Here is a 1,153,433-nt window from a genome sequence, read left to right on the forward strand (position 1 = left end):
AGCTCCTTACTTCCTTACCATCAGACAGTGAATGCTTTTAGATATAGATCTGGGCCCGGTTCCCCGATAACGTTCACTCTTAGCGCGCTGAGAAGACTCAAAAAGATATAACTTACCAAAGTTGTTGATGTTCCTAAGTGTGTTCCCCGAAGTGTCTCTTAGGAAGTTTCTTAACACGCAGCCTCTAAGTTCGACGTACAATGGCGCTGTCCCAAGTTAAGGTGCTGAATTATTTGCGATCGATCACTCAGGTATCGATTTTCCACTTCACTCGAAGGTGCATTACGATGTTAAGAAAGACAACACGCTCTATACAAATGGAACATTACTCAAATTATTACAGTGACATTTATTTTAACATAGTTTAAGTTATCTGTAAAATATAGACTATTAATTAAATGATCAAATTGTCAGTACGGGTAGACAAACCGGGTATCCCTCGCTATTTATCCACCCTCCTTATCCCGTTGTGCCAGTTGTGCCGCTTCTTTGTATGGGTTTTGACTTTAAAAAAATATGTAATACACTTTTATACGAATGTTAAGGTACTTAACAATCAGAATTGATTGGCAAGCAGCTGCAGTATTTCTGTTAAATGCGGTATTACTTACCATTAATGTTTTCAATAAAAAGCAACCTAGTTAGATAGAGAATATGGTCTGAGAAGATCTAGCAGCTCCATATTTAGTTGTCTTGGAAGGCGATTTATTTTATTTAGCCACGTCAGGCAAAATGTCAAAAGGTTTAAGGGTTGACGAATAAAAATTTGGCATGGACTAAACAGTTACGCGGTCTGTGTTGTGTGGAAGTCTGTTCCCCCTATGTTTCCCTTTAGTGTTTTTATAGCATTTTTATCACATTATACGTTTATTCTTTGTATACATTGAAAGTTTTAATGGCTACTGAGAAGTATATGTGTGCATTTATGTAATGTATCTTGACTGTTCTTGATTGTAAGTCAATTATTTTTACAGTATGAATCATATTATATGTATAATATATATTTATTATGTTTGGAAACTAACAGTAGAGAAACTAACAGTAGAGAAAAAAAGAAAAGAAAAAGACAGGCTATATGTTAAAAGACATAAAACTGTCAAATATGAAATATTTAATAAATTGTATAATAGAATACATGATATTATTGCTTTTTAGTATAACCAATTGAAATCTTTAATCTTTCTAAATAAATTATAAATGTAACGTGATGAAAACACTATAAACATATAGGGAACAGACTTCAATGAGGAACAAACACCGGCGCCGTCTTTGATTCATTAGTTCTGATACCAAATAAAGTCAACAGCATAAATAGTCCTGTATCCATTGCAAACATATTTTATTATAAGTCTTAAAAATGTCCATAACATAAAATCATTGTCAGCATACCATAGTTTGACTTGTACTGCGCTGCACTGATTTCTAAAGACTGCGGCGATAGCGTTTTGCGCTCAAACCACGCTAAGAGAGAGCTTACGAATGGTCCAGACCAACCTTACGAAAGTGTGACTTACAGAAGATATACTTAGCGTACGAACGTTTTGGGAATCGTGCCATAGAGTTAAGAGAGAGGTTAAGGAATAGGTTAAGAACTACTTAGCGATAAGAACGTTTTGGGGAACCGGGCCCTGATTCCTAGACAATAGTATATTTAGCTGCACTTAGCGCTACAACGTGCTAACATACACATTTAAAAAAGCTTTTGGGTAAAATAATCCGTCAGTCAGTGGCTGTGGGCGGGGTTTATCAGCGTGATGTCACATTAACAAGAGAATCAAATCAGCATGTCTAATGAGGCTCTAATGGGGATTAAAAAAGGAGAGGGTGTTCTCACACACAAACATTTATGTCCAAACAAAATGGATTTTGCATAATATGTGCACTCTAAAAACAATATTGGACAAAACGTTGGGTTCTAAATAAACCTATGCTGGGTTGTTGTTATCCATCCATGGGTAGCTCAGTAGTAGCGCAACAGGCCATGGGTTTGAACCCTGGGAACACACATACTGATAAAAATGTATACCTTGTAATATCACTTTGAATAAAAGTGTCTGCCAAATTCATAAATGCATATTTACTATAGACTGTAAAAACTTTGGACGTAGTGTCCGTGACGTCACCCATACGTTTGTGAAGAGCTTTTTTGAAGCCAATAGTTGATGATGGCTGGTTGCTGAAACCACGCCCGCCTAGCTCAACTCTAGTGACAGCTGCGGCAGTTACCCGTCACTCAAGTGGCCACGCCCTTAATTATGCAGAACTTTAAGGCTTAATATAATTTAAAAATAAATTAACCCCTTCACAGTTGTCATGAAGGGCAAGATAAGCTATAAAGACCAAAAACAATTTTTGTACCAGGCTGTAAACATATTTTCTGCTGTAAAGTTGGGCATTTTTACATGGTGGTTTATGGGAATTTACTCCCTATTGGAGCCAGCCTCTAACATCTCGTCCATGAATTGCAGTTTAAGTCACTTTTGTGTGAGATCAGAAGATCATTTACCAATACATGGGATTAAAACAACCCAAAGTACACAAAACATCAAAGAATCACAGTTACGACATATCTGATGTGCAGTCAAGAGTTTATTTTTTTGTGAGTTTTGTCAAATGACACACAGGAGGTTAAATGCTTTAATATTTAGCACTACAGTCAAAGCAGCACTGAACAGAGTGATCGCTTTTAAGATCTGTACAATGTTGCCATTGGCTCTCTGTCCAGCTGTTGGTTTAAAATAAAACGAGTGAAACCAACAAGGATAAACGCTGGTGTAATCTAGCCGCCATTTCAAAGAAACAACTGAAAGAACTTTGTTAATGGCGAGGCATCGGGACGCCAAGGGTCGAATTTAGTCATTTTCATCTGCAGCGCCTGAAATGGTGATGGTGCGTTCCTGCGTGTCTTTTTGAATCGTGTCTTCGTCTGTCTTAACTGTTCTGAAACCAAAGAGAATTGGGCATTAGCTTAAAGTGCAACACACATTCAGATGCGATTTGGTTCTGATAGATAATCCGCCTGTACCTGATGAAGACGGTTTTCCTCTCCGTCATCTCCTCGGCCTGTTCCTCTGTGAACTCTCCAACTGACTCCTGATGATCGTGGTTGACAGTTTTACTCTCAGAGCTGCTCGAGGAGGACACGACCTTCTCCGAAACAGCTGAGCTTACGGATCCATTGACCACCCGGCTACCTGCAGCCACTCCAGTAGAGCCGAACCCAGCGCTGAGCGTTCCTGTTTTAAAGGTGCTGCTCACGAGAGACAGAGTGGCTACCATGGTGGACAGTCGACTGTCCTCTCCCTCTATCAACTTCCTGCAAGACCACAACCAGATAGGGTGGTCACCATAACAGCTTTTGCAGATTAGATTACTATAAATGATGTACGGTAGTACCTGTAGGTGGTGATTTCGATCTCAAGCGCCATCTTAGCATTGAGCAGTTCCTGATATTCTCTTAGCAGCAATCCAATCTTTCCCTTAAAAGACTTCAGTTCTTCCTTGAGTTCCTCTATGCGAGCCTGAAACATGGTTTAGTGGACATTAAAATAATTTGGAAATGTGAATGGTGCCTGAAAAACAAGTCCGGTGTTAAGAAACATGCCAAGAACTATGAGATGAATAGGTCTTAACAGGACTTTATTTATTTAAAAATGTCATTACATCTAAGGGAGCGTGTCCTCACCTTCAGTGCCTCCTCTTCTTTCTTGTACTTCTCTTGAGCTTCCTGGATTTGGAGCATCAGAGCTTCATTTCTGGTTTGAAGAGCATCCAACTCTCTCTGCTTATTCTGCATCTGTAATCACATGGACACATATGTAAGGCTGTGCAGGACGTTTACGATTATATGAGAAATGCTAAGAGGCCAAGGTACCTCTTTCTTGTATCCGGTGATTTCCTCTCTGACGCTCCTGGCTGTTTCCACGTGCCTTGATGTTGTTTTGTTTAGATCTTGAAATTTGGTTTTATACCAGGCGTCCATGTCCTAGCGAACACCGTTTAAAAGCACAGGTGAAGGTTGGTGCATGTTAAGATGATGTGGTATATTTGTTGTCTGTGCCAATTACCTGCAGGTTTTGGGCGGCGATGCTGTCATATTGAGCCTGTATCTGTTTAAGAGCGCTGGACAGGTCCGGCAAAGAGAAAGCCACGTCTACCTTGGCAACAGATCCGTAAATCTGAGCCATCAACTCCTCGATTTCCTGACAAAAAGGAATGTGACATGACATTTAGGAACAATTTGCCAACCTGGACAAATTAATGAATGATTTGATCCATTTATAGGAAGAATGGTTGATAAATGACAACAAAATACATGGCTGCTAGCTTTCGTCAATGTTTGCTATTTCCAATGATGTGTATTTATTATACATTGTGTATACACTCACCTAAAAGATTATTAGGAACACCTGTTCAATTTTTTATTAATGCAATGGTGTAATGGTGTGGGGGATGTTTTCTTGGCACACTTAAGGCCACTTAGTGCCAATTGGGCATCGTTTAAATGCCACGGCCTACCTGAGCATTGTTTCTGACCATGTCCATCCCTTTATGACCACCATGTACCCATCCTCTGATGGCTACTTTCAGCAGGATAATGCAACATGTCACAAAACTTTGAATCATTTCAAATTGGTTTCTTGAACATGAGAATGAGTTCACTGTTCTAAAATGGCCCCCACAGTTACCAGATCTCAGCGCAATAGAGCATCTTTGGGATGTTGTGGAAAGGGGAGCTTCGTGCCCTGAATCTGCATCCCACAAATCTCCATCATGCAAGATGCTATCCTATCAATATGGGCCAACATTTCTAAAGAATGCTTTCAGCACCTTGTTGAATCAATGCCATGTAAAATTAAGGCAGTTCTGAAGGCGAAAGGGGGTCAACCACAGTATTAGTATGGTGTTCCTAATAATCCTTTAGGTGAGTGTATTATGTACATTGTTTACCTCAGTCTTTCTTGTTTTAGTAGTTACTACATTTAATATATTGTTTCATATACAGGGCTGCACCTTTTTGTGAATTCTCTGCAGGAACTCAAGCTCCACCTCCAGGTTTTCCAGTCGCTTTTCCAAAGCAATTCGGGCAGACGTTGCTGCATCCACATCCTGGAAATCAGAAATTTTGGTTTCCTTCATTTCTACAAATCAAAATTAAATAAATGATCAACATTTAAGACTCCTCCCACTTACTGGCCTAAATGCCTCTATGTCAAGCTCCGCCTTCTTCCTGGCCTCCACAGCTTCTTCATATTTCACCTTCAGCATTTCCAGCTGACCCGCCATGGCGTCCCGTGCTGCAAGTGCCAGGTCCTACAGGAATACAGATGAGTGTACACTACAACCCTTGTAAGTGTCATTTATTATCTTGAACTGCCTATATGGCTGTCTGTTGAAAGAGTGGATGGTGTAGATGTGGGTGTGTTACTCTCTCTCTCACCCGCTGAACTTTCATTTGGTCAGCGATTCTCCTCAGCTCCCTCAGCTGGTCCTCATAAAGCATTCGTAGGCCAGACGGTTTCACATAGTGGCCCTTGATGGCATCGATCTCAGTTTCCAGAAGTTTGTTGTTTTGCTCCAGAGATCGTACCTGCAATGAGCACAAACCCAAAGTCACAGGGTGGTCTTCACAAGAGGAAGATTAGAAAAAATTGAGAGATATAAGTGTGTATCGTACCTTCTCGATGTAGACCGCCAGACGGTCGTTGAGGGCAATCATCTCCTTCTTCTCGCTGGTACGAGTGCTGAGGAAAACCTGGTTCTCGGCAGCTGCAGCGTCCAGGTCCACACCACGTCCAGCTACCCCCAATCCCAGACACAGCGTTCCCATACTCACACTGCTGTATATGGGAACCGCAAGGTTTACATAAAAAATATTATATAGACCAAATGAATCCGGCTTATCGGTCTTGCAAAATAATTTGTAAATCTAAATTTGGTGGCATACAAGCTTAAAAAGCAATGCCATAGAAGTTTTACTGACTTTTGGAAGTCACTTTGGGTAAAAATGTCTGCTACATGCCTAATGTAAATGTAGAAAACCCATCTTTGGTACCTACAATGTACACAGGAATTTCACTACTTTAAGAATTATATAATTTTACTATGCAAAAACCCAAATATATAGGATCTGTCAAACTATTAAAGAAAACTACTGCTGCTCATGCGAGATCTGCGGGTGGCAGACTGCGCCCCGCGCCCCAGTGTTGCGCTGCGGTTGTAACTCGCGGAGCGGTGACGCGCTGTCTTTCGGGTAGGTGAAGGGCTGGACACGCGCACCTGGAGCGTGGAACAGGAGGTGATGGCATCTTCAAAGTGACGGCGGTATGATGACACCCTTTCTGGACTGCGACTCATGATGAATGCGGCGGATCCGTGCAGCTCTTACTGAAGTCAGGAGAATAACTTTCTGTGCGCACTCAATCACGGTGAAGCTTTTATACCTGCTCGTGTGATGCGGTCCTCTCGAGCAGGAATGTCGAACCTCAGTCGAACCCTGAGCTCAGTCATCTGGCGGGACAACGCGAAGAGCAAAAAATAGAGGCGCGCGCTCTCCTGATCTAGATGACAAACCCGAGTCTCTTATTAAATGAATTCTCTGCACTTAAACTGTCTAAAACTATCGAGATTAAAATTGCTGTTGATTATTGGTGTTATATATTATAACATCTGGCTGTCTGCTTTTCTAAGTGCAGGTGATAAAATAAATAATTAGTTAAAATTCAATTATTACTACTACTAATAATGTCTATCCAAAATGCAGGTAATTCTTTTTTTTTTGCAGATGATGTTCAAATAATATTGTAAATCCAAAGCTGTAGTTCTTTGTTACAATAATTATTAAATAAAACCTACAAAAGTATTGTAAAATAAAGTATTGGTGATTAGAAATAAAGTGCAACAAATATTCTTTGTAACAATAAAATTATTACATATATTATAGGTGTTATATATAATATTGCAAGATTTTAAATTTATATAATATATGAATTTTTAGAATGTATTTTATTTAATTAATGTTTAATATACAAAAATATTATATAATTATATAATATTATTTAATTATTTATAAAATACTTTAAGCCCTTACGATGAAATTCTCTGAAATTCAAATATTTTATGTAAACCTGTAATATCGTAATACATGCCTTAACAAAAGTTTTAACGATTCAAAATTCTTCTGAAATAACCGAGACAGCAACTATTTATAAATTAAAATGTTTACACATTTAATTAGAAATTTATACATGTAACGTAAATATCCAGAACTAACGCGTTGGTGCTTTTGTTGCCGCCCGGACTTCTTTCATCAGCACACTTAAACTCTACGGAGTGTTTTTTGTGTCGCGCTGCTCGTCCGATCTAATCAGAGCTTATCTTCATTTCAGCATAAAACAACATTAAATTAATTATCATTTCTACCTCAAAAGCCTCAAGATGGCAGGGAACTTCTGGCAGAGTTCACATTAGTAAGTAAAGCGCTATTTACGATCTAAAATGCGCACACACTTTCTCTTGAGGATTTGTTTGTTACCAACGGAGCGGGTAGAGAAAGAGCAAACTTCATTTAGCAGAAATATTCACTAAATCTATGTTAATGATGTGATACAGATTAGAAATTAGTTTCCGAGCGTTTTATTGTCTGAATAAAGTAATCCGTATGTTATTATTAGCTTTAGCCGACTTGCTAATGGTTCTAGACTGGATAAACGTCAGATGAATTTAATGTTTGTACGTTAGATTTATTTATTTATTGGTTTATTTAACAGGGACAATGCAGTAAACATTGCTACACTTTCAAGCAGCCGATGCTCTACATAAAGGCTTCTAGCCAAAGGCTAATTTGCAGCCCCAGTCCCTGGTTAGGCTTTTTTAAGAACAATAAAACAATAAATCACACAAAAAAGCTAAGTGAAAGTTAAAAACAAAAACAAAAACAAACAAAAAAAAAAAAAAAAAAACCAAAGCTGAGACTGTGCAAGACTATCAATGTTCACAAACCTGTTTTTGTTTGAACCACTTTTTCAAATTTATTTGAAAAATGTTCAACTTTGTTTGCATTTTCAGTTCAGTTGGCAGGCTGTTCCAAAGCAGTGTACCTTGAACTGAAAATGTGGATTGTGCAAATTTTGTTTTTCTCTTTGGTACTATGCAATTCTGGTTAGTTGTAGCTCTTGTAGTCATCCCCTTACTACTCTGTTTCAATATTAATTTGCATATAATGTCTGGAGCAAGATTATGTACACATTTAAAAACCAATTTAATAAGAGACAAACTAATAAAATTTTCATAACTAAGCAGACTATGTTTTTGTATAATTTTGCAATGATGCCATTTATTTGGTTTCTTGTCCAGAATTTTTAGTGTTTGTTTATATAAAGATCTAACAGGTTTAATAGTCAGTTGAGAAACCTGACTCCAGACAGTCACACAATAAGATAAATGCGAAAAGATCATTGCATGCATATACAACTTAGCTGTTTTTAGAGATACATACGGTCTAATCATGTAAAAACAATTCAAATTTGATCTGATTGTTTTACACAGCCTCTTTACATGCACATCAAATTTTAAATGAGAATCTAAAATAACACCTAAATATTTAAAATTGTTAACTGTCTCTATTGCCTTTTGATTAATCTTAATTATAAATCCACCCATTTCCTTCCGTCTTATTGAAAAACACATTGAGACAGTTTTTGAGCAGTTCAAAGTCAAACAGTTGTTTTTCAGCCACTGCGACACATCAGTCATTTCATTTGTTAATATATCTGCAGCTAAGCGTGGAGTCTGTGCCGATACATAAATGACTGTGTCGTCTGCATATAACTGACATTTAGTTTGCTTACAACAATTTGGTAAATCATTGACATATAAGGAAAACAACAATGGACCCAGAATTGACCCTTGAGGAAGACCCACCTCATTGTTTCGTAATACTGATCTTGAGTTATTTATTTTAACACACTGATCTCGAGATTCTAAATATGATCTAAACCAATTCATAGCCTGGTGAGAGAAGCCAAACAAATTTAATTTATGTAGGAGAATCGCATGATTCACTGTATCAAATGCCTTTTTGAGATCTAAAAACACAGCGCCTACTACATTGCCATTATCTAAAGCTCCCTTAATAAATTCTGTGAGATAGCAATTTGCCATTTCTGTTGAATACGTAGGCCTAAAGCCAAACTGTTTAGAGTGAAGTAGATTGTGTTTTTCTAAGTAATTGATAAGTTGTTCAGATACCAACTTTTCCAAGATTTTAGAGATTACAGGAAGTATAGAAATTGGTCTATAATTTTGAACCTCATCAATTGATCCTGACTTAAAAATGGGGATTATAATAGAAGTTTTCCAGTTTGAGGGGAATTTACTTTCTCTAATAGATAAACTGTAACGTTAAATATAATAAGTGTTGTTCACATCAGTATCCAATTTCACCTCTTTAAAATTATATTAATAACTATTTCTGCTGTTACTGCTCATAATGCACCTGTGATGTTTTATGATATTAAAATACTTCTGTTTGTTGTAGTGTATGTAAGTGTATTTTGATGAAGATGTGTTGGTTGCTATCGTTTAATAATGTTTGTTTTTTATTATAATGTTAGTTTGATGGGTTTGTTCTCTCATAGTCTCCAGTGGGTTCTGGACAAACAGGATCTGATGAAGGAGAGACAGAAAGATCTGAAGTTCCTCACCGAAGAGGAGTACTGGAAACTACAGATATTTTTTGCCAATGGTATGGAGCTTATTTGTTTATCATCATCTTGTCAAAGTAAAATGTAAAGGAAATGAGGTCTGCCAAGCCATCAGCCTTATTGGATACATTTTAATGCATCAAATGGGACATTTCACAAGACTTGTCTGATAAGTTTTTGGTGTCCCCAAAGTATGTACGTGAAGGTTTAACTCAAAATACCATATAGATAAATTATTATAACAAGTTAAAATTGCCACTTTGTAGGTTTCTGTGTCCTTCAAAATGCAAATTATGTGATCTCTGCAATAAATGGCACTGGCCTGGTTGGATAGTGCAGATGAAAGGGCAGCATTATCCCCTTCTGACCTCACAGGGGGAGCCCAATTTCAATGACCTTTTTTTCATATGCTTGTAGAGAATGGTTTACCAAAACTAAGTTACTTGGTTGATTTTTTTGTTCACATTTTCTAGGTTGATAGAAGCACTGGGAACCCAATTATAGCATTACATGAAAAAGTCAGATTTTCGTGACATGTCCCCTTTAACAGCCTTATCAAATTTTAGATTGATTATTTTGATGGGAAAATGTGTATGTTCAGTTTATTATTAATATTATTATGAATGTATATAATATATTAAATACAAATAAAAAAGATATACTATAATATACTATAATAAAATACTGTATAAACATTAACAAGGCTCATTTACATGGACTTGAATTTAACTTGTCGTCTTGTTGCAGTGATTCAGGCCTTGGGGGAACACTTGAAACTCAGGCAGCAGGTCATCGCCACGGCAACTGTCTACTTCAAACGCTTCTATGCCAGGTGAGTGGACCATTGCCATGGTTACCGCCTCCGCTTTCAGGACAGGTTGATGTTCTGCTAGATTGATTATCCTCTTTTATTTTGTCATAAATATATCGTTCTTTCGATCAAGTACTTTTTTCTAATCAAACTTGTTGTTTAGATACTCTTTGAAGAGTATAGATCCTGTGCTGATGGCTCCCACATGTGTGTTTCTGGCCTCTAAAGTAGAGGTAAACACACACTGTATGATGTCCAGGATTTCTCTCATCCTTTAACCGATTAAAAGAGAGTAATGAAATCTTTTCTGTCCTCAACAGGAATTTGGTGTGGTTTCAAACACGCGCCTTATTTCAGCAGCAACGTCTGTGTGTAAGTAAAGTTATAGCTGGCAAACCTGTCAAGCAGTTGCATTTAAATGTTTTTTAGTATTTCACATATTTTTTATTCATGTCAACTAAATGCATTTTGGAAATGTTTTTTTACAGTGAAAACAAGGTTTTCCTATGCCTTTCCCAAGGAGTTCCCCTTCAGAATGAACCATGTGAGTCAAACCTCATTACTTGGCACACATGAGGAGTTATGACACACAGATTTGGCATGAACAGGACTGTGACATATACCAGAAGGCTTTAATATTAAAGTGTTTGTTCATCAGAAGAGTTCCTGTTAAATTAATCACAGCTTTGAGATTTTGGAAACCCTACAGATCCACTAAATAATAACTATAGAATAACTTTATGTAACTGTCTGATTCTTGTGATGGAAACACTGGTTTATGTGCCAAAATAGGATTAAGTTTGCGTTTGTGGTGAGTCAAAGGTCTTCAGTCACGTCCTGCATGTCACCAGGTTTTCTGACACTCAATCAGGAGTGACATTCCACGCCCCGCTGACACTTTCATAGGAAAGTCTCGTCACTGTGGTAAAAGACTTCGGTCATGTGGCGCTTTGGTGATAAGTGCAGTGTGATTACCAGCAGGCTTATTTGTATCGCACGCTGTCCGTCAGGCGTTGTAAAGGAAACATCTCGGCTGTCCAAAGCGCTGGAGGAACAATAATGGATCAGCATGGGTGGGAAGATGATAATTGACAGCGCACAGCCATTAGTTAGCACGCTAGTGTGACACATTTCACAATGATCTCATGTGCTCCTCCTGACTCATTTCTGTCTCTGTTATTCTAGATTTTGGAGTGTGAATTCTATTTACTGGAGCTTATGGTTTGTACTATATATTATATATTTATTGTATTTGTGTATATACTATGTGGTTGATGATTGTTTCGTGTTTTATTGTAGGACTGTTGCCTGATCGTGTATCACCCATACAGACCTTTACTGCAGTATGTACAGGACATGGGACAGGAAGACATGCTGTTGCCACTGGCGTGGTGAGGACTGTGTGTGTACATTTAGGCAAAAAAGCAAAACAAAAGCACGCACAAGTGGGTGCTCGACCAAAAAGGTCATATAATAAAAATGTATATAGTTGATACACCAAAGCTCCAAAAGTATCAAAAAACCTTAACATGTGACGTCAGCTTTGGTGTGCCGACTATTAATGTTTTTCTTGGGTACATTTAGACCAAATTTGTCCACGGAAGTGAGTTAAATCAGGCAAAACTTAAGGCACATTTAGTATGTAATCGTTTGTATACGTGATATAAAACTAACGTTAATGTAAGTGATATCTGACCATTTAGATGTGTGTGTTGCTTTAAAAGCTCACAAGTTATGTCATAGCTAGGGCTGGGTATCGATTCAGATGTTCCAGATTGATTCAATTCCGATTCGCAAGCTATCAAATCGATTCGATTCCAATTCACAAGCTATCAAATCGATTTGATTCCGATTCACAAGCTATCAAATCGATTCACAATGACTTAAAGTGTCAATGTGAATCGATTCCACAAGCTATCAAATCGATTCCGAGTCACAAGCTATCAAATCGATTCGGTTTCGGTTCACATGCTATCAAATTGATTTGATTTCGGTTCACAAACTGTCAAATCGATTCGATTTCGATTTACAAGCTATCAAATCGATTTGATTTCGATTCGCAAGCTATTAAATCGATTCGGTTTTGATTCACAAGCTATCAAGTCGATTCGGTTTCGATCCGCATGCTATCAAGTCGATTCGATTCACAAGCTATCAAATCGATTCGGTTTCGGTTCACAAGCTATCAAATTTATTTGATTTCGGTTCACAGACTGTCAAATCGATTCGATTTACAACCTATCAAATCGATTTGATTTCGATTCACAAGCTATCAAATCAATTCGGTTTTGATTCACAAGCTATCAAGTCGATTCAGTTTGGATCCACAGGCTATCGAGTCGATTCGATTCACAAGCTATTAAATCGATTCGGTTTCGGTCTACAGGCTATCAAATCGATTCGGTTCACAAGCTATTAAATCGATTCGGTTTCGGTCTACAGGCTATCAAATCGATTCGGTTTCGATTCACAAGCTATCAAATCGCTTTCGATTCACAAGCTATCAAATCGATTCGATTTCGATTCTTAAATAACAGAGAACAAACTGAACATATGTTTACAAGTGGGTAATTAATAAAAATAAATTAATAGCCACAAGCCTGTATATTAAACTCTTTTATATAAGGTACACTTGGGTACATTAAAAACAGAACCCATCTCTAATTTTCAAATGCATACATTTATGATTGATCCAAGATGAAAAATGTATGCTGAAAAAAGTCAGAACAGTCGCATTCCTTGATCAAACAGGATCAGGTTACTTCATAAAAAAAATCGATTCATGGCCTTCGAGAATCGATTTTGAATCGACCACGTAAAAAAAGATTAATCAGAAAATCAAGTTTTTTGCCCAGCCCTAGTCCTAGCCTACATCAACATCCTATTTCCGTAATTGAGCATTAGGAATTTCTATTATGTTAAAGTTTTTTCTGTGTATGTGCAGGAGGATTGTCAATGACACCTACAGGACGGATCTTTGTCTCCTTTATCCACCTTTTATGATTGCACTGGGTAAAAAAAAAACACACATTACTTTTCCACTTCAGCTGTAATCTTATTATGATTTCAGTTGCTCAGAGCTAGGCTGTTTTTGAAATGAATTACAAAATAAAATAGTGTTCATGTAGCGCAGAGGTTAAACATTGTGTTAGCACCTCTAAAGGTTGTGGGTTCGATCCCAAAAAAACACACATGCTGATTATTACATTGTAATGCATTGTAAGTCGCTTTGAATAAAAGCATCTGCCAAATGCATAAAAGTAATAAATGAAATAGTAGTATACTTGTATATTGCCATCTAGGTATTCCCTGCATACATACAGTCAGTATCCTGAACATTATGCATGCTCTATATTACAGGAAAAGCAGTGTAGTAGCATATATAATGCTGCGGTTATGTCACGTGGGGTTACATCTTTTATCTTTTGCAGCTTGCCTGCATGTTGCATGTGTGGTACAGCAGAAAGATGCCAGGCAGTGGTTTGCAGAGCTGTCCGTTGACATGGAAAAGGTGGGAATGCTTAATGTATTATCAACTGATATAAGGACTGGTAGAGCATTGTGCTAGCAACTAATGGCGCTTTTTCATTGCATAGTACCCCACGGTTTAGTTTAGTTTGGGTCGGGTCAGCTCACCTCACTTTGGCGTGGTTAGCTTTTCCATTGAGTTTAGTATCACTTCGCAGTGGGAGGGATTAAAGGCGTGCCGTTATATTTACGCTGCCTACTGCTGTTGTACATTCCCATACATTTATTTATTTCTCAGTCTGCCACAAAATTAAAATTGTCCACCCCAAATAGATGTTTGCACATCGCGTTTATAACTACCTCTCTCACATGACAGTTTCTGTTCAAACACCCGACCCGTGGCGTCAGTCGACGGAGCTCCGCTGAGCCTCATTCAAGTTGCATTTAAGCATATATAACGCGGACGTGCACGTCGCGAAAGTGCCGCCACAAACTGCAAGTCTGGAAAAAACTGTTATGGTGTCCCGGATTCTCAACCTGTGGATGTTTTTCATAGCTTAAAAGGTGTTTGGAAACTTATAGCAGAGCACAGACGACAACATGTTTGCTCGAGACAGGGCACGCTAGCAGTAAGCTAAAGCTAATATTTACATTATAGCAATGACGCTTCTCTCAGACCAATCAGTGACCTACAGTGTTTTCGCGTCACATTTGGTATCAGCTCGGGTCGCTTGGAACCCCAACAGAGGTGGTACGAAAAAAAAGTATTGGGTACTACGTACTGCACCCAATGAAAAAGCTCCCAAAAGTAAGCTGACCCGACCCAAACTAAACCAAACCGTGGGGTACTATGCAATGGAAAAGCGCCATAAAAGTCATGGGTTGGAATCTCAGGAACACACAAATTTGTAATTTATAGTCCTGAATTCACTGTAAGGAGCTTTAGGTTTAGTGTCTGGTATATTCTTTAATGTGACGTAAATTTAAACAGTACATGTTGTTATGCAGTATGTGACTCTTATTGCTGCTGTACATTCATTGTTCAAGTTTTTCATAACAGATTCTGGAGATCATCAGGGTAATACTGAAACTCTATGATCAGTGGAAGAACTTCGATGACAGAAAGGAAATGGCCACTGTGCTCAACAAGGTGCCCAAACCAAAACCCCCACCAAACAGGTATAATGGAGTACAGTGTATGTTGGTTTTAGTGAAATTTAGGCTATGTTTACTCAACACAGAATTAAGCCTGGAGTATAGTTTGTTTTTTACATGTATGTGAGCGTATGGTCCTTCGCACAGCCTTTGCAAAGCATAGTATATTTGACTCTAATTGCAGTGTCCTACATACTCCTGCAGCACATGCATGACTTATGTGTACAAAGTACAGTTACAAAAATCCACCAGTGCGCTCGTAGTATTTTGATGATGAAATTTGCGTCACATGCACCGTATACGCGTACCATACTTCAAGCTTAAAGGAACAGTATGTAAGAAATTTATATAAATTAATCATAAAATGGCCCAAATCATTTTCATTTGAAATACTTATATCACTGACAACAGTGGTCTGGCCAGGATATTGTCATTTTAAAAGTGGAGTTGAAGCCCTCAACTGATGTTTATGTTGTCATTTTGTGTATTGGCCACCAGTTGTGTGCTTGCAGTACCAGTTTTAGCCACAAGTTTTGTGATTGCAATACCAGTTTTGGACACAATCCTACATACTGTTCCTTTAAGTAAAAAGTTTCTTCTTTTGAAAAAGATTTTGTTTTTGAATAGTTTACATAGACATAACCATAGATATTTGAAAAAACTAGATGTGTTACGGCGGAGTCTCTAACTTATAAAGGCTAGATGTCTCGCCCGCGCTGCTGGCCAGTTGAGTGGAGCGTCCGCATTTGGCGGCCATCTTGCCACAGGGCGCTCGCTCACTCGTAGCATTGTGTTTTGATGGTGCATAATAACAAACCAAACCATTTGAAAATCTCTAGAAAATGAAGCAAGTTATGGTCATTTAAAAGTACCTGCACCATTAAAACTCAATGCTACGAGTGAGCGAGCGCCCTGTCGTAAGATGGCCGCCAAATGCGGACGTTCCACTCAATTGGCCAGCAGCACGGGCGAGACATCTAGCCTTTAAACATATCTATGGACATAACAATGATGTTAAACAATTTACGTTTACACGGATGTGCAAAAATGACTAAAAACGCTGTATTATGTGTGCCAGGCCAGTAGTTGGCGATGTTACTTTGTACTAGAGAAGCAATCAAGTCAGCGAAAGCAATGAGCAGCTTTTTTAAATGAATCATGAGGTAGATTTAGCTGGTTTTGGTGGCCAGTTAGCTGAGTTGGTTAAAGCGTGGTGATAAATTGAATGCCTCTTTCTCTCTTTAATACTTGTATAATATTTGTAAATTTTTTGGGGCGGACTGGCCATCTGGCAGACCGGGCAGTTTCCCGGTGGGCCGACGTACTTTTTGGGCCGATCCATCTCATACTATTTTTGTCTCAGCAGCCCAGTTAGCGTCTTTTATTTTCCTAGACAGCCCGGCCCACTGACATTGAAGCAGCAGCCCATTGGTTATTTTTTTTAAACGACATTAAGCTGGCCCAATGACGGACCAGCCCAGTCATCGTCCTTTTTTTTACCCTAAATAGACCGGCCCACTCACATTTAAGCAGCAGCCAATTGGTTATTTTTTTTAATGACATAAAGCTGGCCCAATCACCGCTTTGGTCTCTGTGCAAGCGAGCGTGCAACGTCGGTCAGTTCACGTGTCAAAATAGAGAGAGAGAGATGGAGAAAAAACTCAAGGGAGGTGCAGAAAAACTGCGCGACAAAAAGAAACAGACTCTTCAGGCAGACGCTGGAAAATAACACAACTGTTTTCTTCAACTCGCGTCGCTGGTGAGGATGATGATGGTGGCGCGTGGAACTGGCAGCACCAGCCCGCAAAATGTCAGTGAGGAGAGGGAGAGAGAGACGAGGGAGAAGTGAGTTGCGGTAAGCAGAACTGCTTTCAAAACACAAGTTTAGATAGATACCCCTTGATAAAACCAAGTCAAAAACACACAATTATGGTGATAAAGCTGCAATAAAATAATTGCACTCTTTGCTCTGTGACTACAACCCAGACGAACTGGGGACTTCAATACTATTACGTCCGTTGCATTCTCTTCTCCTATTTTCTTACCATTTTCGCGTCGGTTTAGGGTTAGATTTACATAATGACATCCCTACCCAAACCTAACTCTAACCCCAACGCCAGGTGACAACTGTTTCCCCAACGCCAGGTGACAACTGTTTAATTTCGCGTACACTGTTTAATTTCGCGTACACTGTTTAATTTTGCGTAATCTTACCCTAAACCGACGCGAAAATGGTAAGAAAATAGGAGAAGAGAATGCAACGGACGTAATAGTATTGAAGTCCCCAGTTCGTCAAAAAATGATGCGAAAGGTATACCCTCCGCGTCACATATTGACGAATGGTCAAGTGTCGTCAAGGGGTGAGACTGTGTTAGTGACTACGAGAGTGTATCTGATTCGTAGATTTTTCGTTGATTGTCTGTTTCAAAACGTGTCATTTCTCTTCAAGCAAAATCAAACAATCCAGGACATCTGCTTACAGACAAAATATATGTTTATTGTATATAACAACACAATTGACAGATAATGTTAAAAAGCTCTATTACTGTAAACACACAAGTTTAGTTCAGTGAATGTAGTAGTGAATACTTTCCTGTAAGTACTGCAAGTAATAATCAGGTTTTAATATTACTGTAAGCAGCACTTGTATTTTGTTAAAAGTCAGCAATTCAATGGCAAATATTGCCAATTGCACCATCTCTGGTGTCCTGTTCTTCATCATAGGGTACTCTTCATCTGCCTCTCAGACTGTTTACAATCCACACAATTGGTAAAGAATACCATTAGAAAAAAGCGTGTACAATTTTGAGTTGTTGTGTTTGCTTGATGACAACTGAGTTGTAGTTGTGTTCATCTTTAGCAGCCTGCCTGTGTTTAGCATTTATAAAACAAGTTCATTGCAGTGTAAAATGTGTGTTTTACTCAGAAGTTTGTTTAGAGTTTAGCCAAAAGAGTGCATGACGAATGTGTTTAGGCCGCTATGAATTTGGTTCAGAGATTGGGGTTTAGTGTTTTAGCAATTCAGAAAAACTGTAATCAACATATAATATGACAGTTAATCAGATAGGAATATTTTTGTTGTGTTCATTATTTATTATAGGCTGCAGTGTGTAGTGAATAGTGTTTTTAGGACCTAACAAAAATGTTTACAAATGTTTGAAGGATGAAGCTTGTTTAAGGATTCATGTGGATTATACAGTTTTACTGCATTAATAAATAACACGTTCTAGAAGTGTTTGTTGTATCAACTCTCACTCTTTTCTACCTGCTATTAATTGGGCTTAGTGCTTTTATGGAATTGGAGTTGCTATTGCTTAAAGGCGTGCAAAGATGGGTGGTATTTGTAAATATATGTAGTGTGGGCCGGTTTGGGCCAAAATGCCAGGGCCGAATTTTTGTCCCAGTCCAGCCCTGTAAGAGTTTGGTTCCAAACGCAATAAATCCATTTAGACTAATTTGGGTAAAAATGTGTTTTCTACACCAAGAAAGTGACAAAATGAAAACCACTATTTTTGTTAAAAACTTTCACATAGCATCTTTAGGTTATAAAAACATAAAAAATGTAATAATTTAATTTTCAAAATATTTTTATAAAAACTGATTATTTTCCCCTCAAAATGCAATAAATCTATGTCAAGTTTGTTTTTCAAAATGCTATAAATCTATTGAATCAATATATAAATGTGCATTCATCTTTGCCATGTTATATTCATTTAGTTGACTATACACTGATTAAAAAATAAACATTAATGGCATTAATCAAAACACTTTGTCATATTAAGAACACTGGCATTGCTGCTGTCATCCATGAAACTTCATTGCTGAACTTTTTTGACAGCGATCAGCTGTAAAATGTTTGAGTCCTGCTCGATTTTCGTTGACTGAGTAAAATAATGTAAGAACAGCAACAAGCGTCATTTTTCCTTCGCTCGAGTGCCCGTGCCTTACTTTTCTCCACGCCACAGAAAACTACCACAGGTTTATCAATGCCATCAAAAGTATTATTTTGTTTTTGTTTGTTTGTTGATCAAGATGTACAAAGTAGATGAGGAAAACCAGGATTCCTGTGTGTTCAACGCCATTGTTGTTTACAATGGAATGGTGCGCTATGATTTGTTGAATGAGCGGTTTATTGCATTCTGCAGAGAAGGAAGGATATCGAATTACAAAATAACACTGCAAATATCGGATTTTGCGTAAAATTAAGAAATGACTTATTAATACTGACCTGATACAATACTGATTTTGGTGTTAACTCATTTAAAAAAAAATGCATTTATTTAGTTTTGGAACCAACCTCTTCATATGTTTCCTTATTTATTGTATTGTATTGTACTTGTAACTATCATTGTAATGCAACAGCACATCAAGACAAATTCCTTGTACATGCAAACCAGGCAATTAAGTTGACTGTGATTTATTTCTAAATGTGAATGTTATTTAATGTTATTTTTATTACCATTCATGTTTTATTTATATAATTTCTATTGTTATTTCAGTGAGAATGACCAAAGCTCAAATGGAAGTCAAAACAGCTCATACAGTCAATCTTAGAGCGCCACCTGGTGAAGGACTGGAGGTAAAGTGACATCTAGACATAGAGGACAGTGGAAAACAGATTACTGGCACACACACAATCTCTCTTTACTCGCCTCTGGGTTCTTCCACCCATCAGAGCAGACGAAATGATGCCACCACGTTCTCTCAACCAGTCACAGCAACCCGCATCATTCTGGGGGTGGGAGGGAACCGATGGTTTTGGGCCTATAAGACATCTGCTTTGAATATGTTGCCAGGTTTAAGGCTGTGATGTTGTACACTTTGTACTAATGGAGACACAAATCCGCCACAGCTTTTTCTCCCAGATCTTTAAAAAGTCGATTGTCCTGACTTCCTTGAAAAGTCCCATGAAGCTTTCTTTTAGCGAACGCTCTATGGGGACAAAGAAAACTTGATAATTTTCTGTGTCTGAGAGCAACAAATAGAGTGTGTGTATATGTGTTTGTACGTATGTGTGTGTTTGATCGCAGATGTATGTGTGCCTCTCGCTGACCATATCACAGTTTGTATTCCTCAGGGAAACGGATCAGTCCTCCTACAAAGTGGCTTTCTGTAAACTGTTTGGCCACAGGGCTATGACTGCGATCTTTTTGAACCCTTGTACTGTGTTATCAAATCCTGATTGGATGTTTTATTTTAAGTAAGTGCGGATGGCACTGTGAGTTGAAATGCACAGGTGAACGAATTTGATCATCCTTCCAAACTACATTTGTAAATATGCTTTTCTCATTCATTTATCCCTTAACTTTAGTATTGTTTTCTTTTACTGTATGATTATTTTTGTGCTTGCTATTGATTTTATTTTCATTTGTTGTTTTTGAATTTAACAGTAGATGTATATTTAGCTTCAGTACACATGGTTTAGCTTTGTACTTATTAAATTTAATGGAAGGTAAGATGAAGAATCTTGGGGGCTTTGGGCAGATGACCAAATTTATTGAGGAAGTGGAAATCTCCCTCATGGGTGTGGCTATCATAATTCCCATCATCCATGTTGAGATCATCAGAGTGATGAACACGTATCATAAAATGATTTTTAATGGACAGGTCCTGTGTTCCTGAATGCCATTTGTTTTTTCCATTGTCGTTCACTGTGGTAAGTGCTTTAAAATGTTACCACATCTTTATTGAGTGTACTTGCATAAATGCAGCTCTTTCTGTGATGCCATGTTTGTATTGTTTACTTGTAAATAGATGGCGTAGCACTGGGAGGACTGGGTTTTGTTTGTATGTTAATGGAGCTCGAAAGCCTTATTGAATAAAAGCTGCTGTTAAAAAAAATCTGATTTTGAGTGTTTTTGTTATTAAAACAGTATCATTGCATTACCAAGTGGCATATGCAAACTAATGATGCTAGGGCGTTTTATCCAAAATATTTTTAGTAGATGTAAGAAGTAACTGAATAATATAATTCATGATTTTATAATAGTTCAAAAACGTGTAGGGAATGTGATAAACATTTTACTTGTTTTGTATTTTTTGTTCAAAGTGTTTATGCATAATTTATGTAAAGCCATTTATAAAATTGGACCAAGTTGGTTTGCAAAGTGCCCGCAACATGACATTCTTCTAAAAAACAAACAAACATGATATTCCACATGTAAGTCCATAATATATTGTGTAAGAAACCATTTATTTATTCATTTTTATTCTTTAACGCCACAAGAACACGATATTCACATCATTGGCTACATACAATTTAAGCTAATTAATTAAAGGTCAATATAAACACGTAATTTATGTATATATATATATATATATGGTATTTTCCTTTAAAAAATCTAAATATTGTGCGATTAACTATTATACATTTTTGCTGCCATAGTCTGTAGGCGTGTTTGACCTTGTGGCGCTGCGCACAGTGATCTGAATATGACATCACACTACCGCGAGAAAGCAACGCTTTCCAATCGCTCTCGCGATACCTGATGTCATAGGCTTGTCAGGTTTTCGCAGCGCCGCTAAAGTCGACACACGATAAAAGCGACCAATAAGAGTGTGGAATCTAATTACTAGTACCGCCCCCCGCAGCATCAGCATCCAAACCCCCGCTGACGTCACGCACTCCGCTGTGTGCGGTAAACAGCGGCGGTGAGCGGCTGCGGAAGGATGCCGACCCAACCGCGGGTCTGAGGCGACATGCCCGCCGTCCTCTTCTTTAAACCCTCGGCCACCATCATCATCACCCCCACCTACACCCCGCGGCACCGATGAAGCCTCCCCTGTCGAACCGAAACCGGGCCGAAGGGCGGACAGAGGAGAGAGAGGATGTTCTGGCGCATCGGGTTCGCTTGGACCCGCTCGTGCGTGCTTGAGCTGGGCCGGAACAAGAGCTTCTCTCTGAGCTTATGCGGGTTCGAGGAGCCTCTGTCGTTGTATGGGTACATCATCGCTTATCCGCTGCAGGAGTACGGAGGGATCATGTCTGCGTTTGTGTCCGACACCTGGTGGAGGAAGACGCTCTACATCACCGGGGGCGCGCTGCTCGCCGCCGCTGCATATTTACTACACGAGCTACTAGTCATCAGGTATTTATGATTTATCCCAAAAGAATATATATACATAGATTATAATGGGTATGCAACATATTGATTTAAATTGTAAAGTATCTATCTATCTATCTATCTATCTATCTATCTATCTATCTATCTATCTATCTATCTATCTATCTATCTATCTATCTATCTATCTATCTATCAGCTTGTATTATTGCTTGTAGATCAGTTAGGCTGTATGTCAGCTACATTGTGTACACAACAGACAGCATCCATCTTTCTATAAATGTCATTAAATATGCTAGTTATAAAATATCTTGATAATTTCTGACCACTTCATATGTCTTAATTGTCATTTATAAACTGTTTATAGACGGTTTATGTGGTCGTGTCATATTACTTAATCAGACACCTTCAGGTTGGGATAGAGGAGCATTTGGCTCTGTTAGATAAAGGAGTCTCATGTAACCCGCCGGCTGATGGACGTTTCCATCTAAGCTACATTAATGTCTCGGATGAGTGAAAACACAGTGCGGTCCATTTGTGGTCCATCACTTACGTTGATGGAGGAATACATGAACACCTGCCAACTGAATGAGATTTGGATCAGGATGCTAATGTAATAGTGAAAGTGCATGATACAAGGTCTAAACTATAAATGTTGACATGTTGATGATGTGTGCTATTTCAAGGACACCGTTTAGGCCTTCCATGTTTAATAGTGTTGTTGTGGCACAATGACCTTTTTTGACCCCTCGTGAGAGAGTGTAAATTGTGATCTGCCAATATAATTCTGGGTTTAATGCTGAGTTTAAATCCTGGGTTCATCTTTGACCTGTGCAGAAATGGCAATTGTTAGCTCCCAGCAAAACATCTTAAAAGACACAAGGCCCTGGAAACCTCTCACGTCACGTGCAATTTAAAGCTCCATTTATATATCCATTGGTTAGATTACAGAAATATCATAAAATGTGAGTACTTTTTAGGTTTAAGCATTATTAAATTTTACAAGAAAGAAATTAATTGAAAAAAGACAACGAGCACCTAGAAAGCGTTTTAATTTTACGATGATCCTAAATGTTTTTAATATGCTTCCGATACATTTTGAAACAGCCCATATGAAAAAATGCAGTACAGTTTTTCCTCAGTTGCTTTGAAGCATTTCTCACATCAGAAATTTATTTTTCAAAACACTTTGTTCAACATCCACGTCATCAAGTCAGTTGTGCACAACATATAAATTCTCATTGTTTTGGACGAATTGCAAATGCTTTCATACAGTCATGCAGTTGATTATTGCGTAAGTACTTTTCATCAAAATACATTATGTTGAATAATGTTTCACTTTAAAACAATAAGATATTAGGTTATCGCATAAGTCATGGTTGACCTTTTTGTCATAATCTGCTTTTGTAAAATTGAACTGAATTGATAAATTGCTGAAGGGGAAAATACACTCACCTAAAGGATTATTAGGAACACCACACTAATACTGTGTTTGACCCCCTTTCGCCTTCAAAACTGCCTTAATTCTATGTGGCATTGATTCAACAAGGTGCTGAAAGCATTATATAGAAATGTTGGCTCGTATTGATAGGATAGCATCTTGCAGTTGATGGAGATTTGTGAGGAGCACATAGAGACAGAGCGCAGTTATGCAAATTTGAAAACCACGCCCACCGGGGGGGAAAGCGATCCAACCGTCTCCATTGACTTTGTATTGCGAGAAGCCGCCTCCTTGTCATTTCTGGCTTATAACAAAAAACTGAATAATGCCTAAAAGCTGCTGTGTGACAATATGTACAGCTAACAAGCCAAAGAACCCAGAAATAACTTTTTATAAGCTGTCGAGCCGTAAAACCCAGTCTTTAAGGAGAATAAAGTGGATCGCCGACTACGTTTCCCCCTAGTGGACGCAGTTCTACTAATAGTATTACTATGAAAAGTTGCCTGTATCCATTTCTGTGTCTTTAAACGCTTGCTTTTTGGGGTCGACAGCTTATAAAAATTTATTTACAGATTAAACTTAAAAACAGATTAATACCTAAAAGCTGCTGTGTGACAAGGTGTACATCTAACAACCCAAAAAAAACAAATACGTTTTTATAAGCTTTCCACTTCAAAAAAACGAGCGTTTAAAGACACAGAAATGGAAACAGGCAACTTTTCATAGTACTCCGATTAGTAAAACTGCGTCCAGTAGGGGGAAACGTAGTCGGCGATCCACTTTATTCTCCTTAAAGACTGGGTTTTACGGCTCGACAGCTTATAAAAACTTATTTCTGGGTTCTTTGGCTTGTTGGCTGTGCGTGTTGTCGCGCGGCAGCTTTTGGGCATTGTTCAGTGTTTTGTTGTGAGCCGGAGATGACAGGGAGGCGGCTTCTCGCAATACAAAGTCAATGGAGATGGTTGGATTGCTTTCCCCCCCGGTATGCGTGGTTTTCAGGTTATGATGCGCTGCGCTCTGTCTCTATCCAGGGCACGAAGCTCCCGTTCCACCACATCCCAAAGATGCTCTATCGAGTTGAGATCTGGTGACTGTGGGGGCCATTTTAGTACAGTGAACTCATTGTCATGTTCAAGAAAACAATTTGAAATGATTCGAGCTTTCTGACATTGTGCATTATCCTGCTGGAAGTAGCCATCAGAGGATGGGTACATGGTGGTCATAAAGGGATGGACACGGTCAGAAACAATGCTCAGATAGGCCGTGGCATTTAAACGATGCCCAATTGGCACTAAGGGGCCTAAAGCTGGCCAAGAAAACATCCCCCACACCATTACACCACCACCAGCAGCCTGCACAGTGGTAACATGGCATGATGGATCCATGTTCTCATTCTGTTTATGCCAAATTCTGACTCTACCATCTGAATGTCTCAACAAAAATGGAGACTCATCAGACCAGGCAACATTTTTCCAGTCTTCAACTGTCCAATTTTGGTGAGCTTGTGCAAATTGTAGCCTCTTTTTCCTATTTGTAGTGTAGATGAGTGGTACCTGGTGGGGTCTTCTGCTGTTGTAGCCCATCCGCCTCAAGGTTGTGTGTGTTGTGGCTTCACAAATGCTTTGCTGCATACCTCGGTTGTAACGAGTGGTTATTTCAGTCAAAGTTGCTCTTCTATCAGCTTGAATCAGTCGGCCTATTCTCCTCTGACCTCTAGCATCAACAAGGCATTTTCGCCCACAGGACTGCCCCATACTGTATGTTTTTCCCTTTTCACACCATTCTTTGTAAACCCTGTGAGTGAAAATCCCAGTAACTGAGCAGATTGTGAAATACTCAGACCAGCCCGTCTGGCACCAACAACCATGCCAAGCTCAAAATTGCTTAAATCACTTTCCTTTCCCATTCTGACATTCAGTTTGGAGTTCAGGAGATTGTCTTGACCAGGACCACACCCCTAAATACATTGAAGCAACTGCCATGTGATTGGTTGATTAGATAATTACATGAATGAAAAATTAAACAGGTGTTCCTAATAATCCTTTAGGTGAGTGCATGTGTGAAGTATTAGCTCATTGTACAAGTGTTACGGTACGGGTGTGTAATTCAAAGAGGTCGACAACAAGGAATATAAAACAAACATAAACTTTATTAAATAAGAGAGCTGATAAATCCACATAAACACAACTAAATCAATGTATTCACAAATACGCATGAACGAGAACGGGCAAACAATGAATGAATATGACAGTCTTTTATAGGGATCAGGTGACATGATTTATGAAGATCATGTGAGGGAGAGTGGAGGATGATGGGAACTGAAGTCTAATATACAATTAAAGAGGAAATAATGGGGAAAACAGGGAAGCAGGACTGTGACAATAAGACATTCTGGGGTGTGTTTCCCAAAAGCATCGTTAGCTAACTATGGTCATTGTTACCATTGAAATCTATTGGTAAAGACAAAACTTGTCTCTTTTGGCAAACGCACCCATGAGTGATTATTTGCTACATTGTAGGTCTGCAAAATCATTAATGGGGACTAATCATTTGCAGAATAAAAGTTTTTCTATGCATTATATATGTGTGTGTACTGTGTATAATAATTATGTATATATAAATACACACATGCATGTATAATAAAAAAAATCTATTTATATATCAAGTATTTATAAATATATATATAATATAAATTATATATAAATATAAAAATGTATATACGCACGTAAATATTTCTTAATTATAAACTTGTATCTAAGTGTATTTATATACACAGTACACACACACATATATGTAAACAAAAACTTTTATTCTGCAAAGTTGCGATTAGTCACCATTAGTCGTTTTGCAACCCTACTTTATTGCAAGGACAGATATCTGTTGTGATGTGGATGAGAATCTGCCTGACACCCCTGGGACATCACAATGCAAACAAAATTTTAAATTGAGATTTCTTTTTTTTACATTATACAGTGAACCTTTCTAGTTTTGTTATTTTGTATTTGTACTTTAAAATATGATTTATTCAATACCACAATGTGTGAAATCAACATGTGACACACAAATGAGTAACTTCATACTGTTGAAATTGAAAAAGTGCAGCCATGATCATTTACAAAACTGTATCATCATCAAAACTGTAGCCATAAAGTTCACTCAAAAAAATAGTGACATTTATAATTGTTTACTCTTGTTATATTTTAAGCAAATTTTAAGAAAGATTCGAGAAATGCTCCAAAGCGACTGAAAAAAACTGTGGTAAATTGTAATATACTGTAGAATATTTAGTGATGACCACACTTTGTAAATGCATACAAAAGTACTCTGCAGTATTAACTATATTGACTTGATAAATCGTATTTAACTAACTTTATTATTTATTATGCCAAGGTTCAAAATCACTGTAGTGTCTAGGAAGATTTAGCAAAATTCCTGAAATATCTCAAATATGCAAAAATGTGAAACGTATGTTGGTTATACAGTTATACATTTTTTTAAAGGGACAGTAAGTAGGGTTTTAATTAATCAAATGTCGTTATTCATAAATATGTCCTCGTTGGTGTCAAATGACCTCTGCCAGTGATCTGACTTTTCTTTGTAAGCTTAAAATTTCCCCTCTTTACTTACATTGAACGGGTAAGTCCAAGGAAGCTTCCATGTCGTTCCGCCGTATTGATAAACTATAAAGCACTAGCCTAACAACGCATTTCCACAACGCGTTCATGTGAACTAGCTAAAACGGACAAGGAGATCAATGATTACAAAATGGCTAGCGTAGTTGCAACACGCATTTGGAAAAGCGAGGCGCTAGAGAGCACTATTCGTTTGAATGCAAAATACAATTTCACCACTAGATGAGGTTAAATCCTACTTATTGTCCCTTTTAAATATTATAATTTCATTTGATTTTACAAACTTAACGCATTATCATATTGCATGTTTAGTAAGTTATCACAGTTATGCATTTGGCAGACACTTTCATCCAAAGCGATTTACAGTGCATTACAATTTATACATTTTATCAGTATGTGTTCCCGGTGTTCGAACCCCTGCTGTTAACGCAATGATCTACCACAGCTCAGTATTTTGTCATGTGGGAAATGTATCATTTAAATTGTTTAATTTGGCTTTATAAATGCATGTTCTCCATTCGTTTCTGATAATCATCCATATTTGCTGATCTGTAGAAAGGACCAGGAGTTGGACTCTACAGACGCCATCATTCTACATCAATTTGCCCGACCCAACACTGGAGTCCCTAGCCTTTCCCCCTTCTGCCTCAAGATAGAAACATATCTACGGATGGCAGACCTGCCCTACCAGGTATCCAACCTGGGCAAAGTTTTTTCTGGAAATACAACGAGGATAAGAGAATCTGATCATAATAATCTTTGGCTTTTTTCTGCAGAACTATTTCGATGGGAAGTTGTCTCCTCAAGGGAAAATGCCATGGATCGCTTATAATCAGGAGCAGGTGTGTGGAACAGATTTCATCATTGACTTCCTGGAGGAGAAGCTCGGCGTGAATCTCAACTCCAACCTGAGTCCTCAGGAGAAAGCCATCTCGCGTGCCATTACCAAAATGGTGGAAGAACACTTTTACTGGTAAGACAGAGCTGGTTTTCTGTGCATTAACACAAAAACTTCAGTTTAAACTGTTTGTAGGTATTTACATTCACACAATTATCCAAAACAACTTACATACAACTTACAAATAGTACATACAAGTCAAGCTTTCGTATCAGTCAACAAACCACAACCTTTGTGCTGCTAATTCAATGCTTGACCAGTTATGCTAGAGGAACACAATTGATCGATAAACCAAATATACAAAACTGTTAACATTTGGTTCCAGAAGAACAGAAAATGTGAAGACTTTTTGTTAGAATGTGTTTGTAAGTGTGCCTGTTTGATGTAGGACGATCGCGTACTGTCAGTGGGTTGACAATGTGGAGGAGACGCAGAAGATGTTGGCGACGAACGGGCCGCTGAGTGACCTGCTGAAGTGGATCTTGAGTCAAGTGACCGGTGGGATCGTAAAACAGGAGATGTACGGCCACGGGATCGGACGTTTCTCTAAAGAGGAGGTTTACACCCAGATGGAGAAAGACATGCGCACACTTGCCACACTACTTGGTAGGTTGTGAATGTCCTTGTTGTGTTTGTGAGCATTGTTGAAAACGGTTGGTGCCGTTTTCATGCTGTTTTAGTACAATAAACTACTTTGATTTAAAGGTGCCATAGAATGTAAAACTGTAGATGAATAAGAGCTCTGCATGCAAAAGACTGCTGGAAAACAGGCCAATCTCAGCACAACACAGACTGTGACCTTACAGTCGAGATGTACTTCCAACATTAAATTACGACATTACAGTGTTGTAACAATGATAAAAACAAAGTTGTGACTGCTGCTGAGTTTGCACTATATGCTAGTTAATGCTATATGTATGTTACGTTTTGTAGGTACATACCGGAAAAAAAAACGTACCACTAAGAAACATCCATTTCCAATCTCCAAACAATTGATTATTCCTCAAAATCTGTATCTTTGTCTAATACAGGCTCAAAACATATGAGGTCTGTTTGCTTTAAGAGCTACCAGTTACTGACTGACATGAGTCATGCTGTGAACAGCCAATCAGAGCAGAGCTCAACATTATTATTCATGACCCTTTCAAATAAGGTAATAACAGCCCTTTTCAATATAAAGGGAAATCCTAGGGTTGTTAATGGACATGTAAAATTGTTTCTGGATATTTTTTTGCACTTAATAAAATGTGTTTATTTAACAGATTATTGCAATGCATTCTTTGGCACCTTTAATATTTCATGCTTGTAAACAAGGGTTACAAAATAATACTGCAGTGGATCTGTGCTGCCCTCTAGTGCTACGAGACCATAATGCAACTTAAGCCAAGCACAACTATTACTCCAGGTGTCTCCAACCCACCGTCCTGCAGACATTAGCTCCAACACACCTGTCTGTAATTATTAAACACCTTGATTTGGAGCTTCAGATGTGTTTGATTGGGGTTGGAGCTAAAATCTGCAGGACGATAGCTCACCTGAGACCCCTGGTTTAGTCTATAGACCGTTTCAGCAGTAACAACATAAACAAGCGGCTGCACGTAGCTTCCGGTAAACTTCGCTAAGAATAAATAACAACAAAGTTCTTTAAACGTAGTTTATTTATATAACAAGCAAAAAACAACACATAGATTACCTAGGAAACCAAAACATTTGTTATTTTCGACGAGGCATTTGTTCAAGAGATCAGTTTAGCAACTAGTCACCCCATTAAAAAAAACGAAACCGGAAGTAAGGTTCGGATCCAGACGTGTATCACGTGCTTCCAATGAAACCGTCTATACAGGTTGCCTGATTGTTCACATCATAGACACCAAGCTATTGTTTTTGGTGGATGATAAAATGTGCAAAATATCTCTAAAGACATTAAAGGAGACACACAACAAACATAGGGATGACATTTAATGGTGGTGTGCATTTTCTTAACTATATTTAAATATATGAACCAGTCTGTGATAACCCAGCTAGAGTCATATATACATAAAATCGTCCTACAGTACATAATGTAAAGAACATTTTGTGAAAATATAACATTGATATTTTTAAATGTCCTGTTTTTCCTGATGCCATTTTTCAAACTTTAGTTAGCGTGTAATGTTGCTATGATAGCATAAATAATACCTGCAAAATAGGGCTGCAACTAACGATTATTTTAATAATCGATTGATCTGTCGATTATTTTTCGATTAATCGGATAATAAAAAGCATTCCTTTCCAACCCCTTATACAGAACTGAAATCTTCAGAAAGTGCACAAACATGTTGTTCCTTGAACATCCCTGAGCTGTTAAAGTAATAATAATAAAATAAAATAAAAATGGACTTAACAAAAAAATACACATGTATGCTTTACATCTGCCAAATATATAGACTTTTTTTTAAATAAAGTGGACCTGAGCTGCCAGAATAATAAATAATTTATAAAAAATAAAGAACAATACAAATCAGAAGCAAAATGATCTGCCAATGGGGTAAGAAAAATAATCTTAATGAGATGAGATGAGAAACAAGATTATTTTTATTACCCCATTGGCAGATAATTTTGCTTGTTTTGAGCAAACAATCACTTTATTTTGAGGTGGGTTTTTTTTTCAGAATACACGACAAAATTTCTCATGCCATTTTTCTTGTTTAGTAAATGCATCTTGATCTGCATTGCAAACTTGTGTGACAGCTATCCAGCTGTTATTAGAAGCACTATTGCAGTGCCTGTGGATAATCTGTTTTTGTGTGTGTTTTTAGTTTAGTAATTGGTTTTGTGTGTTTGAGTACACCGCAAAAGTTCAGTGACACTTTTATTTGTGCATGGCAGAAAAGACTGGCATTGATCATGCTTTTAAACAAAATAAGCAAGCAACGTGCAATGCATTCTATGTCCGTCCATTTTACATCTTTTAGTTTGTATACCTAACTAAAGCGCTGTTTTAGAAAAGTGCGCATGCAAAAGCCTGGCCTTTAAGATCATGGGGAATCCCTGGCAGCGGTGGACTTGCACTTGAATGAAATATCCGGAAACAACAGAGAACAGAAACCGAGTGTGTTCACTCCACTCCACGTTAAACTCAACTTTTTTAATACTCAAAAATCTCTGTGTCGCGCGACACAACGAATTGATTATGAAATTTGTTGCCAACGCTTTCAGTCATCCATTTAATCGATTCGTTGTTGCAGCCCTAACTCAAGGTTTAATGCCAGGCTATATATTTTCTTTAACATAATTCCCCTTTCAAAGCCTTCAGCGAATGGCCGGTTTGGACTACAGTCCTCTACTTCCTGGTTTATTGACATCAGTAGAACGTTTTTTGACTAAACTCCGCCCACAGGACAATGTCAGTCGCCAGCTAAGCTCAAACGGCTCTGGCTAAGCTAAGCTGCTGTTGAATCACAACACACTAAACAAACTACACAATCAGAACTCGATACGTATTTCTGAAAGAGGGACTTCATAGAACAAGAAAAACATCAGCCTGTTTGAGGACAGTGAAAGCAGCGGTGTACAGATTGTGAAATTGTAAATTGTGAAAAAAATACCACGTTTTTTATGCGTGAAACATGTTTAATATTGATTAAGGACAGAAGATTTAGGACTTGTTTATAATCTTTGAATTTATTTTGCTATTTATTTCTGCTATAGGCAATAAAAAGTATCTAATGGGCCCTGAGATTTCCACAGTAGATGCTGCCGTGTTTGGTCATCTCGCTCAGGCCATGTGGACTCTTCCTGGAACACGTCCGGAACAGCTTATCAAAGGTAAATATATTTACATCAACAATTTTTATATTTCTATTTTTAAGCACCCTAAATGACTTTTCTCCCCTTCTGTAGGCGAGTTCATCAATCTGGCCATGTACTGCGAACGAATCCGCCGGAAATTCTGGCCGGAATGGTTCGTGGACGTCGACGACCTTTATTACGACGGGCTGAGCGAAGAACCGGCTTCTCCTTCCCAGCTTCCGGATTTGGGTCTCTACTCACACAGCGACAGCTTCCAGGAGCAGGAAAGCCGTCCCTCGCACCGCGAAACACAGACTCCAGACAGCGACAACACCGGACGCTCTCTGTTTGATTCAGACATGGACACTGACGCGTCGGAAATGGAGCAGCTGAAGGGTTAACCACACCCCTGATGGCCACAGCCCTTTTATTCTCCCACGAACCCATTAGCAGTGCAATGGGTGGTCAAATAAAGATGTCACCGTGGTGAAATAGCAGCGGTTTCTCCAGACTCTGACCAATAATGTGGACAGTGAAGGTATTATGAAAAATTACTGAGAGAAAGAAATTTTATGAAATAGACCCGGGAATACAAATCATAAGGATGCACAAATAGAAAAAAATCAAGAAATGAAAAGGAGTGAATGACGTTTCTACTGAATCACTCCTGCCGCAGTGTGACATCATCATTGTGCTCAATGACATCACCACCATTATGTGAGCGTCCGTTCTGACATTTATGATTATTATTATAATACGGGTAGTCAGTGCAAAAGAAGGATTTTAGGGTATGATTGATAAAATGTAGATAGATATTGTGTGGTTCCTAAAACACTTTTTGCCTTTACTGATCTGGACTGCATATCTGTGTGTAAAGTTTTATTTAAGGCAGATTTCCAAAGAGAAAAGACGTTGTTTAGAAAGACGGGGAGAAGTGATGTGATTTTAACGAGTAAAAACTAGCAACGAAGAGACATTATCAAATCTATGTTGACATCATTCTGGAAAACATTATGGACTGTTGTCAGCATGCTCAGCTCATTGTCTTAAGTTCACCTAAAAATTCAACCATTGTCTGTTATTCATCTTCGTGTCATTCCTAAACGGACTTTCTTCTTCCGTTGAACAGAAAGTGAAATATTTTGTGAAATGAAAGCAGTAAGCAGGAGGTGTCAAAATGAGCAATGTTGTCAGTATGATGTGTGTGTTAAAGGTGCAGTGTGTAATTTTTAGAAGGATCTCTTGACAGAAATGCAAAATAATATACAAAACTATATTATTAGTGGTGTATAAAGACCTTTTAAAATGAACCATTATGTGTTTATTGCCTTAGAATGAGACGTTTTTATCTACATACACCGAGGATCCCCTTACATGGAAGCCGCCATTTTGTGCCGCCATGTTTCTACAGAAGCCCTTAACGGACAAACTTCTTTACTAAGTCGTCTCCAACGATGACATGTTTGTCCTGTGGTGGCTACCGTAGCTTCTCTATGCGTTTCAAAAGCGAAGGGTAAGCAGTGAACTGAGCTGTTGGTTGCAATTCGCAATCTCATCACTAGATGCCGCTAAAATTTACACACTGCACCTTTAAGCCTTTGGAAGCCATATGATGTGTGCATGTGAGGAAAAAGATAAAATATACTCAAGCCCATACTCAAAATCATGCCAGGTTTGATGTCATTATGTCTCATGTGGAGTACTTTTCATTAGGAGGAGAGGACAGATATCAGCATTATTTTTTACCAATGTAAAACAGAAGATTTTAATGTTATTTTTGCCTGCTTAATGCAGCTCGACCCGTCACAGAAATCTTTATCATACATGACTTTTGTATGTGTAAACAGCTGTTATGTGTGTTGAATGTGTAGGTCAAAACATAGCTTGTGTTTGTCGAACAGCAGACACTTGGTTTCTGACAGATTGTGTTATGCAAAAGCGCCCCCTTGTGTACTACATCACCACCACAGCATTCTTATGACAGAATACAATGAATTTGCTTATAAAAATGCAGAGGACACAGAAGGGAGGTGCATAACAGAATACTGTGTGTGTGTGTGTGTGTGTGTGTGTGTGTGTGTGTGTGTGTGTGTGTGTGTGTGTGTGTGTGCTGCATGAGTGAGTCACCGAGTCATCGTCACACACGAGTAAATCTGTAGGATGTTTTTGTGTTGAGTGATCTCATAGGGGTTCAAACACAGCCAATCATATACAAGACCAGAGACTGCTGCTTATGTAGCGAGATGGAATCAGTACACACATATTTACTGATATATGAAATGCCCTTACATTTATTTTGAATATGTGTGTCGATATTTTCATGCCCTTCAAATGGAAACACAAAGGACCCTTGTAGGAAAAACCTTGTTAGGCAAACATCAGATTCATTGATTGATCATGTATTTTTACACTAAGGTGCTTGACTGTGGCTTTAAAAATGTCTGCATGTCATTTATTAATAAAAAGTGCCATGCAAATGCCAACATGGAAACTTCAAATAAATAATAATATTGCAGTTAGCTGAACAAACCTTTATCATCATCTCAGAAAACACAGTTTCACACATTTACTGTGTCATTTATTTGTTTGTTTATTAATTGTGTTTGATGCCAAAAGCAAACATTTTTTTTATTTATTTTTTATTTGATATTATTTTTATGTATATCTGCTATATGTTTGTGACCTCATATACCACTTCTTATGTTATGTACAACAAATAATTTATTTTTAAGTTGTATATTTTTTGTAAATATCCATAGTTTTAGGTTACAAAGATTTGCTGTTTGTTTTTTAATGAAATTTGGAAAACACCAGAACTGAGTACCTCAGTACATGCAACTGCTAATAAATTTCCAAGGGTTTCTTAGATTTCATTTCTAGTTTTATTATTCATGACAATCTAAGAACCCCACTCATATAATGAAAAATGTAACGGGAACGCAAAAAATGGGGGAAGATCCAAATGTCTCTGATCTCTCATGTCTGTTGTGTCACATGTGTGTGTTGAGCTGTATTCCAGAATCAATGTTGTGTGTATCATGACCTGGTGGCTTTATGGATTTATTATGTGCCGTACACAACAAGTCTTGTGGGAGGACTTGTATACATGATCCCTGTAACATAAGGAACTAAACTTGTCTGACAAAAGTATATTTCATCAAATATAGCTGTAATAATTTAACTCCTGTTTGTGTTTGTGATTTGTAATTACGGACATCAAATGCATCGTCCAAAATATAATACGAACACTAAAACATAATAGGTTTAAGCTTTGGTAAAATCTGGACAAAACCAATGGTTGGTTTAAATTAACCTGGAAAATTTACATATTTGACCAAATATAGGTTAAATTAAACCCATTATGCAACCCTGCATTTTTACATTGGCAGTTTTAAATGTAGATGCATATAAAATTAGCTTATTCTAATAAATGCATTACATAACATCTTAGTAATTTCATAATATATATTTTATGGGTTTATTAGAGAAATAGAAATTTATTAAAACTATATAAATTGTAAAGTTAATTAAACTTATCAGTGGTCTGTGGATTTGATTTCTAGCAGGTGATGTTAATTTACTTAAATTAAGAGGTTGAAATACACTCCACCATGTCATGGTTCAGTCATGATCTGAAGAATCTCTGTATTTTTAAATGGATATATAGTTTATCTTAAGCAATCTTGATCAAAGCCAGATATATGTGCTCCAATACTAAAACCTTAAAGGTGAGACTTTCTTTCAAACACTATTTACATCAAACAATATTTAGTGCAGTGACTTAAGCTTGCTCTGTGTTTAAGCAGGGGCGTCAGTTTGTGTTGAAAAGTGGTGGGGACAGATGAAAAAGATCAGATGAAAAAACATTACAGCAGGATGGGAAAAATATTGAATAACAGCGCATCAAAAATGGGCATAGCGTTAATTCATTACATATGTAAAAGAAAACACACCATAAGCACACAACGCAATATATGTGACCCTGGACCACAAAACCAGTCGTTAATTACTTTCTTGCTTAGTATTTTTGTCTTGTTTTCAGTAAATATCTAAAAATTCTTAAATCAAGATGTATTTTCTTGATGAGCAAAATGACGTGAGAAAATAAGTCTAGTTTTTAGACAAAAACTATACAATTTAAATGAATTTGTGCTTAAAACTTATATGCCAATGGGTTGAGAAATGTTTGATTAAATTAAGTGTTTAGGAAAAAAGAAATCGTATTTTTAGATTTTTTTCTCACCTCATTGGCAGATATTTTTGCTTGTTTTAACACATTTTCACAAATTCACTTAAATTGTATATTTTTTGTCTACATTTTTTTTTCTTAGGTTATTTTGCTCATCAAGAAAATACATCTTAATTTAAGAATTTTTAGATATTTGTACTGAAAACAAGACAAAAATCAGCCAATTTCAAAAAGTGGTGGGACATGTCCCCAGCGTCCCCAGTGTAAATGACACCTATGGGTTTAAGTACATTAGAATAAATAGCAATGCTATAGCACAAAAATACCGCTGTTAACTGGAAACATTTTTCCTAAATCTGCAGCATACGCCTTATGTATCATAAAATGAAATCCGTATTAAATAGACAACGTTATCTTTTGTGATATGGCGTGTAGGGCATTGCTCCTCTGCAGCTTATTGAGTGGCGCATGACCACTAGATGGCGCACACTGCCCATGCGCCACTGATACCCAAACACACACATTTACAGCTTCGGATGAGAATATTCCTTGGCATTACAAATCTACAAGGCCATGAGATGCAAAAATCATTATACACAAAGAACCAAAAAATATATTAAAGAAATCTAATCAGAATTTGGGTCCTACGATTCAGTAAAGATTAAATAATTTATTTTAAACGGAGTGGAGGATGATGTTTGACAGATTTGATAGACAAATGTATCTATCAAATTTATACAAATCTGTATTTTTTAAACTGTCTAAAATTATTTCTATATAATTGTATTAATTTTAAACTAATAAAAATATTATTATTACTAATTTTGTTAAAGCTGTTAATAATACACGGTACACTAACATTATGTACATTTTTTGACTGCATTTTAAAGCCTAAAAATATTTAAAATATTAACAAATTTATTGTGTAAAATTTAAATGATTAACAATGATGAACTATTGCAAATAGATCTATTATTTGATCCAGAACGCCATGTAAATCCACAAAAAATTCACCGTTTGTACCCATCTGCTTTCTGTACGTTTTTGAACCCTCTAATGTCATCATTATGGATAAATTTGTAAAACGGTTGTGCCTGAACAGGAGGCTTAGAAATTATAATGGGCTGCAAAGGACGTACAATTTCACGTCATCTGAGGCAATATTATCTTCCACTTGCCTTAATGGTCACATAATCTGTGAAATTTATCTTCAGGATCTTTCTCCTCGCTATAATTAAGCACGGGGCAGAGATTCACGAGATGCACTTCTTCATATAAAAATGTTTTCCTTTAATGACAAAAATCTTTTAAAAAACTGTGCAATATTTTCTGTCAAAACCAAAGACATTAAGGGTCTCAATAGGGCACACTGACAGGTTGTGCTTTGGCAGTACCAGGTTAGGTGCACAAATATACAAATATACAAGTATTCACAAAGCCATAAAAAATTAAAATAAAAACATTTACGCACAGTGTCCTTTTTTTCGATGCAGGTCATCAAATAATAGCAACACAGCTGGTGTTATATTTCCCGTAAAAGAAAATGCGCGCGACAGTTGACACCAACAAATGCAAGTTTTGGAAAGCCAGACGATTATTAAAATAGCTAAACCAAAATATCAAACAGTTACAAACATTTTGAGGCTTTTACACGTTTAGCTGACACACAAAATCAATGTGTTAATATAATAATAAAGATCCAGTGAGATGAAGACAGCAGAAAAAAGGAAAACTTGCCACTGTAGCTGATACATTTATTATTATTATTATTATTATTATTATGTTGTTGTTGTTTTTGTTGTTATTTCTATTAAAATTATCTTAATATTTGCTGCATTAGCTGTTTTTAGACAATTGTTTTTTTTCTGTAGGCCTACTGTAAAATAAAAGATGCTGTGTTTAGCTCCTTTTAGATTTTCCCTAAAATTAAATAAGTGGAAACTGAAAAGCCTTTCATTTTTAACAAAATCATTTTCAGTTTAAAGCTGCTTGCAAATCCTAAACGCAACGTAAATGCGTAATTATTAGGTCAAACATTTCTTTTTCAAATTAATTTATATAATCTAATTTTAAGGATAAACCCAATTGGATGGTTTGAATGTATAGACCTGGCCTGCTGTCCATTTATTTCTACAAATAATTCGCTGTGATGCACGGTGCAGTGCAGTACAGGAGATTTTAATGTTTCCTCAGGCCTCGTATTGGACGGACGCTCTGTTATGCACCAGCAGTGTGTATCCGTGATCTGCATGAAATTGAGTTGTTTTGGGTTGCACAACACACAGCAGCACTTGGCAGCCTTTGTTATAATCAACATTGGATGTACTACCTTTAAGAAAATGTCTCATGCTATTTACATTTATCTTTGTAACTGTATTTATGCAACTATAATAATAATAATAATAATAAATGTTGCCATTCATATTTGGAAGAGAATACTTTTCAGACATTGCACTAAATTAAATCAGTATTTAACCTTTTGTGGTCGTGAGGGGAAGATGGCGTTGGAGAATTTGCGCCCCTGACGCCTTTTCACAGCTTTCGGTTGGAAGTGATAAAATGCTTTCACAGATCCTCGGACTTCGAATAAAACCTTTTTTAAAAGAAGAATATTTACGTCTAAAAACGTTCGCACTTTAGGTTCACCCGCAGCGTAACGCCTTAGTTTACCGGAGCGCATTTCTCGCGCTCGCGCCCGTGTATTGTTTGGGCAACAATGCCCGCTGCGCTCCCTCTGAGGTGCGCATCACCACAGTCGGTCCACCGTGAACGGACTTGTGACCAGGACAAAGAGACAATCGATTCAGGTCGCCGTCTGAGTGCGCAGATGCCCCTTCTTTCACGGAACAGGTGTCTGAGCCCCGTGGTGAGGCGATGTTTCCCCGTACGAATCTTCGTTACCGGGCAGGGGTCCGTTCTGCGGCGTCATCCTCTTTTCTTTCTGCCTCCGATTACAAAACCAGACCCGCACCACCTCTTTCTCCAGCTGTAGGCTGTCCGCCAGCGAGGTGATTTCAGAAGCGCCGGGTTTGGGACACTTGAGGAAATGGCTCTCCAAGGCCCCCTTGACGCTCACCTCGATGGAGGTGCGCTTTTTCCTTTTCCTTCCCTGCGCGGCTATCTTATCCAGGCTGGTCGGGCTTCCCGAGGTGGAGTCTGCCTCCTCCAGCCATTTGTTAAGCAAAGGCTTGAGTTTGCACATGTTCTTAAAGCTCAACTGAAGCGCCTCGAACCTGCAGATGGTGGTCTGGGAGAACACGTTACCGTAGAGCGTGCCCAACGCCAACCCCACGTCCGCCTGCGTAAAACCCAACTTGATCCGGCGCTGTTTGAACTGCTTGGCAAACTGCTCCAAGTCGTCCGAGGTCGGCGTGTCCTCGTCCGAGTGCTCGTGGTGTCCCTGATGAAGGCTCTGCGGGTGGCCATGGTCGCTGAGGTGCGGGCTGTGGTGGTCCTCATGCGCGTCCCTGAGGGCGTGATGGTGCATGCCCGGCTCCCCGTAGCCGGGCTGAGAGTAAATCATGCTCTGCCCGTTTGACGTGGTCATGCTCGGCATATGAGCCGTGGTCGTCGCCCGCCAGGCGCTCGCGTCGTGAATCTGGCTAGGCTGCACCAGATGCGCTTGCCTGGGCGTCAGACTCGGCGAATGCCGCAACTCGTCCACGTCGCCCTGCAGGGTGGGCTTAATGTCCTGCTCGCCCAGCGGGCTGGCGGGCCACGGCGATCCCTCTCCCCCGTGAGACAGAGCCGCCGTCAACCACTGGTGCGCGTGGCTGAGCGTGCTCCCGCTGCTCTGCAGAGTGGTGTACTCGCTCTGCAGAAGACTCTGCGCGTCCCTATAGGCCGGCGGCGTCTGCTGCATGCTGCCGGGCTCCGAGTGCGCGACGACGGACGCACTGGACGTGAGGATGCTGTAGTGGTTGGACGCCGCAGTCGCCATAGTGCTCGCGAGCGCGCGTTTGACATCCACTCTGTGCCACAGGCGGCTCCCTGGCGCGCCAGAGCCGCGAGGATGCAGAGGCGCGCACCTGAGATCCGCCTCGCGCTGCTGTTTATTGGCCAGAAAAGCTTGACAGATGCGGTTGCCACTGACAGCGGCGCGTTCATTGGTCACAGTAGATTCAACACGGAACTCCCCATCCCATTGCGCTCATCTGAAAACACTCACAGGGGTATCAGAAGTGACAGGGCGCAGTGGGCCACTTTGCTCCAAAGGTACCCCAGCCTGCCTTTAATTTAACATTTCATTTAAATCACACTTTCATTTTGCTATTAATTTTTTATTTTTTTTATTGCTTTATATGTAAATCATACAGGGAATCTTAAGGTTGTTATATTAATTCTTCTGGATTAAATTAGATTCTGGTTGTTTCATACGTTTTTGTCCTTTATTTTTGTATTGCTTTGTTATTTTAATATATTGTTTTTCTTAAAAGAGAACAATACTTTATTGTACGATATTTTTTCTGTAAACTAGAATTAATATATAAACAAATCAACTAGATTTAATAAATAAATACACATACGGAAAGATGGCAAAAAATTTGATCGTTTGAAAATTGTGTTTCATATATGATGAGTAAAGGTATGTTTTAAATGCGTTATTCTGTGCTAAGTTAAGAGCAGCAGAGTTCAATAAAGTCTTATTTTAGTTTTTTAACCCGTATTTAAATATTAATCTGTACATTACTATAACATTTAGACACTAAATGGTAAACTACATGCCCAACATTAATATTTAACAATATTACGTTATATTTGATAGATTACTAGATTTAATAGATTACTTGCTAATGTTTCTGAAAACTCTGTTCTGATGGGAATTTTGGAGTCTTTCTCTGTCTTTTACTGGCCTCGAGGAGGGGGGAATATTTCTCGCGCCCCTGTCCGTTGCCATGGCGAGAGGTGAATGAAACAACGCCGCCCACGTCACAGCTGCTCGAGTCTTTTCTCTCTCTCTCCCTCCGCGCGCATAAAGCCCATTTCAAAGCCTGAAAAGCGCATGCAGGGCATCACAGGGCCGCAGGGGCAGTGAGAGGTGAATGCAGACTTTACCTCCACCCCAGCAAAGACGTTTTGTAAACATGCACCCACATGCGCTTTTTGCCGACCCTTGCACATTTTTTTGCATCACTTGAAATGCATTTCTGTTTTTATATACATTCTGCAATAATTTGGTTATATAGCCTAGGTTTAAAATTCACACATATTATAATTGTTATAATATCATTATGTAGGTATGATAATTATATCAGTTATATTTTTATTCAATAAGTAAAACCAAATATTTTAAGATTCATGTTAAAGTGTATTTTAATATGTAATGCAAATACTAAAGTGGCCAAGATGCAATTTAATACAATGCGTAATTGATTTTGCATGTAATTCAGCAACACATTGTTGCTGACTGCAACCCGTAAAAGCCCTTGACTTTAGGATATAATATTTGCATGATTTAGAGTTGATAGCAAGAAAAGTGAAAATGCATGAATGGATAGATTGCCAAGAGCGCTCGAGTTCTGGTGAAACAAAAAAGGCGCTCATGTTAATTGAGTTGTAATTTTAAGATTCAGAAGCTTTAACGTAGCCGTGCACCGCCAAGCAGAAAACACATTAGCTTAATAAAGTAATATGCAAACTATGGCTGTTCAATTATACGTCTTAATAGCGCATAAACGATGCTAGACCCGTTAAAGGGACGAACAGGCCCAGTTTATTTCTTCTGCAGTATTATTAAGCGGTTATGTCAATGCAATAGTTACACCAATCTGTGTTTGAGAGAATACGAATTAATGGGGAATAATCTAAGCAATAAATAAGCAGTAATTAGAGAGTCTGTGGCCTACTTCATTTCTCATGGTTCAGTTGGGTTCTGAGTAACAATTATGTCGACCTCTTTGGTCTTTGCATTGCACTCCTAAAAATAAAGGTTCCTTAAAGGTTCTGAATGGTTCCCTAAAGAACCTTTCACATCCATAAAACCTTTCTATTGGACAAAACATTCTCTGTTGTGAAAAAGTTCTGTAAAACGCTAAAAAAATAAGTCATTCTTTTACAAAATGGTTCTATTTCTTTCATTAAAAGGTCTTTTTGGAAACCAAAAATGTTTTTCTATGGCATCGCTGTTTAGAACCTTATAGCACTTTTATTTTTTTTAGAGTAAAACGTTATCTTAATCTTTGACGAAACACTTAACAGGTCACTATGTACAATTAGGGGCTACCCTGTCTCACGAGGTTTCGTGATATAGTCACATAAATTTTTGATTCTTTTTTCGTGATATTATCACGAATTTCCGAGTTTTCTCGTGACCATATAGCGAATTCCTGTTTTCGTGTGATTATCACGTATTGGTTACTGAACTGCTTTTTCCTATTTTCAAACCATTGTCACTTCGGTTTAGATTTTGTGCTTGCATAAAAATGTCACTTTATGTATTGGTTTATACTAATTTTTCTGATTTATTTTTATGTCGCCTGGCGTTAGGGTTAGATTTGGGATTGGGTATGTCATTTTATGTAAATCTAACCCTAAACCGAAGCGACAATGGTAAGAATACGTGATAATCACACGAAAACAGGAATTCGTTATACAGTCACGAAGATTTAAAAGATTTAAAGTTGCAAACGTTTTTATTGATTAGTCCAGTGTTGATACTTACATCAAGTTAATATTGTGTGTAACTTCAAATTAATTATGTGTTAGTTTGTTTAAAACATTATTTAAGTTGTAGTAACTCAATGCATTTAGCTTGATAACTTCAGGTTCCCAGCATACTTTGCATGGGACTTGATAGTGAGAGTAAATGTAGAAATATGTTATTTTATGCATTTCTAATCAAGATGAAAACATGAGAAGACTTTTAATGATTATTGTTCTGTACTTTTGGTACTTAAAAGATTTTCTGTTATGTTGTTGATTTTTAAGAGGTTACCATTGTGCTGAAGAATAGAGCATTTGCTCAAGTTTAGTTAAGTCTTGCTGTTTTAATCAGATGGCATTTTGATAAAAATGCTAAAACTGGTTGTCTTCTGCAACCTGACAAGTGTTGTTAAATTAAAAAAGTTCGAATCATTTTAGTTGTTTTGTGTAAATCAGTGGCCAAGATTGAATCAAATTTAAAATGCAAAAAAAAGTTAAAACAACTTAATTTTTATGAGTATTCAACACAATTTTTCTAAAGTACATCCAACTTCTTATAGTTTGTTGGCCGGAATTAATTTCAGAATTAGTTGTCTTAACTCAAAATAATTGATGCAAACTGTTGCAAGCAATATTTTTTATACAAAATATTTGTATAATTCATTTTATAATTTTATTTAATGTATTAATGTTATGTTATTATTAAATGTAAAAAAAGGGTTTTATGTAATTTATGAAAGTTATTAGAAAGTCTCTTTTGTGATATTTCTGGCAGAGTAAAGTGAAACAGAAGTGAAATTGTTCCCCAGTTACAAAAAAGCAAAATAAATAAATAAATAAATAAGAGCTGTTTATTTTATCATAAAGCTTCTTTAATGAAATATGTATACGGTTAAGAATTGTAAAATATACAAAACTTTGCCATAATGCATAAAACTTTGTAATTGTATTATGTTGTTTACAAGCTAACCACTGTTAAAAATATCTGTAGAAATTACAGTATTACTGCAGCTGTTTGCCAGTAACTTACTGTAGATTCAAATTTATGTTATTTACTGGCAACAGATTGATCAAATTTAAATGAACATTAAATATTAACAAATCTTTGTCTTTACAAAATAAAACAATAAAATAACAGCCTTATGCAAAGCATGGAAACCCACATTTGAAGAAAAAATAAAAAAAGGCTAATGAGGATTCTGGTTCCCAGAATGCTTTGCACGAGGCTGTTATTTTATAGTTTTATTCTATAAAGATAAAGATTTGTAAATGTTTAATTTTCAATTAAATTTGAACAAAATGTTGCTAGTAAATAACACATTTAAAACTACACTGGCAAACAGCTGCATAACTACAGCAAATGTTACAGTGTATTTTAACAGATCTTTTCTAGTAACCACAGCTGTCGTTTTTTTATGGTAAAAAGTACTTTTTTTTACACAGTACTTGTACATTTGTTTACTTGTGTATGTTGTGTTTAGATGTTTGACTTTGAATGTGTGTGGGTTCACCTGTGGTAGATATAAGGGGTGGATGAGCTCCTACAGACCCTCATTCACATGTAATTAGTCTGCACAAAGGGCTTGTTAAATCTGTAATCCCTCATGCCTCTTCTCCCTTTGATAGTGTTGGTCAGCTGTGAGCGGATGCCTATTATGCTCCATATAAAAGAGGGGCAGTTCAGCTCTCTCTATCAGAGCTCCCACCGCGCGCAGCAAAACTGGGGTCAACGCCACCCCAAACACACTTGCTGTGTCTCTCTCATACATACGCATGCACCAAAAGGACCGGTGCGATACATAGTATCACATATCTCATTAGATCAGACCTCTCGATACAGACGCCACCTGTTTTACATGGCTGTAAACATAAAACACTCTGGAGAAACAGCTAATCTTGTCATTTGAATAATGTTTTCATAAAAAACACAATCTGTGTGTGACAGATTGTCATGAAACATCTACAACGAGGATTTGGCAAATTTATGATTTACTGATATTGATAGAAGGGCAGAAAACCAAATATAATATTTTCACTGAACCAATAACAAACCGAATTTCGCATTTCTACTTGACTAATATAAAATGTGCTACCTTAAAAACTAATTTCAATATCAAGAAACATGTCAGCTGTAAACTAAATTGCAGTGCATGTCTCTATAGATGTGCAAATATATATTACATTTTATTGTAATTTTCTCTCGTTCTAGCTCTCTCACCTTTTGCCACTTGCTCACTCTTTTACAGATCTAACACTTCCTTTATTTTTGCTAGACAGATGTTTAAATATGTATCATTTTAAAGCCCACCAGGTATATCCATTATTACAACAAATGCGAATAACATACATATTTCATAGGGTTATGATTTCTGTGGTTTTATACCTGCAGACATTCCTCTAATTTTGGTGCATTTGTACGGATTACACATTTCTGCCCAAACATTTGGCACAAGTGTAACTGCGTGGGAAAATGACATTTCGTCTTCAGATTAAGTATGTAATCCAGAGGTGCCCGTGTCTCTTGCTTTGTGTGGGAGAATATAATGAACACAGTAATTATGGGCATTATTTAGATAATGGGTGTAAATCTTTGTCTGAGAGGCTTAGACAGTTATGATAATGGGGAAATCCGCAGTCATTAAGATATTTAGCTGATTGTCAGAGATCTTTGGAAGGCGGCTAAATCGCAGCCTGATAGCGTTAGATTGATTCCCTCGTACCCTGAACTTTTATGACATGATAGGAAAAGCAAGTTTAAGGCTTTCCCCCCCGCAGGAGTTTAATGGCTGATTTGATTTTACAGTATTTGCAACAGACCATTAAATAAGAAACATGGGAGTTTCTTCTCATCTTGCCAGCAGCCGATTTTGTTCTCGCACGCTGGAAAAGTGTAAATATGAGAGGTCATGTTTTGAGGGTCACTGTGCCTTTAAATTTTCTTCTTTAATTCTTATCTTTACATTTACATTCAAACTGCATTACTTCAACCTAATACTATTTAAAGTGCACCTATTTAATTGCTAAAAAACAATGTTATTTTGTGTATTTGGTGTAATGCAATGTGTTTGCGTGGTTTATGGTTAAAAACAAATTATTTTTCTCATACCATACATTTTTGTAGCTCCAGATTTCACTCTCTTCCATGGATTTGAAAAGCTCTGTGTCCCTGATTGGACAGGTAATCTGTACGTTGTGATTGGTCTGAATACCTCTGACGTCAGTCTGAAATGTGACGCTCCTTACCATGTTTGAAAAATTTGCTCACAACGCAATGCTAATAGCAGCCTGATCTAACAAGATACGTGGAATAGTCACGCATTATTTCGCTCGGTTTTTTGTGGCATTTCACGTATTTTCATCATTTTACGTGCCCATGCCACGCATTTCTTTTCCGTGTCAGTTTCACGTATTGGTTACTCAACTGTTTTCTTACAAGTTTCGCTTCGGTTTGGGGTTAGAATGACTTTCTGTTACATAAAATGACATCCTTACCCAAACCTTTTCAATGGTTTGAAAAGCATACAAAAAATTGTGTAAACCAATACTTAAAGTGACATCCTAACACAAACAGCAAATCTAACCCCAAACCGAAGCGTCAATTGTTTAAAAATAGGAAAAACAGTTGAGTAACCAATACGTGAAACTGACACGGAAAAGAAATGCGTGGCATGGGCACGTAAAATGGTGGAAATACGTGACAATGGCACGAAAAACCGAGCAAAAAATGTGTGACTATTTCACGGAAATTTGTGAGATCAGGTTGGAGTTAACTTACGGGCAGTGAGTCCGAAGCAGGGGGAATTATGATAACGTCGATCTTGTCTACATCACCAATCCCAGGAAGTAAACTGTTGCCTACAATCCGTGTGTTTGTTGTAGTCCAAGATAAGAGAATTACGTTGGAGACGATAACTAACTCGCGTCATCGTTTACTTTGGGATTTAATTAATTAATTAGCATTAACATGTACTTATACATGTACTAATACACACTTACGCACCAAAGGAAATGTAAAAACGAGAATCGGACCATAGGTGCCCTTTAATGATTGCATTTGTGTAATATAATTTAGTGACTGTATATAACATAATATTTTTGATTTGAATAAAGCTAATTTCCACATTGCAAAACATTTTTACAGTCGTATACGATCAGAAGAAATGATCAAAACATGGTCCCAAGCTGTCACTGGGACAGTACCCTTTAAAAATTCCAACAGGGTTGTTATGTCTGATGTCATGCGCCGCTTCCGGGTCCAACCGCTCACAGATGTCATAGAGAAATAACAAAAAATCATGCTATAATACACTGGTCTCAAAACAAAATCCGACATGACCAGACATGGATTTATGGACGTGGATTTTTTATGAATAATTAATATATTGCTGTCTTTGATTCTGGGAGCCTGAGACTGCAGTTTACATGTGAGTTTATAAAATTTTCGCTTAAATGTGTGATATGAATAAATAGTGCTCATAAATGGCTGTTTAAATGTGGTGACTTGGAGCTGGAAACGGTATTCCTTACGTCATGACTTAACAAGCGGATAACGTGAGCCTGAAGAATGCAGTGTACACTGTGAGTTTATAAAATTTCACTTAAATGTGTGCTATGAATAGTGCTCATAATCGGCATTAAATAATATTCTCTATTGAAATGAGTGGAGGTTTCACCCGGAAACAGTATTCGTAACGTCATCACTTAACAACCGGATATGCACTGAGTAGGTGCAGATATGTATACATTTGGTATCAATATGTACCTTTGAGGTATGCACTCTTTAGTATGACTACCCTTTGGTCAATTCAAACCACTATTTTAAGTTTTGACCTTTGATAAGTTGACATAACACTTAAAAAACAAGTTGAAATTGTTTAACTTAATTTGTTAAGTTAAAGTAACAAAATATATGTTGATTGACAGTATACACATTTTATGAGTTAGTTAAATGAACAGTGTGTAGATTGTGGCCAAAACTGGTACTGCAATCACACAACTGGTGGCCAATACACAACATGACAACATAAACATCAGTTGAGGGCTGTGCTTAAATGACAATATCCTGGCCGGACCACTGTTGTCAGTGATAAGTATTTAAAATAAAAATGATTTCTTAATGTCTAGTGACATATCAGGGCCATTTTATGATTAATTGATATTAATATTAATATTTCTTACATACTGTTGCTTTAAATTTTTTGAAATATTACCAAGTGAATCGTAGTAAAGCGTACCCCTAACCATCCCCCCAAACCCACTGTCACAGGTACGAAAGCAAATCATACATAAACATATGAATTTGGCCGTACGAATTTATACGTACAGACGCAAAATATGTATACGAATTGTTACGATGATAATTATGGTGTTTGTTCTAGAACACTGGTTCTCAAACTGGGTGCAATGGCCCCCTAAGGTGCCCTGAGATGGTGCCAGGGGGTGACAGTTCAATGACATTTTATAAAAAAACATAAATTTATCATAAATTCTGTGTAATTAAACTTCAGAAAAATAAGGCTGCCAAACAACACAACTACATTGTATAATTTTTTATTTTATTATTAAATTGTATTACAATTTTTTTTTAAATCTTTGGGATGTTTTATGTCATACATTTTCTTTAGGGGGGCCACAAAGGCATGCACCATACACAAAGGAGCCGCACACCGAAAAAGTTTGAGAATCACTGTTCTAGAACAAAAGTATCTCATAAGATGTTATGAATCAATAGAGACAGGCAAACCTCAGATTATACCCGGACTACATCGACCCGTTTAGTTACACTGGGGATTTCCACAAAAGTATATCAGTCCAGATCAATACTGTCTGAACTAGGGGTTAAAACGGCTCTTAATCTATCAAGTTCAACACCAATGGCCACCCTAACAGCTGAAGACAGAACCAAATCTGTGCATATAACGTCACCAGCTAACCGGTTAAGAGTAAAACTCAGGTCAGAAAAGAGAGCAGATGATATGCAGGCTGCTAAGCGGTAACCTGTGTAGAGATTTGTGTGTGTGTGCAAATCAGTCCAACTGCACATCAGAAAGGAATAATACCCCTTTGTTTGGGCAGCGGGGGCTCAGTGCTTTGTGTTTAGGAGAACTGGTGCGTCGGGGGTTTATACATGCCTACGTGTGGTTCTTATCTATACATATGCACATTAAATGCATATATTTATTTGACCAAGCCTGATTTACCAACTGTGAAACAAACATCAAATTGTCCCCCGTCTTAAATCCACTCCAGGCTCACTAAAGCGCTGACTACGTTTAGGTCACTTTCCCAAGAGTCTGGTCTCCCCCTTCCTGAACAGATAAAAACCAGTGAAAGAAAGAGAAAAGAATCGAGTGGTTTAGAGCAGGACACCATCTGTCCTCTACCATAAAGGACCAAGGACATCTCGTGGTGTTTGTCTGTGTGTGAGAGAGAAAGAGAAAGCAGGAGGGTGGGATTGTGAAGTGGTTCGCTGGCCCAACAGAGAGGCAAGAGGTGAGAGATTTGAGAATGAAGGGGTGAAAGAGAGAACGCCTGAGTGGCCGGTCTGTGGTGTGGCCGGTGTTGCGTTTGAGTTTGTGTATGTGTGCGTCTGTGTGAGATCTCCTAAATCCGCCTCTTGCAGCTGTGACCCTTGTGACCCTGTGGCACCATGGCAACCGCTTAGACCTCCGATCTCTACCCAAATTCCCTGTCTGGTGTGTTTCTCACTAAACTGTTTGAGAAATGGGTGCCGGGTTTAAAGCATCTGTGGCCTACTGTGGATTAACAATGAAAACATCCAAACATCCCCCTCAGTTTGTAATGAATTCACTGGATGTCTATTGGTCGAGTAATTTCTAGGGTTTAAAAGCAGACATGCTTTTTGAGCTTTAAAATTGTCAAAACAGTAGTTGTGCGACTACAATTAATATTCAAGTATTTTTGTATTTCATAATTCTGTTGTTTTCTATGATTTCTTTTTTCCTTCTAGATTACTGTTTTCGAAATAGAAACAAATAATTTTTTGTAAAGCTGCTCTGCAACAATGCAACACCATGGAAAGCTTTTAACATAAAAAATTTAAATTAAATTAAATTGATTATGCATTAATTAAGTATAATGTCCAAATTAACTCAAACTATTTTTTTCTTTTAGTATAATTACGTAATTATGTCCCTATGATGAACATTATTTTGTGTATTTGGTGTAATGCAATGTGTTTGCGTGGTTTATGGTTCAAAAAACATAACAAAGTAACACATTTCCACATACAGCACATTATTGTTGCTCCTCTATGCCCCACGTTTCTGAAACGCGTCAATTTTGTACAAAGCTCATCGTTCTGTAAAGCGCAGTGTCCTCCAATTGGCCAGGTATCCAGTGCGTTGGCCTATCCAGTGGCCGAATACCTTTGGCTCTCCTGATTTTGCCAATTGGTTGATGTCCTCAGGGCAACATTATGTTGACCCTGGGACAACATTTCAATCAACCAATCAGAAATAAGTTTACAGTTTGTTTTAAGTTTAAGCTTACAACAAGGATTAGCGGTTTCTAGACCATTGTTTTTCACTTATCATGTCCCTCTGATTTTAGGGTTTGGTTATGGTTAGGGTTGGGATTTGGGGTAGGTTTAGGTTTTATTTAGAAAAATGTTGTCCCTGGGTCAACACAATATGTTGCCCTGAGGACATCAACCACCCGGCAAAATCAGTTCGAGCGAATACCTTTACCGTCTGGCGGAAATGTTACCATATTTGGTAGATCCCAATGCAATTCTAATAAGCATTAATATTGTCTTTACTACCTTATCAATACGAGCCCAAATCTGATCCAGAAAATGCAGATGACCAAGCTGATCAATTAACTTTGAGCAGAATATAACAAATTGTTAAGGTAAGGATACTAAAACATTAAACCATGTCTGCAAGTGTAATGACAAACAACAAGCCCTAAGCCAGGCAAAGGCAGCCTTCAAATCATCTGTACTGATCCTACTAGATTGATCTTCTGCTTTTGACACTGTCAACCACCATATCCTCCTGTCGACCCTCAAGTCTATGGGTGTCTCTGGAACGCCGCTACTATGGTTCAGGTCTTTCCTCTCAAGTAGGTCATTTAGAGTATCCTAGAGAGGTGACATCTCCAAACCTCAACATCTCAGTAATGGGGTACCTCAAGGCTCCGTGCTTGGACCACTGCTCTTTTCTATATACATGACATCCCTGGGTTCTGTCTTGAGACAGATCTGCTTGTCATATCATCTGACCCTAAGATTCAACACAATCTTTCCATTCAACTAGATTCTTCAACCTTTACTCCTAAATAGTCCAGACTGGACTATTGTAATGCGTTACTGGCCGGACTTCCAGCTTGCACACCCAAACCCTACTACAGATGGTCCAGAATGCTGCAACAAGAGTGGTCTTCAATAAACCAAAAAGTGTGCAAGTCACTCCTCTATTTGTCAGGTTACACGGTCTTCCTATAGAAGCTCGCACCAAATTCAAAGCTCTGCTCCTGGCCTTTAAAACCACCACTGGATTAACGTCTCCACATACCTTCAATCACTTATACAGACTCACCGTCATGTTGTTTAAAACCTTTATGAGTGTTTATATAGCCATCGAACCTTTCTGCTGCTGAGTTATAGCAAAATCTTGACTTGTTAAAGTATTTGATTTATTAAAGTAAATGTTTAAAGTGTCTGTAATCGTCTGCTGTCTTGTGAAATGTTTGAAGAAATTTTTTTCATTTAAATTCTCGAAAAGGAACAAAATGACATCATTTCACTCTATTTTTTTAAATTACTGTAGTAACTATGGTATTTTGACAGGTATTTTGGTGCTTTGGTATAATGGTTGTTGGACGATACAGTTTGTCTTTGTCAAACAAAAAGAAATTAAATGAATTGAAGAAATGGCAATAATGGAAGCACATGCATGCTAGTAGCTCTTGGCTATGTTCTCATACACAAACCAGTTCATATAATCTCTCTCTCTCTTTCTCTCTCTCTCTCTCTCTCTCTCTCTCTATCTCTCTCAACACACACACATAATCTCGTCCCTCTCAGCAGTGGCTAATAAGATGGCTCTCTTGCCCAAAACAGTGTGTTTAATGAAAAGCTGTATGTGTGTGTGTGTGATGATGAAAGTGTAATTACTTTGTGTATTAACAGATGTGCTCGCTTCTCCATGGTTCAGTGCAAATGGACCGAGGGCTATTTCACGAGACTGCGTTTGTGTTTTAATGTGCGTGTCTACGACGGCCGTGAGAATACTTCATGAATTCATTTGCGTGCCTGTGGAGGTCAGCGTGTCTCATAATGACCCTCAGCGTTAGCAATAAATGCTAAGTCTTTTTATTGCTAAAATGTATCCCATAAAGCACCAAAGCACTGATCGCTTAAGCACGATTGAATTAAGTAACTCTCTCTCTGGGATAAATTAGAAGCTGTGGAGGTCAATGTCCTAACGACTAAGCGTTTGTTAACAGAAAACTGACGGATCGTCAGAGATCATTGAAGTTTTGTGTGTCCATGTCACAGTCAGTCGTGCAAACATCACGCACTGAACGTTCTGCTGCCGTCTCTGAGTGTTTGTTTGTGTGCTTGAATGTTAATGAAGTAGGCGCTCAGGCTCTGTTTACAAGATGCACGGGCCACGAGTTTGACCTCTTTAGAGGAATACACAACACTTCGAATGTGTGAATGAGAAACGTGAATGCACGTGTGTTTATGTGTAATTATTTGTATGTGTTTGTGTTAGTTGGTCTTACTCAAGTCACTCTCAGCTCCTATTGAATCTGACCTGCAGGCCTGATCAATGTAGCACAGCGTGTGATGGAATGAGAGATTCGACTTATTACCCTAGAGAGCGAGAGAGAGAGAGAGAGAGAGAGAGAGAGAGAGAGAGAGAAAATAGAAAACAAGACACTTTAGTTACAGGCTGAATCTTAATGGGGTAAAAGATGCAAATGTAGAAATAGTGTGTAGCATTTGTGATTGTTCTCTTGCTGAGGTTGTGTATTTGTCTGTGTATTATTCAGAGAAGAACATTGTGTTCTGAGATTCATTAACACATAAACAGATGCACTTTGATCCATATATGATGTACAAACTTGCTGAATTTGACCCAGATTAGCCCTCATCGTATTATATTGTAAAGAGACTGAACAGTAGTGCCGTCCCAACAAGCAATATGTGTCATTTTACAGTCTAGGTCAAAACTAGGGCCCGCGAGCCAAATGTGGCCCACCAGGCAGTTTAATCTGGCCTGCAAAGCAGTTTATCATTATATTAAACAGGGCAGGATTTTGGTCCAGAATGACTTTTTTAATGCAATACCATTGATGTCGCTAGCGCTGAAAAACTCGACTGGAAAATGAGAGCGCTAGAGGGTAGAGGTCTTCACAGGTCCACTTAGATCCAAAAACCCGAGGTCCGACCCGAGACCCGATCGGGTTCGGGTCTAAAAGTTTCACATGTGCCTCGGACACGGGTCGGGTACAATAATAGCGGCATCGGGTCTCGGGTAATTTAAAAATGAATGTGTTTTTTCTGAACGGACCCGAGAAGACCCGAACTCTCTCGCCTGCGTGCGTCAATGTCCTTTTCAAACCTCTCATCTGTTTGCCAAGAGCGCTTGCGACATTGTGTGGTTGTCGGAAGGTTAATTTTCGTTGAGACAAACATGTCAGTCAATTATAAATGTACATTTTAGCGGTTACGTTGGTGTCGTCATCAGATAACAAAGTAAAACGAATGGAGCAGCTCGCCAAATTGGTTGCAAGGCCACCGGGTTTCTTTCTGTCTCACTGCTGCCCGTGGGTCTGCAGAATGCACACACGTCAGTGCCGTTTACATTCGGTTCCAGTCGGGTTAAAAAATTTTTTTCACTAGTTCGGGTCGGACTCGGGTCTAATTTTCTCGGGTTTGTCTTGGGTCGGGTCTTTCTTTAAAAAATTTTTATTTATGCATGTCGGGTTCGGGTATGAAGTGATTCGGGTCATTTCGGGTCGGGTACATTTCTTTGGACCCGAGAAGACCTCTACTAGAGGGGCAACAAAATAGATAAACACTGAGGGCTCTATCATACACTCGGCACAATGCAGCGCAATGTGCGACACAAGTGTCTCTTGCTAGTTTCAACCCTGCGCAATTATCATTTTCACGTTTAGCATCACGTTGTTATAATAGCAAATGCATTTGCGCCTCCTTTTGCGCCCATGGGCGTTCTGGTCTGTTCATGGTCAGGGACTATTTTTTCTAGCGGAAGGAATGCTTTTTATTGATTTAACTTCATGAAAGTTGCACTAATTTTTTTTACTTTAATATTGCGTGGTAACCGTTTTATAAAAGCAATAAGGTACTTGAGGCAAGTGCTGTATCGTGAATAAGTAAAGGCTGAAGGGGTTGCAGGCACTCCCTTCAGCCGTTACTTATTCACGATACAGCACAGCCTCTCGTACCTTATTGCTTACTTAACAGGAATTAATACAAAAAAGAGTTCAGATCCAGCATGTAGTCAAGGCTGTGACAAGGACAGTCGATCTGGGATCAACTCTTCAAACTGAACCGCACGTCTACTGCAGCCCATCAGGTGTGTTAATGTGTGCGTGTGTACACCGAGCACTGATGCAGGATCAGCCTCATTATCCTGCACGGCAACAGTGACCTGATCGTCATGGTTACGGTCATGGTTAAGGTCACCGATACGCCTGTCTGGGGCATGGTGTAAATCAGAGGTCGTGGTTTTTATCGGGGGTCACCATCCAGGGTCGTGATCCCCTTTCGGCTTTTGACCTGTTGTCCCCGGTGTGTGATGGATTTATCTAGACGGTTTGATTGATTATTCTTCAAACATTTTTAAATAACATTTTGACTTTCTATGTCAAAGACGTCTCATAGTCAATGTAGGTTTGAGTCGGTGTGTGTGATATATACATTATTGTTATGTTTCTGTGTGTGTGTGTGTTTAAGACCAACCCCTATATGTCGCACGTCTGCATGCAGTGTGATTTTTAAATCAATTGCTCTGTCGCCAATAGTAATTGATGTGGCTTTGAATGGTAAGACGGAGTCCCGCCCATAAGATCCCTCAAATTCAATTTGGAATCAGAGGCCAGAGAAGAGGTGAGAGACTCAATATCACATTCATTTCAACCACACAGACACAGACGTCCCCCTCCCACTGCAACCACACATAAAACCCTCAGATCTCAAGCAGGACTTGAAGACCAGTAAATCCCCAATGCCCGACTCTCCACATATGGGGTGAAAGTAGCGCCGCAGCCCCAGTGGCTTGGGTTTTAATGTGCCCTCCCCCAGAAGACACAGTGCGCACATTACTTTCTGTTGTAACGCTCATGAAATAGCCTGGACCTTCATGAGGAACACTGAACGTTAAATACACACTAAATGTTTCCATCAGCCCTCTTCACCCATTCTGCCTGATAGAGAGACAGTGATAGAGAGAGAGAGAGAGAGAGAAAGAGAGAGAGAGAGAGAGAGAAAGCATGATGGAGGAGACGCTTGACTGCTCAGAGTCGCAGTGCCCCCAAACTCTAACCCATGATAGATTGGCTGCTCCTGCAGCGTGACAGACAAGCGATTGATGGGAGAAATGGAGGAGAGGTGAAGGGAGAGAGTGTATGAGAGAGAAAGAGAGAGAGAGAAACACAAAGATGTAGCCTGGGCTTTCATTAATTGTATTGCAATGTGAACCCAAAAGCTTTATTTGCATATTAACCTCATTCACTTTTCAAATTTCATATACATGGATAAAACATAAACAATATAATATAATACTAGATTTATATTTACATTTATTTACAGACACTTTTATCCAAAGCAAAATAGATTCATCCAAATAGATACATACATTTTCTGAAGAAAATATGAGGGATGCTTGCTCTGGCAAAACGCGGACTACAATATGATGTAATATGGTATGGTATTGTACTGCACCGTATCACTGTGCATTCACTGAAAAAAAATCATTCAATTTACTAAATTTTTTTAAAGTGATCGCAATCAATTTATTTAAGCTACATTAAAAAAAATCTGAAAAACAAAACAAAAAACATTTGTTTAAATGTAGCTTAAATAAATTGATTGCAATTTACCACTTACCTTAAAAATTTTTTGTATCATTTTTTAATATCATATCGCACCACATCAGAACATATCATCATCAACAACATATGTGTATGATGTAATATTGAAAATATTGCATATTTATAAAAATATATTCTTTTATCTTTAAAAAGAATCTATATTTTTTAATAAATACAATTTTCAATTTGTCCACTTCTTATGTTTGGACTTGATCTCTGTTGGATGAGATACAGTAGGTGTGTGTTGATAGTATAGGTTCATTCAATGTCTTTCATCGTTTCCTTACACAGTAATTTTTATCAATTGAAGCCCACAATCACTACAGTTAGCAAATATTGTACAGGGAAAGTTCATGTAAAATAGTAATTTTAGCATCGGGTTTTATATTATGTATTATAGTTAAATATTTCATGATAATACTCAAACGCTTTTGTAGTTAATCCCAATTGGGAGAGAAATTACTTCACAAAATATTAATGACTTCTTTGCCATTGGCCGATATGTTTTCAAAGCACTGAAATTGTTCTTCATTTATTTAATCTAAAATGCAATCATATCAAAGTTCTGGCACAAGCTCGACTTAAGGTTTGTTTGTTTCCATAATGGAATTTATTTCATTTAAGCACAGCTTGTAATTCAATGCAAAAGCTCTCTCTCTCTCTCTCTCTCTCTCTCTCTCTCTCTCTCTCTCTCTCTCTCTCTCTCTCTCTCTCTCTCTCTCTCGCCCTTCATGGCACAAGCATCATTTGTTGACAGGCAGGCAGCATGCCAACATCAGCATCAGCGACACGCAGCTGAATTAAACAGCCTTTACGGCTTGTGCTATAAAGCCGCCGCTTAAAAAAAGGCAATGCCATTTAAAGCAGAGACATAGTGTTGCTGTTTAAAGATTTTATTGGCCATAAAACAGACTCAGGGTGATTGCCAGGGAAGGATCCTAGACTAAGACAATGTGTGAGCTTCAAACGACTGTTAAACAGATGTTTATGTGTACATTTAAGTGCATGGCATTGGGTTTCAAATACAATGACACAATAAAACACATATGTACATAAACACACACACACACACGCACCACGCAAGACACATGTATATGGGGGTGTGTGTCAATCCAGCCTGATGTGTAGGTGACATGTTTGACGAGTTGGCTGATTTCTATACATTTGTATGAAGTGAATCGCACAAAAATGTACAATTATTGAAAAAAAAAACAATATTGAAATCCCATCCCGTCATGGGGTAAAAAGCAAATTGCACAAAAACATACAGACATGCGTAGGGCAGGATTATGAAATTTGGCTGACGGTTAATTGTCTAACAAATTGTGACGATTATGATGATTAATTGTCTGTTTTATGGCTTTGACATTTAATTCTTATACCTTTTTTTGTTTGTTTATAAAATAATTTTCACACATTGTTGTGATTACTTAAATTAAATCTTTTGCTTACCTGGCAGTAAATATTAATACACATAAACACATATTTAAAAAGTAATTATTTAATGAATATATGTGTTTATTTCTTCATAAGAAATAAACACAATAAAGTGTCTGAAAAATTAACTGAAAATAAAAATTCAATCAAAATAGAGGCTAATTCTACTAAGGTCATTTTAGTACTGGACCGAATGTCTGTAGAGGCTTCCCTAAATTTGGAATTGCTGTTATGAAAATTTATGTTTTACCTGGCAGTCCATACTGCTTATCAAAGTTTTGCAGCATTTCTTTAAATGCTGTTTTTCCACTGTATTGAATGGCTTTCACGTTACAATGTCAAGGAGCGCCATCTGATACGGTCTTGTTTATACAGGCGCTGCAGCTCCCCCTTGTGTTTTTTAAAGAAATGTACAATCATTGCGGTGATCTGGAGTGCGTTTCCAAACAACAACATAACTTGTTGCTGAACGACCATAGTACGATGCATCGTTGGAGAAACAAACTACCTTGTCACGACTGTTTCCCGAAAGCATAGTAACTTTGTCGCACATTCGTCGTTTGAACCATGTTGGTTTAAAAACATTGTTGATGATGTCACGTGGGAAGTGAAGTACTAATTAATCTGTGCAAATCGATTTACTGTCAGATTATTGCTGTAAATAACATATATTGCATCGGAAGACTGATTTTGTTATCGTGATTTAGATATCTGTTGTTTTTTTCAAGATATTTAATTCACGCGCAAGTTCCCTCTTACGCCACTCCTACCTGGGATTCCCCAGGGTCTTAAAGCTCGTAGTCTGCGCACATGCGCAGTTTTTAAATGCAGCGCTTTCATTCTGTTTACAAATTTAAAGACGTAAAATAAAATTGTAATATATTTAGAATGATGGATATAAACTGTACTACATGTTTTTTGCTTATTTTGTCAAAAAGCATGATCAACGTAAGTCTACATATGATAATAACAAGGAACGATGCTTCTAACTACAGGTGAAGAGCTGTCGTTTCAACGACACAAGTTAGCGGTGAAGTTTGCGAATATTCGTTTGAACGATAGTTTCGAGAAACGCCAAATTGTTGAACGATGTTAGTAACGATGGAACTTACGATGTTTGTTGACTAACGATGCTTTTGGGAAACGCACCCCTGAAATCATTGCGATGAGTTCAAACTATTGCGATGAGACGATTATTAAATCATTGTGACAGCCCTAGGTTGTACATATTAATATGATTTAGCTGGGTTGTGTTGGTAAATCTCATAAAATCTGTCAAGAATATATCAATGTCAAATTCAGCCTAAAATCAAAAACTATATTTTAATGAAATGCATCCTTGACTACTGTGATTTTTTTGGCATTGAACTATTTTCATGAAAGCCAGGCAACACACCTTCCAAGTCTTATTATATATAAAATCTTATTTGCATTACTCAACAAATATCAATATATAAAATATATATTTCTTTAAAAGCATTTATACACTTAAAATAAAGGCTGGGTTAGTTCAACCCAGTGTTGGGTCAAAAAGGAACGAACCCAACCTGCTGGGTTGTAATGTAGCCTATGCTGGTTTGTTTCAACCCAAAATGCTGGGTCAGATAATAACATTTTCAGTAGTGGTAAGCAACGGTTAATCACGATTAATCGCATATTTTTTTCTGCATAATATTTGAGTGTGTGCTGTGTGTAATTATTATGTATGTATAAATAAACACACATTCATGTATGTATAATGAAACATTTACATGTATATATATTTATTTATATTTTTTTATATTCTATATTTTATATATATATATATATATATATAAATAAATAAAAAATGATATATAAATAAAACATTTCTGAAATGTATACATGTGTGTGTTTCTGTTTAAATATACATATTAATTACACACAAAACACACACACAAATATTATGCAAAAACTCACTTTTATTTTGTATGTGATTTATCGCGATTAATCAATGCCCACCACTCATTTTCAGCTGGATTTGTCCCTTTTTGACTCAACCATGAGTTGATTATTAACCCAGAATTTTTAAAGTGTATTAAATATAAAAAACCTCAGCAGTGTTAATATTAATAGTATTTGTTGCACTGCCTTCACATTGATTTAAAAATTATATGTTCAGACACATCTATGATAGCTGTCATGACAATGTCTAAATGCAAAATCATCTTAAAGGTCCTAAAAATAAACTTCATTTCTGTAAGGAAAATATAATATATTTCTGGGGTGTAACATGACATCTTTTAGTGTGATTCACTCGTGTGTGTGCAGGTATGTGTTGTTTTGATGAATTGGTGGTCTATGTTTCACAGTCTATATGGCTGTTTAAGAATCCAGTCACATTCTACACCGGCAGTAACAGTGCGCTCTCTCTCTCTCTCTCTCTCTCTCTCTCTCTCTCTCTCTCTCTCTCTCTCCCCTCCCTTCATCATTTTCTCCTTCCATGTAGCTCTTTCACACTCCTTTCTCTGTTTGCCCTCCTCTACTCCCCCCACACCCCCTCCTCTCTCTGCGCCGCTGATAAACCCTCTGACTGAATTTCCAGGTTTGCCACCCTCACATCAGCTAGACACTGATCTCTGCCGAGCTGTCAATCAAACGCGCCGCAGACGCCTGAGACGCAGGTGAGAGACAGACAGACAGAGAGACAGGCCGTCGGGTCTCTCTTGAGTCCTCACTGCGTCTATGATACACCCTCTTGCCGCTTTATGCCCCTCACCCCCTTCATCTTTCTCTCCGGTTCTTGTTTGCTCCTTTTGGTTTTTGTTTAGTTTCGTGTGCCAGTATAAACATAGCTGCCTCGTCTTCGCAGGTCTGACATGTCAGTGATTGACAGCTGCACTGAGGGGCGAGCATCTTATAGTCTTAAAGAGAAAGAGAGAGAGAGAGCACTGACAAACAGTGCAACGCTTTAAATGTCATTCTTTACATCTGTCCACTTCAGAGTGTGTATTCAACCCGTATCACATTGCCACAGCCTACACACACACACGCACGCACACACACACAAGCCGAAGCAAATCTACTTATTGTGAGATCCTTTGTATTATTTCTTTCCCTGCTTGAAACACTGAAACTGAATAATCTGGCGCAAAAGATATGATAAGAAAGAGAACAAAAGAAAAATTCGGCAGCGTGCCATTCATAATATTCAGCTAATTTTAAACAGCTTCTGCTCTTATATTTACAATAAAGTATCCTAGCAATATTTGCAGTCACACATGTGTCACATAGTGACTTCCAGTGCATCCAAGCTATACATTTAGATCAGTATGTGTGATTCCTGGGAATCAAACCCACAACCTTTTGCACTGCTAGCGCAATGCTCAACCATTGAATACCACAAGAACACCATGTCACGCATTAGTAAGCCTACACCTACAAAAGGCTTTTTTCAACCCAGTGTTGGGCCATTGGGTTAAACTAAGTCAGAAAATGTTTATATTTGATCCAACAACGCGTTAAAACAAATGAGTTCAAACAACAACGCAAAGGTTAAAGGGACATTTAAAAGGCTTTTTTAAAGATGAAAAATAAATCTTTGGTGCCCCCAGAGTTCGTATGTGAACTTTTAGCTCAAAATATCATATAGATAATGCATACTTTTGCAGTTCCTCCGGAAATGCATTTTCTAGTTTATTATTGCATGTTAAAATTGCCACTTTGTAGGTGTGAGCATAAATGGGCAGTTTTTGAGTGTGTCCCTTTAAATGCAAATGAGCTGATGAAATGCAAATACTGATCGCCATTTTTTTTTAATTTTGTTGAAATTGAAACTCAATTGTGCCATCAAGTTCTCTCTCTCTGCACTAAATGGCAGTGCCGTGGTTGGATAGTGCAGATTAAGTATTATTATAATAAGATCCCTTTTTGACATCACAAGGGGAGCCAAATTTAAATGATCTATTTTTCCATATGCTTGCAGAGAATGGTTTACAAAACTAAGTTACTGGGTTGATCTTTTTCACATGTCCTAGGTTGATAGAAGTAAATTTGTAAGCGACAACCGAAGCGACAATGGTAAGAAAATAGGACAAAACAGTTGAGTAACTAATTCGTGACAGTGACACGTAAACAGAAATGCGTGACACGTTCACGCAAAAAGGTGGAAAAGTGTGTCAGTGTCACGGAAAAGACTTGTATTTCTGTACACAAAAATTTTGAGTAAAGTTGAACACTACAAATGTACAAAATAAAAGTTTAGTTCTACTTTAGTGTTTCAAAGTATACTAAATACCAGTAAAAAATTGATTATAAAGATCCTTATACACTATAAAAAAAATTCTGTAGAAATTACAGTATTACTGGGTATTACTGGCAACTAGCTGCCAGTAACTTACTGTAAATTTTACATTTGTGTTATTTACTGGCAACAGTTTGTTCAAAGTTAAATGATCATGGAACATTTTCAGTCTTTATCTTCTACAGTAAGTTACTGGCAACCAGCTGCATAATTACAGCTAATTTTTTACAGTGTATGTGCCATTTAGGTGCAGATCTGTATATATTTAGTACCAATATGTACCTCTGAGCTACTAATATAAACTTTAAAGTTTATGTTTATATAAATATACACTTGAAAGGGTACCGCACCTGTGACAGCTAGGGTCCATTTTTTTTATCATTTTTTAATGTATTCAAAAAAGTAGATCTGGGGCACAACTGACTTCCGTAGTGAGAAAAAAATTATACTATGGAAGTCAATGGTGACCCAGATCTGTTTGGTTATTAACATTTTCCAATATATCTTAATTTGTCTTAAAATAGTACGTTTAATGTACTATTTGTCTTAAAATAGTACATTTAATGTACTTAATAAAGTGTATTTTCATGCATTTTTACACCTGGGAAAGGATGATTTAAGGAATCTGACCTTGCATTCAACATCGCTGAGGGTTTGATAAAGAACTGAAGTAATATCGGCCACCATCTGAACAGCTTTTCATCACCTGGAAGCAGAAAACAGAATGCTCAGTGTGGAAAAAGCATCAAGTTCAAATCGCACGTATATAATTCACATAAGTGTAGCTGTTACCCGAAGAAGAAAACATTCAGTCTCTCTCATCGCAGTGGGGGCCTGAGGACCTCAACGCACCAAATGCAGCTTTATTCAACCATCCATTATGTAATTACAGCACATACACACACACAGACACAAAGAATTCAGCAAATGATCATCTAATTGCTGCGGTGGGTTAAGTATATGTGTTGCTGTCTTCTCTGATTAGATTTTGTTTCAGTCTTTGCGTCTGAATGTGATGTGTGAGGTGTTAGCGTGTTAGCGCATTAGCGAGGTGTCGGAACGAGGGGCCCATCAGCTCCTTAATGAGCAGAAACGCTAATCGTGTTTCACACTGACACAAACGCAATTAAAACATCTGTACCACAGCGACCTGATCCCGCGCAGCCTTCTGTTAATGCTCATGTTTTGCAAACAGAGAGCAAGAGATGTTACCCAAATACTGTTGTTGTGATGGCCGTCAATCATATAGGCATCGTGGTTTTTATTAAAAGTGTTTTTTTCTTAAAAGTTGAAAATGTGCAGTCACCTTTATGTTGCTAGAGAGTTGTGGGTGGTTGCCAGGGTGTTGCTATAAGTTTTTTTTAGGGTAATGCATTAGCAGTGCAATAGTCATGGGTTTGATTTAATACCTGTAAGTCACTTCGGATAAAAGCATCTCCGAAATGCAAATGCAAATGCATTGCTAGGTAGTTGTGTGCTTGCCCAAATCAAAAACGCCTGTCTCCATGATATCACAATCCTTGATGTCCCTCCTTTAATGTAAGTCAGTGATTCCCAACCTTTCTCTTTATAAAATTATTAGTGGATGGATCTTTATTTGAGCTTGAAGCATTTCGGAACCCCACTTCCCCCTAAGCCAGACCCCTGTTGGGAACATCTGGTCTATATGTTTTTCCTATATTTTATCATCGGTCCAAAATTCAAAACCATCCAACAGCTTTAGTCTACTCAACAAGCAACACAATTTGATATATAATCTCTAGGACAATTATACATTTTGTTCAAATTTCTAAACATACATACTGTCAGTGTTGGGTAAGTTACTCAAAAAAAGTAATCAATAACAAGTTACTAATTACTTCAATCATCTAATTAGATGTACAAACTCTCTCCAAAAAGTATTTCATTACTTATTACTAATTACTTTCTAAATTATATTTAGTAAATGATATACAAAGAGAGGCTTGAAACGGCTCGAATAAATCATATAAAAGTACATAAATTATTCTGGTCACACTTTTTAAGGTCCAATTCTCACTATTAACTAAGTATTAATTACATTTGCCACAATATACTCCCAATTACTGATTATTAATACTTAGTAAAGTAGTTGTTAAGTTTAAGTATTGGTAGGAATTGGGTAGGATTGATTAAGGATGTAGAATAAGGTCTGCAGAATCAGGCACTATGTGCTTTTTAAGTATTAATAAAGAGACAATATCTCAGTAATATTAAACCCTGAAGCTATTTTGGGGATTTTCGCCTGGATTTGGCCTACCCAATTTCAAAAGCTTCCCATACCCACATGCAGAGGTTTACATACAAATGTTTGGTATCATTTTACAGGAAACCCTTTGAAATTACATAAAACACTGTTGAAAGTGCTGTTGAAAGTGCTAAACATGGTTGTATGTGATGTCAGTCCTCTAATAAACACAAAAATAAATAGGCGCTTTTTGATGGTTTTTTTCTAAAGTTTTTACTTGAAAGTGTATAACTCTGGCCCTGAGTGCCTCAGCTCCCTGCAGACAGTTTTGTTTGATTCCAGCAATTGCCAGCTTACAGAGGAAAAAAGATTTTTTTCTCTATCATAATCTATGCAAAAGTTATTTTACTCCAACTGATGGGAGGAATAATACCCTTTTTGTATTTAATTTCCATCTAAAAATATTTGAAGTGCTCCCATAACCACATACACTGGAATAAATGCAATATCTTTATATCATTTTAAAGAAAACCCTTTGAAGTTACATAAAAAGCTGCTGTTTGTGACAAATAGTGTTATTTATGTTGTTTTTCATATGATGAAACACCAAATTTTCTTTTTATATGTTGTAAATACTGCCTCTGATAGTGTATAACTCTGGTTATGGGTGCTCTAGCAGACTGCAGACAGTTCTGGTTGTTACCAGCAGCAGACAGTAAACACCCAAAAACAGAATGATCTCTTTAGAATGTCGCATTCAAAAGTTATTCTTATTTTACTGAAGGGTGCGAAAATACATTTTTCATATAAATATAAATTTTTTGTTTTGCACATATTATAAATAGCAAGGGATTATTCATGCACACAACCTAAGAAAATGCTGTGAATGGACTCATTGTTTAGAGTAGGACCTAAGAGAAAAGGTGGTGCATCATTTGTGGCTATCTGTGCTATCTGAGGCAGTTCACGCTCAAGTTTCACATACGTTTACAAAAGACGATTTTTTACCTTATTATTCATTCAACTATTGTTGGATATGTGTTGATAATAGAACAAAAATAACGCTGTAGCCTTATTCCTGAGTGAGAGCTTTCATTTGATATATGACTTGCCCATGTTTGTCATATTTGAAAAATATGAAATATGTGAATATTAAATCATATAAAAAACTATGGGGGGGTGATAGTGTAAATTAAGTGTAAATAACTTTCTTACAGTAAAAGATTTCTCAAAGTGATGCATATCTGCAGAAAGTATAGACTCTAAGCTTTCAAACAGTATCTCATATGTGTTACTGGGGTCCATGATGAACCATTAAAGATTAAACGAATATTTTATATTGAGTCAAAATACGAAATTTTGTACCCGGGACAAGGTCCTCAGGGTTTAAGAGGTTAATGCTAATAACCAACCAGTTAATAATGAGAACTGTTACTGGTATTCTTATTAACTCACTAAAGTATTTAAAGTGAAAAGGTTACATAAAAGCATGCAATTTTGATGTTAAATCCACTATTGTGTTACAGTGTTCTGAATTGCTAAAACACTAAACCCCAATCTCTAAACCAAATGCATAGCCCATTTTTCAAATCATGCACTCTTTTTGCAAAACTCTAAACACAAACTTCTCACTAAAAACACACTAAAAAAATGAACTTTCACGTTTGCCAATTTTACTTAATTCTTTAATGTTGTGAATACTTAAAAATCTATTTAACAATGTGAACTTAATTTAATCTAGTTCATTCAACAAAAAAGTGTGTCTTGTCAGCTTTACTTAAAAATGATTTGTTCAGCCAACCTAACATTGTTGCATAAAAGTAACAGATTAATAAAACCAATACAGACTTGCATACCATTGGCTGAGGATTTTGCAGTATGGGTCAATGTTGTTCTGGCACCCTCTTGCAGAAGTATAGCACCATTAGGTAAAGGAGTAATAACTGGCCAAATATGAGTCAATGAACAAAACAAACAAACAAACAAACAAACAAACAAACGGTTTGGAATGTTAAATTGCATTTCAAATATGTTTGTGATATGTTTGATAAACTGCAATAAAAAAGAAATGGACTTAAATTCTAATTAAAAGGGTTGGCGTTTATAAAATGGCATTATTCACATTTTGTGTCATCTTTAATTACATTTTTCATGTACAGTTAACTCAATTTTTATTTGTTGACTCTACCAAGGTTTGTTAGGTTTACTTAAACCTCTTTTGTAAAAAGAACTAAATAATTGTTTGTTGATATTACTTAAACAAAATGTGTGGAACCTGTTTACATTATATTTTTAATTAAACCCAACATTTCATTTTTTGGAGTGCACACTGCAATGCACTTGTTTTATAAATGCTAAATACAGGCAGGCAAAAGTTGAACACCACACAGTTGTCATCAAGAAAACACAACAACTCAAATTAACAATAGCCTATTTGTCAGGTGTGTGGTTATATACAATAATCATGTATTTTTTGTAAGCAGATGTCCTGGATGTTATGTTTTCCATTTTTTAAAGGTATTGTCTAATGGATGCTGTCTAGTGTTTTATATTCTAGACTTATGTGTGTATGATTTGAAAGCTTTTTTTAAAATGGTTATGAAGGAGTTGTATGATTCTGCTAAAAGATTCAGGGGTTCTATGAATTTAGTTTGACAATTTGGATTTGTGTTTAAGGTTTTGAGAAAATGAGTGATGGTTTCAAAAAATGTGTTTTAGCAATTCAGAAAAACTGTTTAGCTATAATTGATCTACAGTCTATACACAATATTCAGTTTAATTACATCAAAAGTAACTGTAATTAAATTACTGAGTAATCCCTTACTTTACTTTTTCAAGGAAAAAGCTATTAAATTACAGTAAATAATTACTTAGTAGTTACACCCAACACTGTATACAGTACACTATTATGTACATTATTATACAAGTATTTATTAAGGGTGAATTTTACAAGCACCTCTAATAATAAAAATAATCATAGTCAATACTTATAGCTGTGCTATTGCTATTTGGGTACACTTTACAAAAAGGTTGTATTTGTAAATGCATTAGCTAACATGAACTAGCAATAGTTTTCAGCAGATATTAATCTTTATTAATTGTTCATGTTAGTTCATTGTAGGGCTGTCACGATTATAAAATTTGGCTGACGGTTAATTGTCTAAATTGTGGCAGTTATGAAGATTCATTAATTCTCATTCATTTTTTTGTTTGTTCATGAAGTGCCTACAGATCCTTAAGAATAGCATCCTTCACTTCCCTAAATTTGAAATAGCTGTTTTGGAAATGTATGTTTTACCTGGCAGTTAATACTGCTTATCAAAGTTTTGCAGCATTTCTTTAAATGCTGTTTTTTCAACTGTATTGAAATGCTTTACAATGTATTGCGTTACAATGTCAGTTAAGGAGCGCCCTCTATAGTAATACGGTCTCATTTTGTAGGCTCTGCAGCTCCCCCTTGTGTTTTTTAAAGAGAAGTGCAATCATTGGGGTGATCTGAAATCATCGCGATGAGGTCAAACAATTGCAATGAGACGATAATTTAATCATTGTGACAGCCCTATGTGCATTAGCTGATGTTAGCAGTAACATATTTTGATTTTAAAATGTATTAGTAAATGTTAAATGAACTAAGATTAATAAATGCTGTATAAGTCTTATTCATTGTTAGTTCATGTTAATGCTAATATGCATGAGCTAATGTTAACAAATACACCATTATTGTAAAGTATCACCCTTATCTGCATTGCTCAAAACACATGTAATATGTAGAATAGAGTGATATAGCCCAACAAAAGCTTCAGATCTCTGCAGGGAAGAGAGTGTTTTCATTTATTATGACAAATTAAAATCCGCGTTTAGATTATGATATCCTAAACCTCACATTTCCTGTACCCCCCTACTGACAAGATCAACCCACCCGCATTGCCTCTCGTCCCCTCCGATCCACCCCCAGCCTTCCTCCCTGCTCAAAAATGATATATGGATGGTTTGCCCACAGTTGTCCCTGTGATGGATTGGAGCACTTTGGGGAAAATTCCAGTTCGTGGCCACCCTAGAGTCAAAGCTTAAATAAGACTCTCTTTAATATTGAAATGGAAGCGAGAGAGAGAGATAGAGAGAGAGAGAGAGCGAGAGAGTGAGAGAGAGAGATAGATATTAGCTTTAAGAGGAAAATATGGGAATGCTTACATTGCCGTTTAAACCTTTCCAATGAATGTGGACAGAAAGATGCAGGTGTCTCTAGTAAACGTTGCTGTGAGTTAAGTCTTATGTGATTTCTGTGGACACAGGGAAGTAATTATACTGCTGGAGAGATGTTAGACCACCCGCAGGTGTGTAATACACTCACATGGCCTCAGAACCGACCTGTTTACAGCTCACAGACAATGATTTTATTAAACCATTTCATTCAGGAGACACAGTGACCAGCGGCCTGAACAGACAGATACAGAACAGACATACAGTGTCGCTCTGTTATACAAAATCTACCATCATTCTGACATTTTACGAGCAGTTATGTCCAAATATATTTTTACACAAAAACATAGAAACTGGAACATTGAAGGAAAGACAACAAGAAAGCGAAAGAGAGAGATAGAGAGAGATCCTATTTTACTAATGCTGATTTTGGTATGATAATGAGATGGAAATGATATGATAATTATATGGTAATTTGGCAAGGCTATTCAGCAGGGGAGGGATGTTCCTGACAGTGCAACTGTCAAAATGGCACATGTTATAAACATAAAAAAACATACACAAGATAAACTGGTAAACAAACACACACACCCTAAAATAACACAAACAAATACGTACAATAGCTGCTAAAAACAATTATTTTAAGTAGTTCTTGTGATAAATAAATTTTTGTTGTGATGATAAATTGTGCTGATACTGTACAATTATTCATAACAATTATTTCGGATTGTATTAAGCATACGCCTTGCTGCTAATATCAGAGACAGTTGACAACGATTATCATGCAGTTGACTAAAGAGGAATAATCATAAATTATCTATATCTAACATAAGGTCATACAATAAAAAAAATGGACTATATAAGACAGAAAGAAAGAAAACTATATATATATTTTGTGAAATGATAAATTGTAGCTCTTTACACAATCATAAAGATGTTGAATGGGGCCAAAAATATATAAGTGCATCGCTGCCATCTAGTGGTAACAACTAGTCATTGCGTGTTTGGTTGACTACCATCCATCCATCTATCTATCGGCGTGTCTATAATATATTATATTGATTTATGTAAATGTAAATACACAAGCATACACTTCCACTCCCACTGCAAACTAGTCAAATATTCAAACAATACAGAAAGGCAAACATGTACTACATAACCTTCAATCTTAAAAGCTCTATTCAAACTGCCTATAGGCCTATTAGATGATGTTTGAACACGTCTACATGAGTAACACTGCACAAACCTGCTGTTCATAATTTCATACAACGTCCTCTTCTGTAACATTCTGCCCGGATGCAAAAAGGAGCATAAAGTTTTACAGCGAACACTGCCAACACAGGAAGTTCACCTCGTGATGGGACTTGCAATGTTTATTAATATCTGCTTATTTACCTCATAACTTCTGTATTGCAGTGTTTATTAATATCTGCTTATTTTCCTCATAACTTCTGTATTGCAATTTGCAGATAAGCCACCTTTCTAAACGTCATATGCGCGTGTGAGCGGGCGCGCATGTTTGTGCGCATGCGCGAAGACGCTGGCTGTTCATTTAGCACTCGTGGCCGTTTGTTGACCGCGTTGATGAGAAGCTGTCACACTGACTGAAAACAATCAAAGCATGCGTAAAGACGGTCACCGCTGCGCGCTCCCGCAGCGCCGTCGCGCAATCAGCAGCTGATTAGGAAACCCGACGCCCTCCTGCAGCCGCCGGCGGGGGTTAATTTGGGCGTCAGATGGTGTCGCGGAGGGCAAAATGAAAACGTGAGCTGGATGATATTGCACGGATATAGGCGCCCTGTCAATCACTTTAGACTCACTGTAAAGGCTCAGAGATGCTCTTCATTTCCATCTCCCTGTAGGGCTCGCATAATCTGTTTAAAATAAATGCGAGGATGCGCCAATTAAATCAGACTGTTTGGAATTTTTGGCTATGCATTTACAACAACAGAAAGTATGTAATATTGCGCTGTATAAATAATAAACGTATCTGGAGGATAACCAATTTGTATTGCACTTGTACTGTTGGCCAATAACTTTTTAAATTTCTGCTGAAAATATATAGAAACCATCACAGAAATTATAATGGATGCATATATTGAGAATATTGTTTTTAATTGAATATATCTCTGTGGGTCTTTACTGGCCTTATGGAGGAATGTTGTGGCAATAAAACGCAATTAAATCTCATAGAATAAGACCGAAAATACACACATTAGAGACTTTTGTAATGATTTTAATGGTAAAAGCATTCTTAATGGTATTTCTAATAGAAACCAATTAAATTTGCATTTTTTTTTTCATTTTATATTTACTGTTTATGAATTTTATAGATATATTTTTCATGAAAAATGCACCGGTTAATAAAATGTTTGAGAAAAGTGTCATTTTTGTGTATCTATGTTAATGAGACACTGGGCGGAGTTCAGTGTTTCTGCGCATGTGCGGATGTAAGATTTTGTAAAGTAAAGTTTACTCCCCGTGGTTCGACACAGCTGACTGTCTGAGGAGACAAACAACAAGTAAAATCCACCCAGGTATGACTTTTCTTTATTTAACGTTACTCATATAAGTGCTCGCCATATAATGAAAGTTAAATGAAAGTTTGTAACTTTGACATATTTTTGTGTTATGGTCCCTGTCACAGGACATGCGTGTCGATACATGCCTGTCAGTTTCGACACATGTGTGTTTGTCTTGTGCGTTTATGAAAACCCAAAAAAGTGTGCTTGCGTTATAAGAAAGATAGCACAGGTTAGCAGATGTTAACCTTTTAGTAACACAGTTACTCAACAAAGTTCCCTTTATGGTCCCCAGCTGGCAGTTTGGCAATAGAAAAGCTTCACGTCGTGTATGTTTCCTAACATATTGCACGTCATACAAAATATATATGAGGATACTGCACATGGGTAGCAGAGCATAAAAAGTACAGTATAAAAACCTACAAAGAGAAGTTTCCATGTGAAAATGAAAGTAGAAAATTAATGAATTATGCCTTGTAAAGTTGTATAGTTGTTTCCTATCATACAAAACTGTATAATACTATTAATGTAGATTAGTAGTGTTGCAAAAGGGCTAAAGCCTGTAATGCATAACGTGAAAAAAACTGAAAGTTATGTTTATACTGAGAGAAGTCTCAATCACATGTCAGTTTAATCGAGTTTTCTTTCAATCTGTCACGAGTCACCTGACAGAAAAATTTTGGAGCATCTTAGGAGGGCGGGGCTGGGCGAAGATTATTAAATGAAACATTATTTCTTACCTTGACACATAATATATATTGTCTCAAAGGCACAATGAAATGAAAAACGCGATTGTCTTAAGATTGAAATGGCTTCAAAAATTTAAAAGGGGCGGGACGTGAATTTGTCCATCAAGTATTGATTGGATCGTTGGAAGTTGGGTCATGCTGTTATTTGCTAATCGCTGCAATCTTTTCCCGGGCGATTTTGATTATGAGGGAACATGAATTTATATTTAAAAAAACCACAAAAAAAAGACTTTTTAATTTCAATTTCATTATGACTTTAATACTGTCATATTACTGTTGTTGTGAGCTGTCCAAAGCTTTGGACAAAGTGCATTTTGATGCTTAGGCAAAAAGCATTGTTTTCTTAAAACCTATGTCAATAAAGCCTCTTTAAATTGGATACTCACTGAGTAATAAGTATAAAAAATGCCAAAATTGCCCTACAGTTTCATTAAACAAATAAACAAATAGGCTAACATTTACCAAAAGTGTTAACAAAAAAGACTTTCGCTGCAGCTGAAACAGCGTACTTTCATGCTAATAGTAGGCGAAAAGCAGTAGGCGAGGCAAGTAGTATATGCAAATTCGTAGGATTCGAAAAACAGTGTAGGCAAAAAGTATTCAGATGTACATAATTATTTTTAAAAACTGGGAGATTTGCCTTCGTTTGTGCCCCTCGTTTGCACGCGGGCGGAGAGCTCGCCTCTGGAACCGGTTGTTTCTAAAAACTCCCGCCAGAGAGCTTGAAAATCTTCGGTTGCTCTGTTGCATGTAAACTGAGACAAACGGATGTTTAAGCAGGCAAGCAACGTCACAGAGTATGCGCCAGAGCTCGCACCTACGTCAAAAGTGCGACCTATGTTTACATGTGACTCCTACTATGAACGCTTCCAAGATCACATTTATGTTCGTGCAAACTCGTTTCGTGTGTTTGTATTTGCAAATACAGCTGCTTCATTATGTCGAGGAGCAGAGACGAGTGCTCGGAGGTCAGCAATTTTACGCGGGTTTGACTTTATGCGGCGCTGCAAGAACCGACAGACGGATGATGTCAAAGTACCGCGAGAGCGATTCGAAATTAGACCTCTACGTGTGATTCCTTAACTCGCTCTCACGGTACTTTGACACTGGTACTTGTTTCATTGATCACCTACTGCAACAACTCCTCCCTCCAACATGAAGAACCAGTTCATGTCACCACCAGCGCTGCCGGTGATTGGCTTACGTGGGCTTGAGCTTCTCTTGACGGCATATATGCACGGGTACGTGTAAATAAACACTTTTCTGAAAACTGACATGTGTGCATGATATAATTTTTGAAACCGGAGAGGTTGAAATGTACGTTTATGAAAATAGCCGTCCACGTGTAAACATAGCCTAAATTCCCTTGAGCTCCCGGGAGAGGAGAGTTATCCAATGAAGAAAAAGAAGGAGAGGTGTTGTTTTAGTAAAAAATGTTCGAAATCGGTAACACGGCTCTATTCAAATGCAAATACATATATTGCGACAAGGCAAATATATGTCGCGACAAGGCAATCAAACCAAGCAAATGCCAAACCAAGACAACAACTAGTTAAGAATAAAATGCAACGACAAACTGTGTGTGCACCCCTTGATAGTCAATGCAGTTAAGTGCAATGACACTGTTATATAGGGTTGGGTATAGTAAGAAATTTTCCGGTTTCGATTCCGGTTCCAGTTCTGCCTAACGATTCCCGGTTCCATCTAATAAAAAATAATGCACAATATACATAAACAATTCTATTTGTGTTTATTAATCACTGTCAAAATATTTTAAATGTAAAGTGAATTAATATTTTCAGTCACTATATAATTTATTCCTCTTGAAGTAGTCCTTGTAAGATCCTACCTGGTGAAGTGGACATGTTTGGAGCAGTAGTTCTCAAACATATCATGATTTGAGATTTATATGCTGACGCAAATGTCATATATCCTGCAAAGGCTGCTGTACAAGTAATACTTTTTGTATGTGCATAGGCTTGTTTAATGCATAGGCCTACATATATTTTGAAATATAAAAATGTTTTTTAACAAACATGCATGTTCATATGCGCAAATTATTTTCCGCCGGTGGCTGCTCGTCACAATGTCTGTCAAGCAATGCTTAGGTCAGTGGTTCTCAAACTTTTTCAGCGTGCGGCCCCCTTTGTGTACGGCGCATTCCTTTGCGCCCCCCCCAAACAAAATTTATGACAAAAAACTGTTCTAAAACTCAACTTTTAATTAAACAAAACATATTGAATGATACAAGTACCTCTGTTGGTTAGTAGCCTTATTTTTTAGGTGTAATTCCACAGAATTCATGATAAATTAATTTATTTTATAAAATGTTATAAAGCTGGGGCCCCCCTGGCACCATCTCGCGGCCCCCAGTTTGAGAACCACTGGCTTAGGTTACTTAGCAATGACAGACGCTTTGGAGCGTCCATGCGCTTTAAAGAGGAGGAAAGTGGTGCGATCACGTTTTTTGCCTGGATTTAGACGCGAAATATGAAGCAATCGAGCATAGTGTGCTTGGCCATTTCGGGATCGGCGCCTATGTGCGTGTTTTTTGTATTACTTTCATCCGTGAATCAACACACGGTTCAAGTGAGGAACCTTTTGGGGTTATAATAATGTCTGCACAGCGCTGCAAAACGTGTTCAGATGCTGTACTGGTAGTGCAAATTAATACTTTTTCGCAACCTTGACCAAGAGAGAACATCTTACCTCATTGTTCTGCTCCCAAGCCAGTGGGTCATCACTGATATCAGTTTATAGCGCACCGACTCTTGAGTTTTATGGCTGTTTGCGTTCACGTGAACTTGAAGACATCTCGCTGGGTGAGACATGTTTAACAGCAAGTACACAAAGCTTACCTCAACAGCGCGAGTGTTTTTTTGTAAACAGTGGCTCAATGTAATTAATATTCAAGAGGTAAGACATTGCTATTTAAAGTGACTACTCCCAATGCCCATGCATCGCATCGGAACCGGTTTTAGAACCGAAACTTAAGAATTACGTGCGGTTCCCAACCCTACCCCTATAGCTCTACATGCAGCAGGTACCTGTGGGCTAGCAAAACTATGTTTATGTTAGCTACTGTTAACATAAGTTGTGTAATGTGTAAGTACTATAGATTAAATTGTTTAATATTTTATTACCTGTGGCCATCTACTTTAAAGGTGGAATACGTAGAATTTGCCACTAAATGGCGCCAAAACAATCAAAATAATAACAATGACGTAGATTAATGACGCTCTGAAGCAGCATGGAATTATGGGATTTGTAGTCTTTAACTCAACCGCTGATGGCCATCAATCAGACGCGAACGAGAAATCATGTTGACGGATAAGGTAATCAAGTGTTGCACATTTAATATATACTTATTAGACATGCTTCGATCAATCGGCCACCGATTGGTATCGGGCAATAACAGCAGTGCGGATGGCGCGTTCCGTGCGAATTGAGCATTGCTGAGTTGAAAAATCTGAACTTTGGCTGATTTCTGCGCCGTGTTAACCAATCAGGACCTTGCTGTAGTTGTGACATGATTACAGGAAGCAAGCGGAGTCGCAGAAACCCCTCCCATGATGCAAATTTTTTCTCGAATGACCAGAATTTCACTTACGGCTTTCACGCACGAATGAAGAGAGTAAACCAGGGCTAGTCAACTGGCGGCCCGCCGGCCAAGTGCGGCCCGCCAATCATCTTTATCCGGCCCGCCGGTCACCTTTGGCCGTTTCTCAATCGGAAGGCTGCAGCCTCCGGAGGTCGCATGTGCAGATTGCATACGTCATCAAGATTAAGTTAACTGAGCATTACATTCACAAATCATAAGCATATTACAACAATTTACGATTAACTAAGAATAATAGTCAACTTTATAATTGTTAAAATTCTGAAATAAGACTTAATGACGTATGCAGCCTGTAAATGCGACCTCCGGAGGCTGCAGCCTTATTGAGAAACGACCATAGTCTGATTTTAATTCAGCGTGGTTACTTTTACCTTACCACTGTACAAGACAACACAGAAAGGGGCTGTGTGTGGTGCCAACCATCTGCGGGTGCGTAATTATCTGATCCAATTCGAGCTTTGGATGCATTAAAGAAAATAAACTTATGCGACTACACAGCATGTGACGCGTGACCGGAAGTGATGTATTTCAATGTGTTCCAATCAAAACTGTGTGCAAAGTTAAAATTATTAATTATTTTTTGTTTTACTTTATCAGTAACACTTGAATACTTTAATTACTGGTAAGTAAATTATTAACTATATTCGTAGATTAAAGGTTCTCTCCCATGACAGATTTACGATTAAACTACATTTTCGTTACGGCTGCCACTAGGGGGCAAACTCCCGACAGTTATATCTGTATGTAATGTACAATGGAAAGGCTGTTTAGATATATATCTATAAAATATTAAAAAAGAAAACATGTTGTGCAATTTTAGTCATTAGGAGAAGACTGGCTATATGTTGTGAGTACTTAACATGTAACAATTAATGAAAGTAAACAGTTATAAACAAAATATGTTTAGGAGTGTTGATCTCTTACACTTTTACTATTAACATTTGGCTCTTACATGTTAAACTGCAATTGTTTTTAAATATTAATAAAGAAAATATGAGTTTTCAGTAATTAAAAGGCTTTGAAATTTCAAAATTTTTTGAAAATGCGTGTTTTTAATATGTTTTTTTGAAATATACTACAACAAAAGTAACAAAAACGACAACAACACACACACATATATGGTAAAAGTAAAAAATATATCAAAAGTAAAAATAGGGGTAAAAGTTTGGCCCGCGTCATATTTACAATTTTAAAATCTGGCCCCCGAAGAAAAGTAGTTGAAGACCCCTGGAGTAAACTAAAAATGTACAAGCGTCCAACTACCGTGAAGAGTGCATTTTTTGCCGCCCCTACCGCGGCTGGTGTGAACGCACCATAACAGCACGATGCGTCTTCACATACACATACCCATCAAACAGCATATACAACAAAAATGTATCGTGAATAATTGCATCCTCATGCCAAAAGTTTATTATTTGCATACGTTTTAAAGTGTGGACAGTTTAAACTTTATTTCTCCTCAACTGCTGTGTTTTACTGTGTTTGGTAGTTTAACAGGTAATATGAGTGATGTATGCTCAAAAATTATCTATATAATCATATTAACATTTAATGTGTACTATAAAAATAATTAAATATGAATTTAGTGTGTTTCTGTTTTGTTTCACTGTTGAGATTTGTACAAATAACCACGATCCAAGGCATTTTTTGTGATTTTAATATAGTAAAAGTGTAGGAATTATGTTTTTGATAGCCATTTATATAAACTGTGTTGCTGTAGTGGCTATCATGTAATGGGTCAGCATTAACTGTATAACTTTATTAACTGATTTATTGTATATCCATCAGTCCCCAGTAAAAAAGTTATAAACATAGTAAATAGTAATCAAATCACATTACAAGCTAATATTTACCTAAAATAGCTGAAAATATATGTTGTCTGCCTCGTTTAAACTTATGCAAACAGATTGACAGCCCGGCTTTGTTTGGAACTGTAGAACGTTACATTAATCACGTGACCTCGAGGTGCTCTCTCTTTATAAGACTTTGACGTAATGTATCAACATGGTGAATGCAGTACGTCCGAATTCATTCAAACTATCCATATTCATACTATATAGTCCCTACTGTTTTGTATGTGATTTTAAACATAGCGCCTCAAGATTGTTGTTCATCTTCTGTTATTGACATCGTAAAGCCATGCAGTCATTTTCAATCACGTCGGCAAGTGACACAGTCACAAAAAACTAGGGTTCTAATACCGCGGTCCTAAAACTGCAGTCTCTGCATGATCATGCTACTCTTTATATCAGCATCTAGCAGTGAGATTGCGAATTGCAACCATTGACTCCTAGTGTAATGTTAAAGGACACAATGAAACAAAGAAAGTCTTGTGTTGTTATCTGTTTGCCACTAGTATTTTTTTGTAATCCGTCACCTAGGACATTTGATAAAAAAAATTATGCAACTTTAAAGCACTGTAAGGCGCAATGACGACACACTTTGAAATCCTCTCTGAATATTTGTAAGGTATGGCTGAGCGGGGGATAAACTAACGCGGGGGTTAATTGTATCACGGCTGCTTTACATATTTTTACAAGGTGAGCAATCTGTGCTTTTGGTCTTTTTCTCTTACTGTCAGAAGATCTCCTGTGAATTTGTGAAAAGTTTTGATGTGTTTTGGTTAAGATATTGAAAAAAAGAGTGTTTTGGAGGCATGAAAGTAAATTTTTTTTTTTCTTTTTCTGAGTTGGGTGTGTAAGTCACCAAATCCAACCTTACAGCATTTTAATCACTGTTACCTAAAACATAACACCATTTTGAAACATGTCAGCAACTCATAGTAACTGCTAGCTGGGAATGAAAACATTTTTACACAGCGGGGTTAGTTGTCACACAATGTTACCATAAGCCTCAGGTATACAATGTTTTCATTTCATTATCAATGTAAATACTATTCATCAAAATAATACAATATCTAGGGAAATACTCACAATTATGTTTTTGTCTTAAATCTATTTATGCATTGATGCATAATACAAGGATGGTTAGATAAAGCATCATGGATGGATGAATGTGGGAATATCTATCTATTATAGGCAGATATATAAACAATATCCACCTTTAGTATATAGACAGAAGTTTATTAAATTATTTGTGTTTAAATATAATTTTGTACCAGGTGTGACAACAGACCCTCTGTTTGTTACAACTAACCCCACCTATGGGGTAACGTTTGCACTCCTGTCACTCTCTGTGTAATTGCACGATAACGGTAGGTCCGACAAACAAACTTTAAGTGTTCATTTGTAGCAGAGATGTGTGTGTTGATTGTGTAAAAAATAAATAATCTAAATTAAATATTTATTTTGAATGATAAAGCCAAAGCCAAAAAGCATTACTTTGTGCCTCGCCCTCCCCTACGATCATTGTTCAGCTCTGCAGTGAGATCTGCATCCCTTCGCGTCCCCCCAAAGAAAATCCATGACATAAAACAATCTCAAACTTAGAATTGGAATTAAACATAACATATTAAATGATACAATGCAGTGCTATTTGTTAGCCTAAATTTAAGGTTTATTACACAGAATTTATGATAAATTAATATATTTTATAAAATGTCATAAAACTGGGCCCCCCATCTTGCGCAGTTTGGGAACCACTGCTTTGAGGTGTTCTGCAAAGAGTATGTCATGACAGGTTATAGGAAAGCATTTGTGATACGTAGATAAAACTTGCTCTCATAATAATGCCTTTGATTTGTTAATGTCTGGTCAATGTTTAAGAACATGATTCAGTTTGTCTGGGTATTGTACTGTACAATCCTGTTAACTGTGTGTTTTTCTTCAGATGGCCTCCACATTGTGGGATCGTTTCCCAATGTTGGTGGCCAATGATACTACACATGCGAACGACAGCAACTGTTTCAGTTCCACACAGAGCACTGTACTGAAGGGTGTCAATTTCGGTGGAGTGCCCATAGTTCTACTTCTTGACTTCATAGTCTTCCTGGTAAGTTCCTCAATGCATGTTTTGAAAGCATGACGCAAGACTGAGAGATCTGGTTTGTTGAAACGTATTTCAAGAAATACTAGTTAGTTGAATTTGATTGGTTTATGTAAATTAGGAGGTGTGATGTAATTGGGTGGTGCTGTGTACCTCTGCGCAGGTGCTGCTGTTGATTTTCAATCTGATCCGAAGGAAACTCTGGGATTATGGGAGACTTGCGCTTGTTGCAGAGACTGAAGGGTATGCCACATGAAGACAGTAGTATTTCTGTCACCATGGAAACACTTGAACAATTTCATTTTGTTTTTTAAATATTTAGCTGTTCTTTATTATCCAAAAGTATGCACGTGCGGTTTTCACAAATAAAAATAAAGAAAAATTTAATGCATAAAAGCTTTGTCGTTGTTTACCGCAGACTCAGCACAGGCAGAAACCGACTCTACAGCAGAATGATGTCACAGATGAGCACAGATGAGCCGGAGTACGAGAGGGTGAGTTTAACATTCATCTTCCTCATTTAGGAATGACATCATCATTATCATCCTCATTATAATGATCTTCCTCATTTCTTGCAGGGTTGTTGTTCATGGCTCTCCTTCATCTTCAGAATGGAGTAAGTGATGTTACGGTGCTACATTGTATGTACACACACGTGTTACATGCCCTATGTTCAACCAATAAGCTTTTGTGTTTAATGATGTTGAAGGTGATGTCATACGCTCAATACAGCAACAAATAAGTGAAATAAAGGAAGTTTAATCTAAATAAGGGAAGTAAAGCTGATCTCTGTGTGTGTGTTTACAGTGAAACTATGATCAAGGAGAGATGTGGTGTGGATGCACTACATTATCTGTCATTTCAGAGGCACCTGATATTTCTGCTGTGTGTCATCTGTGTACTGTCTGTAGCCATCATCCTCCCTGTCAATCTGAGTGGTGAACTGCTGGGTATCTGTCACACACACAAACACATATACTGTATACACATACACTATAAAATGTAGTGCTGTCTGATAACAATGATTTAGCATGTTTCTTTAGGTGTCACTTACATGCACCAAAATAGCCTTCATTATGTCAATGAAAGTCAAAAACAAGACTTTAATACAGTGTGATGTTAGAGTTAAACATTTTGATAAGATTGAACTATATATATTTGAGGAGTTTGGTTCCAAAACGCAATAAATCAATTTTGACCAATTTCAGTAAAAATGTTTTTTCTATATCAAGAAAGTGACAGAATGAAAACCACTATTTTCCGTTACAAACTTTCACATAGCATCTTTAGGTTATAAAAACATAAACATTTCAAATCCATAATTTGATTTTCAAAGATTTATTATAAAAACTAATTATTTTTTCCACAAAATGCTATAAATCTATTGAATCAATATATAAATGTGCATTCACATCTTTGCCATGTTATATTAATTTAGTTGACTAGTAGTATCCACTGATTAAAAAAATAAACATTAATGTCATTAATCAAAACACTTACTTTGTCATATTAAGAACACTGTCATTGCTGCGGTTATACTTGGATGTCGTCGCTGAACTTTTTTGACAGCGATCAGCTGTAAAATGTTTGGTCCTGCTCGATTTTCATTGACTTTGCGTAAAATAAAAGTTTTCATAAGATCCCCTGGGGTTGATGCGAGAAGCTTGATGCTGTCAGGGGAACAAACAACCAGCATTTTCCGTCTCCCGAGTGCCTCTCACGTAAATAATTAGATTTTGATGGCTTACGTTTCTTTCCCATCACAGTCTCCAACACGGGTTTATCAATGCCATTAAAGTATTATTTTGTTTTTGTTTGTTTGTTGATCACGAAGGACAAGATGAGGAAAACTATGATCCCGTGTACTCAATGCGCCACCATTGTTTGTTTACAATGCGTGGAATGTAGCGCTGTGATTTGTTGAGCGGATTTATTGCATTCTGCAGAAAAGGTGGTGTTTATCGGGTTTTGGGAAAAAGGGAGAAAAGATGACAGAATAACACGGCGGATATTGGATTTTGCGTAAAATTACTTTTAAGTACTGACCTAAATATAGTACTGAACTCATTTTTTTTTAATGCCGTTTAATGCGTTTTGCAACCAAACTCTTCATATAAAGTATATAAATATATTTCACATTTTTTCTCTAAATTGAATCCTTCATCATGTCTTCTGGGATTGCCTTTGTTTTGATTTTCTTGTTAATGTGACATCACACTGATAAAGCCCCGCCCACAGCCACTGACTGACTGTTTAATTTTACCCAAACTTTTTTAATGTGTTTGTTAGCATGTTGTAGGGTGAATACAGCTTAATATTGTTTTAGACTGTATTCACAGTAATCAGATCTATTTTTAACCAAAAGCTCTCAGTGTGTGTTTGTAAGGAAGTGAGGAGCTGTACCTCATTTGCATTTAAAGGTACATGCATGAAAACAGCGTTTTTTCCCACCCAAATAGGGGCATTTTGGATATGCTATAATAAATAGTCTGTGGGAAATTTCAATATAACACATTGTAGGACCATCTGAGACTTATATTAAATCTTTTAAAAATGGGTATAACATGTGCCCTTTAATGTCATTCTACCATATATTCTGTTTTATATAGTATATATTTAATTTATTTCCCTTTATATCCTTGTAAAGCTGCTTTGAGGAAATGCATTATTGTTAAAAAGCACTATATTTACACCTGCCTTGATTTGCATAATTGAAATAAAATTAAAGACCGACCGATTTCTCTGTTCCAGGCAATAATCCGTACAGTTTTGGGAGAACCACCATTGCGAATCTTCAGAAGGGGTACAATATGCACTTTGTGTGATATTGTCTATCTATATATATATTTAACTGTGCATGTAAGAGACTTTAAACTGATTTTGTATTATGTATCCTTAGTGATAATCTGCTTTGGCTACACACAGTGTTTGCTGTTTTGTATCTCATACTCACTGTGGCAGTCCTGAAAAGCCATACATCTAAAATGAAAGGGAAAAAAAAAGAAATTGTGAGTTGCTTTCTAGTTTATCTATCTCACATATACACAGTTGGTTACTGTCAATCTTACGCAAGTTTATTTTTTTCTAGGCTAGAAATACTCTGTTTGTGAGATCTGTTCCCCCCGAAGCCAGTGATGAGAGTATAAAAACTCACTTTATGTAAGTGAACATTTTTAATCGATCTTTCATATATATATTTTCCCTCTCAGAATCATTTTACCACATTACATACCATATCACCTCAGTGTTTGTATTTCAAAGATTGTTACTGACAGATCAAAGCACCAATAAGAAAGCAGAATGTGTTCATATTGCATAAAAGGTTTTTAAAAATGCATAAAAGGTTTAAGTTAAAAATTAAATATCTGTGTGTCGGTAAAATATACTGTTTCATTCAGAAAATAAAATGTATTTGAATGCCATGTTAAGTAATGATATGTCTTATTTACTTGAATGTAGGGAGGCGTACCCTACCTGTCAAGTGACTAATGTTAACTTGTGCTATGATGTTGCCAAGCTGATCGAACTGGCCAGAAATAGGTAAGAACTCAGATTTGTTCCTGTAAATTTTCTTAGTGTTACTTTTAGTTTTTTATAGATGTACCTCTACGATTTGTTGAAAACAGAAAGCATGCAGAAAAAAACCTGCACCATTACAATAAGATCCTGGAGCGCTACGGGCGGCGTGAGGTCATCAACCCGCGACCCTGCAGCCACCTGTGCTGCTGTTGCCATTGTCAGGGTTGTGAAGATGTAAGTTGTGAGGAAAATTCGCTGAATATTTAATTTTCAAAGTGAACTTAATTTAAATTGGCATTGTACTGTATATTGTGTGTAGGTTGATGCTATAGATTACTACAGCTCACAGGAAGCGGCTCTGTTGGAGGAGATCAATAGACTCAAACAAAATGAACAGCTGTCTTCTCTGGGCATGGCCTTTGTTTCCCTACAGACTGAATATATGGCCTCTTAGTAAGTGCTTTACAATCAGACTTGACTAAAGGCAATCTAGTGCACTTCTTTCAACATTGTTGGCACCGTATATGTAGTCCCGGTACTAGGCTTGCTGGACTGGGGGGCAGTTAGGAATTTTGGGTGGGCAGCCATAACAGTTGTACAATATATATATGAAACAGATCTGAAGGTTTTACTTTATTTGTCTCCCTCAAACAGAAAATACGTAATTTATATTCTGTGTCTTGTCATTGTTGGCAAACGCAGAGGGAATAAAAGGCTATATGAGAATTTTTCCTGAAGATGTTTTGCAGAGTACCAGCTGCCCCCCCCCTGAATTATAAAAGTTTTTGTATAGAAATTATAACGTGGTAATGACTTTCAATATTTGTATGGCAGACGTTGGTGACGTCTGAGAACATTAAGGGAGCAAGTTGACAAATTGAAATTGGTGGGTGGGAGATAAAATAAATAGTGTTTGCCAACAAGGGAAGCTATTTGTGCGGCTGGACATTTTTGGGGGCAGAGGAAAGATCTGGGGGGGGGGCAATGCCCCCTAGCTAGCCTGACATTGTCATACTCAATTCTAGTCAGAATTTGAGTATGATACCGCTCCATTGGGCTGTGATTATGGAGCATGTTTCAACCCAACCAGGACAAAAAATGCCTCTGCACTTAATTGGATAAACCTACAACCAATCAGAGCAGCCGAGTGTGCGACATATGTTGAAATGGCGTCTGTCCTCTTTTGCAGCCAGACCTGAACTGCTAGTTATTTCGCTACAATGAGACTAACATTTTGATTGTTCTAAATCTAAGTTAGTGAACGTACATCGACACCTACCATGTTTACAACATTTCATTCATATCACGAAATTGTGAGTTATTTACTAAGTCATACAGTCAGACTATCTCTTACCATTCGTAAGTTGGATGAACTTCATCCACGGGTTACCAAAAAGGACCTGGCAACGACCGCTAGTTATATCCATATTGTCGTGCACGCCGAGTTGCCCATTTTCATTGTGGGATTCATTTTCAAGATGGGAATCTTCTTAGCGACCATTGGACCCGGCTGATAAATGAAACTTTTGCTGAATCCCGTAGGAAGGACGGATCAACAAATGCCTTGATCTCGTTTCTCTGTTCCTCTTTTAAAATCTATGTGCTGTCGATATCTTCTAGAACAGACTCGATAGCTGAATCGTCACATCTCAATTCTCCAGCAGCAGCGTCTTTGTTGAAAACGAATCAACACAAGCGCTATTTGGTGACGTGGTTGATTTACGTTACTGTTGATCATCTGTCCATCATCGTATAAAGCCCTCCCTGACAATTTGATTGGTTTGACCAGCTTTGGTTCAAGCATAGTTGCGCCACAACTGGCCTAAGTTCGGCTGGCACCCAGGCTACCCCCAGCCCCACGTAGACTGCTTTGCCTAGATGCATTTATGTTTACATTTATACCTTTGTCAGATGCTTTTATTCAAAATGACTTGCAATGCATTTAAGATATCATCACCTTCCTAAAATAATTGCCTAAAAAAGTAATTTTTTAGGTTTCTCAACAAAAAAAAAAACACAAATAAATGTAACTAACTTCAGAGGTTGAGTAGATTTGTGTTCTTCTTGATGCAGCTGCCATTTAGAAAAGCTTGTAAAATTGCCTAAGTCTCAATGACTTAGGCAAAATAAAACAGCCTAACTCATGCTCTTGACTTAGGCCATTATACTACAGGGGTAGAATAGCATGTTCTGTTCAAATGAGGATGTGGGCGATTTTACCAGACGTGGCCAGAATCATGAAGAGATGACTTATGCAAAAGGAAGGTGACGATATACAGTATATCAGTGATGAAATATGATCTAAGAAGGTGGGAGTTGAGAGTAAAACATTCTCACATGAAAAGCTTTAGTAGATACATCATAGTATTAACTATAGTAAACTTTTAGGGGTGGCACGGTTCACAAAACCCTCGGTTCGGTTCATATCACGGTTTTATGGTCAAGGTTCTCGGTTCAGTGCGGTTCTTGTTGTTATTTTTTCTTTTAATTTTTAACACTCCAGAAATGTATTATCTTATTAATGTATTAATTATCCATAATTTTGGATACAGTATTAAAAAAGATATATCATGTAATCATGCACAAACTGAATTTGACTTTTAAGCACATTAGTGGGACCATCCCTGAGGAAAGCTAGGTGAGATTTTGATACAGCAAGAGGGAAGAAATTGATGATTTCAACATGCTTTTCATTTATTTGGCAAAAAGAGAATGTGTAATGCCATCTAGATTAACTTTATGTGCATTTTTATCACACAAAGATAACTTGCATTTATCAAAATGCCAACTTCAGTGTAGATTTATTACTAAGAGGCTGCTTAAATACTGCAGAGAGTATATGTGGACGAGAGAGAAACATAACGTTTACACCTGTAGTATTTAAATACGTCTCTTTTGTCCACTTTTGACTACTTCTGTCCTGATTACTTTGAGGGGAAATTTATGAAATAAGATCGCGCAACTTTCACACGCTAGCAAAATGAAACTACGCGGAAATAAGCCGCTTTAGTTTTATCAATGAAAGGCTAAAAATAGCGCTGAATACGAAAAGACGTAAAACATTGTGTTCAGTACCTCAGATTAGATAAATGGTCGGAGAGAAGGCGGTCTCCTATGGCTTCGAACATTCAACCCATAGACTGCAGTTCTATCTGTTGTTTTATTTCCGCTGTCATCATAGGTAACGTGAAATAAAAAAATGTTTACACACACCAAACTTATATGACGCTGGCGCAACTCCGTGCAGACTTTTCCCACACTCTCTCCCACTTGCCATTTCTACACGTAACATAACCTGCAGTACTTATACTCCAAACCAGTCACCTCTTCTTTCGCGCGAAAGGGAAACACGCAATCTGAGGTCACATTCAGGGCATGAGGCTACATTGCGCATGCCATGAACCTTTGAACCGTGCGACGCACACGCGCTCCGAACCCAGACAAGTGAACCGAACGGTTCGGATTTTTTTCATGAACCGTGCCACCCCTATAAACTAAAGGAACTATTAAACATCATTGACCCAGAATGAACTATGCCCAAGACAATGGCGGCCTACACAGCTAAAAAAAAGAGTATTACATATTTGTATTTTTTTAAGTAAATCTTATGTGTTTCTATTAATGGATTTTAGTAGTAGAAAGCAAATATAAAATTTTCATAGTAGAGGTCCCCTTTAATATTATAGTTTTGAGTTGTTAACTTATGCATGTTGCTATGTCAGATTGCATCTTAGGTTGCTTGTGATTATTTTCTTAGTATTCTAAAAGATTTTAATGCGCTGGATTGTGGAGGTGGGACTGGGGGTGTGGTTGGAGAAGAAATGGGTGGAGTAACTACATGTGGGTGTGGCCGGGAGCCTCAGCCATCCTCTAAGAGCACAGAGCTGAGGGTGCGAAGATGGAAAGTGAGATACGCCCCTCATCTATACAACATCTACTGGTAAGTTCAACAGGATGAATGTGGTTATAAAATATATATATTTGCTTTATTAAAAATTAATTCTTTCTCAATTTCTCTCTCAGGGAGAATTTGTCCATACGAGGTTGGAAATGGTGGATGCGTTGCCTGCTGCTAAATAGCTTTCTCTTCCTCCTCCTCTTCTTCCTCACGACTCCCTCCATCATTATCAGCACCATGGACAAGTTTAACGTTACCAAGCCCATTGCCTCTCTGAATGTATGTGACTGAACTTTGACATTAATGTATGTACAGGCAGAGTAAGTGAAGTGAGGGTGAGACTGTGTGTTTTCAGAATGCCGTTATCAGCCAGTTCTTCCCAACCCTTCTTCTGTGGACCTTCTCTTCCCTGTTGCCTACGATAGTTTATTACTCTACTTTATGGGAAGCCCACTGGACCAGGTAAACCACTTAAACACACACACACAGAAATATGAACAAACATGCTAAATAATGCTTATGTGTGTGTGTGTAGATCCAGTGAGAACATGAGCATGATGTACAAACTTTACACCTTTTTGATCTTCATGGTGTTGATTTTGCCATCACTCGGTCTTACCAGGTAAGAGGTCTCTCTCAAATCTCTTTTGCTTTCTCTCTCGTCCTCTCTAGATGTCTCTCTCTCTATAATATTTGCTTTCCATATTCTGTCTCTTTCGCTCTGTCTGTGCAAAGAAAAAGATGTATTTAGTGCAAAATTAAAAGTCAAATAGTAAGACACAGATATATATTTATTGACATTTATGGAAATTTATTAAAAAGATTTCTGGTACAACATATACAATCCTCTATAGCCTCTTTCACACAATAATTCTGGTAAATTACCATGAATTTTCTAGAATTAATTTACCGGTAAATACAAAAATGTGCTGTTCACACATGCAGTGACGTTCCGTCTTTTTACCAGTAAGACATCATTCACACATCAGTATCAAAATACCGGTAAACTCTGAGAGAAAGCGGAAGTTACCTGTGGCGCGGCCGCGAGCTCCGTGTTGTATTTGTACACAATGGCGGGTTATGACTTAATATCGTCGGTCCATATTTTGTTGTTTTCACATCTGTGGCAAACGGTCGCGAAGTTGCTCGTGAACAAACAACATTGCGTCAGGCGATGCCAAACGGAACCTTCACCGAGGTTGTACTAAGGACGTCGGCAATTTGGCAAATAGATGGAAATGTGGATGTTAACTTCAGTTGTGCTCGACTTTTAAGCAGCATGGGTGTGGAAACGAACGTAAACAGTGCGGGGGTAAACGCGTCATCTGTTTAAAAACGTTCTGATTGGCCCGATCTGTCAGTGCGGTCTGACGTCGTCTGTTCTAAATGCCGGTAATCCTATATTTTTCGTTCACACATGGCGCTTACCGGTAAATTACTGGTAATCTTACAACCTGTCTTACTGGAAAATTGGGAGCACTGATTTACCGGAAAAGTTCTGTTCACACATGACATGTTAACTGCAATTTACCAGTAAATTACCAGGAAAGACTGCATGTTTGAAAGGGACTTATCTCAGACTCTAAAAAAAAGACTAACAAATATATGTACATATAAAATTCATATTTTAACATTAAAAAAAAAACATAAATTTTGTCATTTTGACAACAATCATAAATAAATTACACAAATTAATTACATTAATTAGTAACATGCTTTATAATTATACATAACATCTTTTGACATTGTGAAAACAAAAAATAGTAAGGGATAAATTTAAAGGGATAGTTCACCCAAAAATAAAAAATTCTGTCATAATTGTTTCATTCTCATGGTATTTTAAACCTGTATGAATTTATATTTTCTGATGGACACAAAAGAAGATGTTTTGATGATGTGGTGGGCAGGCAGCTGATTGTAGCCATTGACTTCCATAGTAGGATAAAATATGGTGGAATTCAGTGGCTGCCATCAACTGTGTGCTTGCCATCATTTATCAAAATATCTTTATCATTTATCACAATACTTCCATAATATTTGTTTATCCTACTATCAGGGTGTCCGCGTATCCTTAAAGTCTTAAAACGTCTTAAATTCTGTAGTATGAAAATAAGGCCTTATGCTTTTGCCCACTCAGGTCTATTTTATTACCAAAAAATATTAGATTACTTGATTATCTTACCAAAATAATTTTTAGTGAAGCCCCTAGATTGCTTAATTTATTCAAAATGTTGTGATTTTAGTTAAACGGCTATTTTTCTTTTTATATTTTATCATTGGGGATTTCTAAAAATTTTGTATGAAGTTTAAGGTGGAAAAACTTAAATACTCGTAATATCAGCAACGTGTAAAAATCTTGTCTGATCTTATTTTCTTGAACCCAATCTCATGTCTCGTTTCATCGTGCGTGGTAAGTGTCTTGTCACACCCCTAGAAAATACATCTTGTTTTTTGTCATGAAAGATAAAAGGTCTTCAAAAACACATGGATGCATGCACACAAAATTGGACTTCATTGTCGTGTTATATGTCTTACATTTCACTCATAATGGTCTTAAAAAGGTCTTAAAAAATCTTAAATTAGACTTGGTGAAACCTGCAGAAACCCTGTACTATGGAAGTCAATGGTTACAATCAGCTGTGTGCTTACTGCTTACCATAATTTATCAAAATAAAATAAAAAACTCATACAACATAAGGATGAGAAAACGGTGACAGAATATTCTTTTTTGGTAACTTATCCCTTTAAAAAACAAAATGAAGAAGTAATTTACATTTACCAAGTATATGAGGAGCTTTCTTGCAAATTTATTTCAGGCACTTATGTTTAGGTTCAGTAATGTCACTTTAGTCATTTTATTGGTATTAAAAGAATTTGTCAGCCTTTTGCTGCAAAACCCTCTATGTGTTTGCATTTGCAAGCTTTTTTGGCAAAAAACACTTCTTTTCTCAAAATCACTAAATATGCAAGTAGAAACATTGTAAATGATGAAAGTTAAAATGTGCATGTGGCTGCCAAATTTGGGTTGCATTGAAGTCCAGGTGCTCACAAGGGACACAAGTCCTTGCAACTCTCTCTGTCTCTCTTTCTCTTTGGCTTTCAGCTTTGATGCTGATCTGTCTTAACCAGTATTCACATTTGCTGTGTTTCCCCCTCAGTCTGGACGTGCTTTTTCGCTCGGTTTTTGACCCAAAGGGGAGTTTAAGGTTGGAGTAAGTGTCAGTCTTTGAGTTTTTTTTTATTCAATTTATTAGCTTAAAATGTATTTTGTTACACACACTTGAGTTGTATCAATTTAAAAATAAGTATTGCTGCCTCTTTCTCTCTCTCTTTCCATCTCAGGTGTGTGTTTTTACCCGATCAGGGGTCTTTCTTTGTAAATTACGTGATTGCCGCAGCGCTGGTGGGCTCTGGGATGGAGCTGCTGCGTTTGCCAGCATTACTGCTATACGTTGTGCGCCTGGCACTTGCGAATTCGGCTGCCGAGAGGAAATACGTTAAACAGGTTGGGCTGTGGATTTTAAATTGGATCAAAATGATGTCATTTTCTTTGTATTGCTTTAAACTGATGTACATCGAATTATAACATCTCTTCTTGCATTCTGTAGCATCAGGCTTACGAGTTTCAGTACGGAGCCGTGTACGGGTGGATGCTGTGTGTGTTCACTGTCATCATGGCCTACAGCATCACTTGTCCTGTCATCGTGCCCTTTGGTCTGATTTATTTACCTAGATCCCTGTACCCTACCTTACTGTAGATGACATTATATTAACATTCAGATTGTGTGTGCAGGTTTGCTGTATCTTTTACTCAAACACGCGGTGGACAAACACAACCTATACTTTGCTTACTTGCCGGCCTGCCTTGACCGGAAAGTTCATCTGGGAGCTGTCAATCAAGCGCTGGCTGCACCAATCATATGCTTGTTCTGGCTTTACTTCTTCTCTGTGCTCCGGCAAGGTAACGCCCACTATGCAATAACCGCATGATCAAATATATGCTATTTGTTTTATACTGTGATATGTACGGTATATTTTGTGTGTTTATATGCAGGGTTCATGGCAGTCACGTCTTTGTTTACATTAGTGGTTTTGAGCTTGACCATCTTTATATGTATAAGTTACACTTGCTTTGGACACTTCAAATATCTCAGTCCTCACAACTACAATGTAAGTTAACATTGTTTTTTGTGTGTTTGTCTGGTCTCGTATAATATGGTTATATGTTCACTGTGTTATTGTCACCGCAATGTATGTCTATTATTTATATTTAGGTTAAGGAGGAAGATGAAGATGCTACAGAGAGCTCATCTTCATCGGTATGCTTCACATTTGGCTGTAATTTCTGTATTAGGTCATGCACAAATGACACATTAGCAATGACTAAAATACACCTGTATCTCTTCGACTTCCCAAAGGTTTATCTACCCAAAGTCCTAAACCCAGACTCATCGTCACATGCTCCCGAAAGGTGCAGCACACACCAGTCATACGGGACGACGGATGTAAACCCGTCCATCCTCAGCACTGAGGAAGACTCTCCTAACTTGAATACCTAATGACATCACAAACACAACCAATCAGAGGCCATCAATCCACACCTTCCAACCTCCACAACTGCTCTCCTACCTCAAGAAAATGGCCAAAAAGTTGGAACGTGCCGTTTTTTGCTAGTTGTGGGAAATTAGGGTTTATATATATTTTATATTTAAGGTATATTATAAAACTCAGATGGGAAGTCTTGCGAAACAAATCAGACACAAAGTATTGTGGATGACATGAAGAACATGTCATCGAAACGTTTAGATTAGATTATTTTTGTTAATGATCCTAAATCATTTTTTTCTGTCACAGACGTTTTGCTATCGCAACACGCTGATGTTAATTTCTTTACAAAAGCGGCATTACCAATGAGTACAAGGTAGCTCTAGTGTATAAAAGTGCACATAAATCCCAGGTGCCTTGTTACAATTTTTGTGACTTTATATTTGTAGGTATAAGTGTAAAACTATGTGTGTGTTTCGCATATTGGTTATGCATAAAAATGTATTTGTTTTAAATCAAAGTTTTATACAAATATGTTAATATTGACTGAGAAATTTAAAACATTTCATAGTATTGTTGTGTGTCTACTTGTACAGTACAGCTTTCTGTATGGCCATCGAAGTGAGGACAAATAGAGTAAAGTGAGGACCAACCAATATGTCCTCCCTCCAATACTCTTACAGATAGCTGTACTGTCCCTTTAAAGGGCTGTTTTAGGGTTGGGTTAAGAATTAGGGTTAGGCGCTTATGAGAGAGAAGATTGAATAGAATGATAAGTTGCTGTTTAAAGCTCATCAGTAGGTGGCACTGTTGCTTTCTGAACTGCTGGAAAAAGCCTTTAATTCTGTCATATGGGATTAGTGAAATATATTTTTCTTTTCATTACTGAAATTCAACAGTTATGCAATGTAAAGTATTGTATGTGAAAATCTTGAAGTGAAAATGTCTAGTTTGTGTCTATGTAAAGAGAAGTAAGTGTTTTATGTAATTTTTTATATGTTCTTTATATGAAAGACCAAAAAAGGAATTGTAATATATGACTGGTTAGATGTTTCATAGACCATACAGTGAGTCTATTGTCTTTAACATCCTATTAATGGATGAATAAAATTCACAGATTTCTTGTGACCCATTATAAACTACAGTATCGAGGGTTTAAAGTCTCTTAAGAACAGAAACCGATCTGATGATGATACCATGGGACTAATTGGTACTCGTCAGCTGGTGTACTTAAATTTTTTATTTTTTAAAGATTTTTTGCTTTCGTTCATTAGCTTAATATGTGAAAGCAGATCTTGTGTCATATGCTCAATAAAGGGTGCATTTTTACTGTAACCTAAATGCCAAAAACCAAATGCTTACCATGTAAATGAATATAAAGCATACATACATTTTCATTCTGTGAAATTCAATGTTGGCACCTCTATAAACCTTGAGGTTTAATCATTTTTTAAATCTCTTTTCAATTTACTTTCAACTGCATTCAACTTGTGCATATGAGTTTTATAAAAGGTTTTTATATTTTCTGAAACAAATGAGAGTGGAACTTGTCAATGATAAACTTGAGATGTGTTGCAAAGCCATTTCCAGATTCTTTCGGGTATTTGATAAGATTGACAGCTGCACTGTCAGAAAAAAAGGTCAAAAATGGTCCCAAACTGTACCCTTTAAAAAAAGTCTTATTGTATTTCATTTAGATACAGATATGTACAGTGTTCGAAATGAGGGGGGCTGGGGTGGTCCTGGCCCCCTATAAAGCACAAAAATTTGTTTTTGAATTAAAAAATATTGTGTTGAGCTGCCACAAATCAATACTGTCCATTATTTGTCCAAATTTTACAATAAACGTATCCAAAAGGTTTCTGTCTGAAATAAAAAAACTATGTGCGCCTCGTGCTGTTTCCTGAGGAATTGACAGATTGACAGGAAGTATTGTTCCAGTGCACCTATACACACATTGTAGAGGTGGGAGGTGATACAACGAACACCCGAAAATTCTCGGGGCAGCATCATATGTCCAGATTTCAGTCAAAACCGTTCTATTTCATCATAAACAATCTGAAAACAGGGCTTTAAGTGTAAAATACCAGACTTGTACTTTAACTAGTGGCCCCCCATAATCTTGACATAATTCAAACACTGGATATGTATACATTTGGTACCAATATGTACTGTACCTCGGATGGACGAGTATAACCCTCTTTAGGTGCAAAGTTGTACTTTTTAAAAGGGTACCGCCCTGGTGCAGGGGCCCAATTTCTAAACATAAAATATTGATTGGTCTCTCTCTAAATAGAGCTTCCTCCTTTAGTGTAGCTTAATGCGATTCAAATTTGTTGTACGCCACCATTATAAATCGCACAATTTGAATAATTTATATCCATAGCACAAACTGCATGTGACAAGCAACGGGCCAAAGTTTAAAGCAACACCAAAGAGGTTTTTTTTTACCTTAAAATAACATTTCCAAAAAAGTTTCAGTCGTCCACTCGAAACAGGGTGAACGGCACTTTCACATTTTCCAACAGTCGGGTCGCGGTTCTGTAGTTCAAGTGAAAACTACAAAAACTTGCTTTACGGCAGACCTACAATCGAATCAGAGCCAGCTTTGCTGCAGTAGGCTAAATTATTTACGACAGTGGTAATGGACAATTCCATGTCCAACCTGTAGGGGGAGCAAAGAGCAAAAACTCTTTAGTGTTGCTTTAATAGCTATACATGAGTGTTTAGGACAAATACATAACCATATGTACAAACAATAGTACAGTTTGATCAGTCCTTCCAGAAAAACGTGACAATGCGATCGCATGATTCAACGCATAATCAGGCAAAGTCTGCATATTCACAGCATAAATTGCAGATTTCCTTGCGCAAAATAAGCGGGGCGTGCGTGATTACATACTTCCCGCATTTTCGTAGCAAAAATCACATATATCTTTGCAGAAAGTTGAAAAATTTTGCATTCACTTCACACAAGCGCACCCATGTCCACTGTTGCCATGGAAACGTAATGAAGTGACTTGATTATGTGACGTGAACATCATTGACAGTTTTTGCAAGTTCCCGCAATTTTTGCAATTTCACGCAATTTCATTGCATAAAAATGCATAAATATCCTGCATACCGGTATTCCATCGCATTTTTTAATGAAACTTGCCGCAAGATCAAGGATTTTTGCCTGCAACAATCACAAAAAAACTCTGCGTTTTTCTGGAAGGACTGTTTGATTCTTCAAAAACGTGCTGGTCCCAGGTCAGATTTTACTTGTTGGGGGCCCTAAAGTGGCAAAACTCCCAAAGTAGCGAAGCATTTTGGGTTATGAAGTGAGTCAAGTGTTGGCAGCTGTAACGAATCCAGAAATACCTTATTATTTCTGATTTTAGAAACAGCTGCTGAAGACTGGCCCATTAGGAGAGTTAAAAAACCTTTCTTTTTTTAGAGAAAGTGCATTATTCATCCTTGTAAAAAGGCCTTTTTGGACAAGATTTAAATTCTGTCATGTAACGGCACATCATATTGTGAATGGCTCGTCTCCAGCTGGGTTTGGTCTTTCAAACTACAGAAACAAATTATTGTTGCGCTTGTGCCTCAAAATCCCTCCAAAGATGATTCATCCCCCCATTTATACCAACGATCCTGTTTCCTTGTATCCTCCCTTCTTCTTTCAGATGATCCGTGCTCTTTTTCCATGCCATGATGAATGCCTCTGACCTCATGACCCCCGAGTACGTATGACTGATCTCTATGCCAGCCAACCACAAAGCCGGACGGCATTGATTTCCCCTCCTGATCCCTCCCTTTTGTCTGCAGGGATTATTCCCATGGCAACGCTGGTGGTCCGTAAGGTAACATTCTTGGAGGCGGTGTCGCGGTGAAAGTAATAGACCCTCGCCAAGCCCCGGGGGTAAACTTATTCCACTTCACCCAGACTGAACCTTTAAGGGAAAACTATTAGGAACGTTTTGTTTCCTTGCCAGGCATCTCGTAAGGTTTACTCTGTAAGGAGGAGACAGCCTGAGGACAGAAAGAAATGAGAATAAAATAATTCACAGATTGAGTCTCTTGTTGCAACATACCAAAAAATTATATAACATTGGTGTCCCTTGGTTAAGAGACTTAAATCTTTAAACATAACATGATATCTAACCACCATGGATAACTGTGTCCAACACATTTTTTCTTCCTGCCTCATCCTTGCGTTTCTTTCCTGTCCCAAATCTTCTCCCTATGCTCATAAGCTTCTCATAGAGGCCTATGCTTTGTGAGTTATAGCCAGAGGCGGGTGTGATCTTGTTGCTGCTAATCTCTTGTGAATGAGTGCATGTGTCTGTATACCACTGTGTGCATTGCACTTCTGCGTCGCTAACTCAACGGGGTCTTTGTGTCGAATCATTTTTTGACAGCGCTGAAGTACCGTCACTAATCACGATAATGCAGACACATGAGCCCGCTGACACTCGCAACCCCGGACCTGCTTCAAGAGCACTAGACTGTTAAGTACTTGACACCTGTAGCGGATGTTGCTCGTCAAGGTTTTTGGAAAAAGTTGGAAAGTGCAGGAGAAAGGTCATGCTATGGAGCTGACATACAGACCAAAAAGATGAAGTTGTATAAAAGTAAACCAACTCAGTGTGACTAAAATGAGTAAATTATTTGAAGGAAATGCAGTTTTTTTTAAAAACCAGTGTGTCAAAAAGCCCTAAGGTGACATTGTATTAAATAAAATCTAAAGTTTAGTTTCATGTGCTCACATGAAACTTTTGCGTGCTCACGTGAAACTTTCGCGTGCTCACGTGAAACTTTCGCGTGCTCACGTGAAGCTTTCGCGTGCTCACGTGAAACTTTCATGTGCTCACAAGAAACCAGAATTTGCAGAATTTTTAAGAAGTTTAGTTTCATGTGCTCACGTGAAACTTTTGCGTGCTCACGTGAAACTTTCATGTGCTCATGTGAAACTTTCATGTGCTCACGTGAAACTTTCATGTGCTCACGTGAAACTTTCATGTGCTCACGCGGAACCTTCATGTGCAAAATTTTTTTTAAAGTTTAGTTTCTTGTGCTCACGTAAAACTTTCACGTGCGCACGCAAAACTAAAAGCTGTAGTTTTACATGCGCACGCGATAGTTTCACGTGCGCACACCAAACTAAACTTTATTTTATTTTTGCTCCATGTCACCCTTAGGGGCTCTGTAGTTTTAATCCATTGTTGTGTCAAATATAAACATGTTCTGGTTTCATTTAACCCAATGGCTGGGTTTTTCCATTTTTTGACCCATTTATTTAACCTAGAAAATGTCAATTTTTGACCGAGTCATGGGTTAAAATAACCCATCATTGTTGTGGGGTGGGCTCATTCTCAACAGGCAGCTGACTTCTCCCATCACCTATAGTTGATGTAGTTTACGTGTCTCGTGTAAATCTGTTGGTATCACACAAGGGGCATTAGGTCAATTTAAACACACATCCTGCCAGCTGTGTCTCCACTTCCTGTTTTAATTTCTCTGTTGAGAAGCCATTAAAATCACATTGTAACGCTTCCGAAGTCTGCTTACATTTGGAAAAAAATGTTACAGTTATTTGGGTAACACTAAACAATAAGGTCTCTTTTATTAATATGTTATGTGTTACATGAACTAATCCAAATTATGCATGTATTCATCTTTGTTAGGTCCCCAGTGATTCTATCAACCTAGAAAATGTGAAAAAGATCAACCCAGTAACTTTGTTTTGGTAAACTATTCTCTACAAGCACATGAAAAAATAGGTTGTTGAAATGTGGCTCTCCTTATGATGTAATCAGGAGCTCTAATTATAATAATACCACCCCTTAATCTGCTCTATCCAACCACAGCACTGCCATTTGGTGCAGAGAAAAGCACAATTGAGTTTTAATTGCAACAAACCACCATCAGTGTGATCAGTGTTTGAATTTCATCGGCTCATTTGCATTTTAAAGGACACACCCAAAACGGCACATTTTTGCACAAACCTACAAAGTGGCAATTTTAACATGCTATAATAAATTATTGATATGGTATTTTGAGCTAAAACTTCACATGTGTGCTCTGGGGACACCAAAGATTTATTTGACATCTTGGGAAACTCTTGTGCCATGGCCCCTTTAAAAACTGCTGTAGAATTATTGCTCATTTTAGTAGATCTTAACTTATATTTTAATTCATTTCTGCAAATCACAGTAAATAGCATAGTAATAAAATATAAGAAAATACAAAAAATATTATTATTTCACAAAATATGTACTTTAATGATACTAAGTGAAAATAAATGTCTGTAGGTACTATTATTTATTAATTAGGTTATACATTTTTATACAATAGCCTATTTGCCATAGTAAACATACACAATACATGTATTATTTATTATTATCATTATGTATAATATATTATGTTATTGTTGTATTAAGGCACAAACAGATTCAGATGTTTGAGATCGCGCAGTTCTGTAGTTCGCTACACGTTGCTATGGCAACATCTGACTGTTTACGCTAGCAACCGCAGGCAGATGAGCTCGCTAGCTTAGTTAGCCTAACTCACGACATAAACACTGAGCTTCCCACAGTTTTATTATATATAGATTCAAATCGTATTTCTTTTGAAAATATAGATTCATAAGAGATGGATTCTGATGCTTTGCATTATTTTGTGGATTTAGCAGCTGGTAATGGTTTGACTTTAAGCAGTGAGCAGAGAGCTGCACTTCAAACCTCTCTCGTCATACTGAAGAGAAACTACAAATTCAGCCGTGTTTTATTCTGGGGGAGGATTTTGGGCATAAAATGTGATTATTTCATTGCCCAAGGTGTTGGAGAGGATGAAATGAACCATAAAAAGACTTTATACAGGTAAGAAATCACATTACCTGTTAACTTGTAATGTAATGGGCTTTACTGTAGTAGCTAAACATGTACATAAAAACAAAACACATACAGATCATGAAACATACAGAAAGAAAATTTAATTAAATAACCTATTATATATTATTTAAAAAAAATAATAGATCAAATCAAGCAATTGGCATTATTTATTGTTTTATTAAAAACATTTCCCTTAACACATTCCAATATTTGGTGATTTTATCAGAGTGATATAGTCATAAAAGCATGTGTTTTACTTTTAACATTAATTTTTATTTATTAGTTTGAACTGCATGGATTGGCACCTGCTACCCCCCGCCACTGACTCCATGATCGCAGATGTAGATTTTGCAGCACAGGGGCGATTTACAGGTGACCCGTCCCATGAGTATGAGCACACCGAGAGACAAACCCAGGGAGCGGGAGATGAAACTAAAGAGGAAGAGGTCACGGTGAGAGACCAGGGGTGGGTGCGTATATAGGATGCAGAGGGGGTGTAATAATCGTCTGTCATTTTTGGAAATAAAAGAAGAAAAATTAAACCTTTCACATTCTCAGAAAAAGGTACAAAACTTTTCACTGGGGCAGTACCTTTTCAAAAAGTCATTTTGTAACTCAAAGGTGCATAGTGGTACCTCTAAGGTAGACATTGGTACATTAGAGCAGGGGCTTTTAAACTTTTGGATGGCAGGGGCCCCCACATGATGAACCTTTAGAAAGGGACCCCTTTCCTTAATATATAGATTTTTTTAATTAAGAAACATTACATATCGATACCATAATGGTACAAATTAGGGCCTTATAGCGTCCCAGCAACAACTTTTGTACCTTTTTTCTGAGAGTGCATGATCTATCTGGCATATCTGCATTACAGGATTAGGGTGTGTCTGTTTTGCAATAACATGCAAAGACATAATAGATATTTTTGTCTTTACAAAGTCTAAACAGGTGGTAGACAGAGAGCTTGGAATAACTAAAAGTGATAAATGTCATGTTTATATTGGTTTTTGTCTTTCCCACGGTAAAAGTAAATGAGGAAAGCAGGTTGGCCACGACAGTGTTTAACATAGATAAGGATGCATCTGTAGTGCCACGAAGAGCATTTATTAAAACTCCCAGCGGCAAAGTGCAGACAAACCCAAGCTTTGGAGGTTTGCTTACAGCCAAACTCTTGGCAGTTCATTTGAGTGTGTATGTGTGTGTATACACTGGAAATCAATTGCAGCTGTGTGTATTTAAAACTATGTTCTCTATGTTTCCATCATATGGCATCATTTCAGATGTGTGTCCTGAAATCTTAGTCTCAATTACAACAGATCCCATCCTTCAAAACTGACGTTTAATCAGTCAGTTTGAAAGTAACTTTGATCTGGGATCAGCCGTTCTGTTCATGTTTTCTTTAATCTGGATGGTCAGTCCTGAGATCAGTTTTAACTGTTGCAAACATGATCGCAGGTCTACATCCCACAGAGGCCGGAAAACTGCGCAACTATCTGCACTTTCGCGAGCCGGTTAACCTAAAGACGAAATCCATCTTGGAAATGGCGGACCTAAACCCTGCGGTCGACTTCCTAGACCCTTTGAGTGAAGACATTCCCAAAGGTAATTCTAATCTTGTATAATTTTATTCCTTGCGCAATTTTAAAACCCAGACGTAGACTTTGTAATTGTAAGTGAACAACACCTGTTAACACCAGCAGCATACCCAAAATCAATGCTGACATGCAATTTGCATTGAAAGAGAGTCTCAGCAGTGTTGGGAAATATGAAGAGGGTGTAAAAAACCTTCTGTTTGCATGTAGCTGGATTTCCCTGGGCAAATGACAGATATGATTTGGCAGCTGCCCGAGGCCCAACCATAGCCAAGTTGACATCTGGGGTGTTCTTCTGCAAACTATGATTCCGTTGTTCGCCTTTTGTTTTCTTTTTGAGCAGAATCGGTTTCCACATCAACAATGGGTTTGGATTCTCATACATCTTTGCGCGCCGTCCTGCCATGTCGCTCAGTTGGGAGCAAGGAAGAAAAACGTTATTCAAAAACCATTCGTTGGTGTTCTTTGCGAAATCACAAGCTTGTTGAAAGGTATTCATCAAACATGCTTTATGAAGCTTGCCTGCTGCTTGCACAGGCTATAGTCAGCTATATTGATGCAGCTGTAAAGTTCCTAGTGGAATATCTGGTTCGACCCAGTCGGAATTTTATCCAGATGCAATCCAAGTTGTTTAACATATTGATTACTAGAGGTTTAACCCTACATTTATCAAAAATCAGAATTATGTGGAATATTCCTCATGGGAATATCGGCAAATGAAGCTTTGCTGTTTCTCAGTATAGTTCGATGACATGGTCACCATGCTGGAGAGATGCCCAGAATTCCAGTGCGTTAGAAACATCTCGGCTGTTTCATTAAAGGAGCTGATGTTATTTCTCTCTCCAAGGGATGGCGGCTCACCTCAGGCAGTACTCAAGTTGATGTGATTTGTCTTTAGAAGCTAAATGCTTTGATAAAGTAAAGCAGGTATTTTGGCTCAGACAGGGAGCATTTTCCTCTTTATCCCCTTGACCGATCAGGTGGACAAAACCTAATACCATCTCTGCAGAGGTGAGCGGGTTCATTTGGAAAGCTGGGAAAGGTATTTACCGCTCTCCCCCTTCGATTTCACTTGGGTTTCCATAAATTTGGCTTTAACGGGAAATAGTGGAGAGATCTCACAAGATCTTGGGAAGGAAGAACATATTGTACAACCACATGAATCTACAGCCAAACTGTAATGGATGCACGGGATGTTTCATTCAGTGCTGATGAAAGTCGTCCTTGTCCAATTTTTCAATCTCACCTTTAGTCAAATCTTGTGCTTAGGGAGTATACGTACATGTTTAAAATCTGCGCAATCCAGCATGCAATGATCTTTCTAAACTGTTTATGTGATACTTCTATAGAACCGCTGCTTGATAAATATTTTGACTGGATATAATGCAAAGGAGTCTTGACAATGGACATTATTGTTGACATTTGAATGTTTTATTTTGAACATTGTTAGTATTTCGTGTTCAGAACTTCAGAACTTTAGGCTTTCGCAGCACTGGTCGCCATCCAATAACAGCAGCTGGATGGATGGAGGGGCCACCCAGACAGACCGACTCCATAACGCCTCTTCTTTATACACTATTGTGATAATAGTCATCCATTGCAGAGCCAGCTGACTGTCACACAGTCTTCTTTTCCAGATTTTACTCAGCATCTGTCACACTATAAGAGTCTGCTTTCTGTCTGTGGTTATGTGTAACGGTTGATTATCCAGGTTTAGTTTATGCTAAATCCATTCTGTCCATTTTTCCCTTTGATCATACAGAATAGGATAATTCTAGTCTTTTTTTCAGGCACTGCACTTACTGTGTGTTCTCATCATAGGGTCATGGAGCCTGCAGTCGGAGCGGGGAGGCACTGTTTGTGTATTGCGCAGTTTATTGTGGCAGGGTCTCACATTCTTCCACGTTCCTCAGACCCCGCAGCATGGATACATCTACATGGGTGATGGACTTACGAACCTCGACCTGCCCTTTATGTTATAGAAGCCAAATGACTTGGCACTTTAATGTCCTTTTGGACTCTGACATTAACTATAATTTTCTTTCCTGATATTGTCTTTGAGGTAAACATAAACAAACTTGTCAATGTGTTTGGAAAGTCAAAGTAATGGTCTTTTACGCCCATGGCAGTCACAAAACAGTACCTTGCTCTTTCTCCGAAACAAACAGATGCAAACGCAGAAACAGCTGCTGCTGAAGTAAACACAGCTATTTTATTTAGACATCCATCTTTACAATAATATAAATGTCAGCTTTCTTCAAAATCACGCTCATTGTAACCACAATCAGAGAGCTCCACATACAGGCCTAGAGTTCATCTTAGGACATTACAGGAATCTCTCAATGTACATCTTCATCTATTATCAGTCATGTAACCATTAGCAACAATAAGAGTTCAGATCCTGTATCATAAATCCTCTCTGTCCCATCCATCAAACGTGTATGTCACCGTTTTGATTGAATAAACAGTTCTGTCCATTAATGCCTTATGTAAAGTGGCTTCGGACCGTATCTGATGTTGTTTTTTAAAGCAGGATGTCCTACAGGCATTCTTTTCTTGCACCACTTCAGCCCTTTTTTGTAGATGGGGTTTACAGACTTCACAGAGTAACGTGTCAGATACCTGCAACAGACCGTGAGATACTGTGATTAGTGGCATGCACGTAATCTAACACAATAAAGCAAACTACGGTAGATATCATACCGGTTAAGAGGTGGGTTGGGCTTGGGTTTTGGAACGTGGCCTTCGGGCAAGCGAGGTCTATGATCTGGTAGAAGACCTGGAAAGTAATTGATAAAGGAATTGGTTGTCATTGTTATATCCACTCATATGAATTTTTAAAACATATTGTCAATATGGTAAGTCAAGACTTAAATATCTGTGTATATGTGTAACATAGTTATTTAAAGAATAAACAAAATACTTGTCAGAGAAAGTCACATCATAATGCATTAGCTTGTAAAAAGGGGCAAAACTGCATTCTAAATTATGTTTACTTAACATGAAGTGGATAAGAAAAGCAATTTTAGGCAGAAACTCACCTGCACGGTGGGCCATCTGGACACATATTGCAATCTTGGTGTGTTCATGAGCACAGAGACCCGTAATGCGCCTCGGCAGCATCCCACCATCTGAACGAATGAACTGGCTGAGCAGCAGGACATCCTGTGTCACATATGAAAGTAAGATGAGCTTTTTACATGACTTTCAGAACTGCTTCACAATACACAATCACGTGATTCATGACACTTACTGTATAGTTGTACTTGTTTTGCAGGTTCCATCTATAAATGGGACATTTAGCAGTGGGATTTGGGGGCTGTGGTACCTCAGATGTAGGCTCTATAACACCCTCTATCTGTTAAAATAGTCATATAAGAGATGGAAAATATACTTGGAAGTTTACTTTTCATTCACTTTTTTTCCATTGGTTGCTCTAGGACTGTAGATGAATGCAGGGTATGGTATTGTATTAAAGACAACACTACAGTAAAGGTACTTACAATTGTTGTTTTGCCCTCCTTCTGCTCCACCACTGCAAAACATAACATACACGAATTTATGATATTCTCTAACGTAGAAGTTTTAAACAAAAGTGTCCACAAATCAGTAATAAATACAGTATATTAATATCTCACTACATAAGGACAGTTCCAGTAGACGATGCTGTGCAAAACGTTTATTGCTTACTTTACAAAACACCAACAAACTCACCGTGTCTGAGTCCACGTGTTTGAGCATTTCCCAAAACTGCTATCCTTTGAAATAAACCCTTTTGGATGAAATCGCTCTGAAAAGATCTCAGTGCTGTCCTTACGGACTGCAACACACTGCGCGTCGCCATGCTTTCTCTGACCTTCACTTCCTGCTTGATGACGTAGTAGAACTCGTATGCCAATGAATGCGCGCCATATTAGGGAGGGCAAGATTGCCTTTTAAACAAGCAAATGAACGTGCAGCTGTTTTTTGTTCTTTCAATTATATTACATCAGTGATGTTTATACATTTATTGACCAAAATTAAGCCAAATACTGCTTGGTAAGCTCGAGTTCACAATTCATTATAACAAGTGTAACTACAGACAAAAGTTTTTTTTTTTAATTCATGTAAATAAATAAATCATTTCAATTAATTAAGAAATGTAAAAGTTTTGTGCTTCTTATGAAAAATAAATAAATAAAACACACACAAAAACAAACAAACGCAAAACTGCACCCACCGTTTCTGTGTTACGGACTGTTTTGACCTTCCCAATATGGCGGCTCCATTGCCCTGTCGCAGTTACCGGCTAAGGCTGACGGTCGTGTAGTTTAAATAAATGCGCCATAGGGTGACTAATTTAATTTAATTTAATTTATTTTAAAATGCAGATAAACTCAAGTCTCACTTTAACGGTGTCTTGTTACAATAATATAACTTACATTGATTTATATTTTAGTGACAGTATGATCACATTTCCACAATATAACCTGAGATATTTGTCAAGCAACAGTTACGGCGCCTTATTAATTAATTACACCAAATTGAAAGGATTTGTAAACAGTTAGTCAAGTTTGTTAAAATGTTTAAGTACACAGAACATTGACTTCCGTTATGTTATCAATAGTGTTTTGGGTGATTCTGTGAATCAAGCTATAGGAACGTAACAATCTCGGCCGTCATCCCTGCTGAAAAAAACAATAAAACCATTACAGAAAATTCTAATGGTTTTCATTAAAATACAAATAGGAACCATTAGCTTTTACCATTAAAACCACTACACTGTAGTGTGTTTTGGGCCATATTCCATTAGAACCAATACATATTCCATTCAATACATAGAACCAATACATAGGCTACCATTAGAGACTAACAAAAAACAATACACTGTAGTGTGTTTTGGGCCATATTCCATTAGAACCAATAAAATTCCCAATAAAACCAATAAAACCATTAGAATTTTCTGTAATGTTTTATTGTTTTTTTCAGCAGGGATGGCTGACAATTTGGTTCCTCTCGACGAAACTTTGGATTACCTCAAGTGACGTGCGGAGTAAAAGCATTCTTGAAATTGTAACTTTGATTTAAATTGTAATTGCTAAACTACAGGTGAACGAAATTTTAATGAATTTGAACGACGCACAAGGGTTGTTTTAGGGTTGTTCCGCAAAATGGAAAACAATGGGACAAAATAAGGTGATGATTTTCGAGATTCAGATGGCCAGTATTTTGTTATTCTTGAACCCATAGACATGGTCTTGGTGTCATTGTAAAGTTTTTGTAAAGCTATTTCTATCTGAACAACTAGTTTGAGCATTTAACCATGTTTACATTTTTTGGTCACTGTATACCTACAAGCTAGGAGCCAAGGAATAAATTGCTGTCACTCTACAGTAATTTTTTACAAAAAGATGAGCCATATAAAAGATGAGTGTTTATGTGTGTGTTTAGTAACTTTTGTATTATCATTTACAAAGAGTATTTGAGTACGGTTTATATTTTTAATGTAAACATCATTTAGATTGGAGTATAACTCAAATATGAAAAGTCTGCATCATTTACTTCCCTGAGGTTATAAGGCTTCAGGGGCAAAACTAATCCATCAGTCAGTTTATTTAGCTTTACACTAACAGACATGTACTAAAATAACATAACTTATCAAGTAGGTATATGATGATCAATGAAAATGCCCTGCTAAAAAACAATAGACACCATCTATTGGTTTTATTGTGAATTTTATTGTTTCTAATGGAATATGGCCCAAAACACAATACAGTGTATTGGTCTTTGTTGGTCTCTATTGGTTCTATGTATTGGTTCTAATTGAATATGTATTGGTTGTAATGGAATATGGCCTAAAACACACTACAGTGTAGTGGTTTTAATGGTAAAAGCTAATGGTTCCTATTGGTATTTTAATGAATAACATTCTAATTTTCTGTAATGGTTTTAATGTGTTTTTCAGCAGGGCGAACAAATTATTAATTAATGAAGGCAAACTATATGACAAATGCTTTATCTGTGCAAAGTTGTCTTCCAGAACTATCTTAACATTGTGTGCTGGTTTATGTTTACTGTAATATGTTTGGAATACTCCGGCTCAATGATTCATTAGCAGAAGTCAGTCACAGGTATCAAATACTGTTGGAAATACCATATGGTTCATATAACAACACCTGCAAACCTAGTATGTAGCATGTCCCACATAGTGTAGGGGAAAGCATTGAAAGGCAGGCATTTATATAGTTTTATGACCCTGGTAGTATAAAAATGATTGTTAGCTTATACTATAATAAAACATCACCCATAGACTTACCTGAGACTTCAGGATTTTAAAACTGAAAACAAGTGCATGACTGTCATTTTATAGATTTGCATTAAATATAGATACTTTCATAAATCGTATTCATAAATCAAGCAGAGCAGAGAGGTAGGATTCAGGTTACATTTTTTTCCTGTAAACCAAGACTTCCTTCTGAATTTATGAGGGCTTGCATGGAAAAAAAAGTTCTGCCAGATGTTTCCAGATTTTCACAGTGTGTAAAATTCATTGATATGTTTACTTAAAGGGGGAAATAATATATCGACAGTTTCTTGATGGAGTATATCAATCAACACATTTTGGTATGAGATATTATTTAGATGTGAAGCCTAAAATGATGTTTAGTTATGCAGCAGAGTGATGCAGATACGCTGTAAATTTCTCCAGCTGCTTTGAGGAAAAAATCAACATAGAAACATGTCTTGACTTTTTCGTATAATGACTGACACGCAGGTGTTCTGCATTGTTTTATTGCCGTATTATATTCTCTTCTGACCCCATATTTCAACAAAACATAGATTAAATGCACATTGTGCTTATTATAAAAGAATAAATATCTAGAGGTTGTCCATTTCAACGTCTGAGCTCAATTGCATAGAGAAGCATGAGCTTTGTATCTCCAGAAGGAAAAGTCAGTCCTACCAACAGCAGGTGACAAAGTAGCACACAAATTGGTTTGTGTTTCACCTCATACCCTCACAAAGATAAACGATTTAGTAAAGTTACGTAAAAAGACTTCCAATTCTTGTCAGCTCATTTTTAAAGGAAATGAGAATACCCGACCACCTCTCGCACAGCCCTTGGCAGATATCTCAATAGCACGGATGTAAATTGAAGTTAACAAGGTCGTCTCTTTAGTGAACAAGCTCATAAATTCACACGGATGGTTATTAGCCTTGTAGACTGGCGCCCCTTGGATCTGGTAGGCCTTTTGAATTTCTGCCACCTTTGTTGAAATTATTAGTGTGTGAATAACAGCTCCTCTTGTACTTTCACACAAAACCGGTCATTCTGAACGCTCTTGTAGCCTGGTTGAAACCCTTTGATTGTTATTGTGCCATTCTTTTGTGATTTACTGATGAAAAAACGCCATTAGTTTCTGAAAGAGGTCAAGATATCCTAAAAGTAAAGGAGGGAGGGGTTTTATTAAAGCAATTTAGCTTTATGAAAAGTCATCATGCCGTGGGAACAAAATGCGTGTGGAATGGTGGGAAACCTTTTTCACTGAACCTCGAAATGTGGTTTCTACACGAGCAGCAGTTTCTAAATTGGACTTTTGTTAAGGAGATCCCGTAGGTGTATTATTTGAGCACTCGTGATGTCAGGCGTTCATCCGATGTGATGTTATGTGGAAAGAATTGTGTCAAGAACAGTGTGTTACAGCACATCTGATATGGATCTGTAAATACATGCCTCTTGGATTTGACCCAGAAGTTGGAAGCGATAGTTAAGGTTTAGCCTATTTTGGGATCAAGAATGCTGGAGCAGGCAGGGAGGTTCAAAGGAGGATTTCTCGTCATGGTTTGTAGTATTTTGTGAATGTGTGATGGTGGTTGAGCTCGACAAAGCAAGCATTGTTTCTCCTGACCCGTTTCTTTGCTCTGCATCCTCTAAGCCGTCACATTCCCTGACAAAAGTGCTATAGAAAATTAATAGCATTTAAAGTGACCAGACATCTTCTCCTGTGCTTTGATATTCAAATGAAACATGGAGTTTCCTGCACAGCCAGGCAAGCTCAAAGGCACTAAATCAATTCAATTTCAGATGATGAAAAGCGTGTTTCTGACATCTCCATAGACAGAGGTGCAGGACAATGGGTCCATGTTGATTCAGTGTCACCGTGAAAAGTTATGGGTGTGCACAGGAGGTTAGCATTACAGAAACATGGGGGTTGATGAAGATTACTGGAGGAAAAGCCATGTGGAGGTCATAGACAATATAAAAACGCTGATGCAGACAACAGTATGGCCTGTGGATTTAAAACACTGGTCATAAGGAAATCTCCCTTTTCCTGTACTGTGTTCACAGACAAATCACAGCTGGAAAAAGTAGCCATATGCATGATAATCCTAAATGTTTAAATATAATATCATGTACTAGATGGTTTGATTTTTTATCATTTTTTTAAAGGGACAATAAGTAGGATTTACCCCCATCTAGTGGTGAAATTGTATTTTGCATTCAAACGAATAGTGCTCTCTAGCGCCTCGCCTTTCCAAATGCATGTTGCAACTACGGTAGCCGTAAAGGAGATCAGTGATTACATGTCTGATTACATGTCTGATTACACGTGTTCTGAATGAAAATGTGTTGTGGAAACGCGTTGGTAGGCTAGTGCTTTTTGTCCCTCTCTGCTATTATAGTTTATAAATACGGCGTAACGACATGGAAACCTTCTTGGACTTACCCGTTCAATGTAAGTAAAGAGAAAAAAATTCTAAACTTACAAAGAAAAGTCAGATCAATGGCAGAGGTCATTTGACACCAACGAGGACATATTTATGAATAAAGATATTTATTTTGATTAATAAAACACTTAAAACCATACTTACTGTCCCTTTATCAGATCTAAGTGCTCTATAGACGGTTTCAGCAATAACAACATAAACACGCGGCTTTCGTGGACATCACGTAACTTCCGGTAAACTCCCCTAAGAATAAATAACAACAAAGTCCTTTAAAGTAGTTTATTTATATAACAAGCAAAATAAACAACACGTAGATTACATAGGAACGCAAAACATTTGTTATTTTCAACAAGGTATTTGTTTAAGAGTTCAGTTTACAGCAACTAGTCAGACCATTAAACAAACAGAAACCGGAAGTAAAGTTCGGACCAGACGCTTATCGCGTCACCGCATGTGCGCCCAATGAAACGGTCTATAGACGGTTTCAGCAGTAACAACATAAACAAGCAGCTTTCGTGGTCAACACGTAACTTCCAGTAAACTCCGCTTAAAATAAATAACAACAAATTCCTTTTTAAAGTAGTTTACTTATATAACAAGCACAATAAACAAAACATGGATTACCTAGTAAACCAAAACATTTGTTATTTTCGACGAGGTATTAGTGTAAGAGTTTCAGCAGTCAGACCATTAAACAAACAAAAAAATGGAAGTAAAGTTGGGACCGGACGCATATCGCTTCACTGCACGTGCGTCCAATGAAACTGTCTATAAACACACACTTTTACTACACTAGTACACGCACTTTAAATGCGGTTTTTCTGTAGGGATGGGATGATAAATGCTGATACACACTAATAACACCTGCCTGATAACGATTCTGAATCGCACAGCCGATATTATGCACAGCTTTTTCATGTATCAGTTTTTTTATAAGTAGGAAGTCCTTATCAGTCTGAAATCCTGTTTAAGTTGTTTATAACATGCATTTGAAAAAGTAACACTTTTACACTTACATATTCTTTATTATCATGAAACAACCTGAAAAGGTTTAAAGAAAAGCAATATAATATAGTACATGCTTAAGCCATTTCCTGGAGATGCGTGTGTAAATGGTTCTTCTTCTGTGGCCTATATTGAGTTTCTGCACGAGATCGCCCTCTGGCTTTTGGATGCTGCGCATTTCATCGTTATTCATTAACAAGCATAGCAAGCATCATCAGCCGATTTATCGACCCATCCCTAGTTTTCTTCAGCCAAAAATGGACATGAACATTTACAAGGACATTTTACATCGAATATTACTACACGCAATCCCACACGCACTCAAATGGTGTTGTATCACAGAGCTCATTCATCAAAACTGCCTTTTCAGACACTTCCTTGCTTGTCTGAATCCAGATGGGGCGATACATGAATGATAGCATTCATAATATCCACAATGTGTATTCACGGACCCCCGTCCGATCCGAAATCTGGGATATAGCGCACTGCCAACAACGTGAAATTTCACCCATCCGCACAGCAACAAATGTCTCTCTTTCATCCTTTCTCCCTTCCTCACACCCTCTCTACCCACCCTTGCTCTCCTTCTCTCGCTGTGTCTCATTCTCAATCCCTTTCTTCGCTGCTCCCACACTGAAGTCAGGCGACTGGAGAGGCTGTGGGTATACGTGCAAAGTTGCAGATACTCCATTTGAAGAATCAATGCGCTTTTGGAAAAGCCTCAGGAGATTCTGGCTTCTCAATGCAGCTCTCTCTTTCTCTCTGTCTCTCTCTCTTTCTTGCCTTCGCTGCGCAGACTCTTTACATCTGCCAGCATCTAGCCTCATGTACCCTTTCATTCTCTCACTACCTCTTTGTCTATATATCTCTACACCTTTCTCTCTTTGAGGCAAATATATGCATATGCTCAGCTGAAATCCAGCGGCCCCATTAGCGTTAATGTCATGCAAGGCACATCCCAGTCAACACAATGGCGGTTAGACTCCCGAGAGCTCATTGGGGAAGGAATGAAAGCATTCAGTCTTTTAGTCGATTGAGTTTGAACTTACTTTTTGTCAGCAAATGTTTTGAAATGGTAATTCATACTATTTCGGTGTGTTGTATGGGATATACAGCTGTTAGTGGAATTAGACAGCCATGGAACATAGGCACTACATAGATCTTCATATTATCAATTCTTTTGACCAGTGGAGGCCAATGACTTCAGAGGAGGCACGAAATTAAGGCTCGTCAAAACATGTATTTAGCCCGTCATGTATGTGGCTCGTCATTCGGCGCGTGACATGAAGCTATGTGCATCACGCGTTATGTCAAAAGACGTTTTCCAGTTTCTGACAACATCTGTAGTCCCATGTAGCAACTTGTTAGCATGTGCCTTTTTAAGACATGTAAGAATTTGTAAAAAATCAGAAGGTTTACTGCTGTGTTTTTTATGTTGTAGTATAAAGCGTGAAAATATCTTGAGCTTGTGTTAACCCAATACTGTATCTTATTTATCTCATTCGAAAAACCCATGGACCTCGGGTCAATAGAACCAGATGTGTCATGCTGCGTTTACACCAGCCGCGGTAGAGGCATCAAGCGCGAGTGATTTCAATGTTAAGTCAATGTGAAGACACGTTGAAGGTCTCGCGGCGCGAATTAGGTGTTTAGTGCGGCGCGGTAGACACGGTTTCGTCTCATTCGTGCGAATCGAGCATTGCTGCCGCAAACGCGCAAGTTGAAAATTTTAACTTTGGCGAAAAAACACGCCGTGTTAACCAATCAGGAGCTTGCTCTAGTAGTGCCATGATTTCAGAAAGCGAGCGAAGTCGCAGAAGCCCCTCCCATGACGCGAATTTCTGTGTGAATGTCCGGATGACTAGAATTTCATGTGCAAATAAAGCGAGTAAACTCAAACTGTTAAGCGGCAAACTAGGCGCGGTAGACGCGATTTTTGAGGCTTCAACGTGAGTAATTTCAATGTTTAGTGTTCAAATGCTTGCTTTTTCCACTTGTCTACTTCGCTCTAGACATGCGGATGCATTAAAAATATTCAAGCGGCAAACTAGACGCATTAGACACAAATTTGGCGCCTCAAACGAGGCTGGTGTAAACACAGCCTTAAAATGCTAGTTTTTTGCTTTTGCCTACAAAATACATCATCCCTGCAGCTCTCTAATACATCCAAAGTTTAAAATTTACACTAAATAGGTTTTTATTGGAGGGCTGCTCGTTGTGGCACCCCATAGGGCAAATGTGTCTTATAGGAAATGAACACCTGCCATACAGATGTCATCACGGATTGTGTCTTAATCAGCTCCCTAGCTCCCGAGGTCGTAAATCAGTATATCGTGTATGCAGGTTCGGGCACTGTTAGGACCCTAGCTCACTTCTCATTGGGACACTGTTCACTTATTTTCCAGTGACGTGGCTGCTTAACCGCGTCGTGATAATTCACAGCTGTTATTCATCAACAGCCAGCAAAACCAACATCTCTCTGACTTTATTTTTTAAACACTTGTTAAAGTATTTTATGAAAAACATTTAAATTTTTCTCTTACATATCTGTGCATAAATTTGGAGGAATATTACATTTAAATATTAAGTAGATTGTGGTCCCTTCCTGCCAAGCAATGTGTGTTTATATTAAAACTTTTGTCTTTATAAAAGTTCGCATTTCATGAAGTTTATTATGACATTCAATATATTGAAATATGTGGCTTCCAAATACTTTTTGGGGGTCACTGTTTGTATGACAAAGAAATTTGTCTCTACAGAACTACTGCAGAAACCTGTTTACCTGTTACTGTTGTGCTTAAAGTGTCCAACAGGGGGTAGTATAATTGTGTGATAATTTCTCACGTCTGCTAGATTTGTATAGACCAGGCTATGTGCCAGACAGGAGACTTGAAAAAAAGTTATTCCTCAATAATACTTAAAAATAAACCCAACAAACTCTTTTTCCTAAATCTACTTAAAGATCTTGTATTTAACTAACCATACATGCCATCAGTACCCGGGGAGTTGGTGATGCTTGCCTGGAAAGCATATGCTTAGATAAGAAATAGTCCTACTGACAGGCTCATACGTCAGGACACGATGTAAGCTATTAATGTGACATTGTTTTTGTTATCAGACTGACCTTCATTAGCCCCTAATTTATCATGCTTATGTCAACACAATGAAAAAGAAAAATGCTAGAAAGAGTCCACAGTTTGTAACTCTGAAGGACACTCCGTTCACATACTTGCAGCGCATTGTGTGTGTCTATGGTGGAATTCTGTGAATAAACCCTCTGCCTGTTCACCTCTCAGCTGGTGGTCATTCACTACCAAACTTGACATTGTCGTCTTCAACCTTGTGTAAATGTAGAGAGGAAAAAGCAGGTAGTCAAGAGCTTCTTTAGTCTGAAGTATATGCCTAATTAGAAGACATGCTGTTACAAAAAATAAAGAGAAAAACAAAGCTAAAAAGGTCAGAGTACAGATCCCAGGATTGGATGGCTTAATGTACATTATTACGTGGAAGGTCACACATTCCAGATTAGTCAAACATTACAGACTTAGAGCACTAATAGTTCAATATACACCTTTGAATGATGCAATGCATTCTTAGAAAAAAGCTACAAGAGTTGTCACTAGGGCGGTACCTTTTCAAAAAGTAAATTTTTTACAAAAATTTGCATTTTGGTACCTCAAAAGTACACATTGGAACTTATCTACCTAAATGGTACATATTAGGACCTTTTTAAAAGGTACCATTCCATTGACAACATTTTTACCTTTTTTCTGAGAGTGTGGGATCAGATTTCTGTAAAGAATATTATGCATGTTGTGTTTTATTTATTGATAACCAGTGGGGGCTCATGACTGCTCTTCGGAGGGGCGCAAACTCAAAATATGTGTTCGGAGTGTCATGTGTGTTGCTCGTGTTTTCAAAATATGTGTTTGTTGCGTCATGTAAACAATGTGCATCACGTGTTTTGTCTAAATAAGTGCCTGCTGCACACGCGTCAAAACGTTCAAATATACGCAAGACTCTTCCTTAAAGGCGGAGTCCACGATGTTTGAAAAACGCTTTGGAAAAGGAGACGGGCCGACTACCAAAACACACTTATAGCCAATCAGCAGTAAGGAGCGTGTCTACTAACCGACATCCTTGCCGGGTTGCGTATGTGTGGGGCGGGTCTATCAACAGAAGGTCCAGATTCTATTGGGGTAGGGGCGTGTTTGTTTAGGTGATTTCAAATATCAACATTGGCTTTGAAACATCGTGGACTCCGCCTTTAACAGTAAACTCTGATTACGCGTGAGATTATGTGAGTATCTGGCAAACACAGCGTCTATTTTTTATCATAAACCCTTTAGACGCGTATGCAGCAGGCACTTATTTTGACAAGAAATGTGATGCACATAGGTTCACTCGACGCGCAGAACACATATTTTGAAGTTACGAAGTTTTTTTATGTACACAGCATACTGTTGTTAAAATGATTCCCATTCAAAATGATTCTCGAAAATGACTTAAAACGATGTATTATGCATGCCAGGCCCGTAGTTGGCGATGTTGCTTTGTAAAGAAACACCACGCACATATTTAAGACGACGAAAGCATCAAGCAATTTTAGGTACAATGTAAGTTTATTAAAGCAATAACACTTAGTTTTTCGACTTTAAATTAATGTCTCTTAAATTGTTTTTCTTAAAGATACAATTTGTATTTATGTGCCGAAAGATGGCGCCAGATCAAACAAAAACAATGATGTTGTTTACTGACGCTCTGAAGCAGCGTGGAATTATGGGATTTGTAGTCTTTAACTTTAGCCATCAATCAGACGAGAACGAGAAATCACGTTGATGGATAAGGTAATCAAGTCTTATAAATGTTGCATTTGATGACATCGTTTATTTCATTATGTAAGTTTATATGTGATGTTCAAAACGAAATTGTTAGTCATATTGATATTACAGTATTAGTCAAATTCGATGGTAAACACAGCTCAGAATTAAGTTTTCAACTTACAATGATTTTTCACATAATGTATTGACAGTACAAATCTTATTGTGAAGTGTCTTAAAATGACCATTTATATTGCTGTACAATACCTTTTGATGTGCATATCGTCCGCGGGAAGACGCGCTGATTACAGTCTACACACTAATGTTGTGATCAATATAATAGCATACGTTTTTTGAAGGGTTACGAATCAAAACATCTCACCCATCGCGTAAAACACAAGCAGGATCAGAATCTCACAATACCTTTGATGTGCATATCGTCCGCGGGAAGACGCGCTGATTACAGTAAGTTGTCATCAATATAATAGCATACGTTTTTTGAAGGGTTACGAATCAAAACAACTCACCCATCGCGTAAAACACAAGCAGGATCAGAATCTTGGTCTAGTTAAATGTTGTGAAGCTCTCTCTATCCAGATAATGCAACACCAAATTGATCATCCCTCGTTTTGTTCCAAACTCTTCTTGGGTCGTTTGGTTGGCCCGTACGCTTACAGGAGCTGACACAACCAGCGGCAGACGGTACAGAGATATCCATAAGTCCATAAGCAAGCATATAGTTCCGCATTTGTCCACAACACTGGCTGCGTCCGAAAACTCAAGGCAGTGAGGACTGTGAGGACTTGTGGCCTCGCTGCCTCATGAGGACATGACTTCGGACTCGGAGGCCTGAAGGCCGCTCAGAGAAAGGCTTTCCGACGCACTTCAAAGGCAGCGTGTTTGAAATAAAAACAGAGAGCGCCTTTGTGATAACTAATCACATATTTGAAAACTACAATACTAATTTCTCGTTAGAAATGAAATTAAAATGCTTAAAAAGTGAAAATATACGTTTATTTTCACTAAATTTGTGCTCCAGCCGCTTCCTTGGCCGCCATTTTATTTTTTCGAGCTCGACCAGTGTTCTCATGTGGGTTACGTCAGTAAAGGCGGTGACAAAGGGTCACATGGATATTAACGTCATTGACAGGAGACTGCACTGCCCCGTGTCAATGTTTTGAATGGAAATTTTCTCACGATTTACAAGTAGTAGAAAACATTACAGATATTGATAGTAATCAGCTGGACAAAATATATAACACTGGCCTAGTGGTTTTTGGAGATTTTACTGCAAATATCTTACAAATTGCACCTTTAACTGGTCAAATCCTACTGTTGCTGCAACATGAGCAGTCTCCTAGCAGCTAAATCCACACTCTGTAAGCTTTGTGGTTGGGTAGGAAAACACAGCCGAGCCCACCCCCGGCCTGTGGAGAGCGCAACCTGCTTCATGGCAAACGTCACGTTTTTACTTGTAGTGGAGTTAGCCAACAGCAAACTATAGGACGAAACAAGTCTCAAAACCAACATCATGGCAGAGCCAGCAAAGAAATCAAAGAGGGCTCGGTCGGAAGTTGCAAAGAAAGAAGAGATAGTGATCGGACATGAGCCCAATCTCGAATCACTATCGAACGGGCTCACACTCGGTGGCGCGAGATGAAAGAGGCAACGGTTTGCAAAGCAGATGGAGACCTAGCCTTCCTGCTACTGGATTTGTAAGTCTCATATGTATATTTTTTCTTACAGTCTTGTACTTTTGAGCTTATTTGTTATTAGGCTGTGTTCCACAAAAAATTTGTTAGTTAGGTTTGTGGTCAAAAGTTGTGGTCAAAACTTCGGTGCGTCTTTCGGAAGTTGTATTTGTTGACCACATACATCATTCAGTTAAAAACATAAGACATACAATTGTAGTTTCATTCTTACCTTAAAATGTAACTGTTGCTTTTCTGTAATAATAATAATAATAATCCTCTATGACTTATCCGGTCGACAAATACAACGCACCCAAAATCCTGGACAGGACGCGTCTGGGAAGAATGGCACATATGGTCACCCTATTATTGAATGATATCTGTAGAACATAGTAGTACATGGGCTACGTTACCTGTCCGGTTGACATGATTTCCAAATAACGTTTCTGCATAAACCAGTTCTGTCAACAAATTCACGTGTATTGCCGACGAGGCTTATAGAACAACAGTATTTATGACACCCTGTTAACAGACAATCACGCTTATCAACCACATGGGGCAGCCTTGGGCCAATCTTTCATGGTGCCGGTTTAACGGTACATTCACACAGGGCGTAAGCATTAACGCTTCTCATTTACTTTGTATGGGTGACGTCATGCGTTGCAGAACTGAATTGTGGATCTGTTGGCTTTGCATCATTGCCATTGCTCACAGCACAAGTTGAACATTTCTTAACTTTTCAAAGGTCAACGTGTGCTTCAGCCAATCAGATCGCCTTATGCAAATACACCAGGGCAGAGGCAGCCAATAACGTTTACGCAAAACCATTTGGCCACTGTAACACTTCAGACACGCCTTCCGTCAAGCGTTAACGCTTATGCCCCATGTAAATGTTCCGCAATTTAAGTTACCTTGACTATAAAGTGTCAAAATTTTGTTAACTTTGTTGATGAAACTGTAGGCCGCCATTGATGTTATGGTTGTCGAGTACTACACATTCCTGTAGGGTTGAACGTGTAAAGCCCAGAATATATTGCAGGATGTTTGCCCTCCTATAAGATCATTACCCTATCACACTGTGCAACATGGATAGTTAAAACTCTGGTACGACAGGCGCGTGGACTGTACGATGATGACACCGAAGCTTCGGTGGCTGCGTCACATGTTAGCGCAACGTCACCAGCATGTGCTCATGGTAAACGAATACCAGTGCGCAGGTCATAGCAGCAAACACACTGTGCGTTGATCATGCTGAATTTCTGACATTGTCAGAAAACTATCATAGGCTATCTTTGGATGCAAGACCGGGAAAACAGCCGTCTTTGAACCTCTCTCTCTGTACGACATAGGACCACCGTTGAAGAGCCATGATCACAGAAATCCTGACGATTGTTTCATGATGGCAATCTTTCGTCTGGGACAGCCAATAATCGTGCAGTGTATCCTGTGCTTAATACGCACCCATTTCACAGATCTGTGTTTTTGTCATTTACACAGAAACAGTAATGTTGTTGTGTTCAAAAATGTGCACTTTGAAACCCGTTTTCAAATTTTTGTTTTTTCAAAACCCCAAAAATGCCATTGTTGTGTAAACGAACAGCCAAAATGCATAACAATTTAAACCAGTATTCTGTAAATTGCTCCTAAACCTGATGTTATGTTACTACGTGACATTGGTTGTTGTTGAGACTAACCTCAGCAGACCAAGAGAAATGTTTCAATGTTTCATTGATCCATTAGTTTATTTCCAGAACGGTGGGTTTTGTAGTTTTGGCCAGAGTTTAGGGTGCCAGCTGTTCAGTGTTTTCCTTTCATTCGACTCGGAATAGTATTTTTGTACCTATCTTTTGTACCATATGGGCTTTTGCCAGGGTTCTGTGGATTCTGCGGGAACATGCTCACCATTGTGTATTTTGAGAGTTAACCTCATGTTTCAAAGCTTTTTATTTTTTGCCGCCTCTGATGTTTTTGCTAATATTTAGTTTAAAGCACTGAGGGAAAACTGACACTGGGATGAACCCTACTGTGTTCGATCTGTGGGGTTTGTTTAGCTGCTTTTTTGGAAGAGACGCAAGTGTTTAGCTTTTTCTCTCTTGCGCGCTTCCTCCTAAGGATCGCTATCCATCCGAGTGAAGCCTAGTTGAAGCAGAACATTTTCAAAAAGGACTGCGTGCTGCCAAGCTGGTTGGTATCACGCTGCTTGAAGAATCTCCTTTGTTTTTTCTTATTCGCTTTGACAAGTGGAAACTAACACTCTCGATATTGCATCACTCCCTGGACAAATGGGCCATTCCTTATTCTATGCCGTTCTGCAACTATTGTCAAGTCAGCTGGAAGTCATAATTTTGTTTGTTTTGGACAAGGGTCAATAGCAAAGATCTAAGAATTTAGAATCTCATTTGAGCGGAAAAGGCAGACCTTTACTGAAATGCATGAAGAAATATGTCAATATTGTGATGAATAAACCATCAGAGTTTCCCATGAACTAGAGTGATGGATGATCATAGTTTAGGATTTTCTACTGTGAAATATGAATGTGTCAACTATTGCCAGTGGCTGGTTAAAGGGCAGATGTCAGGGTTGAACACATGTTCTGAGGTGCAGACCTGATTATTTAGCTTGTGAAGTAGCCAAATCTTATAAAAGCTTTGAATTAGATTCAGATATATCTTGATAAAGATTCTGGCCATCTGGTTATGTTTTGAGCACCCACCCTGTTTACTACCCTTCTGCATGTTTGTATAAAGTTCATGCTAAAATAAGTTGTTATATTAGTTGATTGAAGTTACCATGTGGAAGAGGAGATGATGGTAGTTAGGGATTCAGATCTTTTTTTAACCAATTACATTTGTAATAGGTTACAAATATTAAACAACAAGCCTACATGTGACCTGATTTGTTTTTGTGCCATTCAGTGGTTCTTGAAAGCCATTTCCAAAATTCTCAAGTGCAATTGTTCTTTAGCTCAGTGGTTCCCAATCCTGGTCCTTGAGGCCCCCCTCCTAGAAAGTTTTAGATGTCTCCTTATTTAACACACCTGATTTAACTCATCAGCTTGTTAGGGAGACATGTTTACCATTTCTGAAGTAGGCTGATAAGTTGAATCAGGTGTTTTAAATTAGGAGACATCTAAAACTTTCTGTCAGGGGGGCCTCAAGGACCAGAATTGGGAAGCACTGGTTTGCTAACCAGCAATTAGTAGAGAAGAAAGTTTGATCTTAGGCCCTGTTTACACCTGGTAATAAGAGGCTGTTTACACCTTTTATTAAGATGCGATCGGATCACAAGTAGATGACACAAAAGACAGGTATAAACGAGGTGTAAAACGTTTGGAGCTCATCCACTTTCGGCCACATTTAGAGGTAGTTGAAAACGCATTGGGCTGGATTGCTTTTGTGGTGCAGCCATAAAAGACCGCCTACTCTTTGCCTATTGATCTAAAGTAATGTAGTGAGCTCAAGTAAAAAATGTGCTATTTAAAATTAAAATAAATAGCACCTGTGCTTTTTGTACACTCTCACTGACCAAACTTAACGAAACATTTAAAACACTAAACAATCAACATTTTAAGTTTTCTGGGAGGAACACCGACATGTTACAGTGTTCCCCCATGCTAAAAACCTTTCTGATGGTGAACTTGTGACAGTGATACAGAGGCCGTTTCTCAATTCGAAGGCTGCGGCCTCCGGAGGTCACCTTTTTGGTCGCCGTGATTTCACCAAGTAAGTTGTGATCCAGGATCAATCAAAGATACCCAAACCTACCCTTAACTCAAACCCTAACCATTTTTGAACCCTCAAATTAGTGTGAAATAATAGTTTGAGGAGTATTTCTTAAAAGCCCCTAACCCAATTCTAAACCTAAATCTAACATACACACTAATCCTAATCCTGCAATCTGATATTGTTGCATCGTCACTATCCCTGTCGCAACCAGGATTTTCCGCAATGGCGCTTTTTTTCTCTCTGTTTTGTGTGAAAGTTGCCGTTCCAAATCCACCAAGTAAACTGTCTGTATTTAGGTCTGACGCCTTGTTTCACGTCACGCGATCGACAGCGGAACTCCGCAAATGAGAATGAGATAGAAGAGAAACGATCAGGTCTGATTGGTGAATGAATAGTTACTGAGCACGGTTCCAATGGACATGACGTTTAATGTGAACCCACTGTGTTCAGCACGATCTTTAGGCTTTTATTGATAAAACTGAAGCGGCTGCTCTTCGCATCTTTCATTTGTTTCATTTTGCAAGCATTTAAAAGTTGCATAAGCTTATTTTTGTCAATTGGTCTTAAATATCAGGGAAAGCTCTAACACATCGTCGCTGCCCGATGAAACTCATGTATGTCCAAAACGGTTACTTTTCAGGAAGTGAAAAAACACTGTATTTCAAAAGCAGTTGAATGTAGCGTTGTCATACTTGGTACGGCATATTTACATGTAACCATATTCTTGCCAGTGTAATGATATAATACACATTTGACCAAAATTGAGTTTAAATTGATATATGTGCATATTTTACAGTAACGGTGGTCGATACGCGTTCTTCCGATCATTAATTAGAATGGCCAAGTCTCGTTTCATATTGACAGATGAATACGCTCAGTTTATTAAATAGCCTACGTATTAGTTTATTAAATACGCTTAGTTTATTTAATATTAATTATAAATTTATTAAATTTCTCTTGCAAACTATGAAGGGACAATGAATCAATACACTGACATGGTAATGCTAAACAGATACTTTGCACAGTCCTACCCCTACTGTAATTTTGTCACTCCTAGACGTACGTCTGGCGTCAAGGGGAAAACATTTACCTCGATGAAGGAAAGTCATTGTCTCACCAGGCTATGTTTATTCGGCTATCCAGTGCTGAGCTTCGATGAAACTTCACGAGACCGGCGAGATGCTTCCACAGAGCGGGAGATATGCGGCGTTAATGAAAGCTTTGACACCAAATGGATATGAGTGAACATCAGATGACATGATTTCACAGCTTTTCATTGGCCATTTAGATATGTGAAGCATACTGTGGACATGAGAAGGATTAAAATACCAGGTGTAAATGTGAATCTGTCTGTCTTGTCCACTTGTGATCCGATTTACCAAAACATATTTTAATACCAGGTATAAACAGCCCCTAAGATGTGTTTTGGTCAATCAGATCACAAGTAAAGGTGTCCTTTCAACCACATTCAAAGGTATCCGAAAACATATTTGACCTGATTTCTTTCTACTCTCAGCCTATTAATCTAATGTGTGATGTACCGAGCACAAAACACATCTTAATACCAGGTGTGAATGCTCCTAGAAGCCGTTCCCATTCACATCCTCTCAACTCCCTTTTCCTTAGACATCAGCGTTATTACTCAATACTAGGGGAACATACATCAAAGATTCACCTCGCCCCCTAACCATGAGATTTGCACGACCTAAAGCTTTCAAGCTCCTGCCATCACATCTGCTCGAGAAAGTCCCAGGGCAGTGAATGGGGGTATTTTGATGGTGGGAAAGACCTTAAATCTAAGCTACATAATATATCGTTCCAGAAAATATAAAATACACGTGACATGTGTTTCTCCATAAGCTCTTGTTTGAGTTTGCAATTGGACCCTGACCCTAAAATGAGTCTGTTAAAGACAATCACTGTATATTTGACCTTTTAGGAGCAGATGAAACTAATGAATGCTTGACACAACATTGAGATGACATTGTGTCTAAAACAGGGATAGTACTTACTGTTGCATCTGTTTCTGATCAGCGTTCTGCCCATGGAGCATTAGCCTGACAGGAAGTACTTCACTGAAAAAGGAGACAGTTGTTTAAAACTGTAAGATGAGGCCTATGACTAAAACTTTGACATATTTAATCATCAGTTGTATAGTAGTATTTTAATTGTATTAAGCTATTGTCATTTAGAATTTCTCTAGTTTTAGAAATACTTAAGCAGACTCACCAAAAAAAGTAGATTTAGCACAATTAGAGTTCCCACAAAAAGGTTCTTCATCTTCATTTCATAAAGCAATAAGAATACTTTTTTGTGTGCAAAAAATCCCAACAGAGCGACTTTATCAGTCTTCGACGTGCATTCGCACATGTGTTGTGAATGCCAGCTCCTGTGTCAAGCACCACACGCACGCCACATAGACATAATTATTGCCTAGAGGGGTCACTGAGCCCTTTGGTCCATTGCTGCAGTCCGTGTTGTGCTGTTTGCAGTAAAATTGCAACTTTCTTATTCACTTGTATATTTTTATGGCTGTCAATTCACGTGCATAAGTCTATGTTACTAGAAGTAAACTATCGCTTTATGATTCAAGAGGTTGATTTTATTTTATTTTTTAACTTTTTGAGTTAGTAAAGAACATTTGGAATCTTCTTGTACCATATAAAGAATTGCAATTGTGTGCAAGAAAAAAATCAAAATTGAACATATGTGAGTAGAAGACTTGATGCAACTATCTAATCATAGCATTTTACAACGTGTTGGTTAAGCACAGTCTTACTGTGAGACCTGATTGACTTGTTACGTGATTTACTGTGTTCCCAAAGAAAAAAATGCCAAACTATCAGTTCACACAGCTGCTTGCACTGTCCAAACCAAGTTCAGGGGGGCATGAGGTCTTCCTCTCGCAAGACTTGACAGGCTGTTGATTAGTATATAGCGCTCATATGTTATCTGGCTCCACTACTGGGTGAGTATGGATCTTATTAGGAGTAAGTATGCTGAATAACCAAAAGCCTTACAAGGGGTGGTAATATAAAACAGGCCTCTCTCCAACACCAACAAGTTAGGAAAAGACCTGTTTTAGCCTCTGTGACAATCTTCGGTGAAAATTACCCCACTGATTTTTTTAAATGGAGCCAGTTTGACCTGCACTGTGGCTAAATACTCAGTTTTTTTCACCTGAAGTAATATCTATATTACTTGAGGCTATTGACTGAGAGGAGACAGGAGGGTTTACATGCTAATATTGGGAAGTGTGTGAACTGGGATAAGCATTATGTGCTTTAGGGTTTACCCAGTTATTTTATAGTCGCTTGTCTCTGAAGATATTCTTGGGAAGTTGCATTATTGAGAATACTTTGGGAACTTTTTATCGTTTTTAATATGCTCAGACAGTATAAAACCACTTGCTTGTTTCTCTTAGAGCTCTCACAGCCAGACAAAGAGAGTCCCCTAAACCCAAACTAAATGGCCAAGTTATCCTAAATAAATGAATACTGGGATGTAATGCAGATTAAGCTTTTGATATGTTTGGTATATAAAGTCTTTGTTATAGCTTATCCTACACATAAACTTAATAATAGTCTTCTTTGTAGCAACTTTAAAATATTTTTCCCATTTTAACTATTGCACTGATTTAAAACACGTGAAAAAACGCATTCAGATGCTCCAGTATATATTCTTCTTTTATGAACATAAAATAAAGCCATTAAACCACAAATAAGAAATTTGGCAATTTAATGCATTGGACAAGCTTGGATATTTCTCTTCAGATTTACTTTTTTTGTAATTTTTACATGTTTTTCTTGTACCAAATTCCAACCACCTGTTTTGGGGGTCTGTAGTCACTGTTCCCGGGACTCTTATTTCTCCTAATTAGACTGCTCTATTTTTCCAAAGTTAATCTTAGTGTGTCCACCTGGATGTTTTACAATAATTTGTGGTTAACCTGAAATAACCCTTGATGTACATTTACTTCAACTCTGAAGAGTGTCACTGAAGCATTAATCTGAGAAGACAAGTTCAAGCTTTGCAAAACCCTGAGAGTGCCACAGGTTCTGTAGTGTTTTTGATTAAGCCCAATTGGGTTTCATACCCAATTGATATGTCACAGATGTAATAAATTCCACAGAGTGGCTGGGAACCATGCCAGAATGGATTCAAATGACTTGCCAATCACAGACTGTCAACCCGATAGCCTTTATCACACACTGTATTTTCGCTTCAGTAATTCAAAAGATTTCTATCATTGACTGCAGTCTCCTTCTGGGCCTCCTCAAATTACAAGGTTATGCCCTTGTCTCAAATATATAACTCTTTAGATGTTCAACCACAATGGGACATTTTCAAACACGGACTCTGCATTCTCAACTTACCTCAAACATAGGTACAAGCTGCGCCATCTTATGTACGAATTGACCTTGGGTATGGTTATTTCATACAGTAAGGTTTAACATGCTTGTAATGTCTTGTTGGGGAAGTGGACCTGTTCTTTGTAGGATCATGTGCACCGCTGGGTCTGGAGAACGATGCTTCTGTTCTCTAAGGTCTTCCCTCTAGGAATGTCTGGCTAGAGGCTCTGTGAAGGCCTGTAATACTAGTATCTTGGCAGTGGAAGCACTGGAATCGCTCCAGATATTGCTAAGAGGCTTTAAAAACCTAGACTGGAAATTCAATTACCCTTTCTTCAGAGTATTCCTGTGGTCATGTGAAAACAAGTCACTTTGCTTAATATCTTATTCTGTTCCATAACTGGGCTTGATCCATGACTCTCCCTAGATTTCTATTTCCTGAAAATCCAGCATATAGCTGTTATAGACTGTATGGTGTACGTTACGCTTAATGCAAAGTGCCAAAGGCTATTTTCATGGGTGTTTTACTGTAAATAACTTTAAAGACCCTTTAAATTTAAACATTCATGTGTGAATAATAAATGTGTGTCTCTTTGTTTGAAAAAAAAGTTGCCTGATCCCTTAGTCTTGCTTGAACAGAAACCAGACATAGGGAATTGGGAGTGTCTGCGGTACTGTTCGAAAGAGTCCCTAAATTTGTAATAACCTATTTAAAAGTAGAACAGGGACTTTGTAAACATTTAGCTTTTCCTAATGTTCTAGTGATAATAATACTGTTGTTAAAATCCAACACTGAAACCAAAACATAGAAGACACTTACACTGTACACAAAACCAAAACAGCCACCATATGCTCAAGACAGCAAATCTATTGGGCATTATTTGACTGAAGACCAAACTTAAGAACATGCTGTTGTCATTTCTCTATGTAAAAGCAGTATGCAGCAGGACAACGCTCCATTATTCCTCCTTTGGCCAGGGCAAGACCAGAACGTTTATTCAGATTGTCTCGGCTATTGACTTGTGTCGCTTAGGGACCAGTGTTTGTTTTGTGAGGAGTGTTTAAGAGACATACAAAGCAAAGCAGGGTCAGTCGGTCTCTTCATTGTTATACTGTATGTCCCATAGCCCCACTCATTGTAGTAAGAAATGGACAAGAGATCATTCTCAGCCTTATCATCCTGGGAAGGACTGACACCATTTCGATTCAACTCCCCTTGAGCATATTATCACCTTAATGCTGGAGAGATCTGCCACATTACCTATAACAGTCAAATACAAGGCTTGTTATAACAACTGAATGATACTGTTATTGTGGATGTGCTTTCTGTATATGTGTTTCTAAAATGCAGCTGTTTGGTTATGTTATAAAAAGTAGTAGTTTGATATCTCTGTGGATAAGAATGAACTGTACTTTTATCTTTTTATCAAAAACCATTGTTTGAGTTAGTAGTTCTCAATAAAGATTTCCTCGTCTGTCCTGTCATGGTCCTCCTTCTCACCTTTAGTGTTTGTGTGTCGAACTACACATCTGGGTCTGGTTATGACTGGAGGTGTTTCCTTTGGGCTGTTCAGTTTCCTTTCACCTCTCGCCTTTTAGAATGAGAATTTTACTCTCTACATGGTGCAACATTGAAATATGACGCATCCATCGACATCTTAGAATGTATTTTTGGATAATGGCTCCACTGAGACTCTTATACTTCACTTATCAGATCATTTTTCTGTCTGTAGAGGCCTGACACTCCCATTATCATCCCTCATAGTACTCTTGTGATGATAAAGACTCAATGGAGTTTGTGATTTGGTGATTTGCTCACTTGAATTAAACTAGTGCTACCTATTAACTTCCTTAGAGTGATGCCAAATCTGGCCACAGGTGACTTGGGTACCAGGAACGAGATGTTACTTGAAGTCTCTGGGTGTGTTCAGTCAGCTCCCTTGTTCAGTAATTTTCAGAGATTTAAGTTCTAAGCGATCAACAGGCGGTCAGTGCTAGTGTTTCCCAGCCTAATTATGGCAACTCCTGAAATTTGCCACTTGCTGCTCTGATGTATCTTTGTCTGATGGTCAAACATGAGATATAATTCATTTTGAGTATATCTAACCAGTCTTTGGTCTCATGAATCTATTTTTTTTCATATTAAGTCTGTCCTTTGTTACATTGGTCTACAAGTTGAAAGCTTTGGAATTAAAAGTAGCTAAATGTGATCTGAACTGGTTCAGTAATAAACTAAAATTAAGCCCTGAGTGTTCATTGGCTCCAGTTTCCAAGATATAGCCTCAGGTCAATTATGCTCCATAACTTTTCCAATACTTTGTTGAGGTAACTTTGACAAAGCATCACAATCATCAGAGACCCCCTCCCTTTATTATAAATCAATTATAAATCTTTATCATGAAATTCCTTGAAAACTTTAACCAACCAGCACCTTTTCACCTGTTTCCTAATTTAGCAAATCAAAATATGTAAGAATTAACACATTTTATTTCGAAGGTCGATCATTTTCCAAAATTTGTAGATCAGTGTTATTATTGTTTTGACTTAAATTCGAAAACTCATACTAAATATAATATTATTCTTTTTTAATATTTTAATATTTTCTATGTAATCTTAAAATTTATTAGAGCACTGCCTTTGTAATGACTACAACTTGATAAAAAAATCATGTGTTTTTCATAGTGAACTTTAACCAGTATTTGAATTAGACATCAAGTATCCCAAATGTATAGTGATTCAGTGCCTGTGTATTCATGACCTAGGGAGTTAGGGAACTGATTAAAGGAGATTGCACACTGGGTGAGAAGCGCTGTGTCGCGACATGTATCTAAATATCGAACACATTATTTTCTATGAATGTACACAATGTGACTCTGGTTGCTGCTCGCCCGTTCTGTGACCTCCTTAAGACGCACCCTCTGTTCAATGTTACTACAATGTGACCACAGCTTGTCACTGATGAAAAAACTAGAGAGCAGGGTGGCTGCTGATGATAAAATATGAGAAGTGTAATCAAAAAAGCAAATAAGTAAGGAATAATTGACGATGGGCCGTTTAATTATTTGAAAATAATGCAAACCCAAGGTGGTAATGGGGCACAATGCGGGTGTGCAAATCACCGGAGTAAATTATTCTGCTTATACCACAGTTACCACTGCACTGATGTTTTTTAAAACATTTGACAGGTTAGCTGTGCATTTTACAGAAAAATTAGCAACACCCATAACATTTGTCAAGCAGTCAGAATAGGCCTAAAGCATTTCACAGGCCCGTGGTATTTTGGGTTGTTCAAATTCACTACCTTTTTGGGTTGCTCGTGGATGAAAACGGCCCCTTATTTGAACGGCTGTAAAGAGTTACCAGATGAATACATATATAATAATTTTTTTTGCATAAATCTGTTAATCAACCTCAGTACTGATCAAAACTACCAAGAATTCCATGATTTTAACTCTTTAATTGCCAAGATCATAAGTGATGTCACTGATTTGGGGGAAAAACATGAATCAAAGCCAATGTTTTTACTAAACTTCGACATGCCCAAGACTGTAAAAAAGGTAAAAAAAAGGTCCAAAATCACTTTTTATATTGAAAAAATTTTGTGTTTTTTTACAGCCGTTTAATTTAGTGACTGTATTCATCCACGAACAACAAAAAAGGGTAGTAATTTCAAAGCATTCGCCAAATATGTGTTAATATAAGATTTGTCACCAAAAATCATTCCATTTGCTGAAACACAGAGAAAGTTGTGGCCAAATTAACCCTCATATTATGTTCCGGGTCAATTTGACCCGTTTTGATTTTTAAGCTGTCGGATAAATTAGTTAACCTGTGATTTTATTTTTGAAATTTTGTGACTTTTTCTCATTTATGGCCATGAACATGCATGCAAAGTTTGGAGATGCTGATATGTTTTGAAGTGTACCAAAATAATTTTGTAACAATTTTGAGGTTCGCGGGTCAATTTAACCCGCATTTTGTTTTGTTCCAGAGCAACTGTATAGACCTAAATTAAATATATATTTTTAGTGTTTGTTGCTATATTGATGTTTTACTATCCTGAAATAGGGGTAAAATGCTTCTCCTCACTATTTTGAGTACTGAAAAAGACTTTTACAGACACAGATGGTAGGAGTGAGCTATCATTTCTATTTACAATGTATATGAAATACTACTTAAGTTACTGTTTTCCTCCAGACATTTTGTCACTTTTTCTCATTTAGGGCCATGAACATGCATGCAAAGTTAGGATACACTGATGTGTTTTGAAGTGGGTTTTTTTTAGCACAAATAATGATTTTTGTTACAAGGCAACTGCATAGACACAAATTAAATACATTTATTGCATATATGTTGGTGTTTTACTACCCTGAAGAGGGAAAAGTGAGCTTTTCCTCACTATTTCAGTATTGATAAAGACTTCCTCAGACACAGAAAGTAAATGTGAACTATCATTTCTATTTTCAATTTATAGGAAATACTATGTAAAGCAGATGAATTTAGACCCACAGAAAATCCAGAGGTGAATACAGGTGATGCCAGTTGTGCCCCACAAAACATGACACCAAAATAAGCATCATTTGTGTAAAATGCAAGAAGTCAGAAAACACATCTTTGATGTGTGCACATCATATAGTGATTTCTTGAATTTGTACAATGAGCCTCAAGAACAAAAGCTTCATTTCATTTCACAGCAATATTAAATTGTTTATTTAGGATGTTTTAAACTTAGGTATGTAAAAAAAGAAAAATGTTAAATGTTGCTGTTTTTGTGCAACATTTGTTAAAACAAACATCTTAAAAATTGTGGTTAAATGCATTTTTTAAAATCATACTTTTTAATTTTAAGTGTTTGTAATGTTTGATAAATAAATACTGATACTAAAATGGTCATGTTCATACCCAATTCCTTCTTGTTTTTCATAATGTGATATTTAAGGAATTGCATTGAATCCAATGCGGGTCAGTTTGACCCGCTCCATCAAAATCGTCACAAAAATCAAACACAATACTTAAAAAAACTTAAAAAAAGACTTAAAGACTTAAAAAGACTTTAAGACTTAAAAAAAAACACAGTTACTGAAAACATCCCCAACAACACATAAGGGTTAAAAAGAAAACATGGAATGTTTCTGGCTCTACTCTGTGATTTCCAACCAAAGACAAATGTGACTTTGGTCAAGTCGCTTTTGTGAACATGTGAGACTAATTAGACGGATAGTACACTTTATTAGGTGTTTGTAAGAGGCGTTAACATCCGGATGTTAAAGGAGTGCAATTTCGAAAAACCTGAAATATATTGTCTTGTGATGCATTACTTGCATTACTAAATGTAAGAAAGTGCTAAAATTCTAAGTTTTTTTGAGAAATTTTAGGTCCTAGTCCAGATGAGAATGAGTTCATATTGATTGTGTTACTGTGTATTTTTTGTTATATCATCAGCTTTGTTACTGCCATCTCTCTTTCTCTCACTCTCTCGCTTTTCTCTCGTTCTGATTTCCATAATAGGCCTTGGGGTCAAGGTCTGAAATAGGAACAGCTGTGTCCCTCTCAAGCCACCTGCACACACACCAACACACACATCCTTCACTTTCTCTGTTTCTCTGTGTCACTTATACATGCACACAAACAGTGACAGTGCTTTTGTGTAATAAAGCAGCAGAAAAAATTAGGTTGTAGTGCCAGACGCCTCTGGTGTTGGCCAGTTTGCCGAACACACATCCGCAAATAATAACCTTAGAGGCTTAAACAAACTTATAAACATAAACACATGTTTCAGTGCCAGACAGGCAAACTAATTTGTCCACAATTCTTTTGCCAGACCGGACTAGCTTTGCATTTTTAGTGGCCCAAATACACACGCTTGTATTTAAAGGTTAAGTAAAGGCCTTGATGCTTTCCCTCTTCAATGCTTTCACTCATTTATCTGACAAGCACAAGGCACCACTTAGAATCTTTTTATTGTTACACACACACATCAGTGATTTAAGGTGCACTGTAGGGTACCGTCCAGACCACCATGCTTAATGTGCCACAAACAGTTGAACAGATGCAAATTACTGGTTACTAATCCTCCTAAAGAGTTGAATCCAAATCAGCATTCTGCTTTGATCCACACACAGAGAGTTGAAAGCTTTATAGCAAGACAACCGCTCTACACTTGTTCACCCACTTTGCTTTATGTTCTCTGTCCTTTCACATGTTTATCATGTCTTTTTGTCACAATAACCTCACACGTCAGAGAAAAGAGAGACCGGATGGCCGTGAATACAAAGAACAGAACATCATTTGAATGCGTCTGCAGATACAAACTCTCGCTTGAATTCATTCAGGTCATCAGATTGTTACACTCTGAGGCTATTTTGGGGATTTTCGCCTGGATTTGGCCTACCCAATTTCAAAAGCTTCTCATACCCACATGCAGAGGTGTACATACAAAAGTTTGGTATCATTTTACAGGAAACCCTGTGAAATGACATAAAACACTGTTAAAAGTGCTCAACATGGTTGTATGTGTTGTCAGTCCTCTAATAAACACAAAAATAAATAGGCGCTTTTTGATGTTTTTTTTCTAAAGTCTGTATTTAAAAGTGTATAACTCTAGCCCTGAGTGGGAACGAAACCTGCAGACAGTTTTGTTTGATTCCAGCAATTGCCAGCTTACAGAGGAAAAAGGAATTTTTTCTTTATCATAATAAATGCAGAAGTTATTTTACTCCAACTGATGGGAGGAATAATACGCTTTTGGTATACAATTTCTGCCAAAAAACATTTGAAGTGCTCCCATAACCACATACAGTGGAATAAATGCAATATATTTATATCATTTTACAGAAAACACTTTGAAGTTACATAAAAAGCTGCTGTTTGTGACAAATATTGTTATTTATGTTGTGTTTCATATGATAAAACACCAAATTTTCTTTTTTACGTTGTAAACACTGTTTTGATAGTGTATAACTCTGGTTCTGTGTGCTCTAGCAGACTGCAAACAGTTCTGGTTGTTAACAGCAGCAGACAGTAAACACCCAAAAAAAGAATGAACTCTTTAACATGTCGCCTTCAAAAGTTATTCTTATTTTACTGAAGTGGGCGAAAATACATTTTTCATATAAATATTAATTTGTTTAGCACATATAATAAATAGCAAGGGATTATTCATGCACACAACCAAAGAAACTGCTGTGAATGGACTCATTTTTTAGAGTAGGACCTAAGAGAAAAGATGGTGTATCATTTGTGGCTATCTGAGGCAGTCCACACTCGCGTTTCCCATACGTTTACAAAAGACGATTTTTCATTATTCATTCAACGATTGTTGGATATGTTATAATAATAGGACAAAAATAACGCTGCACCCTTATTCCTGAGAGTGAGACCTTTCATTTGATATAAGACTTGCCCATGTTTGTCATACTTGAAAAATATGAAATATGTGAAATGATATTAAAAAATATGGGGGGGTGATAGTGTAAATTAAGTGTAACTAACTTTCTTACAGTAAAACATACCTCAAAGTGATGCATATCTGCAGAAAGTAGAGAGTCTAAGCTTTCAAACAGTATCTCATATGTGGTACTGGGTCCATGACAGACCATTCAAAATTAAAGGAATATTTTATATTAGGTCAAAATAAGATAATTCTGGACCCGGTACAGGGTCCACAGAGTCAAACAAGTCAGATTGTTCTGAATGTCACCTGTCTTATAAAACACAAACAAGACAACAGCTTAACACTAAAAAGATCTTCTCATTGATGGTTTTACAGTGGCAAGAAAAAGTATGTGAACCATTACAAATGAACTGTTTTTTTACAGTGATTTTCCATAAAATGTGATTTGATCGTCATCTACGTCACAACAATAGATAAACACAATGTGCATAAGCTGACTTCACAAATTACTCTAGTTTCTTGTGTCTTTTTTGAAAACGCCCATTAAACATTCACAGTGCTGGAGGAAAATGTACTCATATAGACTAAAGTGAACCCATAGATCAATTATTGTAATGAAAGCTAATTTGTGTCAGAAGCTGGACAACTGTGGTCCATTTAATAAAATTGGTTGTCTCTAAAAACCGCCAAACCGGAAGTGACTTAACCAGAGTGTGTGTGATTAATTTAATGAAAATTCAATTCAATTCAATTCAATTTTATTTATATAGCGCTTTTCACAATTTGGTAAATGTATCAAAGCAGCTTTACATAATAGAATACAAAAAAAAAACAGAATTTTGAGAACTGTCTTAGAAATGGTCACTTTTTACATGTGAACGGCCTCTACGCTAATAAGATTTTGTTTCTCTCTCACTGTCTCGTCCTCGATCCCGAGGACAATGAGACAAACAGATCCAGTTCCGGTAAATGTGAAAGTCGGCACACCTCTGATCTACTGGCTGTTCTTCAACGTGATGCCCAGCTGATGCCTGACCAATGACCGCAGGCAGAATCTCCTTATCCGTTTCAATGTATATATATTAGGGCTGTCAATAGATTAAAAAAATTAATCTAGATTAATCGCATGATTTCATGAGTTAACTGCGATTAATCGCAAATTAATCGCACATTTTTATCCATTCTAAATTTACCCTAATTTAACACTTTTCAGGTTTTTAATATTCTAATCATATATACATATATAGATGCTTTATGCAAATGTATGTTAACAACAGCCTGTTTACATTTTAACAGAATCACCAGCCATTGTTTTGTATATGAATTTTCCTTTCAGAAGATTTTTCTTTCTCCATTTTTGTTTGCTGCTGCATCATTTGTGACCTGTGCTGGCAAGTTGAGTCGGAATTAGCAAATTTTTAAAAAAAAGTTGTTCATATTTTGACATTCTCTATTTAAACATAGAACAATGCATGATTTGTTGAAATATAACAAAATATGACAGAACTACACGTGTTTGAAGTTGAAAGAGTCAAATTACCACAAAAATGTCCACATCCATACATTATATTACCACATCAATACCTTAAAATCACTGGTAAAACTAATAGATTTAGCACACACAAAGCAAAAACATCATCAATGTATGTTCAACTTTTTTTCCTTTTGTTTGATTGACATTGAGACAGACTGCTTAAAATCTAAGTGATCTAATATAATGTTACACATCAGATATTTTTAACCAACAGTTAACCAAACATTTACTTAAGACATAACAGATTATAGATCCTACCTGCGTGAATTCTTATCAAAACAGATATTTGGAAAACTGTAATTTTGTGTAGATGTCTATATATCCGGGTCGCGCACTTGCGCGTCTGTGTGCACGCGCTTCAGATATCAGTCAGTCAGCGTGAGGGGATCGCTTTTGAGTCTTGTCGCTCTTAATAACTCTTTAACATTAATCAGGTACCGAACTTTATCTCTCTTAATGACTATTTTAACATCAAGCAAGTCCTGCAGTCTATTTTATAAGTCATGCATAAAAGCGAAACCAAAATGAATTGAGACGCATTTTTGTATTAGATTAAGCATTAGGAGGACGGTAACGTTACACCTCTCAGACGTATAAATAAAGATCATATCAGATGTCCAACGAGCATTTAGAGCATTGGATTTGGTAGACGATTTGCTTAATGTTCTTGTTTCTATAAAAACCTTTTACTCATTAAGAGAGAGTCACATTTGCCTGCGTCTCTGCTCATTCAACTATGGGCTGGACCAAGGGTCAAACAGAAATTGCGCGTTGCGTTAATCTCCGTTAATAAAATTAGTGACGTTAAAATGAATTTGCGTTAACGCGTAATTAACGCGTTAATTTTGACAGCCCTAATATATATATATATATATATATACATATATATCTCCCAAGGGTTTTTCCCTCCTAGGACTTTTTTTACTTCCCCAGCTAAAAAGCCCGGGGGTTTTTCTCATATAGGGGTTTTTCAACCCGGGGAGGCAGCCTTCTTGGGCTTAACTTCTATACGTTACATTAGTAATACGTTCGCTTATAACATTGATTTATAGCCACAGCAAATTTAGCTGCTTGTGCTATCGTGTATTATGTTGTGCTATCTGTCGATGTTCTGTGCTTTTCACTGCTTCTATTAATGTAAAGCTGCTTTGATACAATTACCAAATTGTGAAAAGCGCTATATAAATAAAATTGAATTGATTTTTTTTTACAAAATTTATGCACTCAATATTTTGTAAAAAATGTTTACTTGTGCATTTAATTTTTGTATGGTATTTTTATACAAGGTTATATATTTATCTCACAAAAAATGTACTTAACAAATGCACTTTAAGAAGCATCAGCTCTTATGAACCATGCCCCTCTAAAGATATCCGATCAAGAGTTGAGGCACTCCATAAGCCTGAAAAGGGATACAAAATTGTTGCACTCCATAAGGCTGAAAAGGGATACAAAACAATCTCAAAAATGTTTGGACATCCATCAGTCTACAGTTAGACAAATTGTCTATTCCTAGAAGTTGGCCAATATGACTCCTAAGGCACAACGCAGAATACTCATTGAAGTAAAGAAGAACCCACAAGTATCAGCTAAAGGCTTGAAAATGAACTCACAAGTTTAACTCTTTCTCGCCATATTTAACTCTTTCTGATTCAGATCTACTGAAAGCGCTTGCTTGAAGTTATTGCTGCCAAAGGAGGTTCAACAAGCTATTAAATACAAGACTTCACTTACATTTTCCTCCAGTACTGTGAATGTTTAATAGGTGTTTTCAAAAAAGACACAAGAAATGAGAATTATTTGTGTGTTGTCAGTTTATGCACATTGTGTTTGTCTATTGTTGTGACCAAGATGAGGATGAGATCACATTTTATGGCAAATCACTGTAGAAAACCAATTTATTTTCTTGTCATGGTGTATATAATTTGCAAGATTGTGTAGTGCTTTCTTTCTGGACATCTTACCGAAGTATTAATTGATTACTTGTACACCCTCTTTTTTTTGAAGAAAGAACACCCAAATACAAGAGGTTAAGGAGTACAGCTGGTAGGAGCTTACTGGGTAATTTATCTTTCAGCATAGTAATTAACCTAGAAGGAAATTAAAGCACAACCACCTTTCCTTCCTTCTCTCATCCCTCTTACTCTACCAACCACCTCTCTTGTTCTCATTCTCTGTCTTCAGATGATCATAGGGTAGAACATTTTTCTGGGATAATTAATGTTATTATTTCTCATATATTATTTGTATGAGACTGTAATATTAAAGTACATGTTTCCACTGTGAATGATGTACTGATTTTAAATTGAATTATCGATTTAAGTTGAAAATAAGGCTGTTTCTCAATTCTAAGAACGCAAAGAACAGACTTGCGTTTTTGTGGAGATCAGTTTTGCCAGGCGACCTTGGAAGAACAGTCACAGAAGGTCGCGAGAATATAAAACGCACTTGTGAGAATTCAGATGTGTGCGATCTTCCTGTTGGTCACCAGACCTCCATCATTGTTTTGCCGCAATGACTTTGGGGCGTAAAACGATTTCAGTGTGCACTCGATGCATCCTCGATATCAAGAACACATCCGGGTATTTTTATGCGTCCTCTGTACTTGCGTTCTTGAGAATTGGAATTGAACTTCGACGGTTTATGATGACGTAGAGCGAGGACACAAGGAAGCAAGATCGCTGAAGAACGCATATTGAGAAACAGCCTATGACTTGTTTTAGTTATTTCTTCCTGACATCCAATGCCAAGTTGACACCACATGACTTTAAACATTTGCCGATCACTGTGCTGTTTAGACTGCATGACTTGCTCTCTGTAAAGTCTGGAGTCTTAGAAAGTCGTTGAGGTGTTCACACTACATGAATGATCCACAAGAGGAGGTCACACACTACACTAACTGAGAACAACTTTATCACTCAGTGACTCTAAATGGTTCCCAAACCCTATTTTGTGACATTTATGAAAAAAGGTGACAAGTGGACACCTAAAAATTTGTTGCTGCACTTGAATTTTTAAGTTTAATTAATTTGAAATTACAATTCATTTAAATTTTCTTGACTAGTGAGGAGTTGCTATTAATTATAAAAATAGATGAAACTACTTAAGCTAATAGCAAATAGCAACTCCTTACTAAAATTCAAGTTAATTAAACTTTAAAAAATGTAAGCAACAAGGAATAAAGTGAAACAGGACATAAAACGAAACAACACGTGAAACAAATTTTTTTATTTAAAAATAGGCGTCAGAAAGAAATTGGCACTGCAAGCTATTTGCATGATGATCTGCCCTGATAAACCCCCAAAAAGGAAAAAAACAAAGAAAGAATGGATCAGCATACGCTGGTACCACATTGCTCTCATTGGCTGTAGCTCATTGTGACATGTGACATCAAAGGATGTTAAGTCGGATGACAGCTCCAGATATTTATAATTCTAGATATTTGTCTGGCGTCGATGAGGCATGAGCTTCACGTCAGCGAGCCTCTTTTATGCTTTGTTGACTAGTTCACACATAAATCAATGCCTGCTGATTTGCCCCCGATCACAGCCCAACCTGTCGGTGAGCTCGATGACTTGCAAATCAGACTTAAATCTGGCTCAAAAATCCTGTAGTGTAAACTTGCCAAAAAACATTTCGATTTTACTCTCACTGTTGCTTTAAATCATAGGATTTCTGGACTTACCAAAAGTTTTTCATTTCAGAAACCAGAATCATTCATACATGAGCACACACATACAGAAACAAATGTGCATGACATGACACGTCTCCCTCTGGAACGGGGTCAATAACAGGATGCTCGAAGCTGCACGTCTTTGAAATGTTTTAGTTTCATCATTCAGGAAAAAAGCTAATGTTGCAAGCGTTACCACATTATTTTGGTTGTTACTGCTGATGAATGCAAATTCACTTGAATGTTATGCATAGTTTTTACTCACTGATAAGTATAGGACTTTCTATAGTCTTAGTAATAATAGTTAATAGCACATAAAATTTTACAGTAAAGGATGAGTGAACTGTGTGTGTAGAAAGAGACCTGTAATGTTGTTTGAATTTAACAGCATAAATCAATCACACATAAAATAACAGATTAAAAGTTATTATTCTAAGTCACAATTTAACCTAATTTGGCCCCTTTTATTAGTAATTTGATCTCATTGGATCCAAAAGCTGATACAGCCCAGCTTTTGCTTCATTAGATCTTAAGTCATCTTTCATTTGAGTTGGAAATTACCTCAACCATCATAAGTGTGATTATAGTCCAGATTAGTTGACTCTTGCAACCATTTGTCATTGATGTTTTTAATTAAAGAAATACTGTAGTACATATGAAGAATTTGGTTCCAAAACGCAATAAATCCATTTTGACAAATTTTGGTAAAAACCTGTTTTCTATACCAAAAAAGTGACAAGATGAAAACTTTTTTCTGTTACAAACTTTCACATAGCATCTTTAGGTTATAAAAACATAAAAAATTCAAATCCATAACTTAATTTTCAAAGATTTATTATAAAAATGGATTATTTTTTCCTCAAAATGCAATAAATCTATTCAATCAATATATAAATGTGCATTAATCTTTGCCATGTTATATTAATTTAGTTGACTAGTGGTATACACTGATTAAAAAAATAAACATTAATGCATTAATCAAAACACTTACTTTGTCATATTAAGATCATTGTCATTGCTGCGGTTAAGACATCCTCGCTTAACATTTTTCACAAAGATCAGCTGTAAAATGTTTTGGTCCTGCTCGATTTTCGTTGACTTTGAGTAAAATAATGTCAAGTTTTTCATAATATCCCCTGGGGTCAATGTGTTAGCATGAGAGCAAAACTTGATGTTCGAAGCTGCAAGCGGTCGTCTCCCGAGTGCCTCTCGCGTAAATGATTAGATGTTGATGGCTTACATTTCTTTCCCGTCACAGAAAACCATCACAGGTTTATCAATGCTATTAAAGTATTATTTTGTTTTGGTTTGTTTGTTGATCTTGAAGTACAAAGTAGATGAGGAAAACTAAGATTCTGTGTACTCAACGCGCCACCATTGTTTGTTTACATTGCGTGAAATGGTGCGCTGTAATCTGTGGAGCGGATTTAATGCATTCTGTAGAAAATGAGGAGTGGCGTTTATCGCGTTTTGGGCAAAAAGGGAGAAAAGATGACAGAATAGCACGGCTAATATTGGATTTTGTGTAAAATTAAGAATTTACATTTAAATACTGACCTGATATAATAATGATTTTGGCAGTAACTCTTTTTTTCAAAAATGGCGTTTATTGCGTTTTGGAACCAAACTCTTCATATTCTGTTAAAATGTGTTAATGTTTTGATAACAATTTTGTAGCATTTTGAATTGTTTCTTTGGTGTTACATCTATAGATATATTCATAAATCCATGCATACATACATGTGTACATACCAGGATTAGTGGAATATATTTCTCTGACTTTTGCACGATGTCGCTATTGAACGGCGCCATTTAAAGGATCTTTCTTTCCTCCAAGCATATGCCTGGGACCTCCTGCACAACAGCGTCACGACTTTGTACCTCTACAAACATTCCCTCTCATCCAAAGTCTGATCACGTCCCATCAAAGGTCCAATCCAGACAGAGATGAACAGAAGGAGAGAGAGTTTGGGTGGGATGAGTTGCACAGGCACTAAAGATTGGACAACGAAATGCAAGTAGAAAGAGGGAAAAACGAGGGACAGTACAAATACAAAAGACTCTTTCCAAACATATAGACTGGAAAAGTAAATGTTTGGAGAGGGAAGAAAGGAAAGAGAGGTCGTGACCCCTGCCCACTATTTACAGCTCCTCACGGTTGCTGGGATGCAGGATCTCTTAATATGCGCTGTGGGCGATAATGTGCCTGCGAGCTAGTGGCTAGTGAATGTCCCAAAAAGAGAGAGAGAGACACCTGACATGAAATAAGAGAGGTCACAATCTTAAGATCAGAGAGAAAGTGTCCCATAAGCCCCCTGCTATGGAGGAAATGAACATTTGGGGCGTGATGGACATGCAGTCAAGAGGGGTGATCACCTCTGAGTCTCTGTTGCGAGTTTGCACTACATGAGACGCTAGGTTAGATGAAGAAGGTGTTTAAGTGTGTATATGTATAATGTATACGTGTGTGTTTGTGGAAAATGAACTTTCCTCCTGGTAATCCTGATAATTGCCGTTAAATGTGCCATTGCAATGCAGTCTAATCTAAATAACCCTAGGCTCAGCAAAAACAATCCAGCATTAGTTTTAGGCACATTTGAACTGAAACTTCTTTTAATTTGTATATGCAGATGTAGGGCTTTTAAAGCTTTCTACATTATTTGTACTTTACTTAAAGGGACACAAGGCAGCATTTTTATGTTAATAAATCATCTTCGTAAGTCGGTATATGGTTAAATGACTCATTACCGGACGTATGAAATCTCTCGCCCGCCCCTACCGTCTGTAGGAAGAATACCCCACTTGCAACTTCGCTGTATCCGACCCGGTGTCCTTCAGTCTCGCAAAGTCTCAGATATCGCGAGAAGCAGTATCACTTTACAGCAAACAACACAGAGTCAGGCGAGCTAAACACGGCTAGCGATTGTTGCAAATGGCAGAGCCGGGGAAGAAGCATCGAAAACCCTTGACGGAAGAGAAACCTAACTGGATTGGAAATAAGCTGATAAACTTGGTTTCGAGGGGGGAGGGACAACAGTTTGTTTTTACGACAGTGTGTTTGAAAGCATTTACTTTCAGACACTAGGGGGAGCTCGTAGAGAAATATTACGCAGACTTGCCTGGTGTCCCTTTAAGTAGACTCTATAGTGCATACTTTTGACTTTTACTTCATTACATTTTGCAAAAATTATCTTGATTTAAGTGCTCATTAGTGAACACTAATGAGCACCAATTATAATAGGAGCTATGGTCCAACATCTACCCCTTTGCTACGCATCGGTTTTTATTAATACTTTTGGTTCATTCTTTGCGGCGACATGCACTACATATGCGTATCACTAGTAGGCAATGTCCACACCGGGCATGTCATGGTGTATACACAGTATCAAGGCAAAGCCAAAGAAGCAGTTGCTTGATATGTTGGAGAAGCATCAGCAGTAATGAAGGTAAAAAGACAGCAACTTGTTGCAGCTTGAGTTAAATATCACTCCTCAACTTGGCCCATCTTTGTTTTTACCATCGGAAATGTGTATGAGGAATTTTTTTTTGACGGGAGAGGTTCTAGCGGACCAATCACAGCGCTTGTGGCGTGTGTGGAATAGACACATACGGTGTAGCTACTGCATAGGTTGTATGCAGAACCATGAAAGGAACGTAGCACTTACTCTTCAACTAAACCTTATTTAGGATTAGTAGGCTGTCTGCTTACACTTTATTGTGATTGTTCTTCCAACTAACATTTAGCTTACTATAAAAAGTACATGTGAACTTTTTCTACTAACGCTATGCCCAACAGTCCACTAATACTCAACTAATACTCTAATGAGCGTTTGTTGACATGCAGTTCCATCATTACTTATGTATATTCATTTATTTAACAAAATAAAGTGGAACCAGATGTTGTAATGCTACATTTTTCATTATAAGGCTTAAAACTTAGGGCTCTATCAAACACCCGGCGCAATTATAATTTTCATGTTTAGCGCCACGTTGTTTAAATAGCAAATGCATTCGCGCTCAATTTTGCGCACATGGGCGTTCTGGTCTGAAAACAAGGTGTGTTCAGGCGCATTGTTGGGGCGTTGCTATTTTGAGGCAACTAAAATAGACTATGTCATTGACCAACAAAAACCTAGTCTAAAGTCAATGGCGCAATACTGTTTTTGTTATTTAATGAGCGCGTTTGTAATATGCGCCTATAAACGGGACGACAACGTGGGTTTGCTTATCACACACATGGATGCGCAGCAGCACAAAACGCTTTTAATGTGAAAAATCAAAGGATTCAAATGTAAAAGATTATTCATGAGTCTCTTGGACATAAACGAGGACCATTTATGAGACGATAGAAGGCGTAAAGAGCTGCTTCACCTGCAGCCTGGTAAGTAAATAAATGCTTTAAACAAATGCATCTATTTTTAAATGTTTTTTAAATGCTACCCCACAAATTTATTGTATATGATGACTCTGTACCTGTGGAAATGATGAGATGAGAACAGTTTTTAAGTAATGCTTTAAAAAAACATGGCGCTGTCCGAGTGCTGAAACGGGCTCCGTACGTTTGAAAATTCTTTATCTCTTACTGTAACAAATAAAGTATTTTTAGAGTACAAACCTTTTCTTGCATATTTGCAAATTATTTTATGAGATTACAATGATTATGTAGGATATCAATGCATTTACAGCAATTAAAAGCCTGCTATTTACTTCTATGACTGAAAGAAAACGTCTTTTAAAAGTTTTAATCCAAAAAATAACAATTTTAATAAAAATGAAAACAACACAATTTTTCAACATTATTCTTAAACTGGTGGTCTTTTTTCCTCTGCTTAGTTTTTCAGTTTAAAAAATCTGCTTTCTAAATAGGGATTAGGCATGGCGCCAGCGCAACTGGCTTATCTAGGATATCAATACATTTATAGCAATTAAAATGTCCGGGAAACCACTCCTACTGTATACGTTTCAGTAGAGTTTTCTTAAAAACTTGGTGAAGGAACCCAGGACACTGAAAAGATGGGTGGTCACTGTTGAGATCTCTTGTCCCCGGTACGGTCTTATTATCTGAAGTTGTTTGCTGAAAGCGGTCTTACGCTGTTTCCGCTTTAGCGTGTCAGTGATTGATTTATGAGTGCTAGTGATAATTACAATGCAGTCTAGCGAGCAAACCCACAACATTTCAGCTGTCTGCTCAGATCACGAAAGCATGCAAGGTTATGCTGTCTTTTCTTTATATGTCTCATCGCTGCACATTATGTCATTATGAGCCTTAAATATACAGTCTGAGCTGGCCGGCCACATCCAGATTGTCTCTTATTTGTTTGTACACTTGTTCGCTATTCTTGATACCTTTCTAATTGCTTGGCTATTTAAGCTTTATATTTAAAACTTGTGCAAACAAGCAAAACTCAAGCAGCAGGCCAAGAAAACCAGTGAGCTATATTTGAGAAACCAGGAATTTAATGAGGGGAGGAAAAGAAGAGACAAAAAAACGAAGGACAAAAAGAGAGGAATGGACTGGAAAACAGATGACATTGGGTGAGAGGGTTTATAGAAAAGAGTGGGAAGTTGCTGACATGCAATGAATTTACTGTAGAGCAAATAAAAAAACGAAGAAATTTAAATCAATTTTATATCTTTACTAACATTACATATACTCGTAGATCAACGCTCTAAAGCTCACATGCTGTCCTTCATCATTTTTATATCTGATTGTGACAGCCTGACACTATATGCTTATGTTAATATAATATTTATTGGCCCACTGCAAACTGTTACTTTTATATTTAACCCCCTCCTCAAAAAAACATGAAAATTATGAAATTGTCCCTGCTAAAAAACAATAGACACTATCAAAGAAATTCTATTGGTTTTATTGGTTTAATTGTGAATTTTATTGGTTCTGATGGAATATGGCCCAAAACACACTACAGTGTATTGGTCTTTGTTGGTCTCTAATGGTATGTATTGGTTCTATTGGTTCTATGTATTGGTTCTAATGGAATATGGCACAAACCACACTACAGTGTAGTGGTCTTTGTTGGTCTCTAAAGGTATGTATTGGTTCTATTGGTACTATGTATTGGTTCTAATGGAATATGGCCCAAAACACACTACAGTGTATTGGTCTTTTTTGGTCTCTAATGGTATGTATTGGTTCTATTGGTTCTATGTATTGGTTTTAATGGAATATGGCCCAAAACACACTACAGTGTATTTGTATTTGTTGGTCTCTTATGGTATGTATTTGTTCTATGTATTGGTTCTAATGGAATATGGCCCAAAACACACTACAGTGTATTGGTCTTTGTTTGTCTCTAATGGTATGTATTGGTTCTATGTATTGGTTCTAATGGAATATGGCCCAAAACACACTACAGTGTATTGGTCTTTGTTGGTCTCTTATGGTATGTATTGGTTCTATTGGTTCTATGTATTGGTTCTAATGGAATATGGCACAAACCACACTACAGTGTATTGGTCTTTGTTGGTCTCTTATGGTATGTATTGGTTCTATTGGTTCTATGTATTGGTTCTAATGGAATATGGCACAAACCACACTACAGTGTATTGGCCTTTGTTGGTCTCTAATGGTATGTATTGGTTTTATTGGTTCTATGTCATGGTTCTAATGGAATATTGCTCAAACCACACTACAGTGTAGTGGTTTTAATGGTAAAAGCTAATGTGTCAGAACTCTGCCTTGAAGTCTTGTGTTGTATTTGTATTATGTCATGGTGGCAGGGTTCTGGCAGTCCCAGGCTTTATGTGGAGGCTCATGCTCATGTTTATTGTGGCATGTGCCTCCGGTGTCTTGTCTTTTGACCCCGCCCGCTCGTTCTCCTGCTTATTAGTAATCATTGGTTTTCTCCCATCACCTGTTCCCGCTCGTTATCTCGTTTGGTTTTTTCTATGTAATGTTTTTGTGCCCTTAGTTCTGTGCAGAATCATTTTGTATTGTGCTCGTGTACGTTCAAGTCAAGTGATCTAGTCTAAGTCTTAGTGTTATTTGTCAGAGTTCTTGTTTCATGTTTTGTACCCCCTCGTGGGTTTTTGTTTTTCATCAAATCAAGTGTTTTCTGTTTTTTCCCCGACATTGTGTGCTTTTGGGTTTATCTCTCCAGCGATTCCTGACATAATGGTTCTTATTGGTATTTTAATGGAAACCATTAGAATTTTCCGAATGGTTTTATATTTTTTTCAGTAGGGGTTTTACCTAGTGTTTTGTTTAACTCAGTGGCTGTGTTTGTCATATTTTATCCTGCCATTTTGGGTAAAGTATCCTAGAAAATGTTCATATTTGACACAACCATGGGTTGAAACAACATAACATTTTTGGTTAACCAATTTAAAACCAATATCTAACCTTATGCAGTAGAGCAGTTTATTGTGAGATTGGGGACCTTTTGAAGACTTGACAAAGTGATGCACAAATCTTCATACTGTGAAGATTTGAGTGTTTCCATAGAAACGGTAAGAAACTTAAGGAAGGAAGAGAGAACGTGAGAGAGGGGAAATAAGAGTGATGAGGGTGTCTAAAGTTAATGAACTTTCTAAGTGCGTACATTAACTACAGATCAGCGGAGTTTGACGCCTCGAAGGGGGGGGGGGTATGAGGAGACCAGCAGAGCGTTGTGGGGGAGAAAAGGTCAGGTCCGCAACGGATGGAGAGGATGCCGAAGGTCAAATGCTTGGGAGGAAAAGACAAACAAGGAGAAAAATGGAGACAGAGAGGGATGGGTGAAAGATAGGCACTAAATCAGAAGCAATGCCAACAACATTCCCACACAGTGTATAGTGCTGTTTTTTTGTGTTTGTTTATGTGTATGTGTGTGTTATTTCGATTAACAGTTAACAGGCTGACAAACAGAGTGCAATAAGTAAAGGTGAGGAGGTGCTGGATGTCATTTCGTCTTTCCAAACACGCAGGATCTGACATGAATCACGTTCCATTTGTGTTTCACGTCAACTGTAAGCCGTCTTATCACAGATATATATTCCCAGCCATATTTGAGGATTATAGCATGAGGTCGTTTATCACAAAGGCAAGCCGATCTGTTTGCTTTGTCAGACCATATAGCTGGATATTATTCTAAAGTTCAACTCACGCAAGATTGGCTTCGCAGTAGTTAAGCAGATAGACACACTCGATCAAACATCAAGGCAAAATAAGGACATGCAGGAAACACGACCAGCAGGCTATGACAAACAATGATACGCCATTATAAAAACAAGTGAAGTATACAGAGATAAGGTGGGAAAATCCACGTTGTGTGTGTGTGTGTATATGAGTGGATTTGTGATGTTTGTGTGTGTGGAATTTAATTACATTAAATTACTGGAAGGGCCCATTTCCCTCCGTTTACTAAACCTGGTGATTTTGGCAGGGGTCACAACTGCTCACCCTCCGATACCCCCCCCCCCACACACACACACAACCTCTGTGCTAATTCTTAACCACAAACTCGCTCACTCATGCTAAAGTTATCTTAGCACTTTTCCATTGCCGTTTTATCTCCGATCACGTCCTGTTAAGTTTATCTTTATCCCAGCACGCTCGCACATGCTCTTAGTTTCAGTTTACAGTCGAGTTTGATGTGGCTGCTCTTTTGTTTCATGTGGCTTGAGTTTTTAATCTCTTTCCTTTAAGTTTGATCAACCGTGCGTTTTTTTGTGTTGTCTACCGTTAGGAATCTGCAACCACATATCGTGCGGACGACGCTGAAGCTTTTCTTTAGATTCATTCATGTTTTTCTGCATGCCCCTCGTGAGGTCTTTTATTACATTTTTTGGGTAATATGATAACGCTCGCTTTCAGCTGCCAAAAGCAGTGAACTTCCAGCTTCGTTGGACATGTTTTACCACAAATTTAAATCCAATTTAATTTAAACGGTCCATGAAGAAAATGTGAAAGACATGCAGATTTAATGTGAGTGTAGTTACGGCATGAAATCATATTGGGACGGTTTCCCGGGCAGGGCTTATTCTAGTCCCAGACTAAAATGCATGTTTGAGCTGCATTTAAAAAAACATCTTGCACTGACATATTCTTAACATATATCAGTGTCATTGTTTTGTACAAAGATGCACACCAGTATTGTTGTTTGTAAGGTATGTTTGTAAAACTACTTAAATGTCTAAATATAACTAAAACCTAGTCCTGGATTAATGTAAACCATGTCCAGGAAACTGCCCTATTATGTTTAAAGTCAACATAAAATAGTTTTATACCTCTATAATGTAAAGTTTACGTTTTGCAAGAAAAGTAAGCTGGAGTAGCATGTTGGGGTAGGATGTTTGGATCCTAAAATGTGGTCTCTATATGACAGGTGGAAAAATGACAGGCTTTAATAGTTGGACACTCCTTTAATACTGTTTAAAAATCATCTCAGGGTAAGACCTCTAGAACACTGGTTCCCATTCCTTAGCGCCAAAGTTTATTGGGAGGGGGTGGTTGGGGGTTGAGAATCTGCTTTATTTTATAAACATCATATGCTTACAATGCCAAGATAAGGTAGATAAATATTCTCTTGTGTAAAATAATTTTTTCCAATTTTGCCCGCTCCATCTCAATGTGTTTGCCATCGTCAAAATCCAACAAAAAGATAGATGTAGAGAGTTAGGGGGGCTCAGATTGTCGTATATGTACTTAGGGGGGGCCCCAAGAAGAAAAGGTTAAGAACCACTGCTTTATAAGACCACGTTGCTGCTCATTGTAGTCAAAAGGGTGACTACAACAAAGATGCTAAAATATAACAGCTTCGCAACTGTGATTCCCAAAAGGGTGATTCTTGTGAAATTAGACTTATGAGGTGTCATGACACATTTTGGCAAAAAAAGTAAATGCACAGTAAGAGTATCAAAGTAAGAAGCATACAGTAACAAACATCTTCATGTACTATTTTGTACATGATTTCAAAATATACATCATACAAACCAATTTTGTCGTTTTTTCCACATTTAAGGGGAAAATTGTCATTACCGCAACGTTTCCATGACTGGATTTGGGTTTTTTGACATGGAAATTAAAAAATCTAAAAAATAAAAAGCTTCAGTGCATGTTATACTATAAACATTTACAGTAAAAAAACATGTGGTATTTGGTGATCATTGGTAAATGTAGAGAAAATAATAAGGAACAATTTTCAATCATTGTTTAAGCCCTCAAGAAACTAACATTAAAAAAAAATTCTGGAAGGGACATAATTAACTGTGACACTCAAGATGGCTACCAGGTAAGCAGTTATTATTTTTTCTCTCCAGATAAAAGTAAAAATTTTGTTTGTCATAGTGCCTAGACAACTTTTTAGTTCTCATTACTGAAAATGAGTTTGTATGCATATATTTAATGTAATATCATGTTGCTGTAATGATCATTTTTGATAATGATAATCTAAAAAATTTAAATAATTTTATAGGAAATATGTTTTAAATCCTCTAAAAATAATGGTTAAAGTAAGACCTTAATCTTATATGTGCAAAAAATTGGCTTCAAGGGCTTTTTTTTCAAATCTGATGCTGGACACCTTTTAAGTCTGGATTTCGTGAGAATCACCCAATAGTGTTCACGGCTTTACTCTTATACTTAAACGTGTTTCTAAACTTTTCAATGGTACTGTATATTATAGTAACGTGTTTACTCGCCTCTGTCATCACCTTTGCAGTTTCAACTGCATTTGCTTTAATTAATGTTTTGCCTAAGGCAAACACACAAATCAGGGCAGTGGAGAGTGTCTGCATTGCTTACAGCAGCTTTCATTTGCAAATGTGCTCCTGACCCAGAACCAGGGTCCGCCGGTCGCCCCCAGCAACCAGACAGCAGACGCTATAGTCCTGTAGATGAACAGCACAGATGACCATTTCATTCATAGCACTGTGTACACATCCAAGGTCTGCTCTTTTTAAGGAGTTTGTATTATTGCACACATGAATGCAAATCTCTTTGTTGGGGTCACATTAAGGTCAATTTTTACTTTTAAGTCATACTTAGCCTTCAGCTTTGCAAAGGTCTAGAAGTTACAGTGTAGCCTGTCCCAAAACTTGATGTGCAACATCGCAATAGTTATGCTTTTTAGCTTTAACACTCGCTGGTCTGATTTCAGAGACCAATCGAATGGAATGGAATAGAAAACAATGAAAAACATTTAGCAGCTCTTCACAATAACAGCAAACAAAAAACAATGAAAGTAATAATAATAATAACTTGAACATGAACAAAATAAAGTAAGTATACAATATAAACAAAATACATAATTAAAAATAAGAGGGTAATGTAGCAAGGCTTTATAGGACTAGGTACAACTATTTGAAAACCTGGAATCTGAAGGTGCAAAAAATCTAAATATTGAGAAAATTGCCTTTAAAGTTGTCCAAATGAAGTCCTTAGCAACTGCATCCAATCACAAAATAAAGGTTTGATATATTAACACAATATCTTCATAGAACCTGATCTTTACATAATGTCCTAATGATTTTTTTTTGCATGAAAGTAAATTTGTAATAATTTGATCATTTTGACCCATGCAATGTATTGTTGGCCAATGGCCATTGCTACAAATACACCCATGCGACGTAAAGGATTAGTCCATTTTCCAGATAATTTACTCACCACCATGTCATCCAAAATGTTGACATCTTTCTTTGTTCAATCGAGCAGAAATTATGTTTTTTGAGGAAAACATTCCAGGATATTTCTCATTTTAATGGACTTTAATGGACCCCAACACTTAACAGTTTTATTGCAGTTTAAAATTGGCTCGTGCATTGGCTCGTGACACAGCTGGAAGAAGACAAGAAGTGGTGGTTTAAAAGTGCATATTTTTAATTTTTCTTATCAAAAATGACAATCGTTTCACTAGATAAGACACTTATGCCTCGTTTGGGATCGTTTAGAGTCCTTTGAAACTGCAATTTTAAAATGCATTAAAACTGTTTCGTGTTGGGGTCCATTAAAGTACATTAAAATGAGAAAAATTCTGCAATGTTTTCCTCAAAAAACATAATTTCTTCTTGACTGAACAAAGAAAGACATCAACATTTTGGATGACATGGTGGTGAGTAAATTATCTGGATTTTTTTAAGACCAGGGTCACATGTATCAGTTATACATCCATTATTTTGTCTCACAGTAAAACCAGTAATGTTATAAGGCAGGTTTATAAAAACTACTTAAATGTCCTAATTTAAGGCTTACTTCTGGCTTAATCTAAGCCCTGTCTGCCTGGAAAAACACAAATTATGTACAAAGTAGAAAACTTTAATTTGTTAAAATGTTTTAGTTAACACGATAAAGAAATAATGCTATTTCCTGAAAAACTTAACTAAATAACCATAACTAAGCAGCATAGCTTATATTGCATAATTGCACTCTTTCAACTTAGTCTGCTTCACAATAATCCTTCATTACTTTCAAAGGGGTCTTTGACCCTAACGCTGTCTTTCTCTTGTCTGTCTGCTTGTCTCTTTCTCTTCGTCTTATCTAAACTCAGTGAACCCTTTTATATTCTTTGGATTAGTGCAGTCAGCTGTGTTTGGATGAGAGAGTGAGAAAGTCGGGTTCAGTAGCGATTGACTTCCTCTCCCCCACGCTTTATCTCTTTCCACGTTTTCCCAAATTCTGGCATTCTGCCTGTTAACTGTCACTTTGTCTACTCTTTGCCATTCATAACTTTAGAAGTGCCTATGTGAACGGGAATGTGCCCATTCATAAGGGGCTCTTGTGTCTTGCTTTCATTCATGTAGTGCAGGAGTATAAGGCCTGTTTCACGCTTCCTGTGTCTGTTGCGCTGTACAGAAAGTAAAGTTTGGTTTTCTGCACTGAATATTTATTTTAATGACAGCCATAAATAATAAGGTTATGTGAGCCATTGAAAATTATCGCAATTAAAAAATTGCAATATAGCAATGTGCTTGATATATAGAATTATAGGTTTCAGTTGTGGTAAACTGTGGTCTTTTGGAAATGTTTCTGCTTACACTCTGAGGCTATTTTGGGGATTTCCGCCTGGATTTGGCCTACCCAATTTCAAAAGCTTCCCATACCCACATGCAGAGGTGTACATACAAAAGTTTGGTATCAGTTTACAGGAAACCCTTTGAAATTTCATAAAACACTGTTGAAAGTGCTAAACATGGTTGTATGTGTTGTCAGTCCTCTAATAAACACAAAAATAAATAGGCGCTTTTTGATGTTTTTTTTCTAAAGTCTGTATTTAAAAGTGTATAACTCTGGCCCTGGGTGTTAACAAAACCTGTAGACAGCTCTGTTTGATTCCAGCAATTGTCAGCTTACAGATGAAAAAGGATTTTTTTTCTCTATCATAATAAATGCAAAAGTTATTCTATTCCAACTGAAGGGAGGAATAATACCCTTTTTGTATTTAATTTCCGCCTAAAAATATTTGAAGTGCTCCCATAACCACATACAGTGGAATAAATGCAATATATTTATATCATTTTAAAGAAAACCCTTTGAAGTTACATAAAAAGCTGCTGTTTTGCAAATATTGTTATTTATGTTGTTTTTCATATGATGATACACCAAATTTTCTTTTTTTATGTTTTAAACACTGTCTTTGATAGTGTATAACTCTGGTTCTGGGTGCTCTAGCAGACTGCAGACAGTTCTGGTTGTTACCAGCAGCAGACAGTAAAGCTGGGCGTACACGGTGCGAATTCTGATGGTCGGAACGTCGTGAGCTCTCGCACACGACACGAGTGAGTTTATGCGAAAATAATTCGGACGCAGTCACACACGACAAGATTTTACTGTACGACTTGACGAATTCTGACGTAAGCATTTTCGCAGCTGTGAGTGGCAGAATGTACAAAAAAACCAAGAAGAATACGGCAAAGATATTGGCTTAAGTGCAGAAAACAGCCTGGAATTTCTGTTCTTTTGTATTTCTGTTTGCATTCCGAAATTGCAATATAGGTCTATAGCTGTTGCGGTGAAGGAATTTCTCTGGCAGTGGTTTTTCGTGCTAGCGCATATGCGGTTTTACCGTCTTAATATATCATGATTGTAAATATCTATATTGCTATTATTAATGTTATATATATATATATATATAGCTTTTTTATAAATATGACCGTTTAAAAAACTATTTATTTATTTGTAAATGCAGAATGAGGAGCAATGAGATAAAACGCAAGGTAAGCTAACACGTCTTTCCCTTTATGATTAAATTATTAAGACAATACATCTACAGCTAAATATTAATTTGTAAAACGAAAATCATTTAATTTAATATAAAGCACATTGTCTAGGCTTGTTTGCATTGTCTAGTGCAAATGTACACGGAACCTCGGTCAATGCGGTGTCTTGAAGTAAAAGTTAGCCCGCAACATTTGTGCTCCTGTAACTGTACAAAATAAATGCCATACAGAAGGCATTGCATATTAATATATGGCATTTTCTCAGTAGGTAAATTAATACATAGCAATACAAATATAGTATGAAAACAAATTAATCATTATTTAAATAAAGTTTCAGAGATAGCCTACATTTTTAGTCATTTAAATATTCTCATCATTTCAGAACAAGCTTAGGGTACCATAACAACTTACATTGGGCTATATCTCGTGTTCCTTTGGTCGAAAATATGTGAAAAAAAAAAAAATAATGAACAAAAACCTCAACTTGTTAAAGCAAAAGCTCTATAATAATGTGGAAAACGTCGTCTCCGCGTATGATCATCATTTTTAATTAATTATATTGTTCGTTGACAATTTATTTTGCATTTATTATACCTGTATAAAGTGTAAAACAATAAATGCATATCTTATAGCCTATTAAACATGGACATTCTGTTGTTATTTTATTCTCTGTCGCGACAGCCCTTTTAATATCCATTCATTTATGAAACTGTACTACAGCGACTTCGGCACAGCTTGGATTACACAAAAATTGCGACATTCATTGTCCATCCTGTACTATTTAAACCAGTGGTCTCTGCACGGAGTCTAATATTTTTTATGTTCATTTATTACATATTTTAGTTGGCTTATTTTATGTTTAGATTGTAAATAATGATAAAACATATTAACAAGTAAAGAAAAATCAACAGTATTTCAAAGTAAAACAAAAAAGTTTTAGTATCAAAAAGTAGCCCTCGTTTTATGCATTGTGCCTAATCTGCACTCTCTCTTTCCGCACACATCCAAAGCTGTGACCGGACATCACAATAACACGTATGACAGGTTTTTCGGTCAAAGAAGCTGATCAAGAGGTCGTCACTGAAAGGACCTGTCATATTTGTCATGATGTCCGGTCACCGGAGTGTGTGTGTGCGCGAAACATAGCCAGCTATAGAGTTGTCGTCCAGGTTTGAGGTAGCAATGCCGCATTTGTCTTTCTTCTTGTGTGTTTTGTACATTTTGATTGGTCAACTTCAAGTGCTTTGCCAGATCGTCTCGTTCACCCGCACCAACACTACGAATTTATACCGAGAGCTCCCGAAGTTTTTTGACATGTTTAAAAATTATCGGGAGGTCGTAAGGTGCTCGTAACCTGCTCGGCTCGGCTCGTAATTCCTCTCACACGGTGCGAGCCGCGACCATACGAGCATGAACGATTTGCTCCCGAGAAAAAAAATCGCATGCGAGCTCCTACGACAGCAAAAATCGCACCGTGTACGCCCGCCTTAAGCACCCAAAAAAAGAATGAACTCTTAAGCATGTCGTTATTCTCATTTTACTGAAGGGTGTGAAAATAAATTTTTCATATTTAAAGTACTTTGTTTTGTTTTGCACATATAATAAATAGCAAGGGATTATTCATGCACACAACCAAAGAAAGTGCTGTGAGTGGACTTATTTTTTAGAGTAGGACCTAATATTAAAGATGGTGTAACATTTGAGGCAGTTCACGCTCAAGTTTCACATAAATGTACTAAAGACCATTTTTTACCTCATTATTTATTCGACGATTGTTGGATATGTGATGACAATAGAACAAAAATGTAACCTTATTCCTGAGAGTGAGAGCTTTCATTTGATATAAGACTTGCCCATGTTTGTCATACTTGAAAAATATGAAATATGTGAATATTAAATTATATAAAAAATTGGGGGGGGTGATTGTGTAAATTAAGTGTAAATAACTTTCTTACAGTAAAATATATCTGATATATATATATATATATATATATATATATATATATATATATATATATATATATATATATATATATATATATATATATATATATATATATATATATATCAAAGTGATGCATATCTACAGAAATTAGAGATTCTAAGCTTTCAAACAGTATATGTGGTACTGGGTCTATGACAGATCATTAAAAATTCAAGGAATATTTTATATTAAGTCATAATATGTAATTTTGGACACGGGACAGGGTCCCAGAGTTTAAGAGGTTAGGAAACATGCTAAGTTCACATATATGTGTCTCAGAAAAAATGCCATAGTCAGTAATTCTCTTTTTGAATGGTACTTTCTGGTGGTAATGTCTGTTTTAGTTTTGATCTGTGTGATCCTGTCCATTTTAACCAACTGTGTATTTCGACAGCTTGGTTATGGAGCGATTTTAGTCTCATTAATTATTCATGTGTAAGACACGATGCACACATGGGTAGCCAGTTTCACATGCATAAAACCTTATTCACATGCACAAAGTATGTATATATATATATATATATATATATATATATATATATATATATATTTACATTCACAAAAAAACAATTCACATGCGTATAATAGAATTATATTCTCAAAAAAAAAAAAAAAACGTTTCACAGATGTACAACTATACAAATGTTGAAAGTTTAAAATGTACAAGTTTCTCTTGGGACATGAATGTGTAAATCGTAAATCACGTGTGAATCACCTCAGATATGTGTATGTGTGTACATTGAGACTCTCTTGACATTAGTAAGAAGGACAAATCTTACTTCTTGGACAAACTTTATCTAGGTTCTTGAGACTTGCCCACTGATATGTGCATGTGAATTAGGTTTTATACATGTGAAACTGGCTACACGTGTGCATCCTGTCTTATGCATGAATAATTAAAGAGACTAAAATCACTCTATACTTGGTTGGCAGTTATCTCAATTGCTTAAATTAGACGCAATGGCCCATTAATGCGACCTCCAGTGGACTCAACCTCCTAAATCAGCCGCAGATTGAGGTATAAATCTCCACACAAGCGGGTTTTAATTTGCAATCAACAAAAAAAAGTGTAAAATTTAGCAAATAAGCGTATGCTTCCCATCATCAGTTTCACTCCTGTATGTGTCTGGCAACCCAAGAGGCCGGCAGACAATAAACCGTCTGCAGTATTTTAAATTTAGACTGTGATATCAAGTTCAGCTGCTAGAGGTCAATGTTACATAAAGCTCCTTTAATCTGCAGACCATTTAAGAAGTTGTCTGGACCCATATGTCTTTCTGCATTTCGCACAACCATTACATTCAGTACTCTGAAGTCTCTGAGTCAATTACATAGAGAATTTGAAATGTAAGGAGTAACTGAATGTGTAAAGAAACCATATGTTCATTAGGACATTCATGTATGAGTAGTGGAGATGCTTCTGGAAGAAAAACACAACATGAGGAGAGCAAGAGGGAGTGAAACAGTGAGAGACGTCTTGACGCTCACCCAACTGCCTGAGGTCACCGCCACCCATTTACTCTCATTTGCTTTCACACAAATACACATACATGAACACATATCCTGTAAATGGCCATTTACATTAATAGCGACGTGATAGCTGTCGAATTACATGATCTGTGATGTTCCCCCATTAGCATATTAAATGTTTGCATAAAGTCTAACTCTGCTCTACTTTGTGGCATCAGTCATGCCGTCTCAAATCATTACCTTACTACATTAAAAATAAATGACTTCTGAATGTTGCCAGTGTGAACGCCCTGTTGAGACTGCTGTTTTTCACATTGCATTTTTTTTGTTTAGCCCATTATTGACTTTAAAACATTGAAATGCATGAAATGGTTTTAGCATTTTAAGACAGTGTTTTCAAGGGGTCAAGTTTGTGAAACACTTGTTTGTCTGGTACAACGCAGGTTTGGTGCAGTTGTGTCTCTGTGGTGTGTTAGTAATACTGACATGACGTGAGAACGGTGTCCATGTGGCCAGAGCCACTTCCCATTGTGGTTATGGGAGGATGAAATTTTCTCGTAAACCAACTGTAGTTAGTTTTGCTTTTGAAACAAATACAGTATAGCTGTGCCCACTGCTGAAATATATTTACCGCTCAGGGGATATGGTTAACAGTGGTTAACTGCTTTTAACAGTGTTTCAAAACACTTATACAGGCTCTTACACAGGTTTGAACACTTCTGTCACTAAGATCACAATTGAATGCACAACAGTATTAAAATATGTAAAATTTGTAAGAGACTTGACTATGTTTTCTAACGGTGGATGGAAATGGGCCAATGCAGAAAACATTAAATTGTGCATTGTTTTTTTTATAGTGTCACAAGATTTTACTGGTTGGCTTTGTGTCTGCAAACAAAGTGCTTTCAAGGTTATGGGACATCAAATCTATGAAGTTACTCCTAGTTTTGCCAGCAAGTAAAATAAATAACTACAAGCAAAATCAGTTTTCCACTTTGTTTTCTAAGAAAGGAATTCAATTCAATTCAATTTTATTTATATAGCGCTTTTCACAATTTGGTAATTGTATCAAAGCAGCTTTACATAATAGATGCAGTGAAAAGCACAGAAAATCGACAGATAGCACAACATAATAAACGATAGCACAAGCAGTTAAATTTGCTACGGCTATAAATCAACATTATAAACAAACGTATTACTAATGTAACGTATAGAAGTTAAGCCCAAAAAGGCTGCCTCCCCGGGTTGAAAAACCCCCTAGGAGAAAAAAACCCCGGAATTTTAGCCGGGGAAGTAAAAAAAGTCATAGGAGGAAAAAACCCTTGGGAGGTATATATATATATATATATATATACACATTGAAACGGAAGGAGATTGAGCGGAGATTAAGTGGAGATTAAGCGGGTTCTGCCGGTGGTCTTTGGTCAGGCATCAGCTGGACATCACGTTGAAGAACAGCTAGTAGATCAGTTGTGTGCCGACTTTCACATGTACCGGAACTGGATCTGTTTGTCTCGTCCTCGGGATCAAGGACGAGACAGGGAGAGAGACACAAAATCTTATTAGCGTAGGGGCCGTTCACATAGAAAACAAGTGTCACACAGTAATGTGGTTTTAGTCAGCTGGTTAAGTGTATTACATATAGTTAAAGGGATACTTCACCGATTTAGCATTCAGCTTTGTATCTGTAGAAACCCGGCAGTATTACTGAATGACCATGTTTCCCTCCCTCATTTCCCCCTGAGAGGAGAGATATCTGCATTTTGGTTCTGCAAAAAAGTCCTCCGATGATGTAATATGACGATTTTTGCATCATCGGAGGACTTTTTTGCAGAACCAAAATGCAGATATCTCTCCTCTCAGGGGGAAATGATGGAGGGAAACATGGTCATTCAGTAATACTGCCGGGTTTCTACAGATACAAAGCTGAATGCTAAATAGGTGAAGTATCCCTTTAATGATTTTAGAAACGGAAACAGAACTCGTTTGACTAAGGCCAGAGGCCCCACTGCCGTCGTTAATGCTAACGTACAGTGGCAAACGGTTCTGTATGACATACTATTTTAAGGTCATGGGAAAAGGCCAAAATTGCAAGCCGGCCATATTTGGCAGTTAAGACTCAGTCGAAAACCAATTCAAAGTTTCAGCATATTACTAAAGAGTATTAATGAGATTTACCATGATTTGAAGTGTTGACGAAAAAAAAGGTTTTAATTTATTCATTAATTTATTTATTTATTAGGTTGTACAAGCTAGCTATTAGGAGATAAGTACCATTGTTAAAACAACTATTTGAAAGCCTTGTTAAAGAGAAAAGTTTTAAGTCTAGATTTAAAGTTATCTACTGTCTCTGATTTTCGGACGTCGGTTGGTAAATCATTCCATAGCTTAGGGGCTAAGTAGGAAAAGGATCTGCCACCTTTAGACACTTTTGATATTTTAGGGATAATTAAGAGGCCAGAATTTTGTGACCGCAATGCACGTGATGGATTGTATTCTGATAATAATTCTCTAAGATATGAGGGTGCTAGGCCATTTAAGGCTTTGTAGGTGATTAGTAATATTTTAAATTGTATACGATATTTAACTGGTAGCCAGTGTAAAGATGCCAGAATTGGGCTTATGCGGTAACGAGTTACAATAGTCTATTCTAGAGGTCATAAAAGGGTGGAATAAACGTTTGTATGGGGAAAAAATGATTTTAAGCAAATTTCTGCTTATTTTAAAGAGATTTTTATACAGACTTTCAATGGTCAGACACAGTCATCAATAAGTACATTTCTCCTGATCTGTTATTGGATTGTGTTACAACAATGCAAGACTTGAATCTACGCAAGTAGATTCTACTTAAAAGGGAAGTTTGTTGGATTTCACACAGCCCTGTTATTACATGGAGAGATGATGTAAGAAGTAAGCCTTTTTTTGTGACTTTGTGCGCGTATGTTGGCTTGTTTCTGGTCATGGCTCAACTCACACTCGTAGAAAGGATTTACACATCTTTGTGCATTAAGTTGTGACAAAAGTAACACAAAATGTGTTGTTTCAATAATAACACACAGAGATGGGTGCATTCTGGGACAACACATTCAGTGTGTTTTCCCAGAATCAACACTAATGTGTTGTTTCTAAGCTTGCACTGGCTAACCGCCTAATGCGGCTTTCACATAGGACGCGGTGTGTGCTGCGCAGCACTATGAAACCCATTTATTTCAATGGCTTGCCCCGCGTGAGGGCTGTTTGATGTTGCGTCGAGCAAAGCGCGAGCACAGCGGAGCTTATCTTATAGGGCTTGTTAGAAAATCTCGCGAGACGTTATAGTGTGTTTACACCAACCGCGGTAGAGGCGTGAAGCGCGAGTGATTTTAATGTTAAGTCAATGTGAAGACGCGTTGAGGCGCGTCTGGAGGTCCCGTGGCGCGGAAGAGGCACTTGGCGCGGTGCCGAAGACGCTTTTCCGCCCTACAAAGCGTACCGCGCACAACGCTCAATTAGCACCTTTCGCGCGAGTTAGACGCGCAAAAGGCGCAAATTGAGCGTTGTGCGTGGTACGCGTGAATGGTGCTTTTTGTGCATTTTGCGGTTCACGCGAATTTGCAGCTAACACCCGAATTGAAAAATGTGAACTTTGGTGGAATCAGGAGCCTGCTTGCTGCTGTGGTGGCAGCCCCGCCCAGAGTCACTCATTCAACCAACGCATGATGTTCATAAGCAGTCACCTGGAGCTATACAACACAAGTTCTTATTTCTATAGAGACAGGAATATAAAGGACTTTGCTTGAAAGAGTGTCAGTGAGGACATTGGGCAACCTGGTAAGTTGTAATACACATTTCACTTTTGAGTCACGTGACATTTATCGACCCGAGTCATTTGTTTTCCCCCTATAGTAAGGTGACCAAATACAAACTGGTAACTCTCTCGATAAATGCACATTCAACATCAGTTATCTTGCAAACAAACAACCGCATAGCACTTGCTCCTCCCACAAGAAGCGGAGTTTGCCTCTGATGCACGTCAAATGCTTGCTTTTTCCACGCGTCTACTCCACTCTACACACGCGAATGCATCCAAATTGTTCAAGTGGCAAACCACACGCGGTAGACGCGATTTTAACGCGTTTGGTGTAAACTCAGCATTAGAGAAGCTGTGTGCGTTGCGAGAGGTGGCTACGCGGCTGCACATAGATGATAGGAGAAGCAGATGAGGGCATATGTGCATTGTGCGAGATATCTGAGGCAGATCACGGGTGGCTTCAAGTTCGGTATATGTTTTCACTCCAAGAGGTAAACATTTTTTTCATAATTGCTCACTAAACTACCTGACATCTCAACCTACCGGAATTTAAGATCCAAAGTGGTAAGTGTCACCGTAATGTCTATTTGAACAGTATAAATGGCCGTTTCACACACTGTCCGAGTGTTTTTGCCATATGCACTCTTGTGCAAGCGATGACAAATCCTAGTGTAAGTTAAACCTTACAAACAGCACGTTCACATCTGCACATTTCCATATCATTTTCCCCACAAAACTAAACAAAAATTGAACAGCATGAATCCAGACACCTCACTAATGTGTAGAAAATACATTCAAATTAAAACGGGTTTGTATTTTATTTAAATCCTTCCTAAACAAGGAATGAACAAAAATAAAAGAATAAAGTATTTTTTAAAGAAACATGTATCATATAATATAATAAATGTAAAGTTGATTTGCACAAACAGATAAGTTCTATATGTAATTCTAAAATGATCATTTTTATCAAGCTCCTGTTTATGTTCAGTAATTGCACTTTAATGGCAATTAAAATAATCTATTCATTTAAAAACATGATAACAAACAGACACACACATTCTTTCTTGTTTACTGTTTGCATGTTTAAAGGCAGATGCTGACAAGTTTGTGTTGTGAACATGAAAATAAATACAAAATTAACCGCCAGAAAAACATTTGTGTGCGTTTGAGATTTTTTCTCAAATGACACGTTATGTGATGTTAAGGTACCCATTGCAGGACTGAGATAGGCTGCTTTACTTTAACCTAGGTTTTACGTATATAAGCAGAACAATGAGACTTTCAGGGAGGTGGTTTGTGAAAACCCTCCAAGTAGTCTTGAGTAGTCTACTTGAGTAGTTTTTTCATCTAATTATCGTCTACTTGAGTAGTTTTTCATCTAAATTAAGTATTTTTACTTTAATAATTAATTTAGTAAATAATTGATACTTGTACTTTTACTCGAGGACAGATTTTGGGTACTCTACCCCAGTGGCGAAGCTACGGGTGGGCCTGGCCGGGCCTGGGCCCACCCACTTTGAGTTGTGGCCCATCCAATCAGAAGGCCATTTTCCAGACAAATGTGTAAATAATTTAACAAAAATAAATAATAGTACTACGAATAGACGTCTTATCACACTATAATTTCATATATGTAATTAAATTATAAATATAATTAAAATATAAAATATAAGTGCAAGTTTGCATGTTCAGGCAGTTTCGCAGTTTTCTTTTACCCTATTGGTGCACACGCTTGTCAACATGAAACGTTGAATATGATTCGTCAGTCATTGTTAGTTCCGCCTACGCGCGATTGAACTGGGCTGCGTTCAGCCCCGACTAAACGTTGCACAACGTTTATTAAACTGAAACGCTGATGCATTGAACACCCTGTTGTGATGACGCAAGAGTTGCGACATTCTTTGTGTTCTTTTTTAAATGTTCCTGAAGCCTGATGAAATCGTTATAAATGTGTGTTTAATACTGTAAAAGACCCTCGATGTTACAGTCACTGACCTTGCCGTCCAAAATGAAAGACAACATTCCAACTTGAACCCATTGAGCGAGCTGTCTCTTTACTACCGCGTGGTTTTTACATATTGCCGCTGATTGGGCCGACATTTCTGACACACCCACTAAACAAGAGAAAACGCTTCTAAAACCTGTTGCATTCCGTTGCACACCGTTTCCAGGAAACATGTCGTTCAACCCGGAAACCGTAGCAAAACGTTGTGCACCGGTGTGAGATTGAACGTGCCCCTGAATTTGAAAATAGCGAGTCGCAAATCATCGCGTTTAACAGCCTTTCCACGATGACATCTGCTGTTATCTGTTTACTTTTGGAGACAGAGACTATACATCACTCATGGAAATGTTGGATTACTGAGGACATCTTTTCAAACGTCGTCAAAATGAAACGAGCACTTATTACTTTGATAATGACGTCATGCTGTGTCAAAGACTGTTCTTCACCACATACTGTATAAAAAACATGTAACGTTACGCTCATCGATGATAAATGCGCGTCTGAGAAATGTATTTCTGCTTTTCTTTGCGCGAAGGGACATATTATGATCAAAGATATTGGACTTTGTTATTATGATCGAGACTTTCTCCATCTTTAACCAGAAGCCCCGTCTCAGACTAATACAGTAGGACATCTAAAGGTGAGTTCAGACATTTTCGTAATGTTTATAGGGGTGTCATTATTATTTACAGTTTATAGACAGGAGTATTAAGTTACTCCAGTCAACTATTTAAGGAGGCAGATTCTGACTCTATGTGTTGTGTCATAGGCTGTATGATTTACTGTTGCTGGAATAAAATGTACACTTAAATGACAACACATGCAATTTTGTATTGCGCCATGTTGTTTGATGGCCATTTTCTCATTAAATAACAATCTCTCAAACGAGTTCTTTAGTAAAATCAATTCACTAACGTTACCTGTTGAATCTGTCGTATCCTATGACGCTTTCATGTCATGCATTTTGCTGACGAGGAGTGACAAATCATTGTTCGGAACTATGTTCACGTAACGTAAATAGCGTACAAACTAATTCCTTTACTAATTCAGTTTATATTGAGTTTTCAAGTGAATTAATAATTTGGTGTGGCACTGCCCAAAGACTGTATAAAACAGGCACAGCCCCACCTGCCCATATACTGTAGACAAGCTACTGTTGGTTATTTATAAATTGTTTTATAATTTTGGCTTAGGTAGCGTGCACACCAACGTTTTTAAACGCGGCTGAAAACGCCTGGAGGACGCCAAATACCAGCTGTTTTTTCAGGAGCGCTTTGGTTGCTGTGATACTTGAGCTGTGAGCAGGTTGGTTGTTGTGATATTTGTCCCGCCCTTCGTCCTCTGTGATTAAACGGCCGTGTGAGAACTTACATCGACGAGCTGAGCTTTTTCAATAAATGGACAGCTGCTGGCTGTTTTGAAAAACGCCATGCTTCCATTGGGAAAAAACATACGCCCACCACCGGCGTAAAAACTTTGTTGTGCACGCCCCCAGTTTATGTACATTCTATGCTTTGCCCACCCTGTTTTATAAAGGCCCACCCACTTAAACATTTCTGGCTTCGCCACTGCTCTACCCACCTCTGGATACTTTATTATAACATGTTAAAATTTACACTTTGTAGGTGTGAGCAAAAATGTGCCATTTTTGTGTTTCCTTAAAAATGCAAATGAGCTGATCTTTGCACTAAATGGCAGTGTTGTGATTGTATAGTGCAGATTAAGGGGGTTATTATCCCCTTCTGACATTACAAGGGGAGCCAAATTTCAATGAGCTATTTTTTCACATGCTTGCAAAGAAGTTATTGGGTTGATCTTTTTCACATTTTCTAGGTTGATAAAAGCACTGGAGACCCAATTGTAGCGCTTTAACATGGAAAAAGTCTTTTTTTTAAGAAATTAAAAACTCTTCAAAAGTGTTCCTGTACAGTGGTAGAGCATTGTGTTAGCAGCACAAAATGACATGGGTTCGAACTTTGGGAACACATATACTGATAAATATATAGGGCTCTATCATACACCCGGCGCAATGCGCGACGCAAGTTTCTTTTGCTAGTTTCAACCCGGTGCAATGATCATTTTCACGTATTGCGCCATGTTGTTTAAATAGCAAATGCTTTTGCGCCCATGTTTGTGCCCATGGGCGTTCTGGTATGAAAATGAGATGTGTTCAGGCGCATTGTTGGCGCGTTGCTATTTAGAGGCAACTAAAATAGACTACGCCATTGACCAACTAAAACCTGCTCTAAAGTCTAAATTCAATGGCGCAATACGTTTTTTTTTTGTTATATAAAGAGCGCGTTAGTAATATATGGGCCTATAAATGGGACGACAACGCCGGTTTGAATGCTCACATCACATATGAATGCTCAGCAGCACAAAAACGCTTTTAAATATGAAAGATTAAAGCATTAAAATGTAAAAGATTATTATTGAGTCTCTTGGACATAAATGAGGACTAATTATGAGACGTTAGAAGAGCTGCTTCACCTGTAGCCTGGTAAGTAAATAAATGCTTTGCTTTAAACAAATGCATTTGTTTTTAAATGTTTTTTAAAGGCTATGGATTTATTTAATATGATGACTCTGTACCTGTGAATATAGTGAGATGAGAAACATTTTAAGTAATGCTTTTTAAGAATCCCATGGCGCTGTCCAAATGCTGAAACGCTTTGGCTCTCCGCACGTTGGTAAATTCTTTATCTCTTGTTTGTTACAAATAAAGTATTTTGAGAGTACAAACCTTTTCTTACATACTTGCAAATTATTTTATGAGATTACAATGATTATGTAGGATTCAATACATTTATAGGAATTGAAAGCCTGCTATTTGTACTTCTATGACTGAAAGAAAACTGATTTTCAAGGTTTTAATCCAAAAATAAAAATTTCAATAAAAATGAAAACAATACATTTTTGGGGGGGTCTTCTTCCTCTGCTCAGTTTTTCAGTTTACAAAGTCTAAATATAATCTAAAAATAATAAAAAATAATCTAAATAGGGATTAGACATAGCGCCAGCGCAACTGGCTTTTAAATGGGATGAGAGCTGAGACTCTCATTGGTTTATAATAACCTAACCCTAACCTAACCCTAACCCTAACCTAACCCTAACCCCATTACTCATTAGGAGAATATGAACAACCCTTTTCGACCGTGCGCTTGGCGCACAAACCATTTTTCTCAGTCGTTAAATTAGCAAAAATGGCATTGGACACGCCCATTTAGACCATGCGCCCAGGCACTTTAGACAATGCACTTAGATCATTAAAATAGGGCCCATAGGTTGTAATGCATTTTAAGTTGCTTTGGTTAAATGCATCAAATTATAAGTCAAAATCTTCAACAGCCTAATTTTTTATAAGATCCCATTTTAAATCAGCAGATGTTTTTATCTCTCTTCATGAATATTAATTGAGACTTAAAGCGATAGATTGCTTATACCATGATTTATCAAATTATCTTCTTTTGTGTTTAACAGAATACAGGTATAGAACAACATGAGGGCAAGTAAATGATGACAGAATTTTCATTTTGGGTAAACTATTCCTTTAACTAAGAATAAAACTTCAATTAAAGACAAGCAAACAACAACAAATAAACGATCAATATGAGATTTCTGTAGTTTCCTGTATTTATTTGTTTTTGAAAGCCAGTGCTACGACAAAGAAAGAGCAAAAGTCACATTACATCAGTAAGTAAAGTAGGAGAAAGAAGTAGCAGAAGAAAGTCAGAGTGGGTTAAATGAAAGCATTGATGCTGCATTCAGGCAGAACTGTGGTACAGTATATCTGACTTCAAATCCTGGACTCTCTCCAGCACTTTCTCTCTCTCTGATTACAAGCTCTCAGTGACAGCTTTCTTCTCATTTTCATCTGTCTTCTCATACACACACAGAGGATCCCACAGTATAAAGATTGTCTCCGGGCAAAGAGACTTGTCCATCATAGACTGTGAATCTCTGCAACATTTGATTGTCTTGTGGATGCATATTCTTATGTTTCCCATAAATTCCACAGTCAGTCCCTTGATCAGTCTGAGCTTTTTGCTTGTCTGTCAGATGTTGGTCGTCGAAATCTGATTCTTGATCAGTGACTCCAGAGGATTCTCTGATTTCAGTGTCAAAAGCTGGGATGAACTCTTTGCTCTTCGTGCCCGACTCGAACGGTTTCCATTGCAGATCTCTTTGGCTCCTTCTGTTGGTCATATACTATCACTGAGACAATCAACTGCTCTTCAGACAGACTGTTTACAACAGATCAGATTCATAATCAATTAGGATTCACTCTGAATACAGCTAGATTAGTAACTTATGTTGGTACTGTAGATGTTGTTGCTCTGTAACTGAACACAACTGGTTTGTATTGTAGTAAATTGTTTGAGGCCAATACCAATAATGTTGAGTGATGTTGATGATAGCTGCACAAACTTTCCAAAACAGCTTTCCAAATGTGGGACCTTTTGGTAACAAGTAAAAAAAACAATTCTGCTTTTGACTAAAAGTTAAAAATAATAATGTAAGCAAGATGTTTGTTGATATGAAAAGGTATCTGATTGGAAAAGTGCAGGATGGGTATCTAGATGTTATACACATTTATGAAGTAGTAGTGTTTTGTGCCTGATGAAGATATGAAGAGCTCAGATGCAACAGCCGTTAAACGCCACCTACGTAAAAAATGACATAATGCTATTGCTAATCCTAATGCTATCAAATACTTTTGCTTAAAATCTGTTTAATCCCAGCATCATGCCATTTAGAAATACCAGATTGTTGGCAGAATCCATTAAACACAGAATCCACATTTTTTTCAGCAAAGTCCTCTAAGTGCATGTAAGAAGAAATGAATGAACAGCTATGTGCATATGTCAAGGTGCAAGAGTTTTTCTGGTTAAAGGATGTTTACCGAATATATTAAGACTACGTTTACACGTGGGCGGCTATTTTCATAAACGTGTTACCGAAGATTTTCAAAATCTCCACTCTGACCAGAGTTTTTAGAAAGAATCAGATGCAGAGGCGAGATCTCCGTTTGCGTGTAAATGAAGGGCGCAAGCGAAGGAAAATGTCAATTTTTTTCAAAATAACCATGTACATGTAAACAGGGCCTAAGATATTGATTGTTTACCTTTATTTAGAAAGGACAGTGAAGAGTGACTTTTTTAGAAGTGAAGATTTTTGCTCATTTACAATAGACGTCAGATGCACTTAGAGGGTTTTGCATTTGAGCTTCTGTAATGAATGGGAATGTAAGCATTCATCCCACCAGCAGATGGCACCATTTCCACAACTGGACTATGGACACGCACTCTTCTTCTCCATTCACTTCCTTTTCAGTGTATATTTAAACCACTTCATTTCCTCATTCATATTGCAAAGTATTGGTTAATTTGCGTACCATGCGTATTCATAGCTATCGATCACTGTCATTGTTCCAAGTTCATGTTATGACCATTGTGGCTGTTTTTGGATTACCCTTTTGTCTTGTTTGCCTGTTTGTTTTCAATAAACTCCTGCAATTGGATTCTACTCAACGTCTTCCTCGTTACAGCTTTTCATATATTGAATATATGACAAAGGATTGCAAAGGAGAGTGTCTGCATGAAAGCGGCATGGATAGGTGGTTCAAGAACAAAGACTCAGATCTAAGACAGACTTCCAGAGAAAGAGTAAAATAAAATTCATACAAAGCCGAGGGGGATGGAAATTTTCCATTCACCTTACATTCCCGTTTAAGCTTACATATGCACGCCCCCTCCATCATCTCATTAGAGTTTCATACAATATCAAAGCCAAGTAGTTTCTGGAAGTCATAAGTCTTGTTTCTTGGCCTTTTTTAAACTGCTATAATTCACATGGTGTTAAGTTGGCAACTGAGAAAACAACTATTTTCTTTGGCCTTGATCCCAGCATACGCTAACACATGCGAAGCTGGTTTAGCCCTACGTAATAGCGTATCTGCCTTAAAAATATTTTGCTAGATCAAGGCCAAACCTTCGCCGTCCATATCCGTTCCAAACAGTCTTTGTCTGTGATCTTGTTCTATAAAAGTGTTTACTCAAAAGTGTTTGTCTGGAATGTCGCACTTCACAGCTTTTTATGTGTTTTTCCTCAAGTCTTGTATCATTAAACATCTAGGCCGCACTCTACAGAAGATTGAATCCTGCAATGATACGAGTAAACTTGTACGCGAGCTCTTGCTGTGAGAAAGCCGAGAAACCCATCAGCGTGATGACGGGCCACCTAGCACGAGGTTTCACCTCGTAAAGAGATCTGTCATTATAGCGGAGGATTTGCTTCAGGGGTCTTTGCTTTCACTACCACTCTGGTGCGGTGGGGACAGAAGCACTGTACGCACACACATGGGGCAAATTGGCCCCTGAAACGTGATATTCACTTTGCGGTAGGGGCCGTGATCTTTCCTTCTCACACACCCGTACGATGAAATACAAATATATGTCTGCAAAATAAAAATGCTTCACCTTTCCCATAAAACCAACAATGTTTTGTTGATCTTTATTCCTGCGGCTACGAAAATCTACACAAAATCTGCTAAATATTCATAACACAGAGGGATTTTAGTGCGAATGATTCTAGTCTCAAAAAAGCAAACTAGTCACACATTCACCACAAACAATAAATCCCTATAAAGACTTGGAAGCGCTTCGGTGATCACAGATGTTTTCTGCTACAGTTTGCCCATGTCATTGTAACGTTTTTATAAAAGTATGAGCTTTTTATGAGATTCATTATGATGTGTTTCTTGCCAAGTCTGAAAAAGACTTTCCTATGGTGCCAGGACAGAAACTTGTTTATAAGAAAGCACTTTTGTTTATTTGTTATATGGAGCTAATCATCTCATAATATCAAAATCAGATGCTAAAATCAACTTTGGCAAACTATCTCTTTAACCCATCTTCCCGGACTGCTTTGCTTAATAAGGCCAACAAAACTGAAAAAAGTGGGAATATTAGTGTGTCAAACACATGATGGACAAAGCAGATGTTGTATATTTTCCAGCGGCTAAATCTTAGTTATTGATGTCATTGTGGTCAGGGTGATACGAAGCTCTTTTTAATTCATGACTAAGCGTTATGAAGTTATGAGTTCAGCCATATATCATTTTTTATATAAGGTTTTATGCTTCTCTGTTAAAATCCATTAAAGCTAATTTAACATGGCGTTTCGACCCAGGGTTTTCACAATGGAGTGTAAAACATTGATTATCTTCTCTTGTATCAGAAATAAACCCCACAGGTTTTATCTTCATGTCTGCATTAATGCTTAAGGTACCTTTACAACCTTGTCGGAAGATAAAGGTCATAAGTGTAACACGCACATCTCCGGGTCAAGCAGACCAAAAATAAGGACTTTAGGAAGTGTCATGTTTAGCTGGTCAGTCAGGCATTTGACATTTCAGCCCAGGCTTGAATCCTATCCATTTTGCAGTGGACCAGTGATGAGGCCTAACGCTCTTGGTCAGCCATTAACCAGACTAATGAGGGCTTACTAGATTTACTGTCCAGAAAACAACAGCAATGAAACATAAGACTGAATTATGGTCCATTTTTACGCATACGCGAGGGTCTGTATACTGTACACGCACCGCCAGATTTTTGAAACCATGCGTACATTGCAGGACCGTAGGCGGGCGGCAATGTGTGGTTTGAACGGACCCCCAAAGGTCCAGAATTTAAGTCATTTTTTCATGTGATTATTGTCATCATTGTTTTAATCAAACCTTGTGACAAATATTCTGGGTTTCTGCTTCAAAGTTCGTGAATCTGGGGGGAAAAATTCAAGGGAAGTTTTTGAAAATATACATGCATAGATAGATACAGGTCATTGAAATTGCTTGAATCTATTTTATGCAAGAGGTTTTCTGGAAAAAATCCATATTATTCCCTGTGTAGTGTAGGATAATATCATAAAAATTCTAGACTTTTAAGCACACGTGCTAAACTGTTCACTTTAAACGCTTATATCTTCTGTATGCGAATGTTGATTCATACCAAAATGCTTTTTTGCATAGTTGTGTTTGACACATGAAAATGGCTCGGGTTATGTATGTAACTGTATGTAACGCTGCGTCTCCCTTGCCATACTTCCTGCATCCCTTTAACAGCGTCTTTGGCAATATTTCAGATACTCTGGAAATTTGAACTAAGACACTTACATCATTTCTCAAATGCTCGTGAGTTCCCACAAAATGCATTAGGGTGACCATGAAGACCTGCCAGTGGGCACGTAGCCTCTTTCAAACATGCCGTAACACAGACACACATATACACTTAGACTTTCACAACTAGGGCGACATTTTTCATTTGAATTCTGACATCTGCTACATGTCATCGAATACAAATTAGTGGTCATTTCCTTTGAAGGCGTTAATAGCTTGGCAAAAGTTATATATCGAAATCTTTTTTGTGTAAAGCCATCTGTAATGTAAAAGATGATCTGAACATGAAGGGTTTACAGTGCGCTGAGGTCCGGCTGTCACCCCCTGCCCGTTTTCTCCAAACATCTATATCCATAAAGATCCTTTCATGTAGCATATGGCCTGATGTGAACATGCTAGACCATACGGAGAGCTAAGATATATATCATTTATATATACACATAAATGATGTTACATGCAGAGAGAGTTTACATGTGTTTTAGCACGTCGTCTACCCTTTGCCAACCTCGTGAGCTTGAGGTGCACTGACCGAAAATACTGGGAGCCGATCTGTCATTTCTGTATTGGACTTAACCGGGTGTTTTTTTAATGATGGTACTAAGGAGGTGAGAGAGACTAATTGCTTATTCATCTCAAACTTTATTCACACAGCATATTAATCCCAGAAAAAATTATCCCTGGATAAATCCCAGACATGTTTTTTTTCTTTGTGAAAAGGGCTTTAGAGTGATAGATCTTAAGAATGAGGGGAGTGTTTATGATTGAGTATTTGCCTTCATTTTGAAGTGTTGATGCACATGCGCCCTGGGACTCCACTCCTTAATGCTGAGCGGGGTCACGTAGACGTGCGGTACGCGTCCGCTGCACACTTGCCACAGCTGGAGAGGTCAGGGGTCAGCCGCCCTTCCATCAAAATAAGGGTGATTTATCGACCGTTTAAGTTTAATGACTGAATTCATCTGCATTGTATCCTGTCCAAAAATCCGAGTGTCTCTGGATGTGCTGGTCAGTGCAGACAAACACAGAAGTTCAGATGAGAAACGACGTGTCACGGTTCTTCACCTCCGGCCTGTAATGCTCTTACAGGAACCTCAAGCGAGATCGGATCCTAATGACAGAGCAAAGTGTCAAATAGAGGTAAGTTATGGTGGGTTTGGGTTGAAGGTAGGGTTTACAGTAGGTTGACCCCTAACCCCTGACCCCTTCCAGCTGTGACAAGTCTCCTGCGGCCGTGTACAACACGGCTACGTGACCCTATTTCTTGTTGTTATGGGACTAAAGAAAGTGGTTGATCCAATCCTACTTAGCAAAAGTACAGTCACTGTGCATATGCTTTGACATGGATATTTTTTTCATATTTGTGACCCTGTCTGTAAAATCCAGGCTCATAAAATAATTTGATATTAGGAGCATCAAAGTTGAATTTCAGTAATTGATTTCAATCTTTGACTTGATCTTACTCAGTCAATATTAAAGATATCAAAGTTATATTTTTACAGAATGTTCTTTACTTTACAGTTGACATTTTGTTACTTTTCCAATCCTAACCATTTTAAATTAGATCATTAATCCCATATTGTCAAAGTTGTCTTAGCCTGTTGAACCCAATGGTCCATTATTGCCTGCAAAAATTGAAAGTGAAAGTGTGATCATACCTCTGTACACTTTGAGGTATCATTAGTATTTGTTTGTATGGTGTTTGTAGCCCACTGCGCAAAGTGACGTCAGAATGACGTCTTTTTCATGGAATTTTTGGACGTCCGAATTCGGTACATAAAAGGGGTTGTTTTGTAACGCCAAGCGACGTCTTTTTTGCGACGTCTTCTGCACGTCTAAATGTTTACATCCGTAGGACCTCCGTGTAAGGAAAAAAGACATGAAAAAAACGAAAAGAAATGATTGTCTCTGCACTTCACCCATCCATTGCAACACCAAACGCTTCAGTCATTTCCTGCCGGCCCAGGGTTCGAACTACCGATCTCTGGATTACAAGCCAATCTCGCTAACCACTCAGCCACAAGGCCATATGTTAGGCACACTTATTGCATTCATAACACGAACGCAACATTATGAAAACAGGTGAGAATATTTTCATGTTAAATTGTTAGTATGATCATATATTGTAATATAACGAACTACGCATTTAATTACAGATTTTTAATTGTACATTTACATGAATTTGTATATAAATAAAGAAAGCAGAAAACACAGTACTGTATAAAATAATATAGACTATTCGTAAGTATTAATCATGTTGGTACAATAATGCTGATATTTGTAAATAAAAAAATTTTTATAGGCCTAATCATGTAATATCGACATAGGCCTGTCATAGACGTCCAATTGACCTCCAAAGAATTACCCAGTTCAAACGTCAAATGTTGCCCGTAAATATGACGTCCAAATGACGTCCAAAAAATTACCCAGTTTAAACGTAAAATGTTGCCCGTAAATATGACGTCCAAATGACGTCCAAAAAATTACCCAGTTTAAACGTCAAATGTTGCCCGTAAATATGACGTCCAAGTAGGGTCATGGTTGGACGTACAAATAGTGGACCTAGTTTGGACGTCGAATAGATGTCCAGAATTGGTCATGGACCGACGGACCCAATATAGACACGATCTGCACGTCTATTCGACGTCCTGTGTTTAGTGGGAGGAGTTAGAACAAAGATCTCCCCTTAAGCATAAGCAGTAGTGACAAGTAGTCTGCTGTTCACAAGCACGAACACAAGCACATTCACATGCTTACAATCATTCTTGCCCAACAGGTGAAGAAATCAATGATATTTGATTTCACTAGAAAAATACATTGGTTTGGGCTTTCTGATACTATGATTTTTTCTGTAAAATAGGTATTAAATGTAAAATGATACCAGAAATTTACAATGAAAAATGAAAATTTACAGCAGTTAGGTTTAACCTCTATGTGTTGTTTGGATGTTTTCATCCACTCTGGGTTTTTTTTGTTTAAATTTGGCCACAACTTATTCTGTTTTTCAGCACATGGAATGATTTTTGGTGAAAGATGTGAAAATGCTTTGAAATTTTTCAAATACTCAACAATACACCATGGGCAAATTTACTACCCTTTCATGTTGTTCGTGGATGAAAACATCCACTAAATTAAATGGCTGTAAAAATGTATCAGTTTTTTTCCATAAATCTGTTAATCAACCTACTGATCAAAACTACCAAATGTTTACAAAAATTCCAGGATTTTAACTCTTTAATTGCAAAGTTCATAAGTGATGTCAATTATTTCAGATAAAAACACAAAATGACCAATTTTCAATATAAAAAGTAATTGTGGACTGGATTTTTTAAAACCCTTTTCACAGTCTTGGGCATGTCAAAGATAAGTAAAAACATTGGCTTTGATGCATTTTTTTGTTTTTGTGCAGCATCAGAGTTTATTTTTTTCTCCCTCGTTTACTGTTCTTGCCCAATTGACTTCAGTTATAACGAAATGTTTTGATTGCAAAGCCATGACACCATATAATCATTCTTGATTGTTGATGTTTTTTTTCCTTTTGCAAAGAGGTGAAATTTATTATTTTTACTGTTGATCACCATGTGGCACCATTAACCCTTTAGTAGGCCTGTGCAAAAATGGAGCTTAATTTCTGGCTTATACATACAGTATATGACCCCCACTGTTAAAAGAAATACTTAAATTGGTAAAAACTTTACATTTTCCAATAGAGTGAAACTAAAGTGAAATTTTAAGTTTAATAAACTTTTTAGGTGTTATCAATTAAAGTAACATTTAAAGTTGATCCAAATGTTCACTTTTTACAGTGCTGGACCACAAAACCAGTCAAAAGTAGGAGGGGTGTATTTGTAGCAATAGCCAACAATACATTGTATGGGTCAAAATTATTGATTTTTTAATGTCAAAAATCATTAGAATATTCAATGAAGATCATTTTCAGTTAAGGTATTTTGTAAATGTCCTACTGTAAATGTATAAAACTTTATTTTTTATATGTGGATGAAGTTGCTAAGGACTTATGCTGTGTTTACACCATCCGCGGTAGAGGCGTCAAGCGCGAGTGATTTCAATGTTAACTCTTTCACCGCCAGCATTTTTAAAAAAAGTTGCCAGCCAGCGCCAGCGTTTTTCATGATTTTCACCAAAGTTTAATGCCTTTCAGAAAATATTCTTCTTCAGATATATAAACATGCAATGTACCAAATGAAAGAACAGACCCTCTGCTTTCAAACAAATTTCATCCTACCTTGAGAAGTTCTTTTGTAATCAGCTTTTGAATATGGGTAGGTTTCTGCAAAAACACCACATTTTGGGCAAAAAGCAGAGATAATTCCATTTTTGTGACGGACTTTTCATAGAGATCCCATTCAGAGCGATCTTTAAAACATACACGGACATGCAGCAGCTTGCCAGAGGGCAATACTTCCGGGTTTAAAAAGTTGCGGAAGGGCGCCACCTAGTGGATAATAGCGGTATTGCGGAAAGACGGAAATACTCGTCATTGACGGGGAAGCGTTTTCTCTTGATTGACGAGATATACCAACGTGGTGATCCGACCCTAATTCACCGTGAGTGTGTGTGGCGTGCTGTGGGTGAGTCTTTTGACATGTGTACTCTTGGAGAATTGTAGTGTTGTGCTGTGCCAATGTTGTCAGCGATCATTCATTAGGCCGAAGAGGAGGGCCTGGACTGAGGGAAGTGAGCTGGCGTCGGTGGATGACCGACTCATCTATTATACAACCCGACTGTGACTCGTAATTCCTGCCCTCACCTGGTGGTGGCGTGCCAGCTATAAGAAGTAAGAGTATTGCTGTGAATAGTGTGTGGAGTATTCAGAAGGAGGGAGAGCTTAAATTGGCTGCTGTGTGGAAGAAAAGTGCGTGTGCTGTCTTGGTGTATGATTATACGACTGTTGAGTGTTTACAGATGCCCGCCCATGTCTAGATCTCTTGTCCCGCTGTTGGAAGAGAGGAGAGGGAAGCGACCGGCCCACTCGTACAGTGCATCATCTGGTGTGGTGTCTTATTCCATCTTACCCACCGTTCAGAATTTCATCTGCGGCCGTGTTAGGCCCAACATGCAGCAGCCTTGGCCTGTCCCTCCATCCGTACGTTTGTTTGAAGTTAAGAGGTGTCGTATCTTTCCCTACCTATTCACTGAGTAGTCTATTGTGAAGAGACTCTGTGTGTGTGTCTGTTACCAGTCTGCAGGTTCGAGCCAAGGGCTCTGTGTCGATGTGGCACTGTTCCACGACATATTGGAAGTCCACGTTCAAGTGTTGCACTGGAAGTCTGTCCTAGCGAGGAAGGCTAGAAGTTCGCCGTGTGTGCACACATCCTCTCCAGCCACCTACGCCCCCAAAGAGCTAAAGCTTGACGTCTGCCAACCTACGGGTCTGTGAGTTCCATTCATTTCAAGCCTGTATACTCCCCTGTACGCCCAAAGCCAAGTGCTCTGTGTACCTCTCTGTATACTTACCTGTACGCCCAAAGCCAAGTGCCCCGTGTAACTCTCTGTATACTCCCCTGTACGCCCAAAGCCAAGTGCCCCGTGTACCTCTCTGTATACTCACCTGTACGCCCAAAGCCAAGTGCCACTTGTACCTCTCTGTATACTCACCTGTATGCCCAAAGCCAAGTGCCCCGTGTACCTACCTGTATACTCCCTGTATACCTTCTAGACATTCCATCTCCAAGTCTAGGCACGCACTTGTAGACCCTCTAGACGTCTGCAAGCTCAGCGCCCCCCACCCTACACGACGAGGTGGCCTGCTATAGTATTTTCCAACTTTCCCCCAGTGTACTTACCTGTCTCTGCTTGATGTCCAGGAAGGGAAGTTGGAGCGTCCATCGGGATCCCATCTGAAAGACACAAGGAGCGGAAGTTGAGAATACCCCCCCTATAATTCACGCATGCTGTGGCATTGGGCAACCTGGTAAGTTGTAAATACACATTTTACTTTTGAGTCACGTGACGTTTATCGACCCGCAGCATCCCCCCGTTTTTTAAATTATTTTTTCCCAATAGTAAGGTGACCAAATACAAACCGGTAACTCTCTCGATTAATGCACGATCAACATCAGCCATCTTGCAAACAGACAACCACGTAGCACTTGCCCCTCCCACAAGAAGCGGATTTCGTCTCTGAAGAATGCATTCAAAATGTTCAAGCGGCAAACTAGACGTGGTAGACCCGATTTTGCTGCATCAAACGCGGCTGGTGTAAACGCAGCATTAGACTTTAAAGGCAATTTTCTCAATATGTTGATTTTTTGCACTTTTAGATTCCAGATTTTCAAATAGTTGTATTTTGTCCAAATATTTTTCTATCCTAATGGAAAGCTTATTTATTCAGCTTTCAGATGATGTATAAATCTTTATTTAAAAAATTGCTGCTTCTTGCTTTAAAAGAACCATTTTTTTCATAGGTATTTAATAAGAGCTATTTATTTATGTTTACATTTAGTCATTTAATAGAAGCTTTTATCCAAAGTGAGGTCAAGTCTAATTCAGTATACATAGCCAAGTTTTTTTTCCAAGTTTTATATATCAATATTTTATCTTTTCATCTCTTTCAAAGCATCAGGCTGCCTATTACTGAAGATACAGTCCTGTGTGTTGGATGGCCGGACATGTTCAGATCATGGCACATGCAGCATCATCGACTAACCACAGTGAATCATTTATTACAGACATGATTAATATGCCACCCTTAAGAACGATGCAAACACAAGACATGATTCATAAGGACTACTTTCACTAAAATGCTTTTATTTTCCTAACGATTTATTCTGAGTTTGAAACAACTTAAGCTCTTTTGGCAACATCTGTGACTGCTGTCATTTACTGTATCACTAAAACCGTTTTAGTAGTAGTAATGCCTCGGTTTGTAAAAACAACCGCTGTTGACAGTTATCCTAGTAGTAAGGCTGTTTATTGAGCAAGTGTAAAATGATTGTGTTGAAAAACACTTAACTTGTATTAATACTGTGTCAGAGAAATCATTTACCACATTTGTCATTCGATTCTATGCCTGACGACCTATCAACTTTAAATTTTCATTTATTATCCAAAATGATTTATGGTGCATTCCAGCTCTGGGTTTTTATCAGTTTGTGTGGAATCCAACCCACAACCTGTGCTTTGCTAATGCATACCTACCAACTATGCCCATAAACTTTAAAATAATAGTTTCCTCCTTTCACTTTTTTTTTTAAAGTAATGGTATATTTTCCGACCGAAATGGCAGAGGTTTCCCCTCTTTCCTCGCTGGATATTCGAGCCGTACTCTTACTGGAAGCTTGTGCATAGCGTTCAGATGGCGTCTAATCTTGGTTTGGCCATGATCCACTTCATTCCCCTCTTAAAACAGACCTGTGTGAGTGTGTGTGGCAGGGAGTGTTGTATGCACACAGGACCCACCTCATACCTGAATGTGTGATAGTGAAATCAAATAGACTCTCCTTGTGAAGCCAAGAATCTGAAGCAGCGGTGATGTAGACCCCTACAATTTGTCTAAGAACAAAATTAGCACCCTGGGAATAAAAATCCTAATAATTTTCTCTGTGGTCACACACCAAGCTTTCAGAACAGGCCAACAGTGACCTCAGAGTAATAATATATGCCTCTAATACAGTGTATGACTCACTGGGAGCTATACATCAGTGTAATTTGTTTATTTTAAGAAATTAGAAATGAAGAACTACACTACCCATAATCCCAAAGAAAGACACAGAAGATGCTGTTACTATAGAAACAGACAAATAAGCTCAGCTGTGGCTGCCCACTCTCCAAGAAATGTGGTTAATGATGAAATTCGGTAAATCCCTTTTTACAGATATCTGTAGTTTTAGAGTATATGTCTGAATATCTTACAAAGCTTAAACTGTACTATTATAAAACGACCTGTTCTGGTTCTTCATTCTGATTGGTTAAAACGCGTTCTAAGCCGTGATAAAATACCCCGATAACCCCACGGTTCAGACCTCATTACATAAGTATCACTGCGCCACTGTTGCTGCGTACTGATTTATGAAAATAAACACCACAGTCTTTAGTCATATTTTTTATTTTTCTACAATTGCACAATTAATAGCGATATCCAGATAAATGTTAATAAATATTGTTCAGTCATCTCAAATTCATATTTCCGCTATCCACTGGGTGGCAATCTTACACAACTTAAACACTGACGCATTCACTCAACACTGAAAACACTGTGTAAGTTTTGATGGCTTTGAATCTGATCTCTTACAAAAGTTCTTTACAAAAATTGAATTATCTCAGCGTTTAGCTGAAAATTTGAGAGGTGATAAGAGAACAAATGAAGGTAGGATAAAACTATTTTTTTTTTAAAGCGGAGCGTCTGTTCTTTCATTTGATATATTTTATTTTTATTTAAAGAAGATCATTTTTCTGGAAGCCAGTAAACTAAAACTGGGTGGCAACTTAAAAAAAAACAGGGAAAGAGTTAAAGTTAAGCATGCTTCCACACATATTTGATCATCACTTCAACAGTTGCACGATATAAATGTTAATGTATAAATAAGATGAATGTTGATTTATAAAATAAACATCACAGTCTTTAATCATATTTTCATTGTGTCTTTGCTGCATCTGTGTTGGTTGGAAACTGCGCTCTGTTTCAGCCACACTTGATTCTGAGGAACTACTTTGTTTGGCGAAAGACTAATATTTGTACTAATATAATTACAACTTATTTGTGTCTTATTTTATGAAATCCTGCTATGCATATGAAGTAACCGTTTTATAAACGCAATAAGCCCCGCAAAGCAGTGGGGTTACAGTGCATTTTATAACAGCTAAGGGAGTTTTAGGCACTCCGCTACGTGTCGTGCCTAACAACGCCCCTTAGCTGTTATAAAATGCACTGGTAACCCACTGCTTCTTGGGGCTTATTGCTTTATTTTATAATTAATAATGAACAATAAGCCAGTGTGATATTGCACCATTTTGATTTGATGGCATTATTCTGAGTACTTCACGGGATGAGTTTTGTCTGCCTTAGGCTTTAAAGTTTTAATTTTCCAGTTGATATCTGAGCTAGTTTATGTAAAAAGTTTAATCTCATGGAGACAATATAATTGGTAAACATGTGCAGATTAGTAATAATTGTACATTGATTTTTTTTGATGGTGTCTTTCCATCAGTGTGTGGGTCTATGTTTGTGGAGGTTTCTGGATCAGCAGTAGGAGTGTAAACTTCATTAGGTTTGTCCCGTCTTCATTTTTGCTGCATTTGCAGTTTTACCGAGGCGGCAGCGTACTTTATAACCGTCTGTTGTTTTTCAATTAAACTCTGACGTACCACACTAACAAACAACAAATGTCTCATTATCTCTTACATCAGCAAATCTCTTTTTAACTCATTCTGTCTTTTTAACTCATTCTCATCTATCCTAAATTCTGAATTTTATAAACAATCATTTCCTGTACTCTCTCCTCCCTCTTCACCCTGCACTCAAGGTTTCTTTTGTCACTCAGACTAAACAGCCTTTACGAAGGTGTGCATGAAAGTTTATCTGAGCGTTGAAAGAGCGCTGGTGACTTTCTGCAGGTGTGCTGAGCATTTAAAAGTGAGTGAGACATGCTTAATATTGATCTAATTCATAAAGATGCTTATACATACATACATAAATCCATATTGCAATCTTTATCCAACTGCATGTTTATCATCACTTACATTACTGTCATAAAGGTTTAGAGGCAATAACAATTTCATTTGTTTTCCACAAAAAGTAAACCCATCAATACTGTAGCACAATGTGGAAATTATGTTGTGATAATGAATCTGCAAAACTGTGTTATATTTTAGCATCTATGTTGCTTTGAATCTGTACTTTTAGCAACTTGCTTCTTGAGGTCTCAACCTGAGATGCTTTTAAGACAACATTGAAATGTTTTTAGTTCAAGTCAATGTTTTTAAAACATTTGCATTAAATATTTGTTTGTTTTGTAATGACAGAAACTGATATGTTTGCACAAGTTTCAGACATGTAAGCAAGCGCCTTCAGATCAAAAGGTTTGTAAGGTCAAGAAAAACCTTTCATTCACGTGACCCTGAACTTCAACAGTAGTGTATGAGGGAAGTCCTTCACACCCGGTTATTCATGTAGTGACAGGCAGATGGCGCCAATGCAACTTACAGTAAACCGAAAGAGAAAAACTTCTAAAAAAAAAGGTGAATATATATACTGTATTGTATGTATATATAAAACGTGATTAAATATATCTGTATGTATAAAGATGGCATATTAGTTTAGTTTACGGTGTTTCATCAAGTTTAGGGTTATTAATATTAGATAAAAGATGAAAATCTAAAGACTTTTTACTATTCTGTTGTCTGCGTGTTGAACTGCCACATGGAAAACTTTGCTCTCCTGAAAAACGTGTGCAAACAAACAATGCATACACTGAAAAGTATATATATATCCCAAATTATAACTCTTAATTTTAATATATAACCTGAAATATGAAAGCATAACCACATTTAATCTACCCATTATTCATCTATTTAATTACATCTTTTTACATCTCTTGCGAATCTGTATCTATGGAAACGGGATTGTCGGTGCTTAATGAACGTCTCGCGCGGAGTCTCGTGGCAGCTGACGGGACCAAGCGCGCGCTGTCACATGCCGGTCTTTTTCTACGCTCGCGCACGCACACAGGAGGCACCTGTACGTGCTGATGGATGCACACGCACACATGTGAATGTGACGACGCCCCGATTACCTAGCACTCTTTCAGCTTTCCCAGCAACCTTGCGGATGACCGAGAAGCCCTAAAAAAGGCGTGAGCCGTTGCGCGCTGCCTTCATATGATACGCGCATACTATATAGACCGCGTCTGCACGTACGCCACATCACGTTGCGGAGGGTATCTATTATTTATTCATATATGGTGGAGATTTTGAAATAAACGTCGGTGCGTTATGTCTATTGGTGATATTGAAAGAAATATTTGGGCTATTTATATCACACATCATTTCATTGTTTCGGTTTAGTTTTGGGATAACGTAGTACATTATTTGTTTTGCATACACTTCATGCCAGTTGGGGGTTTGCAAGCATTTTTTATATTTTAACTTCCAGTGTGATTTTAAATTGTTTCCATTAAAGACTTTGTATGTGTTTGTTTAATTTATCATGTATCTCTTTCTTCGAATTATTTTTGTGTATTAAAGGGATGAATCTTATTCATCCATATTTAAGCATAATTGTTTCTCTTAATGTTTGTGGTTAGGTTATCACAATGCAAGCAATACAGCCGAAAGATCCTCTCTCACATCTTCAAAATCAGCGTAGTGGCGGAGGCGCATGAATGGCCACGCCCACTGCCAGACTCGAAGCAGCAAAACCGGACGACTTCGTCTTTCTGTGACCATTCATAACGGCGGTGCGTTAGAGCCAGAAAGAGAACCGAAGCGACACATCCAACAGGAAGCGGAATTAAAGCGCACTTCATTTATCGGCGCTTGGATATCGAATTCTCTCTCTCACGCGCTTTCTTTCCAGTGCCTTTGTGTTGCAATTGAGCCACATACTGTATTGCCGGGGCATACAGGGATACCAAAGTTGCACCAAAGAGAGATTTTTCTTCTCCATTCTGTGTCCCTTTTCCCAATGAACCCAACGCACTTGGAGACGGGTGGCGAGACAAGCATGGGATTACTTTTGTGATGTGGATTGTAATAACCTTGGAGGAAAAAATTGCTTTCCTTCTCAACAATGTGAGAAGAACTGCGTCCTGGATTTTCATATTTCTGGATATCCTTAAAATAATAGGCAACAGTTGAGAGACGCAATCGCTTGGCTTTTCCACTCGGGTGTCTCGCCCGCATATGAATGTTGTGGGACCAACATGGTTTGTTGCCCCTATAGCTCGGACCCCGTTTGAAGAAGACTCCACTCATGTCTAACTTGCTTTCAGAGACCTTTACCAATGCGTTTGCTAAAGTCCGCCTATCGTCGGATAGGGTTTTAAAAAGATTCATTCGCCTTATGAATTCAATCATGAACTTTGCTGTCCGCGTGCTCCAGTTATTTATTGTGACACTTCTGTATTTTTCAGCTGTCAAGGTAAGTTTTGTATGTCTATTTATAGAGGCAGATAGAAGGGGCCATGTTGCATGGGTGACTTTTAAATAAGGTTGTTTGGCATGTCCGTGCGCCACTACATTGGACGTCCTTGTCTTTCCCCTTGCGAGGTCATTGACCATGTTTTTAGCCAAGCTGTCAAAATCACAGTGAGCACTTCACATTGGGCCATTTTAACGCTACAGACTGGCATCATCTTGGGTAATATACGCAAACAGATTGAGTCCATTCAGTCGTTTAGGAAGTTTGTTGTTTATTTTGGTGAAGGCCCCATCGTAGCCACATTGGTGATATTATTGCGCTTTATTAAAGGCGCAGCTGTGGTTTTAAAGCGCAAAAATATCCGACCTTTGAAGATCAGACTGCACAAAAATGATGTCATTGCCATATTTGAACCGAACTGACAATTTATGACTTTGAAAAGTTTTAGTGGCAAAATAAAACTTATCAATAAGTTGCAAGGTTTGCGCTCCAATTAGGCAGTGTAAATCTAAATGAATGTCAGTGATGTTAATTAATCTTTATGTTAAGTTCACAAATAAATGTGGTACGGATTTAAAGATACATAGAAAGCTCTAAAAATGACTAATAGGAGAAAAACGCTCAAAGTCCACATGGCGTCTCCATGGACCTTATTAGATGTTGCGTACTGCTTTTGGACTAGGATGGCGCACGTTTACCCAAAAATTTGTGCATCTAAGACCATGTGCACTGTGAGGGTTTGAGCATGCATATGGTAATAAGGGTACAAATGAAAGCATTATGCAAAAAAAAAAAAAAAAAAAACAGTGCACACAAAGCAAAATAATGATTTATTGGGATGGCTGACCTTAATACTGAACATCCACTTTAAGGATGAGCTTTGGCATTGGAATGTAATTTAGTTATTTGTTGCATCATCTTGAATCTGGGTGCGTGGTTAATAACTAGTCAAACTCGTTAGGCCTCATTTGATTGAATAAATATATTTAGGTGAACAGCTTTCAAGATGTAGATCTCTGATTGTAATGTCTTTTTTTTTACTACAGAGTGCATACATACCCAAGGAGGGAGGCAGAAGCACGTATGACGGTAAATTTGGGTCATCCCGTGATTTGACACACAAGGCCTGCAGTCACCAAACACAGCGCCATCTGGCGGACGGTTGCGCAAAGACGCTTTGTCACATACTGATGCTGTATAGATTAGATTTACATTAGATTAGCATTTGCGACCCTGTCTGTGTAATTCTAATTTTCTAATTATGAGACAAGGAGCAAAATTAGTTGTCATCTATTGATTTTACTTAAATTTTAATCTTTGACATGACCCCTACTCAGTAAGTGTTAAATATAGCAAGGTTATGTTTTCACAGAATGTTCTTTATGTAGGATGACTTAACAGTAAATCACTAATATGACTTTAGCTGGCATGGCCATATTTATTTGAAGTGTGGTGCTTAGTGGTTTTAAACACTTAAAACTAAATTTTTTAGTAGTTATTTGCCAAGTCCCCTGCCAAACTTATCATTGCTCAACATGTTTTTGACATTCATGTTCCTTCCCAACTGTTTTTCCACACAGATGTACCATATGCTCACACATGTTTATGCAATTTTGGGTCGTGGTCTGTTTTTATTATTTTGAGGTAGTCAGCATGGTTCAAAATGATACACCTGTCCATCTCCCAGTGATGTTATTTCGCCACTTTTTTGAAAAATGAATCGATTGTCTTGTTTTGCAGTGGTGCCATTTGAGGTGGTGTACAACAAGTCTTTTTGCCGTCCTCGAGAAATGTTGGTGGAGATTCAGCAGGAATACCCAGATGACACTGAACACATCTTTATCCCGTCCTGCGTGGTACTGACCCGCTGCGGTGGGTGCTGCAATGATGAAATGATGGAGTGCGCCCCCATCGTCACCTACAACATTACCCTGGAGGTCAGAGGGCACTGCCAAAAGAATACTTAAACCTTGAACTTACAGAAAATATAATGAAGTCTAACTCGCCTTTTAATTTTTAACATTGCTATTTTAATTTTGCATTATTTTGCAGATCAAAAGGGTCAAGCCACTCCGACATGAGGGCAACTTTTTCATGAGTTTTGCAGAACACAGTGAATGCCGGTGTCGGTAAGAATCGTCACTATTATGAATACACATGTACACATTTACCTGCTTATATCACCAAAGTAAACCCTCTTGTAAACCCACCCCCTTGTTTTCCCCATGACCTTTAATGTCTGCCATGACAAATGTGCTCTATATTTGTGTCTGTATATGGAAACTACACTGTACCAATGTAACCGAGGTCGACCCAACAGTGTGTTAGTGGATTTTTACTGTATTTTTTTATTTAGTTTTGTGCTTTTCCTTTATTGTTAGTGTGCGTGTACAGATCTGTTTATGTCCAAACAAACAAGTTCACTGAGGTAATGTCTTGCTTTGTTTTTGTTGTTCTTTCAGGCTAAAAAAAGACGTACCACAAATAGAAAAAAAGTGAGTGCCATCGTTTTAGTTTGTATGTTTGTGTCTGTATGTTTGTGTGGGTGCATGCATGCGTTTGCGTATGCTCTTTTTTGCTATCATTTCTCTTTTCATCATTCATTCATTCTTTTTGGTTTTTTAATCTTTCAGTCTTTATCTCAGTCACTCTTATCTCCAGGTGTATTCCTTCCTGTTTCCCTTTTTCTCTGACTCCTTTCATCTGCTTTTCATGTTACATAAAGGCAGAAAATCTGATTAAGAGAAAACAGACCTCCACACCACAGCTTTTACACATGAACCAAACAAACATGATTCGGTTCTTGGGAATCAATCCAAAATAGAAAATGCATTTTTGGTTCAGTAAAAGCATATCTTTTTATAAATTGTGCAACAGAAAGGTTCTTCGGATGTTAAAGGGTTTTTATGGAACCATTCAGCCAAAAATGACATCATAAAGCACCTTTAATATTGGAGGATGATTCCGGTGTTTGGCACTTTGGGTCTCATTTCTGGTTTGTTTTGGATGGGCTGCAGTGATGGACACGGAGGTTTTGACGGTGGGTCGTGTCTTGACTTTTCGGCTCGTTTGGAGGCGTCTCTTGGCTGCTTCGGAATGGAAGTCAATGGCCATGCACAAACATGTCATCAAAACAACACTCAACGTTCACCTCCAAAACTGTACCACTCACCGAGTGGTTCATGGTGTTCGTCTATGACTAAAAACAAATATATTGGCGCAATGTATGATTTCAATCCGTGTTATTTGCTATAGTGGAACTATTTTTTCAGATACCTCACAACCGCGTATATACTTCCGCTCTATATTTGAGTCTGAAGCATGAATGAACATAGTCCAACAAACTGTAATAAAACGGTAGCATACTTTCAAAATCAAGTTTATTTATAACACTTACACCATCCAATATGTTTTTTTCATCAGCATAACAATAAAGAAGATATTTTGCAGAAACCCCAGTGCTCCGTCATGCAAGTCAACCGATCCGCACACTTTAAGAGCTAAAGCATATATATCCAATACAACAGTAATCCCCCATAACTCCGTGTGACATGTTGACGTCTTGTGAAGCAAATCAATCAGTTTTTGCAAGAAACTGAATGTTATTTACAACATTATTAGCGTGAATGTCAAAGCAGGAAGCGCGTTTTCCGTTTGAGGCGATCTCTTCCACTGGTGCCGTTTGGTGGCTGTTGGCTATGGATGTTGGTCTCTCTGCGCCACCTATAGAGTGGGAGCGTGAAGTGCACTTCCTGCTTGGCCAAAGCTCTGCATTAACGCTGTAAAATATTTATATATATATTCGAATCCCAAAACTGAAATACGGAACGAATATTCGAATATTCTGGTCCAGCCTTACAAATATGGGAAAAATTTATTCTGAGAGAAACCGAGCGAAAAAACAACAACCACATGTAAACAGTCCCTTTTCCTTTTCCGGCGGCGGAGTGATATATCAGCGAGCAATGAGTCTTCCAGAGAAGTCAATGGAATTTTACAAAATGCCAAATAAAACACGACAGAAACTGTATTTCGCTACACAACTTGTTTTTGGTCATCGACGAACGCCGCGGACCACTCGGTGAGTGGCGCAGTTTTGGAGATGAGCGTTGGGTGTTGTTTTGGTGACATGTTTGTGCATGGCCATTGACTTCCATTCTGGAGCAGTCGGGAGACGCTTCTAAACGAGTCAAAAACTCAAGACACGACCCATTGTCAAAATTTCTGTGTCCATCACTGTAGTTCATCCAAAACAAACCAGAAATGAGACTCAAAGTGTTGAATACCGGAATTATCCTTTAAGAGCGTACTTGCAGTTTGATGGCACAACTATCAAATAGATCTGTGTGATGTATCTTACTTTTTATTATACATTTTGTATGATGATTTTGTATTAGCCCAGCTTTAACTAAACACATAAGCGTTGCTCTTGTAAACCTCAGTCGTCTGGAAGATGAGCCGAGATGACCCTTAAAGCGTTATTTGATCAACCTCCTTTTTGATCTCACCCTGTCATTGCTTGTCGTATCCTAGGTTGTAAATTCAGTGCATTAAAAGTCCTGCGAGAGCAGGTGTGCGATTTTCGCCTGCTAGTTCAATGCCCTCGTCCCGCATTCATACGAGCTATTCTCCTCTTATGATCAGAGGTTCATTGAGGTGAGATTTGTCATCTCTAAGGCGTTTTTATGTTCGCCGATAAGAGAGTTTTCTCCGTTTGTTCATGAACTCGTTTCCATTCCTCAGAGATACCGCGGCGGTCAGTCAACCCCATCTTCACTGACTCCCGCCAACCTAAGAATGTGGCTGAAGTGTACTAAATCTTTTGTCTGATGCGTCGCCGTTCTGAGGTTATCTCTCAGGGTTGAAAAAGTTCAAATGCTTTCTGGTTCTGGTAAACAAGTGTCCCTTTGACACAGAAGCTGTTTACAAACCATAACACAATCAAATCTGACCTCTGAAGTGATTAAATGGCATCAAAGATAACAAATTCCACTTTATATTGCTTAGACTTCATAACAGTGAATATGTGTTTAAAAACACGCACACAAGAAGGATTTGCACACAAAAGCTAGTTTGAGTTTATCGCCTATGTGGTCAAGGTCTTCCTACAATCCTGTCAGTGAATAATTCCCAAATGGTTGTTTTTTGTTCTTCAGTTATTGGTGTTGACATTAGTCAATGAAAAACTTAAATTGGTCGAGCACTAATGCAAATAACCAAGCCTGGCACACGCTTTATGGGTTAGTAGTAAGATTGCATGATAGAAGGGAAAGTTCACATTCCTGTTTTCCAGTTGGCTGAAGTGATATGACGGGGCATTTTATAACCCTTATTATAATAAACTTTTATAGAAACTGTAAGTGTTACCGACCCGTTAGACGCCACTCATATGTTCGCAAGAAGATTTGGCTCACCTATTCGTTCCTGTTTTGTAACTTGCATTATAGCACCAGCTGGGAATTCTGCTCACATCGGTAAAGCTTTGAAGATTTAATGTCTTGTTTATTTATCCAAAACTCCATGTGAGTGAAATTCCAGAGCACTGACAGACCCATCACCCATCATTTCCAATCCATGTCTCGCATCCTGGGAGTTTGCTGTTGTCTCAGGCACTCATACAACAATAAGAGACAGATGAGTTTTACTAGGATGTGCATTGGCATTTCCATCTGGATCATGTTTGATTGCAAACTGACTGTGTGGCTGATCTGTTGCAACAACCCGGATTCAGTGTCTGTTTGTCGATGTTTTTTTTTGTTTGTCATGTTCCCTTTCCAGAAAACCCCGGAAGGGCAAAGGCCTAAAGCGAAAGGGAAAGAAAACCCGCGAAAAAAAGCAGGATTTGTACGTCACCTCTGCGTTCGCCTCCTCTCACCTGCACCTGAGTGTGGCGCTCTTGGTCGTCAAATTAATATGGGAGGAGATGTGTTGCCTCCTTTAATCAGAAAATTCCTGTCAGATGTTAATTTGCCATTAATCCATAAGCTCCTCCCCCATTTAATTCAAACTGACCATCTCACCAAACCTTACACTAAGATCACCAATGCCTGAAAAACATGCTAAACAATTAACACCATCAGGTTTTGGCCAAATTGTTTCGGATCATTTTACATTAATTTTACCTAAGCACAAACCCATAAAGCGCAACAGTTTAAATTTTTTTTAAATTAAATATAAAACTGACTATTTTTCTTAAACTCACAAATAATTTGATTTATACAATTGATTTATGGATAAATGGGATTTTTTACTTCCGAAGCCCTACTGTTGCGATCTATCGGTTGTGCAACACGCCTCGATAAATCAAGCTCTGTGATTGGAGGAGAGGTAGCTGACACGCTTGCTGACCACACCCACTCAAGCATGGCTTTCAGTCAATGGTACTAATTTATCACAATATTTGTGTTGGAATCACTGCCAGAGTTTGTGCCGATTCCTGTTTTGTAAATGTCTTGTTTTTTCCCATTGTGTTAAGACTTACCGACATCCTCACACTGGTACTTTGCTTTCTGTCATATGAGAAGAATTGTGTGAGATGTTTTTTCATTGCTGTGGGTTTGTCCATGTCCCGCTGTGTGAGATCTGCTTCAGTGTTATGCAAGTCAAACAGCCTGTTTGCTTTGGTGAATCTCCCAAGAATTGAGAAATGTTAATGAAAGAATGAGGGAACGAGTGTTCCTTCAATCTTTCATTGACATTTCTCAATTCTAGAGATTGTGATATAATCTCAGATTTTTGAGGGCAGTGACATTTTAGTTTTACTTTAATTTTGAATAACCCAGAGTTGTTATTCTTATGTCATTTTTTTCCTTTTGCATTTAGCCCGAAGTATAGACCTTTTGCGAGTCGACGTCACAGTTAATGTCATGCGCGCATGTGGTGGCAGAAAAACAGTGGAAATGAATGAGACACGAGTGAAACGAACAATATAACTTACTAGAAAATGTCTTGTTGTGCTGTTGAGTGTCGGAATAGGAATGCCAAAATAGATGACCTTCATTTTTTAGTATACCGTCGTCGAAGACACCATTTGAAGATAAACGTAGGTGTTTGGTTGCAATAAGCCCTCAACCGGACAGACTGGAGTGATGAAATCATCTGAAAATCTTTTAATAATTTATATAGAAAATAATTGGAGAAGATATTCGAAGTTCTGTCGAAGTCTGATCCCTCTATGTGTCTCTTATATGCGTTTTCATCACATTACGTTTATAATTTATTATTTTAATTAAGTGTTAATAATATATAAACAGAACTATACAAATTAATTTGTATGTAAACATAATAGTTTTAGAACAAACACGTAGGCTAAAATAAGGAAGAAATTTAAAACAGGAGAATTATGAAATATTTAATAAATGATATTATACAGTATACATGATAGTATTGCTCTTATAAGTACAGCGATTTATACTGTAAAAATAATTGATTTACCAATAAAGAACAATACATATACATTACATACATGCACACATATCAGTAGCCAAGCCATTTAAACTTTTAATTTATTTAAAAAATAAACGTAACTTGGTGAAAACGTTATAAGAAACATTACACTTAAGAGAAATATAGGGGAAACAGACTCCTACAGAACACCGAATCCATAAAAATCACAGTTTAATGCTAAAACACTTCACACAGCTATTGAGAAGCATTCACTTTCTGCCACCAGTTGGGCTCCGCCCACAAAAAAAAATCATCTCTGTTTGCAAACACGCAAAAGGTCTATATCCAGTTTTTAATGTCTACATGCACGGTCAAAACGCACAGCCTTGCAAATAATCATTTGAGTCGTACGTTTACACAGATGTTCGACACATGCACGCTTCACGCGTTTACATGCGTACTTTTCTCCTGCGGATCGGATCACAGATCGGAGTACACCACCCCCTTCAATACGATCCAAATTTGCATCCGATCGTCCTCAATCGTATTGATTCAAGGGGCCATGGCATGAAAATCTGACTTTTTCCATGTTTAAGTGGTATGATTGTGTCCCCAGTGCTTCTATCAACCTAGAAAATGTGAAAAAGATCAACCCAGTAACTTAGTTTTGGTAAACCATTCTCTACAAGCACATGAAAAAATAGGTCGTTAAAATTCGCTCTCCTTATGATGTCATAAGGAGCTCTTATTATAATAATACCACCCCTTAATCTGCGCTATCCAACCACAGCACTGCCATTTAGTGCAGAGTAAAGCACAATTGAGTATTAATTGCAACAAACCACCATCATTGTGATCAGTGTTTGAATTTCATCAGCTCATTTGCATTTTAAAGGACACACCCAAAACGGCACATTTTTGCACGCACCTACAAAGTGGCAATTTTAAAATGCTATAATAAATTATTTATTTGGTATTTTGAACTAAAACTTCACATATGTGCTCTGGGGACACCAAAGATTTATTTGACATCTTAAAGTTTTGTGCCATGGCCCCTTTGTGCCAAGGTGTTAACATGAAGGCTGTTCAATACGATTGAGCCATCAATACGATTACAAACGGATTATTTGGTTGCATGTAAACGTTCCTATTGTGACAAAATACAATGCCCCTCACAGGTTATATACTACATTCTCCTGTACACACATGCGCAACTACAAAAATCTGGCGGTGCGTGTACATTTTGTGCATACTATACTTATGACAAAAATTAGCATTACGCGCACTGTGCGCGGACCCTTGTGTATGCATGAAAACGGACTATACTACTAGCTTCAAGGACAAAAGACAGTCAATTTCTTACGTGTACACAAGGGTGCATAACACCGGATTTATTGAAACCCACGTGCTTGTATGCGTTGGTCATGCATGCGCCTACAGGAGAATGCACTATGTAGCCCAGTTTATTGCAATGTACGTGTACCAAGCCATTCGATGCATGCACAAGTCAAATAAACTACACTTTGCAAGTCTGTGCATTCATCCGTGAGCATACGTGTGCTCGCATACACATAAAAAACAGACTTACTCCGAGCTTTACATGGCAGAAAGTAAAGTTGGCAATGACATGAGAATGAGTAAAAGCTGACAGATTTCAATAATGAAATCTGACAATATTTCAGTAATGTCTTTACAGCAAGACATTTTTTTTGCAACAAATCCATTCACACAGTCAGACTCAAAGACACATAAAGACATTTTCTGTCAAAACTGACAAATACAAATGATTGCAGTACGATTTAAAATCAAGTTGTTTCATGCCCAGACATTACATTTGGTGTCAACAGACCTTCAGATTAGGTTAACACTGTGTCCTAACCAGACGCGACGCATGACTGCGACGCATGTAAAGGGTATCTTTTCATGTTAATCAAAGTTTTTTTAACCAGCAGCCGTGAAGCGATGCCGCAACATTTCTGTTTTAGAAATTGTTTCTATTTCTGCGATGGCTGACGGCTCTTCCTATAAAAAGCTCTCATTCAATGAAAGTTCTGCCCATTATGAATAACAATCATCAAATATGGAACAAGATAGACTGTTACACGTTTAAACCCAGAAATGTATATTCTCTAATACCTCAAGTTGCACAAGGAAAGCCATATACATGTGTAGGATGCATCTCTTTATGTCTGTTCGCTCCTTGTCTGGAGTGCCAGAGGGGAATAAACAGTTCAGAACAGTTTTGCTCTGTGTTTTGTTGATTGCCCCTTTCTCTCTCGTTCAGTATAGACATCGCTGGAATTATATCGTGTTGGTCTAGTTAGGACACGGTGTAAGATGTAAAATCAGATTACAACTGCTTTTGATAAGACATCTAAAGAGCAATATCAAGTTGAAATCAGGTCAGCTGACATAAACCTCTGTGAACCTTAACAACTTTGTACTGTATGTTTAATTGTACCGATGACCCAACACAGCAAGATGCAATAAACAGATGCACTGTAATCTCATGCACTGTGCTTTCTCTGGCTTTTATTCCAGTTTGCCTTTACTGTTTTCCTATGACATTATGCCGTTAAGAATGAGTGTGAGCATATGAGAGAAAGTGAGTAGTGTCAATGTTTTGAGCTTGCAGCTGCATGGCCGCATCCCGCCTAACATCAGCTTATCCTTTTCTACAAACTCCTCCTCGGACCACCATAAAGGGTCAACCACGGGACCTCCAGGGTGGAATAAAAAAACGCACCGCTTACTGGTTGTCAGAAACTCACCAAGTGCCTGTGTTGGCATCGTGTGTGTGTGTTTAATGTAATAGTAATAGTTATGTGTTAGCAGTAATCTCCCTCGTCCCCCTTCTCTCTCTCTCTCTCTCTCTGTCGCCTTCTCTCTTTTTTTTCTCAGTACTCAATGTGAGCCCTGCTGTAGCACGTGTTCAGAAAGGAGAAAAGAGAGGTTTCGTCAAGACCCAGAGACGTGTTTGTGCTCCTGTAAGAACACAGAAGCCGACTGCAGGTCTCGACAGCTAGAACTCAACGAAAGAACCTGCAGGTTTGTGTTCGTCTTTAAATAGATTTAAACAGACACCGAAAGCCCTAATGCTGTTGTTCCCTTGCACCTGGAAATTTTGAAATGATTCAATTTTGGTCCAAGAATTGTTGGCACATATAAACAGTTGTTAATAAAATTTCTTAGTTTTACACCCTTTGTAGCATTTTTGATGTTTTTTGTTGTATTTTTATATTATATTTTTTTGGGAATCACCATTATTATGGTAATCAGTCTTTCTTTTGGCATGCATGCACCACATTCAACTCATTGTATTTCCAAAATAACACAGAAGGCTTACTAACCGCATTCAACTCATGACCCGGTTGGGACTTTTCAATGAAATCCAGCAAACACACACACGAAAAACTCGGCTGCTTCCCTGGATAAACAAACTATATCCATTGTTTCCATAAGGCTGGCTTTCTTCTCCTTACATCCAAAAATACACTTCTTCTTTTCGAGTCTTGATATAAAACTAGGGTGGCCATTCGTGCCAGTTCCGCCGGACACGTCCCGAACATGTTTTTGGGTTCGTTCTCCGGAAATCGCGTTGATCGACCGCATACGTCATCAAGGTTTAATATTTCGGGTTTAATTTCAGAAAAGCAACCGTTACATTTCAAGGTAAGAATGAAACTACAATGACTGTATGTCTTAAAAGAAATACATCTTAATTTTCTAATGTATTTTAACTGAAATGTGATGACGTATGCGCTCGAGCAACGCGACTTCCGGAGAACGAACCCGAAAACATGTTCGGGACGTGTCCGGCGGAACTGGCACGAATGGCCACCCTATATAAAACACAGCTGTCACATGAAGCAATGCCTGTGACTTAGCATCCTCGGTTCTCGCTCTTTTGCTGATTGACATGTGGGCGCGTTTTTCCGGGTGCCCCTAAAAAGAAGTGATACGGATGGCTTACCCTGAAACGTCAGCTGGACCCGTATTCGAAAATAACTTTGCAAAACTTGTATGAACCCTGGCGAAGTGCACAGAAATGCTCCGTAACACGTCCAACTGTTTTTTTGAAACTTTGCATTTGTTTAGCACAGTGGTCACCAATCCTGGTCCTGGAGGGCCGGTGTCTCTGCAGAGTTTAGCTCCAACCCTAATCAAACACACCTGAAGCAGCTAATTAAGGTGCTTCAGGTGTGTTTAATTAGGGTTGGAGCTAAACTCTGCAGAGACACCGGCCCTCCATGACCAGGATTGGTGACCACTGGTTTAACATGAGGAAACTACTCTTAAACTAAGTTAATAAGTCTGAATGCATGCATTGGCATATACCAATGGATTATAATGTTAGAGACTTTTGTGACAGACCTTCAAGTGAGAATTTCATACGCATACAGATGCCATCTCATTGCAAATGTTTTCTCTCTTTGTTAGATGTGACAAACCAAGGAGGTGAACCAAACAGAGGTCCTCTCAGGCTGAGAATGAACATTGGCATGAAGGAATATTTCACCAGTAATACACAGCACTTTGAATTTTGAGCTGTCGTCCCCTTATCATTGAGCCATCACAGGGAAAATGATGTTGAAGGAGAGGGGGGTTGAACACTTAATAAAATGTGGTCTGTATATTTTCATAATTAGTATGTGTACTAAGTGGACTGAGAGACTGCCACAGGATTTGAGTTGCTGCTAAAGGGTCTCAAGCAATGGCCTGCCAAAACGTTTCTGATCGTGACTGGCGTTCGAAAACTCATAAACAAACTCAACGAAACACATCACTGGATTTGGGTCTACTGTGTGGTTTTTTCATGTAAATCTCAACATCAGCAAGAGCAAACAAACCAGTCATTTTTTTAAAAGACTGACAAAACAGCGTTCACTGAGAGTGTAATCATTCCTTATATGTTTGAGCACAATGTTCACATTTTGGGAGATGGACACATGACTGTAAGATTCCCAAGATTTGGGAATTTGGAAGGCTGAACTGATTCTGCTATTGGAATGTCACACAGTAATGCCATGGGAACCTACGACTGTGGTAAATGTTTTCACCAAGCTGTAACCTTGAACAGGCAAATCCATGAAGAGGTTGGCCATATTCACTTATCAAAGGTATATTGATTTTTCAACAAGTTTGGAAACCACTTTGAACAGATCATGCAACCACACTACTAAGGATCTGAGCGGACAATTTTTCATCTGGATTTTCAGAAACTTTCTTTTGTTTCCCCCAAACAATTAAGTCATTTATAATTTTCCAGTATTCTATCTCTTTGTATTTAATTTGATCTATTTATGTTTAGTGTTAACATAAATCCTCTCACCCCTTCTGTCTGCAAATCTCCATGGCTCTCCATAAGACGAAAAGCTTTTTTCCCATTTCATTATTTGTAGATGAACAGAGAAACATTCCTAGATCTGATCAGTGCCAACTGCCTTGAATTTCCCAACATGCTGCAAATATATGTGTGTTTGTGTATGTGTGATGCGCGCTATTCAACAAAGAAACAGGCCACACATGTGCCATCTTTGGTTAGAATAGGATCTAATTTTATGCCCAACAGTGGTCTGATGTTATACGAAATGTCCTGTTTAAGCATTATTTATTCTCCCTGTAAATGTGTAGTAAAACATATATTTATTTTCACATTTTATTGCCCTTTTCTATAAAACTTGGTTTGAGAATCAAATTTTTTAATGTGTCGCTACAATTAGTTAAAAACAACTTGAATATCACAGAAACTACGAATATATATTTTTAGATATTTAGGTATTTATTATTATTATTATTAACAGCATAGTATTTAGTTTGTTGTGTGGACATTTTAAATCTAAATGCAAGCTTTAATATGCTATTTATAATGGATTTTGTATTATATGATAAATTGAACGATAATCTGAGTAACTGTACATGTTTCATTGTATCAGCAGCACTTATTGTACAGTATTGTATTGGTTTCTTCCAGTTTGTCAGTGTTTTGTGTTTTTGGGCTGAATATCAGGACATTTCAAGGCCACTGTTCTAGATCATTGACTCAGAGTTCATAATGAGCTGCAGGGGTCCCGCAAGGGTCCGTCCTCGGATTTCGACCGTTTGCCTTCTCTGTCTGCTTAAGTTCCAGCCTTCAAGCTATATTTAATGGAAAATCACCACTGTATTTTAATGAGTGCTATAACATTCGTTAAAATCATTCCAAAGCAGCAGAAACAAAATGGCTTGCGTTCCTGGAATATAACTTAATCTCATGATACCTGCTGTTGACAAGTTGTTAGTTCTTGATAAATTGCACATTTTCTAAGACAATTTGATAAGACTGTATATGTTCGTAACATGAATGTAATTTCAAATGCGTGCTAATACTAAAGACAATGGTGGTTTTATTTGTTGCTTTAGATGTTGCTGCAATATCAAAGAGATTTATTTGGCCGCACCAATACGGATTCCATTTAACTAGATTTTTTCTCTGTGTCCTCTACTTCAGTCTCCGAATGATTCGGTTTGTTAAACTTACAAATGTTCAACTGGCCATTACCATTCCAGAAATTTCTCACCCATCTTGCTAAACCCGAGCTGAAGCTTCATGTGATTCGCTGAGTGGCAGTCGTCAGCAGATCAGTTTTTAAGAGCTTTAAATTTAAGAGCTGTTTGTTTGCGGTGTTTAAAATAACTACGTTTAGAAACGCTCCGCTCGCTATAGATTAACTGCTATGTAACCACGTAAAGCAGCAGTTTTATCTACTTAAGAAATATATAAGATAATCCTCTTGCTACCCTCACTCCATCAGCACAGAACCATTAGCTGCTTAAATACCCAAAGAATGTGTGTTAAGTGAGTTAATCTGTGATTAAAGGAGGGATTTTGGTGAGACAACTCCCAGTCTCCTGTTTAAACCATAGGTGTTCAATCTACCAGTGGACTTTACTCAACAAGTTATATACCGTGAACCGAAAGGGTTAAATCTTTCACTGTCGGAAATAAAATGCTCCCATGCTGTCGCTGTAGCAGTACCCTTTAAAAAGGTCCTAATATGAACCATTTAGGTACAGATATGTATACATTTGGTAGCAGCATTTACCTTTGTGGTACTAACATGCACTCTTTAGGTACAAAAGTATACTTTATTTAAGGGTACCTTCACAGTGACAGCTACACTGTTAGAAAAATTGTCAAAATATGTCTTAGTGGGGCCTAGTTAGTTGTAGCCTAGTGGTTAGAGCTTGTAAACCGAGTGTTGCCATTTCAAGTCTCACTGTTGGCTTTCCTTAGATGCTCCCCGGGCGCTGGTGTAGCTGCCCAATGCTGTGTGTGTGTATGTATGTATGTGTGTGTGTTTACGACTTGCAGTGCGCGTGTTCACTACTCACTAGGATGGGTTAAATGCAGAGGTCACATTTGGAGTATGCGTTGCCTACTTGACAAGCTTGCACTTTCACTTTTTCACTTCATTTGTATACCAAAATGTACATTTGTGATACTAATGTGCATCTTTGGGGTACCATAAAGCTCACTTTGGTACCAATACAGTATGTACTTTTGAGGTACTAATATTAACTTTTTAGGTACACATGTGTACTTTTTTAAAAGGGTTTTGACCCAGGGACAGCTGAGGTACATATTTTGACCATTTTGTCTGACAGTGTGGCAAAAAGCGTTTAATGAATGTAGCACTGCTGAAAGTCATGCTTTAGCACCACTTATGGTTGTACATAGGGGCTATATAGGTGCTCTGTAGCGCTAAAATGGTTCCTGTATGATTATGAGCTTTTAGTACTATTTAGCACCATTTTTTTAGTGTATAGCAGGACCCCCCTGCCAAAAATAGTCAAAGATTCTTAAACTCTTGTTTATCTTTTTAAATTGTTTTGGGAAACCGAAAGGTTCATTATGGAACCATACAGCTCTTGAACTGTTGATGTGGTCTAGTTTCTATTCCCTGTATCACAATGAGACACGTTATGATTTTATTGTTTGGTGAGCAGTAATAAATTGGTGGCATGTTAAATTGTCATGTTGCTGAAAATAAACTGGAATTCACCTTCATTTCCAACAGTGTGGCGTGACCAAGGTCTGCTACTTTACAAATCAAAGTCAGTCCACACCCTGCAGCAGAGACGTGCTGTGTGTCAGGAACACACGATCTGCATCATTACTCATCAGACCGCGTCTTACACCTGTGCGTGTGTGTGTTTGTAAGGTGCGTGCTCACTTACACACACTGTATTTCCACACGCTGCCATTACCCCAGCAGCTCTGTAACCCAAATCTATATTTACCAGCGCTTCCATGGCATCATTTACACAGAAAGGAAACAACATATTCAGAGGGATCAAATAATAAAGAAAGTGAGAGTGAAAGGAATAAGGGGCGGGAGTGTTTTTACTGTAATCTTATTCAGTTACCATCAAGACAACATCTCTGAGTAAAAGGTTTAAAACATTTTTAAGGGAAAACACCTTTCACACTCTAGATTGAAATATACATGCCAGCCAGTGTTTAAAATTTTGCCATAAAATTTTGAGTTAATTCAACTTAAAGAGCCAGTAAGATGCCAATTTTAAGCATCCTATCACTGTTTATAAGTCCCGGCTAACAGGTTTAAACACATGCAAGGTCAAAAACAATGTAATTTTCTCAAATTATACATTTTAAATAACGCCATTTCTCAGAGATCCCCAAACGATTCGCATGAAGCCGTTCAACGACTCAGTCTGCCTAAACCCCACCTTTCAGTAACCTACTCTGCTCTGATTGGTCAACTGACAGAGTCTCCGCACAGACCTCAAATCAGTGGCACAGACCAACAATAGTGCAACATGTATTGACTTAGTGCTAACATGATTTACTGAGAAGACATTATCGACATCATTCATCATTAATCCAAGCAATAAAAACGACAATAGAAACTAACATTTTACACTCATTTAAGCATTTATGTAAGCTAACCGGGTCATAGCAAAAATGTAAACGCTTAAGTTCGTGCACATGCGTTAGCCGCTTGCTAACGTAACTCTCTGACAGTATATTAAGAGTTTAAAAAACAACATCAATACACATCATTCATCATTATTCCCGGTTATAAAAACGAAGACAGACATTGACATTTTTACACTCATTTAAGCAAGTATGTAGCTATAAGCATACTTACAGGTTGTGGTTAGGAGACGCATGTAGTTCCAAAATAAAGTGGGTACTGAACCATCTTTCATTGCCAAACGTCTAGTAAATCCCTCCTTGAAAAAGTAATTTTAACCACTGATTCTTCACAGCCAAACGTTTAGTAAATCCCTCCGTGTAAAAGTAATTTTAACCACTGATTCTTCGCAGCCAAACGTTTAGTATATCCCTCTTTGAAAAAGTAATTTTAACCACTGATTCTTCGCAGCCAAACGTTTAGTATATCCCTCCTTGAAAAAGTAATTTTAAGCACTGATTCTTCACAGCCAAACGTTTAGTATATCCCTCCTTGAAAAAGTAATTTTAACCACTGATTCTTCACAGCCACACGTTTAGTATATCCCTCCTTGAAAAAGTAATTTTAACCACTGATTCTTCGCAGCCAAACGTTTAGTATTTCCCTCCTTAAAAATGTTATTTTAACCACTGATTCTTCACAGTCAAACGTTTAGTATATCCCTCCTTGAAAAAGTAATTTTAACCACTGATTCTTCACAGCCAAACGTTTAGTATATCCCTCCTTGAAAAAGTAATTTTAACCACTGATTCTTCACAGCCAAACGTTTAGTATATCCCTCCTTGAAAAAGTAATTTTAACCACTGATTCTTCACAGCCAAATGTTTAGTATATCCCTCCTTGAAAAAGTAATTTTAACAACAGATTCTTCATATATCTTCATCCTTTGGTAGTGAAAACAACACAAACTGAAAACACAGCGTGATATGATGTTTACACACTAACTAGTTGTGGGCAGGTCATAGTTTTTGTTTCTCCCGCGGGCAAGGCTGTAGCCGGAGATTATTATGCAAAGTGTTGGCATTACGTGGATAAAGTCAGGCAGGAGATTCAATCCATATGACGACTCATTTCAGTGATTCAGAGACTCCCTACTTTAGAACCCAATAACTTTATTAATCATGTACTTTTTGGTTCAACTGCACATTGTTTACATTGATGGACAGCTACATGACACACTGCAATACAGGTCAGTTTCGATTTTGGACCTGTGTGGCTCTTTAAAGATATTATTACAACAACTTTTTTGAGTTCATTATATTTTTGAGTTGAATAAACTTGAATAATTATTTTACTTTAAACAACCAGGTTACTTACCTTATTAAGTTGAACCAACACAATTTTTTTGCGATGTGCAAGTAACATTTGCACTTCGGTGAGAACAGTAGATTCTAGGAACAAACTTTAAGCGAACATTTCTAACAGAGATGTGTGTTGCTCGTGTAGAAATGTGATTCATGCAATATTTTTTAAATGACTAAGCCAAAAGCAAAATGTGTTGTGGCCCGCTCTCACCAACTGATGGTATAAATCCTGTAAATTGTTGCAGATAGAGAAGCCAGTGCTGTTGATCTCTGTGCGTGTCAGTGTTAACTGCATTCATTTTATGCCACTTTTCTCCAAATCTTTTTCTCCGTCCTCATCTTTCTGGCACTTGAGATAAACACGCAATCACACGTTTCGCAAATTCATAAACAACCTTCGCACACTCGGACAAGACTAAACACACAGTCGACTGCACACACGAACACAAGACGACAAATCATTTGAATTGAAATAAACATTCTGCATTTCTGTTGGCTCGCTCAAGTCTGTATTTATCCTCTTCTGCTTCTTGTGTGACTCATCGTGTGAAATCATCGTGAGTCAGTTTTCTATATAGGCTACAGTGGAGACAAAAATTAAGAAAATAAAAAAATTTAATATAATCCTTGAGAGGAAATAATGAATGAAATAACGGGAAAAGACCACAGCCCTTATTAGATCACATATTTAATCACTGTTGATCCCAATGGTTCTCAATGTTTGTAACTTCAAGGTCCCATATTGTCTAGTCAATATCCCCAGTTTCCTTTTCCTCTATAATAAAAACAAAGCTGTTTTGTTTTAGACTTTATTACTAGTTCTGTACACCTGCATTAAAATAAATAAATAAATATCTCTATCTGTAAGTCGCTTTGAATAAAAGTGTCTGCTAAATGAATAAATGTAAATAGACCAACAAATAACTGTGAGCATTTAACAGATTATTAAAGAAATAGAACCTGCATGAGTTTATTTACTCTGTTTAATGCAAAAGAAGATAGATTTTGGTAATGATGATAAGCACACAGTTGATGATACCCATTGACCTCCATAGTAGAAAAAAACAATTATTATGGTACCCTCAACTGCGTGCTTACCATCATTTACCAAACATCTTCTTTTGCATTCAACAAAAGTTAGGACAACACCAGGGTGAGTAAATCATGACAGAAATTGTTTTTGTTTTGGGTATCTTTTTAATATATGACAGATGTTTTCTTTATGTGCATGTGTTTTCAATCTTTAATTCTTTTAACATCAATTTATTGATTGTAAATAAAAATGAATATATTTTATGATTTATTTTAAGGTTGCATATGATTCGGAGACTGGTTGTGAAAGGTCGCTTTGGATAAACGCATCTGCCAAACATATAAACTTAAAACATGCAGAGGGCCCACTGCCTTATGGTTTTTGAGGTTCCTACACTCTTGCAAATTAAGGTCTGGCTGTACGGAGAACCTTCAAGCTCGTTGCATGTTCTTCAGACTATATAAAGCAGGGTTCCTCAAATCTTATCCTGGAGGGTCGGAGCACTACATAGGCCCTGTCCCAAATGGCACACTCCAGACTTGTGGTCCTCCTCAGAGTTCACACTTTGATGACATCATGTAGTGCAGACCCTAGGGACCCTTGACGCGAGTCCAAGAGGGTGCACCGAAGTTGTATTGTGGGACAGACTCGAGCGTCACACTAGCCTGGGTTTCCCCATGCTGCTTTGCACGAAAATGTATTCACACTGCAAGTCTACCATGGAAACTATGGCCCTTTTGCCCCTGAAATAGGGAACCAATTACAGAACGGGGAGGGGACAGCAACATGATGATGACGTCTATGCGACACACCGTCACTGAAGCAGTTTTGTTATTTGTTATAACATGGCAACAGACGCGAAGTTACTTTTCAATGCAGCCTTAGACAGTGTTCTTCTAAGTAGTTTTGAACGCAAGTTTATTTTAAAAAGAGCAACTTTTGGCATTAATCAATTTCATATCCAAGAAGGATGTTTGGATATGGCAAGACGTGATAGCCAGTGAGTTTTATAGGACCAACCTGCTAGGTATCGTTGTTGCAAAGTACAATTAACTTATAAATGGTAAGTGGTATTTATTAATATCATATTGTCATTATGCTTGTACTGTGGTTGTCATAGTGCCACTAAATTGAGTTGCTTTTCAATACAATATACAGCTACCGGTTTAGTTGCATAGCTTTCAGCTGTGTGCACACGAAATGATAAAAGTCGTTTACGTTTGAATGCATTTCACTCTACGTCATTTGGTATAATTGAAACGATTGGCTATGAGCTACATACAGATGCATTTGATAGACATTCGTAGCGCCCAATAAACGGCTCTTGGCATTCGTAAACCACGCCTCAAATATGAGAAAATGAGCATATTGTTCCCAGACCGCGTCTCATTCTCTATGAGACTGGTCTGGTGTTAGCCAGGCTAGCGTCACACCGAAATAGGAAGGGAAGTTGCCCATCAGTGTGAACTCCTCCCTTCCGTCATCTGATTGGTCTGATTTATCTTTTCGCAATGACTTCTGGGTTGGTAGAGTGCGCGAAGCCTGCTGCACTGCATGGTTCGCCGAAGACCGCATCAAGGGTTCAAAGGGGGCGCTGATGATGAGCACACTTTAAAGCGTAAAAATGACAGATGGGACACCCTACGGACTCCTACATTAAGCAAGCATGCACAATTTAGGGCCATGCGACCAAAGGTCCACATGAAGTGCGCCATTTGAGACAGGGCCATAGTTTAGCTCCAACCCTAATCAAAGTAACCCACCTGTGATTTTCTAGTGATCATGAAGACCTTGATTAACTTACTCAAGTTGGAGCTAAACTCTGCAGTGCTCCGGCCCTCTTGGGTAAGATTTGAGGAACCCTAATATAAAGGGATGAAAGAAATGTTTTTGAATAACCATTCACTAAAATATTCTTCTACGACATCCCTTTAAAAGAAGCTTTTTTTAAAAAAAATGCATGCAAAGATTAACTTACTAAACGGCACATCATGAAAAGTTGTAATACAGCATGTAATCCTGTGTGTTTGGTGATATTAGCACATGCCGTATGGTTTTTATTTCCTCTTGTGTTCGTGTTTGTATGGTTACTAAGAGAGCAGTTTAAGGCATTCCTCACATAGTCAGTTTAATCCTTCATTCCAGACTCTTCAGATCATTGACATGTGATTGTCGTCTCTTCCACAGATTGCACCGATCTCACTGAGGGTTTTCTGCTGTTTCAAGGGACTGGAAGTGTTGTGATGCAGTGCAGGTGTGTTGTGCTTGTTTATGTCCACGTGCAACAATACAGAGAAAGATTTGCATTATTTCAATGAGTGTATGCACATTAGATTATGAGACTTCAACCTGGATTTCACAGACAAGATCACACATACTCATACTAAATACTTCTGTACATCATTCAAAATTTACATTTGTAATTCATCTGTCTGTTTTAGGATCAGTGTTTATGAGTTTCTGGGGTGACAATAACATGGAAAAATCTTGATGTGATTAGTGAACAGCTTGCTGGACTCACATGTTGAATGTTGTGTGTGTGCGCGTGCGTGTGTGTGTGTGTGTGTGTGTGTGTGTGTGTGATAAATCTAAGGTTGTAAAACTTAATGCTTAGGTATATGATCGCCTAAATTCATTCCTGGCCCCTATGCATTTTACTGAGCCCCTGGCAAAACACACACACATTGACTTTATGGCTGTTGAAACCTGGATTGTATTAAAAGATCAAGAGTACAATGAATTAAAGATTTAGCATGCTTTGCTGTAGTACCAGAAAAATTCTTTATTGTTTATTTGTGTCACCATATGTAAATAATAGTTACCAGTCTGCTATATTTATGAATAAATGAGTTTCAGGAGGAAAGATTTTAGCCCGAGAAGTGAAACTTTAATCCTGTAAACGATCAGTTCGACCAAAAATAAAAAAATTCTGTCATCACCCTGCCGCTTGAAACCTGATATACGTGAGAAGCAATAAAGTCTGAGTGCATGTTCTCATACTCTTTATTGCTGCTTTTATAGTACTTCCTTCGCGGTGCTTCGCGATCCACTTTTATTGTACGGATAATCCGCTGAATCCTTTTGTGTTCCATGGAAGAAGAACAGCATTTGTGTTGAATGAACTACCTCTAAAATGTTGCTTTGCCGGTTAGAAAGCATAGCTTTAAATATCAAACAAACAATGCTATGTGTGATGCATTGTGTTCATGGCTCCGGAGTCAAACCGCAAAAGCAAACAGATGCGGCGTTTGTGTCCTGATGGCTTTACGCTTGACGGACAGGCCTTAATCTTTGTATGTGTGAGTGTATGTTTGTTTATAAAGGTTATAAGGCATTTGGGGGGGGGGCTGTCAGGGTTCAGGTTGTCTCTGAACGCTTTGAAACAGGCTGGTATGAGATCAGCTGCATGCGCTGAGGGTGAAAAGTATCCTGTTTCTTCCAAGTGGAGTCACAGATTGATCTCATTAGCTTACCTTTGTTTCTTTACTATAAAAATAGATTCACAGGTATGATGAACCTCAACGAACCTGTCCAAAAACTTTGACATACAGTAAACTCGGTGACCTCAAAAATTATGACCCGTATAACATGTAAACAGCACACACAGTAATAATCTCCAAGCTATAAAGCACAATCACATTGTTAAAACATTTATTCGTTAAGTTTTAAAAGATAAAAGGGCCACATTATGTCCTACAGATGAGTCCGTAATGATACAAATACCTTTGGAATGTTTTATTATGGGTGTTGCCAAGTGGATTAGGGTTCAGCGTGTCAAAATACATCTTTTTCCATTGATGGATATTTTATATTATTCATGTATTATGAAATTGTTATTATTTTGCAAGTAATCACAACGTTTTCAATATAGTATAATTCATATTTTTTTCAAGCTCATATTTTAGGTGCCTTTTTTGGAAAATGTATAAAAAGTGGAAGTGAAAATCACAAGACGTCACATGTCTTGTCAGACCCAATACAATGTCAAGAATAAAGGTGCTACAAATGGAAGAACCATTTCTGTAAAACAATCTTTCTTTTAATAAAGTCTAAAAAAAATTTAAAAACAAAAACATTTTGTGAAACAGAAATGATCCACGGATGTTAAAGGTTCTTTATGGAACCATTTAGGCAAAAATGGTTCTTTTATGCATCGTGAAGCACCTTTATTTTCATAAGTTTAGTGGTGCATGAGAACCACTTTTGTCTCATTCGGCTAGTCATAACGTTTCTGACTAATTCTGGTTATGTTTTTTAAAGTCAAAACCCCTTGACTCAAATTTTGTTTTCGGCAAACAAAAGCGGTGATGTGTAATGATGTATTTAAAGCTTACTTTAATTATAGCATTGCAGGCAGATAATTTCACCTTTTCACTGTGTTTTGGTTGTATAAACTTAAGGTGCATTTACAACTACAACAAAACTCTGTTTAGACTTGTATTCAAGCCCGCATTGTGTCATTTATCACTGAACAAAACAAAAGTGCATTGCATCGAACTGCAACAAATATTCAGAAGTATATTCATTGCCTGTTGTCTTGTACAGCCAACCTGTGAGAGGACACGACATAAAAGAAACACATGCTCATGCTTCCCCGTTTTGTTCCCCTTTATTAAAGTCCTTTCTGCTCACCTTACAGACCTGTGACCCTTATTTTTTGTGCCACGCTTGGGGACGATGTCATCACCGTGGACCTCCGAAATGGAAAGATGACAGCACTATGCAGGGGGCTGAGAGATTTTGCCTGTAACGTGACCCTGCAGACGTTCCAACCATGCCTGCTATGAGAGGCCTCCGCTTGGGTCCCGACCGCCCCCGCCCCTCCGGCATCCGAGTGACCCGACCACCACTGCCTGAGATTTGGAGGCCTTAAGGAACCATTGGCTGGGGAGATGTGGAATGATTGGACTAAACAGAGGTGAGTTATAACCTCTGGAAGACCATCACAGTGTGTGTGTGTTTTCTGATCTCATATGTCGTACAAAATGCTTTGAACAAAAGAGCAGAAGAGGCTAAAAGTGCAACAGAGAGGGACAGAAATAGGTCTTTGGAGAGATCCTGCAAAATTGAGTTTTAGTCCCCTTTGCCTGAATATGTTTGTTTATATCTGGTGGATTAAAAGGTTGAAATGTGCTGTATCAGTGCAATGATTTTCGAAAACTAGTTAACAGTTGCATCACTGACATATTTACGGCATGAGACGCATGCCTTGTGGGTTGTACTTTGCTGTCAATCACAGATGTTACTGTCAGATAGGAATATAAAAAATGGCATCATAAATTGTGTTCAATGCAATATTACATTAACTTTTATCTAAAGCCAGTTACTGTGTATTCAGGCTATACATTTTTATTAGTGTGTGCGTTCCCAGTGATTGATGCCATGATCTCTGTGTTGTTAACGCAATGCTGTACCAATTGAGCTACTATACAGTACTAAACAACCAGTGCCTTCAACAATATTTCCATGTTTAAATGTGCTCTACAAAATTCTGCAAATTTTCCTGTAAAATCAGCACAGAAAATGTAAAAAACACTCAGATTTCACTTGGGTCATCTTTAAGTTCTGCTGAGGTCCTCGCTTATTCATTTTTACCCTCTCTCTCTTTCTCTTCATCATTCGCTCTTTCGTTCCACTCTGGCAAATACTGTATAGTTTTTTTTCTCCTACCCAAGCCAAATCTCCAGCAAGACAGACACACACCCACACTCTTTCTCATTCTCTCTCTCTCATATTTTCTTGGCCTTTGAGTTTGGATTTTCCATTTATAGCTGTGGCATCTCCACGTAGTGCCAGACTGATGTGTGTTTTTGTGGTGTGCTAGTTCGCAAATATGGGCTCTTAATTTTTTTCCTACCACAAGCCAAAACTCACTCCACTTTCTAAGCAATCACGCTTACTGTAAAATGTTCAGCCGTCCATTTTTGGTTTCATCCGAATTTAACTCAAGATTATATTTTAGTTATTGACCAAAAATCTGTACACTTCTCGCCAGCAAATGATGTTACATCATTTTTGGTTTTGGTATTTCACATCATTATGTAATAAGGTGTGTGTGAATGTGTATATAGAAGTGTGTGTGTGTGTGTGTGTGTGTGTGTGTGTGCGCGTGTGTGTGCGTGTGTGTATGTGAATAGTGTATAATGACTTATGCACAGGAAGTGTCCCCGTAAACTGAACGGCTTAAAAAACATACTAAATGGTACTTTTTTATAGACTGGCTCCGCCCTCCTACGTGCTTCTGCTTAATTTTCATTTCGCTTAAGTACAACGTCTGGGACTGCTGTGTAGAGTTTTGCTTTTTTCGTTTCGTTTTTTTCCTGAGGGGGGTGGCTTAGAATGATGACTTTGAGGTCGTGCATCAGTTTGAGTTGTAGTTCAGTAATGGCAGCGGAGAAAGACGTGAGAAAAGCTTTCAGTCCGTTGTTGCAAAACTGCAGAATATACAGAAGTTAAGGCCCAATCCCATTACTCTGTCTTACGCCTTACCCCTACCCCTTAGTTTTGCACGTTCGCGAGAGCGAAAGGGCTATCCCGATTGGTCCTGGCTCTCGCGTGAACGTGCGGGGCTGAGGGGTAGGGGTGGGGGGTAAGACAGAGAAATGGGATTGGGCCTTAAACCGGAGGAAGAACAATGTTTCCTAAGTTTTGTTGGTCTGATCCTTCGGACTTGTTGTTTCCTTCTGGTTTTGGCACATGATATACGTCACGACCACACGTTAGCGATTGCCTATGGCAAATCCTGAGTGACTCTGGGCAGATCCAATAGTTTTAAACTTCAACAGAGAACCCTCCTTAACGGAAGTAACACTTTTCAATGGAGCGTGGCCAGACTCTCTGTACAAATGAAATGAATGTACGAGAGTCTGGATGGACCAGGATAACTTTTTCATAGATTAAAGACTGCCAACAGGATTTGTGATGGTTGAAGTTAGGGACAGGAGTAGGTAAAGGGAATAAAACAGTTGTGTGTGTGCTCGCGCACGCGTGTGTTTGTGTGTGTCGAAGGTGACCAACATCAGCACTTTGGACACTGACAAGAGCAAATAGAAAAGTCATAGAGTCGATGTGGTTTGAATTTGTCAGCCTGGTTTGGATATTAAGAGCGTGTGTGTGCTTTACTCTTCCTGTGGAAAAGCTTCTCTCTGAATACAGTTATCCTCTTCTTGGCTTACGTGGAAATACGGTATATGTGCCTGAAACTGTCACAGAAATGAAACTTTCTCCTCTTATGTGATCCTGAAAGAGTTGCTCAACTTTAAGCTTTACAACTTTTAACAGACATGCTTTTAAATAGAAGATGGATGAGTTACTCAACATCAGTACACTGCTTTGACCCTTTCGTCATAAAATTAGTTTTTCTCTGAGGTTCTGGGAAAATGTGGTCGAAAAATAAATAAATAACTCAGCGAGCATGCATAATTTCTCTGGACATTAAACCGATAAACTTCTTCTTGAAGAAGTCATGTGACTTATAGTAAAATAGTTGTGCAAATGCTGAAATTATGATTTTGATAGTTTTGATAGAGCCATTTAGCTGAAAAGCCAGTTTAGATCTTACTGAAAGATGTTGGAGACTTAAAACAAATCATGCATTTTGTTTTTTCTGGGCAACATATCAAAAAATCACAGCGAAAGTGTGTTTCCAGAAAGCGTGGGCTCAGACGACTGAAAGATGAATGAGTTTGCATTCTGAGCCAATTCAAATGATTATCATCAACCAAATATTCATTAAGAGGAATCAGAGGTGATTGTTCACAATAGACTTTTAGTTTAAAAAAAGTCTGGATTGCTTATAGTTTCCCGTGTGACTCTCGAATGCCCCAAAGTGATTTGAGGCAGGTTGCAACACAATGACAGGCTAGGAAAGGAAACTAACAGGGAAACTATATATATGTTTCAGGATGTCCCTGATCGACCTGGAATTTTGCACATGACCGAGACGCTGAACTGTCAGTAAATGGGCTTCAAAGAGGATTCAAATTAGCCAAAGAAACTTTGGACTGTTATACAATGTGAACCATAGCTCACATACCAGCACTGACTTTGTGATTATATAAGGTTTTAAGATTCAACAGGACCAGCTGGGGCAACCCTGACAGTTTAAATTTGAGGTGCAGGGAAACAGATGGAGGCAGACAACTGATAGTGTGCTGATCTCACTGGTCGAACACATGCAGGCTGTGTGATCATGGTCATAATGGAGCTCAAACACATCTGTTAGATCAGCAATGGGCCATTAGAGCACAGCAAATATTTGGCCATGGACGAAGGAAATCGTGTGCTTGGTTTTACGACACTCGGTTTTTCCATATGTAGCAATGACTCTAGAGCAGAACGTCACGAGCACCTGTTTACCTGTATTTACTCTGAGATAAACACTCCAGAGAGCCATAAAAAAGCCAAACATTTGCCTCCAAAACCTTAAGATCATATCTAAACCTTGAGTGATTAACATCTACACAATACAAGTGCTTACATAAGTACCCTATGCAATTTGATAATGAACCCGCGTTGAATTTAAATGGCCACTATTGCACAACTAAACAAACATTACATAACCCAAAGCTGAACTCTCATCTGTTATTTGTTGTTTTGATGCTAACATATGCAACAGTGCCATACAAATCCTAATCCCCCCCCATATACTGCTTTGGTAGGTTATATACTTTTGGATAACATGACAAGTGAATAATCTTTTGGAGGCAGTGCTTACAGTATGTTCCAGCATGAGATGGTCATTTCCCAATCCTGAAAAACAACTAACCAACCAACCAACTAAACAAACAAACAAAAGATGTATAGATTTGAAATTTAGTTTTTACAAAACAAAATGTCTTTAATGCCAAGATCTAATGGCGCTTTTCCACTGCATAGTACGGCTTGGCAAGGCTCACTTTTGAAGGGGTTTAATATTGTGGAGAGCAGGGGTCCCCAACCTTTTTTTCCACCACGGACCGATTTCAGCTTTGAAAAAAATTTGCGGACCGGGCGGGGAGGTTGGGTGTTGGTTGCTGTTCAAACAAAGTGCTGTAAATCCTACTTTGCGAAATGCATAATGTTTAAAACTGAGGTAAAGATCAAAGAACCATGCTTTAGGAAAATTAATAACAGTTTTATTTTAATAGACGTGTAAAACCATATTTTTTGCATATTACTTTCATTGTTTAACGAGTTTGCCTGCCCATTTAGTCTTAATTATTAACGGTGAACGAACTTGACTTGATGTTCTCAAAGGTAAGTCAAACCTTAGGTCGGGCTCGAGCCCCAAGTTCAAGTAACAGAACAGAAGAAAAAATTAGCAGTGAAGAAGTTTAGAAGGAGAAGGGATGCCAGAAGAATTGCGGCTATGAAGCTTAAAGGACAAAAGATTAAACTATTACGTACATATTATACGCAGTTTTTCAGGACGACCTGGTGGCAACTTGTCCACGTTCCGGTACTAGGTCGCGACCCGGTGGTTGGTGACCTCTGGTGTAGAGTACTTTTTACTACCACCTTGGTTGAGGTTCCAAGCGAGCCGTAACAATACAAAGAAAATCATCACTAGTACCAGCATCATTGCTAAATGCAAGATTAGTTTACCCTTGTACGCTGGCAAGCAAACAAAGTGACTTGTAAGTGAAATTAATATCAAGGTTTGCCTTTACAGTAAACAATACAGTATACTATATTAATCCACAGATACAATGATAATTCATTTCAACTCAGTATAAATTAATTATATTTTTTATTTTTCTTTAGGTTCCATGCTCAAGTAATTCAGATTTTTACATACAAATCTCATCTGAACAAATCTTCCCCCATGGATGATGACCTACAGTAGTCTAGCAGGAACAGAAGCTGGTCTGATGCTTCTAGGAAATGTCTATTACTATCTAAAAATCAATACTGTAATGCGAGTGTGCTCACACACTGGCTGAATATTCTACTGAAATATCACAGCAACGTGGCTTTACAGTTAGCGTGACAAATGGGCCAATGTATCAGTGGTCATGTAATTCCCAATGGACCAGCAATCGGTTAGATGCTGTTAAACAGACTGTGGCTTTATTCTGTTCGCTTATAATCTGTAAAGCTGACTCATGTGCTTGCACTCGGTTGATCTTATGCCAAATCCTCTGACACAATTGCCAAGAAATGTATATCAGGCAACACTAAGACATGCCACTGTCATAATGAATGAATCTTGCTAAAGTAAGATCGCCCTCCGGTGGCAACATGCCAAAGACCCACTCAACTTTGCGCTCGATTCACATTGACAGGTCAGTGTTTGACTGGTTGGTTTGCTCCTTATAGGGCAAAAATCGTCTTCCTTCATTTATTGTCATGAAAAGTAGCTGTGTACTTTGAAGGCATGTAATTTTTCTGAGCAACATATACGTTTTTCAACACTTTATGCATCTGGCACATGCTTTAATCCGAATGGAATTACAGTGAATTTACACTGTCAGAAAAAAATGGTCCGAAGCTGTCACTGGGGCAGTACCTCTTAAACAGGTCCTAATATGTACCACTTAGGTACAAATATGTATACAATTTGGTACCAATGTGTGAATTTGAGGTACTAATATGCACGTTTTTGGTGGAAAGGTGTATTTTTTGAAAATGACAGTTAGGAACTATTTTTGTTACAATTTTTTCTGACACTGCAAGCTATACATTTTACCAGCATGTCTGTTCCCTGGGAATTGTACTAGAAACTTTTTAGCACATTTCAGTTGATAAACTGCTTTGTACATTGCAGATTATTCATTCCTGGGTCTGTCTGGTCCCAGGTGCACAAACCGAGCCAGTCTGCCAAAATCTCCCCATGCAGATGTCCTCTATAAAGCAGGAAGGATGCTTAAACTCAGAATGTGCAACTATTACCGCCTGCGAATGATTTAACTTTTCTAAAAATACATCAGCTGCTAAATCTGACTTAGTCACACAAACCCTCTGCACGTTTTTATGTTGAGTGAGACGTCTAACCATCTCTCTCACACACCTGGAGAGAAAAACCAGACGGTCTGGCTGTTGAACAGAGGTGAAGCGGGATGTGAGGGAAAACAGGTATCGCATTAACCTATGACAAACTTAGTGCGTGTAAACTCTTATGTAAAGCGTCTTTCTCATCTGGTTAATATTTACTCTGTTGTGCCACTGTTGTTGTCCCTCAGAGGCTGAAGGTTGATGCTGTTTGATCTTTGTTTGGCTCTGAGTCATTTCCCTTATCCAAGTGCTGCAGTAAAAGTGGGTCAAAGAGACCTGTATGCGCTGGCATGCAGGAAAAAGATTTTACTGTTTAATTACAGTCATAACGGTCCAGGAGTATAAGTTATATCAACTGTGCTTTACCAAAATGCGGTTTGGTGTTATTAATGTCAAACATGGCGCAACTTGTCTTGATGCGTGTGAAATTTTATGTGAATGAGATTGGAGAGCTCCGCCCGAGGGCACCATACAGTAAATAAAATTTCGGTTTGTTCCTTTGATCTGGAATAAAAGCATTATAACTCATATTGTGTAGATCAGTGTTTCTCAACCAGGGGGCCGCGGTCTACAGAGGTTCAACAAATTTCCAAGGGGGGCCTCAAGATGACTTAAAATTATTGAAAATAAGACAAAACAAGCATTAAAATAAGCTAAGACAACCAAATATTTGTGAGCTGGAGACCTTCAAATATTGTGGGCAGGCACTGAACACTGTTATAAAAATGGTCAAAACATCTGTCACTGGGTAAGTAACATTTCAAGAGGTTTTCAATTAGGTACAGATACAGTATGTATGCATTTGGTACCAATATGTACCCTTGAGATACTAATATGTATTTTTGAGTTATTAATCTGCACTTTTTGGTACTAATACACTGCAAAAAAAAGACTATTTATAGGGAAGAATGCAAATTTTTGGAACGACATTAGAGGGGCAAATGCATAAACACTGGCAATGTTTTTATTTTTGGGTGAACTGTTTCTTTAAATGACAGTGTTGAGGGTCAAGCGGGGCTTCTGGACGTTTATGGACTGCAGAATGTTAAACAGGTGTTGAAAAAGACTACGGATAATAAATGCAACCACAATGAAGACAATGTGAAGAAAGACAGATGCCAAGACAGATGGATTTGAGAAACATATTTTAGCAGAGACTTCAATAACAGTGTCCATGTGAAATGTTTTAAATATGAAATGTGTCTAACTTTTGAAACTTGTGAAGAATAGAGGTTTATAAACAATGCTGCATTGTATCATTATGTTTAATTGCACCTGCTCAGCATCGCAGTAACAATTACTGACCTTGACTTGTGTGTCCGTGAGCGCTGGATATCTCAGATAAAGCCCCAGCTGATGAATCATGTGAACTTGACTTTAACACCCGGGTTTGACAGGTGTGTGTGTGTGTGTGTATGTGTCATCTGTTGCAGTCACAGGGAGAGTTGTGTCGAGGTTTTAAAAAGACATTATTGTGTCCATGGTGAGCGAGACAGTGGACTATTTAAAGAGCGGGCAATTCAGTCACCAGATCCTGGCCTTTAAAGAGCATCCTTTCACCTTTACCACACACATACTATACAGGATCAGAATGAGCGCAGGCCGCTATGCTGTTTAAAACTTGATCAGATTTATAGGAGAAACAGATCCTCTTGTCATCTCCCAGACTATTCTGGCTTAGTATCTAAACAAATGTTTCTCTCTTGTTCTCACATAGCTACAATAGCCATCAATAGGCAGGTAATAATTATTTACAGTAGGGTTTTTTGCAAGACAGGACCTGAATGAGTTGAGTGTCAACATTTATGAGATTAATGCCTCCACCACTCCCTTCTCCTGCAGCTTGTCCTGACACTTGGAGATTCTGAATAGATTCCTTAATTTTCCAACACGAACGTTTCTATTATACAGCGTGGGCGGTGACATATGCCTGTTATGAAAAGACAAAGAAGGTTGTGTTTCCGTTTTCTAAATCCTCCAAACATACATAAGGAGAGGAGTGGCAGATGTACATTGTTCGCTCCCATTAGGCCTAATTCTGTGTGCTTTACAATAATCTACAGTAACACTGACTGTAAATCAAAAGACAACTGTCTGAGTCATAAACAGATACATTCAGGCTGTTAATATGTGTGCATTATACTAGCCCAGAAGAAAAACATCAAAAATGAGATCTCTTTAATACATCAATGAGTTCAAAGGGAGAGCAAATGCAATCTTGTGGTTTAGATGTTTCTCCTGAGAGAAATCTCACAAAAGTCTCAATGAGTTTCACATACTGTCTACCTTTTCAGCAGTTGGGTTGGTACTGTCGAAGGTTCATTTTTGTACCTTTATGGGTATACAACATACTCTAAAAACAAACAGTGCTTAATAGCACTAAAAGTGGTTCACTGGCTCGTAATCATAGGGGAACCATTTTAAGTGCCATGTAGCACCTGTGTAGAACCATATTGTGCTATATAGAACCATTTCTGGTGCTATAGTGGTGCTTTATCACCACTGGATGGGTCTTCATAGGTGCTTTATACTACCCAGTCTCATGTAGACATGTAAAAATCGTGCAATTCATACGCCAAATTCCACTTTGGTGTGCATATGATATGCCAGTCCTTTCCATGCACTTAAACGGCGCATCTTTTTTTGTCGTTTTATTTATCGGTTTCTCTTTTTTTCTGTTTTTAAACCATTTTCGCTTGGGTTTAGGGTTAGATTTGAGATTTGCTTAAGGAGGTTATTTAATATACAGGTTTCTCCATGTTTTTTCTATATTTAAGCAATGGTCGCTTGGAGTTGGGGTTAGAATTGGGGTTTGGGTTAGGATGTCATTTTTATATAACAAAAAGTTGTTCTAACCCTAAACCCAAGCGAAAATGGTAAAAAATAGCTACAAAAAAGATTCCTGTTTAAGTGAAGGACTGGCGTATCATATGCACGCCAAAGTGGAATTTGGCGTATGTATTGCGCGATTTTTACACTTTGTGCCATTTATATGCAACCCCGTGAGACTGGGTTCGCTTTATAGGTGCTATATAGCAGATAGCAGTAAAAATTGTTCCCCTATGATTAAGAGCTGTAACTCTTTTACCGCCATTAACGAGATATCTCGTCAATCAAGAGAAAACGCTTCCCCGCCAATGACGAGATTTTCCGTCTTTCCGCAATACCGCTTTTATCCACCAGGTGGCGCCCTTCCGCAACTTTTTAAACCCGGAAGTATTGCCCTCTGGCAAGCGGCTGCATGTCCGTGTCTGTTTTAAAGATTGCTCTGAATGGGATCTCTATGAAAAGTTCGTCACAAAAATGGAATTATCTCTGCTTTTTGCTTAAAATATGGTGTTTTTGCAGAAACCTACCCATATTCAAAAGCTGATTACAAAATAACTACTCAAGGTAGGATGAAACGTTTTTTTTTTTTTTGAAAGCAGAGGGTCTGTTCTTTCATTTGGTATATTGTATGTTTATATATTTAAAGAACATTTTCTGGAAGGCATCAAACTTTGGGGAAAATCATGAAAAACGCTGGTGCTGGCTGGCAACTTTTTTTAAAAAACGCTGGCGGTGAAAGAGTTAAGTGCTATTTGGCACTAATTTCTTTTACTGTTGTACCTTTTGGGATTCAATATTATAACCTAAGGACCTATTGTGTACCTTAAGGAACAATTTTGTACCAGTTAAATTTTAGGGGTACAAAACATGTATGCAATGCGTCTTTAAGGTAATGTACCCCAAAAGGTACAACATTTTATTATGTTTAGTATAACTGTAAAGGTAAAACAACTGACAGGGTGTCACCCCAGCGACAGAAAAGGTACAGTTTCAAACCTTTATTTCTGACAGTACCACTGAGCTATACAGGAACACATTAGTTATTGTTTTATTTGTCCTAAGCATTTTCATGAGAAAGTAAATTGATACTTAAATGAAACATACTGAGAATAGATATTGTGCTGTGAAATCATACTGTACTGGAGCTTCACACTGTATTCAGTAAACGCTGGAAAGAAATCCTGTCATTACAGGATTACGCGCAACTCTTCTTTTCTAAACCCTTTCAAAATCTCGCTCTCTTTTTTCAATTTCAATTCATCTCTAGTTTTGCTTTTTGGCTCAAACTACATAACACACGTCTTTACAAAGTCCCACATTCACTCTGTATTCACACTCTGCCCCTTTAGACCTTAGAACTTTATACTCATACTCTTTTATAGGTCTCTTTCTCTCTCTCTCACACACTCACTCTCTCTCTCTCTCTCTGTCTCTGGTCAGCTGACTGTCTGGCACACCGCCTTACTTGCCGTGGCAACGTGCAGCTTGCCATGTATCCAGTCGCTAGGGGAACCAGCTGCAGAAACACAGCACAAGCTCAGCGAACCTTATTCAGGAACCTTCTAGGAAAAATTTCAAAGTACAGTAAAGACACTGTGTGACTTACTGTAAACAGACAGATCAATGACTTCATTTTTTAGCTCAGTTACGAAATTTATACAAGCAATATATAAGCAATATGATAAAAGATTGGTGGTTGTCGTCAAAAAACTGTAACAAACGTAGGAGCAATAAATGTTTACGTTTTAAAGAAAGTGATTAAAGATAAATGATTCACTTTAAAGGACATTTGCCTTGAATATAAACTGCATAACATCTACTGTTATACATGAATTACCTTTTGCTATCATTGTATATAGAGACCTGAAACTATTCTAAGCTCTTTGTAAGGAATAATTGACGACGGGCTGTTGAATTATTCGAAGATAATACACAACCAAGGTGGCGATGCGGCACGACACCAAGCAATTCAATTCAATTTTATTTATATAGCGCTTTTCACAATACTCAATTGTTTCAAAGCAGCTTTACATTAATAGAATCAGTAAAAGCACAGAAAAACGAAAAAAGCAAAGTTACTATAATTACTATAGACAATAAGACATTGCTCTGGTGGTTATTTAAAGACATTTGGTACTTTTCGAAAAGTAAAGGGCTCGTTATAGTTGTGCGTAGGTCCTTTGGCGTAGCTGTGATGGCGTAGGTTTCGCGTCGGTTTTCATTTATACTTTTGGGTTGTCATCCGCGTCGACGTGCAAACATACGCGCAGACCGCTCGTAGGCAGTATCCACGCGTGTAACCACAATAGCAGCGCGACCGTCAAAATACAAGCTTGGCAAGTTAACCCACAAACGAAAAAGAAACAGCAACTTGCTGTGTATGATTTGAGAAGATCAGCAGTGATGGAAGTAAATAAACAGCGACTTTTGTTGCAGTTTGAGTTAAATCACTCCTCAACTTAGCTAATCTTTGTTTTCACCGTCGCAAATTATTATTATTTTTCTTATTTTTCTGAGGTTTAATTACACAAAATTTATAATAAGTTAATATATTTTATAAAATGTCATAATACTGGGGCCCCCCTGGCACCATCTGCATGATTTTTGAAAAACACTTGTAGCCAATCAGCAGTAAGGGGAATGTCTACTAACCGACATCGTTGTCTGGTTGCGTATGTGTGGGGTGGGTCTATCAAAAGATTCTATTGGGGTAAGGACGTGTTTGTTTAGGTGATTTCAAATGTCAAAATTGGCTTTCAAAGATCATGCACCCCGCCTTTAATTTAACCCAATGGCCAGGCTCGACCCTTTTTCACCCAGCGCTTAGATAAACACTGTGTTTCTTGCATGTTGGATATATTTGAAGCTTTTTATTATATTATATTTTATTTATATTATAAGATATTTTCCTTTATAATGTTAATTCATACTGAGTCAACAAACATCAACAAACTGCCATGAATTACCATACTGAACACATATTTGGGTGTTAAATATGATATCGAACCGTTTGTCAACTAAAGAACACACATTATAAAGAAGATTCATGAATGTATTGATATAAAGTCAGAATTCAACTGAATTTGAATCCATAAGGCATTTTACTTAGAGAAGTCAGTATTGTCAATACAGTACAACTTTCGAGAGATCTGTAATCAGATTCTTCTCTGTCGCAAGGGTTCATTAATGTCAGAATCACCAGCAACAGAAGCCAGTGAACCTCACAGCCTGCCAAGCTGAGTTTAGACATCTCTCCTTGGGAAACCTTGAAATTATGACCCAGGCTAAAAATGGTCTCCCCCGAGTCAGCACATGCTTTCAAATATCAGAAGTTAAAGCTCTGCCGCTAAAGGAGCTTTTGTTTACATCAATATTTAATGCTATAATGCATCTGAAATGATACATTGTTTTCTTGAATAGCTCAGTGGTAGAGCATTGCGTTTGCGGCGCAAAAGTACGTTTTACCAGCATGTTTGGTCTCTTGGGATCAAACCCATGACCCTGTGCGCTGCTAATGCAATGCTCTACCAACCGAGTTACAGAAACTGTCAATAATTAATGAATATTTAATTGTACTACACTGATTGCAACTCTTTTCAATCTATATATTACTGTCAGTTTCATTGTCTTAATACTTAAAACCAAAAGCAATCACAGCAAGCCAGTCACTGACAAATCAAAGCAGCAACCAATCACAACAATGCAGTAATGTGAGGAGCCATGCAGTAACCAATCAGAATGAGCGTGAATAAAATATGCAACTCAGCATGCAGATGTCCTGTCAGAGCCAAGGGCTGATGTCATCCAAGACACTATATGTACAGTATTTGTGTAATGTATATGCCACGTCTCTCAGCTGATGTATACTGTACACACGTCACACACACTTGCATATGCTGACTGCAAAGTTTGTGTGGTGTAGACAATCAGGTTATTTAATCAGCCTGATCTACAAATAGAAAGGCGCTTTCTCTCATTCAAACACGCACACCCCCACACATTTTAAGAACGTGGAGCATGACGAAGAGACTGAGGGAGGTACTGAGAGCAGAAAGACTCTGCAGCTGTAGGTCTACGTGAGTCCTGGCAGGGACGCATTTTCTCTCTCTTCCCTCTATCGCTCTCCCTCCCTCCTTTCTTCCCTCACTGGCATCTATTTCTTTATTCTACCCATTATTTTTCGGTTTCTCTCCTCTTTCAGTGTCGCACCACCCCCCAAATCTCCCATGAGACCTTGACAATGAGAGATGTTTCACTTTAAGCGCGATATCCGAGACGTGTGAAATAGCAAGCAGAGGCGTGGGAACCAGTTTCCAAATGTGCCTGTATAGCCTACTGTACCTGCAAGAACTAGGCTACTTTAATAATAACAATTAAAAACACAAATCACATATAATGACCTCTGATAAAGCTATCTGTGCATGTTAACTGCATAATTGTTATTTTATAGGCCTGCATCTGTGTGTGGGGCTCTCTGCTGATGTTCCTGTTTATAATGCGTCCGGTCACACCGACAGACGTTTTGTCTTAGCGATCCGGCGCGTGTATCAGCTTTGTTTCGGCCGGATATACACTGGCCGTGAACCGGACTCGTCTATTGCACGTTCCACCTGCTAAACATACATCACCACCATCTGCAGCATTCTGCAACCTGCTTCCTCAATCTGTTGCTTTTGTTAGTTTGTTTCTTAGCCCATGTGGCCTACAAGATAAATATTAAGTTCCACTCAAGGTCAGTTTAAAAGATTCAAAGCAAAGGGAGGAAAGACAGACAAAGAGATAGAAAATGAATGGGAAAGTAAAGCAAGGGACAGGGCAATGAGGACATGCAAAATTAAACAATGCCCATGAAAGGACTACAAAGAGAGTCTTTATTTCCAACAGGCTTTAGTAGTTTGGTCACTAGTTTTGAATGTGACTCATGTGGCTTACCAATGGAAAATAAAGCTATATTGCCACCTTGTGGTTGGGGGAAGAGTCATTTATTGGTTGAAACAAACTTTCAAAGACATTGCTTTCCAGATTATTAATAATTAAACGATTGGCTGATGTGTCTTTTTTGTCTGTTTTATTTTAAATTATTTTTTTCTTTGTTATTAAGCAAACATCTATCTATCTATCTATCTATCTATCTATCTATCTATCTATCTATCTATCTATCTATCTATCTATCTATCTATCTATCTATCTGTATATATATATATAACAGGCGGTCGATGGAAAGTGCCTTGTTTTTTTATAGCCTCTTCTACGTGTCATTTGTTTTTTTTTAAAGAAACAAATTATTTAAATCATAAACATTTGAATAACACTAAGGCAACGCATGCATGACGTGCTTTGGCTTACCACATGTCTTGCGCTCCTATTAGCTCTCAATGGCGTCACTACTCAAACATGCGCAGGTGTTTCCAAACTAAAGTTAGATAAGGGTGGCGCAACAAATATTTGTTTAATGTAATCACCTTTATTTCACAGTTAAACCCTACACTGGTATTTCTGAATGAAAGTATTTTGCAATTCCGACAATCATAAAGCAGGGAAAATGTAAACATTAGAGCAGTTCAGTCATGATGACGTCACTTTGTGGGCCAGCCGGGTTGGGCTACGAGTTTTTTTTTTACGTGAATTTCAACACTTTAACACTACATCAGTGGTGTAGTGCAGGGTATACGCAGGTATACGGAGTATACCCACTTCTTTATTAGATGGCATGGGGTATACCCACTTCTACTTTAAAAAAGTGGGCATGAATTAAGAGTATACCCACTTCTCCAGGCACCACTGCACAACTGCACTACATCATGGCTTATATGATGACAGAATTAAAAGTGATTTATTTTTAATAGGTAAGCCAGCCCAGTGGTTCTCAAACTTTTTCAGCGTGCGGCCCCCTGTGTGTACGGTGCATTCCTGCATGGCCCCCCCAAAGAAAATTTATGACAAAAACAGTTAAATTATACAAAGTAGTGCTGTTGGTTAGTAGCCTTATTTTTTAGGTTTCTCTGAGGCTATTTTGGGGATTTCCGCCTGGATTTTGCCTACTCAATTTCAAAAGCTTCCCATACCCACACGTAGAGGTGTACATACAAAAGTTTGGTATCATTTTACAGGAAACCCTTTGAAATTTCATAAAACACTGTTGAAAGTGCTAAACATGGTTGTGTGTGTTGTCAGCCCTCTAATAAACATAAAAATAAATAGGCGCTTTTTGATGTTTTTTTTCTAAAGTCTGTATTTAAAAGTGTATAACTCTGGCCCTGAGTGGTAATGAAACATGCAGACAGTTTTGTTTGATTCCAGCAAATCTCAGCTTACAGAAGAAAAAAGATTTTTTTCTCTGTCTTAATCTATGCAAAAGTTATTTTACTCCAATTGAAGGGAGGAATTATACCCTTTTTGTATTCAATTTCCACCTAAAAATATTTGAAGTGTCCCCATAACCACATACAGTGGAATAAATGCAATATCTTTATATCATTTTACAGAAAACCCTTTGAAGTTATATAAAAAGCTGCTGTTTGTGACAAAAATTGTTATTTTTGTTGATGAAACGTCTCAGGTTACATATGTAACCCTTGTTCCCTGAGAAGGGAATGAGATGCTGCGTCAGAGCTGATGCTATGGGGAACGCCTACAGCGTGACGGCGTCTGAGTATGTATATCAAATTCAACCAATGGTTGGGCATGACGTCATAGGCGAAAGCCAGAGAGCAGAAATATGGCAGAAGGAATGCCCACTTTATCTGGCATAAGCAGAAGCGGGTACACAGGCACTCCGGAAGTATGGCCAGGAAGACGCAGCATCTCGTTCCCTTCTCAGGGAATAAGGGTTACATACGTAACCTGAGACGTTGCCTTTCAAGCAACTTCAACGCTGCATCAGAGCTGACGCTATGGGGAACTTTATAACCTATCCGCCAGACTACAAATGCCTGTCTGTGTGTAGAAAGGACAACTGAGACCAAAGCACATGATCCTTAGGAGTAAAGTTGAGATCCAACTCAAAGGTGTACAAAAGTGAGCGGTGAGGACCTGCCTGCCGCATCACAGATATCCTGGATCGAGGCCCCTGCCCACAGGGTCTTATATGCTGCCATACCTCGAGTTGAATGCACTCTGACGGTTATAGGAAAGGGCCCTCAAGAGGCTTCATAAGCACATGGGATAGCCTCAGCTATCCATCTACTTAAAGTCTGCTTGGTGGCTGAGAACCCATTCCGGGCCGAACCCAAGCATACACCCTGCAAGTAAGCCTACGAAGGCCCTGTATGGGCATAGCCTAAAGACCCAGTGCAGGTTTGCTCACTGGCGAAATGTTGGCCCCTTAGCGCCCTCACTTAGCCTCCAGGAAGTCCTCATACAACAAAATCCCCAGAGTTAAATAAACACTGCTGGATGTATATATTGTCCCATCTTACAGAGTGTTAAAAAAGTAACACTGAAGCAAAATTAAAAGCTCTGTTCTCCTCTCTCTCACAATCTCTGTCTGAAACCTAAAATTGCATTTTACATCTTATTTGTAGAGTAATTTTCTTACTTTAGGTTTAGATTTTGTTTCATTTAAAGTCACCATTATTGTGATCAGTGTTTGTTTTAGTCGAACTTGACTCGTATCTTGTTCAGTTTTTTCACTGCTGTAGCTTTGTGGGTTAACAGCATGTTTCTTACGGCAGGGAAAGGGCTATAGAGCAATTCTTTGATGGTGGTTAACACTGTACATAAAGTCTTAACATCATCTAGAAAACGTATGTATTAATTTAATGTTTGCACACTTATCAGAAGAATCTTTCACTGACAATAATGTGATACTACAGTATGAGATCCAGCTCTCTCATAGCCGTTTGTCTTTCTGAAGAACTTTAAAACACTGACACTTAAAATTAACCACTGTATAATGTAGGCACGCACATATCGGGAATCCAGGTATGAATCACAACAGTGGTAATGACAATAAAATGAAAAGCGTTATGCTGCAATGCATGCTGGGTATCAACAAATTACAAATCTCATCCAGGACTCCCATCATGCACTGCAGCATTAATAAATAATGAAAATTTTTACTGTTTTCCTTGTCACCATTGTTGAGATTCATACCCTGATTCTTGATTTTTGTGTGTTTGAGTTTTTTTAAGTGCACAAGTTTTTCAAAATCCTTCAGATGGCCAAGAGTTCTGGACCTTCCACTGTAGTATTTTAGTATTAACAGAAAATAAATTTTCAGATAAGTATTTAATAAATAATCAAAACAAAATTAACAAACTATTTACAAAATATATATATATGATGATGTTTGATATTATGTACAAACAACCACCAAAGAGTTGCAATGTTGTCTTTACTCTGCCATAACAAACATGTTTTAAGCACACAAAGTTATAGCAATCAAAAAGACTGAACAAGATCAGAGTCAAGAGTCAAGTTCAACTAAAACAAACACTGATCACAATAGTGGTGACTTTAAATGAAAAAAAAACTTGAGTAAGAAAATGACTACAAGTAAGATGTAAAACTTTGAGCAAATCTGCGCGGGGCCCTTAGGCTGCCCTTAGTGGGCCCATAAAGGACCATCGTAGGCTTGCTTGCAGGGCATACATGTCCACTGCATGCACTGCACTGCAAACTAAGTGCCTATGGCTAAAAACCTTGAAAGGTGTGGGAATATTATTTTGAACCTTATACACGTAACCCAGCCTAGGGTGTAGAAAGCCTTCACCATGCCTGGAGCGAACTTGAAGGCAGGTGAATGAAACATTCATAATAGCTGGGAGATAATAGCTCGGAGAAATATAGTTTTCAGAGTAAGAAACTTTCCTTGGAAATATCCAATATCTCGAATGGTGCCCCTGACAAGTCCTCCAGGACCACAGACAGATCCCACGCAGGAATCCTAGAATGACTCGCAGGCCTCAGCCTCCGAGTGCCACACAGGAAACGCATGAATAGATGGTCTCTACTTAATGAGGGACCAACCACTAAGATATGAAAGGCAGATATAACTGCCACATAAGCCTTAATGGTCAAAGGAGACAGCCCTGCTGCACACTGCTCCTAAAAAACTCCAGAACTGTACCATGGTGCAGTTAACTAGTTCATATAAGTGCTTTTGGCACCATGTAATAAAAAGTCTTTCTTTAAATGCTTATCATTTCCTGGTGGAGGGAGCTCTGGAAGTAAAATAGTCTGCACAACCTCAGTTGAGAGACCCGTTTCTATGAGTCTGTCAGAGGCCAGTCCCAAAAACTCTAGGCAGGTGTAAAACACAGTGCCCCTCGCCTGAGACTACCAATCCCTCCAGATTGGCCCCTGAAATGGGGAGCCGTCTAGGAAGGAGGGACCAGGTCCAAAAACCATTCTCCGGTTAGCCAACACAAGGCTAGGAGCAACAGCTCTGCCTGTGCTGCCGGACCTTCTGCAGAACTCCCGGGAGCAGAGCAATTGAGGAAAAACACATCAGAGGCCCTCAGGCCCTTCCTGTGTCATGGCATCCAGCCCGTTGCTTGGCCGAACCTGAGCCAGACTTGCTCCCCCACGTGAGGGTGGAGTCTTCATTTCCCCGAGCTCAACGCCTGCCTCAGCAGAACGTCTGCTCCATGTGGACTTACATAGATTTTGATCTTATGGTCTTCCATAGCCACTTCCCAGCCTTAGAGGGATGCATCCGTCGTAAGCCTGATGCGACAACCTTGAGCCCCCAAACTGTCCTTCTTGGAAAAGGAACCATGGTTTCTTCCATAATACTAAGGCACAAAGCATTTGTCTGTGACTTTGATCATGAGAAACGGGCTGCCCCTCAAGCAACCCCATGGTTAAAGGATGGATTCTATATGAGCGGGAGACAACTGTGCCTGCAATCATTGAAATCCATACCACTCCCAGAAAAGAGGTCCTCTGTCCTGGAGAAGCATACTTTTCCTGGCGTTTAGCTGATTAGACATCTTTTCCTTTTGGCCTTCCATAGCCGATCCTCAGCTTTACAGAGATGCATCTGTCATTAATGTCATGCGACGACAGACCGCACCTAAACCCTGGCCTTTAGACAGAAACCCGGCATTTTTCCATATTCTTAGGGCACAAAGACATGCGTGCGTAACCTCGAAACATGGTGAAAAGGCCAACATTGGCCGAAAGGAACCATTGTTTCTTACATAATACTAAGGCACAAAGCATCTGCGTGTGACCTTGATCATGGGAAATGGGTTGCCCCTCAAGGAACCCCATGGTTAAAGGATGGATTTTATACGAGCAGGAGACAACCATGGCTGCAGTCGTTGAAATCCATACCACGCTCAGAAAAGAGGTCCTCTGTACTGGAGAAGCACACTTTTCCTGGCGTTTAGCTGATTGGACATTTTTGTCTTTTTGGCCTTCCATAGCCATTCCTCAGCTTAACAGAGATGCATTTGTCATTAATGTCATGCAGTGACAGACCACACCTAACTCCGGGCCTTTAGACAAAAACCCGAAATCTTTCCATATTCTAGATTACGAAGACATGTGCACGTAACCCTGAACATGCAAAAAGGGTTGCCCCTCAGGGAAAACCCATGTTTCTAAAACCACCACATGGTGTGCGATTAACCTAGCTTCATCTCATTCACTTCTGTGAAAATGGACGTGACACAAGCAGGAGACATCTGTGCCTGCATTGTCGTTGAGTTCCATATTATCACCAAAATGTGATCACGTGCGTTGGGACTAACATACTTTTCTTGGTGTTCAGTCTCAACCCTAGGTGTCTTAGATGTGCAAGCATAACATCTCAATGCTGTGATGCCATCTGTGCTGACTGGGCTAATATTAGCTAATCGTCAATATAAACAGTATGCAAATGCCCTAAAGATGCAATGGCCCCAGGGCAGCATTTACACATTTTGTGGCTAGGCCGAAGGGAAGGCAGATATTGTTATGCCATGCCCCCAAAGGCAAACCTGAGATTCTGTGAGCAGGAAAAATTCATTCACACAAACCAATCCTCGGATCTGATTTGTGACATAATGTAAGTGACCGTCAACATCATGAACCATAATTTTGTGACGGTTCTGTATAGCCTTTATATAAAAGGAATTTCAATTCCTGCTCTAAAATTAGGGATAGCCGAATTTTTTGTGCATAACACCCATATATATGTTTAATATGTTTGGAATATTTTCCATGCTATTATAATTTTTACCAAGGGAACCTCATGTACTGTGCTCTGGAATACGAGAGGCAGAGTGTTCACAGTTAATACAGGAGGCACTGAGAGGTATGGGAACCCGTAAATGGCAGATAAACCCCACACTCCCCAGGAGGGCATCCCCTGATAGGGCATACACAAATATATATATTTGACAATGTTGGAGGCTTTAGGGATGAAGCCACTCATGGCAACATAAAAACATTCTCTAAATATAGCCTATTATGTTTAAAAGCTAGCTGAAGTGCTTGTGGAAACATGGTCAGAGAATGGTCTTTTCCATGACTTGAATAATAATGGAGATCAGGAAAGAAAGGAAGCCTCTGGTGTTGAGATTGCACTCATTTCGTAAGAAATCTCTCATCTAACTTGCTGGATGATATAGTTTCTTTCTTATCTGCTGATTCATGCATATTAAAACTTGCAGTGTCACGAGAAACAACCTCGATCAACTTCTCATTTAATAGACTGGTTGAGGCGGGCCTCGAACCGGGAGGCACGTGAACATTGTCTGACACCGTCAAACAGTGAAGCACGGGCTACCAATCGGGGCGGGAGAAACCGGCATGCGGGCTCCCGAGTCCCTCCTGATCTTGAACCAGTCGGTGACGAGAAAGGCTGTGCTTACAACAATATCTCCTCAAAGGTAAAACACTGCATTGCCTCCCGAGGCAGAGCTTTCACGGTCAAAGTACACTACACCAACTCAGTGGACACAGGACTTCAGCCACGAGAGACGCTGTCATTGTTTTGGCTCGTCAAAACAACGACACACAGCCCGAGTGGTGTGTGGCTGAGTTTTAGCATGTAGGAAGGGCTCTGACAGCTTATTGTGTGGACACTCTTCCGGCCATTCAGATTAAACTTCGACACATGCAGCTCGTATACTGAGCTTGATTAAATCATTATATGGCGGTTGGAGGATAGCTGTGCGTCCTCACTATCCTGTACTCGAATATATCAACCCCCTCGTGAGCGTGCTCAGCTCCTAAACGTTCTGATTTCTTAGTTTTCTTCATTATCAGTCACACAGTTAAACTATTCAGTCACACAGTTTAAGCTATTCAAACACTCTTGATACACACACACACAAAGATAGCCGCTGAGGCGAGAAAGATAAAGTGGGCGTTCCTTTCTGCCGTATTTATGCTCTCTGGCTTCCGTCTATGACGTCACGCCCAACTATTGGTCAAATTTGATATACATACTCAGACGCCGTCACACTGTAGGTGTTCCCCATAGTGTCAGACTTGACACAGCGTTGAAGTTCCCTCGAAAGGGAACACCAAATTTTCTTTTTTTATGTTGTAAACAGTGTCTTTGAAAGTGGATAACTCTGGTTCTGTGTGCTCTAGCAGACTGCAGACAGTTCTGGTTGTTACCAGCAGCAGACAGTAAACACCCAAAAACAGAATGCTCTCTTTATTATTGTTATTTTACTGAAGTGTGTGAAAATACATTTTTCATATAAAAATACTTTTTTTACTTGAAAAATATGATATATGTGAATATTAAATGATATAAAAAATACGGGGTGATAGTGTAAATTAAGTGTAAATAACTTTCTTACAGTAAAATATATGTCAAAGTGATGCATATCTGCAGAAAGTAAAGATTCTAAGCTTTCAAACAGTATCTCATATGTGGTACTGGGTCCATGACAGACCAATATAAATTAAAGAAACATTTCATATTAAGTCATAATAATTAATTTTGGACCCGGTACAGGGTCCACAGAGGTAAATTGATTAATGTTACACATTTTATATCTAAAATCATTTGTGCCGTGGTGTTTCAATGGTTTGTGAGAATCACCCTCCTCAACAATGCACACAAAGTAAATGTGGCTTACTCATTTTTTATATTTTTTAACAATAGAACCGTCTTTTCATGTATCATCATTTTTTATTTGCTTGGGTAAACTTCACAAATTTGACCCCAAAAGCACCCCCACTCCACCCCTTTCCTTATAACTCTTTCCCCGCCATTGACGAGATATCTCGTCAATCAAGAGAAAACGCTTCCCCGCCAATGACGAGTATTTCCGTCTTTCCGCAATACCGCTATTATCCACTAGGTGGCGCCCTTCCGCAACCGGAAGTATTGCCCTATGGCAAGCTGCATGTCCGTGTCTGTTTTAAAGATCGCTCTGAATGGGATCTCTATGAAAAGTCCGTCATAAAAATGAAATTATCTCTGCTTTTTGCTCAAAATGTGGTGTTTTTGCAGAAACCTACCCATATTCAAAAGCTGATTACAAAAGAACTACTGAAGGTAGTTCTTTCATTTTGTATATTGTATGTTTATATATTTGAAGAAGAACATTTTCTGGAAGGCATTAAACTTTTGTGAAAATCATGAAAAACGCTGGCGCTGGCTGGCAACTTTTTTAAAAGACGCTGGCGGTGAAAGAGATATGGAACACATACAAAATTTTCAAAAAAGTATCAGATTGTTATTAAGGCAGTGCTGACATTGCTGTTTGGTTATGTGATATTAAAGGGGACATATCATGAAAATCTTTAAATGCTATCACTGGGTCCCCAGTGCTTTTATCAAACTAGAAAATGTAAAAAAAAAAAGATCAACCCAGTAACTTAGTTTTAGTAAACCATTCTCATTTGATGTCAAAAGAGGATAATACCACCCCATAATGTTCACTAATCAACCATGGTACTGCCATTTTGTGCAGAGATCAGTGGCACATTTTTGCTGACACCTACAAAGTGGCAATTTTAACATGCTATAATTATGATATTTTGAGCTTAAACTTTACATACGTACTCTGGGGACACCAAAGATTTATTTTACATCTTAAAAAGTCCCCTTTAATGCATTGATAAAATAAGAAAAAAATTATCTTTAATTGAAATGAATAGAAAATGGCCTGAATAATAAATCAATTTGTGAGTTGATTTTGTGAGAAGCCCTTTTCAACCGTTTTTTGCACAGTACTTGTATCTCCAACGACGATCTCTGAAAAAGTAAAATAAACATGATATTAGTAAGTAAAAAAATAAATTATAACTTAATTTAATTTTGTTTTTATTATAGAGGATACATGTTAGACATCTGGTTAGTAATATTTTAACCAGAAAAATGCAATTTCATCAGAACAAAAATTTAACAAGCCTGTCGCATAGATTTAGAAACTGTCAATCATTACCTATCAGTAATAAAACATAACTTTTTACTCACTCATGATGATTGTTATGATAGCTTTCAGCACCCACTAGATAATTAAATAGAGGCACATTCCAATGAAATCCCTCATCAAACCAATTGACATATGGAGTCCAATAACAGTTGGCATTACTGTAACCGCTACCATTACAGCAATGAAATCGCCATCTGTGTGAAAACATATTGTTATCACCTCAAATTAATCTACATTGCACTTTAAAATCAGTGTTATGTTCCCTTTATTTCAAAAAGTTAAAAACCAAGAAAAGCGTTTCTGTCAAAGACCTTCTTCAGGCAAGACGTTGCGGCTATTTAATTTTTTGAAATAAAAGGAACATAACAGTGTGCAGATCTTTTTTTTTCAATTTTTTGATTTCGTCCTTTGATTTTGCACCTGGTTAAGACTATTTTGGGTGTGCGTATTTTGATCCTTTTTTATACTTTAAAATCAGTAAAAATATATTCACTGACCGTCTGTCTTCATGTCGGTTGCTATGGTAACTCCCTATTCCTGTAAGAACATAGTTTGACGGACAGGTGTAGGTGAAAGGGTCATCAAAGTGGTTCACGTAAGGGGTCCAAAAACAGTCAGAGCTGAAGGTCTTTTTACAGCCAATGTCCCACAATCTGTCCTCATGATAATTATGATGTTTGCTTTTTGGTTTCATTAGGTACAGGAACAATAAGAGAGACATTTGAGAAAATAAATTATTTTGTCTAACTTAAAAAAAAACTTTTTTTTTTTAGGTTTTGTCTAACCTAAAAAAACAGAAAACAGGCAGTACATTGGGTGGCTTTCTACTTACCTTCTTATGTAGGACATTGACTCACCATGGGGACAAATGAAATTGAATTCAGCATCATATTTATTAATCCAGTATGATTCTGTGGATATCAAAAAAGTATTACATTAAGTTAAAAATTATAAAATATATTTTATAAATAACATTTCTATAGGTTATTTATATAAACCAAAAAAATTTTTTCTTAATTCCCCACCTCGTTTTTCGATGAAGGCAGCGATCAGCAGCAGAAACAGAGCAGCTCCTCTCATGATGACTACACTTATAAAAACATTTAGCTAATTTATTCAAATTTTATGCCACCCATACAAATACAGATATTATGCTATTAGAATGATGTTGTAATACAGTACCTTGATTGTGGTTTCACTCTCCTCTTGTAGCGTAAAGATTCAAATGGAGTTTCAAATTCTGATATATTCAGTGATATAGCAACGCTTTAAACTTTGGATTTGTATGTGCACAATAAGCAAATATTAGAAATAAACACAGCTGCACAGTTCTAGTTTTTCACTCTTTTGGTTTTAATTTTCAGTCCTTCTGTTTTCCTGCAATGATAATATAAATTTCACTTGAATAAGGTTCAGAGCATTTCTGATTTGGAAGGTTAATTTAGCAAAAAAACGAATAAGTGTATCTTTTCTCATATGTCTTGCCTACCCATTCTCACCAAGATGCGTACAAATGACACGCAGTGCTACCATCATGCAATAGACACGCCAAACTCCGCCCCCGCATGCACACGACACGCCAGTCCCTCCCGTTCACCCACACGGCAAATCGCTTCGCGTCATTCCACTTAATGGTCTCTCATTTGCCTTTAAAACCATTTTCGCTTGGGTTTAGGGCTAGATTTGGGTTTTGCTTTAGGATGTAATTTAATATATAGGTTTCTCCATTTTTGGTCTATTTTTAAATCATTGGTCGTTTGGAGTTGGGGTTATAATAGGGGTTTTGGTTAGGATGTCATTTTATATTACAAAAAGTTGTTCTAACCCAAAACCGAAGCGACAATGGTAAAAAAACAGAAAACAAATGAGAAACCAATAAACAAAACGACACAATACGATTCGCCACACAAGTAAACGGGAAGGACCGGCGTATCATATGCACGCAAAAGTGGAATTTGGCGTATCTATTGCACGATAATCACACTGCGTGTCATTTATACGCTTTTTGGTGAGAATGGGTTGGTCTTGCTGTATTTGATATCCCGCCTGTATTCCCTAAAATACCCCGCCTCACTATAATTCAGCAATTCATTGTCCACATCACCATATAAATGTACATTCAGATAAACCAAACCCACAGTGCAAAATGATTGACTCTTTCTCACCTCTAAATTGAATGCGTTGCTAGGTATTCAGTAACCTTGGGCGGTGTCCGTGCCGGGCTCAGTTGGAACCGGCTCTGGGGTGCTGGTCTAGGATTTGTTCAAAAGTAAACTATCTCCTTCTAATAAATGAACTCCCTCAGAGACTTATTTAATAGAAAGTTCACAAATCGTCATAGACAGATGGCTTCGGTTTAATTAACAAAGTTTTTCATTACAAACAATATCAGTTACAGAAATAAAATGCAAACAGTCTTCACCGTGAGTAATGGCCCAGATCTAACTGTGCCTTCCACATTTATAGCACTCAAGTCCACCTTGATGACACCAAGGGACTTTCAGCCTCTCCTTATTTGGACACAAATTCGTTTCATTCTTTCTTTAGTCATACACAGACCTCCTTTCTTAAGCAAGCGAAACGTTCATGACAGGAAGCAACCAAGAAACATATACTATCACATAAAAGAAGAATCAACTTAATTCCTACTAGAACAGATTTGTTACCTTTTCTCTCTAACAAGGAAAACATATATTAATATCTTTGAATACCCTATAGAATATGTGGTCTTCATTCAGTTGCTTAGGCACGGTATTGCAAAATCACCTTGTAGTATTGCAAAATCACCTTGTACATCTTTCTGCATGCACGCGAGACCTGCATATGTCACAGTTTTCTAACATAAATGATGACAAATAGGCAGGATTATAAAACTTACAGGACTTTAATCACGAAAGACAGCAAACACGATAACAAGGATACATACAGACGAGACCAGACAAAGGACAGGCACATTAGGGCAGACTATGAGGAGAGACCCAAAGCAAGGTCGCTGGTCCAACGGGCCAAGGTGACCTCTAGGTCTCTGGGAGCAGGGGAGGAGAACTGGAGAACCCCCCGAGACAGTGAGCAGAGAGGCACACCTTGGCTCCGACGAACCAGCGCCGGTGACGCGCTGAGGATGAGCAGGGGTGTGTTGCTGTGTCCACTGATGTAGCTTTGGATTGGCTGGTAAAAGAGAGCGGAAAGGGAGACCGGACGGGACCGGCAGTGCTATCCAACAGCGACTAATGAGGGGTGGGCTGGACGGAACCAGCGGTGACAACAAGGGGTGGTAAAAGTCCAAAGCACAATCCGAGCAGGTGTTGAAAACGCCAGGGACCGTTATTGGCTCACCCTCAGCGATGGGGAGATGGACGTCCTCCATGATGTAACTAGCAGATCCCGCGGCAAAACACCGGAAACTCTGTTCACGCAACCTGGTCAGGGGGAACATCCAGGGTTTTGGCGACCTGGGCTCTGAAGGTAGCTCTGGCTCTCAGGTAGCGCTGCCGGGTTCTCCACCTGTGGTGGGCAGGAGTTCTGGGTAGGGTGAGTACCGTCTGGTCTCTGGGGGTGATGAAGGTCCGTTGGATCGTCCGAAGTGATCGGACAGTCTCCCTGCTCCAAACCAAGTGATGGTTTACACGAGAAATCCATAATATTAACTAAAACGAAAATGATTTTTCGAAAAACAAAAAACTCTAGCTTGAAACACAGAGAACACTTACACGCCACAAACGTTTGGTCTGATTTTCTGTCACAGTTCTCTAACATAAATGATGACAAATAGGCAGGATTATAAAACTTACAGGACTTTAATCATGAAAGAAGGCAAACACGATGACAAGGATACATACAAACGAGATCAGATAAAGGACAGGCACATTAGGACAGACTATAAAGGGTAAATGATAATGACAAACAGCTGTATCTAATGATGAGTGATTAACTAAACACAGGTGTGACTAATAAAAGTTAACAGACACAAAGAGTATTGATGAACAATGATAAAAACAAATTAAATGAAACCAAAACCCTGACATTGTGACACAGGTTACAAAACACATAAATAATCACACATAGTTGGACGGCGCTGAATCCTTAAATTATTAAAGATTCAACCTTGTCCATCATATTTCTCAAATTTGTCCCCCTATCGGGTTCGGTTGCTGCCCTTTCCATTTCCCGTATAAATTTTATTAACATCTTATTTGTCCGTTCTTGATCCTTAATAATTTTAATCATTACTGTTGTAGTTCTGATGAACTCTTCTTGACTTATGTGAGCGATTTCTCCATTTTCTCTTTTGCTCCTCCTTCTTCTCTTTACCTTTTTCCTTCTGTAAACCTTCACCTGCATTTCATCTCTTTGGTCATATGGCACATCTGACACAACTTTTCTGACCCAATACTTGCATTTCCACTTCCTCTTTTTCTGCATTCAACCCCTCATTGCACTTCCCCTTTTTGAATATGTGGCACAACACTATCTCTTGCAAAACCGTAAAACTTCGGTTGACTAGTAGATTGCACTTAATCTCTTTCGCATATCTGACACAACACCTTCTCTTGCAATCGGCAGTGTTGGGAAAGTTCACTTTCTACATGAACTAGTTCAGTTCATAGTGTATTTGCTTGCACATACCTTGAAAGGTACATACATATACACTCACCCAAAGGATTATTAATTTCTCATTAATGCAATTATCTAATCAACCAATCACATGGCAGTTGCTTCTATGCATTTAGGGGCATGGTCCTGGTCAAGACAATCTCCTGAACTCCAAACTGAATGTCAGAATGGGAAAGAAAAGGGATTTAAAGAGCAACTTGAAAGTTAAACCACCCATTCACTCAAAGTACAGAAAAATACTGTAGGAAATAGATTAAAAAATATATTTTTCTAAATGCACTAATTAGGCTTCTGGGGTCATTTTTGTAAGAAAATTTTAGACCCGCCTCTAAAAACCGCCAAACCGGAAGTGACATCACGAGAGGCGCACGCTGGATCGCAATGACAGTTCTTCGGACGCTGAGGAACGAGTAAATGTTTATTCATACTTGTATGGCGAACTACAGCCATACAATTATGAGTTTGCTATGCAGCCAAGAGTGCAGGGACTGGTCAGGATTAAACAGAACGGTCAGAGGAGACAAATTGAAGTGTTATGTGAGGAGAAAAGGACAGATGTGTGGGTGTGATCAGTGATCTGGCGAGATGTAATACTGTGCTCAGATCACAAGATTGTACAGATTATTATCATATATCATGCAATAGCAAAGATAGTATTGATACTTTATGTCTTTTTAATGCTTATAAGTTATGTTAATGTCCATCCACACTTACGTTACGTGATACAGATGTTGCTCATCACCGCAGGAGAGGTGAGCTGTCTGAACCCATATGTACTACAGGGCACAGGCCAGGAGAAATGAGTATGTTTATGGCAGAGATTATTTATTACTAATTTATTTAATATCCATGTATAAATGAACAGTAAACTAAAGATTTGAATGTTAAAACAATCTTAATAAATTTGTTTTTAAACAATCTTAATGAATTTGTTTTAATTACAAGTTGCCTATAGGTCATGACTAAGTCACAATTTTTGCTGGCACTACTCAATATTCAAATTAACAATATTAATAGTTTTCCCATCTCCAGACAATACCACTAAATACAGCATAGGCAAGTTATCCGCTGGGAGTCTAAGGAACTCTGTGCAGGCGCCCTTACCTACATGTGCCAGCCATTCAAGAACAGGTTCCAGAGGAAGGAGGACTTTATAAATGGTTTGAATACCCCCATTTTGTGACAATCAATAAACAATAATCACAAATTGTCTTACCGTATAAAACTGGTTTATGAAGTTTAGATCAGATATATACCAAGTAGATCTGCATTTGTAATTCGATTTAGTTGTATTTATGTAGCACCGAAAAAAAGATATACAATCTGACCCATTTAAAAACATTTAACAATTTTTCAGTATCTTTCCCATCATATGTGCGGGTCTTATAATAATGTGTTGAAGTGTGTTAAATTGTGAATGATGTGATTAATAGATCCCAACAGCTTCATTCTTGTTGATCCTCTGGATGGATCTGTAGAGGGGAGCAGGTGTAGTGGAAGACAGGACAGTGCTGCATTCTCGTAGAGCCTGTGGTGACCTGGAGTATTCCAGAACAGAATATTTAAATAGATTACATTTATTTGTCCCTGTTAACAGTGTACACCAAAGTAATACAGTTCTGATAAAAAAAATGTATAGTCAAAGTGGTTTTGATGGTTTTGGTGATGAGTCAGCTTTATATTATTTTTTGAAAGCGATATACAATGCTATTGTTCAAACATTTACAATCTTTTAACAAAAAACAACCGCTTACTGCAAATATCTCATTCTGCCACGCCTTCACGATGGTAGAAATTGTGTACATGGTGGAAGAAGGTGCTGACAAGATGCTCTGAAGCCCAAACAGCTTTAACATCTTGATGATCTGGGTCAGTGTCGGCCGGTGACTTCTCTTTCGAGGGCGCACGTTGCGAAGCTGGTCACATGCATTGAGCTCGTCATGTGTGTGGCTCGTCATTTCAAAATATGTGTTCAGCGTGCCATGTAAACTTATGTGCATCACACGTGATGTCAAAATCTGCTGCACACGCATGTAAAGGGTTTATGATAAATGATATGCTCACGTTTGCCTGATACTCACTTAATTTCCTGTGTAATTACAGTTTAGTGTCAAGTTAGTGTCTTGCGAGTATTTTGTGAACATGAGTGCTTCTTTTATCATAAACCTTTTCAATGCGTGTGCAGCAGGCACGTATTGTGACAAGAGGCATGATGCACATGGTTCACACACGTCACAACAAACACACATTTGGAATTCACGTCCCTCAGAAGAGAAGTCACTGGTCACCAAAAATGCTGATACATGCATGCTGCACAGACCTAAGAGATTTATATAAAAAGCAGAAAATTACTATACAATAGCATATAAAACAAAAAATACAGGTTATGGTACAACAGACATCAGCTGGCTTTAGCAAACAATGAACTTGCCAACAGCCCTGAATAAAAAGAAAAACATTACTTTTGACTTTGACAGACATGAATAAGTCTTACTTGTGTGAACAGGATGAGATTCTTGCAGTGGTTTCTCATCAGATGAGTCTTTTTTGTTTTTTCCTCCTCCATAACACATCGCCAGGTTCGTCCATGACAACAGAGGATGATTCATCATACTAAGCATCTTCATCTGTAGCTGGACAACTAGAATTAAAACAGATTCACCTTTATATAATTGTATAACAGCATGTCACTTCTTAGGTACATACATGAACACACCACATGACAAAAAACGAATTACGAATTAGCTATGCAAACAAAGTAAATAAGATGTAACTCGATTTGATGGTTATACTATTTGCAATCTAAGCTTATCAGTTAGTTGATTTCCATATTTATAAGAAACTTGAATGAAATCATTATGTTAAATGATTTGGTAGTAGCAAATGTTTAAAAAACAAGACTTACTGTGCATAGTTCACATTATCTTCGAGCTGCATCTCAGACGGACCATGATCGATTCATGTTTTCTCGCGGCGGCAAAAACACAGGCCTCACGTGGTTCTTGCTTCGGCATCCAATGTTTAACTCCATCATATTGCCGGGATGATAATCCTCCGATCTAACGTGAACGCTATACACACCACCGCGTTTTTCTGAAGCACATGCTGAACTGAAGTCGCGTCTCTCGTCTCTTTCCTCGTGCTGCGCTAAACACACCCAGACACGGAAGATAGCGCGGTCTTTATTCTTCAAAAGAAACCTGTGGACTCATTGTCCTGACAGGCTGGAGTTTGAAAAACCTCCACTAACACAATTATTAACCATGACGATGCTAAATTGAAACTACGGAGAATCACATCAATTTGCGACTGCTTTTGCTGAATACAACCGCAGCACTGCCAATGTAGGGCTTGTCAGACGAGCGCCTCTGACTACGTAATATGACGCGTTGTTGAAAAAAACAGGGATTATGAGAGCGGTCTTAGAAATTTTCAGCTTTTTTACTAAATTTATGAGCTTAGAGTTTTGTAAATGTCTTTTGCTTTCGCATTTAATTTTCATATGGTACTTTCATACAAGGTTATATATTTATCTCACAAAAAAAATGTAACCTTAAAGTTGCACTTTAAGCATTTTTTGAGCGTGGCATGGTTGTTGGTGCCATACGGACCAGTCTGAGTATTTCACAATCTGCTCAGTCCAGTATGCAGAAGTCCTGTGGGCGAAAATGCCTTGTTGATGCTATAGGTCAGAGGAGAATGGGCCGACCCCACCAGCTACCACTCATCTCCACTACAAATACAAAAAAGAGGCTACAATTTGCACGAGCTCACCAAAATATGGACAGTTGAAGACTGGAAAAATGTGGCCTGGTCTGATGAGTCTCGGTTTTTGTTGAGACATTCATATGGTAGAGTCAGAATTTGGCATAAAAAACAGAACATGGATCCATCATGCCTTGTTACCAGTGTGCAGGCTGGTGGTGTAATGGTGTGGGAGATGTTTTCTTGGCACACTTTTGGCCCCTTAGTGCCAATTGGGCATTGTTTAAATGCCACGGCCGACCTGAGCATTGTTTCTGACCATGTCCATCCCTTTATGACCACCATGTACCCATCCTCTGATGGCTACTTCCAGCAGGATAATGCACCATGTCACAAAGCTCGAATCATTTCAAGTTTCTTGAACATGAAAATGAGTTCACTGTACTAAAATGGCCCCCACAGTTACCAGATCTCAACCCAATAAAGCATCTTTGGGATGTGATGGAATGGGAGCTTCGTGCCCTGGATGTGCATCCCACAATTCTCCATCAACTGCAATATGCTTGTCAAGCTATGTTTTGTTTTTGCATACTTTCCCTGCTTGAAAGGGAATAACCATCAAAGGAGATTTTTTATCTGGATTCCACTCTTTATTGAGGTGAAAAACCTTCAGAAAGACAAATACAAATACACAGTTCTCATAAATGACAAATACAAATAGACATGTTTCAATTTTCCACAAATCTTATCAAATGTTAAAGGCAGAATAGGCAGGAATTATCCAAAAAAACCTCCCCACAAATTTGTCCAAACTGACTTCACACATCAATACACAAGCAAAATGTAAGTACTCTGAAAAAGAGAGTACAAAAATCGAGTGTCTGTATACCTCCCAGCACTGTTCCAAACACAGCCAACTTTTCCATTCACTCCACCCCCTCCCGTCTGGGTTTCTTCTTAAGCCACGCCCCCAAAACACATGAACGCGCGAATTACCTCAGACAAGCGGAGAGGAAGGAGCGCGGTGCATGTAATAACATCAAGTCACAATCACATGTAATAATACACCTAACTTTATCACTAGGAATATAAACAGATGGCTTTTATAAACGGATGGCTTTTAGTACTCACTCAGCCAGTGTTTTGCATGGAAGAGTTTCTGTGATGAAAGCATTGTTGACTCTGACGAGGACTACACTCCGCAGACAATACCGCTACCGCATCATCGACTCGAGGAAAAGCCACGCGATATTTCCTCTCGTTTGATTGCTTCATTTATTCCTTTTTTGCCTTCGCTGACTGGATATGCAGGTACTGTAAGATGTGAATGCAGTTTCTGTGAGTTGTCTGTGGTGCTATTTCTCTGCTGTACTATTGCTCTTCCTATTGCCTCGTGCACGTTCAAATCAATCGGGTGTGCGCATGTCTGGGCAGATCCCATAGCAACGGGTGGAGCCATGATCGCGAGAGAGAGTGATATTTGAGCAAGCTAATCATATGTTTCGTCCCGGATGGAAATAATTAACTGTGTTTAACTGTGAGAGGTCTACAGACACTCGAGTTTTATACTCTCTTTTTTAGAGTACTTACATTTTAATTATGCATTTGTATATAAAGACAGTTTAGACAAACTTGTAAAAAAGTTTTTTAGATAATTCCTGCCTACCCTGCCTTTAACTGCTAGCATCACAAACAATACAACAGTCCTCATCTTTTTGAGCACACTACATAAATATGTTTTTCCACATTAAATTGATTAGCTGAAACATTACCTCATTCATTGAAGTAGCACATGAAATATATATTACACAAAAGATACCGGTCTTTATACTTCATCAAAACAGGATGAAATTTCATTAATTATCAAACAATCAATACATAAATACTAATCAATCAATTTAAGAAAAGTATTAAATGTTTACCGGCTGCCTCTCCACAATTTGATGGTATTTTCCAGGTCTTTTGACCTTAATCTGTGCACACCAAACTCACATTGGCCGTTTCTCAATGTCAAGGATACTTCCTTGGCAGGACTAGTCCTTACAAGTCACTTCCTTCAGAGGCTAGACGAGGCTCCTCTTAAGCATTCGGAGAACACGTTGAATGGAACAGGCTAGCAAGTGCAGGTCATTGTGTTAATGAAAGGTGTGCTTTCGGTGCTGCGTGCATAGGATTGTGGGTGATTTTAGCACGTGAAGAGCGCGAAGGATACGCATATGCATCCTTTCCTGTATATGGGATATTTCTCGAATGACATTGGAACAGTCCTTCGAAGGATGTCGATGACATAGCATCCTCGAAATTCTGGCTTCCGAGGATCCTTCCTTGACATTGAGAAACGGCCATTGATTCTTCCTTCAATTGACAAAGAAGCTTTGTTCTTCACCCATTATTTGCTCAACAGCAGTAACACAATGCTGCCCTCTAGTGGACTAGAATATTCAATCTTTCTTCCAGTTTGACTTAACACCTCCCAGTCGATTTTCTAGAATAAGAGGAGATCGTAAAATCATGAAGACAAACTGCTTCCTAGAATTTCCTGCTCAACTGGAAGGAGGACCACTAGACGTCGAACGTCTCTATGAAGAACTGTGCTTGGGATTTTCTCCATAGGTTTCTTAAATAAAGGATGGTTTGGTTTCACTCTTACTGGCTTTGTGATAGGAACAGGGTAACTGGGCAATCTTAAATTGCCCCCTAAGTGCATTTTGATCAGCAATCCAGACGATATCCCCAACAGCAACATTTCTGTGTATTGTTTGCCACTCTTTCCTTATAAATAAATTAGGACATGCAAGTTGGCTCCAGTATGTCCAAAATTTCTCTACTTCTACCTGCATTGCTTGGAGACGCTTGAAAGGGTAGGTACAAAGGTCAAATGTCTTCACATCACCAATAAGAGATGCTCTACCTAACAACAATGCGTTGGGAGTTACATATTGAATGCAGTCTTCTTGGACTTGTGCTCTGGCATCAATTGGTCGTTCAATTGGTTGTTCTTAGGTTAGGAGGAACCATTTGAAATTCACTATAAGTAAGGGAAAACTCTTTTCCACAGTTCTGAAGCGCCTTCATGCTTATGTGCACAGAAGCCTCTGCTGCTCCGTTCCTATGTGGAGAATCTGTGATGTGATGTTTCACATCCATTCAGCTCTATTCTTCGTGGCAGTCTCCTCTAGAGCTGCCCTATCAATGCTCTCCAGAAATTTATACAGCTCCTGCAAAACTGCCTTTGCATTAATAAAATTGGTGCCTGGATCTGAATACATTTTCTTGGGATAGCCCCTTACTGCTGCAAATCTCTGAAAAGCCATTAAGAAACTTTCAGTTGATTGAGTATTAGCCAGCTCCGTGTGGATTGCCCTACTTGACATGCAGCAAAAGACAACTCCTCAAAATTTCATGAACGTCCTACTTCACATCATCTTTCACATAATATGGACCGAAGAGATCCAGTGTTGCAAATTCAAAGGGTAATGAAGGTTGCAATCTCTCCAGTGGCAACCATGACTTGCTGTCATTTTTTGGCTCTAGCCTTCTTACACTGCATGCAACTGTACAACAACCTTTTGAGCTATTCTTCTCCCTCTGATGACCCATGCGTGCTTTCTCATCCTAAGTAGTGTTTCAGCTAATACACCATGGATTTCATTGTGAGATTCTCGTGCATAGACACCCATGAATCATAGGGAAGAATTGGAATGCTGATCTTATCTTCCTCAAAGATCTGCACTCTCCCACGACATACTAAAAGTCTAGAGCTTAGAACCTTGTAAACTACAAGTCTGTCCCTGGTAGTGCTTGGGATATTCATACCTTCTTGTGTGGCAAGTAAAATATCTCTCAAAGCATCCTCTCTCTCACAGAGATGGTTCCTGTCAAAGAAACTCACTCCCACTTTGGGTTGTTTAGGGTCTGAGTTTTACCAGGGAAACTTTTTGCTGCTCTCCAAATCCATGCAACAGTTTTAACTAGTCGAGTTAGCTTACTAAATTGCTCCATTTTGCACACTTTTTGTACAACTAACCTTCCTGGTCGTCTTCTTAACTTTACTTGGGTTTCATCAAAATCTTCTTTACGCCACAATCTTTTATCTGGTTCTTGTTGCTTAACTTTGGGCCTTGTTAAAGCAGCATGCCTTCTTTTGAAGCCTGTTGATATTCTCTTGTGCTGTAGCTGCTAAATCCTTGGCTGACTTAATCGGCCACTCCTCCACTGACAGACTCAGGAACTTTGGCCCATTTTGCCAATCTGAGCTCTCATCAAGATCTTGAGGGCATGCTCCTTTAGTGATCACATCAGCTACATTTTGTGCACCTGGTATCCACCACCACTCTTGTGCTTTTGTACTCCCTTGAATTTCTCCAATGCTGTTAGCAAAGAATGTTTTATATCCATAGCTCTCTTGCTGTATAGCTCCAAGAACAGTTTGGCTATCAACCAAGTGATACCATCCTTTAACTTGAATTGGACTGTGCTGCTCAAAGTACTTTCGTAGCCGTGAGGCAAATACAGCTGTACACATCTCTGCTTTAACAGCATCTCCCTTGTGATCTAATGGAGTTAGCTTAGCTTTGGACTCCTCCAGTCTAATGACTGCACCTTCTTTAGAGTTCCACCTAAGGTACATTACCGCACCATAAGCATTTTCACTTCCATCAATGAAGTTCTGAGGGGTTATGGCTCTGGTAAATTTAACTTTACTAAGCTGAACATACTCCTCAAAGAGCCTGATCGAATCTTTTCTAAGATCTTCTGAGAGTGCAGTATACCAAGTTTCACTTACTGGAACCTTTCTATCCTTTACCTCTTGGAAAGCTCTTCGAACTAGAATCGCCCCCTTCTGTTTGGCTGGAGTAACTAGACCAATTGGATCGTACATTCCCAATACTTGACTCAATAACTCTCTTCGTTAAGTGGATTTGGTGTTTGAGCTCTTATTTGTTTTTGTGAGAGATTTCAACCAAGTCTCATTTTCTTTTTCTTCTTTGAAAAATTGATTGCTGTCATTACATGAAGCTTTTTCTCCTCTACAACTTAACCCAATCCAAGAGCTTTATTGTTACTATCCTGCATTTGATTTTGTAATACCATAACCCTTCCTTTATCTTCAGTGAGTTTATCTTCAAACTCCTTCCTCCCACTATGACCTAAAAAAGGATGAATTTCAAAATCAACTCCACATTTGCTACAATGGCTTTCAATTTGTGTAGATAATTGTGAGATGTGAGAATGTCATCAACATACATGTCTTGCTGAAGCACTCTCCGTTCTTCTTCAAGGTGAACAAAAGATGGTAAGTTGGCAGTTTTACAATTGCAAGCTGTGCGATACAACCTGCTGGCTTGTCACCAATGTTGACTCTTGTAATTGCATATGTCTCCCACTCCTCGTCTTCAAAGTTTCACCAAAGACATCTATGGAGATGCATTTCACAATTCTCCAACCAAACTGAATTGTACATTTTCTTGATGTCTCCTAATGCAGCATAAACTCCACTTCTAAATTTTAACAAAACACCACATATCTGGTTTAGGAAATCTGGGCCTTTAATCCGCAAATCATTCATGCTTATGCCTCTGAATCTTTGACTCCTATTCCAAACAAGTCTCACTGGAGTTGTGACTGAATGAGGATTGGGAGCAATGAGATGACTAACGTACCACACAGGTCCGCTGCAGTTAGTAATTGTCTCTGTTGATAACTTAACTGCAGCCCCTCTCTCTAGCATGTCCTGTACTTGAGCACTATAGGCAGCTTTCCATTCAGGTTCTTTAGCCAGCTGTTTCTCCATCCTTAAGAATGTAGCTTCAACTGCAGCTTTGTTATTTGGCAAAGAAATTGGGTCCTCTATCAAGGATATTTAGAGTGCCAATGTGGATCCTTGCTGTGTTCATCTTTCAAATGCAATTTCCACACTGGCAACCTCCACATTTAATTCAATTCAATTCAATTTTATTTATATAGCGCTTTTCACAATACTTAATTGTTTCAAAGCAGCTTTACATTAATAGAAGCAGTAAGAACACAGAAAAATGACAGATAGCACAACATAATACATGACAGCATAAGCAGTCAAATTTGCTGCGGCTATGACTCGACATTATAAGTGAGCGTATTACTAATGTAACGTCTAGAAGAGGAAGCTAAGTTATGCCCAAGAAGGCTGCCTCCCCGGGGTAAAAAAACCCTAGGAGAAAAAAAAGCCCGGGCTGTTTAGCCGAGGAAATAAAAAAAAGTCCTAGGAGGGAAAAACCCTTGAGAGATATATATGTATTTACACATATAAACGGATAAGGAGATTAAGCGGGTTCTGCCGGTGATCGTTGGTCAGGCATCAGCTGGGCATCACGTTGAAGGACGACCAGTAGATCAGAGGTGTGCCGACTTTCACATCTACCGGAACTGGGTCTGTTTGTCCCATTGTCCTCGGGGTCGAGGACGAGACAGGGAGAGAAAAACTAAATCAAATTAGCGTAGGGGCCGTTCATATGTAATGCAAGTGTCACACAGTGATGTGGTTTAATCAGCTTATTTTCAGACAGACTAACTATTGGGGCATAATTATATTATTCACAGTTGAGGATTTTGCAAATTGGGGGCCCACTGCGACGGTATATATGGTAACTAAGGGTCACCTTCCGATCTTTAAGAGAAAATGAAACCTGTTGACCCGTTTGACTAAGGCCTGTAACTCCACTGTCATCGTTAATGCAGGTTCAGTGGCAAACGGGTCTATATTGCATACTATTTACAAGACCACGAGAAAACGCCAACATCGCAACCTGACCATACGTGTCAACCCGTTTGACTAAGGCTGGAGGCCCCACTGTCGTTGTTAATGCAGGTTCAGTGGCAAACGGGTCTGTATGGCATACTATTCACAAGACACATGAAAGCGCCAAAATCGCAACCCGACCATACGTGCCAACCCGTTTGACTAAGGCCGGGAGCCCCACTGTCATCGTTAATGCAGGTTCAGTGGCAAACGGGTCTGTATGGCATACTATTCACAAGACACACGAAAGCACCAAAATCGCAACCCGACCATACGTGCCAACCCGTTTGACTAAGGCCGGAAGCCCCACTGTCGTCATTAATGCAGGTTCAGTGGCAAACGGGTCTGTATGGCATACTATTCGCAAGACAAAGAAAGCGCCAAAATCACAACCCAACCATACGTGCCAACCCGTTTGACTAAGGCTGGAGGCCCCACTGTCGTTGTTAATGCAGGTTCAGTGGCAAACGGGTTTGTATGGCATACTATTCACAAGACACACGAAAACGCCAAAATCCCAACCCGACCATACGTGCCAACCCGTTTGACTAAGGCTGGAGGCCCCACTGTCGTCGTTAATGCAGGTTCAGTGGCAAACGGGTTTGTTTGGCACACTATTCACAAGACACACGAAAACGCCAAAATCGCAACCCGACCATACGATAAGATAAGGTTTTTGTTTATTTATTTGGTTGGTCTGTGTTATGACCGCGAGTGCTTTGTTCCGTACAAATAACTATTTCGAGTTAAGTACCTTTACTAGACAAATTATGCGAATGCTTTGTTGAAGAGAAAAGTTTTAAGTCTAGATTTAAAATGATCGACTGTGTCTGATTCTCGGACATCGGTTGGTAAATCATTCCAGAGCTTAGGGGCTAAGTAGGAAAAGGATCTTCCACTTTTAGACACTTTTGATAGTCTAGGGATAATCAAGAGACCAGAATTTTGCTACCGTTGTGTGCGTGATGGATTGTATTCTGATAGTAATTGTCTAAGATATGAGGGTGCTAGGCCATTTAAAGCTTTGTAGGTGATTAGTAATATTTTAAATTGTATGCAATATTTAACTGGTAGCCAGTGTAAAGATGCCAGAATTGGGCTTATGTGGTCATACTTTTTAGATTGAGTAATACCCTTGCAGAAGCATTTTTGAACTAGCGGAAGCTTGTTTACTTGATTTGCATGGCATCCCCCGAGTAGCGAGTTACAATAGTCTATTCTAGAGCTCATAAAAGCATGGATAAGCTTCTCTGCATCAGATGTAGACAGTATATGGCATATTTTCGAGATATTTCTAAGATGGAAGAATGCTGTGCGGCAGACGTTGGCGATATGACTATCGAAGGATAAGTTGCTGTCGAACATCACACCTAAGTTCCTACCTCTTCAAAGAGCTTAAGATGTGTTCCTCCAATTGTTTTCTCTAGAGGTCCATCCCACAAGACGAGATCTCCCACTATTCTGACTCTCTGTGGGGCAAGTTGGCCTTCTCGATTACTTATTAGAAGCTCAACTACTTTGGGTCTGGTAAGCTCTCCAAGAGGGACATCTGGAAAGAAGTTTGCTACCCTTCCTTTGAGTGCTACTACTAGCTAGGGCACAAATAGTAGTGATGCTCTGGAACACTTCCATCTTCATAGTTATGATTTTTGCACAGATAGTTGGGTTTACAGAAATTACCACTTTTGTGGACCTCAAGACATTTTTGGCAGCCAACCAACTTTTTTTACTGCAGCCTTCTTGTCTGCTAGCTTTAGTGATTGAAACTGTTTGCAAAAGTAAAGCTTTCTCTTATTTTTAGCATCCCCACAGACAACACACTCTACTTGATTTTGTAGATTTTGATCTTGCCCATCTTAGTTCTGTTCCTGATTCCTCGTCCCTTAGCAGCTCAAGCTGTTCATAGATGCTTTCCTGCTTCTTAAGGAATGTCAAAAGGTTATCAAACCGATTTTAATAATAATAATAATAATAATTCATTTTATTTATGGGCGCCTTTCACGACACTCAAGGACACCTTACAATAAAAACAATAGTCAAAATACATAATACAAATAAGTCATACATCAGTTACACAAATAAAAAGCCTGCCTAAAAAGATGAGTCTTAAGTCTAGTTTTAAAAAGAGTCAGATTTTCACTCGTCCGTATATCTAGTGGTAGCGTATTCCACAGGTAAGGGGCTGCATGGCTAAACGCTCGTGTCCCGAAGGATTTTGTATAAATCCGGGGAAGAGCTAGAGCTAAGGAATTAGCTGATCTTAGTGCGCGGGATGGAGTGTAGTGCCGTATAAGATCAGTTAAATAAGAAGGTGCTTGATTGTTAAGTGCTTTGTAGGTGAGAAGAAGTAGTTTAAAATCAATGCGGTATTTAATTGGAAGCCAATGTAACTCTACTAATACTGGTGTAACATGATCAGCCAAACAGGACCTACTAACGATACGTGCGGCTGCATTTTGGACCAATTGTAGTTTGTTCAGGACCCTTGCAGGTAGGCCATACAGTAGTGAATTACAAAAATCAATTCGCGAGGTGACTAAAGGGGTGAACCAAGATCACAGTACTTTCTCTTGATAGACCAGGCCGCAGACGGTTTATGTTGCGAAGGTGAAAGTATGCAGTACGTACCACGTTATTTATATGCGTTTCAAATGATAAAGTGCTATCGAAAAAGACACCCAAGGTTTTAACCTTTGTAGATACTGGGACTAGTGAACCATCAACAAACATTGCGGTACATTTAGATTTTGCTAAATTGGTTTTTGAGTCAATTAGCAAGATCTCAGTTTTCCCACTGTTTAATTTAAGAAAATTAAATGTAAACCATTGTTTGATCTCAACAAGACAGTCGGTAAGTTGTGATAATGGAAAATTTGAAGTTGTGTCTGAGGAAAGATAAAGCTGGGTGTCATCAGCGTAACAATGAAATTGAATACCGTGCTTTCTAAAAATACTACCAAGAGGCAATAGATAAATAATAAACAAAGAGGGCCGAGGACAGATCCCTGAGGGACTCCAGTGGCTACACAAGTGGGCTTTGATATATACTGTTTCAGCTGAACAAATTGGGAACGCCCAGTTAAGTAGGAATGGAACCATGACATAACAGTACCTGTGATCCCTATAGACCCTAGTCTGCTCAGTAAAATGGCATGAGAAACCGTATCGAACGCTGCGGTCAAATCAAGTAGAACAAGTAATGTCAGACTCCCTGCATCAGCAGCAATCAGTAAGTCATTGGAGATCTTAACTAAAGCTGTCTCAACACTATGTGAAGGACGAAAACCTGACTGAAACTGTTCGTATAGGTTATTTGTGGAGAGATGTTCCTGGAGTTGATTAGCAACAACCCGTTCAAGTATTTTTGAGAGAAACTGTAAATTTGAGATAGGACGGAAGTCATTGAAGTCGCTCAGGTCAGCCCCCGGTTTCTTTGGGATTGGAGAAATGACAGCTGTTTTAAAAGAGTCAGGGACTATACCAGACGTAAGTGAGGCATGAATAATATCAGTGATTAAAGGTGAAAGAGACAGTAGACAAGCTTTAACCAAATAGGTTGGGATGGGATCTAGATGACAGGTAGTAGATTTAGCTTTCTTTATCATCCGAAGTATATCCATAGTACTTGGAGCTTGAAAGTTAGATAGTAATGAAGGTACAGGTTGATCAGGATGCTCATTAAAAGTACTAGGTCTCAAATTTAGGGATGCAATCTGTTGGTGGATATTTTGTATTTTATCATTAAAAAAGGACATAAAAGCCTCACAAAGATCGACGGAGCACACATGAGAAGGAAATACATCCAACGGTTTTAAAATGTTATTCATCACAGAAAATAGATTTTTTGTATTCCCTTCGTTAGAACTAATAAGTCCTGCGTAGTGTTCAGTTTTAGCTGTATGCAAAGCAGTTTTATAAGTCTGCAAATGTTCAGCATATAGATCTTTATGTATCACAAGTCCAGTTTTAGAACACAGACGTTCCAGGCGACGGCCCTTGCGTTTTAGCTCACGTAGTTCCTGAGAAAACCACAGAGCGGAATTAACAAAGGTGACAGATCTAGTTTTCAAAGGAGCAAAACCATCCAAAATACTCTGGAGACCAGTGTTGTAATAATGTACTAGTTCATTAGCAGACAACTGAGATACAGTATCAGATAGAAGGGTTATTTCATGTGAAAATGACATTATGTCCATATTCTTTAAATTCCTGAAAGTAATAGTGCGAGGAAGATTTTGCTTAAAAACTGGTACCTGGGCTCTAAAAGATATCAACATATGATCTGATATTGACATATTAGTCACAGTACAAGTAGATGGTATTATGCCAGAACAGCATACAAGATCCAGTGTGTGCCCTTTTATATGGGTTGGAGCATTTATATATTGTTTTATCCCGAAACTGTCCAAACAATTTAAAAAGTCCTTCGTAAGTGTGCAAGTCGTACGATCAGCGTGAATATTAAAATCACCTAACAGAATAACATTGTTTGTCAGGGCACACAAATATGTTAGCAAGGCAGAAAATTCCTGTATGAATAAAGTATTTGCCTTAGGAGGACGATATAGAGTTGCAATAATCGTTGCCGTTGCCCCTTTAATTTGCATAGCGAGCACTTCGAAAGAGGTATAATCTGGCAGAGGTTAACAAAGGACTTTCCATTTCTCATTGTAGAGTACAGCTACACCTCCTCCGCGGCCAGTTGTTCGAGGCTTACAGTTATAAACATAGCCCGGGGGTGTAGAGTCATTGAGATTGGAAAAGTCATTATTTACTTGCCATGTCTCCGTCAAACAGAAAAAGTCAAATTTACGATCTGAAAGCAGGTCGTACACGAAAGGGCCTTTGTTTGAGAGCGAGCGAATATTCCATAGACCAAAATTTAAGTCAGTCTTACCATTAGATGTACCCGTAGATCCTGATAGCTTTCTCAGCACCGTGTGGTTGACAGCTCGTAAAGGTTTCCTTGGGGAACGATGAGCGGAGGACCAAAAGGATTTTAGTCCACTTGAGGGCTCAGACTTAAAGTTGCGGCGAGATCCCCGGTGAATATATTTACGTCGTGGCTAGTAAATATCCTGATGGAAATACAGGGCAGGAGGCGGTTCAGCATGACTAAACCTCAGCTGTAATAACTCCACTGCTGAGTATTGGTACGTTGAAGCCACGGTGTTCAAGACTATGCTGATAGTAATCCAGGAAAATACGAGCCATATTGGAAGTTTTTTAAACCCCATTATCCTCGCACAACAAGCACACAGGTGACAGCAACTCCAGGAAGACGCTACCGTAATTCGCAGTAACGTGGGTTTATTAAAACGCCAAGTATGTGCAATAACGGATAAAATCTATATTAAAACAGTTTAGAATTCAGTTAAATCCAGTTCAAAACATCTTAAAACACATCTTAAAACGCAACTTAAAACATCTTAAAAGTTAAATCCAACCGGAGCAGCGGCAGCCAACGTGCGCCAGCGTTCACTACCGGAAGGGATAGACCATTTTCTGATGTGATGGCATTTTGCTGGTCAGAGACATAAACTAACCACTCCTTCTTTAGGGTATCAGGAAGTTTCCCTTCTGTTGTTTTCGTTACCAGTGGATTTTAGTAGCACCTGTATTTCCAATGTCACTTAACTCTCCCAGTGCCTACTCTACAGCTTGAATTAAATCAACTATTTTCCGTGGCTGTTAGCTCTTAACAGCAGGAATCCTTTGCAAATCCTCCACTATTTCAATTTTGATGGCCGTTACATTCCCATATCGATTTTTCAAGACACGAAAAATATCTTCTGCTGTATTGTATGTCGTAAAGCAGAGATCTTGAACCATTTTTCAATCCATACTATCTATTACCTGCATCTTCTTAACTTCCTTTGAGCCGGTAGCTTCACCCTGTTTTTGCAAAGCTTCCCAGTCCATCCATCTATAAAATTCACGCTGACTTCCAGTGAACTTTGGGAGAGCTGTGGGCTTTAACTTAATTAGTGGTACATTTTGTGGAAATTTCTCTTATTTTGCCATAATGAAATCAGCTTTCCTTGACACTAAACTGGTGAGACTATATTCAAGTTTTCCCAGAGCTTGATGAAAATCACTTTGCTCACCTTTAGGAATACATCACTGCCACTGTCTATAGAGGTCCTTTGCGGTCTTCGTTACAGTCTGAAGGTTACCAAGCATTAAATCATATCTTCTTCTGGATCGCTTTCAACCATATGTGGCATGACACACAGAGGGCTGACAGAATGTATGTAGCGACTACGCCATCCTGGCACTTTGCCAGAGATAATAACTTGCACTTAGGCAACACAGGTTCATGTACATGAATTGGCGGAAGACGTGGGTAAAATAAGTATGAAATTTTATTAAAGATAAAGAGAGTATTTGATGCACACAATGAAATCACAAACAAGAATAAATTCAGTAAAATGTAATACGGGTAACCTCCATCCTCATCCTCTATAAGTGTAAATGCAGGAGCCGAGGCATAACAGCAGGGAACAAGGGCACTAATAGGCCTCCACTGCACCGCAATTTTGGTTACACCTGTGTGGAAACACTCACTCAAACACACCACTGCACACAGCACAGCACTCGTGAAGCAATACCACCACCAAAATCCACCCCACCTTCGGCACTCAGGTCCTGTAATAAAGCAATAAGAGGGTGTATAACACTTAAGAATGGTTACAAGGTCACTGATGGGATCACAACACACTGTATGTGTCAACCCAGGAGATGAGGAGGCACCTTTAACTTTTAACTGTGCCTTTCACCCATAAGCACATCAAGTAATTCAAAACAAAAACAAAAAGAAAGAGGGATGTTAATCCCTCTTCGGTAAACAAAATAACTCAATACATTAGAGTTAAGAGAATACAAAAATAAATCAAAGTAAACGTTTAACATTCAAATATAACAGTAAAAGGAAAAGCAACAAGACTAAAGAAACACAACCACTTCAAATAAGCTCCAATCGGACACACGCACACACACACACACATTTAATTGCTTTTATTTGGATCTAAAAGACATTACAAAGACAACAAGATCCAAATACTCTGGGAAGGGTCTTTAGCATGATGACAGATCCACATTACATGGCTTTATACATTTGTACAAGTCCTTCTATTTATGATAACCCATTAAGGATAAACAAAACATCTCCGTCTCCATATTTTCATACTCCCAATGGTGGCGGAAACAGAGCAAAATTTTGCAAGCCTCTTAGCCTCCTTTTTTCGTAGCCCTCCTAACTGCATCCCCCTGATCACATTCTTATGGACATGGCCTAAACTTCCAAATACCAAAATTATCAATTTACAATGGTATCCAAGTTGTTGAATGAGATCAACCAAAAGTTGATATTTCAATAATTTAGAGTAGTAACACGTGTCCATGTACAGGTCAAAACAGCAGCCCACCTCAAAAATAGATACACACACACACACACACACCCACACACACACACACACACACACACACACACACATATTAAATTACAGGCAAAGCAACAGCGCCTAGAAACACATCAAACAACAACAAAAACATACATGCAAAATGTTTATTACACTTTAAAACACGTACCATTTGAATGAGCAATCCGGAAACACCGGTTAATGCAAGGGTTAGCTAAAAAGCTGCAGGCTCGTTCTGTCAATCTGAGATAAATGTGCACATGGGAACAGGAACTGCCGATACGCAACAACACGATCTATAATAAAGTTAACAATATCATACAACCCACTATTTGGACTATAGCACGGTTACAACTTTAAAACTACATACTGTGCAATCTCCCCACCCATTGCGTACACAGGATTTCTGTGCACCCGTGGGCTCACACGATTTAATAGATCTCACAGCACACAACGGGCACAATGTGTAACGTCAGGCAACTGTCTGTACTATAAAAGTCTCCCTCCAGCTCACCTCAGACTATACACAAACACAGACCCCTACCAATTACAAGCACAGTCTTACATAAAAAATGCATTATAGTGGTTTCACTTACCCGCCGAGAGGGAACACGTCAACCAAGCACCAGCCACAAGGTTTGTCCAAATATACAACACTAGACAAGGAAAATACTGACATAAGACACAGTGCACTACTAACCCTCAACCCACATAACCAACACATACCTGGTCGGCAACTAGAGATGACCCAGGAAGGGGCTTGACCCATGACACCATACCTGCTTCACAGCCAAATTTATACGCCCCCCTGCCTAGTGATAGGACAATCAGTGACATGACAACCAACAAATCCAGAAGCAGGAAGGGCTTTGCCAATCATGTCACAGTCCCCCCGCTTCTGCATCGTCACCCTGGCGATGGACACCACTTAATCCCAGGGCCTAAACATTACTGAAATTGCCCTAGATGTTCCATTCTCAGTACCAACCACCCACACCGACCGCTGAAGGTGGTGGACATTTCAATGTTGACCAGCTGTAGTTCAACTACTTCGTCGCACAGTCTCATCATAAAAACCCTCTGGCCTTTGAATTGGCTTATTCCCAACCGGCTTATCCAAGTTAAGTGGGGCCGCCACAACCACTTCACCACTGGGAGGATCTACACAGCCCAAGTCTACTGGGACACTAACCTCCTCTATCACTGGGGTCTCGGATACTAAAACCCACAAATCTCCCAGTTCAAACTCCTTGGGTGCTTGCTCCTCCTGAGCCGATACAGCCTCAGTGACAGGGTCCTGAGCAGGTACGTTGCCAGAATCTTGCTGAATTCTAATTTTCAACAAGGAGCGATGTACTTACCTTACCTTATATAAATCATCTACAGGGGCAATAGAGTACACTGAGCCTCCTTTTGTAGGGGCTCTCACAACTTGGTACACCACTGGGCTCCACAGATCTTGGATTTTTGACCGACCTCTCATGCCAAAATCGCGGAGATAAATTAGTTGTCCCTCCCCCATTGGTGCATCTCGCACTTGTGAGTCATGCCGTGCCTTGTGGCGTTCCGCAACAACTCTCAAGTGTTCACGTGCCCCCTCGAAAGCCACCTGCAACCGAGTTTGATGCTCTACCACCCACTCATGCACCTTTCCCACAGCAGTCCCTTCTACCTTATCTAACAGAAAGTCAACGGGTTACCGAGGCTCTTGACCAAACATCAAATAGTATGGTGACTCACCAGCTGATTGATGGTGGGAAGTGTTATAACTAAACAGGACCTGCAGAAGACATGCATCCCAATCCCGCTTACTTAATGGAGGCAAGGTGTGCAAAAGTTTATGCAGAGTCCTGTTAAACCTTTCACACTGACCATCCCCTGCAGGATGGTAGGGTGTCATTCGTGACTTCTCCACTCCATACAAACCACAAAGCTGCTGAATAAGTGAAGATTCAAAATTGCAGCCCTGGTCAGAATGTATACAGCCAGGAACCCCAAACTTACAGAACCACTCCACCATGAACACTTGGGCCACTGTCTCTGCTCGCTGATCCCGTGTAGGAACCGCCAGGGTATATTTGGTGAACACATCTGTGATCACCAACACATTCTCCAAACCTGAACTGGTTGGCTCCAACACGGTAAAATCAACAGCCAAGGGCTCATTTGGCCTAGAGGCTAACAAGTGCCCCATAAAACTAGAGGCCACTGGCTGTACAGCCTTGGCGGACTGATAACGTTCACATTCTTTACACCATCGGGCCACCTCACCGGACATACCAGGCCAGTAGCAATGCTGCCGGAACAGCTTGGTTGTGCGTTCGATGCCCTGGTGTCCATGCTCCTGGTGAAACCCCCTCAAGACCTCAGCTCTTAACACACATGACAAAAGAACTTGAAGGATTTCCTCTGTCCCTTTGGGGCAGAAAACCATGCAATAAAGAACTCCTCCTCATTCCACCAGTCGATCCCACTGGCAGAGCAAAATGAGACTATTCTTGGACAGTACTTTCCGTTCGTCTCGACCTGGAAAGTTCTTACTGCGCCAGAGACACCCCACACCCCCAATGTCTGGGTCAGCGTCCTGTAGTGCCCTGAGATCAGCAGCAGAATAGCTCGGGAAAACCTTAAGGGCAGCTTGAGTTGCCTGATGCATATGCTCTATTCCTGCAGCTTGTTGTATCAATGCAGGAAGCACAGTAACTGACCCAAACTGCCCTACTTCCCCACTGTCGATTGAAAGGGCATCAGCGTTACCATTACTCTTACCAGGCCTGTACCAAATTTCAAAGTCAAAGACAGCAAGCTGGGCAGCCCAATGCTGTTCTGTGCCCCCCAGCTTTGCTGACACCAAATGGCTCAAGGGGTTGTTATCTGTAAAAAACAATGCATTTCTGCCCCAAAAAAATTCTCCCTGAATTTTTTCGTCATTGCCCACTTAAGCGCCAAAAACTCCAATTTCATAGAGCTATAATTTGTAGAATAGCGCTCAGTGGGTTGCAGGCTAAGAGTGGCAAAAGCAATAGGTCGAACTTTTCCCTCCTGTTCCTGAGACAGAACAGCACCCAACCCTTGAAACTTGCGTCTATCTCAAGAATGAAGGGCAAAGAAAAGTCAGCATATGCCAAAATAGGGGAAGTGGTAAGCTTCTCTTGTAAGGTGTCAAAACTCTTTTGACATTGTTCAGTCCAAGCACCGGCAAAGCCTTGACCCGCTACTCTTTTACACTTGCCCCCAGCAAACTCTGCCACCAGCTTATTTTAGGGGGCTGCCAACTTGGCGAACCCCTCTACAAAGTGGCGGTAATAGCTGGCAAACCCTAAAAAAGAATGGAGCTCTGTTACACTTGCTGGACAGGCCCAATTAGCCACTACCTCCATCTTACTTGGATCCATGGCCACTCCCTGAGAGTATACCACATGACCCAAATACTTTACCTGTTCCTGGAAAAACACACTTCTCCAGCTTGGCTTAAAGCCCTTCCCCCTTCAATCGACCCAAGACTACCTCCAACCGTTCCAGATGCCGTTGGTCTCAAACAATCTTTCCATCAAACGCTGGAAAGTGCTGGGAGCATTACAAAGCCCAAACGGCATCCTGTTCCACTCAAATAATCCAAATGGAGTACAGAAGGCTGTTTTAGACTTATCCCCCTCAGTGACTGGAACTTGGTTGTAACCGCTGGCCAAATCCAAAGTAGAGAACCAGCGGGCCCCGGTCAATGCGTCTAACGTTTCCTCGATGCAAGGCATCGGAAACGCGTCCTTCCTGGTCTTCGAATTCAACTGACGGTAGTCCACGCACATGCGTAGACTACCCTCTTTCTTTTTCACAAGGACGATAGGGGATGCATATGGGCTAGAGCTTTCTCTAATTACCTGGGCATCAAGCAGCTGGTTAATGTGCGTTTTCACTAAGTCATATTCTGAGGGTGGCAAGCGCCTGTACCGCTGCCGAACCAGAACGTCATCTGTAAGGGGAATGTCATGAGAAATCAGGCTCGTACAGCCCAAATCACTTTCATGAGCTGAAAACACAGACTGATATCTCTGCAACAGGGCCCTAACCCTATCCTGCTCCTTAATCTCCAGGGCTGATAAATCAACAGCTTCAATCCACTGCTGCAGCGAAGGTTCTAACACACACTCTTGAGCACCTACCATTGCAATGGTCTCCTTCACTTCAGGACACTGATGACGCCCTCGCACCTTTACACACCATACCTGTCCAAGTCCTGGCTGACATGTATCCTTGTGACACTGCTGCAAAGCCTGCATCACAAAATCAGGAACCTCTCTATGGGTGGAGAGCCAAACAAGGCTCGGCCATGTTGACCAAACATCCTGGTAACACCGGCTCAACACATTAATTCCCAGTATTCCTGGGACCTGAGCACACGTATCAACAGGAGGGTCCTTTACTACCAACATCCCACACCCTGGCACTATTTTACCACACAACTCAACATCCAATTCCATATGCCCGTAGTTGGAGCCATTGGCAAAGTTCCCAAGGTTCAAAATGGCTTAATAAGCAGCTCTCGGTTATAGTGGACACCATAAAGCCTGTGTCAATCAAACAAGGCACCCAAACTCCCCCAATCTTGACCAATTGTGGGCATCCAGACATTAAATGAGACATCGAGCCCCTAATTACCCCAGCCGAGCTGTGGCTCAAAAGCCCGATGGGCACTAGTTTGCCGACGGCTGGCTTGGATGACGTTGCCCCCTCCCTAATAATGCTGTGGTTTGGTCATAACGCAAAGGATTCGAAGATGACGAATCAGAAGCCGAATTGGCAGGCCATGACAAATTACACTCCCTGGCAAAATGGCCAGGTTGATGGCATCGCCTACAAACAGCCGGTCCATAACGTGGGGAATGACTACGCGAATGTGCGCCTTGAAATCTGTTTGTGCATCCAACATTACACAAAAGGAAGGTTTCCGCGCATTTGGATTCCGTGATTCCGTCCGCGTTGTCTGCATCGTGAAAATCATAGGGCTCTACTAATACATTAATATCTCGCCTCTTACTAATATAACTTTCATCTTACTCCACTCCTTCAGGTCTAACCTACACTGTGATTGTAAACCAAGAGCGTGTGCCGCATGCAGAAGTGTTTGCGCAACATTACGCAGAGTGCATAAACATTACAGATCACTTACTGAACTGCCATTATCGTTTTATCGAAAAAGTTTAAAGTCTCCCTCCAGCTCACCTCAGACTATACACAAACACAGACGCATACCAATTACAAGCCCAGTCTTACATGAAAAATGCATTATAGCGGGTTCACTTACCTGCCGAGAGGGAACACGTCAACCAAGCACCAGCCGCAAGGTTTGTCCAAATATACAACACTAGACATGGAAAATACTGACATAAAACACAGCACAGAAAGGGGCGTGACCCATGACCCATACCTGCTTCACAGCCAAATGTATACGTCCCCCCTGCCTAGTGATAGGACAATCAATGAGCATGACAACCAACAATTCCAGAAGCAGGAAGGACTTCACCAATCCTGTCACACATAGTTGTCCAACTCCTCGTTTGTATATGGTCAATTTCAGCCCCAGCGTCATCAAACACTCTTACTCAGGGATATCCCTGTCTGCTTCCAGAGTATATGAAGGGGGGTGCCCCTTCCTTCACAAGCAGACTCACAACTGGGGTGATCTTTTTTCTGATCCCTTCCCATGGCATATCTTTAAACCCACATCTGCCTCGCGTAAGGGTTTGCCATTCTAGTTTTCCCCCGTATTTTCCGGAACTGGTTCAATGGTAACCATCTGAGCAATCTTTTCTTTTGAACTGGTTTGCTATAAAAAAGAACTTACTCTTTGCCTCAAGAGTATTGAGCTTCCTCTTTGTTACAGGTCTGTGCAAGCCTGCACGCGCGTATGCTCAGAATTCTCAGTTTCTATACTGACTCTGTGGCTGTGGTGCGTGAAGCTTCGCTCGTTTTTACTATTTATTCTGCCTGAATTGTCTCATAAACCTCCACGCCCCACGTTGGGTGCCATGCTGTATTTGATATCCCGCCTGTATTCCCTAAAATACCCTGCCTCAATATAATTCCGTAATTCATTGTCCACATCACCATAAATGTACATTCAGATAAACAAAACTCACACTGCAAAATGATTGACTTTTTCTCACCTCTCAATTGAGTCCGTTGCTAGGTATTCAGTAACCTTGGGCGGTGTCCGTGCCGGGCTCAGTTGGAACCAGCTCTGGGGCGCTGGTCTATGATTTGTTCAAAAGTAAACTATCTCCTTCTAATAAATGAACTCATTCAAAGATTTGTTTAAAAGAAAGTTCACAAATCGTCATAGACAGATGGCTTCGGTTTAATGAACAAAGGTTTTGATAACAAACAATATCAGTTACAGAAATAAAATGTGAGCTGTCTTCACCATGAGGAACGGCCCAGATCTAACTGTGCCTTCCACATTTATAGCACTCAAGTCCCCCTTGATGACACCAAGGGACTTTCAGCCTCTTTCCTTATTTGGACACAAATCCGTTCCATTCTTCCTTTAGTCATAAACAGACTTCCTTCCTTAAGCAAGCGAAACATTCATGACAGGAAGCAACCAAGAAACATATACTATCACATAAAAGAAAAATCAACTTAATTCCTACTAGGAAAACATATACTAATATCTGTGGCTACCCTATAGAACAGGTGGCCTTCATTTCTCTATACATTGTCAAATAAAGAAAAATCACAAGTTTCTTATGCACAGTGTTGCAAAATCACCTAATACCTCTTTCTGCATGCACACGAGCCCTGCGTGACACAGGTTACAAAACACATAAAAAATCACACGTTGGACGGTGCTGAATCCATCATATTTCTCAAATTTGTCCCCCTATCGGGTTCGGTTGCTGCCCTTTCCATTTATTAATTTTAATAACATCTTTTTTGTCCGTTCTTGATCCTTAATCATTTCAATCATTACTGTTGTAGTTCTGATGAACTATTCTTTACTTATGTGAGCGTTTTTTCCGTCTTCTCTTTTGCTCCTCCTTCTTCCATTTGCCTTTTTCCTTCTGTAAACCTTGATTAATCAAATCATTGGGATTCAATTTAATTTGCTGAGGTGTGTATATTGCATTTCATCTCTTTGGTCATCTGGCACATCTGACACAACAGTCTGCGAATGCAATTGAAAGATCTGTTTATTGGATGAAATGCAAAACTATTTGTATATTGGCATTGGTGTGATCTCATTTCATCCTGCGGTTATTGAATATTCAAGAGAATGTGGAGTTTTAGTTAGAAATCTGTTATTAAAATGATACAATGTGACTTGAGATTGCAGAAGTGATGGGAGTGATTTAAATGTGTGCATACTTAATAATTTGTAACTTTTTTACTTTTCACTGTTTTATTATTAAGTTTGCATTGCTGTCATGTGACATTATGATTTTGCAGGAACTACCCATCAAGCAATATCAAACTAAGAAATGATAGCTAACTAAAGACCCAATATACAGCAGTCTGGCTGTGAGTAACCCATTTCTACCATAATAACCTGGTATTTGGTTATATGACATTTTTTCCAAAATAACTTGTAAGATGTATGATATTCCATCATGTAAGCAAAGTCAATAGGTATTAAAGGTGTTTGCTTCATTTATTTTTCATGTTGTAAGTGTATAAACATCCTCTATTCTTGGGCTACAGTTAGACGTCCATTAGACTTTCACTGATGGCCCAAATTTGTCCTTGTTTTAGCCAAAATTGCTTGCTGGGTCCAGTGGGGTTGTCCCACTACTAATTGTAGTACATCTCAGGCTTGGTTCATTTTGGGAAAAAGTTATTTTTTATATAAATGATTTACCTGTACAGGTTCATATACAGTCTCAGACCTAATGCAATTACAACAATTAATTCACATCACATCTTTTTTTCATTTTTATTTAACTATTGAAAGTTTGTGGAAATGTGTGACAATCTCAGCATTTTCTTTGTAAGCAGAACATGTACTTCCAGCGCCGGTCTCTGTAAAAAATAAAATGGGTATCATATTAGCCAGTATTGAAATATAAAGTTTAACTTAATAATGTAATAATAAAACTTAATTTTGTGTAGTGACTTTGAAGGAGCTTCTCAAAGTGATGGTAGAAATACATCAGAGAATAAAGCAAACATCCCAGGCACACACATATACTCGTAAAATGTAAAGCTTGAATAAACTGTTAGTCAATTTGGGAAAAAAAACATGTAAACATGCTGTAAAAATGTTTTTGTAAATCTTTATCAATACTAAGATTTATCAAGTATTAAAGACAGGATCACCGAATGGACTTAATTTTGTGATAATGACTGTCCCTTCCTTACAAAATGTCAATGAACAATGTTCATGTTAAAACTGTGATACTCACTCGTGTTTATTTTCGTGGTAGCTGTCAGTGCCTACCAGATAATTCATGTTGGGTACGGTCCAATGGAAGGCTTCATCAAACCAGTTCACATACGTAGTCCACTGACAGTCTGCATTACAATACCCATTACTTCTACAACAGTAAAACTGCCACCTGTGTAAAAACATGGCACTGACATTAGCTCACGTGAATTGAAGTTTTTAAAATGGGTCAAATATAAGAGCTTACCGCCTGTCCTCGTGTTTGTTGCTATGATAGCTGCTCATTCCCGCCATGACGTGGTTTGGTGGACATTCAAAGGTGAATTGCTGGTCAAAGTCATTCGCATAAGGTGACCAAAAACATTCAGTGCTGGCATCAAAGGTGGGTTTACAGCCAAACTCCCACATTCTGTCCTCATTGCTGTTGCTATGTTGGCTTCATTAAGCATAGGAACATTCAAACTAATTAAAAAGTGTTTTAAACACATGCTTGCAGATTAACTTTTTTGCTCAGCCTAGCAAAAATAAAATTTAGTTAATTTTACGAATTTTACTTCGTATTCACCTTTTGACGTAGGATAATGACTGTCCTGGAAGACAGGCGAAACTTAGATTCTCATCATAGCCGTTCTCCCAGCGTGCCTCTGTGGGTTTAATGTAGAAGACACTTATCAAGTTAATGTTAATCCAGCAACAAATATCACATGAATAAATCACTGCAAAATTCAACAAAACATCTTTAATTCTTTTTTTATTTAACAACATGTTATTTAGGAATAAAAGCATAATATAACTTTTTACATTTATGTTTATTGTAAAATGGTTTTAATTTGCTCACCTTTTCCATTGGCCAGCACTGCAGCCAGCAGCAGAAATAAAGCAGCTCTTCTCATTGTGTTGCTTCAGGAGCTCACAAAGTATCTTGAGGAGAGAAATGTGCCGCTTTATATATGAAGACGTCGGGGTCAAATATGTAACAAGTTGCTGCATAAGTGGGATGAAAGCATGTTTAAACAGGTGTGACTGATTATTTCAAGGTGATTCCTTAGAAATAGCCTTGCTCAATAAAAAAACAAGAAAAAAAAAACATTTACATTAGCAGTTCTAGATCCTCAACATCATAACGCACTATTAAAAATAAAGCTGCATAAAATGGAGCTTCATAGCGATGCCATATAGAAGAACCATGTCCTTCATATCTTTTTTATCTTAATAGCCATTTTTCACTATTAAAAAAATTTGTGCAACACAAATTTCAGATGTTAAAGGTTATTTAAGGAACTGCACTGTTAAAAAATTGGATCAACTTAAAAATATACTTCAGTTGGTAACAAAAAAAATTCTAAAATGAAATTTTAAGTTGAATAAACTTCAAAAATAATTGAAGTAATTTTTTACAGTGTACAGCTCTTCTGTCATTTAATTTTAAAGGTCACCTTCTTCCTGATCCCATTTTTCAAACTTTAGTTAGTGTGTAATGTTGCTGTTAGAGCATAAATAATACATGCAAAATGATAAAGCTCAAAGTTTACTGCCAGGTGATATATTTTCTTTAACAGAATTCCCCTTTTAAAGCCTACGGTTTGGACTCCAGCATTTACTTCCTGGTTGAATGACATCAATAAAACACTAAACTCCGCCCACAGGAATACGTTAGTCAGCTTAGGCCCTGTCCCAAATGGCACACTCCGGACTTTTGGACCTCCTCAGAGTCCACACTTTAATGACATCATGTAGTGCAGACCTTAGGGACTCTTGACGTGAGTCCAAGAGGGCGGACCGGAGTTATATTTTGGGACAGTGTCACGATGGAAATAGGTAGAGAAGTTGCCCATCAGTGTGAACTCCTCCTCAGTGGGTTGGTAGAGTGTGTGAAGCCTGCTGCAGTGCGAGCTTCGTTGAAGAGCGCATCAAGGGTGCAAAGGGGCACTGATGAGCACACTTCCGAGCGAAAAAATGACAGATGGGTCACCCTACAGACTCGTAGACTAAGCAAGCATGCGCAATTTAAGGCCACGAGACCGCAAGTCCACATGAAGTGAGCCATTTAGGACAGGGCCTTAAACAGCTCAGGTTAAGCTGCTGTCGAATCACAAAACACTAAACAAGCTACACAATCAGAACTCATTACGTATTTCTGAAGGAGGAACTTCATAGAACAAGGAAGACATCAGCCTGTTTTTAGGACAACGTGATACCCAGCTGATGCCTGATCAACGACCACCATCAGAACCCGCTTGATCACCTTACCCGTTTACGTGTGTGTATGTGTGTGTATATATATATATATATATATATATCCCAAGGGTTTTTTCCTCTTAGGAATTTTTCCCCCCGGCTAAAAAGTCCGGGGTTTTTTTCCACCCCGGGGAGGCAGCCGTCATTGGCTTAACTTAGCACCCTCTTCTATACGTTACATTAGTAATACGCTTGCTTAAAATGTTGATTCATAGCCGCATCAAATTTGACTATAAAAATTTTCTAGGTTAAATTAACCTATCTGGGTTATTTTTGACCCATATTGGGTAAATATTGGACAGAACACATGCTGGGTTAAAAATGATGTTGGGTAGTTGTTATGCAACCATGAGGTATAATAAGTTGGGTTAAAACAACCCAGCATTGGGTCATTTTTATGTTTTGTCCAATATTTACCTATTAAGGGTCAAAAATTACTCTAATAATTTTTAGAGTGTATGTGATTTTACTTTAAAATAATTATATGCGTCATCATAATGTTTAAAATTATTAGCATATATATATATATCAATTCAAATTTTATGGAGACAATTTGAGTGTTTTTCAGCAAAACATTTTCACTGTCAGAAAAAATGGTCCTAAGGTATCACTGGGGGTTAAAAAGATTCTAATATGAACCATTTAGGTACAGATATACATTTACCAATATGTACCTCTAAAATGTCATCTCTTTAGGTGCAAAGGTGTACTTTTTAAAAGAGTATCACCCCGTGGACAGCTTAAGACCATTTAAAAAAGAATTCTGACAGTGTATCTACATTAAATTTATAAAAGTGAAAAAATGTTAAGTGTTTAAAGCAGTTTTTTAAGCAGTTGGCTGTGTTTTATTAAATTTCATCTTAACGTTGCGTAGCTGTCAACATAGCCTGTCTGCTGAAAACTGCTGAAACATTTGCTCACATAATAAATAATTTACAAAAAACAAATATGAGAAACTCATTGTAATGATTTATTTATTTTATAAAACCATATCATCATTCACAATATATTTTATCAATAAACAGTAAATTAAATGATGATAATGGCACACTTAAATCACAGCTCACACTCTTGCAAAAGACTAATGCGAAAGAAGAAACATTTTTGTTTCCCTAAAGAACCTTTCATTCAATAAAAAACCATAAGTATCTTACTTTTTATTAACCTGTGCAACAAAAGTTTCTGTAAATGTTACATTTTCTTTATGCCTGACCAAGAACCCTTTAGTAAGCTTTATTTTTAAGTGTGTTGTGTACTCTGTATATTGTTTTGCATATTTACATCATTTAAACACTTTTTTTGAGCTTGTAACAATGTAGAGTCTTGTTACTGAGCAATATTGTATCAAAAAGTTTTAAAGCTTATATTTATTCAAAATTTTCTCTCACAGAGAAGCACATAGTGCTCAGTTAGTCTTTATCTTTGTGTCTGTGTGTGTGTGTGTGTGTGTGTGTGTGTGTGTGTGTGTGTGTGTGTGTGTGTGTGTGTGTGTGTGTATCCATTCATAGACATGTTTCTTTGGAGTCTCTGATCTCTGTGATGGGTGGTTGAAATGATAAGATCTCTGTAAATGTGTGACCTGTACAGAAAAAACGGATATTAGAGTGTGAAAATGCCAGCATGTAAAATCATTTGTGATTTTAATGACATTTTGCTTCAGATTCAGCCTTAGATATCTAGCGCCCCCTTGTGGAATATCACTATATCTTGCAGGAAACAGTTATTGGCTAACACGATTTGTGTTTAAAACATCAACCCTTCCCCGGACCCCTCTCATACGTTTCCATTGATCCAGAGGCAGCTCTGTGTTGTCCATGGAGTGATCGTATGGCAGTGCCTCCGTCTCCTCCTCGGGTTCTCTGAACTCGGTGAACAGTGAAAGCTCAAGAGCTTCTGCAGCACTGACGCGTTTTTCTGGATCCAGAACCAGCATTCGTTCTAGAGCGCTCACGGCTGACAAAGACATGAGACATGTTTTAAAACGTGCTCGAGTGTGCAGTGCTATCAATGGGCAGAGATCTATTATAATGTAACATGGCTTACCGTCTGAACTGGCTTTAAAGAAAATTGTGCTTAAGTCTTTCTTTGGCACTTTGGGTAAACCTCTGATGTAGTTTTTGGCCTGGATTAACACATTAAGGAATAGCACATGCATTATGTATGAAATCAATTTCTCTTTCTTTTTTTATTATTATAAGTGCAAAACATACAACAGAGAGTTAAGCAGAACACTAAACAACAAAACAAAACAAAACAAAACAGACAACAAAAACAAAACAACAAATGTGATGACGGTATTGTTCTGAAGCAATGATAATAAGCAAAATAATAATACTAATAAATAATATTAAATTAAACTGATAATAATACAGATGATGATATTGTTATGAAGCTATGATAATAAGCAAAATAATAAAAATAATAATAATAAAAATAATAATAATAAATTAAACAGATAATAATACATATTTGTATAATAATAATTATCATATGTATATTATGTAATAATAGTATGTACAATAATAGTAGTAATAGCAATAATAATTCTAGAGATTGTCATGATTACAGGAATATATATATATATATATATATATATATATATATATATATATATATATATATATATATATGCCCATAATAATAACTTAATAATAAAAAAAATAATGATAATTTTTAATAGTAATAATAGTAACATTACTGACATCGATTTCTCTTTTTAATCTCTTTCGTTATTTGTTACACACTTACGTCTTGGCTTTGTAGTTTCGCGATGAAGTCCTGCGCTGGCGTTCCTGTGATTTTCATGATTTCTCTCAGCTGGTCCAGATCTTTAAATCTTAAAGTCAAGGAATACAGTGGAAGACAGGAGAGACAGCACAGACCTTGTTTTGCATTTGTATTTTCTAATAATAGTCTAATTTCACTCAACTAGATGTGACGCTTGCAACACCAAGGTCATGGGTTCATTTCCTAGGGAGTGTATGTACTGATTAAATGTATTGTTTGAATGCAATTCAGATAAAAGCATCAGACAAATACATAAATGTGAATAAGGTGTCAGGCAGAGTCAGTAGCTTTTGTATTATTAAACTGGGTAAACAGAAGTGATAAATAGTGTGATGTAAACGTATGCTTGTTTTAAATGGCGCCAGCATATCAACCTACAGCAGACATTGTGTTTCTGTTATTATGAGAAAAAGATACGGTCATTTCCTTTAAAAAGTGGCCTCCCAAGTAACATCTCTGCCATGATGCAGCCCACCGACCAGATGTCAACTAAAAACAAGAGAAATAACAAGATATTATTCAGATCTATCAGCTATACATTTAGAAAAGGATTCTGTTGATTTTATTTTGATGTCTCACCAGTGACATCTACATTTGTTTATGTATTTGTGACTCTGGACCACAAAACCAGTCATAAGTTGCATGGGTATATTATTTGTATAGCCAACAATACATTGGATCAAAATTATAGATTTTTTTAATGCCATAAGTAAAGTTTATGTTCCATGAAGATATTTTGTGGGTTTCCTACCGTAAATATATAAAAAAAGATTCTCAACTATTTTCAAATAGTTGTATCTCAACCAAATATTGACATAATCCTAAGAAACCATACATCAATGGAAAGCTATTTGTCGTATGATATACATAAATTGACCCTTATGAGTGGTTTTGTGGTCCAGGGTCACATATGTCTAGTGTGTGTCAACTGTTTGTGAGTAGTGCATCCAGTTTAGGATAACCTCCGGTGCTCTGTACCAGCGAGTAACAACATAACCCGTCATTTCTGAATCTGCCTGTCGTGCAAGTCCAAAGTCCAGGATCTGCATCCAAAATATACAATCAATAAATCTGCGACAAGATTTCCAACATATGCTTTTATTGCATTACAGTTTTGTCCAAAAGTCTTAAGCCACCATCAGTTTTTTTAAGCAAAATTGTAATGATGCCCATATTAATTTTATGCTGTTTGTTAACATACAAACAGGAAATATATACACAACACAATATTCAAAACAAAAGGCTTCTTCTGGTTATAGTCGGTATTTATAGTCAGACATCTCTATATTGCGGTAAACACATCTTGAACTCTTTGAAAGGTGCAGTGTGTAATTTTTAGAAGGGTCTCTTGACAGAAATGCAAAATAATATACAAAACTATATTATAAGTGGTTTATAAAGACCTTTCATAACGAACCGTTATGTGTTTATTACCTTAGAATGAGACATTTTTATCTACATACACTGAGGGTCCCCTTACATGGAAGTCACCATTTTGTGCTGCCATGTTTCTACAGAATGGACACATTTTTTTTACCAAGTTGTCTACGATGACATGTTTGTCCAGTGCTGGCTACCGTAGATTCTCTATGTGATTAAAAACCGAGGGGTAAGCAGTGGACTGAGCCATTGGTTGCAATTCACCAGCATCTCACCACTAGATGCTGCAAAAATTTACACACTGCACCTTTAAGGAGACTGAAGAAACTAGGATGTCATTTCATTTAGGTTTAAGAGATCCTGCAGGTTCCTGCCATGGTTCAAGTGTAAAACGAGATCATACCAAATACTTGACACTTTAGCGTATAATGGTATTCAATTTTTTTAGTACTGCATACCAATGATCTAGTTGTATAAAGAGACATATGCTTATTTTATCATTGCAAAATCAATAAATCTAATTGCGGCCTAAGACTTTTGCACAGAGGTGTATATGTAATCTAATAACATACATAATAATACATCATAATACTTTGTATAACATAAGTACAGCACTGAAAGCAAAACGTAAACATTAATACCTTCAGCTCACAATCCTGGTTCACTGCAAGATTTCCTGGTTTGAGATCCTGAGTAATGACAACCCAAAGAAGACAATTACTATAAACACAAACTCTTCTAAAGAGGTGGTAAAAATAGTAAACAATTGCTCTTCTTCTTATATCGTATATATATATACACACTTAATGGCTTCAGATACTTAAAAGTTCTTAAAGAAACATGCCTCCATACATTTTTTCAGACATGTTTAAGAAAGTGAGAAACAGAAGAGATGGACAGAGGATGATTGAATGTTGGGGTTGAATGAAGTGGTCACCCAACCCCCTCCGTGCATTTTATTAAACTTTCAGAGGTCACATACCCTGTGAATGATCCCGGCTGAATGAATATACTGCGGAGAGAAAAAGAGAGATTTATAGATACCACAAAACTATAAACGAGGGCTTCACAAATGTGTGTGTCTGTGTCTAACCTTCAGTCCTCTCAATATCTGATAGACCAAAAACTGAACCCTGTCCTCTGATAGCCTCTCCATCTTCATCAGTTTTCCCAGATCTGTGCCCATATACGGCATCACCAGGTAACTGAGACAGACAAAGATTAAATGCATTGGGAATGAAAAATTGTGCTAAGAAAACTGCATTTAAACTGAAAGAAAGATTGACTCACAAGTCCTGAAATCTTTCCAACAAGATTTCTGATGTAAAGACATCCAGTAGCCCAATGACCTGTGCAATAGGATATTTGTTAGAAAGCACAATTTTGCATCCACCAACCCAACATGATGTGTATCATGTAAATGATAAATGTAGGTGCTGTTAACATACATTCTCATGTTTCATATGCTTGAGGAGTCGTAGTTCTCTGTAGGCACGTTTGGCAAACAGTCTGGACTGAAACGGTCTGTGAAGCTTCTTGATGGCCACACGCACTCCTGTCTTACGGTCATTGGCTGAACTTTGAAAATATTGGGAGGAGTGAAATGTCATTACAAGATCAATACCTAACACTTGTTCCTACAACTGGTTCCTTGCATTACCACTTGAGGTTATAAAATAAGAGGGAAATAGGCTACAAACATAAGAGGGTCATTTTTGTTATATAGATACGACATATCAAAGTTTATTGTATGTTTTCATGACAACCCCAAAATGCAAAATGTGGTCTGAACAAATAAAATAAAAATAAATAAATATACTTGTGCTTAGAGCGCACCAAGAGAAACCATTGTACTTAGTGGGAAACTTGGTGGATATTTGAGGAATATATCAGTCTGCTACTGACTTTAGACAGATAGGGTCTCGCTAATTCGGCAACTTCTGCTTGTTAAGCACAGACAATGAGGCTTTGTTATGCAATCCCTTGTTGTCTTACAAAGGGAGAAAAGTTTAAAGATCTCACAGTTGTTGAACTGGATAAGCCACGAGGATTTAATAGCCTATAGCAAGAAAATGTAGGAAACTATCGGTAGTTGTAGCAGACTTAAAAAATAACGCCAATCTGCGTATCAGTAAAGTTACAAAATCCACATTTTGCGCAACTTTATTTAGAAATGTTCTCCTTTCCTAATAGTATGTGGCGCATTTAACTAAATACTTATAGTTAAATCATTATTGTAACAATTTAGACCTAAATTAAAATGTCTTGTTCAAATAATAATATCAACTTTTCAAAGAATGTACTTACCAAACTGTCCCGTACGCTCCGGTTCCTATTTGGATGAGATCGCTGTATCTCTCCGGTACGTCCCAAACGGTCTTGTTTATATCCTGACGATAAAATCCTGCCCGGATTCGGAGTGACATCCTGAGAGTTTGTTTGAAAGAATATCTTTCAAATGTGAAATTAAAGTGTTACGTGCTCATGGTTTGTCTGGTGTTATGATGAAACGAAGTCTCAGACGAGCGGAAACGCAGAGCGCAACTTTGGAGAGAGCGGCAGGACGTTTGGGGGCGGTTCACTCTTTCGCACCGGAGACGCACAGGAGTGCGTGCATTTAACAAGAAACATCGAAACTCGTGTCTCTCATACTTGTATCGGGTTCAGCTTTGAGTCATTAATACTTGACTTAAAAGCAAAATAGAATATAATTTCAAAAGTCTAGCCTATATTACATATTGCGCAAATCCTTTGCAGTTGTTGCCTTTAGATCTTGGATAATGTGTATGTTTATTTGATTTACTTTAACTTAAAACACAGAAACTTGTTTGAGTAAAGCAGTTCGTTTTATTAAGAGAGCAGAGAATGAGGGTGGAGTGGCTACATGCTGGTGAGACTTGGGTCATATAGTGCTAAAAATACATCAAGTCCACTGAAACAGCAGAATGTATTTTTTCTCTTAGATAAAAAGGCATGCAGTAGACCAGGAGGAGAATATGATACACAGCGTAACACTGGGGTCAAAGTGCTAAGGCCACATATGCAGACTTTACCATATTTGTATATGATTTCTGTTTTATGCATCTAAAGTAGAAAGAGTTTTTGAAGCATATACTATAGGAATGTATTGTGATGAAGGCAGGACAGTCAATGGTTTCTGTCATTTACATAATAAAGTGTAAAAGAAGAAACCACACCAGTTTTACCCATTGAGCTTCAGATGATGGCAACTACAGTTTCATGACATCAGAGTTGCATCATTGTCCTTTAGGATGTTTCGAAATTTACCTAATAAACACACACACATTGTGAAACAAACCTTAACATCTGAATTGCAGTTTTTTTCACCTATAAGCATCTTCATTCAGTAAACATCTACTGATATTCACAAATCCTTTTCAAGTATTGTGTAAAACACTTTACATTACACATACGGAAGAACAGTCAGGAAATTATATTTTTTCATTAAAATTAAGAAATGTTTTCTCCTTAATTGTGATGCATCTGGATGTTTTTAAACGTTTTAAACATGGTTTATGAATCTTACTTGATCAATCTTAATGTAGCAGCATATCCAACATATTCGTGTTTCATTGATAAGATGTTTATGAGGGGAGGAGTCAGTTTTTGACTCTACTGTGTGTTTCCAAAATCACTGGAAGTACATCTTCTAAAATAACTGGTAAACACTTTTCACTTTATGCATTACTCGTTACAGTCAAAACATTTATGAGGTATGCAATATTCAACCCTGCAGATGGGTAAATGGGTAAATACAGATTATGTATCTGCCTACATTTATGCAGAGACTTTAATACATGAATGCATGTATGCAGGGCTGGAAATTGGGGGGACGCGAGGGGACAGAGTCCGGGGAGTGAATTTCGAGGGGGACGGAGTTCCAATTTAAACTGGATATATTTTTTGAAATAGTAGATTTTATTAATATATATCTTAATATTTAAAGCTACGCTATTAAAAATAAAGGTGATTCACGATGCCATAGAAGAATATTTTCTGTCTAAATAGTTCTTTGAGGAACAAAAAAAGTTTTATATGGCATCACTTTAAAGTTCCTTTTAAGCACCTTTATTTTTAAGAGTGTATTTAAAGGCATTTAAAATGACTCCCTATTATAATTTTTATTGCAACTATTATTTTATAATGCATCATCAAGCTTGTCACATGATGACACTTCACAGTCACAGTGGCACTGTATGACTGATGTATCGGTTTCATTTCAGTTTTTTCCTAAATTAACTGAATATCCAAATTTTTATACTCTACAAATTTTGCTTTAACATAAGGACAAATTGATTGTTAAAAGTATTTTAAAATACCCAAGAAAACAGCAAGGCTTTGAAACGGTTCACGAAACGAAAACCAGAAACTTTTGATGTTTTGCAAGGAATAGAAATGAAACCAGAAACTTTCAAAAAAAATATGTTCCGGAACAGAATTGTTTATTTAAAATAATGGGAACCGGTTAATACAGTTATTTTTTTCGTTCTTCGACAAGATTTCTGTGCAATACTCGGTGAAGTTCACTCCCGGTCGTCGTTGATTCATCAGAGAAATGAGAAGCTTGTCGCCAGCAAGTAGCCTACTCAAGCCCAAGTCTCTAATGCTCAATCATAAGAGGTAAATATTGTAGGCAAGTATCTCAAGATATTTGTTTTTTTAATACTAATCCGTACAGATCATGACCCACGGTTCGGCTCGCATGCGATTCACGGATTAATATGCAAATTTAAATAGGGTGAAAGTTGAATGTGTCCGGTCCAAATCGAACGTGATTATCCCTAAGTTCCTCAAAGATAAAAACTCTTGAAGTATAAACTTGAGGGAGAGTTGCGCTACTGTGTCTCATACTGTAGTCCATTTAAATACATTTATAAATAAATAAAGCACTGAAAAACAACGCAATTTTCACTTTTTGTGGAGTGACTGTTTATGCTGCATCTTCTTCCCGAAACGCTGTTTGGAATTCGTCCTCTGTCTGTGTGTGTACACGTGTTTATATGCACTCAAAAGTGCATACACGTAAGACGCGTTTCAAAAAGCAAGCAAACAATCTTTCTGTTCTTGACAGGGCACATACAAACAAAATGATCTCGAAATACCACACTATTATTTTTTTAATAAAAACATTTGTTTGCCCATAAACGACATGGCAGAAATTTTCCTTGTCTTAATTCATGTATATTGCTGAAACAAACGCATGTCAGAATTACAGTTATGTCGCTTCCATAATAGCCTTTTTTAATGTTTGATGACAAGATAGAGACTTAAGGAAAATTATGTAGACTAATAATTTAAGTTTAATGTTCTAATGATCAGCCTACTTATTTGTATGTCCCACAGCTGATGTATGAACGTAATTAAGCGGTTCGGGAACTTAATTTTTTTGTTCTAACCTGATCAGGAACGTCAGTTTTAGGGTTGAACCAAAAACCGGAAACGTTAAAATACTGTTTCTGTTCGGAACGAAACAATTGGGAAAAAATATGTCTCAGAGCTCTGGAAAACAGACTTGGGAAGAAATATAAAAACTGTAGAAAACTGTATAAGTCGTCATCCAAAATTACCCAACTATAGAGTCCCCCCAGTGGATTTCTGCCGTTTCCAGCCCTGCGTGCACTTTCAGAAAAAAGGTCACAAAGGTACAAAAGTTGTCATTGTGGTGGTACCTTTTCAAAAAGTACATGTTTGCACGCTGGTACCGTATAAAGCAGGGGTGGGGAACCCTGGTCCCGGAGCGCCTCCGTCCCGCAGAGTCTAGTTCCAACCCCAATCAAACACACCTGAAAAATCTAATTCAAGTCTTCAGGATTACTTGGAAATGAAATTCAGTTGTGTTTGGTTAAGGTTGGAAGTAAAATCTGCAGGACAGTGGCCCTCCAGGACCCAGGGCTCCCCACTCCTGCCATAAAGGGAACAAAGGTACATATAAATGGTACATATTAGGACCCTTTTAAAAAGTACCGTCCCAATGACAGACCCGTTTCTGAGAGTGTGTATGCCCTTTATAAGATGCTCCTTTCAACAATGTAAACATATTTTCTCCAACATAGCCTTTTTGTCTGCATGCCTAGTTTTTGGTCTTGTATGAGGTACATCATACCCTGCTTTACCTGACACCTGCCTCACACCAAATATAAAAAATACTCAAAACACACAATCTGCACACATACATACACACGCACGCACACACAACATGCACCTTATAATATTAATACATTGTGTCATCGGTACAATACCATTGCTCGTATTTAAATGTGCGTATGAATTCATACAGGAAGGGCATCATGCCTTGGAAATACTTTTGTCATTGTCTCAGGTTGGTCTGTAGTCTGTTTATACTGTTTGTCTGGCAATCCCGTGTCTTGAGAGTTTGATTGACAGGCAGTGATAGGGCGGTGACAATCATCCTGGATTGTTTTTAAGATCAGTCTCACTGTTCCACCTGAAGAGTTTCTGATTGATTGGCAGGGGCTTTGAGATTGTTTACTTCCTCATAAACCAGCTCTGAGAGAGAGAGAGAGAGAGAGAGAGAGAGAGAGAGAGAGAGAATCATAATCTAATGATGAGATAAGGAGCATCAAAGTTTGATTTCAATTTTTACAGACGGTTCTTTACATTATGTAGGATGATTTTTTTGTAGAAACAGTTGTGTGGTTTCTAAGATGATTTTGCCATAAAAATCATGTGTCTTAGATATAGCATTTATAATTTTGTGTGTCTACTGGGCTGAAGGTAAATAGAGATGATGTTTGCATTGATTTTCTGAACGAACAAATAGCTTCGGTGGGACGTTGGTTTACTATAAAGATGAGACAACATTCAGGACCAGTTTCCCGGACAGGGTTTAGATTAAGCCAAGACTAGGCCTTAGTTAAGTAGCTTTCACAAACATACCTTACAAAATACATTACTAATGTGCATATTGAGACAAAACAATTGCACTGATATATGTTTTGTCACTACAAGTTGTTTTCAAATTAAAGCAGCTCAAACATGCATTATAGTTTGGGAGTAAGATAAATCTTGCCCGGGAAACCGCTCCTCAATGTTCAATCAATAAGTGTATCTTGTAGTGTCTCTCACCCTTCCACTCCTCCAGTGTTCGGTCTTTGCTCTCAGGGGTCTGGTCATACGGAGAGGCTTCTGGTTCATCGTCGGGATCATGGTATTGAGAAAAATACGCATGGCACAGAGCTTCACTGGCAGAGATTCTCCCATCACAATCCAATACTAACATTTTCTTCAATAAGTCAACCGCTAGAAAGAGGGCATAATTACTATATCATAATAGATGTATTTAGAAGGAAAACATCAATTTCAATACATTTTGAAGTATAAAATATACAGCGGGGAAAATAAGTATTTGACACATCAGCATTTTTATCAGTAAGGGAATTTCTAAGTGACACAAAATTTCCACCAGATGTAGCCATCAAGCCAAATATTGAATTCATATAAAGAAATCAGAACATTTAAGTATACAAGTTGAGTCATAATAAATAAAGTGAAATGACACACGGAATAAGTATTGAACACACTTTATTTTAATACTTTGTAGAAAAGACTTTGTTGGTGATTACAGCTTCTAGAATCTATATGTATCCACTGTGTATATGTTTTTGACCTTGACCACAAAACCAATCAATAGCCAACAATGCATTGTATGGTTCAAAATTATTGATTTTTATTTTATGCTAAACATCATTTGAATAGTATGTAACATTCCATTAAGACATTTTGTAAATTTCCTACATGTAATTATATCAAAACTATTTTTTTGTTATTGGATGCGGTTAATAAGAACTTGGACAACTTTAAAGGGGATTTTCTCAATATTTAGATTTTTTGCACCATCATATTCCAGATTGTCAAATAGTTGTATTTTAGCCAAATTTGATCCTATCCTAACAAACCATAAATCTATGGAAGGCTTATTTATTCAACTTTCAGATGAAGAATAAATGTATTTTTTTGATTGACTCTCATGACTGGTTTAATGTTCCAGGGTCACATTGTTAAAAGGGCATTTTAATGCAGATGTCATGTGAAAACATTGTTTCATTCTTACCTAATGGATTCGCCCCCCTGAATATCTTGTCCAGGTCTTGCTGGGGCATGTATGGAAGTGACTGGATATACTTCTGAGCCTATAAATAATAAAAAAATCTAAACAAATGCTAATTCATTTCAGTTAAACTTTTCATTACATTGGCATTTAGGCATTCAGCATTCAACACTTTTATCCAAAGAGACTTACAAAAGTGAGAAAAAACAACAGTGTGGTTCATCTTAAATATAAATTTGTATTTGACCCTGCTTGTGAAACCCCAGCTAAATTAATTGTTTGGGATTTACTAATTTCTACACAAAATCCTCTTACATAATGTAAAAATAATTTTGTGAAACTATAACCTTGATATCTTTAATACTGAGTAAGATCATGTCAAACATTGAAATCAAAGTGAAATCAAACTTTGATATTCATAATCTCATCATTAGATTATTAGCCTGGATTTTACAGACAGGGTCACAAATATGAATATATTTATAATCAGTGCTCAGATTGAAGGGGGGCTGGGGGGACAGTAGGGGGGCAGTAGGTACCCCGTATATTCTAGTTAGGGGGTCCCTCAAACAATGGTGACAAATGAAAGATAATGCTGAAATGTTTCATCTTTAAACTAGTTTCCAGCCTTTAAACACAACTAATTTGGAATAAAATATTATAAATCATCCAGTTGTGTTTTAAGGTAGCGATGTTTTGCCATTTTGGGTCAGCTGCTTTGTCATTGTGGGGACCCCCCATAAGACTTGATTCAATTCGATCACTGTTTATAATTTCTCCATTTATTAAAAACTATAAATGAAACTGTATTGAACGACTATTTGGCTAATGTCATCTCACATGTTCAGAGGATATTTTCTTCAGAACTTCAGGTGTGGGTGTTCCTACCACCTCCATAATTCTCTTTAGCTGATCTATATCTGCAGAAATTGTGTTAAAGATCAACAACACAGCCTAACATGTATACAGATGAGAAACTTAGCTGCAGGTTAGCATAGAGATCAGAGCGTGAGATGCCCGGCTCATGTAATTGTGTCTCTGTTTGCAAACTGTTTCCTCAACTTACTTCTATAATTACATTTGGACCACTTAGGCTTTGCTTTTTCACCTGCCTAACAGGAAGCAAGAGTCACTCAAAAACCACACATAAAACTGCACTCAGTCGAGGTATACATGCCTTTCACCATTTAAAGGATATAATCATTACCCGGAAACAAAACTTTGCCCTTCAGAAGTTCACCCATGATGCATCCAACTGACCAGATGTCCACTGTAAAACACGCTCCGTCTTATTTAATGAATCACTTACAAAACACATAAGTGCATAAAAACAATTGTTTCAATATTTATTATTATTCCAAATCATTAAAGCGATAGTTTAAAAACGAAAACTCACCCTTATGTCATTTGAACCCCTAATGTTTTTCTTTGTTCTTTAGAACCCAAGCACAGCTGTTTTAGGTTTTCTGGTTACTAGTGGATGATGAGTGGTGACCGATATGGCATGAGTTGGGTTATTTGTTTAACACTTTAGGTCACTCTCCACTTTCGTAGTACCCAGAAAACCCAAAACAACACTTCTGCGTTTGGATTCTGAAGAATAAAGAAGACACACATGAAGTTTTCATTTTTGGGTGAACTATCCCTTTAAAGGGAAACTCCACTTTTTAAAAGACTATATACTCTTTTTCCAGCTCCATATAGTTAAAGCAACAGTATGTAAGAAATTTATATCAATTAATCATAAAATGGCCTTGATATGTCACTAGACATTAAGAAATCATGTTCATTTCAAATACTTTTATCACTGACAACAGTGGTCTGGCCAGGATATTGTCATTTGAAAAGTGGAGTTGCAGCCCTCAACTGATGTTTATGTTGTCATTTTGTGTATTGGCAACCAGTTGTGTGATTGCAGTACCAGTTTTAGCCACAAGTTTTGTGATTGCAATACCAGTTTTGACCACAATCCTACATAATGTTCCTTTAAACATTTGATTTTTGCCGTTTTGGAATCCATTCGGCTGGTCTCTGGGTCTGGCGCTGCCACTTTTGGCGTAGCTTAGCATAATCCATTCAATCTGATTATACCATTTAGCATAGCATTCAAAAACAACCAAAGACTTTCGAATATTTTTTCTATTTAAAACTTGACTCTTCAGTAGATACATTGTGTAGTTTCAATAGCAGGGGACTATTTTCGGGCAGTGCGTAATATCATTGTGCCTGCTGCAGTCATGTTACGGCCGCAAAATCATTGATTATTACGCCAGAATGAGAGTATAGTTTCTAGCTATATCTGCCTAGAAAATCACACCTTTTAATTTTCTGTCGGTCTTAGTACACAATGTAACTACAAAAGAGTCAAGTTTTAAACAGGAAAATATCAAAACACTTTGGTTATGATTTTGAGCGCAATGCTAATGGTCTAATCAGATTCAATGGATTATGCTAGGCTATGCTAAAAGTGGTAGCGCCAGACCCGGAGATCAACTGAATGGATTCCAAAACGGTACAAATCAAATGTTAACCTCTAGGGGAGCTGGAAAATGAGAATATTTTCAAAAAAAGTGGAGTGTCCCGTTAATAAACACTGGTGATGATCGATAGGATGCATATCAAGGTACAGCGAAAATACAATGCTTTACAGCACAGCGAGAATTTTTTTAGCTCAAGTTTACCTGTCTGGTTGTAGTGCATCCAGTTCAGCATGATCTCAGGTGCTCGGTACCAGCGAGTAGCCACATAACCGGTCATCTCATCATCTGTCTGCCTGGCTAATCCAAAATCCAGGATCTAGAATAAATAATATAAAAGTTTAAAGCATCTCAAAGTAGAGCAAACATTAAAAGTTATTAAAATGATATTTTTCCTACCCTGAGTTCACAATCTTCATTCACTGCTACATTGCTTGGCTTTAAGTCCTGAAAAAAGTTATAATACCAATATAAAACAGCTAAGAGGAACAGTTATATCAAATCGGAAATTATGAGGAGATAAAACGCCTAAAACAATCAAACCATTTCATGTCATTCAACTGTTTCTGTATAAGGATTACTAAAACTCCATCATAGCCTACTATATAAAGTGCACTTAAAAAAAGAAGAACAAATGTGCATCACTTACTCTGTGGATCAGTCCAGCTGAATGAATGTACTGCTTATGAGAAAAAGATTGAGCTGTTAGATGAGACAATTTAAAAATATAAACTGATTTTCTCGCTCTCTTAAAAACCAGGTAACATGTAATGTACTCGCCTTAAGGCCACGAAGAAGCTGATAGATGAGGAATTGTATGTGTTCATCTGAAAGTCTTTGAAACTTGACAATGTTGTTGAGATCTGCTCCCATCAGATTGGTTACAAGGTAGCTAAAGAGAAAGAGAGACAGTTTTGGCTTAGAGACGTACAGAAGGGCACACTTGTCTTTCTAATGCGTGTCCTGTTAATCTTTACAAACTTGCATAAGCCTAAACATAATGGTTGATGGTTGGTCAAAATGCTGTCCCTGCATGTCATGTAAAGTAGCCTTATAACCATCTAAGCATCTCTGAGTGACTCTCAAATGTAGATGTTGTCGTAGGGGAGACACTCACACCTCATTGAAATCTTCAAGAGAAGCTGCAGGAGTGAAAACATCCAGGAGTCCAATAACCTGAATAAAAATAACATATATAACATGAACCATGAGAGGTTTAAATGGCTCTTGGGTAACTAGCAATAGAAATGCTCAGTCCAGCACTTGTTTGAGATGTTGTGGAGCAAGAATGGATACTGGGGACTGTTATTATATATAGTACATATGTGTGTGTTTGTGGGACTCACATTCTCGTGCTTCATGTGCTTGAGAAGTCTCAGCTCTCTGTAGGTTCGTCTACTGTGGATGAGGGACTGAAACGGTCGAGAGAGCTTTTTAACAGCCACCTTTTGACGAAGACGCACGTCATATGCTGAGCTAGAAAGAGAGAGAGAGAGAGTAGATACTGGATATTAATATAATGTTTCTGATAATGACTGATGTGTGGTTTCCTACGCATTAGAGGCTCGCTAAAGAAGATCAACACTACTTATTTGACTGGACGTTGTCCAGGATCTGTGCTGACATTAAGCAGGTGTCTACCCTGTCAACATTTCTTAACACTGCCATAGACCATACATGGCACTGATGTCTTGTTTCAATGTGCATCATTTCCAGGATTACCCTAAACCCATCCCTATTTTAAGCATTGTTTATTACAGTCTGTGTACAGTATGTGTATGCTTGTTATTTTTAGTCACACAAGTCTGTCATTTGCTATGAATCATGTAAAGTAAAGCCCTCAGAACCTTCAGACACTCACATTTTTACTGGACCAAATGACCAGAGAGGCACGTCTAACATGAGTGTACTTCAAAGAAAGTATACAACTAAAGGAAGTGTAAATGCAAGTGTCATGCATTTAGTCAGTAGGATGAATGAACTTGAGTTAGTCCAAGCTTATGGAAATCAGAGACCTCTGGCAAGCTTTAAATAATTGAATGAATCAATTCTCACATACCCACTGCCAATAAAAATAAAAATAATATTTTACACAAATAAAAATATTAAAGCTTGAAGAGGGGTAAGTATAGTATAGTAAATTATAAGAGCAGCATTATGGGATTGACAGCATTTGCAGTCAAAACTCAAAAAAATACATTCACAGAGAATGCATTATTACAAATATAAGAACCATCTGTTTATATTTTCCTAAACCCCTGATGAGTCCAGACATAATAAGAAGAAACATATTTTCTCATTTTCTCTATTTTCAAGAGAAAACGTTTTCTATTTTAGATGAGGGAAATGTATGTGTTATGGATGTGGCAATAAAGGGTTTTTTTGAAGACAAAATACTTTGTAGGAATTCTGTGAATTAAAATGCACAAAACAGAAGCATTAATACCATCAAATGAAGATGGATGACTCTTTAAAGAACATTCAATATTTATTTTATTTGAATTTTGTATGAGAAAGAAATAACGTTATGCATGTGACATTTCCCTGTTATGGACGTGGCAATTCTTAAAAATTTACAATTGCTTAAAGGTGCAGTGTGTAATGTTTAGAAGGATCTCTTAACAGAAATGCAAAATAATATACAAAACTAAATTATCATGGGTGTATAAAGACTTTTTATAATGAACCGTTATGTGTTTATTGCCTTAGGGTAAGACGTTTTATCTACATACACAGAGGGTCCCCTTACATGTAAGCCACCATTTTGTGCAGCCATGTTTCTACAGAAGCCCTTAATGGACAAACTTTTTTACTAAGTTGTCTCCAACGATGACATGTTTGTCCGGTGGTGGCTACCGTAGCTTCTCTATGTGTTTCAAAAGCAAGAGGTGAACAGTGGACTGAGCCGTTCTTTGCAATTCGCAACCTCACCACTAGATGCTGCTAAAATTTACACACTGCACCTTTAAAAAAATACTTTAAAAACTTTAACAGAGATTATGCACAGGCATTTAAACCATAATAATAATAAGGTTGACATATGTATGGAATTGCCTGTTTAATATAATATAATATAATATTATATATTATAATATATATTATATTATTATAATATATATTATATTATTATAATATAATATAATATAATATATATTTTATATTATATTATATTAATATAATATAATATAATAAAAAATATTGGGTTGTTTTTAACCCAGGGCTGGGTAACTATAGGACAGAACACATTTCTTTTAACCCAGAAATGTGTTCTGTCCTATAGTTACCCAGCCCTGGGTTAAAAACAACCCAATCTTTTTTAGAGTGTAATATAATATAATATAATATAATATAATATAATATAATATAATTTAGCTCTGTCTGCTTTCTCTCCTTAAACAGTTTGTGTCTCTAAAGATTGGTGAATGTTTTACATATGTTCATTTTACTAGGTCTGTACTAAATAGGACTCTGACCAAAGCCCCCAACCCCCATTTGGGACTCTCTCATTCCCTGATTCAACCCTTTACACCCCAGGTCTTCCCAGCCCCCTTCCTTTAAAACAAACCGGCTCCGCCAGTATAGAAGTCAAATAATCAAACAATAGAAAGGGGCTTAACATGAACAATGCAAATTCACAGCTCATTTGAGTAAGAAAGTGTTTGAGGGAGATTCTTGACTGGGGGTCACTTACGAATAAAATGACATTAAATAAAGATATTAAAGGTATTTGAATTGTGCACCTTTCCGGTTTTTGCTCAGTTTATTTCTGACAGTCTAAATAGTATAAAAGACTGAATGTCTTGATTCAAATGTGATTTTAATATCTGATTTTAAATAAAGCCTCATATGACACAAAATCCCTGTTGCATTGAAGGTTTCACACAATTATTCAATGAATATTTTTATAAAAATGACAGCAGCTACATCTTTTATTCAAATATTTAACAAACGCTTGATAAAATGTCTGTCTTGTTTGATGGTATGCAGTGAAGTGCTCATACAGTATAATCACATCCTCAAGCTGTCAGAATTAGCTAAACCCATTCAAGTCAACATGGGATTGAATCAGCAACAATTAAATCCCTTGTGAGTTTCTGCTGTTAATGTTGTGAATCTTTTCATGCAGTTAATGAAGTCATTAGGTATGAGGTGGTCCCAGCGTGATGTTGGACATCTGTGTGTCCCTAACAATGAAATGAGCTGTGTCGCGTTATTTTTCAGAGCTGGAAATCTGCCAAACTCAAAGCTAGCGTAAGAAAGAACTGGTAATGCGATGCAAAATAAAAAACTGTAAAGCAATGTTTTTTACTTTCGGGTTTGGGATATTTGCTTGTTAGTTTCCATTTTGCATACTTTTAACACAATAAATTTGGTGTCAGCTGAGGTTTTGGTTGATATGGAAATATTAACTTCTGCTTTGTTTACCAGTCATTGTATCATGCGCCTTTTGGTTGGGTGTTTGTCCCACCTGTCCACCACTGTGTTTTGGTGGCTAGGTAAAAAGTAAACATTGAACATTTTTTAACTCTCAGCAACTGTTAAAAATTTCAGAATTGTATGCAACCCTTTCATAGCATACAATGCTTGATTTTAACGATGTTAAATGGACTCACGATTCACAACCGAAGTATCCTGCTCAAATACACAAAGCTGTTTTGGTAACAAATAATATGTTTGAATTTATCGAAAACTGTTTTCGTATAATTAAAAATCAGTCTGATAAGAGGTCCAGCAAGCTTATGACCAATGAAACCACCAATGAGGTACTAGATGATGTGCTGATGTTGTGATTTTCTGTCAGGTCATTTCTTGAGAGGGATCTTTAGAAAATCTGCAGACTGATTTTAGGAAGCTTGGTTCTTTTTGGTGACGCTGTTAAGTCAACATATGCAATGCTGAGAGGAAGCGCTGATGTCTGTTACACAATAATTGTGAAACTTTGTAAAAGTTCAAGGAAGCGGAAGAGAAATACATGCTTGGCAAATTACCCGAACGGTTGTGCAGCTGTTTTTGGTAGCCGACGATTTGCGCAAAAACAATGAAGAGATGAGTCACTCGATTATTAGAAAACATAAAAAAGATATATGGGCATATGGACGAGTTGAAGATGCTGAGGTCAAGAGAGAAGCTGTGTCACCATGGCAACCGTTTCAGTCACAGCATGAGGGAGGCTTGCTTCTAATGTTGTGGCTAAGATGCTACAATGTGCAGTGCAATGTAAATCTCTTAGTATGAGTGTGACATGCAAAACCGTGGCAGGATGATAAAGCTGGACTTATTCCCGTACAGATGGAGTGGATCAGATTGCTGATGGGGGTGTGGCATTACTAAAACAGGAAACAATCTTACTTTAAGGTTGAAAATTAATAGGTCTAAGCATGATGGCCACTAAATGACTATTGTTTAAATGTTATGTTTATACAACATGACAAACATACTTGCAGAATCTGATGCCTTAGTACACAGTCATTTTGTATAGCCTACAAACAACAACAACAACAGCTTTCTTTTAATATTATAAAAACTAGGCAATCTTTGTCTTTTAGATTGACTTTCAGCAACATAAATCTGCTTTTAGGTCAGAATATAAATTTTTAAACAGTAAAGAGTGTTTTTTTTTATTTCAGCAATGATTGTCTTTACTGCAGCAATGATTGTCACATATTATCACTGTCAATAACAAAAAACAGCTATCCTCATTACATTAAATACAACATAACCCTAAATAAAACAGTCCTACCACAAATATTATAATATATTATAGCCTAACATGTTAAAAACTATGAGTCATGCAGTGAAAGTAATTTCTTTCTTCATTTATTTATAACAGTTTATTATCAAAAAGTGAGATGTTTGTTAATTTTTTTCCCTTTATGCCGTTTTCTCTAAGATGCATGTCTGATGTTGTTTTTTTATGAAATTTTCTTACCTCACCCTCCTCTACTATTGGACCTTAAATCACTAACCCTACTATGACAATAATTTAGCTCATTAATATTGAATTGCTCATGCCGACGTTCTTCCTGGACCGTCCAGACGCGTCATCTTATAAATATTTATAAGCTCCGCCTACAACCCAGTAGGTTTCGCTAGCAGTCTAACGCCCACTTACGCCGGGTCTTCCTTGCCGCCAACCAGTACACTTTGTGGGATAAACGTAAGGCTACGTAATAAATATGCATAAGCCTAGCCTTCGTCATAGTAGTATGCGTAATATCGCCTGCTGGACTCACCAGACTGAGCCATAAGCCCCCGATCCAACCGGCGTAAGATTCTGGTATCGTTCGGGCACCTCCCAGACTGTCTTGTTCAGATCTTGCCGGTAGAATCCCGGTCTTGTCGACATATCAGCCGTTGAATCCCGATCTTTAATATGGCAAAATGTTAGAAATATTAACGCATACGCCGAAGTGATATTGCTATGTGTATAGTCACACCAGCTTTGGTGCCTCTTCTTCTACTTGCCAGAAATGGGAGGAACCATCGATGACTCGTGTGGGGGGATGGAGAAGATATTTTAAGATTATAATATTAACAACAATATTAATAATGATATTAAATGACAATAAAAATGAAAATAAATTATAACATAAATTATAACATTTTGTAATAAAATGTTTTTGTCATTGTTTATTAGGCATGTTATTATGAAATTAAAATATTTTGCAAAACATTTTTTACAATATGATATAAAATCAATAGACAATATAGAATAAAATTATGCTATTAAATAAAAAAGCCAACATTTACTTATAGTAATGGTTTATTAGCCATAAATTTCATATAAGCTGACAAAGGATAGGCCTATAAAAAAATTCATAAGATTTCAAGATTTTTAAACATGTATTAATAATAATTATACAGAGTTACATACCACCAATCAGAGCATTTTAACAAATTTAAAAACAAAGATGAAAAAATAATCACGACAGCCTAAATATCACTCAGCATCAGTCAAAGAATCCAAAAGTAGGATGTAGCGCCACCAAGTGTTTCATCCCTGATAAAACATAACAAAAAAGTATTTTATCCCAAGCTCTACAAAACACAAATTCTGTAAGGATTTGGAAAATGAATCCTTTATTGGGCATCTTATTAAAGTATCCGGTAAAAAACAACAACTGCATTCATTTATTATTACACTTGAAAAGTAAATGTGTACCTGACAAATGAAAGGAAGGCTCTGAAAGCAGCAATCATCCACCCATCTAAATGTGTTACTTGTTGAATTCTTAAGCAGTTTCCCACAAAACCTGCCCATTGGATTTAGTGGAAAACTGGGATGCCACAAAGTATAGTTTACAAGAGACCCATCGGTCCACAGCCAAGAGGATGATCGGGTCAGCATTTTTCTTTCAAGTCCTATCCACACGCCTTTGGTCATTTCTATACCCTGCAGCATCCGTGTGATGTGCGTCTGTGCTGTAGCATTTAATATGTGAGCAAGAGTCTGATGATGAGTTTGGCAATACTGCAGTGCATCAATCCAGCTTTTTGATTCATTGATATAAGTGAAGTTATCTAAGAATAGACATGAAAAGTACGTAAATACTTATTTCATTAGATCAGTGATGAATATTCCTATGTTTTAATAATTAAATAAATCATAATAAATAACAAGTAAATTATATACATTAGGACAAAAAGAAAATCTCTGGAAGATAATAGTATTTGCATCTGTGAAATTCTTTATAATCCTATACATTTAATATAATATCTAGTGTTATTTTGTACATTATAACATAACATCTTTGCTTTGTAACTTTATATTAGTTAATTTACAAACAGTAATAATATTTTAAAGAATATTGGTTTATTTTTATATGCTTAATGTGAAATGGAATTTTTTTTAACCTAAAATAAATTATTTCTATGAATCTTTTTTATTCGACTCACATTGACAGATGACTCCGGCATCTTCATGATGTTGACAGTTGTGTACTCCCCATGTATTTGATCTACAGCTTTTTAGGGTAGACTCGGTTCCAGTACAGTTTACTTCATCCAGCCATATTTGTCCTGAACCTTGTCCAAAATAAGCATTAGACTTTGCATCTTTAGCATCTCCACAGCCCAGTTCTCTACACACCACTGTAGCATCTGATGAATCCCAGCGATCATCACACACTGTTCCCCATTGACCATCATGATAAACCTCCACTCGTCCAGAACAAGAGTTACTGCCATTCACCAACCGTATATAACCTGATATCAATAGATTATAACACAGAGAAATATACAACGCTCAGACAAATGTGCTATGTTTACTCTATTTGTAGGCATTAGTTGATAACACCAGTGGCGTAGAAAGTCAGGCCCTTATGCAAAAAAATAACAGATTCCAAACAACCAGAGCAACGTATAGGGGCATTTATAGAGTGCTCGAGCATGGATGGATTTGCAAACACACAGGATGGAGTCTGAATGCACACACGCACAATTTTTTGAGCAAGGGGAAAGATTCGCGATTGCGTTGGAGACATGTTAAATGTGTGAAGGCTCTCTGGGCGAGAGCAGAGAGCGCATCCAGGTTTGTAATCCCTTCTCGACATTTGTCAGTATAATAGCGCCTTAAATAAAGTCTTAAATCACATTAAACAGAAACCATGATTTAGCTTGTGAAGTACAATCTGCATAAACAAGTTGAGAGTAAAATTCATGTGCATGTCTTGACTGAGCAGTTTTCAATAAAATGCAATTTGTTATGCATTTCCAAAAGTTTTATTTGTTGTTCATTATTTCGCCCCATCTGCCAATCAACTCCATTCACGCATGTACATATATAAGCAAACCAGCTCTCTTTTGTTGAACCTGTCTAGCCTACTGTTTGGAAGACGCATGTTCATTATATAAGCTTGTGAGTAACATTAATGCGAGACCCAAACTATTTTAAACCTAAAATGATGTGCATGACATCACAACTTTATGAATGTGGGCCCCAAACAGCCTGTGCCCATATGAACATGCATACCCAGACACAATGCCACTGGATAACACTTTGATGACTAATTTGAATTACAGAGGACATGTTACAATAATTTTTTAAGATGTCAAATAAATCTTTGGTGTCCCCAGAGCACATATGTTAAGTTTTAGCTTAAAATACCATATGGATAATTTATTATAGCATGTAAAAATGTCCACTTTATAGGTGTGAGCAAAAATGTGCTGTTTTGGATGTGTCCTTTAAAATGCAAATGAGTGCAAACACTGATCACGATGATGATTTGATGCAATTCAAACTCAATTGTGCTGTCAATTATTTTTCTCTCTCTCTCTTTCTCCCTGCACTAAATGGCAGTGCTGTGGTTGGATAGTGCAGATTAAGGGGTTATAATAAGACCTCTTTATGACATCTTAAGGAGATCCAAATTTCAATGACCTAATTTTTCACGTGCTTGCAGGGAATGGTTTACCAAAACTAAGTTACTGGGTTGATCTTTTTCACATTTTCTAGGTTGATGGAAGCACTGGGGACCCAATTATAGCACTTAAACATGGAAAAAGTCAGATTTTCATGCCATGGCCCCTTTAAGAATTCCATTCCTTATTGCAGTTGTGACATTCTGAGTTCTGTTATCCCGACAACAACTACTAAAAAAAGATAACACACCTCATCATCAATGCTCATCCAGGTACTGCTCGTCATCTATAACGATACTAATTATATATGTATAATGCATCAAGTATATTGAAACAAATTTTTTTGACTCACATTGACAGATGACTCCAGCATCTTCACCATGCACACAGTCGTGTTCTCCCCATTTATTTGATCTACAGCTTTTTAGATTAGACTCGGTTCCATCGCATTTAACATCATCCAGCCATATTTGTCCTGAACCTTGTCCAAAATAAGCATTAGACTTTGCGGCTGTAGCATCTCCATATCCCAGTTCTCTACACACCACTGCAGCATCTGATAGATCCCAGCCATCATCACACACTGTTCCCCATGTTCCATTATGAAGAACCTCCACTCGTCCAGAACAAATGTCACTGCCATTTACCAACCTAACAGAAGCTTAAGTTACAAACAAACAGTGTCAGGGTTTAGATATATTTAACATTTTGTGTTTGTCTTTTTGGTTTAATTCAGTACCCAATTTGTAGCTTACATTTACCTTGACAAATGACTCCAGCGTCTTGGCTATGTCCACAGTTGTTTGCTCCCCATGGCGGTCCTCCACAGGATGAAAATGTAGGCTCATTTCCATTACAAGCTAAATCATCCAGCCATATTTGTCCTGAACCTTCTCCAAAAAATGCATCAGTCTTTACCTCAATAGCATCTCCACAGCCCAGTACTCTGCATGCAACTGCAGCATCTGACAGATCCCAGTAATCTGAACACACTGTTCCCCATACACCATTATGAAGGACCTCCACTCGACCAGAACAAGAGCTGAAGCCGTTTACTAACCTAACAGAGGCTACAAACAGAGGCAGGGATTGAAAATTCTTAGCATTTTTTGTTCATCTATTTGGTTTAATTCAGTACGCAGTTTGTATTTAGCTCACATTTACCTTGACAAATGACTCCAGCGTCTTGACTATGTCCACAGTTGTTTGCTCCCCATGGCGGTCCTCCACAGGATGAAAATGTAGGCTCAGTTCCATTACAAGCTAAATCATCCAGCCATATTTGTCCTAAACCTTGTCCAAAAAATGCATCAGTCTTTACCTCAATAACATCTCCACAGCCCAGTACTCTGCATGCAACTGCAGCATCTGATAGATCCCAGTAATCTGAACACACTGTTCCCCATGTCCCATTATGAAGGACCTCCACTCGACCAGAACAAGAGCTGAAGCCATTTACTAACCTGACAGAGGCTACAAACAAAGGCAGGGATTGAAAATTCGTAGCATTTTGTGTTCGTCTATTTGGTTTAATTCAGTATGCAGTTTGTACTTAGCTCACATTTACCTTGACAAATGACTCCAGCATCTTGACTATGTCGACAGTTGTTTGCTCCCCATGGCGGTCCTCCACAGGATGAAAATGTAGGCTCATTTCCATTACAAACTAAATCATCCAGCCATATTTGTCCTGAACCTTGTCCAAAAAATGCATCAGTCTTTACCTCAATAACATCTCCACAGCCCAGTACTCTGCATGCAACTGCACCATCTGACAGATCCCAGTAATCTGAACACACTGTTCCCCATGTGCCATTATGAAGAACCTCCACTCGTCCAGAACAAGAGCTGAAGCCGTTTACTAACCTAACAGAGGCTACAAACAAAGGCAGGGATTGAAAATTCGTAGCATTTTGTGTTCATCTATTTGGTTTAATTCAGTACGCAGTTTGTATTTAGCTCACATTTACCTTGACAAATGACTCCAGCGTCTTGTCTATGTTGACAGTTGTTTGATCCCCATGTCGGTCCTCCACAGGATGAAAATGTAGGCTCAGTTCCATTACAAACTAAATCATCCAGCCATATCTGTCCTGAACCTTGTCCAAAAAATGCATCAGTCTTTACCTCAATAGCATCTCCACAGCCCAGTACTCTGCATGCAACTGCAGCATCTGACAGATCCCAGTAATCTGAACACACTGTTCCCCATACACCATTATGAAGGACCTCCACTCGACCAGAACAAGAGCTGAAGCCGTTTACTAACCTAACAGAGGCTACAAACAAAGGCAGGGATTGAAAATTCGTAGCATTTTGTGTTCGTCTATTTGGTTTACCTTGACAAATGACTCCAGCGTCTTGACTATGTCCACAGTTGTTTGCTCCCCATGGCGGTCCTCCACAGGATGAAAATGTAGGCTCAGTTCCATTACAAACTAAATCATCCAGCCATATTTGTCCTGAACCTTGTCCAAAAAAAGCATCAGTCTTTACCTCAATAACATCTCCACAGCCCAGTACTCTGCACGCAACTGCAGCATCTGACAGATCCCAGGAATCTGAACACACTGTTCCCCATACACCATTATGAAGAACCTCTACTCGACCAGAACAAGAGCTGAAGCCGTTTACTAACCTAACAGAGGCTACAAACAAAGGCAGGGATTCAAAATTCTTAGCTTTTGTGTTCATCTCTTTTGTTTAATTCAGTATGCAGTTTGTTTAAATCTTTCATTTACCTTGACAAATGACACCTGAGTCTCGGCTATGTCCGCAGTTGTTTGCTCCCCATGGCGGTCCTCCACAAGATGAAAATGTAGGCTCAGTTCCATTACATGCCAAATCATCCAACCATATTTGTCCTGAACCTTCTCCAAAAAATGCATCAGTCTTTACCTCAATAGCATCTCCACAGCCCAGTACTCTGCACGCAACTGCAGCATCTGACAGATCCCAGTAATCTGAACACACTGTTCCCCATACACCATTATGAAGGACCTCCACTCGTCCAGAACAAAAGCTGAAGCCGTTGACTAACCTAACAGAGGCTAATTTAACAAACAGGGTTTAATTTTTTTAGCATTTTGTGTTCATCTCTTTGGTTTAATTCAGTACACAGTTTGTTTACATCTTTCATTTACCTTGACAAATGACTCCAGCGTCTTGACTATGTCCACAGTTGCTTACTCCCCATGATGGTACTCCACAGGTTGAAAATGAGGCTTCATTACCAACACAAGCTAAATCATCCAGCCATATTTGTCCTGAACCTTCTCCAAAAGTTGCATTAAACTTTACATCTATAGCATTTCCACAGCCCAGATTTCTACACGCCACTGCAGCATCTAATAGATCCCAGTAATCTGAACACACTGTTCCCCATGTCCCATTATGAAGAACCTCCACTCGTCCAGAACAAGAGTTACTGCCATTCACCAACCTGATATCACCTCCACTAGTGACTGTTCTTCTGTCTGTACATGTTAAAGGAATAGTTTAACCAAAAATGAAAATCCTCTATTCATTTACTCATGTTTTCTGCACTTTATCATTTTCAGCAGCATTGGGTCAAAAAGGGACGAACCCAGTCTGTTGGGTTGTAATTCAACCTATGCTAGGCTAACCTACTGTTGGGTCAAATACAAAATTTCTGGCTTAATTTAACCCAGTGGGTTGGGTTTGTCTCTTTTCTGGGCTGGGTTCCAGCGCTGGGATAAAAATAACCCTGCTTTTGTTACAGTGTGTTAAACACACAAGATATTTTAATAAATGTTGATGGTATCTATTGACTTCCATAATATAGTGTGGTTCCCTTTCAGTCGGTCACTATGACGTCACGTCATGACTGACGAATTGGGAACTCGCTTAGAGAGACCAATCTGCTTCGGTACTACTAAAATGCCAATGAACTTGGCATTGAGGTATTTGCATAATGCCGGCACCGCCCCGCCAGGTGCGTATATAAGCCGCAGGTGCAAATAGGGAAATTAGCTTTTTCGCTTCGAAAGCCGGCAGTATCAGCTCTTCTGGGAACGTTTGCTGAAGTTGGTTTGACAAGCAGTACCACAGCAGACGCCGCAGTTCCACTGCTCTTCTTTATTTTAAGATTTCAGTGTGTGCATTGCCTCTCCCTGTGCGCATTATCAGCTGAGCACCTATAGAGTGATTTCCCTGAAAGAGTGATACGTGAGAGCTCTGTGTCTTTTTAAAGACAGCCACTCTCACGTATATTTCCGGAGATCAGCGTCCTTTTAAGGATAGCTTTTCCTCCATGCAATCTTGGATGCGAGAAGTACAGGGGTTCCAGAGATGGTCACGAGCGCTGTCTTCGTGCTTGGGCATCGAGCACTCTGAGGCAGCGTTCGTGGAGGGTTTTTGTTCTCTCTGTGAGAGCATAACCCCTTGGATTGCGGAGACGACTGGCGTTTCTACGGGAACGGCGCCCGCGCCTCTGCAGTGCTGAAGGCCGCCATGGTGCGGCTGCGAAGCGCTCGGAGGATGCTCTTTGCATCACTATGCTGAACCGGTCCTTCGCGGCCGAGCCTGTGGAGAGACGGCATCCGTTGCATGTGCAGGTCCAAGCGAAGGCCTTGAGAGAACTGCACAAGGGAGGCCACGACTTTCGGTCGTGCAATGCCCACCATGGTGGTCCAAGATCGCCACCACTGGCTGTGTCCGGCTGACACGACGAACGCAGACAAGAACAAGTTCCTGGATGCTCCATTCTCACAGACCGGCCTCTTCGGCGAGTCTGTGGAGTCGTTTGTCCAGTAATCCTCCGCCGCGAAACTGAGGCGATCTCCAAGGTGGGCCCAGGCGGAAGACAGCTGCCCTGGTCCACCAACGCCGGCTCCTTAGTCTGCCTCTCGCCGAGGGCGTACTGTGGCGGACACCTCTGTTTCCCCTCCTCGGACCTCATGTCGGTAGCGCAGGGGAACCGGTTGTCAGCAGCTCGCCCCGCCCGCTCAGCCCACTACCCATGGCAAACGGAGGTTCAAGTGGCCCCGAGACAGGCGACCTGATGAAGGCACCGCTCCCTCCCCCGGAAGAGGGCCGGGTGGAAAATCCTTGGTTTAATTTTGCTGTTCCATCGGCTGTCTAGCCGGTACCCACATAACCACACTAAGAGTGCATTCCTCTTCCCTCTCCGGGTCTCCTGAGGATCGAGAGAGCCATAAGCGGGCACACACCAGCTCACACCTCCCTGAAGGAAAGGAACGGAGATGTCATGTCCTGTCGCCACATGTGCTGCTCCCTGCTGTTGCGGCCGGTCACTGTTTCCCGGCTTTCTCAGCGAAATGAAGCTAATTTCCCTATTTGCACGTGGGGCTTATACGCACCTGGTGGGGCGGCGCCAGCATTATGCAAATACCTCAATGCCACGTTCATTGGCGTTTTAGTAGTAAACGAAGCAGATTGGTCTCTCTAAGCGAGTTCCCAATTCGTCGGTTACGACATGATGTCTCCGTTCCCTTCCTTCAGGGAACGAGAGTTACATCCGTAACCGAGACGTTTCCATCATTTATGAAAATATCATCTTTTGTGTTCAACAAAAACTCACACAAGATTAGAGCAACATTAGGGTGAGCAAATGATGAAAGAATTTTCTTTTTTTTTGGTGAACTATCCTTTTTAAGAGTCACAGATGAAGAATAATTTTTATTAAGGCTCTTAATTTTATAAATATAATTGAAAAAAAGAGAGAAAAATAGCATTTTTGTATATGTTTGTAATGTACAATAGATGTTCTCACCCAGAAGCCAAAAGAGAATCAGGAACTGCAGCATACTGGCTGGAAATATATTTGATATAAAAAGACATTACTTCACTGTTGACTTTGATCCTCACACTAAACATTTATAGTTTTGTCTTATTTTATCTTCTCATCAGTTTTTAGCAGGAGTCAAATTAGTCAACATAGCATATCATAATGTAATGTGTCTTAAAGTAGTTTTTAATGTGTAGGGGAGAGCTGGGCACAAACGTACGTTTTTTTGGCTTTGGTTCTATCTTTCAAAAAACATTTTTACAAAATCAACACAAACATTTTTGCTACAAGTGAACACTTAAAGTGTGTTTGTGGTACCTACCGAGGGTTTGTTGTCACACCTGCTAGAAAATTTGGTTTAAACACAAATAATTCAATCAAATTCTGTCTATTTACTAAAGGTGGATATGGTTAATATATCTGCCTATAATAGATAGATATCCACACATTCATCCACCCATGATCCTTCATCTAACCATTCATGTATTACGCATCCATGCATATACATAGATTTTTTTAAGGGCTGCACAATTAAAGGCGGAGTCCACGATGTTTGAAAAACGCTTTGGAAAAGGAGACGGGCCGACTACCAAAACACACTTATAGCCAATCAAATCAAATGCCAGGTTGCGTATGTGTGGGCAGGCCCGGATTAAGAGGACTTTGGGCCCTGGGGCTATAGTAACACCAATGGCCCCCTTTCATCTGATTGCCAAGCCAGTCTTCTACTGCAATACATATTTTTAAGTTATGAATCAATGAATTTAATTAATGTTTTCTTTATCATTAGTTATTATTATTATTTTTGCACACTAAATATTCCAGGCTATTTAATACAGTAACCCTCTGCACAGATTTTGGGAACATTTTATTGGTAAAAAATTTTGTACCCCATGTACATTTACTCCAGATATGAACTCAAAAACATAAAGGTTGCCAAAATCAGCAAAAACATTACTCATACTTTAGTCATACTTCCTCAATAAGCACTTAAAGGAATAGTCCATTTTCTTAAAAGAAAAACCAGATAATTTACTCATCACCATGTCATCCAAAATGTTGATGTCTTTCTTTGTTCAGTCGAGAAGAAATTATGTTTTTTAAGCGAAATATTGCAGGATTTTTCTCATTTTAATAAACTTTAATAGGGCCCAACACTTAATACTTAACTCAAAACTTAACAGTGTTTTTCAATGGAGTTTCAAAGGACTATAAACGATCCCAAACGAGGCATAAGGGTCTTATCTAGCGAAACGATTGTCCTTTTTGACAAGAAAAATAAAAAATATGCACTTTAAAACCACAACTTTTTGTCTAGGTCCGGTCCAGCGCGACCTCACGTAAATGCATAGTGACGTAGGGAGGTCACGTGTTACATATATGAAACGCACATTTGCGGACCATTTTAAACAATAAACTGACACAAAGACATTAATTAGTATCATTTGACATACAACTTTCCAGTGTTGAGTTAAGTATTAAGTGTTGGGCTCTATTAAAGTCCATTAAAATGAGAAAAATCCTGCAGTTTTCCTCAAAAAACACAACTTCCCCTCGACTGAACAGAGAAAGACACCAACATTTTGGGTGACGTGGTGGTGAGTGAATTGTCTGGATTTTTCTTTTGAGAAAATGGACTATTCCTTTAACCATGAATAATTTAGTGATGTTCAATAACATCACCCTCATTTACACTGCATTTTACAATTACATAATGCTATAATTGTTATTTAAGAAGAGTTTATTGAGTTTATTAAGAGCTGATATACGAGGTGATTTTGGCTACATTACCTGTGTGTCTCATGCAGTGCAGAGCTTTACTGATGCTCTTCTCATCTTGTTGTGTTTATGAGCGCTTTTCATTTTAAATGCAAGTGATAGTTGGATTTTAGATCGTGTATAGCGCAGACAATTTAGCGCAAATTCAAAAATATGAAAGAAGACACTGTTACACAGAACAACAGAACGCGCGCGCCCTAACCCGGAAGCTATATGCTCGCGCTTTGGTACGCAACGCAAGCCTCCGCGGATCGCGCGCGCGTCCCACCAAATGGACGCACCGCACCATATGAGGGAGAGAGCTCGCACACAGAGAGCCGATGTGTGTGTGGGAAAACACTGCTATAAACTCAGCCGTCTTATCTGTTAGTAACATCTGTTGACGTTTACGTGAAAATACAAGTACATGAAGGATCGCACATGGAAAACACCGCCAACTTTTAATTCTTTCACTCACATGTGAAAGCACTGTCGAGGTGCCGCACACAGCAGAGAGCGTGCGCGCACGAGAGAGGCGCCGCTGAGCCCTAACAACAGTGAATGAAGCCGTTTTAAATATTAAAATGTAAATGGTAATCATGAAAAATCTATTCGTGGCGGCCAGTGATGATTCTGTGGGGGCGCGCCACAAATAATATATGGGAAACACTAAAATTATCATCCAAATAGTGCTTAACTCATTAACTTCAGCTGCTTCGACGTATAAAACACGCAGATCGGGGAAGACGCAGGGGGTTAAGCTTGTTTTTCCTTTTTTTGTGAACCACTATCACTTTTTTTCATCATTTTTGAACTCCAGCGGAGATGGGTCTGTCTGCGGACTGCAAGAGAGCGGCGTAACTATTGCTCCAGCGAGCGTTGTATAGACCTACAATGTTCTGCATGAAAGCATAACGAAAAGAGGCGTTTCCCAACGTCGTGGCGCAAATTGTAGAGTTAATTTGATTGGGCGGTAAATTATATCATTCAAGTCACATTGTCCAATAACGTCTTGTTATTTTATTATACACAAATCAACCACCTATGACTTGACAATCTCATTTCCTCCAGCCAATCACGGGCCCCCTATTCCCGCGGGCCCTGGGGCTTCAGCCCCACCTAGCCCTTATGTTAATCCGGCCCTGTGTGTGGGGCGGGTCTATCAACAGAAGGTCCAGATTCTATTGGGGTAGGGGCGTGTTTGTTTAGGTGACTTCAAATACCAACATTGGCTTTCAAACATCATGGACTCCACCTTTAAGACAAAATAATCATAATTGTGAGCTACACTGTAAAAAAATTTGCTGTAATTTTGCAGCTGGTTGCCAGTAACTTACTGTAGAAGATAAAGTCTGAAAATGTTTCATGTAAATAACATAAATGTAAAATCTACAGTAAGTTACTGGCAGCTATCTGCCAGTAATACCCAGTAATACTGTAATTTCTACAGGAATTTTTTACAGTGTAGTTTCCCTGATATTATATTAACAATTATCATTTTGATTAATAATATTTACATTGTTTTCTTTTTATTATCATTGTATACCTAAGGGTTTATTGTGTAACTAACCCCGCTTTGTAAAAATGTTTTCAATCATTAATTTGCACAATATACAATAAAAAGTAAAAGTTGGATCAACTTTAAAACCATCTAAAAATTGGAATGGTTTTTCACTTAAATTTTTGCACTTTAAGTGGAACATTTTAGTTGAAAATGTTTAAATATTTTAGTTGTTGCCAATTACCCAGTTTTAAAAAAAGTTTTTAAGTCCTAATTAAAGAAAGTATTTTAAGAGTAGAACAGCTTTCACTTTTTCAGTTTTAAATATGGTATGTACTGTAATTAAAAAATATATATTTTTACAATTTTTCACATGTACTCCTTGAATCTAACTTGAAGTAATATTAAACAATTGAAATGCGTTTTGTGAATTGATACAATAGTTAGAAACAGATCATGCAAGAGAAGTCCAACTTTTGGACTGGAAGATTAAATATGAGTTTAAATATGATTTACAGCAATTAATCTTAAACTTTATAATTGAGTACATCAAAATATATTTAACAGTCATCAAAAACACAAATTACATTTCACGTAAGTGTGGACGGTTCAAAAACTTTTTTTAATAATGGCTCCTTTATGATATATTGTTTGAGCATATATAAACATATTAAAGTAGAAACAAATGCACTATATTATTATGTGTTGTGTGAGAAGATATTTATAAAAATAACTACAATAATAAAATTATAGACATTTCAAGTTTAAAAATCAACTAAATTATTATTTTGATGATATATATGTTATTAGAGTGATACCTGAGCAGATGAGTCTGTGTGTTCTCTCTTTTTCTGATGGATTTGGTCTGGTTAAACAGTGTTGTGATGTGGGCATGTGTCAGTTATATAATGTAATATGACCACACCTATAACAATATGCAACCTGAACACCTGCCGTAATCCAATGTATGAAGTCCAAAATCACTGTAAAAAATACTTTGCTGCTTTAAATGTTTTGTTGAATGAACTCCGATTTACAAGTCATTTCAACTTACTATTATTTATCTTGACTAGAGATGAGTTGTTATAACTACAGGTGAGTTGTTATAACTTATAAAATTAAGTTGACTTTGTTGACATGTAAATCTGAGTTGATTTAACAAAAAAAATGAAGGCAGCAAAGTATTTTTTACAGTGTGGGATTGACATGCATTTGTTTCTTTATTATTATTATTATTATTTATTCATCAGAGGCTATCAAAAGATCAGTGTTGAGAAACAAACAAACAAACAAACAAAAAATAGGTCAGTGTTTTGTGACAGTTATGAAAAAGTAGAGAAGTTCATATTTGGTTAACAAAACTTAATTATGCAAAACTGTTGCCTTAATTTCAAGTAACAAATTTCATAGGAAGAATGCACACAACCTTATACGCCGCTCATTTGAATCCTATACACCAAATTTGTTTATAAGGGGACAACATTGAGCTCACTGAGGGACAAACAACAAACCTTACAGTATACTGTATGCATGAGAGCTTGCTTTGTAAGTGGGTCAAAAAAGGCCTGTTGCTGTTGGTCCAACCATTTCTTTATTGATGTTTCTGCTATGGGATGCTATTAACAGGGCCGGATTATCCAATGGGCATTATGGGCACGTGCCCAGGGGCCCACGCGCAGTCAGGGCCCAAGCGACGGCAGAAAATAAAATGTAAAATCTAATTGTTAATTATTTAGATTAACTAGCCTATTTAAGCGCAAATAACCCCGCGCTGAATCGAGCGGACTGTGGGTGGCAGTAGTCTTCATAGTTTAAGTTCGGAATGAGTGAGAAAAGCAGCAGTGCACAGTTGATTTATCAGACAATCCATTACTTTTCTTCATTTATCCTGAATATGTGAATGTCCTGTAAATGACGCGAATCAGTGCTGCTCTGACAGCCTGGTAAAGTAATCATTTGTATAAGAAATCATTTGTACTGCGTATGTGTCGAACAGAGCCGTCCGCGCTTGTCCGTGGTTTGGAAGCTGCGCGGGAACGCGTGCGCGATAAAGACAGATAAATGACTGTCGTATTTGCCCAAATTGCCCTTCCTCCTCTGCATATTTGCGCAACAGTGAAACACACATCGCCAACAGACAGACAGGTAGGCAGGAGCTCTTCACACAGGTCATATTCCAGCTGTGTTTTTCTTGACTTGTGGGGAAGTCAGTGGAGATCAAATGACATAACTACCAGTACCTCAGTTTTACTGCTCATTATCCAAAAGACAATTGTTGTCTTGCTAACATGACTCATAATACGTTTTCTAAAGTGTAGATAAGCCAATAGTAACAGGTTTTAGTTTAAAGTTCAATACTTTTGGAAACAGTTTCAGTTGCTTTATTTTTTATTTTGTCAATCTATCTGTAGTTTTTTCCCCACTTTTTTGCAGCATTTTTTCTGTGAAATTAACAATATAGCAGCAACCCTCCTTTTTTAGTTTAGTGTAAAGATGTGTTATTTTAACACCAAAAGAATTAAAAAGATTTACTACCACGTGCAAAATAGACAAACACATTATTGGTGAAACTGTACCCTCTCCTTGTCGCAGTCATTTATTCTAAATATATTTGAAACTAGTAGAACAGAAAACATGAACATTGTTGGGAGTATCATTTGCTGTCTTCTGTTCTTGTGATAAACACTTTGTGTTTAAGTACACCCTCTGTTTTACATGTCAGGACATCAGGTCTTTAATAGATCTTACAATTAGCTTAATACAATCTCTTTATTATAATATATTTATTTTTATCACAAAATCTAGCCCATTATGGAGAAGACCTGTTGAAGAACAAAGTACATCCTTACTGCATCATTGAAATTAAGAGGGTACGTAGGAGCCAGGTGCATCCCTGCTCCCTATTGTCTTACCCAAAATCATGTGACCTTTTTTGATTCTCTCCAACTGAAATTGAGTGTGACAGAATTTTAAAAACAAAAAAACTTATTATATTTAATTATATTTTTACATATTAACACAGATTACTAGTCAGGTAGAACACAATCTAGTTAACATTTAAATTTAGCATTCGGCTAAACAGCATCACTGCATTGCACTGAGATGCAGATTGAGGGCAGGAAGTGACTTTTTGCACATAGGAAGCACTCAAAATGTCCGTGTTTTGCATAGTTGATAGTTGCTCAGACAAGGAGCTTTTATCATGTATCAAAAAAAGCTGTTTATAAGGGGGAAAATGCAAGAAATTTACTGGAAAACGCCTGAAAAAGTAGCTTACTTCAGTTTACCTTGCCATACAATCGCAATGAGCTGCAATGATTCTCTGTCTTGTTTAGCAATGACCGCGTTTACATGCACCCTAATAATGCGATTATAATGGATTTTGTCAATACTGCGATTATACTTTACCTCATGTAAACGCAATAATTAGATAAAAATAATGCGATTAAGCTCATAATCGCAGTAAGTATAATCGCATTAAAAGAGGTGCCGTACGCAGTTTATAATCGCAGTGTGCGTCCATGTAAACGCTTTAATCGCATTTATTCTGCACTAACTGAAGTGCGTGTGTGTTTTAGTCACGCACCTTAACCACAAATTTCGGCTTCAAGTTCAAATAGATTTGATTGGCTGTCAATGGTTTATCGTTCATCATGTGCCAAAATCGCTATCGCTATAGTTGTTGTGTGAGCTCTGCTATTATCTTTAATATAAAACAATTTTTAAAACTATATTTTATATCATGTGAACGCCCTTTACAGGCACTGTCATATTTATATCTTCATCACGGCACCGGATCATGAAATACATCTATAACAACGTGTTTGTCATTTAACGTAAGTAAATTAAAACAGTGGACCATATATGTAAGTTCATCATTTGTGCTCTGCATTGGGCTATGTGTGAATAATCCGAAAATAAAAACTGCATGTAAACCGGAGTGAAGAGGTTAGCTCCAGTCATGTAAACATCTTATTGCGATTAAGACCTTACTCGCATTATTGGAAATAATCGCATTATTGGTGTGCATGTAAACGTGGTCAATGATCCATGTCCTTTAGTAGTGTGTTTCAGCAGACCTTTGAGAGTGGTTAACCTAATAACCCAAACTACCCGGACAAAAAACAAACATTAATCATTGTGCAGGACCTTCTTATACTCTTAAAAATAAAGGTTCCTTACAGGGACGCCATGGACAACCATATTACTCCTCAAAGAACCACTCAGTCAAAGCTTCTTTAAAGAATCATTTCTATAATAAAATTCTATTTTTCTATAAAGATATTTTTATAATTTGAAGAACATAAACAACATTTTGTGACACAGAAAGGTTTTTCGGAAGGCTTTATATGGAATTATTTATCAAAAAATGGTTATTCTATGGCATTGTTGACCCATTCACTAACAAAAACTTTGTATGCCTCCATACTTTTGTATGCATTCATTTGTTTTCTGGAGTAGAAGGATGACTGGAGCACAAGGTAATTGCTTATCTAAAAACAATCACTCCTCTTCATTGCATAAAGATCACATCCAACATAAAGTATGTTGTGATTTGTTGTTTATACTGTGTAATTCAGACATGGGGACTTGTGACTTGGTGAGTCACTATTTTTGTGCTTGTGACTTGACTTGACAAAAAATAAAATACTTGAGACTTGACTCGGACTTGGAAGTTAAAGACTCAGGACTTGTCTTGACTTGAGACACGATGACTTGAATAACTTGAGTGTTAATCACATTATGTTTTCAATTTGAATATAAAATATCTAAATTATTAAAAAAAAATTTGACCCAGCTGGAGTGCAAGCTGAGAATGGCGTTGTCATGACTGAATCACGACACTATCATCAGTTGTCATGCCCTCTCGTACCTTACGCAGACCACGCCCACTTAGATCAGATATCAACATGTCAGCCGGAGAGGTACTGAGGGTCATCGCTTTCGGCTTCAACAAGATGGCAAAAGATAAACAGTGTCAGTGTGTGCAAGACATGCAACATTAAAATCACAGGCAGCCAGACGACAACCTCCAATTTCGTCCGTAATTTGAAGAGCCATTCTGCCCAGTAAGTGCTTGTCAATTTGTTAATATCTGGTTATTTGGTAGTTAGCTAATGTAATAGCTAAAGTAGCCATCAACCCTCATCATACCGTGTTAGGGACAAATGTGGGCAAAATAATTTTGATTTATTTTTAAAAATACTTCCCTTGATCTGGGCGGTACGAGACTTGGCTACTTTTTCTAAGTTTGCCACCTGAACACACACACACACACAGAAAAATGACTCGATTCTACAATGTTAGGGGTGGTTCACACGTCTTTTGCATGCTCAAGTTTGTATTTCAAATGTAGGCACGCAAACGGAAGAGACGCTCGGTTTTTCTGGGCGTGCGCGCGTGTGTGTGTGTGTGTGTGTGTGTGTGAGAGAGAGAGAGAGAGAGAGAGAGAGAGAGGAGTCTGTTGGATGTTAAGCTGTTGTTTGTTTTATGGACTCAATGTTGAAGATTTCAAACATTTCAAACACGGTTGGCATAAGTGAAAAATAAATAATTTATGAAGTTACAATTTTGTTTGATTCCATGATGTATTTTACTGAACATGAGTATTTACAATGCAAATCCAAATTATTGTAAGTTACTGATAGTTGCTTACTGTATGTCTTGTCTTTTTACTTTATTAAGATCAGATTCTGCAGGTAAAATTACAATAATAAGGTGACTTGACTTGGACTTGACTTGACCTACTACAGGACTTGACTTGACATAGCCTGTGACTTGACTTGACTTGCCCAAGAAAAAAAATACTTGGGACTTACTTGAGACTTGCACATGTGTGACTTGTTCCCATCTCTGGTGTAATTCTCCAATAATACTGTCTTCAGTTCAGTACAGTGTGGACTTTACTCTATCTTCATTTCAGTTAATGACATTGCCGAGCAACCCATCTATATTCTGCATATGCGTATATATGCCACATATAGGCAAAATTGAGGCTCATATATTTGCATACACTGTACAGACCATATAGGTCTTCTGTATTGCTTATATTTTTCCACATATAAGCCCTATACATACAAGATATGTCTCCTATATAGCTCATAGCAGGAGCTAGTCATTTTGTAGCTCATATTTCACTTTGGCAACTGTCATACATGATGCCTAACTCATATTTTCTATTATCAAGGCAATAACTAAGAACTTACTTAAAAAATATGTAAGAACTTATGTCACACAGTGACGATCTTTCCGGGGGCGGAACCAAAAATAGGAGAAGTGTTCCCGCCCAGACGGAAGAGTAGAAACACAGGAACTTCCGGTAAACGCTGTGGGACGAACTCAAGCCGATTAAATGCGGGTGTGTCTTATTAAACACAGCGGTTGGGGATTGGAGGATACGAAGGAAGAGAGGAGTATAAAGGATCGTCTAAAACACAGAGTGTTGTTGTTGCTGGTTGGATTCGTTCGCTGTTGTATTCAGGCTGAGCTGGCGTGGCTGTGTAGGGACAAACAAGCCGTAGCGGTGCTGAGGAGGATCGAACTGGACACAGTAGTAGCTGGGAAATGGCAGGAAATCGTTGGGACTGAAACGAAGCAGAAGGAGAAGCAGAGTTAAAGTGAGTGGACACCTTAGGTGAAGACTTTAAGAACTAACGGACCTATTGTGTAATACTGACAACAGGAAGGAACATCTCGTCATGTGTATTGCTGGAACTACTTACCTGTGTGTAGGAAGAGGAGAACAGCGGAAAGAATTGTACAGCGACTGTGAGTATGCAGTATTCGTTTTGCCATACTGTGTGTTTTCCCGTTTCAACCTGTGTTGTAAGACTCCAGTAAAAGGAGTGACGGCCCTGCCACGGAGCAGAGTGGTGGGAGAGCCGGAGGAAGACAATTGTGGGGCTGTTACAGCGACGTGGACGTCACTGGCCCACATTTGACAACGCCTAACGGGCTCCGGTGAAGTTGAGGAAGACAGGGGCGACCTAAGTGTTCACATCGAGTGCTGTGGGTGAGTCTGTTTGCCGTGGAAATACACTTTGAAGTGGTACAGTGTGGTGCTGTGTTTTTGTATTGTCAGTAACCCCCGCCTCTACCAACCTCGCCGTGGGAGAACGCAAGACTGCGGGTACCAGTTATATCAAACCTTGTATATGCTGTGGGCGAGCCCCAGGATCTGAACATTAAACGTAGTGTCCCTAGGCGGCCATCCTTTGGATCTGTTCTGTTTCGGTAGAGTGGTGGTGAAGAGCTCGACTGCTGAAGACTGTGTGAGTAAAACCCAAAAATCAATACGTGCTTGAGTGTATATAGAACATCTACTGCCAGAGAAGGGTGGCGTATATCGAATCTCACCTGTCCCAAAGTCTCTTCAAAGGTGCGCCCCTGTCCAGCACTCCATAGTCGAGGCAAAGGAGAGGAGAGGGCAGCGCTCGGCTCGTTGTAGATTTTTCCCCTTGCAGTGTCAGCAGCCGCTGGAAGGGCTGTTTCACGACGCCTCATCATCTTCCAGTCTCGAGGTACCTGTTGATGTATGAGATTGCAGTCACTGTAAGTCCACCATTCCCGACAGTAAACTGAAGATATATTTTGCCTGTCGATTGACCACGAGTGTTACCACTGAAGTAGAGTGGGGAAAAAGCTGTAGCCATACGTCCTTTATGTCTGATTGTGTGATGAGCTGCCAGTGAGAGTAACTGCCAGTGGTTTATTAACCGATCCTCTGTGTCTTAGCCAGCAGCCTGTGGAGAGAGAATCCCGAATACTGTACCTGAGAGTTCACAGCCTGTAAAGAGAGAGAGAGAACCTGAATACCTTACCTGAACAGTACTTACTGTGCGTCATTCAAAGCCGGAGAGGTGAGAGTAAATGCCAGTGGTTATTAACCGATTTTCTGTGTCCTAGCTAGCAGCCTGTGGAGAGAGAAATCCGAATACTGTACCTGAGAGTTCACAGCCTGTGGAGAGAGAAATCAGAATACCGTACCTGAGAGTTCACAGCCTGTAAAGAGAGAGAGAGAGAGAACCTGAATACCTTACCTGAACAGTACTTACTGTGCGTCATCCAAAGCTGGAGAGGTGAGAGTTGATGCCAGTGGTTATTAACCAATCCTCTGTGTTCTAGCCAGCAGCCTGTAAGGAGAGAAAATCTAAATACTTATTTGGAGAATACCCACTGGATACCACCCCAGCAAACGTACAGGAGAGCCCCGGTCATCATCTAAAAAGGGTACGTCAGTGGAGAAAGTATCTGACCAGCACTTACCCTAGTTGTTTTAATCTGCCTCCAGGAGGAAAAGGAGGGCGCCACGGGATCAACAAGACAAGGCGGAGGAGCCTTGCCCACGCATTCTCGCAGTGACCTGGACCCCAGACACTTGGCCCCGTTTCCCCCTCCCCCTTCCTGGACACGGCCCACCTGGAGGGCAGAACAAGAGGCCTTAGTTTTAACTCCCCCCCTTCCCATTTCCCTATTTCATTTTAACTAAATTAAATAAAATTCTATTTTTATATTTACGTGCACTTGTGTTGTCTGGTCATTGGGTTGGCTTTGGGACCTCCTCGAGGTGGAAACTAAGAAGGGGCGTGGTTTGTTTACATTAGTGGCCAGCCCCGACTTGTGACACTTATGTATGAGCGAACACGTGTAATTGGTATAACAAACTTGTTATTGTCAAATCCTCTCTTGTTCAATTTCCAAAGGACACAAGAACAACTCAAATTTCCAGCTTAATCACTTTTATTTTTCTTTTGGCTTTGTCAGTTGATTAATTTGTTCAGTGAATTAGTCAGTGAATTAGGTTGTAAACCTTTAAACATAGAACAAAAGTTTCAATTTTTAATTAAACATTTTAATCAAACATTTTACATTAATTATATAATAAATTAACTACTTAAGCCTTTTACATGGAATAAAACAGTACACTACAAAGTAAATAAACATTTCACCAACCATTGGCGTCTTTGGACTGAACCTATGAGTGAATTTGGAGTGTCTTCTTTCTGAAGTTTGTTTGTCTGAATGACTGAGGAACTTAATGTCTTAAAGGGGCCATGGCACAAGACTCTTTTAAGATGTCAAATAAATCTTTGGTGTCCCCAGAGCACATATATGAAGTTTTAGCTCAAAATACAATATAAACAGTAATGGGAATAACAGCGTTATAAGTAATCAGCGTTACTAACAGCGTTATTTTTTTCAGTAACGAGTAATCAAATCAATGACTGTTTCCCCCGTTATAACGCCGTTATCGTTCCTGACATTAAAATGCTGCTTGTTACTAAAATTTATCTCACTGAAGTGATTTTCAACCGTGTAGGCTCGCTCTCTAAGCCAGACACTGTTTTTCTCTTGTGTGTGTGTTGGGAGAAACATAACTGATGATGATTGGTGTGTGTGTGTCAGTGTTAATTTTAGCAGCAAATTCTGATTTAGTCTTTGTCTTAGTCTTTTGAATTACACACCATTTAGTTTTAGTCTTATTTTAGTCATCTGAAATCTTTTAGTCTTAGTCTAGTTTTAGTCGACGAAATATCATAAGAGTTTTAGTCTTAGTCTAGTCTTATGTTTTTTAGTCTGTTATGGAACGGTATTAAGGTTTGAATATGCAATACAGACACAGATTTAATGGTTGTTATAGAATACACTCATTTTATTTTATTCTTAATGTCAAAAAACCTGACCGTGGCTTTTTCACAAAAGATAATATCACATAAAATAAGCATAAGGCCCGCTCTACCTAAAAATATACATGGTCCCTGAAAAAGATATGCATTCTCCCTAAATGACATGCGCACACAGACACACACGCACGCAGACACACAGACAGAGACACACACACACGCAACTACGCACGCACTTTGTCCAGTCATGTAAAACCACAACATCTACTATAATAGTAACGTTACACATTTCATTCAATTTGAGGACACTGAATATTTATACTCAGTAATAATTCAGACAACCCAGTACAATCAATACAGTTCAGATGTGTATTCCTTTCGTTTCTATGTTATACCAAGTTTAGCGAAAACACGGTGGTTTAGCTGATAAAATAACCTTAGCGTGTATGCTTACCTTCGAATGTATTTCTGGATGAGTCGTCTTTACAGGCTGTCGTCTTGTCATATTTGAAGTGTGACCAGATTAGACGCTAGCTCTGACATTTGTGTTGTTAATGAGACATGTCTTCGGACCGGGTGCACCGCAAAACGTTAGCGTGTTGCTAACGAGCGAAGTCAACTGAAATCATCCAAAGCTGGGTGACGAGGACTGTACAACTAAATATAATGTAAACAACCTGTTGTGAAAACGAACTTTGCCGCGGGTTTTTGAAATGCCTCTACTGCCTGCAGCCTGCGTAGATCAACCTACCCTCAAAGATTTGCTCTGATTGGATTTCTTCCCAAATGTCCCACAAAATGAGAAGCTCTGATTGGATCTCTTCGCCATTCGTCCCTCCCTAACATTTTCGTTTTATTTTTATTCATTGACTAAAGTGTCAGTTATATTTCGTTACAGTCTTCGTCATCAAATATGATTTTATTTAGTTTTTATTTCGTTTTCGTCCGTGAAAAAGGTTCGTTGACGAATATTTTTCGTCATCGTCTTCGTTAACGAAATTAACACTGGTGTGTGTTAGAGGGGGTGGGACAACCACAAAGCTGATAATGATTGGCTTAATTTCCATCGTTAGTCCATCCAAGTTATTTGAAATATTTGATTTTTTTTAAGTAACGCAATAATTATTTCGGTAACACTTTATTTTACGGTGTCGTTGTTACACATGTTACATGTTATTATAGTAATAACAGTTAATTATGCATAATTACATGCAACTAACCCTAAACCAAACCCTATTCCTAACCCCAACCCTACAGTAAGTACATGTTGTTGATGATTATTATTACTTGGTACTTAAATATATAATTACAATGTAACAGTGACACTTAAAATAAAGTGTAACCATTATTTCCCCTGGTAATTAGTTACTTTTATAATAATGTAACGCAGTTACTAACTCAGTTACTATTTGTGAGAAGTAATTAGTAACTATAACTAATTACTTTTTTAAAGTAACGTTCCCAACACTGCATAAAAATAATTTATTATAGCATGTTAAAATTGCCACTTTGTAGGTATGTGCAAAAATGTGCCGTTTTGGGTGTGTCCTTTAAAATGCAAATTAACTGATGAAATTCAAACACTGATCACAATGATGGTGGTTTGTTGCAATTAAAACTCAATTGTGCTTTTCTCTGCACTAAATGGCAGTGCTGTGGTTGGATAGTGCAGATTAAGGAGTGGTAAGGGGTGGTATTATTGTAATATTATTATAACATTTTTCATGTGCTTGTAGAGCAGTGGTTCTCAACTCCAGTCCTCGGGACCCACTGCTCTGCACATTTTGGATGTCTCCCTTATTTAACAAACCTGATTCAGATCATCAGCTCGTTAGGATAGATTCCATGAACTGAACTGAGTGTGTCAGATATGAGAGACATCCAAAATGTGCAGAGCAGTGAGTCCCGAGGACTGGAGTTGAGAACCACTGTTGTAGAGAATGTTCTTCTTATCACATTTTCTAGGTTGATAGAAGCACTGGGGACCCAATCATAGCACTTAAACATGGAAAAAGTCAGGTGCTCCAAATCAGTGACAATGACTGATCAGATGACAAGCAGCTGATTTTCTGTGCTGAAAAATCAGCTCTGGGAAATGTGGTTATTTGAGTCTCATTCCTGAGATTCTACTCAACACTTCCCACTTGAGCTCCTGTTTTTTTTTCATAACGCGTTTTTTCAGACAAGTCATCTAATGAATATTCATAAGCTCCGCCTACAACCCAGTAGGATTCGTTAGCAGTCACACGCCCACTTACGCCGCGTCTTCCTTTCTGCCAATCAGTACACTTTGTGGGATAAGCGTAAAGGCTACATAATAAATATGCATGAGCATAGCCTTTATCATAGTAGTATGCGTAATATCGCCTGCTGGACTTACCAGACTGACCCATAAGCCCCCGATCCAACCGGCGTAAGATTCTGGTATCGTTCGGGCACCTCCCAGACTGTCTTGTTCAGATCTTGCCGGTAGAATCCCGGTCTTGTCGACATATCAGCCGTTGAATCCCAATCCTTAATACGGCAAAATGTTAGAAATATTAACGCATACGCCGAAGTGATATTGCTATGTGTATAGTCAACCAGCTTTGGTGCCTCTTCTTCTACTTGCCAGAAATGGGAGGAACCATCGATGATTCCTGTGGGGGGATGGAGAAGGCAATGAAATTAATTTGTTATTAAAAGAAAAAAGAAGCATATATATTATTATTATTATTATTATTGTTATTGTTATTATTATTATAAAACGAAACATACTACTAATACTAATACTACCACTAATCCTAATAATAATAATAATAATAATGACAACAGTAATTATTATTAATAATAATAGTTTTTTGTTATAATAATATATTTTAAGATTTTAATTTAAAAACAATAATAATAATAATATTAAATTAAAATAAATTATGAAATAAATTATAACATTTTGTAATACATTTTTTATTGTTTGCATGTTATTAAAATATTTTGCATTTTTTTACAATATGATATCAAATCAATAAAAATATATAGAATAGAATTATGCTATTAAATAAAAAAAGCTAACATTTACTTTGTAATGGTTTATTAACCAAACATTTCATATAAGCTGACAAAGGATATGAAAAATTTATAAGATTTTAGAACATGTATTAATAATAATTATACAGATTTGCATACCGCCAATCAGAGCATTTTATTGTAAAAATTTAAAAACAAAGAGCCTAAATATCTCTCAGCATCAGTCAAAGGCTCCAAAAGTAGGATGTAGCGCCACCAAGTGTTTCATCCCTGATAAAACATAACAAAAAAGTATTTTATCCCAAGCTCTACAAAACACAAATTCTGTGAGGATTTGAAAAATGAATCCTTTTTTGGGCATCTTATTAAAAACAACAATGCATTCATTTATTATTAAATATGAAAAGTAAATGCTTACCTGACAAATGAAAGGAAGGCTCTGAAAGCAGCAATCATCCACCCATCTAAATGTGTTACTTGTTGTATTCTTAAGCAGTTTTCCACAAAACCTGCCTTGTCGATTCATTGAAAAACTGGGATGCCACAAAGCATAGTTTACAAGAGACCCATCGGTCCACAGCCAAGGGGATGAATTGATGAGCATTTTTCTTTGAAGTCCTATCCACACGCCATTGGTAATTTCTATACCCTGCAGCATCCGTGTGATGTACATCTGTGCTGTTGAATTTAAAATGTGCGCAAGAGTCTGATGATGAGTTTGGCAATACTTCAGTGCATCAATCCAGCTTTTTGATTCATTGATATAGGTGAAGTTATCTGAGAGGACATGAAGATTAAGTAAATACTTATTTTGTTAGATCAGTGATGAATATTCATATTTTTAAATAATTATGAGATAAATACTATTTATTGGGACAAAAAATGTTTACTTCCCATTTGTGAAACACAAACAGTAAAAATGTCTTACATGATATTGTCCTATTATTATGCTTAATGTAGAAAATATTTTTTTTTTGCATTTTTAACAAACATTTAACAATACATGATTTTTGTGATTTTTTTAACTCACTTTGACAGATGACTCCAGCATCTTCACCATGCACACAGTTGTGTACTCCCCATGTATTTGATCTACAGCTTTTTAGAGTAGACTCGGTTCCAGTACAAGTAACATCATCCAGCCATATTTGTCCTGAACCTTGTCCAAAATAAGCATTAGACTTTGCATCTTTAGCATAGCCACAATCCAGTTCTCTACACACCACTGCAGCATCTGGTAGACCCCAGCCATCATCACACACTGTTCCCCATTGACCATCATGATAAACCTCCACTCGTCCAGAACAAATGTCACTGCCATTTACCAGCCTAACAGAAGCTTAAGTTATAAACAGTGTCAGGGATTAGACATTTTTAACATTTTGTGTTCATTTTTTTAGTTTAATTCAGGACCCAATTTGAATCTAGCTTACATTTACCTTGACAAATGACTCCAGCATCTTGGCTATGTCCACAGTTGTTTACTCCCCATGGTGGTCCTCCACAGGTTGAAAATGAGGACTCAGTACCAACACAAGCTAAATCATCCAGCCATATTTGTCCTGAACCTTCTCCAAAATATGCATTAAACGTTACATCTGTAGCATTTCCACAGCCCAGATTTCTGCACGCCACTGCAGCATCTAATAGATAATCTGAACACACTGTTCCCCATGTCCCATTATAGAGAACCTCCACTCGTCCAGAACAAGAGTTGAAACCATTCACCAACCTGATATCACCTTCACTAGTGACAGTTCTTCTGTCTGTACATGTTAAAGGAAAAATTTAACCAAAAATGAAAATCCTCTCATCATTTACTCACCGTCATGTTGTTCTGCACTCTTATTTTCAACCCAGCATTGGGTCAAAAAGGGATGAACCCGGCCTGTAGGGTTGTAATTCAACCTATGCTAGGCTGGGTTGTTTCAGACCAAACTGCTGGGCTGTTTTAACCTACTGTTGGGTCAAATACAAATTTTCTGGCTTAATTTAACCCAGCGGGTTGGGTTTGTCTCTTTTCTGGGATGGGTTCCAGCGCTGGGTTGAAAATAACCCTGCATTTTTTACAGTGTGTTAAACACAGAATATATTTTGATAAATGGTAAGCATACAGTTGATGGTACCTACTGACTTCTATAGTATAGTGTGGTTTCCATCATTTATTAAAATATCATCTTTTGTATTCAACAGACGAAAGAAACTCACACAAGAGTGTAGAGAATTGGGCTGTAAGCAAATTACAGAATTTTCTTTTTTTGGTGAACTATCCATTTTAAAAGTCACAGATGAAGAATATTTTTATTGAAGCCCTTCATTTTATGATTATAATTGAAAAAGAAAGAAAATTAGCATTTTTCGTGTATGTTTGTAATGTACAATAGATGTTCTCACCCAGAAGCAAAAAGAGAATCAGGAACTGCAGCATGTTGGCTGGAAATATATTATATATAAAAAGACATTACTTCACTGTTGACTTTGATCCTCACACTAAACATTAACAGTTTTGTCTTATTTTATCTTCTTATCAGTTATCAGCAGGAGTCAAATTAGCATATCATAATGTAATGTGTCTTAAAGTAGTTTTTAAAGTATATGGGAGAGCGAGGCACAAACTAACGCTTTTTGGCTTTGGCATTCAAAAAATATTTTTTACACAATCAACACAAACATCTCTGCTATAAGTGAACACTTAAAGTTTGTTTATGGGACATACCGTTATCGTTTAATTACACTGAAAGTGACAGAAGTGCAAACATTATAACTTACCCAATAGCTGGGGTTCACTATTATAGATGGTTTGTTGTCACACCTTCTGGAAAATTTGGTTTAAACACAAAATAATTCAATCAAATTCTGTCTATATACTAAAGATGGATATTGTTTATATATCTTCCTATAATAGATAGATATCCACACATTCATCCATCCATGATCCTTCATCTAACCATCCTTGTATTAAGCATTCATGCATATAAATAGATTTTTTTAAAGGGCTGCACAACTAAGACAAAATAATCATAATTGTAAGTTTTTTCCCATGATATTATATTAACAATTATAATTTTGATGAATAGTATTTACATTGTTTTCTTTTTATTATCATTGTATACCTGAGGCTTAATTGTGTGACAACTAACTCCGCTTTGTAAAAATGTTTTCAATCACTATTCTGATCAATATTTAAAAAATTAAGTTGAAAATGTTTAAATATTTTAGGTGTTACCCAATATCAAGTAATTTAAAAAAGTTTTTAAGAAAATTTCAGTTTTTAAGTTATCCCAATTAAACAAAGTATTTTAAGTAGAGCAGCTTTCACTTTTTACAGTTTTAAAGGTATGTACTAATTAAAAAATATATATTTTCAAATTTCTCACATGTAGTATTTCTTGAATCTAACTTGAAATAATATTAAACAATTGAAATGTGTTTTGTAAAATTGATACAATAGTTAGAAAGTCTTCATGCAAGAGAAGTCTAACTTTAGGACTGGAATATTAAATATGAGTTTAAATATGATTTACAGCAATTAATCTTAAACTTTATAATGAGTACATTAAAATATATTTACCAGTCATCAAAAACACAAATTGCATTTCACGTAAGTGTGGAATGTCCTAAAAGTTTTTTTATAATAGCTCCTTTATGATATATTGTTTGAGCATATATAAACATATTAAAGTATAGAAACAAATGCACTATATTATCATATGTTGAGTGAGAAGATATCTATAAAAATAACAATAAAAATAAAAATATAGACATTTCAAGTTTAAAAATCAACTAAATGAATGATTATACTGATGATATAGATGTTATTAGAGTGATACCTGTGCAGATGAGTCTGTGTGTTCTCTCTTTTTCTGATGGATTTGGTCTGGTTGAACAGTGTTGTGTTGTGGACATGTGTCAGTTATATAATGAAATATGACCACACCTGCCGTAATCCAATGTATGAAGTCCAAAATAAGTGTGTGATAGCTGTAAAAAATACTTTGCTGCCTTAAATGTTATTTTTTTAATCAACTCTGATTTACAAGTCAATTCAACTTACTATTAGAATAGTTGTTATAACTACAGGTGAGATGTTATAAAATTAAGTTGACTTTTCTCAACTATATTTTATAAGTTGTGACAACTTATCTCTGTTGACAAGACTTTTAATCTTAGTTGATTTAACAAAAAAATTTAAGGCAGCAAAGTATTTTTAACAGTGTGGGATTGACATGCATTTGTTTCTTTATTATTATTATTATTATTATTATTATTATTATTATTATTATTAATAAAGGCTATCAAAAGATCAGTGTTGAGAAACAAACAAAAAATAGGCCAGTGTTTTGTGACAGTTATGAAAAAGTAGAGAAGTTGGTATTTGGTTAACAAAATTTGATTATGCAAAACTGTTGACGTAATATCAAGTAACAAATTTTATAGGAAGAATGCACACAGCCTTATACGCCGTTCATTTGAATTCTATCTGCCAAATTTGTTTATCAGGGGACAACATTGAGCTTACTGAGGGACAAACATATACTGTAAGCACGAGAGCTTGCTTTTTTTAAGTGGGTCAAAAGGGCCTTCTGAAACCACTTCTTTGAAACCAAAGCAAATAAAATAATTTCATTGTAAAGAAAAAAAACATAAGCGGCAGCCAGTATCATTTTTTTTTATAAATGTGCTATACAACACTTTGTGTTACTTTTAATACAACATGTGTTATATTTTAACACAAAATCAACACAAAATGACACGGTAATGTGTTAAAATTACACATAATGGGTCTCATTCATGAAACATTCGCAAATATATGAGTAAATCTGTGAGTGATTTGAACGTAAACAGACCTTCCCGAAAACTCTCCTCCTGATTCACAAATACTTTGTAAACGTCAGATTTGATAGCTAAATGTGTGTGTGTTTTAAAAAAAATCCAATCAGTCGTAAATAGGATGCGCGTGCATTCTCAATTACCATAAATCCCGCCCATTAAATCAGACTGACAACTATATATGGGCATCATATTATGACACCAAACGAAGGATTTCAACATGTCTTCTCAAAAGCGAATGAAAAAGAAAAATTTCTCTGATGCAGAAATTGAGGTTTTATTGGCAGAAGTTCATTCAAAACGCCAAATTTTATTTTCAAGCGTACATAGTGGCGTATCAGGTCCTAAAAAAAAGGAAGCTTGGCAGCACATTACAGATGCTGTAAATGGGGTTTCGTCTGTTAATCGAACAGTCCCAGAAGTGAAAAGAAAATGGTTCGACATGAAGCTTGACTGCAAAAAACGAATTAGTTCACATCGAAAAAATCTAATTCAAACTGGAGGAGGACCACCATCATCATCAGCAGCATCGAGTATATCTATTTGTGATGAACGCATCATTAGCATAATTGGCGAAACCTCTCTGTCGGGTATAATTCCCGATGGTGACAGTGATGAAGCCCCTTTGCAGGAAAGCACTTCAGCACAATCAGATGGTAAGACTACAGTTCACAATTTTTTGGCCAGCTGACATGTGTATTTCCTCAAAAATTATATTTTTTATTTTACCAAGTAGTTTACATTTGAGAACATTTATTTTTTTGTAAAGACAGACAAATGCCAACTGTGTCTGCCCAGGAGACCACTGAAGCGGCAACCGGATCCGTTCATCTTACGGCCCCTGAACCGGTATATCCAGCAGCATCCCGCAGTGTTACCTCTGCACAGAAGACGGCTTTAAGTCAGGAAGTGCTGGATAAGCAAGACAAAATTTGTCAAGCTGTGCTGGCAATAAATGACACATTAAAAGAAATAAATGTAAGCCTACGAGAAATATGTGATGCAATTAAACATAAGAAATAAAGTTTACTGAAACTATCTTGTGCACTTGCTTTTTAATGCATACATACGCTCTTAGAAACGTAGAATCAGTTCCTGTCGCTTTGCAATTGCAGCAAGAGGTATGTCTATGTTTCGTATTGGAGGCACCATACCATGATCAGGTCTAATGATATCCTCTGGGTCTGGCAGACCATGTTCCATGGCAATGTTGTGTAGAACGGAGCAGGCCAATATTATTTTGCAAACCTTTTCTGGTCTGTATAACAGCGTACCACCTGATGTGTCCAAACACCGCCAGCGCCCCTTTAAGATGCTGTTTGTGCGTTCAATAACTGACCGAGATTTTGCGTGTGCCTCATTGTATGCCATCTCCTGCCGGCTTTGGGGATTTATCAATGGGGTCATAAGCCATGGTGTCAGGGGATAACCATTGTCACCTGAGTGTAAGGTAGGGGAGGGAAGGGGAAAGTGTCAAATATTTGTCAAATGTTGTGAATAAATAAAATTGTACATACCAATTAGCCATCCGTCTGTAACTGCACCACGGTCCAAACGTCTAGCAACTGAGCTGCTCCGAAGAATGAAACTGTCATGAGTACCCCCCGGCCAGCGGGCCACTACATTAAGTAATACACATTTAGCATCACAAATTAGTTGCGTATTGATGGAATGATAGTGTTTTCTATTCAGAAATGGAAATGCATCATGTGATGGCGCCTTGATGCGAATGTGTGTGCAATCAATTGCTCCTATTACGTTTGGCAGGTTTGCAATAGCAAAAAATCTTTGCTTCACATCCAACTGATGGGCAAGGTTATAGGGGAATTTTATATATTGGGGCATTAGCCCTATTATGCCATCAAGAACATCTGGGATGATGCGACTCATGGATGACTGAGATATCCCTGTCCTGGCTGCAATCTTCCGCTGGAATGTTCCTGTTGCCAAAAAAAACCAAGCACGGACAACACCTGCAAGTGTGCTGGAATGCTGTGGGATCTTCTAGTTTGCCTTCTAAGACTGGCTCCAATATATTGCATAAATGCAAAAGAACTGGTCTGAGTTGCCTGAAACGACTAATTAACCAGTCATCATTCTCTGCAAGTAAGTCTGCACAGTCTCTCAAAATACGCCTTTTGCGCAGCGCCCTTTCTGCCAAATCTACTGCTCACTTACATCGGAATCTGCATGAATCAAAGAGCATCAGAGTGATAAATATTATGAGAACATAAAGCAATGTTTAAAGGATCATAATGTTTATTTAAACAAGAGCATTACTGCTACCATAAGCTAAGGGGAGATGTGTTACATGGGATATGACATTATTATATATGCTTACATATTACAAATTATTAAACATAATATAGCTGTAAGCACCAGTTATCGATTCAAGCACGACAAAATGTCTAATAAACAATTCTGTATCCTTGGGACACGGTTCTTTTTAGTGTCCAATTACAAATAATTAGAAAGAAAAATCAAGCAAGTTAATACAAAAGCTTTCCAGCACCTTTGGAAAAAGATTTCTTCTCACCTGGCAAAGCCAAAGCTAGCTCCCTCTTTCTATCTGATGGTGGACTTAGTGGTAGAAACATAGTGAAGATGTAAGGTTATTGATTAAACCGACAATGAATGATTGAATGACTTTAAAGGGACACTTCACCCATTTGCATTAATCTTTGTATAGTTAGAACCCCAGTCATGTTTTTGAATGGTCATTGTCACGACTACTTGGCTCAGAGCAGCAATGACATAGAGGAGACCACAACAACTGTTCAGTTAACCCCCAGGGGTCCAAAAACGCGGGGACGCGTTTTGACGTGTTTTCTCCTTATCATAGCAGAATCAACTTAAAATACTCCATCATTAATAATCAAACACTTACGTGTTTGACATCATTTGAAACTCTGAAGGGTCCTCTTTAATTAGTTCACATTCACAATAACAAGAGATCTTTGTGTTTTTGTCAAATAAAGAAAATAAACAGGGTGCGCATTCAGACATTTCTGTCTCCGCCAGCTGTCTCTTAAAACACGTTACAAAAATCAGTTGAAACTCCGCGAATACTCGTCACACAAACATAATACACATATCCAAAGAAAGCCTGAAATGTCTACTTTCAAACAAGCTAATTATAATCAAAAACAAATATTTCCTGTTTATATAATCTGCATTGAAGTAAAGAGAGTACAGTTTTTCCTGGCTGAGCTCATTATCTCTAATGCGGCCACGCCCTCAGGCTGTTGACATGGTAATGAAGAGACAGCAGTTCCAACAATAATAAACAAAGCGTAAAGTTTTATCAGATTTAAAGACTTTACCGCATGTTTGGATTATAAACTTTATACACACACGTGAGGAATATCTTCATTTATGTCTGGACATTGAGGAAGAGAAGCGTTTATCTTTAACGTTACCTAAGAAGAGGAACGATGGAAGACGCATTGGAGAAGGATATAACTTATTCCTGAAGAAACTGTAAGTCAGTTGTCTTCATTTATATTTGCTATCATGTAATATGTTATGGCTTGTGCAGTTCAGCCTACATAAGCAACCTTAGCAGACTGCACGCTTCGGATTTAAAAAAGTTCGCATTGTTTACAAACGAGGGCGCGTGATTTCACGTAATGGCGGATTTCATTGATACATGCTGTAAGTTACAGTGTTAGACAGAGTTATTCACTTTCGTATCCTTCATGGCAACTTTGAGTAATGCTGCACTGCTGTATCTTTTAAGTGTGTGCTGTAATATGATTCCATGTTTACATGCTTATTTATAAACGAGTACGCGCGTGATCACGTAATGGCGGATTTCATTGTTACATGCTGTGTACAGTGTTAGACACAGTTATTCGCTTTCATATCCTTTATGGCAACTTTGAGTAATGCAGCTGCACTGCTGTATCTTTTAAGTGTGTGCTGTAATATGATTCCATGTTTACATGCTTGTTTACAAACGAGTAAGTTACGCGCGTGATCACGTAATGGCGGATTTCATTGTTACATGCTGTGTACAGTGTTAGACGCAGTTATTCACTTTCGTATCCTTCATGGCAACTTTGAGTAATACTGCATTGGGGGATCTGCTGTAATATGATATTGTTTACATGCAACGCATTCCATACATTGCGCTTTACACGCGACACCGTTTTATTATGAGCTCCGCGTTGTTTACACGGAGACGCGAGCTCGCGCACATCCATTTGCGATGTGTTTTTAAAGTTCATACTCGCTTACAGAAACGCGTTTAAAACAGAAGCTAAACGATAAGGGGATGGGCATCTGAAAACAGTCATCTGAAAACAGCTTTTTATATAACTAATCATTGCAGATGTTTATTTGAGATACTAATTTAGTTTATAATAGTTTATCTGAATGTAGTGCTATCATTTACCCATCAGTTATGTATGTAAGGGTATTTCTGTGGACAATTTGTGCTGACAGCTGTTCATAACTCTCTTACATGTCTGCATCCCTCTCATCAGTACAAAACTATGAAGTGGAAAAACATATTCACACTCTTGGACATAAAGTTATATGGTAACATGAGCCACATGAAGTTTACAGCTCTGTTGTTTATCAGTTTCTTATACAAGTTCAGTGTTTTAATAGGGTTTGTTTCCAAATAAATTGAAAATGTCCTACTGACCTTCATTTCTATTTTGATTATATTGTTAACTTCTTAATAAACTTCAAACAAACATGTCCATTTGTCCTCACATTCTTTACTGTAGTTCCCTCCTGCCTCATTATTATGCAGCTCATTATGCGAGCCTTTGTTTGCTAGCTGTCAATCAATCCTTCTCGCATACGGCCACTCTAAACAAAAAGTGTCTTACAATTTCTAAAATAATATATTGGTTTATGTGAATGAGTAGGCAGGATGATTTTCACATCATTTTAAAGAAAAAACTCTAGACTACTAGATTATTTTTAGGAAAGTCTTGTTAAACCATGTTTAGTATGGGTTTTGTGAACTTATATCAGTGACTTAAAAATTTTGCTTTTTTAAAAACCACGCATAAACCTTTTTCTCTCAAACATGTACATACATGTAGCTCATATAATATTTTAGCCCAGTTTGTGCTGAACACAGTGGTATGAGACACTTCCCATTATTATGTTTTAAAGCAACTGAAAAAAGACCAAATGTAAGAGCATGTCAGAACCTCTGACAGTGTCCCAAAATGGTTGGACCCCAGAGGGTTAAATCAAAAGTAATTTATTAAATCATTCAAATTATTAATAAAAGCATAATTTAAATCAATAAATTTATCTAGTCAGTATCTGCGTACCTTTGCAGTCTGGTCACTGCTCATATCCCAGCACGCTCTCTGCGCTCTTCCAAGTCATGCATCCTACAGCAGCCTCGATATAAATTAAAATCTATGGGTGGTCGAGCATTCTCAGTCGCTGCACCACGTTTATGGAATGCTCTACCACCGGAAATTAAAGACTTGAAAGTATTTAATTTACTATATTTTTAGAACTGTTTTGCATTGTTGGTTATTATTTTAGTGTGTTTCTATTGTATATTCTTTCTGTATGTTGTAGCGCTTTGAGTTTAAGAAAAGCGTGTTAGAAATAAAATGTATTATTATTATTATTATTATTATTATTAAATGTAGAAAATGAAAAGACTAATCCAAAAGTGTAATGCAAATCAGTAAAGTGTAGACTATGTGTTGTGCCAAAAGACAAAAATTAAAGGAGTATGATGATGGCACTGCAGCCAGCACAAAAGCCAGAGCCCAGGCCATCCAAACGTGCAGAGAAGCGCAGAGCAGAGAGCGAACAGCTGGCAGGAAATGTCCTTTATAGTCCTGCCCAGAAACGACAACTCCCCCTTCAGCCTAGGAGGAGAACGATGGGCCAAACAAATTGGGTCAAAAATAGAGTGAGCACCCCAGCACAGCAAAACCGGGCATGACATCATGCATCATTTCCTCAGTTGCTGCTGAGACAGAAGAAATACAGATTTCAGTGTTGGACTTCCTTCTTTCAATGATGTAAAAATCATAATTTTGCATCATTGAAAGCAGGAAGTCCAATATCTTTGTTGAGGGCGTGAGACCACAAGCACCCCTTTTCTTGGTCAAATAGGCACCAAATTCGACATGTATGTTACATTTCAACTTCAAGTATGATGCACTTTCAATAAAGATTAATGTTTCTACGGGTGAAATGCTCCTTCAAGTAAAGTGAAGCCATGCATAAAACATCACTTACTATTCCCCAAACTTTTCTATTAAATGAGACAAGGCAAGGCAAGTTTATTTGTATAGCACATTTCATACACAGAGGTCATTCAAAGTGCTTTACATAGAAATGAGAAAACAAAAATCGAAGATACATGAATTTAAAATATCAATTAAAAGAAAATAAATGTGATTTTAATAAAAACTGTTTAAATGTGTGAAAAAGAATAAAACAGGAATAAAAGTATAAAACAGTTAAAAATCAGAATAAAAACAAGAGAAATAAAAAATAATTAAAATAGTGCATATATAATATAGTGCAATCAGTTCAGACGCAGCATAGTGCTCATTCAGTAAATGCATAGCTAAACAGATGTGTTTTGAGTCTGGATTTGAATGTAGCTACTATTGGAGCACATCTGATCTCCTCTGGAAGCTGGTTCCAACTCCGACTGGCATAATAGCTAAAAGCTGACCCTCCTTGCTTTGAGTGAACCCTTGGTATTTCTAGCTGATGTGATCCTAATGATCTGAGTGACCTGTTGGGTTTATATTCAAGGAGCATATCAGCAATATATTGAGGTCCTAGTCCACTGAGTGATTTATATACCATTAATAATACTTTAAAATCAATCCTAAATGTAACTGGTAGCCAGTTTAGCGACCTGAGGACTGGTGTGATATGTTCATATTTTCTGGTTCTGCTCAGAATCCTGGCAGCAGCATTCTGAATGAGCTGCAGCTGTCTAATGGTCTTTTGGGGAAGGCCAGTGAGGAGGCATTACAATAATCCACCCTGCTGGTGATGGGAGCATGCACAAGTTTCTCTAAGTCTTGTCTGGAAACAAAGCATCTAATTCTTGCAATATTTTTGAGATGATAGTATGCTGATTTAGTTATTGCTTTGACATGACTACTGAAACTAAGGTCCGACTTCAGAATCACACCAAGATTCCTGACTTGATTTTTAGTTGTTTGACCCCTAGCGTCAAGGTATGCATTCACCTTGAGAACTTCATCTTTGTTTCCAAATGCAATGACTTCAGTTTTCTCTTTGTTTAACTGAAGAAAGCTTTGGCACATCCAACTGTTAACTTCATCAATGCATTTGCACAGGGAGTCAATGGGGCTGTAGTCGTTAGGGGATAGAGCTAAGTAGATCTGAGTGTCGTCTGCATAACTGTGATAGGCAATTTTGTTCTCTCTCTTTATTTGGCTTAGTGGGAGCATACAGGTTGAAGAGGAGTGGCGCAAGAATTGAGCCTTGCGGGACTTTGCATGTCATGGATGTCCACTCAGATTTAAGCCACCTATACTTACATAATAACCTCTACCTTCTAAGTATGACTTGAACCATTTCAGGACCACCCCAGAAAGCCCGACCCAGTTTTCCAGCCTGTCAAGAAGTATGTTGTGATCGACAGTGTCAAAAGCAGAACTGAGGTCGAGTAGCACCAGCACTGATAGCTTGCCTGTGTCTGTATTGAGGCGAATATCATTTATTAACTTTATGAGTGCTGTCTCTGTACTGTGGTGTGGTCTGAAACCAGATTGAAAAATGTCAAAGTAACCATTTGAAATTAAGAATTTGTTCAGCTGATTGAAAACAACTTTTTCAATGATCTTGCCTATGAAAGGAAGATTTGAGATTGGTCTGTAGTTGCTCAATACAGTGTTATCTAGGTTGTTCTTTTTCAGGAGGGCTTAACAACTGCAGTTTTAAGGGACTTTGGAAAAGTCCCAGAGTTAAAGCTATGGTCTACGATTTCAAAGATTGTTCATTATTAATAAACTCGTTTAGATGCTGGTTATGGTTCTACAGTAAAATCCTAACAATATGAAGAGAAAAAAGAATTTTAAAAATCCATTCAGTCTATTGGGTCTACGGCGGCAGATAAACTGACCAATGTAAACTGTCCAGCTGGACAGCTTTCATTGGTTAACTGCTCTCATCAAATCCCCGTACACTTGAAAATCCACCTCGCGATTGCGTCTCCACCCCATCGCACACCACCCCGCCCCTCTCCTGCCTGCGACATGAAATTTGTGTCAGTGCATGTTAGCTAGCGAAGCAGCAACATCTCACTAATGGAAAAAAACTAACCGACAACAGTAAGCTTCTTGTCCCTACAGTAAAGGTTAGAAGAAAAGGGAAGTCTGTAGAGGAAAGAGCAGGGGTAAAAAAAAGTGTGAAAAACGCCAGACTCTAAGTAGAATCAATATAGGGTCCGCCATGGACCGTTGGAGGAAGCTTCAGGGAGATTTAGGGCTGAAAACCAACGCCAACACAGCTGACTTTTTGTTGAACAGGTACGCATCTATTTATACTTTTATTGTGTGAGGTTACATAAATATCTTTTTATGAGTCTGACAACATGCTGCCGGTCGGCATTGGAATGTTAGCTGTTAAGCATCGTGTATCACGGGTCAAAGTAATTATATTTACAAAGATTGTGTGTGGTGTTACATAAATATCTTTTTATCAGTCTGACAACATCATGCTCATGCTGCCGGTCGGCATTGGAATGTTAGCCGCTTAGCATCGCGTATCACGGGTCAAAGTAATTATATTTACAAAGATTGTGTGTGGTGTTACATAAATCTTTTTATCAGTCTGGCAACAACATGCTCATGCTGCCGGTCGGCTTTGGAATGTTAGCCGTTTAGCATCGCGTATCACGGGTCAAAGTAATTATATTTACAAAGTCATTCCTTGAAGCTCAGGAGGGGAAACGTATGCCAAACATTGTTTTGAATGTAAATAACGTCAATTACAATCATAATTGTAATTGTTCATTCCTTCAAGGCTTTATGTGTTTACTGCTCGGTAAATCTCTGTTCTGATGTTTACTACCGGTGATCACAGCTTGACTGAGTGACGTTGTTCAGTTCGTTTCCAGGTGGGAGGGATCAGGTAGCACAGAGGGGCGGGATGAGTTTTTTTTAAAACTTACTCAGAGGTTGATGTTTTAAGATGCTGTACTGTTTCTTCCAAAATTTTACCATTAACTGCTTCGAAAACAGACATCGTAACTACTTTTTGATGTTGTGGTCCGACTTGTCTGACCCCGGCGCAGCACAAGGATGTGCTGATCATCTTTCTGATATTATTGATTTTCTCAGAGAAGAAGTTAGCAAACTCACTACATTTGCTGTCTGAGAGCATTTCACTTGGAGTGTGACTTGGGGGGGGGTTGTTAGTCTCTCTATAGTAGCAAAAAGAGGGTGTTATTTATGTTGTTGTTTATAATATTTGAAAAGAACGTCTGTCTAGCTTTGCCTAGTTCCACACTGAAAGCACGAAGGCTGTCTTTATAGATATTATAATGGACTACAAGTTTTGTCTTCCGTCACATGCATTTGGCTTTTCTGCATTGTCTCTTCATATTCTGCACCGCTGTTGAGTTTCTCCAAGGTGATTTTTGCCTGCCATTCTTCTTCCTAACTTTTACAGGAGCAATATCATCGATTGCACTCTTAACTTTCGAATTAAAGGAATCAAGGAGAAAATCAACAGAGTCTGCAGATATGCTTGGTGTTAAAGATATAGCCTTCATAAATAGCACACTGGTGATCTCATTTAAGGATCTCTTTTTGACAGACACAGATCTAGTTTCAAAAGTAGGAGAGATTAATATCAAAGAAAATACAGAAATGATCAGACAGTGCTACATCCTTAATAACAATTGATGAAATGTTTACACCCTTACTGATAATTAAATCTAGAGTGTGTCCACGATTGTGTGTGGGTCCATGTACATGTTGAGTCAGATCAAAAGTATTTAAAACAGCTGTGACATATTTTGCCATAATGCTTTCTAACGTCAGGGATCACACCAGCCCTCATCTGCAAACAGCACTGGTAACTGATGTGTGTTGGGTTCCCGCTACGTCAACAGTAACAATCATAAATATTTTAAGAACAAGCGGGCGCCTGATGTCCCTTTAGCTTTCCCTATCTCTGTCCTGACATGTGATAGAAAGATGAAGGCCGTCTCCAGCCGCACAGCAATTCTATCTAATCTACTGCCTATTATACGTCATTCTGAGATTGATACAGTTCCAAAACCAGTTACTGTTAAGTTAGCACTTCTGAACATCCGTTCACTAAAGATTAAATCCTTTTTAGTTAATGATCTTATCACCACTAACAACCTGGACTTTATGTTTCTAAATGAAACTTGGTTAGATGACAGCTGCAGTGCTACAGTCCTCAATGAATCAGCCCCACCCAACTTTATGTCACAGGCCGGAGCGGACCCAAGATAGCTAAAGGGTCACGCCCCTCTCTAGTTTCCACCTCGAGGAGGTTCCCAAGACCCCCCCCAATGACCAGACAGACAAGTATACTATAATTAAAAATACAACTTTATTAAATAATTAAAAGCAAGGGGAAAAGGGGAAGGGCAGTTTAAAACAATCTTCTTCTTCTCGCCTACAGGACGAGTTGGACCATGGAGCGGGGGCTAGGAATCTTTTCCAGTGGTTTTCTTCAATCCGTGGCGCCCTCCGCTTCTTCCTGGAGGCAAAACAGGGAGAACACAATGAATGACTTCTGGGTCGCTACTTGCCTGATGTTTTCGTCTCTCTCTCTCTCCCCCTCTCGCCTTTAGGTCTCTCCGTTGGAACTTCGCTAGACACTTGGGGGTCTTCCACGTTCCACAGAGGCGAGTCAGTGACCAAAGGTAAGTATTCGCACTACTGAGGCTGTTCGCCCTTTGCCAAGGTGTTACTGTAAGCAAAGGTAGGTTACACACCACCAAGTAAGTCACTCACAAGACTTGGGCTTTTCATCCACTTCAGGGCGTACACTAGAGCAAAGGTAAGTGGTTCACACTACTGACACTGTTCATCCTCTTCGGGGCGTTGCTGTAAGCAAAGGTAGGTTACACACCACACAGGTAAGTTACTCACAAGACTTGGGTCTTTCATCCACTTCAGGGCATACGCTGGAGCAAAGGCAAGGGATTCTCACTACTGACACTGTTCGTTCCTCTTCGGGGCGTTGCTGTAAGCAAAGGTAGGTTACACACCACACAGGTAAGTTACTCACAAGACTTGGGCTTTTCATCCACTTCAGGGCATACGCTGGAGCAAAGGCAAGGGGTTCTCACTACTGACACTGTTCGTTCCTCTTCGGGGCATTGCTGTAAGCAAAGGTAGGTTACACACCACACAGGTACGTTACTCACAAGACTTGGGCTTTTCGTTCACTTCAGGGCATACGTTGGAGCAGAGGTAAGGGGTCCACACTACTGACACTGTTCGTTCCTCTTCGGGGTGTTGCTGTAAGCAAAGGTAGGTTACACACCACACAGGTAAGTTACTCACAAGACTTGGGCTTTTCGTTCACTTCAGGGCATACGTTGGAGCAGAGGTAGGGGGTCCACACTACTGACACTGTTCGTTCCTCTTCGGGGTGTTGCTGTAAGCAAAGGTAGGTTACACACCACACAGGTAAGTTACTCACAAGACTTGGGCTTTTCGTTCACTTCAGGGCATACGTTGGAGCAGAGGTAGGGGGTCCACACTACTGACACTGTTCGTTCCTCTTCGGGGTGTTGCTGTAAGCAAAGGTAGGTTACACACCACACAGGTAAGTTACTCACAAGACTTGGGTCTTTCATCCACGCTCCTCCAGGCAGCGGGCCTTCACAACAACGGCTGTACACCGTATACCTTCACCCGTCCGCCGGAGCTTCGTAGGTGTCGTGGGGACTGATGGGTCGGGCGACGCGGAGCCGAACGCTTCCCTAGCTCCCCCTCCTTGTCGATGACAGGGGTCTTAAGCTGGGGCGAACTCTCGACGAGGCTCCGCACACACAGAAGGTTCTTCTAAACAGATCGAATCACAACCACGACCCTCAGTCCGTACAGTGCACTTTGGCCGTTACTCACTCCGATATACAGCTGGGCTGCACCACTGCCTGCTTTCCGGATTGGCGCGGGCTCTCGCCAACAAACAGGGGATTAAGGTTTTAGTTGCCTCCTCTCGTGTGGTCTAGGCCTCAACGTGCCGTTAACTTCTCACGATCTGCACGGGGCCAGGGCGGCTTCCGTCACTATAAGCACAGCACACACAGCAAGCTTTAGTGAAAACACACACGATGAAAGTCACAACTCACCCACAGCACTCTGCACACACACTCCGCGTGAATTAAGGACTTGGCCGGCTAGACCTAGGCTCCTCGTGAGGCTGGTTGGGCGTTGTTCTTGCCACAGAGAGAAAGGGTTGGCACGTAAATATGATCAGCAAAACCCCTGTATGTTACCTGGTTACCTCTTCGGCTCACCTACGTTCCTTTTATTCGCAGGGCCAGTGCTATGAATGATGGAGGGTTTCCCCAGCGGATCTCCCGGCTCGTGTTCCACGGTAAATACACGGCACGCCCACGTTTCCCTCCGTCGTGGGGCCAATAACCTACAAAACACACTCACAAAACACACCAGGTAACTCTTCTTCTGAATAGCTTATAATCACACTTCAATTATTACTCACACTTCGTGGTCAGCATATCTCTGCATCAATGCATCCAATGACTTCGTGTTCAGCCCACTCAACAGTCGAATCACACAATATCCTCTTCGCCCAGTCGCCTCCAACCTCTTATCTTCCCTAAGGGATCGATGTAAGCCAACACAGCAGATCTGCACAGCAGCAACGAAGCGCACCCAAAAGCACTCACAAAGCACCCCGTTTGATGTCTTCAAAGGTCTTTTTATACTCTGCCTTCTCTCATGTCGACCTATCAGCAATCGCTGTGTTAATCGCCCTCACCTGTACGTAATCGGGCTTGATTTGGTGTTCGGGGAAACCCCGGAAATTCCGGTGTTCGGAGTCAGTCGTCCGGGCGGAACCATCGTCGGGCGGAACCCGTCTTCCACACTTTTGGTTCCGCCCTCACCAATCGTCACCTGGTGACATTTACCTTTATAAATGTCTGTAGAGCTGTTAGAAGGGGTGGAGGAATAGCTGCTTTATTCAAAGATGCCTTTCAATGCAAGCGTCTTCAATGAAAAGTCTTTTGAATATTTGTGTATTGCTCTAAAAGGTACACCACACATTCTGTTTACAAATATTTATAGACCTCCCAAATACACCTCAGCATTTGCTGATGAATTCACAGAACTTTTATCAACAATTTCCTCTGAATTTGATTATTTTGTTATTGCTGGAGATTTTAATATTCATATAGACAATTCAGAAAACAATACTGCGATTGAACTGTTAAATGTTTTAAACACCTTTGATCTGACCCAGCCTGTGCAAGGTCCTACACACAATCGGGGACACACTCTTGATCTGCTCATTAGCAAGGGTCTAAACATTTCATCCACTGTAATCAAGGATGAAGCGCTATCTGACCATTTCTGTATTTACTTTGATTTATTGATCTGTCTTGCCACTGATGCTATGTCAAAAAAAGTTTCATAAATGAGAACACCAGTGAGGTATTTATGAATGCTATGTCAATGTTGCCAAACATATCGGCAGACTCTGTTGATGTTCTCCTTGAAAACTTTAACATAAAAGTTAAAGATGCTATTGATGGTATAGCTCCAGTTAAGGTCAGGGTGATCACTGGCAGATGTAAAGCACCCTGGAGAAACACAACAGCAGTAATATCAGAATGGCAATCAATACGACCTTAAATTGTATGGTGGTCAGTCAGATATCATTGCAACATCCTCATAAATTAGCCATCCTTTAGAATTTGACATAATTGATATAAAAACCTTGGAAGAAACAGTACAACATCTTAAAGCATCAACTTGCAGCCTTGACACGCTCCCCACATCTTTTCTCAAAAAGGTACTTAACTGCTTAGAAACTGACCTCTTAAAAATAGTAAATACCTCTCTGATCACAGGCACTTTTCCAGAATCATTAAAAACAGCAGTTGTTAAGCCTCTCCTAAGAGTAACCTAGACAAAACCATACTTAGCATACTTAGATCTCAAATCTTCCGTTTATAAGCAAGATCGTTGAAAAGGTTGTTTTCAATCAGCTGAACAAATTCTTAAACTCAAATGGCTATCTGGACAACTTTCAATCTGGTTTCCGTCAGCATCGCAGCACAGAGACAGTGCTCATAAAGATAATATATGATATTCGCTTAAACTCTGATTCAGGTAAAATATCAGTGCTGGTGCTACTAGATCTTAGTGCTGCCTTTGACACAGTAGATCACACCATACTCTTACATAGACTGGAAAACTGGGTAAGGCTCTCTGGGATGGTCCTCAAATGGTTTAAAACATACCTACAAGGAAGAGGTTACTATGTGAACATAGGTAACCATAAATCTGAGTGGACATCCATGACATGTGGAGTCCCACAGGGTTCAATTCTTGCACCGCTTCTGTTTAATTCGTATATGCTCCCACTTCGTCAAATAATGAAAAAGAACCAAATTGCTTACCACAGCTATGCAGATGACACCCAGATATACTTAGCCCTGTCACCCAATGACTACAGCCCCATTGACTCTCTATGTGAATGCATTGATGAAATTAACTGTTGGATGCGTCAAAACTTCCTCCAGTTAAACAGAGACAAAACTGAAGTCATTGTATTTGGAAATAAAGATGAAACTCTCAAAGTTAACACATACCTTTACTCTAGGGGTCTAAAGACACAAAATAAAGTCAGAAATCTTAGTGTAATTTTAGAGTCTGACCTTAATTTCAGTAGTCACGCGAAAGCGATAAGCAAATCAGCTTACTACCATCTCAGAAATATTGCCAGAATTAGATGTTTTGTCTCAAGACAGGACTTAGAGAAACTTGTTCATGCTTTTATCACCAGCAGGGTGGATTACTGCAATGGACTCCTTACGGGGATCCCCAAAAAGAACATTAGACAGCTGCAGCTCATACAGAACGCTGCTGCCAGAATTCTGACCAAACCCAAAAAATCTGAGCACATCACTCCAATCCTCAGGTCCTTACACTGGCTTCCTGTTACATTTAGAATAGACTTTAAAGTATTGTTACTCGTTTATAAATCACTTCATGGCTTAGGACCCAAATACATGACATATATGCTAACTGAATATAAACCTAACAGATTACTCAGATCATTAGGATCCGGTCAGTTAGAAATACCAAGGGTTCACTCAAAACAAGGTGCGTCAGCATTTAGTTATTATGCCACCTCTAGCTGGAATCAACTTCCAGAAGAGATCAGATGTACTTCAACAGTAAACACTTTTAAATCTAGATTAAAAACACATCTGTTTAACTCTGCATTTACTGAATGAGCACTGTGCTGCTTCACACTGACTGCACTTTTAACTCAAGTCACTTTTACTCCTGTTTTATTCTTTTTAACATTTTAAACTGTTTTATTAAAATCGCATTTATTTTCTTAAATTGTTATTTTAAATTCTCATGTATCTTTGTCTTTATTGTGATCTTATCGTGTATATCTTATTTTTACATTTTCTTTTTCTTTTTTATATAATGTTTTCTCATTTCTATGTAAAGCACTTTGAGTGACCTCTGTGTATGAAATGTGCTATACAAATAAACTTGCCTTGCCTTGCCTTTCTGGCTTATCTATGTGAATGTTAAAATCTCCAGCAATAGCAAAGTCAAACTCTGAGGAAGTGGTTGATAACAGTTCTGTAAAGACACCAAAATGCAATGCCATTTTTCTCGCAGGCATACGTTTCGGTTTTTGTCTAAAGATGAAAGAATAGAAGACCAATCTCTGCATCCCTCTAAAATTTGCCGTAAATGGGCCATTCTACCGAATTCGTGCAAATTGCTGTCCCGGAACCAAAAAACTAATTTAAAAAGCATTAATGTAGGAAAATGTTTGATAATTAAAAAATATAAGCAAATACCAATCAAAACCCAAAGTAATATTTGAGGTAGCGGCAGGCTTTATATATAAAATATCATCATTTATATGGTGCTTTCAATTGAGCGGTGGTTGTCCCAAACCCCAAGGTCTGAATTTCAACATAGGAAAAAAAATATGAAATAATTTTTGTAATTTTTTTTATCATTGTTTTAAGAAGTATCATTTTGAATACTTTTGTTAATTAAAACCAAAAATATATTTATTGGATATTTTCAGTAAAAATCATGTAAAATCATGTAAAAAAAACACTGTCCCGCATTTTCACGTCACTACCGAAACATTGCATAGTTTGGTCAATAATACAATAATGCTTTAAGCCACTCCCCTCCATTTTGAACCAGAAACTTTGTCTGTGCCTCTCTTTCTTGTGGTGACATGGTGATTAGATCAGTCTCATGGTTTTGAAGTAAATATGATCAAAAGTTTGGAAATCAGTGTGTGACATTTATGAATGTCACTACCGATCACACGTTTTCAATGATTAATTAAGTTTTTTTATTTTTTCTACTGGTCATTTAGGTTTTACTCATGTTTCAATGTAGAGAACTGTGCTAGCTAACTACGTACTGATTAGTATCTTAGCAGTAGGATCAAAGTTAGCTTAAATCGTCACTACCGAAACAGTCACAACCGAAACATTTGTTGACATTTCGGTTGTGACGTGATTGTTTCGGTAGTGACAAAATGACACTTATTTCTTTATTTTAATAAATAAATAGAAACTTTCATGTGCACATATATTCTTTTTCAGTACAAATAATTTGTTAGTCATATTTCTGTAATGTTGTACGTGATTTGACTAGGACTACAAACTAAGATAAAATGAACTAGGCCAGATTAATTTAATTAATTCATACAGTAGTAGCTTGACTCATTATTGATATAAATGAAGGCTATATGATTCTTCCTCTGGTCTCTAGGAAAACTTTCTGCACTAATTTAGCGGGACTTTGACTGATTGCTTTATATAAATGACATAACAGATAGCACTTATCAGTATCATTGTAAATTGACATGTTATTGTTAAGTGTAGACAGGGCAGGCTCACACTAATAATGTAAATGTAAATATCTTTGGTTCATTTGTAGAGATAGCTACAGAGAGAGAGGAATCACCAACATGCATAGACGGAAAGATGAAAGTAGAGCGGACAGACTGAGAGAGCCTATTTTCTTGAGCCGATACTTCTTTTGCTCACTCAGTTTACTTGTAACATTTGGCATCATCGTGTCATTTTTATAAGTCTCAATTTAAAAAAGTAACATTTATTGAACTTAAAAAACTATATTTCTGTCTGTAAATAATGCCGGAAAAACTTTGTGAACACAGCAGCCACAAATCAGCCAATGCCAATACACATAAAACTCGCAAAAATCGGCCGATATATCGTCTATCACTAGTTCTTTTATATGAAAATGTATTCAACCTACCTCAAATCAAATAAAAAATTAAGTTGATTTCAAACTCAAAAAAGTCAAACTCAGCAACAAGAGAATCAGTTAAGGAGGTTTAGAGAAGTTAGAATTTGTAATGGAAAAACATGCACACATTACAGATGGACATGGGTGCACACACACCAAATTCTGTAGTTTATACTGTGGGCCTGAAGTTTTATATGGACATACATTGTCATCTTTTTCTCAAAAAATGTGAAAATCAACACAGCATCTTGCATCCCTTCAAGGTCTGAACTATCTGCCATCTCTTCAGCGTAATTTCAGTGCAAAGTGCTTTTATGTGGTGTTGCGTTAGATATTCTTTGTGCTGTATGTTTTGACTGCATAATGCCAACCATTTTTGACTAACTAATAACTATTTTTTACACAAAATATGGACAATCCAATATGGTCGTCACTACCGAACATTTGATGTCACGACCGAAACAAATAATGTTCTGGAAAAATAAAATAGGTTTTGTTATCAGAAAAGATGACATAATTTTATTTAGTTAGATAAAAATTTAAACTAATGAATCCTTGAATTTGAAAACTGTATCAGTGCATGTATGGCAATTACAGAGAAATATTGCTTTCAAAATGCATTTAATTTGATGAACCACTCTTATATTTTTGTTAAAATAATATTTCTAATCAATATATACATGACACTGTCTTTAAAAAAATGTAAAAAATATATTTAGAAGGTTAATGTAAAGAAAATTAGAATAGGCTATTTAAAACCTAATTTTTATATCAAATGTTGTTGTGTTTCGGTAGTGACAAATTTTGGGAGAGAGAAAACATTTTGAAACGGTATAAAAACATGCTAGGAAACTAAAGTGTCCAATCAGTAGATTAGTGTTCCTTAGATGTTCTACTATGTTTATGACTACAAAGCTTGCAGGAAAAAACACACTTTTTTCAAGAAGTTTTGAAGTGTCAATTTGCACCAATTCGGTAGAATGGCCCAATTTATCCTTATTGGAGAAAGACAATAAATTACAGTTATTGACAATAATTAATTTTTGTTGGTTTACTTTAAGATTAGAGAAAGATACATGCATACAAACGAAGGTGGACTTTCCAAAATGGTCAGGGTCACGGTAGGTTCCTCTGTTTCATTAGCACTGTTGTCACAGGGTTGCTCAGTCTACATGTGAAGAGAAATCATTTGGTTAGTTAGTTCCAGTTACTGTATTACATATACAAATGAATAAAACTGATGAATAAATGATTAAACAGCACACCACATGAGGAAATTACCAGTTTAAAATATTCCTAGCTTGCACTCACCAAGAATTGGCCTTTAGTTCTAAATCCATTGCACTAATAAACCATTTAAATAAAGCTTGCATTGTGTATGTCTAAATAGGACGTTTCAGTCTACAACATGGATTACATGAAGATGTACGAAAAAGGAAAAATGGAAAGCTTGTGTAGGGAGTTTTTAGATGATAAACTGTCAAAAATTAAAAACGTCTGTAGCGCAAAGGTATGTAGTACAAGTCATCCTCTACATTATATGATTTGACAGCATGCAAGGGCTCCATATGATAAGTAATGGCGGTCAAACCCCACAATGTGCCATTTATTTACAACAAGTTTCACATCAACACCAATAGCTACAATAGCTTTAATCAATCCGAACTGAGGTGTTTCATCTTCTGTGCATCCCAATGAAACGGTCATGCCTGGTCTGTACTCTGTCCCATTTACTACCACCCAATCAGGTACAGAAACTTCAGTAAAAGGGGGTAGTCCTTCCAGACCCTTTACAAATTCTCCTTGTATTGCAGCAAGAAAGGAGCCATGTCCGGGTCCAAACTCTGTGTTTTTGGAAAAAAACACTTCCTGTCAGTAAGTGGTAGCACAACATCATCTGATTCCTGAATGCCATAGTTTTGCAAATGTTTTTAAAATTACAAACTATATGGCTCAACTGCTTGAAGAAGTTATGTCTTGCCTCAAACCGCATTGTCCAAAATTGTTTCAATGGACCAATCCTCCGAATGGCTCTTGGGTAATGGAGAAGAAAGTGCTCTTTTGGTTTGAGGTGTAGATGTGGATAAAGCTCCAAGAACACAGTATGGTGTTCCTCAATTAGATGTTTCAGGTACATGGTGGCCTCTGGTGTGATGGAGGGGGAGAAAATGAATTCCATGCATGACAAAAGAAGAAGCAACAGTTCCCAATGTTTGTTTCCTTCTGGAATTTTGTCTCCAATTATGATGGGCAAAAACCTTAAGAGACACCACATCTGAGCTGCAGTCTGTTTCATTGCACCATTGGGGTTCTTAAGTTCATGTTGTGCCAGTACCGTAGGTTTGTTGCTACTATCAGGAAATCCATAATCAAAACTTGTCAGTCTGTAGTTTAGTGTTTCTAAACTAAAGAATCCTTCAGCCAATAAGGATGTCATGACCAACTTGACTTCAAAAGGGCCAATTCCCTCAAGAATGTCATGCATGATGTCTGGAGCTACATTGTCCACAACATTGAAGTATTTCAACTCATTTAAGACACATTTTCGCTTGAGTCCTGTTTCTGAATGGTTGTTTAATGACAAGTCCTCTTCATAGTTCTGAGAATTACGCAGCATCTCTGGGTCTTCCATAGTCTGAGTCCACATATCCTCTTTGTGTACTTTATACCAGCGACAGCAGTGGTTTGCATTAAAACCTTCTGAGTAGCCAAGTTGTCACCACAAACCTGGGCCACACTGATCTTTACAGTACCACAAAATTCTGGAGTGTCAATAAGGAGACCGCTTACCTCCAAGTCTATAACATCATCAATTATACGCTGCAAAACAGAATCAATGCCATATGTTTTAGCGTCATCTGATTTATACACAGCTAGGAGAAAGCATGACGACAGAGAAGACAACAGCACAGGGGGCAAACATTTGATCTGAAAGCAAATCAGTCCTAATTTGTGCACAATAGTTTTGGAGCCCAAGGGGTTAACAGTCTCACAATCATCATTGTACAGAAGTAGTGGGATGCAAAGCACTTTAGAAAACAAGGGATGGTGTTTGTAAAGCTCACCATCAGGAAAGTCTTGTAATACCCCCACATCACGTTGTGTATTCTGATAGTCAGTGATGATTTGCATTGTTCCAGGTGTTTCAAGGATCTTTTTCAAAAGTGGACGCAATGGAATATATTGAAATGAATCAGTTACTGCAGTTTGTTTAACTCTGCCAGTTGCAGAATCATGCCGTTGACCAAGGACGGACTGGGGCTATAAAACAGCCCTGGACTTTCTCCCAAATAGGCCCATCATCCGGCCATTCGCCCCTAGATGTGTGCAGCAGACACAAGGATGTCCTGATACTATGCTACAAAACTGTCAGACTATCAGACAAGGTTATTTAATATTTTGTCATATTACACTTTGATGTAAATGGGCTGTGACATAATGAAAATGGCTAGGCCCTATTAATTTTGTCTGTAAAGCTTTCACAAACAACCACCAGGTCTTTGCCAATTCCACAATACTAAACACAAATATGAAAGACAAGGAAAAACTGGACTCTGATTGAAGACCGACAGAAAGTACAAGCTAGGATTTTTTTATTAAACTAATATTTGGTCAATTATTTAGCCCCTTTCTTGTATATTAGTACGTTTAGAGTGGTAGCAATGCTGCCCTACAAAGGCAAAAGGCAGTAACTTCGTTTTTGTTCAAAAATTAGTTATTGATATTTTTGGGACATTCAAGACCTCCTTTATCATGTGGATAAGTATCTTGAATCAATTTTGTTGTTTTTTCGAGAAAATAAAAATCAAGAAAATAACTGACAACTAAAGTCAAAGAAAACTCTAAACTTTAAAGTAATTTTTCTCAGTTATACACTCTAGTGAGTTAAGGTATTTTGCCTTTGTAGTGCAGAATGCATACCTGATATTTTCCCGTTTAATTCAATACCTTAGTCTTCTTTGTAGCAGAAAATGTGAGCTCACAACACCTCTCATATACAACGAAGTTTGTTTTAAAATGGGGTTGGATAAATATTTTGTTTTGCTTTGGTGTGTATGTGTGTGTGTGTGTGTGTGTGTGTGTTATTTTGACAGTTGTAGGTTACAGTTTGACAAGAGTTTAAAATTTGACAAAGGCACAATGTTTTGTTTTATTGCGACTGTACACAAATATAAGCAAACATTTTGCAGTTTGAATGATGTCTCATATGAACAAAATGACGGAGTATGTATTGTTTTTAAGTTTCTACTGTTCAATCGGGCCCGTGCCTCTCTCTCCTCACACAAACACACACACTCACATTACGTCTCTCTCTGACAGTAGTTGCGCATTACGTTAATTTTCACACAAGTTTTATTTTTATATTGTGTATATTATATTATAATGTCACGTGTCCTGGTACTACTGGCACTTACAGGACCTTTTGCTGATGTGAAGTGAACTTTGTCTGTCCCTCATCATGACCAGGCTGTGGATGCTCAGGCTCGCAAATTCCGGGAATCCATGGACCAATCACGGCTAGTAGGCCGGCTCTTCTTCTTACTTTTTTACACGTAGCAGCATAAGTGATCGTATTAGTGCCCCTGCTGTTGGCTGTTCATATTGCGTTTTTAGATTTTTTTTGCCGACAGCCCCCGTTGAGCGGCCGTTCTGGACTTTTCCAGAACGCACAGATTGCTAATCCGTCCCTGACAGTAGGTAAATCTTTTCTTAACCTTCTCTTAAACTTTTTGTACTAAAACCTTTTACTAAACTAACAAATTCAATTCCTGAATACATTCATGAACTATTAGCCTACATTTTTGCCACCAAAAAATGTTTCAGTTTTGATTTTTTTTAAGTCACAGTATTGAATTGGTTATGTACCATCTCTGTATAAAAATAATATTACTGCTCTATGTGTAACTGTATAGCCAGCAACATGATGATATACTTATTATACACACATATTGAGATTAGTGAGTTGCATACATAGCCTTCTTTTATCTTTTGCACGTTTCTCCTAATCTTTGCTTATGTCGCCAATGTAAGCTGTGGAACCCCTCCAATGGAACACCTCCGCAGCGGAGTAAGGTTACAGCTTTTCTCTGTCCCAACCAGATAAACTGATCACCTTGTGACAATGATATGATTGACGTGAGGTGCAGATGAAAAAATCTGATCACGCGTTCCTTATTCTCGTTGTCACAGAAAGCGCGTCTCATGATTGCGTTGCAACGAAAGACGCGCAACCTCTCACGCACTTTTGAAAGAACAAAACAGCGCGTTTACATCAATAATCAAACGAATATACAACTAAGTTAAAAAAAATCTTTCTGCAGGCCGAATGGACTCTATGCACGCTTAACTTCCGCGTTTGATTCAAGGCTGCTCTTAAGTTTCTAGTACGGGATATTTAAAGGGGATTGACGGCAGAATCGCTACTCAGTTGTTTGCTGAATTTACCAAAATTTACAACCTGTGATTTGTGAGGAATTGTCCAGATGTGCAAACTCGAGAAAGGTTACAAGTTTTATGTGTCGTCTTCTCTGTATAATCATTAAGATATGTTCAACTAGCCTGTACTAGCAGAGCGTACATCGTGCTATTTTTACCAAAGATGTTATCTTCGCTAGTACTGATAATAACAATCATACCAAATTTGTATATCAACAACAGATGAATAGCACTGTTATCAGTGCAATTTTTATCTAAAAGTAGTTGTAATGCAGATATAGGGTAGCAGTGTAGAAGTTGGCATGCTTTCCAGTGAGTCGCTGTAAACACTATGGCACAGCAGTGGTGGCTAGAAGTTCGGTCCTCCTATCTTTAAAAATATTCTTTCATAAGTTTAAATGTCATTATGGTATTAGGTGTGGACTATAAGTTATTTCTATGTAAAGTAAACAAGCATCAACAAAATTTGCTGTGTTATTTTGGCTGTTTGGCCAACCAACGGTCCTTAATATCATAGCACTCTATGACTGGCGGAAGTAGTCCAGCATCCTGAGATATCACCGGAAACACGTCAAGCGCTGCCGTGCATAGAGTGCTTTATGTTATTTGTTTGACGAAAGACTTGCGGTGAACGCGGAGACTTCCGCCACTTCATACATTCGTGTGGAAACACGAAAATTGACCTATGTTCCCTACACAAAAGATTACATTCGGCCATTCGGTGCACATGTGCACCGTGCCGAAAGCCATGTAGTTACACCCCTACAATCTAGTTAACATTTAAATTTAGCATTCGGCTAAACAGCATGTTTTCACATGATGTCACATCACTGCATTGCACTGAGATGCAGATGGAGGGCAGGAAGTGACTTTTTGCACATAGGAAGCACTCAAAATGCCCGTGTTTTCCATAGTTGATAGTTGCTCAGACAAGGAGCTTTTATCATGTATCAAAAGTTGCTGTTTATAGGGGGGAAAATACAAGAAATTGACTGGAAAACGCATGAAAAAGTAGCTTACTTCAACTTACCTTGCCATGCAATCGCAATGAGCTGCAATGACTTCTCTGTCTTGTTTCGCAATGATCCATGTCCGTTAGTAGTGTGTTTCAGCAGAACTTTGAGAGTGGTTAACCTAATAACGCAAAGTACCCGGACAAAAAACAAACAGTAATCATTGTGCAGCACCTTGTTATACTCTTAAAAATAAAGGTTCCTTACAGGGATGCCAATGGAAACCACATTACTCCTCAAAGAACCATTCAGTCAAAGCTTCTTAAAAGAACCATTTCTATAAAAAAATTATATATTTCTAAAAAGACATTTTTATAATCTGAAGAACGTAAACAACATTTTGTGATACAGAAAGGTTTTTCAGATGGGTTTATATGGAATTATTTATCCAAAAATGGTTCTTCTATGGCATTGTTGACCCATTTACTAACAAAAACTTTGTATGCCTCCATACTTTGTATGCATTCATTTGTTTTCTGGAGTAGAAGGATGGAGCACAAGGTAATTGCTTATCTAAAAAAAATCACTCCTTTTCATTGCATAAAGATCACATCCAACATAAAGTATGTTGTGATTTTTTTATTTATACTGTGTAATTCTCTAATAATAGTGTCTTCAGTTCAGTACAGCGTGGACTTTCCTCTATCTCTACCATTTTAGTTTTAACTTCCGGCTCCCATCTGAATTTTGTGTTTTGCATAAACATGCATTACTTTAACCAGCTTCCTTTAAAAAAATATTTTAGACTTTGTTCTGCACCGCTGTTTCCATTCTCCTAACTGGCAGTTGTGTACATGGAAAGAACCTGTGAGGAACTGGGGAACAGATGAACCCAAAGGGAAAACCTTATCCATGCAAAAACTCCTTGGCATTTTGACTTACAGACACCGCTACTAGCCTACAACACAAGGCACGTCTCTTCTTTCTACCTCTCGGTTGCGTGCGCAAGCAGTGATGACTGCGCCGAGCAACCCATCTATGTGCTGCATATATGCGTATATATGTCACATATAGGCAAAATTGAGGCTCATATATTTGCATATACTGTACAGGCCATATAGGTCTCCTGAATTGCTTATATTTATCCACATATAAGCCCTATACTTACAAGATATGTCTCCTATATAGCTCATGGCAGGATCTGGTCATTTTGTAGCTCATATTTCAGTTTGGCAACTGTCATACATGATGCCCAGCTCATATTTTCTATTATCAAGGCAATAGCTAAGAACTAACTAAAAATATCTAAGAACTTATGTATGAGGGAACATGTGTAATTGGTATAACATACTTTGCATGTTATTGTCAAATTCTCTCTTGTTCAATTGCCAAAGGACACAAGGACAACTTAATCACTTTTGTTTTTCTTTTGGCTTTGTCAGTTGATTAATTTGTTCAGTGAATTAGTCAGTGAATTAGGTTGTAAACCTTTAAACAGAGAACAAAAGTTACAAACCCTGGTGAAAAACAAATATACTTTATTGTATTTCAAGTATATTTAACTTTGCAATAGTACATTACAAATATACTTACAAAGGAATGTACTTTCTTTAAACATATTTAAAGTATGCTTACAACATATTTGCGCATATTTTTTACAATTAAACTTTTAACATACTTCAAAATAATTATACTTTAGTATATTTTCTAAAAGTATACTTTAGAAAAATATACTTTAACTTTAAGTTTTGTGCAATTTTTAAAGTATACTAAATTTAAACTTATTTTAAAATGTATTTTAGGTATACTTTATCGGTATGCTTAAAGTTATCATTATAATAATGCACTGACAGTATATTTCTAAAATACATTATTTAGTATTCTTTAGAAACAGTATATTTTAAGCACATTTTGAAAGTATATGGGGTGTACAAATGTATATTATTTTATGGAGAAATAACGTGGGCTTAAAATTACGAGAGAGCAGTATGTTCTGTTACATTTTATATTGTAGATGTAATAAGGTACACTTTAACTTCACTATAGTCAAGCATTGGATAAACCAATGAACTGTGTTTTACCACAAAATAACCATGGTTTTGCTAATAATAATCAATACACCAAAAAAAACCATGTTTACTAAACTTTTACCACAAAAAAAAAACATTCATTTTCGTAAGGGGAATATGAGTGTTTGTTTTTTTGTAGTTTTTGAGTCAATTGCATACCGCTTTTAGCTGTACACATTAATTAACTTAAACAGTTTTCGTAAATGCATTTCAGAGAAAAGTGAATTTTGAGATTTGAATAATACATCTGACGTGTGGGATGACGTCACGACGCACGTATTTTGATTTTTAACAGTCGTTCAAGACAGACGGATTCAGTCCCAAGGTACGTTAAAATATCTTAAAATTAATATATTTGATTATCGTTTGACTATTCTGAAGTTTATCAGTAGACTATCATATTTCGAATGCGAAATGTTGTCAATAACGCGGTGTCTAACTCGCTATTAGTGATAAGCTGCTGTGTAGCTTAGCTTAGCTTATAGCTAATGTTAAAGGTTTGAAAGATAGCACTGTTAGTCTGTTAAATCGAATTAGTACACCCGATTGTTTTGTTAAATATATGTATTGGTGTGTATGTATATGTTAATGAATAAAGGTAGCGTCAGAAAATCTGTTTTTTTTAATGTAGCGTGAAAGTTAACCATTTATTGACTGTTTGGAGGTTGTAAGGCTTTTACCTAACTTAATTAGTATTAATGATGCTGCATTCTTTCCTCAGAAGCTAAAGTTTTTCAAAGACATTTGTAGGGAGGACTTTGCAGCTAATGGTAAGTCATTTTAAACTCTTAAGATATAATAATTCATTCGTTGTAGTAAATCAAGCTTCAGTTTAGATAACGTTATATACATATTGAGGCGGTTTCCCGGACAGGGATCAGACCAGTCCTAGACCAAAACAAATGCAAGAGCTGTCCAAACCGAAAACAACCTGCACTGACATATCTTAAAATACACCAGTGTCCTTTGTTTTGCCTCAAAATGCACACAGGTAATGTTTTTATTAAGGCATGTTTTTTGAAACTAGTTATATTTCTTAATTAAACTAAGGCCTAGTCCGGTTTTAAGATAATCCCTTTACAGGAAACCACCCAATTGTCTGCTTGTTGCATTTTCTTTCTGACAAGTTTTACATTTAAATTTAATACAATAAAATCTTTCTTTAGGAGCTGAAGTATTTTATGTATGGAGGATTTTGCAGTCCATATAGGCAAGTCATTATAATGAAAACTCTTAGGGGTGGTTTCCTGGACAGGGATTAGCTTTATCCAGGACTAGACCTTAGTTTAATTAGGATAGTTTTAACAAACATGCCTTACTAAAAACATTACTTATGTGCATTACGATGTAAAACAAAGGGCACTGATGTATTTTAAGATATGTGCAAGCTGTTTTCAGTTTGGATGCTCTTACATTTATTTTAGTCTAGGACTAGTCTAATCCCTGTCTGGAAAACCGCCCCTTAATATATATGATGACATTTTAGTCAAGCTCTAGTTTAGGTAAAAATATATCTGCTATACAATCTCTGCCAGTAAACTATAGATTTAATACAGTGGGTGGGTTGCACCAACAAGGATTAAGCCTAAATCTGGTTTAAATCAAAGCTTATTTAATAATTCCGTTGCACCAAACTTTAAACCTGTTTAAAAATAAACAGGTTTAAATTTAAACTGTCATTTTGATTCAGATTTAAATCTTACAGTAAATCTAGATTATCTTTAATCCTTGTTGGTCCATTACTTTAAACTCTGTTTTAAATCTCAGTGAGGGATTAACTTTAAACTTGCATATGAGGAGGTTTAAATATGTTTTTTTTACAATTAAATGTCTGGTTGAATGATTAGAAACACATACCGCGAGCGTGCTGGCGCTATTCAAAGATGCGTTTATTATAACGTCTCAACAAATTAAGTTTGGCGGCTCAAAAAGATTATTAACAGCACCAGTGACAGCTACCGATGCTCGTATGTGCTTCTCCTCTGTCACGCGCGCTCCAGTCAGGCGAACGACAGTGAATGAACGGACACATGGTGGCGCTTCATGACAAATGCGTCGACACATCTTTTTCATTATATCACAATATCTGAGCTTTGCGATATTTCCTGTCACAATATTTCCTGATCTGTTAATCAATACAGTTGTTTTAAAAGATTGTCAAATGTTTTTATTTGAATCAGACCTTTAGATTAGCCTACAGGCGTTTGTAGGTGATTTAAAATCAAAATAATGAAAAATTACATTACCTTTGCCTGCATAAACTTTTTATTTCCTTTTTGAATGACAACGTCAACATTGTTGCTGTTTAATTACACCGGAAAATTCAACATGGCGGACAAAATAAATCGCAGATGAAGGGTTTAATACAGTTTAAAGTTTTAATCTAAGATTTGTTAATCTGTGTTTAAATTTAAATGGTGCAACACAACTCGAATTAAAATTAAACTGAGATCAACAAACCCTAGATTAGCTCTAAACTCTGCTTAATTTAATCCTTGTTGGTGCAACCCACCCTAAGTCTTAAATAAATTTAATGTTTTAATATTAAACACTTTTTAATTGAGCTTATTGTCTATCTTTTTCAGATTTCCTAAGGCTGAACCAAAACCTGCCAGACTAAAGTTAATTTGGGAGAGAAAGACGTTGTAAACTTAATCATCTTGACATTCTTCAATGAGTAATTGTTCAATTTTTAGGCAAATACTGTACACTTTGAATGCTGTGAATAAAACTATATTTTAAATATATTTAAAATGAATTGTTTTTGACTGTTTTAATCAGCTTTTATTTATTTGGAAAAAATTATTTTGGTTATGGTACCAGCAAGTAATCTATTCCCAAAATAGCACTCTTTAAGTTAACTAATTATTAACGCACTTGAAGTATACTCATTACTAATCTAGCTGCAGGTATGTAAAAGTATACAAAATGTAATGTACTTGGCATATTCATTTTCACCAGGGCAGTTTTTAGAATTTTGGATTGGCCAAAAATATATAGAATGTATGCAAACAGTCTATTTAAGGTATACTGATTGTATGTTTGCAAGACACTCATAATACATTTGTAATGTACTCCTAACATAAATAAAACACACTCTAAATCCACTTATCAAGCATGAATACAGCACAAAAACAGTCATGTACTTAAATTGTACTAAATACACTTAAAGTTGTTCCACTTTAGCACACAAAAGTACACTAAATACACTTAAAGTTGTACTTTGTTACAATTTATATACAACTAAAATATATTAAGTACAAAATTAATTGTTCCAAAATAGCACTCTTTAAATAAACTAATCAATAGCACACTTTAAGTATACTGGTCATTAGTGTGACTGCAAGTATACTTAAGTATATCAAAATTAAATATATTTAGCATACTATTTTTTCACCAGGGAATTTTAATTAAACCTTTTAATGAAACATTTTACATGAATTTTATAATAAATTAACTACTTAAGCCTTTTCAATGGAATAAAACAGTACACTACAAAGTAAATAAACATTTCACCAACCATTGGCGTCTTTGGACTGAACCTATGAGTGAATTTGGAGTGTCTTCTCTCTGAAGTTTGTTTGTCTGAATGACTGAGGAACTTCATGTCTTAAAGGGGCTATTGCACAATACTTTTTTAAGATGTCAAATAAATCTTTGGTGTCCCCAGAGCACATATGTGAAGTTTTAGCTCAAAATACCATATAACAGTGATGGGAATAACAGCGTTATAAGTAATTAGGGTGACTACCTGCTAATAAGCCCAAGGGGGGACAAGGGGTATGTTTTTGAGGGACAATGTAAGGCCTAGTCCACACGGACACGGTATTTTTATAATGAGTTTTTTCACACGGTTCAGCCGCTCGTCCACACGAAACCGCAGTATCAGGGCACTGAAACCGAGCATATTTGAAAACCCCGGCCAGGGTGAGCTTTTTAAGAAACCCCGGTTACATTGGTGTCGTGTAGAGAGTAAAACCGGGGGTTTTGCCTCGCGACGTCAGGGTGTGCACCGTTATCCGCTGTGTTGACGTCAGATTGTGCGCCGCTACCTGCTCTGTTGACATTTCTGTGCAATGGCGGACGTAGCCCAAATCTTCCTAATAATAACTGTGCTAACAGGGCTTGTAACATGCATGCAGATACATGCTCAGTTATATCACTGTATTGCGGAACAGAGGCGTCAGAATGCAATTCTACGTAGGGCACTGCTAACGACAAAACTCCCGCGACACAGACCACGCCGCCACCGTCGCCGGTTTTGGACGAGACCCGGTCGAACCTCTAGTTGGTGGGACAGTTTTGAGAACGAAGTGGTTGTTGCTGAAGAATGGAGAGAGAATTTTCGTTTGTCGAGGACATCGCTGTTGGCTTTGAGTGAGTTGCTTCGCCCGCACATTGAAGGGCAGACAACTGTAATGAGATCGCCTGTCAGAGTTGTCAAAAAAGTTGCCTGCACACTGTACTATTTAGCAGACAAGGGGAGATTACGGAAGACGGCAAACGCCTTTGGATTATCAAGACAGGTGGTGTCGAAAATAGTAAGGCATGTATGTGAAGCAATTACTGTCCACTTGGGCCCTGTGTCGAAAATAGTAAGGCATGTATGTGAAGCAATTACTGTCCACTTGGGCCCTGTGTATATACAGTTACCTGTCACTGAGTCCAAAGTAAAGGAACTTGTAGAGGGGTTTCACCGAGCCCATGGCATTCCTCAGTGCATTGGTGCCGTGGATGGGACCCATGTCGAAATAAAACAGCCATCTACAAATGCTATGGATTACTTGAACAGAAAGGGGAGGTTTTCTCTTAATATACAAGCCACGTGTGACTACAAATATTCATTTATAGATGTCATTGTCAAATGGCCAGGTAGTGTCCATGACACACGTATGTTTGCAAATTCGATGCTGAACACACATTTGAAAAATGGCACGATCCCCTTCTCAAAAAAACAAATATTAGAACATGAGGAGCCTATTCCAGTGTTTCTTCTTGGGGACCCAGCATATCCTTTGCTTCCCTACCTGATGAAGGAGTATGCAAATGGGGGTCAGGAGAGTTCTTACTGAATTTCTTGATCCATAAAAGGGAGTTCTATCTGTTGGCCACTTCTCTGCCTAGTACATGAGGGTGTGTTACATGCCAGTCAAACCTGCTAAGGGTCTATAAAGTGTAATCGTGAACACGTGAAAAACGTTTAACCCTCTGGGGTCTAAGGGGTTTTTAGGGCCCTGGGGAAGTTTTGACATGCACTGACATTTGTGCTTTTTTCAGTTGCTTAAAAACATATTAATGGCAAAAGTCTCATAACACTGTGTTCATCACAAACTGGGCTACAATATCATATAATCAACATGTATGTACATGTTTGTATTTTTGAGAGAAAAATGTTTATGCGTGGTTTTTGAAAAAGCAAAAATGTTGACATGTTGCATGGTTGTGGGGGTTGCATTATAACTTGTCTGAGCAGTGAAAACCCATCTGCAATTGAGCTTGTCAGACTGTCAAGACTGGTAGACAATTTTCTGAAATTTTCAGATGCTTGCTTTTCTGATGTCTCCATCATGTCCAGAATTCTTTTTTTCATCTGGATGTCTTCCTCGGCTGCATGCAGCAACTGTTTTCTTTTAAGTCTGTCCTGTTTGTGTCCTTTGAGTTTTTCCTGAAAAAAAAAAGAGTAGATTACAATAATTATTTCAAACTGACATAAGAAAGTTTCAACGCCATAGGCCAAAATGTTACACACCACACCATTGGTGGAATAAAGCTAATTACATACTTATGTACAGATTTGTGTAACTTATGTTTTGAGTATTTCTAATGTGTAGTACTGCAGTTTTAGATCATCAATACCCGGCAGTATCTAAAGTACTTAAATAAAAATTCTGTCATCATTTACTTGTAATGTAATCACTCTCATGTTGTTACAAATCTGTATACATTTCTTTGTTCTGATGAACATAAATGAAGATATTTTAAGAAATGTTTGTAAACAAACCGTTTGTGGACCCCATTGACTTCCATAGTATTCTTTTTTCCTACTATGGAAGTCAATGGGGTCAACGAACGGTTTGGTTACAAACATTTATCAAAATATATTCCTTTGTGTTCATCAGAACAAAGAAATGTATATGGGTTTGTAACAAGATGAGAGTGAGTAAATGATGACAGAATTTTCATTGTTATCCCTTTTAAGGAATAGTCTACTCATTTTCAATATTAAAATATGTTATTACCTTAACTAAGAACTGTTGATACATCCCTCTATCATCTGTGTGCGTGCACGTAAGCGTTGGGGCGCGCTGCAACGCTTCGATAGCATTTAGCTAAGCCCCATTCATTCAATTGTACCATTTAGAGATAAAGTTAGAAGCAGAGGTGGAAAGTAACGAATTACATTTACTCACGTTACTGTAATTGAGTAGTTTTTTGTGTATTTTTACTTTTTTGAGTAGTTTTTAAAATCTGTTCTTTTACTTAAGTATGTTTTATTTAAAGTATTGTACTTCGCTACATTTTAAATCATATCCGTTACTGAGTAAAAAAATATTTTAAAAAGCAAGGTGATAAAGACGCGCAACGGATGTAAATGGGCGGGGCCCGGGGGGAACGCGCAAAAAGAACCATGGAGACGGACGAGACAGGCGCGCGATAATGCAGACCCGCCTCAGTTCAAATCTTATGAAAGAAACCCCTGGTCATATTTAAGCGACCACTTTCCACTGACGCGAAGCGAGTGTTTCATTTCTATGAAAGGTAGGATTCATGCTCTTAAGTACGAAATTGCACGACGGGTTTTTAATACCATGCGCATTATCTTCCGAGGTCGGAATCCACCGCTTGCCGGTATTTGACCCGTATCGCCTTAAGTTTGTTGGTGATGATGGTCCTGGTTATATCCTCTTTACGATGAGGAAACTGTTGTGACGTCTCAGAAGGGTACTGCTGTAAGAACAATGCTAGTATGTCGGCGTACTTTGACTGGCACGACTCCCAGTCCACGTTTTCATTAATTTTAAAACGTGTAGACATCATAGCTTTTCATCTTCTCTAATTGCCATTGTTAAATTCCATAACATGCCAATTATGTGATACCAATTTCACGTGTTTGCTCATACATAGGTTCTTACATATTTTTTTAGTTAGTTTCTAGTTATTGCCTTGATAATATAAAATATGAGCTAGGCATCATGTATGACAGATGCCAATGTGAGGTATTAGCTACAAAATGAACACATCCTGCCATGAGCAATATAGAAGACATATCTTGTATGAATAGGGCTTATATGTGGATATTTATAAGCAATACATGAGACCAATATGGCCCGTATATGCACATATATGCAATTCTGCCTATATGCAGCATATACTGTATGTGCATATAAGCTGCAGGTTTCATATATGTGCATATACCCTCATATAGGTTCTTTCCATGTGGGTTTGCACGTCCACAGACATCCATAAGGGGTCATAGTCTGACGTTTATACATTGAACTTTTTTGGCACGTTCACAGACATCCAAGAAGGGTGCAAGAGTGACGTCCAGACACTGACCCTGTTTTGCACGTCCACAGACATCCATAAGGGGCCATAGTCTGACGTTTACACTGAACCTTTTTGGTATGTTCACAGACATCCAAGAAGGGTGCAAGAGTGACGTCCAGACAATGACCCTGTTTTGCACGTCCACAGACATCCATAAGGGGTCGTAGTCTGACGTTCATACGCTGAACCTGTACTGCACATCCACAGACGCCCACAGTGTGAACCAAACAGACAATCATACACCCAACCTTTCTGGCACGTCCACAGACATCCAGGAAGGGTGCAAGTATGACATCCAGATACTGACCCTGTTTTGCATGTCCACAGACATCCAAGAAGGGTGCAAGGTTGACATCCAGACAATGACCTTCTATTACCCATCCAGCAGCCGTTTAAAAGTGGGTCTGAACTAACAGACGTTATACAGACATGATCTGGACATCTCCCAGACGTTTCATGTTTGCTGGGTACGCGTCCTTCAGGTCGATGGCTGCAAACCAATCCTGAGGGTGAATGCATTGAAATATGCTTTTCTGCGTAAGCATTTTGAACGACATCTTGTGAAGTGCTTGATTCAGAACGCGCAGATCCAGGATCGGTCGCAACCCGCCGCTTTTCTTGGGTACGATAAAGGGCTGTAAAAGCCTGACCTCATCTCGGCTGGAGGAACCGGCTCGATCGCGTATTTCGCCAATAAGACAACAATCTCTGCACGTAGTACGTGCGCAGCGGCGGGTTTAACTATAGTGAAACAAATGCTTGTAAATTTGGGAGGTCGCCGGGGGAATTGTATCGCATAGCCGAGACGGATCGTGCGTAAAAGCCAGCACGAGGGACTGGGAAGTTGCTGCCAAGCTTCCAGATTCCAGGAATTCCAGGAATTAACAGCTCAATCGTAGTACCCGCGGCGAGCGGAACAGCGGTGCTCGATGACGCGCTCTCTTGGGCTGCGTTGACATGTGTATTGTGTGAATGAGCACTCACCTGACTCCGCTGATGGATGGCTGCGCGGGGAAGACTCTGATGAAGATGTCTCGGTGCGCTCGACACATCCGCTGGCGAGAGAGGAGAGGGAGGACGTAGGGTTATGAGCCCATCCGTCACACCCGACTGCCTCTGAAGACCTGGAGGAGGAAGAGGAATTCGCTCTTTTTGTGGTATTGTGGGAACGGAAATTAACGAAAACCAAAGATTCCCCACCCAGTCCTCCTCTGGGGGGGAGTGATGCGTTCACCATCTCCCGAAGAGCAATCCCCTCCACCTCCAGGTCGCCCGTCTCAGGGCTGCTTAGATTTATGTTTTCCACCAGGCTTAGCGGGCGGGGCGGGCTGCTGACGGCTGGTTCCTCGCTTCCTAGGACGGCCCTGATGAGGAACGGAGGCGGCCGCCGCTGCAGGACGCCCTCGGCGAGGGGCAGACTGAGGTGCCGACGTCAACCGGGCAGGTTTTTGTTTCTTCCGACGCGGCATAATGTTGGCAAGAGCCTCAGTCTGCTTCTGGGTGGCAGAGACCTGTTGTGCGAAGTCCTCCACCGCCTCGCCGAACAGGCCGGCCTGGGACACCGGCGCATTTAAAAGCCGGGTTTTATCGGCATCCCGCATGTCCACAATGCACAGCCAGAGGTGGCGCTCCTGGACCACCAAGGTGGACATAGTACAATCGACGGCTTGTGCGGTAGTCTTGGTCACACGTAGCGCAACATCTGTAGCCGCACGCAGGTCTTTAAAGACCGCCGAATCATGACCTCCCTCGTGCAGGTCCTTCAGAGCCTTAGCCTTTCCGAAAGAGGGAGAGGATCCGGATCAACGTCCAAAAATGACGGCCCCCCCTCTGATGTTACGACAGATATTGAATCGTTGAGAGGCCCGACAGGTAGAAACCGACGCAGAACGCGTGCTCTCCGTCTCCATCGGAACCTCAGATGGTTGCGGATCCGGTGGCTGAGAGCCGCTGGACGAACCAGCTTGCCGATTCAGCACCGTGAGGCGGAGGTCGTCTCTCCGTAGCTTCACAGCCGCCTTCTTAGGGGCGATCAGCAACGGAGGGCGGCGTTCCCGGAGAAACGCCACACGACCCCGCAGATCCGCAAGAGTCAAACTCTCACAAGCGGAGCATGTCCCTCCCACGAAAGCCGCCTCAGCGTGCTGGAGACCCAGGTACGAGAGACAACGATCGTGTCCATCACGAGGACCCATATATTTGCCGCATCCAGAAGTCGAACACGGACGGAAAGACATCTTTAAAAAGACGCTTAACGCCTGTGAGCAGTGAACGGCTGTCTTTAAAAAGACACAAGTTCAACTGCAGCTCTTTTAGGGAAATCACTCTTTCAGATGTTTAGTTGATGAAGCACACAGGGAGGAGAACGCACACACTCAACTAAAAGAGAGTGAAAGCGATCACGAAGATCAAAGGTGGTGGAAACACTACGCGAGCCCCGCCGTGGTGCCTTCGCCCAACCAACTAGCATGCAGAGATCTATTCCAGGTAAGATAGAGATAGCAGCTTCTCGTGAGCAGTTTAGTTTGCCAGCTTTCGAAGCTAAAAAGCTGATTTGATAACTGCACCTGCCGCTCATTAAATACCTGTGCGGCGGAGCGGCGCCGGCAGATGCATTTATCTGCATGCCAAGTTCATTGGCGTTTTAAAGGTTCAACTTTAGGGCAACAGTAGCGTGCGAGTGGCGAGAGACCCTGAACTGTCAACTAATGTTCGTTTGGCTGCCTGAGGCTCGAGGATATTGAGCGACCAACTTCTTTTTTTTAGCAAGCATTGATTATGCATGACACAGTCTCAATTTGCGGGATGCCCCTACTGAAAAATCCAGCTAAGACCAGCATAAGCTGGTGAGCTGGTCTCCCAACTTGATTTTAGCTGGTTTTGCTGGTGAAGCAAACTGGTCTAGCAAACTGGTCTAGCTGTGTTTTGGTAACTTTTTAAGCTGGTCCAGCTGGACTTAGCTGGTCAGGGCGGAAGACCAGCTGACCCACCAGCTTTGCCAGGCTGGGAGGACCAGCTTAGACCAGCTACTGCTACCTTAAACCAGCTACCAGCTTATGCTGGTCTTTGCTGGATTTTTCAGTAGGGGCATGAATTGTGCTTCAAACGCTGTGCACCCACGCGGTATGCAGACAGGTGGTCAGCCTATAAGTAATCGGCGTTACTAACAGCGTTATTTCTTTCAGTAACGAGTAATCAAATAAACTACCGTTTCCCCCGTTATAACGCCGTTATCGTTACTTACCTTAAAATGATGCGCGTTACTAAAACTAATAAAATTAATCAAAGTGATTTTCAACCGTGTAGGCTCGCTCTCTCAGCCAGACACAGTTTTTCTCTTGTGTGTGTGTTGGGAGAAACATAACTGATGATGACTGGTGTGGGTGTTAGAGGGGGTGGGACACCCACATAGCTGATGATGATTGGCTTAATGTCCATCGCTAGCCAACCAGAGACAGAGTTCACACAAACAACGCACAGTCCGACTCAGAGCAGTGTAAAAAAAGTCTAAGCAACTTGGTCACTTTGTCGCTAGATTTAGCAACTTTCTATCACTTTAGCGACTTTATTTCAGAAAAGCAACTAGGACAAATCTAGCGATCTTTTCTGGCGTGGTTGGAGATTTTGTAGACTGACATGAAAACAAGCGTTGTTCTCTCAACGAGCAGCGGTCACAAACACGAAGTATAATAAGCACTACTTTTCCATTGTTGAGGTGAAAGGCATGAATGTTTGTGTAATGTGCTACTTATGTCCAGGAAGAAAAAGTCTCTCCACATCTGTGGCATGTAGTATATTCAGATCTAATATAGCACCTCACATCGTCACATGCTGCCACAAAATTAGCTATGTGTATAGTCAACCAGCTTTGGTGCCTCTTCTTACTTGCCAGAAATGGGAGGAAACATCGATGATTCGTGTGTGGGGGGATGGAGAAGGCAATGAAATTATTTTGTTATTAAAAGAAAAAAGAAACATCATATTATATAAAGAAACATACTACTACTAATACTACTATTATCCACTACTACTAATAATAATAACAGTAATTATTATTAATAATTGTTTTTGTTATAATAATATATTTTAAGATTATAATATTAACAATGATAATAATAATAATAATGATATTAAATGAGAATAAAAATGAAAATAAATTATGAAATAAATTATAACATTTTGTAATACAATTTTTTGTTATTGTTTATTAGGCATGTTATTATGGTTTTTTAATATTTAGCAAAAATATGTTTTTACAATATGATATTAAATCAATAGAAAATATAGAATAAAATTATGCTATTAAATAAAAAAGCCAACATTTACTTTGTAATGATTTAGTAGACATACATTTCATATAAGCTGACCAAGGATAGGCCTTTATATTTTAGAACACATATTAATAATATTTATACGGAGTTACCTACCACCCACCAGAGCATTTTATTGTAACAAATTTAGAAAGAAAGATGAAAAATGGTCATGACAGCCTAAATTTCTGTCAGAATCAGTCAAAGACTCCAAAAGTAGGATGTAGTGCCACCAAGTGTTTCATCCCTGACAAAAAAACATAAAGTGTTTTATCCAAGCTCTACAAAACACACTATCTGTAAGGATTTGACGAATGAATCCTTTATGGGCATCTTATTAAAGTATCCAGTAAAAAACAACAACTGCATTCATTTATTATTAAACATGAAATGTAAATGCTTACCTGACAAATGAAAGGAAGGCTCTGAAAGCAGCAATCATCCACCCATCTAAATGTGTTACTTGTGGTATTCTTAAGCAGTTTTACACAAAACTTGCCCATTGGATTCAGGGGAAAACTGGGATGCCACAAAGCATAGTTCACATGAGACCCATCGGTCCACAGCCAAGAGGATGGATTGATCAGCATTTTTCTTTCAAGTCCTATCCACACTCCTTTGGTCATTTCTATACCCTGCAGCATCCGTGTAATGTGCATCCGTGCTGTAGCATTTAATATGTGAGCAAGAGTCTGATGATGAATTCTGCAATACTGCAGTGCCTCAATCCAGCTTTTTGATTCATTGATATAGGTGAAGTTATCTGACAGGATAGACATGAAGAGTAGTAAATACTTATTTTGTTAGATCAGTGATGAATATTCTTATGTTTTAGTAATTATGAGATAAATAATATTTATTGGGACAAAAAATAGTTAATTTCCGTTTGAGAAACACAAACAGTAGAAACAGTAAAAATGTCTTAAATAATATTGTTCTAGTGTTATATTATGCTTAATGAAATATAAAACATTTTTGCATTTTTAACAAACATAAATTAATGAATTCTGTAAACTTTTCTTAACTGACATTGACAGATGACTCCAGCATCTTCACGATGTCCACAGTTGTGTTCTCCCCTTTTTTTTGCTCTACAGCTTTTTAGGGTAGACTCAGTTCCAGTACAGTTTACATCATCCAGCCATATTTGTCCTGAACCTTGTCCAAAATAAGCATTAGACTTTGCATCTTTAGCATATCCACAATCCACTTCTCTACACACCACTGCAGCATCTGATAGATCCCAGCCATCATCACACACTGTTCCCCATTGACCATCATGATAAACTTCCACTCGTCCAGAACAAGAGTTACTGCCATTTACCAGCCTAACAGAAGCTTAAGTTACAAACAAACAGTGTCAGGGATTAGATATATTTAACATTTTGCGTTTGTCTTTTTGGTTTAATTCAGTACCCAATTTGTAGCTTACATTTAGCTTGACAAATGACTCCAGCATCTTGGCTATGTCCACAGTTGTTTGCTCCCCATGGCGGTCCTCCACAGGATGAAAATGTAGGCTCATTTCCATTACAAGCTAAATCATCCAGCCATATTTGTCCTGAACCTTCTCCAAAAAATGCATCAGTCTTTACCTCAATAGCATCTCCACAGCCCAGTACTCTGCATGCAACTGCAGCATCTGATAGATCCCAGTAATCTGAACACACTGTTCCCCATACACCATTATGAAGGACCTCCACTCGACCAGAACAAGAGCTGAAGCCATTTACTAACCTAACAGATGCTACGAACAGAGGCAGGGATTGAAAATTCTTAGCATTTTTTGTTCATCTATTTGGTTTAATTCAGTACGCAGTTTGTATTTAGCTCACATTTAGCTTGACAAATGACTCCAGCGTCTTGACTATGTCCACAGTTGTTTGCTCCCCATGGCGGTCCTCCACAGGATGAAAATGTAGGCTCATTTCCATTACAAGCTAAATCATCCAGCCATATTTGTCCTGAACCTTCTCCAAAAAATGCATCAGTCTTTACCTCAATAGCATCTCCACAGCCCAGTACTCTGCACGCAACTGCAGCATCTGACAGATCCCAGTTATCTGAGCACACTGTTCCCCATGTCCCATTATGAAGAACCTCCACTCGACCAGAACAAGAGCTGAAGCCGTTTACTAACCTAACAGATGCTACAAACAGAGGCAGGGATTGAAAATTCTTAGCATTTTGTGTTCATCTATTTGGTTTAATTCAGTACGCAGTTTGTATTTAGCTCACATTTACCTTGACAAATGACTCCAGCGTCTTGACTATGTCGACAGTTGTTTGCTCCCCATGGCGGTCCTCCACAGGATGAAAATGTAGGCTCATTTCCATTACAAGCTAAATCATCCAGCCATATTTGTCCTGAACCTTGTCCAAAAAAAGCATCAGTCTTTACCTCAATAACATCTCCACAGCCCAGTACTCTGCACGCAACTGCAGCATCTGAAAGATCCCAGTAATCTGAACACACTGTTCCCCATACACCATTATGAAGAACCTCCACTCTACCAGAACAAGAGCTGAAGCCGTTTACTAACCTAACAGATGCTACAAACAGAGGCAGGGATTAAAAATTCTTAGCATTTTGTGTTCATCTATTTGGTTTAATTCAGTACGCAGTTTGTATTTAGCTCACATTTACCTTGACAAATGACTCCAGCGTCTTGGCTATGTCCACAGTTGTTTGATCCCCATGGCGGTCCTCCACAAGATGAAAATGTAGGCTCAGTTCCATTACATGCCAAATCATCCAACCATATTTGTCCTGAACCTTGTCCAAAAAATGCATCAGTCTTTACCTCAATAGCATCTCCACAGCCCAAAACTCTGCATGCAACTGCACCATCTGACAGATCCCAGTTATCTGAACACACTGTTCCCCATACACCATTATGAAGGACCTCCACTCGTCCAGAACAAGAGCTGAACCCGTTTACTAACCTAACAGAGGCTACAAACAGAGGCAGCGATTCAAAATTCGTAGCATTTTGTGTTCATCTCTTTGGTTTAATTCAGTACGCAGTTTGTTTAAATCTTTCATTTACCTTGACAAATGACTCCAGCCTCTTGGCTATGTCCGCAGGTGTTTACTCCCCATGATGGTTCTCCACAGTATGAAAATGTAGGCTCAGTTCCATTACATGCCAAACCATCCAACCACATTTGTCCTGAACCTTCTCCAAAAAATGCATCAGTCTTTACCTCAATAGCATCTCCACAGCCCAAAACTCTGCATGCAACTGCAGCATCTGACAGATCCCAGTTATCTGAACACACTGTTCCCCATTGTCCATCATGAAGGACCTCCACTCGTCCAGAACAAGAGCTGAAGCCGTTTACTAATCTAACAGAGGCTACAAACAGAGGCAGGGATTCAAAATTCATAGCATTTTGTGTTCATCTCTTTGGTTTAATTCAGTACGCAGTTTGTTTAAATCATTTACCTTGACAAATGACTCCAGCGTCTTGGCTATGTCCACAGTTGATCGCTCCCCACGGTGGTCCTCCACAGGTTGAAAATGAGGACTCTGTGCCATCACAAGCTAAATCATCCAGCCATATTTGTCCTGAACCTTCTCCAAAAGTTGCATTAAACTTTACATCTATAGCATTTCCACAGCCCAGATTTCTACACGCCACTGCAGCATCAAATAGATCCCAGTAATCTGAACACACTGTTCCCCATGTCCCATTATAGAGAACCTCCACTCGTCCAGAACATGAGTTACTGCCATTCACCAACCTGATATCACCTCCACTAGTGACAGTTCTTCTGTCTGTACATGTTAAAGGAATAGTTTAACCAAAAATGAAAATGCTCTAAAAGGTTGAAGCTGTTTACTAACCTGATGGCCCTTTCACACAGAACGTGGTGTGTGCTGCGCTATGAAACACATTCATTTCAATGGCTTGTGCCGTGCAAGGACGGTTTGTTGTTGCATCGACCAAAGCGCGAGCGCAGCGGAGCTCCTATGGAGCCGTCGGAAGAAAAGCTGTGTCATGGAAACATATAACAATTCAAGTTGGCATGTCAGGTGTGTTTTAAGTCAGGTAGCTTGTTGTAGGTAGGCAGCTTAAGGCTAGTGGTATCGCTTACTTTTTAGCACGGGACGGATACATATGTGACCCGTCACAGAAACCAGTGACACAAGTCGGCAGCACAGCTTTCGAGATAATGAGAAAGAAAGTTTTTTTCAAAATTTGTGATTTTCGTTTTATTTGCAGAATCTGTTAGTTGAGATCACTCAAGGGAACAGCGTGGCAACTTAAAGGAATAGTCTACTCATTTTTAATATTAAAATATGTTATAACCTTAACTAAGAATTGTTGATACATCACTCTATCATCTGTGTGCGTGCACGTAAGCGCTGGAGCGCGCTGCGACACTTCGATAGCATTTAGCTTAGCCCTATTCATTCAATGGTACCAAACAGAGATAAAGTTAGAAGTGACCAAACACATCAAGGTTTTTCCTATTTAAGACGAGTAGTTATACGAGCAAGTTTGGTGGTACAAAATAAAACGTAGCGCTTTTCTAAGCGGATTTAAAAGAGGAACTATATTTTATGGCGTAATAGCACTTTTGGGAGTACTTCAACCGCCAATTTATCAAAAACGGAAGTTAAAATGATTTGACGATTTATTTGAACTGCCTTTATGTTTGATAGTCATTCTGAGTCTGATCTCTAACATAAATTCCTTTACAAAAACACATTTTTTTAAGCTTTTTGCTCAAAATGTTGTATTTTTGAAGAGAAATATCCATATTACAGTGGTCAAATTAAGTGGAAAAGTAAATATATAATGAAACGTTTTTTCCCCATTTTGTTTGTTTGTTTGTTGTTTGTTTGAAAGCAGAGGGTGTGTTCTTTAATTTGATATAATTTGTATGTTTATATATTTATAGAAGATAATTTTTCCTGCAAGGAATTTTGTGAAACTTTTGTTAAAATCACAAAAATGCAGGTGGGCAACTTTTCTCAAAAAGGCTGGCGGTGAATGAGTTAAAAGTACACGCAACATTAAAAGATAATGCTCTAAATGAGCGAGTACCCTGTGGTAAAATGGCCGCCAAATGCGGACATTCCACTCAATTGGCCAGCAGTGCGGGCAAGACATCTAGCCTTTATTATACATATCTATGGTCTCGTGCGCATGGTTATAAAAACAACACCAAATTTTATTTTGCTTACAAAAAAACTATTATTAAAAGTTTTCTACATTTTTAGGAAACTTTCTTTTTACATTAAAACAAATTACTTTTTTATAAGACGCTAAGAGACATTTATTTATATATTACCTGTTTGCAAACTTTTTTTCTTTTATGGCACATTTTTCTGACCCTTTTGACCTAAGCCATACACTCTGGCTATGGCTTATATAAATCAGGGTATGGCTAAATGAGATGTAAATGAGCCCTTTTGTCAATACCAGCAGCAGACAACGGTGAAAACGGCACAAACTCTTCAAGGCCATTTTCTCCACTTTTATCTTTTTGGAGTGCCTACCTTCAATGGCCACAACTTATCCAAATATTATCAGATTTCCATGTGTTACACATCGTTCGAAAGCTTGGATACTACACTTTCAGAATCGGTGAATAACTCAAAATGCCCCAGATCCGACTTGTGTCCCTACTTTCGCTTTCGTCTACAAAACGCTTGGCTGTGCTAAACCCAGGCAGAGCGCAGCGCACACCGCGTCCTGTGTGAAAATCGCATAATAAAAGCTAATGTTACAAACAGGGAGTAAAAATGTGTAGTTCGTAGATGTTCTCACCCAGAAGCAGAAAGAGAATCAGGAACTGCAGCATGTTGGCTGGAAATATATTATATATAAAAAGACATTACTTCACTGTTGAATTTGATCCTTACACTAAACATTTACAGTTTTGTCTTATTTGTCAGTTAACATGAGAAGTACATAAACCTAGTGTAATGTGTCTTAATGTAGTTTTTTAGTGTAGCCCACTCTCAGAATAAAGGTACAAAAGCTGTCACTAGGGCGGTGCCCTTTCGAAATGTACACCTTTGTCCCTAAAACGTGCATATTAGTACCTCAAAGGTACATATGGTACCTCAAAGATACATATCTATACACTGTAAAAAAAATTCCATAGAAATTGCAGCTGGGCTGCCGGTAACTTACTGTAGATTTAAATTTATGTTTTTTTTTCTGGCAAAATTTTGTTCAAAGTTAAATGAACATTAAACATTTACAAGTCTTTGTCTTTACAGAGTAAAACTAAAAAAACAGCATCAAGCAAGGAAACATCAAGGAAACAAAATCTAAAGCAAAAACAGAAAAAGGTTGACTGGTTCCCAGAATGCTTTGCATGAGGCTGTTATTGTCACGGTGATCCGTGTCATGTTTTATGTCTGTTCCGATTGTCGTCACCTGGACTCTTGTTAATTAATTACCTGCCTCATCACACCTGTGTATCGTTAGTCTGTTTGTATATATACCCCTGCCTGTTGTATGTGCACTTGCCGGATGATTGTCGTTACTCTCATGTCTGTTCTTGTTCCACGTTTGATGTTCCTGTGTTACTTACTTGCCTGTTGTTTTTACTCCTCGTGTTTTGTTTATTTATTAAATGTTATTTATTCAACCAGAACTCTGCACTTGCGTCCTCACTTCCTCACTTCCTCACTCCTGCATCCCAGTTGTGACAGAATCAGCCGGCCATTATTGGACGCAGCGAGTTCGCGGAGGGCGGCTCTCCAGGAGTTTCGTCGAGGGGGAGTAGTGACATCGGGGTTCATTCCCCATCAGCCCCGATGTCTCTTGGGGACCACCGTGAGCGATCGCTCGCTCATGTGGGAGGAGGATCGGCCCAGGCGGTCCCCCAACGGTTGAGTCGTCGTCGACGGTCCCTCGGAGGACCACCATCCTGCTCGCAGGAGGATCCGGAACGGACCACGCCCGATCATTTCCCCGGGGTGGCTACCGAGCGAGGGTCTCCGTTTCCGCGAGGGGATGGGAGAAGATTTCCGGGGGCATCTGATCGTCGACGATTCCCAGGAGGGGGGTAATTCATCTGCCTCGGTTCTCGGAGCGATCGCTCCGGTTCTCCTGGCGCAGTCCGGCCAACCGTTCTGTTGGTCTCATCCCGGCGGCTGCCGGCTTCGCCAGGGTCCCCAAGCCCTCCACCCCTCCCTTGGACTCTCGCTACCAGACTTTGTTTTTGTTTTGTGTTTATGTGAGTGTCTGGTAGCCACTCGTAGAGGGAGGGGTTATGTCACGGTGATCCGTGTCATGTTTTATGTCTGTTCCGATTGTCGTCACCTGGACTCTTGTTAATTAATTACCTGCCTCATCACACCTGTGTATCGTTAGTCTGTTTGTATATATACCCCTGCCTGTTGTATGTGCACTTGCCGGATGATTGTCGTTACTCTCATGTCTGTTCTTGTTCCACGTTTGATGTTCCTGTGTTACTTGCTTGCCTGTTGTTTTTACTCCTCGTGTTTTGTTTATTTATTAAATGTTATTTATTCAACCAGAACTCTGCACTTGCGTCCTCACTTCCTCACTTCCTCACTCCTGCATCCCAGTCGTGACAGTTATTGTATAGTTTTATTCTGTAAAGATAACCGGGAACCCAGCTGCAATAACACTGTAATTTATACGGAATTTATATATATATATATATATATATATATATATATATACACACATGTAAATGTTTCTTAAATACATACATGAATGTGTGTGTATTTATATGTATATAATAATTACACACAGCACACAGGTATTTACTATATTTAAAAAAAAAATTATTTCTCATATGATACTTATTGAATTAAAGGTAGGGTAACACATTTTGAAAAATGCTAACGATAGCCGCCTAGCAATGAAATCCCGATCCCACCCTTAAGTCAAATCGCCATCCAAAGTCACGCCACTTTCAAAACACATGAACATGCACAGATCAGACGGTCACGTCTCATGTCTCATTCAGCAGTGAGAAAACTTTGCAGTACAAAGTGAATAACACTTCCAAAATAACCAACATAAACAACTGGTTTACATAAGAATTAGTTTAAGCACACGTTCGGTTGTGTAGACGTATATCGTTATGCTAATTCGTAAACGAACACAAATTTCATAAGCAACACAATGTTTCATCAAAGTAGAATATCTGAATCCATCTCAGTACAAACATATCGCGTACCTACCTTTCCAAAATAAACAGTGCAACGACTCTTTCAGACTCTTTGCCACCTGTAGCTGTTTGCATCTCGTGGTAAAGCAGTAAAGTTACCGATGTTCATTTGGGTTTTTGCTCTTGCTGATCCAGGCAGTTTTTGCTGTTGTTGTTATAAAAGATGCCTTTAGTTTTGTGGCTCCAGTGTAGGTTGTCATTTCGGCAGAAGAGTTTGCTGTTCTCGCGGTTTACAGACAGGAGGTGAGCGCACGTGAACGCGCCGATGACGTATGGTGTCTGCGTGGACTCGCTGCGCGGTGGGAATACAAATTACGCTTACGTATGAGGGACAAAAAAGGAAACGTCCGTTCGGACCAAAATCTATGATTTGTTGAACATTTTTTGGTCCTACGCCTTTCACAGATGACATAAATTTCTACAAAAACATTTAAACAACTTAACACAGTGATTGCTATCAGGATGTGAGGAGACTTTTAACCAGCATAACTAAAAATGTTACCCCACCTTTAAATATTTTAAATAATATTAAACAATTGAAATGTGTTTTTTGATTTGATACAATGATTAGAACGTGTTCATGCAAAGAAGTCCTACTTTCGACTGTAAGATGCTAGTTGGAGTTTAAACATGATTTACAACATGCACAGCATAATTAATCTTAAACTTTATAATTGAGTACATCAAAATATATTTAACAGTCATCAAAAACACTTTTCATAAAATTATTATTATTATTATATTATTATAAGAGTTTCGTTTTTTTAATTGTTCAGAAATCTCGGTTTTTGGTTGTGCATTCCAATTAATTTCAATTCAACTGCAGTTGGTTTGTTTTGATTTAAACATTCATAACTTAAAAAATACAGCTAAGTAGCACCATAACACAAAATAATAACATGATAACATAATAATAAACATGTTTTGACAAAAATGTAAAAAAAAATATTTATATAACTATACAAATATTAAAGTTGAACAGGTACATGTTGTTAAAAAATTTTAATTTAAAGTTTAAAAACAAATTAAGTGATTATTTGGATATGTGTGTGTGTGTGTGTGTGTGTGTTATTAGATTGATACCTGTGTAGATGAGTCTGTGTGATCTCTCTTTTTCTGATGGATTTGGTCTGGTTATGGGCATGTGTCAGTTATATAATGTAATTTGACCACACCTATAACCAATATGCAAACTGAACACCTGCCGTAATTCAGTGTATGAAATCCAAAATAAGTGTGTGACAGCACACTTGGATGGACATGCATTTGTTTCTTTATTATTTTCTTGTGAAATTATTCATCAGAGGACATATCAAAAAATGAGTGTTGAGAAACAAAACAAAACAAAAAATAGGTCAGTGTTTTGTGACAGTTATGAAAAAGTAGAGAAGTTCATATCTGGTAAACAAAACTTATAATTATGCAAAACTGTTGCCGTAATATCGAGTAACAATTTTCATAGGGAGAATGCACACAGCCTTATACGCCGCTCATTTGAATACGCCAAATTTGTTTACCAGGGCATGAAATTGAGCTCACTGAGGGACAAACAACAAACCTATAGGCCTAATGTATGCATGAGAGCTTGCTTCGTACGTGGGTCAAGAAAAGGCCTATTGCTGATGGTCCAACCAATTGTTTGTTGATGTGTATGGTCATGATTCTGCCATCTTGTCCTTTGTTCAATCTAGTCTTGTGGCAGGTTCATGACAGACCCATGTTTTGTGTGGGATCACGTGATCTCAGTATTGGTTTTACTAGACCACATGTTCCCTGTGTCTTGTCAATTTTACCCCGCTTCCTTGTCATCCTTCTTATTGTTTAACCCATGTCACCTGTTGTCCTCATTAGTCCTCCCATATTTAAGGTCCTTAATTGTGTTTGTTGTTCTGGGCTTGTTCATTGTTGTTTCATGCTTGTACTTTGTCAAGTTTAAGTCTAGTCAAATCAGTGTATTGTATGTTTAGTGTTCTGTCAGTTTATTGTTAAGAGTCATCCAGTTTAGTGTCACAGTCTAGTCCTGTTTCTTGTCCAGTTTAGTGTTTATCTTGTCATATTAAGTGATCCTGTTTATGTTGTTTTGCCCCCTCGTGGGCCTTTGTTTTCTGTTTATTAAATAGTGTTGTGTTCATCCCATACATCTGTGTGCATTTGGGTTCCCTCTTACATACCATAATAACATCCATACCATGTTAATGTTTGCATTTGAAACCAAAGCAAATGAAAACAATTCGTAAAGAAATTTTAAGCAGCCAGTAAAATATTTTTATCACAAATATGGTATTCAACTTCAGGATCTCCATTCTATTGGATTTAAGTGAGAAAATAGCTGCGTTTACATGGACATTTGTAATCCGTTTAAATGATCAATCTGAATAAAAATGCTCCATGTAAACACCTGAATCGGACTAAAAATTGCCAATCTGATTAAAAATCTAATCCACTTGTTAGGGGTGGTTTATACCGTTTGTAATCCGCTCAAAATGACATACACTTGATCGGATGGATAACTGAAACTGGGAGGCTCTGCGGATGTGCCATCTTTTCTTTTTTTAATGGCGGTTGGCAAACGCACTGAAAGGTGCATTTCCGCCACCTACAGGACGGGAGTGTGGAGCATATTCACACGTGCAATGACGTAGAATTGCTGTAATGACATGTGACGCAAATAACTCGAGTTTGTTTTGCTGAAGGAAGTCACAAGAAGTGATTGTCTTGTTAATCTTGTTCCTATTATCAGTCCAATTCCCCATAAAGTGATACAAGACAGCGTTGTCCGGTCAGTCCATGATTTATTCTCTGATCCACAAACGCGTGTGTTTGGACTCGCGAACGGTCCCTGCAGCACCGCGTGAAGTAAAATACGCTTTTTGGGCACACATGAGTGGGTGTTTTTGCTGCTGCTTTATAATCAGTGAGGCACAAAGCAAATCTTGAAACGGCGTGAAACTATATTTGTGCAATGTGCGCATGTCAAATGATCAAATCTGATGTAAATCTTGTGTCATATAAACACGCACATCAATCCGATCACATTATTAAGTGTTCATGTAAACGCTATGATAGGATTTATTAATCGGAAGGATTTTAATCCGATGAAGGCAAAATGTGTCCATGTAGGCCTAAACATAGCTAATGTTTTATATACTATAAAAGCATTATGATTTACTACTATGATGTATCTAAAAGCTTTATTCGTCTATTGAGTTGGTTTCTTTAAAAAGTACAGTGCTCATTATAGAGACTGTTTACTTTTTGTTCTCGTAAGGCCACAGGTGATTTTTCAACTAGGGGCACTTTTAGCCTTGTGAATTTGAAATTAAAAAACTTGCTCAAAAGTCACGTAACACAGTCTGATAAGTTTAAACAATTTGTCTAGTTTTAAGGTCTGTAAGAGGGCAAACTTAGATTTCCAGAAAAATTGTTAATATTATACATTTTTTCAGACCTGCTATGAACAAATGTCATTTCCACCACATCTCAATATACAGTTGTTATTTAAAAATAGAATTACTTATGCCACTCCAGAATTGTCTAAGATCATTTTTTTGAGTAGTTTTACCATTTTTTCACAATGTACAATAATTATAAATTTGTCAACGAGATAAATGAACTGCAATGAGGACCAAATGCTGAACTGTTTACCTGTCACACTAATTAATATTTAATATTGGTTTGGGTAAGAGCTTATTAGAAAATAAATAACTTGAATTGTTAAATTAAGTAGAGCATGATCTCATAAATTGTGGGTAAAGTTTTAATTTGTGATGAGAACTTTTGAAATATTTTTTAAAAAACATGTGTGGTGATGGAAATGACAGGGTGGTGGTGGAAATGACAAGGTGTTGTGGAAATGACAATGAATTAATGTGAACGTAGAGAAACGGTATAGATATTCCGTAGAAAATTATTTAACTCATCACACTCATAAAATTAATTCACAAAGTCATTAAACTAACCACACCTGTTTTTTAGTTTAGAGGTTGAGTTTCCTCTGTCCCCCTCCCTCTTTACCTACTTCCTAATTGTCAGCTGATGACATTTGCTAACTTTTTTATCAACAAAACATAATCCATCAGCAACCAATTTTCTACACCACAAACCTCAGGACACACTACCCTCATATCCCACATCCATTTTTCCCTTTTTCTCCACTGACTGACACTGAAGTTACAAAAGCCCGATTTATAGTCGTGCGTAAGACCTATGCCGTAGCTACGTAGCATAGGGTATCCGTAGCCTGTGGGTAGCTCTGCGTAGCCTGACGTGCACCTCGCAAAAATTTTAACAGCGCGTCAGTTCTATGTGGACCGCAAGCGCTGTGATTGGTCTACCAGAACCCCTCCTGTCAGGTAAAAAAACTGCATCATAGGTTTTTCCGTTTGCGATGGTGAAAACAAAGATGAGCCAAGTTTGGGAGTGATTTAACTCAAACTGCAACAAAAATCACTGTTTATTTACTTCCATCATTGCTGGTCTTCTCAAATCATATGCGTTCTTGTCTGTACTTGCGTTCTTGTGGACTTGTAAAACGTCATCAGTCGCAGCCCAAGTACTGTTCCAATTCAAAGTTCGCATCAAGCCCAAGTTCACATAAAATCCCTGGATGTGTTCTTGATCATTCATTTTATCGAGGATGCATCAGGAGAGACTTGTGTGGACTTATGACAGCGAAGTTTCCCAGAATACACTTCACGTCAGGAGTTCGTTCTTCCAAGTCTGAACTTGCAAGTTCGAACTACGAAGGACACAAGTCCGAGTACTTGCTATTGAGAAACGGCTATACACAATAAAATAAAATTGCTGTTTCTTCTTCGTTTGTGGGTTAACTTGCCAAGCTTCTTCTTCTCTGACGGTCGCGCTGCTACTGTGGTTACAAGCATGGATACTGCCTACCAGCGGTTTGCGCGTGTGTTTGCGTGTGTGTTTGCACGTTGACGCGGAGGACGACGCAAAAGTATAAACGAGAACCGACGCGGAACCTACGCCATTGCGGCTACGCTGTAGGACCTACGCACGACTATAACGAGCCCTTAAGGGTGCACCTGATGTGCGTTTGACCCTCAAAGCCTAGTTCTTTTGACTCACACATATCATCAACACCTCACTGCTCACCGGCACATTTCCATCCACGTTTAAGCAGGCGTTGGTCACTCCATTGCTTAAAAAAGCCACACTGAACCCCTTACTCACGGACAGTTATAGACCTGTCTCACATTACGGCTCGCTAAGGCAGAATCCAAATCCTTGGTTCTGATTCTGCTAGATCTGTCAGCAGCTTTTGACACATTCAATCATCAGATACTACTAGCCACCCTATTGTCACTAGGGATCATAGGTACTCCTCTTCAATGTTTCAAATCTCTCTGATAGATCCTTCAGGGTGCCATGGAGTGACATGCTGTCCACAGCTCACCAAATGGTCACTGAGGTCCCTCAGGGATCAGTGTTTGGTCCACTCCTTTTCTCCATCTACACAACATCCTTAGGACCTATCATACAGGCACATGGCTTCTCCTACCACTGCTATGATGACACCCAGATCTTCTTTTAATTTTACCCAGGTGATCCCACCATAGCAGCACGCATTACAGCCTGCTTAGAACACATATCGGCTTGGATAAAGAAGCACCACCTCCAGCTGAACCTAGCTAAGACTGAGCTGCTTCTATTTTCGGCACAACTTAAGATATAGAACGACCTATCCATTCATCTTGGCAACACAACCATTAATCCTTCCGAAACTTCCAGAAACCTCAGTGTCGTCTTTGATGACAAACTGTCATTCACTGATTACATTGCAAAGACAAGCGCAGTCATGCCGATTTGCGTTATACAAATTTTAGGAAGATGCGGCCACTCCTTACGGGGCATGCAGCACAACTTCTGATCCAGGCCCTGGTAATCTCTAGGCAGGACTACTGCAATGTTTTTTTTTGCTGGCCTTCCTGGACGGTCAATCATACCACTCCAGTTAGTTCAGAAAGCAGCAGCTCGAAGTTTCTTCCAGAAGCCCAAAAAGGCTCATGTAACGCCGCTCTTCAAGTCACTACTGCTTACTTACAGAACTTTTACTGCACCAACATACCTACCTACATTTCTACACCCCATCCAGAACATTATGTTCAGCAATATGTTCTGCGTAGCCAGTTTATTGATTTGCATGTAAACGCATGAAAACAGTTTTCTATAAAAAGTTGATTTTTGATAGTTATCCACTTATTTTGTGCATGTAAACGCATTCAATGTCATTTCCACCACATGCTGTCTATTCCACCACAAAGGGCAGTGTGGTGGAAATGACGGTGGTGGTAATGACATTTCTGTAGTTTTTTTTGTGAAAAAAATCAAAAATAGCTTCACTGATTAGCTTTGAAATAATACTTAGCATTTCATGTATGCAAAATACTCTTATTTCATTTTTAATTTTTAGCTTTGTAAAAACACCCTTAAAGTTACAGCATGTTTGAAAAAGACGTATAATAAATGTTTTTACTGATCAAGCAATATTTACCCTGACTTTTTCTTTATTTGTTGTTGATGAAAATTAAAATTTCCTCCATGTCCAGCATGTTCTCTAATGTCACTGAACATTTCCATGGAAACCCACTAAACAATCTTTTACACAAACTTTTTAAAGGCACATTACAGTGTTGTGGTGGAAATGACACCAATACTGTGCGACAGCTATATTTTGTATAAAAAGTTAAATTAATAGTGATCTCACATTAAATATTATAATGAATTTTAATTATTTTACTAGTGCTTAATTCAGGTACATTAATAGTTACCAGATAAGTCATATTTTTAAACTGTACTTTCATTGTTTAAATGTAAAAGTCTGGGTGTGCGACAAGGAGAAAACAGTGAATTTGACACCTATTAGGAGTTTAAAAAGTATGAAAAAATCAAAATAGAAAGGTCCTACATTTTTTTAAAGGTGGTTTTATTGTAAGTTTGACAAAGAAAGAGGAATTTGTCAAAAATTATATGTATTTTTAAAAATATGACCCAAGTACATAAAAGTGCCCGTAGTCTAAGAATCACCCACGATGCAAAGGTTTTTCGAATAATATGAAGGTAACACCAAAATGTATATTATGCACCCAGTATGATAAGACGTAACTGTTATTATTAAAATAATTTTCCTTGAATTATTTACATGGAGGACAGCATGAATAGCCTTTTGTGATATCCTGGATATGGACTGGAAGTTTAAAAGAGGTGGATATGCAAAACTTTGCTTTATTCAAATATATCTCTTCTAAGTACTCGAGCATTCAAAGTACACCCTCTTTGAATTCTATGGTTTTACATGTCAGGACATCAGGTCTTTAATACATCTTACAATTAGCTTAATACAATCCCTTTATCATAATATATTTATTTTGTTATCACAAAAACTAGCCCAATATGGAGAAGACCTGTGGAAGAACAAAGTACATCCTTACTGCATCATTGGAATTAAGAGGGTACGTAGGAGCCAGGTGCATCGCTGCTTCCTATTCCTTTACCCAAAATCATGTGACCTTTTCAAATGAAATTGAGTGTGACAGAATTTTAAAAACAAAAAACCTTCATTATATTTTACATATTTGCACAGATCACAAGACAGGTAGAACTCTAGTTAAAATTTAAATTTAGCTTTCTGCTAAACAGCATGTTTTCACATGATGTCACATCCCTTCATTGCACTGAGATGCAGATGTAGGGCAGGAAGTGACTTTTTGCACATAGGAAGCACTCAAAATGCCAGTGTTTTCCATAGTTGATAGTTGCTCAGACAAGGAGCTTTTATCATGTATCAAAAGTGGCTGTTTATAAGGGAAAAAATTCAAGAAATTGACTGGAAATGCCTGAAAAATCAGCTTACTTCAACTTACCTTGCCATGCAATCACAATGAGCTGCAATAAATTCTTTTCTTGTTTCGCAATGATCCATGTCTGTTAGTAGTGTGTTTCAGCAGACCTTTGAGAGTGGTTAACCTAATAACGCCGGACAAAAACCAAACAGTAATCATTGTGCAGCGCCTTGTTATGCTCTTAAAAATAAAGGTTCTTCACAGGGACATTATGGGAAACCATATTTACTCCTCAAAGAACCATTCAGTCAAAGTTTCTTTAAAGGGGTGGTTCAATGGTATTTCAAGCATTCTGACTTGTTAACACAGTTATAGAGTTGTTTTCTCATGCTAAATGTAGGCAAAGTGTCAAAAAAGCAGTTGGACGTGTTACAGAGTATTTCTGTGCCGAATGCACTTCGCCAGGATTCGTACAAGTTTCGGAAAGTTTTTTTCGATTACAGTTCCAACTGACATTTCAGGGGTTTTCTATACGCATCACTTCTTTTTATGGGCACTTCCCCCGGAAAACCCCGCCCACCTGTCAATCAGCGGGAGACGCTAGAAATTACAAACATTTACATCACGGGACAGCTTTGTTTAATTTCAAAACTCACCAATGGCACGAATGAAGAAGTGTGTTTTTGGATGTAAGGAAAAGAAAGCCAGTCTTATAAAAACAATGGATATAGTTTATTATCATTAGTAACAGCGGAGTTTTGCGTGTGTGTTTGATGCGCTGGATTTTCCCAACCGGGTCACGAGTTGTATGCGGTAAGTAAGACTTCTGTGTTATGTTGGAAATAGGCGCGTGCATATTACAGTATAAAATGACACAAACATGTAGTGAATCATAAGTTATAAGTGTTGTATAGTGTTGCGTGACTCGTACTCGCTCCACCCGCAGTAGTAACTCCTCCTTCTTTATTTTTTCGTACGTTATTGTAAAGATTTGGTAAAGCTAATCTTTCTTTTATAAATCTGATTAAACTAAAGACTCTTTGGAGATATAAAGGATGCCATACTACTCTATAGATACTCCAGATTAACATAAACAACATTTTGTGATACAGAAAGGTTTTTCAGATGGCTTTTTATGGAATTATTTATCCAAAAATGGTTCTTCTATGGCATTGTTGACCCATTCACTAACAAAAACTTTGTATGCCTCCATACTTTTGTATGCATTCATTTGTTTTCTGTAGTAGAAGGATGACTGGAGCACAAGGTAATTGATTATCTAAAAAATTGCATAAAGATCACATCCATCATAAGTAAGTGTGAGCATCTTTATAAAGCAAAGGTTTTGCATTTTAGTGTTAATGCAATGTCAAGAAGAAAAGACACTTGTCAATGCCCATTAGTCTAGAAAGGTATAAAAGGCCGTTCCCATTTTAATCAAGTATGGCTTGTTTTAAAGAGTGGTTAGGAGAAAGCCTCTTCCCTCTTCCAAGAACATGGCAGCATGGCTTAGGTTTGCAAATTTGACTGCTATGTATAACAAAGTATTCTAGATTCAAATAAAGCCTAAGCTGAGTCATGAGGTCATTCTATGTGGAGTTTGCCATTTCTCCCTGTGTCAGCATGGGTTTACTGGTTCTTGACAAAAATATAGCCTTGGATGCTGGAATGGCATGAAAAAATAAAGAAACAAAATCTAGATTCACTTTCACTAGTTTAACAATGGGAAAAAATGGTTGGCGTGGACAGCGCATGGTCTAAAGGGGTTGTCCCTATTCTCTTAATGAGCAAGGGTGTGTTTTGGGTGTAACATGCAATAAACCAATGAGAGTCTCTCCTACCATACCATCCCCTTTAAAAGCCAGTTGGGTTTGTGCCATGTTGGATTCCCTATTTACATTTGTAAATAATTTGTTAACTGAAAAACTGTAACCGGAGGAAGACCACCAGTTAAAGATTGATGTTAAAAAACATTAAAGGCCTTGGTTCTCTTCAAAGTTTTTTTTTCTTTTTCAGTTGTGGACTAATTTTTAAAATCAGCCGGATTTTAATTGCTGAAGAAGCATGGACACATAATCACTGTAATTTGAAAAAATATACAATTATGTAAAAAAAGGCTTGCTCTCCAAAAAATACTTTATTTGTAACAAACAGGAGATAAAGAATTAACACAGGTTTTCGAGAGCTAAAATGTTTTAGCACCTGGGAGAGTGCTGTGAGTGTTTTGATAAATATTACTCACAAATGTTTTCCATCTCACCATATCCAGAGGTACAAAGTCTTCATATACAATAAATCCATGGAGTAGCATTGTCACAGTCATCTCTTGTGTTTCCCCAGTCTTGTACTCTTATTTTGAAGTTCTGTTCTGTCATTCATGTTTGTAGTCTTTTGTAGTTCTGATTCTTGATTGTTTCCAAGGTTTGTCTTGTTATCTTGTTTACTCACATGTATATATTGCTCTTGTGTTTCAGTTGTCCTTTGTTTAGTATTGTTTGCTGTCATGTGTTTTTGTGTCTTGTGTTCTGGTCTTTGTTCCTGTTCTGCTTTATACACCTTTTAGATTTTTATTGATAAGCTTTCCCGCATTTAGATCCACTGCCTTACCTTGAATGCTTCACCGTGACAGCTGGGCTGTTGTTAACCCAACCATGAGTTGAACCAACCCAGCATTGCCTTGAAACAACCCAGCAAATGTTTGTTTATTAGCCCATGTGTTATGTCCAATATTTACCCAGCATTGGGTTAAAAATAACCGAACAGAATTTAAAGTGCAGATTTGGTAAACTAAACGTTATCTAATAAATCAATCCTGTTTGGCTGCATGCTACAGTGCTCCTTGAAATCATGCGACTAACCAACAGAATATGCAAACTGTCATTCTGAGAAAAAGCCTGTAGGGTGTTCATTTGAATGTGTCTAATTTGTTTACAGAGGCATGAGCTCAGTCAGGTGGAAACAAGTAGCTTCAATCTATAGAAACATGGTTAACTTGAGTCTAACTGGGTGTGAGCAAAGAGGAGATCACTCTCTGGGTTTGGGTTAGTTTTAACCACAACACCGTAAATCAACTGTGAAATTTGTGTTTTCAATTTCCCCAGGGTACATTATAGCACTTCATCTTATGTTTGTGAACGCTGTGGGCATGATGGTTTATTTAGGATTTTTATGTAAATATAATGAAAATGTTAAGTTCCATGTGATTTGAATTTCAAATGTTGTTACTTATTAAAGCTTATTAAAGACCCATCAAGTATGATCTCATTGACATAATTTAACATGGACAGACTGTATGTTTTGGCCATATGACCATATTTACTAAACATGGTAAATTAGCGTGGTTTTAATAAAGTGGACATTTTTATGGTTGATTTACTAACAAGACACATGTTAAAGAACACGGCTTAAAAAATCTAATTTCCATAATGCCAACACAAAACCTATGCTAATTTGCGCTGCTCTTGGTGTTTTTAGGCGTTAAATAATGGCAAATACCAGTAAACTGACAAGTGAAAACCTTCATGTTGTAAATCATGTTGCATGATTCATTTATAAACTCTTTTCCCATCAATTTAGTACCTGAAAGGGAAAATGCAACAAATGCATATAAGTGCAGTAGCAAAAACAACTGTGTCCATGCCTTTAAATTTTCCACTGCATGTCTTTAGTAAATCCTGATAGTATTTTTTTAAATCCCAAAGGAAACGTTTGCGTTGGCTCAAGCTGTTAGTAAATGTGGTAAGTGGAGTGCCATCAGATTCAGGCTTCATGACTAGCATTTTGCAGTTCAGTTGAGTAATAGGTGGGTTGAAATGGTCTTATGTATAGCATAAATGTACCCTAAGTCATCACTGTAGAGTAAACATCTGGCAGAAAATAAATGTAAAGATCAGTGTTGTCTGCTGAGTCATTTGAGAGGAGGAGCAGAGAGGACAGGTGAGTCCAAGTCCAAATAAAAACATCTGCACGTCCACCTTTGACTTCTTGACTCTTTGATGGTGAAGACGAATAAACTGCAGAAAAGGAGTTTTACCAGGTATATGAAATTGAATAGTTTCTGATGGGCTTTATATCACTGTTTAGTTAATATGTGTAGTTACTTCTGTTGTAGTAATTCTCTTTTTTTGTACAAAATAAATAAATGTTATAGTAAGGTATGCAGTTTTTGCTTTTTAAAATATTTTTAAACCTAAAAAATGACTGCAGTATACTGAGTCCTACTTTATTTTTTTATTTTAAATGTTAAAATTAAAATTTTAAAATTTCTTTTAGGCATCATGCTATATTTCTTGTGGCTCATTTTTCTTTATGGTAAGAAAAAGCTCCTAAATATTTCTTTATTTTAAAGCTAAAGTTTTACTAAATTTGTGCCTTGTCACTTTTCATATTGAATACTCAAATCAGAATCTGAATGGTCTCCATGATTTTGTATCCATGTGTCTTTGTTTTTGACTTGTAATACAATTGCACACAGACTTTAGAAATGCACAAGCCGAATCTCCCGTCAGGCTGGTCAGTGGTGTCAGCTACTGTTCAGGACGAGTGGAGGTTTTCTATAATGAAACATGGGGAACAGTGTGCCATGATTCCTGGGATATTTCGGATGCTACTGTAGTGTGTAGAGAAATGGGCTGTGGAGATGTGATAGAGGTGAAATATTGGAGTTATTTTGGACAAGGTTCAGGACCAATATGGATGAATAATGTAAGTTGTAATGGCACTGAGTCTTCACTGACAAACTGTGGAAGTTCAGGGTGGGGAGTAGCATACTGTGGACATTGGCAAGACGCTGGAGTCGTTTGTCAAGGTAAACGTAAGCTACATAAAAAACTGCAACTTGAACAGAACCAAAGCGACAAAAAACAATTTCTAATCCAAGACACTGGTTGTTTGTAAGCTTCTGTTAGGTTGGTGAACGGCACTGATTCTTGTTCTGGACGAGTGGAGGTTCTTCATGATGGTCAATGGGGAACAGTGTGTGATAATGGCTGGGATCTATCAGACGCTGCAGTGGTGTGTAGAGAAGTGGGCTGTGCAGAAGCTCGAGAGGTGAAGATTGGTGCGTATTTTGGAGCAGGTTCGGGACAAATATGGATGGACGATGCACAATGTTCTGGGAGTGAGGCTACATTGGTGAACTGTAACTCGACAAAATGGGGACCCACTCAGAAATGTACCCACTCAAAAGATACTGGAGTCATCTGTAACCGTGAGCTTAAAATCCTTTGATATAAATATTTTATATAGTTCCCCTAAAAGTATAAACTCTGTCATTATTTATTTGCTTTTAACATTTTGATGATCTTCATGTGACTTATTTCCAATGAAAGTGATGTATGACCAAATTGTAGTTCTTTCATGATAAAAAAATCTTCCCATTGACTACAGCCCAGTAGTCCTATTCACCATCTCACATTTGTAATCCAACTGATTTCTCTTTTTGTATTCCACAATCTAAACAACAGCTTATACCTTTGAAACAACATGAGGATGAGTAAATATTGACAGAATTTGCAAAAAACATTTGCGCATATTTAATTACATGTCCTTTATTCATGTTTGTTTAGATCCTGTTAGGTTGATGAATGGCAGTAACTCATGTTCTGGACGAGTGGAGGTTTATCATAATGGTCAATGGGGAACAGTGTGTACAGATTCCTGGGACTCTACTGATGCTGCAGTGGCGTGTAAAGAGTTGGGGTGTCCAACCGGTGCTGAAGCAAAAACATATTCCTATTTTGGACCTGGTGTGGGACCAATATGGATGAAACATGTTCAATGTACAGGGACTGAATTGTCAATAATGGATTGCACACCAAATGGATGGGGAACAACTGACTGTAATGAAAGAAATGATGCTGGAGTCATCTGTCGAGGTAGGATATGATACAGTGTTCTCTCAATTTTGACTGTAGAGCGGTCCATTAATTTTAGCACTAGTGGCTAAATTGGACTAAATGCGTGTTTAAGATGCTTTTATTTAAAAACATCTGCACTGACATATCTAAACATATTAGTGCCATTGTTTTGTCTCAAGATGCAGAGTACTGTTTGTAGAAATGACTTAAATGTCTTGGATTAATATAAACTTAATCAAATCTAAACTGTTAACTCGTTGTGTGTCATATATTTTTAAACAAATATTTTCAGAGTTTCTAAACTATTTAAAGTCGTAAAGTGAGATGAATATGTTTGGAAATTGAACGAACGGCTCGATTGGCTACTGTATGTAATGATCGAGTTATGAGGGCGGGGCAAAGGTAGTGACAACTATAGTACGACTGATTGTTCAGGTTGTGAGCATTGCAAGTGGTACAAATCAACCCGATTGTAATAGTGTAGAGTTTTTGTTACAGAATTTGTTTGAAAGATTTTAAGTTGTTAAGAAAATGGACATCAAATAACTTTGCCCTGGCAAGCCAGATATAAAATTTTTGCAACAGCCAAACAGTGTTACAGTCCCGTTCTGTTTTCTGCTTGTTTCCCTTTGTTTTCCCAGTCATCTCCTTTTGGACTAATCCTCCTCTCTCCCTCACCTGATCATCACTATCAATCATCATCACCTGTCAGCTATTACCTCATCAACTCCACTGCATTTATACCATGTTGTTTGTCCTAGGCCTAGTCCAAACGGACACGGGTATTTTTATAACCGTGACTTTTTTACGTCGTTTGGCTGTTCGTATACACTAAAACACAGTATCAGGGCACTGACACTGAAAATTTTTGAAAACCCCTGCCAGGGTAAGGATTTTAAGAAACGTAGGTTGCAGTGTTGTCATGTAGAGAGTAAAACCGGGGTTTTTGCCTTGCAACATCACTTTTGTTAGGCTTCTGATTGGCCAAGGTGGCTTTACGATTTGGGTTATATTGCCGCCTGCTGGTGTGGCAAGCTCTTGACAGTGCTTGATAGTGTGTTTTTGCTTTATCATGAGGACTGAGATTTCTTTTATACCCAACATGTGTGGAGGGGATTTTTTTTGGAGGAAAAATACCCGTGTCCATGTCATCTTAGTCGTCGGCGTTGTCCTAGTTGTTGTCGGCATCATCCTAGTCGTTGTCCTAGTCGCCCCCATCATCCTTGTTGCCGCCGTTGTCGTTCTAGTCCTAGTCGTAGTCATCATCATCCTAGTTGGCGTCGTCCTACAACCACCAGCATATAACACACAGCTAGTGGTATGTAATTTAATAGGACATATAAAGGGCCGTGGGATTACGTAAAGCTTTGGCTGTCTAGTTGTGCTAGACGGTATAAAGTTTTATTTCCCATGCTTACTTTTTTGCAGAGGCAAAGAACCACCCAACATGAAGCGGCGTGCCTCCGCAAAGTGCATTTAAAATTCTTTAATGCACAGCAAGCCACAATTATATTGAGTGATATATGTCACTGGCATTACTAAAATAAGTTCACTATACACTTAAAAATATTTTAGATTGATAAGGACTTTTTTACTGATCAAAGAGCCATAATACATAAAACAGCTGTGCATAACAACGCCTTTGTGATTCAGAATAGACCAAGCTTGTGCTTATTCAATGTGCACGTCTGATGTGCGATACCTGCGAGTTGTCCTACACTGTGTGACACTTCGCCCAGTGTGCGACCTCAAGACTATACATTGTATATTCCCTCTAACGCTTGAAAATGCACATGTAATAATGGTTTTGTCCATTTTTATTTTAGATGTTAGACTTGTAAATGGATCTAATCAGTGTTCTGGGAGAGTGGAGGTTTTACATGATAATCAATGGGGAACCGTCTGTGATGCTGGCTGGGATTTAAAAGATGCTGCAGTGGTGTGTAAACACATGGGTTGTGGATCTCCTATAGCAGCAGCGACTGGGGCTTTCTTTGGGCAGGGTTCAGGACCCGTGTGGCTGGATAATGTGAGATGTACTGGGAATGAGTCAGCAGTAACAAATTGTTCATCAAAGGCATTAGGAAAAAGCACATGTAGTCATGAACAAGATGCTGGAGTCGTCTGTCATGGTAAGTTTAAATGATAATTTATGGATCTCAGATCTCATAATGATAAACTACAATGTCTGAAAGTGCTTATGTTCTGTGTGAAACCATTTTTTCTTGCAGTTGTGAATCTGGTTAATGGCACCAAACCATGTAATGGCAGAGTTCAGACTCATTATGGTAATGACTGGGGTTCAGTGTGTTTCACTGGCTGGGATGAGGAAGATGCTACAGTTTTGTGTAAAGAACTGATCTGTGGTGACGCTGGAGAGCCAGTGTCGTATGAGCTTCCATCTGTTCTGCCAATATGGATGGATAATGTTGCATGTAGTGGAAATGAGTTGGCACTGCAGAGCTGTCCGTTTACCGGATTGGGTGTGAGCAGCTGTCTGAATGATCTTCAGGCTGGAGTTATTTGCTGGAGTGAGAATAAATCTGGACTTAAGTTTAAAATTTAAAACTTTCCATTAAAGACACAGCTTAATGATGCAGAAAATGTTTTATACATTATGTAATTCAAGCCTCTTGCTGTCTGATCTTCTACCTTCCTTAATGTTAACTAAATGTTACAGTAAAATTATCTTAATTTAATGTTTTTGTGTGTATTTTTATAGGTCTCGTGAAAAGAGGTGAGGTTAGGGTTGTGGTTAAAGCTAGCGCTGACATTAACATCAATGATCCAAATATCAAGAAGCAACTTATGGTCAAGGTAAGATTAGTCAGCTTTATTGTGTACATAAATTAGTTCTCCATTTGGCATACAGAGAAGACAATCATAGACAATTTCTTTTGAGAAAGAGGTTGCAAAGCATTTCAGAAGTTGAATTATTTCTGAAGTTGAATTATATATATATAATGTTTATTAAAGTTCAATTAAAACTTTCCACTATCATAAAGTAAAAAAATGGTCCATAACTCACAGAGGCAGTACCCTTTTAAAAAGTACACCTATGCACCAAAAAATTATATTGGTACCAAATGTATATTTGTACCTAAATGTACACATTAGGACCTTTTTAAGGTACAGCTCCAGTGACAGCTTCTGACCATTTCTTTCTGACAGTGATAAAAAAAAGTTGTAAAAAATGGTTGTTATACTTCAAAACCCTTTTTATAAAAAAATTGTTTTCTCAAAGATAATTTTACTGGTGATCTGCAAAATATTATAAATGTTGTCATTTTGTCCTCCTGTTGCAATTGTCCATATTCTGTCCCTCTCTGTTTGTAGTCTTTGATTTTTCATGCTTTTAAATTCACTTACTGAATTTTTCAATTCCACAGATGAGGAGTGTGATTGGAAGTAAAGGGGATTATTCTGTCAACTGGAAAACACAGCCTGATGGAATGATATTTCACAATACTAGGGAAATGATAAATTTCTAATCTAAATGGTTCGTTCTCGCTTTCTCTTCTTTAAACATTATATATTTATTATGGCTGTCAAATTACGTAAATAACATTTTTTTCTACATTTATCTATCTATGTGTGTATTTATATATACAGTGAGGAAAATAAGTATTTGAACTCCCTGCTATTTTGCAAGTTCTCCCACTTAGAAATCATGGAGGGGTCATCGTAGGTGCATGTCCACTGTGAGAGACATAATCTAAAAAAATCCAGACAATTTTTAACAATTTATTTGTATGATACAGCTGCAAATAAGTATTTGAACACCTGTCTATCCGCTAGAATTCTGACCCTCAAAGACCTGTTAGTTTGCTTTAAAATGTTCACCTCCACTCCATTTATTATCCTAAATTAGATGCACCTGTTTGAGTTCGTTAGCTGCATAAAGACACCTGTCCACCCCATACAATCAGTAAGAATCCAACTACTAACATGGCCAAGACCAAAGAGCTGTTCAACGACACTAGACCCTGCTGAAAAAAACAGCATCAAACCAGCATGGATGAGAATTATGCTGGTCTACGCTGGTTTAGCTGGGGTGTATTACAGAAAGCAGGGTTAACTTACCATCAGATTAACCCTGAACTTTGGGTTGATCAACCCCAAACTTGCTTACTCTGGGTATGTTGGTTCCAAAACACAGTTTAAGAGTTAGTTCAATCAACCCGCTGAAAGTAACCCAGAGTTAATGCGCGCTCACAGTAACAACATAAAGGCATTGTCAATGGATCACAGATTTCACGAGTCACCATGGAAACATCAGAGAACTTTAAAGTTTTTAAATGAGAAATGACATTATAAACCAATACTTTCTGTCAAAATCAACGTTTTATAACGTTATATAAGTGTGTGATTACAAAACAGATACAATTAATTAATTAATACGAACCTATTTTACCCCATTTAAGTCCAATATTATATGTTTCTCAACGAAAATACACATAATATTATTTAAAAATTATTTAAAAGCCTGTAAAAATAATCATAGATTTTATATATGATTTTAAATATATTAATTATATCTAATTAGATATAATTTGACATAATTAAGATTATCTTTTCTCTTACAAAAATTAACAATGGCTTTACTACAGTTAAAACAAAAAAAAACATGGTTACAGTAAAACCATGGTAACCATGGTATGGTTTTCAAAAACCATAGTTAAAACCATCGTAAGTGTAGTAAAACCATAGTTTTGCTGAATCAATGCACAGAAAAAACATGGTTACCACAACTTTACACCAATAAAACCATGGTTAATTTTTGTAAGGGCTGTGGCACATAAAGTGCATAAATCTGTCATAAGGCTTATTTACTGTTTTTTTTTTAGATATGATTGTATTGTGTATGCATAAAATGCACTATGATTATATTCACTACTTGTACTACTTGTACTTATTTCAATGACCCTGTTTCGTTTTTGGACTTTCCATTGTATGACACTGTATCGCCATCTTTTTTAACATTTACTTATCTGATAAATGCACCCTCTTTTAATTGTAAAGCTTCATTGCAGTCCTTACAGATTTTCAATAATTTTGTGTAATGCTTTTCAGTACACTACTCTAAAAATGATCATTCATTTGCATTGGACGATTAGGATCTGCTGTGACAGAAGTGGAGAATAGAAATGTTACATTAGTGTCAATAGTAACATGTTCTAATATATCCTGTATCATCTAATATAACCAAATATCTCAATTTCCCTTTGGCTCAAAAATGATAGCTCAGGAAAGCACAAAAGGCCCATTTTAAAGGAAAAAAGGTGATTTAGAAAAAGACCAACTATAGATCAAATGTAGAGAGGGGGCTACAGATCTGAAGTGCATGTTTAAGAAATAAATATGATACTATGGAATATATATTTATAATTTTATTTCATTGTGTACATGATCTAACTAATAATAGAAAATCTCTGACCACTATGCCATGTCTGTGATTAAATGGTGTTTCACCAAATGAAGGCTGTGCTTCACCTGTGTCACTCTGTGGGTCAGTGTTAAATCGTGCCTGTGCTTCATGGGTGTCATTCTGTGGGTCAGGTTAGATGCACATGCCTATCAGAGACTGCAGGCAGGGGTAACTTCTGTCCCTCAGTAATTATTATTTTGATAGGCATCATGTGTTTCTATTTGTTACTGTAACATTGGCACATTGTCACTTAAGTAAAATATGTTAAGATTTCTGGCTCAATATTGACAATGTATTTGCACACACACTTTATTAGAACTTTAGATTCATCTCAAATTATCTAGTAAGTGAAAGATGAGGTTATTTATGAATTGACCAAATTTAAATAGAAATGTACTTGTTAACATTAATTAACTGATGGAAATGTGTTTCATACATCTACTGATATTTGGAGATATATTAATGATGAACATAATTAAATGTATATTATTTAGTCCATACACAAATATGAATAATTTTTTATCAATAATGGACATAATTAAATTTATAGTAATTAGTCCAATCACAAATATCAAACCATGTTATTAAAAAAAAATGTTTCTTTAAAGAAAATATCGTAAATGTTTTAAGACAGCAATAAATATTCGCGACTGTAAATGTAAGAAAATAAATGCTTTAATATTGTAATATTATGCAAAATATATGCTTCCACGCCCGCTGCACGCTCATCATAAGTACACGCATGCGCAGACATCCTCCGGAGCCTCGTTTTATTAACTAAAATGAACTTACCCTGCAACATAACCTGCTCCGGAGTAGGTTATCTTCAGAGAGTCAGTTGCTATGGTTACTTACATAACCCGAAAGTTACCTTCGTTTTTGGAACCGAAAGCAGAGGTTATCCGCTTACTTACTCCTAAACATACCCGGGTAAGTCACATAACCTGCTTTCTGGAATACACCCCTGGGGTGGAATAAAAAAAAATATGCAGAGTGGACTGCTGCCATAAATGAAAAACATTACTGCAGGTTCAACCGGCTGCTTTTATGATTTAGGCAATTCAAAAATTATTTTAAATAATGATTCAATCCATTTCAAACAACTGTTCAAAAATGAAACTTTAAATAGACTTACTTGAAGTTGAGAACATGCTGTGTATTTTTTTTATTAAACGTAACCGACACTTAGGCGGCACTAGGCAGGCATAATGAAATGCGCAAAAAGACTAGGGCCATTACAAATTATTGGTCAGGAAAACAAGTCAATCAATATTTTAGGGGTCAAGAGCAGAGCGCTTTTCATTCACTATATGTCCATTTGTTGAGAAGACGCACTCCGACCGCTCTGATGTCCCAGGGAAACTCGGGTACTTCGTTGCCAGCTGCGTCTTTCGTACTGCCAATCTTCCATCACAAAAGCGGGTTGCTGTCAGCTCGCAAGGGTGGTTCCTTGTCATAACTCATCATCTCCTGTAAGGTCACAATTTCGATGCTGTCTCGTGTTGCACAGGTTTATTGATGTTGTCCTCCATTTTCTTTGCAAAACACTAGATGCAGCGATTGAAAGCGTGAAACTATAGGTGCGTAAAAGTGCTGGGTATTTTCTGTCTAGCTTTCGCACACCTACTGCACTTTCGGAATTCTTTATTTTCTTTTTCTGCTTGTTTGTGAGTTTTGTTACATCTATATTTTTAACTATTTAATTCTTTTAAAATTAATAGTGTACATATTTGGTTAAAATCAATTGCCTATTTTCGTTTTCGAAACGTTTTTTGGTTGGTCCAATCGATTGTGCAATCGATTTTCGAACGAAAAGTGACAGCCCTAATAAAGACTAGTATCATCGGCAAACAAGATACAATTTAACTTTGTTAATACCTTCAGAATATCATTTATGTACATTACGAACAGCTTTGGCCCCAGTATAGAGCCCTGTGGCACTCCATGCGTTATGTTTGTTCTTTCAGAGTCAAAGTTGTTAATATGCACATATTGATCTCTGCCAGTAAGATAATCTCTCAACCAATCATGGGCAATGCCTCTTATGGAAAAGGGCTACGGGGAAATTGTCAAGCAGCTTGGTGTAAAAAGGTCCATTGTTGGAGCAATCATTAGAAAATGGAAGAAGCTAAACATGACTGTCAATGTCCCTCAGACTGGGGCTCCATGCAAGATCTCACCTCATGGAGTCTCAATGATCCTAAGAAAGGTGAGAAATCACCCCAGAACTACACGAGAGGAGCTGGTCAATGACCTGAAAAGAGCTGTTGGTAATACACTAAGACGTCATTGTTTGAAATTAAAATCATGAATCGCACGGAAGGTTCCCCTGCTTAAACCAGCACATGTCCAGGCCCGTCTTAAGTTTGCCAATGACCATTTGGATGATACAGAGGAGTCATGGGAGAAAGTCATGTGCTCAGATGAGACCAAAATAGAACTTTTTGGTCATAATTGCACTAAACGTGTTTGGAGGAAGAAGAATGATGAGTACCATCCCAAGAACACCATCCCTACTGTGAAGCATGGGGGTGGTAGCATCATGCGTTGGGGGTGTTTTTCTGCACACGGGAAAGGGCGACTCCACTTTATTAAGGAGAGGATGACCTGGGCCATGTATTGTGAGATTTTGGGGAACAACCTCCTTCCCTCAATTAGAGCATTGAAGATGGGTTGAGGCTGGGTCTTCCAACATGACAATGACCTGAAGCACACAGCCAGGATAACCAAGGAGTGGCTCTGTAAGAAGCATATCAAGGTTCTGGCGTGGCTAGCCAGTTGCCAGACCTAAACCCAATAGAGACTCTTTGGAGGGAGCTTAAACTCTGTGTTTCTCAGCGACTGGCCAGAAACCTGACTGATCTAGAGAAGATCTGTGTGGAGGAGTGGGCCAAAATCCCTCATGCAGTGTGTGCAAACCTGGTGAAAATCTACAGGAAAGATTTGACTGCTGTAATTGCAAACAAAGGCTACTGTACCAAATATGAACATTGACTTTCAAATACTTATTTGCAGCTGTATCATACAAATAGATGGATAAAAGGAATCATATATTGTGATTTCTGGATGTTTTTTAGATTATGTCTCTCACAGTGAACATGCACATACGATGACAATTTCAGACCCCTCCATGATTTCTAAGTGAGAGAACTTGCAAAATAGCAGGGTGTTCACATACTTATTTTGTGTGTGTGTGTGTGTGTGTGTGTGTGTGTGTGTGTGTGTGTGTGTGTGTCAATGACATGGCATGCTCATTTTTGTGTCTGGGGGCATTATGTACTATAAAAATAGCTTGATACATTTATGACATGCGTCTCTTCATCCTATAAAATTTATGTTTTGTTATCTTAAACTTGTAAAATTTAAGCATTTTTACATATTTCTACTGAAAACAAGACACAAATACTAAGAAAGAAAGTCATTTTTTTGCAGTGTAAATTATATTAATAATGTAATAATTTAGCTAATAATCTTAGTTTTATATGCAAGCTAAGGTGGTTTATAATTGTTATATAATTTTAATAATTGTTCTTAATTGTAAAGTTTGGTAACACTTTACTTGAAGGGGTGTTCATAAGACTGACATGACAACTTATTAAGTGTCATTCGTTCAGTTATGTAATTTTTAATGCAAAGATGACATTGTTTCCGAGATGTCTTGATATTAACCAATACATCATAACTTGTCATGACAACTTGACATTACCAAGACAACATAACTGACCAATTTACCAGTGGTCTACATATAATTTGTCATTATAATGTCATTAAGTGTTAACAACATCGTGAATATTCTTCAGTTCATAGTGTTTTTTAAGTTTCCTCCATGTGATCAACATATAAAAACAATCATTCAATAATAATAATAATAAAATTGATAAAATTATATTTCATTGCATTTGGAGACAGATTCACCTAAAATTAAATGATAACAGTACAATAATGGGTTAAGCCATGTAACATTGGGTCCATATTGCTGCAAAGTTTATTACAATAAATTAAATTGATTAAATGTTTTGTTAGTTTTTTCTTCTATGTCTGAAAATTTCCTAACCCCCTGTGTGAGGAAGAACAAGTTCTGTTAGTTGTTAATTTTTTATTTATTGTGCACATACATAAAGTTAAGTATAATCTTTGACGTGTTTGTTGCATTTTGTTAAGGTATTTCAAATTATTTGACACAGTATTAACACTTAATGACATTTAAATGACAGTTTAATGTAACATTAACGCATAAAGCTAGGTAGTTTCTCAAGTTTGATAATTATTCTGTTATGTCATGTTTATGACAGATTTATGACAAGTTATGATGTATTGGTTTATGTCAAGATGTCATAACAAAGACAATACAAACAGTGTCATCTTTTTTCATTAAAAATGACATAGTTGAACAAATGACACTTAATGAAAGTTGTCATAAATGTACATAAAGTATCCTTGATGTTCATAACACGTGTCATGTCATGATTATGAAGGTGTCATGTCAGTCTTATGAACACCCCTTCAAAGTAAAGTGTTACCTAAAATTCTCAAATGTTAGTTTTATGGTAAAGTTGTTTTTCACTTTCAAACTATTTTCAGGATTATAATGTGAAATGCTATCAAATAAACAAATCAGCAGGCAGCAGGAAGCACATTAAAACTTTTCTAGCAAATAGATTGGTTGTATCACTTTTTTTTTTTTTTGAACGAGAATATCAAAAATATTGTGAAAAAAAGATTCAAATGTACTGAAATGTTAATTAACAATTAAAACATTTACACGCATTGTTCATGACTCAAAATATGCATTACATGCATATAGAGATATAAAGATAGAAAGATATTAAGCTTCTCAGAGAACTCAAAATTCCTTTAGTTCATTAAAGAGGTATAATACGTAAAGTTGTCTAAAGTTTTATTAAAGTGTTCCAGCATTCAAAATAAATAGTAAAACATTTGTTTATTTCTTGTTGATTTAATATTACATGAAACCCTTAATAATTTTAAATGTTATTTTCACAGATCCTCTTTGAATGCAAGACAAACATTGTAATAATATAAAGTTGTAATGACATTATGCTGTACTTTATATGTTAACTTTTGCTAACAATTACATTTTGTGTACACAATCACAATAAATTGAAACTGTAAACTGTAAACTTGTTTGAATGACACGTACTGCCACTATGAGGCACTGTAAGCTCGTGCCTTTAACATGTATGACAGTGACAAGTCAATTAAAGATACTTCAGTTTAGTTATTATTGTGTGTTTAGTTTGTTTTTACGGCTTTAAAGGATCCACAGCTGTGACACAATTTAAAGCCATGATGGTCCTTACAGATCACTGTGTGAAACATAATTTGAAAGTAAAGACAAAGCAGATCGGAGATCTCCAAATGGGGTTGTGAACTCCAAAAGTGGGCAGTACTGCCAAAAGAGGTGGGTGGGGGTTTAAGCTTGTAATTCAATTGATTTCCTATCACATATATATATATATATATATATATATATATATATATATATATATATATATATATATATATATATATATATATATATATATATATATATATATATATATATATATATATATATAAAGTTGCAGTTTAAATGATGTATGTACTGTTTGTATTTCGTCAATGTACATTGACAACACTGTTCATGTAAATATAAACAAATGTTTAACTCTAGCATTTTAAAATGTTGACATTTTTTCCTTTGAATTGCAAATGTTCTCATTTGTTGAGGCAATTTATTTACATTGGCCCACCAAATATTATCCCCTTTTCATAAATAAAGTTTGCCTCGCAGCTTAATGAGCATGACAAGTTAAAATTGCAACATGATCTCACAAAGTTTTCCGTGGCATTTTCGCTTAATATCACCTGCTGGACTCACCAGACTGAGCCATAAGCCCCCGATCCAACCGGCGTAAGATTCTGGTATCGTTCGGGCACCTCCCAGACTGTCTTGTTCAGATCTTGCTGGTAGAATCCCGGTCTTGTCGACATATCAGCCATTGAATCCCAATCTTTAATACGGCAATGTTAGAAATATTAACGCATACACCGAAGTGATATTGCTATGTGTATAGACGGTTTCATCGGACGCACGTGATACACGTCTGGATCTGAAGTTTACTTCCGGTTTCGTTTTTTCAATGGTCTGACTAGTTGCTAAACTGATCTCTTGAACAAATGCCTCGTCGAAAATATCAAATGTTTTGGTTTCCTATGTAATCTATGTGTTGTTTTTTCTTGCTTGTTATATAAATAAACTACGTTTAAAGTACTTTGTGGTTTTTTTATTATTAGCAGAGTTTACCGGAAGTTACGTGCGGACCACGACAGCCGCTTGTTTATGTTGTTACTGCTGAAACCGTCTATAGTCAGCCAGCTTTGGTGCCTCTTCTTCTACTTGCCAGAAATGGAGGAACTTTCGATGATTCATGTAGGGGGGATGGGGAAGGCAATGAAAAATTATGTCATTAATTAATGTTATTAAAAGAAACATAATATATTATTATTATCATAAAAAGAAACTACCAGATACTTACAGGCTACTACTACTAATAATAATATTTATTATTAATAATTGTTTTTGTTATAATAATATATTTTAATATTATAATATTAACAACGATATTAATAATGATATTAAATGACAATAAAATAAATTATGAAATAAATTGTAACATTTTGTATAAACATTGTTTATTAGGCATGTTATTATGGTATTAAAATATTTTGCACACATTTTTTACAATATAATATTAAATCAATAGAAAATATAGAATAGAATTATGCTATTAAATAAAAAATAGCAAACATTTACTTATAGTTGGTTTATTAGCCATGCATTTCATTTAAGTTGACAAAGGAAAGGCCTATACATTTTTTTCATAAGATTTCAAGATTCAAGAACATTACATACGAGTTACATACCACCAATCAGAGCATTTTATTGAAACAAATTTAAAAACAAAGATGAAAAAATAATCATGACAGCCTAAATATCTCTCAGCGTCAAATACTCCAAAAGTAGGACGTAGTGCCACCAAGTGTTTCATCCCTGATAAAACATGAAAAAAACAAAGTCTTTTATCCCAAGCTCTACAAAACACAAATTCTGTGAGGATTTGAAAAATGAATCCTTTTTTGGGCATCTTATTAAAAACAACAACTGCATTCATTTATTCTTAAACATAAAAATGTAAATGTGTACCTGACAGATGAAAGGAAGCCTCTGAAAGCAGCAATCATCCACCCATCCAAATGTGTTACTTCTTGTATTCTTAAGCAGTTTTCCACAAAACCTGCCTTGTCGATTCATTGAAAAACTGGGATGCCAAAAAGCAAAGTTTACAAGAGACCCATCGGTCCACAGCCAAGGGGATGAATTGATCAGCATTTTTCTTTGAAGTCCTATCCACACGCCTTTGGTAATTTCTATACCCTGCAGCATCCGTGTGATGTACGTCTGTGCTGTAGCATTTAATATGTGAGCAAGAGTCTGATGGTGAGTTTGGCAATACTTCAGTGCATCAATCCAGCTTTTTGATTCATTGATATAGATGAAGTTATCTGAAAGAATAGACATGAAGCAAGTAAATTGTATTATTTGAACAACAATGACATTGACATATTGTCAATAATAAAATGTTATTTTTAAATAAAATACTTTCTATTAGGTTTCGCGTGGTTCTGAACTTTATATCACAACTTTATTGTTTTGTTTTAATTTACTTATACATGATCAAATAAATATTTATTGTAATTTTATGGGGTGGTTTCCTGGACAGGGATTAGCTTAAGCCATGATTAGGCCTTAGTTTAATTAGGAAATATAGTTTTAACAAACATACCTTACAAAAACATTACTGTACATGTTTGTAATTTGAGGGAAAACAAAGAGTACTGATGTATTTTAAGATATGTCAGTGCAACTTGTTTTCAGTTTGGATAGCTCTTAAAGATTTTTTAATCTAGGACTAGTCTAATCCATGTCCGGAAAACTTACCCTATAAATTTTACTTGTTATTGGGCAGATTTCCCAGACAGGGTTTATCCTAGTCCCAGACTAAAATGCATGTTCGAGCTGTCTCAATTTAAAAGCAGCTTGCACTTACATATCTTAACATTTATCAGTGCCATGGTTTAAGATGCACACCAATATTGTTTTTGTAAGGTATGTTTGTAAAAACCTCTTAAATGTCATAATATAACCGTCCGTGAAAACCGCCCCATAATGTTTATTTATTTATCCATGTAGAAACTTAAAACATGGTTTTGCATTTTTAATGCTAAACATGAATTAATTTAATATGAACTGTAGATTAATTTCTGTGAATGTTTTTTTCTTACATTGACAGATGACTCCAGCATCTTCACGATGTACACAGTTTTGTTCCCCCCATTTCTTTGATTTACAGCTTTTTAGAGTAGACTCGGTTCCAGTACAGTTTATTTCATCCAACCATATTTTTCCTGAACCTTCTCCGAAATATGCATCAGTCTTTGCCTCTCTAGCATATCCACAGCCCAGTTCTCTACACACCACTGTAGCGTCTAATGAATCCCAGCGATCATCACACACTGTTCCCCATGTTCCATTATGATGAATCTCCACTCTTCCATAACAGGAGTCAGTCCCATTTACCAACCGTACATACCCTGATAACAACCCATTAAAAGCCAGAAACATATACAAAGTTCAGACAAACGTGTTATGTATGACTTACTCTAAAGGAAGAGCTCAGATGCAAAACCAAAAAAGTGCATCTTTTTTATCAGACTCTTAACAGATTCTGCCAAGAAAACGATCTTTCTGAATGCCTTGAGGCCAGGATTAAGCAGATTTGAAGTGAAAGTATTTGATGAACGTATAATATGTGCCAAGAGCATTAGGTTAATACCAACATCTAATTTTTGATGGAGCTAGCATACAGAATAGCGGCTTTGGCTTCTGAGCTCCTCATATTTACAGTATTTAAGTGATAACACTTTACAATAGGAATGCAATTATTAATTATGATTGGTCAGTCGTAACATTCTGAGGTCTGTCAACCTCTGATAACAACAATTAAGACCAATCAGTGTGCGAGTCATCTTGACTGCTACTATTGTGTGATGTAGGCATTTCACCTGCCCCACGCCAGGTTTAAATTAGTTAAAATAATTAAATATTTGGGAATAGCAAACCTCAGAATTTTGCCGCTATCCAATCAAAATCAAGTATTCCAGAGTATCAATAATTTGTGATAACAGTGGAAAGATGTGCACTACATTATACTTAATAAATGTAAAGTTTCTATAGAGTGTATTAAGTAGATAAAAAGGTATAAAAGTCATTGAGTGCGTTACATGCACAGTCTTACACTGATTATGCTTAATAAACTGATAACAGGTGGGGTCATGTAAAAGCGTAAAGCGGTTTTCTTTATTCGGGGGAAGCCCATAAACAGCGTAAGCAAAAACCGATCGGCACAGGTAGTTTTTTGCTCATTACCCCGATTTTGCGTGGCATGTAAACACCTCAACCGGCTTTCTCGCGGTTTTTTCCATGTGCGCATAAAAGTCTCTGCTCTACTAAAGCAGTTGGCAGGGAAACTCTGAAAATAAAAACTGATGTTATATTTACAGGTTCTGAAGACTCGAAAAGAGATAAAACAATATAGCTTAAGACAGATATGCTGTCGGCTTTTTGATCGACTATTATGTACTATAGGCGATGACGTCACTACCTGACAAATGTTCAAGTCCCATATAAATGCAGTTGTCTGCATAGCCGTTTTATTGATTTGCATGTAATAGCATGAAAACAGTTTTTTATAATAAGCAGATTTTTGATAGTTATCCGCTTATTTTGTGCATGTAAACGTACTCAATGTTCAATCTATTTATTTTTTGTTAGCTGTGTAAAAATATAGAATAAGATCTACTTTATCACTGTCTTGATGTCCTTGCCTGTTTCAAAAATAATCACCTGCAGCGGCACTTTGATTGATTGATTAATTGCTTCAGTGTTATGGAGTTAGGTGATCCTAATTTAAGGGGTGGAATTTATATGATAGCATTATAAAAAAAATTGTGTGTACAATTAACTTAATTTTTGTTTGTTGACACAACTAAGGTTTGTTAAGGTTTACTTTAATTTCTTTTGTAAAATGAAAAAATTATTTAACAAAAAAAATTGCCTCAAGTGGTTCCATGCAATTTAAGTATTCTCACAATTGTATTAAGTATTCTCTCAAATTGACCGCAAACCTACTTTGACATCTCTAAAAATATATATGCTAATTGTATTTTTTAACTTTTTGACTTTTCCTTGATACTTTTTGATTTGAAGTTACTTTTAGTCACTTTGGATAAAAGTGTCTGCCAAGTATATAAAGGTACATAAACTGTAAAAAATTATTCTGTCGCATTTTTGTCAAATCTACACACATTTTTATGTTACTTTAACTTTAAAATTAAGTTAAACAATTTCAACTTGAATTTAGAAGTTATGTCAACTTTTTAAACCAAAACTTAAAATAGTAGGTTGAATTGATTTATTTTACAGTGTACAGTACACACAGTGCACCTGTAAAACAGATCTAATGAGTTTATTATTTTGCTATTAATATATGAAAAACTTGTAAAACTGTTCTCAAATAAAATAAATTTAATTATTACTACTTTAATTTTTTTACTAAATATACACTAAATGTATGTGCTACAAAATATAAATTTTCATGGAAATTAATCTATTATATAAACAATTTATGTAAATAAAAAAGTTTTTCTCCCACATATTAAATTTAAAGTTATTTAGCATATATTTGGGGTTAATTTGACTCCAAACATGAGAAGTGGTGCTAAAATTTTGACATAACAGGAGGGTTAAACGCATTAGCATTCCTAAAGAGATAAAAGTACATCGCAAAACATTTACATTTTGTGTATGTATTTTTGACTCACACTGGCAGATGACTCCAGCATCTTCATGATGTTCACAGTTGTGTGATCCCCATGCCTGTCTTTCACAGTTTGTCAGTGATGACTCAGTGCCAACACAGTTTACGTTATCCATCCATATTTGTCCTGCACCTTGTCCAAAATATGCCGAATTCTTTTCCTCTACAGCATCTATACAGCCCAGCTCTTTACACACCACTGCAGCGTCTAAAAGATCCCACTCATCATCACACACTGTTCCCCATTGACCATTATGAAGAACCTCCACTCGCCCAGAACAAGAGTTACTGCCGTTTACCAACCTGACATAGGCTAATGTTACAAACAGAATAGAATCAGTTATTAGAAATTGTTAGCATTTTGTGTTCTTCGCTTGTGGTTCTGTTTAGCATGATTTTTTAATTAATGTAGTTTACTTGTACCATGGCAAATGACTCCAGTGTCTTCCGTATGTACACAGTCATGTACGCCCCATCCTGCACTTCCACAGTTCATCAGTGAGGACTCCGTGCCATAACAAGTTACATTATCCATCCATATTTGTCCTGAACCTTGTCCAAAATATGCATTAGTCTTTACCTCTATCGCATTTCCACAGCCCAGTTCTCTACACACCACTGCAGCATCTGATATATCCCAGTAATCATCACACACTGTTCCCCATGTTCCATTATGAAGAACCTCCACTCGTCCTGAACAAATGTCATTGCCATTCACCAACCTGATATTACCTCCACTAGTGACAGTTGTTCTGCCTGTGCATTTTAAAGAGAGAGAAAAATATTCCCATAACTCCTTTTATAAAAGTGTGAAAAATTTGTATTTTTTGTATTCGTCTATGATGTACAATTTCAGAAAAAAGGGACAAAATCTGTCACAGGGGTAGCATATTTTCAAAAAGTATTTTTACTTTTTTTAAATGGGACAGAAATTATACAGCCAAAATTGTAAGGATATGTGTACTCAGATAACAACCTAATATTCTTCTTTAAAATTAATTCATTGACTAGAATGTTTTTGAAGTTGTTTACAATCAAGCCACTAATAAAATTTTGCGAAAGCAAAGCATCACTATTATTGTTCATCATACTTATTTTTCTTAACTTGTCCTGCACTTGTCCTGGTATGTGCCATTTAATAGGTTAAACACAGTATCCACAGAAGAATATCAATAACTAATTCTGTAACTCCGCCCAATGATTCACACTTGACATAGTAGAGAAGTAACTCAACTAATGCGTCCAAACAAGAAACATGCACGCGTTAAAGATTTCAAAATATTGTGTAGTGCCTGGTTGTGGAAAAACACAGTTGCTGCATAACCTTCCTTCGGAATTTGATATTAGGAATGCATTGTTGAAGTTTATTTTAAAAGAAGTTCCAGTAGTGGGGGAGCCAAAGTCTCAAAAATGGGTTAAACCTGACATGGTCTGCCATACTTTTTATTTGTGTTTTTTCTGTTTTGAAACTTTGACCCCAAGAACCAATAATTGGAGGGTCTGCTTTGCCGGAAATATTGCGAAAAAAAATTGGCCATTTTAGTGTATGCATCTTTTATTTTTATCAGAAAATTGTGAAAAATTATTTTTTCCCTCAAATCCTCAGTGGGTTGGGTAAGCTGTCAATAAATGCATTCAAGATACACAGAACATAATAACTCATAAAACACATTTCTGCATAATTTTGCATCAATTTAATGCAAAAAAGTTGGCATTTTCTCACTTTTTTCTCACATTGGCAATCAGTTGATTGTTATGACATCAGTCAATATGCCATTCTTTTCACCAAACAGTATACTCATTCCACAGAAAAAAATATAAAAATCCAACCAAAATCAATGGATCTGTGATGATTTTACTACTAGTTGATTATCAACAGGCTCAGAACCTTAATAGAATTTTTGGCTACTCTCAAAATTCCGAAATACATAACATGATTGTTGATGTCCACATTATTTAACATCTTGGCCTAGGGATCTTTTTGGAAATGTGTCACACAATCAATATAATACAGCAAAATTACTTTTATTATTTTATTGCCTCAGATGACAACTATTATAACTTTTATGGAACAAAATAATTTAACATAACTTAATTAACTAGGTGCAGGTCCCTGTGAGGTGGGATAATCAGAAGGGTGGCACACTGCAGATACTGCTCTGGGGACAGACCTTCACCCTCACCACCTGAGGAGACAGCAAACAAGACCGACAGGGTGGATTATACATCAGCATGATAAAAGATGCACCCCCCTCTTTCTAACACACACACGCAGCCTACTTACGTGTCTCTGTCTTCAAGCGCAAGTTCAATCCTTGAACATCTGTTGGGGTCCCCGGTGCAGAGACATGCAATGCCACACTTCACATTGGCTTTTGCACAGGAGCATCCCCGGGCACGCATGCTTTTCTTGCAGTGGCAGTATTTGCTGTGTTCAGAAGGTTTTGCTTCTTTCAGCATCATTGATGCCACCAATTTGCCATTGACAAGTTGTCTCCCAAAATCAGTGGCAGCTGGGTAGGTTGGCTGAACCATGTGTGTCCCCTTACACACAGCCAACTGATGCAGGGATCAGCAAAGGTGTAATTGGAAGGCATCTACAGTTGGTGAAAGGCAACGCATGTCTCCTTTGATGCTCACAAAGATATGGGCTTGCAGTGCATCTAGAGTACCACCAAAGGCACTCCTGTCATATCGCCGTGCTGCTGTTATAACCTTTTCATGAACATCCAGGCTTTCCTCAGAATCACAGTACCTGCACAGCAGCAGAATGTCTGTCAGGTGTTTGATAGCAGTTGTGTAGGCCCACCTTTTTCCTCTTCTGTACAGATAGCTCACTGTGTCACATCCGGTAAGTTTGTAGGTGCTGAGGAGAAGGGATGTAAGATCTGAAGCAGCAACATCATACTTACCTGTCAGAGCTTCTGTGATCGCATGAACAGTTAGGATGACATCCATCGTCTTCACCCACAGCTCTGGCAGCCCATCCAAGTGTGTGATGTAGTACATGCACATCATGATCACATCTGTGTCAGTTGCAACAACTACAGCCCACTTGTAGTGCAGAATTTGTATTGGACAGGCTACTGGAATAAGAACAACTCCACTTTCTACTTTCAGGCTGCTTCGGGGACGCTGCTCCACCAGACTGGCGGATGCACAAGGTAAGTATGGACTTCGCTAGGTGCGCTGGACTGGATCTACAAGGTCCCTCAGGTAAGTTTGACGTTTGACTCCACCCTGGCAGTGCTCTACGGCCTTCTGGAAGGCCTAAATGGTATCTCTGTGCCTCTATGGGTAATTATGACTTACGGCTCCACGCCTGACCAATTAATGGCCCTAGAGGCGCGCTACTCTGGGTCAATGAAACATGTGGGTACGTATAGCTTCAGCTCAGCTCTAGAGGGGCACTGCGGTTCACTGAGCATGCTGCTCTGAATTAACAGACGGTTCAGGTGCGGATAACTTTTAGCTTGGTTGTAGGGTGGATCTACGGTTCACTGGGCGTGCTGCTCTGAATCAACAGACGGTTCAGGTACGTATATCTTTTAGCTTGGTTCTAGGGTGGCTCTGCGGTTCTCTGGGCGTGCTGCTCTGAATCAACAGATGGTTCAGGTACGTATAGCTTGTAGCTTGGTTCTAAAGTGGCTCTGCGGTTCTCTGGGCGTGTTGCTCTGAATCAACAGACGGTTCAGGTACGTATAGCTTTTAGCTTGGTTCTAGGGTGGCTCTGCAGTTCTCTGGGCGTGTTGCTCTGAATCAACAGACGGTTCAGGTACGTATAGCTTTTAGCTTGGTTCTAGGGTGGCTCTGCGGTTCGCTGGGTGTCCTGCTCAGAATCAACAGACGATTCGGGTACGTATAGCTTTTAGCTAAGTTCTAGTGTGGCTTTGCGGTTCACTGTGTGTGCTGCTCTGAATCTACGAACTCTCTAGGTAAGTTTGACTGTTAACTTAACTCTCTCGATCCCACTTGAAGCCTTCCAGGTAGGTATTACAATATAGGTGAGAGAATTTGTATGTCACATAACCTTGGTCCACGAGGGCGAGTGCAGGCTTTTACCCACTTCCAACCGGCTGTTGCTGGCCTGGTCACGGCCTGTGCCATCTCGAGAGGAGGTAGGGATGTAGATGGGACTGCGAGATGGTGTCGTCAGTTCCTTCTCCTCTCCAGGGTTAGATCGACACCTAAATTGGTGGGACAGATGGCTAGGCCTCCTCTCCAACACAGGGTTTGCACACAACAGTTAATTTGCGTTTTCACAATCGCTCCACTTCCTTTAATTCCACTAGGATCTCTTTCACAGCACGCCGATACTGTACTCACACAATCCCTTCGTTGCTTGGACACACAGGCGGGGGGTAGAAAGGTAAGTCCACGATGGTGATCATACCACAGCAGCTCCACGACACCTCACAGTGACTGGCTCGACCTAGGGTAGTATGGGCGACAGGAGACACGGCACAGCACTGCAAATACTTCAGGTGCACACACGTCAATAATTCACACTTACCCGCGGCAATCCACACTTTTAGTGACAGGTAAGGCCCATACCTCCACGCTGAGTCAAGTGCTTCACTGGGGAGGGAGAAGTTGCAATCGCTGCCACAGGCAATTATGTAGATGATACGGGTCCCCGCACAGCGCTCCGGATGTCCTGCAATCCCCTGGCTCCCCCACCGGCTTCCCCCACCGGTTTTGCCACATCAACACGCCGCTTTGCCACAACACCCACTCCAAACATCCACAGGAAAGAAGGGAACCACAATGAACAATGTCTTGTGTTTCACACGCTCTATTTATGCTTCCTGTGAACCTTCCAGTCAGCGTTCGCCGCCTCAGAGTGCACACCTGTCGCTTGTTCCCGCTGATTCCATTGCCCGGGGTTACCCGGAAGTGCCAGTGTTTGGGTAAATCAGTCCAGGCGGAACTTTTCTCCGCCACTTTTAGTTCTGCCCCTATAGTCACTCGTGACACTATCACAGAAGCTCTGACAGGAAAGTATGATGTTGCTGCTTCAGATCTTACATCGCTTCTCCTCAGCACCTAAATATTTACCGGATGTGACACATTGAGCTATCTGAGCTAAAGGCGGGCCTACACAACTGCTATTTAACACCTGAAAGACCTTCTGCCACTGTGCAGGTACTGCGATCCTGAGAAAAGCCTGAATGTTCAGGAAAAGGTTATAACAGCAGCACAGAGATACAAGGTGTCACACTATGACAGGAGTGACTTTGGTGGTACTCTAGATCAGTGGTTCTCAACTCCAGTCCTCAGGCCTCCCTTCCAGAATATTTTAGATGTCTCCATATATAAAACACCTGAATTAGTTAATCAGCTTGTTAGTGTGTTAATTAAGGAAACGTTTCAAACATTCTGGAAGGAGTCTAATGAGTGGAATCAGGTGTTTCATATCAGGAGACATCTATAACATTCTGGGAGGGGGGGCCCGAGGACTAGGGTTGAGAACCACTGCTCTAGACACTGCGACGGACACAAGACGACAGGCGTTGCCTTCCACCAACTGAAGATGCCTTCCTATTACACCTTTGTTCATCCCTGCATCAGTTGGCTGTGTGTAAGCGGGCACACATGGTTTAGCCAACCTTCCCAGCTGCCACTGATTTTGGGAGACAACTTGTCAATGGCAAGTTGGTGGCAACCTTCTGAATCAAATTTCAATCAAAAGTCTTTCACAAAATTTCCATTATCTCAGCTTGTTGCTCAAAATTTTGTATTTTTGAAGAAACCTACCCATATTTAAGAGGTGATAAAAAGAGAACAAATAAAGGTAGGATAAAACGACTTTTTTTGTTTGAAAGCTGGGCGTGTGTTCTTTCATTTGATATATTGTATGTTTATACATTTAAAGAAGAACATTTTCGGGAAGGAATTAAACTTAACTTAAAACACATTATTTCTGCTCCGTTTGCATTGGTATTGTTTTACTACTTACACAATTATTTAAAGTATGTCTTTATATAATTTATAGAACATGTGGTATTTAATGATAATTTTAGGGGGGACTCGTTGGGATTTTCGCATATATAGGCCTACAGTTCATATAGTACCTCAAATGTATACAAGTACCTCATAGGTATATCTGTTCCTAAACTTTACATATTAGGACTTTTTTAAAAGGTACCATGCTAGTGACAGCTTTTGTCCCTTTGAACCACTGACAGTGTAGATACTCTTACCCAGAAGCAGAAAGATAATCAGGAACTGCAGCATACTGGCTGGAAATATACTGTATATAATATAACATATTACTCCACAGTTGACATTGATCCTCACACTAAACATTCACAGTTTTGTCTTATTTAACAATAAACATGAGAAGTTATGTATCAAGTTTTTCATGTAGTTTTTAAAGTGTAGACTTAAAGTGCTGAGTAAAGATGATGTGTGTAATGCAACCCCTTACATATTCCAAGTTTGCATTTTGCCTACACTGATTGTAAATATTAAATATGAATGCAACACATAAATATTTGCATATGAAAATATTGTATTAAGGTAAATTGTAACATTCCATTAAAATTCCATAAATTGCAATAATTATTCTGTGCTATATGTACTAAACATATTTTTACTCGTTGAACAAAACATTCAAATCTTTTTTGCCGATTGATACAAATATTCATTCAAAAAAATCTAACTTTTAGATTGTGAGATGCAAAGGTGTGTTTGCTGTATGATCAATTACGTCAAAGTATATTTAACAGTCATTATTACACGGCTCTCTGGAATGCTTAATTCTGATTGGTCAGTCGAGACATTTGCAGGTTCGTTCTTTTCAAATAATAACCGCTCCAAATTAATAACGCATAGCCGGACTACTTGCACGAGTAAAATCGCTCCGCGCCAATAAAGATCAATAAAGATTACTGTCTGTTTGGCGCCATCTTGTGACAAACACTGGACAACCACGACAAGACACAGACAGCTTACTGAGACTGAACTTGACAAAATAGAGCATGACAGCTACGAAGCCAACACACACAAAAATACAGAATGGGGATTAAAACTTCTCAAAGACTGGCTAAAAGAGAAATAATGGAGACAGACAAGTATGAAGCAGAGGATCTTAATAAGGTATTACGATAATTTTATGCATCTGTGCAAAGTTTCGCGGAAGGATAAAAATGTTAATTTAAAACAAATATGCCAATAAAATGTTTCAAATTCATATTCATGTCCAGTTTTTTTCTTATGTGGCAAGTAACCGTGTAATAAGCGGGATAATGTAGAGGCAGCCGGTAGTTATTGGGAAATAAGCCCCCCCAGTGCGATACAAGACCCTCCGCTTTGCGTCGGGTCCCGATCACACTGTCGGGGCCCATTTCCCAACAACCACCGGCTGCCTCCACACCATCCCTTACTTAAAAACATGAATTACAGTTCACTTCAGTGTGGAATGTCTAAGAAACATTTTGTCTTTACAACAACTCTTTTAAGATATACTGTATGAGCATATATCATATCACTATATATACAAACAAGTGCACTACATCTCATCTAGATAATGATAATGCTACTAATAAAAAACAACAGCAGAGATTACAAGTTCAACAATACGTTAAATGATTATATTGATGTTGGTAATACCTGTACTGATGAGTCTCTATAAACTCTTTCTGTATCTGATGAAGTCAGTTTTGTTTTAGTGTAGTAGACATGTGTCAGTTATATAATGTAATATGACCACACCCATAACCATTATGCAAGCATATCATTATCCTATTTTCCCATTTATGAAATTAAATATAAGTGCGAGAATTCACACTTTGGTCGGTATGCACTTTATTGTTTTTTAGGGAAATAGCAGATTATTCACCAGAGGACATCAAAAGATCAATGTTAAGAAACATAAACAATTAAGGTGTGTTTTGTGACAGTTAGGCTATGTAAAAGTTTTTTAAACAAAACTTAATTATGCAAATCTACTGTGCCATAATATCACGTAACAATTTTCATAGGAAGTATGCACACAGCCTTTTACTAGCCACTAATTTGAATTCTATACGCCAAATTTGTTTGCTGGGGCACGACAGTGAACTTAGTGAGGGACAAACAACAAACCTATATGCATGAGAGCTTGCTTTGTTGGGTGGTCAAAAATAGCTTGTTGCTGTTGTCAAACCTCTTTTTCTTTATTGATGTTTCTTTGGATGCTGTTCATGCTTGCATTTAAAATAAATGTAATAAAATAGCTTTATTGTTAAAGAATTGTTAAAAAATAAATGTATCTAAGCTGCTAGTAAAACATTTTATCCCAAATGTGGTATACAATTTCAGAATCTCCATACTATAGGACTTTGGGTAAATATTGTTTCCTATAAAATTATTATTATTAACTACCAAAATGTATTATCTGTTAAGTTTATCTGGTTTTATTTTGATTATAAAACTTTCTTTGTCTACTTTTGTAACCGGTTCAGAGTTAAGGGCTGTTGGTTTGCTATGTTTGTATTTCCATAAACGATAGATGTTCTCTTGAGGCATACATACACTGTAACAAATTTCTGTAGTTTTCACAGCATTATTACTGTAAAATGAGCAAATGCTTACTGTAGAACTTGTATACAGCATGTTGCTGTATATCTGCAAAGCATCATGGTCTTTTTTCAACGGCGGGTAAATTCTACAGTAAAAATATTTTTCCTGTGAATCACAATACAGCAATTTCTAAAGGATTTTTTTCTTCAGCCAAGGAAAGCTACGAGATTCCAAACTTTCATCTGAATTTTTACTTCAGAAAGGTAAATTTGCTAATTTAATTCCAAAGTTTACTCTTGTAAAGTCTGTTTGTTCAACTTTAAGAGTGCACTGAGAGAGAATGAGCAGCACACTTCACCGTCTTGTGTGTGCATTTTGTAATTTTATTACCACAAATATATAATTCTGCATGATTTCGATATATTTTCTAGCTTGGCAACATTTTATAACGTCATTAGTTTAGAGAAGGATAATAATTTAATAATAATAGTAATTGGCCGTGTCTCAATGCTTGTTTCAGAATATTAACAATTATAAAGTTGACTGTTAATCTTAGTTAATAGTAAATTGTTTAATATGCTTATGACTTGCGAATCTAATGGTCAGTTAACTTAAATAAACCAGGGTTGATGACGTATGCGAGTGCGACCTCCGCAGGCTGAAACCAGCAACCAGTCTCTCGAGCTGAAAGAAAACGCAGCTGAGGAGATATGAGGTAAGACTTATCCAGTCTTTAATTTAATTATAGCGTTAGCATTGTGAACCAAAATTAATTTAAAAGTGTGTATTTTTGTATTTATTGGCGCGATATTCGTTTAAATCTCACGTTTTTTTCTCTTGCTCGCTTACGTTGCTGCCTGAGGAAACGGAGCGGGCCGATTCGAAAGAAAGCATAACACACATTTTTCATAATTTCACGATTGTTTTACCGTTTCTTTGTCACAAAGTGTAGTTTTAGGACTAGTTCAGTCGAGAATGTATATGTATTATATTTAAATCTGCAGTCGATTGGTAAAGATAGCGCCTGTTTGAACGTTTGCTTAGTGAGATTCGGTACGAATGAGAACCAAAGCATGAGCGGACATCAGTGTTCACTCGCCCCGCTGACCACCGCCCTCTCTGGGCTACATTTCTGACAGATATTCCCCGGCTCTCATGTTGGCCTTGTTTGTTTTTGATGGTCAAAATGAGATCAAATCAGCAGTATTTGGTGTCATAATGAAACTATTAATCGTTTTCTTATTCATATTTAGTGTCTTTTGTTTTTGTTATTGTTTTGGCGCGAGGTGAAAGTTAATAAAACTATAATTTTACAATGTTACTATGCTTTCCCGTTTATTCTTAACGCGATACCAGCACTCGATTATTATTACACCTTGTTCTTGTCAGTACTATATAAAACGGTTATTTATCAGTGTCAGAGAGATGTTTTTGCATGCTGCTTTTAAATATATCAGTGGCAATATCTCATAACATGTTTTAATAGTCACGTCACGATAAAATAAATGATCAATGTCCACATTTAAAAGCTGCGGTGCTTACCTGCAGTTCCACGGTGTTTTCGCGTTCTGATAAGAGATATTGCTTCAGAAAAAAATAGTTTACATTCCTCTTTCCAAGTGTTAATCGTCCACACGATGTGACAAGACATAACTCCCATTAAAGGTGCAGTGTGTAATTTTTAGAAGGATCTCTTGACAGAAATGCAAAATAATATACAAAACTATATGATCAGGGGTGTATAAAGACCTTTCATAATGAACCGTTATGTGTTTATTAACTTAGAACGAGACTTTTTATCTACATACACTGAGGGTCCCGTTACATGGAAGTCGCTGATCTTTGACGGAATAGTCGCTTCCGATTGGGATTCACAGACTGATTTACGAGCTATAGGCTTGTCGCGATAGTCTGTGAAACGGTGATTACTGGTGCTTCAGCCTCTCACCGTATAGATCACTTGCCCACCGCGACACCGTCTTTCACCAACGTTTTGATATTTTTCTTGTAATTAAATCATTTAGTTTCGTTAGAGAGAGCAAACACTTACAACTGAATGGTCTTACTCGTTTTTGTCATAATATTTACTCTTATGAATATTGTACTTGTGATTTCTAAAAGTTATTTTTTTGTTTGTTTATTTTGTGTTACAGGAAACTTCCACCTACAGTAAGCAGATGCTGAGGCCCAGATTTCCATGCTAAGCACTCCAAGGCTCATCATGCTCGGTATGATCCCAGCACTCAACATAATAGATGCCAATTTTAGGGGTTACTTCATCTATAAAGCGTATTTGTATCAAGTCACTGTGTGAACAAAGTTTTATGTCATCTTGCACGTATATTCCAAAATTCTCTAGTGGTTATTGATCTAATAGGAAAGAAAGAGGTAGTTATGTAGGGCTAGTGTTTTCAATTAATTTTGCTTATGTAAAATAGGAAACCATATCAGATTGAATACTGTGCAATGTCAACTGTCCATTCTGAGGGCAAAAAATGGATGCTTTCCATCGAGTGCTGAGTTCTCCTCCAATTGAGTGACGGTTGTGATTTCACTTCTGCTCTAGCCTTTTTGCGTCATACTATGTATGAGGCAGCCACTACATTGGGATTTATCCAGAGGTAAGCACTTATTTGTTTTTTTATATAGTTTTGACTAAGAATGGGAACAAATATTTGAGTACTTATTCTTTAACCAACTACCCGATTAGTAAAATACTTCTTAAAGTGTTTTTTTTTTTAAATGAACTGTTGTGCTATTGTTAAATATCAAACGTTTAATTTAACTCGCCATGCAAAAGGTAGAAAAGCAGCACAGCTAGTCTAATACAGTGGCAGCCGGTGACTTCTTTTTTCGAGGGCGTTTGTCACAACATGTATGTAGCCCATCATGTGTGTGGTTCGTCATTTCAAAATATGTGTTTGGCGCGTCGAGTGAAACAATACTTTTCCATTCACAAATTAACAAATATTTACCATAAATTTCACTGTTGTATCACTAACTGTAAACTCCACAAACCACCAACAGAGCATATAAAAAATTAAAATTGTTTATTTAAAAGTAAATCACTGCGAAGTAAACTTTTATGTATATGTCATTAACCCATCTGTCTTGCTTTTACATTAATAGTCAATTTCTTTCATTACAGGGTAGAGTCCAGCCCAGGAAGTCAACTAGTTCATGTCCAGATTTAAAAGAATAATATTTCTGAAAAAAAGGTCTTGGAGAAAAACAATATTCAGGTTTGAAATCCTGCTGTAAATGTAAATCATTTAACTTTTATGCATTTGTAATTTACCAGAAACTTTTTAATAAATATTGATTGTTTTGTGTGTTCAGAAAAAAAGTGTTTTTGTATGTTCAGAAAAGTGTTGAAATTAAATGAAACATTCACAGAAAAATGTTAACATTTTTTTAAATATGTATATGTTCAGAAAAGTTTTGAGATGTTCACAGAAAAAATGTAACACAAAAAATGTATGCTATGCTATTTTTAATTTATGAATTTTTGTAATTTAAAGTGATAAAATAAATGGGATTTTTGTGACAAACAGTGTCTTCATTTTACAGTACACAAAATAAATGCAGTAATCCCTATTACAGTAGTAGTTATGAAATACAGTACTGTGATTATTACTTTAAAAGAGTTTACAGTAATTTTAATTTTACTGCAATTACATTTACAGTAAGAATACTGTGAAATGAAATACAGCAACTTACTAGCTAATTGCTGCCAGCAAGTTACTGTATTTTTCACAGTATTCTTTTTACAGTGTAATGTATAAGCATATCGTTGCTGCCCGATGAAACTCACGTATGTCCAAAACGGTTACTTTTCAGGAAGTGGAAAAAACACAGTATTTTAAAAGCAGTTGAATGTAGCGTTGTCTTACTTGGTACGGCATCTTTAAATGTAACCATATTCTTGACAATGTAATGATAATAAATTGAGTTTAAATGGACATATGTGCATATTTTACAGTAACGGTGGTCGATACGCGTTCTTCCGATCATTAATTAGAATGGCCAAGTCGCGTTTTATTTTGACAGATGAATACGCTCAGTTTGTTAAATAGCCTACATCTTAGTTTATTTAATATTAATTATACATTTATTAAATGTCTCTTGCAAACTATGAAGGGACAATGAATCAATACACTGACATGGTAATGCTAGACAGATACTTTGTTTGCACAGTCCTACCGTAATTTTGTCACTCCTAGACGTACGTCTGCCGTCAGGGGGGAAACGTTTACCTCGATGAAGGAAAGTCATTGTCTCGCCAGGCTATGTTTATTCGGCTATCCAGTGCTGAACTTCGATGAAACTTCATGAGACTGGCGAGATGCCATAGGGCAGTGGTCACCAATCCTGGTCCTGGAGGGCCAGTGTCCTGCAGAGTTTAGCTCCAACCCTAATCAAACACACCTGAAGCACATTAATTATCTGCTTTAGGTTTGTTTGATTAGGGTTGGAGCTAAACTCTGCAGAGACACAGGCCCTCCAGGACCAGGATTGGTGACCACTGCCATAGGGTGACCACCTGTCCTACTTTGCATTGTACTGCACAACATTTTGAACCTTTATCCCACACATCGCATATAGGTAAATGTCCCACATTTCTTTCAGTGTTGTACCCTTTCAAAAAGTACAGCTTTGGACGATTTCATTTTAGGTAAATAATGTTACCAAATACTGCATATTAGTGTCTTAATCAGGGCTATTCAATTAGTTTGTTGTGGGGGCCAGTTCATGAAAAGCATTTCAAATGAGGGGCCAGAGATATAACAGTGATGATTACTACATTTTACTACATTTAAACATACTAATGTTATATTTTGAAACTGCATAAAAACAAAATCAGTGTGTTGTTAAATAGGCTTTTTCTACAAACATGTATTTTGAAACTGCATACAACAACATTAGTGCATTGTTAGATGTCAAAGTAGGCTTTTTCTACATCCAGACATGTTCATATGTTGTACTTTAAAATTGCATAACAACATACACTGAAAAAACAAACTTTTTGGTGTAGTAATATTTATTAGATTAACTCTCATAATTTCTACATAATAATATTAACATTTATTGAAAAGTAGATTTTCCTAAGTAAAATGATGATAAATAGACAATTAATTCATGTAAAAAATGAACTGTGTGGGAATAGTAAGTCTTATTAGATATTTTCTTGTATTATTTAACTGTTTTATAGTCACTGCACATAGTCCTAAAATAATTAAGTACATTTTAATCAAAAACTTAAGCAGATTCAAGTAAAAAATCTTAGTTCATTTTACTTAAAAATATTAAATCCATTAAACTAAAAAAATCTAAGTAAAATTTACTTATTTATTTGCACATGTTGTAAGGAATACCCACAATTCTTTGCGCCTGAATATTTTTATTTTTTAAGCTTTATCACAGAATAAGAACTGATAAGAACTTTAACTACTTAAATTTTGTTAGCAAAATGTCATAAAGGTTTAAGCTCTTATATTATTGATGTTGTTTTGTTGTAAATAATAATTTTGTGAAGTCACAGTTCTGGTGATCATTGTTTCTTTACTTGAACCCTGTTCAGAACATTGTATTGTAATTCTCTCCACAGTGCTGATTATGCATGTCAGAAACACAGTTTTTGTGGGTTTCTGTTCCGAATCAAGTTTATTCAATGACTGACTTGTTGTCAGGCATGAATTTTGTCTTAATGCCATTTATAACACTAAAAATAACTAGGTCCATAGGAATATGTTAAGGAAAATAACAAACAGAAAATACAATTTATTTAATATTATTAGGACAGCAATGCTTCAATTTAAAAAAAAAACCTAATTGACTTTACCTAAACGATTAAAATAAATCTAACTTCTAAATAAAATAATTAAGTAACATTTAATTAATTATTTAACATATGTTTTATCATGCAATTTTAAGTAAATTTTATTTGATTTTAGTAGGTAAGTTTTACTTATAAAAAAGCAGTAAATTTTACTTAAAAAAGTTGTCAAATTGTTACGAGGATTTTTTAAAGTAAATTTTACAAGTTGTTTTTTTCAGTGTAAGTGCATTGTAAGATGCCTGAGAAAGCTTTATTCTACATTTAAAGAGTTAAATAAGAGCCATATCACACTCATTAAGAATTTAACTAATTTACTCACTTCAGGGCACATAACAAAACAGTTTATAATATGGAACTTTTTGTCAAAGCTAATTATTACAGTAGCCCTATTTAAACTACAACAGCCATCTTAATTATTGGCAAACATTAGGCAAGCTTCTAATAAGACAAAATATGTTTTTAGATTTCGCAAGAGCAGTAAAATCAAGTGTTAATTGCATTCTTGTGTGAGATCGATGACTCGCATAATATTTGAGCATTGGTCTGCTTTGAATTTTGGAGAAATGGCAGGATATTTTGTCTAGTTCACAAAATCGTTTCAACGAGTTTCCTTTATTAAGACATCTAACGTAAATGTCATTGTGGATAAGCAAGTCATAATTGAGCTGACATATCAGATAACAATTGTCGGAAAAGGCTGGAAAACCACAAATAAAGTTAAAACAGTCAGCTATCGCATCTTGAGACGCGGGCACGAGCGGGGGAGGCGATCGCGTTGAACTTATGGACCAAAGCGCAAATATAAACACGTGACACAGCTGCTCGCACCAGTCATGTGACTCGCGCTCTGCAGCTCATGCTGTATGAAACAGAAGCATACGCATCAACTCGTAACTGTAGGGCCCGTTGTCTAACTTAATAAATGTATGTCTTTTTTACAGACTACATAAAGGGCTGGATCAAATTTCCTTGGGGGCCGGGTTTCTCCTGCGGTCCGCCAATTGAATAGCCCTGGTCTAAATGGTACAAATTGGGACCTTTATTAAAGGTACTGCCCCAGTGACCAACATTATCTGTCTGCACAAGCGGAGGCTGCAGTTTCAGGACCGCAGTTTCAGGACCGCAGTTTTAGGACCCTCGGTTTTTTTAATAGCGCCATCTAGCGAAACTGTAGCCTCTAGTGGTGCAGGCAGATGCTACTCGAAAAAAGTGCCAATGCAGTATTTTCACCCAATTTAAACTACTTTTAAAGTTTTAGATGTTTTTAAAGGTTTATTACAACCAAATACTGCTTTCTTTATTTAAATTAAATCTGATTTTTAGGAATGTTAAGTAATTATTGGCTCTACGTTGCATTATTTAATAACTCATCGAATAAAATAAACAAGAAATTGTGTACTTTAGCCTTTTTAGTCAATCACATATTCAAGTACAAAGGGAATACACAAGGATGACTGGGGGTAGATTTAAAATTTGTGTATTTATAAAATTATATATTGCAACAGTTGAATTTGAACACACACGAAAAAATAGTGTAACACTTTACAATAAGGTTCATTAGTTAAAGGAATAGTCTACTCATTTTCAATATTAAAATATGTTATTACCTTAACTAAGAATTGTTGATACATCCCTCTATCATCTGTGTGCGTGCACGCAAGCGCCGGAGCGCGCTGCGACGCCCCGACAGCATTCAGCTCAGCCCCATTCATTCAACGGCACCATTCAGAGAGAAAGCCAGAAGTGACCAAACACATCAACGTTTTTCCTATTTAAGACGAGTAGTTATACGAGCAAGTTTGGTGGTACAAAATAAAACGTAGAGCTTTTCTAAGCGGATTTAAAAGAGGAACTATATTTTATGGCGTAATTGCACTTTGGGAGTACCTCGACTCGCCTGAAAAGTTCGCTCCCCTTCTCACTCTCATAATGGGAGAGGGAGGGTGTTACTGCGCCGAGTCGAAGTACTCCCAAAAGTGCTATTACGCCATAAAATATAGTTCCTCTTTTAAATCCGCTTAGAAAAGCGCTATGTTTTATCTTGTACCACCAAACTTGCTCGTATAACTACTCGTCTTAAATAGGAAAAACGTTGATGTGTTTGGTCACTTCTAACTTTATCTCTGTTTGATACCATTGAATGAATGGGGTTAAGCTAAATGCTATCGAAGCATCGCAGCGCGCTCCAGCGCTTACGTGCATGCACACAGATGATAGAGGGATGTATCAAGAATTCTTAGTTAAGGTAATAACATATTTTAATATTCAAAATGAGTAGACTATTCCTTTAATGTATAAACTAACATGAACAAACCATAAGCAAAACATTTGTTACAGTATTTATTAACCTTAATCTTTATTAAGCTAAATCAAGCTTGTTTTTTCATGTTAGTTCACAATTCATTAACTGACTATCAAGTATTACTAATTGTTGAAATTAACATTAACAAATATTAATAAATGCTGTATAAGTGCAGTTTATTATTAGTCCATGCAACTAATGTAGTTAACTAATGTTAACTAATTAACCTTATTGTAAAGTGTTACCCAAATTTGTTCATGACGTGAACAACATAAGAACTGCATGGACAACGTCTTCATTGACTCCTAAGTGAGAGAAAGATAAAGAAATGAATGAAACCAGGAACATTTAGTAGAACATGTTTAACAACTCTTTAATTTTTGATTTCAAACTTTAAAGATCTTAGTCACCACAGAGCACACACATTATATACGATACAAAATTATATAAATCTTCATACCAAGTAATGTTCATGTTAGTATTGCATAGTGTTCATTACAGGATCAAAGATTCTTGAAACATTCATGTCAATAAAGCACATCTGAGCAGATAAAAAATAATAATAATAGAGAGAGAGAGAGAGAGAGAGAGAGAGAAATATAAATATTACCTATTTGGTAACACTTTATAATAACTGCACACTATTAAGCATTAGTTAAGCATTACTAAATAGTCAATTCTTCATTTATTAAACATTAATAGACATTAGTAAATAGTTTATCAATGCTTTATTCTTGATTTATAAGCATATAATGTGTTTAAAAATTGTCTTTTCATGCTTTATTAATGATCAATTCATCATTTCTAAAATAAGTACATTATTTACAGACCAGTTTTTAAGATGTTGTCACTGGTTCATAAGATCATTTAGGAAGTGTAAATAAATGATTAATAAACTATTTAAACATTCATTTATACATTTTATTATTTAGACGTATAGTAATAAGTTAGTCAGTGTGTTAATAAATACTTCATTAACACATATTGAAGTGAGGACTATTTATGCTTTGTAAAGCTTTTATAAAGGAGATTTAAAGTCTACGTTATCTTTTAAAAAGGAAACAAACACAACACAGAGTAATACAGAACATAAAACATATTTATTTCAAGATGCAAAAATTAAACTGTACAACTGTACACTTCATATCAAAGGAAAAATAAACCTCTGCTATATCATAAAAAAATAAAATAAATAAACAACAACAAAGAAAGTGAATATATATATATTTTTTTAAGTTGTATAATGGACTGAAACATGTCCACAATCTGCACTGCTGTTCTGGAATGTTTGAAACGTTCTGTAATGCCAAGGTCCTCTCTGGAGTATATGAAGTAAAGTAAAGAAAAGTATTAAAGTTTTAATCCAAGAGAACTTTGATATGCCTTCCCTCTGTCACGACGCATTTTTTTTTTTACATTTCAGTACACCAACGGAAATGGAAACAACGCAAATATGTCACGTGGCACGCAAAGAGCCAATGAGCTTTTGATATCAATGCCATAAAGCAATGTGTCGTGAGGCTTCTTGAGGCGCGATATTTGAAATAAAATTTATATTAGCATATGACGAACGCGCGAGGGCTGAATTTGGATCTGTTCCTCGGAATCGTATGAATTTTAAAGATGTGGATTACAGAATAAAAGTAACATCTTTTGTGAATTTATGTTGTATTTTGGTGTAATTGTTGCTTAGTAGTAATAATAACGTATTGCATAGAAGACACGTATTGCATAGAGAAAACGCGTTTTTGTTTGTCATGGCAAACTAAATACTAAAAAAATAGTTAAATAAATACAGAAATGTTATTTTTTTGTTTTAAAATGATCAATATTGTGAAATTATCTGAATATCATAATCATTTCATTAGGTAAATGGATAAACTGTCTGAAATAAGTAAGTCAGAAAATATGACTGAAAACATGTCATTAATATGAGTAAGAAACGTTAATGCCCGCGATTTTAATATTTATGAATAAGAATAACTTACGTGCAAATTTGTACATTTGTAAATACGTAATTATTTTACGTATTAGTCCTGTCTGTCATTTAAATGTAAGTAAATGTACGTATGGTACAACCACACTGAAACGTAAAAATACACACATATTCTCATGAGATCACGTTGGAAGTGTACAGTAGTACAGTGTAATTTTTGCATCTTAAAATAAATAGGTTTCATGTTCTGTATTACTCTGTGTTGTGTTTGTTTCCTTTTTAAAAGATAACGTAGACTTTAAATCTTCTTTATAAAAGCTTTACAAAGCATAAAAAGTCCTCACTTTAGATGAGCTCACAAAAATAGTTAACTGACCACTTCTAAATGTTCAATAACTACCTGAATGAATCATGAATTACAGTAGGAATATGTGTTAATGAAGCATTTGTTAACACACTGACTAACTTATTACTATACATCTAAATAAGAAGATGTATAAATGAATGTTTAAATAGTTTATTAATCATTTATTTATATTTCCTAAATGATCTTATGAACCACTGACAACATCTTAATAAGTGGTCTGTAAATAATGTAATACTTATTTTAGAAATGATGAATTGATCATTAATAAAGCATGAAAAGTCAAAGTCAAAGTCTCTTTATTTGTCTCCCTAGGGAGAAATTTGGTTTGGAAATAAGGGAATTGCTACAGGACAAAATTAAGACAAAGACACAGCACAGATAAAAAGATGAAAACTGATAAAAAAAGATACAAACAAGTACTTAAAACATTTAGGCTACACAAGTAGCTGTGCAAATTTGCAATCCACTGTACAAACAATTAGCGCAAAAATAATATCGTGTCATGATCATAAGTAACATTCAATCACAAGTATCCAAGTAATATTATTATGATCCTAAATAGCATTCAATCACAGATATCAAAATGATTAAAATAATTGGAAAGTATAAGTAGTCTCACCTACATTGCTGCTTATTTATAAGATTAATAGAAAGAGGAACCACAATCATTAAACACATTATATATACGCTTATAAATCAAGAATAAAGCATTGATAAACTATTTACTAATGTCTATTAATGTTTAATAAATTATGAATTGACTTTTTAGTAATGCTTAACTAATGCTTTACTAATGCTTCATAGTGTGCAGTTATTATAAAGTGTTACCATTTAGGGTTCAAATAAAAATGGATTCACACTTGATACTCACACTCTGCTTGTCATCCATCTTTGTTGGTCCTCTAGTTCGCTAGGTGGCGTTGTCACTAAAAACCTAGGGTCCTAGAACTGCGGTCCCGAAAGTGCAGCCTCCGCTTGTGCAGGCAGATGCTACTCCCAGTGACAGCTTGGGTGATTTTTTTACAATTTTTTTCTGACAGTGTAGTCAGATGCATTTATATTGTTTCTATGCCTCTATAATATTTTTATACACCATTAATAATATAGTTATGCATATTATATTGCATTTCTGTCAAGAGATAAAAGTCCCACATTGCACATTTAGGTTACTCTGTTACAGACTCTTCATCAGGTCCTATCAGTATTGCATTGTGATGCATTTGATATAAAGGCCTGTTCAAAAAGACAGTACATTGAGTTAAGGATGTAGCAGTTTGACACACAGCATCGCTGAATTGTGCTACACTACCACCTCTAAAAATACTTTACCTTGACAGATGACCCCATCTGCCCACAGTTCTGTACTCCCCATCAGCCCTGTATCGGCCACATAGGACCGGGAGAATTCGGTCTGTTTTTTTTTTACACGGTCCGGTGTTGTCATGCCACCGGGTTGAAAGTTGCTGTCCCTAGGCTGCCAGCACTTATCCAGACCCACTCGCGTAATTTGCGGTGTTTAAAAGTTTTTACGCAGGATGCGAGGTTTTCTTTTACTTTTCAAAGCGTTCGCCTGTGTACACAAGTTTTGCTTCATATGCATGTATATATCTGAGTGCTTGCGTCTAGATTTAAAATAAACTTAAGCGATACATGATATGAAAGGCATCTAAAAGGAAAAGATTTTTAAAAATTTAAGTCATAGATAATGAATTGTCTATGAATAGTCATTATTCATTGTCTATTGCAAGAGTAACAAAAATCTATTTGATGCAAAACTTATCAGTTTGTTGGAAAATTTATATTATTCTAATTTAATTTAAATTTCATAGTGTTCAAATGGTTAAATAACACATTTTATCCTCAAGAATTTAAGTTTGTACTGTCAGGTTGCTTTTAAAACATTTGATAAAACTGAAATTGAAAATGTAATTTTATTATTTTTTGCAAAGATAAATGACGAAATATGTTTGCAGTTACATATTAACAAGGTCATAGTTATGTATATTTACCAAAAACAAGTGTAACACAAAAATCTAAAACAATAACAAAAACAATAACACATTGCTCGCTACATTTAAAAAACAAATAAAAACTCACCTTTTCCAAATATTTTTGACAAATTGATACTGACTATAGACTTACCTCTCCTATCTAAAAAAAATACTAACTCTCTTTTCTCTCTCAACAGGTATTATTTCGGAATTGTGAAAACTCGTAACATGGTAAAAGCACTATTGCATTCACTTGATTGTTTCCTGAACTTTGTTATTCGCTTTGGATAAAAGCGTCTGCTAAATGCCTAATAACATAATAACACATTTTATTCTCAAGAATTTAAGTTTGTACTGTCAGGTTGCTTTTAGAACATTTGATAAAACCGAAATTGAAAATGTAATTTTAATGGCTCCAGCTGCCATACTGCTCCCAATAAGTGACAAAATAACGCAAACATTTTCCTATTTATGTGTTGTGATTTGTATAGTCAGACCGTGTACAAATAACAAATAACATCATGCAAGTTCAGCACAGTTGGCTAAATCATTAGAAAGTCAAGCAGGGTTGTTTCCCGTGACACCACACAACGGACGTACAGTGCAAAAGAGAGGCATACATGGCTGTCATTCATAGAGGAAGCCACTGGTAAAGCGGGCAATCCGTGGCACAAAACACACATCTAAGGTCACTAATTCATTTTAGAAGAAGCACAGGGTAAAAGGGATTCAGACGTATGGGGAGTTCTGAAAAGACAAACAGAACATCATTCTCCATCCAGCATCCAGGATCTGAAAGAGGTCATTGTTCAAGTATGGAGAATAAAAGATGTAACTGTATGTTGTCAACTTGTTTATTCAATGTTTAGAAGAATTAGTGCTGTTTTTAAAAAAAAGAATGGAGGCCATAAAAAAATACTAGATTGGTTTTTAACAATCGTTGTAGGGTGTACTCATTTTTGCATCCCCTCATTTGATTTAAATGTGTAATTTTTCATACCCTTAAGATGGTCAGTGTCGCTCACTCTTATGTTAAGAAACATAAATGTTCAATAAAACTGATGTGTAAAAAGACAGCAAATTGGTCTCATATTTACCAAAAAAATTTGAGAAAAATCTTAATTTTCAAAGGGGGTGTAATCATTTATGCTGTGCACTGTATACCAAAGTATTCTAGATTCAAATGGAGCCTCGGAGGTCAGGTGATCTTTCTATGAGGAGTTTGCATGTTCTCCTTGTGTCAGTGTGGATACTCCAGTATTCATCCCACAGTCGTAAAACATGCAACTTAGGTGAATTAGAGATGCCAAATTGCTGGCCTTCCCTGGCCTTTTTGTGGTTTAACTGAACTGGTTTATGCCACAAATATAGCTGTCGTGCCACCTTGGGTAATAAATAAATCCCATTTGGCGGCATGCAGAAGTGCTCCTTGAAATCATGCGACTATTTCAACCAACAGAATATGCAAACTGTCATTCTGAAGTAAAGCCTCAAGGTGTTCATTTGATACGTGTCTAATTTGTTTACAGAGGCACGAGATGAGCTCAGTCAGGTGGAAACAAGTAGCTTCAATCTATAGAAACTTGAGTCTAACTGGGTATGAGGAAAAGGGGTTTACTCTCTGGGTTTGGGTTAGTTTTAACCACAACACCGTAAATCAACTGTGGAATTTGTGTTTTCAATTTCACCAGGGTACATTATAGCACTTTAAATCGTACGTGTATGCATGTGTATGCTGTGGGCATGATGGTTTATTTAGGTTTTTTATGTAAATATAATGTAAATGTTAAGTTCCATGTGATTTGAATTTCAAATGTTGTCACTTATTGAAGATGGCGAAACTGACCCATCAAGTATGATCTCATTGACATTATTTAACATGAATAGACTGTATGTTTTGAAAACTGCTATGAATATGATTAGATTAATTAAGGGCCATATTTACTAAACATGGCAAATTAAGTGGAAAATATGGTTGATTTACTAACAAGACACAGGTTAAACAATACAGCTGAAAAATCAAATTTCCATAATGCCAACACAAAACCTATGCTAATTTGCGCTGCTCTTGGTCTTTTTAGGCGTTAAATAATGTCAATTACCAGAAAACTGACAAGTGAAAACCTTAGTAAATCATGTTGCATGATTCCTTTAAAAACTCTTTTCCTGAAAATTAGACAAATGCATATGCAATGAGGTCAGTCGCAAAAACAACTGTATGTCCTGATAGGATTTTTTTAAAGCCAATGAAAATGTTTGCATTGGCTCAAGCTGTAAGCTAATGTGGTAAGTGGAGTGCCATAAGATTCAGGTTTCATGACTAGCAATTTCTAGTCCAGTTGGTAATAGGTCGGTTGAAATGGTCTTATGTATAGCATAAATTAACTGTAAGCAATGTTGGGGAAAGTTACTTTTAAAAGTAATGCATTACAATATTAAGTTACTCCCAAAAATATAACTAATTGTGTTACTTTTTCATGAAAAGTAATCCTTACGTTACTTTTGCATTATTTTTTTCTGGCCTTGCAGGGGGGTTAATGACTGAAAAGTTCTGCATTCATAAATTGCATATTTTATTACAAAAATGTCGAAACTCTGGCCTGGCATCTCAGTTTCTGACTCAAACAGTTCCCACACAGGCATGTACGTCACGCATAGAGTGCATAATGGGAATACATTCAGTTTAATTCAGTACATATTTTTTAACCAAATGAATTGAACAAAAAAGTAACTTGCATTACTTTTTATAAAAAGTAACTAAAATAATAATGTGTGCATTTAAAAAGTATTTTTACTTTACTCATTACTTCAGAAAAGTAATATTATTACATAATGCACGTTACTTGTAATGCGTTACCCCCAACACTGACCGTAAGTCATCACTGTAAAGTAATCATCTGGCAGAAACATAAATGTAAAGATCAGTGTTGTCTGCTGAGTCATTTGAGAGGAGGAGCAGAGAGGACAGGTGGGTCCAAGTCCAAATAAAAACATCTGCATGTCCGCCTTTGACTTCTTGACTCTTTGATGGTGAAGACGAATAAACTGCAAAACAGGAGTTTTACCAGGTATATGAAATTAAATAATTGAGATTTTTTATTTGTACAAAATAAATAAATGTGATAGTAAGGTATGCAATTTTTGCTTTTAAAAATATTTTTAAACCTAAAAAAAATACTGCAGGATAAAGAGTCCTACTTTTTATTTTAAATGTTAAAATTATTATTTTTTTAAATTTATTTTAGGCATCATGCTACATTTCTTGTGGCTCATTTTTCTTTGCGGTAAGAAAAAAACTTTATATTTCTTTATTGTGAAGCTATAATTTTGCTAAGTTTGTGTTTTGTCACTTTTCATATTGAAAACTCAAATCTGTCAGAATTTTGTATCCATGTATGTTTTTGACTTGTAATACAATTACACACAGATTGTATAAATGCACAAGCCGAATCTTCCGTCAGGCTGGTCAATGGTGTCAGCTACTGTTCAGGACGAGTGGAGGTTTTCTATAATGAAACATGGGGAACAGTGTGCGATGATTTCTGGGAGTTTTCAGATGCTACTGTGGTGTGTAGAGAAATGGGCTGTGGAGATGTGATAGAGGTAAAATATGGCTATTATTTTGGACAAGGTCCAGGTCCAATATGGATGGATGATGTAAGTTGTAATGGCACTGAGTCTTCACTGATAAACTGTGGAAGTGCTGGGTGGGGAGTAAACAACTGTCAACATCAGGAAGACGCTGGAGTCGTTTGTCAAGGTAAACGTAAGCTACATAAAAAAAATGCAAACTGAACAGAACCAAAGCGACAAAAACAATTTCTAATCCCAGATCCTGGTTATTTCTAAGCTTCTGTTAGGTTGGTGAACGGCATGGACTCTTGTTCTGGACGAGTGGAGGTTCTTCATGATGGTCAATGGGGAACAGTGTGTGATAACGGCTGGGATCTATCAGACGCTGCAGTGGTGTGTAGAGAAGTGGGCTGTGCAGAAGCTCGAGAGGTGAAGATTGGTGCATATTTTGGAGCAGGTTCTGGACAAATATGGATGGATGCTGCACAATGTTCTGGGAGTGAGGCTACATTGGTGAGCTGCAACTCGACAAAATGGGGAATTCAGAAATGTACCCACTCAAAAGACGCTGGAGTCATCTGTAACCGTGAGCTTAAAATCTTTTAAATATAAATATTGTATGTAGTTCCCCTAAAGGTATAAACTCTGTCATTATTTATTTGCTTTAAACATCTTTGCTAACACAAAAGAGACATTTTGACGATCTTCATGTGACTTATTTCCAATGACAGTGATGTATGACCAAATCGTAGTTCTTTCAAGATGGAAAATCTTCCCGATTGATTACAGCCCAGAAGTCTAAGTCATCATTCCACATTTTCAATCCGGCTGATTTCTCCTTTTGTATTCCACAGTCTAAACAACAGCTTACACCTTTGAAACAACATGAAGATGAGTAAATAATGACAGAATTTGCAAGAACATTTGAGCATATTTAATTACATGTCCTTTATTCATGTTTGTTTAGATCCTGTTAGGTTGATGAATGGCAGTAACTCATGTTCTGGACGAGTGGAGGTTTATCATAATGGTCAATGGGGAACAGTGTGTACAGATTTCTGGGACTCTACTGATGCTGCAGTGGTGTGTAAAGAGTTGGGGTGTCCAACCGGTGCTGAAGCAAAAACATATTCCTATTTTGGACCTGGTGGGGGACCAATATGGATGGAAAATGTTCAATGTACAGGGACTGAATTATCAGTAATGAATTGCACACCATATGGATGGGGAACAACCGTCTGTAACCAAAGAAATGATGCTGGAGTCATCTGTCGAGGTAGGATATGATAAAGTGTTCTCTCAATTGAGTCCCTTCTTACAGATACTGACTGTAGAGCGGTCCATTAATTTTGGCACCAGTGTTAATTTTTGGTTCCAGGTGGGGCTTGTCTCTATGGGCAGGTGGGGCAAAATATGAAACTCTATGGCAGTGGTCTTCACTATTTTTTTCATGAGAGCCACACTGATAGGTCAGGGTCAATAGGAGAGCCGCCTTTACCACAAAGTATCAAAAGTTACACCCAGTTATAAATAGCATGTCTGCTTATCAATCTGTCAATCTGTTGCAATGCAATAAATACAGGGGCAAATCATTCTTTATCATTTACCAGTCAAATGGGTACCTGAGACAATATGATTTCCCTTAATGACAAAAACAGGATTTTAATGCTATGCATTCTTATAATATGGTTTCCTGGACATGGCTTATCTTTGTCCCAGACTAAAATGCATGTTTGAGCTGCCTTAATTTAAAAGCAGCTTAAATATCTTAACATATATTAGTGCCATTGTTTTGTCTCAAAATGCAGAATACTATTTTTTCTAAGGTTGTTTGTAAAAATGACTAAAATGTCCTAAAATACCTAGGCCTAGTCCTGGATTAATATAAACCCTGTCCAGGAAACTGCCCCTACAAAAACTTAATAAAATGTAAACTGTTAACTTATAGTGTGTTGAATATTTTTATGTGTTTCTAGACTATTTTAATTTGTTAAGTGAGATGAATATGTTTGGAAATTGAGCGCACGTCTCGGTTGGCTGCTGGATGTAATGATCGAGCTATGAGGTGCAAAGGCTGCCCTCAGCGCCCCACATTTTCCTATGTAAATTAAGGTGAAAAATAAAAATGCAGCAAACCCTAATAGACAGCCATATTTGAATCTACCCCTCTAGCTTTTACGTTATGTAGTTCTGAACAATGCATATCGTTCCACGTAAGCAAAATGCATATTAGTACCGGACCCCATGACAACATTAGTACGACTGATTGTTCAGGTTGTGAGCATTGCGAGTGGTACAAATCAACCCAATTGTTATAGTTGAGTTTTTATTACAGAATTCGTTTGAAACATTTTTATTTATTAAGAAAATGGACATCAAATAATTTTGCCCTGACAAGCCAGACATAAAAATTGTGCAACAGCCAAACAATGTTACAGTTCCGTTCTGTTACCTACCTGTTTCCCTTTGTTTTCCCAGTCATTTCCCTTTAGACTCTCCCTCACCTGATCATCATTGTCAATCATCAATCATCACCTGTCAGCTATTCCGTAATCAACTCCACTGCATTTATACCATGTTGTTTGTCCTAGTCCTTGTCTGTTCTCGATTAAGTTATGTTGATGTGTTGAATATGTATACTCTTCTAATTTATTTATTAAAGTATTTGTGTCGTCGTCGTTGCCGTCGTCGTTGCCACCGCCGCCACCCTAGTCTAGTCGTCATCCTATTCGTTGTAGTCCCAGTTGTCGTCCTAGTCATCGTCATCCCAGTTATCATCCTAGTCGTTGCCATCCTATTTGTTGTTCTAGTCATCATCGTACACCCACCAGCATATAACAAACAACAAGTGGTATGCCATTTAATATGGCATATAAAGGGCCGTGGGATTACATAAAGCTTTGGCTGTTCAGTTGTACTAGACAGAATAAAGTGTTTTATTTCCCATGCTTACTTTACTTGCAGAGGCAAAGAACTACCCAGCATGAAGCGGAGTGCCTCCACAAAATGCATTTAAAATCTTTTAATGGATGGCAAGCCATGGTTATATTAAGTGATATACTATAGAGCGATATATGTCACTGGAATCTCTAAAATAGGTTCACTTCTCCTTAAAAATATTTTACAGTTTTTCTCATTCGCTTTGGTGCATTTCTCACAGTTCTCAAAACAATTTACACAAACTGCAAAACCTAGTTGATAACCTGCAAAAGCGTTTCACTTGCTCAAAATGGATAGGTCATTCCTCAAAATGAAAGTGTTAGTGTCATCAAAATGAAAAGTCCTGACACCATTGTTTATGAACAAGATAGTCAAATGGCTTTGTCATGTTTTCAGTTCATGACAGTTTACTCTATAAATGTTTTCCAATGCAAAAAAAGTCAGATCTTGGTGACACTACCTGACAGTGCTCAAGACAGCACTATACTGTATACTATTTACTGTATGCTAAAGTTACACATTACTGTACTTAGTGAGGTAACTGAGTACAAGACACTGAATATGTATGTTTCACATTTTTACTGCATAATGCTCTTTGCAATTCTACAGTTTTTCTCAATTGCTTTGGCTCATTTCTTGAAACAGAAATTACATTTTCAAAACAACATGGACAAACCTCCAAACCACTTGGCAATTGTTCACAACAGAATTGAATCTCGCAATAATTTCATCAAATTGCAAATGCAAAAAGTACATGTCTCAATATGTCAGTACATCTTTGCAAATGATCAAGTACAGGTAGCCTTCCTTTAGAACAATTTCCAAGTGAATAGATCTTGTTGAACTAAACTATTTGGTTAATTCTCAGTCTAATGGTTGTTTGCTCCAAAACGTCTCAGCCAGTTTTGCCAAGTCCGCTTAATATAAGTGACTTTGGGCTTGTTTTCTGTAAAGTCGCTTACAAATATTGGTAGTCGCGGGTCGCGTTTTCTTGGGCTTGTTTCTAAAGTGTAGCTGCTTATTTGGGCTTGATCCCAGCTCCATAATAAGTTGTCAACCGATATTTTCTATGTTATTAAAACTTAAGAGTTTGTCTAGCCTGTTCTCTGTCCCTCCCCTTTCCCCATACACACAGGAGACCCACATCCCACCCACATCCTGCTTCTAATTGGGTCTGACCCAGATGGTAACGAGTACTAGCCAATCAGAGGCAGAGCAATCAGATTTTTTTTCTGGTTAGGTAAACGTCGTCAGTGAGTGACGTAAACTTTAAATTAATGCCGCGAGTTGCGACTGATGATGACTGACTGAACTGTAAAAGAGTTTTTTGGAGCAATAAATGGCTGGGACAAAAGTGGGCAAAATATGGGGAGAAATATAACAAAGACTGGGAGAAAGAGAAAGAAGTAAAAGAATGGATTCAACCTCTTGTGTGGGACGACTCAAAAGCAGTGTGCAGAGTATCAGTTAAGTGTGAAATACGTGCACACCATGCAGACCTTGTACAACATGCCAACACAGAGAAACATAAAAAAATGCAGCACCGTTCTCGTCAATGAAGTTTACGGACATGGGGGGGTGCATGGAAAAGTCGCTTGTTTTGGACTTGTTTTCACAGGACTGGTTGCTTATTTGTCTCACGAGATCTGGCAACACTGGTCTCAGCGTCATTTCATTGTTTAAGTCATCACATGCACAATAGTCTGTTCAATTGTCAAAATTAATCAAGAACATAATACCATGAATATCATATATGAATCCTTTGAACATTTGATACATTTTTTACAGCAATTGACAGTCAGGTGAAACTAGAACTTACGAAGGAGGAGTTTACTAACAAACTAACGAAGGAGGAGTTTACGCTTTTTTAGAGAATAATGGCATTGAAAGGAAAGAAGACTCCTCACACCCTCGTGTTTGAGAAATGAAGCTGATATCTGAGAATGGCGTGGCCATACTATACACAGAAGCTCCTCATCTTCTTGGACCACTATCATTTTGATTTGATCCCTTAAAAATGAGAAATGTCCCATAGGGCCTCACCTACCACAATATGTCATTGTATAGGACAATGTGAATTTTCACCGTGGCTCCTTCATCAGGGCCTGGTTCACTACTCATCCAAGGATGGTCATGGTGTTCCTACCACCTTACTCTTCTTTCCTCATTCCTATTGAGGAGTTTTTCTTCGCTTGGAGGTGGAGATGTATGAGCATAGGGCTCAAGATCTGAGGTCACAATGAACGCTGTGTGAGAGGATATTACAGGAGATCAGTGTAGTGGATGGTTGTGATATGCACGCTGTTTCTTCCCTCAATGCATGTCAAGGAAGAATATACGCTGTGATGTGGACAAGAATCTGTGGCCAGATAGACAGCAGTGTGTGGATGCCCATGAGGGTGAGGACGTTGGCCAGGAGAGGGAGGGTGAGGACAGCGACCAGTAAAGAAACTCCAGCTTTATTTACAGCACTGTAGGCTGCATATCATTTTCATTGTTTTTTGTTTGTGTATTTATATTAGAGTATATTATGCTGTATACAGTTTCATTTTACTCTGATTTATGGAAGTTACTTTATGTGTGTGAATGATAATGGTTACAATTTCCTTGGCAGTATGAGTTTAATGTGTGATGTCAAACCTTGAAGGCTACTCTTACCCTAAAATCCCTTTTTCCATTTATATACACAATTGTATTTTGTTAGCTAGACAAAAAACAGTACAGTAACCATTGTCAATGAAGGACTGGGCTAAGACTGAAAGGTGGACATGAGGGATATTTCAATGGTCCCCTGCCATAGTGACAAAACGTCTAAACATTTTGACTTGCAGTGATTACACAATGTCAAAGGGACAGAGCATTTTGGGGGGCACTGACTGTTTAAATGAGAAGAAAAATTTAGTTTTGGGAGAGGTATGATGGAGTTTCACAACTATCAAGTGAGCTATAGTGTTGTGCTGAACTTTAAGATTGTTTTGCCAAATTATCTTCGAGTTTTGAAAATTTAATTTCTGTTTCAAGAAATGAGCCAAAGCAATTGAGAAAAGCGTCTCGGTTACGTATGTAACCCTTGTTGCCTGAAGGAAGGGAGACGTCACGTCGTATTGGGAACGCGCCTCGCAGGACCAATCTACTTCGAGAACTACTAACATGCCAATGAACTAGGCATGCAGATATTTGCATCTGACGGCGCCACTCTGCCGCTTGGGTATTTAAACAAGGATCAGGTGCAATATCATTAGCTTGATTTTTCACTGAGAAAGCTGGCAACAGTGCACGGCCTGATTCAGCAATGCAACAGAACTGTGGCGACGGGATGTGACGTCTCCATTCCCTTTCTTCAGGGAACGAGGGTTACATACGTAACCGAGACGTGCCAAAGCAATTGAGAAAAGCGTCTCGGTTACGTATGTAACCCTTGTTCCCTGGGGGAAGGGAGACGTCACGTCGTGTTGGGAGCGCGCCTCGCGGGACCGGTCTGCTTCGGGAACTGCTAGCATGCCAGTGAACTAGGCATGCAGATATTTGCATCTGACGGCGCCACTCTGCCGCTTGGGTATTTGGACGAGGATCAGGTGCAATGTCATTGGCTTGATTTTTCGCTGAGAAAGCTGGCAACAGTGCACGGCCTGATTCAGCAATGCAACAGAACTGTGGCGACGGGATGTGACGTCTCCATTCCCTTTCTTCAGGGAACGAGGGTTACATACGTAACCGAGACGTTCCCTTTCAGTCAGTCACTACGACGTCACGTCGTGACCAACGTATTGGGAAACCCTACCAAAGCGCCACAGAAGCTGAACCCTTCCAGTGCCTGCAAAAGCCCTCCGGCCTCCACGTAGGGGGCGGATGCTAAGGCTTACTGCAGAAGGCCAGTCACTACCTGTTCCTTAACCCACGACATTGACTAGGCGAACTGGGAAGCGAACTCATCAGGCAGGACTAGAACGCTGCGGACTTACCCTCTAGGGGGTCTGCCACATGGGTGACATCATGAGAGCTTAAAGCTCTCTAGTGGTCTTTTCTGATTGGAATTAAGAACCCGAGAGGATACCGGCTCAACACGAACACTGTAAAACCTAGTAAACATGTTAACTCATTCACCGCCAGCCTTTTTGAGAAAAGTTGCCCACCTGCATTTTTGTGATTTTAAAATTAAAATTCCTTGCAGGAAAAATCATTTTCTATAAATATATAAACATACAAATTATATCAAATTAAAGAACACACCCTCTGCTTTCAAACAAACAATAAACAAACAAACAAACAAACAAAATGGGGAAAAAACGTTTCATTATATATTTACTTTTTCTACTTAATTTAACCACTGAAATATGGATATTTCTCTTCAAAAATACAACATTTTGAGCAAAAAGCTTAAAAAATAGCGTTTTTGTAAAGGAATTTATGTTAGAGATCAGACTCAGAATGACTATCAAACATAAAGGCAGTTAAAATAAAACATAAACTCTTTTTAACTTCCGTTTTTGATCAATTCGCCATCTGGTGGATAAAAGCGGTATTACACCTTCACTTTGAAATTCGTCCAAAAAGGCATGTTTATTAGTTAAATATGAACTCATAAATGACGAGATAACTCGTCAATGGCGGGGAATGAGTTAAGTGTCGCCCAGCCAGCAGCTCTGCAGATGTCTGTTAGCGAGGAACCACGAGCCAATGCCCAATATGATGCTACACTTTTCGTAGAATGTGCACGTAGATTAAACGGGCAAGGAATACCCTGCTTTTCATATGCAAAGGTAATAGTGTCCACAATCCAATGGGACATCTTCTGCTTGGTGACAGCATTCCCCTTCTGCCGACCAACGTAACAAACAAAGAGCTGTTCTGAGGTTCTAAAGCTTTGCGTCCGAGTTACATACACACGTAGCACACGCATCGGACATAATAAAGCCATGGCTGGGTCTGCCTCCTCCGGGGGCACCGCTTGCAAGTTCACCACTTGGCTCTGAATGGAGTAGTGGGAACTTTGGGAATGTAGCCGGGCCAGGGTCTCAGTGTTATGCTAGATTCAGCGGGCCCGAACTGTAGGCACGAATCGTTGACCGAAAATGCATGAAGATCCCCTATCCTCTTTACCGAAGCCAAAGCAAGGAGTGTTAAAGTTCTCAAAGTTAGAACCTTTATACTCACAGAATGCAGAGGCTCAAAGGGGGCGTCCTGTAAAGCTTTCAGCACCACGGACAGGTCCCAGGAATAGAGGGAGGACAAGAAGGATGCAGCCTTCGTGCACCTCTTAAAAACTTAACCAGGTCGTGCTGACCCACTGTCCTACTGTTTATCGGAGCGTGGTGCACGGATATCGCAGTGATATCTACTTTAATGTAGAGGGCCTTCTGTCCAAGATAAATAAGCACGAGTCTGATCGAGCATTCTCAGATGTCTTCTTGTGAGAAGCTCACCAATCAACAAACAGATTCCATTTTAGCAAGTATGCCTGTCTCTTAGATACCGAGTGTGGTAAATCACCTAAAACCTCCGCGCCCCATCCAGAGACCACACATGGAGGTTCCACAGATCGGGGCGCGGTGCCATAATGTGCCAGGGAATCAGCCAGGGAGGGACTGTCGCGAGGAGAGTGAACTCTGTAAAACCAATTCCTAGTTGTCCGGTGCGGCGCAACTAATAGAATGCGCTCCTCGTCCTCCCTGACTTTACACAGTGTCTGCGCAATAAAGCTTACTGGGGGGAAACCCCGCGGCCAGCTGTGTGCCAGTGCATTCACGCCGAGTGTTCCCTCGGGTAATGAATAAAACAGGCGCCAATGGGTTGTCTCTGAAGAAGCAAACAGATCTGCGCTCTGCCGAAACATTTCCAAACCAGCTGAACCGACCGGGGGTGGAGTCGCCACTCGCCGGGGCGCGCTGCTCGTGAGAGCGTGTCTGCCGCTGTATTCAGCGACCCCGATATTTGAATGGCACGAAGAGCCTCAGATACTTCTGACCCCAGAGGAGATGACGGGGGAGATGCGACAGGTGACGAGAGCACAGACCGCCTTGGCGATAGATATACGCTACAGCCAGAGTGTTGTCGGTGCGCACTAATACCATCTTAAGCATCGAATCACATCTCATTGAAACGGACGAGCGCAAGATATACAGTGCACAGCTCGAGGCAATTTATGCCAATGTCGCTGGGATGTTGACCAGACCCCCGTAACGACGAGCCTGCCCTACGTGGCTTACAACCCGTTGTAGAGGCTTCTTTGCCAACAATAGCATACCTGGAGATCTATCTCAGTGGCATCCGCACCATGAGAAACGCTGGGTCTGACCACGGGGTGAAAGTGAGACGGCATCTCAATGTAATTATAATACTGTGAAAAGCCAGTGAGCCACGCTCTCCTCTGGACTTGGTCATGAAGCCAACACTGAAGCGGTCTCATATGGAGCAGCCTGAGAGGTGTCACAGCCGCAGCTGCTGCCATATGCCCCAGAAGTTTCTGAAGTTATTTCAGTGGAACCGCAACCCTGCCTTTAAATGTTGAGGCAAGTCAGAATTGACTGAACACGCGCTTCTATGAGACGTTCTGTTAAATCGACCAAATCCTGTTCCATTCCGAGAAAAGAGATCCTCTGCCCAGGGCAAAGTTTACTCTTTTCCCAGTTGACCTGAAGACCGAGACGAGCGAGGTGTTTAAGTACACGATCTATGTGTGTGCACAGCATCTGACGAAACTGAGCTATTATGAGCCAATACGCCAAAACGCAAACACCGCTCTCTCTCAGGGGCTGCAGTGCGCCCTCCGCAACTTTCCTGAAGACACGGGGAGAGAGAGAAAGCCCGAACGGTGAGACTTTGTACTGATATCCCCTCCCCTCAAACACAAAGCGGAAAAAACGGCCTGTGTAGGGGGAATATGGAGACATGAAAGTACGCGTTTTTCAGGTTGAAGGCTGCAAACCAATCCTGTGGGCGGATGCATTAAAATCTGCTCCTCTGCGTTAACATTTTGAACAGCATTCTATGAATGTGAATCCTCGATTCAGTATGCACAGATCTAGGATCGGACCGCAACCCGCCGCTTTTCTTGGGTACAATGAAGTAAGGGCTGTAAAGCCCCGACTTTATCTCGGCTGGAAGGACCGGCTCGATCGCGTCCTTCGCCAATAGGACAGCAATCGCCGCACGCAGAACGTGCGCATCGGCAGCCTTCACCGTGGTGAAGCGAATGCCTGAATATTTGGGAGGTAGCCGGGCAAATTGAATGCATAACCGAGACGGATCGTGTGAAAAGCCAATGTGACGGGCTGGGAAGCTCTTCCCAGGCCCCCAGATACCGAGCAAGAGGAAATTAACGGCACGATGTGTGTACCCGTGGCGAGCGGAGACGGTGAACTCAACGACACGTACTCTTTGGCCACATTGTGAGATGTTGTGTGTAATGAAACACTCACCCGAGACCGCTGATGGATGCTGAGCAAAGCGGGCTCCTTTGTAGATGTCCCGCTCGACACATCCGTTGGCGAATGAGGAAGAAGAGAATGTAGGGTTTTCAGCCCGTCCGAAACTCCTACATGCCTCCGGGGACCTGGAGAAACTCATCCAGAAACACAGACGGAAAGACATCTTTAAAAAGACGCTCCCACCTCAATGCAAGTGAAATGCTATCTTTAGAGGAAACACTCTTTTAATGCGCTGATGTTGATGAAGCACACAGGGGAACGGCTACGCACACACTCAACTAAGAGTGAGAAAAAAGTCAAAAAATTTAAAAGAGAGGTGGAACACCCGAGAGCCTCCGCTGAAATGCCTTTGCCCAACCAAATCGAACACGCAGAGTTCTCCAAAGAGCAGAGAGTAGCTTCTCGTGAGCAGATTACTGCCAGTTTTCAAAGCGAAAGAGCTAATGATATTGCACCTGATCCTCGTTTAAATTTATTGGCGTGTTAGTAGTTCTCGAAGTAGATTGGTCCTGCGAGGCGCGTTCCCAATACGTCGGTCACGACGTGACGTCGTAGTGACTGACTGAAAGGGAACTGTAATTTGTTCACAGCATTGTGCAAAAGAAAAAAATTCACCCTTATTAACAACAAACATAAACTCCCTTATATAACGCTCATTAACTCCCTGGGTAGAGCTGTGCACAACTGTAAACAATATGCAGTACATAATGGAACTGAATATACAACATACATAGTTCTGTAATCATTCTTGCACATCCAGACATTCCTCTTTGTCTGGCCACATAATTTCAGAAATTGTTCAATTTTGGATACCTTTTTTGAAAAAAAGATTTAAAAATGATTTTGACAACTAGTTCAACATTTTTGTAAGTAATGACTCAAGCAATGAGTACTATTCGTTTTTTATGGAATGACTATTCAGCATTCACAAGTATAGTTAATTTTGACTGACATGACACTTCTGGCACTTCTCACCCAGTGTGCGACCTCAAGACTATATACACTGTATATTGCCTGTATGGCTTGAAAATGTACATGTAATAATGGTTTTGTCCATTTTATTTTAGATGTTAGACTTGTAAATGGAGATAATAAATGTTCTGGAAGAGTGGAGGTTGTACATGATAATCAATGGGGAACCGTCTGTGATGCTGGCTGGGATTTAAAAGATGCTGCAGTGGTGTGTAAACACATGGGTTGTGGGACTCCTATAGCAGCAGCGACTGGGGCTTTCTTTGGGCAGGGTTCAGGACCCGTGTGGCTGGATGATGTGAGATGTTCTGGGAATGAGTCAGCAGTAACAAATTGTTCATCAAAGGCATTAGGAAAAAGCACATGTAGTCATGAACAAGATGCTGGAGTCGTCTGTCGAGGTAAGCTTAAATGATGATTTATGGATCTCAGATCTCATAATGATAAACTACAATGTCTGAAAGTGCTTATGTTCTATGTGAAACCATTATTTCTTGCAGTTGTGAAGCTGGTTAATGGCACAAGTCCATGTAATGGCAGAGTTCAGACTCATTATGATAATGACTGGGGTTCAGTGTGTTACACTGGCTGGGATGAGGAAGATGCTACAGTTTTGTGTAAAGAGCTGATCTGTGGTGATGCTGGAGAGCCAGTGTCATATGAACTTCCATCTGTTCTGCCAATATGGATGGATAATGTTGCGTGTAGTGGAAATGAGTTGGCACTGCAGAGCTGTCCGTCTGGATTGGGTGTGAGCAGTTGTCTGAATGATCTTCAGGCTGGAGTTATTTGCCTGAGTGAGAATAAACCTGGACTTAAGTTTAAGATTTAAAACTTTCCATTAAAGACACAGCTTAATGATGTAGAAAAGGTTTTATAAATTATGTAATTCAAGTCTCTTGCTGTCTGATCTTCTACCTTGCAAAATATGAACTAAATATATGTTACAGTAAAATGATCTTACTGTAATGTTTTTTGTGTGTATTTATATAGGTCTTGTGAAAAGAGGTGTGGTTAGAGTTGTGGTTAAAGCTAACGCTGGCATTAATATCAATGATCCAAATATCAAGAAGAAACTTATGGTCAAGGTAAGATTAGTCAGCCTTATTGTGTACATAAACAATTAGTCCACTGACCATTTGGCATACAAAGAAGACCAAAGACATTCATAGAGAACTTCTTTTGAGAAAGACATTGCAAAGCATTACAGAAGTCGAATTATTTAAATTGCAGCATAATATTTTCTAACAAATTACAAATTAATCAGCTTAAGTATAAAACCATAATAATGACGCAATGTAATACTGTTTATTTAAGTTCAATTCAAACTTTCCACTATCATAAAGTCAAAAAATGGTCCATAGCTCTCAAAGAGGCAGTACACATATGCACCAAAACTTATATTAGTACTTCTATTGGTACCAAATTTATATTTGAAGAGTTTCGTTGCAAAACGAGATAAATCCATTTTTTGACATTTTTGTCAAAACATGTTTATTATTATGTTATCATGTTATTATTTTGTTTTATGGTGCTACTTAGCTGTATTTTTTAAGTTATAAAGGTTTAAATCAAAACAAACCAACTGCAGTTGAATTGAAATTGGAATGCACAACAAAAAACGAGATTTCTGAACAATTAAAAAACAGTGGTTATCTCGTTTTGCAACGAAACTCTTCATTTGTATTAGGACCTTTTTAAAGGGTACAGCTCCAGTGACAGCTTCTGACAATTTCTTTCTGACACTGATAAAAAAGTTGGAAAAAGTTGTTGTTAAACTTCAAAACCCATTTTAATAAAATAATTGTCAATGTTTTCCCAAAGATAATTTTACTGGCGATCTGCATAAATTTTGTTATACATTTTGTCCTCCTGTTGCAATTGTCAATATTTTATCACTCTCTGTTTGTAGTAAGTTGACTGAGGATTTATGCTTTTGAATTCACTTACTGAAGTTTCAATTCCACAGATGAGGAGTGTGGTTGGAAGTAAAGGGGATTATTCTGTCAACTGGAAAACACAGCCGGATGGAATGATATTCCACAATACTAAGGGAATTATAAATTTCTAATCTAAATAGTTCGTTCTCGTTTTCTCTTCTTTAAACATTATATATTTAGTACAGCTGTCAAAAGATACGTGTGTGTGTGTACCTGGTAATTATCACGTTGTGGGGACCAATTGTCCCCATAAAGATAGGAATACCAGTGTTTTTGTGACTTTGTGGGGACATTTGAACGTCCCCATGAGGAAACAAGCTTATAAATCAAACAAAATGATGTTTCTTGAAAATGTGAAGTACTAGAAGGGTCTCTGTGATGGTTGGGGTTAGGGAATGGTGTAGGTAAGGGGAATAGAAAATACAGTTTGTATGGTATAAAATGCATTACGTCTATGGAATGTCCCCACAAAACATGGAAACCAGAATGTGTGTGTGTGTGTGTGTGTGGGGGGGGGGGTCAGGATAGTTGGTTTTACAAAAGCCAGGGCAAAGCAAATGGCTAAATATTGCTCAATATCCTCCATCATTGGAAGTCGTCATATATGGAGAAGGTGGTGTTGTGTGTATCCATAAATCTGCTGTTTAAGTTGTCATTAGATTCACATTGGTGGATCTGGCATTAGCAATGTTTTGTATCTGTAACATTTATGTCCTTATGTATATGTATTATGAATTGTGGACTTAAATAAAGTAGTTAAATGTGTGTGTGTGTTCTACATGCATTCAAAATGTGTACGTTTATGTGTGTATTTATATAGACATGATGTTACGACCGGCTCGAAGCCGTGACAAATGTAAAGGAGGACATAGTCGGGTTGGTACTTTGTAACAAAATAGATTTATTAATGTAAATATAAAACATAAAAATAAGGAATTAACAAACCCAATAGCGACCCCGTCAAACACACGAATTGTATAAGTGTCAGAAAGAACCGAGTAACCCAATTATAACATCAAAATAATCTAAACAAAACCAAACAAGCAGGAGAACAGCCCCCACAACAAACAGCGTTGAGACTTTATAGAGAAGGAACAGGTGTAAGCAATTCCATTGACGTGCCCTCAAGCCACACCCACTGACCGGTCTTAGTGGAAGAAACGAGGGACTCGTCACAATAATTTAACTCAATACACACACATTAATCACGATTAATCTTTTAACACCCCTAATATTTAGATTTGTGTATTTGGTAGTATTTAGAGATTGTGTGTGTGTGTGTGTACCTGGTAATTATCACGTTGTGGGGACCAATTGTCCCCATAAAGATAGGAATACCAGTGTTTTTGTGACCTTGTGGGGACATTTGGATGTCCCCATGAGGAAACAAGCTTATAAATCAAACAAAATTATGTTTCTTGAAAATGTGAAGTAGCAGAAGGGTTTCTGTGATGGTTGGGGTCAGGGATTGGGGCGGGTAAGGGGAATAGAATATACAGTTGTATGGCATAAAATGCATTACGTCTATGGAATGTCCCCACAAAACATGGAAACCAGAATGTGTGTGTGTGTGTCCATGCATGTGTGTATGTTTACGTGGATCAATGACATGATGCTTATTTTTGTCTGGGGGCATTAACTCATTCACCGCCATTGACGAGTTATTAACTAATAAATATGCCTTTCTGGACGAATTTCAAAGTCAAAGTGTAATACCGCTTTTATCCACTGGATGGCGCCAAACCGAATTTATCAAAAACGGAAGTTAAAAAGATTTAATGGTTATTTTAACTGCCTTTATGCTTGATAGTCATTCTGAGTCTGATCTCTAACATAAATTCCTTTACAAAAACACAATTTTTTAAGCTTTTTGCTCAAAATGTTGTATTTTTGAAGAGAAATATCCATATTTTAGTGGTTAAATTAAGTGGAAAAAGTAAATATATAATGAAACTTTTTTCCCCATTTTGTTTGTTTGTTTATTTGTTTATTGTTTGTTTGAAAGCAGAGGGTGTGTTCTTTAATTTGATATAATTTGTATGTTTATATATTTATAGAAGGTAATTTTTCCTGCAAGGAATTTTGTGAAACTTTTGTTAAAATCACAAAAATGCCGGTGGGCAACTTTCCTCAAAAAGGCTGGCGGTGAATGAGTTAATACAGTATAAACATGGGTCATTTTTGACTCTGATTTAAAGTTTGACAAACAAATAAACTTTGTGGTCAGAGCTAGTTTTTTCCAGCTAAAGCAACTTAAAAAATTAAAGCAAATCCTTTGCTTTAAGGATTTGAAGATTGTTATTCACGCCTTTATATCCTTAAAGGTTCAATTTGTAAGATATTTGCAGTAAAATTTTCAAAAACCACTAGGCCAGAGTTATATATTTTGTCCAGCTGATTATTATCAATATCTGTAATGTTTTCAACTACTTGTAAATCATGAGAAAGTTTCCATTCAAAACATTGACACGGGGCAGTGCTGTCTCCTGTCAATGACGTTAATATCCATGTGACCCTTTGTCACCGCCTTTACTGACGTAAACCACATGACAACAGTGGTCGAGCTCGAAAAAATAAAATGGCGGCCAAGGAAGCGGCTGGAGCACAAATTTAGTGTAAATAAAGGTATATTTTCACTTTTTAAGCATTTTAATTGCATTTCTAGCGAGAAATTAGTATTGTAGTTTTCAAATATGTGATTAGTTATCACAAAGGCGCTCTCTGTTTATATTTCAAACACGCTGCTTTTGAAGTGCGTCGGAAAGCCTTTCTCTAAGCGGCCTTCAGGCCTCCGAGGCCGAAGTCATTTCCTCATGAGGCAGCGAGGCAACAAGTCCTCACTGCCTTGAGTTTTCGGACGCAGCCAGTGTCGTGGACAAATGCGGAACTATGTGATAGCGCCTGTCGGGCTACGCGCTTGCTTATGAACTTATGGATATCCCTGTACTGTCTGCCGCTGGTTGTGTCAGCTCCTGTTAGCGTACGGGCCAACCAAACGACCCAAGAAGAGTTTGGAACAAAACGAGAGAGGATCAATTTGTTGTTGCATTATCTGGATGGAGAGAGCTTCACGACAACATTTAACTAGACCGAGATTCTGATCCTGCTTGTGTTTTACGCGATGGGTGAGTTGTTTTGATTCGTAACCCTTCAAAAAACTTATGCTATTATATTGATCACAACATTAGTGTGTAGATTGTAATCAGCCCGTCTTCCCGCGGACGATATGCACATCAAAAGGTATTGTACAGCAATATAAATGGTAGGGCTGGGAATCGATTCCAAAAAGAATCGATTCTTCGATTCCGAGGCATTGAGAATCGAGAGTCGATTCCAAAGGTTGGAATCGATTCCATAAGGGGAATCGATTCCATTAAGGAGAATCGACTCCTCTTTAAGATTGATTTTTAATACAAATCGCGGCCATGGTTCCGTTCTTCGTACGTGGATTACTCCGTTAGCTGGATTTTAATGGTGATTTGGCTTGATCTTGGATTATTTGGTTCTTCGAAGCTCATCCTCAAGTTGCTGTCATAGCAACCGGTCCGTAAGATGCTCGGGAGCAGGTTTACTTCATGTAAACAAGATTAGATCGCACCTTTTTAATCAGAGGTGATACGTAAAGTCTGACGCATTCATGTATTCTCCATTATACGAGCGCAATCTGCGTAAGATGCACGATTAATATGAAGAGCTTTTCAAATTCAACACGTAATAAAAAAGGTTAGATTGAATATAACGATGTTATTTAAAATATATATAATATAAAAAAGCTGTACTTGTGGAACTTGTTTTTGTAAAGCAGACGTTTTGATTATTATTATTAAACAAATGACAAGAAAAACGTATGACAATATTATTGAAAATTGATTTAATAAAGTCATTTAATAATTTATTTAGTAATTTGTATGCTATCTATTCTTTAAAATTCTTTTTACAAAGATGTTACCCTGTCCCTTTCATGTGACAAAAAAAATGCCAATAAACAATTTTTTTTATTTTACACATTTTTACATGGGTATCTTCTTTACTGCACCTTTCTGTACAGACTTAGCAGTTAATATGGACTCCTGTTAATATTGTTGCAGTCAGAAATCAGTTATATGAGAACATTGCAATTGAAGTAAACTTATTTAGTGCATTGAAGATAAATTGTTATTTAAAGAGTTGCACTTTATAATCTTTTGGTGTAGAATAACATTTACTTTCACTAATTGCACATCATATTTCATTTACCACATTCTTGGAAACTGCTGAAAGTATTGGTGTATTATTTTCAACTGCACAAAAGAGGGGAAAACACCATCTTATAATAAACTACAATTCAAATTTAATTTATCAGCTATTAAAGTGTTGCATTGGCTGTGGGTTTAAGAAAGAGCAACTTCCTCAAGAGATGAGAGAGACATCACATGAAGATGCAGGACCACCACCTGTTATTTATTCTGCTTTTTTTTGGTTGCTGTTATAAACAGGCATTTAACTGTTTTTAAAAGAGACTTAAAGTAGGCCTACTTTAGGAGCATCAAAGTTTGATTACAAGCATTGATCTTAATCTTGACATGAATATTAAAGATATCAAGATTATATTTTCACAAAATAGTTTACATTATGTTGGGTGATTATATGTACAAAAATACTTTTAGGTAGGTTTACAAATTCAGCATCATTAAATTTTCAAAATAACCTTCTATCCATAGCTCGCGCACTGCAGGGGTTAAAAATGGGCGTGTTCTTGTCCATTGTAACAACCAGCCAATCACAGCGCTGCTGATCAGATATGTGTTGCCTTTTCATGCGGTGCACGAACGCGCAATATTCTCAGATAATTCAATCCTGTCATACTAATCATCAACAGCAGGGGTGTTTAAAGAACCGAATAAGCAAGATCATAATTTGATCATTTGATCTTGGATGTAGTAAGCGACGTACGAAGAACGGACCCCTGCAAAAGAAATAAAGTTCAGTTCAGACTAAATAAATGGATCCAGTGGTGACAGAGTATGGTTCTCTTAGGCTGATTATTATTTCCCCTTAGAGACAGAGCGCAACGCGTCATAATCTGAAAACCACGCCCATTCGCAAAGTAAATGGAGACAGTTGGATTGTTTTCCCCGGTGGGCGTGGTTTTCAGATTATAATAAACACGCTCTGTCTTTCTATTAGGCAATCAGCGCAGTTACTGACCCAATGAAATCTTTAGAATCGGTTACTGGGCGGGGTTTGAGCTTACTACTTGTTAACTTGTAATCAAATCAGTTAATCACATACTCGAGTCGAGTTGAGTCGACTCTCATGCGAAGAAATGGCTCCAAGGTCAGCATCAGTAGTCTGGCGCTACTTTACTTTAGAATCTGCAAAAAATGAAGTGAAATGCCAAATTTGCGATAAAAAGTTGGCATATAATAAAACAACATCCCCAATGATTAAACATCTTAGGGCCGTTCACAAAAAGGAGGTGACAGAGGAGGATCAGGTAACAATTACTAATTAATCTTAATTTTACCTCAGACACTTAAGCATCTTAATTTGAAGGTTTAAAAGACGGGAATGTAAATCAAACTGCTTAATAAATTACTAACGATTGTGGTTAACTTAGTCAGATTTAGGTAGCATAGCATTAACTCAGGAAGGGTTTTTATTTTTCTAATCGCAATTCCAAAAGGAGGATGCGGAGGGAGAAACTCCGCCTGCCACGAAAAAGCGTTTGATCCAGCCATCAATTGAACAACAGTTTGGAGCCAAGATGCCATACCCTGGTAGGTGTTTACTCTAATTATTAAGATTATTTGGTATAGGGGAAATAAGCAAATAATACAGTATAATTACCCCATAAAAATACAAAAAGATGTCAATAATAGTGCTTAACTCATTCACCGCCAGCATTTTTTAAAAAGTTGCCCAAAAAAAGTTGAAAATTTGTTTCACCAAAATGCCTTCCAGAAAAAAATTCTTCTAAAAATATATAAACATACAAATATATCAAATGAAAGAACAGACCCTCTGATTTCAAACAAACAAACACTATCCTATCTATATTTTTTCTCTGCTTATAAACTTTTAAATATGGGTATTTTTCTTTAAAAAAATTAGCAAGAAGCTGAAATAATTGCATTTTTGTGAAGGAATTTTGTTAGAGATCAGAAAATTAGTAAAAAAAAGAGCTTCAGTTTTTTTTATAAATGGGGCAAGTCTGCCATCTAGTGGGTAATTGCGGTATTACATATTAACGTAAAGCGTCATCAGGAACACTGTTTTTATGCAAATATCTTCTCTTAATTGACGAGATAACTCATCAGTGGCGGGGAAAGAGTTAAGTAATTTGATTCTTAGTGGGTTAGTTTAGGTTATTTTTAGCACAAGATTTAAAATGTCTTTTCTCTGGCTCACTGTTTTCTTTATATGATCTTTCATTGTAGCTCAAAGTCTTCCAAAAAAAAACCTGGATCAAAAGTTAATTGAGTTCATAATTAAGGACATGCAGCCACTATCTGTTGTGGAAGATAAAGGTTTTCGAGCATTCGTGAATACACTTGATCCAAAGTACAGGATTCCATGCAGACAAACAACAAAACAACTAATTTTGGAAAGATATTCGAAAGAAAAACAAGCTCTGAAGGACCAGCTCACTGTACGTCTGAGTAACTTTTCCTGTTTGTCATTTTTTCCCATTTCAATATTCTGTTTTGTTTTATGCTTTCCTAAATGAAAAATGTTAGATGGCTATATTCATAATTTGATTAATCATTTAGTAATCACCATATACTGATGAATGCAAATGACAGAATTCTTATTTATTGAAATAACAGTGACAGTCAGTTTTGACTACATGTGGCCTGCTCTATAATTTTGAGTGGTTTTGGCCCAGAAACATTTTTATTTTCATTTAAATAAAATTAATGTCTTCTAATCATTCTAGTGACTATTATGATTGATTGTAAAAAACAATCATTTAAACATTTATTTTTAAATTAATTTCTTAAAAACCTAAATGTGTTCCTGTGTCAAAGTGGCTCAAAATGATTGAGCAGGTTAAAAATAATTTTTGCATTTTACAATTTCTTTTCAGGCTGTACAAAGTGTCTGTCTCACAACTGACCTGTGGACATCTGTTGCAATGGAATCATATATTTCTGTGACAGCACATTACATTTCTGATGATTTCTCTCTGCAGTCCAAATTACTGGAGGTTGAAGGGTAAAATATATTTTTTCAACTGCTAAGAAATGTATTTCTGCAATCCCGGAGTAATAATGCAGAGTAAAGTACTGTGTATCCTAATCAGTTAAAGTCATTTTGGAAACTTAATATTTTTTAATTCCATTTAGACCATCTACAGAACATCACACAAAGATATAACAAAAACATTTTGATAACAAAACCTAATAAATAACAAATGTGATCCTGCCTTGGAAACCCCGGCTACAATTCAACCATTTTATTTAATTTTACGATTTGGCGCGTCAAAGCAGTCTTGACCAAAAAATGACAAATGAAATATAATTTGTGATTGTTACTGTGAATGATAAAAACTAACTTCATATACAATTAATTAAACGTTAGATAATGCTTTATTATTTTGCACAGAAATACCTGCTTGCTGACTTTGAGAATCTCTGTATTCACTTTATGTACAGAAACACCTGATGATTCTTATATTATTTATTTCAGGAATTCTTTTCAATCATTTGAAAGTGAACAACGACCATAATAGGCTATTAATCACAAGAGAGACAGTCGTGTCAGGCATAGCCTAAATAGTTTCGGTGCAGATATGTTTCATGTCATCACTGAAATTTAAATAAAAAGCTTAACTGTTTTGTAGTTTAACTTTTAACAAGACATCCACCATGTTTTAAATACATTTTTAAAACTTACACCTCTCGAAAGAAAAAAAAATAAGTTTAGTTTGATGAACTCCTAAATATGACACGCAGAGCGCACCTAGCGTTCCGTTAAATTGCATGTGCCAGCACGCAACAGCACAACATTGATACAAGAAAAGCAATCCTAAATTTACAGACTTAAAATTGATCTGAATTTACGTTTATAATATATACAAAAATTTAAATAAAATAAGGCCTGAAGTAACAAGGAGCAGAACAAATATGTGTAAAGTGCACGGAAACAAAACACAAGCAAAAAAGGTAAATCAGATAACCCCAAGTGATCTACAAATAAAATAAAGAAATTATTAAAATAACGAAAGTATAGCCAGAATTGCCAGCTTTGTCTTTTAGGCAATGGTTTATTAACCTGGAAACCTCCATACGGACATGTAGCCCTGTCATTTGGGTTTTGGATTTATTAACGCATTTTAAAAACATTTATTGAACGCTACTTCTTCACATATTATTTGCATATCATTATCATTATAAGCTGCATATTAATATATTGGGAGAAAGCTTTTATGTGAAATCAGGTACACTGTCAGAAAAAAAAGGTACAATAAATAATCTGAGCTGAGTATATCTTATTTCTTTGTTAGATTTGAAGGAAGACACACAGCTGATGCCATAGCTACACACCTCCGCAGTATCATTCTGGAGTGGGGTCTTCAGGACAAAGTTTTTTGTGTAACTACAGACAACGGAGCAAATGTGGTTGCAGCAGTAAAAAAATTGAACATGAGACATCTGCCATGCTTTGCGCACACTCTCAATCTTATTGTAAAAGACAGTCTTGCTGCAGTCACTGAACTTGATGACTTGAGATCCAAAGTGAGGAGAGTGGTAGGATTTTTTAGATCCAGTTGCACAGCAAAAGAGAAGTTAGACAACTTGCAGAAAGACTTGAAAATGCCCCAACTGCGCCTTCTCCAGGAAGTTGAAACTAGGTGGAATTCCACCTATTTAATGCTAGAGAGGTTTTTTAACCTCCGGGAACCCCTCTCTGCAGCAATGAGCAACATGGACCTACCCATGTTTTTCCCCCAGGACTGGGCTGCAATGGCTGATGCAATTGAGGTGACCATACTTTGTATCATATTTTATATATAGACTTTGTTTGTGGGGCTTGTTTGCAGTAAAACCATTGTTTAACCTTAATTTTAAACAAAGTTTGTTTTATATTTATCTTAACTGTTTTTGTATAGGTCCTGAGACCATTCCTGGAGGTGACAGAGGAAATGTCTGCAGAAAGCAATGTCACATCCTCGAAGTTGATTGTGTTGGTGCGAAACCTGCAAAAACTGACAAGAAATATGGCAAACTCGTATGCTCCGGAGTCTGTTGGTCATAGGCTTGCAGGCTCTTTAAACAAGCACCTGACCAAAAGGTGTGGTGACTATGAATCAACTAGGTTTGTATAGATTAGTTTGTATACACACACACACACACACACACACACACACAGAAATGTATCAATTTATAACTGAAGTTGTTTAATTTGCCAAATGTACAACTTTAGATTTCTTGCAGTGTCAATGCTGCTAGATCCTAGGTTTAAGAAAGTAGCATTCGGCATTGATGCAAATGCAGAAAATGCTATACGAGCATTGACATCAGAGGCCAGCCAGCATAATCCGGAATCCCAACCAGAGGCAACAACTTCACAGCACATACAACAAACTGGGGCTAGTTGTGTGTGGTCTGATTTTGACTCGAAGGTTAGATTTTGTCATCACATTCTTGGAAAAACTGTTTATTAGGGATGTGTAATGAGATCTTGCAAGGAGTGAATTTTTGGAGGTCAAACTTGTGCAGCCTCATTTAGAAGTTCTGTAAGCTCAGAATTCATGTAGAGTAAGGTCTGAAGCGACTCGTGTGAAATCAAACAGGAGAGAAGCCATCCAGCAAAACCTTTTACAGTGCTTGTATATTGTCTTTTAATGCATTTGATAATTAATACTCAAAGTAGAACTGAAATGAAATTTATTACAAGATGATTAGTTATAACATTTCAATCTATACCAGCCGAATATTTTTCAAATCATTATTTTTATTATTGAGGATTTCTTTAAAATACAGCAAAAAGCTTCTCTTGTTCTTGTGAACCCAATCTCTGGTCTCGTGAGCTAAGTGTCTCGTCACACACCCCTAATGTTAATAAATGAGAAAATTAGAATGTCTTTTTCTACTGAATTCAGGGATTAATAGGCTAAATTTTTCTTACACTGCTTTTTAAAAAACAACCACGTTTACATGGGCACATTGGGCAGCAGTAATCAATTTTTTTATAGAATATTTTAGAAGTATTGTGATAAATGATGAAAAAGATATTTTGATAGTTGATGATAAGCACACAGGTGTTATTGAATTCCATCTTTTTTTTATTCCTACTATGAAAGTCAATGGTTGCAATCAGCTGTGTGCTTGCCATCATTTATCAAAATATTTTCTTTTCATCAGAATAAAGAAACTTGTACAGGTTTAGAGCAACAGTGTGATGAAATGATGAAGAATATTCATTTTTGGGTGAACAATTCCCTTTAATTATATTAGCGTTTACTTCGATTATGATTTAGCCGGATTAAGGTAATTTGTAATCGCTGTTTACATTTTAGTTTCTTAATCAGAGTATTGTTTTAGGCCAATCAGGTTAATATCGATGTATTGTTGTCCGTGTTTTTTAATTATGTTCCATAGAGAAAAGGCACCACTATATTCTCTTTCTCTCTCTATCTCTTTCAGGTAAAACAGCAAATAAACACTAATGTGGATACCATCACTGAAGTGAAATTGTACCTCTCGCAGCCAAATATTAGCAGAATGTCTTCGGCATTGGACTTTTGGAAAGAACAGGGACAAAAGTTCCCAAACTTACAGACACTTACAAAGAAATACTTGGCCATAATGGCAACATCTGTGCCAAGTGAGCGTGTATTTTCGAAATCTGGCGAGCTTATTTCAAAACGCCGCTCTTGCCTAAAGAGCTCTCAGGTGAAAAGGATGATGTTTTTGCATTACAATATGTAATTGGTCTAGGTTATGAGTGTGTTGAGGCCTAAAAAGGTTCTGTGTGTAAAGGCCTAAGAAAAGATTTTATGTGTGAAGGCCTAAAAGGTTCCGTGTGTAAAGGCTTAAAAAAAGATTTTATGTGTTAAGGCCTAAAAGGTTCCGTTTGTAAAGGCATAAAAAAAGATTTTATGTGTGAAGGCCTAAACGGTTCTGTGTGTAAAGGCCTAAAAAAAGATTTTATGTGTGAAGGCCTAAAAGGTTCCGTGTGTAAAGGCTTAAAAAAAGATTTTATGTGTTAAGGCCTAAAAGGTTCCGTGTGTGAAGGCCTAAAAGGTTCCGTGTGTAAAGGCCTAAAAAAAGATTTTATGTGTGAAGGCCTAAAAGGTTCCGTGTGTAAAGGCTTAAAAAAAGATTTTATGTGTTAAATCCTAAAAGGTTCCGTGTGTGAAGGCCTAAAAGGTTCCATGTGTAAAGGCCTAAAAAGATTTTGTGTATGGCCTAAAAGGTTCCATGTGTAAAGGCCTAAAAAAAGGTTCCATGTGTAAAGGCCTAAAAGGTTCCATGTGTAATGGCCTAAAAAGATTTTGTGTATGGCCTAAAAGGTTCCATGTGTAAAGTCCTAAAAGGTTCCATGTGTAAAGGCCTAAAAAGATTTTGTGTATGGCCTAAAAGGTTCCATGTGTAAAGGCCTAAAAAAAGGTTCCATGTGTAAAGGCCTAAAAGGTTCCATGTGTAAAGGCCTAAAAAGATTTTGTGTATGGCGTAAAAGGTTCCATGTGTAAAGGCCTAAAAAAGATTTTATGTGTTAAGGCCTAAAAGGTTCCGTGTGTAAAGGCCTAAAAGGTTCCATGTGTAAAGGCCTAAAAAGATTTTGTGTATGGCCTAAAAGGTTCCATGTGTAAAGGCCTAAAAAAAGTTTTATTTATTAAAAGGACACGCTACTTTTTTGAGAGTATGCTCATTTTACAGCTCCCATGGTGTTAAACATTTCATTTTTACTGTTTTGGAATGCATTCAGTTGATCTTCGGGTCTGGCGGTACCACTTTTATCATAGCTTAGCATAATCCATTGAATCAGATTAGACCATTAGCATCATGCTCAAAAATGACGAAAGTTGCTCAATATTTTTCCTATTTAACACTTGACTGTTTTAGAAGAGTCAAGTTTTAAATAGGAAAAATATCAAAACTCTTTGGTTATTTTTTAGCACGATTCTAATGGTCTAATCAGATTAAATGGGTTATGCTAAACTATGATAAAAGTGGTACTGCCAAAACCGTAAAAATCAAATGTTTAACTCTATGGGAGCTGGAAAATGAGCATATTTTCAAAAAGTGAAGTGTTCTGTGTGTAAGGGCATAAAAGTTTGTATGTGTAATGAGTCTGTTCCTGAACTGTTTTTAGGTTTAAATGCTTTTAGGAATTTTTGCTATTTTATGATATTGGATGAAATATATGTAGGCTGCCACAAATAAATTAAAAATCTATCCACAAACATTGTGTGTGTGTGTAGGAATGCATGTAAATAAAATCTACCGCATATATGTATATGGTGAACATAGTCTTTACACTGTCTAACTGACGCAGGAAGCACGACGTGACAAATCCCCTAAGCAAATGTCTCGTTCTATTTATGACTCGCAATTAATACATCTAATAGGAAGGACAAATGGATTTGCAACAGTCGCTTTGACACGCCCGGTATAGAGTGTTTCTCGTTGTGTGGCACGGTAAGAAGGGCCAATGTTAGACACTGTTCGTATAGAAAAAGAATCGAAAATAGCAGTGAGGAATCGATTCTTGGAATCGATTCTTTCGATTCCAGAAACAGGAATCGGAATCGGAATCGATTCCAAAAAATCCGGAATCGAACAGCCCTAATAAATGGTCATTTTAAGACACTTCACAATAAGATTTGTACTGTCAATTCATTATGTGAAAAATCATTGTAGATTGTAAGTTGAAAACTTAATTCTGTGCTGTGTTAACCATCGAATTTGGACTAATACTGTAATATCAATATGACTAACAATTTCGTTTTGAACATCACATATAAACTTACATAATGAAATAAACGATGTCATCAAACACAACATTTATAAGACTTTATTACCTTATCCATCAACGTGATTTCTCGTTTTCTCGTCTGATTGATGTCCATCAGTGGTTGAGTTAAAGACTACAAATCCCATGATTCCATGCTGCTTCAGAGCGTCAGTAAACAACATCATTGTTTTTGTTTGATCTGGCGCCATCTTGCGGCGCATAATATACAAATTGTATCTTTAAGGCTTGGCTATTGCAAAGCTAGAAATAGTCAGTCATTTCTGTCACGTCTACAGATTGTACAAAATGTTGCTGCTCGCTTTTTGATGGGGACTAAAAAAATTTAAATGCCATAAGCTGGGTTGATGTATACATGACTGCGATTTGTTGTGTTTTTTCCTTATTTTATTTGCTTGTTTACTTCATTGCATTGTTGTTTTGCTTGTGTTTGTGAAGCACTTTGGTCAACCTTTATGTTGTGTGAAGGTGCTATATAAATAAACCTTGACCTTGATAAAAATAACTTGATACATTTATGACATGTGTCTCTAATTTTATTTTATCATCAAACTTGTAAAATGGCAGGCGGGGCAACTGTCGGTACAAATAAGCAGTTTAAAACATTTTATTTTATTTTAAGTTTTATTAGCAGTTTTTATTTGGCATTACTTTATGTTGGAAACCTTTCCTACAAAAAAATTCACAAATATCCATAGTTGCTTGCATGTTAGCATGGTAAAAACAATTTGGATGTTCTTAAATGTCAAGGTATCACAATTATGGGCCTTTTTTTAAAAATGTTACCAAATATAAACAGTAAACATAAAACAACATATTTATGAATTTTATATCACAGACAAAATCTGGTAAATGTAAATTCATTCATTGCAGGGGTCAGGTGGTGCAACCAAGGCAAGGCAAGGCAAGGCAAGTTTATTTGTATAGCACATTTCATACACAAAGGTCATTCAAAGTGCTTTACATAGAAATGAGAAAACAAAAATCAAATATACATGAATTTAAAATATCAATTAAAAGAAAATAAATGTGATTTTAATAAAAACTGTTTAAGTGTGTGAAAAAGAATAAAACAGGAATAAAAGTATAAAACAGTTAAAAATAAGAATAAAAACAAGAGAAATAGAAAATAATTAAAATAGTGCATATATAATATAGTGCAATCAGTTCGGACGCAGCATAGTGCTCATTCAGTAAATGCATAGCTAAACAGATGTGTTTTGAGTCTGGATTTGAATGTGGCTACTGTTGGAGCACATCTGATCTCTTCTGGAAGCTGGTTCCAGCTGCGACTGGCATAATAGCTAAAAGCTGACTCTCCTTGCTTTGAGTGAACCCTTGGTATTTCTAGCTGATGTGATCCTAATGATCTGAGTGATCTGATGGGTTTATATTCAATGAGCATATCAGCAATGTATTGAGGTCCTAGTCCACTGAGTGATTTATATACCATTAATAATACTTTAAAATCAATCCTAAATGTAACTGGTAGCCAGTGTAGCGACCTGAGGACTGGTGTGATATGTTCATATTTTCTGGTTCTGCTCAGAATCCTGGCAGCAGCGTTCTGAATGAGCTGGAGCTGTCTAATGGTCTTTTTGGGAAGGCCAGTGAGGAGGCCATTACAATAATCCACCCTGCTAGTGATGAAAGCATGCACAAGTTTCTCTAAGTCTTGTTTGGAAACAAAGCATCTAATTCTTGCGATATTTTTGAGATGATAATATGCTGATATAGTTATTGCTTTGGCATGACTACTGAAACTAAGGTCAGACTCCAGTATCACACCAAGATTCCTGACTTGATTTTTAGTTGTTTGACCCCTAGCGTCAAGGTATGCATTCACCTTGAGAACTTCATCTTTGTTTCCAAACGCAATGACTTCAGTTTTCTCTTTGTTTAACTGAAGAAAGTTTTGGCACATCCAACTGTTAACTTAATCAATGCATTTGCACAGGGAGTCAATGGGGCTGTAGTCATTAGGGGATAGAGCTAAGTAGATCTGAGTGTCGTCTGCATAACTGTGATAGGCAATTTTGTTCTCTCTCATTATTTGGCTTAGTGGGAGCATATACAGGTTGAACAGGAGTGGCGCAAGAATTGAGCCTTGCGGGACTCCGCATGTCATGGATGTCCACTCAGATTTATGGCCACCTATACTTACATAATAACCTCTCCCTTCTAAGTATGACTTGAACCATTTCAGGACCACCCCAGAAAGCCCAACCCAGTTTTCCAACCTGTCAAGAAGTATGTTGTGATCGACAGTGTCAAAAGCAGCACTGAGGTCGAGTAGCACCAGCACTGATAGTTTGCCTGTGTCTGTATTGAGGCGAATATCATTTATTATCTTTATGAGCGCTGTCTCTGTACTGTGGTGTGGTCTGAAACCAGATTGAAAAATGTCAAAATAACCATTAGAAATTAAGAATTTGTTCAGCTGATTGAAAACAACTTTTTCAATGATCTTGCCTATGAAAGGAAGATTTGAGATTGGTCTGTAGTTGCTCAATACAGTGTTATTTAGGTTGCTCTTTTTCAGGAGGGGCTTAACAACTGCCGTTTTAAGGGACTTTGGAAAAGTTCCATGAGCTAAGTGATGAATTTACCACTTTTAGGAGATCTGCTTCTAAACAGTTAAAGACACTTTTGAAAAAAGATGTTGGGAGTGTGTCAAGGGTGCAGGTTGATGTTTTAAGATGCTGTACTATTTCTTCCAAAATTTTACCATCAACTGCTTCGAAATCAGACATCGTAACTACTTTCTGATGTTGTGGTCTGATTTGTCTGACCCCGGCGGAGCTCAAGGATGTGCTGATCACCTTTCTGATATTATTGATTTTCTCAGAGAAGAAGTTAGCAAACTCACTATATTTGCTGTCTGAGAGCATTTCACTTGGAATGTGACTTGGGGGGGTTGTTAGTCTCTCTATAGTAGCAAAAAGAGTGCGTGTGTTATTTATATTTTTGTTTATAATATTTGAAAAGAAAGTCTGTCTAGCTTTGCCTAGTTCCACACTGAAAGCACGAAGGCTGTCTTTATAGATATGATAATGGACTATAAGTTTTGTCTTCCGCCATATGTGCTCAGCTTTTCTGCATTGTCTCTTCATATTCTGCACCTCTGTTGAGTTTCTCCAAGGTGATTTTTGCCTGCCATTCTTCTTCCTGACTTTCACAGGAGCAATATCATCGATTGCACTCTTAACTTTCGAATTAAAGGAATCAAGGAGAAAATCAACAGAGTCTGCAGATATGCTTGGTGTTAAAGATATAGCCTTCATAAATAGCACACTGGTGTTCTCATTTAAGGATCTCTTTTTGACAGACACAGATTTAGTTTCAATAGTAGGAGGGATTAATATATCAAAGAAAATACAGAAATGATCAGACAGTGCTACATCCTTAATAACAACTGATGAAATGTTTACACCCTTACTGATAATTAAATCTAGAGTGTGTCCACGATTGTGTGTGGGTCCATGTACATGTTGAGTCAGATCAAAAGTATTTAAAACAGCTGTGACATCTTTTGTCATAATGCTTTCTGGCTTATCTATGTGAATGTTAAAATCTCCAGCAATAGCAAAACAGTCAAACTCTGAGGAAATCGTTGATAACAGTTCTGTAAAGTCCTCAACAAATGCTGGAGAGTATTTTGGGGGCCTGTAAATAATGATCAGTAGAATGCGTGGGGTACCTTTCAACACAATACCTAGATGTTCAAAAGACGGGTAATTCCCAAATGACACTTGCTTACATTGATAGACATCTTTAAAAAGAGCAGCAAGACCTCCACCCCTCCTAGCAGTTCTGCAGAAACTCAAATAGGTAAAGTTAGGAGGGGCTGTTTCATTAAGGACTGTTGCACTGTAGCTTTCTTCTAGCCATGTTTCATTTAGAAACATAAAATCCAGGTTGTTTGTGGCTATTAAGTCGCTGACTAGAAGTGATTTGTTTTTAAGTGAACAGATATTTAAAAGTTCTAACTTAACAGTACAATTTTTTTCCCTAACAGAAATCTTAGTTTGACAAGTCACAGGCAGCAGATTAGATTGATTTGCCACACGATTTGATCTAGCCTTACACTTTCTATCATGTACTAAAACAGAAATAGAGAAAGATATAGGCACACTGAGTTCCTGCTTTTGTAAACATTTGATAAAAGTATTAGTATTTTCATAGCAGGAACCCGACACACATCACTGAGAGCCATTATCAGTTGTTTTTGGTTCACCTACAGCAGATGGAGGAGGGTGTGTGCCTTGGCGTTGTGTCAGAGACCGAAGAGCTCTCACAGGACGAGGAGGGGGAACTGGGCCCACTGGCTTTGGTGGTTTTGGGGCTTGCTGTTTTCTGGTTGAAATCTGTGGGCTTGCAGCAATAGAGTGGGATAGTTTAGTTCCAGCATAAACCAGTTCCTCCATTTTTCCAGAGAAGGTCAAAAGCGGGGATGCTGGAGAGAGGAATGACATATCTAGTGAGGAGTCCTGTTGTTCTGATGTGACCGGAGGCTGTGATATGTAGTCCTGGTTTCCCTGGCTGTTTTCCAGAAAGTCGTCCTTTGGTGCTGAATCTTGGAGCCGTTCTAATCTGACACAGTCTGACTGTAGCAAGCTCTGTGGGCAGGACTCAGCTGAGATTGTGTCCATGAGCAGTGGTTGTTGTGGCTGCGTGGTGTTATCTCTGTCCTTGTGGGATATGTCAACGTCATGTCCATTCAGGTGCTGGAGAGAAGTCCTGTGGTCATTCATACTCTGTCCAGGTGTGTGTGTGCCATTCAGGTTGAGTGGATTGGCACACACTGCTGAAGGATGATGAAGGGAGAAATAGATATTGTCCTTTAGCACTCTTGCACCCAGTCTGTTTGGGTGGATGCCATCCTGTTTAAATAGTTGTCTCTGACTCCAGAAAAGATTGAAGTTGTTGATAAAGTTCAATCCTTTTATGTTGCAGGTTTTTTGCAGCCATGTATTAAGTCCAAGCAAACGTGAAAACCTATTTGTTCCTCTTGCTGGAAGTGGTCCACTGATGAACGGCTGAGCTTTTACTGTTCTGAGTGTTTCAAAAAGTTTGTTGAAATCCCTCTTAAGGAGTTCAGATTGCTCTTTGTGAATATCATTCTTCCCCACATGAATGACAACTCGATTTACAGTCTTATGTTTCATCAGAATATTCTTAAGTTCCCTGTTTACATCAGAAACGGTTGCTTGTGGAAGGCAGCACGTAGTTGAGTCTCTGTTGCTATAGTTTCTGATTATTGAGTCACCCAATATCAGAGTTCTGGGCTCGGATGCGCTCTGCGCTGAGTGCCGCTGTCTGCTCGATCTTGAGCGGCAGTTAGCATCAGTGTTAGCTGCTGGCTGATTTGATCGGTGTTTAGTCACATTTATCACATTTGGGGATTCCTCACTCATATTCATTAATACTTCAAATCTGTTCTCAAGATGTATAGGTAGGTGGTGGTAGAAAGTCAGTGTTTGCAATCCTTGTCCTAGCTGTATCTGGCGTAGAGGAAGCTATTGCAGCAAAATGTGATGCTCGTGACAGTCTGATTTCTCGAGTGATTTTGGGTCTTGCTCCCTGTTTGTACCATTGATTAGTGTGTTGATCATTAGATTCATTGGACTCACCAGCTGTTTGCTGAGGGCGTCCATGATGACGAAGCTCTGTTGTGTGTTCCGTATGGTTTGGTAGTCCTGTAAGTAACTTTGTTTCAAGAACAGCAATCCGTTGTAAAAGTCTGTGGCAGTTTGTGCAGCAAGTAGATTGTTGATGAGGCATTCCTTTTTCTTATCCTTTTCAATGAAGGCAGCTGTGTTTTTCCTTCTGGAATGTAAGCTGATGGCGGTGGGAGGCTAGACGGATGAAAAATTCCACTTTTTTGTAATCCTCCAGTCCCGAAAGTTTGTAAATTGACGTTGATGCCAAGCTTTGTTGTTTGAGCACTATGCTGATTTGCTGAAGTTAAAATTATAAGATAAAATATAAAAGCGATAGAGCAAAGCGCAGAGCAGTAAGCAAAAGCGTCCGAACAGTAGCAGAGCAGGAAGTACTCTCCAACCAGAAAGTCAAAGTGTGCAACTGCTATGAATGCCCCTAAGAAATAAAAAAAACATTAAGCTAAATAATTTTGATAAGATAATAATTTAGCTAATAATCTTAGTTTTGATAAATGCAAGCTAAAGTGGTCTATAATTTTTATATAATTTTAATCATGTTCCTAAATGTAACGTTCTTAAATGTTTTATGGTAAAGTTGTTTTTTACTTTTAAACTATTTTCAGGATTATAATGTTAAATCTGCTTATCAAATAAACAAACAATCAGCATGACACAGGTAGCGCATTGTAATGTAGGCTGCTTACACGAATCCAAATGCAAGAAGGTTTATTAGAATAATACCAAAAGGGCAGGCAAACAAATCCAATGGGCAGTCCAAAAGCATAATCCAAATAACAGGCAATGGTCAAAACCATAAACATGAACAAGAATACAAAACAGACTATGAACAGGAAATAAGGAAACATAACTGTGAAACGCTCGGTATGCAGTTGTTACATACAATACTTCGCAGTGAGATGATGCCAATGAACCAGATATATAGTGAACAAACAGGAAGTGAAATAATGAACCAGATATATAGTGAACAAACAGGAAGTGAAATGGGAAGTGTGACATGACAAGGTTTAAAATAAAAGACTGGAAACAGAACATGATATCAAAATTAAAGACCTAATAACAAAACAAACAGAACACAAGACAAAACCCTTACATAACCCCCCTTCTAAAGGGCGACTCCTGGAGCCCACAAAACATAAACATATTATACAGTGTCCGTGGGTTCAGGACCTTGTGGCAAAGGCAGGGCTTGTCCAGAGGACAGAGGCAATCCAGGGCCTATGGAGCTTAGGAGTGACAATCTTATTTGACCCACAGAACACAGGGAAATCAGGAGTAACCATCTCGGCCTCTACATGACACACAGGTAACTTGGAAAAAGGAATCTCAGAAACAGGCCTTATGGTTGTGACAGAAAACTCAGGAAACTTAGGCTCAGCAGACGTGGTCGTGACAATAAGCTCAAGGGACTCGGATTCGGAACTTCCAATCGAAACATAAAGTGCAGGTGACTCATGTGAACCAGACGACTCAGGTGAAACCAGATGACTCAGGTGAACCAGACGATTTAGTTAAGCCAGGCGATTCAGACGATTCACTTTTGACGGAATGTGCAGGAGATTCAGGTTCGGACCTTCTAGTCGTGGTAATAGATAAAGTTGTCTAAAGTTTTATTAAAGTGTTCCAGCATTCAAAATAAATAGTAAAACATTTGTTTATTTCTTGTTGATTTAATATTACGTGAAACCCTTAATCATTTTAACAGAACAAACATTTAGACAGAACAAACATTTTAATGATATAAAGTTGTACATTATGCTGTACTTTTTATGTTCACTTTTGCTAACAATTACATTTTTGTGTACACAATCAAAATAAATTGAAACTGTAAACTTGTTTGAATGACATGTACTGCCACTAAGAGGCACTGTAAGCTCATGCTTTAACATGTATGACAGTGACGAGTCAATTAAAGATACTCAGTTCAGTTATTATTGTGTGTTTAGTTTGTTTTTACAGCTTTAAAGGATCCACAGCTGTGACACAATTTAAATCCATGATGGTCCTTACAGATCACTGTGTGAAAATAATTTGAAAGTAGAGATAAGGCAAACTAAAGATCTCCAAATGGGGTTGTGATCTCCAAAAGTGGGAAGTACTGCCTTGTCCTTGTACTTGCCCTGTCTACTGGATAAGTCCATTCCCCTATGTGCTGCCCCCGCCCCCATTAGGAGATTTCCAGGCATGTCATTCCCACTATTTGCCAAACTCGATTATGTTCACACTACTTTGTAAAAGTAAAATATTTCAGGGAGTATGTATTACAGGTTTTCTCAATTGCTAAAACACTAAACCCTACTGTCTGAACCAAATACTCGGTTGCCTGAATCCACTGATTGAATCAATCACTCTTTTGGCAAAACCAAAATCCTTTTCACCTGTTTATACACAACCTGCCAACACGTTTTCATTGTGATGCACCTGTGCTGCATAATGGTGAGCACAGGTAACAAAACTCAAACACAATTAAAGCACAAGTGTCACCACTTGAACACAACTACTCAAAATTCATCACACTTGTGGCTAATGATGTGAGGGAACATATACAGTAATCCAGTTCAGAAAGCACTGGTTTATGAGGCCCTACAATGGATAGAAATCTGAGAGGAAGAGTTTGTGTGAGAGGAGGTTGCGGTGATCAAGGTGGTCAGCAAAAACAAAGAACAGTAATATCTGATGAAATGAGAGCTACTGTGATTGACCCGGGTGTGCCTCATAAGTCTTGAAAAGTGAAGCCTCTGGCTCTTTGATTGCCCCCTGGTGGCTGGCTGCAGTACAAGTCATAAACCCCACCCTCTCCATTCAAACAAATGGAACTCTGCTTTAAATAAAAAAAATATTTGAAGAGTTTGGTTCCAAAACGCAATAAACGCCATTTTTGAAAAAAATGAGTTACTGCCAGAATCAGTATTATATCAGGTCAGTATTATAAAGTAAATTCTTAATTTTATGCAAAATCCAATTTCCGCAGTGTTATTCTGTCATCTTTTCTCCCTTTTTTCCCAAAATGCAATAAACGCCACTCCCCCTTTTCTACAGAATGCCATAAATCCACTCCTCCACAGATTACAGCGCACCTCACGCAATGTAAACAAAGAATGGCGGCGCGCTGAGTACACAGAGTCCTAGTTTTCCTCATCTACTTTGTACTTCGTGATCACCAAACAAACAAAAACAAAATAATCCTTAATAGCATTGATAAACCTGTGATAGTTTTCTGTGACGGGAAAGAAACGTAAGCCATTAACATGTAATAATTTACGCAGAGGAACTCGGGAGACCGGTGCTTGTTTGGCCGGGCTGACAGCATCAAGTTACTGTCATGATAACACATTGACCCCAGAGGATCTTATCATTGATCCCATAATTTTACTCAGTCAACGAAAATCGAGCAGGACCAAAACATTTTACAACTGATCGCTTTGAAAAACGTTAAGCCAGGACGTCAAGTATAACCGATGACTTCTTAATATCACAAAGTAAGTGTTTTGATTAATAACATTAATGTTTATATTTTTAATTAGTGTGTACAACTAGTCAACTAAATGAATATAACATGGCAAGGATGAATGCACATTTATATAGGCGATTGATTCAATAGATTTATAGCATTTTTAATAAAAACTTGTCATGGATTTATTGCATTCTGTGGAAAAAATAATCCGTTTTTATAATAAATCTTTGAAAATCAAGTTATGGATTTGAATTTTTTATGTTTTTATAACCTAGAGATGCTATGTGAAAGTTTGTAACAGAAAATAGTGGTTTTCATCTTGTCACTTTCTTGGTATAGAAAACACGTTTTTACCGAAATTTGTCAAAATGGATTTATTGCGTTTTGGAACCAAACTCTTCATTTACACTTCCAATAAAAGTTTCCGATGTTTTGGTCCTTTTAGGTAGTTGATATCACGCTGATATATGTTCAAGTGTTCATTTTCATGATAAGTTTCATTTTAGCTAGTAATGCTAGATGCTATAGAAATGTGTCTTTATGATTGGCGTGGTTGAATTGGGCGGCCAAGCGTTTTGGCGTAAGTTTGATCCCTTCTGTGCATGCATTGGCTCCAAACTGACGTTTTTACGTAACATGGCGGCAACCATGGTTGGACATTTTTGGCTTCAATTCATTACAATGGATGGAGGCAACGACGCGTCGTCCATCTTTTTTTACAGGCTATGGATTGACCATGTTCTTGTCTATGGTATGAACATGAGGGAGGCTGGACAAAGGGTACAACCAAACATCAGTAGATTCACTGTTTCCACCATAATTCGAAGATTTAGAGAAGAGGTAATTACCCTTTTTGACGTTATAGTACGGTATGTAAATGTTAACAGCAATTACTGTATGACATACTATATACTGTACTACAGTATAGTGTAAGTAAATATATGTTTCAGAACATTACTATACTAATGTACTGTAGTATTCTAACGGAGAGTTGGTCTAACTGTTTGTAGGCCTAGTATTCCATGTATATTTTTGTAACTCCATGTTCTCTTTTTGTAGAATTGAAAGACTGCCGCATGGGGGTGGGAGGACAGGTATGTTCCACCCCACACCAAGAGACCCTAATTGTTGTTCAGCAGAAGATCAAAGTCAAAGAGCAAAGATTCCAGTATGTACAGGTTGGCATATATCCAGACACATTCAATGTTGATTACGTAGTGATTTACTGTAGTGGCCTAAATCACTTTTTCCGTATTACTTACAAAAATATACATATTTCTACAGAAGGTTTTTCAACTGGATGCAATGGAAAGACCCCATGAATACATGTACATGGATGAAGCTGGGTTTAATCTCACCAAAAGGAGAAGGAGAGGCTATAATGTGATTGGCCATTGTTGGTGTTCCTGGGCAGCATGGTGGCAATGTCACATTATGTGCTGTCATCGCCAATCATGGGGTTGTCCACCATGCAATCGTGGGGTTGTCTACCATCATGTCAACCTGGGGCCCTACAACATTCACCAGCTCCTCATTTTCCTCAATCAAATGCAAGATGCTCTGTTAGGGCAGCAGGATGAGCATCCCATCTATGTTGCGGTTTGGGACAATGTTTTCACAGAGCCCTCCAGGTTAGAGAGTGGTTCAATATGAACCAAGGTTTTATCAATCTTTGCCTTCCACCGTACTCCCCTTCCAAAACCCCATTGAGGAATTCTTCTCCTCATGGCGATGAAAGGTATATGAGCGCCAACCTTACACCAGGGGAAATCTCCTGGAAGCCATGGAACTTGCCTGTGGTGACATAGGTTTGGAGGCATGCCATGCATGGATATGGCATGCCAGGGGTTTTTCCCCCGTTGTTCCCCCAGACAAAATGTGGCCTGTGATGGGGATGAAGTCATGTGGCCTGACCCAGTACGGAGACATGATGCTGTGGCTAAGTAATGCACTTATTGGTATATTTTTGTACTTTATTTTACATGGGCTTACTGTACACAAGTGGCAAACATATAAGATTTATGTTTGTTTTTACAAGTGCTACGTGTAAATGCACAAGATTTCTGTTTTGTATTTTTGTACAAGTGCTAAATGCACAGTTTTTTTGAATTGAATTGAATTGAATGTTTGTTTATTCGGTTACAAAACAAAATATGTACAGAAAATTCATTACATACAAACAAAAATAGTAACCGAACAGGTGTAGGCTGAAGCCGCGGCTTATTGCGCCTACCCTATTTACAAAACAACATCTACCCATCACATTTTAAACATAAACAATACCTGCATAAACATATACGTAGATACACACATACATACATATATATACATATATACATACATACACATATATATACATATACATATATATACATACATACACACATATACATACATACACACATACATACATACAGATATTCATATACATACACATACATTGCTTGCATTGTTTTATTTTATGCACAGCAATTATACATAAACAATTTTCTTAAGTATTCATATATTTATCAAAAATTAAAATTTTAAATTGTTTTTTTAAATAATGAATGGAATTGCTCCTCTTAAGTTTATCGGTGAGACCATTCCACAAATTGACCCCTTTTACCGAAATAGTATTTCTTTTAAGATTTGTTCTGACCATTTGTTTTTTAAACATGTTCTCTCCTCTTAGGTTATATTTCAGGTCCCTATTTTCAAACAAACATAGTATATTTTCAGGCACTACTTTCCTATTAACTTTGAACATAAAGACAACAGTATTGAGACTAACTAGATCGGGAAATTTCATTGCTTTAAATTTACAGAATATTGAGTTTGTCGGTTCATTATACGGTGAGTGATTGACTATCCTTATGGCTTTTTTTTGTAAAATAAAAATTGGATCTGTGTTTGTGATGTAAGCATGTCCCCATATTTCAACACAGTAAGACAAATATGGAACAAAAAGAGAACAATACAGCATATACAAAGAAGACGTATTTAGAAGATACTTGGTTTTATGTAATATAGCAATTGTTTTGGACAATTTTGATTGAACATGAGCGATGTGTGGTTTCCAGGATAATTTATGATCTAATATTATTCCAAGAAATTTGTTTTCATTCACCCTTTCTAGTGCCACATCATCAATCTTTAAGCTCATGCTAGTTTCAATTTGTCGATTACCGAATATAATATACTTAGTTTTACTTGGATTCAAAAATAATTTATTTCGGTCAAACCATTCCTTGATTCTGGATAGTTCACTAGTCACGTCAATAATTATTTGGTGAAGATTATCCCCAGATACATACAGTGTTGTGTCATCTGCGAATAGAACACATTTTAGCAAGTTTTGCAACATGCATTTAGCCTACAGTGAACAATAAACATTTATTTCTCCAGGTTCATGTCCTGAGCATTGTGTTTTCTAATTTTCTATGTAGTGTTTAGTGACTTTTCCGTAGTGCTTTTAATTTTGATTGAATAGGGGCACGATTTGACAACATAGCTCAGTTTTAGGCACAGATTGAACTGTTTTCAGGTGAAAGTTTGGTTTTGCAAGAAGAGTCTAAGGTTTTGTGAATGTAGCTTGAAAACTGGATTTTGTGTTCACAGATTAGAGAAAAGGAGAGCAGCTTTCAAGAAATGTGTTTTAGCAATTGAGTAAAACTGTCAAGGAACTATAAAAAATCTTCATTCTTTATGATTTAATTTATACCTGTAATGGTGGTTAAACTGGTCAGAGGTTCTCCTCGGGGGACGGACCTACGTGTCCTGACATTTTCATGTATGCAAAGTGGGATAAGTGTCATGGAGTGACTTTTAGGGCGGAACCAAAAGTGAGAGGAGAGGTTCCGCCGGACCAAATTTCACAAACACTCATCACCTCCTGAAACTCCGGGCAGCTGAAAATCAAACATATTAACAACAGGTGTGGTAATGAAGGCGGCAATTCACGATTGGGTGATTAAATGAAGAGGAGGAATATAAATGGGGCAGTGAGAAACCAGAAGGGCGATTGACTTCGCGGCGAGTTCATTTCCGCCAAAGGCGGACCAAACCACACACCCTTTTGAAGAGTCGGAAGGCCCCGCTGATCCGGGGATCGCTGGAACGCGAGCGGAAAGAGTGCAGGGCTAGAAAGGACGAAAGGAAGGATGTGTTGTTGTTTTGGAAAAAAACGCCACGAGAGTCACGCATGTTTTTGGGGAAGAAGCGCCACGGGTGAAGCGGTGAGTTAAACACCCGGAAGGAAGCAGGACAAGCGAGGCTCTGGAGGATTTTGTGCTGTGTGCTCTGAAGGATTGGATGAGTTAACAGGGTGAGCAACGTGAACTTTAAGAAGGAAACATACTTACTTTTGTGTGTGTTGTAGTCAAAGGCACTGAGAAGGAAGGCGGCCTGGGTGAAGTCGCGGTGGAACAGCAGAGCATCCGGTGAGCAAACTGTGGAGAGAGAGAGAGAAGATTATCAATACAAAATGTGAGTAAAACGGATTTTGATGCTTGCTATTATCTTCGATTTGATATTGATTTCGCAAAGTATAGCTGCTTTCTAAACCGCCCCAACGTGTATGTGGACATCAGTGGAGGAGTTGAAGTGGCGGAGTTGAAGCCCTGTGGTCTTGCGGGTCTAATCCGACCGGTCGAATATTGTATGTGTAACAGTGAATCCAAGTTTTCCCCCAGGACGGGCCTCAACCCGGTGCAGAGTACGGACCTTATTGTATCACTGGAGTGTGTGTTGAGTGCAGTGGGTGAGCTTTTCCTTGACATGTGTGCACTTGAAGCTTTGCAGTGCTGTGCCGTCTCTTTTGCTGTCTGTACTCGCCCTCAGGTCAGAGGAGCCCCTGCTGGAACGAGTGAGAGCTGTTGCCACCAGTAATCGGCCAAAACTTACGACGGCCTGCTGCCATCTTTGGCCCAGAGGAAACGGAGGCGTGTGAGTTCATTGTTTGAGGTATTGTACAGAGCTAAAGCAGATCCCTCCTGTATGTACTGAAAACCTAGAGTGGAAGATTATAATGACGATCGGTACTTACAGTATTGTTCAAAGTAATAGCAGTACAATGTGACTAACCAGAATAATCAAGGTTTTTAGTATATTTTTTATTGCTACGTGGCAAACAAGTTACCAGTAGGTTCAGTAGATTCTCAGAAAACACACACCCCTTTCAACTAATTCAACTAATTGCCCAATTGCACAGCCTTAAGAGCGTGCATATCATGAATGCTGGGTCTTGTTTGTTTTCTGAGAATCCACTGAACCCACTGGCAACTTGCTTGCCACGCAGCAACAAAAAATACACTATAAACCTTGATCATTCTGGCCAGTCACATTGCACTGCTATCATTCCGAACAAGACTGTACCTGTACCCAGGCCAGCTGACAGTCTTGCCTGGGCCCGGGACAAGATAATCTTGGAGGGCCCCTCGGCCCCCCTACTTTTTACTGGTAACAAGACATTTGGCATTATCAGATTCATGACCCACGAATATTGCATTATTATACATTGTATTCAACATTTATATAGTAGTTAAATGTAGTACTGACACTATATACTGACACAAAATAACGTTTAATTTATATACTGTAACGTCAACCCCCTCTTTTGAAAACCTCTATTTTCTTCTTCTCTTTCTTCTCTTTTCTTTTCTTTTCTGAGCACCGGACTTGTGCTGACCAGATATTTTGAGCGTACTGAACTTCAAATCAAATGACATCATAAAATTTTTGATCAGTGGCCAAACCATTTTTGTGTTGGGCAGGGGGTTTCTTGACCACTATTTCAAGTATAGGAAGAAAACAAATAAAAAGTTTTTTTTATCTCAAATACAGTCACCTCCATAAATATTGGAACAGAAGCACATTTTGTGTTATTTTTGCTGTTAACCAAAATGTATTCCAGTTACAGTCATATTATGAATATTGGCTTACAGTGCACACTCTCAGCTTTATTTTGAGGGTATTCACACATCCATATTGGCTGAAGGATTTAGGAATTACAGCCATTTAATATGTAGCTCCCCCTTTTTAAAGGGGTCAAAAGTAATGGAACAGTTGACTTAAAAGCTGTTTTATGGATAGGTATTGTCTATTTGTTAAATAATTTCCTCATGAATGACAGATGTTAAAGATCTGGAGTTGATTTTAAGTGTGGTATTTGCATTTGGAAACTGTGGCTGTAAACCCAAATCATTTGATTCAGGGACATCTCAATGCAAGTGATACAGACCATAATTAGGTTTCAAAAACACAACACATCCATCAGAGAGATGGCAGAAACATTAAGAGTGGCCACATCAACAATTTGGCACATCCAGATAAAAAAACAACACAGTGGTGAGCTTAGCAACATTAAAATCCTGTATGTCTAAATGGGATAACAGTGGTGAATGATCGCATTATCCTCTCCATTATGGTCCTGTCCCAAATGGTACACTCCAGACTTGTGGTCCTCCTCAGAGTCCACACTTTGATAACATCACGTAGTCCAGACTTTAGGGACCCTTAATACGAGTCCACGTGGGTGCAACGGAGTCGTATTTTGGGACACTCGAGCGTCACACCGGAAATAGGTAGAGAAGTTGCCCGTCAGTGTGAGCTCCTCCCTTCCGTCGTCTGATTGGTCTGATTGCCCTTTCGCAAGGACTTCTGGGTTGGTAAAGTGCGCGAAGCCTGCTGCAGTGCGGGCTTCGCTGAAGACCGCATCAAGGGGGCAAAGGAGGCGCTGATGACCACACTTCAAAGCGTAAAAATGACAGATGGGACACCCTACGGACTCGTGGACTAAGCGAGCACGCGCAATTTAAGGCCACGAGACCGAAAGTCCACATTTTATTTTAAACACGAGTGGTAGTTTTATTGTATATCGCGTATAGCGCAGACAATTTGTTGCAAATTCAGAATATGAGAGAATACACGGTTAGTATTACTACAGAACACGTGCACGAGCATACCGCATCATAGGTAGGGAGAGAGCTCGGACACAGACTCACACCAGAACGGGTATGTGTGGTAATGCTGACCTTTTGTTAAGTCACTCATGATGAAATCAGCCATCTTCTCTATCAGTGACATCCGTGACTGTTTTCGCGAAAAAGAAAGTAAAAGGAACACGGAGTTGAAATACTTTTGACTGTGGAGAGAGCTGCGCGGCTTTCAACAGGAGAGAGAGGGGAGGGGCGCGCGCTTTTGAGGCGCTGCATGCAATGAGAGAGGGAGGAGGGAGGCGCGCTGAGCGCTCACTACAATGAATATAGTAAAATTAAAATGTAACTGGTAATCATGAAAAATCTATTTGTGGCGGCCAGTGTTGATTCTGTGACAGATAAATCAATGTATGGGAAACATAGGTTCCAGTTCTGGGCCCCCCCTCATCCTGGGCCCGGGACAACAGACCCGTTTTTCCCCCCCTGTCGGCGGGCGTGCCTGTACCCAGAGCTACAGCTAACTCACCTTGTACGTTCTGAAAGTCTAGAGTGGAAAGATTATAACAACGATCGATATTTACCTGTACCCAGAGCTAAAGCTAATTCACCCTGTACGTTCTGAAAGCCTAGAGTGGAAGATCATGACGACAATCGATACTTACATGTACCTAGAGCTAAAGCTAACCCACCCTGTACGTTCTGAAGGCCTGTAGCGGAGAAATATTCCATTAATCGTTACTTAACTGTACCTAAAGTTGAAGCTAACTCGCCTGGTGTTATCAGAGACCTAGAGTGGAGGAACACAATAACGGCCCTCATTACTTACCTGTGCACGCCTTGGCATCCTGTAAGTCAGAAGGGGGCGACAGCGAACTACTGTACTCCAAGTCAAGGTTAATTCGTCTCTTGTAACTTGAAGGCTCAACGTAGAAGGGAAATTACTGCAATCAATACTTACCAGAACCCTGAGTGGGGGAACAAGGCCGCTGGAGATGAGGCCGAGGAACCAGGTAGTGCTGTTCACCTTTCCTTAAAATTCATAGTGTGTTTATTCTGCCTTCAGGAAGAAGAGAAGGGCGCCATGAGAGCAATAAAATCCCCAGGAGGTGCGACAGGGACAAAGGAGCTCCGTCCTGTCCTTTCCCTGCAGCTACTTACCCTTGCTGGCTGGTCTTCCTTTCCCCCTTCTCTGGACCACTGTCTCTCCCTGGAGAGAGAGAGAGACCATATTTTAGATTTCCCCTTTTCCATTCCCCAAGTTGTTCTAAATAATTTAAATAAAGTTTGTTGAAATTTTAATTATCTCTCTCGTGTGTCTGGCCATTGGGGTGCTTTTGGGACCTCCTCGAGGTGAAACCTAGGGAGGGGCGTGACTCACAAAGTCTGTGGTCCACTCCGACCTGTGACATAAGGGCTTGGATTGAGTCAAGGGGTGGCAGTGGCCTAGTGGTTCATGTAGGTTGTCTACAAACTGGAAGGTTGGTGGTTCAATCCCCGGCTCCACTGGACCAAGTGTCGAGGTGTCCTTGAGCAAGACACCTAACCCCAGCTGCTCCCGATGTGCTGGCTGGCGCCTTGCATGGCTGACACTGCCGTCGGTGTATGAATGTGTGAGTAAATGGGTGAATGTGAGGCTAATTGTAAAGTGCTTTGGATGGCCATAGGTCTGTTAAAAGTGCTATATAAATGCAGTCCATTTACCATTGGAGGAGGGGTTAGTGTTATGTTGCTTTGGGATAACACACATCAATTTCGGGAGTTACAGCTTTTTAGAAAACCTAGGCTCTGCCTTGATATATGATACAGTAAAGCCATCCTGAATTGGTAAAAATGCTTTTTGTCTTGTCTGGGCAGTATATTGAATGCATTTATTATAGATTTACTAGACATTTTATTTAAATACTGTACTAAAGCCAGGACCAGCTCGACCTTCAATCTGACAGCATTGAGCGCTCCAAAAGTACAACAAATTCTGTGGCAGTCGTAGCCTACATATAAAAAATACTGGGTTGTTTTTAACCCATGCTGGGTAAATATTTGACTGAACACAAGCTGGGTTAAAAATTTCCCATTGCTGGGTTGTTGTTGTTACCCAAGCATGGATTAGTTAGGTTAAAATCACAAACTTCTTATGTAGAGATGGAAAAGTCATTGGGACATGATACCATATCCTTGCCTAGATGCAATCTATCAAGGCCAAAGTCCACCTGTCTCCAATTGTCTAAGCTTGGGTTATTAAAAAATATATATCCATTCTAATGGCACTGAATAGTAGCCTCCTGTTTGAAGCCCATCCATCATCAGATAAAGGAATCCATACAACAGTGGTGGCTTGTGACTGTTTTCCGAGGGGAGCAAATTCAAAATACGTGTTTGGAGTATTACGTGTGTTCCTTGTGTTTTCAAAATATGTGTTTGTTGCGTTATGTGAACCAGTGGGTTCATATCTTTTGAAGCATAGCGAAACATTTGTGAAAGAAAAACTATTTGTTTTTTTTAGCTTATTTACAGATGAGCTGTGTTAAGTGGAAACAACACTAAGTTATGTATGATCTAAAATGGCAGCACTTTGGTTTCATGTTGGTACATAAGATGATTTTTGGTTCTTGCGTGTCTCGATGCATTTGACAGAGTCATGAGGCTCTGTGTTTTCAAACACATCCCTACTGAAAAATCCAGCTAAGACCAGCATACGCTGGTGAGCTGGTTTTATCTGGTCCCCAGCTTGGTTTTAGCTGGTTTTGCTGGTGTAGGAAGCTGGTTTTGCTGGTGTAGCAAGCTGGTCTAGCTGTGTTTTGGTCCCTTTTTAAGCTGGTCTAGCTGGACTTAGCTGGTCAGGCTGGAATACCAGCTGGCCCACCAGCATGACCAGCTTTGTCAGGCTGGGAGGACCAGCGTAAACCACCTTAAACCTTTTTCAGTAGGGATGACCACTAGCCAGTGCCATTACAAAGCTAGGAAGGTCCAGGATATTATTTACTGTAACTTCGACTGTCTTATAAAATACTATGAAGTACAGATACCTAAAAAAACAGCTACTTAAGGGTATAGCGGAAGATTTTATTTTTCCGGGTGGCTCATCAAGACTATTGGTGTATGTGTGGTGAGCTACGGTTTCAGCCATTCATTGCAGCTTGCATTCTTACCGCATTTTTTTAAATGTTGGAGGGTCACAAGAGAAAAAGTGTCTACGAATCGTATAAGAAGAGAAAGGGCTCTGAAGAAAGAAACAAGACCCCAATATTTCACATGCTGCTGGTGTGCGCTAAAAGCACTGGTTGGGCTTCCCACTGATGCCTCAGTAGCGAAGTTTCTATTCGACAGGTAAAGTTTGGCATGCTATTTTGATGAATCCATTTAAAATCACTGCTAGTGTAGCAGTACGGCACCGAGTGGGTACTAGAATTTATTAAGATTTATCACACTTTTACCAGATGACAATATATGATCGACTACGCCACCCTGGAAACCCAGGGAAATAGCCCTAAGGGCACACAGGTTCGTTCTGAGTGGGTGGGTGAGAGGACATGAGGCAGGTATAGCAAATGTAGAAAAGCTTTATTCGTCAGTTTTCACTAAATAGTTGGAAATTTCCCTTTAAAATTTAGACTGGCATTATAAACATGATCAACACCATCAATAAGAAGCTACTCAAGACACAACATCTCTCAATTTTAAGAAACTCAAAAGCAGAGGTATCTGGAGGTCCAGGCCGGCCGCCAAAATTGGAAAACTCGCCCAAATAATCCACTACAAATACCCACACACACACGTGGAGGGTTAAAATGCTAAAAGACACACCGCACTAAGTGTGAATACACCACACCAAATTATGACGGCACTGCTTGCATCCTCCAGAAACCCCTAGCTCCTGTAAAAAAAGACAAAAATTGAGCACACAAAACATGAATACAATCAAAAAAATTAAACAAATCAACTAATTCAAGGGTCTAACCACTTTACATAATTAGGACCCAATACCACAAAAGAAATTGACATTAAATTAAACCAATTAAACATACATACGAAGGGCTTCAAACCAATGGAATTAAATAGACTGGGGCCAGATAAAACACCCAACCAGTTTGCACAGTCAGAGGAATAGCGAGCACAATACCCGATAGCAACGTGCAGTCGAGTCACAACGGTTGCTATGGGGATGAACGTTGAGGCAAAACAGCGACGCAGTCGCAATTATACACGATCACAGTTCATCATTGGTACGCTCTCGCGAATAGCCCAAAAGGCTGTGTTATGCAGGGAAGTCCTGCTGAGCAGAAAGATAATATCAAAAACAGAAACAAATTAGTAACACACGAATCTATAAGGGTACATACCGCAGAATGATCCCGCCGCACAAACCGCTTTGCAGTCGCGCACCATCTTGCAGTGCAACAGCTCAGAAAAGAACACCATGCTTTCAATGACATGCTATCAATGCCACCGAAAACAAAAATGTAAATAATTAGCCACGGTCAATTTCTTGCTATAAAAAAAACCCGGCTACTCATACCTGTGTGGCGTGGGCAGCCAACACACAGCAGATGTGGAAGCCAGCTTACAGCCCAAGCCTGCGGCAACCACGGATGACGTCACAAGGCCGATACCAAGATGCATGCCATATGACAAACACACATCCCTTATATCAACCAAGAAATGGGCGGGGCTTAATTTAAGCACAGGTGAATGAAATCCACACTAACGAATTCAGTCACCCTGCTACACTAGTAAAAGTTGATGTGAGCTATGATTGCGATGCTAGCCCTGGCACAAGTCATGAACCGCGCAGACACAGTAAACATCTCAATGTATGAGCCATGCAGAACCGACAGCATGCTCTCTCGTGCATACGTAGACGTTCCCTCTCGGTAGCAGGTTGAGTGTTGCGCATTTGCATTTAAAAAAAAGTTTTAAGACCCAATTTTAAAGTTTTTGTTTTATTACAATGATGAAAATAATTTTTAAAAATCCACATCCATAGTAACTCCTTACTTGTATTTGTGTGCTCAAAGAAACCAAGCAATTACTTTATTAAAAATGGTTAGTGTTATATGGAAAATTAAGATGAATTTTAGGAGTGCTGGTCTCTTCTTGATCTTGACTTGATCCTGTTTTGCATTGGTCAGGTCTTGTTCTCATCTTTGTCTCAGTTCAGTTGATCTTGACTACAACACTGGGTGGCAGTATAAGTTTATGATCTTAAGTAACATTGTATTCAGTTTAGTCATTCATGTGTTTTTTATTTGAGAAGGGTATTACCACAGCTTGGAGATCTTTGAATTGGGGGCAGGAATTTGCAAAATGAGGTGGAAGATCCAAAAGGGGGCGTGGTTTCCTAACATATTTTTGGAGTTCACACACCAACTTGGAGAGCTCCAGTCTGCAATAATATCTACTTTCAGCATTTATTTATACTTATTTGTTATCAAGCCTACAATAGAGGGTAAAACAGAGCTAAAGTCTCTTCAACCTGGATACTGAATGAAACGTGGCAGAAAATCAGGGCCCGTATGTATAAAACATCTCAGAAATGCTCTTAAGAATAGTCTTAAGCTATGACTTAAGTGGCAAAAAATTCTTAGTAAGGAGTAGGACCAGTCTTAAAAAAAAAGGCGTTTATAAAGAAGCTGAAAGCAACTTTCAGTAAAGTGTAAGACTCATTCTTAAGTGCTGACTTAAGTGCCGCAAACTGAGAACTACAATGATTTCAACCTAAAATGGCCACCCTTAACCTCTGAATCAGCCAATAGAAAGCCAGCAATGTTATACAGTCACAGCAGCATGTGACACCATACATTCATGAATACATTAAAATTATATGTATTTAAGTATTTTAATTTAAATTGCTTAAAGAAATTTTATTACAAATAAGTACATGCATTTATTTTACACGATTTTGCACCATTTTGATTAAGTTTCAACATGTTAATGAAATATACAAATGTAATGCTATTTAAAAATTAAGATGATGAATCACATCATTTTGATTTTACTCACAAGCTGTTTATAAAGAAAAGACTAAAGTTTGCAAACACTTAGATAAAAAATACTTTGATCAAGCCTGAACAAGATGATCCAGTTAAGTTGGATTTCTCCACTTAAAGGCGGAGTCCATGATGTTTGAAAGCCAATGTTGATATTTGAAATCACCTAAACAAACACGCCCCTACCCCAATAGGATCTGGACCTTCTGTTGATAGACCCGCCCCACACATACGTAACCCGGCATTTGATTTGATTTTATTGGCTATAAGTGTGTTTTGGTAGTCGGCCCGTCTCCTTTTCCAACGCGTTTTTCAAACATCGTGGACTCCGCCTTTAAACACAATTGTAATTTTTGCCATCTTTGTAACTTTCACATTTGGCTTGCTCACTGCTAACATTATGTTTTGGGTCAGGGTTGTATACTCTATTAATATCTCTTTACATGTAGTGAAGTCACTGCAATCTTGTAGATATTTCACAATTTTATTGTAGATTTTATTTACATTTTATGGTATTTTATTTACCTATCATAAAATGTAAAAGCGTCTCTACTTAAAAACTTACTTCAATTGGTAACACCTAATATTTAAACATTTTTACCTTTAATTATTTCACTTAAATTGAGAAATTTAAGTTGAAAAACATTTTTAGGCATTATCAATAATTTGATCCAACTTTAACTTTTTACAGTGTATATATTTCCTGCAGATATAAAGCTGGTAAAAACTTCAGGTTCTTTATAATGGACTCGGGGGTGGAGTGTGTTAGAGTGTACCGGCGCTGAAGGTGTAAAGTCAATGACAATGGAAGAGTATATCCAATCCAGGTGTTTATTTTTGTGCAAAAATCGTGGTTCCCAAGCAAAACGAAAAACATAAAGTGACAAAACTAAGCAAAGCAATAAAGAAAGAAAGAAATATACACAGTATGCGTGTGTATTTCGACTATGCCACTATCTAGGCCCAGAAACACAGTACTTCCACATGCAACAAAAAAACTCCTCAAAACGGCTACCAGAGACCTTTTATAGAGTTAGGCTCCTCCCACTTCTGGAACATACCATGTGGAATTTTATAAAGCATCATATAACTACACAAATACACAACAGTAACAGTTATTATTATTAATGTATTAACGTGTAGCAAATGTGCCAAACTATTGATCTAAAAGTAAATTGCAAACAGAAAACCATGGGAAATTCTAGTTTTCCTAATTTCCCATTGTGATGTCACTAAAAATGGTAGGGCTCTTCCTACTAGGCAAATGTAAGCCTTTAAAAATGTCAGCTTTAGCTGCACATGGGTAGTGGTGGTGAAATTAAGCTTAGAATAAAGCACTGATACTTCTGTTACTGTTTCGAACCATGATTCGAAGCTTCAAAGAGGGTGTCGAAAACAGCTACATCTTTTTTTATTTAATAAAACATATAGCAGTCACTTCTGGAAGAAGCTCCATCAGTGAAGCAAAAAGCTGATGAAATTCAGATGAATATTAATATCACGTGTACAAATAAAGCTTAGACAACATGTATGTGAATTGTCAATATAATAAATGCATTTACTCATTCAAGTGTGGCAAATCATTTCAGTATTAATTAATAAGAGGTAATATTCATACGATTCGTTACTGTATTTTATTGAATAAGGTTCACACCCACAAGTATATGTACATACAATACTATCTGTAAATAACTGATAAAAAAAACCTCTAGGGTTTGAAAGCTTTGACACGCAAAGCGAAGCGCGCATGTGACTGAGCAGAAAGTGAAGCTTCATTTGTCATTGGTCTCGTGCTTTCTATGTTAACAACACAAGCTTTGAATCAAGGCTTCATCTGGCACACCCACTTTTGCTCGACACAAGCTCTGAAGCCTCGCTTCATATGTAACATCCCTACACAGTACAACAGCGTTCTAAATGTATATGTGCAGTTGTTACATCCCAGATAGCACAGGTACGTCTGCAAGATGTCTGGTAAAGATCTGGAGATCTGGAATACATCTGGTGTGTAAAAACGTCTTATAAAGGTCTTAGAAAGAGCTGCTTTACATACATTCTAAATCAAAAACGTCTTGCAGATGTCTTCAATATGTCTATATGACATCTTTTAGGAAACGTCTCAGAGACGTATTGCAGATGAGCAAACAATCTAAATAATACGTCTTGCAGATGTAAATGCAGACATCAAATAGACGTCTTCGAGATGTTTGTGTGCTATCAGGGATGGGGAAATAAACTGTTGTTTGTAAAAGAGATTGGTGAGTTTTCTTTGTGTTTTGCATCCTATAACAAAACACTGAAACAAAGCAAAGGGCTACAAAGGCATATGACTCCACATAAACAAAAGTAAACACACTTTACAATCTATAATATCTGATGTTATTTTGCCGGCATATAGATTGTGTGTGTATAATGGTGGAAATTGTTCATGTGAGTGCATACATTTTAGCAGTTCTTTTAAAATATAAGGCATAGGTCACAGTTAATCTGTGACATTTCCCCCTTCCTGTCAAGAACTGTAGTTGTCAAACAGATGTTAAAACAAAAATCATTTTATTATGATGACGTAGCGCATGCATTTCCCGGGTTCGATCCTAAGATCTATGCATGACAGTCAAGAGCACTATTGGAATTAATCTGTACTCATTTAGTTTCATATTCTGCACTAAGTCTTTAATGATCCATCCCAAACTGTTAACTTTCCTTTTACCATGATCCCAACATGTCTCAATTATACCTTTTGTTGGGTGACTATCCTTCTGACCTTTAAGGTTCGCCCAGTAAGCCAGTATCAATTGCTTCCTTCTTAAATTAATTGGCATCTCTCCCATTTCCACCTGTAACGCTGGTACAGGAGAAGAAGGATAAGCCCCGCAACAAATTCTCAAAGCTTGTGATTGAATTCTCTCTAATTTTTCCAAGTGTGTCTTTGCAGCTGAACCATATGCTATACAACCATAATCTAATATAGCTCTTATCATTGTTGTGTAAATCGTTTTTAATGCCAATCTATCCGCTCCCCATTCACGTCCTGAAATACATCTCATTACATTTAATATCTTCTTACATTTTTCCACCATCTTATTTATGTGTATACTCCACGTAACCTTTGTATCAAAACACATCCCTAAAAATCGTATCACTTTAACTTGTTCTAACTTTTTATAATATAACTTCATTTTTAAATGTATACTTGCCCTTTTATTTAAAAAAAAACATGTATTTGTTTTTTTCCACTGAAAATTTAAAACCCCATTTATACGACCACTTTTCAACATTATTTACCACTATGGCTTCTTCTTCGATTTTATTGGCGATTGGCAAACCAGCTTAAAGGTGCATTACCGCCACCTACTGAACTGGACTGGAGTGTGAGCAGCAGATTAAATAAAAATAAACTAAAAAGAAAAACTATTATAGTCTGTCAATTAATCTAGTAGTTTTTAGGAATGTAATTACGTAGTCTAGACACTTCTAAGTTGATTTCCCCAATAAATACTCTATTGTCATGTTTTATTGTCCACCTTGATTTTCCAACTTCCTTCTAGCCTCCTCATATTTCTTACAGTGTATCAGAATGTGTTCTACAGTCTCTTGAGCTTTACAATAGTCACATAATAACAAATATGGCTGACCACCACATGCTCCACTTAAATAAGATATATTAGTATATTAGAGTTTGGGTTTTGTGGGTGTGAGAAGACGTACACACACTTGAAAATGGCGGGCTCACGTGTGACGGGTGGACATCGAGAGCCACGGAGTCCTACATAACGTTCACCGTACATTTTATAAACAAAGACTGGGAAATGAAGTCATATGTCCTGCAAACCCGAGCGATGCACGAAACGCACACTGGGACACACATTGCTGATGTACTGAAAGCCGCCGTGGGCAAGATAAGTCTTAATGCCAAGCTGCCAGTGGTTGTCACCGACAATGGCAATAGACTTAACAGGATACCAACATGTAAGATGTTTTGCTCATGTTTTAAATCTTGCATCCCAACGTGCGCTGAAAATACCTGGTGTTACCAAGGTACTTGTCAAAGTTAGGAGGATCTCAACATTCTTTCATAGAAGCACGACTGGAGCAGAAGCACTGAAAAGAAACCAGAAACTCCTTGGCCTCCCCCTTCACAAGCTCATCTCGGACATGCCTGTTCGTTGGAATATTGCCCATGAGATGGTCTCCAGGTTTCTTGAGCCACAGAAAGTTGTTTGTGCTGCCCTCTTAATGTGTTGTATAAAATTAATAAGTTTGTAAATAAATAGTAATACATATGATACATAAACTTCCTAGATACAATGAATAAACAATGCCATCAATTAAGACCTTACAAAGAGATATCAATCCGAGGTGGAAAACGATCTCCTATGCATGTCCTCAGACCTGGACCCTAGATTTAAATCCCTTTTATTTTTGTCACCTGAAGAAGTGCAAGACACGTATGCAAAACTACAGTCAAAAGCTGCAGCTTTAAAGGAGGATGATCCAGTGCCTTGTGGTGATGTTCAGGGGGATTTAGAGGAAGAGGAGACATGCACAGCAAAGAAAAGAAAGTCTGCACTTGTTGATCTTCTTGGTCAGACCTTCAAGAAGACCTCTTATGTCTCATCAGCAACCTCAATTGCAGAGAAGGAGATAAAACAATATCAAGATGCTCCTTCTCTGCCTCTCACTGAAGATCCACTGTTGTGGTGGAAATCTCAGCAACATGTGGGTTCTATTTTGTTCTCAAAATTTTTTATTTTTGGATGCACTTTACGTTGGGTACATTTTAGATGTATTTTATCCCTGATATATTTATTTTATTTTTTATTTGAAAACAGTAGCCCAAAGGTTTATGTTTCTTGCACTTAATAGTGTCACTGTTCATGTTTATGAAGGACAATCACATAGTATTGTTTACACTGAATCTGTCCTCAGCCTAACAGCTACTTTGCACCCAAATGGTGTCACTGTTAGTCGAAGACATAGTATTATAATTTATTACTAGCAGCAATGTTACACTAAAATAGTGTCTGTGACTGTTTTGTTGCAACTAATAAGACACAAGTTGTTATTGTGTTTCATCCAAAAAAATAAATGGAGATTCATTTTCCTAATTAAAAAATATTAAATTTCTTAAAACATGATGTATTGTGAGTTATTACAGATAATATAGCGCACACCGCAGCACTATCGGTACCGCGAACAGTGTATTGTGTATCGTGAAGTAACAAGTGATTCCAAGCCCTAATCTTTATGGTATAATCTGCTAGATGAGGTTTCATGCTTTTCAATTAATCTGTGAGTTTTAATTTCACAGCTCAGCAAAGTGATTTTAAGTGAAAATGATTATTTTGTCAAATGGAGAACACAGCGTAATGGGAAGGTATTCCAGAACGTAAAATTAATGTTCCTCACCAGGGGCTTCTTTGGGGGCCAACGGCCAGGGTTTTTTGGCCCATTGAATACCTTGGGCCAAAGCGGACATGTAAGGTTATTTTTTTACCCAATGCTGGGTAAATATTGGACAGAATTTATAGTGTAGGTCAAAGTGTGTCAGAGTAAACCTCTACATCTTCTCATCTCTGCTTCCAAACAGCCTCTTTGGTTCTTCATCTTGTTTGTTGTGCAATTTCGTTCCTATTGGATCCAGGATGGCGTAACAAAGGGTTGTCATGGTCTTGTCAGACTTCTGTGCTAGATTAAGGTCTGAGTGCATCTGACAGGACCATGACAGTATTATGTTCTGTGTGGGGACATGTGGAGTCATATTGTATGTGTGGCTTCCACATGTTCCCAGTGTCTTGTCGCTGTCGTGATCTTGCCATACCTTAGTAAAGGTTCAGGTCTGTGTTCTGAGGGCAAGGTCATGGCAGCATTGTGGTCTGTGTGGGAACACGTGTTTTCACATGTATTTGTGTCACGTGTTCCCAGTGTCTTGTCACTTTCACCCTTATGTACTCATGTCCTACGTAATTAATTATGTTCACCTGTTCCCCATTGATGTCGTGTCTTTATAATGCCCTCTCGTTCTCTGTCGTGTGCGCGTTCGTCGTCTAATATTAGTGTGTTGAAAATCAGTGTTCATGTTATCCGTGTGTTCTGAGACCTGTTCCCGAGTTTATGTTTGTGTTCCATCACAGTCTTTAGTTCATTCTCTGTTTTACCCCCACGTGGGTTTTTTCTGTTCCGTGTTAATAAATTCATAGTTTATTTTTGTACATCTCTTGCGTTTGGGTTCTCCTTCAGTTTTCCTTTTTTCGGTGTTAACACACCGTGACATAACTAACGCGCCCAACAGAACCCAGCGAGGATGTTTTCCAGTAGCCGCCTGGCGATACGGGGAAGGGGTTACCGTCCCGCATACAAGTCGGGTTACGAGTTTTATGACCCACTCGTATGCGGACCCAAAGCTAACGCCAAGCGGAGACCAACCGAACCTGCCAGACCCCGCCCGACTCCGTCCAGCCCGAGGGGCATTATGACCGGGGCGATCAGGCTGGGGAGGTCGACTCAACCTGGACCACGTCACCCCTCAGCGTTCCAGCAGAACTTTGGGACTCATTTTTCTCACCTTGGACATTTTGTTCCCCCTGTTATTGCCCCACCACCCCTTCATTATGTACTATTTTTGTTAAATCACCCCAAGCCGTTTGTTACGTATGTTTGTCTACCGTTGTTGTTTATTGTAATGTTTTTGTGGGTGTCTATTGTACAGTCTCTTGTTCCTCGTGTTTGATGTGTTGGTTTTTCATGGCGTCTGGTATCTGCCTTTTAAGAGGGGGGTACTGTCATGGTCTTGTCAGACTTCTGTGCTAGATTAAGGTCTGAGGTCCTGGCGAATGGCGGCTCCACCCCATAGCGGTTCAGCAGGTTTGGAGACATTTCGGCAAAGCGCAGATAGATCTGTTTGCTTCCCCAGAGACGACTCATATTGTATGTGTGGCTTCCACATGTTCCCAGTGTCTTGTCGCTGTCGTGATCTTGCCATACCTTAGTAAAGGTTCAGGTCTGTGTTCTGAGGGCAAGGTCATGGCAGCATTGTGGTCTGTGTGGGAACACGTGTTTTCACATGTATTTGTGTCACGTGTTCCCAGTGTCTTGTCACTTTCACCCTTATGTACTCATGTCCTACGTAATTAATTATGTTCACCTGTTCCCCATTGATGTCGTGTCTTTATAATGCCCTCTCGTTCTCTGTCGTGTGCGCGTTCGTCGTCTAATATTAGTGTGTTGAAAATCAGTGTTCATGTTATCCGTGTGTTCTGAGACCTGTTCCCGAGTTTATGTTTGTGTTCCATCACAGTCTTTAGTTCATTCTCTGTTTTACCCCCACGTGGGTTTTTTCTGTTCCGTGTTAATAAATTCATAGTTTATTTTTGTACATCTCTTGCGTTTGGGTTCTCCTTCAGTTTTCCTTTTTTCGGTGTTAACACACCGTGACATAACTAACGCGCCCAACAGAACCCAGCGAGGATGTTTTCCAGTAGCCGCCTGGCGATACGGGGAAGGGGTTACCGTCCCGCATACAAGTCGGGTTACGAGTTTTATGACCCACTCGTATGCGGACCCAAAGCTAACGCCAAGCGGAGACCAATTTGGATTTGAGTGATTTACCACAAGAGGTATCTAACACTATTGCTGCTGCATGAGCGCCGTCTACGAGACAGGCTTATGCCCTTAAATGGAACCTGTTTGTCGACTGGTATTCTTCCAAACGTGAGAACCCCCGAGAATGCTCGATTAGTGTTGTGCTTTTGTATCTTCAGCATCGTTTGGAGAATAGGCTGTCACCATCCACTATTACGCCATTCACCCGTAAACGGTAGGACAGTGGGTCAGCACAACCTGGTCATTAGATTTCTCAGAGGCGCTCGAAGGCTGAATCTTTTGCGTCCTCCCTCTATTCCTCCTTGGGACCTGTCCTTGGTGCTGAAATCACTCCAGGAAGCCCCGATTTGAGCCTCTGCATAGTGTGAGTGTTAAATTTCTTTCTATGAAGACGTTAACTCTCCTTGCTTTGGCTTCTGTTAAGAGGATAGGGGATTTTCATGCATTTTCGATCGATGATTCGTGCCTTCATTTCGGGCCAGCTGCATCCAGCATAACACTGAGACCCCGGCCCTGCTTCTTGCCCAAAGTTCCCACCACTCCTTTCAGAGATCAGGTGGTGAACCTGCAAGCGCTGCCTTTGGAGGAGGCAGACCCAGTCATGGCTTTGTTGTGCCCTGTTCGTGCACTACCTGTGTATATAGACAGAACGCAAAGCTTTAGGACCTTAGACCAGCTCTTTGTTTGTTACGGTGGTCAGCAGAAAGGAAAAGCTGTCACCAAGCAGAGGATGTCCCATTGGATTGTGGATACTATAGCCCTTGCATATCAAAAGCAAGACGTGCCTTGTCCATTTAATTTACGTGCTCACTCTACACTCGGGTTCACCGAGGGTCGGCTCGGAGCCTCTATTTTGGTGCTGCACATTTGCAAAAACGTCACAAAAACTGTTTTTGCCTCTCCTCCACCGCCCTGATAGCCGATGTTGCGGAGCACCCGCTGTCAACTTATCACTGGTGTATTTCTGTAATCCTGTGTAGGCTAGGCGCCCACATTTGTCCCCTACGTGGGGTTCATTTGTTTGTACAGTCCGTGGGGTTCTAATCCTCCACGTTTTTCCTTAGCATCTCTATGCATACCATGTATTGTTCAGAGACTTTTTTATATTTTTATGTAATCCATTTAACCTTCTTAGGGGATGGCTTCCGCAGTGTTCTAGCTCCGCTCAGTTTAGAAGCTTCCCCAGTTCGCTGGTTCACTATGGCGGGTTAGGGAACAGGCAGTGACTGGCCTTCTGCATTTCGCCTTAGGTTCCGCCCCTTTATGTGGAGGGCGGAGGGCTTTTGCAGGCACTGGAAGGGTTCAGCTGCAGTGGCGTTTTGGTAGGGATTCCCAATTCGTCGGTCACGGCGTGACGTCGTAGTGACCGACTGAAAGGGAACGTCTCGGTTACGTATGTAACCCTCGTTCCCTGAAGGAAGGGAACAGAGACGTCACATCCCGTCGCCACAGTTTGCTGTTCCATTGCTGTTTTCAGGCCGGGGATTGTTGCTCGGCTTCTCAGCAATAATATAGCTGATTTGGTATTATGCACCTGCGGCTTATATACGCACCTGGCGGGGCGGCGCCGGCATTATGCAAATACCTGCATGCCAAGTTCATTGCCGTTTTCATAGTTTCTCGAAGTAGATAGGTCACCCGCGAAGCGGTTCCCAATTCGTCGGTCACGACGTGACGTCTCCATTCCCTTCCTTCAGGGAACGAGGGTTACATACATAACCGAGATGTTTTGTGACCTTGTGGGGACATTTTGATGTCCCCATGAGGAAACAAGCTTATAAATCAAACAAAATGATGTTTCTTGAAAATGTGAAGTGGGAGAAGGGTTTCTGTGATGGTTGGGGTTAGGGAATGGGGTAGGTAAGGGGAATAGAATATACAGTTTGTACAGTATAAAATGCATAACGTCTATGGAATGTCCCCACAAAACATGGAAACCAGAAATATTGACGTATTCTTTTATATTTTCTAAACGTTAACCAATTGTCGCCTGACGTTGGGGTTAGAGCTGGGTTTGGGTAGGGATGTCATGTTATGTAAATCTAACCCTAAACTGAAGCGACAATGGTAAGAAATTAGGACAAAAAAGTTGAGTAACCAATATGTGACAGTGACACAAACAGAAAAGCGTGACATGCTCACGCTTAAATGCGGTAAAACATGACATTTCATGTTGGTCCATACGTGATATAGGTATGTAATTTCGTGATACTGGGTTGTAATAAACCCACATTATATTCAGATTTACACATTCATAGTAAATTTATTTCATGATTTAGTTGACTTCTACAGTAACATTTTCAGCATTTTAGCTAAGCAGTAATGATATTTATCACCTGATAAAGGCTTCAGAACTGCATTACCACAGTAAAAGTTTATTTTCAAGTTTGTATGCGCCCCCTATTTTTACACCAGCCGTCACTGCTTGCTTCGCTGTACTCTCTATGGATAACTTTATTTTTAAATATTAAACATTGATTTTACTGTACTGATGCAGAATCAGGAGGGGAAAGAGCTTTAAATTTCATCACAATATACAAACTTTAATATACTTTCTTAAAAACAGGCTGCATTTTAGCTCAATAAGATCATTATTTGTTCCACATTTATAACAATGACAATATGCTTCCAAGGATTCTGCCTTATTTTGTATTTACATCTAAGCATGCAAATCTTTAACCAATGAATCTACAGAAAGCAGACGTGCAGTTTCCAAATCGAAAAATATGACAATAGAGCTTGCTTTATCTGTCAGGTCTTTTGAATAGTAAAACATTATCTGCTCCAACAGTTTTGTTTTACCAAAAACAAAGCAGATAAACAGAACGTTCCATTTGACTGAACAGTTTGTGGGAAATCACTCTACAGGTTTAAGAATGTTACTAATGCAAGGTCTTTACTTCGTATATGCTTTTTTATATATATATATATATATATATATATATATATATATATATATATATATATATTTTTTTTTTTTTTAAATCATGCCATGCTTCACTTCCCACTTCCTGTTTGTTTTGTATAAAGCCACTTCAAATCTGTTCACTTGGGGCTGATTGTTGTTTAGCCTACCTGTTTACCTGTATTCTGTCCTGTATCTGCCTGTTTTTGACCTGTACCTGTTTATTTGGATAGCCTATTGATTGTTTGCTGCCTGCCTCGACCCTTGCCTGTTTATTTGGATTTCTCTTTTGGATTACCCTGTGGATTTGTTTGCCTGCCCTTTTGTGGATTTTATTAATAAACCTCTTTTGCACATAGATTCAACTCTCCTTTGCTTTGTTTAAAGCACCCCACGTTACACCTAAACTCATTTTTTTTTACAGGATTTAGACTGTCGCTGTATCATGTCTAGCAAGAACAGGTGTTTTTTATCCTAATCCTACCCCCAAACCTAACACTAAACCCAACATTTCATAGGATTTAGGCAGAAGATAAATCTATCTTGCCAGAACTGATGTTTTTCATCCTAGTTCCAAACCTAACCCTAAACACAACAACTTTTGAGATTTGGCCGTAGTTGTATTCTATCTAGTCAGAACCGAACAAATGGGAACATGACACATCAGACTTGCTACCAAGAGACAACCATGACAAGCAGGGATTTCAAAATGAAATAAAAAACACAACAACAGTGGTGCCATAAATGGGCAATTACAGTTCACCGAAAGTCAAAACATGGTCAAATGAATTAATCTGGCTATCACAGTTGAAATATGTCTGAAGCAAAACATTTACTTAAAGATGTATTTCAAGTGTCAAAGCATCCATATGTAACCATAGAGCATAAAAGTACCCTACAAGATATGCAAAGATTTTATTTTTTATTGTTGTTAAGAAATTTTTTCAATTGTTGCAAAGTAGCAGGACACCAACACCACAGGAATTACCACCGATATTTTTGAAACTTGGTTTAGATCAGACTTCTTAATATTTTTTACAAGAGGTTTTTGTTTTTATGAATGTTTATTCAGGTAAAAGAGTCTCTCGACATCAACAAGGGATGCAGTGATCCTTAATGGTCAAATCTTATTCAGAAAACTACTAACTGTCACAGACATTGTAGAGCATTACTATAGAAGTGTTACAAAGGAATAAGACTGTTGTGGAGTTTGTTCTCATCTCAGATTCTGCAGTGCTGTTCTATGGTTGTTTCACTGTCATATGCAAATCATGTGTACTATAAGTTTGAATGAAATAGCCTAATTTGTGTACAGGGACACGAGATGAGCCAGATAGTTAAGGATTGTGTAAGGGTCTTTATTGTCAGTGTACACAGACACAAACACATATGATTCATGAAAAACATTTGATATAGTGTTTATAGATGGTTTCATCAGACGCACATGTGGTGATGTGTTACGCGCCTGGTATAAACTTTATTTTACGTTTCAGTTTTTTAAATGGTCTGGGTCCGGTTCCCAAAAACATTCTTATTGCTAAGTAGTTCTTTACCTATTCCTTATCCTCTCTCTTAACCCTATGGCACGATTCCCGACACGTTTGTACGTTAAGTATGTTTTCTGTAAGTCACACTTTGGTAAGCTTGGTCTGGACCGTTTGTAAGCTCTCTCTCTTAGCATTTTTTAGCGCAAGACGCGATCGCTACCACTGTGCAGCAGCCTTTGAAATCTGCGCAGCGCAGTACAAGTCAAACTATGGTATGTTGAAATTGATTTTATGTTATGGACATTTTAAGACTAATAATAAATGTTTGAAATCGATACAGGCCTATTTATTAAGTTGACATTATTTGGTATCAGAACTAAAATGGTTATTAGCCTAGGCTATTTTGTAATGTCATTAAAGCGTTTAAATTGGCAATCACTTTTGATAATTAAAATCTGGCAAACAATTTGGCTCAAAATGGCTAAGATCTATAAATGGGCAAGCATGGTGGTGTCCAGTAAGCGACCAACTATGACAGCGATCTAACGTGACCTTTTATTGAATCAAAGACGACGCCAGTGTTGTGTCGAAGTTTGTTTCCCATCAAAGTCTTTTCCCTCTATGTTTCTTATAACGTTTTCATCACGTTACGTTTATAATTTATTTAGAAAGATTAAAGTTTTGAATTGGTTATACTAAAAAGCAATAATATCATGTATTCTATAATACAATTTATTAAATATTTCATACATTTGACAGTTTTATATTGGGTTATGTCTTTTAACATATAGCCTGTCTTTTTCTTTTATGTCTCTACTGTTTGTAAAATGTTATGTTTGCACACATAATAAATATAGATTATACAAATGATTCATACTGTAAAAATAATTGACTTACCATTAAGAACAATAAAGATACATCACATAAATGCACACATATAGTACATCTCAGTAGCCATTAAAGCTTTCAATGTATATAAAGAATAAACGTATAACCTGATAAAAACACTATAAAAACACTAAAGGGAAACACAGGGGAAACAGACTTCCACACAACACCGGTAACCCTGAAACCGTTTAGTCCATGGCAATTTTTTTATTCGACTAAATTTAAGCCCTTTTGACATTTTGCCTGACGTGGCTATGTTAAAAAAATTTGCCTCTCGAGACAACTCATTATGGAGCTACTTCATCTTCTCAGACCATATTCTGTATCTAACTCTCTCTCTCTCTCTCTCTCTCTCTCTGTTCATTATAGATAGGTTGCTTTTTCTTAAAAACATTAACCACTGGCAATCAATAACGCATTTAACAAAAGTAACTGCAGCTGCATGCCAATTAATTCTGATTGTAAAGTACCTTACCATGTCAAGAAGCGGCACAAGTGGCACAACGGTATAAGGAGGGTGGATGATTAGTGAGGGATTCCCGGTTCATCTACTCGTCACAACATATTTGTAACAAGGTGACGATCTTTAGGGGCAGAACCAAAAGTTGGAAATTTTGGTTCCGCCCGGAAGTGTTCCACCCGGACCGGAAAGAGAAAACACCGGAACTTCCGGTAGCGCCGCGAAGAAGAAAATCGGCAAATTGAGTACAGCTGTGGCTAGTTAACAACAGCGATCAGCGATTGGAGGATACGCCGAACCAAACGGTATTTAAGAGCAACTTTAATCACAGTTGGGAGTGCTTTTTGTGACTGTTGGGCGTTGTGACTGTTGGCATTGTGCAGGTTTCACTCGACGCGCTACTGGTGGCGGTCGCACTCTCTCTCTCTAGTTAAAGCAGACGTTTGAAGTAAGTGTAAACCTTAAAGGTTGAAAGACGAATGTAAACAACGAAGTTGAAGACACATTAAGAGGAGAAGCAACGGAGTTGTGTGAGTACTCACTGTGGAGAAATTGTAGAAGTGTTTTGAAGAGACGTACTGTTGCAGTATTGATGTTGCTGATCGAAGGGAACGGAGAAAAAGGAGGGAGAGAAACACTTTGAATTGACGAGTGAGTAACCGTATTGCTGTACAGCCACTGTGTATTTACTAACCTGTCTTCTAGCAAATACCTCCGGGAAAACCAAGGAGAGCGGCCCTACCCCTAGGGAAGCGTGGTGGGTGAGCCGAAGAGATTCTTTTGATTGAAGCCAGCCACAGTGACGAGACCACCACTAAGGCCGCGAGATCCATCGCAAATCGGACTCGGGCAAAGTGGGCGAAGACGGGCGTCCTTTATGTGTACACGATTGTGGTGGGTGATTCTTTGTGCTGTGAAAACTTTCACTCGAGCGTGGTGCTGTGTATTCTGCTGTGTATTGCTGTGTGTGTGTCTTGCTAGACAAACCCCCGCCTTCATACACTTTGTCTGGGAGAACGAAGAGGCTGTCGGCCCTGGTGGAAACCCTATTATACTGTACGTGTGAGTGTATTTCTAGCTACGAGTAACAGAGTGGTGCCCGGAAACGAGTCCTGTCGAGACATTTGGGGGTTGTGAAGACCGGCGGCGAAGAGCTGGGAAACCAGTGGATACGTGAGTACAACAAAGGCATGCTATTGTGGATATTTTGATGCTACGAAATACTTACTGTTGCAGAGAACGTGGTTTAGGAAATCCCGCCCGTCCCGAGGTCCCTACAAAAGGGCGCCCCTGTCCGGTGGAAGATCGCCTAACGGTGACGTGAGAGGGCAGCGCTCGGCCTTGGTGCGACGGTGCGACGAGAACACCCCTTTACCGTAGGCTGTGTGCAGCGAATAGGTGAGAGAGCCAAGTGGAATTAACTGTGTCTTGTGTCCCAGCTGCTGTCTGTGGAGAGGGAAAGAGAGAAAGTGAACGCCAGAGAAAACGAACCGTACAAACCTCATACTTACCGTAGGCTGTGTGCAGCGAAGAGGTGAGAGCCAAGTGGAATCAACTGTGTCTTGTGTCCCAGCTGCTGTCTGTGGAGAGAGAGGAAGAGAGAAAGTGAACATCAGAGAAAACGAACCGTACAAACCTCATACTGTGAACGCCAGAGAAAACGAACTGTACAAACCTCATACTTACCGTAGGCTGTGTGCAGCGAAGAGGTGAGAGCCAAGTGGAATCAACTGTGTCTTGTGTCCCAGCTGCTGTCTGTGGAGAGAGAAAGAGAGAAAGTGAACGCCAGAGAAAACGAACCGAACGAACCTCATACTTACCGTAGGCTGTGTGCAGCGAAGAGGTGAGAGAGCCAAGTTGAATTAACTGTGTCTAGTGTCCCAGCTGCTGTCTGTGGAGAGAGGGGAAGAGAGAAAGTGAACATCAGAGAAAACAAATCGAACAAACCTCCTACTTACCGTAGGCTGTGTGCAGCGAAGAGGTGAGAGAGCCGAGTTGAATTAACTGTGCCTTGTGTCCCAGCTGCTGTCTGTGGAGGGAGAAAGAGAGGAAGTGAACACCAGAGGAAACGAACGGAGAATGGTACTCAGGCAGTGAAGAGTCCATTCACCAGTCTTACAAATATTTATTTCTGCCTCCAGGAAGAAGAAGGAGGGCGCCACGGCTAGCAGGGACCAGGTTGGAGCCTGACGTTCCCTTCCCCTGGCTTAAGGGGGTTTACATCCCCGCTGCCCCTTGCCCCTGCCTGACCCAGTAATACAGACCCCCCTGGAGGGAAGAGTCCGAAGAACACTTTAGTTTTAAATTGCCCTTTCCCCAATTCCCCATTCTTTTTAAATATTTAATAAATAAAGATTGTTTTAACTTTTACCTGCTCTCGTTGTTGTTTGGTCATTGGGTTGGCTTTGGGGACCTCCTCGAGGTGGAAGTTGAGAAGGGGCGTGGCTTTAGTTAAAGCACAGCCAGCTCCTGGGCGTGACATATTATTGACAATTTGATAATTTAATTAATAGTCTATATTTTACGGATAACTAGCCTGACGTTGCCATACTCAATTCTAGTCAGAATTTGAGTCTGATACCGCTCCATTGAGCTATAATTATGAGGCGTGTCTCAACCGAAAAATGCCTCTGCACTCAATTGGATAGACCTAAGACCAATCAGAGCAACGGAGGGATCGAAAAGAAGCTGGCAACGACCGCTAATTATATCCATCTCGTCGTGCACGCTGAGTTGCATCGCCGTGATAACGTTACCCATTTCAGTTGCGACCAACTTTTGCCGAATAGGAAGGACAGCAAAAACATCAACAAATGCCCTGCTCGCGTTTCTCTGTTCCTCTTTTAAAGTCAATGCTCTGTCGATATCTTTTAGAACAGACTCAATGTCAGAATCCACACATCTGAACTCTACAGCGGCAGCCATTCAACACACGCGCTCTTTGGTGACGTGGTTCATTACATTACTGTTGATTATCTGTCCATCATCGTATAAAGCCCGCCCTGACAATTTGATTGGTTCGACCAGCATTTGTCCTAGCATAGTAGCTCCTCAACGCAGAAACCCCAGACCGATCTTCCCGTTTTCAAAATCTTGTGGGCGGGGCTAAGATCTGCTGGCACCCAGGCTAACGGATAACTTAAACTATGTTAAAATAAATGTTACTGGAATAATTTGAGGAATGTTTAATTTGCACAGAACGTGTTGTCTTTATTAACATCGTAATGGACCTTCGAGTGAAGCAGAAAATTTATCCCTGAGAAATCGATCCCAACTAATTCAGCACCTTCACTTGGGACAGTGCCTTTGTTACGCTGAACTTAGAGGCAGTGTGTTAACAAGCTTCCTAAGGGACACTTAAGGGGAACACACTCAGGAACATAAACAAGAACTTTGGTAAGATATATCTTTGGTAAGAGTCATCTTAGCGCGCCAAGAGTGAGGGTATCGGGAAACCGGGCCCAGGTGTTTAAAAGCTAATAAAAAACTTTCATCCAACAAATCACCAAGTCTGCATATTCCATACGCCTTCCAATTTTAAAACCAGAGTCTGAGAGGCTGGGCATAAACTCTGAGTCATTATAAATGGGGGCCAGAATGGAACGCATCCCAGCCCTACCTTCGATTATACATATTCTGGGCCAGGCCATGTATTAATATTAATTGTATTATCACATACTGACTGAAAAATATTCTAACAAATAAAAGATTTTGTAGAATTGCCTTTTTTGTTATTGACTGTCTTGGCTTTCTTTGCCTTTTTGCACCTCTGTCATTTTAGATAATTAATTTTTTTATCTTTTTACTCATACAATGTCCTTAGATGTGAGCAATCAGGCAAACATTAACAACCCAGCCAGTATTACATTTATAATGGTCAAATAAATTTAGTCTGGCATCCCCTTACCCTTGAGCAATAGTAATTTTACAGTATTTACATACTGTCTGCCATGCAGTCAAGTATAACATGTAAAGCAAAATGCTGTGTAAACTTACGAGTGCCAGTGTCCAATGGAAGTAACTTCGATTTGAATGATATTGTGACGTAGGCTTTTATTTTATGCTGAAGACAAAAAAGCAGAACAGGAGTGACTTTTTACCAGGTTAAAAAAATCGAATAACATATCTAATATCTTTTTTATTTATTTTTTATTATATGCTCACAAAACAATATTCTGATGTAGTTTGCAACTGATCAAACAAAATAATTTATAATTCTTAACAGGCATCATGTTATTTTGCATGTGCCTTGTTCTCTTGCTTGTAAGAAGCAGCATATGTGTATATGACATTATTTAACTTTGTAGTCATTGTGATATATGGTGTCTACAGGAATAGTGAAAACGAATGTACAGTTGACTGCCCTGTTTTCCTATGGATACACACAGATTTTAGAAATGGACTTTATGGCTCTCTATTACCTTTATGTAATATCGAGTCGATTTGAGGTGCTTGTTCTCTTTAGACCATACTGAAAGGCCAACAGAAATTTATATTTAATGAGATGGCTAATTTGTACAAATTTGTATGATTATTTCTGTGTTTAAACATTTTTGTTATCGGCTTTCACTTGAGTTTGTCAATACTCCCTTTCACACATACAGTCTTTACTGGCAATTTACTGGTAAATTGCAGTTAACTTGTCATGTGTGAACAGAACCTTTCCGGTAAATCAGTGCTCCCAATTTACCAGTAAGACAGGTTGTAAGATTACCAGTAATTTACCAGTAAGCACTATATGTGTATGAAAAATATAGGATTAGGTTTCGTTAGTGTTTTTTTTTATGATAATTGTATAACAAATTCATATGAATTAGCCAATTTGTAAAATATGTACAAATTCTTGTAAAATCAGGTTACACTTGTAGGTTTGAATTTTTAACTTTCAGTTCAATTAAATAAAATTGAATCACAACATAAAACCCAAAGTAACAATTGTGTTATTTTATATTTTTTATAAGATGACTTTTTTATTTTATTTTTAAAAATAAATATGTTGTAATAAACATTGGACAGGTAGAGAATATAGATCATAATTTTTTCTGTCATGCATCTGTACACACCTCTCAAGACATTGAAATTTGGTAACTAAAACATACTGCAGTACCAAACACAATCAAACAACTTCAAATTTAAGAATCTGGTTATTAAATGTTTTATTAAAGATTACAATAGCATAAATTCTAAATAAAAAGTCTCTCAAAAAATGTCTTTATTAAATAAATTAATTTATGTTTTGCAGATGAGCAAGAACTCTACAACTCACATCCTTACGATGTAAACGGACACCTTTATTTGGATGATAGAGGCGGAGCAAAAAAGGAAAGGTGAGTCCTGCAAGTTTAAATTGAATAACCTGCAATAGATAATCCCACACACCATCATGAAGACAAAGATGCTGACCAAAAGCAGTGGCATTTCACCAGGTAACAAAATCTAAAATTAAATCACTGGCTTTAATTTATTACTTTGTATTTTATCATTATTATACGTTGCTCTACTGCTTAATTATGACTGGCCAGAAAGCTTTTTTATTTATTTGTGATAACAAATGTCTGAACATATATTAATAATAATAATAATAATATGTTTAATTTCTATAGCGCCTTTCCCATGCTCAAGGACGGTTTACAAAGACATTTTACAAATATATATTATTCTTCTTATTACATGACTACTTGCCACTTATGTAAACATTTGGACACTAAATATTAATTTAAATTAATTTATACAGTAGCTCATTTGTGAGAAATGCAAACCTTCTGCAAGAAAAATCTGTTCCGTAGGAGCTTTAATGCAAGAGACTTTCAAACAATGATAACTGTCTGGCTGTACATTATCACTTAAGTACAATCCAGTCATGTTTTGCTATTGAGTGATTTAAAGACATTTGTCCCAATGACTTAAAACCAGTTTTCAAGAATCAGCAACAATACTTTATTTCTAATTAATTCTTTTTCACACATTTGTATTCTAGTTATAGTGCTCCTAACAACTAAATCACAGACTTAGCATTTAGCATTTAAGGTTATAGATGGGTTAAATTTGTTTGCAGTGTCGGCCTGTAAGTGTAGTACACATACTGGGAAAATAAAGTTTTTTAAGTCGGTTTGGTTAAACCTGTCTGCTGAACGCATAAATGTAAATGTAGAGATTAACGTTGTTTGCTGAGACATTTGAGAGCAGGAGCAGAGAGGGCAGGTGATTCCAGTTTAAATAAAACATTTGCAAATCTCCATGGGCCGGTTGCAGCATCTGGGTATAAACCTGGTCTTAAGACTACAATGCACTTTACTTCCGACGTAGAATTTAAACACGTTGCATCGTACGTAGGCATTTTGACCTGTTTCTATGAAAAAAATAGAAATAATAGAATTTAACAATACAAAGGCTTTTGCCACTATTGATCATGGCTTATTTATGCAGAAAATGGAAAGATATGGAATAAGAGGAAAAGCATTATCCTGGTTATAAAGTTACCTTGATGACAGATATCAATATGTACAAATAAACTATGTTATATCAGATCTAACAAAAGTCACTTATGGTGTTCCACAAGGCTCTGTCTTAGGTCCCAAATTGTTTGTTCTGTATATAAATAATATTTCTAAAATCTCAAAATTTTTAAAAATTGTTTTATTTGCTGATGAGAAAAAACTATATTGTTCAGGGAAAAATCTGGAACAGCTTCTGAATACATTGGAAAAAAATTGATGGTTTCTGAAAAATGGTTTGACAATGATAAACTGAATTTAAGTAAAACAAATTTCATAATATTTAGCAATAAATATTGTAATGAAGCTAAAATTAGGATTAACTATATATATATATATATATATATATATATATATATATATATATATATAGAGAGAGAGAGAGAGAGAGAGAGAGAGAGAGAGAGAGAGAAACATATTTGTTGATATCTTGAAGTAATCATGGTAAAGAGACATTTATTTGATAAAGGGTAGGCATTCAGCCTACACCTCTTTCGATAATTATGTGTAATTTTCTTTTAAATAAATAACTGATTGTAAGGACCGAAATAAGATATATTTCTTTCATATCATTAATCCATTAATTTATTCAAGTGAAGGGAAACTTTTTTGCAGGCATCATGATATACTCCTTGTACCTCATTATTTTGCTTGGTAAGTGATAACCAAGACATGCACAGCACTTTTGTCACCAATATTTGCTTACTGCTCCTGAAAAATTATTAAATTAATTAAATTATTAATGAAAATTAGACATTACATTTTTAACATGATTTCCTGTAAATACACAGATTTTAATAAAGGATCCCAAGCTCAAGTTGTTAGGTTGGTTAATGGCAGTAGGAGCTGTTCAGGACGAGTGGAGGTTCTTCATGATGGTCAATGGGGAACAGTGTGTGATGATGACTGGTCTCTATCAGTTGCTGAATTAGTGTGTAGAGAACTGGATTGTGGAGATGCTATAGAAGCAAAGTCTGATGCTTATTTTGGAGAAGGATCGGGACAAATATGGATGGATGAAATAAACTGTGTTGGCAATGAATCCTCACTGGTAGACTGTGGAATTGCTGGGTGGGGAATACACGACTGTGACCATTATGAAGACGCTGGAGTCACTTGTAAAGGTAAATGTAAGCTTAATACAAATTGTACAGTGAACAGTATGGAAGTTTTTTCTGCCAAATAAAAAGTAAGTTATTAATTAAATTACAATAAAATAAAAAAAATCGCGAAATATGTCCAAAAATCTGAAAATGTATTGCTAAAATAAGAATTGAAACCTTATATTAAAATAAATTATTTCATTTTCAAGGGTATAATGCACCTTTCATGCCAAATAAAAAAAAAATGCAATTGATGATTTAACTTTTTCATTTTTAATAAAATCTCAAGGCAAGACTAACAATATTAAATGCCAAAATGAAATGTATAATCACTGACACTGTTTGTTTGTAACACTAGCCTTGGTTAGGTTGATGAATGTCAAATTAAATTATAAGTTTTACTATAATTTTATCCTTGTTTATTTGCTTCAAACCTTCCCTTATGAAAATTAACCATGGTTTTACTACAGTTTAAACAAAAAAAAAATTCCTTCAAAACATTTTTTCTTTACTGTTGATGAATAGCAGCAATTGGTAGGAACCATTTATCATTTTGCCAGGACCAACTTTTACCAAAACTGTACCAAATACGTTTTCCTTCATTTCCCATTTAAATTTATATTTCAGTAATTTAAACAAATAAACAAAGAAGAACCCAATAAATAAATATACATTTATAACATTACATTATCGTCATTGCAGGAGTGCAATTTGCTGGTTGTCCTGCAGGTGACCTTGTAACTTTGTTGTCTTACGATGCACTTATGACTTAACGATTACTCCAGAGCACTCGTAGATCTACATTGATTTTCAAGTGCTACTTAAGTTACGAAGCTTTTGGAAAAAGGCCCCTAATTCCAAGATGATTCGTACGTTCTTTTTAAAGATCTACTTAGCCTTACGACGCTTTTGGGAAACCCGGCCCTGAACCAGTTTGCTAATACAAAAGAAGAAATTTTAAATAATGACTCTTTTTTCACAAACAAGGAACGTTTCTCCAATATGTGTTCTTGTTTATACTTGTGTTCTTGCGGACCATAGCACATTTTTAAATTTTCATGTTGATTTGTCATTGTAGAGAACAGAGCTTTGAAGTTTTTCCAATGTCTGTTTTTGTGTTCTACAGACAAAAAACAGCATTCATCTTTAAACAACATAGGATGACAGAGTTGACAAGACCATTTGAGCAGTTTTAATAACATATCATGTATTCTGTTTAGCTCCTGTTAGGTTGAATGGCAGTGACTCATGTTCTGGACGAGTGGAGGTTCTTCATGACGGTCAATGGGGAACAGTGTGTTCAGATTATTGGGACTCTACTGATGCTGCAGTGGTGTGTAAAGAGGTTGGATGCCCAACCGGTGCTGAAGTGACAAGAAATTCATATGGACCTGGTGTGGGACAAATATGGATGGATAATGTTCAATGTACAGGGACAGAAATATCACTAAAGGATTGCACATTTAATGGATGGGGCATAAACAATTGTTATCATTCATATGATGCTGGAGTCATCTGTCGAGGTAGGATAGATACTGTTTTTTATTTGGTCAACCTCTACCTAACCACTCAAGTGACTGATTAAAATATTTATGATGGCATACAAACAATGTTTCTGTTTCTATCAGATTGAAAGGGGGTGGTGTGTAAACTGATCTGTAAACCGAAAATTGCTCTTATGTTCATTTCTTATATTTACATTTCATTTACATATCACACGATACTCTTGCAAAAACATGCAATAGCAAGGCAATAGCAACACATATTATTAAGTAGAGTCATGACCTGTATATTGAGCAGGGTTCATATTTTCTTTCATAACATTACATATGTCGCGCCACTCGAACATTGCATATTCTTTGCACGTCTGAAAACCTTTTAACAACAACTTCCTCCGACCCAACTTTGTACATTCATCCAGAGATCAAGCGTGAACCCGACAATAGATCTTGTGTACTTGCGCAAACATTTTGTCGGGATTATACGAAATGCGCATGTAAAGTAACATTCGAATTAGATTGCAACATTTAGGGTGCATGTACACTTTACTTTTGTAATCTGCAATCAGATCAAATTCAGTCAGACTGATGAATTATGGTTTTCTTTCATTCTCCTTTAGATGTTAGACTGGTAGATGGAGATAATCTGTGTTCTGGAAGAGTGGAGGTTTTATATAATAACCAATGGGGAACCGTCTGTGATGCTGGCTGGGATTTAACAGATGCTGCAGTGGTGTGTAATAGCATGGGTTGTGGGTCTCCAATAGCAGCAGAGACCGGAGCATTTTTTGGGCAGGGTTCAGGACCCGTGTGGCTGGATGATGTAGGTTGTTCTGGAAATGAGCCAACAGTGACCAATTGTTCATCAAATGCATTAGGAACAAGCACCTGTAGCCATGGACAAGATGCTGGAGTCATCTGCAACCGTAAGATTAAAAACCTTGGAAAAATATTGCTTGTTATTCAAACTAAACAAATATAAATGCTGTCATTATTTATTTGCCCTTAACTTGTTTGCTAACACAAATGAATACATTTTAAAGAGTCTTTTCCAAAGATAGTAATTTATGAAAAAAATCTTCCCAGAAATCATTTTCACCATCCCACATTTTTAAACTGGCATGTTGATTTAATTATTTTATTAAAAAGCTACATCATTTTTTGTGTTCCACAGACAAAATTACAGCATACTGTACAGTAATGTAAATAATTACAGTGTGGACAGGAACGTTTGAGCATTTTAATAACATGTCTTTTGTTCATGATTAGCTCCTATTAGGTTGGTGAATGGCAGTGACTCATGTTCTGGACGAGTGGAGGTTCTTCATGATGGATTATGGGGAACGGTGTGTTTAGATTACTGGGGTACTGATGATGCTGCAGTGGCATGTAAAGAGGTCGGATGTCCAACTAGTGGAGAAGTGACAAGAAATTCATATGGACCTGGTGTGGGACCAATATGGATGGATAATGTTCATTGTACAGGGACTGAATTGTCACTAAGAGGGTGCAGATTTAATGGATGGGGAATAAATGACTGTTATCATTCATATGATGCTGGAGTCATCTGTAGAGGTAGGATAGATATTGTTTTTATTTTGGATCTGATTGCAACATTTATAGTGCATGTACACGTACTTTCGTAATCTGCAATCAGATTAAATTTAGTCAGACTGATGAAATTTGGTGCATGTGAACATAACCATTGACAATCTCCTTAAGTTTTTTATTTACTACCATTTAGATGTTAGACTGGTAAATGGAGATAATCTCTGTTCTGGAAGAGTGGAGGTCTTATACAATGATCAGTGGGGAACCGTCTGTGATGCTGGCTGGGATTTAGCAGATGCTGCAGTGGTGTGCGAAAGCATGGGTTGTGGGACTCCGATAGCAGTAGAGACCGGGGCTTTCTTTGGGCAGGGTTCAGGACCTGTGTGGCTAGATGATGTGAGTTGTTCTGGGAATGAGCCATCAGTGAAAAATTGTCCATCGAAGGCATTAGGAACAAGCAGCTGTAGCCATGGACAAGATGCTGGAGTCGTCTGTAACCGTAAGCTTGATAACCTTGGACAAATATTGCTTATAATTCAAACAAAAATATAAATGCTGTCATTATTTACAGCAGGTAAAATAAATATTGAACACATCACAGTTTTTAGTAAATATATTTCCAAAGGTGTTATTCACATAACATTTTCACCAGATATTGGTAACAACCCATGCAATCCACACATGCAAAGTTATGTGTAATCATGTAAAATGACACAGGTAAAAGAATTGGACCTTGAAGAAAACAAGGTGCAAAAAGACATGGAAAGACAAGACAGTCAGTAATATAAAAGCAATCCTGCCCCTTGTCAGTCCAAATAATACCAGATGGTTCAGTTCCAACTGATGGCCAATAAAATAGTGTCTCATTACCAAGACACATCTAATGATGGGTAAACCCTAAACCAAACAGACAGCCATGGAAACTCATTTGGTTTCAGAGAAAGAAAATTAAGATACTAGAATGGCCAAGACTTGGTCCAATTGAAAATATATGGAAAGAACTAAAGGTCAGAGTACATAGAAGAGGCCCACAGAACCTTTAAGATTGAAAGACTATTTGTGTGGAAGACAGTCTAATTTACCCATGGGTGTTGGAACCATTATACTGTATATGGGTAGGACAAGACCCACCCAGGTTTTAAAACCAATGATATTGGAGCCACTCACTTTTTCTCTGAGACTACGTTCACACTGCCATCAAAATCAAACCACATGAAATCTGATCTTTTCAATTCTGATTTGAGCCACTTCCATATGTGGTTCTAAATCAGATACAGGTCAGATGTTTTGCAATGTGACCTCAGTCTGAACGGTCATATCGGAAGTCATGCAACTTTTACGTCATTCTAGATTGATGTGCGTCATAATTACGGAAATTTGCATGTTTGCGAAACCACTTAAAAACATTAAAGACATTAAATATTAACCTTCTGTTGCACATCGCCTTAAACATGAAATCCCCTAACACACAAATAAGTGTGTTTGACTTTCCTTAAAGCGTTGTTCAGATCACAGTAGTGTTGGGCGATATGCTCCATTTTGAGATCGTCCTATCGTCAGCCTGTGAGATCGGTGATACACGATAGTATCGGGGGGGGGGAGTAGTTTACTCGTTCTTTTATTAGTTAATTTTTTTACTCATTATAACAAGTCACTTGATTGGTGGACAAAAAAGAACAAAAGCAACACCGTCATGACCCAAACCTTCTTAAAACTGATGCTATTAATGCGAGCGGGTCATTAAAACCCTAATCATGATTACTTAATAACTGTAAAAACATGCATCTGCGCGCACACACACAGGTGCGCGCACATACACAAACAATTAAATGCATTTGTTAGGTGCTGTTGCAGAAGACTACACGTGTCAAGCAGTGGTGCTCTCAGAGGTGCCTTTTTAAACACATTGGTCCAGCGGAACGCAATCATATTTTAAACACAATCATATTTTAAACACGAGGGACGTGTTGCTAGAACTCATTATAATGCATATCATAAACAGGATTAGTGATCTGACTTCGGACAGTAAGTCAGTAAAAGTAAAGTTTGCCTCAGCTCGCATGAAACGCATCAAACAAAACAAAGACATGAGGATTACTACTTTAGTTTTTGTTCAGACTTCGGACAGATGCGAGAGCGCGTGCACGTAAGACAGAGAGAAGCGCAGCTGTTCATGACACAAGGAGTCCAAGACACGCGCATTAAGTGCAGGTACGTGCAAGAAGGAATTCTCTCTTTACAAGTTCTCCGCGTAAAGCAAAGCCCAAAAACCCTCATGTGAGGAAAAGCATGCAATGTGGATGTTAATGTAAAACTATGATGATAATAATAACCATTCGCCAACTATCGTCATGACTATCGTCATGAAAGCCTGCCATTGGCGATATGTCTGAAGATCGTCGGTACACGATACTATCGTCTATGGGCACAACCCTAGATCACAGACGTATAAGTGACCCGGGAGCAGACGGCCTCGGCTCGTATTGTTCGCTCCCACAGAACTGAGATAAAGCGTGCCAACTGGCCAGTCTGCGCAGCTCCATATGAAGTCCACAACACCTGCTCAGTAGTCTGCACGTTTATTTCCGTATAACCGTGTGCTGCGTGTGATGTAGTATTGTTCTTTTGCGCATGCCATGCAGTTCAGGACCACGAACAGTTCACACAGCTGTCTGATTTTAGCCACATAATGTGAACAGTCAAAAAAAAATCAAATCTGAGCAAAAAAGTCAGAATTGAGCATTAATGTTTGCAGTGTTCACTTGTCGAACGGCGTCAGTCAAATTCATTTCAAATGAGGAATGGTCTAATAATCCATTCCACTTGGCTCATTTAGAGTCCGTATCATTTAAACTCCATTTCATTCCTTATCTACTTTCACCTGGTTGCGCGAAAGTAATTAACTTAATCTGCTCTCGTTAAACCTTCTGATGTATGCAGCAGAGTAAAACAGAGTAAAAAAGTTTTTAGGCTGTTTTTAGATGTCATTTTCAATACAAGATAATGCCATCTACTCCAGTAAATGTTTTGGACCCACCCCATGCATTTTCCATCCCACATTTTTAAACTGGCATGTGGATGTTAATTTTTTTAAAGTCCTTTTTTGTGTTCCAGAGACAAAACCACAGTGTGCTGTACGTTTTTGAAACAGCATTAGTCAGCATGAGTAACTATTCACAGAGTTGACAAAAACATTTTGGCATTTTTAATAACTTGTCTTTATTCATGTTTAGCCTCTGTTAGGTTGGTGAATGGCAGTGACTCATGTTCTGGACGAGTGGAGATTCTTCATGATGGATTATGGGGAACAGTGTGTCAGGATTACTTTGGTACTCATGATGCTGCAGTGGTGTGTAAAGAGGTTGGATGTCCAGCTGGTGGTGAACCAAAAAGATACACTTACTTTGGACCTGGTGTGGGAACAATATGGATGGATAATGTTCATTGTATAGGGAGTGAATTGTTACTAAGAGGGTGCAGATTTCGTGGATGGGGAATAAACGACTGTGATCATTCAAATGATGCTGGAGTCATCTGTCGAGGTAGGACAGATTCTGTGTTTTTTTGACAGTCTGTACTCAACCCTTCGTCTGACTGCTTAGTAGCCTATATTTGTAATTGCATACAAAAATGATCCTGTTAGGGTAAACTCAGATTATAAAAAAACGTGCCTGAATGCATAAAGACTGGTTCGTTTGCCTATTTTGATTGCTCTGTACCGTGCCTGGTTGTGCGAAAGTCATTAACTTAATCTGCTCTCGTTAAACCTTCGGATGTATGCAGCACGGATACATGAACGTCTGAGTGGCACAAGCAATAGATCGACTGAGTTATCGCATCCCAATCAATTTAAAATACAAGTCCCCAAACTTAAAGCGATAGTCAAAAAAGAAAATTACCCCATGATTTAGGTTGTTTTCACATATGTTGGTGCGCACCGTGGTGCGGCCTCGGATCGCACCAAAATAGATTGTATCATTTTTCAGTTAGTGCGGTCCGTGTTCACACACACACACATATATATATATATATATATATATATATATATATATATATATATATATATATATATATTTTACTTTACTCGAAATGCCGCACCGTACACCATGTGACAACGGTCAGCGCTGTCATTGGTCTCTGACAGCTCTTACCGTCTCATGACCACCCCCACGTTTCCACGACAACCAGACTGACAGGGAGAGCGCAGCTATCAAGATGTGGAGATAAACGATGCACGTCTTTGCGAAGTTTCTTTGCTTTAACACGAAATTGCGTAGCTGTTCTATTAAAGCCTTTCTCACGGAGCCGTTTGCTAAAAAGCCCGTAATGTCACTATTTGTGTGTGGAGGACAGCTATGCATTTATAAAATCATCAGCTCAAACATAAAGGAGACAGAATCTCTATGAAACGGACCAGGATTGGCTTGTTTGTTGTTAACCCACAATATAACACCCGGCTCACGTCACAACGAAAGCCCCGTGGCTCAAACATGTGGAGAACTTCCTGTATTTGGTTCGGCCCGAGGTCCAGCAGTGTTCACACCACAGGTGGGTCGCCCCAGAGTTCGGCAACAGCTGCTCCGAGACCACCTGTTTAGAGCGGTCTCGGAGCGGCCGTTTAGTGCGCACCCGAGTGCGGCTGTTGTGTTCACACTGACCCAAACGCACCCAGGGTTTCTGCAGGTTTCACCAAGTCTAATTTAAGACTTTTTAAGACCTTTTTAAGACTATAATGAATTAAATTTAAGACCTATATCACTACAATGAAGTCCAATTTTATAGTCCAGTGTGAATGCATCCATGTGTTTTTTAGAACCTTTTATCTTTATTAACAAAAAACAGTATTTTCTAGGGGTGTGACAAGACACTTGTTTCGCAAGATGAAACAAGACTGGTTCACAAGAATAAGATCAGACAAGATTTTTACACTTTGCTGATATTACCAGTTTTTCACCTAAAAAGTCATACGAAGTTTTAAGAAATCCCCAATGATAAAATATATGAAGAAAAATAGTATTATAATTAACTAAAATCACATAATTTTAAAATGTTTTAACCAATCTAGGGGTTTCACTAACAATTATTTTGGTAAGGATGATGATCAAGTAATCATATTTTTTGGTAATAAAAATAGAGCTAAGTGGGCCAAAGCATTTACGATGACAATAGTGATGAGACAATAATAATTGGTTCAAATAATGTATAATGTGCATAAAATAAACACATGGTTTTATGTTACAACAATGTTAAAATATTACGTGTGGTTACTCAGATTAAACCTGGACTAGGTCTTATTTATATTAGGACATTTAAGGAGTTTTTTTTTTTTAAATATAACTTATAAAATACATTACTGGTGTGCATCTTGAGACAAAACAATGGCAGTGAAATATTTTATGGCAAAAATAGAAATAATTAAATTGATGAGACCAGGAGTAAGGGAAAGAATGTAGTAGATCCACCCTCCGGAGCAGAGGGGATGCTAATGCACCTATAAGCTAGATGCCAACCGCCATTAAAAGAAAAAAAGAAGACAGGCTTCGTTCGTTTTTGGACTTGGCAGTGGAGCCAAACGTTTATCGGATGTCTGATGGAGCAGAAGCCGTGGTGCTTAAAACTGCTGATGCAGATGTTTAGCATGCCGTGGTGCTCTTTAGGGCTACTGCTGTAGGCACAACAGAACGGAGAATTGCCGGATGTTTTTAACAGGTTTCTGCAGCGGCTTTATGTTTCTTACATTGCATGTGTGACACTAGATGCCCATTGTTCTGAGTTTTAAAACTTTCTTGCAAAATAAACAACGGACCCCGTACGCTAACTTGTCTTTACCACGGAGCAAAATCAGGGTTAAGTAACCAGTTTTCATTAAATGTGCACTTCCCCATAGCTAAAACTCACACTTTTCTCCATTTGCTTATACCCAGTCCACACACTTTAGCGAACTCCCCGCAAACTTGTGCTTTAGTAGATTCCACCTATTCAGTTTTTCCTGACACATGAGACGAACATGTATAAAACAGTTACAATCTTCTTGGCGGTGTTGGTTGGACAACATTTTAAGACCTTTGATACCCGGATTTAAGACATTTTAATGCTTATTAAGGCCTTATTTTCATACTACGGAATTTAAGACGTTTTAAGACTTTTTAAGGATCTGCGGACACCCTGGCACCGTACTCGGAGCGACACGTCATTTGGGCCGACCTAAACAGTGTATATGTGAAAACACCCTTACTTAACCTCAAGCCATCAAGTTACATATGTCCATCCTTTTTTATACACATCTTTAGGTATTTCCAATATTTACATTGGATGTATATGGGGTCTGCCTGAATGCGCATGCATCAAAAGTCTGTGTACACGTACAAGTCAAAAAAACTACTTTCCAAGGCTGTGCGTTCAACCGTAAACGTAAAAAACTAGACTATACTCTGGACTTTAGACTCCTCTGCATTCGGGAAAGAGTATCAGTGTAGCACATACTGTGCATGTGTATAATGCACACACATGCATAGTCAATAAAACCTCCTTTGATTTGAATCAATTATTATTTAAACTATAACTATTTACAATCTTCAGCCGATCTTCTTTCCTGTTATCATTTACATGCTCTATTCTCCGACACTTCGCGACACTCTAGCGAAAAGTTTTGGAACAGTCCATTAGGCACTGCATGACAGGGATGACCGGAATAGTCCATTTATTAAAGGTGACACTTTTCTACAGTAAAAATTGACCCCTATGCTGGGTTGTTTGAACCCAACTGCTGGGTTATTATAACCCATGGTTGGATAACAACAATATTCAATATTCCAATATTGTCAATTTTGTTGTATTGTGGTGTCCAACAATAACCCAGCCATTTTTAGAGGGTGTTGGATAGAGTGTAACTGACTGTTTTAAACTATAATAATGGCAGTGTGCATTATTTTGTAAATTCAAATGTAATCTTGTAACTGTTATAGGGTTGTTTATAAAGATGGCTGGTTTGTGGCTTTCTTTTTTGTCAGTACAGTTGTTTCATTTCTATGTGCATTCAGCAGGTTGCTTCAGAGGCATGAGGTATTATTAGTAGGTTACTACATACAACAATGCATCAATAAAAAATTACCTTTGATATTTAAGTAAAAGTACTTGCTTTTAAATATACATATTTACTTATGTAAATATCTGTCTTCACAAGTCTACTAATAAGTGAGAAAAATTTGACCAGTAGTATGTGTACTTGCTACTTTCGCTCAAGTTAGTGCTGTCCACTTCTCTGCAAATGGCTTTACAGAAAATCTGAATTAAAGTATTTTTTCTTGTCTGTAGATAAGCAGAGTTATAAGATATACAAAAATGGCAAGAATGACTTGGACACATTGACATCTACTTATGGTTTTCATTCACTCTCCTTTAGATGTTAAGCTGGTAGATGGGGATAATGTGTGTTCTGGAAGAGTGGAGGTCTTATATAATGATGAATGGGGAACCGTTTGTGATGCTGGCTGGGATTTAATAGACGCTGCAGTGGTGTGTAATAGCATGAGTTGTGGGACTCCTATAGCAGCAGAGACCGGAGCTTTCTTTGGGCAGGGTTCAGGACCCGTGTGGCTAGATGATCTGATATGTTCTGGGAATGAGCCATCAGTAAAAAATTGTCTATCGAAGGCATTAGGAACAAGCACCTGCAGTCATGGACAAGATGCTGGAGTCATCTGTCGAGGTATGTTAAAATAATATATTTTTTTAAAAAGCTCTCATAATAATACAAGACAATGATACTGTATGTGAATCAGTAATATACAGTATTTTATTTATATTAATATTAAATATATATATTTTTCCTGCAGATATAAAGCTGGTAGGTGGTACAAGTCCATGTGATGGCAGACTTCAGGTTCTTTATGATGATCACTGGGGTGGAGTTTGTCACACTGGCTGGGGTCTGGATGAAGCTGCAGTTGTGTGTAAAGAGCTGGGCTGTGGTGCAACTGGAGAGCCACTGTCATATGTGGGTCCATTTGTTGGGCCAATATGGATGAGTAATATTGCATGTACTGGAAATGAGTTGACAGTGCGAAACTGTTCATTTACTGGATGGGGTTTGAGCAGTTGCATGAATGGACTTTATGCAGGAGTTTTTTGCAACAGTAAGATCATTTTTGAAATGTTTTCTCTAATTCATAGTTAAATTGTTAGTTCATCCTGAAATGATTAAAGCCTGCAAGTGATACCAAATGTGTTCAGCTGGGTTCAGGTCTGGGCTTCATACAGACCAGTCAAGCTTTTCCACACTAGACAGAATTAAACATTTCTTTATGAACCTTGGTTTGTGCATACCCAGCAAGCAGTAGCAATAATTTCACCGTCTAGGTTAACTATAGACCTGATACAGACAGGTTATGATTAACCCACTTCTAGAAAAAATAAACCTGAATGTTGTTGTGTCTGCCAAAATAACTTGTAAAATGTAGAGTATAAAGTTAGTAATTACAAGGCATTTGGCTTAGTTTATTTATGTGTTTCATTTTTGGGAGGGCTATGGTTGGACATCTGTTAAATTTTCACTAAAAGCCCAAATTTTGCCCTGTTTTGCCAGAGGTGTGTTTTAAAAGCAAAATTGCTTACTTGGAAGAAACACTGTCATGCTGGACTAGAAAATGGTTCTTATCCAAACTGTTGCGATCAAATTAGATGCACACAATTCTACCTGTTCATTAAAAGGAGACGTCCCAATACTTTTATAGTGTATATGGCACCAGTCACGTGGAGTTGTTTTATAATGCATTGGCATCCTTTTTAAGCTTGAGAAGAGGGGGTCACCATCCATCTCATATGTGACCAGTCACATAAAGTAGGGACACAAGTCGGATCTGGGGCATTTTGAGTTATTCACATATTCTGAAAGTGCAGTTTCTAAGCTTTCCAACGATGTGTAACACGTGGAAATCTGATAAGATTTGGAGAAGTTGTGGCCATTTGAATATAGGAACTCAGAAATACTCAAACTGAGAAAATCGAGACGAAAGGGACTCTTCTTTCCAACTGAGGGAGACAATAGGGCTCATTTACATCTCATTAAGCTAAGCCATACCCCCTGTAAAGCCGTTTTGAGATACAGATGTTCTAGCATGATATGTAGTATTTTATGACCAAATAACAACATGCAAAAATAAACATGACTCTTTTTACCTTTGTGGGGATCACAAGTCGAATCCAGTCTGTTTCAGATTATCCAATGACCATTTTTGTCCACAAATGCGTATAATCCGTGAAATATAGATTGTTTACATCAGATTTCGCATGAATGTCTGGTAATACAATATAATATACAATCTGAAGACTATTTACAACGTAACATGTAAGGGTATATGAGATTACACTCCGTTAAACACATGAACCCGCCGCCTTCAAAGTTTGTATTTACAATAGGGAGGTAGTATTACAGATCATCCAAACCGCGCTGTCGAAAACGTGACGTCCTTTAGAGATGTTACCAATCGCTCGCTCGTTCCTCCATCAGCCAATAACTTAATGGAAAATATTGATAGACAAAGCATGTAGCCAATTACATAAAGAATACAACGATCTCTGTGTAACTTCTGTGGGTTTGGACTCATGCTGCGCTGCAAGAACTGACATAGAGATGACGTCAAAGTACCGCGAGAGCGAGTCGAAATTAAACTACTCAAGATTTCTTGAAGAGCTCTCGCGGTACTTTGACGTCATCCGACTGCGGCGCCGCATAAAGTCAGTGACGCGGCTGACGTACAATGCGGCTGACTGTTATTTGTTCCGCCCCAGCTTCTTTAATTTTTCTTTTGTTTTGTGCGCCCGAGCTTTACAGTCTGGGGAGATGCACGCTATAAGTTTGAAAAAAAAAACTTAGCAAACATGTCTGAGGAACAGGGCAGCCGCGTCACTACAGTCACGTGACTTCACGCTCAAGCCGGAAGAGAAGACAATGCTGAATAAAGTCGTAATTCTGCTATTTTTGGACCAAACTGTATTTCCGATGCTTCAACACAATCTTACTGACCCATTGATGTCACATGGACTACTTTGATGATGTTTTTATTACCTTTCTGGACATGGAAACCATACATAGATTTTCAACGAAGGAGATAGAAAGCTCTCGGACTAAATCTAACGATAAAACATCTTAAACTGTGTTCCGAAGATGAAGAGGTCTTCCGAGTTTAGAATGACATAAGGGTAAGTCATTAATTACATTATTTTCATTTTTGGGTGAACTATCCTTATTTAGTAGTCACGCTGTTCCCTTTGGGGGCGGAGGTGAAAACACAAGCTTATACAGTATGTAAATATACACAGACAATTACGCACCCCGCTGCACTCTAGAATCTCCGGAAAAACAAGCCTATTTTAACCGCAAAATGTACGCTTTAAATATACAAAAACTGCTATCTCAAACATGGAGAGGCTTCTTCGTGATCTCAAATAACAGATTCTGCAATAAAACGAAAATCACAAATTTTGAAAAAAAAAACGTTGTTTCTCATTTTCTCGAAACTTGTGCTGCCGACTTGTGTCCCTGGTTTCCGTGACGGGTCACATATGTTCCCCAAAAATCCTAAACATCACAAAAAATGCATTTTGGTTCAGAAGATCTAAGAATGCCATCAGCAAATAATAACAGGGATTTTCATTTTAGGATGAAGTCAAGTACTGTATCTTGCTTTTTGTTGCTTTTCTGGCAAATTAAATAAGTATTTGTTTTCATGCTCTAAAGTGCCTTTTATTTTACAGAAATTGTGAGAAAAAGTGTGGTGAGGATCGTGGTAACAGCTGACACTGGCACTGATGTCAGTGACCCAAATATCTTAAAGAAGCTTTTGGACAAGGTTAAGTATACTGACCACTTTTTATCTTTTAGAGAGGGAAGACCAGACAAAAATGTAACATTGTTTTAATTTCTTAGACAGAGAAAATTTGTGAATAGTCTAAATATAGAATAAGTGTCATAATATAATATATGACGATTCAGGCTTGTGATTTTTTTATTTTTTTATTTGATAGATAAGCAAAGCGGGAAAAAGTCAAGGAGAATATTTGGCAAACTGGAGAACACAGCCTGATGGGAAGGTATTTCAGGAAATACGAACATTGCAGGTACATGTTGCTCTCTATTTATGCATACATACACTCTAAAAAAAAATGCTGGGTTGTTTTAACCCATTGTTAGGTCAAATATACACATTTTCTTGGTTAATTTCATCCCAGCTACTGGGCTCGTCTCTTTTTGACCCAAAGCTGGATTGAAAATAACCCAGCATTTTGTTTAGATCGTATGTATTTATTTATTTATACACACATTCATAATTTAATATTACAATATAACAATATTGTATTGTTTTCACAGGTCGTAACTGAATGCAATAGAGAACAATAATCTTAAGTTATTATAATAACATGATGCCAATTCTTCATGCTCACTTGTCTGTACCCTATACAGATATAACTTGTTTTAAATACTAATTGTATATAATATAAATAAAAGCATAAACTTTATTGATGCAGAATCAGGAAGGAGGTGACTTTTAATGTTTTTACCTAGATTTATGGAACATATTTTGCCTTATAACTAATCATTAGATACTAGTAAGTATTATTTAACACTGGTACTTATATGTTAGATACTAGTGTCTTTTACAATAGTTACTTGTCATGACTGGGTAGGAGTGACAGGACGCAAACGCAAAGTTCAAAATAAATAACATTTAATAATAAAAACACGAGGGCTGACACAGTGAATTCAGGAACACAGGAACATCAACACAGGAAACAGACAGGGTTGCAATGACAATAATCCGGCACAGGCTGACAGAACAAAGGCATATAAATACAAAGACAATAAAACATATGACAGGTGTGGTGTGTTGGCGTAATGAGTCAATGAGCGTCCAGGTGAAACGGATAAGTGCAACACACAAAACATGTCACGGACTAGCCGTGACATAACCCCACCCTCTACGAGTGGCTACCAGACACTCACCTAAAAACAAAACAAAAACAAAGTCTGGTAGCGAGAGTCCAAGGGAGGGGTGGAGGGCTTGGGGACCCTGGCGAAGCCGGCAGCCGCCGGGACGAGACCAACAGGACGGTGGGCCGGACTGCGCCAGGAGAACCGGAGCAATCGCTCCGAGAACCGAGGCAGACGAATTACCCCCCTCCTGGGAATCGTCGACGATCAGATGCCCCCGGAAGTCATCTCCCATCCTCTCGCGGAAACGGAGACCCTCCCTCGGTAGCCACCCCGGGGAAATGATCGGGCGTGGTCCATTCCGGATCCCCCTGCGAGCAGGACGGTGGTCCTCCGAGGGACCGTCGACGACGACTCAACCGTTGGGGGACCGCCTGGGCCGACCCTCCTCCCGCAGGAGCGAGCGATCGTTCACGGTGGTCCTCAAGAGACATTGGGGCTGATGGGGAATGAACCCCGATGTCACTACTCCCCCTTGACGAAACTCCTGGGGGAGCCGCCCTCCGTGAACTTGCTGCGTCCGATTTGGCCGGATTATTCTGTCATGACTGGGTAGGAGTGACAGGACGCAAACGCAAAGTTCAAAATAAATAACATTTAATAATAAAAACACGAGGGCTGACACGGTGAATACAGGAACACAGGAACATCAACACAGGAAACAGACAGGGTTGCAATGACAATAATCCGGCACAGGCTGACAGAACAAAGGCATATAAATACAAAGACAATAAAACATGTGACAGTTGTGGTGTGTTATGAGTCAATGAGCGTCCAGGTGAAACGGATAAGTGCAACACACAAATCACGAACCAGCCATGACATTACTAGTAGGCCTGGCAAACTCGATTCCTTTTAAAGATCCGGGTTATTGTGAGTCCCTCACTAAAGTGATCCGGGTTGTGTGAGTCACTTGAGTCAGTATTGCTAAATTGCCAAGGAAACTCAGTACAGACCCACTTGTAACCGGCTGATCCACGCGACTCGAGATTCTCAGTGCCGGAAACATTGCAGACTTGCAGACCATGGACATGAGACTCGCTCTATAGATCCACTAACCGGCTGATTCGCGTGGATCAGCCGGAGCCGGTGGATCTATAGAGCAACTGAAGTCTCCTCAAAAGCAAATCCACAACAAAAGCCTTTCACTTCTGAAATAACATGCTTATAGGTTTTTGGTTTGGTGTGTATGTTCGACCATTTAAAAGATAAGCCTAATAACAATAGCATAATAATATAGAGAAAATATAGAAAAAAAACTGTGTCCTCAGACAGTTCCCGCAGATCAGCCGGTTACGGATCAGCCGGCGGATCAGTTGGTTACGGATCAGCCGATTACGAGTTGAGATATTCTCGCATCAGAGCAGATTCGCATGTCTCTCGAGTCCGCATTGTTTCTGGCTCTGAGTGAGAATCTCGGGTCAGTTCGCGGCTCGCGCGGATCCACGGGTCTCTCGAGTTTGCAATGTTTCCAGCTCTGAGTGGGAATCTCGGGTCAGTTCTTGTGCAGATCAGCCGGTTACGAGTGGATCTGTGGTGCGAGCGAAGTCTCATCAATAATGTTGAAAGAAGTTTGTGTGTGTGGTGGTGCTGTTTATGGTTTTACATTGAATTGTAGTAGGACTCAACTGATCCGGGTTAATGACACCGGAGACTCGCGACTCATGAGTTAATTTAAAGATCCGGGTTAAAGATCCGAGTGAGTCACGACTCAAACAGGTCTAGTTACTAGTAACATTTTTAATCTTACTAGTCACAATACCTTTAACCTGTCATATGTAATGACTAGTCAAAATGGCCACTGTAATGTAAAATTAAAAATCTTAATACTAAAATAAATCTTACTAGTTTCTACTAGTTTCTATTAAAAAGTACTAGGGCCCTATCTTGCACCCAGCGCAATTGACTTTGTCAGTGACGCATGTATCATTTCGTATTTTGCACCGGCGCACAGCGGGTTTTTCCCTCCACAGACGCATGTCGGCAAACTGGGGAATGAACTTGCGCTCCCTGGGCGGTTCAGCGCAAAAAAGAGGCGTGCTCCGGCGCAAACCATCTCTTATGCTATTTTGCAGTTTCAAAAAACAATTGCGCTACTAACCAAAAAAAACCTAGTCTAAAGTCAGTGGCGCGTTGCGCGTGGTTCATTATGCTATTTTAAGGGCGCATGCTTGACCATAATGTATAGCGTGCACAACGCGCATTGCTTATCTAATCTACACAGATGCAACAGTTATTTTTGCAAATCATAAATTGTTACAATAAAAAATATAAGATAAGGGAAATCATTAAATCATAAATTGTAACAATAAAAAATATTGATACATGAGATAAGGGAAATCATTGTGGTGAGCATTGTGGTGATAGTTTTTATTTATTTTGTGTGGCAGCGTTAAACAATTATCATGCAAATAACGATTAAAATATTTTCATAAGTTTGTTGTGTGGCTGTATTACGTTTATTTTATCTAAATAATAATTAAAATGTTTTCATAAGAAACCTTCATGTATGTGAACTTGATTTGTAAGTGTACTTTGGGGTTGGACCTTGCTTGCGTTTCTTGTGTCCGATTTCAAAGCCCCCAAACCCTTTCAGCGGTGAGGGTGGACGCAGCGATGTCCTCCTGTGTGCCCGGCGTGCCCGATTTATGCTGGCAAGCTTGGGATCCCCCCGTCTCCTGACATCATTGTAGTGCTTGGCGCAGCTGATGAGACAATTGCGGCTATTTCCTCTCACGCCTGTTTAACCGACGCTGATTTGGGCAGGTTTCTCCCATCCCCATACAAAACAACTTCTCTGTCTTTGACTGCTCTTACAAGAACGTCGGTCTCCTCAGCTGTGAACCGCTCCTGGCGTGCGCCTGTCAAATCCGTCCTAATAATAGCAACCCGCCATGGAACATGCGCCCTTGCGTTTAAAGGGAATGTTGGATAGCGTTCTGATTGGTTTATTTGACGTTACGCCCAAACCACACCTATGAATAATGAACCAACTTCAGACCAACCCCTTATTGATTTGCGCCCGGTGCAAGACTTAATTCCCCCACCGGGAAAATAGCAACAGCGCCCAAGATCCGCCCACAAAGTCACTTGCGCTTTGCGCTTCGGACTTGCGTTTCAGATCGTTAAAATAGGGCCCGTAGTGTCTAATGAATAAGTACTAGTATTTATTTATTGAAGTACTAGTAGCTAATTAATAAATACCAGTATCTAATAAATAAGAATTAGTATGTATTTAAAAGGTACTAGTATCTTACGAATTAGTACTCATGTTTGTTTAATAGGCACTAGTATCTAATAAATAAATACTAGTATCTAAATACTATTAAAATGAACTAGTGTCTAATGAATAGATACTAGTATTTATTTAATAAGTTCTAGCATCTATTTAATGAGTACTAGTATCTAGTGAATAATCACTAGAATCTAATAAATAAGCAGTAGTATCTAATTTTTTGTTACTAGTATCTAATAAATAAGTACTAGTATCTAATGAATAAGCACTATTATCTATTTAATAAGTACTAGTATCTATTGAATAAGCGGTAACACTTTACGGTAATGGTACATGAATTATCATGAATTCATGTATAAATTCATGCATGAAATATGCATTCATTCATGCATTAATATCTCATGAATCATCAGGAACTAACACAAGTTAAACGTTTTTCATTCATGACTTCATGGATGAACAACACATTAATTAAAACATTAACTCAGAGGAGTACATCATCATGAATTATGATTTATTACGCATGATCATGAGGTTTTCTTTGTTCAGAAAAAATCTGTCTTTACCACCCACTGTGGATAAAGCTACAGTAGGGGTGGTACATAAATCATCATGAATTCCATTATTAACTATTATCTATCAATGTGGCATAACTGGGAACATACAAATTCTGTGGGCATTCAAATAAAGTGGTCATCATTAACTAAGCATAAACTATCAATGACTTCATCATGTTTGTGGCCCCTCAACTAAAGTGGTGACTTGGTGCTTTGAAACACTTATGAACAATGTGGCATAACTGGGAAATGACATGAATATGAAAGTGAAGGTTCAAGCCGTTGCAAACAATGTACTGTGGACACAGATGGACTTTGATCTTAACTTTTACTGCTTTATTCAGTATATATATAAACAGTATAAACCAGTTGAATCAACAGCTGGAAAGAACTGAGAAGGAAATCGGTACATACACCATGAACTTTATTTTAAGTGCCTGTATATCTGAAAACTTTTCAAAATCATAAAGCTGTTTTACAAAAAAGAAAAGAAAAAATGTTTTACAAACAGCTTGACTTCTTTTTTTGGTAAAGAGTCACCTTTTAATGTACAGTATAAAGCTACTGATGTGGACTCCTCCATATCATGACATATTAAACGCTGAACAAAACTAAACTACACAAAGACATGGCAGTACAACTACTTCTTGTAAATATCCAGTAAGGATCCATTATCCTTTTTCTTTAGGATAGCTGAAGCTGTAGGCTCTTGCTCACAAAAACCCCTGCAAGTTTCAGCAAACCTTTTCAGACTGTCCTTTCTTTTAAAAGATGACCTCAGTGTATTAAACAGATCTGGGTTAGTTGCTGCAAGTTCTGCAATCGGAGCCTGAAACACAATAGTATTTCTATCGACCCCAAGCCTTGTATATGCTTCGGCTTTGCTGATGGTTCCTTTTTAATCTTTTCCAACACCATGTTGTAGCGGCGGATGGAGTCATCAGGGGTTTTGACTGTAAAACAAAAGAAAGCATTAATGATTGAATCCAGTTTAATCAGACCAGCCTAGTAATAATACTGTACTACAGTTCACAGTTTTAACATTTGCTTATTCATAAAACAAAAATAAGAAAACATTACATTCCCGTCACAAACGGAGCTAATAAAACTATTTGTCATATATTTGTCACATTTTTGACAGGTCTGTGTTCTAACTTGGTTTATACATAAACAATGTAGATGAAATCCTGTGAAATTCAGGTATAAAGGAATCAAGGAATCATACATAACTACTTTCAGGAGAGTGATTACCACTGCAGTAATGGCGATTTAGTTTACTTCCGGGGTTTTCTGAATTTGTCAATATTTGGATAAATTTTAAACCATTTAGTTGGGAGGGGAACTAGATCTGTGGCCATTTGTTTTTTAATTGTCAAAAATAACACCACATGGTGTAATGTGGAATAGACTAGAGAACATAGTGGCTAAATCCGAAACCGCATACTGCCATACTAGTAGGCAAAAAGCAGTAGGCGAACGAATAGTATGTCCGAAACTTCAGTATACGTAAAAGGGTAGGCGAGAAATGCCGGGATTTTGGACTATTTCTCGCAAGATTCAGAGGCACGTTTACTTAAGTATCATCCGAAACCGCCTACTTATGGGAAATGTAGTAGGGGAAACAGTGCGTAAACAGAGTAGTATTTCCGAATCCTCAGTATTCATAAAATCATTAGGCGAGAAATCCCTGACTTCACGCACAGAACCAGGATATCCCACAAAGTGCTCAGCTGATTCATGAAAATAAAGCTGCAGAATTGTCAAAGCTGTGTTGAGATGGCAATTAATATGTGATGGTTTGTTAGAAAATACATTTGAATAAAGTTTTGTTTCATATGGTATTCACTTCTATACGTTTTCATTTACAGTATTGTTCATTCACTTTTTAAATTCATGTTTCCTGTTGTTTTAGGTAAATAAAAGAGCATCATTGATTCACTAAAATGTATATAATCACTTGTCATCTGACAATACATATTAAATTACAGACTGCTTGTTTTACTTATTCTTGTCCACTATAAAATAATGTGTAATATAATATCTGTAACACTGACAAAGACCGTAGTAGAGTTGTCAAGTTACTGATGCAAACATGCCTGTTATTAGGTTTGTTCGAGTTCATGCACCGCTGCAAGAACCAACAAGTGGATGTCATCAAAGTACCGTGAGAGCAATTCCCCTAAATCATATGGAGAAGTCTGATTTCGAGTCGCACTCGCGGTATGTCATCCTCCTGTCGGTTCTTGTGGTTCCACATGAACTTGAACAAGTCTACTACGTTATAGGTCACATGATAACGTCAACATGGCGGATGTATGTTATCTGTTTATATGTGTGTGTGTGTATATATATATATATATATATATATATATATATATATATATATATATATATATATATATATATATATATATATATATATATATATATAAATCTCCCAAGGGTTTTTCCCTCCTAGGACTTTTTTTTATTTCCTCGGCTAAACAGCCCAGGGTTTTTTTCTCCTAGGGTTTTTTTTACCCAGGGGAGGCAGCCTTCTTGGGCTTAACTTAGCTTCCTCTTCTAGACGTTACATTAGTAATACGCTCGCTTATAATGTCGACTGCTTATGCTAACGTGTATTATGTTGTGCTATCTGTCATTTTTCTGTGCTTTCACTGCTTCTATTAATGTAAAGCTGCTTTGAAACAATTAACTATTGTGAAAAGAGCTATATAAATAAAATTGAATTGAATTGAATTGGATGCTGTCCAAACGCTCGTTAAGTAGGTACTCAGTGAAATTCAGTACCTACTCAGTAAGTATGCAATTTCGGATTCAGCCAGTGATTGAAAAGTTTGTTAAAAGTGTTTTTAACTACTGCCCAATTAGAGGCTAACCACTGTAAATTTGAGTATGACTTATTGCATACCTCTTAGTTTTTTTCCTATTTTCTTTGCCTTTTTGGGCTGGAACTTTAAAGCAACACTAAATACTTATTGCTCTTTGCTCCCCCTACAGGTTAGAAGTGTAATTGTTCATTACCACTGTCGTAAATACTGCAGCATAGCTGGCTCTGATTGGATTGTAGGTCTGCCGTAAAACAAGTTTTTGTAGTTTTCACTCGAACTACAGGACCACTACCCGACGGTTGGAAACTTCTTTAGTGCGGTTTTGGCCGATAGAGGGCTGCAAAGCGAATGTGAAAGTGCCATTCACCCTGTTTTGAGTGGATGAACCACTGAAACTTTTTTGGAAACGTTATTTTAAGGAAAAAAAAACTCTTTGGTGTTGCTTTAACTTCTTCTTGGCTTTCTTGTCCTCTGGGGACTCAGAATCTGGCTCAGAATACGATGAGGAATCCGAGGATGAGGAATCGGTTATATCTGACTCCCGTTTCCTCTTGTTATGACAATCCATTTTTTTTTAAAGCTGTTATGTCCTCAAATAAGTTTTACCCTCTTTAAGTCTCTCCCGGAGAAAATCTCGATCATCTTTCAGTATATCAACCCGCAGGGTGTCCGCGGATCCTTAAAAAGTCTTAAAACGTCTTAAATTCCGTAGTATGAAATAAGGCCTTAAAGGACAAGTTCGGTATTTTACACTTAAAGCCCTGTTTTCAGTTTGTTTATGATGAAATAGAACGGTTTTGACTGAAATTTCGACATATGCGGCTGCCCAGAGAATTTTTGGGTGTTTGTGTTTCAGCTCCTACCTTTACAATAGGTTTAAAGCTCACGTAACACATGCTGTTTCTGCATTTTTGATATTAATCTGGAGTACCTATGGAGTAGTATGACATCCTTTATATCTCTGAAGAGTCTTTAGTTTAATCAGATTTATAAAAGAAAGATTAGCTTTAACGAATCTTTCCGATAACGTACGAAAAAATGAAGAAGGAGGAGTTATAACACGGGAGGAGCGAGTAGGAGTCATACAACACTATACAACACTGTTTTAACTTATGATTCACTACATGTTCGTGTGATTTATATAATATACACGCGCCTATTTCCAACATAAGACAGAAGTCTTACTTACCACGTGTAACTCGTCATGACCCGGTTCTGAAAATCCACCGCATCAAACGCACACGCAAAACTCCGCTGCTAATCCGGATAATAAACTATATCCATTGTTTCCATAAGGCTGGATGTCTTCTCCTTACATCCAAAAACACACTTCTTCTTGTGCCATTGTTGACTTTTGAAATTAAACAAGGCTGAGTGGCGTGATAAGCTGTTAGCAAGCTCTAGCGTCTCCCGCTGACTGACGGCTGGGCGGGGTGATACGTATCGAAAACCCCTGAAACGTCAGTTAGAACCGTAATCGAAAAAAATTAGCCGAAACTTGTACGAACCCTGGCGAAGTGCATTCGGCACAGAAATACTCTGAAACACGCCCAACTGCATTTTTGACACTTTGCCTACGTTTAGCATGAGGAAACAACTCTATAACTGTGTTAATAAGTCAGAATGCTTGAAATACCATTAAACCCCCCCTTTAATGGTGCACTGGAACAATCCTTCCTAAAATGCATATTAAACTTTTGTTTACAAAGACGTGAAACTCACCGAGTGGTCAGGGGTGTTCACTGGTATGCTCACACAAAAATCGCTGCAAAATACGCATTCCAACAGGTTTTATCGTAGTTTTTGACAACTCCATTGACTTGTATTAGTTGTGCTGTGAGGTACGGTATTACTCCGCGCCGGGAACTTTGTTTCTATTCTTGCAATTGGCAATGGCGTATTAGCGCCACCAGCTGGGCTGGAGTGTCTATTATTCAAACTCTAAGCGGAAGAATGTACGGTGTGGGGCGTTTGGAAAAATAGGTCCACAAGTTAACAACGAATGCTAAAACAGCTGTTGGAAAGCATCTTTTAACGCGATTTTTGTGTGAGCATATCATTGAACACCCCTGACCACTCGGTGAGTTTCACGTCTTTGTAAACGAAAGTTTAATGCATTTTAGAAAGGATTGTTCCAGTGCACCATTAAACACATTGTAAAGGTAGGAGCTGAAACACAAACACCCAAAAATTCTCGGGGCAGCCGCAAATGTCGAAATTTCAGTCAAAACCGTTCTATTTCATCATAAACAATCTGAAAACAGGGCTTTAAGTGTAAAATACCGAACTTGTCCTTTAATAAGCATTAAAATGTCTTAAATCCGGGTATCAAAGGTCTTAAAATGTTGTCCAACCAACACCGCCCAGAAGATTGTAACTGTTTTATACATGTTCGTATCATGTGTCAGGAAAAACTGAATAGGTGGAATCTACTAAAGCACAAGTTTGCGGGGAGTTCGCTAAAGTGCGTGGACCGGGTATAAGTAAATGGAGAAAAGTGTGAGTTTTAGCTATGGGGAAGTGCACATTTAATGAAAACTGGTTACTTAACCCTGATTTTGCTCCGTGGTAAAGACAAGTTAGCGTATGGGGTCCGTTGTTTATTTTGCAAGAAAGTTTAAAACTCAGAACAATGGGCATCAAAGCTTTAGTGTCACACATGCAATGTAAGAAACATAAAGCCGCTGCAGAAACCTGTTAAAAACATCCAGCATTTCTCCGTTCTGTTGTGCCTACAGCAGTAGCCCTAAAGAGCACCACGGCATGCTAAACATCTGCATCAGCAGTTTTAAGCACCACGGCTTCTGCTCCATCAGACATCCGATAAACGTTTGGCTCCACTGCCAAGTCCAAAAACGAACGAAGCCTGTCTTCTTTTTTTCTTTTAATGCGGTTGGCATCTAGCTTATAGGTGCATTAGCGCCCCCTCTGCTCCGGAGGGTGGATCTACTACACTCTTTCCCTTAATCCTGGTCTCATCAATTTAATTATTTCTATTTTTGCCATAAAATATTTCACTGCCAATGTTTTGTCTCAAGATGCACACCAGTAATGTATTTTGTAAGTTATATTTAAAAAAAAACCTCATTAAATGTCCTAATATAAATAAGACCTTGTCCAGGTTTAATCTGGGTAACCACACCTAATATTTTAACATTGTTGTTACATAAAACCAGGGTTCTAAATTAACACCCGCCAACCCACCAAATGCGGGTTAAAATTCATTTTGGCGGGTGTTAATAAAAACTTACTAGCCAGTTTGGCCGGTGATGCATGAGGCATTGCATGCAAGATACATAAAGCTTAGTTCTCGGTCATTTATCCCTCTGGGAGTACTTCCTACATTTCCCATGAACAATGTGCCGTAATGCTACGTGATGATGTTTATACGCCAATTGGCTGCGCGCAGTTTGCAGCGAAACCAGCGCGAGAAACCATGGAAACGAGTGGAGCGCGCCAGAAAACAAAAGGAAGGAGAACGAACGGGCAGAGCAGGGAGGATAGACTAATGCTGCATTCCAGGCAACCGGTAACCCGTAACTTACGAGTTCAAAACCACGACTCACGACTCTGAACTGGGAGTACATTGATCTAGTACGAGTTCACGGGTGGGAAGTCACGGGTTTAACTGCCGTTCCAGTACACTTTCACCGGTAGAAGGTTGTAAAAACACGAGTTACAGGCTGCCTGGAACGCATAGGGTCGTGAGTCATGGTTTTGAAGTAGTAACTCACGGGTTTAAAAGCCTGCCTGGAACGCAGCAAAAGACAGCGGTGTCGCCACACCCCTTTACTGTGGCATGTGATCCAGTGTAAATCTTTTGTGCCCAGGTGTAAATCTCAAGTTTAAATTTTAGCAGTTAACTAGTGTATTCCTTAACAAAGATAATAGCGGCAAAAAACAGATCTATATGCAATGTAGTTACCCAATTTACGCTTGTAAAGCGACAAAGCAGTCCCACTGACGCGTGCACCCATGTATCCACGTCCGCGCGCAACTCCATCCAAAAGGGGACGCCACCCGAATGAGTAATTATGAAAACATGACGAGAAGTTTCTAAATAATAATGCTAATCTTATTTTGACTCGATCATTATTGACTTCTGTAGATGGGCATCAGAAATGATTTGTGCAAAGCAGGGAAAGGGAAGCAGAAAGGAGAGATGATGAGTTTAAGGGAGGTATAAGACAAACTACATCCTCACCCTGTCAGATCTCAAACATAGAAGAAAAATCTCATGAAAACCTTTTGTCAAGTAGATAGAATTGCATTGTTGCTGAGAAAATCAACAGATGTATGTGTTATACTGTTATGTATTTTCAGATATGAAATTAATATTTAGTTTACTAATATTTAACTCTATGACACTAACTTACATAACAGATAGCAGTAACTGTGACTGAGATTATTTAGTATAGCAGTCATAAAATGACTGGTTTCTTAAAATATTCATGTAAAAATAAGTTATTAATCATTGCTATCATTGTATAATGTAGAAAATATTTCTCTGCTGTCATTATTACCAAACATTTTCTGCCATGTATGCCTCCAAACATGTTAATACTGTTAGGTATGATGAAGATTATACTTAAATATTTTTAAATACATATTTATCTTTCGCAGTACCTGTTGCACTGTAGAATAGTGGGTTAAGTAAAGGACATTGTATAGAAGATTTGCACACAGCAGGCTTTCAAAAAAAGTCAGCAAAAAATGGGGGCCCCAGTAAAGCTTAATGTCTATTGACAGAGAAATGAAGAAAGCTTATGTTTCATCACAAAAATGTAGTCATGTTTTGGTGCATGGCACTCATAATTTCTCTTATTTTCACCGGAAAAAATTTGGCTAGTGGAAATTCTGATTGGCTGGTAACTTTAGAAAGTTACCAGCCACTTTGGCTGGTGGTCAAAAAAGTTAATTTAGAACACTGCATAAAACCATGTGTTTATTTTATGCACATTATACATTATTTGAACCAATTATTATTGTCTCATCACTATTGTCATTGTAAATGCTTTGGCCCATTTAGCTCTATTTTTATTACCACAAAATATCAGATTACTTGATCATCATCCTTACCAAAATAATTGTTAGTGAAACCCATAGATTGGTTAAAACATTTTAAAATTATGTGATTTTAGTTAATTATAATGCTATTTTTCTTCATATATTTTATCATTGGGGATTTCTTAAAACTTCGTATGACTTTTAAATTGAAAAACTAATATCAGCAAAGTGTAAAAATCTTGTCTGATCTTATTTTTGTGAACCAATCTCGTTTCATCTTGTGGAGCAAGTGTCTTGTCACACCCCTAGAAAATACTGTTTTTTGTTAAAGATTCTAAAAAACAAATGGATGCATTCACACTGGACTATAAAATTGGACTTCATTGTTGTGATATAGGTCTTAAATTTAATTCATTATGGTCTTAAGAAGGTCTTAAAAAGTCTTAAATTAGACTTGGTGAAACCTGCAGAAACCCTGTTCTAGGAGTTTTTCCCACCTGGTTTTCTCCTAGGGTTTTTTTTCGTCCCAGGGAGAGTCAGCCAACTTTGGCTTAACTTAGCACTTTATTGTACATACGTTACAGATATGAATACGGCCGTCCAATCCCACCACTCAGCTCCTCGTATACAGGGCTCTTTACTCAGCTTAGGATGTGATCACTGGCAAACATTTAAAACAGCTCAGCACGGCATTTCTCCACGTGTACTCACTTCAATTAAAAGCACCCACCGCAATCTTCACACTCAACGTGAATTAAGGTATCACAGTTTCGGCCTGGGTTCGGAGACCTGGATAAGCAGGCGACAAGGACAGGAGGACAGCATGTGAAGGCGTAGATGTCACAATCCTGAAACTCCTGCTTTTCCTCCACTACTCCCACGCTTCACAGCGACTAAACACTGGGTGGTGACTAAGCATCCATTGTTAGTACGCACAGACGAACTCAGATGGTAACAGAGCAGAGATAAGGACAGCAGTACATCACAAAAGGGGATTTGGTAAATCACACTTTTTCTCTCATTTCACAGTACCTCTCAACCGATGTGTTATTCCTCCACCTCCACTTCTCTTTAGATTTATCACATCCGTTCGACATCTCTGTTCCTTCAATACACATGAGAGGATCACAACAATACTGCAACATGTATGATCGTGCACTTATCTCTGAATTGAGTTCCGCTCAATGTCCGTACTTTTCTTCGCCCAGTCTGTAATCCACATCAACCGTCTCCTTTTACACACCAACGCTTCCACTGTGTTCCCAGCACACACTGAAACAGGTTCACCCACAACAAGCTCCACACTATTACACTACCACTCAATCTAGGTTAAATAATTCTGCAAATTTAACAAGGTTGCAGTTGGTATAAAAGAGTTCTTTGTCCTATTTAGCTTAAAACAAGGAACTCTGAATCTCCGGCCTGAGGGAAGAACCTCAAAAGAACAATGAAGGGGGGGTGGTTTACACAGTCCAATACGGACTACCGGCACATCCGGGAACTTGACTGTAAATTTCGTCACCGCCCCTTTACGGGGGATAAAAAAGCAGCGCTTCCATTGGCTTCCATTCAAAATAGCGGAACAAAGCAACGTTTTTACACAGCCGGCAGGCGTAAATAACTTATGAAATCACTCAGATTAAACATGTCGAGTATTTATCTGTCCATCCTGCCTGCCATAGAGTGCGAAAGATACATTAACACATTTAATTTGGTCAATATAAAAACATGTCCCTTTCATTCTCACAGCGTCAAATTTGTGTAACAACGCCATCCAGTGATTGCTGGAAATATCGCTAAGCCAGTTAGTTGTATGGCTGGACGGAAAAGTGCACTCATTACTCTAAATATAAAGACATAATAAATAAATACGAAGTAACTTTCAAATACGAAGTAAAATCATTCACTTGCTTCCCTGTTGACTCGATGAGGTACGAGTTTAATGTCCAGGTAAGACACCTCTGGCCAATAGGGAGCGTTGTTACACAAATTTGATGCTGGGAGAATGAAAGAGACATGTTTTGCATGTATTGACCAAATTAAATATGTTAATTTATCTTTCGCACTCTATGGCAGGCAGGGTGGACAGATAATTACTCAAGATGTTTAATCTGAGTGATTTCATAAGTTATTTACGCCTGCCGACTGTGTGCGAGGGTTGCTTTGTTCCGCTGTTTTGAATGGAAGTCAATGGAACGTCTAGTGCGATTTCCCCCAAAAGTGGGCGTGAACCTGTTCAGAGACATTCTATGACGTTGCGCCGGTTGTGCGTATGGCATCTGCTTTCCTCATAACCTGCTTCTCATAAATATTTGTCAAGGAAACCTGTGGAAAGCAGAGCATGTGAGCGAAGCAGAGCAGTGTGACGCTGCGCTACAGTAAATATTCCACTCTACTGTTCCAGCGCTCCACTCAGTCGCTCACCACCCAAGCAAGCGCTCCGTTAACTTTCCACTCACGCTCGCAAATAAACCAATTCCCGCTCAGATCCCACTCCGACATAAAAAATATTTTGTAAGCCTAATTGTTTTCTGTACTGATGTTCTTGGATAATTGCATTTAATTAAAGTATTAGCTGATAAAGCGCAGTTATGTACAGTTGTGTGTTGGCTATTAGACCTAGTTTAACTGATACGGAGCCCTGGATATAATTCAAATTAACAATTTGTTTCCACAACATCCACATGTTTTACTAATTCACAATTTTAAGTAATAATAGATGTAATAAGTAATTACGAAATATTATAGTAATTTGTTCCCCTTATGAGAAAAAGATTAACAAACTATACTATTATATAAATATATTATTTGTAAAAACTAAAATAAATTGAAGAACAATTTCCTAACAAGAAGGTTTTTTAAGTGTAAATTTACAGTGCATCGGTAAATACAGAACACAGCTGTTTCTTAAAGAAATTAAAATAAGACAGTATTTATGAACCTGTAAATGTACAAAACGAATGCAATACAGAAGGCAATGAATATTTATTTATGGCAGTTTCAATAGTATATTATCAGATAAATTAACGTGTATCTATACAGTATGAAAACGAATAAATCATTATTTTGGCTAAATTAATCTGGATAGATCATTTTAGTCAGACTGATTTGTCATGTTTTCCGAAAAAGCTTAAATGCTATCTATAACAACTTAAATTTTATCCCGAGTGTTACTTGGTCGAAAATATGTAGAAATATAGCCTATGCGAGTACAAATTACAGAAAAAAAATGTTTAGCTTACGCGGACCGAACGAAAAGCCGTTAGTTAAGCGGACTCTCTGTAAAATAGAGGACATGCTGAATCAGTTGAGTCGTCAGATTATCATCAATGTTTATAATGTTCCACGCAGATACTGTTGATGAAAAAATTTAATATCTAAATGTCCAGGTAAGAGTCAAGTTTTTATTTTAAGTGGTTTTAATGCTGGTAAGCAATCAGTTATATTATGGCGCTTTGTATTTGTGTTGATCGGTTAGATTAAAGTAATTTAGGCCCAATCCCATTTCTCTGTCTTACCCCTACCCCTTAGTTTTGCATGTTCATGTGAGAGTAAGGACCAATCGGGATAGCCCTTTCGCTCTCGTGAACGTGCAAAACTAAGGGGTAAGGGGTAAGACAGAGAAATGGGATTGGGCCTTAATCTTTAAAACTGCATCTAGATGCAGACGACGCTACAGTTATTCCGTCATCTTAGTTTCATTTCTTTCATTTATATATAAGGCTGGCGACTTCATTAAAACAATATTTGAGCTCCATAACTTATTTCTAGACGTTTTTTACAGATTCTCGAACTAGCAAATTAACAAAGCGCATTCTGGGATGAGCGAGCGGTGCTGGGCGTATTGAGTGAGCGGAGCGGAATTTTAAGAAATGCGCTCTGATGGAAATATTACCACACCGCTCAACGCTCCGCACCGCTGACATGCTCTGGTGGAAAGCCTATAAGCTTACCAGCCACCTTCACAATATGGCTGACGTTATTTTTCTCCTGCAGGCCGATGCCCCCATACGAGGCAATAAAAGCAAAAGTAAGGACAGGTTCAATAAAAGATTTATAAAATAGAGACAAAATAACCTTCTCCACATTAAAAGAGTTAAGCTTCCTTAGGAAGAACAGTTGTTGTGTCCCTTCTTACAGATCATCTCTGTGTTTATATCAAAGTTGAGTTTACTGTCTATCACAGTACCCAAATATTTATACTGCTCTACCACCTAAATGCTGATTCCTTTTGGATATGTGGGACAGAGCCGGCCCTGGGCATAGGTGGAATAGGCAAATGCTAAGGGCGCCGCCCACCCCTTGGGGCATCAGTGAGCCCAAATTATTATTATTTTTTAATATATGTATATAAACATTTAACTATAAATATTTAATTTTGCACAAGAAAACAGCATTTATTAATGAATTATTAGTAGCATAGTATCTCGGAAGATTGTGGTTGTTAAATAGCTCTGTCTGTGATACTGCACTGAAGAGGCAGTTTAAAATATAAACCCAGAATTCAGCGAACGTCAAGAACAAGAAAACGGAAACAACAATCAGACAAAGACGCGGAATTTACAAAATGTTACACAGACCATGTTTAAATTTCAATGTTTCTGCACAGAAATACCAACTTGTTCACTTTGATTGGTATTAATAAGCTGCGCATTGGAGTGCTGGCCGCGGTGCTGAAGACGCGCTCGACGGAGTCCTGGTGGCAGCACAGATATTTACGTGCACTGCAACCTATTGGAAACTATTATTCGTTATTATATAATTATTATTCATTGTTTTACTTTATTATTTCCACTTATGAAGAGTTCTGCACTTTTTATTTCAATATTTCTCTTTATATAAATACTATTTTGTACTTGAATCTATAATTTCATTATTTTACTAACTAACTCATCTGCGCTTTCCGATAGGTTGCAAGTAAGGGTAAAAGTATAGCTTTCTTCCCCTTGAGAAGAGTTCTGCACTTTTAAACTTTTTAAAAAAAAATATCTCTTTAAAAAAAACTTTTTTCTTTATTTTACTAACTAATGACTCCTCCGCTTTCCAAAAGGTTGCACGTAAATATGTGTGTATATGTGCCATCAGTACTCGGTCAGAACGCGTCTTCAGCACCGCGGGGAGCAGCCAGCACTCCAATGTGCAGCTTATTAATACCAGACAAAGTGGTATTTCTGTCCAGAAACATTGAAATTTAAACACGGTCCGCGATAACGTTATGTAAATCCCGTGTCTCGGTCTGATTGTTGTTTCTGTTTTCTTGTTCTTGACGTTCGCTGAATTCTGGGTTTATATTTTAAACTGCCACTTCAGTGCAGTATAGCCACGAAGCTATTAAACAATGAGCGCAATCTCCCGAGACACTACAACATGCTACTAATAATTCATTAATAACAGCTGTTTTCTTGTAAAAAAAATTATATTTTAAGTTAAATGTACAGTGTTAAAACATGTAAAAAAGACAAGATTTTAACAATGTCAAGATCAAATGCCTGAGTGATAGGGTATTGTGTGTATGTGTGTGTGCTTGTGTGTGTTTCCAAAATATTTTCAAAATAAAGAAAAACAAGACAAAGCTGTGCAGTTTGTTTCTGTGTAAGTTTATGAACAAAATTATTGGAACACAATTGTGATTCTGTGATTCTAAAGGGCACCAGGTGAAATCTTGCCTAGGGCAGCAAATTGGCCAGGGCCGCCCCTGTGTGGGAGGAGGTGATCTAGGTTGTTTTCTCCTAAAATCTATAAGCATATTCTTGGTTTTAGAGGTGTTAAGCTGGATGAAAGACCTGTCGCACCAACGGACAAACTCATCGACCACTGGCTCATGCTGAGACTCATGTTTCTGTAGTAAACTATGCCATGCAAATACTATGCCATACAGACCCGTTTGCCACTGAACCTGCATTAACGACGACAGTGGGGCTTCCAGCCTTAGTCAAACGGGTTTGCACGTATGGTCGGGTTGCGATGTTGGCGATATTTTGTGTCGTGTTAGTTGTATGCCATACAGACCCGTTTGCCACTGAACCTGCATTAACGACGACAGTGGGGCCTCCAGCCTTAGTCAAACGGGTTGGCACGTATGGTCAGGTTGCGATGTTGGCGTTTTCTCATGATCTTGTAAATAGCATGCAATATAGACCCGTTTGCCACTGAACCTGCATTAACGACGACAGTGGGGTTACAGGCCTTAGTCAAACGGGTCTACAGGTTTCATTTTCTCTTTCTCTTAAAAATCAGAAGGTGACCCTTAGTTACCATATATACCGTCGCAGTGGGCCCCCAATTTGCAAAATCCTCAACTGTGTATAATATAATTATGCCGCAATAGTTAGTCTGTCTGAAACTAAGCTGATTAAACCACAACACTGTGTGACACTTGCATTACATGTGAACGGCCCCTACGCTAATATGATTTTGTTTTTCTCTCCCTGTCCTGTCCTCGACCCTGAGGACAATGGGACAAACAGACCCAGTTCCGGTAGATGTGAAAGTCGACTCACCTCTGATCTACTGGTCGTCCATCACTGTGATGCCCAGCTGATGCCTGACCAACGACCACCGGCAGAACCCGCTTAAACCCCGCTTAATCCCCGCTTAATCTCATTATCCGTTTATATGTGTTTATATACATATATATCTCCCAAGGGTTTTTCCCTCCTAGGACTTTTTATTTTTTTTTCCTCGGCTCAACAACCCGGGGTTTTTGTTTTTTTTCTCCTAGGGGGTTTTTTACCCCGGGGAGGTAGCCTGCTTGGGCTTAATTTAGCTTCTTCTCCTAGACGTTACATTAGTAATACGCTCGTTCATAATGTCGAGTCATAGCCTCAGCAAATTTGACAGCTTATGCTATTGTGTATTATGTTGTGCTATCTGTCATTTTTCTGTGCTTTTACTGCTTCTATTAATGTAAAGCTGCTTTGAAACAATTGAGTATTGTGAAAAGCGCTATATAAATAAAATTGAATTGAATTGAATTGAATTAAACTAACAATAACTGTATCATCTGCATATTTTAGGATGTGTTTATTTCTATACTGACTTCTACAGTCGTTCGTGTAGAGGATAAATAGAGGTGAAAGTACACAACCTTCCCGGGAGCCAATGTAAGAGACACGCCTTTCAGAGAGACAGCCATTTACCTTAACTAGCTGTATTCTATTTGTTAAAAAATCCATAATCCAGCTCACAAAATTTCTCTCAATATTAAATTCTGATAAAAATTTACAAGCTAAAACATGTGGCTGGATAGTCTTAAAAGCAGATAAAAAATTCAAAAACAAGAGCCTGGCGTGTGTACCAGGACCCTCTAAATGCCTATACAGAAGATCTAAAAGCGTAATCTGTGCATCATCTACCCCCCTTCTAGCCATGTATGCAAATTGCATGGGATCCAGGGCCCCACCAACCCTAAACAGCAGAAACCATCTCACAGTCCTTTCAAATGACTTCTATGATAGACTCCTTCCAAGGCATTGGGACCCTTCCCTGTTCCCAGGACATCTAAAAAATCTCAGCAAACACCCCACAGAGCTGCTCTGAACTGCTCTTCAACAATCTCCCAGTAATTCCATCTGGTCCTGGGCTCTTATTTACCTTAGTTCTCTTAAATACAGACCTAACTTCTTCCTTTGTAATTGAGAAAGGTATGGATTTTACCTGAATCTGTTCTTCTGTGATTTTTTTTTAGCTTATCTGAAAAGTCATGTGTATCAAAACGTGAAAAAAGGCGTTTAACGCTTCTGATAACTCGCTATCATTTTATACATTGGCAATTGAACTGACTTATTATGAATGTTTTGCAGACCTATAATTCTTTTCACCCCATCCCATGCTGCCTTCAAGTTGTTAGTGCTCAGTCTTTCCTCTATCTTATTTTTATATTGCAATTTAGCCTTCTTGGTTTCTACTCTAACCTCTTTAGTTGCCTTCCTGATTTCATGCACATCCCCCTTATGAAAAGCCCTTTGTTTTTTCATTAATACTTGTTTTGTGAGCTAGTAACCCATGGCTTATTATTTGCATACACTTTAACATACTTTTTGGGAATAATAGAATCCACACAAAAAGAAATATAACAACATACAGTATCAACGAGCTCATCAATATTTAAAGCAGAATCAATATGGACAGATCAGTACAGTCAAAACATCCTTGTAATTTCAAAACAGACTCATCTTCCCAGATCTCAATCTCTCTAGTTTTAACTTCTGCCCTTTTAAGCATAGGTCTGTACAGCGGGATGAGATTAATAGTACAGTGATCTGAGGATCCTATGGGAGCCAGAGGGGAAGTCTTATAGGCATCCCTAATTGAGCCATAACACTTGTCCAAAGTCTTATTTTTCCTAGTTGGGCATGAGACATATTGATAAAGATTGAGTGATTTACTCAGTTTGCAGTTATTAAAATCCCCCATAAGCAGACATAGGGCATCCGGGGAAAGAGATTGAAGTCTTTGAGTCACTTTGCGAATAATTTCGGCAGCAGTTTGTATGTTTGCCTTGGGGTGTATATAAATTACAGTCACAAATATCTGGGGAATTAACTCTCTGTTTTAACCACAACACTGTAAATTAACTGTGAACTGTGGGGTTTGATTTGTAATTTCGTCAGAGTTGTATGCATGTGAATGCTGTGGGCATGATTGTGTATTTAGGATGTTTATGTAAATATAATGTAAATGTTAAGTTTCTGCATCCATCAAATTTGACATTTTTTGCATGTGTTTTGAATTTCAAATGTTTTCACTAATTGAGGAAGTTTGTCACGCTGACCCGTCAAGTATGATTTGATTGACAGTTTATTATGAAATGCAATTTAATAACTAACCTTCCATTTGAATTACTGTGTGATGGGTTGACATTTTCTTAAATGTTGGACTGTAAATGCTTCCCATTAAAGGTATAGCATGGTCATCAAAAGCATAGATGTACATGTAAAGATAAGTGTAATCTGTCATTTAAGAGGAGGAGCAGCGAGGACAGATGAGTCCAAGTCCAAATAAAAACATCTACACATCATCTCCATAACTCCTTGATGCCGAAGAAGAAGAAGGTACAGAAGAGGAGTGACTTTTTAACAGGTAAAGAAATCTAATAATTGGTCATGGGCTTAATTTTATAATATGTTGTTTTGTTTTTTATTTTAAAAAGTTTATTTGGGTTGAAGTACAGTTTTTGATTCTGAACATTTGCAGAAATGACTTAAAAACAGTAGGACTTAGACATTTACTTTTTTCTTATTTAACTGTAAAAAAATAAATATGTGTAATTTCTATTTCAGGCACAATGTTATATTTTTTGTGGCTCATTCTCCTGTTAAGTAAGAAAACCCTTTTTATATTTCATTATTAAGAAGCAATACTTTTGCAGTTTTTTTGTAAGATCCCTGGTGTATGCCAATGCTGAATACTAAAATCTATCAGAATCGGTATGTTATTGATGTGTTATGTAAATACACACAGATTTGAGAAATTCTCAAGCTGAAAATCCTGTGAGGTTGGTAAATGGCATTGACTCATGCTCAGGACGACTGGAGGTTCTTCATAATGGTCAATGGGGAACAGTATGTGATGATGACTGGGACTCTACTGATGCTGCAGTGGTGTGTAGAGAACTGGGCTGTGGAAATGTCCTACAGGTGAAAAGTGTTGCATATTTTGGACAAGGAACAGGACCAATATGGATGGATGATGTAGGATGTTATGGCACTGAGTCCTCACTGATAAACTGTGGGAGTGCAGGGTGGGGGATACACGACTGTGAACATTGGGAAGACGCTGGAGTCATTTGTCAAGGTAAATATAAGCTAAATACATTTGCATAACAAAAAGAACTAAAGAGACAAGCACATAATGACAACCATTTGTCATCCCTGACACTGTTTGTTTGTTTGTAAGCTTCTGTTAGGTTAGTTAATGGCTTCAACCCTTGTTCTGGACGAGTGGAGGTTCTTCATGGTGGTCAATGGGGAACAGTGTGTGATAACAGCTGGGATTTATCAGACGCTGCAGTGGTATGTAGAGAAGTGGGCTGTGCAGATGCTATAGAGGCACAGATTGGTGCTTATTTTGGAGCAGGTTCTGGACAAATATGGATGGATGTTGCACTTTGTACTGGAAGTGAGGCATTATTGGAGAGCTGTGAATCAGCAAAATGGGGAATACAAAACTGTACCCATTCAAAAGATGCTGGAGTCACCTGTAACCGTGAGCCTAAATTCCTCGAATAAATATTGCATGTAGTTCACCCACATATAAAAACATATTTTTTAAAAACGTGTTTGCTAACACAAAAGAGACATTTAAAAAAATCTTTATGTGACTCTACTGTCTTTCATCATGGAAAATCTTCCAGTTGACTACAGTCTAGAAATCTCTTAGACATCCCACATTGGTGTGAGTTAGGGGATATATGGGGTGTGGGAATAAATCATGCAATTATCTTACTTTGCTTTTCAATGAATTGTGACCAATCACGAAAAGTAGGGTCACAAGTCGGATCTGGTGCATTTGAGTTATTCACAGATTCTGAAAGTGCAGTTTCTAAGCTTTCCAATGTGTAACACATGGAAATCTGATAATATTTGGAGAGGTTGTGACCATTTGAAGGAAGGCATTCAAAAAAGCTCAAATGGGAGAAAACGGTCTTTAAAGTTTGTGCCGTATTCACCTTTGTCTGTTGCTGGGAGTGACAATAAGGCTCATTTACATCTCATTTAGATAAGCCATACCCCCTGTAAAGCTCCCCCTGTGCTTTACAGGGTGTATGGCATAGGTCAAAAAGGTCAGGAAAATGTGCCATTAAACAAAAAAAGTTTGCAAACAGGTAATCTATCAATAAATGTCTCTTTTCATCTACCGCTAAAACTGTATAGGCAACTCTTATGTACACTGAATTAAAAATAAGATAAACTCTCTTATACTGTATGTTCATGATTATTATCTGTAATGAAAGAGTGCATAATCCTATCATTGTAATTCTAAAATAAGGAAACAACACACCAATAGCTATTAATGTTTATTTATTAAATCTTTCAAACAAGCATACAATGCTTGAAATAAAAATGTTTTATAAAAAAGTAATTTGTTTAAATGCAAAAAGAAAGGGAACGTGACGTATCCGTTCCCTTTCTTCAGGGAACGAGGGTTACATACGTAACCGAGGCATTACCTTTTAGGGCCCTATCTTGCACCCAGCGCAATTGACTTTGTCAGTGACGCATGTATCATTTCGTATTTTGCACCGGCGCACGGGTTTTTCCCTCCACAGACGCACATCGGCAAACTAGGGAATGAACTTGCGCTCCCTGGGCGGTTCAGCGCAAAAAAGGAGGCGTGCTCCGGCGCAAACCATCTCTTATGCTATTTTGCAGTTTCAAAAAACAATTGCGCTACTAACAAAAAAAAACTAGTCTAAAGTCAGTGGTGCGTTGCGCGTAGTTCATTATGCTATTTTAAGGGCGCATGCTTGACCATAATGTATAGCGTGCACAACGCGCATTGCTTATCTAATCTACACAGATGCAACAGTTATTTTTGCAAATCATAAATTGTTACAAAAAAAATATAAGATAAGGGAAATCATTAAATCATAAATTGTTACAATAAAAAATATTAAAACATGAGATAAGAGAAATCATTGTGGTGAGCATTGTGGTGATAGTTTTTATTTATTTTGTGTGGCAGCGTTAAACAATTATCATGCAAATAACGATTAAAATATTTTCATAAGTTTGTTGTGTGGCTGTATTACGTTTATTTTATCTAAATAATAATTAAAATGTTTTCATAAGAAACCTTCATGTATGTGAACTTGCTTGGACCTTGCTTGCGTTTCTTGTGTCCGATTTCAAAGCCACCAAACCCTTTCAGCGGTGAGGGTGGACGCAGCGATGCCCTCCTGTGTGCCCGGCGTGCCCGATTTATGCTGGCAAGCTTGGGATCCCCCCCGTCTCCTGACATCATTGTAGTGCTTGGCGCAGCTGATGAGACAATTGCGGCTATTTCCTCTCAGGCCTGTTTAACCGACGCTGATTTGGGCGGGTTTCTCCCATCCCCATACAAAACAACTTCTCTGTCTTTGACTGCTTTTACAAGAACGTCGGTCTCCTCGGCTGTGAACCGCTCCTGGCGTGCGCCTGTCAAATCCGTCATAATAATAGCAACCCCGCCATGGAACTTGCGCCCTTGCGTTTAAAGGGAATGTTGGATAGCGTTCTGATTGGTTTATTTGACGTTACGCCCAAACCACACCTATGAATAATGAACCTACTTCAGACCAACCCCTTATTGATTTGCGCCCGGCGCAAGACTTATTTCTCCCGCCGGGAAAATAGCAACAGCGCCCAAGATCCGCCCACAAAGTCACTTGCGTTTGCGCTTCGGACTTGCGTTTCAGATCGTTAAAATAGGGCCCTTAGTCTGTCACTACGACATCAGGTTGTGACCGGCATATTGGAAATCCCTACCAAAGCGCCACAGGAGCTGCCCCATCCAGTTCCTTCTTAAACTTTCTGGGCTCTGCTAAGATAAAACTTGGGCTAGTAGGATTTAACACATGGAAAATACTTCCAAGGAACCCCAAGGGGACGCAATGTGGACACCTTGGCCATAACACAGGTTTACAGAGAATACATATAGTGAGAGGCTGACCGCCAATGCTCCGCAACATCGGCCGTCAAGGCGGTGGAGGAGTAGCAAACTTTTCTAAAAGTATTTATGGCACTAAATGAGCTCCTTAATGGGACCAATGTGTAGCGCCAGAATGGTGCTGCAAGCCGACACAAGAGCCGGTGCTCTGTGTTTTACCATTTGTAGGAGAGAACATGAGAGGAACCCGGCTCGACACAAGCGCTATAAAACCTGGTTAATGTGTTAGGTGTCGCTCAGCCAGGAGCTCTGCAAATGTCTGTCAGCGAGGAATGCCCAAGAAGATGCAACACTTCTGGTAGAGTGAGCCTTCAAATGAAATGGGCATGGGGTGCCCTGCATTTGATAAGCAAGGGCGATGTTTTCCACAATCCAGTGGGACATCCTTTTCTTGGCGACAGCTTCCCCTTTCTGCTGACCACAGTAACAGACGAAGAGCTGCTCTGAGGTCATGAAGCTTTGCGCTCCGTAGATGTACAACCGCAGTGCGCGTACAGGACATAACAAAGCCATGGCTGGGTCTGCCTCCTCTGGGGGCAGCGCTTGCAGGCAAATGCTCAAAGGGAGGGACTTGCAGGGCTTTGAGCAACGTGGAAAGCAAGGAATAGAGCTGCAAGGGGATTAGCCACTTAAAAACCTAATAACCAGATCATGCTGACCACTGACCTACTGTATATCGGGGTATGGTGAGCGGAAATCACAACAATGTCTACTTTAACACTCTGGGGTCGACTGCGGTGCGGGCGCCGCAAATTCTTTATTTTTCATTCACTCCGCAAAGAGACTAAGATAACTCTGCTGATTTTGGACATACAGATATGATTTATACATCACTTAAAACATTAAAGTGTCTAGTTTTTTTCTGTCCACTCCCAATAAAAACAGAATGTTGTGCTTTTCGCATAATTAAGAAAATAAACATGATGCACGTTTTGTTTTCTCTCCCTCAGTGAAGTCCTTTCAGAAACGCGTCAGAAAAATTAACTGTAACTTAACGAATACATGTCATAGAAACAAAAGATACATGTCTACATAATGCTTGGAATGTCAGCTTTTAAATGATGTAAGTGAGATCGAAAAAATATATTGTCATTCAGTGTAAACTGTATGAGGAGGAGAGGTACCGTCTTTCTCTTGTTACCTGTTTATCTGTAATGAGATGAGATCGCCACACCCCCGCGCCATTGAAGTGAATGAGCAGAGATATCCATATGCATAACTCGTGCCTCCTGCAGTCAATGGATACGTAGTCCACAATCCAGTCTCTCCATTCCTTGTTGTTTCATCCGAATGCACCAAACATGACATCTAAATCCTTATTTACTTGCGTATGTGTGTCAATCTCCAGACGCCAGTGTTTCTTTGTTCTTCCGTCAAACATTTCACGCGAGGGGAACGCACATACACAAACACACAAGTCAGAAAACTCGATGCGCTTTTTGGTATTCTTATAAAATACGCGATTGCAAACAGTACAATCCTTATTTAGTTGTGTCTAAGCGTATATCTCCGCACAGCAAGTTTATTAAACACAGGATCACTCACATGTGCACACATACTGCTTTCATGATCAACACGTGAATGGCAGCGGCGGCTGTAAACAAACATTGAGAAGTTTTTACACGCTTGTCCCTTGTTGTGTTTCTACTATAATGATTACAAAAACACAAATAAGAGTCCAGACAACGATAGGCAGTTCTTCTTTAGAGTTTTTTACTGCACAAAAGTAAACCTCTCACTGGCCAACCAACCACTAACCCTGTGTTCATTTTTACGATGGCCAAAACAGTACCTTTACTGTGATTACTATGGTTTTTAAAGGTATACTTGTGAAATTAATAGAAAATATTTTATATATTTCTATATATACACACATTATATATATAATTTTTTGTTATACATTCTCAAGTAAACCTTATCATGGTTTTACTACAGAGAAAGTTACATTCCTGTTGAACATTCCTACAAGGCTCATTTTGTGGCTCATTATGCAACCCTTTTGTTTCTCAGCTGTCAATCACTGATTATTCAGGAGCTTTCCCACCTCTACGGCCTTTTCCAAGCAAAAGTGTCTTAGAAATTGTAAATCAATATATTGCTTTATGTGAATGAGCAGGCCAGATGATTTTCACACCATTTTGAAGAAAAAAGTCCTGTTTTGAAAAGTCTTGGGAAAACATATTTAGTATGAGTTTTGTGGACTTGTATCAGTGACTTAAAAATGTAGCTTTTTCAAAAACCATGCATAAAAATTTTCTGTCAAAAATACAAACATGTACATACATGTTGATCATATAATATTGTAGCCCAGTTTGTGCTGAACGCAATGTTATGAGAATTTTGCCATTTATATGTTTTTAAGCAACTGAAAAAAGCACAAATGTCAGTGCATGTCAAAACTTGGCAAGGGCCCTAAAAACCCCTTAGACCCCAGAGGGTTAATGGTGGAGGGGGACACCCTCCTCTCCAACCGATGTTGAAGAGAAGAGAGCACAATGCTGATTGGGCATTCTCTGGAGTTTTCTCATTGAAAAGTCACCACTCGACGAACAGGTTTCATTTTAGCTTGTAAGCGTGTCTTGTGGATGGTGCTCACATGGCAGCAATGGTGTTAAATACCGATTGCAGTAAATCACTACAGCATAATGTGCCCTCTCCCTGAGAAAGAAGGTCCTTCCTCAGGGGAATCCACCAGTGGGGGGCTGTCGTGAGGAGCTTATAGATTGTGCTGTGACTTGCCAAAACATTTCCAAACAAGCTGGACCAACTGGGGTTGAAATCGCACGTGAACAGCACGAAGAGACCTCAGGTTCTTCTGCAGATGAGGAAAGATGCGACCGGTGATGAGAGCTTAACCCACCTTGGTGGATGATATATGCAACATTCGCAATGTTGTCAGTGCAAACTAGTACATCCTTCCCTCGAAGCTCGTTGGGAACTGCGTGCCACTGCGGCTGGGGTGCCATCCACACCCTTGAGACTGCAAGTCCGTCTTACGTGGCCCCCCACCCCGTTGCAGAGGCATCTGTGCATACAACAGCATGCCTGGAGACCTGTTTCAAGGAAACACCAGCCTGGAGAAACGCTGGGTCTGACCACGGGGCGAAAGTGAGGCGGCACACAGGTGTGATAGTTACACGGTGCTGGTCGCTGTACCATGCCCTTCTCAGGACTCTGTCGTAAAGCCAACACTGAAGCAGTCTCATATGGAGCAGCCCGAGCGGTGTAACAGCCGCTGCAATATGTCCCAGGAGCCTCTGAAATTGTTTCAGTGGGACCACCATCTTGTCTTTGAAAGTATTTAAACAAGTCAGTATTGACTGTAAACATACTTCTCTTAGACGTGCTCTCAGTTAGAACGAGTCCAGTTCCATATTGAGAAAAGATCCTCTGCGCTGGACAGAGTTTGCTCTTTTCCCGGGCACTAAATCTCTGTGTTCACAAAGCATCTGTCGAGAGAGCTATTATAAGCCAGTCATCGAGATAAGCTAATATGCAAACACCGCTATCTCTTTCAGGTGTTTTAAAGCCTCCTCCGCAACTTTCGTGAAGACACAGAGAGATAGAGACTGCTTTTGTGCGTCATCATCTTGAATGGCATTCTGTGAAGTGCACGGTTCAGCGAGGGCAAATCCAAGATCGGTAGTAACCCGCCGCTTTTCTTGGGTACTACGAAGTAAGGGCTGTAAAACACAGACTTATCTCTGCTGGAGTGACTGGCTCTATCGTGTCCTTCCCCAGTAGGACTTTGATCTCCACATGCAGTATATGTGCATCTGCACCTTTCAATGTAATGATACGGATGCCCGAAAATTTGGGGGAATGCCAGTTTTCAAGACCGGTTGTAGCTCCCAGGTTCCTCTGGAGAAGGAAAGGGAATTTGCTCTTTTTGTGGTTTTCTGGGTGCCAGCTGAAAAGCTAGCAGAACGGAAAGCAGATGCAATGCTAAGTTCATTGGCACTTTAGTAGCTTTTCGAAGTAGATTGGTCCCGCAAAGCATGTTCCTAATACGTCGGTCACAACGTGACATCGTAGTAACCGACTCAAAGGGAACTAAAATTGTATGAAAAGAGCTACATAAAGATTTTTTAAATGTTTCTTTTCAAGTTACACAAAGAAAAGATAAGAGCTTATGTCTTTAAAACAAAATGAGGATGAGTAAATGGCAGAATTTTGAAGAACATTTTTAGCATTTTTAATAACTAGTCTTTTATTCATATTTAGCTCCTGTTAGGTTAGTGAATGGTAATGACTCATGTTCTGGACGAGTGGAGGTTCTTCATAATGGAACATGGGGAACAGTGTGTACAGATTCATGGGACTCTACTGATGCTGCAGTGGTGTGTAAAGAATTGGGATGTCCGACCGGTGCTGAAGCAAAAAAATATTCTTACTTTGGACCTGGTGAAGAAACAATATGGATGGGTGATGTTTATTGCTCAGGGACTGAATTGTCACTAAAGGAGTGCCGCCTAAATAGATGGGGACCACCCATCTGTCTCCAAGGAAATGATTCTGGAGTCATCTGTCGAGGTAGGATGATACAGTGTTCTCTTACTAATTTCCATTCTTCTTTAGTCTATTAAGGGGTAGACAAAAGATTGAACCCGCTGGTGCATTTTCTCATGGCTTATCAAGATTTATACCAAGATTTTAAGATTTATCAAGATGATCCAGATTTTGAATGCTTTATTCTGATTGGTTGAGGAATGTTCCACAGGTGTTGATTATTTTTCTGTAAAATGCCCACCAACCTGTCAAATATCTTAAAATAACCACCAGAGCAATGTTTGTGTTAACTGTGGTATAGAATAATTGACCCAGTCCTTTGAATTATTTAAAAAAAAGAATGCACACCCGCGGTGTAACGACAATCCACTTTGTGTCGTGCCACATTACCACCTTGGGTGTGCATTATTTTCTAATAATTGAACATCCTATTTTCAATTATTCCTTACAAATGGACTGCTCTAAGTTAAAAATAAGGAAAGTGTAATATTAACATAAAAAATAGAAGAATAATACGAATACAAAGAGTCAAAGAATAACAAACTGCTGGCTTTTTGTTTTGTGCATACATTAAGATGGGAAATAAAGCCAAAAGCTAAAAAAAACTAAAAATGAAAACATTTAATAAAATTAGCTTAATACTGGAAAAAACATGGTCTTACTATAGTTAAAGTGGGCTATAGTTATTTGTTTAGTGAATACACATTTGTTTCATTATTGTTACACTTGAAACAAAATTATGGTTTTTATAATAAGCCAATGGTAAATTTGTGGTTGTTTTAATACCATAGTAAAACCATTGTACATTTTTGTAAGGCATTCATGCAAATTACCTTTCGGCTTTACTTTGTGTTGGGTTAGAGACGATAACTCCCAGTCACTTCTGTCAATTCAAAAATACACAGATGCAAGTATGCATTACTGTGTTTCGGAAATAGCATGTAGAAAGGCACCAGACTTTCAAGGTACAGTACTTCGATGTCATAGGGTAATCGGTCTGTGCAGTGCTGCATGCAGTCAATCATACCTGTATTCGTTGTCTGACTTCAGCCACCAAACAAGGGCACCTGTGACAGGTCGAGGGGAACACATGTACTGTTTATTGTATTGTTAAATGTACACCTTTATTATTAACATGTTGTCTGTTTAATAAAAAAAGTTCACTTTTACTTGTGGTTTTGTTCACTTTGCTTTAGATGTTAGACTTGTAAACGGGGATAATCAGTGTTCTGGAAGAGTGGAGGTTTTACACAATAATCAATGGGGAACCATCTGTGATGCTGGCTGGAATTTACCAGATGCTAAAGTGGTGTGTAAATACATGGGTTGTGGGACTCCTATAGCAGCAACAATCGGTGCTTCCTTTGGGCAAGGTTCAGGACCTGTGTGGCTGGATGGTCTGAGTTGTTCTGGGAATGAGCCAACAGTGAAAAATTGTCCATCAAAGGCATTAGGAACAAGCACCTGTAGCCATGAAAAAGATGCGGGTGTTGTATGTCGAGGTAAGGTCAAATAATAATTTATGACTGAAGAGCTCGTTAAGAAATACAATGCCTTAAGGGCTCATACTTTATGTAAAACCAATTTTTTTCTGCAGTTGTGAAGCTGGTTAGTGGCACCAAACCATGTAATGGCAGAGTTCAAGTTCGTTATGATGATCACTGGGGTTCAGTGTGTTACACTGGCTGGGATGAGAAAGATGCTACAGTTTTGTGTAAAGAGCTGGACTGTGGTGAAGCTGGAGAGCCAGTGTCATATGTGGGTCCTTTTGTTGAGCCAATATGGATGGATAATGTTGCATGTAGTGGAAATGAGTTGGCACTGCAGAACTGTCCGTATACCGGATCGGGTGTGAGCAGCTGTCTGAATGATCTTCATGCAGGAGTTTTTTGCTTGAGTAAGAATAAGCCTTGATTTAAATTTAAGATTTAAAACTTCCTATAAGGGGGGGGGGGCAGCTTAATTTAGCAGAAAATGTATTATGAGTTGCGTAATTCAAGTCTCTTGCTGTCTGGTTTTCTACCTGACTGGATAGATGTTGATATGGTAAACCATTCCTACAGTAATGTTTTTGTTTTCACAGATCTTGTAAGAAGAGGTGTGGTGAGGATTACAGTTTCAGCTGAGTCAGGCATTGATGTCAATGACCCAACTATCAAGAAGAACCTTTTGGATAAGGTGAGATGAAGGAAAACATCAGTTTTATTGTGTAAATAAAGGATACGTTTACTGTCCCTTTGTCTGCTATACAGGGGAAACTAGAGACAATAATACTTTCATCGACATTTAATGTCTGAAGTCCAAAGGGATGCTCTGATCAATTTGCGCTAGATCTATATCGGTCAATCATCGCATTAAATGACTTGATCGGTACTCAGTAAATTTGCTGATCTCATGAACTGATTTTTCAGTTTACTTTTGTCAGTATAGGGCTCCTGAATGTAAGCATTTTTACAATGCGGTGCTCTATTTTTTTCTCTTTATAGAGATATGTCTATTTTCTATTAAGGGGGCACTCCTGTCCTAATATACAGCGTGACGTGTCTTCACATTCCCATCAAACAGCATATACATCCAGGTCCTTTGCTGATGGGGCGAAAGGTGGTGACAATTATATGGGTCCCCCCACTGCCCAGAAGGTCCCACAAAAAGTTATGATATACCGGTGCCCATTCTGTTAATAATATCTAGTATTTATTCATTATATGTCTCTACATTTTTTACGAAAACTACAGTAAAATGCAATTTGGTGGAAAGTTTTTTCTAAAGGTGGACCAGAAGCTCGTGATAAAAATAAAGATAAAAATATTTTCACTAAATGTTGCACAAAACCCTTCCACTACGCTTGCTGAGTACAATGTAAAACCACATGCAGACAAAATCCCTATCTTTTTGCATTATAGTAATAGTATAGTATAGTTTTTAATAGGGGGGAACGCATGTCACGATTATTACAGTCCTGCCTGATGTTGATGTGATTTATAGAAAACATGAGTAGCCAATTTTCTTGAATGTATATATGAAGAGTTTCGTTGCAAAACGAGATAACCACCGTTTTTTTTAATTGTTCAGAAATCTCGTTTTTTGGTTGTGCATTCCAATTCATTTCAATGCAACTGCAGTTGGTTTGTTTTGATTTAAACCTTTATAACTTAAAAAACACAGCTAAGTAGCACCATAAAACACAATAATAACATGATAATATAATAATAAACATGTTTTGACAAAAATTAAAAAAAAATTTATTTATCTCGTTTTGCAACAAAACTCTTGATATTTATTGCCTTTATTTAATATTATATTATACAGTACCATGATATCTTCATCCTACTAATTTTTATCTTTATTAATTATTGTATTAGTTGTATGATGATTTTTCTTAAGTTATGGCTTAATGCCATTGTTTTGGTGTTATATTTATATAAACACTTACCGACATGCTCATGTATTATACAGTATGAGTATATGATATGGGTGGAGGGGGGTGGAAATTAAGGCTACCTAATTTCTGCAAATAATATAACAAAAGCAACATCTGTGGTATTACTTTATCTTTAAAAAAGGTTAATAGTTACAGTCATTCAAGAGCTTACATACCAGCTTGAGGAATCAGTATCGGGCATTGGCATGGGCCGATCATGCAGACAAGAAATCGGTACTCGATTAGGCTGCAAAAATCTTGATCAGAGCATCGCTATTTTTCTGAAAGTGTTTTTGAAATAATAAACCCAATGAAATAATATTCATTACATATGTAATTCATTTATTATAGTTGACTTCTAAAGTACATAATACAAAAAAATCTAACTTTGTAAAGCAGCAGAATTTATTTTTTGGTGATGTACTAAATGTGCTTCACTCCTGTATTGATGTGTCTTATAATTCCATCCTGTTACAATTGTCAACCTTTGTTTCTCTTTGTGTAAAGTCTGCTGACTAAGGATTCATGCTTTTAAATTGATTGGTGAGCTTTTCAATTTCACAGATGAAGAGACTGGTTGAAAGTAAAGGGGATTATTTTGTAACCTGGAAAACCCAGCCTGATGGGAACATATTCCACAAGGGGGCATGACAGGATTGTAAATTAAAAGGTTTGTTCTCCTTTTCTCTTCAAAAAACATTAACAGGCAGTTTCCTGGGGCCCATTTCAGAAAGGTGGTTAAGTGAAAACTGAGAGAATGTTAACCCTGAAATGAGGGGAAATTAGTTTTCTGTTTCAAAATAGGAGGTAGGTTAAACCTGAGACAGCGGGGTAAGTCAAGCCTGTTTCAGAAGGAGAGGTAACTTATACTCAGAGTCTGTTTCCGGAGTAACATACGCTCTGAACCTAACCTGGTCGGGAGCAGGTTTTATCCTGTAAACTCTGAGTTTCTTGTGGTCTCCTCCCCATTTTTAAAGGAGTAGCTGTGTTTAATCTTGTTAGTTGCTTTAGTACATTCATTCATTGCGCACATTTTTATTACATACACTGTACAATTTATGTTTTAGCTGTCTTTAAGTTATAATTAAATTGCCAGTGCAAACCATTTTAACTTACTACTTTATATTTTTTTACACTAAACTTTCAATTAAAAAGTTAAAACAGTAAATTGAAATCACTTGTTAAGCTAATATGATATACTTGGTGCATAGACCATCTAATGACTAAAATGTCATGTACTTTTATAGAGGATCCTGTAGATGATAATGTTGCATTTATTTGTAGAAAGTTACATTTATGTCGCGAGAGGATTTTTAGACCCCAAGTGTTTTTTTTTGTCATATCCACTTGCTTTTAAGTGAGCAGAATTATAATTTTTTGCAGTCATTTTAAATATATAAATATCCTTATGTGAGTGATATCAGCTTTTGTGGCTGTGCTCTTACATCTGAACAGTTGCCTTTACATTTCTTATATCCCCTTATCATTATTGCTGGTCTAGTGGGCAGGGCAGACGTACTGTCGGCGATCTGAGTTCGAATCCCGCCTTGGCGTATTTCTGTTTTATTCATGACAAACATTCGTAAAGTTTGTAGCCTTTTGTGCCCAAGTATTGTGCCTAATTTCATTTTTAGCTGAGCTGCTGTCATCTTTTTGTCCATAGGATTGCATGCATAAAAAAAATGATTATAATAACGTACAGTCCTCAGTTTATTTACTTCTGATATTTTAAATGTGATGAAAAATTTAATGTACACATTTACTAGAGTAACGATTTCCAACAACAAACCCTTTTCTTTAAAATATATGCTCGTAGTTGCTGTACACTTGCAGTAACACTTTCAGTTTTAGTAGTAAAAAGATTTAGACCTCTTTATCACGTGATTTTGCCATGGTAAATAGTAATATCGGAGCTCCATTGATGATGGCTTTTCATAGTGGTTGTGCACGCGCTTAACTCAGAGTCAACCTACCTACTCAGAGTTGATTGAACTACCTCTGGCCTAGTCCATACGGACACGGGTATTTTTATAACCGTGAGTTTTTTCACACAGTTCAGCCGTTCGTCCACACGAAACCGCAGTATCAGGGCACTGAAACCGAGCATATTTGAAAACCTCGGTTACAGTGGTGTCGTGTAGAGAGTAAAACCGGGGGTTTTGCCTTGCGACGTCAGAGTGTGCGCCGTTATCCACTGTGTTTGATGTCAAGATTGTGCGCCGCTGACTGCTTTGTTAATGATTCTGTGCAATGGCGGACGTTGCTAATAATAACTGTGCTAACAGGGCTTCTAACATGTTAACTAACTCAGTTATCTCACTATTGTGGAACACGATTTGGGTTATATCCCCGCCTGCTGGTGTGGCATGCTCTTGACAGCGCTTGATAGCGTGCTTTTGCTTTATCGTGTGGATGGTTATTTAATTTAAACCGAGCATGTGTGGACGGGATTTATTTTAGGGAAAACTCTGGTTATAAATATACCCGTGTCCGTGTGGACTAGGCCTCAGATCAGCTGTTCTGTAACCGAAAATTCAGAGTTTCCTATCTCAGAGTAAGTCAACTCAGAGTTCAAGTTTAAACTCAGAGTTGGTTGAACCTCCTTATTGAAACGTGCCCCTGGACAAGTCTCATGCTAGTCTCAGACTAAAATGCATGCTTGAGTATTTTGAGCATTGCGTGCTTTTGTAAGGTAAGTTTGTAAAAGTTTGTAGCTACTGCCTGGAAAACTGCCCCTAAAAGTTTAGATCAAAGCATGAGTTACTGGAGGAAAATAAGGCGTCTTTTGAGTTCTTAAAGCATTTCTCAGAAAAGTTAATTTCTCAAATTATTTTATATAAATTTAATATAAATAATTTTAACTATTACATTTACATATTAGCATTTTATTAATATCCGTAAAATTACATTGTTTGGGTAATATTACATAAAACATTGTATAATTGGAAACATATTGTTTTCACAGGTCCGTTTTGAATGCAAGATAGGAAACACAACTATTTGTAATAATATTCTTTTTGTTCACTTTTGCTTCACTTTCTCCACTATCATAAATGATTAAAAATGTTATATTAAAACTGCATTTATAATCAGATCTGTGATATGTAAAGCTATCAATTGCTATCAATTTTAATTATCAGTTACTTTCAGAATTAAACTTTTGTCCTTTCTTTAAAGTGTTTATAAATGTTGTTCTTGTGGTACTACATTCAGTTTCAGAAATTGTATATTTAGGTTACAACTATAAAATATGCATAATCAAATAGATTAAACAAATATGTAAACAATATCAATAAATGGAAAATAACTGCATATAAGACTTTAAATTATTTAATGTAATGCCACTCGGTGGCAGTGTAAGCTTGACATGTACAGTATAAGAGGAACATGGTGTTTAATTCAGTTTAGATTTTATTATGTGTACATTTGTATTACAGCTTTTAAGGGACCACTGCTGTGACACAATTTAACATCATGATGGTCCTACCTTTTTTGTCCCTGGGGTGGTACCCCAAGGTACCATTTTGTACCTTTACAGGTATTTAAACATAATACAATGTTGTACCTTTTGAGGTACATTACTGTTCCTTAAGGATCTATTGTGTACCTTTAAAAGTACAGTTAACTGTTTTGTACCCCTAAAATTTAACTGGTACAAAATTGTTCCTTAAGGTACATAATTGGTCCTTAGGGTATAAGGTACAACATTTCAATGCGTTTTATACCCATAAAGGTACAAAAGGATACCTTTTAGGGTACCACCCCAGCGACAGAAAAAGAAACAACTTTGTACCTTTTTTTTCTGACAGTGTAGACTGCAGACTGGAGATGGGCTGTGGCCCTGTACAAGGAGCGTGTGTCTGTGTGTGTGTGTGTGTACCTGGTAATTATCACGTTGTGGGGACCAATTGTCCCCACAAAGATAGGAATACCAGTATTTTTGTACCTTGTGGGGACATTTTGATGTCCCCATGAGGAAACAAGTTTATAAATCAAACGGAATGATGTTTCTTGAAAATGTGAAGTAGTAGAAGGGTTTCTTTGATGGTTGGGGTTAGGGAATGGGGTAGGTAAGGGAATAGTGTGTTTTTGTCTGTATGACTGATTTAGGTAGGTTTCTGCCCATTCACTACAGGGCCCTGGTAAGCAGTGTGGCAGGACAGTTCAACTCTTTATGTAGCAGATTTGAGTGATAATATCCATAGTAGCATATAAGCAGAGGTGTAAAGAGTAGCTGAAAGCCATACTTGAGTAAAAGTACAAATTCCTTACTGTAAAAATGACTCCACTACAAGTTACAAGTCACCAATTTAAATACGACTTGAGTAAAAGTATTAAAGTAACCCAATTTAAAAGTACTCAAGTATTTTTTACTCGTACTGAATGTTGGCTCAAAGATGCACTAGTCATCAACACAAAGAGACATTGTAGGTCTGGGCAGTGAAAACTAAGAAAGTTTATTTATGAGGTTTTATTTCCTTATATAGAAAAGAAATCAAACACCTCAAAATTTTGACCTGGCAGAACAAACACAGATTAAACATAGTCATAGTCTTTTGATTAAAATTTTATTTAGTTTTAGTCATATTTTTGTCATCTGAATTGATTTAGTTTTAGTCTAATTTTATTCAACATTACATTTTATTTAAACCCACTTAATTTTAGTCTAGTGTCATTGTGTATTTGAATGTGCCATGCTGAAAAATATATAGCCTAACTTTGTGATATAAATATATGGTAACACTTTACAATAAGGTTCATTAGTTAACATTAGTTAGCTACATTAGTTAACATTAACTAAAAATGAACTGCACTTAGCATTTATTAATCTTTGTTAATTTTAATTTCAACAATTACTTATACTTCATTAAAATCTTGTTAACATTAGTTAATGCACTCTGATCTAACATGAACAAACAATTAAAGCTTACATTTTTATTAACTAACATTAACAAAGATGAATAAATAATGTAACAAATGTATTGCTCATGGTTTGTTTAAGTTAGTTAATACATTAACTACTGTTAACTAATGAACCTTATTGTAAAGTGTTACCAAATATTCTTATAGGCCTAAAGATATAAAAATATATAATTTTAATATTTAAAAAATTCCAGTAAACTAAAATTACACTAACAGAAATATGATCATGCATATTAAAAACAGGAAGTTGTTCATTCGAAAGATTAATTGAAAAAACATGTAGTGCGTAACACCACTATCTCACATTAAGTGCACATTTAGTCATGCATCCCTCTTTACAGTAAATACATTACAGCATACTTGGTTAAATTTGAGGACAGTGAAATTGTACACTTGTTATCAATCTTATAATGTACTTAAGTTCCTTGAGCAATCAGTACAGGACATCGCTGGTTTATTTTGGCTTATATAGTAAGTTATATCAAGTTATGTAACTTACCAGCTTAGGTTAGCTGATAAAGTAGCATCAGAGTATATAAAACATTTGTGCTTGCCTTTGAGTTGCGGGATGACCCAATCGCGCTTCACTTTTGTTTGATTGTAGCATTACAAGTTTAACAAAGGGTCCCTTGACAGAAGCAAATGTGATATGCATCCATATGTTTGCTCTTTATCTCGTCTCTCAGATAAGACGCTAACTTTTCTCTACAGTTTATGACATACGCAGCCCGCTACGGTGGCTCAACGCAAGCCATTCAGCGTTTGACATCAAAGTACCGCGAGACCAGACTTCTCCATATGCATTTGATTCGCTCTCGCAGTACTTTGATTTCATACGATTGCCCTGCGTAGCGTCACATGAAGTCCCTCAGTTGTGTGTGTCCGTCTAACCTCGCGACCACAGATTCTATCCATCATCACTCTCTGACACTTTCGTTTCGTTTTTATTTGACGAATAAACAATGTAGCGAGTAACGTTAAGTGTCATTTCAAATGTAGTGGAGTAAAGAGTACAAATACCCAATCAAAAATGTAATTGAGTAGAGAGTAAAAGTTGCTTATATTTTTGATACTCAGTACAAGTACAAAGTAGCCCAAAAAATACTTAAGTACAGTAACGAAGTACATTTACTCGAGTACTTTACACCTCTGCATATAAGCATCTAAGCAACATGGCTACAAGGTATTATGTATGTGGTTTTCTTGCAATAAACAGAATAAAACATACATCAATGTAGGTCAGCTAACATAAACAGTAACTTGTTACCACACAAGACAAACAAACATGATATTTAAATATTGTGGGACGAAACTGGCCACAGGTAAGCATACGCATTTAAACCATGGTACATAACTCGCCTGTTACAACACAATAAACACGCACATCATTTGTACAAGGTGAATATTTAAAGCACAGCAATGTAAATGCATTACTGCTTTAGTTAAGAAACTTAAAGTCAAGCTCGGCTTCTATTACAGAAACAAATCTTGCTTTACTTTTAGTGCTAAGAAGAAACTTGTGGAAGCTACTTTTCTGCCAGTTATTGATTATGGAGATATATTGTATATGCATGCTGCATTGTCCATCTTGCGTCATGTTGATTCAGCTTACCATGCATCTCTACGATTCATAACAAATACAAAGTCTCTTACCCATCACTGCATTCTTTATGATTTAGTTGGTTGGACTTCACTTAAACTTCGTAGACAACAGCACTGGTATATCTTTATTTATAAAGCTATACTTGGCAAATTTCCACTGTACCTTTGTAACCTTCTCTCTGTCTGCTCTGGTACCTACCAGCTACGCTCTTCAAAGTGGTTGCTTTTTAATGTGCCACGAGTTGCAACGGAATTGGGAAGAACTGCTTTTTCTTATCTAGCACCTTGGGAGTGGAATAATCTGCAAAAAGAGCTAAAGTTAGAAACCCTTATGTCCATAAATGAATTTAAAACTACTATAAAGAGTATTGTGATGGAGACATGTTCTTGTTTCTCTTAATAGTCTCATTGTGTTTTATATATTTATATATTTGAATATTTTGTACTTTTATAGTGTGAAAATGTAATTTGGTGTTTGTTATGTATGCATTTGTTGTGATTTGGCTGCTACCTTGGCCAGGTCTCTCTTGTAAAAGAGATTCTGAATCTCAATGGGACCTCCTGGTTAAATAAAGGTAAATAAAAATAATAAAAAATAATACCATTGGGTGTTATAGTATTTAAAAAGAAAAACCCTAGTCCCTAGGAAATGTCTTGGTTTGGTTATGGAACCAATGACAGAACAGAACCAATCAACAACTATGACAACAAACAGGCAGTGGGTGGATAATGAATGTCCATGGCAACAAACAAGGGGGCGGAGCAACACAGAAACAAGAGGGAACCAGTAATAATAAAATAATAAATTTTATTTAACTCTCTGGGGTCTAAGGGGTTTTTAGGGCCCTGTGGGAGTTTTGAAATTCACTGATATTTGTGCTTTTTTCAGTTGCTTAAAAACATATAAATGGCAAAATTCTCATAACACTGTGTTCAGCACAAACTGGGTTACAATATTATATGATCAACATGTATGTACATGTTTGTATTTTTGAGAGAAAAATGTTTATGCGTTGTTTTTGAAAAAGCTACATTTTTAAGTCACTGATACAAGTCCACAAAACTCATTCTAAACATGTTTTCCCAAGACTTTTCAAAACAGGATCTAGTAGTCTAGAGTTTTTTCTTCAAAATGATGTGAAAATCATTCGGCCTACTCCTTCACATAAAGCAATATATTGATTTACAATTTCTAAGACACTTTTTCCTGGGAAAGGCTGTATGCGTGGAACAAAAGAGTTGCATAATGAGCCACATAATGAGCCTTGTGGGGATGTTTAACAGGAATGTAACTTTCTCTGTAGTAAAACCATGATAAGGTTTACTTGGGAATTTATAACAAAAATAATATGTGTGTATATATAGAAATATTTTCTATTACTTTCAGTATACCTTTAAAAAACCATAGTAATCATAGTAAAGGTACTGTTTTGGCCATCGTAAAAATGAACACAGGGTAGTCCCTTACGAAAATAAACCATGGTTTTATTGTGGTAAAAGTGTAGTAACCATGGTTTTTTGGTGAATTGATTACTATAAGCAAAACCATGTTTTTACTACACTAACCATGGTTTAACTTTAGTTTTTTAAAACCATTTTAAAATGGTTATTTTGTAGTTACCATGGTTTTACTACAGTAACCATGTTTTTTTGGTTTTAACTGTAGTAAAACCATGGTTAATTTTCATAAGGGGTGTTTGGTTGGTCAGCGAGAGTTTTATTTTTGTGCAGTAACAGCTCAAAATAAAAACTGCCTATCGTTGTCTGGACTCTTATTTGTGTTTTTGTAATCATTATAGTAGAAACACATGGGACAAGCGTGTAAACACTTATCAATGTTTGTTTACAGCCGCCACCATTACCTCACGTGTTGATCATGAAAGCGGTATGTGTGCACACACGAGTGATCCTGTGTTTAATAAACTTGCTGTGCGGAGATATGCGCTTAGACACAACTAAATAAGGATTGTATTGTTTGCAATCGCGTATTTTATAAGAATATCAAAAACCGCGTTGAGTTTCCTGACTCGTGTGTTTGTTTATGTGTTTATGCTGTTTGACGGAAGAACAAAGAAAACACTCGTGTCTGGAGATACTGACACACATACGCAAGTAAATAAGGATTTAGATGTCGTGTTTGGTGCATTCGGATGAAACAACAAGGAATGGAGAGACTGGATTGTGAATTGCGTATCCATTGACTGCATGAGGCACGAGTTATGCATATGGATGTTTCTGCTCGGTCACTTCAATGGCGCAGGGGTGTGGCGATCTCATCTCATTACAGATAATCACGTAACAAGAGAAAGACGGTACTTGCCCTCCTTCTCATACAGTTTACACCGAATGACAATATATGTTTTCGATCTCACTTACATCATTTAAACCTGACATTCCAAGCATTATGTAGACATTTATCTTTTGTTTCTAAGACATGTATTCGTTAAGTTACAGTTTATTTTTCTGACGTGTTTGAGAAAGGACTTCACTGAGGGAGAGAGAACAAAATGTGCATCATGTATATTTTCTTAATTTTGCGAAAAGAACAGCATTCTGTTTTTATTGGGAGTGGACAGAAAAAAACTAGACACTTTAACGTTTTAAATGATGTATAAATCATATCTGTATGTCCAAAATCAGCAGAGTTATCCAAGTCTCTTTGCGGAGTGAATAAAAAATAAAGAGCTTGCAGCGCCACAGTCGACCCCAGAGTGTTAAAGGCGTTTTTCATGGCAGTGATGACAGGAACCAGGGATGAACTATAAACCAGGTTGGTGCCGGTGGCAACAAGAACCTGGGCACAGAGGGAGCACATATAGTGACCATCCTTGGCCTGGTTAGAGAGTCAAGGGAGCTCTGCAGTGGGCATCTTGGCCAGGGCAGAAAGTTTAGGCAGATCTGGAGTGGCGATTCTGGCCATGGAAGCTCGGAAGCTGCCTTCTTTTCAAAACAATCAACAGTTATGACAACAAATAGGCAATGGGTGAATAATCAATGAATGTCCATGCAACAAACAAGGGGGCGAAGCAACACAGAAACAAGAGGGAACAAGTAATAATAAAATAATACATTTTATTTAAAGGCACCTTTCATGGAACTCAAGGACACCTTACAAAATCCATAAGAAAGACATCTATAATAAAAACAATACAACAACAAACATTAAATCATATAATAACCTGCCTAAACAAATACGTTTTAAGATGAGATATAAAAACTGATAGACTAGAACTGTTGCAAACTCCTTCAGGAAGAGAAACAAGTCACACTAAAACAGGGAAGATAGACCGGACTTGTGACATAACTTCCTCTTAAGGAGAGGATTCTAGACACTCCTCACAAGAGTCCAGGTGGGTGGTGGAGTGTATGCAAAATGGGAGGGATGGATTGCCAGGCTTGTGTAATGTCGACAGTGACGACAGGAACCAGGGAGGAACTGTAAACCAGGGTGGCGCTGGTAGCAACAAGAACCTGGGCACAGAGGGAGCACATCTAGTGACCATCTTTGGCCAGGTTAGAGAGTCTAGGGAGCTCTGCAGTGGCCATCTTGGTCCATCATTTCCCTGGGAAACCCAACTGAGCTGTGTGTATACAGCTGCTATGCCACCAGCTTTTCCTAGTCTGATAGGTTCTTTAGCTGTATCAAGTTAGGGTAGTCGGACCCAATTAAAAGAAGAGGCTGAACTTTTATTCAAAGTATGGAAGTGGTATCTACCTGAGATAATAGTATTTATTCAGTCTCCTAGTAGGGTATGTTTGCTTAGATAATGCAAGGAGGGGAGGTTTGAACACACCCTTGAAGCTGTATTTTTCCTTTGGACTTGACTGAAAACAACAAATCCTTGCTATCATGTCGAATTGTACATTGGGTCATAGTCTCTTCCTTTCCTTTTAACACCAAGCTGCTCTGCTGCTGCCGAAAGGATAATGCTTCTCTGGGCCCCATCATTCAGAATGGCATATGTTGGGTATGGACCTCTTTTCACAACAACAGTTGAACCAATTTTGAGTAAACACGTCGTGTTGAGCTAAGATTAGTCAGATACGCTCAATTGTGAGATGTCGTAAGCAGCACAATGTGGGGACCCTCCTGTGCAATACAATGTAGGATCCCAAGGTGAACATCGCCACATTCTGCACAAGGCTTCTTTAGAGTACATTCCAGCAGCAGTGGCTCAGTGGTTCATGTAGGTTTGTCTACAATCCGGAAGGTTGGTAGTTAAATCCCTGGCTACATCTGACCAAGTGTCGAGGTGTCCTTGAGGAAGACATCTAACCCCAGCTGCTCCCAACAAGCTGGATGGCGCCTTGCATGGCTGACACCGCCGTTAGTGTATGACTGAGTGAGTGATTGGGTAAATGTGAGGCAACTTATAAAGCGCTTTGATGGCTTTTGAAACACTATATAAATGCAGTCTATTTCCCATTTCCCACATCTACGACTTGTACATCCGCATTTCCAGCATCTCTTGCCATCTTTTATCCATTTGAGAATCTGCTCAGGTGAGTGCTTAGTAATTTTACTACCCTGTGACAAGTAGTGTTCTTGACTTACACAAAACAAACATAGTGCTTCAATCTCTTGGCTGATTGCTGGGCATGAGCAGTCTCCATAGCAAAAAAAGTTACCTCTTTGGGTTGGTTTGGTGTGGGGATGGAGAAGATTGTCTAAAGATATCTTTAGATCTGTGAACTCCTGCTCACTATCATTCACCAGCTTTGGTAATGCTAGAAAAGGGAAACTGACAAAAGTGGAGGGGCCACAGACATTTACTGGTAAACAGGAACTGGAGGTGGTGGATGTTATTGAAGAGACATAGTGCTGTTAACACAAAGTGTCTTGGAGTCAAATGCAAGTTCACAAATTTATTGAGAAGAGCAGGCACGTGCACAGATCGGGCTCAACCTGTGCAGAACACATGCCCTTTTTGTCCTTACACTCCGAAGTGCCCTTTTTGGAGGTGTTTTATTATTATTTTTTAATATACAAATTAATGCTATTGTTAACCATTTACGTCTGTCTGTCTATTTTACAAATATGTTTATCAAATAAAATTATTAAAAAAAAAATATTTTTGCATCCGTTCAAACTGTCAGTCAAAGCTCTTAACTCCGCCTCCTGAGTGCAGCGAGCTGAAGTTCCACAGCAGTCAGAGCAGCTCAACGTCTTGCAATGGTAAATAAATATCTTGTTCTTTGAGTACAATGCTGTCTCATTACGAAAGAAACACTAGTATGTCTATAACGGCGCATGTTTTATAACTTTAAGCCGAATTATCCATAGATGGGATTGGGCGAGTGGGCAATCAGGGGGCACCAAGGGCTCCAAACTGCAAACAAATATTGTTTTGACAAAGCGCGAGCAGTTTTTAAACAAGTGTTCACTCATGTGAAGGGCACTCGTGACAACAATACGGAATGCAGGGTCGGGTTTTTACCGTTTTTTTGCATGACGCGTCTCAATCGTTTAACTACGCAGCCCGGGTAAAGTCAACACATCTCACTCAGTCAGACAAATGTCTAGCCTACATTAACACCAAAAACATTACAGATTAGAATGGTCTTAGACATCAGATGCCCAGTTAAGGAAAACTGGATAAAAGACGAGAAACGTGTAAAGGATAGTATGTTCAGTATATTGCCCTGCCACTCATTACAGTATGCTATCTGGATATAACTTATTGTATATGTTTGTATATCTTATGCCTTGAATTAGTCAAGGGAGTTGTATGATTATTTGGTTCATAACTTTTTATTCTGAAATCAACTGCATAGAGTTAAGTCTATTTAGTGTTTAGTATATTTTTTAGTAATGCAGTTATTTGCACCTTCAAAAGACCAAGGTTCCTGGTCCTCAGCACAGTTTTGCCAGGTAGGCAGATACATGTTAAATATACTAATGGCATGGCTAGTATAATCTCCTATTTTGATCTTTAATCTCCTATTTCCCCCTCTTCTCAAACACATACAAAAAAAGAATATCTTTTTTTCTTCACACATATTTTTATTTAACTATGTATGTAAGCAGAGGAAAAAAATTAAATATTCTACAATTAAATGAGAGCGAGTACACAAGAGCACTCCACAAACATATTACTACAAATAGGCCTAATATAGACAAACACCCAGGATGTAAATTGTTAAAGCCAATTTACAAGGCCAGATATCCTTTGCACTGTATAATACCAAGCTATCATGAAATGTAATTTTTCATTCATTAATAGAGATTTTTTCAATCATTAATAGTGAATAAATATAAAGCTTTTAAGATGATTATTATGTGATATTTATTTGGAGGGGGTGCCCTTTTTCAGTTTCAGCACATGCCCCTCAAAACACTGAACCCACTCTGGATGGAGAACGGGGAGTTCACTTCACTCGACAGAGGGTATGTTACACACGCGACTGAAGGTGAGAGAGAACCGGAACCTGGAGACTGATTATCCACTCTGGTCTTGGACTGGGGAGAAATCCACACACGGACAGACGGAACGATCACCTCACACAACAGAGGGTATGAAACACACTCAACTGAAGGTGAGGGTGAAGCGAACCTGGGAGCTTGTAATCCACTATGGTCATGGACCGGGGAGAAATCCACACACGGTAGATGACAGACAGTATGATGCACACACAACTGAAGAATGTCACTAGCAGCACACCCGTCGCTATGGGCGGGCCTTAGGGGGCCGGGCCCGCCCTCAAGGACGCTTGTGCCCCCCCCCAGTATTTAAAAAAATACTGTCATTTTAAATTATTAATGTTGCTAATTTTGTGTTGCATTAATGTTGTATTCTTTATAATTAAAACATTAAAAATATAAAAAAACAATGGTGTGATTTTGTTTGATTGATGATGGGAATCTAGCTACACTGCAACAGCCTATTACGAGGCTACGTACGACACGTACGTGACGTAGCCTACGTCAGTGTATCCGCTCAACAGTTACCGCACTTTTTTAAAACTGGATGAGTTTTCGCTTAGCTATACTGCTTTAAGATGGATATTATCCACAAATGGTTAAAAGCCCAACAACAGTCTCCAAAAGACGCGCAGCAGTCAGACAGAAAGAAACTCCGGTGGCCTTGCAACCAATTTGGCGAGCTGCTCCATTGGTTTTACTTTGTTATCTGACGACGACACCAACGTAGCCGCTAAAATGTAAATTTATAATTGACTGACATGTTTGTCTCAACGAAAATGAACCTTCCGACAACACAATGTCGCAGGCGCTCTTGGCAAACAGATGAGAGGTTTGAAAAGGACATTGACGCACACAGGCGAGAGAGTTCGGGTCTTCTCGGGTCCGTTCAGAAAAAACACATTCATTTTTAAATTTCCCGAGACCCGATGCCGCTATTGTTGTACCCGACTCGTGTCCGAGGCACATGTGAAACTTTTAGACCCGAACCCGATCGGGTCTCGGGTCGGACCTTGGGTTTTCGGATCTAAGTGGACCCGTGAAGAACTCTACCGTGGAGCCCGACCCCGGGCCTAACATACTACTACATTCAGAAGATATGGACTTGATCACTGCGGTGATTCAGCTTGCTTCTGAAAAGGACCTCACTCACAAGTTTAATTTCGAGTGGACACTTTATTAATGAGGAGCTTCTGCTCGGAGAAACGCCGCCTGCCGCTGTACTGACAGGAGGGGAGGGAGAGACGACAGCGCTTGCCTCCACAGTACCGTAGGTTCAAAGTCTGTGTGCGTGTGTGTGTGAATGTGTGTGTGCACGTGTCTCATGGCAATGCATATCCCTCTGTTGACTGCTTTAAAATGCAATGTTTGAGAGATGTCTCTGGTGTTACATGTAATATGTTGTTTAGATTTATGGATATTCATAAAATTGTTTCTATATGTATGTGGTGTGTAGGCTATAGGCTATCTGGTCATATTGCTGATGGTTGTTTAACGTGGTGATTACGTGCTGCGCGAATAGAGTATATATTATTATAAGTATACGTACTGTAGGCTAATAATAAGTGTGCCCTCCCATGCATTTCATATGCCCCCCTTAAGACTGAGGTCTGGCGACGGGTCTGACTAGCAGTGATTGGAATAACGGCATAATAAGTAATCGGCGTTACTAACGTAGTTATTTTTTTCAGTAACGAGTAATCAAATAACTGTACTGTTTCCCCTGTTATAACGCCGTTATCGTTACTTACATTAAAATGATGCCCGTTACTAAAATTAATCTCACTGAAGTGATTTGCACCCGTGTATGCTCGCTCTCTCAGCCAGACACTGTTTTTCTCTTGTGTGTGTGTGTGTTGGGAGAAACATAACTGATGATGATTGGTGTGTGTGTGTGTTAGAGGGGGTGGGACAACCACATAGCTGATGATGATTGGCTTAACTTCCATCGTTAGCCAACCAGAGGCAGAGTTCACGCAAAAGCACAGACAGTCCGACTCCGAGCAGTGTAAAAAAGTCTGAGCAACTGTGTCACTTAGTCGCTAGATTTAGCAACTTTCTATCACTTTAGCTACTTTATTTCAAAAAAGCAACAAGGACAAATCTAGCGATCTTTTCTGGCATGGTTGGAGACTTTTGTAGATTGACATGAAAACACGCGTTGTTCTCTCTTGTCAACGAGTAGCGGCTGCTGCTGCTGTACCCCATCTCAAACGAAGCACTGGCAGGCAGCCCGGTCATCGCGCAGCAATCACTCAGAAAACACCGGTGACAGGGTGATGGCAAATACAAGCAAGGTAGCGGTCGCAAACACGAAGTGTAATAAGCACTACTTTTCCATTGTTGATGTAAAAAGGCATGAATGTTTGTGTAATGTGCAACTTATGCCCATGAAGAAAAAGTCTCTCCACGTCTGTTGCAAGTAATTCTGATCTAAAAAAGCACCTCACATCGTCACATGCTGCCACAAAATGAGTGGTTTCTCTTTAGTATCCATTTTATTCATTTAACATATTTAATTTTAAGGGGCATCCAAGTATTTTGAAATATAATATTTTTTTTAAGTAACGCAGTAATTACTTTCCCTGGTAATGAGTTACTTTTATAATGATGTAACGCAGTTACTAACTTCGTTACTATATGTGAGAAGTAATTAGTAACTATAACTAATTACTTTTTTAAAGTAACGTTCCCAACACTGGTCACTAGAACCCGGAAGGTGTACCGCCTAAAGACAAAGCGAACCAGCTGTACCGGGAAAACAGGCAGAGTTCATTCAAGGTCTAGTTCATGTACATCCACAGGCGTGTGAACTCCGGGCATGGACAAGCTTCCGGATGTCGGGGACCGAACCTGAGATCAGAGGAGAGAGAGAGAGAGAGAGAGAGAGAGAGAACATCCGACAGGACAAAGCAAGGCAGCAGTACTGTGACCAACCGAAACAATGAGCGCGCGACGAGAGACAGGACGGTGTGCTTTTTAAAGGAAAACACTAACAAGACACCACCGGTGAACACTTACCGAAACGAGCGGATGGGGCTAGTGCACACATGAGGAGTCGTCACCAACAGGTAATTAAACAAACACACACACACACACACACACACACACACACACACACACACACACAACCGATCACCCAGGAGTCATGACAGCTGTCTTGAAGTAGGAAGTGGAGAAGTGTGAAAACCAGCCATAAATCTCACCGGCCAATAAAGATCTGTAGCTTATAAACAAGTAATTTTTATTTCACTTTTGCACTGTGCACTATGCAAATCAAAAAACTTTTTTGGTCAAATTTGGATTCAATGTGTGGCTAGCCACCTTTTTGGTCTTGTGTTCTCATTATTAAATGTATATATGAAACAAACATCTTTTGTGCCAGTTAGAACCTAAGCTTTTTAAAACAGGATAGGAGGCATATAGTCCACATATACTGCTATAATGCTCTGTATAATGAAACCATTGAGTGAATGAGTTTAGGTACTAATGTTAACATTATAACAGTATAGGGTGGTTTCGCGGACAGGGATTAGCTTAAGCCAGGACTAGGTCTTAGTTTAATTAGGAAATATAACTAGTTTTAACAAACATGCCTTACTAAAAAACATATAAACTTATATTGTAATTACAGACATTATTATAACATATTAATGTCATGATTCTGCCCCCTTGTCCTTGTTTTATTAGTCTTGAGGCAGGATCATGACAGGCCCATGTTTTGTGTGAAAGCACTGGCTTTGTTTTTTTTAGGCCATGTGCTTTCTGTCTCGTCTACTGACCCCGCCCCCTTGTCTCCTTGTTAATTATCCTATTATTGTTTGATTCATGCCACCTGTTCCCCTCTAGATTTGCTCAAAGCCCATAAATCTTTTCACCCCCAAACAAAACAAAACAAACAAAAAAAACGAAGAAACGAAGTGAGTGAACATGTATGCATCATTGTTTATATTTGTATGCTGTGCATTGTTCTTGTAAAATAATAATGTTAAATAACGTTAAAAAGCAGACTGTTTCGATTAATGACGACTCGAGGGGATCCTCACTGTACTTGTAATAAGAGCATGTGAGAGAGCTCGCGAGGGATCGACCTGGAAGATTGTCCGGTGATAGGTCATCATGTGACTCATTTACGATTAAATTATTTTTCATTAATTTATTTTTCTTTATAATAGTTAGATTGGGCAGGCCTTAACAAAAGGCCATTTAATTACAAAAAAGCCTTGAAAGAAAGGGCACTTTGGTCATCCAGGGGTAAAGTGGCAGGTGCTTGGACAACCTTCACCACCCCTGTACGTGCCTCCTTTGTAGGTATTGCAAATGTGTCTGTGTTTTTCTACTTATGGGTAGGGTTGAATGGCACTAAGTCTGCCTGATTTTCTAAACAAAGTTACGACACTGGTGTAAAATAACAGGGTTGTACCTTCAAAGGTTTAAATGGCCTTTTAAATGGCCAGTAAAAAAACACACTGTAAAAGAACCATAGTTTTACTAATAGTTATTAATACACTAAAAATGAAGGTTACTACACTTTTACTTCCAAAAAACCACCAGCTTGGATCACAGATATGAATATGCGAATTATTCCCGGCCTTCACTCAATCAGCTTGGACCATAGATAAATATGTACATAGATGATGTATTCAGCAGTTCCTAACATTTAGCTGATGGATTTTACAACGCATATGTGAGTTGCACGTTTGCAGCACATTTGCCAAAAGAACCGATCTACAAGTATAAACATCCTTACGTCTTACACGGACCCACTAAGTATAATGGGTAATTTTATTCCTTGTAAAAAAGATGAAAAAAAAAACAGGAGAAAAGCAGTTACAGGGGAACCCAAAGTCGGTCCTGTACGGTGGGTGCCCTGCAGAGTTTACTTCCAACTCTAAACAAACACACCAAAAGCAGCTAACTGAGGTCTTAGTAAGCATTCTAGAAATTTTCATGCAGATGTGCTGTCATGCTGGAGCTAAACTCTGCAGGGAATCACCCCTTCAGGATTGACTTTGGGTACCCCTTCTCTACGGCTTCCACAACTAATAATGAAAAGTTACACTTATTATTTTTTTTAAGTTTTAACAAAAGAAAGAATATGGAAACTTAAATGGCTTTAAGACTGAACTGCACAGACATGTTAACAACATTTGCAGATATTTAAATAATAGTGTAAAGAATGTTGATGTAGTCTAGACATGGACATGAGAGCTCGGTAAGGTGTCAACAACTAGCTTCAATGTTTTGAAACGTGAGTAATTTTGTAGACTCTTAGTAGAGGAGGTGTTTGGGTTTGACACAGTTTAAAAAAGCACAGATCTCTTGTTTCAGATCTTTCCAATGATTGTCAGGCTTCTTAGAGCTTAGCTATGAAGAAAGACTTGCTTGAAGAAAGTTTTTTGTTCAGGCTATAGTTTTTATTTTAGCTGCAGTTTGAGGGGTTATTGTGAAATGTTTGTGTCTGTCAAGGTAGATTTACAGCACTTATGCATGTAAGCACAGCTGCCATGAGTTTCTTTAGGATGTTCATGCAAATGTAAACAAATTTTTAAGTCAAGCATTCTTAAAATTAGAATTTTTTTTCATGGGCTTTGAATTGCAAATCTTCTTACCAAACTTTTCCCCTTGAGTCTTGACAAATAAACACAGACAGATTATGCCCATAGATTTATGATTATGATAAGATAAAATAGTCAAGTTTCCTGCTCTTCCCACGGTCAATAGAATCCCATCATATTTATTTTTTGATATTATAGTTTTTGAGAACTTTATGCATGGTAATCCTATTTTTAGTAAGCACAAATCTGTAAAGGAATAATCTATGAAATAACTATATGTTGACATCCTTCACTGAAGTATCCAACAGGAAATATGTATGCAATGTCTTGCATATGATTAAATTTACATATTTTGAATATTGTAGTTTATATATAAACACTGTATCAGGATTTTAGCATTTGTTCGCTTTCACGTCTCATAGTAATTTAATCTTTAGCATTTCATTTAGATACATTTTTTGTTCTAGTTTTTTAATCATTAGTTTTTGCTGAAAATGTATAGTTTGAAAGGAATATAAATCCTTTTGTATAATAATATCTGCTAAACACATAATATAAATTTAAAGACATCTGCCGAGTCATTTGAGAGGAGGAGCAGAGAGAGCATGTGATTTCAAGTCCAAATCAAAACTTCTGAACATCTTCTTGACTTTATTTCATTCTGAAGGCAAAGAAGCTACAGAACTGGAGTGACAGTTTATGAGGTTAAGAAAATTTAATAATCAGTAAATGGCTTTATTTTACTGAATTTTTGGTAACATGTTTTTAACTATTTTTGTTGATGATAAATTAATGCATTAGCTAACATCAACTAACAATGAACAATACTTCTACAGCATTTTTAATCTTTGTTCTTGTTAATTTCGGCATTTACTAGTGCATTTAAAAAATATTTTTTAACTGTTAACATGAATTAATGCACCATGAACTAACATGAATTACTGTATTGACATTAACTAACATTAACAAGAATTAATACATGTTGAAAAACTATTTTGCTCATTGTTCATGTAAGTCACAAATGTTTACTAATACCTTACTGTAAAGTGCTACCAGTTTTATTATATACTGACAACATATGTAATTAATCCTGATGTAGGTCTTCTGTTTGCCTTAAATGCTTTTAAAATTAAAAAAATTGCAGCAAGTTAAAACAACTTTGTTTTGCAAGTAGATTCAACACACCATTTTAAGCTTAAACCTGTGATTAGTTGACATAATTTATAAAAACAACATAACTTTTAATTAAATGTTTATGTTACATTACAAATTATGTTGACTTAACAAAATGCTACATTATTTTACAGTGTCTTTTTCCACCTTGTAAGAAATACCATACATGTATTTGAAAAGCTGGGTTGTTTTTGACCTATGAAAGTGCAAATATTGGACAGAACAAACCATTGGGTTAAAATCACAGAATGAAGGGTTGTTGTTTACCCACAAAGATTTGTTTTGCTGAAAATATAACAAACACAAAGGACAATTCTGAGCTCTGCTTTTTCTACTGATTTATCAGACCAAATCTTTTATTTCTTTGCAGGCATCATGTTATTTTTCTTGTGTCTGGTTCTCTTGCAGGGTAAGAAGCATACATGCTCGGATATGCACCACTTTAAATGTGTTTCAATAGTCTTGTCATAACCTTATGATATTAAATGTTGTTGAGCCCTTGCTCAGTGTTTCTGTAGAAAACTGTAATCTATCACAATAACAATTGGTTTGTTAAAAATGTGTAATGTGTCTGTATGGCTGTGTTTGACATTATGTCCTGTGAATACAAACAGATTTTAAAAATGGACGTCAAGTCGAAGCTAATGTAAGGTTGGTGAATGGTTTCAACTCTTGTTCTGGACGAGTGGAGGTTCTTTATGGTGGTGTATGGGGAACAGTGTGCGATGATGGCTGGGATCTATCAGAAGCTGCCGTGGTGTGTAGAGATCTGGGATGTGGGGATGCTATAAAGGCAAAGAGTGTTGCATATTTTGGACAAGGTTCAGGACAAATATGGATGGATGATTTAAGTTGTGTTGGCACAGAGACTTCACTGGAAAACTGTGGATTTGCGGGGTGGGGAGTAAGCAATTGTGGGCATGGTGAAGATGCTGGAGTCGTTTGTCAAGGTAAATTTAAGCAAAATAAAACAATTGTATACTTAACAGAACCAAAGAGACAAATGCAAAGTTCTAAGCATTTCTAATCCCTGATCATGTTTGTTGACATTAGCCTTAGTTAGGTTGGTGAATGGCAGTAACTCTTGTTCTGGACGAGTAGAGGTTCTTCATAATGGTCAATGGGGAACAGTTTGTGATAACGGCTGGGATCTTTTAGACGCTACAGTGGTGTGTAGAGAGGTGGGCTGTGCAGATGCCCGAGAAGCAAAGATTGGTGCTTATTTTGGAGCAGGTTCTGGACAAATATGGATGAATGCTTCACAATGTACTGGGAGTGAGACTTCATTGGTGAGCTGTTCATCAATAAAATGGGGAATACAGAACAGTACCCACTCAAAAGATGCTGGAGTCATCTGTAACCGTGAGCTACGAATTTTTGTATACATATTGTTTGTATTTAATATGTAAACTCTGTCATTATTTGTTTGCTTTTAAACTGATCGTTCTAAACCTTTTTACTAACACAAAAGGAGACATTTTGAAAAATCTTTATGTTACTCTTTAATAAAGACAGTCACTAATGACCTAATTGTAAATAATTCATGGAAAATTTTCACTCGATTACACCATAGAAATTATTTTTTTTGCATGTTGATTTGTCACTTTTCTATTTGGTGTTTCAGAAGAAAAAAATAACATAATGGTAACTAAATAATGACAGAAGTTATAGGAACATTTGAGCATTTTAATATCTCGTCCTTTATTCATAATTAGCTCCTGTTAGGTTGGTGAATGGCATTAACTCATGTTCTGGAAGAGTGGAGGTTTATCATTATGGAGTATGGGGAACAGTGTGTGCAGATTACTGGGACTCTACTGATGCTGCAGTGGTGTGTAAACAGCTCGGATGTCCGACTGGTGCAGAAGCAAAACTATATACTGATTTTGGAACTGGTGTGGGAACAATATGGATGGATGATGTTCAATGTACAGGGACTGAATTATCACTAACAGACTGCACATTTCTTGGATGGGGATCAAACAACTGTGATCATTCACGTGATGCTGGAGTCATCTGTCGAGGTAGGATAGAATACTTTGTTTTGTTACTTTGCCAGTCTGCACTCAAACCTTTAAAAGAACAGTATGTAGGATTGTGGCCAAAACTAGTACTGAAATCACAAAACTTGTGGCTAAAACTGGTACTGCAGTCACACAACTGGTGGTCAACACACAACATGACAACATAAACATCAGTTGAGGGCTGCAACTCCACATTTTAAATGACAATATCCTGGCCAGACCACTGTTGTCAGTGATATAAGCATTTGAAATTAAAATGATTTCTTATTGTCTAGTGACATATGAGGGCCATTTTATGATTAATTGATATACATTTCTTACATACTGTTCCTTTAAGTAAATGCTTAGAATATTTAGGCTTGAATATGAAAATGTTTCTGTTAAAAGTAATTTCATCTGTACTTACAGATGACTGTACAGAAGAAAAGCAGAAATTATAACTCTATGATAATATTGTGCAATATATGTCTATGTAACTTGTCTGTATTAGTACTAGGTGAGATTTGCAGAAACTAAATTGCATGATTGACACGTTGACCTCTGCTTACATGTAATGTTTTCATCCTCTCTCCTTTAGATGTTAGACTGGCAAATGGATCTAATAGGTGTGTAGGTAGAGTGGAGGTTTTACATAATAACCAATGGGGAACCGTCTGTGATGCTGGCTGGGATTTAGCAGATGCTGCAGTGGTGTGTGCAAGCATGGGTTGTGGGGTTCCAAAGGAGGAGGATTTCTATGGGCAGGGTTCAGGACCCGTGTGGCTGGATGATTTGCGATGCTCTGGGAATGAGTCAACAGTGACAAAATGTCAATCAAAGGAAATTGGAACAAGCACCTGTAGCCATGGACAAGATGCTGGAGTCTTCTGTCGATGTAGGTTGAAATTCTATTTTATGACTGAAGATCTCATTATAATAAACTGCATATTATTATATAATTAGCTTATATTGTATGTGAATCTCAATATTTCCTTGCAGATATAAAGCTGGTAGATGGTACAAGTTCATGTGATGGCAGAGTTGAGGTTTTTTACAATGAAATCTTTGGTGCAGTGTGTCACACTGGCTGGGGTCTGGAAGAAGCTACAGTTCTGTGTAGACAGCTGGGTTGTGGTGATGTTGTAGAGCCAACCTCATATGTGGGCCCATTTGTTGGGCCAAAATGGCTGGATAATCTTAGGTGTACCGGAAATGAGTCCACAGTGCAGAGCTGTCCATTTACGGGATGGGGTGTCAGCAGTTGTGGGGATGGACTTTACGCAGGAGTTGTTTGCAAAAGTAAGATCATTTTCAATCTTTCTAACACATAATATGTATTATGAATGAGTATTATAATTGAAGTATCTTGCTTTTTAAAGCTTTAAAACTATAACTTATCTTATATCTTATCCTCAGACATGCTGATGTTTGCTTCAGAATGCATTTGCCTATTTATTATCTATTCATTGTCTATTTTCAGTAATGCACATTTAGTATGTATTTGCCAAAGGTTCATGCTTGGCTTATATTGTAAGTTAGATGACTCTTAAAATTAAGTCAAGTTCAGGTTGCTGAATTAATGCATACATTAAAGACTGGACTGATTTACTAAATACAACATGATTAATACTTTTTTGTGACCACAAGAATTTAACCCATAAACAATGCACTGTCACTGTAACTCTTTCCCCGCCAGCATTTTTAAGAAAAGTTGCCAGGGCCAGCATTTTTCATGATTTTAACAAAAGTTTAATGCCTTCCAGAATATGTTCTTCTTTAAATATATAAACAAACAATATATCAGATACAGACCCTCTGCTTTCAAACAAAAAAAATGTTTCATCCTACCTTCATTAGTTCTCTTGTAATCACCTCTCAAACATGGGTAGGTTTCTTCAAAAACACCCAATTTTGAGCAAAAAGCTGAGATAATTCAATTTTTGCGAAGGACTTTTGATAGAGATTAGATGCAGAGCGATCTTTAAAAGATTCACGGAGTTCTTTCTCTTTCACGTGAGGCGCTACTTCCGGGTTGAATAAGTTGCGGAAGTGCGCCACCTGGTGGATAATAGCGGTATTGCGGAAAGACGGAAAATCTCGTCATTGGCGGGGAAGCGTTTTCTCTTAATTGACGAGATATCTCGTCAATGGCGGCGAAAGAGTTAATTAAGCGTGAGCAAAAATAGAACCAATGCCAAAATTATCACATCACTGCTCATGCGTTCGGTGTGCATGCTCCAACTTGTTAACATAGGCGCTGAAAAATCATGCGCCGCTTACGTGCTGCTACATGTGTTTTGATGGAAAAAAATTTTGGTAGCAGAGATTCCTCCTTTTAAATATATAATTATGGTTTTCATTCACTCCCCTTAAGGTTTCAGACTGGTAAATGGATCTAATCAGTGTTCTGGGAGAGTAGAGGTGTTATATAACTATCAATGGGGAACCATCTGTGATGCTGGATGGGATTTAACAGATGCTGCAGTGGTGTGTAGTAGCATGGGCTGTGGAACTCCTGTAGCAGCAAAGACCGGAGCTTTCTTTGGGCAGGGTTCAGGACCTGTGTGGCTTGATGGTGTGAGTTGTTCTGGGAATGAGCCAACAGTGAAAAATTGTTCATCAAAGCCATTAGGAACAAGTACTTGCAGTCATGGACAAGATGCTGGAGTCATCTGTAATCGTGAGTCTAAAATCCTTTGAGAAATATATTGCCTGTAGTTCACCCAAAATCAACACTTTGTGATTGTTTATTTGCTCAAACTTTTATTCTAACACAAAATGAAACAATTAGAAGAATCTTCATTTTACAAATTTCCAGTTACACTGCTTAATGACCTATTTTTGGGTTATTCATCATGAAAAATCTTCCCATAGTCTACTGCAATCAGCATCTAAAATGTTTAAACTGCTGTGTATTTTTAAAGTCTATGTGTTTTACAGAGGTGTCAAGTAAGGAAGTACAAATACTGTTACCTTACTTAAATAGAAATTTGGGGTATCTATACTTTACTGGAGTAATTATTTTTCAGCCGCCTTTTTACTTCTATTCCTTACATTTTCATGCAATTATCTGTACTTTCTACATTTAAAAAATAGCCTCGTTACTCCTATTTCATTTCGGCTTGATTTAATTCCGGCTTGAACCTATCCAGAGAAATTGCGCCATCCGGATGAATCTGATTGTGGTTGGATGAGAAGTATAAACATACACCATTCCGACAACCTATTGGTTTGTACGCGATCCCGGCACCCAACCTGACTGCAGATGATCAAATGTGTGTTTAATGACGCTACGCAGATAAACATAAAAGTACCGTGAGAGCGATTAGAAAGCATATCCACTGTGAGAGACATAATCTAAAAGAAAAATCCACAAATCAGAATATATAATTTTTTAACTATTTATTTGTATGATACAGCTGCAAATTAGTATTTGAACACTTGTCTATCAGCTAGAATATCAGCCCAGAACTACACAGGAGGAGCTGGTCAATGACCTGAAAAGAGCTGGGACCACCATTGGTCAGATGAGACCAAAATATAATTTTTTGTCATAATTCCACTAAACGTGTTTGGAGGAAGAAGATTGATGAGTACCATCCCAAGAACACGATGGGGGTGGTAGCATCAGGCTTTGGGGTTTTTTTTGCACGTGGGACAAGGCGACTGCACTGTGTTAAGGAGAGGATGACCAGGGCCATGTATTGCAAGATTTTGGGGAACAGTTAGAGCATTGAAGATGGGTCGAGGCTGGGTCTTCCAACATGACAATGACCCAAAGCACACAGCCAGGATAACCGAGGAGTGGCTTTGTAAGAAGCATATCAAGGTTTTGGTGGGGCCTAGCCAGTCTCCAGACCTCAACACAATAGAGAATCTTTGGAGGGAGCTCAAACTCTGTGTTTCTCAGCGACAGACCAGAAACCTGATTGACCTAGAGAAGATCTGTCTGGAGGAGTGGGCCAAAATCCCTCCTGCAGTGTTTGCAAACCTGGTGAAAAACTACAGGAAATGTTTGACCTCTGTAATTGCAAAGGCTACTGTACCAAATATTATCATTGACTTTCTCAGGTGTTCAAATCTATTTTTTTAGATTTTGTCTCTCACAGTGGACATGCACCTTTGATGACAATTTCAGACCCCTCCATGATTTCTAAGTGGGAGAACTTGCAAAATAGCAGGGTGTTCAAATACTTATTTTCCTCACTGTATTTATTATTTGCATGAACAAAACCTACTTAGCTGAATGGTTGAGTGTTAAATCAATCAGACACATAACCATACATAACAACTTTTGCTTTTGTTAATAGACATCTGGGGCCTCATTTATAAAGCGTGTATACGCACAGATTTAATAGTAAAGTGTGCGTACGCAAAAATCCACGGCAAAGTCCATATTTATAAAACCTGTCTTTGACATTGAAAAGTTCTTAGCGCCACGTCAGGGTCTGAGCAGATGTACACACTTTTGCTTGTCTGATTACTACAGGTTTTTGGAAATATAAGCCATTCTTGCTGCTCAAAATTGGGCTTAAACATTGCCAGGCACTCTTTTATATGTCTATGACCTTAATTAGGAATCGTTTAAAGGCAAAGATCTGAAACTGCTCAGCTGCTCAGAATGTAGTTTTCATATTTCAAAACCTTTTAGCAGTAATAATAGTACAGTAACTGTAATTTATTAACCCCCAGGGGTCCAAAAACGCAGCGCCGCGTTTTGACGTGTTTTCTCCTTATCATAGGAGAATCAACTTAAAATACTCCATCATTAATAATCATACACTTACGTGTTTGACATCATATGAAACTGTGAAGGGTCCTCTTTAATTTGTGAACATTCACAGTAACAACAGATCTTTGTCTTTTAAGAAAATAAACAGGGTGTGCATCCAGAAATTTCTGTCTCTGCCAGCTGTCTCTTAAAACGTGTTACAAAAATCAGTTGAAACTCTGCGAATACTCGTCACACAAACATGATACACATATCCAAAGAAAGCCTGAAATGTCTACTTTTAAACAAGCTTATTATAATCGAAAACAAATATTGCCTGTTTATATAATCTGCATTGAAGTAAAGAGAGTGCTGTTTTTCCTGACTGACTTCATTATCTTTAATGCGATCACACCCACAGGTGGTACACGCTGTTGACATGGTAATGAAGACACGAGCAGTTCAAACCATAACAAGCAAAGCGTAAAGTTTTATCAGATTTAAAGACTTTTCACCGCATGTTTGGATGATAAACTTTAAACACACGTGAGGAATATCTTCATTTATGTCTGGACATTGAGGAAGAGAAGCGTTTATCTTTAACGTTACCTAAGAAGAAGAACAATGGAAGATGCGATGGATGAGGATATATTGCTGAAGAAACTGTAAGTCATTTATCTTCATTTATATTTGCTATTATGGCTTGTGCAGTTACACAGCTACACAAGCGACCTCAGCAGACTGCACGCTTGTTATTGAAAAACTTTTGCATTGTTTACAAACGAGGACGCGTGATTGTCACGTAATAGCGGATCTACATGCTATGTTAGACACAGTTATTCACTTTCGTTTTCTTCATGGCAACTTTGAGTAAGACTGCACTGCAAGATTTTTTAGTGTGTGCTGTAATATGATTCCATACATTGTTTACAATTCCATCCATTGCGCTTTACATGCGACACCGTTGTTATGAGCGCTGCGTTGTTTAGGCGGAGACGCGAGCTCGCGCACATGGACGCCATATGCGATGTGTTTTTAAAGTTCATACGCGCTTCCAGAAACGCGTTATGAACAGAAGCTAGGCGATCGAATGGGCATCTTAAAAAACAGTCATCTGAAAACAGTTTTTTATAAAACTAATCACTGCAGATGTTTATCTGAGATGTTCTGAATTTAGTCCAAATGTACACGATCATTTATCGGAATGTAGTGCTATCAGTGAAATTTACCCATCAGTTATGTGTAAGGGTATTTCTGTGGACAATTTATGCTAACAGCTGTTTATAACTCTCTTACAGGTCTGCATCCCTCTCATCAGTACAAAACTATGAAGTGGAAAAACATATTCACACTTTTTGGACATAAAGTTATATGGTAACATGAGCCACAAGAGCAGCTCTGTTGTGTATCAGTTTCTTAGTTTATACAAGTTTTTGAATAGGGTTTGTTTCCAAATAAACTGAAAATGTCCTACTGACCTTAATTTCTATTTTGATTATATTGTTAACTTCTTAATAAACCTTAAACAAACATGTATACATTTGTCCTCACATTCTTTACAGTTCACTCTCAGATTCCTGCCTAAAGGATGCAGCTCATTATGCGAGTCTTTTGTTTCTCAGCTGTCAATGAATCCTTCTCGCATACGGCCCCTCTAAACCAAAACTGTCTAACAATTTCTAAATCAATATATTTTTATGTGAATGAGTAAGCAGAATGATTTTCACTTGATTTTAGAGAAAAAAACTCTAGACTACTAGATTCTGTTTAGAAAAGTCTTGTTAAAACATGATTAGTATGGGTTTTGTGGACTTATATCAGTTACTTAAAAATGTTGCTTTTCAAAATAAACATGCATAAACATGATTCTCTCAAAAATACAAACATGTACATACATGTAGCTCATAAAATATTGTAGCCCAGTTTGTGCTGAACGCAGTGGTTTGAGACACTTGCCTTTATTATGTTTTAAAGCAACTGAAAAAAGACCAAATGTAAGAGCATGTGACAACCTCTGAGAGTGTCCCAAAATGGTCGGACCCCAGCAGGTTAAAGGGCCATTTCACCGATAGGAACATTAATCTTTATGGAAAGTGAGTCATATTTGTAGTCAAAATGTAACATAAATGTAGAATTTTGTGCCTATTTGACAGAGACAAGACAAAATGTGACTTTAGAGCACATTTGTATGAAAAACTACAACTGCCACTATGCACCACAATGCGCAGCTCTGCAAGCCACTCCCATTACTCGGAACACGGCTCAGACATGCTATTATGTACATAAATGCCACGTTAGTAAAACATGGCGGCTGGTCGTTTTTTTTCGGTCTGTGTTCGTATATTTTCGTAAGTCCCACCCACTTATCTGTAATTGGTCTGAAGCGTGAGTGGGTCCCACCCATAGCCCCCACCTTGGAAAAATGAGGAATGAGTGTCTGTAGTCTTTCACACTCAATAGAGATACAGGATTTCCTTCTTTCAATGACGCAAAATGACGATTTTTACATCATTGAAAGAAGGAAGTGCCTCACTGAAATCAGTATTTCTCCCCTCTCAGGGGAAACTGAGGGAATGGTGCACGACCATTCAAAAACATGACTGGGGTTCTAACGGTATAAAGCTTAATGCAAATGGGTGAAGTTTCCCTTTAATTTGTGACAAGGGTATGCAGCAAACCTCAAATCAAACCAACACAAACCTCAGCTTTTTGATAATTTCATGTATTAAAAATAATACTTTATTGCATTTTTTATTGTAAACTGCTATATATATATATATATATATTCACCTCCAGAAACTTCCGTAAAAAATGTTAAATTGTCTTCTTTGAAACAAAACCAAAATTAGTCTTCTAGACAAAAAATGTTAATTTCACCCCCCACACACACACACACTCACACTCAAAAAGGGCTGAGCCAGTTAAAGGGTTGAGTAGTTTTGAAACCAGTACTTTTACACTGTTACAGTTGATACTTCAACTTCTTCAGAAGTCTTTTTAAATCCTATTATCTATACTTCTACCTGAGCAATGAATGAGAATACTTTTCACCACTGGTGTTTTACAAAAACAGCATACATTTTTGAAATAACACAAGGGTAGGTAAATCATGACAAACTACAACAACCTTTGAGCATTTTTAAAATTAACATGTCCTTTATTCATGTTTAGCTCCTGTTAGGTTGGTGAATGGTGATAACTCATGTTCTGGACGTGTGGAGGTTCTTCATAATAGAACATGGGGAACAGTGTGTATAGATTCCTGGGACTCTACTGATGCTGCAGTGGTGTGTAAAGAGGCCGGATGTCCGACTGGTGCTGAAGCAAAGATATATTCCTACTTTGGACCTGGTGTGGGAACAATATGGATGGATGATGTTCAATGTACAGGGACTGAATTAACACTTAAGGAATGCAAATTTCTTGGATGGGGATCACACAACTGTGATCATTCACGTGATGCTGGAGTCATCTGTCGAGGTTACAAAAATTGTTTTTACTTTGGCTCTGCTCACAGTCTCTGCAAATTCTGCCATATTGAAAATCCCTTAAGTTATATTATTATTAAAAGGGGTAATAAATATTATAAAAACATATTCTTATATTGTGTCATATGATTCTATGTTCACCGGGCAGTTTATTTTGTACAGTACGCCTTACTTTCATTGGGTTGAACCTTCAGAACTGCTTGAGTTCTTCATGGTATATAGATTTAACAAGGTGTAGGAAACATTCCAAGATTGGGAGATTTTGGTCCATACTTGCAGTATATAATAGCAGTTAGCATGGATGTGATGCAAATCTCCCATTTCACCATATCCCAAAGGTGATCCATTGGAATGAGATCTGGTGGCCGTGGAGGCTATTGGAGTACAGTGAGCTTGTTGTCATGTTCGAGATTGTTTGAGCTTTGTGACATGGTGAAGTATCCTGCTGAAAGTAGCCATCAGAAGATGGTTACACTGTGGTCATAATGGGATGGACATGGTCTGTAACAATTCTCAGGTAGGCTGTGGCATTTAAACAATGCACAGTTGTTACTAAGGGGCCCAAATTGTGCCAAGAAAATATCCCCCACACTATTACTATTACGTTATGCTGGTGTATAGTGATGAGGAGGACAATGGATTAAAAGAAACATAGAACTTTAATAACACAATGACAATAAATACAGACATACATCAAACGTACAGTATAACATCAACAAGATTGGACAAGGACTGAATAAAGGCAATGGTTAATATACATAGAACACAGGTGATGACGATGATTAAAATAACAAAAAACAGGTGCAAACAATGATGACTAAATGAAACATGAGGAAAAACTAATGAACAAAGACAAGACTGTAACAAATACACCATTACACCACCAGCACCAGCCTGAACCATTGAACTGTAACAAGTTTCAGTCACCTGATACTGTGTTTGCGTGTGGAAGAATGGCCAAACCACATTAAAAAAACTATGTTTTTTCCCACCTGTGTGGACAGGGCCAAAATCCCTTTTTTTCCCCATGCTTGGTTTGACCATTCTGATAGCTGTCTTCACCATGTTTAGATTCCTAAATTTGAGTTGCTGCCATGTGATTGACTGATTAGCAATTTGTGTTAAAGATGACATAGAATGATTGAACGGGGTATTTATCCTTGTTCTGCGATGTGACATGTAGACAACAAAATTCTGGTTGGGTCTGTAATGCCTTAGAAGCTTCCTAAAAAGCTATATTAGGGTGGGGAATGTTTGCACCTATTTGGCGTCCCTTCGGTCTTAACTGGCAACATCATTATGAAATGCGAGCACTTGACGCTGATTGGCTGCCTTTGTTGCCTTTACTGCCTCTCAAAAGAATGTTTACTTTGCCATCTTCAGAACACGGACAGACCAAAATTTAGAAGAGCTCACCTTGGAAAGCGACTCGCCATTTCGCCTTAAACTTCGTGAACATTGCTGCAATTATTAGATGCTCAATTATTTTGAAAGGGAGGGAGAGTGGAGGGGCAGTGAGATGCATTTTACGTAACATGTATCCGCTGTTCAGATTAGGCCATTTTCTGGCGGACCTTTCTAAAGGAAGAATTTCTATGAAACGGAAATGTTAAGAATGTCTAGCACTTTTTGTATGTTCGTGAATGCGGGTAGACTACCGTTATTCAACTAAGACAAGGTAAAAAACGTTTTTTTTTCATTCCCTGTCACCTTTAAAGTGAACCTATTTCGTTGCTAAAAAAAATTTGTATTCTGTGTATTTTAGGGATGCACGGAATCCAGGATTCGGATTCGGCCGAATACTGGGATTTTTGACGGGGTTCGGGTTCGGCCGAATCCTAGATTTTTTTTCCACCGAACCGAATAGGCTTGCGCTACGCTGGTCGACGTCACGTGGCCGTTGATTACACACATCGGGTGCTGACGTGGAGATGAGCTTTTTCTTTCGGTGAGCCTTAGGGGCTGGACACACCAAAACTTTTAAACACGGCTGAAAACGCCTTGAGGACGCCAAATGCCAGCTGTTTCTCAGCCGAGCGCTTGGTCGCAGTGATGCTTCAGCTGTGAGCCGGTTGGTTGCTGTGGTAATGTCCCGCCCCTCCTCCACTGTAATTGGACGGCCGTGTGAAGACTGTGACATTGACGAGCGGAGCTTCTAACTCAAAGTATATAGTTTTCAGCGCGAAGCTGCTTGCTTATTGGAAAAACGAGCGTGTCGCAACGCATCGCTTTTATTATGCATAGGCTTATGGTAATTGTCAAAATAGTTTTCCAACTTGTCATCCTGGCATAATGTACAGTTAAAATTAAATAAAATGAAAAATACACTGCTGTGGACGTTGTTTACTTCATTAATGTGCTTTACTGTGTTAATGGAATAAGGATGCGAGTAGGATTCGGTATTCGGATTCGGCCGAATCTTAAACGGTGGATTCGGCCGAATCTTAAACGGTGGATTCGGGATTCGGCCGAACCTAAAAAATCTGGATTCGGTGCATCCCTAGTGTATTTGGTATAATACGTGTTTGCGTGGTTTATGGTTCAAAGCCATTTGTTTTGAGAATAATGGCTGGCTAGCTGGCTCAGCCCAAACCTAAATGGCTGCTGCAGCCGCCAAACTTTTCATAGCTGCAAATGGCTGATGCTGCCACTTCATGTCTACAGATGTCTATGTTATACTGATAACTAGATCTCAATCTTTCCAAGCAATGAGAAAATGATACTGAGAAAAACTGTAATATCAACGCACACTGTTATCAGTATTATTTTGGACAAAGTTTTGCACATTTCACTTCAATGTACGCTGAAGCATGCGTCATGAATTAGCAATGTGGAAAATGTGGTTTGTTACTACAGTAATATCACGTTCAGTGCTATAAATATCTCCGTTCCAGAATATTTGGTTCATAACATCAATCTTTGATTCAGTTGTTTGTACAACCGTGCCCTAAAGATTTAACAAAAGTCTGGGTAAGTATAAAGGAATTAGGAAAGTATGTGAGAAGTGAGATAAAAATTACATTGCTTGCTTCCTTCTGCCATTTCACCTCAGTGTGAGAAAAAAATGCATTGCTTCATCTGTACGGAAAACTAGCAATTTAAATTGGTCGTCAATTCACTGCGAGTCTCTGGCCGTTTCCCAGTCCGAAGACTGCAGCCTCCGGAGGTTGCATTTTACACTGCATACGTCATCAAGACTGTCATATTTCAAAATATTAACAATTATAAAGTTTATTCTTAGTTAATCGTAAATAGTTGTAATATGCATATGGCTTGCGAATGTAACGCTGAGTTAACTTAAATAAACCAGGCTTGATGATGTCTGTAGCCTGCATATGTGACCTCTCGTAGCAACGAGAGAGCAGAAGACTGTGCTGTTATGAAACCAGCGTGAAAATAGATCTTGTGTATTGTTTATATATTTTGTGTGTGTATGTCTCTCTATGTGATAATTCTAGCCGGCTCAGCCAAACTTTGTCAGCTTTATCAACTTTGACAGTGTGGCTTGAACAGAATGTAACAGATTAGTAATGTAAGGATTACTAAAACATTAAAACCATGTCTGCATTTGTGACCGTAGAAACGACAAACAACAAGCCCTACTCTGCACTACACAAAACTCATGTTTAAGTCATGGTTTAGTCATATGAAAACAGAAGCGGGGAGAATTATGATGATCGCTGTCCATGTCAGCCGACCCAGAAAGTAAACTGTTGCCTACAATCTGTATGTTTGTTGTAGTCCGAGAAAAGATTTATTTTGGAATCGATAACTTGCATTATTGTTTAATTTGGGATTTGTACCTTTTGCATACCGTTAACACTTACTAATACACACATCAAAATAAATATAAAGTCATGAAACAAGAAATTGAACAGGTGTACCTAATAAAGTGTCCGGTGAGTGTCCTTGTGTGTTTTTGGGATTATGTAACACTGCATTACATTGAACAGAGTTATCAGGTTCTAAAAAAAAATTGCAAGAATGATTTTGACACATTGGCATCTACTTATAAATTTCATTCACTCTCCTTTAGATGTTAGACTGGTAGCTGGAGATAATCTTTGTTCTGGACGAGTTGAGGTTTTATATAATAATCAATGGGGAACCGTCTGTGATGCTGGCTGGGATTTAGCAGAAGCTGCAGTGGTGTGTAATAGCATGGGTTGTGGGACTCCTATAGCAGCAACAACGAAGGCTTCCTTTGGGCAGGGTTCAGGACCCGTGTGGCTGGATGATGTAAGTTGTTCTGGGAATGAGCCATCAGTAAAAAATTGTCTATCGGATGAAATAGGAACAAGCAGTTGTAGCCATTCAAAAGATGCTGGAGTGGTCTGTCGAGGTAAGCTGGAATCATCTTTTATGAATAAAGGTCTTAAATTTAGTATGTCTTAATGAGCTCATACTGTATATGTGAAAATATTTCCTGCAGATATAAAGCTGGTGGGTGGTACGAGTCCATGTAATGGCAGACTTCAGGTTCTTTATAATAATCACTGGGGTTCAGTTTGTCACACTGGCTGGGGTCTGGAAGAAGCTGCAGTTGTGTGTGAAGAGCTTAGCTGTGGTGGGGCTGTACAACTAAAGTCATATGTGGGTCCATTTGTTGGGCCAATATGGATGGATAATCTTGCTTGTACAGGAAAAGAGTCGACAGTACGGAACTGTCCATTTTCTGGATGGGGTGCGAGCAGCAGTTGTGTGGATGGATATTACGCAGGAGTTGTTTGCAATGGTAAGATCTTTTTTAACTTCATAAGGTTAATCCGGAAATCCTAGATTAATTTTTTCTAAAAAAAAAGCATTGCTAAAAGGGTCTGAAAAGTCGCTAAATCGGCCACACTGGGTCCGATACACTTGCGTGTCAGTCCCAGCGGCAGGGGTGCCTGTGTAACCAGTCCTTTGCTGATCGCCGTTACAGTAATCTGCATTGTGTGTAAGAAAGCCCTGGACACTTTCACTTCTGTTCACCAAATAGGGATTTATTGACAGCCACGACGACCAGCATAAACTTCACACTGTGGATTGACATGAATAAAGTTTATCTCTCTTTCTTTGGCATTCCATAAAGAGACATTCCTGTATGATATAACATGTGTTAGCTAATTAATGATTCAAAACCAAGCGATACACACGATATAACTTCACTAGGGTGACCACCCGTCCCGCGTAGCGTGTGCGCGCACAGTGTTTGAAGCCCAATTCATGCGTCCCGCAAATTGAGACCATGTCACGCATAATCAATGCTTGCTCAAAAAGTTGGTCGCTCTATAAGCCCCAGGCAGCCAAACGTACATTACTAGACAGTTCAGGCTCGCTCGCCACTCGCACGCTACTGTTGCCCCTCAGTTGAACGGCTGACTAGGTTCAACTTTTCGTAGTTGTCATGACAGCGCAGTCCGCACGCAGCCACACACGTGCATACCTTTTAGATGCGCGCTTTCCAATTCGAAAAATGGAGAAAGAGACTGAGTCTGACTATGCACAGTCCTCATCAATTATAAAGAGAAGGTGTGGGTACAAGAAAGACTGGGAAAATAAATATTTGTGGCTGAAAGTCCTAAAGGTGTCTCCAGAACACGGAACAGATTTTTCCCTGCGCCTGCCTTTACTATCATGCAAGTTCACCATCCTTCCTCTCCCATCTTGTTCTGTGAACCTCTGGAGTTGTGAGTTAAGACTTTTTTAACTGTCTCTGTGTTGTTGAGCAACTTCAATTCCTGTTAATTCTATAATTTTATATTATAATTTATTTAAAGTGAATAAGTTGTAATGAAAAATAAATTTAATAGCTAAAGTAAATGTTAAGTGGAAGTAGTTCCAGAAGTTTTAGACCAAAAATATCAAATTTGTGTATCAAAGTGATTTTGTGCATAAAACAAGGGAAAAAATCGGCCAATGGGGTAGGCAAATTTTTCTTGAATTTAGTGTTTAAGAAAAATGTTTTTTACTTATCCCATTGGCAGATTTTTTTGCTGGTTTTGAGCACAAAATCACTTAAATGTGATATTTTTGATGTAAAAACTAGACTTATTTTCTTGGGTCGTTTTACTCATCAAGAAAAAGCATCTTCATTTAAGAATTTTTTCGATATTTTTACTGAAAACAAGACAAAAATACTAAGATTTTTTTTCTAGAAAATACATTTTTTGCAGTGTAAGGTGGTATGTGCTAGAAATGGGTTAACCACTATCACTAAGTCGACCCGTGGGTTGGGTGCACCGCCGGGCCAGGGAGTGTCCCACATTGTCCCTCAGAAACATACCCCATGTCCCCCCTTGGGCTTAATAGCAGGTGGTCACCCTAAACTTCACATTTCCAATCCACTCACAGATAAAACATAAAACAGAACACTGCATATAGTCTCAGTAATGTTCAGAATAAAATACTTAGCTGATTGATTTATACATCTTGTAACTTTATTTACTCATAAAAAGAAGAGCTCTGAAAACGATTAGGCTACCTCTCCCCAGCATAAACAATGCGAACTGGTGAGAGGTGCGCGATCACTTCAAAATGGCGTCAGTAGAGCGCCAGGAGAAAATATAAAAATAAAAGTCTTTAAACAGTGAACAGTAAAATTAACATACCTTACTCAAAGGGAGTCTGAGATAATTAATACAAAATACAATAGAAAGATTTTGGTGAAAAAGCAATGCTTTACACTCAAATTGTATTTACTATAACTCATCACACCTGTGTCTCCCTTCACCTGTTCACCAGCTCCATGTCCCACCAACCAACAGTCCTTGCTTGTTTTCACATTTTTTTATCAATAGGCTACTGTTTTATATATTTTAAATGTATTTGATTGGTTTGTCAATATTAAACGCAGAAATGTTTGGTTGTTTGCTAAGCATTGCGCCACCGCTTAAAGGTCACATATTTCTCGGCTTTCTAGAGTTTTACTTTAGGTTATGATGTCATTAAGAATATAGGGCTGTGCCAAAAAAATATCAAGAAAATGTTTTCCATATCAGTCGATATTGATAATTATTATGATAAATGACAAATCTTTTTCCTGTAAAATTTAAAGCAGATTTTTGCTCCTGAATGAAAGTTGTAAAAACCAGACAGTTAATTATGGTTTAAACTTCTTTTTATTCAAAACATGACAAATACAAATACTAAAATCTAATGTATTAAATGTAAACATATTTGTAATGAAATGAACATTTCTGACACAGAAAGCAACAGGCTACTGTCACTTTAAGACCCAAGACAGACTGCATTAAATTTCAATATACTGGGTAACATCCAGCTGTTTATGTTCACTTAAACAAGAAAGAAAACGTAGTTCACTGATCACGCATGTATTATACATATACAAGCTATACACGCTGATAAATGGATGTCAAGAGCGTCACATTGCTGTGGGAACCACAGTCGCACACTCATAATGTTACAGTATATTCACTGCAGTGGTGGATTTGCTGTTTTTCCTCAGCTTTCCTGAATTTCTGAATGTAAATATATTTTTTGAGCAACATTAAGCAGTGTTTTCCATTATCGATCACTTATCGAACTGTCATTATTGTTTTATCTGCAAAATTATTGTTATCGAATTATCATCCAGCACTAAGAATATACTGTATATTTGAAGTTTATGTACCAAAAACAATCTCTATATATTTTTAACAGCTGCTCTTTCAGGAGCTCTGCCAAGAACAGGTCGTTTTGGCATGTATTAAATAATATTCATCCTCTCTTCTGATTGACCGGTTGTTTTATGAGTGAAATACGCAGTTGAAATAATGTTACCCATGGAAGTACACTAAATGTTAGTTTAGTAAACCAACAGACCCAGAGACTGAGAGATTACCCCCCAGATACCGTGCGAGAGGAACGAAAGGCATGACCTGTGTACCCGCTGTGAGAGGAGCGGAGGTGATCGCCAGTGTTTGCGTACTGCTGTCGGTTCGGCAAATGTTGCGTAAATTAACACTCACCTGAGTCTGCTGATGGGTGAATGAGCAGGTGAGACTCTTCTGAGGATGTCTCAAGCCACTCGATGCACCCGCTGGCGAGGGAGGAGGAAGAGGGCAATGGGTTATAAGCCCGTACATGTCTCGAACGCTCCTCTGAAGAGCCAGAGAATGAGAAGGGGTTATGAGCTTGCTCAAATCTCTGGTACTCCTCTGAAGACCTGGAAATGAAGGAGAAATTCGCTCTTGTTGTCACTTAGTGGGTGCCGGCTGAAAAGCCGGTGGAACAGAAATGAATTGTAACAAAAGATTCCCCACCCAGCCCTCCTCTGGGAGGTGAGCAGTGTGTTCACCCTCTCACAAAGAGTGATCCCCTCCATATCCAGGTCGCCCATCGCAAGGCCTGCTTAGACTTAAGTTTTCCACCTCTAGAAGCGGGCGGGGCGGGCTGCTGGCGACCAGTTTCTTATATCTTTTTAGAAGAGCCCTGGGGAGGAACGGGGGTGGCCTTGAAGGATGCCCTTGGTGAGGGGCAAGCTGAGGCACAACGTTGACGGGGCAGGAGCGGAGCGCTTCCAACACAGCATGATGTGGGCGATGCCCTCAGTCTGCCTTTGGGCCGCGGAGAATTGCTGGGCAAAATCCTGAACCGACTCGCCGAACAGGCTGGTATGGGAAACTGGAGCATTCAGGAGTATACTACCTGGCAGCTCCACCCTCAAGAGAGATGAGGGCTGATATGTCTGTTTCCGGGCAGAAAAAAGGGTTTTCCACAACCGTGTCAATTCCTCATGCACCTCGGGGAAGAAAGGCATGGGGTTAGGACTGAGTAGCCAGAGCACCTCCGAAGTACCAGTCGTCGAGGCGGGACGGTTTGGGTGGGGGAGGTTCAGTCCACAGCTGCCCGAGTGAGCATGGCTGCCATCTCGGGGTCGAACGCAGGCTCCACAACCCTACCCGAAGAAGGGAGCAGATCTGGATTGGCATTCAAGGTTGACAAGCCCCCCTTTCAATGTTAAGTGCGCCCCCTCCGATGTTACAGTGGACGACGTCTCTGGTGGATGCAAGACAGAGGGCGAGGACACCATAGAACACGGTTCAGCAAAGACACAAAGCTCAACAAAACAACATGTAAGCATCTAGTTAGCAACACGTTAGCATCCCATTAACATTGCATTGCTGTTTACAATCTATCATTTCAGTTTTCTCTGGCTCCATAATGTAACTTAAATTAGGGCTGCATAATAAATCACATGCTACATGCACATGCCTTTAGACAGAAACCCAACATTTTTCCACATTCTTATGGCACGAAGACATGTGCACGTAACCCTGAACATGCAAAAAGGGTTGCCCCTCAAGGAAAAACCCTGTTTCTAAAACCACCACATGGTGTGCGATTGACCTAGCTTCATCTTCACTTCTGTGAAAAATGGACATGACACGAGCAGGAGACATCTGTGCCTGCATCGTCGTCGAGTCCATATTATCCCCAAAATGTGATCACCTGCGTTGAGACTAACATACTTTTCTTGGTGTTCAGTTTCAACCCTAGGTGTCTTAGATGTGCAAGCATAACATCTCAATGCTGTGCTGCCATCTGTGCTGACTGGCCTAATATTAGATAATCGTCAATATAAATAGTATGCAAATGCCCTAAAGATGCAATGGCACCAGGGCAGCATTTACACATTTTGTAAATGTGTAAAGGTATAGAGCTAGGCCGAAGGGAAGGCCGAAGGCAAACCTGAGATTCTGTGAGCAGGAAAAATCCTGAAACAAACCAGTCCTCGGATCTATTTTGTGACATAATGTGAGTGACCGTCAACATTATGAACCATCATTTTGTGACGGTTCTTTATAGCCTTTAAATAAAAGGAATTCCAATTCCTGCTCTAAAATTAGGGATGTAGAGCTTAAATGTTTGTGCATAACAACCATTGAGATATGTTTAGAATGTTTTTCCATGCTAATATAATTTTTACCAAGGGAACCTGATGTACTGTGGTCTGTAGCTACTATAATAGGCAGAGTGTTCACAGTTAATACAGGAGGGCACTGAGAGGTATAGGAACTGTCACGACGGGGAACAGAAGTAAGGACACAAGTGCAGAGTTCACAAAACATAAGGACATTTAATAATAAAACATGAAACAAAACACGAGAAATAAAACAACATGCAGGTAAGTAAAACAGGAACATCCAACACAGGGAACAGACAGGGTTGTAATGCCAATGATCCAGCAATGAGTGTGACACAAACCCTGGTATAAATACACAAAGACTAATGACGCACAGGTGGAATGAATGATGATAATTAACAAGTGTCCAGATGATGACAATATAGAACAGACACAAAACATGACACGGAGCTTGACAGGAACTTGTAAATGGCGGATAAATCCCAACTCCCCAGGAGGTCATGCCCTGAAAGGGCTTTATACACAAATATATATATTTGACAATGTTGAAGGCTTTAGGGATGAAGCCACTCATGGCAACATAAAAACATTCTCTAAATATATCTATGTTTAAAAGCTAGCTGAAGTGCTTGTGTAAACATGGTCAGAGAATGGTCTCTTCCATGACTTGCATAATAATGGAGATCAGGAAAGAAAGGAAGCCTCTGGTGTTGAGATTGCACTCATTTAGTAAGAAATCTCTCATCCAACTTAGGATAATATAGTTTCTTTCTTATCTGCGGGTTCATACTTATTAAGACTAGCAGTGTCACGAGAAACAACCTCAATCAACTTCTCATTTAATAGGCCGGTTGAGGCGGGCAAAACATTGAAGCACGGGTTACCGATCAGGCATGCGGGCTCTCGAGTCCCTCCCGGCAGCAAGGATAAGTGCACACCGCCTTAGCGGACACAGATCTTGAACCAGTCGGTGAAGAGAAGGGCTGTGCTTACAACAATATCTCCTCAGAGGTAAAACATAGCATAGGGCTCACGTTCGGGTTGGAAGTGACTGCAATGCATGCTTCCAAACCCTCCCGAGGCAGAGCCTTCCCGGTCAAAGTACACTACATCACCTCAGTGGATGCAGGACTCCAGTCGCGAGAGACGCGGTCATTGTCTTGACTCGTCAAAACAACGACACACAGCCCGAGTGGTGTGTGGCTGAGTTTTAGCATGTAGGAAGAGCTCTGACAGCTTATTGTGTGGACGCTCTTCTGGCCATTCGGATTAAACTTCGACACATGCAGCTCGTATACTGAGCTTGATTAAATCATTATAGCTGTGCGTCCTCCAATATATCAACCCCCTCGGGGGAAGATTACACGAGATTGTGTCCCTCTCACTGAGGGGAAGTAACTGCAGTGCACGCTTCCACACCCAGAGGAGGAACAACGGAGCATTTTGAAAGATTAGTTATCATAATGAACACATGTCACACCGCGTCGTGAGCGTGCTCAGCTCCTAAACTTTCTGATTTCTTAGTTTTCTTCATTATCAGCCACACAGTTAAACTATTCAGTCACACAGTTTAAGCTATTCAAACACTCTTGATACACAAACACATTGATAGCCGCTGAGGCGAAAAAGATAAAGTGGGCATTCCTTTCTGCCGTATTTATGCTCTCTGGCTGCTGTCTATGACGTCACCCCCACCCTTGGTCGAATTTGATATACATACTCAGACACCGTCACGCTGTAGGCATTCCCCATAGCGTCAGCTCTAATGCAGGGTTGAAGTTTCCTCGAAAGGGAACTAAAACGTAACCTATGTAGAGACTATGGTAGGGCCTATGCAGAACTTTAAAAGCAACCAGACCGCAAGTCACACGAAGTGTACTTTGGGACAACGTCTGGTGTTTAAAAATGTGCTATATAAATAAAGTTGCTTGCTTGCTTGCACCATCTTAGACGCAGCCAATACTGTCTTAAGCAAAAAATTGGAAACTAAAACTTTTTACATGTGAACAGTAGATTTACTCAATCATAAGGAAAATTTGTGAAACTGACCCACCAAGTGTGATGCCATTGATAATTTAATATCAGACAGTTTGTGGCTTTTACCCACAGGTTACAGTTTTGTGAGTATAAGACAAAATATACATTGCATAGTGTTTCCTGTTTTTAAACATTCATTTATGGTTTTTATCAACTTACCTTTAGATGTTAGAATGGTAGATGGAAATAATCGGTGTTCTGGAAGAGTGGAGGTTTTAAAAGATAATCAGTGGGGAACTGCCTGTGATGCTGGCTGGGATTTGCTAGATGCTGCAGTGGTGTGTAAAAACACGGGATGTGGGACTCCAAAAGCAGCAACAACCGGGGCTTTTTTTGGACAGGGTTCAGGACCCGTGTGGCTTGATGATGTGCGATGTTCTGGGAATGAGCCATCAGTGAAAAATTGTCCATCAAAGCCATTAGGAACAAGCAGCTGTAGCCATAAACAAGATGCTGGAGTTGTCTGTCGAGGTAAGTTGAAATGATCCTTCATGACTCAACATCTCATAATATAATTCAATACCTGTACAAGCTTATACTCTATTAAAAAAATATTTCCTGTAGATATAAAGCTGGTGAATGGTTCAAGTCCATGTGATGGCAAACTTCAGATTCTTTATAATGATGACTGGGGCGCAGTGTGTCACGGATCCTGGGGTCCAGAAGAGGCTGCAGTTTTGTGTAGTGAGCTTGGCTGTGGTGAAGTTCCAGTGCCGCAGTCATATATGGGTACAACTGTTGGGCCAATATGGATGGATAATGTTGCATGTACCGGAAAGGAGTTAACACTACGGGATTGTTCATTTACTGGATGGGGTGTTAGCAGCTGTGTTGATGGACTTCATGCAGGAGTTATTTGCATCAGTAAGATAATTTCTGTCACAGTTAACTTTTGCGGGATTGTAATTCAAGTAGCATATCTCACATTTGCTTTTTCTAGCAAATAAAATACAAGTATATAGATGTTTTAAAAAATTCTTGCCTCTAAAGTCCCTTTTAATGTCACAGGATTTGTGAGAAAAAATGTGGTGAAGATTGTGATTACAGCTAACACTGACATAAATGTCAATGACCTTAATAACATGAAGACTTTTTTGGACCAGGTGGGTAACATCTGTTTAACTATGTAATCAGTTGTCAGAGCCAGTGGTGTATTGGGCAGCACTCCGACATATGGTGCTTTCGCTCTTTCAACATCCCCATTCCTGGCTTGGGGTCATTTGCAGATCCGGTCCTCTTCTCACTTACTGCTAAAAAACACTGAGCTACACTGCGACCAAAATGGTGATTTTAGGAATACGTTTTATAACGTGCTCTGAGCCATCAACACGTTGGCTTCATTTTGTGTGAAAGCACGTCGTGTCTCTCCCTATCAGTGTGCGTTTGCGTGCTCAGCTGTTTCTCAATGAATAGGTGCGACGCAAGCGCAGTGTCTTCCATGTTTCTGAACTTGAGCAGAGGTCTTTCTTCACTGAGGACGCGGGACCCGTATGGTTCCGGGTTTATATTTTAAATGGTCTGTCGGGTCCGGTTAGGTCCTAGTTTAATTACTTTGGGTCCCAAGTCTGATTAATTTTGTGTTTATAACCCGAGTCGATCGGAAAACGGCCATGAGCGCTACCGCGCTAAAGCTCGAGTAGCGTGCCTTCGGTTTCTATGGCGATGGTTCTTGTTACGACCACGCGCAGCATTTTCTTTATCACATTTTTTTAATAATATTATTATTAATAAACCATATATTTTCTAAAACCATATCCATATTAAGTTTGGACAGAGATTGTAGCAAAAAGCAGTGCTAATGTCAAGCCCATTGTACTGAACGAGCAAAGCAATGTAAAGTCTGTCACCGGGACAGCAAGTAGACTTTTAAATCTGAAAAAATGAGGGGATTAAGCTTTTTAAATCGGCAAGAGAGAAATAGAAAGATAGAGCAGAAGCAGTAAAAGTGCCTATCTAATAGAAATTATTACCATTATAACATCAGTCATAACATCAGTCACATTTATAATCTATGGACCTGCACTGTCTATTAATATACTATAGCCTACATAGTATTGTATTATATTGAGTTTGATAAAAGGGGTCTAATTGCTTCATATATCAGTGCAAAAACAGTAAGTGTTTTCGTGGTGCTTTGACAAACAGTGTCAGCTTTGTTAATGGCAAAGAAAGTTTGGGGTGGTTAGATTGATGAAATATAATGTGAAATGAATATTAATTTTCAATAAATCAAAGTATTGTGTTTTGTCACACATTATTAGTTCCTCGTCACATGCATAGTAGACCATTATTTGTCAGTGGGTAATAATTGCCCTTTTCACCGGCTACCACCACCAAGTAAATTTCAGATCTGTGGGAAGAAAACACTGCAACGTTTAAGAAAACAAGAAGGCATGTGGTTTAAAAGATGGCAAGTAAAATAAAAAGCATATCTGTATGCAATACAGTTTCATTATTGTTCATTATTATCCAGAGCGCCTTAATATAACTTGAAAAAAATATGTGCGACCAAATCATATTTTGCGCCAGTAACTGAAAAGGTTGGTAGCGCAAGTGCCACCAGTGGAAAAGGTTAGTGTAGTTCCCTGAAAAAATAAAAAAAATGTGTGTAATCAGTTAACTAAGTTTGGTCTGTTAGACAGTGAAGACTAGAAACACATTTAAGATTGTTTCCCTTTACAGAGGTGGACACTATTTAAGTATTTTACTTTCTACATAGAAGTACATTTTCAAGTATTCTTATTATATCAGTGTTTTTCTTTGGAAAGTAGTAGTGATGAGAGCAGCTGACCACATCCAGTAAAATGAATGGGTCTCTATGGGCCTCTGCTGGTCTAAATTATTTATTTCCTAAACTGTAATTCTTTTATGTTTTTTTCTAAACACCAGATGGCCGAATTCAACACACAACATCTAGAACAATATCTAAAAACTATTTAAATAAAATGTATGTGAATTATTCATACAAATTTGATATTTTACAGGCAAGCTAATGGGGTAGTTGAGGAATTTAGAGGTAAACAGGTACAAAAGTACTTCATATCTTCCAAAACACAGCATTCATGTATAGAAGGAAGTAAACAAAAAATATATTTTATTAGTATTATTAAAAATGTATATATTTTTATAATCACTCTTTTAATTTATGTAGTCATTTTTAGCCTGTGGAACTCTAATGTATACAGGAAAATTGAGGCTTATGATGGTTAAAAGGAACAAATTATTTCAAAGGTGTTCCTGTGGCTCAGTTGGTAGAGAATTGCATTAGCACTGCAAAAAATCATGGGTTTAATCCCTGGTGAATACACATTCTAACGCATTGGGGCGGTTTCCCAACAGGGATTAGACTAGTCCAAGACTAAAACAATTTTTAAGAGCTGTCCAAACTGAAAACAACTTGCACTAACATATCTTAAAATACATCAGGGCCCTTTGTTTCAAAATTCACACAGGTGATGTTTTAGTAAGGCATGTTTGTTAAAACTAGTTATTATTTTCTAATTAAACTAAAGCCTAGTCCTGGTTTAAGATAATCCCTGTCCGGGAAACCGCCCCAATATTATTTATGTGTTTAATACATTTGTTACAAAACCCCATAAACATCACTTCCTCTTGTAGCTACCTGTTTTAACATCTTTGTTTTAAATTTATATTGGCAACCCTACAACCTAATAATTGTGTGTGAGTGTCATAACTCTATAGACCCCTTCAAGGTTTGTAAACATTGAATGACTATCGGGTGCACGCGCACTATGGGGTCAAACTGTTCATACCATTTAGGCTTTCTAGTTTAATCTAACAGGGCTGAAAAATGATGACTTACCTGAAATGAAGTGAGCACTACAAACACAAGCCTCTTTGATCTTTGCATTGTCCCAGTCTGCACGTTAATTGCTTGCAGCCAGATGTTGTATTTTTTTGTTTTTGAGATTCTGCAGGAATCCCGAAAAACTTCACTGAAGATTTGGTGCGATTTTCACAGCCCACGACGCAAGTAGGCATTTTTGACGATTCCAAATAAAACACAACTCAATCTGCTGTAATGACTTTTCTGACCCCGACATGTGCAGTGGGAACCGCCTGTGACGTGAACTGTGAAGGGGTCTATAACATTCATTACGTTTAATCTGTAATCTGTTTAAAACCACTTATTTTATTTCAATTTGCTAAGTAAGGTTTCTGTGTTTTTCAGTTAATTTGTAATTTATTTTAATCTCCCAGATAAACAAAGTGGTTAAAGGCAAAGGAGATTATTTTGCCAAATGGAGAAAACAGCGTAACGGGAAGGTATTCCAAGAAATAACAGCATGACAGGTTTGTAAACTGAAAGCTGTTGCTCTTTCTCTTAAGTAAACATTATATATTTGGATGAAATTTATTAAAACATGTATGTGATGGAAACGCCAAATTTAACTTAAAAATCCCTTAATTTTGCAAAAACTTTTTATGCTCGTTAGAGGTGGTTTTTGATTTATGCCAAAGAGTAAATGTGAATAATGGGAGATGGAAACGCATTTGCCAAATTAATTCTGATGTAGCAAACATTAAACCCATGGGACTGACAGTCTAGCTGTTTCTGCTGAAATTGCCTTTACCATACATCGGGTTCAACGTCGTCGCAATCTCCTTGCTGCTAGTGCCTTCGTCAAAAATGCTACATTTCTTCTTCTGTGCACAGAGGGTTGCCAATACCACCATCATTTACTCAAACAACTTGATGGAAACGCACCTTTCGCATTTGTTTTTCTTTTTTGCAAATTTTGGAAAGATTCGCTTCATGTTGATTGTTCAGTTTTTTGCGTCATGCTAAATTATGAAATAAATAAATAGATGAATGAAAATATTGATATGCGTAATTCCTCTGATATACTGAGTATATACTGAAACTAATTCATTAACAAATAATTTAATATGTATACTTTTTTACAGGCTTATCTGTCTCATTCCTGCAAAGGCATGGTCTCTCTCTCTCATCAACAGGAGTTTAAAGGGACACTCCACTTTTAAAAAAATAGGTGTATTTTCCAGCTCCTCTACAGTTAAACAGTATGGGGCAGTTTCCTGGACAGGGATTAGACCAGTCCTAGACTTAAACACTTTTAAGAGCTCTCCAAACTGAAAACAACTTGCACCGACATATCTTAAAATACATCAGTGCCTTTTGTTTTACCTCAAAATGCACACAGGCAATGTTTTTAGTAAGGCATGTTTCTTAAAACTAGTTATATTTCCTAATTAAACTAGGGCCTAGTCCTGGATTAAGGTAATCCTGGTCCGGGAAACTGCCCCTATAGGTTTACCGTTTTGGAATCCATTCAGATGACCCCAGGTCTGGCGGTACCACTTTTCAAAAACACTTATCAAAAAAATACTGCAAATCTTCTTTTTTCGTGTTCTACACCATGCATCGCTTTTTAAATAGTAAATATTTAAATGCACGCACTGTACACGTATATGTAATATATGTATGTTGTAAGCTTATTGTATTTCACATTTATAACTATTGTAGTAACCCTGTGTTAAAGATTATTCAGAATTTTTATTTTAAGCCAGACATGTAAATGTATGTTTGCAATGTGTCTGCACATGTATGTGCACTTAGAATCACAAATTAAACGAAAAAGTAAAATATTCACATTCACAACAGTACATAAATTATATGTAATGCAATGTCACTGGGTGGTAGTGCAAGTTTACTGTATGCCTTCGGTAAAAATGGGGTTGAATTAAAAAAGTTTCAGTTCAGGCATTCATGTGTCTAAGTGTGTTGTTATCACTAGGTGGCACCAGGTGCTGATTTAGAAAATCCAACACCTTTGCCTATTCCAAGAAGCAGATATCAATACATCAAAACAGTATACTAAACCAATTTAAAAGCCAACCTAGCTAGCACATTTGAAATGTCTGAGCAGGCCGGCTCCTATCTCTCCAACACCTGGCAAAACCCATAATCCATTATAGAATTGGCTGGCACTGTGTCTGAGGATAAAGTCGTTAGTGGGACCTTTTTAGTTTAATCTCCAGTCATTTGTTTGTTGCTCTGAAGATGGTAATTTTTTTACGTGTATTTCAATATTCAAAGAATCCATATGGAACTGAACTATGAGTCAAAAGTGCACTGACCCTAGATTTGTTTAGTACTGGGTGTCAGAAGTTGCATCATTTAAGTGTACAATACAGTAAATTGGCTGAAACCTCTGCAGCATTACACTGAAGGGTAATGGTACAAAACTGGACAAAACATTAACCTGTAGCTACAATCAGGCTCGGACTGATAATCTGTACAACCGGGCAAATGCCCAGTGAGCCGGTCGACATGTGGGCCGGTGGCCCCCGAGATTAATTTTTTTTAATGCCAAAATGTTAAAGTTATTTATTTTCGGCACGTGATGTATAAATGCAGTTGCATTTAGCTTGGGGGGCGGGTGACAGGTAAATATTTTCGGCCTCTTCATGACAGGTTCAGTGTGTGTTACGATCGCGCCCCCCTGCTCCACCCCTCAAGTGGATTTGTCCAAGCAGCCGTGAGGTTCATGGGGAAATATACAGTGATGATAGCGCATCATTTAGCCTTGCACTTAAGAATAATCATTATGGACAACAGAGAGAAGAAAGGGGGAGCGGAGAAGATCCGCAAGAAAAAGTCGCCCAGGTATATTAACAACCACCCAAGTATATCTAGCATAACTTTTTTTTGTTTTTTCGTGACAATGACATTTGCGTGCGAGCACGTGTCTCTTCCAATGAGTTCGGTATGTGTTTGCATGCTCTCTGTTTCTCGATGAAGTGCGAGCCGAGACAAGCTCAGTGTCACATTGTGTCCATGTTTCTGAACTTGAGCAGAGTTGTATGCATTAGAGGTCTTCACAGAGGACCCGTACACTTCCGGGTCTATATTTTAAAGGGGCAGTTGGGTCTGGGTCTGTTCCAGTTTAATTACTTCGGTCCGTGATCAGAGTCAGTCGGCGCTGCGTTAAAGTGTATGTGCAGTCTCAAGAGTGCCTCTGGTTTCTATGGCTATAACAACTGCCTCTTGTTTTGAAAGTCACAATGCACTTTCTTTTTCGTATTTTTATAAATATTATTAATGAACCATCTTTGCTTTCTGAACAAACATTTTAGATATAAGAGATGGAGATGGTAGCAAATAAGCAAAGTTAATATCAAGCCCATTGCACTAAACAAGCAGTTATAGCTCAGATGGGCAAACAGTCATTATAAGCTGACTCAAGATATAAAAACGCAAAGCTGTAAAGTCAAGTCACCCATCACAGTGACAGCAAGTAAAATTATGAATCTGACATAATGAGTGGATTAAGCTCTTTTAATCTGCAAGGGAGGAATAGAAAGAGAGGCATTTTACTGCTTCTGCTCTATCTAATAGAAAGTGAAGAAACCTACATAAACTTTATAACACCGGTCACTTTTATAATCTGTAGACCTGCACTTTCTATCATTAATCTACTTTACATATTATTGTATTCAGTATAAAAGGGGTTATCTACACAAGTATTGCTTTATATATCAGTGCAAAAATTGTAAAGTGTTTTTGTGGTGCTTTGACAAAACAGTGTCAGCTTTGTTCATGGCAAAGAGAGTTTGCGGTGGTTGAATTTTAACTATAGCCTACTGTGAAATTAATATAAATGTTCAATAAATCAAAGCATTGGGTTAGTTGGGCGATTTTAGTGGGGGGAGGGGGGTGTCGTCGGTCCAGTTGTGGGTCGTTCCACAAGAAAATTGCCAGGGCCGAATGTTGTTCCCAGTCCGACCCTGTGTACAATACAGATAAACAGAGCTCCTCACTGTTAAATGCTACAATGCATTTACCCCAATCAACAAAGAAAGATGAGCTTTGTAAATGTATTCATTTAAAAGGGTGATGAACATTAACATTTACCATACACTTTAACCAAATGTAACATATGTTTTAAACACCTGCTGATGAAATGTATTTTCTTTTCTCTTATAAATGAGAGTTCTGCTGTGACATACTTTAACACATTGACGGCACTGTTTAGTTCAAAGAGGGTGTGAAATTTTCTTTTGGGCACAGGTTTAAAGGAACAGTATGTAGGATTGTGGCCAAAACTGGTATAGCAATCACAAAACTTGTGGCTAAAACTGGTACTGCAATCACACAACTGGTGGCCAATACACAACATGACAACATAAACATCAGTTGAGGGCTGCAACTCTGGCCATACCACTGTTGTCAGTGAAATAAGTATTTGAAATGAAAATGATTTATTAATGTCTACTAACATATCAGGGCCATTTTATGATTAATTGATATACATTTCTTACATACTGTTCCTTTAAACCTCCTGGTAGGGTTTCTTTTCTACTATCATATTTCTCAACTGTTAGACTTTAGATAACGTGCAAAGGGGGGTTGCTCAGGTTGCCCGGGCAACTGCCCATATGCCCTTGATCAAGTTGCCCTTCCGATGGGGAAAAAATAATTTGTACTTTTACTTTGTTCAACTGTGCGTCATTCCTTCATTACTGTATTATAATTAAGAAATGTGTATTTTATTTTTAAATTAGCGTCTCATGCTTCTGGGGCATTCACGGATTAATAACTAATTTGAGTCAATTCCTTACAAAGTATTGCAAATAAATGAGTCTTTTCAGTGGAAAGCAAATGGGCCAAACATTTTGAATTGGTTCGCTAATCTGTTTGAATGAATTTTTCAGATCGCTGCAAATACTGAATCATCTAATGTTGTTTTACTCGTAGCCTATGTAGAAACAGGCAGAACATAAACAGTGTTGGATGACGTGAATATGAATTTACTAATCTTTTAACTAAAAGCAAAACTTCAAGCGCGAGCTGTTCGTCATCAGACCCAGTTAAATGCGCGCAACCTCCAGAAACACTAGCACAGATTGAAGAAAATCCATTGATGATTGACGTCTGATTAGCTGTATACTGTACTGTATGATGTAAGTGCTTCTCACAACACACACATGACATGAGATTCACAACATAAAAAAATATAAGAAAAGTTTTGTCTAAAATCAGTTTGTATCATGTAAGTGTAAACTGTCAATGTCCTCAGACCATCCAAAGTTTCACTAACTCAATGCAAAACTCTTTTCAGTTTACTTGTCTGATATTTCAGTTATAAGCTATCAACATTGAGACTAAAGTTATTTTATATAAATTGTCTTGTCTATTCTGTATTTGTATTCTTTAATCTGTATTGTTTGTGTATGTTGCAGTTTTACACATAGCCTACATACTGTATTAGTGCCCTTCATAAGTATTGGGAAAATACAGGAAAATTCTTCTGGAGTCAAGAAATGTCTAAACATTATGGGGCGGTTTCCCGGACAGGGATTAGACTAGTCCTAGACTTAAACACTTTTAAGAGCTCTCTAAACTGAAAACAACTTCCACTTACATATCTTAAAATACATCAGTGCCCTTTTTTTTACCTCAAAAGGCACACAGGTGATCTTTTTAGTAAGGCATGTTTGTTAAAACTAGTTATATTTTCTAATTAAACTAAGGCCTAGTCCTGGATTAAGCTAATCCTGGTCCGGGAAACCGCCCCTATAATATGAACATGAGACAAAAGTACAAAATCTGTCACATTTAATTCTTTACCTGTTTTAACATAGACAATATTCAAACTCAATTGAACAACACAATTGGATTGTAATATTTTAATCTAATGTGGGCATATTGAGACCATTGGCTCAGAAGTGTTGAAGTGATGAGCTGTGTCCTGATGCATTAATTGTTCACGCATGAAAAGCATAAAACGTGTAGGATCAGTTTGATTCACGTATGTGCATTTCAGTACAGCACACATAAGTCAGCATTTAATGCTGTTGTTCTTTGTTGGTAAAGCATGTACACTGAAAAAAATGATTCATTCAATTTAATCAATTTTTTTAAGGTAAGCGGTTGCAATCAATTTATTTAAGCTACATTTAAACAAAAAAAATGTGTTGAACTTAATCAATTTTATTTAGTAACCCTAGTATAAAAAGCTTAGTAATTTCTGCCATATTTAATTATGCTACATTCTCGTATATTATTTATTTGTTACTGATGAAAAATTATTAATTGAATTTAATAATTTTTTTTAAGGTAAGTGGTTGCAAATTAATTTATTTTAGCTACATTTAAATAAACACATTTCATTGACTAACTTTCAACATTTTTAAGGAAATTGTTTGCAATCACTAACCTTAAAAACAATATATAAAAATGACCCTTAAATGGCTATGCAAATACACCAAGTGGTAAGTTTAATGTTATTTTTTAATGTCAGCAAATGTACAATAACAATTTCTTTGTGTGTACAAGTGTTTAAAATAAGTGCTCACTGCACATTCACAAAATATAAAATAGGGCTTATTCGATCTACGTCATCAATGTTCGCGGCGGCCATATTGTTGACATAAAACTGTCAGTCTGTCAATTGACAAGCGAGGCAGCCTGGGTATTATGCATGGTATTATCGGTGTAATTTTTTTTTAAAACCGCGCGATGGTGTGTGGTGTAATACACAGATGTTCTAACAACAGCAAAAAGAACCCCGGAATTAGTTTTTATGCGATACCGACTGTCAGAAAACATGAAAGGAGACATAGGAGTTGAACCAGCGAAGGAGAGACTCCCAACAGCAAAGTCTGTCCCCATCATTTTACCCCAGGTAACGTTAGTGATATATGCTTACAGCAAAGTCTGTCCCCATAATTTGATCACATATGGTTAGCTGTAAGCAGTGGCTGAAACTGCTCTTTCAAATAAGCTGCCATAAATAGAAACAGTTATTAAATTAGTATTAATAACTATATGAACATAATAATAGGTCTGGCATTGATACTAGATAGGGAATTAAGGGCCGTTCACATAGTTTTGAAAATCGTTTTATATTAAACATAATAGCGGAGCTCACACCAAAACTATAACGATACAGATACAATGAACGACATCATTGGGATCACTTTCTGAGCGATTTTTCCCACCTGATTAAGGATAAACCATTGATAGCATTAAAATCTATTTGAACTTCAAGTGCACGGCCACTTAAAATGACAGTGAAGCTCATTGCTGAGCTCTATAACATTAGGTTACCTCCAGTTGCTGTGAAAATTGACTACGTAATGCTTTTTAATCTATTACATTAACTAACTGTTATGCCAAAAGGTAAGAGATTACACAAACTATTAGATTCACTGTTTAGAGTTACGCGAAACGCAGCGTGTTGAGGACATCTGCAAAAGTTTTTATTACAAGCAATATTAAAGGCAAGTGATTTGCGCGAGTGCCGTGAGTGAATTAGCATAAACGTATTGTTTGGTGATGTGGACGATGATATAGTAATCCTTATAGTTATAATGTGAACGGCCCTTCAGTGCTTGTATGATGAATGCGGACACTGTATGAACGATATAGTTATAAATATCCAGATAAGTTACGGCTGGCAATAAGGACGGATCTTTACTTAAGGCTATTGGGTCTATTTGATATTGTTCCACAATAATCAAGCTCATCTTCTCTTAATACGGACGAGATTAAGCCATTAGGCTACTGCTCTCCTCGACTCAAATCTACGTGCGGCTAGGGGCAGGACAGATGTCATGTCAACAAGATGGCCGCGGCTAGCGACTTCAGGTGTTTGCGAATAAGCCCTATAAAAAAAAACACAGATGGAAAGAGGCCACAATGTTTGTGAATCAATAAAACAGCACAAAAGTCAAAAACAGTAGTGCTGACTTCACACATTGCACAATAATTATTTAAAAAAAAAAGTGTTACATTTTTACAGACAACAGTTATGAATCATTAAAAGCATTATTAAAATTTTAAAACTACGGATTCCCAGGTCTTAAATGATAAACAGAGTAGACTGTGACATCTGGACTAACATGAGCATGCACATACATGTCTGCTACAAAATTTCAGTATTAAAGGTGCAGTGTGAAATTTTTAGAAGGATCTTTTGACAGAAATGCAAAATAATATACAAAACTATATTATCAGGGGTGTATAAAGACCTTTCATAATGAACTGTTATGTGTTTATTGCCTTAGGATAAGACCTTTTCATCTACATACACCGAAGGTCCCCTTACATGGAAGTCGCCATTTTGTGCTGCCATTTTTTTTACAGAAGCCCTTAAAGGACAATTTTTTGCTAAGTTGTCTCCAACGATGACATGTTTGTCCTTCTCTATGTGTTTCAAAAGCGAGGAGTGAGCCGTGGACTAAGCCGTTGGTTGCAACTCGCAACCTCACCACTAGATGCCGCTAAAATTTACACACTGCACCTTTAAAACGTTTTTCAGTCCTTGAATTTTTGGGGAGAGCTTTAGAATCCATCTGCATAATGAATTTCTGAAAAATTTCAAAAAAGTAGTATTTTAGTTCTTTGGGGTACGCCAAATTAAGCACATAGATTGTACCCAGCATCAATGCAGGCTTGTGCCACATATTTGAGCTGCTCAAGAATCATCACTCCAACAACGATTCCAATATCGTCATAGTCGCCAAGAACACCTTCTTTCTTTTTGATTACACATATGTCCATGGTGATGTTTTCCAGGTCTTTCAATAAGTCATCTTGTTGACTGTCCTACATTTAAATAAAAATAAGCTGTTTTTAGAGATTGTTCTGATTCATAACACTTTGACAAGTCTACAGGCAAGGGTAATTACAAAAACTATGACACCCCTGTTGCCCATATATTATACAGTGCCCTCCATTAATATTGGGACAAAGTGCACACTTTGAGATGTATTTAGAGGGTATTCACAAAGTCCAATTTTTCTTTAGGATTTAGGAATTACAGTCGTTTAAATGGGCCAAACGTAATGGGACAGTTGATTTACAAGCTGTAATGGACATGAATTTTGTATTTGTTAAATAATTTCCTCATATATGAAGCATGTTGTGGTCTGAAGTTGAAGTTTGGCATTTGGACGCTGTGGCTGTAAACACACATCATGTACACAATTCACGTCCATAAAACAACTTTTAAGCGAACTGTCCCATTATATTTGGCCCTGAAATACATTTTTACATATATAATAACATATCCCAATATTTATGAAGGGCACTTTGTGTGTGTGTGTGTGTGTGTGTGTGTGTGTGTGTGTGTATATATAAAACATAGTGGAACTGCAGGTAAGCACTGCAGCTTTTAAATTTGGACAATTGATAACGAATTTATCGTGACGTGAATATTAAAACACGTTATGAGATATCGCCACTGATATATTTATAAGCAGCATGCAAAAACATCTCTCTGACACTTTTAAAAAACTTTTATATAGTACTGGCAAGCACAAAGTCTAATAATAAGCGAGTCAATAACAGACAAGGCCAACATCAGAGCCAGGGAATTCCTGTCAGAGATGTAGCCCAGAGAGGGCGGTGGTCAGTGGGGCGAGTAAACACTGACGTCCGCTCTCTGGTTCTCACGTACCGAAGCTTCCTTAAGCAGACGTTCAAACAGGCGCTCTCTTAACTTATCGACTGCATATTTGAATATTATACATATATATTCTCGACTGAACTAATCTTAAAACTACATCTTGTGACAAAGAAACGCTAATATTAAGAAACGGCTTGTTATGAAATTCAAAACAGCCAAGTGAAATCCGTGGCGGAAGAAAGTAGTTCCCAAACAAAGTGGCTTTTAAAATAACTCTTATTCTAGTTTTCGTTTTTCAAACGTGTGCCGTCGAACTGTTGTATAAAAGCAATTTCGCTCTCGGAGTCGTGTGGTATTTGGTTAACTTATATCGTCACGGCTGGGATTGCCTCCGGCACTCTGCCTGGAGGAGCTATCTTATAAACGGCGTATTTTAAGTATATAAAAATATTCACGGTAAAAAAATGGTGCTGTATTACATGAAATATTACTTACTGTGCAAATAGACCGACTGAGCAAAACTCCGGGGCTGAAATATCCCGTCTTCCTTTCCCACCGTCACCGTGAACCTGACTGGAAACTCCTTTTAGCACCAGGGAAAATGTGCAGTTGTGCGCATGCACAAAGAACCAAACTATTTTTTTAAACTGAATTTAATAAATTATAATGACTTGGATTTAAAGCACATATAATTCGCTTAAAGCCTATTAATATATACTAATTTAAATCAAAAACTTAAATAAAATAATTAAAACTAGCTAAATTGAATTATGCTTCATTTAATTGGGGCCATAATCATTTTTTCAGTGTATGTGTTGAAACATAAACAAATGTTAAAGGAATAGTCTACTCATTTTCAACATTAAAATATGTTATTACCTTAACTAAGAATTGTTGATACATCCCTCTATCATCTGTGTGCGTGCATGTAAGCGCTGGAGCGCGCTGCGATGCTTCGATAGCATTTAGCTTAGCCCCATTCATTCAATTGTACCATTTAGAGATAAAGTTAGAAGTGACCAAACACATCAACGTTTTTCCTATTTAAGACGAGTAGTTATACGAGCAAGTTTGGTGGTACAAAATAAAACGTAGCGCTTTTCTAAGCGGATTTAAAAGAGGAACTATATTTTATGGCGTAATAGCACTTTTGGGAGTACTTCTGAAAAGTCCGCTCCCCTTCTCCCTCTCATAATGGGAGAGGGAGGGTGTTACTGCGCAGAGTCGAAGTACTCCCAAATGTGCTATTACGCCATAACATGTAGCTCCTCTTTTAAATCTGTATTGTTTGTGTATGTTGCAGTGTATGTCCCGGTCGCTAATGGAGCCTGCATAAAGCCCTGAAACAAAGGTGAAACCATGTGGTGCAATGCCAATCATGGCCTTCAGTGTAGTGTGCAATTTAAATTGAGAAAACACCTCACTTTGAAGAAGTAGAGAGGAAAGTGTTTGACAGTTTAATTCAGTGCAGTCCAGTATCACTTGAGTGTCGGGGAATGCAGAAAACTCTGGTGGTAACAAAGCTTTGACCTCTTCCTTTGGTATCCACAAGCGGATGGAGCCAAGCAGAATGTACAGAAAGTGTGACCATGTCACAATGATTCTGCTAGCTGTGGTGCGATGAATACCAAACCGCTCGCCTAGATCCCTGAGAGGCAGGCCCACAGAGAGGTGCATCAGAAACAGCAGTAGCTCATCTATGGGTGCAAGTTTCTGTGAAAATAAGGTAAGATTTAGATACAAAATAACTTTGTGAGTACACGTCACGACTATGCAACACATTTGATTTTAACCATTAATTTCACAGAATGTTCTTTACACTATGTAGAATTATTTTGTGTAGAAAACAGGAAATTTCAAAAACTTTTCCCAAACATTTTCTCTTGGGTTTGGTACAGTGTATTGGTTCCAGGCAAAAAGAGAAGGGACAGTTCCTTTCTTTAGTTTTCTAAGTATCCCGGTCGTTGAGACAAAATCTTCTCGTTTAAAATATATACTGCACACTCTTGTGTTATTTGTAGGACCGAAATGGTCCCTGCGGATTTTTACTAACCACTGAGCACGAACTACCATGTCTTTCGGGAACAAATGAAAACTAATCTCGGCATTGTAACGAGATGAATTTGAGCAGTGAGGTACACAACACTGTAACTTAGATTTTTTTTCCTGTCTCTGATAGATTAATCTACAATTTTTTACCTTAAACACGCTCATGTCTGATCTCTTCACCTCTGTCCTGGCGGAGCTATTACGACCGGAAGTAAACACGCCCACAGACGCTGACCGGAAATCCAATATGGCGGCTTCATGCAACTAGCCAATTACTCCGTTTATGAGCACATTCATCTCTGGTCTCGCCCTGTTATGTAATAGCTGATTAAGGTGCATATCTTCGCCTTTCAACCAAGTATCATTTTGTATAGTTACTCATTTAGGAAAATTAGCCATGATTTAATGATTTTATTAATATTATGAAAATGTTTTTTTTTTTTGGGCAAATTGATTACGATTTGTATTACCCTAGTTTTACTACAAATAGGCTACGAGACATTTTTTTTTACCACGGAGGGCCAGTGGTATACGAAATTTCCCGGTCGATTTTTTGGTCCCACTCCGCCCCTGGTCCCAACATCCAAACCAACGTGGGTCTACAGTGATTGGCTGTCGTGCAGGCAGCGCGCGTGCTCTCTGCATGCAGGTTGTGCACATTTTTTTCACAGATGCAGATACACTGAGAGCGGCGTGGCGTGTGAAAAAAATGTTCCCCAGGTTTTCATGTGAAGTAGCAAGTCTTCTCGAGTCAAAAGGCGCAAGTCCAAGTGAAGTCACAAGTCATTGATGTTAAAGTCCAAGTCGAGTTGCAAGTCTTTGTACATTTTGTCGAGTCAAGTCTGAAGTCATCAAATTCATGACTCTGGTATTAACCCAGGGAGCTGCTGTAGCCCAGGGAGCAGAGGTGGTACAGTATTAGTCCAGGGAGCTGATGTAGCCCAGGTAGAAGTGGTGGTATTAGCAGAGGTGGTATTAACCCAGGGAGCTGCTCTAGCCCAGGTAGCAGAGATGGTGTTGGCCCTGGGAGCAGTTGTAGCTGTAGCACAGGACTCAAAACAGGTCCAGGGTTTTGCTCCACATCACCAGCCAGAAGTATTATCATTAAAAGATTCACAACCACAAGGAATGATCTAGATGATGTTTGATCAAGTTAACTAGGAGGCGACCTAGCATATCCACAGGCCAGGATTCTTGCATACAAAAAATATTGGCTCCCTTTTTGCTGGGTAGAGAGTTAAGTTATCCATTTTCATATCCATTTCCCCTGGACCTAACCTAACCCTGCTATACAGGGGAAACTAGAGACAGTTATACTTTCATGGACATTAACCTAACCCTGCTATACAGGGGAAACTAGAGACAGTTATACTTTCATGGACATTTAATGTCCGAAGTCCAAAGGGATGCTCTGATCAATCGGTGGTAGATCAGTATCAGTCGATCATCGCATTAAATGACCGGATCGATACTCAGTAAATTTGCTGATCTCATGAACCCATCTTTCTGTTTACTTTTGTCATTATAGTGCTCCTGAATGTGAGCATTTTTACAATGCAGTGCTCTATAGTTTTCTCATCCTATTTTCTATTAGGGGGCACTCCAGTCCTAATATACAGCATGACGTGTCTTCACATTCCTATTAAACAGCAGAAGTTATAATATACTGGACCCCATTCTGTTAATAATATCTAGTATTTATGTCTAAAAATTTTATGAAAACCACAGTAAAATGCAACTTGGTGAAAACGCTTTCACTATGTAATTAATTTATTATAGTTGACTTCTAAATTACATAAATCAAAAAAATCTAATTTTGTAAAGCAGCTACTATTTAAAACTAAAATGTCTTACAAAGTGCACAATTATTTTTCTTATGCAGGAAGCTTTTCTTATTTATTGGTGATGTACTAAATGTGCTTCACTCCTGTATTGATGTGTCATATATTTCCATCCTGTTACAATTGTCAACCTTTGTTTCTCTCTGTGTAAAGTCTTTTGAGTTCTTAAAGCATTTATCAGAAAAGTTTCTTCTCACATTATTTTATATAAATTTAATATAAATAATTTTAACTATTAAATTGACATATTGGCATGTTATTAATATTAGCATATTGTTAATATAAGTAAAATTATATTGTTGAGGTAATATTACATAAAACCCTGTATAATTGGAAACATATTGTTTTCACAGGTCCGTTTTAAATGTTTTACATTTTTTTGTTCACTTTTGCTTCACTTTCTCCACTATCATAAATTATTCCAAATGTTATATTAAAATTGCATTTATAATCAGATCTGTGATATGTAAAGCTATCAATTGCTATCAATTTTACTTATCAGTTACTTTCAGAATTAAACTTTTGTCCTTTCTTTAAAGTGTTTATAAATGTTGTTCTTGTGGTACTACAGTCAGTTACAGAAATTGTATATGTAGGTTATAACTATAATATATGCTTAATCAAATAGATTAAACAAATATGTAAACAATATTAATAAATGGAAAATAACTGCGTAAAAGATTTTAAATTATTTAATGTATTGCCACTGGGGGGCAGTGTAAGCTTGAAATGTACAGTATAAGACAGGGCTAGTCAACTGGCAGCCCGCGGGCCAAATGCGGCCCGCCAATCATCTTTATCCGGCCCGCCAGTCACCTTTGGCCGTTTCTCAATCGGAAGGCTGCAGCCTCCGGAGGTCGCATTTGCAAACTGCATATGTCATCAAGTTTAAGTTAACTGAGCATTACATTCACAAATCATAGCATATTACAACAATTTACGATTAACTAAGAATATTAATCAACTTTATAATTGTTAAAATTCTGAAATAAGACTCAATGACGTATGCACCCTGGAAATGCGACCTCCGGAGGCTACAGCCTTCGGATTGAGAAACGACTATAGTCTGATTTAAATTCAGCGTGGTTACTTTTACCTTTCCACTGTACTTGACAAATGACAGACGAAAACACGGAAAGTGAGTCAGAAAGGGGCTGCCAACCATCTGTGGGTGCTTTATAATCTGATCCAATTCGAGCTTTGGATGCATTACAGAAAATTAACTTATGCGGCTTCACCGCATGTGACGCGGCGACCAGAAGTGATGTACTTCAGTGTATTCCAATCAAAACTGTGTGCAAAGTAAATATTATTAATTATTTTTTGTTTCACTTTATCAGTAACACTTGAATACTTACACTTGAAACGATTGATTACTGGTAAGTAGATTATCAACTATAAATATATTCGTAGATTAAAAGTTCTCTCCCATGACAGATTTACGATTAAACTACAATTTCATTAAGACTGCCACTAGGGGGCGAACTCCCATCAGTTATATCTGTAATGTACAACGGAAAGGCTGTTTTACCTATATATCTATAAAATATACAAAAAAGAAAACATGTAGTGCAATTTTAGTCATTATGGAGAAGACTGGCTATATGTTGTGAATACTTAAGTAACAATTAATGAAAGTTAAACAGTTATAATCAAAATATGTTTAAGAGTGTTGATCTTTTACACTTTTACTATTAACATTTGACTCTTACATGTTGCAATTGTTTCTACATATTAATAAAGAAAATAAGAGTTTTCAGTAATCAAAAGGCAACACACTGGATACAAGAAGTGTGCGTTTGTTTTGAAAATGCATGCTTTTTAATATGTTTTTTTATATACTATAACAAAAGTAACAAAAACAACAACACACACACACACACACACACACCTCAGTGTTCACTCGCCCCGCTGACCACCGCCCTCTCTGGGCTACATCTCTGACAGAGATACTCTGGCTCTCATGTTGGCCTTGTTTGTTTATGATCGTCAAAATGAGATCAAATCAGCAGTATTTGGTGTCATGATCAAACTATTACTTGTTTTTTAATTCATATTTAGTGTCTTTTGTGTTGTTATTGTTTTGGCGCGAGGTAAAAGTTAATAAAACTACTTGTATAACGTTACTATTGCTTTCTCATTTATTCTTAACACACACACACACACACACACACACACACACATATATATTTAAGCAATATCGCTCGAGTAGGAGTGTGATATAGCTCTATATCATCACGGCTGTGATTAGGCCAGAGGCACGAGGCCGTAGGCCGAGTGTGCGTTTGTTTTGAAAATGCATGCTTTTTAATATGTTTTTTTATATACTATAACAAAAGTAACAAAAACAACAACAACACACACACACACACACACATATATTTAAGCAATATCGCTCGAGTAGGAGTGTGATATAGCTCTATATCATCACGGCTGTGATTAGGCCAGAGGCACGAGGCCGTAGGCCAGGGGTGTCAAACTCAATTCATCGCGGGCCACATCAGCATTACGGTTATTTTCAAAGGGCCGGGTGTATTTGAAGGACTGTATGAATGTATCAACTCTTTTATTACTGTACATTGCATAATTTTCTCTGCATTTGCTTACTATTGGTTTTGTTAATAACTCAATTAATACCTAGCTTTGAAAGTAGAAGCCCAGGCAAATAATGACAAATTGTATAGAGTACAACTATTCTACAGATTATTTTTAAAATAATTGTGGTGACAAAAACACATGTTGTGTGTGAGTACACTCAAAATGTTCTGTTATCCTTCATTGTGCAGGTAAGAAAATGAGAGGCATTTTAAAATACTAATCTGTTTTAAAATCTCCACCACAATATGCATTTATTAGATAAATATACTCTGGCTTGTCATTTATTGCCCTCTTTACAAAAAAGCTGTGATTTTTACCTGGCTTTGAGTGTCTGATTGACTGACGTCACATGAGTTAAGTGTTGTAGGCTACAGATCAATAGTTTCAATAGTTATTAATGAGTCAGATGAGTCACTACTTCGCGTATTTAGCGGGAGTAGACCCTGTGTAAACTAATCCCAGCTGGACATCGCGAAACATTTCTGTACACGAGACGGAAAATTTCCTCGCTGGATCCGCGTGTGCGTGCGTGAGAGAGGGAGAGAAAGCACGAGCAGATACTGTCCGTTTCCATATGCGGAGGTCGCATAGGCAGCGTCATCAAGCCTGGATTATAAATTAACTGACCATTACATTCGCAAGTTATACGGATATTACAACTATTTACTATAAACAAAGAATAATATTTAACTTTATAATTGTTAATATCCTGAAACAAAACAGTCTTGATGACGTATGCAGCCTGGAAATGTGCCCTCCGGAGGCTGCAGCGTTCGCATTCAGACACGCCCACTCTAGTAGTGCGCGCGTGCGGGGCACTGCACGTTCTTTCTCATGCAATCATCAACATTATCAATATCAAAAAGACTTTGGCGGGACAAAAATTAGTTTTGGTGGCTGCAAAAAAAGTCAATGTTGGAAATAACCTGCAAAAAATAAAACTTATAATAACAATAAAATAATCTGTAAACTCTCGCGGGCCACATAATTAACATAATTTGTTAACTCTCGCGGGCCAGATGAAATGAGGGGGCGGGCCGGATTTGGCCCGCAGGCCTTGAGTTTGACACCCCTGGTCCACACGATGTGACAAGACATTTCTCCCATTAACTTTAACGTAACATCCAAGAGCGCTCATCTTTGAAAGACTGATTTATGAGCTAGTAAACTAATGAGACACATGGAGAGTGAGAGTCTGTGTTTTTCCATTCAGAGATGAGCCTGCTTAGGACCTCCATTCACTAGGTGGCGGAATGATACTAAAGATGAAGCGGTTACAGTGCCGATATCAGCACAATATCGCATAGCTCTAGCCAATCAGATTCGAGAACCAGAAAGAACTGTTGTATAAATATATATATATTAGAGATGTTCCGATACCATTTTTCTCTTCCCGATACCGATACCTGTGCTCAGGGTATCAGCCGATACCAAGTACCGATCCGATACCTGGGTGTGTATCTGTAAAATATACAGCTACACATACTACTAGTCCTGTATGAATGGATATAACTGTTTTAGGGGCTGGACACACCAAAACGTTTAAACACGGCTGAAAACGCCTTGAGGACGCGAACGCCAGCTGTTTTTCAGCTGAGTGCCAGCTTTCTTCAGCTGAGCGCTTTGGTAGCTGTGGTAATGTCCCGCCCCTCCTCCACTGTGATTGGGCGGCCGTGTGAGAACTGACATTGACGAGCGGAGCTTTTCTCCCAAAGTTGAATCTCTTTCAACTCTAGACGCTCAGCGCCGAGCGCGGAAAAACCGCCGAGCGCCAGTTTTCAGCGCGGAAAAAAACAGCTAGCTGCTGGCTTATTTGAAAAACGCCGAGCTTCCATTGGAAACAATTGAAAACATGCGCCGGCTGCGGGCGTAAAATCATTTGTGTGCACGCCCCCTTATGGTGTGCTTCAGACTTATTCCTGTATAAAACATGAACAAAAACATACAGTGAACTAGGGTATTTTTATTATCTGAAAGACATTTGACAGTAATATTTATTTTTCCTATGAGAAAACGAGCCACAATTCAAACACTGTACACTGAAAGGGTATTTTAGTTTTAGATTAATTTGAAAAATCTGCAGAATTCTGTGGGATGTTTTTAAATGTTTTTAGAAGAAATTAGAGAATTTAAGCTATTAAATATTACAAAATTGCATCTAAAATAATTACTTTTTAAAGGCTTACAATTAAAATGAATACACCAAACCAATGAGTCCTCTGAATTACACTGGACCAACATGAACCAGATAATGTGCATGTCAAGACAGAATTATGGTTTGTAGCCTATATAAAATGACATAGCCTATATTATTGTTAATATATATTATAGCAGAATAAAAAAGCTTGTGTAAACGTTCTCATTATGAATTAATCACGTATGAAGATAATTTAATCATTTTTACAACGCAATGTAAACTTTATATTAAACATAACAAGAGCATTCGTCTTGTAAACGGATTTGAAATGATGATGTGTGCTGACTGTCGCGTCACATAGACGACAGAGACAAGTAAGATCTGCCGTAAAACTCAGCCGTAAGTTTTATTTCATCTTAAATATCAAACGGTTCATGCTCTTATCATTAAAAACAATCACAGCAAACAGCACACGCAGGGTTTATGTACTTATCAATGCTGCTCACAAACGTGCGAGGCTATGTATGTGTTGTGTTGTCAATGACAGTACTGGTCACTCATAAACGCGCTCAAGCCCGGGGTATGTGTGCTTGTCAATCATGGGCATTAAATCCTTTGAGTTCTCCGCCAAAATCTGCGGGCACGGATTCCGTTGAGACATGTCGATGTTTTATTAGTCTGAAATACTAACAAACAGCGGACATACGGCTGCATGCTTTCATTTCTTTGCCGCTCTAAGTAAACAGTGGTTGCGTCACGCATGAGGTAACTTCCTGGTGTTTGCATTCAGAGCAGCGAAGAAGAAATGAGTTTCGCTTTGCAGTGTTAGCTATAACTGGCATAACTAGGTTTAGAAAGAAAATGGTATCGGATCGGTACATGGGTTCAAGTACTCGCTGATTCCGATGCCAGAATTTTTTGTGGTATCGGCCGCATTTCCGATACTGGTATCGGAATAACTCTAATACATAGTTTATATATATATATATATATATATATATATATACAGGGTTCTAAATTAACACCCGCCAACCCGCCAAATGCGGGTTAAAATACATTTTGGCGGGCATTAATAAAAACTTACTAGCCACTTTGGCCGGTGATGCATGAGGCATTGCAAGCATGATACATAAAGCTCCGTTCTCTGTCATTTATCCCTCTGGCAGTACTTCCTACATTTCCCATAAACACTGTGCCGTAATGCTACGTGATAATGTTGCATACGCCCATTGGCTGCGCGCAGTTTGCAGCGAAACCAGCGCGAGAAACCATGGAAACGAACTGAACGCGTCCACCAGAACACAAAAGTAAGAAGGAGAATGAACGGGCAGAGCAGGGAGGATAGACTAAAAGACAGCGGTGTCGCCACACCCCTTTACTGAGGCACGTGCCCCAGTGTAAATCTTTTGTGCCCAGGTGTAAATCTCAAGTTAAAATTTTAGCAGTTAACTAGTGTATTCAGATCTATATGCAATGTATTTACCCAATTTACGCTTAAAGCGACGAAGCGTCGCACTGACGCGTGCACGCATGTATCCATGTCCACGCGCGTCTTTGCGTTCATCCGCGCGCGCAACTGCATCCAAAGGGGACGCCACGCAAATTAGTAATTATGAAAACATGACGAGAAGTAAGTTTCTAAATAATAATGATAATCCTATTTTGACTCGATCATTATTGGCTTCTGTAGATGGACATCAGAAATGTTTTGTGCAAAGCAGGGAAAAGGAAGCAGAAAGGAGAGATGATAAGTTTAAGGGAGGTGAGACAAACTACATCCACACTCAGTCAGTTCTCAAATATTAGAGGAAAAATCTCAGGAAAACCTTTTGTCAAGTCTTTGGAATTGCAATGTTGCTGAGAAAATCAACAGATGTATGTGTTATACTGTTCTGTATTTACAGATATTAAATTAATATTTAGTTTACTAATATTTAATTCTAGGACACTAACTTACATAACAGTTAACAGTCAGTAACTATGACTGAGATTATTTAGAATAGCAGTCGTAAAATGACTGGTTTCTTGAAATATTATTGTAAAAATAAGTTATTAATCATTGCTGTTATTGTATAATGTAGAAAATATTTCTCTGCTGTCATTATTACCAAACATTTTATGTCATTAATGCCTCCAAACATGTTAATAATGTTAGGTATGATGAAGATTATACTTAAATATTTTTAAATACATATTTATCTTTCGCAGTAGCCTACCTGTTGCACTGTAGAATAGTGGGTTAAGCAAAGGACATTGCATAGAACTGTTGCACACTTCTTGCACACAGCAGGCTTTCAAAAAAGTCAGCAAAAAATGGGGGGCCTGTGCCCCAGTAAAGCTTTATGTCTATCAACAGAGAAATTAAGAAAGCTTATGTTTCATCACAAAAATGTTGTCATGTTTTGTCAGGATTGTTGCATGCACGCGAAAGAAAAAACGAATCATTGTTGCATTCAGTGGCACTCATAATTTCTCTTATTTTTACCGGAAAAAGTTTGGCTAGTGGAAATGCTGATTGGCTGGTAACTTTAGAAAGTTACCAGCCACTTTGGCTGGTGGTCAAAAAAGTTAATTTAGAACCCTGTATATATATATATATATATAAAGTTTGGCTGGCCCTCGTCATTTTTACAATTTTATAATCTGGCCCCCAAAGAAGAGTAGTTGAAGACCCCTGGTATAAGAGAAACATGGTGTTTACTTCAGTTAGATTTTATTGTGTGTACATTTGTATTACAGCTTTTAAGGGGCCACTGCTGTGACACAATTTAACATTATGATGGTCCTAACTCAAAGATAACCGTGTGAAACGTAATTTGCAAGTAAACTGCAGTACAAGGAGTGTGTTACAACATCATACCCTAGTGAAAAAAAAAATACTAAAATATATTTAAGTAGGGATGGTCATATCAGTTAATTTTCCCGACCGACAACCGTAGCTTCTGAACCGAACATTAACCATTAACTTATAAGATTTTAATATGAAATTGTCATTGAGTAAAAATACAGTTGACGGTTGTCTGAACTAGTAAAAACAAAACATTTAATTTGAACGTGCAAACAGCAGCGATAGATCAACAACCGAACCAGGATTCATACATTATCAGATATTCACGCAATATTACCTTATTAAAAAGCACGCGATCAGTCTATCCAAAAAGGGCAGATTGTCTCCGTTTCATCTACCACAGTGGTCATAAAGCAGGACGCTTTTCAGAAAGTTTTGCTTTTGCGTCATGTTTCTCCGTTTGTGCAAAAAGAGAGATGTTTATGGTCAGGGTCAGAGGCCATCAGCGAACGTCTGTCCGGATGTGCGTGAGACCGAGACGGACCACGTCATCTTGCGCGGACACGACGCGTCTCCGTTCAGCTTCCAAACACGCATACAAATGATTTCTCATACAAATGATTATTTTATCAGACTGTCAAGGCAGCAATAATTTGTGTCATTTAAAGGAAATTCACAAATTAAAGATAGAAAAGTGGCGAAATGTCTGTCGGCTCATGACGACACGCACCATGCATTAACAAATATTTTTTTCTTTTAACTGATAACGTTAATCGGTCATAAATTCTTACCTTCAGTTAGCGGTTAAACGGTCAATGTGAACATCCCTAATGCTAAGTATACTGCAAATACATTAACACATCTATGTACTACATGAAAATACCCCATAATTATACTTATTTCATACTTTCTTCAAATGCACGCAGAGGAACTTTGTGCACTACAAATAAGTTGTAAAGTAGTGCAGCTTTTACACATGCCAGTATGGGAAGTACACTTTAAGTTGAATTACAGTGTGCTTTGAGAAAGTATACTGATTAGGTTTGTGTTTCTATCTACAACATTGTTTGAAACTATATAAAAACTTGGTGTGTGTTTACCAAAATATTTGTCATAATACAAGTACTTTTTTGTGCTTGAAGAATGATTATTTTATTTAACAGAAAGGTTTCATATGCACTTATTAATCATATATAACTCCTAACAACAAAGGTTACTGTACTAATGGAAACAAAAATATAAAATTTATAATTGAAACTGTATTTTAACATTTTCAAATGCACTTTTTTTTACAACAGTGACACTAAGTTTACATGTATAGCTCTCATTTCATTCAGTTTGTACATGAAAAAAATAGGACTGCATAAATACTTAAATATCAGCCTATGAGTCAAGAAATGCTATTAATCCCTTTCAATGTTGTATGGCATTGTGATAACATATATTTTGTCTTTTGACCTGATCATGATACATTTTCTTTGGAGTGAGTAAGGATGGATATCAAATAGTTACAAATGAAGACGATATATTAAGTGGAACATCTTTGCAAAGTTCATTTCCAATTCTCGCAAGCTCTGAGTTGTTTCTTTTTGTAAGTGTGCACTGTAAAAAATACTTTGCTGCCTTAAATTTTTTTGTTGAATCAACTCGGATTTACAAGTCATTTCAACTTACTATTATTTATCTTGACTAGAGATGAGTTGTTATATCTACAGGTAAGTTGTTATAACTTATAAATTTAAGTTGACTTTTCTCAACTATATTTTATAAGTTGTGACAACCAATTTCTGTTGACATGACTTGTAAATCTGAGTTGATTCAACAAAAAATATTAAGGCTGCAAAGTTTTACAGTGTGGTGTTATTGTAAGAATGGTAAACAACACCTTTAGAAATGAACCGTTTGTAAAATAACCCAGAATTAACTGTCACATTAAGAAAACGTTCAATAGCCATTTTTTGTAACACAGATGTTCTCTCCTTTACAGGGCAGCCAAAACCCCGTACATGTTTTTGAAAGTCCTCAGACTTGTTTGTAAGTCTAGAGCTACTTTGTAATTTGTTAAAAAGTTTCCTCAAATTCTCACTTGCTGTGGCCATAATCTTCTCACCTTTTTTGGAGAGGTTCCTCCATCTGAGAAATCTTTTCACTATCTGTGTGGGCACATAGAACCATTGAAAAACCTAAGCAGTGTCCCATTAAATGACTCAAATGGAAAAGTCGGGGTTGCCCACAATGGTCCCCAGTTGCGCACACTTGTTGTCAAATGAATCAGTAAATGCACATTGAAAGAAACATTAACCGATCCATATAACCTTTCAAAATCTAGCACAAATTTGTGAAGTGCCTGCTCTGCCATATCAATATCGCAAACTTGTATAACATCCTGAAGGAGAATGTGCATAGCAAAAACTAATAAAAAACATGGTTCTAATATTTCCTCTTCAAAATTCCATTCAAAACTGGTAATGCATAAAACAGCAAAAATTATCTCCACTCCGCAGCTTTCCAAAACTTCCTGTAATCAAATGATCTTGGTGCCCTTGTGATCTCTATTGGTGATTTAATAGCAAGCAGCTCTTTATTAACAATACTGGTTTTTGTGCCTATATACCAGTCTTTGTCATGGTGCTTACTGTCTAGCCAGAGAGAGGCAAGCTGTCTTTTTGCGCCAAGGCAGACACTATGTTGGTATTCAGGAACAAATCCACTGATAATGTTAAACTTCTGAAGTTTCATCAGAAGTGATGGGCCTTTCACACCCATTACTGGTTCAGCTGGCGTCCCCAACATGGCATGTTCAAAATGTTCAGTCTCTGTCCTTGGTGGTTGTGGTGTTTTCCAGGTACATGGGCCACCACCAGTATGTAGACCAGGGATGGGCAACTTTGATAATGACGAGGGCCAGCATTTTCCTCCTTTATACCAAGGGGGCCAGAACCTCACGCACAATTTACCATTCTTAATTTTCTGTATTAAAAAAACACAATATACAATTAACCTGTCTTTAAAGCAGGGGTCTCAAACTCAAACTGGCCTGGGGCCATTTCTGAGATTGACATTTCATCGGAGGGCCGCAGAGCTATTTTAAGGTTCAAAAAAGTACAATATTTCTGTAAATGTACTGTAAATTCTATTATTTCATGTATAATAATAGCAGTGTTTTTTATCTTTTAAATGTACATTATTTTATAAAGTAAATAATTTCTTAAGCTTATCTTTAATAACTAAGGCCTATTAAAACCTTGCACTTAACTAACATATAACATTTTTGTATACATTTATAAACTATTATAAAAAAATTACCATCAGTGTTTTGATTTATTTTGGATTTTTTTCAGTCATAGTATTGACTTCAGTAGTTCCATCTTTGTTATTCCACAGTTTTAATGAATTTGTTATTGTTAAGTGAAAGTGATCCTAAAACTTTTGAATGGGTAGTAAATGTTACATAAGCTAGTTAAACAGAAAAAATAAGCAAGCTACATAATAATATATTATACTTCATTATATACTTCATTTTATATAGCAGTATACATACTTTTATCCTCTGTACGTTTCTCCTCATCTTTCCTCTTTTCTTAACCTGGGCACTTTGATGGCTCTTTTTTTGCCATGCGGTGTTTCCATTAGAAGGTGTGACTTGTTGATGTTTACCCACCGCAGCTCTTCTCCGAGTACCAGGTGATATCCACCCGGAAATAACAAATCTTCTCTGGACAAACACTACAAAGTCCCGACCAGATTAACTGATCGCATTGTGACAATGATGGGATTGACACGAGGTTCAGTTGAGGAATTAAAATCCGATCACGCATTCCGTTATCCTGGCAATCACCGAAGCGGCGGGTGCAGCTTATGGCTGCTTAGCAACGGGTGACCCCACGCCACGGAGTGCAACTTCCGCTCCCGAGCATTTTACAAAGTAAGAAACGCCTTAACACGCGTTGTTAGACACGACATGTGAACGAACCCTTAAACGTTTAAATAAAAAATCAAACGAATATATAACAAAGTGAATAAAAATCTTTCTGCGGGCCAGATAACAAAGAGGGGGAGGGCGGGCCGCAAATGGCCCGCGGGCCGGGAGTTTGAGACCACTGCTTTAAAGATTTTAACTATAAAACTTAGCAATTATTTTAGTTCTAAATTATAACTTTATTTTCAGTGGACAAGCATTTCGGATAAAACTTCTTAACTGCATTGCTTTAACATATGTAACAAGCAAGGTACTTTTAAATTAGTATAGAGGAGTTTATGCCTATATCACCCTGTAGCCCAAGACAGCTTGCCCACTGAAGCTAAGCAGGGCTGAGCCTGGTCAGTACTTGGATGGGAGACCACCTGGGAAAACCAGGTTGCTGCTGGTAGTGGTGCTAGTGAGACCAGCAGGGGGTGCTCACCCTGTGGTCTGTGTGGGTCCTAACACCCCAGTATAGTGATGGGGACACTATACTGTCAAAAAAGCACCGTCCTTTGGATGAGACGTTAAACCGAGGTCCTGACTCTCTGTGGTCATTAAAAATCCCAGGATGTCCTTCGAAAAGGTGCAATATGGCTGCCGTCGCATCATCCAGGTCGATGCTGCACATTGGTGGTGGTTGAGGAGATTCCCCCGTTCATATGTAAAGCGCTTTGAGTACTGAGAAAAGCGCTATATAAATGTAAGGTATTATTATTATTATTATTTATTATCTGACCCTAAGAGAACAAAATTATTTGAAATAAAAATACATAAATTCAAAACAAAATACATAAAAAATATATATATTCAAATCTGAGAGCAATTCTGGCCCGAGCACAACCCGTCAACCAAACCAGTGGCATTATTTTTAACTCGACTGGACCCGAATGTAAACTGACGTTTGTGCAGTCTGCAGCCCCGGTGGCCTCGTTACAAATTTGGAGAGCTGCTCCATTTGTTTATATGACGATGACACCAAGGTAACCGCTAAAACGTACACTTAAAAATATCTGACATGTCTGTCTCAACAAAAATTAACCTATCGCCAGCCACACAATGTCGCAAGCGCTCTTGACAAACAGAGGAGATTTGAAAAGGACATTGACACACACATGCGAGAGTTCAGGGCTTCTTGGGTTCGTTCGACAAAAACACATTCATTTTAAATAACCCGAGACCCGATTATTGTACCCGACCCGTGTCCGAGGCACGTGTGAAACTTTTAGACCCGAACCTGATCAAATCTCGAGTCGGACCTCGGCGTCTTCTTCACATAAGCCTCAACACAGGCTTATGCTTACTGTGACGATCCGCGGGACCTAGCGCCCCCTCCTGGTTGGGAGTATTTATGTCCTAATACAAAAATCACTATTTTAAAAGTATTTGATTAAGTATAATGTGGTCCAGCGGGCCGTATTAAAATTTACTCCAGCCGTGTGCGGCCCTCGGGCCGCCAGTTGCCCATCCCTGATGTAGACAAAAGTCACACCCATATTTGCCATTGAACTGTTTGGGATTTCTAAAAAGGGGACGGGCAATAGAATCTGAGGAGCAGATTAGAGAGTACACTTTACTAGTGTGCACTTTGTTTTTAAGAGTCTTTCCATTTAATCCCATTTTGTTCTAGGTCTTTGAGCTCTGATACAAATGGAGTCAAAAAAGTTGTCATATTTGGCTTAGTTGCACCAAACCATAAGCATGGCATACATATGATTGCTTGTTGATCTTTTGGTTGTAGCTCTATGATTTGACACTGAATAGGCCAAATCTGGTAGTTATTGCTTTCAAAAACTGGAATTCCGTCACAGTTCCAAATAATGGATAGCTCATCGTCCCCCATTTCTCCACTCTGTCCAAGTTTCTGGTATTCAGCTCCACACTGTATGTCACAAATCATACCTGGAAGTGGCTGTTGCCTGTTTACATGTATTGTAGGCTTTTCCAAAATGTAGACCAGCTGATTTGACAGAGAGAGCACAAGGAAATATGCACCAACTCTTAGATTTGAATCCAAATCAAAGTAATGCTTGCAAAACAAACACTGTTTTGGAGCCTTCTCTTTAGGTCCAAGGTAGCTCTCACACTTACTGCAGTAAAAGTGTGGCTCATAATGGCCAAATTCTCCATAACCTTGATAAAAGAGATATTTTGTTGCAGGTACAAAGCCAGGAAATGTTCATTGAAAATTTCAAGAAGATGTTGGAGAGCCACTCCAGTCAAATTGTGCCTTACTTCTCTTTAAAATGCAAATAATAAAATATAATGCAAATAAAATGTTCCAAATAAACCTAATTGTCTACGACAATAACAAAATACATACTCCATACTTTGGAGTTTTCTCCTTTACCTTCAAGGACATAAAATGATTTTCATGTCCAGTTTCCCTTGGAGATCTTCTTTGTTCCTTACTCATTTCTACATCTCCCTCCTCTCTTCTCCCCTCTTCAGCACTTTTCTCACCTCTTTCCTCTTCTCTTCTCCCCTCTTCAGCACTTTCCTCATCTCTTTCCTCCTCTCTCCTCTTCAGCACTTTCCTCATCTCTTTCTTCCTCTTCTCTCCTCTCTTCATCCATTTCCTCATCACCTCTCTTCAGCACTTTCTTCCTCACCTCTTACCCCCTTTTCCCTTTACTTTCTAGCCTTCTTTGCATTATTTTGCCTTCTGCATTTAGCATTTGTCCCCTGTCATTTCTCAAAATTTTCTCTTGGCTTTCCCCTCTCCCTGCTCTACACTGGCTGCCATTTTCTCCTTCTTCTTGCCCACACTTCTCCACCTCTCCATTTCTAAAACATTTTTCTCCTTGCAGATTTCTTTTCTCTCCTTGACTATTGACCACATGTCTTTCTTTAGAATGGGTTTGTGAAATTTTTTCTTGAGTTTAATGGCCATCAAAGTAAAAATATATATATAACTTTTGTCCTTACTTTTTTAAAGATGTTCCTTCTGTATGCTGAGGTTCTGGGAACAGTACTATCCAATTTAATAAATCTTTTGTAATTTTTGGAATTTTGTGGCTGTAATTCAAAATATATAAATAAATCCTAATTTGAAAAATAGCTACTCTAAATGAAACACGTCACAAATACTCTAATGTTTTGTTTTCACCTGTTCATTTTGTAGTCGCCTGTACTTTGTTGTTTTGGGAACAGGCAATTCTTTGTCGGTTAAATTGATATAGTTTTTGAGGCTTCATTTGCATGCCATGAGTCTGCAAGGTTTCCCTTCTCATATGAACTCATTATTACAAAATAAATAATAGACAAAATTGACTAACGATCTTGCTGCACAATTAATTTGTCCTAGCCAATCGGAAGCTTTCATCACCAGCTGCATGCTGGTGTCATATCTAATTAATTTAGTTTAAATAAGTCACTTAGCATGTGTTGTGGTTGAATCATATGTGTTGAAACTTACATTACGATTCATGATGGAGAAATTCAAATTTGGGCTATTTTATATGACAGACAGAAGTGTGAATGTCTACAACATTTCTGTTATCAAAGAAAATAGAATGGGACAGTTGGCCCAGGTAACCAGTCGGCCTGATTGTAGACTTGGAATTAAGCCTTTTCCCCTTTATTATTTGATTCACGGATCCGGACACCAATTGTCTTGCCAAGAAAAAATCTTTAATATATATATGTCAGGAGAGAAACCAGTAAAGATGTTCTATTTATGACAGCCTATACATTTCTTTAATTCTCCTTCCTTTCACCCCGTCATCCCTCAGTTTCTCTGGGGTGGTACAGTAAGGTTTGAGCTTTTATACATCACAGAAAGACTTCCTTGTAAGGTAGAAAAACATGTTGCTTAAGCATCTCAAATATAGAACATATATGTCATGCTAACACATGGCACAGTCCACTCCTATATGTAGATACTATTCTTAGTGTATACTTCTGTGGTGCTTTCCAAACTGTACATGTCATTATCAATTAAGCGTATTACCCTCTTTCAATCCCCTGACATGTGATCCATACTATCTATAGTCTCGTGCATTCAAACACATGCATTTAACACTCCATAAGATAACACAACTGATTATGAATATAAAGAATAATAATACAGATAAATTATATATTATAATAAAATCATATTAAAATAATACATTTTAATAAAAGAATAAATGTAATAATAAAAAGCTAAATTTTAAGTCTTCATCTCCCTCCACTGGAACTACGGCCGTCAGTTCCACACCATTACTCCCAGGTGGCCAACCTATTGAAGTGATAGTGAGGAGAAGAAATTGCAGACCAAGAGATAGTCAGACAGGACAGAAGAATGGGAAAAGAAAGGAAAGGAAAACAAAACAAATAACAAAGAACCCCAACCCATGGTATGTCCCCGTATACTATGTGTCAATTAACGACTATGTGTAAGCATTTAAAATGAACCCCAATCATCCTATTCCTTAGGGTTGAAAATCAGTAAGCAAGTTTGCATTGTTATGTGGTTGTGTATTATGTGTAAAATCTCCTATTTCCAACCATCTCTAATCAATGTCAATGGAATTGATTCCTGAAATGGAAACAGAGAAATAATTAAACATCAATTCTTTGTTCCCATTCTTTAAAGCTAATGGACGAACATTGCTCAATTTCAGGCCATAAGACATTATCATCATTTTGTTCATTCACTAAGCAAGGTTTAACTTGTGACCAATGATACCATCTATCTGTCCCTACACCCTTCCCTTTGAGGCAAACACTTGTATCAGTTGTTAAGAGTATCTCATATGGTCCCTCCCATCTAGGCTCTAAACCCTTCCTAGCAATGCGTTTAACCATAACAAAACTGCCTAACTCGGGAATATGTGGAATATCAGTAGTGGTGTGTTTTGCGTCCCATTGCTGTTGAGCTTCTCGCACTTTCTTATTATTGTCTTTAATAGCTTTGTCCAGCATTGCGAGATAGCGTCGTAACTTTTCTTGGAACAAAGTAGAATCTCCTCCTGTTCCCGCAGGTGGTGGAGCATCAGGAGGCAGAACCATTGCTCTTCCAGTCATTAATTCAAAAGGTGTTAATCCTGTAACTCTGTTTGGAGTTGCTCTCAAATTCCACAAAATAGCAGGTAATAGTTTATGCCAACCTTGGCCAGTTTGCAGAATAGCAGAATTAGAGATGTTTTCAGTGATTGGTTCATTCGTTCTACCATTCCTGAACTTTGTGGATGATATGGAATGTGGAATTTCTGTTTAATCCCCATCAACTTCATTGCTTCCTTCATCAGTTTTCCAGTGAAGTGAGTTCCATTGTCAGAATCAAGTTCATATGGAAGACCCCAGCGGGGAAAGACTTCCTCCACCATTACTCGTGCTGCTGCTTCAGCCGTGCAAGTTTTCGTAGGGAATGTTTCTACCCACCTAGTAAACCTGTCCAAAATTACTAGAATATATTGGTACCCTCCACTGGGTGATAAAGGTCCTGTGAAATCGATTTGCAGATGTGTCCATGGACCTGTAGGTCTAGGTGCATGTGACATTCGCACCTTTTCAGATTTTCCCACATTTGCTTTTATGCAGATCAAGCATCTTCTACAGTAATCATCAATGTCTCTCATCATTCGTGGCCACCACCAAGTCTCACTGATTTGAGCTTTCATTGCTTTTGCTCCAGCGTGCACTTTTCCATGATACAGCTGCATTAGTTCTCTTCTTGTTCCGATAGGCATTACCTCTTGTCCTGTTGGAATTCTCCAAATACCTTGATCATCTTCTTTTGCTCCTGCTTTTATCCAGTGTTCTTTCACTTCATCTGTCTCCATTTGATATGACAGAAGGTGGAGCTCAAGATTATCTTTGCTGTTTTCCTTTACCAAGGTAACAGGAGTAAGAGGAAGTAGAGCTGCTTCTCTAGCTGCTGCATCTGCTGCTGTGTTACCTCGACTTTCTTTGGACTTGTCAGATTGATGTGATTTTACTTTGATCACGGCTGCTTCTCTAGGTAAGTGACAAGCTGCAATTAAGCGACGAATTATGGAAGCATGTTGTATTTCGCTTCCACTGCTAGTGATAAGTCCACGTCTTTTCCACAGGGCTAGATAGTCGTGGACCACGCCTAAAGCATCATTTCCTGGAATATCATTCAGAATGGTGGCAGGATTGGCTACAATAGGATGCGGTTTTGGTGTTACACTGTTAAGTCTTGTGTAATCGATGGTTAATCGCCATGAGTTGTCTGATTTCTTGACAGGCCATACAGGACTGTTAGTGGTTGATGAAGCCTGTCTGATAATTCCTTCAGCTTCCAAGTCTGCCACTATCTCTTCCACGGCTTGTCTTGCTTCAGGTCGGATGGGGTACTGTTTATGAGGGGCATGTATTGGTCCTTTAATAACAATGGGGTCAATGTTGGCTTTGCCACAATCCAATTTGTGTTTAGCCCAAACATCTGGATATAAACTGCACAGAAGACCCCACACAGCGTCTTTTCCCCAGTCTCTAATAATTGGCTTTGCTGTACCAACAGACCATAGATTACAAGTGCGATCTTCATGTGGTATTATCCCAGCTGTTGTAGTGATTTGACAGCTGTCAGTGAATATGATCATGTTTAACAATGGAAGGATGTCCATGCCAATAAGGCTTCCTTGTGAATTCGGTCCCACCCAGAAAGATGTCCATAAGACTTCATCTTCATGTATTTGCAGAGGAACTTGTATACTTTTGCGAAATTTTGTGATACCACCTCCAACTCCTTCAACTTCCATAGTTTCATTTGTTGTAGGTAGGTTCAGATCTGTTATTGAAATTGCTGCTCCTGTGTCAACTAAAATGTCACATGGGTGGCCCCCTATTAATGCATTGATGAAAAGGCGATTGTCTCTTTTCTTATTAATACAGGGGGCCGCTGATTCCTATTGCGGACGCATAATTCCCTCAATGAGCTGACGAACTTGTGCTTCAGTCCATGTCTTCCCTTGAGAGTTTTCATCATAATTTTTCGCACTGACCTGTTTAAATGATGGACCTTGACCTTCTGATCCACCTCCTTTAGCCCAGCAATCTTTTCTAACGTGGCCAGGCTTTCCACAATTGAGACAAACAATCAGCTTCTTCTTTGTGTCCATGTTGTATTGAGCTGTCGCCACTCCTCTTCGAAATGACTTGTTTCCTTCTTCTTTGTTTGATCTCATAGCCATCTCTAGGCGGCCAGCCCATTGCATAATTTGGTCAAATGTCTCACCTGGGTTGACTCCAAGTGACAAGGCTTGTTGGTATTTTGCGCTCAGTCCATCCACAAGTGTGTCGGTGAACTGTACATTATCTCTGTCAGGTTGTTTCTTAGCACAGAGTGCCCATCTCTCATAAGCATTCCACTTACGCAGAGCATATTCATCTGGAGATTCATCATCCTTTTGCTTAATCAATGTCACTGACGTGAAAGGAATTTTACCGCTGCCTAAGATTTCTTGGATTTCTTTTCGGAACCCATCTAATGCTTGCCAAAGACCCAGGGGTCGTTCCTGGCCATCAACCCACAAATCCATCCATTGGGCTGTTGTTATCGAAGCTGGCAAGCGTTCCCATCTGTCTCTTGGAATTTTAGCTTTAACAATAGTGTGTATATCTCTTAATGTCATTTGATGTGCTTCAACCAGAGAGTCTAATTCTCTCCAAAACTCTGTGTTTGGATCTTGTCTCTTTAAAGGAGGCAGGGCTGTGAGAATGGCTTGACGTTCTCCTGGTGTGAATGGTCTCTCTTCTGTCATCATTTCAGATTCTTCTCTTTTAATTGCAGGTGAAGAACTTTCAGGACCGATTTTATCAATTGTGATCATGTCATCATCTCTTGTCTCATCACCCCAGTCAGATCCATTATCACGAGCTGGTGTACATCGCAGCATGTCTCTATTTGGCTGGGCTGATTTAGATCTCATTATTATTGGAGCTGCTTGTGCAGATGCAATATACATTTTGTCGACTGGACCTTCATTTGATCTTGAAGCCTGAGGCTGCATCAGAGGTTTAGAAGAACTTCTATATTGTTCAGGCAAAGTTGGATAAGTTGGGTTGTAAGGAGGAGGTGTTACAGTTATTGTGGATTTTTCTGGTGTTTGTGAATATTTCCTTTCAGCTTCAGTTATTATATTTGTCAAATCTGGATCAAATGAATCATCACTGGTTGTATCTTCTTTAACTGAACATTTAATAGACATGATTTTATTCAACTTGTTATATGCTTCAACTTGAGGCTTCATTGCTTCAACAAGTGAAACTGGACACCCATTAATGCCACAACAAATTCCTCCTTGTTTCACAATCCAACTAGCAGCCAGTATTGTTTATTTTATGTGATTTACATTTTTTTTCAGATGTATACAAAGATATGGTGGAGAAAAAAAGCTTTTCTTCAAGGAAAAGACATATGGAGCACCGCAAAAAGAGGGCAACGAATGAAGAGAAGTGAAGTCTCTTGTATGTTCAAAACAGCAAGGCTATTTTGTATGTATGTGCGTGTATGTGTGAATTCCAAGGGAGGCCCCAACAGCGGGGCTATTTATATGTTTGTGTGTGTCTGTGTGTGTGAGTATTCCAGGGGAGCCCCTCTGCTTCTCTCTGCTTCCCTTCTCTCTAACCTGCTCTAGTTTACTCGAGGAACAAAGAAGGGGGAATAAATAAACAAAACAAAATAAAATTAACTAATTATTTATAAGTAACTTAATCAATTTATATTTCCTTTTTCTTCTATTTTTTTCCTTATTTTATTTAATTTTTTCAAGTTGCTCTCAGATCAGTCTCCTCCTTAAACACTGAACAGCTTCATTGTCAAAATTGAAATGCACGCAATTCTAGCTCCTTTTAATTGATTCCCTTCTTCTAAGGGTTCAATTCCCAGCGTATTTAAACGTTTTAGGGTTTCTTCGTATCTTCTATACTGCACTGCACTTACTCGGAGCACAGACCCGCCACTTTAAATCGCAATAAATCACCACTGTCACACTATCCTCGTTTCCTTCTGAAACGATTCTTCGGTGTGTTGGAAATATTTTAGAGATTACTCTGCCATCGTTTTTACAGTCTCGCCATATTCCAACCACCTCCCAGTCATGACAGCTGATTGCTAAATCGCCTTACAGCTATCCCAATATACTGACTAAATGGTCTTCTTTCTAAAAAAGATCCATTTTTTTAAAAGTCTTTTCAAACATAGAAAAGACTACCCCAGCTTCATTCAATATTTTTTAGAGGTTTACTGATCAGAGCAACTCAAATAAGCCACATCAAATTTATATTATTAGGGCCCGAGCACCGAGGAGCAGGCCAGAATGGCCTGCACCGAAAGGTGCGAAGCCCTATTGTTTTTGCTCAAATTTATTATTTTTTTTTTTTTATTTTTATTTTTATTTTTATTTTTATTTTTTTTAACACTTTTGGGCATTTTGGGTGCCTTAACATACTCGAAAACTCTTGAAATTTGGCACAGACGTTAGAGTCGTTCGTCATTGCGAACAGACAAAGGCTGGAACACGGGCGTGGCACGGGGGCTCTGTAGCGCCCCCTGTAATGCAAAAACAAACAGTAGTGCGCAGATCGGGCAAACATGTACGCACATTTACGAAAGTTGGTACACATATAGATCTCATCGACCCGAACAACTTTCGCCCTCTAACATTTTAGCTCCGCCCAACAGGAAGTCCGCCATTTTGGATTGTTTAAAAAATGCATGCGGTGAACTTTTAAATACTCCTCCTAGAGGATGAATGCGATTGACACCAAAAGTGGTGAACATGATGTCGAGACATTGGACTTGCTAAATTGCGAAGGGATTTTTGATATCTCGAACGGTTCCGCCATGGCGAGGCGACGAATTCATGGCGAATTCAGAGAAACAGGAAGTGTCTAATATCTGAGGCAAAAAATATCTTATTGTGATGCCATGCGGGATGTTTGTTCGTCTAAAGATTCCGATCGCATCGATGTGCCTATTGTGACTCCCGGGTATAGCGCCACCACCAGGCGCCAGGAAGTGTGTCAGTCACAAAGGTGATTTTTTTTCACAGTTCCATGCGATGTTCTTTTAAATACTCCTTCTAGGATTTTCATGCGATTGTTACCAAAAGTGGTCAACATGATGCCGAGACATTGTAGATGATAAATTGCGAAGGGATTTTTGATATCTCAAACGCTGTTCCCATGGCAACCTGTCAAACTTTACTTTTGTTTTTAAGGCATATTTAAACCTTACATCTGCATGCGGTAAACTTTTAAATACTCCTCCTGAGGAAATAATGTGATTGACTCCAGAAGTGGTCAACATAATGGTGAGACATTGTAGATGATAAATTGCGAAGGGATTTTTGATATCTCAAACGCTGTTCCCATGGCAACGCGTCAAACTTTGCTTTCACTTTCCAGCATATTTAAGGCTGACTGTTACATGCTGTGAACCTTTAAATACTCCTCGTATGGGATTCATGCGATTGACACAAGAAGTGGTCAACATGATGCCGAGACATTGTAGATGATAAATTGCGAAGGAATTTTTGACATCTCGAACGCTGTTCCCATGGCAATGCGTCAAACTTTACTTTAATTCAGGCATATTTAAGGCTCTTGGCGTGCTTAGATTAACTTTAAATTTGGCACACACATCAGAGTTGTCGGCTGTTAAGTGTTGACAAAAACGTCAGATAAAGGCGTGTCTATTTAGTGGCTCACTAGCGCCCCCGTTTATCTAAAATGTTGGGTTTCATTTACCTACAGTCCCTTAATGGTTAGTCCCCCGATATTTACCCACTTGATGCACTTGCCCACCGTGCATCGTTTTCTCGGAGGCACCGTGTAGCGGTAAATAAACGTGCGAGGGCCCGCCATCGCTGCTTGCAGCTATATTTTAAATTATTTTTCCTATTTCTGACACATATATTCATTGGCAACACAACTGATGTTTAAATGACACAGTTCTTTTAAGCAGTTTCAGTCAAAGTCCAATCATCAGGCAGACTTATAATTATTTTGAAATAAAATAAAGTCTTACCTGAAATGATTGAGACAAATGCCTGAAGATGCAATCCTTGTTCATGACGCCAAATTGTAGACTTGGAATTAAGCCTTTTCCACTTTATTATTTGATTCACGGGTCCGTACACCAATTGTCTTTCAAAGAAAAAATCTTTAATATATATATGTCAGGAGAGAAACCAGTAAAGATGTTCTGTTTATGACAGCCTATACATTTCTTTAATTCTCCTTCCTTTCACCCCGTCATCCCTCAGTTTCTCTGGGGTGGTACAGTAAGGTTGGAGCTTTTATACATCACAGAAAGACTTCCTTGTAAGGTAGAAAAACATGTTGCTTAAGCATCTCAAATATAGAACATATATGTCATGCTAACACATGGCACAGTCCACTCCTATATTAAGATACTATTCTTAGTGTATACTTCTGTGGTGCTTTGCAAACTGTACATGTCATTATCAATGAAGCGTATTACCCTCTTTCAATCCCCTGACATGTGATCCATACTATCTATAGTCTCGTGCATTCAAACACATGCATTTAACACTCCATAAGATAACACAACTGATTATGAATATAAAGAATAATAATACAGATACATAATATATCATAATAAAATCATATTAAAATAATACATTTTAATAAAAGAATAAATTTAATAATAAAAAACTAAATTTTAAGTCTTCACTGATCTTGACAGTGAGGATGGCTGGATTGAAATAAACTGTCGCAGTACAAAAGGACCAAAGACACTTGCAGCTAAACTACTGCTGATTGGTGGTTTGTTCGTGTTTTTCTTTAGGTAGTTGTTTCTGTTGGCAGTTAGTCTGTTCAAATATGTGATTTACATTTTTTTTCAGATGTATACAAAGATATGGTGGAGAAAAAAAGCTTTTCTTCAACGAAAAGACATATGGAGCACTGCAAAAAGAGGGCAACGAATGAAGAGAAGTGCATCTCTAGATGCCAAGAACCTAACTGTGGAGCTGTGCAAGCCAGTAAGTATTATTTCGGAAAGTATAAAATCTCATACTTTGTTTACTACTGATTTGTTGTTGTTTTTTATCCAGACCCAGACCAAGATTCCAAAGCTTTCTCATGCAGCAAAGGCCCAGGCTGCGGAGGACCTTAAGGCTGCCCTGATTAAAGAAAAGGCCATCAAAAGCACACAATCTCTGAATGAAACTGCAGACCTAGCTGAGCAGGAAAGTCCACAAGATGACAGTGTAAGTTGCTTGATTTTAAAAAGTTCTTTAAACTAAAATTTTCACTTTGCTTCAGTGTATTTTACTGTTATGCAAAAATTACAATTGGTTCAAATATCCTTGTCCCTACAGTATGTCTTATCGTATTGTTAAAATTACTCAACCTGTGCTATTGTCTCAATTCCAGTTACTTCAGTATGAGGGGGAGGGCAATACCCACAGAGTAAGTCCAGTACTGGACACTGTAATGGTGCAACTTGATAAATCGGTCATTGCAGCTCTTAATGTTAATGTTTGCAAACATATATAGCCATTAAGACCAGGAAAGACTGCAAAAAATATACAATGACCAGACACAGAACCCAAGAAAATATCAATAAATTTAAAGAGTATTTAATGAAACAAGACTGGGGTAAAGTGTATGTAGAAAATGTGAATGAAGCCTATGATACATTTCTTCACTTTATGAAAAAAACTGCCCTCTTGTAAAGAAAGAAGTAAACCAGATAGTTGATGAAAAACCATGGTTAACTAATGGAATACTAAATGCATGTAAGAAGAAAAATGCGTTATACAAAGAGTTTTTAAGGAAGAGGACAAAAGAAGCAGAACAGAAATATAAGATACATAAAAATAAACTCATCAGAATTATGAGAAGCAATAAAAAGAATTATTATAGTAAATTATTAGAGGATAATAGAAGTAATGCAAGGAACACCTGGATGGTTTTAAATGAAATTATTAAGAAAAAGAAAGACAAATCAGAAGACACTAGCTATTTCATTACTAAAAATAGAACAGAGGTTATGGATATCTCCTTGGCTGCAAATGAATTTAATGATTTTTTTGTTGGAGTTGGTCCAGGTTTAGCTGAGGAATTTGCAGAAACTGAAAAAATTACTGATGTGATAAGTAAGAATGTTAATATAAAAGAATCTATGTTTATTATGGGAATTGATGAAAAGGAAATTATTGACATTGTTAAAGCATTTAAGAGTAAAAAGTCCACTGACTGGAATGGCATTGACATGTGTATGGTCAAAAGTATTATTGTATGTGTTGTCAAACCTCTAACTTATTTATGTAATCAATCTCTGATAACTGGAGTCTTTCCAGACAAAATGAAATTGGCAAAGGTGATACCATTATATAAGGCTGGTGATAAACATACACTTTCAAATTACAGACCTGTTTCACTGCTCTCCCAATTCTCAAAAATATTAGAGAAATTATTCTCTACAAGGCTTGAAAAATTCATTACAAAACATAATATACTGTGTGATCAGCAATATGGGTTCAGGGCTAACAGGACAACTTCACATGCACTTATTCAATTTGTGGAAGAAATATCAACAGCAATAGAACAAAAAAATATGCAGTGGGGTTATTCTTGGATCTTAAAAAGGCATTTGACACAGTAGACCATAATTTATTGACTATGAAATTGTACAATTATGGTATTAGGGGGACTGCACTTTCTTGGTTAAAAAGTTATTTACATAATAGACACCAATATGTTGAACTGCAAAACCAGAAATCAGAGATAAAGAAAATTTATTTGTGGGGTCCCCCAGGGGTCAGTGTTGGGACCATTGCTGTTTATTTTGTATATAAATAATGTATGGGAAGTGTCAACAAAATTGAAAACCATTCTATTTGCTGATGACACAAATTTCATCTGTTCCAGGGAAAATTTGGAACAAATCTTGGATACCTTAGAAAATGAATTAACAAAGTTGAAAAGTTGGTTTGACGCAAATAAATTAACATCACTCCGCAAAGAGAGTTAGATAACTCTGCTGATTTTGGTCATACAGATATGATTTATACATAATTTAAAACGTTAAAGTGTCTAGTTTTTTTCTGTCCACTCCCAATAAAAACAGAAAGTTGTGCTTTTCGCAAAATTAAGAAAATAAACATGATGCGTGTTTTGTTCTCTCTCCCTCAGTGAAGTCCTTTCAGAAACACGTCAGAAAAATTAACTGTAACTTAAGGAATACTTCTCATATAAACAAAAGATACATATCGACATAATGCTTGGAATGTCTGCTTTTGGAAGATGTAAGTGAAATCGAAATCAAATATTGTAATTCGTTGTTAACTGTGTTAGAAGAGGGAGATGTACCGTCTTTCTCGTGTTCCTGCATTATCTATAATGAGCCACGCCCCGCTCCATTGAAGAGAAGAGCAGAGATCATCCATATTCATTAGTCAACCCCAGTCAATGGAGACTCGGTCTCTGTAGCCATTCAGTGCTGTGTTGAGTTTTAATCCAAGTGTTGGTGACATGACATCTACTTGTTTACTCAGACTGTAACTTAAGTTATCTCCAGACGCGAGTGTGTGTGCTTCATCAAACAGACGCGATCGACGTCCAAACGCACACACAAATACCTCATATTTGACGCGCTTTGTGGTATCATTATAAGATATGCGATTGTAAACATCACATCTACTTGTTTACTCACGCCTAAAGTTATCTCCAAACAGACGCGAGTGCGTGTGCTTCGTCAGTGACGCGATGTCCAAACGCACACACAAACAAGATGCCTCATATTTGACGCGCTTTGTGTTATTCTTATAAAAGGTGCCATTGCAAACATCACATCTACTTGTTTACTCGCGCATAAAGTTATCTCCAAAAAGACGCGAGTGTGTGCTTCGTCAGTGTGACGGGATCGAGGTCCAAACGCACACAAAAACACAAGATGCCTCATATTTGACGCGCTTTGTGGTAAAATTATAAAGTATGCTCTCTCTCGCATGTAAATACAAGTCATCTCCAGGCGCTTATGTTTTCTTTGTGCTTCCCTCAGACGCGGTTGACGGCCAAACGCACACACAAACACACAATGCCTCATATTTGACGCACTTTTGTATTAAGACGGATCTAAACACATCTAAAACCCTGTTTGTTCGCGTATATCTCTGCACGGTAAGTTTATTTAACGCAGGATCACGCATGTGAAGGCATTTCTTTTGTGTTGCTTTCACAAACAAACACGTAACTAGGCGGCGTCTTACTGCCTAAAGGCATTATGCAGCTCATTATGCAAGTGTTTTGTTCTTCAGCTGTCAATCACAGATTATTCAAGAGCTTTCAGTCTCCTTGCATATTGCCTTCCTAACCAAAAAGTGACTTTGAAATTGTAAATCAATATTATTGTCTTATGTAAATGAGTAAGCAGAATGATTTTCACATCATTTTAAAGAAAAAACTCTAGACTACTAGATCCTGTTTTGAAAAGTCTTGGGAAAACATGTTTAGTATGAGTTTTTTTTGACTTATATCAGTCACTTAAAAATTTAGCTTTTTCAAAAACCACGCATAAACATTTTTCTCTCAAAAATACAAACCTGTACATACATGTTGATCATATAATATAGTAGCCCAGTTTGTGCTGAACACAGTGTTATAAGACTTTTGCCATTATTATGTTTTTAAGCAACTGAAAAAAGCACAAATGTCAGTGCATGTCAAAACTTCTCCAGGGCCCTAAAAACCCCTTAGACCCCAGAGGGTTAAGTAAAACAAAATTTATAATTTTTGGTAATCGAACAATACCTTTGCACAAAAAACTTATGTTAAATGATATTGAAATAGAAAAAGTAAAAGAATATAAATTTTTGGGAGTAATAATAGATGATAAACTTTGTTGGAAGCCACATATTCAATATATTAAGACTAAAATATTCAAATTAATTGCCATACTGTATAAAACCAATTACCTATTAAATCAACGCTCATTGTATACATTATACTGTTCCTTCATAATGCCATACATTACTTACTGTTTGGAAGTGTGGGGGAACACTTACAAAACGAACACTGAACCTATTTTTATTCTTCAAAAAAGAGCCTTAAGAATTGTAAATAAAACCACTTATAGAGCATCAACTAATCCATTTTTTTATTAAATTAAAAGTTCTAAAATTTAGAGATATGGTTGAGTTTAAAACTGCACAAATTATGTACAAAGTAAAAAATCATCAGCTATCGAACAGTATCCAAGGGCTGTTTCAAATGAGAGATAGCAAGCATAACTTAAGAGGAGAGTCAGTTTTTCAAAAGAAACATATTCGAACAAATGCCAAATATCACTGTGTTACAACTAAAGGAGTTAATGTATGGAATAGCTGCAGTGACAAGATGAAATCATGTACAACAATTAGTAAATTCAAGAGATTATTTAAAAATCATGTATTGAATGGCTATAAAAAGGACTTGAGGTTATAGCATGGTATATTGAAAGAAATGAAAATAGTGTTGTATGTATGCATGTTTGCATCTGTCTGTGGTCTATGTATGTATGGGTATATGTGAGCTGTAGGTAGGTAGATATGAGGTGAATATTTATGTAAATAAGAATTGTGTGGAATCCTTGTGTATTTATCTAATTGATAAAACTAGAGAAAGGGGGTGGGATTTGAAAAGTTTATGAACTTCTTCCTACTCCTTTTGAACATGGGAATATATTTGTGTTTTGGAATTATTTATTATTTATAATAATTTTGGTTGAAAATGCTGAGAAGTACATGTCCTTATTTATCTGTCATTTTTATTTTTATATTTTTTTGTTTGTTTTGCATGTATGTATACACAGTATAAATACTTTATTATTATATATATGTATATTTTTGTATTTTTATTACATGTTCAAATAAACGTATTATTATTATTATTATAATCAGAGATGTATAAAGTACTAGGGACCCAGACTTGAGTAAAAGTACAAGTGCTCTATCAAAAAAGTGACTTAAGTGCTAAGCACAGCACTTGAGTGGAAGTACTAAAGTATTAAACATGTTTTGTACTTAAGTATTGCAAGTAGTTTTTTTTTAAATATACTACTCAAGTACTGAAAGTAAAAGTACAAGTATTGTGTAATGTAGTTATTAAATAAAACAGTCAAAAGTTTGAATATAATATTGTTTATATTATTTCAAATGTTTAAGCTAAATGACACTCACAATTCCTTTGGCTGTAGCAGGAGTACAAGGACATGAATGTTCAGATAATTTAGATTAATTTAACTGATATGGAGATAGAGAATTCAGAATGAATGAAATATTAGTCGATATAATGCTAATAGGTAAAGGTAAAAGGTGTTTCAATGTATTTAGGTTTCCTTCTTTCGCGCACACTCGCCCTTTCTCGCGCATTCTCTCCCTCTCTCTCGGTCTCTCTCGCGCACTTTGGTTCTCTCTTCGCTTCACATTTGTCAACAACCCAGGCTCATATTTGTGAGTGAGAGGGAGGGAGGGGTCCGCCCTTCACTTTCTCCGATTGGTTTAGACCACGATCTGTGTGTGTTTCTAATCTATATCACCGCTCCGGCAGTGATAATGTGGGTTTGGAATGATTCGTAACATTTGAATGTAACGAGTAACTATGCAGCACATAAAAAATTTATCGGAGTAAAAGTATTAAACTCATCGAAAATATGTACTGAAGTAAAAGTGGAAGTAGGAGAAAAAAATAATACTTCAGTAGAGTACAGATACTGTCTTTTAGTACTTAAGTACAGTAGTGAAGTAGTTCTACTTCGTTACTATACATCTCTGATTATAATGGTAGGTACACTATCAATGAGAAGTTGCTTGCCTTCTGATATAGTTTTTGTGTTCTTCATTAATAACTTTTCACATAAAATTAAACTAGAATTACCAGCATGGGTAAGATCTTTGAAGGAAGTTGCCGAAGTTATTCTTGGTGGTTCTGAAACTTTAGAACAACATCAGTTTCCAGCCCTGGAACCTCATCATTGCTGGACAGTGAGATTGAAATGGTGTGTTCCAAATTGAGATCTAAAATATCCTCTTTTTGTTTTTGGTTGCTTTTTTCTGAATTTTGCAGAGCATTTTACTAATGTTCATTTTATTAAATGCCTCCATATAAGAATGTATTTTATGTTTATGACAACACATTGTTTGCTGATAGTTTCTTGTTCCTCTTTTTAGATTCCCCTTGCTCATAGTAAAGTTTTGGTCCCAAAAAAAGCCTACCAGAGGCTCAACAGAGCAAGAATGAGCATCTTTGCTCAGGAGCTTGCTGTTTTAGTTTTCTCAAAGGAAACTCTACAAGAATCCACTCTCACAGGAAAGTCTTGGCCAGGTGACCCACCAAAAAAGCAACTTGATAAGGAGAAGGTGCATGCCTTAACTGGTAAAATGTGATTTTTTTGGGGGGGGATTGCTGCAGTACCAACATCTCTGCAGTGAGGCATATTCTGTTGACTTTCATTATTAAAGCTGTTCCACTATTCTTTGGAATGGCTAAGATTTAAATATATTCAAATGTTAATCTCAGGGTGTGTTCATGTTTTCGATGTGACTTTCTTTTGGTGCAAACCATTGTTTGTGGTATGAACTAATGCATTTTATTTTTGCTTATAGATGCCGTTATGGCAGAATTTCCTAACACAACTCCAGCGGATATACGAAATTGCTTATGACGCAAGTGCAACAATGAGCAATTAGCAAATAAAAGAAAGGTTTAATTGAATGTATCTTGTGACTTTTGTGATTTCCAACTGCTTGAGTACACAAAGTCATAGAAAAACAGCAATTCCAAGATTTAAGTTAAAACTTAGGCTATATACACTCTAGGAACACTAACATTTTTATCTTATGTTTAGTGCATTTCTAATGCACTAAAAATGCATTCATGCTCTCAAGATAGGCCTACTATTAAACAGAAGTCCTAGCCTGCATAAAGTGTATTTTAATGACACTTTAAGTTCAATTAAATTGCACTTTTAGCACATTTTAGGTTTACCTAAAATACACTAGAATTCTGAGTTGGATGTACTTCCAAGGTCATTGCAAGCACTTTTAAGTATGCCTTAAGCATACTACATCTCACCGAAAGTTTTATTACAATACAATTTTATTATGCTTCAAATGTGTTTGAATGTCACTATTAGTAAAATAATACTATGGCCTCATTTTATTATAAGTATAACATAAGTGTACATCGAACACTCTTAAAATGTAATTTAGTTGCAATTGTAATGTTATCAAAATAAAGTGCACATTGAATGTTCTGTATATTGCAAAAAAAAAATGGTTGATACTTAAGTATACTTTAAATAGTTCCACTTTAGCACAACAAAGTATATTTAACACAATTTTAGTTGTAGCCCAGCACTACTTTGACACAACTAAAGTGCATTAAGTACAAAATTAGTTGTTCCAATTTAGCAGACTTGAAGTATACCAATATATAGTCTTCAACAAATACATTTAGTTATACTAAAGTACATGTAAATACATTGTAATTAAGTATACTATTTTTTCACTAGGGTAAACATGCACATCATTTGTACAAGGTGAATATTTAAAGCACAGCAATGTAATACCATTGGGTGCCTGCCTAAACAAATACGTTTTAAGATGAGATTAAAGGGACACTTCACCCATTTGCATTAAGCTTTGTTTAGTTAGAAACCCAGTCATGTTTTTGAATGGTCATGCATCATTTCCTCAGTTGCCGCTGAGACAGGAGAAATACAGATTTCAGTGTTATACTTCCTTTCAATGAAGCAAAAATCATCATTTTGAATCATTGAAAGAAGGAAGTCCAATATCTTTGTTGAGGGGGTGAGACTACAAACACCCCTTTTCTCTGTCAAATAGGCACCAAATTCGACATTTCGACTACAAATATGACGCACTTTCAATAAAGATTAAAGAGTAACTAAACCCTAAACCAACTTTTTTTAGTTCATGATCTGTAAGAATGATACTTTATTAGTGCTGTTCGTTGATTTTAGTAAGTTTTTTGACATTTGGATATAAAGTGTTTCAATACTACAATATCTGGTGTAAAACTGTCTGAGTTCTGCCCTCTTCAGGTTGAACGATGGCTACTGCAGTTTAATTTTCCTATTGGATCTTGGGTCCAAAAAATAACTCGTGATGTAAGCAGTTTCAAGCTCACCACGCCATTGTTACGATCTTACCACACACTTGGTATGAGCTTAGTTCATCCCCTCTATCTCCGATGGGATCTGCCCACTTTTCTTGCATTTTTCAAATATTGCCAGTGGGTGGAGTCAGGCTCTGACCAGGGGTTTAGTTACGCTTTAATGTTTCTACGGGTGAAATGCTCATTTAAACACCAGGGGTTAATTACTCTTTAAGGAGAGGATTCCAAACACTCCTCACAAGAGTCCAGGTGGGTGATGGATCGAAGGCAAAATAAGAAGGGATGGAGTGCAAGGCTTGTGTAATGTCAGTGGGCCTGGAGACCATGGTAGTGCCAGTGATGACAGGAACCAGGGACGAACTATCAACCAGGGTGGTGCCGGTGGCAACAAGGACCTGGGCACAGAGGGAGCACATATAGTGACAATCTTTGGCCTGGTTAGAGAGTCTAGGGTGCTCTGCAGTGGGCATCTTGGCCAGGGCAGAAAGTTAAGGGAGCTCTGGAGTGGCGATTCTGGCCATGGAAGCTTGGAAGCTGTGAAGATCTGATGCAAATGAAGTCCATCAGGTCCCTGGGAAACCCAACTGAGCTGTGTGCATACAGCTGCTATGCCACCAGCTGTTCCCAGTCTGATAGGATCTTTGGCTGTATCAGGTTTGGGTAGTCAGACCCAATTAAAAAAAGAGGCTGAACTTTTATCAAAGTATGGAAGTGGTATCCCCTGAGATAATGGTATTTATTCAGTCTCCTACTAGGGTATGTTTGCTCAGATAATGCAAGGAGGGGAGCTTTGAACACACCCTTGAAGCTGTATTTTTCCTTTGGACTTGACTGTGGGGAAAGCAACAAATCCAGTGACTGTCCTTGCTATCATGTCGAATTGTACATTGGGTCATAGTCTCTTAGGGTGCACTCACATTATCCAAACCATGCCCCAGCGCGATTGTCACCCCTCCCTACTCCCCCAGGTGCACGCACTCACACTGTACTTTTTATAGATCCGAGTCCGGGCGCGCTTTCGTCATTAAAATGTGATTGTTTTGAAAAAAGCAGGAAGTAAAGCTCTCTCTTAACACTGGAACCCACCGTAATGATAAGTCTGTGTTTTTTATTCGGAGTCGTTTGGTGCGCGATTACAGACAGCCTTCTCACATGTCGTCATATTGCTTAGTTGATCTGTCACGTGCGCAGCTCGGACATTCACGTAACCCCGCTGCGCGCATCAAAAGGTTTTTACGGCGGCAGATGAAAGTGAGTGGTCGCGCAGCTGACGTCTTCACCTTTTGAATTGCGCTCAGGGGCGAATGCGCTCACACCACAGCCTTCTGCGCCTGAGCCCAAGTGAACCGCGCTCCGGCCCACCTCTGCAACCCGGCCGTGGCGCGATTAACCAATCTGCGCCCGGGCGCGGAACAGAGCGATCACACTTGTCAAACAAACCAGGCTGTGGGGGTCAAACGCGCCCGAGCGCGGTTTGGTTTGGATAGTGTGAGTGCGCCCTTACTTTCCTTTTAAGACCAAGCTGCTGAGCCGCTGCCGAAAGAATAATGCTCCTCTTGGTGGAATATGCATATGATTTCTTGTCTGTGTGTGTGCGTGCTTGCATGTGTGTGTGCGTGTGTGTGTGCGTGCGCGCGTGTGTGTGTGTGTGTGTGTGTGTGTGTGTAGGCCATCAGAGAAGTTGATAAAATATTCAAAGGCATTGCAGATATGTGGGAATTTATCTTTGTCTATAAGCAAATAAAAGTAAACAAACACTAAAGAGCTGGAGTCAACTTAACCATTTATTCTGAACTGTCTTTCCATGGCTTGCCATCCACTTAACCCAATGCAGGTGTTTTTAGTAATAAAATTAGAAAAATTGGCATTTGGAGAAACTTAAACAAACATCATATGCCAACCCTGAATAAACTGCATAAAATTAATGATAAAAAATAAATTTGTGATGGGTCCGTGCACGTTTTGATAGTTTGTTTTTTCGTTTAAACCAAAAAAACAAAATAACGAGAAACCACACGTTTTTCGTTTGTCGTTTCAAACAAAAATCGCTAAAAAAGAGCCGTTCTTCCGTTTTTGGTTTCTGAATCCAAAAACGAAAAACGACTAAACTGAATTCAAATAACGGTCCGATTTTGGTTTTTGGAAATTCCTTTTTTCATTTCTCCGTTTGAAGATCTACATTAAAAGACAGACAGGTTGGCCACGTGACGCGGAAGTTATAGTAAATACAGCCTATCAAAATAAAAGCCAAGGTTTTAGAATGGTCATAATAATATGCAGCACTAACGTTACACCAGAGTAACGTTAGAAGGAAAAAAATCTATAAATAAATAGGCTATATAAACCTGGTACAAAAGAAATATGTTAGCAACAGTAGTTTATTACAGTGATTTCACGAGTTCACACTTACAAATAATTCAGAACAGAGTTATTAATATGCGTATTTGGCGTGCTGTCCGAGGAGAGGGCTCCGAGCTCGTTTATGGACTGAGCCCGGAGCGCTTCCTGGCGGGGAGAGGGTTCCGGGCTCAGCCTTAGGCCCGAACCCAGAACAATTCCCCAAAAGATCGCAAACTAGCATCAGACAGCAGCCGGGAACTGTGTGTGTCCCCCCAAAAATTTGCTGAATGTAAAGTAGGAGGTAACGGGGCTCCTGCAGGATCGTAGAAAACATCACTGCTGTGACAGTTGGAAAGAGAGAAAACAGCACCGCTGCGGCGGTGGAGAAACATGGCTCCTGCGGGAACAGGGGAGACATCACTGCTGTGGCAGTGGGGAAATTGTAAGAGCAGGGCTCCTGTGGGAGCAGAGGAGACAGCACCGCTGTGGTGGTGGAGAAATAGGGCCCTTGCGGGAGCAGAGATTGTGAAAAGCAGGGCTCCTGCGGGAGCAGGGAAAGTGACACTGCTGTGGCAGTGGAGAATGTGAGAAGGCATGGCTCCTGCGGGAGCAGAGGGAATAGTACCGCTGCGGCGGTTGGGAAAACAGGGCTCCTGCGGAAGCAGAGATTGTGAAAAGCAGGGCTCCTGAGGGAGCAAGGAAAGTGACACTGTTGTTGCAGTGGAGATTGTGAGAAGGCATGGCTCCTGCAGGAGCAGAGGGAATAGTACCGCTGCGGCGGTTGGGAAAAACAGGGCTCCTGTGGGAGCAGAGATTGTGAAAAGCAGGGCTCCTGCGGGAGCAGGGAAAGTGACACTGCTGTGGCAGTGGAGATTGTGAAAGGTGGGGCTCCTGCGGGAGCAGTACAGACATCACTTCTGCGGCAGTTGAGAAATTGTGAAAATTAGGGCTCCTGCGGGAGCAGAGGAAACATCACTGATGTGGCAGTGGATAATTTGTGAAATGTAGGGCTCCTGCGGGAGCAGAGGAGACAGTACTGCGATGGTAGTAGAGATAAGTGGAAAGCAGGGCTCCAGCGGGAGCAGATGTTAAAAACACCACTACTGCGGCAGTGGATTTTAGTAAAAATCTGGCTCCTGCGGGAGCAGAGGGAAAAATCAATGCTGTGGCAGTGGAGAGAGTCTTATAGTTTGTGTTGTCCAGGAGCTGGTGGGATCCCCTGATGAGGGTTCGTTGGGTTTCTCTGATGTGGGAGCGGTTTGATGTAAGAGTAGAGGAAACATCACTACTGTAGTGGTGGAGAAATTGTGGAAGGGAGGGCTCCTGCGGGAGCAGAGGGAAACCACTTCCATAGCAGTGGAGGTTAGTAGAGTGCAGGGAAAAAGGGGGGGCTCCTGCGGCAGCAGAGGAAACATCACTGCTGCGGCAGTGGATAAAGTCTGATATTTTATGTGGTCTTGGAGCTGGTGGGATCCGCTGATGAAAGTTCGTTGAGCTTCTCTAATGTTGGAGCGATTCGATCGAATGTAGGTTTTGGAGAAGAGTTCTGCTGGGAAGCCAGATAGGAGTAGGACAGATTTAAGGTGTTTTGGAACCGGAAGCGTGTAACCCGGCGATTTGAGTCATCTGTGAAGAGTGGGTTTGATGTGGATCTAGCCGGGGAGTCTCTGGAATGTAGATATGCTAGGAGAGTCTGGTATGGTTGAATTGGTGTTTGGAAGTTGAAGATGTTAATGGAATGGCCTTTTCTCATTTGGTCCGTCTTGCTTTGTTTGATGGAATAAGAAATGGTATCGTTGTCCAGAAGTGATAGATCTGAAACTGTTGGGTGATTATTTGGATTGAAGTTGCAAGTGATGGCCAGAATGAAGATTGCGTAGAGTATGAGGGTAGTGTTAGTGGAGTGGAAATCTTGACAAAGGGTGGAGATGCATATGGTGAGTATTTTTAAGGTTACTGGCTGTCTTGCATCAGGACGGGTGGGTTCTTTGGATTCCTAACGAGCGTGGATGTCTGGGTGCTAGCTATTACTGGAGAGGGTGAGCCAAAAAAGAAGTTTGTGGAAAAGTTTGGATTCCACTTAGGTATTCTTTAATGGAGCTGGCTTTGAGGTTCTTGTGGTGATTGAGGTAGGATATGAATGAGATGGTGAGTAGGGACAAAATCAGGAAAAACAGGTTGTAAGAAGAGTAGAAGGTCTTGAAGCTCTTTCAAGGGGTTGGGTAGGTTTGTAGGATTCTGGGGATACAGCTTGGAGGATGGTATCTAAAGAGGCATTTGAGGAGGGGGTTTCAAGTGAAGATGCACTGGATCCAATTTCCTTGGCTAATTCAGAATTTCAGTTTTACTTTGTGACATGCTGATACATGCTTTGGCCGATTCCAATTTTATTTCTAAGAACTATGATTGATGGCAATAGGCTACAAACAAAAAAACGCTTCTTTAATAGAACATTATTTATCAATAAATAATTTATTTAAAATTGCACTTTAATCCATGTTGAATTAAATGACATGATCTTTTATTTGAAAAGATCTCAAATAAAGTGCTCTTAAGTTTAGTTAGGCTCAGTGACGTTATTTATCAGCCGCATTAAATGTCCAAATATCAGTTGGACGGCTGTGGTTAGAAGTATAGTTCCTAGTTAGTATAACATGTAGACTTGGGTAGATCACGCTTTTAAACAAATAAGAAAGCAGCATGCAGTGACTTCTATAACCCTAATCTTAATATAGACAAAGTCTGTTTCATGTCTTTTAGGTTGTAAACAGAATTGAAGCGCTGTTTTTGGAAAACTACGCAGAACTACGAGCTTTAAGACCCTGGGGAATCCCTGGAATGAGTGATGTAGAAGGAAACTTGCGAATGAAAGACGAATCTTGGATTTAAACAACAGAGAACTAAAACGTGACAACAAAACCTATGATGTGATGTATGTAGTTACAGCAATAAAATGAAATTAAATCGATCTGAACAGATTAATTTGTCTTGACATCATTTACTTTATTGTTGAGCCAACATAGTTCGGGAAATAGTCATGACGAGCCAGCTGGCCTCTCCAACTATGCACGGTATGGTGGTTTAGCAGCGCGTTATGCCGTTGCTCGGGAAAAGCAACCCCTGAGCAGGGTACGCACACAAGCCAGCGGAACAACATCAATGTGTCACCTGCAGATGCGGGGCAGGAATCAATATGGGCTCGGGTTGTGTTCCTTATGTAAAGCGATCGCGTTTCCCAGTATGGAATTAAATTAATATAGCTGTTGGATAAAAGGAGCTGCTTCCACTGCCAGTGTGCATGTGGCTTTGAAGTTATTTCTTGCGCAACTGGCAACATGATGTAAGTTACGAATTAATGTGTGCTGTGTATGTATGTCATACCGGTTTGATTTATAATTATAAGAAAACAAGGGGGAAAAGGTAGGGGCGTCTGGGCATATGCTGCTAGCGGAGGCAGCCTCGTGCTCGAGCCCGATCGTGGAGCCGCAGGCCACAGACACGGGAAAGGGTTAGAAATTAGATGGAAAGGTTTGTGAAAGCAGGGCTATAACGCCGCTGGCGGAAACATGCTTGAGCTGGATGGGAAACTTGTATCGCTGGGATTTGTTGCATCGTGTCGTGCATGGCAGGCTGCTTTGCCGCGATCTTCGGAGCGAAAAAATGATTGAGGCTTGGCCGCAGAATCTTGATCACAACCTGGACAGGCTGAAGGCCTGCTGGTGCGGTCTGACGAAACCGCTCTTGCGAGGATGGAAAACCTTTTGGTGAGTAGAGTACCTTTGTGATCTTTCCTTGTTTAGTTTGTGGCTTTGCGGCGGGGTGTGGATTTTGTAGATGGAAGAGTTGGTTGGAGAGAGACGTGAAGATTTTGGAACTTCTTAGAGAAGATATTGGCGTTGGTTGATGTTTGTCTTAAGTTTAAGCAATGCTCAATTCATGCTGAAACTATCGAGGAATGAGGGTGAGTTGGTTTCCAGTCTATATAGGTTTCTGTTGATGCCGGTCAGGTGGATACCTGATTGCTGATTGTCAACAGCTGGTCATAGTTGAGGTGATTAGGTTGATCATTTGAACGTGTTCCTCCCAAACTTTGTTAATAAAACATCATTTAATATCGTCCCTATCCACGTACACATCACCATTCACGTTTAATGAGTGCATTTGGTTCAATACAGTACTAAAAACTTATTGTGTGTGCAGAGTTGTTACTGTTAGCGCTATATTAAATAATTAAATGAATATTTAATGTGGTTTCCACCGTAATTCCCCCTTTCTACCAGCAGGTGGCAGTATTTAAACGACTGACCTGTATTGTGTCTTTGGTAACTGTTTTAAATCAAGATTACTGATACAGATGTATTTATTGTTGTTCAATTCATTTTCAATTTTATTTGCAACTAGTTATCATTATTGTCATTCACCCCCAGCCCAGAGTTAAACCTGCATGCCCTTCTGTTTTAACCTGATTCTAACACTGCTATCAGCTTCTTCCCTGCTGAAAAAAACAGCATACCAGCAAGACCAACATATGTCGTAGGCCGAGTGCCGGAGGCAATCACAGCCGTGATGATATAGAGCTATATAACACGACTCCGAGAGCGATATTGCTTTTATACAACAGTTCGACGGCACACGTTTGAAAAACGAAAACTAGAAAACAACAACGGAGATATTTTAAAAGCCTCTTTGTTTGAGAACTACTACTTCCGCCACGGATTTGAGGGCGGCCAGAATGACAGGTAACACTTTCGGCTGCATTGAATCTCATATTAACTCAATTGACGGATAGGCGTTTCTTTATATTAACGTTTCTTGGTCACAAAGTGTAGTTTTAAGATTAGTTCAGTCGAGAATATATATGTATTATATTTAAATCTACAGTCGATTAGTAAAGATAGCGCCTGTTTGAACGTTTGCTTAGTGAGATTCGGTACGTATGAGAACCAAAGCATGAGCGGACGTCAGTGTTCATTCACCCCGCTGATCACCGCCCTCTCTGGGCTACATCTCTGACAGGGAGATGGCGTTGTTTGTTTTTGATGGTCAAAATGAGATCAAATCAGCAGTATTTAGTGTCATGATAAAACTATTACTTGTTTTCTTATTCATATTAAGTGTCTTTTGTGTTGTTATTGTTTTGGCGCGAAGTAAAAGTTAATAAAACTATACTTCTATAATGTTACTATTGGTTTACCATTTCATCTTAACGCGATACGAGCACTCGGTTATTATTAGACTTCGTTCTTGTCATTACTATATAAAACTGTATTTTATAAGTGTCAGAGGGATGTTTTTGCATGCTGCTTATAAATATATCAGTGGCGATATCTCATAACATGTTTTAATAGTCACGTCGCGATTAAATAAATGATCAATGTCCAAATTTAAAAGCTGCGGTGCTTACCTGCAGTTCCACTGTGTTTTCGCGTTCCGATAAGAGATATAGCTCCAGAAAAAAATTAGTTTTTATATTCCTCTTTCCAAGTGTTAATCGTCCACACGATGTGACAAGACTCCCATTAACTTTAACGTAACATCCAAGAGCGCTGATCTTTGACGGAATAATAACTTCCGATTGGGGATTCACAGACTGATTTACGAGCTAGTGAACTAATGAGACCCACGGAGAGTGATTCAAATAAGCGCGGTTGTGTGTGTCCGTGTGTGCCTGCAGTTTTCCATTCAGAGATGAGCCTGTTTAGAGGACCTCCATTCACTAGGTGGCGGAATGATACGAAAGGTAAAGCGGTTACTGTGCCGTTATCAGTAGAATATTGCACGCCTCTTAGCCAATCAGATTCGAGAACCAGAAAGAACTGTTGTATAATTAAATATATCGCACACAGCAGTGGCTATCCGTTTGTCAAGTGCTGAAATGTCGCCTATAGAATGACTGTTAATTGTAGCACACGCTTGTTAAAAGTTTAGCCTAATGATCTTCACCCAATGTGCATGTAATAATATTGTTAATAATATTGTTTGATATTGTTCAATGACTAATTGCATATTTTAATAATTTATGCTATGTGAAATCATCTTTTCCATATTTAGTTTGGACTCATACCATTGTGCATTGCCTTTTAAAATGTATATTATTACTTATTATTGCTCTCATTGCAATATTAATATCGAATAAATAATTTTAAACAGAACCAGTACTATTGTGGTAACAGATTACAGGCATAATAAGGGCATGAATTGCACTGTGCTCCCATGTAAGATCTCATTCGCTTACCCTCAATTTCCACCGACTGCGGAAAGGCTGCGAATCCGCTGCGGAACGGAGGCGGAGTCAATCGGTTTCCATTCAATTCAATGTGTGTATTTCCACTGTCTGCGTTCCGAATCCGTCACAGCTCCGGCCATCCGCAGCCCTCCGGCACAAATACGCAGTGCTTATATTTTTGACGGATGCCGGACAGCTCCGCAGGGCGGAGCCATGAATTTATCGCGTGATCATACCTGAATTCACGAGATCTCGTGTTAGGATCTGGGCTGGTTTGTAATAACGTCATAATTCAACGTCATAATGGGCGTAGACAGGTGTCAACAGGTCAGATGACAAGTGACCCTGGCTATCATGGACGAGGAGATGCTCATCGTTTAAGTGCAAAATCATAGAATTATATATGACACGGCGCATCATTTTTATAAGGACAATATTAAAAAGGATATGGCGTGGAGAAGCATAGCAGAAGTATTGGGTGTGGATGGTAAGTCACTAATTTAGTCAGTAATAATATAGGTAGAAAGTAAATTGTTTACATGTAGCGGGAAATTCTCTACTATAAATGTTAAAAACCAATAAAAAAATATTTGAATTAAGCAACCATTGCAGGGTTGTTTGATTTGGATGAAGAACTTTATTATTGGGTTATGTAATGAAGTATAATTTGACAGCTTAAGTCAAATTTATATATCATAAATAAATATATTTAACCATTTATGCAATATTGATTTTTGCAAATGAGGGTGCTGATGAGGAGTACCCAGAAACAATGGTCTTTCAAACTTTATTTTCAATACAAATCACTCACAATTCACATAACTTAACATTACAGTACAATACTTCACCCCAGAAAAAAACAGTACACACAATAAAAATATAATGGGTTTCAGTCATCAGGAATGGCAAGTTTTTTTTTACACCATTCTGTCCTGCCAAGACACACTTCCCCCGGGAGAATTGAAGAAAGTGGCAAAGCTCTCCCTAACAGCACAGGCTTCTCTTGATGCCCTGTTTCCCCCCATGTTTCTCACTGGTCCCATGTGTCTTCCTAATTCCTCTGCCTCTTCCAGCAGCCGTACATTTTCACTTGGGGCAAGGAGGAAATTGTGCAAGATGCATGCTGCCACCACAACTCTATCCACATTTTTTGGGTGCAGGTTAATCCTGCGATGAAAAATCCTCCAACATGCCGCCAAAATTCCAAAGGCATTTTCAACTACCATCCTTGCTCTCGAGAGTCTGTAGTTGAAAATCCTCTTCCTGTGGGTGAGGTTCTGTCCTGGGTAGGGTCTCATTAAGTATGTCTTCAGAGGGAATGCTGCATCACCCACCATGACATGTGGGACATCCCCGAGGTGAGCAGCACCAGGCAGACAGGTACTAGGAGGAACGTGTAGAGTTTTGTTCTCCATTTCCCTCCCCAAATCAGATCCTGCGTACACCCCACCATCAGATGTTCTTCCAAAGTCCCCCACCTGTATGCACCTGAACCGATAGTCTGCATCCACAAGTGCCAAAAGCACAATGGAGAAAGTCTTTTTGTAGTTAAAGTACTGACTACCGGACAGGGGTGGTGCTTGAATTACAATATGTTTCCCATCAAGTGCTCCCAGGCAGTTTGGGAAGTTCCATTTCTCCCAGAAGCGTTGAGCTATCTCCTTCCATGAGTCTTTATGATCAATATTCACATTTCAAACAGATAAAGTGATAGATAATTATTGTGTATATGACAAATTTGTCAGTATGTCTAAAAGTTGCATTTTTGGTTTTGAAGTTCCAAAAGCAATCTTGCTGGTGTGTTGGCGGAAGAAGAAAGATCTTCAACGCCACTCTCAATGTATGGATCTGATGGGCAGGGTTCTTCAACTTCAACAGTGCCACCGGACAGCCAGCGGCCACATACTGTTTCCCCATCACCATCGGGGCTCCCTACATCTGGGGTGACAGACAGGCCCCACAGGTCCTGGAGTCCAAGGGAGAGGGTGCCTGTTGCTGTGCCAGAATCAAGGAGGAGCCACAGACCACAAACATCTGATGTGGAAGAACGGCTTCTGTCCATGTTACAGGATCCGCTTCCCAAACCGGATTCAGAGCTGGTATTGGTATTTTGAACCTGCTGCACAATGTTGAGGACAGCACAGAAAGGCAAGAACCAGCAGGACCATCAAGTGCATTTCACCCTCCCCCTACGTTCCACAACCCCTCTACGTTCCACACCCCCACTGCAACTTTGGCTGGGCCAGGTATTTTCAGGCCATCAGCTCAACCCCCACCAACACACCCAATAGGACCATACACTGGCATGCTCTCTGAGGATACACAGTGGGGGTAGGGCAGCACCCCCTTCACCTGTAAATAGTTGTTTTGCTGTGGTTTTTCATTGATATTTCTAAATTTGTTTTAAATATTACTCTGTGTTATATTATGTTTGTACTTTTTCTAACTGTTTGAAGTGTGTATGTCTTTAATATTGAAAATAAAAGGTAAAATCTATTGTGATCATCAATGTTCATGTATGAAAATTAAGCTCACCTTAGTCCAACAGCCAGTCTTTGCTTTGGTACTATGGCAGACCTGTAGTTGGTATTTTTTCTGGTGAGTTCATGGCCAATGATTGAGAGAAGCTCATCCATCTTCTCTGCACTCATCCTAAAGTACTGGTGATGGCGTTGACTATCCACACAGTTCAGCCACAAGATGGTAAAAGTCTCCTTGTTGAGGCCTGCGCTGGTTCAGTGGATGGACCCATTTTTATTATTATTATTTATACACACCTGGTTTAAAATAGAGGTCTGCACGGCATTGTTTTTTTCGTCCTGCACCCACTTAAAATTCACTCTGTTTCACCGCTTAGAATGCTTTTATCCAACCTTTTTTCCCCTACGACGTTTGTCATAAATTATTATAACTTTTAACTGATAGCTTAACCCACATTTAGCCTATAAAGAATGTTCCTATAAAGACACGTTTTAGCATATGGCATTCAAATTCCGACAACGATGGCTGAATGCGCTCTCTTTTAAGGTGCACCCGTAGCATCATCGGGATGCAAATACATTGCCAGGGCATATAAAAAAATTTTCACGGTCAACGCAAAATGTAACAAAGAAACATACATTAAATAGGGCAAGCATATCACTAAGCAACATATAAACATATCACTAAAAACCATATAAACCTATTTTCTGCCAAACTAATACAAACATTCTTGCAGGTGTACATGTGATCAGAATGAAGTGCGGATACGCCAATGCTAACGCTAGCGCTAACGGGAGTGCGCTATTGTCAGTCAGGGCTGCATTTCCCAAAAGCATTGTAACTTAACATAGCTCTACCGTGATGAAGTTTCGCCTTTCATCTATTCTTTAAAATGTAGAAGGTACTTGAGGAGACTAAAGATTTGTAGAGATATTGTATTACTCTTTTAATTAATTCTTTGATTGTGAAGTTAATAATGACCGAAGGTTGTGCTTAAAATAATGTGTACAGTATGCATAGAACAGTGTACATCCATGCTGGTAAAATAAATGTAAAATAAACATTACATAGAATGGCATAAGATATTAATATATCAATGATAGCCAAATAAGTAATATTATCAACTTAAAAAGGCAATTCACAATGGAATGAGTCCTAAGTAATTATTGAAAATATGATTTCACATAGCATAAATAATTAAAACGTGCAATTAGTCATTGAACAATATTAAACAATATTATTAACAATATTATTACATGCATTGGGTGAAGATCATTAGGCTAAACTTTTAATAAGCGTGTGCTACAATTAACAGTCATTCTATAGGCGACATTTCAGCACTTGACAAACGGATAGCCACTGCTGTGTGTGATATATTTAAGTGCATTTTAGGGAAATGCACGTGAAAGAATAACTAACGTTCATTAAGCAGCTCGTAGAAAGCGCTCTTAAGTGCTAAGTTCAATTTTATCAGGAAACACAGCCCAGCCCGCCCGTTCCCAACTGACGTTCCTGTCCAATATGGGTACCCCAGAGTTCCGACTACTACCGTATTTATACTCTTAAATTTAATCCCGCACCACAAGAATCCGACAAGAGTCGCACTATATAAGAGAATAAGACTACAGGAGAGCATGATTGCTCGTTATATGCACAACCTTATTAAAATATCTGTAATCTGTTACCACAAAAGTACTTGATCTGTTTAAAATGATTTTATTGGCAAATGTCTGCTAAGGTATTAAATTAAAAAATTAAAATTTGTCCTAATCCCGTTATTCATATTTTGTATTTTTGATCTGAATGCACAATGCAAAAATCAAAAAACAAGTTGTTATTCGTTTTATCATTTTTGTTTTTAATTTGAAAAATCGATGGAACGAACGATACAGAGATTTTTCTCGTTTTTTCGCTTTTTGGTTTAAACGAAAAAACAAACTATAAAAATGTACACGGACCGTGATGTGTCATCAGTTGTGGTCTTGAAATAAAATTCAGAGTCCCCTTTGTCTGAGAACGAAACGAGACGAGACCGAGTAAAAATGCGGTTGATTCCAAGACGAGACCAAGACCTTTAAAAAGTGGTCTTGAGACCACTTTGAGACTGGTCTCGAGAACTTCAACACTACTTGAACGATTTGCATGTAGCATATAAACAGGTGCTTTTTATTTCACTTTTGCACTGTTCACTATGCAAATCTAAAAATAAAATAAAAAACTTTTTTGGTCAAATTTGGATTCAGTGCCACCTTTTGGTTTTGTGTTCTCATTATTAAAGTTATACATGAAACAAACTTGTTTTGCGCCAGCTAGAACCTAAGCTTTTTGAAACAGGATGCAAGGCGTATAGTCCACATATACTGCTACAATGCTCTGTATACTGAAACCATTGAGTGCATGAGTTTAGGGACTAATGTTAACATTATGTACATATACAGTATGGGGTGGTTTCTTGGACATGGATTAGCTTAAGCCACCAGGCAACATTTAACATTTGAACTGGGTGATTCTTTGGACGTCTATGACAGGCCTATGTCTATATTACATGATTAGGCCTATAAAAATGTGTTCATTTACAAATATCAGGATTGTTGTACCAACATGATTAATACTTACGAATAGTCTATATTATTTATACAGTACTGTTTTTTCTGCTTTCTTGAGTTATATACAAATTCGTCTAAATGTACAATTAAAAATCTGTAATTAAATATGTAGTTTGTTATATTAAAAGTATATGATCATACTAATTGTTATGTGTCTTCTTCTTGTTTATTGTTTATTGACTTTATCAGCATCGTTACAGGTACCCAAAGACGTTTGTCATAAGGGAACACTGAATTATTTTGCTGTTACAATGAAATGTCAAAGCATATTTACTCAAGTTAAAATACAAGATTAAAAGAAAAGGAAGAATAAATACTTAATAAAGGTATACAAAGTCGATTAAAAATCCATAATCATTTAAAAGTCTACACATATATGGAATAGGTGATCTCCTGAATTGTTCCGTTCGGCATCTGGGGGTTGTCAGTTTAGAAGAGTTCCTCATCTGGCGTCCAGTCAGCTGCTCCCTGAGTGGTGGTAGCCAATCTCTAAAGCTAGAGTTATATCTCGAAAACCATGATCAACTTCTTAGACCTAACCATCTCTAAAGGTCAGGATGGCCAGCTCCATACAACAGTGTTTCGCAAAGAAACAGATAGAAATACTATCTTACGAGCGAATAGCTTCCATCCAGTTTGGCTTAAACACAACATACCGTTTGGCCAATTCCAACGTCTTAGACGTATCTGCGATGAAAATCAAGAGTATGAAAAGCAGGCCAAAATTATGACAAATCGTTTTACACAGAGGGGTTACAAAACAGAGGTAGTACAGACTGCTAACAAAAAAGCTCACTCTTCTTTAAGATCAGATCTGTTTAGAAAAAAGAATCTTCCATTCAAGAGCAAGTTTATTTTGTTACTAAATACAGCAGTCTAGCCAATCCAATAAAACGTATAATTTTGTCGAACTGGAATCTATTGAAAAGTGACCCTATCCTTAGAGAAGTTTTTCGTGCGCCCCCCAAAATTAGTTTTAGGAGGGCCCCTACTCTTCGAGACAAACTAGTATCTAGTCATCTCAGCGTGAGCAAAAAGACCACTTGGCTTCACAGACAGATATTGGGTACGTACAAATGTGGATTTTGCAACCACTGTTCAAACATTAAAGAGTGTAAACAGTTTATTGATTTTAAAACTAATAAGACATATAACATACAATCATTCATTAATTGCAATACCACTTTTGTAGTCTACCGTTTATCTTGTACATTAAAGACTTCAGAATTTCAGAACATAGGAATGCTATTAAAAAGGCAAATTTTGATTACCCAATGGCCAAACATTTTTACAGTGCACATAATAGCAACCCAGATGGTTTAATGGTTGAAGGTTTAGAGGCAATTAAAAAGAACATTAGGGGTGGTGATAGATTAAGAGTAGTACTACAAAGAGAAACTTTTTATATATATAATTTGCAGGCTATGACATACCCCGGACTCAATGATGAAATTGACTTTAGTCCCTTTTTGTAATTTTTTTTTTAAAGAGTTCTGTTTATTGGTGTCTTTACTTTAGTGTAATTGCCATCTAGTGGTCTTTTCTTGCAATGTTTTACATATGGGAATTCATTACCTTTGTGATGTCATTCAGGTGTTTGTGATTAGCTGACTTTTTAAGTGAAGATTGTTTGTTTGATCAGTATACCCTGAAAAAGGCTATCTGTGCCGCTACGCGTGGGTTACTGCCCTGTTATATGTTTTAAATGTTATAGCCATATTTAAATAAAGGCTTTTTACCTTTTGATATATGAAGAGTGCCTTGGATTCCTGTTTTTTTCACGTCTAGACTTATATAGCTTCCTAGCAAAATGAAGGCACAATTGGACTCGTCTCTCTGCTAGTGTACACAATCCAAGAAAGGAGAGGGCATCAGAATATCCTTCGTACCTTCATCCCAATATGATTTTACAAACTCGTTTCTGCACTCTTTCCAACCTTTTTATTTGGTCAGTGGTCAAGGAATTATGCCAAACTGGGACTGCATACTCTAACATTGGATGTACATACCCAGTATAGATGGTAACCAGTTCTTGATCATGAACTCCAAATTTTTAGCCGGCAAAAAGCAAAAAGCTTTCTTTTAGCTGAGGACAACAGGTGGTCCACTTGACCGTCCCATTTTAAGTCACTCTGAATGGTTCTCCTAAGATCTTAACAGAGTCACAGATGTTTAGAATATTCTGATCTATAGAAAGTGGTGGCCAAGTTGGCAAATGTTTCATACGGGAGACATGTAAGACATTACATTTTTTTTTGAGTTGAGTTTCATTTTATGGTCCTCAACCCAGATGCCAAGGTCATTTAATGTATGCTGGAGAGTTTAGGGCTAATGAACTGTCCACCTTTGGGCCATAGTCATGTCATCCACATATTTCCAGTGGTTAATTTGATCTTGAAGAGCATTGTTAATCAGTGCTAGGAAGATTATGGGTCCCAATATGGTTCCTTGGGCAACTCCACATAAAGGATACTTCCAATCAGATAAATATCCATGGTAACGCATTCTTTGACGGCGATTAGACATAAATTACTGATCCATGGAATTAGACTAGGTCTCGCTCCAAGATCCAGGAGGCACTTTATTGCTACTGTATGGTTGACAGCATCAAAAGCTTTGGCAAAATCTGTTGTAACTAATGTGCACACTGAATCTGGTTCATCACAAGCTTTATACACAAAGTCCATCAGGCTAACTAAATTATGTGTTGTGGAATGTTTATGTCGACTACCAAACTGCATAGGATCTAGGTTCGATGTGATATCATTCACGATCCATTGCTCAATAAATTTTTCACAAATTTTTGACAGTTAAGATGTTAATGAGATCGGTCTTAGTTCCTCAATATTCAGAGGAGAAGATTTTGGTATGGGAACAACAATGGCCTCTTTCCATTGTGTGGGAACCACACCTTCTACAAGGGAGCTGGTAATAATGTCACAAATAGGATTGCTAATTTCGCATGCAAACTCCTTCAATATTCTTGGGGGAATCATGTCAGGGCCAGGGGATTTGTGACAATTAAGGGAAGATAATTTTCTGTACACTTCCCATTCTGGAATGGTGGGCAAGGGTGGAGATGGAAGAAAAGAAGGTGATCTGCATACTTAAGAGGCGGGAGAGATTGAGACACCTTGACCAACTTTGTGTTAATCACATTAGCAGTTGTTACAAAATCTTGGGGATTAATTCCCGGGACTTCAATTCGATCCACCTTTTTCACAGATCCGCACATTGATTTGATTTTCCTGTGCCAAGTCCTCGGACTCCCTTTGATTGTACCTTCTACCCTTGATTTATAGTAGAGTTTTTTGGCAGCACTTATTTCCTTTTGGACTTTGTTCCTGTAGAATGTTGATAAAGCGCTTGATTTCCCAGTCTTGAAAGCTTTTTGTCTCAGGCAGATTAAATGCTTAATTTTTGGAGTAATCCATGGTTTATCCGAGAGATACATCTTTACTGTCTTTGTAGGAAAATGATGGTCAATTTCAGGCATGATGGTACAATAAAAAGCATTAGCCTTTTCATTGGTACCTGTAGCTTCATTTACCTGCTTCCATGATTGAGTAGTAATCCATCTACCAAACTCATTCAAATTAGACCCATGCATAGGTCATATTACCTGCTTAATGCACTGAGGTGGTCTTACATGTACCTTAGGACTCCACAAAACACAATTATGATCTAATGACCTGACAGGGGGGAGAATTTCCGGTTTCTTGTACACTGATTTCATATTAGTGATAATCATATCAAGTATTGCATCACCTCTAGTGTTATTCTGGACAACCTGGCAAAATGTATTATTCAAACAGATGTCCTGGAATCTGAGATGATTAAAATCTCCAAGTATAATGAGGGCAATATCAGGGTACTTTGTAGAAAGCAGATCAGATGATGTTATTAAATGGTCAATGAGTTCTTCTTGATATGGTGATTGAGGTGGTGAATACACTACGCACACAGCAATAGTGGATATGTGTCGTGGGAGCCTCGATGGTCTCACCTTTACCCACAGACATTCAAGGTGATCGGGAACACTAATACAGATTAAAGGGTAAGATGGGACACTTTCTTTGATGTACAATGCAACTCCTCCCCCTCGACGTGCGGTTCTACATTTACAATATAAAGTGTATCCATCAATACCCAATAAATCCTCAGGCATGTGGGGGGTGAACCAGGTCTCAGAAATTGCAGCTATGTGAACATCATTTTCCATCAAAATAGCTTGAAACTCATCAATCTTATTTACAAGAGATCTAGGGTTTGTCATTAAAAGAGTTGCAAGCGTGATGTTTTGTAATCAAATCTTCTACCAACAATGGTCTTAATTTTGTGCAAAGTCTTCTTACCCCCTCTGCATCCTCTTTTCCTGACTGGTGTCTGTGCAAGTCCTTCGTTATATAAGAGCTTTCTTAGTTGAGGGCTTGGTGGAGGAGCTGATTGCTTGAGGCCTTTCAGGAAATCCATGGAATACTTAAATATGGGTTTCTTTTCTTCCATTTTTTTAAAAGGATGTTCCAAACTGTTAAATACGTAGGAAAACTAAGTTTCAGAAGCTCAAATGGATGGTTTGCAGGGAGCACATCTTGCTATCCAAACACATGAGGCAGCCATCTTGGGCACCATGTGCCATACCCACTGCGCAAAGTGACGTTGGAATGACGTCTTTTTCATGTAATTTTTTGACGTCCGAATCCGGTCCATAAAAGGGGTTGTTTTGTAACGGCAGGCGATGTCTTTTTTTCGACGTCTTCTGCATGTCTAAAGGTTGACATCCGTAGGACCTCCGTGTAAGGAAAATAGACATGAAAAAAGCGAAAAGAGATGATTGTCTCTGCAGTTCACCCATCCACTGCAACAATTCTGCATGTCTAAAGGTTGATGTTAGAGCCATTTTTTTGGTTAGAAGTAAAATGGTAATATGTGCTACTGGAGCACCCATAACCTTTTGGTTGCTACTTTTATTTTGAATAGGACTTTTAGTTTGATAGAGCCAAGAGGGCCTTTAAGTTAAGATGGCCGCCGCTCACCTTTTGTGTTTAATCAAGAGAACAAAGGAAAGACGTTTGAGGCATATAGTTCTTTACAAGCCTTTTGGAATTTTGATATATTTTACTTTATTTTGATCTCTCATTGGATATACTTTGTACCACTTTGATCACCTTGCCTGCTAATAATTTCTAAACCATTGGAGCATCCTTGTTTATTGATGTTTGCCATCTGACTGCCTGTCTGCCTGCTTATTTGCTATCCTGCCAGCCTGTCTACCATCCATCCATATCTCCCTTTCTAAGGTACAATTTATAATTTACTTGTCAAAGAAGTGATTAACGTCAAACATATTGGAAATATGACACCACAGTTGACATCCATAGGACCTTCGTGTAAGGAAAATAGACATGAAAAAAGCGAAAAGAGATGATTGTCTCTGCAGTTCACCCATCCACTGCAACAATTTAACATGAAAATATTGTCACATATTCTCATAATGTTGAGTTCATGGTATGAATGCAAAAAGTGTGCCTAATATAAAATGTGAAGATATGGCTGAGTGGTTAGCGAGACTTGCTTGTAACCCAGAGAATAAACAGGAGAAAAGCAGTCACAGGGGAACCCAAAGTCGATCCTGGACGGTGGGTGTCCTGAAGAGTTTGGTTCCAACTCTAAACAAACATACTGAAAGCAGCTAATTGAGGTCTTAGTAAGCGTTCTAGAAACTTTCAGGCATATGTGCTGTCAAGCTGGAGCTAAAGTCTGCAGGGAATCAGCCCTTCAGGATTGACTTTGGGTACCCCTGCTCTACTGCTTCCACAACTAATAATGAAAAGTTAACTTAATATTTTTTCAGTTTTAACAAAATAAAAATATGCAAATGTGGTGCTATGATGATATAGAGTTAACAACGCAAGTCCACCTACTTGCAGGGGAATTCGACTACGTCACCTGGGAACTACCCAGGAAACAAAAATGACCACTAGGTCACACAGGTTCACTTTTCATATATAAATAAAGGCAGGCAGAGAACATGAGTAACCAAAAATACAAAATGTATTAATCAATAATAAAAAATAGAACAATTAGTTTTAAAAGGAGTACATTGCCACTCCAATCACTTTTCTCCAACACTTCAATGTAGAGACAAAACAGATAGCATCACTACCGAACACCATATATGCAGTGATGCCGGTAACGTGTTGCTCTAATCTGACCACTTTTTTTTTGTAACGAGTAATCTAACGCGTTAATATTTCCAAACCAGTAATCAGATTAAAGTTACTTATCCAAGTCACTGTGCGTTACTATTTTTAAAACTTTCCTTAGTAAAATATAAATTTTCTTGTATATTTCTTCTTGCGTCTCGGGAAGTGAAGTCAGGTGTGCGACAAGTCACGTTTTCAGCACGAGGACAATTCAGGTCACGTGTAAGCGACACAAACGTAAACAACGTACAATGGAGAGAGAAGAGAGATGCAGCTACAAAAACACTACGTCAAATAAAAAAAATAAAAAAAAACATTTGGAGTCACGGCACAGACTGTCAAACTAAGAGCAAGTCCCACCCGGTGGTGCGAAGCAGTGAGGAGGAGGTCACCCACTACCCAAACAACAAAAGCTGGACTTCGGTGGAAAACCAGTAAGTGTGGGAGAGTTGAAGAACGAAAGTAACAAAGCGATTTTCTCCGAGCCTTGATAACATCTGCATCTCACTATGACAGCATATTAGCACATAGGGCTGCACGATTTGGAGAAAAAAATCGAATTGCGATTTTTCTGATCAAAACTGCGATTTAAAGTGCGATGTATTAGTATTTTAAAAAAGAGCTACATCCAGGTCGTTTTAACAGCACCAAAGAAAGACAAACTATGATACACTGTGCTACTGTTTATTTAAAACCTTTTAAACATTGTAGCCATTTTTTATAAAGTTGTCATAATGCAAACATGACAAATTAAGAACTACAGTATCTTAAAAGTTAAATTAACAATTGTATATAAAAAGGGATAGTTTACCCAAAAATGAAAATTTTGTTGTTTTAAACCCGCGTTGATGTCTTTGTTCTAGTGAACACATATTTTGGGAGGTGCTTGTGGCCAGGCCATTCATGAGCCCCATTCACTTCCATAGTATTTTCTTTTCCTACTGTGGAGGTGAGTGGGGTCCAATGGTCTATGAGGGGTTTGGTTGCAAACATTTCTCAAAATATCTTCCTTTGTGTTCGTCTGAGCGGGGACATTTGTGCGGGTTTGAAACAACATGAGAGTGAGTAAATGACAGAATTACATTTTTGGGGGAACTATCCCTTTAACCTATTAAGAACTCAAACACACTGTAAACATTTTACATCAGTAGAACACTGACCATAACCTACATTAAGGTTGAAACAATAACAGCAAACGTTTTTGCCATTTAAAGTGCAAAGAACATAAATAATTCTGAGGCAAAAGGCCTTTAAGAAAACCTTCACATTTAGATTTTCACATTGCTTAGGGTAATGTGCTTAAAGATTTTTTGACAAAAAGAGCAGCATATCCACTCTCTCTGGTTTGAGGCATGAACACTGACATGTTACTACATTGCCTGCAGCACTGAAGAGTCTTTCCGACGGTGTGCTTGTGGCAGGAACACACAAGTATCGACAAGCCAACCTGCTCAACCTGGGAAAGTTAATCTGGTGCTGTTTCCACCAGGTCAAGGGATTCTCTTCTCCATCAATTACTGGTGCAGTTAAGTAGCTGTTTAGCTCCGTTTCCACCACATGATGAAAATTAGGAGGTTCTTCCTGAGACACGTCTGGAGAAATCTTGAAATAGCTTCCAAGTGACTTAGCTTTCACAGATGGGGCTGCTGCTAAATCCTGCGACTCTGAGACACGTGATCGTTTCTCCTGTAACAAAAAGGGCAACAAATTACTTAAGTTTTAACATTTTCAGTGCGAAAAGAATGCTCAACATTTCCTCATAAGTGCCATTTTCTTACCTTTCTGGCAACATCTTCCATCTCTGTCATCATTCTGTCTTTTATGGTTGAAATGTTGTCTTGACTGATGTAATTTATTTTGAAGCGAGGATCTAAGAATGATGTAACATCCAGAAGTTCTTGAGTGGATGGGTCATCATATTTTTCCTTTAGGTACCGAAGGACTTTGTCTTTGATTGCCCTTGTCAGACTAGTGTCGTCTTGATCTTCAGCGAGTGTCTTTGTTCTCAAAAGGTGAATAACTGGCTATTAGCACATAACCTCTGAAAGAGTTGACAAATATCACGTTATTTACTCACCGATTTCCACGTGTAGATCCAGAACTGTGTTTTCAACCATGATAAGTAAATTCTAAAAGCTGTCTTTTTTACTTATAACGCGTTGTGTTTCTCGTTTCATGTGTTACAATACTGATAAATCTACAAGGTATGTAGTATATAACATCCTGAAGACTTCTCAGTTTTTCAAAATAAAAGTATTTTGTGTAGATCCTGTCGGGTCAAAAGTAACACTTGTTAGTTTTGTCCCGCTGCTAATACTTTGTATATGTTAAAAAAATTATATTATTCTAATTTGATTTAATTTCATTTTCATAGTATTCAAACTATTGAAATTTTTGTTTAGTCTCAGCAATTTAAGTTTGTACTGTTGGTTGCTTTTGAAACATTTGATAAAACTGAAATTTAAAATAAAAATGTAATTTAATTATTTTTTACAAAGATAAATGACAAAATAAGTTTGCAGTTACATATTAAAGAGGTCATAGTCATATATATTTAATAAAAAACAAGTGTAACACAAAAATCTATCATGTTTTGTTGCGTTACTTTTGACCCACCTGTGTGTTACTTTGGTCCCTGCTGTCAAGGTCAAAAGTAACAATTCACTACCTATGTTTAAAGTGAAATTATACAGAAGTCGTTTTACATTTGTTCAAAATTCCAGCTGGTATTGATCAGGGGCGTAGCCAGTAATGGGCCAGGGCGGCACTGGCCCGCCCACATAACTCTCTGGCCCGCCCAGGCAAGTTTAATCAAAATACATTTATTTGTTTATTTTTATTATTCAAATGTATTTAAGAAAATATATTAATATAAACCTGATTTATTGTTGAGCGGTGTGTGTATAATTTGCTTTCTAAATAAAATGGAATTGTTAAAGCAAGCTGTAGGAAGCCTCCGGAACGTAATTGGTTGCTAGGGGTTCTGACAGGTAGACTCTGTGGGGAGCGGCGGGCTCTGGAAGCTAACTTTGCTAACTGCTTTTTTAGCTAATATTAAAATTGCCACAATTATGGCTAAAGTTTCTTTAATGTGTTATTTAAAAAAGCAAGAGTTGAGGAAGACGATACGCCACTGCCTCCATCTGCCGAGTCCTACCAGCCCAGTTCCCTTTCAGTCGGTCACTACGATGTCACGTCGTGACCGACGAATTGGGAACTCGCTTAGAGAGACCAATCTGCTTCGATTACTACTAAAACGCCAATGAACTTGGCATTGAGATATTTGCATAATGCTGGCGCCGCCCCGCCAGGTGCGTATATAAGGAGCATGTGCAAATAGGGAAATCAGCTTTTTATCGCTTCGAAAGCCGGCAGTATCTGCTACTGAGAAGCTACTTTACTCTGTTGGGATTGATTGCGGAAGTTGGTTGGATTGGCAGTACCACAGCTGACGCTTCGCAGTATTCCACAGGCTCTGCATCTTTTTTGTTTTTAGTTTAGTGTGTGCGGTGAATTTCCCTAAAAGAGTGATACGGAGAGCTTTGTGCCTTGTTAAAGGCAGCCATTCTCTTGTATATCCGGAGATTAGCGTCCTTTTCAGGATGGCTTTTCGTCCGTGCGATCTTGGATGCGGGAAGTATATGGGTCCGAAGGACGGTCACGAGCGTTGTCTCTCGTGCTTGGGCATCGGCGGAGACCGTAGGGTTAGAGTGGGTCCCCCCCCCCTCAGCCCGAACCGTCCCGCCTGGATGATTGGTTCTTTGGAGCTGCCCGGTTTCACAACCCTCTCCACCGGTGCCTTTCTTCCCCGAGGTGCACGAGGAGCTGACTAGAACCTGGAAGTCGCCGTTTTCTACCAGATTACGGCCGTTTCAGCCCTCCCCCTCACCGATGGAGCCGCTAAGGGTTATACGGGGATCCCCCCCGTGGAGCGTGCGGTCGCGATGCAATTGTGTCCGGCCACCGCTCCCTCCTGGAAGGACCGCCCAACCCTCCCCTCCCGTGCTTGCAGACAGTCTTCGGGTTTAACGGGGGCTGCCCACCAGGCATGCGGAAAGGCGGCTTCAGCCCTGCACGCAATGGCGTTGCTGCAGGTTCATCAGGCTAAGGCTTTGAGAGATCTGCATGAGGGAGGACACGACTCGCCTGTCACGGAGGGGGAACAGCCGTCGGCAGCCCGCCCCACCCGCTTCACGTGGTAAACGGAAATCGAAGCAGCCCTGAGACGGGCGACCTGGAATTGGATGAGATCACTCAGCGGGAGACGTGATGGCACCGCTCCTTCCACCGGTAGAGGGCCGGGTGGAAAATCTTTGGTTTCGTTTTGTTTCTGTTCCGCCGGCTTCTCAGCCGGCACCCACAAAACCACAAAAAGAGTGCATTCCTATTCCTTCTCCAGGTCTCCAGAGGATCGAGAGAGATGTGAGCGGGCAGTCAGATGCTCTTCCTCCCTCTCCTCTATCGCCAGCGGGTGTTCTGAGGAGTTCTCCACTGCGGAGACCGGACCACCCGCAACCCCTTCGGAGTCTGCGTCCTCCGCTGAGGAGACCAGACGACCGTCTCCCTCAGCGGGCTCAGGTCAGTGTCACACACACACGTACTGTAGATGCTTATGCTGTCACAGCAGACGCACCAGCAGTCCCACCTGTCTCGCTTCGCTGCCCCACCGCGGGTACACCGGTAGTGCCGTTAATTCCTCTCGTACGGTCTCTGGGGGCTTGGCTTCAGCTTCCCAGCCCGTCTTGTTGGGTTTTACGCACCATCCACCTCGGTAACGAAATTCAATTCAACCGGCACACACCCAAATTCTCGGGCGTACGTTTCACCACGGTGAAAGCGTCCGATGCACATGTACTGCGTGCAGAGGTCGCAGTCCTATTGGCGAAGGATGCGATTCAGCCGGTCCCTCTTACCGAGATGAGATCGGGTTTTTACAGCCCGTATTTCATAGTACCCAAGAAAAGCGGCAGGTTACGACCAATTTAGGATTTGCGTGTCCTGAACAAATCTCTTCAGAAGAGGTCTTTCAGGATGATTACACCGAAGCAAATATTCAGTTCAATACGCCCAAGATTGGTTTGCAGCAATAGACCTGAAAGACGCGTACTTTCATGTGTCCATTCTCCCTCGTCACAGACCGTTTCTCTGGTTTGCGTTCGAAGGACGGGCATATCAGTACAAAGTTTTACCGTTCGGGCTGTCTCTCTCTCCCCGTGTGTTCACAAAAGTAGTGGAGGCGGCTTTAAAGCCCCTCAGAGAGAGCGGTGTTCGCATATTGGCTTACCTCAACGATTGGCTTATAATAGCGGATTTTCGGCGGACGCTGTGCGAGCACAGAGATCTAACGCTTCGGCATCTCGCCCGTTTGGGTCTTCGGGTCAACTGGGAGAAGAGCAAACTCTGCCCCACGCAGAGGATCTCTTTACTCGGTATGGAACTGGACTCGATCGATTTATCGGCGCGTTTGACAGAGGAGCGCGTCCAGTCAATTCTGACTTGCCTCGGTTCATTCCGAGGGAAGAATGCGGTCCCGCTGAAACAATTTCAGGGACTCCTGGGGCGTATGGCAGCAGCAGCGGCCGTGACACCGCTCGGACTGCTCCATATGAGACCGCTTCAGCGTTGGCTTCACGATCGAGTCCCGAGGAGAGCGTGGCACGCCGGCATCCATCGTGTAACCATTACACCTGCGTGTCGCCTAACATTCCCCCCGTGGTCAGACCCCGCGTTTCCCGGCATGCTGTTGTCCATACAGATGCCTCCGACACGGGCTGGGGAGCCACGTACGACGAGCTCACGGCTTCGGGGGTGTGGACTGCCGCGAGTTATGGGCAGTATATCTGGGACTCGTACGCTTCGCTACGGAGCTGCGAGGGAAGGATGTACTAATACGCTCAGACAACACTGCGACTGTAGCGTATATCAACCGTCAAGGCGGTTTGCGCTCCCGTCATCTGTCGCATCTCGCTCGTCATCTCCTCCTTTGGAGTCAGAAGCATCTGAGGTCCCTTCGTGTCATGTACATCCCGGGCTCGCTCAACACAGCGGCAGACGCGCTTTCCCGAGCTGCGCGCCCCGGCGAATGGCGACTCCACCCCCAGACGGTCCAGCTGATTTGGAGGAAGTTCGGTTGTGCGCAGATAGACCTATTTGCGTCGCCGGACGATACCCACTGTCACCTATTTTATTCACTAACCGAGGGCAGCCTCGGCGTGGATGCGTTGGCACACAGCTGGCCGCGGGGCATGCGCAAATACGCGTTCCCCCCAGTGAGCCTAATAGCACAGACCCTGTGCAAAGTCAGGCAGGACGAGGAGAGCCTTTTAATGATCGCCCCATATTGGACGACCAGGAATTGGTTTCCGGAACTAATGCTCCTCGCGACAGCCCCTCCCTGGCGGATTCCCCTGAGGAAGGACCTTCTTTCTCAAGGAGGGGGCACATTATGGCACCCGCGCCCCGACCTGTGGAATCTCCACGTCTGGTTGTTGAGCGCGCACAAGGTTTAAGTGATTTACTAGGGGTGTCACGATTCTCCAAATCCTCGATTCGATTACATTTTCGATTCTAAGGTCACGATTCGATCTGATTCTCGATTTTTACATATTTTTATATGGCATATAATTTAGAAAAAAATGATATGCCATTATTTATTATTATTATTATTATAATACTTTAACATTAACATGCACATTGCACAACTCGCATGGGGGTTTGTGGGCTTCACTTAACGCGAGAGCTTGTAGAGAGAGGATTTTTTCTTGCACACACATGAGGTTGGCAGTTACATGGATCGGGCGGATGACGTGACGAAAAATAATATTTTTAAATTCGGTCGACTGCTTGTTATTAGCTGTGTCCTTCTAAGCATGCGACCTCTCTGCCTTTCATAGTGGCAGCCATTTATACATATCTATGGTGGCAGCCACAGAAGTTCAAGAAGATAACTGAAATGAGACGGTCTAGCCTTCGGAGGACCCACAATTTGCGTCACCTGCTGCACACGCCCCCAGTAGCGCCCACCCTGCCTGTCAGCAGAAAACAGCGGAGACATTTCTGACTTATTAAAATAAATATGTAATCAGAAAAATGTTAATTTATTTTAGAACCTATGATACATTGATGTAGATTAATCTATTCAACAGCATATAAAATAATCAATCTAGAAATATACGCAACATAAACCGAATAATATTAACACAAAACATAACTTATAATACTAAAACAGTGACAAGAAAAAGTTTTCTAATAAATACACACTTTTATTTAATAAAGCTTTTAATTGTTTGGGATATCCTCAGCTGTTAAGGAACCCTTCGTTCTATCAGTAACAGCGCGGAGAATTGAGGATGCATTTTGACACAGCTCTTCTCAACGCCGGCGAAGGGTACGTGACAAACTCAAAAAATGAGAATTAAAAACAAAGGAAATAGAATGTCAGAAAAGGGTTGCCTGGAATAAGTTTTACAAAGTGGTAAATCAGGAGTGCAGGCTATGTACTTTGTGCGTGTAATTTAGGCTATTGATTTATTTATTTTTGTCCCTGTGCGTAAATCGGAGACGGTGTTCACTGCTGATATTCTAGAGCTTTCTAGTCTCGCGGCTGTCATCAGCAGCGTCTTGCATCGCCCAGTCAGCGGATGGCGGGCGGGTGCGGTTTTGAAAACTGGTCGGATGGATGGTGGACGGATGATGAGTTTTGTTATGCGGTTGCGAATGAAATAATAGTCCATCCGCGCATCTCTAACATGGACTTAATGCACATGGACTTAATGCGTGTGTCTTGGACTCATAGCATCTGAAATAAATCCAGCATATAAGCAGCTGCACTTCTCTCTGTCTCACGTGCACACGCTCTCGCATCTGTCCGAAGTCTGAACATAAACTAAAGAAGTTATACTTATGTATTTGTTCAGTTTTATGCGTTTCATGCAAGCTGAGGGAAACTATTCTTTTGTTTAAAATATAAATCCGCTGCATCTTGGCGCCTCTCTCACTCTCGCGCACGTGCAGAGAGCTGGGCTCTGTCCGAAGTCAGATCACTGGGTAATCCTGTTTATGATATGCATTTCAAGGAGTTGTAGCAATAAATTCCTTGTGTTTAAAATATGATCGCTTTCTGCTGGACAGATGTTTTTAAAGGCATCTCTGAGAGTTTTTTTCCTCGCTTGGCAAGCCGACCAGACAGACGTGAAATGGGGGCGTGGCAGCATCGACGATCCCATTTTTTAATTCGCAGTTCGAAGCTGTGACTTAATTTCGATCGATTTCGAATTAAAAACGAAATCGTGACACCGTTATGATTTACTCCAGACGGTATCTAACACAATCGACGCGGCACGAGCTCCGTCTACGAGACGGGCTTACGCGTTTAAATGGAACCTTTTCGTCACTTGGTGCTCTTCGCAACGCGAGGACCCCAGAGAATGCCCTATTAACATCGTGCTTTTATATCTTCAACATAGGTTAGACGGTAGGCTGTCACCCTCCACTATTAAAGTTGATATCGCCGCTATATCTGCTCATCACTCACTTATTAACGGCAGATCAGTTGGCCAGTATGATTTGGTTATTAGATTCCTGAGAGGCGCTCGTAGGCTAAACCCCTCGCGCCCTCCTTCTATTCCTCCCTGGGACTTGTCCATGGTGCTGAAAGCACTCCAAGGACCGCCATTCGAGCCTTTGCAGTCTGCGAGTCTGAAGCTTTTATCAATGAAAGCTCTGACCCTGCTAGCATTGGCCTCAGTGAAAAGAGTAGGGGATTTACATGCATTCTCTGTTGACGATTCGTGCCTTCAGTTTGGTCCTGCTGTCTCGAGCGTGACATTGAGACCCAGACCAGGCTACGTGCCCAAAGTTCCCACCACTCCCTTCAGAGATCAGGTGGTGAGCTTGCAAGCGCTGCCCTTGGAGGACGCAGACCCAACCATGGCTTTGGTGTGCCCCGTACGCGCACTGCGATTCTACGTGGACCGCACGCAAAGCCTCAGGACCTCAGACCAGCTCTTTGTTTGTTATGGTGGCCAGCAGAAAGGGAAAGCTGTCACTAAGCAGAGGATGTCTCATTGGATAGTTGATACTATCGCCCTGGCTTATAATTTTTAGGGTATTCCTTGCCCCTTTAATTTGAAAGCGCACTCCACACGGAGTGTTGCCTCATCTTGGGCTCTCGCTCGTGGTTCCTCGCTAACAGACATCTGTAGAGCTGCTGGTTGGGCGACACCTAATACGTTCATTAGATTTTACAGTGTTTGTATCGAGCCTGTATCCTCTCGTGTCCTTTCCTCTCCAGGGAGGGCACGGAGAGCAGACTCGCAGGTCGGCTTGCAGCCTCCAACTGAGGCTCCAAATTGAGTTTCAGTATGGAAGGCCATCAGAGCAAAAATGCGTAATGGTTTGAATTGCTCTTCCTTCACTGCCTTGGCAGCCTTTGTTGCGGAGCATTGGCTGTCAGCCTTTTTACTAGCTGTATTCTTACGAACCTATGTGATTGGCCAGGGCCCCACATTGTGTCCCATCGGGTTCCTTTGTGAGTATTACTCCGTGGGGTTAATCCTACCAGCCCACGTTTCCCTTAGCAGAGCACTGCTTTGCTTACACAGCCACGGCTGTCATTTTACCTCAACTACGGTTTACTTTCGCCCACCATTAGCCCTTAAGAGGGGCGGTGGCTTCCGCAGCGTTCCTATGCCGCTCTGGTAGGGCGCTTCCCAGTCGCTGGCACTACTGTGTGGTTAAAGGAACATCTAGTGCCCGGCCTTTCTGCCTTATCCTATTTCTCCATTCCCTTAAGGGGATTTGGAGGGCTTGTTGCAGACACTGGAAGAGGTCAGCCCCTAGTGGCGTTTTGGTAGGGATTCCCAGTTCGTCGGTCACGATGTGACGTCGTAGTGACCGGCTGAAAGGGAACGTCTCGGTTACGGATGTAACCCTCGTTCCCTGAAGGAGGGAACGGAGACGTCACGTCCCGTCGCCACAGGTGCTGCCACCTGCTGTTACGGCCGGTCACCTTTCCGGCTTTCTCAGCGAACAGAAGCTGATTTCCCTATTTGCACGTGCTCCTTATATATGCACCTGGCGGGGCGGCGCCAGCATTATGCAAATATCTCAATGCCAAGTTCATTGGCGTTTTAGTAGTATTCGAAGCAGATTGGTCTCTCTAAGCGAGTTCCCAATTCGTCGGTCACGACATGATGTCTCCGTTCCCTCCTTCAGGGAACGAGGGTTACATCCGTAACCAAGACGTTCTTCAGACTCATCAACCCACAAGGCGGCTAGTCAGGCGCTGGTGGCGCCGGTTGCCGCTTGCTCCCTGGCGGCAGTTCCAGTGCGCTCTCCCGGTCAGACTGACACAGGTTGACCCGCCGATCTAACGGCAATTGATGAACCACGTACAACCCAATTTGAATCCACGAGTACTACTCGCCTCAACCTGTGCCTTTTGTTTTTTGAAAAATAACTCTGTGACTCTTTCGACTAATGAGATCATTTCTGTTTTCAACATTAAACCCAGGCGTTTGCGTCTTGTTTTGTAGAATGAAAACAACAAAGGTAAGCCTGTTGTTTAACTAATTTCCTTAATTTTTGCTCGGAAAGTAATTTAACTAAGTGGTTTGTTGTGTATAGATGTATGCCTTATATGTTAACTTACATTGTTTAATTTAAACGAGTTGCTATTTTTTGGCACAAAAGCTTAATTTCCACCAGGCTGATTGCACTGTATATGGTTGATTTAATATAAATTAGGCAGTGTGTTGTTATTTATTTCAAACCGTGCTCTGCTGAGAGTTTTCATTATTTCATTTTCCTGTTACTTTTAGCCTTCTTTAATTCAGGTGAACTGTTTTTGCACTACTGACTAGCCTTAATAAGACTGCCTGGCCTGGTTGTCCAGCCTTTATTGAGCTATGTGTTGGTTGAACATGTTTAGACAGTGTTTTATTATTTTCGCCGAAAATTGCAAAGGAAAGATGTCACTGTTTTTGCAGATTGTCTATTCTTTTGTCTACTCTAAGGTTTAATTATTATTTAAGTCATTTTATTCTAGGATAAACTATTGGCCCATTCACTTTTCCCCCGGCCCGCCCAAAATACAATTTCTGCCTACGCCCCTGGTATTGATAGACCACACTTGTGAGTTGTTGACCACAGCAAAAATATATCTCTGTCTAAAACATTAGTTTTTAAAATTAAGTTTTTCTGAAAATGGCCCCCTGCTCTCCCCTATTTATGTTAAGTGAAGTCAAGATATATATATATATATATTTTAGTTTTTTAAAACACAACAGTTCAACTTAAAATGTCAGGAGGTACATTGTTGATGTTACTGTTAAAATGCACTTCCAATAACGTGAGTGTTGGCAAAACCGGTTGTCATTTTTAATGTTGAGGCAGTGGGGGTGTTGGCAGCTACTGGAATGTAACTAACAAAGTAACTTGTAATCTAACTTAGTTACTTTTAAAATCAAGTAATCTGTAAAGTAACTTAGTTACTTTTTAAATGAGTAATCAGTAATCAGCGATTAGATTACTTTTTCAAAGTAACTGTGGCATCACTGCATATATGGTTTTGCAACACTTAAAATATTCTCACTGCAAAATGTGTGAAAATGTGCAGTGACTGGCAGCTGGATGAGGGAGTAATCAAAACAAACACAACATACAGGGCTGAGGTTACCCACGGGAGTGATCACCGGCGCAGGTTATCAAAGAGCACACTTCACACACACACACCACACCATGAACTTAGATTACAAATCATACACTCCAAAAAAAAGGTGTAACGCGGCAAACGTCAGGATAGTACAACCACCATCACCAGATCCTTCACCCGTGGGGACCTCAGCTCCTGAAAGAAAATTAAACACAAAATAAATATCAAAAATAATATTACTCTATTAAGTGTCACAACACACTCCATTACACAAATATTTCAAAAAGAAACAAAATAAAGAAATACAAATTAAACTAACTAATGACGAAGGCAAAATCCACATACAATTATTCAGACAAAACAAACAAAAAACAACAGTTAGGCAGCAGTAGAGCTACAGGTGGGACCGAAATCCCATAGAGCCCAGACGCTCAGCGCCAGCTCGAGTATGTAGAGCGATTCTCCGCTCAGAAAGACGTTGCAATATAACTGAACACGATTCACAGAAACCAGACAGCAGCAACAGTTCCCAGCGTAAAACTGTGCAATTTAGCAAGGTTTATGTAGCACACAGCGGCGGTAGAAAATGAATCTAAGGCAGGAACAATAATCAGCCAAAGTGAGAGGGAGAATCCTACAAAATATGAATAAACACAGCCCCTGTTATTCCCGATCCCAGATTACAATTAAAATTCCCCACTAATACCCTCACATCGACTTACCACAAATGAATAGATGTATAAAGTTTTAGATAGGCTTTGGTATCGAGCCACGGCCAGGATGCACAGCATTCGGATCACCCATGGTTACGCTGGAATACAGGGACTACACATTACCAAAAACCCACCCTTTAATTGCCCAGCCCTTTTGAATAAGCCCGACATTGTGATACAGAAAACTGTGCTCACTTATCAGAAAAGGCAGTCAACAGCTCCTCGCTAAAGCAACCATGAAAACACACAAATGGACATGAAGGCTAGATTATAGCAACAATCAATCCACTGCTACACAAAACAACTGCACGGATGGAAAGCCAAGCTGCAATATAGCACGCAAATCATTAATGTTGTATGTACCGTGAAGGGTTAGTAGCATGCTACATAACAACAACACATACCGTAAGCCACCATCAACACAACGAAAAGGGGAGGGTCCGGACGTGACGCATACCAGGCTAAAGCTAACCAGCTCTAATATAGCCAATACTCACTGCTGATTGATCATCACGGGTGTCACTCACCACCACTTACCTCATTCATACTGTTACACAAACTAAATGACTCTAAGACTGAACTTCACATACATGTTAATTTAAATTAATAAAGAATGTTGATGTAGTCTGGACATGGACATGAGAGCTCAGTAAGGTGTCAACTACTAGCTTCAATGATTTGAAACGTGAGTAACTTTGTAGACTCTTAGTAGAGGAGGTGTTTGGGTTTGACACAGTTTTAAAAACAGCACTGTTTCAGTTCTTTCCAATGATTGTCAGGCTTCTTAGAGCTTAGCTATAAGACTCTTGACTTGCTTTAGCTGCAGTTTGAGGCGTTATTGTGAAATGTTTGTCTGTAGATTTACAGCACTTATGCAAGTAAGCACAGCTGGCATCCTTTCTTTAGGATGTTCATGTAAATGTAAACAAATGTTAAAGTCAAGCATTCTTAAAATTAGAATTTTTTTCCATGGGCTTTGAATTGCAAATCTTCTTCCCAAACTTTTCCCCCTGAGTCTTGACAAATAAACACAGACAGTTTATGCCCACAGCTTTATGATTATGATATGATAAAATAGTCAAGTTTCCTGCTCTTCCCACGGTCAATAGAGTACCATCATATTTATTTTTTGATATTATAGTTTTTTTGAACTTTGTGCATGGTAATCCTATTTTTAGTAAGCACAAATCTGTAAAGGAATAATCTATGAAATAACTATATGTTGACATCCTTCACTGAAGTATCCAACAGGAAATATTTATGCAATGTCTTGCATATGATTAAATTTACATATGTTGAATATTGTAGTTTATATATAAACACTGTATCAGGATTTTAGCATTTGTTCGCTTTCACGGCTCAGTAATTTAATCTTTAGCATTTCATTTAGATTGAATTTTTGTTTTAGGTTTTTTAATAATTAGTTTTTGCTGAAAATGTATAGTTTGAAAGGACTATAAATCCTTTTGTATAATAGTATCTGCTAAACACAATGTAAACTTAAAGACATCTGCAGAGTCATTTGAGAGGAGGAGCAAAGAGAGCATGTGATTTCAAGTCCAAATAAAAACTTCTGAACATCTTCTTGACTTTATTTCATTCTGAAGGCAAAGAAGCTACAGAACTGGAGTGACATTTTATGAGGTTAAGAAAATTTAATAATCAGTAAATGGCTTTATTTTACTGAATTTTTGGTAACATGTTTTGACTATTTTTGTTAATGATAAATGAATGCATTAGCTAACATAAACTTACACTGGACAATACTTCTACAGCATTTTTAATCTTTGTTCTTGTTAATGTCGGCATTTACTACTGCATTTAAAAAAATCAAGCGTTTTTAACTGTTAACATGAATTAATGCACCATGAACTAACATGAATAACTGTATTTACATTAACAATAATTATTATGTTGAAAAACTATTTTGCTCATTGTTTGTTTATGTAAGTTACTAATGTTTACTAATACAACCATCATGTAAAGTGCTACCAGTTTTGTTACTGACAACATATGTAATTAAGTCTGGTGTTTCACTTAAATGCTTTTAAATTTGTAAAAAAAAATTGCAGCAAGTTAAAACAACTTGGTTTTGGAAGTCAATTCAATTCACTATTTTAAGCTTTGACCTGAAATTATGTTGACTTGACAAAAATGCTGCATTTTTTCCCACCTTGTAATAAATACCATATTTGAAAAGCTGGGTTGTTTTTGACCCATGAAAGTGCAAATTTTGACAAAACAAACCATTGGGTTAAAATCACAGAATGAAGGGTTGTTGTTTACGCATGAATCAACCCAGCATTGTGTCAATTTTAACCCAACAGTTTGTTTTGTCAAGACACAGCTTAGTCTAAAAACTACCCAGAATTATAGTAAGTCATTCCAAAGGGATTACATATTCTACATTTGTTTTGCTCAACATATAACAAACACAGAGGACATAAATTCTGAGCTCTGCTTTTTTACTGATTTATTAGACAAACTGATAAAATAAAATATTTTTAATTTCTTTGCAGGCATCATGTTATTTTTCTTGTGTCTGGTTCTCTTGCAGGGTAAGAAGCATACATGCTCGGATATGCACCACTTTAAATGTGTTTCAATAGTCTTGTCATAACCTTATGATATTAAATGTTGTTGAGCCCTTACTCAGTGTTTCTGTAGAAAACTGTAATCTATCACAATAACAATTGGTTTGTTAAAAATGTGTAATGTTTCTCTATGGCTGTGTTTGACATTATGTCCTGTGAATACAAACAGATTTTAAAAATGGACCTCAAGTCGAAGCTAATGTAAGGTTGGTGAATGGTTTCAACTCTTGTTCTGGACGAGTGGAGGTTCTTTATGGTGGTGTATGGGGAACAGTGTGTGATGATTACTGGGATCTATCAGATGCTGCAGTGGTGTGTAGAGATCTGGGATGTGGAGATGCTATAGAGGCAAATAGTGTTGCATATTTCGGAGAAGGTTCAGGACAAATATGGATGGATGATGTAAGTTGTGTTGGCACAGAGACTTTACTGGAAAACTGTGGATTTGCGGGGTGGGGAGTAAACGATTGTGGGCATGGTGAAGATGCTGGAGTCATTTGTCAAGGTAAATTTTAAGCTAAATAAAACAATTGTATACTTAACAGAACCAAAGAGACAAATGCAAAGTTCTAAGCATTTCTAATCCCTGATCATGTTTCTTGACAGTAGACTTAGTTAGGTTGGTGAATGGCAGTAACTCTTGTTCTGGACGAGTAGAGATTCTTCATGATGGTCAGTGGGGAACAGTTTGTGATAACGGCTGGGATCTATCAGACGCTGCAGTGGTGTGTAGAGAGTTGGGCTGTGCAGATGCACGAGAGGCAAAGATTGGTGCTTATTTTGGAGCAGGTTCTGGACAAATTTGGATGGATGCTTCACAATGTACTGGGAGTGAGGCTTCATTGGTGAGCTGTTCATCAACAAAATGGGGAATACAGAGCTGTACACACTCAAAAGATGCTGGAGTCATCTGTAACCGTAAGCTACAAATTTTTGTATACATATTGTTTGTATTTAATATATAAACTCTGTCATTATTTGTTTGCTTTAAACCTGATCACTCTAAACCTGTTTTCAAATGTCTAACACAAGAGAAGACATTTTGAAAAATGTTCATGTTACTCTAACAATGACAGTCTCTAATTACCTTATTGTAAATAATTCATGGAAAATTTTCCACACGATTACACCTTAGAAATGTAATTTTCTTGCATGTTGATTTGTCACTTTTCTTTTTGGGGTTTCAGAAAAAAATAACATAAGGGTGAGTAAATAATGACAGAATTTATAAGAAGATTTGAGCATTTTAATATCTTGTCCTTTATTTATAATTAGCTCCTGTTAGGTTGGTGAATGGAATTAACTCATGTTCTGGACGAGTGGAGGTTTATCATGATGGAGTATGGGGAACAGTGTGTATAAATTCCTGGGACTCTACTGATGCTGCAGTGGTGTGTAAAGAGATCGGATGTCCTACCGGTGCAGAAGCAAAACTATATACTTACTTTGGACCTGGTGTGGGAACAATATGGATGGATGAAGTTCAATGTACAGGGACTGAATTATCACTAACAGACTGCACATTTCTTGGATGGGGATCAACCAACTGTGATCATTCATATGATGCTGGAGTCATCTGTCGAGGTAGGATATAATACTGTTTTTTTTTTACTTTGCCAGTCTGCACTCAAACCTTCAAGAAACTGCTGAGGATATTTTGGTTGAATACAAAAATGTTTCAGTTAAAAGTCATTACATCTTTACTCACAGAACCAGACTTTATGCAAACCGACCAATGAGTAATGAACAACGACACAACAGTCTCTGCAAATGGCTGTACAGAAAAAAGCAGAAATGATAACTCTATTAAAATATTGTGCAATATATTTCTATCTACCTCGTCTGTATTAGTACTATGTGAGATTTGCAGAAACGAAATTGTAAGATTGACACGTTGACTTCTACTTACATGTAGTGTTTTCATTCTCTTTCCTTTAGATGTTAGACTGGTAAATGGAGATAATTTCTGTTCTGGAAGAGTGGAGGTTTTACATAATAACCAATGGGGAACCGTCTGTGATGCTGGCTGGGATTTAGCAGATGCTGCAGTGGTGTGTGCAAGCATGGGTTGTGGGCTTCCAAAGAACGAGGATTTCTATGGGCAGGGTTCAGGACCCGTGTGGCTGGATGATTTGCGATGCTCTGGGAATGAGTCAACAGTGACAAAATGTCAATCAAAGGAAATTGGAACAAGCTCCTGTAGCCATGGACAAGATGCTGGAGTCAACTGTCGATGTAGGTTGAAATGATATTTTATGATTGAACATCTCATTATAATACAACTCAGTGTTTTAAGTAGCTTATATTGTATGTGAATCTCAATATTTCCTTGCAGATATAAAGCTGGTAGATGGTACGAGTTCATGTGACGGCAGAGTTGAGGTTTTTTATAATGACATTTTTGGTGCAGTGTGTCACACTGGCTGGGGTCTGGAAGAAGCTACAGTTCTATGTAGACAGCTGGGTTGTGGTGATGTTGTAGAGCCAACCTCATATATGGGCCCATTTGTTGGGCCAAAATGGCTGGATAATCTTGGGTGTATAGGAAATGAGTCCACAGTGCAGAGCTGTCCATTTACGGGATGGGGTGTCAGCAGTTGTGGGGATGGACTTTACGCAGGAGTTGTTTGCAAAAGTAAGATAATTTTCAATCTTTCTAACACATAATATGTATTATGAATAAGGGTGTCACGATTTCGATTTTAAATTTAAATTAAGTCACAGCTTCGAACTTCGAATTAAAAAATGGGATCGTCGATGCTGCCACGCCCCCATTTCACGTCCGGTCGGCTTGCCAAGCGAGGAAAAAAAACTCTCAGAGATGCCTGTAAAAACCATCTGTCCAGCGGAACGCGATCATATTTTAAACACGAGGGTTGTATTGCTACAACTCCTTGAAATGCATATCATAAACAGGATTACCAGTGATCTGACTTTGGACAGAGTGCAGCTCTCTGCACGTGCGCGATAGTGAGGGAGGCGCAAAGATGCAGCGGGTTATATTTTAAACAAAAGGATAGTTTGCTTCAGCTCGCATGAAACGCATAAAACTGAACAAATACATAAGGATTACTACTTTAGTTTATGTTCAGACTTCGGACAGATGCGAGAGCGCGTGCACGTGAGACAGAGAGAAGGGCAGCTGCTTATGATGCTGGATTTATTTCAGATGCTATGAGTCAAGACACGCGCATTAAGTCCATGTGCATTAAGTGCTGATGACAGCCGCGAGACTAGAAAGCTCTCAGAATATCAGCAGTGAACTCAGTCTTCGATCGGCGCACAGGGACAAAAATAAATAAATAAATAAATAGCCTAAATTAAACGCACAAATTACATAGCCTGCACTGGTGTCATCCTGATTTACCACATTGTAAAACTTATTCCAGGCAACCCTTTTCTGACATTCTATTTCCTTTGTTTTCAATTCTCATTTTTTGAGTTTGCCACATACCTCCTTCGCCCGCGTTGATAAGAGCTGTGTCAAAATGCGTCCTCATTTCTCCGTGCTGTTAATGATAGAACGAATGGATCCTTAACAGCTGAGGATATCCCAAACAATTAAAAGCTTTATTAAATAAAAGTGTGTATTTATTAGAAAACTTTTTCTTGTCACTGTTTTAGTATTATAAGTTATGTTTTGTGTTAATATTATTCGGTTTATGTTGCGTATATTTCTAGGTTGATTATTTGATATGCTGTTGAATAGATTAATCTACATCAATGTGTCATATGTTCTAAAATAAATTAAAATTTTTCTGATTACATATTTATTTTAATAAGTCAGAAATGTCTCCGCTGTTTTCTGCTGACAGGCGCGGTGGGCGCTACTGGGGGTGTGTGCAGCAGGTGACGCAAATTTTGGGTCCTCAGAAGGCTAGACCGTCTCATTTCAGTTCTCTTCTTGAACTTCTGAGGCTGCCAGTATGAAAGACAGAGAGGTCGCATGCTTAGAAGGACACAGCTAATAACAAGCAGTCGATCTGGCACCCGCCCGAATTTAATTAAAATATTATTTTTCGTCACGTCATCCGCCCGATCCATGTAACTGCCAACCGCGCATAGTCCATGTGCGTGCAAGAAGGAATCCTCTCTCTACAAGCTCTCGCGTTAAGTGTAGCCCACAAACCCCCATGCGAGTTGTGCAATGTGCATGTTAATGTTAAAGTATAATAATAATAATAATAAATAATGGCATATAATTTTTGTCTACATTATATGCCATATAAAAAAGATGTAAAAATCGAGAATCGGATCGAATCGTGACCTTAGAATCGAAAATGTAATCGAATCGAGGATTTGGAGAATCATGACACCCCTAATTATGAATGAGGATTATCATTGAAGTATCTTGCTTTTTTAAAGCTTTAAAACTATAACTATCTTATCCTCAGACACGCTGATGTTTACTTCAGAATGCATTTGGCTATTGATTATCTATTCATTGTCTATTTTCCGTAATGGACATTTATTGTAGGTTACATGTATTCACCGAAGGTTTATGCTTGACTTATAAATTAAGTCAAGCATATAAATTAAGTCATGCTTTTTAAATTAAGTCAAGTCATGTTGCTGAATAAATGAAATAATGACTGAACAAAAGTTTTCTTTTACTGAATACAACATGATTTACACTTTTAAATAAATGGGCACTGAAAAACATGCGACGCTTACGTGCTGCTCACGCTTGCAGTGTGAAACCGGTGTTACATGTAAAAAAAGTTATTTGCCTTGTACAACGTGCTCTGTGATGCCTCTTATTTTAGCAAATATTGCAGCCATTTCAAGCGCAAAATGATTTAAGATTTTTCAGGGTTAAATAATGCCACAAATACCAGTTATATCACACGTGCAAACATTGGTAAATCGCGTTGTGTGAATCATTAAAATAATCTCCTTCCATACATTTTCTGTCTGAAAGGGAAACTCATAGAAATTCATATAGTCACCTTCCTAAACTAATTGCCTAATGCTGCGTTTACACCAACCGCGTTTCAGGCGTCAAAATAGCGTCTACCGCACCTAGTTTGCTGCTTGAACAATTTGGATGCATTTGCGCGTGTAGAGTGAAGTAGACGAGCGGAAAAAGCAAGCATTTGACACGCATCAGAGGCAAAATCCGCTTCTTGTGGGAGGGGCAAGTGCTATGCGGTTGTCTGTTTGCAAGATGAATTATGTTGATTGTGCATTTATCGAGAGAGTTACCGGTTTGTATTTGGTAACCTTACTATAGGGGGAAAATAAACAGCACGGGTCGATAAACTTCATGTGACTCAAAAGTGAAATGTGTATTACAACTTACCAGGTTGCCCGATGTCCTGTCGTATAGCTCCGAGGGACTGCTTACAGACAATATCAAGCGTTCCTTCAGGTTGAATGAGTGACTCCGGGCAGGGCTGCCACAACAGCAGCAAGCAGGCTCCTGATTGGTTAACGCTGCGCGAAATTCCGCCAAAGTTCACATTTTTCAACTCGGGCGTCAGCCGCAAATTTGCGTGAAACCTGAAGGCGCCAGGCGCTTAATTGCGCAAATGAGGCAGAAACGCGTCTACCGGGCTGCGCCAAACGCCTCTTCCGAACCACAGGATCTCCAGATGTCGTAAACGCGTCTTCACATTGAAATCACTCGCGCTTGACGCCTCTACCGCGGTTGGTGTAAATGCAGCATAAGTCATTTTTTCAGGTTTCTCAGAAAACACAAATACATGGAATTAACTTCAGAGGTTGAGTAGATTACTGTTCTTCTTGATGCAGCGGCCATTTAGAAAAGCTTGTTAAATTGCCTCAAGTCTCAATGACTTAGGCAAAATAAAACAGCCTAAGTCATGCTCTTGACTTAGGCCATTATACTACAGGGGTAGAATAGCATGATCTGTTTTTCAATGAGGATGTGGGCGCTTTTACCAGATGTGGCCAGGATCATTAGGAGATGACTTATTTATTTTTTGTCAAAAAATTACTTAGGCAATTAGTTTAGGAAGGTGATGATATGCAATCATGCCAGTTACAAAAATACCTAGACTACACCTTTTCAGTGCTAATTATCCACTGTGCGTCTTAATAAATCCTGACAGTCATTATTTAACCCCAAAATGGTGGTTTGCGCTGGCGCAAGCTGTCAGTAAATCTGGCCCTAAATGTATGCAATAGATTTTCTAAAACAAATGTTATCCCAATTGAATTTAATACCACCAGATTTATTTCTACAGCTTTATGAGTAAGATTAAAAAAAATAGGTAGCATAGATTCTCCTTTTAAAGATATAGTTATGTTTTTTTCATCTCATCTTAAGGTTTCAGACTGGCAAATGGATCTAATCAGTGTTCTGGAAGAGTGGAGGTTTTATATAACTATCAATGGGGAACCATCTGTGATGCTGGCTGGGATTTAACAGATGCTGCAGTGGTGTGTAATAGCATGGGTTGTTGGACTCCTGTAGCAGCAAAGACCGGAGCATTCTTTGGGCAGGGCTCAGGACCTGTGTGGCTGGATGGTGTGAGTTGTTCTGGGAATGAGCCAACAGTGAAAAATTGTTCTTCAAAGCCATTGGGAACAAGCACCTGCAGCCATGGACGAGATGCTGGAGTCATCTGTAACCGTGAGTCTAAAATCCTTTGATAAATATATTGCCTGTAGGTCACCCAACATTCTGTGATCCTTTTTTTGCTCAAACCTTTATTCTAACTCAAAATGAAACATTTAGAAGAATCTTTGTGTTACTAATTTCCAATGATTGCACCCTGATTAATGACATATTTGTGGGTCATTCATCATAAAAATCTTCCCATTGTCTACTGCATTCGGCATCTAACGTTTTAAACTGCTGTGTATTTTTAAAGTCTCTTTGTGTTTTACAGAAATTATAACAGCATACATTTTTGAAATAACACAAGGGTGGGCCAATCATGACAAACTACAACACCCTTTGAGCATTTTTAAAAGAAAAATGTTCTTTATTCATATTTAGTTCCTGTTAGGTTGGTGAATGGTGAGAACTCGTGTTCAGGACGAGTGGAGGTTCTTCATAATGGTGAATGGGGAACAGTGTGTATAGATTCCTGGGACTCTACTGATGCTGCAGTGGTGTGTAAAGAGGCTGGATGTCCGACTGGTGCTGAAGCAAAGATATATTCGTACTTTGGACCTGGTGTGGGAACAATATGGATGAATGATGTTCAATGTACAGGGACTGAATTATCACTTAAGGAATGCACATTTCTTGGATGGGGATCAAACAACTGTGATCATTCACGTGATGCTGGAGTCATCTGTCGAGGTAACAGAAGTTGTTTTTACTTGGCTGTGTCTGCTCAAACCTTCAAGTGACTGTTAAGGATATTTCTGATTGCATACAAAAAATTATTCTGTTCAAAGCATAACATAAGCATAACAGTCTCTGCAAATTCTGCCATACTGACAATCCTTTAAGTTTATTATTATAAGTGGCAATATTTATAATAAAAATGTATTCTAATATTGCATAATATGATTCTATGAATACCGGACACCTTATTGTTTACACCTTGTTTGCACTGGGTTGAACCTTCTTTTGCCTTCAGAACTGTCTGAATTCTTCATCGCGTATAGATTTAACAAGGTGTAGGAAACATTCCAAAATTGGAAGATTTTGGTCCATATTGACATAACAGCAGCAGCTAGCATGGTACCGTTGTCAGCTGCACATCCATGATGTGAATTCACCACATCCCAAAGGTGCTATATTGGATTGAGATCTGGTGGCTGTGGAGGCCATTGGAGTACAGTGAACTTGTATGTTCAAGAAACCAGTTTGAGATAATCTAACCCTAATAAGACCCTTGGGGTCAATTCTACTCCAAGCCACTTTTCTTTAGTTTAAAAACATGGTTCCCTTTAACTCAGTGGAATAAGATTTTGTGGCTTTTCCAAATTATCTGTCAAGATTCATATAAAAAACTGGGCTTGATTCGGTCGTTCTAAAGAGGCGTAAAAAATTCACGTAATTAGTCTCTTTGGGGGTAAAAATGACCCCAATTGAAATGAATGGGAAATGCAAAAAAAATAATTTTTACCTTTTTATTTGTCAAAAAAATCAATGCATGCAGAATAAATCTGAAAATTTCAACACAGAAAGGTAGGCCTGGTACTAGAGCACAAATGTTTCCTAGAAAATACATGCTCAATCACACACACACACACACACACACACACACTCACACACACACACACACACACACACACACACACACACACACACACACACTTATATTCAGTCAAATTGCTGTGGCATTTTGTAAAAACAGACATTTCAAAATGCATGAAAAACTACAAAAAATTCTACTATTTGAAATAATATTTATTTTTAATGTCCTTTCTAATGTTTATATAAACATAAATTCACAAAATGTATTAATAAAGTGATGTTGAGCAGTTGGCCAAATTCAGGGAAATAAATGGGTCTCTATGGGCCTATGCTGGTTGAAGTGATTTATTTCCTTAACTGTAAATTTCCTAAAATTTAGATCATAATTTATGTGAATTTTTCATAAAAATTTGATTTTTTTCAGGCAAGCTAATGGTGTGTTGAGGAATTAAGTGGTAAACGGGTATAAAAGAACTTCATATCTCCCAAAACAAAGCATTAATGAATAGATGGGAAGTAAATGAAAAAAAAATGATATATTATTTGTATCATTAAAAATTTATATTTTTTGTAATCATTCTTTTACAGTTTTTTTTATTCGCTTTGGTACTATTTTCACAAGTAAGGTGTACATTTTCAAAACTCTTAGTACAAAAATCCAAACTGATCACACTTGTAACGCAGCTAGTCATTCTTTCAAAACCTGATGTAATGCTTTCAGTGAGTTGCACATATTTTCAGTCCACATAATCATTGTTTCAAATGCAAGATTATTGTAATATGTTATGAGAACATTTGGTTTAATCACCGAAACACAACGGTATGATCTTCTTTCAGTTTAGTACTTTTAACAATCAGTTCATCCAACAGCAAACAATGCAAGATACATGTTTCAAATCAGCCTTAAAAGTGCTGAAATTAATATGCTACAGTACTATAAAATACATATTACACAGTTTCACATTAGGCAATACACTAACATTACCCAACATTTACATAATCTATAATTTCCAAAATATCCATTTTATCTGTAATCAAGGAAAGGATCAATGAAGACATTCTACAATCATTTGGACAAATGAGTTTTTATTTTCAGATATAATTGTAACATGGGTATAATTTCTATAATGTAACTAAATGAGAACAAAACATAATATTTAGTGCACACATTACATTACATTACTGTAATTTGGATCAAGCCTGTCTTGAGCATTTGGCCGTAGATTTTCGTCCACCTCTTTGACCTCTCTGTTGGTGCCCATGCCCACTTCTCTGACTGATCCCTTGTCCACAACATCTTCTTATTCCTTGCTGTCTGTCCTGCTTCATGTTGAAAGAAATTGCCAGTGTTTACGTAAACCCCCATTTTTACAGTATATCTACTGTAATGACCAATTGTGGTTACCACTATGTAAAATCAATTAGCAATAAAGAGTATTTATCATGTGTGGTTACACATAATTTATATGTTCATACAAACACATTTTATTTCTGTAGTTCTCAAAATCCATATACTGTATATTGCTGAAATGAAAATATATAGGTTTACCCAATGGTTCAGTGATTAAGCATTAAGATCAGTTGGATTTAGTGATGGTCAAATGTATTTACGCAAATGAGATGAGAAGCATATCAAAAGTATTGTGAGCATTGCATTGTGAAAGACAATTACTTCATATGAAACATATTTCTTTGACGACACAATGATTAAGTGTGGTGAAAAAGTGAATGGATCATTTTGTGTGTTGTACTAAGTCAATTGAAGATGTGATTACATGTTTGAAAAAACTGACTTTTTGATGATCTGCCTTGAGTTTTGTACTAACAGTTGTGAGGTTTTACCACATGATTGTGAAAATTGTACCAAAGCGAATAAAAAAAACTGTAATCTCTGGGGTCATTTTTACCCCCAAAGAACTTTAACGTATACAGGAAAATAGGGTCTTATGAGGGTTAAGCTTTATAACACGATGCATTATCCTGCTGGAAATAGCCATCAAGAGATGGGTACGGTTCACTGTGGTCATAATGGGATAGACATGGTTAACAACAATACAACAATGCTAAGTCAAGGGGCCCAGTGTGTGCCATAAAAATATCCCCTACTGTTACGATATGCTGGTGTAGAGTAATAAGGAGGACAATGGGTTAGAATAAACATAGAACTTTAATAAATTAATGACAATACATAAATACAGAAAAAACAACAGTGTAGGTATGGACAGAGTCTAAATCCCATTTCTTCCCCATGCTTGGTTTGACCATTCTGATAGATCTCTTCACCACATCTAGATTCCTAAAGTTGCTGCAATGTGATTTGCTGATTAGCAATTTGTGTTAAACAGCACCTCTTTTGTTGCCAAAACAACATTATTTTGTGTATTTGGTATAATACAATGTGTTCGTGTGGTTTATGGTTAAAAAACACATTATTTTCAACATACAGTACATTTTTGTACTCCAGATATTCCTGCTTTCCTCAAACGCTCTGATTTTGTACAAAGCTCACCAATCTGAAAAGCACTGGGTCCCCGATTGGCCAATACATCTGACGTCAGCTGGAAATGGGATGCTCCTTACTATGTTTTGAAGATTAGCTCTTAATGCAATACTGACCAAGCCGTTGGTTGCAATTCGCAACCTCACCATTAGATGCCGGTAAAAATGAAACACTGCACCTTTAAATATGAAAACATAGACTACTAACAGGCTGTATTTTAAAAGCGTGCAGAATTCGAATAATGACCGCTGTGTCCACATCAACTGGCCCAGGAAGTAAACTGTTGCCTACAATCCGAGTGTTTGTTGTCCAAGAAAAGAGATTTAAGTTGGAATTGATAACGTGCATCATTGTTTAAGTTGGGATTTGTAGCTTTTGCATATTGTTAACATGTACTAATACACACTTGCACATAAAAACAAATGTAAATTCGTAAAGCATGCAATTGAACAGGTGTAACTAATAAAGTGTCCAGTAAGTGTATATATACCTTGTCTGTATTTGGGATTATGTAACAGTGCATTACATTGAACAGAGTTATGAGATTTGTAGAAAAGAAACTGCAAGAATGCTTTGTACACATTGACATCTACTTATGTTTTTCATTCCCTCTCCTTCAGATGTTAGACTGGTAGCTGGAGATAATCTTTGTTCTGGACGAGTGGAGGTTTCATATAATGATCAATGGGGAACCGTCTGTGATTCTGGCTGGGATTTAGCAGAAGCTGCAGTGGTGTGTAATAGCATGGGTTGTGGGACTCCTATTGCAGCAACAACGAAGGCTTCCTTTGGGCAGGGTTCAGGACCCGTGTGGCTGGATGATGTAAGTTGTTCTGGGAATGAGGCATCAGTAAAAAATTGTCTATCAGATGAAATAGGAACAAGCAGCTGTAGCCATGGACAAGATGCTGGAGTCGTCTGTCGAGGTAAGCTGAAATCATCCTTTATGAATAAAGGTCTAACAATAATACAATTTAGTATGTCTTAATGAGCTCATACTGTATATGTGAAATTATTTCCTGCAGATATTAAGCTGGTGGGTGGTACAAGTCCATGTAATGGCAGACTTCAGGTTCTTTATAATAATCACTGGGGTGCTGTGTGTCACACTGGCTGGGGTCTGGAAGAAGCTGCAGTTGTGTGTGAAGAGCTGGGCTGTGGTGGTGTTGTACAGCTAAAGTCATATGTGGGTCCATTTGTTGGGCCAATATGGATGGATAATCTTGCATGTAAAGGAAAAGAGTTGACAGTACGGAACTGTCCATTTACTGGATGGGGGGTGAGCAGCTGTGTGGATGGACTTTACGCAGGAGTTATTTGCAACAGTAAGATAATTTTTGAAACTTCATAAGTTTTATCCGAAAAGCCTACACTGTTAGACATTTTCAAGGATTTTTAACACTGTTGCCAGTAGGTTGCTGTAAATGAGATTTACAGTACTAAACTGTATTTCTATTTTACAGTATCTAATGCTACTATTAATGTGTAAAACACTATGTTACCGTAAGAAACCCAGGTTTACAGTATACTACTTTAATTATTTTCATTTATTTAATACATTAGTTTGTAGCTACTATATTTAAAATAGCTTTAACAGTAAAATTCATTTTAATTTTGACCTACAGATACTGCTAACATTTAAACCAAATTTCAAATATCGAAGTCTTTATTTTAAGCAATACAAATGCTTTAAGAAGTTTAAAATTACATCAAAGACGTACACATTTTAAAATCAATTGCAGTAATACATTTAAAATAACACAAATTACAAACTTACATACATATAACACTGCTCAAGTGTTATATATATCAAAAAATATAATTTTATCTTTCAAACCCAATGATTTTTTTTGACCCGAAATGCTGATGTTTTAAAGTGTTTTAAGTTTTCCAGTTACAATGGGAGTAGGCTGTGACCACCTCTTGGGCTTCTAAAGAATGCAACGCATTATAAAATGACTCCACATTGTACGTGCTATATATTTCTAGTGTCTTGAAGATTATACAATTAGGTGTGGTTTAAAATAATCCATATAATCAATCTTGCCCCTTCATTTCTCTGAATGAGTGTTTATGAAATTGCAAGTAAACAACTGTACTTGATGGATAGGATGCTCACAGTCAAGTTTACAACAACCAGGACATACCCGCAAAATATTCACATAAGAAAGAATTAGATGCAATATTTAAAGAGTCTTTGGCAAAGGACTTCATGAAATGGATTACACACACAATCATGTATGCCTTCAGAAAACTTATACGTCACAAGTTACATGGAGTTGTAATTTGGCATTCTGACATTTGAATATTGGGGCTCAGTGGTTCATGTAGGTTGTCTACAAATCGGAAGGTTGGTGGTTTAATCGCCGGCTCCACCTGACCAAGTGTCGTGTTTAATATAATTTTGTGCTATGGTTTGTTTTTACTTTCCACATAAGGTATCTCCTCGCTAATCTCGCTGGAAGCATGCACCAATTTTTTTTTAGGGGGCACAGTGTGAACAGCCCACACAAATTTGTGCATAAACAGACATTAAAAGAAATATAATAAAGCATTCACAGTCTTTTCTAATGCACTCCCACTTACATTTCCAACAATATAAGCCCTCCCTCCTGGAAAAAAACATGAAAATAAGTGTGTTGACTAACTTTTATGTCAAAAAATTATATCAATTAATTCCATTATAATAATGACACATTAACATCCTATTTCGTCTTCCATCTGTTTATTTACGTTCTGTTTAATCACTTATTTAATTGTACCATTAATGCATTTCAAGGTCAAAAGCTGTAAAATGTTGTAAAATTAATGTAATTAAAATCCATAAAGTATATAAAAAATTAAAATTACATAAGCAACAGTCCGCAATAATTACATAGCAAGAACCTTCTGGGAGAGGGACAAAAAACAGTTCTGCACAGACCTCTAGTGCAGCAGGTGTAGCGAAACACGAAAATGAGTTTATTTTTTTTTTTTTGACTATAAATGAGCCAACTACAGTGGATTTGAGGAAGCAGCAGCGGGGAAGTCAGGGCTGTAATTAAAATGTGGAATGGAATTTATTTTGGCATTCCTCAAGTGAAATGGACTTGGCATGAAGCTCTTTTTTTAGGGGGGCCCCCTTATATGACTGCTGGTGGCAGTGATGGAGTACTCGAGTCCAACTCGAGTCACTATTCTTTGGACTCGAGTCCAACTCGAGAATCCATTCTCTGGACTTGTGACTCGACTTGGACTCGCGGATTGATGACTCGTACTCGGACTCGAGGATATATACAATCGGACTTGAGCATTCATCACTTTGTTTTTGGCTAAATATGTTATAAAAAAATTATATAAGGTGTTACACTTTTCCTGTTTCGTGCCCAAGACCGGTCGCGATTTCCCTTCACACAGACACTGCTACCTCTCGCTCTCTTTGCTTGACAACACACTCACTGACGTCACTCACTTTTACGCTCGTGCAATGCATGATGCATGATTCGCGGGCTAAATGTTGTAAAATACAGAAAGACGTGCCCCGGATCATGAAGTTCGCCTACGCGAATTTTGCTTCTAATGCTGGAAAGAGCAGCGCTAAATGTTGTGTGTGTAATCGCACAATTGAGGAAAAGACTGGGACAACCTCAAACTTTAACAGACACCGGTCACGGATGCACCCAGAAAAGTAAGTAAAATGCTTTCCATTGCCTAACGTTAGCTTTTTTCAAAAAAATATTACTGACTTATGCATATATAACAAACAGAAGAAGCTAGGGTTAATGTATGTCTGGTTCAGATTACAGCATTTTTGTCTGTTGATAACTTAAAAAGAGTAACTAAACCCTAATCCAAGTTTTTTAGTTACTGATCTGTAAGATTGATGGTTTATTAGTGCTGTTCATTGATTTTAGTAAGTTTTTTGACATTTGGATATAAAGTGTTTCAATACTACAATATGGTGTAAAAACGTCTGAGTGCTGCCCTCTTCAGGTTGAACGGTGGCTACTGCAGTTGAATTTTCCTATTGCATGTTGGGTCCAAAAAATGACTCGTGACATAAGCAGGTTCAAGCTTACCATGCCCTTGTTACGATCTCACCACACACTTGGTACGAGCTTAGTTCGTCCCCTCTATCTCCGTTGGGATCTGCCCACTTTTCTTGCATTTTTCAAATATTGCCAGTGGGTGGAGTCAGGCTCTGACCAGAGGTATAGTTACCCAGCAAACATGCTCGTGCGGGCCCACTGTGGGTATGCTGTGGGACACTGTGGGCAGGACAAACCCACACCAAACCCCAAATGGGCCCCATGCGGGTTAGCCCATGTGGGGCCCACAGTAGTTTGCCCTTTGGCTGGCGCTTCAGAGCCGCGAATACCAGAACAGTAAGGCACAAAAACAGTTTCTTCCCCCAGGCAATCTACCTCATGAACAGTTAAATGTTCCCCACTCACGCTTATGCAAAAAAAGTGCAATATCCTTATATTTATTTGTTACTCCTCCATTCTAGTACATCCCTGCATCTTATTAATCCTATTCAATTGTCCCACTGTGGGCCCGCTACCGGCGTGAAATGGGGCCCAATGGGACATGTTTTGCTGGGTACGCTTTAAGTTATCAACAGACGTTACTAGTCACTGTGCCAAGGTCACCCACACAATCTCTCTCTCTCTTTCTTTCTGCATATCGTATTGATTTTTGTAAAATAAAAGAAATTCAGTATTCAATCCACATGTTTTGCCCACTGTAAACCCACACTTTGCCCACAGTTAGCCCACACTTTGCCCACAGTTAGCCCACACTTTGCCCAATGTGCCCACAGTAAGCCCACAGTTTGCCCACAGTTTGCCCAATGTGCCCACAGTAAGCCCACACTTTGCCCACAACTAGCCCACACTTTGGCCAATGTGCCCACAGTAAGCCCACACCCAGCTCACACTTTGGGCTGTCCCACTGTGGGCCCGCTAACGGCGTGAAACTGGTTAAAGGATTAGTTCACACAAAAATGGAAATTTCCTAATCATATACTCCTCCCACTGCCATCCAGGATCTTTTTTCTTCAGTGGAAAATAAATAGTTTTTTTAAGAAAATCATTTCAGGATGTTTTCTTAATGGACTTCAATACCAACTCAGTTGTTTGTTCTTGTTTCCTCAAAAAAACAAAATGCAGCATGATTAAACATGCAATTTGTAAATTTTCTACACTAGTTCTCAATCACAACAATGGAAGTAAACACATGCTTTTGATGGCGTCGTAAAGTTGCAAAGTGTGTTGCAAAGTGTATAAGTCAAATCAGTAAATAAACTCCCTTTGCAATCGTGACAGTGGTATCATTTTTGTTTAATGTAGAACCTCTTTAATACATTTTATCAGTTTTTTGAAGGTCCCAGAGTGAAGACATGTAGGCACTCTCAGACTCGAATACGGGACTCGAGACTCGACTCGGACTCAAACACTGGGGACTTGAGACTCGACTCGGACTCGAACACTGGGGACTTGAGACTCGACTCGGACTCGAACTCTGGTAATGGTGACTCGACTTGGACTCGACTCGGACTCTTCTTTGGTGACTCGGACTTGGACTCGGACTCGAACACTGGGACTCGAGACTCGACTCGGACTCGACAGTTGGTGACTCGACTACAACGTGGGGGGCCCCCAACCAACCTAATAAATAGCCTACATAAATAAATAAAACCCTTATCATCACGAACACTTCAAAAGCATTGTAAATTGTATTCATATTCTTAAGAAATACGTTGAAAGATGCTGCGCGAAAGATAAACACAAAGTAACACTGGGACTGGGAAAGTACACGAACAGAGACGTATCAAGACAAATATAAATGCGAAAATGTGGCTTTGGTGAGTCAACCGCCTAGTTCTGCGAGTAATAGCCTTAGCCCTACATTGATAAAAATTATTTTGTGGTGAAGTAAATAATGTTACTACAGAAAAAAAACTAATTTATCCCTACATGGCTCCAGACTGTGAGTTTTCCCTGCCTATGCGACAATTTTTTATTAAACGTCGCCTTTCTATTACAGCTCAGGTGCATATCACCTCTTTAAATCCATCTCTTTTGTCCACTTTTGACCGCTTCTGCCCTGATTATTTTGAGGGGTGTTCTATGGAGACTGCGGGCAATAGCCTCTGCTTTCGTATTCGGGAGAAATGACGAGTTTAAAATGGCGCGAACTAATATTATGTCAGAGTCCGGTGCTTGTGTTGTAATTAACGATGCTGCACATTGTTTTTTATATGTGTATGTAAGAGCTTTCTATAATATTTCAGCACAGTTGATGAAATAATCTCCCCGCAACCTCCACACGCTCGCAAAATGACACTAATAAAAGAGGCGAAGATCAGCTGTTTTAGTTTTATCAATGAAAGCCTAAAAATAGCGCTGTACGCTGCGTATTCACGCTAGAAGTCAGACAAAATGCAATACATTGTGCCCAAGTACCTCAGATTACAAGTCCTGGTCAAATGATATCTTCAGAGTGCATGGAGACATTTTGTAGTGATTACAGCACAAGAATGTGATTTCTTTACTCAAGTCCGTGTTAAAGTAGCCTAAAGCTTTTACAACAAAGTAATAAAAAGTTGATTGTAAGTTAAATGGTTTACAGTAAGGCAAATATATGTTAAAAATAAAAGTATGGTAAAGTAAAAAAAAATTAATGTATATAAAAATACAATTATTTGTATTTGTAATGAATTTATTAATGCATTAAACATGTTTGGACTTGGTTTGTTTTTTGTTTTTACACCACCCCAGTGACTGGTGCCATCAAATTGAGGCCCAGTGCCACCAGCTGTACAGCTTGGTGGCGCCAGTGCAACCTCTCTCAAATGTTGTCTGGAGCCCTGCTGATGTTATGTTGGGGATGTTTTTCGTCCACTATGGGGTGCTGTTGAGTCTTTATTTGGCCACAACTTTCTCTGTGTTTCAGCAAATGGAATGATTTTTGGTGAAAAATCTTATGTTGACACATATTTTGGGAAAATGCTTTTAACATTTTTCAAAAACTCAACAATACACTGTGGGAAAATTCACAACCCTTTTGTTTGTGAAGAAAACATCAAAGAAACATATTTTTAAAATAAAAAGTGATTGTAGACTGGATTTTTTTACCTTTATCACAGTCTTGGGCATGTGAAAGATTAGTAATAACATTGGCTTTGATGCATTGCTAGTTTTTGTGCAGCATCAGATTTAAATTATTTCTCCCTCATTTACTGTTCGTGGCTGTTTTTTCCCCATTGACTTATTCTCTATTGGTTTGTGTAGTGCTGCACTTTCTGTGTCCTCTGCTTTCCATCTTCATTTTGGAGTAAAAAAATACTTTTATAGATCGGATGTGGGGGCCCATACGTACCTTCGCCTTGGGCCCCCAATTTGCTAAATCTGCCACTGAACATTGATTTACTGTTTTCATCCATTACCCTTCAGATGTTAGACTGATAAATGGAGCTAATGTGTGTTCTGGAAGAGTGGAGGTTTTAAATAATAACCAATGGGGAACTGCCTGTGATGTTGGCTGGGATTTGCTAGATGCTACAGTGGTGTGTAAAAACACAGGATGTGGGACTCCAATAGAAGCAACAACCAGAGCTTTTTTTGGGCAGGGTTCAGGACCCGTGTGGCTGGATAATGTGAGATGTTCTGGGAATGAGACAACAGTGAAAAATTGTCCATCAAAGGCATTAGGAACAAGCAGTTGTAACCATAAACAAGATGCTGGAGTTGTCTGTCGAGGTGAGGTCAAATTGTCATCTATGATTCAACATCTCATAATACAATTTAATACCTGAATGAGCTTCTATTCTATGAAATACTAATATTTCCTGTAGATATAAAGCTGGTGAATGGTACGAGTCCATGTGATGGCACTCTTCAGATTCTTTATAAAGATGACTGGGGCGCAGTGTGTCACACATCCTGGGGTCCAGAAGAGGCTGCAGTTTTGTGTAGTGAGCTTGGCTGTGGTGAAGTTCCAGTGCCGCAGGCATATGTTGGTCCAACTGTTGGGCCAATATGGATGGATAATGTTGCATGTACTGGAAAGGAGTTAACACTGCGGGACTGCTCATTTACTGGATGGGGTGTTAGCAGCTGTGTGGATGGACTTTATGCAGGAGTTATTTGCATCAGTAAGATCATTTCTGTCACAGTTAACTTTTGCGGGATTGTAATTCAAGTAGCATATCTTATGTTTGCTTTTTTTAGCAAATGAAATATCTAGATGATGTTTTAAAACATTCTTGCTCTAAAGTCCTTTTTATTGTCACAGGATTTGTGAGAAAAAATGTGGTGAAGATTTTCATTACAGCTAACACTGACATAAATGTCAATGACCTTAATAACATGAAGACTTATTTGGACCAGGTGGGTAACATCTGTTTAATTGTTTAATTGTGTTGAGACAATGTTGTAGTGGGCAGCGCTCTGACATGCTGTGCTTTCACACTTTCGGCGACCCAAGTTAAATTCCAGACTCGTGGTCATTTGCTGATCCCATAGGCCTACCCTTCTCTCCGGCCTGTACTTTACTGTCCTCTCCTCGCTTGCTCCCAAAAAGTATAACATAAAAAATTGTGTAATCAGTTGGCTGACTACATTTTGTCTGTTAGACAGTGAAGACTAGACACAATTGTAAGATTGTTTTCCTTTAAGACTAGTACAACATTGTATATTTTTGTATAAGATAAAAATGTGCCATATTTTTTTAAAGAAAATAGCATAAATACAGTTACAATTTTTAGAAATGATTACATCGAAATATTTTTTGGAATGAATTATTTTTAATAAATTGCTTATCAGCTTCTAAGTTAAAAGGAACAAATGATTTAAAAGGTGTTCCTGTGGCTCAGTTGGTAGAGCATTGCATTAGTACTGCAAAAAATCATGGGTTTAATCCTAGGTGAACACACATTCTAAAGCATGAATATTATTTACATGTTTAATACATTTGTTACAAAACCCCCTTAACCTCACTTTCTCTTGTAGCTACCAGTTTTAACATCTTTCTTTAAATTTTATAATGGCAAACCAACAACCTAGTAATGAAACAGTTAAACATTTAAATTTAGGGCATTGAATTATAGATTTTTTATGTTTTTCAGACTCACTCTATAACATTCATTCATGTGTTTTAATCCACTCCTCTTATTTCAGTTTGCTATATAAAGTTTCTGTGTTTTTCAGTTAATCTGTAATTTCTTTTAATCTTACAGATAAACAAAGTGATTAAAAGTAAAGGAGATTATTTTGCCAAATGGAGAAAACAGCGTAACGGGAATGTATTTCAACAAAAAATAGCATGACAGGTTTGTAAACTGAAAGCTGTTGCTCTTTCTCTAAGGGTGTTTTCACCCATTTGGTGTTTGCACCAAATTACACTGTATCATTTTTATGTTAGTACTTGTGTTGGCATATGATGTTTTTACTGTACTCGAAACGCCGCACCGTACACCATGTGACAAGAGTCAGCGCTGTCATTGGTCTCTGACAGCGCTTACGACCACCCTCCACATTTCCACGACAACCAGCCTGACAGCAAGAGCGAAGCTAGCAAGATATGAAGATAAACAATGCATGTCTTTGCGAAGTTTCTTTGCTTTAACGCGAAAATGCGCAACTGTTCTATTAAATCCCTTCTCACGGAACCGTTTGCTAAAAGTCACTATTTGTGTGTGGAGGACAGCTAAGCATTTTTAAAATCATCAGCTCAAACCTCCAGGAGACAGTGAATTTCTGCAACGAACCAAGATTGCCCTGTTTGTTGTTTACCCAAAATTGAGCCCAGTGGCTCAAACATGTGGAAAACTTTCTGTATTTGGTTCGGCCCGAGGTTGAGCAGCGTTCACACCACAGATGAGTTGCACCAGAGTTCAGCCACAGCCACTTTAAGGTCACCTGTTTAGAGCGGTCTCAAAGCGGCTATTTAGTGCGCACCAGAGTACGGCTGTTGTGTTCACACTGACCCAAACAAACCGTACTCAGACGAAAGCTCATTTGGGCCGACCTAAACAGTACCTGTGTGAAAGCATCCTTTAGATGAGATACTAGAGGAACATTGACCAGTTTCAGAGTTCTTGCAGAAATTAAGAGCAGGCTTCTTAGAGAACTCAAAGTTTCCCTGAGTGTTTTAATACAATTTATACCAATGTTAAATGCTTAATTGTGAGTGGTTGGTAAATGTTTCAGGGTGTGCAATTTTTTTTTTAATGATCTGCGGTACAAAAAAACCCAACGAAAACCCTGCGAACCCTTATTTATCCACTTGATCTGTCGCTTTCATTGTCAAAATTCATAATAGAAAACATGCAGTGAAGCACTGAAAAAACAATTTAGAAATAACAGAATAAATTATTAAACAAAAAACTTAATAAGTCAACATAAGCCATGTTTCCATCACCATGTTTTATGCGCATTTCAAAGTATCTCATAAAAAGTGAGATAAAAATCCCTTAATTTGCAAAAAAAGTTTTTACAGTGGCTTGTGGTGGTTTTTGATTTATGCTGTGGCGATTCAGCAGGAGGAAGGGAAATGTTATTTAAAACACTATCGAATCTCCGACCGAAACACTACTTTAATTTAAGGGAATTCCCAGATTTAGCGCAAAGGGAAAAATAAGTACAATTAACTGTAATTAATTATACCAACTGATATGGTTTTAACTGATTTTGTATAATAATAACAATTAATTAATGGATTAGCCAAGTGAATATTATCATAATTGTACATTAACTTTTAAGAACATTAAATTCTGTGGCCTTTAAGCAGATTAAGTGACATTGATTTCATGAGCATTGAACACAGAAACAATTCCATTGTGAAATGCAAAACTGTTTATTAAACGAACGTTACACTACGAAAAACACACTAACTAACCTACACATACAAACAAACAATAATCATAAAACATATGGAGAAACGTAAAGGGTATGAGACAACGAGTTCTGCTGAGCTCGTGGTCACGTGACGGAGTCCTTGGAGTTGTCTGTAGCATGGTTTGTTCCTTGTGTTATTACATTGACCAGATTAATCTGTAGATATGGTTGAAGTTTGTCCAAGTGAGGAGTGCCCGATAAAACTGTCCCAAGGGAAGACAGCTGGTCTCACAGCGAGCTGCAACTATGGCTGGGGTCTTTCGTATTTGTTTGTTTTTCTTTTTTTTTTACAAATTCTGAAAAGATTCGTTTCACGTTTGGATGAAAACTCAGCTACTGATTGTTCAGTTTTTCGCTTCATGCTACATTATGAAATAAATAGATGAATAAATAATTGTTGATATGCGTACTTGTTCTGATATACTAAATATACTGAAACAAATTAATTAACAAATAATTTAATATGGATACTTATAGGCTTATCTGTCTCATTCCTGCAAAGGCATGGTCTCTCTCTCACTCATCTGAAGTTTAAGATGAGCTGTGTCAGAAATGAATACTACATGCAAAGTATTTTTAAGGGCAGAATGACAATGTGATATAAAACATCTCAATAGTGGCTTGTGTTGTGGTACACGTGAAATAAATTAGTCTAGTCCATTGAGTTGAAAACGGCCATGACTCATTATTTTCTAATAATTCCACCGTCCGATATTCCTTACCTCTGTTAGTTTTTCTATACATTATAACATATACTGTATATATAATGTTTTTATTATTAATTATTTTATATATGTTGTTTTCACAGGTCCTTTTGAAAGACACTTATAATTAAAATAATACTGCCAATCCTCTCATGTTCTACACCATGTATCTCTTTTTAAATAGTAAATATTGTTTAATGAAATTAAATGCACACTGTACTGATGAAGAATTAGGAGGGGAGAGAGCTTTTAATCCCACCAGATTATAACATGATATTTCTTAAAAAGAACCTGAATTATAGTTATGTTGTAAGCTTATTGTATTTGACATTTATAACTATTGTAGTAGCCCAGGGGTGTCCAGAATTTTTGTGTGGTGATCTACTTTTAAAAGTATAAAGCCGACAAGATCTACCAGCTAAAAAATACAGTTACATTTTTTAATGACAATTTAAAAGCGTATTAGCTTATCTGCACATCTCTACATTGAATTTAAGGCTGTCCCCATTAGGCTACTCCAATCTTTTTGAGGAGTTAAAAAAGTCCTTGAGTACATGTCAAGTACAGGTTAAAATAGCGGAGATGCAGTTTAGTGAAACAAACTAGAAAAAGACAACAGTATCAGAAGCGTATCTCTCTCTCTCTCGTTCATTTGCGCTCTCTCGCGGGCGCACACACACACCGTGCGCATGGATCCCCTCCTGATGAAGGCAAGAATGCGCATCCTGGTAAATTTCGGAAATAAGACAACTGAGCTGCAGCGGGCAGGCATAAGATTTATAAAAAGACATTTGAGAAGAAAGGCACAGCAACTCAAAAAGTCTTGTGTGTTTCACAATTAGGGGCTAATCACACCAAAAGCGCTTTAAACGCTTGGAAACGCAAGGCGCGACGCACTGCCTTTTTAAAAAAAAGAGCAGTACGAAGCGGCTTTTTATATTGCTATAGGCAACCACCGAGTCAGCTGTCTTGTCAATCAAATATTGAAGCGTGAGCGCTCTTTTGCTGTTAACTGTCATTTTAGCAGAAACTTTAAAAAGACCTGACCTCTGACCTTGTTTGAGGGTGAGAGGTGCACAAACTCAGGAGAGAGTGAGCGAGTGGAGTCCGGTTCTTCAAAGCAACTGTAAACTTCCCTTACCACAACGTAAGGCCCGCCTCTCCCCTCATTCGATTGGACAATGGAAAGATGCGAATGACGTCGGGCGCTTCTCTGCTCTCAGTGTTCCTTCACAGGCGCTCAGCGCGCATAAACAGCGCGCAAACGCTCCCTGCCCATAGACTATCATTCAAAAAAGGCGCCTGCAACTGCCATAAACGCTTTTGGTGTGATTGGCCCCTCTCATAATGCCTATTTTGGGCTCTGTTTTCCGATGCTCATGGAGCATCATATACAGTTAAAGAGTAACTAAACCCTAATCCAACTTTTTTTAGTTACTGATCTGTAAGAATGATGGTTTATTAGTGCTGTTCATTGATTTTAGTAAGTTTGGATATAAAGTGTTTCAATACTACAATATATGGTGTAAAACCGTATGAGTGCTGCCCTCTTTCTCTGTTGGGATCTGCCTACTTTTCTTGCATTTTTCAAATATTGCCAGTGGGTGGAGTCAGGCTCTGACAAGGGGTTTAGTTACGCTTTAACTTATGTGCAATCTACCGTCATTGCCTTTGCGATCGACCCCTGTATTGGACACCCCTGTAGTAGCATATGTTAAAGATTTTTCTACGTTTTTATTTCAATCCAGACAATAAATGTACATTTGCGATGTACCCAAATATTGCAAGAATCGTCTGCACATTTATCTGCACAAAGAATCAGAAATTAAACGTTAAATTAAGCACATTCAACAGTACATGAATTGTATGTAATATAATGTCACTGGGTGGTAGTATAAGTTTACTGTATGCCCTTCAGTAAAATTGTGTTGAATTAAAGAAGTTTCAGTTTAGTCATTCATGTGTCTGTGTGTTATTATCACTAGGTGGCAGCAGGAGTTGACTTTAAAAATCCAACACTTTTGTCTAAGAAGCAGATATTAATACATCAAAACAGTATACAAAACGTCTCGGTTACGTAGGTAACCCTGGCTCCCTGAGAAGGGAACGAGACGCTGCGTTGCCATAGTAATGCTTTGGGGAACGCCTCGCCGTGACTGATCTGAAGCACGTGTAACACATAATCAATAATTTGATGATTTGATATAGGATGGATGCCGTACGTCCCAGGGGTATAAGAAGGCATCCCACACAAACACACTTGCTACCAAGTGCCGAAGCAAGTGCCTACAGGGATGCAGGGAGTATGGCATGGAGAGGAAGCGTCTCGTTTCCTTATCAGGAAACCAGGGTTACCTATCTAGCCCGAGATGGTCCCTTTCGAGGAGCTCGAGCTGTGTCGCCGTGGCAACGCTTTGGGGAACGAGATGCCCACGCTTCCATAATACCAAATGCCTGTAGCTTGTATAACTGAACAAAGTCGAGGCAAAAGAACTTGGACCCTAAAGAGGAGTTTAGGTCTAAATAATAAGATCTGACGTAAGCGAGCGGTGAAGACCAACCGCACATATCACATAAGTCCTGAAGTGACGTGCCTGACCCTAAGGCCTTAGAGGCATTCATACACCAGGTAGAGTGGGCCCTCACAGCGATGGGTGAGGGTATGCCCTGATGTTCATAAGCCAGTGAGATAGCATCCACTATCCATCTGCTCAAAGTCTGCTTGGTCGCCAGTAAACCTTCTCTGGGTGAACCAAAGCACACAAATAATTACTCGGACTTTCTTCACAGAGCAGTCCTGTGAACATATGTATCCAGTGCTCACACAGGACACACCAAATTCAGCTTTTCCTGGTCCGCGCTCCTGAAGGGGGGAGGACAAAGGGCCGGCAGAAAAATGGGCCTCGGCACTGGGCCTGAAGAAATGTGTGTAAATATACGCACACTTCTGAGTATGCGTACGCAGAGCATCTAGTGGTAGAATAGCGATACTACACAGGACCGTCCATCCCCAGCGTTAAAAGAACACTTTGTCTATTTATTATCCACCCCCAGGTGTTAAAAATCATTACTGTTAATAAAGTAACTGCAAATCAGTGTTGAAGTTAATTAATGAAATTAGTGTCATATCTAACCCTATATAAGAAAGCTCTGTCAAATACTTGACACAGTGCAATGGCTATGGCTTATCTTGCATTATTGGAAGGCTTGGCAAATCATCCATTTCACCGGGAGCGCGTTTTCAAAGATCGCGCCAATGTTCGACTGTCCAAGGAAAGTTCTGTCATTGTCTGTCCTCCTACAGTTGCACTGATTTCACGTCGGTGTGCTGTGACTGGGTTTTTTTTTGGCTGCTAATTTAATGTCAAACCATTTTTTTATTTCTAGAAGTGTTCTCATACCCAACGGAATTAAACTCACTGGTAACATGTTTCCATGCAGATTTGTTTTCTTTTGTTAGTCATTCCTCCTGCACTAAGTGAACCAAACATGATGTGTTATCAGGATTTAACCTCATCCACCAGTAACTCAATTTCTGTGTCTGTAAAATTCCTCTTTTACGCTCTCTTTGCCATTTTTGCGATGAGGGAAAAAGCACAACCACGTGACTCATAACAGGAGGTGTTGTCACCATATATGGATCATTGGAGGCGTTTCGGAATGCAAATGACCATGAATGTGCACGAGCATGGTGCTTAAGAACACATGGGATTTATCATCAAGGATTACTTACTGATATGCATACGAACCCCGTCCGCACGTTTGATAAATCCCAATTTTTTGTACTTACGCACATTCTTAATTTCATTTGTAGGTAAAAATATAGAACATTTTATATGCAATGTTGATAAATGAGGCCCCAGAAACATATCTGGCAAAGTCTCAATTGTCTTGAACGGAGCCGACGAGAGCCCTTCCAGCATGACTGGTAGGTCCCAAGTTGGCACCCTTGTGCGGCTAACACGTCGCAACATGCGAGTACCATGAAGAAAGCGACCCACTAACGGGTGTCTACCCACTGATGAGCCTTCCACCGAAGTATGGTAGGCAGAAACTGCTGCCGTTTAAAGCTTAATGGTGGAAGGAGTAAACTCAGAGAAACGCTCCTGCAGAAACCTCAGCACTACATCGACAGGGCAGTTAACTGGGTCTGTCAGATGAGCTGAGCTCTAAGAGGTGAACATTTTCCACTTAAGGGGATAAAGTTTCCCTGTTGGGGGATCAACACGACCACGGGGAAAGGCATACAGACGTAGCCTCGGCCATGTTTGCACCATGGAAAACCACCATGGGCAATGTGTGGTGTCCTGGGATGCAAACAGATCTACATCTGCGCTCCAAATCTCTTCCAGATGTGGTTCACCACATCTTGATGAAGTCTCCACTCCCACAAGGGATGTCTGTTATCTCGACAGGGCATCTGCCACATTCAAGTGGCCTGGTATGTAGACTGCCCTCAGAGATTCCAGAAGTGTATGGTAGGCAGAAACTGCTGCCACCTATATCTTAAAGGTGGAGTAATGATATGGTCTCCACAACCTCAGTTGGTAGCATGACATCCTTCCGAAGGAGTATGGTAGGCAGAGACTGCTGCCACCTAAACCTTAGGGTGGAAGGAGTTAACCCAGCAGAGAATTGCTCCTGCAGAAACCTCAGCACCACATCAACAGGGCAGTTGACGTTTTTTTTAGGGGAGTTAAACACCAATAGGTGAAAGATTCTCCACTTAAGGGCATAAAGCTCTCTCGAGGGTTGTCCAGACGAGATATGAGGTCCTTCCAGAAGGAGTATGCAAGGCAGAAACCACTGCCACATAAGCCTTAAGAGTGGTAGGAATTAAGCCAGCGGAGAATTGCTCCTGCAGAAACCTCAGCACCACATAAACAGGGCAGTTGATTGGGTCTGTCAGGTGAGCTGAACACCATGAGGTGAAGTTTCTTCACTTAGGGCCTAGGCTCCTTGAGGGAGCTCTGGAGTAATCATATGGTCTCCACAAACTCATTTGGGAGCATGACATCCTTCCAAAGGAGTGTGGTGGACAGAGACTGCTGCCACCTAAGCCTTAAAAGTGGAAGGAGTTAAGCCAGCAGATAATTGCTTCTGCAGAAACCTCAGCACCAGATCAAGGGGCAGTTGACTGGGTCTTTCAGGTGAGCTGAACACCAAGAAGTGAATTTTCTCCACTTAAGGCCTAAGCTTTCTTCTTGAGGAAGCTCTGGAGTAATCATATGGTCTCCACAACCTCAGTTGGGATCATGACATCTTTCCAAAGGAGTATGGTGGGCAGAGACTGCTGCCACCTAAACCTTAAGAGTGGAAGGAGTTAAGCCAGCAGAGAATTGCTCCTACAGAAACACACATACAGAAACACACTACAGGTACACCACATCTGGCTGGAATCTCAACTCCCTGGGAATGGGCTTTGCCTTAAAGGGCATCTGCCATATGCAAGTGGCCTGGGATCTAAACTGTCGTCAACGAGCACAGTTTGACCCGAGACCACAAATGCCATTATCCCAAAATCAACAATGTTGTGATTTGGGCCCTCCTGGCTTTCCATAACTGTACTCCAACCTGTAAGGGATGTGTCTGTTGTCAGCGTCACATGCCAGCCTCCCAAAGGTTTCCTCAACGCCACCAGAGCACGCAGACAACGATGCGTGACTTTGATTGCAGACCTCCTTAGAAATTTATTTATTTAAGAAACCACCGATGTGATGTCTGTCTAGACAAACACATGATGGAAATGGAAGTCCAACCCATACCACCATCATTCCAAGGCAATTTCTGTGCCATAGCCGATGATGAGTTTCAGGGATTTTGATCCTTTTGGCTTGCCATAATCGCAACAACCTGTGAGGGATGCGTCTGTTGTCAGCATCACACATCGACAACGCGCACCCAACACAGGACCTTGGGACAGAAGCTATGGCTTTCTTCCTGTTACCAGAGCACGCAAACAACAGTGCGAGACGGATGTCCCCTCTGGGAAAACCCTTGCGTGTTGAATGAAGACATAAGCTCTAATGCAAGGAATCAGTCCTCAGATCTGATTAAATCACAATCTGTCTCAGTCACAACATAGGACTGAGCTGCATCACTGAACGATTACAAATCCCTCCTTTTTGGAACAATAAAGCAATGGCTGTAGGTCATCATTTCTCTCATGTGGAGGTTCTACAGCCTCCTGCACAAGAATGTATACATGCTTCCCAATGGAGCCAGCTGTATGCAGTTCCACCATATGCAGGTGTATGTAAATTGTGGCTGCCTGTGGTACAACGCACAGCAGTGAGTGTGCCCTGCGAGGGCATAGAGAGGAAGCAGGCACCATAAATGGGGTGTGAGCTGCTTCGCTTAATAAGAAATAGTGAGTGCTACGAACAAAGACGTTACCCGCCTCAGCGGATGAGGGTCTCGAATCGTAACACACAAGATCATTATCTGACTATGGTGCACCAGCGGCCGATCAGGAGACTGCTGTACAGCTGTACAAGCAACACACAAAATAAACACAAAATCACTGTTTGACACAGCTCATGCAGGCTGTGACAGGCAGATATACATACATAGCCTACACAAATAGGTGGAAAAAAAGGAAAAATATTATTATTATTATGTGTATGTACATATAATACCTCCATACTGTAAAAAGAGGAGGCTTCACGTGGAAACTGCACATTTAGCCTTAAACAGTAGGCGGATTATGAAGATGATCCATCTCTCAAGAGATAGACAGCTGAAATATATGGCTCTCACGCAGAGCGCCTTCCCGATCTGGCGAGAGCTGACGTCACGTGCAAGCACCTGCACGGAATTAAATCATGACTCCCACGAGTACAACCGCCGCCGAGAAGCGGGATCGCAGCCCCAAATCCAAGCTTCCTAGAGAGCGAGAGTTTAGTCACCGCTCTGCCTCGACAGAAGCGGGACTGGATCCGTGAGGGCGCGAGCCTGATATATCATTCTCGAAGCGCGAGGCTGGAGTGCGTGGGAATGCTCACAGTGCACACAGCCAGGTTTCTCAAAAGCCAACTGTGCATGCTGCGCTCTAAGACACATATGCATGTGTATCCTTGTCTGAGATATCGTGCAGACTGGGAGATACACATATTTGAACTGATTCTTAAAACATACTTCATATTTATGCAAACGTACACGCAGTCACTTGCTGAGGCACTAAAAGCGAGTGTGTTTGTGTGGGATGCCTCCTTATACCCCTGGTCCGCACGGCATCCAGCCTATATACAATCCTCAAATTATTGATTATGTGTTACACGTGCTTCAGATCAGTCACGCCGAGGCATTCCCCAAAGTGTTGCTATGGCGACGCAGCTCGAGTTCCTCGAAAGGGAACCAATTTAAAGCCAACCTAGCTAGCACATTTAAAATGTCTGAGCAGGGCTGGCTCCTATGTCCTACAACATCTTGCAACATCTCCATAATCTGTTGTAGAATTGGCTGGCCTTGTTTCTGAGGATAAAGTCGTTTGTGTCAGGGATTGGGACAAAGAGAGAACCCAGATGCGGATACAGAGGTACAAAATAATTTGTTGAATAAAAATCAGAAAAACAAAGCCCACGAGGGAGCAAACAAACATGATAACAATACTGAACACTGCAATATACTAAACTTCACATTTAAACTAAACACTAAACATTAACAAGAACATGAGCAAAACAAGGCAACTACAAACTGGCAAGACTTACTGATACAACAAACCAGTAACGCAGACAAACCCGTAATGGGCAACAAACACAAGGACTCTTAAATAGAGAGAAAATAATTACATACACCTGAAATTAATCACAAGTAATGTTAAGTTCACACTACATGATTTTAAGCCAGATTTAAGCCCGATTTGCAAGTCGTTCGCTCGCCGACAGGTCGGGGTGTGATCGGGTGCAAATCGCGGGGGATTAGCGGGCGATCGACGTTCGCGAATCTGTTGGTATGAAAGAGCCAACAACGCATCAAAGACGCTCGCAGACGCCTCGCAGACTTGTCGCCGACACCAGAAAAATATCTAGCATGCTAGATATCTGGAGCTGTTGCGCGACTCGCCCTCCTGTGATGTCACGAGCTACAGCCAATCCGACCAGGGGTTGAGGTCCACGGAAAGATGAGTAGCATGTCACAGTTATGAATGCCTGTATGACGTTTCACATATATGTAAAACAACTGCGCTGAGAAAAAGAAACGGTGGAGAGAAATAGCAAACGCTGTAAAACAGCCAGGTGAGCAAATGTTATTATTACATTATCTAAATGTTATAGGGTAAAATGTAAATTAATTGGTCATATTTCCATATAAATAAATATTATCGTAATCCTATTTTTGGGATATGTCTGTAAAACATTATAAAGTGTATAATTATTTTTACTGTAATTCTGTTTATTGTTATATATTGTGTATTAAAGGATATTCAGCTACATTACAATCTGCCTTTTGTACCAGTCGAAAGAGCTTAAACCAAGGAATAAATTCTCATATTTAGTTTGAATAAACAAATAAAATAAATGAAAGTGTGAATGTAAATATTAACTGAAAACAATCCATTTCTTTATTGATTTTAGACTTTACTGTTGCACAAGTAGACTCACAAAAAACTATATACATCAACTTCATTTGGGAACCATGGCTTTGGAATTGAGAGATATTGAAGACCCAGTTCTCTTATCACATCTCAAAAGAAGCATAATGGTGATGATATTCAATGCCCAGGAGACTGACAAAAGCGGATCAATGTTGTCACCTGAACAACCTACCCTATGCATATATCATACATGACATGTGCGGTCCCGATGTGTTTTTGTTTACAAACTATTGACTTTACTATGTATTACATGTATCAATAAGGTGATTAAACTTGTTAAAGGGTTTAGATTGAATTTCCCAGTGCTGTTTCATGAAATAAATGGTCTATCGGAAAGTAATAAATTTAATGCAACAAAGTATAAAAGTATAAAACACATTGAGTCATATTTTACAAAAACAGGCAATATGAATAGTGCTTTAGTGCAATGTAGTACATTTGAATGTATATTATGTGAACAGACAAATATATACATTGTTAGAACACATGCAGTGCGCCACATTAACACAATTAAACGTTACAACACTCCCTATGTACAGTACAGCCTTTAATGGCTGGGTGATATATAAATATCGTAATATAATTGTGTGTGATTGGCTGTTAGATTAATCCACATTGAGTAAAAAATGGCCAGAGCTTATCATCACAATCGCCATAAATTTTATCATGATCAGATATGTTGATGTTTAATCGCCCTAGTATAGAAACATTGTTATTGTTCTGTGAATAATGAGTGTGGATCAAGAAATAAAGTTAGAATAAGGCACTTAATTGCAACATGCAGATTGCCTTTGTTACATTCCTGCACCTTTTGATTTGTATGCAATTAAAATTAATTGAATAATAACAACAATAAACAGAATACTTAAAGGGATAGTTCGACCAAAAACGATATTAAACCCATTATTTACTCACCCCCAAGCTGTCCAAGTTGCATATGTCCATCGTTTTTCAGACAAACACATTTTCGGATATTTTAGAAAATATTTTAGATCTTTCTGTTGATTAAATGTAATGTTACGGGGTCCAGCAATAGTCCACGACCTTCAAGTTCAAAAAAAGTGCGTCCATCCTTCACAAATTAAATCCAAACGGCTCCAGGATGATAAACAAAGGTCTTCTGAGGGTAATCAGTGCGGTGTTGTTGTAGAAATATCCATATTTAAAATGTTATTAACGTAATTAACTACCTTCCGGTAGCGCCGCCATCTTAGACTCAGGAGAGAGTATTAGCGTAGTGTACACACTTTTCTTAGTGACGTATGACACATTCGGATGGCGGGGGACAGAGCAGCAGTTTATCGTTACAACCCCAAAACAGAAAAAGTTGGGACACTGTAGAAATTGTGAGTAAAAAAGGAATGGAATAATTTACAAAACTCATAAACTTATATTCTATTCACAAAAGAATATAACATATCAAATGTTGAAAGTGAGAAATTTTGAAATGTCATGCCAAATATTGGCTCATTTTGGATTTCATGAGAGCTACACAGTCCAAAAAAAGTTGGGACAGGTAGCAATAAGAGGCCAAAAAATTTAAAGATACATATAAGGAACAGTTGAAAGACCAATTTGCAGCTTATTAGGTCAATTGGCAACATGATTGGGTATAAAAAGAGCCTCTCAGAGTGGCAGTGTCTCTCAGAGGTCAAGATGGGCAGAGAATCACCAATTCCCCCAATGCTGCAGCGAAAAATAGTTTTCTGAGTTTCTCAGAGAAAAATTGCAAAGAGATTGAAGTTATCATCATCTACAGTGCATAATATTATCCAACTTTTCAGAGAATCTTGAACAATCTCTGTGCGTAAGGGTCAAGACCGGAAAACCATACCGGATGCCCGTGATCTTCGGGCTCTTAGACGGCACTGCATCACATACAGGAATGCTACTGTAATGGAAATCACAACATGGGCTCAGGAATACTTCCAGAAACATTGTCAGTGAACACAATCCACCGTGTCATTCGCTGTTGCCAGCTAAAACTCTGTAGGTCAAAAAAGAAGTCATATCTAAACATGATCCAGAAGCACAGGCGTTTTCCCTGGACAAGGCTCATTTAAAATGGACTTTGGCAAAGTGGAAAACTGTTCTGTGGTCCAACGAATCAAAATTTGAAGTTCTTTTTGAAAAACTGGGATGCCATTTCATCCGGACTAAAGAGAACAATGACAACCCAAGTTGTTATTAGCGCTCTTTTCAGAAGCCTGCATCTCTGATGGTATGGGGTTGCATGAGTGCATGTGGCATGGGCAGCTTACACATCTGGAAAGGCACCATCAATGCTGAAAGGTTTATCCAAGTTCTAGATACATATGATCCCATTCAGACGTCGTCTCTTTCAGGGAAGACAACATGACAATGCCAGACCACATACTGCATCAATTACAACATCAAGACTGCGTAGAAGAAGGATCTGAGTACTGAAATGGCCAGCCTGCAGTCCAGATCTTTCACCCAAAGAAAAGATTTGGTGCATCATAAAGCAGAAGATGCGACAAAGAAGACCTAAGACAGTTGAGCAACTAGAAGTCTGTATTACACAAGAATAGGACAACATTCCCATTCCTAAACATTGGTCCTCCTCCAGCTGTTCCTTTATATGCACATTTAACTTTTCTGGCCTCTTATTGCTACCTGTCCCAACTTTTTTTGGAATGTGTAGCTCTCATGAAATCCAAAATGAGCCAATATTTGGCATGACATTTCAAAATATCTTACTTTCAAAATTTGATATGTTATCTATATTCTACTGTGAATAAAATATAAGTTTATGAGATTTGTAAATTATTCCATTCCTTTTTTACTCACAATTTTTACTATGTCCCAACTTTTTCTGTTTTGGGGTTGTATATATATATACCTTACCTTCAAGAAATCGTCCTTTATAACCTGGTACAGAGCAGAACATCCAAAACTATTTGTGAGATGGTGCTGGTCTCCCATCCTGGACTTGAACCTGAGGAACTTGAACGTGTCACCTGCATGACACAAAAAAGTTCAAAAACATACCCAGACAGAAAAAACGTTATGACAACATTCAGTTCATATCAGGGGCGTACAGTAGGCAGAAATTGTATTTTGGGTGGGCGGGGGCAAAAGTGGGTGGGCCTATAGTTTATCTTAGGATAAAATGACTTAAATAATAATTAAACCTTTTAGTAGAAAAAATGAACAGACAAATTGCAAAAATAGTAACACCTTTACTTTTCAGCTAAGGCAATAATAAAACAATGTCTACATGTTCAACCAACAGAGCTCAATAAAGGCTGGACAAACCAGGCCAGCATAGACAAAGGCAATAATAAAACAATGTCAAAACATCATGTTCAACCAAAAGAGCTCAATAAAGGCTGGACAAACCAGGCCAGCATAGACAAAGGCAATAATAAAACAATGTCAAAACATCATGTTCAACCAAAAGAGCTCAATAAAGGCTAGACAAACCAGGCCAGCATAGACAAAGGCAATAATAAAACAATGTCAAAACATCATGTTCAACCAAAAGAGCTCAATAAACGCTGGACAAACCAGGCCAGCATAGACAATAACCTGTCTTATTCAGGTTAGTCAGCAGTGCAAAAACAGTTCACCTGAAAATAAATTAGGTTAAAAGTAAAAGAAACTTAAATAATAATGAAAACTCTCAGCAGAGCACAGTTTGAAATAAATAACAACACACTGCCTAATTTATGTTAAATCAACCATGTACAGTGCAATCAGCCTGGTGGAAATTAAGCTTTTGTGCAAAAAATATAGAAAAATAGAACTCATTTAAATTAAACAATGTAGCCTATAAGGCATACAGCTATACACAACCCACACAAATTAGCACAAAATTAAGGAAATTAGTTAAACAACAGGCCTACCTTTGTTTTCATTCGACAGAACAAGACGCAATCGCCTGGGTTTAGTGTTGAAAATAGAAATGATCTCATCATAGTCCAAAGAGTCACAGAGTTCTTTTTCAAAGGACAAAAGGCACAGGTTGTTGAGGCGGGTAGTACTCATGGATGCTCTGAGGTCCGTTTTTATCCTACCTGCAGTGGAAAACAGTCTCTCAACACTACAAGATGTCATGGGAAGGGTGATGATGACTTGAAGTAGTTTGATGAGGTTTGGAAATATGTCAGGAGCACAAATGTCCAATAATTCCATGAGGGATGGAAATGCCAGGCCATTGGCTACTTTCCGACGCAGTTGCTCAATGAATACTGTTAGTTCAGCATCCTCAACCAATATATGAAAGTGATCACATGGGGCCCGCAGAGAATCCTTCTCTGCAAAAGTCTTCGACTGTGGGAGAAAAGCTGCTGCTGCCCTCATTATTCCATACTGATCCTCTTGGAAACGAATGTCCAGCTCTGTCAGCTGTCTGTCAAGGATGTCGTTCCATATGTGTCTTAGGTCATCATCATTTCTTACACTTGTTGCTTTCCCCAAACTAGTTGTGACCACTGATCCTGCGAGCCTTGCCGGGAGCTTTCTCGGGTCCCAGCTGTGATGTCCCAGCTTGTGATTTCATATTTCTGCATTAACTCTTCTGTTAACTTCATTACTTGCTCAAAATCACACCCTGAATTGTCTCTAAACCGAGCAAAGCTCTCTTTTAGTCCCTCAATAAGGTCAATGCACTCAGAGACTGACTATGTTGGGCTTTGTAACCCCCGTGTGGCAATATCGCTCGTCTGAAATAATTTCCCAAATGTGACGAGTAAAAATAAAAACTTTTTTGTTTGTATTTGTTGCAGCAGGGACTGCGCCTCAACCTTCGATTGACCGCTGCTTTCAGCATACTCAGCAAGCACTTCTAATATTACGTCGAGTAACGTCAGTACTTTACTCACTGCCCCGGATTTGGAACTCCAGCGCGTGTCTGTGGATCGCTCGAGTTCCAAGCACGGTCGTCCTGGATGAAGCTCCCTTTGTGCTGCCACAAATTTTGCATGTCTGCTGCTGCCTGTCATGAAACTGTGAATATTGTTCAGTATATCAAAAAATGTGTTGACGTGCCCCGACACCTTTGATGCTGCACAGAGTACCAGATTCAGTTGGTGAGAATTGCAGTGGACATACAATGCTTTAGGAAAGGTTTGTTTCAAAATCACATGCACACCTCCCTTGTTTCCTGACACAACAGAGGCTCCATCGAAACTGAAGCCAACGCACAGAGATGGGTCAAGTTGCAGTGGTTCAATCACCTGTAGTATCTTTTCTGAAATACCACTAGCGCTCATGTCACTTGTGTCCATGAACCCGATTGCACGTTCTTTTATTTTCCCTCCGTGAATGTATCTCACACAAACCGCAACCAGTTCACGCTTTGACTCATCCTTATATTCATCTGCCATAAGAGCATAATAGGTTCCCGGTGTTTCACACACTTCTGCTTTAATTTTACGCAACAGCAAGGAGGCTGCGGACTCCAGCAGCTCATTTTGTATATCTGGGCTCATTAAAGTTCCGTTTCTGGGCAGCTGCTCTAGACGATTTCGGATCTGTGGATCATATTTGCACATGAACTTGAACAGTTCTATAAAATGTCCTTTATTGAGAGCCTCTTCGCTTTCCCTGTGTCCATGTAGGGGGATGTCCTGCTTGGCACAAAACAGCACAATGTCTAAAACGACTTTTAGATGGTCCCGATTCCTTTCAATAAATTAAAAGTCCATAGCATCACGGTTCATTTGATTTAACACATTTCCACGGCCTGCAGTTTGGTTGGCCCTGTTGCCTTGAAACTTATCCAGTGAAACGGAGTGGGGCTTGCTCGCCTGGTGTTTTTCACATGCCTGTCTTATGTGCTTCCAGTCCACAAACCCCTCTCTCGCAAATGGGCTGTCAGCACCGCTGGGAAAATGTCTGCACATTTTACAGAAAATCGCGTCCTTAATTACACTGTACTCCAACCAAGAAAATTGTCCATACCACTTTGATGAGAAGCTTCTTGATTTTCCATTCTTGACAGTGCAGGGGAATACCTTCAAATTGGGTTGTGAAGGTGATTCGTCGATTGCAGTTAGATCGGCGGGTAAACCTGCGTCAGTCTGACCGGACACTGCCACCAGAGAGCAAGCGGCAACCGGCGCCACCAGCGCCTGACATGCCTTCTTGTGGGTTAACGAGTCAGAAGAATTGGCCTGGATGGACTCGGTAGATGGAGGCAGTGGCGTATTTTCTTCCTCAACTCTTGCTTTTTTAAAATAGCACATTAAAGAAACTTGCTTAGCCATTATTGTGGCAATTTTATCGGATAAAAAGCAGTTAACAAAGTTAGCTGGCTAAAAGCTGCCGGAGCCCGCCGATCCCCACAGAGACTACCTATCGGAACCACCATAGCAACCAAGCAACCAATTACGTTCCGGAGTCTTCAACCATTCCATTTTATTCAGAAAGCAAATTAAACACACACGCCAGTCGACAATAAATCAGGTTTATTGTCATGTAGTCTGTACGAGCCTTAAGGGATCGGGGAGTGACGAGACCTGGGAAATGCGTGGTCAGAATAAACCAATACTAAAACCACGCATGTCCCACATAGAACATTGTACTGTCAGAACCCTGCCATGCTGACTAGATCTAAATACAAACAAGGATCTGGCAGGATACTGACAGTTTGTGGGACCTTCTTAGTTTAATCTCCAGTAATTTGTTTGTTACACTGAAGATGGTATTTTTTTAAGTATATAGTATTTCAATATCCATAGAATCCATATGGAACTGAACTATGACTTAAATGTGCACTGACCCTAGATTTGATTAGTACTGGGTGTTAGAAGTTGCATTATTTAAAGGGAAACTACACCCATTGGAACATTAATCTTTATATAAAGTGGGTCATATTTGTAGTTGAAATGTAACATAAATTTAGAATTTTCTGCCTATTTGTCTGAGAATAGACAGAACGGTTCATTTGATTTAACACATTTCCACGGCCTGCAGTTTGGTTGGCCCTGTTGCCTTGAAACTTATCCAGTGAAACGGAGTGGGGCTTGCTCGCCTGGTGTTTTTCACATGCCTGTCTTATGTGCTTCCAGTCCACAAACCCCTCTCTCGCAAATGGGCTGTCAGCACCGCTGGGAAAATGTCTGCACATTTTACAGAAAATCGCGTCCTTAATTACACTGTACTCCAACCAAGAAAATTGTCCATACCACTTTGATGAGAAGCTTCTTGATTTTCCATTCTTGACAGTGCAGGGGAATACCTTCAAATTGGGTTGTGAAGGTGATTCGTCGATTGCAGTTAGATCGGCGGGTAAACCTGCGTCAGTCTGACCGGACACTGCCACCAGAGAGCAAGCGGCAACCGGCGCCACCAGCGCCTGACATGCCTTCTTGTGGGTTAACGAGTCAGAAGAATTGGCCTGGATGGACTCGGTAGATGGAGGCAGTGGCGTATTTTCTTCCTCAACTCTTGCTTTTTTAAAATAGCACATTAAAGAAACTTGCTTAGCCATTATTGTGGCAATTTTATCGGATAAAAAGCAGTTAACAAAGTTAGCTGGCTAAAAGCTGCCGGAGCCCGCCGATCCCCACAGAGACTACCTATCGGAACCACCATAGCAACCAAGCAACCAATTACGTTCCGGAGTCTTCAACCATTCCATTTTATTCAGAAAGCAAATTAAACACACACGCCAGTCGACAATAAATCAGGTTTATTAATATATTTTCTTAAATACATTTGAATAATCAAAATAAACTAAAAATGTATTTTGATCAAACGTGCCTGGCTGGGCGGGCCAGGTAGTAATGTGGGCGGGCCAGTGCCGCCCTGGCCCATTACTGGCTACGCCCCTGGTTCATATTCGTTTGAAATGAAATCACACAAACCTGTTGCATAGAATCGCAGGGTCAAAGACAAACGCTCTCCAAATCATGTTTTGCGAAGCCTGTCCTATTCTATTTGAACGATAATTAAATCAAGAAACACAGCTTTTAAGCACAGTAGACAACACTTTGATATTTTAAATGTGATCATAGCCAAACATAAGCATGCAGCTATATTTTCTATATAAACAAGCTGTACTCACCTCAAATATTTAATCCCTGCTGTCCGCGTGTGGTTCTGATCCACCTCTCCTCACATGACATCTCTATAATTTTTTTCTTTTGCGGCTTTGCATCGCGCAAACGGTTTGCAGCACTTATCTGTCTGAACTCTATATATACAAACAAAAGTTTTGCGCGTCTTCTTGTTTCTTCTTCTGTGGGTTTTTAACCGGCGCGCATGTTGTTTCGCGTCATTTCCGGTTTGTTTTATCGCATGATTTTTCGTGACAGAACGTGGTTTGTAGACAAGATAGAATCGTTGGGTAATAGAGTTGTTCTCAACTCGTGTAGTGCGTTACCTCCTGTTGTGGGGCATTCACGTTGTGTCGTGTGGTGTGAACTGCTCAACAACGTGAACACCCCTGATTTCACAGAGAGCAAGTCATGTAGTGTGAACCGCACAGTTTGGACCTACGTTTCAAAGTCATGTAGTCTGTACGAGCCTTAAGGGATCGGGGAGTGACGAGACCTGGGAAATGCGTGGTCAGAATAAACCAATACTAAAACCACGCATGTCCCACATAGAACATTGTACTGTCAGAACCCTGCCATGCTGACTAGATCTAAATACAAACAAGGATCTGGCAGGATACTGACAGTTTGTGGGACCTTCTTAGTTTAATCTCCAGTAATTTGTTTGTTACACTGAAGATGGTATTTTTTTAAGTATATAGTATTTCAATATCCATAGAATCCATATGGAACTGAACTATGACTTAAATGTGCACTGACCCTAGATTTGATTAGTACTGGGTGTTAGAAGTTGCATTATTTAAAGGGAAACTACACCCATTGGAACATTAATCTTTATATAAAGTGGGTCATATTTGTAGTTGAAATGTAACATAAATTTAGAATTTTCTGCCTATTTGTCTGAGAATAGACAGAACATGACTCTAGGGTGCATTTGTATGGAAAACAACAACTCCCACAATGCACAGTTCTGCAAGCCACTTCCACTAATCCAGAACACCACTCAGCTGTATGCTATTGTGTACACATGCCACGTTAGAAAGAAGATAGACCCTTTTACAGCTAACGTGATCAAATAGCCTGCGCGCATTTTGGCAACAGAAGTGGTGTTGTTCCCCATTGATTCTAACGTGTTAGCAACTCAGAAATTTATTAAAACGGCTTCCCCGCATCAAAATTTCTGGTTTTTGCATTTGGTTGCACTAATATAATATACTAATATATGTATATACGTATCTGGCAACTTTATTTTTGGCCATTTTGCTAAGATCTTCCATCCACTCCACTATAGTACACGGATCTGGTAGCTGTGTTGAAAAAGTTGATAAAGTCAAGTTTTTAAAATAACTTTGTCTGTGTTGCTGATTCTTGTCATACTTCCGCTGTCTAAATGCGTTCACATACCCTGCCACGTAATCATTGTGTACAAACAGTAAAAGGGTCTATCACTCACTTTATAGTGAGACGTCCGTTTATCCCTTCAGGCTTTGGCTGTTGCTTTCAGTTTAGGATTCTAAAATATGTATCCAGGATGCCACTGTCCATATACGGCGGTGGTTCTCAACTGCAGTCCTTGACCCTCCCTCCCAGAACATTTTAGATGTCTCCATATATAAAACACCTGATTCAGTTCATCAGCTTGTTAGTGTGTTAATTAAGGAAACGTTTCAAACATTCTGGAAGGAGTCTGATGAGTGGAATCAGGTGTTTCATATCAGGAGATATCTAAAACATTCTGGGAGGGGGGGCATGAGGACAGGAGTTGAGAACCACTGATATACGGTACGAAGCTTGGGTGGTTGGTTAACCACACAAACAAATTGTGTCGTAGGAGCAGGTTTTTTATTTATTTTTGAGAGTGCTTCAATTATTTGTAAATAATCCTAAAGAAGAATATGCCGCACGCTGCACAAAAATGAGTCCACCACACAATATGCTCTACAGACGTGCCTCTAACGTCCATACCCTGATCTGATGCAGAAATTTCTACTAGTCCGTCCAAGCTATAGCCAGTCTGGGCTCCTCTACGCAGCAGAGGCCGCGGCTGCAGCCTCATCCCCGGTCTTTCTACGCAGCAGAGGCTGCGGCCTCCTCCCAGGGCTTCTCACTGCAGCTCTTTGCTGTATTGTTGCTCATAAAGGTAGCCACGAACAGCGGATTAGAGTATGAAGCCTGGCTCACTCCACAGTGTCTGTTATCTTAGCTTCCAAAAAGATTGGGGCTGTATTGTTTCTTTTGGGGTATGTTTTTGTAATTGTGACCAATCATGGAAAGTAGGGTCACAAGTCGGATCTGGGGCATTTTGAGTGATTCACAGATTCTGAAAGTGCAGAGTATAGGCAACTCTTATGTACACTGAATAAAAAATATGATAAACTTATACTGTAAATATGTTCACAATTATTTTTTCTAAATAATTAATAACTAAATAAGCCAGCAACACGGAGTTTGGTCTTCCAACATGCTCAGACTCCCAGAACAGCTAATGTGCTAAACCATCGACCGAATGAGATTCGCCAACTTTGTGTTGTCCCAGAGGCTCCTTACAGTTTACTACAGTGAAATTCATCACAGCAAAACTCGGGTTAGTGTCTGTACTCCATCCTTTTCCACGCTCATTCATTCACTACTACACACGCAAATCATAACATGCACACAATATTCACATCTGCACATTCAAGCGTGTTTGTTTTTCTTATTTATGTTAGTCGTTATTTTCTACTGTCATGATTTGCAAGTAAATGTGATGTTTATTTATAAAATGCACTTAATATTTACGTAATGTTTCTTTTCTTTTTTATGTACAATGTATGAATGATGTGGGACAAAAATCTGCCAGTTCACAACGAACCAGAGACGAGGTCACTACAGGAATGTGAAGACGTGTTTTTTATGAATGAACTAATAAACTGCATATATGTGGACTGCTATTGAGACGTTGTTTGTTTGTGTGGTAACAGATGGTTTTTGGCTATCTGGGATACTTACCTAACTCTTTCACTTTGACGGGGTTAAACCTGTCTGGCGCCCGAACATTTTGTTTTTTTATATTATAAATTTACGTTGGCCAGTCTACCTAGGTGTATGAAAGACGCCAATCACGTGACCAAACGGTGGTGCAGCGGTAGTGCGTTAGGCCGTCGCGTGGTAGGACCGGATTCGAAACCCGCCTAGGCCAAGTTTTTTTTATAAAGTAAATTGAGTTTAGGCGGCCACCGTTACAGAGTGGCGCCCAAACAGGGACATGAACTTGAAGACTTGAACTTAAACATTTACTCTTCAAAGTACTGTGTCTGATCATTTGAAAAATACCTTGTGTTTTGTGGAAAATGTGGTGTAAAGAAAATACTGGCACACACACATTTACTGATTTACATTTACTGATTTTCTTCCCAACATTTTGGTTAACACACACACACAAATTCTGGTTTCCATGTTTTGTGGGGACATTCCATAGGCGTAATGCATTTTATACCATACAAACTGTATATTCTATTCCCCTAACCTACCCCAGTCCCTAACCCCAACCATCACAGAAAACTTTCTCCTACTTCACATTTTCAAGATACATCATTCTGTTTGATGTATAAGCTTGTTTCCTCACGGGGACATCAAAATGTCCCCACGAGGTCACACAAATACTGGTATTCCTATCTTTGTGGGGACAATTGGTCCCCACAACGTGATAATTACCAGTACACACACACAACAAACATGGCTGCAACTCCTCCTTCCCCATCTACATTCATGGAAATGGAGTCTCCACCAGACATCTCCACTCCAGTATGGAGACATGCCCAGCAACCATTGCTACCTCCCCCAAGACCTCCTACTCTTACCACTGCATTTTTTAATACTCCAACACAACGTGGCTCAGCCTATTCAAGAAATCATGTGCATATGTCTCCTTCTGCTCTGACTGGTGGTGCTTCTGTGCAAACGCACACCTGGGTATCTCAAGTGGATGATATGCAACTATGTAGCACATCAGGAGCTGAAACCCCTTCTTCAGTGTCTCAGCATGCTTTGCCAAATACCCTGCCAACTCCAGGAAGAGAAATACAACAGGTCACAACTCATTTACAAAGGAATTGGGATACCTTATTTGATTGTATAAAGGAACAACATAAGTCAGTGAGTGAACTTACCAGGGAAGTGAAGGCTGCTGCTTCTCACCACAAGAGCCAGATTGTTGATCTTTCTACACAAGTGGAGGACAATAGAAGACAAATCTTCACTCTGTTTTCCACTGCCAGGCAACAAGAGGAGTCTGAACTAGATAACCTGACGAAGGCCATGAAACAGATGATCACAGATGAATTCCAGAAGGTGGAATCTACATTAGTGTCAGAGGTACGCTTCATGATTGATCAGCTCCAATCAGAGGTTCAGCAGGACATTAAAGCTGTTCTACAAGCGTTTCAAACCAGTCAGGATCATCTAACCTCAGAACTCCAACAATGTGTTACTCAAACTGACAAATTGGTCATTGATGTAAAAGAACTAACCGGTAAAGTAGGAAAAGGTTTTCAAAGTGTCAAGAAGACAAGTGAGGAGCAACTGAAGTCCAGTGTATTAGTACCACCAGGGACTAGCATCTCCCCCATCTGATTCTACTCCTGTCTGACACTCGGTGTCTGCTCCAACTTCTCTTCCAGCACCTATGGTTAAAAGTGTCCACATTAAATTAACCTTTCCTAATTTTGGAAGGCCTTCTGATGATGCAGACCCACTATTATATCTCACCAAATGTCAAGATTTTTTGGTGATTGACCAAAAATATTATTTCAAGATTGCCCCTTCTGAAGCCTATCCTTTTCAGCTAGGAAATGCAAGTGTTGCACCCGTTGTTGACTCACAACCCTGGAAATGAAGAAAACAATTCAAGGGAAACAAACAAAGCCTTTCTTTATTAACCACTGTTCCTCCATCAGGTCCCCTGCTGTCTTCACAACCTGATATTTCAACCGATGAGACATTAATCAGAAATGCAGTGGATGCAGCTCACTTACCTCCAGATGGGAAGCAGAGATTGCTCCATATTCTTTCAAGTAACCCTAAAGTGTGTACACTCTGTACAGGACGGACTGATGTTCTGCAACACCACATTTACTCCACATGTCAGGTACCAATTAAACAACGACCCTATCGACTCTCCCCTGTAAAGCAACTTGCAATGGAAGAGCAGCTTGATGAAACGTTGAGCCAAGGAATAATTGAACCATCTCACTCTAGTTGGGCCTCACCTGTGGTCTTAGTACCTAAAAAAAGACGGCAAATTAAGATTCTGTGTGGATTACTGAAAAGTTAACTCTGTCACAGAAAGCGACGCTTACCCCCTTCCCAATATCACTGAAATCTTGGAATCATCTCCACCATTGATCTAAACAGTGGATATTGGCAGGTGGCAATGGCCCCCGACAGTAAGGCCAAAACTGCTTTCATCACTCCTGCAGGTATTTATGAATTTAATGTTATGCCATTTGGTCTTAAGAATGCCCCAGCAACGTTCCAGAGACTGATGGAGATAGTCCTGGGAGAGTCCAAGAGGAAAATATGCTTTGTCTACATTGACGACATTATCATTTACTCGCCTTCCATAATACAGCACTTCCACGACATACAAACAGTTCTCTACAGATTACAAGCTGCTGGTCTAACAAATAATTTGAAGAAGAGCAAGTTTTGTCTTTAAGAACTTAGCTTTCTAGGACATGTTGTAAACGTTCAGGGAATTACAGCAGACCCAAGTAAAACACAAGCCATTCAAACCTACCCTGTGCCTAAGAATGTGAAGGATGTTCAGAGGTTTTTTGGATTGGCAGGGTGGTACCATCGTTTTGTCCCAAATTACTCAAGAATAGCCGAACCCCTAAACTCACTGAAAAAGAAGGGACATCAATTTCAATGGACAACACCATGCCAACAGGCCTTCAAACAGTTAAAAGCTTGCCTTAACACACCTCCTATCCTTGGCCATCCCGGCTTTCAGCTTCCCTTCATTGTATATACGGATGCCGGTGATACTGGTTTGGGAGCCATCCTGGCACAACGTAAAGAGCTGGACAAAGAAGATGTAATTGCTTATGCTAGTAGAACCCTAACTGGGGCTGAACTAAACTACACCGCAACTGAGAAAGAATGTCTGGCAGTTGTGTGGGCCCTAGAAAAATGGCAACACTACTTAGAATACAAACTCTTTTCAGTTGTCACTGACCATTCTGCACTTCAATGGGTCATGAATTCCAGCAAAACCACTAGCCGTCTCATTCGTTGGGTCCTGCGATTACAAAAATTTGATTTTGTCATTGAGTACAGGAAAAGGAAACTTAATGTGGCCCCTGTTGTTGACTTGTGGAAGGAACAGCAGGAAGACCCTGAAGTAATGAAACTCATGCAAGCAATATCGGAAAATTGTGCCGATCTGAAGGATCAACATGAAATAATAGAGAGAAAACTGTATCAAAAGACATACCTGTCAAACAATCAGCTGCACTATACAGTCTACATTCCAAGCAGTCTCAGATTCTCATTCCTGCAGCACCATTCTAGCCCCCTAAGTGGTCATGGGGGGATCTTCAAGACTTATAAGAGACTCCAGAATGTGGCTTTCTGGCCAGGCATGTGGTCTGATGTGAAACGACATGTGAGAGCGTGCACAACCTCAAGACCATGATGGCTGCCTATGTGGAAGACAACCACAAAAAATGGTCTTATCTGATTTCCGTTTTGCTTTAAATTCAGCTGTCCAAGAAACTATTGGAATAACGCCTGCAGAACTTGGCAGAAAACTCCAAGGTCCTATGGACAAAATCCTGCATAACACTAATTTGACTCCAGATGCTGATTCCTATGATGTAGTTCATCATCTTTATCAACTGCAACAGCAAGCCAAAGAAAACAGTGAGAAAGCCAAGAAGAGACAACTGAGAAATTATAACAACAAAAGGAGAGACTTAACATTCAAAGACCGAGTATGGTTACGTAACTTCCCTCAGTCTAGTGCATTACATAATTTTTCTACAAAATAAGCACCAAAATGGTAGAAACATTACCGTATTGTGCAGCAACTGGGTCCGGTGAATTATCGAATAGCCCTGGAAGACACTGAAGAGGATGTACGTACAGCGCATGTCTGTAACTTAAAATTGTGCTTTCCCACAGCTGAGATATTGGAGTCTCAAGAAAAGGAAAAACTTTGCCAACTATTTCAAGACACCTCTGATGAGGATGAGGAGTTCCTAGGTTTCTAACCTATTTTGTTTTTGAGTTTTTTTATATTGTTTTTTTTGTCCAACCATAGCTTGTTTTTTCCGGGGGGGGGGGGAGTGTGGCAATGTAAAAAAAAATAAAGTTCCGTGGTATAGTCACGGAATTTTGTGCTCATTTTTCCGTGGCATTATCATGGATCTCTGCATTTTTCCGTGGCCCTGCTACGGACTGTCTTAACCGAAGCGAAAATGGTAAGAAAATAGGACAAAACAATTGAGTAACCAATCCGTGAGAATGCCACGGAAAAAGACAGTCCGTAGCAGGGCCACGGAAAAATGCGGAGATCCGTGAGAATGCCACGGAAAAATGAGCACAAAATTCCATGAATATGACACGGAAATTTGTGAGATCAGGTTGGTTCAGCACAAACTGGGCTACAATATTATATGAGCTACATGTATGTACATGTTTGTATTTTTGGGAGAAAAATGTTTATGTGTGGTTTTTGAAAAGCAACATTTTCACTGATATAAATCCACACAACTCATTCTAAACATGTTTTCCCAAGACTTTTCAAAACCGGATCTAGTAGTCTAGTTCTTCAAAATTATGTGAACATCATTCGGCCTACTCATTCACATAAAACAATATATTGATTTCTAAGACACTTTTGCTTGGTAAAGGCCGAATGTGCGGAGGCGGGAAAGCTCCTGAATAATCAGTGATTGACAGCTGAAAAACAAAAGAGTTGCATAATGAGCTGCATAATGAGCCTTGTAGGAATGTTCAACAGGAATGTAACTTTCTCGGTAGTAAAACCATGATAAGGTTTACTTGGGAATTTATATCAAAAATGTTCAATAGAATGTAAACACACACACATACATCATTTATGTGTTTAAAAATTGTGAAACTTTTTTTTTACAAATTTATGTCTTAATTTGTATGGCTATTGAGGTAGAAAATATGAGCAAAAGTCAGTTTAGACCATGTGTTCTTGATTCCCCAAATTTCAATGCAGATGAGGATACACACGAGTTTTGTGTAGAATTATCAAGAAAATGTTTTCCATATCAGTCAATATCGATAATTATAATGATGAATAACAAATCTTTATTCCTGTCAAATTTAAAGGCAGATTTTTGCTCCTGAATGAAAGTTGTAAAAAACAGACAGTTAATAATGGGTTTAAACTACTTTTTATTGAGAACATGACAAATACAAATCAGGCATCTGTATTAAATGAAAATATATTTCTTATGAAATCAACACATTTCTGACACAGAAAGCAGCAGGCTACTGTCACTTTAAGACCCAAGATAGACTGCTTTAAGTTTCAAAATACTGAGTAACATCCAGCTGTTTATGTTCACTTAAACAACAAAGAAAACTTAGTTCAGTCATCACACGTGTGTTATACATATACGAGCTATTCACGCTGGTAAATGGATGTCAAGAGCGTCACGTTGCTGTGGGAGCGCACACTAATACAGTGGTTCTCAATCCTGTTCCTGGGAACCCCCTGCTCTGCACATTTTGTATGTATTCCTTATCTATCACACCTGACTCTAATCATCAACTCATTAGATGAGAGCTCTATATACTAAGCAAAGTGTGTCAGGTTAGAGAGACATACAAAATGTGCAGAGCAGGGGGTCCCCAGGAACAGGATTGAGAACCCCTGCACTAATGCATTATATTCACTGCTGTTTTTCCTCAGTTTCCTGAATTTGTGAATGTCCTGTAAATATACTTTTAAAGCTGTGCAGACATGTGCGTGCGCAAGGCGAAAGCTGAAAGAAAGTACATAGTATAGCATACTGAAAGTATACTGCACCTATTGTGTCTGCTGTGTTCCAGGCTTTGACGAACCCTGTTTACGCGTACAATATTACACTATAGGAAAATGTTTCCACGCATTTGGGTTCCGTGATTCCGTCCGCGTTATCCGCATCGTAAAAATCATAGCGCTCCACTAATAAATGAATAACTTGCCTCATCTTTCTCCACTCCTTCAAGTCTAACGTAAATTACACCATGATTGTAAACCAAGAGAGCGTGCCGCACCCGGAAGTGCTTGCGCAACATTACGCACAGTGCGTAAACATTATCAATCACTTATCGAACTGTCGTTATCGAGGAAATGTATATCGGCAAAATTATCGTTATCGAATTATTGCTCAGCACTATGTAGAATGTTTGGGAGCAGAGCAAGCTAGGGCTGCTCTTGAGGGAGCAGCCTGCAAGCATTGCGAGAACATGTTTATAAAAACGCTTCGCTTCTCCGTATTTGATGAGGAAGGATGGGCTCAGTTTGCAAAGGCAGCCCAATGCCTGAAGTCGTTGGGTTCGCAGGTGGAATTAGCAGAGGCATGTGAGACGGGATTCTCTACCCTCCATCGCTTGCTGGACGAGTACGGGAGCCCACAAGTTGACTTCTCCCACTCCAACTGGCAGCATGTTAGACTACTCGAACTCAGAAGAGATAGACGTAATGGGGAAGGAGAGATTAGAAAATAAGGAAATTATTAATAATAATAATCATAATAATAATCCTGTGGGTTATGATGAGCTGGCAGATGTTTTTATTCAACATTTCTGAATCTTTGGATGAAATCTTGCACTGTAGATGATGATAACTTCAAACTGTCACGGTAGGAAATCCTCCGTGTCATGTGTGTGTGTATGTTTGTTTGTTCACTCACCTCTGCCATGTGCTCGTTTGATTAAGTGTTGTCACCTGTGTATGATTGCCTCGCTCCAGCTGATCCTCATCACCCATCAGCTACAAATACTCACCCTGTTCTCTCCCTGTTGTCAGATCCTCATTTCATGTTGCTGCATCACTTGGATTATCGTCTCTCGTCGTCGTGTTGGATTTGTGTTCGTGTTGTCGTCTCCGTGTGAGTGTTTGGTTTGTTCCTGGTTCTACCCACTGGCCATCATCACACTCATCATCGACTTCACCATTCAACACTCTTCACGCCACCGTAGACCTTCGTTCACCATTGCCAACATCCTGGACTCAGTCATTCACTCTGTTGTTTCATTATATTTACCATCATTATTAATAAAACTGTGTTGATCGTCTGCGCTTGCCTCCTCCACTTTATTGTATCATTACACAAACTCTTTTCAATTTTTCTCTGAGAATCTCAGAAAACTTTTTCTTTTTGCTGCAGCATTGGGGGAATTGGTGAAGTGCACGCGCTTCAGATATCAGTCAGTCAGCGTGAGGGGATCGCTTTTGAGTCTTGTCCAGGTAACACTTAGGAGACAGAAATTGAGTGAACGTAAAATTTCTGTGGAACTAGTTACTAAAAAATAATTCATTGAAATCACTTCCGGTTTCACGCTGAACAGATCGTGCATCGGAGCTCCGTCGAGTTCTTCATCTAAAAGCCTTTTTTACTATCTTATTCCTATTTATATATTAAGTTTTACCTAGGAATACTTTACCGTGAGGATTATTGAGCAGTACTACCACGTGAAACTATTTATCACTAATAAACACCCACAGTGTTAGCATATAGCCCGCTAGCTTCAACAAACGCTGCCGACTGAAGCTAGCATTTTCCGATCTAATGGCGGATTCATCTGATATATGCTTTTCTGACCTGTCCTCGCCTGAGCGGGAAGATGCGAAGGAGTTGATCGGTTTGAGCAGATCCAACGCGAGCTACAGCGCCCACTTCACCATGTCTCCGGACGTCCACAAGCGACCGAGGAATGCGACAAACGAGTGCTCCACGCGATGCAGCTTTACGGACCTTAAGCGAGTGAACGGAGACGCCATTGCCCAACATGAAAGCGATGGGTAAGCTGTGGAGGAGCCGCTGCCCGGCCTTCGCAGATTCAGCATGCCCAACATCACCCTGGACCCAGACGTTCGCAGGCGACTGAGGCGTACCACAACCAAACCCCCAACGCGATGCAGCTCCGCGGAGCGCGTTCGGGTAAACAAAGACGCCATCACCCAGCATGAAAGCGGTAAGACTCCGCTTGTTATTGTAACATGTACTACTTGCTACATGTATAGTTTAGCTTCTGCCGTTAGCATAGATGGGTTTACATGCACTAAGTGTATTGAAGTATTAAGATTAACTGAGAAGGTTGCTGAACTAGAATCGCGCATCCGAACGCTAGTTGAGGATAGCAAAACCGCTAATGTTACTGTTGTAAATACTGTATCGAGCGAAAAGACTAATGGCTCGGTTCCGACATCAGATGCTAATGTAAACATTACAAACAATGTATCGAGCGCACATAGTGTTCCGACATCAGATGCTAATGTAAACATTACAAATACTGTATCGAGCGCGCATAGTGTTTATCATAATACACATGGCTCGGTTCCGACATCAGAGTCAAGTCGGCGGTCTAACTGGGTGACTGTCAGGCGGCATAGTCATATACGGCGTCCATCTAAGACCCATAACGTTACGGTACTTTTTAACAGATTCGATCCCCTAAGGAATACACTAGCTGAAACACCTGTTAAAAGTGCCCTGGTCATTGGAGATTCTATACTCAGGAACACTAACATTGAGGCACCAAACACCCTAGTCGACTGTATACCGGGAGCCAGAACGTCTGACATTAGATCCAAACTTAAAGTGCTGGCTAATGCTAAACGGAAGTTTTCTAAGATTGTTATTCACGCCGGAACAAATGACACCAGACTCCGACAGTCGGAAATCACCAAAGATAATATTAAGGAGATGTGTGAAATTGCAAAAACAATGTCAGACAATGTAATATGCTCTGGTCCCCTCCCCGCCTACCGGGGAGATGAAACACATAGTAGATTAGTGTCTCTCAATGGCTGGATGTCAAAGTGGTGCCCTCAGCATAATGTAGGGTTTATAGACAATTGGAAGCATTTCTGGGGTAGACCATTTCTCCTAACCCGAGATGGCCTTCATCCGACATCAGAAGGAAGTGCTATACTCACCAGAAATCTGATTAATATTCTTAATTCTGATATAGTATGACTATCCAGGGCCCAGGTCAGGAAACAGACGGATCAGCTTAACTGTCCGTCTGTTAGCTGGCATGATATGTCTAGATCACATATATCCCAGCACTTCGAGTCGATCTTACCAGAATATCAACACATTTCAACTGTATCTGTTCCCCGAACAAGCAAATACAGAGCACCGCTTGCCACATCACGTACAAATTTGACCAACATAAAATTAGAAAACAATACAAGATGAACCTCGAATGTTAAAATTCGGCCTTCTTAACATTAGATCGCTTACCAATAAAGAACCTATTGTTAATGAAATAATTAATGACCAAAACTTAGATGCACTCTGTTTAACAGAAACCTGGCTTAAAGCAGACGACTACATTAGTTTAAACGAATCCACCCCACAAGACTATTATTATAAACACGAACCTAGGTTAAAGGGGAGAGGGGGTGGTGTAGCTACAATATACAACAAAATTTTTAAAGTAAACCAAAAATCTGAACTAAAATTTAAATCATTTGAACTAATGTTGTTAAATATGGAAATAACTGATCGTAACCACAAACAGCTCTCTTTTGCCTTAGCTACAATCTATAGTCCTCCGGGCCACCATGCAGATTTCCTTAAAGAAATAGCAGATTTTCTGTCTGAGCTTGTAGTCACTGTAGATAAAGCTCTTATCGTTGGTGATTTTAATATTCATGTGGATAACCATAAAGATGCATTAGGACGTGCGTTTATGGATGTTCTAAATTCTCTCAATATTAGACAAAACGTGACAGGGCCAACGCATACTCGTAAGCACACATTAGACTTAATTCTGTCACTCGGGCTTAATATTAATGACATCAAAATATCACCTCAGAGTGATGCAGTTTCTGACCATTACCTTGTGTCATACACTGTACTTCTAGATAGGATCACTCAATCCACAACATGCTACAGATTAGCCAGAACAATAATTTCCACCACTAAAGATAGCTTTATTAGCACTCTTCCAGACCTGTCCCAAATTAAACATGCAGATAACTGTGATGATCTAGATATTGTAATAGAAAACCTAAACAATGTCTGTTCTAACACATTGGATGCCGTTGCTCCCATTCGAAAAAAGAGAATCAAAGAAAAACCGCCAGCTCCATGGTATGATCATCACACCGCAGCACTTAAAAAGGCAACTAGGAAAATGGAAAGAAATTATAGAAGCACAAAATTAGAAGTATGGCGTGCAGCATGGAAAGATAGTGTTAAACACTACAGACAGGCTATTAAAACCGCCAGATCTACCTATCTTAGCAAGCTTATAAATGAGAATCATAATAACCCTCGTTTCCTCTTTAGCACCGTTGCAAAACTGACTAGAAACAAAGAACAAACAGAAACCAATAGTAAACTCCAACACAATAGTAACGACTTCATGAACTTCTTTTCTAACAAAATTACGGCTATAAGGGAAAACATCGTAGCTACACAGGCAGCCACCACTCTACCCGTTAGTTCACTTAACACTAGACTACCACACGAACATCTTGATTCATTTAAACCTACTACAATAGAAGAGCTCTCTAAATTAGTAACGTCATCCAAATCATCGTCCTGTATATTAGACCCCGTTCCCACAAAACTACTTAAAGAGGTATTTACTGTAGTGTCAACCCCGGTTCTAAATATCCTTAACTCATCGCTAGAAATAGGATACGTTCCAACATCTTTCAAACTAGTAGTTATTAAACCGCTGATTAAAAAACCACAGCTTGATCAGGGAGAGCTTAATAACTTTAGACCAATCTCAAATCTCCCTTTTCTTTCGAAAATATTAGAAAAGGTAGTGGCAAGCCAGTTACGCACATTTTCGACAAATAATAGTACATATGAAAAGTTACAATCAGGATTCAGGCCCCACCATAGCACACAGACAGCGTTGCTTAGAGTTACAAATGACCTCCTATTAACATCCGATCGTGGTGAAATCTCAATTCTTATATTATTAGACCTTAGTGTAGCCTTTGACACAATAGATCATACAATCTTACTCAATAGACTAGAAAACTATGTTGGTATCAGTGGTCAGGCGCTAGCATGGATTAGGTCGTATCTAACCAATCGCTATCACTTTGTTTATGTAAACGAGGAAGAGTCATATCACTCCCTGGTTAAATACGGTGTACCGCAGGGATCGGTTTTTGGTCCTATCCTGTTCTCGTTATACATGTTACCTCTAGGAGACATTATCAGGAAACATAACATAAGTTTTCACTGCTATGCGGATGATACCCAGCTTTACATCTCCTCACATCCCAGCGAAACACACACGTTTTCTAAGCTAACAGACTGCCTTAGCGATGTTAGTGACTGGATGGCACATAACTTTCTTAAGCTGAACTCCAATAAGACAGAGATACTTATTATTGAACCGAATCGCTACAAACATAATATGTCAGATTACACGTTGCACATAGATGGCTGCACTGTGGTGCCATCTTCCACGGTAAGGAACTTAGGTGTGATGTTCGACAGCAACTTATCCTTCGATAGTCATATCGCCAACGTCTGCCGTACAGCTTTCTTCCACCTTAGAAATATCTCGAAAATACGCCATATACTGTCTACATCTGACGCAGAGAAGCTTATCCATGCTTTTATGACCTCTAGAATAGACTATTGTAACCCGCTACTCGGGGGATGCCATGCAAATCAAGTAAACAAGCTTCAGCTAGTTCAAAACGCTTCCGCAAGGGTACTTACTCGATCTAAAAAGTACGACCACATAAGCCCAATTCTGGCATCTTTACACTGGCTACCAGTTAAATATCGCATACAATTTAAAATATCACTACTCACCTACAAAGCTTTAAATGGCCTAGCACCCTCATATCTTAGAGAATTACTATCAGAATACAATCCATCACGCACACTACGGTCACAAAATTCTGGTCTCTTGATTATCCCTAGACTATCAAAAGTGTCTAAAAGTGGAAGGTCATTTTCCTACTTAGCCCCTAAGCTCTGGAATGATTTACCAACCGATGTCCGAGAATCAGACACAGTCGATAATTTTAAATCTAGACTTAAAACTTTTCTCTTCAACAAAGCATTCGCATAATTTGTCTAGTAAAAGTACTTAACTCGAAATAGTTATTTGTACCGAACAAAGCACTCGCGGTCATAAAACAGACCAACCAAATAAATAAATAAAAACCTTATCTTAACGTATAGTCGGATTGCGATTTTGGAACTTTCGTGTTCTTGTGAATAGTATGCCATACAAACCCGTTTGCCACTGAACCTGCATTAACGACGACAGTGGGGCATCCGGCCTTAGTCAAACGGGTTGGCACGTACGGTTGGGTTGGGCTTTTAGCGCTTTCTTTATATTGCGAATACTATGCCATACAGACCCGTTTGCCACTGAACCTGCATTAACGACGACAGTGGGGCTTCCAGCCTTAGTCAAACGGGTTGGCACGTATGGTCGGGTTGCGATTTTGGCGCTTTTTTGTGTCTTGTGAATAGTATGCCATACAGACCCGTTTGCCACTGAACCTGCATTAACGACGACAGTGGGGCCTCCAGCCTTAGTCAAACGGGTTGGCACGTATGGTCAGGTTGCGATGTTGGCGTTTTCTCGTGATCTTGTAAATAGCATGCAATATAGACCCGTTTGCCACTGAACCTGCATTAACGACGACAGTGGGGTTACAGGCCTTAGTCAAACGGGTCGACAGGTTTCATTTTCTCTTTATATTAAAAATCAGAAGGTGACCCTTAGTTACCATATATACCGTCGCAGTGGGCCCCCAATTTGCAAAATCCTCAACTGTGGATAATATAATTATGCCGCAATAGTTAGTCTGTCTGAAACTAAGCTGATTAAACCACATCACTGTGTGACACTTGCATTACATGTGAACGGCCCCTACGCTAATATGATTTTGTTTTTCTCTCCCTGTCCTGTCCTCGACCCTGAGGACAATGGGACAAACAGACCCAGTTCCGGTAGATGTGAAAGTCGACTCACCTCTGATCTACTGGTCGTCCATCACTGTGATGCCCAGCTGATGCCTGACCAACGACCACCGGCAGAACCCGCTTAATCTCCGCTTAATCCCCGCTTAATCTCCTTATCCGTTTATATGTGTTTATATACATATATATCTCCCAAGGGTTTTTCCCTCCTAGGACTTTTTATTTTTTATTTCCTCGGCTAAACAACCCGGGGTTTTTGTTTTTTTTTCTCCTAGGGGGTTTTTTACCCCGGGGAGGTAGCCTGCTTGGGCTTAATTTAGCTTCTTCTCCTAGACGTTACATTAGTAATACGCTCGTTCATAATGTCGAGTCATAGCCTCAGCAAATTTGACAGCTTATGCTATTGTGTATTATGTTGTGCTATCTGTCATTTTTCTGTGCTTTTACTGCTTCTATTAATGTAAAGCTGCTTTGAAACAATTGAGTATTGTGAAAAGCGCTATATAAATAAAATTGAATTGAATTGAATTGAATTCTTTGCCCATCTTGACTTCTGAGAGACACTGCCACTCTGAGAGGCTCTTTTGTACCAAATCATATTGCCAATTGACCTAATAAGTTGCAAATTGGTCCTTCAGCTGTTCCGTATATGTACATTTAACTTTTCCGGCCTCTTACTGCTACCTGTCGCAACTTTTTTGGGAATGTGAAGCTGTCATGAAATCTAAAATAAGCCAATATTTGGCATGACATTTCAAAATGTCTCACTTTCAACATTTGATATGCTGTCTATATTCTTTTGTGAATAAAATATACATTTATGAGATTTGTAAATTATTGCATTGCTTTTTTACTTACAATTTCTACAGTGTCTCAACTTTTCTGATTTGGGGTTGTAGTTGTACAAAGATTTCATGTGAGCGCACGCTGCTGGTGTGTTCCCAAAGTTTAATTTCATAACACAACATCTCATTCCCTTTCTGAGGGAACCATGGTGTCATACGTAACCAAGACGTTTTCAGTTTAAGAAATATGCAAACTGTCATGGTCAGCAAATGTCTGCCCAATGTTTGAATGAAAGTTTCTAATTTGTTTACAGTGACACGAGATGAACTCGGTAAGGCACGTAACCAAGCCAGGACCTTTTTTGTAATTGTGGTGATAAAAAAAAACATACATTATTGCAATTAAAAACGTGTAGTTTTCCTCCCACAGTCTAGAGTTGTGTGGGTTAGTTGAATTGGAGTTGACAAATTGACATTTCCCCCAACTTGTGTATAGATTAAATGTATTGGAATGAAAAGTATTATAACGTTTTTATAATCTGTATTTAGAATAATAGTAAATGGATTAAAACTTTGGAATAACACACATGTAATTTTGGGAATTATGTTGTAACATAACGTCGCTCCCCGTTGAAACTCACGTATGTCCAAAACGGTTACTTTTCAGGAAGTGGAAAAAAACACTGTATATCAAAAGCAGTTGAATGTAGCGTTGTCATACTTGGTACGACATCTTTACATGTAACCATATTCTTGCCAGTGTAATGATATAATCCACATGACCAAAATTGAGTTTAAATGGACATACGTGCATATTTTACAGTAACAGTGGTCGACACGCGTTCTTCCGATCATTAATTAGAATGGCCAAGTCACGTTTTATATTGACAGATGAATACGCTCAGTTTATTAAATAGCCTACATCTTAGTTAAATACACTTAGTTTATTTAATATTAATTACAAATGTATTAAATGTCCTTGCAAACTATGAAGGGACAGTGAATCAATACACTGACATGGTAATGCTTGACAGCAGGGGCGTCAGTTTGTGTTGAAAAGTGGTGGGGACAAAAGATCAGATAAAAAACATTACTGCAGGACAGTGAAAATATTGTATAACGGCGCAACAAAAACGGGCATAGTGTAGGCCAGTCAACAACAAGAAAATACTTAGCATAAAACCCTCAACAATGTCAACTGCACACATGTAACAGTCCCTGCAACACCAGCTCAACCGAACAGTTCCAAAGCACCATACCGTAGAAAACAGCAGCTTGTTTAGTCAATGATTACAATGAATTTCATTACATATGTACAAGAAAACACACCATAAGCATACAATGCAACATATGTGACCCTGGACCACAAAACCAGTCTTAAGCATCGCTTGATTTTTCAGAACATTTTAACCAAATGCTTTCAAAAAGTGGTGGGATTTCCCCAGCGTCCCCAGTGTAAATAACACCTATGCTAGACAGATACTTTGTTTACACAGTCCTACCGTAATTTTGTCACTCCTAGACGTACGTTTGGCGTCAGGGGGAAACGTTTATCTCGATAAAGGAAAGTCATTGTCTCACCAGGCTATGTTTATTCGGCTATATCCAGTGCTGAGCTTCAATGAAACTTTACAAGACCGGAGAGATCCTTCCACAGGAGATACGCGGCGTCATTGACAGCTTTTACACCAAATGGATATACGTGAAAATCAGATGACATGATTTAACAACTTTTCATTGGCCATTTAGGTGTGTGAAGCATACTGTTTACGGAAATGAACCTGGACATTCAATCCGTCAAAAAATCTAAAAATCAGCAAAATGGACATACGTGGTTTTCATCGGACAGCGGCGATAAATACATTTATTTAGGATTTTTTTGTTATATTTTAGTGTCTTCAGTGTACTCATTTTATAAACTAATATAAATAATGAAACACCTTCTGCAGTTTGCATGTCTTGTGTGTAAAGGAAAAATTTAAAGTTATACTTTGACAAATGAAAGTATTGCATATACATAGGCAACCACAAATACAGTGTGGTGCAATATTTGTGTCCCATGATATTTTCAAATCTTTTAAAACACTAATCTCATGTGCGTTTTTTATTTTATTTTTTGTGAAATTAACGATTCAAGCCTGTAACCCAAGTTATTGTAAGAAAATGTTAAACAAAATATCTCTCATTTTACATTTTTTCCAAAGTAGCCACCCAGTTTACAGCTCTGGGCATGGTGGGCTTTCTTTCAAAAACTTCTTGAGGTGCACTGTAAAATAATTTACCCTGTATTCTATTACCTTAAGTCCCTCTTTTTTAAAGTGATTTGGACATGTGACAGTTATTTAACAGCTTAGTGCCTTTTCAGATTAGATCAGATCTTGTGCCACTATGGAAGCACTCAAGTGACACCCAGGTGTCTATTTGAAATTCAAATAAAGCCACATTCCTTGGTAAACCAATGTAGTGTATTTATAAAGTCATCAAAAAGGGCAGTGTTCTTGAAATGCTTGTTTAATACTAATGGCAGACGAAACTCTTTATAAAACATTAACATTTATGTGGAAAAAAATATAATTCTGCCTACATCAGTTTCTCTCATTGCAAATAAAAAAATTATGAAATGGATGGTTTAGATCAAAAGCAGCCGACAAAATAAATCATGCCATAATGTTTAAACAGCATCAACAGGTGAGACATTTTTGCAAATTTTATGCAAATGGTGGCTACCTTAAACTCCCTGTTAGAGCCAGACTCTCAAAAAAAGACACATGACGGCACAAAAGTTGTCACTGAACCAGTACCTTTTCAAAAAGTAAAGTTGTTTACCTTATAGGTACACATCTGTACCAGAATGTACACATTAGGACCTTTTTAAAAGGTACTGTCCCATTGACAACTTCTGTAGCTTTATTTCTGAGAGTGCACAGATGCCACCCTTGAGCTCCCTGCCACCATCAAAATGGCGGCCCCTGCATCCTTGTTGCTCTTGTCTTCTCCTCCGCCACACCACTTGTACCGGCTCTGCCCTGGTCCTAAGCTCCACCTTGGCCTTCCTCACAACCACCTTCACTCTAATCTCTGTCTCCACTGTGGTCTCCATCACCACCAGCTGTGCCCTGGTCTCCATATCCAAAAGCACTTTAACTTCAATTCAACTTCAATTAATTCATTTTAACTCTTTTCAATGGCACATTTTGCAATTTTTCATTGTATAAACCATTTTACAGTAAATGCAGGAGGTTGTAGAGTAAGGCATTACATGCAAATATGCTTATCAGTGTTAGTAAAAAAGCAAACAATAAAAGAAATGTTATCATAATGTTTAAGGGATTAAAGGGATAGTTCCCCCAAAAATGAAAAGTCTGTCACCATTATCTGCCCCTGATGTTGTTATAAACTTGTTTATTCAGCTGAACCCAAAGAAGATATTTTGTTAAGTGATGATAAGCACACAGTTTACGGTATCCACTGACTTTCAAAGTATTTATTTTTTCTACTATGGAGTCAGTGGATAATGTCAACTGTGTGACTATCATGCATCATTGATCAAAATATCTTCTTTTGCATTCAATGGAATAAAGAAACTCAGTAAATGATGACACAATTTTCCTTTTTGAGTGAACTATCCTCTTAATAGCTCTTTTCAAATGTTCATATTGAAGCTAACTGTATAAAAATATCTATAGGACTGTAATGGGATCAGTGAAATGTGTTTCGCAAAGTTTGCTTTGATTGTTGTAGAGTTGATTCAAATTTTGTCTAGATTGTGTAAAGGGTTCAGGTGTATTTTAAATAAATGCAAAAGCTTCGTTGCACAATAATGCCCACTGTTTTTTGGTACTGACACAAAATGCCCAGCTAAGATCATTTCACTAATCACATCGTCAGCACATGGGAAAGTATGAATAGTACAGAAAAGTATAGAAAAGTACTAGTCAGGTGAAATCATCAATTTGATTTGATATTAAGTACATATGATTGGTATAGATGGTTTCAGCAGTAACAACATAAACAAATGGATTTCATGGAACACAAGTAACTTTGAGTAAACTTTGCAAAGAATCAATAACAACAGAGTCCTTTAACCTCCTACGACCCAAGCTTTGGTTAGTCTTTTTTTTAGATTTCTACCAACTATTTTGGTAGAATAATAAATATAATAACCAAATATTTTTCTTTAATCATGAAGCATTGTATTTGTCCATGTTTGTGTACAACAGGTTCCAGTTACACAGAATTAAGTATTATGGTGCAAAAAAAAAAAAAAATTATGTCCACATGGACATCCAGGTCTTAGGAGGTTAAGAGTAGTTTATTTCTGATAACAAGCAAAATAAAGAAGTTGATTACTTTAGTTCAAATCATAGCTTAAGCGAAAACTACACTGAGCTTACGTTACGGTGTAAACTACAGATGGGCTGCCAAACCTCCCTTCACATAGCGGTGATCCATGATTGCCGTCTCCCCTCCTCTTTAGAAAACCAAAACATTTTTTTTATTTTCAATGAGGTATTTGTTCGAGAGTTCAGTTAACTTACTAGTTATACCATTAAACAAGCAGACCGGAAGCTAAGTTCTTATTTTAGTATTTTATTAATGTAAGCTACAAACTGCATACTAAATCGAACCAAAGAAAAGCAGAAAAAATTCAGTGGGCTGCTTGGGATATTATGCAGAATGAATCTGTTAAAGGATTTTAACTACATTCACACAATCTGATTCCTAATTGTCTGAATAAAGTCCAAACTGCTGACAAAAATGTCTTGTGTAGTAAAGAAATTGCAAGAATGACAAATTCCCTTATGGTTGTGCTTCTCTGTTTCAGACCTTCAGCTTTTAGACTTGGTTTGTATAGCTTTGTTATTGAAGTTATGCTGCTGGCATGAGGCTTTTTGAGGTGTTCATGTAAATATAAACAAATGTAAAAGTCTAGCATTCTAAAAAATTTAAAAAAAATTCCATGGGCTTTAAATTGCAAATTTTCTCACTCCTTGAGTGAGATGTTTTTGCTCTGGCACACCAAACATGATCTCTCTTTGACAGATTGTGACCACAGCTTTATGAGTATATGATGAGATCAAATGTACCCAGCAAAGTTTCCGGCTCTTCATTGTGTTCAGTGGAGTGCCATCAAAAACGTTTTTTAGTAATATGTTGAATAATATCCACAGAATGATAAATTAATTCTTAGTAAAGACACGTGTGTAAAGAAATTAGCTATATGTTTAAGTTGAAACATGGAATGGATAATTTAAAGCAGGAAATACTTGTCTTGCTGATTTATAAAGGTAGACATCATAGACGTATTGATCGTTCAATCAGGAAATGGAAACATACAGTCATTTATTCAAACATTTGCATCTAGCAGTTGAATCCCTAAATTAGCATTTTTTGTTCGTTTAAAGTTTTTTTTTCTTATTTCGGTATGCTGTTTGTGTATTCTGACAAATGTATTGTTTGAATGCACTGCAAGCCAATTTGAATAAACCTGTCTGCTAAATGCATAGAGGTATAGGTAAAGGTTAACGTTGTCTGCTCTGTCATCTGAGAGGAGGAGCAGAGAGGTCAGGTGAGTCCAAATCCAAATAAAAAAATCTGCACGTCCTCCTTGGCTGCTTGCCGCTGGAGACAAAGAAACCGCAGAAGAGGAGTGACTATTTGCAGGTTAAAGCAGTTTATTGATTGGTGATGGGCTTTATTTTACTTATAATATACTGATAAAATATGTCACTATTTCTGCCTAAAATGCTTGAAAAACATTATGTTTTTGTCACTTTACAGTAAACAAATTTTATGCTTAATATTGTAGAAATAGAAAGGACTAAAGCAGTAAATGTGCAATAGTTTTGGCAATTAAATGAGTAATGAAATGTGAACTTATCTATGAAATCCAGGCTAAAGACTCTAAACTCTAATAGCACCAATGTACTCATAGCCATAAAATTATGAAAACGTGTACTCTGGGTTTATTGCTGTAAATGATGGGTTTTAAAAATGCCCTTAATTATTTATCTTATTATTTTACACAAAAAAACATAATGTTGGCTTCCTAAACATTGATTTCAATCTTTGTAAGTCAATATTAAATATATTAAGGTGATTTTAACAGAATGTTCTTTACATTATGTACACTGTTAATAATATGCAGCATTTTTGTCAAATTAACATATATTTTGTTACTTTAACTTAACAAATTAAGTTAATCAATTTCAACTTGTATTATGTCAATGTATCACAAGTCAAAACTTAAAATAGTTAGTTGAATTGACTTGTTTTAATGTCATGCTGCTTTTTTACAGTGTAGCATGATTTTATCTACACTGTAAAAAAAATTCTGTAGAAATTACAATGTTATTGCAGCTGGGTTGCCAGTAATTTACCATAGATTTAAATTTGTTATTTACTGGCAAGAGTTTGTTCAAAGTTAAATACATTTTAAATATTAACAAGTCTTTATCTTTATAGAATAAAACTATACAATAACAGCCTCATTCAAAGCATTCTGGGAACCAGAAATCATCATCAACCTTTTTCTGTTTTTTGCTTCAGATTTTGTTTCCCAGAATGTTTTGCTTGATGCATGTTTTTTAGTTTTACTCTGTAAAGACAAAGACTTGTAAATGTTTAATGTTCATTTAACTTTGAACAAAATGTTGCCAGTAAAAACATACATTTTAATCTGCGGTAAGTTACCTGGAACCCAGCTGCAATTTCTATGGAATTTTTTTACAGTGTAGAAAACAAACATTCTAGCATTTTACAAACATTTGAAAAAATGAATAAAAATACCTTTGCTTTGCAGGCATCATGTTATTTTTCTTTTGCCTCGTTCTCTTGCTTGGTAAGTAGAAAAAGCTTTAATGTTTTTCTGTTACTCTCTTTGGGGAAAACTTTAAGATTGGAGAAAACTGTAATCTATTACAATCACATTTGAATTCTATACATTTTGTATGCTGTACATGACTATGTTTAATATCCTGTGAATGCACACAGATTTCAGAAAAGGACCTCAAGTCGAAGCATCTGTGAGGTTGGTTAATGGTTTAAACAGATGTTCTGGACGAGTGGAGGTTCTCTATAATGGTGTATGGGGAACAGTGTGTGATGATTCCTGGGACTCTACTGATGCTGCAGTGGTGTGTAGAGAACTAGGCTGTGGAAATGTCCTACAGGTGAATAGTGTTGCATATTTTGGACAAGGTTCAGGATCAATATGGATGGATGATGTAAACTGTGTTGGCACTGAGTCTTCACTGGTAAACTGTGGAAGTCCAGGGTGGGGAATAACCAACTGTGGACATGGTGAAGATGCTGGAGTCGTTTGTCAAGGTAAATCTAAGCTAAATTTAAAAAATAAATCTCAACAAAGAGAACAAATGAGACAAAAAATGCTAACTATTTTCAAATCCTGATCCTGTTTGTTAACATTAGCCTTAGTTAGGTTGGTGAATGGCAGTAACTCTTGTTGTGGACGAGTGGAGGTTGTATATTGTGGTGTATGGGGAACGGGTTGTGATAAAAGCTGGGATCTATCAGACGCTACAGTTGTGTGTAGAGAGGTGGGCTGTGCAGATGCCCGAGAGGCAAAGACTGGTGCTTATTTTGGAGCAGGTTCTGGACAAATTTGGATGGATGCTTCACAATGCACTGGGAATGAGGCTTCGTTGGTGAGCTGTTCAGCAACAAAATGGGGAATACAGAGTACCCACTCAAAAGATGCTGGAGTCATCTGTAACCGTGAGCTACAAATTCTTGGAAAAATATTGCATTTAGTTTACCCAGAATTTAACCCCCAGGGGTCCAAAAACGCGGGGACGCGTTTTGACGTGTTTTCTCCTTATCATAGCAGAATCAACTTAAAATACTCCATCATTAATAATCAAACACATACGTGTTTGACATCATTTGAAACTCTGAAGGGTCCTCTTAAATTAGTGTACATTCACAATAACAACAGATCTTTGTGTTTTTGTCAAATAAAGAAAATAAACAGGGTGCTCATTCAGACATTTCTGTCTCCGCCAGCTGTCTCTCAAATCACGTTACAAAAATTAGTTGAAACTCCGCGAATACTCGTCACACAAACATAATACACATATCCAAAGAAAGCCTGAAATGTCTACTTTTAAACAAGCTAATTATTATCAAAAACAAATATTTCCTGTTTATATAATCTGCATTAAAGTAAAGAGAGTACCGTTTTTCCTGGCTGAGCTCATTATCTATAATGCGGTCACGCCCACACGCTGTTGACATGGTAATGAAGAGACGAGCTGTTCAAACCAGAAAAGCGTAATGTTTGGATTATAAACTTTATACACACACGTGATGAATATCTTCATTTATGTCTGGACATTGAGGAAGAGAAGCGTTTATCTTTAACGTTACCTAAGAAGAACAATGGAAGACGCAATGGGGAAGGATATATTCCTGAAGAAACTGTAAGTCATTTGTCTTCATTTATATTTGCTATCATGTAATGTTATGGCTTGTGCAGTTCAGCCTACATAAGCAACCTCAACAGACTGCACGCCTCGGATTGAAAAACGTTCGCATTGTTTACAAACGAGTAACTTACGCGTGATCACGTAAGTTAATGGCGGATTTCATTGTTTGCTGTACAGTGTTAGACACAGTTATTCACTTTCGTATCCTTCATGGCAACTTTGAGTAATGCTGCACTGCTGTGTCTTTTAAGTGTGTGCTGTAAGATTCCATGTTTACATGCTTATTTACAAACGAGGACGCGTGGTCACGTAATGGCGGATTTCATTGTTACATGCTGTAGTTACAGTAGACACTTTCGTATCCTTCATGGCAACTTGAGTAATGCTGCACTGGGGGGGGTCTGCTGTAATATGATATTGTTTACATGCAACGCGTTCCATACATTGCGTTTTACACGCGACACCGTTTTATTATGAGCTCCGCGTTGTTTACACGGAGACTCGCCTTTTTTTTTATGATAAATTTACCTTGGCAAGTCTACCTAGGTGTGTGAGAGACATCAATCACGTGACCAAATGGTGGCGCAGTGGTAGTGCGTTAGGCCGCCACGTGGTAAACCCGGGTTCGAAACCCGCCTAGGCCAAGTTTTTTTTATATAGTATATTGAGTATATTGAGTTTAGGCGACCACCGTTACAAGTGCTATCATTTACCCATCAGTTATGTATGTAAGGGTATTTCTGTGGACAATTTATGCTAACAGCTGTTCATAACTCTCTTACAGGTCTGCATCCCTCTCATCAGTAAACTATGAAGTGGAAAAACATATTCACACTCTTTGGACATAAAGTTGTATGGTAACATGAGCCACATGAAGTTTACAGCTCTGTTGTTTATCAGTTTCTTATAAAAGTTAAGTTTTTGAATAGGGTCCTACTGACCTTCATTTCTATTTTGATTATATTGTTAACTTCTTAATAAACCTCAAACAAACATGTTCATTTGTCCTCACATTCTTTACTGTAGTTCCCTCCTCCCTCATTATGCAGATCATTATGCAGCTCATTATGCGAGCCTTTGTTTGCTAGCTGTCAATCAATCCTTCTCGCATACGGCCCCTCTAAACAAAAAGTGTCTTACAATTTCTAAATAAATATACTGGTTTATGTGAATGAGTGGGCAGGATGATTTTCACATCATTTTAAAGAAAAAACTCTAGACTACTAGATTCTGTTTAGGAAAGTCTTGTTAAAACATGTTTAGTATGGGTTTTGTGGACTTATATCAGTGACTTAAAATTTTAGCTTTTTTAAAAACCATGCATAAACCTTTTTCTCTCAAAAATACAAACATGTACATACATGTAGCTCATATAATATTTTAGCCCAGTTTGTGCTGAACACAGTGGTATGAGACACTTGCCATTATTATGTTTTAAAGCAACTGAAAAAAGACCAAATGTAAGAGCATGTCAGAACCTCTGACAGTGTCCCAAAATGGTCGGACCCCAGAGGGTTAAACTCTGTCATTTATTAATTGCTCTAAACCTGTTTGCTAAGACAAAAGATCTTTGTGACTCTTTTCCAATGACAGTCATTTACAACACATTAGGTCATTAATTATAGAAAATCTTAATCTCGACTACAGCTCAGAAATCTCATTCACCGTACCACATTTTCAAACTACAATGTTGATTTGTCATTGTATGGGAAAAGAGACACATTTTGTAGGTCTTTTTGTGTTCCACACAAATCAATAACAGCACGACATGACAATGTGAGGGTGAGTAAATAATGACTGAATTGACAAGAACATTTAAGTAGTTTTAATAGCATGTTCTTTATTCATGTTTAGCTCCTGTTAGGTTGGTGAATGGCAGTAACTCATGTTCTGGACGAGTGGAGGTTCTTCATAATGGTCAGTGGGGAACAGTGTGTTCAGATTACTGGGACTCCACTGATGCTGCAGTGGTGTGTAAAGAGGTCGGATGTCCGACCGGTGGTGAAGCAAAAAAATATTTCTTCTATGGACTTGGTGCAGGTTCAATATGGATGGATGATGTTCAATGTACTGGGACTGAATTGTCACTGAAGGGGTGCGGATTACTTGGATGGGGAACACACAACTGTGACCATTCATATGATGTTGGAGTAATCTGTCGAGGTAGGAGATGATACAGTCCAGTTGTGACTGCATAAAAAATATCCCCGTTAAACACAGTACATGGAACCAAACTTTATGTAGACCAAATTATTTGACTGAACAGTGAACAATAAACAATAGTACATCAGTCATTTTAAATGGCTGCAAAATTGTGTATTATAGTTCCATGTGTAGTGTTTTTATTTGCAAAAACTGCAAGAATGACTTTGATACACTGACATCTACTTATGGTCTTGATTTACTCTCCTTTAGATATTAGGCTAGTAAATGGAGCTACCCAATGTTCTGGAAGAGTGGAGGTTTTATATAAAAATCAATGGGGAACCGTCTGTGATGCTGGCTGGAATTTAACAGATGCTGCAGTGGTGTGTAAGAGCATGGGTTGTGGGACTCCTGTAGCAGTAAAGACCGGAGCTTTCTTTGGGCAGGGTTCAGGACCAGTATGGCTGGATAGTGTGAATTGTACTGGGAATGAGCCATCATTGAAAAATTGTTCATCAAAGGCATTAGGAACAAGCAACTGTAGTCATGGACAAGATGCTGGAGTCATCTGTAACCGTGAGTCGAAAATCCTTAGATAAATATTGTGTGAAGTTCTCTCAAAAGTAAAAATTGTCATTATTTAGGGCTATGCTTAAAATTTTAAACCCATTTGCTAACACAAAAGGAGACATTTAGAAGAATCTTCATGTGACCTTTTTGAAATAAAATCTGATTATAAATCATTTATTGTGGAAAACTTCCCTTTGACTACAGCCCAGAAATCGTATTCACCATCCCACTATTTTGGGGCGTGTTGATATGTCATTGTATAGTAAGGATCTACTTTAAGTTTTTTTTTAAATGTTCCCTTTTGTGTTTTATAGAAAAAATATCAGCGTACATCTTTAAAATAACAAGGGGGTGAATAAATAATGACAAATTTACAATAATATCACAACCTTTATTCGTGTTTAGCTTCAGTTAGGTTGGTGAATGGTGAGAACTCATGTTCTGGACGAGTGGAGGTTCTTCATAATGGGACATGGGGAACAGTGTATCAGGACTACTTCCATTCTGTTGATGCTGCAGTGGTGTGTCATGAGTTGGGATGTCCGACCAATACTGAAATAAAAATATATTCCTTCTTTGGACCTGGTGTAGGACCAATATGGATGGATGATGTTTATTGTACAGGCACTGAATTGTCACTTAAGGAGTGCAGTTTTCGTGGATGGTCATCATACAACTATAATCATTCATTTGATGTTGGAGTCATCTGTCGAGGTACTGTACGATAGAATCTTTTTTTTACTTTGCCAGTGTCTACTTAAAACCTTCAAGTAACTGCTTAGGACATTTGTGATTGCATACAAATAAATTATTGTGTTAAAAGTATTACATCTGTACTGACAGAATCAGACTTTAAAGGGTCATTTCATCGATAGGAACATTAATCTTTGTTGAAAGTGGGTCATATTTGTAGTCAAATGTAACATAAATGTAGAATTTTGTGTCTATTTGACAGAGAAAAGACAGAACGTAACTTTAGAGCACATTTGTATGAAAAACTACAACTCCCACTATGCACCACAATGCACAGCTCTGCAAGCCACTCCCAATTATCGGAACATGGCTCAGATATGCTATTGTGTACATAAATGCCACGTTAGAAAAAAAAATAGCCATCACTGTGTCTGACAGACACTAATCATGGCCCGCGACCATTAAAATAGACATACTAGGCATTTGTAATGTAAATAAAAAGAGGCTTTATTTCAGCCTAAAGCCCGGTATACACTGTGTGACTTTAAATAGTCCTTTAGGATTGTTGCTTGCCACACTGTGCGATCAATATCGTAGTTAAGTCCATGTCACACTGTATGATCTCAGTTTCCATCAATGTCAGACTGTACGAGTTAAAAGACTTTTAAAAATCGGACACACGCAAACAAACGTGTGCGCAGTTTTACTTCATCGATCGACGACGGCTGTGCAAACACACGCTGAAGCGAAGGCTAGCAAACCGAAACAACATTTACCGTTCATTTTAATAATAAGCATAAAAAGAAGAAGGAGACGAGTACCTGGCATTTGAATTTCCAGCGCGGTTTCTCTCCAGGCTGCTTCATTTATATTCTATCATGGTACAGTGGCGATGACACGTTGTACAAACACTTTTTATCTTTCAATAACTCCTCAAGTTTTCCTCCTGCTGTATAGTCAACCTGGCTCTTTTTGACATTTGTCTGCGTTGATTTGTTGTTGTCACCGTACTAATTGTATCATCGGGTTCTGTGCTTCTATTGGTTCTTGATCTGCCGGTTGTCGTAGGAAGATGTCACACAGCAGGATTGTGTCTCAGAATTTCTGACACTGCCAGATTTTTGTCGGAGGATAATTTTGATCGCAACGGTCATTAATCGGCTGTCTGTGAACATGTCAAACTAGCGATCAAAGACGGCAGATTTTAGCCTGGGATTCCAGAAATCTTTTAGGATTTCAAAATGTGTCCCAGACAGCTAAATCGTGGCTGAAATCTCACAGTGTGCACCGGGCTTAAAGCCTGTGACGTCAAAGGTTTGGGGATATCAAGTTACGTTGCGCAAGTTACGTTGCGGAAGTTACGTTGCCACATAGGCTTACGTTTAACCTTATCAAAGAACGTAATTAAATGTAAAAATATATATCCCCAAATATTTAATATATATGCTACAGGGAATTAGACGCAACATATCAGTTTTTTAATTTTGTTTTTAATGACCCGCCCCGCATTAAAGTTACAATTTTTTTACCCGCCCCAACCCGACCCCCGGGTTACCCGCGGGTTACGAGACGGCCCGCGCATCACTATTACACACAATAACACTCTGGCCTGGTGTGTAGCAAAGTCTTATTCAAACAGTAACGTGCGGTTTCAGATACGCAGTACGAATGTCTTTCCAAGTACTTATAAAAGGGTATGCATATTAAATGTTTTAGTTTTACCAATTTTCTTTTTGTCTCTTGTTTACTGTAATTACATCTGTGTAATATCAGCCTCATTGCTTTCACAAAGACATATAAAACACCGCTCAGATATCCTATTGTGTACATAAATGCCACCTTAGTATAACAAAGAAAATAGAAACACTCACTTTAGTCAGACGTCCATTTATCCCTGCATCCTCCACACAAACGTGTCCCCTGCACAACATCTCCACAGAAGCGCTGCCTCAGCTCTTGGAGCTTGTGCTCGTAAGCCGAAACACATCTCTGAAATAAGCATGTGCAAAGTGCCCCGAAACGGTCACAAAACAAATGTTTATATCCTTATCCGATGGAGAAATCACACAGCGAGAGTCCGTCCAAGCTCATATACTCCGCAGCGCGTTTGCTCGTAAGCCGAAACAGGTCTGTGAAATAAACATGTCCAAACGCTCACAAAGTTGCTCTCTTGCCTGGAAACCTTCACCAAACAAACGTCCGTATTCTTATCTGATGCAGAATGTTATAAAGAAGCCACACAGCAAGAGTAAAGGCACTATCAGTCCGAGCTTCTTTACGCAGCAGAGGCCGATGGTTGCTGCGTCTTCCTCGGGCTCCTCTACTCAGCCGAAGCCCAGGCTCTGGCTTCTCCTCGGGCTTCTGTTCCTCCATCTGCCTGAGCTCTTTGCTGTATTGTGGCTCATTTAGGTGCAATGAACAGCGGATTAGAGCATCACGCTTTCGAAATCACCCTCTTCTATATCATATTGATTAACTTCCGCTGTTATTTTACCACAAAGTCTGGCTTGCTCCACAACGTCTGTTTAGCTTAGCATAAAGATGGCGGCTGATCTTTTTTTCCGTCTATGTTTGTATATTTTCGTAAGTCCCACACACTGATCTGTAATAGGTCTGTAGTGTGAGTGGGTCCCACCCATAGCCCCCACCTTGGAAAGTCTTTCACCCTCGACAAAGATACAGGACTTCCTTCTTTCAATGATGCAAAATGACAATTTTTACATCATTGAAAGAAGGAAGTGCCTCACTGAAATGAGTATTTCTCCCGTCTCAGGAGAAACTGATGGAATGATGCACGACCATTCAAAAACATGACTGGGGTTCTAACCATACAAAGCTTAATGCAAATGGGTGAAGTTTCCCTTTAAGCAAACTGATGTACAATCAAAACAATAACAGTATTATAATAGTGTGTAATATCTGGTCTGTATTTAGTACTATTAAGTGTGCATTACCTACCCAGTCTCACGTAGATGCGTATAAATGGCACGAAGTGTAAAAATCGTCCAATACATAGGCCAAATTCCACTTTGGCGTGCATATGATACGCCAGTCCTTCCCATTCACTTAAACGGTGCATCTTTGTTTGTTGTTTTATTTATTTCTCAAATTAATTTTTCTGTTTTTTAAACCATTTTCGCTTGGGTTTAGGGGTAGATTTAAGATTTGCTTAATGGGGTTATTTAATATACAGGTTTCTCCATGTTTTTGTCCATATTTAAGCCATGGTCACTTGGAGTTGGGGTTAGAGTTGGGGTTTGGGTTAGGATGTAATTTTTATATAACAAAAAGTTGTTCTAACCCTAAACCCAAGCGAAAATGGTAAAAAACACGACAAAAAAGATGCACCGTTTAGGTGAATGGGAAGGACTGGCATATCATACGCACGCCAAAGTGGAATTTGGCGTATGTATTGCATGATTTTTACACTTCGTGCTATTTATACGCAACTCCGTGAGACTGGGCTGGCATTTCTCTAAACAAAGTTAAAAGATTTTGCAGAAATAAAATTGCAATAATGATACATTTACATCAACCTATGATTTTCATTCACTCTTCTTTAGATATTAGACTGGTTAATGGAGATAATCAGTGTGCTGGAAGAGTGGAGGTTTTATATAATAATCAATGGGGAACCGTCTGTGATGCTGGCTGGGATTTAACAGATGCTGCAGTAGCCTGTAGTAGCATGGGCTGTGGGACTCCTGTGGCAGCAAAGATCGGAGCTTTCTTTGGGCAGGGTTCAGGACCCGTGTGGCTGGATAATCTGAAATGTTCTGGGAATGAGTCAACAGTGACTAATTGTTCATCAAATGCATTAGGAACAAGCACCTGCAGCCATTCAAGAGATGCTGGAGTCATCTGTAACCGTGAGTTAAAATTTTTTGGATAAATATTGTATAGTTCACATAAAAATATATTTATTTGCTCTAAACCCTTATCTTATAAGTCTGTTTGTTAACTGAAAATGAGACATCTTCATGTGACTTTTAACAAGTGACTTTGACACTTTTATTAAATGCCACTTAAAGAGAAAAAAACAACAACACGATTTGTTTTAGGGAGTTAATAACTTACAAAGTGAGAAGTTTTAGCATTTCTTACATCGGAGCATTCAACAAGTTAAACAACGGTTGTGATTATGTATAGTTCAGTGATAAAGCATTATCAGCCCAGAAGGCCATGGGTTTGAACCTTGAGGAAAAATTTAAGGAAAGGGCCTATTCCCTGTTATGCACTGCAAATCACATTGAAACATCTGTCAAACACATAAATGTAATAACACAGTTCTACTGCACAGAGTTTCCACTGCACAGAGTTTCCACCAAAAGATAATATTGAAGGTGAATGAATGGAGGAGATATTACCACAAGGCGTCACTCTTTCACTGATCGCAGAGTCCTGGAAGGGGTGCACATTTGCAAGAGAGATTGCCCGTGCAGAGCCAGTGGTGATTTGCATTCAAGAAGCAATGTTGAGACAGTGCGAGGCCAGTAGCCTCCAACCGTCATCCGCGGGGTGAGACCAAAATCAGTGAGGCGTTTCCAAAGCAGCCCAGTAGCAATGCCCTTATCCCCGCCCTTAATACACTGCCTTTTTTGAACATAACGGAATCTGTTTACTGAGTTGTTTACTTATTGTAGTTTGAGGTGTTTACACTTGTAGTGTATTGCATACACTCATGTTGGTAGTGCATGGTAAAGCTATTAGGGGCCGGTCTAAGGCTGTGTATGTAGAATGTTGTTGTTACTTGCTTGTGTGGTCAGTCACATGGTAGTTCAGTATTAAACGTGAGTTAAAGACATCTCTCTGTGTCTGCGGTTTATTAAAAGGCTCCAACACTGCATGGTGTCAGAAAAGAGTTGCTTCATGAACTCAAGCCTGCATTTAAAAGCAACGAGACTGAAAAGAGTCTGACTGAAGCTAGCTCGCCAATTGTGTAAAATACGAACACATGGATTAGTGATGAATTTTACATCTATATGACTGGATCAGACTCAAAAAATGAAAAGGTAAAAATAGCCATTCTACTTCATGCATAAGGAGAGGAGGACATAGAGTTGTAGATTTCCCTGTTTCATGTATATTAAAAACAGAAGGGAATAATGCAAAAGATAATAAAAGTACTAGCAACGTACTGCTTTGCAGTGTTCGAAAGGCACCAGTTTTGGGCTTAACCTATGCTGGATTCAATTACCATAGATAAGTTCCTCACTTATCTGAAACAAAAGAGTAAAGACTGTGAGTTTGGCTCAATTGAATCTGACATGATGAGAGACATGATTGTGTTTAGCACAGGCTTGTGCACAATTCAGAATTTCAGAATTGGCCTCCATTCAATTCATGAATTGGAATTTGAATTGAATTGACTCCGCCCTACAGGAAGTTGAATTTGAATTGGAATGACAGGAAGTGGAATTAAATTCATGGCAATTCAAAGAAATTCCACAGTCACACAACAGGAAGAATCTCATACATTCAGTGTTAGGAAAGTTACTTTGGCAAAATTGTTTGGCAACCATTTTAAATACTTGGTTAAAGTAAAGCATTATTGGAAATGAAGTCATGTTCCATTGTGTTCCACAAAAATTACAATTACAAAAAAATCTAACTTAATTATTTGTTGTGTGAGTTTTTAAACTTAATTGTTGGGGGGAAAATTTCCTGTTAATTTAATCTGTAGTTCAAAGTAGTAGTTCAAACTAATTTAATTTATAGAATATGTAATGCAATCATATCTGACATATACTGAAAGCTTAATTTTTAACAATTCAGTTACTGTATAATATGTATATGAATTTGTTTGAATTTCTATTGAATTGCAATTCTGCTTCCTTTAATTCAAATTCAAATTGAAATTCTAGATCCTGTTTTTGACATCAATTCAAATTCAATTCAAATTCAAGAATTGAATTGGAATTAAGGAGTCATTCTCAATTCAATTCTGAATTGTGCACAAGCCTGGTTTAGCACCACCAATCACGGTCTGAAAAAGAGACTCCTCAAAGAAGTCAATCCATCCAATCTGTACAGTGAATATCTGTAGAGTAGCGGAGGCAGTTGAAACTAGGGTTGCCAACCGTTCCGTATAATACGGAATCGTCCCGTATTTGACACATAAAATTCTTGTTCCGTATTGAACTGATACGGAACGCAGTTTGTTCCGTATTTTATGAAAATTAATTCAGTGCAAATACATGACAGACACATAGCTTCTAATATGTCAGCCATGAACGAAGACAGCGTCATTTGTATAAGAAAACCCTGACGGTGCGGTCATTTCTCCCTCTGTTTGTCTATGATCAGCGTAGCGTTTTTAACATCTTGCAGCCCCATCAGGGAATGCCCTTTTATTTGGTCGTTTCAGTCATTGTGATGTCACGTATCATAGCAACGATGACGACAAGTGACAACAGCGGGAAATGTAAAAATGACTGCATCCGAGCAGCCGGCGAAAAAGAAACGAGCACAAAAATATAAAATTGAATGGGAAAATGATTACCTGTGGCTGGAATGCGTGAGGGGCAATGAATACAAGGCCAATTGTACCATATGCCGTCGCGTTTTTTCTGTTTGTCACGGCGGAGTGTGTGATATTAAGCAGCACGCATGAGGAGATAATCACAAGAGGAGCGAGAGGCTGCGGGCACAGGATGTCAAGGTTCATTGTCCGTCAGTCGTCTCAGAGGCTCATATGGTATGTAATTATGTGGATTTTTAAAACTCAAATATAGTTGATAAGAAAGTGATAGGCTAAACTTGTACTATCTCTCCAGTGCTCTCCCTCTGTTCCTGTGTCCCGCTCCCTCCCGTCTCATAATGTGTCAGTCATTTCTGATGGGTTTCTTATTAAATAATAATGGATTTAGATAGCTCAAGGTTTAAAAAGGGGCGGGGTCTTTGAAGAGGGCGTATTATAAACTTAACAAAACCATGGTTCATTGTTGGCAAAATGATCATGATAGCCTTTATATTTCACATCTATGTGGTTCAGTCTTGTATACTTCCCAGGTGAAAAAGTAGTACACTTCCATAGTGTACTTAAAGTGCTTTATTTTCGCACACTAATTTTGTACTTAATATACTACAAGTTCATCTTTAGTACGTCTTAAGATGTTCTTAAAATCATCTAAGTGTACTTCACTGTGCTATTTTGAGACACCATAAATATGAACTAAAATGTGCTAAAAATGTATTTAAAAAATGTATTTAGGTACCACTTGTAGTAAACTTGAAACCATTTTTGTTTGAAAGTTGAGTTCAAGTTGAATTCAAGTGTTAACTAAATAAATTTTTTAATACAGAGATAGTATGTTAAAGGTGCACTTTAGTTCATATTCATGGTGTCTCAAAATAGCACAGTGAAGTACACTTAAATGATCTTATGAACATCTTAAGAAGTACTAAAGATTAATTTTTAGTATATTAAGTACAAAATTAGTGTGCGAAAATAAAGCACTTTAAGTACACTATAGAAGTGTACTACTTTTTCACCTGGGTTATTAGGCATACTTTGCTATTCATTAAATATTTAGGCCTAAGAAGTTGTATGAAATATATGTATCTAAATTTATTAATTAGTTTCCACTATTTTCACCAGAAGTCTTCATTTAAGGGGTTATTTTTTTCAACCCCCCCCCCCCCGGCGTTCCTTATTTCCATTTCAGAAAGTTGGCAACCCTAGTTGAAACACAGATTCAAGCAATATCAGAGCAGAACAAAAGAGGACAAAAGATTCAAAACAGAACCAGAGGTATAAAAAATAACATCTCAATGAGAAACGTTCATCTGCAAAAGTGTGGAAAATCACATGTTCCACGACAGTGTCCTGCCTTTAGTGCCATATGTCATGCTTGTGGAAAACATAATCACTACGCCTCAGTCTGGACATCTATCGATCTCTGAAGGGAATAGCATCGCTGCATCCTACCTCAACCATGCTACTGGCATACAGAGGGAAAAAACTAAAGCCAGAAGGTGTGACCAACCTACAGTGCATCACATACAAAGTGGAAGTTTGCTTACCTTTCTACATCACTGGACATTCATCCATGCTCCCATCACTTTTATGTTGAGGGTAGGTCTTAGAGTGTGGTCATGGTTGCTTAGCAACAGAAGAAGCCACGGAAGAAGCGGCTTGACCCACGTTTGACACGTTTTTAGATGCGATGGAAAGGCCCCTTAACCCTCTGGGGTCTTGGCTGATTTCACATCCTTGAGCAGTTTTGACCAGCACTGACATCTGTGCTTTTTTCAGTTGCTTAAAATCATAACAATTTCAAAAGTCTGTGTTCAACCCAAACTCAGCTACAATATTATGTGAGCAACATGTATGTACATGTTTGTACTTTTGAGGGAAAAATGTTTATGTGTGGTTTTTGATAAAGTCCTTAAACCCATACTAAACATGTTTTCACAAGACTTTTTACAGCATCTACTAGTCTAGAGTTTTACTAAACGAGGCAAATAAGCAGAGCTGATCGTGAGTTCAGCACCATGGACATTGCAGCAGAAAATTCAGGATATGAAATCCCAGCTAACAAAGCTAGTTTCCACCCTGCGCAATTATAATTTTCACGTTAAGCGCCACGTTGTTTTAATAGCAAATGCATTTGCCCCCCCTTTTGGGCCCATGGGCATTCTGGTCTGAAAACGAGGTGTGTTCAGGCGCATTGTTGGTGCGTTGCTATTTTGAGGCAACTAAAATAGACTACGCCATTGACCAACAAAAACATTTTTAGTTATGCTGGTTAAAAGTCTTCTCACATCCTGATAGCAATCACTGTGTTAAGTTGTTTAAATGTATTTGTAGAAATTTATGTCATCTGTGAAAGGCGTAGGACCAAAAAATTTTCAACAAATCATAGATTTCGATCCGAACGGACGTTTCAATTTTTGTCCCTTATACGTAAGTGTAATTTGAATGCCCACCGTGCAGCGAGTCCACGCAGACACCATACGTCATTGGCGCGTTCACGTGCGCTCACCTCCTGTCTGTAAACAGTGAGAACAGTAAACTTTTCTGCTGAATTGACAACCTACACAGGAGGCACACAACGAAAGACATCTTTTATAACAACAACAGCAAAAACTGACTGGATCAGCAAGAGCAAAAACCCAAATTAACATCGGTAACTTTACTGCTTTACCACGAGATGAAACAGCAGCAGGAGGCAAAGGGTCTGAAAGAGTCATTGCACTGTTTATTTTGGTAAGGTAGGTACGCGATATGTTTGTATTGAGATGGATTCAGATATTCTACTTTGATGAAACACTGTGTTGCTTATGAAATTTGTGTTCGTTTTTGGATTAGCGTAATGATATAGTTACTACGTCTACACAACCGAACGTGTGCTTAAACTAATTCTGATGTAAACCAGTTGTTTGGTTATTTTGGAAGTGTTATTCGACTTTGTACTGCAAAGTTTTCTCACTGCTGATTGCAGGCTTGTGCACAATTCAGAATTGAATTGAGAATGACTCCTTAATTCCAATTCAATTCTTGAATTTGAATTGAATTTGAATTGATGTCAAAAACAGGATCTAGAATTTCAATTTGAATTTGAATTAAAGGAAGCAGAATTGCAATTCAATAGAAATTCAAACAAATTCATATACATATTATACAGTAACTGAATTGTTAAAAATTAAGCTTTCAGTATATGTCAGATATGATTGCATTACATATTCTATAAATTAAATTAGTTTGAACTACTACTTTGAACTACAGATTAAATTAACAGGAAATTTTCCCCCCAGCAATTAAGTTTAAAAACTCACACAACAAATAATTAAGTTAGATTTTTTTGTAATTGTAATTTTTGTGGAACACAATGGAACATGACTTCATTTCCAATAATGCTTTACTTTAACCAAGTATTTAAAATGGTTGCCAAACAATTTTGCCAAAGTAACTTTCCTAACACTGAATGTATGAGATTCTTCCTGTTGTGTGACGGTGGAATTTCTTTGAATTGCCATGAATTTAATTCCACTTCCTGTCATTCCAATTCAAATTCAAATTCAACTTCCTGTAGGGCGGAGTCAATTCAATTCAAATTCCAATTCATGAATTGAATGGAGGCCAATTCTGAAATTCTGAATTGTGCACAAGCCTGGCTGATTGAGACATGAGATGTGACCGTCTGATCTGTGCTTGTTCATGTGTTTTGAAAGAGGCCTGACTTTGGATGCCGGTTTGACTTGAGGGTGGGATCGGGATTCATTGCTAGGCGGCTACCGTTAGCATTTTTCAAAATGTGTTACCCTGCCTTTAAAGAGCGCATTAGTAATATGCGCCTATAAAGTGGAGGACAACGCGGGTTTGCTTATCACATAGTACATGAATGCACAGCAGTGCAAAAACGCTTTTAAATATGAAAGATTAAAAATTGAATGTAAAAGATTATTATTGAGTCTCTTGGACATAAATGGGGATCGATTATAAGACGTTAGAAGGCGCAAAGAGCTGCTTCACCTGTAGCCTGGTAAGTAAATAAATGCTTTGCTTTAAACAAATGCATCTGTTTTTAAATGGGTTTTTTAATGCTACCTCACGGATTTATTGTATATGATGACCTGTACTTGTGGATATGGTGAGATGAGAAACATTTTTGAAGTCTGAAGAAGGGCGATAGCCCGAAACGTTACTTCGATTTAATAAATCAATAATTTTTGTGAGTTCAGTGTGCGGATTTCATTTTTTTTCTTATTTAGTTGTATTTTTTTGGATTCCGGCACCTGCTAGTGTTTGGATGTGTGCGTCTCTCTCTTTAATGAGAAACATTTTTAACACTAGAAGCGCCAGAATTCCAAAACTACTAGAACCGCCGTGAGCGGTCATTTTGACCGCTAGATTATAAACTCTATAATTTCTACATAAATTACCCAAATGAGAGAATAATTCATTAATTGTGTTAGGATATCTTTTAAAAAACAAAATAACACCAGCATGTACATTTTTATTTAGTTAAAAAAGATCATTATACATAGATAATTATTAATATAAATATTCGCATAATTTCGTATAGTAAAATGTAATTATATATTCAGTATTTCTCTTTATTTATTTAACATAACTTAGAACAACAAAATAACATTTAAAAGGATTTATTGCTCTATGTTCTAAATGTTCTAACATTTATGATACATTATAACAGAACATAATCGGAAAAGCTGGAAACAAGCAGCTCTAAAGTTAAAAAGAGCCACGAACAAAGTAAATCTTGCTGCTTGTGCACTCCTTGAAGAGGATGTGGGCATTGATTCCAGCAAGGTCAAGGATGTTGTAGAATACAGCCACTGGCCATCTACGCATACCGCATTTCACAGAGTATGCCCGTGCCATCTGATCTAAGACATCCACCCCATACTTGGTGTTGTTGTAATAGATTTTTTAGGATACTAATATCCTAAAAATAACAATTACGTAATAATAATAGTCATATTATAATAATAATTATATTCTAATAATATGAACAGCAGGACAAGTGAATAGCCCAGGCAATAACTTGCGCAGGGCAGCACTCGATAGGACAGCGGTGCACAGCGGAGAGCAGGGAAGCCAAGCCTACATGGAACGTCAGCTGTGAACGGAACATCTGGAACCCTAATCTCCGAAGAAGGTAGCCGCCTCTTTTTCCTTGGTACAGATTCTGACTCACTCTCTGATGAGGGTGAATTGTTGTCTTGCACCCAGGAAAGGTCGCTGTCACTTTCCACCTCAGATAGCGCCCCTGCATCAGAGTCATCACTGTCCAGATTGTGAAGCATCTCCAAGGCCATGGCAGCGGTCATATTTCTCTTCATTCTACTATTTGTATCAGACATTTTCTAAACGGTCCCTCTAAACTCTTTATAAACCTATTTATTTAATTCAATAATAATTTGTAGTAGTGATGCACCGAAATGAAAATTCTTGGCCGAAACAGAAAACCGAAAAAAGGAAACCATGGCCGAGAAACCGAAACACCGAAATAAATTATTATGCCAATTATTAGTACAATTGCATTTATGGCTATCACTGTGTGCTAACTTTACTAGGGGTGTGTGACGGATAAAAAAACTCACAGTTCGGATCACATTACAGTTTTTGAGGCACAGATCAGATTATTTTTCGGATCAGCAAAAAGCAGGTGGGAAAAATCTAATAAACAATAAAGAAATTGCAAACATTTATAAAAGAGAACAAAGTTGTACATTAATAAGGTCTGAAATTAGCATTAGGTACAGAAATCAAATTAAATTAATCATAACACAATAAATTAAATATATTATTATTTTTTAGAGCTATTTGTCTCTTTGTCATGGGTTGTTTGATCAACATTAATGACACAGACTTCAGTAGGTTAATCTGACTGTAATCTATACATACATAAACAAATGTTTTTATTAGAAAAAGAATACTGTTCTGAGAATTTTGTTTATATGTGCCCTGTCAATAACAGAGAGAATTTATGTTTGCTTGTTTTTTTTTAAACGCGTCTCTATTCAAATTATTAGTGCAGCACTGATTTGGAGACATTTACAGTACATTAAAACATTAGGATAGGTGAAGAAAAGAAACCGATCCACCATTGCAAACACAGTTTAGAACAAACAAAAAGACAACAAAGAACAGGAATCAAACAATATGGTAACAAACATGCTCCACAGCTTTCTGTTTATGGATGAAATAAAATTAAAGAAGAAAAACGATAGTATGTGTGCAAATGCTGTCTATTTCCTTTGTATAATTGTTTGTAGTGGAGTGTCCTGTCTAAATATTTTCACGCGCATGCGATGTTGTACGCGGACTGTACGCGCACTGTCCGTGCGGTCTCAAATTTTGGGCTGCACGCGGACGGTCCGCGCTGCCGGCCGCGGACCCTCCTGATGACGAAAATGATTGCGCGCATACGCGGACGTCCCTAGTATACTTTCGGCTTTAAGGGCACTTAAACGCATGCATATACAGAGACTGATGGTGAATCCCAAACAGCGCAACAGTCGCTCCACATAAAAACGTTACGTTGTGTTTCATTGCTTTATTCGCCAAATGTACGTTAATGGATTACAGTAAGAGACACATAGCGCGACTCTCTCTAAAGTTTACACATCAAGACATTCTTAATCTTTGCAGACGCGTGCAAACAGCTGGACCCTGAGTGAAACCTGCTTGAGCACGAAGGGGAGGGGTGGGAGACGACTGATCACCGTGAGACTGAGTGAAACCCAAGCGCTAGCGCACAGATGAAAGGGGCGCGGTTGACATTCATTTTCGGTTTACATTTTCGGCTTGATTTTTTATTTCGGCCCGAAACCGATAATGCCATTTTCGGCCGAAATTTTCGGCGACCGAAATTTCGGTGCACCCCTAGTGTTAAGTAATGCTTAAAAAAATCTTGTGACGCTGTCCAAGTGTTACAAATAAAGTATTTTTAGTGTACAAACCTTTTCTTACATACTTGTAAATAATTTTTTGATGATATTGGATAGCCATACATTTAAAGCAATTAAAAGTCTGCTTTTTTACTTCCATAACTAAAAGAAAACGATTTTTAAAGGTTTTAATAAAAAAAGAACAATTTCAATACAAGTGAAAAACAACAGAATTATTTAACATTAATCTTAAACTGGGGATCTTCTTTCTCTGCTTAGTTTTTCAGTTTACAAAGTCCGTCATCTAAATAGGGATTAGACATAGCGCCAGCGCAACAGGCTTTTAAAGGGGATGAGAGCTGAGACTCTCATTGGTTTATTGCACGTTACACCCAAAATACTCCCATTACAATAGGACCAACCCTTTTTGACCATGCGCTCGGCGCACAAACCATTTTTCCGTCGTTAAATTAGCAAAAGTGGATTCAGACACGCCCATTTAGACGTTGCGCTGTGCGCTTTAGATAATGCACAGATCGTTAAAATAGGGCCCTTAGTGTTACTTTTCCTTGTGACTCCTATTTTATTTACTTCTGCAAATAACTTGGCTTATTGAATAATATGTTCCTCTGCCATTCCAAATAACCTATTACATGTTAAAACAATCCTCTGTGTTGTATCACCCATTCTCTTTACTCATCAATAATTGCAGCCATTTCAAGCAAATCGTGTTGTGTAAATTATTTAAATAATCTACTTTCAAAAATTTTGCATCTGAAAGGGAAACTCCCACCAATGCATATGCAATACGATCAGTCTCAAAAATAACTAGACCACACCTTTTCAGCACTAATTATCCACTGTGCATCTTTAGTAAATCTTGACATTGTTATTTACCACCAAGAAGCTGTCAGTAAATCTGGCCCGTAGTGTATTAAGTTGTTATTGAACAGAGTTAGAGTCTGCTTGGCCAGTTCATTATCTAAGAGAAACAAGTACCAGCGTTACAGTTTTACTGTTGCGCAGTAAAATGCACAAAAGAAAAACTGCCCATCATTATCTCTCGACTCTTATTTGTGTTTTTGTAATTATTGTAGTACAAACACAACAAGGGATGAGCATGGTCAACTTATCAATACTGTGAGTTTATTTACAGACGCCATTACTTTTGTTGCGTGTTGTTTGTGAAAGACGCACAAGACGTGTGATTGTGCATGTAATAAACATGCTGTGTGGCGATAAACAACAAATAAACAATAAAGACATGAATAATCAAGGTTTTAGATGTCCAGATTGCAATCTGGATACCACAAAGTGCGTCAAATATGATACCTTGTGTGTTTGTTTGTTTGTTTGTTTGTGTCTGCATGTGGCTGTCATGACAGAAGCACAAAGAAATCACTTGCGTCCGTGAGAATTAAAATTCTGTGAGAAGACAGGCGTGAGTAGATAAGGATTTAGATGTCCTATTTTCACTTGGATAAAATGATTCAGCACAGAAATGAATGGAGAGACTAGATCAGGAAATGAGTGTCCATTGACTGCAGTGCGTGAGTTATGCATATGGATCGTCTGAGCTCTTTTATTTGCGATCTCAGCTCATTTTGCATAATGGAGTAACAGGAGAAAGACAGTACCTCTCCTCCTTTTCATTCAGTTTACACCGAATGAGAATATTTTTTTTTCGATTTCACATAGAAGTTTTTGGTGGTTTCAAAATTCATCCCTGTTTGGATCCTAATGAATGAATGGTGCTAGGCTAAATGGTGTGCTGTAAAACGATAAGGTGCACGCATTGAGAAAAGAGAGGTATGTATTAATTTGTCTAAGTTGAGGGAAGAACATAGTAAAATATTGAAAAACGTAGCAGAATTTGTTCTAAAAGAGTCTTTGTAATGAGCAAGTTAAATCTGCCTAGCAGCTCATCTCCAGCATGCATGGCTAAAAAAGAATTAGGATTTAGTCTGGTTATGATTCAGGCAGATTGCGCAAAAGACTGCAGTTGTGATGAACTATGGGGGAAAGCAGAGCAACAATTTCTGTATAGTGTATTAAAGTACAATACTTTTTAACTCATTCACCGCCATTGACGAGTTATCTCGTCATTTATGAGTTCATATTTAACTAATAAATATGCCTTTCTGGACGAATTTCAAAGTGAAAGTGTAATATCGCTTTTATCCACCAGATGGCCAAACCGAATTTATCAAAAACGGAAGTTAAAAAGATTTAATGATTTATTTTAACTGCCTTTATGTTTAATAGTCATTCTGAGTCTAATCTCCAACATAAAAACGCTACTTTTTAAGCTTTTTGCTCAAAATGTTGTATTTTTGAAGAGAAATATCCATATTTCAGTGGTTATATTAAGTAGAAAAAGTTAATATATAATGAAAAGTTTTTTCCCCGTTTTGTTGGTTTGTTTGTTGGTTTATTGTTTGTTTGAAAGCAGAGGGTGTGTTTTTGCATTTGATATATTTGTATGTTTATATATTTATAGAAAATAATTTTTCCTGCAAGGAATTTTGTGAAAATGTTGTTAAAATCACAAACATGCAGGTGGGTAACTTTTCTTAAAAAGGCTGGCGGTGAATGAGTTAAAAGTAACGCAAAAAGAAACAAAATAAACACAGTCTACATAGCGAGAAGTCCGAGTTGCAGGAAAAATATTGATAAAGGTGTATATCAATTTTAACCAATGTCTGTGTTCGAAAAATAAATTTATGAAAATTGTTTATAATCAGTGTGTTTCAAAGTGACTGCCTTCAGCAGAGGAGTTACTTACAGAATAAGGGTCAAGATTAAAAAAATACAGGAGGGAAGTGGGACTAGGTCGTCTGTGGAGGCAATATCATGCTAGCTTTTGTGAAACAGGTTCAAGTAAAGACAGTGGAATATGAGAGATAAATATGGCATCTAGCTGGAGCAGATTCACGAAAACATTCTTAAGACAAAAAATAAGAATGTTCTTAAGATACATTATAAGAAGTGCGTAAGAATGTTCCTAAGTGCAATTCTCAAACATTTCTTAAGAAGTTCTCAATTTTTTTCTTAAGAATATCTTAAATATGTGTCTTAAGAATAAAATGACAAACTTTTAAATGAATTAAGATAGCCTGCTAATGAGGTAACAATACACTTATTCATTAATCTTTTGACTACCTTGCGATCATTAACGCGATACAAACGAGTGATGCATTAAGACTAATACAGGATGTTATTCGCTGTTGTAACAGAAGCCAGCTAGTATTAAGGCGGTGTGGTGCGTGAATATAATTCCATAATGTCCCAAACGGTACGTCATGTGGGTCGAGCGCACTGGTTGTGGGCACTTCACTCTCTGTGCCCACGGCTTCGTCTCCCGCTACCCGCGCTCTCAAGTCAAGAGACGGACGCGGAGGGTGAGGTGTGCCCGCGGTTTCGGAGCCCTCGACTCATATGACGGAGCGATTACCGGTTCGCCTCCCGCTTAGAGCGACTTTTAGCTGTTAAGTAATTTCACAGTGAATGTAGGCTATTACGGAGGAAGTTAAATGTTTGCTAATATTATCACTAATACTTATTTTGTTGCATGACATATTACTGAGTAAGCCATTAAACTTCATTATATGAGTGTGGAATTCCTCTTTAAATTAATCTATGTGAAGTAAACTGATTAAATTGCCATTTCAGACTACAAAATACAGCATGTCCCATTTAAAACAATCACATTTACTTATAAAACATCTTACATTTTGAGATTTAAGACTACTGTAAGATTATCCTAAATTTAAGATGTTATTTAAGACAGTTTATTTTTCGAGAATTGGAATTCTTCTTAAAGTGCCCATCTTATGACTGCTTTTCCAAAAGTTAAATAGGTGTATGAGTTCAATAAAGCATGTTTCAAAAGTTGTTAAAAGGTGTTGTTTAAAAAGTATAATTTACGGATTAGCATCAATGTATGATCTCTGTTTTGAGATACAGATGCTCTAGCATCATAAATGTAGTATTTTGTGACAGAAGATGACAACATGCGAGTTGGAGACCTGCGAGTGGGGTGGTGGGCGGGAAAATTCAAACTGAATGTGACGAAACGGCTAGTTACGTAACAACAAGTTTGAACTTGCGCAATCTGAGACTCAAGGCAGAGGACATTCAGAAACCTGTATCTCACTCAAAACAGCATGGATGGATTTTTTTCCAAGTTTGTATGCGTGTGGGAGCATCAGAGACACAAAATAACACCCCAAAACCCAGAAAAATTTAGTTTTTCATAATATGGGCACTTTAAGTTTTTTCTTAAGAACATACTTAAGGAAAAAATAAGAACTTTCTTAAGAAGCTTTTTTGAGAATACAAAATATTCTTAACTTTTTTCTTAAGCTTGAATTTAAGATAAAAATGGCAGTTAAGAAGATTTTTCTTTTTAAGAATGTTTTGTGAATCTGGCCCCTGGTGCTGTTATGTGGTTGATGCTGGCACTCTAGGATGAGTCACAGACCGGTGGTAGTTTCCATTTAGAAATCGACCAGCATTTGCAGATGAGGGACACTATTTGCAAGTAGTATAAAATTAAACAGAAATTATTCTGGCCAATCCGGGGCCCCTGCACACGTGGTGCCTTGTGTTAATCCGCCTTGACCACAGCCCAAAAATTGAATTTTCAAACTGGTGTGTTGATTTTTTTATCGTATGGAAAAGATTGGAATGTCTCTTTTTGTGTTCATCAGAATAAATAACAACTTACATTTTTGAAGAATGAGAGTGAGTAAATAATGAAAAAAATTACAAACACAATTAAGAATTTTTAATAACATGTACTTTATTCATATTTAGCTCCAGTTAGGTTGGTGAATGGTGATAACTCATGTTCTGGAAGAGTAGAGGTTTTTCAAAATGGGGCATGGGGGACAGTGTGTAAAGACTACTGGGACTCTACTGATGCCGCAGTGGTGTGTAAAGAGTTGGGATGTCCGACCGGTGCTGAAGCGAAAATGTATAACTACTTTGGACCTGGTGTGGGAACAATATGGATGGATAATGTATATTGTTCAGGGACTGAACTGTCACTAGAGGAGTGCAGATTTCCTGGATTGGCAATAAACAACTGTGGTCATTCATCTGATGCAGGAGTCATCTGTCGAGGTAAGATAGATACAGTGTTTCTTCCTTTGCAAGTTTCTACTCCATTCTATTTCATTCAGGATATTTCTGATTGCATACAAACAGTAATTAGGTTTAAAGCATAACTAGACTCATAAAACCAGACTTTATGCTGACCAATCTATTTTACTGACCACCTTTAACAATAAATAATGGCATATCAGTCTATGGAAATGGTGCACATAAACGAGGAATATATATATATATATATATATATATATATATATATATATATATATATATATATATATATATATATCTTGTCTGCATTCAGTATTATGTAACACAGCATTATTATAAATGAGTTATGAGATTTGCAGACAAGGAATGGCAATATTGACTTTGACCCATCGTCATCTCCTTATGGTTTTCTTTCACTCTTCTTTAGATATTAGACTGATAAATGGAGGTAATGTGTGTCGTGGAAGAGTGGAGGTTTTATATAATAATCAATGGGGAACCGTCTGTGATGCTGGATGGGATTTAACAGATGCTGCAGTGGTGTGTAGTAGCATGGGTTGTGGGGTTCCTGTAAGCGCAATCAATGGAGCTTTTTTTGGGCAGGGTTCAGGACCCGTGTGGCTGGATGGTCTGAGTTGTTCTGGGAATGAGCCAACAGTGAAAAACTGTCCATCAAAGGCATTAGGAACAAGTACTTGCACCCATGGACAAGATGCTGGAGTCATTTGTCGAGGTAAGTTAAAATGGTAATTTACAACTGAAGATCTCATAATAATAATTTAATTCAATACCTGAAATAGCTTCTACTCTGTCAAACCAATATTTCCTGCAGAGATAAAGCTGGTGAATGGTACGAGTCCATGTGATGGCAGACTTCAGGTTCTTTATAATAATCACTGGGGTGGAGTGTGTTACACTGGCTGGGGTCTACAAGATGCTACAGTTGTGTGTAGAACAATGGGCTGTCTTGGAGTTGTCGAGCCAGTGTCATATGTTGGTCCATTTGATGGGCCAAAATGGATGGATAATGTTGGATGTACAGGAAGTGAGAGGTTCTTGGGGAACTGTCCATTTACAGGATATGGTGTTAGCACTTGTGCGAATGAACTTTACGCAGGAATTATATGCAACAGTAAGATTATTTTAAAACGTTTATGTCACATCTATTGCAGGGTATGCAATATGAATGGGGCCTGTCATTTAGATATCTCACTATTTAAAGCCTAAAACTAATCAGGTTGCAAAAATAACCATTAGGAAACATTTTGGATACATTATTTTATGGTCGAAAATCACTAATAAGGCCTTTTAAAGTTTTTTTCCTTTTTTATTTAAGAATAATAATATTATTAAATAGTATATCATTTTGCAATATTTAAATTAGTAATTTATATGCAACAACAGGTTTGTGCTTAGACCTGAATGTCCACAGACCCTGGATTTATTTAGTACAGGGTCTGTCAGAGGCTGGAATTTGTTTAACCTGGATACTGTAGGGAAACATGATGGGAAATTATATAAAACTTTGACCTGTACAATGTTGCCTTAAGCATAGAAAAAAACAGACTTTTTAATATTTTTCCATGTTCTTTGAATTGCACACTTTCCTTGTTAAACTGAGCCACCAAATGTAATTTCATTGACAATTTAACACTAACAGATTATTTGCCTACTTTTTTAGATATTAGACTGGTAGATGGAGCCAATGTGTGTTCTGGAAGAGTGGAGGTTTTATATAATAATCAATGGGGAACCGTCTGTGATGCTGGCTGGGATATAACGGATGCTGCAGTGGTGTGTAAGAGCATGGGCTGTGGGACTCCAATATCAGCAACAACTGGGGCTTCCTTTGGGGAGGGTTCAGGACCCGTGTGGCTGGATGAAGTGAGTTGTTCTGGGGATGAGCCAACAGTTAAAAATTGTACATCAAAGGCATTAGGAATGAGCAGCTGTAGCCATAAACAAGATGCTGGAGTCAACTGTCGAGGTAAGTTGAATTGTCCATTTATGATTAAAGATCTCATAATGATACAATGTAATGTCTGAAAGAGCTTTTACTGTATGTAAAATCACTGTTTCCTGCAGATGTAAAGCTGGTGAATGGTACTAGTCCATGTGATGGCAGACTTCAGGTTCTTTATAATAATCGCTGGGGTGCTGTGTGTTATGCTGGCTGGGGTCCAGAAGAGGCTGCAGTTATTTGTAAAGAGCTGGGCTGTGGTGAAGTTATTCAGACAAAGTCATATCTAGCTCCATCTGATGAACTCGTATGGATGAACAATGTTACATGTACTGGAAATGAATTGTCAGTGCGTGACTGTCCATTTGCTGGATGGGGTGCAAGCAACAGCTGTACGAATGGACTTTACGCAGGAGTTGTTTGCAGCAGTAAGATCACTTTCAAACTTCCCCTTTGCGTCACAGCTAATGTTAAATGTGTATTATAAATAATGATCACTTTAAGTATGTTACCTTTTAAGCCTTAAACTAAGAAGGTTCCACTTACAATCTAATACATGCTGAACTGTTTACTTCAGAATGCACTACTTGGGTTTATTTTTGTTTGTTTTTTTTACACTTTTTGTACAGGTGACATGTATATACTAAAGGTACTGCAGGTGATTTAATAAATAATTGCTTCTAAAGATCTTCCCAAGGACACCCCATGAGCTGCCCAACAAACTCACTTTGCGCTAAAAATGCAAAATGTGAATTGCTCCTAGGACTATGTTTACATTAATGCGTTTATCCTTTAAAACGCCTTTCATCTACACTACATCACCATTTTCGACCCTCATAAACGGATTCGTTCGCAAACGCTGCAGACCCTGTTTTAGTTTGAGAACTCAGACGCTGAGTGTAAATGAACGTAGATGGAGTCTTATGTAAACGAACAGCTGATGTTATCGTGACATTATTTTCGAGTTTAATTTAAGTTTTGTTTTCTACTTTAAAATGAATTTCATTTCAGATAATTTGTCTCTTAATTTTAATTGATGTTTTGTTGATAAGTTTTGTGAATATAAATTAATAAAAACAATAAACTCAACGTCATTAATATTTAATGCTCGTTTAGCCGCTTGCGCTTTTAGCTATTTCTGTGTTGCTAGCGCAGGACGTGCACAGACCTCGCACACTTTTAAAAATTAATGCAATAAGCATTTCTGTTGGCTAAAGCTATACTTCACCTCTTACTATGTTTGATTGAAGTTTGCATTTGCTGAAATTTATTTTTGCTTCAAGTTCGCTACTGTTTAGTACTGTTCACTTGAATGCTTTCTTTTTAAATCAAAAAGACCTTTCTGTTTAGTTATAAAATCAAAATTAACCTATTAATCGTATTAATATGTTGTAGGGGGGAGCTAGAACAGTATAAGACTTTCCCAAACACATTTTTATATGTTCAAAAATAGTGTCTGTAGTTGCTAGCAAAGGACCCAGGTATAAATTTTTGTCAATATCACACACACCTAGGCTGCATAAATGCACAAAGGTAAGCTATTATTAGAGTAATAAGTTATTTTACACTTTTATGCCCATGCCCAGTTACATCATTGGTCATGTTTCATGTGTTTATGGTGGTGTATAGTGTGGATGAAGATTTTTTTCAAAATGCCAGTATAAACGAGGGTCGTTTTCATTTTAAAATTCTGTTTTAAAACGCAAATGCTCTAATATAACAGGGCCTAAGACTAAGGCTGGCCACACACATGACGATTTTAAGCCAGATATTTCCTCCCCCGATTAGTGTTTTATCGCAGCCTATTTTTTTTGTCTTAAAAAACTTTCGGTATGTGATTTCTTTGCGGTTATTTTGTGGCTCCTGATCGCATTGAAGCTTCCCCAAGTCCATATCGAAAATATCAATCAAGTTTGATTTTTACGACTCTTGATCGGGCTGCCTTCGACATGACAGCTGCAATAGCCAATGAGAGTGTGCAAGTTTCAATAAGATGTTGCATGCTTTTATAGCTGAAATAAAACACCCACAAACATGACATGAAACAGGAGTGTTGAGAAAAAATATAGACTTGGACAACTTTGGTAACAGTACAAGTGCTTTAACAATGTCTCCTGCAAGAACATTAAATTCGTTTTTCTTAAGTCACGCTAGATCTCGCATTTCTGTGAGATTTTGCATCACTTTAAAAGCGTTACTACAGTCATCACATGTTATGTCTCGCGCTTTGGTGAAATCATCCAGTATGTGCGTTCTAAGGATTATGTTTTTTAAAATATCACTTCAAACTGTCCTTACGTCTGTGGTCGCCCAAAGATTTAAAATCTTTAAGATGTAATAACTGTCATGTGTGTCCCTGGCATAAAGATCATAACCTTATATTGCAACACATTACATACAATAATAGAACACCATTTTTTTTGGAATACCTACCCTTCATTCTGTGTTCTTCAAAATACATTTGAACATTCTACTAACCTGTAAGCAAGATTTTAAATGAATATCTGTCACTTTTATACATTAAACATGCCCTATAGAGAATGTAAATGGAAAAACTTTGGGGGGAATGCACACAAAGCTTTTACGCCTGTGGCCGGCGCATGTTTTCAGTTGTTTTCAATTGTATCCAATGGAAATGCGTCATTTTTTAAAACAGCCAGCAGCTGACGGATTTTTTCCGAGCTTAAAACCGGTGCTCAGCGTTTTTTCCGCACTCGGCGTTGCGCCTCGAGAGTTGAAAGAGATTCAATTATGGGTATAAAAGCTCCGCTCGTCAATGTCAGTTCCCACACGGACGTCCCCAATCATAGTGGAGGAGGGCAGCACAAGTATCACAACAACCAATCGGATCACAGCTCAAGTATCACAGCTATCAAAGTGCTCAGCTAAAAAAACAGCTGCCATTCGGCATCCTCCAGGCGTTTTCAGCTGCGTAAAAAAAGCTTTCTGTCATTCAACGAGCGCTCTGTATTGAAATTGTGTACAGCCCCTTACCAATGCATTCATATGAGATCATATGTGGAGCCTTTTTAGTTGTACTGCAATCTCCAATAATAATAATAAAAAAATTATACCTATACTTCATAAAAAATTATACCTTGAAAATGGTTATATAATTTATTTTAAAGTATATATTATTTTAATATTGAAACTAAGAATCCACATGCAAGTCTACAATCAGAAATCTCTTCATCTTTCATTTGTTTTTTCACAATTTTTCTTTCCAGTATCCAGGTTGGACATGTTCAATGCCACCAAAAGCCCTATTCGGACGGGGTGCGTTTTACAGGGGGACCTCTGAGAAAACCGTGCTTCTCAGAGGTCCTCTGTGTTTTTAATCCCGTCCGAATCGGCCATGTCTCCGTTTTTCTCTGACTACCTCCGTAAGAGTTCCAGAGCAATTAACCTACTTTTTTTACCGAACTCGGAGGTCCTCTGAGAAATGTAATCCTGTCCAATGCAAATGTCTGTGTTTGCCTGCAATATCTTTTGAAAACGTGGTTCTTGTTGTGTTTTGGCCAACGTGATCTGCCGTAAGGTGTTACTAACGCGCTTATATTATACTTCATGAGTCCCATTCATTCAGATATGGATGTTTTTTTACATTCAAAATAATCAAATTAAGACGAGCTGAATATCAAACACTGTTAAGACTGACCACTGTAAAATCAGTATGAGGTAAACTCAACCTTAATTTGTTCAACTCTGGAATGGTAATGTTAATTAATAAAGATAATTAATTCTTATTAATCATTATTTCTTCATTTCTTTGGGTTTATTATTAGCAGCCAGTTATATAAAACGCCACTTTAGTAGGATTTGTATAAGTTATTTTGATTTGTTAAAATTAAATTAATTAAAATGACATGCTCTGTAATAATTTTACATTTAAAGCAAAATATCAAACCTTACAAACACGTGTATACAGAGCACGTTATCTTCTGCAATGCCCAAACGCATGAAACAAGACACTCCCATCTCTGGAATAGCCTGAGAATTTTAATCCTGTCCGAATCGGTACATAAAATCACAGACGTCGTAGTTTGGAAAACTAATCCCGTCTGAAGACCACATTTACACATAGCCAGGTATTTAGAAAAACAAATATTTCCCCCCTTCCATTTTCAATAACAACATTGTGCACACAACATCACTTTCAAAGAATTTATCATTGACATCAACCCGCATAAATACGCCGTTGAGAGCCATAATAACTATGGCAAACCTATGGGCGGCAGTGCACGGAGAGGAATAAAGCCATGCAAACCAATCAGAATCGACACCAACAAATAACACAGGCGACTTCCTGTTCCTTTCAACTGTAAAAATAGGGGGCTCACATGACATTAAGCATTTTCTGGCGCATAATGTGACGTTTCAGAACCTAAACCCCATTTCTCCCAGTTGACACGGCAACACATAACGGGGGTTATCAGAAATCGTTTTTTTTTTTTTTCTACAAATGTTCAATTGCAAATATCATTTTGAATTGCAGTTTGTGAAACTGACCTACCAAAGTGTCCTTGATCATATAATATCAGACAGTTTATAGTCCACAGCTTTATAAGTATGATTATGTAAATGGCAGATAATTTAATGTTTTTGAACACCTGCTTATGGTTTTATGTACTCTCTTCTAGATATTAAACTGGTAAATGGAGATAATCTGTGTTCTGGAAGAGTGGAGGTTTTATATAATAATCAATGGGGAACCGTCTGTGATGCTGGCTGGGATTTAAAAGATGCTGCAGTGGTGTGTAATAACATGGGTTGTGGAACTCCAATAGAAGTAAAGTCCGGGGCTTACTTTGGGCAGGGTTTAGGACACGTGTGGCTGGATAATGTGGCTTGTTCTGGGAATGAGCTCTTATTGAAAAATTGTCCATCAAAGAAGTTAGGAACAAGCACCTGTAGTCATGAACAAGATGCTGGAGTCGTATGTCGAGGTAAGATCAAATTATGTTTTATTACTAATAATGATTCAGCAGTTCAATTACTGAAAGAGCTTCAACTGTATGTGAAACCAATATTTTCTGCAGATATAAAGGTGGTAAATGGTTCGAGTTCATGTGATGGCAAACTTCAGGTTCTTTATAATGATCACTGGGGTGCAGTTTGTCACACTGGCATGGGTCTGCAAGAAGCAACAGTTGCATGTAGTGGGATTGGCTGTGGTGAATTTCCAGTGCTACAGTCATATATGGCTCCAAATTATGGGCCAATATGGATGGATAATGTTATGTGTACTGGAAAAGAGTTGACACTGCGCGAGTGTTCATTTACTGGAGGCGGTGTGAGCAGTTGTGTGGATGGACATTTTGCAGGAGTTGCTTGCATCAGTAAGATAAAACTTCTAACTCAAAATATGTATTATGAATGAGGTTTCTAATTGAAGTATCTCCCTTTCCAATGCTTTTTTCCTAGCAAATAAATCAAATTAATATTTGTTTTGATAAGCCATTCTTGACAAAGTCCCTTTTAATTTTACAGCTTTTGTGAGAAAAAATGTGGTGAAGATTTTCATTTCAGCTGAGACTGACGTCAACGACCCCAAAATCATGAAGATGATAATGGACAAGGTGAGATAACATCTGCTTAACTGTGTAAATAAATACTAATTTCACTACTTGCATTTTGTCTTTTAGACAGTAAGGACTACAAAAAAAATGTGTAACCTTGTTTTCTTTCTAATGACTACATTATTTCATTTGAAATAAGATGCGTGATGTTTGTAAAGGTAGCAAGGAAGCAGTTTGTTGCAAAAAACAACTGTAGCAACTGTAACCCCGTTCCCTGAGATAGAAAACAAGAAGCTGCATCATAAACTTAGACCTCTCTTCTTTACCTGGTACTCAGGTTATTAGTACTCTGGTTATTATACAGTTCAGCTAAAGATTCTCGCAATGACAGCAGGCCTCTTCCTCAAGAGCTATTTTATAAACTAGTTCTGACTAGGACATAGTTTTGACATACAATTTTGACAGACAATTTCAATACAGAGCGCTCGTTGAATGACAGAAAGCTTAAATGTTTGCACCTCTCTTTTATACCTTCTGGTATCCGGTGGACTCGTGATGTCATCACTCACTGCCTATAAGACAGGCTAGTTTTACAGATTATTCAGATGTGCAAATGCTGTGGCGTTCTTTCCCAAAGTGATGTTTCATGACGCAGTGTCGATTTCCCTCATTGCTAGACAATGAACTTAATTTTTTTATATTATTAAATAAATAAATAAATGTTTGAATTTATCTTTTCATATTTTTACACACAAACTGAAAAAACGTTTTAAAATAATTTAAAACTAATAATCTTCATTACATTTTTAATTAAATAATTTATTAAAGTTTCCTTGTTCTCTTTTCCATGGTAAAATCTTGTGATATACAGTATCTCCACTGTAAAAATAATACTGTGAAATCTACAGCAACTTACTGGCAGCTATCTACTTTACTGTAAACTTACTGTCGATTTAATCAATCAAAAGTATATACTGTAATTTATATTACATTAATATTCAGTAATGTAACACAGCATGCTTTAACAAAGCAAATATTATACGTCTGAAATGAGCATTACATCTTTAATTGTGTGTACTGTAAAAGGAAGATCACAATGTTTTGACACAAAAATCATTAAAATGTGAAATGTCGACTCTAAAAGGTAAAACTTCACGAGTGAAAATGAATATAATAAAAATAATAAAAAATAATAAGCAACTATACCTTTCTGAGGTAAAACTAGGCAAAATATGTGCATGTCAATGTCGGTTAATCCAGCTGAGAAAAAACTCCTGTTAAAAATTAGCGAATTCTGATTCGCATGATTAATATATTTACTGTAAAATCTACAGCAACCTGCTTTTTAATGTTCTACAGTTTACGTTTTCATTTTACAGTAATAATACTGTACGGTAAAAACTACAGAAATGTATTAAAGTGTACAGTAGTGTTAGCATATGGCTTTTATGTTAACTTAGCAAATTGACAAAGTAAGAATGAAATAGATAAAAGTTTAAATTTAGGGCAATAAAAGAAGAGCAGATTTTTTGGTTAAAAATGGTTTTTGTTTACTGGTGTGAAATTGTGTAGAGTAAGTCTACCTCTCTTTATCATTAGAATCATTAGGTTTTATTGTAATCAGCTAAATAATGTTTCATGCTTTTCAGTTAATCTGTTAGGTTTTCAATTTTACAGATAACCAAAGTGGTAAAAAGTAAAGGAAATTGTTCTGCGAAATGGAGAAAACAGCTTAACGGGAACGTATTCCAACATATAATAGCATGACAGGTTTGTAAACTGAGAGCTGTTGCTTTCTCTTTCTCTTCTTTAAATATTATATATTTGGATAGAGTGCGGAGAGCGTATGATGGAGTTACTGGAGAAACATTGACCGTTTTTAGAGTTCTTGCATAAACTTAGACTAAATTTAAAGTTGTCTAAAATAGATCTCAGTGTGGGAGTCAAGAATATTTTACCTCATGCAGTGAAATTGTGATTGTGTTATTTATTTAATATTATAATTTAACACCTGTTGTTTTAACAGGTCTTTTCTAATGCAAGACAGAAAACATACAACTAATTATAATAACTTTATAGTAATCTTTTTATGTTCACTTTTGCTGTACTGTCTGTACCCTATACAAATGTTTTTGTAAAATTTTAACATGTAATATGTAAAAAATACTAAATACTGTATACAATTTAATTAAATGCATAAACTGTAATGATGCTGAATTGGGAAAGGGGGACCCATCAGAAACAAAAGCATTAGATTTAATCTTTAATATCTCGGTTATTAAATAGAAAGCAATTGGAAACATTTGCTTTTGTCCCTGATGTTTCTCCTATTTCTCCCTTGAAATCGTACAAATGTCTCCATTAGAGTTTTAGAAGAGATCTCAATAGTGTCACAAATTGATCTTAGATATGCCATGTCTGCAGCCAAAAGTCAATATTATTGAAGGTTTCAAAAGGAACTCAAGCTTTTCTCATCAAATTTACACAAATCCGGATATTTTAGTTTTACATTATTTTATAGCTCAATATTCCTGATGCATTTTAACAAACAAACAATTTCTTTATATCTCTTAAGCAATCTTAGAAGAAAGTCCGAGACTCAGTTGATATTTACATTTTCTGAGCTATATAAGAACAACTACTGAGCAATAACATTTTGTTTTATTGCCTGGGTGTGTTTTTACTTATAAACAGATGCAATTTTAGTTATATGTTATAAGCTTATTCTGTGCTCATTTTTAACTAGGTTAATATGTTAAAGAATATTCTGCCTTTTTAATTCTAGACATGTAGATTTCCTATTATAGCATCTGCAGAAAGCAAAGATGCAAATCACTACAGTCTGTTTTCATCAAGTCATTTATTTGATGATCACTTTTAGTAGATACAAGAATGTTTAATTTAATATTTGAGAATGTTGAACATTATGAATGGTCTTTAATAACTCTAAGAAATCTCTTGCACATAAATTTTTTTTGCTGTGTACAATATTATTGTGGGAATCATTTGCACAGGTGTGTGCGTTTAGGATCAGAAATGTAAAAACATGATTAAATTATATGTAATGTAATGTCATTGTGTGCCAGTAAAAGCTTATGATCTTGAGTAACATTGTGTTCAATCAAAGAGAATTCAGTTCAGTCATTAATGTGTCTGAGTGTGTTTATTATCACCGGGCAACACCGGGGGGGGGGGGGGGGGCTGGTAAAATCCAAGTTTTTTTATGTGAGAAACACTAACATTCTGTGACCAAAGTTAAAATGAATAACAAACCTAGCTAGCACAATGTGAATGTTATTTGAAATTTAGCTGATTGGAATATTACGGAGCCCTTGAAGGGTCACTTTGGTAAATATTTTTAGACCACATATTGCGTTCCCTCGCAATACTTTTTGCGTTCCCCCGAGAAACCTTTTGCGTTCACTCGCAAAAAGAGCATACTGTTTTCTCGAGAAACCACAGCGCTTCACAGAGTCAACTGAGGCAGTTCATTAGGCAATGGCATCATTGATGCCCGCTGTTTTAAGATATGATATATAACTACTGTTACTAAAGAATTATACAGCATTTCTTTGTATTTAAGTCCAAGTTCAAAATAAACAATGGCATGTAAGATTAGTATTTGTATAAGTATAAGTATATTTGAAATTAATTACATTTAATGTGCATTCAGTGCGCCGAAAAGATTGCATTTAATTCACACTTAAGTGTATTAAAGTATATTATATTTATGTAATAAGTACACTTTATAAAAGTACATTTAAGCACACTTATTTTTCGCAAGGGATGTGCGCATCCCTGTCTTTCAAACAGGTATTATTATAACCTTTATAACAATATAGTAAACTTTATACTTCCACTGTGTTTGTCTGATATGAATAACATATGTCGGCAAATTATTATTATTTGAAAATAATATGTATTTATTTATTATTTGCAAATTAATATCTTATTTAAATAGATTTGTATTGCTGCTTCCACAGACACCAGTGTGTATTTTACAAACTAAATGTAGGCTATTGTTTTACCAGTGCTTATGTGTATTTAAATGTCTGAAATGTATAATTCTTTAATAACAGTAGTTATTTATCATATCTTCAAACAGTGGGCATCAATGATGCCATTGCCTAATGAACTGCCTCAGGTGACGCTGTGAAGCACTGTGGTTTCTCACGATGCTCTTTTTGCGAGCAAACGCAAAAGGTTTCTTGGGAAACGCAAAAGTTTTGCGAGGGAACGCAAAAAGTATTGCGAGGGAACGCAAAAAGTATTGCGAGGGAATGCAAAAAGTATTGCAAGGGAACGCAATAATGTGGTCTAAAAATATGTTTTTAATGTTTTAAGTATATAAAATTGCAATATTCAATTAAATGATCAATATGACAAAGACAACTGTCAAAAGACGGTATGCAGGAACAATCCTGCTGTGTAGGTGGAGCTGTCAGCCACGACCTCGCAGAAATGGAAACTTTTTTTTAAATAGAATCCACTACACTCTTAAGAAAAATGGTTCTAGTACCAAAAAAGGGTTCTTCAGCTTGTAACAATAGAGGCACCCTTTTTGGTGCTATATAGAACCTTGCCTTGAAAAGTGCTACATAGAACATCAGTGGTGCTATAAAGAACTTGATAATTTATTATCAAGAGGGTTATTTTTATTTTTTATGCACTTTTTATTTTTAACACTTTATAAGGTTTAACAGTTTAAAAACAGAACTGCAAGCCATCAGAAAGACTTTAACTTTTTTATTACATAAGGTATTATACAATAATAAATATGTGTATTAAAATCACACTGTTAAGTTTAAAATATACATTGAAAAAAAAGAATTATAATGCAAATATAACAAATCAATACTTAAAGGTATAGCGGAAGATTTTCGTTTTCCGGGTGGATCACCTCTGTTATTGGTCATCCCAGATGTCAATCATTCTTATTATATGTTGACGTATAACCGTTGTACGTGCTCGCCTCTCGGTTCGCTTTCTGCACATGCGCATTTTCACGTGTATGTGTGTTGTGCTACGGTTTCAACCATTCATTGAAGCTCGCGTTCTCGCTGTGTTTTTTTTTTCAAAATGTCTGAGGGTCGCAAGAGAAAAAGTGTCTACGAATTGTATGACAAGAAGAGAAAGGACTATAAAGAAAGAAACAAGACCAGACTGTTTATGGGAGACTATTTCACACGCTGGCTTCTGGTGTGAGCTAAAAGGACAGGTTGGGCTTCCCACGCGAAGTTTCTACAGGAAAGGTACATTTTGTCATGCTATTTGGAGAAATCCATTTAAAATCACTGCTAGTAAAGTTCATGTAAGTTATGATTAGCGATGCTAGCCCTCGCACGAGTCACGAACCGCACAGACACGGTAAACATGCCGACAGCAACTTGTAAACAGAGCGAATAGATGAACTAGGCTCCTGCATGCTCTCTCTCTCTCTCTCTCTCTGTCTCGTGCACGTGTTTAACAGGCGTTCCCTCTCGGGAGGAGGTAGAGAGTTTCGTGTGCATTTTTTAAAAAATACGGAGGGGCGGTTCTTTTAAATAATTCGGGAAAATCTTCCGCTATACCTTTAAATGAGGTATGGATGTTAAATAACTGCTTTAATATTAAAGAAATTAACAATACAATTTGCCAAAGAAAATCATTCTAAATAGACAACAATTACATGAAATCAAAAAAATCATGACATATGACACATCAAAACATGCAAATGATAATAAATACTGAATATTAACATATTATTTCATTACATTCAGATGTATACATTTTAGCACACACAGATAGACGACACAGAATACAAATTAATGGGACGTTAATAATACATTACTAACTGTAAGAATAAGTCAGTAGGATTGTGTCAATGTTTGCAGAAGCTAGCCAAAAAAGTCCATATTATATTGTTTGCTAGATCATTGTGCATACTCCATCCAATGTTCTTTTTTTTGTGGCAATGATGTTGAGCATTTGATCAGATAAGAGTAGGGTCTGCTATTGTCATGTTGATCTTGAGAGGTAGGCTGTGACATAAGTTTTAATATGATTCTGGACAAGCTACCTGTTTTGTCAGTCAATAGCTGAATGCTTGGTGAAAGATTTATTCATAAATTGAATTCACATAAAACACTTTTATCAAGCCAATGGCCGACCTGCAGCTTTTCAATTTTTTTGAGCTTCACTCATGATCCACCTACAACATATAGATAAAATAGTAAGCAATTCTGCTATTGAAAGTAAATGTGCCACAAGAACACACACAGAATCACCAAAATGTTTAAACAATAAATAACTATTATTTTAATGTCAGCATTGAAAGAAACATGCATACATCACCTTTAAAAACAGGATGTGTCTCTCATATCAAGCGGTCACATGCACTGCTTTCACTCACAGCATAAGCAAGATTACCTGACATAAGAAAACTCTAAAGTATCAATAAATATCAATAAAAAATCCTGTGGCATGTTGTACCACATTCTTTTGATAATTAGTTTAATAAACGTAATGTACAATATACATGTATATGTTTTTTTTAAATATTGCTAGTGGCATTTACCTTACTTTTTGTAAAGATTACATCTGCTTTTTGCTTGGTGGAACGTTGTTGCTGTGTGGCATTCTGTACCTTTTTAAAAAGTTTTAAAGCAATCCAAAGTTTTATGTAGGCCCACTGCCGAACATATACATATAAATACAGAGTTGGGTAGTAACGAATTACATTTACTTCTTTACATTTACTTGAGTAATTTTTTTTTGGGTAACTAGTACTTTTTAGAGTAAACTTAAAGGAACAGTATGTAGGATTGTGGCCAAAACTGGTATTGCAATCACAAAACTTGTGGCTAAAACTGGTACTGCAATCACACAACTGGTGGCCAATACACAAAATGACAACATAAACATCAGTTGAGGGCTGCAACTCCACTTTTTAAATGACAATATCCTGGCCATATCACTGCTGTCAGTGATATTAGTATTTGAAATGAAAAATATTTCTTAATGTCTAGTGACATATCAGGGCCATTTTATGATTAATTGATATAAATTTCTTACATACTGTTCCTTTAAGGATGGGTACTTTTTACTCTTACTCAAGTACATTTCTAGTGAAAAAACTGTACTTTTACTTCGCTACATTCGGTGTAGCGGTAAGTGCAGTAATTCCCATTTGAACACTAGTAATGGCCAGTTGGTAACTATGGGCACTGTTATCTTATTCCAATACTATATTTACACACTGTCTGAGTGTTTTTGCCATATGCGCTCTTGTGCAAGCAATGAAAATTCCTGTAAACCAGTAATTCTCAAAGTGTGGACGCCAAAAGATGACCTAAGCTAGCCAAGTGTTTATACAATCTTCACTTATTTAAGTAGATTTTTAATGCACTTGCAAAACTGTGATATCAGTTCTTGCCATTCTGTTTTAATAACGTAAAAATGGATTGATGGCTAAACCAAAGAGGAGTCAAAAGAAGGATCAAGTGTCAACTGAAAGCAGCTTAAATCCACAGATCTATTAATTTTGTAATGTACTAGTTTTTGTTTCATGTGTAAAATCCATGTAATTTCAGTGATTTTGGACATTAAGGGGAACTTTTTTCAACATTTTATTGTTACCATAGTTACAACCATAGACTTCATATACCCACCACCTCTAAGGGCTATTTGGAATGACATTAAGTGGGACCTAGGCTGTTATACTATGTTTAATTGCAGGTTATTTTTCATATGTGCAGTTTGTTGTTCAAGCTGTAAATCATTTCACATTTACTTGTTCAAATGAAATAAAATTCATATAATAATTCTGAACATAGCATTGCATTTGTGTTTAAAAAATTAGTTTTTGACTTGAAACAGTTGCATATTAAACTTAAATTTAGCTTATCCTTCCTATGTCACGGTTTATGAATGCATTGTTTCTTTCCTGATTCACATGGCTGTGTTGTGTTTGTGTGTGTAGTGGGCGTGTTTGGCACTTACCTCCAGCGCACCTGATTGTCATTACTCACTCCAGCTGCAGCTCATTTACTCACCTATATATACTCACCCAGTTCTCATGTCCTTTGTCAGATCGTTTGTGGATGTCAGTAAGGTCTCGTGCTGTGTGTTTCCAGTCTGCTGTGTTCCTGCTTTCGTGTTCGTGTTGGATTTGTATTTGGATTATCACCGACCGGATTCATCTGTTTCCACGCTGGCCACCTCTCATGCCTGTGTCACCCGCTCAGCTGTCATCATTTATCAATTCACTCTGTTTTCAATAAACATCTTTACTTGCATTTGCTTCCTCTCCTATTTCATGACATCCTATTTTGTTGTTTTATGGGGCATGTTAGAGTGGGATTCTGTTAGGTGGTCCTCAGAAAAAAATTGGAAGATAAAGTGGTCCTTGGGCTGAAAAAGTTTAAGAAACACTGCTGTAAACCTTACAAACTAACACATTCACATCTGCACATTTCCATATAATTTCCCCACAAAACTAAACAAATTGAACAGCATAATGTTACGTCTTGCATTAATAATAGGGGAGAACGTGGAACAAAAGTAACAAAGCGATTTTCTCAGAGGACTGAAAACATTTGCATCCCAAACTATGACAGCATCTTTACAACCCTTGACAGAGCTGACAAATATCGCGTTATTTACTCACAGTTTTCCACGTGTAGATCCAGAAAGGTGCTTTTAACCATGATAAGTAAATTCCTTAAGTGTTCATTGTTTTCTTATATTTCGCGTTGTTTTTCGTTTCATCTGTCTTCAGGTTATTTAGTGCTCTAACACATCCTGAAGTTTGAACTCTCAGAGTTTTTCAAAATAAAAGTAAATCGGGTTTAAATGTGAGGAGATGCTGTTGTGACGAAAGTAACACTTACTTTTGTCCCATTTATATTATTCTAATTTTATTTAATTTCATTTTCATAGTCTTCAAAGTGTTAAATTTAAGTTTGTACTGTTGGTTGCTTTTGAAACATTTGATAAAACTGAAATTTAAAATGCAAATGTAATTTCATTATTTTTTAAAAAGATAAATTAGAAAATATGTTTGCAGTTACATATTAAAGAGATCATAGTCATGTTTATTTAATAAAAACAAGTGTAACACAAAAATCTACCCTGTTTTGTTGTGTTAAAAAAAGTAACAATTCACCAGTCAGTGTGTTTAAAAAATTTTTTAATGACGCATTATGTGATGTTGCAGGACTGAGATAGGCTGCTTTACTTTAACCTAGGTTTATAAGTAGTATATAAGCAGAACAATGAGATTTTTAAGGAGAGGTTTGTGAAAGCCCTCCAAGTAGTCTGAAATTCAGTGTTTTTGCGCTGCTTTTCAATCAGATCGGAAGTAACGAGTAACTAACTACTTGAGTAGTTTTTCATAATATTTTTTTACTCTTACTCAAGTTAATAATTAGATTGTTACTTTTACTGTAAGGAACGACAGAGTTAAGATCCCAATGCAAAAGGTACTTTTATTTGACAATGAAGAAAACAGAATAGACTGCCGTTGATTAATTAATCCAGACAGGCTTTCGACAGGTGCATGGGCAGTCTATGTACACAGAGAAAACAGTCATTAGCAACCCGCAATCGGGCATACCCCTCAGGGCACAACACTCCGCTGCTCGCTGTGAAGAACTAAAGTCAGATGGCGACAGTCTATAGAGGGAATAGAGTAACTTATAGTCCAACAGCGGGTAGTAAATCCACAGCGGGGAGATATAAATCCACAGATGGTGAATCAGCAGCTGAATCTCTGAAATGGCGAAAAGCAGAAAGCACAGATATTAAAGTCAACAAGACACGATACGACGACATACATCAAATGAACATCAGATGACATCAAGTGACGGACTCGCAAACACTGAGGGGAAAGAAGAGAACTTATACAGATACCGATTGGGGTATAAACAAGCTACAGGTGAGGATGACGCAGTGAGGAAATCACAGAGACCGGGAACACCTGTGAGAGGCGCGCACGTGAATCTGTGAAACAAACACAAAACAACAAGGAAAACAGAGCACTGACAAGACAAGATAAAGCCATAAATATATATATATATATATATATATATATATATATACACATACATGTGTGTGTATATTATAACCGCTACCTCTAACTTGTAAAAATATTAGTTATATATCTGTTTATAGGGAGGGTATTTCTAACTATATGTTTGTTGTATTAAACACAGAACATTCAATAAAGCAAATGGGGTACAGGTCTGGTACATAAACAACCTTATGATGTGTAAACCCAAATAAACTGAAGTGTTTTCATTCATTTAAATCATTTTATCTATTATAACAAAGTATAAACATTTACAAAACCCATATATACACATCCAGAAACATTGAAGTGAAAGTCTTAGCTGTTTGTGATGATGATGATAAAGATGATAAAGATGATGAATGTCCAGTTTCAAATAGTGCAGGAGACAATGTCTAGGAAAATCAATGTGCAAGCAAGTAATTCAAAGTTCCTCACGCAACGAGCAAGTCTTCGTAAACTCAAGTGGCATAATCCTTTTTTCAGATCCACCACATTTACAAAGGTTACATCCTGCTTCAAAATCCTTTCTGATACATGTCATTTCAGAATCATGGATAAGGACATTGTGATATCTCCCCCCAAAACATGAAGTCCTTTTTAAATTGAGCAGAAAACTCAAGGTTTCTCAATAAGGACCAATTGTTTGTATTGAGCTACAAGCCATGCTTGCTCCTCCATTACAGATCTGACTTGCTCTACACCACACCCCTACTTAAACCTGGGAGTACAGCTCACTGTTGCCCTCTCATGGTGTGTAGTAGCATTACAACAAAAAAAAACATTGTGACAGTTTTGTGACTGTTACAATATATATATGAAGAGTTTTGTTCCAAAACGCAATAAATCTGTTTTGACAAATTTTGGTAAAAACGTGTTTTCTATACCAAGAAAGTAACAAGATGAAAACAACTATTTTCTGTTACAAACTTTCACGTAGCATATTTAGGTTATAAAAACAAAAAATTCAAATCCATAAGTTGATTTTCAAAGATTTATTATAAAAACAGATTATTTTTTCCACAAAATGCAATAAATCCATGACAAGTTTTTATTCAAAATGTTATAAATCTATTTAATCAATAGCCTATATAAATGTGCATTCATCTTTGCCATGTTATATTCATTTAGTTGACTAGTTGTATACACTAATTAAAAATATAAACATTAATGTTATTAATCAAAACACTTACTTTGTCATATTAAGAACCCTGTCATTGCGGTTATACTTGACGTCTTCGCTTAACGTCTTTCACAGCGATCAGCTGTAAAATGTTTTTGGTCCTGCTCGATTTTCGTTGACTTTGAGTAAAATAATGTAAAGTTTTCATAAGATCCTCTGGGGTCAATGTGTTAGCATGAGAAGCTTGATGGTGTCTGGAGAACAAGCACCCGTCTCCCGAGGCGGGGAAAGAGTTAAGGAGTCCTTGGCAGCTGGCATCATCCGGACCTAAACTTTTCCAGCTGGGGCTGTTAAGAAGAAAGATGGAGGTCTGAGGCCTTGTATAGATCACCGGGGCCTCAACAAGATCACAGTTCGGAATCGATACCCCCTACCTTTCATGGCCACTGCTTCAAGGGGCTTCTATATTCACTAAGCTGGATCTCCGTAATGCTTACCATCTCGTGCAGATCCGGCAAGGGGACAGCCTTCAACACTCCCACAGGCCACTATGAGTATCTCGTGATGCCATTCGGGCTTACCAATGCCCCAGCTGTGTTTCAGGCACTAATTAATGACGTTCTTCGGGACCTACTTAATAAATTTGTCTCTCCGCCTGTTGGATGCTGAGCGCAACTACTACGCGGGGGATGGTGAGTTACTTGCAGTAAAACTTGCTTTGGAGGAGTGGCACCACTGGCTTGAGGGGGCTCAGCACCCTTTCCAGGTTCTTACAAACCACAAGAATCTGGAATATCTCCATCAGGCTAGGAGGTTGAATCCTCGGCAAGCTCAATGGTCCCTGTTTTTAATTGATTTTAATTTCTCTTCTTACAGATCCGGCACCAAAAATGTCAAGCCAGATGCCCTGTCCCGAGCATACTCTCCTGAGACACAAGAGAAGCCTTTGGCATCGATTATTCCTAGGTCTAGGATCATTGCACCCCTTCAATGGGAACTGGAGAGAGTGGTGAGAGAGGCCCTTGCCCATGAGCCTGATCCAGGTGGTGGTCCCACTGGACACCCTTACGTTTCTAAATCTGCCTGGGCTCGGGTCCTGCAATGGGGTCATGAGTCTCCTTGACATGCCAGGAAGTGCTCGCACACTTGACTTCCTCCAGTGGGGGTTTTGGTGCCCGTCAAACAAAAAGGATGTTAAGGTGTATGTAGATGCCTGCATCATGTGCAACCAGGAAAAAATCTACACATCAGCGACCTCAGGGATTGCTTCATCCATTACCTATTCCCCGCAGACCATGGTTGCACCTTTCTCTAGACTTTGTGACAGGACTTACACCTGGTGGTTGTAGACCGGTTCTCTTAGGCTGCCAGTTCTTTCTCCTGCCCAAGCTGCCTTCGACTAAGGAGACTGCTGAGCTCCTCATGAACTATGTCTTCCGCTTATTTGGTATTTCTCTGGACATTGTCTCTGACCGGGGTCACCAGTTCTCATCCCGGTTTTGGGTTTAATCAAGTTCTGGAAACCACCCTATGCTGTATGACGGCCAATAATCCTACATCTTGGGCCACCTATATCATTTGGGCTGAATATGCCCACAACTCCCTCCAGTCCTCTGCCACCGGACTATCCCCTTCAAATGCTACTTCGGATATACTCTCCATTTATCTCCCAAAGAAGAAGCTCAAGTTGGTGTACCTTCTGCCCAGCGCCTTGTCCAATGTTGTTGACTGACCTGGAGAAAGGCCAGGCATAATCTCCTTCTGGCCTCTCAACGATACAAAAGTCAGGCTAACCACTGCCGCTGGACAGCCCCTAGTTTCAGAGCTGGTCAAAGGGTTTGGATAGCAACCAAGAACCTACCCCTCCGGGTTGAGTCCAAGAAGCTTTCCCAGAAATACATCGGGCCTTTCCACATACGAAGGAAAGTAAACCCCGTTTCTTATTGTTTGTTTCTCCCTCGTTCCCTTAGAATTAACCCCACGTTTCATGTCTCTTTACTAAAACTTGTCTTGTCTTCTCCTTCTCCTGTTCTTTATTATTTGAGTGTGAATGTTCTGTAGTTTTATTTTCTCCCCTCGAGTTTTAGTTTTTTACCTTGTGTTTTTTCCATTGCAATTTATTCCTCTGTCTGAGAAGAACTTTTGTTGGATTTTTTTATGCAAAACCTTTTTTTAATAAATCAACATTAGCTGGAGTTCTGCCTTAAGTGTTTCAGTTGGGTCCAACATCACTGCCTCTGTGGCCAAGTGGTAGATTTCTCTGATCACCACACCAGTGACCCGGGTTCAATCCCAGCCCGTGACATTCTCACGTCTTTCTCCACTGCCATTACTGAACTACAACTCAAACTGACACACAACATCAACGTCATCGTTCTCAGCCACTCCCTCTGTTCACTGATTGGTCCTACAAAAATTTGATTTCTCAAAACGCTAGAATAGACCGAAATCCTAGATGTAGTACTGAAGTAAAATGAAATTGAGTGGAAGTGCATAGAAGGGCGCAGCCAGGCTAGTAATAACTGGCAAAAAACACAGCAAAGGCAGCTACAAAGTTGTCATGGCCTTCTGACGTCATGACTACTTTCCCCTCAAAGTCCACCTTGATGCCTTCATGATTGAATATCCTGAAGAGAAAGTACAACTGTTACTGATTTGGATACAGTGTTTTATTCCTAAATCAATATTTTATCAATAAGGTCTAAGGACACCTCTGCTAAAAAATTCAATGCATTCTTATAACCAAAGTGTGCATATTTCTGTTTTGAGAAATGGATCTAGTCAAGAATAATAAAATTATGTCAAACAAAGACAACTTTGTACAGAGTGTTGAGTGTGGGCATGTTTGAGTCTTGTGTGTAAGAGTGTTATGTGTGTGTGTGTGTGTGCGTGCATCTTTTTCCGTGGCATTCTCATGGATTGGTTACTTGACTGCTTTTTCTTAATTTTAAACCATTGCCGCTTCGGTTTAGGGTTAGATTTGGTATTTGCATTAGTATGTAACCTTAAGTATTCGTTTATACTATTTTTTCTGATTTATTCTTTTATATTTTCAAAACTTTGAACAATTGTTGCCTGGCATTGGGGTTAGAGTTGGGTTTGGGTAAGGATGTAATTTTATTTAAATCTAACCCTAAACCGAGTGCAAATGCTTTCATTGTTCTGCAAGAAAAACAAACAATGTGTTGAGATAAAACAATACTTACATCAGCTAAGATGAACACTGACTGCATTGCTTCTGTGAAGAAGGCCATTAAGAGCAAGATGACTGAAATCACCATTAAATATTGGTCTTGTAGTGTCATTGAGTCATTCTCAATTTTATTCAGCAGAGCCTGAATCTCCCTTCTCCACTTTAACTTGTGATGCTGGAAGTAGTTGATGATTCACCTGCCTTTATTCTGTAGAGCCACAGTGAGTCTTGTGAGAATGTCAATACCAGTCAGCCTTTCAAAATGAGAAAGGAACCGCCTTTTCTGGAAAAGAAAGGCCACTCCAGCATAATATCACTGACTGTGGGAGAAGGATAAGAGTTGATGAACTGGTGCTACTGTATGTATGTAATGTACATGAGATCATCAACCTTCACAGTCTGCCCATCTGGGTCCTTTTTTCCTGTACAGTGTGACCAACATCTGCCTCTTGACTTCAAGAGAATCTGTTGTCTCTCCTTAAGGGAGGTTATGAGGCTGCCAGTTGATACAACCATAATTGTCCACTTTAATGCAGATATTCTTAGGCTGGGAAATATCCTCATTAGTATTATTTGTCCTCTTTGGTCTTCGAATTCTAGCTAGCGTATTCCTCTGTTAACATGTTCCACTCTAGTTTTGATCTGTATGAGAAGAGATTACTGTACATCAGCAAATTATTTGGGATATTGGGCTACATCATTCTTGGTGATCTGACTACATTCAGCTTTGGTAAGGTTTGGGCAGTGTGCTAGGATTGCGTCCACAAAAATTCTTATCATCTGTAACCTGTCAGAGTGGGTTGGCCTCTGCCCTATAGAAATTGCATGATGAAGAGTTGGAGCCATTTTCTCCCAGAGGGCAGAATCTTGGACAAAAGATGAGTAATACAAATTAAGTTAAAATATTAATTCATTTTATCATAAGCAGCTGCACAAATAATTGTTTTATTTGCACTAGAGTTGAATTAAATGAATAGTCCTCAGCTACCTCATTATCATCTGTATTATCATCAATACCATGAGGTTATTAAGGTTTGATTTTAATACATGTTAAAGAGCACATTTTCCCAAATCATACATATATCTTAAACACAATTGTTTTGGCTCTTGAGATATACAGCATAACAACCAAAATTCTTTACAACACTGGCAGAACAACAATTGGGAATATCATAGGTCTACATAACTAACAGATTCTTCATCCTAGGTTCTGAAAGAAGGATGTGTAAGCCACATAATAGCCACAAAATAACAAAGTAGATAGTTTTTTTACTAAACAACTATTTACATGTTGTCAACTTAAAACCATGCCCTAAAAATCTGTTATGCTGATGTCATCACTGTTTGTATTCATCATTAATAACCATTAATCATCACACATAGCAGTAACAATAAGGTACCACTTTGATGTTAATTGGATTGCTTGAGCTTTGTGGTTGTATGTACATAACAGTGAATAAAGTGCATAAAATATGCTGCTAATTGATTTTAAATCTTATATTGGATTTTACAAAATATTACAAACCTCTTCTATGAAAGAAATCTATTAGTTTGCGGGTCTGTAGGGGTGTCAGTATGTCCTAAATGACATCCTCCTAAACATAAATTAGATCTGCAACTTCTTCTACTCCAACAACCAAAAGCAGTCGCTCAAGCAAGGATTTTAGGTGATCTTCATCCAGCTTTGGGAGTGCTGCTGTTATTGCATCCACAACTGTTTCAGGCATTGTGAAACCTGCAAAATGAAACACAAATAGAGTGATGTAAGGCAACAACTGAAACACCACATAAGCCATAAACTGGTAATGGGTAATAGTCAATTTAACTGTCTATGCCCAGACAAATGTAGTCACTCTTTGCAGTCAGGTAATAAACTCCAACATCCACCAGTTTAACAGATTGGTGCTTCTCCAAAATCAGGAGCACTCTGTTTTAATCAAGTAAAATCAATACAATCTTTCCTCTGTCATTAACTGCCACAACCATCTTTTTATGATATTTAGTATTCTTGAACACCACAGCAGTTAACTCTGTAGTGTTTGCTCTGCTGGTCATAAAGTCCTGCTGAGTGCATGCTGAATACGATGACTGTAGAGGCTCTCTTCAAAGTTGCTTGTTCAGGTAGTAGCCCTACCACCCGAATGTCTGGAAAGAGCAACTGGCCTGAGCATAAGTACACCTGCAATAACTGATGCCTTTCTGCAAGTGTGCTGCACAAATTTTTGAAGTTTCATAGTCTCCTTGCACACTATTTGAAATAGCAGTGCTTGCTTTCAAATCGAAGGGTCCACAGTCGAATTAAAGGGCCAAATTGTAGAATTAGGTTTGGATAGTGCACCAAATAGTGATGTTTGGCTTTTAGTGGAATGTCAGGGAACAGGGTGCTTCTGACGTGTAAATATTCTTCAGTGAGACTCTTCAAGTAAGCAATTTGTCCTTTGCTGATTTTTGGTGCACATATCAGCTCAACTATTTATCTTAGTTTAAGGCACAGTTGCCAAACTTGGTTGTCAGTTGGTTCCTTAATACGATCTCCAATGTAAAGAAGAAGCAAATGTTAAAAACACCAGTTCTGTGCTGTGTGACCTGCAAGTTTTCCCCATCCTCCCTAATTTCACATGGCTTGTTGTTTATATCACTCCCTAAATATTTGAACTGTGAAATACACCTGTTCAACTTTACATAAGTAAAGTGTGTTTCAACATTTACAAGATGGCTAATGTACATTGCCAAGTCAAAGGGACCACCCCCTCAAGCAGGTCATGTCCCTAACAGGGTGGGAGACCTGTTAAAAACAGAGTCAAATTTAATGCCATTGACTATTGATTGGTCACTCTTGAGTTGCTCAACACTCTATTTGTAGTTTTCAAATGTTTTCTTTGGGCCTAGTTTTCCAGGTGATTGAAATGTGTCCCTGTCTATCATACAATAATGGCAGAAATGCTTGATTTTGCTAAAATTCTCTTTGAGTCCTCCAATACAGTGTGACCAAAGATTGTCCCCTGATATGGCTATCAGGGCTCCTTTCACACTGGTACCATCCTTGTGTAGTGAAGCGGTGCGCTGCCAAACACAATGTAAACGCTCCACTGCGGCCGGCCTAAACCCAAAAAGGGTAATAGAGCGGTCAAGTGGACAGCGGATACGTCTATCAAAAGGTTAAAGATGTAATTAACCAGACCCCGAAGGGCCAAATTGCGACTACGCCACCCCTGACTGTCAGGGAAACAATCCAAAGGACACAGGTTCGTTACCAGGAGGGGAGCAAGGAACGAAGGCACCAGAATAATAGCAAAAAATATATATTTTTATTTATATTTAAAATCTTTAGCACAACACATAATAAAGGGGCGCTCTTAATATAACACACAACATTAAAACACACCCGCTGGAAAAGGATAGCTACTCAAATGGGACGGGAGGTAACCCCTCGCTGCACACACATACAATTCGTAACCCCAAATTTATGCACACAGGTGAAAATCATCAAGTAAGCACAGCACACAGTGTAAGAAACCCACACGAAGAAAAGAATAAGAAATTACCCCCCTCCAAAAGGATGACCCACCCCACACAAATAACCCAAAACCAAATGACAATAAAACAAAAAACATTCAACCTTTAAAGAAAATTACATTCTTAAACGACAAACCAAATAAATGAAAAGAAAAATAACAAAACGACACTTTGATCAAAACAACTCAAAAGAAGTCCCGTTACCACGGGGATGAAACCCAATGCTCAAATCGGAAGTACATGCATTTATGTTCTCGTAAAGAGACAATACATTCACTCCTGCTCTTGGACACAATACCCCATTAATAAGGGTCTTACGAGGCCAACACTCTGCCTCAGTACACTCGTAGCAGTGTTAGTTGTAGCAAAAAATAAATAACTACCCAGAAGTGTCTGTTCACATAGTTGTTCAGCCCACCAGCATATACGACGATACAACGGTGGTTCACAATAGACAAGGGCTATACGAGGGGTATGGTTCAGATCGTAAGTAAACTCAGAATGAGGCACACATTTGAAGTAAAGGATGGCTATAAGAAAGGTACGATTCAAACAGTAGTTAGAATGACCTAATACTGGTCATATAACAGTAACAATCACCAGTAGGTTTGGGAATAAATCGAAAACAAAGAAAATAAACCAAAAGCAAAGAAATAAATCAAAAACGAAAATACATAACACACATAAAGCACATGATTACGCGATACACAAAATCAGGGAGAATTCACGTCGACAGTATTACCCTAGCCGATACAAACACCGGCAGATAAAATGAAACCCGACTAAGGCGGGTAACGGTAACTTTGTTCGTAAACGAGCGGCACGTAAAGTCTTCCTGAATAAACACACACACTGACCAGGAGTCGTCCCCAGCAGCTAACCTGCCGTAGGCAACACAGTAAACAGCTCGCCGTCGGCAAACAAACTGGCAAGTTGTGGTGAGCAAAACATTCATAAAGTTTCCCCCACAGGCAAAACAGCAGCGCCGTCACACACTCAAAAAGATCGACACACCATGCGAACGCACATACCTAGGCAGAAACCATGAATCGGGTCCCACGAGAGGGCGGAGCCAAAGATGACACATCACCAGGTAGCCTCAAAACTTGCCTTTTATATAATTCTCATCCCATCACGTGACTTAAACCAATGCCCTTTTTGGCTCTCAAAGCCCAACTCTTTTATGTCTTTCAAATCAGCTACTAGAGGGGAAATTTATCTTGCCCAAATAAACAAAATTCTTCCTCCCTGCACAGCAGTACCAACTGCATTTGATCTGTACATGAGCGATTGTGGGGTAATATTTCACCAAGAGTCAGGTACACACACAGTATTTTATACCTCTTTTTGCCAGTTGACCACTTCAAAGGAATCTTGGTACGTAATTATTGACAAGGAGGAGGGAGATTCTTTTAACAAAGTATTATCTTTTAGAGTTTTTCCATCTATCACATCTGCCAAATCATCCAGAGGAAATTTTGACATATTCTTCATCTTTGTTTGGTCTTCAACTACTGACTGACTGACAAGAGACTTTAGTGTCTGCTTGATGGGTATACACTGAAAAAAGCGCTCCCTGCCAGCTGCATCTGTACCTAGATAGACCTGGGTGGGCTCAATATAACTAAAAGACTTTTTGAAAAAAAAAATCCTTGTTTGGTCAGACTTCATGGGCCCTTCATGACACTCTATAAAGAGATCTTCCTTTTGAAACTTCCTACAGTATCTGACTAAATTCATTGTACGGCAGGTTTAGTATTGTTATCTTCTCATTAACTTTTGAAAAAACATGCTTTATGCCACAACTGTGCACCTCTTGAAATTCCTCTATGATTTTCTGAATAGTGCTAGCAAGAAGGAGCATTTTAAGATAAAATAGAACAAAGTTGTTTAAAAACTGCCCTTGATCAGACACAACATTCTGCTCTGTGTCTTGCAGGTTATCAAACACAGCTTCATGGAGCATTTAAAAAGAAGATGTGCACTGCTCATTTGCTGGCTGTCAGGTGCAGTATGGCTTCTAGTGTCAAGTTGTATGAACATTTATGGGTTCTACTTAAATGAGAAGAAAATGTTAACCTAATCTGGAAATATTTACCACAACCTATGTAATGACATATCACATTTTTACCATTCTTTATATGCCATTTTAAGTGTGCACACAGACTTGAAAAATCAGTGCTCTCGAATGTGCAATCCTTAACCAGACATGACAACATAACATATTGGGGTTGAGATTTGTTTTTAGGTGGGTATTTTTTGCCTTGCCATGGTGCCGATACATATGACACTTAAATGATTGAAACTTCTGAAAAGTGCAAGGACACTCAGGAACACCACACATAAAGTGATTAGCCACATTTCGGTGTACCTTTACATGTGATGTAAAAGTATTTAATATTGTAGTCGAGAAACTATATGACTTACAGTTGTAACTAGACATCCTGGGGTGACTTGCCTGGTTACTGGAAACCCAATAGCTCGCAAGCAATGGTAACACTGTAAAAACACAACTAACCAAATCTGTTAGCCAGAGAAAGAAGCAGAAATTGTGTAGGAAATGGTAAAAAAGCACTAAACTTTACTTTTATCCCTTATCATTTGTAAATTCTTCATCTAATATGAACTAACAATGAACAATATATTTTACAACATTAATAACATTTAATAATGTAAAAGGAACAGTATGTAAGAAATGTATATCAATGAATCATAAAATGGCCCTGATATGTCACTAGGCATTAAGAAATCATTTTCATTTCAAATACTTATATCACTGACAACATTGATATGGCCAGGATATTGTCATTTAAACAGTGGAGTTGCAGCCCTCAACTGATGTTTATGTTGTCATTTTGTGTATTGGCCACCAGTTGTGTGATTGCAGTACCAGTTTTACCCACAAGTTTTGTGATTGCAATACCAGTTTTGGCCACAATCCTACATACGGTTCCTTTACGTTATAATTAATATTAATACAGATTCATTGTCCAAACTAATTGATTTAAAAATATATTACCAAGTGTTAAAATGTATAACCATGCTATGCTAAACACTTAACAGACAAAGTCAAACAAAAAAACCAATTTGACTTTTTTATGTTCAATACTTACAGAAAACCTTGTACAAAAGTGGACAACAACGTTAGAGCTGTAATAAGAAAAGATACGTTACTGGTTGACAATTTGAAAGAATTCTGCTTGTTATATGTGATGCGTTCTGGGAATACCCGTCGGATGTCGCGATGGAACATTTTCAGAACAAAAACAAGATGAACGTCAATTTTGTTGACAGCCTTTGAATTGAGAAACGACCAACATGTAAATTAAATGTGTATCAATGCACACCTCCCACTAGTCCTGTGTAGACTGTGGCAAGCAAAGTGTTTTTAAAGTTATTAAATAGCTGCTCGTATAAGCATGATTGCCTCAATCTGATGAATCTTGGTGATGCCAGTGCCCTAAACAATGGACTATTTTACCTCCAAAGATGAATGATCAGATGAGGCGTTACTGAAGAGGAGTAAGATAAGTTAAACTAGCATTGTCACGGGCAACCAACGCTGTGGTTGCTATTCTAAATCTAAGCTACCATTCAAATAGTATTGCCATCTAAACAATTTGTCCAATTTCACCATGTGATGGATGTTCCCATCACATATACGTTTAAGATAGTCAAGCAAAACTAGCAAAATAATCGTTTTAATGTTTTTCCCTTTTATTAATTTACATTAAGTGGTTAAATATTTGTAATTGCATTTTAATTTAAATACCGCGTATTGGGTGTAGCAAAATAATTAAACTTATTTTTTAATGTATTTTAAACAGAGCCCGTACAGCGTCATCGAATAAATGCGGAGCCCGCATCCTCGCTACAAGCATTTGAGGTGTTGGCATAATGCATCTAAAAGTGGTGAAAACAAATTACACAAAAGCAATTTACATGCTAGTAAAACACAGCAACATTATTTTTTACATTATACTTTTTAAATACCATCATGAAAGCATACGACTTAGAAGTTAAAACTTATAAAACAGTAGATAGTGGATTATGAGCATGCACATTGTAAAGCAAATTTATCACTTATAAATAATAATAAAATATTATAAATGTAACTATAACTGTTCTTATAATGGGGAATAGGTGTTGTTGTGTCTTTATAAATATATTTATAGACAAGTAATAATTACTTAGAGACCCTTTTATAATTATTTATAAGTAATTGTAAAAATGAGATTCATAGGAAGTGTTACTGGTAACTCTTTGGTAGATACATTTATTATTTCTATTACATTACTACTATTACTAATTAAAATGATCTTGGGGGGCCACAAAAGTGCGTGGAGCCTAACTTTCCCGCTTAATGGCACTCTTCCTTGCCTGTAAAGATATTCTTTATTGTGAAATTCCTCAAAAACTTTAGACAACTGTAGCCAACCAGCACCTTTATCAACGGTTTTCTAATTCATCAAAATATGAAAAAATAAAAATTCTCAAGAGGTCGATAAATTCCCCAAATTTGTAGACCATTGTAATTCAGACATTCTTCAGCTGGAGTTGCACACAAAAGGTATAAACTTACTTAAGGATGAACTAAAATAGAATCCAAATGAAAGGACTTCAAGAAATGTTTTGCAGTTACATAAACCATTCACTGATCTCTTCCACTTCCTAAAGTTTAATGTTTGGACCATAATAGTTAGAGTAATAGAGTTTGTTTTCATAGCAGATTCTGAGGTGCTGCCCGGTGGATTTTTCAGTTTAAAATATGCAAACTGTCATTGTCAGGAAAAGTCTGTGTTTGAATGAAAGTGCCTAATTTGTTTACAGGTACACGGGCTGAGCTCGGTATAAGGCACATAGCTACCCCTATATAATGGATGTATAAAGTCATCAAAAGAGGGCAGTGGTCTTGAAATTCTTGTTTTATCTTGATGGCAGCTAAAACTCTTTGTAATTCACTAACATTTATGAGGAGAAAAATATAATTGTGCCTACATGAATTTCTCTCATTACAAATTCAAAATGTTATTTATAAAAATTAAATGGAAAGAGAAAAAGAATAAAGAGATGGATCGGATCAAAAGCAGACAAATTAAATGCTAAACAAAATAAATCCTGCCATAGTGCTAAAAAAGCAAGTCGATGTGAGACATTTTTGCAAATTCTATGCAAAGTGCGGCTACTATGAACTCTATGCTCCCTGTTTTTTTTTTTCTTTCTATAAAATGTCCTTACATAAAATGTCATACAATATTAAATGTGTGTATTAAATTCAGATCAATGAAATTATTTCAATATTATTTTTATGGTGAACGGTAACACTTCACAATTAGGTTGTATTAGTAAACATTACCAAATGCACTAACTAACATGAACAAACAATGATTAATATTGTTTTTTTTAACAAATATTAATTCTTGTTAATGTTAGTTAATGTCAATACATTCATTCATTATTAACTTATTGTTTATAACAAATACAACCTTATTGTAAAGTAATATTGTAAAATAATAATGATATTAAAATAGAGAAAATATAAATTAAATTAAACAGCTTCCGGTAGCGCCTCCATCTTAGTCGTGTCCGTATTCAAGATGAGAGCGTACGCAGTTTACGGAGGTTTCTCTGCTGCTGCTGCTCTGTGCCCTCGCCCTTTGCATTGGAGCTGTTTGGATTTCTTTGGGAAAGGATTTATGCACTTTGTTTTGTTTTTTACTTGAAGGAGCTGGACCCCGTAACTTTACTGTTTAGCAGCTGGAAGATATAAGACATTTTCTAAAATAACTGAAAATGTGTTAGTATGAAAAAATGATGGACATATGCATCTCGGACGGCTTCGGGGTTAGTAAACCATGGGTTTAATATCATTTTTGGCCAAACTATCCCTTTAACTAATTATAGGCATAAGATACATACATATACAATAAGTTATATCCATAGCATATTGTAATGAGATGAGTGGCATGGCAATATACATAATTGTATCCTTTACACGTTTCTCATCTTTTATCCAGTTAGCCTTAACTGGGCACTGATGTCTAAAACCTTTATTCTCATCTATAATGTTTTTGGTGTTAGTCTAGGCTAAAAAATATCCCGCTGTCTTTGTCTCTCATCTCTGTAATGTCTAATTTTAAACGCGCATGTGCGTCTTTTTGCAATTCTAAGTGAGATGTGTTGACTTTACCCGGGCTGCGTAGACCCATTGATAGATTCAACTGAGTGCATGGTGACATTAAACGATTGATGTGTCATGCAAGCGGTTAAAACCTGATCGCAGCTTCCATATTATTGTCACGAGTGCCCGCACATGTGCGGGTACTAGTAAAAAAAAATTTAGTCTGGAACCCTTCGTGCTCCCCTATTGCCTGGTGCCCCAGGGAACACGCCCATTCCCGACTATGGATAATCCGGCAGTGCCTACCAGGCCAAATCACAGATGCCTGCTTTATTTTAACTCATTCTCCACTAACCTTTTTTAAAAAGTTGGCTGCCAGCATTTTTTGTGATTTTCTCAAAAGTGTCACAAAATGCCTTCCAGGAAAATAAAATAAATATATAAACATAAAGGGGCGGTTTCCCGGACAGGGATTAGCTTAACCCAGCACTAAACCTTGGTTTAATTAGGAAATGTAACTAGTTTCAACAAACACGCCTTACTAAAAACATTACTTGTGTGCATTTTGAGGGAGACAAATGGCACTAATGTATTTTAAGATGTCAGTACAATTTGTTTTCACTTTGGACAGCTCTTACATTTATTTTAATATAGGACTAGTCTAATCCCTGTCCGGGAAACCCCCCTAAAAAAATATTTAAATGAAAGAACAGTGCCCGGTTGCATGAAAGTCCTTAAGCTAAGAAATTCCTTAAATATAAAGTTAAGGGTACCCTTAATAAAAATGGGTTGCAAGAAAAACCCTTAAGTGTTTACTCAGGGAGGCAATCCTGTCAATAATTATTTACCCTTAAATGCTAAAGTATTATCTTAAGTCCTGCTATGCATTGCTACAAAGTCGTTAAGTCCCATTAAAAACTATAGGGACTATAACAGGTCCATTAACATCGCATGCAATGCCTGATTTTATGGTTATTTAAGAAAGGGAAGTACCAACAAACATTATTAACGATTGGAATAATCCCTTAGAGAAAAGTGATGTGCATTTAATAAAAGAATAGCAGTTTGATCGTCAGTCAATGTAAAGTGCTTTTAGTTTGAATTACTTTGAGGTTTTATACATGCGCCACTTTACAGTCTGTTATTTGCGAAGTTTCATTGTACAAAAATCCGCCGTCTGTTGAGCTGCGTGCGTTGATTAGTTTACACTGTGAGATTTTGTAACTATAGCAACCGCTTCTCCATTGCCGTGTTTTGTCTGAGACTACCGTAAAATAGTCCTTCATTCTGATTGGTTGAAATGCGTTCTAGACATGATAAAATAACCTGTTAACCCCGCGGTTCAGACCGCATTACATAAGTATCACTGCGCCACTGTTGCTGCATACTGATTTATGAAAATAATAGTATTTTGTTTGGCCAACATAGGATTGAACGTCGAGAACACCAACGAGGAAGGGGCCCTATATTTACACAGGAGCAAGAGAGAGATCATAAACCTTGTTTTGGCCAATAATGCAATCAGGCTTATAGAAATTCAAGCCTATATTGTCAATGATGACCAAATTTTCAATAATGTCCGTCCAACAGGTCTCTTTGTCAAAAATAGCCTGTATCCCTAAAAAACACCAAGTTCTAATGAAACACTATATAAAGTGCCATTTGAAAGAAATTTAGACAGGGTGAAAGTCCTGCGGCATAAATATATTTTATTTATGTTTTGTTCACTGACTGTACAGGGTATTGTGTACTGCAAACATAATCTTTTTACTGTACATGTAATTTTACTGTATAGCAGACCTGCAGTATATTGATCTACACAATGTGATATTTTGCTGTATTTCAGAGAGTTTTGCAAATGGATGCGGAGGAAGTAACTCATGAGTTCATATACATTGAGGCTAGATTTAACCTGACAACAGTGAGAAGAAGGGGAAGAAATATCATTGGCCACAGGGCTATTGTCAATGTACCAGGGCAACGTGGGGGTAACATTACCCTTTGTGCTGCCATTACACAGAATGGGGTCCTCCACCGCCATGCAATTTTGGGTCCTTAGAAAGATTACACAATATTATCACAGCAGCAAACCAAATGGACCAGATACAATACATTGTCGTCTGGGACAACGTAGCTTTCCATCGTTCTGCTCTGATCAAAAACAGGTTTCATCACAACACCCACAATTTACAGTTTAATACCTTCCACCATACTCCCCCTTTCTAAACCCCATTGAGGAGTTCTTATCAGCATGGCGGCGAAGGTTTATGATCTCCGGCCCTATGTCCAGATGGCCCTCATTCAAGCTATGGCGAAAGCATGTGATCAAATTGAAGCAGCATTCATACAAGGTTGGATTCATCACTCCAAAAGATTCTTCCCACGTTGCCTTGCAAATGAATGTGATGTTGACGAGGACCTGTGGCCAGAGATGTTTAGGTTTTTTTATTTGGTACTGAACTGAATATGTAATTTATGTTATAGTATTACTGTAAGCTTACAGTACAATGGTACATTTAGTAATGTTCTGTTTGAAAACTGGAAAATATTTTGATATAAATGTTTCGTTGAAATGTTCAGTATTGAGTGACTTGATGAAAAGAAATAAATAAATATTTTCATTAGTCTGCATAATTGGTGTCATGTGGTGTTGGTGAATTTATATTTACACTTTCTGTGAAAATGCCAAAAGTGTTTTAGGTTAAGCAAAGGAGTGTTTCCAAACTAACAAATGCCAATATATCCCTAACCGTAAAGCTATGTTGGCCAATCATAAGTTATCCAAAGGTTTCCACCCTGGCAGTTTTTATTGGTAATGTTTTGAAAATACCTGACGTGTGGACAGGGCCTAAAATTCCCTGGGCAAATTCCATACGAGTTTTTGTGCCCTTTAAGGGCACTTCGGGAAGGAGACGCTGCATAAAGTCGCTCCAGATAAAGTGACAATGACAATGTTTTCATTGCTTTTTTCGCCAAGTGTATTTTTAACAGTCAAACACTTGTCTATTGGACACAATTGCACAAATCCCTCCAAAGTTATACAGGAGCTTTAATCTTTAAGGGGAAAAGGGCATAGTAGTACACAGCTATTGGTGTATTTATTTTTTTTAACACCACTGTATATCTCTTGGATTTATTAAAAAACTTACTGGTATTATTGGATCCTCTCTTTGCTTCATCTTTACATCTTTTCATTTTTGGGTGAACTATCCCTTTAATAGTACTGCTTTGCAAATGTTCACATCAGATTTTCATAAGATGTTTATTAGTGAAACTAGCTGTAGAAAAATGTAAGACTGTAATGGGATCTAAAATAAATTCTGTTTTATGCAAGGTTTTTGCAAAGTTTGCTTTGTATGTTGTGGTGGGGTTGATTCAAATTGTGTCTGGATTGTTATGCAGAGTGTTCAGGTGCATTTTAAATAAATGCAAAAAGCTTCATTGCCCAAATCAAACACGCTGTGTTTTGGTACTGGCACAAAATAACCAGCTAAGATCATTTCACTAATCAAATCATCAGCACATGTGAAAATGTTATTGAGTAGGCTACTAGTCATGTAAAATCACTTTTATCACTTTGAATGGATTATGATTGGTACACGGCTTCAGCAGTAACAACATAAACAAATGGCTTTCATGGAACCAACGTAACTTCTGGTAAGCTCCTCAAACAATCAATAACAACAGAGTAGTTTGTTTCTTAAAACAAGCTAAATAAACAAGTAGATTACCTTAGTTCAAATCATAGCTAAAGCGAAAACTATACTTAGCTAACATTACTGTGTAAAATGTGTACTTTTTTTCACAAATAGAGACTGGAAGTTAAAGGAATAGTCTACTCATTTTCAATATTAAAATATGTTATTACCTTAACTAAGAATTGTTGATACATCCCTCTATCATCTGTGTGCGTGCACGTAAGCGCTGGAGCGTGCTGCGACGCTTCGATAGCATTTAGCTTAGCCCCATTCATTCAATGCTACCATTTAGAGATGAAGTTAGAAGTGACCAAACACATCAACGTTTTTTCTATTTAAGACGAGTAGTTATACAAGCAAGTTTGGTGGTACAAAATAAAACGTCTATAAAAAATCATTGCGTTCTTGTGTTAGCTTCAGGAAGAGAGGTCCAGAGGGCTTCAGAACATCCTAGAGTGTTCAACAGGTGACGGGACCATTTTCTCCTGTGGAGTCAGCTTCAGAATCGTGTCGTCATCCCCAGGGCATGATAGTCAGTGGGGAACAGTGTGTACTGGGATCAGACACTACAGTGGGGTGCACAGATCTGGGCTGTGAAGATGCTTTAGAGGAAAGTCATGTATATTTTGGCGAAAGTTCAGAACAAATATGCCAGGATAATTTACTTGTGTTGACACAGAGTCATCTTTTTGGCATTTTTATGTTTTTTGATATGTGTTACATGTTGTATGGTATAAAGTATAACCCCAAATTTTAACTCTTCATATTCTGGAGTACCTGCATGTGCACTGTCAGATAAAGTACCCTTTCTTTCTGCTGGGGTGGCACCAGGAGGTTCACCCTCTTACCTTTACAGGTATAAAAAAACATAACACAATGTTATGTCATGCGAAAAGCGGCTTTTGGGAAACATTACTGTACTGTAAGAACCTAAAATTTAACTGGTACACAATAGGTCCTTGGGATATAATATTGTACCAAAAAGGTACAACATTTCAAGGTGTTGTATATCCATAAAGGTACAAAAAGAAACCTTTGAGGATACCACCCCAGTGACAGAAATGGTACTTTATTATTTAACAGCATGGAGTACACAACTGTGGACCTGGTGAGGATGCTGGGGTCTTCTGCCAATTTAAGCTAAATATAAACTGCATACCATATTTTCTGGATTATAAGTCGCTCCGGAGTATAAATTGCATCAGTCAAAAATGCGTTTTGAAGAGGAAAAACATATATAAGTCGCACTTGACTATACGTCGCGTTTATTTATTTTATAAAATGATTTTACAAAATACAAGCCCAAGAACAGACATTTAATCTGGAAAGGCAAGTTATTCAACTAACAATGGCACACAGAACAGCAGGCTGAATAGGTGTCCCTACATGTTAACGTAACATTAACATTTATTCAACTACACCAGGGATCTTCAACTACTTTTCTTCGGGGGCCAGATTTTAAAATTGTAAATATGACGCAGGCCAAACTTTTACCCCTATTTTTACTTTTGATATATTTTTTACTTTTACCATATATGTGTGTGTGTTGTTGTCATTTTTGTTACTTTTGTTGTAGTATATTAGAAAAAAAAACATATTAAAAACATGCATTTTCAAAAAAAAAAATGAAATTAAAAGCCTTTTAATTACTGAAAACTCATATTTTCTTATTAATATTTAAAAACAATTGCAGTTTAACATGTAAGAGCCAAATGTTAATAGTAAAAGTGTAAAAGATCCACAATCCTAAACATATTTTGTTTATAACTGTTTACTTTCATTAATTGTTACATGTCAAGTATTCACAACATATAGCCAGTCTTCTCCTAATGACTAAAATTGCACTACATGTTTTCTTTTTTAATATTTTATTGATAAATAGGCTAAACAGCCTTTCCATTGTACATTACATACAGATATAAATGTCGGAAGTTCGCCCCCTAGTGGCAGTCGTAACGAAAATGTAGTTTAATCGTAAATCTGTCATGGGAGAGAACCTTTAATCTACGAATATATGTATAGTTATTAATTTACTTACCAGTAATTAAAGTATTCATACTGATAAAGTAAAACAAAACATAATTAATAATTTTAACTTTGCACACAGTTTTGATTGGAACACACTGAAATACATCACTTCCGGTCGCCGCGTCACATGCGTGTAGTCGCATAACGTTATTTTCTTGAATGCATCCAAGCTCGAATTGGATCAGATAATTATGCACCCGCAGATGGTTGGCACCCCACACAGCCCCTTTCTGTGTTGTCTTGTACAGTGTAAAGGTAAAAGTAACCACGCTGAATTTAAATCAGAGTATGGTCGTTTCTCAATAAGGCTGCAGCCTCCGGAGGTCGCATTTTGCATACGTCATTAAGTCTAATTTCAGAATTTAACAATTATAAAGTTGACTATTATTCTTAGTTAATCGTAAATTGTTGTAATATGCTTATGATTTGTGAATGTAATGCTCAGTTAACTTAAACTTGATGATGAATGAAGTCTGCATATGTGACCTCCGGAGGCTGCAGCCTTCCGATTGAAAAACGGCCAAAGGTGACCGGCGGGCCGGATAAAGATGATTGGCGGGCCGCACTTGGCCCGCGCGCCGCCAGTTGACTAGCCCTGAACTACACAATAGCATACAGAAGATACACTGAAAAAAATGATTCACTCAATTTACTAATTTTTTTAAGGTAAGTGGTTGCAATCAATTTATTTAAGCTACATTTAAAAAGAAGTTTTTTGTTTTGTTTTTAAAAAATTTTTTGTTTAAATGTAGCTTAAATAAATTGATTGCGACCACTTACCTTTAAAAATTGAGTAAATTTAATCATTTTTTCAGTGTACAATTGAGTAAATTTAATCATTTTTTCAGTGTACCTGGGAATCCGAATAAGCTAAATTAACAAGTTTAATCAAGTTTAGCAAAGTTTCTTAGTCATTCCACATCCCTGAATCCATTGAATTACATAAATACAGGAGCAGCATAGGAAGGACTCTCGCGGCTGTAGACTCTCTTGGTTCATATGAATTTATTTTGACATACATCACACCTGACTATAAGTCGTAGGACCAGCTAAACTATGAAAAAAGTGCGTCTTATAGTTCGGAAAATACAGTACTAAATCAATCCAAAGAAATCAAATCAAAATACAAGGGGGCTGCTTAGGATATTTTTAACTGCATGAAGAAAGATTCTGTTCAAAGGATTTTACTACATTTACACAACCCGACTCTAAATTTCATCTCCGCACTAACATTTCTTTTGTATTAATGAAATGGCAAGATCGACACATTGACATCTACTTATGGTTGCGCTTCTCTGTTTCAGTCCTTCAGCTTTTAGACTTGCTTTGTAAAGCTTTGGTATTTAAGTCATGCTGCTAGCATGAGGATTTTTGAAGTGTTCATGTAAATATAAACAAATGTTAAAGTCTAGCATTTCGTAAGTTTAACATGTTTTCCATGGGCTTTAAATTGCAAATTTTTTCACTCCTTGAGTGAAGTATTTCTTAGTATGCACACACATGTAAAGAAACTATCTGTGAAAGTTTTAAGTTAAAAGACATCAATTTAATATGAAGCAGGAAATATTTACCAATGTACCAGATAAGTACACACCAAATACAGAAATTGGATGTTCAATCTGGACATTGAAGAAGAATAATTTATTAGCACCTTTGCATCTGTTCAGTTTCATGGCTCATAGCAATTGAGTCCCGAACTTTACATTTCAGTTAATTTAAAGGTGGATTTTTTAGTTTTAGATTGCAGGTTTATGCTGAAAATGTTTAGTTTGAATGCACTACAAGCCGATTTGGCTAAACCTGTCTGCTAATGTATAAATGTATATGAAAAGATTAAAGTTGTCTGCCGATTCATTTGAGAGGAGGGGCAGAGAGGGCAGGTGACTCCAAGTCCAAATAAAATCATCTGCACATACTTCTGGACTTCTTGACACTACGGCTGAAGATAAAGGAACTGTAGAAGAGGAGTGACTTATTACCAGGTTAAAGCAATCTAGTAATTGGTGATGGGCTTTACTTTGGCTAAGTTTTATTATATACTGATAATGTGTCATTAATGCCTTTAATGCTTTTTCACTCTCTTCATCTCTTTTCTGTTTTTATCAGTTTCTACTAAATATATGTTTGATAATATGGAAATAGACAGAACTTAAGTACACTGTCAGAAAAAAAATCTTAGCTCATATTAGACCTCAAAAATACATATTGGTACCAAATACACAGTATGGTACATATTATGACCTTTTTTAAAGGTTACTGCCCTAAAGACAGCTGAGGTATTTTGAACTTTTTTCTGACAGTGCAACAAATGCGCAAAACTTTTTACAAGTAAATGAGATGTGAAGTTATGTAAATCTATCTGTGAAATCCAGGAGATTAATCTTGGAGCATCAGTAAAGTCCTTGAAATGATCAAAAACAGGTATTAGGACACACTTTATATTTTAAGACCTAATTAGCTGTTTGATTAGGGTTGGAACTAAACTCTGCAGGACAGCAGCCCTTCAGGAGCATGATTGGACAACCTTAACTGAAAGATTTTGAGATTATTTCTTTATTTATTTAATTAATTTGCCCAAATGTGACCAGTCACAGAAAGTAGGGACACAAGTCGGATCTGGGCCATTTTGAGTTATTCACAGATTCTGAAAGTGCAGTTTCTAAGCTTTCCAACGATGTGTAACACATGGAAATCTGATAAGATTTGGAGAGGTTGTGGCTATTTGAATTTAGGAACTCCGAAAAACTCAAACCGAGAAAATAGAGACGAATGGGACTCTCTTTTCCAGCTGGGGGAGACAAAAGGGCTCATTTACATCTCATTTAGCTAAGCCATACCGCCTGTAAAGCCGTTTTGAGATACAGATGTTCTAGCATCATATGTAGTATTTTGTGAAAGAAGTCCGAATGACAACATGCAAAAATAAACATGACTTTTTACCTTTGTGTTGATCACAAGTCGAATCCAGTCTGTTTCAGATGTGTGAATCATCCAATGACCATTTTTGTCCACAAATGTGTATAATCCGTGAAATATAGTTATATTTAGTCTATTGTTTACATCAGATTTCACATGAACGTTTGGTAATAGAATATAATATACAATCTGAGGACTATTTACATCGTAACATGTAAGGGTATATGAGATTACACTCCGGTAACTTACGTTCCATTAAACACATGAACCCGCCTTCAAAGTTTGTATTTAAAATAGGGAGGTAGTAAAATAGATAATCCAAACAGCGCCGAAAACGTGACGTCCTTTAGGGATGTAACCAATCTCTCGCTTGTTCTTCCATCAGCCAATGACCTCATGGAAAATATTGATAGACAAAACATGTAGCCAATTACATAACGAATTCAACAATCTCTGTGTAACTTATGTGTGTTTGACTTCATGCTGCGCTGCAAGAACTGACAGACAGATGACGTCAAAGTACTCCGTAAGATTTCTTGAAGAGCTCTCGCGGTACTTTAACGTCACCCGACTGCAGTGCCGCATAAAGTCAGTGACGCGACTGACTGTTATCTGTTCCGCCCCAGCTTCTTTTATTTTTCTTTAGTTTTGTGCACCCGAGCTTCGTTTACAGTCTGGGGAGACGCACGCTATACGTTTGAAAAAAAACTTAGCAAACATGTCTGAGGAACAGGGCAGCCGCATCACTACTTCACGCTCGAGCCAGAAGAGAAGATAATGCTAAATAAAGACGTAATTCTTGCTATTTTTGGACCAAAAAGTTTTTTCGATGCTTCAACACATTCTATGTCACATGGATGACCCACTGATGTCACATGGACTACTTTGATGATGTTTTTATCTGGACATAGAAACCGTACATAGATTTTCAATGGAGGGGACAGAAAGCTCTCGGACTAAATCTAACGTTAAAACATCTTAAACTGTGTTCTGAAGATGAACGGAGGTCTTTCGAGTTTAGAACAACATAAGGATAAGTCATTAATGACATTATTTTCATTTTTGGGTGAACTATCCTTATTTAGTAGTCACGCTGTTCCCTTTGGGGGCGGGGCGAAAACACAAGCCGCATATACAGTATGTAAATATACACAGACAATGACGCCCCCACTGCACACTAGAATCGCTAGAAAAAAACAAGCAGATTTCAACCGCAAAATGTACGCTTTTAAATATACAAAAACTGCTCTCTCAAACATGGAGAGGCTTCTTCGTGATCTCAAATAACAGATTCTGCAATAAAACGAAAATCAAAAATTTTGAAAAAAAACCCTTTGTTTCTCGTTATCTCGAAACTTGTGCTGCCGACTTGTGTCACTGGTTTCCATGACGGTTCACAAATATGTAAAAAGTTGACTTACTAAACATTGATTTCAGTTTTTAACATGGCCCTACTCAGTCAATGTTATAGATATCAAGATTATATTTTTACTTATAGGGGACATATTATGAAAATCAGACTTTTTTGATGTTTAAGTGCTATAATTGTGTCCCCAGTGCTTCTATCAACCTAGAAAATGTGAAAAAGATCAACCCAGTTACTTAGTTTTGGTAAACCATTCTCTGCAAGCATGTGAAAAAATAGGTAATTGTAATTTGGCTCCTATTGTGGTGTCAGAATAGGATAATACCGCCCCCTTTATCTGCACTATCCAACCATAGCACAGCCATTTAGTACAGAGAGAAAGAGAGAGAGAGAAAATAATTCACAGCACAATTGAGTTTCAATTGCAACAAACCACCATCATTGTGATCAGTGTTTGCACTTCATCTGCTCTTTTGCATTTTAAATGACACACCCAAAATGGCACACTTTTGCTCAGGCCTACAAAGTAGCAATTTTAACACGCTGTAATTATTTATCTGTGTGATATTTTGAGCTGGAACCTCACTTGCGCACTCTGGGGACACCAAGGATTTAGTTTACATCTTTACAAAAATCTCATAATATGTCCCTTTTAATGTTCTTCACATTATAGGAGGATTTTATGAAAAAATAAATCACAAAAAATGACATAAACTGGATTTTTCACAGATTGAGTCAGATATACTTTCTACATTCTATATACCTTTTTGCATTCTACAAATGTTTTTTGTTCCAGAAAATAAACCCTCTGCTTTATACTGATTTATCAGACAAGCTGATCAAACAAAATGTGTTACATTTTTTGCAGGCATCATGTTGTTGTTCTTGTCCCTCGTTCTTCTGCTCGGTAAGAAGAAAACATGTGACATTCACAGATATATATGTCTTTATTACACTCTATATCACAATATAAAACTGGCTTTTAAAAGCATATGTACACAAAACCAGTCCTAAAGGTCATTTAAAAAAGTGATTTATACAACATCTAAAAGCTGAATAAATAATATTTCCATTAATATCTGGTTTGTTGTATAGCACAGTATTTGGTTGAAATACAACAATTTAAAAATCTGAAGTTTGATTATGCAAAAAATTTGATAAACAAATGTAAATATCATAATTTAAATGAAGTCCTAGCAACACACATTACAAACAAAAAGGTTTGTTTTAGCGCTCTCTACTGGCTTACGGCTGAAATGGAGAAAAGGATAGGTTGTAAGCTTTTACGTAAGGGCCATTCCACAGACTCTGTATCATTTGCATGTTTTAACTAGTCAATATTGAAGTTCATTTTTATCCCTTTAACACTAAATCTAATAACACACATATTTTACTTTTTAAAATGAGTATTGATCAATCTTAGGTAACTAATTTATTTTTATCATGGTTTCTTAATAGAGGATGTGTCAGGTGTGGTGATGGATAGAACCCAAGCGCAGACAGCTCGTAATTTAAAGACGTTTATTAAAACATTAATACCCTCAAGGGGGCAAATAATGACAAGAACTCAAAAATATAAACACGACAGACAGATCACTTGCAACGGTATCTTACGATACACAAGACTGAAGACAGGAGAGCACGAGGCACGCATACACAACACAGGTCACGTGACTCTCCACACAGACACAAGACATATGGGGATGTCAGGACCCTGTCAAAATGATCTAGACATTAAAACAAAACAGGATTCTGATAGGATCGAGGAATTTGGGTAACTGGACAGAAAGTAACAGGACTGAGTTTTTAACACAGTTTTGCAAATAAATGAAATATAGTTACATTAAATATGTGCTAATAGACACTGAGAATGTAAGAATTAATTGACGATGGACTGTTGAATTATTTGAAAATAATGCACACCCAAGGTGGTAATGTGGCACGACTCGGGTGTGCATTATTTTCAAATAATTCAAAAGACCGGAGTCAGTTTTTCTGCTTATACCACGGTTACCACAAACATTTGTTCTGGTGGATATTTGGCCTTTGACAGGTCAGGTGTGCATTTATCGAAAAGTAATGCATATGCAGGGCCGGAGTGGGGCCACTTTTCAGCCCGGGAGTTTCAGGCCCAAGATCGGCCCACTTTTTCCATAGTGTTATTCCAAATTAGCACTTTTTTCAAATTGGATAAATAAAGCAACAGTTCAGCTCTTACTATAGTTTCTATTAATATCATGGTTAAACAAATAAGGTAAAAGTTAAATAATATTTCACTTAAGATGAGAAGTTAACAAAAATATTCCTCTACACTCTAAAAAAGGCTGTGTTATTTTTTACCCATAATGGACAAATATTGGACAGAACACATGCTGGGTTAAAAATAACCCAATGTTGGATTGTTGTTATGCAACCATGGATTATAATAACCCAACAGTTGGGTTAAAACAACCCAGCATTGGGTCAATTTTAACCCAGCAGCGTGTTCTGTCCAATATTTACCCATTATGGGTCAAAAATAATCCAGCCCTTTTTGGAGTCTAATCCACAAGAAAAGGTTGATAAATTATTAGCATTGCAAATGCTATGAGGGCTATGATTAATCAGATGCAAAAAGAAATATAAAACCCAGTTCTAATTAAAAAAGAAAACAGTTTTTGTGTAAATGTATAGCATAACAAGTGATTTATAAGCTTTTTTCGGCTGGTCATTTTTGACTGGGAACACAAAAGCTGTTATAGGGTTCTGAACACAACCTGAGGGTTAAATAACTTTAATTCATATTGTTTTCTCATGGCCTCCTCATTTTCAGCGGCGAACTGGCTTATCTACTGCTCAGAAGCTGCTTGCATAATATTTGCAAAGTCTATGAATCGCCATGTATACACAAAAGGCTAATATTTTAACTAAAAAAAAGTTGGCTTGTAAATAGTTTGACAACGGTATTAGCCGAATAATTACGTTGCTAATGCTAATCATTACTAGGCTTATTTCTTTAAGTTACCTGTTGTTGTCCTCTTGAAAATAAATCTGTAAATGTGGCACATTTGGCAGCATCATCCTCCAATGGATTTTTTCTTCAACCTGTTTTTTACGCCCTCCTCCTCTCAGACGCGTATTGTTACGGTAGGGCCGGCCCAGCCTACCGGAGAAAAGTTTCCTTGGACGTGCTATGGACCGAACCAACTCTATGGGAGGGGAGGGGGAAACTCCCTCACATGGTACAACCTATGCAGAGGCTGCTGAAGTGTCATTTAAGAGAAGATAGACTCACTAACGTGACAAATGTAAAAAAAAAAACCTCGACCGGCCCAAAAGTGAAGCGGCCCACCGGGAATTCTCCCGGTTCTCCCGATTACCCACCCCGGGCCTGTGCATATGTCACAGGCTGACTTTTATAGAGCGGAACCGAAATTGGCGAAACTCGGTTCCGCTCGAAGATGGTTTCCGCCCAGGCCATATTGGACGACGCACTCGCTCACTTCCTGGTTTTTCAGGGCAACGTAATCAGGGCTTTACGAGCCACAGGTGAAAGATATTATGAAGCGAAGTGTGATTGGAGGCTGTGTGAGAGGGAAACAAATAAATAGCTCTGCAGGAACACAAAGGAGGAGCGTTTGACACGAGAGCGATTGACACGGGGAAAGCTCCTTTTGTTAAAGGCAGAGCAAAGACACGCGCCTTTTGAAGAGCCGAAGGCTCTGTTGATCCGGGCTGCGCTAGGAAGCGCGCGGAAAGAAGACGGAGCCACAGGGGGCGAAAGAAAGGCAGCTGTGGATCTTTTAAAGGAGCACCCCAAAAAGTGCTGATGTGTCGATTGTGACTGTTGTGCGTTGTGACTGTTGTCATCGTGTGGGTTCACTCGACACGCTACTGGTGGCGGTCGGACTCTCTCTCTCAAACTGAAGTGATGCATTGGAAGTAAGTGTAAACCTTAAGGGCTGAAAGACGAACGGAAACTATGCATATGAAGACACATTAAGAGGGAAAGAAACGGAGTTGTGTGAGAATCAACCGTGAAGGAAATTGTGGAAACTTTGGGAAGAGACACACTGTTGCAGAGTTGACGTCGCCGGTTGAGTGGATCAGAGCGAAGGGAGAGAGACAAGTACTTTAAAGTATTGAGTGAGTAACAGTATTGTTGTACAGACACCGTGTTCTACTAACCTGTCTTCTAGCACATACCTCCGGGAGAAGGAGAGTGGCCCTACCCCTAAGGAAGCGTGGTGGGTGAGCCGAGGAGATTTTGGGTTGAAGCCAGCCACAGTGACGAAACTACCATTGAGACCGCGATATCCATCGCTCATCAGACTGGGGCAAGGTGGATGAAGATGGGCGTCCTTTGTGTGCACTTCCGTGTGGTGGGTGAGTCTTTGTGCGGTCAGAACTTTCACCTTAACGTGGTGCTGTGCATTGCTGTGTGTGTCTCGTCAGACAAACCCCCGCCTTCATACATTTTGTCCGGGAGGACGAAGAGGCTGTCGGCCCTGGTGGAAAATTATTATACTGTACGTTGTGAGTGTGCTTCTAGTTATAAGTGACGGAGTGGTGCCCTGAAACGAGCCCTGGTTAGACATTTGGGGGTTGCTGAAGAGCGGCGGTGAAGAGCTGGGAAACTAGTGGATGTGTGAGTACGACTAAGGAATGTTACTGTGGATGTTTTGAACTATGAAATACTTACTGTTGCAGAGAACGTGGTGTAGGGAATTCCGCCCGTCCCGAGGTCCCTACAAAAGGATGCCCCTGTTCCGGTGGAAGATCGCCTAACGGAGACGTTAGAGGGCAGCGCTCGGCATTGGCGTGACGGTGCGATGTGTACACCCCTCTGTGACCAACGTGCTCGTCGAGAGGGTCCGCCCCCGACGTTACATGGAAAACTGCATGTCCCACCTGACCCATTAAGAGAGAAAGAGAGAAAGTGAACGCCAGAGAAAACGAGCAGAGCAAACCTCACACTTACCATAGGCTGTATGCAGTGAAGAGGTGAGAAAGCCAAGTTGAACTAACTGTGTCTTGTGTCCCAGCCGCTGTCTGTGGAGAGAGGAAGAGAGAAAGTGAACGCCAGAGAAAACGAACAGAGCAAACCTCATACTTACCGTAGGCTGTATGCAGCAAAGAGGTGAGAAAGCCATGTTGAACTAACTGTGTCTTGTGTCCCAGCTGCTGTCTGTGAAGAAAGAGAGAGAGAAAATGAGCGACACGAAAAGGAACTGCGGAAATCCAGCCTGTGGAAATGACGAGAGCCTGAAGAGGCCGTTATTTTAAGTTCCCCTTTTTTCCCTCCCCTATTTATTATTTTAAGTAAATTAAATAAAGTGTATTTTAATATTATGCTTACCTTGTGTGTCTGGTCATTGGGGTGGCTTTGGGAACCTCCTCGAGGTGGAGAAAGGGGCGTGACCTTATTAACATCTGGGTCCACCCCTACCTGTGACACATACCCATGGAACATTTCTCAACACAACAGAATAAAGCTTTCAACAGGTGCGTTGTATAATTTAAAATAAACAAATAATTAATATAGGTAACAGGACAGAACATTAAGATTTACAATAACAGTCATAGCATCAATATCATAACATATACAGAAAAGTAACTTTTGATCTTCACATGGCATTTTTTTATTTTATTTATTTATTTATTTCGAACTGAGAAAAGTAAATTACAACACATACATGAAATTTTTTTTAATTTACATTAGCTCACCTCATTCGAAAAGGGATAGGTAGAAGCCCTAGGCTTATCAAAAACCTATCCCCAAACATCACAGTACCTAAAGCTCACATCAAACAATTTAAAATCAAAAACACAGCTTTTAAAATAAATACACAAAAAATTCATCAAAAAAGAGAGAGAAAAAATCAAAATCAGGCAGTAGCAGTTTTTCAACTCACCCCTCTCTTATATACTTATCGAAAATAGATATTTTAAACCTTTTTTTAAATTTAAATATATGAACACTTTCTTTTATCTGGTTGTTCAAACTATTCCACAATATCACTCCACGGATTGAAATACACATTCTTTTAAGCTCAGTCCGAGCATATTGTTGTCTCATATCTATCAAGTCCTTCTTAAAGGATAATTCCGGTATTTAACACTTTGAGTCTCATTTCTGGTTTGTTTTGGATGAACTACAGTGATGGACACAGAAATTTTGACAATGGGTCGTGTCTTGACTTTTCGACTCATTTAGAAGCGTCTCTTGACTGCTTCAGAATGGAAGTCAATGACCATGCACAAAATGTCATTAAAACAACACTTAACGTTCATTTTCAAAACTGTACTACTCACCGAGTGGTTCGTTGTGTTCGTTGATGATTAAAAACAAATATATTGGCGCAATGTATGATTTCAATCCGTGTTATTTGCTATAGTGGAACTATTTTTTCAGATACCTCACAACTGCGTATGTACTTCCGCTTTATATTTGAGTCTGAAGCATGAATGAACGTAGTCCAACAAACTGTAACAAAACAGTAGCATACTTTCAAAATCAAGTTTATTTATAACACTTACACCATCCAATATGTTTTTTTCATCGGCAGAACAATAAAGAAGATATTTTGCAGAAACCCCAGTGCTCCGTCATGCAAGTCAACAGATCCGCACACTTTAAGAGCTAAAGCATATATATCCAATACAACAGTAATCCCCCATAACTCCGTGTGACATATTGACATCTTGTGAAGCAAATCAATCAGTTTTTGCAAGAAACTGAACGTTATTTACAACGTTATTAGCGTGAATGCCAAAGCAGGAAACGCGTTTTCCGTTTGAGGCAATCTTCCACTGGTGCCGTTTGGTGGCTGTTGGCTATGGATGTTGGTCTCTCTGCGCCACCTATAGAGCGGGAGCATGAATCGCACTTCCTGCTTGGCAAAAGCTCTGCATTAACGCTGTAAAATATTTATATTCGAATCTCAAAACTGAAAATCGAATGTCAACCCACGGAACAAATATTCGAATATTCTGGTCCAGCCCTACAAATATGGGAAAAAAATTATTCTGAGAGAAACCGAGCGAAAACACAACAACCACATGTAAACAGACCCCTTTTCTGTTTCCCGGCGGCGGAGTGATATATCAACGAGCAATGAGTCTTCCAGAGAAGTCAATGGAATTTTACAAAATGCCAAATAAAACACAACAGAAACAGTATTTCGCTACACAACTTGTTTTTAATCATCAACGAACACCACGAACCACTCTGTGAGTAGCACAGTTTTGAAAATGAACGTTAAGTGTTGTTTCAATGACATGGTTGTGCATGGCCATTGACTTCCATTCTGACGCAGTCAAGAGACGCTTCTAAACGAGTCAAAAACTCAAGACACGACCAATTGTCAAAATTTCTGTGTCCATCACTGTAGTTCATCCAAAACAAACCAGAAATGAGACTCAAAGTGTTAAATACCGGAATTATCCTTTAAGTTATAGCCACATTCTATATCTGTAAACAATTTTTGTATGTTCCCAGGTAGTTGTTTATTTTTTGCTTATAAATAATTTGAGCAGTTTTTAAATCTACTAAATCATTAAACTTTAGTGTTTGTAATTTTAAGAATAATAAATTAGTATGTTCATGGTATCCTACATTATTTACTATCCTTATAGCTCTTTTTTGTATTGTAATTAATGATTGCAAGGTTGATATGTAGGTGTTACCCCATACTTCCACACAATAATTTAAGTATGGCATAACAAATTAACTATACAAAATAAAAAGTGCTTTCTCATTCACTAAATTCCGTACTTTCATCATTACACCAACACTTCTTGCTACTTTTGCTCTCACAAATTTAATATGGGGTTTCCAGCAGATTTTGTGATCAAGAATCACACCCAAAAATTTATTTTCATACACTCTTTCTATTTCAGTATTATTAATCATAATTTTTATTTGTTTATCAATCTTACGATTTCCAAACATAAATTTGGTTTTTCAATGATAATTTATTTAAATCAAACCACTCTTTTACCTTATTAACTTCAGCTGTGACCATGTCCAAAAGCTGCTGCAAATTTTCCCCAGAACAAAAAATATTGGTGTCATCAGCAAACATTACAAATTTAAGGAGGTTTGTAACCCTGCATATATCATTTATATATAATATAAATAATACTGGTCCCAAGATCAACCCCTGAGGAACTCCACAAGTGATCTCTCTAAATTCTGATCTGTACAGTAGACTCCCATTTGTACAAACTGTAATCTATTACTTATATAGCTTTTCAACCAATCCAAAGCAACCCCTCTAATACCATACATTTCCAACTTATTAACCAATACACTATGATCAACCGTATCAAAAGCTTTTTTTAAATCTATAAAAACTCCCACTGCATATTTTTTATTGTCTATAGATCTTGTAATGTCTTCAATTATTACCTCCATTAAAGCCATGGATGTCGATCTACTTGATCTAAATCCATACTGACTCTCAACTAACAGATTATACCTCTCTACAAAATTTTCTAATCTTTTAGCATACAATTTTTCCAAAATTTTCGAAAACTGTGAAAGTAAGGACACCGGCCTATAATTAGTGAATTGATTTCTTTCACCAGATTTATATAAATGGAATTACTTTTGCAACTTTCATTTTACTTGAAAATACACCTGATGTGAAAGACAGATTAAAATATAAACTAAATGAGTAACAATTTCAACCATGATTTCCTTAATTAAAGCCATGTCAATGTCATTCCAATCAGTGGATTTTATATTCTTCCATTGATTAACAATTTCAAAAATCTCATTTTCATTGGTTGGTTTCAAGTATATTGAGTTTGGATTATTATTTAGAAAATCCATCGCCTTCACCTCGCCTACTTGTTTCTTTTGAATTTTAATTTCTTCTGCCAGTCTTGGCCCCACATTTACAAAGAAATTATTAATTCCATTAACCACTTCATTCATATTATTTAGAGATCTCTTATTGTCCATTACATTTTTTGGATGTTCTACCTTCGTTATTCCTTTCCTGATAATTTTATTTAATACATTCCATACACCCTTAATGTCATTCTTATTATTGATTAATTTTTTATTATAATAATCTTTTTTACTTATCCTAATGATGCTAGTCAATTTATTTGTATACCTTTTATACTTTTTTTGTACAAGATATTCTTTTTTTTACATGCATTTTGAAAACCCTTTGTCATCGATGGAATCCCATTACATTTCTTATTTTTATTATATTCTTTTAAAGGGCAATGCTCATCATATAATGAATTAAATACTGTCAGGAATATTTCATATGCTTTATCAGTATCAGTTTCACTATACAATGGTTCCCAGTTATATTCTAGTAATTCATTTCTGAGTTTACTTATTGTTTTCACTGTTCTTACTCTCCTGTAACTAATTTCATTAACACCCCTGACTCTCATAATCAGAAGTACACATCATAAAAACTGGTAAATGGTCACTTATATCGTTTATTAATAAACCACTTTTTATACTATTATCTATTTGGTTTGTAAATATATTATCTATTAGAGTTGCACTATGAGATGTTATTCTACTTGGCCTAGTTATTAATGGAAAAAAACTCATATTAAACATTAAATCAATGAATTCATCAATCAATTTCTGATTACTGGGATTTAAGAGATCTATATTAAAATCCCCACATATGTAAACAGATTTATAATATTTAGGGGTCAAGCCCAGAATGGGCGAGACCCCTATTGGGATTGTTAGTTTTCTTATTAGGGGTCAAGCCCTGAAGGGGCGAAGACCCCTATTGTATTTAGGGGTCAAGCCCAGAATGGGCGAGACCCCTATTGGGATTGTTAGTTTTCTTCTTCTTCTTCTTATTATTATTATTATCTATTATTCTTCTTCTTCCGCCATTGCGTCTATGGCAGCCCATAGAACCGTACGTAGGAAAGTTATGAAATTTGGCACACTCATAGAGGATATTCCAAATAGTCACCACACCAAATTTGGAGTGTCTATGTCAAACCCAATAGCGCCACCAACAGTCCAAATTTTCAGTTACATTTTTGGTTATAACTGCTGACCCGTACGTCATAGAAACGCAATTCTTGTTTCTTCTGATTCCTTGGCTCATGCCGATTCGATTGCACCATATGACGTCATTTCCGTTATGCTAATTATTTCGATATTTTGAATTGGTTGTAAAACCTACTTTTTCTAACTCGTCCTAGAGCTTTTGTCCAATTTGCGTAAAGAATGGGTGTGTAGCATCTATAGACACTCATGGCAAAAAGTTATGGAATTCGTATTGATTCACCAATCCGTTACTGTATAACGCGTCAATGAATTTCACGTAGAGCGCGAAAAAACGGATTTGAGGCTGTATCTTCACCAAAGTTAAGCGTATTCATACGAAACTTGGTAGTTTTGATGGCAGTCACGACCTGAGGCTGCGTGCCCAGTTTCGTCACAGCGCAACCTAGTGTTCACGAGATTTGAAAAATGGCTATTTTTGCTTATAACTACTGCAAACTTGAGTCTAAAATTATAAAAGTGCTATTGTTAGATTCCTTGAGGCATGCCGAGTCAAACGATACCAAAAGGTTTTCGGTCGGCCATTTTGGGGGTCGGCCATTTTGAATTTTAACTTTTTTTGTAGGAAAGTTATTAAATTTGGCACACTCAAAGAGGACATTCCAAATAGTCCCCACACCAAATTTGGAGTATATATGTCAAACCCGATAGCGCCACCAACAGTCCATATTTTCACTTACATTTTTGGTTATAACTACTGACCCGTACGTCATAGAAATGCAATTCTTGTTTCTTCTGATTCCTTGGCTCATGCCAATTCGATTGCACCATATGACATCATTTCCGTCATGCTAATTATTTCGATATTTTGAATTGTTTGTAAAACCTACTTTTTCGAACTCGTCCTAGAGCTTTTGTCCAATTTGCGTAAAGAATGGGTGTGTAGCATCTAGAGACACTCATGGCAAAAAGTTATGGAATTCATGTCGATTCGCCAATCCGTTTCCGTACACCACGTCAACGAATTTTACGCAGATTGGGAACAAACGGATTTGAGGCAGTATCTTCGCCAAAGTTAAACATATTCACATGAGATTTGGTAGTTTTGATGGCAGTCATGACCTGAGGGTGCGTGCACAGTTTCGGTACAGCGCCACCTAGTCTGAGCATGTTGATGAGCATGCCGCAATGGATTTGCGGCTATATCTTCACAAAAGTTCTGCACATTGGCAGTGGTTCAGTGGTTCAGGGGTTAGTGGTGGTTGTCTACAAATCGGAAGGTTGGTGGTTCAAACCCCAGCTCCACCTGACCAAGTGGCAAGATGTCCATGAGTTATATGTCATAACAGTCATTGATAAGTGATTTTTTTTTGCTTATAACTACTGCAAAATTGATTCTAAATTCATGAAAGCTATTGTTAGATTCCTTGAGGCATGCCGAGTCAAATGATATCAAAACGTTTTCTGTCTGCCATTTTCAATAACAAAGCATACCAACTTTTTCAAAACTCCTCCAACAGCGTTCGTTTGATTGGCTTGGATTTGGTACACAAAATCTAGGCTCTAGACAAAAAGTTTTTGTCAGTTGTTGTATAGCACATCAACAAATATAATGGCGAGCACGAAAATGGATTTGAGGCTATATCTTCGCAAAGGTTTTGCACATTGATGTGTGTATTGGCAGTGGTTCAGTGGTTAGTGTAGGTTGTCCACAAATCGGAAGGTTGGTGGTTCAAACCCCAGCTCCACCTGACCAAGTGATGAGGTGTCCATGAATGAGACATCTAACCCCAAATGCTCCCGATGAGCTGGATGGCTCTTGTGTGGCTGACACTGTATGAATAGGTGAATGTTTCACAACTTGTAAATGTCATGAACTGAGGGTGTATGGAATGTTTTGTTACAGCACCACCTAGTTCATCAGTGACATTTTTTGAAAGCCCTTGTAAACTTTTCAGTGCCCCCTACTGGTTAAGAGTTTTGAGGCTTTATCTCCACATCACTTTATCGTATGTACACCAAATTTGGATTTGTCATCACAATCATGACCTGAGGCACCATATTGTTTCGGTGCAGTGCCCCCAGTGGTCAAGTCATTTGAGGCTATATTTCAACATTGCTTAATCATATGTATATAAAATTTTGTGGGTGTCATCACAATCATGACCCAAGGCATCATCTATTGTTTCGGTGCAGTGCCACCTAGTGGTCAAGTCATTTGAGGCCATATCTCCACATTGCTTAATCATATGTACACAAAATTTGGTGGGTGTCATCACAATCATGACCTGATGCACCATCTATTGTTTCGGTGCAGTGCCTCCTAGTGGTCAAGTCATTTGAGGCTATATATCAACATTGCTTAATTGTATGTATATCAAATTTGGTGGGTGTCATCACAATCATGACCTGAGGCACCATCTGTTGTTTCGGTGCAGTGCCCCCTCGTGGTCAAGTCATTTGAGGCTGTATCTCAACATTGCTTAATCGTATGTATATCAAATTTGGTGGATGTCATCACAATCATGACCTGAGGAACCATCTATTGTTTTGATGCAGTGCCCCCTAGTGGTCAAGTCATTTGAGGCTATATCTCCACATTGCTTAATCGTATGTACACCAAATTTGGTGGGTGTCTTCACAATCGTGACCTGAGGCACCATCTATTGTTTTAGTGCAGTGCCCCCTAGTGGTCAAGTCATTTGAGGCTATATCTCAACATTGCTTAATCATATTTATATTAAATTTGGTGGGTGTCATCACAAACATGACCTGAGGCAAAACCCATTGTTTCTACACAGCACTCAAGATTTGAAAAATGGCTATATTTGCCTTAATCTACTGAAAACTTCTTAAATCTTAAATCATGACGGTCATCAACCAATACTTCATTCTGTGCCCTTTTTAGCTTGACCCCGGCATCGCTGCTTGCAGCTATATTTGTTAGTTTTCTTATTATAATAATTAGGGGTCAAGCCCAGAATGGGCGAAGACCCCTATTGTATTTGTTAGTTTTCTTATTATTATTATTAGTTATTCTTCTTCTTCCGCCATTGCGGTCTATGGCAGCCCATAGAACCGTACGTAGGAAAGTTATGAAATTTGGCACACTGATAAAGGACAGTCCAATGTGTCCCCATAGCAAATTTGGAGTCTCTATGTCTAACCCGCTAGCGCCACCAACAGTCCAAATTTGCACTTACATTTTTGCTTATAACTTCTGACCCGTACGTCCTAGAAATTAAATTCTTGTTTCCTCTGATTCCTTGGCTCAAGACAATTCGACTGGACCCTATGACGTCATTTTCCGTCATGAAAATTTTTCCGCCATTTTGAGTTATTCGTAAAACCTACTTTTGCGAACTCGTCCTAGAGCTTTTGCCCGATTTCCACGAAAATCGGTATGTAGCATCTACAGACCCTCACGGCAAAAAGTTATGGAATTCATGTCAATTCGTCAATCCGTTTCCGTAAACCGCGTCAACGAATTTTACGTAGAGCGCAAAAAAACGGATTTGAGGCTGTATCTTCGGCAAACTTAAGCCTATTGACACTATACTTGGTACTTGTGATGTTAGTCAGGAACTACGGGTGCCTGCAGAGTTTCGTCACAGCGCCACCTAGTGGTCAGACTTATGCTTTACACGCCTATAACTTTGGCTCAGATTGACGTATTTTCACGGGACTTATTTCTTTGGAGTTCTGAATAGTTGCCGAGTCCAACGATACCAAACATGCCAGAATTCGCCTTACGGTTAACCCTGCGCAGCAAAGTAGCGCTTAAAAAACACGCGTGAATATCTCCGCGAGCGTTTTTCCGATCGACTCGAAAACACCATAGGAAGAAACTAACCTTACCTTCTGAACAAAAAGTTCTATTGACGTTATATTAAAATTTTCATCAGAAATGGCCGAAAATTGCAAAAAAAACGAAAAATTACCTTCAAATTTTGTGTTTTTTACACATAAATGGTTGTAACTTTGTAACGAAAAGAGATTTTTTCACCAGATTTGATACGCTGATGCATGAGCACATTCTGAGGCCACACAAAAAAAAATTGTATGCTTGCACCACTAGATGGCCTTATAATTGAACAAAACCTTTGATAACAAGCCAGCCTTATGGTCATACAACTGTTTCTTAACTAAACTAAAGTGTATAGTCATAAAACTAGCTAGATGTAACACAATCATGACCTGATGTTGCATGCACAATTTTGTCTTTGCGCCACCTACTGGTTTTGAGATAGAATATGGTATTTTTGCCTAAAACTACTGCAACAACACATCTTAAACCATGAGTCATCATGGATTATTCATTTCATGGCTTTGACTATAATCACTGGATGTTGCCAATTAACTCCCTAGCAACCATTGAGAATACCTTATCAACCGTTTTTGCAAAAGCAATATCTCTGCATCAGAACATCGTAGAGACACGGGGATGGTCTCTTTTGACTAATTAAACTTGTTATAACATGATGTGACCCATGTTTTGCCACTGCAAACACCACTCACATGTCATTCAGTGCTCTAATGTTCCATGATTGTCAATAACAGAAGGACGATTGCAGTAGACAAGAACTTAGATTTTTGTTGATAACTTTTTTGTTTTTTCATCTAAAATTATTAGATTTACTTAGGTTCTTCAATCTGCTTATCCGATCTCAATTTTACATCCTTCTGTGCCCTTTTCGGCTTGACCCCGGCATTGCTGCTTGCAGCTATATTTATTATTATTCTTCTTCTTCTTCTTCCGCCATTGCGGTCTATGGCAGCCCATAGAACCGTACGTAGGAAAGTTATGAAATTTGGCACACTGATAAAGGACAGTCCAATGTGTCCCCATAGCAAATTTGGAGTCTCTATGTCTAACCCGCTAGCGCCACCAACAGTCCAAAGTTGCACTTACGTTTTTGCTTATAACTTCTGACCCGTACGTCCTAGAAATTAAATTCTTGTTTCCTCTGATTCCTTGGCTCAAGACGATTCGACTGGACCCTATGACGTCATTTTCCGTCATGAAAATTTTTCCGCCATTTTGAATTATTCGTAAAACCTACTTTTGCGAACTCGTCCTAGAGCTTTTGCCTGATTTCCACGAAAATCGGTATGTAGCATCTACAGACCCTCACGGCAAAAAGTTATGGAATTCATGTCAATTCGTCAATCCGCTTCCGTAAACCGCGTCAACGAATTTTAAGTAGAGCGCAAAAAAACGGATTTGAGGCTGTATCTTTGGCAAACTTAAGCCTATTGACACTATACTTGGTACTTGTGATGCCAGTCAGGAACTATGGGTGCCTGCAGAGTTTCATCACAGCGCCACCTAGTGGTCAGACTAATGCTTTACACGCCTATAACTTTGGCTCCGATTGACGTATTTTCACGGGACTTGTTTCTTTGGAGTTCTGAATAGTTGCCGAGTCCAACGATACCAAACATGCCAGAATTCGCCTTACGGTTAACCCTGCGCAGCAAAATAGAGCTTAAAAAACACGCGTGAATATCTCCGCAAGCGTTTTTCCGATCGACTCGAAAACACCATAGGAAGAAACTAACCTGACCTTCTGAACAAAAAGTTCTATTGACGTTATATTAAAATTTTCATCAGAAATGGCCGAAAATTGCAAAAAACAAAAAATTACCTTCAAATTTTGTGTTTTTTACACATAAATGGTTGTAACTTTGTAATGAAAATATATTTTTTCACCAGATTTGATACGCTGATGCATGAGCACATTTTGAGGCTACACATAAAAAATTGTATGCTTGCACCACTAGATGGCCTTATAATTGAACAAAACCTTTGATAACATGCCAGCCTTATGGTCATACAACTGTTTCTTAACTAAACTAAAGTGTATATTCATAAAACTAGCTAGATGTAACACAATCATGACCTGATGTTGCATGCACAATTTTTTCATTGCGCCACCTACTGGTTTTGAGATAGAATATAGTATTTTTGCCTAAAACTACTGCAACAACACATCTAAAACCATGAGTCATCATGGAATATTCATTTCATGGCTTTGACTATAATCACTGGATGTTGCCAATTAACTCCCTAGCAACCATTGAGAATACCTTATCAACCGTTTTTTTAAAAGCAATATCTCTGCATCAGAACATTGTAGAGACACGGGGATGGTCTCTTTTGACTAATTAAACTTGTTGTAACATGATGTGACCCATGTTTTGCAACTGCAAACACCACTCACATGCCCTTCAGTGCTCTAATGTTCCATGATTGTCAATAACAGAAGGACGATTGCAGTAGACAAGAACTTAGATTATTTTTGTTGATAACTTTTTTGTTTATTCATCTAAAATTATTAGATGTACCTAGGTTCTTCAATCTGCTTATCCAATCTCAATTTTACATCCTTTTGTGCCCTTTTCGGCTTGACCCCGGCATTGCTGCTTGCAGCTATATTTATTAGGGGTCAAGCCACGAAGTGGCGTAGACACCTATTGTTATTGTTAGTTTTCTTATTATTATTATTTATCTTCCTCGTTCTTCCACCCAAAAGTCAATGGCAGCCCATAGAACCGTACGTAGGAAAGTTATGAAATTTGGCACACATGTAGAGGACAGTCTCAGAAGTTACTATAGCAACATTGGTGTGTCTGACTCAAACCCTCTAGCGCCACCAACAGTCCAAAAATCCACTTATGTTCATGCTCATAACTTCTGACCCGTGAGTCCTAGAAACTAAATTCTTGTTTCCTCTGAATCCTTTGCTCATGATGATTCAATTGCACACATTGATGTCATTTCTGTCATGCACATCTTTCCGCCATTTTGAATTTTCCGTAAAACCTACTTTTTCGAACTCCTCCTAGACCGTTTGTCCGATTTGCATATCCTTTGGTATGTAGCATCTAGAGACACCCCAGACAAAAAGTTATCAAAAGCTTTTTGATAGACCAACGCGTTCTCGTATACAGTGACAACATATACGGCGGCAAGCACGCCAAAACGGACGTGAGGCCGTATCTTCGCAACACTTTGGTGTATCGACACGAAACTTGGTATATGTCATTACAGTCATGACTTGAGGGTGCCTGCAACGTTTCGTCACAGCGCCACCTAGTGGTCACGAGATTCAAAAAATGCCTATTTTTGCTTATAACTACTTCAAACTTGAGTCTAAAATCATGAAGGTGGTCTTGTTAGATTCCTTGAGGCATGCCGAGTCAAACGATACCAAACGGTTTTCGGTCGGCCATTTTGAATTTTCTCATTAAGTTCAGTATTTCACAAACAGAATGGCGTATCGCTACGAAATTTGGCATGGTTCATCAGTGACATGTTCTGAGCGCACCTATAAATCTTTAGGACGGCGCCACCTAGTGGTCAGGATATGAAAATATATTTTTTTAAATCTTTATGTCATTTGATTAAATTGCCACTATGACATAAGACTTCACTCTATTGATTCCTTGGCTCATGCTGAGTCCGACTGTACCAAATATGTCTGAGTCAAACCTACTTCCTGTCGGCCATTTTGAATTATATTGAACACCTACTTTTTCGAACTCCTCCTAGAGCGCTCGTGTGATTGGCTTGATTTTTGGTATGCATCATCTAGAGACACTCTAGACAAAAAGTTATCAAAAGCTTTTCGGTAGACCTATCCGTTGTCGTATAACGCATCAAAGAATGCGAGGGCGAGCACGCCAAAATGTGTTTGAGCCTGTATCTTCGCAAAACTTTTGTGTATTAATATGAGACTTGGTATATGTCATAACAGTGATGACCTGAGGGTGCATGCACCATTTCGTCACACTGCCCCCTACTGGTCACGAGATATAAAAAATGTCTATTTTTGTTTATAACTACTGCAAACTTCAATGTAAAATTATGAGAGTGGTCTTGTTAGATTTCGTGAGGCATGCCGAGTCAAACGATACCAAATGGTTTTTGGTCGGCCATTTTGTGTGTCGGCCATTTTGAATTTTTTCTTGAAGTTCAAGTATTTCAGAAACGCAATTGCGTATTGTTATGAAACTTGGTATGGTTCATTAACAACATGTTCGGGGAGGACTTGTAAACTTTTCGGCGCCCCCTAGTGGTCAAGAGATTTGAAGCTATATCTCTGCATCTCTTTATCATATTTACACCAAATTTGGTGGGTGTCATCACAATCAAGACCTGAGTCACAATTTATTGTTTGGTGAGTGCCCCCTAGTGGTCAAGTCATTTAAGGCTATATATCCGTATCGCTTTATTGTATTTACACTAAATTTGGTATGTGTCATCACAGTCATGACCTGAGGCACCATTTATTGTTTCGACACAACGCCGCCTAGTGGTCTCAAGATACAAAGAAATTGCAATTTTTTTCATAAAACTAATGCAAAGTTAGATCTAAAATCATGACAGTCATCACGTATGAATCATTTTTTGCCATTTTTGGCTTGACCCCGGTATCGCTGCTTGCAGCTATATTTAGGGGTCAAGCCCCGAAGGGGCGAAGACCCCTATTGTATTTGTTAGTTTTCTTATTATTATTAGTTATTCTTCTTCTTCTTCTTCCGCCATTGCGGTCTATGGCAGCCCATATAACCGTACGTAGGAAAGTTATGAAATTTGGCACACTGATAGAGGACAGTCCAATGTGTCCCCACAGCAAATTTGGAGTCTCTATGTCTAACCCGCTAGCGCCACCAACAGTCCAAAGTTGCACGTATGTTTTTGCTTATAACTTCTGATCCGTAAGTCCTATAAACAAAATTCTTGCTTCATCTGATTCCTTGGCTCAAGACGATTCGATTGGACCCTATGACGTCATTTTCCGTCATGAAAATTTTCCGCCATTTTGAATTATTCGTAAAACCTACTTTTGCGAACTCGTCCTAGAGTTTTTGCCCGATTGCCACGAAAATTGGGAGGCAGCATCTAGAGACACTCAAGGCAAAAAGTTATTAAAAGAATTTTGATAAACCAATCCGTTGTCGTATGGCGCATCAACAAATTTTACGTAGAGTGCAAAAAAACAGGTTTTTGTCTGTATCTTCGCCAAACTTAAGCCTATTGACACAACACTTGGTACTTGTGATGCCAGTCAGGAACTGAGGGGGCATGCACAGTTTCGTTGCAGCGCCACCTAGTGGCCAGACGAATGTTTTATACGCCTATAACTTTGGCTGTGATTGACGTATTTTCATGGGACTTGTTTCTTTGGAGTTCTGAATCGTTGCCGAGTCCAACAATACCAAACATGCCAGAATTCGCCTTACGGTTAACCCTGCGCAGCAAAATAGAGCTTAAAAAACACGCGTGAATATCTCTGCGAGCGTTATTCCGATCGACTCGAAAACACCATAGGAAGAAACTAACCTTACCTTCTGAACAAAAAGTTCTATTGGCGTTATATTAAAATTTCCATCAGAAATTGCCGAAAATTGCAAAAAACGAAAAATTACCTTTTAATTTGGTGTTTTTTACACATAAATGGTTATAACTCTGCAACAAAATGAGATTTTTACACCAGATTTGATACGCTGATGCATGAGCACATTCTGAGACCACACAAAAAAAATTGTATGCTTGCACCACTAGATGGCCTTATAATTGAACAAAATCTTTGATATCAAGTCAGTCCTATGGTCATACAACTGTTTCTTCACTAAACTAAAGTGTATAGTCATAAAAATAGCTAGATGTAACACAATCTTGACCTGATGTTGCATGCACAATTTTGTCATTGCGCCACCTAATGGTTCTGAGATGGAAATATGGCATTTTTGCCTAAAACTACTGCAACAACACATCTAAAACCATGAGTCATCATGGATTATTCCTTTCATGGCTTTGACTATGATCACAGGTGGTTGCCAATTCACTCCCTAGCAACCATTGAGAATACCTTATTAACCGTTTTTGCAAAAGCTATATCTCTGCATCAGAACATCGTAGAGACACGGGGATGGTCTCTTTTTTTACTAATTAAACTTGTTATAACATAATGTGACCCATGTTTTGCCACTGCAAACACCACTCACATGTCCTTCAGTGCTCTAATGTTCCATGATTGTCAATAACAAAAGGACGATTGCAGTAGACAAGAACTTAGATTATTTTTGTTGATAACTTTTTTGTTTTTTCATCTAAAATAATTAGGTTTACCTAGGTTCTTCAATCTGCTTATCCAATCTCAATTTTAAATCCTTTTGTGCCCTTTTCGGCTTGACCCCGGCATTGCTGCTTGCAGCTATATTTATTATTATTATTATCTATTATTCTTCTTCTTCCGCCATTGCGTCTATGGCAGCCCATAGAACAGTACGTAGGAAAGTTATGAAATTTGGCACACTCATAGAGGACATTCCAAATAGTCACCACACCAAATTTGGAGTGTCTATGTCAAACCCAATAGTGCCACCAACAGTCCAAATTTTCAGTTACAGTTTTGGTTATAACTGCTGACCCGTACGTCATAGAAACGCAATTCTTGTTTCTTCTGATTCCTTGGCTCATCCCAATTCGATTGCACCATATGACGTCATTTCCGTTATGCTAATTATTTCGATATTTTGAATTGTTTGTAAAACCTACTTTTTCGAACTCGTCCTAGAGCTTTTGTCCAATTTGCTTAAAGAATGGGTGTGTAGCATCTATAGACACTCATGGCAAAAAGTTATGGAATTCGTGTTCTTTCACCAATCCGTTACCGTATAACGCGTCAATGAATTTTACGTAGAGCGCGAAAAAACGGATTTGAGGCTGTATCTTCACCAAAGTTAAGCGTATTCATACGAAACTTGGTAGTTTTGATGGCAGTCACGACCTGAGGGTCCATGCCCAGTTTCGTCACAGCGCCACCTAGTGTTCACGAGATTTGAAAAATGGCTATTTTTGCTTATAACTACTGCAAACTTGAGTCTAAAATTATAAAAGTGCTATTGTTAGATTCCTTGAGGCATGCCGAGTCAAACGATACCAAAAGGTTTTCGGTCGGCCATTTTGGGGGTCGGCCATTTTGAATTTTAACTTTTTTTGTAGGAAAGTTATGAAATTTGGCACACTCAAAGAGGACATTCCAAATAGTCCCCACACCGAATTTGGAGTGTCTATGTCAAACCGATAGCGCCACCAACAGTCCAAATTTTCACTTACATTTTTGGTTATAACTGCTGACCCGTACGTCATAGAAACGCAATTCTTGTTTCTTCTGATTCCTTGGCTCATGCCAATTCGATTGCACCATATGACATCATTTCCGTCATGCTAATTATTTCGATATTTTGAATTGTTTGTAAAACCTACTTTTTCGAACTCGTCCTAGAGCTTTTGTCCAATTTGCGTAAAGAATGGGTGTGTAGCATCTAGAGACACTCATGGCAAAAAGTTATGGAATTCGTGTCGATTCGCCAATCCGTTTCCGTACACCACGTCAACGAATTTTACGCAGATTGGGAACAAACGGATTTGAGGCAGTATCTTCGCCAAAGTTAAACATATTCACATGAGATTTGGTAGTTTTGATGGCAGTCATTACCTGAGGGTGCGTGCACAGTTTCGGTACAGCGCCACCTAGGTTCAGTGGTTCAGGGGTTAGTGGTGGTTGTCTACAAATCGAAAGGTTGGTGGTTCAAACCCCAGCTCCACCTGACCAAGTGGCAAGATGTCCAGGAGTTATATGTCATAACAGTCATTGAAAAGTGATTTTTTTTTGCTTATAACTACTGCAAAATTGAGTCTAAATTCATGAAAGCTATTGTTAGATTCCTTGAGGCATGCCAAGTCAAATGATATCAAAACGTTTTCTGTCTGCCATTTTCAATAACAAAGCATACCAACTTTTTCAAAACTCCTCCTACAGCGTTCATTTGATTGGCTTGGATTTGGTACACACAATCTAGGCTCTAGACAAAAAGTTTTTGTCAGTTGTTGTATAGCACATCAACAAATATAATGGCGAGCACGAAAATGGATTTGAGGCTATATCTTCGCAAAGGTTTTGCACATTGATGTGTGTATTGGCAGTGGTTCAGTGGTTAGTGTAGGTTGTCCACAAATCGGAAGGTTGGTGGTTCAAACCCCAGCTCCACCTGACCAAGTGATGAGGTGTCCATGAGTGAGACATCTAACCCCAAATGCTCCCGATGAGCTGTGTGGCTGACACTGTATGAATAGGTGAATGTTTCACAACATGTAAATGTCATGAACTGAGGGTGTATGGAATGTTTTGTTACAGCACCACCTAGTTCATCAGTGACATTTTTGAAAGCCCTTGTAAACTTTTCAGTGCCCCCTACTGGTTAAGAGTTTTTAAGCTTTATCTCCAGATCACTTTATCGTATGTACACCAAATTTGGATTTGTCATCACAATCATGACCTGAGGCACCATATTGTTTCGGTGCAGTGCCCCCAGTGGTCAAGTCATTTGAGGCTATATTTCAACATTGCTTAATCATATGTATATCAAATTTTGTGGGTGTCATCACAATCATGACCCAAGGCATCATCTATTGTTTTGGTGCAGTGCCCCCAGTGGTCAAGTCATTTGAGGCTATATTTCAACATTGCTTAATCATATGTATATCAAATTTTGTGGGTGTCATCACCAGGGTTCTAAATTAACTTTTTTGACCACCAGCCAAAGTGGCTGGTAACTTTCTAAAGTTACCAGCCAATCAGCATTTCCACTCGCCAATTTTTTTCCGGTGAAAATAAGAGAAATTATGAGTGCCACTGAATGCAACAATGATTTGTTTTTTCCTTCGCGTGCATGCGACAATCCTGACAAAACATGACAACATTTTTGTGATGAAACATAAGCTTTCTTCATTTCTCTGTTGATAGACATAAAGCTTAACTGGGGCACAGGCCCCCCATTTTTTGCTGACTTTTTTGAAAGCCTGCTGTGTGCAAGAAGTGTGCAACACTTCTATACAATGTCCTTTGCTTAACCCACTATTCTACAGTGCAACAGGTACTTCGAAAGATAAATATGTATTTAAAAATATTTAAGTATAATCTTCATCATACCTAACATTATTATCATGTTTGGAGGCATTAATGGCATAAAATGTTTGGTAATAATGACAGCAGAGAAATATTTTCTACATTATACAATAACAGCAATGATTAATAACTTATTTTTACAATAATATTTCAAGAAACCAGTGATTTTACGACTGCTATTCTAAATAATCTCAGTCATAGTTACTGTTAACTGTTATGTAAATTAGTGTCCTAGAATTAAATATTAGTAAACTAAATATTAATTTAATATCTGTAAATACAGAACAGTATAACACATACATCTGTTGATTTTCTCAGCAACATTGCAATTCAAAAGACTTGACAAGAGGTTTTCCTGAGATTTTTCCTCTAATATTTGAGAACTGACTGAGTGTGTATGTAGTTTGTCTCACCTCCCTTAATCTCATCATATCTCCTTTCTGCTTCCTTTTCCCTGCTTTGCACAAAACATTTATGATGTCCATTTACAGAAGCCAATAATGATCGAGTCAAAATAAGATTATAATTTTTATTTAGAAACTTACTTCTCGTCATGTTTTCATAATTACTCATTTGCGTGGCGTCCCCTTTGGATGCAGTTGCGCGCGCAGATGAACGCAAAGACGCGCGTGGACATAGATACATGCGTGCACGCGTCAGTGCGACGCTTCGTCGCTTTACAAGCGTAAATTGGGTAAATACATTGCATATAGATCTGAATACACTAGTTAACTGCTAAAATTTAAACTTGAGATTTACACCTGGGCACAAAAGATTTACACTGGGGCACATGCCTGAGTAAAGGGGTGTGGCGACACCGCTGTCTTTGAGTCTATCCTCCCTGCGCTGCCCGTTCTTTCTCCTTCTTTCTTTTGTGTTCTGGTGGACGCGTTCAGTTCGTTTCCATGGTTTCTCGCGCTGGTTTCGCTGCAAACTGCGCGCAGCCAATGGGCGTATGAAACATTATCACGTAACATTACACAGTGTTTATGGGAAATGTAGGAAGTACTGCCAGAGGGATAAATGACCGAGAACGGAGCTTTATGTATCATGCTTGCAATGCCTCATGCATCACCGGCCAAAGTGGCTAGTAAGTTTTTATTAATACCCGCCAAAATGAATTTTAACCCGCATTTGGCGGGTTGGCGGGTGTTAATTTAGAACCCTGGTCATCACAATCATGACCCAAGGCACCATCTGTTGTTTTGGTGCAGTGCCTCCTAGTGGTCAAGTCATTTGAGGCTATATATCAACATTGCTTAATTGTATGTACATCAAATTTGGTGGGTGTCATCACAATCATGACCTGAGGCACCATCTGTTGTTTCGGGGCAGTGCCCCCTCGTGGTCAAGTCATTTGAGGCTGTATCTCAACATTGCTTAATCGTATGTATATCAAATTTGGTGGATGTCATCACAATCATGACCTGAGGAACCATCTATTGTTTCGATGCAGTGCCCCCTAGTGGTCAAGTCATTTGAGGCTATATCTCCACATTGCTTAATCGTATGTACACCAAATTTGGTGGGTGTCTTCACAATCGTGACCTGAGGCACCATCTATTGTTTTAGTGCAGTGCCCCCTAGTGGTCAAGTCATTTGAGGCTATATCTCAACATTGCTTAATCATATGTATATTAAATTTGGTGGGTGTCATCACAAACGTGACCTGAGGCAAAACCCATTGTTTCTACACAGCACTCAAGATTTGAAAAATGGCTATATTTGCCTTAATCTACTGAAAACTTCTTAAATCTTAAATCATGACGGTCATCAACCAATACTTCATTCGGTGCCCTTTTTAGCTTGACCCCGGCATCGCTGCTTGCAGCTATATTTTTTAGTAAATAATCTTTCCATACAATTTTTAAATGCTTCGATATCAGAACCAGGTGCTCTATATACACAACTTACAATTACATTTTTCTTTTTTTCCAAAATAATTTCAACCGTTATAATCTCCATCACTTCGTCAATATTGGTAGTCATGTCCTTCACAATTTTACAATTTAAACTACTCTCTATATTGCCACTCCTCCTCCTTTTTTATTCTCTCTATTTACGTAATTTAGTTCATATCCTTTTAACTCACACGTCACCTCCTTCTCATTAGTAAACCAAGTCTCAGATATAGCTATCACCTGGAAAGGTTTTTTAAAATGTCTTATGTATTCTTCAATTTTATGAAAATTTGAATATAAACTTCTACTATTGAAGTGGATAATTGACATTCCCTGATTTACTTCAATATTCACATTAAATTGATCTTCAGAATAATAACAGCAATTATTATTTATGTTGTTAAAGAAATTATTTTCAGGGTCAATATCTTGCTCAAAATCATGCAGATTATAATCAGTAAATTTAAATGTTCTTAAATTCCAGTTATCACAGTCATCATCACTCTCCTCTTCAGTTGTTGAGTTTAAACGACAGTGATCTTCCATCAAGTCCATTTTTTAGTCCACAGAAAACACACATTGTCACAAAACATTGTCACCTATGTCTCTAGTACTTGTCAAGTTCTTCAATGTGTCTTACAGAAAGCACTCTAGCCTCCTCTGGGGACCCATTAAGTTTGATGCACACTTTACAATTGGAAGTCCAAGTAGACTGAATTTTCTTCTGCTTCCTTAGGAGGCGAGCTCTTCTGGCTATGTCTGCATTGTTTTTAGTAAAGTGTTAATTTATATATATATACCATGATATATATATCAGTGCCCCTGAGTTGTTTCCCCTGTCTAAGCACAGCAATTTTGTTTTTCCTATTTTGAAGTGAATTATTATAACAGGTTTATATTTTTTAGTTTTTCTAAGTAAAGAGTAACAAGACTCAATATCATTTTTGGAAATTAAATGCAAAAAAGTGGTCACCTGTTGCTCCAAGGAGTCCATGTCTGGATCAATGAGCTCCCCACTATCAGTCGCTTTCCCTGCTCTTGCATATGACCGAGGCTTGGTCTCTAATCCACTGATAACAATGTCATTCATGCGAGAGTGTTGCTCCAAATCTGCAACACGGCTTTCCAGATTAGCAATCCTCCTGTCCTTCTCTTCATTTTGTTTTTTTTAATTCTTTAATTTCACTCATCAATTCAATTATCATTTTCTGTTGCTTTGAAACATTCACAATTTCTTCCGACAGAAAGTCCAGCGATTTCTTTATTTCTTCAATTTCCTCGCTCTTTTTTGGTGGCATTTTCAGTGTTTATATCTCTCACGTTAGGCCTCAAAATTAATTCACGTTTCCTCCACTCAATCCGGGCAAAGACTCACGTCCCAACCAACCTCTCAAGTTCAGAAGATCCAGACTTCATCTTGAAAATGTGACTTGTGGAGTATTCTTATTTTCAGGGGGGGGGGGGTGTCGTTGATTAAAATGTGCATTTTATCTAAAATATTATTACTTTTTTAATGGTAAAACATATTTAAAGCAAATATGGGATATGAGCCCACAAAAAAATATACTACTCAACATTTGAAATGGATCAAAAAGGTTCATCAAATTGTCCTAAGACAAGAACAGGTATTGGGTATTGGTTTTAAGACCCATTTTATTGTCTTGATCCACTTCAAATGTTGAGTAGTGTACAAAAAAGAAAGATCAAGAAATATCTAAAGAATTTTATGCTTTATATTTAAAGGTAAAGTATAGAGATAGAGAGCAGGGACAGCAAAAAATTGCCCAGAAATTGGAATGGCCAATAAACTAAACTTGAATAGGAAATCCAGAACAAAGCAAAGTTTGTAGGGAGTTTCTGGCCAATTTTGATGATGATTTTGCTGCTTCCACTCATAAAAAATAAAGTTTTCATATGTTGTAGGTTCCTATTGTAAATATATCTTCATGGAACATGATCTTTACATAATATCCTAATGATTTTTGGCATAAAAGAAAAATCGATAATTTAACCCAAAACTACGACTGGTTTTGTGGTCCAGAGTCATATATATAAATTACATATATGTTACTTTGCTTGACATGTCTTGTTAACACACACAGATTTTAGAAATGGACCTCAAGTCGAAGCTACTATGAGGTTGGTAAATGGCACGGACTCTTGTTCTGGACGGGTGGAGGTTCTCTTTAATGGGACATGGGGAACAGTGTGTGATGATTACTGGAATCTATCAGACGCTGCAGTGGTGTGTAGAGAACTGGGCTGTGGAAATGCTGGAGAGCCAAAGGGCGTTGCATATTTTGGAAAAGGTACAGGACAAATATGGATGGATGATGTTAAGTGTGTTGGCAATGAGTCTTCACTAATAAACTGTACAAGACAGCCATGGGGAGTAAGCAACTGTGGACATGCAGAAGATGCTGGAGTCATTTGTCACGGTAAATGCATTCTGAACAGAACCAAAGAGACAAATAAAAAATGCTAACCATTTCTAATCCCTGATCCTGTTTGTAACATTAGCATTGGTTAGGTTGGTGAATGGCAGTAACTCTTGTTCTGGACGCGTGGAGCTTTTTCATAATGGTGAATGGGGAACAGTGTGTGATAACGGCTGGGATCTATCAGACGCTGCAGTGGTGTGCAGAGAAGTCGGCTGTGCAGATGCCCGAGAGGCAAAGATTGGTGCTTATTTTGGAGAAGGGTCAGGACAAATATGGATGAATGCCACACAATGTACTGGGAGTGAGGCCTCACTGCTGAACTGTTCATCAACAAAATGGGGAATACAGAACTGTACCCATTCAAATGATGCTGGAGTCGTCTGTAACTGTGAGCTTAAAATCATTGGCTAAATATTGCATGTTGTTCCCTAAAAAATGTAACTATGTAATTATTTACTTGCTCTAGACCTTATCATTCATAGGGCCAGATTTACTAATTCCAAAAAAGCGCAGAATGGAGTGGTAATATCCCCGGGTTATTTACTAAAGAAGCACAAATTAAATAACACAGGCGCAACAGCTGATTTCCATAATGACCAACACAAACTACTCAGATCAGCGCAAATTAGTTCTGGGTCGCAAATAAGCGCTTGAGCTCAGCACCACGGACATCACAGCTAACTAAGGCCTTGTCTACACGGACACGGGTAAACTGTGACCTTTTTTTACGCGGTTCAGCCGTTTGTCCACACAGAAACGCCGTATTAGGGCACTGAAACCAAACATTTTTGAAAACCCCTACCAGGGTGTTTTCTTTAAGAAACGCCCGTTGGAGTGTTGTCGTGTAGACAGTAAAACTGGGGTTTTTGCTTCTGATTAAGGCTTTTGATTGGCTTTACGGTTAGGGTTATATCACTGCCTGCTGGTGTGGCACGTGTTTTTGCGCTTTTATGTAGGCAGAGTTTTCTTTTAAACCAAGCATGTGTGGACGGGATTTTTTTTAAACCGCAGGAGGAAAAACTTCAGTTATAAAAGTACCTGTGTCCGTGTGGACTAGGCCTAAGCCATAGGACACTGAAAAGTGAAGGTTTACAAATAGTTTTGAAACACCTGGGTCCTCATTTATCAACATGCCGTAGAAAATGTTCTATATTTTACCTACGAATGAAATTTAATATGTGCGTAAGTACAAAATAATCGGGATTTATCAAACGTACGCACATCAGTAAGAAATATTTGATGATAAATCCCATGTGTTCTTAAGCACCATGCTCGTGCACGTTCATGGTCATTTGCATTCCGAAACGCCTCTAATGAACCATATATGGTGACAACAACTCCCATCATAAGTCACATGGTTGTGCTTTTTCCCTCATCACAATAATGGCAAAGAGAGCGAAAAAGAGGACCTTTACAGACACAGAAATTGAGTTACTGGTGAATGAGGTTAAATCCTAATAACACATCCTGTTTGGTTCACTTAGTGAGGAAGAAATGACTAACAAAAGAAAACAAATCTGCATGGGAACATGTTACCAGTGAGTTTAATTCGGTTGGGTATGAGGAGAGAACACTTCTAGAAATAAAAAAGTGGTTTGACATTAAATTATCAGCAAAAAAAAACAAAACGCGTCACAGCACACTGACGTGAAATCAGTGCAACTGTAGGAGGACAGACAATGACAGAACTTTCCTTGGACAGCCGCATAACCAGCATCATCGGTGCGATCTTTGAAAACACGCACCTGGTGGAATGGATGATTTGCCAAGTTTTCCAATAATGCAAGATAAGCCATTGCAGTGTGTCAAGCATTTGACAGAGCTTTCTTATATATGGTTAGACACTAATTTCATTAACTAACTTCAACACTGATTTGCAGTTACTTTATTAACAGTAATAATTTTTAACACCTGGGGGTGGATAATAAATAGACTTGTTCTTTTAACGCTGGGGATGGACGGTCCTGTGTAGTATCGCTATTCTACCACTAGATGCTCTGCGTACACATACTCCGAGGTGTGCATATATTTACACACATTTCTACGTATAAGTACTTCTGTTCGTACGCACGCTTGATAAATGAGGCCCCTGGTATTGTGTGACTTCTAGTTACTCCTATTTTATTTACTTTAGCAAATAATAATTAACATGGCTTGGCAAACAATATTTTTGAATAATATGAAAATAATAATAAACTGTTACATGTTAAAACAATCTTCTGCCTTGTATACCACGTTCTCTGCTCTCTGTGATGTTTTTTTTTTTTTGCAATAATTTCAGCCATTTTAAGCGAGAAAGTAATTTAAGACATGCTTTTTTCATTGTTAAATAATCGCGCAAATACCAGTCATAACACACACGCAAACATTAGTAAATCGCGTTTCCCGAATCATTTAAATAATCTCCTCCCAAAAAGACCACACATTTTCAGCGCTAATTATCCACTGCGCGTCTTTAGTAAATCTTGACAGTCGTTATTTAACAACAAAATTATGGTTTATGCTGGCGCGAGCTGTTAGTAGATCTGGCCCATAATCTGTTTGCCAACACAAAAGGAGACTTTTTAAAGAATCTTCATGTGACTCTTTAACAATGGCAGTTATTTATGACCAATTGTAAGTCAATTATCATTGAAAAATCTCCCTGTCGACTTCAGGCCAGAAATTTAATTTCCTATTCCAAATTTTTTAATTAGCTTGTTGATTTGTAATTGTATAGAAAAGAGCTATTTTAGTGTTCCACTGAAAAAAACAACAGCATGACACAACATGATGGTGAGTAAATAATGACAGTATTTACAAAGCATTTGAGCATTTTAATAACATGTCTTTTATTAGCTCTTGTTAGGTTGGTGAATGGCAGTGACTCATGTTCTGGACGAGTGGAGGTTTATCATAATGGGACTTGGGGAACAGTGTGTTCAGATTACTGGAACTCTACGGATACTACAGTGGTGTGTAAAGAGTTGGGATGTCCGACCGGTGGTGAAGCGAAAGCATATTCTTCCTATGGACCTGGTGTGGGAACAATATGGATGGATGATGTTCAGTGTACAGGGACTGAATTGTCACTTAATAAGTGCAATTTTAGTGGATGGGGAACACACAACTGTGACCATACATTTGATGTTGGAGTCATCTGCCGAGGTAGGATATGACCATGTCACCATTACATTGTCAGTCTCATCTCAACCCTTAAAGTGACTGCTTGGGATATTTGTAACTGCATACAAAAACGTTCCTGTTCAATCTGCATTAACCACACTGTACAAATTATTCGCTGTCTTAATTTTTTGTTCAATAATCTTAGCTTTATAAGTCATTTCAACTCTCTATTATTTGTCATAAACGTGGATGTGGAGGAACCCAATTGCAGACTAACATGAAACAAGGACTTTTATTATAAAATAAATCACAAAACAGGGAAAAAACACAGTGGGGAATAAACACGATTAAATAGTAAACTAGACAAAACAGACTAGACTCATGACAACTCAACACTTGATTAACAGGACTGAAACAAACTGGTACAGACTTCATTTTATAAGTTGTAGCAATTCATCTCTTGTCAAGATAAATAATAGTACATGGAAATGACTTGATTAAATCTAAGTTTGATTAAAGACTACACTATTTTTTACAGTGTAGTCTTTATACAAAATGAAGTTCTATCTGTTTTGCTGACCAGCGAAGAATAAGTAATGGTACAGCAGTCTCTGCAAATGACTTGCAATATTGTGTAATATAAATCTTTTGTATTGAGCATAGTTATAAGATTTGCAGAACTTGACAAGACTGGCTTTAACACATTGACATCTACTTATGGTTTTCATCTACTCTCCTTTAGATGTTAGACTGGTAGATGGATTTAATCAGTGTTCTGGAAGAGTGGAGCTTTTATATAATAATAAGTGGGGAACCGTTTGTGATGCTGACTGGGACTTAACAGATGCTGCAGTGGTGTGTAGTAGCATGGGTTGTGGGACTCCTGTAGAGGCAAACACCGGGGCTTTCTTTGGCCAGGGTATAGGACCCGTGTGGCTGGATAATCTGACATGTTCTGGGAATGAGTCAACAGTAAAAAATTGTTCATCAAATGCATTAGGAACAAGCACCTGCAGCCATGGACAAGATGCTGGAGTCGTCTGTAACCGTAAGTTTAAAATCCTTCAAAAAATATATTTACATTTACGTTTACATTTAATTCAATTCAATTTTATTTATATAGCGCTTTTCACAATTTTTGGGTGTACTTGAAAAGTACTCGCCTGAAAAGTCCGCTCCCCTTCTCACTCTCATAATGGGAGAGGGAGGGTGTTACTGCGCCGAGTAGAAGTACTCCCAAAAGTGCTATTACGCCATAAAATATAGTTTCTCTTTTAAATCCGCTTAGAAAAGCGCTACGTTTTATTTTGTACCACCAAACTTACTCGTATAACTACTCGTTGATGTGTTTGGTCACTTCTAACTTTATCTCTTAATGGTACCATTGAATGAATGGGGCTAAGCTAAATGCTATTGAAGCGTCGCAGTGCGCTCCAGCGCTTACGTGCACACACACAGATGATAGAGGGATGTATCAACAATTCTTAGTTAAGGTAATAACATATTTTAATATTGAAAATGAGTAGACTATTCCTTTAAGCGGGTTCTGCCGGTGGTCGTTGGTGAGGCAATTTAGGCATTTAGCAGACGCTTTTGTCCAAAGCGACTTACAAAGATTAGAAAACAATAAAAGTGATGTGTCATAGGGAGGCAATAGTACAAAAGGTGCTTATAACAAGATAACCTTTTTCACTAATTCTAAACAATACCTGTTTGAGAGAAATGAAAGAGTTAGTTAAGGTATTGAAGATAGAATGTCTTACCCTCTGACAGACTGTTCACAGTTTGGTTTAGGGAGAACTAGGATAAGTCACTGGCCGGCGCACTGAATCCCGCCCCCGGGACATTATGCAGTACTTATCTGTAATATTTACTCTGGGTTTGGGAATTAATAGCCCGTTTCAGATAGAGAATGCTGAGAGGTAAAGGAAGAGTAGGAAAATTCAGTACAACTTGGTTGTGGAAAAAATTGGCCAAGGTGAAGTATTAGTGCGCATGATCCCACTGCAAAGTTCAAAAAACAGTTACAAAAAATGTACACTCAAAAAAATTAAAAGAAAGACTGATGTGAGCAGCAAAACCTGCCTGGAGCTACATTGTATCAGGCAACACACTGTTCAGGCATCGTATATGTCTCTCAGCTGACCAAACATAACAATTACACTGGTTCACATCTCTGTTCTCTCTTGAGCTCTGCCACATAAAGGCTTTTCTACAAAGTATTAAATAAAGTGTGTTCAATACTTATTCCCTGTGTCATTTCACTTTATTTATTATGACTCAACTTGTATACTTAAATGTTCTAATTTATTTGAATGAATTCAATATTTGGCTTGATGGCTACATCTGGTGAAAATTTTGTGTCAATAGCCCACTTAGAAATCCACTTAGTGATGAAAATGCTGATGTGTCAAATACTTATTTTCCCCACTGTACATTCATGATGCTCATATAATATTGTAGTCCAGTTTGTGCTGAACACAGTGTTATGCGACTTTTGCCATTATTATGTTCTTAAGCAACTGAAAATAGCACAAATGTCAGTGCTGGTTAAAACTGCTCAAGGATGAAAAATCAGCCAAGACTCCAGAGGGTTAAACAAACAGTAACTCTTTGTCAAGCATAAACAATACCATACTAAATCAATACATAACTGATAATTGGAGTGCAGCATATTAATTATGTTATCCAAAAACATATGTCAAACCCCAAATTCATTTATCATGCAAGGAAAGTCAGGAAGCCATGCGATGTAAACAAAGACATGTGCTAGATTGCACTCCAGGGATAACGTCGTCATAGAGACTCCCCATCACTGCCCAATTTGGGGTTTTATTAGTCTTGTTTTAGAGCTATGGCCTCGTTTAGTGGACTGTTTTTGATGGGAAAAGGGAATAGAGAAAGAAAGTTGATCAATATTCATGTCATGTATTTTTGGAAGAGATGGGTTTTTAATTGTTTTTTAATGGTTTAAGATATGTGGCAGGATTGCAATAGGAAGGTCATTCCACAAGCAGGGAGAAGTGAAGGAGAATGAGCGGGAATGTGATTTAATTTAAATTCAATTCAATTTTATTTATATAGCGCTTTTCACAAGTGTTAATTGTTGCAAAGCAGCTTTACCTGAGAAGATGTAGAGGAGAACACAGAAAATCAATAGATAATATAAGAAGTAGAGAAAGCGGTTAAACCGTACAAGCGAGCATATTAATAATGTAAGGTATACAGTAAAGTGCTAAGTTAACCCAAAGTTGGCTGACTCTCCCTGGGACTAAAAACCCTCTAGGAAAAAAAACCCAATTGGAAAAAGTCCTAGAAGGACAAAAACCCTTGGGAGGAATTAATATATATTTATATATATATAGAAACGGTAGGGATAGGAGGCGGGTAAGCGAATTAAACTGGTTTAGCCGGTGGTCGTTGGTCGGGCATCGGCTGGTCATCACGTTGAAGGACAGCCAGTGGATCAGTGATGCAATGATCTTCACAGCAACCGGAACTGGGTCTGTTTGTCTCATGGTCCTCGTGGTCGAGGACGAGACAGGGAGAGAAAAACAGAATTCTATTAGCGTAGGGGCCGTTCGCATGCAATGCAAGTGTCAAACATTATAGTGGTTCAAGTCGGCTCGGTTCCAGACAGGCTAACTATTGCGGCAATAGTATATTACCCATATGAGGTATGTGAGTGCTTTGTTCTAGACAAACTAACTACTGCGGGAAATGTACATTTACTGGACATTTTATGTGAATGCTTTGTTAAAGAAGAATGTCTTAAGTTTAGATTTAAATTGATCGACTGTGTCTGATACTCGAACATTATTTGGTAAATCATTCCAGAGCTTAGGGGCTAAGTAGGAAAAGGATCTACCACCTTTAGACACTTTTGATATTCTAGGGATAATTAAGTGACCAGAATTTTGTGAGCGCAGTTTACGTGATGGATTGTATTCTGATAGTAGTTCTTTAATATACGAGGGCGCTAGGCCATTTAAGGCTTTGTAGGTGATTAGTAATATTTTAAATTGTATGAGATATTTAACTGGTAGCCAGTGTAAAGATGCCAGAATTGGACTGATGTGGTCATACTTTTTAGATCGAGTAAGCACTCTTGCGGCGGCGTTTTGAACCAGCTGTAGCTTGTTTACCTGATTTGCATGGCATCCCCTGAGTAACGAGTTACAATAGTCTATTCTAGAGGTCATAAAAGCATGTATAAGCTTTTCTGCGTCTGATGCAGACAGCATATGGCGTATTTTTGAGATATTTCTAAGATGGAAGAATGCTGTGCGGCAGATGTTGGCGATATGACTATCAAAAGATAGATTGCTGTCGAACATTACGCCTAAATTCTTAACCGTGGAAGATGGCACCACCGTGCAGCCATCTATGGGCAACTTGTAATCTGACATATTATGTTTGTAGCGATTCGGTTCAATAATAAGTATCTCTGTCTTATTGGAATTTAGCATAAGAAAGTTTTGTGCCATCCAGTCCCCAACACCACCAATGCAGTCTGTTAGCTTAGAAAACTGGTGGGTTTCGCTAGGATGCGACGAGATGTAAAGCTGGGTATCATCCGCATAGCAGTGAAAACTTATGTTATGTTTCCTGATAATGTCTCCTAGAGGTAACATATATAACGAGAATAGTATAGGGCCTAGAACTGATCCCTGAGGTATGCCGTATTTAACGGGGGAGTGATATGACTCTTCCTCATTTACATAAACAAAGTGATAGCGATTGGCTAGACACGATCCGAACCAGGCCAACGCCCGACCACTGATGCCAACATAGTTTTCTAGTCTATTGAGTAAGATTGTGTGATCTATTGTGTCAAAGGCTGCACTAAGGTCTAGTAATATAAGGATTGAGATTTCACCACGATCGGATGTTAATAGGAGGTCATTTGTAACTCTAAGCAGCGCTGTCTCTGTGCTATGGTGGGGCCTGAATCCTGATTGGAACTTTTCATATGTATTATTATTTTCTACGAATGTGCGTAGCTGGCTTGCCACTACTTTTTCTAATATTTTAGAAAGAAAAGGTAGATTTGAGATTGGTCTAAAGTTATTAAGATCTCCCTGGTCAAGGTTTTGCTTTTTAATGAGCGGTCTAATAACTGCTAGTTTGAAAGCTGTTGGTACGTATCCTAATTCTAGAGATGAGTTAAAGATATTAAGTACAGTGTCTGACTTTACATGAAATACCTCTTTTAGTAATTTTGTGGGAACGGGGTCTAGTATACAGGACGATGATTTGGATGACGTTACTGGTTTAGAGAGCTCTTCTATTGTAGTAGGATTAAATGACTCAAGATGTTCGTTTGGTAATCTAGTGGAAAATGTACTATTGGGTAGAGTGGTGGCTGCTTGCGTAGTTTCTATGTTTTCCCTAATAAACATAATTTTGTTAGTAAAGAAGTTCATGAAGTCATCACTATTGTGTTGGAGTTTACTATTGGTTTCTGTTTGTTCTTTGTTTCTAGTCAGTTTCGCAACTGTGCTAAATAGAAAACGAGGGTTGTTATGATTTTCTTTAATAAGCGTACTGAGATAGGTAGATCTGGCAGTTTTAATAGCCTGTCTGTAGTGTTGAACACTCTCTTTCCATGCTGAATGCCATACCTCTAACTTTGTGCTTCGGTAGTTTCTTTCCATTTTTCTAGCTACTTTTTTAAGGACTGCAGTATGATGGTCATACCATGGAGCTGGCGGTTTTTCTTTGATTCTCTTTTTTCAAATGGAAGCAACGGCATCCAACGTGCTAGAGCAGACGTTGTTCAGGTTTTCTATTATAATATCTAGATCTTCACGATTATCTGCTACATGTTTCATTTGAGACAGGTCTGGAAGAGTGCTAATAAAGCTATCTTTAGGGGTGGAAATTATTGTTCTGGCTAATCTGTAGCATGTTGTAGACTGAGTGGTCCTATCTAGAAGTATTGTGTATGACAGAAGGCAATGGTCTGAAACGGCATCGCTCTGGGGTGATATTTCGATGTCATTAATATTGAGTCCGAGTGACAGAATTAAGTCTAGTGTGGGATTACGAGTATGCGTGGGCCCTGACACGTTTTGTTTAATGCCGAGAGAATTTAGAACATCCATAAACGCACGTCCTAATGCATCTTTTGGATTATCCACATGGATATTAAAATCACCAACGATAAGAGCTTTATCTACAGTCACTGTAAGCTCAGATAGGAAGTCTGCTACTTCTTTAAGAAAATCTGTGTGGTGGCCTGGAGGCCTATATATGGAAGCTAAAATGAACGAAAGCCGTTTGTTGTTGCGATCAGTTATTTCCATATTTAACAGTATTATTTCAAACAAATTAAATTTTAGGTTGGATTTATGGTTTACTTTGAATATTTTATTGTATATTGTAGCTACACCACCCTCTCTCCCTATTAGACGAGGAACATGTTTATAATAATAGTCTTGTGGGGTGGATTCGTTTAAACTGGTGTAATCGTCTGCTTTAAGCCAGGTTTCTGTTAAACAGAGTGCATCTAAGTTTTGGTCAGTAATTATTTCATTGATAATTGGTTCTTTGTTGGTAAGTGATCTAATGTTAAGAAGGCCGAATTTTAACATTTGAGTTTCATCTGTTAATGTATTATGTATATAGTTTTATGTTAATAAGATTTGTACGAGACGAGGTAAACGGTGCTCTGTATTTATTTGTTCGAGGAACAGACACAGTCGAGATGTGTTGGTACTCTGTTAAAAAAGGCTCTATGTGCTGGGATATATGTGATCTTGACATGTCAAGGCAGCTAACAGACTGATGGGTAAGCCGATCTGTCTGTTTCCTGACCTGGGCCCTGGATAGTCAGACAATATCAAAAGTAAGACTATTGGTCAGATTTCTAGAGAATATAGCACTTCCTTCCGGAGACGGATGGAGGCCATCTCTCTTTAGCAGGTCAGGTCTTCCCCGGAAATGCTTCCAATTGTCTATAAACCCTACGTTATGCTGAGGGCACCACTTTGACATCCAGCCATGAAGAGACACTAATCTACTGTAAGTTTCATCCCCCAGGTAGGCGGGGAGGGGACCAGAGCAAATTACATTGTCTGACATTGTTTTTGCAATTTCACACACCTCTTTAATAGTATCTTTGGTGATCTCCGACTGGCGGAGTCTGGTGTCATTCGTGCCGGCGTGAATAACAATCTTAGAAAACTTACGGTTAGCATTAGCCAGCACTTTAAGTTTGGATCTAATGTCAGACGCTCTGGCTCCCGGTATACAATCGACTATGGTGGCTGGTGCCTCAATGCCAACGTTCCTGAGTATAGAATCTCCAATAACCAGGGCACCTTTAACAGATGTCTCAGCCGGTGTATTGCTGAGTGGAGAAAATCTGTTTGATATTAAAACAGGAACGTGATTTGGATGCCGAATGCGACTAGGCCGCCTGACAGTCACCCAGTTAGTCAGCCGCCTTGACTCTGAAGTCGGAACCGAGCCAAGTGTATTACGCTTAACACTAGGCGCACCCGAAACAGTGTTTGTAACATTAACATTAGCGGTCTTACTGTCCTCAACTAGCGTTCGGATGCGCGCTTCTAGTTCTGCAACCTTCTCCGTCAGCCTTACTACTTCAATACACTTAGCACATGTAAACCCCTCTATGCTGACGGAAGAAGCTAAACTGTACATGTGGCAAGTAGTGCAGGTTACAATGACAAGCGGAGTCTTACCGTTTTCATGCTTAGTGCCCCTTTGTTAAGGTAACACAAGACGCTGCTCATTTGCTGAGCTAAAGATTCTGGATGGGGTGTAGGAATGTATGAAGTTGTGAAAGTATGCCGGTGCAGTCCCAGTGAAAGTTCTGTAAGTGAGTAGTCGCGACTTGTACCTGATACATGGTTTGAACAGCTGCCTTGTGTTGGGTGCGTTAATTACCTTGTAATGAATGTAATGAATCTACCTGTAACTGTGACTGTACTGGAAACACATTGTTATTAGTAAGTAAAAAACATAAATAGAATGTGAAAGAAATAAAGTAAACAATTCTCAAGTGTCTTGCCAGTGTCTCTGCTCGGTGGAGTCGCACAGGTAGACTCGCAGGTCTTTACAAACATAGGTCTTGAGTCTCGCAGGTACAGTCACAGGTCTTTATACTCAAAGGTCTTGAGTCACACAGGTAGAATCACATGTCTTTACACTCATAGTTCTTCTCTCAAGGAGGGCTGCACACGAGGGCTGATGCTACTGCTGATGCGCCAATGCCGAGGCACGGTTTAAATAAGAGCATAAACCTCAAATAATTTAAAACAGCAGGACACGGCTTAGCAATTACCAAAACAAAGCCTGATTGACGTCACTGGTACGTAGCGCTTAAAGTGCAAAACTAATAAAGTGCAATAAAAACAAAATTTTTGGCTGGAGCACACAAGTAAACAAATTAAACACTTGCTAACAGAGGAAAATAGAACACACTTACATGAGCTAACCAAAACAAACAGATCCAAACTAAAACATTTAATAGTCAATCAAATGAGTATATTAACTAAACAAGCAAGCAAGCTTTCAAGGCAGTAAAAAAGCAAGGTAAACAAGTTAACTCAAACAAGGTAAAAATATAGCAAACTCACGTAATACTGTGTTCCCTTAAAGACGAGTCGCTTTCTCCATATTTGTTTGTAATTTTGTAATCATATGTAATCATATTTGCATGTAATTCATCTAAAATTAAAACTCTGTCATTATTTATTTGCTATAAACCTTATTATTCCAAACCTGTTTGCTAACACAAAAAGGCATTTTTAAAAATCTTTATGTGACTCTTTGCAGTGACAGTGATTTATGACCTAACTGTAGTTTATTCATCATGCAAAATCTTTCCCCCAATTTCAACCCAGAAATCTCATTGGCTATACCACAATTTGTGGTGTGTTTATTTGTCAAGGAGTCACATTAAGCTTTTTGAATGTCTCTTTTTGTGTTCCACAGAATAAAATAAGAGTGAACATCTTTAAAACAACATAATAATGACTGAGATGATTTACAAGAACATCCTAATATTTTAATAACATATGCTTTATTCATGTTTAGCTCCTGTTAGGTTGGTGAATGGTGAGAACTCATGTTCTGGACGAGTGGAGGTTCTTCATAATGGTGAATGGGGAACAGTGTCTCAGGATTCCTGGAACTCTACTGATGCTGCAGTGGTGTGTAAAGAGTTGGAATGTCCAACTGGTGCTGAAGCAAAAATATATTCCTTCTATGGACCTGGTGTAGGAAAAATATGGATGAATTTTGTTTCTTGTACCGGGACTGAATTGTCACTTAAGGAGTGCAGATATCGTTCATGGCCATCATACAACTATGATCATTCATTTGATGTTGGAGTCAACTGTCGAGGTAGGATAGACACTATCATGAATGGCAGTACAAATCCCAAGCTCAGACAGCTCTTGTAACTGAAACTTAATACAAAAGACAGAGACAAAAAGACCCATGATGGGGCAAACAGAAGAAACAATGGTAAATAAACAATCAACACTAGACAGGGTAGGTATATCTTAACTGAAGCCTTATTCAGACGTTAATCGACTAAGGACGTCTGTAAAAAATATATTTGAATTCCTTCTCTACGATAAAACTCATGCATTTGGATGGAGATAAATTTGTGGATGATGTGTGAGTTTATAATTCGACACACCTTGAAATGCGCTGCACATGTGGTTAGTTACATGATCATTCACATAAAATACATTAATTTATGATGAAAAAGTTTGAGAACCACTGGTATAAAGGGATGTGCAGAATGACTTTTGCATTGATCGCCTTTTAAAAACTGGACAGCGATTACATTACCACATGACCTTGGTTTTTTAAAACGGTAGGTAATTCAGCCAGGATTTTTTACACAGGTGGTTGGAGACCTATTCTGTATTCAGACGGCAATAAAATAACAGAGATGTAGATTTGGACAGCAATTATCTCCCCACAAGAAACAACCCAGCTAACAAAAGACCAACAACTCCCCGAAATTTAACACATCATTTTTCCAGCAGACCACTGACGGCAGCCGCTACTTTTCCAACAGAAATTCACTACTGGCCCACCCACTATGGAGGACTTTTTGTGCTAGTTTAAAATGAAATGAGAAATTAATTAATCAATTTAATAATTCAAACGTAAAAATGAAAATAAATCAAACACTTTTAAATGGACAAATAATAGACATATTTAAAACTGTTTCTTAAATTCTCTCTTCTCCACCATACAATATAGTTCTCATTTTTTATCTGCTTTAGAACACGTTTTATTTTGTGCCACCATACTTGCTTGTGTAACAGTTTTAAATAGGGAAAACGTGCAAGTGTATGGTGGCTTCTAAATTTATCCCTTAGTTTCGATCCTAACATTCACGACGAGCTGCACAACGATTAAGTGCACACATTGAGAAAAGAGAGATATGTAGCTGAATAACATAGTAAAATATTGAAAAAAGGTGTTGTTTTGTGGGAGGAACAGGCCATCATAACTTGTTTAACGTCTATGACTTCACTAATTATATAAATATTTTGTAAATTGTAATTTATTTCAGTGATCAATGGTACATTTTCAGCATCATTACTCTTCAGTGTCTCAGCGTCCTTCAGAGATAATAGAAACATTTCCAATTATTAATACTTTGTTAAAAAACATGTGTTAATAAATATTTCAGTAGATGTGTAGCAACGGTGGTCCACCAAGCCACTGGTAGAGTGCCACCCAAGAAACAGTGGCAGACCGACAGCATTTTTACATTGATCAGGTTGCTGAAGGGGGCCAACACTGGTCTAAAGGGCTCGTTATAGTCGTGCGTAGGTCCTATGGCATAGCCGCGACGGCGTAGGTTCTGCGTCGGTTTTCATTTACACTTTTGCGTCGTCATCTATGTCGACGTGCAAACACGCGTGCAGGCCGCTGGTGGGCAGTAACCACGCGTGTAACCACAGTAGCAGCGCGAACGCCAAAGAAGAAGAAACTTTGCAAGTTAAGCCACAAACGAAGAAGAAACAGCAACTGGTTGGGAGGACCAGCAATGATGGATTTAAATAAACAGCTACTTTTGTTGCAGTTTGAGTTAAATCACTCCTCAACTTGGCCATTCTTTGTTTTCACCATCGCAAACGGAAATACCTATGACGCAGTTTTTTTTACCTGACGGGACGCAATCACAGCGCTTGCGGTCCGCGTAGAACTGATGTGCTGTTAAAAATTTTGCGAGCTGCGCGTCAGGCTACGCAGAGCTACGCACAAGCTACGGATAGCCTAGAACCTACGCACGACTATAAATCGCCCTTTACTGTGTAAAACCGCTGACTTTCGTATAACCCAAAAAATGCTGGCAGACTGGCAGGTCATTGCTTGCAGGGGAATTACTGGCTGAATAGGGCTTAAGGCTTTGTCCAAAAACCCACACTTACGGCCTTTGCACTTAACCACTTGACCCCATACAAGACATATTTTCTGTATTTGGCCCAATTGTTCAAGTGGGCATTATTTGCATGTAGAACTACAAACATGATAGGACACAATTAGCAACTGGGAAAATGTCAGTCCATGTAGCGGCAGCAATTTACACCAAAACATTTTCCTTTTTTTTGTTTACTTTATTATACAAAAGCATTTTTAAGTTTTTCTTCTAAATAAAATGAACACTCCGAAATAAACATTGGGTGAACTTAAAGATTTACTCTTACCTGAGACTTTAATAAGCAGAATTCTTTGCACCTGTAAAAACAACTCTTTATTTTGTATAGGCTGCTTTATAAAAGTAAGCGTATGGTATTATTTAAGACAACATTACTTCAAACATACATTTGAGATTTGCAGAAATTAAATTGTAATAATGACAAACATCTACTTAAGGTATTTTTCCTCTCTCCTTTAGATATTAGACTGGTAGATGGATCTAATCAGTGTTCTGGAAGAGTGGAGATCTTATACAATGATCAATGGGGAACCGTCTGTGATGCTGGCTGGGATTTAACAGATGCTGCAGTGGTGTGTAAGAACATGGGTTGTGGGAATCCAATAGCAGCAGAGACCGGAGCTTTCTTTGGCCAGGGTTCAGGACCTGTGTGGCTGGATGATGTGAGTTGTTCTGGAAATGAGTCAACAGTGAACATGTGTCCATCATTGGAAATAGGAACAAGCACCTGCAGCCATGGACAAGATGCTGGAGTCATTTGTAACCGTGAGCTTGAAATCCTTGGGATAATTATTGTATAGTTTACCCAAAAATATAAACTCTGTCATTATTTCTTTGCTCTGAACCTTAGACCAGAAGTCTCCAACCCTGCTCCTGGTGTGCTACCGTCCTGCAGATATTCGCTCCAATCCTAATCAAACACAGCTGAAGCAGCTAATCAAGTTGTTTGATAACTACAGACAGCTGTGTTGGAGCTGGAATGGAGCTGAAGCCTGCAGGACGGCCCGTTTCAGAAAGGAGGTTAAGTGAAAACTTTAAGTTAAACCCAAGACAGCAGGGTAAGTCAAGCTTGTTTTAGAATGAAGAGGTCGGTTTCCAGGGTAACTTACTCTGTGAACCTAACCTGGTCGGGAGCAGGTTTTATTCTGTAAACTCATTGTGGTCTCCTCACCATTTTTTAAATGAGTAGTGGTGTTAGTTCATTTAGGACATTCGTTCATTTCGCACATTTTTATTACATACACTGTAAAAATAATATTTTTAGCTGTCTAATTGTGTTTTGTCAGACCTGAGCCTTTGTTTCGGAACCTTGTTTGTTTACCCCTGGTTTGTTTAGCCATATGTGAACACGGTAACACAGCGGTATAAGTGTGAAAGCAATCCGACCCAACAAACCAACAAACAGCCTATGTCATTGCTTTTTTAACCATGACATACCTGATAGCTTTTTGGTGACAGATTCTGGTAAGCACATCAACACCATTCAAAACCAAGGCACCTGTTCCATATAAAATGTATTTTAATTGCTCTTCTCCACAATAGGTACTGTACATGGTAAAATTGTTGTTCCACCTAAGTTCTAATTCCTACTTACAATCAGAGGTGTAAAAAGTACTCAAAAATTTTACTCAAGTGAAAGTACAAGTACTGAGTGTAAATTTTACTCAATTAAAAGTAAAAGTATCTGGCCAGAATTATATTTGAGTAAAAGTAAAAAAGTAGCACATTCAAATTGTACTTGAGTATTAAAAAAGTAAAAGTAACCGGAAGAAGGAAAACGAGAGATTCATGTTTAAAGGGATAGTTCACTTTAAAATTAAAATTCTATCATCATTTATTAATCTTCATGTTGTTCTCAACCTGTATTCATTTTTTTTCTGATGAACACAAAAAAATATATTTTGAGAAATGATGGTAAACACACAGCAGTAAGTGACCATTGACTTCCATAGTAGGAAAAAAATATTTTTGAAGTATTGTGATGAATGACTAAGAAAATATTTTGATAAATGATGGTAAGCACACAGTTGACGGTACCCATTAAATTCCATCATTTTTTTTTATTCCTACTATGGAAGTCTATGGTCACTTACTGCTGTGTGTTTACCATCATTTCTCAAAATATCTTCTTTTGTGTTCATCAGAAAAAAGAATTTCATACAGGTTTAGAACAACATGAGGATCAATAAATGATGACAGAATTTTAATTTTAAAGTGAACTATCCCTTTAAGCTTTCTCTAAAAACATGAAGTGAATGAACCACATACAAGGTTTTATCCTTTACAACTGTTTCTATTTAATTGTATTTCATTATCAAACTATAAGACTACTACATAATTTCCAACATGATCTCACAAAGTTCCGTGTTATAGTCACAGAATTTTTTGCTAATTTATCTGTGTCATTGTCACGGATCTCCGCATTTTTGGTGTCTGTACCACGGACTTTCTTTTACGTGTCAGTTTCACGTATTGGTTACACTGAAAAAAATTATTAATTGAATTGAATTAAGGTAAGTGGTTGCAATCAATTTATTTAAGCTACATTTAAACAAAAAAGATTAGTAAAGTAAAATAAAATATAAAACTTTTGTTTAAATGTAGCTTAAATAAATTGATTGCAACCACTTACCTTAAAAAAATTGATTAAATTCAATGAATCATTTTTTTCAGTGTACTTAATTGTTTTTCCTATTTTTAAACCATTTTCGCGTGGGTTTGGGGTTAGATTTGGGCTCTGGGTTATGGATGTCACTTTAACTATTGGTTTATACTATTTTTTCCATACTTTTAAACAATTGTCGCCTGACGTTAGGGTTAGGAGTTGGGTTTGGATGTCATTTTATGTTATAGAAAGTCGTTCTAACCCCAAACACACGGAAAAATGGTAAGAAAATAGGAAAAAACAATTGAGCAACCAATAGAGACAGAGCGCAGTTATGCAAATTTGAAAACCACGCCCACCGGGGGGGAAAGCGATCCAACCGTCTCCATTGACTTTGTATTGCGAGAAGCCGCCTCCTTGTCATTTCTGGCTTATAACAAAAAACTGAATAATGCCTAAAAGCTGCTGTGTGACAATATGTACAGCTAACAAGCCAAAGAACCCAGAAATAAGTTTTAATAAGCTGTCGAGCCATAAAACCCAGTCTTTAAGGAGAATAAAGTGGATCGCCGACTACGTTTCCCCCTAGTGGACGCAGTTCTACTAATAGGAGTACTATGAAAAGTTGCCTGTGTCCATTTCTGTGTCTTTGAACGCTCGTTTTTTGGGGTCGACAGCTTATAAAAACTTATTTACAGATTAAACTTAAAAACAGATTAATACCTAAAAGCTGCTGTGTGACAAGGTGTACATCTAACAAGCCAAAAAAACAAATACGTTTTTATAAGCTTTCAAATACGTTTTTATAGTACTCCTATTAGTAAAACTGCGTCTAATAGGGGGAAACGTAGTCGGCGATCCACTTTATTCTCCTTAAAAGCTGGGTTTTACGGCTCGTCAGCTTATAAAAACGTATTTCTGGGTTCTTTGGCTTGTTAGCTGTACATATTGTCACACAGCAGCTTTTAGGCATTATTCAGTTTTTTGTTATAAGCCAGAAATGACAAGGAGGCGGCTTCTCGCAATACAAAGTCAATGGAGACGGTTGGATCGCTTTCCCCCCGGTGGGCGTGGTTTTCAGGTTATGACGCGCTGCGCTCTGTCTCTATACGTGAAACTGACACGGAAAAGAAAGTCTGTGGTACAGACACAGAAAAATGTGGAGATCCGTGACAATGAATTTTAGTATGCAACATGCTACTCAAAATTGTAAAACCTCGAACTTAACTTAAATTTCAAGCTCTATTCAGCCTCTCACAGGAAGCCGATGCAGGATAAGGTGTATTAGACCTTGTTCACACTGTAAGTCCAAATCCGATTTTGGTGCATATCCGATAGGAATCCAATCACATTTAGAAGGGTGAACGGCTAAAAACCACATGAAATCTGTTTTTCTAATCCGTTTCAGGCTACATCCAGAGGTGGTTTGAAATCCATTTCAGTCTTACCGTCCTGATCGCATTTGTGTAGCTTTTCGGTTACGTCATGCTGTCACGTCACATAAAACAAATCAGACGTCGAGGCAGATTGTCATGCCAGCACGACGTCATTGCCATAGAAACATATAATCCGGAAAACGGCTACAGGATGCACAGATCGGATCTGAACAGTTGTGATACACAGTGTGGACAGTGAGTCTGTCAAATTAGATATGCACCAAAATTTGGACTGACAGTGTGAACAAGGTCTTAGTCTTGATAGAGAGGCTGCAAACATCAGGAAACGTGTCACACTTCATGTGTTGTCGGTTTCAAAGAAGCAAAAAATCTTCATCATTAGATGAACTGTTGGCCAATTCCTTAGTGTGGTCCAAAGGCTCCAGAATAAATAACATTTCAATTAAACTGACCATCAGCCCAATTCAATTGGTTTGACAGAGCAAGCAAAAATAGATCTCTAAAATAGAAGTACTTTTTGACAGTAAATAAAATTGTAGAGTAAAAAGTAATTTTTTTCTTTAAAAAATGTAATTAAGTAAAAGTAAAAGTACTGATTTTTAATTGTACTCAAGTAAAGTAAAAATCCCCAAAAATAATACTTAAGTACAGTAATCAAGTAAAATTACTCAAGTACTTTACACCTCTGCTTACAATAATGAAGTAATATAACCGCAGTTACAAAAACCCCCACATAATAATCCCGTAAACTTTGAGCAAAATCAGATGTACTCTGGCCAGTTAAAGGAGAGTTTACTTGCACGTGACTTCTATTAAGTCTGGTTTGTTTGGAAATACAGCTTTGTAAATGCGAATTGAACCAACATGAAACTGCAACATTATAGCCATTTAACCTCCTGTTTCGGAAATTGATTTACAGGTCTAAAAACACCCTACTAAAAATCAAATTGCCAGTGCAAGTCATTTTAACTTACTCCTTTTATATTTTTTATATATTACACAAAAATTTCAACAAAAAATTTAAAATAGTAAAAATGAAACGACTTGTAAAGCCAATTTGATATACTTAGGTGCAGAGACGTATAAAGCCTGGAATACACTGCAGGATTTTTGCACTCCTATAAGATCATTACCTTATCACAATGTGCAACATGGATAGTTTAAACTTGGGTACGACAAGCATGTAGACTGTACAATAATGACACAGAAGCTTCGGCAGCTGGATCACATGTTAGCGCAACGTCACCAGCAATGGCTAGTGGTAAACAAATACCAGTACACAGGTCGTAGCAGCAAACACAATTATTTCTGACAATGTCAGAAAACTAACTTAGGCTATCTTTGGACGCAAGACCGGGAAAACGGCCATCTTTGAACCTCTCTCACTGTACGACATAGAACCACAGATGAAGAGCCACGATGAAATCTAGACAATTGTTTCAGGATGGAAATCTTTTGTTTGGAACAACTAATAATCGTGCAGTGTATCCCGGGCTTTAGTGACTAAAATGTCATGTCCGTTTATAAATGATCCTGTAGATGATTATGTTGCATTAATTTGTAGGGAGTTACATTTATGTTGGGAGAGGATTATGAGAACCAGAAATGATTTTGTCATATCCATTCTTTCATCAGAGTCCTTGGTGTAGTGGGTTGTGCTGTGTGCAGTTGGCAGTGCTTTCTGAGTTTGAATAGCGGCTTGGCATTTGGTTTAAATAATGTCAAACATTTGTAAGGTCTGAAGCCTTTTATGCCAAAGTCTCATGCCTAATTTTATTTTTAGCTTCTCCCAAGGTCAAAAAAGCTTATTGAATTTTAAGTATATTTTTAAAACATTTTATACTTCTTTTTGACCTGGATTGCATCTGCATGAAAATTAATATGAGGTTCAACAACTTTGAGTCCTCAGTTTATTTACCCCCTATATTTTAACAGTGATGAAAATTTAAATGTATGCATTGATTCTAGCAGCAATTTCCACAACATTTTTTGTGAATATATGCTCGTAGTTGTTGTAAACTTGTAGCAGCACTTCCAGTTTTACTAGTCAACCTACTAGTCGATTGAACTAATTTATTTTAGCTGTTCTGTAACCGAAAATTTAGACTTTCCCATCTCAGAGTTCAAGTTTTAACTGAGAGTTGGTTGAACCTCCTTACTGAAACGGGCCCCTGGAGCCTTAGACCTATCTTATTAACTTGTTTGCTAACACAAATCTTTGTATGACTTTTAAACAGTTTCATTGATTTATGACATCATTTACATTTGGGCATTTAGCAGACGCTTTTATTCAAAGCCACTTGAAGCGAGGAATACAACAAATCGATTGTCTTAGGGAGTTAATAAAATAAGTACTTTCAGCCTGCAAAGTTTCAACATTTCTTACATAATTTTTTTAAATTATTTATTTTTATATAGCTCTTTTAACAATTGTTCATCGTACCAAAGCAGCTTTACATGAAATAGAAGCAAATAAAAAGAAGAAAAAAAGAACAACGCATGGCAGTTGTAACAAGTCCATGTAGTTAGGGCAAAATTAAAGGCGCTCTAAGTGAATCTGTGTGACATTACTTTTTGTTAACGTTTCAAACAAATGGAGCGTAGCTAACTCCTCCCCTCCCTTCCGTGCTTTCTTGAACGTGCCCAACCCCCACCCCCAAATCCTTCTTGTTGTTTATTGGCTGGAACACTTTGTTATCATTTCTCGTGGTAGGTTTGGCCACTTTGGCTGTGTCCCAATTCAAAGGCTGCGCCCTTCTAACGACGTATTTTAAGTCCGATTGCGTCACAGCAGCGCGACTTGAGGCTGGGAAGGACGTCCCAATTCAAAGGATGCTTAGAATGAAGCCTCAAAATGCGTCCTCATTTCTTTAAGGATAGAACGGATCCTTTACAGCCGAGGATATCCCAAGATTCATTGCGCGCCTGCAACGGCTGCATAACGACTGGATAGTCTAAACTCAACAATTAAAACCTTCATTAAATAAATGTGTATACTTATCAAAACATTTTTCTTGTCACTGTTTTAGTGTTATAAGTTATGTTTTGTGTTAATATTATTATTTTTATGATGCATATATTTCTAAGGTTGAATAATTGAATATACTGTTGAATAGTTTAATCTACATCAACGTGTCATATTTTCTAAACTAAATTAATATTTTTCTGATTTCATATTTATTTTAATAAGTCAGAAACGTTTACGCTATGTCCTGCTGACAGGCGCGTGCAGCAGGTGACGCCAATCATGGGTCGTCCGAAGGTTAGACCGTCTCATTTCAGTTCTCTTCGCGAACTTCTGAGGCTGCCACCTTGAAAGACAGAGTGCTCATCTTTATGGTCCCTTGCTTATAAGGTCGCAGCCCTTGAATTGGGACACAGCTTTTGTTTTTATTGCAGTTTGTGAAGCCTAGGCTGTCTACAGAGATCGCCTTCACACCATCACCGTCGAGAGCGTCAAAGTAGCCGGAAGTCATTAATTTTCAATAAGAGCCGACGGCGAGCAGCGGTGCGGCACGTCATGTACAATGTGAGCGTCGAGGAGAGTTGAAATCAGCTCAACTTTATGGTAATGAGCTATGACGTTGTTAGGCGGCAACCTATCGGAAGGCGGAAACCTCCGCTTAAGAGGATTCCAGAGAATGCATTCGAGCGCCAGAGCGTCCACTACACCTTTCCTATAGCGTCGTTAGTAGTGCAGCCAGGGCTTATATTGACGCTCTCGCCGGTGGCAATGTGAATGCACAGTTAGGGATCCTTGATCGAGTCCACAAGGGCATACCAGAGTCGTATTTTGGGTCAGACTTGAGTGTCACGCTGGAAATAGTGAACTCCTCCCATCCCATCCATCATCTGATTGTTCTTTCACAAGGACTTCTGGGTTGGAAAAAGTTTGTGAAGCCTGCAGCAGTGCAGGTTTCGCTAAAGTGTGCAAAGAGGGGGCTGATGAGCACACTTTAAAAATGACAGTTGGGACACCCTACAGACTAGTGGACTAGTGAGCACACGCAATTTAAGGCCACGAGACCAAAAGTGCACATTAAGTGCCTCATTTGGGACAGGATCATTGACACAAATTTTGGGAAAATGCTTTGAAATTAAAAAAAAACAACAACAATACATCGTGGGCAAATCCCTTTCTTTATTTTTGGGATTAAAATGTCCACTAATTAAACTGTTGTATAAATTTATATATTTTTTTCAATTTCTTTGCATAAATCTTTTAATGAACCTTAGTCCTGATCAAAAACTACTAAATGTTTACAAAAATCACGTGATTTTAAATCTTTAAAAGTTCATAAATGAAGTCACTGATTTGGGTGTAGAACACACACACAAAATAACTTATTTTTAATATAATAAGTGAATGTGGACTTGAATTTTTACCTTTTTAGTCTTGGGAATGTCAAAGATTAGTAACAACATTGGCTTTAAAGCATTGTTAGTTTTTGAGCAGCATTAGATTTTATGGTTTTCTCCATCATTTACTGTTCGTGGCTGATGTTTTATCCTGAACATAACCAAAGGGTAGTGAATTTGAACAATACCCAAGGGTTAAATAGGGTCTAGGGGCGCACTCATATCACCCAACCGTGCCCCAGCACAATTGTCCCCCTCACTACTCCACCAGAGGCATGCATCACACTGTACTTTAATTGATCTGGGCACGCTTTTGTCATAGGGGTGCGATTGTTTTGAAGAAAACAGGAAGTAAAGCGCTCTTTTAACACTGGAACCCATTGTGATGTTAAGTCTGTTTTTTTTAATATTCTAAGTCTTTGGTGCACAATGGCACTTGGCACACAGCCCTCTCACATGCCTATAATATTGCTCAGACATTTACAGTAACCCTGCTGCACGCATCAGAAGGGGGCAGTTTGGTTTAAATAGTTTGAGCATGCCCTTAGATGGAGTATTTGAAGCTACATGGAGTCATTTATTATTAAGTTTTGTAATAAATATCTCTTTCACATACTCTCCTCACTTTTTCACTGACCGCAAAGTTCTGGAAAGGGTAGATTTTAAGAGTTCAAATGAAAAACCCTTGGATGCAAAACCCTAAGTCAATGGTCACCAACCCTGTTCCTGGAGATCTAACCTACTGCATACTTTAGATCCAACCCTGCTTCAGCACACTTGCTCTATTTTTTAGGTATTGGTGAAAAGCTTAATTAGCAGGATCAGGTGTGTTTGATTCGGGTTAGACTCTGCAGGAAAGTAGGGTTGCGTCTGAAATCGCATACTGTGACAGTAATTTCTGAGTTAGATGAAGTTCCTTCTCATCGACTGTTAAAACAGTACACTCCCTGACAAAAGTCTTGTCGCTTGTGTACAAATTGACCTAAAGTGCCACTAAAATATATTTCTAATCAAGATTTGTTTTCAAGAAATGGCTCATTTTAATCCCAACAGCTTTTGTAATAATGTTTCAGTGCAAAACAAAACTGTCAAAAAGTATTCCAATACTCACAGCTTGGTAAAGCCCACTGAGTCAATTTTTGCAAAGACATAAGTCTTGTCGCCTTGTCATATAAGGTTCATCTGTGACTAATAATGGATCAATTAGGTCTCAGGTGTGTATAAAAAGAACCACAGTACACTAGACCTTCACATCAACTGCAACTAGACCTCTGCAAACATGCCTAAGATTCACCCTGACTAAAGTTTTGATTATCAAGAGGCTGAAGACCAGATCCAATGCTGATGTGGCAGACACCTTCAATTTATATCTTAGCATCAAGTACAGAGGATAAAAAAGGATTTTTTTGACAACCCCAGGTCAGGCAGACCAAGCAAGACAACTGCTCGAGGGGACGGTTTGTTGGCTTGAACATCCAAGGTCAGCCCATTTTCCATTGCAGCAGAGCTCCACAAGACCTGGTCACCTGAAGTCCTTGTGTCAACCAGAACAGTTTGTCGGATTTTGTCTCGAAATGGCCTCCATGGTTGAACCAGTGCCCAGAAGCCAGCCATAAACAAAAGACAATTGAAAAACCATGTGGCATTTGCCAAGGCCCACAGCCTGCTAAAAGGATGGACGCTGGAAAAGCAAAAGGTGGATTTTTCAGATTAATCTTCTGTTGAATTACACCACAGTCACCTCAAATATTGCAGGAGACCTACTGGAGCCCGCATGGATACGAGATTCACCCAGAAAACAGTGAAGTTGTGGTGGCGGAAAAATAATGGTCTGTTACATCCAGTATGGGGGTGTGCAAGAGACCCAACATCAATAGTCTAAAATACCAAGAAATCTTAGCTACCTCTTGTATTCCCAACCATAAAAGAGGCCAAATTCTGCAGCAGGATGGTGGTCCATCCCATACTTCCATCTCCACATTAAAGTTCCTCAAGTCGAAGAAGATCAAGATGCTCCAGGATTGGCCAGCCCAGTCACCAGACATGAACATCATTGAGCATATGTGGGGTAGGATGAAAGAGGAAGCATGGAAGATGAATCCAAAGAATATTGATGAACTCTGGGACGCCTGCAAGACTGCTTTCTTTGCTATTCCTGATGACTTCATATATACATTGTATGAATCCTTGCCAAACCACATGGATGCAGTTCTTTAAGCTCATGGAAGTCATACAAGATATTACATTTGGATCTCACAGGACCACTACTTAATTTGCTTAAATATTTTTGTATTTGCATTAAATTTGTTCAATTTCTGTATAGGCGACAAAACTTTTGTCTTGCCAAAATTTGACCTCTCTGAAACTAATTCATTTCTATGCATTAAACATCATTTGGGAGGGTTTTAGCTTTTTATATGAGATATTACTAACACCAATTGTTTAAAGGGGGGGTTTAATGGTATTTCAAGCATTCTGACTTATTAACACAGTTATAGAGTTGTTTCCTCATGCTAAACGTAGGCAAAGTGTCAAAAATGCAGTTGGGCGTGTTTCAGAGTATTCCTGTGCCGAATGCACTTCGCCAGGGTTCGTACAAGTTTCGGCTAATTTTTTTCGATTACGGTTCTAACTGACGTTTCAGGGGTTTTCGATACGTATCACTTCTTTATATGGGCTTCCGCCGGAAAACTTCCCCCGGAAAACCCCGCCCAGCCGTCAGTCAGCGGGAGACGCTAGAGCTTGCTAACAACTTACGCCACTCAGCTTTGTTTAATTTCAAAAGTCAACAATGGCACAACAAGAAGTGTGTTTTTGGATGTAAGGAGAAGACATCCAGCCTCATGGAAACAATGGATAGTTTATTATCCGGATTAGCAGCGGAGTTTTGCGTGTGTGTTTGATGCGGTGGATTTTCAGAACCGGGTCATGACGAGTTACACGTGGTAAGTAAGACTTCTGTCTTATGTTGGAAATAGGCGCGTGTATATTAGATAAATGACACGAACATGCAGTGAATCATACGTTATACGTGTTGTATAGTGTTGCATGACTCGTACTCGCTCCTCCCGTGTTATAACTCCTCCTTCTTCATTTTTTCGTACGTTATCGGAAAGATTCGTTAAAGCTAATATTTCTTTTATAAATCTGATTAAACTAAAGACTCTTCAGAGATATAAAGGATGTCATACTACTCTATAGGTACTCCAGATTGATATCAGAAATGCAGAAACAGCGTGTGTTACGTGAGCTTTAATCAAAAGTCAGGTTAATAGCAGGTGTTTCTACAAAATAGATAGACAAGACTTTTTTGTCAGGGAGTGTATGTACTATATAGTATGAATATGGATAGTATGATTGAATTCAGACATACTATATCTGCCATGTTTATACATCACGTGACATAAGTCATCATAACATCAAGTTAGTCATTAACTGGAATGACGTTAAACGAATGCAATTTAAACACAAGGGACAGCTGTTTAATATATGTATTTGCATTTGAATAGAGCCACGTTACTGCTTTTGGGCACTTTTGAATAAAACAGCGCCCGTCCGTCATCTTCTTTGCTGGATAACTTCGGGATCTTGACAGAAGGAATGTCATCGGGGTACTTTTTTGCCTGCTGATTTTGAATACTATGAATTTGGACACACTACTCGCCTCACCTACTGCATTTCACCTACTATATAGTAGTGTTGTCACAATACCAAAATCAAAGTTTCGGTGCAGATACCAAGTGAAGAATTGCGATTCCCGATCCTTTGGGTAGTGACAGACTGAAAGGGAACATCTCAGTTCATATGTAACCCTCGTTCCCTGAAGGTAGGGAATGGAGTCATCATGTCCCATTCCCACAGCCCTGTTGTACCATTGCTGATGTTGGCCGGGCAAAGGTTGGCTTTTTCAGCTAAAAGAGCTGATTTTGTATTGCATCTGTCGCTCATTTTATACTTGTGTGGTTATCTAATTGTGACAGATGCTTTGCAAAAATAACTATACAAAGGACAAACACACCTCTTGAGTGCCTTTATTACACCCCGCATAAATTATTCTATAAACATTAAATACGTTTTGAACAATAGTGAACTTGATTAGTCCATTAGCTGAAACGATTAGTCGACGTTGACAATAAAAATTTTTCGACAAATATTTTTGTTGTCGAGTAGTCGTTTGGTTTCACTTTACCTAATGTAAGGGCCTGCAATGTCGTGATTTGACCACTATGACGTGGTAGCGCTAGAGTGTAATGCAGCCCTTACACATTTGCGATAGAAGAAGATAGATGAAAACACAGCGCGCATTATGGCATTAATACTGCTGACAAGAGATGTAAAAAAAATGTTTGTCTGTAATGCTGCTTAGTGTTTGTTTATTTTTTTTTAAGTGAACAGAATATTTAAACAATGCTTAGAAAGCATTTGTGTGTAATATGAGTTGGACAGAAATCCGAAAACTTAGAATGACCTGCTCAAAGTTCATTAAAACAACTATTTCAAATGCTAAAGTCATGTTTTGCTTATTATAGCAACACAAGAACAGCAATACATAAGTGCACTGGAAATAGTCTCATCAAGTCTAACACAGTATACAGTATTGTTCAAAATAATAGCAGTACAATGTGACTAACCAGAATAATCAAGGTTTTTAGTATATTTTTTATTGCTACGTGGCTAACAAGTTACCAGTAGGTTCAGTAGATTCTCAGAAAACAAATGAGACCCAGCATTCATGATATGCACGCTCTTAAGGCTGTGCAATTGGGCAATTAGTTGAATTAGTTGAAAGGGGTGTGTTCAAAAAAATAGCAGTGTGGCATTCAATCACTGAGGTCATAAATTTTGTGAAGAAACAGGTGTGAATCAGGTGGCCCCTATTTAAGGATGAAGCCAACACTTGTTGAACATGCATTTGAAAGCTGAGGAAAATGGGTCATTCAAGACATTGTTCAGAAGAACAGCGTACTTTGATTAAAAAGTTGATTGGAGAGGGGAGAACCTATAAAGAGGTGCAAAAAATGATAGGCTGTTCAGCTAAAATGATCTCCAATGCCTTAAAATGGAGAGCAAAACCAGAGAGACGTGGAAGAAAACGGAAGACAACCATCAAAATGGATAGAAGAATAACCAGAATGGCAAAGGCTCAGCCAATGATCACCTCCAGGATGATCAAAGACAGTCTGGAGTTACCTGTAAGTACTGTGACAGTTAGAAGACGTCTGTGTGAAGCTAATCTATTTTCAAGAATCCCCCGCAAAGTCCCTCTGTTAAAAAAAAGGCATGTGCAGAAGAGGTTACAATTTGCCAAAGAACACATCAACTGGCCTAAAGAGAAATAGAGGAACATTTTGTGGACTGATGAGAGTAAAATTGTTCTTTTTGGGTCCAAGGGCCACAGGCAGTTTGTTGAGACGACCCCCAAACTCTGAATTCAAGCCACAGTACACAGTGAAGACAGTGAAGCATGGAGGTGCAAGCATCATGATATGGGCATGTTTCTCCTACTATGGTGTTAGGCCTATTTATCGCATACCAGGGATCATGGATCAGTTTGCATATGTTAAAATACTTGAAGAGGTCATGTTGCCCTATGCTGAAGAGGACATGCCTTTGAAATGGTTGTTTCAACAAGACAATGACCCAAAACACACTAGTAAACGGACAAAGTCTTGGTTCCAAACCAACAAAATTAATGTTATGGAGTGGCCAGCCCAATCTCCAGACCTTAATCCAATTGAGAACTTGTGGGGTGTTATCAAAAATGCCGTAAAACCAAGAAATGTGAATGAATTGTGGAATGTTGTTAAAGAATCATGGAGTGGAATAACAGCTGAGAGGTGCCACAAGTTGGTTGACTCCATGCCACACAGATGTCAAGCAGTTTGTAAAAACTGTGGTCATAGAACTAAATATTAGTTTAGTGATTGACAGGATTGCTAAATCCCAGAAAAAAAATGTTTGTACAAAATAGTTTTGAGTTTGTACAGTCAAAGGTAGACACTGCTATTTTTTTGAACACACCCCTTTCAACTAATTGCCCAATTGCACAGCCTTAAGAGCGTGCATATCATGAATGCTGGGTCTTGTTTGTTTTCTGAGAATCTACTGAACCTACTGGTAACTTGTTTGCCACGTAGCAATAAAAAATATACTTAAAACCTTGATTATTCTGGTTAGTCACATTGTACTGCTATTATTTTGAACAATACTGTATATAGCCAAGGGTTGGTTAGTTTTCTTTTTTGTAAGAATGTACAGATAGAGATCAAGAAAAAAGAGAAAGATAGTAAGTACTATATTGGGAAGTGAGGTAATGGCGGAAGAGATGGGTTTTTAGCCAATTCGTAAAGACAGCTACAGAGTCAGCAGATTGTGTCGCACCTGGCAGATCATTCCACAGTTGTGGAACAGCTCCTCGGAAGGTAGGCACTAATGTTTTTTTTTCCCTTTTTGAGATGGCACCACAGCGCAGGGATCGATAGGGTACATAAGGCTGTATAAGTAAGTGAAGGTAAGGGGGTGCTGACCCAGTGGTGGTTTTAAAGGGCAGGAGCAGAGCTTTAAATTTGATGCGAGCTGCTATAGGGAGCCAGTGTAACTTGACAAAGAGAGAAGTGACGTGCGTTATTTTTTGGCTCATTGAAGACCACTCTTGTTGCTGCGTTCTGAATCATCTGTAGGGGTTTGGTTGTACAGGCTCTCCAGCCAGTAGCACAATGCAGTAGTCCACCCTGGACAGGACAAGAGCTTGGACATGGACCTGCGTGGCATGCTCATTCATTCATCATGGAAAATTCCCCCCTCGACTACAGCCCAGAAACTTAATTTCAAACTGGCGTGTTGATTTGTCATTGTATGGAAAAAAGATTTTAATGTCTCGTCTTGTGTTCATAAGAAAAAATAACAACTTGCATCAGTGGTCACCAATACTGGTCCTGGAGGGCCGGTGTCTCTGCAGAGTTAAGCTCCAACTCTAATCAAACACACCTAAGCACCTTATTTGGCTGCTTCAGGTGTGTTTGATTACGGTAAGAGCTAAACTCTCCAGAGACACCGGCCCTCCAGGACCAGGATTGGTGACCACTGGCTTACATCTTTGAAACATGAGTGAATAAATAATGACAGAATTTACAAGGATTTCTAAGCATTTTTAATAACATAATTTATTCATGCTTAGCTCCTATTAGGTTGGCAAATGGTGATAACTCATGTTCTGGACGAGTGGAGGTTCTTTATAATGGAACATGGGGAACAGTGTGTTCAAATAACTGGGGTACTGTTGATGCTGCAGTGGTGTGTAAAGAGGTCGGATGTCCGACTGGTGCTGAAGCGAAATTGTATAACTACTTTGGACCTGGTGTAGGAACAATATGGATGGATAATGTTCAATGTACAGGCAATGAATCGTCACTGCAGGGGTGCAAGTTTCCTGGAATGGCATTAAACAACTGTAAACATTCATCTGATGCTGGAGTCATCTGTCGAGGTAGGATATTATCCAGTGTTTCTTCCTTTGCAAATTTCTACTCAAACCCTTCAAGTGATTCAGGATATTTTTGATCACATACAAACAATGATCCTGTTTAAAGCATAACTTCACTTACAGAACTAGAGCAGTCGGACCAGTAAACAATAAATTTAATTCTATTTATTTTGTCAGTATTTAGTATTATATAACATGGCATTATTGTACTGTAAACCAGTTGTGGGATTTGCAGAAAATAAATTACTAGAATGACTTTAAAACATTGACATTTACTGATGGTTTTCATCCCCTCTCCTTTAGATATTAGACTGGTAAATGGATCTAATCTGTGTTTTGGAAGAGTGGAGGTTTTATATAATAATCAATGGGGAACCGTGTGTGATGCTGGCTGGGATTTAGCAGATGCTGCAGTGGTGTGTAATAGCATGGGTTGTGGGACTCCTTTAGTAGCAGCGACTGGGGCTTTCTTTGGGCAGGGTTCAGGACCCGTGTGGCTGGATGATGTGAGTTGTTCTGGGAATGAGTCAACAGTGGACAATTGTCCATCAAAGGCATTGGGAACAAGTACTTGCACACATGGACAAGATGCTGGAGTCATCTGTCAAAGTAGGTAAAAATTATTATTTGTGACTGAAGGTCTCATTATAATTATTTAGTTCAATACTTGAAAGAGCTTATACTCTATGTGAAATCAATATTTCTTGCAGATATAAAGCTGGTGAATGGTTTGAGTCCGTGTGATGGCAGTCTTCAGATTTTTGTTAATAATCACTGGGGTTCAGTTTGTCACACTGGATGGGGTCTACAAGATGCTACAGTTGCGTGTAGAACACTGGGCTGTGTTGGAGTTGTCGAGCCAGTGTCATATGTGGGTCCATTTGTTGGGCCAAAATGGATGGATAATGTTCGATGTACAGGAACTGAGATGGTCATGCAGAACTGTCCATTTACCGGATATGGTGTTGGCAGATGTGCAGATGGACTTTATGCTGGAGTTTTATGCAACAGTAAGACTATTTTTGAAACTTCTATGTCACAGCTAATGCAGTATATGTATTATGTATGAGGCTGTCATTCAGATATCTAACTTTTAAAAGACAGATGGATAGAGAATCCCTACCCAAGTGCCACTGGTGCTGCTCCTTCCAGTGCCCTGCATAAGTGTAGCGAATATCGGGCTGTTAAAAAACTGATTATAGTTATATAGTTTTATTCACCAAGTAATAAAGATGTGATATACTGTAGGTAGCAATTTGAAAATATTAAACGTGAGCTTACTTGCATGTTAACCATTTACGCTTAAAGAATTTATCTCCACCAAATCCAATGATCAAATTAACAAACAAGTTATTTAACCCTTTGAGCTTTAAGAGGTTTTTCTGGCCTTGGAGAAGTTTTGACCTGCACTGACATTTGCGCTTTTTTCAGTTGCTTATAAACATAATAATGGCAAAGGTCTAATACACTGTTTTCAGCACCAACTGGGCTACAATAATATGTGAGCAACAAGTATGTACATGTTTTTGAAAAAGCACAATTTTAAAATCACTGATATAAGTCCACAAATCCCATACTAAACAGGTTTTCACAAGACCTTTCAAAACTGGAACTAGTAGTCTGGTTTTTTTTCTTTAAAATTATGTGAAGAATAATGTGGTCACATATGTAGGCTGCATACGTCATCATGCCTGGTTTATTAAAGTTAACTGAACATTATATTTTTTGTAATCTTTAGGTTTAAGGGCTTTTAAAAAATTATTCTCAAACTATTACTTGACTAATTTATGAGGTAAAAAGATAGGTAAGAGTAAGATAGAGAAGATAGATCAAGGATCACATCTTACTTTCTGAAATCATTGCAACCCTATAATGATGGGGGTTTGGGTGGGTGGGTCTTAGTTAGGGGCCCCCATAATCTTTGACATAATTCGAACACTGATTAAGCCCTATTGACTCTCTGTTGTGAAGCAGTGAATGCGTGGAGACTTAAAGAGAAAATGTTTTGCTTGTAGTTTATTAACAAAATAGTGTGCAAAATAATCAACATATAAATAATGAGTATCAAATCTACAATTTTATACACAAATTTTAACAGGCATCTTTGTGTTATTAGTGAGAACAGTTCCTGAAGATACAAGTTAACATCACATGACAAAGTCTTTTACCAAGCAATGCTAAGCAGCATTAATGGCAACAATGTTCAAAAAGAGTGAATATCTATTTCCACTTCATGGTTTTGTGTATGTGCAGTGTAGTATAGCAGACATCCCAAGTCTCCCGGAAGTTCCGGGAGTCTCCCGCATTTTGATAGCAGCTCCCTGATGCCCGCAAATTAGTTAAAATCTCCCAGAATCTAGAGCGAGCAAGAAAGAGTAGCACGCGCACGGCAGAGAGGGAGGGGGAGACCTTGCGTGTGTGTGCTAGTGTGCCTCATTAAGCGCATGTAAGACAGAGAGCATCCTGATTGGCCTGCTCCGGTAAATCAACCAATCAATTGTCAGTGTGGGCGGGCTTTTATCTCTTCTCCCGACATAGATATATACAGTTCTCCCAAAGGAGACAAGTTTCAACAAGTTTAATATCATGTGCATATTTTTCAGGCTGGCTACTAGTTGCCAAGGCTACATGAAAACAACAAACTCCTTAGACCTGCTTAAAGTTGCAATAGAATATAAATAAAACAGTTTATATAAATATTATAAGCAGCTTATATAAATAGTAAAAGTGATCTACATATTGTAAAATAATTAACAAATAATTGGGTAACACTTTACAATAAGGTTCATTAGCTAACATTAGTTTACTACATTAGTTAACATATAATAATTAACTGCATTTATAAAGCATTTTTTTTTATCTTTGTTAACACTCTGGGGTCGGCTGCGGCGCGGGCGCCGCCAACTCTTTATTTTTCAATCACTCCGTAAAGAGACTTAGATAACTCTGCTGATTTTGGACATACAGATATGATTTATACATCATTTAAAACGTTAAAGTGTCTAGTTTTTTTTCTGTCCACTCCCAATAAAAACAGAATGTTGTGCTTTTCGCAAAATTAAGAAAATAAACATGATGCGCGTTTTGTTCTCTCTCCCTCAGTGAAGCCATTTCAGAAACGCGTCAGAAAATTAACTGTAACTTCACGAATACATGTCTTATAAACAAAAGATAAATGTCTACATAATGCTTGGAATGTCAGCTTTTAAATGATGTAAGTGAGATCGAAAACATATATTGTCATTCGGTGTAAACTGTATGAGAAGTAGGAGAGGGACCGTCTTTCTAATGTTACCTGATTATCTGTAATGAGAAGAGATCACCACGCCCCCGCGCCATTGAAGTGAATGAGCAGAGACATCCATATGCATTACTTGTGCCTCCTGCAGTCAATGGATACGCAATCCAGTCCACAACCCAGTCTCTCCATTCCTTGTTGTTTCATCTGATTGCACCAAAACATGACATCTAAATCCTTATTTACTTGCGTATGTGTGTCAGTATCTCCAGACGCGAGTGTTTTCATTGTTCTTCCGTCAAACATTTCATGCGAGGGGAACACACATAAACAAACACACGAGTCAGGAAACTCGACGCGGTTTTTGGTATTCTTATAAAATACGCGATTGAAAACAGTACAATCCTTATTTACTTGCGTATGTGTGTCACTATCTCCAGACGCGAGTGTTTTCTTTGTCTTCCATCAAACAGTTCACGCGATGGGAAACGCATGCACAAACACGCGAGTCAGGAAATCGACGCGGTTTTTGGTATTCTTATAAAATACGCGACTGCAAACAGTACAATCCTTATTTAGTTGCGTCTAAGCATATATCTCCGCACAGCACGTGTATTAAACACAGGATCACTCGCATGTGCACACATAAGTTAAGAGGCTTGTTCGACTTAATGCGGCGCCACAAGAACCGGCACCCGAATGACGTCAGAGTTTCGCGAGAGCGATGTAAAAGCAAACTCTTCGATATGATTTCGCGGATCACACTCGCGGTAGTTTGACGTCACCCGGCTGTCGATCTTTGCAGCGCCGCATGAAGTCGAACAAGCCGGCTGCTTTCATGAGCAAAACGTGAGGTAATGGCGGCGGCTGTAAACAAACATTGAGCAAGTTTATCATGCTTGTCTCTTGTTATGTTTCTACTATAATGATATAATGATTACAAAAACACAACTAAGAGTCCAAACAACGATAGGCAGTTGTTCTTTTAGGATTAGGCTACTATGGTTTTAAAAAGGTAACTTATAGCCTACATGTGAAATTAATGTTTTATATATATATATATATATATATATATAATGTTTTATATATATATATATATATATAACATTAATTTCACATGTAGGCTATAAGTTAAGCATATATATATATATATATATATATATATATATATATATATATATATATATATATATATATATATATATATATATATATATATATATATATATATATATATATTGTGTGTATTTACATTTCAATTGAAAAGTAAACCATCATGGTTTTACTACAGAGAAAGTTACATTCCTGTTAAACATCCCCACAAGGCTCATGTTGCTCATTATGCAACCCTTTTGTCTCTCAGCTGTCAATCACTGATTATTCAGGAGCATTCCCGCCTCCACGCATACAGCCTTTCCCAAGCAAAAGTGTCTTAGAAATTGTAACTCAATATCTTGCTTTATGTGAACGAGTAGGCCGAATGATTTTCACATCATTTTGAAGAAAAAACTCTAGACTACTAGATCCTGTTTTGAAAAGTCTTGGGAAAACATGTTTAGAATTAGTTTTGTGGACTTATATCAGTGACTTAAAATTTTTGCTTTTTCAAAAACCACGCATAAACATTTTTCTCTCAAAAATACAAACATGTACATACATGTTGATTATATAATATTGTAGCCCAGTTTGTGCTGAACGCAGTGTTATGAGACTTTTGCCATTAATATGTTTTTAAGCAACTGAAAAAAGCACAAATGTCAGTGCATGTCAAAACTTCCCCAGGGCCCTTAAAACCCCTTAGACCCCAGAGGGTTAATGTTAATTTAAACATTTACTAATACATTATTCAAATCTTGTTAACATTAGTTAATGCACTGTGAACTAACACAAACAAACCATGAACAGCTGTATTTTTATTAACTAAAGTTAACAAAGATTAGCAAATACAGTAACAAATGTACTGCTCATGGTTAGTTCATGTTAGTTAAAGGAACACGCCCACGAAGCACTGCCGCATGGGCGGAGTGACCCGCTCGCAGCACCCGAGAAGCCCCTGGTGAGGGGCAGAGAGTTCGGTCAGAATTGTGCAAATCACTCCGCCCATGCGGCAGTGCTTCGTCTTCAGAGAATATAGTTCTCAGTATGTATACTGTTAAAAGATCGCTGTGTCTCATATCACCTTGTTATTTGTACACGGTTTGACTATACAAATCACAACACATAAATAGGAAAATGATCGCGTTATTTTGTCACTTATTGGGAGCAGTATGCTAGCTAAAGCCACCCACTTCCAGTCTTTGTGCTAAGCTAAGCTAGCGGGGGCTGCGTCAGACAGAGTTACAGCACGCACGGAGATGAGAGAGGTATGTATGGACTTATCTAACTCTGGGGGATACGGTGAATAAGCTAAATTCCCAAAATGTGGGCGTGTTCCTTTAATACATCAACTAATGTTAACAAATGAGACCTAGTGAAGTGTTACCAATAATTGCATAGGCCTCTAGAAATTAATATTATGCTTTTATATCTTGAAATGTCATATCCTTGTCCTCCTTAATTTTTTTTTTTTGGGGGGTGGCTTCGGGATACCTCCCTGAAATGACTTTTTGCAGGTTGGGATGTCTGGTATAGTAACAGCTGAGAGTGATGCAGACACATTCTTGTAAGAAAGTTATAAACAGCTATTAGCATATATTGTCCACATAAGCAGGTGCAGCTCATCTGTATGGGCAGGTGTCCCACCAAAATATTAAACCACTTGTAAACTTACTCAAATCTAACCTGTTAACTTTTAAATGTATTTAATATTTTTCAATAAATATTTTCAGAGTTTCTAGACACAGTATCTAGTTACAGTGGATGAATATGTTGGAAAACTGAATATGTTGAAAATTGAGCGCACAGCTCGGTTGGTTACATGTAATGATCCAGCTGAAAAGGGCAGAGACTGCCAATACCCTCTTGAGCTCAGCAGCGCCCTTCATTTTCCCAATTCAAATCTGTGATTAAAAATGGAAATGCAGAGAGCCCTAATGGAGAACCATACGTTACGTGAACAATGTAGTACCGGACAATATCATTCCACGTAAGCAAAATGCATGTCACTCTGTGTGACAGTGTTAGTACGACTGATTCTTCAGGTTGTGAGCATCTTGAGTGGAACAAATTAACCCAATTGCAATAATGTGGAGTTTTTAATACAGAATTTGTTTGAAATATTGTCAGTTAATAAGAAAATGGGCATCAATATATAGAGTTGATGAAGCACGTATGGGAGTGGCAACGCACACACTCAAACTCAAGTTCAAAACTGAGAGAAATGAAAGAGGTGGAAATCCGCAAGCCTCCACTGTGGTGCTGTTTCTCCAACCAACTTTAGCAAGCAACGTACATCCTGGGCAGTTAGAAAAAAGCTTCTCAATAGCAGTTGATCTGCAGGCTTTTGAAACGAAAAAAGCTGATTTGGTATCGCACCTGCCTCTCGTTTTATACTCTCTTTTATACTCGTTTTATTCGTCGGTCATGAATAATGCGCACCGCCCATGGGAGGGATCACATTAAAAATAATGAGGTCAGACAGGAGAAACTGTATCTTTTCTCTTATACAGATTACATAAACATGCAATATTTGTTTCGATTGTAATTATTTCATTTTAAAGTAGATATTTCAGGCTTTTTTAGACTTTTCTTTGGAATGAAATACTCCTGGTAGAGTAAGCTCGCAACCTGAGCAGGCAGGCCACGCCCTGAGCTTGGTAAGCCAGGCCGATAGCATCCACTATCCAGTGGGACATCCTGTGCAGCCTCTGCAGAAGCATCCCTTCTGCTAGCCTCTGTAACAGACAAAAAACACTCTGAGCTCGGTGCACTTACAGTCGTGTAGCAAAGACAGGACAGAACAAAGCTAATGCTGGGTCTGTCTCCTCCAGGGGCAACGCTTGCAAGTTCACTACCTGATCCCTGAAGGGAGTTGAAAGTAGCCAGACCAAGGTTTTAGAATTATATGAAAGTCAGTCGGCCCAAACTCTAGGCAAACTCTAGCCGGAAGGTAGTTAATTACCTTAATAAAATTTTAAATATGGATATTTCTACAACAACACCGCACGGATTACCCTCAGAAGACCGTTGTTTATCATCCTGGAGCTGTTTGGATTTACTTTAAGGATGGACGCACTTTTTTTGGACTTGAAGGTTGTGGACCCCATAACTTCACATTTAATCAACTGAAAGATCTAAAACATTTAATAAAATACTCGAAAATGTGTGTGTGTGAAAAACGATGGACATATGCAACTCGGACAGCTTTTCTTACATAAAAGTGATATGTCAAGGATGATACTATGATTTATTTTAAATTATATTATTTTGCAATACTCAAACTAGGAATTTATATACAGCAACAAAGGTCTGTGGTTAGACCTGAATGTCCACTGACCCTGGATTTGTTTAATACAGGGTGTGTTAGAGGCTGAAATCTGTTCAATCTGGATACTGTAGGGAAACATGGTGAGAAATTATTTGAAACATTGACCTGTACATTTCCATGTTCTTTGAATTGCACACTTTCCTTGTTAAACTGACCCACCAAATGTGATTTCATTGACAATTTAACACTAACAGATTGTAGCTTTTGCCTACCGCCTTAAGAGTGTGAAGAGACAAAATAGCAGAATAGAGTTAAAAATAGAGTTTCCTGGTTTTAAGCATATAATAATTGTTTTCATTCACTCTTCTTTAGATATTAGACTGGTAAATGGAGCCAATGGGTGTTCTGGAAGAGTGGAGGTTTTATATAATAATCAATGGGGAACCGTCTGCGATGCTGGCTGGGATATAACTGATGCTACAGTGGTGTGTAATAGCACTGGTTGTGGGACTCCTATATCAGCAACAACTGGGGCTTCCTTTGGGCAAGGTTCAGGACCCGTGTGGCTGGATGAAGTGAGTTGTTCTGGGAATGAGCCAACAGTAAAAAACTGTTCATCAAATCCATTGGGATCAAGCAGCTGTACCCATGGACAAGATGCTGGAGTCATTTGTCGAGGTAAGTTGAATTTTCCATTTATGATTAAAGATCTCATAATGACACAATGTAATGTCTGAAAGAGCTTTTACTGTATGTTAAATCAATGTTTCCTGCAGATGTAAAGCTGGTGAATGGTTCAAGTCAATGTGATGGCAGACTTCAGGTGCTTTATAATAATCGCTGGGGTGCTGTGTGTTACGCTGGCTGGGGTCCAGAAGAGGCTGCAGTTGTTTGTAAAGAGTTGGGCTGTGGTCAAGTTATTCAAACAAATTCCTATCTGGCTCCATCTAATGAGCCCATATGGATGAATAATGTTACATGTATTGGAAATGAATCAACAGTGCGTGACTGTCCATTTGGTGGATGGGGTGCGAGCAACAGTTGTAAGAATGGACTTTACGCAGGAGTTGTTTGCAGCAGTAAGATTACTTTCAAACTTCCCACTATGTCACAGCTATTGTTTAATAGGTTTTATTAATGATGATGGCTTCAAGTATGCCACTTTTTAAGCCTTAAACTAAAGTCCCACTTACAATCTAATATGCCAAATGTTCAGAATGCACTACCTAGGCTTATCTAGGTTTTACGCATTCCGGACATTTAGTGTATATTTGTCACCTTTATACACTGAAAGTTTTAACTGTGCTAAGGGTACTGCAGGTGATTGGTTAAATAAATGCTTAAAAAAGATTTTCCCATGGACACCTCATGAGCTGCCTAACAAACTCGCATAGACTTAAGATCATAGGCGTATACTGCCACCCAGTGACAAAACATTACATACAATACAACAACTCTTCTCAGTTTACAATTTATGTTCATATGTTTTGTAATACCTATTCTTTATTTTGTGCTCTTCAGTTTACAAAATACTTTGCGCTTATAATTAGTATCTTGAGAAACATTGCATTCAGTTAAAGCACCAGTTCAGTCATTAATTTGTCAACAACATTCATTTAAACTGATTTTGTCAGGAGTGGCAAGGTGGATGAACCCAAGGGCAGACACTGATAGAAAACTGAACAATTTATTGAACAAATACAAGGATACAAAAACCCACAAGGGGGTAAAACAAGACAATATACACAGGACCGGATAAACACTAAACTGGACTAGACTATGACATTAAACTAGACTTTGGCTGACTAAACACTAATAACATACAATGAACAAAAAAATAAACTTGGCTTACTCAATATAGATACAGCCAGGAACAACGCTTGATAACACAGTACAATCACAGACAGAACACTGGGCACAGAGACGTTAAATAGCGACAAAATAACGAGGGGAACAGGTGATAATGATAATCGGTAAGGGAGAAGGTAAAAAGTGACGAGACACAGGAAATACGTGGTCTAGTATAGTCAATACAGACCATGTATTTCCCACACAAAACATTGTACTGTCAGAACCCTGCCATACTGGACTAAATACTAAAACAGGACAATAGCCGTTTCTCAATATGCGTTCTTGTCTGTACTTGCGTTTTTGTGTACTTGTGAAACGTCATCAGTCGCGGCCCAAGCTATGTTCCAATTCAAAGTTCGCATCCAGTGTTGGGTAAGTTACTCAAAAAAAGTAATGAATTACTAGTTACTACTTACATCTTTAATCATGTAATTAGATTACTTTACAAATTACTCTCTACAAAAAGTATTTAATTATTTATTACTAATTACTTTCTAAATCCTATTTAGTACGTGATACAAGGATAAGCTTGAAATGGCTCAAAAACAATTATATATAAAAGTACATCAATTATTCTGGTCCCACTTTAGGGTCCAATTCTCTCTATTAACTAACTATTAACTACTTTTGCCTCAATATACTCCAAATACTGCTTATTAATACTAAAGAATTTGTATATTTTAAGTATTGGTAGAAATGGGGAGGGACATAGAATAAGGTTTTGCAGAATCAGATATGTGCTAAGCATTAACCCTCTGGGGTCCGACCATTTTGGGACACTGTCAGAGGTTTGATGTTAAAGATAAATGCTTCTCTTCCTCAATGTCCAGACATAAATGAAGATATTCCTCACGTGTGTGAATAAAGTTTATAATCCAAACATGCGGTAAAAAGTCTTTAAATCTGATCAAACTTTACGCTTTGCTAGCTATGGTTGAACAGCTCGTGTCTTCATTACCATGTCAACAGCTGTGGGCATGACCAAATTAAAGATAATGAAGTCAGCCAGGAAAAACGGTACTCTCTTTACTTCAATGCAGATTACATAAACAGGCAATATTTGTTTTTGATTATTTTTAGCTTGTTTAAAAGTAGACATTTCAGGCTTTCTTTGGATGTGTGTATCATGCTTGTGTGACGAGTATTCGCGGAGTTTCAATTGATTTTTGTAACATGTTTTGAGAGACAGCTGGCGGAGACAGAAATGTCTGGAAGCACACCCTGTTTATTTTCTTTATTTGACAAAAACACAAAGATCTGTTGTTATTGTGAATGAACACATATTAAAGACCCTTTACAGTTTCAAATGATGTCAAACACGTAAGTGTATGATTATTAATGATGGAGTATTTTAAGTTGATTCTGCCATGATAAGGAAAAAACACGTCAAAACGCGGCCCCGCGTTTTTGGACCCCAGGGGGTTAATAAACAGCCAGCATCTCATTAATATTAATGCTAATAATCAACCAGTTAATAGTGAGAATTTTAAACTTAAACCATGTTAAATCCACCTTTGTATTACAGTTAACATAATAGTTTTAGAGTCCATACACAGTATTTAGTGACATCAGAAGTAACTGTAATTAGATTACAAGAAAAATAAGAGTAATCCCTTACTTTACTTTTTCAAGGGAAAAGTAATTTAATTACAGTAACTAATTACTTAGTAACTAGTTACACCCAACACTGTTCGCATCAAGCCCAAGTTCACATAAAATCCCCGGATGTGTTCTTGATCCGCCCATTTTATTGAGGATGCATCAGAGGAGACTTGTGTGGATCAAGCCCAAGTTCACATAAAATCCCCGGATGTGTTCTTGATCCGCCCATTTTATCGAGGATGCATCAGAGGAGACTTGTGTGGACTTATGACAGCGAAGTTTCCCAGAATGCATTTCGCGTCAGGAGTTCGTTCTTCCGAGTTTGAACTTCCAAGTTCAAACTACGAAGGACTCAAATCTGAGTTTGGCATACTTGGTATTGAGAAACGGCTAATGTTCCTGCAGGATCCTGACAGATTTAATAGTCTACTAACCTGTAAGCAAAATTAAAATTTTAAGTGAATATCTGTTACTTTTTCACATTTAACATTTAAAGAGACAAACCATACCAATGCATTTCTGAGATCGTATGTGGAGCCTTTTTACTGTGAAACTAACCTACCACAATGTCTTGTACCACAGTTTGTAGTCCACAGCTTCATGAGTAAGATAATGGAAATACAGCAGATAATTTTTATGTTTTTGAACATCTGCTCATGTTTTTTTTTTCACTTTCTTAGGTATTAAACTGGTAAATGGAGATGATATGTGTTCTGGAAGAGTGGAGATTTTATATAATAATCAATGGGGAACCGTCTGTGATGCTGGCTGGGATTTAGCAGATGGTGCAGTGGTGTGTAAGAGCATTGGTTGTGGGACTCCAATAGAAGTAAAGACCGGGGCTTACTTTGGGCAGGGTTTAGGACACGTGTGGCTTGATAATGTGAATTGTTCTGGGAAAGAGCTATCAGTAAAAAATTGTCCATCAAAGAAGTTAGGAACAAGCACCTGTGGTCATGAACAAGATGCTGGAGTCGTCTGTCGTGGTAAGTTCAAAAGATCCTTTATTACCAACAATGATACAATGCAATGACTGAAAGAGCTTCTTACTGTACAGTATGTGAAATCAATATTTTCTGCAGCTCTAAAGGTGGTAAATGGTTCGAGTTCATGTGATGGCAAACTTCAGGTTCTTTATAATAATCACTGGGGTGCAGTTTGTCACACTGGCATGGGTCGGGAAGAAGCAACAGTTGCATGTAGTGAGATTGGCTGTGGTGAAGTTCCACGGCTACAGTCATTTATGGCTTCAAATTATGGGCCAATATGGATGGATAATGTTATATGTACTGGAAAAGAGTTGACACTGCATGACTGTTCATTTACTGGATGGGGTGTGAGCAGTTGTGTGGATGGACATTTTGCAGGAGTTGCTTGCATCAGTAAGATCATTTTTAAAATTAATGTATTATGAATGAGGTTTCTAATTCAAGTATCTCCATTTTCAATGCTTTTTTCGTAAATGAAACTAATCAATCATGTTTTGATAAGCCATTCTTGAAAAAGTCCCTTTTAATTTTACAGATTTTGTGAGAAAAAATGTGGTAAAGATTATAATTTCAACTGAGGCTGACATTGATGTCAACGACCCTAATATCAAGAAGATGTTAATGGACAAGGTGAGTTAACATATGTTTAATTGTGTAAATAAATACGAATTTACTACTTGCATTTTGTCTGTTAGACCAGTGGTTCTCAAATTTTTTCCGCATGTGGCCCCCCTTGTGTACGGTGGATTCCTTCGCGACCGCCCCAAAGAAAATTTATAACAAAACTGTTCTAAAATTTAACATTTTGATTAAACAAAACAAATTAAGTTATACAAAGTAGTGCTGTTGGTTAGTAGCCTTCTTTTTTAGGTTTAATTACACAGAATTCATGACAAAATGAATGTATTTTATAAAATGTCATAAAACTGGGGCCCCCCAGGCACCATCTCGCAGCCCCCCTGGGGGCCACGGACCCCAGTTTGAGAACCACTGTGTTAGACAATAACGATTAGAAACATTTGTAACCTTTTTTCTTTCTCATGACTACAACTTTATTTCATTTGGATAAAGAAAGATGAACTTATTCTAGACAATTTCACATTAGTGTTGTTATATTTTTGTGTAATCTGTTAGATGAGGTTTTATTCTTTTCAATTAATTATGGGGTTTTTAATTTGACAGATAACCGCAGTGGTAAAAAGTAAAGGAGATTATTTAGCTAAATGGAGAAAACAGCATAACGGGATGGTATTTCAAGAAATAATACCAGGTTTGTACACTGAGAGCAGTTACTTTCTCTTCTTTAAACATTATATATTTAAATAGAATATGTGTAAATTAATTTAAAGTTGTCTAAGGATGTATAAATGGATGTTGTCTTAAAATATGTGTGTGGCAGTCAAGAATATTTTACCTTATACAGTAAGGTTGATATTGTGTGGTTTAGTATTATAATTTAAAACCCTGTTGTTTTTGCAGAAACTTTCTAAACGCAGGACAGAAAGCAGACAACTAATTATTACAATATTATAGTAATCTTTTTATGTTCACTTTTGCTTCACTGTCTGTACCTCATACAGATGCATTGCTTTATAAATACTAAATATGGTACAAAATAAATTTAAATGCATAACGGTTCTAATGCAGAATCAGGAAGGGAGAGATTCAAAAGCATTAAAAGCATCAGCTTTGATCTATAAGATCTTAGTTATAACATAGAAAGCATTTGGAAAATTTTGTTTCCCTTGTGTCTCTGATGTTTCTTCTGAGAAAATGTCTTTTCTGAAATCTCACAAATGTCTTTATTAGGGTTTTAGAAGAGTTCTCAACAGTGTCACAAATTGATCTTAGATTTGCCATGTCTGGTGTCAATATTATTGAAGATTTAAAAATAAACTATTTTTTATAGCTTAAAATTCCAGATTTTAACATTGTTCCACATTGTTTCTATTGTTTATTTCTCTTAAGAAATTTTGGGAGAAACATTTTAAATAAAGTTACTTAAATAAAACACAACTAAGAACTCCATCAAATCTTCTGAGCTGTGAAAGGGCAACCATAACATTTTGTTTCATTCCAACCTGGCTATACAAATGGATGTTTTTATTATAAACAGATGCAATTGCAGTTATATGTTGAAAGCTTATTTTGTGCTGATTTTTTAAACTAGGGTATATGCTACAAAAAATTCTGCCTTTTTCAATCTAGACATGATTCTTATAAAAGCATCTGCAGAAAGCAAACATGCATGTTTCTAAAATCACAACAGCCTTTTAATCTTAAAGTCTTTGAATTAGTTAAACAAGAGCACTTGGCTATTACTTTTAGTAGACATTAATATAATGTTTAATTTTACCAACTTAATATTAACAACTTCTTTTGATAATGTTGAACATTATTAATTTATGGTCTTTAATAACTTTGTTTTACTGTGTACAGTAATATTGTGGGAATCGTCTGTACATGTATGTGCATTTAGGATAAGAGAAACAAGGGACATATAAAATCATGATTTAATTATATGAAATGTAATGCCACTGCGTGACAGTAAAAGCTTACGATTTTGAGTAACATTGCGTTCAATTAAAGTGAATTCAGTTCAGTCATGATTGTGTCTGAGTGTGTTTATTATCACCGGCCGACACCAGGGGTGGGCCCGGTAAAAACTGGCCTGGTAAGAAGTTTTTTTTATGTGAAAAACACTTGTGAAACCGAAACAGCACATATTGCCTTCTGTTTTTAAATGTTAACAAATATGTAAAAAGAAACTGGATAGAAACTTAAATATAAAAAGTAACCCAAATAACTTTAAGTTATTTTATGTTCATTTTGAAGTGCACTGTATGTGTCAGGACTCTGCCATAAGAGTCTTGTTTTATATTTTGTATTTTGTCATGGTGGCAGAGTTCTGGCAGTCCCAGGCTTTATGTGGAGGCTTAGCCTTGTTTTATTGTGGCATGTGCCTCCGGTGTCTTGTCATTTATCCCCGCCCCCTCATTCTCTTGCTTATTAGTGATCATTGGTTTTCTCCCATCACCTGTTTCTGCTTGTTATCTTGTTTGGTTTTTCTATTTAATGTTTTTGTGTCCTTAGTTCTGTGCAGGATCATTTTGTATTGTGCTCATGTTCGTGTACAAGTCAAGTGTTCTAGTCAAAGTCTTAGTGTTATGTGTCAGAGTTCTTGTTTCATGTTTTGTACCCCCTCATGGGTTTTTGTTTTTTGTCAAATAAGTGTTTTCTGTTTTTCCCCCGACATCGTGTGCTTTTGGGTTCATCTCTCCAGCAATTCCTGACAGTATGTTGGTACATGCAGTATAATAAAAGTGCAAGTGCGCATGTGCAGCAAGCGAACCTAGAGGCGAGTGCGTACGACGGTTATACGTCAACATATAATCAGAATGATTGACATCTGGGATGACCAATAGTCTTGATGATCCACCCGGAAAACGGAAATCTTCTGCTATACCTTTAATTTATAACAAGATAAACACTGAAATGAATGATTATAGACACTACGTGTATTATTTAACACAGAAATACCTGCTTGCTTGCTTGCTTTGACTTTGATTATCTCTTTATTCACTTTAGATACAAAAAAAGACCTGGGGCCCTATTTTAACGATCTAAGCGCATTGTCTAAAGCGCACAGCGCAATGTCTAAATGGGCGTGTCCGAACCCACTTTTGCTAATTTAACGACAAGAAAAATGGTTTGTGCGCCGAGCGCAAAGTCGAAACAGGTGTGTTTTGGGCGTAACGTGCAATAAACGAATTAGAATCTCAGCTCTCATCCCCTTTAAAATCCAGTTGCGTTGGCGCCATGCCGATTCCCTATTTAAATGGCGGAATTTGCAAGCGGAAAATCAGAATGCTTCTCTAGCGAGGAAACTGATCTGCTCGTGCGCGAGGTTAAAGCGCGTGAGCAGATCATCTACGGGACAAGCCGTATTCCACCTAAGCTCCTCGAGGTAAAGAATGCATGGGAGGAGGTAGCGGTTATTGTGTCCTCGTCTTCTGGCATCACAAGAATGGCTGTACAATGCCGAAAAAGGTACAACGATGTCAGGAGACGGGGAAAACAAAAACTTGCTGCAAATAAAAGGCAGGAAGTGGCCACAGGTGGTGGGCCATCTACAGCCCCTCCGGACCTAACACCAGCAGAGGACATCGCTGCCTCTACCCTTAGTGCTGAAAGCATTGAGGGATTTGGGGGCTTCGAGGTGGGCGTCCAAGGTAATGCAATGATAAATCAATGTGTACAAAACATTTGGTCTCCTTATGAAAATATTTTATTAAACAAACAAAAGTCATGAAATAAATTGTCATAAATGTCATGCAGCTCCTTTGGCTGAAGATTCGGCGGCCGGACCCAGTAGGCAGGAGGTACATGTGGAGGAAGAAGAGACAGTGGAACGACCATCATTAAGGTTGAGAGGAGAGGCAAGGCGACACAGATCACAACGCGGAAACATCCACCAGGAGGACCACCCATTCCTGGCACTCCAGCAGGCCGGCTTTAACATGCTGGAGAGGGAATTGAGGAGACACGATCAAAGTGTGCGGCGCTTGAACACACGCTTGAGCCGTTTGGAGATGATGCTGCTGCCTCTCGGACGCATCGCCGACAGTGTAGGAAGGCTCGCTGAAGCAGCTGATCGCATAACCTCTCCTGCAACACCTCCCCCGTCCACCGGATCTTCTCAGTCCATCCGATCGATGACCACACTGCGCTCTAATGCTCCTGGACCCTCCCGTCGCCCGTCCCGCCGTGGTGCTTCCCGGCTGCGAACCCGAGGAGGTAGAAGACCATCAGTTTAATGTTGTTGTTTATTAAAATGTTTATGTTTTTGTAATTAAACTGTGGTTCCCTTTAAACGTTGTTTTTTTTTTCAGTCATTGAGCAGGCTAAATAATAACATTAGAATGAGTAACTCTGTAATAACATCACTCACAAAACTACAACAATTTTTTTACAACTTCACAACTATGAAAAAAAAAGGTTTGCAACAAATGCTTTATTTGTAACTGTTAACTTGGTCAATGTACTCAAACTGAGTGAGGGTCCAAAGTTGCCTAAACAGTTTAGCAACACTGACCTGGATGTACCAAAGGGATGGAGGCTGGTAACTGGGTGACGGAAAGGTGTTTATTTACAATGTAGTGTGTAGAGGCAGTTTCCAATCAAGTGCTGGTGATATTTACAAGTCCTTATTTACAGTAGAAAAAAAAAACAAAAAAAAATGGTGGGAAAAATATCCAAAAATGTATTCACAACAGGCTGTGTAAAATATTTACAAGTGAAAGGCTAAACCAATAAATTGGTCCAATACACTGTGTAACACTCAAAATTTTGAGGTATACTGACTCACTCAACGAGCCCTGAACAATGCCTGAAGCCTTTAAATAGGCCAAGCCACTTAATAGGACTAAACCAAAAATAAAAGGAAAAAGGTAACATAGAAAATTAACAAACTCGAACAAATACATTGCAAATGCAAATGAAAAACATTTTATAATATACAAATTACATAAACACTTAGTTATGGAAAAAAATAATGTAAAACAATATTACACATATAAATTCCCTCATTTTCAAAGTCAACTGCGGCAAAACTCCCCCTGTTCAATTAATCAGTTGAACTGCACCTTCTAGTGGCGGGAACGGGACAAACAAAATGGCAGAAAAGAATGCAACTCGGTTTGACTGTTTGGAATGGGATGATGAACCAATACGTAAGTATATCTGAAGAGTTTGGTTCCAAAACGCGATAAACGCCATTTTTGAAAAAAATGAGTTACTGCCAAAATCAGTATTATATCAGGTCAGTAGTTAAAAGCAGCACTGTCGCAAAGGAAAGGAACTGGCCAACCTTAAATCTAAACTAAAAACTAAACATTTAAAATGCTAAACGATCAACATTTTGAGACAACAGGGAGAAAAGCAGTCATGTTACAACTTTCTGATGAGGAACTCGTCGTGGCAGAAGCCATTTCTCAATCTGAAGGTTGCAGCCTCTGGATGTCGTATTTCTAAGCTGTATACGTCATCAAGACTGTCTTATTTCACAATATTAACAATTACAAAGTTGACTATTATACTTAGTTAACCGTAAATTGTTGCAGTATGCTTATGACTTGCGAATGTAATGCTCAGTTTACCTTAATAAACCAGGCTTGATGACGTGTGCAGCCTGCATATTTGACCTCCGGAGGCTGCAGCCTTCCAATTCAGAAACGACCAGACATATTTCTTTGCCTTTTCCAAACAAATATTGTTGCATCCTCTCTCTCTCTACCTCGCCACCAGGATTGTCCGCAATGGCGCTCGTTATTCCTCTTTTTTGTGTGAAAATCGCTCCAAATCCAAGTAAACCGATGCGTTTAGGTCTGCCGCTTTGTAATACGTCACGCGAGTGACAGCGGAACGCAGCAAATGAGGAAGAGAGAAGAGAGAAACGCTCGGATCTGATTGGTGAATGAATAGGGTTTGGTTTTACACTGTGAGCAAGTTTGAGTGCTATAGCATCCTGGATTGTAATGTAAATATCATAGACACAGTAAAAAGAAAGGTAAATACGTGAACACAGCCTCTGAATACAGGGAACTATATGCAATATAATCGCCGTAATTTATAAAGAACATCGCATTTATGTATGAATCAACAGTTTATATAAAAAATTGCCTTAAAGGGGAATCGAACCCGGGTCGCCCGTCTCATAGGTCCGTGACACTAAAGACTGTGCCACAGAGTCACATAATAGAACTGCTCTCTACACTCCTTAAGTAGCCTCCAGCAAAATTCACGTTAAAAACAAATTGTGTGGAGGAAGTGACGTATGCCGTAAAGCAGTCGAATTTTGTAGTTTTTTTGTGCTCTGGTTACTACCAGAAACCCTAAGTTTTAAAATACGAGTAAAAGAGATACAGACCCCGTCAGGCTATGGTAGACATGTCATTCAACCTATTTAAAGTCGATGTACTATCACAAGGGTCTTGAAAATGTATTATGAAGGTTGAAAAATTACATGGTGTCACTTTAATGACATTAATGTTTATATTTTTAATTAGTGTGTACAACTAGTCAACTAAATGAATATAACATGGCAAAGATGAATGCACATTTATATAGGCTATTGATTCAATAGATTTATAGCATTTTCAATAAAAACTTGTCATGGATTTATTGCATTTTGTGGAAAAAATTATCTGTTTTTATAATAAATCTTTGAAAATCAACTTATGGATTAGAATTTTTTATGTTTTTATAACCTAAAGATGCTATGTGAAAGTTTGTAACAGAAAATAGTTGTTTTCATCTTGTCACTTTCTTGGTATAGAAAACACGTTTTTACCAAAATTTGTCAAAATGGATTTATTGCGTTTTGGAACCAAACTCTTCATCTGTTTGTATATGTAAATGGATGCATTTAACAGAATAAAATTTTTTTCACATGAACACTTGTATGTTTCATTTATACTGTTCAACCAAATTAACAAAACATTTAACTTTTAAACATTTAACCAAATAAACAAGTCAGAGATATGGACAAATCAGCCTCAAAACAACACACACACACACAGGTGGAACTACAAACATTTCTGTGTTAACTGATGTATATTTTGCGCAAGTCAGAGATGAAGGTAAAGGGTATCTGAGTTGATGTAGCGAGTCCAAATCAAAATAAAAGTCCTTTCATAATAAAAGTCATTTGTCACAGGTCTCCGTGACAGTAACGGAGAGCCGCAACGTTTCAGCACCTGGACAGCGCTGTGAGTGTATGGCTCTAACTATTATTTATAAATGGTTCTCATAATATCAGATGTTTAAATTCATCATATAAAATTAATCTGTGGGGTACCATTAAACACATTTGAAAATATATGCAATACTTGCTATTTTTAAAAGTAAAAAAATCAGCTTACTTCGGCTACAGGTGAAGCAGATGTTCTGCCAGCTGATCTCTCCTAGCCCGTGCTGCTGCTTGCGTATTTAGGTTAATTGGCATCGGCACATGCATTTCAGCTTCACGCCTTCTAAAATCCTGTTATCTATCCTCATTTAACCCTCTGGGGTCTAAGGGGTTTTTAGGGCCCTGGGGAAGTTTTGACATGCACTGACATTTGTGCTTTTTTCAGTTGCTTAAACACATATTAATGGCAAAAGTCTCATAACACTGCGTTCAGCACAAACTGGGCTACAATATCATATAATCAACATGTATGTACATGTTTGTATTTTTGAGAGAAAAATGTTTATCCGTGGTTTTTGAAAAAGCTAAAATTTTAAGTCACTGATATAAGTCCACAAAACTAATTCTAAACATGTTTTCCCAAGACTTTCCAAAACAGGATCTAGTAGTCTAGAGTTTTTTCTTCAAAATGATGTGAAAATCATTCGGCCTACTCGTTCACATAAAGCAAGATATTGATTTACAATTTCCAAGACACTTTTGCTTGGGAAAGGCTGTATGCGGGGAGGCGGGAAAGCTCCTGAATAATCAGTGATTGACAGCTGAGAGACAAAAGGGTTGCATAATGAGCCACATGAGCCTTGTGGGGATGTTCAACAGGAATGTAACTTTCTCTGTAGTAAACCATGATGGTTTACTTTTTAATTTAAATGTAAATACACACACAATATATATATATATATATATATATATATATATATATATATATATATATATATATATATATATATATATATATATATATATATATATATATATATATACATTAATTTCACATGTAGGCTATAAGTTACCTTTTAAAAACCATAGTAGCCTAATCAAAGTGAACACAGGGTTTGTGTGCAGCAAAAACCTCAAAAGAACAACTGCCTATCGTTGTTTGGACTCTTAGTTGTGTTTTTGTAATCATTATATCATTATAGTAGAAACCCAACAAGGGACAAGGATGATAAACTTGCACGATAAACTTGCTCAATGTTTGTTTACAGCCGCCGCCATTACCTCACGTGTTGCTCATGAAAGCAGTCGGCTTGTTCGATTTCATGTGGCGCTGCAAAGATCGACAGCCGGGTGACGTCAAACTACCGCGAGAGTGATCCGCGAAATCATATGGAAGAGTTTGCTTTTAAATCGCTCTCGCGAAACTCTGACGTCATTCGGCTGCCGGTTCTTGTGGCGCCGCATTAAGTCGAACAAGCCTATTAACAATGTGTGCACATGCGAGTGATCCTGTGTTTAATAAACGTGCTGTGCGGAGATATATGCTTAGACGCAACTAAATAATGATTGTACTGTTTGCAGTCGCGTATTTTATAAGAATACCAAAAACCGCGTTGATTTCCTGACTCGCGTGTTTGTGCATGCGTTTCCCATCGCGTGAACTGTTTGACGGAAGACAAAGAAAACACTCGCGTCTGGAGATAGTGACACACATACGCAAGTAAATAAGGATTGTACTGTTTTCAATCGCTTATTTTATAAGAATACCAAAAACCGCGTCGAGTTTCATGACTCGTGTGTTTGTTTATGTGTGTTCCCCTCGCATGAAATGTTTGACGGAAGAACAATGAAAACACTCGCGTCTGGAGATACTGACACACATACGCAAGTAAATAAGGATTTAGATGTCATGTTTTGGTGCAATCGGATGAAACAACAAGGAATGGAGAGACTGGGTTGTGGACTGGATTGCGTATCCATTGACTGCAGGAGGCAGAAGTTATGCATATGGATGTCTCTGCTCATTCACTTCAATGGCGCGGGGGCGTGGCGATCTCTTCTCATTACAGATAATCAGGTAACATTAGAAAGACGGTCCCTCTCCTACTTCTCATACAGTTTACACCGAATGACAATATATGTTTTCGATCTAACTTACATCATTTAAAAGCTGACATTCCAATCATTATGTAGACATTTATCTTTTGTTTATATGACACGTATTCGTGAATTTACAGTTAATTTTCTGACGCGTTTCTGAAATGGCTTCACTGAGGGAGAGAGAACAAAACGCGCATCATGTTTATTTTCTTAATTTTGCGAAAAGCACAACATTCTGTTTTTATTGGGAGTGGACAGAAAAAAAACTAGACACTTTAACGTTTTAAATGATGTATAAGTCATATCTGTATGTCCAAAATCAGCAGAGTTATCTAAGTCTCTTTACGGAGTGATTGAAAAATAAAGAGTTGGCGGCGCCCGCGCCGCAGTCGACCCCAGAGTGTTAAGGCCAAGAGACATCCATGTCGTATGGCAATGTTATGCAACACACAACATGCCACAAAGAATGCTCCGACCTTTTGAGGACTGTATTGTAAGGAGATCATCTGCCAGCAGATGACGTAGCTTCTGGCGACACTCCATCTCGGATAGGGACAGGTATGTGGACCTTGGCCGGTAGATCCTCTGTCTCCTTCGTCTTATGATTCTTTGGCCCATTACGTACTCCATTTAGCTAAACAATTCGAAAATACATTACTGATCAAAGACACTGATATTTAACAGAGGAGTAAAATGAGTATTTTGCTTAAATTACATGTTCAGTAGGCGTAGTCAGTTGTTAAGTTGTCCGCGTTGCATCAATCTGGTTTGGTTGTAGCCACTCTCAAGCTGACAAGTCAGTTTAAATAGATGTGTTTACTGGCACGATTGGTCAAATAATTATCCAATTTCATTCGTCATTAGGCTACTGCAAATAGGTAGGCTAATTCTGATAGATCCAATGATAAGCAGTTGTGTATTTATATAAACAAAAATAATCTTTAACAATTTAATCCTGCAATGTTTCATATTTTTTTAAATGTTAATGTGCTGCTGCGTATGTGCCCTGTGTGCGTAAGCAAAGTGCACGCGCGTTGTCATCCAGTTTATAGGCGCATATTACTAATGCACTCTTTAAATAACAAAAAAACATATTGCGGCATTGACTTTAGACTTTAGACCAGGTTTTAGTTGGTCAGTGGTGTAGTCTATTTTATTTGCCCCAAAATAGCAACGCGCCAACAATGCGCCTGAACACACCTCTTTTTCAGACCAGAACGCCCATGGGCGCAAAAGAGGGCGCAAATGCATTTGCTATTTAAACAACGCGGCGCTAAACGTGAAAATTAGGGTGGAAACTAGCGAAAGACACTTGCGTCGCGCATTGCGCTGCATTGCGCCAGGTGTAAGATAGAGCCCCTGATGATATTATTTATTTCAGGAATATCTTTGCCATCATTTGAAAGTGAACACCGACCGTAATATTATATCACAAGAAAGACAGTCATGTCAGGCATAAATATAGGTTCGGTGCAGATATTTTCCGTTTCATCACCAAAATTTAAAGAAAAGGCTTACCTGTTTGTAGTTTAACTTTTGACAAGATAACCACTATGTTTTAAATACATTTAAAAAACTTATACCCGTCGAAAAACATTCGTTTTTAATGTTTAGTTTGATGAACTCCTAAATATGAGACGCAGATCACCTAGCGCGTTCGCCTAAATTACATGCGCAAGCATGGCCAGCACGCAATAGCGCAACATCGATACAACGAAAAGCAATCCAAAATGTACAGACTTAAATTAGATCAGAATTTACGTTTATAATAAATACAATTTTTTAAATAAAATAAGGTCAGAAGTAACAAAGTGCAGAACAAATATGCAAAATGCCTCAAGTGCACAAAAACAAAACACAAGTCAAATAGATAAATCAGATAACCCAGACTGATTTATAAATAAAATAAAATAAAGAAATTATTAAAAGAATGAAAGTATAGCCAGAATTGCCAGCTTTGTCTTTTAAATGTAGAAACAAAGAGGCAATGGTTTATTAACATAGGAACCTCTTTTTGGACGTGTAGCCCGGTCACAGGGATTGTTGCATTTATTAACGCATTTTAAAAATATTTATTGAAAGCTGCTACTTCACATATTATTTGCAGGATTATAATAATATGCTGTATATTAACTCATTCACCGCCATTGACGAGTTATCTCGTCATTTATGAGTTCATATTTAACTAATAAATATGCTTTTCTGGACGAATTTCAAAGTGAAAGTGTAATACCGCTTTTATCCACCAGATGGCGCCAAAACGAATTTATCAAAAACGGAAGTTAAAAAGATTTAATGAATTATTTTTTACTGCCTTTATGTTTGATAGTCATTCTGAGTCTGATCTCTAACATAAATTCCTTTACAAAAACGCAATTTTTTAAGCTTTTTGCTCAATGTTGTATTTTGAAGAGAAATATCCATATTTCAGTGGTTAAATTAAGTAGAAAAAGTAAATATATAATGAAAGTTTTTTCCCCATTTTGTTTGTTTGTTTGTTTGTTTATTGTTTGTTTGAAAGCAGAGGGTGTGTTCTTTAATTTGATATAATTTGTATGTTTATATATTTATAGAAAATAATTTTTCCTGCAAGGAATTTTGTGAAAATGTTGTTAAAATCACAAAAATGCAGGTGGGCAACTTTTCTCAAAAAGGCTGGCGGTGAATGAGTTAATATATTGGGAGAAAGCTGTTATATGTGAAATCAGATAATGTGTGCACCCATATGGCCAAAATTGAAGGATCCTCATTTCATAACACATCTGCGACGATTCGACTGTGAGATTGGTAGTCGAATCAGGCTTCTCCTATCGATGCATCGAATCTTTGACTATTCGGGGTCACCCCTACAAGAAACTGAAAAGATTGTTCATTAGGCCATATATTAAAAGTAATGAATTGTAAAATATCTTGACAGTTAAGATTGCTAAAATGAAAACTTAATTACCACAACAAGTTGTTTTTCAACAGAATTATCTGTGGTCCCATTCACCATAAGTACCCAGACAGTTGACTAATACTTCAGTCAGCAGCTGGTCATCCATCCATTTCCCAAAGATCACTGATGATGTGACCACTAGTATATGTTGTGTTTATATCAGCCTGAAAGAAGTGCAATAGATTCAATAAAGCCCTTTTGGTTGCACTTTATTTTACAGTACGTGTACTTTCCTTTTACATATATGGTAAATAAGTTGTACTTACCGACAAATGTGTGGTACTTACTTTTAGGTATCTACATGGTAATTAATTGGTATCATTACTGTACTTACCAGTAGTACATATTTGGTAGTTATTACTTGGTAAGTACTGGGTAATAACATATACATACTTATAGTGTAGGTATACTGTAACTAACTGAAACACTGAAACATTACTGTACTTACAAATAAATGTACAATATAACTATTTAGTATTTACAGGCAAGTTAGGGTAAATGACAGGTATTTATAGTGTACATGTATGATAACTAATATCTAAACACTACTGTTCTTACAAATTGTATACATGATAAGTGTGTTGTACCTGTAGGCCAGTGTAAGTTAATGACGGCACATATGGTGTATGTATACTGTAACTAACGAGAAACACTAATGTGTTTCTCGTTATCTACAAAGTATCTTTGTCCTTTAAACCAAGCATTAAAGAGTAACTAAACCCTTAACCAACTTTTTTTAGTTAATGATCTGTAAGAATGATGCTTTATTAGTGCTGTACATTGATTTTAGTAAGTTTTTTGACATTTGGATATAAAGTGTTTCAATACTACATTATATGGTGTAAAAATGTTTGAGTGCTGCCCTCTTCAGGTTGAACGGTGGCTACTGCATATGAATTTTCCTATTGGATGTTGGGTCCAAAAAGTAACTCGTGACGTAAGCAGGTTCAAGCTCACCACGCCCTTGTTACGATCTCACCACATGCTTGGTACGGGCTTAGTTCGTCCCCTCTATCTCCGTTGGGATCTGCCCACTTTTCTTGCATTTTTCAAATATTGCCAGTGGGTGGAGTCAGGCTCTGACCAGGGGTTTAGTTACGCTTTAAATAACCGTATGGATTAACTACTGGGTACATTCACAAGTACATTCATGGTAACTGCCAGGAAACAGGACTGAAAAATAAAGTGTTGCTTTTTACACAGTTATTACATAGGACCTACCGCCTAAGATGTAGCATCATATACATGTCACTGTGAAGCAAACCCAACCATTGACTATCATACACATTAACTACTGGGTACATTCACTAGTACATCCATGGTAACTGCATGCAAACAGGACTGTAAAAAAGTGTTGCTATTTACACAGTTATTACATAGAACCTACCACCTAAGATTTAGCATCATATACATGTCACTGTCCGGCAAACCCAACCATTGACTATCATACGCATTAACTACTGGGTACATTCACTAGTACGTCCATTGTAACTGCATGCAAACAGGACTGTAAAATAAAGTGTTGCTATTTAAACAGTTATTACATAGGACCTAACACCTAAGATATAGCATCATATACATGTTACTGTGAGGCAAACCCAACCATTGACTATCATACGCATTAACCACTTGGTACATTCACTAGTACACACTTATTGTGTATAAACAATTTGTAAGTACAGAAGTGTTTGATATTAGTTATCATATATGTACACTATAAATACCTGTCATTAACCCTAACTTGCCTGTAAATACTAAATACTTAAATTGTACATTTATTTGTAAGTACAGTAATGTTTCTCGTTAGTTACAGTATACCTACACTATAAGTATTCATCTGTTATTACCTGGTACTTATCTAGAGTTACATAATAACTACCAAGTATGTACCACTGGTAAGTAAAGTAATGTTACCAGTTAATTACCATGTAGATACCTAAATGTAAGTACCCCACATGTGTCGGTAAGTACAACTTATTTACCATATATGTACAAGGTAACTACACGTACTGTAAAATAAAGAGCTACCGCTCTTTCCTCACAATGATTACGGAAAATACATGGATTGTTTGATTTTGGTTCATTTACACTGCTCATCATTTTCCAGATGCATGTTTACACACATCTCTTAAAGATCCTGTAAAGACATGTGACGTGTTTCGTAATCATGTACTTGGATTTTGTCTGCAGGGCTTTCAGGTTTTTTATTCATAATTTCTCTGATTTATTTTCAGATTTGATCATGAACTAGTGCATTATGTACTGCTCTATTATGCTGATGAATGATCTTAGCTTCAGCTAAGTGTGATCTTGTTGTATTATGTTATGCTTTGTTTGTTGTATGTGATGTTTATTATTATCTGTTTTATGCAATGTCTTACCCTGTCGTGCTTTAGTATTTTGAGTTGTTTGATATTAGTCTTGCCTGTGTTTCCCATGCGTTTGATTTGGTCTCCACCCCGTCATCAGTTACTATGGTTTTTCATTGTCTATATGCTCCTCCCCCTTGTTTAGAGTAATTGTTTTTGTGTTTTTATTGGTTATTGGTTTGCATTTAGTCACTTCCTGTTCACCCCTTGTTTGCATTCCATTGTGTGTTGTTACGGCGTTGTTGCCCTGCATGTTTTTGTTTTGTTTTTCTTGTTACCTTTAATAAAATCTCTCAGCTGCATTTGGATCCGCTCTTGTGTCGTCTGTGAGCAACGTCGTGACACACAGGACACATTCGGGAAATGTTGTGGCAATCCCTTTTTTGTCCCCTTTATGGGAGCAATCCCAGAAACAATTATGGGACATGTTAGCGTTCACACAGAAGTTGTGTTCAAACAAAGTGCTGAAAAAACTCCTTTGCGAAATGTATGTTTTAAACTGAAGTAAAGATCATAGAGCCATGCATTAGGGAAATGATTAACTGCTTTATTTATAGTATATTTCATATAGACATGTAAAACCATATTTTATTCTGGATTGTTTTATTTTCATTTAATAATTAACAGTAAACAAACTTGGCTTGATGTTCTCGAAGGCAGCTTGAACTTTAGGTTTGGCTCGAGCCCCAAGTTCAAGTAACAGAACAGCAGAAAAAAAATGCAGTGAAGAAGGAGATGAGAAGGAGGAGGGATGCCAGAAAAATTGTGTCTGGGTGCAGAGGCACGGATTTTAATGATGATTGACACAGGACAATGGGGTGGTTTCCTGGAAATGGACTATCTTAAGCCAGGACTAGGCCTTAGTTTAATTAAGAAATATAACTAGTTTGAACAAACATGCCTTACTAAAAACAGTACTTGTGTGCATTTTAAGGCAAAACAAATGGCACTCGTGTATTTTAAAATATGTCAGTGCAAGTTGTTTTCAGTTGGGATAGCTCTTATTTTTATTTTAGTATAAGACTAGTCCAATCCGTGAGAAACCAGCCATAAATATTTAGGTTCCTTTCAAACCTATGTTAAAAGTGTACCCGTTAATGGTCGCTGCAGTAAAATAGTTTATTTTGATCATTTTGCCTTGATTGCTGGATAATTTTGTGGTTGTTTTATAGAAGCCTGCAAATAATTTGATCTATTGTGTTTTAGAAGTACTGTATGCTCAAACGCTAATGACAGCAATGTGATAGCTGATGTGCTGGTAGAGAAAGAGAGAACAAGAAAAAGAGAGAGCGTGGCTCGGTACAAAAGTGAAATTATCAATGTTATTTGAAGTCAACCCATCCTCACCCCATGTCGTCAATATTTGACGACACTTGACCATTCGTCAATATGTGACGGGGAGGGTATACCTTTTGCGTCATTTTTTGACGAACTGGGGACTTAAATTCTATTACGTCCGTTGCATTCTCTTTCCTATTTTCTTACCATTTTCGCGTCGGTTTAGGGTTAGATTTACATAATGACATCCCTACCCAAACCTACCCCTAACTCTAACCCCAACGCCAGGTGACAACTGTTTAATTTCGCGTACACTGATTAATTTAGCGTAATCTAACCCTAAACCGACGCGAAAATGGTAAGAAAATAGGAAAGAGAATGCAACGGACGTAATAGTATTGAAGTCCCCAGTTCGTCAAAAAATGACGCGAAAGGTATACCCTCCACGTCACATATTGACGAATGGTCAAATGTCGTCAAATATTGACGACATGGGATGAGGATGTGTTGTTGAAGTCAGCTTTTAAAAAACAAAATACCAGATTAAGCAATTACGTATACACTTTTGTTTCAGGACGTTCTTGCGAGTTGTCCACAACTGGGTACTGGGTTGTGACCCAATGTTTTGGGACCTCTGGTCTATATAATTTCTGTACCTGAAAAGTACAATACTGATTGATCTGAAAATTATTTAATTTGTACGTTTTTTCTGTTTTTATTCTGCATTTATTTGTGCTATTGTTTGTAATTTGATTAGTTGTTCTAATTTTATTACTGACTGTTTACTTGTCTTTAACAGCATTTGAAATTTTTGAGGTAGGCTAGGAGTTTCTGGTGTTACAACCTTATTCATTAAGGTTACATAACAATGAAATCACTGTTTAATTTTAGTGAATTTTGGTTCGACCGGGCCAGTAGATAAAACCTTAGTGTTGAGCCCTGAAATATGTGCATCAAAGTGTCTTGTTTTAGTTTGGTTGATGGGTTGATGGGGCCCTTTATGCTTCAAACACTCATACATTGTCTTGAAACAACCTTTGAGTGCTTTGCGCTCCATATCTACTTGTGGTGCAAATAACGTTTCTAAAGCTTTCCTTTGAAAGAAATAAAAATAAATAATAGAGATCTAAAAAGCACAGACAGAAAAGCTTTAGGCTAAAAAAAAATGAAAAAAATCAAATTTACGTTCAGTCAAACAGTACCTTTTTAAGATCCTCTTCCTTCTTCTTTGTTGCCTCCATATGACTTCCTGATTCCATGTTGCTGCATTTGCTCGTTAACAACTAGACCATACACCTGTCTTGTAGTGTATTTTGCAAAAAGCACAAGTCATGCCATATTCATTAAGGCAAAGCCATGGATATGTTTTCAGGCACTCACTGTCAAAGTCACTGGTACAATGTTTACTGGTAAACAAAGGTCAGAAAGCTAATATTTTACTCACTGTTGAAACAAGAGTCAAAGCCTTTCATATATCATGTTTATATTATCTATGATTTCACACCTTAATGTTTGTTTCCTTAATGTGCCTCACTATTTACACTTGGTTGCAGGTGCAGGGCTTGCCGGGGCTATTGCCCCACCAGAAATTTGCATAGTACCTGCACAGCACCCCCAAGGATTTCCTTGTGATTTTCCAGTTATTTGCTATTTGCCAGCATCACTCTCAGCATTACAAAAATATAAAATCCTCAAAGGATATGAATACCGTTAAAATATGTAAATGTACCCCTAACCCATAAATATTTACTATTAACAGTGGGAGAAGTCACAGGTACATAACGGCACCCATCAGCGTTCAAATTCATTTGATCATCAACAACGACCTAAAATGGAGCCCTATTAAAAGTAAAACAAAGGTCCCAGACTTGAACTTGAAAATATTTGATAATTCCCGAAACACAAAATACACACACCATGATATTTAGAACAAGTTAATTTAACTAATGGCAAATATGGCGAGGAAGAAATTAAGCAGTGAAAGTGAAGAGGCTGGAATTTTTGCCTTAATAGTTGATGAAAGCAGAGACATTAGCAAAAAAGAGCAAGTATCAGAGAACAGAGTAGCTACTTTGAAGCAGGTTCTTGCTGAAACATGTTATGTTGAATTTTTTTCTGTTGGAAAAGTTTGTTTTATTGATTTCACAATAAGTGACCCTTTAAGCAAAGATTTTTATTTGTGGTGAATAGAAGAGTAAATAAATATGTAAGAAACCATAAAAGCTGACACAATAACCTCTAAAACCACAGCAGAATCTGTAAGAAGAGTAGGGTTTGCCTGAGTTGGGGAAGAGGGGCAGGCTTGTGGCTAAGCTCATGAAGGAGAGTGTGCTGTATTGTAGATACTACTCTTTTTTTGTCTAACAAATATGCAAACTGTCATTGTCTGGAGAATGTAGGATGTTTGAATAAAAGTGCCTAATTTGTTTACAGGGACATGGAATGAGGTCTGTAAGGCATATTGCCAGGTCATGGCCTTTTGTGTCTTTATGGATATTAGGAAATAACATAAATATTAGGGATGAGTAGTTAAATGTTGTTGTGTTATCAACCACTAGACTGTCAGAAAAAAAGGTTTCAAATTGTAAATTTTTTTGTCACTGGGATGGTACCCTCAAAGGTTCAGTTTTGGACCCTTTATGGGAATACAACACATTGAAATGTTGTACCTTTTGGGATACAATATTATACCTTAAGGACCTATTGTGTACCAAATAAATGTGTCAGGCACAAAACACAGAGGATCCCAATGCAGTTAACAGGAGGTTTTATTTAAACAATAATGACAGCAAACAGACAATGGCACGTCTGGGCATAAAGCCACACCAAGGCCGACGGCAAAGACGGGGAACACACACAGGCACCGGAACGATGAACCAAACACGTTCGGGATCCGGCCAGACAACGAACGGGGGGTTAGGGTTAGCCACTGGGACAGGGGTAAATCCTGCGGCGGGCAGAGGGAGAGAGAGAGAGAGCGTTAGAGACACTGATGAGAGAAGCTGGACAGCTCCAGTGATGAAGGACCTCTCCAGTGGACAGCGACAATGTCGCGATAAGTCTCCGCAGTAAAGTGATAGACCAGTCTATAAATCCAACAGAGGTTGAAGACTGTCCGTAACAGTCAGCAGACAAACAGTCCAGAGAGCCGTCGAATAATCAGAGTCCACAGGAAAACTCTCGGTTAGCTGTTAGCTCATACTGGGGTAGGGAAACAAATCCACAAACTAGAATCAGACACAAAACAAGACTAGAAACTAGCGTAGCTAGAAATGGCGAGAACATACGCCATGACAGACGAGTATATAGACAATGTTTGACAATGTTTGACAATCTTGACAAATTTGACAAATTATGACAAACAAACTTGCCAAGACACACTTAACACACAGGGATTAAATACACAGACAAGATGACGGGATAACAAGCAACAGGTGAGGAAGACATGAGGAGGTAATCACACTGAACAGGAACACCTGTGAGGGAAGCACACGTGAACTTGAAAAACACATACAAAAGACAACCACAGTACCAACAAGACAAAACCATAAATATATTTATATATATATATATATATAAATAAACATATACAAATATATATACACATGAAAACAGAACACTAGACTAAACAAGACATAAAAACAAAGACTGGAAAATGCAAGGGAGCGGGGATAAAGTCACAATGACAAGAGAATACAAGGGAGCGGGGAAAAGTCACAAGACACGAGAAAAGCGTGGTCTAATAAGACAATACCAAAACCACGTTCTCCCACACAAAACATGTACTGTTAGGACCCTGCCATACAAAACTAGATATAATTACCAACAAGATTATGGCAGAGTCCTCACAAAATGTTAGTGGTACAAAACATTTACCTGTACCTTTAAAGGTTTTGAACAGATTGTGCTTTCGTCTTCTTCCTGAACATGTGCACATGCTCTTTTTTAATAAAAATATGAAATAGGTTAAATGAATAAATGACTAACAAACCAAAATCACTGCATATCTCCTGGTATGTCAATAAATGCAACTGACACTACCAGAAACATATCTGCACAACAATTGTATCATTTTAAATTTAAATTATTATTTTTAAAAAGAAATAAGTTAAAATAAAATGAATGTAATTTTAATGCACAACGTATATATATATAAACAATTAAGCAAAGCAGCATCAGAAGTCACTGATCATCACAGATGTGGCTCAGAGGAGCATATTAGATGTTATAAATAAAATAAGCACTCAATATAGCAAAATTTATTAAAAATACACATATTTACCTGCCACTGAAACGCAAAGACCATACTGCTCTGAACTCTCTATTCGGTTGGGTAAAAGAGTTAAAAACCTGGCTCTCTCAAAATGTCCTTTTTCTAAATGAAAACAAAACTGAAGGTACTATCTTTGGGCCCAATGATAAATCCAACACTAACAATTTTGATCTGAATAGTCTCTCTGATTCCATCACACCTGTGCAAAAATGCGTACTACTTGACAATAACCTGAAATTTGAGAAACAGATCAATGCTGTGGTAGGTTCTAGCTTTACGACTTCTTGCAAAGATAAAGCCATTTCTTTCAGAAAAGACACTGGAGGTTGCCATTCATGCTTTCATTACATCGCGTTTGGACTACTGTAATTCCCTCTACTGTGCCATCTCAAAGAAATCTGTTGCATGTCTTCAGCTAGTTAAATGCTGCTGCTAAAGGACAGCAAAAATCACCCCTATTTAACAATCACTACATTAGCTACCGGTACAATATAGGGTCAATTTTAAAATCTTGCTATTCGTTAATAAATCCCTAAATAGTCTAGCACCGCTATATCTTTCTAAGCTTCTTCACCACCACAATTCCTCCCGTACGCTTCGATCTGGAGGTCGTAATTTTCTTTTCAGATCATGATTAAGAAATAGAGGGAACAGAGCCTTTGCCGTGGCAGGCCCAAAACTGTGAAATAGCCTACCTACCCACATTAGAATGGCCCAGTCTTTAACTGCTTTTAAAACCATGTTAAAATCAAAAAATTTTCACTGGCTTTTAATACTGTGTGAAGTTTATAAATTGTGTTACCTCTGGTTTTGTACTGCACTCTTAAATCTGTTTCTTACCATTATTTTATTACTATTACTGCTTTATACTATTTGAAAGTGTCAATCACACGATTATTGTATACGCAGAAGCAGCTGTCAGCAGCTGCAGCCAGGGGCGCTGCTAAGGATTTTGGGCCCCATGAAAAGAATCTTGACAGGGCCCCCAACACAGCTGAGACTTTTTTCATATTAATTTACATAAAATAATGCGCTTTTATGGTATTCTGACTACCAATGGGGTGAGAAAAATTTAATTTAATTTTGAATTAAGTGTTTAAGAAAAAAGAAATCTTATTTAACAATTTTTTTCTCACCCCATTGGCAGATCATTTTGCTCGTTTTGAGGGCAATTTCACTTAAATTGTATATTAATTTGTCTTAAAACTAGACTCATTTACTTAGGTCATTTTTCTCATCAAGAAAAAGCATCTTAATTTAAGAATTTTTAGATATTATTTCTACTGAAAACAAGAAAAAAATACTAAGTAAGAAAGTCATTTTTTGCAGTGTTGAATGTTTAACCAAAACTGGTTATTGTTATTTTTTCCAGCGTTTTCTTGACCTAACATGAGGAGAAAATAGAGTTCCCTTATCATGCACTTTTAACACTAGAACGGCCACCAGTAGTCATTTTAACAGCAACATTTAAACTTATGCATTGCAAAAAATGATTTTCAAGAAAAAAAAAAATTATCTTTAACACTAGAACGAACAAGGCGTCATTTTGACCGTTTGAAATTTGCATAGTCAATAACTTTGTCCAAATAAATCACGTGCATAAATAAACGTGCTTACTTGTCGAAAAATGCTACCGTAGAGACCTGGGGGCTCGTGTACAAAGTGTGCGGGTTAGCACAGAAAAGTGCCGTAAGCTACGATCATTGTCACGGACGGGCGGTCCATTAACAATTTAGGCCTACTTACAAACCCACCTTTTCTTGTGAAAAATTGGGTAACAATGTCGACCCTTTGCCTCTTTCACTTCTTATTTTTTTCTCTTTCTGTTTTTGACTTCCAGATTTTTGAGGCATTTTCACTTCCTTGTCAGTCAAGTTGATATTCTGCCGGCACTATAAGTGAAGTCAAGCTGTGTTGCCTGGATTATACAATTTGGGCGGACTGAACCATTTTATGACAATTGAGAGGGGGGAAAGGGGCCCACAGACGTTTGTGTTTCCTAAACAAATACATTTTTTGATACCAGGAAACAGCAAATAGAATAATTTAAAGTTAATAATTTTTACTATTAAATATTTTTTAGCACCACAATTTTGGGGGCTTCTCTGGGCCCCCTCTTACTCGTGGGCCCCAAGAATCATCATTGTTTACCCCCCCCTTTACAGCACCCCTGGCTGCAGCGCACTCGGATCCGACTGCATACATACTGCAATAAACAGGTGTTCAGCTGCTTTTTACATCAAAGGCCGACAGGCTATGCCATTTTGGGATGAACCGCTCACTGATCCCGATATTTTTGTAAATCCTTGACATGGTTGGACCTGCCGAAAGGGTTGAGCACTTTTATATACTCTGTTGAGCAGAGAGGCTGCACAGTTTGACTAGCGGGAAGCGGCCGCAAATCAGGCCGCCAGACGGTGTTGCTAATATAACTCGCAATGTATAACTATTATCAGACCGGCCCTCGATGCCTCAAAACACTACCGGCCCACCGGGAAAAGTCCGGACTCTCCCGACTGCCACTCCGCTACTGCGTACAAATCTTGTTAATATAAAATTAGAAAACAATACATCATGTTAAATGTTAAAATTCAGCCTTCTTAAAATTAGATAACTTACCAATAAAGAACCCATTTTCAATGAAATCTTTACAGACCAAAACTTGGATGCGCTCTGCTTAACAGAAACCTGTCTTAAAACAGAAGATTATTTAGTTAAAAATAAATCCACCCCACAAGACTAGTATTATAATCATGAACCTTGCTTAAAGGGGAGAGGGGTGGTGTAGCTACAATCTACAATAAAACTAAAATAGAACTAAAATTTAATTCATTTGAAATAATGCTGCTAATAAAACAGCTTTCTTTCATACTAGCTACTATCTACAGACCTCCAGACCACCACAAAGATTTTCTTAAAGAAATTGCAAGTTTCCTGTCATTAGCGTTTATGGACGTTCTTAATTACCTCGGTATTAGACAAAACGTGACAGGGTCCACACATACCCGTAAATAACATTAGACTTAATTATGTCACTGAGGCTCAATATTAATGACGTAGAAATATCACCTCAGAGCGATGCTATTCTAGATCGGATCCACACCATGCTACCGATTAGGCAGAACAATAATTTCCACTACTAAATATAGCTTAATTAGTACTCTCTCACACCTGTCCCAAATTAAACATGTATCAGATAACCGTGAGGATCTGGATATTGTAATAGAAACCCTGAACAACGTCTGTTCTAGCACGTTGGAAGCTGTTGGTCCTATTAGATCAAAGAGAATCAAGGAAAAAACACCAGCACCATGCTATGACTATTATATTGCAGCCCTTTAAAAGGTAGCTAGAAAATTCAGTGAAATTGGAGAAGCACAAAGTTAAAGGTATGGGGTGCTGCATGAAAAGAGAGTGTTCAACACTACAGACAGGGTCTAAAAACCACCAGATCTACCCATCTCAGCAAGCTCATTGAAGAAAATCATAATAACTCAAATCTCCTTTGTTTCTAAAATATTAGAATAAGTAGTGGCAAGCCAGCTATGCACATTCTTATTCAATAATAGTACATATGACAATTTCCAATCATGATTTAGGCTCCACCAAAGCACAGATACAGCACTGCTTTGAGTTATAAATTACCTTCTTTTAACATTTGATTGTGGTGAAATCTCAATTATTATATTACTAGACCTTATGCAGCCTTTGACACAATAGATCACACAATCTTACTCGATAGACTAGAAAACTATGTTTGCATCAGTGGTCAAGCGTTAGCCTGGTTTAGATCTAATCAACCGCTATCACTTTGTTTATGTAAATGAGGAAAAGTCATGTCGCTCTCCAGTTAAATACAGGGTACCTCAGGGCTCAGTTCTAGGCCCCCTCCTGTTCTTGTTATATATGTTACTTTTAGGAGACATTATCAGGAAACATAAGTTTTCACTGCTTTGCAGATGATACCCAGCTTTACATCTCCTCACATCCTAGCGAAACCCACCAGTTTTATAAGCTAACAGACTCTATTAGCAATATTAGTGACTGGATGGCAAATAACTTCCTTATGCTAAACTCCAAAAGGACAGAGATACTTATTATTGAACCAAATTGCCTAACACAAAATATGTCAGATTACAAGTTGCCCATACTGCCCTACAAAGCCAAAGCGCATTAACTACGCATTTGATCAAAATTGAGTTAAGGGTTGAAATGGGCTTTGTGAGATCTGATGTTTCTTGTGACAAAGTCTCCTGATTCAATTTTGTCTCATTTCAGAGAAACATGTGTGCCAAAATTGCATTAACATGTTTGACTGCCTTGTGTAAAAACTTTAAGGGCATTTTTCTCTGTTTTAGTGTTTGCGTAGTTACTGCACTTAACCTTTGGAGGGCAGCATAGATGGCTGCACTGTGGTGCCATCTTCCACAATCAAGAATCTAGGTGTGATGTTCGAAAGCAATCTATACTTCAATAGTCATATCTCCAACGTGTGCTGCACAACATTTTTCCATCTTATAAATATCTTAAAAATACGCCATATGCTGTCTGCATCAGATGGTGAGAAGCTTATCCACGCTTTTATGACCTCAAGAATAAACTATTGTACCTCTTTACTTGGGGGGTGTCACGCAAATCAGGTAAACAAGCTTTAGCTGGTTCAAAACGCAGCTGCACAAGTGCTTACTCGATCAAAGAAGTATGACCACATAAGCCCAATTTTGGCTTCTTTACACTGGTTATCAGTTAAATATTGCATACATTTTAAAATATTGCTAATCACCTATAAAGCCTTGAATGGCCTAGCACCTTCGCATCTTACAGAACTACTATCAGAATACAATCCATCACGTACACTGTGGTTGCAAAATTCTGGTCAATAATTATCCCTAGAATATCAAAAGTGTCTAAAGGTTGGAAAGAGATCCTTTTCCTACTTAGCCCCTAAGCTCTGGAATGATTTACCAACATTTTTTAGAGAATCAGACACAATCAATCACTTTAAGTCTAAACTAAAAACATCTCTTTAACAAAGCATTCACATAATTTGTCTAGTAAATGTACTTATCCCGCAATAGTTGTTTTTTCCGGAACAAAGCAGTCACATAGCTCGTCTGGGTAATGTCTGGAGCCGAGCGGATATTAAACCACTATACTGTATGACACTTGCATTACATGTGAACGGCCCCTACACTAATAGCATTTTGTTTCTTTTTCCTTGTCTAGTCCTTGATCCCGAGGACAATGAGACTAACAGACCCAGTTCCAGATGCTGTGAAGCGCAATTGGCTAAACTCGTATTAACTCTTTCACCGCCAGCGTTTTTAAAAAAAGTTGCCAGCCAGCGCCAGCGTTTTTCATGATTTTCACCAAAGTTTAATGCCTTCCAGAAAATGTTCTTCTTTAAATATATAAACATACCAAATGAAAGAATAGACCCTCTGCTTTCAAACAAAAAATAACTTTCATCCTACCTTCAGTAGTTCTTTTGTAATCAGCTTTTAAATATGGGTAGGTTTCTGCAAAAACACCACATTTTGATCAAAAAGCAGAGATAATTCCATTTTTGTGACGGACTTTTCATAGAAATCCCATTCAGACCGATCTTTAAAACAGACACGGACATGCAGCTGCTCGCCATAGGGCAATACTTCCGGGTTTAAAAAGTTGCGGAAGGGCGCCACCTGGTGGATAATAGCGGTATTGCGGAAAGATGGAAAATCTTGGCATTGGCGAGGAAGCGTTTTCGCTTAATTGACGAGATATCTCGTCAATGGCGGTGAAAGAGTTAAAGAATAAAAATTTCATAAAAAATGCCTGCTAGAGGTGATAGAGAAGGGCTACAGAATTCAGTTTGCTTCCCGTCTTCCCAGGTTCAGAGGGGTTTTACCCACTGAGGTGGGCCCCGAAAAGACCCCGTATTGATGGCAGAGGTCACTGCTTTCCTGGCAAAAGGGGCTATAGAGTGTGTTCCCCCACTCGAGAACCAAACAGGCTTTTACAGTTGTTATTTTATTGTACCAAAGAAGGATGGGGGGCTGAGGCCTATACTAGATCGATCTCTGATGAGATACAATTCTAAAAAACGGACAATTCTTTCTATTGTGGCTTCAATAGAAAAAAAACTGTTATTTTTCGCAAGCCCACGAATTTAAATACTATCTTGCATGGGGATAGTTTTCGTCCTAGGCCATTGGTCAAAAGTCTTCTGATCACTCAGTTTAACCATGTATGTAGAATATGCAGCGATAATACATCATAGCAAAGCAGACTGTAGATTTGACAAAAAGATTCCTTAATAGAGGTACAAACAAAATTGGGTTGATTCAGCCAAAAAACTTTTTGATCCGATAACACAAGATGAGTGTCTTTGATCAAAAAGCGCACTAAAAATCCAAACAAATCCCCTTTATGTTGCGTAAAATATTCCCCACTTGTGTCAGAATTTAGAAAATCTTTTTACAAACATTGACACATTATTGATTCAGACCCTAAGCTAATCAGAGTCTGGTCACACTTTATTTTACGGTATCACTTTATTTAAGTACTAAGTAATAATCATTAACAACATGTACTTACTATAGGGTTGGGGTTAGGGTTTGGTTTAGGGTTAGTTGCATGTAATTATGCATAAATAACTGTTATTACTATAATAATAACATGTAGCATGTGTAACAAAGACACCGTAAAATAAAGTGTTACAGAGTCTTCCTAGAAAAACCTAAGCTTATTGTTAAGCGTGCCCCTAACTTGAAGGAGCATTTCACCCGTAGAAACATTAATCTTTTTTGAAAGTGTGACATATCTGTAGTTGAAATGTAACATACATTTAGAATTTGGTGCCTATTTGATCGAGAAAAGGGCTGTTTGTAGTCTCACTCCCTCAACAAAGATATTGGACTTCCTTCTTTCAATGATGCAAAATGATGATTTTTACATCATTGAAAGAAGGAAGAAGGAAGTGCAACACTGAAGTCTGTATTTCTCCTGTCTCAGCGACAACTGAGGAAATGATGCACGACCATTCAAAAACACGACTGGGGTTCTAACTATTCAAAGCTTAATGCAAATGGGTAAAGTGTCCCTTTAACAGACCTCCTAGTTTAAAATGATATACGTCCGCAATTCACAATGCCTTTTCTCAGTATGTCAGATGGTAACTATAGATCTGGCAGTTGTGCCCAATGCTCGTACACCCAGTGTCAGGATTCTGCCTGTATCTTGTCTTGTTGTATATCTAGTTCTAGTATGGCAGAGTCCTGACAGTACAATGTTTTATCTGGGAGATACATGGTTTTGGGATTGTTTTATAAGACCACGCATTTCTGTGTCTTGTCACTTTTTACACGATCCCTTACCTGTTATTATTTTTAGCTGTTTCCCTCATTAGTTCTCTCTATTTAATGTCCCTGTGCTCTTTGTTCTGTGCTTGTGCGTTTGTCTTTCTATCTGTGGGTATCGTGTCCTGATTATATCCAGTCAAGTTTATTGTCATCTAGTAAAGTCTGTTTGTAGTGTCGCCGTAGTTTAGTCAGAGTTTTTGTTATCTTGTAGTTTTGATGTTTTGCCCTCCTGTGGGTTTTGTTTTACTGTTTTTGTACCTTGTTAATTAAAGTCATCAGTGTTTTACAGTGACATTATCTTTTCAAGGCGTTATCACATGTAGCACCACACATTACATGTTATTTATTTAATTCGCTGCCCATGCAGCTTAGCATATGTGGGCAAAACAACGAGAGCATTACCGGCCAGAATCAGTGAGCACAGAAGCACCATTAGAACAGGGAATGAACGTAGTCCTGTCACCGCTCATTTTAAACTAGCAGGACATAATGACAGCGCCCTTACCCTTAAGAAAATTAACCGTGGTTTTACTACAGTTAAAACCAAAAAACATGGTTACTGTAGGAAAACCATGGTAACCATAAAATAACCATGGTTTTGACAATCATTGTTTTTCAAAAACATAGTTAAACAATGGTTAGTGTAGTAAAACCAGGCTTTTGCTGATAGTAACCAATACACAAAAAAAAAAACACGGTTATTACACTTTTACCACAATAAAACCATGGAGATCATGATAAAAGGCTTCTCTAATAGGAAAATCAGTATTGTATCTGGTCCGTATTAAGAAGTCAATAATCAATGTAACACAAAACCCGATATCCGCCATGTTATTTTGACATGTTTTCTCCCTTTTTTCGGCAAACACCAGTCTCCCTTTTCTGCAGAATGCAATATATCCGCTCAACAAATGACAGCGATACATCCAACCATAGCACACCATTACACGTATTGTAAACAGTAATGGTGCCTGCGTGAAGAAAATTCACCAGTTATTTGACCAGCAAAATCATGATGTAGTCAGCTACTCGCTGTATTACAATGTTTTTCGAAAGCAATTCAAACTTGGATTTGGGCATCCTGCCACAGATACCTGTTCTTCATGTGCCAGGTTTTAACTGAGAGTTAAGGAGCCCAGCTTAACTGAAGAGGAGAAACGCAGTGAGTCCGCATCCTTCATTTTACACAGGAAACAAGCACGAGTGTACTATGATTTGATGGGGAAGGTAGATCATGATGCAGAATCTGATACTTCCTTAAACCCCCATTGGTCAGGCATACTATAGCAGACAGCTGTACATGTATGTCTTTGGTGTTGTTGTTCACCATGGGAAGGGCAGTAACCAAGCAGTGGATGATGTTCATCTGTACACATGGATGGAGCATGAGAGCGGAAAAGGTAGCAACATGAAGGCTTCAGTTCTGGACCACCGTTTACGTCAACAGTTAAGTGGTGCTGTTCACCGCGCTCAAAGGCTGCAATTGTTCAGTGATTTTGGTTTTGGTCAAAATAAAAACATGAATCTTCTGTCCATGCTGTTTGCCTTGATGAAGGAGGCATTTCCTAGGATTAGTGCAAAGTATGTGTTTCCTGTAAGGGGGCACAGTTTTGTGCCTGTGGACCGTGTATTTGGAAGGATTGAGCAAGAGGTTAAAAAGAAGGATACAATTCTTCTGCCTGAAGAATATTATGAAATTTTGTGCAACCATGGAAATTTTCACATCCATGGGCAACACTGGAAGGCTTGTGATTTCAAGGCGGAAAAACAGGTTTTTGTGAAAGCACAGAAGTCAATTAAGCTAAGTCTATGATAATCCACTCTCTCAGTCACAGACAAACAATGTTGAGTGTGACCAGTGTTGGTCAAGTCTCAGGGATGGTGGTGGATGAACCCAAGTGCAGACAGCTACAGCTCTCAACTCAAAAGACTTTTATTATAGAACAAAAAACTCCCTCGAGGGGGTAAACAAGTCAAGACTGAATTAATATCAAATATGACAAAACTAAAGAGACTCCTGACGATGACGTACAGCATACACATACAATGATACCACATAGACAAGAGACACAATGGCATTTGAATAGGGGAACTAATTAGGGGACAATAACAAACAGGTGAGGAAACTAATCATACATAATTAGGAAACAGAAGGGTTAGGTTAAGACTAAAGACAGGAGAGCACGTGCCACACATAACATATAGTTTACGTGACTCTCCAGACAAACACAGAACACTTATATGAGGGTGTCAGGATCCTGGCACTAGAAACAAGACTAAACACACTAATGACATACAGGATCCTGACACTTGGAAATAGTAATTAGTTACTGATTACTGATTACTTCTCCAAGAAAGTAATCTAGTTACTTTACTAAGTTTTTTCTGTTGCATCTCCACGGCAACAACAGTATTTTATAAAACAAACCTGGGTCGCTGTCGTGAAACATTTAACGATTACCCTTACCTAAGAGAGAAGATTATATACAACATCCTTAAATTATTATTTTACAGTAGGTAAGCAGAATTTACCCCTTAAGTGTCATACTTAAGGGAAAAACTTAAGGTGCTTTATGCAACTGGGCCAAGACCTTTCAGCCTACTTCTATTCTTTCTGCATATTCCATCATCTAAAATTGAATCAAATGAAACATTCTCTGTTTTAACATCTGGACGCGCACTAATTCGTGGGCGTGATAACGTCGTTTTTTTACACTGCTAACAATATCTATATAGCCTATTGTCTACAAACATTAATAATATTAACATTCCTATACATTGTTTAAAAGGTCTATGGGTTCAACACATAGACTGTAAAAAAAGATGGACGACGCGACATCGCCTCCCACCATTGTAATGAATTGAAGCCATGTTACGTAAAAACGTCAGTTTGGAGCCAAGGCATGCGCAGAAGGAATCGTCTGTGAAGCCAGAGGCGGAGCCGTGGTATCAAACTTCCGCCCAAACGCTCGCGCGGCCAATTCAACCACTCCAATCATAACGACACGCCCCGTTTCTATAGCATCAAATTACAAGCTAAACTGAAACTTATCACAAAAATGAACACTTGAACATATATCAGCGTGATAACAACTACTTGAAAGGACCAAAACCATCTTTCGAAAACTTTTATTGGAAGTGTAAATATTTTTTTTATTTAGAGCATAGTCCCATTCATTTGAATGAAGAGGGTGGGGTTATGACTTGTACTGCAGTCAGCCACCATGGGGCGATCAAAGAGCCAGAGGCTTCACTTTTCAAGGCTTATGAGGCACACCCGGTTCAACATCAGTGTATGGTCTCTGTTTTGAGATACAGATGCTCTAGCATCATAAATGTAGTATTTTGTGACAGAAGTCCAGGGGCCTCATTTATAAAAGTGCGACGTAGGAACTGTCCTACATTTCATCTAAGACGATTTCTGAAATGATCGTAAGTGTGATTCAGAGAATGCACAAAAAAAAACGCGTTCGGTTATGGTTTTTTGTGCCCGATCTAAGCTCTAATACAGATGATGTTGACGCTGTAAAAGTTTCGAATATGTATTTATTTTTTATCAAACATATTCAACACTTTTTTTACATTAGCCAGGGGATGAAAGAGAAAAATAATTAAATAAAAACATGGAAATGCTGACATTAATACATTTAGCAGCTTTAGTTTATCAGATTATTAATAGATTTTAGGTAGCCTATTGCTTAACTTCTAATAAAAAAATACGGAATAATGGTTTATAATCACCATATTTACATTTATTTATATACGTTGCAAACAAAAGTAACACATTAATCAAATAATATTTCTTAATAAGATATCATAAGAGAAAAAACGAATTAAATATTTTCCAAACAAAGTCTTAAGCAAAATATATGAATTCTAACAAAAGAGCACAAACCTTTTTTTTCCTGTATGTTGACCACAAAAGGTACAAAACAAAAAGTTTCGAATATGCCTACCTGCAATACTGCAACATTGCCACAAGGAAACGTGCGTACGTCAAGTCGGAACCTGACGTGGAGGTAAGTGCTTTTCCACGTCAAAGACAAGTTTTATAAATCTGAGCGTTTGAGTGGATTTGAGCGTACGCACGGTCTTAGATCAAATCTGTGCGTAAAAACGCTTTATAAATGAGGCCCCTGATGACAACATGCAAAATATAAACGTGACTTCTTACCTTTGTGTTAACCCATTTCAGCCCACCGGCAACTATGGTTGCTTGCCACAGTGCATAGTTGTCATTTTCCTTTTTTTAAGAATTTTTTAGATGTTATCCATGTTTTATTTCTCAATGACATGCAAGCTAACAACCAAAAAAAAGGATAAAAAAAGGTATTTATCTCCTTCCTGTCAAATGAGGCTGTCAACTTCTTACCTCTTATTCCAAGAAACATGGCGAAGGCAAACGCTCCCAAAGAAAGGTAATTTTCATTTTACTAACAAGTTTTTTTGGTTGACATTTATATATCTACATAATCATGAAGGTCTCTAGAGTCATCCAAACAAAACAAATCTTACAAGAGATCTATAGTTTTTTATATACTTAGTCAAAAGTCCAAGCGGCAACTATAGTTGCCGGTGGGCAAATGCCTTGTAAGTACATATATCATGGGGAAATGGGGTATACTGTGTTAATAGGTTAATAATCAAGGTTATTGGTCTTTTTTAGTGCTTTTTTCTTTCATAATATCATACCTAAAACCCTTTAACTAACATCTCTACTGTCCATTAGACCTTAATTGTCATGGGCTTGCCAGATCTTTTGTACTAGACTCAGGTCTGAGTGTATCTGGCAAGACCATGACAGTACTATGTTCTGTGTGGGAGCATGTGGAGGCATATAGTTGTGTGGCTTCCACATGTTTCCAGTGTTTTGTGGCTGTCATGGTCTTGCCTGACCTTGGTTATTATCCAGGTTGGATGTTAGAGGGCAAGACCATGGCAGCATTGTTTTTATGTGGGAACACGTGTGTTTCACATAATGTCTGTGTGACACGTGGTCCCAGTGTTTTGTGGCTGTCATGGTCTTGCCTGATCTTGGTTATTATCCAGGTCGGATGTTAGTGGGCAAGACTATGGCAGCATTGTGTTTACGTGGGAACACGTGTGTTTTCACATCATGTATGTGTGTCACGTGTTCCCAGTGTCTTGTCACTTTTACCCTACTCCCTTATGTACTCGTGTCTTACGTGATTAATTATGTTCACCTGTTCGCCATTGATGTGCTGTCTATTTAATGCCCTCGTGTTCTCTGTGTGGTGTGCGTGCGTTGTTGAAGTTTAGTGTTTCATGTATCTCGAGTGCTTTGTACCAGTTCCTATTTTGTGTTCCATCACAGTCTTTGGTTTGTGTTTTATCACAGTCTTTAGTTATCCTTTGTTTTACCCCCACGTGGGTGTTTCTGTTCTTATTTGTAAATAAATTCATAGTTATATTTTTGTACATCTTTGCGTTTGGGTTCTCCTTTTGTTTTCCACTTCCCGGTGTTTAACTGGTCGTGACATTAATTTGATAGGGAATCAAATCCATTCATACAGATCATTTAAAGAGGGAGACAGAGATCTCCTCTCCTTCCAAAGACTGGTTGCCCATTTTATTGATTTATTTTCATATTATTTTCATTAAAGGATAACTCCGGTGAAAAATGAACCTAGGGGTAATTAACACATAGTTACCGAGTAGATCGTTCTCTGGGATGCGTTTCCATGATAATTGAATGTAAAGAGTTTTTTATCAATAAAAACAGATTAGCGTATAGCACTAGTATATGGGGCAAAGAGTAAGTACAAGTAAATCGCTAGTTAATACTACTAACAAGGCTCAAAATAGCCTCACACTACCACAGTAGCATAATGAGGCTCCTTACATGCAAACCGAAGCATTGAGAACTTTGTAAGTGTACAAACAGTTTAATAAGAAGCTACTTTATAAAGACAGCACATTATGCGTATTCAGACAGCAGACATCTTGAAAAACAGACTAGACAAGTCGAGCCACAAACGATGTGCTAAGTGATATGAATTAAGTGATATGAACTGACTTGGAGCTGACATATGGTCTGTTGTCTCTGGAAGAAAGCACTGAATGCAACAGAGAAAATAAATAAATAAAAATAATAATAAAAAAAACCTGAACAAGTCACAGTTTATATCACTTAGCACACATTCGTAAATCTAAACTTAAGACATTCTTCTTTAACAAAGCATTCACATAAAATGTCCAGTAATTGTACTTATCCCGCAATAGTTATTTTGTCTAGAACAAAGCACTCACATACCTCATATGGGTAATATACTATTGCCACAATAGGTAGCCTGTCTGGAACAGAGCGTTTTCAAACCACAATACTGTATTAAAAGTTTTTGTTCTTCTAGGAGTTTTTCCCACTGGGTTTTCTCCTAGGGGGTTTTTCGTCCCCGGGAGAGTCAGCCAACTTTGGCTTAACTTAGCACTTTACTGTATACGTTACATTATTAATACGCTCGCTTGTACGGTTTATCCTTAGCTGCTATATTCTACTTCTTATATTATCTATTGATTCTATGTGTTCTCCCCTACATCTACTCACAGGCACGTGGACATATAGGGCTCAACCTGTGCAGAACACATGCCCTTTTTGTCCTTACACTCCGAAGTGCCCTTTTTTTGGAGGTATTTTATTCATTTTTTTAATAAATCGATGCTATTGTTAACCATTTACGTCTGTCTGTTTTACAAATATAATTTTCAAATAAAATGTATTTAAAAAAACTAAATATTTTTGGATCCGCTTAAACTGTCAGTCAAACCTCTTAACTCTGCCCCCTGAGTGCAGCAAGCTTCAAGTTACACAGCAGGCAGAGCAGCTGAACATCTTGCCACGGTAAATAAATATCTTGTTGTTTGATTACAATGCTGGCTCGTTAAGAAAGTAACATTTGTATGTCTACAACGGCGCATGTTTTATAAATTTGAGCCAAATTATCCATAGACGGGACTGGGCGAGTGGGCAATCAGGGTGCACCAAGGACTCCAAACTGCGACCAAATAGAGTTTTTGACAAAGCGCGAGCAGTTTTTTAAACAAGTGTTCACGCATGTGAAGGGCACCCATGACAACAATATGGAATGCAGAGTCGGGTTTTTACCGCTTTTTGCATGACGCGTCTTAATCGTTTAACTACGCAGCCCCGTCAACAAATCTCACACAGACCCGCGAGAAGACGAGCCTACATTTACACCAAAAACATATCAGATTAGAAAGGTCTTAGACATCAGATGCCCATTTAAGGAAAACTAATAGAAGATAGAAGACGAGAAACGTGTAAAGGATACAAGTATGTACAGTATATTGCTCGCCACTCATCTCATTACAATATGCTATCTGGATATAACTTATTGTATATCTTTGTATATCGTCGCTGCCCGATGAAACTCACGTATATCCAAAACGGTTACTTTTCAGAAAGTGAAAAAAACACCGTATATCAAAAGCAGTTGAATGTAGCGTTGTCATACTTGGTACGGCATATTTACATGTAACCATATTCTTGCCAGTGTAATGATATCGTCCACATTTGACCAAAATTAAGTTTAAATGGACATGCGTGCATATTTTACAGTAACTTTGATCGATACGCGTTGCGTTTCGTATTGACAGATGAATACGCTCAGTTCATTAAATAGCCTATGTCTTAGTTAAATACGCTTACTTTATTTAATATTAATTATACATTTATTAAATGTCTCTTGCAAACTATGAAAGGACAATGAATCAATACACTGACATGGTAATGCTACACAGCAGGGGCGTCAGTTTGTGTTGAAAAGTGGTGGGGACAAAAGATCAGATAAAAACATTACTGCAGGACAGGAAAAATATTGAATAACGGCGCATCAAAAATGGGCATAGCGTATGCTAGTCAACAACAAGAAAATACTCAGCATAAAACCCTCAACAATGTCGACTGCACACACAACAGTCCCTGCAACACCAGCTCAACCGAACAGTGCCAAAGCACCATACCGTAGAAAACGGCAGCGCTTTTAGTCAATGATTACAATGAATTTCATTAAATATGTACAAGAAATTATCTTATGCCTTGAATTAGTCAAGGGAGTTGAATGATTATTTGGTTCATAACTTTTTATTTTGAAATCAACTGCATAGAGTTAAGTCTATTTAGTATTTAGTTATATTTTTCAGTAATGCAGTTATTTGCACCTTCAAAAGACCAAGGTTCCTAGTCCTCAGCACAGTTTTTGCCAGGTAGGCAGATACATGTTGAACATTCTAATGGTATGGCTATAGTAGTATAATCTCCTATTTTGACCTTTAATCTCCTATTTTCCCCTCTTCTCAATAACATACATAAACATGTTAACCAAATTATAAAAAATAGCTTATAAAACCAAACAGAATAGCTTTTTTCTTCAAACATATTTTTATTTAACTTTATGTATGTAAGCAGAGTAAAACATTTTAATTAATATATTTTACAATTAAATAAGAGCGAGTAGCCTACACAAGAGCAATTCACAAACACATGACTACAAATAGGCCTACAGACAACCACACAGGAGGTAACTGTTAAAGCCAACTTACAAGGCCAGATATCCTTTGCACTGTATAATGCCAAGCTATCATAAAATGTCATTTTTCATTCATTAATAGTATTTTTCAATCATTAATAGTGAATAAATATAAAGCTTTCAAGACGATTATTATGAGATATTTATTTGGAGGGGATGCCTTTTTTAAGTTTCAGTACATGCCCCTCAAAAGGTCTGTACCCGGCCCTGTCTACTCGTGTAAAGCTGCTTTGCAACAATTAACAATTGTGAAAAGCATTAAATAAATAAAACTGAATTAAATTGACCAAGAGATTATAAGCTAGATGCATTTTTTGGGGGGGGGGGGGGGGGGTTCGCATTGAATGTTCTTTGACTGTTATACATAATAAATGTGTTTATGAATAAAGGTTGATCTGTTGAAAGCCGTTATTTTGAGTAAGATGCCAAATGTATTTGAATTTGACATTGAAGTGGTGCATACAACCTTTTTGCCCAGCGGCAACTATAGTTGGCGCACATTCAAATACGATTTTCAAAAAAAAAAAAAATAGGGAAAATAAATGCAGAACATGTTTACAGAGGACACTATTAACACAATTATATGCATGGAACCATTCAGAAAAATTTGGGCACAAACAGGTTAATATAACGACCGCGAGTCGAATCCAGTCTGTTTCAGATGTGTGAATAACCCATGAAAACCGTCTAATGACCATTTTTATCCCCAAATGCGTATAATCCAGGAAATGAAGATATATAGTCAGTTGTTTACATCAGATTTCGCGTGAATGTCTTGTAATAGAATATCATATCTGAGGACACTGTATGAGATAGAGCCGCAGCGGTCATGTCAGCTGGGGGTTCAGGGTTTTTTTTCAGTAAGTTTCACATTCCTGTGCTGGCTTGCTAGGTGTTTGTTCCGATTTGAGGTGGAATTTTTCGCTGTAGATAAGTTTTATTCCCACGCAGAGTGTACAGTGGACGCTGATGTTTTTGTCACCTTTAACTGGGTTAAACTCAAAGTAATGTCGGTACTTCCAAGCATTAAACGCTGCATAGTCTTGTTCTCTTCCGCGCTTCATGTTGTCTCTTCATGATCAACACGACACTGACTGACCGCGCGGCGCTCATAACGACATTATCACTTGACTCGCGTCACGAAACGAGACAGTCTCACAAAACAAAATCAAGGTTAAATAACGCAGTAACGCAGCCTGCTTACGGGGAAGTAACAGTAATCTTATTACTGTTTTTTCAATTGTAATCCCTTAATTTACTCGTTACTTGTAAAAAGTAATCAGATTACTTCTAACGCGTTACTGCCCATCACTGACTGTGACAGCCATGAAGAGTAGCTGCCCATTGTGTCAGCCTTTTGGGAGGGACCATTCTCTGATTTCTTAATGAATGATAAGTTATTGAATGTTTTTACAAAGAATATTGTTACAGTATATTAATGCAATTGATTTATAGTATGCACAAGACAATTAATTTAATTCCACAAAGAAGTCTTAAATATGAATGTGATTTGTCATGTGCAAATATGAAGAGGTGTCATGTGCAAATCAGTTTTTAATCTACTTCACAGTTTTATTTTGCACAGTTTTATAATATAATACATATTGTCGTTGTCCGATGAAAACCACGCATGTCCATTTTGGATTTTGAGATTTTTCGACGAATTTAATGTCCAGGTTCATTTCCGTATACAGTACTCGTCACATACCTAAATGGCCAATGAAAAGTTGTGAAATCATGTCATCTGATTTTCACGTATTTCCATTTGGTGTCAAAGCTGTCAATCACGCTGCGTATCTCCCGCCTGTGGAAGCATCTCGCCGGTCTCGTAAAGTTTCATCGAAGCTCAGCACTGAATATAGCCGAATAAACATAGCCTGGTGACACAATGACTTTCCTTCATCGAGGTACACGTTTCCCACTGATGCCAGACGTAAGTCTAGGAGTGAATAAATTACGGTAGGACTGTGCAAACAAAGTATCTGTCTAGCATAGGTTTTATTTACACTGGGGACATCCCACCACTTTTTGAAAGCATTTGGTAAAATGTTCTGAAAAATCAAGCAATGCTTAAGACTGGTTTTGTGGTCCAGGGTCACATACAGGGGCGATTCTAGAATTTTCATTTTAGGGGGGCTCAGCCCCCAGGGTAGGGTTGTATACTACTAACCTTATTGCAATCCACTATTCCATTGTATTAGCTGTATTTCACTGTAAAAAAATGAAAAATTAAGATGTCACTAGAAAATTTTGAGTTGTGAATGTAGTCTTTTTACAATGAAGACTTCCTATTTCATTACTCACTGTACAAACACACGAACACATGTTCCCAGTACAAACACAGTTAACTGTTTGCATTTCTATGAAAACCTTATATAAGGAACTTTTTTAACAAAATAAAATAAACTTTTAACCAAAATAACATAAAAGCCATAAACTTTGACTATGCATATAAGCAATATAAACAACAAATGTATGAGGCTGGACAATGGACTGTGGTTAACTATCAGAAGGAATAAAAAACAAGTGAAAATAAAGCAGCTTGTGAGAAGCACGGACAAAGTTTTTGCAGCCCATTTACTGGTCTTTCATTGGGAGCATCAACCTGTGTCTTCTCTCCTTAAAGGATTTCTTCATCCAATTTAAATTTGAATATATTATTAAATTGTGTCACCTATGTAGTAGAAGTGTGAAGTTGTTTTAGAAATTGGTGCCTTCTAGGCCGAGAAAAGCCAGAAACTGTGGTTTTTGGCTCATGTGGATGAAAAACACCAAGTCCCAGAATGCATTGCTTTGCTGCTCTACGAGGACACTCCCTAGTCACGCCTACCAGTTCGAGACGGCAGGAGGGAGGGAGATTCAACTAGGCTAAATACAACTTTTACAGACACGTCTGCAATGATTTAGTTGATATATTATTATAAATATTACCTTTTCCACATTGAAATGATGATACGTTGCGTTGTAATGGGAAAGGACAAGCAGTAAGTTTTCATCATTTGCCGCGGTGTAAACCACCGCATCAACCACGCAAAGTTCAGAGAAGACAACGATGCGGTAAAATTGAAAAACCTGAGGGTTTGCAGTCTCCATTTCAAGCATGAAGATATCGAACCCAATGTACTCAGAACGGGTGTGCCTCATAAGCCTTGAAAAGTGAAGCCTCTGGCTCTTTGATCGCCCCCTGCTGGCTGGCTGCAGTACAAGTCATAACCCCGCCCTCTCCATTCAAATGAATAGGACTTTGCTCTAAATAACAATAATATTTACACTTCCAATAAAAGTTTTCGAAAGATGGTTTTGGTCCTTTCAAGTAGTTGTTATCACGCTGATATATGTTCAAGTGTTAATTTTTCTGATAAGTTTCATTTTAGCTTGTAATTTGATGCTATAGAAACGGGGCGTGTCGCTATGATTGGAGTGGTTGAATTGGCCGCGCGAGCGTTTGGGCGGAAGTTTGATACCGCGGCTACCACGGACGATTCCTTCTGCGCATGCCTCGGCTCCAAACTGACGTATTTACGTAACATGGCAGCGACCGTGGTCGGACATTTTTGGCTTCAATTCATTACAATGGTGGGAGGCGACATCGCGTCGTCCATCTTTTTTTACAGTCTATGACTCAGAATGAAGCGAAACACACTAAAGGACACTGCAATTCCGTCTATATGTACCTTCACAGACACGAGTAACAGCTTCCAGGTTTTGGGAGATATGTCACGTGAGAGGTCTGCGCTCTGCTGAGTCCCTCGCAGAGGGAATCATCAGAGGAACCCGACAGATGGCAGAGATGAGACGAGGTGCTGAAATGGAGTCTGAGGTAACAGTGGAATACAGCAAACTGAAAAATGTTAACTACTCACCCTGTGGTTTAATCATCCATCCAGATGCTCCTTGGCTTGGTGCATCCCCTGATGGTGTAATTTTTGATCCCACTGAGTGTCCTCAATTTGGACTTGTTAAAATTAAATGCCCCAATGTCAAAAACATTTTTGACTGCAAATATTTGCAAATGGACATTGGGTTAAATTCTCACCCTAAAAAAAGAGCCATGCATACTACTACCAAGTGCAGGACAGCTACTGGTCTCAGGAATGCAGTGGTGTGATTTCATGATGTGGGCCCAGGATAATTATTTTGTCCAGCGTATCTACAGTGACACTTCAGTGCACAAAGTTATTAGAGAGAAGGTGGATTATTTTTACTTTTACACATACATGCCTAAATATTTGTCAATGAAAAAGTAACTGATATTTTAAAGTCGTCAGAGAAATGACATAACTCTGTAAAATAGCACTCAGACATATTTTAATAAATGTTTATTATTTGTACAATATCTGTTTCTGTTTCTTATGTTCAAATCCATTTTCTTATTTGTACAATGTCAGTTTCATTCAGAAAATTTAATTAATCTTGCTAGTCATACATTTATTTTAAATAAACATATTCAGAGTTAACATTGCCATTTTTAATGTAAGAGTTAAAGCAGTGATACTCAAATCTGGCTCGTAAGATCCACTTTCCTGAAGAGTTTAGCACTAACCCTAATCAAATACACCTGCCTGTGATTTTCTAATGACCCTGAAGCAGTGTTGTATAAAGTACTAGAAAGCAATACTTGAGTAAAAGTATTATTCTAGAAAAAGACTTTGGTAGAAGTGAAAGTTGTCTTTTAAAATATTACTCATGTAAAAGTCTTAAAGTATCTGATATATACTGTATCAAAAGTAATTTTCTGATATTTAATGTACTTAAGTATTTTAAGTAAAAGTAAAAAGTTTTTTTTTTTAAAGCAAGCGGTTAGAACTTTGATTGTGAACTTTATTGTGGCTTTCTTATAGTAAAGCATATAGACCCCTTCACGGTTCACGTCACAGACTGTTCCCACTGCGCATGTCGGGGTCAGAAAAGTCATTACAGCAGATTCAGTTGCGTATTATTCGGTATCGTCAAAAATGCCTACTTACGTCGTGGACTGTGAAAATCGCACCAGGTCTTCCGTTAAGTTTTCGCGAGTCATGCAGAATCTCAAAAACAAAAAAATACAACATCTGCGTCTGCAAGCAATTAACGTGCAGACTGGGACAATGCAAAGATCAAAGAGGCTTGTGTTTGTAGTGCTCACTTCATTTGAGGTAAGTCATAATTTTTCAGCCCTGTTAAATTAAATTATAAAGCCTAAATGGTATGAACAGTTCGACCCCGTGCTGCGCGCGCAGCCGATAGTCATTCAATGTTTACAAACCTTGAAGGGGTCTATTCAGGGTTCGCATTATCTTCTTAATCTCAATCATCAAATAAAAATATTTTTTTCCAGGACATTTCAGGCACAATTCTCTTAAGTTTAAAGAGCAAACAGCATATTTTTAGAGCTGACATCAAATAAAAAAGCAGAAATTTCACTTTTGTATGAACTTCGGGTAAAAATGAAAAATAAATAATAACTTATTTATTTCAAAACATGAGCATCTTTTTGAAAAAAGTGGAGTATCCCTTTAAGTTTGCTCCTCTCCTAAGAAAAAAATGCCAACTTGTTGAGTGGCAATGAAAGCACTGTGACTTTGATCAACAATGCAAGCGTACATTCACAATGTATAACATTAGCACAACATTATCCTAAAGCCACTGAGTTTTGAGTTAATTAACATAAAAGGAAATCTCAAGTTTGACAAAACGTATGATGCTTTTGAAGACGTGAATACAGTCCTTAACACTTTCTTTATAACCTGCCTCTGATCAACAGCAGTTTTTAAAAAATATTTCTCAATCTAACATTAGCCTACCGGAGGGAATATTCGGCAGGCAGTTATGCTGTTACCATAAACAGTTAAGCGTGTTTAAGTTGAGAGTTCTCTGTGAATTAAATAAATCCATGGGAAAATCAGCGGTGTAACGTTGACTTTTAGTAAACATGTGCGCCTGGCCATCACATTAGACAGATAATTATCTAATACGGCTTATGATAACTAATGTTGAATCACATTGACATTGTGGCTTTACTAAATAACTATTTTAACGTACCTTGATGTGATTCTTCAGGTTGGACTGGGAGTTTTTAAATGACAAAATGTAAGTGATTTTCGGTAGGCTTAAGAGGCACTTTATTCTGTAATCGGGAATTTTTAATTCCAATGTACAAAAACAAATACGGCCACGGGTGTATAACGTTAGCTTTCTCACCCTGTTCATCGTCGGGGTGGTCGATTACGATAACGGGAGGTCCTCCAGTAGGTGCATTCATTGCAGTTTCAGTTGTGCTTCCTCATCCTTTGCCAACACTATGCTAAAAAAGAGTGTGCGTGAAATAGAGTGTGCGCAGCGTGCGTAAATCAATCTAGAAGCACTGATTTGCCAAAACCTCCCTTATTGAGGTTGCACACATTTCTTCTGATTTTATTTTGTAGTAACGAGTAACGAATATGCTTAGTGGAAATATATCGAAGTAAAAGTATACATTTTATCTAGAAAATGTAGTGGAGTAAAAGTGAAAGTAGAAATAAATTTAAATAGCGAAGTAAAGTACAGATACGTGAAATTTCTACTTAAGAACAGTAACGAAGTATTTTTACTTCGTTACATTACAACACTGCCCTGAAGACATTAATTAGCATGCTCAGGTGTGTTAGGGTTTGTATTTCCCTGTGTGTCTAGGAAATCGGTGAACTCTTCAGGGAGGTTAGTTTTCACATCAGCTGCTGAAAGCCACACACACACTGATCCCAGCAGTGTATAGAGGTAGTTTGTCCACGTTGAAATTATTCTGCTCACTGTGGAAGGATGCATATGAAATCGATGTGCCAGGCCTCTCCCCATTAGACCACCCTGCAAGCAAGCCTACGATGGTCCTTTGTGGGCCCACTTAGGGCCAGCCTAAGGGCCCCGCGCAGGTTTGCTCACTGGCAAAACCTTGGCCCCTTAGCGCTGGCCCTGCACGGGCAGCCCTCACTTAGCCCCCAGGAAGTCCTCATACAGCAAAATCCCCAGAGTTAAATATGGATGGATGTATATATTGTCCCAATCTTACAGTGTTAAAAAGTAACACTGAAGCAGAATTAAAAGCTCTGTTATCCTCTTTCTAACCACCTCTGTCTGAAACATAAAATTGCATTTTACATCTTACTTGTAGAGTCATTTTCTTACTCAAGGTTTATTATTTTTTTCATTTAAAGTCACCACTATTGTGAGCAGTGTTTGTTTTAGTTGAACTTGACTCTTGACTCTGATCTTGTTCAGTCTTTTTGATTGCTATAACTTTGTGTGTTTAAGACATGTTTGTTATGACAGAGATAAGACAACATTGCAACTCTTTGATGGTTGTTTGTACATAATATCAAACATCATCATATATATATTTTGAATAGTTTGTTAATTTTGTTTTGATTAATACTACAGTGTTTTGATTAATACTACAGTGGAAGGCCCAGAACTCTTGTCCATCTGAAGGATTTTGAAAAACTAGTGCGCTTAAAAAAAACTCTGTGGTATAAATTAGACACACAAACATCAAGAATCAGGGTATGAATCTCAACAATGGTGACAAGGAAAATAGTACAAATTTTCATTATTTATTTACACTCTCAGAAATAAAGGTACAATAGTTGTCACTATTTTGTATAATAACGAAAATACCCGCACATCATCCCAACAATATATATTGTTCAGCTCCTCAAAATGCGGGTTTTAAATGCATATAAACAATCACGATGAGAAATGTCTGAAAACTGTACCAAAGCAGAAATCAGGGAGCTCGTCAAATATCCACTCTGAAGCTGAGATCATTCACCAGAATAGAACTGTGCCTTCACGCGATCCTTTGTAGTCTTATCATAAACAAAAATGCACGCGAGTTGTTTCTGGAGAGAGAAATAATAAATAATATGAAAAACTTCAGACGCTGTGTAGAAGAGAGGGCGGGACTTTCAACAGGTCACGTGTCTTTCCGGGACCAGGTAATCATGTCAGTGTGAATGAATAAAATATCAAACGGTCCCGGAAAATTTCAGGATGCCTGTCCCGGGTATCTTACGGAATATCTGTGTGAAAAGGGCTAAATAGGTACACCTTTGTACCCAAAGAGTGCATATTAGTAATTTGAACTGCCAAAATGTACCTTTTAAAGGTACATATTTGTACCTAAATGGCACATATTAGGATCTTTTTTAAAGGGTACTGCCCCAGTGACAGCTTTGTACCTTTATTTTTGACAGTGTATGCTGCAGTGCATTCTGGAAGTCCTGGATGAGATTTGTAATTTGTTGATACCCAGCATGCATTGCAGCATAACGCTTTTCATTTTATTGTCACCATTGTTGTGATTCATACTTGGATTCTTGATATTTGTGTGTCTACATTATACAGTGGGTAATTTTAAGTGTCAGTGTTTTAAAGTTTTTCAGAAAGACAAACGGCTATGATAGAGCTGGATCTCATACTGTAGTATCACATTATTGTCAGTGAACGATCCTTCTTATAAGTGTGCAAACATTAAATTAAACCACAAGTTTTCTAGATGATGTTTAGACTTTATGTGCAGTATTAACCACCATCAAAGAATTGCTCTATAGCCTTTTCCCTGCTGTAAGAAACATGTCGTTAACCTACAAAGTTATAGCAGTCAAAAAACTGAACAAGTAAGGAGTCAAGAGTACTTACTTACTTACTTACTGCCCTTACACGCCGAAGGCGCATAGGGCAGCAACAAAATCTTTCCACTTTTGTCGGTCTTGGGCAAGAGTGCCTATCGTTCCCCAGGTTTGGTGGTGGTCTTTCAGTTCTTGCTCCACCATTCGTCGCCAGGTGACTTTTGGCCTTCCTCTCTTTCTCCTTCCATCTGGTGTCCAATGTAGGGCTGTTTTAATGATGGAGCCATCCTCTTTTCGAAGCACATGCCCAATCCATCGCCAGCGTCTTTTCATAATCATTGTCGGCATGTTCTCTTGATTACAGCGGGACAGTAGGTCTTCGTTAGAAATTTTGTTTGGCCAGAAAATCTTTAGTATTTTCCTGAGGCTCTTGGTGTGGAATGTGGACAGCTTTGTAAGGTCTTGTTGCGTCATTCGCCAGCATTCTGCTCCGTATAGGAGTACTGGTATAATGCAGCTATTGTAGAGTTTTAGTTTAGTTTTCACGTACTGTGAGGACCTCCAGTACTGTGAGGACCTCCAAATGTTGTTCATGCTGATGAAGGCACTTCTTGCTTTATTCAATCTGTTCTGAATGTCCTTCTTACTACCGCCATCTGGTGTGATGATGCTACCAAGATACACAAAGCTTTCAGTAACAGTTATCTCGTCGTTATTGATCTTGATGGGAGCTTGTGTAGTGCTGTTCATAGTCTTCACCTCTGAGTTCTTCTTGTTGATCTTTAAGCCAACTTGGGAACTGTACTGGTTTAACTTATTGGTTTTGTCCTGCATATGTTGATTAGTGTGGGAGATTAGTGCCAAATCATCCACAAAGTCCAAATGTCAAAGAATTGCTCTATAGCCTTTTCCCTGCCGTAAGAAACATGTTGTTAACCCACAAAGTTATAGCAGTGAAAAAACTAAACAAGGAAGGAGTCAAGAGTCAAGTTCAACTAAAACAAACACTGATCAAAATAGTGGTGACTTTAAATGAAACCAAAATCTAAACCTAAAGTAAGAAAATTACTCTACAAATAAGATGTAAAATGCAATTTTAGGTTTCAGACAGAGATGGTGAGAGAGAGGATAACAGAGCTTTTCATTCTGCTTCAGTGTTACTATTTTAACACTCTGTAAGATCGGACAATAGATATGTCACGGAGTGACTTTATGGAGCGGAACCTAAAAATGGCGGAAATAGTTCCATCCGGACCATTGTCCCTGAAACACAAAGCCAGTTTGGGCAACTCAGGGCAAACAAATCTGGGATTATTACAAACAGGTGTGCAAAGTGAACGTGGCGATTGACGATTGAACATTACTGAGAGGAGGAGGAGTATAAATAGAGCATCAGGAAAACAGGAAGGGAGAAGTTTATTCCCGCAAACGCTAAGGCGGAAGTGATCGGTGTTGGAGAGACGTGTTAACGTGGACATTGCAGGCTGGGCGAAGTTGAAGCAGAGGATTTGGGCTGAAGAAAGACATTAAGTGTTCTAATCAATCATTCTGAAGTCTTTGTGCTGAAGTGATTGTTTACCTCAAAAAAATTGTCTTGTTGAAGGACACGGGAAAACGGACCAACGGGGAGCGAACAGAGGAATTGTGTATAACCGCCTCGGATGCGCCAGACATCTGGAAGAAAGAGGGAAGTATAAAGTGTCGAAGAAAACAGTGAGTTACATTGGAATTCGTATTGGGTTGTTTTGCACCATTGCTAATACTGCACCCCAGTGTGTCTTCTGTGTATCCGAGCAGTGTTGAGGATCGGTGGGTGAGCCGGAACCGGCCGAGAAGAGGAAGGAGTGTGTTTAACAGTCATGGTTTTGACGTCCTCATATGGTCATCCTACGCACCAACCCCTTCAACTACCCAGGACTATTCCCCGGCCAAACGTTGTGATTCTGACCCTAATTCACCGTGAGTGTGTGGAGTGCCGTGGGTGGGTCTTTTTGACGTGAGTACACCTGAAGAATTGTAGTGTTGTGCTGTGCCAATGTTGTCAGTGATCACTCCCTAGGCCGAAGAGAAAGCCCTGCGTTAGAATAAGTGAAAAAAAGTGTATCTGCTGTCTTGTGTATTACCCATCTGTGGAGTGTTTCCAGATGTCTGTCCATGTCTAGATCTCCCGCCCCGCTATCTGAAAGGAAGAAGAGTTGAAGCTGTTGGCTCGCTTGGCAGTACATCACATGGTGTGGCGCCTTACCTCAACCTTGGTGACCCCATCTGCGGGCGGCTGAGCTTAATATTACAGCCGCATTGACCGGTGCCTCCATCTGCCCTTCTGTCTGAAGTGAAGAGGTGTTGTATCTCCCCCCGTATGTCCATTGAAGTATCATACTGTTAAAGGAAAACTGTGTGTTCTCTGCTGCTAATCTGTAGGTCTGAGCCAAGAGCTCCGTGTCATTGTGGGATTGTTCCTCAGAAGTCTGCTCTAGCGAGGAAGGTTATAAGTCTACTGTGCGTCTACGTGCCCTCTCCAACCACTTGAGCCTGGCTAAGCTAAATCCAGATGTACGCCTAAGGTCTTAGCCCAGTGTTCTCATTTGTATACTCACCTGTATGCCCAAAGCCCAGTATACTCTCCTGTATATTAACCTGCACGTCCAAGCCCTAAGCCCAGTGTCGCACTGTATCCCCTCTGGAAGCCCAAGTTGCCAGCCTAGTGTACTCACCTGATTACCTTCTGGACAGCCAAGCTTCAAGCCCAGTGTACCCTTTACATGCCAAGGTCGCCAGTCTAAGGTACTTACCCATTCACGTACTAGTGTACTTACCTGTGTCCATCCTTTGTGTCCAGGAAGAGAGGAGTTGGAGGTTCCGCCTGAAGTTCGCTTGGGAGATACAAGGGGAGCAAGCCGAGAATATTCACCTGTAATTCACGTGTGGATAAAGGAATGAGGAAGTTGGAAGACTTGCCTGTACATTCCCGTGAGAGTCAGCAGCGACTCGGATCAAGAGCTCTCCAGCCCCCGATAACTCTTTTTAAGAACCCCTTTCCCCTTCCTTTTTAAATTTAATAAACATTGTTTTAGTTTACTTGCTCTCGTCTGTCTGGTCATTGGGGTGTTTTTGGGACCTCCTCGAGGTGGAAACTGAGGGAGGGGTGAGACTCACGGTATCGGTGGTCCGCTCCGACCTGTGACATATACATCCAGCAGTGTTTATTTAACTCATGGGAATTTTGCTGTATGAGGACTTCCTGGGGGCTACGTGAGGGCTGCCCATGCAGGGCTAGCGCTAAGGGGCCAACATTTCACCAGTGAGCAAACCTGCGCTGGGCCTTAAGGCTATGCCCATACAGGGCCTTCGTAGGCTTACTTGCAGGGCAACTGATAGGTAGATAAGGAAAAGTGAAACATGCGTGAAATGTAAGTTTGCATAAAAACATATAGGTAACACATTGTAAATACTGCCCTGTATTGTGTTCTGTACATGTGTCACACCCAGGGGCTGGTTGTTAATGGCTAAAGCCACGCCCCTTCTCAACTTCCACCTCGAGGAGGTCCCCAAAGCCAACCCAATGACCAGACAACACGAGAACAGGTAAGTATTAAAACAATCTTTATTTAAATATTTAAAATAACTTGGGAAATGGGGGAGGGGCAATTAAAACTAGGCTCTGACTCTGCCTTCCAGGCATGCCTTGACACAGGGAGGTGGCAGGAAGGGAAAAAGGGCAACGGGGGTTCCAGGGGGGGCTGGAGACCAAAGGTGGAGGGGGGGAGACGTGAAACACAGGCTCCTGCCTGTCCCCGCTATCCGTGGCACCCTCCTCTTCTCTCCTGGAGGCAAAGATAAAATAGGGTGAGTACTTGGGGGTTAACTCTCTCCACCTGCGTACCTGTGTTGCGCTCTGCGGAGGCCTCGCTACTCGGGCTCGTACAATTCGTTGTGTTTAGCTTACTCTCCTTCCTTCCTCTTTCCACAGGCGGCGGCTGGGACACAAAGACACGGTTAGTTTGGGACTTGAATGACTCTCACCTCGCCGCGGTTCACAGCTCTTGGTAAGTATAATTTTCCACAGTTCGTCCTCCTGACGTTCACTCTCGTTCTCTCTTTCTCCACAGGCAGCGGCTGGGACACAAAATACACGGTTACTTCTGACTTGGGTGTTGCTCACATCTACGCTGTTTATAGCTCTGGGTCCGTTTGGTTGTCCACAGTTCGTTCTCCTGATGTTCACTCTCGTTCTCTCTTTCTCCCCCGGCAGCGGCTGGGGCACAAAGACGCGGTTATTTCTGGTTCGGTTGTTCCTCACCTCTACGCTGTTTACAGCTCTGGGTACGTATTATAGTCCACAGTTCGTTCTCCTGACGTTCACACTCGTTCTCTCTTTCTCCACAGGTGGCGGCTGGGGCACAAAGACACAGTTATTTCTGGCTTGGTTGTTCCTCACCTCTACACTGTTTACAGCTCTTGGTACGTATAATTATCCACAGTTCGTTCTCCTGACGTTCACTCTCGTTCTCCCTTTCTCTACAGGCAGCAGCTGGGACACAAAGACACGGTTATTTCTGGCTTGGTTGTTTCTCACCTCTACGCTGTTTACAGCTCTTGGTACGTATAATCATCCACAGTTCGTTCTCCTGACGTTCACTCTCGTTCTCTCTTTCTCCACAGGCAGCAGCTGGGACACAAAGACACGGTTATTTCTGGTTTGGTTGTTTCTCACCTCTACGCTGTTTACAGCTCCTAGTAGGTGCAGCTTTTCCACAGCTCGCTATACGGTGTTCCGATCGACAATGTAACGGGGGCGGGCTTACGACGGCTGGCCTACACAGAAAGTCAAACGGGCGATGATTTCCCAGAAGGCGCCGGGGACAAGACCCTCTCGGCTAGTTTGCTGGTCGGCAGAGGGGCGAAATGTCACACCGTCTCACCGGGTCGAGCGCTGCCCTATCCTCACTACCCGTAGGGCAATCAAATACCGGACAGGGGCGCCCTTTCGTAGAGACCACGAGACGGCGGAGCTCCTTCGCCTCTAACTCTGCAACAAGGGAAAATACACAGGTAAGGTAGCAATACAAAAGGCCCGTAGTTGTACTCACACACACTGCCAGCTTCCAAATCTTCACCGCCGTTCTCCGAAATCTGTCGACATACAGACAGGGGCGGCTTCCAGAGGCCCACACTGTCACTTCTCACTCAAAACCGCACACAGCGTATGATAGATGATATTTCCTAGGACCGTTAGCCTCTCCGTCTCTTCCTCAATGAAATGAATGATGCGGGGTACGTCTGACAAGACACACAGCACTTGCACAGCAACCCACAGCAAATACACAGCACCACTTCAACGTGAAAGGTTTTCAAAATACATGGACTCACCCACCACACTACAAGTGTACACAAGAGACACCCGACGTCCTCCACTTCGCTTGGGTTGGATGGGGGCGATGACAATACGGCCGAGATATTTAATTCTGCTGCTGTGGCTGCTGAGACAAAACACTCCTGCGGCTCACCTACCACGCCGGACCAGGGGCAGGGCCGCCCTCCTCCCCCTGGAGGCACTCGGCAAATGCACAGGTTAGTTTTCCACTTCCTTTTAATCCAGGAGTTAATACTCACAGCGGTCCGCCTTTGTTTACGTTGCAAAACCGTTACGTTTCCTTCCTCCTTTGTTCCTCTAAATGTGTCACTTATACCGATGTTTCTTCCACCCGTAGGGTTTCCTATTACTCCAGCATTCACTGCAAACTACGACAGAGAGAGAGAGAGAAAGTATAACCAGCCACCAATGCGTATCGGATGAGCACAGCTCCGCACCTCAGCTCACACTAAGCACCCAAACTGTGATTTAAACTGCTCTTAAATACTCCTCTGTGTGCTGCCGTCTTCCAATCACCCGGCGCTCCTCTTAACCACGCACAGCTGCGCTTGATTTGGCTGATTACAGCCCTCGCGATGCTACCGGATGTCCGGTGTTTCCTCCTCCCGGTCTGGGCGGAAACATCCGGGCGGAACCAAACTTTCCCAACTTTTGGTTCCGCCCAAAAAGATCGTCACCTTGTGACACATGTACATTCACTTATTGTGTGCATGCAAGTATATAACCTACCTCTGATGGTGGCAGTACACGTGTGATATCTTCATGCTTTCTAGCAGCAGATTTAGATCTGGACACGCGAATGATTTTGTGTACGGATGGCTCGATTAGCCACCAGAATGACATCAGGTGACGGTAGCTGGGAAACCTGTAAGCAGAAGTCTTATACTGAATACATTAGGGTTTACTAATTGTTTACATGCATCTAAAACTGAGTATATGTAATCACATGTGCATTTTTAGATTTACCTTGTGTAAAATCTGATATCCTCATCTGAGCCGGCAAACCACTCCAATCCAAAATCACGCTGAACGTGTAGCTCATGTAGCTGTTTTTGCAGCTCCTCCACTTTAGAGAGTTCTTCTATTTTAGCACATGCCAGGTCTAATGAAGAGGGATCGAGAATGCTACAGTAATCATGATCCATCGTTACGTCCACGGGCACAGGTTCAGCGGAAACCACTTCAGCAGGCCTCTCTCTTCTATCCCACACACCGGGCTGCAATGCTTTAACCTAGTAATCATTCCAGGCGAAGAGCACTGGCACAGCGCCAGTTACTAACTTTCTCCGTGCCTCTGGTGTTTGCGGTTCAATAATCTGATCACGGGTGAAATGTTTACTGCAAACCTTAGAATTGCTGGTAGGACAAAAATCGTCTCGGCGTATGTTCACAAGCCACCGTTTTCTAAGGTCGACATCTGCAGGAAAACCGTGAAAACTTAAAGTTCCGTTAAATTTATCTGAAGATGTACACAGCGGAACACAGCAGTGTGCGCTGTATACCTTCTGCTGTCTCTGAAATCTATAAACACACTTTTTTCTGAACATTTCCTCCAACTTCCAAAACAATGGCCGACAACCGGAACTCAGCGAGCGCTAGTACTTCAAAGCGGAAGTACGTCACGAGTCTACGTGCAAGTAGTGCATTGCTGTGTCTAATCAGATTCTGCCACCACTCTTTATATTTATATTATTATATACTGTATGTATATATACACAAGGTTTTTGTATATATTTTTTGCTTTGTTTTTATTTTGTGCAGGACATTTTTAGATGTAAATTATGTCATTGTTTATTTTAATGTGTGCTTTTCACTGGTGACACAATATTTTTCCTTTGTGAATAATAAAAAATACATTTCTTCATTTAACCCTGTCTTTTGTACACCAAATTTATACATTATAGACTTGTAGAGGCGCAATGATTACTGTTACTGTGATTTAGGGCTGCACGATTTGGGTAATTTATCCCACTGCGGTTATTGCTGCTAATATTGCGATGTGCTATTGTGATTATAATTAATGGTATCATGAGTCAACTTGATGGGTTTTAAGGAAAATGCACACACAGTTTAGTGATAATGCTAAAATGTGTATTTGTAAAACTAGAAATGTTTTCAAAGTATTTTTTTTTACAAAATGAAATAACATTTGCATTTATGTAAACGTTTTCTCAAAACTATAGCTACATTAAAAAAAACAAATAAAAACAAAAATTTTCACAAAAATAAGATTTTGTCCAAACAAACATGGACATTTACTCAGGATAACATATGCTCTGTATAATCTCTTTTGAAAAGGAAATTGTATAAAATTGTGGTTCACTTAATTAAACTCAAACCACTAAATCTTTTAATGATGATTTAAAAGACCAACTGGTACTTCCAAATACTGTAACAGTTAAACATATCACATTAGAGATTCTTTGCCAAAAACACAAGCATGTCAACTTTATCTGGTTTCAGACAAGAGCGATGATTTGACACAAAATTACCACTGCCGCTAAAATCTCTCTCTGATGCAGAGCTTGTTGCTTGTATGCACATATATTTTTGTGCTAGTTTGCATAGCCTAGGGAAGTTTACTTTGTGTAACTTCCACATTTTAGTGGATCTTCTACATGGTCTACACATGGCATGTAAATGTAAACATTGAGTTCAGAGGCCACTGCTTCTCTTAACTGTGACATGGAATCAAATGTGGATGACAATGGGGCTCTTGATGCTGTGCATGTGGTTTCCTTAAAGAAACTGGCCAGGGTTTTCTTCTTGGCTTTAGCAGCAGGTGGACTTTCTACATCCCTGCTATCATTCTCCATCACTGCAGTTCTTTGGGCTACAGACTGCTGGCCGTGAATTTCCTGAAACAAATAAACAATGCACATGTTATACAAATTTGTTACATTTCATTTTTTCTTACCAGTTAAGTAAACTCTGTGGTTTCACTCACTATCAACTCAGTGATGGCTCGTTCCTTTAAGGTCTGGGTCTCTTCTTCAGAAATGTATTGTGTTCGGAACCTTGGGTCTAGGAAAGTGGTAAAGTTTAGCAAGTCCTGCATGTCTTCATATTTGTTGTTGAGGTAGCTAAGAATATTTGATTTCAGTGATTTGGTCAGGTCAGTATCTGCTTCGTATTCAGCCAACACTGAGGTGTTCAGAAGATGCAGAGCAGGTTTCACACAAGATATGCTCACATAACGTTCACCAGATAAGGCATCCGTAAAGTCCTGGAGCGGGCTGAGTGCCTTGTTCACAGATTCTAAGACCTCCAGGTCCTGCCATGAGGGGAGTAGGTGTCGCACTTTGCGGTCTGTAGAGAGAACCTTGGACAATGCACTTTGCTGCTCCAGGACTCTTCCTATCATTTTCTGAGTGGAACCCCATCGTGTTGAGCAGTCTGTCACCATGGCATGCTCTGGGAGGTTGAGTTCTCGTTGTGCTTCCTTCAAGGCCACTCTTTTTTTCCAACTATGGGAGAAGTGGCCTACAATCTTCCTGCATATACCAGTAGCTCTGCTAATGCATTGTGATTTCTTTTTCAGAGCATTTTCTGCAAATGAGAAGATGAAAAAACATTTACTTACTACAGTGGCAAAAACGTTTAATTTTCACATTCTGATTACACACCCAATTCATATGAATAGCATAAAACAGTAATACAAACATGATGACACACACAGTGTTGATTTTAATCGAATTTTATCAAATCATGTCACCAGTCTAGGCCTAATTAATTATATAGCAATGGCAGATTTGTTCTTTACACACTCATCCATCTCTTACAGAGTTATGTTTAATGCTAATTAATAGCCCTAAATGAAACTAGTGGGCCACTCCTAGTATGTTTTGTAATGCACAAAATTTTACATTGTATTTAAGTTATTTTATTAATAGGGCTGCACGATAAATCGCATGCGATACCACGTGCATCACGTCAGTAATGCCGGTTCCTTGATTAGTATTAAATCGCCATCAGCTGTTTTCAGATGGCGCGACATGAACTGCACAGAGCCGTAGTTCCCTGACAATTTGGGCCATATCGCATACATATCGCAGGCGATACGTCCACGATAATTAATGCGAAATTGCCCCGATTATCAGGGAACTTTTTTTTGTATTTGGCCTAAGTATTCTAGTGGGCGTGAAGATCCCAAGCGTGCATGTAGAATTAACATCCGATGGGACACACTTAGCATGCGTAAAAATTTCAATCCAGGTAGTGCCAGCAATTTGCACCAAAACGTATTTGTGTTTTATTTACTACTTTAAATTTATATTTAACATTTGTAAGTTTTTCTGTAAATAAAATGAACACTCTGAAATGAACATTTGCTTATATCAAACTTTTAGATGCAGAATTCTTTGCTCCTGTAAAAAAGCTCTTGGTTTTGAGTATGTAGCTTTATTAAAGGAACACGCCCACATTTTGGGAATTTAGCTTATTCACCGTATCCCCCAGAGTTAGATAAGTCCATACATACCTCTCTCATCTCCGTGCGTGCTGTGGCTCTGTCTGGCGCGGCCCCCGCTAGCTTAGCTTAGCACAAAGACTGGAGGTGGGTGGCTTTAGCTGGCGTGCTGCTCCCAATGGGTGACGGAATGGCGCGATCGTTTTCCTATTTGTGTGTTGTGATTTGTATAGTCAAACCGTGTACAAATAACAAGGTGATATGAGACACAGCGATCTTTTAACAGTATACATACTGAGAACTATATTCTCTGAAGACGAAGCACTGCCGCATGGGCGGAGTGATTTGCACAATTCTGACCGAACTCTCTGCTCCTCACCAGGGGCTTCTCGTGTGCTGCGAGCAGATCACTCCGCCCATGCGGCAGTGCTTCGTCTTCAGAGAATATACAGGGTTCCCACGCGTCCTGGAAAACCTGGAAAACCTGGAAAATGAAAGACCAATTTTCCAGTACTGGAAAACACATAAAAAATGGGGGGAAACATCAAATGTCCTGGAAACGCTTGCGTTGTCCTGGAAATTTATTTTCCCTCCTGGTAGGATGAACGCAAACGGGTTAAAAATGTTATGCATGAATGTCTGTTTTGACCTGCCTTTAACGCAGGGGTGTCCAAAGTCGGTCCTGGAGGGCCTGTGTCCTGCAGAGTTTAGCTAAAACTTCCCTCAACACACCTGCCTCAAAGTATCTAGTCTGCCTAGTAAGACCTTGATTAGCTGGATCAGGTGTGTTTGATTAGGGTTGGAATAAAACTCTGCAGAGACACCGGCCCTCCAGGAGCAGGAGTGGACACCGCTGCTTTAACGTGTAATATTGGGCTGGAGCGCTTGTCTGCTTTCATTTCCGCATGTAGCCAGCACACCGCCCCACGTGACACAAACCTGCCAATGTACGCGTTTGCGTAGCAAGTGCGCAATTTGACGACATAGTACGCTGGTAGGACTTGCCCCTCTAAACTACGGACATGTTAGTTCTGTGGCAAATATGCACGTGCGGTACTCCTGTCTGACAACACGATTCAGCAGCGTGGTGAAGCAGTTTCAGCTAATCATTGTAGAAAAGCAGAGAATAACAAGTCTACTGAACCTACAACGTAACATTCCCGTCCCTCTCCTCCTCCCCTCTGCCTCAGCACCGCTCTACTCAATGGCACTGCTCTGCCTCACTCTCTGTACCCCGTTCCCCATTTGCTGCAGTTGGGCTTAAAAAGGTAATGTGTGTGTGTGTGTGTGTGTGTGTGTGTGTGTGTGGGTGTGTGTGTGTGTGTGTGTGTGTGTGTGTGTGTGTGTGCGTGCGTGCGCGCATGCGTGCGCGTGCGTACGTGTGTGTGTGTGTACGTGTGTGTGTGTACGTGTGTGTGTACCTGCCAGCTTTTGGTAAATGTGAACCGTTACACGTAAGGATTCACTGTGAAAGCATTCGAGTCGAAGTCTAAGTGAAAAAATAATGTGTTGTGTACAGTAAGTATAATACATAAAATATAGGGGTGTGACGAGATCTCGTGCGATTAAATATGTATCGGGAAATTAATTATGTCACGAGATTTCTCGGGGAGGTCAACTGCTGGCCGTTTCTTATACAAAATGCTGCATCCAGAGGTTGCATTTGTAGACTGCATACGTCATAAATTAAATGCATTATATTCTGTCTTTTACTGCGTTTGCTTTTTAAATCTTGCTCAATAATAACAGTGACTGTATCATTTATACTGTAAAGAATTGAACTAATATTAAAGATTTAAATGGATTTAAATGTTGTTTGGCTAAAAGCATCCATTTAAAATTAAAGTAACTGAAGTGGGTAATTTACCGCCCCCTGTAGGCATTTGTTATAGTACATAATTCTGTTTTTTTAGGCTATATAGATGTGTTTACTAGTTTTGATACTTTATTTGGACGAATTATTATTGCATTGTCATTATTATGTAATGTTAAAGGTTATTATTTTATTACCAAAAATATCAAATTACTTCATTATCAGTTAGCAAAATAATTGTTAGGGACAGTCCTAGATTAGTTAAAACATTTCAAAATAATGTGATTTCAGTTTCCCATTCATTTATTTTATCATTGAGAATTTCTTAAAAAATAAAGTGACATTGCTTTGTTTTATATTGACCTTTTTGCACCGCAGTATAGGATTTGAGTTTGATATTTATAGTTTTGATTTATTTTTGCAGTGATTTTCATTTTTACTTGAAGAATGCAGGGGCCCGTACCATGAAAATGGTTAAACAAACTCAGGGTTACAGGATTAGTTTCAGGTTGACAAAACCAAGCCAATGTGCAGGCCTTGTTGGTAAAAGCTATTTTCATGGTACCCAAAACCCAGGATTTGCACAAACTAATCCTAAACGAAGCTGGCTAACCAACTAAACCAGCTTCATGGTATAGGCCTCAGGTGTCAGATGCACTAAGTCAACTGTAAGTAAACAGTAAACAGATAAAGTAAAGGAAATTGTTTTGGTGATTTATTGAACATAAAATATTTTGTTGAGAAAGTACAAGAGAGACAGACTGAGATGAATAAACATTTTAAGCAATCTGGTTAAATGTACAAAATATAAGGTACAATTGTAGAAAATAGCAAAGCTTCTCCAAAGCTTGGGATATATGATATACTTCAGATCCATTTCATACACCAGTAGGCTAAATGGATTTTGCATTTAAACACATTTAGCTTTACAAAAGGTCTATCCATTTCAGCAATATAATTGACAAAACAGTTACAAAGATAGGATAAATCGAAATAATTTAGAGTCAAAAACACGTAACTCATCAGTTTATGCTATACCAAATTGCTAATGTGCATTGGTGCGAGCAGATGCAATTAATTTAGAAGTCTGATAATAGTTAATATTTTCTAACGTTAGTGACTGATTGCGAATACAGCTTGACTGTGAGAGTTTGGATTTTTAAACTGATATCAGCATTCAGCAATGATGATATGATACTATCACTACTACCCAGCCTTAGTTGTGATAACTTGACTCACACTGTAGTAGCTGAAAATGTCCTGAAAATGTCCTGGAAACGTCCTGGAAAATCTTTTCAAGAAAAGAGTGGGAACCCTGATATAGTTCTCAGTATGTATACTGTTAAAAGATCGCTGTGTCTCATATCACCTTGTTATTTGTACACGGTTTGACTATACAAATCACAACACATAAATAGGAAAATGATCGCGTTATTTTGTCACTTATTGGGAGCAGTATGCTAGCTAAAGCCACCCACTTCCAGTCTTTGTGCTAAGCTAAGCTAGCGGGGGCTGCGTCAGACAGAGTTACAGCACGCACGGAGATGAGAGAGGTATGTATGGACTTATCTAACTCTGGGGGATACGGTGAATAAGCTAAATTCCCAAAATGTGGGCGTGTTCCTTTAAAGTGTATTATTTATTCAGTAGTCCCTAAATAAACGACACAATGTTGCAGTTGCAGATGTTTCACAAAATACATAACAATAATGCAGAAATGTAGAAATGTTACCATACAATTAAAAGTCTCATGCTTTACATCAGGGACGTGCACAGACATTTTGAGGGGCAGGGGCTCAAGTGAAATAAAGGGCACTTCTCAAAATTATGTATATTTTTTTCTTTTTTTTAAACAAAAGTATATATATTAACGCAATTCTGACTTCCTTTTTAAAAAAAATATTGAAAAAATTTATTAATTTTATCTTCCTCAAACTCACGCAATTGTTTAATTTTCAAAAGATGTCTACAAAATAATCAGTTCACACAGACACCATGTTCTCCTTAGTAGTCTAGGTTTATAGAGCAGCAAAGGAAGCCATTACACAATGTGCATGTTTTGAAAACATTAAATTACACATTAATTACAAATTTGTTAAAATGCTAAAAACAAAGTTGTGACTGCTGAGTTAGCGCTACATGCCAATAAATGCTATATCATATGCTAGCGTTTAGCTGATTAGTTGTTACTCCAAATGTATTTTTGTTTGATAAGGGCTCAAAATACAAGGTCTGTTTACTAATGTGAGCTTCTGGCATGAGCCTCAGAGCAGAGCCAATCAGAGCAGAGCTCAAAATTATTATTCATGACCCTTTCAAATAGGGCAAAAATAGACAATTTCATTCAAATAACAAATTCTAGGGTTGTAAACAGACATGTAAAAACGTTTCTGGATAATTTTTGCACTTAATAAAGCAACATACCTTCTATGTAATTGTCAAAGAACAATTTAACATATTATGGCAACACATCCTTTGGCACCTTTAATCTTAGGTTTCATATTTATTAGGGTTACACACGTCAGAAACAACAAATATAGATTAGGCCTATTTTATTTGTATTTTTTTTTTGTGATGTCAGTGAAAATTCAGACTGGGCAAGTAAAATACTGAACCATCAGATTTCTTCCCAATCTACTCCAGCACTCCAGTATAACACATTATACTTATTTAACAGCCATTACAAAAAAACGCAAACAAAAAAGCTTACTACTGCATTTAGCAATTATTTTATTGTTTGTGCTTTATTATTTTATGAGCAGTCTGTTTAAACTACATACACTACACTGTTACACGTTTGCAACTCTTCAGGTTAATATGGGATTGCCATGGAAAACAATGTCCCTGAATCGTTATGTGTAACAACGTGTCCCATATTTTGTGCATAAAACTGTTAATATAAGAATGTTTTCTTCCTCACTCACACACTTACCGATAGCTGCCTGCATAATCATGCACATGATCGCGTCTCGTTCAGGCTGAGCTTTGGCGCTTGAAGCGCGAATGATGCAGCACGAGTGTAGACAAGCCAATCATAAAGCGAAGTAAGTTTGAGAGGCGGGACTAAGGAAAGGTAAAGCCAATCATATTAGCGATGTGAATTTTGGAGGCGGGACTCATCTGTTAACCGTTTGTGTGCCACAAATAGCGCTATTTTTCTTTATATAACAGTTTAAATCTCATTTAAATGATTCCTGAATAAATTAATGTTAAATTAAATAAGCAACAAGTAAAAAACACAAGAAGCAGACAGACATCAGTTGTTATATGAATAAAGATCATATTATTATTATTATTTTTTAAAAGCACCCCAGAAAAAAAGGGCACTTTCTCTCCAGGAATAAAAAGGGCAGGTGCTCAAGCCCCCTTTGATGTCTATGTGTGCACGTGCCTGCTTTACATCCAGAACATGATGCACGATGGGATGCACAAAGTGATATTTGGACGCAGCCTCAGTCTGTCAGATCAAAGAGACATACAGAATGCACAGAGCAGTGGGACTCCATGAACAGAGTTGAGAACCACTGGTGTAACTCATTATGCTTACCTGACTCGTGCAGAATTCTGGCCTGGTGTTTGGTCCACCCTTTCTCTGGCTTGTGTCTCCATCATCATTACACTCTTGTCAGTGTAATAGTATCGTCGTCTGCGTACCAGGACTTTGTTTCTCAGCTGTCCCTTCTCCTTCAAGCTACATTTTTGTCAAGCTGCAACAAGTTGGAATACATAATTATTAACGTTTAAGGATTTTGATGTATGAAATATGTAACAAAAGCAAAAAATGTACAGACATTCTATTAAGAAATTACCTTTTTGTTGTTTGTTTACTGACCTTTCAACCATATTGCATTTAAAATTGATCATCATACCTTTGGTCTACTGTTAACAGACTACTGTAGAAAACTTTGAATAAAGTCAAAAAAAAGAGAAAAAATTATAAATGCTTAATGTGTCTCATCTTAAATGCATTGTTGTTGTTTTTTTCATTGAATTTGGATGTTTTGATGATTTAAGGAAAATTTACGTAGCATATATATTGATGTTTTAATTCAGAGTTTGTTAATGACACTTAATCATTAACAAACATTTAAAAAGGTTTATTACAATACTAATTGATAATATTAAATTAATGTAATAATCTTGTTTTGTTACACCCTAAATCACTGAGCGCTACCCCAGTTACAAGCATGGGTGGTTGACTTCATGCAGACATGCGCAGACATCGAAGTACCGCGAGAGTGATTCAAAAGCCCACGAAACAGTGTAATCACGCGGTACTGTGACGTCATACTGGTTAACGCTAAGCCACGTGAAGCCGGACACAAGGGCTGCACTAATCTTTGGGCTGGAGTAGCCTGTGGTTTTTAAGGCTTACGTGTCTCTTCGCGTTAAACGATCGCAGAACGATTTATTTCTCTTTTTCACCTCGATCTTTGGCCTCTTGTGATTTAACAAAACCAACATGTGAAGTTACAACGCTGACGAAGGAGTTTCATCAGTATAGGTAAGTAACCAACTTTATGTCATGCATGTAACGTTAGTGGATCTACAGATTGATTGTCGTATATGATCATTATTTTTTTGGTTTGTTTGTTTGTAACGTTTATCAATGCAAGCCAAAATCGAGCTGCAAATCCTAAAGGCAAGGCACGTTGAACATGTAACGTTAACCGCTTTTCTCAGCGGTGGTGGGGTAAACATTAGCTAAGTTAGCCTAGACCAGCCCCTGTTTAACTTAAAGTTACTTGAGTTATAAAATGTATCAATCTTCCCGCCCGACTTGCTTGGAGTAAGTTAACGTTATGTAAACGACCTGTAATCACAAGAAGCCTTAAAGTTTTATAGCGAAGTGGTTTGATAATTGAGTTAATATTTTATCAGTTGTATTAGCTATAAAGTTATTTATATCTGTGAATTAATTCGTATTTTTATCAGTTTCTAACAACACATACATGACAAAAGGCTGACGTAACGTTAATAACGTTAAGTTACTTACCAACACGAACAAACTGACAGACAAATTAACTTAAAGCCAACAATTACAAAAAAAACATATTATAAATGAACATAAACGTTATGTTTACGAATTATATTATTTACATGCTAATAATGATGTTAAATGCGAAGAAAATGTTGAAGTGTGCCTGAGGAAATAACGGTAAAATGATGAAAATGGCGCTCACATGACGTAGGAATGGCCTCGCGACCACTGTCTATGCTCGTGACCAGCTCGCGCTTGCGCGACAGAAGGGTTAACTTCCTGCTCCAACCTGCAATTTGAATGCAGGGATAATAACAAATAACCAAAGTTTAATAATATTGCTGGGTTTTTTATAATGCTTATGATACGTGTAAATTTACACATATTTATTACGTCACTGACATTGTTTTTTATTGCGTTTATTTCTTTTATATTGATTGAAAATTAAAACCTTATTTAATTTACCTAAAATTTGTTTGTGTTTAACACTGATTTATGTTTTTTTCTGTTTAATATTAGTGTGTCCTGGTAAACGTGTGCTCGGAAACATGCAGATTACAGTATTTACAGAGCCGACCTTGAGGCTATTTTTTTGCATGACATCCACTGATGGATAATCTGTTTACCTAAAAACAGGTAATGTATAAACACTGCAAATATGAATTCACAATTATATAATTTCACAAATATTAAATATTATTTACAATTATTATTAATGATGTACATATTAAATGACATGTTCAGTTGTTATGTTAAGTTATTTGAAGGATATGCATGGTAGATCAATTAGATTATCTTTCTCACTAGCTATAAGCAGCATGCTATATAAATGTTCCACTTAAAGGTTTAGCGGAGGATTTTCTCGAATTTTAGAAAAGAAACGCCGTCTCCGCTTTTTTTTTGCGCAACACTCCAGATTGACAACAAGGAGGACCAATAGTTTTGATGATCCACCCGGAAAACCTAAATTCTCTTCAATACCTTTAATGTTTAATGCTCTTTTACCTTGATTGTTAGGGTGGTGTTCATACAAAGCAACTTATTGCTCATCTGCTTGAGAGAAAGTTACTGCTGGGGCTCTCCTGCTAAGGTTGTCTTAATTCTAAAAAGAAATTAAGTCATTTAGGCTTAGGTCATAGCAAGTTTTGAATGAATGACTTTATAATCTGTTTTAATAATGTTTATTTACAATGTATTTTATTCCACTTACCTGAATCGTGCAGAGGCTTGATGTTTAGTCCACCGGTTGTCTTCTCCAACCTCTGAGTGAAGCCACCACGAGTGGTCGTGTTAACCAATTTTTTATCTTAGTGCACATTGTGTCTACATAGTCTAAACGCTTAATAAACTGATAACGTGTAAGGTCATTTAAATGCATAAAACGGTTTTCTTTTATAGGGTAAAGCCCATAAATGGCAAAAACTGATTGGCGCAGGTAGTTTTTTGCTCTTGACCCAGATTTTAGCGTCTTTTTTGCCGTTTCGTATGTGCGTATGTCTCCACATGTGATAGATAAACTTCACAAATAAAAGTAAATTAAAACGCTTGAAACATGTTAATGTCATAAGCTGATTTTTATAATATCAGCTGTGAAAGTGCAGGCCAAAAATCTTCCTTCACATGTAGATAAGGTAATGAATTATTTGGTCACTGTTTCTGTCACTGGTGCAAAATAACTGCCCTAGAGAACATGAAGAATAGCCAAAACTGTGGTATTGCGCTAGCCCTAAAAATTTGAGAATCTTAATGTTTCTAACACTTGGTACAACCGCTTAGTAGGCATGGGCCGGTATAAGATTCTGGCGGTATGATTACCTTTAGCAAAAATACCACGGTTTTACAGTGTTGCTGTATTGCCATTGCTACACTAAAATTTGTTATTTTTAAATGCCAGGTAAAAATAAAGCCTTTAAATTATATTATATATAATATTTTCAAAATGTATATAACACGTAAACATCAAATCAATCACATGACTTAATGATTTAATGAATTTTGTATAAATACAGTTCATACCTTGGAGACGGTATCACAGACCATTTTAGTGGTTTTGTAACCTTGACTGTTTAAAACCTCGGTATACCTTAAAACCGGTAACCTGCCCATGCCTACCGCATAGTATCTATTATTTAGGTGGTTGACAGGTCTGTTTGCATGTTATTGCATTGGTAATAATTTATTGTTTATAGTCCAATATTGATTGTGAGAATTATTTCAATTTCCTTAAAAATGTTCTAACATCTTTTTCCTTTCTTTTCTTAATGCAGCACTTCAGGAGAAACCTGCCTGTGATCTGCTAAGATGCACAGATTCAACTTTGGCCCATTGTCATCCCAACACCTTATCTGCCATCAGTTTCGTTTAGTGTCGATCTATTGCAAAAGTTCTTATAAACTTTAAATGAGACTTTGTGTTAAGCAGGGGTTTCCAAACTTTTCATTTCACAACATATTAACCCCAGGATACACAGCAGGATTTTTGCAATCCAATAAGACCTTATCACACTGTGTGACAAGAATTGTTTAAACTTTAGCAGTAGACTGTCGATGAAGACACCTATTGCATCTGAGGCTGCGACATCCGTCATCAGCATGCGCTAGTGGTAAACAAATACAGGTATGCAGGTCGTAGAAGCAAACACGTTGTTGATGTGCGTTGATCATGCTGAACTTCTTACACTGTCATAAAACTATCGTAGGTGTCTTTGGTCCCAGGACTGGGAAAAGAGGTCTTTAAACCTCTCACACTGTATGAGATAGGACCACCAATTAAGAGCCACGATCACAGAAATCTCCACGATTGTTTCACGATTGGTAATCTTTCATCTGGGACAGCCAAAAATCGTGCCGTGTATTATGGGCTTTAGACATGTGTAATCTTATAGTATATCAAAACCATTGCTAATAATTAATTGGACAAACCATCACTACAATGCAACACTCGCTATCTTACGGTGCGACCCACAAGTGGGTCTTCACCCACAGCTTAAAAACCCTGAGTATGAGTAAGAGTATGTTGTATTGTAATTAAAGTCACATCTAAGTGTTATGGAGCAGTTTGTCATTATATTCACAGTATTACATGGTTCTTTCAGCAGTTTCTACGTTACAGTGCTCTTAAAGTGTCCTGATCAGCTTTGGGTCTTGTGAAGTAATGTAATGAGAATGTGATCAATAGCTTTGCAGTTTTTTTGGTTAAACATTTTATTCAAATTTGGTAAACAATCTAGTCAATATAATTCATGCTGTGATGCTGGATTAAACCTGGTCAAATTAATGTGTATTGTGTTTTCAATTTTTTATGAGGTTTCTTCATCTATATATAAACATTAAAGTTAAAAGTTTCAACCTTAGATATATAACTGTTGACAAACACACTTACTATGAGTCACACCCAGTAATTATACTAAGCAGGAATTGCAGTAAGCATTAAAGCAGGGTCACCTTAAGATAATCAGCTTGTTGGCAATTGTTTTATTTATTTAAATGTATAACTTTTTTCATTTCAGACTGATACAACAGTCAGAGGGGCAGTGGCTGTTGGCAATGATGTTCCTGTGTGTTTTGTATTTGTTAATATTTTGTAGTCAGAAAGAGTATGAGATCACCTTTTCTTGTGCATGGTGCTTTATCTAAGTGCCTTTTTAACGTTTTGGACTAAACGCAAAATGTCTATATTGCTTTTTTATTATACGTGATATGGGCTTTTATATTTAATTATATTTTTGCTTCAAAATTAATGCCAACCCTTAAAAACCCGTTAACTATATTTTTAAAACAATTAAACAAGACATTTATTTAAAAAATGAAATGAGTTGGAGGTCTTTGCTGATTCGTCTGCGTTTGATCGGATTCAAGACCAAACGGAGATGCATTGCAGGCAGGTATGGATTTAGAATTTTTTAAAGATCTTAAATACGTCTTGTAGAGATATGGAAGACGCATTATTTAAAGACGATCGTCAGCAGATGTAAAGATCTTTACAAGACGTATCTGAGACGTACGTGTGCTATCTGGGACGGCTCTGTGCAGTTAAAGCTGCTCCATCTGAAAACAGCTGATGGCGATTTACTGCTAATCAAGGAACCGGCATTACTGAAGAGATGTGCGTGACAAACACATGCAATTTATCGTGCAGCCCTATTTATTAATAAAGCAAGGGTACAAATGCCCATAACCCCAAAGTTAATTGCTCTTAAAAGTACAGTAGGTTAAAATACTTGCTGTAGTAACCAAATATGAAATAAATGTAACTTACCAATGGCCAAATGAAGTCTATGCCCAAAACACTGGATTCTAGTCAACTGATTAAGCTCCACCGCTTTGACAATGTTGGTGCCGTTGTCTGTTGTTATGGCAACCTGACACTCCTCACAGAGGTCCCACGCAGCAAGTGCCTCTCTCAAGCCCAAGGCTATGGTTTCTCCTGTGTGGTCTTCGGGGAAATACGATGTTTGCAGGCAGCGGCTTTTCAATTCAAACTCCTCGTCGACAAAGTGCACAGTCAAGCTAATATACGGTTCACTTGTCCTGCTTGACCACAGGTGGTTGAAAAGAACGTCACCGAAGCCATTTCCTTTTGAACTTCTTCACGGCGCGAGTTATAATGTTTAGGGATCGCTATTTGAGAGAAATAGTTTCGAGAGGGCAGCTGGTACCTCTTATCCAGTGTGCGGATCATTTTCTGAAATCCCGCTTTACTAACGGTGTGTATGGGCATCATGTCTTTTGCCAAACACTCCGTTATGGAGTCGGCGATTTCTTTATGTCTAGGCGAAGACTTATCGTATGGCATGATGCTCGCAAACACATTCGTAATTGTGTTTTGTTTTGTTCGGGGAACAGCTTGTGCCCTGTTTCCTTCAGTTGTCTCTTTACTAAGTTGGGCTTTCACCATCATACATTCATCATATTTTTCTCTGTGCTGTTTCAGGTGCTGATATAAATTTGTCGTGTTGCCACGTGATGTAGCAACTTTGATTTTACAAATCTTGCACAATACCTCTCTCTGCTCAGTGTCAGTAACCCGAAATCCAAAATATCGCCATATGACAGATGTAGAGTTTTTCTTTGCTACCAGTTCCAGATCACTTTCAATCTCCTCTGCATCCATCTTCGCTCTGTTATCTCCGCGCGGCGCACACACAAGTGACGCTGCACATGCACTGCCTTCTTGTTTGTTTTTCTTTTTTTTAAGCGGCAAGAAAATCGTCAAACTGTTATCAGAAATTTATCAAGTCCACCCATTTATTTATTTATTTTATATAATCGCAACGTTTTGCTGTCATATAATCGCAGAGGCTGACATCGCGATTGCGATTCGATTAATCGTGCAGCACTACTGTGATTTAGCTGTCATTACTTACTTTACAAAATCATTTGGGTTAAAAATAAAGCCAAATATAATGTTTGTTACACAATTTAGACTCAAACTTTAAAAAAATGCAAGAATGCTTTCCTGAAATTGCAGTCACTCTAATGTAGCAACAATAGGGACTATAACACGAACCACAATCAATGTGAGTTTTAACTTTTTATTAAAAAACATAAACAATTCACACATATAGCTCATCCAGAGCTTCATCCGTTTCTTTATAGCCGCTATAATGTCCGTGTGGAGCTGGATATATCTACGTCTGATGTCCTGAACAACGAACACAGGCAGGTAAAACAAGTCGATGTCTTTCCCCCAGTCTTTCGCCTGGCAAAACTCATTCCAAGAAATGACGATAGGATGTAAGTTGATTGTCTAAAAACAGCAAGCACGACATTAGCAATGCAAGCTATTTTCACATACAATAGGCTAACATAGGTGTAAATATAACAACCATAGCTCAGCTGACGGACGTGAAAAAAAAAACTCACTTTATACCCATTTCTCCGTTTCTCCTTGCAGGGTTCAAGAAGAAAATGCCATCGCTGAAATTCGCGACAGCAATATGATTCTCTTTCGGTGTCCATAGGCGCACAGCGAGAGCACCTACACCACCAGACCGGCCCCACCTCGGCTACAGCAGCCGCGGTGGCAGGCAGCCTCTTGTTCCTCGATCATCCGTAACTGTTCCTCGTTGTATTGCGACTCGTACAGGTAACCACGACCATCAGATTCGTGCAACAGGTCATCCTGAGCAACAAAATCCCCTTCTGCCATCCATTTCAAAACCTACACTCTGCCGTCGTGGTTTGTTTACTCTGCTTTCTCCACAAAGCAAGATCCAGGCTAGCTTAGCTTAAAGATGAAAGATGGCTGACTCTCGTTTTGATTCGGGCTTTTCCGAATGGACTCGCAGTCCAACCCCTATGGGCGGGGAGAAAACATGCGGAAGTAGCTCCTAATACTGCCTGTAGTCTTTGCCTCTGGCCAAAATCTCCTCCGATGACGCAAAAATCGTCATTTTGCGTCATCGGAGGACTTTTTTGCACAACCAGAATACAGATATCTCTCCTATCACGGGGACATGAGGTAGGGAAACACGGTCATTCAGAAATACTGCCAGGTTTCTACTGATACAAAGCTGAATGCTAAATTGGTTAAAGGAATAGTCTACTCATTTTCAATATTAAAATATGTTATTACCTTTACTAAAAATTGTTGATACATCCCTCTATCATCTGTGTGTGTGCACGTAAGCGCTGGAGCGCGCTGCGACGCTTCGATAGCATTTAGCTTAGCCCCATTCATTCAATGGTACCATTTAGAGATAAAGTTAGAAGTGACCAAACACATCAACGTTTTTCCTATTTAAGACGAGTAGTTATACGAGCAAGTTTGGTGGTACAAAATAAAACGTAGCGCTTTTCTAAGCGGATTTAAAAGAGAAACTATATTGTATGGCGTAATAGCACTTATGGGAGTACTTCGAATTGGCGCAGTAACACCCTCCCTCTCCCATTATGAGTGAGAAGGGGAGCGGACTTTTCAGGCGGGTCGAAGTACTCCCAAAAGTGGGATGTATCAACAATTCTTAGTTAAGGTAATAACATATTTTAATATTGAAAATGAGTAGACTATTCCTTTAAGTATTCCTTTAACTAGTGTATTCCTCAACAAAGATAATAGCGGCAAAAACAGATCTACCTAATTTACGCTTGTAAAGCAACGAAGCAGTCGCACTGACGCGTGCAGGCATGTATCCATGTCCACGCGCGTATTTGCCTTCTCTCCCCGCGCGCAACTGCATCCAAAAGAGGACGCCGCGCGAATGAGTAATTATGAAAACATGACGAGAAGTAAGTTTCTAAATAATACTGATAATCTTATTTTGACTCAATCATTATTGGCTTCTGTAGATGGACATCAGAAATGTTTTGTGCAAAGCAGGGAAAGGGAAGCAGAAAGGAGAGATGATGAGTTTAAGGGCAGTAAGACATTACATCCTCACCCTGTCAGGTCTCAAACATTAGAGGAAAAATCTCAGGAAAACCTTTTGTCAAGTCTATAGGATTGCATTGTTGCTGAGAAAATCAACAGATGTATGTGTTATACTGTTCTGTATTTTCAGATATGAAATTAATATTTAGTTGTTAATATTTAATAACTCTAGGACACTAACTTACATAAGTTACCAGTAATTATTTAGTATAGCAGTCATAAAAAGTCTGGTTTCTTGAAATATTATTGTTAACATAAGTTATTAATCATTCCTATCATTGTATAATGTAGAAAATGTTTCTCTGCCTTCATTATTACCAAACATTTTATGCCATTAATGCCTCCAAACATGTTAATAAGGTTAGGTATGATGAAGATTATACTTAAATATTTTTAAATACATATTTATCTTTCGTAGTACCTGTTGCACTGTAGAATAGTGGGTTAAGTTAAGGACATTGTATAGAAGTGTTGCACACTTCTTGCACACAGCAGGCTTTCAAAAAAAGTCAGCAAAAAATGGGGGGCCTGTGCCCCAGTAGAGCTTTACGTCTATCGACAGAGAAATGAAGAAAGCTTATGTTTCATCACAAAAATGTTGTCATGTTTTGTCAGGATTGTTGCATGCACGCGAAAGAAAAAACAAATCATTGTTGTATTCAGTGGCAAACATAATTTCTCTTATTTTTACTGGAAAAAATTTGGCTAGTGGAAATGCTGATTGGTTGGTAACTTTAGAAAGTGGTCAAAAAAGTTAATTTAGAACCCTGATCGCGTCTACTAGTGGTGTGGAGGAAGCAGTTGTTATTTTAGCGCGAAAACAAAATTTGAAAGGAAAAATAATGGAATCGACTAAAAATTTGGATGTCAACGAATTTTGGGCCCAATGAAAGAATAGGAGGTCAGGCCCCCTACCATACCCATTTCGCACCAAACATACAATCCAACCTTGCTATTAAAAATCTTTGTCTGCAATTTAATAATACAGACCTATTTCTTTTGCTGTTGTTTTGACCACAATTAAAAGTATTTATAGAGACCTACAATGTCTGCAGCTAAGATAATTTATTGTGCAAATGAAAATTTAATTGAAAAATACAGTACAGTAATCAAATATTTAGAGAAAATGCAACTGTCAAGACTGCATCACCGTCACCCTCATTCACTCCACCCACTCGTTCTTACTCTCCTGAGTACTAATCATCTCCACCTGAACCTCATCAACCCTACCTTTACATACCTGCACTCCAGTGATGGCTGGTGCTAAAAATCAAAACACACTTGAAATTAAACTTTTACTGTAGTAATGCAGGTCTGTAATTTGCCGTTTATCAGGTGATAAATATCATTACTGCTTAGCTAAAATGCTGAAAATGTTACTGTTGAAGTCAACTAAAGCATGAAATAAATATATTATAAATCTATTAAATCTAAAATGTGGGTTTATTATCAGTAATGATCATGGTAATCATTCACACACAGACACACACACAAACAAACAAACGCATCAGAGTTTATGTTAGACTATTTCATTTGAAAATCCGACAGTCAATTATCCATCATTTCATGTTTTAATGATAATAATTGTTTTCATAGGTTGCACGTAAATATTTGTGCATATGTGCCACCAGTACTCCGTCCGAGTGAGTCTTCAGCACCGCGGCGAGCAGCCAGCACTCCAAGGCGCAGCTTATTAATACCAAACAAAGTGAACAAGTTGATATTTCTGGCCAGAAACATCGAAATTTAAATATGGTCTGTGTAACGTTATGTAAATCACGCGTCTCGGTCTGATTGTTGTTTCCGTTTTCTTGTTCTTGACGTTCACTGAATTCTGGGTTCAGGGCTCTGAAGTGTCACGCATTGAGCATGACAGTCACTCATTTCGGTCTTTTGTCACGCACTCCCGCCACACATTGTATTTCTCACGCAGAAAAACTATTTATATATATATATATATATATATATATATATATATATATGCCGCAGCACCCAAAAGTTATCTGGTCGTGCCGCTCTCACTATCGAAACCGGCAGGAATCAAGCGCGTCTCCCCTGGAGTTCTTAATCGAGCCTGCCACTTATTAGCCAATCAAAAAAAAAGGAAATAGGCTACACAAAAGCCAATCAGAAAATAGCACTATTGTATCTGTGTAAGATTTAAGGCAACAACCAATGAAAAAAAGCATGCTGGAATTGTTTACCATCTTCCTCGTTCACCCATAGAGGAAACCACTGGAGCTCCGAGCATCACTTTGAGCACAAAGTAATGATTGTCAGGATTTGGACTGGGGAAAACCCAAACGCAGACACAGATACAAAAATAATACTTTATTAAATACAAAGACAGAAAACAAAAACCCACGAGGGGGCAAACAAACAGATCAAACACTAAAACTCAGAACTACACTAAACATAACATGTAAACAAAACACTAAACTTTAACCAAAACACACTACACTTAACTGGAACTGGTAACTGGTGTCACTGTGGAGGCGGTTTCGGATTGATGTTTCGAAGCCTCGAAACATACTAGTGATGGTTGTTTTCGAAGCACTGCTTCATGAGGCTTCGAAACATTTACAAATCTTTTGTTTCGAATCAGTGGTTCGGAGCTTGTTTCAAACTGGCCCAAGTCACGTGATTTTAGCAAACAAGGCTTCATTACGTCATAACTGTTTCGAAACGTTTCGAAAATTCGATGGTTCACCAGTAGGGGGAGTTGATCACATGACCAGTGTCTAATAAGTTTAGGTGAACTCGGGTCAGTTTTATTATGAAAGTTCATAATTTTTTTTCCTTCTGACTAATAACACTGCCATGTTGTCTGATTTTTGTTTATAGACAGATTTAATGACAAAAATGTGCATAATTAAAAGGGTAGTTAGTTTTATTCATTGTTTGCCCTAAATAAAACTAAAACACAATACACTTTTAACTATGTCTTAATTAAGTTAAACACTTTTTTTAACATATTTTAATAAAAATCTTGCTATTATTTTGTAAAAAAGTGTAAAATGTTCCGACACATCTGCTTTTACACTATTTTGACCAGCAGGGGTCGCCAGCGTGTGTGGGTTTCGAACTGCTTCGAAAAACTGAATCAATTTTCAAAGCAATTGGTTCAATTGATTCGAAGCTTCGAAAAGCTTCGTTTCTCCCATCACTAAAACATACAGCACAATTGATTCAACTGTTTCAGTGTTTCACGAAGCCTCGCTCTGCCCACCACTAACTAAAACTCAGAACTACACTAAACATAACATGTAACCACATCAGTGTTTCCCAACCCTGGTCCTCGGGCACCCCCTCCCAGAAAGTTTTAGATGTCTCCTTATTTAAAACACCTGATTCGACTCATCAGCCTCCTTCTAAAATGGTAAACATGTGTCCCTAACAAGCTGATGAGTTAAATCAGGTGTGCTAAATAAGGAGACATCTAAGGCTCTGTTTACACGTACATGGTTATTTTTAAAAACTAAGAGATTTACCTTCGTTTGTGCCCCTCGTTTACACGCAAACGGAGAACTCGCCTCTGAAACCGATTGTTTCTAAAAACTCCGTCCAGAGTGGAGATCTTGAAAATCTTCGGTTGCACGGTTGCATGTAAAGTGAGACAAACGGATGTTTAAGCAGGCAACGTCACAGAGTATGCACCAGAGCTCGCACCTACGTCAAAAGTGCGACCTATGTTTACATGTGACTGCTACTCTGAATGCTTCCAAGATCACATTTATGTTCGTGCAAACTCGTTTCGTGTGCTTGTATTTGCAAATACAGCTGCTCCATTATGTCGAGGAGCAGAGACGAGTGCTCGGAGGTCAGCAAATTTACGCGTGTTTGACTTCATGCGGTGCTGCAAGAACCGACGGACGGATGATGTCAAAGTACCGCGAGAGCGATTCGAAATTAGACCTCTACGTGTGATTCCTCAACTCGCTCTCGCGGTAATTTGACATCATCGATCACCTACTGCAACAGCTCCTCCCTCCGACGTGAAGAACCAGTTTGCGTCACCACCAGCGCTGCCGGTGATTGGCTTACGTGGGCTTGAGCTTCTCTTGACGGCATATATGCACGGGTACGTGTACATAAACACTTTTCTGAAAACTGACATGTGTGCACGATATTATTTTTGAAACCGGAGAGGTTGAAATGTCCGTTTATGAAAATAGCCGCCCACGTGTAAACATAGCCTAAAACTTTCTGGGAGGGGGTGCCCGAGGACCAGGGTTGGGAAACACTGTCCCACATGAAACATTGTACTGTCAGAACCCTGCCATTCTGACTAGATCTAAATACAAACAAGGATCTGGCAGGATTCTGACAATGATCTCCTGTTACAACAAATTCACAACTTGTTTGACACAAACAATGACAACTTGACTGCTGTTAGAGAAAGTTTCCCAGATAATTAGCATAAGTTTTTCATGAGTGTCTGTTACTTAGCCAACAGTTTTACAGCCTGTTCACTGACAACATCTGCTCAGAACAAGTAACGTTAGTCTAGACCTAGTCATATTTTTGTTATCGCACGATGACTGACATATTGTCACATTATAAATATATCTCTCTCCAATAGGCTCAATAATTTTATTAGCACTAAATTCATTTAAGTGTATTGCATAGTCGAACACCCCTGTGAAATATAGGTTGTGTTACTTTGTCAAGAAAGACAATTAATCTAATTTCAAAACAGCTGACATTTTTTGATTCTGTGCAGTACATGTGTCCCTTGATAAATTATTGTACAAAGTGAAAAAATAACTTAATTATCTAAACTTAAATCTACTCATAGTCATTGAACTGAGTAGCAATTGCATTAATAATGCATTTTAATATTTTTTGACATTACATTTTGCAGATGACAAAATTCATCAAGAAACTCTGTTCGAGGTTCATGACACCAGCAGCATTACGAGGAGGAGAAGTCCATGACATCCCCTTCAAGGACTTCAAGGACAGAGGGTTAATTATCATGTATTTATGTCAACCCTATATCACGACATTGCGTGACTATTTCACGCATGGACCAGCGTGACAATGTCACGCTTTGCCGCGTTTGAGCGTGTGCATGTCACGCTTTCTGTTTGTGTCGCTGTCACGTATTTGTTACTCAACTTTTTTGTCCTATTTTCAAACCATTGTCGCTTCGGTTTAGGGTTAGATTTGGTGCTTGTGTTATATGTCACTTTAAGTATTTGTCACTTTAAGTATTGGTTTATAAAATAAAAAGATACAATACTTATTCTTTTATATTTTCTAAACTTTAACCAATTGTCACCTGACGTTGGGGTTAGAGTTTGTTTAGGTAAGGGTGTCATTTTATGTAAATCTAACCCTAAACCGAAGCGACAATGGTAAGAAATTAGGACAAAAAAGTTGAGTAACCAATACGTGACAGCGACACAAACAGAAAGCGTGACATGCACACGCTCAAACGCGGCAAAGCGTGACATTGTCACGCTGGTCCATGCGTGAAATAGTCACGCAATTTCGTGATACTGGGTTGATTTATGTATGTGTGTGGCCATCGTGTGTACTGTTTGATGGAAGCACAAAGAAATAACTTGCCTCTGGAGAGAACTTTCAGAGACACATTTAAACAAGGATAAAACAACCTAGTAGAATTTAAATTAAAACTTAATTAAATAGTTTGAAAGCGATTAAAGAAGATTGATGAAACTGTCAATGGCCTAAGTTTACTTACACAAAACTCCCGTTATATCATACAAGAAGCAAGGTAGGTATCACTCTCTTTTATCAACTTTTTATTTAACAATTGAGAATAGTTCACCGATGTGGTAAAGCATAACATGCACCTCCCGTTCTGCTTATTTATAATTATTTTGTGCTTATTTATAATTTTAAGAAATATTGTTAATAAACATGTTAAAAATGTTCCTCTATAGTCAATAGGGTTGGGAACCGAGAACTGGTTCTTTTTTAAACGTAACCGCACGGAATTCTTAAGTTTCAGTTCTAAAACCGATTCCGATGCGATACACTGGCAAAGCGCTGGGAGCGGTCACTTCAAATAGCCATGTCTTACCTCATGAATATTAATTACGTTGAGCCACTGTTAACAGTCATGCAACCAAATTAACGCTTACCACAGGAAACACTCGCGCTGCTGAGGTAAGCTTTAAAAGAGAGTCAAAGTGTGGGTTCTAGGGCCGTTGACAGTACAGTGCGACCGCGGTGGTGTGTACGCCACAAAATATGAAAACATAAAGTACAGTCTCACCCAGTGAGATGTCTTCAAGTTGGTGTGAACAGCAGACTAGAGTTAGTGCGCTATAAACTGATATCAAGGTATCAATAGTAGGAATGACCCGACTGTAATCAACACTTTTCATTCATTTTCACAATTTCCCCCAAAAATGGGATTTCTTTGGCACAAATGTTGCACATTGCAAAAGCGTCCTGTAGACTGATGAGGTATGACAAAATCATAGCGAGATCAATACAAGAGCACACTGCAATGTATGCTTTCAAATCACTCTTGTGGAACTTACTTGTCATATGCTGTCATCAGTGCCTGATCAAAACGAGCACCCTTAGTTTATTTGTGTGTAGCATATACATGTATGCGTGCATGTGGGGATGGGTACGATTTTCAGTTGAATTGAATTAAAATAATTCTAAGCAATCATTACATATTTTTTAGCTTGAAATGCCCATCCCTAATACATTCATTGCATACATACAAACATACAACACAGTAATTGCACGGTTGTCATGATGTTGTTGTGCCATTGTAAATGCTATGTTATGTATTCTTACAGTATTTACATACAGTGTGCTGTGAAGTTTTGTATAACAGGGGAAGTAAAATGTTGTATAAACTAAGACTGCTGTGTACATTAGAAGTAGCATGTATTTGAATACGCTGGTAACATAATGTTTTTTTGTTTTGTTTTTAGCAAATGTAAATTAAATGATGGTGAGGTTATGGTGAGGCTTGTAATGGTAAATGTATATTTACCATTACACCCACACAAATATAAAAGTGACACTTACACTGGGTCAAGAACCTATATCATTCTTCACATGTGCAACAATGTGTTTGAGATAGGAACATGGTGGATGATGGTCACACTGACTGTGCGGGACCATTGTAGACAAGGAAACCAAAGAGCCAGGTGGTAGCATGTCATCCAGCTGACTTGCAGCCACCAGCTCAGGGATATATAGTTCTGGTGTGAGGATGTGGATGTGAGCTGGCTTCATATTCAAAACAGTGAGCCAGCAGTCTCAAGGGCAGTGGTGGCTGGTGCTAAAAAAAATTGGGGGGCACAAACAAACTCAAATTTAAACTTTTACCTTAATAATGGAGGACTGTAAATAGCCATTTATCAGGTGATAAATATCATTACTGCTTAGCTGAAAATGTTACTGTTAAAGTCAACAGTTAAACCATGAAATAAATGGAGGCTACTATGAATCTGTAAATTTGAGTATAATGTGGGTTTCAAACAGGGAAAATGCTAAAAGTCATTACTTACTTGCATTGTATTCAGCTAGCCAACTCCGTTTGCCTTAAGAAGTGGTGGTGCACACAGACTGCAATAATTTGACTTTGTTGGTCGATCTGGTCCAAGCTTTTTAATCCTTTATTTATTCTTCAAATAAACACCTTGTAAAGGGCGATTTTGTAAGGATAAAATCATATTTTTCTTCATCTCAAGATATTTCACTTGCTTCCAATGATCAATACTGTAACTATCAGTTAAACGGCAATCTGCAATGTGTCATGGTTCTGCCAGCTTATCCTGTGTTATTCTAGTCTTGTGGCAGGATCATGACATGCCCATGTTTTGTGTGGGATCACGTGGCCTTAAACCGTAACTAAACCCCTGTTCAGAGCCTGACTCCACCCACTGACAATATTTGAAAAATGCAAGAAAAGTGGGCAGATCCCAACGGAGATAGAGGGGACGAACTAAGCTCATACCAAGTTTGTGGTGAGATTGTAACAAGGGCGTGGTGAGCTTGAACCTGCTTACGTCACAAGTTATTTTTTGGACCCAACATCCAATAGGAAAATTGAACTGCAGTAGCCACCGTTCAACCTGAAGAGGGCAGTACTCAGAAGTTTTTACACCATATTGTACTATTGAAACACTTTATATCCAAATGTCAAAAAACGCACTAAAATCAATGAAGAGCACTTATAAAGCATCATTCTTACAGATCATTAACTAAAAAAAGTTGGATTAGGGTTTAGTTACTCTTTGAGTTTCAATGTGTCCCCCAGGACACGTGATTTTATGTACCAATTCGGACGGGATTAAAATGATGCAGGCTATTCCAGAGATGGGAGTGTTTGTTTCATGCATTTGGGAGTTGTAGTAGCACGTGCTCTGGATACGCGTGTTTGTAATATTAAATATTTTGCTTTAAATGTAAAATTACGACAGAACATGTCATTTATTAATTTAATTTTAACAAATCAAAATAAAATATACAAATCCTACTAAAGTAACGTTAGCCTACGTGTTTTATATAACTGTCTGCTTATAATAAACACAAAGAAATGAAGAAATAATGATTAATAAAATTGAATATCTTTATTAATTAACATTACCATTCCAGAGTTGAACAACTTTAAATGGAGTTTCTTATTACGTTAATGATATTACAGTGGCCAGTCTTAACAGTGTATGATATTCAGTTCGTCTTGATTTAATTATTTTATTTTGCCGAATGCGAAAAAACATTCATATCTGAATGAATGGGACTCAGGAAATACAATATACACGCATTAGTAAGACCTTACGGCAGATCACGTTGGCCAAAACACGAAATGAACCGCGTTTTCAAAAGATATTGCAGGCAAACACAGACATTTGCATTCGGTTGGGATTAAATTTCTCAGAGGACCTCTGAGTTCGGCAAAAAACAGTAGGTAAATTGCTCTGGAATTCTTACGGCGGTCGTCAGAGAAAAACACAGACATGGCCGATTCGGACTGGATTAAAAACACAGAGGACCTCTGAGAAGCACGATTTTCTCAGAGGTCCCCCTGTAAAACTAATCTCGTCCAAATAGGGCTTTAGTATTGGTTTTACTAGACCATGTGTTCCCGGTGTCTTGTCACTTTTACCTCGCTCCCTTGTCACCCTCATTGTTTAATCCATTGTTTAAAGGTTCTTGTCTTTGTTACTCTGTGCCTGTTCATTGTTGTTCCATGCCTCGTTTCATCCGTGTGAGTACTTTGTCAGTTTAGTCTAGTTTATCCAGCGTTTTGTGTTCTGTTAGTTATTGTTCAGTGTTACCTAGTTTAGTGTCCCATCATATTCTGTTATCCTGTTTATGTTATTTTGCCCCCTCGTGGGTTGTTAATTTCTATTTTTTGTCTCAATAAATTCCCATTTTTGTACATCCGTGTCTTGCACTTGGGTTCTGTTGTACGTTTCGTGACACAATGCAGTTATGAGATTCTGAGAACTATCCAATCACATGAGGTCAAAAACTTGCAATATTGATAAAAACAATATTGATTAGCTGTGCTGCGCCCCAAGGCAGATCTAAAACAAGCCAATTAGAGCTCAGCCTCAAGTCACATGCTTTTACCACATTTATTGAACTACATAGACAATGAGACACAAACATGACACACACAACAAACTCAGTTTTTTTAGTAAATGATAACATTTTATTATATTGTTTTACTTTGTTATTGGTGTTTTTTAAAGGTGTAATTCGAAATGAAGTGAACCGCCGGTTTAACTCTTTCCCCACCATTGATGAGTTATCTCATCAAATAAAAGAAAACTTAAGGGAATAAGGATGGCGCTCTTAGCCAATTTATAAAAATCCTAAAGAAAAACGAAATTAATTTATTTTAAACTCTGTTAATGTTTTGATAATCGTTCTGAATGTGATCTCTAACAAAATTCCTTTTACAAAAATGCAATCATTTCAGCTTTTTGCAAGAAGTTTGGTATTTTTGAAGAAACCTACCCATATTGTTCTTTCATTTGATATATTTGTATGTTTATATATTATATATTTATAGAAGAAAAATGGCGTGGAATGCGTTAAGATTGATGTTAAGTGTGTTTTATTTATTGAAATGGTTATTTTTGTAATTAAAGCTTTAGTTCTCTTTTAAATATTGTTATTTCAGTAATGAAGTAAAATTAGCAGTATTTAATTGCTGATAAAGTATGACACATGATCAAGTTATTTGTAACAAACAAGAGATAAAGAATTTGCAAATGTGTAGATAGGCGCTTCAGCACTGGGACAGCGCCCTCAGTGTTTTGAAAAATATTACTTAAAATTGTTCTCATCTGACCATATTCAAAGATATAAAGTCATCATAAACAATAAACGGCATTTAAAAAAATAAATGCAATATTAGCAATTTAAAAGCAACTTTTAAAATCTAAAGGTAAAGCAGCTCTTCACACCTTCTGAAGTACTATAAACTGTCATTATTTAGGTCCAATAATAATCCTTTACATTTTAATCCTTTAACATTTTAATACTTAAAATTTTTTAGCCATGTGTGTAATAAGCAAACACTTTGCTGTCCCGTTTATAGGCGCATATTACTAATGTGCTCTTTAAATAACAAAACCAATATTGCGCAATTGACCTTACTGTGAGTTCACACCAGACGCGCTAGGGGCGGCAAAAACGCGCTATTCGCGCGTAGTTAGATGCTTGAACATTTTGAGTTTACTTGCTGTATTCGCGCGTGAAAGCCGCGCGTGAAATTCTAGTCATTCGAGACATTCACGCGGAAATTCGCGTCATGGGAGGGGTTTCCGCCACGCGGGAGATCCAAGCATTCACCCACTTCTTCAAGAGCTGCCCTGACGGCCGCCTGCAGCGCTACTTCCGGCCGGCCTCAGTTAGATGACCGTGACGGTGGGAGTATTTCCTTCGAGGACTGCAGAGCGCCTGTCTATCGGTCTCCGGTCAGTAAATCATTAAATATTCTGTGTGATTACAAGTAATTAATGACTGAGAACCTCGATAGACATAAATGGGGTGGTTTCCCGGGCAGGGATTAGCTTAAACCAACTGTTGTAGACAAAAGTTAATTGTCATTTCAAGTGCAGTATTGATAACTGTGTTCAGAAGACTATGGGGCGGTTTCCCCTTATGGAAATGAATGTATGTTTGTGGTAAAAGTGTAGTAACCATACTATTTTGGTGTATTGATTATTATTAGTAAAACCATGGTTAACTTTCGTAAGGACAGGGATTAAACTAGTCATAGACTAAAATAAATGTAAGAGCTGTCCTAACTGAAAACCACTTGCACTGTCATATCTTAAAATACATCAGTGTCCTTTGTTTTGTCTCAAAATGCACACAAGTAATGTTTTTAGTAAGGCATGTTTGTTAAAACTTGTTATTTCCTAAACTAATTGGGCAGGTAACTGCTATATTAGACTATCATTCAATATTATGTTTTTGCAATGTAGCAAGCAAATCAGAGCAAATGTTAAATAAATGTAAAGGAGATTTAATTAAGCTTGTTGTTGTTTAACTGTAAAAAGTAAAGAGAAATGAAGATATCACAAACACCAGTTTTATAATTTTATATTTGCTAATATGGAATTGCAATCTGCATTTATGACAATGTTAATTTTATTTTCTCTCTTTCAGATATCTTACCACTGGAGACTCCTCCCGTACAATCACCACCAGCTTCTGTTGATGTCTAAACAAAGTCTAAACTGTGATTTACTATGTTGTGCGCAAAGTAAAATACCAAAACCTTTGGTGACTGTATAGACCATTTATTTATACAAAATATATCAATATATACAAAGAACTTTTACAACTATTTGCATAGAGGAATAAGAAAGGATCTTGCTTGGAAGGGGGAGAGCCAAAGTGAAGGAGTGGAGCGAAAGTCTGGTTCATTACCTGCAGAGATTGCTGCCTCTTTTTTAAAACTACATTGTAGGCTCCACATTAAGCACAACTGTGCTGCTTTAATAAATTAATTTGTGAACTTTAAATTTAACAATTTTTTTTCATCTGAGGTAGCAACCTCTGCAGGTAAGGGACCAGACTCAAGAGGAAGAGCTCATCCTCTGAGCGTGGAGGCGGTGCTGGATCTACAGGACTGGTCCGGACTCCGGAGTGCTTCTAGGAGGCTGCCGCTTCACAACTGATGGCTGCTATCTAGGCCTTCTCTGAGCTCTTCATCTTGGTGGCGCTGTATCAGATGATAACACATTTTGTGCAATGAGAAGGCAGAAAAGGATTAAACTTATTCACAAATTGTCAGTGTTGTGTGCTTACTGTAAATATAACATGCATGTAAACATGGCCATTATTACCTGCGGGGACAGCTGCAGATGTTGATGGGTCGGCATGGGAAGCAGAAGCAGCAGCAGGTTCAGAGGGGACACAGGCTCACCACCATCAAAAGAACCAGTCGGCTTTGTAATGACAATATGAAATATTAATACATTATACATATGGCACATTACATTAGTCAGAGAGAAATTAATTTTCATTTACAACTAATGTTGACTTTTCATTATAAAAAAAAAACAACATATATGCCCTGTTGTGTTGCTTCACTTGGAAATATATAAGACTACGTGGAAAATTAATAGTGTATACTATAAATAGTTTAATTATTTATTAAAAAAGACTAAATATGAATAAAAGAAACAAGTAATAGATTCATAAGACAAAATACTACTGGTTTTATCAACCCAAAACAAATAAAATCTTAGTTTTGACCATTAAACACAGATAGGCCTACATAAGAGCCAGGAAATTCCTGTCAGGGATTTAGCCCAGTTCAGGCTGTGGTCAGCGGGGAAGGAGAACACTGACGTCCGCCTGCTACGTCTGGATCTCATGCCCGAATCTGTCTAAGCAAACATTCAAATAGGCGCTATCTCTACTAATCGACTGCATATTTGAGTATTGTACATATATATTCTCGACTGAACTAATCTTAAAACTACACTTTGTGTCCAAAGAACGGTAATATTGGTAATAAACGTAATAAACGGTCCGTATATTGAGTTATTAGGACATTGCTTACATGTATAGCTCAAATTGAGTAAACTTACCAGATTGTTCGATCCTCCTCACTCACTTTCTTCCAAACCAAGATCTTTTAAATTCCTGTTTCGGTAAAAAGTATGAAGATGTCTCACGACGATTGATCTCCATTGTTTTGCATTTCTGCCTCCGCCGTCTGCTGGCTTCCTGTAATCACGTCACTACTAGAGAAAGCTCCTGATTGGTTAACGCGGCGCGAATGTCCGCCAAAGTTAAAATTTTTCAACTTGAGCGTTTCCCGCGAATCGGCGTCAACGCTCAAAGGGCTCAATTCGCGCTGCGCCGTTCGCGCGTCAACGCTCGAAACGCTCAATTCACGCCGCGCCATTCGCGCAAAAAGCTCATTTCGCACCACGCCATTCGCGCGTGCCGCGCAGCAGGATGTCTATTCGCGTCTTTGCATTGACTTAACACGTAAATCACTCGCGCTTAACGCGCCTAACGCGTCTGGTCGGAATGCACCATTAGACTTTAGACCAGGTTTTAGTTGGTCAATGGCACAGTCTATTTTAGTTGCCTCAAAATAGCAACATGCCAACAATACGCCTGAACACACCTAGTTAACAAGCGAGCACGCCCATGACCGCACAAATGGGCGCAAATGCATTTGCTATTTAAACAACGTGATGCTGGACGTGAAAATGATGACTGCTTTGGGTTAAAACTAGCAAAACAATTTGCGTCTCGCATTGCACTAGGTCTATCATAGAGACCATAGGATACAATGGCCCTTTCGTGATCAAATTAAAATGTGGGAGAAATTCTTGGTAGTCTTAATTTGGTTTGAAACAGTTTAAAGGACAGAACTGCTTCAGTTCTTACAAATGGTTATTTGAGCTGTAACAGGCTTCTGTGGTTCAGAGGTTCAGCTTTTAGACTCTTGATTTGCTTTGTATAGTTTTGGCATGAGGTTTCTTTTTAGGTTGTTCATGTAAATTTAAACAAATGTTAAAGTCAAGCATTTTGAAAATTTGAAAATGTTTCCATGTGCTTTGAATAGCAAATTTTATTACTCTTTGAGGTAGTTTTTGTCACTGGCACACTGTATATATGATCCCCTTGACATAAATAAATACAGACAGATAGCTTAAAGGAATAGTCTACTCATTTTTAATATTAAAATATGTTATTACCTTAACTAAGAATTGTTGATACATCCCTCTATCATCTGTTTGCGTGCACGTAAGCGCTGGAGCGCGTTGCGACACTTCGATTTAGCTTATCCCCATTTAATCAATGGTACCATTTAGAGATAAAGTTAGAAGTGACCAAACACATCAACGCTCCCCCCATTCAAGACGAGCAGTTACACGAGCAAGCTTGGCGGTACAAAATAAAACGTAGGGGTTTTCTAAGCGGATTTAAAAGAGGAACTATATTTTATGGCGTAATAGCACTTATGGGAGTACTTCGACTCGGCGCAGTAACACCCTCCCTCTCCCATTATGAGAGGGAGAAGGGGAGCGGACTTTTCAGGCGAGTCGAAGTACTCCCAAAAGTGCTATTACGAATCAAAAAATTAAGTGACTATATCACGAAACCTCATGAGACTGGGTAGTGTTTTCAATGGAGTGCCATTAAATTTAGTTTCAATAGTATGTTTGGATCTGATGACAGAATAGTTAATTCTGTAAATGATCTATCTATCCTTATATCAATCCTTCTATCAAGGCTATACTATTCACTAATTAAACATTTTAACTAAATTATAGGTGGGTTGTATTTTTTCAGCTTAGGAATGTACGTTTTGAACACATGCTGAATAAATGTAGCCCAGACAGTATTTTGAAAGCACTGTAAGTTGTTTTGGTTAAACCCGTCTGCTAATGCTTACATGTAAATGCAAAGATTAACATTGTTTGCTGAGTCATTTGAGAGGAGGGGCAGAGACGGCAGGTGATTCCAAGTTCAAATAAAAACATCAGCACGTCTCCTTGACTTTATTTCATTCTGAGGACAACGGAACTACAAAACCGGAGTGATATTTTACCAGGTTCAAGAAATCGAATAATTGGTAAATGGCGTTATTTTACTGAGTTTACTATTATATACTGACAGTGTGTTGTTAATTATGATGTGATTTGATGCTTAACTTCTTAACTACTTACAATTTCTTTTCGCTGTAAAAAAAACTTAAACCTCATTTAGTGAAGTACAAAAAAAAAGAAATTATCTAAATCCTCAAATTATTAATGATGAAAGACAAACTCTGACATCTGCTTTATTTGTTTTTAATAGGCAAACTAATTAAATAAAGAATTTTTTTTTTCATTTCTTTGCAGGCATCATGTTATTTTTCTTGTTCCTTGTTCACTTGCTTGGTAAGAAAAAAACTCATGTGCCAAGATATGCACAGCTTTAAATGTGTTTCTATTGTAATTTTATAATAACATACTGACATTAAATTTTGAGCCCCTGCTCAATGGTCATTTAGAAAGCTGTAATCTATCACTGTCATAAATGGTTCATAAAAAATTATGTAAACTGTTTGCATGACTGTTTGACCTCATGTCCTATGAATTCACACAGATTTTAGAAATGAACTTCAAGTTGAAGCTCTTCTGAGATTGGTAAATGGCAGTAACTCATGTTCTGGACGAGTGGAGGTTCTTCATAATGATATATGGGGAACAGTGTGTGATGATGCCTGGGATCTAATAGATGCTGCAGTGGTGTGTAAAGAAATGGGATGTGGAAATGTTACAGAGGCAAAGTCCGATGCATATTTTGGAGAAGGTTCAGGAGAAATATGGCTAAATGATTTAAACTGTCATGGCACTGAGACCTCAGTTTCAGACTGTGATACACAGCCCTGGGGAGGAAACAAATGTAAACATAAACAAGATGCTGGAGTCATTTGTCAAGGTAAATATAACCAATATACATGTTTAATTATACCACAGTGACAAACAAAAAGATGTAAAACATTCCAGTCACTAAAACTGTTTGTAACATTAGCCTCTGTTAGGTTGGTGAATGGTTTTAACCAATGTTCTGGGCGAGTGGAGGTTCTCTATAATGGAACCTGGGGAACAGTGTGTGGTGATTACTGGGACTCCACTGATGCTGCAGTGGTGTGTAGAGAGTTGGGGTGTGGAGATGCTATAGAGGCAAAGAATTTAGCATATTTTGGACAAGGTTCAGGAATAATATGGATGGATGACGTAAGTTGTGTTGGCACAGAGTCATTACTGAAAAACTGTAAAAGTGCAGGGTGGGGAGTAACCAACTGTGGACATAGTAAAGACGCAGGAGTCATTTGTCAAGGTAAATGTAGTTTATATACAAATTGTATACTGAACAGAACCAAAGAAGCAAACATAAAATGCAAATAATCCTTGTTCCTGTTTGTAACATTAGCATTAGTTAGGTTGGTGAATGGCAGTAACTCTTGTTCTGGACGAGTAGAGGTTCTTCATGATGGTCAATGGGGAACAGTGTGTGATACAGACTGGGATTTATCAGATGCTGCAGTGGTGTGTAGAGAAGTGGGCTGTGCAGATGCTCAAGAGGTGAAGAGTGCAGCTTATTTTGGAGAAGGTTCTGGACAAATATGGATGGATGCTGCACTTTGTAATGGGAGTGAGGCTTCATTGGGAAGCTGTTCATCTACAAAATGGGGAATACAGAGCTGTACCCACAAAAACGATGCTGGAGTCATCTGTAAACGTGAGTTTAAAAGCCTATTTAAATATTTAAAAAACAATTAAACTCTTTCATAATTGATCTTCTTTTAACCATATCATTCTAAATCTTCTCAAAAGGAGACATTATGAAGAATCTTTATGTGACTCTTTTCCCTCAACAACATCCCACATTTTTAAAGTGCTGTGTTGATTTGTAATTGTAAAATAGGGTTAGTAAAGCATTTTAATAACATCTTTTATTCATGTTTAGCTCCTGTCAGGTTGGTGAATGGCAGTAACTCATGTTCTGGACGAGTGGAGGTTCTTCATAATGGGACATGGGGAACAGTGTGCGCAAATTCCTGGGACTCTACTGATGCTGCAGTGGTTTGTAAAGAGGTTGGCTGTCCGACCAGTACTGACGCAAAAGCTTTTATCTTCTTTGGACCTGGTGTAGGAACAATATGGATGGATGATGTTCAATGTACAGGGGTTGAATCGTCACTAAAGGGGTGTGGAATTCTTGCATGGGGATCACACACCTGTGACCATTCATATGATGTTGGAGTCATCTGTCGAGGTAGGATTTGAAAGTGTTTTTTTTTTTACTTTTTATACCAATCTTAGCTCAACCATTCAAGTGACGTTTCAGGATATTTTTGACTGTATACAAATTATGATCCTGTTGGAAACAAAATATATAAGCACAGAACCAGACTTTATGCAAACTAATGTGCAGTCTGTTTTGATAAACAGAGAACAGTAAATAATTGCAAAGCTGTCTCTTTAGAAATAAATAAGTGAAAAAATAAGTGAACATAATAACAGTATTATAATATAAAACGTAATACACCATTTTGCTAAACTTAGTTATTAAATTGCCAAAAAAAAGAAATTGCAAGAATGACTTAGATACTCTAACATCTACTTTTCATTCACTCTCCTTTAGATATTAGACTGGTAGATGGATTTAATCAGTGTTCTGGAAGAGTGGAGGTTTTATATAATAATCAATGGGGAACCGTCTGTGATGCTGGCTGGGATTTAACAGAAGCTGCAGTGGTGTGTAATAGCATGGGTTGTGGGTCTCCTATAGCAGCAACGACCGGAGCATTTTTTGAGCAGGGTTCAGGGCCTGTGTGGCTGGATGATGTGAGTTGTTCTGGGAGTGAGTCAACAGTAACACAATGTCCATCAAAGGAATTAGGAACAAGCAGCTGTACCCATGGACAAGAGGCTGGAGTCGTCTGTAACCGTGAGCTTAAAGTCCTTCACCCAAAAATATAAAATCTGTCATTATTCATTTGCTCTAAACATTATCATTATAAACATGTTTGCTAAACAAAAGAGGCATTTTGAACAATCTTTATGTGACTCTTTTCCAAGTACAGTGGTTTCTGACCTAAGTCTATTGCCACAATATCAAAATTTCAAAGAAATCCAAATGTTGTTACTGTACCTGAGTAAAGTATTACATTCGATACAGATACTAAATTGATATCATGGCAAAAACTAAAATGAAGAGAGAAGTTCGATTTGGATTTGATTTGGGATGCACCTGTGGAAAGAGATAAAATTTTTTGTCTATTTTGATGCTGCACTGAAACAACATATGAGGGTCAATAAATAAAAACTGACAAGAACAGTTAAGCGTTTTTAATACGGTATCCATTATGTTTATCATGTTTAGCTCCTGTTAGGTTGGTGAATGGTGAGAACTCATGTTCTGGACGAGTGGAGGTTCTTCAAAATGGAACATGGGGAACCGTGTTTCAGGATATCTGGGACTCTACTGATGCTGCAGTGGTGTGTAAGGAGGTTGGATGTCCAACTAGTGCTGAAGCAAAGATATATTCCTACTTTGGACCTGGTGAGGGAACAATATGGATGGATGATGTTCAGTGTACAGGGGCTGAATTGTCACTTAAAGATTGCCCATTTCGTGGATGGCCATCATACAAATATTATCATTCATATGATGTTGGAGTCATTTGTCGAGGTAGGATTCAGCGGTTTTTACATTGCCAGTCTTTTCTCAACCCTTTAAGGGTGACTGCTTAGGATATTTGTGATTGCATACAAACAGTAATGTACTGAAATGTTATTGCTCTTTGTAGAAAAATTATTTGTTGTGCTAATTTATTTGATTCTTTATTTAAACAATAGTATACCAAATTTCTGCCAATAATATAACAAAGGCAACATCTGTGGTATTACTTTATCTAGACAAAGCGTTAACCGTTACAGTCATCATTCCAGCTTGAAGAATCAGTATCGGGCATTGGTATCGGTTGATTATGACAAAAAGAAATCGTTATTAGAACTTATGTTACTTTAACCAGATTCTCTTGCAAGTTTATACTAAAATGTTATCTGAAAGAGAATGTTACTTCAATATTGTTATGTTTTAAGTTGACTAGTTAAACACATAAATTGAAATTAAGAATAGGTAAAATGTTCTGGGGGAAAAAATCTCGATTTTTTTCCCATGTTTTCTAGCCCTAACATGTAGTTAACGTGAATAGGCTATTATTAATACTTCAGTCCTCAAGTCTCCAATCCTAACTAAGGTTAGCCCTTATTAGTCTTTGATTATTTCATACCACTAATTATTCGTTCGTGGGGATTAAAGGAATAGTCTACTCATTTTCAATATATATGTTATAATATATATATGTTAAAATATGTTATTACCTTAACTAAGAATTGTTGATACATCCCTCTATCATCTGTGTGCGTGCACGTAAGCGCTGGAGCGCGCTGCGACGCTTCGATTTAGCTTATGCCCATTTAATCAATGGTACCATTTAGAGATAAAGTTAGAAGCGACCAAACACATCAACGCTTTTCCTATTTAAGACGAGTAGTTATACGAGCAAGTTTGGTGGTACAAAATAAAACGTAGATCTTTTCTAAGCGCATTTAAAAGAGGAACTATATTTTATGGCGTAATAGCACTTTTGGGAGTACTTCGACTCGCCTGAAAAGTTCGCTCCCCTTCTCCCTCTCATAATGGGAAAGGGAGGGTGTTACTGCGCCGAGTCGAAGTACTCCCAAAAGTGCTATCACGCCACAAAACGTAGCTCCTCTTCTAAATCCCCTTAAAAAAGCGCTACGTTTTATTTTGTACCACCAAACTTGCTCGTATAACTACTCGTCTTAAATAGGAAAAACGTTGATGTGTTTGGTCACTTCTAACTTTATCTCTAAATGGTACCATTGAATGAATGGGGCTAAGCTAAAGGCTATCGAAGCGTCGCAGCGCGCTCCAGCGCTTACGTGCACGCACACAGATGATAGAGGGATGTATCAACAATTCTTAGTTAAGGTTATAACATATTTTAATATTGAAAATGAGTAGACTATTCCTTTGAGTATTAATTTAGATTTTAGTACATTATTATTCATTGAGATTAAGAAATTCTGTGTGTTACAAAAATTCAGTGTGTTACAAAAATAACAGCATAATAATAATATTGTAATTATAATTATAATAACATTTTATATTTTTTTCTGTATTATTTACCAAAGCATTTTGCTGATTAAAAAACACAAGAAGACTTTGACACATTTACATTTGCTTATGGTTTCCATTTACTTTCCTTTAGATGTTAGACTGGTAAATGGATCTAATCTGTGTTCTGGAAGAGTGGAGGTTTTATACAATGATGAATGGGGAACCGTCTGTGATGCTGGCTGGGATTTAACAGATGCTGCAGTGGTGTGTGGTAGCATGGGTTGTGGGACTCCTATAGAAGCAAAGGCCGGGGCTTTCTTTGGGCAGGGTTCAGGATCCGTGTGGCTGAATGATGTAAATTGTTCGGGGAATGAGCCAACACTAACACAATGTCCATCAAATGATTTAGGAACAAGCACCTGCAGCCATGGGGAAGATGCTGGAGTCATCTGTAACCGTGAGCATAAAATCTATGGATAAATATTGTAGTTTGCCCAATAATTTAAACTCTGTTAGTATTTTTTTATCATTCTAAACATGTTTGCTAGCAAAAATGGAGACATTGCAAAGAATCTCCATGCAACTCTTTTCCAATGAGAGAGTATTATGACCTATTGTAAATGTAGGCAGAGTATGACAGAAATATAAATAATGACAGAATTTACAAGAACATTTAAGCATTTTTAATAACATGTACTTTATTCATGTTTAGCTCCTGTAAGATTGGTGAATAGTGAGAACTCATGTTCTGGACAAGTGGAGGTTCTTTATAATGGTACATGGGGAACAGTGTGTGCAGATTACTGGGACTCTGCTGATGCTACAGTGGTGTGTAAAGAGGTCGGATGTCCGACTGGTGCTGAAGCAAAGAAATATTCTTACTTTGGACCTGGTGTAGGAACAATATGGATGGATAATGTTCATTGTACAGAATCTGAATTGTCACTAAAGCAATGCAGATTTAATGGATGGGCATCACACAACTGTGATCATTCAGGTGATGCTGGAGTCATCTGTCGAGGTTAGATATGATACATTTTTTTTACTTAAGTGACTGCTTAGAATATTTGATATTGCATAAAAACAATCTTGCTGAAAGCATTAAATCTATGCTCAAAGAACTGAAATCCAATCTGTTTTACTTATCAGCGAACACTAAATGTCACAAGCAGTCTCTGCTGTACAAAAAAAACCCCATAATAAATATGCAGAAATAATACAAGTATTGTAATATAGTGTAATTTATCTTGTCTGTATGTAGTATGTTACAAAAGTTTAACAGCCCAGTGTTTTTTGCGGTTCAGCGCCAAAAAGGAGCCGTGTTCTGGCGCAAACCATCCCTGATGCTCCTGACATCATTGTAGCGCTTGCGGCGCAACGTCCTGGGGAGGCCAGCTGATGAGACAATTGTGGCTATTTCCTCGCATGCCTGTTTAACGGACGCTGATTTGGGCGGGTTTCTCCCATCCCCAAACAAAACAACTTCTCTGTCTTTGACTGCTCTTACAAGAACGTCGGTCTCCTCGGCTATGAACCGCTCCTGGTGTGTGCCTGGTAAATCCGTCATAATAATAGCAACTCGCCATGGAACTTGCGCACTTGCGTTTAAAGGGAATGTTGGATGACGTTCTGATTGGTTTATTTCACGTTACGCCCAAACCACACCTATGAATAATGAACCTACTTCAGACCAACCCCTTATTGATTTGCGCCTGGCGCAAGAGTTATTTTTCACGCCGGGCAAATAGCAACAGCGCCCAAGATCCGCCCACAAAGTCACTTGCGCTTTGCACTTGCATTTCAGATCGTTAAAATAGGGCGCTTACTGTTTTTGTAGGCCATCAGACTTTAGTTGGAATGGGCATCAGACCCATGGTTTTTAGAACGATGCCTGCAGTGGACGTTCTGACAGGACCTCACTAATCTACCACCACAAATGTGATTACCAAGTTCTGTGATTTATTTATTCTCCACCATGAAATTTCGTCAGTACCAAGATAAAAGATATATATTCATGTCCTCCTACCTTTCATTAGTGCCCAGAGTTTAGTGGAAGCACACCCACCGGTTGAATGTGACATAAACCTCCTTCAAACAAGTTAATAGCAAAAATTTAAGGGGCCTGCTACAAAGGAAGCTAATGTTAGTGTTAGAATAACGTAACAGTTGTTGTTTTTTCGAGGCACGCTGTACATAACTTCTAGTCATTGACTACACGCGCCCCCCTGCCACAATTACGCGGTCATTATGTGGGAAACACTGCAGATATATTTAGAATAAGTTAAATGCTAACGTTATAGTTTGACCTCTTATTAATGTTCGTGCTCTTCCACTAATAAACATGGTATCAGCTTTGTGGCTAATCCAATATAGCAATGCATTAGCGGCTGTAAATGATGATATTACAGAATATTTAGAAGTGAAAATGATATGACCGTTAGCTAGAACTACCACACCATTTTTATATACAGTGTATGAACTAAATCTACAATCATTTCACATGACGAACGACAGACTCACCAGTAAAACAGTACATCTCATGCCGGGGTAATGCTCTGCCACTGGCTTGGCTGATAACTTTCTTCTTTAGTGGATTTCTGGCCCAGTTGTCAACTGGGGAGTTGCAGACCTCCCTCTGGTGGGCAAACTATGCAACACTCATAACATGAGTAAAGCATGAGACTCTTTTTCTCATGTTTCTTCGGCCGTTATAAATGCCGATTTAAATGCAATTAGTTCATTACGGTTGATAATATCGTCTGGCCGATACATCGGTCAGGCTCTACTGTAAACTATAAACAACTCAGGACTAAAAGCTCAAAATATCAAACACTTCCGGTGGTTGTTCTTCACGTAGTTATTGTCGTATTTACAGTAGTAAAAACATACTACAAATATTCAGCGAAGAGTGAATATTGCATGACACACATTACAACGCATGCTGAAAGAGATTTTTGACACAGAATTTGGATGTGAGTACCCGCGATGTCAGCATTGCTACATAATGCTGAATGGGGTTATTAATAAAGCATACATAATTTTTTTTGCCTTTCTAATGTTTCGCTTGTATAACCACAGATGTTATCTTAGCTAGTATTTATGATTTATACATTATTCGGAAGTATATCAACAACAAAGGAATAACACTGTTATTAGCCCTGCTGGGAAAAAAACAGCATACCAGCAAGACCAGCATATGTTGTGTTTAGCACCAGCTAAATCAGCACCAAACCTGCATAATTCCCATGCTGGTCCATGCTGTTTTTTTCAGCAGGGTAGTGCAATTTTTGGCTAAAACTACTAGTGTAGAAGTTGACATGTTTTGTGACACTGTGGCACACAGCAGTGGTGGCTAGAAGTACTGTCTTTAAAAAGACACATTCATGCGTTTTTAAATGTCATTATGGTATTAAGTGTTAAATCTAAGTTATTTTATATGTAAAGTAAATAATCATCAAAAAATTAGCTGTGTTTTTTTAGCTGTTTTGGTAACGAACATCCCTGAAAATCATAGTTTCACTAGAAATACATAATGTGTAACATGTTTCAGAAAGATGTTTGTGGAGACAAAGGCGAATGAAACATCACCCTGTTTGTTTTCTTTATTCGAAAAGTTTTGTTGTCATAAATGATGGAGTATTATAATAAGTTCATTCCACTTTAATCAGAAAAAAGTCTGTCAAACTGCTCTCACACTTTTTGCAGAAATTGCAGAAACAAAGTTGAAACCATGACTTTAACAAATTGACACATAATCAGTTTTTTTTTATTTACTCTCATTTAGATGTTAGACTGGTAAATGGAGCTAATCTGTGTTCTGGAAGAGTGGAGGTTTTATATAATAATCAATGGGGAACGGTCTGTGATGCTGACTGGGATTTAGCAGATGCTGCAGTGGTGTGTAGTAGCATGGGTTGTGGGATTCCTGTAGCAGCAATGACCGGTGCTTCCTATGGGCAGGGTTCAGGACCCATGTGGCTGGATGGTGTGAGTTGTTCTGGGATTGAGCCAACAGTAAAAAATTGTCCATCAAAGGAATTAGGAACAAGTACCTGCACCCATGGACAAGATGCTGGAGTCGTCTGTCGAGGTAAGGTGAAATAATCTTTTATGGCTAATAATGATACAATGTTGAGCCTGAAAGAGCTTATACTGTATGTGAAACCCATTTTTTGTGTGCAGATATAAAGGTGGTGAATGGTTCGAGTCCATGTAATGGCAGACTTCAGGTTCTTTATGATGATCACTGGGGTGGAGTTTGTCACACTGGCTGGGGTCTGGATGAAGCTGCAGTTGTGTGTAAAGAGCTGGGCTGTGGTGGTGTTGTAGAGCTACAGTCATATGTTGGTCCATTTGATGGGCCAATATGGATGGATAATCTTACATGTACAGGAAAAGAGTCGACATTGCGGGCCTGTCCATTTACTGGATGGGGTGTGAGCAGTTGTGCGGACGGTCTTTATGCAGGAGTTGTTTGTAATGGTAAGATCATTTTACATTTTTCTTTCTAAGTCATAGAGCATATATGTATTGTACATGAATCTTGTCATTAAAGCATCTTACTTTTTTAAAGCTTTAAACTTTAAAGGTTACGCATCTTTTGTCAAAACATGCCAAATGTTTACTTGAAAGCTGGGCAATTTTACATTGATTTTATTATATTGTTTTTACTTCATCAGTCTTGTATTTATTCAAATTTGATAGTTGGTGGTTGTTGGACCGGTGTGAATTGGCCTTTAAATGAAAGCTAGGAAAACATGTTACCTAGTGACCTCTAGGGATAAGGAATTAACAGGCAAAAGGCAGTGTTACATTTAATTGAATTCTATTTATGCATCACATCACTTTAAAATACGGTAAATGTCCAAAGATACAACCCTATATCACGAAATTGCGTGACTATTTCACGCATGGACCAGTGTGACAATGTCACGCTTTGCTGCGTTTGAGCGTGAGCATGTCATGCTTTCTGTTTGTCACTGTCACGTATTGGTTACTCAACTTTTTTGTCCTATTTTCAAACCATTGTCGCTTCGGTTTAGGGTTAGATTTGGTGCTTGTGTTATATGTCACTTTAAGTATTTGTCACTTTAAGTATTGGCTTATAAAAAAAAAGATACAATACTTATTCTTTTATATTTTCTAAACTTTAAAGTGTAACTAAACCCCTGTTCAGAGCCTGACTCCACCCACTGACAATATTTGAAAAATGCAAGAAAAGTGGGCAGATCCCAACGGAAATAGATGGGACGAACTAAGCTCGTACCAAGTGTGTGGTGAGATTGTAACAAGTGCGTGGTGAGCTTGAACCTGCTTACGTCACGAGTTATTTTTTGGACCCAACATCCAATAGGAAAATTTAACTGCAGTAGCCACCGTTCAACCTGAAGAGGGCAGCACTCAGACGTTTTTACACCATATATTGTAGTATTGAAACACTTTATGTTCAAATGTCAAAAAACGTACTAAAATCAAGGAACAGCACTAATAAAGCATCATTCTTACAGATCATTAACTAAAAAAAGTTGGATTAGGGTTTAGTTACTCTTTAACCAATTGTCACCTGACGTTGGGGTTAGAGTTTGTTTAGGGAAGGGTGTCATTTTATGTAAATCTAACCCTAAACCGAAGCCACAATGGTAAGAAATTAGAACAAAAAAGTTGAGTAACCAATACGTGAAAGTGACACAAACAGAAAGCGTGACATGCTCACGCTCAAACGCGGCAAAGCGTGACATTGTCACGCTGGTCCATGCGTGGTCCATGCATTAACCAAAACAACTCAAAGAAATCAAAAAGAAGTCCCGTTACAACGGGGATGGAAACCCAATGCGCAAATCGGAAGTACATGCATCTGTGTTCTCGTAAAGACAATACGTTCACTAATGCTCTTGAACACAATACCTCACTAATAAGGGTCTTACGAAGCCAACACCCTGCCTCAGTACACTCGTAGCAGTGTTAATTTGTAGCAGAAAATAAATAACTACACAGAAGTTCCTATTCACATGGTTATTCAGCCCACCATCATATATGAATATACAATGGTGGTTCACAATCAAAAAGAGCTATACGAGAGGTACGGTTCAGATCGTAAGCAAACTCAAAATGAGGCACACAATTGGAATAAAGATGGCTATACAAGAGGTACGGTTCAAACAGTGGTTAAACCCAACATGAGGCACATTAAATTGGTGATTTACTGGGAGCAAAATGACCTAGTACTGGTCATATGACAGTAAGGATCACCAGTAGTTAAGGGAATAAATCAAAAACAAAGAAATAAATCAAAAACAAAAGTGCATAACACAAGTAAAACCCATTACTAAGTAACTCAATGTCATATACATAATCAGGGAGAATTCACGCGAATTAGACAGTATTACCCTTGCTGATACAAACACCGGCAGATAGTGAAACCCAATACCTCGAGTCGAAGTAACGGTGGCCAAAAGGGCTTTTCCCTGAGGCGGGTAACGGTAACTTTGTCCACAGACGAACGACACGTAAAGTCTTCCTTGATAAACACACACACTGACCAGGAGTACACAGCATCTACCCTGCCGTAGGCAAAACGGCAATTCAATCGCCATTGGCAACGCAGGAAGCGGCCCCCCGTAGGCAAGCAAACTGGCGAGTAGTGGTGAGCAAAACATTCATAAAGTTTTCCCCACAGGCAAAACAGCAGCGCTGTCACACACTTGAGCCAAAGCCCTCTCTGTTCCCAGACGGTAATTGGAAAGGCCAGTTCAACGCAGCACGTAAATTTCAGTACACCAGCTCATATGAAACAACAAATAAAACGCACATATCTGAGGTGGCAGACAGCCCACGCCAACAACCAAGTAGCCAAATGGTCCTATTGTCAAACAGAGTAACATGAGCAAGCGCACCCATAAAGTTAACAAAAGATCGACACACCATGCAAACGCACATTCCTAGGCAGAAACCATGAATCGGGTCCCACAAGAGGGCAGAGCCAAAGATGACGCATCACCAGGTAGCCCCAAATCCTGCCTTTATACAATCTTCACCCCATCACGTGACTTAACAAACCAATGCCCTTCCTGGCTCTGTTACAGTAAGATAAAGCTAATCTGTAATGACGCTAGTAGTGACAATTCTCTCAGACCAATCAGTGATCTACAGTGTTTTCACGGCACGTTTTAGTATCAGCTCTGCACACTTGGAATCTCAACTGAGATGGTGCTATCCAGTGGAAAACCCCACAAATGTTATCTTACCTGACCCATGGGTACTATGCAATGAGTTTGCCCTCATTAGTTGCAGCTCCCCCCTTGTTTAAGCAATCTGGTGTTAGGAACCACACAAGTCAGGAATCCCAATGCAGAGGGTTTTAATATGTAAACACAATATCAGTGGGTATGTATATAACACTCAATGTCTTCATGTAAATGTGGTGAAATCTGTATGGCAAACACTCAGGAATATCAGTAGGTATGTATAAGAAATAACACTCTTCATGTAAATGGGAAATGTGTGTAGCAAAAACTCAATGTCTTCAGGAATGCAATGAAGAGCAGGAAACACAAGGTGGGCGGGACTCCACGATCCGTTCGGGAAAGTCACTAGAGTGGGAAACACAGCATTTGCCGTAGGACATCCACTCGCACATCCGACATCCACAACAATGATATCCTGGGGAAAACACAGAGAGATCTTCCTGGCGGAGCACAGAGAGAGAGAGAAACTTCGGACTCTTCAGCTGACCAAGCGCTGGATAGCGCACGATCCCGGTCAGCACTAGCCACTGGACAGCGTCCGGTAAAACCACAGAAGAGGAGTATACCAGCAGAGATGGTGGGCGACGACAGATAACAATCCACAACTGAGTGAAAAACGGGACTAGGAATCTATGGGGCAAAGGCAGCAGATAACACAGATATCAAAACAGAGATCTATTAAAGCCAGACAAGACTAGAACTAGCAACGCTAGCGGGCACGGACATACTAAGACGAACTTGCAAAGAACAAAGGAAACGAGGGGAATTTAAATCAAACCGGATTGGACAATAATAAGAATCAGGTGCGGGACGCAGGTGAGAGAAGTCAGAGGTAATGAGATCACCAGGTGGAAGACGCGCACGTGTGGAGCTGTCAAAACAAAAACACAACACATAGTGAAACAAAGACAAAGCAGCCAATAAGACCGAAATCATAACATCTGGGCTTTGAAGTCCTTAACAGGTGGCCATCTTGCCCCTAGCTTCCCACCTGATGACCTGGTAGTTATAGTTCTTGCCAAGACACCCTATTGCTTCAGCCATCTTAAGGGGATGTATTTTCCCTATGGCACATGTGCTCTCATGATGACGCACCGAAAATTAAGTAGTGGCTGTAAAACCCCAATTTTATTGTTTTATGCAGTTTTGATTTGTGGGCACTGTGGAGGAAGCCCCATGCCCTCTTTGGCTAATTAAAGACCACTCTTGCCACTGCATACTGGATCATCTGTAGGGGTTTGGTTGTACCAGCTGGGAGTCCGGCCAGTAACACATGCAATAGTTGAGTTTGGACAAGACAAAAGCCTGGACTAGGACTTGTTTGGCATGCTCAGATATGAAAATGTCAAATTTTTCTAATGGTGTAAAGGATTAATATACAAGAGCGGATCTCACGAATTTCCGTGGCATAGTCACGGAATTTTGTGCTCATTTTTCCGTGGCATTCTCATGGATCTCCGCATTTTTCCGTGGCCCTGCTACGGACTGTCTTTTTCCGTGGCATTCTCACGGATTGGTTACTCAACTGTTTTGTCCTATTTTCTTAAAATTGTCGTTTGGTTTGGGGTTAGAACAACTTTCTGTTACATAAAATGACATCCTTACCCAAACCCAACTCTAAACCTAACGTCAGGCGACGATAGTTTAAAATGCATACAAATTTTTTTATAAACCAATACATTAAGTGGCATCCTTACGCAAACAGCAAATCTAACCCCAAACCGAAGCGACAATTGTTTAAAAATAGGAAAAACAATTGAGTAACCAATACGTGAAACTGTCACGGAAAAGAAAGTCATGTCAGGGGCACGTAATATGGTGGAAATATGTGACAATGTCACGCAAAACTGAGCAAAATAATGCGTGACTATTTCACGGAAATTTGTGAGATCAGGTAGCATGATCCTGCCTCAAGACAAGAGAAAAAACAAGAACAAGAGGGCAGAATCATGACAGAGATGGGTGGGTATGGGATCTAATTGGCAGGTAGTCGGGTGGTTAAAAGCAAGACCTTGGAGACGTCCGCTTCAGTTGGAGAGAAAAAGAGGGGAGCGGGCATGTATCAGAAGAACTGCCTGCTGATAGTGTTTGTTTTCTTCACAAAGAAAAAAAGCAAAATCGTCAGCTGTTGAGTCAGATGAAGGTGGGGGGGGAACCAGGTGGACAAAGCAGAGCAAAAATGATTTTAAAGAGAGTATGAGAGATTTTGTAAACAGCGGAACACAGCGTAATGATAATGAAATAACATGACATGTTTTTTAACTATGAGTTGTTGCTCTCTCTCTCTTCTTTAAATATTACTGTTACAACCCCAGATGTTTAGAGGTATAAGGGTTATAACAAATCAAAGAAAATAACCAAAAAACAAATTTTAGCTAATGTTAACCTTTTAAAGGGATACTTTACCGATTTAGCATTCAGCTTTGTATCTGTAGAAACCCGGCAGTATTACTGAATGACCATGTTTCCCTCCATCATTTCCCCCTGAGAGGAGAGATATCTGCATTTTGGTTCTGCAAAAAAGTCCTCCGATGATGCAAAAATCGTCATATTACATCATCGGAGGACTTTTTTGCAGAACCAAAATGCAGATATCTCTCCTCTCAGGGGGAAATGAGGGAGGGAAACATGGCATTAAGTAATACTGCCGGATTTCTACAGATGCAAAGCTGAATGCTAAATCGGTGAAGTATCCCTTTAAGCTCTTTAACAGAAACAAAGATGAGATAAATCTTAAGATTCTGCAGATTTTGCCAAAGGTTTTCAGCAAAAATAGCAAAAAAGCCTGAAGATTCTGTCTGGCTGTGCTTTAATTAATAATAGAATGCTTAATTAATGTAACAAAAAATCACCAGCACAGGTATGTAGATGTAGAATAAGAAATTCACTTACAGCTATTAATATAAAGAGATAGGATGTAACCACAAATTAAAGCATAATTGAATAATGTGTAACGTGGGGGGGACTAAATAATTTAGCAAAAATATAAAACAGCAATATTTTTATGTGTAAGATATTTAATTATGGTTTTCATCTGCTTTCTTTTAGATGTTCGACTGGCAAATGGATCTAATCTGTGTTCTGGAAGAGTAGAGGTTTTACATAACTATCAATGGGGAACAGTCTGTGATGCTGGCTGGGATTTAACAGATGCTGCAGTGGCGTGTAATAGCGTGGATTGTGAGAATCCTGTAGCAGCGACAACCGGGGCTTTCTTTGGGCAGGGTTCAGGACCCGTGTGGCTGGATGATGTTATATGTTCTGGGAATGAGTCAACAGTGATGGATTGTTTGTCAATGGAACTAGGAACAAGCACCTGTGGCCATGGAAAAGATGCTGGAGTCATTTGTAACCGTGAGCTTAAAATCTCTGTTGCATATATACACACAATAATTTAAACCCTGTCATTATTTATTTGCTCTAGAAATTGCCATTCTAAACCTGTTGGCTTACACAAATAAAGACATTTTAAGGAACCTTCATGTGACTCTTTTATAATGACAGATGTATGACATAATTGTAGGTAATTCCTTGACTATATCCCCCCAATCACATTTGTCATCTCACATTTTCAAACTGGTGAATTTGTCATAGTTTGGTTGCTATGTAATTTCTTTTAATTTTTTGTTTTTCACATGAAAATAAGAGCTTAAATCTTTGTAACAACATGAGTTGACTAAAAATGAATTACAAGAACATTTGAGCATTTTTGATAGCATGTCTTTTATTCATGTCTAGCTGTTGTTAGGTTGGTGAATGGAAGTAACTCATGTTCTGGACGAGTGGAGGTTCTTCATGATGGTACATGGGGAACAGTGTGTGATAATTACTGGGACTCTACTGATGCTGCAGTGGTGTGTAAGGAGGTTGGATGTCCGACCGGGGCTGAAGCTAAAAAATATACTTACTTTGGACCTGGTGTAGGAACAATTTTGATGGATGATGTCAAATGTACAGGAACTGAAATATCACTGAAAGAGTGCAGTTTTAGTGGATGGGAATCAAACAACTGTAATCATTTATCTGATGCTGGAGTCATCTGTCGAGGTACTGTATCATAGAATCAGTGTTTTACCTAAGCAGGGGGGGGCACATTTTAAAGCACCTATAAAAACAACCACAAGGTTGACCAAAGTTCTGTACATTAGAAACAATACATAAAAGGAACACTTCAAAGCAACAAAATAAAATACACACAAATTAATTAGTTTGTTAAACACCGTAGATAAAAAAATAATTTAAGCTTAAATTTAAACATGGAAAGGGATGGTACCATTCGAATAGACACTGGTAAGTTGTCACATAGTTTTGGGCCAGCCTTTGCAAAGGCTCTGTCCTCTCTATTTTAACTTAGTCCTGCAGTAAACCAAGACCCCCAGACTTAAGTGATCTAGTTGGGTTATGAGGGAGTACCAAAAAAGAAATGTAGTCTGGAGCAAGGCCATGTAGACATTCGTAAACGAAAAATAAACTTTGTCTTGCAGCTGGATTCTGAACGAGTTGTAAACACCCAGTAGATGAACTATTAGCTCCATAATAAAGTGAATTACAGTAGTCAAGACTTGTGGTAATCAATGCGTGGATAACGGCTTTGAAATTCTTAAGGAAAAGAAAAGTTTTAACTTTAGCCAAATGGCATAGTCCTGAGTCAAAATAAAGTGCCATGGTTTTTAGCGCATGGAGTAACATAAGAACATAAAAAGCCTAGATCCAGATAACCATGATCATAAGTCATGTGGTCCAAAAATTACAACTTTAGTTCCCTTTCAGTCGGTCACTACGACGTCACGTCGTGACCGACGAATTGGGAACCGCTTCGCGGGTGACCTATCTACTTCGAGAACTATCAGAAACGCCAATGAACTTGGCATGCAGGTATTTGCATAATGCCGGCGCCACCCCACCAGGTGCGTATATAAGCCGCAGGTGCATAATACCAAATCAGCTTTAATGCTTCGAAGCCGGCAGACATCTGCTCTCGAGAAGCTGTTTAAACTGATCTTCGTAGATCCTGTCTCTAAAGAGGGAAAAGAAAAAATCGCAGCTTGCTGAAGTTGGTTGGGCAAAGACACCTCAGCGGAGGCTTGCAGTGTTTTCTCCACCTTTCTCTCTCTCTCTCTGTCTCTTTTTTTATGACTTGAGTTCGAGTGAGTGCGTTTGCCTCTCCCTGTGTGTTTCACCAGCTCGCACAAAAGAGTGATTTCCCTAAAAGAGCAGCACGTTTGAGCTTTGTGTCTTTTTAAAGACAGCCACTCATTCGTGTCACGGTCGGGGTCGTCTTTTTAAAGATGGATTTCCGTCCGTGCGCTGTTTCTGGATGCGGTGTGTTCATCGCCCCCCCGGGATGGCCACGAGCGTTGTCTTTCGTGTCTGTGGCTCCAGCACGGAGAGGCAGCGTTGCGTGATAGTTCATGCTCCGTCTGCGAGGTCATGACTATGGCGGATTTGCGGAGACGAGTGTCGTTCCTCCGGAAACGGCCCCCGCCTTCCAAGTCTGGTGCTGCTAAGGGCGCAGCTACCAAACTTGCGAAGGATGACCTCCGTATAACGGTGCTGGGTCGGTCTGCTGGTTCGTCCAGTAGCTCCCAGCGCCCTGATTTGTTGCCAGCGGAGGTCCCGATGGAGACGAGCGGCCCGTGTTCTACGGTGTCCTCGCGCTCTGTCGAGCCTCCACCTGATGCGATGTTCTCCGTAACGTCGGAGGGGGGGTTGTCAGCCTCGGACGTCGATCCGGATCCGCTCCCGGCTTCGGGCCAGGTTGTGGGTTTTGCGTTCGACCCCGAGATGGCAGCCATGCCCGCTCGGGCGGCGGAGGCGGTCGGCTTGGAGTGGACTAAACCTCCCCCACTCGAACCGTCCCGCCTCGATGATTGGTTTTTCGGGTGTGCCAGGGCTTTTCAGTCCTCGCCCCTGGTGCCTTTCTTCCCCGAGGTGCATGAAGAGCTGACGCGGTCGTGGAAAACCCCGTTTTCCGCCCGGAACCGGCCGTTTCAGCCTTCACCCCTCACCTCTCTCGAGGGTGGAGATGCCAAGGGGTACACTGGTATCCCGTCAGTGGAGCGGCCGGTCGCGATGCAGTTGTGTCCGGCCGGTGTCGCTTCCTCCTGGCGAGACCAGCCTACTCTCCCCTCACGGGCCTGTAAGCAGTCTTCGGCGCTGTCCGGTGCTGCTTACAAGGCTTGTGGGGAGGCAGCCTCTGCCCTGCATGCCATGGCATTGCTGCAGGTTCACCAGGCTAAGGCTCTGAGGGACCTGCAAGAGGGAGGTCACGACTTGGCGGAGTTCTCTGAACTGCGTGCGGCTACGGATCTGGCGCTTCGTGCGACCAAGGTCACCGCACGCGCCGTCGGGCGTGCGATGTCTACCCTGGTAGTCCAGGAACGCCATCTCTGGCTGTGTCTGGCGGACATGAAGGATGCTGATAAGACCCGGCTCCTGAATGCTCCGGTTTCCCAGACCGGCCTGTTCGGCGAGACGGTCGAGGAGTTTGCGCAGCAATTCTCCGCGGCCAAGAAGCAGACTGAGGCCATCGCTCAAATCATGCCGCGTCGGAAGTGTCCTGCGCCTGCCCCGTCCATGTCTGCGCCTCAGCCTGCTCCTCGCCGGGGGCGTCCTGCGGCAGCCACCTCCGTTCCTCCCCGGGGCTTTTCTAAGAAGCAAGGAACCGGTCGTCAACAGCCCGCTCAGCCCGCTTCAAAGGGTGGAAAAAGAAGATCAAAGTGGCCCTGAGACGGGCGACCTAGAGATGGAGGGGATCGCTCTTCGGGAGATGGTGAAGGCACCACTCCCCCCACCGGAGGAGGGCCGGTTGGGAAATCTTTTGTTTCATTTTTCTGTTCCGCCGACTTTTCAGTCGGCACCCACCAATTCACAGAAAGAGCGAATTCCACATCCATCTCTAGGTCTTCAGATGAGCGCCGGAGACACGAGCGGGCTCATAACCCCCCCTCGCTCTCCGACTCATCAGAGAAGAACAAGAGCGACGCACGGGCTCATAACCCCACCGCGCTCTCCAACTTCTCAGGGGGTAGGAGACTGCTACGGGCTTATAACCCATCGTCTTTCTCCTCCTTCGCTAGAGGGTGCATCGAGTGGTGTGAGGTGTCTTCAGCAGAGCCTCCCTTACTCAACCACCCAGCTACGGACTCAGGTGAGTGTTATCACACACAACACTGCTGTCGGTGCGGCCGTTACGCACACACCAGCAATCACCTCCGTTGCACCTGCCGCGGGTACACCGATCGTGCCTTTAGTCCCCCTCGCACGGTATCTGGCGGCGTGGGAACAGCTTCCCAGCCTGTCGCGTTGGCTTTTACGCACGATTCGTCTCGGCTATGCGATTCAATTTGCCGGCGTCCCCCCAAATTCTCCGGCGTTCGCTTTACTGTGGTGAGAGCTGCCGATGCTCACGTCCTCCGTGCGGAGATCGCTGTCTTGTTAGCGAAGGACGCGATCGAGCCGGTCCCTCCAGCCGAGATGAGGTCGGGGTTTTACAGCCCTTACTTTATTGTACCCAAGAAAAGCGGCGGCTTGCGACCGATCCTGGACCTGCGTTCACTGAACCGTGCACTTCACAGAATGCCATTCACAATGCTGACGCCCAAACGCATATTTCCATGCATTCGTCCAAACGATTGGTTCGCATCTATCGACCTGAAGGACGCGTACTTCCACATATCGATTGTCCCCCGGCACAGGCCGTTTCTCCGCTTTGCATTTGAGGGGCGAGCATACCAGTACAAAGTCCTCCCATTCGGGCTCTCTCTGTCGCCCCGTGTATTCACCAAAGTAGTGGAGGGGACTTTAAAACCCCTGAGAGAGAGAGGTGTGCGCATTCTTGCGTATCTGGACGATTGGCTAATAATAGCTCAAACACGTCAGACGCTGTGCGATCACAGAGATTTAACTTTAAAACACCTCGCTCGTTTGGGTCTTCGGGTCAACTGGGAAAAGAGCAAGCTTTGCCCCGTGCAGAGAACCTCTTTTCTCGGGATGGAACTGGACTCGATCGATTTGACAGCTCGTCTAACAGAAGCGCGTGTACAGTCGATTCTGACTTGCCTGAATACATTCAAGAGCAAGAGCGCGGTCCCGCTGAAACAATTTCAGAAGCTTCTGGGGCATATGGCAGCAGCCGCAGCTCTAACTCCGCTCGGACTGCTTCATATGCGACCGCTTCAGCATTGGCTTCACGATCAAGTCCCGAGGAGAGCGTGGCTGCGCGGCATTCACCGTGTTATCATTACACTTGCGTGTCGTCGCACTTTCACTCCGTGGTTAGACTGTGCGTTTCTCCGAGCCGTTGTGCCTCTGAGACAGGTCTCGAGGCATGCGATAGTATGCACAGATGCTTCAGACACGGGGTGGGGGGCCACGTACGATGGGCTTGCGGCTTCGGGGGTCTGGACGACACCCCAGCTGCATTGGCACATAAACTGCTGGGAAATGTGGGCTGTATATCTTGCGCTCGTCCGTTTCAGCAACGAGTTACGGGGCAAAGATGTATTCGTTCGAACAGACAACACTGCGACCGTGGCGTATATCAATCGTTAAGGCAGTTTACGCTCGCGTCACCTGTCGCATCTCACCCGTCACCTCCTCACTTGGAGTCAGAAGAATTTGAGGTCTCTTCGTGCCATTTACATTCCGGGCACGCTCAATGTAGAGGCGGATGCGCTCTCTCGGGCTGCGCGTCCCGGCGAATGGCGGCTCCACCCCATTGCGGTTCAGCAGATTTGGAGACGTTTCGGCAAAGCGCAGATACAGTTGTGTTCAAAATTATTCAACCCCCAATGCTGTTAAGGGTTTTAGGGAATTTAGTGTACATTTGTAATTGTATTCAGAATGAAATCCTACAATTACTTCTTAAAGAACCATATGCAACTAAAATGACATCAATTGGTTTTGTAATATAGTAGTAAATGTTTCTTTTGTGAATTCTTCATTGACACAATTATTCAACCCCTTAAAGAACTACCACTCTGAAGAACAGAGGTTCATTGAAGTGTTTTCAATCAGGTATTGAAAACACCTATGGATGTCAGGGAACAGCAATAAAGCCTGTGGTGTGGTTACAAACATGGTGAAGTCAAAAGAATGGTCCAGGAAGACAAGAGAAGAGGTGATTAATCTTCACAGGAAGGGCAATGGCTATAAGAAGATTGCAAAGATGTTAAACATACCAAGAGACACCATAGGAAGCATCATTCGCAAATTCAAGGCAAAGGGCACTGTTGAAACGCTTCCTGGTCGTGGCAGAAAAAAGATGCTAACTGCGACTGCTGTGCGCTATCTGAAGCGTAGAGTGGAAAAAAGTCCCCGTTTGACTGCTGAGGAACTGAGAAAAGATTTGTCAGATGTGGGTACTGAAGTTTCTGCTCAGACAATACGGCGCACCCTGCGTACTGAAGGCCTCCATGCCAGAACTCCCAGGCGCACCCCCTTGCTGTCTCCAAAGAATAAGAAGAGTCGACTGCAGTATGCCAAAAGTCATGTGGACAAACCACAGAAGTTTTGGGATAGTGTTCTGTGGAAAATTAGAACTGTTTGGGCCCATGTATCAACGCTATGTTTGGAGGAGGAAAAACAAGGCCTATGAAGAAAAGAACACCTTGCCTACTGTGAAGCATGGTGGGGGGTCAATCATGCTTTGGGGCTGTTTTGCTTCTGCAGGTACAGGGAAACTTCAGCGTGTGCAAGGTACCATGAATTCTCTTCAGTACCAGGAGATATTGGATGACAATGTGTTGCAGTCCGTCACAAACCTGAGGCTTGGGAGACGTTGGACCTTTCAACCGGACAATGATCCCAAGCATACCTCCAAATCCACTAGAGCATGGTTGCAGAAAAAAGGCTGGAACATTTTCAAGTGGCCATCGCAGTCACCAGACTTAAATCCGATTGAGAACCTCTGGTGGGACTTAAAGAAAGCAGTTGCAGTGCGCAAGCCTAAGAATGTGACTGAACTGGAGGCTTTTGCCCATGATGAATGGGCGAAGATACCCGTAGATCGATGCAAGACACTTGTGTCAAGCTATGCTTCACGTTTAAAAGCTGTTTTAACTGTAAAAGGATGTTGTACTAAGTACTAAGATTGAATGTCACTTGGGGGTTGAATAAAACTGATAATGATGTGAGCACAGAAAAGACATTTGTGGTTATTTCATTATAAATGTTATGTTATATTTGTCTGACCTACACATGTCTCTTTGATGTAATTGTAAGCAGGATGACTGAATGATCAAAATCAATGTCAAACCGGCCAAAACAATCAATTTCAGTAGGGGTTGAATAATTTTGAACACAACTGTAGATCTGTCTGCTTCCCCAGAGACGACCCATTGTCGCCTGTTCTATTCACTAGCCGACGACTCGCTCGGCGTGGATGCATTGGCACACAGCTGGCCGTGAAACATGCGCAAATACGCGTTCCCTCCGGTGAGCCTCATTGCGCAAACCTTATGCTAAATCTGGGAGGACGAGGAGAGCGTGCTGTTGGTGGCACCGTATTGGACAACCAGGAGTTGGTTTCCAGAACTCTCTCTCCTCGCGACAGCCCCTCCGTGGAAGATTCCCCTGAGGAAGGACCTTCTTTCTCAACAAGAGGGCACATTATGGCACCCGCGCCCCGACCTGTGGAACCTCCATGTGTGGTCTCTGGATGGGGCACGGAGGATATGAGTGATTTACCGCAAGAGGTATCTAACACTATTGCTGCTGCGCAAGCGCCGTCTACGAGACAGGCTTACGCGCTTAAATGGAACCTGTTTGTCGACTGGTGTTCTTCCCAAAGTGAAAACCCCCGAGAATGCCCGATTAGTGTTGTGCTTTTATATCTCCAGCGTCGTTTGGAGAATAGGCTGTCACCATCCACTATTAAGGTCGATATCGCTGCGATATCAGCTCACCATTCACCCGTAAACGGTAGGACAGTGGGTCAGCACGACCTGGTCATTAGATTTCTCAGAGGCGCTCGAAGACTGAATCCTTCGCGTCCTCCCTCTATTCCTCCTTGGGACCTGTCCTTGGTGCTGAAATCACTCCAGGAAGCCCCATTTGAGCCTCTGCATAGTGTGAGTGTTAAATTTCTTACTATGAAAACATTAACTCTCCTTGCTTTGGCTTCTGTTAAGAGGATAGGGGATATTCATGCATTTTCGGTCGATGATTCGTGCCTTCAGTTCGGGCCGGCTGCATCAAGCGTAACACTGAGACCCCGGCCCGGCTTTGTGCCCAAACTTCCCACCACTCCTTTCAGAGATCAAGTGGTGAATCTGCAAGCGCTGCCTTTGGAGGGGGCAGACCCAGCCATGGCTTTGTTATGCCATGTTCGTGCACTACTTGTGTATATAGACAGGACGCAAAGTTTTAGGACCTCAGATCAGCTCTTTGTTTGTTACGGTGGTCAGCAGAAAGGAAAAGCTGTCACCAAGCAGAGGATGTCCCATTGGATTGTGGATACTATAGCCCTTGCATATCAAAAGCAGAATGTGCCTTGTCCATTTAAAAAACGTGCTCACTCTACACGCAGTGTGGCATCATCTTGGGCGGTTCCTCGCTAAAAGATATTTGTAGAACTGCAGGCTGGGCGACACCTAATACGTTCACAAGAGTCTATAGTGTTCGTGTCAAACCGGTTTCCACTCGGGTTCTTTCTACTAATTAGTTAAGAATGACGAGGGTCGGCTCGTGTGTTGGCTTGGAGCCTCTATTTTGGTGCTGTACATTTGCACCAATATGGAAGGCTATTGGGGCAAAAACGTCGTAGTGACCGACTGAAAGGGAACGTCTCGGTTACGTATGTAACCCTCGTTCCCTGAAGTAAGGGAACGGAGACGTCACGTCCCGTCGCCACAGTTTGCTGTTCCATTGCTGTTTTAAGGCCGGGCACTGTTGCTCGGCTTCTCAGCAATAATATGGCTGATTTGGTGTTGTGCACCTGCGGCTTGTGTGCGCGCCTGGCGGGGCGGCGCCGGCATTGTGCGGGTGCCTGCATGCCGGGTTCATTGGCGTTTCTGGTGGTTCTCGAAGTAGATAGGTCACCCGCGAAGCAGTTCCCAATTTGTCGGTCATGACGTGACGTCTCCGTTCCCTTCCTTCAGGGTTTTTTTTCTCATTTAAGGCCAAAAAGCCTTAATTATTTCATCTTAATTTATAAACATTTAATTAATATTAATTATAAAATCTGAATTGCATATTATTAAAACAAAATTCTGTTATACTGCCATCTCCTACATTACTCTTTCACCCTTGTCCTGTTTAACAAAGCTGTGTTTAGGTAAGTAAAGCAATGCAGTACAATAAACATAAAATAAATTCCATTTAATAAATGTTCTGTATAATCTTAACACTGTACTAGCACTGTTCTTGTCTGTACTACATTTAGCATTATAATTTAAGTGTTTTTTATACTGCTTTTTACCCATTTTTTAAAAAAAATAAGTCAGATGTCGTTTCTGCGTGTTGCTTACAAATATAAATTGTGACTTCTTATTTTAATAAGCACGTCATCAGAAAATAAGTCATCATGTGTCACAATGTATAGTGAGCCAATGCCTTTACCAGTGCCCAAGCGCCTGTACCCGATAACCAGCCAAATTGGCTAGTGATTTGACAACTGTACTCAGCACAGCTGATTTTTACCCGCATTTGGCGGGTTGGCGGTTTGTTTCAAACCCTGTTTGTACCACAGCTTAAGGCCAAACAGAGTTTGTAGATTTGCAAACAGGAAATTGCAAGAATGACATACTGTATTTTATGGTTTTCATCCACTATCCTTTAGATGTTAGACTGATTAATGGAGCTAACCTGTGTTCTGGAAGAGTTGAGGTTTTATTTAATAATCAATGGGGAACCGTCTGTGATGCTGGCTGGGATTTAACAGATGCTGCAGTGGTTTGTAAGAGCATGGATTGTGGGTTTCCTGTAGTAGCAAACACTGGAGCTTATTTTGGGCAGGGTTCAGGATCTGTGTGGCTGGATGGTCTGAGTTGTTCTGGGAATGAGGCAACAGTGAAAAATTGTCCATCAAAGGCATTAGGAACAAGCACCTGTAGCCATGGACAAGATGCTGGAGTCGTCTGTAGAGGTAAGATGAAATGATCATTTATGACTAATGATAACATTTTGTGCCTGAAAGAGCTTATACTGTATGTGAAACCAATATTTTCTGCAGATATAAAGCTGGTGAATGGTTCGAGTCCATGTAATGGCAGACTTCAGGTTCTTTATAATAATCACTGGGGTTCAGTGTGTCACACTGGCTGGGGTCTGGAAGAAGCGACAGTTGTATGTAAAGAGCTGGGCTGTGGTGGCCTTGTAGAGCTGCAGTCATTTGTGGGTCCATATGTTGGGCCAATTTGGATGGATAATCTTACATGTAATGGAAATGAGTCAACACTACGGAACTGTCCATTTAGTGGATGGGGTGAGAGCAGCAGCTGTGCGGATGAACTTTATGCAGGAATCATTTGCAACAGTAAGGTCAATTTTAAACTTTCTTTTTAAATCACAGCTTATTCCGAATATTTTAAAGGATTATACTTAAATTAGAAGAAAATTTGTTTAAATTAATGTCACCAACTGAATTTTTTTTAAATGAACATGTTGCTTAAAATCATAAGCTTGAAATAGTTTGTGAACAACAGACCACAGCATGATGTTAAGGTGTTTTATAAATTAATAGGCGGATGAGGCATTTATACTCAACATACTCACTGTTTCACTATTCTTGGAAAAGACAGGGGGCCACTTGAGTAATCGAGTCCAAAACCAACACAAAGTAAAGGATAGTAGAAGTCATTCACTGAAACAACTCCACTTCTCATCATGCTGCGTTGCACCTTGTGTGTGCATTATTTTCAAATAATTCAATGCCCGTTATCAATAATTCCTTACATATTCAGCAGATTGTTGTTTTCTTCCTGTTCTTATATTTATGTCTTTAGCTCTGATGTTACAAGTGGTGTGTCCAAGTTTTTTTATTCTGCATATTTCTTTTAAACTTATAAGAAATAAGCAGAAAGAACAACAGCATTATTATAATAATAACTTCTTGAAAAAGAATAGGTGGTCGGGTCCTAATAATCTGTCAAATAATTCTATGTTGTTTGTAAGCATTGAGTATATCCAATGCAGCATAGTTTTTAAAAACTAAATTGCCGGAATGACTTTGACACAATTACATCTACTTTTTATCCACTCTCCTTTAGATGTTAAACTGGTAGATGGAGATAATCTGTGTTCTGGAAGAGTGGAGGTTTTATATAATAATCAATGGGGAACCGTCTGTGATTCTGGCTGGGATTTAACAGATGCTGCAGTGGTGTGTAGTAGCTTGGGTTGTGCGACTCCTATAGCAGCAAAGACCGGGGCTTTCTTTGGGCAGGGTTCAGGACCTGTGTGGCTGGATGCTGTAGGTTGTTCTGGAAACGAGCCAACGTTGAGACATTGTCCATCAAATGCATTAGGAACAAGCACATGCAGCCATGTACAAGATGCTGGAGTCGTCTGTAACCGTGAGCTTAAAATATTTTAATGCATTTTATGTTGATCACCCAAAAATATAAACTCTGTCATTATTTATTTGCTTTAAACTTGTTTACTTACAAAAATAGACATTTTGAATTTTTTATGTGACTCCCATTGATTTGTGACATAATTGTTGGTCATTCATGATGAAAATGTTTCACTCGAGTACAACCCAGAAATCGAATTTTCTATTCTTTTAAAGTGTTGTTTTGTCATTGCATGGAAAACTGTTTTTATACATTTCTCTTCTGGTATTTCACAGAAAAAAATTAAGCTTACATCTTTGAATCAACATGATGGTAAATAAATAATGATAGAAATTACAAGAACATTTGAGCATTTTTTATAACATGGCCTTTTTTATGTTTAGCTCCTGTTAGGTTGGTGAATGGTGAGAACTCATGTTCTGGACGAGTGGAGGTTCTTTATAACGGGACATGGGGAACAGTGTGTATAGATTCTTGGGACTCTACTGATGCTGCAGTGGTGTGTAAAGAGGTCGGATGTCCGACTGGTGCTGAAGCAAAAGCATATACCTACTTTGGACCTGGTGTAGGAACTATATGGATGGATGATGTTCACTGTACAGGGACTGAACTGTCATTAAAGGAGTGCAGTTTTAGTGGATGGGCATTGCACAACTGTGATCATGTACAGGATGCTGGAGTCATCTGTAGAGGTAGGATAGAATCAGTGTTTTGCTGCCTTTACATATCCTATGATGTCGCACAAGGGCTGCGATCATCTGGTGAAGCGAATATTTCTTATATCAGTGTTTGATGTTAGGAGGCACCCCATAGTCTATTTTGTTCCGCCAGTCTTAAAATGAGCTATTCTGCCACTTCACAACTAGATATAATGCACCCGCCTCTCTGTAGATTCAGCGCAATGTGCGCAGCACATACACAAACACTTACTGTACGAAATGCAGGGTTGCTATTCAAGCGATCTGTACTAAAGTCCAACGGATGTGCACTGTATGTATTTGTCTACCGTAAACTCTGCATGTAAACTACAGCAGGGAAAATAAGTATTTGACACATGAGCATTTTTATCAGTAAGGGGATTTCTAAGTGGGCTATTGACACAATTTCCACCAGATGTAGCCATCAAGCCAAATATAGAATTCATACAAAGAAATCAGAACATTTAATTATACAAGTTGAGTTATCATAAATAAAGTGAAATGACACAGGGAATAAGTATTGAACACACTTTATTTAATACTTTGTAGAAAAACCTTTGTTGATGATTACTGCTTCTAGACACCCTTTGTATGGAGAGACCATTCGTCTACATTGCTCAGGAGTGATTGTGGCCCATTCTTCCACACAAATGGTCTGTAAATCTTGAAGGTTCCTTGGCCCTCTTTTATGAACTTTGATCTTCAGTTCTTTCCATAGATTTTCTTTGGGATTTAGGTCAGGTGATTGACTGGGCCATTCAATCAACTTGATTTTCTTTCTTTGCAACCACTTCATTGTTTCCTTGGCCTTGTGTTTGGGATCAATGTCTTGCTGAAATAACCACCCTCTTTTCATTTTCAGCTTTCTGGTAGATGGCAGCAGATTTTTATCCAGAATGTCCCAGTTCATTTCTCTATTCATCCTGCCTTCAATAATATGAAGTCTCCAGTACCCCTTGCTGAAAAGCAGCCCCAAACCATGATGCTTCCACCCCCAAATTTGACTGTTGGTATGGTGTTCTTGGGATGGCAGTGCCATTTCTTCTCCTAACATAGTGTGTAGAATGACTGCAAAACTATTCAATTTTGCTTTCATCTGACCATACTATAGTCTTCCAATAATCCACAGGCTTCTCCAAATGCTCTTTTACAAACTTTAACTGAGCCTCAACATGCTTTTTGTTCAGCAATGGAGTCTTGTGTGGTAAGCATGCATGGGTGCCATAGCGGTTCAGTGCATTGCTAATAGTTTTCTTTGAAACAACAGTACCTGCTGATGCAAGGTCTTCCTGAAGTTCTGCCCGAGTGGTTCTTGCCTCTTGGAGAACCCTCATGATTATTCTTTAGACTCCTTGGACAGGGATCTTACATGGAGCACCTGATCATGGCCGGTTTATTGTAAAGTGATGCTCTTTCCATTTCAGGATAATGGCCCCCACAGTGCTCACAGGAACATTCAGCATTCTGGAAATGCCCCTATAACCATTCCCATCAAAATGGTTTTCAACAATAAGATTACAAAGATGTTGAGATAGTTCTTTGCTTTTACTCATCATGAAGTCTTTCTTGTGTGCCTCCTGGGTAATGAGAAGCCTTTATAATTAGGAGACAAAAGTAGCTGATATCAATTAGTACTGATAGGGGGCAGGGTTTCTCTCTCAATACAGACAGATTTCAGGTGATCTCCTGGCTTTCTATGCCATTTTCCACCTTGTTCTCTTTATGTGTTCAATACTTATTCCCTGTGTCATTTCACTTTATTTATTATGACTAAACTTTTATACTTAAATGTTCTGATTTCTTCGTATGAATTAAATATTTGGCTTGATGGCTACAGCTGGTGGAAATTTTGTGTTAATAGCCCACTTAGAAATCCCCTTACTGATAAAAATGCTGTTGTGTCAAATACTTATTTTCCCCCGCTGTATGTCCTTTTGTATCTTTCTGTCAAAATACTGTAGTTCATTTGGGATTTTTCAGCTTTTAAGAACCAGTATATGATGCTACCAGTTTCGCCGGTGGTGGGCAGAACTTATGCGCAAACAATCTCATAGGCTGGCACTCACCTATTACTGTCCCTGTTTTGTTTTCAGCAAATCAGTTTGACAAAAACAGACCACCCGATTAATACGCATGAACCCCGCAACTCATTAGATCTGTTGTATAGGACTTGATGTTGATATCTTTTAATGCGTAACCCCTTTCTCGGAACTCAGTGCATAAACCCCTGAAATGACCTAACCTTAGTCTCTAACACCACAATCTCACCACAACCCGACCATACACGCCAACCAGTTTGACTAAGGCCAGAAGCCCCACTGTCGTCGTTAATGCAGGTTCAGTGGCAAACGGTTCTGTATGGCATACTATTTGCCGCAACACACAACCTGTAGCCACGGAAAAGTCTTTGACTGCCTGCGGGTGGGCCTGTGCTCTGCCTATTTGATGAGAGTCTGATCTTATGGTGGTGAGGGTGGCTTGACCCTTACCCTCCCGAACAAATGGTGTTGGCTGCTGCTGGGATGATGGGGGAAGAAGGGCATTCATATTTGTCCGTCGACTTTCCAACACTGCAGCAAGACACTTCACCACCTGGTTGTGTCGCCAGCTGTAATGGCCTTGGGTGGACTGATCTTGCATCCCACTAAGATGTGCTTTAAAGTTGCTAGACTTTGGCATAGAGGGCACATGTCATACCATTGGCTTGGGTTTGCAGGAGAAGGCAGGACATCATAGGCAGCCCTGACAGTAAAGCTTGCCCTGAATGTCTCCATCTCCCAAAGCCCTTTCCAGGAGATCTACCTCTTCTCCACTCCTTCCCATGCCATCCACTGCCCTTGCTTGGCCTGTGCCACAGCTTGGGGACACCTTCTTGCTTCCTCCTCCCGACATATCTCCTGGACCACCATTTTGCATCTCTAAGATGGAGAGGCCTTGCTCCACACTAGTGTTCTGGCCCCAAGTCCAAGACCACTCCTCCCCTCCTGCACTCGGCCCACAATGTCCTTGTGTCTGAGCGCTGTCTTTGCCTGCTCAGTTGCAGCCAACGGGGTCCACTTCCTTCTGGTGGCCAAGATGGGGGCAGCTTGGGCTACAAATGGATCGCTTGAATCCAGTAGCATCATCTCCAGTCTGACTTTTAAATGCCATATTGAATATTAAATTCTAAATTAAAAATTGCTTCCAATATGCTTCCATAGCCACTAGGGGGTGCACTCCGACATTTGGACATGAATGTCATGTGCAATGGATAGGCAGGATTTCTGTAAAATCCTGTTAAAATCCATAAAACTATACTTATAGAACCACTTTATCTTAACTGAAGTTTAATCATGTACTAGAATTCTCTTAGAAATTAACAGAAATAATAACAGTATTATAATATTGTGTAATTAATTATTATGTATCTTGTGTGTATTATTTAACATTGCATTATCCTAAAGAGTTTTTAGATTTGCAAATGAAAAATGCAAGAATGACTTTTACACATACTTCAACATGTACTTGTGGTTTTTGTTCACTCTTCTGTAGATGTTAGACTGATAAATGTGGCTAATCAGTGTTCTGGAAGAGTCGAAGTTTTAAATAATAATCAATGGGGAACCGTTTGTGATGCTGGCTGGGATTTAGCAGATGCTGCAGTGGTGTGTAATAGCATGGAATGTGGGGTTCCTGTAGCAGCAAAGACTGGGGGTTTCTTTGGGCAGGGTTCAGGAACCGTGTGGCTGGATAATATGACTTGTTCTGGGAATGAGCCATCAGTGAAAAATTGTCCATCAAAAGCATTAGGAACAAGCACCTGCAGCCATTCGAAGGATGCTGGAGTCATCTGTCGAGGTGAGGTGATATTGACATTTATGATTGAAGATTATACAATTCAATGTCTGAAAAAACTTACAGTGGCAAGAAAAAGTATGTGAACCTTTTGAATTTTCATAGCTTTTTGAATAAATCTTATAAAATGTGATCTGATCATCATCTAAGTCAAGTCAAGGGTTTAGGCAAACATAATGTGTATAAAAATATTTCAACCTGATCTCACAAAGTTCTGTGGGATAGTCACCGATTTTTTTGCGCATTTTTTCGTGGCATTCTCACGGATCTCCGTATTTTTCAGTGACCCTGCTACGGACTGTCTTTCTCCGTGGCATTCTCACGGATTGGTAACTCAACTGCTTTTTCCTATTTTCAAACCATTTATTTTTCGGTTTAGGGTTAGATTTGGTGTTTGCGTTAGTATGTCACTTAACTATTGGTTTATACTATTTTTTCTGATATATTCTTTTATATTTTCTAAACTTTAAACAATTGTTGCCTGGTGTTGGGGTTAGAGTTGGGTTTGGGTAAGGATGTCATTTCATGTAAATCTAACCCTAAACCGAAGCGAAAAATGGTGAGAAAATAGGACAAAACAGTTGAGTAACCAATCCGTGAGAATGCCACAGAAAAAGACAGTCCATAGCAGGGCCATGGAAAAATGCAGAGATCCGTGAGAATGCCATGGAAAAATTCGCAAAAAATTCCGTGACTATCCCACGGAAATTCAATTACACACAAAAAAGCTGATCTTTCATGTCTTTATTAAGAACAATTAAAAAAACTATAGTGCTTGTGTAAAAAGTATGTGAATACTTGAGTACATGACCTCAAAAAGTTATTTGGAGTCAAGTTTTAGCACACCTGGAGTCTCATTAAGATAATACATTTGGAGGTTTGGACTACAGCTACTCTGACTGATAAAAACCCCTCAAACTTTTGGAGTTTGCTCTGCACAAGAAGAACATGCTTATGTGAGCCATGCCTCTCCAAAAAGAGCTTTCAGAGGAGCTGTGATCAAGAATTGTTGCTTTATATAAAGCTGGAAAGGGTTACAAAGTTATTTCAAATACTTTAGAAATTCACCAGTCTACAGTTATGCAAACAATTTACAAATGAAGATGCTTTGGGACTGTTGCTTATCTACCAAGAATTGGGCGCCCAGTCAAAATGACACCAAGAGCACAACAAAGACTCATCAATGAGGTAAAGAAACAACCCCAAATGACAGCCAAAGATTTGAAGGCATCATTGGAACTTGCTAACATCTCTGTATATGAGTCTACAATACGTAAAGCACTGAACAAGTAGAGTATCCACGGCAGGACACCACGAATGAAGCCACTGCTTACTAAAAAGAACATTGCTGCACGTCGAAGTTTGCAAAAGAACATATTGACACTCCACTGCGTATTGGCAAAATGTTTTGTGAACTGATGAAACTAAGATTGAACTATTTGGAAAAAACACACAGCTCTACATCTGGCATAGAAAGCCCACGGTATATCATCATGAAAACATCATCCCAACTGTATAGGATGGTGGAGGAAACATCATGATTTAGGCCTGCTTTGCTGCATCAGGGCTTGTCCAGCTTGCAATCATTAGGGGGAAGATGAAGTAGATCAGACAGTTCTTTAGGATAATGTGAGAATGTCTGTATGTCAGCTGAAACTGTGTAGAAGGTGCGTGATACAACAGGACAACGACCCAAAACACCGGAGCAAGTCCACAACAGAATGGCTTCAGAAAACTTAAATCCTCTTTTGGAGTGGCCAAGTCAGAGCCCAGACCTTAACCCAATAGAGATGCTATGGATTGACTTAAAGAGGGTAAAGCAGTTCTGTCAGGAAGAATGGGCTAAAATTTCTCCTCAGTGATGTGCAGATCTGATCCACAGCTACAGGAAGCCCCTGGTTGAGGTTATTGCTGCCGGGGGGGGGGGGGGGTAACCAGTTATTAATTCTAAGGGTTCACTTACTTTTTCCACTGCCATTTTGAATATTGAACATCCTCATTCAACAAAGTCAAAAGATCAGAATTTTTGTGTTATTATTTTTAGACACATTATATTTGTCAATACCCTTGACTTAGATGAAGATCAGATCACATTTTATGATAAATTTATTCAGAAAACCATGAAATTCCAAAAGGTTCACATACTTTTTCTTGCCACTGTATACTTACTGTGCATGAATCTATTATTTCCTTCAGATGTAAAGCTGGTAGGTGGTACAAATCCATGTAATGGCAGACTTCAGGTTCTTTATAATGAGCACTGGGGTTCAGTGTGTCACACTGGCTGGGGTCTGAAAGAAGCTGCAGTTGTGTGTAAAGAGCTTGGCTGTGGTGGCCTTGTAGAACCACTGTCATACACAGGTCCATTTCTTGGACCAGTATGGATGGATAATATTACATGTTCAGGAAAAGAGTCAACATTACGGAACTGTTCGTTTAACGGATATGATGTTAGCAGTTGTGCAGGGGGACTTTATGCAGGAGTTGTTTGCAATGGTAAGATCAGAAATTTCCTTTCTAAGTCATATCTAATGTAGTATATGTTACGAATGAGGACTATCATTAGGGCTTAAACATAAAAAGGTCCTATTAAAGTGACCTTATCCTTATACAGGCCCAATGTTTACTTCAAAATGTATTATAAAATTCTGTTGGATTTACTGAAAATCTCATGTTAAAAAATAAAGGCCCAATTTTTGCATTATACTTTTTACAACCTTATATTTGTGCTTTCTTTAAAAGGATTATTTGTCTGTCTGTATGGTTCTATAATGAACCTTTCTGCCACACAAAATATTTTATAACCTTTTAAAAGGTAAGATAGAAATGGTTCCTGTGTGACAGAACAAACGTACAGTATAATGTTGAGTAACATTGCGTTTAATAAAAAAAGTATTTAGTCATTAATCTGTCTGCTTCTTCAGTAAGTTTTATTTAAACAGTCTTCTAACATGTACCCAAAGTTAAAACTTGGTTATATGCCTTAAACCACCAGAATTCACTGAATGTATGCTATGGAAGGCATAAAGATAAACCTAGCAAGCGCATTATGAAGAAAACATTGGGCATGTCTGTGGACAATATCAGTAGAGGGAACTCCAGTAATTTTTAAGTATTTATAAATGTCATCAAAATGATATGGTATGGTAATATTATATATTTTAAAGTATGATATTTTTCAGTATTCAAACTACTTTAAACTACTAATTCAAATTTTACAATAGAGGGACAGAAATCTTTTCAACCTGGATACTAGAGGACAAACATTGTGGAAAATAAAACAAAACATTGTACAATGCTGATTTAAACATTGTGTGGCTTTATCTTGCAGTTTCCTGCATTTCAACATCTACACTGTAAAAATTTTTTTTTTTTAAATCAACATATATTTTACTTTCACTTAAATAATTAAGTTAAAATGTTCAACTTGTTTATAAGTTATGTCATTTTTTTACAGGTCGAAACTTAAAATTGTAGGTTGAATTGACTTGCAAAACCAAGTTGTTTTATCGTAACTTCATGCTGCATTTTTTACAGTCTATTTATGACTTTCATTCACTTTCATTTAGATGTTAAACTGGTCGATGGAGATAATCAGTGTTCTGGAAGAGTGGAGGTTTTATATAATAATCAATGGGGAACCGTCTGTGATGCTGGCTGGGATTTAACAGATGCTGCAGTGGTGTGTGGTAGCATTGGTTGTGGGACTCCAATAGCAGCAGAGACCGGAGCTTTCTTTGGGCAGGGTTCAGGACCCGTGTGGCTTGATGGTCTGAGTTGTTCTGGAAATGAGTTAACAGTGAAAAACTGTCCATCAAAGGCATTAGGAACAAGCACCTGTAGCCATGGACAAGATGCTGGAGTCATCTGTAACCGTGAGCTTAAAAATATTAAATTAAAAATGTTGTGGTGTTTATTGTTATTGTATGAAAAAGAGCTACATGACATTTTATTTAATGTCTCTTTCAGTGGTCCATAATAGCTTGCATCTTTGAAACAACATGATGGTGAATAAATAATGAAAAACATTTGTGGATTTTTAATAACACATTATTTATTCATGTTTAGCTCCTGTTAGGTTGGTGAATGGTGAGAACTCATGTTCTGGACGAGTGGAGGTTCTTCATAATAGGACATGGGGAACAGTGTGTGTAGATTCCTGGGACTCTACTGATGCTGCAGTTGTGTGCCAAGAAGTCGGATGTCCAACTGGTGCTGAAGCAAAAAGATTTTCCTATTTTGGACCTGGTGTGGGAACAATATGGATGGACGATGTGGAATGTACAGGGACTGAATTATCACTACAGGAGTGTACATTTCGTGGATGGGGAACACACAACTGTGATCATTCAGGTGATGCTGGAGTCATCTGTCGAGGTAGGATAGATACAGTATAATTTCTCTCTACCCCTTTATATGATTTGAATACAAAAATGATTGTGTTAAAAATATTAACTCTATAAATAAGGCATGTATGGAGTCAGTACAATGTTGCATAGATTTGCAAAAGACAAATTAAGTTTTGTTATTTTTTATGTTTGCAAGCAACAGTGGTAAAAAAACAGAAAAACAATTAAGAAACCAATACATAAAATGACATGAAAAAAATAATCGTGCCTGGGGACATAATAGAGATTTTTGCTCATTGACATGAAAAAATGGAAAACGGCATCATGACTATACCACAAAATGCAGTAGGACACTTGTCAAGCATGTAAAAAGCAGTAATAATCAAAAATATTTTATCTACATTTGTCCAGTACATGAACCAGTTAAAAATGTGTTTGCTGGAAATAAGCACTGAGAGAGGTTAACACATCCGCTGGCCAAGCATATTATATTAGGAATATTCATTTTAAGTTCCACGAGGTCTAGTTTCCATATTTCCTTTCATTCTGGACAATTTTAAAATAAGAATCTACAGTACTAATAAAATACAATCAACAAAATGATTAGGCTAACTGTCTTTATATGAAAAGATGCAGTGTGCGCAAAATACAAGTTCCTTAAATAAAAACATTTTGATGTTAAAATATAAAATAGAGGATATAGCGTTGAAAGATAATAGATCTCTTCCAACTATTGACAGCTTGATGGCCCAGGGACAGCATTAACGATGATTAGGCCGGTACAGCATTTTCAAAAAAGTTTATCAGTTGCATGTGTTTTAGGCCATGTTACTTTAAATATTTAATCAAATAAGACATGAAACAGATGCCAATGCGCTATTATGACTGATTTACTTCTTTGTTAAGGATTGATCTTTTATTTATATATATATATATATATATATATATATATATATATATATATATATATATATATATATATATATATATATATATATATATATATATATATATATATATATATATATATATATATATATATATATATATACACACACACACACACATATATATATATATATATATATATATATATATATATATATATATATATATATATATAGTATTATTAGTTTGCATTTCATTGCTTTAACACTGTTTCTTGTAAAACAGAGTTGTGATATTTGCAGCAAAGAAATTCCAAGAATGACTTTGACACACTAACATCTACTTTTTATCCACTGCCTTTCAGATGTTCGACTGGTAGATGGAGCTACTCAGTGTTCTGGAAGGGTGGAAGTTTTAAATAAGAATCAATGGGGAACTGTCTGTGATGCTGGCTGGGATTTAGCAGATGCTGCAGTGGTGTGTAACAGCATGGGTTGTGGAATAACTGTGGCTGCAAAGACCGGGGCTTTCTTTGGGCAGGGTTCAGGACCTGTGTGGCTAGATGGTGTGAGTTGTTCTGGAGATGAGTCGTCAGTGAAAAATTGCCCATCAAAGGCTTCAGCAACAAAAAGCTGTAGCCATACAGAAGATGCTGGGGTCGTCTGTCGAGGTGAGGTCAAATGATTATTTATAACTAATTATAATATAATTAAATGCCTGAAAGAGCTGATATTCTATGTAAAACCATTATTTCCTGCAGATATAAGGCTAGTGAATGGTACGAGTCCATGTGATGGCAGACTTCAGGTTCTTTATAATAATCACTGGGGTTCAGTGTGTCACACTGGCTGGGGTCTGGAAGAAGCGGCAGTTGTGTGTGAAGAGCTGGGCTGTGGTGGCCTTGTAGAGCTACAGTCCTATGTGGGTCCATTTGTTGGCCCAGTATGGATGGATAATCTTACATGTAATGGAAATGAGTCGACAGTGCGGAACTGTTCATTTACTGGATGGGGTGCGAGCAGCGGCTGTGCGGGTGGTCTTTACGCAGGAGTCATTTGCAACAGTAAGATCAATTTTGAAACTTCTCCATTTTATAGCTTACATAAAATATGTATTATGAATGTCTCTTGTAATTCAATTAAGTAGTAATTTGAGTTTCTGTAAGATAACGTGAGTTAGACCTGGAGCTCCACTGAAGGCACACCACATAACACACAAAACTATTTATTTTGAACACTCAACAGAAAATGTACACATAAATTATGAATCATACCGACAGGTTGTGATTCGGAGAAGCAATTTGATCCAAACTTGCTAACATTGGACAAGCAATCGCTAGTAAACTGACAGGCATACTTGTCTTAAGATTCACTGCCTGTATGTTCCTTAAGTTACTTGTTTTATTAAAGTGTGTTTGTTAATTGGAATTCCCTCGTCTCAGTCATCCTTTACAACACAGCATTTTTTCTGTGCAAAATTGAATGAAGACACAGAGCCACACCATCGTCAACTGACCTGTTAGCCTTAAGGCCAGTTCACACTGGTCAGACAACCACCAACTCCAACAGATACCAACAGACACCAACAGACAACCACATTCTAAAGTCTCATTTACTTTAATCCAACAACTGCCAAAAGGGGTTTCACACTGGTCAGACAGAGGTTTTAAACAAAGTTAAGGCCGCAGGTTTGTAATCATTTTGCAGCTGAAATTCAGATTTTTTTGGCACTGGTATAACGACTGCTTCTTAAAACATTCTAAACATTCTGGATTCATCTTTTTTAATAAAAAAATGTACTTCATGGAAATCTTGAAAATTATGATAATACTTCAGAATATAATATTTTAGTATATGACTAAGAATCTATTTGCAACCACAGAGGAATGTGCTAGGACATGAATACTCACTATCCCTAGATTTCTTTAAGTACAGGGTGCTCAAGTAGAGGGACTGAAATCTCTTCAAACTGGATACTGGAGGGAAAGATGGTGGAAAATTTGACAAAACATTTATTTTTATATTCTGTGAACTGCTAATTTTATTTCAACAGGAACTTTGTGAATCTGAGACAAAAAATGTGAACATATTGACTTAAGTTAATACATAGAAGTTGTGGCTTTGTAGCGTTATGAGTATTAGGTTTTCTGCACTTGAACATTAACTTGTTTTATTTCCCCTCTCTCCTTTAGATATTAGACTGGTAGATGGAGATAAGCTGTGTTCTGGAAGAGTGGAGGTCTTATATAATGATCAATGGGGAACCGCCTGTGATGCTGGCTGGGATTTACCAGATGCTGCAGTGGTGTGCAATAGCATGGATTGTTGGACTCCTGCGGCAGTAAAGACCGGTGCTTTCTTCGGGCAGGGTTCAGGGCCCGTGTGGCTGGATGGTGTGAGTTGTTCTGGGAATGAGCCATCGGTGAAAAATTGTCCATCAAAGGCATTAGGAACAAGCACCTGTAGCCACTCAAAAGATGCTGGAGTCGTCTGTAACCGTGAGCTTAAATTCCTTGGATAAAAATAAGAAATAGTTTACCTGAACATTGTAACCCTGTCATTATTTATTTGCTCTTAACCTCCTCATTTTACACCTTTTTGCTAACACAAATGAAAACATTTTGAAGAATCTTCATCTGACTCTTTTGCAATGACAGTGATTTATTATCTAATTTCATCATGGAAAATCTTTTCATTGACTATAGCATGTAAATCTAATTTACCACCCCACAGTTTTAAACTTGCAGGCTGATTTGTCGTTGTATGGAAATGACCTACAAGTTTTTTAATGTCTTGTTTTGTTTTCCACATAAATAAGCTTACATGTTTTAAAAATGAGAGTAAGTAAAAAATTACATAAAGAACATTTGAGCATTTTTAATAACTTGTCTTTTAAATATGTTTAGATCCTGTCAGGTTGGTGAATGGCAGTAACTCATGTTCTGGACGAGTGGAGGTTTATCATAATGGGACATGGGGAACAGTGTGTGTAGATTCCTGGGACTCTACTGATGCTGCAGTGGTGTGTATAGAGGTTGGATGTCCGACTGGTGCTGAAGCAAAAAGATATTCCTATTTTGGACCTGGTGTGGGAACAATATGGATGGACAATGTTCAGTGTGAAGGGACTGAAATATCATTAAAGGAGTGCAGATTTCCTGGATGGGCATCACACAACTGTAATCATTCACGTGATGCTGGAATCATCTGTCGAGGTAGGATAGATACAATGTTTTTTTACTTTGCTAGTCTTCCCTCAATCCTTCAACTGACTGCTTAGGATGTTTGTGGTTGCATACAACATTGGTCCTGTTATGTACATTAAAGGGAATCTATTATGCAAAATTCACTATAAAAAGTGAATCTCTATTCAGCTAAACCTCAATATTACTGGGTTCAGTGGACACTCCTTGTGCCAAAATTAAATGTCCTAAATATCTCACCTGTTGTTTAAAGAAAGCGCACTTGCACAATTTGGCTTTTAAACCCTCACACCTTAGGCTATCTAACACGACCTCGAGCCACTCTACATGCTTAGACGTAGAGGAAGAGAAAACCACAATATCATCCAGATAGAGGAGAAGAGACTTGTACTGCTGGTCCCCAAACATCCGTTCCATTAAACATTGGAAGGTGCTTGGGACATTGCAGAGCCCAAATGGCATGCGGTTCTGAAAGCAGGCTTAGGCCGATCTACTTTAGTGACGGGGACCTGATTGTATCCGCTGGCCATATTCATAGTGGAAAACAAGCAGGCCCCCATCAAGAAGTCTTGAGGATTCCTCAATGCGTGGTAGAGGGAAGGTGTTTTTTCTCGTCTTTGCATTCAACTGACGGTAGTCTGCGCGTCCTTTTTAAACAAGTCGGGAAGCATAGGGACTACAACTCTCCTCAAGGATACTTGTCTCCAACAACTAAATAATATGAGACTTGACGACTTCGTACTTCAATGGAATAATCTTCCTGTATCGTTGCCTAACAGGAACAGAGTCTAACTAAGGGATGTTATGAGAGATCAAATTTGTGCATCCTAAATCACCTTCGTGGGATGAAAGTACTGACTGATCAACAACTTTGATCTTCTCTTGAAGGAAGGGGGCAACCTCTAAGGCATGGAAGCTCACTGTGGCTGCTACAGATTTAACTTCAGTTATCCCAGCAGGCAAACTTACCACACAAACATTATTATGGGTTCCAAGAACAGTGTTAGCATAAAGCATAACATCCACAGTGGCCACATTAACCACGGATAAATAAACGGTACCTCGCATGACCTGCCCCAACAGGTCAACAACCCAGCTGGTAACCCAGACTCTGGAGGCTCAAATAATACTACACTCCCTGCATACTGCTCAGAACAAGTAGCTGCAACAAATTTCATCATGCCGCCTGGATTGCGGCATGGCTTACTACCTCTGTCACGGTGATCCGTGTCATGTCTTGTCTCTGTTCCGATTGTTGTCGCCTGGACATTCATTGATTAATTACCTGCCTCATCACACCTGTTTGTCATTTAGTCTGTGTGTATATATACCTCTGTCTTCTGTTTGCTCACTGCTGGATCATTGTCATTGCTACCCCGTCTTGCCCTGTCTTGGATGTTCCTGTGTTCACCGTATTCACCGTCTTATTCCTCGTGTTTTATTATTAAATGTTATTTATTTTTGAACTTTGCGTTTGCGTCCTGTCTCTCCTTCCGTGTCATGACAGAATGATCCAGCCAAACTGGACGCAGCAGGTTCACGGAGGGCGGCTCCCCCAGGAGTTTCGTCGAGGGGGAGTAGTGACATCGGGGTTCATTCCCCATCAGCCCCGATGTCTCTTGGGGACCACCGTGAGCGATCGCTCGCTCCTGCGGGCCTGCGGGAGGAGGATCGGCCCAGGCAGTCCCCCAACGGTTGAGTCGTCGTCGACGGTCCCTCGGAGGACCACCATCCTGCTCGCAGGGGGATCCGGAACGGACCACGCCCGATCATTTCCCCGGGGTGGCTACCGAGGGTCTCCGTTTCCGCGAGGGGATGGGAGATGATTTCCGGGGGCCTCTGATCGTCGACGATTCCCAGGAGGGGGGTAATTTGTCTGCCTCGGTTCTCGGAGCGATCGCTCCGGTTCTCCTGGCGCAGTCTGGCCAACCGTTGATCTCATCCCGGCGGCTGCCGGCTTCGCCAGGGTCCCCAAGCCCTCCACCCCTCCCTTGGACACTCGCTACCATACTTTGTTTTTGTTGTGTTTTATGTGAGTGTCTGGTAGCCACTCGTAGAGGGGAGGGTAATGTCACGGTTAATCCGTGTCATGTCTTGTCTCTGTTCCGATTGTTATCACCTGGACATTCATTGATTAATTACCTGCCTCATCACACCTGTTTGTCCTTTAGTATGTGTGTATATACATTTAATAATAAAACACGAGGGATAAGACGGTGAATACGGTGAACACAGGAACATCCAAGACAGGGAACAGACGGGGTGGCAATGACAATGATCCAGCAGTGAGCCAACAGAAGACAGAGTTATATATACACACAGACTAAATGACAAACAGGTGTGAAGAGGCAGATAATTAATCAATGAATGTCCAGGTGATTACAATCGGAACAGAGACAAGACATGACACGGATTAACCGTGACAACCTCTCAATCTAACACTGCCCAAACGACTACCTAAAGGTTCGTCATCCATGCAATGGCAATGTTGCAGTGCCTGTATCACAAAACTAGGAACCTCAGTAGTTAATAAGGGGACAAAAAGGGCAGAGCCACGTTGTCCAAAGAGCTTCCGGTAGCATCACTTAAGAAAATGTATCCCCAGCACCCCTGGAACATGGGTACAATTGCCACCGGGAAGATCTTCGTTGGTCTTCATGCCTGAGAAGCTGTAGCGTAAGTGCAGAAGAGGAAATAACTGAATGACAGCACATCATGATCGTATCCCAATATAAGCAATAGCAATATAAACAATATAAGCAGGGGGAAATTGCTGTGCATATCTACTTTAATCTGGTTCTATAAAGGTTATGATGAAAGATGAAGTTTCGCTCAGTGCTACAGAGAGAAAGAGACAGAAAGATAGAGAGGTTGATAGCACAACGCAATTGTGCGGTGTAAATAGTGAACACATAACTGTCTTTACTGCAAAACACAGTGGATTTGTTTTATTTTTGATGAGTCCACAACATACCTAAATTATGTGCAAAACATTTTAGACCAAACTGCTTGGTGAAATCCATAAATACAAAGCAGGTTTGCTAAAATCTGTACCAATTGTTCATGATCCAGCTTCACCTCCAGAAAATATGCTATAAATAAATTATCCTACATGGATATTTTTAGGAATCTTTACAAATTGCCTTGTGTGTATTTAGTATAATGTAATGCAGCTAAACAGAGTTATGAGAATTGCAAAAAAGAAATTGCAATGATGACACAATCACCTTTACTTTCGGTTTGTATTCACTCTCCTTTAGATATTAGACTGGTAAATGGAGCTAATCTGTGTTCTGGAAGAGAGGAAGTTTTACATGATAATAAATGGGGAACCATCCGTGATACTGACTGGAATTTAACAGATGCTAAAGTGGTGTGAAATATCAAGAGTTGTGGGACTCCTATAACAGCACCGACTGGGGCTTTCTTTGGGGAGGGCTCAGGGCCCGTGTGGCTGGATGAAGTGATATGTTCTGGGAATGAGCCAACTGTAAAAGACTGTGCATCAAATGCATTAGGAAAAAGCAGCTACAGCCATGAACAAGATGTCGGAGTTGTCTGTCGAGGTAAGTTAAAATGAACATTTATGACTAATAATAATACAGTTCCATGTCTAAAAGAGCTTTTACTATAAGTGAAACCAATATTTCCCGCAGATGTAAAGGTGGTAAATGGTACGAGTCCATGTGATGGCAGACTTCAGGTTTTTTATGATAATCACTGGGGTTCAGTTTGTCACACATCCTGGGGCCCAGAAGAGGCTACAGTTTTGTGTAGTGAGCTTGGCTGTGGTGAAGTTGCAGTGCCGCAGGCATATGTAGGTCCATTTGTTGGGCCAATATGGATGGATAATCTTATATGTACCGGAAATGAGTTGAAACTGCGGGACTGTTCGTTTACTGGATGGGGTGCGAGCAGCAGTTGTGTGGATGGATTTTATGCAGGAGTTATCTGCATCAGTAAGATGAACTTCCTCTTTAAGTCACATTTAAACAGAATATTTTTTTGAAATGTGGGTAGTGTTTCAAGTATCTTACTTTTTAGTGTTTTTGTCCTAGCAAATTAAATTAATAGATGGTATTTTGATAAACCATTCTTGGCCTAAATTCCCTTTTAATTTAACAGGATTTGTGAGAAAAGGTCTGGTGAGGATTGTGGTTACACCTGAGCCTGGCATCGATGTCAATGACCTAAATATTATGGAGATCCTTATGAACAAGGTGAGATGACTGTTTAATTGTGTCTGCAAGTTCACTGTCCTCTTTTTGTCTGTTAGACCAGGTGTTCGTAAACTTTTTACGGTCAGAGATCCCTTACAGGGAAGAAATCTTTTTCCAAAGAAACACCTTAAAACTGTTACTAAGCATATTCTAAACTTATTCTTACCATTTTTTTAACACTTGTTTTATATTGATAAGTGTTTCCCACAGGATTTTGAGAGATTGTGGCGCTGATGACGTTGCACACCAATTAGCATATTTGTGACATCCTCATATTGTGTTTAGTCTAGATTTTCTACTCTCTAATTTGACTGTCACATTATATTGTAACACTTCTCAATTCTCAAGGCTGAAGGTCGCGCTCTGCTCTTGCCAGTGTACTCGCTGCGCTGGTGGGTGTGTACTCGCTGCGCTGGTGCGTGTGCACTGACGCGAAGGGAATAATGTGTTTTCATTCATTATGGGGAATACTTACCAACGCAAGTTCAACGATTTGCGTGAGCAGATTACATACAAAATCAATGCAAAGGCGCAACCAGGCCCGTCCTCGCACGGGGTGATGAAAATGACGCGAATTGGGTGCCGCAATTGCCGCGAAAACACGCGCTTTTCCCTTTAAATGCGTCTTCGCGCAAGTTAGGCAACTCAAGCGAAAAAACTCAGAACTTCAAGAACGCGCTCTCACGCAGGATCATTTGACGAGAGAGAGAGACAGAGAGAGAGAGGTAATAATGGTGCCCACGTCTAGAAAACTTCATAGATGACTAGAAACGTGTAAAGGATTAAAGTATGTATGTCACTCATCTAATTACATTATGTTAAGGATAACACTGGATATAACTATTGTATAGTTTAATAATGTGTTTTCATTCATTATGGGGCATACTTACCAACGCAAGTTCAACGATTTGCGCGAGCAGATTACATACAAAGTCAATGCAAAGACGCAACCAGGCGCGTCCTCGCACGGGGCGATGAAAATGACGCGAATTGGGCGCGGCGAATCTCCGCGAAAATACGCGTTTTTCCCTTTAAATGCGTCTTCGCGCAAGTTATGCAACTCAAGCGAAAAAACTCAGAACTTCAAGAACGCGCTCTCACGCAGGATCATTTGACGAGAGACAGAGAGAGAGAGGTAATAATGGTGCCCACGTCGAGAAAACTTCATAGAAGACTAGAAACGTGTAAATGATTAAAGTATGTATGTCACTCATCTAATTACATTATGTTAAGGATAACACTGGATATAACTATTGTATAGTTTAATAAAATAATGTATTTTGATTACACAAATTAAACCTTACTATATGATTGTTTTAGCTGCTGACCAGCATAGGGAATCTCTATGGCTAATTTATAAGACATGTTGATGATACAGTACTGGGTGTTGTACCTTTTCTTGTTAATTTAGTCTTTTTGGGTAGCCTATCTTATAGAATTATTCAAGGAGGTTGATTCTTTTAACTTCCTTTAAAGTTTGATCAGTTGGGCATAATGACATGTGCAACAAATGGATATAGGGTGTCAAACTCATAGATTTGCATCATTTAAAATTCAGATGCTCTTTTTAAAATATTTTGGGTCAACCTCTGGCACAGCTTTAAAGCTGAAACTTATCAAATCCTATCAGAGGTCCAGAATGTCATTGAAACACACCAGTGGCTTTGCTATCATCAGTTTTAAACATGTTACCCCTTGAAGTACCCCTCCCCGCAGAGCCCCCCCCACATAACAAATCCCAATTTAACCCCTGAGTAAAACCTATGACTGTTGATGTTTACGTGAAAAGGCAAGTACATGGAGGAACGCACTTTGAAAACACTGCCACCTTTTTAAATTATTTTACTCACTGTCATGTGAGAGAGGCTCTGTATGGTTGAAAACTTGAAACTTGAAAGAGAGAGAGCGTGCGAGCGAGAGAGAGGTGCTGCTGAGAGCTTACAACCATAGATATGTATAAAGGCTAGATGTCTCGCCCGCACTGCTGGCCAATTGAGTGGAATGTCCACATTTGGCGGCCATCTTGCCACGGGGTGCTCGCTCACTCATAGCATTGTGTTTTAAGGATGCATGTACCATAACTTAATGATGCAATGACCATAACTTGCTTAATTTTCTACCGATTTTCAAATGGTTTGGTTTGTTATAAACCTCAAAGATGTACCTATGACACTGCATACTTAAACTAAAAAGAATTATTCATGAAACATGTTAAAGCATCCAGAATTATAGTCACGTTAATAACGTTTGTAAGAAACCAAACCGTTTAAAAATTGGTAGAAAATTGAGCAAGTTATGGTCATTTGAAAGTATCTGCACTAGAGCTGTAATCGGGCCTTAAAAGCTAAGCCCGAAATGTCCGAAGCCCGACAGAATGCAGCCCGAACCCGAACGTACATTTAGATTGACAGCTTTTTAAAAGCCCGAACCCGTTTACAGCCCGACATTATTTAAATGTGCGCACACACACAGCATTTGTCAAGAATGAGAAATTTACACAGGTTTTAACATTAATTATTCATGACTAATAATCTACACGCCACTTGGAAGTTGAAACAAAGAAATAAAACAAGTCATCTGTAACATTGTAACATTTCATTTTAAATAGGCTTATGCAATACACCATAAATATGCCAATAAAATTATTATTTCCTAACGAATTAAATTAAGATAATACATTCTGAATTAAGATGGGAATTTGGCAATAACGAAATTAAGAGAAAGGCTCCGCGGGATTTGCGTCGGCACTTCTCTCCATTACTGCCAACATTAGTCTATATCCTCTGTCTAAATTATGTATTTAAGACTCGATTCATATTTAGTTAAACATTGATAAACCTACTCACCAAGATTAGGCTACATGTTTTTGATGAGGAAAAACATTAAATCCACTGGTTGCAACGAATTCAGCGCGGTACTGCGCTACTGATGCAGCATCCAGCAGCATTGAACTTGACCGCTCATTTACCTCACAAAGCCGGACCGCAAGCCCGAGCCCGGCCCGAGCCCGTGTAAAATGTTAGAAATGAAGACCGAACCCGCCCGAGCCCGTCGGGTCCCGACGGGCCCCGTCGGGTTCGGGCAAAGATCTTCAGCTCTAATCTGCACCATTAATGTTAAAAAAACATATACAGTCTTGTTCAAAATAATAGCAGTGCAATGTGGCTAACCAGAATGATCAAGGTTTTTAGTGTATTTTTTGTTTCTGCGTGGCAAGCGAGTTGCCAGTGGGTTCAGTGGATTCTCAGAAAACAAACAAGACCCAGCATTCATGATATGCACGCTCTTAAGGCCGTGCAATTGGGCAACTAGTTGAAAGGGGTGTGTTCAAAAAAATAGCAGTGTCTACCTTTGACTGTACAAACTTAAAACTATTTTGTACAAACATTTTTTTTCTGGGATTTAGCAATCCTGTGAATCACTAAACTAATATTTAGTTGTATGACCACAGTTTTTTAAAACTGCTTGACATCTGTGTGGCATGGAGTCAACCAACTTGTGGCACCTCTCAGCTGTTATTCCACTCCATGATTCTTTAACAACATTCCACAATTCATTGACATTTCTTGGTTTTGCTTCAGAAACAGCATTTTTGATATCACCCCACAAGTTCTCAATTGGATTAAGGTCTGGAGATTGGGCTGGCCACTCCATAACATGAATTTTGTTGGTTTGGAACCAAGACTTTGCCCGTTTACTAGTGTGTTTTGGGTCATTGTCTTGTTGAAACAACCATTTCAAGGGCATGTCCTCTTCAGCATAGGGCAACATGACCTCTTCAAGTATTTTAACATATGCAAACTGATCCATGATCCCTGGTATGCGATAAATAGGCCCAACACCATAGTAGGAGAAACATGCCCATATCATGATGCTTGCACCTCCATGCTTCACTGTCTTCACTGTGTACTGAGGCTTGAATTCAGAGTTTGGGGGTCGTCTCACAAACTGCCTGTGGCCCTTGGACCCAAAAAGAACAATTTTACTCTCATCAGTCCACAAAATGTTCCTCCATTTCTCTTTAGGCCAGTTGATGTGTTCTTTGGCAAATTGTAACCTCTTCTGCACATGCCTTTTTTTAACAGAGGGACTTTGCGGGGGATTCTTGAAAATAGATTAGCTTCACACAGACGTCTTCTAACTGTCACAGTACTTACAGGTAACTCCAGACTGTCTTTGATCATCCTGGAGGTGATCATTGGCTGAGCCTTTGCCATTCTGGTTATTCTTCTATCCATTTTGATGGTTGTCTTCCGTTTTCTTCCACGTCTCTCTGGTTTTGCTCTCCATTTTAAGGCATTGGAGATAATTTTAGCTGAACAGCCTATCATTTTTTGCACCTCTTTATAGGTTTTCCCCTCTCCAATCAACTTTTTAATCAAAGTATGCTGTTCTTCTGAACAATGTCTTGAACGACCCATTTTCCTCAGCTTTCAAATGCATGTTCAACAAGTGTTGGCTTCATCCTTAAATAGGGGCCACCTGATTCACACCTGTTTCTTCACAAAATTGATAACCTCAGTGATTGAATGCCACACTGCTATTTTTTGAACACACCCCTTTCAACTAATTCAACTAATTGCCCAATTGCACAGCCTTAAGAGCGTGCATATCATGAATGCGTGTTCTCATTTGTTTTCTGAGAATCTACTGAACCTACTGGTAACTTGTTTGCCACGTAGCAATAAAAAATATACTAAAAACCTTGATTATTCTGGTTAGTCACATTGTACTGCTATTATTTTGAACAAGACTGTATATGAAGAGTTTCGTTGCAAAACGAGATAACCACCAGTTTTTTTTTATTGTTCAGAAATCAAGTTTTTTGGTTGTGCATTCCAATTAATTTCAATTCAACTGCAGTTGGTTTGTTTTGATTTAAACCTTCATAACTTAAAAATACAGCTAAGTTGCACCATAAAACAAAATAATAACATGATAACATAATATAAAACATGTTTTGACAAAAATGTAAAAAAAATGGATTTATCTCGTTTTGCAACAAAACTCTTCATATGCTAACAAAAATTCCAGGATTTTTACTCTTTAATTTAATTACTGTTTAAGTTCATAAATGATGTCACTGATTTGGGAAAAACAAAAAAATTACTTATTTTTAATATAAAAAGTGATTGTGGAATTTTTATCTGTTATCACAGTCTTGGGCATTTCAAAAATGAGTAAAAACATTGGCTTCGATGCATTGTTAGTTTATGTGCAGCATCACATTTAATGTAATCATACATTCATGATTATTGGTAGTTTTCCCTGTTTGGAAGAGTAAAATTAGTCATTTTTATCTGTTGATTACCAGGTGGCACCATTACCCTTTAGATAGGCCTGTGCAAAAAAAGCTGTGTGCATGTGTGAGAGATAGAGACCTTTGACCTTGATGCATCCAACAAACAAAAAACAAAGCTAGGGGAGACCGGGGCTGGTTGTCTCACGGGTTGGTTGTCACACTGCTTATTCCAGACATACTACATGGCACTGTGGTACAATTTTGATATCAATTTGTTAGCCTTTAATAGCTTACTCATTTACTCTTAAAATTTTGCTGAGCAGACACAAAACATTGAGGTTAGGGGACAATGTTTTATTTTTATGGGTCAGAGTAAATTTTCATGTTGGTGTTGTTTTTGTGTTGAGATCTTGTAGGATATTAGTCATTCAAAAACAAAACACTCATTAAAAAGCTAAAAGTAGTAGCTTTATTTTGAATCATCTTTTAGCGATCAAGTTAAAGCCGTGTGGCAGCTAGCTTAGCATGTTTGTCAAGAAGTCGTTGGGGATGGTTGTCACATAGCTTGCGGGGTTGGTTGTCACATAAGAATATTGGACATGTAGACCTTTTAAGACTGTTTGTCTGTTTGTTTGTTTTTGTTTGGTGTTAAAATAAAATAAATAAAGCATTAAATAAAGAGGTTTTAACAAAAAAATTCATTTTATTTCTCAACACAGTAGACAATATATGCCCAGCTGCACTACTTCCTGAACTTCAGCCAGCTTCTTGTTTCCTGTCTGCCATTATTGGACAAACTGATTAATCCAGGTGTGCCTGACCTCAGTAGTCACAACAACAATAATCAGACACACCTGGATTAATCAGTTTGTCCAATAATGGCAGACAGAAAACAAGGAGCTGGCTGAAGTTCATAGTGCAGCTGGGCATAAAGCCTATTCAAGTAACTGATCACCCACTTTAATTCCATTGTTTAAACATAAGGGGCATTAATAACAACTATCATAGTGGTGAATTCATATTAAAACTTATTTGCCATTTCTAGCTTAAAAAACTAAAAAGTTACACATTATCTTTTCAGATCCCAATTTATCACTGAAATCCTATTGAATCACTATAGTGACAACCAACCCCATACCCTGTGACAACCAACCCCGTGATGGGGTTGGTTGTCACATTGTGTCAGAGTGTCTTTGATGATTAATTACTTCCTGTTACAATACATTCGAAAAGTAAAAAGTGTACACATTTAAAGCCAAGACTCCAAAGTTTCATTTCATGTAGGAATTACTGCTGAAAGATTTTTTGAAGATGAGCAATTCATGCATGAGTAAAAATTGTGACAACCAACCCCGGCCTCCCATATATATATATATATATATATATATATATATATATATATATATATATATATATATATATGCACCTCAGCTCTTAGAACTACATGGAGTAAACAAAAACAGAGCAAATGTAAACCATTTTAAAGTGTAAATGGTAATCACAAAAAAATCTACTTGTGACAGCCAGTGCTTATTCTTCGGCGGTCCGTCACAAATGAATCAATGTAGATGGTGGTTCAGTGGTTCATGCAGGTTGCCTACAAATCGGAAGGTTGGTGGTTCAATCCCCGTCTCCACCCAGTTGTCCTTGAGCAGGACACCTAACCCCAGCTGCTCCCGATGAGCTCAATGGCGCCTTGCGTGGCTGATACCGCTGTCGGTGAATGAATAAGTGAGTAGGGAAAATGTTAGGCAATATGTAAAGCGCTATGGATGGCCATTGATCTATGAAAGCGCTATACAAATGCAGCCATTTACCATTCAGCTTAAGAGAGTAGTTTAGCTCAAATGACATTGGACCAAACAATTTAGATCATCGTTAAAGTTTTCATAAAATTAACAGTAGTAAGAATGATATGGTTCTTAGATGGTCCCCATATGTTAATATCTCCTTACTAATACAACACAATTATATAGTTTCTAATAATATTTATAATTTATTTTACGGCTACCCCTGGCTAAGCATTGAGTACCACCAGGGATCCCCGCACCCCACTTTGAGATCGCTTGTGTTAAACAGTGAAGACTAGACACAATTGTAAGATTGGTTCTCTTGTAAAACTCTACAACTTTATATATTTATATATATATAAAGATTATAAATTATAACCTAAATTATAAATGTTTTTATGTTGTTGTTCATTCGTTTCTATGTACCGCAATATAGGTATATAATGAATTAAATTAAATAATGTTCATTACATTTTTAATTCATTACAGTTGTTTGCCAACATTACAGTTGTTCATTTAGCAAACCAACAACCTAGCCATGAAATAGATTATATTTAAATTATACATGTTAAAATCTTTATTGTTTAGGATGTTTCTCAGGCAGGTAACATTTTATTTATGTTAAATAATATAGAGTTTTGTCACTCTTCATTTAATTTTTTTTCTCATTATATGCTCTCCTCTACTTCTTAATAGTGTAATCTGCTAGATAAGGTTTTATGCTTCTCAATTAATCTGTGGTATTTTCAATTTTACAGATAAGCAAAGTGGTTAAAAGTAAAGGAGATAATTATTTTGTTAACTGGAAAACACAGCATGATGGATTGGTATTCCACGAAACAGAAAAAAAGAAAGGTTTGTAAAGTGAGAGCTTTTGCTTTCTCTTTCTCTTCTTTAAACATTTTAAAGTGTGTGTGTCACAAAAATACTCCTATATTCCTATCTTTATGGGGACAATTTGTCCCCACAATGTGATAATTACCAGGTACACGGTAATTATCATGTTGTGGGGACCAATTGTCCCCATAAAGATAGGAATACCAGTATTTTTGTGACTTATTTTTCCCATGAGGAAACAAGCTTATAAATCAAACAGATTGATGTTTCTTGAAATTCTAAGATAGCAGGACGTTTTCTATGATATTTAGGGTTTGGGTTAGGAGAAGAGAATATACAGTTTGTACAGTATAAAATGCATTGCGTCTATGGAATGTCCCCACAAAACATGAAAAAAACAGAATGTGTTTGTTTGTGTGTGTTTGTTACTGATTTATTATCATATATATTAGATATTTGAAATTACAATTGAAACATTTTTTTTTTGACAGGTTCTACAGGAATGCAAGTCTAAATGCAAGAAAGAAAACACACAAGAATAATAATATATTGGTAATCATTTAATGTTCACTGTTGCTTCACAGTCTATACTGCATACAAGTGCATCTCTTTATAAATACTAAATATTGTACATAAAAGAAGTAAATGCATAAACTGTATTGAGAGCAAATAACTTTTGCTTAGATCTCTGCTCCTGGTGTTTGTCCAGATAAAATGGCCCAAATGTCTCCTACAGAGTTTCAGAAATTATCTTAGCGTCACAAACTGAGCTCAGATTTTCCAGGTCTGCAGTTTAAATTAATATTATTAATGATTTCAATACAAACTCAGATTTACAAAAATACTGAATATTTTTGCCATATATATATAGCTCCATATTCTTAATGAATTCAAACAATTGCCTTATTTGTTTCTATTTTTATTTGTCCTAAGCAATTTTAGGAGAAATGTCAGAGATAGGGTTAATAAAGAGAGATACAATTTATTTATTATACAAATTTTTTTTTTACTTATAAACAGATGCGATTGTAGTTAAATGTTGCAAGCTTATTATATGTTGCAAGCTTATTATGTACTCATATTCATAGCTATAGTAATGTTATAGAATATTTTGTCTTTTTGAATCTAGACATGTAATCATTTAAAAAGCATCTTCAGGAATCAATTATGCATATTTCTGAAAAGAAAATAGCAAACACTACATCATTTGAATTGTAAAGCAAGATTTGTTTAAAAAATGTTGTACATTAAGCTATGTGTTGTCTCTTATAGAACTAGAGATTCATAGAATGTTTTATGAGAAGATCTTCACAACTTCTGTTGAGAATGTTGAAGATTATTAATGCATGCTCTTAAATAACTTGGGTAATCTCGTGATTGTGAGAATTGCATGTATGTGCATTTAGGATTAGAAATTAAAGATTAATGCAAAGTAACATAGACTATAAGCAGTGAATGAGTTGTATGTTATGTTGGTGGCAGTACATGGTTATGATCTTAAAATTGCTTTCGACTAAAAAGAACTGAGATCAGTAATTAGTGAGTCTGTGTTTATATCACATAACATTTTTTATTTAAGATGCACTCATTTTAGTCTTACTACTGACAAAATGAATAACAAACATTTGGATGTACAATACGGAAAACATAAAGGGACAAAAGCTAAGTAGTATTTTATGAAATAAACATTAAACATTCAGCCTTTTTAGTTTTAACTCCAGCAACTTTCAAGGGCGGTTTCCCGGACAGGGATTAGACTAGTCTTAGACTAAAACATTTTAAAGAGCTGTCCAAACTGAAAACAACTTGCACTGACATCTTAAAATACACCAGTGCCCTTTGTTTTGCCTCAAAATGCACACAGGTAATGTTTTTAGTAAGGCATGTCTGTTAAAACTACACTGCAAATATGAAACCAGAAGATTACACTTTTGCAGTGTATATATGGGTACCACCACAAAAGTGTTAAACTAACACTTTCAAAAGTGTTAGCATTACCAACACTAAAAGGGTGTTACAAATGTAACACTATCAGATTTACATAACAACACTGCAACAGTGCATTTCAACTCCAAACTGTTGTTAATATCAAATATATCAATTAACTTCAGGAGTGTTATTTTTTAACACTACATCATTGTTGATTTTACACTTATGAAGTGATAAGAGTGTTACAAATGTAACACTATTAGATTTACATAACAACACTGCAAACAGTGTATTTCAACTCCAAACTGTTGTTAATATCAAATATATCAATTAACTTAAGGAGTGTTATTTTTTAACACTACATCATTGTTGATTTTACACATATGCAGTGATAAATGTTTTTTAGTTAACTCAGAACAAAATGACCAGCTGTAAAACACTAAAGACAAAAAATATGATGTCAACCTTACACTATCAGAAATATGTTTTCAAAGATGAATACTTGAAGATAGCTTATGCGTTTGTTTGTATTGGTTTACATTACTACATATCTTTAAAGCATGTTACAATTCATACAATAAAACAAATATGCATTCCACAACAATTTCATATTTTAATTAAACAGCAAAGCACCCCCACTTTCAGTGCACTACAAAATGCAACAATCAGTTACAATATATAAATATGAATCAGAGTCATATGACATCTGAAGATCAAATGGTTTTGGGTGCTGCAAATCATTTTGTTTTACAATGCAAAAACAATCAAGTTCTTTAACCTGAAATGCATGCAGGTGCTCAACATACACTGCTTCCATTTCCATCAAAACAAAATGTATTTCTTCCTTTCTCAGGAGAATTGCAACAATTTTACTGAACAGTGGCATTTCATCCACGACATCAACACAAACAACTGATCCACAATGAAACTCAATCCCATCACACTTTACCCATCCAGTGCAATGTATAGCTTCAGACCTGTCAAGCTGAAAATGTTCACAGACCAATTCATCATAATCAAAATCACTTAATCTCTTACTCTTTACTGGCCCTGACTCAATACCTTTTACATTAAGTGACTCCCAGTGGTACGCTACAGCCAACTGATGCTTCAGTGCTAAAGACTTTGTCAAGTTCTTAAAGTTCTTAATGCTGGATTTGAAAAATGTATGCTTTGCTTCATATCTCATAGTCCAAACATGAACCAAAGGACCAATCTTCTGAATCACACCTGGATAATGGATCATTAAGTGATGTTTTGGTATTAAATTATGAGTTGGATACAGTTCTTTAAATAATTTGTGATGTTCTGCTATCAGACACCTCAAGTAGACAACCATACCCTCAGTGATGCTAGGAGAGAAAATGATTTTTACAATATCAAGCAGCAGCAAAAGCACATTCCAGTTGCTGTCTTCCTCTGGCACAACATCTCCAAATATAAGTGTGATGTTTTTCAAAAGACACATCATTTGGCTGGCATTGAGCCCAAGTCCATTGCCCTGCATGTTAACCTTCGTTGGTCTGTTCTTGCGATCTAAATAGCCGTAGCTGTATCCATAAATTCTCAAAAGGATGCTTTCACTGGAAATGAATTTTTCCTTTGCTAAATAGTCCAACAGTAACTTGACTTCATATTGTGCTACACCTTCAAGGATATCATGCATTATATCTACAACCACATTATCTGCAACATTGAAATAATTTAACTCATTGAAAATGCTGTTGCGTTTGATACCATAGCATGAACTTTCACCAGAAACTGCAAGATTTCTGTAATGCTGATCATTTAGTTCCTTAGTCCGCAAAACAACTCTTGGGTCTTGTTCATTGAATACTGTTTGAGCAGTGGCCTTGTCTGTAACACACAGTCTGCAAAAGTAGTGGGCACTAAAAGACTCTACATAGCCAAGAATACCATTTAAACCTAAATTGTCACCGGTAATCTGTGACACTGTTCCATAAAGAGGTTCTTCTAAAAATGACACTTTCATCCCACATGTTTCAAGTTTCTTCAAGTCTTCAACAAAAGGACGCAGTATTTCATCTAAGCCATACTTTCTGGCATCTTGTGAATGAAACAGAGAAATGAGATGAATGTTCATGAGAGAAGAATTAAGATGAGGTGGAAGATTTCTAAGTGTGAAATACAAACATCCAAGCTTGTGTACACCATGCTTAGATCCTAAAGGATTAGCTGTTTCAAATTCATCAGTATAAACCTGAATCTGCAGAGCATTTTTAAAAGATGAGAACATTTGATTATTTGTGAAGTAAGAACCATCACAGAAGTCACTATATACATCACTAAATCTAGATGACTGAATATGGCTGCAAACAATCTCATTCTTGAATATAAACTCCAAGGTCTTAAACAATGGTATGTAGATAAAGGTGTTATTGACTGGGACCTGTTCATAAATTCCAGATCTTCTATTCCTCCTGGAATCATATCTTACTCCTAAATGCACCTCCAGTGGTTGTACAACTCCCCACTTTGCACAAAAATATTTTTTCCATTTGCTATCACTGTTTAGATCAGAAAAGGGATTCTTTAAATTCATAAAAACATTTTCTATTGCCAATCTACTTGGGTTGCACTCTGGCACTACATTAAAAATTTGGCTTCTAATAGATGAATGAACATCATCCAAACACTCTTCCATACTTTCTACAACAGACAAAATTACGTTGTTTGAAACACCACTGCCCTGCAACTTGGCAATAATAGAAGCACACATTTCTGTTGACACTGAATCATCAGTACGGTCAGCAATGTCTTGGTGTGAGTTCCCCACTGCAGAAGAGGAATCACAAGGTTCATCAATAGGCAGAGCCGGCATACCTACAGATGCGATGGCATTTGAAGTTGTTGGCAAATCCGAGCAATTCGGAAGTTCAGTGTCACTAGTGTCAGTGTGAAAAAGTTTAAGATGTCTTCTGAAACCACAGTAACTTTTAAATTCCAAAGAACAACCATCCTGTGCACATAACAATTTGAACTTTTTGCCAGGATATAAACCATGTGAAAGTTTGAGATGCCGAATCAACAGACCACCTGAATGATGTGATGTCCTACAAACATAACACCTAAACATCATTCAACAACTTGGCTCGCAGTTCCTTCACTTTTGGAGTCTCTTTAGTGGTTCCCACATCAATACCATAGACAGTAGTCTGGATGAAAGTATACATGCTGCGAAGTGCTTCATCATAATTTAAGCTAAGAACAAAGTGGACCTTGAAAAGCTCATCAAACGCTGCAAGCGATGTTCTTCCTTGGCATGAGATGAGTTTTTTATCCATGACTATATAGAAGTTGTCAATGGCTCGTCTGCTGGTCCCTGAAGCAAGAAGGTAAGGCTGTTGACGTTCATCAGTTTCCAAATGCTCTTCAAGACTCCGGCATGACTGATAGAAGCACAGAAGAAGGGAATGTAACATAGTACTTGTTCAAAAGAGTATATTTAGATTTACTTTAGATTATGCACAGATTCATGGAATCATAACATACCTTGTGAAAATCTATAAGGTGGTCCACAGCTTGACGAGCACTTATCTTATTTGTCTTTTTTCTTCCAGCTGGCTGAGGTGACAGGATATGCAGGAGCAGGAGTAAAGTAGACATATCACTGTCCCATCCTGCAAGATAGATAGATAGATAGATAGATAGATAGATAGATAGATAGATAGATAGAGATAGAGAGACAGAGAGAGAGTAAACTGTCATTCGACTCAAAGTAAAACTCAGTTTTGAGATTAAAAAAAACTTTGTCAGAATCAAATACATAGGCTGCGTCCGAAAACTCGTAAGTTGCTGCCTTCTGAGGCAGCTTTCCGAGGCAGGAAGGCATCAAGACATGTCCGAATTCAATGTTAAGTTTACTTCCTGTCTCCTGAGATACCTATGCATTGGCATACAATAAGAACTTGATTGGTCGAGCCTGGTCAAGTTCGAAAAAATAAAATGGCGGCTAAGGAAGCGACTGGAGCACAAATTTAGTGTAAATACAGGTAGATTTTCACTTTTTACACCTTTAACTGCATTTCTAGCGAGAAATTAGTATTGTAGTTTTCAAATATCTGATTAGTTATTAGAGAGGCGCGCTCTGTTTATATTTCGAACACGCTGCCTTTGAAGTGTTACCGAAAGTCTTTCTCTGAGCTGCCTTCATGCCTCTGAAGTCATTTCCTCATGAGGCAGGGAGGCAACCAGTCACTGCCTCGAAGCCTCGTTAAATTCCTATGGTTTATTTATCTCCACATATATCATAAATAAGTAACTTTGCAAGTCTACCCTTCCACATTATATATTTTCTACTATGTATGTATATGATTTCCAAATAATAAACGAGAGTATTCAACGATAAAAAGTGTCTCATATGGAAATAAATCCTCACAATATTATTATTTCTCAAAACTTTATGACAAAAATAAGCAACTGTATTCCTACAGTTATTCAAAGATGCACACATTATTCTGCATATAATTTGAATATTACACAAAAGTATTCATATAACGGCACGTTTCATATAGCAAATAAATATCCTCACATTAACATAACAGCATAATGAAAATGAATAAAAATGAAATGAATAAACAGACAATGAAACAGGATTAAAATATAAATTGTAGTGCTGTGTACAAAATATCGATACGACGATACATCGTCATGGATGCCTGTCGATAGGCGCATCGATACAGCATCTTCCGTATCGATTCGGATGCACCTTTTAAAGTAACGTGACCAATCGCTGCTGATGCGTGATCCATATGGAAAGGACGCATGTGTCCCGTGGAGTACGTAGAGTTAAAGGTAGTGGGGTATACTTTCACTATACGTGCCTGTCTCGCTGGCACACGTGTCTGCGAGCCGCGTTCTCTCTCTCTCTCTCACGCGTATTTAAAATTCAGTATGAAAGCGCAGATATCTTAGCCTATACTTATTAGTCGCTCTCTTATAAAACAGTACTAACGCATTAGAGAGGAAACACGACAAAGATTTGCATGTGAAAAGTGTACATCTAGAGAAGAGATACAGAGCTACTTCAAACTATAGCTAATAATCTGATTTCTATGAAATAGTATTATGTCTGACTGCATGTTTATACATATATTCATAGATATAGAATAATGAAATGAGAGACAAATATAATGCCTAGAGTAAGACACTTTTTCTTTGTAAAACTGTTTTTAAAAAACATAAGTTAAGTATTAACTCTGAGATTTTAAGAATTTCTATGAGTTACCCCACAAGCTAATAAATGAATGGCAAAAAGACAACTGTTACAACACTGCTTATTCAATGTACAATAAACAATAATAGTAATAATGTTACTAAATTCTGAACTTGTAATTCAAAATAGTCTTGTATCGTGATGCGCATCGTATCGTGGCCCTTGTATCAGGATACGTAGCGTATCGGGAAATTGTTGGCGACACACAGCCCTAATAAATTGTATTATTATTACCGGAAAAAAGCAATATTGCTAAAATAATCGCTAAAATGCGTCAAAAACGTTGTTACCCGCACAATAAGTCTAAATGAGCAATAAAAGTGGAAAAAAGCATTATTAGGCCATGTCTCAAAACTTTATATGACAAAAATATATTTAAAAGAAATGTATACTTACAGTTATTCAAAGATGCACACATTATTCCATATTACTCCCGTTTATGAGCACGTTTGTCTCTGGCCTCGCTCTGTTATGTAACAGATTGACAGGTGCGCATCTCCGTCTTTCAAACATATATAATTTTGTAATTACTACCTTAGGAAAATTAGCCATGATTTTATCTTTTTTTTTTTTGGAACTAATGAGGTCTCTGTTTAAGAATGCTGGCTCGCAGCTGCAGGTTCCGCTGCTTTAGAGCACCGCACATGCACGCACATATATGTTTGAAACATAGTTTAACTGTCTGCCACAAGTTGATCTTGTAATAAAGGTCTCATCGAGGAAAAACACGCTGTATATTTGTATTCATTGCATTTTTTAAGTATAAAAGTTAAATAACAAATTTTATTATAAAAATATTAATGATTAATCGATAGTCAATCGTTAATTCTCCCGACGATCGACAAAGAAAACTTCATCGAATGCCCATCCCTAGTGAGTATTTCATAAGCATTGAGAGACACAAGCTGTGCGCGTGGGTCAAGTTTAAACACCTTGTCGAGACTGTTGGGGAAGACGCCCGCGCAAAGCCTTGCCATGCGGAACCAGGCGCGAGTAAAACAAGCAGAGAATTGAAACCCCTCGTCACTTTAGGAGAAGCGCCGTTTTGGTTTACGTGCCTTTCACGGAGACAACACGGCCATACTTGCGCTAACTCTATTGGTAAGACTGTCACAAAGACTTTCTTCTCATATTGCATCCTTTCTACACTTGTGTTGGGTGACTGCGAGGTGGACTGCGAGTATTTTCAGAAATCCTCCCCATCTCGTGGTGGTGGACAGCCAATTGCCGGCGCTTTAGGTCCTTACACGCAAGTACAGGCTCACAGACACAGCCGCTTTTGGAATCGAAATTTGGCATCGAAAGATAAATAGTTTTTCTATACTCAAAGTATCAAAGTTTTTCGTTTCATTTTCGACGTTCGGTACCCAGCTCTAAATATGCTTAGTTTTTGGAGCCAAATGTCAATACCTCTTTTTTTTAGAAATAAAAGCCAAATGCTTGATCATTTTACAGCCACGTTTTGGTTATGCATTGTTTGTTTTGGTTGTTTAAAAACACACACAAATTTTTTATCCGATTAACCGATTACAAAAAAATAAAAAATCTGCAGCCCTACCTTTTACTAAATCAATATCCAATTGCAATTAACCTGCATGCCAAATAATCAATTTATAATTGTTAGACAGCAACAAATCTAACCTTCCAAGCTTTCTTCAGATGATCCCACTTGCTCCTCTTTGGCAGACTGCAAAAGCTGTTCCAGATAAGCAGTTGTCACAAGTGCAGATGCCTCCTTTATCAACTTTGGTTTGAATGACGGCCACCTTTCCAGAAGTTTAGCAGATATTTCAGGTCCAAAGAGAAGGCTGAAATCTTGAAGAATCTAAAACATTGAATGATACAAGAAAACACCTAAACATGATTTAAGGGATAGTTCACTCAAAATAAAAGCCATGAGGTCAATATTCTTCTGAACTTTACCTCACCTCAAAGTCAGCAATGTGGTCAGTAACTCCACACTTACCAATCCTTTTGTGTCCAACAGTCTTGGGAACAGACAAGACTGTTGCTGAACTTTCCGGATCGTGTACAAGCTTCTGTCTATATTCAAAGGTCTCTCGCATCTTCTGGAATATAGTCTCCTGATCATTAGTGTGGGTCATCAAAGAAAGAGCCTCTTTGCATGGTCCATCCTGGAGTTGGTGTTCTTCATTTATATTTCTAACGAGAGTTGGACCACCTCCTGTTTCCACTGTAGTACTACACGGCATAGGGAAAAGCTTAGTCTTTTGTTGTATTGTCTTCAGCTGCCAAGCCAAGAAGCTGGATCCACCCTGGGCATCATAAAAATGCTCCTAATGTAAAAAAAAAACACCACACAGAATTCTACATGTTACACAACTTAATGAGCTGTGATTCTAGAATGGGCATGGCAATTTTAAACACTGGAGTAACAAGTCTGGTAAAAAAACAAGTAACATAATTTGCAGATGCGGGGCAGGAATTAATATAAGCACGGGCAGACTGCACGGGCGATTTGGGTCGCTATCTTTATGTAAAATGGATCACGTTTCCGGGTACAGAATTAAATGAATGCAGCTGTTAGATAACAGGCCAGGAGCTGCTTCCATTGCTGTGACGTAATTGCTTGCGCAACTGTCAACAAAAGGACCGGCTTGAAGTCGGAATGTCATGAGACTGACAGGCTGGTTACCGGTCTGGACAATCATGTGTAATATTGGCCAATTCCAATCTCTGGCTGGTCAGATTGATGCATCTCTAAGAAAAGGTTTTGCCCTTAACTAGGCACAGAAACATGTCTAGTTAAAGACACAAATAACACAGATTATGTCGTTTTTAGGTCTTTTTACCATTTTTATGACTGAATGTATATGGGATTTTAATGTCATATGTTTTATTAATATTGTATTTAGAAGTGTTTTCAATAATCATTATAGTATGCTAAAGTAAAAGATTGTTTGTGTTTGTCTGTGAGAGTGGAAAGCTACCAGCTTGGGTGTGTGTGTAAAACTGCAAGAAGGATTAACTAGGAATTTATGTCTGGAAATTGTCAAAGATAAGAAAGAGACCAGAGTGGGAAAAGTAAACAGAAAACCACGTATTAACTAATACTTTAATATTCACATGATAAAATATGCAATATATTTCTTACTTAATCAGTATTAATCATTGAATAATTGATGTAATAAATGATATGATGTTGTCTTTGATAAATGTGTATTAATCAATGAAATGAAGGTTGCATACAGAATAATCTAATGGGGGGATGGCAGCTCAACTTGGAAGAACAGAATCTCCTGCGCTTGTTCTTTGTGTGTGTGTATTCTTCCCTAACAGATGTTTTTTTTTTGAATAATGATTAAAGTGTTTTGCTTAGAAGTAGTATTGCAGTAAAAGATTTAATATGTGTTTATCTATCTAAAGAAGTTAATGTGTGCCTTATTCATATAACCAATTTTACGAATAATGAAATGATGTCATGATATTGAAATGTGTTTTACATAATAATCACTTTCATCTTACAGCTTATGTTTTTATGAATAAATGAATGTTTCATTAATGATTTGTTTTTAAGAAAGCATTATAATATGCTATCTGAAGTCAATCATATGTGAAGTGGAGGAGTACTGGGGAGAAGGTGACGGGCTGCATGGCCCTCAGGGATGAGCGGAGAAAAGTTTGTTTTTTCTTTGTATGTGTGTGTCTATCTCCTGCAGACTAAAACTGGGTGTGGTAATGGAGTCAGATGTACGAGGGGAACGGCCTTTGTGGGTGGAGATTCTAAGAAGAAGATCGACGTCACATACTTTATAAATAACTGTTTTCTCCAAATGCGGGCGGTTAGTCGACTGCCTATTGTGGCCTTGAGACTGCCCAGCGCTGTAAAACTTTTTCATATCTGATCAATAAATAGTTTAATTTTAATACCGTGCCTTTCCTCTAATTATGAACATGCAGATGGACGCCTTAAAGTCCAACAACTGGTGACCCCTGACGTTTTGTGGAGGGAAAGGAGAGAGTGAGCGGAAGGAGGGTTTCACATTGAAGAAACCAGAGTAAGCGAGGATTCCCTTTCAACACAAAAAGAGCGCTCTATTAAAATAAGGTAAGCAGAAGCCTGTTTTATCAAATTCTGCTAATTGGATATACCAAATTACTTGTGTTGATAAGGAGATCCGAACTGAATTACAAATTTAAATTTTTTATAAATTGATCAGAGTGAAAAACTTTTTGAAATTTTTGAATTTTGTTATTAAATAAAAGGTTGAGGAGTCCTTTAACGCATTAGGCGTTATAAAATACCAACTCAGGTTGTAGCCTGTAAGGGGTGAAAGGCCCGTTGGATGAAAGGTCCAAGAATACTGTTAATGGCGTTGTAAGTTAACAGAATTAATTAAAAAGGTTGAGGATTCCTTTAACTCATTAGGTGTTATAAAATACCAACTCAGGTTGTAGCCTGTAAGGGGTGAAAGGCCCGTTGGATGAAAGGTCCAAGAATACTGTTAATGGCGGTGTAAGTTAACAGAATTAATTAAAAAGGTTGAGGATTCCTTTAACACATTAGGTGTTATAAAATACCAACTCAGGTTGTAGCCTGTAAGGGGTGAAAGGCCCGTTGGATGAAAGGTCCAAGAATACTGTTAATGGCGGTGTAAGTTAACAGAATTAATTAAAAAGGTTGAGGATTCCTTTAATACATTAGGTATTATAAAATACCGACTCAGGTTGTATAGCCTGTAGGGGGTGTACAGCAGCCCGTGGATGAAAGGTCCACGAATACTGGAAAGAAGAAGTGACGTCTTAATGTGAATAGTATTGTTGATATATTGTTGTTATTTTTGTGACATTTCTGTGAAAGTTGTATTGTGTTTGTATTGCGGGTGAAACTCCTGAAAACTACTGGTGTATATATCCTTTTGTTAGATAAGAGTGACGTTTTGTGCTTTTTTTGAAATTTTGAATGCTTGTAAATTGTGTGAAAATGGCTAAATAAAAAAATGTGATGAGTATGGTTGCCTAACAGTGTATGTGCAATGGAAAAAGGGCAAGTAGTTTGGAAAGGGACCAACTGTAAAAGACTTAGAAACAGATTTGAGAATTTGGACGAGATTAGCTCTGGTTGCTGCTGCCATGCAGGCTATTAAATCAAAGAAAAATGGGAAGTTGACAGTTGTGCTGTGAGCAAGTAAAAGGACAAGGAAACACTGAGCCAGTACCCTCAGCCCCACCCATGGCTCCTCCTCAAGTGAAGTCACTATACCCCTCACTGCACACACCTCCTCCTTATGAGGAAAAGTCTGTTTCGATCTCAAAGCAACAGCCGGTGTTAACAGTAAACAGTGGTGAACTAGATGTTGAATTTGATGAAATAAAGGCCCTGAAAAGAAAAATGGAAAGATTACAACAAACAATTATGACACAGGGAGAGATAATCACAACTCTATTAAGATTACAGAGAAATACAAATGATAGCAACATGGGAAAGAGATCTTGTGTATTACACAGACAGGGCCATAAACAAATCACACAAACAGAACTTGTAGAGGTAGATAAGATTAAGAATAAGCTTTTGAAACTGCAGCTAGAACAGACTAAACAGGCCAACACAAAAAAGAAACAAATGCCCAAGCAGGCCCAACCAACACCAGTAGCTATGACAACTAGTGTCCCGGACAACGTACAATATCTCAATCAGCCCATAGATTCATATAAAGGCCCACCCTATACAGGAAAGCCGTTGGAGGGATATAACCAACAGAGAAGGGGAGGGCCAAGAAGGAGTAGTAGACCAAAACGGGGAGGTTTTGGAGGTTTTGTCAGGAATACATGTTATGTGTGCGGACAAGAAGGTCATTGGGCCAGAAGATGCCCTCAAAATGGGTCACAGCCCCAATATTCCGGTGTAAGGTATCCACTTAACGCACCAAATGCAAGGGGATGGGGTCCCAATAGAGGAGGTGGCGGGCGTGGAAATGGTGGTTTTGCCAGGGGACCACCAGCGCCACACAACCCATCACAACCAGATTTAATGGCGCCTATGCACCCAACATGGGGCCAAAGGGAGTGATGCGGATGAATAAGGGGGCACACAGGAACCCACCATGAAAGGAATGGCTGGGCCTCTCATGGACCATTAAGAGCCCTAGTGGATAATGGGCCTAAATAGTCCACCGTAAAAAAAAAAAAAAGCTTCAATAACGGTGGGTACAATGGGTTTCTGGTAAAATTGAAAAGTGACTATCAACAAATCACTACCCTACAAGGTAGCAAACCAGTCTAGTTTGCACACATTTCTGTATTCCTCCAACACACTAGTTAATAATAGATAGGGACCTAGAAATTACAATGACCTGTCAATGTTGTAATGTGCCCCCGGACGGACGGGGCACAAATGAATGGCTAATTAAACTATGGAGAGATAAAGCCTTATGTCTGATCCAGGACCAGAGACTTATGTTATTTTTTAATTTTTTTTGGGCCTTATAAACAACAAACAATAGATAATAAGGTATGTACCAATATATAAAACGGTGTCTTAGATAAAGTTTACCAAAAATCCTGGCCAGCCGAACCTGAAATTATGTCCATGAGGATGTAAACATGACTGATCTAATCACTGAGGGTGAGCCATATAACTGCATAACATTGACTGAAAAAAAAGCAAACAAATTGAGAGATGGTTTGTTCGCGGTACCACTGACAACTCCCCCACCGGTAATCACGTTATTTATGGATGGCTTTGTTTTAGAGCATCAGATGGTATGCTAAAGGCAGGGTTTGCTGTGGTTGACCAGGTTGAGGGTGATTTTGTGACTAGAGTGAGTGGTAAATTGGAGGGTAAGCAGTCAGCACAGACAGCTGAAATGATAGCTGTTATCAAAGCCTTGCACTACACTGGTGAAGAGAGGGTGATTATTTATAGTGACTATGAATATGTGATTGGTGCAGTATATATGGAACTGCCATATGGCAGATAGGTGGGTTTGAAACCAGGAAAGGCCGGCCTATAATAAATGCTAGCGAAGCCTGACACATAATACAGGCTGTGAAGGTACCTAATGAAGTGGTTGTTGTCAACTGCCTAATAAACCACTTATATCCCCAACCATGGTTTCCCAAGACAAAGTTAGATCTGACAAACTGACAAACACGCACTGGAATTGACATATAGTTTCGGGCTGCTCATCGCCCCAATGACAGAGCAAAGCTGACATAATGAACCTGACCTTGACATTAAAACTTGACTTGACAAAATCTGTGCACAGACAAAAATAACATGGCTTGACGCATTGCCAATTGCATTAATGTCTATTTGCTCCTCTGTTAACAGGATTTCTGGTTTCACACCCTTTGAATTGCTTACAGGTCGACAGTTTCCAGGCCCACGGAACGCCTTGGTGTAGGATCCAATCCTGCCACTAACTAATGATGTTTATTTCTACAAACTAACTGCTATGATTAAACATTTTTCCTGCCAGGCTACACGACACCGGGACAAAGACTAAGCTGTTACAAATGATGATTGAGTGAAAGTGAAGGTGTTCAGACGGTGCTGGGCCGAACCGAGACAGTCCAGGCCACCGAGAGTAAAAGCAAAAATCTAACATTGTGTTCAGCTACAGGGCAAAGGCGACACTTGGTTCCATCTCTTTTCTTGTGTTAAATGTGATTATCCCAGCAGGTCTCTTACAGAAACCGGTGTGGACCTGAGGACTCAGGTCCAAGAGAGGGAGAGTGTTGAAAGTGAAAGTGAAAGTAAATCAGCTGGAATACAGAGAGAACAAACAGGAAGTGAAAAATCAGGGGTAACACTCACACAACACCAACAATAAAGTCAACAAACACTCTGTAAAATTGTGCATAAAAAAGGTGAAATTTTTCCCAGCCCAGCAACAGAACCCCTCGCACACTGTGTGAGTACAGATTGTGCCTACGGAGCAGGTATAGCCGTACAATTCAAAGCGAAGTACGGTACACAAAAGGTTGTAAGACAGAACAAACACACAGGTGAATGTGCAGTTACCCATGAGGACGACGGCAGATTGATTTTTCATTTAATAACAAAACAAAATTGTACTGATTTACCAACATATGAGAATTTTACCAACAGCTGGGGTGTGGGTTAGATAAATTGGACTTCCATAAGGTGGTGGAAATCCTGACAGAAGTGTTCAGGGACCTGAACATTACAATTACTGTTTATTTATTATAACCTGGGTAGCTACATATCATATTGACCTTTGAATTTCTTAAGTTTCTTATATAATCTTACATTTCAATGTTTCCTTTTGAATCTAATTTTTAAGTTTCTTATACAATTCTACAGTATTAATTTTACATTTCATTTTTTTTTTTTTTTTTGAATTTATGATTGTTTTTTGAGTATTTGCCAATAGGCATAAGTGTATTTTTCCACAGAGATGAAGCTATATGGAGATTGGAAGGTTCTGTGGGCCCTAGGGGTTATGACTGCAATTATAATTACCATAATATTTAGCATAAACAATGAAGGTAATCTGAAAATTGACAAAAGGTCCAAAACTACATCACAAGATTAGTGTGTAAAGAGATATGGGGGAATTGAATTAAATTACACAAAAAAAAAAATTCAACGACATCATACACCTTTGATTTATGAACATCTATAGTGGTCTCAATTGGAGTATTTGTGGCCATACTGGTCACTTGTGGATGTTGTTGCATTCCTTGTCTCAGATCCCTGTGCAACAGATTAATAGTGTCAGCAATAGAGAAAAAAGAGAATAATCCGCCCCCATATAGCATGCCCCTATTAGGCCTACAAAACCTGGCTGAGGAGGAACAAGAAAATGTGTGACCTCTTTCAGAGGTCAAGAGAGGGAATTGTGGGATTTTAATGTCATATGTTTTATTAATATTGTATTTAGAAGTGTTTTCAATAATCATTATAGTATGCTAAAGTAAAAGATTGTTTGTGTTTGTCTGTGAGAGTGGAAAGCTACCAGCTTGGGTGTGTGTGTAAAACTGCAAGAAGGATTAACTAGGAATTTATGTCTGGAAATTGTCAAAGATAAGAAAGAGACCAGAGTGGGAAAAGTAAACAGAAAACCACGTATTAACTAATACTTTAATATTCACATGATAAAATATGCAATATATTTCTTACTTAATCAGTATTAATCATTGAATAATTGATGTAATAAATGATATGATGTTGTCTTTGATAAATGTGTATTAATCAATGAAATGAAGGTTGCATACAGAATAATCTAATGGGGGGATGGCAGCTCAACTTGGAAGAACAGAATCTCCTGCGCTTGTTCTGTGTGTGTGTGTATTCTTCCCTAACAGATGTTTTTTTTTTTTGAATAATGATTAAAGTGTTTTGCTTAGAAGTAGTATTGCAGTAAAAGATTTAATATGTGTTTATCTATCTAAAGAAGTTAATGTGTGCCTTATTCATATAACCAATTTTACGAATAATGAAATGATGTCATGATATTGAAATGTGTTTTACATAGTAATCACTTTCATCTTACAGCTTATGTTTTTATGAATAAATGAATGTTTCATTAATGATTTGTTTTTAAGAAAGCATTATAATATGCTATCTGAAGTCAATCATATGTGAAGTGGAGGAGTACTGGGGAGAAGGTGACGGGCTGCATGGCCCTCAGGGATGAGCGGAGAAAAGTTTGTTTTTTCTTTGTATGTGTGTGTCTATCTCCTGCAGACTAAAACTGGGTGTGGTAATGGAGTCAGATGTACGAGGGGAACGGCCTTTGTGGGTGGAGATTCTAAGAAGAAGATCGACGTCACATACTTTATAAATAACTGTTTTCTCCCAATGCGGGCCGTTAGTCGACTGCCTATTGTGGCCTTGAGACTGCCCAGCGCTGTAAAACTTTTTCCTATCTGATCAATAAATAGTTTAATTTTAATACCGTGCCTTTCCTCTAATTATGAACATGCAGATGGACGCCTTAAAGTCCAACATAGGACAGGTGACGTACTGTTGATAATGTGAAAGCACTTTCTTCAGCGACACATGATTAAAATCGCCCAATATAAAACTCGGTGCTTCTGGTGAAATGGACTGCAGTTTTTGCTCCACCTCAAAAATAGTATTGGCAGCGGCCACAGCATCTGCCTTTGGGTGGATATACACTACAGTTAAAAAGATTTGAGGGAACTCTCTAGGCAGATAGAAGGGGCGTAGTGACAGTGCTAAAAGTTCTACATCGGACGTACAAATCTGCTCCCGAACAGTCACAGCACTGCAATATCGTTCATTGACATATAGACAAACCCCACCACCTAGTTTTTTCCCCGTCACCTCAACCTTTCTGTCCAGTCGGAACGGTGTACCGAATCCATCAATGTGCAGATCCGCGTCTGAGTCCTGCTCATTGAGCCACGTCTCCGTAAAAGCCAACACGCCGCAGTTTTTAAAATCCTTCTGGCATCGGACATTCCCCTGAAGTTCCTCTATTTTGTTCCTCAGGGAACGAACATTTCCCAGGATCACAGAGGGCAACGGTAACCGGGTCAAACGCTGTTTCCTCAACCGCAGCTTAACGCCACCTCGTTTTCCTCGCTAACTACTGAAAAACATCTTTGAAAATTCTTTGAAAACATCTTTGAAAATTAACTACCAGGTGGTTTTCTCTGCCGTAACGTAACAATCATCATCAACATTTAGCACAGTCATTAGTCAACAAAGTTTCCGACAACTTACATAGCCTTTTTTAGAAAGTGGATCCTTCAGAGCAGGAAACAAACTGATGATTCCAAGGGCATATTTTTCTTTAGTCACTCGTTGGGGAATTCTCCTAATATGGAAAGTTCCATATTATTAAAGCAGTGGTTTTACAATTTTTAAATAAAGACAGATGAAAGAAAAGAAAAATTACATATTTTAGAATATCATACCCTTCAGTTTCTGTCATGTGTGCTGCAAGCATATTAACCATTTGTCGCCTGGAACTATCACATATGCCCCCAGTGTTCTCGTACTCCTTCAGGATTGCAACACCACCAGGTTTCTCTAGTCGAACTTTTTTAATAAGCTGAAATTAACCAAATTTACAAGAAGTAAATTGTTTGTGTGTGTGTGTGTGTGTGTGTGTGTGTGTGTGTGTGTGTGTGTGTGTATGCATGTGCATATATGTAACTCTCTAAACTAGAACTCTAACTTTTACTGAGAACTAATTGTTAACTACTGGCCAGTTCAGACTATGTGACTTAGCACGATTCCACATGTTGTGTGATTCTTATACATCAATGGGTGTCAGGGTGCAAGATTCCTCGTAAGATGTCATAGTGTAAGAGACATGATGCTGCATATGTAACGCTACAAGATGGACGTGTACATGTAAAACAGTCTGTCCAAATCGATCATAAAAACTTCCCTCGTTCCCTTCACGAAATGCACTTTCAAAATATAGGCAACGATTCCCTGAGGGAAGTGCACAGATAAGTTTGCTAGTGCGTGTCTAGAAGTGTAATGGAACTCAGCCTAAAATGTTTAAGTCGTAGGACATTGACGCTGCCAATAGAAGCACTTAAGCTGTTCTGTACAGAGATGTTTTTTATTTAATCCACCTAGCAGCACCAATTCCTTTTTCGTTTCACAGTATTTTTCAGCTAATATTTCTGCCTTTATTTTTCGATTAGTCCTCGATTATGAACGTGATATTGTCTAGCTTGTCGGTGAACTACGGCTCTTTGTAGTAAATGCCGCTCCATCTGAGAGCAGGTGATGGCGATTTACTACTAATCACGGAATCGGCTTTACTGACGAGATGCGAATGATAATTGTATGTGATTGATCGTGCAGCCCTAATTCTTAGGTATCAAAATCGCATAGTCTGACATGGTGATTATCATTACAAAAAAGTGTAATCTGGAAAGGCCACAAGTCCTTATACTGAGTTCTGTAAATAATAAATAAGAACAATTAAGATGAAGCATATTAATGTGATTGTTTCTACATAAATAAACCTGTCACTCCTCACATCTCTGGCTGAAGGACTCTGCAACACCTCTTTCTCCATGCATGCTCTTTTAGGCAAAGTACACTCATGACTCTCACTACTCTCTCTACTTGACATGGACACTGTATCCGTGAGGCTTGAAGTTTGGGCAGTTGATTCTACCGAATAAGAAAAAATGAAATATCATGGTAATACTGACAATGAACAAAGATCAAACTACTGTCTTTTACAGGGTATCTGCAAATTTTTTACAGCAAATGTAATGACTTTTAAGACCTTTTTTAAGTCTCTAAAATAAAAATAAGACTTTACCATAAAAAAAAGAGGAAAATGTTCAGGGCAACACGACACAGAATTGTGGCGAAGCATGGCACGGCACAGCTCACCTGAGCCACACTGAAGACACATCACAGGAGCTGTGTCTGAAACCGCTCCCTATCCACTATATAGTGCACTATATCGGGTGTCGACCATTTTGTAGTGGTGTCCGAAACCTGAGTGAACAACTTAATTCCCTAGATTCATTCACTACTTTTTACCCACAATGCACTCTGATTTTGAGGGTACATTCTATGTACACTCGTTCACTCATATTTCCTATGATGCAACGGGAGACGAACGCGTAACTTGAATCAGCTGAAGGATACTGACAGTAAACACCAAACATTTTCTTGTTGTCAGTTATTTTCTACTTTTTGAAAATAAACACATGAAAAATAATTGCGTTATCTTTTATTTTAAATCTAATACACATTTTTATTAAACAATAAACAAACAGCAGTAAATAAATATTATAAGCAGTGGTTTTGTTCTCTTTATTATCAACTAATACAATAAACATGACAAATGTGAAAAACAGTAAGAAAGTAAACTTTACCATTTCACAGCACAATCAATAAAGCCACACAGGTGTTTTTGATGAATCTCTGCGACAGCTCTCTGACGCATGATATTTGCGTCAGTGTCCGAAATCGCTCACTCATTTTCATTTGCTTCATCCCCATATAGTGGACTCAACTGTCATTCCCCATCAGTGTTGGGTAAGTTACTCAAAAAAAGTAATTAATTACTAGTTACTAATTACATCTTCAATCATGTAATTAGATTACTTTACAATTTACTCTCTTCAAAAAGTATTTAATTACTTATTACTAATTACTTTCTAAATCATATTAGTACATGATACAAGGATAGGCTTGAAATGGCTCGAAGAAATAATAAATGAAAGTATATCAATTATTCTGGTCCCACTTTAGGGTCCAATTTTCTCTATTAACTAACTATTAACTACTTTTGCCTCAATATACTCCAACTACTGCTTATACAACCCCAAAACAGAAAAAGTTGGGACATAGTAGAAATTGTGAGTAAAAAGGGAATGGAATAATTTACAAATCTCATAAACTTATATTTTATTCACAAAGAATATAGATAACAATCAAATGTTGAAAGTAAGATATTTTGAAATGTCATGCCAAATATTGGCTCATTTTGGATTTCATGAGAGCTACACATTCCAAAAAAAGTTGGGACAGGTAGCAATAAGAGGCCAGAAAAGTTAAATGTACATATAAGGAACAGTTGAAAGACCAATTTGCAACTTATTAGGTCAATTGGCAACATGATTGGGTATAAAAAGAGCCTCTCAGAGTGGAAGTGTCTGTCAGAGGTCAAGATGGGCAGAGAATCACCAATTCCCCCAATGCTGCAGCGAAAAATAGTTTTCTGAGCTTCTCAGAGAAAAATTGCAATGAGATTGAATTTATCATCATCTACAGTGCATAATATCATCCAAAGATTCAGAGAATCTGGAACAATCTTTGTGCGTAAGGGTCAAGACCGGAAAACCATACCGGATGCCCGTGATCTTCGGGCCCTAAGACAGCACTGCATCACATACAGGAATGCTACTGTAATGGAAATCACAACATGGACTCAGGAATACTTCCAGAAAACATTGTGTTGGACTTTAAGGCGTCCGAAGCATGTTCATAATTTGAGAAAGACACAAATATCTAAATTGAATATTTATTGATCAGGGGACGTATTCACAAAGAATTTTAAGGCTAAAAGTAGCTCCTAACTGGCGAATTTAGGAGCAACTCCTAAAAATAATGGGCGTGTCACTCCTAACTTTAGGACTCCTAATTTTTTTCACTAAAAGTAATTCACGAAGCATTTTAGCCCTAAAAGTAGCACCTAAGTCTGGGACAGCTTAAAAGAAGTCGAGAGGACTCCTAACTCACTAAGACCTATTCACAAAGGATCGTAAAATGGCTTAGGTGCTGATTAACACATACATGGACAGTTTCACCAACTCAAAAGCATTGCCTAGACTTAAAAGCACACTTTAATGTAAGCATATTTTTATGACATTTGTTTCATAATTCATTACATTCATGACAAACAGGAAGTTTTTAGAATTACATGAAACAATAATGATATTATATATTTAATATTGTACGCCAACCTGTTGCCATGCTTGCCCGTTTAAAGGCTGCAGCCCTTGACTGCGATTGTAATGCATACCACCGCCTCTCACAGTCGTCCGGGGTCCGCGACACAAGCGGGAATGCATTGATCTGCAAACAAATCCTCTCCCATCAGTGATGCGCGGGTTGATCCGAAATGAGCGGGTGCCTGCGATTACGAGTCATCCAAAAATGTTTTTTTTAATGATATGCCGGTCGGGTCGTTTGAAATAAAAATGCCAGTTAACTAATTTAAACAATTTCTACTTTTAAAAAAATGCGGGCTTCTTCAATATGGGCAACACATTTCCTTGCTTTAAGTAGTCTATTTAGGCTAATAGGATGTAAATTAATCAAGCAAGTGTTAATGCAATGTCGTTTTTTATTATTAGGCAATTGTCGGTTTTCATTTGGGTATTAGGCTACCTTGATATAATTTAATTTCATTCACGACTTTTCTTTTATATATGCATTTCGATGGCATTACTATTATTATTTTGTGTAGGACACAGACATATTTCGATGTTGTAATGGATTTGGTGCGTCGGTCTGTGTTATGTTCCGCATGTCAGCCCTGTCATCTAACAACCAATCACCGTGGTCATTGCGAGTCAGCTCGTGCATGAGAATTGACGTCATCCGTAGCAACGAAGACTCACTCTTAGTTTAGGAGTAATAATTTTTCCTTACTAAAAGTAGGTCTGAAAGGCGTTGTGAATAACTTTTAAGAGAAAACTCCTAGCTAAAATCTTTTAGTGCGATTTAGGAGTACTCTTAGTGGTAAGATAAAATTCTTTGTGAATACGGCCCCAGATATGAAAAAGTTACAGCATGCCGGGCCGTCTCAAGTCCTAACAGCAGGATTCGACAGACTCACAGCTCAAGACAGAAAAACATGAGTATTTATCGTCGTTCTTTCTTCTTAGAATCTCCACCCACAAAGGCCGTTCCCCTCGTACATCTGACTCCATCACCACACCCAGTTTTAGCCTGTAGACGAAGATAAACACACCCAAACAAAGAAAAAACCAACTGTTCTCCACACAACCCTGAGATCCATGCAGTCCGTCACCTTCTCCCCAGTACTCCTCCACTTCACATATGATTGACTTCACATAGAATATTATAATGCTCTCTTAAAAACAAATCATTAATAAAACATTCATTTATTCATACAAAAAACATAAGCTGTAAAATGAAAGTGATTATTATGTAAAACACATTTCAATATCATGACATCATTTCATTATTCGTAAAATTGGTTATATGAATAAGGCACACATTAACTTCTTTAGATAGATAAACACATATTAAATCTTTTACTGCAATATTACTTCTAAGCAAAACACTTTAATCATTATTAAAAAACATCCGTTAGGGAAGAAAACACACACACACACACACACACACACACACACACACACACACACACACACACACACACACACACACACACACACACAGTTTTCATGATTGCCAGAAAACAATTATTGTGCATTAATTACTTTAGAATGGGCAGTTTTTTATCTAAATACGTTCCCCTTCCACGGAGGCTGCTGTGTTGCACCCCTATGTTCCTACAGTAACCCACAACGGACAAACAAAGACTGGGTTTAGAAAGTACCGCTCACATTTTCATTTTCTCGTCAGCTACTGTAGCTTGGAAAGATAGAGGTAAGGGAAGCTGGTTGCAATCGTCAAACCTCACTGATAGATACCACTAAATCCTACAGACTGGTCATTTAAAGAACGGAATTCAATGATTGATCTGAACTGTGCTACTACATTATTTGCAAATTCCATGTAGGTGGAGTAGGATGCATACAGTAGCTTGAATTTATCAACCTATTATATTATATAATTATACCGTTCTGACGGTAGAGGGTTCGCTTCCGGTGCCTCACACTAAGGTAGAGCCCCTCAATTGACTGCTGTATTCCTCTGTGTGTTGTGCCTTGACTGGCACGAGATGTATCAGGCGTCTCTGTAAAATAAATAGTGAAAGCAAATTCACTGTTAAAACAACACAGAACCGTTCCTGTTTGAATTTTATGTAAAACCCTTTAATCCAACTTATTTAAACTTGGTATGTGCACTTCCTGCAGGGAAACTGGAATATACTAATAAACCTGATATAAATGTGGCATACCATTATATTTTTTTGCTGCTCTTTAATATAAAACATAACTAACGATAGAAAAGGATGTTTGTTGTTTCTTTTATCTGGTCATGCTTACCACCAGCTGCCCATTCCTTTACATCAGATAGCCACTGTGAAACCACTTCATCTGTGCAATCTAGCTCTGTTTTTAGGTCAGCTAGCCTTGCAGTCTCATCGTGGAGTCTCTGACAAGTCTGATGTTATACAATAATCAGGATTAAAACTTTGTATGATTAACAACAGGCCAAGTAAACACAACAAAAGGACAGACAAAACAATTAATAGGAGACTTACCTTCACATATCTTGTGGAAAGTGCCTGATGTAAAGAGATATTTTTTTTCTCGTTCCACCCCATTGCATGCAATGTAAGCATGTCCACCCGTGCTGTTGAAAGCAAATAATGAGGTTATGAAGATCAATCTAAAAAAAGTATACAAAAATATTGCAAACTCTGATCACCTGCTTTGGACATATATTTGGTTGTCAGAGCACAACGTGAGAGGTAGCTGTTCACTTGCTCTACCTCCTCACCAGCAGTTGTCCCTGCTCCTTCCTGGTTCCTGCCACTCCATTTAATCTGTTAGTAAAGGGTGGAAGAAATTTAATTTAATTTAATTTAATTTATATAGCCCAATATCAAAAAACACAATTCGCATCAAAGGGCATTACAATCTGTGCAAGAAATGGTTATGCAAAAAGACAAGATAATATAGTGTAGCTTAACTTCAATTTCATATTATTAATGTGCTTGTAAATATCACAAAAGTACATATGATGCCAAAATATTATACACACCTCACACTTAGTAGCATGGGCTCGAGCATGCATTACACTAAGAAAGGGTTTCATAGTGGTCAGCTCCTGAAGAGCAGGAAGGACACTAGCGACTTTCTCCAGGTATGGCCAGTATTTGCAAGCCACGTCCATTGCAAAGAATTGTGCCTTGGCTGGCATGAGCTCCTTCTGAAGGTACAGAGGGTAGGCAAATATCTCCCCCCTGTACATATTAAGGGCTTTCAAAAGGAACCCATGGCGACACACAGCAACCTCCATCCCCTCTTCATCCAATTTTGAAGCCCTCCTTGAAGTTTCCCTCGCTGCTGTCCATTGGGAGTCCCCACATGTACCTCTTCCCTGTGTCTATGACACACAAAACAAACATGACAAATCAAATAAAAGCTATAGTGTCATTCAATATATTGCATTTATTCTCTCAATTTTGTAATTGGTAGGCAGAAGTAATTGGGGGGGGGGTTTACGGTTATTATTGTAACAACTATTTTGTCAACTTGCATTTTTCACTGCTTTCTGTATGGTGTCGACAAATCTAGACACCACACTGTCTTCAGCCACAAAGAGTCCCTCAAAAAAGCCAGGATCATCAGAGCTGAGAAGGAAAGAAAAATAGAAAATCGATCCATGAAATATATGAAGAAAATAAATCAATAAAAAGACTGGAAGGAAGATCACCTTCCGTTTCGGCGAAAGCGATATAGTTTTCTATTTCCATCTGCAGAAACAGCCAACATTTCCGGTGTGCAGGCTGGGCAGATGAAAGGAGCACTACAGCAGAGCTGGTCTTTCTCAAATGATGCATATGAAAGCTCTAAGAAGCTGCGCTGCAGTGCATCGCCGTTAATGGGTCCAGACTGAAAAATATATAGAATGAATTCGTATTAGTGATATTGTCTGCTTGTAAATTTTTTTATAAAATGGTAATAACATTTACACGTACTCTTCCTCCACACTTAGTGCGATACTCCAGCAGCTTTGCGAAGGCTTGTCTGGAGAATCCCGGAGATATGATCTTGAGTTCCTGAAGGGAGCTCAAGAGGTCCAGTGTATAAAGTGTGGAATTGGTGACGGAGGCTGGCCAATATCCACTTCTTAGGAGGTCTTTCAATTCAGGGGTCCACTGCTGCTGGCATGATTGACATTCATACAGTGGCTGATGCAAGTCAAAACGCCCTTGGAACAAAAATAAATTGAAAAAATAATACACATTTACCACATACTTAATTTTACAACACTTAGTTCATTCTGCACATTGTGAATGGTTGAGAGACATTGCTAAAGTTCCTATAATCCCACATCTAATTCGCTAAATTCCACGCTGTGTTGATTGGACATCATTATGGAAAGATGCTTATAATGTTTTTTCTTTGCAAAGGACAAAAATAAAAAAATCTGTCTATGTCTTTGTTTTAGTTAAAGGTATAGCGGAAGATTTTCCCAAATTATTTAAAAGAACAGCCCCTCAATATTTTTAAGCACACGCAACACTCTCCCTCCCTCCTCCCGAGAGGGAACGCCTGTTAAACGCGTGCAAGAGACAGAGAGAGAGAGAGCATGCAGGAGCTCAGTTCTTCTCTTCGCTCTGTTTACAAGTTGCTGTCGGCATGTTTACCGTGTCTGTGCGATTCGTGACTTGTGCCAGGGCTAGCATCGCTAATCATAGCTTACATCAACTTTTACTAGCAGTGATTTTAAATGGATTTCTCCAAATAGCATGACAAAATGTACATTTCCAGTAGAAATAACACAGTCTCGTGGGAACCCCAACCTGTCCTTTTAGCTCACGCCAGCGTGTGAAATAGTCTCCCATAAACATTCTGGTCTTGTTTCTTTCTTTATAGTCCTTTCTCTTCTTGTCATACAATTCCTAGACACTTTTTCTCTTGCGACCCTCAGACATTTAAAAAAAAAAAACACAGCGAGAATGCGAGCTTCAATGAATGGTTGAAACCGTAGCACAACACACATACACGTGAAAGTGCGCATGTGCAGCAAGCGAACCTAGAGGCGAGCATGTACGACGGTTATACGTCAACATATAATCAGAATGATTGACATCTGGGATGACAAATAGTCTTGATGATCCACCCGGAAAACGAAAATCTTCCGCTATACCTTTAATAACAATACCATGTGCTATTCCATATGTTTTGACACTTCTGCAATTCTAAGCATAATGCCACAGCACACTAGTTTGAAAAACATCAAATATACAATAAAAATTGAGGTGGAAAATATATCTATATATTTTACCATTTATGGTTATTAAAATCACTGGTTTGCCTGGTAACACATTGAAGTTCGTGCCTCCACAGGAACAGCCTGGCACCTTCACAGTTGGCAAAATGCAAGCTGGCAAAAAGAAGAAAAAAATAAATAATAATTTAGATTATCTGGAACTGTCTGCAGCAGACACACATTGAACAGCAAAATTAAAGCTTTTGTGAGAACGTACCTTGCTCATGGGTGCAATATCCATCTTCCCCTTTAATAATGCATGTAGTTGGAGGAATGGCTTCAAAAAACCCACGAATCACACACTCCCTGTTGTGGAGTGGCTGTTTTTTATGATGCAGTACATCACAGTCCCCACAGAACCACTCCTCTGGAAGACACTCTCTGCACCTAGGGAGAAAATAAAACAATATTATAATAAAATAAATTATTTCAGGTGAATAACTTATATAAAGTAATGTACACTCAATTTAAGCTATTTCACTTTTTCTAGGTTTGATTTTATTGTATAGGATTGCATAGTGCCTCAGTGTTTAGCACTTCACAGCAAGAAGGTCCTGGATTTGCTTTTCTCATTTATGTGTTTTTCATCTGGGTATCTAAGTCTTCTCTCATCCCAAAAGACATGCATGTTAGCCTATAAAGCAGGGCACTCTGAGGTAATTGAAGTTTGGTATTAATGAAAACCAACCTAATGACAGCAGGCTCGTTGCAAAGGCAACACAGAGAATGACCAACAGCCTCTTTTGAAATAAGGCATTTTAGGTGGTATGGTCTTGCTTCTTTCCAGCGCTCTGAGGCTTTCTGCTGCCGAAAAGACCATGAAGATGCAGAGCTACTTTGAGGCTGAGCATCAGCGGGACATGACGACAAAATATCAGAGAGCCTCTCCATATTTTTTTCTGTAAAGAAAATACAAAAATAAAGCGATAAGGGATCATTTAGATAAGGAACAATTAAAAGTCAACTGCTCAGTATTAGAATGAAATTTTTTTTCATACTGTACATGCATTAATTCATCACTGTGAATTACCAAATTCCTCCTGAGGATTTAGTTTTGTTGAGGTTGCAGTAAGTGGAACCTCAACACTGGATAACAGGGAGCACTCAAACATGGGGTATGTGGCTGAAAAACATAGAACAATAAGAACAAGTTAGACTATCACACTCCATTCTTGTTCTTCTTTTCAACCTATATACTAAACAATTTATAAAATAAGACATATTTTTGTACTTGATAGTGTCTTCTACAATAGTGTCACGGATAGGTTTATCTACTTTTTTATGTCTTTTTAGATATTTGAATACTTTAAAATCTCATTACACAAGTAGATTGTTCTAATTTGAGCTGGTCCAACATTGTCATAGTAAATTCCTACAAATGTCAAATAATTCAGATATAACCTGTAGCAGAGGCATTGCGTCGCCCTCCTCGCCTCCCCCTCGGCTTTCCACGTCCTACAGAGACCCTTTTAACGGTTTGTGGAGGGTCTCGTACACGTTTCCTTTTATCAGCTGCTCTCTGTGTATTGGAGTAAATATTTATTGTAAGACTGATAATGTTAAAAGTACTGTAACTAGTGAAAGGAAAACACAACATAGTGTCTAAGTAAGGTGTTGAACAGCTTCCATTCCTCTGTAACTCAGAGGAATGGAACTGCATATACTATTATTATTATTATATTCCCTCATTAACACATCACAGAGCATAGTAGGATGCATCATGCAATATACCTGTATTAAATCTTCTGCACTCATCATTCTTACACATTCCTCATAACGTTTTACTTTAATTTGTTATATTCAAGTATAAAATGATTGAGGTGTACAAAAACTCTAACCTTGGCTTCAGCTAGAATATGATCATGTTTCAGCTCCAGAGCCATGCGTCTCCCCTCTTGGTAGTGGGGATCCTTTGAATCGAGTTTATGCTTGGTGGCCATTGCAATGCAGCCAGATAAAGACAGACTGACAAAGATGGGTAAGACAGACAAGTAGACAAAGACAGACAGAGAGAAAAGTAAGAGCAATAGATAAAGACTGGGATAGATAAAGATATAGATTGAAGAGTAGGGACAGAAGTATAGATATTGAGAACAGAGAAGATGTAAGATAAGAAAATAATGAAGAGATAGAGGTTGGCTCTTAAAAGTGCCTTTGGGTTCTAAAAATCAGGTGTAGCTATAGTGTAGGTTCGGACAGGTGATGTGTTTGACAGGATCTGCAGGGAGAACGACAGAAATGTTAATTATATAGTGTTATGTTGATATAAGATTTAAAAATGTACCCTAATAGTGAGTGATTTGCATTTTATTATAAATACTTAAGATAAATAAATACAGATTCACGTGGTTCCTATTTCCTGTGCAGCTGTTAAAAGGCGCGTAATTATACATGTGTCTGGGGTTAGTCATCCCAGATTTACAGGCAGCGTTATGTGCTGTATAACCTTAAGTTAGATCAAGTGATAATATTGTTATTACTGACACGTCACCGTGACGTTGTGTGTGAACCACGATAATCGAAATAAAATGACATCATCTAACGTTAGATAAATGGAGTTGTTAGCTTATGTTAAAGTTGACTAGCCATTTAACAAGCCTAATTTCACAGGTTTCTTTTCTGATGATGAGAAAACCTTGGACGGACTTTAATTTGTTACCCTACGTGTGTGAAACTATAATGACAAAGAAATACATTATTTTTATAGCATTTAAGCAAAACGTGATCTTATTACTCTACATGCCTAGTAATTTATCTGGAAAGTGGTTTGAGCGCATAATGAGAATAATACAGAATTACATCAATACGGAAAAAAACGTGGTTTATACCGTTACACTTTTATCACAAAAACATGGTTAATTTTCGTAGGGGTATGGCAATGTCAGTTTAATGGCAAATAAAGGCATCAATTATAACATTTAAACAAAACGTGAACTTTACTTGTAAGCATCGTGCCTTACCTGGACAGTGATTTGCGCGCAATGAGGGAATCCCTGTTAATTACGAGTACCGAAGAAGAAATCACCCAATCGCAAAGAGGACTGCCTCAGACTCCATAGCAACGAAGGCAGAGGATTCTGGGAAATGCAGGCGTCCAAAACTGACTTTATTTTTTTTTTACAATCAAAGTAGAAACAATCATAATCAATGGCCATAACATCGTATTGTTGAATGATCAAACACACGTTAGTGTTGATGTGTTGAGAAAATATTTTGAATCTCCCGCGGGCCCACATGTAGTTTTAGCTGGTGCCTTCACCATAGTAGCGGTCGCTGAGGCTCATGGGTACTGTAGTATTTATTGCTGTATTTAACACACGAAACTGATCAAAAAAATTGTAATTCTTAGAAAAGAAACGGCAACATTTTGAAGCGATTGCCATCGTTTTACAATGGTGATCATCCTGCAAAATATTAAGCAAATAAAAAAGGATAAACATCTCCGTATTAAATGTTGAGTAAAGTAGCGCTTCAAGTGTAATAAATGAATGACAAATAAAGTAAAACAATACAGCTCTCGGGTGCCAGAAAAAAAACGCAATAGGCTATAAGCACGATATATTCTATAGCAATACATTAGATTAAAGTCGTGCTGAATGACACGAAAAAAGGACAAAAAAAAAACGTGGTGCACGCACGAAAAATACTTCCTATTGAAATACATTACATTGAAATTCGTTCTGACTGGCACGAAAAAAAGGGGAAATTCGTGTCCATGGACACGAATCAATAGATTAAATAACGTGACTATATCACGAACTGCCGTGAGACTGGGTTGAGAAATATCCATATTTAAAACTTTATTAACGGAAATAGCTACCTTCTCTGTATTCAGGAGAGAGTATTAGGGGCCAGTCACACCAAAAGCATTTATGGCAGTTGCAGGCGCCTTTTTTGAATGATATTCTATGGGCAGGGCGCGTTTGCGCGCTGTTTATGCACGCCGAGAGCCTTGCGTTTTTTTGCCGTAAGTGGGTTTTATAACAGTTCCCGCAAATTTCAACACAATAATGTAAATATGACATAATAAATGAATGATACAGTAGAAGTAGGGTGACCAGACGTCCCGAAAAATTCGGGACAGTCCCGAAATCTAAGCTGCTGTCCCGAATCCCGAATCCTGCTCTAATTGTCCCGAAAATCATACTGAAGCTAAATCTTAATCCCGAATCCCGCTTTAATTTCCTCGAAAATTATACTAAAGCAAAATCTTGAGTAGTAGTTGTCTGATAAAACATGAGCGAGGAGGTTAAGTCATCCTGCAGCCAGCCCCCGCCGGCTGCTCATTGGCTGCAGCCTGCCGCCGCCGGCTGCTCATTGGCTGCAGCATCTTGTTTTTATACTGTAGGCTCTCATTGTGCTGGCAGCAGTTAAAACCTCTGCGAAATATGCTGACGTTGTATTGTTTCTATTAATTTATCTAATTCATCTATATGCAGAAAGACAATAGGACCTTTTGTTTTATAGAGTTGACTAAGAGAGCGAAAGTTGCAGCAGCCGCGAGGACAGTTGAAAGTGCAGGCAGTGACAGTCAGTCGTGTGGAGGAGTCAGTCGATTGGTCGAGGGCAGGCAAGGCACTTTGTTAAAAATACTTCTTTACGTATTATATAAAAAAAAAACTTCTATACGTATTATATAAATTTATACGCATATGTACTTATATTAATAAAAATATGATTAGTTCAGTAACTTCAGTTTGAAATTCCTTATTTTTATTATTAAGTAAAATAAAGAAAACTATTATTGTATGAACTATTATTTTATAAAGTATAAAATACTCTACGTATTATATAAATTTATTTATATGCATATGTACTTATATTAATATGATTGATTAAGTATGAAATTCATTGTCTTTTATTATTAAATGAAATTAATAAATAAAACTATTATTGGATGAACACCCCCCCCCCATTACGTCTGCCCCCCCCGTCCCGAATTTCAGCCAATCTCATCTGGTCACCCTAAGTAGAAGTCAAGCTTTATTATTCAGTAAATTACATGATCTTTTCATCATTCCAACACATTTAGCCACTTTTTTCCTCAGTTAGCTTAAAGGCAGGGTAGGCAGGAATTAACTAAAAAACTTTTTTACAAATTTGTTTAAACTGTCTTTATGTACCAATACATAAGTAAAATGTAAGTACTCTGAAAAAGAGAGTATAGGACTAAAGCGTCTGTAGACCTCTCACCATTGTTTTAAACACAGCTAATTATTTCCATTCGGGACTAAACAAATGATTGGCTTGCGCGACTATCACTCTCTCTCGCGACCATGGCTACCACCCGTTGCTATGGGATCTGCCCACACATGCGCACACCCGATTGATTTGAACGGGCACTTTAGGAAGAGCAAAAGTATGACAGAGAAAGAAGAAACACAGAAGGGAGGGGGTGGAGTGAATGGTGATAATGAGCTGTGTTTAGAGGTCTACAGACCCTCGATTTTTGGACTCTCTTTTTCAGAGTACTTGCATTTTGCTTGTGTATTGGTGTGTGGAGACAGTTTGAACAAATTTGTAAAAAAGTTTTTTAGACTTTTTTAGACTTAAACCTGCCTACTCTGCCTTTAAGTGGGGATTCCAAGAGATCTTTTCATATATTATAACGCCCAAAAATGTATTTTGTTGAACCTTCTCTATTAGTGTGTCATCACAATTTTAACAGGTATATTACATTTACGATTACTAAACAGCATAATTTTTGTCTTTTTCAAATTCAATGACAGTTTGTTAGTATTAAACCAGATTTTTAACTTTACTAATTCCACAGTTACTGAGGCCAAAAGTTGCTCCAGGTTGTCATCGGTACAAATAATATTAGTATCATCAGCAAAAAGAATAAATGTAATTTTCGTTGATAATTTACATATTTCCTTAATATACATTAAAAATAGTGTAGGTCCCAGTGCGGTACTCCACATGTTATATCCAAGAACCCTGATTTAAATTGATCAATCTCAACAATCTGTCTCATCTAGATAGCTCTCCAACCATTTTTTGCTATTCTCCTTTTTTATTAAAATCTGGTGATCAATGGTACCAAAGGCCTTTTGGAGATCCATAAAGATTCCTTAAACAAATGTATTTATTTCAATACCATCTGTAATTTCTTCCAGTAAATCAATTTGTGCATGTGAAGTACATCTATTCTCCCTGAACCCATATTGACAATCAGATAATAATTGACGTTTATCAATAAAGCTCCAGAGGTTTTTGTCATATAATTTTTCAAAAATTTTGGAAATCTGTGGCAAGAGGGAAACAGTGAAAACTATGAATTCAAATGCAACCAAAGAGGTCTGGGCTATTAGGCTATTATTAGAGGTGCAAACTTGTCACCTTTAGGTTAAATTTGTCGTTTTGGAGGTCATTCTTGTGATTCGTATAGATCCGATATGTTTTTGAAAATGGGGGTGGGGGGTGGGTCTGAAAATCATGAAATTATGAAAATCATGTCCAGCTATTGTGGTATCGATGTCAAATCCCTAACCATTTTGGCGGGTTATGTTTTACAATTTATAGGCACGTTATCTGCTGCCGAAGTTTAAGCAGTCTGTGCAGATTAAGCACACATACTTTTTTTTTTGCTTTTCAGTCATGCCACTTTATTTAAATCTTTTTTATTAGAATTTAACAAGACTGTACATGGTTATACATTCAATGAAAAATAAGAGATCACAAATTGTCTCATTATAAACCCCTTTTAAAACCCTCCCATTCCGAATTATACAAGCAACATGAAGGCAACAACAAAATAATAATAATAATGATAAAAATAATATTAATAACAATAAAAAAAGTATAATAATAACAAAAAAATTAGATTAAGCACACATACTTAACTTGTAACAAGGCAAAGGGAACATGCATTATTAAGGTAATGGGGTCACACCCTGTACATTTTGCAGTGTTCATGTCTTTCATAACCAGAGGTGGAAAGTAACGAATTACATTTGCTCACTTTACTGTAATTGAGTAGTTTTTTGTGTACTTCTACTTTTTCGCGTGAAGTCAAACACAATTTAAAGGACAAATTCGGTATTTTACACTTAAAGCCCTGTTTTAAGATTGTTTATGATGAAATAGAACGGTTTTGACTGAAATTTCGACATATGCGGCTGCCCCGAGAATTTTTGGGTGTTTGCCGTTTCACCTCCCACTTCTATAATGGCTGTGTAGGTGCTCTGAAACAATCCTTCCTAAAATGCATTAAACTTTAGTTTACAAAGACGTGAAACTCACCGAGTGGTCAGGGGTGTTCACTGATATGCTCACTAAAAAATCGCTGCAAAAGAATGTCCTTGAGAATGTGCAACGTCAATAGACATTGCAGAAAAAGAGAGAGAAAGGTATTGAGTTTTCAAAACACCTTTAATGTACTCTCACAAACAATATGTATTAAAACACATTACATGCAACAAAACAACAATACTACTAGATAAAAGGTCAATACCAATAAATTACAAGATCAGGGCCGGCGCTACCTATAGGCAGAGTAGGCAAATGCCTAGGGCCTCAAGTTTGGAAGGGGGCCTCCATAACTGCTAAATCCATGTGCGTGGCAGAGATGGGGACTCGAGTTTGAGACTCGGACTTAAGTCGCGCACACAGTGACTTCAGACTCGACTTGAGACTCGACCCTCAAAGACCTCAGACTCGACTCGGACTCGAGCCGCGCGACTCGTGAACAATGTTTATTTTTAGGAAACGTCTGATGAGCTCGCTGTCATAGCTCCCTCCGTTACCTACAACCTGCCCACGACATAACACTTGACGTATCTGCTCCGCGCGCCCGGCCGCGAACATACATGAATGCACCGGCCGCTGCTGTGGCATTCATCCGAAGCTTTGGGTAGTGCTGTGACGGATCCGCGGTTCGGCTGGCATGCGATTTGCGGATTAATATGCAATTTAAATAGGGTAAGTTTATCACTGTTTCTAAGGCTTGCAATTGTTTAAATGGTTGAACAATTTAACCGCAAAAAGGCGCTCAAGTGAGCAGATTTCTGTACGCACATGCGGTTAAGTGTGTCCGGTCCAGCTCCAGTCAGGTCCAGAGTTGCGCTACTTTGTGTCATACTGTAGTGTAGTCCATCAACATACATTTGCTGAATAGAGCAATGAAAAACAACGTAACTTTTTTATGTGAAGCGACTGCTGCATCTTCTTCCTGAAGCGCTCCGCCATGTGTTTGAGCAAGCTTTTAGTGCCCTCAGTAGTGTACATACAGAGAGAAGTGTTTCAAAAGTTAAGCCAACATAAAATCTTTCTTTTCTGGACAAGGCACATACATACACGCAAAATGATCTCACAGTATTCTTTTTCTAATAAAACATTTTTGTTTATGTCTTAAGAAACCAGTCAGAAACCAGTCTGGGCTTATTTGTTCTTAATAAAGAGACAGTAACCTCAATTAACCTACTTAAGTCTGTGTCATTTATGTTAATCAAACAACCCAAGACAAACAGAAAATCACTTCTATTGCTCAAAAATAATAATAATAATAATATTTAATTTGTACAATAAAGACAGTGTTATAATCCATTTAATTTAATTTCTGTACATAATGCTAATTTTAGACCTTACTTAATGTGCAACTATGTTCCTTTTTATAAATGTTTATAATTTCTTTATTTGTTATTAGAGTTTTATTTGTTACAACGAGACTTCAGACTTGACTTGGACCCGAGCCCAGAGACTTCAGACTTGACTTGGACTTGAGCTCAAAGACTTCAGACTTGACTCGGACTCGAGCTCAGAGACTTGTGAACATCTCTGGTGCGTGGGGAGCTGACTATCAAAATAGTCAACTTAAAAAAGTTTGTATTTAAAGTCAAACAGCAAACAAAACTGGAGTTACCTAAAGTAAACTGTCTTTATATCTTGTAAGTCTTCTACACTTTATTTTAGTTTTCAAATCATGAAAACATGTTGCATATTTATTGAAAACAAATTATTCTGCTTAGTAGTTTGTCTGTTTAACTTCCAGTGGCAGCTGATTTGTATGGATATTTAAGGTATAAAAAGGTATTGAAATACATATGAATATATCCATAGTCTAATAGTTCCTCTATGGAAGGTTTTTTTGGTCTTTTTAAAATTAATTAATTAAATTATAAAATAATTAATTAAATTATAAAATAAAAAATACAATCACAAAATATGTCCCAATTTTGAAAATGAAATGCTAAAATAAAAATTCTTTTTTCTTGATACCCAGGTTTTATATATAAAAAAAAATTCTAGGAGGTGTTCATCTGTAATTTTTTACAGGGTTTTTGCAATGTATTGTTGTCTTTTTAATTTTACTCTTTGGAGAAAGCAAAACTTTTATCCTGTGTTATCCCAAAAAGGTGTTTTAAAAAAAAAACTGCATCCACAACAACAACAAATTTGACCTGCCTTAAATGTTTAACACATGTATTTTTGCATAATTTCTAAATACATTTTTATATAAATTTAATCAATTTGTTAACTAAAAAAAAAAACAGAAAAGTAATGGGTGAAAACATGTTTAATCACTGTAGTGCTTAAATGATTTCTTTCAGAGTAAAAAAAACATGTTCTCACATTATTCTGAAAATGAGAGGGGTGTGAGGGGCCTCCCACATAAATTTTGCCTAGGGCCTACAAATATAACCTCTAAAACCTCACACATATCCCCCTTTATTACACCAAATCATAATAAAAGAAATGAAGTCCTTTTGTAATTATGAAAATCAATAAAAATTCTAGCTTTAACCAAGTTAAAAAACACTAATTCTAAACTACAGTTTGTATCTTGTTAATTTTTTTTAGTATCATAAATTGCCATCTTTGAACGAACACAAAGTTCAGCAGTGAAAACAGTGTCTCCTAGTGTATTAAAAACCACAAAATGAAAGTTTCCAGTGAAAAATAAAAACAAATCTTGCAATACATTAAATAAAGGTGTTAGCCTAAAACAATGCATAAAGGCATGAAAAATTGTTCCCTCTGAGAACAAAAAGGGCAATCATGACTTATATCCAAATTTCAAACTAAAATAAAAGCATTGATCACAAATGCACCGTGTAAAATTCTCCGTTGCAAATCTCCCAATTTTTGGGTTAATGGTGACTTATATAATATTCTACATTCTGTATATCTTCCTTCAAATAAAGGTTAGTACGCCAAGTTGTATTAATTTTACCATTTTTTATAAGAGTAATTCACAAAGCATTTTAGCCCTAAAAGTAGCACCTAAGTCTGGGACAGCTTAAAAGAAGTCGAGAGGACTCCTAACTCCCTAAGACCTATTCACAAAGGATCGTAAAATGGCTTGTAGGTGCTGATCCACATGGACAGTTTCACCAACTCAAAAGCATTGCCTACATAACACTTAAAAGCACACTTTAATGTAAGCATATTGTTTATAACATTTGTTTCATAATTCATTACATTCATGACAAGCAGGAAGTTTTTAGAATTACATGAAACAATAATGATATTATATATTTAATATTACAGGCCAACCTGTTGCCATGCTTACCGGTTTAAAGGCTGCAATCTCAACCCTTGACTGCGATTGTAGTGCATACTGTACCACTGCCTCTCGCAGTTGTCCGGGGTCCGTGACACAAGCGGGAATGCTGCATTGATCAGCAAACAAATCCTCTCCCCAGTGATGTGCGGGTTGATCCGAAATGAGCGGGTGCCTGCGGTCAACCGTGTTTATAAGTCATCCCAGGGTGCGGCAGTGGCCTAGTGGTTCATGTAGGTTGTCTACAAACCGGAAGGTTGGTGGTTCAATCCCCGGCTCCACCGGACCAAGTGTCGAGGTGTCCTTGAGCAAGACACCTAACCCCAGCTGCTCCCGACGAGCTGGCTGGCGCCTTGCATGGCTGACTCCGCCGTCGGTGTATGAATGTGTGAGTGAATGGGTGAATGTGAGGCTAATTGTAAAGTGCTTTGGATGGCCATAGGTCTGTTAAAAGCGCTATATAAATGCAGTCCATTTACCATCATCATGCAGACTGGACGGAGACAATCATAAATAATGCTCGTGTTTGCAGTGCACACTTCATGTTTTACCAACATTGAAAGATGACCAAGGGTTATTACTCCAGAATTTAGAAGAATCTTATCAGGAAAAATCTATTATTCGTAATATCCAAACGTGAGCCAAAAACCAAAGGTTACTGAAATGGCCAGTACAGTGATTGTGCATTACTAAGCCTCTGCTTTGCAAACAAAGATCAAACTTTAAAGAAATTCCTGTAAAACAAAGGCAGTGTTGTAAGGTCTGACTTACAGTTTTAACCAAAACAAAGGTCCAAGACTATCTGCTTAAATCTTCTTAAAATATCAAATGCAACAGCTTTCCAGTTTGACTCAACTGATCCAGACAACATGATCTCACAAAGTTCCGTGGGATAGTCACGGAATTTTTTGCTCATTTTTCCGTGGCATTCTCACGGATTGGTTACTCAACTGCTTTTTCCTATTTTTCCTATTTTCCTTCGGTTTAGGGTTAGATTTGGTGCTTGTGTTACTTTGTCACTGTAAGTATTGGTTTATACAATTTGTTCTGATGTATTCTTTTATATTTTCTTAACTTTAATAAATTGTCACCTGGCATTGGGGTTAGAGTTGGGTTTGGGTAGGGATGTCATTTTATGTAAATCTAACCCTAAACTGAAGCGACAATGGTAAGAAAATAGGACAAAACAGTTGAGTAACCAATCCGTGAGAATGCCACGGAAAAGAAAGTCCGTGGCAGGGCCACGGAAATATGCGGAGATCCGTGAGAATGTCACGGAAAAATGAGCACAAAATTCCGTGACTATGCCACGGAAATTCGTGAGATCAGGTTGGATCCAGAACAAAGCTTCACTCAAAAAAAAAACGCTATTCTGCTTTAAAGATCTATAAGTCCATGACCTCCCTCTTCCTTTTGTAGGTATAGAACAGCTTTTGGTACCCAATGCAGTTCATCCCAAAAGAAATCATTTAATATTGATTGAATTCTTGCCAGAAAGCCAGCTGGGGGGTCGACACAGATTAACTGATGCCAAAGGGATGATGCTATCAAATTATTATTGATCAGTATCCCCCTTCGTACGATATTATGGGAATTAAAATTTCCACCTTTCTAGTCGTTCTTTACTTTTTCAATCACTCCATCCAAATTTTTCTGCACAATTGTGTAATTTTCTAGGAAAACTTTAAGGTACTTAAAACCATGCGTTCCCCAAGTTAGTCCATCTGGCAGGCTACTGTAGGCTCTCCATTTGACCAATTCCCAACCAGTATGGCTTCACTTTTAGTCCAGTTTACATTTTGTCACAATAGTCATTTTGGCTCCCTCTGCTGGCCTTCAGATGCTTTACCCACACATCACCCTCAGGACTCCATCACCCAGAGCCTCTTGCACCACACAGAACACCATTACTGCCACACCTGCTGCTCTTTACCGGGACTATTAAAACTATGCTCTCACTCTCTCTCTTTGCTTAGTGTTGTTTAGTTGTACACTGCAATTTTGAGCGTTTTCATCTGTTTTATGATTCCCTGGTTTTGATCTCTGCCTTTTCCTAGGATTATTCTGTACCTGTTTTTTGCCATTGTCTGTCTAGTTTGCCCATGTTTGGATTGCTTACCTGCTTTTAACTAGTGGTGGGCAGAGCGAGGCTTCGTGAAACACTGAAACAGTTGAATCAATTGTGCCATTATGTTTCGAGGCTTCGAAACATCAATCCGAAACCGCCTCCACAGTGACACCTAGCGATCGTTTGCATGTCTTTACATGAAGCAGCCTTGACAAGATTTTAGACGAGTGCTTACAAATTGTATCCCACATGTTGTTTAATTGACATACAAGTGATAGAATGGGAGAGTGGATAGTGCTCTCGACTCTCATGCCAGATCTTAGGATCGAACCCGGGAAATGCATGCGCTACGTCATCATAATAAAATGCTTTTTGTTGTTGTTTTAACATTTGTTTGACAACTACATGAGCTTTTAGGCTCACAATTGTCGATAACTATAGGCTATTCGGGTCTATTTAATAAAAAAAATAGAATAGAGATATACCAAATAAATAATAAGAGATTCATAAAATATATCAAGCCATAATATGCCACATTGTTTACATATAAAGATCTTTATTTAAATATATAAATTGTTGATAATGTGTTGATAAACTCAACCAGCTTCTTTTTTACATATAATTTCTCCAGCCTTTGAAAAATTCTCACACAAGGGACACTTGTTGCTGGCATGCATTTTTTGTAAGTAGCCTAACTGTTACATACCTATGAGGAAAAATTACTTCTTTTCAGTAATTTATAGGATTTGATCTTGACAAAAACCCATCTATGAGGTATTGTCAGATTTGTTTCCTACCCTGTCAGTTTAAGATTCGACGCAGATTCGACAGGTACGCCACCTTTCGAAATACTTGTGAAATGCACCGTTTGGTGTTTCGAATCACCTCATGTTTCGAAACATTTACGCTTCGGGATCTCGACACAGTGTCGAAACGTCAGTTTCGCGGGAGCCATCCCTACTTATAACCTTTTGCCTGTTTATCAGATAAATGATTGTGGATCACCCTTATAATAAAATCTGCAGTTGGCTCCTCAACCCCTCAAGCCACCGTTCTAGCTGGAGGCAAAGTCAGTCCACACAAATCATTTCTTAACTTATTTTAAAAAGCATTAAAAGGAATACAACATACCAGATAAAGCGCACTTTGGTCTAATACCTCTATAAACTTTAAAAGGAGGGAATAAGTCACCATTAACCTTTAAAATACATTCAACGTCACTGTACAAAACCTATATCATTGCAATGGACTTTGAATTAAAACCAAAAGCAGCTAAAACTCAGTCAAAAGCTTTTTCTTGGTCTATTGATACTAGACCAAAGTACAACGTCTGGTCAGGGTAAACAATGTGCTCTATAACTTCACTCAATCTGTTAGGCAAAGCCTTGAGTAATTTATAATCACTGGATAATAAACTCACCGGTCTCCAATTTTTAATATTGTTTTTTTTTTTGCAAAAGGACCCCCACTGGCAAAACCTTCATTAAGTACATCCAGTAAGTCTGGCCCCAAAACTTTTTTTTATCAACCAGCGCTTTTTCTAATTCACCAAGAATTAAAGCTTCACTAAGTACAAAATAACCTCTTCAGATATTTCTAGCCAGATGTTTAAAAAAATCATTATCAACATTAAAACCTACTAGTTTACTTTTATACAATTCTTTATAAAACTCAACAGCTCTCTTTTGAAAATCAGTAGGATTGGACAAAAGTATACCACTCTCCGAGCTAAGGCATGAATAAACCTTTTTTGTCTATTTTATTTCTCCAAATTAAAGAAGAATTTTGAGGGAACATCCTTTAGTTGAATGTTTTGAAACTGTTATTCAATGCTCTGAAACTGTAATTTAATGCTCTGAAACCTTCACTTTTAAAGAGGTTAGTCTTTTCAATTAATTGAATTTCATCAGGAAAATATTCCTCAATGCGGACTTCTTGCATTCTTAGTCTCTTTCAGAAAAGATTCAAAGTGCACCTATTTCATTGCTAAAACAACGTTATTTTGTGTATTTGGTATATAATATGTGTTCACATGGTTTATGGTTAAAAACACCTTATTTTCCACATACTGTACATTTTTGTAGCTCCAGATTTTACTTTCTTCATGAAATGCATGGATTTGAAAAGCGTTGTGTCGCTGATCTACATCTAGATCATCCAAATTATCCTGCAAAATCACATAAATGTAATGCCTGAACAATATCTCATGCTTTAACTTTGGTGACTTGCACCCAATTGGGATTTTTTTATTTGAGAAACCAGTCTACCATATATTGAAAGCATTTTGGCCAAAACATAATTTGCAATGAAACATTAGACAGCATTGCTTTTTTGTAGGAGTTGAAAGAGGGAGTATGTAAACATCCCACTTATAAAAATACCCCATCAACCAGGTGATTTTTCCAAATTACTTGTTTTTACAAATACAAATATAGCTTTGTTCATGCAGGGTGCTTACAGAATATTCTCACATCTAACTATTCCACCTACTGACAAAACAACACTCTTCTATACCAACATCTAAAGTCACTTTTACCCCATCCTAGTGATGTTACATTCGTGAACGAATCGTTCTTTTTGAACGAATCTTTTAGGTGAACGAATCGTTCTCGTTCACGCCATCCATTGACTCATATTTCTCGTTCACTGAAATTTCCCTCCCTTCTTGAGGAGCACGGACAAATGAAGCGCGGCTTTCTTTCTGCCTTCAAAGAGTGACAAAAGTACAAGCCAATGGCAATCGAATATGAGCTGTGGCTTTAAATAGACTTACTTGAAGTTGAGAACATGCTGTGTATTTTTTTATTAAACGTAACCGACACTTAGGCGGCACTAGGCAGGCATAATGAAATGCGCGAAAAGACTAGGGCCATTACAAATTATTGGTCAGGAAAACAAGTCGATCAACATTTAAGGGGTCAAGAGCAGAGCGCTTTTCATTCACTATATGTCCATCTGTTGAGAAGACGCACTCCAACCGCACTGATGTCCCAGGGAAACTCGGGTACTTCGTTGCCAGCTGCGTATTTCGTACTGCCAATCTTCCATCTCAAAAGCGGGTCACTGTCAGCTCGCAAGGGTGGCTCCTTGTCATAACTCATCATCTCCTGTAAGGTCACAATTTCGATGCTGTCTCGTGTTGCACAGGTTTATTGACGTTGTCCTCCATTTTCTTTGCAAAACAATAGATGCAGCGATTGAAAGCGTGAAGCTATAGGTGCGTAAAATTGTTGGGTATTTTCTGTCCAGCTTTCGCACACCTACTGCACTTTTGGGATTCTTTATAGAGCCCGACCGATATGCGTTTTTTCGGGCCGATGCCGATACAGATATTAGGGAGTAAAAAAAGACAGATAACGATATATCGGCCGATATTCTTTATGTGTACATTATAGTTCAGTATATACTACAGTATATTATACTAAAGTACTGTACATAGAATACACTATATACTTTAACATAATATACTATGAATAAATACAATGCAATGCAATGATCACTCACAAATGTGGTGATCCAACACTTATATTGATGTGACAAAGATTTGTACTATAGGCAAGAAGTTAACAATAAACTTTATTATCCAAAATTAGTTGGATATCAGTGCACTAAACAGTAAACTTGACTTATTATAAATAACTTTAAAACACAAAGAGAACAAAATACATAAAACTTGCATCATTTCTGTATGTGTATTGGAGTGGGTTTGACTTTGTAAGTGATACTAAAGGTGAGTTTACTGTCAGTTTGACCTCAGGGGTTTGTGCTAGCGAGTCCGCCGGTTGCGTTTGACTTACAGCACATGTAAAGGTACTGACTAGTGATGGTCAACCCGGATCTTTTTTAAGGATTCGGGTTATTCTGAGTCACTCACTAATATGATCCGGGTTGTGCGAGTCACTTGAGTCACTTGAATCAATTTGTCAAAATCTCCCAGTTCCAATCGCTAATATTAATGCAACCAATCAACTCAAATCACGCATGCAGCTACAAGTCTACGACTCCTCTGCTCGCAAAAAAGGGCTCATGTGACCTGAGGAACTTGTAAAAAAACATGCATGTCCGTGATAACATTATCAATAACATAATTGTAAAAGTTGAGTGTGTGTGTTTAGTTTCATTTCATAACGACAAATATAACAACACCACGTTTAAAAGATGTGAGGCTTTGTTGAATTGGGACGTGTGAGGAACGTGTCCTGTTTCAGATTGACTTAAAAGATCCACGATAGGCTTCCGTTAATGCCGCCACACAGTCACTCATCCGCGCAAGAACATGATCTTGTGAGTGTGTCCCAGACTGAGCCGCTCGCCTGCTCCTGCACGGGTCCTGTGAGTGAACCACTCACGTCACTCTGAAGTGACTCAGTCAACAAGAGGAGCCGTGTACGTCCGTCAGTGGCGGATCTTTACAGCAGCACTGCTGCAACAGTCCTCGTATTTAACATTTTTAAACATTTGCAGCTTCTACCCAAAACATTGTGCCAGTCAAATATTGCAACAGATTAGCTTACATGAGTCAGTGGGTTAATAACACGAGCAAGTCTCGTTTCTCCTAGTTCAGGATTCAAGCTCTATGAGTTGAGTCACTCTCTGTGTGAATCCCAGAGTCGCCGACCAACTCATTGTCGCGCGAACGCATCTCTTTGTACTCGGACTCGGAGCTGCAGAAAATTACGAGTGAGCTTTTGGCTCACTCAGTACCCCCAGTCGACATTTGGTGATGTAAATTAACTTGTTGTTGCAAGTTATAGAACATATGGCAGCTTATGTAGAGTTATGTGTTGTAATTCTGTTGTAAACATTTGAAGAGCTTTGTGTTTAATCCAATTTCACATTTTTAAAGCAAAATCTGAGAGGACTCAACTGACTCGGGTTAATGGTCACTAAGGACTCATGGTTCTCGAGTCATTTTAGGGATCGGGTTAAATGATCCGAGTTTCGAGTGACTCGCTCATCACTAGTACTGACCATTTGTGCAGTAGGTTTCCTGCCTCCTTTAAACGTGGGCTATTTAATTTTATTTTTCATTTGTATCAGTGTTTAGTTTTTTTGTTATTGTTTCTGTTTTTGTTTTGTGTGATTTATATTTAAGTTAATATTGAGTTATGTTGTGTAAATAATTGTGGGTTTGTTTTTTGTATTTTGTTTTGTAGATTTGTTTTTGACATTCGTGTGGGGTGGGTCATCCTTTTGGGTGGGAGGAGATCATTTTGTATTTTTTGAGTGTGACTTTTACTCTGTGTGCTCTGCTGACCTTATACCTTCTACACGTGTGTACGTGTGTGTGTGTGTGTGTGTGTGTGTGTGTGGTGTTGGGGTGATTATTCAGTGTGTAGCTGGGGTTGTTATCTCCTCTTGTTTGAGTTGAGACCCAGCCAATGTTAAGTGTTTGTATGTGATTTGCTGATTGTATAAGTGACTGAAGACCAGTGTCTGATACTTTTTAGCTAAGATAAATAAAGGTGTATTTTTCATTATTCTTGTGCCCTTGTCTCTTGCTCCCTCTTAAGGTAACGAACCTGTGTCAACCTACCGCTCTGCTGCAATAATAATAAAAGTGGTTCAACTTTATTTGATAGTCTACTTTAGGGTTGCCAACTTTCTGATAAGGAAATAAGGAGGGGGGGGGGGGTTACCTAGGTCCGGTGACATGCCCCCATGGAAGAGAATTTTGAAAAAAATTACCCCTGAAATAAAGACTTCTGGTGAAAATAGTGGAAACTAATTAATACATTTAGATAAATATATTTCATACAACTTCTTAGGCCTAAATATTTAATGAAAAGCAAAGTATGCCTAATAAGTATACAAGACTGAACCACATGTGAAATATAAAGGCAATCATGATCATTTTGACAACAATGACCCATGGTTTTGTTAAGTTTATAATACGACCCCACCCCACTTTTAAACCTTGCGCAATCTAAATCCATAATTATTTAATAAGAAACCCATCAGAAATGATTGACACATTATGAAACAGGAGGGGCCGGGACACAGGAACAGAGGGAGAGCACTGGAGAGATAGGCTAAACCTGTACTCTCTCTTTTAATATAATCACTTTCTTATCAACTATATTTGAGTTTTAAAAATCCACATAATTACATACCATATGAGCCTCTGGAGACGACTGATGGACAATGAACCTTACATAGCTCCATCCTGTGCCTGCACCCTCTCGCTCCTCTTGTGATTATCTCCTCATGCGTGCTGCTTTATATCACACACTCCGCCGTGACAACCAGAAAAAACACGATGGCATATGGTACAATTGGCCTTGTATTCATTGTCCCTCACGCATTTCAGCCAAGGGTATTCATTTTCTCATTCAATTCTATATTTTTGTGCTCGTTTTCTTGTCGCCGGCTGCTCGGATGCAGTCATTTTTACATTTCCCGCTGTTGTCACTTGTTGTCATCGTTGCTATGATACGCGACATCACATGACTGAAACGACTAATTAAAAGGGCATTCCCTGATGTGGCTGCAAGATGTTAAAAACGCTACGCTGATCATAGACAAACAGATGGAGAAATTGCCGCACCGTCAGGGTTTTCTTATACATATGACGCGGTCTGCGTTCATGGCTGACATATTATAAGCTGTGTCTGTCATGTATTTGCACTGAATAAATTTTCATAAAATACGGAACAAACTGCGTTCCGTATCACTTCAATACGGAACAAGAATTTTATGTGTCAAATACGGGACGATTCCGTAGCCTATTATACGGGACGATTCCGTATTATACGGAACGGTTGGCAACCCTAGTCTACTTTAGACATTTCACTAACAATAAATAAGTTTGCAACTTTATGTCAACTAACTCTTTGAGACCAGATTACAGTGGGGAAAGCAGAGTGAGCTTATGTGAAGTGGCAGAGAGAGACGCAGAGAGAGATGCGTGCATCGGAGCTTCGTCGAGTTCATCAACTAAAACCTATTTTCTTACTATCTTGTTCCTATTTATATAATATAACTTATTAGTTTATCTTAGAAATACTTTACCGTGACGATTATTGAGCAGTACTACCACGTGAAACGATTTATCACTAATAAACCCCAGTGTTAGCATATAGTAAGGTGACCAGATTTTTTAAATAAAAACCGGGGACATTTCCTTGTTTAAAGGTGAAAATATCATTAAAATCTCATTTGTTATTTATGAATTAAAAAATGGGGACAAAATGTTTTTTTTAAGTTTTCTTTTTTATTGTTGTGGGTTCACTGACAAAAATTACTTTCTTCTTACTTAATAGTACTTTTGTCTTATTTTCAGTACAAATATCTAAAAAATCTTAAAACAAGATGCTTTTTCTTGATAAGCAAAATCCCCTAAGAAAAATCTAGCTTCAAGACAAAAAAATTAAGCTCCTTCGCTTCTCCTGAAGGCAGAAATAAAAACACAAGAGGGGACAGCAAGCAGCTACCTGAGCCTCACAGAGGCGCGTTCCCTCGGGTCCAATCCAAGGAGGCCTTCCCGGGCTCTTGGCTCCTACAGAGGTAAGTAAGCAGCAACGGGGGGTTAGCTTAAGTCCGCTCTTCCAGGCGGGTCTTATGGGAACCCTTCCAACTCTCTGCTCGGCCTCCCAGGGCCTGAGGTAAGTATGGCTAATATACAAAGTATAGGTAAATACGACTTAAATGCGGACCGCAGGTAGGTGGCTCTGTTTATCACACTCTTCTTCTATTACAGGTTTTTCAAGGTAAGTATAGCTGTAGCTAGGGGTACAGATAAGTATCTCTGGGAATCACGGGCCCTTAGTTTAACTGACAAGTTCTTCACGGTGAGTATAGCTTTTAGCTAGGGGTGCAGGTAAGTATCTCTAGGAATTACAGGCTCTTGGTTCGGCTTACGAGTTCTTCAAGGTGAGTATAGCTTTAGCTGGGGGTGCAGGTAAATATCACTCGCAAGCACAGGCTCTTAGTTTGGTTTACGAGTTCTTCAAGGTGCGTATAGCTTAAGCTAAAGGTACAGGTAAGTGTCTCTGGAAATTACAGGCCCTAGGTTTAGTTTACGAGCTCTTCAAGGTGAGTACAGCTTTAGCTAGGGGAACAGGTACGTATCTCTGACAAGGAGTAGAAATCAGAATCATACATCACCTCTAGACTCCGGGACACAGGTGAAAGGGGGGGGGGGGGTTACTACTTGTGTCACAATGGTGGCTTGAGAGGCGAAATAGAACTGGTAGTTCCTCGATGACTGGGCTTGAGGGGGAATGTATCCGTCCTACGTTCGTCCTCGTAGCGGACACGTCCTCTTCCCTTCCTCCTAGAGGCTGGTGAAGATTTAGACCGTGGGAGGTGGACGGCTCAGTTTACACAGCCACCATAGAATACACACACAGCAGTTAGTCCCTCATACCACATTCGCAACGTCCCGTCTGGCGATAGATTATGATCTATAATGCTCAACACGGTACCACAATCAGCAGCACAATTCACATCCGTTGGCTGGGGTTAGCAGACAATAATAGAGGTGGGGTCCACCGCTACGGTAACTCACGTTGGTCTCACAGGGGCCTTCTGTACCTGGGGCAAGTGCAAACAACAAGAGACACGGCACAACATTGCAAAACTTCAGGTGCACACACGTCACAGACAGACTCAACCCACTGCACAACACACACTTCGGTGAATTGAATAAGGTCCACACTTTCCACCTGGTTAAGACGCAACCCAAAGGGAGACTCAGATGCGTTGCCTCAACGATGGTCTTCCCGGATCGTAGCAGACAGCAAACAACGCCAGCCAGTTAGACTTCGGCTCACCCGCACACTTTGGCATGAACGACGGGCCGTTTAAACATCAGATGATTATTCCACAATCGTATTTGTATCCAACATCAATGATGCAACATTTCGGTGCTCACTGTGCTCGTATTAATACTCTTTCCTTTTCTCCTTCCCTTCCTTCGCAGGTCCTTGCCACAACAGAGATACAGCAGGAGCTTCAACCAAGCGCGTACTAGAGGTCTGCGTGGGACACAATTTTCAGTCCCGCTCCCGCCCGCAATGTTCAGTCCCACTCCCGCCCGCTCCCGCAAAGATTTTTGAATTTTTAGTCCCGCTCCCGCCCGCATCTGTGATATTTTGTCCCGCTCCCGCCCGCAAATGCCCGCAGGCAGGATGGATGGATGTTTACTTTCTGTCTCAGGAAAGGTCTTAAAAAAACGTGCGTGTACATATAATTCTTTACCAATACATGGTAACAGCCCAGATGGCTAATCGGACAAGGAGAATTCCTGATGGGCCGGTCTGTTTTTTGGCAATGTGGCCAGTTGTTGTCATGCCACCAGGTTGAAGGTTGCTGTCATAGGCTGCCTGCAGTCACAGCAGCCCAACCACTTTATGCCCAAATTGATTGTGTCCTGAGTCCCGACCACTTATTGGAAGAATTTTTGCATTCAAGTTTATTAACTTAACATCTAAAATGAATGGAAAACGCAGGACGCACTGAATTTCTTCTTTTCAAACGTTCGCCTGTAAATACGAGTTTTGTTTCAGACGCGTCTATATTTGAGTGCGCTTGCCGCGCATCAAGATTTAAAATAAACGTGGCAACTTGATGCGAACGGTCTCTAAAAAGAAAAGGATTTACAAATCGTTATTTTTTAAGTCATAGATGTAACAATGAATCGTCTGTGAATAGTCATAAATCGTCTATTGCAACAAAAATCTATTTGATGCAAAACTCATCAGTTTATTGGAAAATAAAGTTTCATATATGATGTTAAGTACAAAAAAATCCACTATATTAATTCTTTTTGGACACAAAGTATGTGTATCTTACGACGTTATTTACCTATATACATGAATAACATGATATAATTACTAATAAAAAAATTAAAAAGATTTGATAAAGCTTTGATCAATCTTGCTTATGTATTAAAGGGGTTTGCAAACTTTTTCAACCCCACAGGTAATCTCAAGACCCACCATTTAAAAAAATAGAAACAAACACATTTATTTCCTTTCAGTAGTTTTTGAATAAGATTAATTGAATAATATTTTAAAAAGTTCTGAATTTATATATATACATTTCATAGTGTGGCCAATTAAAATACACTTGGCGAATAGAGCAATAAAATACAGCGTCTTTTAAAAATAAGCTGCTGTCAGAGCAAGTGTAATTGCAGCATTTACACGCTCCTCTGCTCTGATCTCTTTTTCCAAATTGTTCTTTAAAGTCAGAATGTAAAAATAATATGGCACTTAACTTACGTTCTTACAAAGATGTGTTGGATTTAGGGATATGCAGATGAGGATTTTTTTCACCTTCTGAATACATTAAACACACCGCATATTTTAAACGAAAATATATTTGGCAAAGACGTTTAAAATCTAGTAGGCTACATTTGATATTTATCGTTAGATTATAAATATTTCCATTTCTTAATAAAATTAATTTGTTAAATGTTTGTTCATTATTATTCATTATATATATATCAGGGGCGGAGTGGGACCAAAAAATCTACCGGGAAATTTCGTATACCACCGGCCCTCCGTGGTAAAAAAAGGTCTTGTATTTGTAGTAAAACGGTAATACAAATCGCAATCAATCTGCAAAAAAAAAAAACATTTTCATAATAATAATAAAATCATCAAATCATGGATTATTTCCCTAAATGAGTAACTTTACAAAATGATACCTGTTTGAAAGACAGAGATGCGCACCTGTCAATCAGCTATTACATAACAGAGCGAGAACAGAGATGAACGTGCTCATAAACGGGAGTAATATGGAATACTTTCTTTACATCTTTGAAAAACTGTAAGGATTTTTCCTTTAAATATAATTTTTGTCATATAAAGTTTTGAGAGATAATAATGTTTTTTCCACTGTGATTGCTCATTTATTGTAACGTGTTTACCTCGCGCATTTACCTCAGAGTTTATTTCAGTTATTTTGCTGTTTTTCGGTAATAATAATACAATTTACATGCCAATCCTACTTCCTTGTCTTTTATTAATTTCATTATGCTGTTATATTAAGTTATGTGGATATTTATTGCCATATAAGACGTTAATTGCCGTTACTCTCGACTAATATTCAAATCATATGCGGAATAATGTGTGCATCTTTGAATAACTGTAAGAATACTGTTAATCCTTAAAAAGAATTTTTGTCAAAGTTTTGAGAAATAATAATGTTGTGAGGATATATATTGCCATATTGCAGTTGAATACTCTCGTTTATAATATGAATTATATACACATCAAGCCGCCAGACGGGGTTGCTATAACTCGCAATGTATAACTATTATCAGAGCGACCCTTGCAGCCTCAAAATCAGCACCAATAAAATAGTAGGCTTACAATGACAAACTCACTTATATTAAACAGTTTGTTTTATTAATAAAACGAATTCGACGGATGCTATCTGCGTTACAACGAATAAATAAAAGACATGATTTTCCGTTACGAATGCTTAGTATTTTTTTTTTTTTTTTTTGTTAAAACAGAACAACAATAAATTAGTAAACATATCTTTTAACATAAATAAATCTAAAGTTTTGTAATATTAACTAATATTTAATTTGCAGGAGTGCAGTGTATCATCCCTCCCGCCCGCACCCGCAAGTGCATCTCTATCATCCCGCCCGCTCCCGCAATGACCATTCAAAATTTGTCCCGCGCCGCACTGTTTTGCATTGGGACCCGCGGGACTCCCGCGGGAGTGTAGACCTCTAGCGCGTACTTCAGCCAGGTCTTCAATGCAACACACACACAGACGATAAGTATATTTTCCTTCACATACTGTTTCTCTCATCCCTGTTACATTCGTCGTTGCCCTTTTTCCTCGTGCATTACACGTATCCACAAAGCTTCAGCCTGTTTTCACTTGACTTCCGTGTTCCGACTCACCACTCACTCGTACCGGTTTCTTCCCCAAATCGCCTGCCTCTTCCTACATTTCCACACTCCCTTTATACTCCTCCTCACCTTCCAACTGGTCTAATCAGCGATCCCTGCTCATTTCTCACACCTGCCGCGAATTTCTGTGATTTGGGCTTCCCCGGGGATACCCGGAAGTGCCGGTGTTTGTCGAATTCGGCCCGGGCGGAAGCTCTTTTTCTCACTTTTGGTTCCGCCCCGAGTCACTGGCTGAATCCGAAATCGCATACTGCCATACTATATAGTAGGCAAAAAGCAGTAGGCGAACGAATAGTATGTCCGAAACCTCAGTATACGTAAAAGGGTAGGCGAGAATTAGCGGGATTTTGGACTATTTCTCGCGAGATTCAGAGGCACGTGTACTTAAGTATTGTCCTAAACCGCCTACTTACTGAAAATGTAGTAGGGGAAACAGCACGTGAACAGAGTAGTACGTCCGAATCCTCAGTATCCATAAAATCAGTAGGCGAGAAATCCCCGGATGCCCTACTGAGTCCGCCCCTATTCTGAAGCGTGCATCGGATGGACACTTCTATCCCAGCTTTCCCATGATGCCACGGGAAAACAAAGCAATCGACCGGAGACCAACCAATCGGGTGATTTTGATACATACATAGGGCTGTCCCTCAGCACCCTGACTTCACGCACAGATCCTGGATATACCACAATTAAAGTGCTCAGCTGATTCATGAAAATAAAGCTGTAGAATTGTCACAGCTGTGTTGAGCTGACAGTAAATATGTGATGGTTTGTTAGAAAAATACATTTGAATAAACTTTTGTTTCATATGGGAAAGTTTATTGTGATGGTTTTATTCATTCATTTTTTATTCATGTTTCCTGTCGTTTTAAGTAAATACAAGAGATTGCTTCACTAAAATGTATATTATCACATTGACTGCATTGTCTAGTTTGTATTCAAGCACAGCTGTCATCTGACAATAGATATTAAATTACAATCTGCTTGTTTTACTTATTTTGTCCCCTACAAAATAATGTGTAATATATCTGTAACACTGTTACAGATCAAGTTACTTATGCTATCAGGTGTTAGTGCACCTGTCCCTCATACACACGCATATGTTTTCATGTCTGTTATTAGGTTTGTTCGAGTTTATGCACCGCTGTAAGAACCAACAGCTGGATGACATCAAAGTACCGTGAGAGCGATTCCAGAAATCACACGGAGAACTCTGATTTCGAGATGCTCTCGCGGTATTGTGATGTCAACCTCCTGTCGGTTCTTGTAGTTCCGCATGAACTCGAACAAGTCTACTACGTCATATGTCACATGATAACGTCAACATGGCGAATGCTGTACATACTTAACGCGAACGTACATACTGCCTTAGCGCACGTTAAGTAGGTACCCAATGAAATTTAGTACCTACACAGTAAGTATGCGATTTCGGATTCAGCCACTCTGTGACACATGCAAAAAATATTTTTCTTGAATTAAGTAGTGGTAGATTTTTTTGCTTGTTTTAAACACAAATTTGATATTTTGGTCTAAAAATTAGACTTATATTCTTAGGTTATTTTGCCCATCAAGAAAGTATATCTTGACTTAAGAATTTTTTTGTATTTGGACTGAAAACAAGAGAAAAATACTAATAAGAAAGTCATTTTTTGCAGTGTTTCTAATTCAATTAATTGAACAATTTCTGTAGCCTAAAAATCTATTTTCTCCCGTTTTTTACACAAAAGACATACCTCATCAAAAATGACTTCCAAGGTACTACTTCAGCTGATTTCATAACATTGTAAACGTGAAGAATAGAAGGAATAATGCAAAATGTAAACATATTTAGCCTACACATAACGAATGCTCTGTAACATACTGTGATCAGTTCACTTCATTGGTTTATTATTTTAATTTAACATGAGTAGTTAGTACCTTAAGCCCCCATAACTTTAACTGTTTTTATGATAACTTGATTGATGATAATGATGCTTTCTCATGTGTCTCTTTGTAAATTCTTACAAGTAATTTGCGCAAGTAATAAGTAGCTCGTGGCCTCCTCTGCTGGTGAAAATAATCATGACATGATTGCTCCGGTCTGGTACTACAAACGCTATATGTTGAGCAGGTTTTTCAGTGTATTTGCTGGTTGTTTTGGACATGCTGTAAAACGGGGACATTTCCGGGGACAGCTTCAGTCGGGGACAGAACACCAAAAAACGGGACTGTCCCCGGAAAACGGGGACGTCTGGTCACCTTAGCATATATCCCGCTAGCATCAACAAACAGTGCCGGCTTGAAGCTAGCATTTGCCGATCTAATGGCGGATTCATCTGATGTATGCTTTTCAGACCTTTCCACACCAGATTAGGAAGCTGTGAAGGAGTTTCTGCCCGGCCTTCGCAGAGTCAGCGTGCCCCAAATCATCCTGACCACAGACGCTCGGAGGCGACCGAGGCGTGCTGCGAGCGAGCACTTTACGCGATGCAGCTTCAAGGACCGCGTTTAGTTTACCTTCTGCCGTTAGCATAGAGGGGTTTAAATGCACTAAGTGTACTGACGTAGTAAGGCTGACTGAGAAGGTTGCTGAACTAGAATCGCGCATCCGAACGCTAGTTGAGGATAGTAAGACCCGCTAATGTTAATATTACAAATACTGTATCGAGCGAGCATAGTGTTAAACGAAATACTAATGGCTCGGTTCTGACATCAGATGCAAATGTTAATATTACAAATACTGTATCGAGCATGCATAGTGTTTATCGAAATACAAATGGCTCGGTTCTGACATCAGAGTCAAGTCGGCGGACTAACTGGGTGACTGTCAGGCGACATAGTCATATACGGCATCCATCTAAGACCCCTATGATATTTCTAACAGATTCAATCCCCTAAGCAGCACACCAGCTGAAACGTCTGTTAAAAGTGCCCTGGTCATTGGAGATTCTATACTCAGGAACATTAACATTGAGGCACCAACCACCATAGTCGACTGTATACCGGGAGCCAGAACGTCTGACATTAGATCCAAACTTAAAGTGCTGGCTAATGCTAAGCGCAAGTTTCCTAAGATTGTTATTCACGCTGGCACGAATGACACCAGGCTCCGCCAGATGGAGATCACCAAAGATACTATTAAAGAGATGTGTGAAATTGCAAAAACAATGTCAAACTATGTAATATGCTCTGGTCCCCTCCCCGCCTACCGGGGAGATGAAACGCACAGTAGATCAGTGTCACTTCACGGCTGGATGTCAAAGTGGTGCCCTCAGCATAATGTAGGGTTTATAGACAATTGGAAGCATTTCTGGGGGAGACCATTCCTCCTAACACAAGATGGCCTTCATCAGTCCTCGGAAGGAAGTGCTATACTCACTAGAAATCCGATCAATGGTCTTAATTCTGATATAGTCTGACTACCAAGGGCCCAGGTCAGGAAACAGACGGATCGCTTAACCGTCCGTCTGTTGGCTGCCCTGATATGTCAAGAACACTTATATCCCAGCACTTAGAGTCTATCTTACCAGAATATCAACACATTTCAACTGTATCTGTTCCCCGAACAAATACAGAGCACCACTTGCCACATCTGGTACAAATCTGATTAACATAAAAAAAAACATTAACAGATGAACTTCGAATGTTGAAATTGGCCCTTCTAAACATTATATTGCTTACCAATAAAGAACCTATTATTAATGAAATAATTACTGACCAAAACTTAGATGCATTCTGTTTAACAGAAACCTGGCTTAAAGCAGACAACTAGATTAGTTTAAACGAATCCACCCCACAAGACTACTATTATAAACACGAACCTCGATTAAAGGGGAAAGGGGGTGGTGTAGTTACAATATACAACAACATTTTTTAAGTAAACCATAAATCTGAACTAAAATTTAATTCTTTTCAAATAATGTTGTTAAAGGAACAGTATGTAGGATTGTGGCTAAAACTGGTATTGCAATAACAAAACTTGTGGTTAAAACTGGTACTGCAATCACACAACTGGTGGCCAATACACAAAATGACAACATAAACATCAGTTGAGGGCTGCAACTCCACTTTTTAAATGATAATATCCTGGCCAGACCATTGTTGTCAGTGATATAAGTATTTGAAATGAAAATCATTTCTTAATGTCTAGTGACATATCAGAGCCATTTTATGATTAATTGATATACATTTCTTACATACTGTTCCTTTAAATATGGAAATAACTGATCGTAACAACAAACAGCTTTCTTTTGCCTTAGAATCTATAGTTAATCTATAGACCTCCGGGCCACCACGCAGATATCCTTTAAGAAATAGCAGACTTTCTGCCTGAGCTTGTAGTCACTGCAAAAACCGCCAGCTCCATGGTATGACCATCACACCGCAGCCATTAAAAAGGCAGCTAGAAAAATGGAAAGAAATTATAGAAGCACAAAGTTAGAGGTATGGTGTGCAGCATTGAAAGAGACTGTTTAACACTACAGACAGGCTATTAAAACCGCCAGATCTACCTATCTCAGCAAGCTTATAAATGAGAATCATAATAACCCTCTCGTTTCCTCTTTAGCACAGTTGAAAAACTGACTAGAAACAAAGAACAAACAGAAACCAATAGTAAACTTCAACACGATAGTAACGATTTCATGAACTTCTTTTCTAACAAAATTACAGCGATTAGGGAAAACATAGTAGCTACCCAAGCAACCACCACTCTACCCTTACCATACGAACATCTTGATTCATTTAAACCTACTACAATAGATGAGCTCTCTAAACTAGTCACATAATCTAAATCATCATGCTGTATATTAGACCCCGTTCCCACAAAACTACTTAAAGAGGTATTCCCTGTACTGTCAACCCCGGTTCTAAATATCTTTAACTCATCGCTAGAAATAGGATACTTTCCAACAGCTTTCAAACTAGCAGTTATTAAACCGCTGATTAAAAAAACACAGCTTGATCAGGGAGAGCTTAAAAACTTTAGACCAATCTCAAATCTCCAATTTCTTTCGAAAATATTAGAAAAGGTAGTGGCAAGCCAGTTACACACATTCTTGACAAATAATAGTACATATGAAAAGTTCCAATCAGGATTCAGGCCCCACCATAGCACAGAGACAGCGCTGCTTAGAGTTACAAATGACCTCCTGTTAACATCCAATCGTGGTGAAATCTCAATTCTTATATAACTAGACCTTAGTGCAGCCTTTGACACAATAGATCACACAATCTTACTCAATAGACTAGAAAACTATGTTGGTATCAGTGGTCAGGCGTTAGCCTGGTTTAGGTCGTATCTAACCAATTGCTATCACTTTGTTTATGTAAATGAGGAAGAGTTATATCACTCCCTGGTTAAATACGGTGTACTGCAGGGATCAGTTTTAGGTCCTATCCTGTTCTCGTTATATATGTTAACCCTAGGAGACATTATCAGGAAACATAACATAAGTTTTCACTGCTATGTGGATGATAACCAGCTTTACATCTCCCCACATCCCAGCGAAACACACACGCCCTCCAAGCCAACAGACTGCATTAATGATGTTAGTGACTGGATGGCACATAACTTTCTTAAGCTCAACTCCAATAAGACAGAGATACTTATTATAGAACCGAATCGCTACAAACATAATATATCAGATTACAAGTTGCACATACTGTAGATGGCTGCACTGTGGTGCCATCTTCCACGGTTAGGAACTTAGGTGTGATGTTCGACAGCAACTTATCCTTCGATAGTCATATCGCCAACGTCTGCCGCACAGCATTCTTCCATCTTAAAAATATCTAAAAAATACGCCATATACTGTCTACACCAGACGCAGAGAAGCTTATCCACACTTTTATGACCTCTAGAATAGACTATTGTAACACGCTTCTGCAAGGGTACTTACTCGATCTAAGAAGTATGACCACATAAGCCCAATTCTGGCATCTTTACACTGGCTACCAGTTAAATATCGCATACAATTTAAAATATCACTAATCACCTACAAAGCCTTAAATGGCCTAGCACCCTCATATCTTAGAGAATTACTATTAGAATACAATCCATCACGAACACTACGGTCGCAAAATTCTGGTCACTTGATTATCCCTAGAATATCAAAAGTGTCTAAGGGCCCTATCTTGCACCCAGCGCAAATGACTTTGTCAGTGACGCATGTATCATTTCGTATTTTGCACTGGCGCACAGCGGGTTTTTCCCTCCACAGACGCACGTCGGCAAACTAGGGAATGAACTTGCGCTCCCTGGGCGGTTCAGCGCAAAAAAGGAGGCGTGCTCCGGCGCAAACCATCTCTTATGCTATTTTGCAGTTTCAAAAAGCAATTGCGCTACTAACCAAAAAAAACTAGTCTAAAGTCAGTGGCGCGTTGCGCGTGGTTCATTATGCTATTTTAAGGGTGCATGCTTGACCATAATATATAACGTGCACAACGCGCATTGCTTATCTAATCTACACAGATGCAACACTTATTTTTGCAAATCATAAATTGTTACAATAAAAAATATAAGATATGGGAAATCATTAAATCATAAATTGTTACAATAAAAAATATTAATACATGAGATAAGGGAAATCATCGTGGTGAGCATTGTGGTAGTTTTTATTTATTTTGTGTGGCAGCGTTAAACAATTATCATGCAAATAACGATTAAAATATTTTCATAAGTTTGTTGTGTGGCTGTATTATGTTTATTTTATCTAAATAATAATTAAAATGTTTTCATAAGAAACCTTCATGTATGTGAACTTGATTTGTAAGTGTAGCTACTCTTGGGTTGGACCTTGCTTGCGTTTCTTGTGTCCGATTTTAAAGCCCCCAAAACCTTTCAGCAGTGAGGGTGGACGCAGCGATGTCCTCCTGTGTGCCCGGCGTGCCCGATTTATGCTGGCAAGCTTGGGATCCCCCTGTCTCCTGACATCTTAGTGCTTGGCGCAGCTGATGAGACAATTGCGGCTATTTCCTCTCACGCCTGTTTAACCGACGCTGATCTGGGCGGGTTTCTCCCATCCCCATACAAAACAACTTCTCTGTCTTTGACTGCTCTTACAAGAACGTCGGTCTCCTCGGCTGTGAACCGCTCAATCCGTCATAATAATAGCAACCCGCCATGGAACTTGCGCCCTTGCGTTTAAAGGGAATGTTGGATAGCGTTCTGATTGGTTTATTTGACGTTACGCCCAAACCACACCTATGAATAATGAACCTATTCAGACCAAACCCTTATTGATTTGCGCCAGGCGCAAGACTTATTTCTCCCGCCGGGAAAATAGCAACAGCGCCCAAAATCCGCCCACAAAATCACTTGCGCTTTGCGCTTCGGACTTGCGTTTCAGATCGTTAAAATAGGGCCCGATAGGTGGAAGATCCTTTTCCTATACTTAGCCCCTAAGCTCTGGAATGATTTACCAACCGTTGTGCAAGAATCAGACACAGTCAATAACTTTAAATCTAGACTTAAAACTTTTCTCTTCAACAAAGCATTCACATAATTTGTTTAGTAAAGGTGTGTCTTTAGTGTTTAGTGTGTCTTGTATGCCATACAGACCCATTTGCCACTGAACCTGCATTAACGACGACAGTGGGGCCTCCGGCTTTAGTCAAACAGGTTGGCACATATGGTCAGGTTACGATTTTGGCGTTTTCTTATGGTCTTGTGAATAGTATGCAATATAGACCCATTTGCCCTTGAACCTGCATTAACGACGACAGTATGGCTTCAGGCCTTAGTCAAACGGGTCGACAGGTTTCATTTTCTCTTAAAGATCAGAAGGTGACCCTTAGTTACCATAGATACCTTCACATTGGGCCCCCAATTAGCTAAATCTTCAACTGTGGATAACATAATTATGCCGTAATAGTAATAGTCAGCCTGTCTGGAACCAAGCTGATTTAAACCACATCACTGTGTGACACTTGCATTACATGTGAACGGTCCCTACGCTAATATGATTTTGTTTTTCGACCCCGAGGACAATGAGACAAACAGACCCAGTTCCGGTATATGTGAAAGTCGGCACACCTCTAATCTACTGGCCGTCCTTCAATGTGATGCCCAGCTGATGCTTGACCAACGATCACCGGCAGAACCCGCCTAATCTCCGCTTAATCTCCCTATCCGTTTACATGTGTGTGTGTGTGTGTGTGTGTGTGTGTGTGTGTGTGTGTGTGTGTATATATATATATATATATATATATATATATATATATATATATATATATATATATATATATATATATATATATATATATATATACATCCCAAGGATTTTTTCCTCCTAGGACTTTTTTTATTTCCCTGGCTAAAAAGCCCAGGGTTTTTTTCTCCTAGGGGGTTTTTCAACCCGGGGATGCAGCCTTCTTGAGCTTAACTTAGCACCATCTTCTATACATTACATTAGTAATACACTCGCTTATAATGTTGATTCATAGCTGCAGCAAATTTAACTGCTTATGCTATCGTGTATTATGTTGTGCTATCTGTCATTTTTCTGTGCTTTTCACTACTCCTATTAATGTAAAGCTGCTTCGAAACAATTAACTATTGTGAAAAGTGCTATATAAATAAAATTGAATTGAAAAAAATTGGAATGGAGATGATGATGATGGTAATGGCTGCCATGTGAGAATGATAGGAGACACAAGACAGGTGAGGGAACCATGTAGAATCATGATAAATGGAGTCCGGAGGGAGATAAACATTAAAACACGAAACAGGCAGGAGACCAAACAGTACTGACCCCTCTTGGAAGGCACGTTCTCACACCTAAACATGAACAGAGAACACCCTGGGTGGTGGCTTCCAAGAAGGTGTGTTCTGCACGGAGAGCCAGGAAGGTGAAGGGAGTTCGGGGAGCAAAGGTGACGCAGGTCGTACTGGGAGCCAGTGAGGTGTTGCATGCATAGGAGATACTTATGTCTGTTTGAAGCACAGGAAAGACAGACGGACGCTGTCGGTGTGTGACGGTGTTGTTGTCCTCTACTGAACTCTGTCCTGTTCTCCGGTACAGCTGGGTTGCCTCGCCTTTAGGCAGTTCACCAGCCTTTCCGGTTCTCTGAGACTTTCGTACAGCTTTGTGTGGATTACCTTTGCTTTGGATTTCCTGTCGCCGGTGAGGATTACATCGCTGGACGCCGCATGTGGTCTCTTCTCCAGTTGACTGAGGATTATGGTGTTCGTCTTCCCTGTCTTTCTCCTCTCTCTTCTAAATAAATATTCCCATTTATTCGCATGAGACTCGACTCTGAGTTTTTCCTGACAGAAGGACTCTTTAATGAACTTTGGAACGGATGATACTGAGGAGACAGCAGAGAGGACTGGAGCTAGAGTCTGTAGGAGTTCCAAGGCAGACATGGAATCTGAGATGACCACCGCTGGTGCAAGGAGAACTGGAGTGGACTGGGAGTTGAAGTATGTAATGGAGTCAGTGTCATAAGCTTCGGGCACTACGAGAGGTAAGAGTGGGCTCATGGCCAAGTTCAGGAAGAAAGCAGGCTTGTGGCTGGGTTTGGAAAGGTGAGTGGACTTTTTAATGTACTTTGGAACAGAGAAAAACTAAGGAGGCAGCAGAGAGGACTGGACCTGGAATTTGTAGGAGTTACAAGCAGGGCTTTAAACCAGAATTGTTCCCAATTGGTTCGTTCGGAACAGAAACAGTATTTTAACGTTTCCGGTTTAACCCTAAAATTGACGTTCCTGAACCGGTTAATAACTTTCCATGTTAGCTGTAAGACATACAAATAAAAAAGGCTAATCATTAGGACATTAAACTTAAATTATTAGTCTACATAATTTTCCTTAAGTCTCTATCTTGTTATCAAACATTAAAAAAGGCTACATTATGTAAGCAGCATAACTGTAATTCTGACATGCCTACATTTGTTGAGTGCACTAAAACACACGCACACACACAGATGGAGAACGAATGACAAACTGCGCTTCGGGAAGAAGATGCAGTATAAACAGTCGCACCACATGAAGTGAAAATTACGATGTATTTCAGTGTTATATTCACCAAATGTATTTTAATGGACTACAGTATGATACACAGTAGCACAACTCTCTCTCAAGTTTATAAATCAAGAGTTCTGATCTTTGAAGGCATAGGGATAATTACGTTTGATTGGAGTTGGACACATTCAACCGCATGTGCGTACAGAAAATTACTCACTTTAGTGTCTTTTAGCAGTTAAATTGTTTAAATCACTTAAGTATTAACATTTGCAAGCCTTTGAAACACGTGCAAACTATCAACTTTGACTCTATTTAAATTTACGTAATAATCCGTGAATCGCATGCGACTCGAACCATGCGATCCGTTACACCACTAATTAGTAAAAAACAAACATCTTAAGATACTTGGTAGACTACAATATTTACCTCTTATGATTGGGCATTAGAGACTTTAGTAGGCTACTTGCTGGTGGAAAGCTTCCCATTTCTCTGATGAGTCAACGACAACCGGAAGTGAACTTCATCGAGTATTGCACAGCAATCTTGTCAAAGAACGAAAAAAATAAATGTTATTAACCGGTTACCATTATTTTAAATAAACGTTTATGTTCTGGAACATTTATTTTTTGAAAGTTTCTGGTTTTGATTCTGTTCCTTGAAAAACATCAAAATTTTCTGGTTTCCGTTTTCGTTCAGTGAACGGGTTCAAAGCCTTGGTTACAAGGCAAACATGGAATATGACAATCGCTGGTTCAAGGATAACTGGCGTGGACTGGGAGTTGAATTATGTAATGGAGTCAGCGTCATCAGTTTCGGGCACTATAAAAGGTGAGCCACAACACCAGGAATTGCGCAAGGTAACGTAGTAGCACTCGTGGTACCTGGTGGTAGCTGGTCATCCAGTCTACTCCATTCCGCTGGTTCCATGGCACCAGTGGGCAGAGCTTGAGGAACTCCTCCACAAAGTCATTGATTGAGTAGACATTTTGGTAACAGGAGAGGTGTCCAGCGGTCCATTTAAAATGTTTTGCTTTTAAAGTCCAGTCTATTGTAACATGCGTGTAGAAGGAGTAGACTGGAGACTCAGAGGGGTGATGAATACGATACATTTTAATTATGATATTTTGTACATAAAAAGTTAATGTATATGCAGCATAAACATAAGCATATGTTTAGGTACATACATACACAGAGACAGTATGGTGCAATGTTGGTGTCCCATGATGTTTAGAAAGCATTCAAAACAGAAATCTCATGTTTTTCTTTTGCAAGAACTCAACAATTCAAGCCTGTAACACAAGTTTTTGTAAGAAAATGTTAAACAAAACAAAAGTATTTTACATTTTTCAAAGCAGCAACCCAGTGTACAGCTCTGTGCCCTGTGCACTTTCTTTCAGTCTCATGAGGTGCATCATAAAATCATCAAGTGCCTTTAACCATGTTTGTATGGCTCTATGTTATCTTTAGTATTTAGTCTTTTAGTATTTATGTGAAAGTACTGAGGACATGTGCTTTGCACCTGTTTAATTTAAACCACATATAGGCCACTTTTAACCTTTTTCAAAGTGTGAATTATTCACACCTTGAGAATTATTCCAAAGCAGCACACATTAAAGCTTGCTTAGCAGACATCTCGGCTTGGATAAAGAAACACCACCTCCAGCTGAACCTAGCGCATCCAGAGCTGCTTGTATTTCCAGCACAACCCAAGATACAGCACAACCTATCTATTGAACTGGGCAAATCAACCATTATTCCTTCAAAAACTACCAGAAACCCCAGTTTAGTCTTTGACCAGGCCATGGTGATCTCTAGGCTGTACTGCTGCAATGCTCTTCTTAAGCCTGTATTCAATTCAATTTTATTTATATAGCGCTTTTCACAATTTGGTAATTGTATCAAAGCAGCTTTACATAATAGATGCAGTGAAAAGCACAGAAAATCGACAGATAGCACAACATAATACACGATAGCACAAGCAGCTACATTTGCTGCGGCTTTAAATCAACATTATAAGTGAATGTATTACTAATGTGAAGTACAGAAGTTAAACCCAAGAGGGCTGCCTCCCCGGGTTGAAAAACCCCCTAGGAGAAAAAACCCCCAAATTATTAGCCGGGGAAGTAAAAAAAAGTCCTAGGAGGAAAAAACCCTTGGGATATATATATATATATATATATATATATATATATATATACAATGAAACGGATAAGGAGATTAAGCGGATATTAAGCGGGTTCTGCCGGTGGTCATTGGTCAGGCATCGGCTGGACATCACGTTGAAGAACAGCCAGTAGATCAGAGGTGTGCCGACTTTCACATTTACCGGAACTGGATCTGTTTGTCTCATTGTCCTCGGGATCGAGGACGAGACAGGGAGAGAGAAACAAAATCTTATTAGCGTAGGGGCCGTTCACATGAAAAGCAAGTGTCATACAGTGATGTGATTTTAGTCAGCTTGGTTCCGGACAGGCTAACTATTGCTGGTTAAATGAATTACACATAGTTGATGATTTTAGAAAATTTGTGGGCCCAGGGCGAGTCTATGTATTGGGCCCCCCCTATGATCTTTAAAACAGAGACTCGTTTGACTAAGGCCAGAGGCCCCACTGCCGTCGTTAATACTAACGTACAGTGGCAAACGGTTCTGTGTGACATATTATTCTCAAGATCATGGGAGAAGCCAAAATTGCAACCCGACCATATGTGGAAATTAAGACTCAACCGACAACTAAATCAAAGTTTCAGCATATTACTAAAGAGTATTAATGACATTTACCATGCTTTGGAGTGTTGACGAAAAAAGGTTTTAATTTATTTATTTATTAGGTTGTACAAACTAGCTATTGAGAGATAAGTACCATTACTAAAACAAGTTATCTGAATGCCTTGTTAAAGAGTAAAGTTTTAAGTCTAGATTTAAAGTTATCTACTGTCTCTGATTTTTGGACGTTGGTTGGTAAATAATTTCATAGCTTAGGGGCTAAGTAGGAAAAGGATCTGCCACCTTTAGACACTTTTGATATTTTAGGGATAATTAAGAGACCAGAATTTTGTGACCGCAATGCACGTGATGGATTGTATTCTGATAATAATTCTCTAAGATATGAGGGTGCTAGGCCATTTAAGGCTTTGTATGTGATTAGTAATATTTTAAATTGTATGCGATATATACAGTTTTTTACAATCGCTATGACAGTTTTTTCAATACATTTAACAAATTTCCTAAACTCTTAACACACCAACACACCTAAAACACACAATTGGCAAAACGGTAAATTTCATGTTCAAAATCACACATTGTAAACTAAACTCCAAAACTAATTTTCAAAATACAGCAATCCACTAACACAATACACTATGTCTAACAAAACAATGCAAAAAAATACAAACAGAAAAAGCCACTGAAGAATAAAGCAAAAAAGAAAATATCATCTTCTAAACTATTGCGTTTCTATTTGGCCACATGTACTCATTCACATCACACCTGATATGTTTTCTGTCAAGTCATCTTGGAAAGAATCCTTTGCCATGTCTTATCCACCTCTGACAGTGTTCAGTTGTGATGTCTGGGAATGCACCATCTATTGCATACAGGTGGGACTGGAGGAAAACCTCTCCCTTGTCCTGGTGGTCTTGCTACCCATTTGGTCTTCTGCTGACTCTTGCAGAAATATTTTTTGTGTTGCTCAAATTGTTCCTTTTCCACACAAGATGGACCTAAAGAGGTTCTCTTTTACTCTATTGTATACCATATGGTCATGCAATTGAAAGAACCCAAGTGTGTTTCCTAGGTGGGAATCCGCTGTGATTTATATATTTGCATTGGTACAATAAATTGTTTTTCAATCCCAATGGAATAAAATACAGGGGATATATTTGTTTCAATTCATCATATAAACAGCTGTTTACTTTGACAGTGAGGTTTAGCACATGATGTTATCTGTTTTGACATGCTGTGTGAAAGCATTTGTAAATTTGACTTTAAAAATATATTGTTTTGGTCTTGTTTGAGCTTGTGTGTAAAAGAAGTTCAAGCATTTAAAATTTGTGTTTATTATATGCATTTTGTGTTAAACCAACAAGAAATGTGTTAAAAGGTAAAGCTTACACAGGTGGATGTAGTGCTAACTGTGTTAAGAGTTTTGAAAACTTGTTAGAAGTATTGAAAAATCTGTCATAGCAATCGTAAAAAACTGTAACTGGTAGCCAGTGTAAAGATGCTAGAATTGGGCTTATGTGGTCATACTTCTTAGATCGAGTAAGCACTCTTGCAGAAGCGTTTTGAACTAGCTGAAGCTTGTTGACCTGATTTGCATGGCATTCTCCGAGTAACGAGTTACAATAGTCTATTCTAGAAGTCATAAAAGCGTGGATAAGCTTCTCTGCATCTGATGCAGACAACATATGGTGTATTTTTGAGATATTTCTAAGATGGAAGAATGCTGTGCAGCAGACATTGGAGATATGGCTATCGAAGGATAAATTGCTGTCGAACATCACACCTAAATCTAACCGTGGAGGTTGGCACCACAGTGCAGCCATCTATGGGCAACTTGTAATCTGTCATATTATATTTGTAGCGATTCGGTTCGATAACAAGTATCTCTGTCTTATTGGAGTTTAGCATAAGAAAGTTATGTGCCATCCAGTCACTAATATCGCTGATGCAGTCTGATAGCTTAGAAAACTGGTGGGTTTCGCTAGGATGTGAGGAGATGTAGAGCTGGGTATCATCTGCATAGCAGTGAAACCGTATGTTATGATTCCTGATAATATCTCCTAGAGGTAACATATATAACGAGAACAGGATAGGACCTAAAACTGATCCCTGCGGTACGCCGTATTTAACCAGGGAGTGATATGACTCCTCCTCATTTACATAAACAAAGTGATAGCGATTGGTTAGATACGATCTGAACCAGGCTAGTGCCTGACCACTGATGCCAAAATAGTTTTCTAGCCTATTAAGTAAGATTGTGTGATCTATTGTGTCAAAGGCTGCACTGAGGTCTAATAATATAAGGAGTAAGATTTCGCCATGATCGGATGTTAGGAGGAGGTCATTTGTAACTCTAAGCAGTGCTGTCTCTGTGCTATGGTGGGGCCTGAATCCTGATTGGAACTTTTTACACGTACTATTATTTGCTAAGAATGTGCGTAGCTGGCTTGCCACTACTTTTTCTAATATTTTGGAAAGAAAAGGGAGATTTGAGAGTGGTCTAAAGTTATTAAGATCTCCCTGGTCAAGGTGTGTTTTTTTAATGAGCGGTCTAATAACTGCTAGTTTGAAAGCTGTTGGAACGTAGCCTAATTCTAGTGAAGAGTAAAAGGCATTTAGTGCTGGGTTTGACACTACATGGAAAACCTCTTTGAGTAATTTTGTGGGAACGGGGTCTAATATACAGGACGATGATTTGGATGACGTTACTAATTTAGATAGCTCCTCTATGGTAGTAGGTTTAAATGACTCAAGATGTTCGTATGGTAAGCTAGCGTTAAATATTTTATTGGGTAGAGTGGTGGCTGCTTGGGTACCTACAATGTTTTCCCTAATAATCATAATTTAAAGTAATTTAGTAAAGAAGTTCATGAAGTCGTTACTATTGTGTGGGAATTTATTAGTGGGTTCTGTTTGTTCTTTATTTCTAGTCAGTTTCGCAACTGTGCTAAAGAGGAAACAAGGGTTATTATGATTTTCTTTAATAAGATTGCTGAGATACGTAGATCTGGTGATTTTTATAGCCTGTCTGTAGTGTTTAACACTCTCTTTCCATGCTGCACGCCATACCTCTAACTTTGTGCTTCTATAATTTCTTTCCATTTTTCTAGCTGCCTTTTTAAGGGCTGCGGTATGATGGTCATACCATGGAGCTGCCGTTTTTTCTTTGATTCTCTTTTTTCGAATGGGAGCTACGGCATCCAATCTGTTAGAACAAGTACTGTTCAGGTTTTCTAATACAATATCTAGATCTTCAGGGTTATCTGCTACATGTTTCATTTGGGACAGGTCTGGAAGAGTGCTAATAAAGTTATCTTTAGTGGTGGAAATTATTGTTCTGGCTAGTCGGTAGCATATTGTGGATCGAGTGATCCTATCTAGAAGTACCGTGTATGAGACAAGGCAATGGTCTGAAACTGCATCACTCTGGTTCATGTTTATAATAGTAGTCTTCTGGGTTGAATCGTTTAAACTAATGTAGTCGTCTGCTTTAAGCCAGGTTTCTGTTAAAGAGAATGCATCTAAGTTTTGGTCAGTAATTATTTCATTGACAATGGGTTCTTTATTGGTAAGCGATCTAATGTTAAGAAGGCCGAATTTTAACATTCGAGGTTCATCTGTAAATGTATTGTTTCCTAATTTTATGTTAGTAAGATTTGTACGAGACGAGGTAAACGGTGCTATGTATTTGTTTGTTCGAGGAACGGACACAGTTGAAATGTGTTGATACTTTGGTAAGATAGACTCTAAGTGCTGGGATATATGTGATCTTGACAAGTCAGGGCAGCTAATAGATGGACGGGTAAGTCGATCTATCTGTTTCCTGACCTGGGCCCTGGGTAGTCAGACTGTATTAGATGTAAGAGTATTGGTCAGATTTCTAGAAAGTATAGCATTTCCTTCCGATGACGGATGAAGGCCATCTCTCTTTAGCAGGCCAGGTCTCCCCTGAAATGCTCCCAATTATCTATAAACCCTACGTTATGCTGAGGGCACCAGTATCGGGTATTCCAGTCAGTTCTGCTCACCTACAGAACTTTCACTGGTACTGCACCGGCTTACTTTCACACTTTTCTGCATTCCTACACCTCATCCAGAACATTATGATTAGGGATAGGACGGTATGAAAATTTCATATCATGATTATAGTGACCAAAGTTATCTTGGTTATCAATATTATCATGGTTTTGTTAAAATGAGATGGAAATGTTCAAAAAGAACTGATACACACACTGAAAACATTTGAACAAGTTTTATTTTTGAAAATCAAAATTTAATATTTAATTTCCCTAAAATAATTTCTGTGGTAAATTTTTTTATAAATCTGTCTAATAAGTTTACCATGAATGAATACAATACATTATCCCTTAAATGCCTTCTTGTGCAAAAAAAAAACTATGTATGTTTTAAACGTGCAGACATCATAACTTTTCTCCCTGTAATTGCCATACACTCTTAAAACGAATGTGTTAAAATAACACATCTAATGTGTTGTCCTTAACTTAACACAACTCTGTGTAATTTTTCTGACAACAAACTTTGTGTTGTTTTAACACATCTTGTCCCTTTTCTTTATTTAAACTCAAAATCAAGATGGAATGACACATAGTGTGTTAAATAAGATTCACACATCCTTTCATAGAGTGTAGTTAAATTCCATAAAATGCCAATTACATGTGACACAAATTTCATGTGTTTGCACATACATAAGTTCTTGCATTTTTTTTTTTTAGTTCTTAGTTATTGCCTTGATAATAGAAAATATGAGCTGGGCATGTATGACATTTGCCAAAGTGAGATATGAGCTAAAATGACCAGATCCTGCTTTATAGGAGACATAACTTATAGGGCTCATATGTGGATATAAAGAAGCAATACAGGAGACCTATATGGCCTGTATGTGCACATATATGCACCTCAATTTTGCATATATGCAGCATATATATTATCATATATGGGCATATATGCTGTATATGTGCAGCATATATGTGCATATTAGCTGCATATATGTGCATATTAGCTGCATATAGGTTTCATATATGTGCATATATATTATTATATATGTGCATATATGCTGTATATGTGCTGCATATATGTGCATATTAGCTGCATATAGGTTTCATATATGCACATATATCCGCATATAGGTTCTTTGTGGTTCATGTGGGAGGATTTACCGCAAGTTTTCAAAATCACGGTAATCAAACACGCTTGTAATGATAATTAAATTTAAAAGATAATACTAACCGACAGGACATTTTATCGTGGTTAATCAAACCAGTAATTGTCCCATCCCTAGGATCAGCAAATTAGTGGCGCCTTGTCTTACCTTCACAAAAGGGGACTAATTCACATTCCTGCTCATTTTCCTTCATTTCTCCTTGCTGATGGAATTTACTTCCTATAGGAGTTCGGTCAGCCACATCTCCTGCAACATTCAAAACACAACTACAGTTTTTTACGATTGCTATGACATATATTTTAATACTTTTAACAAGTTTCCAAAACTCTTAACACAGTTAGCACTACATCCGCCTACGTAAGCTGTAATATTAACACTTTTCTTGTTGCTTTAACACAAAATGCATATAACTAACACAAATTTAAAATGCTTGAACTTCTTTTACACACAAGCTCAAACAAGACCAAAACAATAGATTTTTAATGTCAAATTTACAAATGCTTTCACACAGCATGTCAAAACAGATAACATCATGTGCTAAACCTGACTAGTCAAAGTAAACAGCTGTTTGTTTGATGAATTGAAACACAAATATATACCCTGTATTTTATTCCATTTGGAATGAAAAACTACTTTTTGTACCAAATATATAACAGCTGATTCTCGTCTAAGAAACACACTCAAGGTCTTTCGATTGCATGACCATATGGTATACAATAGAGTAAAAGAGAACCTCTTTAGGTCGATCTTGTGTGTAAAAGGAACAATATGAGTAACACAAAAAATAAGATATATGACTGCAAGAGTCAGCGGAAGACCAAATGAGTAGCAAGAAGCTAAAGCCTTTACTGCAGCAATTCTGTCTACTTTTTTTCATAAACTGTACTCCAAGATGGATGATTTGTTTTTGTTTTGAATTTCTGCAGCAAGACAAACATAATGCATGCATTTACTAAACCCAACTAAACAAAAATATAAACAAGTTTTCAAAAGAAACTGCAGTGCAAAACTCAGTCTATAATCAATAAAATCTACTGTTTATTGACAGACTGACACATAAAATAATGCATTTTTTGTTTTTCCATCTGATGTTAGTGTTTTTTATGCCGTTATGTTATGATTGACTAAATGTTTCTGTTGAAAGAGAACATGTGTTGGTGATTTGGCATAACAAGTTGATTCTGGGACATGTTTACAGTGTTTTGGTAAACAGCGTGAGATTTTTGTTTACAATGTGTGATTTTGCGCATGAAATTAATGATTTTGCAATTTGTGTGTTTAAGGTGTGTTGCTGTGTTAAGAATTTTGGAAACTTGTTAAAAGTATTGAAAAATCTGTCATAGCAATCATAAAAAACTGTAACACACCTATTTCTCTTATCAGAATGGTGAAAACTTGTAACTTGTTATAAGCACTTCTTGTATTATTGCCTCCCTGTGACAAATGGATATGTTGTTTCCTAATCTTTGTTGATTTGGATAGGTCTGCTAAATGCCTAAATGTAAATGTGTGTGATTGGCTGAAACCGATTCCAGGAGTTAAGATTGACGTGACAGAAGATCTGCAGGAAGTGCCCAATTTCCTGTAGCCTACCTTCTTCTCAGTCTGCACTTTAGACTGGGGGTGGTTTAGACAATTTAGAAAATTTAAACTATATAAAAAAAAGTATGTATTGGAACAAAAAATACATGAACTTGGTATCAGGCCGGGTAAACTATTGGCACGTTATTTAAAAAAGGAACAGGCTAAGACAACCATTAGGGCCATTAAATCTGATGAAAATGATGAACATATGATTCATTAGAAATTAAATTAGAAATTTTTATTTTTATTTTATTATAGTCTATATAAATCAGAAAATATTTTAATTTCTGAGGCAATCGCTTTTTAGCAAATAAATCTCCAGGCCCAGGTGGGTTCTCTGGAGAATTTTATAAAACTTTTTGGCCACAACTTAGTGTTTTTTTTTTGCTAGTCATAATACTCTTAAACAGCTAAAATCTCTGTTATTTTGAAAGAAGGTAAAGACCCTCTGAGTTGTGCCTCATATAACCCTATACGTTTACTTAATTATAAGTAATTCTCCCTAAGTTAATAAAGTTAGACCAAACTGGGTTTATTAAAGGCAATACTAGATGGCTGTTTAATCTTATTCAATACTTGAATCAGGAAAAAACACCTTCTCTATTAATATCTCTTGATGCTGCGAAGGCGTTTGATTGTTGAGAATGGGATTTTTTGTTTTTAGTATTAGATAAATTTAAAATTAGGTTATAACTTCAATTCAATGGATTAAAGCACTGTATGATAATCCAAATGCAACTGTTTGTACTTTAATGTGGAATCTCCTCTACTGTATTTAGGAAGAGGCACCAGACAAGGTTTTCCTCTCTCTCTCCATTATTATTTGTTATTGCTTTAGAATTGTTTGCTGAGTTGATTGGAAATCAGGCCCGGTACCAGGCTTGCTGGACTGGGGGGGGCAGTCAGGATTTTTGGGTGGGCAGCCATTTCTTGACCCAAATTATTCATACACTAAAATGATGGATGTTTTATAATAAAGGGCCATTTATATGTCCTTTGGCATGTTTAAATTTTAAAAGTAGATAATCCACAAATGCGATTAGATTTATAATGATTTATAATGTTATAATGATTACACTAAATGTAGGTTTACACATAAAGTCACAGTTAATGAAATCAGGCAAGCTGGTGATATGAATGCAAAGCTGTACATTTAGCTATATATTTTATTAAAGTGTACACTGCATTTAATCTATTTCACTTATAGATAAATTAAAGCTATCCCTATACCGAACCTTACCCAATATATGGCTTTATTCTAAATAAACGCTTGTTAGGCACTTTATTTCCACTTCTCAAACATTTTCTTCATTTTAAAATAAATGCCTTTTCAATGTGATATGTGATAAGCTATATTATCATTAATTCCTGACCCTAACATGCTGCTGCAGCAACCTCAAATATCACAACAAAGCACAACGCTTTAAATGATCGATACTGAAACATCAAAGCAATTTGACATGCATGACAAATTCGTCAAAGGTTATCCTATTTGCCTATAACAGCACCAGACAAAAGCATAAGCCCTAAAATACTGTAAGTGTGATTTGCGACGAGACCAAAAATAAATCACACTGCTTTGTTCATAACAGCAAATTAGATATTATAATACCTTTTTTTACCTTACGACGACAGTGTACAGCTCCTCCTGAACTTAAAAGTCTGTAGATTTTTGTGTGTGAAGTTTTTCCTCAAATGCAAGCTGATTGAGCTGACAAATGACAATGACAAAACCGCCAAAATTTTATTTTAAAACTGCACGCAATGCTCAACTGTTACAATACTGTATATTTACTGTATAACCATCTTATATCATTTAAATCTACTATATATTATGCCCCAACCAAACAGCAATATTCTAATTTTAATAAACAGAACTATGTCTAAAACAAACACATGAAATGCTGCTGGAGACTTGCTATTGGCTGTTGTATTTGAATGTATAAATATTGAGTTGAGTCTATGAAAGGATAAGGGGCTATTTTGTGCATGTTTTACTATAAATAAAGTTTCATTTTAATATGTGTTGTGTTATTACGTTTATGTAATACTAAATTGCATTGTTTCTGATATATATTTTAAAGATGCATTTTTTTAGTTACCGTCATAGACAATAGTAGTACTTTTTCTGTGAGTTAAATACTGCTGAAGAGACCTCCAAAGTTTGAATAAGCAAATGAGATAATAGTGGGCAGGAGCTATAATTATTAGTGTTTTTTATGGTTGGCTGGACATTTTTTGAGGGGGGGGGGCAAAAGGAAAATCTGGGGGCAATATCCCCCCAGCCCCCCATAGACCTGCCCTTGTTGGAAATAATCCGGTGATAAAGGGAGTGACTACAGGCACACAATATCACAAACTCTCACTTTTTTCATAAGATACCTTATTGTTTGTCACTGAACCTTTGTTGACTTTGGGGCACGTTTTGGCAGATATTCAAAACTTTCAGGGTATAGACCGTTTCAGCAGTAACAACATAAACAAGCGGCTGTCGCAGTACGCACGTAACTTCCGGTAAACCCCGCTAAGAATAAATAACAACAAAGTTCTTTAAAGGGAAAATTCACCCATTTGCATTAAGCTTTGTACCGTTAGAACCCCAGTCATGTTTTTGAATGGATCATGCATCATTCCCTCAGTTTTCCCTGAGAGGGGAGAAATACTGATTTCAGTGAGGCACTTCCTTCTTTCAATGATGTAAAAATCGTCATTTTGCGTCATTGAAAGAAGGAAATCCTGTATCTCTATTGAGTGTGAAAGACTACAGACACTCATTCCTCATTTTTCCAAGGTGGGGGCTATTGGTGGGACCCACTCACGCTTCAGACCAATTACAGATCAGTGGGTGGGACTTACGAAAATATACGAACACAGACGGGAAAAAACGATCAGCCGCCATCTTTATGCTAAGCTAAGCTAAACAGAAGTTGTGGAGCGAGTCAGACTTCATGTTACAATAACAGTGGAAGTTAATCAATATAATATAGAAGAGGGTGATTTCGCAGGCGTGATGCTCTAATCTGCTGTTCATTGCACCTTTATGAGCCACAATACAGCAAAGCGCTCAGGCAGATGGAGGAACAGAAGCCCAAGGAGAAGCCGGAGCCTGGGCGTCGGCTGGGTAGAGGAGCCGGGGGAAGACACCGCAACCATCGGCCTCTGCTGCGTAGAGAAGCTTGCCTGTTCTCTCGCTGTGTGGCTTCTTTATAACATTTCTGCATCAGATAAGGATATGGACGTTTGTTTGGTGAAGGTTTCGAGGCAACTTTGCGCGCATTTAGACATGTTTATTTCACATACGCTGCGGAGTATATGAGCTTGGACAGACTCGTGCTGTGTGCTTTCGGTTTAAGATTTCTGGATCAGATAAGGATATGAACGTTTGTTTTGTTAATGTTTCTGGGCGCGTGCTTATTTCAAAGACGTGTTTCGGTTTACGAGCACAAGCTCCAAGAGCTGAGGCAGCGCGTATGTGGAGATATTATGCAGGGGACGCGTTTGTGTGCAGGATAAACGGACGTCTAACTAAAGTAAGTCTTTTTATTTTCTTTGTTATACTAAGGTGGCATTTATATACACAATAGCATATCTGAGCGGTGTTTTATATGTCTATATTGTGAGAGCAGTGAGGCTGATATTACACAGATGTAATTACAGTAAACAAGAGACAAAAAGAAAATTGGTAAAACTAAATAAACATTTAAAATGCATACCCTTTTTTAACTACTTGAAAAGACATTTGTACTGCGGATCTGAAACCACACTTTACTGTTTGAATAAGACTTTGCTACACACCAGGCCAGAGTGTTATTGTGTGTACCACAATGTAACATCACGTTTAAAAGTAAGTCATGATTGGTGTCTGTCAGACACAGTGGTCTTTTCTCGGTCAAATAGGCACACAATTCTACATTTATGTTACATTTTGACTACAAATATGACTCACTTTCCATAAAGATGAAATGGCCCTTTAAACGTAGTTTATTTATATAACAAGCAAAAACAACACATAGACTACCTAGGAAACTAAAACATTTGTTATTTTCGATGAGGCATTTGTTCAAGAGATCAGTTTAGCAACTTGTCAGACCATTAAAAAAACGAAACCGGAAGTAAGGTACGGATCCAGGCATGTAGCCTATCCCATGCGTCCGATGAAATGGTCTATAAAGTTAATTTACAAAAATCAGTTGCTTGCCCTCTTAATATTCGAAATGAAGAAAATGTTAGAATAGATTGCCCCATTTCTTGGTCTGTAAATAGGATTTAAATATCTTGGAATAAAAGTGACACCCATTTTGTATAAATTATTTAAGGACTATTATAACTCTTTAATGGAGAACTGTAAAAAGAAACTTCAGACCTGGGCCCGTATGTATAAAACATCTCAGAAATGCTCTTAAGAATTGTCTTAAGCTATGACTTAAGTGTCAAAAAATTCTTAGTAAGTAGGACCAGTTTGAGAATAGAAGACATTTATAAAGAAGCTGAAAGCAACTTTCAGTAAAGTGTAAGACTCATTCTTAAGTGCTGACTTAAGTGCCGCAAACTGAAGACTACAATGATCAACTTAAAATGGCCACCCTTAACCTCTGAATCAGCCAATAGAAAGCCGGCAATGTTATACAGTCACAGCAGCATGTGACACCATACATTTATGAATAAGGAAGACATTCAAATTATAATAGTATTTAAATATTTTAATTTAAATAAGCTTCACGAAATTTTTAACAATATTACAAATAAGTACATGCATTTATTTTACTTGATTTTGCACAATTTTGATTAGGTTTCAACATGTTAATGAAATAGACAAACATAATGCTATTTAAAAAATTAAGATGATGAATCGCATCATTTTAATTTCACTCACAAGCTGTTTATAAAGAAAAGACTAAAGTTTGCAAACACTTAGATAAATTAGATAAGAAGGAGGCCGCACTATACATAAATATTATTTTATTTATTTGCACAAACACGTTTCGGTGTGTGCCTTCTTCAGTGTGCAACAAATTAGCAATGCGATCAGTCTTATATAGCCACACCCATTCACACACCTTATTTACATCAACCAATAACATTAAAATGATATCCAGTCCAATTAAAGTCCATCAATTGAAGGAAAACAATTGTTTGTCCATATCCACTGTGTGCAAGCAGTCCACAACAATGTTCCATTCCTAAAAAACAATTTAAAGACAAATCTTCATTCATGCCATTTGGAATACATGTATTTAAATTAAAAATATACCAAGCCTCTCTCTGCAGGAGGCGGTTCTCACAGTCTCCCCCTCTTGGAGACAAATTGACATGTTCCAAACCCATACATTTTAGCATATGGGCATCATGACCTGCAGAATTAAAAATGTCTTGGGACTGATGATTTTTCATCATTCTTTCTGATAGCGCATTTGTGTTCAAAAATTGGGGTTTTAAGTTGTTGCTTAGTTCTGCCGACATAAAGCAGCCCACAAGGGCATGTCAGTAAATATACAATAAAAGTAGATAAACATGTGATTCTGCCCTTTCATCGTAAGTTCTGCCTGTTTTTGGATGTACAAATACATTTTCTGTGAGCATGAAATTACATGCTACACAGTTCCAACATTTAAAATTACCTTGCGGAATTTTAAAGGGAAAATTTGATTTGGTAGGTGCAGGGAGGTGCGAGCGCACTAGCCGATCTCGAAGATTAGGTGCGCGTTTGTAACAACTACGTGACAGTTCTTATAAAGTGTGCCCTACGTCCGGGTCGCTACTTAGAATATGCCAGTGTCGATGCACAATGTTCTTTAAACTATTTGAAATTTGACCATAAGTACAGTAGATACAAGTGCAACCGCAGAATTATTAGATTTATTCTGATCAGTACGTTTAGTCAATAGATCAATGCGCTGGATGCTACGTGCGCGCTCTAAACAATCATGTACCAGGTTATGCGTGTACCCCCTGTCAACAAACACTTAGATAAAAAAATCAAGCCTGAACAAGATGATCAAGTTAAAGGTGCAGTGTGTAATTTTTAGAAGGATCTCTCGAAAGAAAAGCAAATATTATACAAAACTATATCATTAGGGGTGTATAAAGACCTTTTTATAATGAACCGTTATGTTTTTATTACCTTAGAATGAGACTTTTTTTAACTACATACACCGAGGGTCCCTTACGTAGAAGTCGCCATTTTGTGCCCCCATGTTTCTACAGAAGCCCTTAACGGACAAACTTTTTATAAAAAGTTTTACATGTTTTTCTGATGCCGGCTACCGTAGCTTCTCTATGCGTTTCAAAACGAGGGGTGAGCAGTGGACTAAGCCGTTGGTTGCAATTTGCAACCTCACCACTAGATGCCGCAAAAATGTACACACTGCACCTTTAAGTTGGATTTCTCCACTTAAACACAATTGTAAATTATGCCATCTTTGTCACTTTCACATTTGGCTTGCTCACTGCTAACATTGCTAACATTATGTTTTGGGTCAGGGTTGTATACTCTATTAATATCACTTTACATGTAATGGTGTCACGGCAGTCTTGTAGATACTTCACATTTTTTATTGTAGATTTTATTTACATTTTATGTTATTTTATTTACACATCAGAAACTGTAAAATGTAAAAGCGGCTCTATTTAAAAACTTGCTTCAATTGGTAACACCTAATATTTAAACATTTTTAGCTTTCATTATTTCAGTTGAACAGAAATTTAAATTGAAAAAAAAAAACATAAAATTTTTAGGCATTATCAATGATTTGATCCAACTTTAACTTTTTACAGTGTATATTATTCAAATTTATATGCCATTTAATTATATACCATTGCTGTCTTGATAATCCCATAAAAATTCTTGTTACTGTGCAAGCACTTGAATATGTTTCACTAATATACATCTTATACTGTATATTATATTGTGTAATATAATATACATTGTATAAAAAACCCTACTCTTTATATTTCACATTATATTAAATCCTATCTACTGTCTATATACTACTAACATGTATTTATTGTACATTTTCTGCTCTGCCACAATGCAACAATATATTTTTTTTCAAAAGTGCTATAGAAATACATTTCAATTAAAGTAATTCTAACACATTCTTTGTTGTAAAGTGTATGATCTCTGCCCCTCTGCTGGCCTCTTGTTACTCTTAACTAGGTTAAGAGACCTCTCCAGCTCTTTTAAATAGTAGGCTTCATAAATCAAACTTATTCTTAAGTCTAGGAATAAGAGGAAAATTATGTCATTCTTAGAATTTTGACACACTTAAGCGAATCGGTGTGTTAATTTTTGAAATGTACTTTCAAACAAACTGAGCGTAGTTAACTCCTCCCCCTCCCTTCCGTGCTTTCATGAAGGCGCCCAAACCCAACCCTCAAATCCTTCTTGGCGTTTATTGGCTAGAACACTTTGTTTTGTTTCGTGGTGCAGGTTTGGCCACTGTGTTTATATTGAAGTTTGTCTGGGCTGTCTACAGAGATCGCGTTTTTTTACAGTTTGATCAGCGGACAGGCAGCAAGCAGATAGTGAGGAGATGATTGCTGTATGTAACAAAAAATGTTTTATGGTCTAAAACGCGTGAATTCGCTTCTCTGATAACATTATCTCTTAGTGTGCTACGAAGACTCAAAAGGTACACCTTAACTACAGGTGTACATTTCCTACGTGTGTTCTCCGAACTATACCTTAGGATGTTGCTTAAGGTAAACCTTCTTAAGTTCGACCTTAGCGGTTGCTGTCCATGGTGGAGGTGCTGAATAGGTTGATATCGATGCCTCGATGATCAATTGTGCGCTCTTTCCTTCACAGCGGTATAGGTAAAGTATTGAGAAAACAATGTTCTTTACAAAGACGTGTTTTAGAAATAGTACAAACTGCATTTACGGGGCTTATTGAAATATGTACATGCAGAAATAAATATAAGTTTGTGTTTATAATTTAGCAGGTGTGCAATTCCAAACCCTTACGGCCATAAGTGTGTTAAAGAGCCACACGGATCCAAAATCGAAACTGACCTGTATTGCAGTGTGTCATGTTGCTGTCCATCAATGTAAACAATGTGCAAAGTAGTTGAACCAAAAAAGTGCACGATTAATAAAGTTATTGGCTTCTAAAGTAGGGAGTCGACTCTGAATCACTGAAATGAGTCATAATATGGATTGGATCTCCTGCCTGACTTTTTCCACGTCACACAAATGCTTCCACATCACATAAGATACTAATCTCCGCCTACAGCCTTGCCCGTGGGAGAAACAAAAAACTATGACCTGCCCACAGCTAGTTAGTGTGTAAACATCATATAATGCTGTGTTTTTAGTTTGTGTTTTTTTCATTACCAAATGAGACTTTTTCAAGGAGGGTTATACTAAATGTGTCTGGTTTTGAAGAATCAGTGGTTAAAATTAATTTTTAACGGAGGGATTTTGACGTTTGGCAATGAAAGATGGTTCAGTACCCACTTTATTTGGAACAACATGCGTTTCCTAACCACAACCTGTAAGTATGATTATAGCTACATACTTGCTTAACTCATTCACCGCCATTGACGAGTTATCTCGTCATTTATGAGTTCATATTTAACTGATAAAAATGCCTTTCTGGACGAATTTCAAAGTGAAAGTGTAATACCGCTTTTATCCACCAGATGGCGCCAAAACGAATTTATCAAAAACGGATGTTAAAAAGATTTTAAGATTTATTTTAAATGCCTTTATGTTTGATAGTCATTCTGAGTCTGATCTCTAACATAAAATCCTTTAAAAAAAAATTTTTTAAGCTTTTTGCTCAAAATGTTGTATTTTTGAAGAGAAATATCCATATTTCAGTGGTTAAATTAAGTGGAAAAAGTAAATATATAATGAAACGTTTTTCCCCATTTGGTTTGTTTGTTTGTTTGTTTATTGTTTGTTTGAAAGCAGAGGGCGTGTTCTTTAATTTGATATAATTTGTATGTTTATATATTTATAGAAAATAATTTTTCCTGCAAGGAATTTTGTGAAAATTTTGTTAAAATCACAAAAATGCAAGTGGGCAACTTTTCTCAAAAAGGCTGGCGGTGAATGAGTTAAATGAGTGTAAAATGTCTATCGTCATTTTTATTGCTTGGATTAATGATAAATTATATCGTTGTTTAAACTCCTTATATACTGTCAGAGAGTCACGTTAGCAAGCGGTTAACATAACGCATGCTCACTTAGGGGTTTGCTATGACCCGGTTAGTTTACATAAATGCTTAAATGAGTGTAAAATGTTAGTTTCTATCGTCGTTTTTACTGCTTGGATTAATGATGAATGATGTCGTTGTCAGAGTGTCACGTTAGCAAGCAGTTACACATGCTCACTTTTGCTATTACCCAGTTAGTTTACATAAATGCTTAAATGAGTGTAAAATGTTAGTTTCTATCGTTGTTTTTATTGCTTGGAATAATGATGAATGATGTGTATTAATGTCGATAATGTCTTCTCAGTAAATCACGTTAGCACTAGGTCAATACATGTTGCACTATTGTTGGTCTGTGCCACTGATCTGTGGTCTGTGCAGGGACTCTGTCAGTTGACCAATCAGAGCAGAGTAGGCTACTGAAAGGTGGGGTTTAGGCAGACTGAGTCGTTGAACTGCTTCACATGAATCGTTTGGGGATCTATAAGAAACGGGGTCATTTTAAATTTATATTTTGAGAAATTTACAGTGTTTTTTGATCTTGCATGCATTTAAACCTGTTGTCTGGGACTTATCAACAGTGATAGGATGCTTAAAATTGGCATCTTACTGTTCTCCACAACGTATGCTGATTATCCACCAGCCGTATCACATTATTGGCGTAAATCGCTCATTTGTGTAATTGGATGATTTCCTAAAAAAAGCGCAAACATGAGAGAGATACCGACATTCACTATGTCTGGAAAAAAAAGTCTGCAAAAAGAGATTGCCCAACTTCACTGAGGTCTTACTCAGCCCATATCCATCCCCAACAACCTCCAGAAACTCCCTACGGCATAAAAACGAAGAGCCGCCAGCAGCTGAATTTCGTGGCTGAGGGGGTACCTCCGTTGACTTTGTCTTGACAAATCTGGGCCAACAAGATGCAAGAGCTGCAGTGGCAATATTTTTTTTACAAAGGTTTCTTCTGACATGGTAGTTAGTGGACTAAAGTGTTCTCTTATAAAGTAGTTGACATACACTAAGTGGCTGCGCAGATGGCGCCGTCTTTGATTTAAAACAATTTCTCGCTGCCATAGCTGTAAAGTTTGTGTAAACTCAGCTTTCTTTATATAGTCTCCTAAGCATTTTCTGTCAAATGGGTTGCCAGCTGATGTGCCTTAGGATAGTAATTAAAAAAGCTAACAACCATTAGTGGATGGTAACTTTATTAATGAAAACACTTCCATACACTGGGTGTAGGTTATAACAACTTAAGTATTTTAGGTGTGAAAATTTAAAGTAAAAATGTAATTTTAATACTAAATCAGATGTTATATTAAATGGTCATATAAAATGTTCTGTCTAATTAAACTGCGATGTAAAAAAGCTTTTTGCGTAGTGGTGGCCACTATTGGTATGAACCACCAGCAGCGATAAGATATAGCTAAGAGCGCTCCAGACCAACCTTACGAACGTATGATTTACAGAAGGTATACTTAACTAAGAAGGTTTCGGAAAACACACATTAACGATAAGTTACTTCTTAAGGTACAACTTAGGAACGGCGTAGCGTTAAGGTAGTTTTGGAGAACGCAGTCCTGGTAGATATAGAACAGTCCAACTAAATCTTATTAGGAAAATCAGTGTTATTCAAAAGAGTAGGCTATACTTCCTAAGTTAATTTATGCTTTTAATATGCTAGCATGTTATATTTCTTTTTTTTTAAACTAATCAATTGATGTTTAACAAAGTTTATATGGAACATTAAGCCCCTGTGAATTAAGTTGTCTACTTTAACAAAATAATTTCAAAAAGGGGGCTTAGGACTTCTAAATGTTCAATGGTATTATTAGGCCTGCCAAATTAGAAATAATATTATAAGATGTAAGTTTGAAATAATTCCCTGTGGGTATATTCGGAATCACAAAATGTTATCCATTTGAGATTACAAAAACACATGCTAATAACTTGCAGTTTTATGAGTGTAGACGGCATATCGGATAAGGGCATATAAGTAAAACTGTCCTATTGCATTTAATCCTGATTTTCGAAATTGGTCACTTCATGGGTAAAAAAACTTTTGCGCATATGTTTGATGAAGATTCTGAGTCTGTTAAATCTTTTTCTGCTATTTGTGTGGAATATCAAATTCCTAGAACAGATTTTTTAAATACCTGCAGGTTCATCACATTATTACATCTTTACATAAAAAGGGACAACTAAATGAGTTAAAAAAAGACTGGGGGTGGTAGCCTGTGTACAGAATTTGGAGATAAATGACAATATCTTTGGGTAATTTAAGAAAGTTAAGTTAAGAAAGACATTGTTTTCGCCAAGTCTTTGAAAGTCTTTGACAAAGACATTCAGAAATACATGATTTTAGCAGTTTTTAATCACCATGGGTAATTCCATCAATGACACTAAACTCTAGGCCTTAGATAACCAATTATAAAATCCACCCTTAGATGTGATCAAGGGTGCTGACGAATTTGCAAAGGATAGATCTTGCCAGAAGGTAAGTAGAATGAAGTCTTGGAGGTAGCACAGTCAGTACATCTTAGGACTAACCTTCTTATGTTGTAGGTGCAGCCAGGTAGACCCCCCAGCGGAGTAGAGACCACTGAATTGGGCTCACTGTCATTGGGAAATATAATGTACTCTGAGAGCTTGGGAGAATCATTAGGAGTATGGAGTCAAAAAAAGCATCATTCATTCCTTGTACCAGGTTGGTATGAAATCGTAGTGAGTAAAGCAATAAGCTCTGGAGGGGCTAAGTCTTTTTGTCACAATCGCGATGTAGAGACAGGACGCAAACGCAAAGTTCAAAATAAATAACATTTAATAATAAAGACACGAGGGCTGACATGGTGAATACAGGAACACAGGAAAACAGGAACATCCAACACAAGGAACAGACAGGGTAATGACAATAATCCGGCAACCGGTGTGACAGAAACAAGACATATAAATACAAAGACAATTAAACATAAGACAGGTGTAGTGTATTGGCGTAATGAGTCAATGAGTGTCCAGGTGAGACGGATCAGTGCAATACATAAAACATGACATGGACTAGCCGTGACACTTTTGGCCACCCTTAGATACACACGATTTTGTAATCAGAATGGACTGTAAAGGGGTGTCTAGCACTCTCCAACCAATTCCTCCATTCCTCAAGAGGCAGTTTAATAGTGAGGAGCTCCTGATTTCCAATGTAATAGTTATTTTCTGATGAGAGCTTATTGGAGAAAAAGGTACATTGATGAAATTGGCAGAAATTGAGTCTTTATGTATAGCAGGTGACATTGGAAATCATGGATTCACAAAGGACAAGAGGTGGGTAGTAACGAATTACATTTACTTCGTTACATTTACTTGAGTAAATTTTTTGGGTAACTAGTACTTTTAGAGTAAATTTAAGGATGGGTACTTTTTACTCTTACTCAAGTAAATTTCTAGTGAAAAACTGTACTTTTACTTCGCTACATTTGGCGGCATTACTGCGCTACTGTCGAATGGTAATAATTAATGAATATATTAAAAAAAAAATTATAGGGCGTGTTCGAAAGTTTTGCGAGACAGGCTGCGTGCCTGCGTCACCCTTTAGCGTGTGACCGCGCGGTCACCCTTTAGGGCGCGACTTTTCAGGCAAGTCGAAGTACTCCCAAAAGTGCTATTACGCCATAAAATATAGTTCCTCTTTTAAATCCGCTTAGAAAAGCGCTACGTTTTATTTTGTAAAACCCAAAATTGCTCGTATAACTACTTGTCTTAAATAGGAAAAACGTTGATGTGTTTGGTCACTTCTAACTTTATCTCTAAATGGTACCATTGAATGAATGGAGCTAAGCTAAATGCTATCGAAGCGTCGCAGCGCGCTCCAGCGCTTACGTGCACGCACACAGATGATAGAGGGATGTATCAACAATTCTTAGTTAAGGTAATAACATATTTTAATATTGAAAATGAGTAGACTATTCCTTTAACTTGCTTTGTATAGATTTGTTATTAAAGTCATGCTGCTTGCATTTGTTTTTTTTAAGAATGTTCATGTAAATATAAACAAATGTTAAAGTCTAGCATTCTGAAAATTTGGCCTTTTTCCACTGGTTTTGAATAACAAATTTTCCTTACTCTTTGAGGAAGTTTTTGGCAAGAGTACACAAAACTTTGCCATAAATAAATTCTGAGAGATTGTAGGTTTTGCACACAGCTTTATGACTATGATGGGTACAATAGACAGAGTTTCCTGCTAATACCTGTGGATAAGTGGAGTGCCATCAAATTTATTTTGGAATCCGTGTATTTCCAGATATGTTTAGATCCACGGACAGAATGGTAAATCCACTCCCACACATAAAGGAACAGCAGCTATTTGTAAAATTAGAATGTTTGTCACAAACATCTAAATAATGTTAGTTGAAATGCATCACAAAATATATTGTAATGTCCACCAGTAAATATTTCTTGCAGATTATTTAACCTGTGTTGAATAGACAACTTTCTGTCAGCACCTTGAAAAAGAATCATTTATTCACCTATTTATGTATTTATTCACGTTCGTAGCTCATAAAAAATCACTAAATTAGCATTCAAATTAAATTATAGGTGGGTTTTTCTCTAGTTATAGACTGTGTATGCTGAGAAAATGTATAGTTTGAATGCACTGTAAGAATCTTTGGCTAACCTGTTTACTAAATGCATAAAGGTACATGTGAAGAATGTTGTCTACTTGAGTGAGTCATTTGAAGGGAGGAGCAGAGAAGGCAAGTGATTCCTGTTCCAGATAAAAAACATCTACTCATCTCCTGGAATCCCTAATGCTGAAGACACAGAAACTGCTAAACAGGAGTGACATTTTACCAGGTTAAAGAAATCTTATAATTGGCGATGGGCTTTATTTAAATGTATTTTATAATATACGGACAATATATGCCATTAATTTTAGTTGCAGAAATTACATTTAAACCTAAAAAATAAATGAATTCCAAGGACATGAACCCTGTACTCTTTATTTTGATTTATTAGGCAAACTGATCAATTTTTTTATTTATTTGCAGGCATCATGTTATATTTCTTGTGCCTTGTTCTGCTGCTTGGTAAGATACAGAGTGAAATATATTTTTCAGCCATACTCTTACAGGAACATTCTGGTATATATGTGTGGATAACTTTCTTTGATGTCTTGTAATACACAGATTATAGAAATGGACCTCAAGTCGAAGCTACTGTAAGGTTGGTGAATGGTTTTAACCGATGTTCTGGACGAGTGGAGGTTCTCTATAATGATGTATGGGGAACAGTGTGTCACGATTACTGGGATCTATCAGATGCAGCAGTGGTGTGTAAAGAAATGGGATGCGGGAATGCTAAAGAGGCAAAGTCTAATGCTTATTTTGGACAAGGTTCAGGACAAATATGGATGGATGATGTAAGTTGTGTTGGCACTGAGTCTTCCCTGGTAAACTGTGGAAGTGCAGGTTGGGGAGTAACCAACTGTGGACATAGTGGAGATGCTGGAGTCATTTGTCAAGGTAAATTTAGGCTATATATCAGGACGCCCCTGGGGGATATATTAATATCACAATGCAGCAGTGTACAATTGTCAGTCCTAAATTTGAGTTCTGAATATGTGTTTATTTACTAGACAGTGCATTTTTAAACTAAACTTAAACCCTGTCATGTCAACGGAACTATACTGAATAGCTTGTTTAGAACAAATAGTAGGCATCAGAGGCTCAGCCTTACAGTGGTTTCAGTCCTACCGGACAAACAGGAGTTTCTCAGTCAGTATTGGGAAAGGTCGATCCTCAACCGTACCATTTACTTTGGGATTCTTCAGGGCTCCACATTAGCACCCATGTTATTTTCACTGTACATGATCCCTCTTAGTACCATCTTTCGAAAATATGGTTTGAATTATCATTGTTATGCAGATGATACACAAGTCCAGCTTTTATCAGTTACGAACCCTGATAAAAATGAAGCCCTTTCTCACTTTTACAAACTTTCAAAAAGTGATACATGGCTTTATCACTACAAGACTCGATTATTGTAATTCATTATACTTGGGGATTAGTCAGTCTTCCATTAACTGCCTGCAAATGGTTCAGAATGCCGCTGCCAGAGCTCTGACAGGAGTTTGGAAATGGGAACACATACCCCCTGTCCTTCAGTCACTCCATTGGCTACCTGTGCATTATAGGATATTTTTTAAAACACTGTTACTAGTTTTAAAGTATTTAAATGGAATAGCACCATCTTATCTTTCTGAGCTGGTGACAGTCCATCAACCGACAAGAGCACTCAGATCGGCCAACGAAAGGCTCTTAGTGGTTCCTAGATTAAGGCTGAAGACTAGAGGAGATCGTGCCTTCTCAATAGCGGCACCTAGACTCTGGAACAGCCTGCCCACTGTGATTAGAAGTGCCCCCACACTACATATTTTTTAATCTAAGTTAAAAGCGTATTTATTCGAGTTGGCATACGCTACATGACTAGTGACCTCATTGCCTTAGTAATATGTTTTATGTGTTTTTTTGCCTTTGATTGCCTTGGTAATATATTTTTATGACCTCAATTCCTTGGTAATATGTTTTATTTGTTCTTAACTGTGATATGTTGGTTTTATGTCATCCTATGTTTTATGTTTATGTCTTTGTACAACACATTGGTCAACGGTTGTTTAATTGTGCTTTATAAATAAATTGATTGATTGATTGATTGTTATCTGTCACCTAACGCTTCACTCTCCAGTGTTGTGGTACAGTGCATGTAAAGTTGACAGCAAAGTGTGGTGGAGGATTGCTTTAAATGGATTGCTTTTTAATGTTTTCGCATAGGCGATTTTCTATAAATAGATATGCTACAATCACTGATCTATATAAATGACTGGATTGCGCATAGAACGCTTGACGTAACTGCGTGAGGTGAAGCCAGCACAGAGTTCGAGCCGCCATCTTGGTATACCCAACCGGCAGAGAGCGTCATTGACTTCCATTCAAAATCATGATCAAAATTTACCCCCTTTACAGCATATCAGTTACACAAGGTTAATTTTTATGATATGTGTATGTTAATTATTTGTTAATTCTGGTGTTATTTGCAATGTTTATGTTTTAATTGGGCAGGATAATGGATTTATAAAAAAACGTTAATGTGAGTGTGTCTGTTGCATTTGTTAATGACACGGGTATAAATAAAGTTTTGTTTGACATTCAGCTACACTGTGACGGTCAGCGTTATTTATTTAAATAAGTTTAGGTAACTTGTAAGTTTAGATAACAATTACAAAACTAGCAAATTATTGCATGCACATACGGTACAAAGCATGATTATTTATTTAGATTTCAGAATGAGCATGTTTATTGTCATTAATACTAAATATGCTGCGGTCTGTCTGCTGATCTGATACTGTAATGAAGATGAATGTATAATAACTGATTAAAACGCAAAATGTACAACTTTCAGTAAATAACTATTTACATGCTTTGGACGTTTGTGTTGTAATAATGTACTGGGTAACTTCACATATAAAAACGAAGACGAGTAAAGTGATGTTTTATCATTAAAATCTGATAACGTCCATTGATTTAATTGAACGTTTGGGTATACCAACATGGCTGGGCGGTAGCTTCGCAAGTGGGACGTCATGCGCAATCCAGTCATTTATATAGATCAGTGGCTACAATGCAATATTATTAAATCAATTGCAATGCAAATGAATGGCAACTCACATAGACATTTTAATGTTGCCCTACTAGTGTTTTCAATCAATCAAGCAATCACTTTATTTGTTACTTGGTCCCAGGTACTAGCTGTCATGGTTTACAGAGAGATGGGACCCAAGTGCAGGTAATGTGAAACTCAATGGGGTTTATTTAACCAAAAAGCCCACGAGGGGGCAAAAGACAAATTTTAACAGCAACTTGACAAAACAGAAGACACAACACGAGACTTAACTTGACTTGATTCTTTGACAAACGGTCATCAGAACAAGGGTTCATGATACACAGGACAATACAAAACGATTCAGCACAGGACAAGACACACTGGGGCCTTAAATAGGGAAAACTGAACAAGATAACAATGGAAGCTCAGGTGCAGGGAGTTAACTAATAATGAATATACTAACTAGGAAACAAGGGGGCGGGGCCAGAGACAAGACACTGCAGCACACTACACAAACAAAAGGCCATGTGCTACAACACAAAACATGGGTACTGCCACAATCCTGCCACATGACCATGAATTACTATGAATAACTATAACAGACTGGCAGGACCATGACAGTAGCCCCCCTATAAGGGGACGCCACCTGGCGTTCCCCAAGGGGTACACAAGACAATGGACAAGACAAGACAAGACAAGACTGACCAAACATGACCACAGATACGATGAATATAAACTAGAATAAACAGAGTCCAAGGTGACAAACTTAACTAATAATGAAACAAAAGTTCATAAAGGTGAGCATAACAGAGTCCAAAAGAAAGTCCAAGGAGGCTTGGGCAAAGGCCTACACAGAAGCTGTGGCTTCGGTGCAGACGGCTGAAGTGGCTGCGGTGCAGACGGCTGAAATGGCTGTGGTTGGGCAGACTGCAGGAGCTCTGGCTGTGGCTGGGCAGACTGCAGGAGCTCTGGCTGTGGCTGGGTAGACTGCAGGAGCTCTGGCTGTGGCTGGGCAGACTGCAGGAGCTCTGGCTGTGGCTGGGCAGACTGCAGGAGCTCTGGCTGTGGCTGGGCAGACTGCTTTGGCTGAAGGAGGCAGATCTCCAAAAGCAGCCTGTCAATAAATGTCCATGACGAGTCCACCAATACCTGCTGGGTCCCTGTCTGGCTGAATCGTTCTGTCATGGTTTACAGAGAGATGGGACCCAAGTGCAGGTAATGTGAAACTCAATGGGGTTTATTTAACCAAAAAGCCCACGAGGGGGCAAAAGACAAATTTTAACAGCAACTTGACAAAACAGAAGACACAACACGAGACTTAACTTGACTTGACTTGACTTGATTCTTTGACAAACGGTCATCAGAACAAGGGTTCATGATACACAGGACAATACAAAACGATTCAGCACAGGACAAGACACACTGGGGCCTTAAATAGGGAAAACTGAACAAGATAACAATGGAAGCTCAGGTGCAGGGAGTTAACTAATAATGAATATACTAACAAGGAAACAAGGGGGCGGGGCCAGAGACAAGACACTGCAGCACACTACACAAACAAAAGGCCATGTGCTACAACACAAAACATGGGTACTGCCACAATCCTGCCACATGACCATGAATTACTATGAATAACTATAACAGACTGGCAGGACCATGACACTAGCAAGATTATCCATCAACCTGTCCCTGTTAGGCAAAGAACAACAGAGAGATCCCAGTGCAAATAATCAGAATTTTATTATTAAAATTATTAACACAGATAAACTGGAAATAAACTTTAAACAGACTAGATAAATCACACAAGACTAGAATCTAGACGGGGCTAGAAACAGGCGAGCACATACAAAGACCTTGCCACGAGACACAAAACACAAAGGGGTTAAATAGTAAACCGATTGGCCATCAAAATGAGGAGCAGCTGTGAAGTGACGCACATGAAGGAAATCAAACTGATGACACCCATGTGAGAGATGCGCACGTGTGAAGCTGTCAAACAAAACACAAAGACAAGGAAACAAAACAAAGCGGCCGGCAAGACCGAAATCATGACAGGACCCCCCTCACCTCGTCGCCGACGGAAGTCCTCAATCAGGTCAGGGTCCAAGATGTCCCGTGCCAGTACCCAACACCTCTCCTCCGGACCATAGCCCTCCCAGTCCACTAAATACTGAAAGCCCCTGCCCCGACGGCGCACATCTAACATGGATTTAACAGTAAAAACAGGGGAGCCGTCTAAAAGCTGCTGGGTAGGAGGGGTGGGAGCAGAGGGAACAGGGTTAAGAGAAGAAAAGAAAACAGGCTTAAGCTTAGACACATGAAATACGGGATGGACCCGACCGAGAGCAGGAGGCAATCTGAGCTTGACCATCACCGGATTGATTAACTTCACAATGCTATTTGGCCCAAGGAAGCGAGGTGTCAGCTTACGAGATGGCCCTCTGAGAGGCAGATCCTTAGAAGAAAGCCATACCTTCTTCCCACAGATAAAGTGGGGCGCGGGTGTACAGTGACGGTCTGCCGCTGCTTTGGTTCGTCTGGAAGCTTGGAGTAAAGTAATTCTAGCCCTCCTCCAGGTGCGTCTGCAACGTTGAACGAAGGCTAGCGCAGACGGAACCGCCGCATCAGGTTCTTGGGCTGGGAAAAGAGGAGGCTGAAATCCCCTGAACGCCTCAAACGGGGACATGGTAAGAGACGATACAGGGGGAGAGTTATGGGCATATTCTACCCAGGGTAACTGTTGGCACCGGGAGCTCGGATATTGAGATGTCAGACAGCGCAGAGCACAACCAAAAGTTTGGTTAGCCCGTTCACATTGCCCGTTGGTCTGTGGATGATAACTTGAAGACAAGCTGGCGGTGGAGCCGATCTTTCTACAGAACTCTTGCAAAAAACGGGAAATAAACTGAGGACCCCTATCAGAAACTACGTCAGAAGGCAGACCATATGAGCGAAAGACGTGTTCTATCATAATCTGCGCCGTTTCCTTGGCAGAGGGGTGTTTGGGCAGAGGGACAAACTGCGCCACTTTAGAGAAACGGTCGACAATGATAAAAATAACAGTGTTACCCCTAGAACAAGGTTAATTGGTAACAAAATCAATGGCTATATGAGACCAAGGACGGGAGGGAATAGATAAGGGTTTAAGCAGACCAACCGGGGCTTGATGAGAGGCCTTATTACGGGCACAAACCTGACAGGCTAACACAAACTGTCTGACATCAGGACCCATAGAGGGCCACCAAAATCGCTGACGGACGCCAGCCAGCGACCTCCAAACCCCGGGATGACAAACCAACCTGCACTTGTGGCCCCACCGGATGACCTCGGAACGGAATGATTCTGGAAGTCGACCCGCCGGGCACCCTTCTGGCACTTCCCCCTCCCATCCGGCCTCCCTCACTCACTGTTCGATTCCGCAGCACAGGGCACCCACCACCTGCCCCTCCGGGAGTATGGTCTCCGGAACCTCAAACAAGCGAGAGAGGGCATCTGGTTTAGTGTTTTTGGAACCCGGCCGGTATGAGAGGATGAAGTTAAATCTGTCAAAAAAGAGCACCCAACGAGCCTGACGAGATGTTAACCTCCTGGCTAAACGGATATATTCTAGGTTCTTGTGATCCGTCCAAACCAGGAATGGTTCCGAGGTCCCCTCCAGCCAGTGACGCAACTCACCCAAAGCCAATCTGACGACCAGCAGCTCCCGATTCCCTATGTCATAGTTACGCTCTGCTGGGTTAAGCCGGTGTGAGAAAAAAATGCAAGGATGCACCTTTCCATCCTTAGGGGATCGATGAGACAAACCCCGACATCCGAAGCATCCACCTCAACAATAAATTGAGCGGGAGGATCTGGAATAGAAAGAACAGGAGCAGTGAGCCTGAGCCTCCTTACCCCAGACAAACCTCTCCTTAGTGGAGGTGAGAGCCGTAAGGAGTTGAGCAATCATACCAAAGTTCTGATGAATCGCCGGTAAAAATTGCCGAACCCCAAGAAATGTAGTAGTGCCTTACGGGAATCGGGGACAGGCCACTCGGCCACCGCTCTGACCTTGGCTGGATCGGGACGAATCTCACCAGTGGCAACCACAAAACCAAGGAACGAAACCGACCTCTTATGAAACTCGCACTTCTCCACCTTCACAAAAAGTTTGTTCTCTAACAGCCGGCGTAAAACTCAGCAGACATGCTGAGTGTGTTCCTGCATAGAGGGAGAAAAAATAAGAATATTATCCAAATACACAAAGACAAACTTGTTGATCATGTCTCTCAGCACATCATTAACCAGAGCTTGGAAGACAGAGGGAGTGTTCGTGAGCCAGAGCGGGAGAACGCAGTGCTCAAAGTGTCCAGTAGGGGTGTTAAATGCTGTCTTCCACTCGTCGGCCTCTCTTATGCGCAGCAAATGATAGGCATTGCGCAGATCTAATTTGGTGAAAATTGCGCTCCCTGCAAAAGCCGAAGACATTAAAGGAAGAGGGTACCTATTATAATCAATACAATGCAGGGACGGAGAGAGCCGTCCTTCTTAACAAGGAAAAGAGTCTACCTTTAGGCGGATAAGTGCCTGGGAGGAGTTCGATAGAACAATCGTATGGCCGGTGGGGAGGAAGGGAGGTGGCCCCGGCTTTACTAAACACCTGACCGATGTCGGCATACTCCACCAAATCAGCCGCCGGAACCTGAGAAAGAGAAAGAACAGAATCGGAAACAGCAGAACCAAGACAAGACACATGACAAGACTGAGACCAAGCTAAAATAATATTGTGTTGCCAATCAACATGAGGGTTGTGCTGCGCCAACCATGCATGCCCAAAAATGATGGGAGAGAGAGAGGCATGAAGGAGGTACAACACAATCTCCTCACGATGATTGCCGGAAATAAAAAGACTTACAGGTGGGGTGCAGTGCGTGATCTGTGCCATCTGCTGACCTCTGTTGGACCAGACATCCAAGGGAACCTCAAGAGGGACAGCAGGAATACCACAAGCGTGAGCCAGATCTTCATCAATAAAATTGCCAGAGTCAAGAAGAACCGTGGTGGAATGTTCATGGCCAGAAAAAGACAGTGTGACAAGGAGTTGGGTGCATGACGACGGGGAGGATTCCTGTGACGTGACGTCCACCCGGACTCCCTGATTCACCCATGGGCGATTCCTTTTACTGGGCAGAGTTTGGCAAAGTGCCCCGGCATTCCGCAGTAGAGGCAGAGGGAATTCTGGAGACGATGCTCTCTCTCTCTCTCTCTGCGATAATCACATCCTACCCAACTGCATGGGCTCACTCTCAGCAGGCAAAGAATTAACGGGCTGACTAGGCTTGGTGGCCTCGCTCAGAAGGACCCGGTGGCCTCGCTCAGAAGGACCCGGTGATGGAGAGAACGGCACTGGTCGCGGAACAGCATCCGGGTTTCAACCCTCAGCGCAAGCTCAATGATACTGTCAAGTGAGTGAGGCAGGTTGTGGGTAATCCATCAATGAACTGCGTCTGGAGTGCCGCTTCATTCCAACTACATGCCGCTGCCAAGGTCTTAAAGTGGATCAAATAATCCGTCACCTGGGCGAGGCGGGCCAGACGAGCTGAAGCAGCATCCCCACGAAAGGAGCGATCAAATAGATTCACCATTTCCTCACGGAAATCCTCAAAAGTCCCAAACAGCAATACCCCACTCGTGCGCTCTTCCCACCAGCAGGGTAATCACATGGGCGACTTGGGTGCGCTGAGTTGCGTAGCGGCGGGGTTGGAGAGCGAACACCAGCGAGCATTGGGACAAAAAGGCCTGTTATGATTTAGGTCTTACCGGCTGCTTTGTTTCCTCGTCTTTGTGTTTTGTTTGACAGCTTCACACATGCGGGTCTTTAACATGGGTGTCATCAGTGTGATTTCCTTCACGTGCGTCACTTCACAGCTGCTCCTCTTTTTGATGGCCAATCGGTTTGCTATTTAATCCCTGTGTGTTTTGTGTCTCGTGGCAAGTTTGTTCTGTTAGGCAAAGAACAACAGAGAGATCCCAGTGCAGATAATCAGAATTTTATTATTAATAATAAATCACAAAGTCAATATCCACGGCACGACCGGGCACAAAGGCCACACAGAGACAGATGGCGGGTGATAGATGAGAGAACACACTGGAACAGGGAGAGATACACACACGTCTGGGCACAAGCCACACTACAACAGACGGCGGGTGAGAGATGAGAAACACACTGGAACAGGAAGAGATCCACACACGTCCGGGCACAAGCCACACTTCAACAGACGGCGGGTGAGAGATGAAAAACACACTAGAACAGGGAGAGATCCACACACATCCGGACACAAGCCCCACTTCAATAGACGACGGGTGAGAGATGAGAAAACACACTGGAGTATAAGTGAAATCCACAACACGCCTGGGCACAATGCCACACTAGGCAGGCGAGGGGAGTGATCATGTGGCGGGCAGAGAGAGAGAGAGCGTTAGGTGCTGAATGCTGGACAGAGAGAAGCTGGACAGCTCCCAAGGCGAAAGTCCGCCCTGCTGGACAGCGGCAAAGCCGTAGAATGAATCCTCTGCACGGAGATGGGGAGATAGGCAGTCTTTAATGCGTTGGTGAAAACAGAGGATAGCAGATGATATCAGAGGCGGTAATCCAAATCTTTTTGATCAGCAGAGAGCACAGATAAATTGGAAATAAACTTTAAACAGACTAGATAAATCACACGACAGGACAAGACTAGAATCTAGACGGGGCTAGAAACGGACAAGCACATACAAAGACGAACTTGCCACGAGACACAAAACACACAAGGATTAAATAGCAAACCGATTGGCCATCAAAATGAGGAGCAGCTGTGAAGTGACGCACGTGAAGGAAATCACACTGATGACACCCATGTGAGAGACGCGCACGTGTGAAGCTGTCAAACAAAACACAAAGAAAAGGAAACAAAACAAAGTGGCCGGTAAGACCGAAATCATGACAGTCCCTACATACAATACATAAAATCTGACAAGGGGGTAGACATAACAGGTCGACAGGGTATTGAGGAAGAAGTACAGCATTAAATGAGGGAGGGGAAGAGAAAAAAACAAACCCCCAGACTTTGCTCCAAAGGGAGTACAGTGTAAGAACAGGACAACATACCTCAGCCAAATAAGCACATAGTAGGGGGGAATGGGGGGTGGAGATAATATTGACATCAACTGTCATATTTGCATCCTTCTTTATGATAATAGACATATGCATATAAAATATGTTTGTATTTTATGTAATCTGCTGTGAGAGCAGAACATCTCCACATTTTTACACTTGTAAATAAATGTGATTGTCAAAACTAAACCTTAACAGTTTAAATAAACACATATCCCTCACTTAATAGTTGATACAACGATATCTGCATAATTATTAATAGGCATTTCAATTTCAACTGTTTACATTTCTTTCACCACTTTCAAATCTTCTGATCCACTTACTCAAGGGCCCTTGACCCACATTGGCCCTGTCAGTAATCTATCCTTGCCAAAGAGACAAACAAAAAATGCTATTTCTAATGCTTGATCCTATTTGTTTGTAACCGTAGGCTTTGTTAGGTTGGTGAATGGCACTAGCAGTTGTTCAGGACGTGTGGAGGTCCTTCATAATGGAACATGGGGGACAGTGTGTGATAATAGCTGGGATCTATCAGACGCTGCAGTGGTGTGTAGAGAAGTGGGCTGTGCAGATGCTCGAGAGGCAAAGATTGGTGCTTTTTTTGGTGAAGGTTCTGGACAAATATGGATCGATGCCACACAATGTCCTGGCCGGGAGACTTCACTGGAGAGCTGTAACTCAACAGAACCAGACATTGAGAACTGTACACATTCAGAAGATGCTGGAGTCATCTGTTACCGTAAGCTTAAAGTCCTTAACTAAATATTGCTTATAGTTCACCCAAAAGTATTAGCAGACTCTTTTTAATTTCATGTAAGCCTTACCATTGTAAACCTTTTTGCTAACACAAAAGGAGACATTTTGACTCTTTTAATAACTTAAAAGAACTTAATCTAATAACTTAATCATTTATCATGCAAAATCTTCCTATTTGACTACAGCTCAGGAATATCATTCACCATCCCATATTTTAAAACTGCCGTGTTCATTTGTCTTTATATGGAAAAAAAACGCATATTTATTAATGTATCTTTTGGTGTTCTACAGAAAAAATAACAGCTTGCATCTTGGCACTTTGGAAATAACTTGAGCATCAGGAAATTTATGAGAACATTTGAGCGTAATATCTCCTTATTTATGTATGTTTAGCTCCTGTTAGGTTGATGAATGGCATTAACTCATGTTCTGGACGAGTGGAGGTTCTTCATAATGGTCAGTGGGGTACAGTGTGTAATGATTTCTGTTACTCTACTGATGCTGCAGTGGTGTGTAAAGAGATTGGATGTCCGACCGGTGGTGAAGTGAAAAGCTTTACTTACTTTGGACCTGGTGGGGGAGCATTATGGATGGATGATGTTCAATGTACAGGGACTGAATTGTCACTAACAGACTGCACATTTCGTGGATGGGGAACACACAACTGTGATCATTCATTTGATGCTGGAGTCATTTGTCGAGGTAGGAGATGATACAGTGTTTTTTCCTTTGCCAGTCTCTACTTAACCCCTTCAGGTGACTATTTGTGATTTACATATAAACAATGATCCTGTAAAAAGCATTAAACCTGTTACTAGAATTTATGGAAACTGAAGTCCAGTCTGTTTTGCTGATCAGCGAGTAATGGATACTGCATTCTGTAAAAATGGAAAAAAGTAAACAGTAATAATATCAGTATTATAATATGATGTAACACAGCATCATGCAAAACAGTGAAATTGCAAAATTTAATTGGAAACATTGACATCTCCTTATGGTTTTCATCCACTTTCTTTTAGATATTAGACTGATAAATGGATCTAATCAGTGTTCTGGAAGAGTGGAGGTCTTATATAATAAACAATGGGGAACCGTCTGTGATGCTGGCTGGGATTTAACAGATGCTGCTGCTGTGTGTAAGAGCATGGGTTGTGGGACTCCTGTAGCTGTAAAGACAGGAGCTTTCTTTGGGCAGGGTTCAGGACCCGTGTGGCTGGATGATGTGAGATGTTCTGGGAATGAGCCATCAGTAAAAAATTGTCCATCAAAGACATTAGGAACAAGCAGCTGTAGCCATGGACAAGACGCTGGAGTCGTCTGCAACCGTGAGTTTTAAATCTTTGGCTAGTAAATAGTTCATTCAAAACTATAAACTTTGTGATTATTTATTTGCTCCAGACCTGATCATTCTAAGGCTATGTTTACATTAATGCGTTTATCCTTTAAAACGCATTACTTTTGCTACAGTTAGCTTTCATCTACACTACATCACCGTTTTCGACCCTCATAAACAGATTCGTTCGCAAACGCTGAAGACCCTGTTTTAGTTTGAGAACTCAGATGTTGCGCTGAGTGTAAATAAACGTAGACGGAGTCTTATGTAAATGAACAGCTGATGTTAACGTGACAGTGCATCATTTTCAAAGTAAAAATTATTTTATTCAGGTAAATGTTAAGGTTTGTATGAAGGATGAACCCAAATGCAGACAGATATAACTCAAATAGGACTTTTAATATATAATGAACAGAAAACAAAAACCCACGAGGGGGCAAAACAACATAAACAGGGTTATCTCAGGAACACTAAACTGTACAAGACACAAGACTAGACTAAGACATTAAACAGGAATACATGAAACAAAGAACTAGACTGGATAATATAAACTCTACAATACTTCAGACAGCGTACTCACACGATGACAGAAACAATGCACAAGCCCTGGACAATGAATACAAGAGGATTAAATAGGGGAACAAATCAAGAGGGGAACAGGTGATATAAATCAAACAATAATGAGGAGGATGACAAGGGAGCGGGGTAAAAGAGACAAGACACAGGGAACACGTGGTCCAGTAAACCAATACTAAGACCACGTGAACCCACACAAAACATGGGTCTGTCATGATTCTGCCACAAGACTAGATTAAACAAAGGACAAGATGGCAGAACCATGACAGAAAATAGAGGTTTGCAACGGAGGTTTTGCAAAAAAAAGTAAACATCTACCAACCAGCTATTATAAACGCTATATCGGATTGTTTTAACATGTATCCTTATAGATAATGTCTGTTTTATATTTATGTTTGAGTATTGTTGAGTTTGAATATTGTTGTAATTTTGTTTATGTCTTGTTTAAATTTAGTAGGCTTATTATTAGGGCGTTGTAAAGGCCAATAAGAAGGGAGAATTGTAATGGGTCAGACATTATTTTCAAGTTTAATTTAAGTTTTGTTTGCTACTTTAAAATTAATTTCGTTTCATATAATTTGTCTCTTAATTTTAATCGATGTTTTGTTGATAAGTTTTGTGAATATAAATTAATAAAACAGTAAAATCAACGTCATTAATATTTAATGCTTGTTTAGCCGCTTGCGCTTTTAGCTATTTCTGTGTTGATACCGGAGGACGTGCACGGACCTCGCACACTTTTAAAAATTAATGCAATAAGCATTTCTGTAGGCTAAAGCTATACTTCACCTCTTACTATGTTTGATTGAAGTTTGCATTTGCTGAAATTTATTTTTGCTTCAAGTTCGTTTAGTACTGTTCACTTGAATGCTTTCTTTTTAAATCAAAAAGACCTTTCTGTTTAGTTATAAAATCAAAATTAACCTATTAATCATATTAATATGTTGTAGGGGGGAGCTAGAACAGAATAAGACTTTCCCAAACACATTTTTATAGGTCAAAAAATAGTGTCTGTTGTAGTTGCCAGCAAAGGACCAGGTATGAATTTTTGTCAATATTGCACATCCCTAGGCTGCATAAATGCGCAAATGTAAGCTATTATTAGAGTAATAAGTTATTTTACACTTTTATGTGCATGCCCGGTTACGTGATTGGTCATGTTTCATGCGTTTATGGTCGTGTATAGTGTGGATGAAGATTCTTTTTAAAATGCCAGTATAAACGAGGATCGTTTTCATTTTAAAATGCCATTTTATAACGCAAACGCTCTAATGTAAACAGGGCCTAAATCTCTTTGCAAATACAAAAGGAGACAATTTAGTGAGTCTTCGTGTGACTCTTTTCCAGGGACAGTCCATAATGACCTAATTGTAACCTAATGATCTAATCTCATTCACTATGCCACTTTATCAAACTGTCAAGGTCAAGGCCACTTTATTATCCCAGAGGGGCAATTTGGATTACAACACGCAGTAACACATATACTAATATACAAATATACAAATCAACATCAATAAATAGACAAATAACAATTAACATCACCACAGTACTACATAATTTAAAGGATGCTGTTAACAATAGGGAGACGGGATGAATGACTTCCTCAGTCTATTTGTTTTGCATCTCATCAGACTATATCTGCGCCCAGAGGGTAAATTCACCCCATAAGGGATGACTCGGGTCAGCCAGAATAACTCGCGCCTTCTTTAAAGATCTGGCCTTATGCAGATAATTTAGGTCATCTAATGGTGTACCCGCAATTTTGCTGCAAACCTTCAATACAAACCTGTTGATTTGTCATTGTATGGAAAAGAGCTGTGGTGAGGTTTTGTGTTCCACAGAAAAATTTAGCACACATGTTTTAAATAAGTGAGTAAATATTTACAGAAATTACAAGAACATCTGAGCTTTTTAATAACATCTAATTTATTCATGTTTAGCTCCTGTTAGGTTGGTGAATGGCAGTAACTCATGTTCTGGACGAGTGGAGGTTCTTAATAATGGTCAATGGGGGACAGTGGCTTCAGATTGGTGGGACTCTACTGATGCTGCAGTGGTGTGTAGAGAGGTCGGATGTCCAACCAGTGAAGTGAAAAGCTATGCCTACTATGGACCTGGTGTGGGACCAATATGGATGAATTTACTTGAATGTACAGGAAATGAAGTGTCACTAAAGGAGTGCAAATATCGTGGATGGACATCATACTATGATCATACACGTGATGTTGGAATTATCTGTCGAGGTGGGATAGATAGCGGTTTTGTTTGTTTTTTTACTTTGCCAATCTTTACCCTTCAAGTGGCCCTAGGATGTTTATGATTGCATACAAAAATTATCCTGTTTTTAAAGATTAAGGAGCAAGCATTATGTCCTTTTTCAATGTTTTGATATCATTTTTGTAGTGCCTCTCTTCCCAGTCTTTCTCAAATGCTGTGTTACTTCTTGACTCTATAAAAAGCCTGGTCTGGTTTGTTGTGATTGGCCCGATTTGTGGTCAGTCATTTAAAGCAGTGGTTCTCAACTCCAGTCCTCGGGCCCCCCCCTCCCAGAACATTTTAGATGTCTCCATATATAAAACACCTGATTTCCGCTTGTTAGTGTGTTAAGATGAGTGGATTCAGGTGTCTCATATAGACCCCTTCAAGGTTTGTAAACATTGAATGACTATCGGGTGCGCGCGCAGCACGGGGTCGAACTGTTCATACCATTTAGGCTTTATAAATTAATCTAACAGTGCTGAAAAATGATGACTTACCTCAAATGAAGTGAGCACTACAAACACAAGCCTCTTTGATATTTGCATTGTCCCAGTTTGCACGTTAATTGCTTGCAGACGCAGATGTTGTATTTTTTTGTTTTTGAGATTCTGCATGAATCGCGAAAACTTAACGGAAGACCTGGTGCGATTTTCACAGCCCACGACGTAAGTAGCCATTTTTGACGATACCGAATAATACACAACTCAATCTGCTGTAATGACTTTTCTGACCCCGACATGCGCAGTGGGAACAGCCTGTGACGTGAACCGTGAAGGGGTCTATAAGGAGACATCTAAAATTTTCTGGGAAGGTGGGCCCGAGGACTGGAGTTGAGAACCACTGATTTAGAGCATGTATCAATGATGTCGTGCCCCTTAATGGGGGTATGCCCTGTAGGGATGGGCGATATTAGGGCTGGTTATTGTTAGGAATTTCACAATTCGATTCGATTTCGATTCTTGAGGCTTCGATTCAATTCAATATTGATTTACTTGCTTCGATATCGATTCAATAATAAGTAAATACACAAGCAATTAAGTACCCGAGAATATTTTTAAATAATGTGTGTAGTATTAATAATGTTCAGAGGTGGAAAAAGTACTAAAATATTGTACTCAAGTAAAAGTAAAGTTACTTTAATATTACTTTAATAATATTTTACTTAAGTAAAAGTAAAGTTACTGGTCTAAAAATCTACTCAAGTAAAAGTTACTTTTTTTTACAGCAGGGAGAGGTGGAGGATTTTAGTATAGTTCAAAAACGACATGGGAATATAAATCTCAAACTAGTTATTTTTAATTGTAGGAACATCTTTACAATTAAAGTGCAATAACAAAAAGTTAATAAAATAAAAAGGGTTTTTAAACTAAGAAACATTTATGGAATTATTTAATGATTTTACATGTGAGTTATGCACTTTTGAAGGTGGTCAGCAGCTTGTAAATACAATCACTATAGTAAGGTTGTAATTGATGTATTGCTGGTAACATACATTATTTTATTAAACTATATATAGTTTAAATGAGCATATAATGAGATGAGTGCCATGTCATACTTTTGACACGTGTATAAGCTTCTAGCTTCCCTGACCTTGGTACCTGATGTCAGACCTTTATTCTCTCTCTCTCTCTCTCTCTCTCTCTCTCTCATGTCTAATGAACTGCGCATTCACGAGGACGTGAAGCTGCTAGACTGCGGAGGATAATGCGCATTGTATTAAAAACGCGTCATGCAAATGAGCGGTAAAACTCGGTCTGCAATTTCATACTCGAGAGCATGAATATACCTTTCATAGGAATGAAACACTCGCTTCGTGTCAGTGGAAAGAGGTCGCTTATATATAACCAGGGGTTTCTTTCATAAGATTTGAACTGAGGCGGGTCTGCATTAGCGCGCGCCTGTCTCGTCCGTCTCCATGGTTCTTTTTGTGCGTTCCCCCGCCTATCAATCATCCGTTGCGTGTCTTTATCACCTTGCTTTTTTAAAAAAAAGTTTACTCAGTAATGGATATGATTTAAAATGTAGCGAAGTACAATACTTCAACAAAACATACTCAAGTAAAAGTACAGATTTTAAAAACTACTACAGTAACGTGAGTAAATGTCATTCGTTACTTTCCACCTCTGCTAATGTTTGATCACGTTGATTGTACAGGCTTGAAAGAAGTGCTGCTGTTTGCCATCGTTGATCTTTCTGTTTTGATATAGCGCGTCTTGTACAACGCTGAACGCTCTTAGTGAGTGTTGTCCACAGCGCCGCCACTTGCCGGGGGGGCTGAATCGATTCATAGGATTTGATGAATCGATATTGAATTGAGAAACAAATAATTGCAATGCATTGATGAATCGATATTTTTACCCAGCCCTAGGCGATATGGCCTTTAAAAAAATGTATCACGGTAATTTCAGTTGTTTGTTACGGTGACGATAAATATGACGATAAATTATTCTCTTCTGTAAAATATCAGATTACGTTATGTTTAAGTAACAACAATTACACAATAAGAAATTAAAATCAATTACAAGTTTAAAATGTAAACACAGATTCTGTATTTATTTACACTCTCATGGTGCAAAAATAGTGCAAACACGAAAAGTAACAATGTCTTTAGATGTGTTTCAACATTACAACAGAGTACAACTGCAAATAAACCCTGATAAAGTAACAAACATGTTAAAGTAACCTGATAAAGCAAAGAAGTTTAGTGTGGAACAGACAATAGTCCCTTTCACACATAGTCTTTACTGGTAATTTGCAGTAATTTAATAAACAGAACCATTCAGGTAAATCAGTAAGTTACTCCTAATTTACCAGTAAGACAGGTTGTAAAATTACCAGTAATTTACCAGTAAGTGCTATTTGTGAAAGAAAAATATAGGATTACCGCATTTAGAACAGACGACGTCAGACCGCGCTGACAGCTTCGGGCCAATCAGAACGTTTTTTTTTTTAATATAGATGACGTGCTTACCCCTGCACTGTTTACATGTGCTGCAATCGAGCACACCTGAAGTCAACAGCCACATTTCTTCAGCAAAGTGGTTTTAAACAGCTTACCATCTATTTGCCATATTGCCGACGTCCTTAGCACACCCTCTGTGATTTGTAGACAGCCCCTAAAGCAGCCTAGGCGGATATGCAGCGAATATCAACCCTAAAACTAAACTTTACCTCGCTCCTCTGTGAAGCCTAATGTGCAAACGCTGGTTCCATTTGACGCCGCCTGACGCAATGTTGTTTGGTCACGAGCAACTTCGCAACTGTCAGCGTTTGCCACAGATGTGTAAACAACAAAATACTGACCGTGGATATTAAGTCATAACCCGCCATTGTTTACAAATATGACACTGAGCTCACCGGCCGCGGGCCACCGGTAACTTCCGCTTTTTCTCCGAGTTTACTGGTATTTTGATATGTGTGAATGATGTCTTACTGGTAAAAAGACGGAACGTCACCTCATGTGTGAACAGCACGTTTTTATATTTACTGGTAAATGCATTCTGGTAAATTCATGGTAATAACATCAAGCACCTCCTCAGCCTCACGTCCGTCTTCCGCCATGTTTGTTTTCACTCCACTCGTGAATAGTGAATTCACAACTCATCAACTAGATTTATCGTCGTTATCGTGAGGCGACAGATTTTCATCGCGAGGACAAATTTTGGCGGTATATCGCAAACGATAAGTTATCGCCCATCCCTAATGCCCTGTAGCTTCTGAGCTTTAATCAGTGGCATCAGTCCAAAAAGAGTCCTACTCGGAGCAGTTTTGCTATCAGTTTAATAAGTGGGTTGAGCTTTGTTAGTTTAGGTTTAGGTGGTTGCGAAAGCACCTTTGGACAGGATGTTTCAGAGATATGTTTTCATTCTGTAATCATCTTATACATGTCAGATACGATACCAGAATTGGCCATTCATAGAAAATGTTTGCACAAATACACATCTGTGTGCTACACTGAACACCTTTTACAGCAGGTGATGAAGTCTTTGAAGAGATTATTAGGGCATAGGGCTGATCACTACATAATGAAACGCAGCATTTGTTATCTTGTCAGTAAGCAGGTGACGCTGAATCTTTATTGACAGAACTATGAGCAGTAGAGGCCGACCGATATGCAGTTGTTTTTTTTCGGGCCGATACCGATACAGATATTAGGAAGTAAAAAAAGACAGATGCCGATATACTTTAGGTGTATATTATAGTACAGTACACATATACTACAGTATATTATACTACAGTACTATACATATACATTAACATAATATATACAATATAATGTATATAAATAAATACAATGCAATGCAATGATCACTTACAAATGTGGTAATCAAACACTTATATTGACGTGACAAATTGTAAACTTGACTTATTATAAATAACTTTAAAACACAAAAAGAACAAAATACATAAAACGTGCATAATTTGCAGTTTTGACGAGAATAACGTTATATTGGACTTGGGAAACTTATGATGTCAATGTTTATTAGCTTTACAGTAAGTTATGTACCTCACAAATTAGTTAGCAACTTACTGTTAAAAAGACAATGCTTGACTGAAAACATACTGATGTAGGCTAATGTTTAATGTAGTGCACAACGTTTTTATAACACAAACCCACAGTGTCCAGTGCAAACTTTAGACTTTTATAAAACTAAAGCGTCTTCTCTCCGCCTCTTTTATTTAGCGAGGGCGTAAAGTTGCGCGAGCTTATTAAATCAATTGCTCTAAAAATGAGCATGTTCACTAACAACACAAGCAGCTGTAATCTCCTATACTGTTATATAAGTGCACGACTGCGCATAGTTTAAACGTGTAATTTTTCCGTCCCGCGTCATTTCTCCCGCTTGCGTTTTAATAAGTCACAAGTCGACAAAAGACACGGATTAAAAACACCAAATGTAAACGGGAATGCATCTCTCTTGTCCACTTATAATACAATCGACCAAAATGCGTCTTAATACCAGGTGTAAAAATGTTGTGAAGACACTGCGTGACTGCGGCCACCTAAACTGAGAGACTAACTGAACTGAAGGTAAGGGGGGTTTGCTGGTGTCACTACAGTGAGTGACCTGGGTCACCATTAACAACCAATAGGGTGCACTCTGCTGGACAAACAAGTACTTACATTTTTCAAAAGCATTTAATGTGTTCTGTAAGAAACGTTCATATCGGCTGCATATCTGCGGCTTTTACGCCGATACAGATATATCTGCGACAGGCTCATATCGGCCGATAAAATCGTTAAAACAATAAAGCGGTCGGCTCTAATGAGCAGTAATCAGACTTACAAAAGCAGCTAAATACTACATTACAATAAAAAAACGAAACCGGAAGTAATGTTCGGAACCAGACGTGTATCACGTGCGTCCGATGAAACTATTCGGGCACTAGATACTCTGCCTTCTCAGCAAAGATAGCTAATTTTGGTACTTGTTAAATACTCGCACAATAGTTTCATGCTGAATGAATTTAATTTGTAGAAAAGTAATTGACAATCTGCTTATAGTTTTTAATTCACTCTCCTTTAGATATTAGACTGGTAAATGGAGCTAATCTGTGTTCTGGAAGAGTGGAGGTCTTATACAATGATCAAGGGGGAACCATCTGTGATGCTGGCTGGGATTTAACAGATGCTGCAGTGGTGTGTAATAGCATGGGTTGTGGGACTCCTAAAGCAGCAGAGACCGGGGCTTTCTTTGGGCAGGGTTCAGGACCTGTGTGGCTAGATAATCTGAAATGTTCTGGGAATGAGTTAACAGTGATAAGTTGTCCATCAAAGCAAATTGGAACAAGCAGCTGTAGTCATGGACGAGATGCTGGAGTCGTCTGCAATCGTGAGATCCTTAAAATCCTTGTATAAATATTGTATGTAGTTCACACAAAAATATAAACAGTTATTATTATTTATTTGCTCTTAACTTTATCATTATTGACCTGTTTGCTAACACAAAGGAGACATTTTTAAAAAAAATATTCATGTGACTCTTTTCCAGTGACACTGATTTATGACTTATTATAGATCATTCATCATAAAAAAATCTTCCCCTTTAGCCTAAAAATCACATCCACATAATCAAACTGCCACATAATCCTACATAATGGATTTTTTTAATGTCTCTTTTGGTGTTCCACTAAAAAATAATGGCATACATTTTTAAAATGACGGTAAGTTAGTTAATAATGACAGAATTTGCTATAATATTTTAGCATTTTTATTATTTCCTTTTTCATGTTTAGCTTCGGTTAGGTTGGTGAATGGCAGTAATTCATGTTCTGGACGAGTGGAGGTTCTTCATAATGGAACATGGGGAACAGTAGCTTCAGATTGGTGGGACTCTACTGATGGTGCAGTGGTGTGTAAAGAGGCTGGATGTCCGACCGGTGCTGAAGTGAAAAGATATTCCTACTTTGGACCTGGTGTAGGAACAATATGGATGAATTTGGTTTCTTGTAGTGGGACTGAATTGTCACTAAAGGACTGCAGAAATCGTGGATGGACACTATACAGCAATGATCATTCATATGATTCTGGAGTCATCTGTCGAGGTAGGACAGCAGGATTTTCTGCCAGTCTCTGCTGAACTCTTCAATTGACTAAATTAAATATTGTTGAATGCATTAAAAAAGGCCCTGTATGAAGCACTGAAACTACAACTAAACTATATGCCAACTGAAGAGAAAATAATAACATTATTATATTGTGAAAAATATAATGTCTGTATTTAGTATAATGCAACATCATTGCTCTAAACAGGGTTATTAAATGTGTAGAAAACAAACACATTAACTTTTAATTTCTGTTTCCATTTATTTTTGCTCAAATTTTAGTGTAAATTACATAGGGGAGAGGTAGACAGATTAATCTGCATTGGTGGAACAATCGGCAGTAAAAAAAAAATCCATGGCGATAGTTTTTCTGAGTGCGTCCGTTGCTTCATATCAATATGAAGTAATTCATTTGCTGAATAGATGCTGCATTAGCAGAGAAACAACAGCAGGAACATCAAGACTGACAGGACAATAATATTAGTAGTACCTCAAACACTACACGCAGATAATCGATTTGCATTTGTTTATTTCCAGCTGGGCCATATTTTAAGTTAAAGACGGAGTCCATGATGTTGGAAAGCCAATGTTGATATTTGAAATCACCTAAACAAACATGCCCCTACCCCAATAGAATCTGGACCTTCTGTTGATAGACCCGCCCCACACATACTCAACCCGGCATTTGATTTGATTTGATTGGCTATAAGTGTGTTTTGGTAGTCGGGCCGTCTCCTTTTCAAACATCGTGGACTCTGCCTTTAACAACCAAAGGAAGCAAACTATATGCAGCTGTCAGCTATACAAAATCTGAATTCAGTTTATCATCACTGCAACACACCTTTTGTTATTTTAATAAGATAACCATCAAATGTTTAAACAGAAGCAAATAAAGGATAAGACTACACATATAATATACAATTATGTTAATTCAATTTTCCCAGTGGGAGTATTTTCATATAATATACAATTATGTAAATTCAATTTTACCAGTGGGAGTATTTCACAGAAGTATTTACTTCAATACTTATAATATTTTATTTATACATTTGTTTCATAGCACTGTTTTACTTTGAGTGTTATGATTGTTTGTTATCTAGTATCCGTTATAAAAATTGTCGGTCGATTATATCTGCTTAGTTATGGTATCTGTAAAATTCACTATCGGTCAACCTCTACTATAGAGTATATCTACATTGCACTACTTGTTGTAAATACTCTCTTCTATATGTTACATTATTACTACGCTTTCTAGCAGTGTTGGGGAAAGTTAGTTTTAAAAGTAATGCATTACAATATTAAGTTACTCCCCCAAAAAGTAAATTAATCCATTACTTAGTTACTTTTCATGGAAAGTAATACATGCATTACTTTTAAGTTACTTTTAGGTTACTTTTCTTACTTGGCTAAGCCTTGATCTCTTTCAGTTTTATGACTTTCTGCATTCAGAAATTGCATAATGCCATCACAAAAATGTCAAGCTCTGTCCTGCCATCTCCATTTTCTGACTCAAACTGTTCCTCAAACGTAACTACATTCAGTTTAATTCAGTACTTTTTTTATTAATTATTTATTTTGAATTAACTAAACTGAAAATAAATCACATTACTTTTTTTTAAAAGTACATCAAATATTAATGTGTACATTTATATAGTAATGCGTTACTTTACTTGTTACTTTAGAAAAGTAATATTATTACGTAATGCACGTTACTTGTACTGCATTACCTCCAACACTGCTTACTAGTATGGTTTAAAGTCGCTAGTGGTGATGTATATCCAAGTGAAACGGCTTCTGAAATGAAAAAGGGAGGGCTGGACTTGAATTTGTCCATCGAGAATTTATTGGATCTTTGAATTTGGTTTATGTTGCTAATTGCTAATCACTACAATCTTTTCCTGTTCCCCACCCACCTGCCATACCATTTGACAGGAAGTAAAGAGATATTGTTTGAGGAGGGGAGGAGATTTGCATTTAGATTATGAGGGCACATTAAGTTTTTACAAATATTGAAGCTCACAGTATACCACAATATTCCAAAATAAATTACAGTTTTTCATTTTAATTTTATTTTAACTTAGTAACTGTTGTTGTCCACTGATTTTTCTGTGTTTTCTCCTGCTTTTATTCATGTGAAGCTGCTTTGAAACAATTAAACAATTTTAATAAAATTGACTTAAATATCTCACTATGGTTTTCAATCACTCTCCTTTAGATATCAGACTGGTAAATGGGTCTGATCTGTGTTCTGGAAGAGTGGAGGTTTTACATAATAATCAATGGGGAACCGTCTGTGATGCTGGCTGGGATTTAACAGATGCTGCAGTGGTGTGTAATAGCATGGGTTGCAGGACTCCTGTAGCAGCGAAGACCGGAGCGTACTTTGGGCAGGGTTCAGGACCTGTGTGGTTGGATGGTCTGAGTTGTTCCGGGATTGAGCCAACAGTAACAAGTTGTCTTTCAACTGCATTAGCAACAAGCACCTGTACCCATGGACAAGATGCTGGAGTTGTCTGTAACTGTGAGCTTAAAATCCTTCAATTACAAACTGTTATTATTTGTTTTCTATAAACCTTATTATTCTTAGGTCCAGATTTACTAAACAGGGCAAATTAGCATGCGACTGCAATTCCAAAAATTAACAATGGGAGTTGACATTTCTGTGGGTGATTTATTGACAAGGCGCATGTTAAAGAACACAGGCATCTCGTTTTCATTATGACCAGCGTAAATTAAGACATGCTTTTTTGGTGTTAAATAATGGCACAGATATCAGTAAACTAATCAGTTTAAATTAATTTAACTCTCCTCTCATATATTTTGCATCTCAAAGAGAAACTCCTACAAGTGCATATGCAATAATGTCAGTCACAAAAATAACTATCCACGCCTTTTCAGTGTTAATTTTTTACACTGTGTATTGAGCATTTCTTGACAGTAGTTTTTAATGGGCATTTGCACTGGGGTGGGCTGATAGAAAATCTGACATTTTAAAGAATTTGAAGAAACTTCTTGTAACTTTTTTCCAATAAGAGTGATTTATGATTAACTGTAACTGTAGGTCATTCATCATATTATATCTTCTCTACAGGTCGCCGTGATTTCACCAAGTAAGATTGATCCTGGATCAACGTTTTAATCAAAGACACCCCAACCTACCCTTAACTCAAACCCTAACCATTTTTAAACCGTGAAATTAGTGTGAAATAATGTTTTGAGAAGTATTTCTTAAAAGACCCTAACCCAATCCTAAACCTAAATCTAACATGCACACTAATCTTAATCCTGCAATCTGATTGGTTAATGGAAAAGTTGATCCAGGACCAACAATGGTGTTGATCCAGGACCAACAATGGTGTTGATCCAGGATCACATCTTACTTGGTCAAATCACGTTCACCCTTCTCTACAACAGCCCAGTAATATCATTTACATTTCACATTTTCAAACTGGCATGTTGGTTTGTCATTGTATGGAGCTAAAAAAATGTTTACAGTCCTTTTTTGTCTTCCACAGAAAAAAAACAGCTTACATATTTGAAACAAATTGAGTCTGAGTAAATAATGAGAGAATTCCCAAAGAAATTGAGGATAACATGTCTTTTATTTATGTTTTATTAGCTGTGGTTAGGTTGGTGAATGGCAGTAACTCATGTTCTGGACGAGTGGAGATTCTTCATAATGGGACATGGGGAACAGTGTGTTCAGATTACTGGGACTCTGCTGATGCTACAGTGGTGTGTAAAGAGGTTGGATGTCCGACCGGTGCTGAAGCAAAAAAATATTCCTACTTTGGATATGGTGTAGGAACAATATGGATGAATAATGTTCAGTGCTTGGGGAATGAATGGTCTGTGAAGGATTGCAGATTTCGTGGATGGGCATCACACAACTGTGATCATTCATTGGATGCTGGAGTCATCTGTAGAGGTACTGTAAGATATAAACCAGTGTTTTTACTTTGCCTGTCTCTACTCAGCCCTTTAAATAAACTGCTTAGGATGTTTGTGATTGCATACAAAATTATTCTGTTAATAAGATTTAATCTGTGCCAGGTCTTATGGCATGATTTCCAATCTGTTTTGCTGAACATAATGGCACAGTAGTCTGTGCAAATGGCTGTACCGAAAATATATAATATAATATAGTTCTACCATACAGACTCAGCAGGCAAGTGAACGTTTGAATGACATTATTCCATGTTGAATTAAAAGACAGAAATTCAAATCAGTCTCAATTAAATAGATGCTTGAGTCTCGTATAGATTCTTTTGGCGTATGCCCCGCCTTTTGTCCGGGTCTAGCTGCAGATCCTGCCTGATGTTGAAGGCAGGGGCGGAGCCTACCCCTGGACAAAAGAACAGGGAACAACCTGGTGGTGGTGGTGGGGAGGATGGAGGCGAACTTCAGCTACGACACCTATGGTCAGCAGGAGAGAGTGTTAGTTCAGCGTTTAAATAGTCGCCATTGAGCTGTGATTGGTAAGCCGATTTTATGAATGAATGACGTGGTATTAGAGTCTCCTTGGTAGAACTTACACTTATGGTTTCATTTCTACCATAAAGACTCAGAAGGCAAGTGAACGTTTGAATGACATTATTCCATGTTGAATTAAAAGACAGAAATTCAAATCAGTCTCAATTAAATAGATGCTTGAGTCTCGTATAGATTCTTTTGGCGTATGCCCCACCTTTCGTTTGGGTCTAGCTGTAGTCCGGCAGATCCTGCCTGATGTTGAAGGCAGGGGCAGAGCCTACCCCTAAAAGTGAAATAGATCAACTGGCTTGATTGCTAGGAAATCGAAGAGATGTCAATCCTGAAACAAGAGAAAATGTTAAGAAGGAATCAGACTTCTTAAGCTATAAAAGCTATTTATTGGAACCACCCCAAAAAAAGCCACGATAGGCATAGACATTCACTTTAATGTCTGATTCACACAAAAGGAATAGGATAAGAATTACAATATGCTTCGTCGTAAAGTGCCACGGTCGATCGATAGCCCAGATAGGCGATGTGTAAAGCCACATTTATCGATAGCCCCGATAGGCGATGTGTAAAGCCACGATAGGCCACATTGATCGACAGCCCCGATAGGCGATGTGTAAAGTCATGATAGGCCACGTCGATCGATAGCCCCGATAGGGGATATGTAAAGCCACGATAGGCCACGTCGATCGATATGCGATGTGTAAAACCACGATAGGCGATATGTAAAGCCACGTCGATCGATAGCCCCGATAGGCGATATGTAAAACCATGATAGGCGATATGTAAAGCCACGTCAATCGATAGCCCCGATAGGCGATATGTAAAGCCACAATAAGCCACAACAATCGATAGCCCCGATAGGCGATGTGTAAAGCCACGATAGGCCACGTCGATCGATAGCCCCGATAGGCGATGTGTAAAGCCACGATAGGCAATATGTAATGCCACGTCGATTGGTAGCCCCGACAGGCGATGTGTAAAGCCATGATAGGCCATATTGATCGATAGCCCCGATAGGCGAGAAGGCCGTGGAGAACACTTACAGGGCAACTTTTTGCAATTTAGTTTGAAGACCGCGAAGGCCAAGATACCAAATAGCGATAAAGGCAGCGGAGGGTAAATGCTGGGCAATGAAATGCTGTAAGCAACAAAGCCTGTTAAGGGGCAACAACTTCCCATGTAGCGTGAAGACCGCGAAGGCATTGATGTGGGGCAACGATATGCCGAATCATAATAAAGGCTGCGGAGGATAGATGCGGGGCAACATATGCAATGTAATAAGTCGGTTGTGGTATCCATGACACAATGTAACCATAGGCAAAGTAACAAGGAGGCCGTGATACAGAGAAACCATAAGTTACATGGCAAAAAAACGAGCGGGAGCCCATGATAAGGCAATGATATGCTGATTAGTGAGAAGGCCATGATACAAGTCTACAGTTTGCAGTATAGCAGTACGACTGCGAATGCTGGATACAGGGCAATGATATGCAACGCAGCAAGGAGGTCACGAGAGCCATGCAATGAGGCAACAATATACCCTATAGTGAGAAAGGCTGCGAATGCCATGTCGAAGGCTGTGTTGGAAAGCGACAATATTCCTATAAAGCGCGCCATGCCACAGATAAGTTTAGCGAGAAATGAGACATGGTTGAGTAACCTACACCACCACCAGTATTTGCTTGATCATACTTTGATCATTATGCAGCTTAAAGCTATAGAAAACTGCTGAAACTTTGCATTTCAAGTGTATTCACTTTTCAAATTATTTATGTAGTAAAAGATGGGATTTTGGCTATGGCTTGAATTGCAAGTGTATTGATGGCAGAAAAAAATTACCTAGGAAAACAGAATCATAACAATTAACATGAAACTGATAAAACAAAGAAATTAAGGTTATTGAATTTTAAGATTAATGATTAGAAAGATTAGCAAATATGAAAGTAAATGAATCTAAATTGTATGAACTAAATGTGAACGAACAATACACAATTGAATGCTTAGTGTCTTGACTGGAGTGTTATTAAAATCCTGAAACTACTAAAAATTGCGGGATCAGGTTATGTCAATAGACCATGACCAATGATAGCCGACGCCATCAATTGCCCTTCTTACATAGAGATAATGAATATTACACAGAAAATGGTTTCAGGATTTGTCCGGAATCATTAGATTTTTGGGTCATTTATTCTGCCAATTATTTTTCTGCCGAGTCATGCTTACTGTGAAAACCCGTAAAGACATGTGATACATGTAAAATCCTGCACCTGCTTGTCTTTTAAGCGCTTATGAAGTTTGCCAGATATTCGTAACTCGTATTTTAATGAGATCATGAGGAGCGCGTGATGCGCTGCTCTGTCATGCAGGTGAATGATCTCAGCTTCAGCAGCACGTATAGTAAGCACGCATCGTTTCACACGGAAAACTTATAATGTGTATCTTTTGGCAATTTTACTAGGTTCTCTTTATGGGAGCGATCCCAGAACATTTACGGAATGTGGTTGTGTTGACACGGTAGCCTCAAACAATTTTAGAGAACATATTTTAGACCATGCTGTGAGTCAGACTTCACCAAAAGTCTTCGACAACATGCAATTGACTTGTTTATCCATTAAAGTTTAACTTAATTATGCTGAACATTTTCACATACCATTCTTACATAACCTGCAGTTGCAACACCAATGTGCATAGCATGATTTGCCTCATGAGAAACTAGCTTTTCAATCCACGAGTAATGCTTTGACTTCGTTGCACCTGAACTTGTAATGCATGTAGCGTGGACTTCTCCTCGCACTAGGGTGGTTAAAATGCACGCTGGGTTTAAAATCAATGAGTGAGAGTTCCATTACCTGTTACAAGGTAATTTTCAGACAGCTAAGGCATCAGTGATGTGCAACGTACAAAGTTTAACTCATTCACCGCCAGCCTTTTTGAGAAAAGTTGCCCACCTGCATTTTTGTGATTTTAACAAAATCTTCACAAAAATCCTTGCAGGAAAAATTATTTTCTATAAATATATAAACATACAAATTATATCAAATTAAAGAACACACCCTCTGCTTTAAAACAAACAATAAACAAACAAACAAAATGGGGAAAAAACGTTTCATTATATGTTTACTTTTTCTACTTAATTTAACCACTGAAATATGGATATTTCTCCTCAAAAATAACATTTTGAGCAAAAAGCTTTAAAAATTGCGCTTTTTTTAAAGGAATTTATGTTAGAGATCAGACTCAGAATGACTATCAAACAAAAAGGCAGTTAAAATAAATCATAAAATCTTTTTAACTTCCGTTTTTGATAAATTCGTTTTGGCGCCATCTGGTGGATAAAAGCGGTATTACACTTTCACTTTGAAATTCGTCCAGAAAGGCATATTTGTTAGTTAAATATGAACTCATAAATGACAAGATAACTCGTCAATGGCGGTGAATGAGTGAAGAGGTTTGCAGACGAAAGTGTTGCCAGCTGCCTAAGCTGGTCGGTCTGGTGACTTGTATTTAAATAAATTAGGTATGACGACAAAATTTTCAAAAACCCCAAAGCTTAAAATCTATCACATTACTAGATAGAGCAGACATTCCCATTTACAAAGATACCAGGATTGTAAAAATCTGTTAAAGATTGAGAACGTTATGATATTTTGAATATTAGAAATCAGATGAAAGTTATATATGATGTCTATGGAATGTGTGTGACCGAAATGCTACTTATTCACATGTTTTTGCTTATAACTTTCTGATTTTATCAGATATTTTCATGAAATTTTAACAGAAGGTAGAACTTTGTTAGTACTTTCAAATTAAATTATGAACATTTACTGTTTTAGTCAGAATGGGCATCAGACTTTAGTTGGAATGGGCATCGGACCCATGGTAACCATTATTTTAAAAACGATGCCTGCAGTGGACGTTCTGACATGACGTTCACTGTAGTCTAATACAAGAAACGTAATATGCAATTTTCACGATTTATTTAAATACAATCTCCTCCATAGATTTAGATTACCATGTTTCAGCACCAAGATAAAAGATATATATTGTGGTCCATCTATGTTTCATTAGTGTCCAGAGTTTAGTGGAAGCACACCGACCGGTGAAAGTGACACTCATTTTAAACCGTTGCTGTGAACTAAAAACACCTCCCAATTGAAAACTCAAGATATCAAACGCTTTCGGTGGTCGGACTTGACGTATTTATTGTCGTATTTAGTGAAAACATACTACAACCTTGCGACGAGGACTGGATATCGCATGAGACACATTGTAAAAGTACCGCGCGGGCAGAATTTCGACGCGCGTGCCCGCGATATCAGCATTGCTATAAATCAGAGGAAATAAATTGTCACATTCCCAGTACTATCGCGTCGTCAATCTCATGGGCTGGCGATATGATGATCTCTCTGGATAATATCACCCAACGCCAGATCAGAAAAATAATTTTAATGATGTGTAACTTACCACACACAAAATTAAAATGACAGTGCATTTAATGCCACAATTCTTATGAAATGCAATAAATTGATTTCAACTGTGTAAGTGATACAGCGCTTCGAACAGTCGTCGGATGAAACAGTGATAATTGTACATTTGACCGACGTAACCAGACAAAACTCTCGATTTGTGAAAGAAATGCAGGTTGAGCGGTACGACTGCGTGCTTATTCCTCTGTTAGTATGCCACTGTGGCCTATCGTCAGTGTTGAGCAGCCTGCATAGTGATGTTAACAGTGACATTAACAATGACATTAATAACTAAAATAAGACATCCCGTATATTTTGGTCAAAGACTGCAATATCTGACAAATACAATAGGTAACATTTAATATGTCCCTTAAATTGGTCGGAACAGGTAGGCACATTTCGGGAAGGTTGTATAGATTAGACATATTCAGGAAAATGAGGTAAAGCAGTGACCTTACCTTGGTTCTTAGGCAGACACACATGAAAATTTTTACACCATTTTGTCGTTTACGCATTTTACACCATTTGTTTACAACAAACACGTACAGATAAGTAACTTAGACCGTTGCGTTCGGATCTTTGACGTTAACTTACTCACGCGTTAATGCCGTGCTATTGAAACGCGATCACCTTCCAGGAGGAATAATGCCGTAAAAAAAATCTATATCTTTGCTTTACAGAGCCTTCGCGTGGTGAGTCTCGTTTAGATGAGAAGACAGAGATATTTTAGTTAGGAAGACATCACCCTTCGGTGTTTACCATGAGCCGTAACTCCTCAGGCAATCAATATGATCAGTGACACCTGTTGCGGCTGAACCTTCTCAGGCAATCATGACACCTGTGCAAGCGTCCAGTGAGTGTCACGGTCTTGTCAGACATCTGTGCTAGATGTAGGTCTGAGTGCATCTGACAGGACCGTGGCAGTATCATGTTCTGTGTGGGGGCATGTGGAATCACATTGTGTGTGTGGCTTCCACATGTTCCCGGTGTCTTGTTGCTGTGGTGATCTTGCCAGACCTTAGTATTGGTTCAGGTCTATGTTAGAGGGCAAGATCATGGCAGCATTGTGTGTACGTGGGAACACGTGTGCTTCACATCATGTATGTGTGACACGTGTTCCCAGTGTTTTGTGGCTGTCATGGTCTTGCCTGACTTTGGTTATAGTCCAGGTCGGATGTTGGCAAGATTATGGCAGCATTGTGTTTGTGTGGGAACACGTGTGTTTTCACATCATGTATGTGTGACATGTGTTCCCAGTGTCTTGTCACTTTTACCCTACTCCCTTATGTACTCGTGTCTTAAGTGATTAATTATGTTCACCTGTTCCCCATTGATGTGCTGTCTATATAATGCCCTTGTGTTCTCTGTGTGGTGTGCGTGCGTTGTCGTTGTTCAGTGTTCATGTATTCTGTGACCTGTTCATGTTTTCCCGTGTTAATTTGTGTTTCATCACATTGTTTATTATTCCTTGTTTTACCCCATCGTGGGTGTTTCTTTTATGTTCTGTAAATAAATCCATAGTTATATTTTCATACATTTCCTCTGCGTTTGGGTTCATCCTTTTGTTTCTATTTTCCGGTGTTAACCGATCGTGACAGAACGCACGCACCAAAACTGAACCCAGCGAGGATGTTTGCTGGCAGCCGCCTGGCGATACAGGGAAGAGGATCCCGTCCCGCATACGAGTCGGGTTACAAGTTTTATGACCCACTCGTATGCGGACCCGAGGTGAATACCAGGCGGCGACCAACTGGGCTTGCTGGACCCCGCACGACTCAGTCCAGCGTGAGGGGGATTATGACCGGCGCCATCAGGATGGGGAGGTCGAATTCCGTCTCCCCGACGCTGGAGACTACCCCAGTGACCAGTGGCCTTTCAGGGCTCCCGGTGTCTGGACGAAGGAGGAGGAGAACAAGGAAAGTCTCGCAGCCGGCACAGTCGGAGACACGTCACCCGCCGGCGCAGCCGGAGACTCGTCACCCGCCGGCGCAGCCGGAGACTCGTCACCCGCCGGCGCAGCCGGAGACTCGTCACCCGCCGGCGCAGCCGGAGACTCGTAACCCGCCGGCGCAGCCGGAGACTCGTCACCCGCCGGCGCAGCCGGGGACACGTCACCCGCCGGCGCAGCCGGGGACACGTCACCCGCCGGCGCAGCCGGGGACACGTCACCCGCCGGCGCAGCCGGGGACACGTCACCCGCCGGCTTTTCAGCCGCGGGACTTTAAGACTCGTGTTTCCATGGACATTTTGTTTCCCCTGTTTTTGCCCCACCACCCCTTCATCATATATTGTTTTTGTTGAATCACCCTAATCCGTTTGTCACATATGTTTGTTTACCTTTGTTGTTTGTGGTAATGTTGTCGTGGTTGTCTTCTGTTGTGCAGTCTTTCGTTCCTCGTGTTTAATGTTTTGTTTGTTTTTGTTTGTGACGTCTTGTATCCGTCTTTAAAGAGGGGGGTACTGTCACAGTCTTGTCAGACATCTGTGCTAGATGTAGGTCTGAGTGCATCTGACAGGACTGTGGCAGTATCATGTTCTGTGTGGGGGCATGTGGAATCACATTGTGTGTGTGGCTTCCACATGTTCCCGGTGTCTTGTTGCTGTCGTGATCTTGCCAGACCTTAGTATTGGTTCAGGTCTATGTTAGAGGGCAAGATCATGGCAGCATTGTGTGTACGTGGGAACACGTGTGCTTCACATCATGTATGTGTGACACATGTTCCCAGTGTTTTGTGGCTGTCATGGTCTTGCCTGACTTTGGTTATAGTCCAGGTCGGATGTTGGCAAGATTATGGCAGCATTGTGTTTGTGTGGGAACACGTGTGTTTTCACATCATGTATGTGTGACACGTGTTCCCACTGTCTTGTCACTTTTACCCTACTCCCTTATGTACTCGTGTCTTAAGTGATTAATTATGTTCACCTGTTCCCCATTGATGTGCTGTCTATATAATGCCCTTGTGTTCTCTGTGTGGTGTGCGTGCGTTGTCGTTGTTCAGTGTTCATGTATTCTGTGACCTGTTCATATTTTCCCGTGTTTATTTGTGTTTCATCACATGGTTTGTTATTCCTTGTTTTACCCCATCGTGGGTGTTTCTTTTATGTTCTGTAAATAAATTCATAGTTATATTTTCATACATTTCCTCTGCGTTTGGGTTCATCCTTTTGTTTCCACTTTCCGGTGTTAACCGATCGTGACAGTGAGTTGCTATGGTCGATTACAGTTTACGTTTAACAGGACTGCATTGTATTTTAATCTGTTCATTGAAATTAAACGGCCTCATTCCTTGCTTTTTTGTGCCAAGTTTGCGAGCTTCGCTAAATAAGGGACTTTGGCAAAGATGAGTTGCCTTCGAAGGGGCTGGTCAAACGCGCCTACCATAACCTTGTGTTGCAGTCTGTGAGAACGAGTGGCAAATGAGACCGAGTAGCATATCGTGGATGAGAGATCCTGGGAAAAGGTTAAATTGGCACGAAAACATTGCGGGCCGAGTAAACGTACCGAATTCACAAATAAACAGAGGAAGGCAGAGCGTTTTGACATCCAATTCTGCATGGTACGTACGAGTAACAATCGCTTTGAAAACGTTTGGTTTGCACTAAGCATCGAGCAATCGAACTTCAGCTACGACACCTACGGGCAGCAGGAGAGAGTGTTAGTTCAGTGTTTAAATAGTCGCCATTGAGCTGTGATTGGTAAGCCAATTTTATGAATGAATGACGTGGTATTAGAGTCTTCCTGGTAGAACTTACGCTGACGCTTTCATTTCTGTGCATCTTATCTGTATGTAGGATTATATACTGTAGGTATTAAATTTGCAAAAAAAAAAACCTGCAAAAATGACATTGACATCTACTTATGGTTTTCATTCACTCTCCTTTAGATATTAGACTGGTAAATGGAGCTAACCTGTGTTCTGGAAGAGTGGAGGTTTTATATAATAATCAATGGGGAACTGTCTGTGATGCTGGATGGGATTTAACAGATGCTGCAGTTGTGTGCAATAACATGGGTTGTGCAACTCCTGTAGCAGCAAACACTGGAGCTTTTTTTGGCCAGGGTTCGGGGCCCGTGTGGATGGATGATGTGACTTGTTCTGGGAATGAGCCAACAGTAACAAGTTGTCCATCAATGGCATTAGGAACAAGCACCTGTAGCCATGGACAAGATGCTGGAGTTGTCTGTAACCGTAAGTTTAAAATCCTTTAAAAAATATATATTTACATTTACGTTTACGTTTAATTTAATTTAATTTTATTTATATAAAGTCGAAAATCCTTGGCTGAATATTGTATGTTGTCCAGTTTGATTTATTGACAAAAATTGATGTCTGTACAGTTTTTGCAAATTACAACAATAAATCGATGGTCTTATATCGTTCTTGCTACATTTATTTTAAAACTTGTTAATAATATATTGATTGTTAATATTTTTAATAAACACAATAGAGTTAAGGTTACGGATGAGGCATGCAAGACAGGCAGTGGATCCCAATGCAGCATTTATTTATTACAAGGGTGTAAAACTCATTTTATATATCTGGTTTATCCGTTTCAATGAGGGTTTTCCCTCCTAGGACTTTTTTACTTCCCCGGCTAAAAAATCCGGGGAGGCAGCCTTCTTGGGCTTAACTTCTATATGTTACATTAGTAATACATTCGCTTTAATGTTGATTTATAGCCGCAGCAAATTTAGCTGCTTGTGCTATTGTGTATTATGTTGTGCTATCTGTCGATTTTCTGTGCTTTTCACTGCTTCTATTAATGTAAAGCTGCTTTGATACAATTACCAAATTGTGAAAAGCATTATATAAACAAAATTGAATTGAAAAAAATTTAATTGAATTTTAGACTGAGGGGCCGGATGGTAAATAACGCCATGATGTGAGGGCCGGATATTTATTTTAAACCTTAGTGTGCTGATAATTGTTTAAAAGAGGAAGTGATTTGTTGCTGTTGTTGCCGTTTTCTGGATTCTGATTGGCTTACGTGGGCTTGAGTTTCTCGTTACACCGCCACCTACAGGTTTGACATGCTCTTGACGGCATATATACACGGGTACGTGTAATTGAACATTTTTCTTAAACTGACATGTTTGCACAATGTTATTTTTGAAACCTGAGAGGTTGAAATGTCCATTTATGAAAATAGCCGCCCAAGTGTAAATGTAGCCTAACAGACAAGAGATAGACTGGGTATTTAAAAATGACAATAACCAATTACAGAGCAAAAACAATTAGCAACTATGGAGACAAACAAGGAGGGAGTGGTGAATCAATGAATGCCCATGGCAAAAAAAGGTGGCTAAGCAACACAGGAACAGTAGGGAAAACAAGTTACACTAGAAACAGGGGAATCCTAGAGAAAGGTATTGAAATATTGCCAGAAATGGTGAGAGGAAAATAATTAAGGGGATATCATAAAATTCAAAATCTGTCAATATTGAAATTATAGGGACAGTTCTTCTCTTTAGCTGTCACTGTACATTTTTTTATGTGGACTTCAGTGAGCCCCACCTCTGAAACAGAGATGACATTGACAGTGCGATTGGCTAAAGTGTATACTAATGTGCTGCTACACTGTAAATGTGCACATGCAGTACTTTACTGCAGCACACACTATATTAGTGGGGACTGAATTCAGTTTTTTTCTTAAAGCATGTGACATACATGATAGTATGATATTATTGCACTTGATCACACACCAAAAATATAAACTCTCGTTATTTATTTATTCTAAACCTGATCATTCAAAACCTTTTGTGGTAATACAAAATTAGACATTTGATAATTCTTCATGTGACTCTTTTCCAGTAACAGTGATTAATGACCTAATTGTAGATCATTAATTACAAAAAATCTTCCCCTTGACTACAACCCAGAAATCTTATTCACCATCCAAGATTTTCAAATTGCTATGTTGCTTTTATTGTCTCTTTTGCATTCTACAGAAGTAAAGAAACCCATATATCTTTAAAAAAACATTAGGATGAGTAAATAATGACAGGAACATTTGAGCATTTTTATTAACATGTCCTTTATTCATGTTCAGCTCCTGTTAGATTGGTGAATGGTGAGAACTCATGTTCTGGACGTGTGGAGGTTCTTCATAATGGTGAGTGGGGAACAGTGTGTATAGATTCCTGGGACTCTACTGATGCTGCAGTGGTGTGTAAAGAGGTTGGATGTCCGACTGGTGCTGAAGCAAAAATATATACTTACTTTGGACCTGGTGAGGGAACAATATGGATGGATGATGTTCAGTGTACAGGGACTGAATTGTCACTTAAGTGGTGCAGATTTCGTGGATGGGCATCACACAACTGTGATCATTCACGTGATGCTGGAGTCATCTGTCGAGGTAGGATAAAACAATATTATTGTTTAACCTTTTTTACAGTCTCTGTTTAACCCTTAAGTGACTGCAAAGTTGTTTCTGATTGTAAACAAAAAATCATGTTACAGTTTTTCTCGATTACTAAAACACTGTAACCAGGCTTTTGAACTAAAATTTCAAAACCATAACACTACTCCCCTGCTTTAACACATGAGTAAGATTTGGTGAACTGACTAAAAATCCCTTCATTTCTGCTTACACTATGTGGTCATATGGAAAGCATTATGTTGCAATTTGATGCATTCCTTTATTCCAGTAGCATAGTCCAACAGTATATGCCCACTAAAGTTACTGTATAGAGCAGTCTTACTGTAACTACACCTATCTGTTTTCCTTCCTGAAGGCTCTGAAGATGGAGGCAACAGTGAAGCGACTCAAATTAGGCTTTACTTATTGCTCAGCCTCCTTCATAATCATACCATGGATAAGGACATGGTCAGCTAGAGTGGCTCGAATTTCATCTGAGACTGCTTGTCACCTTGCCCTTCGTCTCCCTTCTCCTCTTTCACCACGTCCTCCTCCTCTTCCTCCTCCTTCACCACATCCTCGTCCTCTTTCACCACATCCTCTTCCTCCTCCTTCATCAAGTCTTCTCCCTCCTCCTTCACCATGTCCTCTTCCTCCTCCTCCTCGATCTATTCCTTCATTTCTCTGTGGATCCATTGTTCCAAAGCTCAGATTTAGGCCCTTTTATCTATCAATTGAAGGATCTGATTGATGTGTGTTCAGTTATGACTCTTAGGGGCGGTTTCCTGGACAGGGATTAGACTAGTCCTAGACTAAAATAAATGTAAGAGCTGTCCAAACTGAAAACAACCTGCATTTACATATCTTAGAATACATCAGTGCCCTTTGTTTTGCCTCAAAATGCACATAATAATGTTTTTAGTACTGTATGTTTCTTAAAACTAGTTATATTTCCCAATTAAACTCAGGTCTAGTCCTGGCTTAAGCTAATCCCTGTCCGGGAAACTGCCCCTTAGTGTTTCCACCTTGGTAATTGTTTGCTAATTGAGCCTAAGCTGTGCTGACTTCAGTGAACAGTATTGAATATTAGTGCTTTTAAAAATAACCAGATGGTGTAAGCACTGAGAAATGTAGGGATTTGTGTGTAGTTCACCAAATCTGACTCATGTGTTAAAGCAGGGGAGTAATATTTATAGTTCAGCAAAAGGGGTGTGCTTCTTGAAAAATAGCGTTATGGTATATAATGTTATATATTTCTATGTATGTTGTCTGTCTGTATTTAGTATTACATAACACAACATTTTGCAGAACAGGGTTATTAAATTTGCAGTCAATAAATTTTGAAAAACTTTGACACATTGACATCTGCTTATGATCTTCATTCATTCTCATTTAGATATAAGACTGATAAATGGAGCTAATCTGTGTCGTGGAAGAGTGGAGGTCTTATATAATAATCAATGGGGAACTATCTGTGATGCTGGCTGGGATTTAGCAGATGCTGCAGTGGTGTGTAAGAGCATGGGTTGTGGGCTCCCTGTAGCAGCAATGACCGGGGCCTTCTATGGGCAGGGTGCAGGACCCGTGTGGCTGGATAGTGTGAGTTGTTCTGGGAATGAGTCAGCAGTAACAAATTGTACATCTAAGGCATTAGGAACAAGCACCTGCAGCCATGGACAAGATGCTGGAGCAGCCTGTCGAGGTAAAGTGAAATTATTCATGACTAATAATGATACAGTTTAATCTCTTGTGGGCTTAAAGGAGCTTCTGCTGTATGTGAAACCAAATTTTGTTGCAGATATAAAGCTGGTGAATGGTACGGGTCCATGTGATGGCAGACTTCAAGTTCTTTATAATAATCACTGGGGTGCAGTGTGTCACACTGGCTGGGGTCTTGAAGAGGCTGCAGTTGTGTGTAAAGAGCTGGGATGTGGGGACCTTGTAGAGCCATTGTCATATGTTGGTCCATTTGATGGGCCAATATGGATGGATAATCTCAAATGTAATGGAAATGAATCAACAGTTCGGACCTGTCCATTTACTGGATGGGGTGTGAGCAGCAGTTGTGCGGACGGACTTTACGCAGGAGTCATTTGCAACAGTAAGATAATTTTGAAACTTCCTTTCTAAATGACAGCTGATGCAGAAAATGTATTATGGATTATAATGTTTTGTATTAAGTAAATCTGGCTTAAAAATGTGGCTTTTTTAAAATGTAAAACTAGACAACAAGAAAACGCCAAAATCTCACCGCAACCCGACCATGCGCGCCAACCTGCTTTAATAAGGCCAGAAGCCCCACTGTGGTGGTTAATGCAGGTTCAGTGGCAAATGGTGGCAAACTATCTACTGGAATTACTTAGCAACACCAAGGCAAGGCAAGTTTATTTGTATAGCACATTTCATACACAAAGGTCATTCAAAGTGCTTTACATAGAAATGAGAAAACAAAAATCAAAGATACATGAATTTAAAATATAAATTAAAAGAGAATTTTAATAAAAACTGTTTAAATGTGTGAAAAAGAATAAAACAGGAATAAAAGTATAAAACTGTTAAAAATAAGAATAAAAACAAGAGAAATAGAAAATAATTAAAATAGTGCATATATAATAAAGTGCAATCAGTTCGGACGCAGCATAGTGCTCATTCAGTAAATGCATAGCTAAACAGATGTGTTTTGAGTCTGGATTTGAATGTGGCTACTGTTGGAGCACATCTGATCTCTTCTGGAAGCTGGTTCCAGCTGCGACTGGCATAATAGCTAAAAGCTGACTCTACTTGCTTTGAGTGAACCCTTGGTATTTCTAGCTGATGTGATCCTAATGATCTGAGTGAACTGTTGGGTTTATATTCACTGAGCATATCAGCAATGTATTGAGGTCCTAGTCCACTGAGTGATTTATATACCATTAATAATACTTTAAAATCAATCCTAAATGTAACTGGTAGCCAGTGTAGAGACCTGAGGACTGGTGTGATATGTTCATATTTTCTGGTTCTGCTCAGAATCCTGGCAGCAGCGTTCTGAATGAGCTGGAGCTGTCTAATGGTCTTTTTGGGAAGGCCAGTGAGGAGGCCATTACAATAATCCACCCTGCTGGTGATAAAAGCATGCACAAGTTTCTCTAAGTCTTGTCTGGAAACAAAGCATCTAATTCTTGCGATATTTTTGAGATGATAATATGCTGATATAGTTATTGCTTTGACATGACTACTGAAACTAAGGTCAGACTCCAGAATCACACCAAGATTCCTGACTTGATTTTTAGTTGCTTGACCCCTAGCGTCAAGGTATGCATTCACCTTGAGAACTTCATCTTTGTTTCCAAACGCAATGACTCCAGTTTTCTCTTTGTTTAACTGAAGAAAGTTTTGGCACATCCAACTGTTAACTTCATCAATGCATTTGCACAGGGAGTCAACGGGGCTATAGTCGTTAGGGGATAGAGCTAAGTAGATCTGAGTGTCATCTGCATAACTGTGATAGGCAATTTGGTTCTCTCTCATTATTTGGCTTAGTGGGAGCATATACAGGTTGAACAGGAGTGGCGCTAGAATTGAGCCTTGCGGGACTCCGCATGTCATGGATGTCCACTCAGATTTATGGCCACCTATACTTACATAATAACCTCTCCCTTCTAAGTATGACCTGAACCATTTTAGGACCATCCCAGAAAGCCCAAACCAGTTTTCCAGCCTGTCAAGAAGTATGCTGTGATCGACAGTGTCAAAAGTAGCACTGAGGTCGAGTAGCACCAGCACTGATAGTTTGCCTGTGTCTGTATTAAGGCGAATATCATTTATTATCTTTATGAGCGCTGTCTCTGTACTGTGATGTGGTCTGAAACCAGATTGAAAAATGTCAAGGTAACCATTAGAAATTAAGAATTTGTTCAGCTGGTTGAAAACAACTTTTTCAATGATCTTGCCTATGAAATGAAGATTTGAGATTGGTCTGTAGTTGCTCAATACAGTGTTATCTAGGTTGCTCTTTTTCAGGAGGGGCTTAACAACTGACACCAGTCAATGGGCGCCCTCTTTCCTGGGTGTGTCACTAGCCGCTTTTGCGGGCCTGTGCGAGCCAGGGCTTCAAACGGGCCTCACGGAGCCAATAGCCTCAGACCTCCAGCTGTGTAGCCAAAATCATGACGCGTTTGCATTGTCAAGCCAATAGCGCCGCAGCGGTTCAGAAAACCCCGCCCTTAGTACGCCTACCTGTATGTAACGTCACACAACTCCGCCTGTTTTACCGTGAGGAAGTCACTTCAATCTGACAGGAGACGGGAGTGAGATCGCATCATCAATATCAGATCAATAAGCAATAGTAAACTTTATGAAGTAGGATAATTACAAATAAAGCGTTCATCTATCTAATGTGCCATTATACTATATACACAATATTTTAAAGAATATAACGAGTCCTTGTTTTACATTTATGTAAAATAATCTTATTTTAAAATATGCACGTGTGTCTTAATATGTAACGTTAAGTTTGTAATTATAGTTCTATGGCGATGTAAACATACTTACACATTATAAGAGGTGTGATATCTTTAATCACGAAAACGTTAGTTGAGCATCACATGAAACACAAGGTAACTGTCTAATAGCTATTTCAATAATGTGTCAATCAATAAATACTTTTGTCTATAAAGAACTGCCTCGAATAGCTGAAAATCACTTTACTTGCATCTCAAAAATCAAAACGTTTGAGAAATCATTAGAAAATGTACTCGTTAAGAATCAACTCTGAATATACACAAGTATTAAAAAGCTATGTTACAGTGGTTAAGTTAATGATGGTTATATTTACCATTTTGTGGCATCTTACCATTTCTGTGTTTCAGATGTGATCCTTATTAAGCAATCATTTTCAATAAACTGACAAGCAGTCGTAGTAATAATAGCGCGGTACTTTATTTACATATGAAGTTTATATCAGTGCACAAACAGTGTATTTAAAAACATCTCCTCCGGACGGATTTCAACATCCATGGCTCCTGTCGTCTCATCATCATCATCTTCGTTTCATCTCCTGCTCTTGGATCTGTTGCTGTGTCATCTCTCATATACAAAATAAAAACTCCTGGATGACAAACTGAAAGCTTTACGTTGGCATTTTTCTGTAAAACGGACACAAAAGAAAGCAGCACATGTGACGTTTTGTAAATACACATACAGTATACCCACATATAAAGTTTGCTACATTCATATAAGAGTTTAATTAATCTCCAAAATACCAGAAAGCATGCTATGACTATAATAAAACCATGGTTACCTTTTCTAAGGGCTGACTAAAAAATTCAACAGAGATGACACTATAACACAACAAACACCCATGTAAGACACTTATGCAATTGTTATTTGTATTTTAAGTTTTTTGTATGCAAACGTAATGTAGCATTTGTATTTGTATTTTAAGTGTTTTGTATGCAAACGTTATGTAGCATATTAACTCACCGACTGTAGATACCATCGTGACTCGAGTGATCGCTTCTTTAATACATGGACGATGAAATGATGACCCAACACACATCTTTAATTTCTCAGCACTGTTACACTTTAAACACTTTGTTCTGTGCCCGAAACTTTATAAACCTCTCCCGAACCGGTACAAACATAGCAGGCATCTTCCGTGAAACAGTAAATTACTGGTGATCCCGGTTATTTTTAAAGTTTTAACTCTGCAGACAGATGGATGTGCATCTTGCCAGAGACTCAGATAAACTCCGCCTTTGACCTTTACCACTCCCCTAGCCCCTAGAAGCCCGCTCTGGCCCAAGGATTTCGGCGGGCCAGAAAAGCCGGACCTTAAGCACCAACGAAGCACCAGTGAAGCACGATCATGCCCCGGAAGTGACAATGCAAACGCCACAGGCCTCGGCAGGCACTGGCACGCCCGCTTGAAGCCCGATAGTGCAAACACGGCTACTGATAGGCCCACGACACCTCCGGAGGTTTCAGCAGTGACTCCCAGTGTCCCAGGTTCACTCCCTAGGTGCCATCAACTCACTTGAAGACCCAGGCAAAGTCTTTTCTCTTCACCCACAGCCACTGGCTTTCCTTTTCTGCAGCCATGGAGAGGCCCTTGACTGCATGCCGGAGGGCCTTTCCTCGCAATCCCATCTCCCTGAGTAGCCTGGTTGTGGAGGTGGCTACGAACCCTCTGCAACTTACTTCCACTGGGTGTACCTTCACATTCCAGCCTTGTGGTTGCACATCGGATGCAAGTTCAGCGTACCTCAGCCTTTTGATGGGGGATGAAGGGCATTCAGACTTGTCTGTCAACTTTCCAACACTGCAGCAAGACACTTCAGCAACTGGTTGTGCTGCCAGGTGTAACGGCTTGGGTGAGGCTGATCTTGCATCCCTCTAAGATGTGCTTCAGTGTTGCTAGACTTGAACATAGAGGGCATGCGGGGGCCTCAGCATACCATTGGCTTAGGTTTGCGGGAGAAGGCAGGACATTGTAGGCAGCCCTGACGGTAAGCTTGCCCTGAATGCCTCCATCTCCCACAGCTCTTTCCAGGAGATCTTCCTCTTCTCCACTCCTTCCCATGCCATCCACTGCCCTTGCTTTGCCTGTGCCACAGCTTGGGCGCACCTTTTTGCTTCCTCCTCCCGACGTACCTCCTGGACCACCATCTTGTGTCTCTGAGATGGTGGGGCCTTGTTCCACACTGGTGTACTGGCCCTAAGTCCAAGACCACTTCTCCCCTCCTGCACTCTGCCCACAATGTCTTTGTGTATGAGTGCTGCCTTTGCCTGCTCAGTTGTAGGTGTAGCATCCCTTTGCCATACAGTCCAATACTGCTAAGGCACCTGGGAAGGCCAAGCCACTGCCTTAAACATGAGCTGACCAATCTCTCCAGCTTTTCTACCTTTGAGAGCAGGACTTCATAGAAGGTTAGTGGCCACAGCAGACGTGGAAGTAGTCCATACTGCATGCACCAGAGCTTCAGCTTGCCTGGAAGCAGGGTTCTGTCGATGATCTCCAGTCCACTGGCTACCTCCTTCCTAATCTGCTCTACTTGCTCTTTGTCTTTAAGGGAGGCATCATAACAACGACCTAGGCTCTTTACTGGCTTCTCTGAGACAGATGGGATGGGTTCCGCGCCAATGTGGAAGTGGTGGTCTGACAGCTTCCCCTTGATGATGGAGATATTTTTGGACTTGCTAAGCTTGATCTTCATGCGAGCCCACTCAATGTTTTCCTGGAGCTTATTTAGCAGCCGTACAGTGTGCCATTGACTTTAGAACAGGTTTGAGTTGGTCAATGGCGTAGTCTATTTTAGCTGCCTCAAAATAGCAACGCGCCAACAATGCACCTGAACACACCTCATTTTCAGACCAGAACGCCCATGGGCGCAAAATTAGGCCGCAAATGCATTTGCTATTTAAACAACATGGCGCTAAACATGAAAATGATAATTGCATTGGGTTGAAACTAGCAAGACACTTACATCCCGCATTGCGCTGCATTGCGCCGGTTGTATGATAGAGCCCTGAGTATGTTAACGCTGAAATGAGGAAAACTCTGGGTTTTCCGTTTCAAAATGGGAGTTAGGTTAAACCTGAGACAGCAGGGTAAGTCAAGCCTGTTTCAGAAGGAGAGGTAACTGATACTCAGAGTCTGTTTCAGGGGCAACTTAATTTGTGAACCTAACCTGGTCGGGAGCAGGTTTTATTCATAAAACTCTGAGTTTGTCCAGTCTTCTGCCTTTTTTTAAACGAGTAGCTGTGTTAAACTATCTTGTTAGTTCATTTAGTACATTCATTCATTACGTTGTGGCAAAACTGAAGTCACTACCCCTTTAAACATTCATCTTATTTTGCCATTTGTAATGTAAATCATGACTTAATGATGCCACTATGTCAGTTACGTGAGTGGAAGTGACAATCATATAAGGGAGCTTTCATTCACAAAATGGTGAGGCAGATACAGACATACTACACACCAGTTTGCCAGTGTCGTTGTGGTGTGGGATGAGGAAGTAAGTGTTTGAGACGTTTGTTATTGATCGAGTGGAGATGAAATGTTCGGCTGTGAAACCTGGCGTGGGATGAATCTGGAATTCCTGAGTGCCAAAAATGCATCCAGACGCGTTGGATTATGAATTTGTGAGGCTTGAACGAAGCCGCAACGGAGACGCTGTTTGCATGGCTGTGGCGCATCTCATTTGGAGAAAGTGTTGTGGTTGCTGGACCGCGTTGTGGCGACTGCTGAGTGAAACCGCGGCAACGCCGAATCATCAAGATGTCAGGTACCCACACGCACGGTGAAACTGTTTCTGGCTGATGGCAGAAACCAAATAACCTCTCTGTGGCTCAAACCCAACTTACCTTTCTCAGAATAAGATTACCCTTACCCGCCATATTAAATATCGACAAACTGGTGTAAACTTTCACACACACACATACACAAACATTCACACAAACGCAAACCACACACTATATATATATTTTTTCTTTTTGTTTATGGATATATTTTTTCCTGTTTTTCTTGTTGGTGTTTTATTAGTATTGGTATTAGTCGTATCAATACTTTTGTTATCTTCTATTTTTGAAGTACTGGTGTATTGTTTCTAACATGCCAATGCACTTAACTGCTTTTAAAAGTGTACTTGTGTGTGTCCTTGTGAGTTACTTTGTTTGGTGTGATTTATTGTGGTATCCACCCATGGTCATCATATCACTAGGTAGTGTAACAGTTGCCATCAGAGCTATCCGTGGTAACTAATAATTTTTTTGACCAGTTTCATGTTGGTATGGGGCCCGAATGAACTCATATTATAAAACTTTTCTTAGTAGGGCTGGCCACTGTTACATAGTGGCGCCCGAACAGAGACCTGTTGGTCTTGAAGGACATTGAATTTATTGCACCCAAAAATGCCAAAATGTACTCTAAACATTTTAACTCTTTATACTAATAACTCTTTTATTGCAACCACAAATTTGCCCTTGTATTGTTCATACATTCGGGTATTATTTGAAATAATTGTGAAATAATTTGTATGGGATGTTTATTGTATGTGTTTTGAATGTTTGATTTTTTTTTCTTCCCTGGTATTTTGTGATTGTGCTTAAAGGGGTATAAAACATAAAAGTGTATTTGAGAGTAAATGTGTATTTGAAGAATGTGAAAGAGTGTGTTTAAAGTTGTGGTGATTTAAGGGTGATTTACAATGGAAATGGTTGTGTAATCTGTGAAATTACCTGAGCAAATCCTCAATTATTGAGAAAATTCTATGTGGATTGTTGTTGTGTGCCATGTAAATTGATATTGTGTACTCTAAACACTGTACAAACACTGTTTCTCGAATTTAATTTATTTTTTCTAATCAATCCCCTACAAACCCAAAACTTTTTCCCCAACATTTGCCTTTGGCCCAACAGTCACTTCTTGCCAGCATGGCTGGTTTGTCCATTTTTCTTTTTCCCCTACATACAATGCTGCCCACAAGTTTTTTATTTTTCTTGTCATTTAAGTTAGCCCCATCTTACATAAACCAAAATGGGCACGCCTCCACCGACAAATGCTACTTTTGTGGAGATTGACCCACCCAACACCCCAGTCTGGCCTTCTGTGCAACTGAACCAACGACCTCCAAGAACTTATCCTTCACCAAACATGCCCGTTACCATATTGGTCATTCTACACCCACTCAGTTTAGCAGTCCTTTTCCAAAGCCCCAAGTACAGTTTACTACCTCACCATCAGTAGGTAAGACTTCTTTATCGCCAGATCCTATGCAGTTATGCACATCCATTAGAACTTCATTATCCACGCTCGTGGCACAACATGATTTGCCTGGCACCCTTCCGACTCCTGGAATGGACATTTACCAGTTGTCTGCTCATCTACAAGGAAACTGGGACTACCTCTTTAACTGTTTAAAACAACAGGGTAGAGCAGTGAAGGAACTCACGAAAGTAGCCACAGAAACCACTGCCCTTCGTGATGTTAAACTGGATATGTTGACTACAAAAATTGAAGGCAGCCATCAACATCTCTCGCATACTATAACTGCACATTGACGACAGGAGGAAGAATGCACAGAACATTTGATTAAAGCTATGAAGGTAATGAACGAAGAAATATAGAAAACTGAACATACCATAACTTCAGAAGTTCGCTTCATGGTGGAACAGTTCCAGTTGGAGTTACGGAATGATATACAGGACACACAGAGGGACACGAAAAAGGAATGTGAACAGCTTTCGAAGGAGATTACTCACTGCAGCACTCAACTGAACACACTAAATGATCAGTTTACAGATTTATGTGCAAAAATGAGTCATTTGGTTAAACTCCACAAGAAGGAAGTGGCCACAGCCTCTCAGCAAAGTATATTACTGCCTGCAACACATACTACTTCTACTCCATCGTTGCCTACACCTTCAGTGACTGCACCTATAATACCCCTGGCCTCTTCTGTCAAGAATGATCATTTAAAACTAACCTTTCCAACCTTTGGAAGATCAACTGATGACCCTGACCCACTGTTGTACCTAACCCATTGTCAGGATTTTTTGACTCTACACCCTTTAGCTGATACTGACATTTTAGCTACTTTCCGCAGTCTTTTTATGGTATAGCACGGGACTGGTGGGAAGTCGCTCGGTCTTCTATTACCACTTGGAGGGAATTTGAAACTGCCTTCCAGTCCGCTTTTCTCTCTGAAGATTACGAGGATGAGCTAGCTGAGTGAATATGAAGTAGAACACAGGAAGAAAGGGGGAATCAGAGATTTTGCTTTTACCTATAGAGCTTTATGCAAACGTTGGAGGTCCAATCTAACAGAGGGTGAGCTGGTCAAAATGATCCTCAAAAACATCAAACCTTACCTTGCTAGCCAACTCCGCACCTGAGTAAGTACTATGGACGAGTTGGTGAAACTTGGTCACCAGCTGGAAAAAGATCATGCTATGCAATTATACTATGAAGGACGTTTAAGTCAACCTACATGTCAAAGACAACCTGCACCTCAAAGACCCCCTACCCATAATCGACCTATTGAGAAACCTCCCGTCCAATGCTGGAGATGTAAGGGACAACATCCACCGGGTAATTGTCCACAAGATGTTACCATTCACCCATCACAGTCTGCCAGTCATCAGCTCACCACAGGCACCAGCAAACAGACATCCATTTTAACAGCCTAAGACTGGAGGCGAAATACAAATAATACTTCATAATAAACCCATTAACATTAGTGCTGCTATACTCCCCACCAAAGCCCTTGCTTACTGTGTAATTCTGGGTCTGGATTTCATCTGGATTTCCAGTGGCTTACAGTAAAATGTGCCTGATCAGAAAAATAATTTTAAGTTGACTCCCACTAAAGAGTATTTCTTTCAACCTGGACAAGCTAGTTTAACTGTGGAGAAATCTCACAACTTGAAAAAGAAAAGACAACATTTTAGGAGGACAAATCAAACATTGTCATTGCTTAGCTCCATGGCCCCATCACCATTTCATCAAGCATCCCAAACTTTGGATGACAAGATATTTATCGAATTTGCAGTAGCGGGAGCACACTTACCTGCAGAAAATGTCCCCGCCACCTTTCAACGATTGATGGAGACTGTCTTAGGTGAGCTTAGAGGAAATCAATCTAAAGTAAAAGTAAATTCTGTCTACAGGAACTCAAATTTCTTGGACATGTGGTGAGTGTTGAAGGTGTCACCGCCGATCCTAGTAAGGTGGAGGCTATAAAATCATACCCTGTGCGGTATGAAAAAGGATGATCTTTCCGGTGGTCACCTTAGTGTCAACAAGCTTTTAAAGCTCACGTAACACACGCTGTTTCTGCATTTCTGATATTAATCTGGAGTACCTATAGAGTAGTATGACATCCTTTATATCTCCGAAGAGTCTTTAGTTTAATCAGATTTATAAAAGAAAGATTAGCTTTACCGAATCTTTCCGAAAACGTACGAAAAAATGAAGAAGGAGGAGTTATAACACGGGAGGAGCGAGTACGAGTCATGCAACACTATACAACACTTTTTTAATAAGTTTTTAACATAAGACAGAAGTCTTACTTACCACGTGTAACTCATCATGACCCGGTTCTGAAAATCCACCGCATCAAACACACACGCAAAACTCCGCTGCTAATCCGGATAATAAACTATATCCATTGTTTCCATGAGGCTGGATGTCTTCTCCTTACATCCAAAAACACACTTCTTGTTGTGCCATTGTTGACTTTTGAAATTAAACAAAGCTGAGTGGCGTGATAAGCTGTTGGCAGCTCTAGCGTCTCCCGCTGACTGAAGGCTGGCTGGGGTTTTCCGGGGGAAGTTTTCCGGCGGAAGCCCATATAAAGAAGTGATACGTATCGAAAACCCCTGAAACGTCAGTTAGAACCGTAATCGAAAAAAATTAGCCGAAACTTGTACGAACCCTGGCGAAGTGCATTCGGCACAGAAATACTCTGAAACACGCCCAACTGCATTTTTGACACTTTGCATACGTTTCGCATGAGGAAACAACTCTATAACTGTGTTAATAAGTCAGAATGCTTGAAATACCATTAAACCCCCCCTTTAAAACCCTACAGGCCTGTCTCATCTCACCTCCCATCTTGGGGCACCCTGATTTACAACGACCATTTATTGTGTATACAGATGCCTGTGACACCGGATTAGGTGCTATTCTGGCCCAACGGAAAGATCATGGCAGTGAAGAGGTCATCTTCTATGCCAGTAGGACCTTAACCCTTTAACTGCCACACCAAGAAAAATGGATTTGAAATTTTTTTGTTGCATTTCTTATCTTCTTATGTCACTAGTTAACACACTCAATGTATTTTCAACACATCCCATATTTTTTTTTTAAATCGGCCTCTACCAAATGGTTGATATTTCACTTAAAGGAATTCAAACACATACTATGGAAATCAGAAAATATGAACTATAATTCTAATTTTTTACAAACATAATCAAAATAAAAAAGTTTTGTATATTAAATCTTATTTTAGATAAATTAAAGGGGTCATGGCATGAAAGTCTGTCATTTTCCATGTTTAAGTGCAATGATTGGCTGTGCTTCTATCAATCTAGAAAATGTGAAAATGATCAACCCATTAACTTTGTTTTGATAAACCATTCTCTGCAAGCATTTGAAAAAATAGGTAAATGAAATTTGGCTCCTCTTGTGATGTCAGAAGAAGCTCTTATTAGAATAATACCGCCCCTTAATCTGCCATTTCCAACCACAGCACTGCCATTTAGTCCAGAGAGAGACAGTTAAATAATTCACAGCACAATTAAGTTTCAATTTCAACAAACCACCATCATTGTGATCAGTGTTTGAATTTCATTAGCTCATTTGCATTTTAAAGAACACACCCAAAACAGCACATTTTTGCACACACCTACAAAGTGGCCATTTTTAAAATGCTATAATAAATTATTTATATGGCATTTTGAGCTAAAACTTCACATATGTGCTCTGGGGACACCAAAGATTTATTTTACATCTTAAAAAAGTCTTGTGACATGGCCCCTGTAACATTTCTTTATAAACCAGCAATGCTGTGTAGAGTAAGCCAACGTTACAAACAATCCTTCAAACAATTTAAAACATAATTTAAAGCACTATTCTGACGGGATTAGTTTTCCAAACAACGTTTGAGTTTCAACGTGTCCCCCAGGACGTCTGTAATTTTATGAACCGATTCGGACGGGATTAAAATGATGCAGGCTATTCCAGAGATGGGAGTGTCTGTTTCATGCATTTGGGTGTTGCAGAAGAGCACGTGCTCTGGATACGCGTGTTTGTAATATTTAATATATTGCTTTAAATGTAAAATTATGACAGAACATGTAATTTATTAATTTTAACAAATCAAAATAAAATATACAAATCCTACTAAAGGAATGTTAGCCTACGTGTTTTATATAAATGTCTGCTTATAATAAACACAAAGAAATGAAGAAAAGTATTATCTTTATTAATTAACTTTACCATTCCGGAGTTGAACAACTTTGAACTGAGTTTCTTATAACGTTAATGATATTACAGTGGCCTGTCTTAACAATGTATGATGAATGTATAGCTGAAGATTTTCCCGAAATATTTAAAAGAACCGCCCCTCCATGCCAGCGTGTGAAATAGTCTCCCATAAACACTCTGGTCTTGTTTCTTTCTTCATAGTCCTTTCTCTTCTTGTCATACAATTCGTAGACACTTTTTCTCTTGCGACCCTCAGACATTTTGAAAAAAACACACACAGTGAGAACGCAAGCTTCAATGAATGGTTGAAACCGTAGCACAACACACATACACTTGAAAGTGTGCATGTGCAGAAAGCGAACCTAGGGACAGCACGTACGACTTTTATACGTCAACATATCATCAGAATGATTGACATCTGGGATGACCAATAATATAGGTGATCCACCCGGAAAACTAAAATCTTTCGCTATACCTTTAATTATTTCATTTTGCTGAATGCGAAAAAACATTCATATCTGAATGAATGGGAAATACAATATACACGCATTAGTAAGACCTTACGGCAGATCACGTTGGCCAAAACACGAAATGAACTGCGTTTTCAAAAGATATTGCGGGCAAACACAGACATTTGCATTCGGACGGGATTAAATTTCTCAGAGGATCTCTGAGAAGCACAATTTTCTCAGAGGTCCCCCTGTAAAATAGCCTGACGTTGCCATACTTAATTCTAGTCAGAATTTGAGTCTGATACCGCTCCATTGAGCAATAATTATGAGGCGTGTCTCAACCGAAAAATGCCTCTGCACTCAATTGGATAGACTTACGACCAATCAGAGCAACGGAGTGTGTGACGTATGTTGAAATTACGTCTTTGCAGCCTGACCGAACTGCTAGTTATTTCGCTACAATGACACTAACATTGTGATTATACTGAGTTATCGAATGTACATCAACACCTATTATGTTTACAACATTTCATTTATATCACAACATGAAGTATTTACTAAGTCATAGAGTAAGACTAACGTTATCTCTTACCATTTGTACGTTAGGTGAACTTCATCCACGACGATACCCATTACGTTTACTTGAAAATATTGGAGCCTAGCATGTCCCTCCACTTATTCAGCAGTCACGATTCCGGGCTTCCGAAAAGAAGCTGGCAACGACCGCTAATTATATCCATCTCGTCGTGCACGCTGAGTTGCATCGCCGTGATAACGTTAGCCATTTCAGTTGCGACCAACTTTTGCCGAATAGGAAGGACGGCAAAAACATCAACAAATGCCCTGCTCGCGTTACTCTGTTCCTCTTTTAAAATCAATGCTCTGTCGATATCTTTTAGAACAGACTCAATGTCAGAATCCACACATCTGAACTCTACAGCGGCAGCCATTCAACACACGTGCTCTTTGGTGACGTGGTTCATTACGTTACTGTTGATTATCTGTCCATCATCGTATAAAGCCCGCCCTGACAATTTGATTGGTTCGACCAGCGTTTGTCCTAGCATAGTAGCTCCTCAACGCAGAAACCCCAGACCCATCTTCCCGTTTACAAAATCTTATGTCGGGGCTAAGATTGGCTTGCACCCAGGCTACCTGTAAAACTTATCCCATGTGAATAGGGCTTAAGAAGTCATTTTCATACATTAATTATATGAATTAATTATAGTTATTTAAAAAAAACAGAAGTGGCAAAAAATACAACTTAAGAAATTATCTCAATATATCCAATAAGAAATAACAATTGCTGTGTCATATTCATAGCTGTGAATGATCAGAAATGTTTATTTCATAGCAAATAGTACATTCTGACTGCAGAAATGGATGATCTGAAAACATTACCTTAGCTTTTCTACGTTTACCATAAAGTGACAAATCAACCGTTTGGTTGAGTATGTTTTTGAAAAATTAATAAAAACATACGAAAGTTTTTTCATAGCACCAAGTAACATCATTTTGTAAAGTTAGGGCTCTTACAGTGTAATATGTCAAAAAAATAAAATAAACAAGAACAGTTCACATAGCAGTGATTTTTTTTCTCTCTGACATCCATATAACAAGATGTGTTGTGACACGTGCTGTTGATTGACACATTGACATCTAGTGGATTTTTTTGGCATAACATATCCTAACCAAATAGTAGAGATGGCTCAATCAGCTTGAGTTAAGTACTCCTCTCAATAAAATATAGGGACTCAAAATGTGCTCAACCGTTTGGTTGAGCCAGCAGTATAAAGCAGAGAACAGTTATCCTGCAACAGAAGAGGATTGTTTGGCTGTTGCTTGGGCACTAGAAAGGTGGCAGGATTATCTGGAACCTAAATTATTTACCATCGTGACTGACCACACTGCTCTGCAATGGGCTTTGGGTTCCACAAGAACTACCAGTCATCTCATTCTCTGGGCTCTTTGTCTACAATAATTTTATTTTGTGGTGGAATATCATAAGGGAAAATTAAACGTAGCACCAGATGCTCTCTCCCGAATGCACTCCAGAGTTGGATGTAATGTGTACACAAGTCAAAAGGAAGATCCTGAACCTCCAGTCACAACTGTAATGGGGCCACTACCACGCAGCTCTCTGCAAAACGAGTATCTTCTGATAAACACGAGAGAAATGTACAATAGTATTGAATAAAACAAGTGAATATAAAATTCACCAATATAAACTGAAGCTAAGCATACATATAAAACCCAAAACAAAAAGTAAAATCAAGTCAATAAAACAAAAGTACTACCTAATAATAAAATTTAAGTAAGCTTCGTGTAATACGTTTTGATTATAATTAACCTACATGCACTTGAGGTTTGCTTTTATTCCTCGATTTCATCCTCCTCAGAGGTGCTTGAATATTCATTTATTAACTGTGGGTTCATTACTGTTCTGTAAAGTAAGTCCTGGTAATGCACGGATTGATCATTTTGTGCCGTTAGTTTTTTATCGTCCTGATAAGTTATCATTTCCATTTGTTTAACACTAGATTTGATAACGAAGGATTTTAATAACGGTATTACACAACAAAATAATAGTCCTCCGATGCTGATCGCCACTCCTACAAATATTCCTAATTTCGCTAACCAAGCTCCCCATGCTCGTCCCCATCCCTTCCGGCATTAGTTGCCATTTCTATCTGTAATTCTTTGAGTTTGGTCATGGCTTTTGTAAACGTACCTTCTGGTGCTGTATTATTTGGAATGAAAGTACAACAGTAATTAGAAAATAAAATACACACTCCTCCTTTATCCGCTAATATCCAATTAAGCGCGAGTCTGTTTTGCCATGTCATTTTACTGGTTGCATCTAGTTGTTCTCCAAGCGAAGTTAAAGCTTCAATGGTGTGGTTAATGAATCTCTGCTGGTTATAGTATATATAATTGATCCATTCTGTATTTTTATTTTGTGAAATCCAAATGAATATTGAGTCAAAACCTGCTTTAACTTCATCCTGGGCCTTAAATTGATTTGGTATACCTCTGGGTTGACCTATTGCGTCAATATATACTGTGGGATCTGATTCGTAACCTCTCTTAACTCTATGGTTACTTGTATCCTTTAGTTCTGACTTGTAATCGAAATCCCATTCCATTATATGAATCTCCTGTATTAGTCGTACTCTTGTACATTTTCCTTTCCATCCTAATGGCAAAGAAGGTAAACGTTTTCTATGTCCGCAAACCCAGAAAAAATCTGCTATCGCTTGTGTTTGATCAGTATAGGTGTCTATATCGAGGAATGCTGTAGCTTGATTTTCACAGGTTTTTTCTGGAATTATTTTCTTCCCATTTCTTATTCGTGATGACCTCATAGGTGGGATATCTAAGGAATCGCTGACATGTCGAATTTTTGTCTTATCTAAAGTCCAAATTACTTTGCATTTTCCTTTAAATTGTCCCATATTAATATTCCCTATGGTTTTTACAAAGCACTCATATTCCTTACTATAATCTATGATGTACCATTGTGGGATTTCTATTTGATCATTTTGTATTTGCATAATTTTTGATACACCGATACATCGACATCTAGCTGCTAATGATCGTATGTGTCGATACATAAGTCTTTCTCTGCTATTACTTAGTGAACCCAAACATTCTGCTGGACAAATAGGTTTGAACAGTTTCACATTACAATGGAGTCTATTCATCTCAGCACATTTTTCAAAATTAAATGGATTTGGCACTATTATTACTTGACTTGCAGGTGATTAAGCACAAAACAAACAGTTCTTTTCTTGTAAATCTGTTGCTGTAAAGGTTGCCTATTCATACCATTGATTACTTTGTGCCATTTCCCATAAAATGTCTAGTTGGGTATCTTCTCCATACATACTGTAATCTTCCTCAATATCCCTACGTTCTTTTCCTCTCCATGTTAGTTCAGTTGTATTTGAGATTGTGTTGTTCATCAGTTTTTTTTGAGGGTTCAACAGTCCATGGCAAGTTCGTTTGGTTGAGCGTTTGTGTTTACAGTAGTAACGTTGATGACAGGGTAATGTGGCTGGGAATTTGTGTTGTTGCAAGCGAGGTTGGCATAAGGGATGTGTGATTCAAAGTTTTTGTCTTTGTATATGACTTTGACGTAAGAGATGTGTGATTCATAGTCTGTGTGGGTGCAAGCGCTGTTGACGTAAGGGATGTAGAGTTCAAAGTTTGTGTGGTTGCAAACATAGTTGACGTAAAGGAGGTAAGATTCAGAGTCTGTGTGGTTGCACACTCCGTTGATGTAAAGGTTGTAAGATTAGAAGGCTGTGTGGTTGCAAGTAAAGTTGATGACAGGGAAGTGCGGTTCAGAATCGGAGTTACAGGTGTTGGAGTCAATGGCAGGGTGGTATGATTCCGGGCCTGAGTAGCTGGAGGCGGAGTCGTGGTGTTGTTTAAAGCATGAACTGGCCACAAGCATATGATGATCAGGCATGTCGTCAGATGTGTTCTGTCCATGGTCATTTCCTGATGCCACACCTTGTGCCTCATTGCTTTTAGCAGAAGTTTCTTGGTTGTTTGTTCCAAGGCTGTCCTCTCCAGTCACTGTTTTTTCTTTATAAGCTTTAGTGCAGTGGTTTAAGTGGTACCACGTGTTACTGCCTTCCACTCGGACTGCTGTTGGGGTAGCGGCCACCACTTTATATGGTCCTTCCCTTCTGGCTTCGTTCCATTTCCTCCTGAAAACCCTCAGATAGACTTTGTCCCCTGGGACAATTGGAGATGTCGTCTCCGTCTCCACACTTGGCTGCTTTCTCCTTTACTGCACATAAATAGCTTTATGGATAGCAGTTAGACCTTAATTCCATTTGCAATTGTTCTAATGGAGGCCCAGAATATGGACCTCTGCAGTGTGGAGCGGGCATAGGTCGACCTGTAAGCATTTCATGCGGTGTTAAATGTGTATTTCTGTTAGTTTGCATGTGATAGCTCATTAGTGCAAGAGGTAAAGCATCAATCCAGTTAAGTTTAGTACTAGCACATATTTTGTTGAGTTTTCCCTTAATGATTCCATTAGCTTTTTCAACCATCCCTTGAGATTATGGATGATTAACACATCCCAATCTTTGCTTTATTCTTAAATGTTGTAGTACTTGTTTTACTGTTTTTTGAATGAACGCTGACCCATTATCTGAACTTATTTCTGATGGTATTCCGAATCTAGGAATAACTTCTCTTGTCAGAAATTTGATTACTGTTCCTGCTCCTTCGTCAGCCTACGGTACAGCCTCCACCCAATGACTAAACCTACAAATAACAACAAGCAAGTATTTCTTACCCTGCACTCTCTTGATCATATCCACATAATCCATCACCAAGTGTTTAAACGGTCCCTCTGGTATCGGAATAGACCTATTGCTGTTGTTATTACTTTTCTGACATTGCACTTAACACAAATTTCACATGTTGACAAAAATTCCTCAACTGTTGCATACAAATATGGAGACCAATATCCTTGTTCTTTAATTTTTCTAATCACTTCCGCTCGAGCACAGTGGTCAAATCCATGCGCGTCTGTGATTAGAACATTTAACAGTGCTGTTGGTACAACAATGTGACCTTCATGCGACCGCCAAATGTTTTGGGAGTCTTTTGTGGCCCCTATTTGGTGCCACATAGATTGCTCATATGGTCCTGCCTGTTGTTGAATCCGAGCAATATCATCAATGGTTTGGTTGGGTTCAATAAGAACTTCTGGAGCTATTATTGCCACATGACACCCAGAGGCCTTTTTAGCCTCCAGATCTGCTGCATTATTACCCTTGATGACATAATTATTTCCTTTTTTGTGAGCTTGACATTTGATAATGGCTAGTCTTTTTGGCAACATCATAGCTGAGATTAATTCAACTATCTGTTCAGCATGTTGAATAGGAGTTCCATCACTCCTTTCGAAACCTCTTTGTTTCCATACTGCCCCATAGTGGTGACAGACGCCGTGCCTATATGCCGAATCAGTCAGAATGTTTGCTGTTTGCCCTTTTGCCAATTTACATGCTGCTGTAAGAGCTTTTAATTCTGCCAATTGCAGAGCACGGCTGTGCGCAGTGTTGAGACAGTACAGACACAAAATCCTCTCCCTTTTTTTTCACTACTGCATAACCTGTGTGAATTCCTGAATTATCCCTGAAACTGGATCTATCCACAAAGTAAGTGACTTCTGCTTCGGTAATTGGGACAGATTCGAGATCAGGTCGTAACCTGGTGAATGCTAACGAGTCAGCATCACCTTCATAAGCCAAAGGAATCAACTCTGCAGTATTCACCGTGTTACACCGTTTAATTGTTACATCTTTATGTGTCAGTAGTAACAAATATGCCAAAATACGGGCTTGTGTCAAAACAAATTTTCCCTGTTCAATTAACTCTGCAATTTTGTGATGGGTAAATATGATAACTGGATACCCCATAGTTATTGAAGAGGCCTTTTCATATGTCTGAAACATTGCTGTCAGACCTTGTTGATAGCAAGATGGATATCCTTGTGCTACATTGTCTGGTTTAGTACTGTAGTATGCTATTGGTTGTTTTTTCCTACCACTGCAGGCTTCTTGCATTAATACTGCAGAAGCATATCCATCAGCTCTGTTAGCAACAAACAGGTGGAAGGGTTTAGTATAATCAGGTGTACTTAAAGCATGTGCTTTTTGAAGCTCCTGTTTAACTGACTCAAAGGCTGCTAATGCATCTGTAGTCCACTTTAAGGGAGCACTAAGATTTTGTAGCCCAGCCTGTTTCATAATGTCTCTCGATGGTGCTGTTCTGATTGCATAATCTTCTATCCAATCAGCATTGAAACCTGTCATACCCAAAAAAGTCATCATCTGTCCTACTTTTTGTGGCAATGGTGCTTTACTTATGCCTTCTAGGTGTGCTGGGGCTATGACCTTTGTTCCATATGAGATTTACTGCCCTAAATATTCCACCTGTGGCTGGCAATATTGTAGTTTGGTTTTGGATACTTTATGACCTCCTTGAGCTAGTTTAGTCAGTACCGTTTTTGAGTCTCTATGGCATTGTTCCAGTGATGTTGAACAAATCATCAAAACATCCATGTATTGCAGCAAAGTGCTGTCTATCATGAGATCTTCCAAATCAGCTTTGAGTACCTGATTAAATATTGTTGGGGACAATTTAAATCCCTGCGATAACTTCGCATATGAATATTGTTTACCTGCATACGTAAATGCAAACAAATATCTACTTTCCTCAGCAATTGGTACACTGAAAAATGCAGAACATAGATCAATCACAGTGAAGTATTTGGCATCAGGGGGGACATTTGTTAGCAGAGTGTGTGGGTTTGGCACATCAACTTGACTATCCTCTACTATGTCATTTGTTGCTCATAGATCATGTACGAGGCGCCATTTAGTTTTGTTTGCTTTAAGTACAGGATACATTGGAGTGTTACAATAGCTGTTCGTTTCAAAAAGTACTCCAGCTTTCAATAATCCTTCAATGGTATCCTTTATACCTAATTCAGCCTCTGGGCGTAATGGGTATTGTGCTTTCCTGGGAAGGCAAGCGTTTGGTTTAAGCTTCACTTTCACTGGGCTGGCTGATTTTCATATTTGGACCACAGCTCTGATGGGACTTGTCGTTCTACATCCTGTAGTAATTCAGCAGTATAACTCTCTTCTGTTTCAAGTTTTGTCATCATTTGAATGTGTTTCTGCTGATTAATAATTACTTCCTGAGGAATTCCTAACAGTGAGGTTCCATACAGAATTTTAATGTAATTTTTATCAGCAGAATGAAAAATCAATGGATTTTCTGTTATCTCCCGTTGACTTTGTGAAGCCTTTTTCAGCATAGGCCCAACATCTTTTGATTTCCAATTTTCCCCTACATATAGAGATATATGTGGTACAGAATCTGCTATAGCAGTGGTTCTTAACGTTATTCCTGGAGGCCCACTGCCCTGCACATTTTGTATGTCTCTTTTATCTGACATACTCTGTTCATTTCAAGGAGATGCCTTCTAATGAGCTGATGATTTGAATCAGGTGTGTTAAATAAGGGAGACATACAAAACATGCAGGGCAGTGGGCCTCCAGGAATAACATTAAGAACCACTGTGCTATAGTAAACCATTTGTTTGTTAAATCATTCTCCATTAAGGCCCTTTGGTTTCTTCCTGCCATCTCGTTTCAAGTTCTGTACTTCTTGAAGGGTCATACATTATTGCACAATGGAACTTTGACTTTGGTATTTGTGCATCAGGAATCTGTGCTTCAACCCACTAAACACAGGACGTCGAATAGACGTGCAGATCGTGTCTATATTGGGTCCGTCGGTCCATGACCAATTCTGGACATCTATTCGACGTCCAAACTAGGTCCACTATTTGGACGTCCAACCATGACCCTACTTGGACGTCATATTTACGGGCAACATTTGACGTTTAAACTGGGTAATTTTTTGGACGTCATTTGGACGTCATATTTACGGGCAACATTTGACGTTTAAACTGGGTAATTTTTTGGACGTCATTTGGACGTCATATTTACGGGCAACATTTGACGTTTGAACTGGGTAATTCTTTGAAGGTCATTTGGACGTCTATGACAGGCCTATGTCTGTATTACATGATTAGGCCTATAAAAAATTTTTTATTTACAAATATCAGCATTATTGTACCAACATGATTAATACTTACGAATAGTCTAAATTATTTTATACAGTACTGTGTTTTCTGCTTTCTTTATTTATATACAAATTCATCTAAATGTACAATTAAAAATCTTAAATAAAATGCGTAGTTCGTTATATTACAATTTATGATCATACTAACAATTTAACATGAAAATATTCTCACCTGTTCTCATAATGTTGCGTTCGTGTTATGAATGCAATAAGTGTGCCTTATATACAAAATTAACATATGGCCTTGTGGCTGAGTGGTTAACGAGATTGGCTTGTAATCCAGAGTTCGGTGGTTCGAAACCCGCGGCCGGCAGGATATGACGGAAGCGTTCGGTGTTGCAATGGATGGGTGAAGTGCAGAGACAATCATTTCTTTTCGATTTTTTCATGTCTTTTTTCCTTACACGGAGGTCCTACGGATGTAAACATTTAGACGTGCAGAAGACGTCGCAAAAAAGACGTCGCCTGGCGTTACAAAACAACCCCTTTTATGTACCAAATTTGGACGTCCAAAAATTCCATGAAAAAGACGTCATTCTGACGTCATTTTGCGCAGTGGGAATGAATTTACCCCATTTATCAAATGCTTGTTTCACATCATTCTCTATCTGTCCTAACCAATACACATTAGCTTTTGGCTCAGAGATCATCATTTGAGTTCATTTTATGTCCACATACACTCCCTCTGCAGAACACCAAATTTTAAGACCTAATTTACACAAAGCATCTCTTCCTAAAAGGTTAATAGGAGTCTGGTTTGATATCAGGATTGGAAGGTCACACGGCTGTTTTTAGTTTGTAGACAAATCGGAGCGGTCATTGGAATTAACTGAATTTGTCCCGAGAATCCTATTGTCTTTACAAATTTGCCAGACATGGGGAGATGTGATGCATAATTTGAATTTACACATGTATAAACCGCTCCTGTGTCTACCATCATGGGTATGTTTTTTCCTTCTACGTTAACCTGTTAAATTGGTTCTTGATTTGCATTAGTGGTTAAAATTGGTAACTGACTCTCCCCAATAGGATTCTCTGGGCATCCCTATCAATCTGGATTTGTGCCTATCCAGGGTTTCACAGGACCTCGTACAGACCGCTGCCAATTCTTCCCCCTTCTACCCCCAGGGTCCTGAAGGATTTGATCAGTTTTAGCTCCCCCTACGATCTTCGCTAGGAGGGGTTTGATGTCTCCTACTGCAATCAGCTTCCCAGCTAATTCCTCCTCCAAAATCATGATGAACTTACCAGCCCCCTCGTGGATGTCCGGGAGTCGGTTAACAAGTCCCTCGAGATCTTGTGACCCCCAGGGAACGTAATTCCCCTGCGCTCCTTTAATTAAAATGGGGAGCTGTTTTGTTAAAAGTGATTTTTCTTCCTTCGCGTGACCATTTCCCCACATCAACCAGGGACTCCGCTCTCTCTTCGCCCTCCCTACTCTTTTCATATGTTTCATCAAATAAGCATTCTTCTTCATTTTCTGCTCTTTCTAGTAAGTTCTCTTTTTTACTCTCTTCTTTTTCCTTCTCTGCCTGCTCATATGATTGCTTTGCACTTGGTGTTTTTATTATATATTGTGTTTTCATCTTTTCGAGTGCTGTTCGTGCTTGTTTGTAACAGTCTTACTGCAATGTTTTTTCTTTGTTGCAATATCTGACTTGGTTTAAGGTCTTACAACTTGCTCTCTCTCCTCTTCCTCATCATCTTCTATCTCCACAGTTCCTTTCATCTGCATCATCTGCATCTCACCCAAAATCCCAACAGTTCCCTTGAGCGATGGAAACTGACCCTCAGAGGTTAAATAAGGAGGGGGGTCTGCATATTTTTATTCCTTAGCCTTGGTTTCTTGTTCCATGTCTTTCAACAGCCTTCTGGCCTGTTTTAAATGTTTACGCAGACTTTTCCCTTCTTTTTTGAACAATGCTAACACCTCTTGCTCCCTTTCATGTTCTTCTTCTTTTTTTTTGTTTTTCTTACTCATCTCTTTGGTTTTGTAATTTTTAACCAATGTTTCCATCTCCTCACACAATGCCACATCAAAAGTCCCCTCTTCTGGCCATCTGGTGACCATGTTTTTTGTACGTTTTTGCCATTTTTTAGACAGTTTATTTATAAGATCCTTACACAATGGATACTTTGATCCCAAAGTTTCAACAGGACTGAATGCCATGTCTTTATTTTATAATACAAAAACCCTTAGAACACTTTGTGGGTTTACTGAATTTTATACGTTCAATCGTTTATTCTCCTATGTCCCCACAGGTTTTTATGTTTTGAAAGGAGATTGTATAAAATGTTTTCAAATCCAAAACATATCAAACAACAATATCAGCCATCTTTTTTCTTAACTAAACCTTTATTTTTCATACAGAAACTTTGTTTTGACCAAACCTTCAGTAAGAAACTCGCATTCGTATCAATCCCTTTATTTATTTGGGCTCCCTTTATTTTTAGGGCTCGTAACGCACACTCTAACCCTTTATTTTGTAGGGCTTATGCAGTCAGACTGTTATCCCTTTATCCTACAGGGTTTATCAATCATACTTATCCCTTATAGGGCTTATCAAACATTCACCCTACACCCACCAGACACCCCTTTTTTAGCCCTAAGGACTGTCCAAGGGAAACGCTCTCACTGCCTGCCAGATGCAAAGTTTATTTAGCAAACTCACACAATGCAGCTTGCAACCCCAGTCAAAATTCCCACGCTCCAGACACAGACACAGAGTACTCCAACACTTAACACCGAAAAACCAAACAGTTTAACTTATACACTAAAACCAATTAATCATTGCACCTCCACCCACATGATTAATAAACAATATAAAGATAAACACTGTATATCAACTGGTAATATTGATAAACACTTCCTTCCACACAATATTACCTTATGTGTCAAAAACACTTCCCCAACATGACATAAACAATATACAGATAAACACTGTACATTACCTTATGGGCCAATAAACACTTCCCCAACATGACACATAAACAATATACAGATAAACACTTCCTCAACATTGTATATTACCTTATACACGTTCTCTTCACTTAAGAATCTGTGTCAATTCACTATGATCATAAAAGCAAACTCATCAGTAAGTCAATACAGATTCATGCATGCATGCCTTTGTTAAATTATACCCTTGAAATCAAAACCCATTTCACATATATGGTTCTTAAATTTAGAAAAGCTTAAATGTCTCACCTATGGGCAATTCTGGCAAACAACACAAACCTAATTAATAAGCAAAAAGTGCTTACCTTAATATATGGCCATTCTTGTTTGTGTTGTTCGTCAGGTTCGCCCAGGCGGTGTGCGAACTACAAAGTGCTGTAGGAAACCCTTATATTGTATATAAATAATAATAATTCCATCCAGTTTTTTACAGAACAGAAGTTAGAAGTTTCACAGTATGTTATGTATTTGACTAAAAATACTTCATTTATTAAAGTTACTCCTCACGAACAAAGATGTACAAAGGAATCGAACAGCAGAGGATTCATCCATTTGGAAAATGAGGGATTTGGAAACTGCAGGGATTCCCCTGTAGAAGGCATTGCCGGGGTTTTTAATTTCAAAATGGCTTTAAACCATAAACTGTAAAAAATATGGATGTAGTGTCCATGATGTCACCCATTGGTTTGTGAAAAGCATTTTTTAAGCTTAAAGTAGGCAGTGCCTGCCGTGGACATCTTGGCCAAATTGCAGTTTAAGTCACTTCCATATTGGTTTAATCAGAGAGGCCAGAAGGTTGTCCCTTACTTAAAACATACATCAACAGCTGCAAGTAGTGTGCTTTGTTCCAGAGCTTGCCATTAATAATTACAAAAGATTGAGAGATCTGCTGTATGTTTCCCATGGCCAGGACGAAAGGGTTTTGAGGATTCTGTTCAGAGAAGACATTCCACATTTTTTTTCTACAAAAGAGGAAAAAAGTTTAAGTGGTCAGAACTGAATGATCAGATTAAGGTATACAGAAAACCATGTGGGCCAAATGAGTTATAAAAATTATAAGGCTTCCTTTTGCATCCTTGGCCACATCACCACCATGTGTGAGATTTTTTTTTCAAAAATGCAATGGCCTGTTGTTGGTTTGCATGAGACTTGGTGTTAAACTCTTTACTGGCATAACTGTGCCAACAATAAATAACTGGATAACTGTGCTGCAAACCACACAGACTGACAAATAGGATGATCTGACCACAGATTTAAAGGCCACAGATTTAAAAGAGGAACTATATTTTATGGCGTAATAGCACTTTTGGGAGTACTTCGACTCGGCGCAGTAACACCCTCCCTCTCCCATTATGAGTGTGAGAGGGGGAGCGGACTTTTCAGGCGAGTCGAAGTACTCCCAAAAGTGCTATATTACGCCATAAAATATAGTTCCTCTTTTGAATCCGCTTGGAGAAGCGCTGTGTTTTGTTTTGTGCCACCAAGCTTGCTCGTATAACTATTCGTCTTAAATAGGAAAAACGTTGATGTGTTTGGTCACTTCTAACTTTATCTCTAAATGGTACAATTGAATGAATCCACGCTCCAGCGCTTACGTGCACGCACACAGATGATAGAGGGATATATCAACAGTTCTTAGTTAAGGTAATAACATATTTTAATATTGAAAATGAGTAGACTATTCCTTTAAGTCTATCGATAATTAGCTACGTGTGGTAACGGCGAAGACTCCATATGCATCAGCAGTCCACTTCACTTCAAAATAAATGAAATATTATGGAAAGGAAATTACATTATGGCATTTGGATTATTATGTCTGGATAGCGAGAAAACAACTTTTGTTATCTCGAGATCATGAGAAAACAAGCAGCAAAAATTAAAATATGGATGGCCTCTCTCGGCTTCTTAAAGTGCTAACAACTTAGCAAACATTTTTAGAATTACAGTGATTGTCTAATGAGTACCCGATGAGATCTAATATAAATAACACCAAATTTGCTGTTGTTGGCACACTTTGTCGAAAAAAAATAAAAAAGTGTTTTTAAAAAAAAAGACAGAGTTGAAAGGGAGGCTGCAAAAGCTGTTCAAAATTGCAAACATGGATTCAAAGCTTCAGCATGTAAATCATATAGAATATTAAGAAGTTTTGTCACACTCTAAATCTTGCTATAAAGTCTATTTTCCATTATAATCACTTATATTATTTGATACTAATCTATAACACATCATATTGTTAAAACCATATAAATTGTGCCCCCCTTGCCCTTGGGCCACTGCCCCTCAAAATGTCTGTGCACGGCCCTGCTGAGCACATTCAAACATCGCAAAGCACGTGAGCCTCTTCAAACAACCCAGCAGGTTTAACCCAACAACTAACCGAAACTACCCAAAAAGTGTTTAAAATGTGAAAAAATAACCCAACAAAACATACTCAACCCAGCATTTTGGGTTAAAAAAATAACCAAGCCATTTTAAGAGTGTACAAATGACATGTCTCTAAAAAGTATGACAAACAAAACAAAAAACATACTACCAATCTTTAGAGATTTAGTAAACTGTCTGCTTAATATCTACTAACACTTTATTGCTATGATATCTCAAAAGACACTCAACTGTCTATAAGTATCTTTGCGGGTGCATGTCAACTTATTCCACTAACCCAAACCTCTTTCCTAACCCTAACCCTTACAGTCTACCAATACTCTAATGAGAGTTATTTGACGTATAGATGCAAATTATTGAAAGTTAGTTGACATGTAGTTGTACATTTATTTATAATTGATTAGAATGTCTAAAGTGGATTATCAAAATAAAGTGTAACCGAAACATCCTGTAAGATCCGTGTTTGCACAGGTTCTGCTTGTTCGTCTTCACTAATATTCTCTGGGTCTGATTCGGGCTCAAATTGACAAAGCAATATTGATGCCACTGTTTACAATAAACCGGAGCAACTACTCATCTCAGAAAACATGTGGTAGGTATTTAGTGACTTTCAACTTTTAACTGGGACAGCTAAACAATCTGAGCCAGCTAAACAATCTGAGCATATTGCGTATTTCTGTAGGAGAGGCTTAATTGAACCAGGAACTCAACTGACTGCTTTTAGGGTGGTGGAATAATAGAATAAAGGTCAAATATATGGAGAACAACAAAGCAAGAACACGTTACAGTGCACCCTATTAACACAAACACAATCAGTAAAATCAAAGCCAGTTTACCACCCCTTTTAATATCAAACTGTTGGTGGCTTTTGCCCACAGCTGCATGAGTATAAAGAACAAAATGTTCATAGCAGAGGGTTTCCTGCTTTAAAACATCTACTGTTTTCATCTATTTTCCTGTAGATGTTCGACTGGTAAATGGGCCTGATCTGTGTTCTGGAAGAGTGGAGGTTTTATATAATTATCAATGGGGAACCATCTGTGATTCTGGCTGGGACTTAACAGATGCTGCAGTGGTGTGTAGTAGCATGGGTTGTGGAATTCCTGTAGCAGCAAAGACCGGAGCTTTCTTTGGGCAGGGTTCAGGACCTGTGTGGCTGGATGCTGTAGGTTGTTCTGGGAATGAGAAAACAGTGAGAAATTGTCAGTCAAAGGCAATAGGAACAAGCACCTGCAGCCATGGACAAGATGCTGGAGTCATCTGCAACCGTGAGTTTAAAATCTTTGAAAAAATACATGTTGTACACACAAAATAAAAACTCATTATTTATTTGTTCTAAACCTTAAGATTATTGACCTGTTTGCTAACACACAAAAATATATTTTAATGATTCTTCATGCGAATCTTCCAATGACAGTGATTTATAATCTAATTGTTGTTTATTTATCATGAAATATCTTCCCCATGATTACTGCTCTGAAATCTCAATCGGCGTCACATCTTCAAACTGGCATGATGATTTGTTTATATATGGAAAAGAGCTAGATTAAATGTTTAATATCACACTTGTTCAAGCATTTTAAATAACATGTCCTTTATTCATGTTTAGCTCCTGTTAGGTTGGTGAATGGCAGTAACTCATGTTCTGGACGAGTGGAGGTTCTTTATAATGGAACATGGGGAACAGTGTGTACAGATTACTGGGACTCTACTGATGCTGCAGTGGTGTGTAGAGAAGTTGGCTGTCCGACCGGTGGTGAAGCAAAAAGATTTAACTACTTTGGACCTGGTGTGGGAACAATATGGATGGATGATGTGGAATGTACAGGGACTGAATTGTCACTTAGGAAGTGCAGATTTCCTGGATGGGGATCAAACAACTGTGATCATTCACGTGATGCTGGAGTCATCTGTCGAGGTAGGATAGATACAGTGTTTTATTTTATTTTCCCAGTCTCTGATCAACCCTTCAGGTGACTGTTTGATTCACACAAAATCGATCCTTAGCATTAAAGCATTACATCTGTTCTCACAGAACCAGAATTTATGCAAACTAAAGTTCTATCTGCTTTGCCGACCAGCGAACAATAAATGAGACAGCAGACTCTGCAAAGTACTGCAGTAAATACAGTGGAAAGAAATAGTATTTTGGAATTTCACGGTTTTCTGAATAAATTTGTCATAAATTCGATCATCTAAGTCAAGGGTATAACAAACAGGATCTGTTTAAAAATAATTACACAGAATTCTGATCTTATTTATTGAACACACTGATTCAACAATCAAAATGGCAGTGGAAAAAGTAAGTGAACCCATAAAATTAATAACTGGGTGACCCCCGGCATCAATAACCGGGCGCATCCTGTAGCTGTGGATCAGACCTGCACATCATTAAGGGGGAATTTTAGTCCATTCTTCCTGGCAGCACTGATTTGTCATATGTATGGACTTCTTCAAGTCAATTCATAGCATTTCTATTGGGTTAAGGACTGGTCTCTGACTTGGCCACTCCAAAAGGCGGATTTTGTTTTTCTGAAGCCATTCTGTTGTGGACTTGCTCCGGTTTTTTTGGGTCATTGTCCTGTTGCATCACCCACCTTCTACACAGTTTCAGCTGACATACAGACATTCTCATATTATCCTGACAAATTGTCTGATATACTTGCGAATTCATATTCTTCTCAATGATTACAAGCTGGCCAGGCTCTGATGCAGCCAAAATCATGATGATTCCTCCACCTTACTTTACAGTTGGGATTATATTTTCATGATGTTTTCATGTTGAAACGCAATTTCTATGCCAGATGTAGTTTAATCTTAGTTTCATCAGTCCACAAACATTTTGCCAATATGGCTGTGGAGTGTCAACGTGCTCTTTTGCAACACCTGAAGTTTGCAAAAGAGTGATTGTTCAGTGTTTTCCATATTGTAGACTCATGAACAGAAATGTTAGCAAGTTCCAATGATGCCTTCAAATCTTTGGCTCTCATTTCTGGCTGTTCTTTACCTCATTGATGAGTTTTCGTTGTGCTCTTGGTGTCATTTTGACTGGGCGCCCACTTCTTGGTAGAGCATCTCCATTTGTAGATTGTTTGCCCCAACTGTAGACCGGTTCATTTCTAAAGTCTTTGAAATAATTTTGTAACCCTTTCCAGCTTTATTTAGAGCAACAATTCTTGATTGTAGCTTCTCTGAAAGCTCTTTTTGGCAAGGCTCAAATAAGTGTGTCCTTCTTGTGCAGAGCAAACTCCACAATTTGAGAGGTTTTTATCAGTCAAAGTAGCTGTAGTTCACACCTTCAAAGGTATTATCTTAATGAGACTCCCAGTGTGGTACAACTTGACTCTAATTAGCTTTTTTTAGATTATTAACTCAAGTTCACATACTTTTCCACAAGCACTATGCGGTTTTTTGGGTTGTTCTAAATAAAGACATGAAAGATTAGAATTTTTGTGTAATTATTTTTAGACACATGATGTTTGTCAATACTCTTGATTTAGATAAAGATCAGATCACAGACAAATTTATTCAGAAAACCATTAAATTCCAAGAGGTTCACCTACTTTTTCTTGCCACTGTACTTTAGAAAAATTTGGAAATAATAAAAGCATTTTAGTATTGTGTAATATTTTTCTATGAATCTTGTCTGTACTAAGTCTTAAGTAACCCATCTTTATTCTAATCTTCTTTAGATATTAGACTGATAAATGGAGATAATGTGTGTTCTGGAAGAGTGGAGGTTTTAAATAATAATCAATGGGGAACTGCCTGTGATTCTGGCTGGGATTTAGCAGAAGCTGCAGTGGTGTGTAATAGTATGGGTTGTGGGCTTCCTGTAGCAGCAAAGACCGGAGCTTTCTTTGAGCAGGGTTCAGGATCCGTGTGGCTGGATGATATGAAATGTTCAGGGAATGAGTTAACAGTAAAAAACTGTCCATCAAAGGCATTAGGAACAAGCACCTGCAGCCATTCAAAAGATGCTGGAGTCATTTGTCGAGGTAAATTGAAATGATTAGTTATGACTAATGATGATAGAGTTCAATACCTGAAAGAGCTTCTACTGTATGTGCAACCAATATTTGTTGCAGATATAAAGCTGGTGAATGGTACGAGTCCATGTAATGGCAGACTTCGGGTTCTTTATAATAATCACTGGGGTTCAGTTTGTCACACTGGCTTGGGTTTGGAAGAGGCTGCAGTTGTGTGTAAAGAGCTGGGCTGTGGGGACCTTGTAGAGCCACTGTCATATGTTGGTCCATTTGTTGGGCCAATATGGATGGATAATCTTGCATGTACTGGAAATGAGTTAACAGTACGGGACTGTTCATTTACTGGATATAATGTTAGCAGTTGTTCTGATGGACTTTACGCCGGAGTTATTTGCAAAGGTAAGTTCATTTCTTAAGCACTCTTTAAGTAACAAGCAATAAAGAATATGTATTATGAAAGATGCTTGTTATTTTGAGGCTTGATACTGAAAAGGTTCCACTACCAATCTCAGACATGTTAAATGTTTACTTCAAATTGCATTAGATAGTTTTGTCCATTTACATTTTCATAGCCTACATTCAATGTGTAAAAGTGACGGGAATTTGCTAAATTTTTTTATTTTCCTTAAAGCTCATACTGACGTTAGTAGACTCTTTAAATGAGTTTAAATTAATGTTGCGGAGCAAAAACGCTGAGGCACATTAATGACTGAATTATTAAATACAATGTTATTTGTGATTATACATTTTAATTTTTCTGTCTTTATCAAAATTATATATGAAGAGTTTGGTTCCAAAACGCGATAAACGCCATTTTTGAAAAAAATGAGTTACTGCCAAAATCAGTATTATATTAGGTCAGTAGTTAAAAGTAAATAATTAATTTTACGCAAAATCCAATACCCGCCATGATATTCTGTCATCTTTTCTCCCTTTTTTCCCAAAATGCGACAAACGCCACTACTCCATTTTTACAGAACGCAATAAATCCATTTCTGATATTACAGCGGACCATTCACGCAATGTAAACAAACATGGCGGCGCGCTGAGTACACGGAGTCCTAGTTTTCCTCATCTACTTTGTACTTCGTGATCAACAACAAAACAAAATAATACTTTAATAGCATTGGCAAACCTGTGATGGTTTTCTGTGACGGGAAAGAAACGTAAGCCATCAACAGCTAATAATTTCCGCGAGAGGCACTCGGTTGCTTGTTCTCCAGACAGCATCAAGCTTCTCATGCTAAAACATTGTGTTCTTAATATAACAAAGTAAGTGTTTTGGTTAATGCCATTAATGTTTATTTTTTAATCATTCTATACCACTAGTCAACTAAATAAATATAAAATGGTAAAGATGAATGCACATTTATACATTGATTTAATAGATTTATAGCATTTTGAAATAAAAAACTGTCATGGATTTATTGCATTTTGTGGAAAAAATAATTCGTTTTTATAATAAATCTTTGAAAATCAAGTTATGGATTTGAATTTTTTTATGTTTTTATAACCTAAAGATGCTATGTGAAAGTTTGTAACAGAAAATGGTGGTTTTCATCTTGTCACTTTCTTGGTATAGAAAACACGTTTTTACCGAAATTTGTCAAAATGGATTTATTGCGTTTTGGAACCAAACTCTTCATATATATATATATATATATATATATATATATATATATATATTTCACATTATTAGTGCTTTAAGGGGGTCTGCCTGAATATTCTTTCTGTTATTCGGATGAATTTGTTATTCATTTTGGAGCCATTATCTGTGCCTTTCCAAATAACGTATTCGGCTTGGGCACATCCCTAGTATGTACACTCAGAAATTCACATACAGCCAGTAACAATAAAGAGATATGTAAAATATAAACACATTTTAAAGCATAATTGAATTATATGTAATGCAATGTATCTGCATGGTATCTTACATTGCATTCAATGACAAAAAAACTCAGTTCAGTTATTCGTTGCAAAGGTCATTAATGGCAATCTTAGGCAAAGTTTTTACATTTTGTAATTAATGTATGCTAATGCTAATTTTAATAAATGTCATACTGGTGTTGACCATTGAAGTAAATCACTACTTATGTTTTTCATTCACCCTCTTTTAGATATTAGACTGGTAGATGGAGATAATCTGTGCTCTGGAAGAGTGGAGGTTTTATATAATAATCAATGGGGAACCATCTGTGATGCTAGCTGGAATTTAGCAGATGCTGCAGTGGTGTGTAATAGCATGGGTTGTGGGACTGCTACAGCAGCAAAGACAGGGGCTTTCTTTGGGCAGGGTTCAGGACCCGTATGGCTGGACAATGTGAGATGTTCTGGGAATGAGCCAACGGTGAAAATTTGTCCATCAAATGCATTAGGAACAAGCACCTGTAGTCATGAACGAGATGCTGGAGTTGTTTGTAACCGTGAGAAAAATTATATATATTTAATCCAAAAATATTAATTCTGTCATTACTTACATTATTATATTATCATTCTAAAACTGTTTACTAACACAAGAGATACATTTTGATGTACCTATATGTGACTCATTTCCAGTAACAATGATTTATTACCTAACTGTAGGTCATTCATCAAAGAAAGTCTTCCCAGTTTACTACAGTACATCACTAAAATCTCATTCACCATCCCGCTATCTTAAACTATCGAATCATCATTATAAAGTTTTTTATTGTCACTTTTGGTGTTTGACAGTAAAAAGAAAGAAAGAAATCGTACATAAGAATGATTAAATAATGACAAAATGTACAAGAACATTTGAGTGTTTTTAATACCTTGTCCTTTATTGATGTTTAGCTCCTGTTAGGTTGGTGAATGGTGAGAACTCATGTTCTGGACGAGTGGAGGTTCTCTATAATGGAACATGGGGAACAGTGTGTAAAGATTCCTGGGACGCTACTGATGCTGCAGTGGTGTGTAGAGAGGTCGGATGTCCGATTGGTGGTGAACCAAAAATATATACTTATTTTGGACCTGGTGTGGGAACAATATGGATGGATAAAGTTCAGTGTACAGGGTCTGAATTATCACTTAAGAAGTGCAGATTCAATGGATGGGCATTAAACAACTGTAATCATTCATCTGATGCTGGAATCATCTGTCGAGGTAGGATAGATACAGTGTTTCTTCCTTTGCCAGTCTCTACTCAACCAGTGATTGCTTAAGATATTTTTTATTGTATACAAGCAATGACCTTGTTACAAGCATTACATTTGTACTCACAGAACCATACTTAATGCAAACATATGCAAACTTTATGACACATGCGCAGCAGATACTGGCAACACAAACAAATGATGTTTTATTAACGTAGTTCGGGAGGAACACATCAAATAAACTACTCAAGTGGCTCCAGCTGTCTACAATCAGTAATCAACATATCTACCCAATCAGCATGAAGGCAAGCACATATATATGCTGCGTCCGAAAACTCAAGGCAGTGACTCGTTGCCTCGCTGCCTCATGAGGAAATGACTTCGGAGGCATGAAGGTAGCTCAGAGAAAGACTTTCGGACACACTTCTAAGGCAGCGTGTTTGAAATTTAAACAGAGAGCGCCTTTGTGATAACTAATCACATATTTGAAAACTACAATACCAATTTCTCGCTAGAAATGCAATTAAAAGGTGTAAAAAGTAAAAATATACCTTTATTTACACTAAATTGGTGGTCCAGTCGCGTCCTTGGCCGCCATTTTATTTTTTCGAACTCGGCCGGACTCGACCAATCACATTCTTAATGTACGTCCACGCATAGGTATCTCAGGAGACAGGAAGTAAACCAAACATTGAATTCGGACATGCCTTGATGCCTTGCTGCCTTGGAAAGGTGCCTCAGAAGGCAACAATTTAGAGTTTTCGGACGCAGCCATAATCACAGTCAAACACAGTTTGTTTACTTCATTGTTTACCGCGGATTCATTTGTAAAGAAGCCACAAGTCAATGCTGTATTTGCAGAGAGACTGCATACAGCATTGAGACTGATAGCAGTGGGCGTTTACTTCCAGGTCTTCAATGCCTGTGCCTACAAATGCTACCTAGTTAGTTAATGTACTACAGTATAAGACACAGTAGCGCAACTCAATCTAAAGTTTACACATCAAGAGTTCTGATCCGTCACAGAACTACACATCTGTGCAACTGTGATTGTACTGTAGCCTATGTCAGCATTGCATTCGCATCCCATCTCACCAACAGTTTACTTACTCGCACATCCAAATGTAGTCAGAGAAGTGCCTTAATTTCTTTCCAATCGCATGAACATTGCGAAACAGCAGTCGCATCCTCTCAATGAATCACTCAATTTGCATTGGCTACCTGCCAGTGTGGCCTGTAGATTGACAATGTTACCCACCAATTGCAAAATTCACCCGCATTTGGCGCGTGGTCAGGTGTTAATTTAAGGCCCTGATGGTACATCACTTTTTGTGACCCCTTGAAACACTTTCATTGTCATTTGTATTGCTTGCAGCACCTCACGTATTTGTTCATGTTGTGAGAATTTACAACGGGTTTCTGTATTTGTTTGTGCTGCGAGTATCTGCAGCGCATGTTTTGTCAAACTGATGAAGATGTTTTCTTGATTTGCTGGTGTTTTTTTCTATTTGCATGTGTTTTCTTCCGTTGCAGTGCAGTGACCCCTGTCGGCCACAGTAGTTTTGCTTACAAGCGAGCAATAAAAAACACCAGTTTCTTTAAATAGCCCTACAGAAAATCTTTTTACAAGAAGTGGAAATCATTACAATATTATAATATTGTGTAGTATATTTTTATGTGACCTGTCTGTTTTAGTATTATTGTCACAGTAGCAGAGTTTTGGTGAATTTGCAGAAAATAAATTTTAAGAATGACTTTGGCACATTGACATCTACTTTTCATGTACCCTTCTTCAGATGTTCGATTGGTAAATGGAGCTGATGTGTGTTCTGGAAGAGTGGAGGTTTTAAATAATAATCAATGGGGAACTGTCTGTGATGCTGACTGGAATTTAACAGATGCTGCAGTGGTGTGTAAGAGCATGGGTTGTGGGACTCCAATTGCAGCACCGACTGGGGCTTTCTTTGGGCAGGGTTCAGGATCTGTGTGGCTGGATGATGTGATATGTTCTGGGAATGAGGTAACATTGAAAAATTGTTTATCAAATGGAATCGGAAAAAGCAGCTGTGGTCATGAACAAGATGCTGGAGTCGTCTGTCGAGGTAAGATGAAATGAACATTTGTGATTGAAGATCTCATAATAATAATTCAGTGCCTGACAAAGCATACTGCATACAGTGTGTGAAACCAATATTTCTTGCAGATATAAAGGTGGTGAATGGCACAAGTCCGTGTAATGGCAGACTTCAGGTTCTTTATAATAATCACTGGGGTGGAGTGTGTCACACTGCCTGGGGTCCGGAAGAAGCTACAGTTTTGTGTAGTGAGCTTGGCTGTGGTGAAGTTGCAGTGCCACAGGCATATGTTGGTCCATTTATTGGGCCAATATGGATTGATAATCTTTTATGTACTGGAAATGAGTTGATACTGCGAGACTGTTCATTTACTGGATATAATATTTGCTGTTGTGTGAATGGTATTTACGCAGGAGTTGTTTGCATCAGTAAGAAACTTTTTGAAACTTTCTCTACAAAAGTCAATACAGAACATGTATTATGAAAAAGGCTTGTCACATTCACATTCTTTTCATTTCTTTAAAGAAATAAAATAGATATATGTTTAGGTAAACCGTTCTTGGCCTGAAGTCCCTTTTATTTCACAGGATTTGTGAGAAAAGATGTGGTGAGGATTATGGTTACAGCTGACGCTGACATCAATGTCAATGACCTAAATATCATGGAGATGCTAATAGATAAGGTGAGACATCTGTTTTATGTGTGTAAATCATGGTGCATGGGCCATGTAAACTGTAAATGCTTTGCGTACACAAGCAATTTGTGTACGCGCTAATTTATTTTAACAATACATATTAGTAGAAATCCCTTTGTTTGAGGTATACCAAAAGGCTTACGTGATAAAATGTCAGTAATGCATACGTAACTGTTTGTCCAATTTTATTTTGCTGTTTAAATTATATTAAGCCTTAAAGTTCTGCATATATTAGGGCTTGACTCATAGACTTTAAAAAAGATGGACGGCGCGACAATGCTTCCTTCCATTGAAATGAACTGAAGGTTAAATGTACGACGATGGGCGCTGACTTGTTATGAAAAACGTCAGTATGAAGCCAGGGCATGCGCAGAAGGAATCGTCCGTGGAGTCAAAGCTGCGGTATAAAACTTTCACCCAAATGCTTGCACGCCCAATTCAACCACGCCCCTTGAACGTCTCATCTGAATGGCTTGCTAAAGTAAGATAACTTAAATACAAGTCACCGCTTGCCACTGGTGTTAATAAATACTAAGCTCACTGACCACTTTCTGTCTGTTAGTATTGTATCCATTAGTGGTCTTCTTCTTCCGCCAACTGTAAGGAAGAAAAATTTCTTGTTCTTTTATTAATCCGCGGCTCACGAGTTTGGCAAAGATACAGCCTCACATGCATTTTGGAATGCTTGCCATCAAATTCGTTTGCACAGTATATGAGATTTGATTTGTCCTACCAAAAAAAAGTCTTTAAAGGACAAGTTCGGTATTTTACACTTAAAGCCCTGTTTTCAGTTTGTTTATGATGAAATAGAACGGTTTTGACTGAAATTTCGACATATGCGGCTGCCCAGAGAATTTTTGGGTGTTTGTGTTTCAGCTCCTACCTTTACAATAGGTTTAATGGTGCACTGGAACAATCCTTCCTAAAATGCATATTAAACTTTCGTTTACAAAGACGTGAAACGTCAGGTTACGACTGTAACCATGGTTCCCTGAGATAGGGAACGAGACGCTGTGTCATGTAATGACATTATGGGGAACGCTATGCAGCGTGACGCGCGTGAATATTGTGTCAACTAGGTCTATATATAGACGCCGGCGGATGACGTCAAGTGTGACGTGGCAACGCGAGGCTATAAATAGGCGGAAATAATATAGGTCAAACAGCTTCTGTTAAAATTGAAGCGAATGCTACAGGCACAAGGAGTTATGGCAAAGGGACACAGCGTCTCGTTCCCTATCTCAGGGAACCATAGTTACAGTCGTAACCTGACGTTCCCTTTCAAGGGATACTTGACGCTGTGTCATGTAATGACATTATGGGGAACGAGATACCCACTACGCCATAATTAATTGTGGCTGTCTATAAGTGTGAAGGTGTCTACGCACAACTTAAGACATAAGAACCTGAGAACCAGGTAAAGAAGGTAGGTCTAAGCTATAATACCTCATAAATGTGTGCGGAGATGACCATCCCGCTGCATCGCAAACATCCTGTAAAGAAGCCCCTGACAAAAGGGCCAAAGAAGATGCCATACCCCTAGTGGAGTGTGCCCTTATTCGTAGAGGTGAAGGCATATTCGACCTCATACGATATAGAAATAGCCTCTACAATCCACCTACTGATTGTCTGTTTAGAGGCTGCACGTCCTTTGCTCAAAGAACCAAAGCATACCAAAAGTTGGTCAGATTTCCTCCAGGTGAAAGTTCTGTTAATATATTCGACTAAAGCCCTAACAGGGCATAGAAGATTTAGCCTCTGTTGATCCGCCGACTCATAAGGAGGAGGATGAAAAGCCTGTAGAACCAATGTCCTAGCTACGTTGTTAGGAACCTTAGGAACATATCCCGGTCTCGGGTGTAATATAGCCTTAATTTTTCCCGGAGCGAACTCCAGACATGAAGGTGAAGCCGATAAAGCTTGAATATCGCCCCCTCTCCTCAGAGAGGTGATGGCTAACAAAAAGGCTAATTTAAGTGACAGATTCTTATCTGTACATGAATCAATGGGTTTGAAAGGGCCTACAGAAAGCCCTTCGAGAACAACTGCCAAGTCCCATGCCGGAACTCTGACTCTATTAGGAGGTCTTAACCTCATTGTACCACGCAGAAAGCGAATTACTAAGGGATGCTTCCCGATAGAGCCCTCAGGAGTAGGAGCGTGAAAAGCAGAGATAGCCGAAGCATATACTTTGATAGTAGATGAATGTAGGCCGTGCAAAAAACGGTCTTGTAGAAACTCCAGAACTGAAGCCACTGGGCAGTTAACTGGATCTAAATGTTTGTTACTACACCAAGTAGTGAATAATTGCCATTTAACTCTATAACATCTCCTGGTAGATGGGGCTCTAGAATTAAGTATGGTCTCTATAGGGGTGACCCCGAATAGTCGAAGATTTGATGCATCGATAGGAGAAGCCTGATTCGACTACCAATCTCACAGTCGAATCGTCGCAGATGTGTTATGAAATGAGGATCCTTTAATTTTGGCGTATATGGGTGCACTGTGCACAAATCTGATTTTACATATAACAGCTTTCTCCCAATATATTACAGCATATTATTATAATTGTGCAAATAATATGTGAAGTATCAGCTTTCAATAAATATTTTTAAAATGCGTTAATAAATCCAGCAACCCCTGTGACCGGGCTACACGTCCATAAGAGGTTCCTATGTTAATAAACCATTGCCTCTTTGTTTCTACATTTAAAAGAAAAAGCTGGCAATTTTGGCTATACGTTCATTCTTTTAGTAATTTTTTTATTTTATTTTATTTATAAATCACTCTGGGTTATCTGATGTATCTATTTGGCTTGTGTTTTGTTTTCGTGCACTTGAGGCATTTTGCACATTTGTTCTGCACTTTGTTACTTCTGACCTTATTTTATTTAAAAAAAAAATTATTTATTATAAACGTAAATTCTGATCTAATTTAAGTCTGTAAATTTTGGATTGCTTTTCGTTGTATCGATGTTGCGCTATTGCGTGCTGGCCATGCTTGCGCATGCAATTTAGCCGAACGTGCTAGGTGCGTTTCGTCTCATATTTAGAAGTTCATCAAACTAAACATTAAAAAACGGATGTTTTCGACGGGTATAAGTTTTTAAAATGTATTTAGAACATAGTGGTTATCTTGTCAAAAGTTAAACTACAAAACAGGTAAGCCGTTTCTTTAAATTTCGGTGATGAAACAGAAAATATCTGCACTGAACCTATATTTATGTCTTTCTTGCGATTTAATATTCTCGTCAGTGTTCACTTTCAAATGATAGAAAAGAGATTCCTGAAATAAATAATATCATCAGTTGTTTCTGTTTCTAAAGTGAATGGAGATGATCAAAGTGAAAGCAAGCAGGTATTTCTGTGCTAAATAATAACGCGTAGTGTCTATAAAATCATTAATTTCAGTGTTTTTATGAATTGTATATAAAGCTTATAATTTGCAGTAACAATCACAAATTATTTGTCATTTCTCATTTGTCGTTTTTTTTGTCATGACCGCTTTGACGCGCTTAATCTCCAAATTAAATAAAAACACTGAATTAGCCGAGGTTTCCAAGGCAGGATCACTTTTGTTATATTTTTAGGAATTTAAACATTTAAAATGTTATGAGGAATAATGAAACAAATGTTGCCTTACATTTATAAAAATATATAAATGCATCGTCAGTTTTGTCTTCGTTCATCACTTGAAAGACAGTTTTGGTCACTTAATCAGAAACTTGTTTATGTGTGCTGCTTGTGAAAGAAAATAAAAGTTACCAATTTGTACCTGTTCTGACCCCCTCCCAACCCAGGCACACACACATAGATGATTCGACTATCGGTCGACTATGAAAAGATTTGACAATTCTGATTCGAATATGTAAATCCTTAGTCGAGGACAGCCCTAGGTCTCTACAACCTCAGTTGAGAGACCCTGACTTACGAAATGGTCCCCCTCAGTGGCCAGGCCCATAGTTTCCAAATTTCTGGGTGGGGGTGAAATATCGCACCCCCCGCCTGAGTTAGAAGGTCCCTCCTGAGGGGAATCTGCCACGGTTGACCCGCTAGGAGAGCTAGAAAGTCAGAGAACCATATCCGGGCCGGCCAATACGGGGCTACCAAAATGAGACTGATTTGTTCCTGGCAAACTCTCGCTAGGACACCTGGAAGCAAAGTGATCGGGGGAAAGGCGTACAGACGTCGCCTCGGCCACGTCTGCACCATAGCGTCCAGACCCAATGGGGCTGGATGTGTAAGGGAATACCACAATGGGCAATGAGTCGTCTCTCGAGACGCAAACAGGTCGACTTCCGCTCGACCGAATCTCTTCCAGACTTCCACCACCACTTCTGGGTGGAGTCTCCATTCCTCTGGTCTCAGTCCCTGCCTCGACAGGATGTCTGCTCCCACATTCTGGACTCCGGGGATGTACATCGATCTGAGCGACAAAAATTTCCCGTGAGACCAAAGGAGGACCTGGTGTGCCAATCTGTATAGAGGGGCGCGACCTCAGGCCTCCCTGATGATTGATGTACGAGACCACTGACGTGTTGTCTGTCCTCACAAGGACGTGATGGCCTCTGAGGGCTGGGAGAAAGTGTTTGATTGCTCGAAAAACTGCTAACATTTCCAGACAGTTTATGTGCCAATAAAGATGGCGATCCTCCCATAACCCCCTGGCCGTGTGGCCTTCCATTACTGCCCCCCAGCCTGTGAGAGATGCATCTGTTGTCACTATTTTCCTGTGACACTGCACCCCCAGCTTCAGACCCTGATTCAGAAAGCAGGGTTTCTTCCAAATTGACAGGGAACGAAGGCATCTGCGCGTTACCCTGATTGTACGGAACGGGTTGCCCCTCGGGGAAAACCCTCTGCTCTTTAGCCACCATTGCAGTGGTCTCATGTACAACAGACCGAAGGGAATAATATTGGCTGCTGCCGCCATCCGACCTAACACTCTTTGAAAGTGCTTTACGGTGTAAAGCTGGCCTAACTTGACCCTGGAAACCGATGCCAGGATCGACTCTGTGCGTGCAGGAGACAGATGTGCCTGCCCAAGTCACCCCGAGAAACAGTACTTTCTGCTGGGGGATTAAATTGCTCTTTTTGGCGTTGAGCCGTAAACCCAGGCGCTTCATGTGGCCAAGGACGACATCTCGATACCGAACTGCCATTTCTTGGGACTGGGCTAACACCAACCAGTCGTCTATGTAATTCAAAATTCGAATCCCCTGAAGTCTCAAAGGAGCAAGGGCTGAATCTATGCATTTCGTGAAAGTGCGCGGTGAGAGAGCTAGGCCGAACGGCAGAACCCGATACTGGTATGCTTTTCCCCCGAAAGCAAACCTGAGAAATTTCCAATGCTGGGGCAGGATGGATATGTGGAAATAAGCATCCTTCAAATCTATCGTGACGAACCAGTCCTCGGACCTGATTGACGCCACGATTGAAGGAATTGTCAGCATTTTGAACTTGTATCTCCTCAGAGATTGGTTTAGATGTCTGAGATCTAGAATGGGCCTCAGCCCTCCGTCCTTTTTCGGTACAATAAAATATCGGCTGTAAAAGCCTGCTTCGCTCTCGAGCGGGGGAACATACTCTATTGCCCCCTTTGCCAGGAGAGCATTGACCTCTTCCTTTAATATGATAGCCTTTTCTGGGCCCACCTCGGTGGATAACACCCCTCTGAACCTGGGAGGACGGTAAGAAAATTGAATCCTGTAGCCTTTTTCTATCACATCCAGCAGCCATTTTGTGGCATTTTTCAATTTTCTCCACTCGAGGAGAAAATGCACTAAAGGAGTCAATCTCTCGAGATTGACTGTGGGAATGTGAAACTCGCTGCCCTGAAGCGGAGGACCGGCAGGGCATAGCTGAGTTAGAAGAAAACCCTGATTTTCTATGTTTAACGTCTCCTTTAATAGAGACGCCACATAAGGGGTTAATTTTTTGTGTACACAAGGGCACATCGGGTGGACAGATTTTATCTGATCCCCGATAAGGGGCGCCCACCGAGGCCCCACATAAGCGTCAGGACCTCTTAAATGCAGCCTTTCTATTAGTGACAACAACTGTTCTTAAATCATTCTTTAAATGCCTCTGAGGATTCTGATGCTGTTGTTGTTGATGATGTTGTTGTTGTTGTTGTCTTCTCGTCCCCCAAGCTCTCTGAGGGGGGGCACGGGAAGCAACACTCTGTTTTTGCTGCTGTCTATATGAGCTTGAATGTGGTTGTACAGTATTAGATGCAGATCTGGGGGGAAAATTGCGACGAGGCAAAAACTTTTTAAATGCCTCTGCCTGTCTTTTCTCATCCTGAAAACGATCCACAACAATATTAACTGCTTCGCCAAACAGTCCTGTATTGGCGAGCGGTGCATCCAGAAGAACACTTTTATCTTTCTCCTTCATACTAGATAAGTTAAGCCACAAATGCCTCTCTGTTGCGGTCATAACTGCCATTGAACGACCCACTAATTGAGCCGTCTCTTTTGTAGCACAGAGAGAAAGGTCCGCTGCTCTCCTAAGTTCATCTAATATTTCAGGATTAACAGGTTCACCCTCTTTAATTTCCCCCAATAAATCTGCCTGGTATGCTTGAAGAATGCCCATTGAATGCAAACAAGCTCCAGCGCGACCTGCAGTCAAATACGCTTTATTTATCAAGCCGGAGGTAACGCGACACGGCTTTGTGGGAAGCGTCAGGGTTTTTAATAATGTTGCTGACTCGGGTAACAAATAAGAGGCAAGGTTGCTCTCAATACTGGGCATTTTGTCGTAGCCAAACTCCTTAAAGCCCAAAATAGATGAGAAACTCGCTGATGTATTAAACATAAGACGAGATGAATAAGGTTTATTCCACGATTTACTAACCTCCTGATGTAAATCAGGAAAGAAAGGTAAACCCCGACGCTGCGGTTGTGCACGTTTTTTTTTTAAAAACCTCTCATCAAGTTTACTGGTTGCTTTCACTTTCAGTTCGTCTGCAGGCCAGTCAATATTAGGTTTTGTAACTGCACGGGTCACAACCTCTAATAGTTCTTCATAACAGGGTGAAAGGGAATAATCAGTGAAATCATTTGTGTTTTCTGCTTCAACACTCATTACATCTAGATCCTCAGAACTAGAGTAATTCAACGCACTCCCGGTCGGGGCGGGAGAAGCCGACTTGCGGGCTCCCGTATCCCTCACGGAAGAAACGGAGGCAGAGGGCTGAGAAAGGATAGATACCGTCTCATTACCCTCATTAAGCTCCATTTGCGAGCCCCATGAATGCAAGCGACGAGCCGCCTCGGCGGCCGCCGGTCCAGAACCGCGAGGCTCGCGGGGTTTGCCAGACTCATCAAACAAAGCCATACGAGAGCGCAGTACTTTAAAGGGCCTACTCTCACAATGCACGCACGCCTCCCCCTCGAGGAAAGCGTGTGTGTGGTCTGCACCCAAACATATAATACATAACTCGTGAGTATCCCCGTCAGTAATATATCTAGGACAGGGGGTAACACACTTTCTAAATCCCTTTCTGTTCTCCATTTTTAAACTGTTCTAAACTCACTAGACACA

The 1,153,433-nt window shown here is 38.5% G+C and overlaps 27 protein-coding genes, 14 long non-coding RNA genes, 1 other non-coding gene and 4 pseudogenes across 47 annotated transcripts in view; 28 read left to right on the forward strand and 18 right to left on the reverse strand.

Moving 5' to 3' along the window:
- Positions 1-2,571: 2,571 nt before the first annotated feature.
- ngs (notochord granular surface) lies at positions 2,572-6,423 on the reverse strand. Its single transcript, XM_073856131.1, has 11 exons — positions 6,154-6,423; positions 5,678-5,836; positions 5,441-5,590; positions 5,194-5,313; positions 5,014-5,109; positions 4,068-4,202; positions 3,875-3,985; positions 3,686-3,796; positions 3,397-3,521; positions 3,026-3,316; positions 2,572-2,940 (listed from the first exon to the last, which is right to left on the reverse strand). Exons 1-11 carry the CDS (start codon positions 6,355-6,357, stop codon positions 2,853-2,855), a joined length of 1,590 nt encoding a protein of 529 aa, XP_073712232.1. The 5' UTR covers positions 6,358-6,423; the 3' UTR covers positions 2,572-2,852.
- On the forward strand, positions 5,216-20,979 carry ccnc (cyclin C). Of its 3 annotated transcripts, none has more exons than XM_055191397.2 (12): positions 5,216-5,349; positions 9,639-9,745; positions 10,452-10,536; positions 10,679-10,748; positions 10,836-10,887; positions 11,004-11,059; positions 11,701-11,736; positions 11,815-11,906; positions 13,460-13,527; positions 13,947-14,026; positions 15,044-15,162; positions 19,638-20,979. In XM_055191397.2, the coding sequence occupies exons 1-12, from the start codon at positions 5,285-5,287 to the stop codon at positions 19,690-19,692; spliced, it is 885 nt and encodes a 294-aa protein (XP_055047372.2). In that variant the 5' UTR covers positions 5,216-5,284; the 3' UTR covers positions 19,693-20,979. The 3 variants fall into 3 exon arrangements, with proteins under 3 accessions (XP_055047372.2, XP_055047374.1, XP_073712284.1); XM_055191399.2 differs by lacking the exon at positions 5,216-5,349 and adding an exon at positions 7,263-7,469; XM_073856183.1 differs by lacking the exon at positions 5,216-5,349 and having other exon boundaries at positions 19,638-19,717; positions 20,202-20,979.
- Positions 20,980-21,659: 680 nt separating this feature from the next.
- Positions 21,660-35,122, forward strand: faxca (failed axon connections homolog, metaxin like GST domain containing a). The gene is made up of 6 exons (XM_055190275.2): positions 21,660-22,226; positions 27,828-27,963; positions 28,049-28,245; positions 28,559-28,776; positions 31,861-31,977; positions 32,053-35,122. Exons 1-6 carry the CDS (start codon positions 21,967-21,969, stop codon positions 32,340-32,342), a joined length of 1,218 nt encoding a protein of 405 aa, XP_055046250.2. The 5' UTR covers positions 21,660-21,966; the 3' UTR covers positions 32,343-35,122.
- A 1,352-nt stretch (positions 35,123-36,474) lies between these two features.
- Positions 36,475-40,136, reverse strand: pou3f2a (POU class 3 homeobox 2a). Its single transcript, XM_055190277.2, has one exon. It carries the CDS (start codon positions 40,068-40,070, stop codon positions 38,970-38,972), a length of 1,101 nt encoding a protein of 366 aa, XP_055046252.1. The 5' UTR covers positions 40,071-40,136; the 3' UTR covers positions 36,475-38,969.
- A 30,240-nt stretch (positions 40,137-70,376) lies between these two features.
- tmem63a (transmembrane protein 63A) lies at positions 70,377-92,626 on the forward strand. The gene is made up of 23 exons (XM_055190278.2): positions 70,377-70,505; positions 78,648-78,809; positions 78,967-79,046; positions 79,222-79,297; positions 79,382-79,419; positions 79,611-79,753; positions 81,555-81,606; positions 81,703-81,811; positions 81,892-81,962; positions 82,263-82,343; positions 82,430-82,556; positions 82,642-82,775; positions 86,080-86,262; positions 86,346-86,499; positions 86,576-86,682; positions 86,756-86,842; positions 89,379-89,432; positions 89,563-89,725; positions 89,829-89,934; positions 90,014-90,181; positions 90,275-90,390; positions 90,495-90,539; positions 90,639-92,626. The coding sequence occupies exons 2-23, from the start codon at positions 78,648-78,650 to the stop codon at positions 90,777-90,779; spliced, it is 2,397 nt and encodes a 798-aa protein (XP_055046253.2). The 5' UTR covers positions 70,377-70,505; the 3' UTR covers positions 90,780-92,626.
- Positions 92,627-97,242: 4,616 nt separating this feature from the next.
- Positions 97,243-101,713, forward strand: rsph9 (radial spoke head component 9). The gene is made up of 5 exons (XM_073856452.1): positions 97,243-97,628; positions 97,924-98,088; positions 98,658-98,791; positions 99,096-99,242; positions 101,054-101,713. Exons 1-5 carry the CDS (start codon positions 97,402-97,404, stop codon positions 101,212-101,214), a joined length of 834 nt encoding a protein of 277 aa, XP_073712553.1. The 5' UTR covers positions 97,243-97,401; the 3' UTR covers positions 101,215-101,713.
- On the reverse strand, positions 101,420-103,113 carry mrps18a (mitochondrial ribosomal protein S18A). The gene is made up of 6 exons (XM_055190286.2): positions 102,947-103,113; positions 102,736-102,767; positions 102,486-102,590; positions 102,274-102,397; positions 101,936-102,011; positions 101,420-101,854 (listed from the first exon to the last, which is right to left on the reverse strand). Exons 1-6 carry the CDS (start codon positions 103,074-103,076, stop codon positions 101,710-101,712), a joined length of 612 nt encoding a protein of 203 aa, XP_055046261.1. The 5' UTR covers positions 103,077-103,113; the 3' UTR covers positions 101,420-101,709.
- Positions 103,114-178,986: 75,873 nt separating this feature from the next.
- vegfab (vascular endothelial growth factor Ab) lies at positions 178,987-195,255 on the forward strand. 2 transcript variants are annotated; one of them, XM_055190283.2, is made up of 8 exons: positions 178,987-179,810; positions 180,857-180,899; positions 181,551-181,747; positions 181,863-181,939; positions 182,273-182,305; positions 185,589-185,654; positions 190,098-190,244; positions 191,637-195,255. In XM_055190283.2, the coding sequence occupies exons 1-8, from the start codon at positions 179,643-179,645 to the stop codon at positions 191,656-191,658; spliced, it is 753 nt and encodes a 250-aa protein (XP_055046258.1). In that variant the 5' UTR covers positions 178,987-179,642; the 3' UTR covers positions 191,659-195,255. The 2 variants fall into 2 exon arrangements, with proteins under 2 accessions (XP_055046258.1, XP_055046260.1); XM_055190285.2 differs by lacking the exon at positions 185,589-185,654 and having other exon boundaries at positions 179,008-179,810.
- Positions 195,256-224,898: 29,643 nt separating this feature from the next.
- On the reverse strand, positions 224,899-229,080 carry LOC129432072 (hemagglutinin/amebocyte aggregation factor). The gene is made up of 7 exons (XM_055190280.2): positions 228,816-229,080; positions 227,833-228,027; positions 227,676-227,740; positions 227,483-227,561; positions 227,148-227,330; positions 226,692-226,844; positions 224,899-226,469 (listed from the first exon to the last, which is right to left on the reverse strand). The coding sequence occupies exons 3-7, from the start codon at positions 227,728-227,730 to the stop codon at positions 226,427-226,429; spliced, it is 513 nt and encodes a 170-aa protein (XP_055046255.2). The 5' UTR covers positions 227,731-227,740; positions 227,833-228,027; positions 228,816-229,080; the 3' UTR covers positions 224,899-226,426.
- A 3,475-nt stretch (positions 229,081-232,555) lies between these two features.
- On the reverse strand, positions 232,556-234,630 carry LOC141350833 (uncharacterized). Its single transcript, XR_012358976.1, has 3 exons — positions 233,759-234,630; positions 233,019-233,584; positions 232,556-232,802 (listed from the first exon to the last, which is right to left on the reverse strand). It is a non-coding gene; the product is annotated as an uncharacterized lncRNA (long non-coding RNA).
- A 22,454-nt stretch (positions 234,631-257,084) lies between these two features.
- On the reverse strand, positions 257,085-258,534 carry LOC129432076 (hemagglutinin/amebocyte aggregation factor). Its single transcript, XM_055190287.2, has 5 exons — positions 258,387-258,534; positions 258,114-258,192; positions 257,796-257,984; positions 257,568-257,720; positions 257,085-257,184 (listed from the first exon to the last, which is right to left on the reverse strand). The coding sequence occupies exons 1-5, from the start codon at positions 258,439-258,441 to the stop codon at positions 257,139-257,141; spliced, it is 522 nt and encodes a 173-aa protein (XP_055046262.1). The 5' UTR covers positions 258,442-258,534; the 3' UTR covers positions 257,085-257,138.
- Positions 258,535-260,735: 2,201 nt separating this feature from the next.
- Positions 260,736-266,516, reverse strand: mapk12b (mitogen-activated protein kinase 12b). The gene is made up of 12 exons (XM_073857118.1): positions 266,261-266,516; positions 265,402-265,531; positions 265,244-265,302; positions 265,047-265,158; positions 264,936-264,965; positions 264,595-264,642; positions 263,496-263,616; positions 262,991-263,056; positions 262,535-262,614; positions 261,830-261,908; positions 261,566-261,739; positions 260,736-261,365 (listed from the first exon to the last, which is right to left on the reverse strand). The coding sequence occupies exons 1-12, from the start codon at positions 266,377-266,379 to the stop codon at positions 261,289-261,291; spliced, it is 1,095 nt and encodes a 364-aa protein (XP_073713219.1). The 5' UTR covers positions 266,380-266,516; the 3' UTR covers positions 260,736-261,288.
- A 141-nt stretch (positions 266,517-266,657) lies between these two features.
- mapk11 (mitogen-activated protein kinase 11) lies at positions 266,658-280,992 on the reverse strand. 2 transcript variants are annotated; one of them, XM_073857164.1, is made up of 12 exons: positions 280,753-280,992; positions 275,866-275,995; positions 275,637-275,695; positions 275,300-275,411; positions 275,169-275,198; positions 274,919-274,966; positions 274,724-274,838; positions 273,237-273,312; positions 272,883-272,958; positions 272,046-272,124; positions 271,061-271,234; positions 266,658-270,481 (listed from the first exon to the last, which is right to left on the reverse strand). In XM_073857164.1, exons 1-12 carry the CDS (start codon positions 280,863-280,865, stop codon positions 270,408-270,410), a joined length of 1,086 nt encoding a protein of 361 aa, XP_073713265.1. In that variant the 5' UTR covers positions 280,866-280,992; the 3' UTR covers positions 266,658-270,407. The 2 variants fall into 2 exon arrangements, with proteins under 2 accessions (XP_073713265.1, XP_073713317.1); XM_073857216.1 differs by lacking the exon at positions 280,753-280,992 and adding an exon at positions 280,449-280,658.
- Positions 280,993-281,384: 392 nt separating this feature from the next.
- Positions 281,385-351,618, reverse strand: LOC129432498 (scavenger receptor cysteine-rich domain-containing protein DMBT1). Its single transcript, XM_073865512.1, is given in 24 exon segments — positions 281,385-281,519; positions 281,682-282,040; positions 282,416-282,724; positions 284,235-284,543; positions 284,638-284,952; positions 285,047-285,404; positions 285,827-286,584; positions 286,624-286,932; positions 287,026-287,358; positions 288,284-288,857; positions 288,994-289,088; positions 298,118-298,169; positions 300,059-300,178; positions 300,268-300,435; positions 300,683-300,697; positions 300,854-300,868; positions 301,177-301,329; positions 305,797-306,317; positions 306,571-306,879; positions 349,611-349,953; positions 350,021-350,328; positions 350,423-350,759; positions 350,800-351,134; positions 351,229-351,618. Coding segments are annotated over 24 exon segments (6,741 nt in total). The 5' UTR covers positions 351,569-351,618; the 3' UTR covers positions 281,385-281,513.
- Positions 336,005-339,074, forward strand: LOC141351389 (uncharacterized). Its single transcript, XR_012359639.1, has 3 exons — positions 336,005-336,645; positions 337,042-337,090; positions 338,906-339,074. It is a non-coding gene; the product is annotated as an uncharacterized lncRNA (long non-coding RNA).
- Positions 351,619-368,157: 16,539 nt separating the features above from the next.
- Positions 368,158-373,659, forward strand: LOC129432500 (scavenger receptor cysteine-rich type 1 protein M130-like). The gene is made up of 9 exons (XM_055190954.2): positions 368,158-368,189; positions 368,426-368,464; positions 368,628-368,960; positions 369,051-369,362; positions 369,721-370,029; positions 371,838-372,143; positions 372,243-372,542; positions 372,734-372,828; positions 373,401-373,659. The coding sequence occupies exons 2-9, from the start codon at positions 368,431-368,433 to the stop codon at positions 373,500-373,502; spliced, it is 1,791 nt and encodes a 596-aa protein (XP_055046929.2). The 5' UTR covers positions 368,158-368,189; positions 368,426-368,430; the 3' UTR covers positions 373,503-373,659.
- A 1,945-nt stretch (positions 373,660-375,604) lies between these two features.
- On the reverse strand, positions 375,605-837,307 carry LOC141351464 (uncharacterized). Its single transcript, XR_012359732.1, has 2 exons — positions 835,291-837,307; positions 375,605-376,403 (listed from the first exon to the last, which is right to left on the reverse strand). It is a non-coding gene; the product is annotated as an uncharacterized lncRNA (long non-coding RNA).
- LOC129432502 (scavenger receptor cysteine-rich domain-containing group B protein-like) lies at positions 382,167-394,031 on the reverse strand. The gene is made up of 7 exons (XM_055190956.2): positions 393,994-394,031; positions 392,583-392,632; positions 386,803-387,135; positions 386,384-386,692; positions 383,786-384,094; positions 382,647-383,005; positions 382,167-382,493 (listed from the first exon to the last, which is right to left on the reverse strand). Exons 2-7 carry the CDS (start codon positions 392,614-392,616, stop codon positions 382,488-382,490), a joined length of 1,350 nt encoding a protein of 449 aa, XP_055046931.2. The 5' UTR covers positions 392,617-392,632; positions 393,994-394,031; the 3' UTR covers positions 382,167-382,487.
- On the forward strand, positions 395,460-398,356 carry LOC129451261 (uncharacterized). The gene is made up of 3 exons (XR_012359485.1): positions 395,460-395,599; positions 397,038-397,505; positions 398,033-398,356. It is a non-coding gene; the product is annotated as an uncharacterized lncRNA (long non-coding RNA).
- Positions 409,904-416,278, forward strand: LOC129431618 (scavenger receptor cysteine-rich domain-containing group B protein-like; annotated as a pseudogene).
- LOC129431620 (scavenger receptor cysteine-rich type 1 protein M130-like) lies at positions 421,603-482,252 on the forward strand. Its single transcript, XM_073870049.1, has 4 exons — positions 421,603-421,663; positions 422,327-422,632; positions 479,819-480,124; positions 481,330-482,252. The coding sequence occupies exons 1-4, from the start codon at positions 421,603-421,605 to the stop codon at positions 481,692-481,694; spliced, it is 1,038 nt and encodes a 345-aa protein (XP_073726150.1). The 3' UTR covers positions 481,695-482,252.
- Positions 427,425-436,565, forward strand: LOC141351009 (E3 SUMO-protein ligase ZBED1-like). 2 transcript variants are annotated; one of them, XM_073856987.1, is made up of 8 exons: positions 427,425-429,647; positions 429,837-429,930; positions 430,591-430,802; positions 431,241-431,368; positions 432,660-433,137; positions 433,266-433,471; positions 433,580-433,778; positions 434,803-436,565. In XM_073856987.1, the coding sequence occupies exons 1-8, from the start codon at positions 429,477-429,479 to the stop codon at positions 435,085-435,087; spliced, it is 1,773 nt and encodes a 590-aa protein (XP_073713088.1). In that variant the 5' UTR covers positions 427,425-429,476; the 3' UTR covers positions 435,088-436,565. The 2 variants fall into 2 exon arrangements, with proteins under 2 accessions (XP_073713088.1, XP_073713121.1); XM_073857020.1 differs by lacking the exon at positions 433,580-433,778 and having other exon boundaries at positions 434,803-434,942.
- Positions 450,874-454,485, forward strand: LOC141351448 (uncharacterized). The gene is made up of 2 exons (XR_012359709.1): positions 450,874-451,213; positions 454,250-454,485. It is a non-coding gene; the product is annotated as an uncharacterized lncRNA (long non-coding RNA).
- Positions 457,025-457,911, reverse strand: LOC141351437 (uncharacterized). The gene is made up of 3 exons (XR_012359693.1): positions 457,700-457,911; positions 457,524-457,617; positions 457,025-457,453 (listed from the first exon to the last, which is right to left on the reverse strand). It is a non-coding gene; the product is annotated as an uncharacterized lncRNA (long non-coding RNA).
- LOC129432534 (uncharacterized) lies at positions 493,923-494,732 on the forward strand. Its single transcript, XR_008640178.2, has 3 exons — positions 493,923-494,009; positions 494,185-494,277; positions 494,528-494,732. It is a non-coding gene; the product is annotated as an uncharacterized lncRNA (long non-coding RNA).
- Positions 515,814-517,007, forward strand: LOC129431621 (scavenger receptor cysteine-rich domain-containing group B protein-like). The gene is made up of 3 exons (XM_073870051.1): positions 515,814-515,859; positions 516,241-516,573; positions 516,676-517,007. The coding sequence occupies exons 1-3, from the start codon at positions 515,814-515,816 to the stop codon at positions 517,005-517,007; spliced, it is 711 nt and encodes a 236-aa protein (XP_073726152.1).
- LOC141351428 (uncharacterized) lies at positions 526,017-530,540 on the forward strand. Its single transcript, XR_012359688.1, has 3 exons — positions 526,017-526,113; positions 527,921-528,026; positions 530,322-530,540. It is a non-coding gene; the product is annotated as an uncharacterized lncRNA (long non-coding RNA).
- Positions 547,409-548,553, forward strand: LOC141365523 (scavenger receptor cysteine-rich domain-containing group B protein-like). Its single transcript, XM_073870052.1, has 3 exons — positions 547,409-547,442; positions 547,648-548,043; positions 548,087-548,553. Exons 1-3 carry the CDS (start codon positions 547,409-547,411, stop codon positions 548,440-548,442), a joined length of 786 nt encoding a protein of 261 aa, XP_073726153.1. The 3' UTR covers positions 548,443-548,553.
- On the forward strand, positions 651,722-677,047 carry LOC129432497 (scavenger receptor cysteine-rich domain-containing protein DMBT1-like). Its single transcript, XM_055190950.2, has 16 exons — positions 651,722-651,865; positions 652,741-652,779; positions 652,985-653,320; positions 653,422-653,733; positions 654,091-654,399; positions 654,754-655,050; positions 655,151-655,450; positions 659,108-659,413; positions 659,783-660,091; positions 664,058-664,363; positions 664,463-664,762; positions 670,874-671,179; positions 671,275-671,574; positions 671,715-671,809; positions 672,658-672,750; positions 675,126-677,047. The coding sequence occupies exons 2-15, from the start codon at positions 652,746-652,748 to the stop codon at positions 672,745-672,747; spliced, it is 3,600 nt and encodes a 1,199-aa protein (XP_055046925.2). The 5' UTR covers positions 651,722-651,865; positions 652,741-652,745; the 3' UTR covers positions 672,748-672,750; positions 675,126-677,047.
- Positions 686,486-691,705, reverse strand: LOC141351416 (uncharacterized). The gene is made up of 3 exons (XR_012359676.1): positions 691,653-691,705; positions 691,453-691,521; positions 686,486-686,598 (listed from the first exon to the last, which is right to left on the reverse strand). It is a non-coding gene; the product is annotated as an uncharacterized lncRNA (long non-coding RNA).
- On the forward strand, positions 713,694-749,487 carry LOC129432496 (scavenger receptor cysteine-rich domain-containing protein DMBT1-like). Its single transcript, XM_055190949.2, has 18 exons — positions 713,694-714,247; positions 715,386-715,424; positions 715,577-715,912; positions 716,015-716,320; positions 718,885-719,193; positions 719,446-719,751; positions 720,151-720,459; positions 724,002-724,307; positions 738,616-738,924; positions 739,331-739,636; positions 739,736-740,035; positions 740,585-740,890; positions 740,989-741,291; positions 745,504-745,809; positions 745,903-746,202; positions 746,354-746,442; positions 748,060-748,152; positions 748,409-749,487. The coding sequence occupies exons 2-17, from the start codon at positions 715,391-715,393 to the stop codon at positions 748,147-748,149; spliced, it is 4,215 nt and encodes a 1,404-aa protein (XP_055046924.2). The 5' UTR covers positions 713,694-714,247; positions 715,386-715,390; the 3' UTR covers positions 748,150-748,152; positions 748,409-749,487.
- Positions 716,886-718,027, forward strand: LOC129416675 (uncharacterized). Its single transcript, XR_012359725.1, has 2 exons — positions 716,886-717,024; positions 717,815-718,027. It is a non-coding gene; the product is annotated as an uncharacterized lncRNA (long non-coding RNA).
- Positions 807,383-808,671, forward strand: LOC129432515 (scavenger receptor cysteine-rich domain-containing group B protein-like; annotated as a pseudogene).
- Positions 837,308-843,943: 6,636 nt separating the features above from the next.
- Positions 843,944-852,609, forward strand: LOC129431624 (CD5 antigen-like). Its single transcript, XM_073870107.1, has 7 exons — positions 843,944-843,950; positions 846,064-846,369; positions 846,468-846,770; positions 849,825-850,130; positions 850,227-850,763; positions 851,316-851,403; positions 851,613-852,609. Exons 1-5 carry the CDS (start codon positions 843,944-843,946, stop codon positions 850,556-850,558), a joined length of 1,254 nt encoding a protein of 417 aa, XP_073726208.1. The 3' UTR covers positions 850,559-850,763; positions 851,316-851,403; positions 851,613-852,609.
- Positions 852,610-902,662: 50,053 nt separating this feature from the next.
- Positions 902,663-904,507, reverse strand: LOC129431625 (E3 SUMO-protein ligase ZBED1). Its single transcript, XM_073857469.1, has 2 exons — positions 903,595-904,507; positions 902,663-903,505 (listed from the first exon to the last, which is right to left on the reverse strand). Exons 1-2 carry the CDS (start codon positions 904,051-904,053, stop codon positions 903,227-903,229), a joined length of 738 nt encoding a protein of 245 aa, XP_073713570.1. The 5' UTR covers positions 904,054-904,507; the 3' UTR covers positions 902,663-903,226.
- A 5,759-nt stretch (positions 904,508-910,266) lies between these two features.
- On the reverse strand, positions 910,267-913,446 carry LOC141351306 (uncharacterized). Its single transcript, XR_012359539.1, has 3 exons — positions 913,060-913,446; positions 912,855-912,951; positions 910,267-910,771 (listed from the first exon to the last, which is right to left on the reverse strand). It is a non-coding gene; the product is annotated as an uncharacterized lncRNA (long non-coding RNA).
- On the forward strand, positions 910,925-915,125 carry LOC129445813 (uncharacterized). Its single transcript, XR_008644834.2, has 3 exons — positions 910,925-911,372; positions 912,369-912,485; positions 914,117-915,125. It is a non-coding gene; the product is annotated as an uncharacterized lncRNA (long non-coding RNA).
- A 14,703-nt stretch (positions 915,126-929,828) lies between these two features.
- Positions 929,829-931,481, forward strand: LOC129445415 (uncharacterized). The gene is made up of 2 exons (XR_012359611.1): positions 929,829-930,154; positions 930,852-931,481. It is a non-coding gene; the product is annotated as an uncharacterized lncRNA (long non-coding RNA).
- On the reverse strand, positions 930,965-932,672 carry LOC129445414 (uncharacterized). The gene is made up of 3 exons (XR_012359487.1): positions 932,285-932,672; positions 931,535-931,636; positions 930,965-931,410 (listed from the first exon to the last, which is right to left on the reverse strand). It is a non-coding gene; the product is annotated as an uncharacterized lncRNA (long non-coding RNA).
- Positions 932,673-934,563: 1,891 nt separating this feature from the next.
- Positions 934,564-935,939, forward strand: LOC129431626 (scavenger receptor cysteine-rich domain-containing group B protein pseudogene; annotated as a pseudogene).
- Positions 935,940-942,879: 6,940 nt separating this feature from the next.
- On the forward strand, positions 942,880-950,079 carry LOC129432511 (scavenger receptor cysteine-rich type 1 protein M130-like). Its single transcript, XM_055190966.2, has 3 exons — positions 942,880-943,449; positions 943,542-943,841; positions 949,652-950,079. Exons 1-3 carry the CDS (start codon positions 943,269-943,271, stop codon positions 949,999-950,001), a joined length of 831 nt encoding a protein of 276 aa, XP_055046941.2. The 5' UTR covers positions 942,880-943,268; the 3' UTR covers positions 950,002-950,079.
- An 8,922-nt stretch (positions 950,080-959,001) lies between these two features.
- On the forward strand, positions 959,002-960,109 carry LOC129431627 (CD5 antigen-like pseudogene; annotated as a pseudogene).
- A 5,364-nt stretch (positions 960,110-965,473) lies between these two features.
- LOC129431628 (scavenger receptor cysteine-rich domain-containing protein DMBT1) lies at positions 965,474-974,886 on the forward strand. The gene is made up of 8 exons (XM_073861126.1): positions 965,474-965,654; positions 969,221-969,526; positions 969,720-970,028; positions 971,253-971,558; positions 971,649-971,951; positions 973,080-973,385; positions 973,794-974,102; positions 974,870-974,886. Exons 1-8 carry the CDS (start codon positions 965,474-965,476, stop codon positions 974,884-974,886), a joined length of 2,037 nt encoding a protein of 678 aa, XP_073717227.1.
- Positions 974,887-988,701: 13,815 nt separating this feature from the next.
- On the reverse strand, positions 988,702-995,632 carry LOC141351085 (uncharacterized). Its single transcript, XM_073857428.1, has 4 exons — positions 995,311-995,632; positions 994,986-995,169; positions 991,622-991,749; positions 988,702-991,518 (listed from the first exon to the last, which is right to left on the reverse strand). Exons 1-4 carry the CDS (start codon positions 995,434-995,436, stop codon positions 991,198-991,200), a joined length of 759 nt encoding a protein of 252 aa, XP_073713529.1. The 5' UTR covers positions 995,437-995,632; the 3' UTR covers positions 988,702-991,197.
- Positions 995,633-1,008,706: 13,074 nt separating this feature from the next.
- LOC141350976 (uncharacterized) lies at positions 1,008,707-1,016,723 on the reverse strand. The gene is made up of 14 exons (XM_073856889.1): positions 1,014,789-1,016,723; positions 1,014,352-1,014,469; positions 1,013,981-1,014,073; positions 1,013,639-1,013,849; positions 1,013,168-1,013,337; positions 1,012,966-1,013,064; positions 1,011,653-1,011,885; positions 1,011,388-1,011,566; positions 1,011,211-1,011,304; positions 1,010,713-1,011,057; positions 1,010,377-1,010,494; positions 1,010,210-1,010,301; positions 1,009,992-1,010,109; positions 1,008,707-1,009,738 (listed from the first exon to the last, which is right to left on the reverse strand). The coding sequence occupies exons 1-14, from the start codon at positions 1,014,888-1,014,890 to the stop codon at positions 1,009,608-1,009,610; spliced, it is 2,103 nt and encodes a 700-aa protein (XP_073712990.1). The 5' UTR covers positions 1,014,891-1,016,723; the 3' UTR covers positions 1,008,707-1,009,607.
- A 126,098-nt stretch (positions 1,016,724-1,142,821) lies between these two features.
- LOC129432510 (uncharacterized) overlaps positions 1,142,822-1,153,433 on the forward strand; it is a 15,641-nt gene continuing 5,029 nt past the window's right edge. The window contains exons 1-3 of the transcript XR_012359680.1: positions 1,142,822-1,143,124; positions 1,144,911-1,145,216; positions 1,145,318-1,145,871. This is a non-coding gene — a transcript (uncharacterized protein). The remainder of the gene's footprint in view (positions 1,143,125-1,144,910; positions 1,145,217-1,145,317; positions 1,145,872-1,153,433) is intronic.

This window comes from Misgurnus anguillicaudatus, chromosome 1, assembly GCF_027580225.2.
Source record: "Misgurnus anguillicaudatus chromosome 1, ASM2758022v2, whole genome shotgun sequence".
In the NCBI taxonomy this organism is placed as follows: domain Eukaryota; kingdom Metazoa; phylum Chordata; class Actinopteri; order Cypriniformes; family Cobitidae; genus Misgurnus; species Misgurnus anguillicaudatus.

Coding starts and splice junctions, on each gene's coding strand:
- ccnc (XM_055191397.2), top strand. CDS start 5,285: ATGGCGTCCCGTGCTGCAAGTGCCAGGTCCTACAGGAATACAGATGAG. Junction 11,737..11,814: donor TCTATTTACTGGAGCTTATG/GTTTGTACTATA, acceptor GTTTTATTGTAG/GACTGTTGCCTGATCGTGTA. Junction 14,027..15,043: donor TGTCCGTTGACATGGAAAAG/GTGGGAATGCTT, acceptor TTTTCATAACAG/ATTCTGGAGATCATCAGGGT.
- ngs (XM_073856131.1), bottom strand. CDS start 6,357: ATGAGTCGCAGTCCAGAAAGGGTGTCATCATACCGCCGTCACTTTGAA. Junction 5,837..6,153: donor GATCTCGCATGAGCAGCAGT/AGTTTTCTTTAA, acceptor ATATACAGCAGT/GTGAGTATGGGAACGCTGTG. Junction 5,314..5,440: donor ACCAAATGAAAGTTCAGCGG/GTGAGAGAGAGA, acceptor GTATTCCTGTAG/GACCTGGCACTTGCAGCACG.
- faxca (XM_055190275.2), top strand. CDS start 21,967: ATGTTCTGGCGCATCGGGTTCGCTTGGACCCGCTCGTGCGTGCTTGAG. Junction 28,246..28,558: donor GTGGAAGAACACTTTTACTG/GTAAGACAGAGC, acceptor TGTTTGATGTAG/GACGATCGCGTACTGTCAGT. Junction 28,777..31,860: donor CACACTTGCCACACTACTTG/GTAGGTTGTGAA, acceptor TTTCTGCTATAG/GCAATAAAAAGTATCTAATG.
- pou3f2a (XM_055190277.2), bottom strand. CDS start 40,070: ATGGCGACTGCGGCGTCCAACCACTACAGCATCCTCACGTCCAGTGCG.
- tmem63a (XM_055190278.2), top strand. CDS start 78,648: ATGGCCTCCACATTGTGGGATCGTTTCCCAATGTTGGTGGCCAATGAT. Junction 79,420..79,610: donor TCCTTCATCTTCAGAATGGA/GTAAGTGATGTT, acceptor GTGTGTTTACAG/TGAAACTATGATCAAGGAGA. Junction 90,540..90,638: donor CAGAGAGCTCATCTTCATCG/GTATGCTTCACA, acceptor GACTTCCCAAAG/GTTTATCTACCCAAAGTCCT.
- rsph9 (XM_073856452.1), top strand. CDS start 97,402: ATGGATTCTGATGCTTTGCATTATTTTGTGGATTTAGCAGCTGGTAAT. Junction 98,089..98,657: donor GAAACTAAAGAGGAAGAGGT/CACGGTGAGAGA, acceptor TTTTGTCTTTCC/CACGGTAAAAGTAAATGAGG. Junction 98,792..99,095: donor GACAAACCCAAGCTTTGGAG/GTTTGCTTACAG, acceptor ACATGATCGCAG/GTCTACATCCCACAGAGGCC.
- mrps18a (XM_055190286.2), bottom strand. CDS start 103,076: ATGGCGACGCGCAGTGTGTTGCAGTCCGTAAGGACAGCACTGAGATCT. Junction 102,398..102,485: donor AAAACAAGTACAACTATACA/GTAAGTGTCATG, acceptor TATGTGACACAG/GATGTCCTGCTGCTCAGCCA. Junction 101,855..101,935: donor CCCAACCCACCTCTTAACCG/GTATGATATCTA, acceptor GGTCTGTTGCAG/GTATCTGACACGTTACTCTG.
- vegfab (XM_055190283.2), top strand. CDS start 179,643: ATGTCTAACTTGCTTTCAGAGACCTTTACCAATGCGTTTGCTAAAGTC. Junction 180,900..181,550: donor AGGCAGAAGCACGTATGACG/GTAAATTTGGGT, acceptor CTTGTTTTGCAG/TGGTGCCATTTGAGGTGGTG. Junction 190,245..191,636: donor CTCAACGAAAGAACCTGCAG/GTTTGTGTTCGT, acceptor TCTCTTTGTTAG/ATGTGACAAACCAAGGAGGT.
- LOC129432072 (XM_055190280.2), bottom strand. CDS start 227,730: ATGAGAGGAGCTGCTCTGTTTCTGCTGCTGATCGCTGCCTTCATCGAA. Junction 227,562..227,675: donor TGCCTTCATCGAAAAACGAG/GTGGGGAATTAA, acceptor TGATATCCACAG/AATCATACTGGATTAATAAA. Junction 226,470..226,691: donor TATCATAACAATCATCATGA/GTGAGTAAAAAG, acceptor TTACTTTTTCAG/AGATCGTCGTTGGAGATACA.
- LOC129432076 (XM_055190287.2), bottom strand. CDS start 258,441: ATGAGAAGAGCTGCTTTATTTCTGCTGCTGGCTGCAGTGCTGGCCAAT. Junction 258,193..258,386: donor AGTGCTGGCCAATGGAAAAG/GTGAGCAAATTA, acceptor TTAAACCCACAG/AGGCACGCTGGGAGAACGGC. Junction 257,721..257,795: donor AACAAACACGAGGACAGGCG/GTAAGCTCTTAT, acceptor GTTTTTACACAG/GTGGCAGTTTTACTGTTGTA.
- mapk12b (XM_073857118.1), bottom strand. CDS start 266,379: ATGTCACTCCGAATCCGGGCAGGATTTTATCGTCAGGATATAAACAAG. Junction 265,532..266,260: donor GGAGCGTACGGGACAGTTTG/GTAAGTACATTC, acceptor ATATTTTCAAAG/TTCAGCCAATGACCGTAAGA. Junction 264,966..265,046: donor AGATATTGAGAGGACTGAAG/GTTAGACACAGA, acceptor TTCTCTCCGCAG/TATATTCATTCAGCCGGGAT.
- mapk11 (XM_073857164.1), bottom strand. CDS start 280,865: ATGTCGACAAGACCGGGATTCTACCGGCAAGATCTGAACAAGACAGTC. Junction 274,839..274,918: donor ATGAAGATTGTGAACTCAGG/GTAGGAAAAATA, acceptor TATTTATTCTAG/ATCCTGGATTTTGGATTAGC. Junction 272,959..273,236: donor TTTCCGGGTAATGATTATAT/CCTTTAAATGGT, acceptor TTCTGCAGATAT/AGATCAGCTAAAGAGAATTA.
- LOC129432500 (XM_055190954.2), top strand. CDS start 368,431: ATGCTATATTTCTTGTGGCTCATTTTTCTTTATG. Junction 368,961..369,050: donor CGCTGGAGTCGTTTGTCAAG/GTAAACGTAAGC, acceptor GTTGTTTGTAAG/CTTCTGTTAGGTTGGTGAAC. Junction 370,030..371,837: donor TGCTGGAGTCATCTGTCGAG/GTAGGATATGAT, acceptor TTTTTATTTTAG/ATGTTAGACTTGTAAATGGA.
- LOC129432502 (XM_055190956.2), bottom strand. CDS start 392,616: ATGCTGCAGTTCCTGATTATCTTTCTGCTTCTGG. Junction 387,136..392,582: donor GATTATCTTTCTGCTTCTGG/GTAAGAGTATCT, acceptor TAAAATGCACAG/GCAGAACAACTGTCACTAGT. Junction 384,095..386,383: donor TGCTGGAGTCATCTGCCAGT/GTGAGTCAAAAA, acceptor GGTTGTTATCAG/GGTATGTACGGTTGGTAAAT.
- LOC129431620 (XM_073870049.1), top strand. CDS start 421,603: ATGCCTTTGCCCAACCAAATCGAACACGCAGAGTTCTCCAAAGAGCAG. Junction 421,664..422,326: donor AGAGCAGAGAGTAGCTTCTC/GTGAGCAGATTA, acceptor ATTTTATTTTAG/ATGTTAGACTTGTAAATGGA. Junction 480,125..481,329: donor TGAAGACGCTGGAGTCACTT/GTAAAGGTAAAT, acceptor TATTCTGTTTAG/CTCCTGTTAGGTTGAATGGC.
- LOC141351009 (XM_073856987.1), top strand. CDS start 429,477: ATGGCTCCAAGGTCAGCATCAGTAGTCTGGCGCTACTTTACTTTAGAA. Junction 429,648..429,836: donor AGGTGACAGAGGAGGATCAG/GTAACAATTACT, acceptor CAATTCCAAAAG/GAGGATGCGGAGGGAGAAAC. Junction 433,138..433,265: donor CAATGGCTGATGCAATTGAG/GTGACCATACTT, acceptor GTTTTTGTATAG/GTCCTGAGACCATTCCTGGA.
- LOC129431621 (XM_073870051.1), top strand. CDS start 515,814: ATGCCGAAGAAGAAGAAGGTACAGAAGAGGAGTGACTTTTTAACAG. Junction 515,860..516,240: donor GAGGAGTGACTTTTTAACAG/GTAAAGAAATCT, acceptor AAATACACACAG/ATTTGAGAAATTCTCAAGCT. Junction 516,574..516,675: donor CGCTGGAGTCATTTGTCAAG/GTAAATATAAGC, acceptor TTTGTTTGTAAG/CTTCTGTTAGGTTAGTTAAT.
- LOC141365523 (XM_073870052.1), top strand. CDS start 547,409: ATGTTATTTTTCTTGTGTCTGGTTCTCTTGCAGG. Junction 547,443..547,647: donor GTGTCTGGTTCTCTTGCAGG/GTAAGAAGCATA, acceptor GAATACAAACAG/ATTTTAAAAATGGACGTCAA. Junction 548,044..548,086: donor ACCAAAGAGACAAATGCAAA/GTTCTAAGCATT, acceptor TGTTGACATTAG/CCTTAGTTAGGTTGGTGAAT.
- LOC129432497 (XM_055190950.2), top strand. CDS start 652,746: ATGTTATTTTTCTTGTGTCTGGTTCTCTTGCAGG. Junction 655,451..659,107: donor CGCAGGAGTTGTTTGCAAAA/GTAAGATAATTT, acceptor TCTCATCTTAAG/GTTTCAGACTGGCAAATGGA. Junction 664,763..670,873: donor CGCAGGAGTTATTTGCAACA/GTAAGATAATTT, acceptor ATTACCCTTCAG/ATGTTAGACTGATAAATGGA.
- LOC129432496 (XM_055190949.2), top strand. CDS start 715,391: ATGTTATTTTTCTTTTGCCTCGTTCTCTTGCTTG. Junction 738,925..739,330: donor TGCAGGAGTCATCTGTCGAG/GTAAGATAGATA, acceptor ACTCTTCTTTAG/ATATTAGACTGATAAATGGA. Junction 745,810..745,902: donor TGCTGGAGTCGTATGTCGAG/GTAAGATCAAAT, acceptor TATTTTCTGCAG/ATATAAAGGTGGTAAATGGT.
- LOC129431624 (XM_073870107.1), top strand. Junction 846,771..849,824: donor CGCAGGAGTTGTTTGCAGCA/GTAAGATTACTT, acceptor TCACTTTCTTAG/GTATTAAACTGGTAAATGGA. Junction 850,131..850,226: donor TGCTGGAGTCGTCTGTCGTG/GTAAGTTCAAAA, acceptor TATTTTCTGCAG/CTCTAAAGGTGGTAAATGGT.
- LOC129431625 (XM_073857469.1), bottom strand. CDS start 904,053: ATGGTGACAGACTGCTCAACACGATGGGGTTCCACTCAGAAAATGATA. Junction 903,506..903,594: donor GAGCCATCACTGAGTTGATA/GTGAGTGAAACC, acceptor TATTTGTTTCAG/GAAATTCACGGCCAGCAGTC.
- LOC129432511 (XM_055190966.2), top strand. CDS start 943,269: ATGGGTTGTGGGATTCCTGTAGCAGCAATGACCGGTGCTTCCTATGGG. Junction 943,450..943,541: donor TGCTGGAGTCGTCTGTCGAG/GTAAGGTGAAAT, acceptor TTTTGTGTGCAG/ATATAAAGGTGGTGAATGGT. Junction 943,842..949,651: donor TGCAGGAGTTGTTTGTAATG/GTAAGATCATTT, acceptor GCTTTCTTTTAG/ATGTTCGACTGGCAAATGGA.
- LOC129431628 (XM_073861126.1), top strand. CDS start 965,474: ATGGAATGTGGGGTTCCTGTAGCAGCAAAGACTGGGGGTTTCTTTGGG. Junction 965,655..969,220: donor TGCTGGAGTCATCTGTCGAG/GTGAGGTGATAT, acceptor ACTTTCATTTAG/ATGTTAAACTGGTCGATGGA. Junction 973,386..973,793: donor TGCTGGAGTCGTCTGTAACC/GTGAGCTTAAAT, acceptor AAATATGTTTAG/ATCCTGTCAGGTTGGTGAAT.
- LOC141351085 (XM_073857428.1), bottom strand. CDS start 995,436: ATGATCAGGAGACTATATTCCAGAAGATGCGAGAGACCTTTGAATATA. Junction 995,170..995,310: donor TGTTGGACACAAAAGGATTG/GTAAGTGTGGAG, acceptor TCAATGTTTTAG/ATTCTTCAAGATTTCAGCCT. Junction 991,519..991,621: donor ACCTTATAGATTTTCACAAG/GTATGTTATGAT, acceptor TGCTTCTATCAG/TCATGCCGGAGTCTTGAAGA.
- LOC141350976 (XM_073856889.1), bottom strand. CDS start 1,014,890: ATGGCCACCAAGCATAAACTCGATTCAAAGGATCCCCACTACCAAGAG. Junction 1,014,470..1,014,788: donor ATATTCTAGCTGAAGCCAAG/GTTAGAGTTTTT, acceptor TCCAATACACAG/AGAGCAGCTGATAAAAGGAA. Junction 1,014,074..1,014,351: donor ACGCAATGCCTCTGCTACAG/GTTATATCTGAA, acceptor TATGTTTTTCAG/CCACATACCCCATGTTTGAG.